Here is a 1,148,502-nt window from a genome sequence, read left to right as displayed (position 1 = left end):
AATCAGCTATGCTTAGTCACTCAGTCATATATGACTCTTTGCAACCCCATGGACTGTAGCCCGCCAGGCTCCTCTGTCCATGCAATTTTTTTTTTCCAGGCAAGAATACTGGAGTGGGCTGCCATTTCCTCCTCCAGGGGATTTTCTCGACCCAGGGATAGAACCCATGTCTCCTGTATCCTGCATTGCAGGCGGATCAACTATACTCAATAAAAAGATTTTTTTTAAAAAGCTTTCCTGGAGAAATCACTGACAACAGCCTAAAGCTGAACTCCTTAGTTAACTTTAAACAACTTAGATTTTTCAATTGCACTACCTCCACCCTGCTTAATAGTGTATAATTTTACATGTTAATACATGGAAATCTCTGAAATTATGAACAAAAGTTTCAGCCCAGGATTAGAAATCTTTTAGAGGTTGGCCACAATTTTCCTGCCCAGTCTCTAGTTTCCAACTGCCCATATAAACCCTATCCTAGGGCTAGACTATCCCACTCACTGTCTTAAATTGTGCTTTGGTGTTTCCATATTTATCAAACACCAAGCCTGTGACTTGAAATCCTTGTTCTTACTCCTCTCTAAAGACTTTGCCAAGCCCATACCCCCTCCCACTTTCTTCTAAACTCCTCTGATGTTGACTGCTCCCAGCATTACCGTGGCATTTACCTGATGCCAGCTACATGCATGAGGGTAACAGTCATATTTTTTCTTTATCACTCAGCTTAGCACAGTGCCAGGAAGACCAGGTGCTCCACAAATATGTATGGATTACTTAATTTATTCAACATTAGTTATTATTTGAATGAACTTTGTACTTCAAACAACATACTGGATATCTGTGGTCAAGACAAATAGGGCCCTTATCCTTAAGGAGATTAAGTTCTAGTAAGGCAGGAAAAATCATAAATACAAGAAAATTTAAAATCATAAACAAAAGAATTTCAGGGGAAAAAACAGTAACAAACTGATGAGAGATGGGAATGGGGAAGCAAGTACAGACCTCTCTGAGGAGTTTAATTTTGAGCTACATGTGGATTCATAGAAGTTAAGAGAAGAGAATTTCAAGAAGGAGGGAAGGAAATAGACTCATAGACACAGAAAACAAATTTAGGGTTACCAATGGGCACAGCAGGTAAGGGAGGGATAAATTAGGAGTTTGGGATTAATAGATACACACTACTATATATAGAATAGATTTTTTAAAAGGACCTACTGTATAGCACAGGGAACTATATTTAGTATCTTATTATAACCTATAATGGAAAAGATTCTGAAATAGAATATATATATATATTATATATATATATAAACTGAATTACTGTGCTTACACCTGAAACTAACATGGCATTGTAAATCAACTATGCTTCAATAAAAAATAAACTGGCTGCCTAGGGCAAAAAGAAAGAAAGAAAGAAAGAAAAAGAAACCTTGTTATATCAGTTCTCCCTAACATGTTATCACAGAGTTCAGTGATCACTTAACACAGAACACTTAACACAGATCACTTAAGCCCAGAACACTTTTTCTAACTTTGGGGATGTTGCTTTATACATATGTATAACTGAATTACTTTGCTGTACACTTGAAACTAACAACATTGTAAATCATTATACTTCAATTTAAAAAAAAGAGACAGAGAGAGAGAAGGTTAACTGTCAAATATTGCCAGGATATTAAGTAAGGTGGAAGAAGCACAAGCTGGAATCAAGATTGCTGGGAGAAATATCAATAACCTCAGATATGCAGATGACACCACTCTTATGGCAGAAAGTGAAGAGGAACTAAAAAGCCTCATGATGAAAGTGAAAGAGGAGACTGAAAAAGTTGGCTTAAAGCTCAACATTCAGAAAACTAAGATCATGGCATCTGGTCCCATCACTTCATGGCAAATAGATGGGGAAACAGTGGAAACAGTGGCAGACTTTATTTTTGGGGGGCTCCAAAATCACTGCAGATGGTGATTGAAGCCATGAAATTAAAAGACGCTTGCTGCTTGGAAGGAAAGTTATGACCAACCTAGATAGCATATTCAAAAACAGAGACATTATTTTGTCAACAAAGGTCCGTCTAGTCAAGCCTATGGTCTTCCCAGTAGTCATGTATGGATGTGAGAGTTGAACTGTGAAGAAAGCTGAGCACAGAAGAATTGATGCTTTTGAACTGTGGTGTTGGAGAAGACTCTTGAGAGTCCCTTGGACTGCAAGGAGATCCAACCAGTCCATTCTAAAGGAGATCAGTCCTGGGTATTCATTGGAAGGACTGATGCTAAAGCTGAAACTCCAGTACTTTGGCCACCTCATGAGAAGAGCTGACTCACTGGAAAAGACTCTGATGCTGGGAGGGATTGGGGGCAGGAGGAGAAGGGGACGACAGAGGATGAGATGGCTGGATGGCATCACCAACTCGATGGACATGGGTTTGGGTGAACTCTGGGAGTTGGTGATGGACAGGGAGGCCTGGCGTGCTGCAATTCATGGGGGTCGCAAAGAGTCTGACACGACTGAGCGACTGAACTGAACTGAACTGAAGGCAGACAACCAGTTACTAACAGTCAAGTCCTGTGCTATTTGGATCCCTGTGTGTGATACTCTCCCAGTGGGCCTGCTGCTGAACACTGCTGTCATTGCTGAAGTCCTTACTTGTGTGGCAATGCAGGGCAGCCTTCAACACCAGCAACTGGGGACTTGCCTGGAGCCAGGAGACTCTGAGCATCTTGGCGGGTGAGTAGACGAGGGGTGTTCTGTTCCCAGTAGATCCCGTTAATTAAACAAGTTGTATAGGGTGCAATCTGGAAAGGAAATCCTAAGTTCAACAAGATAGGAAATAGCCCTTTTCAGTGCAGTGTGTTGAAAGAGAACTATCAGTAAAATTCATGAGAAACAACATTACCTCTAACTGACTTTGTTATTTGCCAAGTCAGTGGCTACATTTTGAAGGAAAGGCAATAAATATCCACCCAGATTTTGGTGGAGAACTACCTCATAGAAAAACATATGAACATAAATATAATCAATATCAGTGTTCTACAATATACTGCATAGCCGATAAAAGAGAAATAGAAATTTAAGCAACCAAGTGTTCTATTTCCAGCTCAGCCTCTAGTAGAGTATGATCTAAAGCATTCTACCTCAACTTCCCTGGGTTCTGTTTTCCTTACCTGCCAGATGGGGATAATATGTACCCCATTCCTCAACGGAATGCTGTGAAGATTAAATCAGATAACATCTGTAAGCTCCAATGGACAAATGTGCAACATGCATGCATACATGATAACTAGGTCATTATAAGTTTTAGGATGCATCCAATCACCAATACTTCTGTGATTGGGGAAAAGAGAAGGGATGGAAATTTACTAGGTTCAAAATTTTTCAATTTAAAACTAGTTTTTATAATTCCTGTTTCTCAAGCATCTCAAGCATTCTCAAGGTGCAGGTAAAGGTCCTTCTTCTATAACATGCTTTACATGTTATAACACTGAATTTCATACCAAAATCTATAAATGCTATATTTGTCCAAACATTTAAAATTATTTAAAACCTGCCTTTCCACAATAGGTGCATGCATTTTTGTTGGCTAATTTTGAGGAGGATGAATGCATAACCAATGACTACAGAGCACACATATATTATCCCTTTTACAAGATGAGACCATCGTGTCCCCAGCAGAAGGATGTGAATTGGAAGTAACTTTTGTACAGTGGAGACCATACTATTTCACACTGGTTCCCTGTAATCAAAATGTATTTCAAGATGGCTGGCAGAGATTATGATTGCAACTTGTGGTCATAGAAATGATGGACCAATGTTGAAATCAAAACTCATCCACATTGTGCTTTGTCCAAGTACTAACTCACGATAAATACAGAAAACAGTAACCCACAGGAAATGGTTTAGAGCTATTAAGCATGTGCAGACCTCAAGTAGAAAGAGAGTCAGTGAAGAAAAGGGCACACCCACAGAAGCCACAAAGTTACCAGGCAAAGGCCACTCCAAACATCAATAAAAGCCAACAATTCCTAAGAACAACTCATAATACCCAAAGGACTCACAACAAATCAACACGGGGAACTGAAAATCAAGGTACACATTCACAATTTCTCGCCTTAAAAACAGCCCTAACTATAGTGTATCATGAGCAAGTAACTCAAAAGCTAGGTCTGATACTCACATCAGTATTAAAACGGCTAATGTAGCGCTCTGGGTATTTGTCATACTCTACAGGGTCATATACACCATCTGTTTTCCTGACAAGATGATGATGGCGACTTAACACTGTCCCGTACACTTTTCTCAGGTCTTGCAGAGGAGAAAGAAATTAGTAAAGTGGGTCACAAGTGATATAGGTTTATGATGATAAAATATTATAATGCACAAACTGTTAAAAACAGTCAAAGATACATATAGTCACTCTCTCTTCCCCCCTCCTCACCTCCATTTTGGGAAACTTCTTTTAATTCATGTGGCTCCACATACTCACAAGGTAATTCATTGAAGATTTCTTGGGCTCCCTGTAAATAATGCATGAGTAAACATTTTAAAATCAATTGGAAAAGAGCCAATATGTTTTCCTCATTTCCTCAAAAGGCTCCAACTCACTTTCCCCACAATTACAAGCTCTACCTGCCCTGCCTTGCAGCTGGGACCACAACAGGAAAGTACGGAGGAGCTTCTTGCATACAGCCTGCAAACCATTTAAACACCACTCATTGGAGGGGGGGATTCCCAGGTGGCTCACTGGGTAAAAGAAAACACTGCAGTACAGGAGACACGGGAGATGTGGGTCCGCTCCCTGGGTCGGGAAGATCACCTGAAGGAGGCAACTGGAGGCAACTCACTCCAGTATTCTTACCTGGAGAATCTCACAGACAGAGAAGGCTGGCAGGCTATGGTCCATCGGCTCACAAAGAGCTGGACACAATTGAAGGGACTGAGCACGCACGCATGCATGTTGGGCTTTAATTTTTTACTTAAAGTTATTCAGCACAGACACAAAAGTGTTTAGAATTGAGAGTACAATAAAAATATTTCTATTTAACTTTTGTTCCATTGCAGAAATTATTTGAAGTGGGGAAACTGTATTTCCTACCAAAAAAAAAAAAAAATCACATGACTATCTCACAGTATACTATAGCGATGTCCTGTTTGTAAAACAGTCTCATGGAAGAAAGATCTATTTTACAATTATAAGTTTCTCTGCTGCTGCTGCTGCTAGGTCGCTTCAGTCATGTCTGACTCTGTGCGACCCCATAGACGGCAGCCCACCAGGCTCCCCTGTCCCTGGGATTCTCCAGGCAAGAACACTGGAGTGGGTTGCCATTTCCTTCTCCAATGCATGAAAGTGAAAAGTGAAAAGTGAAAGTGAAGTCACTCAGTTGTGTCTGACTCTTAGCGACCCCAAGGACCGCAGCCTACCAGGCTCCTCCATCCATGGGATTTTCCAGGCAAGAGTACTGGAGTGGGGTGCCATTGCCTTCTCCGATAAGTTTCTCTAGGGGATCACAAATGCGTTCTCAAAACTACCCCAGAAGGAAGAAAATAAGAGTTCTAGTCTTATTAGTTTGGAGAAGGCAATGGCACCCCACTCCAGAACTCTTGCCTGGAAAACCCCATGGATGGAGGAGCCTGGTGGGCTGCGGTCCATGGGGTCGCTAGAGTTGGACACGACTGAGCGACTTCACTTTCACTTTTCACTTTCATGCATTGGAGAAGGAAATGGCAACCCACTCCAGTGTCCTTGCCTGGAGAATCCCAGGGATGGGGGAGCCATGTGGGCTGCCGTCTCTAGGGTCGCACAGAGTCGGACACGACTGAAGTGACTTAGCATAGCATAGCATAGCATAGTCTTATTAATTATAAGACTTATAACAATAGTTATAGGTTATAAGACTTATTAATTATGACATAATTATAGCTATAAGACTTATTCTAGTCTTGAATTAAGTTTCTTAGCATCTCATCTTGGGGTTACTTCTAAATTTTGGGACATCTCAGACTGAGGTAAAATAGAGCACCCTAAGAACAGAACTTTTCACTGCAAGGAATTATCTGTCTAAAAAGAAAAGAAAAAGCATTCAAAGCCCCTGACAGCTTGGAATCAACTAAAAGCAAAAAGAGTAAGTTTGGACCAGTACTGTTCTTTACTACAGGAAAAGTTCATAGGTAAGAAAAGTACCAAGAATAGAATGCCCAGTCATGGAAAAGAAAGGCTCTGAAGCATCAACAAAATGCCCACATCCTTCAGGTTAGTGCCCGAGTTCCAGACTGCTTTACGGAAAGAAGACAATTGGAATTTACCTTAGATACATTACCAGTCCCTGTGAACACAAATGTTAAGGGCCCTATTGACTTCGGCATCAAACCCAGAGATATTTCATAGCCAGCATCGCGGACAGCTTGCACAGCCTGACCACTGTTCCTGTAGTTATGAGCCATGCCAATGTGCTGCAAACAAGCATATGTGATTCACATTAGTTGACCACCCATGACACGTTTCTATGTTTAAAATGTGATGTGTTTAAAAAAAAAAAAATGAGACACAATAAACATCTCACCATAAAAGGTGTGTGATGTCCCAAAGCAAGGAGCCTTAAACCCATCCCATGAAGAATGTTGATTATTCCTGTTGCAGAATCAGACCGACAGAAAGACGGTTAGTTAGGAGAACTGGAAACTCTTCTCTCTGCCAGTTCTCCAACCTGCTCCATGCCCTGAGGAAGCATGGACCACAGCATCTCAGGTTTGGAAGGGGCCCTAGAAGTTATCTATCCATTCCCTCAAATTTCTGCCATCAAAAGTATTAACCCAGCTGCACCCACCTCCTGTCCCCTCCACTTCCAATCCTGCTAAAATGGAAAGAGTGTGCCTCTTCTTCTCTAAGGTTAATCTTTCCACCTTTGCTCCAGATCCCATCCTTCCTGTCTCACTCAGGAATTTACTCTGGAATTATGTCCTCTTTCTAACCCTCTCATATTGGTTAATTCTTAACATTTAAACACACCTCCATTTCTCGGGTACCAAAAACAAATGAACATGTGGAAAACAAAGTCACCATTAACCTTATGACCCCTCCTCCCACCCTCAGCTATTTCAGTGACCTACACAGCTAAACTCGGTGGACACTTTGCAGACCTTGACTTACTTGTCAGAGGCATTTGGCAATGTGTACTTAGTCACTCAGTTGTGTCTGACTCTTTGTGACCCCATGGACTGTACCCAGCCAGGCTCCTCTCTCCATGGGGATTCTCCAGGCCAGAATACTGCAGTGGGTAGCCTTTCCCTTCTCCAGGGGATCTTCCCAACCCAGGGATCGAACCCAGGTCTCCTGCATTGCAGGCGGATTCTTTAGTCTGAGCCACCAGGGAAGCCCAAGAATACTGGAGTATGTAGACTATCCCTTCTCCAGGGGAACTTCCAGACCGAGGAATCATACTGGGGTCTCTTGCACGGCAGGCAGATTATAGAGCTTCTTTTTGTTGGAACTCTCTTCCCTCAGCGTGCCTGGCTTGAACACACCATCACCCTAAATTTCTTCATGCTCCTCTTTGCATGCCTATTCTTTGTATATTAGTGTCCCCTGCCCCTTGCTTAACACTGTCACCCCCAGGATTTTGTTCTAGGCTCTCTTCTCTTCAACCTCTACATTTTTATTTTCCTGAGCTAAACTCATTCATTCCTAAATTTCAGGTATTCTCTGTATGCTGATGACTACAAGTCTATCTCTAACACAGATATTTTATTTCAAGACCCAGTCAACTACCTCATGGATTTCTCATTTTGGATGTCCTTCAATAGCAAAAACTTAGCATGCCCGTAGTGAGGACCTCAGCATCCGTTCTCCCCTTCTTCTTTCTTGGAAGAGAACTTTCCCTCTCCATATCTCTGACAAATTTTCTTTGATCTTTTTTCTGATGTTTACTTTTAAGGAATAATTTATATACTATAGATCACACCAATTTAAAGTCTAAACTTTGTTAACCGTTAACAAATGTACACACCCATCTTCCCACCAACCTAATTAAGATATAGGCTACTCCCATCAACCAGTCAATCCTCCCCAAGCTTTGGTTCCGAACAACTGATTCTATTTCTGTCTGTGTAGCATAGTTTCTTCTACAGTTGCACATAAATGAAATTTTAAATATTTATTATTCTTTCATCTGTCTTACTCTTACTCAGAATAATGCTTTTGAGATTCATGCATACTTTGTGTGTATAAGAAGTTTGCTTCTTTTTATTGCTGAGGAGTGTTCCATTCTATGGCTATACTGCAATTTATTTATCCATTCCTCTGCTGATTGCCTGGGCTATTACGAATGAAGCTACTACAAATAATTCTTTACAAATAATAATTTGCTTCTCTTGACAAATGCCTATAATGTATTTTGTACATTGATATTCAAGAATTTTATTTCTTCGTGAGTTGTGTCTTGCAAGGATTTGCCTATTTTGTCAACATTGTCGTATTTATTGGCCTATCCATAATATTCCCTTATCCTTTTAAAATCTGTGACGTATATAGTGATAATTCCTGTTGTATTCCTAATATTGCTTTTTTGAAATGTGGCTTCTCTGCCTCTTTTCTTAAAAATTAATCTAACTGGAAGTTTATAAAATTTACTGATTTTTTTTTTAAAATAACCAGCTTTTAGTTTTTGCTTTCTTCTTTTCTAATAAAAGCATTAAATGCTATAAATTTCCTTCTAAACAGCATTTTACCTGCATTCAACAAATTTTTGTGTGCTGTTTTAATTCTTCATTCAATTAAAAATATTTCCTAATTTTTCCTGTGAGATCTTCTGCACTCATGAATTATTTTTAAAAACGTGGTTTATCTTCCAAATATTGGAAATTTTCTAGATATCTTTGCATTATAATACCAAAGTCAATTTTATTATAGTCAGAGTACATACTCTATGGTTTTTAAACTTTTGAATTTATTGAGGATTGTTTTGTGACCCAGCACATGGCCCATCTAGGTAGATGTTCCACATGACCTGAAAGGAATGTTTATTCTGTTCTGCAAGTTGCTAGGTGGAATGCTGGGTGCACAAGAACTGTCGCTGATGTCACGGTGGTTGATAGTGCTGTGTGTTCCGTACCTTACAAATTTTCTGTCTACTTATTCTGACAATCACAGACCTTCAAGTAGTCTGCTGCTGCTGCTAAGTCGCTTCAGTCGTGTCCGACTCTGTGTGACCCCATAGATGGCAGCCCACCAGGCTCCTCCGTCCCTGGGATTCTCCAGGCAAGAACACTGGAGTGGGTTGCCATTTCCTTCTCCAATGAATGAAAGTGAAAAGTGACAGTGAAGTCGTGTCCGACTCCTAGTGACCCCATGAACTGCAGCCTACAAGGCTCCTCCGTCCATGGGATTTTCCAGACAAGAGTATTGGAGTGGGGTGCCATTGCCTTCTCCGATCTCCACATCTTACCTCTCCCATTTCACCCTTTCTTCCATCCTTCAAATTTCTCATCACCAGACTGACCTCTCTTTCCAGCTCCCAAACAGAAAAATTCCAAGCCTAACCATAGCTGTTGTCCTTCTCTCTGTTCCTTTTCTTTATCTCTGTAATAAATGTAGTGTCTCATTTTATTCCCCCGATATTCATCATCCTTACTCACACTCCCCCATGTTTATTTTTATTGGTGGAAATGAACACTCCCATCCCCTTGCCACAGAAAAAACAGTTACTTTTCAGGAAAATTTAGAAAGTGAGCGATGTAACAGCCTTGGATACCTACCTGCCACACCTGCCCACTGTCCGAATGCCACCACCCGTATTCCTCTATGATCCACCATTTTCTCATAATCAATAAGTCGGATTTCCTGAAGAAATGATAAAAAATTTCTAAATCATCCAGCTTAATTTCAGTGGGTAGAACACATATATGAGCAAGTGGGTATTTCACATTTTTCCCTCTTATAAAATATATCTTGACTTGCTAACAGAAGTTACCATGAGGTGCACCATGAAACATTTAGAAAATGCTGGGTCACAAACCAAGGATAGGTTTGTGATGAGAAATGAAAGAATGCTCCTAGCAGGATGCTAATGCCCCTTGATGGCAGGCAATAAAATAACAAAGGCATGATATCTTTTAACTTTTAGCCCAGCACCATCAACCAATATTTCTACATAATGCCCCACTCATCCTCACATCCTTCCCTCTAGTCTCAAAAACAAGTCCTTCCTGAGACTAATCCCTGTGAGCTAGATCCCAACTTTTTTCTGTGTCTTCCAAGACCACTCTTGAACTTATTCTCTTTACTGCATTGTCTCTCTTTACTATGTTCCTTCCCCTCAGCCATTCTAAATATGCCCAAGTCTCCCTTATACCTTAAAAACGACAACAAAACACCCTCTCAAGTCCATACACGCAAATCTATCTCATTCTCTCTCTTCCTCTTCTTCTCTCTCCTTCTGACTCTCTTAGTATCTCTTTCTCTTTCTCTCTGTTTTCTCTCTCCAGGCTTTCACAAGCAAGCTTTATTTAAAAAATAAAACAAGCTGCTTGTTTTTCACTTCCTCATTTTCACTAAAATCATATCCTTCCCCTTTCCTTTCCCTCCAAGAAAAGGAATCTTCCCTTTCTCTTTCTCTTGGAAATCCTCTATTAATTCATACTTAAAAGCTACTAACACATTGTAATTATAGAATGTCTTAAATACTCTATTTCCTCAAAGATAATATAATTTTTACCATGTCCATGTATTTAAGAATATTTAATATTCATCCAACTCCAAGTCATTTGTTACAAAAATGTTGCCCAAAAGCAGCCCTGCTGGGTCTGTTTTCATTAATTTTCTTGAAATGAACAAAAGTTCATACAACCCAAAAAAAAAGTTTCTGAAGTACTTTTTGAGCAGTTTATCTGCTTAACGTGAAACATTCTTAATATTTTCATTAATTAGTTTTTGAATTTGTTCTTTTGAAACACTGAAAATTAACTGTAGTCTCTGTTTAGTGAATTTGAAAAGAGTAAGAATGTATTCTGGATACCTATATAAAATACATTTTCCTCTACTGCTTTTACTGTTCATGAAATTCTCCTGTCCTCTGCCTACTGTCAAATGCTAGTCTAGTTTCTAAGGGCCTAATATCTTTACTCCAGGACTTAGACCTTGGACTTCTCTATCCACACTTACTCCCTGTCCTCATCCAATCTCATGGCTTTAGATACCTTCTAGTCTCTGACAACTGTGTATCAGGAGGAGCTGGCTTCCTGAACTACAGATCACATTCAGTGGCCCACTCAGCTTCTCCCCTTCAATGTCTAATGGACAAATTAAACTCAACAGGCCCTAAACCCAACTCTCGATCCTTCCAAACAAGCCCGTTCCTCTGGCAGTGGCATCATCTCAATCTAAGGCAACTCCTTTAAGTTACTGAAACCAAAATCCGTTAAGAGTCAGCTCTGACTCCTCTCTTTCTCTCATAGTCCACACTCACTTCATCAGTGACTCCTGTGGGCTCAGACCTCTAAAATATACGCAGGTTTTGTCCATGTGTCACAACCTCTGCTTCTGCCACCTCCGTGCAAGCCACCATCATTGGCAGCCTAGCATCTGGACTAGTCCAGACTAACAGTCTTATTAATTTTGTTCTCCTCTCACTTCCAACTGTTATTCACACAGCAGGGCAGAAAAAGCATCTTAGAATATGATTTTCTCTAATCCTCTACTCAAAAAGACTGTCAGGGCTTTGTATTACTATTCTCTTAGCTTAGCAGACTTTGCCCCGATGGATATGGCTTGACCCTTCATCACCAAAGGTTTGCTCAGTTCCAACTTATCGATGAGGCTCTCTCTAGCCATCCTATTTAAACTAGCATTGTCATCTCCCCCTGTGCCCAGCACTCCTTTTTTCTACTGTATCATATTTACCTCCATTACATATATCACCAAGCAATGTATGAGGTGTCATTTATTTATCATTTGTCTCCTTCCACTCAAATATAAGCTCTGTTCATTGCAGTAATCAGTGTCAGACACAGTGTAGGCACTTGGTAAATACTTGCTGAGTGAATACTCTGTAATTTAAATAGATGCTAGTTTTTCCACAGTACTAATAATCTCAAAAAAGTTTTTTTCCCTTATGAATATGTAAAAATAAATGTAAAAATAGTCTCCAGTCCAGTTCTGGTACTACAGAGCATCCTCAGTCAATTTGCTTCACCTCTCTGGGCTCCATCTGAAAAATTAGGGTGGGTTGTATGATCCCTAAGGTTCTTTTCAGCTCTTAAATTCTACTCGGCTATATTTGACCAACTAACCTTATAAATTAATGATCATTTGGGACAAATGCTTCTATCATTCTTTCCATTTTAGAATACAAAAGGAATGAAATATGTTTGATTCTTCTTTTTATGACCCTGCCCTGCAGAGGAGCCCTAACAGCAGCAGAACTATTCAAGCACTATCTTACAGATCATCTTTCCTGTTGAGGTGAATAACATGATGTATTTCCTAGATGCTAAAAGAAAACTAAAACTCCGCTTGACAGTTAAAAGCAAAAAAAAAAGTTTCAGTGTTAACATTTATGAATATTGCCCACTAAATACCTGTTTTAGGATCTCATCCAGCAAACCCATATTGGCCTCCTGAGCCTTTATTGTGTGGGAGAAGAATGCATAAGTCTTCTTGGGCATTAATTTTTCCTCTGGCGGTCTTTTAACTCCCAAAATTAGACAAGCTTCAGAAATATCCTCTTGGAGAATGCCACCAGCTTTGACATATTCCTGGGAATGCAATTTTGATTGAAAGTTATTCCCCTGATTTGTTGTATTCATATTTTCTTTACCAAATAAATTTAGCAGTTAAAGACACAAACTTTTGAAAGAATAAAACATAAGGAACAAATAATGGGAAAACGACTTATAAAATTCTTACTTGCTGACTAAAGATGAATTTAACATGTTTGACTTTTGCAGCAAAAACAAAAATCAGAAAATTCAGCACATAATTTTATTTGAGAACAGTTGACTCATTGGAAAAGACTCTGATGCTGGGAGGGATTGGGGGCAGGAGGAGAAGGGGATGACAGAGGATGAGATGGCTGGATGGCATCACTGACTCGATGGACGTGAGTCTGAGTGAACTCCGGGAGTTGGTGATGGACAGGGAGGCCTGGTGTGCTGCGATTCATGGGGTCACAAAGAGTCGGACACGACTGAGCAACTGAACTGAACTGAATAGCCACTAACACACTAGAACACGTGATTTAAATATTCTTGTAAAATATATGTTTTTCAACAATGCTGTGAAACATGAAATGGTAATAGTAATTTATTGTTGTTATTGTTGTTTAGTCACTAAGTTGTGTTTGACTCTTTGCAATCCCACAGACAGGAGTCTGGCAGGCTCCTCTGTCTGCAGAATTTCCTAGGCAAGCATACTGGAGTGGGTTGCCATTTTCTTCTCCAGGGGATCCTCTTGATACAGGGATTGAACCCATGTCTCCTGCATTGGCAGGTGGATTCTTTATCACTGAGCCACCAGGGAAGCCCAGGAATTTATTTCTTTAGTATATTTTTAAAAGAAAGACATAAATCTGCAACATTTTCTTTTCTTTCTTTTTTGGGGAGTGGGGTTCAATTAGTATTTACTATTGTCCTACTCTGTACAGTGGATTGTGATAGAGATGAGATAAAACCCAAAGAAAGACAAACAAGCTTCCTCCTATAAAGGAGCTCACAAAATATTGTAGAAAGAATTAGAGGCACAATATATTAGGTTGAATTCAAAAGAATAGTATGATTATTCTTAATATGAATAATCATTACTTAATGATAATTAGTATGATTATTAATAATCTAAATGATATATTAATTTAACAGATATTGAGATAACTCTCAATGGAAATACAGAAATTTAAGTTAATCTAAAAGGCTGAGTTGGATTTGGAGGAACAGAGATAGGAAATACAAGGTGCTAATACCAGTAAGAGGCATTGAAGAAACACATACAAATATTGAGATGGGAAAGTAAGGAGATGTTTAGGGCATAATAAGTGAATCAATTTAGAAAAGTAGATTGAATATCATCATTGTGAATATGATCTTTGTTAAATAAAAATTATAATCATTGATGTTTATTAATAAATTACTGTACGCTTTGCTAAGCTCTTTGGGTGAATTATTTAATTCTCAAAACTCCCATGAGGTAGATGCTATTATTATCCCCATTTTATCAATGGGAAACCCGAGTTTTACACATTAAACTGAGATTTCATAACTAGTACATAGAGGCCACAAAGAATTATTTCAGATTTTTAAATAAAAAGGTAGCATAATCCCAGGGATGGGGGAGCCTGGTGGGTTGCCATCTATGGGGTTGCACAGAGTCGGACACAACTGAAGTGACTTAGCAGCAGGAAGATCCAGGCAGAATTTTTAAGGCATCAGAGGTGGCAGTTAAATAAAATGAAGATAAATCTAGTTATGAATCTACTTGAAAGGAAAGCATAAATCTAGAGAAGAGACAGTAAAAGTAATAAACATGTTCATGTCTGGTTTCTCTGAAAACAATCTGCCCATTTATAGTAGACTGGTTAAATACATCATGATAAATCAGAGAGCAATAATAACAGAGTAATTACTACATAGACATTAAATAGAATGAAGCTGATTTCTATGAACTGACATAGATAGATTTCCAGGATATGCCTTCAGTTCAGTTCGGTTCAGTCACTCAGTCATGTCCAATTCTTTGTGACCCCATGGACTGCAGCACACCAGGTTTCACTGTCCATCACCCTCTCCCAGAGTTTGCTCAAACTCCATCCATCAAGTCGGTGATGCTGTCAAACCACCTCATGCTCTGTCATCCCCTTCTCCTCCTGCCTTCAATCTTTCCCAGCATCAGGGAATATGCCAAAGAACAAAGCAAGGTGTGAAAGAGTATATGCAGTACACAAGGTTCTGCATAAGATTAAAAGGAAAATAAGAAAACACATAACACACATTTTTGTAAGAAGAAACAGGAATGATAGATCAGAAACTAATGAAAACAGTAGCCTACAAGGTAGATAGGAATGGGATGGAGGGGATAAAGATAACAGCAAGACTTCTCTGTGTTGCATCTTTTTATATGGTTTTAATCTTTACGGAGAAGGCGATGGCAGCCCACTCCAGTACTCTTGCCCGGCAAATCCCATGGGCGGAGGAGCCTGGTGGGCTGCGGTCCATGGGGTCGCTAAGAGTCAGACACGACTGAGCGACTTCACTTTCACTTTTCACTTTTCACTTTCATGCACTGGAGAAGGAAATGGCAACCCACTCCAGTGTTCTTGCCGGGAGAATCCCAGGGTCGGCGGAGCCTGGTGGGCTGCCATCTATGGGATCGCACAGAGTCAGACACGACTGAAGCGACTTAGCAGCAGCAGCAATCTTTAAAGGGGCTTCCCTTGTGGCTCAGCTGGTAAAGAAATCCCCTGCAATGCAGAAGACCCAGATTTGATCCCTGGGTTGGGAAGATCTCCTGGAGAAGGGAAAGGCTACCCACTCCAGTACTCTGGCCTAGAGAGTTCCATGGACTGTATAGCCCATGGGGTCGCAAAGAGTAGGACACGACTGAGCGACTTTCACTTTCACTAAAGTGAGACTAAAGAATTCACCTGCAATGCAGGAGATGTGAGTTCGATCCCTGGGTGGGGAAGATCCCCTGGAGAAGGAATTGGCAACCCAACCTCGTATTCTTGCCTAGGAAATCCCATAGACAGAGCAGCTAGAGGGCTACAGTCCATGGGGTCGCAAAAAGTCAGATACAATTTAATGACTGAAAAACAGGAACAACATCTTTAAAACTTATAAATATTTAACTTATTTAAAAAATAAAACTAAATCAAAAAGGATTTAAAAGCAAATGTTAAAATTTAATAGAAACAAAAACAAATAAATCCAACTGGATATTACATTGACATGTAGCCACACAGAAAAACTACTTCAGATATGTTTTGAACACAGCATTCTGAATATTCTTTGTGAGATGCAGTCTAAAGACAAAAAAACCATTCTCCTAAGAAATATTAAATTCCATTCAGTGTCCTCTTACTGAGGACAGAGGATGAGATGGTTGGATGGCATCACTGACTCAATGAACATGAATTTGAGTTGGTGATGGACAGGGAAGCCTAGCGTGCTGCAGTCCATGGGGTCGCAAAGAGTCGGATATGACCAAACTGAACATTATATTCGTTTCAGGTATATACCAAAGTTAGTTTCAGGTGTATACATTGCAAAAGGATCACCACAATAAGCCTAGTTAACAATAAACCTAGTACTGTTCTAGATTAAAAGAACTAAAGATACATAATAATAAATTCAATGAACCTTATTTAAACCTTGCTTAAAATAAAAACCCTAAAAGACATTAGGGACAAGGGGAAATTTGAAATGGGTATATGTGATGATCTTGTGGGATTATTAATTTCTTAGGTGTGAAAATGAAACGACAATTATGGTTATGTAGAAAGACTATTTATTCCTAGGAAATGCATACTGAAGCATTTAGAGATAAAGTGTCATTGTCTGCAACATATTTTCAAATGGCTCACAGAAGAAAAACCACGTGCATGTCTCTGAAGTAAAAATAAAAGTTAAATCTGTGTCATAAGATTATGGTGAAGAATGAATGATGAATGTGAGGTGACTGGCAAGGTTAGGACTTGTGAACAAACTCTACGTAGTAAACCATTTCCTGGAGACGTCGGTCTTCCCTGTCCTAGAACCAGGGTCGCGCATGAAAGAATGATGGGATGTCATCCCTAAACTGGAGAAAGCATGGAATAAGTGAAAACAATACTTACTGGCTAAATTCTGGGCTCAAGAAAGTATTCTAACTAGAAGTCTCCTAACTATATAATCTCACTACAACTGAAGTAAAGAAATACTGTTGTGTGGTCCTTAACTGACACTAGCAAACCTTTTGAGCTTCCCTAGTGGCTCAGATGGTAAAAAATCTGCCTGCAATATGGGAGACCTAGGTTTGACCCCTGCGTTGGGAAGATCCCCTGGAGGAGGGCACGGCAACCCACTCCAGTATACTTGCCTGGAGAATCCTCAGGGACAGAGGAGCCTGATGGGTCGCAGAGTTGGACACAACTGAGCGACTAAGCACAGCACAGCACAGCTAACGTTTTAGGTTCACTCAGATGCTCTGTAATTTTCATACATAGAGTCATTTCACTTTCACATATCTTTACAAATTGGAAATATTACCTTATCGTGAATGGCTCGCCGATTGGAAGGCTGTATTAAGACCTTGTATCCCAGGTTGGTGATCCCTTTGACGTGCCGGGGAGCCAGAGGAGCCCGCCTTTCCCAGGCATTCACATCCTCCCGCCTCAAGGCCATCACCGCCTTGTGGTGAAGCCCTCTGGAGAGGCTGGGGCTCAGCCTGCCCAGTTTGGTTCTGGACACTCGCAGCATCTTGAAACCTGGTGACTGTAAAGACATTGTACGAGCAGGGCAATGAAAGGCAGGAGGGCTCACAGGTCAGTTCTGGTCTCCTGAGAAATCTGTTGTAAAATCTAACCAACCCGGGTGGTAACAGATTCAAGGTGGAGAAGGGAGAGGGAAAACCTGGATGACATTACAGTGTTCCTTTACCCAACCAAAACTGAACTTTCACAAACAAAGGTAAATCCAAAATTAAAAAGAGTCCCAAGCACTGACAGGACACTAATCAATATTCACTGTGTCAAAATCATGTTTTTAAAATATATGTTTTACCAAACCATACATTTAGCACAAAGGTTTTAAGCAAGTTAATCTACAAATACAGGAAGATCATTCATACCAATTTTAACGATGAAAAATTTAGAATCCTTTCATAATGTACAAGATCCTTGACAATCTAGCTCCAACCTCTTTCCAGTTTAATCTACTCAGTGTGTTTTACAGCCTGTTGTCGGTCACTGAACTGCTTTTTACTGGTCCAGGATGAGATGTGTACAGAAATAGAAAGTAGGCACTTAGAAATCTTTATATGACAGGATCATTTTTTCTAGTAATTCATTGGTATTGAATTTTATAAAAGCATTGGTTCTGGCAGATTGGAAAACAAAACAAACATGTTTTTACCACAGGTGTTAGAAGCTGGAAAGCATGTCCCTAAACCCCTGCCCCTCCCGACACCCCTCAGCCTCACTTTGCTGACCCTGTTGTTGCTTTTCGCCTTTCCAACCTGTCCTCTACCCTACCACCCCTCCCTGCTATTACATTAAACCCAGACCTGTCTTAATCAGTTCTCTAACTGCTGTCCCAGATTATATAACTCTATTCATTTGTTCAGTTAAGAAATATTTACAAGAGGCTTACTATGTGTCAGCACAGAGTAAATTGTACAAAAAATTCTAAAGCATAAATACTAAACAGTTTTCAAATGGGAACATAAACTTAGTCAGAGGTTATTTCAGATCATTTGGATGCTAAACCTTGCTTTTCTATGTTTAAGGTTGGCATCAAAATATAGATACTAAATGATCTTATATGTTCTGGAAATTCCCTAGCATATAGCAAAATTCTTATGGAACACATTTCTGTTACATCAGACTGCAATCTCTAAACCAGGCCCACCTTAAAGAGAGGGAAGCTTTGTCCAAACAATGGAACATACAAGTAATTTCCTAGAGGCGAACTACTTATCACCCTAGATAGAAAATTTGTAGGATAACTCACAACACAGAGTAAAAGAATAAAGCAAACAGCAAGGAGTCCAGCTAAGAAGGCTTTAGAAGAAGAAGGGCAGGGAGAGAAAACACAGCACACAGCAAGTAAACAGTCTGATCATGAGGAGTTCAGGCTAACTTTTACTCAGGCCAAATACAGATGATCAACATTTCTGTAAGACTTACATACTCTATCTAAGGCTTTGATTTATATATATATATATATATAGCTTTATTTTTAAACAGACTATGTTAACTCCAAGCCCATAACATTTATTCTCCCTCAAGCCAAAGGAAAATCTGCAATATTTCATAGAACTTGCAACCATATGTTTACGAATGAAATCAGTTCCAAAGACAAGTGATTTTTCTCAACATACTGACAAGCCCACAAACAGTCCCATCTTCCCAGCAGGGGTTTTATCTCACATACCATGGGTGACCAAGTGATCCTAATCTTCTATACTTAGTAGCAGTTCTTGGCACAAAGATTCGGAAACCTATCCAAGTAATTCAGTCTCTCTCCTCAGCCCAAGTTTGATTTAAAACCACAGCTTCCCCTTTCTCAGAAACACTCTTCTGCCTTCTCCTCTTCCTCCATACCTCCTTTGTTTGGAGTCGGGGGTATGGTGTGGGAGGAGAGACACAGACACATAGACTTTCCTGGGGAAGAGGAAAGTAAAGTAGCACAGGCTGACCTTCTCTGTTTTGTTTAGGAAACTACTTTCACTTTCACTTTTTGGAGGGAATCCTTGAATCCCAATTCCTAACACTTTGTTTCTAAAGAAATAGAACAACAGTTACCACTGATTTAACATTATATGTCAAGCACTATGCTTAGCACTTTATAGACAGTATTTCATTTCCTTCTTGTGGCAATCTAATTAAGCAGATACTATTATTCTCATCATTTTACAGATGAAGCAACTGAAGTGAAATCCGACTAGCTAGGTTAACAGTTAATGCTAGGGATTCTTTGCCGAAGCCTGCAAATCCACACCTCTCATATCCGGCACATGTTACTCCTGCCAGCTCAATTCAGAAAGAAATCAGATCCATATGGTATTGGCTATATGACCAGTTCTCCCACAGCATGGGGTGCGTCCATCCTACATGTCACCAAAAATCCATCCTGAGCCCCGGCCAAGGTAAATTTTAAGTTTCTGGATGCTTAGTAAGGAGATGATTATAGAAGAGTCTGATTATATCAGTAACTGCTTGAGCCTTGAACCTTGCTCTCAAGTATAAAACTTCCTGGGACCACCATTCATTTCATTCTCAGGTCATCAAGAAATATGTAACAGTGAGAATTTCTGAATTGCTCCAAGATAGAATATGCACAGAGTCGGACATGATTGAGCAACTGAACTGAACTGAGGGTATTATGACTCATTAGAAAAGACCCTGATGCTGGGAAAGATTGAAGGCAGGAGGAGAAGGGGACAACAGAGGATGAGATGGTTGGATAGCATCACTGACTTTATGGACATGAGTTTGAGCAAACTCCGGGAAATAGCGAAGGACAGGGAAGCCTGGCATGCTGCAGTCCGTGGGCTCGCAAAGAGTCGGACAGGACTGAATTCAACAATAAAATACAAAACAGAGTTAGGCTTGGCCCCTTCTAATTTCTGTTGCTTTCATTGGGATATGTAAAAAGGATTAGACACTCTTTATTAAAGAAAATTTAAGGCCATATCATCTCTCTCTAGCCCCCAATCAGAAATGTGCTCTTTGTCCATATATTTTAGATCTTTGAAATAATTCCACTAGAATACAATCCAGTGACTCACACTAAAACCACCAAATCACAGGGGGAGATTTCTCAATGTCAAGTTGTTTGCATACAATCAGGCATACATTTTGGTTAAATTCAGAGTGACTAAGGATGGAGTAGCCTTCAGTTGACTAAAATAAATAAAGGGTGAGAAATGCAAATGATTTATACCCTCACTTCCAGTTTATTCAAAACATGCAAGTATATTTAAAAAGCCACGATGGGACTTCCCTGGTGGTTCATTGGCTAAGACTCCAAGCTCCTACTGCAGGGGGCCCAGGTCTAACCCCTGGTCAGGGAACTAGACCCCACATGCCGCAACTAAGGATCCCACATGCCTCAAAGAAGATGGTAGATCCCGTGTGCTGCAACTAAGACCTGGCCCAGCCAAATATATAAATATATTTTTTAAATTAAAAAAATAAAAGCCGTAGTTTCCCAGGAAGCCCTGATGCAATAAAGGCAAGCAACTTCATGACCATGAATCTTAGCCCACACTACATATTTGGCATCCAGACCATAATGATCCTGAAGAGGTTCATAAGAGTTCCAAATTAACAGAACACCTAGTGATAGCCTAGAACTCCCCCAAGGCTTGTTAGAACAAGACTTGAACATGAACATGAACAAGGCTTGAATGAGGCATGACCATGAGGCTTGAACACCGTCCTCCATATACTTCTATTTCCTGTTGCATAGCTATATTCTTTTAATGTTAAACTGGTTACAAAGTGAAAGTGAAAGTGAAGTCTCTCAGTCGTGTAGGACTCTTTGGGACCGCATGGAATATGGCCTGCAGGCTCCTCCATCCATCCATGGGATTTTCCAGGCAAGAGTACTGGAGTGGGTTGCCATTTCCTTCTCCAGGGGGATCTTCCTGATCCAGGGATCGAACCCGGTGTCCCATATTGTAGGCGGACGCTTTTACCGTCTGAGCCACCAGGGGAGTCCAGGGAGTTGGTGATGGATAGGGAGGCCTGGCGTGCTGCGATTCATGGGGTCGCAAAGAGTCGGACATGACTGATCGACTGATCTGATCTGATCTGATCTGAAAAACAAGTAGACTTGGAGGGAGAGGCGTATCTGTTAGTGTTAATTAACCTGATCTAAGATTATCATGTGTTCTCAAGTCCATCAACTACTCAAAGTCATCCAAAGATAATACCACCTACCAGTCTCCTGGTCTCTAGCCTACAAATGTAGCTTCACTGAGATGGAATGCAAAGTTAGTTCTGAATTGGAGTCTTATCCACAATGTTTATTTGCTTAATTTCTTTCTTTGTTAAACTCTATAAATTCTTTGAAGAAATGAACTGTTTTCCTCATCTCTATATTTCTAGTGACTTCCCTACAGGAGAACTTAAATATTTGGCGAAAGAATGAATAAATAAATGAGCAGATTTAAATGAATGTAATAAAGACCAGCAAAGCAAACAAAATAGACTCATGAATAAGAACAGGATTTCATGTTTACCACTGGCCCATCAAGGCTCACAAAAGATGTAATCTCTTGTCAAGATCTCATAGATCAATGAATATTATGAAATACAAATAAAAATGGTATTAAAATCCAGATCTGGTTGCTGAGACATATAACTAGATATGGGACTCCTTCCTTGACTTCAGTTTCATAATTCAGGCTGGAATATAATGCTAACATCCTTTTCAGCTTTAATATGCTGATTCTATTCAGTACAGTATATAGAGGATGAGATGGTTAGATGGCATCACTGATTCCGTGGACATGAATTTGAGCAAACTCCCAGAGATAGTAAAGGACAGTCCATGGGGTCGCAAAGAGTCGGACACGACTTAGCAGCTGAACAACAACAACATTAAGTATAGTAGTGACTGGACACTGTGGATTACAAAGGCATTCAAATTTTAGAACATAAACAGGCACTCTCACTCATGAAGATATAGCCAAAGTACACAAACAGGGAAACAAAATACCAAAAGCACTATGAAGAAAGACAGGATATTCACCTAAGTTACCTGCATTAACTGCAGTGACCAGGAGCCAAAAATAGGAGGGGGATACCTCACAAAAAATTCTGACTACTCTCCTCCATAAACGGCCTGGGTTCCTCAGCTTCCCACTTACTCAAAGACCTTGGTGAGTATCTGTCTGTACTTCACCTGCAAAATGGGATTTATACCTACTTCATAGGGTTATTGCGGAGAAGGCAATGGCACTCCACTCCAGTACTCTTGCCTGGAAAATCCCATGGATGGAGGAGCCTGCTAGGCTGCAGTCCATGGGGTCACTAAAAGTTGGACACGACTGAGCAACTTCACTTTCACTTTTCACTTTCCTGCACTGGAGAAGGAAACAGCAACCCACTCCAGTGTTTTTGCCTGGAGAATCCCAGGGATTGGGGAGCCTGGTGGGCTGCCGTCTGTGGGGTCGCACAGAGTTGGACACGACTGAAGCGACTTAGCAGTAGCAGCAGCATAGGGTTATTGAGAAATTTATTTGCATTAATAGGCATAAAGTGCTGAGCATGTCATAAACACTCAGTAAATGCTAAGCAAAAGGCTGCAAAGCTGCCCTCTCCTCAAAGGTAAACACAGCCATCCATCACCCCTGACAGTAGAACATCACTTTCCCTTCCTCTGGGTCACACTGTGGGGAGGCCTTCACAATGACTCTATGTTCATCCCTCCCTCTTCTTACTTCTTTAGAAAAAAAAATTTAAAAAGCCCAGTAAGCCTTCTCTTTACCTTCACCCTTCAGGCATGAGGGTTCAAGATAATAAGTTATCATTTTAATACTATAATTCATCAAATTTAAATTACTTTTTTTTCACATTTTAGCATCCTTGAAAGGAGGATACATCTAATAATCGACTGTATCTTAATTCTATGAATATGGTAATAACATTGTTGGTTACTTTCCATTCCAGATATACAGCATTTCTGTGATTCCAGAAATTCCACAGAATTTTTTGTGGCCTCACCACAGAAACTTGTCACTGTTTGTAGTGTTATCTCTATGAGAAAATTAATACAAGAATATGTGGAAAAAATGAAAATTTTGTGTTAAATGGGATTGGTTACCCACCAAAGATCATTTCCAAAATCCTGCTAATGCTTGAGGACTGGTTAGTTATGGGATACATTTTCAATTACAAATAAATCAGAGTTCTGATGATGCTGTCACCAATAACAAGCGAGGCTGATAACAAATAGGATTTTCTGGAGAGTGGGAAAGTCACTTGGGGACATTGACTTAAACCTTTGTCCTCCTAGCTCATTTTGCAGAAGGGGCCACCAGGTTACACAGCTAGAACATTCTGTGGCCCACAGGTTCACTCCTCTGTATAGCAAAAAAGGGGGAGGAGGAGTGAGAGGAGTTCACAACACACCTATATAGAAGCAGCCCACACCCAGTGTCATGGTTGGTTTTTGTTGCTGTTGTTGTTGTTTCAATATAGAGTATATGAAAGCCATATGTCAAAGTCGATGAGCGTTCACTCCTGTGCACAGCTAGGTCGCCCTAATCAATTACATTTTCACGTCCGAATAACTGACGACCCACAACATCAAAAAATGCTCGTCTTCGTTCGAGTTATTAAACACACTCTCTCCCTCTCCCCACGCCACAAGCCACTTCCACTCTCTTAAAATCCGTACCTGGAAAGCATATTTCTTCCAGAAGTAGCCAGGGCATTTAGCCCCATTGAGTTAAACAGGGTATTTAACTGCTTCTAACCGCGCCCCCTCCGCGGGCGAACTCTCCCACTGGCCTGCACGGCGCCTGCGGAGTCTCAGAAATTCAGGAAACGCAGATATCCAAACATTCAACTTCCGCACTTTTCCTGTCTGTCAGAGGATGGAGGGGGATGGCCCCCATCCCAGAGAAAGGTCAGGTCCACATGGGCAGTGTGAATAAGTTTGTGATCCGAATTTGTTTAAGCAGGCCAGGGGCTGAAAAGGTCAACCAGTAACCGCGCTGAAAGAAAGCCTGGGGGTGCGAGCGTACTGGGCGGGAGGGGCGGTGCCCGCCGCCATCCGTCAGCCACCCGCCGCAGCCGCCTATCTAAATAAGCACACAGTCCAAGAGTTAACAGAGGCTTTGTTCTACAACTTCAATACCAATTCTTTACTCCCCAGCAACCGCCCCCCACCTCAGCCCTGGCCAAAAAAGAAATCCACGTTGCCATCCCTTCTCCTGCATATACAGCAATTCCGGGGCTACGCCCACTGCCCCCGACTTCCCACCCCTCGTCCGCAGGGAAACGCTCGGGGAGAGGCCTGGAGAGGAGGCCCGAACGCTCTTCACGCTCTTCCCCACTCTTGTCCCGGCAACGGCCGGCGTCCGCAGAGTTCCCGGGTCCCCAGCGCCGCAGGGAGGAGTAGGCAGAACACTCGCCCACACCTCCCGGCGGATAGGCAGAGCCCCGCCAGCGGTCTCCAAACTCATCTCACAGGCTGAGCCCACTGCCCATCAGCTCAGCTCCTCCTGGCACCCAACCCGCCCTCACCTCGTCCGGTCCCCGCCGCCTGTGAGCTCCCGGGCCCTGGGAGGGGAGGCTCCAAATTTCCAGCCGAAATTGGGATGCAGGCGGTGAGGAGGAGGTGTTTGCTCAACTTCTTAGGACGTCATGACTCCTCCTCCACAGCCAATCAGCACCCGCCCTGAGGGAACAACCTTCTTCTCCTCCAATCGGCGGCGCTGCCAGGTACTAGTCATACCCTGCCCCAGCTCCACCCAGAAAATCTTTCTGCCTTTTTAGATCTCTGACCTACGTCCGTAGCCGGGGACCTCACGTCCTTCCAGGATGGTTATTGACCAAGTTTGTAACTGTCCGCAGCAGGGGACAAGCGGAGACGGTGAAGGAAATAGTCCGAACATTACACGTTCAACAGATGGATATATCTCCGGGGGTGGGGGAGGGGGGGGGAGTTTCAAACTCGTGTATATCACGCTCGTTTAGCAATATGCACTTCCCAAAACATTTTCACAGCCTCACAACAAAACTGCGAAGCCTGGTGACCGTTCTTAGAGCAGTTTTAGAGTCCAGCAAACGGAGACTGAAAAATTAAGTGTTGTGTGTCCACATCCAATGAACATTAATTTTCATTAATGAATTTAATAATTTTACATTGAACTTTATTCTTATAAATAGTGTGTAGGCCCAGAGGTTTTTCGCTCAAATCAATGAGATGATCAGAGTTGCGTGCTTAAGGGAATATGGCCTAGGTAGTGTATAGAAGGGATTTGAGTAAAAATGATAGTGAAAACTTTAAAAGGACAGTCAACACTACAGGTAAGTATGACAGGTTAGAGGAAGAACTGAAGCAAATTTGGTGTTTCAAGCTTGGCTAAGTGGTGATTAGGAAGTGGATGATACTGAGAACAGTGCAGAGAAACATAGCAGGAAGGAAAGGCTTTAGAGGAATGATTAGGAATATGATCTTGGCTATGTAAAGCTAAAGATGCAGAGGGAAAACTCAACTTCCAGAGAAGGCTCTAATTTTCTTTGTAATTGGAGATATGAGTGGAGTTTATAAAAATGTTCTAGGTTCAATATTGTTGACATGAGCGTTTAAACCCAGCTGTGGCAGGTATGAGAAAAGTACATGTTGGAGAAAATTTTCAAAACAGAAGTAAATATTACCCTCTGGCCACTGACACCCTAGGAAGACTACAGATGGACTTCGTTTTTCAGCTTCTAGAGCTGCAGCTAGTATTCACAAAACGGATATTCTCCTGTTTTCCAGGGCCAATTATCCAGGACTTTCTTTTCTTTTCTTTTTTTGTCTGTGCTGGGTCTTTGATGCCCACAGGCTTTTCTCTAGTTAAGGAGAGTGGGGCCTACTCTGTCGTTGAGGTACATGGGCTTCTCACTGCAGTAGTTTCTCTTGTTGCAAGCATGGGCCCTAGGGCTCTCAGACTTCAGTAGTTGAGGCACGAGGGCTCATAAGTTGTGGCTCCCAGACTCTGGAGCACAGGCTCAATAGCTGTGGCACACAGGCTTAATTGCTCTGCGGCATGTGGGATCTTCTCAGACTAGGGATCAAACCCATGTCTCCTACACTGGCAGGCAGATTCTTTATCATTGAGCCACCAGGGAAGCCCTAGTCAGGGCTTTTAAAGAACACTGGACTTTGTCACATATGCATGAATTCTTAATACTCATTGGGTGTGGATATGCTATACTTAATCTTTCAGTCTCAGTTTGCTGAACTCTATAACTGTTCTAAGAATTGTCATCTGGCTTCACAGGCTTGTTATGAGGCTGTGAAAATATTTTGGAAAGTGCATATCACTAAACAAATGTCATAGTCATGAGTTCAAAGCTTTTTTCCAGGAGATACACATGTCTGTTTAGTGTGTCATGCCCAGACTCTTTTGCCCATGGTCCTTCATACAGTGTTTGAGTTCCTTCAAAATGTGGCCAAAATCAGCCATCTCAGCTTTATGCAACAACAACACCAGCCTGAAAAGAATAGTGAACCACAATCTGTCCTTTGTTATCTCCTAAGGATTAAGAGCCTGGATCAGAATCCTTACTTTTCCTCCTCGAAGTATAAATCATGAATAAGCTACTTAGTTTTCAAAAAAACCTAGATTTCCTTATCTATTAATAGGAAAATAATAGGGACTACTTCAGGGGTTATTGTGGGGATATAAAATGAGATGATGTCCAAAGTGCTCTGCCAAGCATCTAGCTAAGAAACAGACAATTATTATTTATTTTCCCAAAGTCTCTTGTTGTCTATTTATCTGCAGTTTTCTGTCGTTTCAATTAGGTAAATTAGGAGACATGAAGGGAGTATATGCAGGGATAAAGGAGGGCAACAGATAAAAGATGGTGATGCCCACTTGCTCTCCAGGACTAGAAACAGTGAGACACCTGTAGGCCTTAATAGGTCCAGAGGAAGAGACAGTTACCAGAACACAGAAAGAGCTCTACCTGGGCTGTCGCAGAAGCTATAGGGAAAGCCACCAGACAGTGATGACTTTTGACAGGAATGGAGATGCCTAAGGAATCAATAAGCCTGCCCAGAGAGGGATTTATCTAAAGCAAGGGTCAATAAACTCTCTTTTTCTGTAAAGGACCAGAAAATTAATATTTTAGGCTTTGCAAGCCATTAAATCTCTGTCACAATTCACCAATTCTGACATCTGGAGACTAAAAGCAGCCACAAACAATACTTAAATGAATGAGCATGGCTGTGTGCCAATAAAATGTTATTTGCAAAAATTAACTGCAGGCTAGATTTGGACCCAGGGTCATAGTTTGCAGAACCCCAGCCCATAGAATGAATAACCCGACTTCCTTCTCCTGCCCTCCCACCTCCTGCTAGTGCTTTCTACAAATTTGACACAAGGAAAGCCAGAGGGCTGATACAGTCCATAAAGGCCAACCCTTCAGGGACAGAGCAGGTACAGAGGAGACAGGAGTTCTAGAAGGTTCAAAGGAGCATATTCAACACAAAAGGTATTCAAGACATGCTTGTTGAAATGAATGATTGATCACCGTGAATTACTCTGCAAATGGTGGAACACTTATGGGAAAACTATCAAAACTGCATCCCTCAATGGGCACCGCCTGGAAAGGCTCCTGGATTGTGGTGACTCTGGAGCCTGTGATGCTCCGTTAGCTCTCTCTTTACTTTATTTTGAAATCCTGTGCACTTCTGACCTGGTAATGAAATATTAACCTGGCCGAAAAAAAAAAAAATCCTTCCCTTGAATTCCAAACCATCACTCAGATGTTTATGGTGCTCAAGGATTTTGCAAAATAGGCACATGAAAAATACTCATCCTTAAAATGGGAGAATTCGAAGGTTTTTCATCATAGTGATTGTTGTAATAAGTGTGACAGGTATCAGAAATTTCTTCACAATTGAGAGACAATAAATGCAAGAAAAACAAAGCTTGGATACACCTAAAGTGCTTTCAGAGGACTTCTGCAGTCAATCCTTTAGACTCCTTCAATAGGGGAGAACCCTTCTACCCATGTAGGGTGCTAGGTCAATACTCTTGAAATTGGAAAGTTGGGTCTAGGCCACTCAAGTTGCCTCTCTTTCTCCACATTCTTTGACTTTGTTCCCTTGTTCCTTACTTTGGTTCTGTTCTTCCTGAGAGGCCATAAGGGTAGTAGTTAGGCACGTGAGCATTGCAGTGAGCCAGACCTAGACTTCATCCCTCCTTCACCAACTCTCTAGCAAGTCATTTTCCCATCAGGACATTGGGAAACATGATAATGTTCTCAAGAAGTTTAAGTGACGGACATACTCAATATGCATGAACTATTATTGAGATTTACTGTTTTACTCTGTTTCATGCACTTCTTTCTTTGTATTCAGAACTCATTCTCAATCTTATGTGAATTTTGCCATAAAAAGAAAAGAGGTGGACATTTGATCTATTGATCTCAAGACTCTATGTTTCTCACATGAACAGTAAATTTCACAGTATCACCTATACCACTCACCCTAATAAGATATTCAACTTATTATAAATAAACGTCTTACCGACAGGAAGTACCAAGTCTTATGTTGTTTAAAATAAGAAGTAGTTTAGGAAAGAAAAATATCTAAGTGACAATTACTATTGTTGCCTAACTCCCAAATTATCTTGGGAAGGAAATGTACCTCCTTTACCACCAAGGAATCTAAAAATCTGATTAGGTAAGGTAAGAGCAGGAACCATCCACAGAAAAGTCATAATTCCTGCAACAGTTTCTGGGTGGAAACAGTGATGTCCTGGGGGATTATATTTGCCCCCACCTTAGATGAATAAAGCAGATAAAACTACTTTTTATTTCCCCTCCTCTGCCGTTACCAGTATCATTATTTCAGGAGCCTTCCTGCAAAAAAGAATTTTTAAGAAAATTCCAAGGCCCAGGATCAACATTTGTTGGTTTCACAAAATCCCCAAGAGTTCACAACATCCCTCAAGAGTTATGCATCAAGGCTTAACTCACTGGACAGGTTTGCTGCTCACCATCATCTGCTTAGTAATTGTTATTATAAGTCTACCAGGATCTCTAAATTTCCAGTTCCACATCTCTGCATTTTATAAATTGAGTAACAATTATATGCTATGGTAATACAAGCAAGTACTGCATTTCAGACTATTTTGGTGACCATGATGGCTACTCCATTTCTTCTGAGGGATTCCTGCCCGCAGTAGTGGATATAATGGTCATCTGAGTTAAATTCACCCATTCCAGTCCATCTTAGTTCGCTGATTCCTAGAATGTCGACGTTCACTCTTGCCATCTCTTGTTTGACCACTTCCAATTTGCCTTGATTCATGGACCTGACATTCCAGGTTCCTATGCAATATTGCTCTTTACAGTATCGAACCTTGCTTCTATCACCAGTCACATCCACAGCTGGGTATTGTTTTTGCTTTGGCTCCATCCCTTCATTCTTTCTGGAGTTATTTCTCCACTGATCTCCAGTAGCATATTGGGCACCTACTGACCTGGGGAGTTTCTCTTTCAGTATCCTATCATTTTTGCCTTTTCATACTGTTCATGGGGTTCTCAAGGCAAGAATACTGCAGTGGTTTGCCATTCCCTTCTCCAGTGGACCACATTCTGTCAGATCTCTCCACCATGACCCACCCGTCTTGGGTGGCCCCATGGGCATGGCTTAGTTTCTTTGAGTTAGACAAGGCTGTGGTCCTAGTGTGATTAGATTGACTAGTTTTCTGTGAGTATGGTTTCAGTGTGTCTGCCCTCTGATGCCCTCTTGCAACACCTACCATCTTACTTGGGTTCCTCTTACCTTGGACATGGGGTATCTCTTCACGGCTGCTCCAGCAAAGCGCAGCTGCTGCTCCTTACCTTGGATGAGGGATATCTCCTCACTGCCGCCCCTCCTGACCTTCAACATGGAATAGCTCCTCTAGGCCCTCCTGCGCCCGCGCAGCCACCACTCCTCAAACGTGGGGTAGCTCTTCACGGCCACCGCCCCTGGCCTCCGACTGGGGTAGCTCTTCTCGGCCATAAGTGTGCTGGTCGCAATCTCAAAAAGGACAGAACGATCTCTGTTCATTTCCAAGGCAAACCATTCAATATCACAGTAATCCAAGCCTATGCCCCAACCAGTTATGCTGAAGAAGCTGAAGTTGAACAGTTCTATGAAGACCTACAAGACCTTTTAGAACTTACACCCAAAAAATATGTCCTTTTCATTATAGGGGACTGGAATGCAAAAGTAGGAAGTCAAGAAACACCTGGAGTAACAGGCAAATTTGGCCTTGGAATATGGAATGAAGCAGGGCAAAGACTAATAGAGTTTTGCCAAGAAAATGCACTGGTCATAGCAAACACCCTCTTCCAACAACACAAGAGAAGACTCTATACATGGACATCACAAGATGGTCAACACCGAAATCAGATTGATTATATTCTTTGCAGCCAAAGATGGAGAAGCTTTATACAGTCAACAAAAACAAGACCGGGAGCTCACTGTGGCTCAGATCATGAACTCTTTATTACCAAATTACTTAAATTGAAGAAAGTAGGGAAAACCACTAGACCATTCAGGTATGACCTAAATCAAATCCCTTATGATTATACAGTGGAAGTGAGAAATAGATTTAAGGGACTAGATCTGATAGACAGAGTGCCTGATGAACTATGGACAGAGGTTCGTGACATTGTACAGGATCAAGACCATCCCTAGGAAAAGAAATGCAAGAAAGCAAAACGGCTGTCTGGGGAGGCCTTACAAATAGCTGTGAAAAGAAGAGAAGCGAAAAGCAAAGGAGAAAAGGAAAAATAAAAGCATCTGAATGCAGAGTTCCAAAGAATACCAAGGACAGATAAGAAAGCCTTCCTCAGCAATCAATGCAAAGAAATAGAGGAAAACAACACAATGGGAAAGACTAGAGATCTCTTCAAAAAAATTAGAAATACCAAGGGAATATTTCATGCAAAGATGGGCTCGATAAAGGAGAGAAATGGTATGGACCTAACAGAAGCAGAAGATATTAAGAAGAGGTGGCAAGAATACGCAGAAGAACTGTACAAAAAAGATCTTCACAACCCAGATAATCACGATGGTGTGATCACTGACCTAGAGCCAGACATCCTGGAATGTGAAGTCAAGTGGGCCTTAGAAAGCATCACTACGAACAAAGCTAGTGGAGGTGATGGAATTCCAGTTGAGTTATTTCAAATCCTGAAAGATGATGCTGTAAAAGTGCTGCACTCAATGTGTCAGCAAATTTGGAAAACTCAGCAGTGGCCACAGGACTGGAAAAGGTCAGTTTTCATTCCAATCCCAAAGAAAGGCAATGCCAAAGAATGCTCAAACTACCGCACAATTGCACTCATCTCACACGCTAGTAAAGTAATGCTCAAAATTCTCCAAGCCAGGCTTCAGCAATACATGAACCGTGAACTTCCAGATGTTCAAGCTGGTTTTAGAAAAAGCAGAGGAACCAGAGACGAAATTGCCAACATCCGCTGGATCATTGAAAAAGCAAGAGAGTTCCAGAAAAACATCTATTTCTGCTTTATTGACTATGCCAGAGCCATTCTGAAAGAGATGGGAATACCAGACCACCTGACCTGCCTCTTGAGAAATCTGTATGCAGGTCAGGAAGCAACAGTTAGAACTGGACATGGAACAACAGACTGGTTCCAAATAGGAAAAGGAGTACGTCAAAGCTGTATATTGTCACCCCGCTTATATAACGTCTATGCAGAGTACATCATGAGAAACGCTGGGCTGGAGGAAGCAATATCAATAACCTCAGATATGCAGATGACACCACCCTTATGGCAGAAAGTGAAGGGGAACTAAGAAGCCTCTTGATGAAAGTGAAAGTGGAGAGTGAAAAAGTTGGCTTAAAGCTCAACATTCAGAAAACGAAGATCATGGCATCCAGTCCCATCACTTCATGGGAAATAGATGGGGAAACAGTGGAAACAGTGTCAAACTTTATTTTTGGGGGCTCCAAAATCACTGCAGATGGTGACTGCAGCCATAAAATTAAAAGATGCTTACTCCTTGGAAGGAAAGTTATGACCATCCTAGATAGCATATTAAAAAGCAGAGACATTACTTTGCAAACAAAGGTCCGTCTAGTCAAGGCTATGATTTTTCCTGTGGTCATGTATGGATGTGAAAGTTGGACTGTGAAGAAGGCTGAGTGCTGAAGAATTGATGCTTTTGAACTGTGGTGTTGGAGAAGACTCTTGAGAGTCCCTTGGACTGCAAGGAGATCCAACCAGTGCATTCTGAAGGAGATCAGCCCTGGGATTTCTTTGGAAGGAATGATGCTAAAGCTGAAACTCCAGAACTTTGGCCACCTCATGGGAAGAGTTGACTCATTGGAAAAGACTCTGATGCTGGGAGGGATTGGGGGCAGGCAGAGAAGGGGACGACAGAGGATGAGATGACTGAATGGCATCACTGACTCGATGGACGTGAGTCTGAGTGAACTCCGGGAGTTGGTGATGGACAGGGAGGCCTGGTGTAGTGCGATTCATGTGGTTGCAAAGAGTTGGACACGACTGAGCGACTGAACTGAACTGAACTGAATACAAGCAAATCGGGGAAATGCAAATTTTGGAATATATTTTGGAATATATCTCCTTGGAAAATAATGAATCTAATATATTCAAATGTAACTAAAACATATTCAAATCAAGGAAGAAAAACCAGTGTTCCTCCTCTCAGCCTTGTTTGAATGAAAATCTCTGAAGAGAAGATCTCTTAAAGGACTGAGAAAAGATTGGAGAAAGGAGGAAGAATTTAAAGCAAAAATAAAATACAAGTGCAGTTTTTCTGGAGTCATCGTCAGTGTAATTGAGCTGGAGATAAACAGAAGGCCAAGATGAGAAGGTAAGAGGGTGAAGGTTTTCTCATTCTAGTCCTGGTTTGGGTTAGGGAAAGAATGAAACCAATCCTTTACTGTAGTCATCTCACTCTAGAGACAGGAAGAAGACAAGAATATACATATTGTTTTCTGGAGTGTAAGAAGCAGCAGCTAGGAAAAAGAAACTCAGCATAGACAAGGTCACATCAGGAAGCAGGAAGTCAGGTGGAGAATGTATCCCTGACATTGAACTGACTCTCATGATCATTGCCATCTGTATAGCTCCCCAGAAACAAACACAATAAAATTTGAAAAGAAGAAAGAACATCAAAGGAAGGTGCTGTCATTGAATGGTGTAATGTGGACATTGCCCATGATAGGCACAGGCTTGTCCATCATTCTCATTTATCATTGAACAAACTAAAACAAAACAAAGGCAAAAGCGTGAAAGACAAGAATTTGCTCCATAAAGAGATTATTTCCTGGGCCCATATATGCGGGCTAACTCCAAATATTTCTTAGCTATTTTGTAAACATAGTTTAAATAAACACAATCCCTACCCTAAGAGGCTAAATGCCCAGTGTCGAAGTTGTGTCAAGACAAATACCACAGAAATGAATAAACTCTTAGGAGTCTAAGACCTGTGCTCTGTCTTTGGAAACTTCTGGTGTCCACTGCTGGCTCTACACCCACTTGGGTCTGAGGGATCTGTGTAGTTTTGTGAAAGAAATAGATTTAGACCAAGGATGAAATAGGAACAAAATGAGGAAGAGTGGAGAAAATAAGGATAAAGAATGAAGTGGGTAGAAAGTGAGACCCAGGAGCAGAAGGCTTAAAGCAAAATTTACTCAAGTCCAATGTGAGGGAGACCAGAGAATGAGTTGCCACAGAGAACAGAAAAGAAAGGGGTTTCAGGAACAACAAAGATAGCAAAGGCTGGGGGATGATACCCACATCTTAGAACACCTCTGTTGAATTTTAAGAAGGAATTAAGTTCAAGAAAACTTTCACTACTAGAAACCACTTCTGCTTTTTCCTGCCTCTGTCTAGGGCACAGGCTACCTGGCCTGCTTACATACTCAGCTTCTTGGCTGCCATGAAAGCTCCATGGCTGGCAGATGCCTGGCTGTCCCACCTGCTGATCCCACAACAGGGAAATACCATCTCTCTTGTCAGGGAGGGAACTGCATTCCTAGCACCTAATGGAATTCAGAGGATTTCTAGTGGATTGAATGGCACCCTCCTGCCCCAAAATTTATGTCCACCCAGAACCTTGAAATGTGACCTTATCTGGAAATAGAGTCTTTACAGATAAAAAGAAGGAAAGAATCAAAACAAGATCATACCTGATTCAGATGGCTTAAATCCATCACAATATGCCTTTAAAAGAAAAGGGCACAGGGGACTTTCCTGGTGGTCTAGTGGCTAAGACTCTGGCTCCCAATGCAAGGGGGCCCAAGTTTGATCCCTGGTCAGGAAACTAGATCTCACATCTCACAACTTAAAAAAAACCTCATGTGCCACAACTAAGACCTGGAACAACCAAAGAAATTAAAAAGAAAAAAAGGACACACTAGGGGAAGAAGCCATGACAAACAGAGGTGAAGTTCTAGTCCTGCAAGCCAAGGAACCCCAGAAACTACCAGGAACTTGAAGAAGCAAGGAAGGATTCTCCCATAGTGCCTACAGAGGGACCACAGCCTGGTCAACACCTTGATAGCAGACTTCCGGTCTCTAGAGCTGTGAAGCAATAAATTTATGTTGCTCTAAGTCCCCTTGTCCCATCACTACATGGCAAATAGTTGGGGAAAATGTGGAAACAGTGGCAGATCTTATTTTTTTAGGCTCCAAAATCACTGTGGATAGTGACTGCAGCCATGAAATTAAAAGATGCTTGCTCCTTGGAAGGAAAGCTATAAGAAATCTAGACAACGTATTAAAAAGCAGAGACATTACTTTGCCAACAAAGATCTGTATAGGCAAAGCTATAATTTTTCCAATAGTCATGTACAGATGTGAGAGTTGAACCATAAAGAAGGCTGCACACCGAAGAATTGATGCTTTTGAACTGTGGTGTTGGAGAAGACTCTTGAGAGTCTCTTGGTCAGCAAGGAGATCAAACCAGTCAATCCTAAAGGAAATCAACTTTGAATATTCATTGGAAGGATTGATGCTGAAGCTGAAACTCCAATACTTTGGCCACCTGATGTGAAGAACTGACTCATTGGAAAAGACCCTGATGCTGGAAAAGATTGAGGGCAAGAGGAGAAGGGGGCAACAGAGGATTAGATGGTTGGATAGCATCATCAACTCGATGGACATGAGCTTGAGCAAACTCAGGGAGATAGTGAAGGACAGGGAAGCCTGGCACACTGTAGTTCATGGGTCACAAAGAGACACGACTTAGTGACTGAAAAACAACAACCCTAGTCATTGCCACTCTGTTACAGAGGGCCTTAGGAACCTAGTACAGACTTAATTCATCAAACAGCCAGATTGTCCCCCAATATTATGGTGATTGCTCATGTATCACTGAGGACCCACACAAAAAAGTAAAATCATGCAATGAATGAAGAAGATAGAAACATACAGTAACTGTATCGGCAGGAATTTAAATCAAGATCACTTCTTTAGATTGATCTTTCAAAGGTTGTTTGCTTTAAATGTCTAAAGAAAATGAAATTGAGCTACAGCTTCATTGTGAGCTCTACAATCAACCTGAAATACAGGTACACTGAGACCGGTTGATTCTACTTTTAGAAGACCTACACCTATGGATTTTGAAGAAACGCCCTTATACCTGCATTTTCTACAGACTCATTAGCAAAAGTATTTTGCTTACAAAAATGCCTATATGAAAAGATGCCGGAGTCCAGCTCCAGCAGCCAGGGATTCAACCTGAAGGGGTGAGTGGTGTTGGCGAGAGAGAAACTGAGGCAGCCTCTCAGTTTTCTTGGACTGCCTGTTTATTTCAAGCTTATGATTCTCTTTTATACTTTTACAAAAGCATTAGGTCAGAGGTTTGATATTTTTAGTTCCCATGGACCCAGATTTATTTTTCTCCAAAAATCATTGTTGCCCCTCAAAACGAGTTCCTTCCTCAGTGATTCTCTTATCTACTTTTTCTCATGTGTCCTTGTGAATACACTGTAACTCATGCTAATGTCTGGGCTGCCTACCACATTCCTCAGTTTAATTCTTATCTTTCTAAGTCCTGTTTGCCCCTAGTATCCCAAGCTCACTATTTCTTAGAAAGGGCTTCTACCTAATAATATCTCTAAAGTCCCTAATTTTTATAAGCTATAGTAGAATATGCTAACATTACAGCAATCCTTAAATCTTTAGCTCCTAACTATTTTAATTATTCCTAAGCCCTAACTTCAGCAAACTCCTTTGCCATAAACTTTTCTCACAAATGGGCTTCAGATAGCAATCCCTCCCATGGCCTCAAGCTGTGGCCTGTGTGCTCACCCTGGAACACTTTTTTGTAAAAGTCCTTGAACAAATGTCAGTGATTAACTTTATAAATTATTCTTTGAGCACAGCTGCAGAAGGCTTTATGCCTTCTCATGCTCCTCTCAAAAACAATAAGCACCTTAATATTCTCTTCAGTCAACTCAGCCCGAGGAAAGGGAAAAACAAGTCAGAATCACAAAGACTAACTCCTTCATTCCAGGTCCGGTCCATGCCTACGGAACAAAGGGAGGGGGTTTAGGGCCATGCCTCTATTTTGTCAGTAATGCCTGATGCAGCTCCTTGCAAAAAGAGAATGGTGGAAACAAACATTTTTAATCACTCATCTCTGACAAGTCTTCTGTAACCCATGCTTCTTCATGAGGTAGATTGACAAAAAGCATATCAAAGTTTTCACTGGTGAGTACTATCTTGAAAATGGTAATGTTGCTATTATTACATATGGTGTACTGGGCACACTAGCCTGACAACGTGAATAAAAAGACAAGTATCACCCTCCAATGAAACAGATGACTAGCACCAAGATGGAGGTCTTCATTGCAGGACGTGCGCTTCTCACTGTGGTGGCTGCTCTTGTGGAGCACATGCCCTAGGCTCTCTGGCTCAGTAGTTGTGGCGCCTGGGCCTAGTGGCTCCTGGGAATGTGGAATATTCCTGGACCAGGATCGAACCGATGTCCCCTACTTTGACAGGTAAATTCTTAACTACAAGACCACCAGCTAAGGCGTAGGAACTGTTTTTAAATGAATCACTGAAGGGATTTTCCAGGTCCCTTTCAGGAGAACCTGTTTTCCTCTCAAGATCTCTATGGGATACAATCATGTAAACAAGCTGTAACTTAATTGCTTGTTTTCTGCCTGAAGCAATGAAACGATAACCCCAGAACTGTGAGATGCATGGTATCAAAAAGGTAAACAGAATCTTGCCCATGAAAGATAATCATCTGGTCAAGCCAGCAGTGCCCAGATCCCCATGTTAGAGACACAGGGACAGATCCAGATTTGAGGGAAACCTGAGATACCATCTGTTGGAACTTCTTCAATAAAAAAGACAAAATTATAAATTTAAAATTAAGTACAATAATGAATTCTTATTTATACTAAGAAAAGAATTCATGATGAATTATTAGGGGCTTGAAAATTCAGGTCCCATTCTTCTGAGATTTCTTCAGGCAATTTACCAAAAATATTTACATAGAAATACTTCCTGGTTTCAACTCTGGCTTCCCTTCTCTACTGGGAATAATCTACAGTTCCCAGTCATGCCCAGCACTCACAGGGCTCAAGTAAGGGAGGGGCTGAAGCCGAAACCTATTTTCTTTATGCTACATTCAATTCTGTTGTGTCCAGCTATAATCAGACTTCCCTGCACAGGGCAGAATACACTGTCAGGCAATGACATGTGTATCTTATAAAAAAATAATAATAAATTGACATTTTTGGCTTTAGAGTTCAATCTGTACGAGTCAGTCCCTAAGATCCCAGAGTGCTGATAACAATGATGACAGCTTGAATGTGGAGATTCTTACAAATAATATCATCCTGAGAATCCGTGGTTGAGCAACTAATCACACACTATGTGTCTGACATCTCCAACAAGCACCACCAGCTCCATATATACAACTTAGCAAGAAATACTGGACTCTTCTCCTTCCTGGATATACACAAACATACATACACTCCCCCTACAAGATACAGCTGACTCCTTTCTCTATGGACCAATTATGAGCGCAGTTTAGGAAGAATTTATATCTAATACAGTAGTTTCTCAACCTTGGCTGCTCATCAGATGCATAAATAAGAAAAATCCTCTAATAGGAATGTATACAAAACAGATTTTAGAAAAAAAAAGAATGACTGACTCCAGTGGGCCAAGGGGTCAACTCTGAAACAAGGTCATAGCCATGCTGCCGTTCATGAAATGGAGAGTGGAAGAGAGTTGTGCTTTTTAGAAAATAGGGAGTAAGGTTGAATGCATATCTAGTATGAGGTACCTACAGGATATACCCAGAAAAAGAAGTTTAGTAACCAAGTACTAGTTACATTCATACATGTCTTCAGCTCCTGGTAAGTTGTGAATCCCATGAAGTAAGATAATATATCTTACACACATTTATTTATAGCCTTGGTGTCCAACTCAGGACCTGCAGTATAAAAGGAATTCAATACATATTTGATGAATGGATGAAAAAACAAGCTAGTGTATGAAGTAAATGAACAGTGTTTGGTAATCTGTTCAAAAACTGTCATCAAAACCAAAGCTTTTCTGTGCACTTGCCAAGTCCCAAACAGAAATGAGAATTCTGATGCCTGAAGCCCTGACACCTGAAAATCCTGATTCATTTACTTTGTCCACTTGGCTAGCAGGTTCTTCCAGAGACTAACTTCACTTGGATTCTCACCTCCTTTACCCCACATGCCTATCAGTTAACACCACTACTTATTGCTATGATCTATAATGCTGACTGCTATTCATCTAGAATACCGACTGTTGTCTGTGTCCATATTCTCTGCGTTCTCAGCTCTGCTCTCCTAGCCACATTTTCTCCACCACTTATAGGTGCATCCCACTGCCAACGGCTATCCTTACCAAGTCCCTCTCAATTTTTTTTCTTCCTTCCATGGTATATTGTTGTACTGCTGCTGCTGCTGCTAAGTCACCTCAGTCGTGTCCGACTCTGTGCGACCCCATAGAGGGCAGCCCACTAGGGTCCCCCGTCCCTGGGATTCTCCAGGCAAGAACGCTGGAGTGGGTTGCCATTTCCTTCTCCAATGCATGAAAGTGAAAAGTGAAAGTGAAGTCGCTCAGTCGTGCCCGACTCTTAGCGACCCCATGGACTGGAGCCAACCACGCTCCTCCATCCATGGGATTTTCCAGGCAAGAATACTGGAGTGGGGTGCCATTGCCTTCTCCGATATTGCTGTACTAGCAGGAAAGAAATGGCAAACACAAAGACTGTAACTGAAAGAGTTCCATGAAAGAAGTATGGGCAAGGCTTACTGAAACACTCAGGGATCATCAGCAAGAGTGGCAGATCATTGCTACTTCACAACCAAAGGGACAAGAATGGGAATAGTGTCTCCATAACCTAGAAAATATTTGGGACCGTAGAAGAGGAACTGAAGGACGAAAGCTGTAGCTGTAGAACACAGCCACTGCCACAACTTTGGCCAAGCAAAAGTAAAGGTGCAAAGGGGATAAGTAACCCAACATGCTTTCCCTTTCACCTCCCAATACCCTATTATTGTCTCCCTTTGGCCAAATCCAGATAGAGGTCAAAGGACAAGGAAAGCCTGATAATGGAATCCAATAGAGGTCAGTGTCTGACACACAGAGGGTAAAGAGCATGGTATGGATCAAAGTGTGAAGTGGGGGTATGCAAACAGAGAATAAAGCATACGGTCCATTCATTTTGCTGCTCAGCTTTTACCCTTGACCTTTGCCTAAATGAAGACCTTGTGAACCCTGCACAGGAGAAACACAAAATCTCATCAGCCGTAGTGTCGTGGTTGAGTGATATCAGTTCTGTCATACTTCCCACCCCTGGAATCTAGACTGTGATGTTAGCCACCACTGACACTCTTCATAAAATGTAAGAAGGAAAAAGAGGAAAGCGATTCATTTAAAACTGCTGGGAAAGCTTTTTGTAGTTGGCTACAAAACCAATAACAACAGCTTATGTCTTTTAGCACTCATTCCTCTACTTTCTACCAGCATCTTGGCTGAACAGAATTCTTTATCTGGTGGAGTTACCCAAACATTTTTGCCTGCAAAATCTGAGTCCTTGGTGTTTCAGGTTTATTGAGCTATTGGAATTTTCCACCGATTAGTGTTTTGAACTGGGAATTCTAGACTTTATCTTTTAATGTACACTCTCCAGAGTATCCAGAAGTGTCCAGTCCATTCCACAATCCACCCCATGGTTGCCATATCAACTAAGTGGAAGACTATTTGGTCCCTCACTACTTTGTTCACTCCCTGTACTCTATTACATACATGTGTGCTAAGTTACTTCAGTCATGTTCTTCTCTGCGTGACCCCATTAACTGTAGCTGGCCAGTCTCCCCTGTCCATGGGATTCTCCAGGCAAGAATACTGGAGTGGGTTGCCATGCCCTCTTCCAGGGTGTCTTCCCAACCCAGGGATTGAACCAGAGTCTTCTAAGTCTCCTGCATTGCAGACTGATTCTTTACTGCTGAGCCACTGGTGAAGCTCCATATTCCATCCCATGCCACCTTTAATGATAATTTGAGTAATGTGATGTTATTGTATCCCGTGTCCTCCCAACGAGGATATCTATGCATTCAAGTATGTGAATGTTGCAACCTGAGAATTCCATTTTGAGGATCACTCTTGAGACCAACATAAGTCAGGGTCTCAGCCAGGGACTCTAACTCATAGTCCCTTGCCATATTTTTCCTGTACTCCAAACTTTGGCCAGAGCAGCTCATCAACCCAACTCAACAGGAGATCTTAGGGCAAACCCTGGGAATGAAATCCATAGAGGTCAGCCTCCTGGGCCCGATCAAGTTAGAAACCTGGAGAATGGATGTGATGTAGCACTCAGATAATAATCAGCATCTTGGTCACATCGACATTAAAAAGAAAAAAAAAACATTTTTTTAAGTTATAACACTTGAATTATAAAATTTAAGGTTGAGAAGAGTTTTTAAAGCTTCTTTATGAAGCAAACATCAATATTTGTCCCTCTAAATCAATTAACATGAAAGACTAAATGAACGTGTGTATGTAAGACTCTCTGTTATAGAGGCTTGGTACCCTACTGTCTAAATCCACTTCTAAATGGAAAGATTACTTAGCAAATCCCAACATGTCTTATAATTATTTTGCTTTGATTATATTTTCCTTTTGAGGTTTAATGACTTTGAATAACATGCTGATGCAATTTTGTTAGAATCTATCAATTTTAGAAATAATTTATTAAAATTATATTTGATATAATTATAACTGGAAATACTCTTCAATAATACTCTACATGTTTGCCAATGTCATTTGGAGCAAACAAAATTACCAGAGTATATCTGGACATTTTTAAAAATTTCCTGGCACTAATGAATATTCAACTCTTATCCTTATGATAGTAACAGTCCTTGGAACTGACATTCTCTTTGTTGAATTTTTGTGACCTGTTGCTGCTGCTGCTGCTAAGTCGCTTCAGTTGTGTCTGACTCTGTGCTACCCCAGAGAGGGCAGCCCACCAGGCTCCCCCGTCCCTGGGATTCTCCAGGCAAGAACGCTGGAGTGGGTTGCCATTTCCTTCTCCAATGCATGAAAGTGAAAAGGGAAAGTGAAGTCGCTCAGTCGTGTCTGACCCTCAGCAACCTGACGGACTGCAGCCTTCCTGGCTCCTCCGTCCATGGGATTTTCCCAGGCAAGAGTACCAAAGTGGGGTGCCATTGCCTTCTCCGTGTGACCTGTTATGATGGCTTATAAAGTTGGGAATGATAGGTGTGAGTTATCCATGTAAATAAGGTTAAAATACAGTGTAATGTAAACACTAAGGAATATTCACAGTTGCTAATGAGTTTCAGTTGGAGAATTTGTAGAGCTCTGTTACTGATGAATGGAAATTCAGTTTAACAGTACTGATTATACTTAGCCTTAAAATGGAGCAGAGAAGTGGGGAAGTAGAGAGATTGGAAAAAGTAATATTGGGAAAGGAGAAAGATATATAATTGGAGGAGCTAAAGAATCACCAGAATAAAATCTTATTAAGACTCAGCATCAGGCTCCCCTGGTGGCTCAGTGGTAAAGGATCTGCCTGCCGATGCAGGATACACAAGTTCAATCCCTGGGTCAGGAAGATCCCAGATTCTACAGAGCAAGTAAGCCCATGCGTGACTACTGAACCTGTGCTCTAAAGCCTGAGAGCCGTAATTACTGAGCCCACGTGTTGCAGCTACTGAAGCCCACACACCATAAATCCTATGCTCTACAACAAGGGAAGCCGCAGCAATAAAAAGCTCCCACACTACAACAAGAAAGTGGCCCCCACTTACAGCAACTGGAGGGAAAACTCTCACAGCAAAAAAGACCCAGCAGAGCCAAAAAGAAATAAATAATGAAATCGGGAATTTAAAAAAAAAGTCTCAGCATCCTGGCTGAAGAACCATCGTTTCCACTGAAATGATTTTATCTGTATAATCTAATGTGGACTTGGTTTAACCTTAAGATCTCCAGATTCAGATATAATGGAAAGCATGTAGATTTGTAGAAATACCCCAATATAAACTTCTAGGGATTTGAGCTCTTTTACTTTAATTCCTGTCATAGTATTCCTAACAGTATTTTGATGGTTGGCTTATGTTACTTTCATTCCGTGGAGAAGACTGATTCCTGTGCTGATGTATTTAAAGCGGGAATATAAGAAAACTATTTACATAAACACAGATAGTTAATTCTTACATGAAATCAATGAGTTCCTAAATATTTTCTATAGGATATCAGTGAAAAATATGCAGCAAATGATCCTAGAGTACATGAAAACCATAACCTGAAAGGTTTCCATTGAAAAAAAAAAAAACAAATATGAACAACAGAGTAGTGAAAGTAGAGGTCAGAATCTAAGAATATAATATATGTTTTAGAAAGTCTTAAAAGAGAAATACAAGTCATATTTTATGACAAGAAAAATTTGAACATAAAAATTTTTTCTTGGTCCATTGGCCTCCTCTCCCCGCATCTACTGTGCACTGTATCTCCGTTACACATCAGCAAAACCTACCCAAAGGCAGAAATACCGGCTCAACCATGAACAGCAGCATTCTCCTAGCACCAATAAGATGATCCCTTAAAAGATAACATTCCTTCTTCATCTTATAAGGGGTCACAATGACCCACCACTGTGTACTTACAGATCTAGGATTGTGTCAGCTGTCAAGAATATACCATTTAAAATACAGCTCTCTTCTCAAAAAACTTATATTACTGTGCTTTGACCTCTAATGGACAGGACAGTTCTCAGAGTGCTCTGATGCTGTACCTGAGTTTGTGCTCTGTTCTGTCCAACTCCTTGCAACACTATGAACTATAGCCCACCAGCCTCCTCTGTCCATGGGGTTTTCCAGGCAAGAATACTGGACTGGGTTGCCATTTCCTTCTCCAGGGATCTTCTGGATACCGGGATCAAATCCATTTCTCTTGCACTGCAGGTAGATTCTTTAGCTCTTGAATCACTGGGGCTTCCCACAGTTCCTGGGTTATAATCTTCAATTTGGCTCGAATAAAGTTTTCCTCTTCTTTTTTAGATCAACCAATTAAATTTTTATTGACACAAGAAATACATTTAAAATACAAATGTATACAGGGGTAAAATGCAAACAATGTGGTAATTATATGGTAATAAAATGGTAATCAAAAAAGTACCATCTTTGAACACCTACATGCCAGATATTGTGAAAAGTGTTAAATCTATGACAGCCCATGCAAGCCATACACTATCCCATGAGGTAGATATTAATAGTCACAATCAATTTGAGAAAACTGAGACTCAGAAAAGTTAAATGAAGACACACAGATCCCTGCTGAGAAACTAAGCTTAGGTTCATTTCCTGGCGGACTCCAAAGCTCAAGCTCTTAACCACGATGCTGTTATTTTCAGAAAGAATAATTTGTGAATTTGAACCTGGATTAGTGATTAATTTTAGTAAGATGACTGCCTTTCTATACAATTTTCTATCCCAGAACTTGCCTGCTATAAGGTCCTGAAGCATGAAAGCTTTTATCTTCTCTGGGTGGCAGCCTCTCTCACCTTCAAAATCAATAGAAAATATAATCTGACTATACAAGATGATCTATTTATTTCCAAGGCTCTAGATGTCATGGTGTCTGAACGGAAAGAAATGGATAGATACAGGGTAGGGGAGAAGAAGCTGTGTTTGCAATAGCCTCAAGGAATTATTTATAGATGGACCAACAGAGAAATTCAGTGTTGCCAATAAGGATCTTTGGAGAAAACGTAGGGAAAAAAGCAGAGGTGTTTGGCTTCTTCTGTGTAAAAACAGCAAATGGCGGATGACACCCCTGATGCCACGGCAGTACCTGGAAGCCCCAGGGCCCTGGAGCACATTCCTGTCTTTTACACAGAGTGTTGTACACAATGTGTGTTTTAAACCCTCCTGTAGTGGTTTCTGGGAGGCTTGGGCACCTGTGTCCATGCCCGGGTCACAGCTGAGGCCGACGCTGCAAAGCTGGCAGAAGCAAGGCCAAGGACATGGACTGGCCTCGCCGCCCCCGACACTCACCCACTCCCGCACCCAGCCACCCCCCTCCTGCCATGTCACCAAGCTGGGCCACCTGGTCACGACATGAAGATCAAGTCCCTGGAGGAGATCTATCTCTTCTCTCTGCCGATCAAGGGATCTGAGATCACTGACTTTTTTCCCCAGGGCATCCCTCAAGAAGAAGGTTTTGAAGAATATGCCTGTGCAAAAGCAGCCCTATGCTAGCCAGTAGACCAAGTTCAAGGCATTTGTTGCCATCGGGAATTACAAGGGACATGTCAGTTTTGGTGTCAAGTTCCCAAGGAGGTAACCACTAACATCTGTGGGGCCAGCACTCTGGCCAAGTTCTCCATTGTCAGTGTGCGATGAGGTTACTGGGGAATAAGATCTGCAAGCCCCATATTGTCCCTTCCAAGGTAACTGGTCACTGGAGCTGTGTGCTGGAGCACCCACTCCCTGCCTGCGTCCAGGGGCTCCGGCCTGGTCTCAGCCCCTGTGCCCAAAAAGCTTCTACTGATGGTCGGAATTGACAGAGTTCTACACCTTTGACAGGGGCTGCTCCACCATTCTGGGAAACTTGGCCAAGACCACTTTTGATGCCATTGCCAATCTATAGTTATCTCACTCCTATCTCTGGAAAGAGACAGTGTTCACCCAGTCTTGGTATTAGGAATTCACTGACCATCTTGCAGAGACCTCCACCAGAGTTTCCATGCAGAGGACCCAGGCTCCAACTGTAGCCACCGCATACTTTTCTATGAGAAAAATAAAGTGTACACCCGTGGCGGATTCATGTTGATGTATGGCAAAAGCAATACAATATTGTAAAGTAATTAGCCTCCAATTAAAATTTAAAAAAAATAAGTAAATGGAAAAAAAAATAAAGTGAATGAAGCTTGTAAGAAAATAGAGAGAGAGAAAGAGATTTAAAGATTGCCAGTAGTGCACAAATGAAAGTAAAATTAGAGTTTTAAGAGGCAAAAGGGGTGGGGAGGTGGATCGTAAAGCTCAGATCAAGTAACAGTTTGGGTCATACTTCAGACATATCAAATATGAAATGGTGAAGAGATGAAATACTTGAGAAGAAGGAGATTGGGGACCAGTAGAGTGGTTGGAGAAGTTGGGTAAAAGCAAACCAATACTTTAATTTTGCCTAAATGAACATAATCAAGATGAGATGTGTGTAAAATAGAATAAAGTACTCACTGCTCATGGACTTCTCCATACCCCTTCACCCCTGCCAAATCTGACATCCCGATCAGAAGGAGTATCTGCAGCACTTATCAAAATAGAAAGGGGAAAGGGGGAAGGAGGAGAAGAAAAAGGAAAAGAAACATCACTAGATTCAAATTCAGAGGTTTGATTGAGACAGTTCAGAAATAAAGGATGGGACAGGCCATCCCAAGGTATGTTGTAGCTCTTGGCTGCCAGGTTCTCACACATTTAACCTGAAAGCATTAAAAATCATTTTGAGGGATTTGCAGAGGAGTCCCATCACTCAGCAAGGATGGTTTTCTTCCCAGCCATTCATATCCATCTCACAGAGCCAGAGAAGAATGTGAAGAATAGTGGGCAAATGCTTCATCTCTTGCATCTCTACTGTTGCCCATTCCTGTTGTTCAATCACTCAGTCTTGTCTGACTCTTTGCAATCCCATGGACTGCAGCATGCCAGGCTTCCCTGTCCTTCACATTCTCTCAGAGTTTGCTCAAATTTACATCCATTGAGTCTGTGATGCCACCCAACCATCTCACCCTATGTCGTCCCCTTCTCCTCCTGCCTTCAATCTTTCTCAGCATCAGGGTCTTTCCTAGTGAATCAGCTCTTCATATCAGGTGGCCAAAGTATTGGAGCTTCAGCTTCAGCATCAGTCCTTCCAAAGAATATTCAGGATTGACTTCCTTTAGGATTCACTGGTTTGATCTCCTTGCTGTCCAAGGGACTCTCAAGAGTCTTCTCCAGCACCACAGTTTCAAAGCATCAATTCTCTGGTTCCCCATAACTGTCCATTCTGAATCAATGAGAGGAAGCAGGAAAGAGGTGGCCTGTGTTCTGGCTACTGCTGCTGCTACAAAGATAGATAGATTGGTTTCAACATATGTATATTTAAAATGACATTAGATGGCCTAACTATTACATGTATTATTAGCTCAAAAAATGGGGGGAAAAAAGAGATGAAAGTGGAGAAATGGAATTTCCTTTTTGCTCTACTTTATTATGATTATCCAATTTGTCCAGGGCCTGATGTTTCCCTTGAGGCCTGATCATTAGTATTTATACTAGTTTGTGTGTGCTGTGCTCTGCTTAGTCACTCAGTCATGTCCAACGCTGAGATCCCATGGACTGTAGCCCACCAGGACCCTCTGTCCATAAAGATTCTCCAGGCAAGAATACTGGAGTGGGTTGCCATTTCCTCCTTTAGGGGATCTTCCCAACCCAAGGATTGAATCAGGGTTTCCTGCATTGCAGGCGGATTCTATACCAGCTGAGCTACCAAGGAAGCCCTTATACTAGTTTACAGCTTGCACAATGAATGCATTCCACTGCCTTTGTGGATGGTGTACTAGTTTGCTAGGGCTTCCATAACAAAATACCACAAACTGGGTATTTTTTTTAAATTTTATTTTATTTTTAAACTTTACATAATTGTATTAGTTTTGCCAAATATCAAAATGAATCTGCCACAGGTATACATGTGTTCCCCATCCTGAACCCTCCTCCCTCCTCCCTCCCCATACCATCCCTCTGGGTCGTCCCAGTGCACTAGCCCCAAGCATCCAGTATCGTGCATCGAACCTGGACTGGCAACTCGTTTCTTACATGATATTTTACATGTTTCAATGTCATTCTCCCAAATCTTCCCACCCTCTCCCTCTCCCACAGAGTCCATAAGACTGTTCTATACATCAGTGTCTCTTTTGCTGTCTTGTACACCGGGTTATTGTTACCATCTTTCTAAATTCCATATATATGCGTTAGTATACTGTATTGGTGTTTTTCCTTCTGGCTTACTTCACTCTGTATAATAGGCTCCAGTTTCATCCACCTCATTAGAACTGATTCAAATGTATTCTTTTTAATGGCTGAGTAATACTCCATTGTGTATATGTACCACAGCTTTCTTATCCATTCATCTGCCGATGGACATCTAGGTTGCTTCCATGTCCTGGCTATTATAAACAGTGCTGCGATGAACATTGGGGTACACGTGTCTCTTTCCCTTCTGGTTTCCTCAGTGTGTATGCCCAGCAGTGGGATTGCTGGATCATAAGGCAGTTCTATTTCCAGTTTTTTAAGGAATCTCCACACTGTTCTCCATAGTGGCTGTACTAGTTTGCATTCCCACCAACATAAACTGGGTATTTTAACCAGAAATTAATTTTCTCACAATTCTAGAGGCTGAAAATCCAAGATCAAAATGTCAGCCCATTTGATTTCTCCTGAGGCCTCTTTCCTTGGTTTCCAGATGGCCAGCTTCTCACCACATCCTCACAGAGAATTTTGACTGCACACGCACATCTCTGGTATCTTTCTGTATGTCTGATCTTATCTTTTTATAAGGACACCAGTTAAACCAGATTAGGGTCCACTTCACAAGCTCGTTTTAATTTAATTATTGTTTTGAATAATCTTTAAAGTTAGACACATCTGAAGTTTAAGGGTTAAGGGCTTCAACATGAATTTTGAGGGGGGAACAAAGTAACCTCCCAGTTCAGTTCAGTCGCTCAGTTGTGTCTAACTCCTGACGACCCCATGAATCGCAGCATGCCAAGCCTTCCTGTCCATCACCAACTCTTGGAGTTTACTCAAACTCATATCCATCGAGACAGTGATGTTATCCAGCCATCTCATCCTCTGTCGTCCCCTTCTCCTTCTGCCCCCAATCCCTCCCAGCATCAGAGTCTTTTCCAATGAGTCAACTCTTGGCATGAGGTGGCCAAAGTATTGGAGTTTCAGCTTTAGCATCATTCCTTCCAGTGAACCCCCAAGATTGATCTCCTTTAGAATGGACTGATTGAATATCCTTGCAGTCCAAGGGACTCTAAGGAGTGTTCTCCAACACCACAGTTCAAAAGTATCAACTCTTTGGTGCTCAGCTTTCTTCACAGTCCAAATCTCACATCCATACATGACCACATGTATGGTCATATGGTCATGTATGGAAAAGGAAAAACCATAGCCTTGACTAGACAGATCTTTATTGGCAAAGTAATGTCTCTGCTTTTGAATATGCTATCTAGGTTGGTCATAACTTTCTTTCCAAGGAGTAAGTGTCTTTTAATTTCATGGCTGCAATTACCATCTGCAGTGATTTTGGAGCCCCCCAAAAATAAAGTCAGCCACTGTTTCCCCATCTATTTCCCATGAAGTGATGGGATCAGATGTCATGATCTTAGTTTTCTGAATGTTGAGCTTTAAGCCAACTTTTTCACTCTCCTCTTTCACTTTCATCAAGAGGCTTTTGAGTTCCTCTTCACCTTCTGCCATAAGGGTGGTGTTATCTGCATATCTGAGGTTATTGATATTTCTCCCAGCAATCTTGATTCCAGCTTGTGCTTCCTCTAGCCCGGCATTTCTCATGATGTACTCTGCATATAAGTTAAATAAGCAGGGTGACAATATACAGTCTTGACATACTCCTTTTCCTATTTGGAACCAGTCTGTTATTCCATGTCCAGTTCTAACTGTTGCTTCCTGACCTGCATATAGGTTTCTCAAGAGGCAGTTCAGGTGGTCTGGTATGCCCATCTCTTTCAGAATTTTCCACAGTTTATTGTGATCCACACAGTCCAAGGCTCTGGCATAGAAATAAAGCAGAAATAGATGTTTTTCTGGAATTGTCTTGCTTTTTCAATGATCCAGTGGATGTTCACAATTTGACCTCTGGTTTCTCTGCCTTTTCTAAAACCAGCTTGAACATCTGGAAATTCATGGTTCACATATTGCTAAAGCCTGGCTTGGAGAATTTTGAGCATTACTTTACTAGTGTGTGAGATGAGTGCAATTGTGCAGTAGTTTGAGCATTCTTTGGCATTGCCTTTCTTTGGGATTGGAATGAAAACTGACCTTTTCCAGTCCTGTGGCCACTGCTGAGTTTTCCATATTTGCTGGCAAATTGAGTGCAGCACTTTCACAGCATCATTTTTCAGGATTTGAAATAGCTCAACTGGAATTCCATCACCTCCACTAGCTTTGTTCGTAGTGATGCTTTCTAAGGCCCACTTGACTTCACATTCCAGGATGTCTGGCTCTAGGTCAGTGATCCCACCATCCTGATTATCTGGGTTGTGAAGATCTTTTTTGTTCAGTTCTTCTGTGTATTCTTGCCACCTCTTCTTAATATCTTCTGCTTCTGTTAGGTCCATACCATTTCTGTCCTTTATCGAGCCCATCTTTGCATGAAATGTTCCCTTGGTATCTCTAATTTACTTGGAGAGATCTCTAGTCTTCCCCATTCTGTTGTTTTCCTCTATTTCTTTGCATTGATCCCTAAGGAAGGCTTTCTTACCTCTCTCTGGTATTCTTTGGAACTCTGCATTCAGATGCTTATATCTTTCCTTTTCTTCTTTGCTTTTCACTTCTTTTCTTTTCACAGCTATTTGTAAGGCCTCCTCAGACAGCCATTTTGCTTTTTTGCATTTTTTTTCTATGGGGATGGTCTTGATCCCTGTCTCCTGTACAATGTCACGAACCTCTGTCCATAGTTCATCCGGCATTCTGTCTACCAAATCTAGTCCCTTAAATCTATTCTCACTTCCACTGTATAATCATAAGGGATTTGATTTAGGTCATACCTGAATGGTCTAGTGGTTTTCCCTACTTTCTTCAATTTAAGTCTGAATTTGGCAATAAAGAGTTCATAATCTGAGCCACAGTCAGCTCCTGGTCTTGTTTTTGCTGACTGTATAGAGCTTCTCCATCTTTGGCTCAAAGAATATAATCAATCTGATTTTGGTGTTGACCATCTGGTGATGTCCATGTGTGGAGTCTTGTCTTGTGTTGTTTGAAGAGGGTGTTTGCTACGACGAGTGTGTTCTCTTAGCAAAACTCTATTAGCTTTTGTCCTGCTTCATTCTGTACTCCAAGGCCAAATTTGCCTGTTACTCCAGGGGTTTCTTGACTTCCTACTTTTGCATTCCAGTCCCCTATAATGAAAAGGACATCTCTTTTGGGTGTTAGTTCTAAAAGGTCTTGTAGGTCTTCATAGAACTGTTCAAGTTCAGCTTCTTCAGCATTACTGGTTGGGGCATAGGCTTGGATTACTGTGATATTGAATGGTTTGCCTTGGAAACGAACAGAGATCATTCTGTCGTTTTTGAGATTGCATCCAAGTACTGCATTTTGGACTCTTTTGTTGACCATGAAAGCTACTCCATTTCTTCTAAGAGATTCCTGCCCACAGTAGTAGATATGGTCATCTGAGTTAAATTCACCCATTCCAGTCCATTTTAGTTCACTGATTCCTAGAATGTCGACCTTCACTCTTGCCATTTGCTGTTTGACCACTTCCAATTTGCCTTGATTCATGGACCTAACATTCCAGGTTCCTATGCAATATTGTTCTCTACAGCATCGGACCTTGCTTCTATCACCAGTAATCTCTACAAGATGGTATATTTTTAATGTAACATCAGTTGTACAGAATGTAAGTTGGTGAGCCCAACACCGTGAGGCCAAACAAATCTAAATGTCCGAGTTTGGAGCAGAGAAAGATTTACTTCAGGGCCAAGCAATGACAATGAGTAGCTTGTGCTCAAAACAAAACCCAAACTCTACACTGGTTTTCAAAGGAGTGTTTTTATAGACAAAATTTGGGGTGAGAGTTGTTTGTTTCCACACTATTATTTCTTGACCATTTCTTCTTCATTTTTCCATTTCCTCCCTTCCCTAATTAGTAACTTTTGGAATCTGTCCTTTAGAACTCAAGGAAGATCTGGGAGGCTGAAGCTTTTTTCCTATGAACTAAAAATGGTGGACACGGAAGGCTTTTGTACCTGGGAGGGTCTCACAGGGTCTGACTTAGTTTCAGTCCCTACTTTTCTTTCATAATCTTCAGTCTTGAGGGAAACAGGTATTAGACAAGAAAGAAAATAATGTTTTGGACAGAGAGTTTAATTATAAAGTTGGCAGAGGAACTCAGTTTCAATGCCATGCTATAGTTACATCTCCTTTCTTTCTCCTCCTTGGCAAACTTTCAGAGTTAACTGACAGAATTTGTTGTTGTTGTTGTTGTTAAAGTTTGTGATGAAGTAGCCTTAGTGACAATATATAATTTTCTGAACTCTCTTGGGATATGTTGATACCTATCAGAAATCACCTAGTCATAAAATTATTGGCATGGGGCTCTGACCGTGTAGATGGTAGAGAACCCTGGGGGAGGCACTTGGACTAGTAGAGAAGAAAAAAGGGGCAGCATGTGATCTGAAACTAATAGGAGCCAATACAAGAGGAGGCTTGAAGTAAGATAAGTAAGAGTGAGCCTGAAGAAGTTTCCAAATCAAAACACAGACAGCTGAAAAGGTATTCTTTCAGTTCTCATGACCACCAGCATGGATGTACCTGGGGCATTTCAGAAGCAGAAGAAAAGTACATAGACATGGAAAGGAAGATTACATTGATGAGAAAGATAGTACAGAGGTAGAATCAATAGAACATTGAAAATGCCTGGAAAAGAGAGGAGCCAGAAATGGCAGAAGTGGAAACAGTAGAATAGAAGGATAGTAACTAACACAGAGTAGGTGGAGTTGAAGTGTTGGGTTAGATAAATTGAATGCAATATTCCAGCAAGATCTCTAAATGACAGTGTATAGTAGGAACTTAGAAATTAAAGACTAGAGTTGTTAGAGCCTGCTGCTGCTGCTGCTAAGTCACTTCAGTTGTGTCCGACTCTGTGCAACCCCAGAGATGGCAGCCCACCAGGCTCCCCCGTCCCTGGGATTCTCTAGGCAAGAACACTGGAGTGGGTTGCCATTTCCTTCTCCAACGCATGAAAGTGAAAAGTGAAAGTCAAGTTGCTCAGTCGTGTCTGACTCCTAGTGACCCCATGGACTGCAGCCTACCAGGCTCCTCAATCCACGGGATTTTCCAGGCAGGAGTACTGGAGTGGGGTGCCATTGCCTTCTCCGTGTTAGAGACTAGAGTTGTTAAAGACTAGGTTAAAGCTCAGACAGGATTTGGTATTAGTAAGTATAAACAGTGAGGGAAACCACTAAACCATTCAGGTATGACCTAAATCAAACCCCTTATGATTATACAGTGGAAGTGAGAAATAGATTTAAGGGACTAGATCTGATAGACAGAGTGCCTGATGAACTATGAATAGAGGTTCATGACATTGTACAGGAGACAGGGATCAAGACCATCCCTAAGAAAAAGAAAGACAAAAAAGCAAAATGGCTGTCTGAGGAGGCCTTACAAATAGCTGTTAAAAGAAGAGAAGCAAAAAGCAAAGGAGAAAAGGAAAGATATACCCATTTGAATGCAGAGTTCCAAAGAATAGCAAGGAAAGATAAGAAAACCTTCTTTAGTGATCAATGCAAGAAATAGAGGAAAACAATAGAATGGGAAAGACAAGAGATCTCTTCAAGAAAATTAGATATACCAAGGGAACATTTCATGCAAAGATGGGCTCGATAAAGGACAGAAATGGTATGGACCTATCAGAAGCAGAAGATATTAAGAAGACATGGCAAGAATACACAGAAGAACTGAACAAAAAGATCTTCACAATCCAGATAATCAGGATGGTGTGATCACTGACCTAGAGCCAGATATCCTGGAATGTGAAGTCAAGTAGGCCTTAGAAAGCATCACTACGAACAAAGCTAGTGGAGGTGATGGAATTCCAGTGGAACTATTTCAAATCCTGAAAAATGATGCTGTGAAAGTGCTGCACTCAATATGCCAGCAAATTTGGAAAACTCAGCAGTGGCCACAGGACTGGAAAAGGTCAGTTTTCATTCCAATCCCAAAGAAAGGCAATGCCAAAGAATGCTCAAACTACTGCACAATTGCACTCATCTCACACACTAGTAAAGTAATGCTCAAAATTCTCCAAGCCAGGCTTCAGCAATACGTGAACTGTTAACTTCCAGATGTTCAAGCTGGTTTTAGAAAAGGCAGAGGAACCTGAGATCAAATTGCCAACATTCGCTGGATCATCAAAAAAGCAAGAGAGTTCCAGAAAAACATCTACTTCTGTTTGATTGACTATGCCAGAGCCTTGGACTGTGGATCTTGGACTTGGACTTGGACTTGGACTTGGACTTGGACTGTGTGGATCACAATAAACTGTGGAAAATTCTGAAAGAGATGGGCATACCAGACCACCTGAACTGCCTCTTGAGAAACCTATATGCAGGTCAGGAAGCAACAGTTAGAACTGGACATGGAACAACAGACTAGTTCCAAATAGGAAAAGGAGTACATCAAGGCTGTATATTGTCACCCTGCTTATTTAACTTATATGCAGAGTACATCATGAGAAATGCTGGGCTGGAAGAAGCACAAGCTGGAATCAAGATTGCCAGGAGAAATATCAATAACCTCAGATATGCAGATGACACCACCCTTATGGCAGAAAGTGAAGAGGAACTCAAAAGCCTCTTGATGAAAGTGAAAGAGAAGGGAGAAACAGTTGGCTTAAAGCTCAACATTCAGAAAACTAAGATCATGGCATCTGGTCCTGGCACTTCTTGGCAAATAGATGTGAAAACAGTGGCTGACTTTATTTTGGGGGCTCCAAAATCACTGCAGATGGTGATTGCAGCCATGAAATTAAAAGACGCTTACTCCTTGAAAGGAAAGTTATGACCAACATAGATAGCATATTCAAAAGCAGAGACATTACTTAGTCAACAAAGGTCCATCTAGTCAAAGCTATGGTTTTTCCAGCAGTCATGTATGGATGTGAGAGTTGGACTCTAAAGAAAGCTGAGCGCTTGAAGAATTGATACTTTTGAACTGTGGTGCTGGAGAAGACTCTTGAGAGTCCCTTGGACTGCAAGGAGATCCAACCAGTCCATCCTACAGGAGATCAGTCCAGGATGTTCACTGAAAGGACTGATGTTGAAGCTGAAACTCCAATCCTTTGGTCACCTGATGCAAAGAGCTGACTCATTTGAAAAGACCCTGATGCTGGGAAAGATTGAGGGCAGGAGGAGAAGGGGACAAGAGAGGATGAGTTGGTAGGATGGCATCACAGACTCAATGGAAATGAGTTTGAGTAGGCTCCGGGAGTTGGTGATGGACAGGGAGGCCTGGTCTGCTACAGTTCATGAGGTCGCAAAGAGTTGAACATATTTGGACATAACTGAGTGACTGAACTGAACTGAAATATAGACAGCAAAAATGAGAGGATACATGTTGTATAGAGAATAGTTATATCATCCTCAGAACTTCCTCCATGTTCATAACATCCTTTGTAGTAACATTGTGCTCCTGTGTCTAACCCCAGGCAATCACTGATTTGCTCTGTGTTGCTATTTTTTTATCTTTGCAAGAATGTCTTCCCCAGTAGTCCAATAGTTAAGACTCTGCCCTTCCAATGCAGGAGGTGTGGGTTCCATCCCTGGTTGAGGAACTAAGATCCCACATGCTGTGCAATGTAGCAAAAAACAAAAACAAAAAAAGACATACAAATGGAATCATATTGTATGCAATTTTGCGATAACCTTCTTCTAGTCAGCATTATATATTCAGAAAACATCTAAGTTGTAGAGTATATCAATAGTTCATTCCATCTTATTGTTGCATAATATTCCATGGTATGTATGTACTACAATTTATCCATTCACTCACTAAAGAACACTTTAGTGTTTTGACTCCTGGCAATTTTGAATAGAGTTGCAAATATCTGTAGAGGTTTTTATGTTCTCATTTTACTACCTAGGAGTGGGATTGCTAGGTTTTAGGGAAATTTAACTTTTTAAGAAACTACCAGGACTTCCCTGGTGGTCTCGTGATTAAGAATCTGCCAGCTAATGTAGGGGATATGTCTTTGATTCCTGGTCCAGGAAGATTCCACATACCGTGGGGCAACTAAGCACGTGCACTGCACCTACGGAGCTCCAGTGCTGCAGCTACTGAAGCCTGTGTGCCCTAGAGCCTGTGCTCAAAACAAGAGAAGCCATCGCAAAGAGAAGCTATCAACTGCAAACGCAGAGTAGCCACCGTTTACTGCAACTAGAGAAAGCCTGCATGCAGCAACAAAGACCCAGCAGAAAGAAAAATAAACAAAAAAATTTTAATTTAATAAGAAAAAAAAAAAGAAACTGATAATCTGTTTTCCAGAATGGCTCTACTGTGTTTTATTATCACCAGGAGTCCAGAAGAGTTCCAGTTACTCTGCATCAGCATTAGGACTTGGTATATTTACTCATCTTAATTTTAGGTATTCTGATTGAGATACTATAGTGGTATTAAAATTATGGTATTAATTTGTGTTTTTCTAGTGGCAAATGGTGTTGGATATCTTTTTATGTGCTATTTACTTGCCTTCTACATAAGCTCTTTAGTGAAGTGTCTTTTCAAGCATTTCCACATTTTTATTTATTTTTTTAAAGGAATATAAAACTATTTATTGACCACTGTTCACCAGTATTTACAATAAAGTAAACAATATACAGTTGAATAACATTCTGATTACTACAAAGTTACTGTTTTTCTTGGCTTCTGCTGAACTAGTAACCCAAAATACTGAGAAAATTGAGCCTTCATGTAAGGAATGGATTGGAGTCAAGTCTGAAAATACATGTAGGTCAAGCATAGATTAGAAAAGTTTGTTCACTCATTTATTCCTGTAGATTGTAAACTGCCAATATTTAAAAACTATCTGATTAGGTTTCCATGAACAAATCTGAGACATCCCATGTATCACAACCTTTCCTAAATACAGCACAGAGACTTCAATTTCTTGTAAAACAATGGTTCACCAGAAGGAATCATCAAGTGTCCATTTAATTAAGTTTTGCTTTGCTATATTAAAACATACCAGAATTTTTCTACTTTTTTCATTTGATTGGGAAGGTGGTTGATAGTGATAAAAATTTTCCTTCCAGGGTTTCTACATATAAAACTGCATTTATATGCAGATTCTGATAGGGATGCTTTAAAAAATGACCCAATTTAAATTCCTTAATGTGTCTAATTACAAAATTATTTAATTTGAAAGGTTAAGACTTAAATTTTTAATCTAAGTTGAAGTTATTTCTTATATTGCTCAAAATGATGTAATTCCAGAACATGGGCTTATCCATGGTTATGAAAGGCTGTGATTTAAATATATTTACCAAAACAAAAACCACAACAAATAAAGTTAACTTCCAAAGCATTTACATATGTCTTTTATGTATACATATAAAAAACTTAGAATGGTCCTCAGGCATATATGAGTTAAATGCAAATTCTAAATTCTGATTGAGTAATGACTATGGAGGTTTCCTCCAACATTTAGAAAAACTGTTCTCTAATGCTGAGGAAATAATATACCATGGTATCAAATTATTTCCTACTGAAGAAGGCAACTACAGAAAGCTTTTTATTTGTTCAAAGTAACCAGTGCTACAGATGGAAAAAAAAACAAAAAACCCAATGTAACTTTCCCAATATTACTTCAAAACAAACAAATCAAACCTGATTTTCATTAGAATGTAGTTATTTCTTCACACTAATAAATCAAAAAACCAAGACCCATGTTTTATATATATATATATATAAATATATATAAAAGGCAATGCAAACAATTATTGAGCCTCATCTTCCGGACAAGAATGCCAAGTTAGTCTCTCTTCATAAAAAGCAATTAAAATTTGAGGACACTTCATATTTGCCTCTTTTGCCAGTACCAAGTCTGCCTCATCAGAATCTTTCCATTTCATGAGGAACATTAATTCTCCACTGCTGTCTGTGGCACCAATTATTCGTTCTGGATCAAAACCTCTGGGCAAAACCTCTCGGTTTATCAGCAGCATCTCTTTTCTTCTTTGATTTGCTATCATCAGATTCACTGTCAGACAAAGATTTTCTTTTTGTTCCATCTTTTTCTTTACCAGCTTTTTGAGAATTAAGAAATGCTTCAATTAACTCTGGACAATCTAAATTTTCTTCAGGTTCCCAAGTATTGTCTGCATCTGTAAATCCCTTCCACTTCAGGAAATACTCCACTTTCCCGTTCACTACACGGCGGTCCAGCACTTTTTCTACTACACGTTCTTCAGGTTCTGCCTCTTCAACTTTTTTACTCTTTCCATTTTGCTTCTTTCCCATTTTTTGCAATGTAGTTTTATTGGAGGCCATTTTTTATTGCAGACTTGAAGAGCTATTATTCACGGCCTCTGAGCTGCTCCGGGTCCCGGGTCTGCGACGTCTCCGGCCCTGCGCGCCTCAAGCTCCAGTCACATCCGAGGGGGAGGGCATTTCCACATTTTTAATTGGGTTGTTTTCTCTTCACTTTTGAGATACTTTATGTATTCTGGTTATAAGCCCTTTATAGAATATCTGGAGTGCAAATATTTTCTTTAAATCTATAACTTCTCTTTTTTTTTCCTGAAAAATGTCTACCACAGAGAAAAAGGTTTTAATTTTTATGAAGTCTAATGTGTTAATATTTTTCTTTTGTGGACTGTGCTTTTGATACCTTGTCCAGAACTCTTTGTTTAACCCCAGTCATGAAGACTTTTCCAAGGTTTACTACTAAACACTTGTTACAGTCTTTTTTCCATGTACCGTGATGTACAGGTTAAAATGGCAACCCACTCCAGCAGTATTCTTGCCTGGAGAATCCCATGGACGGGGGAGCCTGACAGCCTGCAGAGCATGGGGTCGCCAAAGAATCGGACACGACTGAAGTGACTAAATAACAATAACAACGGGTTAAAATGGTCTCCACTTGGGGTATTGTAAAACATAACTGTGCTTTCATCAGACAAAAGTCAAGATTTTGCTGAGAAGGGAGGTAAAGGGATTGTCTGGAGTATTTCTGAGCTTGTTGACAACAGAATATCAGTTGAAAGGAAGAGAGGAGCTGTTGTCAGGGGGAAGTTCAAGGAGGCCTGAGAAGGAGGCACAAGAACAATTAAACTGAACTGGATAAGGATGACAAAGTGGTGAAAACTAAACTAGAGGGTTTTCAGCAGCATTTTAGTTCCTGTAACTGGCCCCTCCTCCCTTCTGGGGCTGCCTGGTGAGAGATGATATTATGAAAAATCAAATAGCTAAGCAAGAATTTATTGCCAGTTTTGTTAACAGGAGGGCAAGTATTCTGTATCTCCATGGTAAAAGATGGATGAGAAAGTCCAGTTTAGCTTTAAGTTGATTTGAGATCTTCTACATGAGAGGACGTTAAGGGAAGAAAAGGCAGGTAGAAGGTGAGTGGTTGTGCAGAGCATACATCTGATCATCGAATAGCCAGCAGCATGGATGAGAAGAAGTGGCCCTACCTCATCTACCCAGTCTTCTGCTTGTTGTGAAGACACTCCAATTTATCTAATTTTTGTTTAAATCCAACAGCATATCAAGCTTAACTAGTAGCTCAGACAGTAAAGAATTAGCCTGCAATTTAGGAGACCCAGGTTCCATCCCTGAGTCAAAAAGATCCCCTGGAGAAGTGAGTGGCTTCCCACTCCAGTATTGTTGCCTGAAGAATTCCATGGACAGTCCATGGGGTCACAAAGAGTCAGACACGATTGACTTAAAACTTTCACTTTCTTTGAACAGAGTGTCAGAAAGCTGAGTCTGTGCCACCAAAGGGCATTAATTTAGCACAGTGACTCAGGCTCCACTAAATCAGCCTTCCACCCCCACCCCCACCTGCCCCTGCCCTAGCACCACTACCACCGCTACCACCACTATGGAGAAGAATGCTTATGGGGTGGAAAAAAAGGCCAGAGGACTCACTTCAAACTTCCTGGGAAGTCTAAGTATGGAGTAAAGATGAGACCTAAGATGTAGTGAGTTTGGTATTGAGAGCCAAGGACCAGGAGTCATTGATGAGATAACCTCTGGTTAGATAGAAGGCAAGAACAAGATGCTGTCTGAATTACTTAGGAGATAGTCCCTAAAGAGAGCCACCAGGCTTCCATTCACGATACGTCTCATTTGTTGCCTTGATCCATTTAAAGAACCTAGAAAATGACCAAAACTGGGGCTTAGACATCCACTTGAAGTCCTGAAGACACGGTGGCTGAGCTCGTCATATCAACCACGCCATGCCAAACACCCTGACTTTTCACCTGTTTTGTTTCTATGGCTCCCCACTCCCTAAGGTGAAACCCTGTATTAGCATTAATGGTAGTAGGGCCCTAGTTAACTCCCCCAGACTTTGCTTAATGGACTCCCTCCGTTGCCTCCCCATATTCTCACAGATCTGTTTCAAACCATCTATTGAGAAAGGTAAGGAAAAAGACTTGCTCTAGCTTCAGAGGAGGCGGTCACAAGTTCACATCCATTTATGCCTCCCATAATTCTATTTGTTTCCTTTGCATTAAGTGTTCCAAGATAATGAATACCTCCATAGTAACAAAAGTCTGAAAATAAACTGTTACCTTGATTTTCACATTTTCAAAGAAAAATCCCTCAATGGCAACCAAACCAGAAGTCTCAGCAATGAACATGCAATAATGGTTACAAGGTGAACAGTGTTTTTTATTCCATTTTTTTTTTTTAACAATACCACTGAGTGATTCTCTTGGAAAGGGATTTAGATTGGATTAGGTGATTTTTTTTTCAGCTGTATAGCATGTTATTAGCAGTTAACTATGCAGTTAGTTTTGAAAAATGTAGGTGATAAGTGACTTTGAAGAAGATTTATTATATTGTGATACAAATGCTTTATAAATGCAGTTTTACTCTAAAACTTCCATCCTTTCTGTTTCTCTGGTTACAACTGTCAAAGTATTCTGAAAGCAGAAAGAATGTGCATATCTGGGGAAAAAGTACAAAACATCTCAGACATAATAAATGTCTTACCGGCTTAATTCAAAGGACTACTGTTGCTGCACTTTTTTTTTTTTTTTTAACCAATCCCCTTTTCTCTATGCACAATGTATTTCAGGGACAACCTCCTTTGTACTGTGTGAAACCAGAAAACACTTTACAATAAGCTATTAAAATTTGGAAAGACTCTACCTATCACCCAATCCACTGCTCTTGCCTGGAAAATCCCATGGATGGAGGAGCCTGGTAGGCTGCAGTCCATGGGGTCGCTAAGAGTCTGACACAATTTCACTTTCACTTTCACTTTCACTTTTCACTTTCATGCATTGGAGAAGGAAATGGCAACCCACTCCAGTGTTCTTGCCTGGAGAATCCCAGGGATGGGATGTCCCTGGTGGGCTGTCATCTATGGGGTCACACAGAGTCGGACACGACTGAAGCGACTTAGCAGCAGCAGCATACCTATCAACCAGGAGAAAATTGAATAGGGCAGACAGCAAAGAGGAACAAAAGAGCCTCTTGATGAAGGTGAAAGAGGGAAGTGAAAAAGTTGGCTTAGAATTCAACATTCAGAAAATGAAGATTATGGTATCTGGTACAATCATTTCACGGCAAATAGATGGGGGGAAATGGAAACAGTGACAGATTTTATTTTCTTGCACTCCAAAATCACTTCTGACAGTGACAGCAGTGATGAAATCAAGACGTTTATTCTTCTTTGGAAGAAAAGCTATAACAAATCTAGACAGTGTATTAAAAAGCAGAGACATCACTTTGCTGACAAAGGTCTTTACAGTCAAAGCTACCGTTTTTCCAGCAGTCATGTACCAATGTGAGAGTTATACCATGTACCATGTGAGAGTTGGATCATAAAGAAGCTGAGCATCAAAGAATTGATGCTTTTGAACTTTGGTGCTGAAGGAGACTCTTAAGAGTCCCCTGAACTGCAAGAAGATCAAACCAGTCAATCCTAAAGGAAATCAACCTGAATATTTATTGGAAGGACTAATGCTGATGCTGAAGCTGAAGCTCCAATATTTTGGCCACCTGATGCAAAGAGCTGACTCATTGGAAAAGACCCTGATGCTGGGAAAGATTGAGGTCAGGAGGAGAAGGGGACGACAGAGGATGAGATGGCTGGATGGCATCATTGACTCAATGGACATGAATTTGAGCTAACTCTAGAAGATGGTGAAGGACAGGGAAGCCTGGCATGCTGCAGTCCATGGAGTCACAAAGAGTCGGACACAACTTAGCAACTGAACAACAATTGCAACTTAAGTTCTGGCAATTTTGAGGGTCTGAGATTCCCAGGGTTCAGCAGCGATATCTTTGTAAGAGTCCAGCTGAACACCTCATATTGAAAAGTTGTTGCCGAGCCTTGAACAACACGGGGATTCTTGGCCTCTGGAGGAGAGGAATTCAATCCGGGGCCAGTGACGAGGCTTGATTGCACAGAGCTTTTCTGTGATAAAGTTTTATTGAAGTGTGTAAGAGATAGAGAAAGCTTCTGACATAGACATCAGAAGGGGGCAGAAAGAGTGCTCCCCCTGCTAGTTTTTAGCAGGAAGCTATATACCTACTGCTGCTGCTGCTAAGTCACTTCAGTCGTGTCCGACTCTGTGTGACCCCATAGATGACAGCCCACCAGGCTTCCCCATCCCTGGGATTCTCCAGGCAAGAACACTGGAGTGGGTTGCCATTTCCTTCTCCAATATACCTGCTAGCAGGCTTCTAATTAGAGAAAGGAATTGTCTCAAAACTCAGAGAGTGGCACCACACCCCTCACCCACAAGATGCATTTTGAGATAACATGGGCACAAGGTGAGTCATTCCAGGCCACGAAACAAATGACATGAATCTTGAAGAAAGTCAGGTTTCTAAGCAAATACATTAACATAGCTTAAGAAAGACACTTCCATAAGAAAAACCGCACTGGTTAGCTCAAGGTTTGAGAAAAGTTAAGTTCAGGTGGAACCAGGTGTTGTCATGGCAACACAGAATTTTAAAAGAAACCTCCTTTTAACTTTGTACAGAGAAGGGGGAAAAAATCTGGCACTTGTAGTTTGTTTCCACTTAAGAGAGAGATAAAAGAAAGTCTGACACTTGCAGCCTATTTCTTCCATTTGGAGATCCCAGGCCTTCCTGCCTGTTACCCTCTCAATGTAAAACATGGGCACGTGCAAATCAGTTCCTATAAACTGAGAGCTTCAGTGAGTTCAGCATAAGTTCTGAAAGGACAGCTCCCTAAATGTCTACACTGGCTGGATTGGATATAATCTTAAAAATGAAATACTTACATTTATTTCAATGCTCTAGGCCTTGTGACTGTAGCTTAAGAGAGCCAAAAAATATCACTCCACTCTTCCCTACCCCAAGAGATGCAGCAATCTAACAGAGACCAAACCATGATCCTTATTATCAATAAAAGATAGAAGGAGGATGTAAAAAAAAAAAAAAAAGAAGGAGGATGTGGCTTAAATGTTCGACCTCAATTCATTTCCTTACGCTTTGTCACTATGTTAAATTTAGACCCTCTGTGGTGATGGGTGGAAACTGTCAATAGAAAAATTAATCAGTCAGTCTAAGAAAGAAATGAGAAATGTTACTCAAGCCAAACTGAGGGTTATAACCTGAAAATGGCCTCCCAGAAAGTTCTGAGGACTGTCCCACCCGTTAGCAGTCAAGAGTCATTTATATAAGTTTTTTAAGACAGAGAGCTATACTTTAAATGATGTGTTTTTGAAAGTTTACATAATCCTAGATCTGTAAATATGAAGTGGTGGGTCACTGTGACTCCTTACAAGATCAAGAAGGAATTTTATCGTCTAAGGAGTTACCTTGTTGATGCTCAGAGAATGTCGCTCTTTATGGTTGATCAGGTATTTCTGCCGATGGGGAGGTTTGGTTGATGTATAATGCAGATACACAGTGCATGGTAGAGGGGAGAGAAGAGGCCAAAGAGCAGGAAAAAAATGTTTTGCTTAAATTTTTCTTGTCTTGCCATAAAATGTGAATTTCATTTCACAAAACTAAATTTTTGGTGGTGAGACTGTTGTAGCCACGCATTCTGGGAAACAAACTCACTCAAAAGGACAATGCAGATAGTGGAATGCAGTTTATTACCCCAGCGGGCCCAAGGCAGAGTCTCCTCTTAGCCAAGGACCCTGACCAGTTTTCCTGAAAACCTTATATACCCTAAGTGTACGTGCCCAAACCCACCTCCCCAAATTCCCTGAATCTAGTCTGAACAAAGGAAAAGAAAGATACAATCAAAGTTAACCCGTGATTCATATGACTTAAGCCTCCATAGTTAACAGTGAACAATTATCAATAGGCCTGTGATCACACCCCAATAAGCATAATAGAATTTATGATTCTATCCGGTTACACAGATAATTAGGGTATTCTTTTAGGCAACAGAAAGTCTAGGTATGAACCCTGGGGCTCTTCTATCCAGGGGGCCTGGTTTTCCATTTGGTATGTCATTTCCATAGTAACTGGGCATATAGCTCAAAGTCCACAGTTCGGTCCAAGATGGAGTCCTGCTTTCAAGATGGAGCCTGTTCTGTCTGTTTCCTCCTTCATTCCCTCCTCTTGATGCTCTTAACTCATTCAGTTCAGTTCAGTCACTCAGTCCTGTCCGACTCTTTGCGACCCCATGAATTGCAGCACACCAGGCCTCCCTGTCCATTACCAACTCCCGGAGTTCACTCAAACTCACGTCCATCGAGTCGGTGATGCCATCCAGCCATCTCATCCTCTGTCGTCCCCTTCTCCTCCGGCCCCCAATCCCTCCCATCATCAGAATCTTTTCCAATGAGTCAACTCTTCGCATGAGGTGGCCAAAGTACTGGAGTTTCAGCTTTAGCATCATTCCTTCCAAAGAACACCCAGGACTGATTTCCTTTAGGATTGACTGGTTGGATCTCCTTGCAGTCCAAGGGACTCTCAAGAGTCTTCTCCAACACCACAGTTTAAAAGCATCAATTCTTCGGTGCTCAGCTTTCTTCACAGTCCAACTCTCACATCCATACACGACTACTGGAAACACCATAGTTAATTCATAGTATGAGCATCATTCATAGGGATTTATTGCACCCTGACTCTCCGACCTTCAATTTGGCAGAACAACATCAACCTTTGGGTTACAAAGTTCATAATACATTGTAAAATAAAGGGTCCACAAAGCAGAACTATCAAGGCAACTATAACAATGGTAAATGTAGTTTTCCACCATTCACCCTTCACCCAAGATAGGACCAAAGTCCAAAAAGGAAGATTATCCTCAGACATAACTTTTACCTGACCTTTCATGTCATCTAGGGTGGCTGATATGTAGCCAGATAAATCAGGAATATATACACAACATTCAACTTTAATTACAGCACAGGTCCCTCTTTGTACTGAAACTATGGTTAGTCGCAAGATGATACCAACAAGTCCTTGAAGCAGCAGTTGATTGTAGAGCTTCATCTCTTTTTCTTCTTTAAGATGATCTTGGTTTCACAGGGATCAGTGGGGTCCTTTTATGTAGTCTGCTCGGCGTCCCCTGGGTCTGCATGGTATGCCCTCTTCACCCTCATGTGGAGGATCCAGGGAGTGACACTTGCAACTTTAACTGCCATAGGGCTGGTTAGAACAACAGTATATGGACCCTTCCCATGAGGGGCCAAGGAGTCGTGATGGCCTTGACCACACCTGATCCCTGGGCACAAATTCGTGAATCTGTTCCCCAAGGGGGAATGGCACCCTTTCTTGTACAAACTTAGTTACCTGATTTATTACCTTACCCAGTTGTTCCATATGCTGTGAAATCTCATCTCCCCTTACCTGAGGCAAATTTGTTGACACCTGTTTTATTATGGGAGGAGGCCTCCCATACACAATTTTGTATGGAGAAGAGCCATGGGACTGTGGGGTCATCCTCAGTCTGAGCAGAACCATCGGAAACAAGTCTACCCATGAACAGTCAGTCTCTAAGCTCCACTTGGAGAATGTCTTTTTAAGTGTCTGATTGGTTCCTTCCACCATCCCAGAACTCTGGGGCCTATATGTTGTATGTAATTTCCACTTGATGTTTAAAGTTTTGCTTACTTGTTGTACTAAATCAGCTACAAAAGCTGGGCCATTGTCTGATCCAATGCTGGTAGGAAATCCAAATCTGGGAACTATCTCCCTAAGCAGGCACCAGGCTACTTCTGATGCTCTTTCAGTCCGGGTAGGAAAAGCTTCTACCCATCCCGAGAACGTACATACTATGACCAGCAGGTAATAGTAGTGTCGGTGAGGTTTCATTTCAGTGAAGTCCACTTCCAGGTGTTCAAAGGGCAGCGTGTCTTTTACCGGAATCCCTGGAGTTTTCTGTCTGTGCTGAGAGGCAGTATTGACCTGTGAGCAGGCAGTGCAGTTCTGAAATTCTGTCCTGCATTAGGGAAGAGAGGTGGGGAACCAAGAAATATTTTCAAATTAGCTCTTCCAGTTTATCATGGCCTAGATGGGTCACTTGGTGTGTTTGGCTTACCAGAGTGGGTGCCAGCTCCTCTGGTACCAATAATCTGCCACTTGGCAATTCCCACCATCCCTTTTCAGTCTGGATGGCCCCTTCTGCTTTGGCTAGTTGGTTTGGGGCTTCAGTGTATTTTGGAGAGTCTAGCATTAGCTCAGGTAGCTCCACCAATATGAGAGCTTGAACAGGGGCTTCACTTGTCACCCCCAAGCCCTCAGCTGCTTGTTTAGCAGTCTTATCTGCCTGTCTGTTCCCTGAGCCCAGGGTGGGTGGGGGGGAATCCTCTTTTTGATGTCCTCAGGAGTGTATGACTACAACCCTTTCTGGTTCCCAGACAGCATCTAACAGGGTCTTAATTTCTTCTTTATTTTTAATATCTTTTTCACTAGCTGCCAAAGGCCTCTCTCCTTATACAGAGCCCTGTAGTGTGGCAAAAGCATACCTGGAGTCTGTGTAAATGTTTGTCTTCTTACCTTTTGACAGCTGGAGGGCCTGGGTTAGAGCATATAGTTCGGCCATTGAGCGGAGCTAGCCTCAACGATGGTTTCTTCCATGACTACTGCATATCCCGACAGTCATTGTCCTTGTTTCACCAGGCTGGTGCCGTTGGTGTACAGGAGCAAATCTGGGTCCGGGATTGGCTGGTCTCTCAAGTCAGGTCTGCTGGCATATTATCTTGCAATAATGTGAGGGCCCACCTTCTCCCACAAGAAAGAGAGTGGCCAGATTCAGGGCCTGACAAGGCTCAGTAGTAACATGGGGGTTCTCACATAACAGTCCCTGGTATTGAGTAATCCGGGATGTTGACAGCCATTTATGGGGGTCCACTTGCAGGAGAGTATTGATCTGATGCGGGACTTTTACGAACAAATCTTGGCCCAGTCAGCTTGGTTGCCTCCTGGACCAGTAAGACAACTGCAGCAACTGCCCGTAAGTATCCCAGCCACCCAGTGGCAACACTGTCCAGCTGATTAGAGATAAGTCACTGGTCTGTCCCATCTCCCCATAGTCCGGGACAACACTCCCGTAGCCACCTTGTTCTTTTCAGTCACATAAAGAGCAAACAGCTAAGCAAGGTCTGGCAGGCCCAAGGTGGGTGCTGACATACTTGTACCGGGTTTGAGTTCTATTACCAGTGGGACTTGTTTTGCAAGCCTGGGGGTGGTTGTCTTCTGCCCAGACCTCAGGGAATTGTTGACTTAACTCTCTCTCTTGACTGTTTAGCCTGTCTGGTTTCCTTTCCGGGAGATTGTGCAACCTCCATTCATCTTGAGGGGTTACTGAGAGGAAGAGTAAATAGGTGGTTGAGCCCACACGAACAGTGGGCCTTTCGTGGGGGGAAAGGTCACTTGTGCCCCCAGTTAAGACAGCAAGTCTCTTCCTAAGAAAGGTACTGGGCATTCAGGGATGTATAAAAATTCATGAGTCACTTGGTGTCCCCCCATCTGACATTTTCAGGGTAGGCTAGAGACACAAAGGCTGCATTTATCACATCTGAGACCCAGCAGCCTCTGGCTGGGTCTATTGGCGTATAAAGTCTATAGGCCTCGCACAGTCTTTCGCAGAACTCAGAGGGTGATTCGCTTTCCCTTTGAATCACTTAGGAGGGTTTTGCGATACTCATAGGTTTTCAGGCCCCCTTCTTGAGACCTTGTAAAATAGTCATCCGATATCTCTCCAGGTGGCCCCTCCCTTCCTCTGCGTTACAGTCCCAGCTGGGCCTCTCATCAGGGGTGGCTAGTTCTACCCACCGCTGCGGGTTTGTAGTACCCTCAGGTGCCATTTCTCTTAACCATTTTCTGGCCTCAGTTAGGATCCTGTGTCTTTCCTCAGTGCTGAAAAGGAAGACTAGTAGTTGGATTATGTCATCCTATGTAGGGCGGTAGGCTCGAAAAATAGTCTCCATTAGCCTAATCATGGCTTGTGGCTCCCCCGAGTATGGTGGAGGGTGTCTCTGCCAGTTTAATATATCCATAGAGGAAAATGGCTGGTAATAACAGGCTACAGGGGACTGATGGTAGTGCCCCATGCGTCCTGAACTGGAGGCTGTTGTAGCTCTCTGAGGGGCATCTGTTGTGGGGTTCTTTCCCCCTGTTCCTTGGCAGAGCGCAGCCTCTGTCTAACTGCTGTGTTTTCTTCCCCTTTCCCGTCAGTACTCACTGGGAGAGGTGGATACAGTCTAGGAGGTCTAGCTGAGGTGGAATTCTGGGGACATTGACCAGAGGTCTCCATTGCTGGGATTGGAGCCTACCGAAACGGCGGCTCTACGAACTCCGGGAGAGCTGGTGGAAGAGCATTGGCTGCTGCCGGAACTTCACCTGGCCCTGGATTGGGCAGTAAGGTGGCCTCCTGTCCTGGTGGAGCACTGGGAGGCAGACACGTCATTATCCAGTATGAGGGAGGGGCCAGCTCATCCCCGTCCAAATCCTGTAGAATTTCCCTTTTTATCATCAGTCAACTTTTGTGCCATTAATATTTTTCTCTTTCTCTTCTGAATAAAGAACCTTGTCCAAGTGGGAGGGTCTTGAGCTAATCCTAGCCATGAGTCAATATATGGATATTGATCCAAGTGTCCTGGCTCTCCTGTGACTACTGTCTAGACTGCTTCCACTATTTTTAAGTTCATGGTGTTCTCTGGTGGCCATCCTACTTCCACAGGGGGCCATTCAACCTCACAGAGTATGTGGAGGCGGTTAGACTTCATCTTCACCCCATAGTCTCCTCCAAATCCCTTCTTTAAATGTTTAATCATGCACTCCAATACAGTTGCCTTAGATTCACTTCCCCCCATCTTGCTTACCTTCTCGGACCTTCTTCTACTTTTCCTTTTCGTTCTGTCTACGAAGTTCTCAGTACCCTATGTACTTCTGATATTTCCACTCAATGACACTTAAATTGCCATTCTGCCTCCTTCCTAATTGGGGTGAGAAGAGCCTTACCTGCCAGATCCCAGAGGGATAAGGGGGGTCAGCGTGTCTTCACTTGCCCGTCAGCACAGCCGAACCAGAACACCACGTGATCCAAGACTGTTTCTCCCTTAACTTTTAAAGTCCATTCTGCCTTGGTGGGCTTGATCAGGTGTGGATGAAAATACAGATGGGTTAAATATCCCACGTCCCAGCTGTCTCCAGAAAAGCCCATTCGTACTCATTTATGTATCCCCCTCCTTCTAGCCTGACAGACTGTCAGTTCCTGACAGTCTCCTTGGGGACGGCAGAATACAAGCACAAAAAAAAAACACACAAGTTTCTTCTCCTAAAAATCCCGTAGCAATTGCTTGGTAATAATTTTCCCCAAGACGGCACGGACACCACCTCCTAAATGACCTTCACAAATTTCCTTCCTAAGCCCTAACACGCTTGTCAACCTATGTACCAAACGATTGTTGCCACCTGTCTATTCCAGGCTCCTGTGGGTCTGTGCCCCTTCTAATCACTCCCAGGGGGCTGATCAGGCCCCCTCTTCCACCCTACTGGGTGGGTTCCTCCTCACCTGAGCACTCAGTTCCCCTGCTACCGTCCACTACCTGCTAACATGAAAGGTCTGGGCATTGAGAAGCAGAATCCTTCCAGAAGGGTGAGGCGCCTTCCCCACCTCTAGGAGATTCAAGCTGCAAGGCCTTGGAGTAGTCCGAAATGGGACTTGTCTCCTCAAAGTGAGGAGTTTCCCCGCCCATGCACCAAATGCTGTAGCCACTCGTTCTGGGAAACAAACCCACTCAGAAGGACAATGCAGATAGTGGAGTGCAGTTTATTACACTGGCGGGCCCAAGGCAGAGTCTTCTCTTAGCCAAGGACCCTGACCAGTTTTCCTGAAAACCTTATATACCCTAAGTGTACGTGCCCAAACCCACCTCCCCAAATTCCCTGAATCTAGTCTGAACAAAGGAAAAGAAAGATACAATCAAAATTAACCCATGATTCATATGACTTAAGCCTAGGTAGCTAACAGTGGACAATTATCAATAGGCCTGTGGTCATACCCCAATAAGCATAATAGAATTTATGATTCTATTCGGTTACACAGATAATTAGGATATTCTTTTAGGCAACAGAGAGTCTAGGTATGAGCCCTGGAGCTCTTCTATCCAGGGGGGTCTGGTTTTCCAGTTGGTATGTCATTTTCATAGATACTGGGCATATAGCTCAAAGTCCACAGTTTGGCCCAAGATGGAGTCCTGCTTTCAAGATGGAGCCTATTCTGTCTGCTTCCTCCTTCAAGACTACTGTAGTGTATACAGAAGCAGAAATATAGTGTTGAACACATGAAACTTATAGAATGTTCTAAACCAATTCTACTCCATTTTTTTTTTTTTTTTAAGATATTCTCTAGAGCACAACAAAGGATCCATTGTACTGAGAGGTGAGACTGCACCTGGACACTTTGAGCGCCTCATGACACTGAATCAACAGGCAGAACAAGAAGACTAGAAGGTACTCTAGCAAGTAGTGCTAAAGGCTGATGCATGCTGAGAGAAGAGGGGGACATTGAAATTATTAGTACACAGTGAGAGAAAAAATCCTCTGCAGCTGAGTCGCTTCAGTAGTGTCCGACTCTGTACAACCTCATAGATGGCAGCCCACCAGGCTCCCCTGTCCCTGGGATTCTCCAGGCAAGAACACTGGAGTGGGTTGCCATTTCTTTCTCCAATGCATGAAAGTAAAAAGTGAAAGTGAAGCCGCTCAGTCGTGACTGACCCTCAGCCACCCCATGGACTGCAGCCCACGAGGCTCCTCCATCCATGGGATTTTCCGGCAAGAATACTGGAGTGGGGTGCCAAAATCCTCTAGTCACCTCTTTATTTTGTCATATCCTGTGAATAAAAGGGGCTTTCCAGGTGGCTCAGTGGTAAAGAATCTGCCTGCCAATGAGGAAGACACAAGTTTAATCCCTGGGTTGGGAACATCCCCTGGAGTAGAAATGGGAACCCACTCCAGTATTCTTGCCTGGAGAATCCCATGGGCAGAGGAGCCTGGCCACAAAGAGCCAGACACGACTGAGCCACTGAACACGCACACACCTTGTAAGTAAAGTCCATGGAAAACAGCAACTATCAATTCAAGCAGAACTTGTAATGATTCAAACCCCTCAGAAATGCAATTTGGGGTCACCTCACCAGGCAAAGATTCATGACAAGTTAAGATAAATTCTCAGGACAAACGAAATATGGAAGGGGTACTGCATGGATGTCACCATAAATATTAGCTACAATCATGTGACCTGTTGCAGAAAAGAGGACTGCAATAGCTATGAGTGTTTTTACTTATTTTTATGTGAATATTTTTGTTTTCTTACCTCTTTCACCCTTTATTATCTAACATAAGTTGTATGAACAGTAGAAAACTAAGTGTTTAAGTTAACAGGCTATGAAAGAGGGAGTGTAAATCAGATAGGAGAAGGATAAAGATCCAAAGACAAAAAAGAGACTTGCAGCCTCTCCTCAGAAAAGGGTTAGATGGTTTTTCGGTTATATGTGATAGAGTTGCAGCAAGTGAGGTGGAAATATGACTTTCTTATTGTCACAGTTTGAGATTAACTTTGTTTTAAGAAATGTATTTGCATGCCAAGTAAACCAGGGATTGGACTGTGGTGGTTTGTTCACTTAGGTAGGTTGAATAATGTATCCCAGAATTCTTTTTTGTGTAAGTTTTTGATTAGGGTGGGTCCCAATAGAGTCTTGTGAGAGACATGAGCACAGAATGATATATGTATATATCTATCTGTATATGGATATCTATAAATATAATCTTTAAATATGTATATGGTTATTTATTATAAATAAATCTATATATAAATATAGATACAGATCTTCTCATCCTGACTGCCTGAGCTGTGGGCTTCCAGATTCTGTATCAAATGTGATGACAATGATTTTGTATACACTGCTTAACCAGCTCCACAATTGTTTTATAAGGCCACTTCCTTGCAACAAATCCTTCTTAGGTATAGATACAGATCTTGTAGGGTTCTGCCTTTCTAACTGAATCCTGATACATTTCAACAATGGAATCAACAGAATTTTCTGAACATACTGAGCTTAGACATCAAGAGGAAGAGAGGAAACAGGAATGGTTCCTAAGTTTTGGTCTCAGAAATTTAGAATGGAGCTGCCAGTTACTATGGAAGAGAAGGCTGAGACTGAACAGACCTAAGGAAAAAAATCAAGACTATGTTTCTAGTGATGTTATTTTTGAAATGCCTTCTAGATAGCTAGATGGAAGTGTCAGGTGACCATCTGGATTTACAAGTCTGAAGTGGTGAGAAGCCCTGAGATAAGAGGGCTTCACTGAAGACAAAATTCTTTGGGAAGTCATCCAGTTTTTAAGTACCATAGATTACTTAACCCATGCAAATGGATAAAAACACCTAGGGAGTGGATTTAAAGAAGAAAGGTGATGTGGGAATGGGAAAATGACAGAGGAAAAAGAGTTGGAAAAATGAAGAGGATCCACCAAAGGAAATTAAGAAGGAGCAACCAATGAGGTAGAGAAAGTGATGGCAAATACTTCTGATAGATCAAGATAAATGAAGACCTAAATATTCCACAGGATTTAGGAATGCTTCTTCCCTGGTAGCTCAGCTGGTAAAGAAGGCAGGAGACTGCTGCTCAATTCCTGGATCAGGAAGATGCTCTGGAGAAGGGATAGACTACCCATCCAGTATTTTTGGGTTTCCCTGGTGGCTCAGGAAGTAAAGAATTTGCCTGCAATGCGGGAGACCTGGGTTTGATCCCTAGGTTGGGAAGATCCCCTGGAGTAGGAAATAGCAACCAATTCCAGCATTCTTGCCTGGGAAATCCCATGGACAAAGGAGCCTGGTGGACTACAATCCCTGGGGTCACAGAGTCAGACACAACTGAGAGACTAGGCACAACACAAAGATTTAGGAATGGGGGGATCACTTCTAACTTTGAGTGGAACAACTCTGAGTACAGTGATGGGAATGAAAGTCTGTTATCGTTGTTCATTCGCTCAGTCGTGTCTGACTCTTTGTGACCCCATGGACTGTAGCACATCAGGCTTCCCTGTCCATCACCAACTCCTGGAGATTGCTCAAACTCATGTCTACTGAGCCTGTGATGCTATCCAACCATCTCATCCTCTGTCATCCCCTTCTCCTCCTGCCTTCAATCTTTTCTAGCATCAGGGTCTTTTCTAGTGAGTCAGCTCTTTGTATCAAGTGGCCAAAGTATTGGAGCTTCAGCTTGGAGCTTCAGCTTCAGCATCAGTCCTTCCAAGGAATATTCAGGATTGATTTCCTTTAAGACTGATTGGTTTGATCTCCTTACTGTCCAAGGGAATCTCAAGAGTCTCCTCCTTGAACAGATTCATGGGAGAATGGGAGGAGGGGAAGTAAGTGTAAAGGCTATTAAGCACAGGTTCACATGCCTGGTACACAGTGAAGCCAAACAAACCAAACATCAGAGTTTGGAGGAGAGAAAAGTTTATTGAAGGGCCGTACAAAGAGAATGGGCAGCTCATGCTCAAGAAATACGAATTCTTAAATGTTTTTAGGGGAACTGTTTTTATAGGCAAATTTGAGGTGAGGGCTGCAAGATGTATAATTTTTTCCTGATTGGTTGGTGGTGAGGTAACAGGGTGGCACTCCAGAAATCTTGTGCTCTGCCTGAAGTTACCATCCTCCACCCAGGTGGGGGCCTTAGTTTCTGCAAAGGAACTCAATGATATATTGTTAAGGTATATCTCTTGAGGAGGAACCAAGACCCTGCTTTGTCTCTGCACTGTTGCTCTTGACTGTTCCTCCTTTGCTTCTGTTTAGGGAGGGCCCTTCCCTAATTAGTAACTGTTTGAATCTGCCCTTTGTAACTCAGGGAAGGTCTAGGAGGTGAAAACCTTTTCCTGCAGACAAGAAATGGGGGATGCAGGAAGATTTTGGAACCCCGGAGCCCACAGCATCCTGCTCAGTTTCACTACCTTTCCGAGAAATGTTGTTATCAACAGGAGCAGAGACATGGCAGAAGCCAGTGGAAGTTGTGAGATCCAGAGAAACTTATTTTAGATGAGAAATATTACCATATGTTATATACTGATGTGAATAATAATTATGAAAAGAGAAGGGGAGACTTGCTATAGTGATATCCTTGGGAAAGTGAGAAGAAATGGAATTCAGGACACAAGAGGAGAGATGGACTCAAATGGGACCATAAGCTGTTCATCTCCTTCAAGGGGTAGAAGAAAGTCACATGAGTTTGGGTATTGATGCTTTAGTAGATTAGATAGTGGGATCCTGTGTAAATCCTTTGTTAATTACCTCATTTTCTTAGCAAGGAATAAAGCAGGGTCATTAACTGATCATGTAGTTTGGGGAGGGAAAGGTTGGAAATTTGATAATAGAGAAGAATGAAGTGTTCACCAATGAGTAGAAGTGTGACAGGACTAGAGAAATGTGGTAGAATCACTGGGAAGCACTCAGGTCAGTCAGTTCAGTCGCTCAGTCATGTCCCACTCTCTGGGATCCCATGGACTGCAGCAAGCCAGGCCTCCCTGCCCATCACCAACTCCCAGAGTTTACTCAAACTCATGTCCATTGAGTCAGTGATGCCATCCAACCATCTCATCCTCTGTTGTCTCCTTCTCCTCCTGCCTTCAATCTTTCCCAGCATCAGGGTCTTTTCCAATAAGTCAGTTCTTCACCTCAGGTGGCCAAAGGATTAGAACTTCAGCTTCAGCCTCAGTCCTTCCAATGAACATTCAGGGCTGACTTCCTTTAGGATGGACTAGTTGGATCTCCTTGCAGTCCAAGGGACTCTCAAGAGTTTTTTCCAATACCACAGTTCAAAAGCATCAATTTTTTGGCTCTCAGCTTTCTTCACAGTCCAATTCTCACATCCATACATGACTGCTCGAAAAACCATAGCTTTGACTAGATGGACCTTTGTTGGCAAAGTAATGTCTCTGCTTTTTAATATGCTGTCTAGGTGGGTCATAGCTTTTCTTCCAAGGAGCAAGTGTCTTTAGTTTCATGGCTGTAGTCACCATCTGCAGTGATTTGGGAGCCCAAACAAATAAAGTCTCTCACTGTTTCCATTGTTTCCCCATTTATTTGTCATGAAGTGATGGGACCAGATGCCATGACCTTCGTTTTCTGAACGCTGAGTTTTAAGCTGGGTTTTCACTCTCCTCTTTCACTTTCATCAAGAGGCTCTTTAGTTCTTCTTTGCTTTCTGCCATAAGGGTGGTGTCATCTGCATATTTAAGGATATTAATATTTCTCCTGGCAATCTTGATTCCAGCTTGTGCTTCATCCTGCCCAGCATTTCTCATGATGTACTCTGCATAGAAGTTAAATAAGCAGGGTGACAATATACAGCCTTGACGTACTCCTTTCCTGATTTGGAGCCAGTCTGTCTTTCTATGTCCAGTTCCAACTGTTGCCTCTTTACCTGTATACAGATTTCTCGGGAGGTAGGTCTCTTTAAGAATTTTCCAGTTTGTTGTGATCTACACAGTCAAAGGCTTTGGCATAGTCAATAAAGCAGAAGTAGATGTTTTTCTGGAACTGTCTTGCTTTCTTGATAATCCAACGGATGTTGGCAATTTGATCTCTGGTTCCTCTGCCTTTCTAAATCCAGCTTGAACATCTGGAAGTTCATGGTTCACATACTGTTGAAGCCTGGCTTGGAGAATTTTGAGCATTACTTTACTACCATGTAAGATAAGTACAATTGTGCAGTAGTTTGAACATTACTTGGCATTGCCTTTATTTGAGTTGGAATGAAAACTGACCATTTCAGGCCAGTGACCACTGCTGAGTTTTCCAAGTTTTATGGTATATTTTGTACAGCACTTTCACAGCATCATCTTTTAGGATTTGAAATAGCTCAATTAGAATTCCATCACCTCCACTAGCTTTGTTCATAGTGATGCTTCCTAAGGCCCTCTTTACTTCGTATTCCAAGATGTCTGGCTCTAGGTGAGTGATCACACCATTGTGATTGTCTGGGTCATGAAGATATTTTTTGTATAGTTCTTTTGTGTATTGTTGCCACCTCTTCTTAATTAATATCTTCTGCTTCTGTTAGGTCCATACCATTTCTGTCCTTTATTGTGCCCATCTTTGCATGAAATGTTCCCTTGGTATCTCTAATTTTCTTAAAGAGATCTCTAGTCTTTCCCATGATATTATTTTCCTCTATTTCTTTGTGCTGATCACTGAGGAAGTCTTGTTTATCTCTCCTTGCTATTCTTTGGGACTCTGTATTCCAATGGGTATATCTTTCCTTTTCTCCTTTGTCTTTTGCTTCTCTTCTTTTCTCAGCTATTTGTAAGGCCTCCTCAGACAACCATTTTGCTTTTTTGCATTTATTCTTCTTAGGGATGGTCTTGATCACTGCTTACTGTACAATGTCATGAGCCTCCGTCCATAGTTCTTCAGGCACTCTCTCTATCAGATCTAATCCTTTGAATCTATTTGTTACTTCCACTGTAAAGTAAGAAATTTGATTTAGGTCATAGCTGAATTATCTTGTGGTTTTCCCTACTTGCTTCAATTGTGGAAGACCTGGGTATGCCATGAGCCCTCTTGGAGGAGGTTGCCGTTAACCCCACCATAAAGCCACCAGCCACATAGGACTGGGGAAACAGACTCTTGGAGGGCACAAACAAAAACCTTGTGCACACCAGGACCCAGGAGAAAGGAGCAGTGACCCCACAAGAGACTGACGCAGACTTGCCTTTGAGTGTCCAGGAGTCTCCAGTGGAGGCATGGGTCAGCGGTGGCCTGCTGCAGGGTCGGGAGCACTGAGTGCAGCAGTGTGTGCACAGGACCTTTTGAAGGAGGTCACCATTGTCTTCTTTACCTCCACCATAGTTTGGTCTCAGATCAAACAACAGGAAAGGAACACAGCCCCACCCATCAACAAAAAATTGGATTAAATATTTACTGAGCATGGCCCTGCCCATCAGAAGAAGACCCAGTTTCCCCCTCAGTCAGTCTCTCCCATCAGAAAGCTTTGATAAGCCTTTTATGCTTATCCATCAGAGGGCAGACAGAATGAAAACCACCATCACAGAAAACTAACCAAACTGATCACATGGACCACAGCCTTGTCTAACTCAGTCAAACTATGAAGCATGCTGTATGGGGCCACTCAAGACAGACACATCATAGTGGAAAGTTCTGACAAAATGTGGTCTGCTGGAGACGGCAATGGCAAACCACTTCAGTGTTCTTGCCTTGAGAACCCCATGAACAGTATGAAAAGGCAAAAAGATATGACACTGAAAAATGAATTCCCTAGGTGCCCAGTATGTTACTGGAGATCAGTGGAGAAATAACTCCAGAAAGAATGAAGAGATAGAGCCAAAGCAAAACCAACAGCCAGGTGTGGATATAACAGATGATAGAAGTAAAGTCCAATGCAGTAAAGGGCGATATTGCATAAGAACCTGGAATGTTAGGTCCTTGAATCAAGGCAAATTGGAAGTAATCAAACAGGAGATGGCAAGACTGAACATAGACACTTTAGGAATCAGTGAACTAAAATGAACTGGAATGAGTGAATTTAACTCAGATGACCATGATATCTACTACCATGGGCAAGAATCCCTTAGAAGAAATGGAGTAGCCATCATAATCAACAATAGAGTCCAAAATGCAGTACTTGGATGCAATCTCAAAAATGACAGAATGATCTTTGTTTGTTTCCAAGGCAAGCCATTCAATATCACAGTAATCCAAGTCTATGCCCCGACCTGTAATGCTGAAGAAGCTAAAATTGAATGGTTCTAATGAAAACCTACAAGACCTTCTAGAACTAACACCCCAAAAAGATGTCTTTTTCATTATAGGGGACTGGCATGCAAAAGTAGGAAGTCAAGAGATACCTGGAGTAACAGGCAAATTTGACCTTGGAGTACAAAATTAAGCAGATCAAAGGCTAACGGACTTACAGACTTTTGCCAAGAGAACACACTAGTCATAGCAAACACCCTCTTCCAACAACACAAGAGAAGACTCTCTATATGGACATCACCAGAGGTCAATACTGAAATCAGACTGATTATATTCTCTGCAGCCAAAGATGGAGAAGCTCTATACAGTCAGCAAAAACAAGACCTGGAGCTGACTGTGGCTCAGATCATGAACTCCTTACTGCCAAATTCAGACTTAAATTGAAGAAAATGGGGTAGCAGCAGCAGTAGGGAAAACCATTAGACCATTCAGGTATGCCCTAAATCAAATTCCTTATGATTATACACTGAGAAGCACTGGAGCTTAGCAGATCTAAGTGAAGGACAGTGTTGATCTTAGTGTGCCGCCCTGTGGATAGAAGACCAAGACACAGCTCCTTTTTGCACAAGCAGATCTAAAAAAGAGAGAATGTGACAGGGCAGAGATAAGCAGATTCAATTCCAAAATGGATTAAGAATTTGTTACTGTTTTGTTCAGTTACTCAGTCATGTCCGACTATTTGCAACCCCATGGACTGCAGCACGCCAGGCTTCCCTGTCCTCAACTATCTCCTGGAGTTTGCTCAAATCCATGTCCAGTGAGTCTGTGATGCCAACCAACCATCTCATCCTCCATCGTCCCCTTTTCCTCCTGCCTTCAAACTTTCCCAGCATCAAGGTCTTTCCCAAGGAGTCAGCTCTTCGCATCAGGTGGTCAAAGTATTGGAGCTTCAGCTTCAGTAACAGTCCTTCCAGTGAATATTCAGGGTTGATTTCCTTTAGGATTGGCTGGTTTGACCTCCTTGCTGTCCAAGGGATTCTCAAGAGTGTTCTCCAGCACCATAGTTTGAAAGCATCAATTCTTCGGTGCTCTGCCTTCTTTGTGGTCCAACTCTCACATCCATACGTGACTATTGGAAAAGCCATAGCTTTGCCTATACGCAGCTTTGTCAGCAAAGTGATGTCTCTGCTTTTTTAATACACTGTCTGGGTTTGTTGCAGCCTTTCTTCCAAGGAGCAAGTGTCTTTTAATTTCATGGCTGCAGTCACTGTCCACAGTGATTTTGGAGCCCAAGAAAGTAAAATCTGTTTCTGCTGCCTCCAAATGTGAGTGGTGAAAAGAATCCCTTTGGGAGGACATAGAACTTCCAGTCAGTCCAGAATATACTAGCTGTTGGCCACGGTAGAAGAACTTATGATTTCTGTCCAACAATAAAACGGTCTCTGCCTGAGACCTTCAAATGACAAAAGCAAACGTTTGGGCATTTCAATGTAATCAAGTTATTGAAAGACAGCTAACAATGAAAACTGTTAGGATATATGTGAAACCAAAGGTGTAAAATGGTAGTTCATTTTACTGTGTATGTTCCGTTTATAGAAGAGTATATTGGTATTATTTTTGCACCAGATGTTTCGTCAGGAACGGAACTTTCAGTAGATAAGAGAGTCAGAAGCAGAGTAAGACCCATTTACCTCGTTTGCTTCATTTGCTTTCAAAGGTCAAGTGCAGAGAAAGCTAGGGATAAGAAGAGGAGAAGGGCAGCCATCAGAGACTATGAGATGGAAGCTGCATGTTTAAGGCCAGAGATAGATGGAGTCAGGATCCTGGATGATTGTAGAATGACTGCTCTAAAATGCCTACTCAGACTTTAACATGAGAGAGATCTGTATCTCTGTCTTGTTTAAACTAGTTATTACTGAATGTTTTTCAACAGCTGAACCTACAATACAAGTCCTAACCAGGTCATTGTACTATAAATGAATGTCTCATTGAAAAAAAGGATTTTTAATACATATGGCTATAACTCAACTGGTCCTGGTACTTCAACAGAATGCATGTGTCAGCAGGCAGAGTCTCCTACACGATGAGGACTTTCACTCTTATTTTTGGCACCCGGGGAGAGGGGTTTCATATTTTTCCTATGGATGACCGAAAATTTCAGATTTCTGCAAGGCTCGTGTAACTTGAACTAAACATTTTAGAAAGATTTTCAAATTCACAAATATAAAGATTTTATTTAACAGTGCAATATAAAAATCTTATTTGTCTAATACAGTTGGTGCCAAAGTATAATATGCAAGTTAAATCTTTGAAAAATGTAAGCTTTCCAGCTCTTAGCCATAGTGTAGGAACATATTCCCATTTTATAAATGAAGCAACTCCAGAACATGTTTACCTTCTCTTAATTCAATATTTTTTCTATATTATATTATGCCATATTGCAGTTAAATGTACTTCCAAACTTATGCCATGTTTTTCTTTTATAGTTGCTGGTGTCTCTGTGGGTTACAGGATATACTAAGGAACCAATTTAGTTTCACCATGAAATTCTCCTCACAATTGCTCTTATGTGGCAATTCACAATTTTGCCACTGGATGGCACCAAATTTTATCTTTTAAAGTTGCTTTTTTTTCCCGTTGAAATTGATGCACAAGCAGTAAATATTTAAGTTGCAGAACTTGAATATTCATCAAAAACTAAATACTTCAATCAAGTAAAATCATACCCTAATCCTCTAGTCAACACTACAAACTAACATTTCTGCACCACATGTTTGTAACTGAAGAAACAAAATACGTGTACAAATGAACATAACAATTTAAACTTGGTGACTCAAAGCAAATTGTATGTAACAGCACCAGTGAGGGTTTAAACTTGCTATTACATTAATCCAAAGAAAACTGTTCAAACAAGCTAAGTCACAGCAAACTTGAAGAAACTTGCAATACAGACACAGAAAGCAATGCAAATATGCTCCAGAAATAAGAATTCAGGTTGGGAAATACCCAAAGCTTATGATAACCACCTATTTTTCCCAACAGTCTGCTCTAGGAGCTTACTCCAGTGTTTCGTTCCTTTGGTGGATTTTCTCAATCTTGCTGTGGTCTATGAAGTCATCCTTTGATGTCCTCATCAAAGTGACCTTCTCTTAAAGGCAGTGAACCTTCAAGTTGCTCTTGGTTCATGTTTCCAATTTCCTCTGACGGTAATTTACACATCTAATCCACAATTGTACTTTAATCATTTTTCTATGTATGCACATGTGTGTGCGTGCATGCTCAGTGGTATCCTACTCTTTGCTACTCCATGGACTGTAGCTGCCAGGCTCCTCTGTTCATGAGATTTCCCAGGCAAGGATACTGGAGTGGGTTGCCATTTCCTCCTCCAGGGGATCTTCCTGACCCAGAGATCAAACCCACATTTCTTGTGTCTTCTGCATTGGCAGGCAGATTCTTTCTCACTGAGCCACCTGGGAAGTCCCTTTGCAATATATATTAATATCAAATCATGCCTTAAAATTCCACAGTATTATATGTTAATTATATCTCAAGAAAGCCAGGGGGGAAAAGGTACTTTATCTACTGACTGGTTGGGCATATCATAAGCAGATGCCCACATACCGCCAAGAAAATAATATGCACAGAAGAAAGAGGAAAACCAGAAAAGGATGGTGCTTGAAAGACAAGAAAAAAGTCTTATAGGACAATTCCTTCCTTCCAGTTGCTCAAACCAGAAATACTTGGAATTATCCTTGACTCCTCTCTTTTTCTCATTGAATGTGTATTCAATTCTCTACCTTCAAAACACATACAAGTCTGCTGTGGTCTGAATGTTTGTGTCTCCCTAAAATCTGTATGTTGAAATGTCCGTTGTGATGATATTAGGAGGTGGGGTCTTAGAAAAGTGCTGAAGTCATGAGGGCAGAGCCCTTATGAATGGGACCGGCGCTTTTATAAATCAGACAAAGACTTTCCTGGTGGGCCAGTGGCTAAGATTCTCAGTGCAGGGGGCCTGGTCTCTATGCTTGATCAGGAAACTAGATCCTACATACTGTTCAACTGAGACCCAATGCAGTCAAATGAATAAATAAATATTTAAAAAATAAATGCATGAAATAAAACAAACAAAACCCACAAAGCTCCCTAACTTATTCTGCCATGTGAAGATACAGTGAGAAGTGTGCAACCCAGAGAGGACCTAGAAATGGAATTACTGAGTCATAGGGTAGAAGAGGGGCTTCCCTGGTGGTTCAAATGGTAAAGACTGCAATGCAAGAGACCTGGATTTGACGCCTGGGTTGGGAAGATCTCCTGGAGTAGGGAATGGCTACCCACTCCAGTATTCTTGCCTGGAGGATCCCATGGACAGAGAACCCTGGTGGGCTACAGTCCATGGGGTCACAAAGAGTCAGACATGACTGAGCAACTAACACTTCCACACTTTCAGGGTGTGAGAGACATAAATTGGTGTCAGAGCTTTGCTTCTCATAGTTGCTACTTCCCTATATACCTTTTCCTAGGAGGAAAAGCTCCTAGGAGCTTCTCCTAGGAGAACCCCAGTTCTCTTGGGGTCTACATGGAGATCACAGTACCTTGATATGACCCTCATGTCCCCTGGCCACAGAACAGATGATCATTTCCACCTTGCAAATGCGAGAAATGAGTCTCAAAGAGCTCTAATAAGATTCCACAGGTTTAGTAAGTACATAAAATGAAAGTCAAACCTAAGTCTGCATGACTCCAAAGCTGTGTTCATTTTCCTATACTGCACCCTGACACAAATACAAAAAATTCTGAATATGGAAGCTAAGTGGATTTTCTAGGACTCAGGATCTTGACCCTGGTTGGATCTGTGTTGTTTTCTGAGCAGCAAGAGAGGGGGAAATCCCCACTCATCAAACATTATGTGGCATCAAAATGTTCTGACTCCACAGGACCACACATCCATGCTTCTGGCTCTCTGGACATGGGTTTTGGTAATACTACAACATGGACTGGATGTTTTATATTTTGTCTGGGTATTTAGGGGCTATAGAGACCAACAGAATCCAATTAAGCACATACAGTGTTCAAAGTGAGATGCTCTGATGATTTTAGCATTTCTGATTCAAGGAATGAGGAAAACTGCTACCAATAAAAGCATTCATTTATTTGGACCTGATAAAACACTCAGATATTATTGATATTTATAAACCAGTATATGCTTGTAGTGATAAGGAAAAAAGAATGAGGTGGGTAATTTCCTTGAATTGTATGGAACACGTTTCAGTAGCAGATGTCTGTTTCCCTTTGGTACAATTCTCTCATCTTACTCTTCTCTAGACTTACTGAGGTCCAGAGCATACGTAGCTTTTCCATTCCTCGTCAAGTCCCCATCAGGTTCTCCAGTGGACAGTGCAGCTCTAACAGAATATACTTGCCTGAAGCAAACCTGGGAATTAAGTCATGCTACCTTCCTTAAAGCATCTGTCTTTCCTGTTGTAATAAAACCAGTCAACAGCAATGGTGATGAAGATGACATGATAATAACAAACATACATTGAGCATCTATGCATACGCTCAGGCTCCATGGTCTATGGCCCATTTTTATCAAATGTTCTTAATGTCATTGGAGGTAGATATTTTTATTACCCTTTCTTAAGGAAAAGGACACTGAGCTCCTAGGAACTGCCAAGGGAAGCGATAGGGCCACAACTCAAACGTTGATCAGACAGGTTCTTCACGCCCTTGTTCTCACAGGCCTCCTATGTAGTCGCAGCAAGCCAGAGGCCACCATAACTGATCCTCCTCTGGATTCCACATTCCATCACCCCTTCTACTTTACTCAGATTAGAACTTGCCAGTTCTGTGCCTTAGATCTTGGTTGGAAAATTTTATTAACCAATCTCAAGGGCAAAAATGCCCTTGGTTTATGGATTCTAGTGTCTATTTTAAAAACTATTATAGGGACTTCCCTGGTGGTCCAGCGGTTAAGACGCCACACTTCTACTGCAGGGGCACAGTTTTGATTCCTTGTTAGGGAGCTAAGATCCCACATGCTGTGTGGTGCAGCAAAATAAAATAAAATGTCATGACCATAATATTCAAAATGACATGACCTAAAAATACAAAATAAACACAATAGTATGTCTTAATGTAATTGCCTTAATTCAAAGATGTTATTTCTTGAAGCAAGAGTTGCTGAGCTCTCTGGAAGGAGATTCTGGGCAGGCAGAGATTTCTAGATTTGCCCAAAAGATATTCCCAGTGAAAGGGAGGGAGCATCAGGGGGCACCAGAAGGAAGCCTCCACTGTGGATCCATCCTACTCCAGAGCACTTCCTGTCATGCCTGTGCCTACATGCTCAGTTGTGTCCCATTCTTTGCAACCCCATGGACAATAGCCCTCCAGACTCTTCTTCCATGGAATTTTCCAGGCAAGGACACTGGAGTGGGCTGCTATTTCCTACTCCAGGGCCTGACATGCCTAAACATTATCCACCTAGGCCTCAATCCTTCCAATAAACAAATTCTCTCTCTTTCTATTTTTGTTGTCCTTTTCAGGACTTCTCCCCAAGGACATATGCTGAAACTCTAGATCCACAATAAAGTTTGTCATAAGAAAGAAAATTTCTTCACATTGAATCTTGGGCTCCATTATCAACAATGAAACCTAAATTTCTGAGGATACTTTTAAAACTTATCCCAATGGCTACCATTTCCTCCCCAAACTCCTCCCTAGTTTGCATGAATCAAACCTGGAACATTTAGGCCTAGAAAGAGGAATGGACTTTTCGATTTCCCAAGAAATTGGCTGATAGTTTATTTTACTTGGTAAGCTTCCTTGCATGTTTTGCATGTCTGTATAATATTCCTATATGGTTACAAATCTTAGTTGAAATGAATAGAAAAAAAAAAACTCAAACTAGCACAAGCCAAAAAGATAACTAGGAAGTTCAAGTGATGAACACACAGACAAAGCTAAATTCAGAGGCTCCAGTGATGGCATCAACCTTGGTCTCTTCCCTCCATCTCTCAGTTTTGCTACCTTCTACCCTGGCTTTCTTCTCAGGCATTTTTTGTTTGCTTTCTATGAGATGACCCATTGGAAGCCTCAGGTTTAAATTTTGCTAATATAAAATTCATTCAAAGGTTTTCTTTTGCAATAACTCTAGCAAAAGTCTCAGAATTCAGCCTTCCTTGGTGCCTCTGTGGTAAAGAATCCTCTTGCTAATGCAGGAGACACAGGTTTGATCCCTGGTCCAGGAAGATCAGCCCATGAGCCACAACTATTGAGCCCAGGAACATCAACTACTGAAGCCTATGAGCACCAAGAGCCTGCAACAAGAGAAGACACTGCAATGAGAAGCCCACAAACTGCAACTAAAGAGCAGCCCCATCTCATCATAACTAGAGAAAAGCCTGTGCAGCAGTGAAGACCCTGCACAGCCAAAAATAAAAATTGAAATAAATTAGTTAATAAATAAAATTACTTTTCAAAAGTCTCAAAATTCACCTAACTAACCTGGGTTCCAAGCCCAGTTTTGAAGCCATCATAGTAGTTGGAAAATGAAACTCTCCCAAAGACCAAGCCTGGGACATATATTCCTACTTCTAGATAAACCCCAAGCCAACACATGAATTGAAAGTCAGGTAGTCAAGTCCTCAAAGAGTAAGAAAAGACGTTGGATGAAGTTTCCTATGCCTTCTGTGTCTGTGTCTTAATCAGACCATAAGCTTATTGAGCAATGACTACATCCTATGATTATTTGTATTCCCCAGATAGAACTCAAAACAGTGCTATACATGAGAGCTCATAAATGGAATTTTATTTACCAAGTATCTAGCTTCCTGAATACAATGGATTAAAAGGTGCCTTTATAATATATGGCAAAACCAATACAATATTGAAAAGTTTAAAAAAAAAGTGCCTTTATCAAAAGATGGTGACATCCTTCTGCTCCCAAAAACGAACAAACAAACCCACGAAATTAAAACAATGAAAAGGATGGCCAAGAGGCAGTTGAAAAGATGCTCAACAGCACTAATTATTCGGTTCAGTTCAGTTCAGTGCTTAGTGTGTCCAACTCTTTGCGACCCCAGGAATTGCAGCACGCCAGGCCTCCCTGTAGTAATTGTTAGAAAAATGCAAATCAAAATCACAATGAGGTATCAACTCTTACCAGTGAGAATGGCCATCATGAAAAAATCTACAAACAATAAATGCTGGAGAGGGTGTGGAGAAAAGGGAACCCTTCTGTACCTTTGGTGGGAATGTAAATTGATACAGCCACTAAGGAGAACAGTATGGAGGGTCCTTAAAAACCACACATAGAACTACCATATGACGTAGCAATCCCACTCCTGGGCATATACCTGGAGAAAACCATAATTAAAAAAAAATACATGCACCCCACTGTTTATTGCAACATGTTTTTATGATAAATAAGAAACAGAGATACATATATAAATTTATACCTAAACAGTTGACTCTTGAACATCACAGGTTTGAACTGCATAGGTTCACTCATAAGCAAATTTTTTAAAAAATAAATATAACTCTAGCACTATATAATCTGGGTTTAACTGAATGCTCAGAAGCAGAACCACAGATATGGAGGGCTGACTATAAAGTTATATGTTGGTTGCTCAGTCATGTCTGACTCTTTGTGACCCCATGGACTGTAGCAAGTCAGGCTCCTCTGTCCACGAGATTTTCCAGGCCAGAATATCAGAGTAGGTTGCCATTTCCTCATCCAAGGGATCTTCCCAACTCAGGGATCAAACCTGTGTCTCCTGCATTGCAGGCAGATTTTTTACCCACAGAGCCATTGGGGAAGCCAGAATACTGGTGGGTTGCTGTGCCCTCCTCCAGGGGATCTTCCAACCCAGAGATCGAACCCAGGTCTCCCACATTATAGACGGATTCTTAACCATCTGAACCACCAGGGAAGGCCATGTACGAAGTTATACATGGATATTTTTACAGCCTGGGGGCATTGGTGCCCCTAACCCCACATTGTTTGAGAGAGAGAGAGAGATATAGATATATATATAGATAGATAGATATAGATATAGATATATATATATGCACATACATACAGGGCTTCCTGGATGGCTCGGTGTTAAAGAATCAGCCTGCCAGTGCAGGAGCCGCAGGAGACATGGGTTCAAACCCTGGGTTGCAAAGATCGTTTGGAGGAGGAGATGGCAACCCACTCCAGTATTTTTGCTTGAAAAATTCCATGGACAGAGGAGCCTGGTGGGCTACAGTCCATGGGGTCACAAAGAGTCAGACACGACTGAGCACACACACACACACACACCCCTCCAATTGGTTCTGTTTCTCTGGAGGACCCTAACACACTATCATTATTTCAAAATAATACATTAAAAATAAAAATAAATATATGCTTGCATATTGAGCAAGTTTGGGTAGGGTTTTTTGTTTTTTGTTTTGCTTAAGTGTTGTTATTGTTCAGTCACCCAGTGGTGCCTGACTCTTCATGACCCTATGGGCTGCAGCACGCCAGGCCTCCCTGTCCCTCACCATCTCTCAGAGTTTGCCCAAGTTCATGTGCATTGCATCAGTGATGCCATGCAACCGTCTCATCCTCTGTTGCCCTCTTCTCCTTAAGTTTTCCATGGAACAGCAATGTCAGCACTGTCCAGGATCTGAAACTGACAAAACTGCCCTGAAGCCCCAGTTCCTGCTCTGCCAGCAAATTTCTTAACCCACAACCCTCAGTTTCTCATCTGTAAAATGGACTTTATAATAGCTACTGCTCTAGGGATACTGTGAAAATTAAATGAGCCAACTCCTTTAAGCACACCACCCTGTGCCTGTAAAACTGTAAGTATTCAACATATTTAGTTACAGTTAAAATTATATTCATTCATAGTTAAGTATATTATATATCCATGCCCACATAATTTTTTATTTTTGTCATAGTTGTAAACCTGGTACAAGTATAAAAAAATGTTATGGGGAGCTATTTTCAACCTCAATTTTGTGCTAGAAGATAATTTATGAAATCTTTCATGGGAAACTTTGGGAGCTTTAATTTTCTTCATTCTCTATTTCTCAGCATGCCGGAAAGTATATTATGCCATTGGCTATTTAGTCTTGGAATTTCCTTCACACTGTTCTCAGGAAGTGTTGCCAGGGAGCAAAGATGAAAATCAGAATTGAGAGTCTTTCTTGTCCACATCCCACTGCTAGCTTCATCTCTGATGGCTGATCATATAAAAGACTAAAGTAAGTCTAAATGTGACCTTTGGTTTGCATGATCTTTTTATTGGAAAAAAAAAGCATTATTTACTCAGATGGCAGCTGGGAGCCCAGAGCCCACGGCTTCTTACAGCATTTTCGAATACAGGCAATTTTCTGCCCTAGAAATAAGACATAAATGGACCAGCTACTGGGATGACCAACGGTGGTGAGGGGTCGGAGAGGTATGACAGAAAACTAGGTAAAGGATAAAGACACGATTAAATGTCACTGACCAGGGTCACTATCATCAGAACATCAGATTTCCTGGGGGCATTATTTACATAATCAAATACTGAAAGCTGATTGGATGAAGATGATCACCACTGGGTAAAATGACAGAGGAAAGACAATTCAGGAGGTTTAAAATTCTTCATGTAACAAAAGAGACACTGATGTATAGATCAGTCTTATGGACTCTGTGGGAGAGGGAGAGGGTGGGAAGATTTGGGAGAATGGCATGGAAACATGTACAATATCATGTATGAAATGAGTCACCAGTCCAGGTTCGATGCACGATACTGGATGCTTGGGGCTGGTGCACTGGGACGACCCAGAGGGATGGTATGAGGAGGGAGGAGGGAGGAGGGTTCAGGATGGGGAGCACAGGTATACCTGTGGCAGATTCATTTCAATATTTGGCAAAACTAATACAATATTGTAAAGTTTAAAAATAAAATTTTTTAAAAAAATTAAAATAAAATAAAATTCTTCGTGTAAGTCAATCAGCTTATCAGTCCAAACCATTTTATGACTAAATTTTAAAAAACTAGAGTTAGAATTTGTATTTTTGTTTAAAACTTCAGATAAGAAATGCAAAATATTGATGAGATTTAAAATTAAGTAACTGTCAAAGAGTACATTCTAGGTAATTGAGGCAGAATTTTAAAGCTTCTGTCCAGAACACCAGGAGACTCTAACCAAAGGGATGAATTCTCTGATCAAAGAGGACAATTTGCCTTGAGAGTGGCCTGCAGCAAGAGCAGGGGTGTGATGTCTTAGCTCTAGTAGCAATTATTCTGTCATCCAGGTGTTTGAGATTTGCCACCTCTGATTTGTAAAAGTTGTTAGAGGTCCCCTAAAATCTGATTTACCCCAGCTGATCTGAGTATTATGGTCTTATTAAGGACTCAACTGTGGTCATTCTGGTTACGCTGCCCTGGGCGCTGGCCCCAGAGCCCACTGAACAATGTCTCTGGACATGGATGACTCTTATTATTTCCTAATATTAGTCAGGACTCTTCTGATTGTGTGTGACAGGGCTCTTACTCCAACCAGCCTAAGGAATAAAATAAAAGGAAATGCATGGGATCATCCAACCATTAGAAACTAATGTTTACTTACTACTTGACCCACTTCTCATTCTTTCCCCCTTTAATATATAAAATGTCGAAGTTGCTTCATTATTATTCACCAGAATTTTCTATAAATATATGGATTAATTACTTATCATTATGGCATACATTCAGGAAACTTAATAACGATAAAAACTATAGTAAAAGCCCTACAGTAAGCAACTGATAAAAGGGGATTAAAAAAAGATCTCAAGTGATTGACTCAATTCAGTCCCTTGCCCATCCTAGGCTAATCACGGTGACTAGAGTTGGTACCTGTCATTCTGATTGGCTGTGTTCAAATCACGTGCTCCAATCATGTGCTTCCCAGATGGAGAGGGAGCCACTAAAACAGACCTAGAAATGTTCAGCTTTAAACGTGGCCATCTTAAATGTGCTAGGCATTATAATTAAGATGAAAATAATCACTATAATTATACTTACATATATTTATATAAAATATAATAAATACATCATATAAAATATATATCAATTATGAAACATATTTATAATTATTCTGCTGCTGCTGCTGCTAAGTCGCTTCAGTCGTGTTGGACTCTGTGCGACCCCACAGATGGCAGCCCACCAGGCTCCGCCATCCCTGGGATTCTCCAGGCAAGAACACTGGAGTGGGTTGCCGTTTCCTTCTCCAATGCATGGAAGTGAAAGTGAAGTCGCTCAGTAAGTGTCCGACTCTTCGTGACCCCATGGACTACAGCCTACCAGGCTCCTCCGTCCATGGGATTTTCCAGGCAAGAGTACTGGAGTGGGTTGCCATTGCCTTCTCTGATAATTATTCTATCATGCCTATATTTTATAATATATAACAAATTATATATATACTTATATGAATACTATAGTTATAATTAATAAACATTGCGGTTATAAGATTGCTTCTATCCCTTACCTCACCCCTCAAGAATTAGCTGTTATTCTTACTTTATAGAAGATAACACTGAGGATTCAAAAGTTTAAGTGGTTTCCCAGTCTCACTGCTGGTGAGTGGAGGTATATGGATTTGAACCCACACAGTCCAAGTCTATGCTGGCAGCAGAGTCATAGCCTTTTTTTCCTGATACTTCTTTATCTGCTAAACATCTGCAACCCTCTGATCTTCAAATATTTGATTTTCCCCTTTTCTTAACGAAAGACTGAATTCATTTTAGTAGTCAGATCTATCATTATTCAGGATACCATGGCAAGGAAAGAAGGCCTTCAATTACAGGAATGAGGAAATCAAAACACTAAGATGTTTAGTAAAGACTGGACTCTTTTGTCCTCTCAGCAAGGAAAAAAGCTGAGAGCTTTGTTCAGAGCTGAGAGCTCACAGAGGCATGAAGAGGGTATGATAGAAAGGGCCTCCCAACAGCAAGTCCAGGTTAGGGGTGAACAGTCAATGGTAGTACAGTGGAATAGGTCTTGCTTTCTGATATAATTATTTGCCCAGCACATCCGTTCTTGAACTAGGCTGTCCATACTTGTACCCTAGTTCACGCTGACATCTAATATAGCTCAGATTCTGTAAGGCAAAACAGCTCTAGTCTTTTTGTTACCTAAGCTTCCCAAACTCATGACTGCTGAAAATGGAGTCAGCATACTGATAATTTGCATCTTGTGAATCAAAGAATTGATGCCCAGGGCATCATAAATAGCACAAGGAGTGGATAAATTCAACCAGAGCTTCCTTGTTCTCAGTCTTTGATCATAACACTGATGCTCATAAGACATGTGAAGGGGTTATTCTCTTATCAAAATTTTCCTCCAATTGTTGCTTCTATTAGCCAATTCTAAATTGGCCTTCCAGAGATAGAAGTATATTTTACTAAATGCTTATATAGAACTATAAATTTTATTCAAGATATATGCATAGTAAGGTGATAAATGACTTCCTCAGAAGTGCATCCAAATTAAATTAACATTGGGAGTGAAGTCTTCATTTTCAAGAGAATCCCACACAATCTACTGCTTTCCCCCTGCTGAGAGTGTTAATTTATTTTTTCTTAACTAGAAAACCATAAGAAGATCTCTCTTAGGACTGGGTTTTCTATTTATTAATTTCTTTCATTGATTCTAAGATACTTTAACAACAACTGGGCATCAATGGTTACAGTATTTTCAAGCTATTTAATGTAATGTCAGACAATATGTTTCATAGTAGAATCCCTTTGGAGTGTTAGGCAGTCTGCTTCCCTGTGTAAAGCATCAAAGGACAGAGGCAAGTATTTATCACAGCCTCAGAAATCCAGTGATTGGTTGGAATTCTTTGTTCCACAACAAATAGAAATGAATGTTAATTTTCCAAGCATTTTATTTAGAAACCAATTCAGGTGACCATGTCCAAAGAAAGTACTTAGTATTATTAGTGGTTGTCTATGACTTCTCCCTCTATTCACTTAGGAACTCAAAAACTCAGGAAAAACAGTACTGGCATTGCTTTGCTTGTCAAAGGTAATTTCTATTACAACTATTAAGTAAAAACACCTAGGTTAAGTGACTCAGCTAGTCCTCCATACCTAAGACTCCAATTTGAAAACTGTTTCTGCTCCAAAATTAACTTGTAGCTTTAAATATTGTCAGGGTAGGAGAGTATAGCTGTACTACTGGTTGTATGATCTTGGGCAAAAAACTTTGTTTCTCTGAATTTAGTTCTTATGCATAAAGGATCTTTCTAGCTTACAGGATTATTATAAAGATTTAATAGGATAGCAAATGCAAAATATTTAGTATACTTCCTAGCAAACAGTTGATGTTATATGGAACATAGTCCATAAAGGGCAATTTGAACCATTTAAAAAATTGAAAAAATTACATAAATTAGTATCAAATTCTGGAATAGAGAATATGCAGATTGTTTTTACAAGTAAATTTCTCACTGAAGATGAATGAACACATAAGTAAAGTCCACAAGTAATAAGTATATTGCTCAATAAATTAAAAAAAAAAAACACACCAAGTAACCAAATCAAGAAATAGAACATTACCAGTATTTCAAAAGCCTATTCCTGCGTTATTTCTCCCAGTCTCCACCCCACTTTCAAGGTTAATCAGTACTCTGACTTCCGACACTCTATAATGGTTTTGTCCATCCTTCAACTTTATACAAATGGAATACATGGTATGTACCCTTGTGTCTGGCTTATTGCCTTTCAACATTATTGAGATTAATTCATGCTGTTGTGTGTATCACAGTACTTCATTTTCATTGCTCTGTTTTATGCGTATACCACAATTTACTTTTGCATTCTAATGTTGATGGATTCTGGGGACTATTATATTATGAAATAATGCTATATGAAGATTCCTAGCATAGTATAATGAAAGTAAAGTTGCTTAGTCATGTCAGACTCTTTGCAACCCCATGGACTGTAGCCTACCAGCCTCCTCTGTCCATGGGACTTTTCAGGCAAGAGTACTGGAGTGGGTTGGTATTTCCTTCTCCAGGGGATCTTCCTGACCCAGGGATCGAACCCAGGTCTCCCACATTGTAGGCAGACGCTTAACCATCTGAGCCACCAGGGAAGTCACTAGTGATAGTATAGAATAGTGTTAAAATGAAAAAATAGAATTTTTCAATTAGAAAAAGCTATTAAAGCTTCTGAGATTATTTGAAAATTTTTATTAGGAATTTGAAGCACAGAATTGATTTAATCATAACAAGCTTGCTCTTTGTACTTTATTTTACCTCAAAAACATAATGAACATTTGGAATTTCACTACCTAATGCAAGAACTGGAATAGTAATAGTAACTTACATTTACTACTACTAGTGATTAACAGCATGTTAAACATGATTGAAAACAAACTGAAGGACCAAAAAAAGAGAGTTTAGAAATTACCGTAATGCCAAGGACCTACTGTATAGCTCAATACCCTGTAATAATCTATAAGGGAAAAGAATCTGAAAAAATATACATATATAAGTGAATCACTTTGCTGTACACCTGAAACTAATACAAACCACAGGCAAGACTCAAGAAACTTAAAGAATTGGCGTTGTTCAGGCCACGTATAAGAAACTACCAAAAGTGACTGAAAATAAGAGTGTAACTAACAACATTTGGAAGATGAAAGATAAGGAAAGAGCTAAGGGAAAGTGTAAAATGCAAATTTTCCTATTTCGTTCCAAAAGGAATAGTATACCTTAAATTTGCCAAATTAAAAATTTGGAAAATTAGTTCCAAATTTTGGAATATTAATTCCAAAAATTTGGAATATAAAGTTATAAGGGTAAGAAGAAGTATCAAAAAAAAAAAAAAAGAAGAAGTATCAAAAGAAACCAAAAATTGTCAAAATTATTAAAAAAAAAACTTGCACACATCAAGAAATTCATTTAGCAAAAGAAAAATTATGAAGTATTAATACTTAGCATGACAAAAATAAATAAAGCTCAATATATTTGTTATAATAAATATAAACTGTAAATTCATCTGCTAAAAGAAAAAAACTTATATTTGGTAAATTTTTAAAATTATATATTGTATGTAAGAGACACATCTAAAACAGTGTGATTCAAAGGCAAGTGTTGAAGTATAATTTTTTTTCAGTGAACTATCAGAAAGAGAAATTAAGAAAACAATACAATTTACAATAGCATCAAAAAGAATAAAATAGGTGGGAATAAACCAAGGAGATGAAAGATTTGTGTACCGAAAACTGTAAGGTATTGACAAAAGAAATTGAAGAAGACACAAATAGGTGGAAAGATATTCCTTGCTTGTGATCCAGATTCTATCCAAAGTTAGCTACAGAATTAATTCAGTCCCTATCAAAATTCTAATGGCATTTTCCACAGAAATAGTTTTAAAAAAAATCCTAAATTTAAATAGAACCAGAAAGTAATTTTGAGAAAGAAGAACAAAACTGGAGGCATCACACCTCTTGATTTCAAACTATATTACAAAGTTATGGGCTTCCCAGTGGCTCAGATGGTAAAGAATCTGCCTGCAATGTGAGAGATCTGGGTTTGATCCCTGTGTCAGGAAGATTCCCTGGAGAAGGGAGTGCAACCCACTCCAGTAATCTTGCCTGGAGAATTCCATGGGCAGAGGAGCCTGGTGGACTACAGTCCATAGAGTCGCAAAGAGTCAGACATGACTGAGCAACTAACACTGTCCCTTTCTTCACAGTAATTAAAACAATATGGCATCGGCATGAAGATAGATATATAGATAAATGAAACAGAGTAGAGAGCCCAGAGATAAACCCATGTATATACGGTCAGTTAATTTTCAACAAAGGAACAGAGGATATACAATGAGGAAAGGATAGTTTCTTCCTTTATAAATGATGTTGGGAAACCTGGACAGCCACAAGCAAAAGAAGGAAACTGGACCCCTATCTCACACCATACACAAAGATTAACTCAAAATGGATTAAAGACTTGAATGTAAGACTTGAAACTACAAAATTCTTGGAAGAAAACATAGGGGGTAAACTTCTTGACATTGGTCTTGGTGATAATTTTTTGGATTTGACACCAAAAGCAAAGCAACCAAAGCAAAAACAAACAAGTGAGACTGTATCTACTAAAAAGCATCTGCTGCAAAGGAAAACATTAAGACAGTGAAAAGGTAAATTTTGGATGGGAGAAAATACTTGCAAGCCACATATCTGATCATGGTTAATATCCGAAATAGACAAAGGAACTCCTGCAGCTGAAAAAAAAATAATGCAATTTAAAAATGGGCAGAAGACCTGACTAGACATTTTTTCCAAAGAGGACATACAAATGGACAACAGATACATGAAAAGGTTTCAGCATCACTAATCATCAGGGAAATACAAATCGAAAGCATAATGATTATCACTTCTCATCTGTTAGGATGAAAGTGAAGTCGCTCAGTCGTGTCTGACTCTGCAATCCCATGAACTGCAGTCTACCAGGCTTCTCTGTCCATGGGCTTTTCCAGGCAAGAGTACTGGAATGGGTTGCCATTTTCTTCTCCAGGGCATCTTCAACCCATCATATGATCCAGCAATCCTACTTCTGAGCACGTATTCACAGGGAACACAATCACTTTCCCAAAGAGATCTCTGTGTGGCCATGTTCGTTGGTAGCGTTATTCACAACAGTCAAGGAATGGAAACAATCTAAGTGTCTATTAATGAATGAATGATCAAGAAAATGTGGCATGTATTTACAATGGAGTATATTCAGTCATAAAAAAGAAAAACTTTTATTTGTGACAACATGATATAACATGATTTTTAAGAAATATATATTTGACCTTGGGACTTCCCTGGTGGTCCAGTGGCTAAGACTCCATGCTCCCAATTCAGGGGCCTAGGTTTGATACCTGGACAGGGAACTAGATCTTACAGGCGTCAACAAAGAGTTTGCATGACCCAACTAAAAAAGATCCTTCATGCTGCAACTAAGACGTGGTGCAGCCAAATAAATAAATAAAATAAACATCTTTTAAAAGAAATAAATATTTGGTCTTTATCCCCATTCTGAACATAGAGCTCCTAAAACCCTTGGAACTTCCAGTGATGTTGCTCTTCAGTCACTAAGTCGTGTCCAATTCTTTTCCACCCCATGGACTACAGTACACCAGGCTCCTCTGTCCTCTACAGTCTCCCAGAGTTTGCTCAAATTCATGTCCATTGAATCAATGATGCTATATAAACATCTCATCCTCTGCTGCTGGCTTCTCCAGTGGTGAGAGCAATTAAAGTGCATTTCGTTATGTTAGTGAGATCACTTTTGGAAAGCTTGTTATCGGGGCACACAACCATGTGATTGGAAACTGAGAATTTTCAGCCCCACTCCCTTGACCTCTGGGAGGGGAGAGAACAGAGGTTGATTAACCACAGAAGTCTCTGTATTGAGGTCTCCATAAAAACCCCAAAGAACAGGGTTTGGAGAGCCTTCCAGTTGGCGAATTTGTGGTATTTGGGAAGAGTGATATACTCAGAGAGGGCATGGAAGCTACAAATCCTTTCCCCCTTCCTTGCCCTAAGCATCTCTTTCATACAACTGATCCTGTATTTTATCCCTTTTGTAATAAACAGATAATCTAGTAAGTAAAATGTTTCTCTGAGTTGTGTTAGCCACTCTAGCAAATTAATGAAACCTAAGCAGTGGGTTAGAGGAGCTTCTAATCTATAGTCAATCAATCAGAAACACAGGTAACAAAACTGTGTTTGTCACGGGGGGGCAGTCTTCTAGGAGTGAGCCCTAAAGCTATGGAATCTGATGCTACCTCCAGAGAGATATCATTAGAAGTGAGATGAATACTAGGACACCCAACTGATGCCTGAGAACTGCTTGATGTGGGGGGAAAGCCCCCACACAGGAACTGGATGCACACTGGACATGTCTGAACCAGGACGGCTTTATGCTACGTGAAATAAGCCAGGGAGAGAAAGGCAAACACTGTGTTGTCATTTATTTGTGAAACGTGAAAGAAAGGAAGGAGGGGTGGAGAAAAGGAAGGAAGGGTCAAATTCATAGAAATAGAGAATACAAAAGCAGTTGCCGAAGGTGAAAATGAAAGTCACTCAGTGGAGTGGGTAGCCTTTCCCTTCTCCAGGAGATCTTCCCAACCCAAGGATTGAACCCAGGTCTTCTACATTGCAGACTGATTCCTTACCAGCTGAGCCACAAGGGAAGCCCTGCCAGGGATGTGGGTCGGGTAAATAGGGATCAGTTGGCAAAATGGTGCCAACTTTCAGCAGTAAGACGGATGTGGATCTAAGGGATAACATAGTGACATTGTTGATTATACTGTATTGTGTAATTGAAAGTTGCTAAGAAAGTAGAACTTAATATTTTTCATTCAAAAAATCCCAAAAGGTAATTATGTGACGTGATAGATATGTTAATTAACTCAGTGGGGAGAAACCTTTCACAATGTATACGGATATCAGGTTATCATGCTGTATACTTTAAATGTATTACAATTTTGTGAATTCAGCCTCGATAAAGCTGAAAAATAAATATCTGTTTTACATAAATAAAATTATTGTTCACATTTACTAAATGTTATATCAGAAGAGTATGTAACATAGATAATACATTTAATTCTAAAAACAACCTCTGAGGCTTATTGGCCCCATTTTTATGCAAAAGGAGTTCCCTGGTGGCTCAGATGGTAAAGAATCTACCTGCAAGGAGGGCTTCCCAGGCAGCAATAGTGGTAAACACCCCGTCTGCCAGTGCAGGAGACTTAAGAGACACTTAAGAGACACGGGTTCGATCCCTGGGTCCGGAAGATTCCCTGGAGTAGGAAAAGGCCACCAACTCCAGAACTCTTGCCTGTAGAATCCCACGGACAGGGAAGCCTGGAGGGCTACAGTTCATGACATAACAAAGAGTCGCACAGGACTGAAGCAACTTTGCACACACAGATGCAGGAACTGAAGCATGAAGAGATTAAGTAACTCAAAGTCACAGAACTGGTCATCAGAGGAGACAGGATTCCAATCCCAGTTTCTGGCTCTAGAGCTTCATTGCCTAGCAGCCCCATATTGTCTTAACTATAGTACAAAAAAAAGAACTTTTAAAACATGTATTTTTATACGCTTAAGACATTTTCCAGGAAAAATAAACTAGAAATTACGAAAATAATAGTTCCCTTTAAGGCAAGTGCCACATTATGGAAGAGATTTTTTCTTTGTTTCAATCTCTTTATTTTCGTTGTTGTTTATTTATTTGAGGGAGGGCTAAAGACCACATGCATCCAAAAGAATATGTGAAACCTCTATTATGAAGCATAACAGTAAAATGAGTCCCTGTGAATCACGATATTAAAAACAGTGTGTTTAGTCTCTCAGTTGTGTCTGACTCTTTGCAACCCCATGGACTGCAGCCCACCAGGTTCCTCTGTCCATGAGGATTATCCAGGCAAGAACAGCAGAGTGGGTTGCTGTGCCCTCCTCCAGGGGATCTTCCCAACCCAGGGATTGAACCCAGGTCTTCTGCATTGCAAGCAGACTCTTTACCAGCTGAGCCACCAGGGAAGCCCAAGAACACTGGAGTGGGTAGCTTATTCCTTCTCTAGGGGATCTTCCTGACCCAGGAATCAAACCAGGGTCTCCTGCATTGGAGGTGGATTCTTTAGTACAATTCTTTTATTTATTTATTTCTGGCTGCGCTACAAGGGAAGCCCTAACAAACATTCCAATACTGTTACATTTCGACCTCTATTATAACTTCTTACTCATGTAAATGTAGTACTTTAATTTTTTAAGTAAAAAGTTCAACTAGAAGTGTTTGGATGGTGCAACAGTATCATTTTTCTCACTGGCAAAACCCACTAACATTTCCCAAGAAATAAAAATAGAATCTGGATACTAAAATTAAGTCTAACCTCTTTTTTCTCTTTTCCTTTCTGGATAGTCTAGTTTCACTTGCTCATCGGGTGCCTGCTTCATGCACAGGCCACGCAGCCCACACTTCAGAGCAGAGTTCCTAGCATGAAATGGCTTCACCGACACCTGAGCTGGGCAGGCCGTGTGATGAAGCGTTGCACACAATACTGCAATTCAAGATGGTGGGAGGCAGGCCATGTGCAGAGAGGCTGTGCCCTGGACCAACCTGGCATTGCAATCTTGAGCCAAGTGCATCATACATGTGTCTGCACAATATCAGCAAGGACCCAGTCTTTCCCCCTCCCTAAAAACAGCCCCACTCACAGCCCCACTTACAGCCTTCAGTAAGATCACACCTCTCCATTCTTTGTTTTTTGTTTTTTTTTAATTGAAGCATAATTGCTTTACATACTTTTGCTGTTTTCTGTCAAAGCTCAGCATGAATCAGCGATAGGTATACATATATCCCCGCCCTTTTGAACCTCCGTCCCATCTCCCTCCCCATCTCACCTCTCTAGGTTGATACAGAATCCCTATTTGATTTTCCTGAGCCATAGCGCAAATTCCTGTTGGCTATTTATTTTACATATGGTAACGTAAGTTTCCATGTTACTTTTTTCATACATATCACCCTCTCCTCCCCTCTCCCAATGTCCATAAGTCTGTTCTCTATGTCTGTTTCTCCACAGCTACCCTGTAAATAAATTCTTCAGTATCATTTTTCTAGATTCCATATATATGCATTCAGTTCAGTTCAGTTCAGTTCAGTCGCTCAGTCATGTCCAACTCTTTGCGACCATATGAATCGCAGCATGCCAGGCCTCCCTGTCCATCACCAACTCCCGGAGTTCACTCAAACTCACGTCCATCGAGTCGGTGATGCCATCCAGCCATCTTATCCTCTGTCATCCCCTTCTCCTCCTGCCCCCAATCCCTTATTAGAATATGATATTTTTCTTTATCTTTCTAACTTACTTCACTCTGTATAATAGGCCCTCGTTTTCATCTGCCTCATTAGAACTGACTCAGATTCATTCCTTTTTATGGCTGAGTAATATTCCATTGTGTATATTGTATATGTACCATGACATCTTTATCCATTCATCTGTCAATGGACTTTTAGCTTGCTTCCATGTTCTATCTATTATAAATAGTGCTGCAATGAACATTGGAATACATGTGTTTTTCAATTTTGGTTTCCTCAGGGTATATGCCTAGGAGTTGGATTGCTAGGTTACATCAGCTGGATGATCAAAAAAGCAAGAGAGTTCCAGAAAACATCTATTTCTGCTTTATTGACTATGGCAAAGCGTTTGACTGTGTGGATCACAATAAACTGTGGAAAATTCTGAAAGAGAAAAGTTATGGCCAAGATGGCGGAGGAGTAGGACGGGGAGAACACTTTCTCCCCCACAAATTCATCAAAAGAGCATTTAAACGTCGAGTAAATTCCACAAAACAACTTCTGAATGCCGGCAGGGGACATCAGGCACGCAGAAAAGCAACCCAACTCTTCGAAAGGAGGTAGGAAAAAATATTAAAAACAAAAAAAAAAAAGAGACAAAAGAGGGAGGGACGGAGTTCCGTCCCGGGAAGGGAATCTCAAAAAGAGAGAAGTTTCCAAACATCAGGAAACCTTCTCACTGCCGAATCTGTGCCGAGCTTTGGAAGCACAGAGGGCAACATAACAGGGAGAAAAAATAAATAAACAATTTAAAACTCGCAGATTGCGAGCCCTACGGTAACTCCCCCAGCAGGGAAGCAGCGCAGACGCCTGCATCCGCCATTAGCAAACCGGGGCTGGGCAGGGAGGCGCGGCGTGGGCTGCATCGCTGAGAGTAAGAATCTGACCTGAATACCCTGAGCGCTATCTGAGCGAAATAATTTGGGCTAGCAAACCAGACTGTGGGATACCTACCACGCGAAAAGCCAGCCCTAACCTAAGACCGCCAGGCCCGCGCACGGAACAAAGGACTGAACAGAGATAGCCGGCTGCAGACCTTCCCCCTCCGGTGACAGGCAGCCAGAGCCGGAAGGGGGCAATCGCAGCCCCAGAGAGACATTGTCTATAAAATTGTAAGCAGGCTTCTTTGCTAACTAAAACTTCTTGGGGGTCTGGACGGTCAACATCTGCCTGAGAAGGTGCGCCGGTTTTACATCCAGATAACCGAGTGGCGGGGAGGCGATAAGTCGCAGCATTGGCGCTCGCCTGGGAAGAGCAAATTGGCGCTCGGACCTGGGAAGAGCACAAAACTCAGGCCCAACTGAGTCTGCGCCTCTGAGGACTACCCGAGTGCCTGAACCTGAGCGGCTTGGACCTGGGAGGTGCATGCAGCCCAGGGCCAGCCTCGGATTGTTCCCGGCGGAACAACCTAGAGTCCGAGCAGTGTGGACAGGGAGGCTACACGCGCCGTGAGCGGGGGCAGACCCAGGGTGGCTGAGGCACTGCGAGCCCACACCAGTGGTATTTGTTTGCAGCATCCCTCCCTCCCTCCCCACAGCGCGACTGAACAAGTAAGCCTAAAAAAAAAAAAAAAAAGTGTCCTCCACCGTGCCCTTTGAGTCAGGGCGGAAACCAGATACTGAAGAGACTAGCAAACAGAAGAAGATATAACAGAGGGAAACGCCTTGGAAGCTACAGGCAATAGATCAAAACCCTGTGGTTACTACGGACTACATAGGAAGGGGCCTATAGATCTTGAGAAATATAAATCTGACCAAGGAACTAGCCAAAAATGAACTGAACCCACAACACCCACAAAAAAAAAAAAACAACAAAAAAGTCCTAGATATATTATTATTATTTTTACGATCATTCTTTCTTTTTTTTTTTAATTAAAAAAAAAAATTTTAAGTCCTCTATTGTTCCTTTAATTTTCACTTTTATAACCTATTACTTTGCAAAAAAAAAAAAAGACCCTATTTTTTTCTTCTTCAGCAAACTTCATATATATATATTTTATAATCTTTTGACCTTGTTTTTTTTGTTTGTTTGTTTTTGTTTTTTTCTTCTTTTCTTTAACATTGTATTTTTGAAATTCCAAACTCTACTCTAGATTTTTAATTTTCGCTTTTTGGTATATGTTATCAATTTTGTACCTATAGTTTTTTTTTTATATAATTTCTGTGACTTTTTTTTTTTTTTTCTTCTTCTCTGTTTCTTTCTCTTCTTCTTTTATATAACATTGTATATCTGAAATTCCAAACTTTACTCTAGATTTTTAATTTATGCTTTTTGGTATTTGATATCAATTTTGTACCTGTATTTTCTTTATAATTTTTGTGACATTGTTCGTATTTGTTTGTTTGTTTTCTCTCTTTATTTTTCTTCTTCTTCTTCTTCTTTTTTTTTTTTTTAACATTGTATTTTTGAAATTCCAAACTCTACTCTAGATTTTTAATTTTCGCTTTCTGGTATTAGTTATCAATTTTGTACCTGTACTTTCTTTATAATTTTTGCGACCTTGTTTGTTTTTGTTTGTTCGTTCTTTCTCTCTTTCTTTTCCTTCTTCTTTTCTTTAACATCGTATTTTTGAAATTCCAAACTCTACTCTAGATTTTTAATTTTTGCTTTTATGTATTTGTTACCAATTTTGTACCTTTAAGGACCCAATCTTCAGGACCCATTTTTCACTAGGGAGTGAGATTACTGGCTTGACTGCTCTCTCTCCCTTTGGACCCTCCTTTTTCTCCACCAGGTCGCCTGTGTCTCCTCCCTAACCCCTCTCTACTCTACCCAACTCTGTGAATTTCTGTGTGTTCCAGACGGTGGAGAACACTTAGGGAACTGATTACTGGCTGGATCTGTCTCCCTCCTTTTCATTCCCCCCTTTTATCCTTCTGGCCACCTCTGTTACCTTCCTCCTTCTTCTCTTCTCTGTATAACCCCGTGAACATCTCTGAGTGGTCCAGTTGTGGAGTGCACATAAGGAAGTGACTACTGGCTAGCCCACTCTCTCCACTATTGATTCACCTCATCTCATTTGGGTCACCTCTAACTCCCTCCTCCCTCTTCTCTTCTCCATGTAACCCTGTGAACCTCTCTGAGTGACCCTCACTGTAGAGAAACTTATCATCTTTAATGTAGATGTTTTATCAATGGTGCTGTATAGAAGGAGAAGTTTTGAAACTACTGTAAAAATAAGACCGATAATCGGAAGCAGGAGACTTAAGTCCAAACCCGGACTCCAGGGAACTCCTGACTCCAAGGAACATTCATTCACAGGAGCTCATCAAATGCCTCCATACCGACACTGAAACCAAGCACCACACAAGGGCCAATAAGTTCCAGGGCAAGACATACCAAGCAAATTCTCCAGCAACAAAGGAACACAGCCCTGAGCTTCAAGATACAGGCTGCCCAAAGTCACCCCGAAACTATAGACATCTTATAACTCATTACTGGACATTTCATTGCACTCCAGAGAGAAGATATACAGCTCCACCCACCAGAACACCGACACAAGCTTCCCTAACCAGGAAACCTTGACAAGCCACCTGTACAAACCCACACACAGTGAGGAAACGCCATAATAAAGAGAACTCCACAAACTGCCAGAATACAGAAAGGACACCCCAAACTCAGCAATTTAAACAAGATGAAGAGACAGAGGAATACTCAGCAGATAAAGGAACAGGATAAATGCCCACCAAACCAAACAAAAGAGGAAGAGATAGGGAATCTACCTGATAAAGAATTCCGAATAATGATAGTGAAATTGATCCAAAATCTTGAAACTAAAATGGAATCACAGATAAATAGTCTGGAGACAAGGATTGAGAAGATGCAAGAAAGGTTTAACAAGGACCTAGAAGAAATAAAAAAGAGTCAATATATAATGAATAATGCAATAAGTGAAATTAAAAACACTCTGGAGGCAACAAATAGTAGAATAACAGAGGCAGAAGACAGGATTAGTGAATTAGAAGATAGAATGGTAGAAATAAATGAATCAGAGAGGATAAAAGAAAAACGAATTAAAAGAAATGAGGACAATCTCAGAGACCTCCAGGACAATATTAAACGCTACAACATTCGAATCATAGGGGTTCCAGAAGAAGAAGACAAAAAGAAAGACCATGAGAAAATACTTGAGGAGATAATAGTGGAAAACTTCCCTAAAATGGGGAAGGAAATAATCACCCAAGTCCAAGAAACCCAGAGAGTACCAAACAGGATAAACCCAAGGAGAAACACCCCAAGACACATATTAATCAAATTAACAAAGATCAAACACAAAGAACAAATATTAAAAGCAGCAAGGGAAAAACAACAAATAACACACAAGGGAATTCCCATAAGGATAACAGCTGATCTTTCAATAGAAACTCTTCAAGCCAGCAGGGAATGGCAAGACATACTTAAAATGATGAAAGAAAATAACCTACAGCCCAGATTATTGTACCCAGCAAGGATCTCATTCAAGTATGAAGGAGAAATCAAAAGCTTTTCAGACAAGCAAAAGCTGAGAGAATTCTGCACCACCAAACCAGCTCTCCAACAAATACTAAAGGATATTCTCTAGACAGGAAACACAAAAACGGTGTATAAACTCGAACCCAAAACAATAAAGCAAATGGCAACGGGAACATACTTATCAGTAATTACCTTAAATGTAAATGGGTTGAATGCCCCAACCAAAAGACAAAGACTGGCTGAATGGATACAAAAACAAGACCCCTACATATGTTGTCTAAAAGAGACCCACCTCAAAACAGGGGACACATACAGACTGAAAGTGAAGGGCTGGAAAAAGATTTTCCATGCAAATAGGGACCAAAAGAAAGCAGGAGTAGCAATACTCATATCAGATAAAATAGACTTTAAAACAAAGGCTGTGAAAAGAGACAAAGAAGGTCACTACATAATGATCAAAGGATCAATCCAAGAAGAAGATATAACAATTATAAATATATATGCACCCAACACGGGAGCACCACAGTACGTAAGACAAATGCTAACAAGTATGAAAGGAGAAATTAACAATAACACAATAATAGTGGGAGACTTTAATACCCCACTTACACCTATGGATAAATCAACTAAACAGAAAATTAACAAGGAAACACAAACTTTAAATGATACAATAGACCAGTTAGACCTAATTGATATCTATAGGTCATTTCATCCCAAAACAATGAATTTCACCTTTTTCTCAAGCGCACATGGAACCTTCTCCAGGCTAGATCACATCCTGGGCCATAAAGCTAGCCTTGGTAAATTCAAAAAGATAGAAATCATTCCAAGCATTTTTTCTGACCACAATGCAGTAAGATTAGATCTCAATTACAGGAGAAAAACTATTAAAAATTCCAACATATGGAGGCTGAACAACACACTGCTGAATAACCAACAAATCACAGAAGAAATCAAAAAAGAAATCAAAATTTGCATAGAAACGAATGAAAATGAAAACACAACAACCCAAAACCTGTGGGACACGGTAAAAGCAGTCCTCAGGGGAAAGTTCATAGCAATACAGGCACACCTCAAGAAACAAGAAAAAAGTCAAATAAATAACCTAACTCTACACCTAAAGCAACTAGAAAAGGAAGAAATGAAGAACCCCAGGGTTAGTAGAAGGAAAGAAATCTTAAAAATTAGAGCAGAAATAAATGCAAAAGAAACAAAAGAGACCATAGCAAAAATCAACAAAACCAAAAGCTGGTTCTTTGAAAGGATAAATAAAATTGACAAACCATTAGCCAGACTCATCAAGAAACAAAGGGAGAAAAATCAAATCAACAAAATTAGAAACGAAAATGGAGAGATCACAACAGACAACACAGAAATACAAAGGATCATAAGAGACTACTATCAACAATTATATGCCAATAAAATGGACAACGTGGAAGAAATGGACAAATTCTTAGAAAAGTACAACTTTCCAAAACTGGACCAGGAAGAAATAGAAAATCTTAACAGACCCATCACAAGCATGGAAATTGAAACTGTAATCAAAAATCTTCCAGCAAACAAAAGCCCCGGTCCAGACGGCTTCACAGCTGAATTCTATCAAAAATTTAGAGAAGAGCTAACACCTATCCTGCTCAAACTCTTCCAGAAAATTGCAGAGGAAGGTAAACTTCCAAACTCATTCTATGAGGCCACCATCACCCTAATACCAAAACCTGACAAAGATCCCACAAAAAAAGAAAACTACAGGCCAATATCACTGATGAACATAGATGCAAAAATCCTTAACAAAATTCTAGCAATCAGAATCCAACAACACATTAAAAAGATCATACACCATGATCAAGTGGGCTTTATCCCAGGGATGCAAGGATTCTTCAATATCCGCAAATCAATCAATGTAATACACCACATTAACAAATTGAAAAATAAAAACCATATGATTATCTCAATAGATGCAGAGAAAGCCTTTGACAAAATTCAACATCCATTTATGATAAAAACTCTCCAGAAAGCAGGAATAGAAGGAACATACCTCAACATAATAAAAGCTATATATGACAAACCCACTGCAAACATTATCCTCAATGGTGAAAAATTGAAAGCATTTCCTCTAAAGTCAGGAACAAGACAAGGGTGCCCACTTTCACCATTACTATTCAACATAGTTTTGGAAGTTTTGGCCACAGCAATCAGAGCAGAAAAAGAAATAAAAGGAATCCAAATTGGAAAAGAAGAAGTAAAACTCTCACTATTTGCAGATGACATGATCCTCTACATAGAAAACCCTAAAGAGTCCACTAGAAAATTACTAGAAATAATCAATGACTACAGTAAAGTTACAGGATATAAAATCAACACACAGAAATCCCTTGCATTCCTATACACTAATAATAAGAAAACAGAAAGAGAAATTAAGGAAACAATTCCATTCACCATTGCAACAGAAAGAATAAAATACTTAGGAATATATCTACCTAAAGAAACTAAAGACCTATATATAGAAAACTATAAAACACTGGTGAAAGAAATCAAAGAGGACACTAATAGATGGAGAAATATACCATGTTCATGGATTGGAAGAATCAATATAGTGAAAATGAGTATACTACCCAAAGCAATTTATAGATTCAACGCAATCCCTATCAAGCTACCAACAGTATTCTTCACAGAGCTAGAACAAATAATTTCACAATTTGTATGGAAATACAAAAAACCTCGAATAGCCAAAGCGATCTTGAGAAAGAAGAATGGAACTGGAGGAATCAACCTACCTGACTTCAGGCTCTACTACAAAGCCACAGTTATCAAGACAGTATGGTACTGGCACAAAGACAGAAATATTGATCAATGGAATAAAATAGAAAGCCCAGAGATAAATCCACGTACATATGGACACCTTATCTTCGACAAAGGAGGCAAGAATATACAATGGATTAAAGACAATCTCTTTAACAAGTGGTGCTGGGAAATCTGGTCAACCACTTGTAAAAGAATGAAACTGGACCACTTTCTAACACCATACACAAAAATAAACTCAAAATGGATTAAAGATCTAAACGTAAGACCAGAAACTATAAAACTCCTAGAGGAGAACATAGGCAAAACACTCTCCGACATACATCACAGCAGGATCCTCTATGACCCACCTCCCAGAATATTGGAAATAAAAGCAAAAATAAACAAATGGGACCTAATTAACCTTAAAAGCTTCTGCACATCAAAGGAAACTATTAGCAAGGTGAAAAGACAGCCTTCAGAATGGGAGAAAATAATAGCAAATGAAGCAACCGACAAACAACTAATCTCAAAAATATACAAGCAACTCCTACAGCTCAACTCCAGAAAAATAAACGACCCAATCAAAAAATGGGCCAAAGAACTAAATAGACATTTCTCCAAAGAAGACATACAGATGGCTAACAAACACATGAAAAGATGCTCAACATCACTCATTATCAGAGAAATGCAAATCAAAACCACTATGAGGTACCATTTCACACCAGTCAGAATGGCTGCGATCCAAAAGTCTACAAATAATAAATGCTGGAGAGGGTGTGGAGAAAAGGGAACCCTCTTACACTGTTGGTGGGAATGCAAAGTAGTACAGCCACTATGGAGAACAGTGTGGAGATTCCTTAAAAAACTGGAAATAGAACTGCCTTATGATCCAGCAACCCCACTGCTGGGCATACACACAGAGGAAACCAGAAGGGAAAGAGACACGTGTACCCCAATGTTCATCGCAGCACTGTTTATAATAGCCAAGACATGGAAGCAACCTAGATGTCCATCAGCAGATGAATGAATAAGAAAGCTGTGGTACATATACACAATGGAGTATTACTCAGCCATTAAAAAGAATACATTTGAATCAGTTCTAATGAGGTGGATGAAACTGGAGCCTATTATACAGAGTGAAGTAAGCCAGAAGGAAAAACATAAATACAGTATTCTAACGCATATATATGGAATTTAGAAAGATGGTAACAATAACCCTGTGTACGAGACAGCAAAAGAGACACTGATGTATAGAACAGTCTTATGGACTCTGTGGGAGAGGGAGAGGGTGGGAAGATTTGGGAGAATGGCAATGAAACATGTAAAATATCATGTAGGAAACGAGTTGCCAGTCCAGGTTCGATGCATGATGCTGGATGCTTGGGGCTGGTGCACTGGGACGGCCCAGAGGGATGGTATGGGGAGGGAGGAGGGAGGAGGGTTCGGGATGGGGAACACATGTATACCTGTGGCGGATTCATTTTTATATTTAGCAAAACTAATACAATTATGTAAAGTTTAAAAAATAAAATAAAATTGGAAGAATAAAAAAAAAAAAAAAAGAAAAGTTATGCAGAAAGTCAAGGTGACAGACCTCAGATGATTCAAAGTCTATATTCTTTCCTTTATGCAATTCTCCACTCTTCTAAAAATGCTATTTCGTGACACTGTGTAAAAAGAGGCTTCTTGTTGCATATTTATCACACATGGAACTCAAGCTATATTTTGTACAAAAGATTTCTACAACAAATCTACAACAAAGTTGTGTCGTTTGGGACACAACTAGAATAAAGCTAAAATAAGGATAAAGTAAAGAAATACATGTAAAACCACTTTTATAAAGCAAAAGTCAGTTGTTTTTTTTTTTTTTTTTAATAAAGTAAATGTGCAGTTACCATGTAAAAAAAAAAAAAAAAGAAAGAAAATTCTGAAAGAGATGGGAATACCAGACCACCTGACCTGCCTCCTGAGAAACCTGTATGCAGGTCAAGAAGCAACAGTTAGAACCTGACATGGAACAACAGACTGGTTTCAAATAGGAAAAGGAGTATGTCAAGGCTGTATATTGTCACCCTGCTTATTTAACTTACATGCAAAGTACATCATGAGAAATGCTGGGCTGGATGAAGCACAAGCTGGAATCAAGATTGCCAGGAGAAATATCAATAACTTCAGATATGCAGATGATACCACCCTTATGGCAGAAAGTGAAGAAGAACTAAAGAGCTTCTTGATGAAAGTGAAAGAGGAGAGTGAAAAAGCTAGCTTAAAACTCAACATTCAGAAAACTAAGATCATGGCATCCGGTCCCATCACTTTATGACAAATAGATGGAGAAACATTGGAAACAGTGGCAGACTTTATTTTGGGGGGCTCCCAAATCACTGCAGATGGTGACTGCAGCCATGAAACTAAAAGACACTTGCTCCTTGGAAGAAAAGCTATGACCAACCTAGACAGCATATTAAAAAGCAGAGACATTACTTTGCCAACAAAGGTCCGTCTAGTCAAAGCTATGGTTTTTCCTGTGGTCATGTATGGATGTGAGAGTTGGACTATAAAGAAAGCTGAGCACAGAAGAATTGATGCTTTTGAACTGTGGTGTTGGAGAAGACTCTTGAGAGTCCCTTGGACTGCAAGGAGATCCAACTAGTCCTAAAGGATGGCTTGGTCATGGTGTGTGAGTTTTTTGAGGTGTTGCTGAATTCTGTTTGCTAAAATTTTGTTGAGGATTTTTGCATCTAAGTTCATCAGTGACATTGGCCTGCAGTTTTCTTTTTGTGTGTTGTCTTAGGGTGGCTTTGGTAGTAGTAGGCTGGCTTTGGTATCAGGGTGATGGTGGCCTCATAGAATGAATTTGGAAGTGCTCCTTCCTGTGCAATTTTTTGAGAGTTTTAGAAGGATAGGCATTAGCTCTTCTCTAAATGTTTGATAGAATTATCCTGTGAAGCCATCTGACCGTGGGCTTTTGTTTTTTGGGAGATTTTTTATCACAGCTTCAATTTCAGTGCTTGTAATTGGGTTGTTCATAATTTCTATTTCTTCCTGGTTCAGTCTTGGAAGATTGAACTTTTCTAAGAATCTGTCCATTTCTTCCAGGTTATGCATTTTATTGCCATATAGTTGTTCATAATAGTCTCTTGTAATCCTTTGTATTTCTGCATTGTCTATTGTAACCTCTCCTTTTTCATTTCTAATTTGGTTGATCTGATTCTTCTCTCTTTTTTTTTCTTGTTGAGTCTGGCTAAAGGTTTGTCAATTTTGTTAATCTTCTCAAAGAACCAGCTTTTAGTTTTAATAATCTTTACTATTGTTTTTTTCATTTCTTTTTCATTTATTTCTGCTCAGATCTTTATGATTTCTTTCCTTCTACTAATTTGTTGGAGGTTTTTTTGTTCTTCTTTTTCCAGTTGTTTTAGGTGTGAGGTTAGGTTGTCTACTCATGTTTTTCTTGTTTCTTGATATAGGATTGTATTGCTATAAACTTCCCTCTTAGAACTGCTTTGCTGCATCCCATAGGTTTTGCATTGACGTGTTTTCATTGTTATTTGTTTCTAGAAACTTTATTTCCCTTTTGATTTTTTCAGTAACCTGTTGGTTATCTAGAAAAGTATTGTTTAGTCTCCATGTGTTTGTATTTTTTACACTCCCCCGCCCCCATAATTAACATCTAGTCTCATAGCATTGTGGTCAAGAAGATAATTGATGCAATTTCAATTTTCTTAAATTTACTGAGGTTTGATTTGTGACCCAAGATGTGGTTTATCCTGGAGAATGTTCCATGTGCACTTGAGAAGAGGGTGTGTTCTGCATTTGGATGGAATGTCCTGAAGATATCAATTAGATCCATCTCATCTAATGTGTCATTTAAGACTTGTGTATTCTTATTAATGTTCTGTTTTGATGATCTGTCCATTGGTGTGAGTGGGGTGTTCAAGTTTCCTACTATTATTGTGTTACTGTCAATTTCTCCTTTTATGTCTGTCAGCATCTGTCTTATGAATTGAGGTACTCCTATATTGGGTGATTGCTTTTGCTGCTGCTGCTAAGTCGCTTCATTCGTGTCTGACTCTGTGCGACCCCATAGACGGCAGCCCACCAGGCTCTGCCATCCCTGGGATTCTCCAGGAAAGAACACTGGAGTGGGTTGCCATTTCCTTCTCCAATGCATGAAGGTAAAAAGTGAAAGTTAAATCGCTCAGTTGTGTCCAACTCTTCATGACCCCATGGACTGCAGCCCACCAGGTTCCTCTGTTCATGGGATTTTCCAGGCAAGAGGACTGGAGGGGGGTGCCATTGCCTTCTCTGATGTTGGTTGCATAGATATTTACAATTATTATGTCTTCTTCTTGGATTGATCCCTTGATCATTATATAGTGTCCTTCCTTATCTCTTATAATCCTCTTTATTTTAAGGTCTATTTTGTCTGATATGAGGATTGCTACTCCAGTTTTCTTTTGCTTCCCATTTGCATGGAAGGGATGGAGCCAAAGCAAAAAGAATACCCAGCTGTGGATGTGACTGGTGATAGAAGCAAGGCCCAATGCTGTAAAGAACAATATTGCATAGGAACCTGGAATGTCAGGTCCACGAATCAAGGCAAATTGGAAGTGGTCAAACAAGAGATGGCAAGAGTGAATGTTGACATTCTAGGCATCAGCGAACTGAAATGAACTGGAATGGGTGAATTTAACTCAGATGACCATTATATCTACTACTGCGGGCAGGAATCCCTCAGAAGAAATGGAGTGGCCATGATGGTCAACAGAAGAGTCCAAAATGCAGTACTTGGATCCAATCTCAAAAACGACAGAATAATCTCTGTTCATTTCCAAGGCAAACCACTCAATATCACAGTAATCCAAGTCTATGCCCCAACCAGTAATGCTGAAGAAGCTAAAGTTGAACGGTTCTATGAAGACCTACAAGACCTTTTAGAACTAACACCCCAAAAAGATGTCCTTTTCATTATAAGGGACTGGAATGCAAAAGTAGGAAGTCAAGAAACACCTGGAGTAACAGGCAAATTTGGTCTTGGAATACAGAATGCAGCAGGGCTAAGACTAATAGAGTTTTGCCAAGAAAATGCACTGGTCATAACAAACACCCTCTTCCAACAACACAAGAGAAGACTCTATACATGGACATCACCAGATGGTCAACACTGAAATCAGATTGATTATATTCTTTGCAGCCAAAGATGGAGAAGCTCTATACAGTCAGCAGAAACAAGACCAGGAGCTGACTGTGGCTCAGACCATGAACTCCTTATTGCCAAATTCAGACTTAAATTGAAGAAAGTAGGGAAAACCACTAGACCATTCAGGTATGACCTAAATCAAATCCCTTATGATTATACACTGGAAGTGAGAAATAGATTTAAGGGCCTAGATCTGATAGATAGAGTGCCTGATGAACTATGGAAGGAGGTTCGTGACATTGTACAGGAGACAGGGATCAAGACCATTCCCATAGAAAAGAAATGCAAAAAAGCAAAATGGCTGTCTGGGGAGGCCTTACAAATAGCTGTGAAAAGAAGAGAAGCAAAAAGCAAAGCAGAAAAGGAAACATATAAGCATCTGAATGCAGAGTTCCAAAGAATAGCAAGAAGAGATAAGAAAGCCTTCTTCAGTGATCAATGCAAAGAAATAGAGGAAAACAACAGAATGGGAAAGACTAGGGATCTCTTCAAGAAAATCAGAGATACCAAGGGAAGATTTCATGCAAAGATGGGTTCGATAAAGGACAGAAATGGTATGGACCTAACAGAAGCAGAAGATATTAAGAAGAGATGGCAAGAATACGCAGAAGAACTGTACAAAAAAGATCCTCATGACCCAGATAATCACGATGGTGTGATCACTCACCTAGAGCCAGACATCCTGGAATGTGAAGTCAAGTGGGCCTTAGAAAGCATCACTACGAACAAAGCTAGTGGAGGTGATGGAATTCCAGCTGAGCTATTCCCAATCCTGAAAGATGATGCTGTGAAAGTGCTGCACTCAATATGCCTGCAAATTTGGAAAACTCAGCAGTGGCCACAGGACTGGAAAAGGTCAGTTTTCATTCCAATCCCAAAGAAAGGCAATGCCAAAGAATGCTCAAACTACCGCACAATTGCACTCAGCTCACACGCTAGTAAAGTAATGCTCAAAATTCTCCAAGCCAGGCTTCAGCAATATGTGAACCGTGAACTTCCTGATGTTCAAGCTGGTTTTAGAAAAGGCAGAGGAACCAGAGATCAAATTGCCAACATCTGCTGGATCATTGAAAAAGCAAGAGAGTTCCAGAAAAGCATCTATTTCTGCTTTATTGACTATGCCAAAGCCTTTGGCTGTGTGGATCACAATAAACTGTGGAAAATTCTGAAAGAGATGGGAATACCAGACCACCTGATCTGCCTCTTGAGAAATCTGTATGCAGGTCAGGAAGCAACAGTTAGAACTGGACATGGAACAACAGACTGGTTCCAAATAGGAAAAGGAGTTCATCAAGGCTGTATACCCTCTTTATTTAACTTATAGGCAGAGTACATCATGAGAAACGCTGGACTGGAAGAAACACAAGCTGGAATCAAGATTGCCGGGAGAAATATCAATAACTTCAGATATGCAGATGACACCACCCTTATGGCAGAAAGTGAAGAGGAACTACAAAGCCTCTTGATGAAAGTGAAAGAAGAGAGTGAAAAAGTTGGCTTAAAACTCAACATTCAGAAAACGAAGATCATGGCATCCGGTCCCATCACTTCATGGGAAATAGATGGGGAAACGGTGGAAACAGTGTCAGACTTTATTTTTCTGGGCTCCAAAATCACTGCAGATGGTGACTGCAGCCATGAAATTAAAAGACGCTTACTCCTTGGAAGGAAAGTTATGACCAACCTAGATAGCATATTCAAAAGCAGAGACATTACCTTGCCAACAAAGGTCCCTCTAGTCAAGGCTATGGTTTTTCCTGTGGTCATGTATGGATGTGAGAGTTGGACTGTGAAGAAGGCTGAGCACCGAAGAATTGAAGCTTTTGAGCTGTGGTATTGGAGAAGACTCTTGAGAGTCCCTTGGACTGCAAGGAGATCCAACCAGTCCATTCTGAAGGAGATCAGCCCTGGGATTGCTTTTGAAGGAATGATGCTAAAGCTGAAACTCCAGTACTTTGGCTGCCTCATGCGAAGAGTTGACTCATTGGAAAAGACTCTGATGCCGGGAGGGATTGGGGGCAAGAGGAGAAGGGGACGACAGAGGATGAGATGCCTGGATGGCATCACTGACTCGATGAACGTGAGTTTGATTGAACTCCGGGAGTTGGTGATGGACAGGGAGGCTGATCAGCTTCAGCATCATTCCTTCCAAAGAAATCCCAGGGCTGATCTCCTTCAGAATGGACTGGTTGGATCTCCTTGCAGTCCAAGGGACTCTCAAGAGTCTTCTCCAATACCACAGTTCAAAAGCATCAATTCTTCGGCGCTCAGCCTTCTTCAAAGTCCAACTCTCACATCCATACATGACCACAGGAAAAACCATAGCCTTGACTACACGAAACTTCGTTGGCAAAGTAATGTCTCTGCTTTTGAATATGCTATCTAGGTTGGTCATAACTTTCCTTCCAAGGCATAAGCGTCTTCTAATTTATAACAACAATAAAAAATGACCGAGGAAAAAAAAGCTCAAAACCTTAAATAGATTTCATAGTGCCTATAAAATCAACAATTACAATTTGGGGGCAAAGTGGGGGAGAAGAAAAAAAAAAGAAAAAAGTAAAAAAAAACACAAAAGAATCTACAGAACAAGTCAAAACGTAAGGATAATAAATGTTTTTCTTGAGTCACTGCTGTGAGAGTTCTTTCCCTCACTGGGAGTCACAGTCCACCTCACCTCCCTAGGATGACCTTCAACACTGTGCTGGTCTCTGGAACTGCTGTGGGAGCAGCTCAGCTTCTAATTTGGTCCTACTCCTGTGTGTTCTTGCCTCCAACATCCGCAGCTATCAGAACTAGTGTGTTTTCTTTTGTGGGAGCTCCCAATGTCCTTTTATATATTCCATAGACACAGAGTCTGCCCAGTTGATTGTGTGGATTTAATCTGCAGTTTGTACAGCTGGTCAGAAGGTTTTGGGTCTTCTTCCTTATCCACACTGCCCCTGGGTTTCAATTGTGGTTTTATTTCCAGCTCTGCATGTGGGTTGTCCACTAGGGTTTGTTCCAGAGGCTGCCCTGGAGGACTTGGGTCTGCCCCAGTGAGGGCCAGGTGTGGAGGTGGTGCAGCTGCTTGGGTTGTAGGAGTTCTGGCCGCACCAGGTACTCAGGGGAGTTGATGGCTACAGCAGCAGGAAATATTGTGCTCTAAAAGGGTATGGCAACCAGTATTGGCCAATATGCTCCAGTATTCTTGCCTGGAGAACTCCTCTGACAGAGAAGCCTGGCAGGCCACATTATGGCCTTATCAGAATCTTTTTTCGAGCCTCTTGTAGCCGGTAATCAAAAGGCCTCTTTGACCAGTCTTTCTCTGTAGCTCCGCCTGTTCAGGCACGTAGAGGTCTCCCTTGCCTGGGGTCCTTCTCTATTGTTCAGTGCCAAGCACATAGAGGGGCCCCCCTGACTGGGATCCTACCCTGTAGATTGCCATGTCAGACACTTAAAGGGCACCCTGGGTGAGATTCTACTCTCTAGTTCAGTGTGTCAGGCTTTTGATGGGCCAGCCTCTCTATTGTTAAGCTGCCAATGCTGGCGCGTGGGGAGAAAGAGGCTGTGGTGATGGCTCCACCCTCTACACGTGACTCAGCAGAATTGCCTTGCTTCCATGGCTGCCTGGCTTTCCTCCACAGGAATTTCCCACCACAATCCCCTCCCTCGCATACCCTCTATCTGTCTCTGCACATTCAACAGCAACCCTCACCCTAGGATTGCTCCACAATCCCTAAACTCCAGCCCCCAGCCACTGAGCCTTCCAGGGGACCTGTGTCCCTCTTGAGTATGTATGGCTGTGGCAAGGACTACCTGATTCTCATTTCATTTAGGCTGCCACAGATCAGCTCTTTCACTCTCAGCCTTAAATGTTTCTCCTCTGACTCAGACAATTGCCCCACTGTGGGGATCAGAGCCCTGCTTCAGTTCCCCCACCTGCCAAGGGCAGGTCCAGTCCTACTAACACTCGTGTTTCCCCCCTTAGTTCCTTCATCCTACCGAGTTTTGCATGGTTCTATATATTATTTTCTGCTGGTCAGGTACCCCTGTCCACTTTCAGCTGGTTTTCTGCATGCACTTCTGTGTCTGGAAGGTGTAATCCTGATGTATCCCTGGAGAGAGATGTACTCCACATCCACCTACTCCTCCACCATCTTGTTCTCTCCTCTTTTTTTTTTTTTTTTAAGTAATTTTATTTATCTATTTGTTTCTGGCTGCACTGGGTCTCCTCTGCTGCATGGGCTTTGCTCTAGTTGCAGCAGGGGAGGGCTACTCTCTAGTTGCGGTGCACCACACTGCGGTGGCTTCTCTGGTGGAGCACAGGCTCTAGGGTGTGCAGGGTCAGGAGCTGTGTCACAGAGGCCCCATTGTTCCGTGACATGTGGGATCCTCCCAGATCAGGGATCAAACCTGTGTCTCCTTCATTGGCAGGCAGATTCTTTACCATTGAGCCACCAGGGAAACCCCTCTCTCCAATCTTTCACCAAAGAATTAAGCGTTTCTTTGCTTCTGAACCAACCTGGGTCTCCTAATGGAGAGAGCAACACCAGGCAGAAGAATCCTTGTTGGGTACTGACTTGGGAGGGTCAGTAAGACTTTTGTCTTCTTTATACATTTCTAAATATTTTTTTAAGGAACCAGAGAGTAAAGTGGGGAGGTGAATCAGAATGTCACATTTTCAAAAATGTAGTGGCTTTGAGTTCCAGTCCCATCCAGAGATGCGACAGCACATGGAGCCTCTCAATGCCCTTGATTAAACCCATGTATACCTCACTCGAGGCAATGTGAAACACTGTTGAAATATCCATTGTAAGTTTATGTAACAGGTTATTTTACAACCTCTGAAAGGGAAGTGAATTCCAAAGGGGGAAAAAAAGCTATTTTATGCAAGTACTTTGCTTAAAAATAAGAAGTGTATGAAAAAAGCTACCCATGGCTAAACACTTTTATCACTATTAAGGATAGCATGAGAACTCATCTCCGCTGTTACAAGCAGCTTTTGTCACAGCACTCTGTCTCTGCCAGCATCACTTTTGGCTTAAAAAAAAAAAAAAGAAAAGAAAAAAGCACCTGAAAACCTTGAAACCCAACAATCATTCCGACATGATTCTGGGACAAACAAACAAGTATTGTTCAACTGCTCCATAAAAAGGTTAAGGACCTTTAATAACAACGTCAGCACATTGATGATTTTGTCAGAAGCTTTATTCTAATTCTGAACACACAGCAGAATAACCTGTGTCATTGGTGCTTTTAGGTGTTCTTTCAGAAACGTTTAAAACCTGATAGCATACGAAATCCTTAGCACTTAACGGACAAATTTCAATTCTTGAGAATGCTAGTTGCATGAAATAATGTTTTTTTTTTCTTTAGTAAATTGAGCACCAACAAAAATTTTGAAATAAATTCAAGTTTCTTAGAAATACATTTTATATAATACATCCTTTTCAAGTGATAGTTTACTTCTTTCATTTGAACTGTTGAAGGGATAGCTCAGGAAATTGGATGTGAAGATGCTATCTGAAACACTACACACACACACACACACACACACAACCTATTCTTTAACATAATCTTAGCACTGCTGGCACAGGTATGACTTGAGTGGGAGGATCTGAAAAATATGAGCCAATGTAAGCCATGTTTCTAAAATAATCTATATGTTAGATAGATAATCTGACACATTCCCTATTGCCCTCCTCCTAGCATATATCCACTGCCTTCACCTTCTCACCCCACATCTGCTTCTTGCTGCTTGGTAGCAGGGTAATATAGTGGCTAAGAGCTTGGACTTTGAAAGCAGACTTTTGGGAATCTAATCCTGACTCTGCAGTTTACCACCCTTAGCTCTATGATGATGGATGAATTATATAACCTCTCTGTGCCTGTTTTGTCATATGGGAAACAGAGATGATCATATTATTATAGATATTAAAGATTCTGTTCAGTTCAGTCACTTAGTCATGTCTGACTCTTTGCGACCCCATGGACTGCAGCATGCTAGGCCTCCTTGTCCATCTCCAACTTCTGGAGCTTACTCAGACTCACGTCCATTGAGTCAGTGATGCCATCCAACCACCTCATCCTCTGTCATCCCCCTTTCCTCCTACTTTCAATCTTTCCCAGCATCAGGGTCTTTTCAAATGAGCCAGTTCTTCACATCAGGTGGCCAAAGGATTGAAGTTTCAGCTTTAGTATCATTCCTTCCAAAGAAATCCCAGGGCTGATCTCCTTCAGAATGGACTGGTTGGATCTCCTTGCAGTCCAAGGGACTCTCAAGAGTCTTCTCCAATACCACAGTTTAAAAGCATCAATTCTTCGGCGCTCAGCTTTCTTCACAGTCCAGCTCTCACATCCATACATGACTACTGGAAAATCCATAGTTTTGACTAGATGGACCTTTGTTGGCAAAGTAATGTCTCTGCTTTTGAATATGCTATCTAGGTTGGTCATAACTTTCCTTCCAAGGAGTAAGCGTCTTTTAATTTCATGGCTGCAGTCACCATCTGCAGTGATTTTGTGGCCCCCCAAAATAAAGTCTGCCACTGTCTCCAATGTTTCTCCATCTATTTGCCATGAAGTGATAGGACCAGATGCCATGATCTTAGTTTTCTGAATGTTGAGCTTTAAGCCAACTTTTTCACTCTCCTCTTTCATTTTCATCAAGAGGCTCTTGAGTTCTTTTTCACTTTCTGCCATAAGGGTGGTGTCATCTGCATATCTGAGGTTATTGATATTTCTCCCAGTAATCTTGATCCCGGTCTATGCTTTATCCAGCCTGGCATTTTGCATGATTTACTCTGCAAAGAAGTTAAATAAGCAGGGTGACAATATACAGTCTTGATGTACTCCTTTCCTAATTTGGAACCAGTCTGTTGTTCCATGTCCAGTTCTAACTGTTGCTTCTTGACCTGCATACAGGTCACTCCTGTCTCTCCCATAATGACATATCCACTATTCCTGCTATCATCATGATCACAAGTTTATTAGGAAGAAAACGAACTTCTTTGGACTTCCCTGGTAGTCCAGTAGTTAAGAATCCACCTGCCAATGTAGGGGACACAGATTCGAACCCTGGACTGGGAAGATTCCACATGCTGTGAGCCACCACTCCTGAAGCCCATGCACCCTAGAACCCTTGCTCCTCAACAAGAGACACCACCACAGTGAGAAACCACAGCTAGAGAGTAGACTCTGCTCACAGCAACTAGAGAAAACCCACACACAGCAATGAAGACCCAGCACAGCCAAGGACAAATTTTTTTTTCTTTCAGAGAAAACACAAATAACAGCACTCAGTTATTGCATTCAGAAACAAAATCTACCCCTACTCCAGAATATCCCTCTCATGGGTGTTCCTTTATATCCATCCTGGCCCTGACTCCATTTCTCAGTCTTTCTCTGGGTCCACCTGCATTTCCTCAGACAACTACAGCTCTGCTTCTTTCAAGCCTCAGCTAGGTGTTGGGTGCTTTGGATTACTTTAAACTCACCGCTTGTTCTCCACAGCCTTTAAAGTTTCCTTCATCGCTGTAGTGCCATCCTGTCCTGTGCCCCCAGTACCACCTATTCTAGGTGTCTGGATGAGCAAGAGATAAAGGCCAGAGAGGGTTGCTAGGTAATTGCCAACCATCTTTGGCAATAATTTTGTTTTCTTCCAATCAATCACAGATTGCACACCACCGTATTCGACCATATTCAACAGGGTTTTTGTTTTTTCCCCAATTCACACCATATTCTCTAATGGTGACCTACCACAGATGAACTTGTTGGTTATAACTTGTTAATTACAACACAGCTTAGTTCTACTTCTAACCTACCCCCGGCTTAGTGACCAGGCCATCTCCTTCAACTCCCTCAGTAGAGAGACACTCAAGGGGACACGCTGAAAGAAATTAAAAAAAAAAATACTTATTCATTTATATTTAGTTATTTGACTGAGCCAGGTCTCAGTGGTAGCACACAGGGTCTTCCATCCAGGGATCAGAGCAAGGCCTCCCACATTGGGAGCAGGGAATCTTAGCCACTGAACCACCAAGGAAGTCCCTGAAAGACCTTTCTATTCCAGTTCACCAGGTTCATTAAGACAACCTTAAGAGTGATGAGACCGAACTTTCTGCTTGCCTGTAAGTTCTAGGCCTGTAGAGAATTAAAGTAAACCAGGTCTTTGGATGGTACCTGATTCCATGAAGCATAGACAGTCCCTTTTCACAGGGGATTCTGATATGAATTCAATTAGAAGCTGCTTTTTCTGGGATCTGTTGTAGATCATCTTGAAACAATTTTAATGAAGTTTCCAATAAAAATCCAACAATACTGTTCCTAACTTTAATTGACACTTCTAAGTGTTTAAAAGACTATCAGATATTGAGGAGTTAATTAATTCAAACTCCTAAAGGAAGACCCTTAATAACATTTTAATAACAAGAAAACCTAGTAGACCATAAATCTCCCAATTAAGAAATATGTAATATGGGAAATACGTAATATGGGAAAAAATGTTACATATTTATTAACAGAGTTTATTTTATGTTGACATATTATTGACGGGGGGATTTTTGCAGAAACTAATGCCTGTGGTCAGTGATTTGTTATGTAAGTGAATACTGAAATGTCTCCAGTCAATAATGTTTGGGAAAATGAACTCAAAGTCAGCAATGGAATGAAGCATAAATCCCCCAAAATTAGGTTATCACCTTCCAGCAAATGTTTCATATAACCTGAAATGCAACTCATGCTCTTTCTTTGATAATTCTTGTTAAACAGGATGAAATGGGAAATGTTTAAATGATCGATAAAACTTGAACTGTTGTAAATAGAAATGTATATATGTATGTACATATTTATGCATATATTTAAAATGTAGGTAAAAATAAATTCAAGCAATATTTTTTAACTGAGACTGAGTCCTTTTCAAGGTATCAAGACAAATAAATGCCAGAAGATTTTAATTATAAGCTTTTATGACAATGCAAGGACAAACAACTGGTTTGACTGAATCGTGCCTTAATGGACTTGCTTGATCAAGTAAACAGCGAGGTTTCCTACAAAGTAGATACATCTTGCTGCTGCTGCTGCTGCTAAGTCGCTTCAGTCGTGTCCGACTCTGTGCGACCCCATAGATGGCAGCCCACCAGGCTCCTCTGTCCCTGGGATTCTCCAGACAAGAACACTGGAGTGGTTTGCCATTTCCCTCTTAGACTTTCTGAATTTTTCTACTTTTTATCAAAACTACTTTTTAACACCCTTTCCAGTTGCTTGTTTACTTTCCACACCATTGTACACAGCATGCTATGCTATGCTAAGTCACTTCAGTCGTGTCCGACTCTGTGTGACCCCATAGACGGTAACCTATAAGGAGGCAATATAATGCCAGTTTCCAGCCACTATTTTTTCATGCAGTGTAAAAACTGGCATTGAAAACAACTATTTTTTATCCTGAATATGACAGCTTCACTTCTGTAGTCCAATTAGGTAAGTCATGGTGTCTGATATAAGTTTTCCTGCTAATCTAATTGGTAACAATTAAACTGCGTCAGTAGGCCTATTCCATATTACTTTAGAAGGTACCATCCAACTTAACCGCAGGTAATAGTGCTGTCCTGGAAAGGATTCTCAAAGAGAAGGCTACTCTGCAATTACAGGACAGCTTGAAGCTTCCATCTGTCTGCCCTTCTGTATTCAATAACCACAGTCCTTGGGTTTCAGCCAGCTAACAAAAGACAATAGAGTGCCATCCTTCTTATTAGATTATGCTGTTGACAGTATGATAATCCATGTGCATGAGCGAGGCTGAAAGGACCGTGAAGGAGCAGAATTTTCTTTATTCCCAGCAAGCCTGTGAAGAAAGTCATTTGAATTTTGGCAAAAGACACTGCCCTAAGAGCATCCTTAGCTGTCCTTCGGCATCTGCACTGTTCAGATTGTATCCTCAGAACATCTGTTTTATTTGTTTGCGCCTTGGCCCCACCCCCACCCCATGTTGTCAGCTTCTTGGAGGCAGAAAATCCAGTGTGCATTCCTCTGAGATCCCTAGGGAAGTGGTGATCTTCTCTGAACAGTAGGTAATCAATAAGGACTCGTTAGGCTAATTTGTTTGCCACTCCTGTTTGCCAACAGCTTACAGCTACTTCACATTGCTTGAAACAGTGCTTCAGTGAATCCCTTATGAGTCCTTGTAACAGTGTCACATAATGGAATGAAGCAGGGAACAGGGAATTCTAATACCTGGATTTTGGTCCCAATCTCCTGCTAACTTAGGTGTGGGAGATGCTCGGAAAAAATGCCTGTCCGTGGGGCTTTCAGATTTTGGGTATCCTCCCACAAACACCTTTAATGTAATCTTTTAAAAAGAGGCCTTTCCTAACTAGCTTAGTTAAAATTAACACCAGGGCCATCCCTGGTGGTCCCATGGTTAACAGCCTGCCTTGCAATGCAGCGGACATGGGCTCAGGCCCTGGGTGGGGCACTAAGATCGCACATACTACTAGAGAGTCTGGCACCACAGTGAAGACCCAGCATGTGGGGACTAGGACCCAGTGCAATCAAATAAATTAATTAATTAAAAAAATTAAAACCACTAACAACTCCAATCCAGAAGCATTTCCCTTCATCCTTCCTTTATTTTTCTCTGTAACATTTAATTCCATTTCACATATTAATTTATTTTTTACTACCTCCCCTCATTAGAATGGAATCTCCATGAAATCAGGGGCTTTCATCTCCTTTAACCAATATATTTCCAATATTTGGGACAATGCATGAGTGATTGTAGGCATTCAATGAACATTTGTCAGTAAGCAATAAATAACTACATTTCACTCAAGAGGCGGAGACGGAATTAACAGATTGGGACTGGAACTAGGATCCGTTGCTCTTTGTGGGCTCTTTTCCCAGAAGATAGGCTTCCCTGGTGGCTCAGATGGTAAAGAATCTGCCTGCAATGCAGGAGACCTGGGTTCAATCCCTGGGTCGGGAAGATCCCCTGAAGAAGGAAATGGCTACCCTCTCCAGTATTCTTGCCTGGAGAATTCCATGGACAGAGGAGCCCAGTCCACAGGGTCACAAAGAGTTGGACATGACTAAGTGACTAACACTTTCACTTCCCAGAAGATAGGCTGTATATTTCAGCCAAGGAAGAGAACATATAATATTGCAAATTTTCTATCACAAGTCCCTGCTTGTTTAGAAATTATGCAAACCTACTCTTGTTTCTTCTGGACAATAGGGAGAAACTTTCCCTTTAGCATTTAGTTTAATAGAAAGTATCAAAAATAATGAGTGATGATTAGATTCCGGGTTACATAAAACACTTGCTGGAATTTGGCATCCCAGAGAAAGTTAACAAAAACAGATCATAATCACTCCTTTGGGAGACAATACTTCAACACATCAGAGACTCAGTTGGAAGTTTCAAGAACCTCTGCTTGTAGTTCATCTCCAATTCTGAGGAGATAATGTCATCTCATGGCCCGGAATCCTTCAATAATTGCAGAATCCCACCTTTAGGCAAAAGACTGGAAGCAGCAGTTAAACATCTCAGCATTGCTTAGTATCCTATTTGACAGGAAAGAAATGGATTGAAAAACTCTTTAGAATGTTGCATCTCTTGGTGCCCTGCAATTTTCCATTTTATCGTCATTTGAACGAGTGAGAAAATAATGTAGTCCAGAGACAGACAGAGAGAAGTGTTGTGAGAAAGAGCCTTGCAAAATTCTGGCAAGTATACATGATAATAAATCCTCCAATCCTTCCCCAAAGGGTCCTATAGCCAGTTGTTTGGGTGATTGTTTACTGAGGAGAGAGAATGCAAAGTTTGTTTGTTGTTTTGTTTTTTTCTAGGACTCTTGGACAAATGGGCTGGGTTGAAGCTGATCTTCAGAGATCTGAAGTGCCATTAGATCCCAGTTGCTAGAGTGGCAGAGTGGTAAAGAATCTGCCTGCCAATGCAGGACACTCAAGAGACATGGGTTTGATCCCTTGGCCAGGAAGATCTCCTGGAAGAGGGAATGGCTACCCACTCCAGTATTCTTGCCTGGACAAAGTCCATGGATAGAGGAGCCTGGTGGGCTACAGTCCATGGGGGCACAAAGAGTCAGACACAACTGAAGCGACTTAGCACAACAACACAGAACTAACATAGTAATTCTTTGACATGCAGGATAAAAATGATTGCAGAGAAGAACACCAGGTAGAAGCTTCTGAATCTTCCCCTTTTCTTGCTGACATAGTGGACAAAAAGCAAGAGACTTCCACTTGCAGTTAGAATACAGAAAGTAACAAGAGACCCCTGTTCCAACCCTATTGTCAACCAGCTGAAAAAGCTAAACTTCTGCAAAAAAAAAAACAACGAGAAAAAGCCATGACACGAAATCATGGCTTTATTTAACAACCAGAGAGCTGACGACACAAAGAAACCAAAGTAAACTAATAGTAATGAGTTTCTTCCATCTCTTGCAGAGCAGAGAGAAGAGGTGGAAGGCACCCTTGGCAGTGGTAAAGAGTGACCAATTGAATCTTCAACAAGCTTCTGGTGGCAGCACGTGTGGATTGGAACCCTGAGGATCCCAAGCCAAGAGTGAGTCTGTGCCTACCCCAATTTTCCTACAGGTTTTCACCCAGTACAGAGGGATGATACACAAAAAGATTGGTTACATGCAGGGGAGCCAAGAGAAATATCTCCTGAAGTGCTCTTCAACAACCCGAAAAGCCGGCAACTAGGCTTTAGAGCACAAAGATCTCCAGATATTTGGTAAAGGGCTACCTTGGCGACTCAGACGTAAAGAATCTGACTGCAGTGCAGAAGACCCACATTGATCCCTGGGTTGGGAAGATCCCCTGGAGAAGGGAATGGTTACTGACTCCAGTATTCTTACCTGGAGAATCCCCATGGATACTGGGGAGCCTGGTGGGCTACAGCCTGTGGAGCCACAAAGAGTCGGACATGACTGAGTGGTCAACACTTTCACTTTTCTTTCAGAAACGAAGCACTGCTGAAGAAAAGTTCTGATGTTGCCCCCCAAGATATTTAAACCAGAGGTGAATTGAATGTAAAGCTGCAACAAAGTTGAGATTCAGTTCAGTTACAGATGAGATTACCTTAGTGTTCTATACCAGTAGCCTGCCAGAAAAGATGGGATCATTATATCATTTACTTTAATGTCTACTGTTCTCTTACACATATATGATATCTGACCATACAATCAAACTATGTAAGGCACAAGAAGAAACAAAAAAATACCATCCATGGCCAAGAGAGGAAAACAGTGAATAGAAGCAGATTAAGAGATATCTCTTATATCTAAAATATCTAAAATATCCCATAATTATAACATAGTGATTTTAAAGTAACTATGATAAATGTTCAAAAGATGTAGTATAAAAGACATAATGTATACATATATAGACAGAGAATTTTAGAAGAGAGATGTAACTGTAAACAAAAGTTAAATAAAATCACTAGAAATTAAAAATATGAATCCAAATTAAGAATTCAAGCAATATTGGTCAACTAAGCATCAATAAAAGTAAATTAATTTAATTTTTTAAAAAAGAATTCAAGAAATAGTCTTAATAGCACTCTGGGTACTACAGAGGAAAAATAAGTAAACTTGAATATGGTGGTGGTGGTTTAGTGGCTAAATCAAGCCCAACTGTTGTGACTCCATGGACTGTAGCCTGCCACGCTCCTCTGTCCGTGGGGTTTTCCAGGCAAGGATACTGGGGTAGGTTGCCATTTTCTTCTCCAGAGGATCTTCCCAACCCTACACTGCATGCAGATTCTTTACCACTGAGCCACTAGGGAAGCCCCAAACTTGAAGATAAATCAATAAAAAATATTCGTATTAAAATGCAAAGAGAAAAAAGGTAAAAAATAAAACAGAACATCTTAAACGTCTGGGACAATAAACATATAAATGGAGTCAAATATACATATAAATGGAGCAGCAAAAATAAAAGAGTAAGAAAAGGAACAGAAGAAATATTCAAAGAAATAATGGTAATTTTTCTCTCAAATCATAAAATACATCAAATCATGGATCCAGGCAGTGTAGTGACCACAAGTCGAGTACAAAACACACACACACACACACACACACACACACACGTATAAGTTAAACTGCTGAAAAAATAGAGATAAAGAGAGGATTTGAAAAATCAGCCAAAAGGAAAAAAAAAACAATGGCTGATGTGGGTTATAACTTATTTCTCATCAGAAACAATAAAAAAAGCTAGTGAAAAGGACCAAAAGAGAATGAAAAAAAAAAAAAAAACAACTTTAAAATCCTGCAAGAAAAAAAATTCCTAGCCTAAAATTCCATTTCCAGCAGAATTATCCTTCAAAAATGAAGATGAAATAAAGTCATTCTCATTAGGGACCACCTGAGGAATTTTGTCTCCAGTAGACCTTTACAAGAAACACTGAGAGAAGTTTCTCAGGCTAAAGGAAAATACTGTCAAATGGAGCACTGAATGAGGATGGGAAAGACAAAATAATATATATATGTATATATATAATTTACTTAAAAGACTTAATTATGAAAAACAATAACTGATAATACTGGGGTTATAGACTATACAAAAATAAAACCTAAAAGAATAAGAGAACATATGTCAGGAGAAAGAATAAAAGCAGTTGTATTATTATACTTTTTCACGAGGTAATACAATGCTATTTGAAGGTACATTGTGAGGTGATAAAACATATTGTCATATTAATAGATGGTGAGAAAGTATTTGATATCTTAACAGATGGAAAAAATGTATTAATGATAAAAACTCTTAATCATGCTAGAAAGAGAAGGAAATTTCCTAGAGACACAGAAGTAGAGAACAAATAAATGTATGGACACCAAGAAGGGGAAGGAGGAGTGGGGTGAACTGGGAGATCCTGGGATTGACATATATATACGCTACTGCTGCTGCTGCTGCTAAATCGCTTCAGTCGTGTCTGACCCTGTGCGACCCCATAGACGGCCGCCCATCAGGCTCCCCCGTCCCTGGGATTCTCCAGGCAAGAACACTGGAGTGGGTTGCCATTTCCTTCTCCAATGCATCGAAGTGAAAAGTGAAAGGGAAGTCATTCAGTCATGTGGGACTCTTAGCGACCCCATGGACTGCAGCCTACCAGGCTCCTCCATCCACGGGATTTTCCAGGCAAGAGTACTGGAGTGGGGTGCCATTGCCTTCTCCAATATATGTACAAAATAGATAACTAATGAGAACCTACTGTATAGCACAGAGAACTCTGCTCAGTGCTCTGTAGTAACCTAAATAGGAAGGAAATCCAAAAAAGAGGGAATATATGTATATGTATAACTGACTCACTTTGCTGTACAGCAAAAACTGACACAACCTTGTAAAGAAACTATGACTCCAGTAATAATTAAAATTAAAAAAAATAAGGGGATTTCCTTTTGATAAAGGACATCCATAAAATACTATTGCTAATGCTAATGCTATACATAATATGAAACACTAACCTCTTTTTCACTAATACTGGGAATGTTGCAAGATGTCTGGTCTCACTTCTTCCATTCAATATTGTACAAGTTCTAGCCAATGTTTCAAAGCAAAAAAAAGAAACATGAAGGGCATAAATATTAGAAGGAGGAAGCATAATCATCACTACTCTCAGTGAGTGAAAGTTGCTCAGTCGTGTTCGACTCTTTGCGACCCCATAGACTGTCCATGGAATTCTCTAGGCCAGAATACTGGAGTGGGTAGCCTTTCCCTTCTCCAGGGGATCTTCCCAACCCAGGGATCAAATCCAGGTCACTCGCATTGCAGGCAGATTCTTTACCAACCGAGCTATCAGAGAAGCCCACTACTCTCAAATAATGTTCAAATACACATAGAAAACCCAATTGTATCTTCCCAAAGTACTAATAAAACCACTAATAAAATAAAATGCTAATAAATAATGCTATTAAAAATTACTACTACCAAGGAATTTATTAATTTGGTTGAATAAAAGGACAGGATGCAAAAATAGATTGTAATCCAAAACATTTTAAAATTACTTTTTAAAAATACAATTTGCAAGTCCATCAAAAACACCATATAACTAGGAATAAATCCAACAAACAACACAAAATATACCAACATTGGAAACTATTGATAGAAAGCATTGCTGAAAGAAATTAAAGAAGACATATACAAATGAAAAGACATAACCCATTTATGGATTGAAGGATTCAATATCATAATATTTCCTCTCTCTCCAAATACAATGCAATCCCAGTCAAAATTCCAGGAAGGAATTTTACAGAAATATACATACTGATTCTAAAATGCATACGAAAATGTAAAGGACCTACAATATCCAAAGCCATATTTTAAAAGAAGGACAAAGTAAAGAACTTATTCTGCCTGACTCACTGGCTTTATAAGCTACAAAAATAAGACATTTATTAAATATTTAATTGGCCTAAGCATCAATGAATACACCAATGAAACAGAATAGAGTCCAGAAACAGATAAACACACGTATGGTCAATTCAATGGGAAAAGGAAGTCTTTTTAACAAATAATTCTGGAAGGGGATAAACATATGTAAAAAAATGGACCTCTACCCCTGAGCAGCCACATACAAAAGTTAACTTGAGATAGATCATAGACCTAAATGTAAAAGCTAGATCCATAAAGCTTTTAGCAGAAAATATAGGCATATATCTTCATGAATTTGTGGTGGGAAAAGTTTTCTCAAATCTCAAAAAACATTCATCATAAAAGAAAAAATAATAGTTTAGATTTCATTAAATAAAAAAAAGTTCAGCTCATCAAAGTCACCTTTAAAAATGAATAATCAGGCCATGGTATTCCGGGGATATGCTTTTAAAAAGAAATCATGGCCTTGCTATATTTTTAGCAACTACTACAAACCAACAAAAAAAGAAAAAAAATCCCCCCTTTTTTTTAAATGGGCAAAAGACTTGAATAGACACTTGATAATAGAAAATATAGGTATAGGCTATATTACAAGAAAAGGCACTCAAAATCATTAATTATTAGGGGAATTCCCTGGTGGTCCAGTGATCAGAACTCAGGGCTTTCACTGAGCACCCAGGATCAGTCCCTGGTGGGGAACTGAGATCCCCACAAGCTGTGAGGCATGGCCAGACAAAAAAAACAAATCACTAATCACTGAAAGTGAAAGTGCAGTCCCTCAGTCGTGTCTGACTCTTTGTGACCCCCTGGACTGTAGCCCACCAGGCTCCTTCCATCCATGGAATTTTCTAGATAAAAGTACTGGAGTGGGTTGCCATTTTCTTCTCCAGGGGAATCTTCCTGACCCGGGGATCGAACCTGGCTCTCCCACATTGTAGGCAGATGCTTTACCATCTGAGCCACCAGGGAATCCCGCTAATTGTTCATTTCAGTTCAGTCACTCAGTCTATGCAACCCTGAATTGCAGCACGCCAGGCCTCCCTTTCATCACCAACTCGTGGAGTTCACTCAAATTCACCATGTCCATTGAGTCAGTGATGCCATCCAGCCATCTCATCCTCTGTCATCCCCTTCTCCTCCTGCCCCCAATCCCTCCCAGCATCGGAGTCTTTTCCAATGAAGTCAACTCTTCGCATGAGATGGCCAAAGTACTGGAGTTTCAGCTTTAGCATCATTCCTTCCAAAGAACACCCAGGACTGATCTCCTTTAGAATGGACTGGTTGGATCTCCTTGCAGTCCAAGAGACTCTCAAGAGTCTTCTCCAACACCACAGTTCAAAAGCATCAACTCTTCTGCCCTCAGCTTTCTTTATAGTCCAACTCTCACATCCATACATGACCACTGGAAAAACCATAGCCTTGACTAGATGGACCTTTGTTGGCAAAGTAATGTCTCTGCTTTTGAATATGCTGTCTAGGTTGGTCATAACTTTCCTTCCAAGGAGTAAGCATCTTTTAATTTCATGGCTGCAATCACCATAAAGTCAAATTAAAACCACAATGAGGTACAACATCCCACCTGTAAGAATGGCTAAAGTCTAAAAGTATGCCCTTATCAAATTCTAATGAGAATGTGGATCAATTGATCCTTCCACATAGCACCAAGTGTGAGTGAAACATTAGTAAAACCACTTTGGGGAATTGTTTACAAAGTTTTCTAAAAGAGCTCTAGGTCTGGACATCCCTTGTGACATGCCATTGGCCACTCCACCAACGTTATCATGATAACTAAAACAGAGGAGCAAAAGTAGCTAGTATGTTGAAAGTTTGGGTAAAGCACCTGTATTCCAGAAGATTTAAAATAGACCTTATGAGACTTCCTTAGTGGCTCAGTGGTAAAGAATTTGCCTGCCAATGCAGGAAGTTCAGTTCAGTCACTCAGTCATGTCCGACTCTTTGTGACCCCATGAACCAAAGCACGCCAGGCCTCCCTGTTCATTATCAACTCCCAGAGTTTACCCAAACTCATGTCTATTAAGTTGGTGATGCATGCAGCCATCTCATCCTCTGTCATCCCCTTCTCCTCTTGCCTTCAATCTTTCCCAACATCAGGGTCTTTTCAAATGAGTCAGCTCTTTGCATCAGGTGGCCGAAATATTGGAGTTTCAGCTTCAAATCAGTCCTTCCAATGAACACCCAGGACTTATTTCCTTTAGGATGGACTGGTTGGATCTCCTTCCAGTCCAAGGGACTCTCAAGAGTCTTCTCCAACACCACAGTTCAAAAGCATCAATTCTTCTGTGCTCAGCTTTCTTTATAGTCCAACTCTCACATCTATACATGACTACTGGAAAAACCATAGCTTTGACCAGACAGACCTTTGTTGACAAAGTAATGTCTCTGCTTTTTAATATTCTGTCTAGGTTGGTCATAACTTTCCTGCCAAGGAGTAAGTGTCTTTTAATTTCATGGCTGCAGTCACCATCTGCAGTGATTTTGGAGCCCAGAAAAATAAAGTCAGCCACTGTTTCCACTGTTTCCCCATCTATTTGCCATGAAGTGATGGGACTGATGCCATGACCTTAGTTCTCTGAATGTTGAGCTTTAAGTTAACTTTTTCACTCTCCTCTTTCACTTTCATCAAGAGGCTTTTGAGTTCCTCTTCACTTTCTGCCATAAGGGTGGTGTCATCTGCATATCTGAGGTGATTGATATTTCTCCCGGCAATCTTGATTCCAGCTTGTGCTTCATCCAGCCCAGCGTTTCTCATGATGTACTCTGCATATAAGTTAAATAAGCAGGGTGACAATATACAGCCTTGACGTACTCCTTTTCCTGTTTGGAATCTATCTGTTATAACACAAGTTCAATCCCTAATCTGGGAAGACCCCACATGCCTTGGGGCAACTAAGCCCAAGTGACACAACAGTTGAACCTGAGCTCTACAGCCCGGGAGCCACAACTACTGAAGCCTGCTCGCCCTGGAGCCTGTGTGCTCCCCAGCAAGAGAAGCCACCACAATGAGCAGCCCCTGCACGACTAGAGAGTGGCTCCCTCTTGCGTCAGCTAGAGAATTTCTCTCACGGCAACGAAGATCCAGCATAGCCAAATTTCAATAAATTTCAATAAATAAATAAACCTGAAGAAGCCTCAGAAGTCAATCACATCAGTAAAAGTTGTTTAAGATTTTAGTGGTCTGAGGTATGCCAGGATTACCACATGTTAGGTTCTGGAGACAGCACATTTCACACTTGCAAATGCTGCTCCAAACCACTTACTGAATGACATGGAAGGTTGACAGCTTTTAATAAGATCCAGAGAAGTAAGGGGCCCTGGGGCAGGATTAGGCTGTGGGACAAGCAACCCTGTCACTGGGCTGTATAACCCAGCAGACCCTATGGTCCTAGAGGAATCCGTGATGGAAAAGATGTTGTGTGGATTTATGGCAAGCTGCTGTGGGAGAATCGAAATGTGAGACATGTACAATTCTGGAGTAAGGCCATGGCATCCGCAGGAGAGAATGAGTGGGAACTAGATGGAAGTGGTGCATTAGAGATGGGGTCTGAGCAAGGCCAGAGGCACAGTTAACAGTACCAGCAATGGCCCAGACGCCTGTGACATCCATTACTAGTGCAACGGTGCTTCCTGCTCAGCTCACACGTGTAGCCGAGTGCGAGTGTAGGCCCTGAGGACAGAGGTGGTAAGAGGTCAAGCTGCAGTCGTAGATGAGTTGGCTCAGTATATACACGCAGGACAAAAATTGGCGGCAGTGTCACTCTCTCCTCACTTGGAGGGAGAGGAAGTGCCCAGAAGAAAGTGGCAACAGGAAAATCCTCCCGAAAAGCAGTCTTGGATGTGGGCTGCTCCTGGGGAAGGGGTGTTGGAAGGCTCAGCCCCCTCACCTCCATTCAGGACATCTCTGAAGACTGATCCCAGCTTCACAGCACACAGTGGGGTCGGGCGAGGCTTCTGTTAGACTGCGTTAACAGTCCAACCTCTCCCTCTGCCAGTCCCGCTTCCCTCCCATCTTTATAGAGGTTATGCCCAAGAATACATCTCAAGTATCTCCAAGTCAGCTTGTTTCCCAGGAAACCCAACTTGCAAACAGTGGATTTAAAAAAATCAGTGAGATAAGTCAGGCTTAGAAGTTCTACATTTAGAAAGTTTGTGGGAGGCAAGGAGGATTGTTTGTTCTGTTTGGAAACTCAAGTTATCAATTTTGAAACTTTTTAAAAGTATTTCTCTATTTATGACTGTGCTAGGTCCTTGTTGCTATGCACGCTTTATCTAGTTGAGGCGAGTGGGGGCTACTCTCTAGCTGTGGTTCGCAGGCTTCTCGTTGCGGTGGCTTCTTCTGTGGAGTATTGGCTCTAGGACACTCAGAATCAGTGGTTGCCGCTCACGGGCTCGAGAGCGCTATCTCAGGAGTTGTGGCGCACAAGCTTAGTTGCCCCATGACATGTGGAATCTTCCTAGATCAGGAGTCAACCCTGTATCCCCTGCACTGGCACGAGGACTCTTTACCACTGAACCACCAGGGAAGACTTTCAACTTATTTTTTTAGTTCTCTTATTTCTGATGGTGGAGACGTACACCTCGACTAGAGCTCTACTGGAATATGGGCTTGGTGAGCGTCCCAGCAGGACTGTCACTCCACTACCTGACAGTAGAGGGCGCTTTTGCCTGGAACATGTGAGAACAAATTTTTTTCTCACTACTTTTCTGCTGCAAGAGGAGGGTAGTTTCCCAAAGGCTTGCTGATGGAATTGAGAGTTCTCTAGTGATCTATCTAAAGGCAAGGTGAATAGTTAATGTCCAGTACTGGGGGGAAAGACACATAGTGCAATATGGGAGCAGCTATGCTTGGAGTATATTACTCAAAGGGCAAATATATATTTCTTTCCTCTTTTCCTTTGTCAGAATTATTTTTTGGACATCAAGCGCAGATAACTGCACTAACCATAATCCTAAATTCATAACAGGCTTCTATCAGTGATATGCAAAAAGTTCCTATTTATTTATTGTTCATTTGTCAGTTTATTGGTTTCAATAATATAATAAACAATTGTGAAATCACCATCTAAGAGAAAATTTAAATGATGACAACTCACAGCCACATGAGATCCTCACCCATCCTGTGTCCTTGCCGCTCACCTTGAAACTTGAGTTCATTGTTGTCTTCCTTTTTGATATAATTATATTAAACTCAACTGTATTTATTAATAGCATAAAGTTTTGTTTGGTTGTCTTAAAACTTATAAAAGGATCTCTTTACTCATTTTTAGTGTATTATATGTCACAATGAAAAGGATTATTTAAAGGTGTCATGCAAGATGTAATCTCTGGGTACTTTTCACTTAAAATTATACTCCAAAAATTCACCTATGAGTGAATTGTCATTTATGGCTATTGTCATATGTAGCTGTGTTCATTTATTTTGTTTACTGATTTTTTTTCTATCTTAAAGATAATGTGCGAACTTCCCCGACAGTCAAGTTGTTAAGACTTTGCCTTCCAATGGCGGGGGTGCATGATCCCTGGTCAGATCTAAGATCTCACATGCCTTGAGGCCAAAAAAGCAAAGCCTAACACAGAAACAATATTGTAACAGACTTTAAAAATTGTCCACGTCAAAAAAAAAAGTCTTAAAATAGAGAATGTGTTAATTCTGAACAACACAAAAATCTCATCCATTTCTAGAAATGCCTCTACAGACAACATCTTTGTCTCCCCCAGCATCCTCATTCACTTTCCTGTGTATCTCATATGTGCCCTGCTGCTTCTTTTTCCAACACAAGTTTCAAGAAACCCTGGCATGGCTTGTTTAGTTTCAGGAGGAGGAGTGCTTGTTTTCCTAGAAAACCAGAACAGAGAAATTCAAAATGCCTTTAATATAAAGCCACATTTGAATGCCCCCTGGGCCTACACATCAACCTTGCTCTTGTAGGTCCCTTAAGCCCACCTGAGACTTTACACCAGTTGAGCTGTTTGTAAAGATTCATTTGATTGGGTATAAAGAAATCTCCCGTGGTATTGAAAACACATCCCTCAGAGAATAAAGGGCCAAGCTGTTGGGCATAATGAAAATCAAGTATTAAACATAAGCCTTACAGGCACTTCACACACCTGGAACAACAGCCTCATGGTTGGGAGAGACAATGACAGAAAACGAATCTCATGTGTATTCCAGATGGTTCCTAAGGCTCATAGACAAAAAACGTTCATTCCACCCCCTTTACAGAGCAGCTCCAATGAAAATTTCCTCCCACTCTCAGCGAAATAAAAAAAGTTAAGTGGTTAAATAAACCCCTGAGTTGTGACAGGTTATCTTTATCCTCCCAACTTGAGTATGAACGTGAAGTCATCTTGCAGGAAGAAATGACAAATACCCAAACTACCATGATCACACTGACGTTCCCCAGTGGACACGATGACCAGCAGAACACACAGATCACGACGCTGAGATGAATACAGATAGGAGTTTAACATATGCTGAGCCCCACGGTCCTGGACAGGCAAGGGGTAGGGAGAGAAATCCCTTGCTCTGAGGAGTAATAGCAGTGAATGGTGCAGCCACATTTCTGCAGACAGAAAGAACACAGTCCCACCATTCACAACAGCTTTTAAAAGAGCAAATATTTTCTGTTCATTCTAAAGAAAATTATGTTTGTGAGACTGGCAAATTGTGTGGATGCAGATTTTCCAACCTGGTAATTAGCTCTGCTCCATTTCAATAAGTAAAGGTTTGGGGGAGGGGGGATTATTCACATCCGAATCATTTTCACCGCTTTATATTTGCAGAATAGATTGGAACTGTATGAATAAGAGACCTTCAACTCCTATTAACATTTTTGCATGCAGTTGAGGCTCTCCAGAAATTAAAAAGACAAACATTGGTAAATCAATATAAGAAAACATTATTTTATTTCACCTTGGGCTCAGCCACCCACTGCCTAGCTTCTCTCCATCCTTGGAAATTTTTCTTTTGCGCTGACCCAGCTAGAATGTAGACAGGCGGTAAGGAGGCGAGGGTGAGGGAAGTGGGGGGAGCATGGAGGCCGAAGGCAGCTGTTTGAACAAAGGTGAAACTTCATGGGGGGGGCAGGAAGTGACTTCTTTGGCGGGATTGAAGGCTTCTCGTGTGGAAGCAGTTATAGAGCAGGCACTTTGTGGAGGAATTTGAATGTCACGATAACTGGAAGCCACAGAAGCCATGGAGGTGAGTGAGTGAGTGAGCGTGTTGGGGGAGGGGAAATGGGTGTTGTCCAAGGACTTGGGCTGATAAGGGATAACCATAAGTGGCAATGGACTATTAGAGCACTGTAGCAAAACCTGAAGGCTTTGTGTCAGATATACTGCAACTAAAACATTGTCTGAGCCTCTTCCTAACTCTGCCACCTTTGGCAAATTACTTATATAAAGCAAAATTACCCCCTCTCCAAAATGGGGATGATATTAACAATTCCTAATTCATGGGGGTGGTTGAGAGGATTCAATAAAATCATCTCCACAAAGTACTGGACACATTGTAAGGTTAAGTATAAATATTAGACACGATTGTTGTTATCATCTTCAGTGTTATCATTGCTCTTTCAGGAAAATTAATTCTCTATGTGAGATGGGATGAGATGAGAAATATCAAGATGATATTTATCAAAAATACCAAAATGAAAAATATCCATCTACTACTGCACACGGCTCTCATAGGGAGAACCCCATTTTTGGCAATGCTGTAAAGCAAGTAAGATACAGGCTGTTTTCATTTTGAACAGTCTTTAAACATATACTTCTCAGAATAAAGAAATTCCTTATTAAAAATGTCCTTAGGGCAAAGTGAACTTCACCTCTTTAAATTGCAAACATTAAACACAGGTGAACTTCAACTTAAGTGTCTCTGTAGATTTTTTGTGGGGAAAAAGTTGGCCCAAGTCTAGAAAAAAAAAGAACTAACTTACATGTTCAAGGCAAGTTGGTGCAAAAAACACACAGTAATGGCTGCGTCAACCAGGGCATCACCTCCTTCCCTCGGGGAGGAGCTGGGGAGCTACAGATTGTAGCAGAAGGGGATTATGTTTTCTTTGTTTGGTTTCATAGGTCTGAGGCCAGAGAACACGACTGAGTTACTCAATTGCAGAATTAGGCAATTCCATACCCATCTAGTGCCTCCAGTTTTCTTTTTATGAAAGAAATGAGGAAATTCAAAGGAACAGCCATGCTTATTTTCTAAATAGGCTACTTAAAAGTCAAGATTTATGTTACCTATTTAAGCGGGTGGCTGTGTGAGGCAGAGGAAAACTTACTGACATAGAGATGGGGTAAGTGAGATCAGATTCCATCTCTTTATTTAGGGGGAGAGAGAGAGACAATGTACAACTTCATTTGTAAGAAAAAGAAAGGGTTTGAATTAGATGATCCAAAAGTTTCTCCCAGGTCTCAATTTCTGATTCTATATTAGCCATATTTTACACAGCAGGGTCTTTGAACTCCTCCAAACCAGATGTGATCTTTCCCTCCATTAAAAACATGGAGAATTTCCCCTTCTTTAGAATACTTGCTATGCTCCAGCTTGCATTATATTTAAGAGTATACCTGCTTATTTCTCCCTAATTGACTATAAGATCCCTTAATGGAAGAGATATTTTTATTTATATTTGCATAAAACCAATAATGTTTAGAAAGAATTACACACTACAGCCAAGTGGGACTTAGTCCAAGTATCTAAGGCTGATCCAACATTAAAAAATCAATTAATGTAATCCACCATGCATGCGTGTGTGTTCAGTCAGGTTTGACTCTTTGCAACCCCATGGACTGTAGTCCACAAGGCTCCTCTGTCCATGGGATTTCCCAGGCAAGAATACTGGAGTGGGTTGCCACTTCCTCTTCCAGCGGATCTTCCTGACCCAGGGATCAAACCCATGTCTCTTGCACCTCCTGTATTGGCAGCTAGATTCTTTACCACTGAGCCACCTGAGAAGCCCCTGCAATCCACCATGTCAATAGTCTAAAAGAGAAAATTATGTGATCATACCAGTTAATGCAGAAGGAGCATTTGGCAGTATCAAACACCAGTTAGTAATAACTCTCAGCAAACTAGGAATAGAGAAGAACTTACTCAACCTGATAAGTACTATCTTTAATAAATCTACAGCTAACATCAAATCTACTGATGAGCAACTGGATGCTTTACCCCTAAAACTGGGAACAAGGCAAGGATGTTCTGTTTTACCATTCTTCTTCAGTAATGTTCTAGAAGTCCTAGCTAATGCCTGGAACATCTTGCAGTGCCACTGTAAGAAAGTACTCAAATACACACACACACAGGCATACACACACACATACACACACTGACAATAATGGGATTATGTGTCAAAAGGACCCAGGAGCCAACTGAAAGAAGTTCCAATGGCCAAAGCTGAGACAATCTGAGCAAAAAATAAAGTGGTGTTTTATTATAACCCAAAGTATAAAATAAACATCTGTCAGCCTATACTGATACATATATATATATATATATATGTATGTATATATATATATGAGATTAAATACATAAATAAATGGGGAAAAATAAATCTCTCATGCAGAAAATTTCCAAATAATTTATGTAGCTACTTTGCCTTCAGGGAGGTGGAACTCCCCAGCTGAAATTGAAACCGGTTGTGTACTGTGGCATTAATCCACTCAGTTTTGTGGTTTTCTTTAGCAGCACTTTAGCAAACTGTGCAGTAAGAGAGAAAACAGGAATATGAATTGATTCAAGGTTGAGGCTTGAAGTGGGGGTACAATGAAATAGAAGGGGACTAAGATGCTGAAAATGCTGACAAGCATGTGGCTGAAGTCATGCTGGCTGTGAAATGCTGAGGATCTGGCTGAAGAAGATCGCTGGAATTGACGAATGGCTTGAAGGATGAGGATGACTTTGTGGAAGAGCAAATTGACCAGGTAGACTTGTATTTTGACTATGGCAGGGGATGAGGGGTGAGAAAACAGCAGGATTGAAAGGTCTTAAGGCTAAGATTGTAAGCAGGCTGGATGCAAGCTTGAGGGGTGTCAACCACTGAGCTCTCCCTTTCCTGGATCCCCCACCAAGGAAGTTATCAATACGTCTGTAGTTTAGTGTCACAAATAGAAGGATAGTAAGAAACTACTTGGCTGCTTTTGAAAAGTTGCAATTGGGAACTTCCTATTTTCATCCACTTCTGAGAAACTGGATATTTCTTGAAAGCACTGGCGATGTCCATCATTGACTATGAGTCTGAGACTTTTTTCCTTCCACTTTATAAAGGTATGATTAACAAATAAAATCATACATATTTAGGTTATACAACATCATGTTTTGATAAACATATACACTGTGACAAGATCTCTGCAATCAAGCTAACTCACATGTCCATCACCTGATATAGTAATTCTTTTTGTGTGTGGTGAGAACAGGTGAGATCAACTCACTTAGTAAGTTTCAAGGATGTAATACACTAACTATAATCATCCCATTGTATGTTATGTCTCCAGAAATTATTGTATCTTATAACTGAAAGTGTGTACCCTTTGACCAGCATTTCCATTTTCCACTCACTTTATAGCCTTGGTAATCACCATTCTCCTCTCTGTTACTATGAGTTCAATTTTTTTTTTTCAGATTCCACAGATAAATGATATCATACAATATTCATCTTTCCTTGACTGGATTATTTCATTTAGCATATTGTCCTCTGGCTTCATTCATGCCATTGCAAATGACAGAGTTTCCTTCTTTCAGGGCTGAGTAATATTCATATATATGTGCATATATATGTATATATATATTCATTCATTCTTTATTTATTCATCTATTGATGGACACTTAGGTTGTTTCTATATCTTGGCTTTTGGGAATAATATTGCAATGGACATAGGAGTGCAAATTTTTTTTGTGATAGTAGTTTCCATTTCCTTTAGACATATACCCAGAAGTGGGATTGCTGGATCACACGGTAGCTCTGTTAATTTTTTGAGGACCCTCCCATACTGGAGAGTTATCATGTTTGTCTTTGTGTTGAAGAGGCTAAGAGAACACCAGTGTGGGGGTTATGGAGCAAATGAGAGAGGATGTGGCAGACGATTTAGGTGTAATTATTTCACCTTTGATGTACTGGAGAAATATCTTAAGAAAGACAAAAAATAGCTGTTTAGAACTTTCAGAATGTGGGAATAAAGAGTTCAGAAGTCCTGTTCTCAAGCAAAACAACAATCTAACTGGTAAAAACTATATATTTTATATATGTTTATGTAACATATTATTAAATTATTATACTGTATATATTAAATTGGGTTTCCCATGTGACTCGGTAAAGAATCCGCCTGCCAAAGCAGGAGATGTGGGTTTGATCCCTGAGTTGGGAAGATCCCCTGGAGAAGGAAATGGCAACCCACTTGAGTATTTTTGTCTGGAGAATTCCATGGACAGAAGGAGCCTGATGGGCCACAGCCCATAGGGTTACAAAGAGTATGACACAACTAAGCAACAACAAATACATTAAATTATATATGTACTCAGTTCAGTTCAGTTCAGTCACTCAGTCACGTCCGACTCTTTGCGACCCCATGAATCGCAGCACGCCAGGCCTCCCTATCCATCACCAACTCCCGGAGTTCACTCAGACTCACGTCCATCGAGTCAGTGATGCCATCCAGCCATCTCATCCTCTGTCGTCCCCTTCTTCTCCTGCCCACAATCCCTCCCAGCATCAGAGTCTTTTCCAATGAGTCAACTCTTCGCATGAGGTGGCCAAAGTACTGGAGTTTCAGCTTTAGCATCATTCCTTCCAAAGAAATCCCAGGGCTGATCTCCTTCAGAATGGACTGGTTGGATCTCCTTCCAGTCCAAGGGACTCTCAAGAGTCTTCTCCAACACCACAGTTCAAAAGCATCAATTCTTCCGTGCTCAGCCTTCTTTATAGTCCAACTCTCACATCCATACACGACCACTGGAAAAACCACAGCCTTGACTAGACGGACCTTTGTTGGCAGAGTAATGTCTCTGCTTTTGAATATGCTATCTAGGTTGGTCATAACTTTTCTTCCAAGGAGTAAGCGTCTTTTAATTTCATGGCTGCAGTCACCATCTGCAGTGATTTTGGAGCCCCCCAAAAATAAAGTCTGACACTGTTTCCACTGTTTCCCCGTCTATTTGCCATGAAGTGATGGGACCAGATGCCATGATCTTCGTTTTCTGAATGTTGAGCTTTAAGCCAACTTTTTCACTCTCCTCTTTCACCTTCATCAAGAGGCTTTTTAGTTCCTCTTCACTTTCTGCCATAAGGGTGTATATGTATTACATATACATATATAGATATAGATACAAAATAATCACTTAAAATCTCTGGAAATTATTCTTAAGGGTACATGAGAAGTGCAGAAACATTCATTTAAGAAAATGAACCAAATCCTGTAATTATAGTGAGAGTCAGGGGTGGTTGAACCATGGCCCAGTTCTTTATCATCCTACGCTTAGCTCCACGATACAGAAGCTCAGTCCTGGATCCCTGGGTGCTCTATTGCAGGCAGATACAGTGAAGAAGGTAAGTGTTACCCTCTCTTCTACCCCCATCCCCAGCTCCCAGTCTAAAGTACTGGTTTCCTCCTGGAAGGTGCAAGTTGCCTGTGCTTCTCATCCCCTTCTCCCAGGCCCAGGCTGCAGAAACTGGAGATTCCAGGCCCCAGAGTATGCGCCCTCCCCCATGCAGCCCCCATCCATAGGGTAGAAGAGCTTCCCCAGGTGCAGCAGGGCAGAGAATGCCAGGGATTGGGAGGTGGGGGAGAAAGTGAGTGAGCACCTGTAGGGGTGGGGTTTATTTTTGTGGGGACAAAATTGTTCTCAGCAGTTTTACTAATGATTACATAACCCTCTGGATTCACTTTAAAAAATTAAAATGTATCCTTTAGATGAGTATTTTATATAATATATAAATTATATTTTAATACAGTTGTTGAAGAAGTCAAACTGCTAGGCCCCTCAACTGTACTTTGACATTTTGCCAATGGCCCAGGCTAGCAAAACTACGTAAAACAATTTTTAAGAGTTGAGTGTTTACTCAGACATTTTTGAGGATGAAATTCACTGCATCCTCTCAGTGTCTTCTCTCTAGGAAGACCTACCCGTGGAAATTCCTACCGTGTCTCACTACCAGCGTAGTGTATTTCTTCCCGACAAATCTTCCCATAGATATAGTCAATCACGACACTGATGAGTTCTCTCTTTTCATGTTTGCTTTTTGAATGCATAAAACAAAATTTGTGTCTCTGTGCCAGGAAACCACTAAGATCTGGCTATAAGTTCCAGGTACTAAACCTAACCCAGGCTTGATTTTATGTTTCCTGCCTCCATTTTCTCACCTGTTAGCTTTAAACTTTTTCTTATCATATGTGTGTATTTTAATAACCTATTTTTAATTGCTTCTGGAACAAAACAAAACAAAAAAATAGTTCCCAATACCCCTAAGGAAACCTTTCTTGGAATGTGTTTCGGGCTAAATCAAATGAAAATTGTAAGGGTAATTCAGGTGGCCAAGTAGGAGGAAAATGTGTTTCATCACCAGGGTTCTCCTTTAAATGCGACTCTTCAACCTACTCTACCAGTCGGCATAGACTGTTGCTGTGGGGAAAGAAAGAAAGACCTTTTGTAACTCATTTTTTAAGGCTTTTTGATGAGCCTTGAATCTCTAATCTGGGAAAGCTTAGACGGATGAGTAGAACAAACACCCAAACGCCATTCTCTGAGAGGCCAACATGGGATTTCTGGCTGGGATTCATTGTTCTGAGATATTAGCAAAAGGACCCATGGCTGTGATGGAGTCAAGTATCTAGCACAATGGTGCCACTGGCAGCATCCTAGACAGAACCCTGGCTATGCCTTGCCTCCCTTTGTTTCTGCTTGAGTTCAGTGCAAAACTCTGTAACCCAAACTGTGAGCAATAGGATCTGTAAGCCAAATGAATCCTACTTAATAAATTCCTTTTCTTTTCAGATCTACAGATCCAGGTTTGTGGGCTCTTCTCAGAAATCTTGATTAGTACACAGGGCCACTCTCATTTTCTTTCTTTTTTTTAATCAATTTTTATTGGAGTACTTGACTTACATCCATTGGATCATCGAAAAAGCAAGAGTGTTCCAAAAAAACATCTACTTCTGCTTTATTGACTATGTGGATCGCCCAAAACTGTGGAAAATTCTTAAAGAGATGGGAATACCAGACCATCAGACCGGCCTCTTGAGAAACCTGTATGCAGGTCAGGAAGCTACAGTTAGAACTGGACATGGAACAGCAGGCTGGTTGCAAATCAGGACAAGAGTATGTCAAGGCTATATATTGTTACCCTGCTTATTTAACTTATATGCAGAGTACATCATGAGAAATGCTGGGCTGGATGAAGCACAAGCTGGAATCAAGATTGCCAGGAGAAATATCCATAACCTCAAATATGCAGATGACACCACCCTTATGGCAGAAAGTGAAGAAGAACTAAAGAGCCTCTTGATGAAAGTTAAAGAGGAAAGTGAAAAAGTTGGCTTAAACTCAACATTCAGAAAAGTAACATCATGGCATCCGGTACCGTCACTTCATGGCAAACAGATAGGGAAACCATGGAAGTAGTGAGAGATTTCATTTTTGGGGGCTCCAAAATCACTGCAGGTGGTGACTGCAGCCATGAAATTAAAAGATGTTTGCTCCTTGGAAGAAAAGTTATGACCAGCCTAGACAGCATTTTAAAAAGCAGAGACATTTTGGAGCTCCCCCGCCAAATAAAGTCTGTCACTGTTTCCGCTGTTTCCCCATCTATTTGCCATGAAGTGATGGAACCAGATGTCATTATCTTAGTTTTCACAATGTTGAGTTTTAAGCCAACTTTTTCACTCTCCTCTGGAGTGTGAAATTCTTCAAGAGATGGGAATACCAGACCACCTGACCTGCCTCCTGAGATATCTGAATGCAGGTCAGGAAGCAACAGTTAGAACTGGAAATGGAAGTTCCAAATAGGAAAAGGAGTATGCCAAGGCTGTGTATTGTCACCCTGCTTATTTAACTTTTATGCAGAGTACATCATGAGAAATGCTGGGCTGGATGAAACACAAGCTGGAATCAAGATTGCCGGGAGAAATATCAATAACCTCAGATATGCAGATGACACCACCCTTATGGCAGAAAGTGAAGAGGAACTCAAAAGCCTCTTGATGAAAGTGAAAGAGGAGACTGAAAAAGTTGGCTTAAAGCTCAACATTCAGAAAACTAAGGTCATGGCATCGGTCCCATCACTTCATGGCAAATAGATGGGGAAACAGTGACTGACTTTATATTTTTGGGCTCCAAAATTACTGCAGATGGTGACCGTAGCCATGAAATTAAAAGATGCTTACTCCTTGGCAGGAAAGTTATGACCAACCTAGACAGCATATTAAAAAGCAGAGACATTACTTTGCCAACAAAGGTCCGTCTAGTCAAGGTTATGGTTTTTCCAGGAGTCATGTATGGATGTGAGAGTTGGACTATAAAGAAAGCTGAGTGCAGAAGAATTGATGCTTTGGAACTGTGGTGTTGGAGAAGACTCTTGAGAGTCCCTTGGACTGGAAGGAGATCCAACCAGTCCATCCTAAAGGAGATCAGTTCTGAATGTTCATTGGAAGGACTGATGCTGAAGCTGAAACTCCAATCCTTTGGCCATCTGATGTGAAGAAATGACTCATTGGAAAAGACCCTGATGCTGGGAAAGATTGAAGGCAGGAGGAGAAGGGGACGACAGAGGATGAGATGGTTGGATGGCATCACCGACTCAATGGATATGAGTTTGAGTAAACTCCGGGAGTTGGTGATGGACAGGGAGACCTGGTGTGCTGCGGTCCATGGGATTACAGTCAGACATGACTGAGCAACTGAACTGAGCTGATATATAGGTATATATATATACCCCTCCCTCTTGAGCCTTCCTCCCCCCTCCTATCCCACCCCTCAAGGTTATAACAGAGCGCCAGGTTGGACTCCCTGTGTTATACAGCAGCTTCCCACTAGCTAGCTATTTTTCACATAATAGTGTATATCTGTCAATGCTACTCTCTCAATTTGTCCTGCCCTCTTCTTCCCCCACTGTGTCCACAACTCCATTCTCTAGGTCTGCGTCGTCTCCACTCCATCCCTGCAAACAGGTTCATCAGTGCTATTTTTCTGGATTCCATATATATGCCTCAATATATGATATTTGTAAAACCTTGTTGTTTTTTTTTAAACTTAACTTTGTAAAATTCCAACCACATTCTAAAGTCCTTTCTCATTTTTTGATGATTTCATGGTTTTAACTATATGAATAAAGTACAGTAAATTTAACCTAGTTCTAGGCATAGATATTGGAGAAGGCAATGGCACCCTACTCCAGTACCCTTGCCTGGAAAATCCCGTGGACGGCGGAGCCTGGTAGGCTGCAGTCCATGGGGTCGCACAGAGTCGGACACAACTGAAGCGACTTAGCAGCAGCAGCAGCAGGCACAGAATACAAGCTGTTTTCAGTCTTTCCTCTGATCAATTATACTGAAATAAATTATATAATAAGAATTTTCCAAATATGAGATAAAGTCATGGAAGTAGAATTGTGGCATCAAAGGCAATGTACAACCCATAATTGGAATGGTGTTGTCAAACTGCCCTCCACCCATATTGTATCAGTCGTAACTACCGCCAGTAATGCCTGAGTGCCTGTTTCCACAAACCTCACCAACAAAGTGAGCTAAATCTTTGCTAATCAGATAGGTGAAAATTGCTTCATTGAAGTTTTAATCTACAATTCTCTTAATACAGTGAGGGTGAACATATTCTGATGTTTACCAAACATTTGTATGTTCTTTTTAAAGAACTATTTCTATAAACACTTGTTAGGTACATCCTTTTCACAACAAATGTGTCAGGAACTCTCCATACAGCAAGGATATTTGCTCTATGTTTGGTTTTTAAGTTGCAAACATTCTCCCAGTTTGTGATTTTCTTTTGACTTTGCTTCCTTTTTTTTTTTTTGATGTGCATTTTTTTTTCATATTTATGAGGTTAGTTTATACACATCTCTTTAATGTATTCTGAATTTGTTGCCATACTTAGAAAGTTATCCTCATTACATGAGTATTAAAAAATATTCCATAATTTCTTCTATTTCTTTTATGGTTACATATTTTTCATATAAATATTTGTCCTTTTGCAATTTCCCTTGGTTAAGGCAGGAGGTATGAACCATATGTATTTTTTTCCATAACTACTCAGCTGCCTGTGTAAAACACAAAAAAAACCTGTGGAAAATTCTTCAGTTTAGTCGCTTGGTCATGTCTGACTCTTTGCGACCCCATGGACTGCAGCCTCCCTGTCCATCACCAACTCCCAGAGTTTACTCAAACTCATGTCCATTAAGTCGGTGATGCCATCCAGCCATTTCATCCTCTGTTGTCCCCTTCTCCTCCTGCCCTCAATCTTTCCCAGCATCAGGGTCTTTTCCAGTGAGTCATTTCTTCACATCAGATGGCCAAAGGATTGGAGTTTCAGCTTCAGCATCAATCCTTCCAAGGAATATTTAGGACTGATTTCCTTTAGGATGGACTGGTTGGATCTCCTTGCAGTCCAAGGGACTCTCAAGAGCCCTCTCCAATACCACAGTTCAAAAACATCAATTCTTCAGCACTCAGCTTTCTTTATAGTCCAAGTCTCACATTCACACATGACTACTGGAAAAACCATAGCTTTGACTAGATGGATCTTTGTTGGCAAAGTAATGTCTCTGTTTTTTAATATGCTGTCTAGGTTGGTCATAGCTTTTTTTCCTTTTAATTTCATGGCTGCTGTCACCATCTGCAGTGATTTTGGAGCCCCCCCAAAAATAAAGTCTGACACTGTTTCCACTGTTTCCCCATCTATTTGCCATGAAGTGATGGGACTGGATGCCATGATCTTCGTTTTCTGAATGCTGAGGTTTAAGCCAACTTTTTCACTCTCCTCTCTCACTTTCATCAAGAGGCTCTTTAGTTCTTCTTCACTTTCTGCCATAAGGATGGTGTCATCTGCATATCTGAGGTTATTGATATTTGTCCTGGAAATCTTGATTCCAGCTTGTGTTTCATCCAGCCCAGCGTTTCTCATGATGTACTCTGCATAAAAGTTAAATAAGCAGGGTGACAATATACAGCCTTGATGTACTCCTTTCCTGATTTGGAACCAGTCTGTTGTTCCATGTCCAGTTCTAACTGTTGCTTCTTGACCTGAATATAGATTTCTCAGAGGCGGGTCAGGTGGTCTGGTATTTTCATCTCTTTAAGAATATTCCCTGAGGAGGAAATGGCAACCCACTCCAGTATTCTTGCCTAGAGAATCTCGTGGACAGAGGAGCCTGGTGGGTTGCTGTCCATAGGGTCGGACAGAGTCAGACACAGCTGAAGCAACTTAGCATGCATGCATGCCTTGGAGAAGGAAATGGCAACCCGCTCCAGTATTCTTGCCTGGACAATCCTGTGGACAGAGGAGCCTGTTGGGCTGCTGTCTATGGGGTAGCACAGAGTTAGACACCACTGAAGCGACTTAGCAGCAGCAGCATCAAGAATATTCCAGTTTGCTGTGATCTACACAGTCAAAGGCTTTGGCGTAATTAATAAAGCAGAAGTAGGTGTTTTTCTGGTATTCTCCTGCATTTTCGATGATTCAGCAGATGTTGGCAATTTGATCTCTGGTTCCTCCAGCTTTTCTAAATCCAGCTTGAACATTTGGAAGTTCACAGTTCACATACTCTTGAAGCCTGGCTTGGAGAATTTTGAGCATTACTTTACTAGCATGTGAGATGAGTGCAATTGTGTAGCAGTTTGAGCATTCTTTGACATTGCCTTTCTTGGGGACTGGAATGAAAACTGACTTTTTCCAGTCCTGTGGCCACTGCTGAGTTTTTCAAATGTGCTGGTGTAATGATTGCAGCACTTTCACAGCATCATTTTTTAGGATTTTAAATAGCTCCATTGGAATTCCATCACCTCCACTAGCTTTGTTCATAGTGATGCTTCCTAAGGCCCACTTGACTTCGCATTCCAGGATGTCTGGCTGTAGGTGAGTGATCGTACCATTGTGGTTGTCTGGGTCATGAAGATCTTTTTTGTATAGTTTTTCACTGTATTGTTACCACCTCTTCTTAATATCTTCTGCTTCTGTTAGGTCCATACCATTTCTGTCCTTTATTGAGCCCATCTTTGCATGAAATGTTCCCTTGGTATCTCTAATTTTTTTGAAGAGATCTCTAGTCTTTCCCATTCTATTGTTTTCCTCTATTTCTTTGCATGGATCACTGAGGAAGGCTTCTTTCTCTCTCCTTGCTATTCTTTGGAACTCTGCATTCAAATGGATACATCTTTTCTTTTCTCCTTTGCCTTTAGCATCTCTTCTTTTCTCAGCTATTTGTAAGATACATATGATGGATAACAACAATTATATGCATTGGATTTCTTAGGCATTGCAAATTTCTTTGTACTCACTGGGTACTTAGTAGCCTCATTTTCTTGCTGTAAAATTTCTTAGCCTGAAAATTTCATGTGATAGAAAAGTAAATGAGGAATTTAGCGAATCCATAAATGAAAGTGCTGGCAAAAACACTATGCACAAGAAAGACAAATCTATGTACAGAATATGTATCTTTTCCAGCAAAAAACAACATACTGTCCTTCAAGAAGAAGGAGTCCAGTGTAGTCAATGTACCAGCAGCTAGTCATCTGGTCCCATGGTACCATACCAGAGGCTCCTACATTAGGTCCTATATTAGCAAGGAGGTCTTTCATCCATTTAGATCATATCAGTCTTAGTGAAAGGGAAGTCTGTTGAGCCTACACACAATTTTTTGTTTTCCAAGATAAAATGTGAATTACAGGAACATAAAATAATATGAATGTTAATTCTTATTGGATACCCAGACCCAAGCACTTTGAATGAATCAATGAAATAATGAATGAACACTGAGTTTTGGTTTTGGTTTTCTTGGTACTGAGTTGCTACACAATGCTGAAGTTTCCCTTTTTTGTACTGCTTTTCATTTAACCCTTGCATATATATATTTCTTCTGACTATCACAAATATCTTAACCAATATAATCTTTCAACTGTCATTTATTCTCACATTTTGCTTCTTTAGAGAGTAGATTCATTGGTTCTCTTCCTTTACATTCTTTTCCACAAACTGACAGTTATGTAATTGCTTTATTGTAGAATTATTTAATTCTACAAAATGTTTAAGGTTTTTTATTGTAATGGTATTAATGCTAGAATCAGACTAAAAAGAACAGCATAGACAATTAATGCTTTATTCAGGATACACAAGTAATGCTTTCAGGTGATAGGAATAGGAGTATTTAGGGAGAAAATGTTTTATGATACAACTTACTGTAAAATATTTTTAAGTGAAAATTTAAATTTAATCAAAGTATTCAGGTTGTATAATATAGTATTGTTTATCATTACCCAGCTTCAACAAGGATTAATTCATGGCCAATGTTACTCATCTGTACTTATACCCCTTCCCTTCTCCTGGATTATTTTAAAGCAAATTCCTGATATCACTTCACTCTTAAATCATTGAATGCAGTTCTAAAAGAACTGTTTTTTTTTGTAAAACAAAACCACTATTCTTTTTTCATATCTCAGAAAGTAAACATGATTTGTTAATTTTATTAAACAGTGTTCAAATTTCCAATTGTCTCAGATGTTACAAATGACTTTCATTTTTACAGTTTATTTCATTAATTTGGGGTTGAAATAAGATTTATATGTAGCGGTTGATTATTAATAGCACTATTTTAGCAACTGTTAAATAGCTATGTTAAAAACATGGCAACCATCTTTAAAATCTCTTTGGGGACTTACCTGGCGGTCCAGTGGTTAAGACTTCCCCTTCTTGCAACCCACAGGTTCAGTCCCGGGTGGGGGAGCTAAGATCCTTCATGCCTTTGGGCCAAAAAGCTAAAACATAAAACAGAAGTAATATTGTAACAAATTCGATAAAGACTTTTAAAAAAATGGTCCACATTAAAAAAATGTTTTTTAATCTAAGTGATAGTTGTTTTCCTCCTTGCCCTCATCCTCTTCCGCCTTGCGCTCAGCCTTTCTACAGGTCCCCGTACCATTTGCTTCTCTTTTTCCAGCTGTCCCTCCCACTCTCTTACTAATGTTTGTTGAAGAAACTAGGCTGTTTGTTCTATAGAGGTTTCTTCCAAACTTTAGTTCTAGCCGAAATTTTAAAAAATGCAAATCTTACTCAGAAATTTGTGTAAACAATCTACATGTGTGGAATGTTTCACCAATTCCAGGTTTTGTTCACCTTTAACTGACAGATTACATTTCTATGTATGCGTGAGTGCTCAGTCACGTCCAAGTCTTTGCAACCCCATGGACTGTAGCCCACCAAGCTCCTCTGTCCATGGGATTTCCCAGGCAAGAATACTGAAACAGTTTGCCAGTTTCTCCTCCAGTTACATTTCTATGTGGGCTATCAAGAGATATCTCAATATTTGCTACTATGCTTCAAGGGTTCCGCATTGGTCTGAACTTTGATATTTCTCACACAAAAAAGTGTGTATTATTGCTATCAAGAAGAACATTCAATCAGACTGGAAATCTGTTCTTCACTGGGGAATAGATTTGTAGCTTGAGTGAGGAACTGGTACATGATGCTGTTTCTCCCTACTCCCATAGCTTTGTGCCCATGAGAAACATTTGTTTGTTTGACAGCAAAATATTAGCCCTGGAGACTTGTACTGACAGAATTTTATTTCATCTTTATTTAATAACTTGATCTTCATAAGACCAATAACAATATGATTTCATTTGACACCAATATCACCTTGGACTTGAACAGAAAATGTATATGGTTATTTGTGATATTTGAATGGTCAAATGCATGATGGATTTTGACTTTTCTTCAAAGTTCATTATAAGCAACATGTTACAATACAAGCAGAAAAAGTATAATAGCAGAGGTAGCTTTTCCTATCAAGGTCATTTAAAAACCAAGCTTCCTCTTCTTTATTGCCTGGAGTAAGTAACCTATCCTGGCTTGAACTGGCAATTGCTTCAACACCAAGAGAATATTAATGACCAGTGGGTTGATGAATGTATTTGTTTTTAGTCTGCCTAGAGCTGGAATGGACATATGAATAGATTTCTAGAAACAATGACATCTATAATAAGGTATCTTATAATTGCAAATATCATTTATTTTTTGGTCTTTAATTAACCTAATGGAAACAAATTTCTTGTGTGAAAGCAACATGTGTTTTTGGCAAAAATATAGAAAAAGGCAATGTTTCCTGGGACCAGACAACAACTGCATATTCTTACCCACTGAGATTTAGGTTTGTGTTTACTTTTCATGCTTTTGAAATATACTGTTTGTAACAGAGCAAGTCATGATCCCTTAAAATCAAAAACTTTATGCATCATAAAGGTTTTACCTATTAAAAGGGTTTATAAAGTGACAAAAAAATGTTTCTATAAGAAATAAACCCTAATTTTGAATTTGAGATCATTTGTATTTTATACTATATATTTGGGGATAAATATTTTGCAAAGACAAAATGTTCCATTACAGTTATAACTTAGTCAATGCTTTGAGTTGTCCCCACATCTAACAAAATTATGATTTCTGACTTATCTGCCACTAACTAAGAGGCAACTGTTTAATACAGTGTTCACGTTTCTGGAAACTAGATTCCATTGCACCTTGTGAATTCATTCCTTTCATATTTAGAAAGGAGCAAAGTTCTACAAAAAAACTCACTAAGTTGCAAACTTCACGAACAAATAACTGCTCTGATGAGCCCCTAAAAATCCTTCCATTTACTATTGAAAAATTGACACTTCAGTCCTAACCTTGCACAATAACAACTTGTTCTCAAACTAAATTTTTTAAAGTTGGAACATTTTATATCCTTTGAGAAGAGATTATTAGAAATCAGAATTTGGGATCTGGATTAAAATAAAATTTGTAAGTGTTAATTACTTATGTTATTAATTCCATTCTACATTGTGATTTCCCAAACTGAGCAAAACATAAGGCCCCAGATCAGTAACTTTCTAAAACTGGTTCCTGCAGTCTGATGGGCCACCTTCCCCTGTACCCAAAGTTATTAATAACTCCAGCTGAGAGTTGAAGATAAACCATTCCCCTCTGCAGATAAAAGGAGAGAATTTGCTGGCTAAAGATAGTGGATTGAGATGTGAGTCAATTTGTGATGCATACCATTGGGGTGCCTATCTCATGAATGAACACAAACATTTATACAAGCACACACAAACACAAACATTCAGGTTAGATAGTGAAAGGGCACCTTTTAATATCTGTTGGAAGTGGGAGAACTGTAAGGTCTTCTATTGACTATTAGCTAAGTAGCCCTTTTCGTCAATTTTCAACACCCCCTTCCCCAGCAGCCACCACTCCAACTAATCTCTAAGCTCATCCTGTCTTTAAAGAGATTCTCCTTGATGTTCAGTGAGTTCTAACAGCTTTGTCATAAATCAAAGTTCATTGATGATTCACCTCCTGACAAGTAGTTCTCCTGAGTGCTTAGATTTGAGAATTTCCTTTTGGCTTCTCCTACTTAATCATCACTACTTCAGGCTACTGAAACCTGTGACCAGACAGACAAGGGTTCCATTGCCTGTCTTCTCTGGAATGGCTGCCCCATCCCAAATCAGACCTGCAAAAGGTCATTCAGATTACCATAACATCCTCTATACCTCGGCCCCCCTCAACAGACCAATTTTATCCTTCCCTAGAAGACTTCTTTTTCAACACAAGTCAAGGTACACTGGCAGGGGCTAAAAGATGGGAGGACCACTTATAAGTACTTCCTAACTATAAGTGCTTTATGGCTTAGTAATTTTCCTCAAATATGCTCATTTTCTTTTCCACCAGTAAAACTGTGTAACCTTGAAAGTCTGGGAGAATTACATCCTGGTTTTGAGAATAAGTTCAAATACTTATTGAGAATAAATTCAAGAGGCAAAGGCCATTTTCTGCCCTTTATAATGACCTTTGACTTCATTCTGTGTACCTAAAGAGAACAAACGCTTTCAAGATTCGACTAAGCTACCTCGATATTCCCCCCAAGCTCCCTGGGGCTCAGGCAGCTGCTCTGAGGGAATGTGGCAAGCACCTCGGACAAGATTTTCTACTTGGCTGAGATATTCAACAGGAATGGCCGTTCTGCCAGCCTCGTAGATTCAGAATTTACCCACCTATGGAATTTCAAAACTCTCCATCTCTTTCTGAAGTTAAATCTAACAGGGATCTAGTCTCAGCAAAGGATAAGGGGAGGTGTGGGGAGGTCAAGAAAAGAGAAAGATTGGGGTTCGATTTCTAGATTGCCGGATTGGGACTTCAGAGTCCCAGTGCCCCGGGGGCGATGGGGTGACTGATGAAGGGCGTGTGTCCCAGCTCAAGGGCTGGGAAGTCTAGACCCGACCTCTGCACGCGGAACCAGGAATTCCTTACTCTCGGAAGCTCTGCTGTCCACTCCGTGGCCGGGGTCTTGGGCTCCCCAACCCGAGAGGGGTTCCAGTGGAACTTGGCTAGGGTGTCCTGTGGGACCCGCTCACCCACTCGTCGGTGGTCGCCTCACCCAGGATGTCTACCACCTCTCTCAGTCTTGGACCGCCGAGGAACCCCTCGGGTCGTCGGTTCTCGGATCCTGGAAGCCGTCAATCCTTCCACTACCTGGAAATGCGGGGCTCTTGTTGACAAGGAAATCGCCGTCTCGCCGGGAGGTGTCCCCCGCCTACCTTCCCTTCCTCCAGCCTGTCTCTTTCGCCGCATTTCCTTCAGCGGCCCTCAAGACTCTCTTTGAGGCCAGATCAAAAATTTAAACTCCTTCCCCGAACCTCTCTTGCAACCGTCGAGGCACTAGGAGGGCCAGGAAGACCGCCCTGCCCCGGTGCGGGAGGGGATCCTAAGCTCTTGGTGAGGATCCGCGGTGGGTTCTGCATCATAGCCTGGCCTAGCCAGAGCGCCAGGCCGAGGGAGAGGCTGAGATGCACCCCGAGGCTCCCGGGGTTACAGGGACCCCTGCTGCCCACTCCCCCCACCCCCAGCCTCTCTCCCTGGATGTGGCCCCGCTGCAGCAGGATGGCTGGGCTGGGCTGGGAGCTTGTCTGGCAGCTTCTACTGAGCAGCTAATAGTATAACAACCCGGCTTTGATAAATCTGAACTAATTACCCCTCTTAATTAAAGTCTTTAGCAGTTGTTTCACTGTTTTGGCAAGAAAACAGGAGAGACTTGCAGTTAGAAAACACCAGAGCCCGAGCTCACAGCAGAGCTGCTGATTAACACTTGAAGCATTTCAAGGACCTGGCACCCGCCACAGTTTGGTTTTCATCCATGTTTCCTCCTTGAATGGAGGCATATTCGTCTACAAACATACATAGACACATAAAAACATGCAGGCTTCCTTTGCCAGCTGTGTACAAGTCAGTTTGTGCCTTCAGGGTATGAACAATAGATCCCCCGTTTACAAGGCATCCTTGTAATCCTGTGTGAAGGTGTGTATTGCATGCACCTTCTAGATATGTTGTTCCCACTTAACTTTGCACCACAAACACATCCGATGGTCCAGGACAAAGATATGCTTCTGTTAGAAAGCCCACATCTTCTTTGAACTGAATCAAATTTCCTTACTTTACCAAAGTTGTAACAATTTGCTGTTATTTGGAGAGACTATTATTTGCTCTTGGTGAATTGTTTAGAACATTGGGCAGTACTAATCCATGGTTGAACATTTTAAAAAAGAAGAAGGCTGAGGGGGTCAGAATCAGTGATCTCTAGCTGAAAAACAGCAACAGAGCCCTGAAGGTTGTTGATTAAATAAGCATGTTCCAAGGATTTATTTCCAAGTCAATGAAGCAGTTTTCACGTGCAAGAATCAAAACCAAAATTTCAACTTCAAATTCATCCATAATGAACCACCCTTATCTAACGTGTATGTGTGCATATGTGCATGTGAGCTCATGAATGTGGCATGTGTCTTAACAGACACACACATCTATGCGTGTATATATAACATACACACAGAGTTTGGTTTTGACTTCAGGGAAAGAGAAAATGGTAATAAACAATCGGCAGGCATCTCGAGATTGCAGAATCAACACAATGGGAATATATACAATAATAAAATTAAAACGGTTGCAGCAAGCCCGCGTAGGGTAATACAGATCTCAATAAATACAGCAGAAAATTTGTTTTAAAAAACAAAAGAAACACCATCTCTCCACCCGAGATGAAAGTCTTTCCAAATTAAAAAAAAAAATCAGAACACAAACCCCCAAGTTTTCTCATAATTGTTAGTGCCTATATAGCATATAATACACGAAACCACGTAGCAGGTGCATGCAAGAGGAGAAAAGACCAGGGGATTCAGAGGCTTCTGGTTGGCGCTAACGCGTGGGGCCCAACATGCCCTTGGTTCTACAGACGAGTTTGGGTAGAGAGGTCCAGCTCTATTCCGCCAGCTGCTTCCGGAGTGAGGAACCCGGCTGGGGCGGGGAAGAGACTTTGGCCTTGATCACTGGTGGCCCGGATGGAGCCCAGGCTGCAGGGGCCCCGGGGGCGGCAGCGGCGGCGGCAGAGGCGGCAGCGTCGCTGGCGGCGGCGGCGGCTGGAGAGGGGGCGACGGGTCCGCACCTGGCTCCCCAGCCGACGGGCGCGGCAGCCCGAGGCCGCTGTCGTGTAGCTTCCGGACGTGCTTCTTGAGGTCAAAGTTCCGGCAGAAGCCCTTGCCGCACGTGGGGCAGGTGAAGGGCTTCTTGTCGTTGTGGGTGTGCATGTGGAACGTGAGGTTGTAAACCTGATGGAAAGCCTTGTTGCAAATATTGCACTTGAACTGCTTCTCCCCGCTGTGGGTCAGCTTGTGGTTTTTGTAATTCCCTGCAACAGACAAACGACAGGGACGTGGACCTGAAAAGAGAGCTTGAAAAGGGAGAGGCAGACGATGGAAGGACCAGGAGGCGGGAGAAGAGGGGCCACAGATCCGACAGCCCCGGGCAGGACTTAGATGCCCACCTGCACTCGGCTCCCCGAAGTTATTTTAAAATATCGACAATGAGGTCGTTCCCGCTACATTTCAATACAATAGTTATTAATTCAGTTCTATAAAACGAGAACAAGAGGTTAAAAAGAAATATCCCCTCTGTGTACGAGCCATGCCTTTGTCTAATCCCACTTAGGGATAGGAGGTTGGAAAGGCAACGCACGCGCTGGTAACTGGGTGCACTTAAAACACATCTTCTGAAACAGCCCCCAGAACTGAGGGCTTTCGGTAAGACTCCCGCGAAAGACAACGCCTTCTGGGTTCCATACCTTTTTGATGAAATCCTTTGCCACAGAATTCACACACAAACGGTTTGTAGCCTGCGTGTATTCGGGTATGCGTGTTTAAAGTAGAACTTCTATTAAACGCTTTGCCACACTGGTTACATTTATGGGGTTTTTCCTAAGCGGAAAGAAGAAACAAGCAGAGAAGTGAAGCTACTTTGTTATTGAGTGGAGTCTGAAAAACTCAAAACACTGTCATGCTCTCCCTCATGCTTTTAAGCAGAACAAAGGTAAACAATACCGGCATTTCCCCTACGTCCAGCCGGCACATTTCAAACAAACCTTAACTGCAGGGAGTTAAGAGTTTATCGGCCATTAAGACAAAAACAAAACCGTTCGGAAACAAACCAGGTGAAACTGACACAGTCGAACACACCTGGGTGTGAATGATCTTGTGTCTGCACAGGGTGCTGGCTTGCCTGAAGCCCTTTCCACACACTTTGCAAACGAAGGGTCTGGCTCCTGTGTGCACCGGCATGTGACGGGTTAAGTTATAGTGCGCGTTAAAGACCTTAAAATTAAACACAAGTACAACAGGTTAGCCCAAACAGCCCTTGGAGATCACCCCCGGGTAGAGGAAAGGGAAGGAGGTGATAACATTCTGACAAGTGTATACAAATAATTACAAAATAAATTTAGAAGGAAGGAAAGAAGACTCACCGCCCCCGCCCCCCGCCCCCCAGTACTTGCCTTTCCACACACTTCGCAAGTGAAAACTTTGGGTTTGGTGTTAGGAGAGCCTCGGCTGAAGTCAGAGGTTTTGAATGCTATTTTTTCCGACAGAAGCTGGGCGCTTTCTTTCATGTAGTGCTGCAGCTGAGCCTGAGACAAGTCTTTGAAAGCTACTCCCGAGGGGTACTTCTCCACCGCCGGGACCACCAGTTTATTCCTTTCGGCTAAATACGTTTTTGGCTGCGGGTGCAAAGGGGAACTGAGGAAGTAGGAGGCCACCGGGTGGATGTTGACGCCGGCCGCCGGGTGGCACGGGCCGTCACCTCGGTTCAGGTAGCACAGGGCGCCCATGGCGTGGAAGGAGGAATGGTTGACCACCCGCGGCCTTACCAGCTTGTACTGCTGCAGCGGTAGCGCGTCGCGGGCCAGGTCACTCTTGAGACTCAGCGCGCAGTTGAGCAGGTCGCTGCAGCTGAACGCGGGCGCCGCGGGTGCTGAGGCCGGGGCCCCCGGAGCCTCGAGACTCGCCTTTCGGGGCTCTGCGCCCGTCATCCCCGCCTTGGGGTTCGTGTCGTACGCCACAGGCACGAAGGGGATCATGCAGGGGATCGACGAGTTAAGATGCAGCGAGTGCTTGGGGTCCCCTTTGGGCACGGCTCCCTGCAGGAAGTGGGGGACGGGCAGGGCTTTGGGCTCGGGGGTGCGTGCCATGATTCTTTCGATGGAGAAAGCCAAGGGTTTGGAGGTGTTCATCACGTTGCCCCGGGCCGGAGCAGTCGCTAACATTTTGGCAGTCGCGTTGTGGCAGCTACTGTCCATGTCGGAGTCGCCAGCGTCCGTCGTCAGCCGGGGCCGGGTTGCGCCGTCGTTGCCTTGTTCCCTGCTTGTCACAGACCTGCGGAGAAGGGGACGGGCACCATCACCACCAGCAGCCTCTTCCTCCTCCTCCCCAGCATCACCAGCCGAACCTGCCTGCCCAGCCCAATGGACTCCTGCCAGCCCATCGCAGAGTTCTTGGCGCACCAATGACTCGGGGACAATCACTACTTATTTCTATCAATAGAAAGTGTTGTGTCAATAACGCAGCCAAGATCTCGCCAATCGTTAACTTCCAAGAGGAGAAGGTAAACTAGATAATTGCTCAATTCGCTTCCAACAGTCAACAGGAAAACTTTTTTCCCCCCCTCGGCAGTCAGTGACTACTTTTCATTGGTGAGTGAGGTTCCCCCGCCCAGAAGAGGCGGGGGCGCTCTCCTCCGCACCGCGGGCCCTCCCCTCCGCTCACACATTCTTCGGGCGCACACTTCGGTCTCCTCCGTCCGCCCCCCCTCCCCCGCTTTGCTTTTTCCTCTGTCTTTTTAATTCTCAATCTGCTTAACCAGGCTTTAGAAGCCAAGCAAATCTGAGATCAATTTTCTCGTTTAGCTCTAAATGACATCATCTAAAATCATTGTGCAAGGGCTAAATAAGGAAACAGACTCTAATTCAGGGGCAAACGCCAGGCTATATTTATCAAACGCCAGGCTCTAGAAAGCCACGGCCAGGAAGCCTCCGGCAGCGAAATCCTAGCCTTCCCCGCTTGGTTTCTCCCGGCCGGTGCTGGACCTGGGTGGGAGCCGCGCCTCCTCCCCCGCAGTCTCTCTCTTCCTCTGGGGCCCGGGACCAAGGACTCCCGGAGTCCCGAAGTCTCCGCGGCCCGAACCGACTCTGGACCATTTGGAAGACGCCAGCAGGTAACTGGCCTCCCTAAATGCCTCTGAGAATTAAAGGCCTACCGGAGGATTGTTTTGTGTTTGTGGTTTTGTAAGTGCGATGCCACGACAAAAGCTTGGGAGAGACACACTCCATCCACAAAGTTAAGGAGGAGTTGCAGGGAATACGCGAGAGTCACACCAAAAGAAGCCTCGGCTAGGACCGAGTCCACCCCCACCCCCCTCACACACAAATATACGCGCGCGCTCTCCCGGAACGAGTCTTTCTTTAAGTACCCGCGCTCAGCTAGAGCTCTCTCGGAGCATTTAAAATAACTGTTGGGCAGAGAAGGGAAGCAATGTTATTGATTCCTCCTCCAATCTTCTGATTGCTGGTGTCCGCACGCCTCCCCAAAGAAGCGCGGGCGACAACCAGGGTGAGTGTGCAGGGGGGCAAATGGGGGCGATGAGTATAGCGACCTGCCTGCGCTCCGGGAGTGGCCTTAGCCGCGCTTCCGCCTCGGAGAGAACGCTTGGAGACTATGTCCTGCAACGCCCCACTTCCAAGCACCCTCTGGGTGTGACGTCTAGGCCAAAACTCCCTGGGAGTTGTTGCAGAGCGTCAGGAGTGTTCCCGGAAGACTCCAGGGCCAGCGACTCCGGCAGCGCGGGTTCTCACCTCTCAGGCGGGCCGCGGCTAGGAGCGTTCCGGGAGCAGCGGTGCGCACGATCCTGGTCGCTCCCCTTGGCCAGCCTGCGATCTTGCAGAGCTTAGCCTTGCGGCCAGATGTGCTAGTGCCGGGCATTCACTAGCCGCTGCACCGGGACGATGTGGGAGCCTGGAGCCCGCGCCGAGAGGCAGAGGAACAGCGCAGAGATGCCAGCTCCCAGGTCTCGCGGCCTGCAAGCCCTTGTGAGTGGCCACCCGCAGCAGCCCAGGGTGCCATCTACCTGGTGAGTTACCCCGAATGGGTGCGTGTAGAACGGGTGGTGGCGGGTGCCAGACATCGGGCCAAGCGGGTGTGGGCGTCCTCTTCCAGCAGGAGCGATGGAAAGGGTCGGCGGTGGGAAGCTGGATGCAAGCAAACTAGAAACCCTGGAACTGTTGAGCCGCTGATCAATTACACACCGAATGCAAAGTTGGACCCCAAGCGGAGGAAATTGACCTCCATATACTCCAAAATAGTCCCTTTTTCCTTCCCCATTGCCCAAAAGAAGCTAGGAGCCACTCCCTCTGTCTTTTGGGGGGGATCTATCCCGCCTCTGCTCGGCGGGCCAAGGAGAGTGGAAACCGAGAGTCTGGGCTGGGAGAGCCGGAGAGATGCCCAGCCGCGAAACAGAGCAGCTGGATGGATGGGGGTGGGGGTGGGGTGGGGGAAACCCGATTGCTAAGGAAATGGGGGAGGAGGCGTGAGTCTTATTGGAAGTTGAAGGTAGCCGAAGGGCCAGGTGGGAGGAAGGTCCAGATGCGACCGGCCTTAGCCACTAGGCCTGCAAGTGCCGGGTTTCAGGTCTCGAGGTGGCGCCGGGCTGCTGAGAGGACAGATACAGAGGTAGAGAAGTGCAGAATGGGGCGAGCGCAGAACGCGGGCCGGGGTTCTGGAAGAGGCACCACGCCCCCGGGGGCACTTTGGAGCGGTCCTTGACCCAAGCGCAGTCACCCAGGGTGTGCCCAGGCTGGAAACTGTCTTTCCGTTTGCTGTTGGGGCCGCCGAACTTGTGTCTTCTCCCCTACTCAGACAAAGAGCGCCGGACGGCTTTGCTAAGGGAAAGTGGGGGTGGGGGTCCCACGACAGATGGATCTTGGTTAAGACTTTAATTGCTGCCTTTTGGGGGCGGATCAGGTTTCCTTTCCTACCTGTCGCTTCTCAACATCGAAAAATCCCCCTCCTGCTGCACTCCTCCGATGCAGTGCCAGTTTAAAGGAAAAAGCAAAGAAGCACGAAACTGCCCGACTCTGGAAAGCTTTGGAGCGCTTAGCTGACCTGTACAACTCACCCGCTTACGGAACGTTACCTGTCTCCTAGGCTGAATGCCACCAGTTTGTTTTACGTTTGTCGCGTGTCCCTCCCTCTTCTTCCCCTCCCCCACTCCCTCCTCCTTAACGGCAAAGAGCCTTGATTTGACCCCGGTAAATTTCTCCTTCATCGGACACTGAATTGTAAGGGAAAATTATTGGCTAAAGTATGTGTTTGGTAGGGTTAATATTTCAGTGGTTTGCTTTTCACTGGTCTCTTGCAGATTTGTCTTTTTGACAAGTGTTGTCTGAAAGTATAGTGTCATTTGAGTAACACAAATATCGCAAAGTAGCAATTATACCCGTCCTTTACTAGACTGGATCTTCCTTACCTTAAAGACTGAGGAGGTGCTTTATAAATCCAGATCTTGTGATTCTAACACTCCTTGAATATTTTCCATTAAAAAAACTAACCTATATGTTAATTTTAAAAAATCTCTATTAAATTAGGGCTCTCTGAAATAAAAATGCACAAATCCAGCAAATTCTTCCATTTTATTAACAAATCTATCCAGTACTTTGGTTTTTTTCCAAGCACATTTGGAAAATAACAACAACAAAAACACCACCAATGAAAGCAGAGCTTATTTGACAAATTTAGAGGCTTCTAAAACAGTTCAACACTTTAAAATTGTTTGTTAAAAGAATGCAAAGGAGACCTGTTTGTTTTGTTAATGGCAAAATAGAAACTTGGTTTCTTTGGATTTTCTTCGGAGAATCCTATAATCCCCCTTTGCTCACTAGAACTGACGATTAAGTATCCCTCCCCTTCCCAGCCACAGAAAAGCAGTATTCATTTGCCCTACTACTTTAAATCCTCATGGAAGGTGAATTTCAAATGGGTGGTTTATCTTGCATGAGATGTGGAAGCAGAAAAACCTTTGGTAGGAAGAAACCAGATAACAAACTCTAACTTAAGACTTTCTGAGAAAAGAAGAAAGAAGTTCTGTTTTGCAAAAGTAATTTAAAAGTTCTCTTCTTTTTTCTAGGGAATCTGATTTTCATCTCAATGCTTCCTAACCTGTGTTCTTGATATTTTTCAAGAACTTGCATAATTTTCACAGGCTTTTCATTTATGTACCTGTCACAAGGAAATGCCATTACGGGTCATGATTAGTGCAATCTGCAATAGAAGACAATATAATAGCGCCATCAGTTACCAAATAATCCACAGTCTTTAACCTCTTCTTCTTTGATGTCACAAAATACTGCTGAATATTTAAAAACTAAAAAGTAGACTGGGAAATATTATAATGTATTCATCCTCCTACCAAGTGCCCTATTTCATCCCCAGTCACATTTTTAAGGTTTTTAAGACTTTCAGGGCTTTCCAACATCTACCACCCCCACCTCTTCAGCAAAAGCAACTATCCAGCTTTCTTTTTGCTTCTTATTAGTTACTGAAAGCTAAAAAAGAGAGAAGAGATTAAGATGATGACCCCTTACACTTTCCCAGGCATTTAGATTCATCCCCACTTTTTTCCTATTTAATAAATAGTAGCAAGGGTAATGTACTTCCTTCTAGAGGAGGAAAAACATTCATAAATTCTCCTACAGTTTTGCTCAGTCTTTATCTCTGACTGGTCTTTTGTTATTTCTTGTGTGTGATGGAGGCGGGTGATGGAATAGGACACAAATAGGAAGGGTCTGCAGAGTTCAACGAAAGAGCCTGTTGTGTTCCTCTGATTAGTTCAGGAATATACTGTGAGAACTAACTTTCCAGGACATTAACAAATACACAGGCCAAGAGTTCAGATTTAAGGCTTCTACTTTTGCTTTTGGTTAGTTTGCTGGCAAATAAGGAATTCTTGCTAATTTCATATAGCACTTGAAAGGCAGTAAGTATCCCAGGTTAGGAGTATAGGAGGTTAGTTAACTGGAAGACCCCTCCTTTCTTTTGAGGGAGGAGGGATGGAGATAGGGCTTGTTTATCCCTAGGTCTTTGTTGTTACTCCTTTTTTCATATTAGGGTTTCCCTTAAACCAAATGAAATTACTCCTCTCAGAACAGCATTTGCATAGTAGGTCAGTTTGTCAGAGTAAATGAAGAGCCCCAAAGGTGAGAGCTGGTAATGAGCTGGCAGGACACTTGCCCTGGGTTTGTTTCTGCCCTTCCACTAACGCTGGGCTTTTTCTCACCCGTTCCCACAGGCCTGTGAGGTGTTTTCCCTCCAGACTACCAGGCTGCAATTCAGGGTTGGACTTGATGGAAAATGAAGTTTATAAACAAGCAACCCAATTTCTCCAACATATTCGAGGAGCTGCCTAGAAGTTAAGCAACAAAAAAACCAGCAAAGTTTTGCTGGTAATTTACAGCGATGTTACCGAAACCCGGCAAGTGAACAATGAGAAGAAGGATACCTCAAGTAGGCTCTCTTGTCTTACACTGGTAGCACGGTTATGCAATTTGCCGCTTGGCGTTTTGCCGCAGTCGGGATATTTTTTTGAAGGTGCTTTTTTGGTCAAAATAAAAACTGTATTTAACACACAACGCGAACCTTTCCTTGATATTACGCACGAGGTTTAGAGCAGTTTTATTGTCCAAGTTTCTTATCTCTCACGAAATAAAAGTCGACAGTCACCATTCAAATAACACAGAGCAATGAACGAGCTTAGAAAACCGGAGAAGCAATCGAGGTAAATAAAAATCTTTGGGCGAGACAGAAATCTCTGAGAGTCGTTTATAAATTCAGTTACCTCCCTGGACCCCGGCCGTCCGAGCGCCCCGCGCCGACCTTCAGCGCTCGGGTGCCTGGGCCTCCATCACCGCCTTGACGGTGCCTTGAGGGTGCCTTGGCGCCCCCAGCCCCGGCCTCCGAAGGGGACTGCCTCCCGGTGGCGGTAGCGTGGGAGCTCGGGCGCCGGCCTCACTCCCGACAAACAGGCCGAAGTTGAGCCAGGTGATAAAAGCCTGAAGTGAAACACAAAAGCTGACCCACTCTCCCCGGCCGGACTCTCCACTCATTGGCTCTTGCTCAGAAGTCCCAAACAGTTCAAATGACGTTAGCGAGACCAAGGGCGACCGGGCTCCCAGCGGTGGCCTTGGAGAGGCCTGGGGGCGGTGGCTCCGGCCTCCAGGAGGGGGCTGGGAGCCGGGGGCCGCTCCGACCGCTCGACCCTCCCTCCCCGCCCGCCGCGCGGTGCCGATGCCAGTCCGGCCGACTCCGCGGCCCCGGCTCGGCCTCCTGGGTGCGGGGTCAGCCAGCGCCGTGCGCTCGCCGACCTGATCCCTCTGACCTCGGGCCCTGGGGACCACCACCAGCCCTGGGGGCCCCGCGGCCCCTCCCGGGCGTGATCACTCGCCTCCCTCTCCCCGCGCACCCCGGCGGATCCTGCAGCGGCTGCCCTCCCTCCGGGCCCCAAGGCTGCGAGAAGAGGGGGGGTCTCCAAAACCTCCAAAGGATTTCGGGAGGGGGAGGGGGTGCTGGATCGGGTTTAAAGACCACGTTAACAGATGGCAGAGAAATCGTGTTTGTAAAGTTTTTGAACAGAACATTTGCTAATAGACTTGCTTTGACGACTCAGAGTGTAACTGAAGGGTCATTGAATCTAGTTGTCAGGTGAAAGAAAACAGGTCTGACGCGGTGACACGCCCAAGAAGGAACTAGAACATCTTTTTATTAGTTTTGCCCATCATTTTGAGTTTCCCGGAGAACACTTTCTTAAGCCAATTTTATATGGAGACGGTGGGGCGGGGGTATCTCTGAGTTCTCCCCCCAAAACCTTTCAGTCCATTGTCCTGTACTGCACTTTTGTAGCCCCCCGCTGCCTGTCCCCACGAAGAGTCCCTTCGGGCCCTTTTGCTTGAGCTTAGAATGAGTTCGTGTCTTCTGACAGTCCTGGAGAATGCGAGGGAATTTTCCAACTAGATTCTCCTGTTCTAAGACAATTTCCTTCTACCTTCCCCTCTTGCCCTCACCCTCCAATTTGTCCTTTTATTCCGGGTCCTAAACTCTCCCTGTCAAGCCCCTCCTTTTTTCTCCCCTCTTCACAGGAGATGGGACGGCTGTCCACAAAGCACAATGCCCCCGCGGCCGCCTGCAGGGGGCTTCCCCAGTCCTGAAGCTGAGGGGTCGCTCAGCTACTGGCCGGCCCCCTTTTCTCAGTGGGGGCCAACGCTCTTCTGTGATCCCCGCCACCTCCCTCCCTAAGGCCTCTCTCAGACCAGATCCCACAGCTGTTGACCCTTTTCCAAGAGTTGAGCTGTAACACCCAAGCCGGGAAGATCCCAAGATGAGGCTTGATCCATCCGTCATTAAGGAATCTGTCAACTTTTACCATGTTAGGTTAAATCATTGCCTTCTTAGTTTGAAGTCATTTGGAAGTCATTTTTCCTTTTCTCACCGTCTCTTTTTTAAGAACTTAAAATTTCACAAATAGTGGGTCTGCTGCCCTCAGAGATTCCCCTCGGTCTCACAGACGAAGAGGGTGCCAGAAACCCCGCGAAGCTAAGCCTCCCGCGTCCATGTGGACGTTGGCCGCAGAGAAACAGCATTCCGCGAACCGCGGTGACCTCGACGGTCGGCTGACGTCCGGAACGCGGCCCGCCGCAGCTCCTGGGCCGGGTGGGCGGCTCTGATTCTCTGTAGATCCGCGAGGTCGAGGGCAGGGAGGCAAGCTGGGTCCGGGTAAAAAGCGGGAGGAAGAAACAAGGCTGTGAACCGTTCAAAGGCTGAATGGGGTCGGGTTCCTGCTGCAAGTGAAGGCGAGGGTGGAGGGGGGACTCTCTTCTGTCTAACCCTGTGATTCACAGCTTCTCAGAAATTTACATAATATAAGGGCGTCGATGTAAACCTAAAGGACAAAAATAATAATTCGACAGCACATATTCGTTTTTCGCACCATGGGCCTGGATATGTTCCCGGTGTTGGCACAGTCGCTGATTCTTTGAGCTTTTTGCTCACGCGGGAGAGTAACTGAAGTTTCACAACAGTGTTGAAAGGAAAGGCAGAGAGGGAGGAAAAAAAGAGAAATAGAGATTGGCTTTAGTGATGCTGATTTAGATTTCTCATTGATGGCAAAAGAGTTCTAAAAATTGAGAGCATATGCTGTGTTCAAAAGGCAGTGGACATGACAGTAATTGGGGTCCCTCATTTTCCAAAGGACCTGTTCCCCTCTTATTTGGCTAACGTGGGCCTTTTATTCATAAAGCACATTCATTGCCCTTTAATATTAATATTAATAGGAAATTTCAATTTATTATTACTCTAGATAAGTGAAGGCCCCACTGTCAACGTGGCTTCAACTGACCAACATAAATGTAAGAGCCAAGCGCAAAACATAGTAGCTACAAAATATATGTAACTGCTGTCTTACCTTTTGGATTAGGTTATTTTCTTTCTGCATTTGAACTCAGATGTGCGTGTTCAGTGGCTCAGTGGTATCCAACTCTTTGGGAGCCCATGGACTGCAGCCCGCCAGGCTCCTCTGCCCATGGGATTCTCCAGGCAAGAATACTGGAGTAGGTAGTCATTCCTTTTTCCAGGGGATCTTCCTGACCCAGGGATCAAACCCCTGCCTCCAGCATCTCCTTCCTTGGAAGGTGGATTCTTTACCACTGGGGATTGTTGTTACTGTCCACTCTCTAAATTGTGTATGACTCCTGGTGACCCCATGGACTGCAGCATGCCAGGCCTCCCTGTCCCTCACCGTTTCCGGAGTTCACCCAAATTCAAATTCTGGAGCCCTACTGGAGGCATTTTCTTAATGATTCCCTGTGCAACACGAGGCAAGGGAAAACCTAAGGACAAGGTTTGTGGGATCCCAGCATCCCCTTATTTTAGCAGGTGCTCTTTGGACTGGTCTATGCCTCTGCCGAGTGCTTCCCGCCAGGCAAGTCTAGTCGGTCTGCGGGTGAGCAGTGGCATGCTCCCCTCATGCCCAGTTGCTGAGGTGGTTGTCATTGGAAATTGGCAAGAGGAAAGGCCTTTTTTTCTCCCATCTCTGCCTTTCTGCATCTGACTGTTATTCCAGCTTCCCCTTTCTCTGCAAAACCTGTGTGCAAAGTTGGCCACATTCTCTAACATTCAGTCCAACCCATTAGCAGTTTACAGTTATTTTAATTTCTAGAGCTTTTAGTTAAACCTGTATAGGCAGGAACTTAAGAGGAGAAAACATCTACTTTTTCAAGTATGCAGTGAATTCTGCCTCCACTAAGCACCCCCACCCCATTGCTGCCCCATAAAGGGTAAATAATAATCCTCTTTCCTTCTCTTTGTTTCTTTCCATCCTTTTATAACTAGTTTCTTCAATTAGCCATTGAAATTGAGAAACTTTCCTCCCCTCTAAGAAACTTCTTTGTAAGTACTCCTACCGATGTGTCCCAGACATTTTCAGGGCTGAAATAAATGATGCCAGTTTGGAGTCCTGCTTTGGCCTCCTAGCCCGGGAGTGCCAGCTTGGGGAGGGCCACACAGCTAGTGGACTCCTTGTTAACCAGAATGGATGGTGGCAGTTCCTCTTTGCCTTGAATTGTTTTTCTGTAAAATGGGACTAAATCAAAGCCCACTTTATTGTTGGGAGGCTTTGAGATTGAAAAGAGATTTCAAAATAAAACTACTTTGCATATGAAAAGCTATCCATCACCTTGTTAAAAAGTTAAGCTATAAACTTTTCCCAAATGTTTTTCAGACAACTGTATTTTAAAACAACTGTCCTGCTCAATGATTTGCTTTCTGGTTATAGACATGGAAATGCTAAAATACACTTGAAGAATCCCATTTGCTAAATTATTTTTTCACAACCTTGAGGACTTTCCTTATCCTTGGGGGCCTCCTCTTCCACATCCAGCCTTGAGTTCCCCAGAGGACAATTTCTTCTGTAGATGTGCGAATTAACCTTTCACAAAAGCTTTTCAAAAATCCCAATTTGATCAAAGCAGATTTCATCTCTTTAGAAGCTGCTATGCATTTCTAAAATTAATCAAATTTCTGATAGACCGTCCTAAGTATATGAAAGAACACACCTAGCAATCACCCAATGTAACAAAACTGCACGGTTTGAATAAATGACTATAAGTAAGCTTCTTCAATATAGCAACTTTGACGTGTGTTTAAAAAATCATTACCCAGTTCTGGGTTTGTATGTGAGGGTTGGGGAGGGATGCTTAACAAAAGCCCTCCCCTGATACAATCTGCTGCTACCCTGGCATTTCTCTGTTTCACTTTTCGACTTTTTGAAATCGAGTCCTGTTGAGTTCTGACCTTTTACTAATATAACCCCTTTTAATGAATTTTTTTTTCTACCTCCCTACCAAAATCTCCTTCCAAAGTTACAATTAGCTTTGCTTCCTTGGCATTTTAAGAAAATACCCTTAACAACAAACTTCAGTATTTAAAGTTTTCTTTCTGGCAATCATACCCAAGAGAGGTGTTACCAGTTGGGTGTCAGAAAGGAGGTGGTGTTAAAAGGCAAACCAGGGACTTCCCTAGTGGTCCAATGGTTAGGAATCTGCCTTGCAACAGTGCAGGGGTTCCATTCCCTGGTGGGAGAAATAAGATCTCACAGGCCAGGGAGCAGCTAAGCCCACATGCCTCAACTACTGAGCCCAGGTGCTATAACTGGAGAGTCCGTGGGTGGCAACAGAAGATCCTGCAAGATGCAACTAAGACCTGATGCAGATGAATAGATAAATAAATAATTATTTTAACAAAAGAGAGAAAAAAAAAAGGTAAACTGGAATTGACAAAGTAGAAAAAGAACTTGACACACCACTTTCAGTTTTTCCAAAGGTGCATACCTTGTAGAGGCTTCATAAACAAGCCTGTGCCAGGGCCCAGGAAAGAGTGCCTGATGGTGCTTGAGTTTGAAATCAACTCTTCACTTCCTCTCAGACCAGAGAACCGCTGGTCCAAGGGATGGACAACACGAAAGGAGATTTCAGACAAATCTAGAAGATGATTATTGGCTGATTTATTTTTGAATCACACTGCAAATAAGCACATAAATAAAGCTAACTTTAATATAAAATGCAAAGTAGGGGAGATAAAAGTCACCGTGGCATTCCGGAGTGGGAAGTTGGAGGTGGGGCCATGAAATCGTGTTCCCTAGGTCTGTAACTCAGAAAGCTGCAAGCAGGATATCTTAAAGGACTGAGGGGGCCGAGGAACATCCCTCCAGCATTAAAAAAAAAAAAAAAAAAAAAGCAGTTCTAGTCCCAGCACAAAGCAGGGCTCTGAATCTTTCTCTTTGGTGAGTGATCAGTTTCTACCTCCTCAAGGCCACTGCGTGCCTGGCCCCGGCATCACCGGGGGCTTGCGTCTCCCCCACCACGGGCATCCTGGTTTATGACCCTCGGTGCACCCTCGCCCCACGCAGGGTCTCCACGCTATTGGCATTTTTCCAACAGTCTACAAGAGCTGTCAGTTCAACGCTCGGGGCAAGACTCCGTGCTGTCAGTCATCCTAAACGCTGCCCTTTATACTTGGCTGCCAAGGCTGAGGTCACGAAGGCTGAGGTTGGGGCGGCCTTTGACCTCCTCTGCCTCTCTGTTGATGCCGCTTCGAATTTTCCAAGCGCTTTCTGTGCGAGCATCTCTGGGCTGACTCAGGACGTCATTCTAGCCTCCCTAAACTTTGGAAAACATTAATGAACAGCAATTTGTCCTTGAAAGTCTCTTGAACTCAACCTACTGGGCACAGGCCGAGGCCTGGGATTCCTTGCTTGTGGTTTGACACCCCCAGATCGGAACCGTACAGTTCCAGAGGCCTTGGCAAACAATATACCCATGTGGACCCCAAGACACGTCTCCAGTGGCCTCCCCTCCCAACATCGAGGCCGAGGAATGCTGCCGCTCTTTGGAGACAATTGAGTTGACCCACCCTGTCTCCTCCCCTTCTACCAGGCTGGCCGTATAAATAACCCTGGAACTGGACAGTTCTAGCCAGTCCACGGACATGCCAGGGACAGGGCTAAAGGTCCACTGAGATGACTGTGATCTGGAAGGACCCTGAGCCAACCCGGAGGAACTGGGCTGTGGGAGAGTGGTCGTGTACACTGGCAGAGCTGATCTCCTTCAATTTCTTCTGAATCCACCCCTACATTTAGAAATAGTTAACAGGGGACTTCCCTGGCAGTCCATCTGTTGAGACTCTGCACTTTCACTGCAGTGGGCCCCGGGTTCAATTTCCGGTCAGGGAAATAAGATCCCACATCCCCTGTGGTATGGCCAAAAAAGAAATAAATTTAAAAAAAAAATTAACAATGGTCACAACTTCTTACATGCCTCTAACTCTCACAATCACCTTCTTTACAGAGAGTTTAAGTAACTTGCCTGAGAAGAGCTTGGACGAGGGGACAACGTGTGTAGCTGTTGGGATTCAAACCCAGGTTTTTCTAGCTCTAAGGTCGTAGCTCTTTACGGTTTCCGTAAAGCTGTGTCACGTGCATTCGCTTCTGGGTAGTTCTTTACACTGGGGTCTTTTTCACCTGGGGAAACACATCGCATTGTTGCCTAGCTTCCTTTCTCTAGGTACATACTCACACTCCAGGGTCTCCTTCTCCCTTAAAACTGTCACGTATTGCACCCCAATGGGAGAAAGCGATGGCACTCCACTCCAGTACTCTTGCCTGGAAAATCCCATGGACAGAGGAGCCTGGTAGTCCAGTCCATGGGGTAGCAAAGAGTCAGACACGACTGAGCAACTTCACTTTCACTTTTCACTTTCATGCATTGGAGAAGGAAATGGCAACCCACTCCAGTGTTCTTGCCTGGAGAATCCCAGGGACGGGGGAGCCTGGTGGGCTGCCGTCTCTGGGGTCGCACAGAGTCGGACACGACTGAAGTGACTTAGCAACAGCAATTGCACCCTGATAGAGGCTGTGGTTGACCCTCCCTGTGACTTCTGGATAACCCCGTTCTCAGAGCTTTGCGCTCACAGCGCCTCTGTTCCCTTAAAGTGTCTTCAATCTTACAGAGATGAAGGCAGGTGCGCTCCGCAGCATCTTCCAGCCCAAACCGGGGTGCGGGTGGGGGTGGGACCCAATTTGGGGGTGGGGCACTTGGGAGCTGTCCCTGCTGCTGGGGTCTACCCCGCTCCTCTTTGCGTCTGCCAGGGCCCTAGGCTTGACTCCATCTGCAGCGAAATACCGGGGCCAAGTGAGCCGTCGGCCTTTCCGGAAAGTTCTTGCAGGTCCAGGGAGTCGTACTTGAAGGGAAAAGGAGACCCCCGCCCACGGCATCTCCCTGCACAGCACCGGGGAAGGGGCGACATGGGGACTCAGCCCCACCCTTCCGAACACACTAGACCTCGGAGATCGGGGCTGAGCCCGCGGCGGTGGGATGGGTGGAGGGTTGTCGGCCGGGCGGGGGATGCGGGGAAGGCCGAGCACAGAGGCTCCGGGGGCCAACGGACTACGCGATCTCCCGGCGAGTCGCCGCTCTGCTAGCGGCGCGTGAACAGTTCTTGGGAACATCGATCTGTCACCTCCCTTTAGGGATCCGGACCGGGAAATTTCCATCTTCTGTGTCGGGAGGAAGAAATAAAAGCGATCGAGCTCTTGCTCTAATTTCTTCCATAGGGCCTTTTACCAAAGGCGTGGCGGAAGGGTCTCTGGGAGGCCGGGCCTGGGGTCTCCGCGGGCCTTCGCGGGGTGGCTGCGGGCGCGCCTCTCTCGCGGCAGAGGGAAAAGGTTTCAGGGTTCAGGAATGGCGATGGCTGAGTGGCTGCTTTCCCACTAAGGGCACCTTCCTGGAGCTCAGGGACCCCCTCACCCTCAGTCGCCGCGGGGCCAGACCGGCTGTGCCCCTGGGGGCGCGGCGGGAGTCCCGAATCGCTTTGCCCGCGTGCTTATTGCAAAAGTAGCAGGAAATCCTTTCTCCAGAGCGAGGGACAATGAACAAGAACTAAAGGGAATTCAAGTGGAAAAATCCGTGAATACAAGAACGACCCACAGCTGGAGCTGCGAGGTTTCCATTAAGCTCTGTGTGGTTCTTTCCCTTTCCGGGAAAAAGGCATTATTATTATTTTTATTTTTCTCCAATAAGTGCTTGGAGAAACTTTCCCTCTAGATGTGTTATTTAATAAACCCATTCCGGCTGGATATTAGACTATTATTTATTTTCTCCTGTAACAGTCACCGAACTGTCCAAAGAAGGTTCCGCCCGCCCCCCTGCCCTTTCTCAAGACGTTTAGGAAGGTAGAGAGATTCCTTTTAAGTTAAAAATTATTTTCATTTCAAAAATTGTGCTACATTTGTTAGATTTTCAATTAAATTCTTAATTTAAAAAAACAACACTTGGCTTCCTTTTAATAGACAGATGCTTTGGCATTCACCTTCACAGTTACACACACCAATGAACAATAATATATGAAGTTATTTCAAGCAATTTGCAGTTATATTGAAGAGCATTTCTGGGCAAAAACCCAAAAATAACTTTTCATTCTTTTTCAGGGTAACTTTATAAATTTCTTTCCACACACCTTTCTGTGGCTCAAAGGTGAGTCCACACACTCCTTACAAAACCGTAAGCATCTCCACTACCTGCCCTGACTGTTGTCCTCTCTGTGCAAGCCATGGAGACTGGAGTTGGGGAGGAAACTTTCAGAAATCTCCTGGGTGTAAAAGGTAAGAACACCCAAATTGGAGAGAAGCTACAAGAGGCTGACCAGCAAAGAAGGCTAGTGACCAGCAAAGAAGGTGACATAGGTCAGGTCAGCAGTGAGACCCTCCTGGTCCCAACTAATTTATTTCCCCTACAACACATGCTTTCCCCTTTATTTCTGAATTCTATCAGCTAGATAGTCCTTGAATATATATATGGCTAAGAGAGTGGGGTCATCATTCATTTTAGGACAAAATGTACCAATTACTCTTAGATGTGCTGTTTCAAGGATTTGCTTCGTAGCTCAGTGGTAAAGAACCTGTCTGCCAATGCCAGAGACTTGGGTTTGATCCCTGGGTCGGGAAGATCCCCTGGAGTAGGAAATGGCAACCCACTCCAGTATTCTTGCCTGGGAAATCCCATGGACAGAGGAACCTGGTGGGCTATAGTCCACGGGGTCACAAAGAGTTGGACAAGGCTTAGCAACTGTGTGTGCTCAGTCATGTTCAGACTCCTTGCAACCCTTAGGACTGTAACCCATCAGGGGCTGGTCCCGACCCAGGGATCGAATCCCCCTCTCTTGCTTCACAGGCAGATTGTTTACCAGACTTAGACACTAAACAACAAACAAGGTGTGTCAAAGAAACAGGCATTTGACATAAAGGAAAAGAAGTGTGAATAATTTCCAAGTAGAGAGCAATTTGAGCTGTGCAGAGCTACCTTGGGGAGGGTACCACTGGGAATTTGAGGGTAGCATGACTGGATAGTCGAGGACTTGAAAAAAGGATAGTATTGGCATGATGGTGGACAAGAAAGGAAAGGACAGCATTCCAAGACAGACTGCCTGTCAATGTAGAGTGGGTCTCTAATCCAGGAAAGGAGAAGAAATTTCCTGTCCAGTTTACCTTGTATTATAGGGTCTCCTACCCCTCGGACCCAGCACTGAACGAATACAATATTTTACAGTATTTTAACTGTGGCCTAGTCTAGGTCAGGCACCAGAGTAAATGTGGAGAGCCAAGAAGTTGTTCACTTCCAGTGCTTCAGAAATTATGTTTACACAACTTCAGGGGTACCTTCACTTATTCTACATTAACTTACTTCATTTAAAAATTATTTATGGGGACTTCCCTGGTGGTACAGTGGTTAAGACTCTGTGCTTTCCACTGCAAGGAACGTAGCTTCGATCCCTGGTTGGGGAACTAAGATCCCACATGGATAACATGCAGCCCAAATAAATAAATAACAATTTAAAAAAATTTAGAAATTACTTATGAATGAATGCTGACATATTTTTGAAAAAAAAAAATCAAAGATAAATAGTACTTCAAAATTATAGCCAGAAAATATTTTGGAGGAAGAAAAAAGTTAATTAAATGTCAATTGCTAGTTAACATTATTTGCATTTCTAGTATTACTCATTATTAACACTAATTGATAATGTTAACTAGTAATACATAATATATGAGTATGTAGTCAACATTACCTTTGCTATGGAAATGTGCTGTCATAGTAACTAGTTCTTTGAACAAGTGTGTGTCTACTAGGTGGAAAGCAGTGTTAATATCTCATACTCATTTGATTATAAATAAACAAAATAAAAACACAGAGCCAACTGTTGAGATGTTTGTAATACTGCTAACATTTTTTTACTGCATTTAATTTATACAATCCTAATAAATACAGAGGTGGTTAGGGCCAAGCAGACTTCCATTGCCTGCAAGCTGTTACACTGAGAAGTAGAACATGGTATGTTGAAGGCAGCACGTTTATTACCCACACTTTGAGATTTTTTTTTATACTTGAGAGAAGACATATTCAGAATGGAACAAGACACAAGTCCATTGGATAATCTAGTCTATATTTGGGTTTGGCAATCCTTTAAGCCCAGGAATACACCTGCAGACCAATTTGGAGTGCTAAGAGCCAAGGTTACACATCACAACAATGATAATTTGACTAGGAGACAAACCTTGCACATAAATGATAAACTGTCAAGTACACGCCATTTTAACAAGGGTACGTAAGATGGGACTGGCACAGTGATTAGAAGTGGCTTATTCTCACAATGTTTTATCATGAGAAATACATATCTCACTTCACAACACAGGACATGACTTTGATGTTATTACAGAAAACAAAGGTCAAATCTTCTTCAAAAAAAGATTCATGTTCCAATCACAGAGCCAGCCAAAGGTCATCATTTTAGATCAAGCTACACAAAAAAAGGCTGTTTTTTTTTTTAAAAAAATACTTGCATTTTCTCCTTTAACTCTAATTCCACATTAACTTTTTAAATGTAGCGTGAAATACAAGCATTTATATTTGGTCCAAACAATCAGTGTAATTACAAGAACAAGTACAAAATAAAGTCAAGGTCCTCCTTCCTTCTGCAGAGCTGCGTGTCATCAGCCTTCTTCTTCTTCATCACTGTCTTTCATCGTGATGCCCTGAAGTCCTCCTCCTTCTGAAACAGAAGCTGTAGCCTCCTCTACCGTTAAACGTCTGTGTAGGGTGTCATAGGTCTTACTGTTCAGGGTGACTTCCAGCACACCCTGCAGTCGGAAGTCCCTATAGGTTTTCTGGATGAAGGAGAGAGAAACCACTTAGATCCCTTACAGATTATATGTATGGATGTATATGCGTGCATGTGTGCTAAGTTGCTTGAGTTGTGTCTGACTCTTTGCGACCCAATGGACCGTAGCCTGCCAGGCTCCTCTATCCATGGGATTCTCCAGGCAAGAATACTGGAGTGGGTTGCCCTGTCCTCCTCCAAAGATTTTCCTGACTCAGGGATTGAACCTGCGTCTCTTATGTCTCTTGCATTGGCAGACGGGTTCTTTACCACTAGCGCCACCTGGGAAGCCCCTGTGGATGTATATGTGTATGTCTAAATGTATATATACTCAGCTGGCATTTCAAAAATGATCTGGTACAATTCACTAATGGATTCAGATTGTAGTTGCCCATGCCAGTCATCCTATAGGTGTAGTTCCAGGGAGAAAATGAAATGAGAGACTTCTGATAATGCTATTCAAACTAGAATCACTCTGAGTAGATCAAAATGTTGTGACTGTCAGATGACAAATGAGCTTTTTTAACCAATATATTACTAACTGCACAACATTTACTATTTGAATAACCTGTAACAAAAGTAAAATGATAAATACTTATGTACATTTTCAATCTGAAGGAATTGTTAGTTTTTCAACTGAGGATTCAAAAATACATTTTATAAACTGCATTAGGTTTTGGGGTGTTTGTGGAGGGAAGAGGATTAACCCTATTATCACTAAAATAAGTCTGCATTTTTAGCATTTGTGAATTATAAAGTTTATTTATATGTATACTGGGTAAAACTCTGTGAGCACCTAAATGTCCCTATGAATTTTGCCCTTCTGAAATTGCCTTGGAATGTGAAGTGCTAAATTCCAGCATTAAGCTTCCTTTGGTTGGCTAATGAAAGACATATTTACACTTTTGTGAAACAGTAAATTATTTGGTGTATTATGTGTCAAAAATAGAACAAATACCATTTTATTGTTTATACAGTGCTTCTTAACAACAGAAATAACTACACAACTCTGATTTCTGTGGCTCTTAAGATATGTAAACTATAGAATTTTCCTCATTTTACTTTTCCCCTTAAGTGAGACTTTCTTCACATGTGACTTTTTTATGACTAAACAAAGCTGGCATTTTACTATTGATTTTTAAAGTTGTAGTCAGTTGAATGGGGGATTCTACAGAAACACTTCCAAGGCCACTAAAATGCTGCTGCTGCTAAGTCACTTCAGTCGTGTTCGACTCTGTGCGACCCCATAGACAGCAGCCCACCAGGCTTCCCTGTCCCTGGGATTCTCCAGGCAAGAATACTGGAGTGGGTTGCCATTTCCTTCTCCAATGCATGAAAGTGAAAAGTGAAAGTGAAGTCACTCAGTTGTGTCCGACTCTGTGCGACTCCATGGACTGCCGCCTACCAGGCTCCTCCGTCCATGGGATTCTCCAGGCAAGAGTACTGGAGTGGGGTGCCATTGCCTTCTCCATTAAAATGCTAAATATCTTTAAAGTTTTTTTTTCTGTCCTATGTTAGATTTAGAATACTAAACAGCCAGGTTTCAATGGACTGTCCCAGAGTATCAGTACATATGCATGTGCCAGTTTTTTGTTCTAAATGATTGCTAAAAGTCACTTTTTTGGAGGTTGCAGTTAGTAGAAGAAAAAAGTCAAAGAAGAAGAAGGAATGTTATACTTTCTGGCCCAATGTAACAACTCCAATAGCTGAAACATTATGGGTTGCCTGATTTCACTCAACACAATTAGAAGGAAAATATAATATTCAGACAGTTGAGCTGAAGGTGCTTATTCACTTGAGGGCGGAAGTGCTGATGGATGGCATCTTAAGCCCCTGCATATACACACCTGGTCTATGAACTTCGGGGAAGGAGCAGAACCATTACCAGGTAGTGGGGTCATTGGTATTTTCACAGTTTATCTTCTTGTCATCTAGGATTTGATTTATGCCCTATAGTATCATTCACATTTCAGAAGTGATATTCTCTTGTCATAAATAAAATGCATATTTGAAAAGTCTACCACATGTCCAAAAAATAAACTGAACTGTGAGGAACACGGACTGTATCTGAGGTCAGCATCTCAACAGCAAAAAGAGTTTAGTGTTTTTCTTTAGATGACCAAAATGATTCTAATTTGATTTTAATATTTTATATTAAGACACACAAAACCTACCATCCTCATTGTCTCTTTCTAAACCATTCTGTGCCACTAGGGAAGCCCTCTAAACCATTAAACCTTATTATTACTATGGTGATATTTCACACCAAAATTTATGTAATTTGCTCCAGAACCCACAAAGTAACTCTGTTAGGTCAATTTTGTCTAGAAAATCTGGTAACTAGTTTACATGGTATTGCTACATAAGAGATTTGTGTTCAAGCCTCTAACAACGGTCTAACAGGTTAAAAATATATCAAGCATACAAAATATTCATCTACAGATAAAGCATCTGAAATAAGGTATTATTGTTCCACTGACAATTATATACTGAGTTTGTGAGTCCTACTTTCTTATTTTATTGGAATGGCTTTCTTTACATTTACTCTAATTATCAATAAGTTGGCTAGGACAGAGCTATAGTGTGGATTTGCCATATTAAAGGCTTTGTAGTTTGTATAAAATTGGATTCTGCTTCCTTATTTTATTAGGAAGTGATAAGCCATTAGGGGAACTGCAGGGCAGGAACCCTTGCAATCTCTCTCTCTCTTTTTAGAATTCATAAAATGTTATTGACACGTAGAGATCCTCTGTGGCTGCCAAGAAGGTCTGCTTGGCTCTTACTTAAGACAAGTGCCTGCCGCGGGGTGCTGCTCACTTGTTGTCTTTTCTCCTGGTAAAAGAGGCAGCTCATTTATGTTAACTGCTTCAAAATGTCAAATGGCCTCTAGGGAGATCAGCAATCCATCAGCCATTTTATTTGAGGATTCTATTTTACCCTTCCTCAAGTCAATCATTCTGATATTACAACTTTGTTAATTTCTTAGTCCTACATCTTCTGTGAAAATTTTATTGCAATTTGTTTTTTCTTAGTGAGCAACACGAATGAACCAATGGCTGTCTAGGTGTCTTTGTGGGGCAGTTGGGTATCATATACATTTTGATGGCATCTGGGTCTCCATGGGCACAGAAGAATGACAATGCTTGTGAGAACCAGGTTTCTAGGGTCTAGTAGCTGGGCTCTGAGTAGAATGTACTACTCTGCTGTAACAGGCAGGTCCAGTCTATGTGATGTGGATGGAAGGACAGCCTACTCAGAGCCTGCACACCTCTGTACATGTGCTGTTTAATAGCTGTGTAAATTCACTGGAAAATGAACATTATAACTATATAGGCTCCAAAGAGTGATGAATCTGTGTATGAAATTGGCTAGTGTCTGCTTATATTCAAAGTAGAAAAAAAATAACTAGAATAGTAAATTAATTCATCCTAATTTTTATTGTAAAGATAATCACTTTTAATTATTAAATAAAACACTAGGACTTGATTAAATGCATCAGCCCAAGAAAGTATTGACTGAGTTTGGGGGCCTGCTTGTGAAAAATAATACCTGGAAAGTCAAACATATATACATGAAATTTTAATCTCATATTTGTCAGTCTTGATTGCTGGTAGCCATAATGAACACTATATTAAAATAAGATTAAAAAAAAAGATAGATTGACTTAGAATAAAATGGAAATGTCACCCTATAATTAACAAAATTATTAATCATTTTTCCTGCTAACTATGTGAATGACTAGTGGACATTAGAATAGGAACGACTTTGAAAGAAAAAATGATGGGTTAATAAAACATGCAGATTCTTATTCTAAAAACAAGAGCTTACCAACCTATCTAGTATCAGTTACCTGAGTTTGTAATTTCTGACATTCTGAATACAGTAGATATTAGCTTGAAAATATGGCTGATCCTAAGGGATATTAGCTGATCCTAAGCTAATCCTAATATTAGTCACATTATTGACTGCAGTCTTAACATGTACATATATTTACAACATAAACACAGATTATTCTGATTCTCTTTTATGAAAAACAAACTTCATTTGAAAGCTCTCCAAGTCACGTTTGTAGAAACAAGGAAGAAATCATAGAGGAGCTAAAGCAAATATGAACATATTTGTGGTGCGTTTTCAGGTTTTTTATAAAATAAATAACACCTGGTAAAAAGTGTTCTAGATCAAAGGTAGTTTGTTGATTGAAATGGAATGTGTTTAGTGTATAAAACTTACTGGATGGCTATAATTTTACTTGCTGTTTATGACTAATCATGATTGCTATCACTGTGACATCATAGGTCTGGTTCTGTTCTAGCAGATTTGCCAATTTCTGACTTTAGAACTTTCGTCTTGGTGGGTACTTTAATCTATGATAACTTCTGTGTCTATGGTACAAAAGAATCTGCAATCTAATGAGATTGCAGGAACCAAGAGAATGGTGGAAAATATTTTAATATGAATAAAACTTTTAACAATGTGATACAATGGTTCTTCTCAAAGTTTATCATCTATCAGAATCCTCTGGAGGGCTTGTTCATGTGCAGATGGCCAGGCACCACTCTCAGACACTCTGATTCAGTTGATCTGGGGTGGAGCCCAAGAATTTGCATGTCTAAGTTCTCAGGTGATGCTGGTAATGTTATATCAGGAATGACATTGTCAGAACCACTGCCTAGATGTGTGTATGTACATATACACATATGAATATACATACATATGTATATGTGTGCATAAAGATACATGCAAATATATAGGCACACACACATATATATAAATATATGAGAGTGAAGTGAAAGTGTTAGCCGTTCAGCTGTGCCTGACTCTCTGCGACCCCAAGGATTGTAGCCCAGAACCGCTGATTTGCAATAGCTTAGAGTTGTTTTTGGCCAAAATGTAGAATTTGTCTCAATTTTAAGAAAAAGTTATATCTGTTGTATATTCTGCATTTCTACTAGAATTTATAAGGTGTGAAAAATCATGTGAGTTTTAAAGGTGTGAATAAGATATTATCTTAAAGTCCCTCCTAAGTATACTCTTGAAAAGCATAAGTCAAGACAGCCTTGGTGAACCGAGATTACATCCGTTGGTGGTTATGGATGGTCCCCAATACTCACACTGATCATCTCTCACATATTGGGGTATGCTTCCAAAAGAATTCAGGCAGTGACAATGTTTTACTTTCATATCAGGATATTACAAAAATAATGGAGATTCTCCTTGTCCTAGGGGCAAATATAATTAAAAATCCTTCTAATGATGTATTAATAAATGCGAAGGAAATGTATGAGGAAAAAACACTGCTGTACCTAAGATAATTAATACAAAATTATTATGGACTTACTACATTTAGGTAAATATGGTAGGGGCTTTATGTATATTATCTTAAAATGTGATTCCTTTATGGTAACAAAATACTTTTTACTAGTGGAAACACGATTTCGTAGTCTCACTGAAAATGGAATAAGCAGCAGTGCATCATTGTCAACAGTGATGTTTTTAAAGTACTTACATCCACTCGGTTCTATTAAATATGATTTTCTTATATGTCAATATCTTGCCATTATTCTTTATAGCTTGGTGGGCAATTCACGTCTCAACACATTTTGTTTACCTTCACGATCTTGATGAGTGTCTTCAGTTGGTAAATATGAAGCTGAAGGTCTAATCTATCAGCCAGCCACACACAGATGACTTTCATGGAGCTGCTGTACCATTGCTGCAAAGAAGGATGGGGGCAGAAGGCAGGAGAACAAAACAAGAAAACAACCTCTGCAGTACTTATTTAACAGATTCGGTAATGAGGGGGTAATGAAACACTCCAAAATGACCACAGATCAGCACTTGAAGTCAATAATGCTATAATTTTCTTTTAACAGAATTGTATGTTTTGCTAGAAAATCTGCTAAGTTGACCCAGGCTATTCTTTATATGAATTAACATTACAGTCTTTCAGTTGCAACATATTCATGGGAAACAGTATTTTTGCATTTGCAGCCTAGCAGCCTGCTTTGTAATTTATAGGTAACAATGGGTACTAAATACATAATATGGGAGTGAATGGACTGCCAAGCAGCAGGAAAAAAAATGGGTAAATTATTTTCAAAGGGAAATTTCCCATTAATCTCTAGGTTATGTAAAAATCAGTAGATGTCATAATGCATGTAGGCAATACCTAGAAACAGCATTTTAAAGGAGGGATAGCAAAAAACATCTACAGTTTACTAACCTCTAATCCCCCAAAACACCTTTATCTATAACTGGTTGTTAAGGATTTGCCAAGATGGCTTAAAACCACCTAAAATAAAGATTTCAGATCTTAGAAAGGAATGTTATCAGGATGGAATTCTTGTGTCTTATAAGAATTACAAAAACACATGTCAGTTGACCAAATTATAAAAGAAAACAATCTGTTTCATTTTGCAAGTGTTTTCGGAGGGTTCATGTTTTCTGTTTATAAAAACTCTCTTGGGAAAACTGAAATTCTCCTCTAATGTACTTTCTTGCTCCTATATCATGTCTGTGACTATTGTCAAAGAAGAAATTTTGTTTCCATTTTCAAGAAAAGGCAATCTGCCATTAGTGATGGCATTTTAAGGGAATTGGTACTCATATGCCAGAGCTAGGTTTAGGTAATACTGTAAGAAAATAATGCTATTCATCCAGATAAGTGCGAGAAATATCAATGGCCACGGAGCATTTAGGAAGTGACGAAAGAGTCTTTGAGAGAGAAGGGATTTTGTGCCTTGCTTGAATATACAAAAACAGTGACACCACAGATCACATATGCGTGTGCATATGTTAGGTATTCAAACAGAAAAATTCTTCATATTTCTTCCACAATAAAGCAGTAAATTCAAATTTCTAAAAGAAGTCTCAAGTGATGTAAGTCTGAAATTCACCTGGACTTGTATTTTATAACATGTTCTAACAAAATTTAGTGTAAGGAATGGTCGTTTAAGCCCAATGTAAAAATGAATTGGTTTAAGATTTCATCAGACTTATTTCTTATAATCGGTAGATATACTGGACACACATGCATAAAATGAGATGAGCTATTTGAAAAATGAATAACTGGTCTATTGAATACTGTGATATCAAATGGATGAATGACCATTCCAGTTTTTAAACTGTGAGATGGGCTAAGGTTTTTTTAAAACCTGTTATTCATGTACCCAATTTTGCTTTTTCCTAATGATTACTTTCCTAACTTTCAGAACGTGTAAAGGTATCAGATACAAGTTTTATATAACAAGATAATCCTAAATTCTTAAAAAACAAATAAATTTAGTACTTCAGCTGACATATTAAATCTTAATAGATTAGTATCTGATATTTAAATCCTCTACTTTCTTATTTTAAATGATAGCCTCAACTTCTTGAGTTCTATTTTAATGCAAGCAAACACTCAGAGGTATTGGTGATGTTGAATATGAGTATACTGTAGTAACGTAACACTCTTACCTCGACTCCACTCTCCAAGTAACTTGAAAGCTAAAATGTAGCCGTAATGGTTATGACTCTTAAATTATAGCGCTTCTTCAAGGGGTAATTTAGTTGGGGGACAAAATATGATATATTGTACTAAGTTTATAACATACGCAATAATCTGGGTGTCAGACTGTAAAGTTACTATATATGTGGTAAGTTGTATGAATTTGAGATAAATGAAAATACTTTCTTAAAATTACTCCTTACGCATCTTATGTTCTTAAAAAATCCACAGATAATTTAAAATTAATGTAACTTCATTTTTCTATTACATGTAAATGATACTTATGATTAAGTGATAATTGAAGGGACATCTAATATAACACAGAAACTTATTATTAATATACCTTCTGTAACATAATGCCAAAATTGTAATTTTAAAGAAGAATAATTTGGAAATCAAATATCTAAAGTTAACTATAAAATCAGAGAAAAAGAATTAATGTTAATAAAATGCTTAAGCCACTTTATCATCATCTTGCTTTAAAGGCAAACAAATTATTCTACAAGGAACATTCTATAAGGGAAATGATTTCATCCACTAATCATGCATAATTTTAATTCCTAAGTCAAAGCATTTTGAAGAACTTCAGCGAAAGCAAGCAAATGAAGAGAAATAAGCAGCTTAGCTTGGAGTTTATGGTGTTATGAAGACTAAGCTAACAAACCAAAAAAAACCTCACTGGGACTGCTTCTTTTTTTTTTTTTTTTTGCTTCTTTCTTGTATATGGTGAAACACACCCCCCTCCCCCCCCAAAAAATGTCAGTAGCATTTCCCTATTTCTTGAGCTCGAATAGAAATGTTCTTCTTTTGGGTGGAGGATGATAGGTCCCATTTTTTTTTTCCATTTTGAGAAAAAATTCAAAGGTAAGTTAGCTTCATTCCCCTCACCCACCCACCCGCTCTACTGAAGCAAACCAATCCCCCAAAACAAAGAAAAAAAAATTTGAAAGGGGTGGATGTGCAGTGAAGTATGACTGTTAGAAAATGTGCTTTCAGTTTGGAAAAGTTAATTTTATAAAGCAACTTGGTTGACTATTCACTTTTCCTTTCAGGGGATGACAACGAAGGGGCGCTGGAGCCTGCACTCAAGTCATGGGTATGGCATTACTGCTTTATTCTCTGCTTGGTCTACTTAAGAATAAAGCAGTAAGTGTATATTCTGCACTATTTTTCTCCCCCTCCATCAATCCATGCCAGCAGCCTACCACTTTAACAAAAAATATGTGTTTTTTTTTTTCTTTTTGTGGTTCATTCAACTCCTGTAAGGGCATGCATTACTCACTTCATTTTCTTGAGATATCTCTTTTAAAGCAAAAATAAAAGGAAAGGAAAGGCTAGGGTTGACTCTGTGAGACCCCTGTATTTATTCACACTTATTGTGCATGACTGTAGACTGGTAAATCATATTAGCGGCCCGTCTCCCCATCAAGCTGCTACTTGCTTTCCAGCCCTGGGAAGGTTCAACAAATCAACAGGAGCACGGAAAACAGAACATCAGTCTAATCTAGTGTTTAAGGTGAAGTTTTCAAACCCAATCTAAGAAGATCTTTAGAGCAAGCAACAAGCTGAAGGGCTCAGAAGGTGGTATTGACAATGAAAGAGTGTTGAAATATTGAGAAGCGCAGCACTTGTGCATTTTTAATAACAAGAGGGTCAACAAGGACACAGCTCCCTTAGTGCCAGGAGTTGCCACTGACTATGGAAATTGCCACACCAGGGCTATAAACGCTTGCAGTTCATCAGCTTTCTTAAACAGTTCATCAGCTTTCTTAAACACCCTGAACCCCCTCAGTGGACCTTTAGTCTTGAATTAACAAACCACAGCAATGAAAGAGGGTGCATTCTGAATGGCTGGCATTGATCCCCAACTGTGTCAGCACTGCTACAGGCCCTGAAAAACTCTCTCCATTGTCAATAGAAATTGACAAACCTCGTCTCCTAAATAGTGCAGCTGAGCCGGGCGGGATCCACGCAGCTGTAAAGGGCGCTGCTCTTGGGGCCGGGGAGCACTAACAATGGAACAAGCATGAGCTCTTTGTCAGTCCCAGACTCGGCAATTTTCTAACAAGGATTAAAGTTGTTTCTCGGCAGTGCTGGTTGAAAAGAGATTTAGCAACACACCGTGCTTTCTTCATGCAAGTTAAAGAGAAGTAGTTAAGGAATTTCATTATTCCCTTGACTAGTGGAAATACAAAACAAATATATTAAATATGCGCGGCTCCCTTTTCTGCCTAATTTATAACATTTGGAGGCAAGAGGATTCAATGCAATATAACACTTCTTGCTTGGAAATAAGCACTCTACCTTTATTTTGGAAGTTTTATATATTTTTCTTTTTAAGAAAGTCCAGCCGCTTGCCACCTGGAATGAGGTCTCAATACATACTAATGCACAATGTCTTCAGACCCTCTGGGGCTGATATTCCTAAATCTGAATCATAGGACCCCATAGGGTCCATGTATTACGGCGGCTTCGAGCAAATCATTTGTCATAATGCGGCTTCTGATGATGATGGCTGGGTAAAAATAAGTGCTTTGCTGGGGAACAAATCTGTGATCTATTTTCTGCTTAAGTGTTTAGCTTTTTTATTGATTATGAATTGGTACAACTAATTGATATATTTTCATTCTTCTCCAGCTAGTCTCGTCGCAATAGGTGAACAACAGAGGAAAAAAAAAAAAAAAAACCCACAACCAATACTTTTTAGTGCCCCCAGATATGGAATGGCTAAATTTCCACAGTATGTATGTATTTCTTCATTTATTTCAAGAGAAGCTGTCTGTTTTTATCAGAGTCAAGTCACTGTGTTGAAATGAAATACCATCTAGAAAATCTCATCTGAGGAAGTATGTACCTCTTAAATGTTAAGATGAATTGAATAAAAGAACAAATAACAGTTTTGAAAAGGTGAAGGTTTTGAAAAATCTGATAAATATAAAGCATCCTTTAAGATCATGTTGTGGCTTTAGAGGGCTACAAAATATTTAGAAAAGTGAATACCTTACAGTTCACCACTACATTAAAAAGTAAATATAAATGCTTCTTTATACATGGAGTGCTCCTTTGGTCCACAGTACATCTGTTTGACATAATTAAATTTGTAGTCACTCACTTCTCATTTCTTAACACTAAAATGTACTTTTGGTGTAATAATTCCATCCTTCCCCCCTCTATTCAAGGCATCCCCCAGAAACAATTATATTTGGCTCCACAAAATAGATCCTCAAAGCACAAGCATTTTGAAAGTCTAAAGTGTGGATTTTTTGTTGGTTTGGAATAGGATTAAGGGCTCTATTTAAGGAAAACTGAAACCAGTCTATTAGGTTTAGAATATAGGAAGTGTTCAACCCAATCTACATCTATCAACCAGCTGGACCCAGAGGCATGCAGGAGGACTTAGCCGCTGAGGGCTGGTCATGAACACACCAGAGAAGGACATCATCAACACAGAAGCTTCGGGGACTGAGTACGCGGAAGCCCTGTGAGGCTACCATTCACCTGACTGAGCCTCTTGCTTTCTGTAGGCCTCGGTTTTCTCATCTGGGTTATGAAGGGCAGCTGAGATGAATCTAGCTTTACAATAAGATTCTTATACTCTCCAGAAATACTTTGAGATTAGATTTAACTATCAAAGAAAAGGGCGTGATTAGAAACCATGCAGCTTGTGATTCTCCTAAAAATGAACGGAAGGGAAAAGCCAAATTGTCTTTTTTTTAAAATGCTGGTTAAATATAGCTTTGTTCATCCAAATATGCAAGTCTAGAATTATAGATGTTTCTGTTAGATGTTATTTTGTTTTAAACTTATTCATTTTGGCCTTTTAATGAAGAATAGATATTCTACAAAAATGAAACAATAAAATATAAAGAAGAATAAATGGAATTTATTAAGAACTCTGAAGCATTACTATGATTTTATATTAATAATGCTACCTATAATATTTTATATAATATATAATAATAATCTGACTATAAAAGTATCCGTTTTTTTTTTTTTAAATGCCTCCATGGGAAGTTCAAGTGCATCAGTTCAATTTTCATTTGATTCTTATACCAACTGTGATGAGATGGTTCTTATTTTCATTTTGCATGGAAACTGAACTCACAGAGGTAGAAAACTGAGTTTAGGTTAAATAATTTACTTATTTAAGTTTATATAAGTGGCAGGGTTAAGATTCATCTTATATCTATGCTTCAAAGTCTGTGCTCATGACTATCAGGTTATTCCATTTCCTTCTATGAAACAGTGTGTTTCATCAATGAAGTCTCTGATTTTTTCAGAACAGTTTGGTATTTGTAGCAGACAACTAAGAAAATAGCTCTATCATTCCTGGTGCTCCCTCATGGTTATGATGCAGAATTATGAAATAATATAGGAGAAGCTTATTGTTCCAAAGAAGTCCATCACATTTTCTTACAAGTTAGTGTAATCTACATTACCAAAGGTATTTGTACACCTGACAATGTAATTACACAATATAATAAATTTTTTGAAGAACCAGACTCTGTTAGGATAACTAACCAACTGGCTCTTGTGCTATGCATTTCCCACATGTTTTCTTCTTAAGTGCCATATACTCGAATGCTTTTAAAGTGCCATATACTCTAAAACTTAGGAATACTGAGAAAATCTTTTTTCACTGCAACAAAACAATGTGGAAAGAAGATCCTAGTTCATTCATGAAGGGATTCAATCTATATGTACAGTTTTCTTATTTTTTAAATACAGAACATAGAAGAACTTGACTCATGCTTTTTCCCCCTTCCGTGTTCAATAAACTCACATTTAGGGCAATTTTCATTTTTTAGTTCGATGAAAGTGAAAGTGAAGTCACTCAGTCGTGCCCGACTCTTTGCGACCCCGTGGACTATAGCCTACCAGGCTCCTCTGTCCATGGGATTCTCCAGGCAAGAATACTAGAGTGGGTTGCCATTTCCTTCTCCAGGGGATCTTTCCGACCCAGGGATCGAACCCAGATCTCCCACTTTGCAGGCAGACGCTTTAACCTCTGAGCCACCAGGGAAGCTCTATGAGCTTCTCTTAGTTCTGTGAGGAAGACTGCAAAGCAGAGTTCACGAACACTATGGTGTCTGTTAAGAAGGAGAAAGTGTAAGAAGTGCAAACATGGGAGGTTTGGCATATAGTTGGTACCTAATAAATGCTTGTTGAATGATGAAACATTTTTCCTACTCTTGAAGTTCAGTACTTTCTTCCATTCTTTTTTAAAATGCATGAATGTAATAACTAAGATGCTTCCAGATGCATTCAACCCTCTTCAATCATAAAACAGGGTAAGTTATATAATAGGGTAAGTTCCAGAAACTGGGGGTTGCACAAGCTTTTTTCCACTCACCTCTATTTTATTAACTCCAAATTTCCTTTCTCCCAAAATATCCTGAAAGTAATATTACTTAACTAGCCTATCTATCCTCACACTACACAAAGAGCATTAAAATCAATACTATTCTTCATTATTCGTTATCATCAAGCAGGCAAGTGCCTTTGTAAATTTATTCTGCGGTTCTCTTCCTGGTGCTAAAACGGCCAGGGATTACAAAGTGAAAATTTCAGATCATCAGTTGTTTCCCTCTCCCCTACTTAATGACAAATGATGGAATGCATACTGGTTGGGCTAATCTTTTGACTAATCAATGGTTTGGCTGAACACAGTGGTCAACCCAGTTTTAAGGGTATGTGTACTAGTTTGGGATGCAGACATACACTGTGAATGATTTATTTGGGGATAAGACCTGTTCATTTGGTTCAGTGACTCATTTTGAGTACTATATATAAAAGTTTGGTCAATATTGCATTTAAGTCAATAATGTAGGACCTGGATAAAAATAAATTAGACTCCTGCAATTTCTATTGAATGGTACAAGTTTGAGATAAAACCTCAGTCTGAGAATTAACAGTTAGCCAGTCTTTTTGCTTCAGTTTCCTTATAAAAAATAGGGAAAAAGTATTCCAAAGATCCTCTTCCAGAGTGTTGTAGGGACTGAAATAAACAGTTATCCCTGTGTCTCTGACTCATGGTACACTCTCACAGGAAATGAGTGATCTGCTGCTCTGGTAGATACTGGGTTTCTCTATACCTACAAGTTTTGGGTAAGTCAATCCCTCTCTTGGGACTTTTATCCCCACGTACATTTCATTGGCCAGATTCATGACATTGACGACTCCGTTCAACCATCATTTCTCCTATGAAGCCAACACTATCTCTTACCAGGCAGAATTAGAAGCTCCCATATTTTCTGCCTTTAAATCTCTGTACATGTGTCTGTAGAAATACTGCACAATGTGCTCTATATCTGCCTCAACAGGATGTGAGTATCTATAAGGCAGAAACCGAGTCTTTTTATTAATATCTCTAGACCTTAGCAGGATGTCCAGCACATAACATGTGTTACATATTTTTTGAGGGACTGAATGCTTCTAAAATATCTGGAGATATAAACTGTTACACATATAATAGTGGCAGGGCAGCTTTTCAATAGACAAAGGATAATATCAGAGCCAGAGGAACTGTTGACTTGAATGAAACATTTCATTAACAGCAAAATAATTTAATGAATGCTAAAGTTGCAGGCATCACCAAAAAGTAAACAACTGCAATTGGCTAATGAAATTTAACACACGACTAAAACAGAACTGAAAATGTGACAGTCTAATTTCATTGTAGGTGATGAACTAAGTAAAGGAGAAAGTACTGTAAACTAATGAACCCCCCATGCCTAGGTACATATGAGAGTATCCACATATAGGAAATCAACACTTCATTGGAAGGACTGATGCTGAAGCTCCAATAATTTGGCCACCTGATATGAAGAGCCAACTCATTGGAAAAGACCCTGCTGCTGGGAAAGATTGAAGGCAGGAGGAGAAGGAGATGAAAGAGTATGAGATGGTTGGATGGCATCACTGACTCAATGGACATGAGTTTGAGAAAACTCCAGGAGATAGTGAAGGACAGGGAAGTCTGGAGTGCTGCAATTCATGGGATCGCAGTCAGACACAACTTAGCAACTGAAAGCCAACAACACAACATATACATTCTTACACACAAGGATATGATAACATTATATGTGCTCAGAGGTTGATGTGCTCAGCTCCAGACTGGTTTTTCAGAGTCTGTCATGCATGCAGCGGACCACCTTTCTGGCATATGCTCAGGGGTATTAGTAGCTGTTCATGGCGGGTATCAAAGGCCGTGGGGCTACCTAGTGTGGCGCTGTCAGTGCTGCCTCGTGAGTTTTCACCACTAAAGGACATGTCCTGGGGCCTTTAGTGCTTGCTGGTCTTGTGAGAGGTGTATAAAAAAGGCCGAGAACCACCATGCTGTGGCACTGTGACTCAGACTTGAGTCTGAGTGAACATGAAGAGCCCTCCTGGGAGGTGGCATAAGCCTGGGTTTTCAGCAGAGAACCTCTGAAGGGTAGAGAGGGAGAGCGTGCCCTTGTTGCACCGTCATGGCATTTGATATTGTAAGCACTAGAGCTAGGCACAACTGTTGAATCAGCTCTACATCCTGGCAGGTTTCCAATCATCCACTTGCAACAGAGAGAAATAAAAACAAGTTAAAGATATCACTATCTCCTATTTGAAAGCTTTCTAAATTTTAATTCTCCATGGTATACTATTTGAAAAAACAACAACAACGTCTATTCAGTAGATGAAAATGTGAAACATTTTAATGTACAAGTTAACTTTTTCAAAAGACCCATTTGACCATAAGAATGTAAGTTCCCTTATTAGAGCAGGAACTTGGTCTATCTTACCTAACATTGTATTCTCAGCCTCTAGCAGCACTATGTGGCTTCGAGAAAGTAAATACTAGTTGTAATTTGAATCCTACCGAGTCATTGTGACAGAGATACTCAACGATGTGGGACAAAACCAATGCCTAACCTTTTTTATTTTTTTGGCTGTGGAGCATGTGGGATCTTATTAATAGTTCCCTAACCAAGGATTGAACCTATGCCATCTGCATTGCAAGTGTGGAGTCTTAACCATGGGCCACCACGGAAGTCTCTGTGCTTAACCTTCCAGTCTCAATATTTACCACCATTTCTTATACATCCTAATTGAAAGACCAATTGGATTTGTTTTCTAGATCTTATGCACCCAAAACATGAAATGAACAATTTGACATTAATAAACATATATTTTATGTGTATAAAATAGACAGTAACTAAGGAGAAAGGAAAGGAAAATGAAGTCGCTCAGTTATGTCTGACTCTTGGCGATCCCATGGACCGTAAGCTACCAGGCTCCTCTGTTCATGGGATTTTCCAGGCAAGAGTACTGGAGTGGGTTGCCATTTCCTTCTCCAGGAGATCTTCCCGACTCATGGATTGAACCCAGGTCTCCCACGTTGCAGGCAGACACTTTACCATCTGAGCCATCAGGAAAGCCAGAACTAAGGAGAAAGTCAACAAGGAATGTGGGGAGAATATGGAGCCAAATTTATGAGGATCAGTAGAGCAAAAGTATGGGAAAACTTTCCATGAGAATGTATAAATAGGAATGTGTATAGCCACATTCAAATACTACATCCTATTCCTGGCAAATAGAAGGGGAAACAATAGAAAGTAACAGACTTTATTTTGTTGGGCTCCAAAATCACTGCAGATGATGATTGTAGCCATGAAATTAAAAGACACTTGCTCCTTGGGAGAAAGCTATGACAAACATAGACAGCGTATTAAAAAGCAGAGATATCACTTTGCTGACAAAGGCCTGTCTAGTTAAAGCTATGGTTTCTTCAGTAGTCATGTATGGATGTGAGAGTTGGACCATAAAGAAGGCTGAGAGCCAAAGAACTGATGGTTTTGAACTGTGTGTTGAAGACTCTTGAGAGTCCCCTGGACTGCAAGGAGATCAAACCAGTCACTTCTAAAGGAAATCAGTCCTAAATATTCATTGGAAGGACTGATGCTGAAGCTGAAGCTCCAATACTTTGGCCACCTGATGAGAACTGACTCATCTGAAAAGACCCTGCTACTGGGAAAGGTTGAAGGCAAGAGGAGAAGGGGGTGGCAGAAGATGCAATGGTTGGATGGCATCACCGACTTGATGGACATGAGTTTGAGTAAGCTTCTGGGAGACAGTGAAGGACAGGGAAGCCTGGCGTGCTGCAGTCCATGGGGTCGCAAAGAGTCAGACAAGACTTAGTGACTGAACCACAATAACAAATTCCTGACTCTAAAAGCCTAAGCGTGACACAGAGCATTTTGAGAAGCTTCAAAGGACAGCCCCTCAAAAGATTAAAGGGCTAGAAAAGGGGCCTATGATGAAAAGTTGAGCAAATAGGGATTATTTATCCTGGAGTAGACAAGGATGACAGGTGTCTTACTAACAGTCTTCATATATAGGAAGGATTACTCCCTAGAGATGCTGGCTACCTGTTTTTTGTTCTCCACTGAGAAGAAAAGGGGAAATGGGCTTAAAAAACAGCATGAAGAATTTAGGTGAGGTAAGGATTAGAACTTGCTTTATTTCAAATAAAACATTTTGCCTATTTTAAGAGAGTGAAATTTAGATGGTGTCTTACTTAGGGCTGGGCTGAGATCAAGAAATTGAGGGCTCTTGAGTTTAGGTAAGTACCTGTGAAAATTGTTTATAGAGTTTCCTTTCAATGAGTTTAACAAACACCCTGTTTTGCCACAATGATGTTGGTTTACTACAACAGCTGCTTCTTGACACAGACTTTGTTTTTAGTTGGACTTAGTCAATGGTGGCATTTTGGCTGCCACTTCTGTGCTCACTTGTGAATGGCACCAACCATGTAGATGAGGCTGCAGGGGAGGCTTGCAGAGGACGTGTTTGATGGAGGAGGAGATCAAAAAACCACCACAGAAAATGGCTTTAAAGCCATGTGTCATTTGCTTATGAAGTCGGGTTTGAAGAGAAGGAGAATGGTAGCCACCATTTCTATGAAAACATCACACTGGCCAACTGATGGCGATGGCTGGTCTCAGGAGAGCCCTGGGTAGTTTCATTAATAGGTCACTGGGAGCCAGCTGCAGTGCAAGTATGCAAAGCCACCGAGGAAAAGCCAGGCTCTGTGTAGAGAAGCAAGAGTTTCCAGACCATCATCCATGTGAAAGCAGCAAGCAATCAATACTAAATAACTTTTGAACTGCTCAACATGTTGCTTGTAATTATTTCAACTATCTTTGATAAAATCAGGAGGGGGAATATTCTGATTTCTTCCATGACTATTAAGTTACTGTCACTGGCTTGGGTGAATGAAAGTAAATACACATTTATGCATTTGATGTTTAGAAAAATTTCTTGAGGAAAATGCAAGTTTTGACATCTTCGATTCATCAGAGAGAGTTTTACCATGGTGAAGTGATTTTAAGTGATCAACCCCAATTTTTTTTTCCTCCTATTCAAGCAAAAACCTCAGATCAGTTCACAAGTGAGATTTTTTTTTTTTAAATTCTGAGCACAATTAAAGGTGAGTTAAGGCTCTGGTGGAAATCTAAAGAGCATCAGCAAAATCTGAGCACTGCTCAGCTTTTGAATTGCTTTTCTACTTTTTAGTTCTTTTAAATGGTTTTCTATGGCAGGAACATTTTTCTTAATTAGTCACAGCTAATTAGTGTTCTGGCATAGACAAGTAATCAGAAATGTCAGAGCTGCAAGGCTACATCTCCCTAATCCTTTGATAATAATTTAGCCTCCTGGGAGGGCCCCAAGCTGCGGTAAGTAGTGACTGACAATAAGGCAAAATTAGGTGGGCAGCAGACCATTAGGATAGAAAAATAAAAAGCACTACCCGATCCTGCTGAGCACCATCAGGCAACTAACTGCACTGCCAGATGAGGTGCCTGTTTAAGCCTGTGTTGTTAATTAGCCTGATTCTACCAGACCTGCCACATATGTCCAGGTGCCTCATGCAAAGATGTGTATTTCTGGGCATGTGCCAAATGACAATTGTGTCTCGTGATCACATTTCAAGAATCTAAGGGAGAAGTCCACATACTTCTTGAAGATTCTTTTGAATTATCAAAGAAATAAGATCAACCAGCTACAATACATTTTTTTTCTGGTGGAGTTTCTTTTAGGCAATTAGGCGTGCTTAGCTCAGGTTTCTTAGGTCTTCATTCACCAACAGCTTAGATTCAAATGAGGGCCTTTGGTCATGAGGAGCCGCGTCTGGACTTGCCAAAGTTATTCTGGCGCACACTGTACATCTAAAGTAGATTCTTTCATAAATTCTTATACTTACAAATGATAATTCAATATTAAAATAAAGATGATTAACTAAAATGAATGAGACAGCTGTAATTTGAGAGCAGAGGTTTTGAAGAGAAATAAACTTGGCGGGGGGGAAGCAGGTAAGGAGCAAGGTTTGTATGCCATTTACTAAAGCAGACGTGACCATATACAGAACAAGTGTTGACTACAACTGTTTTAAAAGAGGTCAAACAACTTCTATGTGAGTACAAATACTGTGGATAAAATAAAGTGGGAACAAATACATATAATTACATTAAAAAACACCCCCTGGAAAACAGTATATTAAAGCTGCTAAATAAGAAACTGTTAAAATGTAGGAGAGGCGACATGCCAGTCCTATGAACATGGATAAGAAACAGTCAAGCTTCTGATCTACTTTTGGTGCACAAGGTGACCCCAGGGTACATGACATAACAGTGGGTAGAAATAAATGATCTTAGTCTCAAGTACATCATTGAGCTTACATCCATCTTTTCTAGTGATGGAAAAGCAAAATAATGGTTAGGACATGAGAGTGATAGCAATATTTGATTTTGATTGTTGATAGGAAAATCATGGATGGGTCCAAGTTAATGTTTTATATTTGACTTCTTTTTACATAGAGACAACATTGAAGAGAAAATACTCTGTAATCAGAATCTATACTGATTTAGTGGTTCCCAGCCTTTTTGGCACCAGGGACTGGTTTCGTGGAAGACAATTTTTCTATGGACTAGGGAGGGGCGTACAGTTTTGGAATGATTCAAGAAGATTACATTTATTGTACCCTGTATTTCCATTATTATCACATCAGCTCCACCTCAGATCAGCAGGCACTAGATCCCTGAGGTTGGGGACCCTTGGATATAACAACTTGTTTGTCAATTGAAAGTGAAATAACATTGAAAAGAGGAAAAGTGTTATTTTAAAATCGACAGTCATATATGAGCGAATGTATCTATCATATTATGGAATTATAAGAAATGCAAGAAGGCAAAGAAGCCCTCTGGGTCTTACTGGGTTCCAGCTTTTGTTTATAAGGAGGCTGATTACACATACAAAGAAATTCATCCAAGGAATATGACTGAAAAAGTAGATGGTCAGTTCTAATATATTCTACTGTCTATTAATAGCAGCCATTCTTACTCTTGTTTTGTGGATTTCAAGTATTTCTGGCAAACCAATGAAACAAATTTAATTTTTAAATAAGAATAGTAGCATCAATCTTACTGAGGATGAATAAATTCTTGAATCAAAAAGATTGGGCACGGGTGTGAAACACAGAACTCTAAAACTCTGAGTCCAGAGTTTTTTTATTTGGGAGTCCAGAGATAAACAAGAGGTAGAAGTGCAAAATTAGTTTTATTTTGAAAAGCATATTCACTTGCAAGAGTTTCATTTTTTCCCCTTCTTACCATATCTTAAAATGGCCATGAAACTCACTGACATTTTTGAAGTCAGTTTTACTTAAAATGCTTAGAGTTTCTTTACCAAAAAGAATCCTTTTCAAGGAAAGTCCTGAAAATTAATCCTTTACAAAGCACTATGTGGATGAATATCACTGATTAACTATCATTTAAAGGATTACTTTTAACTTTAGAAGACATCACAACACAATTAAAAAAAAATCTCGTTGAGATGAAACTCCTCAACAATTAAATATTTAATCAGTTTATAACACAAGAGAATGCTTAATCTGCATGATTTACCAATTAAAGACTGCACCCTGATGTGTCTTCAGCAACATGAGCGCTAAAACAAAATTGTCTCAGAGGGTCTCAAGATGGGCAATGCTTTGTAAAGGCACAAACGTTTAGAGAGTTAGGTGGGTTCAGTGTCTCTCCCAGACAACGGGATGCACTTCTGTTGACCTCTACTAGCCTCAGCATTTGGGATATTCTTGGACATTATAAGTGACCACAGAGGGTGCTCTTGTGACAATTACTGTGAGCGTCAGTTTTGATTTCTGAAACATCATGACTTTTCAACCCAGAGACTCAAAGCTCTCTGGGAAAGTGTCCAGCGTCTCTGCTGACCCATGGGTACCTGGGGCAAGCTCTGTGTTTCCTGAAACCTGACAGCGTGAGAAGAAACCTCATCGGAGGCATTAAAAATGGGACTTGTGCTGCATGCTCAGTTGTATCTGACTCTCTGCAACCCTATGGACTATAGCCTGCCAGGCTCCTCCATCCATGGGATTTTAAAGGCAAGAATTCTGGAGTGGGTTGCCATTCCCTTCTCCAAAAAAAGAAAAGCATTGCCATGGTTTTACATTGGGATCAGACAAGTTGTAAATGGCTTTGATTTGCTAGCATTTTTTAAACAGCTACTGACAATGATGTTTTATAAGTTGGGATAAGAGAGATTACCTCTAAAGCAGAACTTCTTCTGGTAAATCCATATTCTCTTCTGCTAGAGAACTTCCTTTAAATTTCACTGACTCAGATAAGACACAGTTTTTTAATGTGTCTTAAGGTAAATTTCACATGTGAGATTTTTTTTTCCCATTGGCTAAATTCAAAATACAATGATAATCACTAAGTTTAATTATTTTCTTTTTCAAAAGTATAGTCAAAGCTATGGTTTTTTTCCAGTAGTCATGTATGGATGTCATTGGAAAAGATCCTGATTCGGGGAAAGATTGAAGGCATAAGAAGAAAGGGGTGGCAGAGGATAAGATGGTTAGACAGCATCTTGACTCATTGGACATAAATCTGAGCAAATTCCAGGAGATAGCAAAGGACAGGGAAGCCTGGCATACTGCAGTACACGGGGTCACAGAGTTGGACATGACTTAGTGACCAACAAACAAAATAGTTGCTATGTAATATTATATTAAGGCTTCCCAGGTGGCACTAGTCACAAAGAACTCTCCTGCCAATGGAGGAGACATAAGAGATGTGGGTTCAGTGCTTGGGTTGGGAAGATCCCTTGGAGGAGAACATGGCAATCCACTCTAGTATCCTTGCCTAGAGAATCCCATTGACAGAGTAGCCTGGCAGGCTATACACCACAGGGTCGCAAAGAGTCAGACAGGACTGAAGCAACTTAACACACACAATATTGTATATTACAGGTGTACATGTAGTAACTTACAATTTTTAAAGGTTATACTACATTCAGGGAAGCCCGGCTGCTGCTGTCTATGGGGTCACCAAGAGTCAGACATAACTTAACGACTGAACAACAACAGTTGCTATAAAATACTGGCTTTATTTCCCATGTTGTACAATATAAGCTACAAGAATATATTGTGCAATTCTGGGAATATTATATTCACATATAGATTTCAGTATGTGTATCACTTGACAAGCAAAGACAGCCTCCGTTTAAAATATTCTGGTCATTCTGAAAGACTTAACATGAATACAGAATATACAGGTTCCAACTATTTTTCTACCTGTAGGACTCAGAACCATGGTGGTAGCTGTATAGAATATCAAATGGCATTCCTTATGTAGAATATCTTTTCTACTCATCTACTGTAACTGCTACTGCTTCTTGCTTTCACCTGGCCATCACAAAAACACCTTAGAACTGTCTGCTACTCCGGGGTGCAAGACTTGGCATGCAAACAACCCAGTAACTTTTGTTGCCACTGCTGAAATTAAAACTATTTAAAATCTGGAAGGGATTTCAGAAACCATCTGGAGTTCTAGATCAACTTCTTTGGTTTACATGTGCTATCTATACTGAGTTTCAGCCAGGTGACAGAACTTCTTGAAGTGCACTTATCCAGTCAATGGCAGAACTATGGCTAGAACTCAGGTTTCTAGATTCCTGGTCCAGTCCTCTTCCTCCAAACACTGTTTTATCACTTCAAATTCTGTAAATCTGAAGCTGTTGTTCAGTCACTCAGTCATGTCTGACTCTTTGCGCCCCATGGACTGTAGCAGTCCAGGCTTCCCCGTCCTTCACCATCTCCCAGAGCTTGTTCAAACTCATGTCCACTGAGTTGGAAGTATGGTAGGCATAAGATGGACTTTGAAACTAGAGTGACACAATTTCAAAGTCTGATTTAGTATGTAACAAGTCTTTTATCATCTCTGGATGAGACATTTCTTAACCTGAAAATAAGGCTAAAATGGGGGTGACAGCATCTACCCACATGGCTTCCCAGGTGGCGCCAGTGGTTAAAGAACTCACTTGCAATGCAGGGGACAAAAGAGACACAGGTTCAATCCCTGGGTTGGGAAGATCCCATGGAGAAGGAAATGGCAACCCACTCCAGTATTCTTGTCAGAAGAATTCCATGGACAGAGGAGCCTGGTGGGCTACAGTCCATAGGGTCACAAAGAGTAGAACATGACTAAAGTGACTTGGCATGCATGCAAGCATCTACCTAGGTTAGAGATGATACAGGTCAAGAACCTAGCACCTTTCCTGGTACATGGAGGTGCCCTAGGAATAGCAGTGATGACAGGTAAGGCCACAGGTATAATTTTGACACTTTGAAAAAATCAGGAATGTATTGGGTTGGCCAAAAAGTTTGTTCAGTTTTAAGTAACAATAAAAGTCATATTTTTTCATTTTCACGATGAATTTTACTGAACAATGTATTCACTAACTGAACAACATTTTGGCCAATCTAATATCTTAGTCAAACCCAGTACCTTCTGTTAAATATGGTATCTGCCATCATTTACTGAACATTTTTCTGAAGTTATTTCTGTTTAAAACAGAAAGTGTTTTATAAGTTTAACTTATGGAGCAAAGCAGAATGTCTTGATATCTGTTCTGATATTAATCATGATCTTCAAATGATACTTTAGTTTTAATATTTCAAGATTTGACCTAAAAGTCTAAGATTATCCTATTTACGGCCTTTTAGATAATATATATTTTAGTCACTTCCCTCTTTCACACATTGAAGAAACCAAAAAACTTCCATAGAAGCTAAAACAATAATCACAGCAATGTAGGATGCTCAGAAAGAAGGGTGATGGCGTATGGCTGTGTGGGCTGCTCATGGACAATGATAGAGGTACACTTCTCCTTCATGGTACAGCCCCAAAACAATGGACACAAATCTAGGGCAGTGTCCATCTTTTTGGACCTTAGTCAGTGGTACAACTATTTAAACAGAACCCTAAGGTATTTAGTCAGAAACATTAGGAACTATTATCGGGCTTCCCAGGTGGCGCCAGTGGTAAAGAACCTCTCAGCCAATGCAGGAGACAGAAGAGGTTTGAGCCCCTGGTCAGGAATATTCCCCCGGAGAAGGGAATGGCCACCCACTCCAGTATTCTTGCCTGGGAAATCCCATGGACAGAGGAGCCTGGAGGGCTACAGTCCATAGGGTTGCAAAGAGTCAGACACGACTGAGCACATATCTCCCTTCAAATTAGGAACTATTAAGATGCTTCATTAATCAAAAAGATTTTAAGACCAGGAACACCACAAGTAATTTATTATTACTCTTAGGACAAGTTTCACAGAATTTTCAGCAGTCTTTTCCATGCATGGGGCATCACGCAGAAAAAGATTCTTTAGTAACACACCTGATTTCTTTTTTAAAGCGTTGGTATTGGAGGCAGGATCAGTGCTTTGTAGAATAATTGATTTATATAGAAATATTAGTATATATTCTGAAATGAAGCAAATTTCTTTTGGATAAAAAGCATATCCTTTATAAGGAATGAAGCTCTCTTACTGTAGCCCCTGTACTCTTATCTGCGTTGGTTAAAACCACTATATAATGACTCACTGCTGTGTGCGTGCGTGTGTGTACACATTTTCCTTTGCATCTGAAGGTGGGAGGCTCCATTCCCTTACTTACTCAGGAAACACTTTAATTGGAATAGCAAAAGTTTGTCACTGATGCCTGAATAAAATTGTTCCTTTCAATCTTTTATCTGTAATAGACTCAGGTTGCTAACAGTATTTATAGGGTCATTATTTTCAACTGCTTCTTGACACCTAACAATATTATTTTAAGCTACAGCCAAGTGGATTTCCAATAATTATATAATGTTTCTTGGTAATGATTTGTTGCTTAAGATACACATTCTACTTTACCTTTCAACACATACTTGATAACCTCTCATTTACTAACTGTAATTGAGGCAAATTCAGTCTTGGCTAATTAGGGGCTCTTAGTACCCCCTCATCTATGTTATTCTTGATGACATATCAATAGAATTAGAGTCTACTTTTTTGTTTTTAATTACAGTAATACAAGTGTGCAACTTAAAATTATTAGAATGTTTAAGGACACTGTAACTATTTTACAAATAACAAGTCCAATGTCCTACTGGGGATATTCAAAATGACAAAACCTTCACAACCAAAACAGAATGGTTTTTGGTTATGGGTTCCTTTTAGAAGCAAACCCAAGCCATGTCTGATGCTTAGGCATTGGCAGGAAAGCGCAATATACACCTACAGCCACGACAATAGAATAAGCACATCATTTTAATGTTGGCCTCTTGGCATCTACTTTAGTTAGCTCCCTTTGTTAACTGCTGCCATACAAAAGTCTCAAAAGAAGTTTGGTGAATGGACGGGAGTTGAAGTGGGAAATATTTTCATGAAGAAAGAAATTCTACCTCTGTTACAAACTGAGGATGAGTTCTGTAGTAAAAAGGTCACCAAGACAAAAAATTGAAGATGTTAAGAACTGTGTAACACACAGAGACACGCACACAGACATGCGTAGTGGGCTATTTGTAGAATGACTGTACCATTTTTTCAACAGAAAATGTGCTTCCACTATACCAAGAAGAAACACAATGGGAATAACACAAACTCTTCTTTTCTGTTCAACAGTTTTGAAAATTACCACATAAGCAAAAAAAAAGTAAAAGAGAACTTGGAAGTGAAACATATGCTCGTAAATTCAGAGCAATACCAAATGGAAGCAGAAGTTGCTAATACGGTTTCAGTATTTTGTAAAAGAGCCAGCTGGATGGATGATAATTTTTCTACCCCTGCAGGGAATCAAAGCTTTTCGGAAATCATTCTCTTCACACATATTAACACTTAGCTTATTAAAACAGATGATACTTTTATTGTAAAACAGCCCGGGTAGAGGCTAGAAACATAAAATACGAAAGAGAAGGCTCATTGTGACCACCCAACCTGACAAACAGCAAATACTGGCATGACAGACCATGGTGGAGAGGATGACGCGGCAAGACCTCCTGTAACTGCCACAGCTGAAGTGTCACCACGAAGCCCGTGAATTGCTGTTGTGAAAACATGTGCAGTAACTTGCATAATTAAATGAAACTGCCAGAAAAGCATTTCTAAAATGGAGAAGATGTACATAAATAAATACAGTTCAGAGCAAATATTACACGTCAGAATCAGCAACGGAATGGATTATGCAAAGTTATGTCATCAGCAAAGTACCATTTCCTTTGAACTGACTGCTGCCTAATTACAAATAAGTGACAACATTGTTACTGAAATGGACTGCTCTCTTAGTCTCTTTTACAGATACTCAGTGGATGAAACTTGTGGATCAAGGCAGCTAAAACTACAACCTCCCCTTCCTAGGAGCTGCCATGCCTCTGTGAAGACCTCCACGAGACCAGAGCAGCATTCTGTTAGCAAACCTTAGTGCTGGAAAACAAGATGAAAAGGCACACTAACAGTGCATGGCAGATATCTGGCTTTACTGAGATTTATTTCTTTGTTTGCATGAAGAATATCATATTGACTTAAGAAAAACTTTTATAGTAGGGGCCGAATACATTACCGTATGATTCTGTTTACAGATTGCAGCAAAGGCAATTGATGTAAGCTGTACACAATGGTAAACTGGACATCATCTTGCTTGCTAAAATGAACCTTCAAATGATTTTGAGATTCTCATTCTAATAGAGACAATTTCAAGTATAGGAAAAAAAATCTATTAAAACTTCTGTCAGCAGTCTAAGAAACAAAACAATAAACTATTAGCTGTGTAGAAGAAAAAAAAAGGAAAGAAAAAGTGATTTGCAGACACAGCCTCAAAATGCAACTTTTCCCTTCGCAGTACATCTACAATGCCAGCTGGCTCTGGAAGAGTAGCTACTTACATCGAACAACTTTTCTATGTACATTTCCTCATTGACCTTTTCTCGAAGAATGTCTTGATTTTGCCGAACAAACATAATATAGGTATCTGCCAGATCCATTCCTGGTTTCTGTTGTGAGGAAAAAGCACGAGGAATAGAACAATATTAGGTTTTGATTGTGAAAATTTATTTAATCACCACCCTAGAAAAGCATTCATTATATCATTTCAAAAGTTACACTAGAAAAATATGCTTAAGATCAACAATTGTCGTCATTCAGTTGCCTAGTCGGGTCCGACTCTTTGTGACCCTATGGACTGCAGCACTCCAGGCCTCTCTGTCCCTCACCATCTCCTGAAGCTTGCCCAAGTTCATGCACATTGCATCAGTAATTAAAAAAAAAACATCAACAATGGACACCTTCAAACTCCATAATTAAAGTAAATAAAAGTTTATTATTGAGGTCTATAACTTAAGGTCATAGTTATTGTTCATCATTTAAATGATTAGAAATATGTGGTTGTAAGATAGTAGATACCTTTTTTAAAAAATGGCTACCTTGCAAAGCCAATACGCTGAGTATAAATAGATAAATTTTTCCAAAAATTCCCATAATCAATAATCATTTCTTAATTGCAACTACAACTTCTTTTTCATCATTTCTGGCTTGTTTATCCATATATATATTTAAAAAATGTTAGCTTTCCTTGGGTTGCCTTCCTCAACTACTATGGGTGTTCAAGGAATAGAAAATAAGTTTTCTTATTAGGAAGATATTGAACAAAAAACATTTAATGCATGACAAAATGAAATGCAAATCAAAATTTTGTGGGTTATCCATGGCTTCTGCTCATCCATGTTTATCAATACTACCTCAAGGACTTATTTTAGAAATGTGATAAGACTATGGATGAACTAGTCTCCCATGAAGAGCCAAAGGTGTGGACTAGCTAACTTTCCAAAGTTATCCAACATTTCACATCTTCTAATGTTAGATGAGACAGGGCAGTTAATAAAAGTCCTCCTTGCTATGGAATCTACAAAATCTGCACAAGGAGGGGACAGAACTCTGAATGGTTCCTAAGGAGTATTCCTTCTAAACTTATCTTTAGTTCTTTACAGAGTTTCACATAGCTTGACTAGATGATTTGTATACTCTATACCTGGAGTTGATTCATAGTCTGTACTGAGTTATTCATTTAATTAGAATAGGGCAATAATATGATGAAATGGTAAAACTGATGCCCAAATAAGTCAGTCAGTTGTGTATCATTTCATATCTGTAGGATGCACTTATATAAGCCATCAATGGACTCTTCACAAAAGTAAATAACATAAGGAAATCAGATGAAAGAGGATGTGAATCATTTAACTATTCAGGAAGATCCCCTGGAGAAGGAAATGGCAAACCACTCCAGTACCCTTGTCTGGAAAATCCCATGGATAGAGGAACCTGGTGGGCTGCAGTTCATGGGGTTTCAAAGAGCTGGGCATGACTGAGTTACTAACACACTGCAGGAAAGACAAGATATACCTCTGAGTGATGTTAGGACAGTGGTCATGCCTTTTCCTTAAATGAAAGACAGAAAGTTCTTATCACTTCTTTTTTTTGGGGGGGAGGGATAATAGTTTATATACAATGATAAAACTGCCCATCTCTTAACGAGTGCACAGTGCAGACATTGGCATATCTCACTGATAAAAATTAATTTGACTTTTTGCTAATGAAGTTATTTCTGGGCAATGAAAATCCCAGGAAGTACTTACTGTTCTTATACTTAGCCTAAAGGGAAATTTATATCACATACACTGAAGGATACTTTCAAACATAACTTTGATATAACAAAATTCACGACTAGTTATAACCAGAAACAACTATTTATATAAACGTCTTTATTAATCTTTCCTTCCAGAGCATTCCTACACAATGCAGAAAATATAATCCAAACTTCCCAAACTCATTTTGCTGTTTTTCTACATAATTCTCACCAGCAGTGTTTGAAAGTTTAAATAATTGCAAGGGTACTCAAGAGAAACCTAGGCGATTTTCTTCTTTGGGGGCAAGTGGTGTTATACTGAGATTTCCAGTGAAAAGGCAGGGTAATTTGTACAGGATTATTAGCTACTATTAACAGCTGAAGCCCGTAAGATAAGGATCTCTCTCCGTGTCTCTCAAACTTTGTCAAAACACTAAAAATTAGTACATTCAGAAAACATACTGCTGCAGAATGAAAATGACAGAATAATTTTCTATGTATGATAACAAGTCAGTTCCACCTGTGAGTTTCAGTCAAGTGTGTGGAAAGGAAACGCTATGATATGTATAATTCCAAGGCAGCAGGGTTTTGCCCAGCTGGACTGAGAGTTAAAGAATAAACACAGGAGAGGCTTGCCTCCTCCACTGTTTCTCCTCACCCCACCCCATTTTTATTTCTGCCTTTTAAAAGAGGAGTATGCTTCTGAGTTTACACTAGTTAAACACTGGACCCATCAGACTCACTGGAAACTGAGTTACAGCCAGATGAAATGGAGAATGATGACTTTATACACCTGCCACAGACTCGGAAGGTAATTTTCTGTTTTCTTGATCACTTTTAAGATAACATTAGACATCATGAAACATTGTCCAGGAAAAACGTATCTTTTGCCACCTGAAACTAACAGACACTTTACAATTTAAGCCTAAAAGAAAACTCTGTGCTGTTCCCTTTGGCAGACCGAAGGGCTGTTAATACTGAAATGTGTAAGCTGAGACAGTTCTACAACTAAGAAAATTAGAATCCCTGGTTGGGGGTGTGAAGTAAGGCTCATTTAAGTTTATTTCAACAAATTAAGTGTCGTCTTTTTCTTCTTGAAATTACATTTTCTCCCCTTTGGCAAATTAAGCTCCGCTTGCCTAGTAAACACAACCTACAATTTTTGCATTCCTCATTAGCATTATTTCTTCCTTTATCTTTGAGCTGTTTACCTATTCTTGAAACTGTGACATACGGGAATTTCACACCTAGTGAATATATTTTCATGTAGCTTGTGGCATGAGACTATAATCATTAAAAGAATATACACAAGTAAGAATAACTGCAACAGCTGGTGACATTTACCAATTAGAATTATAGTTCTTTAAAACACTTTATCGTTCCTTTGGTGTATGAAGGGTAATTATCTCTGATAAATTGCTGAAAAAGATATAATTTTCCTTTTAAACAGTTTCTACTTACAGTACAAATGTGTTTGGATAGAAGACATTATTGCTGGCTCAGTGCTCCTTCGTGCTAAGACTCCTGCTTTATGGCAGTGAAATTTACATACTTTGGAAGTCACTGTGTCTCATTCCATTAATAACATTATCTTATTAGGAAATAAAGTTTAGTTAGGAAACAAAAACTGAACACACTTGGTTCAGTTTTCATTTTCTGGTGCGTAAATGAAAGGCATGCATGTGACGGCATCAGCCAGACAGAACACTGCTACGCATTTTGGTGCAAGTGGGTGTCCTCAATCTTATCAAAGGAACAGCCAGTTCAACTTCAACAACTGCACATTTGGATGAATTTTTATCAAGAATATTATGTTCTAGAGAGGAACACTTAGAAATGTTTTCTATATCGGTAATTATCAGTTCAGTCGCTCAGTCGTGTCTGACTCTTTGCGACCCCATCGACTGCAGCACACCAGGCTTCCCTGTCCATCACCAACTCCCGGAGCTTGCTCAAACTCTTGTCCATCGAGTCAGTGATGCCATCCAACCATCTCATCCTCTGTCATCCCCTTCTCCTCCTGCTTTCAATCTTTACAAGCAGCAGGGTCTTTTCCAATGAGTCAGTTCTTTGCATCAGGTGGCCAATGTATTGGAGTTTCATCTTCAGCATCAGTCCTTCCAATGAATATTCAGGACTGATTTCTGATTTCCTTTAGGATGCACTGGTTTGATCTTGCAGTCTAAGGGACTCTCAAGAGTCTTCAACATGGCAGTTCAAGAGCATCAACTCTTTGGTGCTTAGCTTTCTTTATAGTTCAACTCTCACATCCATACATGACTACTGGAAAAATCATAGCTTAGACTAGATGGACCTTTGTTGGCAAAGTAATTTGTAATTATAGTTTTCTTAACAAAGGAGAAAATAACGATTAAAGACCATATAGTAAGCACATGCGTGTTAAGTTGCTTCAGTTGGTTCCAACTCTTTGTGACCCTATGGACTATAGCCCACCAGGCTCTTCTGTCCATGGGATTCTTCAGGCAAGAATACTGGGTGGGTTGCCATGCCCTCCTCCAGGGGATCTTCCTGACTCAGGGATTTAACCCGTGTCTCTTATGTCTCTTGCATTTGCAGGAGGGTTCTTTACCACCAGTGCATCTGGGAAGCCCTGTAGCAAGCACATTATGTATAAAATACTGGGTCTCCTGCATTGCAGGCAGATTCTTTACCATCTGAGGCACCAGGAAAGCCCTAAATACCCCTAAAAGAGAGTCAATGTTGTTTTCCATTCTCCACTTAAACCTTTGAGATCCTCAGTTCACTAAGCACTAACCTCTCCGTCTTGCTTTTTAGGGTAGTAATCTCTAAATCAAAATAAGACTTCCTGGATTTCTTTTAAGTTGATTCAGAAAAGAACAGAATGTGGCTAATGAAATGACAGTAAAAGGTAAAACATCTAAAAAATTCCCCCAGGGGCATAAAGAAATCAATACACATGGAAGAGAGTAGAGTATGGAAAGGTGAGTTCCTCTGACTTGGGCCGCATAAGAAACAGAATACACCAGCAAGTGAATGTGTTTAAGTAAGGGTGCAGACTCCAGCAAATTTTCTTCCAGTGTTAATCACTAGTTAACTTAGTGAGATGAACACGCCGTTCAAAAAAAGGAAAGAAAAAAATTCCTCGTTAATTATATGCTACAAATGCTCTTACTTCCTGCCGCTGCACCTAATTCCACAGGTGCAAGTCTCCACTTTCCTCATTCACGGGTAGGTGGGTGCAGGGCTGCAGACATTTTTCACAGCTACAGATTTAGATACAGAAGAAGCCGCTTAACCTTCCACGGAAGGTTAACAATACACTATGCAAACACTGTCATGGTGTCTATTTAACAAGGAGACAGATTTTTAAATATACTATTCTCGTCTCAAAGATTAATAGAAGCTACAGTCTAATTGACTTAATTTGAAAGTGCACGTCTCATAACCTAGAAAAGCCTGCCTTGAAGAAACAATCAAGAGTGGAACTCTGATATCTTGATTTATGATAATCTGCGTGCTTCATAAATGAAATACCTGCACCTGGTCATTATTTTAATTTGCAAGAAAAATGGATCTTCTGAGATTTAAAACAATAGCATGTCTCTTCAATTTGAAGTTGTGGTAGGAAACATTTACATTTCTATTCTGGCATTTCAGATTCAGGAAAAGTCTATGACTGATCATCGAAGAACACAGGACCTAATTGTACAAACACACAACTTATCCAAGGTACTTTTAACTACAACATATTTTTTCTTTTATTGTTTAATATGTTCCTTATTAGTTTGGAATTTATGAAGCAATTTCTATGTTTTACATTTGAATGAAAATGCTCTTAAAATTAAGCTTCTCAAAAACATTTGGAGTAGTTTAAGAAGTTCAGTTCAGTTCAGTTCAGTCACTCAGTCGTGTCTGACTCTTTGTGACCCGGTGAATTGCACATTACATACACTCAAATACTTAAAATAAAAAAAAAAGTTTTGAGTATAGCTGTGATGATTATATGTAAAACATATATACACTTTTTTTAACCAAATTTTCTAAAAACTAGAATAATTATATTGTATTCATTAATATAGAAAATCAAAAGGAAAGAAACCAAACTAAGGTCTTCAAATTAGATTTATTCCAACTTAAATATAAGCCCAGGATAAGGACTAATTCATAAAAAGGGGCAGAAGAAACGTAAATAATGGAAAAGTCATAAGGATATACAATTTTCGAGATTTTCTAATAACAGTTTATCTAGTTTTTTAAAACAAATTATTTCCAGCAGCAGCCACAGACACCTTTCCCTTTGTTAAATGTAGAGCTATTCAAAATTCTATTAATTCACAGTATAATACATTTTGAACCCAAATTAGGAAGTAGAAAATTCTGAATTAGATAATGGCATGTACATCCATTTGAAAACATCTCTCGGACTTGGAGCATGTAACATGTATGTTTTAAGTATGTAATTTCATTCAGTCCCACATTCTAATGGAGAGGGTTCCATTACTCCAGGATCTTGCTCTGGGGTCTTCTGTTTGCTCCCTGTAAGCACAGTCAGTAAAAAAGCAGATTCCTATCACAATGCTGTGAGAACATCTTACATCAGAATCTGCTATAATTAACACTCCTATAGTTAATGCAGTCATATTGTTCAAATTCTTAAAATTCACCTGAAAGCTTCACACTATTCCTTCTAAATAGCGACGTATTTTATGTGTTCATTGATCTAAGTGCTAGCATGATTAAACATTTTTGTTGTATCGTGGCAGAAAACCTTCCAAAGAGGAGGTTATTTTAAATATTAAAAGGAATATTGAATAGTAATTTAAAATAATAGCCCAAAGTACTCAAGGAAAAGAGGCAGGTTGATTTTCAACTGAGACTTATGGGCTTAATTTTTATCTTACTATGACTTTCCCACTTGAGGTCACAAGCGTATAGTATCTCTCTTGCTATTTCTGATTGATAAGATCACTAACGTCTCAAGAGTTTTGACGACTGGCTGCTGATACAGAGAGGAAAGTGCTAACATGTATGTCACACATTAGCTTTATACTATTATTTTCATTATTATATATGCTCAATATTATTTCATTATTATGAGTAATGCTTAGGGTGATTATGAAGATATTAAATCTCTCATTTATAACACTGTTGTAACCTTTTCCCTGTCTATCTATAGTTGCTATGATGTCAACTACAGAAACTACACTGAAGACTTGAAGAAGTAAAATTTAAATGCTGTGGGTATTATTTCATTTCGCCTTTAAAATTCAGATTGCCTGGGGTTGTGTTATTTGGCCCTAATTTGGAACCTTTCGTATTTTGGCCTAAAGGACGCATGAGGATGCTAGAATGTTAGGGTCCAGAGGCAGTTCATGGATTTACCTTCTGTAAGAAGAACGAGACAGACAAGAAAACCAAAGAAATAAAGATGAAAGCAGCAAAGCACTCTCCTAGGAAGCACAGAAGGCACCCTCCCCTGCTCCTCTAAAGGCGGCGAGACTCTCAGCCTGGTCCTGGTGCGATCTGCCTCTGCAGGTGAACACGTCCCAGTGGGCCTGCGCACCATTCCCCACGTTCTGCCTGCTCTCACTCTGACGTAAAGCACTGAGTGTTCCAGCGGCCTCATCTAAGGAACAAACAATGTCTGAACAAAGGAAGGAGGAAAGACACCTCTTGTCACTGAACTGACTGGCTGTACTTTTAAAAGTCATCACTGGCACATGCATGGTGCTTGAGAGTCTAAAATAAATGGAAAATAAATGCAAAGCAATCTAGTGTTTTTCACCCTGTGGAAAACAAATGGTTTTTCTTTTGGAAAATGGTCATGTTCTGAAGCAGAGGGTGCAGGGCAATGTATGGTGCAGGGAGCATCATTCCAGGTAGAAGCAAAGACAATCCTGTTTATATCAATAGTGTATGACATTTATAAAGCACATAATATATGCTTTTACTATTTTTATAATATATTGATATTTATTTCTTTTATTATTTTTATAAACAAATACATACTTTTATTATTATTTAATATTATCCACATTAATATGTGCATCAAGTCCTTAAAAAAGCCTACGGAAGGAGGCAGCACAGGGATGACAGCACTACTGTCACTGCCCAGGTGGGAAGCCAGGGGTCAGACTGCCAGTAAGGGGCAAAGGCGGGACTGGAACTGAGATCCTGGACTCCACACCAAGCCTGTTCAGTATAGTATGCTGTGTGTTTAGTCGCTCAGTCATGTGCGACTCTTTGCAACCCCATGGACTGTAGCCCACCAGGCTCCTCTGTCCATGGGACTTCCCAGGCAAGAGTGGTTGACTCCAGTGTGAACTGGAGTGGGTTGCCATTTCCTTCTCCAGGGAATCGTCCCAACCTGGGACTGAACCCATGTCTCTTCTGTTTCCTGCGTTGACAGGCAGGTTCTTTACCACTAGGACCACCTGGGAAGCCCACACAGTATAGAGCTGAATTCAAGTCACACTGTGGAGAACTGGAGGGTTAGAAATCTTTGGCAAGTGTTAGAGAGAGAATGACTGGGAGAACTGTTAATGAAGACGGGAAAAAGATAAGTCATCTGCACCTTCTCAGGGAGGACCACCCGGATCAGGCAGCAGCGCTAAGCAGCCGATCCAGGGGGAGTTTCCTTGTCCTTGGTCACTGTCAACCCCATCTTGTCCTCCAGGTCTCTTTAGCTGTGTCACCTCCTGACTAGCACAGAGATAGTATGTGATGTGTGCAATAATGGCAGCAGGAATAACCTGCAATAGGCATTGTTCACACACACACCCACACCAAAATGCCCGATAACTTAACGACCTATAAAACAAAATTTCAGAATTGGAGTTGGAAAGGGCTTTTACAAAAAATTCATTTGGTTCCATCCGGTCTCTGCTGTGGCAGGTGGGGTCTTCATTGCGGTGCGCGGGCTCTCTAGTTGTGGTATGTGGGCTCACTTGCTGTGAGGTATGTGGGATCTTAGTTTCCTAACCTGGAATCGAACCTGTGCCTTTGCATTGCCAGGCAGATTCGCAGCCTCTGGACCATTAAAGAAGCCCCAGGAAGGGCTTTTAAATGTCCCTTTAAATGTTAAATGTCATCTGGTTGTTTTCCCCACAAGTTCAGCAATCTGCAGTACCACACCTGGCAAAGAGTGGAGTAATCATTACTATATCACCCTTGTAAAGAATTTAAGTTCTTTTTTGTTCTTAGTACACTGATTTCAGTTCTGCCTCCCACTGGGTTTTAGTTACTGATCCTTGTTCTGTCCTCTTGACCGATAAATATTGAGGCTTCCTCTTCTGCAAAATGGAACTCCATACATTAAACAGGGCTCTCTTAGGTTTTTCCTCCCTCAAGAGTAATATCCTGATCCCCCCCCTCTTTTTTTCCCTCTATAAGCCATTATTTCCAGATTCCCTTAACTATGCTGGCTGCTCTCTACAATAGGAGGTAAACTAAAAAGTATATGTTGGTTTTAAAAGACTATTGATAGATTTGCCACATTAATAGATGTGAACAAGATAGTATAGAACAGAATGATTATTTTTTTAGAATCTGGACACTAGATTTACTATAATCAATAATAATGTTGTATAATGACAGCTAACATTTATCAATCACTAATTTCATTCTAGGAATCTTGAAAAGTGCTTAACATATTTGCAACAAGCCTAGAAGTGGTATAAAGTACCACTTTTCCATTTGATAAAGTAATTGGTGTTCACACAGGTGTATGTGTGCTATGTGTTTAGTCGCTCGGTCATGTCTGACGCCTTTGCAACCCCATGGACTGTAATCCGCCAGGCTCCTCAGTCTAGGGAATTTTTCAGGCAAGAATACTGGAGTGGGGTGCCATTTCCTCCTCTAGAGGATCTTCCCGACACACGGATCAAACTGGGTCTCTTGTGTCTCCTGCACTGGCAAGTGGATTCTTTACCACTGCACCATCTGGGAAGCCCACACACAGGTATATGCCTATTTCCAAACTCATCTAATTATAAACACTAAATATGTGCAGTTTTTAATATATCAGTTATGCCTCAATAAAGCTGTAAAAAAAAGTAAGTGATGCTCAAGATTATACAGATACTGAGCAAAGCAATGCAGCAAAAGTTGAAACCGAGGCAGTCTGGCTCCTGAGTTTGGCTTGTACTTTCTCTGCTGTGTTCCCTCCAAAGGTCCATACCACTTTGTGGGTTTTAGTAGCTACCTTACATTACTGTCTCATACAATTTTTCATCCTACTTTCTAACACAGATTGCTATCAGCTACATCTTCCCAACCTTATAGGGAGGCAATATGTCTTTTGGAGGGGGGGTTAGTTTTAATATACTACCTAAATTTTTTTTAATTAAAAACATTTTATTGGCACAATAGAGACACAGATGTAGAGAATAAATATTATGGACACCAAGGAGGGGTAGGAGGGGTGGGATGAATTGGGAGAGTGGGATTGACATATTTACACTATTATGTATAAAAGAGCTAACTCCTTCTCCAGGGGATCTTCCCAATCTAGGGATTGAACCCAGGTCTCCCCACTGCAGGTGGATTCTTTACCAGCTGAGCCACGAGGGATGCTCAAGAATACTGGAGTGGCTAGCCTATTCCTTCTCCAGGGGATCTTCTTGACCCAGGAATTGAAAAGGGGTCGCCTGCATTGCAGGCAGATTCTTTACCAACTGAGCTGTCAGGAAAGTCCAACTAATGATAACCTACTGTATAGCACAGGGAACTCTACCCAATGCTCTGTGGTGACCTAAAGTGAAGTTGCTGAGTCGTGTCCGACTCTTTGCAACCCCACGGACTGTAGCCTGCCAGGCTCCTCTGTCTATGGGATTCTTCAGGCGAGAATACTGAAGTGGGTTGCCATTTCCTTCTCTAGAGGATCTTCCCCACCCAGGAATCTAACCCGGGTCTCCTGCATTGAAGGCAGATTCTCTACCGAGTGAGCTATGAGGGAAGCCTCCTGTCTCCAGATTAGGGCTATTTAATCAAGAAAAAAATCTATCAAACCATCTGAAGGTCACTATTATCACCTTGACTAGGAAGACGAAGAGGAACTAAAAAGCCTCTTGATGAAAGTGAAAGAGGAGAGTGAAAAAGTTGGCTTAAAGCTCAACATTCAGAAAACTAAGATCATGGCATCTGGTCCTATCACTTCACGGCAAATAGATGGGGAAACAGTGGCAGACTTTATTTTTTTGGGCTCTAAAATCACTGCAGATGGTGACTGCAGCCATGAAATTAAAAGACGCTTACTCCTTGGAAGGAAAGTTATGACCAACCTAGATAGCATATTCAAAAGCAGAGACATTACTTTGCCAACAAAGGCCCATCTAGTCAAGGGAGAGAGTTGGACTGTGAAGAAAGCTGAGTGCTGAAGAATTGATGCTTTTGAACTGTGGTGTTGGAGAAGACTCTTGAGAGTCCCTTGGACTACAAGGAGATCCAACCAGTCCATTCTAAAGGAGATAAGTCCTGGGTGTTCATTGGAAGGACTGATGCTAAAGCTGAAACTCCAGTACTTTGGCCACCTCATGTGAACAGTTGACTCATTGGAAAAGACTCTGATGCTGAGAGGGATTGGGGGCAGGAGGAGGAGGGGACAACAGAGGATGAGATGGCTGGATGGCATCACTGACTCGATGGACATGAGTTTGAGTGATCTCTGGAAGTTGGTGATGGACAGGGAGGCCTGGTGTGCTGCAATTCATGGGGTCACAAAGAGTCGGACACGACTGAGCGATTGAACTGATTGACTGAGGAAGACATCATGGGGCGCCCTACTAGCATCTTTGCTAAGAAGTAGGAGATAATAAAGTTTCTTTTTTTTCAGGAATATATTGATGATTTTTCTATTATGTATGATTTTCTTTTATACAGAAGTATCATGAAAATACAAAGATACATAAGACTATGTTCATAACATGCTATATTTAAATGACTAGATTTGAATCATTTTCTGTTATTGATACTTATATATCTTTAGCCTGTGCTATAAGGTATATCTGATAATCAAGTATGTTCCAGGAACATGAATTCCTCCTTCTCTTTTGCATTAGGAATACCACTTAATTGTATGGATATACCACTTCTTGTTTATCCATATGCTGGACTGAAAGACATTTTGGTTGCTTTCAATTTTTGATGATTATGAATAAAGTTGCTACGAACACTTTTGCAGGTTTCATTGCGGATATATGTTTTCAGATCAGTTGAATAAATGCCTAGGAGTGTAATCAGTGGGTTGCTAAAGCCTATATTTAGGTTTGTAAGAAACTGCCAAATAGTCTCCCAAAGTGGCTGTACAATTTTGCATTTCCACCAGCAATGAATGAGAATCCCTTTTGCACTGAATCTTTGTCAACATTTTGTTATTAACAGTGTTAAATATTAGCCATACCAATAGGTATGTAATGGTATCTCATTGTTTTAATTTTCATTTCTCCAATGACTAATGATATTGAATATCTTTTCATTTGCCTATTTGATACCTATATGTCTTCACTGTAGTATCTGTTCTGATCTTTTGCTCATTTTTTAATTGTGGTATTTGTTTGAGTGTTAAGAGTTGTTTGTACATTTTACATAAAGTCCTTGAGCAAATATATGTCTGTAGCTTGTCTTTTTACTTCCTTAAAAGTGCAGTGTGCTGTGTGCTTAGTCGCTTAGTTGCATCTGATTCTTTGTGACCCCATGGACTGTACCCCACCAGGCTCCTCTGTCAATGGGGATTCTCTAGGCAAGAATACTGGAGTGTGCCGGCATGCCCTCCTGCAGGGGATCTTCCCAACCCAGGTCTCTTGCATTGCAGGCAGATTCTTCACAATCTGAGCCATCTATTAAGTCCAACTTACAATGTTTTTCTTTCATGGATGTTTTGGGGTTTGTATCTAAACTTAAGGTAGTATTTTCTCTTATGTTTTCTTCTAGAAGTTTTATAGTTTGCATTCACAAGTAAGTTGTTAAATCAGTTGTGAGTTAATTTTTGTGAAAGAAAATTAACTGTTCTTTTTTCTCATAAGGTTCTCTGTAAAAGACTGCTTCAGAAAGGTATCTTGCTGGAGTTTTAGCATAAAAAAATAGTAACAGCTAACAGATCTCATAATTTTTGAAATAAAAGTTTATTTCCAGATCTAAGGGAGAAACTCTATCTTTAGCAATCTATCAAGGCCACACCACATCTATGTTTAGTATGCTTTGCTGTGTGTGGCAACTTAATATAATAGTGACATTAGCAAGCTGGAATTCATTAGAGAGTGACTGGCATGATGAAGAGTCTGAGTACAATTGCCATGGCTGTTTCCATGATATGTCTATTTCCCTGATGTGAGAACTGACTCATTGGAAAAGACCCTGATGCTGGGCAAGATTGAAGGCGGGAGGAGACAGGGATGACAGAGGATGAGATGGTTGGATGGCACCACCGACTCAATGGACATGAGTTTGAGTAAGCTCTGGGAGTTCGTAATGGACAGGGAAGACCAGCGTGCTGCAGATCATGGGGTCACAAAGAGTCAGACACGACTGAGCAACTGAACTGAACTATTTCTCTATCTCTTTTATTCCTAGACACTGAACAGCTTGCAGGCAGGACATATATATTTTCATTGTAGCCCAGAGTCTAGCACTGAGTGAGTGTTAAATAAGATTTAATCAACAAATTTAGTGAAGAAGTTAAGGATGTTTAATGTAGAAAATAAGAATTCCTTAGACAACAAATCCTTTTGAATAGCCATCATATCTCTTGGGAAGAGGATGCATGATAATTATTACCAAATATCTGAAGGGCTATCATGCAGAAAAGGAATTAGAACCAAAATAGAATTCACAGAGGTACAGAATTTCAACTCATTACACATAAGAGGAAGCTTCCTTATGGTGAGCCTACAATCACTGAAAAAATTAAAAGAGCTTGACTGAATCTTTTTGAGGGCTATCAGGTGAGGGGGTTTCTGCATTGAGAAGGAGCATGAATGAACCACTTTCCATGTCTTTCAACAATGAAGCTCTATGGGCTCTAACAGATCTAGTACAGAGTCAAATTAAGAATCACAAAAGCCCTAAGAACAGAAATAATTACGGTGTTCCATTACATTTGTATTTAATAATTCAAAATTAGAAACAAAATCTATATTATAAAGTACTCATTAAGAACAATAAAGTCCATATGTTCCCATGATGACTTGTCCTTTTCTTCTTCAGATAGCAAACATAAACTATTCCCCCTTATTGCTTCCTTTCTCTCTTTCGAGCTGCTCCTTTGCAGAACCACACACATGTGATTGTTTTGCTTATTGCCCAGTACTGATTTTCTGATTCTAATACAAGACAGAGAGTATGCCAAAACTTCTTTGGGAATTATTTGTAAAACTAAAAAGAAACAAAACCTACTCCCAAGAAACCCTAGGCAAAGATAGGAAAGTCCATGGCTTTTTCATTTCAAATGTTCATTTTTAATAACTATAGCATCAATAAATCTGGGGACTGTCTATCGATAGTATAAAATGAAGTCATGCAATTTAAAAATGAGAGCCACCTACAACAGATATACAAAGCTTGCCAGCACTAAAAGTGCTAACATTTATAATAATGACTTAGAGATAGTAATGCTATTCAAGCACAGAATGAATTAAAGATGAGATGACTTATATTCCACTTAGTTTTAAATTTTATGTTTTTTTTCCATTGTGCTCTAACTCTTAGATATACATGCCAAGACACATGATTCAACAGAATATAAGAGGCCTTGATCATATATATGTGACAACAGAATTTAAGGCAAAAACTTTGTTAATGATTGTCAACTTACAAATGCTGTACTAACTTGATTATATTTATCACGTGAATTTTTTTTTCATTGTAGCTAAGTTTCATAGTTTATTCTCTTAATTTTTGAACAAATTTACAGGTTATGTGTTATTTCCTAAGAATTCTGTGAAAAACCAAATGATAAGTAAGTCAACATTGATTTATTTATAACACTTCTGTATTTAGAAAACTAGTCCTCTGATTTAACTGATTCCTCTTGTTTGTTACTTAAACTCCTATAAGACACCTGTTAGAGCCTTCATGAAAAGGGAAGGAGAGTGAACATTTTTCTATAAATAATATGAGGCATTTTCTCCCTGATCCTGGAGCTACCCATGAGCTGGTATGTTCTCATGATGAACTGACCTCCATAAGCGTCCCCAAGTTACAACAGAAAAAGTGCGCTGAAATAACCTTGCCAGGTTTTGCTATGACGGCTAGTCCTCCCTTAAGAAAAATAAACTGCTCTCTGAAGGATTCACACTGGTTTAAAGATTTGAAATAAACCCATGGTGAACCATAAATACTTTTTTAGAAGAATTATATATAGTTTTTAAAATCAAATAAAAAATACTTACTGGAACATCAACATATTTTGCAGCTGCTTTCACCTTAAGTGGAAAAGAGATAATTATGAGAATTATTTTCTTAACTTATAACTACTATGATAGCAGTCAAAAGACAGCAGCGAACTCATTCAAAATACTCACAGTGAACGACAGGATGGATGAAAAGAAAGTGCCTTCGTCATATCTTGAGAGCTTAGACAACACCCCTTCCAGCACTGAAACAAACTAGAATCCAGTTTATGGTTGAGTATTTAGGAAAGGACTGTACACACAAACATATAACAGGGCAAACAATTCTTGATCCAACTTCTCCCATGGCACAAAACCCCCAAATGCACAAACTGACACCTAAGAGGTTGACTTGTGATGTTTATTATCTTATTTTGAAGATGAACTCTAAGGTCCTTTCACTTTTCAGGAAATAATATGTACATTTTTAAGGATAAAAGAACAATGTATAATAGGAGTCTGGTTACTATGTGTGAGATAATTTAAACCACTTAGTAAATAACTTTAAATCCCTGAGACTATTCCTTAAAATAACTTTCAGCTCCAGTATAGATGAGTTCTCATCACAAGGAAAAATATTATAACTATGAATGGGGATGGATGATGTTAAGTAGACTTATTTTGGTGACCATTTTGAAATTCATACAGGTATCAAATCATTATGTTGTACACCTGCAACTAATATAATGTTGCATGTCAATAAGACCTCAAGAAAAAAATACAGATGTTTAGAAACAACAATGGTCAAGCGTCCAAATCCCATTCTATCACATATCACTTGACCATTCGCCAACTTTTTCTAACCACAGAAGAGGTTGAATGAAAAAGAAAACAGATAATGAAAAGGAGGTGTAACATCTGAGGCTCTTGTAACACTAAAATGAAGTCTGATCCATTAGCTTGCGAGTATTCACCAAGCAGCTCCAACTGGGACACGTAAGGATCAGCCCTGCTTTCAGAAGCTTACAAAGGAATCAGGAGCTCAAACAGAGACACACACATCAAGGTACAATGGAAAGAGCACCAGACTGAGAAAATAAATCCTGATTCTGTTACTGACTGCTACGTGGGTTCCAGACAACCAGTACACCAGTTCCCCCATCAGTCAAATAGTGTGTTTGTGTTGGGGGAGCGATATGGAATTTAAATTGTCTTAAGAATTTTACCTTTCTAAAACTTTCAGTTTCTATGAAATTAAAATTAAGATACATACATTATATATATATATATATACTGTAATGTAATTAAAAATGTGAAGCATTTTATTTCATTGAGTGGGAACATTAAGATATGGCATGAAGATAAAGAAGAGATGTTAATAAGGATCTCCTACCCTACATCTTTCCTTTTTAGAACTAAAATAATATGCACTATTGAGATATTATACTTTCCCAAAGGGAAAGTACCGACAAGGTTTTTTAAATACGAAAAGGGAAATTAATGAAGGCTGGTTTTTGTTCACATAGCAGCTTCTTCAACAAAGTGATAATAGTTCCAGGGACACAGCTTATTGGTCTCTGGTGACCAGGGAACTCGCTGAGAGTGCACAGGAGATAATCTTTTCTCTATGGCTGGTCAATTACTGCAAAATAGTTTATGCAAAAGAAACAAAAACTTCCCTATAGGTTTCTCCATCACATCATTTGCGACATGATGTAAGAACACAGAAACAAATTCATGCAAACTGCTGACTGAAATTTTGTTTTTAAAGAAGGAGAATTATGTACGGTTGGTTAGTTATCCTAGGGCACACAAACAGCAAATAACACAAAATTACAAATTGCTTACAACTAAAAGTCAATTGAGCACTTTCCTCCTGCTTGTTCAGATTTCTTACCAATCATAGCTGGCTAACTCAATTTGATGTGGTTGGCAAAAACCCAGAAGGCCAATACTCCAGGGCTGTGTCAGATCAGGGGAAGGGAATTCCAAAGTTAATGGCCCTCTGTGGAAAATGCTTCATCTCTAGTAACTCAAATCCTGAGCGCTAGTGTGAACTGGGTGATCTCATTTGCCACGAGGAGAGCGACCATTGCTATGGTTACCAGACAACCTGAACCACTGAAGGCTCTAGCACAGCACCTGGTTCCTGGTGCCTGCAAGCAAGTACTTGTTTACACAGGTGAGTGATGCTGAGGGGCTAGGCAAGGTAGAGGCCGACCTTGGATGGATTTAGAAGGTCTGAGGTCGAGTTGTAGCTCTGCCTACTCTTGGCCTGTGAGTGAAGAGGCTGGACATTCAGCTTCTCTAGCCTCAGTGTACTCATCAATGAAACGAGGAGGCGGACACTGCTCTGCCCACAACAAGGATGGGGTGAAGATCAACAGAGATGATTCAGATGAAGGGGCTGTGAAAACGGCAACACTCTAAGAGATGTAAAGAATGAATATTATTGGTATGATTAGCTAAATCACTAGGGATTATATGTCTAAAAACCTACACATATTAAGTTACAAGTTAGTGGGGGTAACCTTGGGGTTGTTCAGTGGTAAGGAGAAATAATAAATTTGGTTATGAGAGAATGGGTCTTATTCAATGAAATGATACCTGTGGAGGCAGGATAGAGTTGACACCATAAGTCAGAAGACCCAGGTCGGAATACTATCTGCTTCAAGGTCTTGGGGCTGACGGTAGAGGAGGGAGGCTTTGGATACAGGTGTCTGGCTCCAAAGCTCTGTTTTTTACATTCAAACTACAAAGTTGTAATAATTAAATGATATGACAGTTATGTGGCTGGTAAAGAGTTGACTCATTGGAAAAGACTCTGATGCTGGGAGGGGTTGGGGGCAAGAGGAGAAGGGGACGACAGAGGATGAGATGGCTGGATGGCATCACTGACTCGATGGACGTGAGTCTGAGTGAGCTCTGGGAGTTGGTGATGGACAGGGAGGCCTGGTGTGCTGCGATTCATGGGGTCGCAAAGAGTCGGACACGACTGAGCGACTGAACTAAACTGAACTGAAACACTATTTGGTTATTATTATTGAGCACCTAATATGGGAAAAAGAAGGAATCTTAGAACCTTCCCTCCAGGAACATACAAACTAGCAGGAGAGAAAGAGATGTATACAGTTGGTCATGAGGCAAGGCAGGAAGTGAGGAGGGGCAAACAGTGTAACTGAAACTGACTTCCATCGGAGGACAGTGGTAAGCTTCATTCACATGGTAGCTTGGGACCTGAGCAGGATAGCTGAAATGCAGTGGCTAAAACAACATTGGGGGAAGTCCATCAGCAGATGACCCGCAGGCAGAAGTTTCCCCACTGTGGCAGATGACAGCCTGTCTAGCTTGTCCTTTCTTTAGAGTATGAAGCAGCACCAGGTTATACCCCACGAAGTCCAATGTGTGGATGGGTGGTCCTGCTGCACGCATGTCACAGAATTCTTGGCCTCCATTTTAACAACAGGGCAGAGTCTCTCCCTGGGATCCTTCCTACTCCAAATGGTCCTGGGGGAGGCCCCATACAGCAGGGACTCTAAGTGCTTACATGGCAGTGAGCAGTGACTGCCCCCCTGGGACTAACCAGGTGAGCCATATGGTTCCAACAGGAAGGTTTTCTTTGTCAAGGCACATGTGGTGGAAGAGCTACCTTAAAACCCCACATCTATTAACATCAACGTTGACTAACAGTGATATAGTTTCCACCTGGCTTTTAACTGTGTAAAGCTGCAAGAATCCAACAAAATCCAGTTAAATGCTGGATTTAGTTGCTGTGTCTTTAACTGCTTCCTGTGAACCTTCTCTGTACAGCTCAGGGAGTATATAAATACTCACAGATTGCCTTGAGCTCTGTTCTCCTGAGACCGTCGGGTGGGAATGAAACCCTGTAATCTCTTTGTTTCCCTGCTCTTTATTGTGGTTGTCATTTACTGGGTTTGTTGGAATAATACTGAGCACCTAAACTCTGTCTGGGTGATTACCAACTTTGCCTCATGACATACACCTCAGGGAAATTAAAGATGAAGGCACACTGAAGTGACCGGTAGAATGAAACTTGCAGTGTGCCACACGGCATATGGGTTTAAATTTCCTGCTGGGTTTTAACAGGGTTTAAGAGTCATTCAGAGAAGGCGATGGCACCCCACTCCAGTACTCTTGCCTGGCAAATCCCATGGATGGAGGAGCCTGGTAGGCTGCAGTCCATGGGGTCGCTAGGAGTCGGACACAACTGAGTGACTTCACTTTCACTTTTCACTTTCATGAATTGGAGAAGGAAATGGCAACCCACTCCAGTGTTCTTGCCTGGAGAATCCCAGGGACGGGGGAGCCTGGTGGGCTGCCACCTCTGGGGTTGGACAGAGTCGGACACGACTGAAGCGACTTAGCAGCAGCAGCAAGAATCATTTTCTTTTTTTTTTTTTTAATTTTATTTTATTTTTAAACTTTACAATATTGTATTAGTTTTTCCAAATATCAAAATGAATCTGCCACAGGTATACCTGTGTTCCCCATCCTGAACCCTCCTCCCTCTTCCCTCCCCATACCCTCCCTCTGGGTCGTCCCAGTGCTGGGCATACACACTGAGGAAACCAGAAGGGAAAGAGACACGTGTACCCCAAGAATCATTTTCTTATGTGTATATAAAGCTACGAAGACACGCCACAGCCAAAAATACATAAATAAACAAATCTAAAAAAAAAATACTTGACTTAATCAGGTTGAGTTAGGGTTGGGGGAGAAGATATTTTAATTATATCATCCAGACAGGTCAAATCTGTCTTCTGTCCCTCTTAAGGGAAATACAGGGGAAAATCTTCTAGGTTACCAAGAAGAATAGGTCTTCATGTGTATGTGTATGTATATGTATTCATGGGCTTCCCAGGTGGCACTAGTGGTAAAGAATCCGCCTGCCAATGCAAGAGACCAGGGTTTGATTCCTGGGTTAAGAAGATCCCCTGGAGAAGGAAATGGCACCCCACTCCAGCATTCTTGCCTGGGAAATCCCATGGACAGAGGAGCCTGGCAGGTTGCAGTCCATGGGGCCACAAAGAGTTGGACACGACTTAGTGACTGAACAACCACCATCTAAGACATATTTGAAGACATTAAATATTGATATATCTCACAAACATCATAAAAGTATATATAAATATGTCACAGACATTATAAAAATGCTTGAAAAGTCCCTGCTACGTGATCTCACGGCTGTCTTCTAACTCTAGCACGTCGTGTGTGCTATGCAACTTGAGAGCCTGGGCAGAAAAGATGCAGGCCCCTGAGGCCTCCACACAAAAGCATATATAAGGATCTTTGCTTTAGACTGAGAAAAGGCTGTAGATATTTTTCTCATCCAATGCTCCTGCTTTTTTGATGAGGACACTGAGTCATGCAAGGAGACCCAGTTGGTAGCATGAAGCAGGAATGAAGTCTAGCTCTCCTGGACTCCCAGTTTGTCTGAGTTAATTCTAATATAAGCTATGACAAACCTAGATAGTGTATTAATAAAGCAGAGACATCACTTTGCCAACAAAGGTCTGTATACTCAAAGCTACAGTTTTTCCAGTAGTCATGTATGGATGTGAGAGTTGGACTATAAAGAAAGCTGAGTGCTGAAGAACTGATGCTTTCGAACTGTGGTGTTGGAGAAGACTCTTGAGAGTCCCTTGGACTTAACCAATCTTAAAGGAAATCAACGCTGATTATTCATGTTCAGCAACAGTTGCTGAAGCTGAAGCCTCAATACTTTGGCCACCTGATGTGAAGAACTGACTCACTGAAAAGGACCCTGATGCTGGGAAAGATTGAGGGCTGGAGGAGAAGGGGACGACAGAGGATGAGAGGACTCAATGGACACGAGTCTGAGCAAACTCCAGGAGATAGTGAAGGACAGGGAAGCCTGGCATGCTGTAGTCCACAGGGTGCTGAAGAGTTGGACACATGACTTAGTGACTGAACAACAACAGTATAAGGTAGCAATAAATGTGGCATTTCTTGTATGCTTTCCTTGGCAAGATTTAATGTTCCTGCCTTCATTTTTTTTCTTGGTAAAAATTATCTAAGTCCTTTTCTGGCTAGAAACTTTTTCTTCAGCCACATTCATATAGCATTTGGGATCTTAGTTCCTCAGCCAGGAACTGAACCCAAGTTCCCTGCATTGGAAGCATGGAGTCTTAAACACTGGACTGACAGGGAAGTCCCTAGAAGCTTTTGCTTTTGTTTTAAGGTGGTTTCCATTTCTCTACGTCTTCCACAGGGGTCCCTGTAGATCCAAGTTATAACACATATGCCTGAAAATAGCAGTTACTGATAGAATCATTTCTAATAACTGACATCTTATGATTACATCAGTATTTCAATCCCATATCCTTCCTCTGAATTCCAGCCCCAAACACCTAAATATCTGAATGTTCCCTTGGTATCTCCTCTTTCCAGTATTTCAGAAGCAGCTCAACTCCCAAATGGCTGATACTGATATCACTGTCTTTTCCTCTAAATCTGTTCCTCTCCCAGGGCATCCTGCGTCACTGAAAGACATCAACATCCATCTCCTGCTTCAGGCTATAAACCTAGATGAATCCTCAATGTTTTTCTTTCTCTCCCCACTACTAAGCCCTTGTCTTAGTCTGCTCAGACTGCTGTAACGGAATGCCGTCGATGGGATGGCTTACAAACAACAATAATTTCTCATAGTCAGGAGGCTATAAGACCTTCTAGAACTAACAAAAAAACTGTCCTTTTCATCATAGGGGACTGGAATGCAAAAGTAGGCAGTTAAGAGATACCTGGAGTAACAGGCAAGTTTTGCCTTGCAGTACAAAATGAAGCATGGAGAAGCCTAATAGAGTTTTGTCAAGAGAACACACTGGTCATAGCAAACACCCTGTTTTAAAAAAAGCGAGAGATGACTCTACATATGCACATCACCAGATGGTCAATACAGAAATCACATTGATTACATTCTTTGCAGACGAAGATTGAGAAGCTCTGCTGCTGCTGCTGCTAAGTCACTTCAGTTGTGTCCGACTCTGTGCGACCCCATAGACGGCAGCCCACCAGGCTGCCCCGTCCCTGGGATTCTCCAGGCAAGAACACTGGAGTGGGTTGCCATTTCCTTCTCCAGTGCATGAAAGTGAAAAGTGAAAGTGAAGTCGCTCAGTCGTGTCCGACTCTTAGCGACCCCATGGACTGTAGCCCACCAGGGCTCCTCCGTCCATGGGATTTTCCAGGCAAGAGTACTGGAATGGGGTGCCATTGCCTTCTCCTGAGAAGCTCTAGATGTCAGCAAAAACAAGATTGGGAGCTGACTGTGGCTCAGATCATAACTCTTTATTGTCAAATTCAGACTTAAATTGAAGAAAGTAGGGAAAAGAACCAGACCATTAGGTATAACCTAAATTAAATCCCTTACAGTCATACAGTGGAAGTGACAAATAGTTTCAAGGGATTAGATCTGTTAGAGTGCCTGAAGAACTATGGACAGGGGTTCATGACATTGTACAGTAGGCAGTGATCAAGACCATCCCTAAGAAAAAGAAATGCAAAAAATCAAAATGGTTGTCTGAGGAGGCCTTACAAATAGCTGAGAAAAGAAGAAAAGCTAAAGGCAAAGGAGAAAAGGAAAGAAATATCCATCTGAATGCAGGGTTCCAAAGAATAGCAAGGAGAGATAAGAAAGCCTTCCTCAGTGATCAATGCAAGAAATAGAGGAAAACAATAGAATGGGAAAGACTAGAGATCTCTTCAAGAAAATTAGAGATACCAAGGGGACATTTCATGCAAAGATGGGCTTGATAAAGGACAAAAATAATATAGAAGCAGCAGATATTAAGAGGTGGCAAGAATACACAGAATTATAGGAAAAAAATCTTCATGACCCAGATAACCACAGTGATGTGATCATTCACCTAGAGCAAGAGATCCTGGAGTGAAGTCAAGTGGGCCTTAGGAAGCATCACTACAAACAAAGCTAGCGGAAGTGATGGAATACCAGTTGAGTTATTTCAAATCCTAAAACATGCTGCTGTGAAAGTGCTGCACTCAATATGCCAGCAAATTTGGAAAACTCAGCAGTGGCCACAGGATTGGAAAAGCTCAGTCTTCATTCCAATCCCTAAGAAAGGCAATGCCAAAGAATGTTTGAACTACCACACAATTTCACTCATCTCACACACTAACAGAGTAATGCTCAAAACTCTCCAAGCCAGGCTTCAACAGTACATGAACCGAGAATGTCCAGATACTCCAGCTGGATTTAGAAAAGGCAGAGGAACCAGAGATCAAATTTCTAACATCCTCTGGATCATAGAAAAAGCAAGAGAATTCCAGAAAAACATCTACCTCTGCTTCATTGACTATGCTAAAGTCTTTCACTGGGTAGATCATAAGAAACTGTGGAAAATTCTTAAAAGAGATGGGAATACCAGACCACCTTACCTGCTTCCAGAGAAGCCTGTATGCAGGTCAAGAAGCAACAGTTAGAACTGGACACGGAATGATGGACTGGTTCAAAATTGGGAAAGAATTATGTCAAGGCTGTATACTGTTACCCTGCTTATTTAACTTACCTGCAGAGTACATCATGCGAAATGCTGGGCTGAATAAAGCACAAGCTGGAATCAAGATTGCTGGGAGAAATATCAATAACCTCAGATATGCAGATGACACCACCCTTATGGCAGAAAGTGAAGAAGAACTAAAGAGCCTCTAGACGAAAGTGAAAGAGGAGGGTGAAAAAACTGGCCTAAAACTCCTCAACATTCAGAAAACTAAGATCATGGCATCTGGTCCCATCACTTCATGGCAAATAGATGGGGAAACAATGGAAACAGTGACAGACTTCATCTTCTTGGGCTCTAAAATCACTGCAGACGGTGACTGCAGCCAGGGAATTAAAAGACGCTTGCTCCTTGGAAGGAAAGCTATGACCAACCTGCTGCTGCTGCTGCTAAGTCGCTTCAGTCATGTCTGACTCTGTGAGACCCCATAGACAGCAACCCACCAGGCTCCTCTGTCCCTGGGATTCTCCAGGCAAGAACACTGGAGTTGCCATTTCCTTCTCCAATGCATGCAAGTGAAAAGGGAAAGTGAAGTCGCTCAGTCATGTCCGACTCTTTGCAACCCCATGGACTGCAGCCTACAAGGCTCCTCTGTCCATGGAATTTTCTTGGCAAGAGTACTGGAGTGGGATGACCAACCTAGATAGCATATTAAAAAGCAGAAACATTATTTTGCCGACAAAGATCCATATAGTCTAGTTCAGTTCAGTTCGGTCACTCAGTCGTGTCCTACTCTTTGCTACTCTGTGGACTGCAGCACGCCAGGCCTCCCTGTCCATCAACAACTCCCAGAGTTTACTCAAACTCATATCCATTGAGTCGGTGATGCCATCCTACCATCTCATCTTCTGTCGTCCCCTTCTCCTCCTGCATTCAATCTTTCCCAGCATCAGGGTCTTTTCAAATGAGTCAGTTCGTTGCATCATGTGGCTAAAATATTGGAGTTTCAGCTTCAACATCAGTCCTTCCAATGAATATTCAGGCCTGATTTCCTTGCAGTCCAAGGGACACTCAAGCATCTTCTCCAACACCACAGTTCAAAAGCCTCAGTTCTTTAGCGCTCAGCTTTCTTTATAGGCCAACTCTCACATCCATACATGACTCCTGGAAAAACCATAGCTTTGACTAGGCAGACTTTTGTTGGCAAAGTAATGTCTCTGCTTTTTAATATGCTGTCTAGATTGATCATAGCTTTTCTCCAAGGAGCAAGTGTCTTTTAATTTCATGGCTGCAGTCACCGTCTGCAGTGATTTTGGAGCCCCCAAAAATAAAGCCAGCCACTGTTTCCCCATTTATTTGCCATAAAGTGATGGGACCAGATGCCATGATCTTAGTTTTCTGAATGTTGTTTCAAGCCAACTTTTTCACTCTCCTCTTTCACTTTCATCAGGAGGTTCTTTAGTTCTTTTTCACTTTCTGCCATAAGGGTGGTATCATCTGCATATCTGAGGTTATTGATATTTCTCCCAGCAATCTTGATTCCAGCTTGTGCTTTATTCAGCCCAGCATTTCGCATGATGTACTCTGCAGGTAAGTTAAAAAAGCAGGGTAACAGTATACAGCCTTGACATAATTCTTTCCCAGTTTTGAACCAGTCCATCATTCCGTGTCCAGTTCTAACTGTTGCTTCTTGATCTGCATACAGGCTTCTCTGGAGGCAGGTAAGGTGGTCTGGTATTCCCATCTCTTTTAAGAATCTTCCACAGTTTGTTGTGATCCACACAGTCAAAGTCTTTGGCATAGTCCATGAAGCAGATGTTTTTCTGGAACTCTTTTGGTTTTTTGATGATCCATTGGACATTGGCAATTTGATCTCTGGTTCCTCTGCCTTTTCTAAAACCAGTTTGACACGGTTCATGTACTGTTGAAGCCTGGCTTGGAGAATTTTGAGCATCACTTGGCTAGAATGTGAGATGAGTGCAATCATGTGGTAGTTTGAGCATTCTTTGGCACTGCCTTTCTTTGGGATTGGAATGAAGACTGAGCTTTTCCAGTCCTGTGGCCACTGCTGAGTTTTCCAAATTTGCTAGCATATTGAGTGCAGCATTTTCACAGTTAGGATTTAAATAGCTTAACGTGAATTCCATCACCGCCACTAGCTTTGTTTGTAGTGATGCTTCCTAAGGCCCACTTGACTTCACAATTCAGGATGTCTAGCTTTAGGTGAGTAATCATATCATCGTGATTATCTGGGTTGTGAAGATCTTCTTTGTGAAGTTCTCTGTGTATTCTTGCTACATCTTCTTAATATCTCTGCTTCTGTTAGGTCCTGCTCTGTGGTACTGTGGTGCCTCATAATGACTGAAAGTAGCCCCCAAAAGAGGAGCCTTGTCAGGGATTTATACTGACCTGCCAATGCCAAGAGATACCCAAGGTCTCTCCTAGGGGAGCAGCCAGAGGTGGGCAAAGTGTGTGGACTGAACTTTCCTTTCTTGGTCACCTTTTCCTGGACTCTCTGACCATTCTGTAATTGCATGGGGAATCAGAACTACTAACATAATCTGTTGGATCATAGACTTTCAATGGACTTGTGATTCATGCCGTTACTATGTACTTTTACTTAGACCCCAAGTGTGGCAGTCATGGAAGTGCCTAGCCTTGCTAGGAGTTACAAGTTACAATAGCATGTTTGGGAGCGAGGCAGAGCTCTAGCTCCAGGAAAGTCTCAAAGCTATGGTTTTTCCAGTAGTCACATATGGATGTCAGAGTTGGACCATAAAGAAAGCTGAGCGCTGAAGAATTGATGCTTTTGAACTGCGGTGTTGGGAAATATTCTTGAGAGTCCCTTGGACTGCAAGGAGATCCGACCAGTCAAACCTAAAGGAAATCAGTCCTGAATATTCACTGGAAAGACTGATGCTGATCCTTAAACTCCATTCCTTTGGCCACCTGATGGAAAGAACTGACTTATTGGAAAAGACCCTGATGCTAGGAAAGACTGAAGGCAGAAAAAGGGGATGACAGAGGATGAGATGGTTGGATAGCATTACCAACTCGATGGACATGAGTTTGAGCAACCTCCAGGAGATGGTGAAGGACAGGAAAGCCTGGGGTGCTGCAGTCCATGGGGTTGCAAAGAGTCGGACATGACTGAGCGACTGAACTGGAGGCCGAGAAGGCAGCAATCAAGGTGCTGGCAGATTTAATGTCTGATGAGGACCCACTTCATGGTTCACATATGATACCTTCTGTCTGTGTTTTCACCTGGCAGAAAGGACTAGGGAGCTTTGTGGGGTGTTTTATATAAGGAAACTAATCCCATTTATGAGGGCTTTAACCTCATGACCTTATTACCTCTCAAGTGTACCACCTTCAAATACCACCACACTGAGGATTAGGTTTTAATATATGAATTGTGGGAGGACACAAACATTCAGTCTTTAGCACCCTACCCATTGTATATCTTAAATGTCTTTGGATTAGTCCAACAGAGACCAATGTTACAACCTCCTTCCTACTCCCTCTCAATCAGTTTGCTGTGCACAATCAAATGAATCATCTTATAATGCAAATAAATATGATTAATTCCCTACCGCTACTCTCTGCCACTCCAGCCCTTCAATGACTTCTCATTCCTCTTAGGATGAACACATTAAACTCCTCAGGCCTATAGCTGGGCTTTGCAGCAAGATTCCATACTACCTCTCGGGGAGAGGAGTTTCCCTATATGCTGAGGGAACCATCAGCGTATAGTTAAATGGGAAGTGGGAAAGTCACAGAAATGTATGGAATGAGTTCAAAAGAAAAGCATAGATGGAAAGTCAAGAATACCACCATTTAGCAGCTAGGTGGAGAGAACACAAGGATGGAAAGCTGAGATCTTTTCCAGGCATGAAAAATGGGCGTGTAGGTGGGACATATGCTGCTGAGTATTACATGTGATTAACACCCATGGATCATCTCAAAATATTTGTGAAGACATGTGGATAAGAAGAGGATGAAGAAGTAGAATTGAAGAGAGGAGATAAAAAGAAGGATGTGTTACTTCTTATTCATCCATATGTAATAAACATATTTCTCAATATGCACAGACAACTTAAAGTATGGAAAGAAACATTTGGGATACAAAGAATTATTTTATTAATCTACTTTATATTGAATTAATATAATATTGAAATAATTAATATGGTATAAAAAGTCTAGGACAAATCTCTTAGAATTTGCCTTTCATAAAGACCATTAATGTAGAAGTTACAATTTTAATTTTCACAGTCTTTTGCTTTTTCCTGATTTCCTGGAGATCTGGAATCAGCAAGTGCAATGGATTGGGAATCTGAAACTCAAAAGCTGGGAATCTGAAACTCAAAAGCTTTGAATCTTGACACTTGCACTTATTAGGTGTGTGACTCTGGTTAGTTTACTCTGCTGGTTTGAAGAATAGATTCCTATCTGTGAAATAGGGTAAGCCCACCTATTTCCTAGGTGCTATGTATGAAGTTTGAATTAAATAATACATGTATAGTCACTCTTTCTCAGTAGGTACTTCATAAATATCTCTCTTAAAAAATCATTCTTCTTTGGTGAAAACAAATGGGAATACACTATCTTAGGAACTGTCTTATTTTTAAATATACTTTAGTCTTAAAGTAGTTTATATAGCCATCTAGGTGCAGGGTCATCAGAGCAGTGGTTCTCAAAGTCTGACTCAGGAACCCCTACATCAAAATCACCATGATGAGTGGTTAAACATGCACAATCCTGTCCTTCTTCCAAAACTCCTGGAAAGCAGGACTTGGGCATCTGCATTTTAAAAAGCTCTCAGGCAATTTTTTTTGGCACGCTAGCATTTAAGGATTGTATAACAGAATTGTAATAATTCATCTTTGCTTAATGATACAAAATTTACTATTTACTGTCATGCAAATGACAAATGACAAGTGCAAATAGCATTTTTAAATAAGATGGTTGCCCAAACTACCAAATGAACTTATTTTATACTTTTAAACTAAAGATTATTTAGAAGTGCTATTTGACTATAGGAGAAAGGATCCATAGAGAATAACTACAATCTAGAACTGATTTCTAATATCATATTAATAGCTAGTTTCAATAGACTATTTAAAATGAATTAAAATGAAAATTTCAATTCCTCAGTTGCACTAGCCATGTCTCAAGTGCTCCACACCCACATGTTACCATACTGGATGGTGCAGGATAAACATTTGTATCATCACAGACAGTTCTAGAGGATGGTGCTGACCTCTGGAACACCATTTCCTGACTCAAATACACTGGATTTGTGATTATCCAAATGCATTTCATATAGAAAAATTTAGGTTTCTTACTTTGCCAGAAACAAATGCAGAGATGATGTGCAGCCTTGTCTGCCTTCTCTGCACCCCCTCCTCCTCAAACCAAAACTAACTGCAGTCTTTTTGCCTTGTTACCTATTTAAACCTTTATGAACTGCATGTGTGTGAGTGCATGCTCAGTCATGCCTGACTCTTTGTGACCCCATGGGCTGCAGCCTGCCAAGCTCCTCTGTCCATGAGACTCTCCAGGCAAGAATACTGAGTGGGTTGCCATTTCCTCCTCCAGGGGATCTTCCTGACCCAGGGATTGAACCCATGTTTCCTGCACTGGCAGGCAGATTCTTTACCACTGCGCCACCTGGCAAGCCCTATGAACTGCATGAAAAAAAGTAAAGTGAAAATGTTAGTCACTCAGTCGTGTCTGACTCTCTACAACCCTGTGGACTATAGCCTGCCAGGCTCCTTTGTCTATGGATTTCTCCAGTCAAGAATACTGGAGTGGGTAGACCTTTCCTTCCCCAGGGGATCTGGCAGATTCTTTATCTTCTGAGCCACCAGGGAAGCCCTTGCACTTCCAGTAGCTCCTTTTATGTATCATTCTCACGAAAGACAACTTCCACAGAAGAACGGTGCTGACAGTGAGGCTCCATTTGGATAAAATTTCCCTGGATGGCTCACAGACAATGAAGGCGCTCTGTTAACTATGTCCCTTTGGCGGGCTGGTAGTACACTGCTGCTAAAAGCGACGGGCTGGCTAGACTCCTGGGAGGGCAGGAACCTCCTGGTTCTTCCTCTAGGAGCTTCATTCTCCTGCGGTTCACCTCCTCCCCCACCTGCCAGAGGTTTTCCTGTTAACCCTTCTCTGTTGCCCTTGTTGGTGAGTGTTGTCAGTGTGGGTGTTCATTTCTGGGGTGGAAGCCACCAGAGCAAGAACAAATGGGAGGTGATGTTATTCCAAAATCATTTTTCTTTGTGACTTTTTTCCACCTGAAGACCTGCTACCAGAGAATTTGGAAAACCACACAAAATAAATTCTAAGAAATCCTCCATACCCTCAAATTAACTATAATCCCACCACCCAGATAAAAGCTCTGTTGACATTCTCAGGTTTATCTATCTTTTCTGTATGTGATAACACTTCAGATCATAGTTTCCACTTCTAAATATTCAGCTTTTTTCCCATTTAACACTATATTATGAAACTTTAATATTATAGTCTTTGAAAGCAAACTTTCTTAATATAGACGTCCTATAATTTACCACTGATCGCATGTTAGAGATTAAAGTTGATGCCAGTTTTTAATTAGAAATAATGTGACAACTATTAATGTATATAAATTTTGTGCATCTCTCTGGATAGTAAGAAAAAAATACAAAAAGGATTTTAGGTGAATGGGTATCAGTGTACTCGATAGAGTTCTAAACTATCTTCTAGAAAGTTTGTAGCCATTTACACCTTCATATACAGAAAATGTGAGTGTACCGTTTGACCTTTTCTAAAATCAAGCGATAGCTTAAAAACATCTGTGCTAATTTCTAGAAGAAAATATTATGTAAATTGTAGTTTTTTGGTATTGCTTAAATTCATGAGGCTTAACATTTTTCATGCTTATTGGGCATCTCTAGCTTTTCTTTTCTAAGCAACATGTACTTGGGGACTTTCCCAGTGATCCAGTGGTCAAGAGTTTGTCTTCCAATGCAGGAAGTGTGAATTTGATCCCTGGTTGGGGAACTAAGAACCCACATAGTTTGTGGCTAAAAAACCAAAACGTAGAACAGAAGCAATCTTGTAGCAAATTCAATAAAGACCTTGAAAAAATAAACAGCATGTCCTGTGTCTGTTTACTGAATTGAAGGTGGGTTTTCCTTTGTATTTTTTTATTCTTTCGCATTCTGTATATACTTCTAATTGTTTTATGAAGTCTAATCTGGGGTTCTTCAGTCAAGTATCTGTTCTTATGAAAGTGCCCCTCAGGGACCCATCTGTCCTCTTTCCTCACTCTTTCAGCTCCCCTGGCTTTCAGGCTGTCCATCTCTTTTCCTATCAGCCCCTGAATTCAAATGTCACCTATGGCAGTCTGTTCCACCTTAGTGCTAGTGCTAGTCGCTCAGTCGTGTCCGACTCTTTGCGACCCTATAGATTGTAGCCCACCAGGCTCCTCTGTCCATGAGGATTTTCCAGGCAAGAATATTGGAGTGGGTTGCCATTCACTTATCTACGGGATCTTCCTGACCCAGGGTTTGAACCCAGGTCTCCTGCATTGCAGGCAGATTTTTAACATCTGAGCCACCAGAGAAGCCCTTAGTGGAATTTTAAATGGAACACTCACTGATGCTTCATCACTACTTATACAACTCAAGGTCATAGCTTTTGTCAAAGATATCTGAAGGAAGTCGTGGGAGGCCTCTGAGTGGAGAACCTCAGACATCACCCTGTCAGCCTTCTTTGTCCACCTGTGAGACTGGTTCTGGAGTCCCAGTGCTGCCAACACAACCAACAAGCTAATTCCAAGAACTGATGCCCACTCAACTCATCCCTAGAGACAAACAGTAAGGGAACGTGAGTGTGAAAGCATAAGGGGTTACTGGACAAGAGAGTTATTTCTAGAAGGACAACTGAAAAAAAAGCCAAAATTAATCATAAACAAAACCCCAAAAGGTACTGACAAAGAGCGTTCATAATTTGATCCTAATTTTTCTTAGAATATGAACTTTTTCACATCTACCTTAAAGTTATTATTTCTCAATCAGGTATTTCAAAACCTAAGACACACATTTCTAAAAATTCACAGTTGAAAATTATATAAAGAATACCTTACCTTTGAAACTAGGAGTGAAATGATTTCTTTTACAGTGTTGTCAATCAAATCATCTATTTTGGAATGGTACTGCTGCTAGATATTAAAAGACAAAGATGCATTAGCTGAAGTGGACACAAAACTTATTTATGTCATTAGGCATAAATGCTTTAAAGCTACTAGTTATGACATATCAGATTTACACAAAATGACCATTTTGCACCTTAGAAGAACAAAACCTTGCAAATGATCCACCAATCAACACTTTTTACATTGTGGGGTTTGAAAATTTTCCCATGTGCTCTGTTGAGTTAAGCAGCTAATGGGGTTATTATACAGATGAATTGAGTTCTTATTCTTATTCAGACAGAGGAATGTGAAGGATACTTTTTGTCTTCTCCTCTATAATTAAGGTGGCCGAGTATTTTTCTAAAGGGTTGGTTTAGCCGGGGAAGCAAGAAGACTGGAAAAAGATTTAATTAATACAGCATTTCATGTCTGACAACTCTCATTCATAAGTTATTTTAAATGTGCTCTAGAAATAAAATGAGCTCCCAATTGTTCTCGCTGAAAGGACCTTTTTGTCAGCATGGGGAGCTGCAGTTTATACAATTCTTACAATATGCTCAAGCAAGGGCAAAATTAAAATTTCATCAACAAAGGTGATAGATGGTAACAAATTAATAGGCCATAAAAGGTACAATGAAACAGCACTCACTCCCCATAGTTTTTTTTTTACTGCTTCCTCATGAAAATGATGCCTTTAAGTAAACGCAAAAAAAAAAAAAAAAGATGTATTTAAAATAAACCTGAAAGACTCTTTATTTTTTGCCTTCTTTAGAGACTACTAGAGAGTTCTCTTCTTAAATTAGCAGGAGCTTTGGCTTTGGCGGCGTGTGAAGGCACATTCATTGAAACAGTAATTCTTCCTTTAGAAGCATTTATCTGACGGCTGATTGTCCGCAATAGCCACTTCACGAAAATGTGACTTGTAAAGACTAACCCTATCTTGATGGTTCAAGGCTTCTTGGAACAGCTAACATAATGCATGGAGTAAAAGTACTCAGGTCAGGATAAACATTAGACCAACTTAACAGCTGCTGGTTGAATGGTTTCCAAAGATGTGAGTTTTTGAAAGCTATTTTTCCTTCTGAAAACATGTCTCAAAGTTTCCACACAGAACAAAACATCAACTTAGGTCTGTTCTGGAACACACAGAAATGAGGTCCCCCCCCACAGGCTTTCAAAGTGACAAGCCATCATCTACCTGCACAAATAATGAAGAAAGGAGGCAGAATTTTGGAGCACGGAAATTGTTTTCTTTTCCTGCTTGTGTGTGTGTGTATGCCTGTGTGTATATGTGTGTGTTGAGAAGAGGTCTTAAATTAAGCACACATATATGAACAGGGAACTTTCTAGGCATGTATTTTTCACTCAGGGAAAGAAAATACTAAGTGTCTGTCTCCCCAAATTTGTACTCCCCAAAAGACAAACAGAATGGAAGCCTAGAGGGTGGATTCCTACTGCTGTAGTTTTTTTTTTTTTTTTGCTTTCAGAACAGCTTGAAGAGAAGGAAAAGGAAAAACAAGACAACAAAACAAAGAAAAGCAAGGTAGAAGAGAAAGAGCTTGAAAAACCTGGCCTAAAACCCTGGCTGGTAGTTGAGATGACCAAGGAGACCCCAGAGGGAGAGGTACAAAAGCATCACTTCCCTCTCCCCACTAACCCCTCCTCCTAACTGAAACTGTTCCACTGACCAGGCAGTGGAGGAGCCTGTGCAAATGAGCCCTGCACGGCTCCCTCTCCAGGCACTCTCTTTTCATATCCTTCTCTCTCCAGATTTGTGCCTGTGTAGCAGGAGGAAATAAAAATAGCAGATTGAGGCTTCTCTTTGGGGTAGAAGAGGAAAGGGATACAGGAGACGGGTTTCAAGCTACTCTCCTTCCTCTACACGGAAAGTGCTAGAAAACATTCAGTCACCTGAAGCTGCAAAGTTTCATCTTCTTGCGCATGCCTTATCCTCAATGTTTATCTCTCTTTGCCATAACTTTCATTTTTAACTTTCATTTTTCACATTATTTAAAAAAAATAATGAAATGGCATCAGAAAGCTATTGGATATAGAACAGCAGAGCTTCTACACATTTGAATTTTGGGTTGCACTGATTTTTGGCAATTTCTTAAAATCAAGAGATGAGCCACTAAAGAGGTCATTTATATCCTTTTTATTGAAAGGCAGGGAAAAGCAGGCTCTAGGAGCCATCCAATTCTCTTATAATGCACACTTTTAGACTGCTGTTTTCTTTCATGTTTAATCCAGCCAAAAGCAGAGGGAGGGAAAGAGAGCAAGTTAAAAAGGAAGAAACAGGGTGGGAGGGAGGCTCAAGAGGAAGGGTACATGTGTATACTTATAGCTGATTTGCATCGCTGTACAGCAAAAACTAACATAATACTGTAAGCTTTTGTAATAAATTATAATCAATTGTAATCAATTACACTCTGATTTAAAAAGTATATAATTTAAAAAGAGGGGAAAAAAAGTATACATTTTAAATGTGTTACCGGGTGGAGGAGGCAAACCTAAATAGTATAATGATTGCTAGGTTGTTTTCTTTTTATATGAGATTTTGGTGGTGCTAATAGTAAAGAACCTGTCCACTGATTCAGGAGACACAAGAGAAATGGGTTCAATCCCTGGGTTGGGAAAATCCCCTGGAGTAGGAAACGGGAATTCACTCCAATATTCTTGCCTGGAAAATTCCATGGACAGAAGAGGCTGGCAGGCTACAGTCAATGGGGCTGCAAAGAGTCGGCCATGACCGAGTGACTGAGCAGTAGTTTGCTACTGTCAATGTATCTGATCAGCTCTGACTTCACTGATACTAAATCTGAAAGCAGCTGGGAACTTCCAGAGTCTGCTCTAGCTGTACAGGTAGCAGATGTGGTCTAGGAGTACTCTGAGTGGAAATGTGGAGGTAGCTTCAGAATTCACATTTTACATACATACTCTGCAAAGAGAATAACCCAGAAACGCCACATATAGGTAACAGAAAATTAGCTAGAAAAAAGTTATTCATTAGGGGATCCAGATAGTTTCCAAAGACAAATGTAAACACACAAAGAGATCAAAACAGTTATGAACAGAATTTATCTGGAAACATGGACATTTCCTAAGCTAAAGTTGATAGGTTTTCATTTAGATTAGCAGACCAAATTTTTGTTCAAAACCTGACAAGTTTTTGTCTGCAACAATAAAAGCTTATAAAATTTCTATCAGAATATTTCAAGTTGGATCAATGATTCTACAAACTGGTACTTTCCAGATCATTCTTAGATGAATTCTTTCCACAACTGACCTCAAAACTGTCTGTGCCCTGCTTCTCCATTAGGTGACTCTGCACTTGGATTAAGATGAACTTTGATGGTGACTGCAGCCCTAAAAGAAGCTTGCTCCTTGGAAGAAAAACTATGACCAACGTAGACAGCATATTAAGAAGCAGAGACATTACTTTGCCGACAAAGGTCCGTCTAGTCAAGGCTATGGTTTTTCTAGTAGTCATGGATGGATGTGAGAGTTGGACTATAAAGAAAGCTGAATGTTGAAGAACTGATGTTTTTGAACTGATGTTTTGTGGTGTTGGAGAAGACTTTTGAGAGTCCTTTGGACTGCAAGATCAAACCAGTCAATCCTAAATTAAATCAGTTCTGAATATTCATTGGAAGGACTGATCCTGAAGCTCCAATACTTTGGCCATCTGATGTGAAGAACTGACTCATTGGAAAAGACCCTGATGCTGGGAAAGACTGAAGGTGGGCAGAGAAGGGGACGGCAGAGGATGAGATAGTTGGATGGCATCACCAACTAGATGGACATGAGTTTGAGTAAGCTCCGTGATAGAAAGTTGGTGATAGACTGGGAAGCCTAGTGTGCTGCAGTCCATGGGGTTGCAAAGAGTCGGACATGACTGAGTGACTGGACTGACTGAGGAATTTTTACTTCATGGAGCCCAGGGAATTCAGATCAGGCATGGGTCTGAAGTCCTGGCCCCTTTACACATGGGTAAATATCCTCATCTCACCTGACTGTTCTCATGCAGACACATAAGAAATGAAGACTAGCCAAATGCCAGTGCAATCCAGTATTCTTAAAAATTTTGGTCCTTCTGCTGGGATGATTTTAAAGGTATTGGATTGTTAGATCTGGAAATGGAAGTATTTTACTGCAATTGTAAACAAATTCCACATATGTAGGGGTCCCTGAGTTGCTCCATTAATGTGTTTTCACTTTCAGTGGATGGACCATGAGATACAGTGGGTCTGAGAGCATATGACTGCTGAAGGCCCATGCAGTCGTCTGCTCTTTTGCAGGGATGGATAACGAGGATTTCTAAGCACTGGTGGTTTTCGGATCTCCACATCTGTCCCTGAGGGCCTGGCCTGAGATTGCTGACTCATTACACACAGCTGTCACAAGAGCAGATCATTCGATCACTAATTACTCCATTAAATGCTGTTCCGGGCTGTGGCTGAGAGTGTCTGCATCATCGTACGCCATGTAAGAAAACAGAATCATAATTCAGGAGTCCAGAAGGGGCTTTACTGTGGGTAAGGAGTTGGTAAGCTTTTGTCCCAGCAATGATGATATGATAAATTTACTAGAGATTGTACAGAGGTAATTCCCTTAAATCTAGAAAAAAATAAAATCTGCTAGGTTTACCTACATAGTATACTATATATCTTTATGAGTTTCCAAATTGTGTAATAGTCTAGTTTTTTCAATAACTTTAATTTGTTGCTTGCTATACAATGGGGTCCTATGCATGGGCTCACCTATGCATGTAATGTATTCATCACTTTGTAATCATCCCCAAACTTGTCTTAAACACATACAGAGAGGAAAAGCCGGTGCAATTACATGTATATATTTCCTGGAGATTAAAAGCAAAGTATAAAATACTTCTTGAGCATGGAAACTCTTGTTTACCACTTTTCAGGGTTGCTAATGGGTTTTACACCTGCCCATTTTGAAGTATATTAATTGTGTGAAAGTTGTGGGGAACTAATTGTCTCTGGTGAGAAGGTACAGGTGCAGATATAATGAACAACAGCAGATTACTCTTCAAAATCATCCACCTATTAATGTGAAGAATCATTTGACAATGCAACAATGTTTTGTCATTTGTGTGGGCGCCTGTTTTTCTTTCAGAGTACTGGAGTGAGTTGTTTCTTACAGGGGAGGATTTTTTTTAAATGGGGATAAGATTTTTAAAGCAGTGACAAAAAATCAGTCTGCTCATTCAACAAACATTTACTATGTATCTATTGTGTGTCAGGTACTGCAGTGTATGTGAAAACAAGAACAAATGGATAAATCCAGTATTAATGGAAGAGGCAAGAGGATTCCATAAACCTGATGAGAAATGGATGTGTGTATAAAGAGACAGACAATGTTCTCAAGCAGACAATAAAAGGTTTACATCTGGCTATAGAAAACCAAGAAGGTGGTTATGAGCCATTGATAGCCAAGCCAGCTGCCTACTCATTCAGATATTTAGATAATAAATCACGTTTCAAGAGATCAGAGAATGATAAAACTGAATACTCCATAACACGTATCAGCTCCTTAATTTGTCTGTAAGGTTGTATGCTGTGGTATTAGAAATACACTTTTCCCCCCGAATTGCTCAAAGAATGAAATACGTGGATATGTGAACAAATTATGGCCAAATAGCTAATGTCTGTCTCTTGGTTAAATAAGCACGACATTCAAAATAGTGGATCTTCTTATCCTCTTGTGTAGTATTGTGTGTGTGTGCTCAGCTGTGTCCGACTCATGGACTGTACCCAGGCTCCTCTGTCCATGGAATTTCCCAGGAAAGAATACTGGAGCAGGTTGCCATTTCATCCTTCAGGGGATCTTCCCAATCCAGAGACTGAACACATGACTCTTGCATTTCCTGCACTGGCAGGCGGATTCTTTACCACTCATCACCTGGGAAACCTCTTATCCTCTTAGTGGTTACCTAAGCCCTTCTGCTTGGATTAGAGTTGTTAGCCCAGTGAAGAGCTGGTTCTGAGTTTGACTCCCACGTGTCAACTCTAAGAGTTGTAAGATTTAACATATCTGTAGAGCACAGAGGCATTTGACTTATTAAAAAATATTTATTTAATCTAGTCAATCCTGTAAGGTATAAAGGGTTTTCAAACGATGTTCCTCCAAGGTTCTGGGTGGTACCTCAAGAAAACCTGTGTGTGGAAGGGGTACGGCTTCTGACACAGGTGGGCTGCCGTCTATGGGGTCGCACAGAGTCGGACACGACTGAAGCAACTTAGCAGCAGCAGCAGCAGCCCTTCCCTGAATCTGATGATGGTGCTATCCCAGACCATGAGTAGGAGGAAAGGCTGTTATCACAGTGGGCATATCCTTCACTGAAATTCACAACTGGGTTCTTCTGTATGGAATGACCTTAAGAGTGGCCTCCTGGTTCTCAAATTTACAGGCTACCATGTACATATGCTATATGTCATCTATAGCCTCTAACTCTAAATTCTTTTAATATTATTAGTGAAAGTATACACTACATATATATACATCTTAAAAATGTTAACAATCACTCTGCTTCTGAATTCATTTAGAATTTAAAGAAGGGTGAATTCACTTGGTTTTAAATAATTTTATCTTAAAAAATTATAGTCTGTTGATTCTGCAGCTCAACAGGGAGGAAACATTTCCTTTGACATTATTTAAGGTGAAAGTATTTACATGTGTTTTAATGCATCTTTGGGTATTGCTATGAAGTATTATATACATACACACCAACCAAAAACCTGAAAATGGAATTATATTATTTTAATTTGAAAAGATGAACATAAAAAAGGTACACTTACAAGAATAATAATTCAAATGAAAATGTGTGTGTGTGTGTTTTTTAAATGAAACTTACCCACTGACTATCAAACTGGATCATGCCATGAGGGAAAATAAAACACGATGAAGGAGAACATAAGGAAAAAATAAAGAAATGATGAAAAAGTAATTACAATGGGCAAAGATGCAACAAAATATTAACTTAAAGAGGTAATCTAAGAAAAAGAGATCCGTTTTACCCAATCACCACTCTCAACAAAAATAAAATCACGGGGTAAAATAAACTCTATTTCTGAATACAGAACCAAACAAAATAGAAATCAAATTGAAACAATGGGGTATTCGTTGAAAAAAAGCAAAGACCAATTTTCCAGTATATTTCTATTTGATCTTTTTTTTTAAAAAGGAAACTTTTGTGTAAATAAAATATTTCATGGGCTATTTTCTGTGGCTTGTTTTTTGGATGCAAACTGGATACTCTATATTTGTATAAACAAAGCACGTAGCTTTCTAGCTTTCTCATTTGCTTGTGAAAAGCAAGGTTTATGTAAATACACAATACCTAAGCCATTAAAAGGTATATCTGAAATTCAATGGCCACTTGTAAAATTTGGGGCAGTCTTTGTATTAAAAAGAAGAAACTGATAAGAGCAAAGGATAAATGGGCATTCCATTATTATAATACAGGAAAGATCAAACACTTGTATGGGGAATTAGGTCTATTTCGTCTAGTCAAGTAAGAAACTTCTGGAAACAGCATGTCCTTCTCTGCAAGGGCACCGTACATTACCACATGCAACATTCAATCCACTTACCTCCTGTCCTCCATCCAGGGCACAGAGCTTAGTGCTTTGCTTTTTGGCATCAACTAGCACATTAAACATCGTACACATAGAAGCTGGGATGCGCAAGTCAGTGGTTTTGCTTGCCTTTTGCAGCTTGAGTTCGAATGCGGTTCTTGTTCTATTCATTAAAACATGAATTCAGAGTAAGAAATCTGACATGTCCCCCCTGATCTGTAAAAGTGAAATCAATACTACAAGATGCTAATTTAAAACAGGCAAATACGGAGTGTGGCTGCCTGGGAGCTGGGAGGTGGGATGCTCTTCTTTTTAGGTGTCATGTATGAAAGATCAGACTGTGATACTACTTGGATACTCACTCAGACAGGTAAGTGAAACCGTGAAGTTTTTCCATTCAAAGTACACACTAGATGTCTGCGTGAGTATCCAAGTAGTGTATTAAAGCAGAACAAATCCTCTGTGTGAGGGTTTACCAAATTAAGGACATGTTTGGGAAACACTAAAACACATAATTAATGTGCAACACAGAATATATAATTCTTTTATGTCACTTAGTTTCTCTTTCAAACACCTGAAGTTGCATTTAGGTTTTTTGTTTTTGTTTTTGTTTTTAAAGAAACTGCATAATAGATGATTTGGAAATGGTTTTGCTAAAATGTCCAAAGAATATTCATAGATTTGATACAATAGAATCACAGATGCCAAACCTGATATTTTTTAAACATTAAATAATCTAATTCATGGCTTTGCTTTACAAAGCCATTAAACATTATTTTAAAGAGAGAATTTTCCTTGCTTTGAAGATTTCAGTATTATCCAGTTGCTCCAACCAGAATTTGTTATTTCAATATGCTGCCTGCATTGCTCTTGTATATCTCATGAACAAAGGCAATGGGGAAAATCATGCTAATTAGGATGAAATGCTGATTTTGTAAAAATATTAAATACAATGAAAGCGCATGTGGAAGAATTCAAAGCTTCATAACTTATTTCTGGTTAAGTTCTGAAGAATGTAAGTGGACACTTGGAACTCATCTGATGTGGATAGAGAATACCAGAAAACAGAACAATTGATGGCAATGATCATCATTGAAGTTTGCCACGCCATTTCACAGCGCGTGAACACGGTACATAATTCATAAAGTACTTAACAGATCTCTTCCATGTGTCTCAGGATGCACTGCCTTGGGGATTTAAAGTACAGCATTCCCAGAGATAACAATAAGCACAACAGAAAGGATTAATACGGGTATGGGTACTATGGCTGAGAGCAATGATTTATTGTTTAGTCACTAAGTTGTGTCCAACTCCTTGTGACTCCATGGACTGTAGCCCACCAGGTTCCTCTGTTTATGGGATTTTCCAGGCAAGAATACTGGAGTGAGTTGCATGCCCTCCTCCAGGGGATCTTCCCAACCCAGGGATGGAACCCGCTTCTCTGATGTCTCCTGCATTAGCAGGTGGGTTCTTTACCACCAGCGCCACCTGGGAAGCCCCACGGGCAATGTTAGGAGACCTGAAAAAAAGTAGTGGGCCAATTGCACCAAGCACATTCATCCTCAGAGTTTAGGTCGAAGTACGTAACGTCCTTTAAATTTTGGAAAAGCTATACATATTGAAACCTTTCTTGTGATAGCTATGTAAAAGGTACTTGGTGAAATGTGGTATTTTGGGTGCTTGGCAGAGTAAGCAGCAACTTGAAAATATATATCTACCTTTTGACACAGGCTTCTATCATGTCACTGGCCATTAGTTTAAGTCTTTGCTCTAAGTGATGGGCAAATTCTTGTTCTGGCCAGTGAAGATCAAAGACAAACATTTGCAGTGCATCAAGTTTCCAAAAAAGGTCTTCTGATGTTGCTGAGCCATTGCTAGAAGAAAAAGGAAGAAGGAACATTGTGAACTTCCACTATTATCTACATGGATCACCCATACATTATTATTATATTTTTTTCTGTATCAATTGTTGTCAGTGAAAAAATGCTACATAAAACTTCTAATGATCAATATTTTCTTTGCTCAGCCTCCTAATTTTCCCTTTTTACTTCTTCTTAATGCATGAGGCAAGGCAAGGAGAACAAAATAGAAATACAGCAGTAAAGTTTCATACAAAGGGGTCAAATAATAGGTAATGATCTTTACCAAAGAAAAAAATAAAATTATATATATAGGAACAGACAAATGTTCTTTACCAACCTCTAGGATAAACATAAAATACATACTTTCTCCCAGAAATTCAAAGAAGTATGTTTTATGCAAGAAAATCCATATGATGGCAACTATGAGCTTTACTCAACTCATGCACGTATGCTTCTGTCATCATGATGGCTTCTGTTTGTCTTCATGTATGTTGCCTTCAGGGTTTTAAATTTCTCAGTTACAGGTAAAGGTGAAACAGGTACCAGGAAGGAAATAATAAAGTGGGTAGGGAAGCAAATCTTGCCTCTATTTTGAAATGCTTTGGGCCTTTTCTAGCTCATAATTAAACCTGACTTACTACAAGGTATGGTCTAACAGAGAAAAGATATGCAAGGTGCTCTCAAGTTGGAGCAACATCATATATTTCAGGTCCTTCCATCTATCTAACCAAGAAGCCAAGGTCTGCTATGCCTTCACCACTATGGTAAAGGTTACTCTGCTGCTGCTGCTGCTAAGTCGCCTCAGTCGTGTCCGACTCTATGCGACCCCATAGACAGCAGCCCACCAGGCTCCCCCTTCCCTGGGATTCTCCAGGCAAGAACACTGGAGTGGGTTGCCATTTCCTTCTCCAATGCATGAAAGTGAAAAGTGAAAGTGAAGTTGCTCAGTCGTGTCCAACTCTTAGCGACCCCATGGACTGCAGCCTACCAGGCTCCTCCGTCCATGGGATTTTCCAGGCAAGAGCACTGGAGTGGGGTGCCATTGCCTTCTCCAAAGGTTACTCTAGGGACCATGTTTTCACACCATGCAAGGAGGTAATTTGTGTCAGAGTATATAATATTTGGGCCAATGATAGTATTATTTACTTTCCCATTAACCTAGTATACAGCCTAAGAGGAAAAGAGATGATTTGAAAATAACAGTCCTATGTATACTGCAACTTAATTATAAAAGAGAACAATAGAAAAAGAAACAAAAACTGCTGTATGATTCATTTCTGCTTAGCTTTCCAACATTTAACATATACTAACCTGAAATTTATATTTCAGGTGTGTAAAAGAAAAATTTTAAGATAAACTAATTTATCACAAAGGCACAGTGGAAAATTTTTATAAAGAAAAATTCTTTTAAATAACCACATTGTTTAGCTAAACATATCTTAATTAGTCAGCTTAAAAACAATCACCTCCTGCTCTGGCTAATTAAAGGCTTATTTCTATGCCCTTGCTCCCCCACAGCCTCAGCATCTCAGCTCCATCACCAATCTACTCTGCTCTCATCCTCCCATTCTGCCAGTAATTCCTCATGATCTCCTCGTCTAGCCAAGATGTCCTCAGAGTTAAATTCTCAAGGGAGCAATCACAGCAAAGCAGTGAACATTACTCACAGCACTTTCTTCACTTACTGTCTCCAAACCTTAATATTCAGTGCCCCAAAAGTATCATTAAACAAAAGAACCAGAGAACCAGACTGACACTGCTATAAAAAAGTTTGAGAAAACACTATATTTAATTCATTTTGCCACTTATATAATAAAAATAAGTGAAAAAGATCATGAAGCAAAATCCTCTGATACATTTACAGTGTGCAGTTTGGTAGATTAGAAGAACTATGTTTTAAGAGTAATTGGATGTAATTGGCAAAGAAGCAAATTTATTTCTTATAATTTTTCAACAAAACAACAGCAACAAAACCCACCATTAAGATAAAACCCCAAATAGTAAAGGTATAATTCTAATAAAAATTGACTTTCTCATTATATGTGACAAACAAACCTTTATAGAGAATATGGATATATGTTTTTTGTTCTTTGATCCTGTTACAGAATGATTCTAAATGATACATATGCTCAATTGGAAATGTAATTAAGGTAACAAGTGTTTGTTACAATTAAATAGATGAAAAATGTAAATAGGTTTTCTCTCAAGCTGGCATGTATAACCTGCAATTTATTAATAACTTTTTCATTTTAAAATAACTTCTGATTAGTAACCTATCCCTAAAAGTATTAATCGCAGGTTAAAGAATCCAAATGTGAAAAATGGAGTGTGAGATAATTTCCTGAAAATGCCAGCAGTAACTTACCTTACTGGCATTCACTCCTAGAGCTAAAAAAGCCAGAATTCTATAGACAGGGAGAGATTTAGAGGAGCATCTATGAAGATGATTTATACACATGTGGGTTCAAAGCCTGTCATTTGCTGACTGTGAGTTCTGCCTTTTAACTTCTTGGTGACTTAGTTTCCTGTTGGGGAAAGTGATATTTACCTCACAGGGTTGTCACAAGGCTTAACCAAGGTAAAGAATTTGGCCTTCTATCTCACTTAATGATAGCTAATTTTCTTCTTTGAATTATTATTTTTTCTAGCTGACTTCATGTGAGATCTTGTGCAAAGCATGGGGTATTACTGAGTTCATTTCACTTCTGTGAGGCTCAAACTTTTGGAAACCATTCAGTTATGGGTAATAATGATGATTGGTGATAATGTAATAATAATTATGCTAATAACAATCATAACGTAGATTGTAGTTATATAGTAGTTATCATTTATGGAGACCCTAGGCTGTGCCAGGCTCTTTTCACAGTGTTTTTTTTTTTTTTAATCCTCCCAAAACATCTTTAAATTAGATGTCATAACCATTTTAGAGTTGAGGAAACTGAGGTTAATGAAGACTTAATGATGAATAAGCTAAGCTAATGATGCATAAGGATCTAAAAGTAAGGCTGATCGATTTCAAAGCCCACGTCCTTTTCACTTTAATGACTCTCATTTACCAAATCTGCAATAGGGAGGCTGGTGACAATCTGGAGTTAATAAATATGGCTTGTAATGATATAAAGATTATTTAAAAATAACAAGATGCAACAAATGGTACATGAAAGGACAAAAGAAGACTCGCTGGTGCTGAGAAACAAGGGACAAACCCTTATCTGCAACCTGCATGATTGTTTCTTTAAAGGTGAGACTAACATAAAAGCAGGAAAAGATTGTGTTCTTAAAACTGTTCTTACAAAGGTTTTTCTACATAGACAAGATAAATCACACAACTGGAGGCAACAAAGGATCCTGGACATACACAGCGCTAACCACACTGCTTGCCTGAATATGGAACACTCCGGTTATACCACTTACACTAGAGGCACAACCTAGGGCGCAAAATGACCCTGCCCCACAGATCACATATGAACATCAAAGCTGGGAGTACTTTTTTTTTTTTAAAAAGAAAATCTATATTATGTATCATCGATATGCTAAGCTTAGCTTAATAGCTTCAAAAACTCAAACAAATAAAACCAAAACACAGTATTCCTCAACCAATGAAGATAAATGCCATGCAATCTAAACACATTTGCACAGAACACAGCCCAGGCCATGCACCAGCTAACACACCACCAGGAAAGAAGTGAGGAATACACACGTGGACTCATATAAAGAAGCCATCCACGAAGGAGTAGAAAAGCTAGGAATCTGTGGAAGATTAAGAGGCAGACTTGGAACTTTTGGAAGAGCTACATTGGGAAGACTGTTGGCGATATTCCTGTAAAGAAACAGACAACGTGGGAAGGGACCACCATAAGCAATAACTACAGATGGCCATGTGTAAAGTCATAAGGGCAGGACAGAAGAGACAGGGGCTCTGTGGACACTATTGCAAGATACCTACTTGACAGGCTGCCATGTCTCTTGCTCAAAACCTCTGTGAATTGACTGAGCGATGGAGGACTCCATGAGATCCACGTAGCGGACAACCAACGGCACAAAGATTTCTTGCAAGTGTTTATGAAATTTTCCATTACATAAAAGTGCTGAAATAGTCAAGCAGAAACAGAGTTTGTCAGAGGGCTTATAGCAGGCATCTGGAAAATACGGATGAAAAACTTTTCTGGAAAGCGTATCACACAGAACCAATAAAATACAGAGAATAATGGGCTTTGTTCCTCATACGGGATATCATGCAATGAAAACTAACCAAGAAGTGTAGTCACCATCTCCATATGCTGTAAAAACCATAAATGTATCTCTATAAAACCTTCCTGGCAGGTGGTATGGTTTTATTTTCTAAAAGGATTAGCTCACGAGGCATTTGGCCACTTGTTGGAGAGTCAAACGAACTGTGGAGTGCCCTAAAGATCTTAACACATGTAAATACGGCAATTAACCAGCGTTCTAATCCTCATGGGCTTCCCAGGTGGCTCTAGTGGTAAAGAACCCGCCTGCCAATCCAAGAAACATAAGAGATGGGGATTAGATCCCTGAGTCAGGAAGATCCAGGAGGGCATGGCAATCCACTTCAGTATTCTTGCCTGGGAATACTGGGAAAGTCCCTGTAGCTCAGATGGTAAAGAATCTGCCTGAAATGCAGGAGACCTAGGTTTGATCCCTTAGTCAGGAAGATCCCCTGGAGAAGGAAATGGCAACACACTCCAGTATTCTTGCCTGGGGAATTCCATGGATTGAGGAGCCTGGTGGGCTACAGTCCATGGGGTCGCAAAGTCAGACTCGACTGAGCGACTAACACACATTCTTGCCTGGAGAGTCCCACGGACAGAAGAGTCTGGCGGGCGAGAGTCTACGAGGTGGCAGGAGTCAGACACAACTGAAAAGATTTAGCATGTATACATAATCCCTGTGGTATGCTGTGTATCACAGAACTGCTGCTGCTGCTGCTGCTGCTAAGTCACTTTAGTCGTGTCGGACTCTGTGCGACCCCATAGATGGCAGCCCACCAGGCTCCCCTGTCCCTGGGATTCTCCAGGCAAGAACACTGGAGTGGGTTGCCATTTCCTTCTCCAATGCATGAAAGTGAAAAGTGAAAGTGAAGTCGCTCAGTCGTGTCTGACTCTTCACGGCCCCATGGACTGCAGCCTACAAGGCTCCTCCGTCCATGGGATTTTCCAGGCAAGTGTATTGGAGTGGGGTGCCATCGCCTTCTCCAATCACAGAACTAAACCTATTCAATTAAGTCTGCTTGCTTCTAAGAGATATACTAGTTTAACTCACCAGGAGGGTGACTGTGGCCTTGGGAATGTCTATTCCACTTTATGAACTTTTTAGTTATTTGTGAAATTTTTCTTAATCACTCACTTCTCCATGTGTGTAAGTAAAAAGAGTCAGCATATCCCATGCATTTTTTAGTTGTCCATTAGTCTTTAGTGAATTGTGATGAAGTAGAATAAACATCCTACCTAATGCCATTGCAGGAGTCTAAGAATCAATACTACTAGGACAGGACTGCTGGACAAGATGCACTTTACCTCCACTAAGAGATGGCTGCTTTCTACGCACAGGTCATAACTGTTTTAGAATAGTCAGTGCTGTGGATGGAATGTCCATGTCCAAAATTCGTATGTTGAAATCCTAACTCCCATTCCCCAATGGCTCAGCATGTAAAATATCCACCCACAAAGCAGGAGACACAGAACACAGGTTCAATCCCTGGGTCTGGCAAATCCCCTGGAGAAGGAGATGGCAACCCACTCCAGTAGTCTTGCCTGGAAAATCCCATGGACAGAGCAGCGCACTGGGCTACAATCTTTGGGGTTGCAAAGAGTTGGACAGAACTGAGTGACTGAGGACGGTAAGCACATTAATATGATGGTATTAGGAGACGGGGTCTTTGGGAAGTGACTAGGTTGAGGGCAGAGCCCTCAACAATAGGATCAGGGCCCTTCTTAGAGACCCTAGAGACAATCCCTCGACCCTTTCACCGTGTAAAGTTACAGTGAGAAGATGGTTGGTGGTGAGCCAGGAAATCTAGCCCTCCCTAGACACTGAATCTGCTGGTGCTTTGATGTCAGACTTCCCAGCCTCCAGAACTGTAAGGAAGAAATTTCTGTGACTTATAAGCCACCCAGTGTGAGGTATTCTGTTGTGGTAACTGGAACTAACACAGTGTGTGCCCAAGTTGCACCATGAATGAAGAGAAATTCTGTAGGAAAATACTTTCTGTAGGAAAGTAATGCTAAGCAACTGTCAGCAAAGAATTTGTCATTTTTTAGATGATAGTACATATTTCTCAAGGGGACATCCTAAACTCAGTTGTGATTACTTTAAATAATCTTCAAAGTGAAAATGTATTCATTTAAAAAAATACTCTTTGGTTAGCAAAGGTATTTCTTAAGAGATGGTATTTTAACTAAGCCTAAAAAGCAGAGAGTGAACTGCACTGAACTGATGCTAAGTGAAATAAGTCAGACAGAGAAAGACAAATAGAATATAATATCATTACATGTGGAATCTTAAAAATGTACTTATCTAGTAGATAAAAAATACACAGACTCACAGATATAGAGGACAAAATAGTAGTTACCAGTAGGAAGGGGAAGAGGACTAAGAGGCGTGTGCATGCTAAGTCGCTTCAGTCGTGTCCGATTCTTTGCGACCCCATGGACTGCAGCCCACCAGGCTCCTCTGTCCGTGGGATTCTCCAGGCAAGAATACTGGAGTGGGGTGCCATGTCCTACTCCAGGGAAGAGGTATAAACAACCAGGTATAAAATAAGCTCCAGGGGAACAGAGACACTGACGCAGAGAACAGACTTGTGGACACAGTGCGGGAAGAGGAGGGCGGGATGAACTGAGAGAGCTCGGCATACATACACATTTATACATACACATTTCAGTGTATAAAACACACAGCTAGCAGGAGCTGTTGTTTAGCAAGGGGAGCTCTGTGATGACCTACAGGGGTAGAATGGGGGGTTGGCAGGGAGGCTTAGGAGGGAAAAGACATGTGTACACTTATGGCTGTTTCTTGCTGTTGTACGGTAGAAAACAACACAACACTGTAAAACAATTACCCTCCAATAGAAAATAAAAGAGTATGCTCCAGTGATACCTTGAAAAACACAGGAAATATAGCCCACATTTCACAGTAAAGATAAACAGAGTGTAACATTTAAAAATTGTTAATCACTGCACGGTACACCCATGTATGTGTGTGCGTGTTCAGTCAGTCAGTCATGTCTGACTCTGTGACCCCATGGACCACAGCCTGCCAGGCTCCTCTGTCCATGGAATTTTTTCCAAGCAAGAATACTGGAGTGGGTTGCCATTTTCTACTCCAGGGGATCTTCCTGACCCAGGGATCAAACCTGTGTGTCTTGTGTCTCCTGCACTGGCAGTGCATTCTTTACCGCTAGCACCACCTGGGAAGCCCTGTACATCTGTAATATATAAGATTTTATATCCACTATATTTCAATAAATAAAAGTGAACTAACACTGTGAAAATATTCAGTGTGCTTATAATACACATTGAAAGAACAATTTCATGGACAATTTTACATGGCTGTACAGATAGACTGTGTGCCTAAACCTTTATTTATATGGCCTCTGAATAAAAAGTATAAAGAACCTTAGGCTTTGCATCTTGATGAAAGTGAAAGCCGCTCAGTCATGTCCGACTCTTTGCCACTCCATGGACTATACAGTCTATGGAATTCTCTAGGTCAGAATATTGGAGTGGGTAGCCTTTCCCTTCTCCAGGGGATCTTCCCAAGCCAGGGATCTAACCCAGGTCTCCCACATTGCAGGTGGATTCTTTAGCAGCTGAGACACAAGGAAGGCCCAAGAATATTGGAGTGGGTAGCCGATTGCTTCTTCAGCAGTTGCATCCTGATAGGTACTATTAAATAGCATCATTATTTTGAACTATACCAAAGCCAAAATACTGACTAATGTTAACAAATCATTTCACTGCAAATGAGCAGTCTACCTCATCAGTTCAAATGCTACTTTACTACACATTTAGAGATTAGGTAAGTTGGCTATTCAGCCATACTTAGTTTGTTAAGATGAAAACGCACGTAAGGAAAATCATGCTCAGTTACTATTAAATGTTACAATGATTCTAAGATTAAGTAGCAGTTGTCTCAAATGTATTTCTGGAAAGAGCGCTCTCTTATGAAACAAATTTTACATCTACAAATGAGCACTTTACCTCATTAATTCAAATGCTACTTTATTGTACATTTAGAGATTAGCTATGTTGGCTATTAAGTCATGCTTAGTTTGTTAAAATGAAGCACATAAGGAGAATCACACACGATTATTATGTTATTACATGTTATAATGATTCTAAGATTAAGTAGCAGTTGACTCAGATTATTTCTAGTAAGAGCTCTCTCTTTTTTTTTTGATATACTTGATAAGCACTGGATTCATTATCTTGTTAAACAAGCCTATTTCTCTTCTCTTATTTTGAACCCAGGAATAAAAACAGATCATCCACCTGATCAATATACTGGCAACCTGGAAGTTGTACCAGAGGGCTTTCCTTCAGTTCCAATGTCTAATTAGGAGTGAGAACCTGCATATTTTATATCCTTACTATCTTTCTAGCACATCTCATCTTTCTGTTCATCAACACTGCTGTTGTCCTAGGTCCAACCCTCTCATCTCCCGTCTTGGCTAATGCAATAATTTCCTAACTGGTCTTAGGCACCTAATTTTCCTTCTGCCCATTCATCTTCTTAAAATCTCAAGCAGAGGAGTGTGCTAAAATATGAAACAAAGAATGTATCTCTTAAAGATTATAATTTTTAAATGGATCCTCAAGACAAACTTCAAAAGCCTTAGCATGAAATGAAAGCCATCTATGAGGTATCTTAATATGACCTCTCCAGCTCATTTTGGTTACCTGACTCCCTTACTTCCTGTGGTCCAGCCATAATGATTCTGATGGTTTAGTTCAAGTAGACACTTTCCAGTCTAAGTCTCTCTTGAAATGCTTCATTCTGTTGTCCTTTTGCCAAATTACTGGTTTCCTCTGTTTATTCTTCACCCTGCACAGGCTTCTACTGTGGTCCATGCTATACTTCTGTACTTGATGATGTTACCTCTTTCCTCCTATAAGGGTGCAAGGTCCATGAAGAAGGGACCGTGTCTGTATTCTTAGTACTCAACAAAATCCGTGTCTCAGAGCAAGTGTTCAAATCTTTGTTGAATGAATGACTTGAATACTCTAAAATTACTATATAGTTACTACATTATTATTCTGTATAAGAATGTATCAAGGCCTGTGTATCTTTTCATATTTTAGATAAAATATACAGTACTAAATACTTTTATAAGAAATCCTATTTTTAGACCAGTATGTTCAATATTAGACTGCTAAGGATTCTACTGGATATTCATTGTTGTTTAGTCACTAAGTTGTGTTTAACTCTTTGTGACCCCATAGACTGTAGCCTGGGCTTCCGCTGGTGGCTCAGTAGTAAAGAATTCATGGGCAATACGGCAGCCAGAGGAGACACAGGTTTGACCCCTGGGTTGGGAAGATCCTCTAGGAGGGCATGGCAACCCACTCCAGTATCCTTACCTGGAGAATCTCATGAACAGAGGAGCTTGGCGGGCGACAGTCCATACGGTCACAAAGAGTAGGATGTGACTGAAGTGACTTCATGAACTGTAGCTCACCAGGCTCCTCTGTCCATAGGATTCTCTAGGCAAGAATACTGGAGTGGGTTGCCATTTCCTTCTCCAGGGGATATTCCTGACTCAGGAATCGAACATGTGCCTCCTGCTTGGCAGGTGGATTCTTTACCACTAAACCACCTGGGCAAGCTCCTCTACTGGATATAAATGTCAATTTTGTGTCTCTTATTTCATTATTATTATTCCTTTGGGCACGCTTGTGGGATCTTAATTGCCTGACCAGTGACCAAATCCGGGGTCCCAGCAATGGAAGCCTGGAATCCTAATCACTGGACCTCCAGGGAATTCTATGTCTCTTATTTTAGTGAATGTACCAAAGGGAGTATTTCTTCTGTTCAGTTATGACTTGACAGGAGACTATTACATCCTGCAGAATTAGGAGAAAACGGAGATTTCCCTTATTTCCTAAGTACAGTCACAAGTGTTGAATTCTGGCCAAAAGTTTGCTCACATTTTAGCAGAGCTTTCCTTTTTTATTAAAAATATCAAATTATAAACACAAGTTCCAAAGTTTTAGAAAATTGGCAACTGGTAGTACTACTTCTTTAGTAAAAGGCAAGGAAGGATGAAGGGAGAGATGGGACAGAGGAGAGAAAGGAAGAGGAAAAATGAGAAGAAATGAAGAGAAAATACACATAGAAAGGCAAAGAGAGAGAGAGGACTCGGTTTCAAAAAGCAAGACTCCCTGGATACAGACGACACTATACTTGTGTATGTAAATGTATGCTCCTTTTCTCAGTTGCCCATATGCCAGTTTGCATCCCACTCCTATCAGACACTGTCAAAAGCCCTCTTAATACATAGCCCCAGGCATCAGAATGAGTGTGTCTATCTTCCCCATATGGTGTAATGAGGATGGGTTAGGATTTGGGACTGCCACCTGTCCAAATCAAGCCTTTACAAGGCTTCCACTGCAACAGCTCATTGGAAGAGGCAGGTTCTCAACACAGCATCATTCAAGAATGTCATGACCTTATACCAGAGGTGTGGAAGTAGAAAGAACTGCTCAGAAGGATTCTCACATAGTGGTTATGAGAACGTAAGTGGAAGACTAGCATCTACTTTGTTGATAAAAGTATTTTTTTCCAAAAGATTCCATGTTTTCCAAATACCACTTTGTCGAAAATAGGGAGCATCAATGACATCAAGCCCAACAGTACAATTAGAAATGGCAAAAAAAAAAGTAAAAGGCTTAAATAAAAGGTAAACTGGGGTGCAGATGTGCCCAATTATTTTGAGCATTAATTAATTAATTCCAATAATAAATTAGTGTTGATTATTTACATACCCCAAAGAGTCTTACATTTACAAAAGTACTCGTCATAGGCCTTTAACAGTCAGATTTCAACAGAGAATTTAAACTTGATCCATTTAGTAACAATTACTAAGACAATAATCACTGGAAAAATTAAGAATATGTAGATAAAAGAGTTTGTGTATTGTGTTTAGGGTTCATGTATCTCCTTTAGGGAGAAGGGAAAGGCTACCCACTCACGTATGCTGGCCTGGAGAATTCCATGGAGTCCATGGAACTCCATGGGGTCGCAAAGAGTCGGACTCAGCCTAGCAACTTTCACTTTCTTCTGTTGACAGATGCATATAATGGGATCCCCATCACAGGAAGTATGAATATGAAGTTCAGGAGAAACACCAGGAGGACTGTAGCCTAAAACAGCATTATGTAAAAAGAAAACACACACACACACACACAAAAGCAAACCCAACGTACTCCCCACTCAGATATAGGAACAGTACCCAACCAAGAGTCTGGGATATTAAGTAGCCACTCAGTAAATATGTTTACTGAACAAGTATCAATAAAAATCCAACCCCTAAAGGAAACTCTGAGAGCATCCCACTGAAGTTTAAGTAAAATAGAAAACTCTTCAGGTTTCACTCTCCATTAATTAAAAACATGATCAGCAATTTCATATAGTTTGGTAATATTTAATTTATACCAATTCCAATATAGGAATGAGAACCTCCTAAAACCACACCCAACCCTCCCTTTCCTGTCAGTGCAGTTTCAAAAAAATTTATTTGTCTATTTGGCTGCTCCAGGTCTTAGTCGTAGCAGGCAGTATCTTTTAGTTACAGCACATGGGATCTAGTTCCCTGACCAGGGATGGGACCTGGGTCCTCTGCATTAGGAGTGCAGAGTCTTAGCCATTAGACCACCAGAGTAGTCCAGGGCACTTGTTAAAAAGTCTCTCTCTCCCTAAAGATAGGAGGTTAGAAGGAGCGAGAGCACTGATGTTATAATGTTTATAATTTGGGGGGCAACAAATCCAACAAATCCAAGTTTAAAACTATAATTAAAAATGTCAGAGCACGTAGTACATAGAATTGAATCGCAGCTTTATAATCTGTTGCTTTATACTTAGTAGTGCCCATAGTAGCGCCCATGGATGGGCATAGTAGTATATGCCTATCTCCATTAGATTATATCCTTTTCAAGGGCAGGAATTGTTTTTTATTTATGTACCAGTCATGTATGGATGTGAGAGTTGGACTGTGAAGAAGGCTGAGCACCGAAGAATTGATACTTTTGAACTGTGGTGTTGGAGAAGACTCTTGAGAGTCCCTTGGACTGCAAGGAGATCCAACTAGTCCATTCTAAAGGAGATCAGCCCTGGGATTTCTTTGGAAGGAATGATGCTAAAGCTGGAACTCCAGTACTTTGGCCACCTCATGCAAAGAGTTGACTCATTGGAAAAGACTCTGATGCTGGGAGGGATTGGGGGCAAGAGGAGAAGGGGACAACAGAGGATGAGATGGCTGGATGGCATCACTGACTCGATGGATGTGAGTCTGAGTGAACTCTGGGAGTTGGTGATGGACAGGGAGGCCTGGCGTGCTGCAATTCATGGGGTCGAAAAGAGTCAGACACGACTGAGCGACTGATCTGATCTGATCTGATCTTGGTGACTGAGAGTTGGTAAATTGTAGGCATTCAGATCCTGTTTCTTATAGAATTAACTCAGGGAAAAACAAACTAATATAATCATTCAGCAACTTCTATTTTAGTCCTCAGTCATGTCCAACTCTTTTGGGACCCCATGGACTGTAGCCTGCCAGGCTCCTCCATTTTCCAAAATCCAAGGGATTTTCCAGGAAAGAATACTGGAGTGGGTTGCCATCTCCTTCTTCAGGGGATCGTCCTGACCCAGGGATTGAACTGGTGCCTCCTGATTGGCAGGCAGATTCTTTACTACAGAGCTACCTGGGAACATTCAGCAAGGCTTAAGGCAAAAATAAACAGAAAGTCTTGTTGTCTAGCAATTCTCATGCTGCCTTTCATGAGATTAGTATTAAAGCCAAATGGGAAAGTCTGGAATTTTACTCCAGTTACACGCAGCCCTCTGATCTTTGGGGTTATGTCCCTCAATACCGTCCTGGTAATGGAAACAATTGAATATGGCAGCAACACTAACTTCTAAGAAAATACACAAATAGATTAAAATTTAATGTCTACATGGAGTAAAGATTCTAGAGAAGAATTCAATATAAACAAAACTAGTGAGTCATTGCATTTACCCTCCTTTTACTGTACTGGTGGGTAAAACAAGTTGTGACACATAATTTTGAATTTAATCAACTTTGGGATCGGAGTCATTTTCGTATCTTAGTGGTCATTTCATCGTTTGTAAGAGCGTTATAAATCTAAGTGGGCACACAGCCCTGCTATAATCTAGAAGTTACATTCAACTGTTCCTAGTAGATGCATGTACAGATCTATCTGTAAACACTAATTTGTGAATTTCAGACATACAGCTCATTTAAGCACTGAAGGAAGAATGACATGCACGTGCCAGCCCTCCATATTTCAAAGCTTGAAGATTAACCTAATATACAATATGGTGACCTAACAGTTCTTCATTTGAAAGAAATCTGAAAAATAATCTCTGATACAGCCGAAGTGTGAGAAGAACCCAGCGGGATTTCCACCTCTTCATTTCTTAATGAGTTTTTTGATAATGAGAGGTGACTTTGCCAGTCACTCTGGGCTCTATTATGGCTAATTTGACTCCACTTCACTCTCCTTGTTAATTATTAACACTAGCCTTTTTATCCTCATGAGACCACATTCCAATTTTTCTTTTTTCGATTTTTATGAGCCCATCTTTATGAAGGTGAAAGTCTTGGAGAATAGGTTTTCACTTAGTGTAGAACCTGAACATTTATTATTCGTTTAGGCAGAGATGCTGTGACACTGATTATAGAAGCACGGGTGTTCTTTGGGATGGCTTTAATGTGCTAGCAATGTGAAAAAGGCTGTTAATTAAAGAAGAAGCGCCATGGTATTTTTCACCTGGGAATCAGTTCCCAATAGAATGGTCATTTGCCACTTGCTAGCATATCCACAGATTAAAAGGTGACTAGCTCCAAGGGTTTGCCTTTCGGTAGTCCTGAGAGGAATGATTTGTGCTATTTGCATCTGGCTTTCATTTGTCAGAAGCAGTCACTAGCCCTACCTATTATCCACAGGACAATTGTGGAATATAGCACACAAGGGTAGAGTCTATTTGTACCAGCTTCACAGTCATTCAGGATCATTCAACTATCATGCTAATTGCTTCATTATGAAAACATTTATTTTCACTAATTTTAATACATCTCTTTTTCAAAACTGTTTCCTTAGATACCATTTAAAGTGATTATCCATCTAATTAAGGCTTTAGTTGGGGGGAGTGCATCAGGATGGATGGAGGCAGGGTGGAGAGGCAAGCGGGAGTTCAGCCTTTTTTGGACAGAAATGAAGGAGCCCAAGTTTGTTTTCTTCATCAGTTCTGCTCTGGGAACCAGCGGATGAGCCTGTGAGGGACAGGAGATTGGGGACAGTAGCTAAAATTGTGGTGCAGCTGGTACTCTTCCCTTGAGGAAAATCACGTTGCATCTCTAAGGATTCTCAAGTCTAAGACTTTCCCTAATCATGCACAACTGGAAGGAAACACACCTACCCCAGACACAATTCTTTGCTTCCCCTCCTTAAAACAGCAATCAAATTTGCTATCTTGAATCTCTTTCCCCTCTAATTTGTTCAGTCCCTGGAATTCTTGTCATGGATGTTTTATAGTGTATGTGCTAAGATAATACTTTATCTGGTCCTTTCTGCATGCTTTAACAAACCTACTTCTTCTACCTCTATAACTCAAAGTCCTGATAAACATTTTATTAGACAGGAATATAAATTTAAATGGGCTTCTCTGGTGGCACAGATAATAAAGAATGTGCCTGTGATGCTGAACACACTGGTTCGATCCCTGGGTCAGGAAGACACGCTGGAGAAGGAAATGGCAACCTACTCTGGTATTCTTGCCTGGAGAACTCCATGGACAGAGGAACCTGGTGGGCTATAGTCCATGGGGTCACAAAGAGTCAGCCATGACTGAGTGACTAACACTTTCACTTTCAAAAGCTTAAAGAATCTACTAGCTTTAAAAATATTATCTTATTTTCTAATGTCCCCAGAATTGCATTTGTTATTGCAGACCAAGTGGTCAGGCTCCAACTCACTGCTGTACTGGCTTCCTGTCAGCAAGCTCTAGACGAGGTACCTTACTCCCAGGTACCTCGCCCCCTAGATGGAAAATGAAGATGTTTGCCTAAGATCCTCTCCACTCCCCTAAAGATAAACAATTATTTTTAAATATCAAAGCATAGATGTTTTCACAAAATAAAGATGGTAAACATCCAGTGCGAACAGCTAAACTATTCATTAAAAAACAAAGACAACTCAGCTAGAAGGCTTCTAAGCACAAATAAAGCACAAATTCTAACTAATATCTCTGTTAGAGGCATGTTAGTAATTTTTATTTTGGAAAAGCAGACATAAGTATGTGACATCATTAATAATAAATCACAACCATTTAAAATTTCTGTATAATTAGTGGTATGCTACATGTGGGGTAACAGCTGCTGCTGCTGCTGCTAATTTCCTTCAGTCGTGTCCAACTGTGTGTGACCCCATAGATGGCAGCCCACCAGGCTCCCCCGTCCCTGGGATTCTCCAGGCAAGAACGCTGGAGTGAGTTGCCATTTCCTTCTCCAATGCATGAAAGTGAAAAGTGAAAGTGAAGTCGCTCAGTCATGTCTGACTCTTAGCGACCCCATGGACTGCAGCCTACCGGGCTCCTCCGTCCATGGGATTTTCCAGGCAAGAGTACTGGAGTGGGTTGCCATTGCCTTCTCTGGGGTAACAGTAAGCACTGCTATTCAACAAATTATCTCACCTAACAAGACTGGACAGTTCAGAGCAATCTGTTCCTATTTACCCCTGACTAGTTAAGGTTGAAATTAATTAGAATTTGGACTATAATTCTAATTGGGTCAATATGGTAAAAACTGTCATGCCATGGCAGTGATATAAGAATTTTTCTTTGGGGACGCAGTGGTAAAAGGGTAGAAATTTTATGTTTTTCCATAAGCTTTCCAAAAGGACAATTTGGGGGCAGCTTTAGGTTGACATTTAACATTTGAACTGAATTCACTAAACGATCATCTGAACACTTCAGGAATTTAATAAAACAAACACATAATTATTAATAATAATCTTCATTATTATTATATTCTTCATTATTATACTACAAGCAAAAAAATTTATGTCTTAGCAGCTAGTGAGATATTAATACTAAGTGGTCTTGGCTTTGGATGGTAACTTGTGAGTTTGAGTTGAAAGTTACTGTGTTCTATTTCAATTCCCCAGACCACATCGTTTTCCCAATACCAAAAGGAAATTATGGCACAGGGGAACTTTTCTATTTACCTGACTACACAGAGGAGCTGTTTTTCTCTGAAATAATTGATGCTTTCTAAAATATGTTAATCACTGCAAAATCAAACCTAACTGCAAAATTGCCCCCCAAATGGACAGCACTCAAAAGAGATCATTAATAAGTGCTTCTGTGTGATTAAGTAACATGTACAAAAATGACAAAACACACTATGTTATGCATTTGATAGTAGCCAATATTATATAAATGGTTTAAACAGGAGAGGGATATGACATTCTTTTGAATTAAACATTTGGTTAAAAATCACATTCTCTTTTAAAATCAATTTTTCCCTTTTAGTGTTTTTTTTTTGGACATTTTAAGAGATCTTAAAAATAAAATTTAAAAGATGTTAATTTACTGGCATCATAGCAGAGGTTCCCCAAGAAAATTTCTAAGAAATCTACAACATATTTTGTTTTCTCTATAAATAAATTGCAATATATTGAATAAGTTAAATCATCTTTACTGTGAGCATTAATAAGTATTTTCATCTTAAAATAACCCTCTAATAAATTTAAATATGGTTGATTCTTGAATTTTCACACAAGTAGAGAAAAGCAATGTTAGAAATAATCCTATACTTATTTATTTTCATTTAGGGACTTAATGTATAATATATTCATCATTTTTGGCAGCAGGTTTATTGCTATATATTTATCATAAGACAATATTAAACCTGACTTGTAATTTCTTAGCAGAAAAAAATGATGATAAGAGGCTGGGAAAGAAGAAGGTTATTTGAAGTCTGCTAGCTGGAGAATCCCAGGGACGGGGGAGCCTGGTGGGCTGCCGTCTACGGGGTCACACAGAGTCGGACACGACTGAAGAGACTTAGCAGCAGCAGCAGCAGCTGGCAGGAGGGAACTAAACTAGAACTTAAACACTGGTTGAAGACAATTTGCAGAATAAATGATTCACATATGGATAACTGGGTGTAGCAACTCCTAAGAGCAGACATTGTTGCTGAAACTGAAGTAGGAATTGTAGCTTAGTTCTTTGACTTATTAATAAGATGTTTTTGGAAATTAAATTGGATAAGAGAATGAATAAGATGGCTAAAGGAATCATGATTGAAATTTTAACTGATTAATATTAAAATATTTGTTTAGCATTCATTATACATGAGCTATTGCCTTCTTTAATCCTCACCACCAATGACACTGCACGTACTATTATTTCTTTATTTTATAGATAAAGAACTTAAAGTTTACCAAGGTTAAGTGATTGTCAAAAGTCAGGTAGCAACTAGCAGAGACAGATGTGAATCTGTTGGGCACTAAAAACAAAGGTTCTTACCCTGATATCCAAAATACAGATGTCCATGGGGAGTCCAATATTACACACAATTTCATATGTATGTAGATGTTTTTTCCCAATAAAAGAGCTGTAGTTTTAGCATAGACTCAAAGGGATGAATAACCAAAGGAAGGTAAGAAATGATGGACTAGAGTGATGAACAAAATCAATAATTAAAAAAAAAAGATAAAAGTCCAAAAAACGATTTAAGTTTAAACCTAGAAATAGAGAGTAGTGATATCCTGGAAAGAGAGAAGGAAAAAGATCTGAAGTTTTCAAAGACAGCAAGTGTGAACTGTATCACCAGTGTGACTAAGCTCCTGGGAAAGAGAGGGCAGTCATGGGCTGCAGGAAGACAAGGCAGAAGATGGGCAGCTCTTCTTGGGGCCTGGGTTACTCAAGTCATGTTGTGGGCACTGTGTTCTACTTAGCACCACACTCCAGAGCAATACTGAAAAATGGAGTGAGGTCTTTTGAGAGGAAGCTGATAAGAATGGTAATGGGCATGAAAATGCTAAAGCTCGAGGCCAAGGGTGGTGGCAGGGAGGAGCAACCCCACGTCCAAGGAGCCGTGGCTGCGCGGGCACAGGAGGGCCTAGAGGACCTATCCCACACTGAAGGTCAGGAAGGTGAGGATATACCCCTCGTCCAAGGTAAGGAGCAATGGCTGCGCTTTGCTGGAGCAGCCGTGAAGAGATACGCCATGCCCAAGATAAGAGAAACCCAAGTAAGATGGTAGGTGTTGCAAGACGGCATCAGAGGGCAAACACACTGAAACCATACTCACAGAAAACTAGTCAATCTAATCACCCTAGGACCACAGCCTTGTCTAACTCAATGAAACTAAGCCATGCCCGTGGGGCAACCCAAGACGGGCGGGTCATGGTGGAGAGGTCTGACAGAATGTGGTCCACTGGAGAAGGGAATGGCAAACCACTGCAGTATTCTTGCCTTGAGAACCCCATGAACAGTATGAAAAGGCAAAATGATAGGATACTGAAAGAGAAACTCCCCAGGTCAGTAGGTGCCCAATATGCTACTGGAGATTAGTGGAGAAATAACTCCAGAAAGAATGAAGGGATGGAGCCAAAGCAAAAACAATACTCAGCTGTGGATGTGACTGGTGACAGAAGCAAGGTCTGATGCTGTAAAGAGCAATATTGCATAGGAACCTGGAATGTCAGGACCATGAATCAAGGCAAATTGGAAGTGGTCAAACAGCAGATGGTAAGAGTGAATGTTGACATTCTAGGAATCAGCAAACTGAAATGGACTGGAATGGGTGAATTTAACTCAGATGACCATTATATCTACTACTGTGGGTAGGAATCCCTCAGAAGAAACGGAGTAGCCATCATGGTCAAAAAAAAGAGTCCAAAATGCAGTACTTCGATGCAATCTCAAAAATAACAGAATGATTTCTGTTCGTTTCCAAGGCAAACAATTCAGTATCACAGTAATCCAAGTCTATGCCCCAACCAGTAACGCTGAAGAAGCTGAAGATGAACGGTTCTCTGAAGACCTACAAGACCTTTTAGGACTAACACCCAAAAAAGATGTCCTTTTCTTTATAGGGCACTGGAATGCAAAAAGTAGGAAGTCAAGAAACACTTGGAGTAACAGGCAAATTTGGCCTTGGAATACGGAATGAAGCAGGGCAAAGACTAATAGAGTTTTGCCAAAAAAATGCACAGGTCATAACAAACACCCTCTTCCAACAACACAAGAGAAGACTCTATACATGGACATCACCAGATGGTAAACACCGAAATCAGATTGATTATATTCTTTGCAGCCAAAGATGGAGAAGCTCTATACAGTCAGCAAAAACAAGACCAGGAGCTGACTGTGGCTCAGACCATGAACTCCTTATTGCCAAATTCAGACTTAAATTGAAGAAAGTAGGGAAAACCACTAGACCATTCAGGTATGACCTAAATCAAATCCCTTATGATTATACAGTGGAAGTGAGAAATAGATTTAAGGGCCTAGATCTGATAGAGTGCCTGATGAACTATGGACTGAGTTTCATGACATTGTGCAGGAGACAGGGATCAAGACCATTCCCATAGAAAAGAAATGCAAAAAAGCAAAACGGCTGTCTGGGGAGGCCTTACAAATAGCTGTGAAAAGAAGAGAAGCGAAAAGCAAAGGAGAAAAGGAAGGATATAAACATCTGAATGCAGAGTTCCAAAGAATAGCAAGAAGAGATAAGAAAGCCTTCTTCAGCGATCAATGCAAAGAAATAGAGGAAAACAACAGAATGGGAAAGACTAGGGATCTCGTCAAGAAAATCAGAGATACCAAAGGAACATTTCATGCAAAGATGAGCTCGATAAAGGACAGAAATGGTATCGACCTTACAGAAGCAGAAGATATTAAGAAGAGATGGCAAGAATACACAGAAGAACTGTACAAAGAAGATCTTCATGACCCAGATAATCACAATGGTGTGATCACTGACCTAGAGCCAGACATCCTGGAATGTGAAGTCAAGTGGGCCTTAGAAAGCATCACTACGAACAAAGCTAGTGGAGGTGATGGAATTCCAGCTGAGCTATTCCAAATTCTGAAAGATGATGCTGTAAAAGTGCTGCACTCAATATGCCAGCAAATTTGGAAAACTCAGCAGTGGCCACAGGACTGGAAAAGGTCAGTTTTCATTCCAATCCCAAAGAAAGGCAATGCCAAAGAATGCTCAAACTACCGCACAATTGCACTCAGCTCACACGCTAGTAAAGTAATGCTCAAAATTCTCCAAGCCAGGCTTCAGCAATATGTGAACCGTGAACTTCCTGATGTTCAAGCTGGTTTTCAAAAAGGCAGAGGAACCAGAGATCAAATTGCCAACATCCGCTGGATTATGGAAAAAGCAAGAGAGTTCCAGAAAAACATCTATTTCTGCTTTATTGACTATGCCAAAGCCTTTGACTGTGTGGATCATAATAAACTGTGGAAAATTCTGAAAGAGATGGGAATACCAGACCCCCTGATCTGCCTCTTGAGAAATCTGTATGCAGGTCAGGAAGCAACAGTTAGGACTGGACATGGAACAACAGACTGGTTACAAATAGGAAAAGGAGTTCGTCAAGGCTGTATATCGTCACCCTGTTTATTTAACTTCTATGCAGAGTACATCATGAGAAACGCTGGACTGGTAGAAGCACAAGCTGGAATCAAGATTGCTGGGAGAAATATCAATAACCACAGATATGCAGATGACACCACCCTTATAAAGCCTCTTGATGAAAATGAAAGTGGAGAGTGAAAAAGTTGGCTTAAAGCTCAACATTCAGAAAACGAAGATCATGGCATCCGGTCCCACCACTTCATGGGAAATAGATGGGGAAACAGTGGAAACAGTGTCAGACTTTATTTTTCTGGGCTCCAAAATCACTACAGATGGTGACTGCAGCCATGATATTAAAAGATGCTTACTCCTTGGAAGGAAAGTTATGACCAACATAGATAGCATATTCAAAAGCAGAGACATTACTTTGCCAACAAAGATCCGTCTAGTCAAGGCTATGGTTTTTCCTGTGGTCATGTATGGATGTGAGAGTTGGACTGTGAAGAAGGCTGAGCACCGAAGAATTGATGCTTTTGAACTGTGGTGTTGGAGAAGACTCTTGAGAGTCCCTTGGACTGCAAGGAGATCCAACCAGTCCATTCTGAAGGAGATCAGCCCTGGGATTTGTTTGGAAGGAATGATGCTAAAGCTGAAACTCCAGTACTTTGGCCACCTCATGAGAAGAGTTGACTCATTGGAAAAGACTCTGATGCTGGGAGGGATTGGGGGCAGGAGGAGAAGGGGACGACAGAGGATGAGATGGCTGGATGGCATCACTGACTCAGTGGATGTGAGTCTGAGTGAACTCCGGGAGCTGGTGATGGACAGGGAGGCCTGGCGTGCTGCGATTCATGAGGTTGCAAAGAGCGACTGATCTGATCTGAAATGACTGGGAATAATGGCTGGAGAAAGAACATATGCAACAAAAGAAGGACATTCTACTGACCTAACAGAATAAGTCAGAACCAGAGGTTAGGAGGACACAGAGTTCAACCTGGCTTAAAGTGACAGGAATGTCCTAGAATAGGGAATTAGTGACTCCAAGACCACTACAAATGTAGAAGCAAAGGCTGTCAGTAGAAACCAAACTTAAGTTGAAGGGAAATTAAAAAAAAATAAATTTTCTAATGGAGTATAATTGCTTTGTAACATCACCTTAGTTTCTGCTGCACAGAAAAGTGAATCAGATAATATGTATACATATACTACCTGCCTGCTGAGCCTCTCACCTACCCCTGTAGGTCATCACAGAGCATCGAGCTGAGCTCCCTGAGCTATAGAGCGGCTTCCAACTAGCTGTCTATTTTACACTTGGTGGTGTATATACGTCAACGCTACTCTCTCAATTCCTCCCACCCTGTCCTTGCCCTCCTGTGTCCACAAGTCTGTTCTCTGTGTCTGCATCTAAAAAATCATCATAGGAAAGGTCCACAGGAAACTATGCTAAGAAACGCCGCCAAAAATTCAGATGAAAACCTGTGTCTATACAATCTGCTAGAAGACCACGGACCAGAATCATGATAAAAGTTATTACTGCATTGGAAAAAAATGTCTCAGTAGAGAAACTTTATATTCTCTTTAATTTCTAAATGAGATAGAGCAAGCCATACCACAGGGCAACATTACTATCATCTGTAGAACCGAATCTGTTCCACAAGCATTAGCACACTGTGGATTAGCAGAAGCCTTGATATGGCAGGACATCTAGAATAGTAAGTTTCTAGGATGTATTTCAGGGATGTTAGCATTCTCAGGTACTTTAGAAATATTGATCTTTGAAGATTTTCTGATTCACAAGAATGAGAAGGTCCCTGTGTTATCAGTACTCCTGAAGGCAGGAGGGTAGGCATAAGAGCAACTTTGGGGGCCAGTGGAACAATGTGAGAGTGTTGCTGGTCTCCCATGGACCCCAGCCAGATATACCTGGGGAATGAGCAAACGTATTACCCGGGTTGATCCTTATTGAGTGAGTGCTAGAACTCTGTAAATACATACTCACACACACAACGTTCTCTCCTCTTCCTCATTTAATACACTAAAAGAAATGCAAATGCTTACCGTCATTTCTGAGGAAATTATTAAGCAGTTGGAAAAGAGGAAAACTGTCCCAGGAGTCTTGTGGTTGTGCTTCAAGTGCTGTATCCATATCTACTGTGAATAAAGCCCAAAATTTCTCTGCATGCTCTGCTAATAAATCAGGCCACCAGGCAAATGCCTGTAAACAAATAAAGAAATAATGTAAATATAGATTACTTGATAGAAACACATACAAATACTGTGAAAATGTGACTAAAAGTGAAGTTGTAGGACACTATTGTAGAATATGATACCAAATGTTTTAATATTTCTAGTCATAGAGAAAAATAATTGAAATAAAAACACCAACATATTCATAGTAGTTATGAATAAATTAAGACATGCAAGGAATTTTTGTTTTACATATTTTTCAAATGTTTTAAATTGATGTATTTTTAGAAATAAAATGTCATTTTATATTTTAACTCTATATTAGATTTCATGTTTATCAATACAAAATTTGCTTACTATTTAAATATATATCCATAAAATGATTTCTCATTTAAAGAATTACATTTTACTTGTAGTACTTTTTTATGAATCAAGAGTCTAAAACTAAAACACACATTCAGACAGAGGGATTTCCGGTCCCTCCAGTGTAAATTAGGTCCCACTAGATAGGACCTAAAAACTCTCTGCTGTTTAAATGGATGAAAAGAATATTTACTTTTTAGGAAGTTCTCGAAAATAATGTGACCTGTCCATGGAAACTGAAAGCAGGCCCACCAACCAGCCCACCTATGGATCTGACCAGCCAGACTACCTAAAATATCTGGCTGAGCTGACTGGTGAAGGCCTTTCCTTGCTGAAGTCAGTCTGTAAAGAAAGGAGGAAGTTACACTTTCTTCAAAGCACAACAATAATGCAAGACTACAAGAAATATGAAGAATCTAGAAACAGGACACCAAGCAAAAGAACAAAATAAAGCTCCCATAGCCAATTTCAAAGAAATAGAGACCTATAAAATTCCTAAAAAAGTTCAAAAACTGTTTTAAAGCACTTTAGTGAGTTATAAGAGAAAAAAAAAACAGATAACTAAATGAAATCAGGAAAATAATATAAGAAAAAAATGAGAAGTTCAACAAAGAGAACAATAAAAAAGAACCAATTATTAATCTGGAGCTGAAGAATACAATAACCAAAAAGTTTAAAGGGTAGCTTCAACAGCAGACTTGATCAAGTAAAAGAGTGAAGCAATGAACTTGAAAACAAATAATTTGAAATTATCTAGTCAGAGGAATGAAAAAAAAAAGAAGAACGAAAAAGACTGAAGAAAGCTTATGATATTTGTGGTACATCTTCAAGTGAACCAATCTGATATGTATTATTAGAGTCCCAGAAACAAAAAGAGACAGAAAACTTATTTAAGGAAATAATGACTGAAAACTTCCCAAATCTGGGGAATGAAGTGGACATACAAATTGATGAAGCACAAAAGATCCAAGCTGGGTTGACTCATAGTGAGACATATTATAATTATAAAATGTCAAAAATTAAAGATAAAGAGAGGATTTTGAAAGCAGCAAGAGAAAAATGACTCATCATATAAAAAAATAAGGCTAATATTATCAGATTTCTCAGCAGAAACCCTGGAGGTTTGGAGGGAGTGGTAAGATATATCCAAAATACTAAAGAAAAACTGCTAACCAAGAGTATCATACACAGCAAAACTGTCCTTTAACAATGAAGGCAAGATAATGACTTTCCCAGACTTAGCGAGTTTGTCACCACTAAACCTGCCTTATAGAAAAGTGTGAAAGAAAATTCTCCAAGTTGAAACAAAAGGATGCTAAATCTAACATAAATACGTATGAAAGTATAAATATCACTGGTAAAGGTAAATACATAGACAAATAATACTGTAATGCTGGTACATAAATAACTTGAAACAGTCCTATAAAATCCAAAAGAGGAAGGCATTAATATTAACTATAACCACAAAAATTTGTTAAGGGATACATATTAGTACAGAAGAGGTAACATTTGACACCAATAACATAAAGTATATTCAGGAAGTAAAACTGCAGGGTTTTGTATGTGACTGGAGTTAAAAGTTTAAAATAGATGGTGAAAAGATCTGAAGTCCAGCTGAAAGGTAAGTCTTATCTATCAATAATTTTAAATGTAAATGGATTAAACTCTTCACCAAAAGACACAGAGTGGCTGAATGGATAAAACCACAAGATACAACAATAAGGTTGCTGCCTATGAGGCACTCACTTTAAATTTAAGGACACACATAGGCTGAAATTGAAGGGGTAGAAAAAATATTCACGCAAATGATAACCAAAAGTGACCAGCAGTGGCTATACTTACATATGTTAACAATTACCACAAGAAACAAAAAAGGTCATTACATAATGGAAAAGGGTCAATTCACCAGAAAACTAGGATAATTATGAATATATAAGCATGCAAATGGTTGGAAAGATGCCCTGGAGGAGGGCATGGCAACCCACTCTAATATTCTTGCCTGAAATATCCCATGGACTGAGCAGCCTGGTGTGCTATAGTCCATAGGGTTGCAAAGACTCAAACATGACTGAGTGAATGAGCATGCATGCACACACTTGGGATATAAAATCAGCATACAAAAATCATGTGCATTTCTGTATACACTAATAACAATCTGAAAAAGAAATTAGAAATTAAGAAACAACAGAGTAAAAATTCCTAGAAATAAACCTAACCAAACAGGTAAAAGATTTGTAAACTACAAATTATAAAACACTGATGAAAGAAACTGAAGTAGTCGCAAATAAATGAAAACTACCCAGTGTCATGGATTGGAAGAGTTTATATTGTTAAAATGCCCATATTACCCCAAGCAATCTACAGTTTCAACACAAGCCCTATCAAAATTCCATTGACCTTTTTTTTTACAGGAATAAAAAAAAAATTCTAAAACTCAGATGGAATCACAAATGACCTCACATAGCCTAAATAATGTTAAGAACAAAGCTGAAGACACCACACTTTCTGATATCTAAATAGGTATATTACTAAGCTGTGGTAATTAAATCAATCTTGCACTGTCATCAGTACAGACACCTAGACCAATGACACAGAATACTGATCCCAGAAATAAACCCACACATATATGATCAACTAACCTTCAAAAAGGTTATATTCTTGAGGAATATAAAATGAGGAAAGATCAGTCCCTTCAATAAACAGTGCCGGGAAAACTGGATATTCACAAGCAAAATAATCAAACTGGACTATTGTTTTGCACCATATACAAAAATCAACTCAAAAAGCATTAAATACTTAAACTTAAGATATGAAACTATGAAACTCCTGGGAGAAAACATAGAGAAAAAGCTTCTTAGCTTTGCCTTGGCAATGGTTTCTCAGATATGACACCAAAAGCACAGACAACATAAGAAAAAACAAGCAAATCATCAAACTAAAAACTTAATGAACAGCAAAGAAAACAGTCAACAAGGGAATGAGAGAAAATATTTGTAGGCCATAAACAGGATGAAGGGCTAATATCCAAAATATATAATACACTCCTACAACTCAAAGCAAAAACAAAACAAAAGAAAAAATAAATAACATGACTAAAAGATGGACATAGGACCAAACGGACATTTTTCCAAAGACCAACAAATGGTCAACAGGTATATGAAAAGGTTCTCAACATCACTAATCATCATTTGATTTATCAAATGCAAATCAAAACCACAATGAGATATTATCTCACACCTGTTAGAGTGGCTATTACTTACAAAAGCAAAAGATAAGTTTTTTTGAGGTTGTACAGGAAAGACAACCCTTGTACACTGTTGATAGAAATGTAAATTGATGCAGCCACTATGGAAAACAGTATGAAAGTTCCTTCAAAAATTAAAAATAGAACTCTCATATAATCCATCAATCCCATCCTAGGGTATATTTCTAAAGGAATTGAAATAAGAATCTCAAAGAGATATTTACACTGTCACAGTCAATGCAGTACTATTCACAGTAGCTAAGATACAGAGGACATGACAGCTCACTTTAATATTCTTGCCTGGAGAATCCCCATGGACAGAGCAGCCTGGTGGGCTACAGTCCTTAGGGTTGAAAAGAGTTGGACACAACCGAAGTGATTGAACACGTATACAAGACACAGAAGTGAGCCATCACTTTGTTGACAAAGGTCTGTATAGTCAAAGCTATGTTTTTTCCAGTATTCACGTATGGATGTGAGAGTTGGACCATAAAGAAAGCTGAGCGCCAAATAATTTTTACATTCAAATTGTGGTGCTGGAGAAGACTCTTGAGAGTCTGGACTGCAGGGAGATGAAACCAGTCAATCCTAAGAGAAATCAATCCTGAGTGTTCATTGGAAGGACTGACATTGAAGCTGAAGCTCCAATACTTCGGCCTCCTGATTTGAAGACCTGACTCTTTAGAAAAGCCCCTGATGCTGGGAAAGATTGAAGTCAGGAGCAGAAGGGGGTGACAGAGGATGAGATGGTTGGATGGCATCATCGACTCAATAGACATGAGTTTGAGCAAACTCCAGGAGATGGTGAAGGAAAGGGAAGCCTGGGGTGCTGCAGTCCATGGGGTCAAAGAGCGTTGGACATGACTTAGTGACTGAACAACAATAACAAAAGCCCACAGATGAATGACTGGAAAACAAAATATGATAGGTACACACAATAAAATAATTTTCACCTGAAAAAAAGAAGGCAATCTTGCCATTTGTAGCAACATGATTGAACCTGGAGGACATTATATTAAATGAAATAAGCCAGACAAAGGACAAATACTGTACATAATCATACTTTATGATTTATATGAGGAATCTAAAATAGTCAATTTCATAGAAGCAGAGAGTGGAATGGTCATTTCAGAGAGTGGACTGACTGGGGAAAGGATCTAAAAGGAGGGTATTTGTGAAAGTGTGGTGGTGATGGTACACAAGTTCAATTATATAAGGTAAACACATCCTAGAGGTCTACTAACAGGACAGTACCTACAACACTGCATTGTATACTTGACATTTTTCTTAGAAGGTATATCTTATTTTTAGTATTCTCATTATGTGCGGGTGTTAGTCACTCAGTTGTGTCTGACTCTTTGTGATCCCCGGACTGTAGCCCACCAGGCTCCTCTGTCCATGGAATTCTCCAGGCAAGAATACCAGAGTGGGGTGGCATTCCCTTCTCCAGGGGATCTTCCTGATCCAGGGATCAAACCCAGGTCTCCTGCATTGCAGGTAGATACTTTACTGTTTGAGCCACCAGAGAATACTCACATAAAAAATAATGTGAGCTTTTCTGGCTATAGTATCTCAGTTTTGTTTTAATCTGAATTTTTCTAATTTTGGATTAATTTAACATGTTTTAGGGCTCTCTTTCAGAGAAGGCAATGGCATCCCACTCCAGTGTTCTTGCCTGGAGAATTCCAGGGACGGGGGAGCCTGGTGGGCTGCCGTCTATGGGGTCGCACAGAGTCGGACACGACTGAAGCAACTTAGCAGCAGCAGGAGCAGCAGCAGAGCTCTCTTTACACTGCTTTGAGTGAAATATCTCTCAGGTCTTCCCCCCTCCCCTTTTTAAATGTAGCTTTTGATAGTACTATAACTTTTTAACCAAGTAACTATAAAACTATCACATGAATTTGTGTGATACAGATATTTTTGTTATTCTTTCAATTAAAAGTAACCTTAGAAAAAGTTTCATCATATTATACTCAGAGAAGTCCATATTTATTTTGAAGAACTTTCTAATAACATGTGAGATTTGTGGTTGCAAAACTCTATTAATTTCTTCCAATGTAAATTCAATTATAATAAAAAGAGCCAAACCACAAACCAAAAAAAGTGGATTGTAAGATATTGACATATTGAGTATTTTCTTAAAAACTTTTGCCACAATAATAATGTTCAGTATATTTATAAAAAATATTATTGTGTAACTAATTAGTAGGTGGAAAATGAAGAAAACAGTAGTTAAAGAAAAAGAGTGGTACGGCACAAATAACAGGCTCTAGTGTTAGGGACATTTTAATGGTTGACTCCATGCATATAACTTTGACTTTGCTGTTACAAATATATGAATGTAAAAATCTGTTGGAAGCCGTATATTCTATGTACATCAATCTATTGCTCTTTGAAAATATTATATTTGAATTTTTTAAATTTAAATTTCTCTTAGAATGAGTTTATGACAATAATATAAATGCAAAAAAAAATAAAATAAAGTAGTAGACACAATTTCATTGCATGTATCTTGCTCCTGTCTTTTAGAGCTGTGTTAGTGACACAGATAAGAAGAATTGGATTCTTTCCTCTGAGTACAGCAGGATAGAAATGCTAGGAAAAATGCAGTACCGCAAAGAGAAACATTTTCAAAGTCTCACTTCCAGTTCACAACCAATAGCTTTGCAAAAGGTTCAAATTAAGAAAATAACAGTCATGTTAGGTCACGACTGTCTCAAGACTCTGAGAAAAATTTCCAAAGCTCTTTTTAAAGTTAACTTGGAAGATAGAGCCATGATGGAGAATGGAACGCAATGGAATATAATTTTCTTAAAAACAACACACACACACACACACACAAAACAGCTTCAGGTTGGCAAGACTTTGCTATCAACTTGAAATTTTCATTATGTTTTACGGATGCATATATTTTATGTTTTAAACTGTATTTCTGATAATGTTATTCCTGCTGAACAAGACAATCTGTGATGGATACTGATTGTTCTAATGATTAGCTGAGAAAGCTTTAAGCAGCTACTGTCTTTGAAAATGAAAAGCAAGGGCTGCAGGCTGTTACCTTGAGAACACAGGGTCAGTTCTACCACCTGTCTGCCCGCTTCTGCTTTTTGCCACCCCTCTGGGTGGCAGTCCTCCCACTCTGGGTTGGTAGTAAGAGGAGAGGCTGTATAATTTCCTACCTACACACCATTTCCTGGGGGTGGCCGAGGCTCCTCAGCATGAGGGGCGCCACCAGGGAGGGGAAAACCCTTCTGAGAAACGCATTCATCTGTAGGGCACCAATCAGAAGTCTTGGCCCTAAAGCTAAGCCACGAATTAGTGTAAATGAGACAGCAGGGGCAGAAAGCAACGTTTAACTTGATTAAGAGGGAAGTAAAACAAAACTTGATTGCAGTTCTTAGGCATACTATTTCTATCAAAATTCTAACAATAAATAAATCTTGTATGGTGAGAACGATATTCGTGGCTGACAATACTCTGAAAACCATGCTTGTTTACTCAGTGAAGTTGGAAACAGTGGCGAGTAAGACTATCTCTGAAACTGGAAGAGTACTGAGCTTTTGAACTTGGTGAGACTTGAGTGCTCATGGGCAAATCAGTTCCTGGATGGATTTCCACTTCCTCATCTGCAAATTGGCAGTAACAATACTTGTCCTAGCCTCCTCCAGGGTTGTATGGAAAAGTCAAGGGATATTATCAGCAACACAAAAATGAGTCAAAATTCACACAAATCTTACAATGTTAGTTTTAGATGTTTTAAGAATAGTAATGTCCAACATGAATGGAATAGTTTCTATGTGCTGTTCTAAAGACTTTCTGCACATTATTTTACTTAATCCTTTCAGGTAGATGGTACAATGATCCTTATTTTACAGGTTGCATGCAAAGTTGCTTCAGTTGTGTCTGACTCTTTACAACCGTATGGACTGTAGCCCACCAGGCTCCTCTGTCCATGGGTTTCTCCAGGCAAGAATACTGGACTGGGTTGCCATGCCCTTCTTCAGAGGATCTTCCCAACCCAGGGGTTTTACAGGTTAGCAAAGTCAGAAAGATTAAGGAACTTGCCCAAAGTCATAAAATTGGTAACAGAGCAATAATTTGAATTCAGGTCAGCTGGAGTTGTAGAGACCAAGCTCTTACATATATGGCCTCTTCTTAATCAACTCTATATAGAGCACACTGCCTTTCTGTCTGTCTTTCTAGTTTCTTAATCAACTACATATTTAGAAACTGTCTATCTAGTTTCTTAATCAACTATATATATAGCACACTGCCTTTCTGCTCATCTGTTTGTCTATTTAGTTCTGCAGATCAGACCAATGTTTTTGTCCTCTGAGGATGTTCTTGCCAGAACATCTATTATAGTCTTATTTTAAAAAATATCTTTTCATATTTCTTTGGGGTCTTAGTCTTTTTATTACTTTTACCCTCAAAATGCAGTAAACATTTCATATTTTATAACGACAAAAATGATGACTGCATAAATGAGCAAAAATAGCACATCTGATTTTGGAACATATTATATGCTTCCTTCACACCCCGAAAAGATCAGTTTGTAATCTTGTATTTTGTGGATGATCCTAAAAGCTCTGGACACAGTTCAGTGTCTAGGATATCATTACACCCCCCAATAGACACATATAGTAATATGATGCTGAGAGGCCATATTCTAGAAATATTGAAGCTCTCTTGAGGAGCCAGTAGAATGGATTTGAACCTTCAGGGTGACACCTAAACTTATGTCAAAGGAATCATAGTTTTCTGCAACTCAATTCATGAAAATATCTCCCTAATTTTGTTCCTAGATGAATATAAATATTGAAATAATCAAGTGAAATGTGGAGCTGAAAATCCTTCAAAAGGTATGTCAAGGTAAAGTGCTAGTCTTATTATTATATGTTTGTAAGTTAGTGACTAAGAAACATTTTCAGTAGGGTATTTGTGACCATGTGGTTTTGTCTGAGAGTCCTGCTGCAAGTGGAATTCTTCCTCTATAGCTCAGCCATATGAAAGTCACTTGCTGGTCATCTTCTTCCAAAAAGAGGGACATTTGTTGTACCACAGGCTAATCTAACCCTAAACCTAAACCCATCCTTAATATGAAAGGTCGATTTATCTCACTGGCTATCCAGATATAAATGCTGTGTAATTAAGATGAACTCAACTGTTGAGATGACTGCAGTTACTTAGTAGTGGGTAGTAAACAGATCTTGTTTATGAATAAGTCACTGGAAAGACTGATTCTAAAGCTGAAGCTTGAATACTTTGGCTACCTGATGTGAACAGGCAACTCATTGGAAAAGACCCTAATGCTAGGAAAGACTGAGGGTGAGAGGAGAAGGGGGCCACAGAGGATGAGATGGTTGGATGGCATCACCAACTCAATGTACATGAGTTTAAGCAAACTCTAGGAGATAGTGAAGGACAGGGAAGCCTGGTGCACTGCAGTTCATGGAGTCACAGAGTTGGATAGGATTTAGTGACTGAACAACAATAAGGATAAGGAATAAACAAAAACAATGGGAAACATTTTTAAAAATCAAACATCCTTTCTCTTTTTGTCAGAATCTATCCAGATGCATGGGCTTCCCTGGTGGCTCAGACAGGAAAGAATCCGTCTGCAAAGCAGGAGACTGAGGTTTGATCCCCAGGTTAGGACGATCCCCTGGAGAAGGGAACAGCTACCCACTCCAGTATTCTTGCTTAGAGAATGCCATGAACAGAAGAGCCTGGCAGGCTATAGTTCATGGGGTTGCAAAGAGTCAGACATGCCTGAGCGATTTTCACTCACTCACGCACATCCAGACACATAATCTGGCTCAGACACTGATGTTTACATGAATGACCATAATCACAAGTATGCGTGTCTGCACTGAACTCCTCTCCCTGCACTCCTCTGCTGCTGGAACAGCCTGGGACCCAGTCAGCTGGAGAGCAGGATACATCCACCATTCACAGTGAGCCAAATGGCAAACACCGAATTACTGCCTTACATTCGCCTGGCCTACAGTGTCACCAATATGGCGAACGATATCATATTTAAAATATTTTAGGGACCTTCAATTAAGATTCTGCTGCAACAATAAGTCACAGAGTAATAACCTGAGCTGGGCTCATATCCATCACGCTGTCTCTCTCTCTCTGCCTCTTCCCTGGGGGATATTCCTGACCCTCCATCCCCATAGCCAAGTCCCAGGATCCACCAGGAAAGGAAGAGTCTGACAGGATTGAAAGGGACATCTCAGGCTTGCAGTGTAATCTTTCTCTCTGCATTTACATCCCTGCTATGATGCTGAGTGTCAAACCTGCCAGCAGAACTAAGACAAAAGCCCATCCCAGCCACTCTGTTATTTCTGAAATTCAGAAATAACAACATGGCTCCCTGGAAAGTGTAGAGTCTGGAGTCGGCCTGACTGTGTACCTCCGGCAAGTTTTCTCACCAGGAATGTGGTGCATGTGTATGGAGGCGTGTGCTGGGGTGAGAGCCCAAGGCTTTCCAGAAGGCATCTGGAACTTGCTGCCTTTGTCAGAGTGAGAGGCCTTAGATGGACAGTGGTCAGATCAGTTTGTCTAAATTTCTGGTCAGACACAGTCTCGTCCCAGGAATGTGAAAGAGGGCTTTAAAAATTTTCTGGAAAGGAGCTTAAACTATCTTTCTCAAGAGAAAACACAGAAATTCGGAAGAAAAGCCTGAGGGGAGAGGTTGAGAGGCCCTCAGAGAGAAGGGAGGACTGTCTTAGAAGCAAGTTATTGTGAAAGATCTGAAGGACATGAAACCTGCTCAACTGAGAAACTGCTGAAGGACAGAAACAACCTCTTGGCCCCGTGAAGTGAAACAGCCCTGAGGAGGGAAGGAGGAGGGAAAAAGAGAGGCGCTGACACACGGCCACTTGAAGGTGTCTCAGACAGATGCGTTAACCTCCACCTAGGGAGCTGGGCTGGGTTCTCTTTTGTGCAGTGAAGACAGTCTAGCCTGGACATCCATGGAAACTGTGCAACCAAGACTGGTCCATTTAAATACATACAGTCTTTAATTTCAGCTTCCCTGGTAGCTCAGCTGGTAAAGAATCTGCCTGCAAGGCAGGAGACCCAGGTTCAATTCCTGGGTCAGAAAGATCTGCTGGAAAAGGGACAGGGTACCCACTCCAGTATTCTTGGGCTTCCCTGGTGGCTCAGCTGGTAAAGAACCTACCTGCCATTTAGGAGACTTGGGTTCGATTGATCCCCTGGAGAAGGGAATGGCTCATTCCAGGGACAGGGATTAAGGTAGCTTTAAAACTATAACCCGAGTGGGTTCTATCTTATCTTCACATAAAAGAATTATTCCATGCTAGAAAAATGATGAAAACGATTCTACTCACCTCTCTTCCCTGAGGAATCCCAAGAATTTGGAAGCATTGTGGAATGAAGACATGCCATAGTGTCACAAAGCGTTGTAAAAAGAGGTCATTATAATACTTCTGCATTTTGGCATCTAGCTCAGTGATATTTATAAGTTTTGATTATGTCTGTTCAATAAAATCAACTTTATTTTTGTAGCTTAGAAAATAAGTAATACTTACATTTTAATTGTGTTTGGATATATTGTACTTTAACAAGCAGGTACTGGTTGCAGGGAGTATTTAACATTATTTACACTTAAAAGACAGAAGAGTTATTTTCCTTATTAGTGTAGGAAGATTAAATGTAATTTTTGTGAAATGTAAATTACATGTACCTGTTTAGGTGAAATTGGATAGCCAATCAGAATTTTTTTTTTTTGATTTCAAAAAGGTCTAATATTCTGATGATAATGCCTTTTAACAAAAGACAAAGACAACACATACATACATTTTTATCATATAATCATTTTCCTTGTAACACAGCAGTAGTACTAGCCTAGAAAAGCTCCTCCTGGGAATTCATTTCAAATTATTGAAGCAGCTGTTTCTTCAGTTTAAAATAAAATATCCATAACAAGTTCACACATGACAGATGCAAGGTAAAAACTAGATTCCATAGTGTGAGCTAAAAGCAGATGTTTTGAATGATCATATTTATAGGCAGATACAATACATCTTAGTTATCTATAGCAGGGCTCCATGAATATACTTTTCTGAGAATTTGCTTAAAATGTACTTCCTATAGTTTCTTATATTTTTGAGGACTAGGCTTCATTAAATATAAATATTCTATAAATTCTTCTGTATCTGTTCTTTTTCCTTCTTGCTCGTTTCACATACTTTCTTAAGAATAAAAGGATTGCTAGGACACTGAAATTTATTACATTTACTTAATTTTATACATTTTCTCTACCTAATTCAAAGTCAGAAAACTGTTTTTACAAAAAAATAAACTCATAGCTATTAGAAAGAATGACACTTTTAAATCTCAGAATAAGCAGCTTGCCTGATGAAATACCATTTTATATCTCTACTGAATGTCAATATGTAATTAGAACCAGAACTTTCGAAAACTATTAAAAATGCAGGGTTAGTGAAAATTGAAAGAAAAACTTGATTGTAAAAGTGAAACACTAGAGTTACCAGTGATGCAGTTATGAATGTCTTCAGTGCGATTTTGTTATTCTTCGCTACTTCTCCTTGCGCACGTTGACTAACTTACATTTCTAAACTAAAGCCATCAGGATACAGGGAGAAAAGCTGGTGAGTGATCTGGCATCATTAGATGGGGGTCATGTCCCAGCTTTGCTTCTTGCTAGTTGTACACTTTTGGCAGATCTCATAAGCTCTTCCGTGTTCCACACAGAAAGACAGTTGTCAGGTACAGATACTAAATTATAGACATACACAATTCCTTTGTAACATATAGGAGTTATATTTCCAGGAAAAGCACACACACTCAGTTTACTATAGATAAATGGCCAGGTGTGTATCAAAGGCAACGGACAGGCCACATCTTCAGTGCCATTCCTACCGTCGCAAAGCATTATGCGCGGCTTTATGTGACAGTTAAAACAAGTCATCACCTCTGCATGATGCTCTTCATTCTGCTGTAAGACTTCAATGCAGAGCTCTGCTAGATGAAGAACCTCTTCCAGCTTCCTCGCAGGAGTCGCCTGGTTCATGGTCTCTATATTAAAAACAAATCATAATCATGTTACCTTGAAAATAAAAAACCAAGCGGATTCTAAAAGATGTAATGATGAGACCAGGGTGTTGAAACAGAATGAGAAAGCATATTTTTGAGAAATAAGAGAGACAAGAAATACAAATGAATACATTCTTTAAAACAAAACAAAACAAAAATCAGTTCACCAGATTGCAGAAAATACTTCACCCACAAAGCAATCACAGGAAACGGCAAGTGCTTTGCCATTTAACATATTAGAGCTAACAGGTGCATCAGCACATTAGATGCTCAACTTCTGCAACAAACAAGTTATAATTCTCCTCAAGGTCAGAGAAACAAAGAAAAGCAGATACCACAGTCTTTTCCTTCTCTCGGTATTGTATTATCAATACAATACCATTCTCACCAGATGAGTCATTCCTGGCATTAGCGAAACCCAGGCTTTTTTGCTGCTATTTAAATTTCCAGCCTGAAATGCCTAAGGTTCATGTTGATCTTAAACTGAAGAAGTACAAAGTCACCTAAAACAACTCTGACAGGCTGCAATTAACTGATTTCCTCCCTTCCAACTGGGGAAGGGTGGGGAGCCGTTCTTTAAAGCTGAAGGTTCTTTTCGTATTACAGCAAACTAGTTTGAAAAGGCCAGGCCACAAAGAGATTAAGTGCAGCTACCTGGAATTCAGAAGGCAAAGCAGTTGATTTCAGAGAGAAAATGAACTGGCAAAAATTAGAGGTGCCCTGTGTAATGAGATTGTTTCAAAATAGAGATTTCAATAAGGATATTAAAGATAAACATTGTCTTAGATTTCTGGACTCTCTCTTTGCCCATATATAGAGATTGTAGGGAAGAAAAGGAAAATATTCAGATAAAGAGCTTTTTCTGAGGAACCTAAGGAGTCTTTTTTTTTTTGGGCGGGGGGAGCAATAATCTAGTCCCTCAGCATCTCCCTATAACCTCAGCCTTAAATGTGGAGGAGACTTTCATTTGCTCTTAATTTGTCCACAAGTGACATACAATGATGCAGTGAAACACAGCTGGTGGTTGGTGCTTGTTCATTAAACATTTATTGTACACTCACTATAGGTTACAGTGTGATGCACGTGGGGGGTCCCATCCTCCAACCCTGGTACCCATCCTCCTAAATTCCCCTGCAGGATGAAAGCCATTAGTCCTCTTGACAAGGATCAAAGAGTAGGTTGATTCTTCAGGAAAACAGTGAGCCAAACTCCGTAGAGTGGAGTGTGCCTACAAAGATCTCCGCTGTGGGAAGTGGGAGGAAATATAAGACATGACTCTGCTTTAAACAGCTCAGACTCCAAAAATCACTCCTGCTAGGACCCTCAGGCATCCATTATCCAATCTTCCCTCTGTTTCATGATCACTTCAATGTCCTCACATAAAGGTGAAATCAAGGAGGCTCATGACTTTGCACAGCAGTCTACTCTACTTGGGAACAGTTCTAGCTCTGATGGTGAGGAAACGTAAGAATTTTGGAAACGGTGTCAAGCCAACAGAGGTGATGAAGGGGATGTGAGGAGAGACAGCTGAGAGCAGGTGCATGTGGGGGAATCAGTGGGAAGATAATCAGAAACTGAGGCAAGTCCTAAAGGAGAAACCAATGACCTTGGTAAGTGAAAGAAGCGTTTCTAGAAATGACAGAGACGTGGTGCATTTCAGAGGAAGGCAAGGATGCAGCTGGCTACAAATGGTATCGTTTACTGAGGACCAAGGATGTGTCAGGTGCAGCACCAGGCACTTCCTATGTGTCATCATACTAATTTTCCCAACAACTTTAAGCCATTTGGCTATTTATTCATGTAAGTCATAGATGAAGAAACAAGCATGGAGAGATGAGATGAAACAGCTAATACATAGTAAAGGTGAGACCTAACTTAGCATGAGCTCTTACCATCTCTGCCCTGCACGTGCCCGGATGGAGCAGAAATGTGCTGGGTTATGGTGGCTGAGGAGCCTGAGATTGGATCATCCAGGCTTTAAGAATATAAAAGACTTAGTAACTATATCCTATGGGGCTTCCCAGGTGGCACAGTGGTAAAGAATCTACCTGCAATGCAGGAGACATGGGTTCAATCCCTGGGTCAGGAAGAGCCCCTGGAGGATCAATGGCAACGCACTCCGATATTCATGCCTGGGAAATCCCATGGACAGAGGAGCCTGGTGGGCTACAGTCCATGGGGTCACAAAAGAGTCAGACATGACTGACCACACACACAGACACACACACACACACACACTACACAACTCTATGCTATAGGTAACTTGGAATGAATGTTTCTTCTCTGGGCTTTAGAATAAGTTAATTTTGGGAAAATGAATTTGTGACTGTGCAGAACAAGGAAGGACTGGTGGGGGCCAGGTCTAGTGTATGGAGAATGATTGGAAGATGGTAATGGGAACAGAAAAGAAAGAGGGAGGCGGAGGGACACTGAGGAGAGGATCTGCAAGCATGTTGTGACTGGAAATTGCAAGCCAGAGAGGACAATGACCCTGAGGTCTGCAAACTGTGTGGCTGAGAATGAAGACGCATGGTTGATGAAACTACCGAACAGGTCTTTTTAGGTCACCCCACACATATTGGGAGTAATTACCATGTACATATAAAGTAAGCAAATTATTCTAAACTTAAAGGAAAGTTGTGCATTGTATTAAAATTTGCATCCACAAGGAGTTAGGTCATTTGGATGCTTCGAGAAGAAAACTACTCATCATTCAAGTCATAACTTTAATGTTACCTTAAGTGTGGGACATCCTCAGAGTTTTGAGGCTGAGTGACTTACTCCTCTCTCTGAGCTCTCCCACTAGAGGCTCATGAACCTGTTATTAGACTGGGCTCAGATCAGTGAGAACCTGGGTCTCAAGATCTTGTGCTCTCACTCTCTTGAATAGACGTTGGAATATGATGGGTACTTAATGAATGTTCACGAGAATGCAGTAGTATAATTTTGGGGAATGTGCATGTTAAAAACAGAATCAATACCCAAATTATTTCATTTCACTTTGTGTGGGATTGCAAATAGCTTTTAGTCACTCACACACCAAAGGTTGACGAGACAGGAAGTCCACCGATAAAATGCAGCTGTGGTCTGAGGACACTGCTCAAAAATCAATGAAAGCTGTGTTCTTAAATTAGAGATTTTGGGGGGAAGAGTTTTCAAAATAATTTTGAAATTATTTTGGTTCTCAAAGAGCATATCACTTATATTCCTTAATTTTTCCATCTTTAGACTGAGGGTGTCACATGAAATTGAGGATTTCTAACCTTAGGTTTGAGGGACTCCTTGAACCTCTTAAAGCTATATGATAATTTTTGTGTATAGAGGCATTTTTTTCAGTAGTGAAGAGTTACGACTCAGATTCTCAAAGTAGTCCATGAGCCACACAAATGACAAGAATCACTGAACCATATACTTTCTAAGATTGCTTCCATCTAAGAGAGTCTAGGAGAAGGCAATGGCACCCCACTCCAGTACTCTTGCCTGGAAAATCCCATGGACAGAGGAGCTTGGTGGGCTGCAGTCCATGAGGTCGCTAAGATTCGGACACGACAGAGCGACTTCACTTTCACTTTTCACTTTCATGCATTGGAGAAGAAAATGGCAACCCACTCCAGTGTTCTTGCCTGGAGAATCCCAGGGACGGGGAGCCTGGTGGGCTGCTATCTATGGGGTCGCACAGAGTTGGACACAACTGAAGAGACTTAGCAGCAGCAGCAGCAGCAGCAAGAGAGTCTAAGCTTCCTATCGATTTGGGGCTTTACCTATATTGGGTTATATTATTTCAACTTCAAAAGGAAAGGAAAAGGCAACAAAATGTAATTGTCTTGATCACAGAAGGGGAATTTATTTCTTCTACATACTTTAGAACATTATTTACTGAAGCCCTAAAACCACTCTGCCAGTTAGGGAATCAGGACCCCCATTTCCAGATTAGGGAAAAGAGTCTTAGAAAGGTTAAAACAGTAGTAATACAATAACTTGAATTCTTTTCCACTCAATTCTCTGAATAGGATTAACATACACATATACACACTCAATATATATATATACACACACATAAATATATAAATAAACTCAGTTTATTCAATATAAATAAACTATATTTATTCAATATAAATAAACTATATTTATTCAATATAAATAAACTTCTCAATAAACTCAGAAGTTTATTTAATATAAACTCATCCACCTTTATTTAATATAAACTTCTGAAATAGCTGAAAGTTTGAGCTTATAAAGTCACCATATCCTTAGCCACAAGTAGGCAATAATGGAAAAGAACCAAGGAAGCTACCAGAAAACTTATTACTTGTGAATATGTCAAAACTAGCTTTTACATTTGACATTCTCTTAAGGAAAAACTCAGAGTACCTTGTGTTCTACGGAAACTTAAAAACAGTCTGAAACATTTTCTTCTAGATTAAATTTACTGAGAGTCTCAAAACTTCGTACTTGAACATAATGGCCACTCTAACACTTTAAATAAATAGCATTTTTATCAAGCACACTATGTATGCCATCTCTGGCTGCCACTCATTTGACTACTGCCAAGAAGTTTAATGCATTTTGTAGTCAGAAGTCTATTAGATAACAAGGTTATCAATAGCACCATTAAAATTCTGAATGCTGTGAATATTTGAGAAATCACCCTTAAAATGTCCACTTCCCTCTTTTTGTAACGTTTCTACAGCATTATAGATGCCTGAATATTCTTCAAGCTTCAACATCAAGTTGCTGATAGTTGTAATACATTTGAAACAGTGATATTAAAAAAAAATAGATACCTAAAGTAGCAAGATTTCTTGATGAATTTCAAAGTATTGCTCTTGGCTAAGATGGTTTTTCATTCTGGAACACTTTTACTTTTCTATGATAACACTTCTTGGCTCCTCAAAGCAATTCCTTTTAATTATGTGTTGTTGTTTAGTCACTGAGTTGTGTCTGGCTCTATTGCAACCCCATGGACTGTAGTCCACCAGGCTCCTCTGTTCACAGGATTTCCCAGGCAAGAAAACTGGAGTAGATTGCCATTTCCTTCTCCAGGGGATCTTCCTGAGCCAGGGACTGAACCCGTATCTCCTGCACTGGCAGACAGATTCTTTACTCCTGAGTCATCAAGGAAGCCCTTTAATTATATATTTCCATGGAAGGAGGAGCCTGGTAGGCTACAGTCCATGGGGTCTCAAAGAGTCGGACACGACTGATTGGCTTCACTTCTGTACATTTAAGAGGGGCTTCCCAGGTGGCTCACTGGGAAAGCAGCTGCTGCCAATGCAAGGAGACACAGGTTCTATCCCTGGCTCAGGAAGATCCCCTGGAGGAGGAAATGGCAACCTATTCCAATATTTTTGCCTGGAAAATCTGATGCACAAGGAGCCTGGTGGACTACAGTCCAAAGAGTTGCAAGAGTCAGACACAATTGAACATGTCATTTAAAAAGACAGCTTGACCACTGTGCATTAGTATGCTTTAACTCTGCTCCCCTGCTTCAAACAGGGTGCACATTCTCAGCATCCTTTCCTTGGCTGCCTCCCTCCCTGCCACTGCCTGTCAAAGTTCCTTGTGGATACACACTGATGCTCACAGTGAAGTTTGTAAGTGGACATGGGGAGAAGACTAGTCTAAAGATCATTTGGCCCATTTTTATCCATATAAGATATACAGAGATTTGAAATGTACTTGACCTTAACTTTTAACAGACTATATCTGTACTTGCAGCTAAAGAAGTAGACTCAAGATGGTGTTGGACTGAGGGCTGCGGTGATAATCCCATCACAGTGCTGCCTTGTTTTTCTCCTTTGTGTCTGCTGCTGCTGCTGCTGCTAAGTCGCTTCAGTCGTGTCCGACTCTATGCGACCCCGTAGACAGCAGCCCGCCAGGCTCCCCCGTCCCTGGGATTCTCCAAGCAAGAACACTGGAGTGGGTTGCCATTTCCTTCTCCAAGATCATGACAACTAGCTGGAGTGCACCAACAATAGCTCCAATATATGTGCTAAGATTTCTTCCTGGTTCTTCACCATCCCCAGATTTTGTGGCCCTGAATTTGATTCAACAAAGCATATACTATATGTAAGATATTGTATTAATAACTGAGGGGATAGAATGATGAACAGAACTTCTGCCTTCAATGAATTTATGTATTTCTTTCCCTAATCAGCTTATAAGGTAGAGGACAGAACTGCATCCCATCCCTTTTTGGTCAATAAGTTCTACTAAAAAAGCTCTGACAGAGAGTGAATTAAATGTACTCACTACGCAGAAAGAAATAGGATCAAAGATGTATCAAAAAGAAGGCTTTTAACTGCTTGTGTATAATACATGGAGTTCTTCAGAATCAAATTATCCTCTTGGTGGGTGTGTGTTTGAGTTCAGAAACTTTAGATCAGAGAAAGTTAGCTGCAGGCTGAAACTGAAGTCGCCCATCTTTCCCCTCCTCCCATCCAAAGAAAAAGAACTCACTCTCTCCTGTTGTTTCTCGTTCCTTCTAAAGGACAGAAGTCAGATGAATGAGGAGAAAGCCCTGACATTCAGAGGGTAACTGAGGAGAGAAACTTGTACACCTGAAGAAGAGATGCTGGGGAGAACTGCAGGTCCTGGGGAGAAAAGGAAAAATAAAGAAATAAAAAGAGAAAGAGGAAAGATGGGGAGGAAATGGAGAAATGATCGTCATCTAGAGAAAGGCGTTAAAGGAAGGTGTATGGCTTGTTCCAAGTAAGGAGATGGGCAACACGGAAGCATCTACACGGGACACTGTGCAGACCCAGACAGGGAGCCTGCCTTGTGAGGTTCAGCTAAACAAGCAGGCTGGTGCAAGGGTACAACTGAGTTCTTCTACCTGAAATCCCACAGGTCATTCAGTAGCAAGGACTGTCGGCACCCTCCCTGTGGACTGCTGATCAGAAAAACTTATCTACCCACAGACCCCGCTGAGAAATGGTGGAATGGATCCCTCTATTTCCTTGTGCCCCTCCTCCACCAAAGTACTGAGCTGGCCAAAAAGTTCATATGGGTTTCCATAACATTTTATGGAAAAATCCGAATGAACTTCTTGGCCATCTATTGGCCAACCCAAAAGATGGTGACTGCTCCTGTCACCCTCCTCACCCTCTTATAAAAATACAGGGCAGTATCATATTATGGACATATGCTTCACACTGCTATGTACACATACATGCTTTATACCAATTAGATCAGAAATTGCTCCAACCGAGCTACCACCTCTATGTTAAATGCCTTTTTCCATTCATACACCCTTTACGCCAGCCCAGCTGGCTCAGAGAATTTCTGCTGGCTCCCCAGCCTGTCTTAATTTGAATCTTAATTCTTGTCTGGGGTCAGTGTTCCCCCTGTACATGTGATTCAGATGGAGAACACAATTGGAAAATTTAAATTTTATTGAGATTTTCTGACCTACCCTCTAGCTCCAGGCACAGCAACCTGGTAAGAGATACAGTGCCAGAGTCTAGTACAGGTAGGTCCTTGGGGGGACCTACCAAGTTTGGGGGGTCCTACCCCTGGTCAGACCTCAGTACTCATGGGCCTTTATATCTCAAGAGAGAAGGAGGGCAGGAGATCAAATACTTTCCCATTAAACAAAACAACCACTCCTCCTCCCACCTGTCTGCCACTTTAGAGCTTATGACCACATGAGATGATTTTGGGGGAAATGCTCTCAACTTAGTCCCCAAGAGGGAAGAGAATACAACCTGCTGGCTAAAAAGACCATCTTAGAATCTAGGGGAGAGGTGTGGCTCAAATCTGAACCCCACACCCCGAACCTGATCTATATCTGCTTAGGATATGATTCCCCCAAACTTGGCACTGTTAACTGTTGCAAAAGGATGGCTTATTACCCACTTTCTCTTGAACTGTCTTACTGCAACCTATTATGGTTCTATGAGTTCCATATGGGCTTCCCTGGTGGCTCAGTAGTAAAGGACTTGCCTGCCAATATAGGAGATCTGAGTTCAGTCTCTGGAAGATCCCCTGGAGGAGGAAATGACTACACTCCAGTATTCTTGCCTGGAGAATTCCATGGACAGAGGGGCCTGGTGGGCTACCATCCATGGGGATCACAACAAGTCAGACAAGACCTAGCTACTGAGCATGTGCACACACACCCTGAGTGCTAGACATAATACATAGCTCTAATCAATGAATTGGATGTCTTCAGTATAGGTCTATGATTCACAACTTCATCATGCACCAGAATCACCTGGAGGGCTTGCTGAAACACAGATTGATGACACCACCCCCAGAGTTTTAGATTCAGTAGCTCTCATGTGGGGGTCAAACAATTTTCAGGTCCCAGGAGGTGCTGGTCTCGGGAATGCACTTTGACAACTATTAGTGGAGAAGGCAATGGCACCCCACTCCAGTACTCTTGCCTGGAAAATCCCATGGACGGAGGAGCCTGGTAGGCTGCAGTCCATGGGGTCGCTAAGAGTCAGACAGGACTGAGTGGCTTCACTTTCACTTTTCACTTTGATGCATTGGAGAAGGAAATGGCAACCCACTCCAGTGTTCTTGCCTGGAGAATCCCAGGGACAGGGGAGCCTGGTGGGCTGCCGTCTATGGGGTTGCACAGAGTCGGACACGACTGAAGCGACTTAGCAAGCAACAAGCAACAGTGTTTATGAAAAACAAAGATGACCTGTTGAAACATCAAATTATTTCTTCCTTTACCTGTAGTTAAGCTATATGGTTATGTAAATTTCATTTTAGAAAAAAAATGACTTTATTCCATAAAATCAGAACACACTATCCCTTTCTGTAATGTTATGCCAGATAGGATGAGGTATATTTTTGGACAATCCTTAGGTGAACGAAAATAATCTAGAATGCCTCCCTATAGCCATTTACAATCCCTGAGAATACCAATGCCACAGATGTTTGAAAACATTAGGTCTGTGGCTTCCTAATTCCAAGACTCCCTTTGGGGCCAACTTGTTTAATGACCCTGTCATTTAAAGCAACAGTTGTAGTTAATACCTCCTTGGAATTAATCATGCTAATGATATAGTGCTTTCCAATAATTGTCCTGTGGTCACAGATATATTAAATACTTTACCTGGATTGTCTTTCGCATCAATAAATCCATTTTTAAGGAAATGGTTGGCTATAGAGCACAAGAGAATTGACACTGAACTATAGACAACGGCAGCCAAATTGGATCCAATTGAGCAACCTCCATAAGCCACAGCCAGTGATCTATGAGGGACAGGCCAGAAAAAGTCAGATATATTTGGAGGTAAATGTCAGTGACACTTAGTGAAACTTTCTTGAGGAAGAATATGGAGGTACTGTTTCCTCTGAAGATCTTTTTTTTAAAAAAATTATCTTATTTATTATTTATTTACTTGGCTGCTGTGGGTCTTAGCTGTGGCACACTGTGTCTTTGATATTGGTTGCAGCATGCAGGATCTTTAGCTGTGACATGTGACCTCTGACTTGCTGCCTGTGCGATGTAGTTCTCAGACGAGGGATCAAACCCTGGCTCCCTGCACTGGAAGAATGGAGTCTTAGTCACTGAACTGCCAGGGAAGTCCCTTCTGTTAAGATCTTAAAGTGAGGAGTGTTGTGATGGAATTACGTGTACGGGACTATTAAGATCCATACACAACCAGTTGAGTATTATTTAACATTTGTCATAGGCTTCTAATACGTGACTTTTAAGAGTGGAGAAACAGGGGAGTTGCCTGGTGGCCTACTGGTTTTGGGGTATCACTGCTGTGGCCCCAATTCCATCTCTGGGCCAGGAACTGAGATCCCACAAGCTGCAAAGTGGCCAAAAAAAAAAAAAAAAAGGCATTTGAGTTTTATTCAAGTTTAACTTAGTCCTTTTAGCTATTGAGACTCTGGCTTTCTTCAAATCTGTGAAACCAGAAGATCAAAGATCTCAACCGAAATGAAAATCTGCAGTGTTGCTGACTGCAGAGCCTATGAAGGCTTGAAAGAGGAGAAAACTTTCTTGTGTGCATATTTACTTTGGCCTGGTTAGCTCTTGCTAGAACTATGTGGCAGGATTCTAATGACAGCAGAATTTTTTTCCATTGGTAGTTCTGACAGCTAATAACTGTACAACAGGTGCTTTTCTAAAGACAAGTCTTCAGCCATGAAATCTATCTGTATCTTACATGCACACATATATCAATACATTCAGCAGCTGAAACTGAGAAATGGTCCCTTCCCTGGTTTTATTGCTCTTCACACACACATGGACACACACACACGTGTATGTATACACATACATATATATGTATGTGTGTGTATGTACACACACACACACACACACACACACACCATGGATTTCCCTTCCCTGATGGCTCACCAGGTAAAGAATCCACCTGCAATGCAGGAGACAAAGGAGATGTGGATTTGATCCCTGGGTTGGGAAGATCCACTGGAGGAGGATAATGTCAACCCACTCCAGTATTCTTGCCTGGAAAAATCCCATGGACAGAGAACCCATGCAGGCTACAGTCTAAAGGGTCACAAAGAGTTGTACATGACTGAGCAAGTAAGCACACACACATATATACCATATTTATTTCTCCTCAATATAACTCAGATTCAGAAACTGAAAACCATCAGAATAATCTCAATTATAGTAACTGTCACACCAATACTAAATTATCATATAATTAAGGCCTGCTGCTAAGTCACTTCAGTCATGTCCGATTCTGTGCGACCCCATAGACAGCAGCCCACCAGGCTCCCCAGTCCCTGGGATTCTCTAGGCAAGAACACTGGAGTGGGTTGCCATGTCCTTCTCCAATGCATGAAAGTGAAAAGTGAAAGTGAAGTCGCTCAGTCATGTCCGACCCTCAGTAACCCCATGGACTGCAGCTTTCCAGGCTCCTCCATCCATGGGATTTTCCATTTAAGGCCTATAGCATCTTAAATTTCATGCCTAGTCCTTCCAGTCTTCTGATTGAAAGTGAAAGTGTTAAGTCACTCAGTGGTGTCAGACTCTGAGACCCCATGGACTGTATCCTGCCAAGATCCTCTGTCCATGGAATTCTCCAGGCCAGAATATTGGAGAGGGTAGCCTTTCCTTCTCCAGGGGCTCTTCCCGATCTAGGGATCGAACCTGGGTCTCCTGCATTGAAGGCAGATTCTTTACCATCTGTGCTACCAGGGAAGTCCCAAGAATAAAGGTAATCAGAAGCTATTTACCTAAAACAAACAGCCTTTCCATGGTCATTCATTACATTCCTACATAAAGGGAGTAACTGCATACCTCCATACTCATCCTTCTCCTGGCCCTATACTCTTCTTTTCATTTTCTAGGAGAAAGCCTGCCTGTGAACAATGTGGGTTAGGTAAGCAGGATCCAGTGAGGCAATGGGGTGAAGATGGTTTGCTCAGCAATAAGCAATGGCCAAGGAGAAAGGCATCGCAGAGGCTTGCCAGCTGTAAGACAAGCTGAAGGAGAAGAAATGAGAAGTTTTCTAGACACAGCAACCACAATTGAAGATTTGTAGCCTTGGATGCTAAGAAATTAGTCAAAAGATCCTTAAGATATTTTTTGTTTTGATGTTCACCATTTAAAAAAAAGTCTTTATTGACTGTGTTACAATATTGCTGTGCTTTATGGTTTGGGTTTCTGGCCACAAGCCATGTGAAATCTTAGCTCCTTATTCAGGGATTGAACCTGCACACCCTACTTTGGAAGGTGAAGTTTTAACCCCTGGACCACCAAGGAAGTCCCTAGTCAAAAGATTTTGATATCTGTCTGTATGTATGCACGTCTTTGTTTCCTTTGACACATAATCAAGATCTGTTAGGGCAGCCAGCCCATGCATTAGTGGTGATAATGTATTTGAAGCCATGATTTGGAAAAAGTCTAGTTGGGCAAGTATATAGACCAACTGAAGACAGTAGGGTTGGGCTTGGTGACCTTCTGAGTACGTCTACGGTTGCTTGCAACCTCCTGGATCTGCCTGCCACCAGGAATGTGTATGTGTACACTGATGCCTTAGGGATATTTTATAGGTTTCCCTTCTAAAAAAAAAAAATCCAGCAATACAAATTCTTTGATTAGGTCTTTTAAATTGAGTGCTTGAAGCTATATGGCCACTTTGCTATGGGCTACAAGATATCTCCCTAATTTCCCAAACTAGTTATCTGTCTAAGGCTTTGAGCACTCACACATCCTGTTGAGAAATAAAGAGGTGAAATCTGTCAGTTTGCATTACTCTGGTTTTGTCCAAGTGAAAAGACTTTTTAATACATCTAAACTACTCAGATTAACAAGGTGCCACAGGAGCCACACTGCTGCCTGTCACTTGGTTTGCCTGTTGACATGTGTTAGTAAATAAATAAAAGGGTCATCAATCAGTTGGTTTCAAAACCTGGATTTAGAGAATGATAAATTCGACAAAATTGCTCAGGAAAGCTAGTTATTTCAAGACTACATTTATCTGTGAGCCACATTTGATACAAAAATAAAAATAAAACACAAAACAATACACGACACACTGTCAAGTGAGCTGAATAAACTGACATCCTTTCTGAGACCTTTTAGGTAACAGGTGTTGAACACTTGTAATGAGATTTCCATGCATCTTCAGAGGAAGGGGATAAGATTCTAGCAAGAGCTGTTCAGAGTGTTATGGAGCACGGCCAAGGGAATAGTTCTCAGGGAGGAACGCTCTGAAGGAGACATTACATAAACGTTTTGTTTTCTCAGCAGGCGCTTATGTTCTAAGACTTTTTACAGAAGGCAAATATTCACCCAAGAGAAGCTTTTGGAAGGCTGTAACTTTTCCAGATTCTGAGGAATCTGGGGTATATTTAATTAAGTACTCCCGATGCCTTATCTTGGGCATTTTCCTCATATTATTTTACAAATCTTCCTTTGAAATGTTGAGAGTCAATATGGTTCATGGAGCACTCAATGTAGCTTTTCAGAGTGTGTGAAGAATTTTTTTTTTTCAAGCATAAATGGTTGATTAACAATTCTGCAGAGAAAAATGAAGTTACTAAACTGGAAATTTGGAAAACCGAGGAAGTGAAAAGATAAAAATGTTGTTTGATGATAGTTAACAATAAAAAGAAATGAAGCATTTATAATAGCGGATGTTTTCTGTAATACTCTGATGTCTTAAAATCTGTCTGGAGACCATGTTTTTTTCTTAGAGACAGATTCAGTTTCTCTTAATCCATTTAGCTGCTGCTGCTGTTGTCTTTTTAACATTCCTGGAACAGCCTATCCTTCCAAAGTGATTTGTGGTCCCACTGTATTCTGGATGAAGCACATCAATCTCCCATTTATACACGCCTCTGTCTCTACATTTCCTGTTCTGAGTATCTGGTTGATCCTGGGTTTTGGGGATTGTTTTATAAATTGTCTCAGTATGTGGCAAGGCAAGTGTCTATACTGTTTTGCTTTCACCTTAAGTTAATAAAGTTTTCATGTACCCTGTATTCTTTTATTTAAATTTTGAAGTAACTTTTATCAGTTTTCCTTAAAATCCTGGAATTCTGATGGACGTTGTTGTGAAATTATAGATTAACTTGGGGGGAGAGTTTATATATTTTTAAGTCATCTCTCTTAAGGACATGAACTGTCTCTATATCTATTTAGATTACTCGCTGTGACCTTTATTTAAATTTCAAAGTTTTCTTTATAGAAGTCTAGAAGTTCTGTATAGTCTGGCTGGATACCTTAGGGTTTGGTGGTTACTGTGAAAGGTACCTTAATATCCATCTATCTACCTAGTAGAATGATGGTGCAAAGTAGTATTTCTGAGCATGGTCCATGAACCACTGTGGATCCCCAACACCTTTTGGGGGGCCTGCATAGTCAAAAGTACTTTCATAATAAGATGTTTTGCCTTTAAATTCTGTTGACATTTACACTAATGGTGCAAAAGCATAGTAGCTAAAACTGTTGTTACCTCACCATGAATCAAGGCTTAAGGTGCTAAATTATACTTCTCATGTATTCTTTATCACTGTGTACTCAAGAAAAAAATGCTGGTTTTACACAGGAATGTCTGATGGGAGAGTAAACATGATTAATTTTATTGAATTTCTACCCTTGAGTATACCTTTAAAAAAATATCATCTGTGACAAAATGAGAAATTTGTGTCAAGTGCTTTTGTAGACTGAAGTACAGTGACTGTCTCAGGGAAAAGTGTTTGGACTGTTTCAGTCCGAGGCTGAGCTAACTGCATTTTATTCTTTCACAGAGAACCATTTTTAGTTGAGAACTACTGACAAAGTATGGTTATTCAGACTTGGAAATCTGGCAGATGTTTTCTGAAAAATGAAGTAAACCTGTCACTTTAAGGAAACGACAGATAGCATTTGTTGCCAGTGATAAAATGGAAGCTTTCAAGTAAGGGCAGAATTTAGAAAACATATCTGTCATGAGCTTGACAGCTTCCCAACACTTTAAGGCTTTTTTGATGAGTCAGGGGTGATACTGACAAGGGTGATTTTTTCAGTATTACAGAATATTTGTTAATATTAAAAAGATCACAAGTCACTGCATATTTTTCAAATGATCAATACTTGGTGTTAAAAATTACACAAGGTGAAAGATGTATTCAAAATACATGATAAATCAATGGAACTTAATGAAACATCATGAAGAGTTTACTGATTTGCTTTCAGATTCCGTATTTCAATTAACCCATAATAAACTTCCACTTGCTAAGAAAAAAACTCATATGAAAAGTTTACTAACACTTTTCAACTACAGTAAGTTTGAACACAGACTTTTTTCCTGTCTTAACCAAAAATAACACATTGCAATAGACTGAATGCAGAAGTATGTATGAGAATCTAGATGTTTTCAGTTAGGGAAGCAATTAAAAGAGATGTACAAAGAGGTAAGACACTGTTACACTTCTCACAACATAGTTTTTTGTTCATTTTGGACATTTTTTCTTTTCATTAAAATATTGTATGTTAACAAGTAATGGGTTTATGTTTATTTTTAAACAACATTTTATACGTTTGTTTTATATGTTTGTTTTGCATTAATTTTTAAGAGTATGCTGCTGCTACTGCTAAGTCGCTTCAGTCGTGTCTGACTCTGTGCGACCCCATAGACGGCAGCCCACCAGGCTCCCCTGTCCCTGGGATTCTCCAGGCAAGAATACTGGAGTGGGTTGCCATTTCCTTCTCCAATGCATGAAAGTGAAAAGTGAAAGTGAAGTTGCTCAGTCATGTCTGACTCTGTGCGACCCCATGGACTGCAGCCTACCAGGCTCCTCCATCCATGGGATTTTCCAGGTGAGTACTGGAGTGGGGTGTTTAAGAGTATAATAGGTCCAAAATTATAAAGCTTGAGGATCACTGGTGTAGAGAAAGACAATTGATTTTAACAGGCTGACTTTTCAACCTTGATGAACTCTAGTATATAATAAGTTCTATTTAGATCCTGTAGAATATTCTAGGGAAGATGATCATTTGCAAACAATGGTGGTTTTATCTCCTCTCTTTACATTCTTTTGATTCACTTTTTTTCATTCCTCTTAGGTAGAGAGTCTGAGATTCAGTATTATGAAAAATTATAATGTATATATTTGTTTTATTTCTAATCCTAGAGAATGACTTTAAATTTTCTTCATTAAATATCCACTGTAGGTGTTTTTCTATATGAATTTTACAAAGCTAAGGAACTCTTTCTAAGCTAATGGTCTAATCTTTTTAATGCCTAAGTGTTGAACTGTTTCACCCTTTAAAAAATATCTATTGAGGTCATATTATCTTTTTTAGTTTTTGATGTTGAATCACTTTTATATATTTGAAACAAATCTCACTGATCATGATATGTTATTTTCCAAATATACTGTTGGATTCATGAGCTAATATATATAGGCATTTTATATATATGCTTATAACAAAAAGGACCTATAATAATTCTTTCTTGTTCTATTGTCATTATCAGGCTTGGGAATCAAGATTATGCTTGTTTTATGAAGTGAACTTCCCCCACTTCCCATTTTATTGAACTTATTTTGGATAGGAATTATTTGTTCCTTAAAAGTTTGGTAGAATTAGGGACGGGGGAGCCTGGCGGGCTGCCGTCTCTGGGGTCGCACAGAGTCGGCCACGACTGAAGCGACTTAGCAGCAGCAGCAGTTGTTTGTTCTTAGGGATTTGGGGATGGGAGATTTTTGACAACTACTTCATTTTCTTTAAAACTTATGGCCATTTAAACTTTGTTTCTTGGGCTGATTTTACCAATATACAGCTTTTTGAGAAATGCATCAATTTCTGACTTTCACTTTTTGTATTTGTCCACAATACTTTTCGAGTATTTTTTCTATCATGTATCTCTAGTTCATTTTTGTTTTCATACTGTATTTATATGCATTTTTTCCTAAGTAGTCAGATAGAAGTCTATCTTACTCTATTTCTATTCTTTATAACACTTACATTTTTCTTTTGTATTGTCTACTTATTTCTCCTTTCTTGCTGCCCTCCTTCTAATCACCTAGGTCACTAGCAAGTTTTTCAGCTGTATTCATCCTATATCCTGTTTTTCTTACAACCATATTATTTCATACCCAATATTTCCACTCAGTTTTTCACTACTGTTAGTCACTGCATCATATTGCTAAGCATCTTCCTGTATTGCTTTGAGAATATTATGCTCAGTTTAAATTCTTCCTCCACCAGTTCCAGATAATACATATTACTTATTGTCTTTACTAAGAGCTGCACTCCTTAGGGGTCCAGTAATTTTGGATTGAGAGCTCAAGGTCATTTGGAAGTACAGAGAATGGGGTGATGGGTGGGCCTGTGCCCTTTGCAGGGACTTTGGAAGGGGAGAATCTTAGTCTTTGGAGTAGAGAGTCTCAGGCAACACAGAACCAATACTGACAGATTCCCTTTCATGCTAATCCATCAGGCAACTATGGATAGGGATTCACCATTGATTTGTTAGATTTAAAGCAACAGCACTTGGTTAAAAGTCTCCTTAGCTTTAGCTCATTGGAGAAGGAAATGGCAACCCACTCCAGTGTTCACCAGGGTAGAGGGTTGGGATGCAGAACAGTGAAGGGATGAGTGCGGGTGGCTCAGCTCTTTCCTGTTTTCATCAAGCTCTGACTGAAGCACAGCTGAGCCCTTGTCCTGATAATACCGCAGATCTTGGCCCCCTGACCTACTGCTACCAATCCCAATGACAAGAGGTAAGGCATTGGATGTCTCAAGGCAATGTGGCGGGAGGCCGGAGCAGAATTTAAAAGTTTCCCTCCCTCCCTCTCTCCTTCTGAACAGCCATACACCAGACGAGAGTAACTAATTCCCCACCAGACAAACTGGTGAGACTGCAAGGCAATCTTCTTTGGGCCAAGTAGAGTGAAACTTCTTTGGGCAAAGTGGAACGAAAGTGAGTGAAATGAAGGTGAGATTATACCCTGCTCTTTGGATGGCAGCTGAAAGGAGGCAGAGCTCAAGATAAGGTGTTTTTTTAGGGAGATACCAATGTTATAAAAGGAAGGTAAATAATGTAAAAGAAGACAGAGGTACAAGTCACAGGAAAAAGAAGGGCTATATGATGGAACAAAATACCTCCGGAAAGGGGTAGGTAGAAATGGGGTCAACATCACAGGTGGATGAGTTGGCCTTGAAGAGAAGATAACTCATTTCATCCCCTGATGATGCGGAAGAGAAGAGACAAGTGGGTGTGAGTAACAGGAAGTTTGCAGCTACAGAGCTAGAAAGCTGAGGCTTGCTATGCCCTTTGTAAGACTAAAAGGTACTGCCCTTAAAAAATCTTAAATTTAGGTGTCATTGAGACTTAGGGTCATGTTCCTATGATAGCCTAATCTGGAAAGAGAACATTGTTCATGATTGACTCAGGTTTTCATTCTTTTATATATGGAATACACTATGACTGTCTCTGAAACTGTCCTTATCTATTGCAATTCACACTTAAAACAGAATAAAATGATAACTGAAAAAAAGATGGATGACACATTGACAAAGAGACTGATGATCAAGGAAAAGGTCTGCTCACTTAGGTCACAAAAGACTTTATGGCATGACAAGTCATTCAGCACTGGCAATATTAACCCCAATATAAAGGACAGAAGCCAAAAGCAGAGGGTAGCATGACAGTGCAGCCAACAGTTGCTCTAGATGGAGCAAAACATACTAATGCTTTCCCAGAACTAAATGAAGGTCAATCAGAAAGGACATTAGAGGAATGCAGACCCAGGACTAATTTTAGAGGAGACAGGGCTAAGTGTCCTGAAATGTCTCCATGATGGACCTAGAGATTGTCATGCTGAGTGAAGGAAGTCAGACAGAGAAAGAGAAATATCCTATGACATCCCTTATATTTAGAATCTAAAAAGAAATGATACAATGAATTTATTTACAAAACAAAAACAGACTCACAGACTTAGGGAACAAACTTATGGTTGCCAGCGGGGGAAGAATGGGGAAAAGAGGTAGTTGGGGAATTTGGGATGGAAATGTACACACTGCTATATTCCAAAAGGATAACCAACAAGGACCTACTGTATAGCACAGAGAACTCTGCTCAATGTTGCATGGCAGCCTGAATGGGAGGGGAGTTTGGGGGAGAATGGACATATGTATGTGCATGGCTAAGACCCTTTGCTGTCCTCCTGAAACTATTACAACATTGCTAACTAGCTGTTCAGTTCAATCGCTCAATTGTGTCCGACTCTTTGCAACCCCATGGACTGGAGCACACCAGTCCTCTCTGTCCATCACCAAATCCCAGAGTTTACTCAAACTCATGTCCATTGAGTTGGTGATGCCATCCAACCATCTCATCCTCTGTCGTCCCCTTCTCCTCCCACCTTCAATCATTCCCAGCATCAGGGTCTTTTCAAATGAATCAGTTCTTCGCTTCAGGTGGCCAAAGTATTGGAGTTTCAGCTTCAGTATTCCAATATAAAATAAAAAGTTGAAAAGAAATGTCTCCATGCTTTGTCAGAACCCTTGTCCTTTGGTAACTAAAGCTGTGGATAAACAGTGGGTGCAGAGGTCCCAGGAGTGTTGAAAGCACTGCCATCATGCTGCCACTGGCATACAGGGGTGCACCTCATGTCTTCATTTGACTTTTCACTTAGTTGGTTAGTGACCTGAGTGTACAGAGAGCTAATGAGCAACTGTACCACACACTTGTACTCTGTCCTAAGCTGACGGAAGATACACACAAAACATTAAAGCTTTGCCTTCACTTGCCTCTTCTAGTCAATAATCTCTGCAACTCCTGCCTGTTATGTTCCCAAACTGGCTTTGGATATATGGAACGAATCTGCCAACATTGTCATCAGTTGGCTAACTGACATGAACGCAAATTTTATATTGCTTATCTTGAGTGCCTAGTGAGTTGGTGCGAGAGAAAAGTTGGGGCAAATAAACGTACTAGAAATCCTCATTTATTCCAGATCAGATGTGCAAATAGTCAAAATGAATTTATATTATTTGCATAATACTTAAAAAAGAATATGGTCTTAATACCTTCTGTGCATGCATCATATAGAATAAGGTTAATGGTGTGGCAAGGAGTTGTGAAAGACATCAATATATTGACAAGGACATACTGATAAAAATAGTTTAAAATTAACATTTCAATTGTATCATCCTAGCTGATAGAATCAAAGTAATTTATAGCTATCAGAAAACAATTATCTTCTTAGTTAATTTAAATATTTTATTGACTACCTGAAAAATTCTCACAGCTTTTCCTTATATATAGTGCAAAAATGAATTTTAATTTGATCCCTATCTAGATAATCAGTGATACTAAATCAGGGTAGCTCAAAAAAAAAAAAAAACTTTATAGATTTATATGATTTTCTCAAATATTTTAAAGAAAATGACAACAGGTCATTCTGTTTTAGAGTCAGAAATTGTATCTATCAATTTGTCCCTAAACCATCATTTGAAATTATCAGATGTAGAAACGGTCACTGAGGTTTTTACTTTCAGGCCAAGATGCCAGAGTCCAAGTCACAATGTCCTAAAAGCTGGACAGAAATTCTTCAATTCTTTAATTTTATTATTTTCAAGGCAAGGACTTTGGGCTTCCCTGGTGGCTCAGATGGTAAAAAGTCTGCCTGCATGCAGGAAACCCAGATTCAATTCCTGGGTCAGGAAGATCCCCGGGAGAAGGGAGTAGCAACCCACTCCAGTATTCTTGCCTGTAGAATTTCATGGGCAGAGAAGACTGGCAGGCTACAGTCAATGGGATTGCAAAGAGTCAGACATGACTGAGCAACTAACAATTGAATTTCCACTTGTTTCTTTTAGTACACAAATTACCTCTTGAAAAGTGTTGTCAGGGTTTATGGGAATGCAAGATTTCAGGTCTATTACTTAGACATTCTAGCCTGAATTCATGGTAACACATAATCCTTCAAAAATTTAAAAATCAAATTTGTAAGGAAACTCAAAAAACTTTGATGATAGTAAACTGTTATGTTATCCTGGAAATAGTAGAAAGAAATTATTCATTAACAAAAAAATTTTCATCAACTCTGCAGTTTATATACTTACTTCTGTACACATGTCCTTAAGTAGAATGTGCGTGCGTCCTAAGTTGCTTCAGTTGTGTCTGACTCTTTGTGACACCATGGACTCCTCTGTCCAGGAGATTCTCTGTCCATGGGATTCTCCAGGCAAGAATACTGGAGTGGGTTGCCATGCCCTCCTCCAGGGGATCTTCCACAACTAGTGATCAAACCTGCATCTCCAGGGGCTCCTGCACTGCAGGCAGATACTTTACTGGTTTCATGTATTTATTATTTACTGCTCCACTTTGACAATGAAGTGCTAAATTAAAATGCCACCCAGATGGCAAACACATCCTAATGACGTAAGTAGAGCTGCAGTGCAACTTCCCCACTCAAAGAAAGCAAGCAGTGCGGCCCTCTGGGAAAGCACGTCTCTCCTGTTCAACTGAGACCTTGAAAATGAGAGCACTAGGGGGTTAGAGCCGGGAACCTGGCAACAAGGGCCCAGACAGATCCTCACTGCACAAAGCCTCTGAGTGTTCATTCCATGCTACCTTCTGTTCAGGGCACCTCCACGTATTGAGATTTACAAGGAGCTTAGGTACCAAACTGATGTAAAACATCTCAGGTCAAGGCAAGCTCTAAGGAGAGGTCTTCCTTCTCTTTTATTGTAAGTCACAAAATGTTATGTAGTTTTTAGGAGAAAGCAGAGATGGTTATTAGACATTTTATAGTTGTTTCTGTCCATTAAAAAAATTCCTCGAATTAAAGAACAAATGGATTCTTCTTTAAAAATAACTAATTTGCATCAATAAGGCATGGGATTAGAAAAACACACACAATTAGAAACCTAGTTTCAGTATCATTTTCAACCTTGGATTATCAATAAAAATGATCCTATTATGCAAAAAGTTAGGGGTAAAATTCAACCAAAGAGGAAACTAGCTGATTTTGCAACAGTGTAAATCTCAAACAACAACAACAAAAAATTGCTTTCTAGAAATTTTAGGTTCTTCAAATGAATTACAAACGTGTTCTCATAAAACTCATATAAGTAATTTCCAAGAAGGAAAGCAGGCATTTAGAGAGGGCTCATCTGTTTTATTTCATCTAATATAAAGTTGTAAAATTCCTTTTTCTCTTCAAATCTGTGCTGCCAATGGAAAATTTGAAGAATTCCCAAGGATGAGAATTATGAGTCAAACACTGAACATCATTCTAAATTATAGAAACAACTACTGAAACAGGTTAGATTACTAGCTGTAATTAATACAATTGCTGTCTATAACTTCTGGCTTGTGTGATCCAAAGCCTCTTCACCACGCCTCCCCCAACCTCCACCCTAATAAAGGGCATGAAATTCTGGTTTAATTTTTCCAATCTTGTTATTTTAAATCACTGGTTCGTTTTTGCTCTATACTGTTAACTATTCAGGGGTTGGTTTGAATGACCTTTTGTAAGCCAGCTTGCTAGTTTACAGATATTCTCTCTACTGTAGAGTCTGATCACTGTGCCATAAACTCAATCATTTATTCAATAAAGTTTATATCGAGTAACAATGCACCAGGCACTTTTTTCAGCACTAGAGATACAGCAGTTTTGAAATACACAAGCCCTGCCCTTGACGGGGAGGGGCTAACATTCTGGGACAATAGCTGGATGAAATAACTCTCTTCTGTGTTAGATCATATGGGTTATAAAGAAAAATAAGGGAGAATCATTCGGGGTTGTAGAGAAGTGGCACATTTTAATTACATTCAACATTTGACACTTTAGAAGTGTCAGGGAAAATAAAGATTTAGTTTCTGGAGTCCTCTTAGCCTTCCACCAGAGACCTGTGCTGTCCAGTTCAGCAGCCACTGGTCACTGTGATATGGATGAGTAGCTACTTCTCATGGAGGTGTGCTGGCAGAGGAAAAGACCCACCAGATTTCAAAAACATCATAGGAAAAAAAGAATGTAAAATATTGTAATAACTGTGTATACTGAATATATTTTTTGTGTGGTAATATTTGGATATATTGGGTTAATAACCTATAATCTTAAAATTAATTTCACTGCTTTTTTAAATACCTCTTAAATACAACTACCAAAGAATTTTAAGTTACATATACGGCTTTCATTGTATGTCTATGGGCAGCAATGTTCCATTTCATATGTCCATTTTAACCAGGTGCAAAATAGAGAGGAAGGAAGACGCAGGGAAAATATGAAGACAGCTTAATAGGTAGACAGTGGGTTCTAATCTTCCACTTACTGGCTATGTGACCAGAGACCAGCTCGTAGATAATTACCCCTCTGCTTCTGTTTTCTAAAAGGTAATAAAAATAATATTTAAAATAAAAGTAATATTTACTGTAAAGAGAGGTTGTAAAGGATAAATGGATCCATGTAAAGTGTTTAGAATAGTGCCTAGCATGTAACTGTTTCCTCTTATTAAATACTATTTTTGGAAAAAGTGATTGTACAAATAACCCTTGGCTTTTGTGATGCATGTGAGTGGTTTCTCAGAAAATGTCATGACTTTGGATCAGACAGCCCTGGAGGCAGGGAAGCCAGAGGAAGAGCATGGAGGGGGCTATGGTGACTGAGGAACAGGGGTGCAAATCTCAGGTCTGCTGAATTTTAATCGCAGCATGACCTCATGCAAGTTGCTGACTTTTTCTAAAGTCTCAGTTGCCTCGTCTGTAAAATATTTATTTTGAAGAGCAGTTTAAGAAACTATTGAAGCAGTACAAATGAAAAACCCCTGGGGCAACAGGCAGGTCAATAGACGACAAAATGATGATAAACCCTGGATGAATTTTATTCTTTGCGTTGTACAAACTAACTAAGGATAATGATTATAATACTCAAGAGAGTATTATTTCAAAGTTTTATCAAGCTTTTAAGCTCCTCCACATGCAACTGATACTCTCATTTTTACTCACTGTTAAAAGTACCTCCAAGAACATTTACTAAGCAACCCTGTTAACTTGCAACCCAATGCAACTAGAAGAATATAACTACATTTCTTAAAAACCTCTCTTCTGTTACTTCAGAACAGTTTTTCATGGAGGGTATCTTTCTCTTCCATTCACTTAAACTACTGAGACTATACCGATTTTTTTTCTCTTTTCTATGCAAGCATTTAATTTTTAAAAAGTCTTTTTCCCAGAGTCTGCAGCCTAGACAGCTGAGAAATGGCAGGGATGTTAAACATAAGTGAAGGGAAGACCGACTTTTATCTGGTGGAAGTTGAGTGCGCAGGGGACAGCAAGTTTCACAAGTAGGGCAACTACCTCTGCTCCATTCTTACCAAGGCGAACTGTGACCCCGTCTCATTTCACGGGGGCCGAAGCGTAGCCACTGTAGGTTGGGGATCAAGACACCTGACTCTGGTCCCAGCTGGCTGACTTGTTTACTCTGTGGCAAACGGGAAAACCACTGACAACCCTGGACTTCTTGTCTGCAAACTACGTAAAAACTATTTTCAACAGAAATGTGGGGGATAAAATGCTCTCAAAGGTTTTGAAAAAGTTTGTTAAAGAGCATGGGACTGTGGTTCTGACAATGGGCTGTCATGAGAAGGGAGGAGAGTCTCATATTCTTTTCCGAATTCATTTTTTTCTAAAGTGCACTTCAGCAATCATTGTAGGTGTGTTCTTTCCCCTTTTCTTCACTCTGAGTGTTTTGTTCCTGACACTTTCTGAGGTCAAATACTGGAAGAGAATTGAAGGTAGGCAAAAACAAAAATGAAATAGTGTCCTGAATGGAAAACTTCAGTTAAAAACAACCCAAGTAAACTTGTCTATAAGTCCGCGTGCAAAATTTGACTAAGATGAGAAAACTAGCATTAGAAAGGTCCATCACTTGTCTCAAGCACCTCTGTTTTCAGGTGGAACTAACTAATGGCCCTTCTGTCTCTCTCCAAGTAGTGAGTATCTACTTTGTGTCATGGGCTGGGTGTAGGAGACAAAACAGTGAACAATTGCAGTAGAGACCTTGCCTGCAAGAATCTGAAGCAGAGATGGATGGGATGAACTCACAATGGCCCCTGTAATTAAATTAATTACAATGGCAAAAAGTGGTATGCACACACACAAAAGTAACAAAACCTTTAAAAAACCTTAGAGACCTGGAGAAGAACTCTTTCCCAGCAATTTCTTGAGGATGGAGTTTTATAACCTCTGCTATGATGAACAACTTGCAAAGGTAAGAGCAGCTTACTTTTTATTTAACAGCATTATATGTTTTTAATCTCAGGTTATCTTCCGGGAATGATGAAAGGAAGATGGTCCTTTTTTCTAGCTGTAAGAGTCCTTCAAATATTGGCGACAGCTCCAAATAAGATTAGTGTACATGCTTAAAACCTGATGCATAACATTAATACAGCCTAACATGTATTGCTTTGAACTCATATCAAAAAATAGTACTGAACTTCTGCAGAGATAAATGACCTGTATTTTCCCTACAAAGCATTAGCAATAGCTCCAACAAAAGTCAAAATCTTTTCCGTATCTTATTCAAAGTGATCAAACAAGACCCCTGAAAGGGAAAGAGCTATTCGTCCATATCAAAACATAACACCCCCACGTTAGAAATAACGGCACACGCATGCACAAACATTTATTACCTGTTTCCTTTTCTGCTGGGCCTAAAACATAAGAGAAGAAAATTAAGGAGAAAAGCAAAGTCTGTCCATGTCACTCACTTGCATAACGTAAAAGCAAAGAAATCAGCCCACTTCCAATTTCTAACTTAAAGTTGAGTTTGTTCTTGGTCTCACCCTAAGTATGAAGCAAAACTCTATTTTTGAAGATACAAAAAAAAAGAGGGGAAAGGGAGAAAATGAAAAGCATAAAAGTTTTCCTTATCTAATAAGCATGCATTTTTTTTTTTGAAAAGAGACTGCTCAGCAGTCCTACCTGACAAGATTTCTAAGATCCCCTTTCTAGAATGTTCTGAGAGGGATGACTCCAGAAAGGAACAGGTGGGAGAATTCCCTGCTCCCACCCCACTGGACCCTATTTTAGGCTGTTCTCTAACACAGACTTGTTTTTGTGTGTGATTCAGAATAACCATTTCTTTCTGATCACATTGTTGATGTGTTTATTTAGCTGATTAATGAAAGAAGCCCACGGTTCTGCATAAATAAAAGAAAGTTTTTCATTTGTCCATATTAAAACAGACTCTACAACTAGAAAATAAATACAGAAATAAAATTAAAAATACATGGCATATTTTTTCAATATTGTTGGATAAGGTAATGGTCAAAAATATTAACTAAAATAGTTAAGACCAATGTTGGATAAGATAATGGTCAAAAATATTAACTAAAATAGTAAAAACCAAAAGGATTCTCAAAGTTTTTTTGTACAAGGTTCATAATATTTGGATAAAACAATATTGTGTTTGCTTAGGTTATCCACAAGTTTTTTCTCTTTGCCAAACTTGAAAGTTTTAGTATCTCTATTTATATATATTTTCTTTCAATCCATGTTCACAAAGCCCAAAATATTCCCAAAACATGAAAATTGTTTGGATGAGTATTGAAAATGTGAAAACCAATCTGTTTCTACTTTCCCCAAATGATCTAATATTCATCGCTTTTGCTTTAACACAACATGATATCATAATTAATGATGTTAAACTGGTAACTAAGGAGGTCTCATGTTGTTACTCTCGTGATATAATATTGGTTGCTATAGTGATGGGATGGCTTTTTTGTTAATCACTCAGGAGGTTGGTTATCACGTGCTCGTTAGAAAGCCTGATCAGGTTTGGAGAGAAAAAAGGATATAACATAGCCAATTATAATCATCTATTTCACCGTCCCAATTTTGATGAATCTATCATAATATCAACTAATAAACCTATAATTCATTAAGTACACTTTTATATTAGAAGTCATTAAAATTTTTTCTAATGGACAATTATTTTTTATTTTTAGAGATAACTATTTAACACCATAAACTTTTTCTTCCCTAAGTTAAAGCTACATGTATTACACAAGCTAGTTTTATGATAATTAGAGAATCTGAGGTCATTTCTATTGCTTTTAATTATATCAGTCAAAGGACGGTTAGATAAGAGCTGATTGTGTGACTTCTCCACAAATTTCAATCTATGTATTTCTAAGCATCTTAAACCTTAATGAAGAAAATGAATAATTATCCTTAATGAATAAAACCTGAAGAAAGAGAAAAAATGCACAATCCTCTCAAGAGATCTAATCTTTCAAATGCATCAGTATATTGTAAGCAATTAAAAGTTGCAAGAACATTCTATCAGTTTGTTTCAGCCCTCACCATAATCAACAAGTCTCCTCTTTTCTCTGAGATGCTGCAGAAGCGAAAATGAAATTATGTAACACTACACTGTTACAGACCAAGAATGAATACACTGCCCATCCTTTAAATGTTAGACATACTCACTGTAATGTCAAAAAATACAACCCATGAAAACACGTTTTGGTTTCTTCAAAACTCAAAATAAGAACAAAGGACAACTTAAGCACGAATCCCGGGTCTTTCATTCAAGCAGAGTCCCAGGAGGCATATTAAAGCAATGAATAGGAAAAAGCTCTTCAGTTCACCAGCTGAGATTTTAATGAGACATTTCCCTTTGCCATGGCACAGGTTTGTTCAGGGAAGGAAAGGACTTCTCACAGAAAATGCAGTTAATAGGCATTGTTGGCTCTCACGGCCACTTCAGCAATTGCTCACTGCACTGACCTTCTATTTTGGCGTATTCTGTGAGTCTCGTGTAATTGATCAAGGCAGCTTTCTCAAGACATTTTCTGACCACTTTTTTCACCTCTTCTGCTGGTATGGGAGTGGCAATATCTTTCATTAAAACCTAGAGAGAAAAAGAGAAAGACAGAGACTGTATAGAATATGAAAAGCAAGTACACAAATTGTCCTAAATGTTATTAGTAGGAAGGGGTCCTAGGTAACCTCCGGGGAGGCAATGAGTAGGCACTTCACAACTGCGCAGTAACCTCTGAGTCTTGGCTCCTCCTGTCTAAGCCTCATGTAAGGACATCAAAAACTCCCATAGGCCAAGCAACCATTCAGTGTGACTGTCACTCTTCCTCCAGGGAAACACAAAGCCACTAGAGCAGCTGTTTCAAATGAGGGTTACGGTCCTTGGGACGAAACTTTTGTCCTTGTGCAAAGTTTACCTTGTACATCCTTGATTTAAAATCCTTAAATATTTGGAGCAATATACATGAAAACACAAATTCCATTAAAATAAGCATTATTTACAGACTCTACAAAAATCAAGATCTCTACTCTTACTAATTTTACTTTATTTTGATCTGCTGGAGGCTGGGGGAGGGGAAGGGGGGACTTCTTTGTCTTAGTGAAATGAAAGGACTATTAAATGTCAAAACAAAAGGAAGCTTTCTGAAATTAAAAAAAAAAAACAATAAAAAACTGATTACTTTCCTAAATTATTATTATGGGTTCCTAAATTACACTTTTAGATTTTCCATTTACAAGTATTACTGTTGGCAAATGGAAAATGCAATTATATACAGAATTCAAAATATAACTCAGTTAAGTACTTTTATAATGACTCCTTGACAGTTTTCCTTAAAACTTTCCTAGTGATAAAAAAACTGCTTACAGTAAGTTTTAATTATACAATTAGTCAAACTCTATCTTCCCTATAAGTAATGTGATTTTTCTTGCTTTGCTTCCATTCAAATTCTACAAGATACAGGTATAGCAAAATCTTAACATAAAGAAGACAATACTTTTGTAAATGTTCTTATTACTCTATCAGTTTTTCACTTTGAAAAAAATATTAAAAGAACATGAAGACATCCATTTCATGCTTCATTATATCATTCTATTTTGACCAGCCTCGGCACTAAGGATTTTCTAATCTCAAATTCATTCAATTATTCTAGCACTGGTGACCCTTGACAACACGTTTTCATCTTGTCAGGCAAGGTTTCCTTCTTAAAACAGCAAATTTTATCACTTAAAACTTCCCTTTCCTATCAAATTAAAATTTCTTCATATTCTCATATTAAAAATCTTTAACACACTGACATATATTCGGCACTTTAACTAGAACTGCACATTAGACTCTTCATTACCACACAGAAAAAAATCCTTCTGCCTACAGTTAAAGCATTAACAGGCACTATTCTTTTTAATGTGATTACTACTAAAATTTAAGATTAGACTTTACTATTAGACTTTCCCCATGGTGCCAAGCTTTCAAATAACAGTAACAGCTTTAAAATGTTAAAATCAGGCAGTATTTCATAGTATCTAGAAGCTGGACACTGTCTGAGGTGTGTGTGGGGAAACTGAATCTCCTTTCCTGGAGAAGTACAGAGAAAGGACTGGCAAGTGCAAAAGGGAGGCATAGCATATGTTTCATGCTTCCTCCCCATGTTTATTCAAGGCATTGTAAGTATCAACAATTCACACACATATTTTATTTTTCTAAGATGTCAGTAAGTACAGACATGAAAATGAAGAAATAGCCCTTACCATTTCCTCAATTCAGTAAGAGACATGATCAGTTACTATAATTGAAATAAAGGTCACTGTTCATTCTGCCACCTGTCAGTGTAGGGCATGAGGGCATCTCTGCTATTACTAACTCTTCCCTGCTGGGGGAAGGACAGTAGCTCTGCCATGGAAACCAGCACATAGCCAGGCTGCGCTGGGTACCCAGGATGGGATGCCGTTCTAAAAACCAAAGCTGCCTTTAAAGACTTTTGTCTCATCAACAATACCTTAATGCATAGGATGAAATGAAAACTATGAAAAGTCTGAGTTACATGCAACTTTTAATATTATAAACATTCTAGTAAAATAATTATGACAATAATATTCACAGTGATCAAGGATAAGACAGAGATAGATAGATAGAAACACTGATCTGTATTCCAAAGATCTCACTTCAGTCATCAGTTCTAGCTCTCCTCTCCTAAACCCTTAAATCACTGAACACTGTCTCCCCTTTTTGCTTTTTCAGAGAGGTGCGAATAAATAATGCATTACCTGGAATTCCTTGAGCAGAAAAATCAGTAAGAACAAGTGCTCTGAAGTCAACAAATCAAGACTAGAATAATCAAATCATGAGACAGAGATGATCGCTAGATATACTTTTTAATATGGATAAGGAATAAAACTTGTCCACATTACTCAACTGCTAGTTTCCAACTAGCATGTGAATAGTTTTATAGATAGATGAAATGATATTTCCCTTTCTCACCTAATCTACCACAAAAAAAAAGCAGTGGAGAATATACTTCCATTAATAAATGATTTTTAACATGGACATAAAGCCTTATTTGCTGTTTACTTTTCATATATAATTTCATGACTTCTATGATCATCAATTTCTGTCATTTGTGAATTCACTCAAAGTAACACATAAACTGAATTGAAATAAATTTTGAGACAAATTGAGAATGAAAGAAATGATATGTGTGTGAATATTAAATGCTGAGAACTCTTACAGATATGAGGAATATGACAGGTAGGAGTACAAATAAGGGGGGATAATATAAGACAACTGTGAAGTCTGAGAAACAGATGATTATATTAAGCTGAAATAAAAAATGACTATATTTCCTGAGGGGGGGGGGAAGAGGTGGGAAAAATGGATATTACCAAAAGGATGCTATAAACTCAGGATGGCAGTGGTGTAGGCTTCAGAAAGGTTTTGGAGAAGAAAAGGAGGATATAGAAGAATTTGAATGTAGTAAGAAAAAGTGATAAACTGATAAAACGCAACAAACGTAGAAGATATCACACTCCTAAGGAATGGGGCCCGTGGCCTAGTTCAGTAACTATACAGCCTTTGAGAAGGCAAATAGTACTTACAGAGTCATGTTCAAACATACCCTTTCAAGCAATGAAAGTGTAGCTTTCAGCGCACCCTCAGGTCGTCCAAAGGGAAAACAGTATCTTTTAAAAAAGGAGGAACAAAAGAGTCAAACATGTAATATCCAAAAATGCTTAATAATGCCCTTTTCGATTACTTGGCATTATTGGACAACAGTAAAACACGGTTAAAAGGGCACTGACCCATGCAGGAAATTTTTAACTGCTGAAATTTATATAGTCCCATGATTTAAATGTCTTAAAACGGTAAAGGTATAAACTGTGATGAAAAAGATTCTCAAGTTTCGGTGATACAGGTACATTGAAAAATATGGTAATCAAAGCGGAATCCCTAAGGGCCTATAAAGGAAACTTAAAATGCATTTCCTTCTAATTTCTTGTTTAAGTTCTGTTATTCAAACTCTGTGATAAAATAAAATGATTTCCCCCACTTCCTCGTGTATTTATGTGTGATTTTAAGATGGAAACCCACACCACATGTCTAACTTCTGTGGGAAGCAAGGTCCCAGCTCCCCACCTTTCCTCGTATTTACCAGTCTTCGCTGGTGTCACTGCATCGTCCCCCCACCCCACCCCTCCCGCCTTCTGCAGCTCTTTTGCCAGAAGTCATTTATCCAAAGTATTTCTAGTCCCATGTAATCCTCATACACATGGATAACTGGAGGGCAGGCCACGTGGATATTCTGAAATGAGGGTCGGAGCTGGGAGGGTGCGTGGGCTCCTCATAAGTCAGCTGCCACATGGTAGGGGCAGGTTTACTGCTTTTTACAAGGGGTCCCTCTTAGGGTCACTTTCCACTTAGAGAGCACAGAATGTCAGCCATTTCATCCTGCAGGAGCGCCTCCTTCCTTGATCTCTTCCACTCATCCACCCACCCCGCGCCCCTCCCCACTGCCCCGCCTCAAGATCAAGTGCTTGAGGCAGCTGGGCTATTGTGGCACCATTTTGCTCTGACTTAGACACCTTCAAACTAATAACTTGGAAAGTTTACCCATTTCCATGTCTTTTGCCATTCATTACCCAAGGGCTCAGTAGACATATTTTCTAAGGCATAAGTATCATGGGAATGATTTTTCACACTGTAATTTGAAGAGGTTTCCCTCCAAAGCACACATAGTTTAAACTCAAGTTCTTTTACTGGATCCAAATTTTACATGGAAAGACTGATTCCTCACAAAGCAGGAGTTGAATTTATATTCAGATTAGGTTTTAGTTTTGTGAAACTTTCATTGGTGTCAGATAAGTGCAAATGAGTGTCATATAAATCTAGCCACTCACATTTCTCTTTAGAATACTGTGCATCATTTTGTTTACTGTTAAAATTTTCCTTCATTTAACCTTGCTTCTCTGCATCCTCTTAACACTTTGCCCCACCCATACATAAAAAATATCACCAATTTATCTTGACAGAGTTCCCTGCCCCCCACTCCCACCCCACTGGTGCTTTTCTTTTGAGTATTAGCAAAGTAGCTTTAGTCATTTTGTATACCATAAACCTTAATCCATGTTTAAATAAAACACAAATTGGGTTCTTGTAGTCCCCTCCTCCTGCTTAAAATCTTTTCAGTATATTTGCATAATCCACCCATTGTCTTTCCTATTGTTTATTTCCATTAACCTGTGGGTGACACATTTTATGAATGGAATGTTACTGATCCGAAGATTACATTTAGCATTTCAGGGCTCTGAGGTCCCACTGGGTATGTTCTGAATTAGCATTAGCTGCCCATGATGTGTAAATAATTTAACACATTTACAGAGTACAAGTAATCCTGAATCAATAAAATACAGAAAATAACCATACAGAAGCTTAATTAATCCTCACAAAACAAGTTTGAAAAGAAGGGAATCATTTTGTTCTGCTTTTCAGGATAAATATTTTGGGTTTTTACCACTTTGATAGCTCTCTAATAGCTAAGCAAAGTGAAAAACACTCAATTATCAAAAAAAATTCAACCAAGTTTAATACTTAATCTGAATAAATTAAAGTCACCCTGATTTTCACTTTAGTCAATTAATTACACAGATAAATGAGCCTGCATAGATCTGCCCAATGATTAAACTATTTCTTTTCTTTGAATTTTAAATTAAAAATTTAAATACAGTATCTATTTTTATAAAAGTTACATATGCACATAGCCTAAAAGGAAACTTCTTCTAAGGGGATTTTTATGAAAAACCTGTTTTTGTCAGTTCCATCCCACTTTTCAAGTAATTTCTCTAGGAAAACATGTTCTAAACTTTTAGCTGATTCTTTTGGTATTTAAATGTCATATCCCTGACCTACATGAAAACATTTCAAATTTTTAATTTTCCACTTTTAGATATTATCCTATTAACTTTCCACAATGAGAGAGAAGTACTTAACTTAAAAAAATAGATTTAGAGGTATAAGTGATACAGAATGAACTACACATATTTATAAAGTATTCAATTTGATAAATTTTGACAATATGTATGCATGGTATATATGTGTGAACCCATCACGACAACAAATGCAATATTCATATTCATGACCCCCAACGTTTCCTTCCAACACCTGGGGCCCAGGCAACTGCTCATTTACTGTCATTTAGTTTATATTTTCTGTAATTCCACGTTAAGAGAAATCATACAGTATGAACTTTTTTAGGTCTGATTTCTCTCAGTTGTTTTGATATCCTTTCATGCTATTGCAGTGCATCAACATTTCATTCCTTTTCATTTCTCAGAAGTAATCTAATACTTCTTTTAATCCATTCTTTGTTGATGGTCACCTGACTTGTTTCCATATTTGGCTATTATGAAAATGCTGGTATAAATATTCATATCAAAGTCTTTCTGTGGGTATATGCCATCACTTCTCTTGGGGAAGTACCTAAAAGTGGAATAGCTGGGTCATACCTTAGGTGTTTCATTTTTTAAAAATCATAAACTATCTTACAAAGTGAGTTGTATCATTTTATATTTCTGTCAATCAGTGTGGCTTTAGGTTATAGTTCCCTAAAGAGTAATGATGTTGAGCATATTTTTATGCCTTTTCACCATCATACATCTTCAATGAAGTATCTGTCAAAACAACCTTCTATTGGGTTGTTGTATTTCTTATTGTTTTAAGAGTTATTTATGGGGAGTTCCCTGGTGACCGAGGAGTCTAGGCCTTTACTGCTGTGGCCTAGGTTCAATCCCTGGTCAGAGAAATGAAATTCTGCAAGTCATGTGGTGCAGCTTAAAAAAAAAAAAGTGTTACATATTATTGGTAGAAGTCTTTTGAGGAATATGTATTGTATAAATATTTTCTCCCATTCTGAGATTCCCTTACAGCGTCTTTGGAAGATCAAAAGTTCTTAATGTTGATAAAATTCAAGATAACATCTTTCCATTTATGAATCATTATTTCGGTCTTTCATTTAAGCATCTGTGCTTGGTCCAGTGACACAGATTTTGTTTTCTATGTCTATCCATCTTGAATTAAATTTTGGACCAAGTGTGAGCTATAGATCCAGGTTATTATTTTACATTGGGATATCCAATAGTCAGTTTCATGTGTTGAATAAAGTATACTTTGCAAATTATTTATACATTTGTTGAAAATCAACTGACCATATGTATGTGAGTCTATTACTGGACTCTACACCACATTAATTATTGATTTTTGAGTACACAGTCTTGCCTTGCTTTTGAACAAAGGTGGAAAACATTCTCCTTTTCTACCATTAAGTATGATGTTAGTTGTAGGTTTCCCGTGATGCCTTTAACAGCTTAAACATATGGCATGCGGTAACAATAATTATTTTAATACTGTTGTTCACTAATTCTATCTTCAGTGTCATTTTCACTTTTGCTTGTATTTATTCTCTTAATTGGTTGTATTTTACTATTTCTTTGTATGCTGAGAATGTTAGACTGGATGTTAGACGCTGTTGCTTTACCATATTGGTGGCTGAAAACTTTTGTATTCCTTTAAATATTCTTGAATTTTGTTCTGGAAGGCAGTTAAATTACTTGAAAATAGTTTTATTATATGAATCTTGGTTTTAAACCTCCTTAGGAAAGACCATGACAGTGTTTATTCCAGGGCTAATTTTTTTTCCACTACTGAGGCAAAATCGTCTGTATTCTACCTGATGCTCATGATTTAGGCTTCTATTTTAGATACTAAAAACTGAAACTAGCCCTAGCTCTGTGTAAAGAAATCCCTTATAATCCTTTCCATAATTCTTTGTCCAACTTCGAACAGTTTCTTCACAGTGATGCACAGATCACTACTTAGCTGAAGACTCCAGGGGGGCCCTCAGCAAATAGTTGCAAGTCTGTCTACTCTCTTCCTTTAGAGCTTTGAGTTGAAAACTCTGGCTGCCTTACACTTCCTGGACTCTCAGCTCTGTCTTCTCAAGTCAGGGTGTCACTGGGATCTGCCCAGATTCCTCCTTCCTGGATCATAATCTAGAAACACTGACTTGGTAGTGAAAGTCTCTCGGTCGTGTTCTACTCTTTGTGACCCCATGGACTATACAGTCCATGGAATTCTCCAGGCCAGAATACTAGAGTGGGTTCAGTTCAGTTCAGTTGCTCAGTGGTGTCCGACTTTTTGCAACCCCATGAACTGCAGCACTCCAGGCCTCCCTGTCCATCACCAACTCCTGGAGTCCACCCAAACCCATGTCCATTGAGTCAGTGATGCCATCCAACCACTTCATCCTCTGTCGTCCCCTTCTCCTCCTGCCCTCAATCTTTCCCAGCGTCAAGGTCTTTTCCAATGAGTCAGCTCTTCTTATCAGGTGGCCAAACTTTTGGACTTTCAGCTTCAACATCGGTCCTTCCAATGAACACCCAGGACTGATCTCCTTTAGGATAGATTGGTTGGATCTCCTCATAGTCCAAGGGACTCTCAAGAGTCTTCTCCAACACCACAGTTCAAAAGCATCAATTCTTCTGCACTCAGCTTTCTTTATAGTGCAACTCTCACATCCATACATGACCACTAAGGTAGGTAGCCTCTCCCTTTTCCAGGGGATCTTTTCAACCCAGGGATCAAACCCAGGGATCAATCCCACATTGCAGGTGGATTCTTTACCAGCTGAGCCACCAGGGATGCCCAGGTGAAAGTGAAAGTCGTTCAGTCATGTCTGACTCTTTTTGACCCAGGCCAGAATACTGGAGTGGGTAGCCTTCCCCTTCTCCAGGGGATCTTCCCAACGCAGGGATTGAACCCAGGTCTCCCGCATTGCAGGTGGATTCTTCACCAGCTGAGTCACAAGGGAAGTCCATGTAGCTAGGGCAATTAAGGGGCCTCTTCATTGTCTCCCATCTCTTAGGAATCATTGTTATTCATTGTCTTCTATTTACTAGCTTGAAAAGCATTTTTCCCCCACATATTTTGTCTTTAAAAAAGTTTCAGGTGGAAGGTAAATATCATCCCATTATTCCATCTTGGATGTAAAGTTGCTTTTTTTAAAGACTACTTTGTACCATCCTAAACATAATTTCGGTTCCTCCTACCTTTCTGGTGCAGTTACATCATTTCTGTGGGTTAGATCTAAATTCACTATCTATGTTAATTACATAAATGTCCTAGATAACTGAGATGTATTTAATATGATTACTTTCTATGTGCCACTATTTTGTTTATAATTAATACTTTGCTAAATTTGTCTCTTTTAATTTTGTTTTTATATACTTAGTCTAATACAACTTCTCTCGTCATGTTAAAATATCTCCATGGTCTGTCACTTTGACCTACTTTAAGAATCTTCTGACCTGCTCTGGTCAGAACTATTTTCTTTCTAGGCCCAACTCCACTTTGGGAGCCTCTACTAGCTACCACTATGAAGATTCCTTCCTCTCTCACATTGATTTCGTGTTGCAGACATCTTAATTCTCCCTCTTTGTCTTCTCCTTTATCTTGGTAAATTTAATTCTCCAGAAAGGGAATATGGGAAGCACATGTTTTCAAAGTATCATTATTTTATGATATCCTGAAAATATCATTATCCTACCACTACCCTTAATGGCTTCCCTGGTGGCTCAGACAGTAAAACTTCTGCCTACAATGCGGGAGATCCGGGTTTGATCCCTGGGTGGGGAAGATCCCCTGGAGAAGGAAATGGCAACCCACTCCAGTGTTCTTGCCTGGAAAATCCCATGGACGAAGGAGCCTGGTAGGCTACAGTCCATGGGGTGGCAAAGAGTTGAACATGACTGAGCAACTTCACTTTCTTTTTTTCTTTCTACCCTTAATGGAGACATTTACTAGTATAGAATTTTAGGCTGGAAATAATTTTTTTCTCAAAATTGTGAAGTCACTGATGAATTGCTTTCTGAATATCAGTACTGCTCCTCCCATCAAAATGAAAGATAAAGAAAAGGATCATTTAAAAAAATCTGTTCACTGCTTGGCACATGGTAGGCTTTAATAAGTTACTGTATGTGTCAATGTAATTTTTTAAGTTATCATATAAGATGTTAATTTTAGGTGAACCTGGGAGATGCATATACAGGAACTTTCTGTGCTCTCTTTGCAATATTTCTATAAATATAATTTCAAAATAAAATATGAAATAAATGTACAAAACAAACAAAAAACTGTTGTAGAAGAAATCAGTGTTGAGGAGTAATTTTGATTCTTGATTTTTTTGTGCTTTGGGATCCCCACTTTTATGTCCAAGATTGTGAAAATTCCTAAGAACATACTCTAATGAGTGTCTATTTTAATTCATTGTGCTTGGTACTCAATGAACTCTTTTAACCTGAAAACTTATGCCTCTTAATTCTGGAAAATTGTTTTGAATAACTTTACTGATAATTTCCTACCTTCAGCCTTAACTGTTTCTGGAATTCCTATTATTTATGATGATGAAATCATGGGAGAAATATTAATAACCTCAGATATGCAGATGATACCACCGTTATGGCAGAAAGTGAAGAACTAAAGAGCCTCTTGATGAAAGTGAAAGAGGAGAGTGAAAAATTTGGCTTAAAGCTCAACATTCAGAAAACGAAGATCATGGCATCCAGTCCCATCACTTCATGGCAAATAGATGGGGAAACAGTGGCTGACTTTATTTTTCTGGGCTCCAAAATCACTGCAGATGGTGACTGCAGCCATGAAATTAAAAGACACTCCTTGGAAGAAAAGTTATGACCAAACTACACAGCATATTAAAAAACAGAGACATTACTTTGTCAACAAAGATCTGCTTAGTCAGGCTATGGTTTTTCCAGTGGTCATGTATGGATGTGAGAGTTGCACTAAAAAGAAAGCGGAGTACCGAAGAACTGATGCTTTTGAACTGTGGTGTTGGAGAAGACTCTTGAGAATCCCTTGGACTGCAAGGAGATCCAACCAGTCCATCCTAAAGGAGATCAGTCCTGGGTGTTCATTGGAAGGACCGATGTTGAAGCTGAAACTCCAAAAGTTTAGCCACCTGATAAGAAGAGCTGACTCATTGGAAAAGACCTTGACGCTGGAAAAGACTGAGGGCAGGAGGAGAAGGGGACCACAGAGGATGAGATGGTTGGATGGCATCACTGACTCAATGGACATGGGTTTGGGTGGACTCCAGGAGTTGGTGATGGACAGGGAGGCCTGGAGTGCTGCAGTTCATGGGGTTGCAAAGAGTCGGACACCACTGAGCAACTGAACTGAATGATAATGAAATGCTTAAGCAGATGCTTCATTTTTCCTGTCTTTGTAGAGCTGTCCCTCAGTATCTGTGGGGGATTGATTCCAGGACCCCCATGGATGTTAAAATCCACAGATACTCAATTCCTTTATATAAAATGGTGCAGTACAATCAGCCCTGTATACATGCAGATTCAGCTAATCCAAATCGATCCAGCCAGGGATGTGAAACCTGAGGACAGGAAGGGCCAACTCTTTTCCTATTTTCCTATCCTTCTCACTCTCCTGCTTTTTGGAAGGTTTCATTAACTTAATTTCTCAACAGCGTGTATGTATTGTTTGTGCCATCTGCATCAATTTCTAACAGCTCTTATTTTTCCCTAAGATTTTTTTTAAATCTTGTTTTTGTTTCATAAACACTCTATCTTCTCAAATCTCTCCAAATGTATTAATAATAGATTCCCACCACCTCTTCCACCATTTTTTCCCCCATATAGTCTGTTTTTTTCCCAAGTTGCTGTTTTGTATTACTTGTTTGGGCTTTGAGTCCTACAGTAAATGCTTTCCTCAAATATCTGAAGCCTTACCTTGGCTGTCTGATCATTTTCAAAACTGCATTATTAAATAACTGAACAGAAGCTATACACACCTAGGTGGGTAAGTGTAGACTATGGTCTTTGCTGACAGGGACTAGAGCTGAGCTGTTTTGTGGGAGTCTTTATTTTTCACAGCTTTAGGTCTTTTCTCTCGGGCTAGTCAGAGTCCCAGGGGAAGACACTTAGAATATGTATGGAAGGTGTAAGCCTGTTTGCCTGCCTGCCAGCATTTTGGGTGCCAAGTGCGTGAGGTTGAAGGAGAAGGCTGTGATTCTCAAATTTCAGAATAAACATTTATTTAATCCCCACGTTTCTATATAATCCCGAACTCCAACTGCGCCTATTCCTCCCCTCCTCCACCTCACCCCAGGTACCCTCTAATTTTACCCTCTCTAGGGAAAAAACCTGCAGTGCTCTGCTAGGGAAGGGGAGGGGCAGCAGCCTAGCTGATGAGTTAGAAAAGAGATCTGGGGATCTAAGTGTCTTAAGCAGATTTACAGCAAATCGTCCTACTCTTAATTTCCAGGAGGGTTTACAACTGGCAGTTCCAAATGTTTTGGCGATTGTATGACATAAATTAGATTGCGTCTTTCTTTTTCCTTACTTGCAGTTTATGATCCAGTTTTTCCTGGGTGGCTAAATTAGATACTACCCATTCATCTGACTTCCACATTTTAAACTTTTTTCCATTTTTTCCTCTTTTACTCTTGTCTTTGTAGGTTTCTATCTTCTGAAAAATACTGTTCTGTTATTTTGGTTAGGTTCTGTTAGGAAGCTGAGCCAGACATGCATTTAACCTGCTGTCTTTAACCAGAAGTCCTGCATTTATGTTTAATTTAATTTGCCTTACTTTATCTGTGTCTTTGAAATTCATTTCTGAAACACAGTTGGGCCTGAATACATTTTTTATGCAAGAGTTATTAATAGTACTCTGGTTACTTCTTTAGTGTGAGCTGATAAGTAATTTATGTTCTCTCTAAATTTTAATGTATTGATAAATGGCTAAGGAAGATCATTTGATAGAATCCTTAGGAAAATCTTCATGGATAATTTAAGTATGCTTCCAAATTTGTCTATATGGAAACCTAAAATTTCCTCTGTTTTATTTTAACCTCATTTCTTCTCATCCAGTTTTCTATGGACTCAGGAAAAACAAAACATAAAATTTATACAAACTCTACATATATCAAAAGGGAATATAAAAGTCAGCCCAAAGTATCTAGAGCAGTTTGGTTTAGCTCTTATCTTTAGTACATCAAAGAAATAAAAATGAAAAAGAATTCAAGTACATTTTTACAGACTTTACACAGAAAAGTAGAGAAATAAAACTGTAAGAGAGAGGAAATGAATACAATAAATGATGTGGACAATAGTCATTCTGCTGGCTTAGATGGTAAAGAATCTGCCTGCAATGCAGGAGACTTGGGTTTGATCCCTGGGTCAGGAAGATCCCCTGGAGAAGGAAATGCAACCCACTCCAGTATTCTTGTCTTGAAAAAATCTCATTGACAGAGGAGGCTGGCAGGCTATAATCCATGGGGTTGCAAAGAGTCGGACACAACTGAGCAACTGACACTTTCACACTTCACAACTCCTTTTGTGGTGGTAGGCTCCTGGGGGGCTGGTTCTGACCAGGCTGACTCAATCATGGTGGTCCCATCACTTGTCAGTGAGTAAGCACCTAGTGGATGGGCTTCCTCTGGCCCCTGGGCTGGGTTAAGGACCAGGCCTATGACCTATCTGGGGCAAATGAGATATGAGAGGTGGTTTGCCAGGATCTTCTAAGGCAACTTTCCATCTTAAGAGAGAATCACAGAAAGAGAGAGCCTCTACTAGCTTCCTTTTAAACCTCCATGTATAAATGTGAGGTCAGGAATTCCTGGTCTTGCTACCCATCTAGGGCTAAAGCTACCCCATGAAAAAAGACAGCCATGTGAGAAACACAGAGAAATGGAGCCCTGGCTACTAACTTCAGCCTGTATTGAAGTTCACCTTATCTGAGAGCTGTGTGTAAGTGAACATATGCATCTATTTGTTTAAACCAATATGAGGTGGGATCTGTTACTTGCACATGGTCTACAAGTAACCATGGAGACTTATACAGCTCCTGATACAGATATTCAACTGAATGGTGAGCTGTGTCTCAATAATGCCAACAACAGAACAACTACATACTTTCATTAAATGACATACACAATGAATATAATGGTGTCTATACAACCTGAAAGATACTAATTTTGGCAGCAAATGCATAAATATCCTCTGCAAATGTGTTTGCTAATGTGAATTTATTGGCCTTTTGGACAGAATAATTCTCATAATTCTCCAATAATTCTGTCTCATGCATAGCATTTCTAAATACAGCGCTGAATGACTGACCCAGGCCCAATATCATGGGAAAGTAAATCTTCCCTTATTCACTTACCTTTAGTTGGTGGTACCAGCTCCAGCTGAAAGCACTAATGCAGGGAAACAGATGAATAGTATATCCTATGATAACTTTTTCCTTTAGGATCATTTTAAAAAATCACAGAGTCTAAGCTTTTCCTATTACAAATAAGGAAACTGAGACTCAGAGCAGCCATACACTGTTCACATGGTTAATACAGTGTTTTCAAACTGTTGAGGGCAATATTAACTAAATTTATTTTTCAATAAGTTCATATGAAATGATTCCAAATTACAGATCCACAACATGACAGATGGGCTATAAGATACAATACGTTGGCATGGCAGCATTTTACAGGATCTGATGATGAGAGTAATAGAAAAAGGCGTAATTCTGTTTTTGGCCGTTAAGTTCTATTAAGCCCTCTATAATCAGGGAAAAAAAGGAATATTATCAAGGTATTTATCTTTCATCCTGCAAATATTTCTTAGTGTCAGTACTTCAGTTTTTTGACTGAGAAACGGTGCCAGGTGCACTGTGGTCCTTCTTCTCACAGAATGTAAATAAAAGGATAACTAAGGACTTAAGTGCACATCCTTACTAGGCGATGGGTGACGAGGGCATAGTACAGATGATGAACAATAAAAGACTTCAGGGTTTCCACTCTCTGTTGGAATAAATGAGAAAGTCTCCTTGCCTGGTGATGCAGGAGGAAGGGGTAAACAGCTTATGCAAAGCTGAGAAGACAGTGTGAGTGGAATGGATGTAGCAGGGGATGGGGGCTACGTAATGAGCTGCGGAAATTGAAAAGGCAGGCTGGGAAGGAGACCACAGATAGAGGAATGTGTAGATCATACCTTGCAAGCAATGGAGGAGAAGCTAACTGATAGTACTTGAGCGGTAGTAGAACAACATAATCCACATTTGTAGGAGATGAGAAGATTGAGTGAATTAAGCAAGCAAACTCTTGTACTAATGGAGCGCATACCTGAAATGGCTTATCTGATTCTCTAAAAGGGAAGACAGTCTTTCCTTTATCTCCTCAAATCTCTCTTTTTCTTCCACGGAAACAGTTCCAATTCCATCAGGCCTGAAAAAAAAGTAGAATCAGTAATTTTAGTGATAGAAAATGAATATATTTTATATTTTTCTACTTCCCTGAAAAATCAAAATAATAAAGGAAAATGCACATTGGCTCACAGTATACATAAAGCTTATTATGTCTACAGTGAAATTTTATTGGAGGTGTTTGTAGTCGTTTGCTCCGTATTTTGACCTGGAATGAATGGAAGGCATTTATTCTCTTTTAGAGAGCCTTCAAGGCAAAGGATAACAATAAATAGTTTGCAGATCCAGAAAACAATAACTAGTCCTTGAGAATGGCAATGAAAAGTGTTTTATAGTGATACCAAACAGTTGACCAATTAAATATCCTGAATGGAATTATTATAAAGAATATATTGAACGTAAGCTAAAATGTCTTAACTGCTTCTCTTCCAAATAAAATTTGAGCTAATGTCAAATTAGAGATATACGGAAAAGACATTTTGGATACGTGTAGTGATTTACTGCTCTTTTTGTTCGTTTAAATATAAATTAAATATAAACACTTGAATGAAAACACACAGAGAAGAAAGTCTACCTATGTTTCAAGATTTTTGTGCTTAACCAAATATGCTTATGAAATAAAGATGATGACCAAACAGAAGTATTCTTTTACTAAGAGATTAGAATTGAAAATATAAAATATACCTAACAGCATGGATTCAGAATTTATTCTGTATCAATTTAAGTATCTGGTAGTATAGCACTCATCTAAAATTTTCAATATGTGAATTTAACTGTCTTTGTTAAAAACAGAGAAAAAGATACAGGACTTCTGCATTAACTTTACATATTTATACAGTTCAACAAAATGAATCTTTCACATTTCTTAGCACCAATCATTCTTTGTCCAATTAACTTATTTTTTTAAGATTATATTTTTAATTTCCGAAGACTTATCATTTTAACTTACTATTTTAATGTTTATGTATAAAATAGGTAGAAGTGAGGATTATGAAAAATATGGATATTAAAAATAACTTTCCAACAAGATTTGTATTTGTTCTTCCAACTGTTTTCTACAAAAGGATGTATGCGTGTGTGTGTGCATTTTTGATACTTATAAACTAGTCAAGTAGGATAAAAGCAATTAATTCTAAGATTATACCTGAATCAGACTGGCTTAAAGACCTTCTATAAAAACAGCTATCAGTAAAGTCTGAGAATTTTTTTCTAAAACAGAGTAAATAATTATTTCAGAAAGTTGTATCCTGCTTGAATTTATGCTTTGAAAATATTACCTACAATTATATTTCATTCTGATCCATTGAAATGCAGTTTGAAAGTTAACTGAAAAAAAAAAAAAAAAAACTAATGGCAAAATATTGGTCTTTCAAAATTTTTAAGAAAGAAAAAAAGGAAATCTGATTTTAAATTCTGGAGCAATGAACTATGAGCTAACCCCAATGGTTTATAATAATTTAACAATGGATTTTTTCACATGTTTACTTTGGAGTTATTACCTATTGAGCAAATAACAGCACAAAACCCAGACTATAACCCAAGAATGACTATTATCAATGATCACAGATGTAGAACTGGAGAGAGTTATCTATATAATTCATTAATTTGGGAATTTGGGTAGACGAAAACTGTTACTTACATTATGCTATTATTAACACATAGCATAAAAACTCTTACCACCAAGTTGTAGGTGATTATTTCACTAAATACACTTATGTAAATGATGAAAAAGAGCAAAGCCCTTATCTTTTTTGTTCTGATGACTGACACAGCCCTTGATCTGGCTCTCTGACGGATGCCATGTGATTATATTTGAGTGAATTTTACTGTTTGTTTCAACTATCCAAGGAGACTAATCCACAGTGATAGTATACGTCATCAGGTGATATGAAACTTCACTGGGGCACATCGCCTACCTGACTGAATGGAGCCAGGGGTTCAGTCGGCAAAGAGTGAGAAAAGTTAGTCAGGGGGATGCTGCTTGTGTCATCTTCACTGAGATACAGACGGTTATTCATACTGAAGGGCTGTCATTTTACTGAGCTCATTACTAAATTAGGTACACATCTGATAGGTTAAATACATTTTATATTTTGGACCTGCTCTTATTCACATGTCCTTATTTTAGTGTGTATGTCAGAGAGTGAAAGTCACTCAGTGGTGTCCAACTCTTTGCGATCCCATGGATTGTAGCCTGCCAGAATCCTCTGTAGATGGAATTCTCCAGGCAAGAATACTGGAGTGGGTAGCCATTCCCTTCTCCAGGGGAATCTTCCCAACCCAGGGATCAAACTCAGGTCTCCCACATTGCAAGTGGATTTTTAACCATCTGAGCCACCAGGGAAGCCCAAGAATGCTGGAGTGGGTAACCTATCCCTTCTCCAGGGGATCTTCCCAACCCAGGGATCAAACTGGGGTCTCCTGCACTGCAAGTGGATTCTTTACCATCTGAGCTACAAGTGAAGACCCAATATACCAGACTATGTATACACCAATATACCAGACTGTGTACTAAATATCCGGTATATGAAGTGACCTTCTATATCTAAAATATTGAGGCTAAATGGCAACTTTGCTGTAGTCAAGCCTTAAAGTAACAACTCCTTCTAAAATTATTCTTCCCAGGACATACAAATATTTCTGTGTCATTAATATCTTCTTGTCATGATTGTTATTAAAACAAACAAAGTAATGATCAATGCACTGGGTACTGTGCTGTTTAATATGTACAGTAACATAGGCTGAACACAGTAACCTTCTCTCTAGTCCCCACGAGAGGAGGCTATTGAGGCTCAGGGAGGTTAGGTGACTTCCTTAAGGTCATACAGCTTGTAAGGACAGGATCCTGGACTTGAACTAGGTCTCTTACATTCCAAATCCAGGGTTTTTAGTGCCCATGCATTATTGTCTTTCCTCTATTTTTTTTTTTTTTTTTGCTGCATCATGAGGCATGTGGGATCTTAGTTCCCCACCCAGGGATCGAACTTGTGCCTCCAGCAGTGGAAGCATGGATCCTTAACCACTGGACTTCCAGGGCAGTCCTTCCTCTATGTTTAAAAGAAAATACAGAGCAATAAGAGAAACCCCTAATAAAAAATGGAAGCTATATTTGAGAAGCAACAATGGCGGAACTTCTTTTCAGTTTCAGTTTCAGTTCAGTCGCTCAGTCGCGTCTGACTCTTTGTGACCCCATGAACTGCAGCACGCCAGGCCTCCCTGTCCGTTACCAACTCCCGGAATTTACCCAAACCCATGTCCATTGAGTCAGTGATGCCATCCAACCATCTCATCCTCTGTTGTCCCCTTCTTCTCCTGCCCTCAATCTTTCTCAGCATCAGGGTCTTTTCCAATGAGTCAGCTCTTTGCATCAGGTGGCCAAAGTATTGGAGTTTCAGTCTCAGCATCAGTCCTTCCAATGAATATTCAGGACTGATCTCCTTTAGGATGGACTCGTTGGATCTTCTTGCAGTCCAAGGGACTCTCAAGAGTCTTCTCCATCACCACAGTTCAAAAGCATCAATTCTTCGGTGCTCCGCTTTCTTTATAGTCCAACTCTCACATTCATACATGACTACTGGAAAAACCATAGCCTTGTCTAGAAAGACCTTTGTTGAGAAAGTAATGTCTCCGCTTTTTAATATGCTGTCTAGGTTGGTCATAAATTTCCTTCCAAGGAGTAAGCGTCTTTTAATTTCATGGCTGCAATCACTATCTGCAGTGATTTTAGAGCCCAGAAAAATAAAGTCAGCCACTGTTTCCACTGCTTTCCCATCTATTTGCCATGAATTGATGGCCTGGATGCCATGATCTTAGTTTTCTGAATGTTGAGCTTTAAGCCAACTTTTTCACTCTCCTCCTTCATCTTCATCAAGAGGTTCTTTAGTTCTTCTTCACTTTCTGCCATAAGGGTGGTGTTTTCTGCATATCTGAGGTTATTGATATTTCTCCCAGCAATCTGGATTCCAGCCTGTTCTTCCTCCAGCCCAGAGTTTCTCATGATGTACTCTGCATATAAGTTAAATAAGCAGGGTGAAGGTATACAGCCTTGACGTACTCCTTTTCCTATTTGGAACCAGTCTGTTGTTCCATGTCCAGTTCTAACTGTTGGTTCCTGACCTGCATATAGGTTTCTCAAGATGCAGGTCAGGTAGTCTGGTATTCCCATCTCTTTCAGAATTTTCCACAGTTTACTGTGATCCCCACAGTCAAAGGCTTTGGCATAGTTAATAAAGCAGAAATAGATGTTTTCCTGGAACTCTCTTGCTTTTTCAATGATCCATCAGATATCACCCTTATTTACATCGTACATTTTGTTACTTGTATAAGGCAGAGAGCTTAAATATCACTACAATTTAAAACACCTACTATCACATCAGTAATTCAATTAAAACAGACATTAACAAAGGAAATCCTAAAATTTGCTGTTTTGTATATTACAACATAGGTACTCACAGAAGCCTTGAGAGAGACTCAAACCAGTCATATTTATGAACATGTACCTAGTAGATTCAGGGTAAGGGGAGATTTAAAATACAATAGTTTTACAAGCTCAGTTTATAAATTAATTTGTCAGCTACATGTTCAAAACCTATTCAGAACTGACCACCCTGACCACTTCTGCTGCTCCCCTTGTTGCTGTCATTCATCACAGGCTCTCCCCTGAGTATGACTATGGCAAACACAGTCTCTCTCTTTCAGTCTTTTCTTTATCAGAGTATTGGCTGCACACTCCTGTGAGCCATTTTCAAGCAGGAGTCATATCCCTGCAGAGGTAATACTCATCGTAAAAGCCAAAAGCCCACTCTGCTCTTCTCTGCCTGCTCAAGGCTAGTCCCTTCACTGCAGCCATGCTGGCCTCCCTACCCCAGTTGTCAAACACAGGAAGCGCCCCGTGCCTCATGGCCTTTCATGTGAAGCTTCCACCGTGTAGGAGCCTTCCCCTAGGCACACCCGTGGCTTTCTCACTTCCTTCATTCTCATCTCTAGTGACATGACTCAGGATTAACGAGGTCATCTCTAACCACCCGATGTAAGAGTGTCGTCTCCCATTGCCACAGGCCTCTCTGTTGTTTGCCATTATGTATTAGATGACTGATGTCGTCTAACATGTTATACATTTGTCTCCTCTGTGCTGCAGTCCTAATGCCCTGAACAGTAGTTGGCATATGGTTAACATTCAATATATAAATGCTAAAAATATGAATAAGTGCAATGTAGAATAGAAAATATCAGCTATATAGGATTATAAGAATTCATGAATTAATAACATCACATATATTATTATTATTATTAGTATTACTATGGCATGCACTATTTGGAATGTCTTCATCATATAACAGTAGGTAAAATAGGAAATTTTTGAAAAGCAAACAGTAGCAGGAATTATAGTCAAGAATTTTGGGTAAAAAGATCTCTAACAAAAGTTAATGTACATTTATACTAAGCAGAAAATTTTTAGTGTTTACCTAAACACTATTATTAGTAAAATGAAGCGCTTTAAATCTTAAGAAGAGATTTTTTTTCCCTGAGATAATAAAAGTAAAAATAACATTGCCTCTTTGACATTGACAATAATGAAGTTAAAATGTGGTTATTTAAAATTCTAACAAAGAAGACCAGTTTTCTAATTCGAATGTTAACTGGGGTTTCACTCTCTGCTTAATATATTAAAGTGGTTCCAATGAGAAGGAAGGGTATGCTCATGTACCAAGCGTTAATACATATTTTCACTTTTTTTCTGAGGTCTGTAGTTATTGAAGTTACATGATTTTAATAAAAATAGAGTGTTAGGAGAAATAAGTTTAAGATATGAATAAATTATAAAGCATAGTTCAATAGTAGACATACTTTTTAAAATAAAAGATACTTACTGTCAAGTGAATTATGACATAGAACTTCCTTCTGGTATTACATAAAAAGCGACTGAATGCCACGAGTGGTTGTGTCTATGTTAATTATTACCTGAAAGATTCTTAAAAAACAATCATACAACAGAATTTTCTGCCACTCATACATGCTTAGTAGACTGATCTTACATCTGTCTATGGGTCACATTCTGTTTTCACAGAAGCCAATATGTGTGCACGTGTGCATGCCTGTGTGTGCACACATACACGCAGAATACCTTTTTTGAAGGGCAGATTCATCCAAAAAAATAGATCCTATACACATATTAATGCCGGTAAAATTAATTTCACTCAATTCCTTCATGAACTAAGGGATTTTATACTTGTACTATCCATCAATCTGGCACATTAAGCACTTTAAAGCAAACGGAACCCTTTCTGTATATGTGACATCTTGTCATGATTACAAATTCCTTCCATAATGAGTGCAATGTAAACTCTAAGTGAGGTGGTGGTTTAGTCACTAAGTCCTGTCTGACTCTTGTGACTCCATGGACTATAGCCCGCCAGGCTCCTCTGTCCATGGGATTTCCCAGGCAAGAACATTGGAGTGAACTGCCATTTTGTTCACCAGGGGATCTTCCCAATACAAGGATTGAACCCGGGTCTCCTGAATTACTGCAGTCTCCTGCATCGCAGGCCGATTCTTAACTGACTAAGCCAAGGTCTAAAGTGAGGCAGATTCTCTGAAAAGACAACTGCAGAACAAGAGGGATGCACAGTATTACCCATCCATTTTCTATAATCTCTGATGGCCTTTGGGGTAGCTCAGGGAATAAATTAGTTTCCATGAAGGGAAAGGATGATTCCACTGTATTTCAAGAAAGATCCAAGAGGAAAAGTGTACAGAACTGGGTTGCAGAGTTGGGTGTTTGAGCAGAAGAGAAAATATCACAGAGGGGACCTGCCTAAATGTTCAGACATGGACTAATCTGGTAGCTTCCCTTCCCTTGACAGGACAGCAGACAGTTTATGTGTTTTGTAGCCTTTTTCTCAGTATCATACAACATTTCAGAGGCCTGTAAGACCACTACAAATTCTGGCATTTTAATATCCATTTTATCTGCACAAATTTGAGTAACGATGATTTACCAGCTACCACCGTATTTTAAGGAGCAACGGTTCTGTGACAAACCCCAAGAAAAAGGGTGAAACAGCCCATATATTTTATTTTTGAATACCACAAATCATGAGAACTTGTTGGAGGTTCCCAGGGCAACCTTGAGTCCTGAGAAGGTTGACAGTAAAGGAATCGGTTTAATTTGCTGTAATGATGCATCCGGAATTATTCAATCATGGGATCTTCCCACAATTACCACTTAAAAAACACCATTTGGGGATGAGGAGCATTTGTGCTATCAGTGAAAACCATAACATTTCTATGATTATTTTCTTTCTTTCTATAACTTTTTAAAAATTTATTTTTGGCTGTGCTGGCTCTTTGTTGCTGCACTCGGGCTTTCTCTAGTTGCAATGAGCTGGGGCGGCTCTCTCGTTGTGGTGCTCGGGCTTCCCATTGCAGTGGCTCCTCTTGTTGCAGAGTAAGGGCTCTAAGGCACATGGGCTTCAGTAGTTGTGGCAGGTGGCCTCAATAGCTGCAGCTCCCTGGCTCTACAGCACAGAATCAACACCTGAGGCACCTGGGCTTAGTTGCTCCAAGGCATGTGGGATCTTCCCAGACCAGGGATTGAACCCATGTCTCCTGCATTGGCAGATGGATTCTTTATTACTGAGCCACAAGGTCAGGCCTATGGTTATTTCCTTAAGCACTTTCATCATCAGGACAGCATCTAGATACTTAGAGGATAAATGTGCCCTTTGCTTTATAATCTCTAGCAGTGGGCATACCACCTGCAACAGAGTGCTTGGGAAATCTGTGGGTTGAATAAATACCCCAGGAATTAATACTGCACAGAAAAGTCTGGTAAATTGATGAGATTTCCTTTCCCCTCCTCACACACCTCTTCCTTCCCCAACTCCTTAAGGAAGTTTGCTTATGTTGGCAGTTTGGTGGTTTGTGGTAAAAGATATTTTACAAGTAAAGAAGTAGGCAAATGATAAAGTTCATGGTGCCTCTGAGTTTCTTACTGGCTGCTTTTCACCTGGCCTCTTTGATGAGGGATATATGACATCCTGGTTTCCACCAGAGAGAGTGAGAAGGGGAGAGACACCTGGAGGGTGGTCTTTCTGAATTGTCAATTCTCCCTGCAGCACAGCAGGTAAAAGTCACTTTGTACTTCGTGTATTTCCCACCAATATCCATTTGTGAACAGAATGAAAAAAAAAAAAAAAAAAGAAAGACACAGTGCGAGAATGAGAAATGGTAGAAGCTGAGGGAGAAAACAGTAACCTCTCATTTTTGTTCTCTAACCTATAATACCTCCTGTTGTTTCAGACAAAAGGATATATCACTTAGATGGCCATACAATACATAATCAGTGTTCTTTCACTTCCCCTGAAATTTTAAATATCTAGAAGCAGATATTAACTCTACACCTATACATTCACTGAAATAGAAGAAACCAATTTTCTAGGTGCAAATATCTTGGAGATTAAATTTAAAAATCATATTCTCTTTTTCCAAACCCTCCTCCATCCTAATCCTTTCCATATTTGAATTTCCAACTTTATGCTATTTTCTTTGGAGGTTTTAGATACTTGTACAAAAAGAGCAGGAATTTGATATGCAATTTTGTGGCTTAGTTTTTATGGTAAAGTAGTGATAGACAGGCAAGTAAAGGATAGTTATCAAGTATTTCATAACTGGTCTCTCCTAGAACCAAACTAAAATCATTATTGCACACAATTCCTGAGTTAAAGAAAAATAAAATATTGAGAGGATTTTAAAATAAAAATAAAGAGAATTAAGGTTAACAGTGTTCTCTGATATAAGTATTATATCTAATCAATACCTAATATTATTTTTAAAAATAACTTAAAAAATATTTTTTATTTTATAACTTTAAAATATTGTATTGATTTTGCCATATATCAAAATGAATCCGCCACAGGCATACATGTGTTCCCCATCCTGAACCCTCCTCCCTCACCATATCATCCCTCTGGGTCATCCCAGTGCACCAGCCCCAAGCATCCAGTATAGTGCATCGAACCTAGACTGGCGGCTCGTTTCATATATGATATTATGCATGTTTCAATGCCATTCTCCCAAATTCATCCCACCCTCTCCTTCTCCCACAGAGTCCAAAAGACTGTTCTATACATCTGTGTCTCTTTTGCTGACTCGCATACAGGGTTCTCGTTACCATCTTTTAAATTCCATATATATGTGTTAGTATACTGTATTGGTGTTTTTCTTTCTGGCTTACTTCACTCTGTATAATAGGCTCCAGTTTCATCCACCTCATTAGAACTGATTCAAATGTATTCTTTTTAATGGCTGAGTAATACTCCATTGTGTATATGTACCACAGCTTTCTTATCCATTCATCTGCTGATGGACATCCAGGTTGCTTCCATGTCCTGGCTATTATAAACAGTGCTGCGATGAACATTGAGGTACACGTGTCTCTTTCAATTCTGGTTTCCTCAGTGTGTATGCCCAGAAGTGGGATTGCTGGGTCGTATGGCAGTTCTATTTCCAGCTTTTAAGGGAATCTCCACACTGTTATCCATAGTGGTTGTACTAGTTTGCATTCCCACCAATAGTGTAAGAGGGTTCCCTTTTCTCCACACCCTCTCCAGCATTTATTGCTCATAGACTTTTGGATTGCAGCCATTCTGACTGGCGTGAAATGGTACCTCATTGTGGTTTTGATTTGCATTTCTCTGATAATGAGTGATGTTGAGCATCTTTTCATGTGTTTGTTAGCCATCTGTATGTCTTTGGAGAAATGTCTAGTTCTTTGGTCCATTTTTTGATTGGGTCATTTATTTTTCTGGAATTGAGCTGTAGGAGTTGCTTGTATATTTTTGAGATTAGTTATTTATCAGTTGCTTCACTTTTTTAAAAAATTAAAGAACTATATAGACATCATAATTTGGGAGAATTCAGAAAAAAACAAAGACAAAAATTTTTGTAAATGCTCCAATCAGAAACAACTGATAATGCCATTTTGTAAATATAACCCAGTCTTCTTTCTATAAATCTATACATATACTACACATTCTGATGTATAATTAGATTCTTTTAATGAAGTATAAACATTTTCTCACATCATTTAAATACCCTAAGATATGCTTTTTAGTGGAACTTTGGTATTTCATTATATGGATATACCACAATCTATTTATTCAATATTCCATTAGTAGAAATTTAGACTTTTTCCATTTTTTATGACCATAAATACAGCTGCAATAACCAATCTTACACTACATATTTTTAAGCTCTGATTGTTTCCGTGGGATAAATTCCTGAAAGTATATTGTTGGGTTAAATGGTGCTATGGATCAAAATGCATTTCCCTAAAAATTTACAAGCTGTAGTGCCAACCCTCAATATTACTGTATTTGGAGACAGGTCTTTTAGGTAGTACTTAAGGTGGAATGAGGTCTTAGGGCTGGGATAGAAATCTGATTGGATTGGTTGCTTTGTTAAAGAGGAAGAATGAGTCTTTCTCTCTCTCTTCTGTAAGAACACAGAGAGAAGGCAATCATCTGCAAATTAGGAAGAGGGTCTTCCTCAGAACCCAAGCACATTGGCATCCTGAACTCAGATTTCTAGTCTCTGGAATTGTTAGAAAATACATTTCTGTTCTTTAAGCCACGTAGTCTATGATATTTTGTCATGGTAGCCTGAGTTAAGACAAATAAGATGACATTTGTAGGCATTTGATATATATCGCAAAACTGCTTCTTAAGAAAGCACTTATCAGCTTACATTCTGACCCATAGCACATGGAATTATTAATTTCCCTCTGACCTTATCAACTGTGGTCTTTTATCATTTGTTATAATCACTTTCAATTATATATATTAAAGGGTATTTCATTGTTTTAAGTCATTGATTTCTATGCAGCAAAATGACACAATATTGATGGTTATATGGGGTCTTTCCAAGGGCCATAAAATTCACTGTAATTGATTCATTAAGAACACTTAATTGTGAGCTGTATTTATGAAGTGTTCCAACATGTCATCTATAAAATCTGTAAATAGATGGTCCAATGTCATTCATTTAACTTACTCAATGAATATTTACTGAGTACTGTCCAGGTCCTGGTGACAAAATACAAAGCTAACAGAAATGTCCCCTGCCTTAGCAGAGTTTATAACAGGGAAAGGCACAAAACAGAAAAATCAGACAGTAAGTGTACCTTACATTAAGAAGGACATAAACACAAAGCTCTGTTATAATTTGAATTTTAGGTAAGGATGTAGTTTAGGAATGATATTTAAGCAGAGATGCAATGTATGAGCAGCAGTTAATCAGGTGCTGCTTGAAATAGAAGGATTAGGGAGAAGATTTCAGGAGGTTCTCCTTAGAGATATCCAAATATTTTTCTCAAAATGCAAGTTTTATCATATAATTTTTGCTCCTAGTAGACTGACACGATACTCCAAAAATCCCTCTTCATTGCGAAGCACCTAAACACTGAATAAAAATATAGGTATATTGTTAAGTGTTATCTTATACTTACAAAAAAGGAGAAAATTTTCCTAAGGGCAGGAAAATAAAGAATGAACTAGGAGCTGAAACTGAAGGGGAATGTGAACACCAGAGCTGCTTTAGAGGCAACTGTCAATTTCAGGGAGGTCTACGGCTATGTTCGGGGCTTCCCTGACAGCTCAGACGGTAAAGAATCTGCCTGAAATGCAGGAGATTCCCATTTGATTTATGGGTTGGGAATATCCGCTGGAGAAGGGATAAGCTACCCACTCCAGTATTCTTGGGCTTCCCTTGTGGCTCAGCTGGTAAAGAATCTGCCTGCAATGTGGGAGACCTGGGTTTGATCCCTGGGTTGGGAAGATCCCCTGGAGAAGGGAAAGGCTACCAACTCCAGCATTCTGGCTTGGAGAATTCCATGGATTATATAGTCCAAGGGGTCACAAAGAGTCATACACAACTGAGCGACTTTCACTTTCATGGCTATATTCAAGGGGATGGATGCACCATGAGTCAGAGACCATCTCTGCTGCTGCTGCTGCTGCTAAGTTGCTTTATTCGTGTCCGACTCTGTGTGACCCCATAGACGGCAGCCCACCGGCTCCCCCGTCCCTGGGATTCTCCAGGCAAGAACACTGGAGTGGGTTGCCATTTCCTTCTCCAGTGCATGAAAGTGAAAAGTGAAAGTGAAGTCACTCAGTCGTGTCCGATTCTTAGCGACCCCATGGACTACAGCCCACCAGGCTCCTCCGTCCATGGGATTTTCCAGGCAAGAGTACTGGAATGGGGTGCCATTGCCTTCTCCGAGAGACCATCTCTAGGGGCTGCTGAACCTGAGATGCTTGCAAAAAATGGGATGCTTGAATGGGCTATACCATCAGTGAAAGGATGGGCTAGAAAATAAATATCCTTGCAAAGGAGAGCAAACAAGGAAATCAGTCTGTTTCTACCACATCCATAGACTGAATAAAAAGAGTCATTCCTGAGAATATGCCTGGGTACCTGGGTTTATGAATATGCTTCATAAACTGGGTACCACCCATGCAATCGAGGAATTTCTAAGATGAAAAATAAGAGAGCTCCTGTATCACTAAGTGAAAACAATAGCAAGTCCTTTTGGGAAGAAAGCATTCTCAACCTGGGCCTTGAATTAGAATTTCCTCAGATTAATCCAAGAATATGTGCTTACTACAAAAAGTGTTAGCAGTATAAGCAAACAGTGACCATGGCAAAAACATCAGCAGAAACAATAGATAAACACACCTAGAAAATGGAAGTTAACAATTAATGAGTGGATCAAAAGGCAGATGTCACAGCTTACTGAGAAATGTGGAAGTAGAGTAAGGGTCAGCAAACTACAACCTCCCACCTATATTTGTGAATAAAATTTGTACAGAACACAAGCCACACTCATTCATTTACATACTGTTCATTGACTCCTTTTGCTCTACAGGAAGAGTAAAATAACTGTGATAGACACAATATTGCCCATAAAGTCCAAAATATTTCCTATGTTTACTATCTGTCCCTTTATAGAAAAAATTTGCTGAGTTCTGAACTAGAAGATAGAACTAAAAATATTACACAGAATGAAGCTAGAGAAATAAGTAGATAGAATATATATTAGACATATTCAGAGATATAGAAGATAAAATGCCTAATACATGGTTAATTGGCATTGAAGAGAGAGCAAGTTTAGAGGGAGACAATACTTAAAGAGATTACAATATTCCAGAACTGATGACAAGCATGGATCTTCATATTCCAATCAAGGTAAAATTCCACAAGAAATTTATACCTACCCAATATCAGGGCATGTGGATCAGAAATCCACAGAAATCCCAAACAGAATTCTTTAAAAAGAAATCCACATGTAGTCATACAACAGTTAATCCACAAAACATAAAAAATCAAAATAATCTTAAAAGTCTTAAGTTAAATTCCCCTTCAAAGAATGGTAATGAAGCCTTCTTAACAAAGGAAGCCAGAAGAAAATGGAGTGCTACCTTCAAAGTTTGGAGAGAAAATAACAAAGTAGAATGTATAACAAGCAAAATTTTCTTTCAAAAATGTCAATGAAACAAAGATAACTCCAAATAAAAATTCATAATCTATAGGTATTCTATTTTAATAATATACTTTGGGAAAAATGTAATTTCTAAATTGAAGCAAGTATTGAGTATCAAATAATAAAAGCAATAAAAATAATGTCTAATGCTTAAGATTAGAAAACAAGTAAGGATAAAATTAAACTACTAGACAGCATTAGGGTGTTAAGTCACACACAAATATTCTAAGGCCTCTGCACTCTCCGCTTTCCAGAATGAGAGGAAATTTGCTGATTAATGTAAGATTTAAAATTTTAGCAATATACAAGATAAAATCTCAAATGGTGAAAACTGTAAATGAGGAGGAAACAAAAAAAAAAGAAAATAACCTGTATGAAACAAAAAGGAAGCAATAAAGAAACAGAAAACTTAGAAACATGAGCCAAAAAGAGTCTCAAATAAAATGGTAGAAATGCATTTACTTATATCAATACATCTGATAATCATAAATGAACTAAAATGATTAAAAATAGAAATTATTACACTAGATAATTAAATCAGAATCTAGTTTGCTATTTATAAGATGTAAGAGTACAGCAGTGTCAATATGACACTAAAAAAATAAACATATATCAGACAAATGCCTAAAGAAGGCTATGCTAATACCATCTAAAGAAACTTTAATGTAAAATGCATTCTTAATTATGAAAGGGGTCACTAAATCATGAGAATAATTGCCATTTGCCAAGAAGATTTAATAATTTTTAAACCTGAAAGTACCTAATAAACAGCCTAAAATTAGAAAGCAAAAATTGGTAGAAGCAGAGGAAGAAACCACGACTGTAGTGGCAGCTTTCCATTCACCTTGGTTATAACCTTACAGATCAAGTACACAAAAAATCAGTAAGAGTTTTGAAGATTTGAACCACACAACTCCTGCTTGCCCCACCAAGCTATAAAATATATATATTTTTCAAGCAAGATGAAACATTTATAATATTTAACACATAATTGGCCATAAAGGAGTCTCTAGTTATGAATAATCAATATCACATGGATTACAGTCTCTGAACACAAAGAAATTAAGTTAGAAATCAATTTTCAAGTTTCTAACCAAAAGAGATTAACTTTTGTAGAAATTCTAAAATATACTTATAAATAACTGTGTGTCTAAGAAGAAATTATAATGGAAAGTTAGAATTACTTACAATGAATTTTAATCAGATACATTATCAAAATGCATATATGTAATAAAAGCAGTACTTAGTGGAAATTGAACCTTAAATACTTATTTTAGAAAAAGAAGAAAAGATGATATTAATGAGTTAAATTTAGGAATTTAATTAGTTAATTTAGGAAGGTAGAAAAAAATAATCCAAGAAAGTAGAAGGAAGGAATAATAAAGACAAAATTTAATGAAATGGTTGACTATAGAAGGGAGCACACAGGGGAACTTTTAAGGTGACAGAACTGGCACTAGGGTAGTGAATAGATGACTCAATGTATCTGTCAAGACTGACAGAACTGTAAGAACCATATAGCAAAAGAGTGAACTTTACTGTATCAGTCAGTCAGTTCAGTCGCTCAGTCGTGTCTGACTCTTTGTGACCCCATGAATCACAGCACGCCAGGCCTCCCTGTCCATCACCAACTCCCGGAGCTCACTCAGACTCACGTCCATCGAGTCAGTGATGCCATCCAGCCATCTCATCCTCTGTCGTCCCCTTCTCCTCCTGCCCCCAATCCCTCCCAGCATCAGAGGCTTTTCAATTGAGTCAACTCATCACATGAGGTGGCCAAAGTACTGGAGTTTCAGCTTTAGCATCATTCCTTCCAAGGAACACCCAGGACTGATCTCCTTTAGAATGGACTGCTTGGATCTCCTTGCAGTCCAAGGGACTCTCAAGAGTCTTCTCCAACACCACAGTTCAAAAGCATCAATTCATCGCAGCACTGTTTATAATAGCCAAGACATGGAAGCAACCTAGATGTCCATCAGCAGATGAATGGATAAGAAAGCTGTGGTACATATACACAATGGAGTATTACTCAGCCATTAAAAAGAATACATTTGAATCAGTTCTAATGAGGTGGATGAAACTGGAGCCTATTATACAGAGTGAAGTAAGCCAGAAGGAAAAACATAAATACAGTATACTAACGCACATATATGGAATTTAGAAAGATGGTAACAATAACCCGGTGTACGAGACAGCAAAAGAGACACTGATGTATAGAACAGTCTTATGGACTCTGTGGGAGAGGGAGAGGGTGGGAAGATTTGGGAGAATGGCAATGAAACATGTAAAATATCATGTAGGAAACGAGTTGCCAGTCCAGGTTCGATGCATGATGCTGGATGCTTGGGGCTGGTGCACTGGGACGGCCCAGAGGGATGGTATGGGGAGGGAGGAGGGAGGAGGGTTCGGGATGGGGAACACATGTATGCCTGTGGCGGATTCATTTTGATATTTGGCAAAACTAATACAATTATGTAAAGTTTAAAAATAAAATAAAATTGGAAGAATAAAAAAAAAAAAAAAAAAGCATCAATTCTTCGGTGATCAGCTTTCTTCACAGTCCAACTCTCACATCCAAACATGACTACTGGAAAAACCATAGCCTTGACTAGATGGACCTTTGTTGGCAAAGTAATGTCTCTGCTATTGAATATGCTATCTAGGTTAGTCATAGCTTTCCTTCCAAGGAGTAAGCGTCTTTTAATTTCATGGCTGCAATCACCATCTGCAGTGATTTTAGAGCCCCCAAAAATAAAGTCTGCCACTGTTTCCCCACCTATTTCCCATGAAGTGATGGGTATAAGTGTAAAAAAAAAAAAAATTCTATATCAACTAGGATGCTGAAGGACCCTAGGATGGAATGCATATTGTGCACATGACTCGAACTGTATTGTATGACAGAACCTCACTAGAGAGTGAGGGAGGAAAGGAAGTGTCATATTGAACCTTGGAAAACAGTTTTGATTGGAAACTCTAAGCTCAATGGTCCTGCAGGACCTGTACACAAAGTACAGTTGGTGGATTTTGAAACTGCTTTTCACATATACTGGGACTGAACTAAAAAGTAAATGAATGGGATGGTGGAAGCCAAGTTTCCCACTGCTAAAGGGAAAAGTTACATATAAGCAAAAAAGGATGGTTACTATGAACTCTGGGGTACTGGATTGGAGGCAGAGACATCACTATGAACTCATGGGTTAGTATACATATACAATACAGTGTTAAAGTACCAAACTGACATGCAATAGTGGTAACAAATGGTTTGGATGGATATATATATATATTTTTTTGTTTCACTGGATTGTTTTTAATGCAATAGCATCACACACTATATTCTTTAAAAACGTTAGTATGTTAGAAAACCACACTGAGATCCAACTTGAGACCTCAAACTCTCTTCCATATTTTAGATGCTAAAAGGCTTGAAAAGTCCTAAACTTTCTGCTGCACCAGAAAAGCAGCTCTTGTTTCTCTTCATTGTTAACTTGATCTATATTCTAATACAGGGTTCCCCAACCCACGATACTGGTCCATAGCCTGCTAGGAATTGGGCTGCACAGCAGGAGGTGATCAGTGGGTGAGTGAGAGAAGTTTCATCTGTTTTTACAGCTGCTCCCCATGGCTTATATCCCCTCAGTCTGTGGAAAAAAATTATCTTTCACAAAACCAGTCCCTGGTGCCAAAAAATTTGGGGACTGCTATTCTAAGGCATACTGAAAAATCCCTTTGCCTTATTTCTTCTGCAATGATCTATGTTCAGTAGGCTATTTAATGCATTGCTTTAGGGGGAAAAAAAAGGAGTTGTTTGCTGTGCATGAATGGTGTGGAGTGACAAGAAAGAAAATTGATTAGGTGACCTTGGTAATTCCTGCTGCAAGGTGCAGTATGGTAACTTACTTACCCTGGGTAATGGGGTACCTGGTTCCTGCTTTGGCTGTTTCTATGTGGCTGCCCTGTTAGACCCCCACTGCTTTCCAGCAACAGGAGGGGCTGGGATGGAATGTGGGGGAGGAGATCCCAGAACCTCCCTGTGGCTCCTTCTAATGATCATGGACAGTAGATGAAGTGAGGCACCTATTTAAGGCTTTCCCACTCTCATCTTCCTGCTTGAGACTTGTGTAGAGTGAGCTACTTGATGCTACTCTCAAGGCCAGCTCTGCACTGTCAGTCTTTTACAGAGAAATTCCCCAAAGCTTATTAACTACTTTGTGTGTGTGCACACTCAATCACTCAGTTGTGTGCAACTCTTTGTGACCCCATGGACTGTAGCCCTCCAGGTCTTCTGTCCAGGGAATTTTCCAGGCAAGAGTACTAGAGTGGGTTGCCATTTCTTCCTCCAGGGGATCTTTCTGACTCAAGGATCAAACTTAAATCTCCTGCATCAGCAGACAGATTCTTTACCACTGTACCACCTGGGAAGCCCTTTAAGTCCCATACCCTATGCAAAATATCACTGCTTGATATTTAAGTGATATACTATCACTTACAAAGTGTTTACATAATCATATTTAACCGATTTAGCAACTGTATGGGGTAGGCAAAATTGATGATATTAGTCACAAGGAACAGACGGGGAAAATGAGCTCAGACAGGACAAATAGCTCCAAGAAAAATAGTTCAAAAGTGGGGGAACCTGGGTAAGAAGACAGATGTGCTGACTGCTAGCTCAATACTCTTTCCAACATAGTAGATCTCTCCCCAGCTCGCTCAGTTTCTGACTCTGTCTTATTTTAAAAAGCATAATTATCAATGGTACTGAACTCCAGGTTGGGTAGGAGTTTCTGTTGGAAAGTCTGATTGAGGCAGATTTGGGTTGTAATATAGTTTCTGACAGAATCAATAATAGTTCCTCAGTTCAGTTCAGTCGCTCAGTCATGTCCGACTCTGCAACCCCATGAATAGCAGCACGCCAGGCCTCCCTGTCCGTCACCAACTCCTGGAGTTCACTCAAACTCACGTCCATCGAGTCGGTGATGCCATCCAACCATCTCATCCTCTGTCGTCCCCTTCTCCTCCTGCCCCAAATCCCTCCCAGCATCAGAGACTTTTCCAATGAGTCAACTCTTCGCATGAGGTGGCCAAAGTACTGGAGTTTCAGCTTTAGCATCATTCCTTCCAAAGAAATCCCAGGGCTGATCTCCTTCAGAATGGACTGGTTGGATCTCCTTGCAGTCCAAGGGACTCTCAAGAGTCTTCTCCAACACCACAGTTCAAAAGCATCAATTCTTCGGTGCTCAGCTTTCTTCACAGTCCAACTCTCACATCCATACATGACCACAGGAAAAACCATAGCCTTGACTAGAGGGACCTTTGTTGGCAAAGTAATGTCTCTGCTTTTCAATATGCTATCTAGGTTGGTCATAACTTTCCTTCCAAGGAGTAAGCATCTTTTACATGGCTGCAGTCACCATCTGCAGTGATTTTGGAGCCCCGAAAAATAAAGTCTGACACTGTTTCCAGTGTTTCCCCATCTATTTCCCATGAAGTTCCTCAGTGTGTATTTAAAAGGCCCTCATTGCTAACTGTCCTTTCTGCTTCTATACATGTAGCACCTGGGATAAAATCTGTCAGGTCAGCCACATGGTATAAATTTCACTTTGCTATGATATTTTATCTGCTTGCTCCCCTGTCCCAGAAGTCAGTCTCTAGAGTCATAATGGGTGTGATATTTACACTTAATTTCTCTAAGTCATATATCAAAAGATCAGAATTAAGACGTGGTAATGAAAATTCTCAATGAGACTATTTGAGGCAATTTTCTATGATTTGACTCCAAATGTGCACCCCTGTCTCTAAAATGAGAGGCAGGAAGTTGAGGCATGATTTCTGAAGTGACAGGTAAGAGGAAATGTCGTCTCTGAAGACAGAGGTATCATAATATGATGATTTGACTGACACCCGTGAAGGTTGTGTACTACTCTGTGGTATGATCTGGAATCCACAGAAAGCAGGGATTGCTTTACACATAAACTGCAGTCACGTTGTCCTCCCTGGACTTGAAAAGCTTGCACAGCTGAGCTGGCCTTTGTCGGGTACACAGCAGCTCAAAGATGGCCCTACTAGATCACACAAGAGTCAGGGTCTCCGCTGCGTCTCTCACATCAAACAGGGACACAAAAGCCCTCTGTGTTCTTGCTTTAGTTTCTCCACCCTCAGCCTGACTCACAAAACCAGGATGCCTAAGCCCGTACATCAGCCTAGAACTCTGCCCCATGGGCATTGTCTCTGAAAGTCTCTTTTCTCCTCGCTGACAGCCCTGCGTGGCGCCAAGGCTGCGGGTGGGGCCGTGTTCTTCATGGCTATGTGAGGCAAGCATGCTGCATCCTGCAGGAGTGGGTCGGTTATCTGTCCTTGACTCACTTTTCTCTGTCTTCCTTTCCTTTTCTCTCTCTTCCTTGGGTCTTAGTACCAGCCAGATCTCTTCTGTTGAACTCTATTCTCTTACTCCTGAAACACTCAGAGTGCTATTCAGAGATGCTGGGTCTGCTGGGAATGCACACGCCTACGGTGCTGAGTGCCTGGTGACAGCACGGGCTCCTGGAAATGGTTCCGAGCCAGACAGCACCGCTGTCGTTTGCGTCCATCCTGAACAAAAGACTGTCTTCCTTTTTTTTGAATTTTTGACAGAGGCAGGTTAGGTAATGAGCAAAGTGACTCTTTGAGGCTGTGTCTTGACAGAAGGAAAAATGATCACAAGAGAATCTAGCCAATGCTGTAGAAAAGTCAGACTTGACATTGACGGTATTTTTAATGGAAGTCTGGATAAATATCAGACGCCACAGACAGGGATGAGAGAAGTTTATTTTCACAGGAGGAGGTTGCTAAAATCCAGAAACTTCTATCAGTGAAGAAATTAAGAGTGCAATTACATACACACTGAAATATTTCGAGTGAGCCTGCAGTGAAACTGAAAGTCACTTAGTTGTGTCCAACTTTTTGCAACCCCATGGACTATACAGTCCATGGAATTCTCCCAGCCAGAATATGGAGTAGGTAGCGTTTCCCTTCTCCAGGGGAAACTTTCCAATCCAGGGACTGAACCAGGATCTCCTGCATTGCAGGCAGATTCTTTACCAGCTGAGCCACAAGTGAAGCCCAAGAATACTGGAGTGGGTAGTCTATCCCTTCTCCAGGGGATCTTCCTGACCCAGGAATTGAACCAGAGTCTCCTGCATTGCAGGCAGATTTTTACCAGCTGAGCTACCAGGGAAGCCCTGTATAACTACTTATTTTTCACATTTTTTTTCCTCTCATAATTCACATGCTTCTGGCTGGCTGACAAAGGGAAACATTAGAATAATGTCCAATCCATATTGATATTGTACTTTGCAATTACCCAGGATCTTCACCTTAGTGTTTCCCTTTTTCCATATGATAATGCCCAGTTTAAGAAAGATTAGATAATTTGTGCAACATGGCTCAGTTTGTAAGTTTCAGAGCCAAGGTTCAAGTAGAGATCTTGAACCTTGTAGAACCAAGTAGAGATCTTCTGCCTCTTATTTCTTTTACTGTGACAGCATGACATTTCTGAGTGACATTTGTTAGACTCTAAACATTATAGTAAGTATTATGTCTTTAAGGTTATCTTGGAACATTTTACCCTAAACTGAGGTTCAAATTTCCCTAAAACCTATACTCTTTCCTTTCTTTTTTCTTAAGATATATCTGACCTAAATGCTGAATCAGAAACTGACTACTGACTATTGAAACTGACTATTCTAAAACCTCACCCAGGGATACCTGTATATGTACACATTTTAACCTGGAAAATGGATTTAATGTGTAATGAAAAATGGAAGTGTTATTCAGTCATGTCTCTCTGAGACCCCATGGACTGCAGCCTGCCAGACCTTTCTGTCCATGGAATTCTTCAGGTAAGAATGCTGGAGTGGGTACCCATGCCCTTCTCCAGGAGATCTTCCTGACCCAAGGACTGAACCTGGGTCTTTGGCATTGCAGGCAGATTCTTTACAGTCTGGGCCACCAGGGAAGCCCTTAATGTGTAATAGTAAGTATAATGTATGTGTGAACATATAAACATACCTTACACTGCACTTTACGGTGTACCATCGTAAGAAAAACGATAGTTTGTAGAATAGAAGTAACTATGGCAACCTGCAGATTCAAATCACGCTGCCTCCCATGTGGTGGCAGGAGCTCCCAGTTACCTCAGTAACTTTCCATTAACATGTGTCTCAAACACATGCATTTTTGGGGGCACATTAGCTAAAATTTCCACGTAATGTTCTCACTTTAATTTCACCTTTCTGTGTTAATGACTAAAACATGCTGATCCTATTGTGCTCTCTGGGCTTGTCTATTTCACAGCAACCTTCTTGTCCTCTTACATTTCAGACTGCTGCCTAAACTTGGAGGCCTAACTTTTGATACCCATTGGTCAGGAGGAATTAAGATAGAGCCGGGAGAGAGAAGAGACAGTTTTTACTACAAAAGCCCCTTACTTTGCCTATCAAAGATTAGTCATCCGGTTATCCTGACTGTCTCATGCTTGCCCTGGCATCTCACCCAATCCCTCAAAGTTTGCTGAGTGCAGAGGGTTTAATTTGGGGTAACAGGAAAAGTGATTAAACTCTGTAGTTAGTGTTAGTTGCATAGTAGTGTCTGACTCCTTGTGACCCCATGAACTGTAGCCTGCCAGCCTCCTCTGTCCATGGGATTTCCCCGGAAAGAATACTGGAGTGGGGTAGCCATTCTCTTCTCGAGGGGATCTTCCCCACCCAGGGATCAAACTGAAGTCTCTTACATTGCAGGCAGAGCCACCAGGGAAGGAAAAGGAAAAGACGAATGGAAGGTGGATAGGCTGTAACTGGAGGAGACATTAACACAAATAATAAAGTCATTCATTCCTTCATCAAACATTTACTGAACACTTAGATTTTGTGCTCAGGTGTTACTTTTTGTCAGGCACTCTGCTAGGAGCTCGGAGAGGTATAGGAGCTGGCTTCATGAGATGACGGATTTAAGTTTAAACATGGAGACTTTAAAGCAGCAGCAGAATAGTCAAGCTGCCAGTTGTAGATAAGAGACCGATAGCTTAAGAGAATAATTTAGTTGGCATTATCTGTATAAAGAGAGGTCAGCATTAAAGCTGTGGAAGACCACAGCAAGACCACAAAGGTAGAATTTTTCACTGAAGTAGAAAAAAATTTTCAGGACAAGAGAGCAAGTTCAAGAACAGATATAAAAACAAAACACCATGCCACACTGGGGGTCTAGAGAAACAGAAATTATTAAAAAAAGAAGTGGCAGAAAAAAAAATAAAAAGAGGAGAGCTGAAATAGCTACATTGGGGAAAATGAGCAACCTTTACCAGAAGCACAGGGACTTATGAATTCCATAGCACTGACTTTCCCATGAGAGTAAAGAGGGAGGAGCTGGAGAAGGAGATCCATTTCAAGTAAGCTCACCAGCAAAGTGAGGAGCTGGGAGCCAAATGGGGGAAATGGTGAGAGGAGTTTTGTGGGGAAGATGAAGAGAACAATGGAAAGGTAGCTTGACAGGATAATCATACTTAGACAATGTAAACTATCCCTTAACATGCTTTTCTTTGGGGGGGCTCCAAAATCACTGCAGATGGTGACTGCAGCCATGAAATTAAAAGATGCTTGCTCCTTGGAAGAAAAGTTATGACCAACCTACACAGCATATTAAAAAGCAGAGATATTACTTTGCCAACAAAGGTCCTTCTAGTCAAGGCTATGGTTTTTCCAGTGGTCATGTATGGATGTGAGAGTTGGACTATACAGAAAGCTGAGCGCCAAAGAATTGATGCTTTTGAACTGTGGTGTTGGAGAAGACTCTTGAGAGTCCCTTGGACTGCAAGGGGATCCAACTAGTCTATCCTAAAGGAAATCAGTCCTGAATATTCATTGGAAGGACTGATGCTGAAGCTGAAACTCCAATACTTTGGCCACTTGATGCGAAGAACTAACTCATTGGAAAAGACCCTGATGCTGGGAAAGATTGAAGGCAGGAGGAGAAGGGGACGACAGAGGATGAGATGGTTGGATGGCATCATGGACTCAATGGACATGAGTTTGAGTAAACTCCGCGAGTTGGTGATGGATAGGGAGGCCTGGCGTGCTGCAGTCCATGGGGTCACAAAGAACTGGACACGACTGAGCGACTGAACTGAACATTCTTTTCACCACTCCCAAGCCAGGCACTGTTCTAAGTGCTTGATGAATCTCTATCACAACTGATGATTTCTGAGAGAGATACTATTCTTTCTTAGAGACAGGTAAGTGGAGACACAACTAGATGAAGCAGCTTGCCCTCCCTCACATAGTTAGTGTTATTGTTCTGTTATGTTGTGAGGCTTAGGCTTGTGGGAAGAATGGAAATAAAACAGAGGGAGATAGGCACTTTCCTGGTGGTCTAGTTGGTTAGGAATCTGCCTTGCAATGCAGGGGATGTGGATTTGATCTTTGGTTGGAGAACTAAGATCCCACATGTCTGGGGGCAACCAAGCCCAAGTGTGTCAAAACCACTGAGCTTGCAACTAAGACCCGGCACAGTACATATATATAAAGAAAATAAAGAGGTGACGATGAAAGAATGGTTGAGGCAAGGTACAATGATAAGAGCTACCTCCTTTACAGGAGGAGCCCCCGCTAGCAGAGTTTCCCTGGAAAGAGCCTGGGAGAAGAGAGTAAATAATATAAAAGAAAGACCTAAGTTCAGAGATACATAGTTGTGGGGGCCTGCATAACATGATATTTTGCTATTTTGGTAAAACAAGAGGTGAGGTCACTGGCTCAGAGTGCTAAAAGGGGATACCTGTTCTTCAAGTGTGGATCAGTGAAGGGGCTGGGAGGAGACCTACATCAACCGATTATTTATCTTGCTTTATCAATGAACACATTCCACCATGGAAAAGCAAGAATCATTAGGTATTCACAAACCTGCCCACAAACCCTACCCAGACATATATATGCATTACAATAGAAATCCAGAGGACACTCAAGCTAGGCAGAGCCTAGTACTAGGTGGTGCGTAAGAACTAAAAGGCAACTTCTAATCTCACAGATACTCTGTGTTTCAAGTGGTTTTAATGGCAAAAAGAAACATAAAGTGCAGCCCACCTAAATCAACAGCATATTGATGTACATTTTTCCTTTGTGGGTTGTTTTTTTTTTTCCCTCTTGCAAGAAGTGTTTGCTATTTAAAATCTGTTACTAGGTGATGATGGCAAAGCACGTTTTTCTCTCTTCCCAAGTTCAACCCTCCACATTTCACTGTGTGTTTGCAAGTAAAAATACCTGTTGCCATGCACATGAGAGGCACAGAATGCAAAGCTGTAATGGAGCAGGGTTGGATCAATGACAGCACCGTTTTCCGAATGTTCCATTAGTTCTGTAAGGTAGCAGAGATGTCTGTGACAGCCCCTCACGCCGTAACGGGCACAGTACTCATCCAACACAAAGACCTGGCCAGGGCTAAACCAGCCCTGCAAAAGGAAGAACAACAACAGAAAAAAATTATTATTTTTTCTGTACCAGAATTCAGTTTTCTGCACTATTAGGCACTATTAGGTATTGTAAACAGAAAATGCGTTACAGTGTCTTTTGACAATTTTTTTTCTATTAGCAGTATGTTTCATATTGTTTTTAAAACAGCAAATGCCATCAGTTTGGGAACTGGTTTGGGCCACTGACAGCTTAACACCATCCTCTCTTTACTGCCACAAAGAGGCAGGGGCAACCTGCTCTTCTCCACCGTCACTCACAATTAGTCAAATTTATTCATGGCATCTAAAATGTGGGTTGCAAAGAATAACCTTCCAACAGACTTCAATCTCTATATGAATCAATTAAAAAGAAAATGGCAATGCAGACCCGATAACTGAAATCACCTAGTTTCCAAAAGCACTGTATAACGTGAACTGAGAGAATTTCAGTAAGGTTTAGCAGTGGTATTTAAATTATTATTTTGGTATTTAAATAGTTTGGATATTGTTCTCACTCTACTATCTTTCAGTGACAAATAGAACAAAGTTAATGTCTTACAGCAGTAGTTTCTGGTTCTCTTGAAAAGAGATGTTAGGGTGGGTATATGAGCTTGGCTAACAAGAGAGGGCCAGGTTAGGGAGAGTCAGTTTACAAAGTATTTCAGTGGATTTTTTGGATTAATTCAAGATTAAAAAAGAGAAAGAAGGGGGGGTATGGAGAGTTTTCAAAAGGGGCAGTATAATCACGAAAGAGAAGAAAAAGAAGAGTGTGAAATGCAGAAAGATGAGATAAAAATAAAATGCACTAAAATTCAATAAAAATTTTTAAAAGAAGGAAGAGGAGAAAAAAATACTGGAATAATACTGTGGTGTGGTGAAGGCACTAGTACTATGTACTAGACACACTGTATATATCTTTAATATTTAGAACTATCATGCATACTAGTTATTATGATTCCATGTTATAGATACAGAAGCTGAAGTTGAGAGGTGCTCAGAGAATTGCTCAAGACCACAGTGCAAATCAGCTGCTGAGCCCTGTTAACATCCAGGGTCATCTTGAGCTCAAATGCTCTTTCTAACCACACCTGCCCTCTAGGTCCAGTTGAATACACTGTAGTGTTCTCCTCACACTCCATGTGGCCTGTGAGGTCATCCACATGGTCAAAGCGACTTTCTGACATTTCAAGAACTAACCCCATGGAGTGGAATCCAAGAGGAAAGCGTTCCTGTTGATGATCAATCTATGTGTGCTTGTCCCTGGAAACACAGATGAGGGTTTTGTGATGACTTGTTTTTTACTCTCCATCTAATTATAAAGTTTGGGCTGGATTGGGTTTAAGCTACACAACTGCATGCTGAATAACACGTACTTAATAGTGAGTCTATAAACGAATTAATGAACATCAGCATAATCATGGCAGTAAGTTGTTCCATTTCTTCCTGTCTGTTGAAACATCTCTGATGAGCTTAGAGTATGTCCGGTCTAAAATCTTAAAGACAGTGCAACTGTATTGCATGCAGCTACCATGTTCAGTAGCCAAGAGACTAAGTGGTGATAGAAACATGAAGATTCTGGCCAGAGGAATTTCAGAGGAATTGCCACCAACAAAATAAATCTTTGGATTTAAAGGCACAAGAGATTTTTAGGCTATAGTTCAATGCACACATTCTAAGGAGTCAAGGATTCCTTCCCTTCTAATTGTAAATTATACCTTGCATTCCAAATTTTTGCTGGTTTAAACAAAAAGTAGCAGTTTAGCTACTCTTAATGTGTTTTTTTTTTAAATAAAGTAATTCCAATTATTTTTGGAGGGTTAGATGAAACTAAAGCTTTCCTCTGTTACACACAGCCGTCATAATGTTGTGTATTACACGGTTACTCTCCCCTGTCACTTAGGTAGTCTTTGTAGGAATGAGAGAGAGACATGAATGGTATCACCATTTGGTGAGCAGAATTTAAACCTTAAAATGTCTGTATAGGTGTTAGTAAATACTATCAGAAGTTATTTTTTTAGTCTTTAGTAAAGCCTTCTATTTTCATTCCACCTCTCCAGAGGGACCAAGAAACCACAGTTCAGCGTCTGTTCGAAGTCTTTTCTCCTGGCTATTAAGTGGCACAGCAGTGATCTTCAAGTGTATAATTTTCAAATTGGGAAGCAATTGATTGGAATCCTTTATCCCTAACTCCAACTATAGTTATTAAATGAGTCAGGGATAAAAGGCTGCCCCATAACAAGTATTTCTCACTTTAAAAAATCTCTCACTCTAACCTATAGGGGATGAGATAGGTTTGTACTAACCAAGCAAGAATAGGAATCATTCAGCCTATGATCCAAAGTCTGCCTCTGGAGTATTCTAAACAGGAAGGCGTGGTCCAGCTTGCAGGGGTTCGCAGAAATAAACTCATCCATACCATGTTTCTGAAAACGGTCTGCGTCTGTGAATTCAGAAAAGCATGAACCTTTATTTTTCTGGTTTAATAATAATAGAAAATGAGGTTTTTGAACAACACAAAATGAATGTCTCATAACAGATAAATACTTTGCACTACATAAAGTATGAGGCCATGAATTCAGCAAAAACCATAAAATACAATATTTTTTGTAGCCTAAATAAAAATGTCAGGGAAAAACCTGCCAATCAGTTGGAAGGAGGAAATTCTATTTTCATTCAAAGCTACTTCAAATATCTACCACAGAAATAATCCCACCCCACCCCAATATTAAGAAAAGTTGATACATTTTAAGTATATATTTACTGAGCTGGAAAACAGCCCAGGTCTATTCATAAAAAAAAAATGACAACGATTGCTAGAAGCCTGCTTTCCAAATGGCAAACTAGGGCAGAAATGAACACACTTGCTTCAGCTGGATCACTTCCAGCCTTTTTTTTGTAGGGAGCTTTTAATGGGACCAACTTTAATGTAGGAATGGCAATGAATGCTTCCAGGCTTCAAGTTTAAGAGACATGAAAAAGGGAACATCATGCTTGTGCAAATATGCAGACAAAGCACAACGTCCCAAATGGCACTTCAATCAAAGGCCCAAATTTATTGTTCTTCACAGATTGCATCTTTCAACGCCTGTAGACCCTGCGGGTTTATCAAAAGGCAAGCTTTTATGATTGCCTTCATTAATGGTATGTTTTGTCAAAGTCTTCAGTGTGAGTCCTTTACTAACGATAGAGACAGCGAGCCACACACCACCCCAAAGGAGTGCTGGGGTGTTACTACATTAGCTCCGTAAGAGATGTTGTGCATATTGGGCAAGCAACCAGCTATCAAGATAAAAGTGGGCTCTCCTCACAATGGTCGGGCTAAGGCTCCATTGTTCCTTAAAATTCACAGAGAGATCTCATTTCTGGTCATCACAAGCAGCACAGTTCTAAATGTAAGCTAAATGTAGTTTTTAAAAACCTAGATGGTCCAACCCTAAAACTGCAATAGGAAAGGAGACAAAAGTTTATTGATTACACCCAATTATAGAGTCCAGCTCATAATAAAACTCAATATTGATCTGTGGACATGATGCTAACATAATCAGTCACATTTAGATATTTAGCCCAGATCATATTGATCCATGTCAAGTTCAACTTTCAGCCATATTTGTGGATGGAAGAAGTATATAATTCAAGCTGAAGGGTCTTCAGAATCACATGTTAAAAAAAAAAAAGATACAGAAACTAATTTATATCTCACATCAATGAAGGATATCAAAAGGTGAACACAGCAAGGAAGCAATGAATGGCCACTCATCAACGATGTGAGGTATGAGGTTCTGTCCTTGGAGGAAGTGGCATATATATTCTTTTACATCTAATAATTGCTTATCTGAATGATTAAATACATTACATGTGGTAAATTAGTATTAGTTGCATTTAACACTGAACTAAACTGCTTTTCCTGAACTGAGAAATGAGACAATCCATCTTCTCCTGTATTTATTCTTATGTCTGATCGTCTTTTAATATAATTAAATATATGATAATGTGAAATTATCTCAAATGTGAAGGCAGAATATTGAAAACTGCAAGGCACCCATTATAAAATAAGATTTTATATTTTAAAGAATTTATCTTAGAATCTTCATCTCTCCATTTAAAAAAAAAGTTTTTAGCATCACCTTTAGGAAATTATAGTTTTAAAAAACATCTGCTGAATTTTATTCATTATTTCTTTCGCCAGAGAAGGTCATAACAAGATGTTAAAAATAACACCCATTAATGGTTTACCTGTTGAGAACATGATATGCAGATATTTCAGAGAAAAAAAAATCCATAATTCCCCTTTTACTATAAAGGCTTATAGAAGGAAATTCTTATTTTAAAATAATAGGTGTACAGTCTTTAAATAAAATATACAAGTTCATGAAAAAATTGAGTCAATAGTTCATTTCTGTAATTATTTTCAAAAATGAATTTATGAAGTATTTTTCTCATGAAATATAACTCATATATTATTTAGTGTGATAAGCTTTTCCAAATTACACACATAAATGGATAAGTACTTTTCTAGCAAATACTATTACCAATAAAAATAATACTTACAATAACAATTTAAGCCACAAACAGACTATATATTGACAGTGAAAAAACATACAGGCAAACCTGCTACAATTTTTATTAAAAAAAAGAAAAAAAACCCTATAATCCCTCCAGGGCTATAAATTCGATGAAAGGGAAATGTTCTCTTAGGGATTATCCCATTTTCAAACACAGGCTGTAAAGACCCTGAGTATTTACTTCTTTTCTACTTTACTATTTACTTCTGTCTGATCAGCACAATTCAAAATATTTTATGCAAACATACTTCACCATGTACTACTTTACTATATTTCTTTTTTTTTTCTAATTTTATTTTATTTTTAAACTTTACATAATTGTATTAGTTTTGCCAAATATCAAAATGAATCCGCCACAGGTATACATGTGTTCCCCATCCCGAACCCTCCTCCCTCCTCCCTCCCCATACCATCCCTCTGGGCCGTCCCAGTGCACCAGCCCCAAGCATCCAGCATCGTGCATCGAACCTGGACTGGCAACTCGTTTCCTACATGATATTTTACATGTTTCATTGCCATTCTCCCAAATTTTCCTACCCTCTCCCTCTCCCACAGAGTCCATAAGACCGTTCTATACATCATTGTCTCCCTTGCTGTCTCGTACACCGGGTTATTGTTACCATCTTTCTAAATTCCATATATATGCGTTAGTATACTGTATTTATGTTTTTCCTTCTGGCTTACTTCAGTCTGTATAATAGGCTCCAGTTTCATCCACCTCATTAGAACTGATTCAAATGTATTCTTTTTAATGGCTGAGTAATACTCCATTGTGTATATGTACCACAGCTTTCTTATCCATTCATCTGCTGATGGACATCTAGGTTGCTTCCATGTCTTGGCTATTATAAACAGTGCTGCGATGAACATTGGGGTACACGTGTCTCTTTCCCTTCTGGTTTCCTCAGTGTGTATGCCCAGCAGTGGGGTTGCTGGATCATAAGGCAGTTCTATTTCCAGTTTTTTAAGGAATCTCCACACTGTTCTCCATAGTGGCTGTACTAGTTTGCATTCCCACCAACAGTGTAAGAGGGTTCCTTTTTCTCCACACCCTCTCCAGCATTTATTATTTGTAGACTTTTGGATCGCAGCCATTCTGACTGGTGTGAAATGGTACCTCATAGTGGTTTTGATTTGCATTTCTCTGATAATGAGTGATGTTGAGCATCTTTTCATGTGTTTGTTAGCCATCTGTATGTCTTCTTTGGAGAAATGTCTATTTAGTTCTTTGGCCCATTTTTTGATTGGGTTGTTTATTTTTCTGGAGTTGAGCTGTAGGAGTTGCTTGTATATTTTTGAGATTAGTTGTTTGTTGGTTGCTTCATTTGCTATTATTTTCTCCCATTCTGAAGGCTGTCTTTTCACCTTGCTAATAGTTTCCTTTGATGTGCAGAAGCTTTTAAGGTTAATTAGGTCCCATTTGTTTATTTTTGCTTTTATTTCCAATATTCTGGGAGGTGGGTCATAGAGGATCCTGCTGTGATGTATGTCGGAGAGTGTTTTGCCTATGTTCTCCTCTAGGAGTTTTATAGTTTCTGGTCTTACGTTGAGATCTTTAATCCATTTTGAGTTTATTTTTGTGTATGATGTTAGAAAGTGGTCCAGTTTCATTCTTTTACAAGTGGTTGACCAGATTTCCCAGCACCACTTGTTAAAGAGATTGGAGTGGCTGGCTGGGGTAGGGGGGGACGAGCAGCCGGGTTCCGTTCAAGCACTGTTGAAGCAGGAAACCGCGGCGACTCTCCGCTAAGACTGTCACTTTACTATATTTCTTGAATTTATGAATAAAAATAAATTATAAAGGAGACAGTTTTGATCTTTCTGTAGGAAAACATTTCATTTTAAAATTCTCTCATGAACCAAAGTAAAAAAGGAAAGTAGTTAGTTCATAGTTAAGTCGCTCAGTCGTGTCTGACTCTTTGCGACCACATAAATTGCAGCACGCCGGGCCTCCCTGTCCATCACCAACTCCTGGAGTTCACTCAAACTCACGTCCATCAAGTCGGTGACGCCATCCAGCCATCTCATCCTCTGTCGTCCTCTTCTCCTCCTGCCCCCAATCCCTCCCAGCATCAGAGTCTTTTTCCAATGAGTCAAGTCTTCAGACGAGGTGGCCAAAGTACTGGAGTTTCAGCTTTAGCATCATTCCTTCCAAAGAACACCCAGGACTGATCTCCTTTAGAGTGGACTGGTTGGATTTCCTTGCAGTCCAAGGGACTCTCAGGAGTCTTCTCCAACACCACAGTTCAAAAGCATCAATTCTTCGGCGCTCGGTTTTCTTCACAGTCCAACTCTCACATCCATACATGACCACTGGAAAAACCATAGCCTTGACTAGACTGACCTTTGTTGGCAAAGTAATGTTTCTGCTTTTTAATATGCTGTCTAGGTTAGTCATAACTTTCCTTCCAAGGAGTAAGCATCTTTTAATTTCATGGCTGCAATCACCATCTGCAGATCTAGCTAGTATTAAATATCTAGTTTCTTATTTTTATAAAATTATATTTTCCATATAGTTTTCTCTTGGTATAACATATCTTCAATTAACTGTGGGGGTAACACAGAGTTATCAATTGGATTAAATGGAAATCATGCTTTCAATCAATTATGTAACCAAATCGAAGGCTTGGAAAGCTTGCTTTAAAACTGAGTTATACTTGATTCTCTTCAGTTAATGTTCATCATAATACAAAAGTATGGTAACTAGTCTTAAACAGAAAGTTATTCATGGCACTAATCAATTCTTCAAAGGTAGTTTAGTTTGTCCCCTGAAATAATATAAGGAAATTATCAAAAGAAACCAACAAGATATGAGATGAAACAATGTACTATAAAACTGTCATAAATTGTGATGATTAACCTATGGACTAAGTACAGATGTTAGACATGGTAAATGAGCATACTGGTGGAGACTTTCTATGGTAACAGTTGGATACATGCTCTAGCGTCTTTAGGTAGTACTGTCACCAGGTGTGGTAAAAGTGGATGGAATAAAACTCAAATTGAGAAAGATTACTATTTGCAATAGATTTAAGAAATGTTAGAGGCTTTATTTAAATGGGATCTGAAAATGTAAGTTTTTCATTAATAGCTGTCGGACGTCAAGAGAAAAGATTAATAAGTAGGCTCACAGTATCAATCTAAACAGTTAACACTGACTAGAAAATAGCTAGCATAGAAAACCCTGTGAGGTCTATTAGCAAGCTGGCAGATCCCACTATGCCGGGAGGGCTATTTGGTGGGAGCTGACCACAGTGAACCCAAACCCTAGGAAGGGCACCTAAGTCAGAGTTCAGAATGTGAGAAAGGAAAAAATTAATTGAAATGTTTCTCTTTCCTTTGCAACTAGTTTTAAGGATGCTGAATGTTTTTCCTTTCTTTTCTTTTTTTTTTGCTGTTCCTGGTGTGAGAGAGATTAGAGATTAACAGAGCAAAGGGAAGGTAAAATACAGTTGGGAGAAAGGGCAAGAAGAAGAGGAGGAGGCCATTCATTTGCCTTTTAAGACCATTCTGTGCCCAGGGGTCCAGGCCTGGGACCCAGGTACCAAAAGGACTAATAAGAGGGTGCTGCTAGCTGAGAGCTTGTCTCTTCTGCAAAATCTTGAGCTAAACGAAGTAGCAAATAAACCTTTGGAAATACAACTTGTTTTAGAATTACCCTGTGTTTAGGGGTTTGCCTGTAGCCATTTACCACCTCCCACTCCAATTAAACTTTCCTTTTAGCTTCCAACCTTCATTAGCTTGAAGATTCACAGCAAGTTAAAAGTGACACAAAGAACTACCACTTCCCTTTTTATGGCACACATATAGCCTTTAATAGGAAGAGCTAATGTTTTAAAATTTTATGTAGATTTATCTAGTTGGTATGTTCCTGTATGTTTTATGCTGAAGACCTAAGAGAAAAAGTTGGTAGATACTGTTTCTAGAGGAGTCTGTTCATACCTCTATTATTAAATCAAATAATTTTTTGGCCTATTTTCGTAAATACATTAAAAATGAATGTACAGATTTATATGTCTTACTTTCTGCAGCAGATAACAAATGATACTTTTACATGATGGCAATTTTAATCAACACATATAGACCTATAATCATAGTAAAGTAAACATTTATTTTAAATAATCTATTCATCATATTTTACCAGTGAAGGGTGAAATTTAACTTACTAGGGTCAGTGAGGAGAAATTAGCTTAAAAAATTAAATATAAGCTTACAATCTGACTAAAGAATTTTTAAAAAATTTGGCTTAACATTGAAAGGAAGTACTCAGGTTCATTTTTGACACTGATTTATTATTGAAAGTCAGCTATTACTGTATTGTATTAGATAACAAACACAATATATTATGTTTGTGCCAAAGTGAAAGTAAAATTTTTTTAAAAGGTGCTTGCATAATCTTTTGTTTTTTGGGGATAACAATGAAGGGTAGTTTAACCAAACAATGTCTGGCAGTTTGGCAAAAGACAGTGCACAGTTTGAAGCAGAAAACCTGGATAGCATTCCTTCAGCCTTGCTTTAAGTCACTTTTTTCCTTAGAATTTCCATGTATCTTAAAAGTCAATGAAACAGGGAAGTAGAACACATCCACTTATCAGATAAATCTATGAATACACACCATTATTTATATTTTAAAAAAGATAATAATGTTGTTCCTAATAAGTTAGATTTGATAATTATTATTTTGTTCTGACTATTCCTAACCATTCAGTATGGTTGGATTTAAAACTGAGCTTTTCTTTTTAAAGTTATAACATAGATTCTTCAAAGAAAATTCAGGAAACAGAGGCAATGAATTAGCAATCAATCCCTCTAATTAAACTCATCCACTGTAAATATTTTAGGTATAATTCTACCTATATTAAAAAAATTTTAACAGTGACAATAATATCACATATATAATTTAGCATTTTCTCACTTAATGTTACAGGGCATTTTTGCAAGCTATAGTAACAATTTCATAGCAATTTCCCTTATGCTCACATGAATGAGAGATACTAGGTTGTTTTTACTTCCCTGTTGTGGCAAAAATAAGCGTTTCTGTTTCCTAAGTGACAAGCTTACTGTAAATATTCCAGTTCTGCCTAGAAAGCAGTATCATGATACTGTAAATAAGATCATGATATTACTTGAAAAAATTTTATCATTATAAAAATTTTAATATGGTAAAGCAAAAAAAAAGTCATAAAAATACTTACCCTTACCAGCTATAGGCCAGCAAAGAAATGAAAAACATATTTAAATGGGTTAGAAACATTTATTTCTAGTCATTTTAATTTTATGTCATTTTCTCAGTTTCCACTAATGACTCTAGAAGTTGTCTTTCCAAGAGATGATCAAGAAAGAGAGAAAGGAATAATACGGAGGTCAAGGAAGAGAGGAAAATTAAGGCAAAACTACTCTCTGGATCAGTTCAATGGCATCTATGATAAAGGTCATGGTCAGTATCTCATTTAGATGAGACAGAAATACATTTTTCTTTCTTCTTTCCTTTCATTTTAAAGATAAACCATCAGGGTCTGTGAGTAAATAAAAAAAAACCTCAACACAACTGGAACAGTTTGGATTTTTAGAACAAATTTAGCTTTTTTAAAGCAAGTTAATCAAGGGGCTAAAAAATTCAGTTCCACTTAGGCTGATCAACACTGCCTTCATAGTACATTGCTATCCAATGGAAAGATTTTGCTGGGAAGACATTATATGGCTCTCTTACTAAACTGATTATCAGATCTTTTATTAAATCCATATCAGGAAGTCATGATTTTAATGTTCTTGACCCAGTGCTTCCCAACCACTTCTCTTTCCACTTTGTGTAAGATGGATGATATCCTTTATAATACGGGCTTCCCTGGTAGCTCTGTGCTAAAGAATTCACCTGCCAATGCAGGAGACATAGATTTGATTCCTGGGTTTGGAAGATCCCCTGGAGAAGGAAAGGGCAAACCACTCCAGGATTCTTGCCTGGGAAATCCCATGAAGAGAGGAGCCTGGCGGGCTACAGTCCATGGGGTTGCAAGATAGTTAGACATGACTTCACTACTGAACAACAACATCCTTTATAACACCAGTATATGTCTTGGGTATTCCTTATACTCAAGATGTGAAGGAAAAAATACTGGAACACAAGTGAATTAGGGAGACATTTTCATAAAAATAATTTCCAAGTCAATGCAACTTGGCAGTTCTTAAATGGTGGTAACCTTCCCCACCTTTGTCTCTGTCCCCTGGAACATTTGACAACATCTAGAGAAAATTTGGAGAAGGCAATGGCACCCCACTCCAGTACTCTAGCCTGGAAAATCCCATGGAAGGAGGAGCCTGGTAGGCTGCAGTCCATGGGGTCGCAAAGATTCAGACACGACTGACTGTCTTCACTTTCACTTTTCACTTTCATGCATTGGAGAAGGAAATGGCAACCCACTCTAGTGTTCTTGCCTGGAGAACCCCAGGGACGGGGGAGCCTGGTGGGCTGCCTTCTATGGGGTCGCACAGAGTCGGACACAACTGAAGCAGCTTAGCAGCAGCAGCAGAGAAAATTTTGGTCGTTAGACCTGGGACAGTGGAGTCAATTATTACAGGGATCTAGTGGGTAGGAGACAGGGAGACTACTAATCATCCCATAACACACAGGACAGCCTTCCCCTCCGACCCCTGAAACAAAGAATTATCTAGCCCAAAATGACAGTCTTGCTGAGAAATACTGCTCTAACAAAGAAAACAATTACTCTGCTTCTGGTCAAAACAGTGTAATTAAAAGCAGATTAACCCTCCTACCTGAAACAACTAAAGAAAAAATCATTAAAAATACTTTTAAGAAAGTTCTCAAAATTTTGGATATCCGGCAACATAGCAGAGTAATTTCTGAGAGGCGGGGAAACCAATGAGATGAGCCTTTTAGCTGCCTCAGATTAATACCCGGAGAAACTTTCAAAGCGGTGGCTCTGGGAAGAAGAACTCAGGGAGAGCTAAGGGTCTCTCTGGGCTGAGAAGATGGGAGCTGACAGTTCAGGAAGGTCAAGGCTGCTGAAATTTGCAGGAAAGTTTATTGTTTCTTCCCCCTACCCCACTCCGTATTCAAATGAATACTGACCACATCACTCAATGGAGGCAACAATATGAGGATGAGGAAGAATCCTCAAAGGATTAGAGGGGACAGTGCCCACATGCACACAGAGACTAGAACAGTGCTTGTTTCCAACAGCCAGAAGGTAAAACTTCAATTTTCACTGCTCATCAGTTGGCACCCAGGTGGTGGTGTTTTAGTCACTAAGTCGTGTCCAACACTTGTGACTCCATGGACTGCAGCCCTCCAGGCTCCTCTGTTCATAGGATTTCCCAGCAAGAATACTGGAGTGGGTTGCCATTTCTTTCTCCAGGGGATCTTCCCAACCCAGGGATCAAACTTGGGTCCCCTGCATTGCAGGCAGATTTCTTCACCCACTGAGCCACCAGAAGAGCCCAGACTAGATGTTATTTGGCTCCACCTAAACGCTAAACCTGAAAGGATTAAATTACTTTTGAGTAATTTAACTATGTCTTAGAATAAAACTCAAGAATATTTTTGTGAAGAAAATTACACCAAAGTACATCATCATTAAATTGCTCAAAACCAGTGTTTAAGCGAAAGGTTTTAAAGCAGCTTGAGAGGGGGGTGGGGAACAAACCACAACACACATTATGTACAGAGGAAGAAACAAAAATAATAGCAAAATTTTTCATCAGGGAAGAAAAAAACCAAGTTAGCAGAGAGCAGAGCAAAGTCTTTAAAGAACTGAAAGAAAAGCATCTTTCAAAATGAAGGTAAAATGAAGACATTTTCATACATAAAAAAGCTAAAAGCTACGCACGTACTGCAAGAAAAGTCAAAGGACATCCTTCGGGACGTGTAATGTTTCAGTAAGTGAATAAAGATTGCTAGGAATGGTAACTACATGTTTGAGTATATAATATTTTCTCTTATTATTTACATTTCTTTAGAAGGTAATTGACTGTTCCAGGCATAATAATAATGTCAATGCATTGTGGGATTTATAACATTTGTAGAAGTAAGATGCATGACCAGAATTGTACAGGAGCCAGGAAGGGAGATACAGAAGTCTACAGTTGTGAGGTCCATGTACATTATGAAGTACCATAATCGCTTGAAGATGGATCAGGTAAGTTTGAAGGTGTATGCTAAGAAGTCTAAAGCATGCAGGAGACGGGTTGAGCTTATATCCCATCTTTATTTGGCCTAAAGTGCCTTTGTTTAAGGTGTCTAAATGTAATACTAATCGGTGTCTAAGCAGAACAGGTAGTAGTTATTTGATGCATGAAAAGTAAGAGAAGTCAGAATGTTGTTCCCCTGGAGATGAAGCTTGAGAATGAAAGGTGTTGAATGAAAAGTCACGATTTAAGCTTACAGTTAAAGACAAACTGACTTATTACATTACAGGAGAAAACAGAGAAGTTTTGGAAAGGAGTATAAGAAGTTAAAACATTTGGTTTAATGATTACTAAAGCTATGTTTGAAAATGTTTCTATCATTATTACATAATTTGCAATTAATTACTTGCAAATTAAAATGAACAATTTAGTTCTTAATGATTTAAATTAGCATACAGAAAGTGACATGGATATAGAGGTATTTAGAAAAAGAAAGTTGCCTTGATGACTTTTGTTTTCCTGACTTACATCAGAAAATAGGCCTGGTATTCTCTTGGTTTGTTAAGAACAACTCTAAAAAGTGACAGTTCATTGTTTCGGTGTTCTGGAATCTTAGCAATGCCAATTTGATTTTGCAATATGCTTCCCATTTCAATAGAACATATAAGTTAAAATTACATTAAGTTTAAATAAAATTTCTCTTATGCTTTTGAGATTCCCAGAGATACCCCAAGGCCTGGCAAATTCATGACTGAAAACCACACGCACCATTTACTCCAGGTTTGTGTGAAAAGCTAGATAACTTATTCTATGACTACTAAAATGAACTATTTTTATTCAATTAGGAATCAGGTAATGATGCAAACTATAATACTGAGCAAATTTGACTCAGACAATTTTATCTCTTATTAAGGTTATTAATTGATAATCAAATTATTTTTCAACAAAACTTACAAAGTTGAGCATCTGCATGGAGACTTCCTCCTTTAGGATTCAGCTTCTGGGCTTGAATTGCAGGAATAGGTTTATATGACTGTCCAGTGGCCCTGTACATGGCTTGAACCCACAGTATTCTATCCTGTTCATCATCACTGGCAAATATTACAGTGTCTCCTTCTTTAACAGCATTGAAGAACATATGCCCACCCTGAAGGCCTGTGGAGGAAAAAAAAATTGTTAAAAATTCACACAGTTGGCAGATTTTAGCCTCTTTCATTAAATGGTCTCATGGAAAAGAACTGATCTGCTATTTGCAGCTCAATGCCTTTGAATCATATCCACAATTGAAGAATTGAAGGGAAAATGATATGAGAAAGATTTATACTTCCATATCACTTTGGAAATTAAAAATAGCCTAGGAAACAGTTCATAACACAGCAGAGTTCTGCAACACACACAAGAATGCATAGCAAAGTCTGGTATTTCATGCCAGAGAAGACACTCCTTATCTGTTAGCACATTTCTCATTCTATATGTAGAAGACATATATGAAAACAATACAGCTAAGACTAAAATGATATTTGCATTGTACAGTATTTTACTTTTACAAAACTCTTTTACAGGGAAGATATTTTGGATTTTAAGTGATTTATTAGTGGATATAATCACTGACTCTTTTTTCATCTCTCTATATTAATTTCTTATTCTATTTATTAGCAGATACATATATTTCTTTTTTGTTGTTTAGTTGTGAAGTCATGTCCGACTCTTGCGACCCCATGACTGTAGCCCACTCCTCTACTCATGGGATTTTCCCAGGCAAAAATACTGGAGTGGGTTTCCATTTCTTTCTCCAGGTGATCTTCCTGACCCAGAGATCAAACCTGCGTCTTCTTCATTGGCAGATGGATTCTTTAGCATTAAGACACCAGGGAAATCCATATATTTCTTTACCTTGCTGGTTAATTTTATTAATCTCCACATAATCATTCATTTACTCACTCGCTCGCTAATCTCAGACACTGAGTATCCAGTACTATACCAAGCATTAATACATTAGGAGGGAGAGAGAGAAATATAAGTATCCATTGTTGGGGAGAAAATTAGTAGAATATAATATATGGTAGTAATTCATTAGCCATTTCTTTGCCTATTTCTGTCTCTTGTACCTTTTTGCTTTTCAGTAAAGAAGTTTCTGCAAGCACTGCTGATACTTATCCTATAATTTCCATATTATAGTATCTTTCAGATATTTCATCCTTTCACTAAGTTAACAGAGATGGTGAGTTATGGCTAAAACTAAGTAGCCTCATAAAGATATAATTTAAATCCCATCAAGTCTTATCTAGCTAGGTATATGAATGAAATATGTTCCATTTATGGAATGGAGTTTGAATGGAAAATAGACACAGGATATTTATGAGAATTTCATGAATATAGGAGAGGCATGACAAGTGATTCAACTAGGAATTACCTGGGTGGGGATCTGTGTAATCCACAGTGTATCCTTCAAGCTGCATTAATTCTTGTGGCTCAGACTTTTTTTCTCTATAACTGCACATAGCAAAGGTGTATTGGCTAACCTGCATGAGAAAAAAAGTTTACATATTGGTTGCATGAAATTTATCTTTTAGTTTTTTTCTTTATCAGAAGACTGCCCAAGTTTAAAACCATAACATAAAATTTGCATATGTTATTAAATGTTAGCATTTTTTAAAACCTTGCTCAGAGATGAAAGCACTTTTTGTTTATCCATCTACAGTTAGGTCTTTTATGCCTATGATGCAGCATTTCCCAAACTGATGAACTCCTGGCCAAAATTCTATGAACTATTAACAGAAGAGCCATTAAAAAATAGTCATATTAAATATAAATTGGGGACCATAAAACTTTTAGAGGAAAACACAAGCAGAATACCCTTTGATATAAACCATAGCAATATATTTTTCAGATCTATCTCCTAGAGCAAAAGAAATGAAAGCAAAAATAAGCAAATGGGACCTAATTAAACTTACAAGGTTTCGCACAGCAAAGGAAACCATCTATCAACATGAAATGAAGACAACCTAGTGAACAGAAGAAGATATTTGCAAATGACCAATAAGGGATTTATATCTGACATATATAAATAGCTCATACAACTGAGTATCAAAAAACCATGTATTAAAAACATGGCCAGAAGACTTGAATAGACATTTTTCCAGAGAAGACATAGAGATGGCAATGGGCACATGAAAAGATGCTCAATACCTCTAGTCAATAGGGAACTGCAAAACAAAACCACAATGAGGTATCACTTCACACCTGTCAGAATGGCTAGTATCAAAAAGATCACAAACAACAAATGTTAGAGAGGATGTGAAGAAGAGGAACTCTTCTACACTGTTGCTGGTGTAGTCACCATGGAAAACAGCATGGAGGGTTCACAGAAAACTAACGTTAGAACTACCATGTGACCCGAAATTCCACTCTTGGGTATATATATGGAAAAAAAAAACCCCACTAATTCAAAAGGATACATGCATCCTGATGTCCCTAGCAGCACAATTCTTTACTATTTCTAAGATGTATTACAACATAAAGAGAAGATTTAAGAAAATGTAGAGTGCACTTTTTTTGGTAAACACTATTCATACATATGAACGGTAGTTATTATTGCAGAGTACAATTATAGGTCATTTAAAGTTTTTTTTTTTTAAGTGTTTATGAGTTGTGTCCGACTCTTTGTGACCCCAAGGACTGTAGCCTACCAGGTTCTTCCTTCCATGGGATTTTCCAGGGAAGAGTACTGGAGTGGGTTGCAGTTTCCTTCTCCATCACTGTTTATAGTTTTTCTCAAAGAATATGAATTACTTTATAAGACGACTTTTTCTAATTTGGGAAAACACCCAAAGCTAGCTTTGGGAATAGTGAATCTAATAACTTGAGACACTTAGGGTTCTTGCTACTCTAGGGTTGTTGACAATTCTGAAAAAGATGAGAATACCAGACCATCTGACCTGCCTCTTGAGAAATCTGTGTGCAGGTCAGGAAGCAACAGTTAGAACTGGACATGGAACAACAGAATGGTTCCAAATAGGAAAAGGAGTACGTCAAGGCTGATATTGTCACCCTGCTTATTTAACTTCTATGCAGAGTACACCATGAGAAATGCTGGGCTGGAGGAAGCACAAGCTGGAATCAAGATTGCTGGGAGAAATATCAATAACCTCAGATATGCAGATGACACCACCCTTATGGCAGAAAGTGAAGAAGAACTAAAGAGCCTCTTGATGAAAGTGAAAGAGAAGAGTGAAAAAGTTGGCTTAAAACTCAACATTCAGAAAATGAAGATCATGGCATCCGGTCCCATCAGTTCATGGGAAACAGATGGGGAAACAGTGGCTGACTTAATTTTTCTGGGCTCCAAGATTGCTGCAGATAGTGATTGCAGCCAAGAACTGACCCACTCCTTGATAGACTAATGTCATAGAACGTATTGTAACCACAACTGGAAGTACATTTCAGAAGAAGAAATGTAGGACTTATCGACTCTGCCAAGGTGATCTATCCATAAAAATCATCTATTCAACCTCCATAAAAAATAAAAAACATTTTTCTACATTAATATATGTCACCATCTCCCCGGGCTCTGCCTGATTAACTCTGGGCCTGGGTTTCTGACACATGGTGAGCAGTTCAATGTGGCCCAGTGTGACCTGCATCATTATCACTTCAAGGACTGTAAGGAGATCCAATCAGTCCATCCTAAAGGAGATCAGTCCTGGGTGTTCATTGGAAGGACTGATGTTGAAGCTGAAACTCCAATACTTTGGCCACCTGATGCGAAGAGCTGACTTATTGGAAAAGACCCTGATGCTGGGAAAGATTGAAGGCAGGAGGAGAAGGAGATGACAGATGATGAGATGGTTGGATGGCATCACCGACTCGATGGACATGGCTTTGCGTGGACTCTGGGAGCTGGTGATGGACAGGGAGGCCTGGCGTGCTGCAGTTCATGGGGTCGCAAAGAGTCGAACACAACTGAGCAACTGAACTGAACTGAACTTATAGATCACTAAATTTAGTTTCTCACCATAAGGTCATCAAAATGCTAAGAAAATTCAGGAAAAATAAAATGAAACAACAAATAATAAAGCAAAAAATAATTTAGGAAACAACTATTTAGGGAGTGATTATTCACATTTTAAAAGAAATTCTTAACCTTCTCAAAAACATGTGGTTCATATAAGTAATGGTATCTTTCTATATTTCATGCATTTCTACTTCAAGAAAAGAGACCACTATAATAAAATGTACTGCAAACTGAAAGCTGTTTCGAACAAAAAACAATAAGCAGCTTCAAAGCTGTAAAGGAACATAATAAAATGTATAACTTCATTACAAATTCCAAATATTATTTACATGTGTATCAGATACATATTATATAATAACACATACGGTTGTTGTATTTTTCAACATTACAGATTTACTTTTTGAGAGTACTGTCATAACATTCTACAAGGTATTTATTTAATCAGTAAAAATTGACCAAGGGAACAAAATATTGTTACATTTGCTAGAATTACAGGTTTCAATTATGTAGTAAGGATTTTAAAATAATACATTGGAAACTAGAGACTATGATTTCTCACTAAATCAAGTAGCTACTCCCAGAGCTAAGCTTCACCGAAAAGGAAACAAAAGATTATTCTCTGAAACATACTGCTATTGAGGGATGAGGGTTATGTATGAGCCCTTGAGAGTGCGATTTTAACTACAAAGTTCACAGATGTGGAAACTGATTTTCCTAAGGTCACCCAGAAAGAGAACGCTATCTGGAATGGAGAACACAAGTCTCTACAATCTAGTAAGCAGTCCTTCCAATGTATCACATTAGAATTCACATTCTGGAACTTACAAACAACTGTATTCCCAAATAACAAGCTGTGCTCTGTGCGCTTAGCTGTTCAGTCATGTCCGACTCATTGCGACCCCTTGGACTATAGCCTGCCAGGCTGCTCTGTCCATGGGATTCTCTAGGCAAGAATACTGGAGTGGGTTGCCATGCCCTCTTCCAGGGGACTTTCCCAACCCAGGGACTGAACCCAGGTCTCCCAGCATTACAGGTAGATTCTTTATCATGTGAGCCACCAGGGAAGCCCAAATAACAAGCTAATTGCCTCAAATTCTGGCAAAGCTACTATTTAAGAGAGGTGTAAGACATTTACTTAGATATGTCTAAGAATCTATCATCAAAGACTACTAACGGTATGGGAGAGAGGAAAGCGAGTTGAGCAGCAAACAAGTTGAGGCATTATCTGTTTGTTATTTATCTTCTCTCAGGTATATATTTGATAAATCACCCTCATTTGTTTTATAGTAATGTTTATATCTGTAATTGATATAAAAGTATAATCCTTTCATATATTTAATCCTCCTCTTGAATTTAACTTGGTCTGAATTTAACACTGTCATCCTACTTTCTCTCTGTGTTTTAGCCTTTTGTCTGTGAATTCAGAAAAATAAATTTTCTGAATCACAGGAAAATCACATGTGGATTTTGGTTTTTATTCCATTCCAAGAATCTGTCACTAGGTCCATTTAACTCATTTAAACTAAAAATTCATATATACATATATACATGTGAATTTTATATTACAATACAATTATACATATGAATTTTACATATATATTTCTGTCTTCTGCTATATGGTCACTAAAAATTCCTTGGCATCCTATTTTTAATCTATACCATTTTACAAGTTTTCAAAGGCATCATTGACCCCATATTTTATTTACCTACTGTAAGACAAACCTTTTTTTTTTTTTTTTACTGTATATAACTTACATACAGTATATAACTTCCTTATATAACTTTCACAAAATCTGGAGTTTACAATTTCACATATTGTTATAATTACTTAATTACTTCATAAGCCTGTAACCTATTATAGGAATAATTTTTCAAGTTTTTCTTTGAGTCAAAATATTTTGTAACAGTAATTTAGATGTAGCTATCTTTGTTTCTTAACATTATGCTCTTTAATTCTTCTATATTTTAAGTTTGATATTTCTAAGATACTACAACTCATTTACTCGATTCCTGGTCAGGAAGATTCCCTGGAGAAGGGACAGGCTACCCACTCCAGTATTCTCGGGCTTCCTTGGTAGCTTAGACAGTAAAGAATATGGGAGACCTGGGTTCGATCCCTGGGTTGGGAAGATGCCCTGGAGGAGGGCATGGCAACCCACTCCAGTATATTTGCCTGGAGAATCCCAAGAGCAGAGGTGCATGGATGGGCTACAGTCCATGGGGTTGCAAAGAGTCGGACACAACTGAGCAAGTAAGCACAGCCCTGCACACTGATTTACATTTTAAATATCAGAAATTCCCTTTAAATATTTTTAGGAAAGTGAATTGTGTATTTTCTGAATCCCATATTATAATTATAATATAGATTATAATATATATAACATATAATATAATATAACCTATTATAACCCATATGGGTTATAATATATAACCCATATTATAATACTGGGTTTGGCCAAAAGGTTGGTTTAGCTTTTTCTGGTAAGATGTTGTTATAGAAAAACCTGAACGGTTCGGCCAACCCAATATTTTTTTCCAGTGCTTTTATTCATGAACAACTTCTTGGAGGTATACTGAATTCTCAAGTCATACAATTTCCCATCAATTCTCTGCAGCTGTAACTCTACTGACTTCCACAGTTCGGTGTTAAGGAGATATCTGAAGCAACACACACAACCTTAATTGAAAAAATATTTTGAAAGAAATGTTTAGATGAAAATCTGTTTTCACTAAACTTCCTGAAATGTGGGAAGTCTGTGTATTTGCAGACAATATCTTTTAAATTTCACAAGATGTTTCTTTTGCTGCATTTTTTACTTTTATTCTGATTTCTGCTCTGTTCATCTGTTTTGTCCTCTTCTCTTCACACTTAGAAAAGCAGATTTTTGTTTTATTGGATACTTGCTTTCTTTCCTTAGTATCTGCCATTGTGAGCAGCTTTCAGTTCACACTTGACTCGAAGAAAAACATGAAAAATGATTCCTAAAATGTTACAGGTGTATGAAATAATTAAGTAATTATAACAATATGTAAAACCTAAACTTCAGATTTTGTGAAAGTTATATAAGGAAGTTATATACTGTATGCAAGTTACATTCAGTAAAGAAAAAAAAAGATTTGTCTTTCAGAAACTTTTCTTCTTCTATAGAACTGACTTTGAAGCAGTGGTCATTCTGTATGTGTGTGCATGCCCAGTTGCTCAGCTGTATCTGACTCATGCCAGGCTCCTCTGTCCATGGGATTTCCTTGGCTAGAATACTGGAGTCAGTGGCCATTTCCTTCTCCAGGGCATCTTCCTAACCCAGGGATCAAACCCGAGTCTCTATGTCTCCTGCATTGGCAGGTAGGTTCTTTATCACTGAGCCACCTGGGAAGCTCCTCATTCTGTACATCACTACCTAAAATGTGGGCACCAATTATCTGCTGTTTTTAGTTTTAATCCTTCTGATTTCTCCCAGAACTCTTTCATTAATCTCAGACAACTCCTCGTTTTCACAAACTTTTCAATACAGACCGTGTTTCTCATAAATTTCAAAAATAAAATCAATATATTTGATTTCAATATTATAGAATCTCTTCATAGGTCTCCCTTTGTCCCTCCTCCACCGCTTTTTAAATCTATCCTTGAAAAACAGATTTTCAAAGTCTGCTATTTGCCAAATGATAGGAGAGCCTCATTGATTCCTTGTAGTTTCCCACTGAAGTAGTGACAGAATTCACCTCTTCAGCCTCAAGCTTGAAAGCAAGTAGAAACTAGCAGCTCTCTCTAACCCAATTTTCATTCTTTAGCAGGCATTTATGTAGCAACTTTTTAAAATTGGGGTACAGTTGCTCTACAATGTTGCACTGGTTTCTTCCCTAAAATGAAGTGTATCAGCTATATGTATACATATATTGCCTCTCTTTAGGACTTTCCTCCCCAGTCCTACCCACCCAGTGATCGAGCTGAGCTCCCTGTGCTATACAGTGGATTTCCACTAGCTATCTGTTTTACACATGATAGTGAGGTTTTGACAGACGTTCTTCCTGTTGCAACTGTATGGTTCTCTACAATCAGAGGCAAAACAACGTATTTTGAAAGTAACATGGTTTCCATAATTTTTTGTTTTCAGCATAACTGTAGAAGGCTCTAATTCTAAAGCCTTCTTGAATTAGCCTTCTAGTTATAAAATGACCAAATATTAAAAATAATAAGATATATCACTTTATGGGGCATCTAACTCAGGAATTAGAAAAAAATTTTGAGACAGTGAGAGATATCGCTGTGACAAAGGTTCTGTTCCCATCTGCTTATTTAGATAAGCCAGGCTTCCCTATGTTCACATTTTGGAACGTTATAAGAAAACATCTTGGAAATGCTCATATCTTGGAAAACAAAAAAGGAATTACTGTGAAACCCTTTCTCATTATAGAATAAGTCATTCACAGGTAAACTGGGAAGGGAAGCTATATCCAGCTCATTGACATAAGCATTTCCAGTCAAATTTAACCTTAATAATTATTCTTCAATTACTCATATGTTATCATAAGCTGTGTGCTACTTATAATTGTAGTTATACTTCAATACAAAATACATTTGTAATACTTAAAGCCTTCCGGTCACAGGAATTTTTATTTACTCTTCCTCTTGTTTCATTTTTTATAATTAAAAACAATTATTTTTGGCTGTGCTGAGTCTCTGTTGCTGCTCAAGATTTGTTCGAGTTGCAGCAAGCAGGGGCTGCTCTCTAGTTCTGATGTGCAGGCTTCTCACTGTGGTGGATTCCCTGGTGGAGTATGGGCCCCAGGACGTGTGAGCTTCAGTAATTGCAGCACGCACGCTTCAGAAGCTGTGGCTCCTGGGCTCTAGAATACAGACTCAGTTGTTGGGGCACAGGGGCTTAGCCACCCCACAGCATGTGGGATCTTCCAGGACCAGGGATTGAACCTGTGTCTCCTGCATTGGCAGGCAGAGTCCTCACCACTGAGCCACCAGGGAAGCCCTTGACTTTCATTTTCCTTCAGGTGAGGCAGTTTGACTGACTTGGTTTTTTCAAACAGAAGGACAAGGGGAAATAAATCTGGGAGTTTAGGAGAAAAAGATCTAGTAACAAAGATTTTTTAGGCAAAGGGGTTTTTTGGCCTTCCTGTGTTATTCTTTATATTGGCTCTCTTTGCTCTCTGGATCTTTATTTGGCTTAAACAACAGAAATGTATTGTCTTGAAGTGCTAGAGGCGAGAAGCTGAACTATTAAGGGGTCAGCAGGTTGGTTCCTTCTAAGGGCTGTGAGGGTAATTCGCTCCTTGTCTTTCTCACTTGTAGTGGGTTGCTGCCAAGTTTTGGCACTCCTTGGCTTGTGGAGGTATCATATCCATCTCTGCCTTCATCTTCACTTGGCATTCTCCTGTGTGTGTATCTGCTTCCAAGCTCCCTCTTTTTTAACATGGGCACTAGTCACACTCGATTAGGGGCACACCCTTCTCTGGTATGACCTCATCTTGATTATGCACACAGTGCTATTTTCAAATAAGGTCATATTCTAAGGAACTGGGGTTTAGGACTCTCCAACAGAGGAGAGATTTTTACTCCAATTTTGCAGACATTTTTAATTGCAGAAAAGCGCGATAGAGGGATCAGATTCTGATGCATAATGTGTGCTTAGTTGCTCAGTCGTGTCCCTTTGTGACCCCATGGACTGTAGACTGCCAGGCTCCTCTGTCCGTGGGACTTCTCAGGCAAGAATACTGCAGTGCATTGCCATTTTCTCCTCCAGGTGATCTTCCTAACCCAGGGATCGAACCTGTGTCTCCTGTATTACAGGCAGATAAGTTAAGCCATCAGGGAAGCCCATTGATGCATAATACTTATTTCCTAAGAATACAATTCTGTTGGGGATCAGTTATGGAAATGAGAATTCAAGGAGAAAAAGCTAATAGTATACAATTTGCAATGGTTCAGTTCAGTTCAGTTCAGTTGCTCAGTCATGTCTGACTCTTTGTGACCCCATGAATTGCAGCACACCAGGCTTCCCTGTCCATCACCAACTCCCGGAGTTCACTCAGACTCACGTCCATCGAGTCGGTGATGCCATCCAGCCATCTCATCCTCTGTCGTCCCCTTCTCCTCCTGCCCCCATTCCCTCCCAGCATCAGAGTCTTTTCCAATGAGTCAACTCTTCACATGAGGTGGCCAAAGTACTGGAGTTTCAGCTTTAGCATCATTCCTTCCAAAGAATACCCAGGACTGATCTCCTTTACAATGGACTGCTTGGATCTCCTTGCAGTCCAAGGGACTCTCAAGAGTCTTCTCCAACACCACAGTTCAAAAGCATCAATTCTTCAGCCCTCAGCCTTCTTCACAGTCCAACTCTCACATTCATACATGACCACTGGAAAAACCATAGCCTTGACTAGATGGACCTTTGTTGGCAAAGTAATGTCTCTGCTTTTCAATATGCTGTCTAGGTTGGTTAGAGATGCACATAAAATCACAACAATATTCAAATTTGATTGAGAACGTTTATTATTGATTTAATGGTTTTATTATAGAAACTACCTCCATTGTAACTAAATTTATGATGAAAAGTTTACAGTGACCTACAGTTGTAAAATCTAGCAAATTAGCAAGACAGTTTGAAGCCTGACGGGCATGCTCCTATTTCTCTCTGGTCTTTTTTAGGAAGATGCATCTGGTTCTTCCTTGATACCTTTTAGAGACATGATAACTAGTATTTCATTTCTTACTAGTCAGAATGGCAAATAACTAACTGTAGTTCTATGTCCACTTTCAGTTTTTATTATCTTCTTCCATGGGTAGTTTTCCCTGTTATTCATTCATTCAACAAATATTTATTGAATATCTACAGTGCATTTTTTCTAGGCCTTGAGTATACAATAACGTCCTCGGCATCAGAATAAGAAAAAAAAAATAGAAAAATAATATCAATTCTCACACGGTGATATGGAGAAGACTGGATTACAGATAAACAATACCTACAACAATTTTGGGTTGTTTTGAATGAGTTGTTTTGAAGAAAAATAAAACAGAGTAGAGTATGACAGGGAAGGGAGTCTATTTTTGATAAAGCATCCAGAAAAGGGCTCTCTGAAGACAATCATATTTCAATATTGGAAGTATTTTGATTGGAAGTGAAGGAGGATAAACCATGTTTAACAAATGAGTCTGCCATTTCAAATCTAGGTCCCACTTTCATTTCTCCCTCAATTACTTCTCCTTATTCTTTTCAGCTTCTGTTTGACAAGACTGGGGACATCTCACTCTAACCTTGTGTTGCTCAGCTTGATTTTTTATAAAACAGAGACAGTAACACGTGTTCTACAGGTCTTTGAGAGCACTGTGTGCTGAGTTGGTTCAGTTGTGTCCAGCTGTTTGCTGCCCAGTGGACTGTAGCCCCCCAGGCTCCTCTGTCCATGGGATTCTCCAGGCAAGAATACTGGAGTGGGCTGCCATTCCTTCCTCCAGGGGATCTTCCTGTCCCAGGGATCAAACCCACGTCTCTCATGTCTCCTGCATTGGCAGATGGGTTCCTTACCACTAGCACGACCTGGGAAGCCCTTGTGAGCACCGGAGATACTAATGCAGGATAGCTAGCACCATGCCTGCCTGATACGCAGTCGGCTCCCAATAAGTCAAATCCAGCTGTCAGGGATCCATCATCCCTCTCTCTCTTCTTATGTGTCTTTCTAGAGTCATTTCATTGTGGGTTAGAGATACATTTTGTTCTGTAATAGGTAAGAAAGTGTGATGTCAGGCTTGACCCCATTTTGAGGCTGTATGTTTCCAGGCTGGGAATGACTAAGGACTGTTGGCCTTCATGCCTCAGGCTTCTGCTTTCCAGCCTCACTGGGTTCTCCCCAACTTATATGTCTACTTCGCCCCAGGCTGATGGGCTGCTTCTTCCCATTAAAAAGATAGCAATCATGGTATTGAAAATACCTGTTGAATATTCAAATACATAAATGGACAAGAAATTGAGGATGAGAAGAAAAATCAGAGATGCCTCTAAATGTAGTTTAGATATTATTCCCTCTATTTTTTTTTATTTTATTTTTAAACTTTACATAATTGTATTAGTTTTGCCAAATATCAAAATGAATCCACCACAGGTATACATGTGTTCCCCATCCTGAACCCTCCTCCCTCCTCCCTCCCCATATTCCCTCTATTTCTAATGGATATTATCATGAATATATATTTTAATGTATATATTTTTAAAATGATTCTCTTAAAACAACAAAAAAGATTAATCTCTAAAGGTCTTTATACAAGTCATGTTCATGCTGTTGTGCATTAAAGAGTCCAGGCTTGACATGCATAGCATACCTAAAGCGCTAAAAATGTGCTTGCTATTTAAGATCTAGCTTTAAAAACTACCTGTCAAAAGGCTACTTGTTTTTCATATGCAGTGTAAAATGCTTACATCTATGTTGCTTTTTTCTTTATATAACTTGAAGTACAGGTTTGGTTGCTGTTTTATGCTTTAAGTACTGTATTTCTAGCTAGCTTTAAATAACAATTATTTCTTAACATGATGGACATGTTTAAGTACCAATTTCAAAATCTTTGGAGATACCAAGAAAAAAAAAATCCAAGCAAAAAAGCCACCAGCTTCAGAAAAATCACGTACTTTTGACAACCATGGTGATTTAAATAAGTATTAAACATATGTTTTATTTTTTACTTCTTTTAATATTGTTTAATATTTCAAAAGTCACCTAACAGTCCTGGAGTTTACCACAGATGATTGGGCCCTGAGGTTTAACGAAGAGCACAGATGGAAGGGAAACAAAATACCAACGCCCAACAAAGCTGTGCTGATAATTAGGGAATCTGACCCAGGAGACAACTGAAAAAAGTGCAGTTTGGCTTTTCAATACTTTGGTTCAAGAAGCAAAAAAGTATGAACACCATCCTTTGACTCACTAGCTCCTGGTTCTGTTTCCATAAAATGACACTGCATTTTATTCTTTTGATTCCTCTAATATCCCCAAGCACCTTCCACTTTGCCCATTCACCTTACTGAGGCAAACCCTACAGTGAACCTGTAGCATAAGATCAAGTGAATCCTTCTGAACAGTGTCAACACTTTGTAGCTACTGGTTTGGCAGCCAGCATCCGGGGTGGGGGTACACTGGGGAAATCCCACTTGGAAATAACTTATTATCAGTTGGCACTAATCTTTAATATATGCTGTGCATGGGTGCTAAGTCGCTTCAGTTGTGTCTGACTCTTTGTGACTCTATGGACTGCAGCCTGCCAGGCTCCTCTGTCCATGGGATTCTCCAGGCAAAAATTCTGGAGTGGGTTGCCATTTCCTTCTCCAGGGGGTTTTTCTGACCCAGGGATAGAAGTGCGTCTCTTATGTCTCCTGCATTTGCAGGTGGGTTCTTTACCACTAGTGCTACCTGGAAGCCCTAATGTATGCTGCTGAAAGCTAAATGGTAGGGGCCAGGGGTTCCCCATGCTCCCTGTGCTTCCAGCTGAAGGCAGTCTGGCCCATCTCCACATGCCAGGGAATTAGATAGAAACAGGTGGTCGGACCTATTCTGATCTGGTATTTGTTTTCAGGGATAAGCTGACTTATAAGCTTATATAATATACTATATTGCGACTGAAAATCCATTCAGTGGAAAGACAGAGCCATGATAAACATTCAATATCCTTAACCCAGTCTATCTTAATAACTCCATAAAGAATGGATTTGTTGAGAACTGGGGGATATAAATGTACTTTAATCTGAGGACAGAGTTAAATCAGGCTTTTTTGGCATCACAGGGTGCCTTAATTTGCTGGGGTCCCATGAGGTACCAGCTTCTGATCTAGGAAACCTCCCATTTTATTTTCAACTGCCAACCTGTTCAACACCTGTCCGTGTCCACACGTGTAAGTGCTAACGGTGAGTTCTTAGAGACCACCACGTTCTGGTTTGTATGTTGGGTTCCTACTTCAGGGATCATGTTAACAGCTGGCAGCTTAGCAACTGCCACCGTCTAATTTCAGTAAAGATTAAGGCTTAAAAATCCTTAGCTGGAAATGTTCTTGGCAGAGGCCAAAGGTGCTGCTAGGGTTATTAAAAAAAAAAAAAAAATCCCAGAGCTTAATTTAATCAAGGAAAATGAATATATTTTTCAAGATCATGATGGATTTGAAGGGAATATATATTTACTGTCTTGACCAAATGGCATAAAAAAGATTTAGCAATCAGTGTATAAATTAGAAAGAGGAAAGGCAGTCTTTTTAAAAACAGTGCTCAGAGTGACTCACATATATTCATCTATTGAACAAATATTTAGCCAGTTTCTACTCACAGTAGATTACAAGACAGACAAGGTCTTTATTTTCATGGAGCATATATTCTAGAAGGGATAAAGAGATAATTAACAAATAAATATATAAGGATGGATAACTCTGATCAGAGAAAAATGTTCTGAGAAATATAAAATTGGGTAATGTGACAGGGAGTCACTTCAGATTGGGTGGGCAAAAAAAGACCCATTTAAGGTGACATTTGACCTGATACCTAAGTGGGTAGGTAGAACAAGCTAGTCATGGGAAAATGTAAAAGCTAGAATAAATGTTCCGAATTTCTTTAGATGCTTAAGAAGCTAAGCAACAACCAAGTGGAAGAAAGGTGTGTGGTATGTTTAGTCACTGTCATGTCTGACCCCATGAACTGCAGCACAACCAGGCTTCCCAGTCCTAGGAAGACAGGTAGGGAGATTTAATTCAAAGGCATATTTGCATAGAGATCACACTTTAAAAAGAAACTTATATTATTATATATTTGAGAGAGGAGGCTGGTGACCTGGAGGTGCTAAACCCCAGTTCTCGGCGCTGCAATTACCCTGGATGCAGAGCATTACAAGTCACGCTGCTGCTCAGTGATAGGCGAGGACTCATCTGAGAGGAAGCTAGAGGCCACAATAGGGACAATATATAGGACTTTCCCTTGGTTATGGTCAGAGGTTTTCTAAGTGTAATAGGCAGTCATGGAAGAATTTACACAGAAAATTGGCAAAACCTGAGTTATGCTTCAAATAGATTATTCTGGCAATGTGAAGAATGGATTGTCAGGAGAATGGTAGAAAGTAGACCCAGAGAGAACAGCTGGGACTCTATTGTGAAAATCCATGTGAAGATAATAATGGTTTCAAATAGAATGATAGCAGAGAAGATGGAAAGAACTGAATGTAAGCAGGATACTATTCTGGCTGTAGATAAAATAGGATTTTCTGATTGACATGGGGTAATGAAAAAAAAGGGGGACAAAAGAGACACCATGGTTTTGGTTCAAGTATGCTCAAATATGGGCTTCCCCGATGGCTCAATGGTAAAGAATGTGCCTTCAATGCAGGAGATGCAGGTTTGATCCCTGGGTCAGGAAGATCTCCTGGACGAGGATAGTCCATAGGGTTGTAAAAAGTCAGGTACACCTGCGCACACACGCACAGATGCTCAAATATAAATCAAGTTTATGTTTTATATAGGTTTGAGAAGGAACCCAAATTAAAGGTGAGATAATATTTACTTATCTTACATTTACCAGTCTTTATCATGCAGCAGGAACACTCCACATGTATGTGTAAAGATATATATGCATATGAATGCATGCATACATATAAACATATACACATACAGCATTTTAAAGTTGAGTCTTATAAAACAATCAAGTCCATTAACATTCAATTCAGATAAATACGGTTACAATATTGCACATTCCTCATTCATAGGTCTTTACTCTTTCATGTAGGTGTGAGCTAAAAAAGAAGAGAAACAGATATTTTTCTACATGAACATACCAACACAAATTTTAAAGGAACACAAGGTACATGGCAAAGAGGAATTTTGGCATTGGGATCATTTCCTGATCCTTGTGAGATATTTCTTATCAAATTCAGCTCTACTCTCATTCTACTTTCTTTTATAATTTTAACTCTTGAGACATAGGTAAATGATCATTTCAATATATTTTACAACTATTTTGAAGAGTAAATGCATTATTTCATTACAGAAAACTCGATTATTACAAAGGCTATCATAAAAAGGAAACTTAAAAAATTCTTTTCCTCTGAGATTTTTTCCCACAGCCAAAACAATTTTCAATTTTCTTTCCTATCTGTATTTTGAAAGATAAAATAATACATGCAACTCGACTCATAATAACCATTAACTATACAAAAAAAAGACAAATTAAAAAAAAAACTAAGTTTCAGTGAATATTTAAATATTCATGAGTCATCAAGTTTTATAAATCTTACTTCATATTATAGGTGTCTATGCCCTGGCTTAGCAATTTCATTTCTATAGGGATACTCTAACACACATGGATGAGCCCACAGATCAAGCATATATATTCCAGCATTATTTGTTGATTAATGAAAGGAACTTAAATTTCTAAAAACAGGGAACTGTTATGTAAGTTATTTTAAACTAAATTATGGAATCCAATCATCCATTAAAAGGAATAAAGTGAATTTTTAGATACTGACATGGTAACTTGATGTTTTATTTTTTATTTATCTTAAATATTTGTTTTAATTAATTAATTTATTTAGCTGTGTCAGTCTTGGTGGCATGTGGGATCTTCAATCTTCATTGCAGCATGTAGGACCTAGTTCCCTGACCAGAGATTAAACCCAGGCCCCTTGCACTGGAAACAGAGTTTTAGTCAACTGGACCACAAGGGAAATCCCATCACACATTTTAAAAGTGGGTCAAAACAATTCAGGAAACAAATATATATGCGGATGATTCCATTAGGATTGGATTATACTGAAACAAGTTTAAAAGTTCAAACTGCCAGCAGTGGCTACTTGGCCACTGGGGGAAAAGACTGAAATCAGGGGGCCATACTGGTAGGGGTTCTGATGAGGGCCACAGAGACTTCTGTATGGTTTGAGTTTATCCTATACTGAGCACGTCTTGGGTTTGTACATCTTAAATCAGTTTAAAACGTAAAGCCAGAGAGACACTACCCCATGACTTTCTTGATTTGACAGCAGTGTATCTATTCACTTTGCATTACTATTAGCAAACATCAGCTTATGTCCTAAGACTAAACCTAGATCATCTAATTTCCTGCAGTAGTGGCATTCTCAGATAACGTGACAGCAGTCTGCTGCAGGGTGTGCAGGATATTTCAGATATCAATAGGCTGGTGCAGCCATTTCTTTAAGCTGAGAGCAGATTTTGATGGCGTCTCATTAAGAGAGTGGCTCTCGTATGTTTCCAGCAGGTACAGACCACTTAGTGGCATGGCTGACTGTTTACATCCTGTGCCAGCTCAGCTGATATGTAATTAACATTATTGATATTAATGTTAATTAACATTGTTAATTAATTAACATTAATGTTAATTAATAATGTAATTAACATTATTGATAGCCTGCTGTTGTTTGCAGCAACTTCAAGTCATGATTCTGACACATCGACAATAAGCAGAGAACACTTTGATATGAGGCCAAAACAACATAGATGTCTATCTACTTCAGTTTCCAGTAATGTCCCGTGGTAAGTGGGCTTCATGAGTGCGGGTCTCTTTATGCCATCACTCACTGGCCATTTCTTTAACGTAGTAACACTGTTATGTACCTCATGAAATGAATGTTCCACAGTGATTATGCACATACCTGTTTGTCTTCAGATCAACTGTAGTTGTGTGCATTTATTTGATCATGGCACAGTGACAAAGGATATGGGAGCTTCGCATCTAGAGACTGACAGAACTGGATCTGATCACCAGACGCTACCTACCACATACTAACTGTATAATTCTGGCCAAATTATTAATATAAAACCTCTTTGTACATCAAGTTAATCTGTACAATGGGGATAATAATACCTATCCTCAAATCTTATTCTGAAGACTAAAAGAGATAGTGTGGTGGTAAAACAGTGCTTTGCATAAGTGCCTGCCATATTTGCATAATAAATATTAGATTACAGATAGCAATAGTTGTATTAATAGGTGAGTGCTTCAGGAATTTTTATATCACCACAAAATATGCAGCATCTGAGGACATACAGTTATTTGCAGAGGTATTAGCTGAATACAGATTTATGAAATAATTCAGTTTGCTTAAATTGTAGATACAAATATGGAATTTTAAAGCCATTAAATGGTTTATTACAATGAATTAAAACATACTAGTATCATAAGTACTTTACATCAATGATATCCTCCAAATATAACACTTAAACACTGAATACGCTTAAAAAATTAATAAAAAACACATGTAAGTTTAATAAAAACACATGTAAGTTTTGGGAAGATTTTCAACATATTCATCAAAATCACTGTTCTTTCAGTTTGGCTTGGACCCAAATTTACCTTCATCAGAAACAAATGCAGCCTCAAAAAAAGCATGAAAAATCTTTTTAATACTGTAAGCATACTGGCTTTAGAATGTAAATGGGGTCCAAAATTAATCTTACGTAGCTCAGTTAACACCCCACAATGATAACTAATTCATTTTCCCATTTTCAACTCTGATTTAAATGTTGATACAAGAGTCTCTGAAAAGTCTCTTCACCTCAGCAACTCCGCAAGTGTTCACTTTGAACAACGACTTAGCCGCTGAGCAAACGAGACTCTCAATCAATTTTTATGAGCACAAATTCTTGGGCTGATGGCTAGACCTCCAGCTCCATCACTCAGATAATACACACTCACAAGTGGTGATGAGATTCACATTATCACCAGAGCACCATTCTGCCGACGGCAGCAGCAGACACAGCAGGGGCACACTGTCCTCCTGGAAACAACTCCCTCACCTTTCAATAGTGCAGCCTGCAGGTATGGATCCACAAGCCATGTGCCAACAGAATGAGAGCTATCTTTAGAGATCCTAATAAAATGACCCACTTCTTCCCAACGAGTCCTTCTTGCTGAATATCCATACATACCCATCTTGATTTTGAAGTGTGTACATCCGTCTTTCCATTACATTTGGAATTGAAAGGATGATTCAATTATATTTAACACTTTAAAAAGTTGTCAGAGTACTGGCATTGAAATCTCAATACACTTGGGCATGGGATTCTCTGTGTGAATACATGTATATACGTATATTTGTATAAAGATACAATGCTTCCCTGGTGGCTCAGACAATAAAGAATCTGCCCACAATGCAGGAGACCTGGGTTCAATTCCTGGGTCGAGAAGATCCCCTGGAGAAGGGAATGGCAACCCACTGCAGTATTCTTCCCTGGAGAATCCCATGGACAGAAAAGCCTGGCGGGCAACATCTATGGGGTTGCAAAGAGTGGGACACAACTGAGTGACTAACACTTTCACAATACTTATCACATCAGATCAGATCAGATCAGTCGCTCAGTTGTGTCCCACTCTTTGCGACCCCATGAATCGCAGCACGCCAGGCCTCCCTGTCCATCACCAACTCCCGGAGTTCACTCAGACTCACGTCCATCGAGTCAGTGATGCCATCCAGCCATCTCATCCCCTGTCGTCCCCTTCTCCTCCTGCCCCCAATCCCTCCCAGCATCAGAGTCTTTTCCAATGAGTTAACTCATGGCATGAGGTGGCCAAAGTACTGCAGTTTCAGCTTTAGCATCATTCCTTCCAAAGAATATGACTTCAAATTTTAAGACGATATGTCAGGTAGAATACATCTGAATTCATGAAAGTTTGGTGGTGTTTATCCTAAATTTTAATTATGGAGTATAGAGGTTAACCTCCTTTGGTTTAAATTGAATGTTGTCATTAAAATGTTAAACATATTTTTGTTATATGGAGAATTTTCCAGCTCTCCAAAGACATGGTTAATGTTCTGTAAAGAACACTTAATGATCTCAAAACACTGAAATTCTTTTTTTTGAATTTTTTTGAATAAAAGAAGAAAATTCTTTTATTTCTATAAGTCTCTTATGGGGTAATAATGAACATATATATGGTTGCTCTGTAACTTGATTCTTGTGATCATATATCAAAAAATAAGGTAGGGAGCAAAGGATTATCCTGAACTTTACCTGGCTTGAAGCATAAAGTGTCCATCCGAACTCTCAAAACTGATCTATTAAGGCCTAATTTTCATACTAAAACAATGTATATTAGAAACTCTTTTAGCCTACTGTTACTTTACTGGATCTCTACAGGATTCTTTCTTTAAAAATAATGAATGTGATCCAGCAATCATGCTCCTTGGTATTTACCCAAAGAAGCTAGAAAGTTATGGTTACACAAAAACCTGCACACAAATGTGTATAACAGCTCGATTCACAATTGCCAAAATTTGGAAGCACCCAAGATGTCATTCAGTAGGTGAACAGATAAACTGCTTCATTTGGACAATGGAATATTATTCAGTGCTAAAAAGAAATCAGCTTTTAAGCCATGGAAAAAACATGGAAAAACCTTAAATGAAATTCCTAAGTGAAAGAAGCTAATGAGTAATGGCTACATGCTGCAAGACTCCAACTGTGACATTTTGGAAAAGGCAAACCTGCGGTAAAAAGATCAGGGGTTGCCAAAGGTCGGAGGGTGAACAGGCAGAACAGAGAGGATTTTCAAGGGAGTGATATGCTTTGTATGATATTACAGTGATAAATAGTATGCTTGTTCAAATACACAGATGTACAACACCAAAAGTGAAATCTAAGAAAAAGTATGGACTTTCGATGAAGATGATGTGTTGAGTGTAGTTCACCCTTGGTAACATATGTACCGTTCTGGTGAGATGTTGATAGTGGGGGAAGCTATGTGGGGACAGAGGATAGGTAGGAAATCTCTGTACCTTCCCTTAAATTTTGTTGTGAACCTAAAACTGCTCTTAAAAAACCATATTGACTAATAGGTATGACATGTTGAAATCTGTGGTTACTGGATAACATTCTCATGTGTTCTTATACTTATTTCCATCAGTTCAACTCTATGCTTACTAAGAATCAGTAGCATTTGATTAGGCCAATAACATCAGCTACTGATCTTATGGGATGAGAACTTAATGACATTTTGTGTAAATGCATGATATATGACCATGAAAAAGAAGCTTCAGTTTTTATGAAAAATCATTTGAATGCTTTGGAAAGATTTGACAAAGACAAGTCACTAACACAAACTTGCTAAATTAGACGTAGGTGAGAAAATCTATAAGTGGAAATAAAATAAAAATGTACAGAAAGATATGTGCTCAAGCTGCCTAGTAAATGCATTTAAATTTTTGTGCCAGTGTAAAGAAATTAAGCCTAGAAACCAAAGAAGATGCCTTATAGGTGTGACTTTTGGAGGACAGACCATTGAGAACTCCCAACAGGGAGCCCTTACTCAGAGCAAATGTGTGGGTTTTATATAAAATATATTGTCTGTGTGTGCAAATGTATGTGCATATTTTATTAATCTGGTTGACCAAATATTGGTTCTATTTACTTACTTATACATTTTGTTATTATTTATTTTTGACTGCATTGCATGGCATGTGGTATCTTGGTTCTCTAACCAGGGATTGAACCAAGGGCCCTTGCAATGGAAGCCTGGAGTCTTAACCTCTGCACCACCGTGGGATTCTCAGTTCTATTTACATAAGAAAAAGTTACACTTTACCCAGGCAGGGAAAAAAACCCACTTTTGATTAAAAATTTAAACTTTCATGAAGTTACCATGCTATTATGGCACATCAATAAAATAATTGTATCCAGCAGTAGATAGATTACTTTATTTCTGGAAGATAGCAAATGATTTTCCTTCCTTGGGATATCACCATGTTAACCTGATCTAGTCTATACTTGCTTAATGCGTTGAGTAGGGCTTCCCTGGGGCTCAAGTGGTAAAGAAGTCACCTGCCAATGCTGGAGATGCAAGTTTGGGAAGATCCCTTGGAGGAGGAAATGGCAACCCACTCCAGCATTCTTGTCTGGGGAAATCCCATGGACAGACGGAACCTGGGGGGATGCTACTGTACATGGGCTTGCAAAATAGTTCAGATATGACTTAGCAACTGAAGAACAACAATAATGTGTGGATAGGAATTGATAAGATTTTACAGACTGTTTTGTGTTAACGATACCAAGACAGCTTCTCTTTTCATATATATTCATTGGGAATAAGACAGCTTGAATTTATCATGAACTGGAATGACTATTACTCAAAATTATTCTTTAAAGTAACTTTACTAAATGAGTATATTCTATGAGCAAAGGTCATTCATGATCAAACACCAAAACAAAACAAGAGTCTACTGAACTGTACATTGTAGTACTCTGCCTATATTCAGAACCCTATCACAAACAAATCCACCAGTCAAGGCAATTAAAAAACCTGTACCTCTGAATAAGTGATATATATGACACATTTTTTTTAAAGACATGTTTTTATGAATTAAGTTTTATCTATAAAACATTAGAATAATGCAGTGGTTCTCAAGGTATGGTCTTGGGATCCTGGGGATCTTCAAAATCCTTTCAGGGGACTTGTGAGGTCAAAACCAGTTTTAAAGTTATGTTTAAACATCTTCGCCCGTTTCACACTTACTCTCTCAAGAACATATACTGGAGTTTTCCAGAGGTTAAATTTCACCTGAGACTGCAACACATTGAAGGCAGAATCTGATTGGAAAATATAGCTGCACTCTATTTTTATTAAGCCAGACATTGAAGAGGTGCACAAAAGCATAAAATAATGCCATTTAGTTCACTAAAATGTCTGGCTTGAAAAAAATAGCTATTTTTAAATAAAAAGGTTAGTTGCATTGGAATGGCCTTACTACTTTCATTTTAAAATGAATATTTTCTAAATTTCTCAGTTTTAATTTCTAATACAGTAGATACTGCCAGAATAACCCAAATAAAAGTTTGATTGGCTTAGAGTGGTTATATGACAGGAAAGAAGTGTACTTACCTGAACAAGAACAAAGTAACGTTTTTTCCATCTTTTCCAAACCTTCTGCCCAAGGGCATACAGATATCTGGTAAGAAAAACAAAAATATCTTATATGAATAATGGTGTGGTGCCACATAATCATATTTATTCCATAGGTATTTATTCTCGAAAGCAGCCTGCAAAGTTTAGTTCAATTGGAACCTGTGACAGCACTCGACTTCTGTGTTACAAAACGACTGAGTCTGTTCTAAGGTTCTTGAAAGGGAATTGATATATGTGGCTTATCAATTTGTCAGTTCTCTTTACAAATTGAGCCAAGTTGGAAAGGATAATCAAAGAAGCAGTAGGAATTGTAGTCTTACACATATTTCTCAGGAGAGACATATGCTATGAATTGAGGCTAGGGTACCAGATGTTTCAGCTCGCAGGTGACAGAGGCTGAGGAGTGTGGCCTGGCAGGGAGCCGGCTGCAAAGTCCAGAACCCAGGATGAAGAGTCTCTTTCCAGCTGAGTGTCCCCAAGATGTGCCTGTACCAATCTCAGTTTCCAATTCCTTAACTATCAGTATATGAAGTATATGTGTATATGTGATGATTTCTAAGGTCCAAGCCCTGTAACTTGGAGATTTATCTGACTTATGTGAGCTTCTTAATGCAAAATTTTCTAACTATGAAACTCAGATACTAATGAAAGTGACATTGTATAATTTAATAGTGGTTTCAACCAAGACTTCTGTTTAACTGTGCATTGCTGTTAGTAACCTGAATTGAAATGATTCAAGTAGTTAATCACTGGAGAACAGAACTTTTGTTCTTACTGAACACACCGATGTAGGCTTAAGGATTGAGGAGGAAAGGGAAGAAATTAAATATTAATCAAGTATGAACATGTCATGGAGAGCTATTTAAAATTATATCCCATACTTCCCACAAAAGTGGAAAACATTTTAGAAGTTAAAAAGTATGGATTCATGTTGATGTATGGCAAAACCAATACAATACTGTAATTAGCCTTCAATTAAAATAAATAACTTTATATTAAAAAAAAGTATGACAGAGACCTAATTTTTAAATTAAAGTATGATTTTTCAATATTTTGTCACAATTCCTTTTTCTGTAGTCCAGATTTAACATTATAGAGGGTATTCAAACTAATTTAAATTATATACAATTCTGAATGATTAAAAAAACCCTTTAGCTAATAGTTTGTTGACAGTCTTAAAGTCTTTAGATTACCTCTCGATTTTTAAAACTGAAATCTTAGCTTCAAATTTTAGCTTCTGTTTTATGAAAATAATTATCCTTTGAAAAAAAAAAAGCAAACATACTTTTTGCCCCCTTTTAAAAAAGATATGGGATATTGGCTAAGGGGTGCTGAAATGATGGGCTTTCCTATTCACTGCTCATGGAGTGTAAAATAAGACCACCTTACTGTAGAATATGGAGAAGGCAATGGCACCCCACTCCAGTACTCTTGCTCGGAAAATCCCACGCATGGAGGAGCCTGTTAGGCTGCAATCCATGGGGTCGCTAAGAGTCGGACACGACTGAGCGACTTCACTTTCACTTTTCACTTTCATGCATTGGAGCAGGAAATGGCAACCCACTCCAGTGTTCTTGCCTGGAGAATCCCAGGGATGGGGGAGCCTGGTGGGCTGCCGTCTATGGGGTCGCACAGAGTCGGACATGACTGAAGTGACTTAGCATTGTAGAATAACATGACATGCAAAGATGGGCTCAATAAAGGATAGAAATGGTATGGACCTAACAGAAGTAGAAGATATTAAGAAGTGGCAAGAATACACAGAAGAACTGTACAAAAGACATCTTCACGACCCAGATAATCACAATGGTGTGATCACTTCACCTAGAGCCAGACATCCTGGAATGTGAAGTCAAGTGGGCCTCAGGAAGCATGACTACGAACAAAGCTAGTGGAGGTCATGGAACTCCAGTTAAACTATCTCAAATCCTAAAAAGTCATGCTGTGAAAGTGCTGCACTCAATATGTCAGCAAATTTGAAAACTCAGCAGTGGCCACAGGACTGGAAAAGGTCAGTTTTTATTACAATCCTAAAGAAAGGCAATGCCAAAGAATGCTCAAACTACCATACAATTGCACTCATCTCACACCCTAAGTAATGCTCAAAATTCTCCAAGCCAGGCTTCAACAATATGTGAACAGTGAACTTCCAGATGTTCAAGCTGGATTTAGAAAAGGCAGAGGAACCAGAGATCAAACTGCCAACACTGCTGGATCATCAAAAAATCAGGAGAGTTCCAGAAAAAAATATTTATTTCTGCTTTATTGACTGCCAAAGCTTTTGACTGTGTGAATCACAATAAACTGAGGAAAATTCTGAAAGACATGGGAATACCAGACCACCTGACCTGCCTCTTGAGAAATCTGTGTGCAGGTCAGGAAGCAACAATTAGAACTGGATAAGGAAAAACAGACTGCTTCCAAATAGGAAAAGGAGTACGTCAAGGCTGTATACTGTCACTCTGCTTATTTAACTTACATGCAGAGTACATCATGAGAAACGCTGGGCTGGATGAAGCACAAGCTGGAATCAAGATTGCTGGGAGAAATATCAATAATCTCAGATATGCAGATGACACAACCCTTATGGCAGAAAGAGAAGAAGAACTAAAGAGCCTCTTGATGAAAGTGAAAGAGGAGAGTGAAAACCTGGCTTAAAACTCAGCATTCAGAAAATGAAGATCATGGCATTCAGTCCCATCACCTCATGGCAAATAGACGAAGAAACAGAGCAAACAGTGACAGACTTTATTTTTTTGGACTCCAAAATCACTACAGATGGTGACTGCAGCCATGAAATTAAAAGACGCTTGCTCCTTGGAAGAAAAGTTAAGACTAACCTAGACAGCATATTCAAAAGCAGAGACATTACTTTGCCAACAAAGGTCCATCTAGACAAAGCTATGGTTTTTCCAGTAGTAGTTTTTCCAGTAGTCATGCATGGATGAGAGAGCTGGGTCCAGCTCCATAAAGAAAGCTGAGCACCGAAGAACTGATGCTTTTGAATTGTGGTGCTGGAGAAGACTCTTGAGAGTCCCTTGGAGTGCAAGGAGATTCAACCAGTCCATCCTAAAGGAAATCAGTCCTGAATATTCATTGGAAGGACTGGTGTTGAAGCTGAAGCTCCAATACTTTGGCCACGTGATGCAAAAAGCTGACTCACTGGAAAAGACCCTGATGCTGGGAAAGATTGAAGACAGGAAGAGAAGGGGACAATAGAGGATGGCATCAGCAACTTAATGGGCATGAGTTTGAGTAAACTCCAGGGGTTGGTGATGGACAGGGATGCCTGATGTGCTGCAGTCCATGGGGTCGCAAAGAGTCGGACACGACCGAGTGACTGAACTGAACTGATACAAAAATAGTCCCCCACTTATTCATCATGGAATTAGGGAAACAGACACACGCACGTACACATATGTTACATGGATATACAGAACAGTATTATTCATATTAAAAAAAGGTAACAATGTCCAACAGTAGGTGAATTGTTTAATAAATGCTGGAAAACGCACATAAAGAAATATTATGCTGCCTCTGAGAAAATATTTTTGATAAATAACAAGGAATATCTCATGATATAATATTTTATGAAAAAAGTTTCAAAAACATATAAATACTTAAGAGATTTGAAATTTGTAAAAGAAATATATGAAATAGATATTTCAAAAATTTTAGTAGTAGGGCCTTTGAATCGTGGGATTATGGAAGATTTAATTTTCCATCTTTATTTCCTGTATTTCTAAATTTTCAGGAAAAAAAAACACACACACACACAAACAGAAATGGAGTGACTAAAAGTGGACGTAAATCCTAGGCTCCTGCCTAGCAAACATCGCCAGTACTGCCCGAATCAATCATGCAGTTTCTCTCTCTCAGACACATTAGTTAACGGGAGTATTTTGCGAACTTCTATTTAGTTTTATAATACTCTGGATATCCTATCGTCTGCGCTTCTGAATGCAGTAGTGATGCAGTTAGAGACTATCAGAAACATCCGTCAGTACTCTTCTCACCTGCTCACTCTCCCCTCCTGATAGCCCCTGAAAACCCTCTGCCCCACCTTTGCTCCAGCCTCTAATTTCTCTTCTATGGTTCCAGTGATAGGTGTTGAGTTGCTCTCTTCCTGTCTTCCCCATGTAATTTTCCTCTTCTGAAAGGCACACACCCCAGTGCTTATTACAGGGTTAAGAGCAATGACCTCAAGAGCTACATATACTGTGGACATGACAGATGCTCTCTGTACAGATTCACCAGCAAGATGCGCAGCAAACAGCTGCCAAGGAGTCAAGAGGGCATTTGGAATAACTTCTGCCTGTGACCGCAGGCTGCTTCTTCAACATGTCTCACTTAGCATGCTGGTCACACATAAGCGGAAGTGAATAGTGATACACAAACCATCAACACCACAAGCAAGTGTAAGTCTGGCCGACAGCGAAGGTTCTACATAAGGGATGATACTGTCAGCAGCAACTTCATTCAAAATGATGCCTCGACGCATTCGAAATGAAAAGGTATGATCTCTGTGAAGAGAGAAAGCAAAAGGGTGGGTGGATGCACGTGGGTATATTGAAAGATGTTGTGAAGAATAGAATAAAAGACAATTCAAGATTGGAACCAAGGTAAGCATTTGAATGTTGGGCCTTGAGCCATTACGGGCTACTGTACTATAAGAATTCAATAGAACATGCACGGAAGAAGTCATCACTGATCATACATTTCTAGAAAGGAATTCCTCATTAGAGTTTTTGTGGCAATATAAAAAAAATTATATTCAACAGAAGTAAACATTTCTGCATAATGTAAATGTTACCAATGTTATGAGGGAAAAAGAAAATATGACAGTTTCTTCCTTTAGTTTTCCTAGTAGCCAGACAAAAATTTTACGTAAGAAATGAACAGAAATAAAAGATGTCAGAAGCAATAACTAATACTAAATAAGAATACATTAAACTTAATTTCAAATCTAACTTTTTTCCTTATAATCATGCCTTCTAGAATTAGGTATCAATAATCATCATCTGGCTGCTTTTTTACTGGTATAAAATCAGATTCTTAGTATAAGAGACACATGTAAAGTTCAGGGGAGAATGAAAAAAAAAAGATGTTCACCAATGTCAGTCAAGAGCAAAAAGTCACAACCCAAATAAGAATCAAGGAGTCAAAATGATTAGGTTGTCATTAAAAGCGATGCCAAAAAAAATGACATGGAAATTATAACACCGCTAAGTTTTTAAAAAGCTGTCATGTGAACTCATAGTGTATGTATGGCAAAAAAAAAAAAAATCCAGAAAGATATATCAAAATGTTACACCTGAAAATTAATACCTGGCTGATCAGATTAAGGATGAATTTCATTTTCTTCTTAATGTCTTTCTGCATTTCCACAATTTCTACATTAATCATGTCTTCATTTTTTTTTTGGTTACCGTTTAAGTAAGGTTTATTGTCAGTGTACTTAAAGTAAAATTCACCCATTTTAGATATATAATTTGATGAAAGTTGACATAGGAGGAATGTAACCACCACAATGAATTTATAGAACATCTCCACTCCTCACCCAAAGGTCTCTTTATGCCTTTTTACAATTAGTCTTTTCCTCACACCCCCAGCTCTGCAACTACTGATCTGACCTTAGAGTTCAGTTTTCCAGAAGGTCATGTAAGTGGAATTGTACACTACGCAGCCTTTTGTGTCTAGCATCTTTCACTTAGTAAAAAGTTTTTGAGATTCAGCTTTTGTCTGTATCAGGAGTTTATTCCTTTTTATTTCAATGTATGACTTCAATGTGTTTATCTTTCACCAGTTGGTAGACATTTGTTTCCACCTGTATGCTAAATGCTATGCTAAGTCACTTCAGTTGTGTCCGACTCTGTGCGACCCCATAGATGGCAGCCCACCAGGCTCCCCCGTCTCTGGGATTCTCCAGGCAAGAACACTGGAGTGGGTTGCCATTTCCTTCTCCAGTGCATGAAAGTGAAAAGTGAAAGTGAAGTCGCTCAGTCATGTCTGACCCTCAGCGACCCCATGGACCACAGCCTACCTGTATGGCTATCATAAATAAAGGCTGCTATAATCAGTCACATTTGGACTTTCCCAGTAGCTCAGCAGTAAAGAATCCACCTGCAATGCAGGAGCCGAAAGGAGATGCAGGCTTGATCCCTAGGTTGGGAAGACCTCCTGGAGGAGAGCATGGCAACCCACTCCAGTATACTTGCCTGGAGAATTCTATGGACAGAAGAGCCTGGCGGGCTATAGTCCATGGAGTCACAAAGAGCTGGACATGACTGAAGTGATTTAATATGCTCTCATAACCATTCATATTTAAGACCTTGTGTGGGCACATATTTTCATTTCTCCAGAGTAAATATCTAGGATTGGGATTATTGAGTTATAGTGAAAGTGTGTTTAACTATAGAAACTGCCAAATTGTTTTCCAAAGTGCTGTACAATTTTGCATTACCATTAACAATGCATGAGAACTCATCCTACTAACCTGCTCCTGGCATGCAGCACGTGAGATCTTAGTTCCTAGACCAGGGATCAAACCTGTGCCCCCTGCATTGGAAGCATGGAGTCTTAACCACTGCACCACCGGGCAAGTCTCCTCATCTTACTTTTATAATTAGAAAAAAAAAACAAAACCTTTTATTAAGGATTTGAAGGATGTGGACATTACATAAATAATACAGAAATAAATATTTATTCTATAATATTCATTACAGAAATAAATAATATTTCTGCCATGATTAAGCTGAATTCCTAAAGACCAAAGATGAGGATGTCTTGTCACTTTATCTTGAGTACTGTGGCAGGCTCCTATAAGCTTTAATGGTTAAATGGGTTTTCTAGTTTTCAAAGCTATTTTCAAGTCTGATATTTAAAGCAGTCTAAATTCTTTGAAGGTAGGTGGTCTTATCTAGGGATGACTGAAGTGTAGAGAGTAAGGAAAAAGGAGCCCAAATCATTTGAATGCTTGGTAATAATCAGGTAGTCCATTTATTAGAAAGCATCTATAAAAGTGAAAATGCATTCTCTTCGGACTCATCTTTATGCTGAGCACTACTGTTGAATTGAGAGCATGGGGTTTTGTTTTTAATGTTGAGTGTTAGGCTATAAATTATCTCTTTTATGGATAAAAATGCAGTAATTTTTTAATTTCAGAAAAATATACTAAAGTTACATTTAACATATGTTATATTAAGCAAAAAATTCATTTCATTACACACATATGCTAAAGCTGAAACTCCAGTACTTTGGCCACCTTATGCAAAGAGTTGACTCATTGGAAAAGACTCTGATCCTGGGAGGGATTGGGGGCAGGAGGAGAAGGGGATGACAGAGGATGAGATGGCTAGATGGCATCACTGACTCGATGACGTGAGTTTGAGTGAACTCTGGGAGTTGGTGATGGACAGGGAGGCCTGGCGTGCTGAGATTCATGAGGTAACAAAGAGTCGGACAGACTGAGCGACTGAACTGAATGGAACTGAACACATATAGAAATGCTTAATTACTGAAAAATGAGTTCTTCTAGGGAGACTGTATATACATCTATAACGAATTTTTAAAGAATTTATATACAATTGGTTTACTTGAGTTCAAATAGTCATAAAATATAAATTGATCATTCCTTAATGATTTAGAATAGGACCCTATAAGTATCTCAGGGTGATTAGCATGAACGTTAATTATAACTGCGCAGTTCTGTAAAAGGAGAAGGTACATCTGATAGGACTAAATCTATTCGACATACAGTGGCAACAGTGTTAATTAAATCCTTGAGAGTTATTTACTTGCCACTTATTTCTGCTTCATAAAAATAGTTTAGAATTTTCAAAAGTCTATTATTAATATTCCACTGCTATGTGAATCTGAACTCTGGAAAAATTCATTTTTTAATGCTTTATGAAATCTGATTCTACCCCAAAAAGGTATAGAGAATATTATCCAAGAGGTGTATTTGTCATCCAGGAGACAGACAGTACCTTGGTTGGTAAACTATAGAGGGGCTGGGGTGGGGCGAGTGGATCTGCTCTGCAGTTGTATTCTCCCCAAATATTCTATAGCCCATTGAGTCAATATTAGCTTCCTCTAAATACATGATTATCTCAAAAAAAAAAAAAAAACTTAAGAGTATGTCCATCAGACCTGCCAAACAATAGACAAAATGGGAACAGACATTTAACTGGGTTCTATGTGACAATTTATATAATGTTACCCAATAAAATAAGTATCACACAGCAGGAGAGCAACATTCTTTAACGAATGAATTTTTTTCACCTTATTTAAAGAGGGTTTGAAGAGCAAAGCAAAAGCAAGTCTTTTGTTTTAGTTTTGGTGGGGCTTTAAACATTATTCATTTTCATCAACCTATAGAATTTGGTTTTAAACAAAACCATGTTTTCTCATCCTGTTAAATAATCTCAGTTAGTAAGAAATGGATGAAGGGATTTCCTTGGTTGTCCAGTGGTTAGGGCTCTGAGAATCTACTGCAGGGGATTCAGGCTGGACCTCTGGTTGGGGAACTAAGAGCCCACAAATTGCATGGTGTGCCCTCCCAAAAAACCCGAAATGGATATAAAAGGCACATATATCAGCAGTTTTCACAATCAGAGTCATACTGCATTCTCTTCAGTTCAGTTCAGTCGCTCAGTCGTGTCCAACTTTTTGCGACCCCATGGACTGCAGCACATCAGGCCTCCCTGTCCATCACCAACTCCTGGAGTTCACTCAAACTCATGTCCATCGAGTTGGTGATGCCATCCAGCCATCTCATCCTGTGTCTTCCCCTTCTCCTCTTGCCCCCAATCCCTCCCAGCATCAGAGTCTTTTCCAATGAGTCAACTCTTCCCATGAGATGGCCAAAGTATTGGAGTTTCAGCTTTAGCATCAGTCCTTCCAATGAACACCCAGGACATATCTCCTTTAGAATGGACTGGTTGGATCTCCTTACAGTCCAAGGGATTCTCAAGAGTCTTCTCCAACACCACAATTCAAAAGCGTCAATTCTTCAGTGCTCAAATTTCTTCACTGTCCAACTCTCACATCCATACATGACCACAGGAAAAACCATAGCCCTGACTAGATGGACTTTTGTTGGCAGAGTAATGTCTCTGCTTTTGAATATGCTATCTAGGTTGGTCATAACTTTCCTTCCAAGGAGTAAGCGTCTTAATTTCATGGCTGCAGTTACCATCTGCAGTGATTTGGGAGCTCAGAAAAATAAAGTCTGACACTGTTTCCCCATCTATTTCCCATGAAGTGATGGGGCCAGATGCCATGATCTTAGTTTTCTGAATGTTGAGGTTTAAGCCAACTTTTTCACTCTCCTCTTTCACTGTGATCGAGAGGCTTTTTAGTTCCTCTTCACTTTCTGCCATCAGAGTGGTGTCAACTGCATATCTGAGGCTACTGATATTTCTCCCGGCAATCTTGATTGCAGCTTGTGCTTCTTCCAGCCCAGAGTTTCTCATGATGTACTCTGCATAGAAGTTAAATAAGCAGGGTGACAATATACAGCCTTGACATACTCCTTTTCCTACTTGGAACCAGTCTGTTGTTCCATGTCCAGTTCTAACTGTTGCTTCCTAACCTGCATATAGGTTTCTCAAGAGGCAGGTCAGGTGGTCTGGTATTCCCATTTCTTTCAGAATTTTCCACAGTTTATTGTGATCCACACAGTCAAAGGCTTTGACATAGTCAATAAAGCAGAAATAGATGTTTTTCTCGAACTCTCTTGCTTTTTCGATGATCCAGCCGATGTTGGCAATTTGATCTCTGGTTTCTCTGCCTTTTCTAAAACCAGCTTGAACATTAGGAAGTTCACAGTTCACATATTGCTGAAGCCTGGCTTGGAAAATTTTGAGCATTACTTTACTAGCGTGTGAGATGAGTGCAATTGTGCGGTAGTCTGAGCAATGTCTTTGGTATTGCCTTTCTTTGGGACTGGAATGAAAACTCACCTCTTCCAGTCCTGTGGCCACTGCTGAGTTTTCCAAATTTGCTGGTATATTGAGTGCAGCACTTTTACAGCATCATCTTCCAGGATTTGAAATAGCTCAACTGGAATTCCATCACCTCCACTAGCTTTGTTCGTAGTGATGCTTTCTAAGGCCCACTTGACTTCACATTCCAGGATGTCTGGCTCTAGGTGAGTGATCACACCGTTGTGATTATCTGGGTCCTGAAGACCTTTTTTGTATAGTTCTTCTGTGTATTCTTGCCACCTCTTCTTAATATCTTCTGCTTCTGTTAGGTTCATGCCATTTCTGTCCTTTATTGAGCCCATCTTTGCATGAAATGTTCCCTTGGTATCTCTAATTTTCTTGAAGAGATCTCTAGTCTTTCCACTCTGTTGTTTTCCTCTATTTCTTTGCATTGATCGCTGAGGAAGGCTTTCTTATCTCTCCTAGCTATTCTTTGGAACTCTGCATTCAGATGCTTATATCTTTCCTTTTCTCCTTTGCTTTTCACTTCTCTTCTTTTCATAGCTATTTGTAAGGCCTCCCCAGACAGCCATTTTGCTTTTTTGCATTTCTTTTTCCTGGGGATGGTCTTGATCCCTGTCTCCTATACAATGTCATGAACCTCTGTCCATAGCTCATCAGGCACTCTTTCTATCACATCTAGTTGCTCCTCTTGGCCCACTGCATTCTCTAGTATTCTGCACTAGAGTATGATGCTAGGGAAAAAAATTCCCTAATCAAAGTTAAATTTGATTCAAGATTATTATCTAAATGAGGATGAGATATATTCTATTGTGTATAATATATTTTAAAAGCAAGTATTTCCAATGCTAATTTATACCAAAAATAACACTTTTTCCATTGAAATAAGTCCAATGTGTCAGAATACTCATGTAAACTAGAGTATTTTTGGATTAGTTAAAAATAACTGCTCAGATACTATTGTAAAGTGTTTGCTTTCATCAATAAAGCCAACTTAAGTAAGGTATTAAGAAGCTGTTCCCTTTGAACAAAAAAATTGCCTGCTTAACTTTAAAATCTTCTCTGTTTACAAAGAAATTAGCGGCACTGACACAAAGCTTGGATTTAACATATAAGAATAAAGCCTTGAAATATTTGGTTTTATAAATCAGTATATATACAGCAATAGTCTTAAAGTATTAATCCCTCTTCTAGGACTATTTCTAATGAAAAATACTATTTGCTTCCCAGAAACATAGGAATCAGCTAGGAAACAAGGCACAAAATGAACCAAATGCGTATCAGTGCTTCATTCACCTATGATTTTTTTTTTAATTTCTAACTATTCTATGCTCTATCCTCAAATGTCAAAGTTAAGAGACAGCGAACTTCAAGTCTGTTACTTGTATACTTAAAATATGGTATGGACATGAAGATTACGTACCACGATAACCATGTTGTTAGGGAAAAATGTCAAGAAAAAAGAAAATAAAAAGCGTTTTGGTATAGTCATACCTTTAAGTCAACATAGGTATTATCAACAAGGCAAACTGGTCATCATTTTCCATCTACTACGGCACAGTTATATATGAGAATCTCAATATTTAACATTAAAAATCATACAACCTCTATGGTCTCAATGTGATCCTTAAAAGCGTTATCTGTTAACTTAAGAAGCCAGCTGGGACACATACCACAGTTGTTCCTTAAAGTTTTCATTTGTGAATAAAGAAAAGCAGAGTCTTAATGAGATCCATCAGAATACTCTCTGACAACAGGAATAAAAACTTTTCTGTAGAGATATGTTGATATTAACAGCATGTATTACTCTTAACAGCATGTATTACCAATAAAAGGATCTCAACATATTTGTTGAGTAAAATGAAGTTTGGTAAAAATCATCTTCAAGCAAAACAAAAATCCACATAATTAAGTTTATTTCTGCTGAATTTTCAAATAGATGTTCATATTTCATCACATGTTCACATTGCAATGCGTATAAAAATAAAATTATTTTAAATGCTTGTTTTTTTACACAGTACCCCTGTGAGTATTTAATAAAACAGATTCCCATATAACATTGTATGACTTGCCTTCCTTTAAGCCAGAAAACCTCTGAAACTAGTTTTACTAATAAATTAAGCTAATTTCTACAAATGCTATATATCATCTGTTAATATATATATATATATAAGTTGATGAAATTTCAAGTGCTCATTTTCTGATTAGTTTTAAAAATTTAGATTTAACTTATCTACATAACACAATATGTCTGAACTACAATATACCCTATATTATTCTAGTAAAGAAATAGTCAATATTCTCTAACCATGCCATATTTGAAAAAGAAAATGGAATATTAAAAGAAAATATTGGAAAATGAAATCAAGAATTCATTTATCCAAACATTTTAAAATCACCTTATAAAACCTTTCTAACTAGAAAGTTGTTCAAAGAACACTTTAACACACAAATTCTCCAGATGTATTACTAAATATTGTAGTTTAGTTTCAATTACAGCAGTGGCAGACAGTTCTAATAGAAAAGTGAATATGACGATATATTTGCACTGAGTCCATGCTGTGGGAGTTCATGATTTTACTTTACGATGAAAAATCATAACTAATGAATATTTGAAAAACATAATTGTATACAGAATCTGGGAATTATTTGCACTTAAGAAAAAAAAGACTGTTACTTTGGGCAGATCACTTATGAGTCTAGCTTTTTATTCAAAGAAATGGAACAATCAATCTACATGTGGAATGATAAAGCCTATTCTTCTATGAGCCTTCATTTTTCAAGGAAAAATAGAGAAAGAAAAAAAAATCAATATATAGAGTAGTTTAGTCCTGGAAAGGCCTTTCTTAAAGAGAAACCTCAGTCAAGGTTGAAAGAGCAATTAATGCAGGCTCAAAAATCTGGGCCATTCTGATAGAGTTCGGTTAACATGTGGCAGAAGTAATCATCCACTTGTGAAAATGATTTTCGGTTCATTCTCAAACACCTTTCAGACACTCATGATCCCATTTAACTGACAACAATACAGGCTATCCATGGGCACCACTGCATCTGATGTGAAAACCAATAGGGACCAAATGCCCTCAGGCACTTTCAGTCATTCCCCACACGGTCTTTGCTTGCCGCTCCCACTCTGCTCCAGAATAAAAGGAATCTTCCTTCTTTCACTACATTCTTTCCTTTATTTAACCCCACAAGATTAAGTCTTTTTTTTTTTTTTTTTGGTTTTGTTTTCAGCTAAGCATGAGAAAAAGAAACTGATTCAAAGCAACAGCGTGACCTGGGCATTAAGACACCTAGAAGTATATACTTGCCAGTTGGCTTTTATAAAACTTCTTGAATTCTGGGAAGGAGAAAAAGAGGTGAGGAGGCCAGGGAAGGATCATCACCAAACAAAACCATAGAACATTTTGAAAGAAATGATAAATGATAAAAAAAAAAAAACCTCCTATTGTTAAGTAAGAAGTTAAAATGTGTGTGCTATGTAAACAGGAAACTTGTAATAGCCGAGGAGTAAAATGTAGTTCATTTTCTGTATCACGTTTTGTAGAATCAGTAACATAAAAACTTCCTCTCTTTCTCCCTGAGGAGATGAGGAGTCTCATCTCCTGTTAATTTCAGTTAAATCTGAGCTCATATCAGCATTATCAGATTAAGTCTAACAGTCTAAGATATAAAAGCTATCCTTTAAAAACTGGCTCATTTGTGTCTGACTCTTTGCAACTCCATGGACTGTAGGACAACCAGGCTCCTCTGTCCATGGAATTCTCCAGGCAAGAATACTGGAGTGGGTAGCCATTCCCTTCTCCAGGGATCTTCCCAACTCAGGGATCGAACCTGGGTATCCTGCATCTCAGGAGGATTCTTTACCATCTACACCAACACTGTACAAACTGGAAAATGAATATAGGCAAACTTCCAAGATGAGAAGACCTTAAATCATATCCCGCCCTTAGACAAGACATCAAGATCTACAAGTGACCACTCTGAAAGGAGGTGCTCTAAAATAAATGATAATGCACTGTCACCTAGAAACAAAAATGATCTGGGGAAATTTACCCAAGCAGTTCTACAAAAAGTAGTTTTAAATAGCTAAGTACAAGCTAAATCATTCTAGCTGTGCAGAGAAATCTTTTCTTATAGAGACAGTGTTTCCTGTTTTTTTGATAACTGACCATCAATACTCTTTTACATCTCAATTAGCAGAAAAAGTGCCCCAATACATACGCTTTAATGGTTATCTCACCAATTCTGATATTTAAAAAGTTATACAAATATGTTAGGCTCTTATTCTAATATACTCTACTATAGAGGGCATATTTTGTAGGCATAGTTTCATGCTTTTCCTCCATTTAAATGTATTTCAAATTACAATGCTTTTCTGCATGTGTGGAAACTTGACTGCCTTGTTAAAAGCTGAAGAAAACTAGTGAACTTACCAAGCTGATTATAAAATGTCTCAGAAGAGAGTAAGAGGAAAACGAATGTTACAAGAATGTACTGAGTAATCTATTCCTATCAGGCAAACTTGCTTAGAGTCAAGCCTATGCCTCCATCTCCTTGGAGGAGGGATACAGGCTGTGAGGATGTGACTCTCTAGGAGTCACGCTATAACACATTCCAAAGGGAACGATACTCTGCACCACTTAGCAAAAAACTTCTGGTGCACTTAATGATGAAAATGAAATAAATTACTTATGTACTCTTAGATACTTTTGTGACACAATTCATTCAACTTTCCTCTCCCTGAAAATGTAAATGGTTTGGTAATAATGAAACAAAAAGTTTTAGCAAAGGCTTTTATGCATGTATCATACTACATCTTATTTACTAGGGGAAATACTTTTCCGTTGGGGGCAAAATACTCCTAAAGCAATGCAAAACGCTTTAACACTTTTAAACATTATATGCAATATGGATAATCCTGAGTTAACATGGATACTGTAGCTCTCAGTATCCTCTCTTGTAAGTGGATATATCTGTTCTACCTACTTCATATTCAGCATAAATTCAATGAGATACAAACATAAAAATGACAATTTTTATAAACCATACACACTCTGAAAAGAAAATCACTGAGAAGATAATATGGGATTCAGTATTTTCCTCTGGGTGTGTCTTGGGACATCTGGATAGAACGTAGTACATGGAGACAAGAATGGATTTGGCGAGCAAATAAATGTGAGAAATACTGAGTTAAGCAAAGCTAACTTCTCTGTGTGTGAGGACTAGTAAAAGGCTGTTACAGACTTGGGAGATGGGATGCTGAAGAGTGGGGACAGGCTAGGGAGAACAGTGTAACTAGTGTCTCCAAAATTACTCTCATAGAAGACCATGGAGGAGTCATGTTCTCCAGTGCACACTTTGGGAAATTAGACTAGATGACAAGTGTCTTTAAACACTACAATCTTATAACTCAGTTTTTGCACTCTGTTTGGAATTAACTAATATCCTAATCAGTGCTCAATTGTGTCCAACTCTTTGCGACCCCATGGACTGTAGCCTACAAGGCTCCTCAGTCCATGGAATTTTCCAGGCAAGAGTACTGGAGTGGGTTGCCATTTCCTTCTCCAGGGGATCTTCCTGACCCAGGGATCGAACCCGGGTCTCCCGTATTGCAGGCAGACACTTTACTATCTGAGCCACCAGGGAAGTCCAATATCCTCATCATGATTACAAATATCCTCTTCATTTCTAATATTGTCTTAGAATCTATAAACATTTGTATTTGGAAACAAAAAGTTTTCTGTAAAATTTGGGTCATAATCACCATGTTCTATTTGATTCCTGAAAGGTCTCTGCTTCTATAACATTATTCTCCGGTCTTAGTTAATGAGGACATTTTTGGAGGGCTCTAAAAATTTAGAAGACATACTGTGTATATCCATTTTTAAAGTAACTTTTCTTCACGTCAGCTATTTGCAAAGGTATTTGAATGCCTCCTGACACTCACATACCCCCACAGCCTTGTTCTACCTAAACTGTATCACTTTGAGCTTCACTTCTGTGTTTTGTGACCAGTCTCACCTGCCATCAAGGTGAGTTCTGGGTCAAGACTTGGACTGAGCAGTGAGATCCCTTCGCTGTCCTGACAGCTCAACCTTGTATTTTGGCCTCAGCATCCTGTCCCTGCCCTGTTCCCTGAAGCTTACATGGTCGTGGCTGATGTCACCCAATACTCTAAGCTGAGGATCCAGCTTTGCTCTTGTTCTAGCTCATCTTTCTCTGATACTCTGCTCTTGACTTCTGGTCTGATTAGGTGGGTGCAGACATTTCCATGATCGCTCACATCTGGAACACTCCTGTGCTGAGATCCTCTCATACTCTTCTTGGCTTTTCTGGGGACACCACCTACTCCTTTGCACCAATACTCTGACTTGTCACTGCTGCTCTGCTTGTCTGTGCATTGGCTGACTTACCCCATCAGTCCCACACATCTTACAATGTCACCCATTTCCAGCAATTTAAATTCATTTCATTCTTGCCTCTCAGGTTTCCAATTTCTTCTCATTCCTCAGAGTTCAACTATCACTTTCTCGGAGAAGCTCTCCCTGATGTCCCTAATGAGGTCAGATGCCTTCTTACATAGATTAGGTGAGATGGAGACATTCCTTCCACGGCTCTGCCAGAGCATACGGCACCGTGGACGAAAGTCTATTTCCAGTATAACACGGGAAGCTCCGTGAGGGTAAGGACCACATCCGTTACCACTCACCACCCTGTCATAGCCCCACGACTTTATACCGCAGATATTTCATTAACGGTTTTGAAATGACTAAACAGCTACTTTTAGTCTTGCCATTAGGAATGATGATAAGAACCTAATAAAGAAAGTAAATCTCCAGCAAAAATTTATATAGTATATACTGAGGTAAAAGAAAAAGTCTTAGGTAGACTTTGGATCTTCCAGGAAGTGGGTGGTTTTATATTTATTTAATCAAGAGTACTCAGCATTTTAGCAGCAGGATTTCATCCTGATATTTAACTTAACATAGGAGCTCAGACATAAAGGAAAGTGGAGTGGCTGCTGGAGAAGCAGGCACAAAGGTGCAAGAGTCCCAGCTTGTCCAAAAAGCCCATCATTCCTGAAAGGGACTCCTAGGGCTTCCGGCTGAAAACGGCTTCTAGGCCACAGTATCACAGGAACCTTTTAGTCAAACTCAATAAAATATATTCCGTCCAAAGATCTCAAAATATCACCAGATTTCTAACTACCACTAATATACACAGATTTTAACTTTCTGATACATAAACATGGGTGGGGTCTTGAGAAGGCTCAGTAATTCAGTAGCTCTTTCCTCTGCCTGAGTTTTGAACAAACTGGCTACAGACAAAAACAGCTGTTAAGAAAAGGCTAAAAGAGCACTTCTCACTGATAAATACTGAAGAACCTGGCTTATTTCTGTAAGAGTGGGCTCCCTTATGAGGTTCGGTATTATATCAGACATACTTTCCCCACTCTGTCACAGGCAGTGCTGGTCAGGCCTAACGTGTCCACGTGGAGATCCTGCCCCTGACAGATCCAAATGGAAAGAGCTGACCTATGCACGCCCAGGCTCTGCTCTCAAACTAGTTAATTAGATATATCAAAAAAAAGGGGGGTAGAGAGAAGCCAGGAGTTTTACTGTTATGGATATTCCTTGCTGGGAAGGAAATAATATGGGTACAGAATAAGAGCTTTTATAAAATAGAGATGAAAGAATTAAAATAATGAGACAGAAGGACACCAGAGAAAGACGGTGTGACTGGGAAAATGAATGAGTCTCTTAAGTCTCCTTAACTTTTAACTGTTACACGTCTGGTGTGCCCTTCACAATTTTTTCACCTGTAAAACAGAAATGCAATATTTGCCCTGATGAAAACAGGTGGTGTCATTACAAATACTTAGTTAAATGATGTATGCAAAGGGGCTTTTGAAATTACAAAGCACAGTGGAAATCAAGGCATCATCTTATTATAGGAGTAGTATAAACTGGAAAATATTTCAATTTAACTTTTTAAAGGACTCTTTGGAAAGCTTTGGGAAAGTGGCTATGAATTTTTCAGTTTTTCCCACTTTAAGAAAAAAACTTATAGAGTGGCACAAAAATTTAAGTATACATTTTCCTACAGTGAAGGATAACTATGATATCACACAAGTTATGACAAAACGCCTAGCTCTTATTTGTGAGATAAAAGCAATATTTCTATAGAGTACATGTATTATGTTTCCCAGCTACTTAATTCCTTAGGTTATTAAGAAATTGCCACTTATCCACCTACTAAAAAACCCTGGACTACTGTGAAAAAGTACACTTTGATGTTCAGTTCCACACTTGCATCTATTTGGAGGAGCATGAATAACAAAAGAAAGGCAACAGTAATAAGAGGGCCATGTACAATCAGGTTGGGATTCATTGGGCTACTCTTGTAAAATGGTTTTCCTTCTCCTTTAACTTAAAGCCTAATAATTCCATTTATTTCTTTCCTTGCTTATTCATAGGCAATGTTTTTGCCTGTGAATGCAGGATACAAAGAGAAATGAAATCGAGATAGTCAGTAGGAGAAAAAAAAACAAAACACACCTCTGACATTTACAAAACATATTCAGAATTGAAAGTCTCAGGGGAACATGTATACATCCGTGGCGGATTCATGTTGTTGTATGGCAAAACCAATACAATATTGTAAAGTAATTAGCCTCCAATTAAAATAAGTAAATTAAAAAAAAGAAAGTCTCAGCTATTTTTGGTTCAAACTGACCTTAGTGACATCTTTGATATTCATATAGTGTTAAACATTACAGTTTTTCTATGTTAATTTGATAAAATGTCTTGACAAGTTTGATATGTCCAAAATGAACTACCACTTCACTTTATAAAATTTTCTTACAATTAAAAAATGTCTTGAAGATTACTTAATATTACTTAAATAACACTACCTTTATTATCAAGTTTTCTATTCAACAGATAAAAATAGTTCTTTTCTGGAGGGATGCTTGCGCCATCTACTGGAGAACTATATTACTATTTTTGTCAAATGACAACTTGAACACCGTTTCCAAAGGTGCTTTGTGAAGTACTTGCCTCTAAAATGCAACACTGGGACAAAATCTGGTCCTTTTCTTTCTTGCACGTGTCAGTACAGGAAATCAGTACTTTTCCCCCGCACAATAACACAAACATACATTAGTTCAAGTAATTCGATATTCCCATCTTATTTTGACAGCTATTCGTCCACAGGCAAAAGTAGATGTGGGAGAGAGAAACACAGATGGAGAAAAGAGATTATATAACCCTTTTACTATTTATTTACAAAGTATACAAACATCTAATTTTAAATGAATATAAGCAGAAGTTCTCTCCCATTGAGCCATACAGCTACGGAATAAAGACTAGAATTGACAAATGAATTTGTAGAATGTCAAAATTATTTTAAAGAATTGAAACCATTCTAAAGGTATCTCTGGGTTTTTTCTTAATACATAACCACAATCATAATGAAATGGAGTGTAAAAAAAAATCCCTACACAGAAGACCATGATCTCTAAATAGCTTTTTCCTCTATTCTCTGTATGATGGCACCACCTAAAGCAGAAGAATTTAAGAGCTGTTCATTTTCAATTAAGAAGGCAGGCTATTTTTTTTTTCCTAGTAAAAGAAATGAGAATCTTGTTTGAAGGTCTGTTTCATAATTACATCTCTGGATGTGGGATATGATTCAGTTACAGGCATATATATATCTGCGTTTTAGTGGGATGCTAACGTAAATTACTCTGTAACTATAAAAGATTAGAATCCAAATAATTCTTGATTTCTGAGAAGCCCTTTTCTCTCCCTCTCTCTAATTAGAGGAAACAGACAAAAAATAGCCCCTCACTGCACAGACTGAAGACATATGCTGGAGTTGGTACTCCTTGCTGCTGCTGCTGCTGCTGCTAAGTCGCTTCAGTCGTGTTGGACTCTGTGCGACCCCATAGATGGCAGCCCACCAGGCTCCCCTGTCCCTGGGATTCTCCAGGCAAGAACACTGGAGTGGGTTGCCATTTCCTTCTCCAATGCATGAAAGGGAAAATTGAAAGTGAAGTCACTCAGTCATGTCCGACTCTTCGCAACTCCATGGTCTGCAGCCTACCAGGCTCCTCCATCCATGGGATTTTCCAGGCAAGAGTACTGGAGTGGGGTGCCATTGCCTTCTCCGCGGTACTCCTTAGGAATAACTAATTTAATATTTTTGTGCATTTTAGGACAGAAGATATGTTCACCATAAACATTAACAAAAGGTAGAAAATACAATGAAAAGTGAACATGAACTACCATGGGAGTTCCTATAACTCAGAGAGTCTCAGATAGATGACCATGGTAAATACATGATTCTTGATCATCAAATAAAATTTAAATGTATTTATGAAACTCTAAAGAGAAATACAGAATTCTAGTAAACATTCAGATCAGATCAGTCGCTCAGTTGTGTCTGACTCTTTGCGACCCCATGAATCACAGCACGCCAGGCCTCCCTGTCCATCACCAACTCCCAGAGTTCACTCAGACTCACATCCATCGAGTCAGTGATGCCATCCAGCCATCTCATCCTCTGTTGTCCCCTTCTCCTCCTGCCCGCAATCCCTCCCAGCATCAGAGCCTTTTCCAATGAGTCAACTCTTCACATGAGGTGGCCAAAGTACTGGAGTTTCAGCTTCAGCATCATTCCTTCCAAAGAAATTCCAGGGCTGACCTCCTTCAGAATGAACTGCTTGGATCTCCCTGCAGTCCAAGGGACTCTCAAGAGTCTTCTCCAACACCACAGTTCAAAAGCATCAATTTCTCAGCGCTCAGCTTTCTTCACAGTCCAACTCTCACATCCATACATGACCACAGGGAAAACCATAGCCTTGATTAGATGGACCTTTGTTGGCAAAGTAATGTCTCTGCTTTTGAATATGCTATATAGGTTGGTCATAACTTTCCTTCCAAGGAGTAAACATTAAGGCGATTTAATAAAGTCTGAAATTTTAAAATGTTTAAATAAGTTAATTTTGCTAGCATTCAGGTTAACCTTTTCAATCAACCTGAAATTAAAAAAAGTCAAAACCAAAACCAGAAAAAAGTAAGTAAGATAACAGATTATAATAGTACATCAGAACATATCCTGTCGTAGCCCACATCCTCCACTGAGATCCTTTGAATCAAGTAACTACTCCCACTGCATTTCATGATTGCTTTGTTTATAGCAGGTTATATTTTATTTTAGGGGATTTACTGAATTCCAGTCACCATGCTTTGCATTTTACATATATTACTTTAATACTCATTAATGATCCTATTAGGTAGGTAGAGTTATTGCTACGAACTACAGGGAACACACAGTTTATAACCAACTTCTGATTCTTTCAGTACTATAGAAACTATATATTAAGCACCACCTTTAAGTTTCAATTAGCAACACTCACTGAATATACTTTCTGACTTTGTTACAAGATTCACTTCACAGTTGTAGTGAATTGTGAGAGAGCAGGCCCCTGCTTCTATATACATGAAACGCTTCTCTTCACTCAAGGTTTAACCTTTCATGGAGAAGGTGGTTTTGAGCCCCAAAGAGTAATCTCAAGGCCAGTCCTTGTACACGGGATGAAGTCCATTCTGTCCGAGTTGCTGAACTGCGTATGAAAGGCAGGCTTTGTATTTTACATATATTACTTTGATTTGGAGAAAAGACTAAGGGCAGATGAGCCAGAGACCATGATGAGACGCCATCTAACTCAAACCAGCTTTCTGGAGAGATCCCCTGGTATCCCAGGACAGCAGATAAACAGGTCAGAATCCACAGAATCATAGCAAGCTTTACGGGTACTTTCTTGTATTTTCTGTGATTACAGCTGACCAAAGAGAAATTAGGAAGAAAAGCCTATTATAGAAGAGAAAGAGAATGAGATGCAGGCAGGGCATGTCTGAGGTCTAGCGCAGCATGGAGGGAAGATGTAACGGAATCCCTTCAGGAGGGGAAAACTTGGTTCTGACCTCATAGTCCAGTCACCGTATCTCCAGAAGGTTCTCCTTCCTTCCTAAACCACTGGAGGGTTGGAGTTGTTCTTTTAAGGGCAGAGGTGTTCTCTCCAGGCAGTTTTCACTAACTCTCCGAGACAGAAGAACAAAATTAGCTTTTACAAACAGAACTAGAATAGTGTCCCTACACTAATATAACACTTAGATAAGAATTCTGAAACTGGTCTCGAGCCTCAGTTCTTTCTAACTATTAACGGAGCTAATGACTGGCTTCTTGATTGCCTGAAACGGTTGAGGATCAAATGACCCAACCAAACCCAAGAGATATAATAGCTCTTATAATAAAGACAAAGATGCTATAAAGATGTAAAGAAATACTATTAGCAGTTTTATGTTAAAATCTAGGTCATGTCAAATGACCTGGGAGTTAAATTTGAGAAATCCCATTAATTGCCCTATTTATCTACATAATATAAAATGATTGATTAAAATCGGTTTCTTTTTTTGGGGCGGATGAAAGTGGCTAATCTACTAACTGTCCTGATTCATATGGATCCAGCTGTATAATCACGAATAAAAAATAAATTTAATTCTTTAGAATTATTTATTGTTATAGGAGAGAATACTTGCCTAAGAAACACATTTGCACAACATTTCAAACATATCTGATAAGTTAATTTTCAACATAACAATTTTTAACAGAAAATTTTAAAGTATACAAAAAATCACTTACTTTAATTCAATGCTTCTTGAATGTTATTAGCAAGCAACAAAATCAGCATAGAGAGCTTGTGACAACACACATGGCTGGGCCCCATGCTCCAAGTTTCTGACTTAGCGCAGTTGGCCTGAAAATCTGTTTCTACAAGTTCTCAGGTGAGGCTGACGGTTCTCATACAGACAACACGCATTAACCACCGGTTAATCCACACCTATTCTGAAACTTGAACAAAAACTGCAGCCACCTCCAGTTGTAGATTTAAAAAGGTTCTTTACCTAAAAGTATATAATGAGTTACGGTTTCCTTACAGTAGCACTAGGAACACGTTTTCTAACTGAAATAAACCTAACAAAATAACATTTTCCCCTTTTCCTCTTAAATTGGATCACAGTGCCCCCAAGTGGATAAAAATGTTACTAATAGGAAAGGAAAACAATTCTTCACTGGGAAGGAATTGTGCTGTGTGTGTTAAGTTGCTCAGTCATGTCTGACTCTCTTTACACCCCATGGACTGTAGCCCACCAGGCTCCTCAATCCACAGGCAAGAATACTGGAATAGGTTGCCATGCCCTCATCCAGAGCATCTTCCCAACCCACGGATCAAATCCAGGTCTCCTGCATTGCAGGCAGATTCTTTATTGTCCAAGTCACCAGGGAGGGCATTACCTGAATTTATCTTTATATTTTCCAGAAGGCCCAACCTAATGCTTTTCCTAGGATATACTCAGTATGGGTTAATGGAATGAATACCCACATGCACTTTAAAAAGGCTTACCACTCATGCTTTCAGTGTTTCATTTATAAAATGCTAATATTGGTCAAGTAATCCCCAAATCTCTTAGTTCTTAAATTCTATGCTGGCAGGAAGTAACCACAAAAACCTATTTAGAATCAAGTAGAAAGTAGAGAAATAACAGAAATACCAGCATTATTCTCTGCTGTCCATTCTCATCATCATATAGCTCCTCGAACTTGTGACGGAAGGCAATAAGCATTCACTTAAGGTTTAAAAAGAAAATACATGTATTTAAATGATTGAATATAATGCTAGGTGGTTAAAGGGGCTCTGGCTAACCAACCTGCCCCCCCAACATGGCTATGAATAGCACATCCTGGAGAAATTCTTTGGAAGAAAATACAGCCTATAATTGATAGTATCTTTACAGACACTCAATAGAAATTTGTAGCACTATAATTCATTTAAAAATCAACAGGATTGTATTTTTTTTTACTTCAGTGGGCATATATGAAACCAATAAATAAAGAGGCCTTAGTCAATGCCATGAAAAGGATACTGCTGATAGGTTAAAGTTACTTGTGGCTTAAAGCAGGGGTCCCCATCCTCCGGAATCTAATGACTGATAATCTGAGGTGGAGCTGATGCAATAATAATAAAACGCACAGTAACTGGAATGTGCTTGTATCATCCTGAAACCACTCCCCTGACCCTGGCCTGAGGAATAACTGTCTTCCATGAAAACCGGTCCCTGGTGCCAAAAAGGCTGGGGTGTGCTGGCTTAAAGGATTGATACGAAATCTTAATAATTTTCTTACATGCATGTATCTTTCTGCCTATCTCCCTCTCAGTTATTAGCATGTATTTATATACGTGTGTAACTCTGTCTCTTCACTTTTCATCATTCTCTTGATTTCAGAAAAGCACCTTCTATTTCAAATGTATATCCACAGTCTCATATTTTTATAAACTGCTCATGTAAATTCATTCTGCCTAAAAATAGAAGGATAGAAATCCAAAGAAGGATGAATACAGGTTTGGTGGCATGATGCTGACATTGGCACATGCTCCAAGGGGGCTAACGCACACATTTACCTCTTTGCATTTCCCCTGGCTTCCTTAAATACATGTATTTCTCATACGAAACACACCTAAAGTCTCATGTTATTTCATGCCAATTAACAAATTGCTAACATGTCATGTTAATAAAAAAAGCAATTGACCTAAGTAGAAGGGCTAATTAAATGGAGTAAGATAATTAAACGATTCTCAATATGTAATCAAAAATTATGGCTGGAAGTGTTTCACAACGTTGTCTTTTTGTTTTCAAGTATCTGACTATCTGCAAAATTCTAATCAGTGTATCCATATGCATAAAAGACAGATTCAGTGCAGATGTTAATTTGTTGCATGATAGAAATCAGGTGTTCAATTACAAATAATGGGGTGTATGAGAGAACACCCAAGACTTCCATTTAGCTGAACACATGCATCTCAACCAGCAAATGATTGCCGACCATTCATACTGGAATTAGCTACTAACATGCACCCAAGGCACATCACATTCAACTCCTTTATTATCTTCATTATATAATATTCACATCTCCAGCCCTGTGTGTTATCTAATTTGCCACTGATTTAGGAGTGTGAATATTTGGTGATCTAAATTCTCTTTATCGTACCTGAGTTCTTTAAAAAGGATGCTTTTGATTTTTATCTAAACTCTAGAGCACTTTAACATGAGCAATTTTGTTTCCTCATATTACATTTTCAACAATCAAAACAATTTGCTTTTGTACTAAGGTAAATTTCTTGAACTAAGAATATTCAAAGCTGTTAATATGTAAAGCCTATTTCAACAAGCCCTCTCAACATGCTATCTAAACTTATTTTAGCAAAGTAACCACACAGAGGGGCCAAATAGATTCACTTGGCTAAACGATTTGCTTTTTTAATATAATTTACAACAAAGACATAGGCTTAAAATTTACTTATTAAGATATTCACCATGCCAAGCTCATAGACTGACACAATCCTGCAAGGATGTATAAATACCAGGCTGATGCTGAATTATGTCCTAAATCAAGACCCCTAATATTGAGAATTTGCAAATTGGTTATTCAAGAACTAGCAAGGCTATATACCTCTAAAACTTTTATGTCAGATAATCAGAGGAGACAAAGAAAAAGATATCTGATTAGATGGCAGAATAATAGCAGTGTACTTCAATGGAGACTTCATTGTTTTAAAAGACTATATGGAGGAGGTTTTAAAAAAGGAAAGTGCATTAATTTTTAATTCCCTTCATTCTCTTAAAATCAGTTTCAAAATATGTGACTGTGTAAGGTCCCTAACTCATTAAGAAAATAAACAAATGCTATTTCTGAGTATGCGGCAACCAGCAAAGCCTCAACAGTTAAGAATGGTGAGGGATCATTTCTGTAACCAAGACTCAACAATTGTGGCCTGATGAGCCAAATCAGTGGAGAAGGAAATGGCAACCCACTCCAGTGTTCTTGCCTGGAGAATCCCAGGGACGGGGGAGCCTGGTGGGCTGTCGTCTCTGGGGTCGCACAGAGTTGGACACGACTGAAGTGACTTAGCAGCAGCAGCAGAGCCAAATCAGGCCTGTAGATGAACTCTGAGAGCTCAGCATCACAAAAAAACGATTCTGAATTTCTTTCTGTAGGGCATGCTACCTTGATTCCACTAATCCTGACTATTTCACTCTTCATGACCTTATGCTTAATCATGCCACACTTCTGTTTGGCTTAATCATTTCATGTTTTGTTTCATGTTTCACACTTTGGGCCATGGGGTGCCTAGATATTTGGTCAAACATTATTTTAGGTGTTTCTGTGAGGATATTTTTGGATAAGAGTAACATTTAAATCAGCCCACTGACTAGACTGCCTTCCCTAATGTGGGTGGGCTTCATCTAGTTAGTTGAAGACCTGGTTAGAACAAAAGGCTAACCCTCCTCTGAGTAAGAGAGAATTCTGTCTGACAGCCTTCAAACTGGAGCACTTTCAGACTGGGACACTGGCTCTTTCTGGTTATACAGCAATTTCTAGCCTTTGGGACAGTGATTCTGCAGACTTTGGAATTTCTAGTTTCCATAATCACATGAGCCAACTTCTTATGACAAATCTCCTACTGGTTCTTTTTCTCTGGAGAATGTTAATACAGATTTAGTTCTTCTAACACTGAGAAAAGGCAAGCCTGTCATTAAATAACAGCATTCAAGGCCTAAGGCCATTATATAAGACAAGAAAAGGAGAGAGCAAAGATAGCAAACTAAGAGGAAAAACTGCCATTATTTGCAGATGACATAATCACCTATAGAAAAAAAAAAAAACTGTAAGTTTAAAAGAAGAAAATAAAGGAGATTATTTCTATGATTTAGGGGTAAAGGATACCTTTTAAATGACTCTAAAGCACAGATACGGACTTCCCCGGTGGCTCAGATGGTAAAGAATCTATCTGCCATGCCAGAGACCCAGGTTTGATCCCTGAGTTGGGAAGATCCCCTGGAAGAGGGCATGGCAACCCACTCTAGTATTCTTGCCTGGAGAATTTCATGGACAGAGGAGCCTGGTGGGCTACAGTCCATGGGGTCACAAAGATCTGGACATGACTCAGCGACTAACACACATGTACACACACAAAGCACAAATATAGGAAGAAAATGGATGGATTTAAATATCAGGCACTTCTGTTCAACAAGGTTATTCAGCAGGTATAAAAGAGATGGAGATGATATGTGGAATAGTAAAAACCACCAGAAGATTATCTACAAGTTATCTCCAGAAGATAAATGTGGCTACTTAAATTGATAAAAATTATATGGAATAAAAATGTTTGTTCTTCAGTTCCACTGGTTGCATTTTTTAAGTGCTCAAAAGCCACAGTGGTACCCAAATTGTGATAAATGCTGAAACAAAAATAAAGAAAACACGTGAATACTCCAGAAATCTGAAAGCAAGTTAGAAATTCAATTTGGCAAAGGAGATGAACTTATGAATCACAAAAGCAGGAGCCTAACTAGCAAAAATGTGTGGGAAACGGTACTCAGACTTATTAATCAAATGAAACACCCCTACCCATTAATCAGAAAAAGCAAAAGTCTGAAAGGTAAGTTTACTGGATAAGCATAAGGGCAAGTAGAATTGTAAACAGAGGCAAATAATCTAGAAAGCAATCCTGGAATACTTAACGAAATTAAGTATGTGTATGTCTGATTCTTCATTATATATGGTGGAGAAATTCTGACATAGGCCTACTAGCGGACATGAACAAGGACAATCAGTGGGGTACTGTGTATGGAGATGGACTGGAGACAGTGTTGGGCGGTCATCATAAGAGAACTGCAGAAGTAAAATGTGATAAATAGTGTGGAATGTACATAATATCAAGAAGCAGTGAGCTAGGAGAACATAAACACAATCATGTGTCTAGGTCTTAAAATACTTAATGTTTAATGAAAACATAAGAAGTTGAATATCTTTAGCACAAAATATATAAATTTAAAACACATACACACACTAAATGTATTTTATAAAATTACCTAACATCAAAGGTACACTATCCAATATAGAATGGATACCTATGCAGGTAGGCATAGAAGAAGACACCAGGAAAAAAAGGGCTAGAAAGTAAAACAGCTGCTGATGGTGTGCAATGAAATGAGGAATATAAGAATGCAAATTTCTGCACCTCAAATTCTAGAGAGATAAATAATTGTTTAAACTCTTCTCAAGTACATGTTCTTTTAGGTGATTTTATTTTAACCACAAAATTTTTAGATGTAATCTAGAATTTTAAGAGTCCACTGAACATGACATTTATAAGTTGATACTTTGGCCACCTGATGCAAAGAACTGACTCATTGGAAAAGACCCTGATGCTGGGAAAGATTGAAGGCAGGAGGAGAAGGGGATGACAGAGGATGAGATGGTTGGATGACATCACTGACTCAATGGAAATGATTTTGAGTGAACTCCGGGAGTTGGTGATGGAACAGGGAGGCCTGGCGTGCTGCAGTCCATGGGGTCGCAAAGAGTCAGACACGACTGAGCGACTGAATTGAACTGAATGGAGTATTAACAGATCATGTAATTTATATAATACTGACATCACTATTTACTGAAGATTTTCCCCAAAAGGCGATAAATGCCGAAACAAACAAACATCAAGAAATCTGAAAGCAATTTAGGAGCTCAACTTAGCATTATACTAATTTCTAAAACATGCTAAGCTTTAAAATATTAGAAACTGTGTTAAAGTTCAATAATCAATCCAATAAAAAATGAACTTGTGGCAAATTAAAGAAACATTTCAAATTTTATGATTGTTAACCTTTCCTAACCACAGATCACTCTAACAAAGTCTGCTGTGGGTATGCTCTTGAATTTGGAACTAAATTTATATCTCAGCTCTTATAAATACTCAAAGTAATTATTTCAGAATGAATGTAGAATGACACTTTAATTAGTAATGCATCTCCTGGCAATTAAGATTATCTTGCTTCTCTTGGCAATTAAAATGGCAAGGCATATTATTAAGGTCCCATGATCCTTCATACCTCTTCCTGACAATTACCATAAGAAACATTAAAGGCAAGATCTCAGCTATAATCCATTCACTGAATATTTGGTAGCAGGGTAAACACTTTCTCCTCCTTGCCTAATAATTTTTCATTTCACTCATTACCCATCAATCATTAATGCAATTTGTGCTCTGTCTTACAAAGTTCAATTTTTCATTTTACATAACTTATTACAACCAATTGATTTTGTCGGAATCCAAGTATAGGGATACTTGTAATTAAGAAATAATTTTTAACCCATTTATTCATGATATGACTCTAACAATCAGAACATTAAATACACAGAGTGATTGATGCTGGCAGAAAATATTAGTGGTGGAATAAGAGACATGGAAAATGACTGTAAATTGTAATATAACAAAGATACATGCACAAAATTATTGATATGGCTGGTGGGTTCAGAGAATAAACACTTTTATTTTTAACTTTTAAATACCTAAGATTTTTTTCTCTACCCAGTTCCTTTACTGTTTTAAAAAAAAGTTATTGAAGTATAGTTTGTTTATACCTAAGATTTTTTAAAAAGTGGTTTTATGAGGTAACTTTTATGTCCTTGATTCTCTTCTAATTCAAAGTTAAATATGTACTATTACAGTAATAGGAAAAGTTACATAAATTAAAATTTTATATTATGTAATACTAGTTACATAAAATTAAAACACGGTATTCACATGTGTGTGAAACTTTTGAAAATGGTAAAGCACTATAAAATTTAAAGAACCTTTCATTCAGTAAGAAAAAAACCATGGCATTTAACTGCAAATGAGTGTGAATTAACTGTTTATGATAACAGCTAAAATGTACTGAATGTCAGTTGTGTGCCTGGCACTTTACCGATATTAACTCATGTAACCCTTGCAGCAACCCTGTGAAATAGGCGATTGCTATTCCACTTTACAAGTGGAGAACTGAGGCACAAGGAGGTTAACAAATTTACAGCAAGAGTACACTGTGATGGGGCGAGAGCCAGACTGCATACTCCAGCCACTCCAACAAAGCAGTACTGCTACGGCATTACATGGTCCTTTAGAAGCTTCCATTCTGCCTCAAAATGTTTCATCAATTATTCATACATTTCACTATAAACACACCTCACACTGTCACTCTCTCAGATATGCTTAGTAAATGTAACGGTTACACCTCTAAGTGAATAACATACGGCTGTCTGTAACTAAGGACAAGTGTTGTTAAATGTCCCGTCAAATGTCTATAATGGTGTCTTGCTTAGTGAAGTGAAGTCGCTCAGTCGTGTCCAACTCTTTGCGACACCATGGACTGTAGCCCACCAGGCTCCTCCATCCATGGAATTTTCTAGGCAAGAGTACTGGAGTGGGTTGCCATTTCCTTCTCCAGGGGATCTTCCCGACCCAGGGATCGAACCAGGGTCTCCCGCATTGTGGGTAGACGCTTTACCGTCTGAGTGTCTTGCTTAAGGTCAAGGCAAAAGACTAAACACAAGCAAGCATGTTTTCCTTTGAATAAAAAGGTATATTTGCGTCCAATGCAAAAAGAGGCAAGGTGGGGCCTGATAAGCTATCCACGTTCTCTGCCCTAGTATTTGCAACTGTAACATGACTTTCCGATTTTTTAAAATAGCAGTTTTACTCATTTCCAATCCTTATTCATTTCAGTGATTTTGTTTTGCCTTGGTCATCACAGGCTGCATCAGTCTAGAAATTTGATCACTCTGATTTGATCAATTTTCCTGTTATAGAGTTTCACATTTCATAAGAGGGGTTGAGCCATTCTCATTCTTCTTAAAAATGCCATGTTTGTTTAGTTTACTAAATACTCATAAACACACAGTCCTCACAATTAGTGCCTACACAGACAATATTGTTCAGTCAACACACTGTTCTCAAGTAATCATTATATCCCCATGCTTTCACTGACAGGACTGACCAATGAAAACTACACTTGCCCAATTTGGGCAATACCTTCGAAAAAGAGTAATAAAAGAGCTTATTTTTAAAACTGTTTTGAATTATGATATAAGGGTTTTGGAAGCAGTTGCAAACCACCAGTTAAAGGGATTCTGCGAACCACTTATTTACGATATACTTTTAATTAGGTTGTAAAGTCATGGAAGAAGCAATTGATACCTGGTAGTCCATTACATTCTGTATATATGACTGTATTTTACCAGCTTCAGTAGTTTTCCATTTTACAGTTTTATTTTCTAGCCTATGCAATTAGTTTAATAGCTACTCTATTTCAGTGGGAGAAGTAATTACTTCTACTATATCTAATGTATCTTTCAGTGCTGGTTAATATCTCTTTTTAAGCATCAATAATTTTATAGCAAATTTAACCCTTTTATTCATTCTTTCATTCAAAAAGTTTGGCACATGGTAATCAATAAATCTGTACTGAATGACTGATTTGATGAAACCAAGCATGTATTCACTGGCTGGTTAAGCAATGGTAAATAATAAACTCCATTCTACAAGGAGTTAATTTCAGCTGGAGGGACAAACAAAATTGTGGATGACTATTATTCTGTAACAGAGAATGTTCAGTGTACCTGGAACACAAATTTGGGAGACTGAAGTGAAAAGATGAGGAATATGAAGGAATTTTGCATTCGATCTTCATTTGAAAGTACATAAAATCAACCAGTTATCAGCATTTAAATCCTGTGGGCAACATGATGAACCAATTGTTCTAAGGATCCCTGCCTCAGGAGACAACAAAAAAGCTATAGATTTAAGACAAAAATGTAACTGTAAGTAAAAAAGCCAGAAAAAAGAAAAGGAGCTCACATATAGCTGGAGAAGATATATGCTGGTACAACTACTGGTAAAGCTTGTAGTATTGTCTTGTAAAGATAACCTGTGTATTCTCATCAATTCAGCAATTTCACTCTTAGGCACACATTCAAGAGAAACTACATATGTGCAACAGGAGATATAATAAGCACTGTCTTAAATCGGACAAATCTGGAAATCACACAAAGGTCTATTTGGATAAAATGGATAAATTATGTGTATAGATCAGCATATTCAGGAAATAGCATACATATAATTAAATATAAGGGCTTCTCAGGTGGCACAGGGGTAAAGAATCCACCTGCTAATGCAGGAGACACAGGAGATAGGGGTTCGATCCCTGGGTTGGGAAGATCTCCTGAAGAACGAAATGGCAACCCACTCTAGTACTCTTGCCTGGGAAATCCCATGGCCAGAGGAGTCTGGCGGGCTCCAGTCCACGGGGCTGCAAAGAGTGAGACACAACTGAGCTTGCATGCTACATATACTAATTAATGTGGTATATGGGACAGGCCAAGAATTAAGACTAATCCAAATTTGTGTATCTAATATATATCAGAAGAGAGGAAAAAAAGTGAATAGGATTTTATAGCAAGACAACAGTGCATAGTATCAGTTAGCCTTTGCTGTGCAATATACCACACTCAAACTTAGCAACTTAAAACAAAAATCATTTATTATTTCTCATGAACACATAGTTAACTGAGCAATTCTACTGATCTGATCTGGGCTCAGCATGACCCACCCATGTGTTTTTACAAGCTGGCTAGTTGGTCTTGGTTCACTCATATGTCTGAGACCTTAGAACAACTGGGTTGATTCAGTTCTGTTCCTCTAGTGGTCTAGCCCACATGTGTCCTCATGATGAAGAGAGGAAGAGAGAAAGTGAAAATGCACAAATGCTTTTTTAAGCCTCTGCTTATGCCAAGTTTGCTACTGTCTCAAGGGCCAAAGTGAGTCACAGGACCAAGCCCAAAGCTGGAGGGGACAACGTAGATACAGGGCAAAGGGTGTGAATTTAGGGAGCCCATTTGTTGGGTCCACTTATGTAGTCAACCCACCACATAGACAATGAATTTTGTAAATAAATATCTCCTCCTTCAATGTAGCAAAGCTCAGGAGGTATGGCCAACTTAAAGAGTTTTACATAAGGTCGTAAGGTCGGTCGGTCCTAGGCAGACAGAAGAGGGGTGCTCACCCTTCTGGGGCCTGGAAACTATGTTGAAAGGAAAATGGAGAGGAGGGCAGGCTAGAGGAACACCTTGTACTTAAGGAACACACTAGGGTAGACAATGGAGAAGGCAACGGCACCCCACTCCAGTACTCTTGCCTGGAAAATACCATGGACGGAGAAGCCTGGAAGGCTGCAGTCCATGGGGTCGCTGAGGGTCAGACACGACTGAGCGACTTCACTTTTACTTTTCACTTTCATGCATTGGAGAAGGAAATGGCAACCCACTCCAGTGTTCTTGCCTGGAGAATCCCAGGGATGGGGAAGCCTGGTGGGCTGCCGTCTATGGGGTCGCACAGAGTCGGACACGACTGAAGTGACTTAGCAGTAGCAGGGTAGACAAGGGCTTCTGCCGCACTCCCCACTTCAGATTCTGTGATATAACCTGGTGGGAGGGCTTCCCTGGTGGCTCAACCGGTAAAGAATCCACCTGCAATGCGGGAGTCCTGGGTTTGATCCCTGGGTTGGGAAGATCCCCTGGAGAAGAGAACGGCTACCCACCTCAGGATTCTGGCCTGGAGAATTTCATGGACTGTATAATCCATGGGGTCACAAAGAGTCGGACATGGCTGAGGAACTTTCACTTTCAACTTTGTGGGAGGGGTCCCGATGAAGCAGACAGAGGGCTGGAGCTGAGCTGGGCTTATAATTTCGTGGTGTAAAGGATTCAGAAATTCCCTCAAAACCACAGTCATGGAGATGAAGTGATGGGGACTACCCGAGTTTCTGCTCAAGGGCAAGTTAGATTAAGAAGCTATCTTTCTTGGGATGCCTGTACTAGCGTGGGAAAATGTGTAATGCAGAATCAGACTAGTAGGTTCTGTCAAGTGAAAAAGTGGACAAAATAGGATTGCCTTAGTAAAAGCGTGTTCAGGGTACATAAATTGACTGATTTGGTTGAAGTTGTTGGGGGTGTTGGGTACAGAGAGGAAAAGAAGTTGGAAAGATGAGATGGGGCCAGGTTTTTGGAGAATTTGAATGCTAGGCTAAAAGTGTGAATCTAATTCCACAGGCAATGGGGAGGCACTAGAAGATTTTTAGTAGAGACATTAAATTGTATTCCTAACTCCTGCATGTGTTGGAAAACAGGTAAAACAAGAAAATCAGTCCAAAAGTCATTGAACAGGTTTCTATGTTTGTTGCTGCTGTTAGGGCAGAGATTACACTGGGGTTGGCAGAAGGAATGGATTTATCAGTGGGAAACACTACAAGGAAGAAGGAGCTTAACTACAATGAGTGAAGAAGGAGCAGTTAAAGATGAATATAAAGATCAGTCTAACTGGCAGAAAGGATAAGGCTCTCAATTCCACAAAGCTGGAAACAGCGGATATTCAAATTTTCTGACTGCTATGCTCTTCTACTCAGGATTCTGGCCTGGAGAATTCCATGGACTGTATAGTCTGTGGGGTCGCAAAGAGTTGGACAGGACTGAGTGAATTTCACTTTTGTGCTCTTCTAATCTACTGTCACTGGAGAAGGCGATGGCACCCCACTCCAGTACTCTTGCCTGGAAAAGTCTCAAGGATGGAGGAGCCTGGTGGGCAGCAGTCCATGGGGCCGCTAAGAGTCAGACAAGACTCAGCGACTTCACTTTCACTTTTCACTTTCCTGCATTAGATAAGGCAATGGCAACCCACTCCAGTGTTCTTGCCTGGAGAATCCCAGGGACGGGGGAGCCCCGTGGGCTGCCGTCTATGGGGTCACATAGAGTCGGACACGACTGAAGCGACTTAGCAGCAGCAGCAGCAGCAGCAATCTACTGTCAAAGAAAGTTTAAAACATTTTTTTCAGAAGTTCTGATACATGAAATAAAGACACTAAAAGATATTCATACTCTTATAAAGGTAATAAACATGGGGGAGGAAATGATTGACTGAGTTACAATTTTCCAAGGGTCTAAGGAGCCTTCACATTTTCTCGCCCACTCTCCTTCAGTAATTGACGAAATCCAGGCCAAAAAAGATGACTTACCCAAAGTCAGTGACAGAACTGAGACCAAATTACAGGTGTCTTGGCTCTTAAACTAGTTTCATTCTACATAACTATTATCGCACCATCCTCCATCTATGCCACAGTTCAGCTACATGTATCAGAGAAATGAACCAAAAATAGTTATCTTTAAATGTCCAAATTTTTCTTGACCTTCCACCATGCTCAGACCTTTAACAAGACCAAGATTTTTGTTTTATTAATTCAGTGTTAATATTTCCAAACTTCTGGATATATCCAAATAATAAAACATACCACAGTCTCAAGTATATAGTACAAAAATTTTATAGCAAGGCTTCAGTTAAGAGGAAACCACTCCATGATAATTATATATGCTGTTTATAAAATTTTATAGTATTCCTAAATAGTTTTCACTATACCTTTTTGAAAAGTGTCCCAAATTAATTAAGATAACCAATGTATATGATCTGTGGTTTCTGAAATAATGAAAAAGAGAGTTAATCTTCTACCCTTAGTTATTTGACCTAAAATACCATTGTTAAGATGCCCAGATGTGAAACAAGCATGTCTAAAAGAAAAAAAAAGTTATTTGGTGCATGAACAGTAGAAAAAAATAATGTATGTTAAGATGTTACCCTCCTACAGAAAAATATTGTGTTGAATAGAAATACACAGTTTAAGGTTAAAGTTACAGACTAATTTGTCACAGGAGCAATCAGAGAAGTTTGCAAAGGAGTATAACAATTATACATGTAGTTTAATAATTATTAAAGCTATGTTTGAAAAAATTTCTAACGTTATAACTAATCACTAGTTATTTAAAATGAAACCATAGCTCAATGATTTTTATTAGTATATATAAAATGACATGAATTTTAAGGCAGTTGGCAAAATAAAGTTGGCTTTCTGACTTACTCTTATCATTCTACAATTACTAAATCAATGTACTACAGACAGACTTCTCTTACATAAATCATATTTAGAAAAAGAATCAATCATTTTTTAAGAATCTAGCAAATGCTTTGTCACAAGTTTTGGCAAGGCTATAAGGAGTAACACTTCAATGAAAATAGGGTAAGCCAGAATGAGGTAGTAAATTGGGAACTGGGAATGCAAATAGACATATATATGTGTGTGTGTGTGCATATATATATATTCAGATGAATGAAGGTCAGATGTCAAAATTTTAGACAAGGGCATATAGAAGCATATAGAAAAGTCATGCTAAAAGGTCAATTTAAAATGAGGAATCAATTTTCCCTGGGAGAAAAAAAACAAAACAGACTTGTCTTTTTTATAAGGTACCCTACAAGTAAATGCCACTTTGACAAAGATAAGATTTTCCTCCTTTTGGTCTTCAACTGTCCCCTAAATTACTCGAAAATCATAAACCTTAAATAAAAAAATAATGAAATTTTATTAGAGTACAGTCATTTCACTTTAGGAGCAAATGCCACACTTGAACATTAAGATTACAACTGCAAGGTTCCCTAAGCACCACACCGCAGCCCCTGAAAACCTGGCTGGTCCTCTATACAGGGAAGCACAGGAAAACAGCAACACAGCCAGCTTTGGGCTTATCCTGTTCTTCCTGCTTATCTGCTGTCTTGACCCTGAAGCAAGCAATGGGCACAGGGCCTTTTATACCTTTACGATGCAAATTAAGGAGTTTTATATATGACAATCTCAAACTATTTCAAAATGTCTATTCATTTAATAAATGTTCAAACTGTCAAGCATGACTACACACAAAGGATGATGAGATCTATATGGCAGTGATTTGGCTGACAGTTTATCTTATCAATTTTAACTGTGAAATAATTATTCTACAGTTATATACTTATAAAGTTTTCTTTTTTATTTTTATGGTAAAAAAAATCAGCATCAAGCAGACATTTGGTAGATTCTAGTCATAATGCTTCTACCTATTTGTGACAATTTAAGTTTCTTCTTTTTCCTTTTCAGTTGTAGATTTGTCATAATAACCATTGCTTTATTAGTTCCACTTTATTTTGTCTTTCTTGTGGCTTAAAAAATAACATTTTAATTAGGAAAACATGATTTAATAAAAATGAGGAGAGCAGTACTCAGATTTAATACTGTCACTCAGCCACTAGGCTATGCTAAAGGACAATCCATTTGTTCAAAAGCACTTCTGTCTTCCGGCCACCCAAAAAAAGCAGGAAAGTAAATTCTAAAGCTGAATGTAAATTACTTAACCACTTGAAACCTAGACTGAAATTCATTTAACAGATTTATATAAGGGTTTATGTAATTAGTTTATATGACATACTGCCAAAGAATAAATGTACCCAAATTTTATCACGTGTCATATAGTAATGTTTAGTAAGTTACCCAAATTAAATATCCATTTTCATTTGCATATAGTCAGTCCTGTATGGATGTGAGAGTTGGACTGTGAAGAAAGCTGAGCACCAAAGAACTGATGCTTTTGAACTGTGGTGTTGGAGAAGACTCGTGAGAGTCCCTTGGACTGCAAGGAGATCCAACCAGTCCATACTAAAGGAGATCAGTCCTGGGTGTTCATTGGAAGGACCATACTTTGGCCACCTCATGCGAAGAGTTGACTCACTGGAAAAGACCCTGATCCTGGGAGGGACTGGGGGCAGGAGGAGAAGAGGACGACAGAAGATGAGATGGCAGGATGGCATCGCTGACTTGATGGACATGAAGGAGTTTGGGTGAACTCAGGGAGTTGGTGATGGACAGGGAGGCCTGGCGTGCTGTGATTCATGGGGTCGCAAGAGTCAGACACGAGTGAGCAACTGAACTGAGTCCTGTTTAAAAAAAACTATAATGTATAGACATGGGCTGATTACCAGAAACATGAGTTTTAGATTGGTTTCATTTTTCTTTCTGGTTCAAAAAAGATCATTTTAAAACACAACAGTTAAGGTCCAAACACCATTTACTTCATTTATTTTAGATATTCTTTTACATTAAATTATACACTATCCTCTAAATCACTTCTAAACTTTTAAAGTTCTTTAACTTAGGAATGTATTCATTACTTTTTCCTTAAAACACTAAGGAGCACATTATTATCACTTCCATCACTATTCCTATTAATATCTTTGCTGGTTTACACATGGTGGGAAGTAATAGGGGTTCAAATGGGTCTAAGAAACTTATATAGTCAGGAACACATAAAATACAGATAACATTAATAAAAATATTTACATAGTTGTAACAGGGCCATATACATATATTAATAAAGGAGAATTCATGTTAAAACAGTTCATATAAGAGAGAGAAATTGATCATTGTTGTCCATACCATTAAAACAGAGTAAAGGTTTTTACGATGAATGTCCCAAAGATGTCTAGTTCTGAAAAGCTCTCCAAGCACAAAAAGCCATAACCCTCCAATTTATTGTTTGATTTGACAACTGTAAAGATAAATTTTTAAACTGTCTCTCTTTTAATTATTCATTATTCATCTGTTAATCATTCATTATAGGATTACTTATTGATAGAACGTAATCCCGCCCAAAAGCAAAATGCTATTAATCTACTATTCCCATGTATGCCTACATTACCACTTTGGCATATGAAAGAGCACTAGAAAGAAAAAGGTTGGGTGACTTTTGCTTCTTCAATGTAATTAAGTTCAGTAAAATCCATCTATGAAGTGCCAAAGAGAAAGGCGAATATGGTTGTGATAGCTTTGATTATGCATCAATTCATATTTTTCCATATATATTTAAATACAGGGTGATATTCAAACTGTTTAAAGCTGTTACCTCAGAGGCACTGAGAAACCTAGACAGGTGCTTGTGGTCTGCCCAAAGCGATAAATTACTATTACGGCAATGATGAAATTCTGGTTGATAATTATTATTATGTTCAATAACGGTCTTATATAGCCTTTTTGAATAACTATTAGGAAATACAATATTCTTAATTATGCTTCATAACATACCAACTAGCAGAACAACATCACTGATATTTTAATTTCTAGAATTTCTTTTTACATGCCATAAACTGCAGTTACCTGAATGTCTGGAAATGCTTGCCGGTATCTTTTAGTGAAAGTCAAGTGAAAGCGAAGTGAAAGTGTTAGCTGCTCAGTCGTGTCCGACTTTTTCCAATCCCATGGACGGTAGCCTGCCAGGCTCCTCTGTTCATGGAATTTTCCAGGCAAGAATACTGGAGTGGGTTGCCATTCCCTTCTCCAAGGGATCTTCCCGACCCAGTGATCAAACCTGGGTCTCCCACACTGGGGTCAGATTCTTTACCATCTGAGTCACCAGGAAAGCCCTTAGTAAAGGTAAGTCACGACAGTTCTTAAGTTTTGCAGATTCCATTCAGAGACTATGATATATTCTCCTTAGTCATCTCCTTCACCTATAGTCTTGGGCAGTAGTCAACTCCAGAATCATTCTGGGGGTCCTCATTTAGCCAGAGGGCTCTAAGATGTGATATCAACCAATTCTCCTTCATTGCAAAGGAATGATAAAAAGGGAATATACATATAAAGTCTTGAAAGGCAGGTGGATTGTCTCACCTGACTGGACTATTCCAGAGCAAGAAAATGCCAAGGATGAGAGAGCAGAACTTACTCTCCACAGGAGCTGAAGGCTTCAGAACCTGCCATGTGCTCAACTTCATATTCAGTATGGTTCTTGGGACAATCTGAAGGTTCTAAGGGTATTCACCACGGTGCTGCTCATGTGTAAATCAGGGGCTATCTTGGTGTAGCAGTATACAGGTTCCCATTTCTTTTTTTTTTAATATATATATATATATATATATATATAAATTTATTTTGGCTGCACCGGGTCTTAGTGACAGCATGTGGGATCTAGGAGGGATTGAACCTGCGCCCCCTGCATTGAGAGCTTAGAATCTTAGCCACTGGACCACCAGGGAGGTCCCCAGGTTCCCATTTCTTGTGCCATTATTCATCAAGAGACTGAATCCAGAAGAGTAGGGAATTAACTATAAGGCTTGGAACATAATGTGTTCCTTTATATCTCCCTCTAGTGTCTATTACTCTGTAAGTATTTTAGAGCACTAGTACTCTCTCTAGTCTAAGCACTCTCCAGAACCAAAATTGTCATGGTTAGCTAACGGCCCTTACGGATCTCCTGCCCATGTACACCCTATGACAGATGGCCGGACTGCCTTTCTTCCCCACTGCCCACCTGCTGAATTTATGCCTCAAGCTTCATCTCAAAGGCAGTTGTCTTCTGAGACTTCCTTTGACCAGCTCCAGCAAGAATCAGGTATTATTTCCACCAGTTCCCACTCCTCTTTTATGGTGCTTATCACTCAGTATCATCATTATTTGTCTACAAGCCTGAACCCCTGGCTAGTCAGTTTCTTCAGGCCTGGGATGTATCTCACTGAGGTTTGTTCTGGCTGACACAGAGGAAGGGCTCAATTCATGACTGCTTTGTAAATCAACAGTGAGCAGATAGATTGACGGGGGAAGAAAGAGCCCTAGGTTTTAAATCCCAGGAACTCTATCTGAGTCATAGTTACACTGAGCATCACTGCATTAAAGATATGATACTATGGGATATGTAAATTCTTGTTCTTCCTCAGAGCCTATCCACTGTGGTCTTTTTTGCCCAAATATGACTGGTTCTGACAAAGCATACGCTATTGCCTGCTCAAACCAAGGAAGCCATATGGTCCTTAGAGGCTCATCTCAGCTGCAGAAAGTACCTCTGGGTTGCCTCCTGCTCAGTCTAACTTTTCTCCCTAATGGTCATTTGAAGAATCCTTATCTTGTTGACTTACCAGTTAACTCTGGCACAATGTTAGTGATTTAGCTCCAAAACCAGCAGAGATGCCTCTTTGTACAAGAAGAAACAGAGACTGTTAGGTTTGTGGCTAAACTTTCAGTTCAGTTCAGTTCAGTGGCTCAGCTGTTTTCGACTCTTTGCAACCCCATGAACTCCAGCACACTAGGCTTCCCTGTCCATCACCAACTCCCAGAGTTTACTCAAATTCATCTCCATTGAGTTGAAGATGTCATCCAACCATCTCATCCTCTGTTGTCCCCTTCTCCTCCTGCCTTCAATCTTTCCCAGCATCAGGGTCTTTTCACATGAATCAGTTCTTTGCATCAGGTGGCCAAAGTATTGCAGTTTCAGCTTCACCATCAGTCCTTCCAATGAACACCCAGGACTGATCTCCTTTAGGATGGACTGGTTGGATCTCCTTGCAGTCCAAGGGACTCTCAAGAGTCTTCTCCAACACCACAGTTCAAAATCAATTCTTTGGCCCTCTGCTTTCTTTATAGTCCAATTCTCACATCCATACATGACTACTGGAAAAACCATAGCCTTGACTAGATGGACCTTTGTTGACAAAGTAATGTCTCTGCTTTTTAATATGCTGTCTAGGTTGGTCATAGGTTTTCTTCCAAGGAGCAAGTGTCTTTTAATTTCATGGCTGCAATCACCATCTGCAGTGATTTTGGAGTCCAAGAAAATAAAGTCTCTCACTGTTTCCCCATCTATTTGCCATGAAGTGATGGGACCAGATGCCACGATCTTAGTTTTCTGAATGTTGAGTTTTAAGCCAACTTTTTCACTCTCTGCTTTCACTTTCATCAAGAGGCTCTTTAGTTCTTCTAAGCGTTCTGCCATAAGTGTGGTATCATCTGCATTGAGGTTATTGATATTTCTCACAGCAATGTTGATTCCAGTTTGTGCTTCAACCAGTCCAGCACATCTCATGATGTACTCTGCAGCTAAACTTTAGTCATGAAAATCATTCCATTCTTTTTTTTTTTTAATTTATTTATTATGGCTAGCACCCTAGGCTAGAATTTGGCTGTAGCGAGTCACAAAGCATTAAGCTGGGAAAAATCTCGGTTTAAATAAAAGCTCACTGAATTGTATTCATGAGTTTAGGCCTATTTCCTCATCAGCTACAAGGTAAAAAGGAACCTCAGAAATAAAAGCTGACACTGACCCATGGCAATCCCCAGGGGCCAGTCCCTGCACTTCTGGTTATCCACAGGATCAGCTTCCTCCCATATTGATCTGGTTTCTCACTCACATACTGGATGAATACTCATAGCCTTCCCATAAAATCTTATACAGTCTCTTGGGTTATATCTGAACTAGCATTTAACTTTAGTCTATGTAAGTGTATTTCTGGTGATCTGAAAGCTAGGCTTGTTTCAACTATTACTGTATTTTGAAAAATATGTCTTCAATGTTACCTCCATACATCATTGTTCTTTATCCATGTAAATGATGTGTAATACCAGTGTAACCAAGTACCAATAATATGTTAGCATGCAGTTACACTACATACTCATATATTTAGCTATAAAAATGTCTATACATTTAAAAAATTAAGTTAACCTAGAATGATATTTGAGGCTTCCCTGATGGCTCAGATGGTAAAAAAAATTTGCCTCCAACACAAGACACCAGGGTTTGATCCCTGGATCGGGAAGATCCCCTGGAGAAGGGAATGGCTACCCATTCTAGTATCCATGGAGAATTCCATGGACAGAGGAGCCTGGTGGGTTATAATCCATGGGGGTGCAAAGAGTTGGACACTAGTGAGCAACTAATGCTTTCACTTTCACCCTTTTCATGAATGTAATTTTGGTGGGGGGGAATTCCATGTGAATGCCCGATACTTTCTCTGAGGAAAATGACAAAAATGATACCATGAAATTCAGTAATTCAGAAGAAAAACCTCTTCAAGTACACACTCACCCACTATGTTTCATATGTGGTGGTTTATCCATTCGCACTGCCAATTTGATTTTTAAGTCAGAGTCCTGGCTATTTTTTGGAACTATCATTCGGTGCAACTCAGCTGACTTGGAGCTACTGGAAGTTGGGTATAATACCACCTGTAAGGGACAAAAAAGAACACATTTAGGTGTATAATACAGAACTTCTAAGGAGCAGAATTCAATCTTTTCTATACATTTTCCTGTCTGATAAGTTGGTGTCGCACCTAAATGTGTTTGATAAACCATTTCACTCCCACCACAGCAAATGGGTTTTCAATACAGACTCCTTTACTTTTTTTTGACAAATATGTGTTTTCATATTATCACATAATGAGTTTTCTTCCTGTGTCACTTCATAATGAATTAATAGCACAGCAGCTACAGTTGACTTGACAGTTGAAAAATACTTAATAGACACCTATAATTTCAAGACCACTCTAAACTCCTCAGGGCAAAGGAGTTCAAAAAGAAATGGTCTTTGAAATTACAGATAGCATGCTCAAAAAGCAAAACCAATTATTGGAAGTAGCAAACGTATACCTCGTGTTTTAATATTTTCATTGCAAAGCAGTATTAAAGGAAATCAACTCAATTAGAGATGGGACAGATAGATGACCGCACATCCATCAATACCCAGGAAGCTTTTTCCTGACTACATGTTTTCAAACATGTTGTTTTGAAATTATGAAAACATAATGTTTTCAAACATTATGAGGACTCTAACAAAATAATTATTTTTCATAAAACTGCCAAACTATCAAGTCATCATTTCACAATCCCACAGTCCCACAGAGTCAACATGGGCAAGAAATGCTCTTCAGATGCTAGGTATCAATTAGATAAAAGAAAAAGTATTGTCCCCTTTTCAGTCAGTCATGACACCATTTAGACACAGCCTATATTCAAGTCTTAATGATTATTTTTAAATGGAATAAACATACGGAACTCAGGACATTATATTTTCAGCTATCCTTATTTTAAACTAACGTGAAAAAGTAAATAAACTTGAAGTTTCTAAGTAAATGGGAGAACTATAAACATGCTTAGGTATGATAAAATGTTTTTAAATCACAACACGGTGACTGAATTTGGTGTACTCTGCAGAAAATAAAAAAATCTTCGTTTCCACATGTAAGTGAAAATATTCACGAAGAAATCTTCAGGCAAGGCTCTTTCTCCAAGAGAGACAACACAGTCATATCATAAAAGCTTCTCAAACGAGTCTCAACTTCCAAGTTGTTAAATGTATCTACTACCTTGAGACTTTTCTCTAGCCCATCCTAGAAGCTACAACCAGGTTCAGTCCGGCATTTCTACACTTAAGCATATGAGGGCTCAGCCAAGAGCAGATTACATGGCATTTGTGATGTTTTCAAAAATTATGATCGGATTCTAGAATGTATTCTTTTTGACTGCTGGACTATCCAATGGGATATTTTACAGATACTTTAAACAAATGGTAAAGGAAAATGAGTTTAAAGTTTCTGGCTGAAACCAGCAGACAAAGGAATGTCATTTTTAACTCAGGCTGCTGCTGCTGCTGCTGCGTCACTTCAGTCGTGTCCGACTCTGTGCGACCCCATAGACGGCAGCCAACCAGGCTTCCCCTCCCTGGGATCCTCCAGGCAAGAACACCGGAGTGGGTTGCTATTTCCTTCTCCAATGAATGAAAGTGAAAAGTGAAAGTGAAGTCGCTCAGTCGTGTCCGACTCTAGTGACCCCATGAACTGCAGCCTACCAGGCTCCTCTGTCCATGGGATTTTCTAGGCAAAAGTACTGGAGTGGGGTGCCATTGCCTTCTCCTTTTAACTCAGGAGATGATTCCAAAAAAGAAGCCAAGACTAAAACAGAGCTATACATCCTCTGTAGTTGTAACTGCTTTTCCCTAGCAAGTCTGGAAAGCTTTTTCTATTTCTCCCTATCCCATCTTTAAAAAATAAAAATTTAGCATGAACCACCTACAGACTTTATTCCTTTTAAATTCTTCTATGTTGATATGAAATTTGGTATTGTTCCAAACTCCAAACGTCTCATACAGGAAGAGAATATTTAAAACTTTTGACAATTTCTTATTCTTTAAACGCCAATAACAGGTTACTAAAAAGGTCCAAAAATAACTGTTTGCAGTTGATTCCCAAATTAAGGATCATCTCAGTACTGAGCACCATCATCTCTGCCACATTTTAATTTTCTCATCAATATCTCTAACTGAAGTCAGTAGAAAGATTTATTGCTTATCTCTGTTCAATTAAACATTTAAGGGCTTACTATGTGAGGACACAAAGATGAAAGAATAAGCAAGGAGCTGATGGCTTCTTCCTATTGGAGCTAAAAACTCAGATGATATATGGTAATATCACTTCTTTCTACCGCCTTTCTATCCCTTGGGGTGCAGCAGTTTACTGATTTTGTTAGCCTCTAAGTTTATTCAACATCATTTGTTTGGTGTCTCTGCTCTATTACACATGTAGCTAATTCCCAGTGTTAAATTTCCTCCATTGAAATAACCTGGGATTTTCTGTTTTTCTGGGCACACTGTACTTACTAACTGGAGAAGGCAATGGCACCCCACTCCAGTACTCTTGCCTGGAAAATCCCATGAATGGAGCTGCCTGGTGGGCTGCAGTCCATGGGGTCGCTAGGAGTCGGACACGACTGAGCGACTTTGCTTTCACTTTTCACTTGTATGCACTGGAGAAGGAAATGGCAACCCACTCCAGTGTTCTTGCCTGGAGAATCCCAGGGACGGGGGAGCCTTGTGGGCTGCCGTCTATGGGGTCGCACAGAGTCGGACACGACTGAAGTGACGCAGCAGCAGCAGCAGTACTTACTAACGGTAGGAACACTGTACTAAAGGTGCAAATACTCTCATGTGTAACAAATGAAGGCCCATAGACATGAAATCTACTGCTTCTAAAAATGGTACTGGTGAAGAAATTCTGTGAAATGGTTACCAGGTTTCCAAGTAGAAAGTGATCATACTCCTTTACATGATTCAGCCATGGATGACAAGACAAAGAAGAAGTTTCTAAATGTGCAGACAGCAAAGGGCCAGGGAGAATAAGGGACAAAAAAATTCTTTTTAAATGCACAATAATGCAATAATTTCAAATGCATAATAATCAAGAACTCCTGAATACTGCGAGGCATGGAGCCTTCAGAGGGTTTGCCATGGCAGCATCTCACTGTTCTCACTGGACAAGTATTGCTTTGTATTTCCCACTTCACATTTTTTTTTTATATAAGAAACTTAATTGTAGCTTTCCTGCCCCCTGATAAGCTGCTGTATATTGGATTTGTGCTTGGGCAGAGTGAGGAGGGGAGGGGGAACAGTAGGCAGTTAACATAAACCCTAGTTTATTGGTCACCAGGCTCCAAAGAGCCACAGCTAGATCTGATTGAGATGCTGGACTTTCAACTGGAAGTAAGGACAGGATGAAATTCTGGGCTGTTTCCCTTGAGTTCTACTGAAAGCATTCTATGGGTGGGAGAAAGGGTAACGATTGTTGTTGCCTTGGCTAGAGGGGTGAGCTATGACAGATCATCTAACTGTCCACCAGGATTCATGCTTTCATTAGTACAGAATTGGTGCCAGGAAGCAGCTAGCCAGCCCATCTTCTAGCTCCCCTTGCATCTAAGTAGAAACACATGAAAGTTCCAGCTAAAGGAATATGAAGACAAGTGGTAAGTCTTTGGGGTAATGATGATTAAGATATACGTAAGCCGTATTCACTTACTTGCTAGCCAGAAGTAGAGGATTACAATGTTCTAGGAAATGAGACAGCTGTAAGAGGGTGGAAACCAGAGTCCTGAATCACCACATGGAGGAAATCTACCTCAGGAACACCCACAATAAATGCCTGAATAGTCACTGGAAGGACGGATGCTGAAGCTCCAATACTTTGGCCACCTGATGTGACTAGCCAACTCACTGGAAAAGACCCTGATGCTGGGAAAGATTGAGGGCAGAAGGAGAAGGGGGTGACAGAGGATGAGCTGGATGGATGACATCACTGACTCAGTGGACATGAATTTGAGCCAACTCTGGGAGACAGTGGAAGACAGAGGGGCCCGGTATGCAGCAGTCCATGAAGTCGAAAAGGGTCAGACACAACTAAGTGACTGAACAACAACAATTATTTTAAAATTTTGAAATGTTGTCATTTGTTTGTTATAGCATATAGTAGTATACTAACATTACATTAACAGAGCTTTGCTGCATGAGACTTGCACATCTAGTTGAGTGCTTCAGGATTTTTATTTCATAAGTAGATAAGCAGTTCTTCAATAGGACTTAGTTCATGTTCAGAGAGGGATGTCTGATGTTGATATAATTAAATAATTATGTACAATAATTAAAATATTTAGTATACATAACATTTTACTAATGATTCTTCTCGTATTTTAGTTAAATCATGTGCTCACTTGCTCAGTTGTGTCCGACTCTTTGTGACCCCAAGGACTGTAGCCCACCAGGCTCCTCTGTTCATGGGATTTTCCAGGCAAGAAAACTGGAGTGGATTCCCCTTCCTTCTGCAGTGGATCATCCCAACTCAGGGATTGAACCTGTGTCTCTTGTGTCTCCTGCATTGGCAGGTGGATTCTTTACCACTGAGCCATAAAGAAAGCCCAATTCTTCTCATATTTTAGTTAAATCATGCTCCTGCTGCTAAATTGCTTCAGTCGTGTCCGACTCTGTGTGACCCCATAGACGGCAGCCCACCAGGCTCCCCCATCCCTGGGATTCTCCAGGCAAGAACACTGGAGTGGGTTGCCATTTCCTTCTCCAATGCATGAAAGTGAAAAGTGAAAGTGAAGGCACTCGGTCGTGTCCGACTCCTCTCGACCCCATGGACTGCAGCCTACCAGGCTCCTCCGTCCATGGGATATTCCAGGCAAGAGTACTGGAGTGGGGTGCCATTGCCTTCTCCAAGTTAAATCATAGCTCTGTACAAAATAGTTGGCTTCTCATATTATTTAGCAAAATAGCTTGTTCTTTGCTATTCATTTCTCTTAGCTTTTCTACACACATTTCTGTTTCTAGTCTTCTTAGTTTATTTTTATCACCAACACATGAAATGACTTGTTATTTAGCATAACACAACACATTTTACATTTATTTTAAATATAAAGCCAATGTATCTTCTTCATAATAAAATGGAAACATTACTTTCCATCTTTGCTAAAGTGTAATGGAAAACAAAAAAGAAGTTTTATTCAGGCTTTGTTTAAAATTGTCAAATTTAATACTAAGGAAGATAAAGAAGTGTAAAAGCATATATACATAATATTTAGAGTAATATGGAGTTCAAAAGGATTTTCCTGTTAAAATATACTTGTACAAGCTGACACCTCTACATTTTTTCCTTCTATTACATTAATTAATTAAAGCCAAGCCACATGCATCTGTACATATGCACATATTAGTGTACATATACACTAATGTGTATATGAATTCACAACTTAATATGTCCCTAAACTGTTTCAAAACCCGAAAAACTAAAAACTTGGGAAGGGGGTATCTTGAATAACTGAGAGTGAGCTAGGTAGGATCTGAGTGAGATGAAGAACTCACCACCTTTGCCCATAAATCTCTCAGTCCAGAGGAAGAAAAAAGACCACATGACCATAACAACTGCAATGCAGTTTTTGAGTAAAATAATAGTTACATATTTGATATGAATCTAGCTCAAAGGCAGGTGCAATCAACAAATTCTTGAAGGAATCAGAACAGACTTCATGGAAGAATCACTGCTTCATTTTGGAGTCTAAAAGAACAGATATGATTTGCAAGAGAAAAACACAGAGGAGGGCCTGCTAAAGACAGGAGGCCGTTGGAACTGCACCACCCTTAGAGTGGTACCCTAAAACAGGCACACTGTCCCATCTTGATACTGACATTCATCCCACCACCTTTGGTTATTAAGCCCTGCCCCAAGCTTGACTGGTCAGCTCTTTGTTCTCTGGGACCTATGCTTAATCAGTTTACACTGTTTGCCACCAACAAAACGTCAACCGATACAGATGTTCATTACATTTTTTCTGCCATGTCAATTACTCTACTGTATCCAAAGGGAAGGAGAGGACCCTGTGGAACATTAACTTTTAAGGGTGAAGAAAAGAGAGAACTCCATAAGTAAGACCAGAGGTCAAGGAGGCAGAAGAAAAACCAGAAGGGTGGGATTTACTACATTTAAGGCAGCGAGTGTTTTGGGAAATAGGAAGTGGCCATCGATGCCAAGCACAGTGAGGATGGAAAGGCCATTATTGTTTGGTTTAAAAACGGAGAAGTCACTAGAGATATCAACAAGAGAAATTTTAGGTGAGGCAGAGTATAACGGTTTGAGGGATGAAATCAATTAGGGATGGGGGAAGACATCACTTAACTATTTCATGAACAAGATGGGGCAAGATGAGCAAGATCACTTTGGATGGAAGGGACGTTGTGTGCAAAGGAAAGGGGGTGAGGATATGGCCATGTAGACTGAAGAGGGTAAGGGGATAGGAAGGTTGTACTGATAGGTGAGACTGGAAAGGAAGACTGGGGATAGACTGTAAAAGCATAAGTTTTGCTAAGGAGTTTGTATATTATCCCATAACACGTAGTCAAAAGATGCTTCTAAACCAGAGAATGACAATCAAAATCTCATACTCTTGTGTAAAGAAAATTTCCACCTATCCAGCTGTATACATTCTGGAGAGGAGTCATGTGCAGTCAAGTGTCTAACATCCAGTTAAGAAATGGCCTTTAAAAATACATCTTTAAAACAGAGTAAGAAGGGACTGCAAATGCTTTTAGCTAGAATCTTTCAATTTGTGATTAGATTTTTTTTTTCCCCTGACAATCAGATGTCCTTGAGACACAGGGAGTTTTAAGGAAGTGTCCAAGGGGACGTCACTCCAGACAAGTAGAGCTATCTCTATGGGAAACCTTGACTTTGGGGGTTCAGTTGACATTTTTCTTTCTCCTTCAACTGACAATATATTTTACTGTTTAGCAAAGACTCATGATGACTATTCCTGGTGAACCTTTCAAGTACCCTGTTGAGAGCTTAGAAACTTGATAAAGTGTGTACTGTGAAAGGACTAACTGGATTTACTTCATTTCAATACATTTTTTAATTAGCACATGCTACTAACTAGCATATTTTCTCCAATATTCAAGTCCTATATTTTCAGTTTGTGAAGAAGATTTTTCCTAAGAGAAATCTACATCCTTAAGTAATATTTTCCAGTGTTTTAATACACTTGAGGTTGCTTAGTCTAAATTATTTCTCTTTTGATTTAATATCATTGCCTCCTATCCTACTTAGTTAAAACAAAGAGCAACCTGGTCACTTTCACAAGGGTTTTTTTTTTTTTTTTTTTTGCATATTGAAAGACTTGCAATAAGTCTGCAGTCAACTTATGGTCTATAAGCTAAATCCAGTTCCTTGTATTTTCAAGCTGGAAAGAATCCTGGAATTTACAACATAGAATTGGTCAAACCTGCAAGCTCTTAAATAAGTGTGCCATTGACCTGACAGAAAATTACACATTTCCTTCCTTCTATATAGTACTTTTTTAAAATAGGAAAAGTCATTTCGAAAAATGAGTTAAACAAGAAAAAAAGAAAGTACTATCCGAACTAGGGGCTTCCCTGGCGGCTCAGACAGTAAAGAACCCACATGCAATGCATGAGACCAGGGTTTGATCCCTGGGTCAGGAAGATCCCCTGGAGGAAGGCATGGCTACCCACTCCAGTATTGTTGCCTGGAGAATCTCATGGGGTCTCAAAGAGACAGACACAATTGAGCGAATAAGCATGGACTATCTGAACTATGTATTTTTTCTTGGCATTAGATTTTTTTTTTTTTTAAAGAGAGGTATATAAGCTTTGGGAGAAGGCGATGGCACCCCACTCCAGTACTCTTGCCTGGCAAATCCCATGGATGGAAAAGCCTGGTGGGCTGCAGTCCATGGGGTCCCTAGGAGTCGGACACAACAGAGCAACTTCACTTTCACTTTTCACTTTCATGCATTGGAGAAGGAAATGGCAACCCATTCCAGTGTTCTTGCCTGGAGAATCCCAGGGACGGGGGAGCCTGGTGGGCTGCTGTCTTTGGGGCTGCACAGAGTCGGACACAGCTGAAGCGACTTAGCAGCAGCATATAAGCTTTGATATTTGAATAATGGGGGTGAGGGAGACAGCATGGAAACCAAACATCAAGGTGAGTAAATTATTTTGAAATCTTTTCTCATATCACTACTTAATGAACGATTATATGAAGGGGCTCAAGTAATGCATTTAGCAGAGTATGCTCCTTGAGGGCAAGATCTCATAATGATAGAGTGGTTTCTAGGGTATTTTAAGCCAATATATTCAAGTAAGGCATTTTGTTTTTGACAAGTGTAGTTGATTTACAATATAGTGTTAACTTCAGACATACAGCATAGTGATTTGGTATTTTTGCAGATTCTTTTCTATTGTAGGTTATTATAAGAAAATGGCTATAAACTCCTTGTGTCCTATAGTATATCCTTGTTGCTTATTTATGTTACATATAATAGCTTGTATCTTATCCCAATACCCCTAATTTGTCTCTCCCCTCCCCCTCTCCCCCTTGCTCACCACTGGTTTGTTTCCTACATCTCTGAGTCTGTTTCTGTTTTGTATATACACTAATCTGTACTTTTTTTTTTTAGATTCCACATACAAGTGATATCATATAGCATTTGTCTTTTTCTGACTTATTTCACTAAGCATTATATTGTCTGGGCCTATCCTTACTGCTTCACATCCTAGATACTTACCAAGGATTTGTTGGAAAGATGGGTGGATGCTTAGAGAAATGAGAAATAAAGATGCAAAATGCAAACTGATACCTCACTGTGGTGAAAAGAGAAAAAGGCTTGCCAACTAAATTACTGCCAAACCTGTATAACAGAAAATGCCAGTAGCAAATGCCAGAACCTGTGTGCCACTTACTTGCCAGTCTCTAAAATATTTTGAAACTCTCATCTTCCCACTTTTCGACCGTAACAGGTAGAGTAATTTGTTGTTGTTGTTCAGTTGCTCAGTGGTGTCTGACTCTTTGCAACTTTATGGACTGCAGCATGCCTGCCTTCCCGGTCCCTCACTATCTCCCAGACTTTGCTCAAACTCCTGTCCACCGAGTCAACGGTGCCATCCAACCATCTCATCCTCTGTCACCTCTTCTCTTCCTGCCCTCAATCTTTCCCAGCATCGGGGTCTTTTCCAAGAAGTCTGCTCTTCACATCAGGTGGCCAAAGTACTAAAGCTTCAGCATCAGTCCTTCCAATGAATATTCAGGCTTGATTTCCTTTAGGGTTGACTGTTTTAATCTCCTTGCTGTCCAAGAAACTCTCAAGAGTCTTCTCCAACACCACAGTTCAAAAGCATCTTCTTTGGCGCTCAGCCTTCTTTATGGTCCAATTCTACATCCATATATGACTACTGGAAAAACCTTAGCTTTGACTATATAAACCCTTGTCAGCAAAGTGATGTCTCTGCTTTTTAATATGCTGTCTAGGTTGGTCATAGCTTTTCTTCCAAGGAGCAAGTATCTTTTAATTTAGAATAATAGTCTCCCCAAAATGCCTAGTCCTAATCCCCAGAACCTGTGACTATGTTACTTCCCTGGCAAAGGGGAATTGTGGTAACAGATGGAATTAAGGTCACTAATAATGGAAATAAGGCCTTAAGAAAGGGAGATTATACAAGTGGGCCCAATGCAATTACAAGGGTTCTCAGAGGTGGAAGATGATGACAAAGGAGTGATGTAGCAATGCGATGTGAGCAACAATCAGCCATTGCCGGTTTTGAAAATGGAAGAGGGCCATGTATGAGCCAAATACAGGCAGCCTCTAAATGCTGGAAGAAGTTAAAAAAACAACAACAACAAAAAACTACATTCTACCTTAGGTCTTCTGGATAGGAACACAACCTGCCAACAGCTTAATTTGAGCCCACCAAGATTCGCTTTGGACCAACACAACTCTAAGATAATAATTCTGTGTTGTTTTAAGGCACGAAGCTTTCTGTAATTTGTTGAAGTGGCAACAGGAAACCAATACACAGGTAATAAAAGCTACAATTTGATCATAACAACATTAAATTTACCTATTAGACTTCTTTAGCTAATTGTGTGACTCAAAGATTTTTACATATAGTTTTCTACCATTACCTGTGATTACTTTAACAAGATGGTTTTATGTATGTGATTATCTCTCTTACTTTCCTGAAGTATTCTGCTTGTATGAAATCTTTTGAAAAAAATGTTTCTCCCTTTGTGTTAAAGCTTTTGCTTATCATAAATCAAAAGAAAAACTTAAAAAGGATTCACAATGAGACAGATTTTGGTGGCTACTAGAATGAAGACCATCATGCCTATATTTCTAGCAAATGTCAAGTTCCACACACCCAAATGCTAAAGGATTACATCTTCCATTTCAAAGTCTTTCTTGAAGACTTTGAAAGACATAGTCAAATTTGTTATGATATTTTCCATGGCTCAGTTAAAGACACTGGCTTTAAATAATCTTCATATATCACTGTTATTGCTTGTAGGGTCTCAATTTCAAACTTCTCCTTGAGTGGAGCAATATATTCCATCACAGCTACGTCTGTCTTTAAGACTTAACTAGACAGCAAAGCATTATTATTAGTCTTGATTTATTCCCCTCAGCCATAAATTATGAATAGCAGTAACCTTTATATTTCCTTACCAATACAGTTTCTATTAGAGGACCCTGCATGAGTAGCTTTATCTTGAGTGTTTTTTTTTACTAGTCTGGTTATAATAATGCCTGGCATTTATAAAGAACCTTTCAACTCTGTGCCTCGAAACACTTTGTGGAATTTAAATTAATTCTCACATCACCCTTAAAAGATAGGCATTGCTCTTGTTATGTAAATAACTTGACATTGAAGTTAAATGAATAGCCAAGGAAAATTACTTCAAGATAACGATAGGCACTTTCAATTTTACTTCCCCTCCCCAACACATTCCCTTCATAATTTCACAACAGTATAATAACTAATTTAGCTTTGTTCTCACTCTTTGGTTATTAAGTACTATAAGAATTCTTACAGTCAAACCAATTTTATTTCTGTCAATCCATACATACGATGGTGGGATAGGAAGGAGGAAGTTATGATAATGTCTATGCTTGGATTACTTCAGCTGCATCCTTAAACTGAAAACAATTATAGCTAAGGGTTTGGAAAACAATTTACAGATAGGTGTTGGTATTTATATTAAAAACTAACTGCCACCCTGAAGAATGAAGGTGAATTATTATTCTTCATTTGAATAAGATGTCAAAGCAAGGGCTGATAATTACAACCTCACAATCTGCAAGATGATAAGATTCATGAAAACCTTCCTAATTTGTCATTCTATATGTATGCAAACTAGAAAGAAGTCCTTTAAAGAATGGGAAAAAAGAAGATAGGACAATAGGAGGTTAAGAACTCTTGGTGTTACATTTTCACTTGTTCCAAAGAACTTCATGAATTCAGAGAAATATACGATGGAATTGGCGAGGAATAAAGGTCAAGGGAGAGAACTTCAGTGATTTGTTCATGCCCTATTGTGTATTAGATCAGATCAGATCAGTCGCTCAGTCGTGTCCGATTCTTTGCGACCCCACGAATCGAAGCATGCCAGGCCTCCCTGTCCATCACCAACTCCCGGAGTTCACTCAGACTCACATCCATCAAGTCAGTGATGCCATCCAGCCATCTCATCCTCTGTCATCCCCTTCTCCTCCTGCCCCTATCCCTCCCAGCATCAGAGTCTTTTCCAATGAGTCAACTCTTTGCATGAGGTGGCCAAAGTACTGGAGTTTCAGCTTTAGCATCATTCCTTCCAAAGAAATCCCAGGGCTGATCTCCTTCAGAATGGACTGCTTGGATCTCCTTGCAGTCTAAGGGAGTCTCAAGAGTCTTCTCCAACACCAGAGTTCAAAAGCATCAATTCTTCGGCGCTCAGCCTTCTTCACAGTCCAACTCTCACATCCATACATGACCACAGGAAAAACCATAGCCTTGACTAGACGAACCTTTGTGTATTAAGGCAGAGCTAAAAACCACAATTTACATCTTCTGGAAGCAGGTTTCAAACTTTTCATTTTGTGATATTCAACAACCAATCTGAATGCTGGACCTTTGACCTAAAGACCGTATTTCTGACTCAAAATACATGTAATAAAACTAGCAGGAGATAAAAGTACTCAGCTTTTTGGTATTAGTGCTAAAGACAATAAAATAGATGTTCCAAAGAAGCTTTGGGGGGTTCACTGGTGGCTCAGTGGTAAAGAATCCACCTGCCAATACAGGGGACATGGGTTCAATCCTTGGGTCGGAAAGATCACCTGGAGAAGGCAACTAACTCCAGTATTCTTGCCTGGGAAATCTGAAGGACAGAGGAGACTGGCAGGCTACAGTCCATGGGGTCACAAAAGAGTCAGATGTGACTGAGCAACTGAACAATAGGCTTTGGATAGTTCCAGATACAGTAACTAAAAGAATAGGTTAGGAATGAATGTGAGGATGTTTCAACCTGCTTCTTCAGTGTACTATAACTAGGAGATGGGCTGAACATCCTAGAACCTCACTTTTACAATAGAATCCAAATCATATATTATTCAGTTATTGCTGTTTAGGCTTATCACTTGGTTAGGGAGCCCAGGTGTTCAAGCAAAATCGACTCACTTGACTGTCTAACTGTGCAAAGGAGAAATGAAACTGAAATTTCAGGAGACGGTTCATTTGTTCATTCATTCTTTCAGCAGTAACTGGACATGTACTGTGCATCAGAAACTGTTAGATGCTGCTGCTGCTGCTAAGTCGCGTCAGTCGTGTCAGACTCTGTGCAACCCCATAGATGGCAGCCCAGCAGGCTCCCCTGTCCCTGGGACTCTCCAGGCAAGAATACTGGAGTGGGTTGCCATTTCCTTCTCCAATGCATGAAAGTGAAAAGTGAAAGTGAAGTTGCTCAGTCGTGTCCGACTCTTAGCGACCCCACGGACTGTAGCCCACCAGGCTCCTCCGTCCATGGGATTCTCCTGGCAAGAGTACTGGAGTGGGGTGCCATTGCCTTCTCCGAGACAGATGCTATTGCTTGTCCTAGGCCTTACCTTCAATGGGAAATGGAGATATAATATTGTGCAACTCATAAACTACACATGAAATGTTTGTTATATTATCATTTGAAGTTAGACTAAACTTAAAGCAACACTTAATAGTAATCAATAATAAGCAAACAAAGAAGAAAAATGGAACCAAAAAAATATTAAATTAGTCTAAAAGAGAAAAAAAGGAGATATAAAGAACATGGAAGACAGAAAAAAAACCTAAATGATATTTAAACTTAATCATATCCATAATCATATTAAAATACATTTTAAACACTGATTGAAAGACAGAGATGGTTAGATTGTATAAAAAATAAAGATCCAATCATATGTGGCTTTTAAATACAAAGAAACAAATATATTAAAGGATGTAAAAATATATAATATACTAACATTAGTTAAGAAGAAAGCTTGGATAGCTAAAATAAAGAAGATTTTAAAGCGAAGTATATTACCAGGTATTACAAGGTATAAATGAAATATAATACAAAGTTATTTCAGAGTGACAAAGTGGTCAATTAATGAAGAGGAAATAGAAATCCTAAGTATTTATGCAGATAATATTTATCCTAAATATTTATGCATATATCTTCAAAATACAAGCATCAAAAAATAATAATAGGTCCATAATTATACTCAGGTTAATATCAATCTCTCAATAATTGCTTTTTAGAAAGTAGATCCCAAAATTAGTAAAGATTTGGATATTTAAACAACAACTTGAACTATTTGACATTTATAAAATTCTATTGAACAAAAGAATATGCAGTTTGTTTTTTAAACTCTGAATGTGGAATATTCACAGGATAGACCATAGTATAAGCTATAAACTAAGACTCAATAAATTTAAAAAGGATCCAACTCATATAAACTATATTCTCTAAGCCCAATAGACTTCAATTAGATATCAATTAGAAATCAATAACATAGAGAACTCCAAAAAGCTCTCACATATGTGGAAACTAACACATTTCAAATAACTCATGGGTCAAAGGAATCAAAATAAAACAATATTTTGAAGAGAATGAAAATGAGAAAAAATATATAAAAAATTTTCTGGGCTGCTACTAAACTAGTATTTAGGGAATGGGGACTTGGAGCACTAAATGTCTAGATTGTTGGGTTGGCCAGAAAGTTCATTTGCATCTTAAGATATTGCAGAAAAATCAAAAAGGACTTTCTGGTCAACCCAACAGAAAAAAAGATTTTTCTTAAATCATTGGATTCAGCTTTAATTAAATGTATCACAAATTAAACTCAAAGTATATAGAAGAAACTATAAATATTAGAGCCAAAATAGATTAAATAAAAAATAGCAGAAGGAATTTTACCAACTTGAGGAAAGGGATATACCAAAAACCTACAACTAATGTTATATTTCATATTCAAAGATTCATTTTTTCCCCTTAAGATCAAGAATTAGACTAGGATGTCCACTTTCACCATTTCTATTGTATTAGAAGTTCAAATAAGTACAAGACGACAACCAAAATACATAAATAGAAGCATCTAGATTGCAAAGAAGTAAAATGATCTCTATTAGCAGACAAGAAATTGTTTATGGAAACATTGTCTACCAAGATACCAGCAGAACTAGTTAGTGAGTTTACCAAGGTTACAGGATGCAAGATCAATATAGAAAAGTCAATTACATTTCAACATAATAACAATATCTAAATTGAAAAATTAAAACTAACAAAATAATGTCATTTAAGGTAGCAACAAAAATATGAAATACTCAGTGACAGATGTGGCAAAAGAAATGCAAGAAGATCTGTTCACTGAAAACTATTAAGACATCGGTAAGGAGAACAAAATAAGACCTAAACAGAGGGGTATACTGTGTTCCTGGGTCAGAAAACTCAACTTTGTTCATCAATTACCAAATTGATATACAGATTCAATATAATCACAGTAAAAATCACAGTGGATTTCTTTCCCCAGAAATCCCCCAAATGATTCTAAAATTCAGAGGGCAAAACAAAGGACCTATAATAGCCAAAACTATGCAGGAGTTGGAGAGAAAAAAAGAAAGAAACAGAGCTGGAGAACTATCACTACTTAATATAATAGACTTACAATAAAGTCAAGGTAATCATGGCAGTGTGCTACTGGCATTGAGATAGAAAACTAGATAAATGGAACGGAATACAGAGTCCAGAAGTGGACCCAACAAACATGTGGACAAGTGATTTTCGACAAGTACTAAGAAAGTCTTTACAATAAATGGTACTAGAACTTGATACTCCTACACAAAAATGTGAACTCTAATTTATTAGTAGCTCTAGAAATAAAAACTAAAAAGATCAAAGAGCTAAATTTAAAAATATCAAACTATAAAACTTCTAGAAGAAAGCATAGGAAAATTTTGACCCAGGGTTAAGCAAAGATTTCTTACATATGGCAACAAAAGTACAAGCCATAAAAGGAAAAACAAAAAAAAGAACTTCATCAAAATTAAGACCGTTGCTCTTTGAAACACACTGTTAACAAAAAGAAAAGATGAGCTGAATTCTGGGAGAAAAATTTTTTCAAATCATAATTCTGGTAAAAGATGCACAAACAACAGATTATTATGGCCTTTCCAAACTTAAGAATAAGAAAACAGGCAATCCAACTAAAAATTGGAAAAATGTCTGAACAGATGCAAAGAATGACAAAGTAAATCATTATTACTTAAGTCATTACAAATGACAAGTAAGCATGCAAAAAAGATAACATGATTAGTACTAGTTGTTACAGAAGTATAAATTAAAACCATAATATGACACCACATCTATTAGAAATAAGGATTTGGTATAGTGTATAGGTTGAATACTTATTCTATCTGGGATCAAGGTTGCTGTTGTTAGCTGTTCAGTCATGTCCAACTCTTTGCGAGTCCATGGGCTGTGGCTCACCAGGCTCCTCTGTCCATGGAATACTCCAGGCAAGAATATTAGAGTGGGTAGCCATTCTCTTCTCCAGAGGATCTTCCTGATTTAGGCAACAAACCCGGATCTCCTGCACTGCAGGCAGATTCTTTACCGTTTGAGCCACCAGGGAAGCCTAACTCATTAGCTAAATGAGAAACTAGACAGGTTACTGGTCATGGATGCAGAAGCCCTAATGGAGGTGATTTCTGAAGATATAGGAGTAGAAATTTTGACGCAGAAGAGGGTCTGGACCCTGATTAAATAAAGATATCAAAAGATAGGAGAATGAGAAAAAATGAAATGAGAATGATATAAAAAAATAAATAGAACCCACACAGTAGAGAAGTGTGCTATTTCAAGGGGACAGAGAGTAGTCAAAAAAACACAGCAGAAAAAACATTAAAGATTGGATTGGACAATAAAATCCATAATCAATTTAAAGGGGTGATTTTAGTTTAATAGTAAGGATGGATGAGTTAGCAATGGATTAAGGGAAGACTAAGTAGTTAAAAAAAAAGAAGTTAGTGCATTTCACCCATAAAATGTTCACTGAGGAAAACTTAGGGAAAGTGATATGAAAGCTAAGGGGAAACCTGAGTAGGTTCGAGGGAGGCCTCTATTTTTCTGAGGAAACAGAAATGTCAACTGTAATCACCCACATGGACCCACTGTGGAGCATGTCTATTTATAACTTGCTCTTTCAGCACTGAGAAGGAAAGAAAATGCTTTCCGCTCACTTTACTTCGAAGATGATGGCCAACTCCTCAGAGAGGGTCTGAGGGAGACTCCCTAAGGAACAAGTGATGCAGGTTATCAGTCTCCTTTCCAAGTCTGACTCAGGATGATTAAGTCTTCTTTAACACTTTACAGATTGTGATTAACGAGCCAGATGTAAGTTGCAAAGAAAAATATCTAGAAAGACTTTGCACCATATATGCCTGATCTCTGGCCCATCACCTGTCTGTGGTCCCTTTCCTGTCACTAGAATGGCTTCTGTGATATGACATCAAAGTCTTGTGACAAATGGCTACAGAAAAGGTGCACGACTTGTTGTTTGTAGGACTTCCCAGCAAGAATACTGGAGTGGGTTGCCATTTTCTTCTTCAGGGGATCTTTCCAATCCAGGGATCGAACTCACATCTCCTGCACTGCAGGCAGATTCTTAACTGCTGAGCCACCAAGGAAGCCCCGTGCCACTTGTTAGAACTACAAAAATAAAAGTTTACTTTGTATGGTGATGTTAGTTAGATATCTGTGAAATGCAAACAAATTTCCATTCCACTTTGCAGCAGATGATATTAATTTGCTGGCTAAAATAGCTGTCATCTAATATCAGCTATTTCAATAAAATTGGATGTTAAATTTTGCTTTCAAATAGTAAAATATCTATGATTATGATTTCGTAAGCAGTTTCTCTAAAGCTGTTTTGATGCATATGTAGATGAATCAAATTTGTATAATGCTGGAAAGTTTAATCCTCAAATATAAACTTTGAGTGAAGGGAAGACCTAAAATGATTTTTAAGATTTTATAATTATTTGTGAAAACTAGGATTGTTAATTAGTCAATAAAACATCTGTAGTCTATTCATGATTTACTGCTGTGCATGTTGCAATAAGAAGTTCTATCCTGACTGCCTATAAACCCAGGCATTCAGAGGCATGATTTAAACTCTATAGGTCTTAACCAGTTCTATATATGGGGTGTAGTTAAATATCCTGAACTTAGCTAAAAATATGTTAGCTCTTGAACATTTTAACATAAATGAAGAACTCAGAGGGAACTCAGCTTGGAGAGTACTATATAAATGAGAATAATTAAAAAGGATATACTCTAGGAAAACAAGAGGGGCAAAAAAGAATATTAGACTGACCAATGAATTAGAGCTTCTGAAACAGTAATCATCCCCCAAGAAAACAGATGTTTGAACACACTGTATTGCTTCTCTCTTAAACAGAAATCATGCATATTCTGATAATTCTTCAGATGGATCTCCTTCGATACATCAGAAAGCCACATAAGAAACAAGTTGATGAAAAAAGCATATATATAAGCTAATTTCGGAGAAGGCAATGGCACCCCACTCCAGCGCTCTTGCCTGGAGAATCCCATGGATGGAGGAGCCTGGTGGGCTGCAGTCCGTGGGGTCGCTGGGAGTCAGACATGACTGAGCGACTTCACTTTCACTTTTCACTTTCATGCATTGGAGAAGGAAATGGCAACCCACTCCACTTCTTGCCTGGAGAATCCCAGGGATGGGGGAGCCTGGTGGGCTGCCATCTATGGGGTCGCACAGAGTCGGACATGACTGAAGCAATTTAGCAGCAGCAGCAGCATAAGCTAATTTGTACCTGTTACATTAAGATGTAACAAGATGTTTTAAAGATAATAGCTCATTTTAATGGAATAATCAATTGAGCAAAGCTAATTTATCTTAATATTTAAATGTACCTGAACTTTCCATATAGTATTTACATTTGTAAAACATGCATAATGATTGTCACTTTGAATTGTTAGGTTATGACTATCTCTATATTAAGGAATGTTGAATAAAAGTACAAATACTGAAATACCATTCATCAAATAAGAAAAAAAAGGCACTGTTCTAGCTCCACTGTACCATAAAGAAAATAGATTCTAATTTATATGCTTCTCTATCCTCAGGGAGGCAGAAGAACCAGTGCTTTCCTGGGTATACTGATGATGGGGTACCATGACCATGAACTCCCAGTGTTTGCACATATAATAGGTTCTTTTTGTAACAATTGTTGGAAAGAATGTGTTCATAGCAATACTCTTAAAACTAAAAAGTTGTCTGGGTAGAAACTTCAAAAATCCATTTTGGACTCAAGAACACCATTTGATAAGTTAAACAGTACCAAAGAAAACAATAATTCATCCTGAAAGAGTCAATGGAAACTGCACTGCTCACAAATAGATGCCTTGTGGGATTATTTAGATTTTTATATGGTTATGTTATCTAAGCCTTGTTTTCAAAGTTTGTGGGGACAATAGATTATGATAAACCATATATTTTTGGGTGCTTAACTGGGTCCACTATTTACCTGCTTGTACATACCCGTAATAAGAAAAATACCCTGTTCTGCCTCTAGGTAGTCCCTCAGCACCCGGTGGGAGGCTGGCCACCAATTCAGATGAAAAATCTCCTTATGCCACCTACTTTCCATAAATAGGTATTCGCATCTGTCATCTGCTAACAAAATCTACATGCCAAACATTTGCCAAAGAACATAACCTTCAACTGCCTAATACCTATTTAAATTTCAGGTATCATTTCACAAAACTATGTGGTACAATAATTTGTGGGGTTTTTTGTTTGCTTGTTTGTTTGTTTACTGAGTTACTACTTCTCAACACTGGCTGTACATTAGTATCAGTGATACTCTCTGTGCCAATGTTTGTCAACCATATATGCACATGACTAGCTCCTGAGAAGTGTTTAAATGCTCCTTTCTGGATTCATCCTAAACCAACTAAAACTGGGAGTCCAGAACTTGAATCTTTTCAAACACTCCCTGAACCATTCCCTGTGTGAACATAAAGTTGATATGCACCATCATAAATGAAAGTAATAAAAGCAGCCAGCGAGTACCCTAATTGTTTCAAATCACTGTATAAAATGATAGAAAATGACTAGACGGACCTTTGTTGGCAAAGTAACGTCTCTGCTTTTGAATATGCTGTCTAGGTTGGTCATAATTTTCCTTCCAAGGAGTGTCTTTTAATTTCATGGCTGCAGTCACCATCTGCAGTGATTTTGGAGCCCAAAAAAATAAAGTTGGACACTGTTTCCACTGTTTCCCCATCTATTTCCCATGAAGTGATGGGACTGGATGCCATGATCTTCGTTTTCTGAATGTTGAGCTTTAAGCCAACTTCTTCACTCTCCACTTTCAGTTTCATCAGAGGCTTTTTAGTTCCTCTTCACTTTCTGCCATAAGGGTGGTGTCATCTAAGTGACTGATCTGATCTGATCTGATGAGAAATATGACAAGGTTGATGCAGAGAATAAAAAGGCTGACATAATGATGGAAGAAAATATATATATGTATTTCTATACATATACTATACATTTAGTGCAGACTACTAGATTCAAGCATTTTCAATTAGCGTAAAAAAATGATGCTGTAATAGGAATTAGCAAAATTTTGTTTTCAAATAATATAGAAAGTTCATAGAGAATACATACTCATGGAAAATTGACTAGTTAACAGTTTTATCGAAAAAGCAAGGGAGTTCCAGAAAAACATCTATTTCTGCTTTATTGACTATACCAAAGCCTTTGACTGTGTGGATCACAATAGACTGTGGAAAATTCTGAAAGAGATGGGAATATAAGACCACCTGACCTGCCTCTTAAGAAACCCGTATGCAGGTCAGGAAGCAACAGTTACAACTGGACATGGAACAACAGACTGGTTGGAACCAACAGACTGTTGGAACCAACAGACTGGTTGGAACCAACAGACTGGTTGGAACCAACAGACTGTTGGAACCAACAGACTGGTTGGAACCAACAGACTGTTGGAACCAACAGACTGGTTCCAAATAGGAAAAGGAGTACGTCAAGGCTGTATATTGTCACCCTGCTTATTTAACTTATATGCAGAGTACATCATGAGAAACGCTGGGCTGGAAGAAGCACAAGCTGGAATCAAGATTGCTGGGAGAAATATCAATAACCTCAAGGCTATGGTTTTTCCAGTGGTCATGTATGGATGTGAAAGTTGGACTGTGAAGAAGGCTGAGCACCGAAGAATTGATGCTATTCAACTGTGGTGTTGGATAAGACTCTTGAGAGTCCCTTGGACTGCAAGGAGATCCAACCAGTCTATTCTAAAGGAGATCAGCCCTGGGATTTCTTTGGAAGGAATGACGCTAAAGCTGAAACTCCAGTACTTGGGCCACCTCATGCAAAGAGTTGACTCATTGGAAAAGACTCTGATGCTGGGAGGGATTGAGGGCAGGAGGAGAAGGGGACGACAGAGGATAATACGGTTGGATGGCATCACTGACTTGATGGACATGAGTCTGAGTGAACTCTGGGAGTTGATGGACAGGGAGGCCTTGCATGCCATGATTCATGGGGTCGCAAAGAGTCGGACACGACTGAGCGACTGAATGGAATGGATGCATGAAACGGCTTTAGCTTAAATAATATTCAGTCCTGCTTTAAGTCATGAAATTAAATTGGCCCATACTGACACCATGATTTGTAAAACAGTCACATTTCCTCATCCTATCAAACAGTATTTAACGATTATTTTAGGAAAGACTTTGGACTCAGAAAGCTCAAGTTCAAATCCAGATTCTTGCAATTGCTGAGTGGTCTTAACCTCTGATTATCATTCTTTAACTAAACATGGACCGTTACTCTCTTCTTCAAAGAGGATTAAATGGGATATGTGAATAGTAAGGAATCACATACAGCAACCAGTAAAGCAATATAATGGTAGAGAAGGAGAACTAGAAATGACAACAGTATTTGCATTTCACCTAGCTCAATTTACAGACAAGGGGTCAGAGATCCAGAGAGTAAATGCCTCCCAGATCATGCCAAATAAAAAGTCAACCTTACTTAGTATGGCAAAACTGATCTAATAAATCCTTCAGTGAGTTGTTTGGGTGAGAACTATTATCTGATAGAACTGTTGAAGGAAATCTCCATCATGACTGAATTTACAGATATTTTCAGTGATTTTTACCATTTAGAATATAAATAAGACGTTTTACCTTTCTATTGCACTGGCTACTTTTAAATAAGGGCCTCCCAGGTGGCGCTAGTAGGAAAGAGCCTACCTACCAATGCAGAAGACTTAAGAGACGGAGGTTTGATCCCTGAGTCAGGAAGATCCCCTGGAAGAGGGCACAACAACCCACTCCAGTATTCTTGCCTGGAGAATCCCACGGGTATAGGAGCCTGGTGGGCTACCCTCCATAGGACCACAAAGAGTCAGAAATGATTGAAGCGACTTAGCACAATTTTAAATAAAGTAATCAGACATACATCCTTATTGAGATACATTCTAAGGACAAAAAGAACTGCTAAGAAATACCATTACTTTGTAAGTGTTTTGTTGGTTGTGGTACTGGTACAGTATTTCTGGAACAAATTTGTATGTATTATAAAACAGAAAATATTAAATTTATATTGATGCTGCAGAGAACCTGTAAAGTCATGATTTAAAAAAATATTTATCCCTTAACCTGTTCATTTCTTGTTTCTCCCGTTGTGGTTTGATGATTTTTCTTAGTAGTATGGTTGTGTTTCTTTCTTCTTAGTTTTTGTGTATCTATTGTGGGTTTTAAATTTGTGAACAACATGAGGTTCACATATTTGCTTGTTTTAAACTAGGAGTCACTTAAGTTTAAACATACTCTAAAAGAGCCACAGTTTTTACTTCCCTCTTCCACATGGTGCTTTGATGTCATATTTTAATTTTCACACTTATCCCTTTACAATTTATTATAGCTATAGTTGCTTTTATAATTTTTGCCTTTTAATCTCCATACTGGCTTAATGTAAGGGGTTGAACCTCAGTCCTTAGTATATATTTGCCTTTCCTAGTGGGATTTTCCTTATTCTATTGATGGCAGAATGTGAAGAGGAACTAAAGAGCCTCTTGATGAAAGTGAAAGAGGAGAGTGAAAAAGTTGGCTTAAAGCTCAACATTCAAAAGACTAAGATCTAACATCCAGGCCCATCACTTCATGGCAAAGGATGGGAAAACAATGGAAACAGTGACAGACTTTACTTTTTGGGTTTCAAAATCACTGCAAATGGTGACTGCAGCCATGAAATTAAAAGATGCTTGCTCCTTGGAAGAAAAGCTATGACCAACCTAGACAGCATATTAAAGAACAGAGATGTTACTTTGCCAACAAAGGTCCATCTAGTCAAAGCTATGGCTTTTCCAGGAGTTGTGTATGGATGTGAGAGTTGGACCATAAAGAAAGCTGAGTGCCAAAGAACTGATGCTTTTGAACTGTGGTGTTGGAGAAGACTCTTGAGAGTCCCTTGGACTTCAAGGAGATCCAACCAGTCCATTCTAAAGGAAATCAGTCCTGAATATTCATTGGAAGAACTGATGCTGAAGCTGAAACTCCAATCCTTTGGCCATGTGATGTGAAGAACTGACTTATTTGAAAAGACCCTGATGCTGGGAAAGACTGAAGATGGGAGGAGAAGGGGACGACTGAGGATGAGATACTTAGATGGCATCACCGACTTTTGGACATGAGTTTGAGCAAGCTCTGGGAGTTGGGTGATGGACAGGGAAGCCTGGCGTGCTGCAGACCATGGGGTCACAAAGAGTCAGACACAACTGAGTGACTGAACTGATAGATTCCTATCTTAAAGACCCTTTAATATTTGTTAGAATAGGTTTACTACTAACAAACTCTCAGTTTTTGCTTGCCTGAGAAGTTCTTTATCTTTTCTATTCTAAATGCTAATCTTGCTAGGAAGATATCCTAGGTTACAGGTTTTTCCCTTTCAGCACTTTGAATATACCACATCACTCTCTTTCGGTTTGCAAAGTTTCTGTAGAGAAGATAGCCTTGTAGTGCTGCTGCTGCTCCTAAGTCGCTTCAGTCGTGTCCGACCCTGATTCCCTTGTATTTGACGGTTTTGTCTTTCTGCATTAATAATTCTTTATCTTTTGTCATTTTAATTATGATATGTCTTAGTGTGGGTCTGTTTGAGGTCACCAAGTTTGAAATCTGCTCTGCTTTCAATATCTGGATATATATTTCCTTCCTCAAGTTTGGAAAGTTTACAACTACTGTTTCCTCAAATAAATTTTCGAACTCCTTTTCTCCTTTCCTTTCTGGGACCTCTATACTGCAAGTATTGGCAGGCTTAATGTTATCCCACAGATCTCAAACTGTTTTCATTAAAAAAAGAAATTTTTTTTTCTGCTGTTCTGATTGGGTGATATCCATTATTCTATCTTCCAGATGACTTATGTGTTTTTCTGTATCACTTAGTGCACTCTTCATATTTTCATGTGTGGTTTTTTTAACTTCAGCTCTTGTATTCATTTCTGATTGTATCTTTTTTCTATTTTCTAGTTCCCTGTTAACAGTTTCATTGAATGTATCTACCCTTTTCCCTAATTTAGTTAACACTTTTATTACCAGTGCTTTGAATTCTTTATCTGGCAAGGTGATTATTCCATTATTTGTTCAGAGGTTTTCTTTTGCTGTATCAATGACAGCAATCCTTCTACCTCCTTTTGGTTAATTTTCTCTGCCGCTATGAATTTAGGTGAAAGTTACCTATTGTGGTCCTGAAGGAGTATTCTTACGTGGGAGAGTCCCTTTGGAGATGTGTCCAATGCCTTTGGTAGGAGAGCTGGATTTGATGTTAACACAAGTCATGTCTTTGCTTAGCGTGTGCTGGCAGCTATGGCCTTGGTAGTGGGTGGGGCTGGAGTCGGCAGGGCAGAGCCAGGTGTGCGGCCGGTCCTCCTTTTTGCTCAGTGACCCTCGACAGCCTACAGGAGGTCTGATCCCAAGTTGCTGCAGCAGAATCCCTGAGGGTGAGCCTGAGCTGGCTCTATTCCCTTTAAGGATGGCTTATTCTCTTTCTCTGTACTGGAAACCCATGCCCAATAGTGGGCAGTGCTGAAGCAAATGGGACACACAGTGTCCTCTATGCTCCTGTCTGCTTCAGACAGAGGCCCAAGCTTCCTCTGCTGTGCTGAGTGTGCACCCACAATTGTTTCCCTCACTCTGCTCAGACACAGCCTCGGGTGCAAATCCCTTTGTCGCTCACAGCTGATCACTGCTCCCAGCCTCCGTTACCCTTGCCCTGTGGTAGAACAACACTGCGGGGCGGGGGAACCCACGTGGTCTTTCAGCACATATGGGGTGGTGAGTGGTGGTGGACTGTCTGCCACAGAGATCTAGGCTGCTTAAGTAGATGCTCAGCTATGGCCATCACCACCTCACCCAGGCCCCGCCCAGAACTTGGTAGCCTCTGCATCCCACACTTGAGTCTTCTCCCCAGTCGTGGCTGCCTCAGGCCCAGTGTCCTGGGAAAGCTGGCAGCCTCCAGGACAGACCTCCCTGCACTCTGACTTGGGGGAGAAGCCAGTGCACTCCTGCTGCTCACAAGCTGAGTTTCGGGTTCCCAGAGTCTACGTGTTTGTCCCAGCAATTCTCCAGCCAGCCGAGGGGGATTGCCTTCCCTGTTTAGGACGTCAGGACTAAGGTGTGTAATCTGTGGCTCTCACCGCACATTCCCTAGGGCAGGGGTCCAACTGTATTCTCGCTTCTTCTCTAAGTTCCTGTCCAGGGTCACAAGGCTCAACAGGATTGCTTTTCTTCTCTTCTTACTGGATGTTTGTGTCTTTTCTACAGCCTTGGCTGTGCAGGAGTCCCTCTGCCAGTTTCCAGTTAGTTTTCAGTGAGAACAGTTAGACATGGAGGTCTATTTTTGATGTGTTCAAACACATGTGCACTCCACATTTTCTTACTCCTCCATCTTGACTGATCTCCTGTAATGTACAGTTCTATGTGTTTAAGCAAATGCATACATCCATATACCCAATACCCAGTGTCACACATAAATACTCCTTCACCTTGAAAGATCCCTGAACACCATTTACAGACAACCACTTTCCCCTTGGGTCAATCCCCGGTCAATTCATCTATTTCCTGCTTCTACAGTATTGCCTCTTTTAGAACAAATCATACAATATGTTGTAAGTTTAAGTTTGTTGATCTGCATCCTTGTCAGCATTTGTTATTGTCAGCTTCTTATATTACAGCCATTCAATGGTATCACCTTGTGTTATCAATCTATTTTAAGGGCTCTTTACTCATCTTTCCAATACCACACTAAATTTTAATTTAAAAACTTCACTCAGCCAAGATCCCCAGATACAGAATTATATAATTTTAGACTACAGACTTCAGATGATGTAAGGCCTTTTTCTTCAAATTAAACTCTTTATGCTGTTTCTGAGTGTGGTGGTAGTGGTTCAGTTGCTAAGCTGTGTCCAACTCTTGGGACCCCACATGTAAAAGTAGATAAATATATAGAAAACATTACCAACAGCTCTACCATCCAGAGATGACTACCGTTTTCTTCTAATTGTGTGTGAGTGCACATGTGGTCATGTCTAAAGACCCAAAGTTTTTTTTAATTAATTAATATACTTTTGGCTGCACTGGGTCTTTGTTGCTGCATGCAGGCTTCTTACTGCAGCTGCTTCTCTTACTGCAGAACATGGGCTCTAGAGAACGCAGGCTTCAATAGTTGTGGTGCATGGGCTTAGTCGTCCATGGCGTGTGGAATCCTGGATCAGGGATAAAACCCATGTTCCCTGAATTGGCAGGCAGACTCTTAAACCACTGGACCACCAGGGAAGTCCAAATTAATGCTAAATTTAATATTCAAAGACTGAGTGTTTCTTCCCTAAGATCAAGAATAAGACTAGAATGTCCACTTTCACTATATCTATTCACTGTAGTGGAGAATCTTATAGATGCGATTGTTGTTGTTAGTCGCTCAGTCGTGTCTGACTCTTTGCGACCCCAGGTTCTGCAGCCTGCCAGACTCCTCTGTACATAGGATTCCCAGGCAAGAACACTAGAGTGGATTGCCATTCCCCTCTCCAGAGGATCTTCCCAACCCAGGGATCAAACCCAGGTCTCCTGCATCACAGGCAGATTCTTTACCATCTGAGTCATCAGGGAAGCCCAACAGATGCAATAGAACAGTCAAAATAAATACAAGCATCTAGATTGGCAGGTGGATTCTTAACCACTGGACCACCAGGGAAGTCTGACCCAAAATTTAAAATCTGATTATGTTTGAGGAAAGAAAGCCAAGCGTGAACGAAGAACCATAGTAAACAAGGTGGGTGTGATAGGAGATAAATTTAGAGAGACCTGTTCAGGTGGAGTGGAGTTCTTCAATGTTGATTGTGTCCAATGTTGAGGCCTTGTTAAGAGAGACTGTGGCATCCTACCCACCAAATTTCTGATCCAGCAGAGAGAGATCTGGGCCTGAAAATCTGAATTTGCAACCATCTTCCAGGTGTTGCTGATGCTGCTGGTACAGGGTCCCACTTTGAGAACCCTTCCTGGGCATACCATACTACGATGAAGAGTCTGAGTTTTTTCTTCCAAATAGATGAGAAGACAATGTAAGGTTTTAAAGACAGAATGATGTGCTTCTGTGTTGAATTTTACATAGATAATAGTGGCTGAGGTGTGAAAGCTGAATCAGAGGGGACAGGATGACAAATGAGGAAGCAGTAAGTGGACTACTACTAGTGAGAAATTGTCTTGAATCAGAGTAGAGAAAATGTTAAAGTGTGAACCAACTCAGTATAGGAAAAAGCTGACAGAACTTGCAAATAGACTGGATATTAGTCAAAGAAGAAGAAAAAAGGGCAAGCTGAGGTCACTGCCCTGACAACAACCTCTATGGAAGACTGGATGGGGTTGCTAATCAAAAGTTCTTATTTCAAAAATATTTAGTGTGCGATATCCATTAATACACTAGAAATACCAAGTATGCAAATTAGATATACAAATCCAAAGCTCCAAGGAAGACAATTTAAAAATGGGACACCATTAACCCATGAACACATTTATAATCATGGAACCTACTGAAGTCATTAGTATAGATCAATGGCTTGCAAGCAGGTCTGCTCCCAGGGGACACTTGGCAATGTCTGGAGACATTTCTTATCGACTTCACTTAAGAACGGATGAGACTACTGGCATATATTGACTGCAGGTCAGGAACGCTACTCAAATATCATAAAATGCACAGGAGTGCTCCCAACAGCAAAGAATTATCTTCCTCAGAACATCAATAGTGCTGAGGTTGAGAAACTCTTATACAGATAGAAAAATTGGCTTTCATGTATGATGGGAACACGGGAGTACAAGGCCTTTCTCAGATATACAAACAACTGGAAAATATACCATTCGTGCACATTATTTAGAGGTTGCATCAGTTCAGTTCAGTCACTCGCTCAATCATGTCTGACTCTTTGTGACCCCATGGACTGCAGCACGCCAGGCCTCCCAGTCCATCACCAACTCCCAGAGCCTGCCCAAACTCATGTCCATCGAGTCGGTGATGCCATCCGACCATCTCATCCTCTGTCATCCCCTTCTCCTCCTGCCCTCAATCTTTCCCAGCAACAATGTCTTTTCAAATGAGTCAGTTCTTCACATCAGGTGGCCACAGGATTGGAGTTTCAGCTTCAGCATCTGTCCTTCCAATGAAAATTCAGGACTGATTTCTTTAGGACTGACTGACTGGATCTCCTTGCAGTCAAAGGGATTCTCAAGAGACTTCCTGAACACCACAGTTCAAGAGCATTAATTCTTCAGCACTCAGCTTCCTTTATAGTCCAACTTTCACATCCATACATGACTACAGGAAAAACCATAGCTTTGGCTAGACAGACTTTTGTTGGCCAAGTAATGTCTCTGCTTTTGAATATGCTATCTAGGTTGGTCATAACTTTCCTTCCAAGGAGTAAGCGTCTTTTAATTTCATGGCTGCAGTCACCATCTGCAGTGATTTTGGAGCCCAGAAAAATAAAGTCTGACACTGTTTCCATTGTTTCCCCATCTATTTGCCATGATGTAATAGGAACAGAAGCAATGATCTTAGTTTTCTGAATGTTGAGTTTTAAGCCAGCTTTTTCACTCTCCTCTTTCACTTTCATCAAGAGGCCCTTTAGTTCCTGTTCACTTTCTGCCATAAGGGTGGTGTCACCTGCATATCTGAGGTTATTGATATTTCTCCAGGCACTCTTGATTTCAGCTTGTCCTTCATCCAGCTCAGCATTTCACATAATGTAGTCTGCATATAAGTTAAATAAGTAGGGTGACAATATACAGCCTTGACGTACTCCTTTCCCAATTGGGAACAAATCTGTTGTTAAACATCTAGTTCTAACTGTTGCTTCTTGACCTGCATACAGATTTCTCAGGAGGCAGGTCAGGTGGTCTAGTATTCCCATCTCTTTAAAAATTTTCCATCGTTCGTTGTGACCATACAGTCAAAGACTTGGTCTAGTCAATAAAGCAGAAGTAGGGGTTTTCTCGAACTCTCTTGCTTTTTCAATGATCCAACAGATGTTGGCAATTCAATCTCTGGTTCCTTTGCCTTTTCTAAATCCAGGTTTAACATGTGGAAGTTCATAGTTCAAGTACTGTTGAAGGCTGGCTTGGAGAATTTTTTTAATATATTTTTAAAAATTTAATTAATTTATTTATTTTACTTTACAATATTGTATTGGTTTTGCCATACATTGACTTGAATCTGCCATGAGTATACATGTGTTCCCCATCCTGAACCCCCCTCCCATCTCGCTCCCCATCCTATCCTTCTGGGTCATCCCAGTGCACCAGCCCTGAGCACCCTGTATCATGCATCAAACCTGGACTGGCGATTTGTTTCACATATGATATTTTACAAGTTTCAATGCCCTTCTCCCATATCATCCCACCCTCACCCTCTCCCACAGAGTCCAAAAGACTGTTCAATACATCTGTGTCTCTTTTGCTGTCTCGCATACAGGGTTATTGTTACCTTCTTTCTAAATTCCATCAGATCAGATCAGTTGCTCAGTTGTGTCTGACTTTTTGTGACCCCATGAATTGCAGCATGCCAGGCCTCCCTGCCCATGATCAACTCCCGGAGTTCACTCAGACTCACGTCCGTCGAGTCGGTGATGCCATCCAGCCATCTCATCCTCTGTCGTCCCCTTCTCCTCTTGCCCCCAATCCCTCCCAGCATCAGAGTCTTTTCCAATGAGTCAACTCTTCGCATGAGGTGGCCAAAGTACTGGAGTTTCAGCTTTAGCATCATTCCTTCCAAAGAAATCCCAGGGCTGATCTCCTTCAGAATGGACTGCTTGGATCTCCTTGCAGTCCAAGGGACTCTCAAGAGTCTTCTCCAACACCACAGTTCAAAAGCATCAATTCTTCGGCGCTCAGCCTTCTTCACAGTCCAACTCTAAAACCATAGCCTTGACTAGACGAACCTTTGTTGGCAAAGTAATGTCTCTGCTTTTGAATATGCTATCTAGGTTGGTCATAACTTTCCATGTGTTAGTATACTGTATTGGTGTTTTTCTTTCTGGCTTACCTCACTCTGTATAATCAGCTCCAGTTTCATCCACCTCATTAGAACTGATTCAAATGTATTCTTTTTAATGGCTGAGTAATACTCCATTGTGTATATGCACCACAGCTTTCTTATCCATTCATCTGCTGATGGACATCTAGGTTGCTTCCATGTCCTGGCTATTATGAACAGTGCTGTGATGAACATTGGGGTACACATGTCTCTTTCAATTCTGGTTTCCTCAGTGTGTATGCCCAGCAGTGGGATTGCTGGGTCATAAGGCAGTTCTATTTCCAGTTTTTTAAGGAATCTCCACACTGTTCTCCATAGTGGCTGTACTAGTTTGCATTCCCACCAACAGTGTAAGAGGGTTCCCTTTTCTCCACATCCTCTCCAGCATTTATTGCTTGTAGACTTTTGGATCGCAGCCATTCTGACTGGCGTGAAATGGTACCTCATTGTGGTTTTGATTTGCATTTCTCTGATAATGAGTGATGTTGAGCATCTTTTCATGTGTTTGTTTGGCTTGGAGAATTTTGAGCATTACTTTGCTAGCATGTGAGATGAGTGCAATTGTGTGGTAGTTTGAACATTCTTTGGCATTGCCTTTCTTTGGGATATGTATATGCGCGCTCTCTCTCTCTCTCTCTCTCTCTCTCTCTCTCTCTCTCTATCTGGAGAGCTGAAGAATAAATTAAACATACCTCAAGTTACATTACAGAATTAGACTTAAATGGCTAGTGCTATTAGACAGTGAAAACACAATAAGGGAATAAGGTAAAATGAATGTAACCATAATTTAAATGAAAAATTTGGACTCACAAATCCATCACACTATATGGAATCTCCAGGGCTCTTCTCTTAGATTATGCCACCTGTACACCTTTGTTGCACGAATAAATGCACAAATATACAAGCACACGAATGAATGAACATTATGGTTTAGCTCTCTTAGGTAATTAAGAAATAGATGCAACAGGGAAACAGAAGGGTAAATATAGAATGTAAGTGCAGACTCACGATTTCTGGACTGTGGGTAGAGATTCACAAAATCTCTAGAAATGAAAAGAAACTTCAAAGATGTAGACAGAAAAGGAGGAAGATTTGAAATCAACAGCAATCCCAACTTTAAGGGGAAGAAAATCCAGTATACACACTAATCCTAGTGTCCTGCCACACGGAGCATCACAGCAGCAATCCACCATTATGAGAAATCCCTGAGAGAGATTTCTTGAGGCTTTATCCTCTGCAAAATACCTGTGAAAGCAGAGCTCAGGTCTGAGTGAAATAGAGCCACATTACAGAAGGTAACTTTATAGACGACTCATCTTCAGAAACAAGACTGCAGAAAATCTTTCACACAGAGAGGTGTTGAGAGCACAACATGTTAACATTCATGCTTTTACAGTCAGAAGATGCTGAGTATAAATGAAAGAGACAGGAATTAGAGGGGGCTAGGAAGATCCCCTGGAGGGGGAAATGACAATCTACTCCGGTACCTTTGCCTGGAAAACTGCCCGGACAGAGAGGTCTGGCAGGCTGCAATCCATAAGGTCGCAGAGTCAGACACGACTAGCGTGACTCAGCACTCATATTCTAGGTATGAGGAGGTGGCCATGGGGGGAAAAATAATTCTGTGTTAAAAGGTGTGTGACAAAAATCTTCACACAGAGAAAAACAGGTATAAGAGAGAAATACACTTGAGATATTCTGTAATCAGTCTAATCACAATATAAGGAACAGATGACTTCAAAGATAAAGAGGATGCTTTTAGTCCATGGACAGAAACGTTTAAATCAGGGTTACCATTCACCAAGAAGGATGAGTCGGTCCATACCACTCCCTTGCTGGCCAGTGAAGTACGTGTGACAGGAATGACTCAGGCAGTGACTATGACTTTATGTGTTTCCCTTACACACCCAAGACCTATCACAATACAGTCTAATTACAGCAATTATGTTTAGTAAATCAGAGATGTAAGCTGGGCTCATTGGAAATTACAAATAAATTACTAATGTAGTTCACACACTGCATGCTGGTCCACTTCAATTCTCAATCAAGAGAAGTTAAAACCATGCTGCCTGGGACATGTGGCGCTGACCATAACTCACCCTTCCCAGTTCTTTATCTTCAAGAGCCAGGACGCCGGTGCTTTCTGTGAAGAGTTTTACTTTGACCACAGGCCGTGGGTGAGTAGTGGTGAAGTCTCCTTGTGTTCCCCACCTGCAACGAAGTAACAAAGTTTCGATTTAAAATGCTGCCTTAATTTTAGTCTTCCATATAGATGTGTCTCCTTAGAAGGCACATCAAGCAATATAGAATCTTTTGTGGCTCAGTGAGATTTTTACCTTCCCTTTTGATTCTGACAGGTGGTAGTCAAGAAAGAAAATAACAATAAGCTTTACAGCTTGTAATAATTATTCAGCTGGTCAAAAAATTAGCACATTAGACTATAAAACATAAGAATCTAGATGAAGGTAAGCATTAAAGAATATATATGTAACTGAGTCACTGTTGTACACCTGAAACTAACCCAACATTATAAATCAACTATACTTCCATAAAAAAGCAAAGCATTGTAGATATAGCTACTGGTACCTATTTTATTAATTTAAATATAAATTACAATACCATTTTTATGGATGGCTGAGGAACATTTCTAGGGGTTTGAGTATAAGAGGCAGTGTCTCAGAAACCACTTTTTCATGTTGAAAATTTCACCCCATCTCTTTTTGTAAAATCTTTACTAGACATTTTATTTATATTTTTAAAAGTGGAGGCAATTATCTTGTCATTTACTTCATATGATTTTTTAAGTTCATGTCAAAAGGAAAGAAATAAGCATCATAAAATATAGGAGTGTTTTGCCATTGATTTCCTAGTACATTCTCCAAAGAATAGAGTAAACCTGTCTATATCTGACTTTTCAAATCATCATAACAAAATAACGTTTCCTTGGTTTATCTTTTAATTAACAGCATCTCATCATTACCACATACCAACTCATTCTAGTCTGTTTACAAACAACTGGCATATACTTGATATTAAAAAAAATCTTATAAATGTTTCTCATATTTCTGATAGATGAGACATGAGATTTAGCGCAGCATGAAGAAAATGCCATTGGGAAAAATAAGAGGAAGAAAGATGTAAGTGACAAAAGAAAGAGAAATTCAATGAAATAAAGATTCCTATTAAAAATAAATCACTAAATAAAAACACCAATCTCTTAAAAAAAAAAAAGCAAGTAGTGGCACTGCCTAAAGTTTACTTTATACAACTTATTCAGAAAGCTGAAATACAGAAATAAAAAACAAAACTGAGAAACGTATACCAAAATTGAATACTCACGATGTCTTCTCCTATCAATGCAATTTTAATTTTTAACACAGTAGTATATGTTCAGTAAAAGCAGAGGCTGTTTCAATGACTAAAGAAACTAACATCAAAATGCTAGTTTGTTCTTTTGAAATTAACGTAATACTTCAGAGGGAAGGAGGAGATCCATTAAGGATGGAAAACAACTTAATTTCTATCTTAGATTTCTAGAAAGGGATTAACCAAGAATTTTTTTTTTTTTTGCCATTTCATAGAATTGAGAAGGTCTGAGATAAAGTAGAGCTAAAACAGGAATAAAAAATGAAAATAGATTCAGAATCAAAATAAGGAAGGACAGAATGATTTTCAGTTTAGAGTGAGGGGTCTTAAGCCTTAATACAGTCAGGCAATCTGAATTGTAACTCCAGAGTCGATTCCCATGACATACCCCTTTCTTTGTCGAGTATCATGCAGCCAAATTTGGAAAACTAACTTTGTAAACGAAGTTCACCTTTTTTAAGTTCTATGTTTACACATCATATTAGAGAATAAAATTTGTATGACAGTAATCTTTTAAAATAATTAAAACCAGCTTCGTATTATAAAATATTTATCTGTGTGTCTAACTTTTCCATGAGTACTTGAAAAGTATTCTGCATTGTGGGTACAGTGTGATATATATGGATATAAGATCAAGGTTGCTACTGTGCTATTTAAATCTATTTTACCCTTGACGAGCGTTGGTATCCCTTATATAGCAGCATATAGGTATTCAGATCTCCTACCAAGACTGAAATTTTGACACTTCCTTTCCTTATATATTTTTGTCAACTTCTGGTGTCCTATTTGGTGATGTAAAATGTTCAGTGAGGCATCACCGACTCAATGGACATAAGTTTGAGTGAGCTTTGGGAGTTGGTGATGGACAGGGAAGACTGGCATGCTGTAGTCCATGGGGTTGCACAGTCAGGCATGACTGAGCAACTGAACTGAACTGAAAGTGTTCAATAGTAACCATATCCTTTAAGTATGAATAGTTTATTATTTTTCACAATCCCATGGTCTTGTTACTTCTCAATTACTAGACCTGTGTAAAAATAGAGAACTAACACTATGCTAGGAATAATGATAAGGTAAAAAACAACTTATGCTATCCTAAGTCAATTCAGTCGTGTCTGACTGTGTGTGACCCCACAGACACCAGCCCACCAGGCTCCCCTGTCCCTGGGATTCTCTAGGCATGAACACTGGAGTGGGTTGCCATTTCCTTCTCCAGTGCATGAAAGTGAAAAGTGAAATTGAAGTTGTTCAGTTGTGTCCGACTCTTAGCGACCCCATGGACTGCAGCCTACCAGGCTCTCCATCCATGGGATTTTCCAAGCAAGAGTACTGGAGTGGGGTGCCATTGCCTTCTCCAAAAAACCAACTTAGAGAAGTCAAATAAGGAATCTAATCAATATATTGCAAGTAGAGACAGTAATTAGAAAACAAAGAGCTAAAATTTAATGGGAAATCACTGATAATATATATAACTTGGAAGGGAATCCACGATATCCAGTCTCAAAATCAGTAACACCAATAAAGACAGGAAATAGATGAATATCATAGGCCCGGAGGCAATCCATGAGGGTACATCTCCCTACAAACAAGGTATAGGAACTCTGAGTCCAGAGTATGGAATGCTAATGGTCAACTCCTATGAAATGAGGAAAGCTTAAATAACACGCTTTCAGGAAGGGAGAAGCCAAGGCACAAAGTTATCAGCAGATCCTAACTGTAACAGACTGACGTCTACATTTTTAGAGGCATTCAACAACAACGAAAATGCAATTTTAAAAGGGTGCATAAATAAAAATACTGCAATGATAGTTCTCATAAATTCCAACATCCCAGGATATAAGCAAACTGGCACCACCTTGATAATTTCTCCACTGAAAAATAAAAGTTAAGAAGTTAGGTACAGTTTAAAAATGCTGATGAATTCTATAACGAGTTAATTAAAAAATACAAAGTCTCCCTCCCTTTCCACCAAAAAAGGCAGCATGGAAGAAAGGAAAAAGATAATAGGCCTATTTTCAATATTCACCATGATACTTCCTTGCCTTCTACTTAAATGGCATGTTTAAACACTTTCAGGAATTAATACCAGTTATTATCGTCTTGCTATTTTCTCTGTATTATGTGATGAAAGAATACACTACCCTTGCTGTCAATTTGCTTCGACTCAAAATGCATTGCCTTTTCCTTCTTCTATGAATGTATTATTTATGAGGACCCAGATTTCCAATGTAAATCTTCAAATGAATAAAATATCTACAAAGTATCTTTATGAGGACTGCAGGGTTTTGCAGCCATGAAAACTGGGTAAGTCATATACAAACTGAAATGACTGACATTATTATGTATTTGCTAATAAGCAGAGACATTACTTTGCCAACAAAGGTCCATCTACTTAAGGCTATGGTTTTTCCAGTGGTCATGTATGGATGTGAGAGTTGGACTGTGAAGAAGGCTGAGCACAGAAGAATTGATGCTTTTGAACTGTGGTGTTGGAGAAGACTCTTGAGAGTCCTTTGGACTGCAAGGAGATCCAACTAGTCCATTCTGAAGGAGATCAGCCCTGGGATTTCTTTGGAAGGAATGATGCTAAAGCTGAAACTCCAGTACTTTGGCCACCTCATGCGAAGAGTTGACTCGTTGGAAAAGACTCTGATGCTGGGAGGGATTGGGGGCAGGAGGAGAAGGGGATGACAGAGGATGAGATGGCTGGATGGCACCACTGACTCAATGGATGTGAATCTGAGTGAACTCTGGGAGTTGGTGATGGACAGGGAGGCCTGGCATGCTATGATTCATGGGGTCGCAAAGAGTCAGACACGACTGAGCAACTGAACTGAACTGAATAGATAAATATGCTGGAAATTTGTATCAGGAGCCAAAAAAATATGTTCAGTCTATTCACCCAGTAAGGCTATTTCTAAGAATTTATCCTAACAAAACAACCATGTATAATTAAAAAAAAAAGTATAAGCAGGAATGTATTCTACCATAGCATTATACATAAATAACAAAAGCAAGCAACCTAAATATCTAATATTAGGGGAAAGATTATGTAAATTATGTGACATCAATGAAAATGTTTGCTGCTATCTATGACAGTTATCAAGGTGATGTAAAACCATGCACGATGTATTAAAAAAGAGGGGACACAAAACTGAATCAGGTGTTGATGTATGGCAAAAACTATCACAGTACTGCAAAGTAATTATCCTCCAGTTAAAATAAATCAATTTTAGAAACAGAATCAGGGCCTTTCATTCATTCGAAAAACTTACTGAGTACCTCTTGTGTGCCAGACATATTCTAGTGTCAGTAACCAAAGTCTAACCTCTTAAAAAATACATTCTAATAGAAGATTATAGACATAAATAATTTTATTATTATATTCTGTAGTATATGTCTCTTTCCACTCTTGCTCTGCATTCTCAACAGCTAGATACCTCCCATGGTCTCTTAAAGTAGCTAGAGAACTAGATATATATTGTGATCTGAAAGAATTCTCAAAAGTTAATAGTGTATTTGTTTTAAAGTCCATTGAAAACCATAAGTAGTAAAATAGCTATGTCAAAAAAGTACTCAAATCCCTCAACTCAAAATTTGTATTCATTGTGAATGCATAATGCACTGTGTTACAGAAGCTACGAACTTGAAAGCAGTCTCAATCTATATTTTTCATCTGTAACCAGTAGTAATGAATTAAAAATATATGTAATCTCAAAATTATTTCATCCATCAACTACCTTTTCATCTTTTCATCTATCCGACTATGTGACTAGAATTGGAAAAGGTAGTGGGCATTAAAAAAAAAAATCAAGATGACAGATCTCGTATTAAATGAACTCAGACTAATAGGGGAGACAAACATATAAACTCAAATGTAAACAATAAACCAAATCATATAGAACTGAACAGGGGTCTATAAAGTGCACCTTTAAATTACTTCTGGGGTCAAGCACTGTCTTTTTACTGGTCACCTGCATTTCTGGCTTGCCTTTTTATTACCATTGTCTGTTTCTCTCTTAGGCTTTCTATCAATTGACAATTTTTTAAAACTCTTTATATGATGAACATTAACTGTTGCCATACATATGGCAAATATTTTCATACTTGGTTATTTTCCACTTAACCCATGTATGGCTTTTTAAAATGCACAGTTTAAAAATATTAGGTAGCCAATTCTGTTGATCTGATTTATAGTTTTTGACATTAACATCCTACTTAAAATTTTTCTTCTTAAAGATTATATAAAATTTAACCTACATTTCTTTCATACATTTCCACTGTTTAAATCTTCAATCTGTCTGAAACTCAGTAGTAATATTAAAATGGCAGTTTCACTTTTCTTTTTATCGCAATATCACTTGGTTTAGAAATCAAATATATTTATTATTGTATAAGGTTGAGTTTGGTTTTAAAGTTTCTGTCCTAAAAATCTATCTCTTGAATTGTGCTAATAAAACAATAGTTTCATTAGAGTTTCACAAGATATCTGTTAGAACAAAAAGAATATAGACATTTTCAAATTATATTTGAACTTCGAAATTATATTTGATTTAAGAAAAAGAAAAGTCTCCATTAATTAAAATCTATTCCAGTATTTCTTGGTAAAGACTTAAATTTTTTTCACATTCCACATAGGTCTTACACATTGCTTACTGAACTCATCTCACAGTACAGTTGATCCTTGAACAGCATGAGGGTTAATCCCCATATAATTATGGTTGGCCTTTGTATCTAGTTCCTCTCCATCTATGGATGCAACCAACCACTGACTGCGAAGCACCGTAGGATTTACTACTGAAAAATACCCACATGTAAGTGGACCCATACAGTTCAAATTCATGCTATTCAAGGGTCAACTGTATTTCTTATTTTGCGATTCTAAGGAGTCTTTTTCCTTTATGTTGTCTGACTATTGGTGTCATATAAGAAAGTTATAAACTCCTTTTTCAAATAGTTTTGCTTTATTTTCAATCTAGTGACTGTTTTTCCAAATGATGTCTTCACCAAATTAACATTAATTCTATTACAGAAATTGAGTTATTAATATAATTTAAAATGACATAATTCTATGCTATACATTGCTAACTTTAAAACAGAAACATTAAATAAGGGTTCAATTACAGAGGTAAAGGTGAGTCTTAAAGAATTATATGTGGGTGTAAAACTGGCGCACCTTCTCAGGCAGATGTTGACCGTCCAGAGATAAATCCACGCACATATGGACACCTTATCTTTGACAAAGGAGGCAAGAATATACAATGGATTAAAGACAATCTCTTTAACAAGTGGTGCTGGGAAATCTGGTCAACCACTTGTAAAAGAATGAAACTGGACCACTTTCTAACACCATACACAAAAATAAACTCAAAATGGATTAAAGATCTCAACGTAAGACCAGAAACTATAAAACTCCTAGAGGAGAACATAGGCAAAACACTCTCTGACATACATCACAGCAGGATCCTCTATGACCCACCTCCCAGAATACTGGAAATAAAAGCAAAAATAAACAAATGGGACCTAATTAACCTTAAAAGCTTCTGCACATCAAAGGAAACTATTAGCAAGGTGAAAAGACAGCCTTCAGAATGCGAGAAAATAATAGCAAATGAAGCAACTGACAAACAACTAATCTCAAAAATATACAAGCAACTCCTACAGCTCAACTCCAGAAAAATAAACGACCCAATCAAAAAATGGGCCAAAGAACTAAATAGACATTTCTCCAAAGAAGACATACAGATGGCTAACAAACACATGAAAAGATGCTCAACATCACTCATTATCAGAGAAATGCAAATCAAAACCACTATGAGGTACCATTTCACACCAGTCAGAATGGCTGCCATCCAAAAGTCTACAAATAATAAATGCTGGAGAGGGTGTGGAGAAAAGGGAACCCTCTTACACTGTTGGTGGGAATGCAAAGTAGTACAGCCACTATGGAGAACAGTGTGGAGATTCCTTAAAAAACTGGAAATAGAACTGCCTTATGATCCAGCAACCCCACTGCTGGGCATACACACTGAGGAAACCAGAAGGGAAAGAGACACGTGTACCCCAATGTTCATCGCAGCACTGTTTATAATAGCCAGGACATGGAAGCAACCTAGATGTCCATCAGCAGATGAATGGATAAGAAAGCTGTGGTACATATACACAATGGAGTATTACTCAGCCATTAAAAAGAATACATTTGAATCAGTTCTAATGAGGTGGATGAAACTGGAGCCTATTATACAGAGTGAAGTAAGCCAGAAGGAAAAACATAAATACAGTATACTAACGCATATATATGGAATTTAGAAAGATGGTAACAATAACCCGGTGTATGAGACAGCAAAAGAGACACTGATGTATAGAACAGTCTTATGGACTCTGTGGGAGAGGGAGAGGGTGGGAAGATTTGGGAGAATGGCAATGAAACATGTAAAATATCATGTAGGAAACGAGTTGCCAGTCCAGGTTCGATGCACGATGCTGGATGCTTGGGGCTGGTGCACTGGGACGGCCCAGGGGGATGGTATGGGGAGGGAGGAGGGAGGAGGGTTCGGGATGGGGAACACATGTATACCTGTGGCGGATTCATTTTGATATTTGGCAAAACTAATACAATTATGTAAAGTTTAAAAATAAAATAAAATTAGAAAAAAAAAGAATTATATGTAATTCTTAAGCTGTTTTATGCTGAACTTACTTTATAAAACAGTCAAAGTATAGATAAATTAGCATTCTCATAATTTTGGCACTTTAAGATTAAAATAATGTAATATTTACCCAACAATCTTTGCCTACATAAAAGTTTCTGTTCATAACTTAAGCATGAAAGCATCAGATATTTGGTAGCATTGACTTAAACACCATCGTGGAAAGTCAAAAATGTTTCCAAGTTTTCTGCAATTGACTTCAAATAGGTCTGAGGTCTCTTTCTGCTGTCCTACAGGGAATTTGCCCAAGAAACTGGATTTGGATTATTTTACTCCTATTTGGTAATAAGGTAGGTATCACTCCTCACAAGCTCCAAGGATCAAAAAGGAATAAAGATGCTTGAGAATGGGATGCAAAGAAAGAGACAGGGAGAAAGAAATTATGGGTTAAGAACTGAACAACAATGGAGAAAAAGGGTAGAGAGGGGGAGAAAAGAAAGACGGATTAAAAAAGACCAATCTGGAAAGGAGAGCGTTAGAGTACTCTGAATCTTAACCCATTTTTGCACACGATCTTTGATCTTTCTTTTAAAGACCATTTACAGTCTAAAATGCTGTGCCATGCTGTGCTTAGTTGCTCGGCTGTGTCCAACTCTTTGGGACCCCATGGACTCTTGCCTGCCAGGCTCCTCTGTCCACGGGGATTCTCTAGGCAAGAATACTGGAGTGGGTAACCTATCCCTTCTCCAGGGGATCTTCGTGACTCAGGAATTGAACCAGGGTCTCCTGCATTGCAGGCGGATTCTTTACCAGTGGAGCTACCAGGGAAGCTGACACACTGCAAATCTTAATAACAGAAATGAAAAACATCCTTTAAAATAACTAAGTTTTATCACTCTAAGTTTTGAGAGGACCTTTCAAAAAATCACACTAAAACTTTTTATAATGATAAAAAAGACAATACAAAATTATCTGTTTCTTCAACATGACAAAGAAGAAATCTTGGGGTGTATGTTGCAATTTAAGGTAGAAGAATATTTGGCAATGGCTTTGGGTAGGTAATGATCACTTTCATAAAGAAAGAAAAATGCTACAGCCTTCACCTTCATTCTCACTCTTACCATCTGTAGGATTTTTCCCTTCAAAGGACAACTCCATTTTAGTGCTCTCAAGATTGCTAAAGCCTCAAGGAAAACAGGATCTCAAAAGTCTGCATTTCATTTATGAAGTATTCAATGCCATTAAACTTCCATATCCAGAGTACAGAGAATCATTATATTTGTACCATTTTCTTCTGAACAAGTCAAACAAGCATGTTAGCACAAAATCAGGTTTCAGAAAAGAAAGAAGATATAATCTCTCATAAGCATTTTTCGTTTTCTCCCTCATCGCAGGGTAGTCCAGAGACATTACCTTGAAGCATCTAATTTCAAAGAGAACCATTTGTCATGTCATACATTACAATTTTACTTGGTGAAGACAGGACAAAAAATAAGTTTTTATAAAACAGAAACCAAGATTTTTAAGAGCCTACATAGAGAAAGACAAACTAAATAATTGATACAGAAGATAAATTAAAGCATAAAATCTGTTATACACATACAAATTCTTAGAAAGAGGTTTAAATAATAAAATGCAATGGTGTATAAATAAGAACCTATTGCAGAAACCACTAGTCACCTACAGATGTTTATCAGTATATGTTCATATTGCTCTCATACCTGCACCTTTGAAACTTGTGAGACCATCATCTGATTTTGTCCTGTTTTTTGACATGAAAATAAAAGGTGAATGTGTTATATGAACTGGAATCAGAAAAAAAACCGTTTAAAATGTCATAGATTTAATGTATTGTCCTTTAAAGATAAAAGGAAATTTAAACTATTTATACTGCTTCCAACTACTAGGTTATAAGTATCACCAATCAGTACAGCATATTGTTATTAGTAAGTTGGAATGTCCATCAGTTACTGGTATGACTGATCCTTGACCACCACAGGGGATGGGGTGCTGACCCTCTGTGAAGTCACAAATCCAAGTATAGTTTATAGTCAGCCCTTCTTATACAGGCATCTGTTTCTGTTCAGTTGCTAAGTCATGCTTGATTCTTTGAGACCCCATGAACTGCAGCGTACCAGACTTCTCAGTTCTTCATTATCTCTTGGAGTTGGTTCAAACTCATGCCCATTGAGTTGGTGACGTCATCCAACCATCTCATTTGTCACCCTCTTCTCCTGCACTTAATCTTTTCCAGCATCAGAGCCTTTTCTAATGAGCCAGCTCTTCAAATCAGGTGGCCAAAGTATTGAAGCTTCAGCATCAGCATCAGCCTTTCCAATGAATATTCAGTGTTGACTTCCTTTAAGACTGACTGGTTTGATCTCCTTGCTGTCCAGGGGACTCTCAAGTCTTCACCAGCACCACAATTCTACAGCATCAGCTCTTCGGTGCTCAGCCTTCTTTATGGTCCAACTCTCACATCTGTGGATTCGACCAACTCAAATCAACAAATTCACATGTACGTGGACCTGCACTTTTCAGACCCATGTTGTTCAAGGGTCAGCTGGAACTCACTTTACCAGATCTTCCCATGATTAATCTCTAATTTGCCAGAACTTCAAGCAGGGGTTAATGTTCTTTGGCGCTAAACATATCGGCATGAAATGTTTTGAAATTTTTACGTATTTTTAATGTGAAAGCCCTGGAATTGCTAGGGTAATACAATGTTAGTGCATCCCATTTTTAGTGACTTAACATTTGAAAGCAAACACTCATCAGCTGTTTCTAGCTGCTCCAAAGGTAAAAGACTCTTGGCTGTGTCTCTGAGCAGAGGGTTGAAAGGGAAACATCAGACTGAATCATCTACAAAGGCCTGTTTTAGTTCTCGAAAAAGTCCTCTTGGGGTCTATTTGCAGATTACTTTTTTTTTTTTTTCCATTCCTAAATGACTCTTTTAGGTGAAATGAAAATATTTTCCAAGTGCAGAGTAGTTGGGGAGCCAGGGGATAAGACTCTGAATTACACCAACATCTCAGATTCCAGAGAGGACTGGAGTCAGCTGGGACCATTTCTGATGGGGATTGAGAAGACAGCCAAAGGCACCAAGCGCTCAACAAGGGCACGATGTATGGTGCGGAAACAAAAGTGGATTTAAATAAAGTAAGCGAAATATGGCAGGATCCAAACCGGCCCCAGGAGCATCAGATGAGGAGTTGTGCTCCAGACTGTGCTCTACAGCCCAGAGGTGACATCACAGGCGATTCAGCAGGAACCTGGCAAGCAGCTGGATCTGGTCATTTTCACAGACCATAGTTGCCGCTGGCTCTTGATGCTTCTAGATCCTATGAGACCTATCCTGTGTCACTCAGCAAGAGAAACCCCCATTTATTGACTTCTGATGGCCAGTGATTACTCAATTTTGTGATATTCTCCAACTTAAATGAAAAACAGACATGCTTGTAAAAATTAAGGACATTTAAATTGATTTTTAAAAGAAATGTTGGATACTTATGAGATAGTGGAAACTCCATTAAGGTTTCAAAAGAGTGAAAGTGACTTATGTTTTTCCCTGTAACTTGCCAAATTGGCACTTAATGAGACATTTTAATAATGAAACTAATTCTTGTTTCCCGTGTGCAACCTCGAGAATGATATTTAATAAGCACCCAGTATGCCCATTATAGGGATGAATGTTAAAAATACAAAGATGAAAGAAAACAGAGTCTGGCCTCAGGGACGTACCTTGTGGGTTAAAAAGAAGCATTAGACAGATAGTATTCTTCTGATTAAAGGTACCCACTGGCTTTCACATTAAGACCATAGTCTCCCACCTATGCCATTACCCTTCTATGTTTACGATTTGTCTGAGGAACCACAGCGAGACCCCTTACCACAACCACCACTGGGCTCTGGACATAACAAGCACACATTACACATTCAAGAGAGAAGATGATGATGTGTTAAAAAAAATACAGACTTTGTAATCTAAGAGGACTGGGTGTCAATAGCTGAGTTAATCAGGTATGTCAAACTTTTGAGGATCCATTCTCTTCTTTAGAAAGTAGGAATGAGTCTTCCCTGCCAAGGGTTCAGAAGAGTGAATGAAGTTAATAAGAAAACATCTATCATAATGTCTGGAAAATTAGAAGGGCATATGAAATAAATGATTGTTCCCAATTCACCTGAGAACCCTATTCTCCTGACAGGAGGACAGAGGTCCAAATGACTAATTCCTGACTGATTTCTCTTACTGGTGGGCAAGCAGCTGGAGAGTGATCTCACATTCTCTTTTTTAGTGGAAAGCAGCAGCAAATATATCAAGCACAAAATAAGACAGGTCCTGAAAACCCTCTAGGTTTTATCCACATTAGGTGGTAACAACATGGGTTTTGCTAATAGCTCTTTGACTTCTGGGAAGTTCATCTGTGTTGACCAGAAAACACGGCTGATGCATGTTTTGCTTTCTGTGCTCCTTCATCAGTGAGAGTTCAGTTTGGTTCAATTCACTTGCTTGGTCGTGTTTGGCTATTTGTGACCCCATGAACTGCAGCACGCCAGGCCCCCCTGTCCATCACCAACTCCCAGAGGCCACCCAAACCCATGTTCATTGTGTCAGTGATGCCATCCAACCATCTCATCCTTTGTCATCCCCTTCTCCTCCTGCCCTCAATCTTTCCCAGCATCAGGGTCTTTTCAAATGAGTCAGCTCTTCACATCAGGTGGCCAAAGTATTGGAGTTTCATTTTCAGCATCAGTCCTTCCAATGAACACCCAGGACTGATCTTCAGAATGGACTGGTTGGATCTCCTTGCAGTCCAAGGGACTCTCAAGAGTCTTCTCCAACACCACAGTTCAAAAGTATCAATTCTGCACTCAGCTTTCTTTATAGTCCAACTCTCACATCCACACATGACCACAGGAAAAACCATAGCCTTGACTAGCCAGACCTTTGTTGGCAAAGTAATGTCTCTGCTTTTGAATATACTATCTAGGTTGGTCATAACTTTCCTTCCAAGGAGAAAGTGTCTTTTAATTTCATGGCTGCAGTCACCATCTGCAGTGATTCTGGAGCCCAGAAAAATAAAGTCTGACAGTTTCCACTGTTTCCCCATCTATTTCCCATGAAGTGGTAGGACCAGATGCCATGATCTTTGTTTTCTGAATGTTGAGCTTTAAGCCAACTTTTTCACTCTCCACTTTCACTTTCATCAAGAGGCTTTTGAGTTCCTCTTCACTTTCTGCCATAAGGGTGGTGTCATCTGCATATCTGAGGTTATTGATATTTCTCCCGGCAATCTTGATTCCAGCTTGTGTTTCTTCCAGTCCAGCGTTTCTCATGATGTACTCTGCATATAAGTGAAATAAGCAGGGTGACAATATACAGCCTTGACGAACTCCTTTTCCTATTTGGAACCAGTCTGTTGTTTCATGTCCAGTTCTACCTGTTGCTTCCTGACCTGCATACAAATTTCTCAAGAGGCAGATCAGGTGGTCTGGTATTCCCATCTCTTTCAGAATTTTCCACAGTTTATTGTGATCCACACAGTCAAAGGCTTTGGCATAGTCAATAAAGCAGAAATAGATGTTTTTCTGGAACTCTCTTGCTTTTTTCCATGATCCAGCGGATGTTGGCAATTTGATCTCTGGTTCCTCTGCCTTTTCTAAAACCAGCTTAAACATCAGGAAGTTCACAGTTCACATATTGCTGAAGCCTGGCTTGGAGAATTTTGAACATTACTTTACTAGCGTGTGAGATATGGTGGAGGTAATTACTGTTTTTCACTTGCTACGTCATGTCTGACTCTTTGTGACCCCATGGACTGCAGCAGGCCAGGCTTTCCTATCCTTCTCTATCTCCCAGAGTTTGCTCAAATTCATGTTCGTTGATTTAGCAATGCTATCTCATTCCCTGTCACCCTCTTCTTTTGCTTTCAATCCTTCCCAACATCAGAGTTTTTTCCCAATGAGTTAGCTCTTCGCATCAGGTGACCAAAGTATTGGAACTTTGGCTTCAAATATTCAGGGTTGACTGGTTTGATGTCTTTACTTGTCTTTCTGCTGAGAATTCAAGAGTTACTTTCTCAAAAAGACTTCCCTAACCATCTCCATCTGCAGCACAGGACAATCCCCCAAAGAAGTAAGATTACTGTGCCATTTATTTTGCCTAGGATCATATTCCTTTTCTACAAAGCAGTTACTTACTTTGTAATTATATGTTCCTGGATGTTTCCTTGTTAAGGTATATCTCTGCTTTAGACGTCAAGTGCCATTGCTATAGCCATTTTTAAAATTAATTTTTTATGTATAGTTGATTTACTAGCTATTTCTGATTTTAATCATTTCAAATCCAGTACCTGTGTGATACTTAGTGCTCAGTAACTCTCTGTTGCATGAATGATACCATATGCTTTATTCTAACCAGTCTTCAAAGAACCAGGAAGTAAGTCAGCAGTTGAATAACCGAGTTTGGTTTACAGTATATTTTGCTGGGCTATACTGTTGTCTCTCGGTGTCTGTGAGAGACAAGTTGCCAGTGTGTCCGTCAGATACCAGAATCCGTGGATGCTTAAGCCCCTCGTATAAAATTATGCAGGTAGAGTTGACACCCTTGGTATCGGTGGGTTCCACATCTGCTGATTCTACCAACTGAGGATTTAGTGCAATTGGCTGAAGCTGTGGACACGGAACCTGTGGTTGTGAGCGGACGACTTACATAGATGGAGAATTAAGATCGGGAGCTGTGCTTCTTTAATTACTCCCACATCGGACAACTGGACAATTTGCATGTACCAGAGCCTAGACCAGACTTCCAGGGATATAAACAAAAACATGGAAAATATTTCACGTTTACAGACAGACAGTTCTACGGATAAGGCAGCCAACGCCAAGTGGAAGGGGGTGTTGTTAATCACCTGAGCCTGAAAGCCATTTTTGTATTTAAAGCATAACATTACATTTAACTAAAATATCATCAGTAATTTTAATATATTTATAGTGTTTCAGAGCAATTCTCAAACAAATGGATGTCCATATATCAGAACTGTTGAGACTGATAAACAACACATGTACCTTTTTAAAGTATTTACCTAAGATTACTGTTCATTTCTTAATCTCTGTCTCAGTAAACTGTGAAGATATGGAACTTTCTTTAGCCAAAAATTTTTAATGAGTGACAGGTGTGTTTTAGCAATTTATTCAATAAACATTTCATTTATTTTTTGAGAGCTGAAATTTATTTAAGCTCTTTTTGGAGCTTGGACAAAACAATTTTGTGGTATTTTACCACTTGTCTTTTTGGGCACACATTTCTTATCCTGTCATCATTGCACCCGTGCCCAACTTAAGGCGAGAATTATTATAGAATACATCATAGGAATTAAAAGCTACCTGACTGCTTAAGCAGTAATCACGGTTTTCTCTATGAGGTGAATCTGAGACAGTATTTACTGAAATAAAAATGAAATACTGAGGAAAGTCTATTTGTGTGCGTGCTCAGTGGTGTCCAGACTCTTTGTGACCTGATGGACTGTAGCCTGCCAGGCTCCTCTGTCTATGGGACTTTCCCGGCAAGAATACTGGAATGGGTTGCCATTTCCTACTCCAGGGGATCTTCCTGACCTGGGATCAAAACCCCATCTCCTGTGTCTCCTGCATTGACAGGTGGATTCTTCACCACTGTGCCACCTGGGTCTATTTTGTACATATTATAAAACTGAATACTAATTTAAAATCAGAAAACACTTTGTTTCCAGTTTCCCTTTGAAGACTTCACAAACATTAACCAATGAAATCATATGTCTGATATGTTTATAACTTCAGAAGAATCACAAAATCTAATTGTGGATTATATTTCAAATTCAACCAGCTAAAGATACATTTGTCATGTTTTTTTCAATGAAAGCACACAGAACTTGGGGCTTCCCCAGTGGGTCAACTGATAAAGAACCTGTCTGCCAGTGCCGGAGACATAACAGATGTGGGTTCAATCCCTGGGTCAGGAAGATCCTCTGGAGGAGGGCATGGCAACCCACTCCATTATTCTTGTCTGGAGAATCCCATGGATAGAGGAGCCTGGAAGGCTATGGTCCATAGGGTTGCTCAGAATCAGATATGAGTGAAGCAACTTCGTATGCACACATAAAGAACTTGTGTAAAGACATATTTCACGTATTTTCAAGGGAATAATATGGTTTTAGAGAATGAAATATGATCTGGGTCCTCTGACCACCAAAATCATATATTTACAAAACAGGTGGAATTCAGTCGCCTGGTTGGCTATTTCATTATTTTGGAATTACAGCTTTCTTCTTAAATAACTATATGCATGTAAATTTAGTGGTTGCTTCATTAATCCATATTTACATATGCAAAATTAGAAGTAAACAATGTGGGTGGAAAACTTTTAAGTGAAAACAAGCACAGTTGTGTGTCTGGTTAAATAAAAATATTCTACCTTGTTACAAAAATGTCTTTTTGAAAACTGCCCATGTGCTTTAAAAAATTACTATAATAGCTTTAAAGAACTTTACAATTCCAGCTTAAATTTAAGGAGCATTTTCTTCAAGAAACTTCATTTAATTTTTAGAGGAGATTTTAATTTTATATAATGCTTCTGTTGCTGCACAAATATTCTGGATATGTAAGATGGGATGTCAGTATTGTGCTATTTGCCATTTGTGAAGATCTGGGCCACACAAGGCCATTGGTACAGTGTCACTTAGCAGACTGTATTTCACTGTACAGTGAGTGGCAATTAGGGTGACAACTGGCTCCTAGCTGCTTTTAAGTCTGTTCAGACTCTGGTTCAACATTCGCAAGCACGAATACTAGGTGGTTGTCAGTTTTATAAACATATCTAATTTTTGTTAATCAGTATTCTCCTTATAGATTACTCTCATGATTCAACAGAATTTTGTTGCTAATCATTTGAGGTCAAAGGCTTCATCTGCTACAGGTCAAGCACTGAGCCAGACACTGGAAAAGCAAAGCTGAAAAAGACCCGACCTCTGCCTTTAGGGAACTCATAGTTAGGTGGTAGCAGAGAGGCAACTACAACACAGAACGAGAGGTCCAGACCATGTGGTTGCTGTTCAGTTGCTAAGTCATGTCCGACTCTTTGCGACCCCATGGACTGCAACACACCAGGTTCCTCTGCCCTCCTCTATCTCCCAGAGTTTGCTCAAATTCATGTCCACTGGGTTGCTGATGCTATCTAGCCATCTTATCCTCTGCCACCCCTTTCTCCTTTGGCCTTCAATCTTTCCCAGTACCAGGGACATTTCCAATGAGTTGGCTCCTTGTATTAGGTGGCCAAAGTAATGGAGCTTCAACATCAGTCCTTCCAATGAATGTTTGGGGTTGATTTCCTTTAAGATTGACTGGTTTGATCTCCTTGATGTCCAAGGGACTCTCAAGAGTCTTCTCCAGCACCACAATTTGAAAGCATCAGTTCTTTGGCACTCAGCTTTCCTTATGGCCCAACTTTCACATCTGTACATGAATACTGGAAAAACTATAGCTTTGACTATATGGACCTTTGTCAGCAAAGTGATTTCTCTGTTTTCTAAAATGCTGCCTACGTGTGTCTAGCTTTTCTTCCAAGAAGCAAGCATCTTTTAATTTCAGTCCACAGTGATTTTGGAACCCAAGAAAATTAAATGTCATTGTTTCCACTTTTTCCCCATCTATTTGCCATGAAGTGATGGAGTAGCCCTCACAGTCAACAAAAGTCTGAAATGCAGTACTTGGGTGCAATCTCAAAAATGACAGAATGATCTTGTCTTGTTTCTAGGAAAACCATTCTATATCATAGTTTTCCAAGTCTATGCCCCAAACACTAACGCGGAAGAAGAAGTCAAACCATTCTGAAGTCGCTCAGTTGTATCCAACTCTTTGCGACCCCGTGGACTATAGCCTACCAGGCTTCTCCATCTATGGGATTCTCCAGGCAAGAATACTGGAGTGGGTTACCTCCTCCAGGGGATCTTCCCGACCCAGGGATCGAACCTGGGTCTCCTGCATTGGAGGCAGATGCTTTAGCCTCTGAGCCACCAGGGAAGCCCACAAGGCCTAGAACTAACACACACACAAAAAATGTCCTTTTCATCATAGGGGATTGGAATGCAAAAGTAGGAAGTTAAGAGATATCTGGAGTAACAAGCAAGTTTGGCCTTGGGGTACAAAATGAAGCAGGGCAAAAAGCTAACACAGTTCCATCAAGGGAACACACTGGTCATAGCAAACGCCCTCTTCCAACAACATAAGAGACTATACATGGACATCACCAGATGGTCAATATCAAAATCAGATTGATTATATTCTTCACAGCAGAAGATGGAAATGCTCTATACAGTCAGCAAAAACAAGACCTGGAGCTGAGTGTAGCTCAGATCATCAGCTCCTTATTGCAAAATTCAGGCTTACATTGAAGAAAGTAGGGAAAACCACTAGGCCATTCAGGTAGGACCTAAATCAAATCCCTTATGATTATACAGTGGAGGTGATGAACAGATTCCAGGGTTCAGATCTGGTAGACAGAGTGCAAGAAGGCAACGTGGTTGTCTGAGGAGGCCTTAAAAATAGCTGAGAAAAGAAGAGAAGTGAAAGGCAAATGAAAAAAGGAAAGATATACCCATCTGAATGCAGAGTTCCAGAGCAACTGCAAGGAGAGATAAGAAAGCCTTCTTTTATGAACAATGAATCTGTTTCCTATCTAATAAAAGAGTGATATTTTCTACTGTGAAATTCTTGCTCATTCATGCCATATGGATAAACATTTCTAGATCAGATTAATTATCCTCCTTGTAATATGTCTTAATTTACATAAGTGATGCTATAAAACTGTGAATAATTTTGCAATTTAGAAGAATGTGCTGTGAAGTATTACATCTTTGGATTGTTTTAAAGAAAAGGATGAGTATAAAATGGATGTAAATTTTTTTGCCCAGGCCATCAGAAGCTACATGATAGAAAGAAAACAAAACAACACATGCAGTAGCTAAGTAAAGGAATTAACCTCTCTGTGAACAGAAAGAGCAGCCCTGTGGAGTCAAACTAACAAAGCCAAGCTCAGCTTGGTGTAAACAAGCATTCTCTTTCTAAAGACGCCACCAACTGAGGAAAAATAGCAAAGGTCACTGGCTAGGTTGGGGACCTTCTCTGAAAAACCAAACCATGAAACATTCACAGATATGCCCAGGGATATTAACAATGAAAATTTAATGTAATCACTCATCTCTCTGATGATGAGAGAAACAGGTCCATCTGTCAGTACGTCTCATCACAAAAGTGATTCATCAACATTAAGCCCACAAACCTGCTCTGAGCCTTCCAGAAATAGTTACTTCTGCAATTTTAATGAGTTTTCATTAGAAATCAAGACCCTTACTTTAAGCCATTAACCATTCTATTCCTACTACAAGTAGAGTGTGTGCTTAAGCAAGAAGCACAAATAAATATTGAAGTCCACCAAGTTCCTGCTATGACGTGAATTCACTTGAAGTCAAACTTAAAAAAAAAAAGCACGTGTCTGTGCTCATCCCAACTTGCCGAGGGTTTTATATACTGAAGAACTCATGAGTCTTTCCCCTAGAAGTTTACTCTGGAGCTTTCTCCTAGAATCGAGTATTTGCAATGAAATAACACGAGGAGGTAACCTGAAACACTGATGTTTGTAAAGAAAGTAATTGGACGAAAATGTTTTGAATTTTTAGATGGAACCCACAGGAAAACTTGTTTGACATTGACAGAAATGTTAGCTACTGATATTATGTTAATAAAAACTTAAGTTGTTACTTTAGAATCTGGTTTTCAAATGTGGAAGACAAAAGGTTAAGTTTTTACAACTCTAAGATTATATATTCATGGGCTTCCCTGGTGGCTCACACAGTAAAGAATCTGCCTGCAAAGCAGGAGACCCAGGTTCGATCCCTGGTGGGGAAGATCCCCTGGAGAAGGGAATGGCAACCCACCTCAGTATTTTTGCCCAGAGAATCCCATGGACAGAGGAGCCTGGTGGGCTACAGTCCTGGTGTAGCCTGGTGGGTTTGCAAAGTGTCAGACAGGACTGAGCAAAAAACACTTTCACTTTTCACTTTCAAGATTATATTCATAGTAAATAGTTAAACTTTTTTTCTAGACATCTATCCTATTTAAACATGAAGTAATATAGCATATGAACAGAAGAAAAATGCTTAAGAATTTATCTCTGCCACTCTTGCAGTTATGTAAAACTTGTGATTCACCCCCCACATTCAAATATTAAAATTTTTTGAAGATTTCTATGAGAATTTGCCAATTTCAATATGATCCAAATGTTGCCATCTGCCAGCAAAGCTATATTACGGCAAGGAGAGGAAAATTAAAAATTAGAACACAGTGAGAGTTTCACAGAGTTGCTTCAGGTAAAAATTTGCTATTTCATAAGCCAAAGTATCAAATCTTTGCCAACAAAATTCATTGTGCATTTTGTGTAACAAGGAAATTTGTGCCAGGATAATGATAGCATTAAAATTAAAAATTTACTAATGAACTAATTAAATTTAAAAATTGGCTAATTCTTCACTTCTTTTTTGCCAAACTTATTGGTTTCTTTGGTCATCTTAAGTCAATGAGATTTGCTCTGAGAACAAGAGAAATTTTAGAATAGACTTCTTTCTTCATCTTTCAAAACTCTCTTTAAATATTATGTCAGTATCTTTGATGCAGTATTTCCAGAGCTGATACTTTTGAGAAGATGAAAAATACAAAACAAACAACAACCCCCAAAAGTTTACATAAGACTTATTCTTTCTACGAAGTAAAAGAAAACTTAAGGGAAAACACTGCCACATCTTCCAGATAACAGAGCTTCCATACATAAAGAGTTCTCTTTAAATTTCAGAAAGGAGCAAAAATACTATGAACAATGGGTCTCATTCAGTAAAAGTTACCTGATAATTATCAATACTTTAGAAGATTTAAGTGTCTACTTTCTTCTATACAGAAAGCCTCAGAATTGTAATTAAAAAAAATACATGAAATTAAAAATAATCAACCTATAATTAATCTTACTAAATAATTAGTGACAAAGTATCTTTTAAGTGACATTTAATGAAGAAAGCCAGTCATGAATAAAACTTACCTTAGTAGGGGAAAAAGAATGTCACTTAGGTGGTATGAGCAGGAATTTCTTAAATTGACAAACCTTTAGTTAGACTATGTACTATAAACAGAGACTCTAGAAATGAAAAAAGGACATTACAACTGATGTCACAGGGATTAAAAAGAATCAAATGAGACCACTAGGAACAATTACACACCAACAAACTGGATAGCCTAGAAGAGATGGACAAAGTTCCTAGAAACATACAACCTACTAAGACCAATTCATGAAGAAACAGAAAATCTGATAGACTTGTAACTGGCAAGGAGACTGAATCAGTAATCAAAAACTTCCCCCCAAAAAGCCCAGAATCAGATGGATTCACTGGTGAATTATACCACAATTTTAAGGAGAATTAATGATAATTATTTTTCCATCTCTTCCAAAAATTTGAAGAGAACACCCTGAAGCTCATTTGAAAAGGCCAGCATTATCCAGATGCCAAAGCCACACAAAGACAGCAAAAGCACAAGAAAAGACTGTATGCTCAGTGGGTTCTGACTCTTTGCAACCCCATGGACTGCAGAATGCCAGGATCCTCCGTCTATGGGGATTTCCCAGGCAAAAACACTGAAATGGGTTACCATTTTCTTTTCCAGGGGATCTTTCCAATCTTCCTAACCCAGGGAACAAACCCATGTCTCTTACATCTCCTAAAGCTCCTGATTGGCAGGCAGGTTCTTTGCTACTAGTGCCACCTGGGAAGCCCACAATAAAAGAAACTACAGGTAAATATCACCTATGTATACTGATACAAAAGGCCTCACAACTTACCAGTGACACAGATTCAACAGGATGTGAAAAGGTCGTAATACACTCCAGGACAAAGTGAGGTTTCTTCCTGCGCCTGACGTATACAAATCAATGTGACATACCACATTACCTGAACAAAGGCTAAAAATCACCTGATCATCAAACCAGAGGCAGAAAAAGAGCTTGACAAAGTTCAGCATCCTTTTATGATAAAAGACTGACAAACTAAGAATAAAAGGAATTTATTCAATATGATAAGACCATTTACGACAAGCTCACAGCTAGTATCATACTCAATGGAGAAAAACAGAAAACTTTTCCTCTAAGATCAGGAACAAGGCAAGGCTGTCCATTTTTACCACTTTTATTCAACACAATAACGAAAATTCTACCCAGAGCAATTAGGGAAAAGAAGGAATTTTATAAGCATACAAGTTGGAAAGGGAGAAGTAAAATTATCCAGATGACATTACCTTATATGTAGAAAACACTAAAGAGTACACAAAAACTCTTGTAACTAATAAATTCAATAAATCTGAAGAATACAAAATCAACATACAAAAAAACCAATTGCATTTCTGTACAATAAAAAATGAACTAACCAAAGAAGTTAAGAAAACAATCCCACTAAGAACAGTGCCAAAAGGAACAAAATATTAAGGAATAAACTTAACTAAGGATATGAAAGACTTACAGGAGGAAAATGATATGAAACTGATGAAAGAATTTAAAGATGACAAAAAATAAATTGGAAAAGACTCCATGTTCATGGATTGGAAGAATCAACATTATTAAAATGTTCATACTAACCAAAGCAATATACAAATTCTATCAAAATTCCAGTGGTGATGTTTTGAACAGAAATAGAAAAAAAAATTCTAAAATTCAAGCAGAACCACAAAAGGCCTTAAATAGCCAAAGCAACCTTGAGTAAAAAAAGAAAAAAGCTGGAGGCATAACACCTCTTGATTTCAAAACACATAACAAAGTTACACTAATCAAAACAGTATGGTACTGACATAAAAACAGAAATATACACCAATGGAACAGAACACAGGACCCCCAAATCACTTCAGTTCATTTCAGTCGCTCAGTCGTGTCTGTTTGTGACCACATGGACTGCAGCATGCCAGGCTTCTCTGTCCATCACTAACTCCCAGAGCTTGATCAAACACATGTCCATCGAGTCAGTGATGCCATCCAAGCATCTCATCCTCTGTCTTCCCCTTCACCTTCTGTCTTCAATCTTTCCCAGCATCAGGGTCTTTACCAAGGAGTCAGTTCTTCACATCAGGTGGCCAAAGTATTGGAGTTTCAGCTTCAGCATCTGTCCTTGCAATGAATATTCAGGACTTATTTCCTTTAGGATGGACTGGTTGGATCTCCTTGCAGTCCAAGGGATTGTCAAGAGTCTTCTCCAACACCACAGTTCAAAAGCATCAATTCTTTGGCGCTCAGCTTTCTTTATAGTCCAACTCTCACATCCATACATGATTACTGGAAAAACCATAGCTAGATGGACGTTTATAGGCAAAGTAATGTCTCTGCTTTTTAGTACGCTGTCTAGGTTGGTCATAGTTTTTCTTCCAAGGAGCAAGTGTCTTTTAATTTCATGGCTGCAGTCACCATCTGCAGTGATTTGGAACCACCCCAAAATAAAGTCTGTCATTTATGGGTTTCCATAAATGAGAAAAACAATGTTTCCATTGTTTCCCCATCTATTCATCATGATCTCAGTTTTCTGACCGTTGAGTTTTAAGCCAGGTTTTTCACTCTCCTCTTTCACTTTCATCAAGAGGCTCTTTAGTACTTCTTTGCTTTCTGCCATAAGGGTGGTGTCATCTGCATATCTGAGGTTATTGATATTTCTCCTGGCAGTCTTCATTCCAGCTTGTGCTTCATCCAGCACAGCATTTAGCATGATATACTCTGCATATAAGTTAAATAAACAGGGTGACAATATACGGCTTTGATGTACTAATTTCCCGATTTGGAACCAGTCTGTTGCTCCATGTCTGGTTTTAACTGTTGCTTCTTGAGCTACATACAGATTTCTCAGGAGGCAGGTCAGGTGGTCTGGTATTCCCATCTCTTTCAGAATTTTCCACAGTTTGTTGTGATCCACACAGTCAAAGGCTTTGGCATAGTTAATAAAGCACAAGTAGATGTTTTTCTGGAACTCTTTTGCTTTTTTGATGATCCAATGGATGTTGGCAATTTGATCTCTGGTTCCTCGGCCTTTTCTAAATCCAGCTTGTGGAAGGAAAACCACAATCACAGAAAACTAATCAAACTGATCACATGGACCACAGCCTTGTCTAACTCAATGGAACTATGAACCATGCTGTGCAGGGCCACCAAAGATGGATGGGTCATGGTGGAGTGTTCTGACAAGACTTGGTCCACTGGAGAGGAAATGGCAAACCACTTCAGTATTCTCGCCTTGAGAACCCCATGAACAGTACGAAAAAGCCCCCAAATAAACTCCTACATATATAATCTACTGACATTTCAAAAAGGTACCAAGTATACATAATGTAGAAAAGGTAGTCTCTTCAACAAGTAGTCCTGGGGAAACTGGATATTCACACGCAACAGAATAAAACTGGAACCTTCTCTTACACCATATACACAAAAATCAAATGAAAATGGATTAAGGACTTAAATATAAAAAAGTCTGAATTTAAACAACTCCTGGAAGAAAACATAAGGAAGAAGTTTCATGACACTGACCTAGGTAACGATTTATTAGATATGAGACTAAAAGTATTAAAATATGCAACAAAGCAAAAATAGCCAACTAGGACTACATCAAACTGGAAAAAAAAACAAACTGCTGCAAAACAAAGAAAACAATCAACAGAGTGAAAAGGCAACCTATGGAATAGGAGAAAGTATTTACAAACACTGTGTCTGATAATGTGATAATGTGTTAATGTCTAAAACACAGAAGAATCTCATACAACTCAGAAGGAAGAAAACAAGTAACTTGACTAGAAAATGGGCAAAGGACATAAATAGCCATTTCTTCCAAGAAATTACACAAATGGCCAAAAGGTATATTAAAGTCTGCTCAACATCAGTAATCCTTAGGGAAAAACAAATCAAAACCCAATGAGACATCACCCCACACCTGTTACGATGGCTATTATCTTAATATATATATATATATATATCGATAGATATAGATAGGTAAATATATAAAACAAGTACTGGTGAGGATGTGGAGAAGTTGGAACCCATGGAACACTGATGGTGGGAATAAAAAATGATGCAGTTGCTATAGAAAGCAGTACGGAGGTTTCTCAAAAAAATTAAAAACAGAGTTACTATATGACCCAATACCATCCCACTCTTGGCATATATATACATGTGTGTGTGTGTGTGTAAATCAGAATTTGAAAGTGACATTATACTCCCATGTTCACTGCAGCATTATTCACAACAGTTAAAATATGGAACAACCTAAATGATTATCAATGGATGGATGGATAAAGATGTTACTGAGGAAAACACAGGCAATACACTCTTTGACATGAATTGCAGCATGATTCTCTCTGACCCATATCCTAGATTAATGGAAACAAAAAGAAAATAAATGGTACTTAATAAAATTTAACAGCTTTTGCACAGCAAAGGAAACTATAAACAAAATGTAAAGATAGTACTCAGAATGAGAGAAAATAACTGCAAATGAAGCAACTGACAAAGGATTAATCTCCAAAATAATAACCAGCTCATATAGCTCAACATCAGAAAAACAAACAACCCAATCAAAAAATGGGCAGAAGACCTAAATAGACATTTCTCCAAAGAAGGTATGCAGATACCCAACAAACACATAAAAAGATACTCAGCATCACTCATTGTTCAGTTCAGTTCAGTCGCTCAGTCGTGTCCGACTCTTTGTGACCCCATGAATTGCAGCATGTCAGGCCTCCCTGTCCATCACCAACTCCCGGAGTTCATTCAAACTCATGTGCATCGAGTTGGTGATGCCATCCAACCATCTCATCATCTGTCATCCCCTTCTCCTCCTGCCTTCAGTCTTTCCCAGCATCAGAGTCTTTTCAAATGAGTCAGCTCTTTGATTCAGGTGGCCAAAGTACTGGAGTTTCAGCTTCAGCATTAGTCCTTCCAGTGAACACCTAGGACTGGTCTCCTTTAGGATGGACTGGTTGGATCTCCTTGCAGTCCAAGGGACTCTCAAGAGCCTTCTCCAACACCACAGTTCAAAAGCATCAATTCTTCAGCACTCAGCCTTCTTCACAGTCCAACTCTCACATCCATACATGACCACAGGAAAAACCATAGCCTTGACTAGATGGACCTTTGTTGGCAAAGTAATGTCCCTGCTTTTGAATATGCTATCTAGGTTGGTCATAACTTTCCTTCCAAGGAGTAAGCATTTTTTAATTTCATGGCTGCAGTCACCATCTGCAGTGATTTTGGAGCCCCAAAAAATAAAGTCTGACACTGTTTCCACTGTTTCCACTCATTGTTAGAGAAATGCAAATCAAAACTACAATGAGGTATCACCTCACATCAGTAAGAATGTCCATCAAAAAATCTACAAACAATAAATGCTAGAGACCATGTGTAGAAAAGGAATCCTCCCGTACTACTGGTGGGAATGTAAACTAATATAGCCATTATGGAAAACAGTATGGAGAGGCCTTAAACAACTAGAACTAAATCTACCATACGACCCAGAAATCCCACTACTGGGCATAGAGAAAACCACAATTCTAAAAGACACACGTACCCCAGTGTTCACTGTAGCAATATTTATAACAGCCAAGACGTGGAAATAACCTAGATGTCCACCAATAGATGAATGGGCAAAGAAGCTGTCATACATATATATAATGGAATATTACTCAGCCATCAAAAAGGAATGAATTTGAGTCAGCTCTAGTGAGGCAGATGAACCTAGAGCCTCTTATTCAGAGTTAAGTAAATCAGAAAGGGAATGACAAGTACTGTATATTAATGCATATATATATATATATATATATGTATGAACTCTAGGAAAAGGGTTCTGATGAACCTAGTGGAGAATGGTCTTGTTCACCAAGTGAGGGGGGAAGGAGAGGGTGGGATGAAGGGAGGAAATAGTGCTGACATATATACACTACCATGTGTAAACGGATATAGTCAGTGGGAAGTTGCTATATAACACAGGAGTCCAGCCTGGCGCTCTGTGATAATCCAGAGGGGTGGGACAGAGGGAGAGGAGGGAAGTATACATACTTCCCTCAAGAGGGAGGGAGGAGATATGTATATAATTATGGCTGATTCGCATTGCTCTATGGCAGAAACCAACACAACACTGTAAAGCAGTTTTCTGCCAATTAAAAAAGTAAAAATTAAAATCGCCCCCCCATGAAAAAAATGAAATCTGGCCATATGTGACAACAAGGATGAACCCTGAAGGCATTATGTTAAGTGAAATTAGTCACAGAAGGACAAATAGTGCATGATCCTACTTACATGAGGTATCTAACAGTCAAATTCATAGAAATAGGGAGTAGAATGGTAACTGTCAGGTCTGGAATGAAATGGAGATAGAGTTGCTGCTCAACAGCTACAAGTTTTCAGTTCAGTATAAATTCTACAGATCAGCTGAATGACATTTTGCCTATAGTCAATAGTACTGTATTGGGCACTCAAAATTCATTAAGAGGGTAGATCTCATATTTTTTGTGTGTGTATTTTTAGAATAAAAACTAATTTTTACTTGCAAAGAATCTCAGTCTTGATCTCATTACAACTATTGCAATGATATCTTATACGTTACTCAACTTAAAAAAAATCTCCACATAATAATGTGTGTATATAGGTATATATGTATCAATACATAAACATACACATTATGGATATTACTCCCAAACCCCCAAACTCCTTTCTATGAAGGAGTATATAACCAGTCATTCAGTTCAGTTCAATCGCTCAGTCATGTCCAACTCTTTGCGACCCCATGAATCGCAGCATGCCAGGCCTCCCTGTCCATCACCAACTCCCAGAGTTCACCCAAACTCATGTCCATCGAGTCAGTGATGCCATCCAGCCATCTCATCCTTTGTCCTCCCCTTCTCCTCCTGCCCCCAATCCCTCCCAGCATCAGGGTCTTTTTCAATGAGTCAATTCTTCACATGAGGAATTGTGTGAAGCATCACACACTTCAGCATCAGTCCTTCCAATGAACACCCAGGACTAATCTCCTTTAGGATGGACTTGTTGGATCTCCTTGCAGTCCAAGGGACTCTCAAGAGTCTTCTCCAACACCACAGTTCAAAAGCATCAATTCTTTGGCGCTCGGTTTTCTTCATAGTCCAACTCTCACATCCATACATGACCACTGGAAAAACCACAGCCTTAACTAGACGGACCTTTGTTGGCAAAGTAGTGTCTCTGCTTTTGAATATGTTATCTAGGTTAGTCATAACTTTCCTTCCGAGGAGTACGTGTCTTTTAATTTCATGGCTGCAATCACCATCTGCAGTGATTTTGGAGCCCCCCAAAATAAAGTCTGACATTAGGATGAATATAAAAATTAAATATAATACGTTGAATTGTGTTTATGTATTTACACTGTATTTATGTATTATACTATGCTTAAGTAAAAAATGCTAATGAAGAAGAGAGCGTGCTGAGATCAGCCTGGGGGCAAAACCTACACCGAGTTCAACTGATCTTTGAACATTATCCACATTTCTTTGGGCAGAGAAAGGCAGGGGAAAGCACCCTGTTCTCACACAGAGGCAGGCCAGTACTGCATTTCTGACCCTGACTCACCGAGGGTTCCCCCGTCACCAAGGCCATTTGAATGCTCTAATTTGCAGAAACAGTCATCTGTATTCCCTTCTTACCAGGACATTTTTACCACCTGTTTTAGATTTCCCTGTATCTGAAACAATCCAAGTAATATAAGTTGCACTGATTTTAGGATTACCCTTTCTTTTATGGCTCCACATGTCAATTGTAGCGGGAGTCCCCAGCTGAATTTCTATTCCACAGCTCTAGTACACATCACAGCTGAGTGCCCCGCTCATAATGTATTAACATGGTGCCAACATGGAAGACACGGTTGCAAAATTACCATCAACAGTAGTGGGACGCTCAGCTGCACAGAGCTGGTGATCCTTTGACAGCTGTGCTTTACCAGAGCAGATATAAATCTTCGATGGCATCAACTGAGAAACAAATCCAATGCTGATAGCAAACATGTGACAACTGAAGAATGCTGTCCATTCGTGATTGACACTGGGGCATTATTCACGTTGAAAACTACCTCTTTTGATGGAAACTAACTCTTATATCTTACCAAAAAAAATGGTCATAGGATTCGTATCATAAATTTAACATGACAAAGAAAACACCCAAGCCAAATATCAGATGGAACTCAGCAGACCAAAACATATTTGGCTTCAAAATATGTTTGTTCATGTTGTCAAGAGCATTGAATCTTTTTTCAACTATGAGCCCCCTCTTTGAGATTCTTGACTTTAAAACAGGGTGCTAAGAGAAAAGGTTTAAAGAAAGTAGAAAATGAACACAAGGTTAAAGAACCTGAAAATGAACAGAACAAAGGCTAAACAGAGAACAGTGAGTATATGGGGTGAGACAAAAGCAGAAGAACATGGTCAAGTGTTCCTATGCACAGAAGGTCAATTATTCACAATATAATCCTTCATACAGGCACCACCGTTCCCATTTTGAGGCTTTCCCTGTGGCTCAGTGGTAAAGAATCCCCTCAGTTTATGCAGGAGACATGGGTTCAATCCCTGGGTTGGAAAGATTCCCTGGAGAAGGGAATCGCTACCCACTCCAATATTCTTGCCTGGAGAATTCTATGGACAGAGGAGCCTGGCAGTCCATGGAGTCACAAAGAGTAGGATGTGACTGAGCAAGCATAGATGTCCCCGTTCTACCAATGAAGAAACACCTCACAGACGAAAATAGCTAGCCATGATGAGATGGTTAATCTGTGGCAATGCTGAGATCTACACTCTGATCTATCTCATTCTTTGGTTTACAGCCATGTTGTCCTCATATAGATCACCTTGAAATTAACGTTTTAAAATCCTAAAATTTGAATTTTTAAATATGCTACTTTCTTGCCAATTTATCTAATTTCTATGTATTTCTATTTTTAAATATTATAAATTCTGCTCATTAAAAAAAATATCAGCTTATTTTACCACTTCACACCAAATGCCATGCAGTTAACTGTAAAATGTCTTTCCTACTTGTGGATATTATCATTCTTCTATTTTTTCAATTGTTCTGAGGATCCTGGCAAATCCTTTACATGCACTACTCCAGCTTGTTGTTCACAGCAATGTCTATGCAGTGGTTACTGTGCACATGTCTTTTCTCTGGTGGCTCAGACAGTAAAGAATCTGCATGCAATGTGGGAGACCTGGATACGATCCCTGGGTTGGGAAGATCCCCTGGAGGAGCTAATGGCAACCCACTCCAGTATTCTTGCCTGGAGTCTCCCCATGGACAGAGGAATCTGGCAGGCTACAGTCCATGGAGTTGCAAAGAGTTTGACGCCACTGAACGACTAAGCACACAGTCTTAAGACGTGTAGTCTTAAGATGCTCATCTGGTCTCCATGAAGATGTGTATCAGTGGAATTGAGCCCCAGGGATAACTCCTTGGCCGCTGGTCAGTACTACAGATTTAAGTATAGGAACAGTTAAGAATAAAGGCATCTCTTCTGACTGTCTGAGCTCAGCAGCCTAAGTCTGTAGCACGGCAACAGTAAAGTCTTCTAACCTCAGGACTCAGTCTGGCTCCAAAACACTGCATGTTCTAGAAAAGCAGCCTTCAAAGTTTGTCTCATGTACTTCCTAAAATAATTTTGAAAAATTATGTACCCTCTTCACACATTTTTAAATTGACATATAGAAATTTTAAATATAAATTTAAAGAGTTGCAAAGGGTATGATTTCTGGTGTGTTGGAAACACTGACATTTAACATGAAGCAGTGATATTATTTTTAAGTGGATTCAAGGGAATTTATCACAAAAAATGATTTCATCACCATCCATTAAAAAACATCTCTATAATTTTTCTTTAACAAAAAAATTTGATATTGTTTTTTGCTTTGAATTTTTACTTTGATTCTATTTATTCCTCATAAATTTAGAATTTTACCCTACTATATTTTAATGCTTGACAATCAACTACCACACAAGTACACTCATCTCATATGCTAGCAAAGTAATGCTTAAAATTCTCCAAGCCAGGCTTCAACAGTATGTGAACTATGAACTTATAGACGTTCAAGCTGGATTTAGAAAAGGCAGAGGAACCAGAGATCAAATTGCCAACATCTGTTGAATCATTGAAAAAGCAAGAGAGTTCCAGAAAAACATCTACTTCTGCTTTAGTGACTATGCCAAAGCCTTTGACAGTGTGGATCACAACAAACTGTGGAAAATTCTGAAACAGATGGGAATACTGGACCAACTGACCTGCCTCTTGAGAAATCTGTATGTAGATCAAGAAGCACAGTTAGAACTGGACATGGAACAACAGACTGGTTCCAAATCAGGAAAGGAGTACGTCAAGGCTGTATATTGTCACTCTGCTTATTTAACTTATATATGCAGAGTATATCATGCAAAATGCTGGGCTGGATGGAGCACAAGCTGGAATCAAGACTGCCAGGAGAAATATCAATAATCTCAGATATGCAGATGACACCACCCTTATGGCAGAAAGTGAAGAAGAACTAAAGAGCCTTTTGATGAAAGTGAAAGAGGAGAGTGGAAACGTTGGCTTAAAACTCAATATTCTGAACACTAAGATTATGACATCCAGTCCCATCACTTCATGGCAAATAGATGGGGAAACAATGGAAACAGTGAGATACTATTTTTTTTTTTGGCTCCAAAATCACTGCAGACAGTGACTGCAGCCATGAAATTAAAAGACGCTTGCTCCTTAGAAGAAAAGCTATGACCAACCTGGACAGCATACTACAAAGCAGAGAGATTACTTTGCTGACAAAGGTCCATTTAGTCAAAGCTATGTTGTCATGTATGGATGTGAGAGTTGGACCATGAAGGAAGCTAAGCACCAAAGAATTGATGCTTTTGAACGGTGGTATTGGAAAAGACTTCTGAGAGTCTCTTGGACTGCAAGGAGATCCAACCTGTCTATCCTCAAGGAAATCAGTCCTGAATATTCGTTGGAAGGACTGATGCTAAAGCTGAAACTCCAATCCTTTGGCTACCTGAAGCTAAGAACTGACTCATTGGAAAAGATCCTGATGCTGGGAAAGATTGAAGGCGGGAAGAGAGCGGGATGACAAGAAGATGAGATGATTAGATGGCATTACCGACTTGATGGATATGAGTTTGAGTAAGCTCCAAGACTGGCGATGGACAGGGAGGCCTGGCATGCTGCAGTCCATGCGGTCACAAAGAGTCAGACACAACTGAACTGAACATTTTATTGATGCTTTTATAATTATCTGATGCAAACAGCTGACTCATTGGAAAAGTCCCTGATGCTGGAAAAGACAGAAGGCAGGAGAAGAGGGCAACAGAGGATAAGACAGCTGGATGGCCACACTGATTCAATGGACATGAACTTAGGCGAACTCTGGGAAATGATGAGTGACAGAGAAGCCTGGTGTGTTGCAGTCCACAGGGTCATGAAGAGTCAAACATGACTGGGTGATTGAACAACAACATAATTAGCTGTTGTCCAGTCACCCAGTCACATCCAAATTTTTAAAATTATCTTTACCTACATATATATAAATATGTATATAAACTTTAATTTTCTCTGATCATAAAGCCATATACGTTGTGGGGGGAGAGAGAGGAAGGAGGGAACGAATGAATGTATTTCCTTCTGGAATATAACTCAACATTATAAAAGCCCACAGATTCATCAGTTCAGTTCAGTCGCTCAGTCGTGTCCAATTCTTTGTGACTCCATAGACTTTCAGTTCAGTTCAGTCTCTCAGTCGTGTCCAACTCTTTGCAACCCCACGAATCACAGCACGCCAGGCCTCCCTGTCCATCACCAACTCCCGGAGTTCACTCAGACTCACGTCCATCAAGTCGGTGATGCCATCCAGCCATCTCATCCTCTGTCGTCCCCTTCTCCTCCTGCCCCCAATCCCTCCCAGCATCAGAGTCTTTTCCAATGAGTCAACTCTTTGCATGAGGTGGCCAAAGTACTGGAGTTTCAGCTTTAGCATCATTCCTTCCAAAGAAATCCCAGGGCTGATCTCCTTGGGATCAGCTTGGATCTCCTTGCAGTCCAAGGGAGTCTCAAGAGTCTTCTCCAACACCACAGTTCAAAAGCATCAGTTCTTTGGCGCTCAGCTTTCTTCACAGTCCAACTCTCACATCCATACATGACCACTGGAAACACCATAGAATTAAAAGACACTTACTCCTTGGAAGAAAAGTTATGACCAACCTAGATAGCATATTACAAAGCAGAGACATTACTTTGCCAACAAAGGTCCGTCTAGTCAAGGCTATGGTGTTTCCAGTGGTCACAGATTCATAGTTAGCAGCAAAAAACTGAAAGCTTTTCCTCTAAGATTGAGAAGAAGATAAGGGCATCTACCACTTTTAATCAACATAATACTAGAAGTCCTATCCATAATAAAAATGAAAAAGGCAAGAAAAGTGAAAAGCATGAAAACCAGAAAGGAAAAAGTAAAACTGTTGACATATGACATAATCTCTTCAATAAATGTGCTGAGAAACCTAGATATCCATGTGCAGATGGTACATCTTACACCACACACAAACTCAACTAAAAATGGAGGAAAGACTTATAAACAAGACATAAAATCATAAAACTCCTAAAAGAAAACATAAGGGAAAGTCTCCTTGACATTAGTCTATGCAATGACTTCTTAGATATGACACTAAAAGCACAAGCTGCAAAAACGCAAAAATAGCCAAGGAGGACTGCATCAAATTAAAAGTATCTGCACAGCAAAGGAAATAATCAACAGACTGAAAAGGCAATATATGCAATGGGAGGAAATATTTGCAAACTGTATCTCTGATAATGAGGCCATATCCAAAATATAAAGAACTTATATAACTCAATGGCAAAAGGAAAAAACCTGATCAGAAAATAGGCAAAGAACAGAAATAGATATTTCTCCAAAGAAGATATACAAATGGCTAACAGATATATGAAAAGATGCTCAACATCAGTAATCAGGAAAGTGCCATTCAAAACCACAATGAGATGTCACATTACACGTGTAAGGATGGCTATTATCTACATAACAAAAGAAAACAAGTGACTGTAAGGATGTGAAAAAGCTGGAACCCTCCTAACACTGTTCATATATAAAAAAATGATGTCGTTGCATGGAGAACATTACTGAGGTTTGTCAAAAATTAACAGTAGATCAAGCAAATGATCCAGCAATCCCAGTTCTGAGTATATAGTCAGGGATATAAAATCTCCATCTTGAAGAGATATTTTTACTCCTATGTTCATTGCATTGGAAGGACTGATGCTGAAGCTCCAGTACTTTTGGACACCTGATGTGAAAAGCTGACTCATTGAGAAAGACCCTAATGCTGGGAAAGATTGAGGACGGGAGGAGAAGGACATGACTCAAAGGACATGAGCCTGTGCAAACTCCGGGAGTTAGTGAAGGACAAGGGAAGCCTGGTGTGCTACAGTCCATGGGGTCCTAAAGAGTCAGACACGACTAACACATGTTCATGGCAGTATTATTCACAGTAGCCAACATAGGGAAACAAGTACCCATCTATAGAAAGAATATGTGTTATTCATACAACAGAATATTACACAGCCTTACAAAAGAAGGAAGTCCTGTCATTTGCAATAGCATGGAAATATTGAATGCTTGGAAGACATTACATCATTTTGGTATTTGGCAAAACTAATACAATTATGCAAAGTTTAAAAATAAAATAAAAAAAATAAATTGATATAGCCAAAAAAAAAAAAAAGACATTACGTTAAGTGAAATAAGCCAGACACAAAAAGACAAATAGTGTATTATCTCACTTATATGTGGAATCTTAAACAAAAAATCTAACTCATAATGACAGATAGAATGTTGGTTACCAACAGCCTGGGAGGTGGAGGAAAAGGAAAGATACTGATCAAAGGGTATGAATTTTGAGTTATGAAAGGTTCAAGTACAGCATGGTGACTAATAATAATGTGTATACTTGAAATTTCTTAAGACTAGATCAAGGGTTCTCACCACACTCACACACAAAGGTGACTATGGGAGGTGATGAATATGTGAAATGATTACCATAGTTAGGTCAATTTAAAATGTTTGCACATAACAGGAATCACATTGGACATCTTAAATACATACAAAATTTGTCAAAAATAAAAATCAAAGTAAAATTCCTTCTAAATTTAGTTTATTACAATTACTATTCAAATGATCCAAAAGAAGTATGACAAATGAATATTAATAAATATGAAAAGTAAAAATATTCATTAGAAATGCATGTCTTAATGAAATGGATAGAGCTATTTTTCCCATTATTTCATGTATATACAAATGATTGTAGCTTAATTCTACACTGAGACAGTTCAACATCAATTTTAACCCAAGTTTTCCTTCTTTCCTACAATTTCTAAGAAAATAAGTAGATGGGGCATTATTACAGCACTATCAATTTGTCCCCTTCATATTTGAATGTACAAAAATACAGTGATTGATAAGCAAAAACTATTTTTCAATCATCCAGCAGTTTAAAACTTGAATAAATCCATCAACTTTGTTGAAAGCAGAGAAACAGAAGACATCTAATTTGCAGGAGGATTTATTATATCATTGGTCAACTGTTTTCTCAAAACTACCAGGAACATTAATTTTTTTTGCTTTTTGAATGGTGATGTGGAGGTTTTCCACTCTAGGAAAAACATCATGGTAAGATTCAAGTTGGATGAGAGGTGAACCTTTCTTTTGTAAAGTTAAAGTAAGAAGTCTGAAAAGTGGGTTGAGAGAGAACTTGCACTTAGCAGGCTCTTCCCTGAAAAGAAGGGCTTCAGGGAGCAGTATTTATGAACTAGAAGAATCATATACCAATTCTGTTAAAGCTGAACTTGTGCCTCTGTATCCCTCCGCAAGTCCTCTTGTTTACCCAAGTGGTCCCTCATCTCAGGGTATCCAGGGTAACAAAGATCTGAAAGTGCTTTTGAATTCCAGCCTCAATATGGCACACAGAAGCAGAAGAACTGGTCCTTTAAAGGGAATATGTTTCCCAAGGAACTTCTAGATAAATGGGAGCTTGGGGTGTGAGAATGAGGACTGGATATCCTGTTAATCTGGGTAGGTGCTGGCTCAAGAGTCTTACTCTGATACCTACTGAGAGACTGTATTTTTTAAAATAATCTAAATAGTAGAGAAAACATTTTAATTAGATTACAGACCACAAATGGGCCATATTATCTGTGGCTGGTGCTAGACAAGAACCAGGAGGTATCATATACAGCCTTTGTATTGAAGGAACTTCCATTTTATTAAAGGTAAAGCGGAAGTCACTCAGTCGTCTCCAACTCTTTGTGACCCCATGGACTGCAGCCCTGCCCCAGGCTCCTCTGTCTGTGGGATTCTCCATACAAGAATACTGGAGTACGGGTAGCCATTCCCTCCTCCAGGGGATCTTCCTGACCCAGGGATCAAACCTAGGTCTCCAATTTACTGTGTTGACCTAAAAGTTCATTTGGGTTTTTTCATTAACATCTTATGGAGAAAGCTGAATGAAATTTTGTTGTTGTCCAGTCACTAAGTTGTGTCTGATTCTTGATCCCATGGACTGCAGCACGCCAGGCTGCTCTGCTGCTGCTGCTAAGTCGCTTCAGTCGTGTCCGACTCTGTGCGACCCCACAGACGGCAGCCCAACAGGCTCCCCCATCCCTGGGATTCTCCAGGCAAGAACACTGGAATGGGTTGCCATTTCCTTCTCCAATGCATGAAAGTGAAAAGTGAAAGTGAAGTCGCTCAGTCGTGTCCGACTCTTTGTGACCCCATGGACTGCAGCCTACCAGGCTCCTCCATCCATGGGATTTTCCAGGCAAGAGTACTGGAGTGGGTTGCCATTGCCTTCTCCGGCCAGGCTGCTCTATCCTCTACTAACTCCCGGAGTTTGCTCAGATTCATGTCCATTGAGTTGGTGATGCTATCTAACCATCTCATCCACTGCCGCCCTCTTTCTCCCTTCAGGCCAACCCAATATGTGAGCCATCTGCTGAGAAAACTAGATTCAAGCAGGAAGAGGACTTGTGGGTAACATTATTAAAGCAGTGGCTCAGGGGAAGAGGAAAGAAGGTGGCTACAGAATGCATTATTCTAGAAAAGAAGAGCGTGAGGTCAGAAGTTCTGGGCAGCAGGGGGTGTTTCTCCAAGGAACTGCACCAGAGAAAGGTTAAATGTGGACATTTTCCATGATAGAAGGCATCTACTAACCAAGAGAGGACCACAGAGAGCGCTTATATATTAATACAATGGCATTTTGCCCCTTCACCTCTTCCCTCCTCCAGCCTACCCAAAATTGGTAGAAAAGAACATACGAGCAGGCAAAAACAAAATGCAAGTGAGGAACAGACAACAGTACTCTTTCCCCAGGACGGGTTTCTGGGCATGCTGGGAGGAAAGAAAGGAAAAGAATGTGACAGTGAAAGCGTTAGTCGTTCAGTCATGTCTGACTCTTTGCAATCCCACGTTCTATAGCCCACCAGGTTCCTCTGTGAATGGAATTCTCCAGGCAAGAATACTGGAGTGGGTAGCCATTTACCTCTTCAGGGCATCTTTCTGACCCAGGGATTGAACCCGGGTCCCTGCATTGCAGGCAGATGCTTTACCATCTGAGCCACTGGGAAGCCACCAAGGGAAATCGTACCCTTTTGAAATGGGTAGGTTTTGATTTAAAGTGATAGGGAAATTTGAACACCTAAACATGTTATTTGACACCTGAAAAGTGGTTCAGAGTGTAAAGCATCTGCTTGCAATGCAGGAGACCCAGGTTTCATCTCTGGGTTGGCAAGATACCCTGGAGAAGAAAATGACAAACCCACTCCAGTATTCTTGCCTGGAGAATTCCATGGACAGAGGAGCCTGGTGGGCTACAAGCCCATGGGGTTGCAAAAAGCTGGACACAATCAAGCAACTAACACTCTCACTTTCAAACATGTTATTGGATGGGCAGCAAAGCTCTGGTTTCTGCTAAGATCTCTCCCACTAGAACAGGAGGGTATTTCTGGAGCACATCTGAGAGCAGTACCATGAGAAAAGTTGTTTGCTACTTACACTCTGTGAAATGTTTTCCACTCAATAAATTGGCTACATAGATCAAATAATGATGAAAATAGCTCCAAAACATTTCTCTGGAACAAAGTCAAGGATTATAAGGGAACGTCAGGGGCTTCCCTGATAGCTCATTTGGTAAAGAATCTGCCTGCAATGCAGGAGACGCCAGTTCGATTCCTGGGTCAGGAAGATCCACTGGAGAAGAGATAGGCTACCCACTCCAGTATTCTTGGGCTTTCCTTGAGGTTCAGCTGGTAAAAAAAAATCCACCTGCAATGCAGGAGACCTGGGTTCGATCCCTGGGTTGGGAAGATCCCCCAGAGAAGGGAAAGACTACTCACTCCAGTATTCTGGCTTAGAGAATTCCACAGACTGTGTAGTCCATGGGGTCTCAGAGAGTTGGACATGACTGAGCAACTTTCACTTTCTTTTCATTTTACTTACAAACTGTAAATCCCTCCTTGAGATGTTGAGACTCACAGATACACACTTTCTCCCGAGCTCTCTCAGTGGTGTTTTCCATTAGTGCTTTTCACCAAGCATCTGGAATCTTAATCCATCGTGCTTTCCCTCTAATTCAGATGCCACCAGTGGTCAGCATCCACACATTAGCTTCTTTTACTTCCAAATAATCTCTCAATGAATGTAATTTCTGTATTTGGCCAATGTCTGTCTCTTTAGGCTTCATTTTCTTCTGCACCAGTAGCATGAGTTTGAGAAAAATGTTATTTCTGGCAAATTTATTTAAAAGGAGAGAATATCGTATTTTTAAAGATGAAAATGAGAAAAATGAAATGTGTGTGGTTTGTGTTTTCCTTTTGATGCATTAAGAATAGGCATATTTTTGACAGATGATTTTAAAATGTAGTATATTCTATCTTTCGTGAGCAAGAGTAGCTGGATAAAGAATAACACTTCAAAACTAATTTTGGCCTTAGTAGATACTAAAATGGAAACAACTATGTTTTTTTGAAAAAATATGGTTACCTTTCTCTTGGTTTATTTTTATTTAATCTCTCTTAAACATGTGTCCCAGTAGCTTGTCATTCTGTTAAGCTTCCCATAAGTGGCAATAATCTTTCAATAGTTTGACAGATTATTATAATTCTGGTTCAGAATTTAAAGTTTCCAGAAGCAAGTACTAAAGTCTGCGTTTCCCATCATTTCCATGAGGTAGAAGAATGTTCTGTTCCAATAAGCATAAATATATTTGTCTAATGACACAACTCAATAGCTTTTCTTACTGTTCCTTGCCTTTCTATTTTATTATTTGCTTTGATGGGGGTCAGGGACAGAGACCTATTAACCTTCAAGTGTCTTTAATAAGAGAGTACCACTGGATGAGAGAGAGAGGGGGTATTGCAAAAAACAGTGCAGTTTCCCAGGATCTTTTCTGTGTGTGGCAAGAACATTTAACAAGAGATCTACCCCTTAAAGAACTTTTAGGAGAACAATACAGTATTGTTAACTATGGGTACAACTACAGACAGCAAATCTCTTGAATTTTAGTCACCTTGCATATTTGAAACATTATACTGGTTGCATTGGAGAAGGAAAAGGCAACCCACTCCAGTACTCTTGCTTGGAGAATCCCATAGACAGAGGAGCCTGGTGGGCTACAGTCCATGGGGTCACAAAGAGGTGGACATGACTGAAGTGACTTAGCATGCACTCCTTGAAAAGTAACTTCCCATTCCCAGCTCCCAGAAGTTCCTGATTTGTTTTTTTAAAATGAATTTCCTTGCATTTATTTCCCCAGAACCAAGATCTACCTTGGCCTTCCATAGGGTACCATTAGCTCTTATGTTTTACGCACTCGAAGAATGCTCATTGTCTGTAGGGCAAGTGTGTAAGTGTGCAAAGATCACCACATATGAAGAGATTGGTGACCACCACATGACAACAAGAAGTCACTCCCTGTCCCTTCCAGCATCAGCCTGTTGTCTGACTATCTCTCTACTTCCATTCAGATGGTATCATTAAGGGTATGGGCTAAAACTGAAATAATGAAATATCTCAAAATGGTAAAAAGCTATAAAAGTGGAGCAACAATGCTGTACGTTATTACAGAGAACCAAACTTTCCCAGGTTCACTGAGACACTATGAAACGACGAATTTTCTCGACTGACGATACCATTTGTCTACATTCCCCTCATCTCTATTAAAAAAGAAAACAAAGGTACAAATAAAGCTTCAATAGATGACTACCACTCTTCACGAATCAGACTTGTCTATAAACATCGTTTTTATTAGATCCCAGGTTCTATATTCTAAGTTATGTACCAACCTCACACGCTATTTTCTACCTAATTGCTGGCAGGAAATCTGAATTATAGGAATGAAATAGGCAATGGCTAGAAATCCTGATTACATTTATTGGGAATATGGACTAAATAAGGCACTTTACTATCAGACAGAAGGATGAATCGATCTCCAACAAAGCACAAATTGTTAAACAGTAAAATTCAGAAAAATTGTCCAAGGCATAATTCACTATTATGATGGAGGAGATAAATCCGTTTCCTGTTGAGTAAGATGAATTCAAGATAAAAGTAACCACATTGCTGAAAAGCTGCAGTTGGTCAGCATTTAGGAGATACATCTTTAAGGAAATTTGTGCTAGGAACAATAATAAACACATCCTTTAGTTCTTACAAATTAACTCAGAATTCATGAGGAAATGCGCATAAGATATTTCCGCCAAATTTCCCTGTGGTAAGAGTAATAAAAAGGACTGTCCGTGCATTAAGTCGCTTTAGTCGTGTCTAATTCTTTGCAACCCTGTGGACTGTAGCCCACCAGGCTCACCTTTCCATGGGATTCTCCAGGTAGGAATACTGGAGTGGGTTGCTATTTCCTCCTCTAGGAAATCCTCCTGATTCAGGGACTAAACCTGGGATATAGGTTAAATCTCCTGCAATGGCAGGTTGGATGTTTACCACTAGTGCCACCTGGGAAGCCCCCAAGAAAATAGTATTGAAGGCTTACTGTAATATTTTCTAACTCACAAATATTTTAATTCATTTAAAGTGTCCATGTGTAATTTTCCTAGTATAGCATCTCTTTATGAATACATTCTGAATTTATTAGAAATTAAATAGGAAGCATTTTTTGAAAATTTTACTATTTGTGACACAAGTTATTGTTAAAATAACTATATAAAAATTAACTCATTTCATTGAACAAATATTTAAGTATCAATTAAATACACTTTGTAGAGATTATGCCAAGAGAAAAAAAAGCCAGATACAAAAGACTATATTTTACATATCATTTATATGAAATGTTCATAAAAAAATTATAGAGCTAGAAAGCATATGAGTGGTTTCCTGGAACTGAGTAAGACTGCAAATGGGAATGAAGCAATTTTGTGAAATAATGTGTTCTGAAACTGAATTGTGATGATAGCACAAGTGTATAAATATATTAAAAATCATCTAAATTTCAATAAAAGAAGAGCCACCAGGGAAGTTTTATATATAAATTATACATCAGTAAAACTTGAAAAAAAAAAAAGATTCTTTAAAAACATCATGGTATTGAGCTTCTAAGGGCCTTTGCACTCCCTTAAGAACTCATGGAGTGCTAGAGTAGGGTAGTGTTTATGAACCCTCCAAATTAATATACTAACACCCTAATCCCCAATGTGATTTTACTTGGAGGCAGGGCCTCTGGGAGGTAATTGGGCTCAGATGAGGTCATGTGGGGAGAGATCCATGAAAATATGGCTGTCCTTTAAGAAGATGAAGAGAAATGAGATGGTTCTCTTCACTATGTGAAGACACAGCAAGAAGGCAGCCTTCTGTAAAGCAGGTTTTCACCAAGAACCTAACCTAGCAGGGCTCATGGTTCATTATGTAATCAGAATTAGTAATCACAAAAGACCTACAAACAAAAATCCAACCCCTGATGGTCCCATTGGTAATTCTACCAAACACATAAATGATAATTAATACCAATTTTTCATACCCTTCCAAGAAGTTTTTATGAGGCCAATATAAACCCAGACAGAAGTCACCAGGAATGGGTACTACAGACCAATCTCTTATGAACATAGATTTAAAAAATCCTCAACAAGATACTAGAACACTTAATCCAGTAACAAAAAGAATTACATATCATGACCAAGTGGCAATTACATCAGAAATGCAAGGTTGGTTTAACACCCCCAATACCATATAATGCAATGTACCATACTGATAGAATAAAAGGCAAATACCACATGATCATCTCAACAGAAGCAAAGAAGACAACTGACAAAGTCCAACACTCTTTTATGGAAAAAAAATCCACTCAAACTAGCAATAGAAAAGTTTCCTCAAACAGATAAGGGGTATCTATTAAAAAGGCACAGCTAACATCATGTTTAATGATGAAAGACTATGCTTTTCCCCATAATCAACAATAAAAGAATGTACATTCTTGCCACTTCTATCTAACATTGTACTGAAGGAGCTAGGGCAATTATGCAAAAAATTAAAAAGAATTCAGATTGGACAATAAGAAGTAAAAGAATCATTATTTGCAAATGTCATGTTAAATAGAGAAAAGTCTAATAAATCCAGTAAAAATCATTAGAATAAACAACTTCAGTAAGGGTACATCATATGGAAGTAATATATAAAAATCAACTGTATTTCTATACACTTGCAATAAATAATCCAAAAATAAATTTAAATGAACAATTCCATTAATAATGACATCAAAAAGAATTAAATACTAGAAATAAACTTAACCAAAGAAGTAAAAAACATATCTTGAAAACTACAAAACACTGGAAAAAAATTATAGATTCAGAAATGCAAAGACATCCCATGTTCCTCAGTAGGAAGACTTAATATTGTTAAGATGGCAATACGCTCCAAATTGACCCCAGGTCCATTACGATTCCTATCTGAATCTTAGCTGGTGATATTTACAAAGTTTTTGCAGAAATTGACAGTGATCCTAAAACTAATATGCAAAATCAGAATAGCCAAAATAATCCTGAAAAAGAATGTATTTGGAAGACACACGCACTTGATTTTAAAACTTAATACAAAGCAATGGTAAACAAGATAATGTGGTACTAGCATAAGAATAAACATAAAGATGTATCATTAGAATACTTTTGAGATTGAGAGTACATAAATAAACCCATATATCTATGGTCAAGTGATTTCCAGAAGGGTACCAAGAATACTGAATGGACAAGTAGTTTCTTCAATAAAGGTGTTGGGACAACTGGATTGTCATACACAAGAGAAGGAAGTTATACCCTACATGAAAAGTTAAGTAGCTCAGTCGTGTCCGACTCTTTGCGACCCCGTGGACTGTAACCTACCAGGCTCCTCCCTCCATGGGATTCTCCAGGCAAGACTACTGGAGTGGGTTGCCACTTCCTTCTCCAGGGGATCTTCCCAAACCAGGGATCAAACTTTGGTCTCCCGCATTGCAGGCAGATGCTTTAAACTCTGAGCCTCCAGGGAAGCCCTACATACCCTACATACTATGTACCAAAATTAGCTTAAAATGGATCAATGACCTAAATATAAAAGCTGAAATCATGACAGTGTAGGCAAAAAAACACAGGAATAAATAAATGTATGTGACCTTGGATTTGGCACTAGATTCTAAGATACAACACCAAAAGCACAAGCAACAAAAACTAGATAAAACTTATGCTTCAAAAGATTTTTACCAACAAACTAAAAAGACAATGCATGAATGGAAGAAAACATTTGCAAATCATATATATATATATATATATATATGTTTGGGGTCTAGTATCTCAGTGATCAGTGCAAAGAAATAGAGGAAAACAATAGAATGGGAAAGACTAGAGATCTCTTCAAGAAAATTAGAGACACCAAGGGAACATTTCAGGCAAAGATGGGCTCAATAAAAGACAGAAATGGTAGGGACCTAACAGAAGCAGAAGATATTAAGAAGAGGTGGCAAGAATACACAGAAGAACTGTACAAAAAAGATCTTCTTGACCCAGATAATCACAACGGTGTGATCACTTACCTAGAGCCAGACATCCTGGAATGTGACATCAAGTAGACCTTAGGAAAAGCATCACTATGAACAAAGCAAGTGGAGGGGATGGAATTACAGTTGAGCTATTTCAAATCCTAAAAGCTGATGATGTGAAAGTGCTGCACTCAATATGCCAGCACATTTGGAAAACTCAGCAGTGGCCACAGGACTGGAAAAGGTCAGTTTTCATTCCAAACCCTAAGAAAGGCAATGCTAAAGAATGCTCAAACTACCACACAATTGGACTCATCTCACATGCTAGCAAAGTAATGTTCAATATTCTCCAAGCCAGGAGAAGCCTCTTGAGAGTATTGTGGACTACAAGGAGATCCAACTAGTCCATCCTAAAGGACATCAGTCCTGGGTGTTCACTGGAAGGACTGATGTTGAAGCTGAAACTCCAATATGTTGGCCACCTGATGAGAACAGCTGACTCATTTGAAAAGAAACTGATGCTGGGAAAGATTGAGGGCAGGAGAAGGGGATGACAGAGGATGAGATGGTTGGATGGCATCACCGACTCGATGGATATGGGTTTGGGTGAACTCCAGGATTTGGTGATGGACAGGGAGGCCTGGCGTGTTGCGGTACATGGGATCACAAAGAGTCGGACATGACTGAGCGATTGAACTGAACTGAGGCTTCAACAGTACGTGAACCGTGAACCTCCAGATGTTCAAGCTGGAATTAGAAAAGGCAGAGGAACCAGGGATCAAACTGCCAACATCCGCTGGATCATCGAAGAAGCAACAGAGTTCCAGAAAAACATCTATTTCTGCTTTATTGACTATGCCAAAGCCTTTGACTATGTGGATCACAATAAACTGTGGACATTCCTCAAGAGATGAGAATACCAGATCACCTGACCTGCCTCTTGAGAAGTCTATATGCAGGTCAAGAAGCAACAGTTAAAACTTGACATGGAACAACAAACTGGTTCCAAATATGAAAAGGAGTACGTCAAGGCTGTATACTGTCACCATTCTTATTTAAATTATATGAAGAGTACACTGTGAGTAACGCTGGGCTGCATGAAGCACAAGCTGGAAATAAGACTGCCAGGAGAAATATCAATAAACTCCGATATGCAGATGACACCACCCTTATGGCAGAAAGTGAAGAACTAAAGAGCCTCTTGATGAAAGTGAAAGAGGAGAGTAAAAAAGTTGGCATAAAGTTCAACATTCAGAAAACAAAGATCATGGCATCCGGTCTCATCACTTCATGGCAATAGATGAAGAAATAGTGGGAACAGTGGCAGACTTTATTTTCTTGGGCTCCAAAATCACTGCAGATGGTGACTGAAGCTATGAAATAAAAAGATGCTTACTCCTTGGAAGAAAAGTTATGACCAACCTAGACAGCAATATTAAAGAGCAGAGACATTACTTTGCCAACAAAAGTCCATCTAGTCAAGGCTATGGTTTTTCTAGTAGTCATGTATGGATGTGAGAGTTGGACAATAAAGAAAGGTGAGTGCAGAAGAATTGATGCTTTTGAACTGAGGTGTTGGAGAAGACTCTTGAGACTCCCTTTGGACTGCAAGGAGATCCAACCGGTCCATCTTAAAGGAAATCAGTCCTGAATATTCATTGGAAGGACTGATGTTGAAGCTGAAACTCCAATCCTTTGGCCACCTGATGCGAAGAGCTGACTCATTTGAAAAGACCGTGATGCTGGGAAAGATTGAAGGCAGGAGCAGAAGGGGAGGACAGAGGATGAGATGGTTGGATGGCATCATTGACCCAATGGACATGAGTTTGCTTAAACTCTGAGAGTTGCTGATGGACAGGGAGGCCTCACGTGCTGCAGTCCATGGGGACATGACTGAGCGACTGAACTGACTGAATTGAACTGATCTAGTATATAAATAGCTCTTTCAAATTAATAACCAAAGGGCAAACAACTCAAAAAATAGCCAAGAATTTGAATAGACATTTCTTTCTCTAACGATGGCTAATACAGGATATGAAAAGATGCTCAAGATCATTAATCATTCAGTTCAGTTCAGTTTAGTCGCTCAGTCATGTCTGACTCTTTGTGACCTCATGAATCACAGCATGCCAGGCCTCCCTGTCCATTACCAACTCCCAGATTTCACCCAAACTCATATGCATCGAGTTGGTGATGCCATCCAGCCATCTCATCCTCTGTCGTCCCCTTCTCCTCCTGCCCCCAATCCCTCCCAGCAACAGGGTCTTTTCAAATGAGTCAAGTCTTCGCATGAGGTGGCCAAAGTATTGGAGTTTCAGCTTTAGCATCAGTCCTTCCAAAGAACACCCAGGATTGGTCTCCTTTAGGATGGACTGGTTGGATCTCCTTGCAGTTCAAGGGACTCTCAAGAGTCTTCTCCAGCACCACAGTCCAAAAGCATCAATTCTTCGGCACTCAGCTTTCTTCACAGTCCAACTCTCATCAGAGAAGAGCAAATCAAAACCACAAAGTACTACTTAACTCTTACTAGGACCGCTATATACTTATATTTTTAAAAGGCCAAACAACAAGCACTGGTGAGCATATGAAGAAATTTAACTCTTCATTGCTGGTGGGAAAGTAAAATGGTACACTGTGAATAGGCATTTTGATGGATCATCAAAAACCTGAATGATATATCATTCAGCAATTCCATTCCTAGCTATATATACCCAAAAGAACTGAAAACAGGAACTCCAATGGATATTTGTATACCAGATTTACTTGAAGCATTAGCCACAGTAGCCAAAAGGTAGAAACAACACAAGTGTCATTAGCCTATATGGATAAACTAAATTTGGCATATACATACAATGGAATACCATTCATCCATAGAAAGGAATGAAGTCCTGACACATGCCACAAGATGGATGAACACTGAAAAACATGCTAAGTGAAAGAAGCCAGTCACAAAAGAACACATATTATATGACATTTACATGAAATGTCCTGAATAGGCGAATCTATAGAGACAGAAAGCCAGTAAGTAGTTGGTTGGGCTGAGGTGATTTGAGGTTGATATGTAAAAGTAAAGGGTTTCTTGGGACTACCTTGGTGGTCCAATGGTTAAGACCTCAAGTCTCCACTGCAGGAGGCATGGGTTCAATCCCTAGTAGTGGAACTGGAAAAGGTCAGTTTTCATTCCATTCCCAAAGAAAGGAAAGGCCAAAGAATGTTCAAACTATTGCACAGTTGCACTAATCCCACATGCTAGCAAAGTAATGCTCAAAATTCTCCAAGCCAGGCTTCAACAGTATGTGAACCATGAACTTCCAGATGTTCAAGCTTGATTTAGAAAAGGCAGAGGAACCAGAGATCAAATTGCCAACACCCGTTGTATCATCGAAAAAGCATGAGAGTTCCAGAAAAACGTCTATTTTTGCTTTAGTGACTAAGCTAAAGCCTTTGACTGTGTGGGTCACAATAAACTGTGGAAACTTCTGAAAGTGATGGGAATACCACAGCACCTCACCTGCTTCCTGAGAAATCTGTATGCAGGTCAGGAAGCAACAGTTAGAACTGGACATGGAACAACAGACTGGTTCCAAATTGCTAAAGGAATAAGCCAAGGCTGTATATTGTCAACCTGCTTATTTAACTTATATGCAGAGTACATCATGCAAAATGCCAGGCTGGCTGAAGCACAAGCTGGAATCAAGATTGCCAGGAGAAATATCAATAACCTCAGATAAACAGGTGATACCACCCTTGTGGCAGAGAGTGAAGAACTAAAGAGCCTCTTGATGAAAGTGAAAGAGGAGAGTGAAAAAGCTGGCTCAAAACTCAGCATTCAGAAGACTAAGATCATGGCATCAGGTCCCATCACTGGATGGCAAATAGGGCAAACAGTGGACACAGTGAGACTTTATTTTTTGGGCTCCAAAATCACTGCAGACGGTGACTGAAGTGAAGTGAAGTGGTCACTCAGTCGTGTCTGACTCTTTGTGACCCCATGGAGTGTAGCCCGCCAGGCTCCTCTGTCCATGGGATTCTCCAGGCAAGAATACTGGAGTGGGTTACCATTTCCTTCTCCAGGGGATCTTCCCTACCCAGGGATTGAACCCAGGTCTCCTGCATTGGAGGCAGACGCTTTAACCTCTGAGCCACCAGGGAACAGCCATGTAATTAAAAGACACTTGCTTCTTGGAAGAAAAACTATGACCAACATAGACTGCATATTGAAAAGCAGAGACTTTGCCAAACAACAGTCTGTCCAGTCTAAGCTATGGTTTTATCAGTCGTCATGTGTGGATGTAAGTTCAGTTCAGTTCAATCACTCAGTCATGTCTGACTCTTTGTGACCCATGGAGTGCAGCATTCCAGGCCTCCCTGTCCATCAGCAACTTCCAGAGCTTACTCAAACTCATGTCCACTGAGTCAGTGATGCCATCCAACCATCTCATCCTCTGTTGTCCCGTTCTGCTTTATAGTCCAACTCTCACATCCTTACATGACTACTGGAAAAACCGTAGCCTTGACTAGATGGACCTTTGTTGGCAAAGTAATGTCTCTGCTTTTTAATATGCTGTCTAGGCTGGTCATAACTTTCCTGCCAAGGAGTAACAGTCTTTTAATTTTTGGCTGCATTCACCATCTGCAATGATTTTGGAGATAAAAAAAAATGTATGTGAGAGTTGGATCATAAAGTAAGATGAGCGTGGAAGAATTGATGCTTTTGAACTGTGGTGTTGGAGAAGACTCTTGAGAGTCCCTTGGACTGCAAGGAGATCCAACCAGTCCATCCTAAAGGAAATCAGTCCTGAATATTCATTGGAAGGACTGATTCTGAAGCTGAAACTCCAATCCTTTGGCCACCTGATTTGAAGAACTGACTCACTGGAAAAGACCCTTATGCTGGGAAAGATCGCAGGCAGGAGGCAAAAGGGACGAAACAGAATGAGACGGTTGGATGGCATCATCGACTCGATGGACGTGAGGTTGAATAAGCTCCAGGAGTTGCTGATGGACAGGGAAGCCTGGTGTGCTGCAGTCCATGGGGTTGCAAAGAGTTGGACAGAACTAAGTGAATGAACTGAAGGGGAACTAAGATCCAACAGGCCACATGGTATGGTCAAGTAATAAAAAATAAATAAAGCTTTTAAAAAAGAGATTTTCTTTTCGAGGTGATGAGTATGCTTTAAAATTGACAGCGGTTGCATAACACTGTGAATATAGTTAAACAGCTAATATTTTAAAACAAATACCAAACCTCTCTCTTGACTCCATATGCCCTCCTAGAAATGGTTCCAATCTCCCTTTCCATCTCAAATAGCCTCTTCCTGAGAGGTTTTAACCTCTTAAAAAGCTGTTTATCCTCCTTATTTTCACTTCATTGTCATATTATAAATCAATTCTATTTGGCTGCAGGAATAAACACAACACCCTTTAATATTTACTGTGACAAGGCATAAAAGTAAGCTCAGGCACACAAATTGGTAAATTCTGGCTGAGTGTCTACTAGGTACTAGGATATAAGACTGATAGGACAAGAGTTCTGTTCAAACGGAGAGAGGAGCGACTTTCCTGGTGGTCCAGTGGCTAAGACTCCACACACCCAATGCAGGGGGCTTGGATTCTATCCCTGCTTGGGGAACTACACTCCACATGCAACAACTAGTAGTTTGCGTGCTGCTGCTGCTGCTGCTAAGTCGCTTCAGTCGTGTCCGACTCTGTGCAACCCCATAGACGGCAGCCCACCAGGCTCCCCCATCCCTGGGATTCTCCAGGCAAGAACACTGGAGTGGGTTGCCATTTCCTTCTCCAATGCAGGAAAGTGAAAAGTGAAGTCGCTCAGTCATGTCCGACTCTTAGAGACCCCATGGACTGCAGCCTACGGGCTCCTCTGCCCATGGGAATAGTTTGCATGCTGCAACTAAAAAAAAAATATATATATATATATATATATCCATCCTGCACGCTGCAGTGAAGATCGAAGATCCTTATGTGCCTCAACCAAGGCCTGGTGCAGCCAAATAAGTTTTTTTTTTTTTTTTCCAAAAAAGACAGAGGAAGGGAAACAATACAAAATACACAGATGAGAAACCATTAATTTAAAAATTATAAAGTGATGAGTCAGAAAATATCCACTTAGCAATGGGTTATCTAAAGGAATGAATTGTGCTCAGCAAATGATTATTTCTCAATACTAAAGATCAGCTTTAAAAAGATAAGAGGCAAAGTCACTGCAGGCAGAGGAAAAAGCAGGTGCCATGACGAGAGAAGGCTGAGAGGTAAGAGGAACTTCATGAGGTCCAGGGAGGTGGAAGAGTGACTGACCAGAGGAACAGAGGGGTAAGGTGAGGTCCCGGAGGTAAGGTGAGACTGGCCAGGGGTACACCTGTAGGGTTTTGTAAGGCAAGATGAGAAGTTTCAGCTTGCTTCTTCTCAACCCTGTAACAGTCTGTGCACATCTGTTCTGTTACTCGTAATCCTCTGCGTACCTCCTTTGACTCCCTCTGCTCTAAGAAAAATCAAAGTTTCCTATTCATCTCTGCCTATCCAGTGCCTAGCCAGTGATTAGCCAGAAGCTCAGAAGGTGAGGTTTCCTGAATGAAGACTCCACATATGGACACCATAATAAGGCAAAAATGCCAAGTCCTGTAAAGAAATTCTGAATGAAATTTAAATAGAATTAAAAAAATGTTATTGAAAGGCAGTGTGCAGATTAAGGCCAGGGGATCTTCATTTGAATTCTTCTGGCCAACGTAAGGTTATTTCTACCAGAGGTTGTGATGTGTTGCAAGTTTGAAATCAGTTAAACAGAACATCTTCCAAACTTAATTACACTCATTCCCAGCATCTGAAACATAAAACTGCCAGCAGTGAACAGCATTAGCATCTCCAGTGACTGCTCGGTAGTCATGAACTGGTTCTCTAACTCAAGCCTACTCACTGGAGCATCCCAAGACATCACCCACAACATCTACCTCAGCACCGCCACTGAAATGGAAAAGCTATAGATATTATATTACTAGTAACTGAAATAGAACTACCTTTTTAAATAACACATGATAACACATGCTTTCCTTACGAATGACTGACAAACATTTAATTGCCTAATAATTAGTTTCACATATGCATGCTGGATTTTCTGTTTGCACTACACAGGGGATTCTGCTATAGCTCTAATTACAGCCTCATTATTCAGAAAGGCACACACTGATTGTAACACAGTTGAGACAAAGGTAGCCAAGTAACAGTTTCAGAGTGCAAAACCACACAATTCTGCAAATCGATAAGGCACGTTTCTTTGGGAGGGAAGGAAAACACATTCTTTTCCCAGCGGGCTTACTGTGGCCTTGAGGCTTCCGCCTGGTCTGTCTGCAGTTTCTCTCCTCCTTCCACTTCCATTGTACAGTAAACAACTCGATTGGGAGCGACTGACCTCAAACCTTGCACTTCCATTATGACAATCTAAAGACAAGAAAAATGTTTCACAGATTTGTCAAATTGACAACATTTAGCAACAGAGACAGCAGCATGAACTACAATTAGAGAGACCAATTGATATAATTATCTGACAATCTCAATGGTATTTTATCTTCTTTATAATCCATCTTTATTCATGGACGGTATAGTACATAACGTTTTGAAAAAGTCAGGTATCTGAAGATGCACCTCCTACCAGCAATTAAGTTAAAGTCTCTAGATATGAGCCACAATGAAGTGAGATAAACACTCAGATCCTACAAAACAATTTTGGCAGGTCTGCATGAGGTAAGGCAGAATGATGAAAATGCAGTAAATATGTTACAAGAATACAGGTTGAATTCCATATAAGGTGACTGCTAGGCATTGTCACCATCACACCGATTCACAGATAATCAATACATGGCATCAGAAAATGTCCATACTCATTCATATGACTATCAGCATTTACAAAAGAATTTTCTTTATGGCCAACGTATATCTTATGAAAATATAAAAAATATAACTTGCCAAGAAGATCTTACTATTAACCAGACAAGGGAAACTATTTTCCCAATCCATTAATTTGATAAAGTCTACTGGAAAAGAGTAGAAAGACTGATATTAGCTTATATATTCGTAACTCCTGGGGAGAAGGAAAACATACTTTTCAAGTGTGCTTTTTATCTTTGTATAAAAGGCTGCCAATCTTAAAATATTGTAACTTAACATTCTCACTGGATATACATATAAAATATGAATACTGCTGAATATTATTTACTATAGCCTTTTAAAAATATCTGCATCATGAATTTTCCTAAATTTTCAACATCCATAAAATATATTCAATGGCATTCATTGAATATATTTATTCAATAAAAAATACATATATTTTATTGATCTCCTGTTGTATATGTACAAACAAGATTAACAGCATTCATGCCATGTAGCTACCAAAATATCCACTAAAAATGACTGTATCATTTACTGATTTTTTAAATACATTACTAAATCAGTATACCTTTTGTAGAGTTATGATATGAACCTTGAGGCAAAAAGTCTCAAAGAAACAAATCATCTTAATAGAACTTTTTTTCCTTTTAGTTCTGGTACAAGATTTTTTTGTAAATACAAATACCTACTGTTTTGTTTTTCCATAAAAAACATATTGGGAAACTGATCACCAAAAATACAAGTCAAATTCAGAAGCATTTTCTTCCCTCAGCCACGGCTTTTATCATTTTGTCATACGGAAATGCATACCAACATATGAATAAAAATAAACACAATGAAAACAGACTGTGAGAATGAATAGATAATAGTAACAGTGTTCACAGCTGCTCTAACACTCAAGGAAGCTGAGGTGAAGTACTAAACATGAAACAGAATTGAGTACACTAGATAAATCTAGAAATCTCGATGGCACGAGTTCACATTGTATCTGTCCTGCATTTCTTTCCTTTGTGTGTTTAATAGCTAGAGTGCAAGAGAGAACAAAGGAAGCATCTGCTTACCATTATTTCCGTTACCGCTACTACAAGCTATGCTATAAACAGGACAACCTAAACCAGATGACTGTGAAACAGTCTTCTGCCCCTCCAAACAACACTCCCTTCTGTGTTGGGAACATTCTCTCCTGCAGGACCGCCACTTTCAAAAGATGTAACTTCTACTGTGAATCCATGCACGCGTGCCTGCTTAGATTCTCAGTTGTGTCCGACTCTTTGTGACCTCACGTAGCCCGCCAGGCTCCTCTGTCCATGGGATTCTCCAGGCAAGAATGGAGACTGGGTTCCCATGCCCTCCTCCAGGGCATCTTCCCTACCCAGGGATAGAACCTGCATCTCCCATGTCTCCTGCATTGCAGGCAGATTATTTACCCGCCGAGACACTGGGGAAGCCCACACATATAAGTAAATAAAACAACAATATTCTGCAGATCTGACTTCCAAAAGGAATTCGAAAAGCACAGCTAGTTTCAATTATGAAGGATAAAAGCAGCTAAGAATTCCATGGACCATCATCTCCTCTAACTTTAGGTAACTGTTTCAACCAATTCCCAGCAAAACTTGATAATGAAACTGCAGAAAATAAAACTGATCCATGTTCTGTCTTCTCTTCCCATTTCTCTAGATGAATGATGTAATAAGGATAAGACAAAGTTATTCTAGAAGCATAAAGAAGGGAAGAATGTACAAAATATGAAATAGCATGTTTCTGAATAAGACATTGTCCATCCACAGAGTTACGTGGCAACTCAGGCATGTTCAGGTTGCAGTAAGAGGAAGCTGAGCAGTCTGGTGAACAGGGGACCATAAACGTACCTCCAGATACAGAGGAGGTCATGGGGTCTGCTGCCCTATTACCAACAAAAACAGTGTGAAAATCAACTATATTCATGCCACTGACACCATTTCCCTTACAACATACAGACTCATCACTTCCTGGATAAGTACTTTCCTAACTTCACTTGACTATTTAATTTTGACATACCACTGTATAGGTCAGTGTTTTGTGAGTTAGCTTGTCGTTTGCTTTATAATTCTCTCTGAAATCTTCATGAATGAAGAGACCTAAAAGTAATCTTGTGAGGCCAATGGCTGATTTTTTATACCATTAAAGTCCCTAACTCAAAAAACAGTTATCGTGTCAACTGAGTGGCCAGGTACTCTTTCAGAAGGCTCTTACCTCAGTAAGCAAAAACGAAGAAAAAAAGACTTGCTAAATGTTAACTTCCTAAAGTTTACATTCTAGAAGAGAAAACCGGATAATGAATAATATAATAAATAACTGAATTTTATGTTAGGTGCTGTGGTGGGAGACGGGATGAGTGGGCAGAAATTTTACAGAGATGATAAAATTGAAGCAGTGTTTCAAATCTGCCCTTATTCTTTAGACTGGGACTTCTGTTTCTAGGAGAAAAAAAATTCCTTCTCCGTTGAATAGATTCAACCTGACGGATGAAATGTGAAACCCTTAAAATGGATTAACTGCTTGCCTTTCTGAGTTTTCTCAGGCTGAAATCTGGTGTCTGATGAGGGAAGCCTAGATAATGGATGAAGGATAATTATTCAGTTTAGCTAGGCAAAGGTCAGAAGCCCTGTGGCTGGAGGAGGTACCTAGTCCATTCCCTCTGGAGTTCCACAGACAAGCACGGTGTAGTCTGCCCTTGAAAGTGACCTCAACTTGTTCTGAGACACCACTCCTATTTAAAATACTGTAGGCACTATGGAACATATCTGTACTATGCTATGACAGGAAAATATCTGTCTTACACAGACACAGTAACAGAGCATGTCAAAATAATTATAAAAATATGGAAGCTTCTTAGACCATGGCTAAATGAAGTTTTAACTCATATTATCCTCCTAACACCATTTTATTGTTAACTGAACAGCCCTGTTGAACACACTGGCAATAAAGCACAGACTAACAATTCATAGAAAAATGAACTCATGAGCATAATTTTGTTTTCAAAAGGGAGAGAGAATTCATAAAAGCTAATTATTTACAATGGTGTAAGATTTTCAAACAATAGAGAAAAAATGTGTTTTGAACTGTTTTCAGTTGCGCATGCTTACAGAAATAATGGTATGCTTAAACATTACAAAAATAATTTGCTTTTCAAATTATTTTTATCATTAATGAATTTAAATGCCAAACTCTTGGTAGGAAAAGTTAGACTGTCATTAAATGGCTGATTTTGTTTGTACAAAACCTTAAGAAAAAAAGGAGTTGGCACTTATCATTTAAGTCCATAGGAAACCTGACTCAGGAATGAATGGGAAATTTTATACCTGAGATATTACTTAGATTCAAATTAAACTTTCTTAGGTTATGAGGTTAAAGAGATTGAGAAGAAACCCAGGAGCAAAGCTACTTGGCAAAGTTATTAGCTAATCCCGGAACCGAGTTTGGAGTCAGAAGAAAATCTCCTATTTCTACTCTGACACTGAATTTAACCTATTAACTTACAAAGGAAAGGTTAGGCTAGAAGTGAAAAAAGAGAGGCAGTTGTCTTCTCTTTAAACCTGAATTTCAAGTTGAATAAGTGGAGGAAGGAACAGAAGCAGACATTTGCTTTTTCTGCCACAAAGGTAACAAGCCAAGTGTAAAAATTATAAACAAATAAATCTAAAACTGTACCTCCTAAGACTACATACTTTGCTTTGTTAATTAGCAGACTCAAATAGCAATAGTGGGCCCCAGCAGAGAAAGAATAGTACAATGCAAGAAGAGAGCTACAAGCTTTAATTTTTGAGAGGCTATAAATTTAAGCTAGATATTTTGAGCATATGTGTGGATGCTGTGTAAAAACCTATATACAGAGATGAGCAGTGAGGAAATGCATCATGAAAAATATCCACAGAGAGCAGCAGCAGTCAGTGATCAGTTATCTTTGGTTTCCAGTGCTTTGTATACAAGGGATGAATTGTGCAGTCTTGGGGAACACAATTTTAAATGAACAACATTTATACTTGCTTTTTAAAAAAAAGAATTTTACTGTACCTATAAGGAAACTGCAAGTCCCAGAAAGGAGGAAGTCTTTACTTCTCATCATCTATAGTACTCAATATCAGACATTCAGTTCAGTTTACTTGCTCAGTCATGTCTGACTCTTTGTGACACTATGGGCTGCAGCCTGCCAGGCCGCCCTGTCCATCACCAACTTCTGGAGTTTATTCGAACTCATATCCAGTGAGTCAGTGATGCCATCCAACTATCTCATCCTCTGTTGTCCCCTTCTCCTGCCCTCAATCTTTCCCAGCATCAGGGTCTTTGCAAATGAGTCAGCTTTTTGCATCAGGTCGCCAAAGTATTAGAGTTTCAGCTTCAACATCAGTCCTTCCAATGAACACTCAGGACTGATCTCCTTCAGAATGGACTGGTTGGATCTCCTTGCAGTCTAAGGGATTCTGAAGAGTCTTCTCCAACACCACAGTTCGAAAGCATCAATTCTTCGGCATTCAGCTTTCTTTATAGTCCAACTCACACATCCAGACATGACTACTGGAAAAACCATAGCCTTGACTATACGAACCTTTGTTGGCCAAGTAATGTCTCTGCTTTTTAATATGCTGTTTAGGTTGGTCATAACTTTTTTTCTAAGAAGTAAGCATCTTTTGTAATATTATACATTATAGCTGGTTTATGTGATCTGATTCTCATAGTCAAAGTAGATTAACAACAAGAATAATCAAAAGCTCAAAAGGAGTTTTCAAACTACAGAGAATTCAATTATATATTTTAAATCCTATTTCTACTCAAGTGTGTTTCAGTACTTCTTTTACCAATAAACTTACACTGGCCTCACTGGCACCAAGCGACTTGCCTCAAAGCTTATATTATTTTATTATCTAACTGGTTCCAAATAGGAAAAAGAGTATGTCAAGGGTATTGTCACCCTGCTTGTTTAACTTATATGCAGAGTACATCATGAGAAATGCTGGGCTGGAGGAAGCACTAGCTGGAATCAAGATTGCCAGGAGAAATATCAATAACCTCAGATATGCAGATGACACCACCCTTATGGCAAAAAGTGAAGAAGACCTAAAGAGCCTCTTGATGAAAGTGAAAAAGGAGGGTGAAAAAGTTGGCTTAAAGCTCAACATTCAGAAAACTAAGATCATGGCATCTGGTCCCATCACCTCATGGGAAATAGATGGGGAAACAGTGGCTGACTATTTTTCTGAGTTCCAAAATCACTGCAGATGGTGACTGCAGCCATGAAATTAAAAGACGCTTACTCCTTGGAAGGAAAGTTATGACCAACCTAGATAGCAGAGGCAGTACTTGGCCAACAAAGGTCCATCTAGTCAAGGCTATGGTTTTTTTCAGTGGTCATGTATGGATGTGAGAGTTGGACTGTGAAGAAAGCTGAGTGCTGAAGAACTGATGCTTTTGAACTGTGGTGTTGGAGAAGACTCCTGAGAGTCCCTTGGACTGCAAGGAGATCCAACCAGTCCATCCTAAAGGAGACCAGTCCTAGGTGTTCACTGGAAGGACTAATGCTGAAGCTGAAACTCCAATATTTTGGCCACCTGAATCAAAGAGCTGACTCATTTGAAAAGACTCTGATGCTGGGAAAGATTGAAGGCAGGAGGAGAAGGGGATGACAGATGATGAGATGGTTGGATGGCATCACCGACTCGATGGACATGGGTTTGGGTGAACTCCGGGTGTTGGTGATGGACCAGGGAGGCATGGCGTGCTGCGGTTCATGGGGTCACAAAGAGTCGGACAGGACTGAGCGACTGAACTGAACTGAACCCTTATACAACTGTTATGTTTAAAGGACAATTTGCATTAATTTGCATTCACAATCTGATTGTCTAGCCAATGAAGAATAATTTAACCTCTTTAAAATATATCATGGTGCTTTAAATTTGAAATGTTATCACAAAGGTCAGCAGAAATTATCCTGCAGCCTCATTTACACTGTCTGAAGCGAACGTGGGATAAAAGCACTTACCTCCAAGGTGAATGACAGCACCACGTCGGACTTTGACAGCTGAATCTCATTCTCATCCCCTATGTCCAAAAAGGCAGAGTTCTGGGAACGTTTTAATTTTTGCAATTTAAATTCTGGACCACCTTTTGAAACTGGAAGACTCTCCAAATTGGCCATTAGCAAATTCACTGAAGACCGCAACTCTTCTATATACACGCTCTCCATTTCTTTTGCTATAAACTTGGGGAATCTTCTTTCCTTGAAAATATTATTAAAATAACAATGTCACACCAGTCAGGTCTCAATTTCATCATAAAACACTATATTATGTACATATACTTGACTGTCTCAGAAACTGTGACACTAAATATAATGCATTTACCTGATCCTTTAGTCTCCAGGCTTTAAAAGCCTTGTGCTGTGTGCACAGACGCTCAGTCATGTCTGACTCTTTGTGATCCCATGGACTGTAGCCTGCCAGGCTCCTCTGTACATGGGGATTCTCCAGACAAGAATACTGGAGTGGGTTGTCACGCCTTCCCCTTCAGAGGATCTTCCCATTCCAGGGAACGAACCCACAACTCTCACATTGCAGGTGGATTCTTTACTGTCTGAGCCACCAGGGATGGAATGGGATGACAGCTGTACAAAATGGGCAGGGGAATGATGGCCTAAAGCAGCCGTCATTCAGATGACTGCTTAATGCTCCAGAAAATCAATGCCTTTACTACCGCTTTCTTTGGCATCATTTAAACCGCAACCTAAGACATCCTCATCTCCAGGGTGAATGGAACATGTCCAGAGCATGTTCATCAACCTGTACCTCATCTGACTCTCTCGCCCCAGTTTGTCCATGAGGTGGCAAGGAACATCTGGCACCACCTCATGAGTCAGTCCCAGAGCCTCAAACCACCTGTTTTCCTTTCCTCCCAACCTAACCTTGACATGTTTCTTTTAAAATAATTTACATATAATCAATATTAAAACTTCAAATATATTATCATAGTTATTAAATATCTACATCCATTATTAATTTTCCCAAGGAAGCTTCTTAAGTGGCCTTTTAATATTCCTCTATAGTTTGAAGCAACTAGTAAATAAGTTGCTTACTTACTCCCACATAGTTTAAGTTTGCATCCTCAGAAAAAAACACACAGCTACTCAGTTATGTAATAACTTGGTTTCTTTTGGGGATGGGGTGGGGAATAGCATTTGGATAGTTTTTTAATACATGCAAAAGAGGAAAAAATAAAGTATAAAAGCATTTTTACATTTGGGAACTGATTTTAAAAGCTATCATAAAAAGCAGCCAAAGCTCAGATATTAGGCAAAAAGGTGAGAAAACATGTCCTTTCAACAGCATATGTGAGCAAAGACCATCCAAGGCTCATGCAGGGGAAATGTCCCTAGTTTAATTTACTGTCTGTAGCCTGCCGGGCTCCTCTGTCCATGGAATTCTCCAGGCCAGAATACTGGAGTGGGTAGCTGGTCCCTTCTCCAGGGGATCTTCCCACCCCAGGGATGGAAGCCAGGTCTCCCACATTGCAGGTGGATTCTTTATCACCTGAGCCACCAAGGAAGCCCCCAATGTACTGTTAATACTGATATAAGATCCCAGATGGCTGAAGCTACATGTTGTTACTTTGTAGAATTTTGCCTGGTGATGATTTAAGTAATATGTGTTTGGTGAGTAAGACAATCCAACAGTTATAGTTTTAAACCCTTGTTGGAAATTAATCACTTTTATTGGGTTTTACTTGGATCTTAACTTTGCCTAAAAACACCTACTTTTCAAATGCTCTTCAGACTAGGTTCTAATATCTAACTAGTTTGCTTATTAATTATACACCGAGTACAATCATTGTTTATTCATTTTATATTTGTATGACCATCAGAGTTTTGCCTTTTAGAAATATTTTAGGAAAGTAAAAGGCAGATACATCATGTGTTTTACAGTTTTGATGTACTGGTTATTTTCCCTAAATTTTCAAAGTGTTATTTCATGGAAAATGTAATATCAGCACATGAAAAAAAATCTACTCTTACATAGCTTTCATTAAAAATACTTCAAGGAAGAGACTGGCAGAAATCACCTCGACTGTATCAGCATTTTCAAACTTTACAGGAAATAGACTATACTAGATTTTCTTTTTGTCTCTGGGGGAATAAAAACAACAACTCTGTTTTAAAGCTTTGAGGTTTGTTGATAGTATTTCTTAAACTTTATTTAGCCTGCTTATGTTGCCTCTTTCTTGGAAACAAAACCAAATGTACATATTAAATTTGATCTTTTAAATTAGAACAGCATCAGAAATAGCACTATTCTGTAGCTTAACTGTGAGTTGTTCCTATAAACCATTTTAGTGTTCTAATTTGGTCTTCTGTACAGCTTAGCTCATTACCAGCCCTAACACATTATGTACATTAAAAAAATCTGCTCTATAAAATTTCCATTATTCAAATTTAGTCACTCTTTAAGGGCTCTTCACTTTCCAGTAGATGAAGCATGGATCAGTGGTAGGATGAAGATGGTGACAACTGTCAGACTGTGGAAATACCTGAAGAGAGGTACAAATGGATTCCCTGACAAACGTGGCATGAGCAAAAAAAGGGTCAAATATGATTCCAAGCTTTTACGCCTGATGTACTAGAAAGATAGTACTGCCAAGAACTGGCCTACCATGATCACTTGCCTGGAAATTGTCAACACCCTCCTTCACTCCCACATTCCCAACTCCATCTTCTCTGCTTTATTTTCTAAATAGCAAATGATCACCTTCCATAATTTTGTTACATAGCATGTTTGCTGCTTATTGCAAGTCTCTCCCAAATAAAATGTAAGCTCTCTGAGGACATGGCAGGGATACTTTTGTCTGATGTTATCCTAAGACAACTACATCTGCCTGGACGTATCCCAAATGCCTAAAATAGCACCTGATTATTTTAATAAGGTATTCAATATTTATCCACTGAATTTATGAACGAGAAATTCAGGCTCCAAAAGGTTAGATAAGTTGCTCATGTTATATATCCAGGAAACACAAACACAGATTTGGTCCACAGGTCTTTCTGGCCCAGTCCACCACATTTTTTCTATCACTACCTCCTAATTATGCCTTAAAAGGCATAATTTTAGCCAAAGTCAATGTATATATATATGGCTGATTCACGTTGTTGTGCAGCACAAACACAATATTGTAAAGCAATTATATTCCAATAAAAAATGATAAGAAAAAAGAAACAACAAAAAAATTTATATCCCTTGAAACAGATTTCTGCCCTGTGGATTTAATGTTACTGTATTGTATTGTGAAGTGTAATAGTTGCTGCTATTCTATTGCTAACTCTTTGTGACCCCGTGGACTGCAGCACACCAGGCTTTCCTGTCCTTCACTATCTCCTGGAGTTTGCTCAAACTCATGTCCATTGAGTCAGTGAAGCCATCCAATCATCTCATGTTCTGTCACCCCCTTTTCCTCCTGCCCTCAACTTTTCTGACATCAGGGTCTTTTCCAATGAGTTGGCTCTTTGTATAAGGTGGCCAAAGTATTGGAACTTCAGCTTCACCATCAGTCCTTCCAATGAATATTCAGGGCTGATTTCCTTTATGATTGACTGGCTTGATATCCTTGCTAGAGTTTGCCCAGGACTGTGCAGGAAGAACAGATTCAAACCTCCACTCAGATCTTTAAAACACTAGTTCTCATTGTTCCATGTGGATTTCCTATAATAATAGGTACCAAGTGTGATAGGTGTTCCTAATAGTTGATTGCCAACTCTAAACTATGAATAAACCATGTTTCTGGATTTATGAGACTGAAGAGGCATCAGGGCCTAGAAAAACAAACCCAAGCTCTGGAGTTGAAAGACCAATGTCTGAGGTCTTTTATTAAGTAATCTTGGCTAAACTCAATCTCCTTGTCTATAAAATAAATTCATTATATCACCTGCCCTTGTGGTTCAAAGGATTATGGTAAAGATCTAAGACAATAAGGTCAGTAAATTACAACTAGCCTTATATTTTAGGAAGGTGGCTTTAATTTGGTGAAACAAAGTAGAAAGCAATTAAATATCTATTTACCAAAAGACATTATATTTTGAGTTTTTTTTTCATTCCAATCCCATTGGCTTCAATTCCTTCCTTCTTCATGTTTTTTCTATTTTATCAACATTTCTGATGGAATCAGTAGGGTCCCCTCAAAGAGAAGCTGCTGGTGTGCATCACTGACCTTGCACATCTGACTCAGCTACGAGGTTGTACAAACACATTCTTCTCCACAGACATGAACTTGAGAATACACCCCAGGCTCTCCATCCTACTCTGGACCCCTCTGGAAATTCATATAAATTATCACATACCCAGCCAGACCCTTGGAGAAGAACTTGGGACAGTGTGAACAGCTCAGGTACAATCTAAATACAAGGAGACAACTCAGAAATGCAGATCACAGGTCCAGAGTCCTGCCCACAGTGCCAGGCACATCTCTCTGGATTCTCTCTTAGCCTCAGTTCTTCAAGAAAAGCAATGCCCTTCTAGATAGCTTCTAACACAGGTTAGGATTTGAGGGAAAGCATTTTTCTCCCAAGGTTTTCCCAATGGCTCAGTGATTAAGAATCTGCCCGAAATGCAGGAGATCCAAGTTCAACCTCTGGGTCTGCAAGAGCCCCTGGAGAAGGAAATGGCAATCCACTCCAGAATTCTTTTCTGGAGAATCCCATGGACAGAGGAACCTGGTGGGCAATAGTCCAAGGGGTTGAAAAAAGCGTTGAACATGACTTTGTGAATAAACAACAATTTTTCTTCCTAAAGCTTCCAAAACCCTCAAGCTACTTGATTTCTAGCCAATAAATTCCACATTTGCATCTCTGGAATCATGTAGTGACTCTCCAGGTAAGCAGAGGATAGTAACAAGGTGTGCTGTCCTTTCAACCTCTGCCCTCTGTATGAATTTAACTCTTTAGCCCCTAATTCATATCATCATCCCATGTCTTCATCTGGAGAATCCTCATGCATCTCTTGGCTTGGCTCTCACAAAATATTGCCATCTCTGTTATCCAACTTCTCTTTCCTCTGTTTTTCTATTTATCTCCAATTTCTCAATGATTTCTCTACTTTTTAATTGAATAGACATTTATATAATACAACATTAGCTGTCTTAAAATTTACATATTAATAAATATATTTTTCTTTGAAAAACACAAAACTTCAGCTGTCAAATGCAGTGTGGGACAGATCCTCTTAACTGCTGGTAAAGTTCACTGTCTTGATTTGGGGACTTCCCTGGTAGCTGAGACGGTAAAATGTCTGTCTACAATGCGGGAGACCTGGGTTCGATCCCTGGGTCAGGAAGATCCCCTGGAGAAGGAAATGGCAATCCACTCCAGTACTATTGCCTGGAAAATCCCATGGACAGAGGAACCTGGTAGGCTACAGTCCATGGGGTCGCAAAGAGTCGAACATGACTGAGCGACTTCACTTTGCTTTCACTATATAGGGTGCACACACATTTATCAAGCTGTAAACTAAAGATCTACGTACTTTGCTATATACGCATTGTGCCTTCATTTTTAAAATGGAAAAATCCCCAATAGACAGGACTCTTCAGAAAGACAGAGACAGAATCAGAGGGAAAAGGGGAGAAAGGAGAGTAAGAGTCTCCTTTATTATGTTTGAATAAAACATATTCAAAGTTTTCATTTAGTAGAAGAGAAAAGGAAAAACAAAATCTTATTCTCAGACCCAAAGCATTACAACCTCAAGTCTCTTTTAAGGGACTATAATTTTACTTTTACCACTGAAGTAAATTAATGCATCAATTTATTAGAGAATGATTTAGACAAAGAGTCCTCAGTATTAAAAACAAGGACAGCTTTTGTTTGAAATCTATTTTTGTGCACAGAAACACAGTGACTGTATAAATAAAAGTAAATAAAATATTGTATTTGATATATCCTGAGATTCTGTACTACACATCTCAAATTATAGTTTTCACTCATTCAAATATTAGTTGACACCACTGTGGGCCAAACACTGTGCCAGATACTTTGGGATGTATCACATGATTTTTCAGGGAGGACGGTCTTCTCTCTGATTATATTATGCTTAGTGCAATATTAAACTTCTAAGTCTGACAGTTTGAGAAATTTGGGCATTGTTTTAAGAATAATCTACAAAAATTATAATTGAATTTAAACATCTCATATAAAGATGGATATGTAAAACAAATAATATACTCCATTTAGATAATATGCATTCATGAATCTGAGCTTAAGAGGTATGCAGGGAAACAAGAAAATGATAAAATTACACTGGCTTCGTCTATACATAACTGTCAGCTTACAGAAATCTAAATACAGAAAGAAATGTGGTTCAGTATATCAAAGTTAACAATTTACCTTTGCCATTTTCTCAGCCAACTGCAAACGGCCATCAAGTTCCCTTCTGATCTGGGCTGCTTGTTCATCTGCATTATCCAACTTAAAAATAAAACAGAAAATCACATGTACATGATTACTTAATGGCAGTGACCTACAGATTAAAGCAACACTAAAATGACTCCAAAAAAACTTTATAAGTCTTCTCAGCTACCTATTGAGAACACAGAAAAATTGTTTAATTAGATTGACAGTATAATTAAATTTCTTGGACACTTTTCACTATGATTTGCTCACAAAAAAAAGGTAATAAATCTCTAAGGTTAATAGTTCAGCTTACCAAAAAAAATTATAATAATCCTTTGCCAAATATATCCCCAACAAATCTAAGCCAAGAAGTCCTTGTTTCCTTGAGGATGCATGAAGTTGTCATTAAGTTTATTCAGTTCAGTTCATTCTTCTGTCTCCATTAAGAAAAGATTCAGTTCATTCTTCCGCCTCCATTAATGTCAGTCCTAAACAGTTCCAAATAGATAAATCTCTTGTTCTTTCAAATTCCCAGAATGCATTTCTGGAGAGTAAGATACTAATGTTTCACTATTTTCCTTGCTCTTTCAAAAAATATTTCCTTTGTATAATAAGTTTCTGTTAGTGCTAAACTATTAAAGTACTATTTGATTGACTGCTATCACTTTCTACCATTTAAATCTTCATATGCTCCTCATTCTAGTACCAACAGGCTCATACTGCCAAGAAATCCTTTTACAGGCTGGCACCACATTAGAATTCCATTATCTCATTCTAAATTTGATTGAAAGCTTAGCATGTTAGCCTCATTTTTAAAGATATTTCCATTTACATGGAAAATAACTTCTCCACTGAAATAATCCTTAACTTTTTTCTATAACTTCCTTTAACTTTTCCTCATGATTCCTTCTATCTCTTTATTGGTTCCTTATAAAACCTCTTCCTGTGAGCAACGCACAGTGTGGGAGGCACTGGGTGGGTGACAGACATGGATCAGACTGATGCTTCTCTCCATTTTAATTCATTCCCTCCTCTCATTTCCATCATCAAGAAGCCTAGACCTCACAATACAACCATACTTTAGGAAAAGTCCATCTAAAAACTGGATTAGTACTGAGTACAACATTAGACATCCGGGATAATACAGACTAACTTGTCCATTTGCTGAAGAACTACATATAAACCATGCTACATTTAAAAAAAAAAAGGGGGGGGTGCCTTAAGAAAAATTCTGAACAAAACGAGTAGGTCAGTAGGATGGTCCTGTCAGAAGGCACTATATGAAAAGTCAAGAAGAAGGAAAGATGCTCTAGTAAGAGGGCACCAAATATCTGGATGAGATCAGACACTGGTGTGGGGAATGGATTGGGACAGGGGGAAAAGGGAAGGGTAATGAGAGGTGGGGCTGGAGAGACGGGGCTTCTTTAAACACCTGAGCCAAATAAATAAAGGAGTTTGGAATTGGTTCTTAACACATTGGAAATTCACCAAGAGATTTTAAGCAGAACTTCATAAGTATCTGTCTCCATCAAAAACAACAGGCAAGATGGACATAAAGATTTCTGTCTGTCCATTCATCTATCTAATTTGTTCATTTAACAGACAGATCTGGGGTTACCTTTCTGAAAAATGTTTCTAAGTTGATTTTAAAAAACTAAGTTCATTTAAAAATGAGATTAACAATAGGATTTTCCTAAACTAAATCCTTGATATAAAGGAGTTTCTATGTCATCTCAAAAATGAATATACTTTTTATTTAAATTAATATTCATAATTAAACAACTTTTTCTTCACTGTGTCTAAAGTCAAAAGGATTTACATTAAAAACTAATATAATTATTATGGAAAAGAAAATGTGATAACTGTCTATTCCAGGTAACCAAAATCATGGTCCTAAAAACAAAAATTTTAAGAAAAAAATTAAAAACAAAATTTTGTTTAACTACAATAGCTCAAATACAGTAAACATAATATGAGATATCTTCTCATCTTTGCTTAATGCTGATAAATATTTTTCTACAAAGAAACAAAATGGTTCCTCGCATGTAAAGAGTAAGAGTTCTGCCAAGAAATAGCATTTAACATCTTAAAATCTTAGAAATCCTACAAATTTCACCACAAAATATTATTTAACATCTTTATCTCTATCTTTATATTAACAGCTCTTACCTAATTTTAAATGGAGTTGTTTGAGTCACTTCTGGGGTTTATCAGTGCTTTCTGAGAGTTTTCCATTACTTTCAAAAAATAGTAATACCTTGGACTGTCCTTGTGGTCCAGTGGTTAAGAGTACACCCTGCAATGCAGGGGACACTGGTTCGATCCCTGGTTGGGAAACTAAGATCCCGCATGCCACAACTACTGAGAGAGCCCCTGCACCGCAGTGAAAGACCCTGTGTAACACAATGAAGATCACACGTGCTGCAACCAAGACCCGAGGCAGCCAAATAAATACAATCAAAAAATGTTAATGCCTTAACTGCATTTGTCTGAGAAAAACACAAAGAAAGGCAGATCACTGCTATACTAAACTGTCTTTTAGTAGCAGTCTCTCTGAGACAGAAACGATATTAACTTTGATGACTACAATGTTATTTTGTGAAACTAGAAAAATATATTTCTAAACATGTTAAAAAAAAAAAACAGGAAAAGCTAATACAATAAAGACAACACATGTTAGACAGAATTCAAGGAGGTATTACTAAATCAGCTGGTTGAATTTTTTAAATAAGAATTTTAGTTTCCCATTCCATGTTCCATATGGTTTGTCTTTGAGTATTATCTTTGTTTTTCATAACAGGAAAGTTTATCTAATTTTTATGAATGCTTTTTTAAAGGTTGATTTCTCAGTTGAGATAACTGTAGTTTCACATGCGGTAGTAAGAAATAATTGAGAGATATCCACTGTATTGCCCAGTTTTCCCCATGGTAGCATCTTATAAAACCAGACCATCATATACAACCAGAATACCGACTGACACTGTCATCCAGCGTATTCCAGTTTCCTTAGTTTCATGCACAGGTATCTGTGTGTATTGACTTCTATGCAATTTATGATGCGTCTAGGTTTGTACGGTCACCATCACCGTCGAGGCACTGATCAGCTTTAACACCATATTTTGCCCTTTTATAAACACATCCACCTCCCCCAACCCAATCCCAGACTGTTTAGCTTCAACAACGTACCTCATTTTCAGACTTTTCAAAACTAAATTTAATAAGGCAACAAATTTCCTTTTAATTTCCATTATTACATTGGAGATGTGCTCCCATGAGAAATTAACATTTATTAACACTGCCTTGGGGCCACAGACCTCTTAATCCACATGTTCATTTCTTTGGTCTTTTCCTCAAAGCCCATAGCCATAAATAGCCATTTATTCACTGATAACCCTCAAGTATGTATCTATAACTCCAACCTCTCACCAGGGTCCCAGTCTTTTATTTTCAACTGCCTACCAGACTTTATTTTCTTGGACTCCAAAACCACTGAAGATGGTGACTGCAGCCATAAAATTAAAAGACGCTTGCTCCTTGGGAAAAAAGCTAGACAGTGTATTAAAAAAAACTAGACAGTGTATTAAAAAGCAGAGACATCACTTTGCTGACAAAGGTCCATATAATAAAAGCTATGGTTTTTCCAGTAGTCATGTACAGATGTGAGAGTTGGACCATAAAGAAGGCTGAGTGCCGAAGAACTGATGCTTTTGAACTGTGGTGCTGGAGAAGACTCTTGAGAGTCCTTTGGACTGCAAGGAGATCACACCAGCCAACTCACTGGAAAAGACACTGATGCTGGGAAAGAGAGAGGGCAGGAGGAGAAGGGGGTGACAGAGATGAGATGGTTGGATGGCATCATTGACTCAGTATACATGAATTTGAGGAAACTCTGGGAGATAGTAAAGGACAGAGAGGCCTGGTATGCTGCAGTCCATGGGGTCATAAAGAGTTAGACGTGACTGAGCAACTGAACCACTGCCTACCATTTCAATTTGCATGAAGACAAGACACACTGCATGTAACATACCCCAAACAGAATCTAGCTTTCCAGCTACCCACCCCAATCACTCCTTTCATGAGTAATGCCATGTCATATAATTGGCATGCCTAATTACCATGTGTTCAAGCCCAAAGTCCATGTGTCGTATGTGATCTCTCCTTCACAACCCACAACCATCCAACTACAGTCATGTAGTGAAACCTAGAATCACTTCAAGTCCATTTCAGTTGGCCAATACAGTTGTATACATCATTATGATGAGAATATTATTTTTCTTTTCTGAAAACTTGGTTTTACACACTATCTCCTGTCCTCCTTCTCTTCAAACAAAAAAGCAGAAAAAAAGCCCAAACTGATACTTTAGTAGATGTGGAACATCACATTTTTAAATGCTGGTGAGGCAGCCATCTCTACCATCTGATTTGGACTCTCAGATCAAGACAATGAGGATAATTTGTGGAGTGTGGAGTTGGAGGCTGGAGCCAAAGACAACTCTTCACTACACAAAGATATCTCTTAATTTCATTTTCTTTTTCTTTAGATTTCTGATATCAATGCTTTATATGACAACTGACTACTTATACCTCCCAGATGTCTTTTCCTGGTACACTATATTCTTCAGGTCTTTACAGAGGGACATTTAACCCTGACCATAAAAGATTCCCATACATATCTTGACTCTGTGCAATACCTCCAGTGTCTATCATACAGAACATTTTCAGTTCAGTTCAGTCGCTGAGTCGTGTCCGACTCTTTGCGACCTCATGAATCGCAGCACGCCAGGCCTCCCTGTCCATCACCAGCTCCCAGAGTTCACTCAGACTCACGTCCATCGAGTCAGTGATGCCATCCAGGCATCTCATCCTCTATCGTCCCCTTCTCCTCCTGCTCCCAATCCCTCCCAGCGTCAGAGTCTTTTCCAATGAGTCAACTCTTCGCATGAGGTGGCAAAGTACTGGAGTTTCAGCTTTAGCATCATTCCTTCCAAAGAAATCCCAGGGCTGATCTCCTTCAGAATGGACTGGTTGGATCTCCTTGCAGTCCAAGGGACTCTCAAGAATCTTCTCCAACACCACAGTTCAAAAGCATCAATTCTTTAGCACTCAGCTTTCTTCACAGTCCAAGTCTCACATCCATACATGACCACAGGAAAAACCATAGCCTTGAGTAGACGAACCTTTGTTGGCAAAGTAATGTCTCTGCTTTTTAATTTTTAACAGTTGTTGTTGTTGCTAAGTCACTTCAGTCGTGTCCGACGCTATGTGACCCCATAGATGGCAGCCCACCAGGCTCCTAATTCCATGTAATGAATAGAAAGAAAATAGAAAGGTTCGTCACAACTTTCCTTCCAAGGAGTAAGCGTCTTTTAATTTCATGGCTGCAGTCACCATCTGTAGTGATTTTGGAGCCCAGAAAAATAAAGTCTGACACTGTTTCCACTGTTTCCCCATCTATTTCCCATGAAGTGATGGGACCAGATGCCATGATCTTCGTTTTCTGAATGTTGAGCTTTAAGCCAACTTTTTCACTCTCCACTTTCACTTTTCTCAAGAGGCTTTTGAGTTCCTCTTCACTTTCTGCCATAAGGGTGGTGTCATATGCATATTTGAGGTTAGTGATATTTCTCCTGGCAATCTGGATTCCAGTTTGTGCTTCTTCCAGTCCAGCGTTTCTCATGATGTACTCTGCATAGAAGTTAAATAAGCAGGGTGACAATATACAACCTTGACGTACTCCTTTTCCTATTTGGAACCAGTCTGTTGTTCCATGTCCAGTTCTAACTGTTGCTTCCTGACCTGCATACAAATTTCTCAAGAGGCAGATCAGGTGGTCTGGTATTCCCATCTCTTTCAGAATTTTCCACAGTTTATTGTGATCCACACAGTCAAAGGCTTTGGCATAGTCAATAAAGCAGAAATAGATATTTTTCTGGAACTCTCTTGCTTTTTCCAAGATCCAGCGGATGTTGGCAATTTGATCTCTGGTTCCTCTGCCTTTTCTAAAACCAGCTTGAACATCAGGAAGTTCATGGTTCACATATTGCTGAAACCTGGCTTGGAGAATTTTGAGCATTACTTTACTAACGTGTGAGATGAGTGCAATTGTGCGGTAGTTTGAGCATTCTCTGGCGTTGCCTTTCTTTGGGATTGGAATGACAACAGACCTTTTCCAGTCCTGTGGCCACTGCTGAGTTTTCCAAATTTGCTGGCATATTGACTCCAGCACTTCCACAGCATCATCTTTCAGGATTTGGAATAGCTCAACTGGAATTCCATCACCTCCACTAGCTTTGTTCATAGTGATGCTTTCTAAGGCCCACTTGACTTCACATTCCAGGATGTCTGGCTGTAGGTCAGTGATCACACCATCGTGATTATCTGGGTCGTGAAGATCTTTTTTGTAGAGTTCTTCTGTGTATTCTTGCCACGTCTTCTTAATATCTTCTGCTTCTGTTAGGTCCATACTATTTCTGTCCTTTATCAAGCCCATCTTTGCATGAAATGTTCCCTTGGTATCTCTAATTTTCTTGAAGAGATCTCTAGTCTTTCCCATTCTGTTGTTTTCCTCTATTTCTTTGCACTGGTCACTGAGGAAGACTTTCTTATCTCTCCTTGCTCTTCTTTGGAACTCTGCATTCATATGCTTATATCTTTCCTTTTCTCCTTTGCTTTTCATGTCTCTTCTTTTCACAGCTATTTGTAAGGCCTCCCCAGACAGCCATTTTGCTTTTTCGCATTTCTTTTCCATGGGGATGGTCTTGATCCCTGTTTCCTGTACAATGTCACGAACCTCATTCCATACTTCATCAGGCACTCTGTCAGATCTAGGCCCTTAAATCTAATTCTCACTTTCACTGTATAATCATAAGGGATTTGATTTAGGTCATACCTGAATGGTCTAGTGGTTTTCCCTACTTTCTTCAATTTAAATCTGAATTTGGCAATAAGGAGTTCATGATCTGAGCCACAGTTAGCTTCTGGTCTTGTTTTTGCTGACTGTATAGAGCTTCTCCATCTTTGGCTGCAAAGAATATAATCAATCTGATTTCAGTGTTGACCATCTGGTGATGTCCATGTATAGAGTTTTCTCTTGTGTTGTTGGAAGAGGGTGTTTGTTATGACCAGTGCATTTTCTTGGCAAAACTCTATTAGCCTTTGCCCTGCTTCATTCCATATTCCAAGGCCAAATTTGCCTGTTACTCCAGGTGTTTCTTGACTTCCTACTTTTGCATTCCAGTCCCCTATAATGAAAAGGACATCTTTTTTGGGTGTTAGTTCTATAAGGTCTTGTAGGTCTTCATAGAACCATTCAACTTGAGCTTCTTCAGCATTACTGGTTGTGGCACAGACTTGGATTACTGTGATACTGAGTGATTTGCCTTTTTACCACTTCAATATTCAAAATATTTCACTGTCTTGACAAATATTTAGTACTTTTATTTTCTTTCTATTCATTACATGGAATTAGGAGCCGGGTGGGCTGCCGTCTATGGGGTCACATAGAGTCGGACACGACTGAAGTGACTTAGCAACAACAACAACTGTTTCTACATTCAGAATTCTCTTGGCTAAGATGTTCCTAACCTGGACCATCAGGAGTCTGAACCATCCAAGTTGGGAACAAAATTTGGAGAGGTATGCATTTTTTTCCTTGAGGAACTGTCTGAATTTCAGAGCTTACCCAAAGGGGTGGTTAACTCAAAAGACATAAAGAACCATGGCTCTAGGAGAATCTTCTTCATAGAAGTCTCTATTGTTTTGTTCTAGAAGAGGCTGCATGACTTTTCAAACATAAGCAATAGAAAATGGTCACCTCATATGTACACATTATGAATCTTACTCTTTCAGAGATGTGTTAAATTCTTTGTGAAAGGACACTGGCTCTGGAAAATGACATAAGCTCTGAAAAATGCTGACTGAATGATCCAAGGATTACTTTACCAACTGCTGTTTCTTCTACACCTACTATACAGCAAGTACTACTGAAGGCTCTTCAGTAGCTACAGAAGTAGTGGCTTTCTACGAGTTCACACTTCATACAGAAAACAGTTTTAAAAAAGAGTATTTAAAACAGAATAGAAGTGCCCCAAGAAACTACTGACCAAGGACTGTGGGAATTCAGTGATGGAAGATATGTCTTTCTGGTTGATAATATTAAAAAGGATTGCTACAGTGGAAATGCAGGTGAGGAAGCAACAGTTAGAACTGGACATGGAACAACAGACTGGTTCCAAGTAGGAAAAGGAGTACGTTAAGGCTGTATATTGTCACCCTGCTTATTTAACTTATGTGCAGAGTACATCATGAGAAACGCTGGGCTGGAAGAAGCACAAGCTGGAATCAAGATTGCTGGTAGAAATATCACTAACCTCAGATATGCACATAACACCACCCTTATGGCAGAAAGTGAAGAAGAACTAAAGAGCCTCTTGATGAAGGTGAAAGTGGAGAGTGAAAAAGTTGGCTTAAAGCTCAACATTCAGAAAAGGAAGATCATGGCATCTGGCCCCATCACTTCATGGGAAATAGATGGGGAAACAGTGTCAGACTTCATTTTTTGGGGCTCCAAAATCACTGCAGATAGTGATTGCAGCCATGAAATTAAAAGACGCTTACTCCTTGGAAGGAAAGTTTTGACCAACCTAGATAGCATATTAAAAAGCAGAGACATTACTTTGCCAACAAAGGTTCGTCTACTCAAGGCTATGGTTTTTCCTGTGGTCATGTATGGATGTGAGAGTTGGACTGTGAAGAAAGCTGAGCGCCGAAGAATTGATGCTTTTGAATTGTGGTGTTGGAGAAGACTCTTGAGAGTCCCTTGAACTGCAAGGAGATCCAACCAGTCCATTCTGAAGGAGATCGGTCCTGGGTGTCCTTTGGAAGGAATGATGCTAAAGCTGAAACTCCAGTATTTTGGCCACCTCATGTGAAGAGTTGACTCATTGGAAAAGACTCTGATGCTGGAAGGGATTGGGGGCAGGAGGAGAAGGGGACAACAGAGGATGAAATGGCTGGATGGCATCACCAACTCAATGGATGTGAGTTTGAGTGAACTCCAGAAGTTGGTGATAGACAGGGAGTCCTGGCATGCTGCAATTCATGGGGTCACAAAGAGTCAGACACGATGAGCGACTGAACTAAACAATGGAAATATTAAAAATGAACTTTGAGGATAGAAAACATGGATTAGTCTTGACTTGCATCTCTCAAATCCTGGGCTCTCTGGGGCCCAGTCCTCTCAAGTTCCATTGAAGCTGTTTGAGAAGAGGTCCTACAACTCAACAAATCTCCCTTTGCAGAAGTCCTCAGGAAGACTCAAAGACTTCACTGGAAGTCAACTATTTTATAGGTAAGAAAAGTTTAAACAGCATAAGAATAATCTTACAAAGTTTCACCCAACAGCTTCATTTTATAGTAGTAATATGTGATATCATTCTAATGCTTTAAAAGCTGCAAACATCAAACACTTGAATTCATTAAATTTGCTCATATCTTCAAGGAAAAAAAGTCTTTTATAAAAAGTACTTTTCATAGCACTGTTTAGCATCATTGCCCTCTATGATTAATCTATTTTCGAGAACCAGGATAATCGTCTTCACACTAATATTGTCAATCACTAAAAAGAAGGATTAATAGCTGTGTTTTTCCATAATGATGTCTTTGTACGTGCTAACCCTAGTCAATCGTGCCCTTCTTTCTCCCACTGGAAAAAAAAAATTAGTTTTTTCCGAGTCCCCAGTCAAATTATGGCACATCTCTTTTCAAACAAATTATGTTATTTTCTTGTAATATTCATCTTCAGCTTTTAGTATGAAAAATACAAGTAGACTAGGATTTGTACTGCTCTATACACTTAATGTTTTCTCTGAGATTAATTCTTTTGCTGGTTATTCTATTTATATTATCTATATATCTGGAGATATAGAGAAGTAATTGGCACAATCATAACACTGATTCCAAAAGGACACTCTATCCAACAATTTATATGATTTTCCTTTTTCTGTTTTTTCATATAATTTCCTAATAGCCCAATGATTTATTTGACAGTGCCTAATATGCATGGATTTTGTAACACAGCTGAAAAACCCTGATCAAAAGTTGAAGTATTAGCAAATTCATTTACTTTATCAACAGATCTGTTAATTTCTTGCCATTACTTGGATCAAATTATTTATCATGAAGATGGTGTGCTACTCCACCTCACTGATTGCTTCTGCTGTTTTCTTTCATTCTCTTCACCCCTTCATTCTCTCAGCCCTTGCTGCTAAGTCACTTCAGTCGTGTATGACTCTGTGCGACCCCATAGACGGCAGCCCACCAGGCCCCCCCGTCCCTGGGATTCTCCAGGCAAGAACACTGGAGTGGGTTGCCATTTCCTTCTCCAATGCATGAAAGTGAAAAGTGAAAGTGAAGTCACTCAGTTGTGTCCAACTCCTAGCAACCCCATGGACTGTAGCCCACCAGACTCCTCCGTCCATGGGAGTTTGCAGGCAAGAGTACTGGAGTGGGGTGCCAGGGCCTTCTCCGCTCTCAGCCCTTAAGCACACACAATTGGTTCTTAGCTATTGTCTGTAGTTGTTTCTCAATACAATGTTGCAAGTTAGCACATAGCTCTGCCTTCCCTCCCAAGGCCCAGCTCTTCATCTTCTGTTGATGGCAAGATCTTTACTTTCAGGCATCCAACAATGGCCTCAACTAAGACTGAATTGCCCTTCTTTACAGTCTACTCTTTATCATGGCTCCCCTACTTCCACATATGATTCTCACTACCGTCGATCAGGCTAACAGCTTAGAAGAGAAGTCCAGGAGTAAAGGGCAGGTGATGGAAGGATGCGGGTAAGTGAACAGGGATAAATGGATATGAATGAACCAATGATACCCAGATAGCTTGGCTTAGTTTTCAGGTCTACCCTATCTTGTACCAATCTCACTTTTTAACCTCCCAGACAGTTACATTATCTATAAAATTCGTTTGTCCATTATACACAAAACACATTACATTTTCCCAACCATGTAATTTGCTTATGTTTCTCCTGCCTGGGTTGCTCTTCTTACCTTCGCTGCCCAGATCAATCTCCAGATCTTCTGCGAAGATGACCTACCTACCTACCGAGTAACAAAGCAGGAATTGCCTGATGACATCTCTCTCATAGTTGTCTTCTAATTGTTCAGCTTCTCCGGTATTTATGAACTCTACCTCACACTGCAACATATGACACTTGTTAGCTCATCCTATCTCCCTGACAAGAGGCCTAAACCAATCCATCTCCAATGGTGGGAGATTCAAGTAACTACTCCCAGTTCTAACATACAATAAATAAAGAGAATAATACCACCTGTATTTGTAAGGTTTTTGGACCCTAACATCCCTCCAGTTTGACTCATCTTTCATGAAGCACCTTCCTTCAAAAAAAGAAACAACAACAAAAATCTTCCTCCCTGCTATTCTGATCATTGACAATTAACCAGAAACTACAAGGCAACTAAAACTCTTTGTGCAATTTCATACAACAAAAAGAATATAAGGAAATGAAGTTATTCCCATACTCTGGAGAGCAATCCATTGCCTGTATGATGTTATGTATGAATCAGGTACCACTCTCTTGCTGGAGGCAAAGCTTTTAGAGAACACTCTTATATCTACTTTCTAAATTATGTATAAGGAACCTGACTCAGAAATAGCAGTTCTGCCATGGATTCTTGTAGCACAGTTCTAAGAGTCTTAAAAATGAATTTCCCGAACTACACTTCCCTATCATTACTACTTAAAAGTAGAAGAAAGATGAATGAGTTAATTAGATATAAAATTGCCCTATGTGATCTGAACTAAACTATATTAAATAATGGATCAAAAAGTTCAAAAGTAAAAACATAAGAAATGTAACCTCAAACATAAAAACCAGAGGACTCTGATAGCCTGGAGAATAGTCATATATATTCTCTAAAATGGTAGGTAGAACTTTGCAAATTTTTACACATCATGAAATTTTCTTTAGTATTCCATTTGGTATTAACATTTTCTCTTCTAGACAGAAGTCATGAGCTTACATTTTCAAGCAATTATTTACGAACTACACTTCCCTCAATAAAATAAGTAAATATACATTCACATTAATGAAATAACAATGAAATAGATTTTAGCAGTAAGTAAAATAACACAGACACTATCAGCGATTTTAGAGAACTCTGCAGTGCAGTTTATAACTTTAGTCTCACCAGGACTAATAAGAGTAAATTTATACAGCACTCTATGTCAAAAACCATTCTAAGCGTTTGTAAACATTACTGCATTGAAACCTCAGAGCAACCATATGGAGTAGTTATCATTATCCCAGTTTAATGATGAAAAATCTGAAGCACAGATAGGTTTAAGCAGTTTTCTAGGGTAAAGGTCACACAGTTAATACTTGGAAAGGCCAGGCTCTGAATCCTGTAGTTTGACCTGAGGGTTCAATGTAACCACCACTTACTCCTTTCACGACACCTCACTCCCAGCTTTCACTCTGTTGGTCACTTGCCATGAGTCCCCCAACAGGAGACACATGAAATATTACAGTATAATTAACGGTACAAAGATTCAAATATTTTAATATGTTCAAGTTGTTATAATGCAATAAAAGAGGTGTGTATAGCTATGTTAGCTTCCCTGGTGGCTCAGGGATAAGAAAACCTTAAGTAAACAATGCAAAGAAATGGAGGAAAACAACAGAATGGTAAAGACAAGAGATTTTTTCAAGAAAATCAGATACCAAGGGAACAGTTCATGCACAGATGGCCATAATAAAGGACAGAAACAGCAAGGATCTAACAGAAGCAGAAGAGATTAAGAAGAAATGGCAAGTACAAAAAAGGTCTTAATAACCCAGATATCTACTGTGGTGTGATCACTCACCTAGAGCCAGTCATCCTGGATCGTGATGTCAAGTGAACCTTAGGAAGCATTACTACAAACAAAGCTAGTGGAGGTGATGGAATTCTAGCTGAGCTATTTCAAATTTTAAAAGATGCTGCTGTTAAAGTGCTTCACTCCATATGCCAGCAAATCTGGAAAACTCAACAATGGCCACAGGACTGGAAAAAGTCAGTTTTCATTCCAATCCCAAAGAAGGGCAATGCCAAAGATTATTGAAACTACCACACGATTGCACTCTTTTCACACACTAGCAAGGTCATGCTTAAAATCTTGTAAACCAGACTTCAACAGTATGTAAACCAAGAACTTCCATACATACAAGCTGGATTTAGAAAAGGCAGAGGAACCAGAGATCAAATTGCCAACATCCTTTGGATCGTTGAAAAGGCACGAGAGTTCCAGTAAAACATCTACTTCTGCTTCATTGACTACGCTAAATCCTTTGACTGTGTGTATCAGAACAAACTGTGGAAAAATCTTAAAGAGATGCGAATACCAGACCACCTTATTTGCCACTGAAAGACTTGTATGCAGGTCAAGAAGCAACAGTTAGAGCTGGACTTGGAACAATGGACTGGTTCAAATTGGGAAAGGAGTACATCAAGACTGTATATTGTCACCCTGTTGTTTAACTTATATGCAGAGTTTATCATGCAAAATGCTGGGCTGGATGAATCACAAGCTGGAATCAAGACTGCCAGAAGAAATATCAACAACCTCAGATAGGCAGATGACACCACTTTAATGGCAGAAAGCAAAGAGGAACTAAAGAGCCTCTTGATGAGGCTGAAAGTTGACAGTGAAAAGTCTAGCTTAAAACTCAACATTCAAAAACTAAGATCATGGCAACCAGTCCTATCACTTCATGGCAAATAGATGGGCAAATGTGGAAACAGTGACAGCCTTTATTTTCTTGGGCTCCAAAATCACTGCAGATGGTGATTGCAGCCATGAAATTAAAAGACATTTGCTCCTTGGAAGAAAAACTATGATAAACCTAGACAGTGTATTTAAAAAGCAGAGCCATTACTTTGTCAACAAAGTCTGTCTAGTCAAAGCTATGGTTTTTCCAATAGTCATGTGTGGATGTGAGAGTTGGATCATATAGAAGGCTAAGCACTGAAGAATTGATGCTTTTGAACTGTGGTGTTGGAGAAGACTGTTGAGAGTCCCTTGGACTGCAAGGAAATCAAACCGTTCAATCCTAAAGGAAATCAACCCTGAATTCTCATTGGAAGGAATGATGCTGAAGCTGAAACTCCAATACTTTGGTCACTTGGTGGGAAGAGCTGACTCATTGGAAACAACCCTGATGCTAGGAAAGATTGAGGGCAGGAGGAGAAGGGGGCGATGGAGGATGAGATGGTTGGATGGCATCACGACTCAATGGACATGAGTTTGAACAAATTCTGGGAGATAGTGAAGGACAGAGAAGCCTGGTATGCTGCCATCTACAGAGTTGCAAAGAGTCAGACACAGCAACGACTGAACAACAACTGGTGGCTCAGACAGTAAAGAATCTGCCAATACTGGATGCTTGGGGCTGGTGCACTGGGACGACCCAGAGGGATGGTATGGGGAGGGAGGAGGGAGGAGGGTTCAGGATGGGGAACACAGGTATACCTGTGATGGATTCATTTTGATATTTGGCAAAACTAATACAATTACGTAAAGTTTAAAAATAAAAATAAAAAAAAAGAATCTGCCAATAATGCAGGAGACCTGGGTTTGATCCCTGGGTCAGGAAGACCCCCTGGAAAAGGGAATGGCTACCCACTCCAGCAGTCTTGCCTGGAAAATTCCATGGACTGGACAGACTGGCAGGCTACAATCCGTGGGGTTGCAAAGAGTCAGACAGGACTAAGCAACTAACACTAATACACATGAGTATGATCAGATCAGATCAGTTGCTCAGTTGTGTCCGACTCTTTGCGACCCCATGAATTGCAGCACGCCGGGCCTCCGGAACTGTATATTCCTCATGGAATTTCCCCACCTCTTGTGATATTTAAGAAATGTGAGTGAGGGAAAGATTTGTGGAAATGGAATTTGTCTTGCATTTTCAAGAATGGAGAAGAAGGATTACAAGTGAAAAGAGTAAAGTGAGACAAAATGAAAAGTCAAGACAATACAGGGTGTTAATGAGGAACAGGGAGTGACTTGGCTTACCTTGCACAGGAGATATGTAATATAGTTACAGGGGGAGAACCTGGGAAAGAATCTAAGAAGGCCAGGTGGGGGCCAGATGAACACCACAGATGATGAACACTTAGCCAAGGGGTGAATCTCATTCTGCTCATAGCCACCATATTTTTTCCCTATTCAAAGCTGGGTCATGAAGAGAACAGGATGGTGAAAAGTGAAAGTCGCTCAGTCATGTCTGACTCTTTGCTACATCATGGACTGTAGTTCACCAGCCTCCTCTGTCCATGGGATTCTCCAGGCAAGAATACTGGAGTGGGTTGCCATTTCTTTCTCCAGGGGTTTTTCATGGTCTGGGGATTGAAATTGGGTTTCCTGCATTGCAGGCAGATTCTTTACTGTCTGAGGCATGGGTTATCATGAAAACAGGATGACACTTCAATAATGTTAATCTGGCAAAAAGATACATAGGATAGGAAGAGGGAAGCAGGTGAAAGGTTACTATCATGCTACATATGAGAGGTACTGAAGCTTCCAGCTGTGGGGATGGACATGGAATTAAGACAGGAACAGACAATTCAACACAGAGAGAAAGTAATGGTGCCAGTCCATTGTCTGGATTGGAGAAGGCAATGGCACCCCACTCCAGCACTCTTGCCTGGAAAATCCCATGGACGGAGGAGCCTGGTAGGCTGCAGTCCATGGAGTCACCAAGAGTCGGACACGACTGAGCGGCTTCCCTTTTACTTTTCACTTTCCTGCATTGGAGAAGGAAATGGCAACCCACTCCAGTGTTCTTGCCTGGAGAATCCCAGGGACAGGGGAGCCTGGTGGGCTGCCGTCTATGGGGTTGCACAGAGTCGGACACAACTGAAGCAACTTAGCAGCAGCAGCAGCATTGTCTGGACTGAAGGTAGTAAAAAAGGAACAGCTCCTGGTTATGAGTTGGAAAGATGAATATACATAAGTAGAACCAGGTTTGAGATGAGAAAAAAATAGCATTTTGAACCTACCGATTTTGAGAAGTTTCAGATACAGAAGTCTGCCACAAAAAGAGTAGAAAGAAGAGCTGATCCATGTGAACAGGGTGAAAGAAAGTGATATTCAAAATAAGCATAGTGAAATAAAAAAATCACTGCAATACTTTCAGTGCAACAGTCCTAACAGCATCTGATTTCTCAAACAAACAAACAAGGTAGCAAGTCTATTTATATGTTTCAAACACTGTTCCTCTTGGTACCAAACCATGTACATAGTAAGTTCACACACGTCTGATGAGGCTTCATAAAAAAGATATAAAGGCCATTCATCTGGAGACATTCACATCAGAATCATGAGAACACTTTGCAAATAGGATACAACATCATTTTTATACATTTAAAAAGAGGCCTTTCTACCAGTCTGTAACAAATATTAATAGCTAGAAACATGACTGTTACCCATTACACAAGGAAAATCTTACTAAGATAATGATCAACTGGCCCTGCTCTATCTAAAGTGATTAGGGTAAATGGAGGTATTTCGTCTCTTTCTGGTCTTAAGCAGACGATTCAGGATATCATGACCCCAATAATCAGCTAAAAGAGTTAAATTCACAGAATACTCTTTGTAAGCATACATCAATCCCTCTTCTTTAGCTTTTTCCAAGTTTCATTTTTTAAAAAAGTGCTTTGTAAGAACAAGTTTTCCTGACCACCTACCAGAAGAAGTCAAGGTTCTGTGGTCCTTATATTTCTAAAAATCTGAAAGCAATAGACAACTAAGAGTCAAGTCTGATGCTATGAGCCGGACACATAGAAAGCACTTGGTAAATTGTTTTCTTTTAATAAAATGATTCAATATACTAGATAGCAGGAATTTCTTGACTAATATTCTTCACTGCTAGCTGATTCCCTGAAGTTTTCCTGTTAACACTTCTTTTTTACCTTCCTGGTTCTTCGCTTAATCCTCTCCAATCAGGTTTGCTCCCTAACACTCTAGAAAAGCTTCCCATGTCAACAATGTCTTCCACTTGACAAACTCAGGGGTCACTTTGCTGTCACGTGGCATGGGTAACCACTCTCCTTGAAATGTCTTTCCGTGACTTTCCTGACACCACCCTTTCTGGTTTCCTCCTCCATCGCTGGCTCTTTCCCCTTTTTGCAACCTCTAAATCCTAGTGTTGCAGGTTTCTACCCCGGGCCCCCCTTTTTTTGGAGGTCCAAACTCTACAAATATGATTTCATCATGTCTCATGACTTAAAATCTTACCTTTATCAAAACGATTTCCAAATCTTTATCTCCAGCTCTGATCTCTTGTTGAAATTTCAGGCTTCAACTACCACCTACCATCATGGACAACTAACATTCTGATTTCATCAGGTACACAATGGAATGCTTAATTTTCCCCCCACATATGCCTCCACCCCACAACATTGCTCCATAGGAAGAGGGACTGCCATATACAGATAGCCTGGATCAATATCTGAACAGAATGGGTACTATGTTGAAAGAAACTCGAATCAGCGATGCCCCTATCAGACCAGGGTTAATATAAATGTTCCATCAAATAAACATAGACAACATAAAATGGAAGAGAGCCATTAAAGCATACTATTTTTTCTATAAAATGTAAGGGAGAGGAATAGGTAGATGGTACCCACAGTTCTAGAGAACAGTATGTCTTAAACTACAGACTCAAGTTGTTCCCATTTTCTGCTTGAATTCCTGGGCTTTCATCATATCCCTTTTAAGACAAGGGCTTCTCAGGTTGTGCAGTGGTAAAGAATCTGCTGCCAATGTAGGAAATGTGTGTTTGATTGCTGGGTTGGGAAGATCTCCTGGAGGAGGAAATGGCACCCCCCTCTGGTATTCTTGTCTGGAAGATTCCATGACAGAGGAGCTTGGAGGGCTACAGTCCATGGGGTTGCAAAGAGATGGACACAACTGAGCACGCACAGGTGCCTTAAGGCGAGCAGGTGATTGAGTGCTCTGACTCAGATTAAAGCTCCAAGTGTGGGAACAGAGGAGGATTCTGAAGCCTAATACAGGGTATGGATCCAAGAGAATATGAAGAGAGATGCCCAAGTGAAATCCAATTGTCTAGGAACTTCATAAACCAACAGAGGAAAACAGGAGCACAGTAGGGCAAGAAGCAGAGCCTCACATCTACTCTAATGATTAACATGTAGGTCATGTTCCATTTTTGTCTCTAGCAATGCTGGCTACGCCCACAGGTCAGGTGAGACAGGGGATGGGCCACATGCAACCCATTCTTTAGAACACAGAGAGCAATCTTTCCAGAATCCCAACTCGCTCCTGTCATTTCCTTTGCTCACAGACCAACAGTGTTCCCTATTATGTGATAATCCCAAGCTCTTCCAACTAGCATACAAGGTCCTTAATATTCATGTCCTTTCCTAACTCTGTAGCCTCATCTGTTAGTTCAGCAAGACACAAACCCCACAGATACCAAGCCATTTCATTCTCCTTGTGCCTCTGTACATGTTGTTTTCCTCCAGCTGGCTAAATTTCTGTGCAGCTTCCAAAATTCAGGAACTGTCCTCCTCAGAACCTTCACTGAAGCTCCAAAAGAGGACTGAGTTTCCATTCTTCCAAATCCTTTCTTCTTCTGGGCACACAGCTAGCCTGTTTCCCAGCCTACTCTACAGTTAGAAGTGACCATGGCATGAAGTCCTCAAATGAACTGTCAGGTCCCCAGGGGTCCTTGGGTCTCAGCCATCACACGGGAAAGCGGTTACAAAACAGACACTAGGCCCCACATCCACAGGCTGTTTCACTTAGTCTGAAGTGGGGCCCAGGAATCCAGTGGCTTTTAAAGCTCCTCAGGTCATTCTAACGTGGAGGGGAGGAGCACTAAAGAAATCCATGCAGACCATCCAGTACCAAATTAAGATACTGTAATCCATGTGCTCACATACTGCCTCATAAATAACCTCAAAGACACACTGATTAACTATACCACTCATCATTTTTCCTTTACATACCTGTCTCCTGACCACACCAAACACTGTGAGGAAAAGAATAAAATCTTGTCATTTTACCTTGACTGAAAGGATAAAATCTTGTCATTTTTGTATCTTCATTGTCAACCGGTATTTTTAGAAGGAATTCAACAAGCGTTTTTGGGTGTATAAAAGAAATATGTTTATCACATATATTTAATTTTAATTTTGATAGGATATTTCATTAACATATTTTCATGAAAAATTGAGAACAGCATTCATATTATACTTGGAACAATAGATTCATATAATTTTTTATTCATGAATAGATGAAATAGGTCACAAAGCACATTGGCAAATACACTTTTCCCTTCTATTACTATTACAAAAATGCCTTATCTCTGTAGATTTCTGTTGTCTTATCATGTAAAATAATGTGGAAATATTGGAATAAAATCCTAATTTCAACAGGCTAGATCAAGGTAAAGAAGAAAAGCCTAAAAACAACGCACAGAATGTCTGATGGTAGGCTATATTTTTATCTGATGAGATTCGGGAGAAAGCAAAAAGAAATTAAAACATTTTAGGAGAAATCTTACTTAGAAATATTTTTATGTAGCTCCCCTACACATGAGTGAAAGTGACAGTCACTCAATCATGTCCCGACTCTTTGTAACCCCTTGGACTATAGCCCACCAGGCTCCTCTGTCCATGGGGATTCTGCAGGCAAGAATTCTGGAGTGGGTTGCCATTCCCTTCTCCAGGGGATCTTCCCAACCCAGGGATTGAACCTGGGTCTCCCTCATTGCAGGCAGATTCTTTACCATCTGAGCCACTGTATACACAGAGGCCAAAGATTAGAAAAAAATAATAATAATACAAAGTCAAATGAAGCAACACTGATAAAAGCTATAAATTGATTTAAGAATACAGTAGTATTCACAATTTTTAAGCCTTAATTTTTAGAGAAGAAATTGATTCAATATTATTAACCAAACTCTAATTCATTTAACAGAAATCAGATTCATCAACTTATATCATGATACCTTCACTTTTAAAAGTGAATATGTATATAAACTTTATAGCTATTTCAATTATTAAATTCAGGATTTCAAAAGTCAGGTATTATAAGATCCAATCAGTCTCAAGGTCTTCAGTTGCTTCTTGCTGTTTCCTAAAACATGACAATTGCCATTTAATGACATTCACTTGAATATTTCCCTCAAGCATTTTGAGATTTAAAATTACACTCACAAGGAAAGATATACCTTGCTAACAGTCATTTCCTCAACTTTATTTTCCTATCTAGCAAATGACTGTTATCAAATGTAATTGTCTCTATAGAATGTGCTTTTCTATATTTGCCAAAGTAGACAAATTATGTTAAAATGTATTATCAGCCACATGCTACTATTTGAGAAAAAAGATGACAGTGGTGAAAGGCAGCTATCAATTTCCTCTGAGAATGCACATCTCTATTTTCCCTTTACAACCTTGATAGTGGGTCTTCAGAACAGAATGCCTCATGGTTTCTGCATTTTCAAACGAAGACTCTCATAATGAGAGATGCAAGAGGCATTGCAACTGCCTCTGTTATTTTATTTTTTAATTTCTAGACCTGAAGCACTTAATCTCCAAAGCTGAGAATTCTTAGTGAAAGGAAATCATAAGATTGAACACAATACTTTTTAACTATTCATAAATATTCCTGTTTATTCCTTACAAACATCCAAACAATTCAGGAGTATTACTTTACACAGTTCTTAAGAGTCTGCAGGATATAAGGAACTTGGAGGAGGAGTGGGGGGCTGTATTTAAAGAGGAAGATTTAAGTTAACTTTGCTTTGACTCTTGGGTAAACATGGGTGAGACTTTCTGCAGTGAATGGAATGAGATTATGAAAGATTAATGAAGATTGCCTTTGGCAGAAAAGATCAGGATTTAGATGGCTGTAAAATTCAGTTAATTAATCCTCTTAAAATACAGAGGTAGAAGAGGGAGAATGACAGCCTGTATATGGGACTGTGTATTCCACTGCTCAGACTCTGCTTATTTTCATTTAGGAATGTGTCTCTGCAATCTACAACAGCCTTACCCACAAGTGCTAATATCACCTTAAACCACAGCCCCAACCCCTCCTTATACTAGCAGCTCCCCGCGGCGCCAGGGTCTGCTTATATCTCCATACCTGCACATGTTCCTCCCTCCCCCAGAATGCACAGCATCTTCTTGTCCTCCTGACCCTCTTTCATGACACACCTGAAGATTACACAGTCCTCCCCAACGTGGCATCTTCAACCTCAAGAAGGTGTATCAGGGACTGACCACATCACTGAGGCATGTACAGCAGTGCTTTTCTTTTCTTTTAAATGAAAGCTAGCAAATAACTAAATCTCACGTCTATGTTCACATCTGTATTCCCTACAGGATTACACAGAATGGGTCAACTAATTGATTTGAACAAACCGCACCTTCCTTTGTCATATTTTTAAATAATCTTTAAAAAGCATTTCATTTCCATTCAAAGAAAGGCAGCTGATTCATTACTAGTACCACTTAGGCAACAGTATTTTAATTCAAAAATAGGTGATTAAAAGGATAAAAATTATACCCAAGACTATAAAACACACAGCTTTAATATCAACTAGCTTCCTTTTCCCAAGTATAACTGTATTTACTTGAAGTCCACTGCATTTCCTTAGAGTTACCCTGAAATTAAACCTTCTACTGACAGACTGGGCTTCTTTCACCCTTGTTACGTTAATACCCTGATTCAAGTAAATGACGGCTAATGGTGTCAGATTGTGGTACTGTTATGTTGCTCATTGCTGAATGTACACTTTGCGCTCTTTTCCATCTTTTTTCCTTAGCATTTTGTGCTCCAATGCACACACAATATTCTCAAACCAAAGAAACCAAAATCGGACAGTTTTAATAGCACAATCACTCATCTATGTCATATGTGGGCTGTTCTTATGCTTTATTTCTGATATAATGTAAATAATTTTTCTTTTGATTATCTCTGGTTTCATAACTTAATTATGATATGAGAGTTTCTTTTATGCCTTCATTCTGAATTTATTAAGTTCTTGGCTTTGACTGGAAGTCACAGAAACACCTATGCTTTTTCAGAAGATGGCTTCCTATTTTTCCATTCTAGATGCAATTCCCAGGGCTCTGGGACAAGGGTTACAAAACCATGTGGGGTTCTTGCTGGCTGTATCTCTCATTCATATCCCTTCCTTCCCAAGTCCCCAGGGGCTGTCTGGCTGTAGACTTCCTGCATGTCTTAGCAGAATAGCTTCCTATTCTGAGCTTCTGACTCTGAAGCAACAACATGTCTTTGAGATCTCCTAGGAGGGCACTCCTAGGAGCATTACTGACTCAATGGACATGAACTTGAACAAACTCCAGGATATGGTGAAGGTCAGGGAAGCCTGGCATGCTGCAGTCCATGGGGTCACAAAGAATTGGACACGACTGAGAGACTGAACAACAAGGAGGATGCTGTTGGCAAAAACAAGGGGTCAGACAAGGGTAAATAAATACAGAAGCAAGAGTGTTACACTTAGCAAGAGCCTCAGAGCTTTTCTTGAGACCCAGGGAAAGTGGAGAAAATTCCACCAACATGGCACCCCACTCCAGTACTCTTGCCTGGAAAATCCCATGGATGGAGGAGCCTGGTAGGCTGCAGTCCATGGGGTCGCTAAGAGTCAGACACGACTGAGCGACTTCCCTTTCACTTTTCGCTTTCATGCATTGGAGAAGGAAATGGCAGCCCACTCCAGTGTTCTTGCCTGGAGAATCCCAGGGACGGGGTAGCCTGGTGGCTGCCATCTATGGGGTCACACAGAGTAGGATACGACTGAAGTGACTTAGCATAGCATAGCATACCTGGAGCCAGGTGCCAGCCACTCAGCTAGCTTTAGACCCTCTCTGCTCCTCCAAGCCCTGCTCTCTGGATTTCTCTCCTCACATCATTCCTTTCCTATACTGGGCAGGCTATTTTCTGTGGTTTCTATAATCTTTTCTTTTTTAAACTCTGTTGAAAGACAACAAAGGAACAGATAAGATAGATTGGTTCTTGACAGGGAAAAAAAAGAATCTCAGCTGTTTTTCTCAACAATCCATTTATTTTCCTCATTTCTGAAAAGTGATTGTTATTCCAAAGGAAAGCTCTTTGCTTATGTATGAGTATTTTTGTAATTTAAGTTAATCAAAAAATCTTTAAGCTTTTCTTTCAAATCTTAGAAGTGAAGAGAACTCCAATTTCAGCTCAGACATGTAAAGAGCTTGGAAGATGTCATCCTTCTTGTCCTTACAATAAGAGTTGGAGAAGCTGAAAATCAATGACTTTTCTTCACTTATGGGAGAACTGAGGTTTCGGGGCAAACCACTAACCCAGTATCTGGAAACACAGGCAAAACAGAGAGATACTACATTTAGAGCAGAAGTCAATGGATGCCAGAAATATAGAATCATTTATCTGACAAGTAATTTTGGGCACATAACTAGAAGCTGAGGGCCGAGAGTGAGAAACTCCTGGGGTTGTAACCATAAGGGAGCTTCCTTGCTTTCCTGGGCTTTCTTCCAGTAACCTCATCAAATTCTCACAGTAAGGATCCAAAACGGTTTCACATGTGGACCTAGCAGGGAGAGGGGAAGAAAAGCCATTGTTATACCTCCCTGATTCTTCTCCCTAACAAAGGGGGAAAGACTTGGCTAGAGGAAAACATGGAAAAACAAATCCCAGCTAGAGGAGGAGGAGGCTGCCCTCTCTAGTCCTCTGCAGTCTTTCTGTCACGTCTATAGGAAATAATAACAAAAACCCCAGTGTGAACAGGGTCAAGATTTCAAGGAAATACATAGGGATGGTTCAGCTAGGGAAGGAGATAAAGGGATGTAGAAAGAGGAAAAACAATATTCATGGACAAAGGATAGAAACATCTGTGAAGTTTACTGCGCTGAGATACTGTTGTTGTTGCTCAGTCCCTAAGTTGGGTCTAGTTCTTTGTGACCCCATGGACTGCAGCCCACCTGACTCCTCTATCCTCCTCTATTCCCCAGACTTTGCTCAAATTCATGTCCATTGAGTCAGTGATGCCATTTAACTACCTCATCCTCTGTTGCCCCCTTCCTCTTTTTGTCTTCAATCTTTCCCAGAATCGGGGTCTTTTCTTCTGACATAGATCCTCTGAAAGACTGAGACTTTATCAAATTGTAGAACAAACACACTCCCTTCTCCCCAACACCTTACCACACTACCAGTGGCTCCAGAATAACATCTGGCCATGCCTAAAAGAGCTGCAAGATGCACTCTGAAGAGGAATACTTAGGGAAGACCAAGTCAAGACAAGAGACAAAGGCAAGGACACTAGAAGAATTTAAAGCTTCTTATACCTGTGGCTACAACAAATATTAAACCCAACCAACCTCCCAGTCAAACTAACATTAGTGCTGACACTAAAGGCAAATATATCACAGCATGTATTACCTGATATTACACGTCTGGCTTTCAACAAAATGTTACAAAGCATGTCAAAAGGCAAAAAAGAAAAAAGAACAGTCTGTGGAGATAAATCATGCCTCCAAATCAGATTAAGATGTGACACAGATGTAGTTAAGAAACAAGGAATTTAAGTAACTGTAATGCAAAAAAGCAAAATGGCTGTCTGAGGAGGCCTTACAAATAGCTGTGAAAAGAGGAGAAGCTAAAAGCAAAGGAGAAAAGGAAAGATCTACCCATTTGAATGCAGAGTTCCAAAGAATAGCAAGGAGAGATAAGAAAGCCTTCCTCAGCGATCAATGTAAAGAGACAGAGGGAAAAAATAGAATGGGAAAGACTAGAGATCTCTTCAAGATAATTAGAGATACCAAGGGTACATTTCATGCAAAGATGGGCTCAATAAAGGACAGAAATGGTAGGGACCTAACAGAAGCAGAAGATATTAAGAAGAGGTGGCAAGAATACACAGAAGAATTGAACAAAAAAAGATCTTCATGACCCAGATAATCATGATGGGACCTAGAGTGTGATCACTGACCTAGAGCCAGACATCCTGGAATGTGAAGTCAAGTGGGCCTTAGAAAGCATCACTACGAACAAAACTAGTGGAGGTGATGGAATTCCAGTGGAGCTATTTCAAATCCTGAAAGATGATGCTGTGAAACTGCTGCACTCAATATGCCAGCAAATTTGGAAAACTCAGCAGTGGCCACAGGACTGGAAAAGGTCAGTTTTCATTCCAATCCCAGAGAAAGGCAATGCCAAAGAATGCTCAAACTACCGCACAATTGCACTCATCTCACACGCTAGTATAGTAATGGTCAAAATTCTGCAAGCCAGGCTTCAGCAGTACATGAACCGTGAACTTCCAGATGTTCAAGCTGGCTTTAAAAAAGGCAGAGGAACCAGAGATCAAATTGCCAACATCCACTGGATCATTGAAAAAGCAAGGCAGTTCCAGAAGAGACATCTATTTCTGCTTTATTGACTATGCCAAAGCCTTTGACTGTGTGGATCACAATAAACTGTGGAAAATTCTGAAGGAGATGGGAATACCAGACCACCTGATCTGCCTCTTGAGAAACCTATATGCACGTCAGGAAGCAACAGTTAGAACTGGACATGGAACAACAGACTGGTTCCAAATAGGAAAAGGAGTACGTCAAGGCTGTATATTGTCACCTTGCTTATTTAACTTATACGCAGAGTCCATCATGAGAAACGCTGGGTTGGAGGCAGCACAAACTGGAATCAAGATTGCTGGGAGAAATATCAATAACCTCAGATATGCAGATGACACCATCCTTATGGCAGAAAGTGAAGAGGAACTAAAGAACCTTTTGATGAAAGTGAAAGAGGAGAGTGAAAAAAACTAAGACCATGGTATCCGGTCCCATCACTTCATGGCAAATAGATGGAGAAACAGTGGAAACAGTGGCTGACTTTATTTTTCTGGGCTCCAAAATCACTGCAGATGGTGACTGCAGCCATGAAATTAAAAGACGCTTACTCCTTGGAAGGAAAGTTATGACCAACCTAGACAGCATATTAAAAAGCAGAGACATTACTTTGCCAACAAAGGTCCATCTAGTCAAGGCTATGGTTTTTCCAGTAGTCATATATGGATGTGAGAGTTGGACTATAAAGAAAGCTGAGCGCCGAAGAGTTGATGCTTTTGAACTGTGGTGTTGGAGAAGACTCCAAGGAGATCCAACCAGTCCATCCTAAAGGAGATCAGTGCTGGATGTTCATTGGTAGGACTGATGTTGAAGCTGAAACTCCAATACTTTGGCCACCTGATGCGAAGAGCTGACTCATGTGCAAAGACCCTGATGCTGGGAAAGATTGAGGGCAGGAGGAGAAGGGGACGACAGAGGATGAGACGATTGGATGGCATCACCAACTCAATGGACATGGGTTTGGGTGGCCTCTGGGAGTTGGTGATGGACAGGGAGGCCTGGCGTGCTGTGGTTCATGGGGTCGCAGAGAGTCGGACATGACTGAGCGACTGAACTGAACTAACAGTATATTGAAGGCTCTAATGGAAAAAGTTGAAACCATACAGCTGAGTAATATAAGTAGGGAGATGGAAACTCTAAGAAGAGTCAAGAGGAAATGCTAGAAATCAAAATCACTGACAAAACAATGCCTTCCTGTGGATTCTTTCTTTAGAATCAGAATTCTTCTGAGGAAACAATCAGCGAACCTGAAGGTCAGCTGCAACTTTCCTCTCTGAAATGCGAAGAGAAAAAGAAATAAAAAACAAACCAAAAACAAAACACACACACAAAACAGAACATTCCAGAACTATGAGGAGTAGCATAACTAGACATAAAAAAAGATAACTAAAATACTAGCAGGAGAAGGTAAAGATAGGATATAAGGAACATCTGAAGTTAATAATGGATGAGAAGTTTCCAAAGTTAATGACAGACACCAACCCTCAAATTCAGAAAGCTAAAACAAACTCCAAGCAATAAAAATATTAAAAACTCATACCTAGGCAGGCATATCATATTCAAGCTACAAAAAACTAAGATAGGGAGAAAATATTAAAGGAAGCCAGAGGACAAAAACAAACAAAAACACAAAAACAAAACATCTTACTTGGAGAGAATCAAGTATAAGAGCTTCATCAAATTTCTCAGAAACCACACAAGCAAGACAATGGAGTAAAATCTTGAGTGTTAAAAGAAAAAAAAAAAAAGATATAGTAAGTCTATATCTAGGGAAATTATCCTTTAAACATAAAGGAGGAAGAGACTTTATCAGAAAAACAAAAACTGCGTGAATTCATTATCAGTAGTCATGCCTTTCAATAAATGTTAAGTTTTTCTGATAAGGAAAATGATGCAGGTCAGAAACTTACACATGAAGAAAGAAAAGTGTCAGAGAGGGAATAAATGAAGGTGAAATTATATATGTGTGTATCTTTTATTTTTATTATTCTTAGTTGATCTAAAAGTTATCTGTTAAAAGCAATAGTAGTAACCATATGATGGGTGAATAGAACATACTATAGGTGAAATAAATGACAGAAATTTCACAAGGAATGGGAGTGAGGAATTGAGAATTCTCTATTATGGGAGAACTCTACTACACTTGAAGCCCTATAGTGTTATTTGAAGATGAGCTTGCTGCTGTTGCTAAGTCGCTTCAGTCGTGTCCGATTCTGTGCAACCCCATAGATGGCAACCCACCAGGCTCCTCCATCCCTGGGATTCTCCAGGCAAGAACACTGGAGTGGGTTGCCATTTCCTTCTCCAATGCAGGAAAGTGAAAAGTGAAAGTGAAGTCGCTCAGTTGTGTCCGACTCTTAGCGACCCCATGGACTGCAGCCTACCAGGCTCCTCTGTCCAAGGGATTTTCCATAGATTATGTTAAAATGCATATTGTAAAACCAAGGGCAATCACTAAAGACACTTTAAAAAGATAGGCAGTACATCAAAATAGGCTATAAAATGGAACAACACAAAAATCCAGTTAAAATTAGAGAAGGCAACAAAAAGGAGGGCAGACAAAGAGCAAACACAAAAAAGTGCCAGCGCTGACAAAGACTGGAATTTGGTCCAGTTCCGTCACTTTAAATACAATGGTCGAAACACACCCATTAAAGGACAGGTTGTCAGACTGGGTTAAAAACAAAAACAAGAAGTAATGTGCTATTTATAAGAAATCCACTTTAAACAAAGGATCAGATAGGCTACAAGTAAACAGATGGAGGAAGATACACCATGCTAACCTTAACCAAAAGAAAGTTAAAGTAAACTCAGCCATGAAAAGGAATGAAAGAGTGCCATGTGCAGAGACGTGGATGGACCTACAGACTGTCAAACAGAGTGAAGTGAGGTCAGAAAAAAAGACTTGCATAATATCGTTTATATGTGGCATCTAGAAAAATGGTACACATGAAGTTTCTTGTAAAATAGAAGGAAGATTCACAGATGTAGAAAACAAACTTATGGATACCAAAGAGTGAAGTTGGCAGGGGTGGGATGAACTGGGAGATGGGAATGACACACATACACTGCTATGCATAAAATATACAACCAATGAGAACCTACTGCATAGCACAGGGAACTCTAGTCAATGCTCTGTAGTGACTTAAATGGGAAGGAAATTTTAAAAGAGGGCATATGTATGCATATAACTGTTTGATTTTGCTGTACAACAGAAACTAACTCAATACTGTAAAGCAACTATACTCCAATAAAGATTTTTAAAAGAGAAAGCTGAAGAAGCCATATGAGTGTGAGACAAAGCAGACTTTGGAAAAAAGAAAAAAGATTATCAAGGACAAAACTGGAGTTTATATGAAGAGGTTAATTCCACAAAAAGACATAAAATGCTAAATGCGTACGAACTTAAAAAGCATCAAGATACAGGAGGTTAAGTACCAATAGAAATGAAGGTAAAAAATACATGCATTATTATAGATGGAGATTTAAACTAGAAGTATGTTCCAGACCACAGAGGACAGAAACCAGGGGGTCAAAAGTCAAAACCCTTACTGTAGAAGTCATCTGCAAAAGTAAGCAAAAGATTAAATTTAACACATCTTGAATTAATTTAAAGTCACAAGTCCACAGGAATTTATGTGAGGACCCTCTAAAATTCAGGATAAATTCTAAAGCATTTGTAATAATGGATGTTAGAGGTCTATCTACTCCATTAAGACTTCAGTACATAGAGAACAAATATTTTATTTGGTTTAGGTTGGTTTCTCCAACACCTAGCAAAGTTTTTGACTTGCATAGTTGGTAAACATCTACTGAATGTCTAAAGCTGACTCTTACTAATAAATTATGCTCATCAATATTTAACTATACAAGTGAGTTACTGTTTCATTAAAAATACAAAGTCCCAGTTGTGCTTCTTTTACAATGGAAGATTTTAGCTTTACAGGCATCCTCCAATATTATCAAAACCACCACCTGGTTTAATAACAAGTGAAAACAATTACAGTGAATGCATGAATTGTTCACAGGGTTAAGGTTCCACATTGCTTGTCTATTAATTAACTCTGCTAATTTATTCGCTGGAAATGATTCACAAATTAGTAATGCAAAGTAAATGACACATAGAATACAGAAATTGAGAAGCAGATTTGCAAAAAGATTTAAAATAAATGTAAACATATGTACATTATAGAAGTATCACTCTTAATGAACACACAAATTTTAAAATGCCAGAATTTTGTCAACTTAAATTGTTTATTAGGGTACAGTTCAATCATTTATACAACTAAAATAAGCAGGCAAAATACAACTATGGAAGGCATACATTTAGACAAATCATAGGCTCTAAAGATGAAAGACATGGAACAAACCAGACATTTTATTCAATTTTTGATATGCATGATTAAAATAACAACTGAGGAGCAAATGTATTATTTATTCTGTCACTACTAAATTATGAAATTTAGCAACCTTCTTCAATTCATTCTCTCTGGCTGGGTTAAGGAAGGAAAATTTTGAAATTTCAGTCACTGCCATACAACTCTGAAGATGAGTATCATATCTTTTCAAAAAATTATTTTGCAGTGAGGAATACCTATTTATGATAAATTGCCCAGCTTCTTCAGATAACAAATGATTTTCACTTTACTATTCAGGGCATGCCCCATATACACCCAATAGGTACAAATCTGATGGTCTAAGATAGGGCACATGAGAACAATCACTTGTTGAATAAAATGCACAGATATTCTTCTTCTCCTATCAAATAATTCTTTAAAGCTTCTTCCAAATGTCATTATCTGACTTATTAAAATTCAGTTTCACTCAAAATTTCAAACAAAGTGATGAGAGAACGTAAAGTACCTCTTTATAGGCTTGCAAACACTTGGTATTCATTTTCTGAGTCAGACAGCAGAATAGGAAATAGCATAATCACTTACCTGACATGCATTATAAAGAAGTTGGTGTTCTAGTTTTTTAATCCCCAAAATCTGTTGAAACATTTCATAGAGTTGTTCCTTGCTCAGAATAAGTTCAGACACAGCACTCAGGGCCATTCTGTTTGGCGGTTTACACAAGTCCTCTTCACCCCTGTAAATGGCATCATACTTGGCTATCCAGGAACTCAGCACTGTCTCTTTGCTCAAGCCGTCGATTTCTGGCAAACTCCGCACACGTTTTTCTATGTTTTTCTTAAACACCTCTCTGAAGTCATTGGCAGAACATCCTCCACTCTGAACCATTCTGGCCACTCGATCACTCTTCAGAAAAACCTGAAAACCAAACAAAAAATAAATAAAAAATAAAAACCCACTTCCAATTAGGTGGGGCCACTAATACCAACTGCTTTTAGCAATCCAAGAGTTATGACACCAAACATTCTTCAGTGGTTCAAATGTTTTGTAAAACATGCCAACTCGTGACAAAATAGAGGCTCCAAATCATCTCTCTTAAAATGCCGAAATATTTAGGAGAAAAAACAATGAGTTTTGAGGACCTCCTAAGATGATCCGTCCTTGACTTACAGACTCCCCACATGAAGGTCATGTGGGGGGATCTCTGCAACTGATACCCTTAAGAGTTGATTGAGAAGGTAATTGGTGAGATGACCCAGCTTCTCTATCTGTACTTGGGAGTTCTGAGTAGTTCTTCAGTAAGGAGAAGGTTTGAGAAACTGAAAGCTATCAGTGTTGTAAGTCTAGTATCTAAGTCAATACCCTCTGGGTACAATCATTAATCACCACTCCTGTACAGATGGGGGTGGGGTACACCTGTTCCCATGCATGACTTCACCAGCTCCCCAATTTCTCATACACTTCTCACAGCTGCGAAGAATCCACGATGAAAAAGCAAAATCTAAGAAACTTCTAGCTGTCCACGAATGCCAGGTAAGAAATAAAATACAATGACAACTAGGGAGAGAGACACTTTTGAAGTGGGTAGGAAGAGATGGGTGACAAGTAGTAAGGTCATCCTGTGTGGGAGACATCAGACTTGGCCTCATCTCTCTCCTTTCTTCTAAGTCAAAGACCCAATTATCAACAAACATCAGTCAGGATTCATGAAACATTGATTCTGTTATTAATATTCCTATGAATCCTCTATAGGTCACAAGAGACTGATTTCATTCCTGTTTTCTTCCTATAATAACAAAATATTCTTCCAAAGAGCCTGCTGGACTATTTAACATAGCCCCCATGAGTTCCATCCATTGCTGAGACTTCTGGAACACAAGTTAATATCAATCATTTTCCTAAGAACTGACTCAGGATACCAAGGTGCTCCTAAATCAAGACCCCACTCCCTGTTCTCTGCTACTACCATGTCTGTCTGCGTGCGGGCCAGCAGCACACACGGTCCATGCAAAGCAGCCCCAATGACTGCCATCTGAGCTACCATGTCCTAAACCTTGGCCCCACTTGATTTCTCCCTTTTTCAGACCATTCGTACAAAATGCTGTTTCCTATCTTTGCTCATTGGCCAGGGGGTATTCCTGACTTGAATATTTTGGTTGACTAAATTAGGATGGCATCACTGACTCAATGGACGTGAGTTTGAGTGAACTCCGGGAGTTGGTGATGGACAGGGAGGCCTAGCGTGCTGCAATTCATGGGGTCACAAAGAGTTGGAGAGGACTGAGCAATTGAACTGAACTAAATTGAACTTACTAGCTTATGGCAGACAGTGAAGAGGAATTAAAGAGCCTCTTGGTAAGGGTGAAAGAGTAGAGTGAAAAAACTGGCTTAAAACTCAATATTCAAAACACTAAGATCATGGTATCCGGTCCCATTGCTTCATGGCAAATAGATGGGGAAAAAGTGGAAACAATGACAGGCTTTATTTTCTTGGGCTCCAAAATCACTGCAGACAGTCCCTGCAGCCATGAAATTAAAGAAGCCTTGTTAATTTTCTGTTTAGTTGATCTATCCATAGGTGTAAGTGGGGTATTAAAGTCTCCCACTATTATTGTGTTATTGTTAATTTCTTCTTTCATACTTGTTAGCATTTGTCTTACGTACTGTGGTGCTCCCGTGTTGGGTGCATATATATTTATAATTGTTATATCTTCTTCTTGGATTGATCCTTTGATCATTATGTAGTGACCTTCTTTGTCTCTTTTCACAGCCTTTGTTTTAAAGTCTATTTTATCTGATATGAGTATTGCTACTCCTGCTTTCTTTTGGTCCCTATTTGCATGAAAAATCTTTTTCCAGCCCTTCACTTTCAGTCTGTATGTGTCCCCTGTTTTGAGGTGGGTCTCTTGTAGACAACATATGTAGGGTTTTTTTTTTTTTCTAATTTTATTTTATTTTTAAACTTTACATAATTGTATTAGTTTTGCCAAATATCAAAATGAATCCGCCACAGGTATACATGTGTTCCCCATCCCGAACCCTCCTCCCTCCTCCCTCCCCATACCATCCCTCTGGGCCGTCCCAGTGCACCAGCCCCAAGCATCCAGCATCATGCATCGAACCTGGACTGGCAACTCGTTTCCTACATGATATTTTACATGTTTCATTGCCATTCTCCCAAATCTTCCCACCCTCTCCCTCTCCCACAGAGTCCATAAGACTGTTCTATACATCAGTGTCTCTTTTGCTGTCTCGTACACCGGGTTATTGTTACCATCTTTCTAAATTCCATATATATGCGTTAGTATACTGTATTTATGTTTTTCCTTCTGGCTTACTTCACTCTGTATAATAGGCTCCAGTTTCATCCACCTCATTAGAACTGATTCAAAAAAAAAAAAAAAGAAGCCTGCTCCTTGGAAGTAAAGCTATGATAAAACTAGACAGCATATTTAAAAGCAGAGACATTACTTTGCCAGCAAAGATCTGTCTAGTCAAAGCTATGGTTTTTCCAGTAGTCATGTATGGATGTGAGAGTTGGACCATAAAGAAGGCTGAGTGCCAAAGAACTGATGCTTTTGAACTGTGGTGTTGGAGAAGACTCTTGAGAGTCCCTTGGACTTCAAGGAGATCCAATCAGTCAATCCTAAAGGAAAACAATCCTGAATATTCCTCGGAAGGACTGATGATGAAGCTGAAACTCCAATACTTTGGCCACCTGATGTGAAGAGCTGATTCTTTAGAAAAGATCCTGACGCTGGGAAAGATTGAAAGCAGAAGGAGAAGCGGACAACAGAGGACAAGATGGTTGGATGGAATCACCGACTCAATGGACATGAGTTTGAACAAACTCTGGGAGATGATGAAGGACAGAGAAGCCTGGCATGCTGCAGTCCATGGAGTTGCAAAGAGTAGGACATGACTGAAAACTGAACAACAGCTTATAAGGGTTGTGAGTTTTATAGCAGGCAAACATACGACACATATACACAATGTTTCCTCTTTTTTTTTTTTAACCAGCTATGGCCCAATTACGGTTAATTCTTAAGCCACAGGTATAAGAAGAGTGCATTTATTTAAATCAAGGAAAATAAAATTAAGATACTTAACAGTATATTTTACCTAAAAACGCCTTTAACTATTATACATCTAAATACACCGGGGTGTCTCCATCTCTTTTCTCCTCCTCCTCTAACTGCACTGCCAGTGTCAACCCACTGCTTTCCAGTCTGGCCTTCTATGGCCCTGCCTCTGGCAGCTGGCACAATTTTAGAGGGTGCTGGAGGGACACTGGAGGAAGAGGGCTCTAGTTCTTAAATCTTTTCATCTGCCTACAGGCACAGGGTACCATCCTTGGGGCAGCTTCTCTGCAGACCCCAAGGCTGGTTTAGAGAGGCACCCCTCCCCCTGGCAGGCTCCTGGGCATTTGTGTGGTGTGGCACTGCAGGAGGCAGACTCCTGTGGGTCCCACTGGTACAATACGGCGGTGAATGTCTGTGTAGGACACACCACATCTCCTCCAGTGAGATGTGGCCCCCAGCCTTTGGGATGAAGGGAATGGGACCCTCCTCCAGATCTGTTGCTTCCTTGGGGGCTCTGCTGCCTGTGTCTGCTACTCCTATATTCTTGCATTTTCTTTGCCCACTGTAGCAAATCTCTCATTGTTTATAATACATTTTCCTGTTCAATTATTGTGTGGTTTCTATCTCCAGATTGCACCATGATACAGAAATACTGAAATGTTACATGGAAGACTACTTCTAAGGGGAAGACATTTGAAATCGAAACAATTTTTTAAAATGTAGTAATCATATAAAGCTGGAATGGCAAGATATTTTTAAAGTACAACATAAATACCTTATGACTGGCTTCAGAAAAACATTTAATTACTTTGATATCTAATGCTTTTAGCTGGCAGGGGTTTCAGTTTTTTTTTCTCCTCCAATCTCTTCTGCTTAACAGTTAGTATTAAATTCTACCAAGTCACCAAACAGTGTTTCTGAAGCAAGGGCACTGAGGAACTTAGGTTTATAAAGTCTTAATTTCCCCTATAAAACGATACCTACACTCATACTGACTCTATCCAATTTCATGTTACTGAATCAACATTTCCTAAGTGGTAACAATGTGTCAGGCATTTTGCTGAGAGTTGGGGACACAAAGTGAACCAAAGACCTTGCTCTCAAATAGCTGGGAACACCTGAGAGAGAGGACACACAGAAGCCTAGAGGACTAAAGCTATGCAAAGGGAGGGAAGAGAAGGAGGTTATAAACTCTGTTATCTGCGGGGCAAGGTTGGGGAGGAGGGAAAAACAGGAAAAGGGCCTATGATCTGAATGACCTGTAGGTTGAGTAAGGAGAAAAAGGAGACATTTCAGAAAAATACAACAGAAAAAGCAAAGAAGTATAAAATCGCAAGACCTTTTGAGGGAAATACAAGAATTTCTATACTTCAGAAATGTTAAATATAAGGGTGAAGGCAGCAAAAGTTGTGCCAATCACACCAACAGAGACCAGATGGCCGAATGCAGTTTGTGCCAAGCCAGGAATCTGAGCTCTGCCAGAGGGTCAGGATGATGGCTGGGTATCCTCGTTGCTCAAACACTGAGAAGCACAGTTTAGACAAAAGATTGGTGGTGACAATCAGCCAGAACAGAGATTGGGATCAGCTACCAAGAGAGCACAGGAGACCAGGCAAAAAGCACTAAGGCCTTGATCTAGGGCAAGCATCGTGGGCTAGACAGAGAGGCAGAAGGGAGACAATTAACACATCGTGATGAGTTCTAGGACGTGTAAAGGCAAGGAAAACACGATGATTCAGTTTTTACTGGGGTGTCTGGATTCCACTAGCCACAGATGAATACAGGCAGAACAACATGTGGAGGGCAGTGGTTGCAGATGGTGGTGGGTAGATGGGGGGGGCATGGTCATTGATTATTAGTTTAGTTTTGATAATGGCCATCTTTGAAAACCAAATAAAACAGTATCAAAGTATGGAACAAAACTCTCTGAAATACCTACATTTACAAACCGGGCAGAAGAATGGGATTGAGGGGAAGGCGGGTAGTGTTACAGAAAAAGATGGAAAAAAAATATGACACGTCAGCAGTCAGGAGAGAGAGAATCAAGTACCACAAAGACTGGCAGAGATTTGTCTCTACCACCGTCAAGTCACCTGTGGCAGAGAAGACTGGTAAAGAGTAGGGAGTGATCTGCAGCAGGAGACGACACCTTGTAACCAAGTTAAGACAGCAAATATAAACTGTCCTTCTAGAAAATGTGGGTGAAAAGGAAAATGAGAGGGAGGGAAAAAGCTGAAACTGGGAAATGACATGTAGGCAGTGAGGGAGACCAATCAGGAAACAAGGGCGGTGTGAGGTCTGGACGACAGAGAACAGTGAAGCACGTCACTTGTGAGACTACTATATGGAAGCCTGCCATGCACTCTCCCATCCTTGCCCAGGTGGTTGGGGCTGGATGTAAGATGCTCTGAGGCAAGGAACTGAGGTTCTCTGTCTAATAGTCCTCTGCAGGCAGCCCAGAACCAAGGGAGTGGGGTGGAAAACAAATTCTTTAGCCCAGTTGAGCCACAGGATAAGTGTGGTCTCCATGGACAGCTTGATGGCAACTTCACGAGAGACTCATGAGCTCTCCTTACACATCCCACTGAACCCTTAATTTAACAAACTTTGAATGGAATTCATGACCTTTCCCATTATTTGCTCACCCTTCTGCCCGTCTGCTTCAGTGAGCAGCAATACCTCCCCCTCCCTTCTGGAGAGACCTGGAAACTCTTCTTAACTCCACCATCTCCTCCATGTTTATTTCCCAACATACACCTTCTCACTGAACCCTGCTGACCCTACCCACCCCCAAATCCTTCTGAAATCCCTCCTTACCTCTTCATGCCCCTCACTGAGACTAAGGGTAGCTGCCTCTTAATTGGCCTTCCTGCCTTGGAAATTTTCCTGACAGCCACTCTCTACTCTGATCTTCCCCCTTACTCTGATCTTCCCCAAGTTGTGCTCGTCACTGATTAAAAAAAAAAAAGTTATTTTTAGTCTGATCATTTAAATTCTTATCTAGCTTAAAAATTCTTCTCTGACTTGCCACCAAAAGTCATCAGCAAGGCCTTTGAAGTCCTACACTTCAACGGGTCCCAAACTACCTACCACTCTGGCTTCATTGCAAATGGCTCTGTCACTCAGTCTCCATACTCTGCCTCCACCATCTTTCCTTCAAACTCTTCCCATTATTCATCTCACAACCCCCAAGTCACCTCTAAGCCGCTCTCCAGATCCCCACTAATGCCTTGAATCATCCATAACCTATGTTGTTTGTATGCAATCCTAGCACCCTTTCTTTTTCCTTCAAAGTCACTTGTAACTGTAATATGTAATTGTAAATTATATTATATTTTACTCACATGAGGCTAAGTTCCATGAACCCAAATACAGTTTCACTCACCATTGTATTTGTGGCACTTAGTACTGGGTTGGCCAAAAAGTTAATTCAGGGTTTTCCCATAAAATCTTACTTTTTGGCCAACCTAATACCAAGGCAAGCACTTACAGAGTATCCACTGAATGAGAGAATGAGGGGGGAATAAACAGTTTGGACGGTTAAACTAATAATTCAATATTTCCCCTCCATGCAACTGTATAATTTAAATAATTAACCAGTATGGTTTACTGAGTTTCAGTTAATTTACAGAAGAAAGAAGTATAGGAAATGAACCCTGTCCATATGATGGGAGAAGGAAAGACATCTCAGGGAAAGAGGCACAATAAGTGATGTCACAGAGAACCAGTTCAGTGAGAAAAATAAGATGTATGCTGTCTAAAAACCATACTATTGTCTAATTCTCAACCTGTACTGTTTTTGCAGAAATGATAGTTTAACATTTTTCAGATGATGTAAGTTACGAAACTGTAACAATGATAGGTTTAGTCTCATTAGGTTGCAACTATTTTGATTCCTATGTCCTTTCATAACAACACTTATCAAGTTTAAGGCATGTAAAGTGTGACCCCGTGCCGAGGCCAGTCCCAGATGCTCGTCTCTGTGTCTACGGTGCCTTCCTCTCTAATGAAATTCTGTCTGAAGAACATGTAACTAGGGGCTATCCTGGCACAGAAGTGGCTTCAGGAATTTAGTTTACAAACACACCCACTGATAAGCAGATTTTGTCTCCCCAGAGCTCTTAGTATATTATCTCCTTTCATCCTCATCATTCCTGTGCCTTATTTCACTATCAGTCTCTTTGACAGATCAAGTGGGTAGGCAGAGAAGTGACTAGCTGAAAATCACAAAGTTACTGGGAGAATAGAGACTGAATCCCCACCTTTGGAATTTAAAAGCAACATCCCTTTGCTTTTTCTTCTTTCCCACTCTTCCGCCCGACTGTACCCCTCCTCCTCCTACCAAGGGTTCACCCCGAGAGCCATATAGTATGCTGGGTGCTGGCCAACACTTATGGAATTACCAACCAGTGATCTCCTTCTGAAAAAGCCACTGAACACACCAATTCAGCATGGCGGGGTGGGGGTGGAGGTGTGATGGTCCTGACATCAGAAAACTAACACCGTACGCATGCTGCCTTTCTCCACATCTTAGGGACTTTTAACTTGTACATGGGTCCTCTGATCACCACCAACTGCCACCCTTTCCATTCACCTGCTAAGTTTGTAGACCACAGAAGTTACCGACTATCTTCAAGTCATGGTGAACTAACAACAAAATTGAAATGTGGTGACTGCAACAAGCAGCTATATCTGCAAAGGCTAAGTCTGCTCAGCTGTCCAAATAAAACTTCAAATACACTTTTTTTTTTTTTTTTTTTACAAAAGTACTTATTGTTCACATATTGCTTTTGATCTGAAACATGCATTGCTTCTTGATTCAAAAGGATTGTATAATGATGAGAAAAACATTATCTGCTTGCCAAATCATCGTGGCTATCTCTGAGATGGTTCCTGGGAAGGCTGCCAGCATGTTTTCAGCCAGAAAAACACTGAGAAAGAACAAGAGCCCCACTTATAAGAGATGCCTTTTTCTCCTTAATAATAACAAAGAAAACACTGTCTAATAATTTCAATAACCTATGTAGCCCGTGGATAAACCCTTTCTTAAACTATTTTTCAGGTGTTATCAAATCCATGATCAATTTTTTTTGGTAACAGGGATGAATTTAATTTTACTAGATATCAAGTAATTCCAAGTTTTCCAGTATTAATACCATTATTTCTTATCAGGTCACATCTCATGCCTAAAGCTAGTTGACAGATTATTCCCTGTTGGCACTATATAATTTCAGGCGTTCCACCCATCCAAGTCTCCCTCAACCTATCTTTCCAGCATTCTCTTCCACTGCTCCAAAGAACATACTTTCTGTTCCAATAAAGAAAAATACTTAACCTCCAACAGACTCCACCCCAATAGCACATCCATTTGTTCCATAAATATTTAACAAAACATACTCCATGCTGGGCAATGTGCTCAGTGCTGGGGATTTACTGGTGAGCAAAATGGTATAGGTTTGCTGCCTTCACAGAACTTATAGTGGAAGAAACAAACTACAGAAACTAAAATGACTGTGCAATAATGAATGTTACTGAGAACTGAGCATTTTGGGTATGATGAGAGTTTGTAGCAAGGCTGTGAATCTACTGGAGGAAGTCACAGAGCTTCCCTGAGGAGGTGAATGAGGGATGAAGACAAAGAAGAAATCAGTTGAGACGTGAGGGGAGACCAAGGGACAGTGGGGTGACTGGGACACAGCTGGTCTCAGTGGGCTTTGGTGAAGGGAATGAACCTACAGTGATGAGACAGAAGGGACTATAAGTCCTCGAAAGGTGTCTAGTCTTTATCCCCAGAGCATGGACTGCCACCCAAATGCTCAAGTCAGGGAGTCACATGAGAAAGACTGCATTTGAAAACAGCTGAAATTTATTCCAGGGTCTTTATTTATACTAACCTTGAAACATAAAGTAGGTGGTGGTATCTATTTTAAAGGTAAGAAACTAAAGCACAGAAAGGTAAAGACACTTGTCTGAGGTCACACAGCCGAATTGTAGAGGAGTGAAAATTTAAGCCTAGACCATGCAATCAAATGTGATGATTTATCAACTTATGGCTCATTAAACTCAAGGGGAAAAAGTAAGGAGCAGACAGAACGAAGAGAATCAGGCAGAATATACTCCTGTCACTCTTTCCTACTTTGTGAAGCTGTCCACAGTTTATGCCACATGTTCATTCTGGGCCTTCTTGTTGCTGCTGCTGCTAAGTCGCTTCAGTCGTATCTGACTCTGTGCGACCCCATAGACAGCAGCCGACCAGGCTCCCCCATCCCTGGGATTCTCCAGGAAAGAACACTGGAGTGGGTTGTCATTTCCTTCTCCAATGCATGAAAGTGAAAAGTGAAAGTGAAGTTGCTCAGTTGTGTCTGACTCTTCGCGACCCCATGGACTGCAGCCTACCAGGCTCCTCTGTCCATGGGATTTTCCAGGCAAGAGTATTGGAGTGGCTGGGCCTTCTTAGCATTGTCCATTCTCTCTGAAGGTAGGAAACATACCTGTTCCCCAGTGAGCAAATTCTGTACAGCATCATTATATCTCTCTCCTGCTTAGACTATGAACTTCTTTAGAACCACACCTTTAAAAATCCTCTGTACGGTATGGTATCATTTGATAGGCAAATTTTGAAGAAAATAATGAGGTCCCTGTAGTCCTAATGGATTTTGGAAAGTTATTAAATCCAAATGGGGGTGTTTTGACCAGTGTGGGATGAAGTTTTCACTGATTCAATGTAAAGAAATGAACACTAAAAGTAATTTTAATAAAGCTAAATTTATTCCATATATTATTTGTAGAAATCATAGATACAAGTCACTTCTTTGTAATGCAATGCTGTTAACAGTAGATGGTGGGTTAGTTTTGTTTGTTTTGTAGTGGTTCATGACCTTTCTTGGCAAAAAAATATTTGACCTTGGTGGTTTCTCCTTTCCTTTCTGATCCATGAATTTTAAAGGTTTAGAAATCACTCCTTTAACCAGTCCCATTCCCTTCAAAGATGTTAGGAAACTGTAACTTAAAACTGACAGCAAACTTAAAACATATATACATACACACACACACACACATATATAGGTAAGTGATATGTCTAGACCTTTATAAACTGGGAAGCAGATGCTCTCAAAAGATCCTGCCTTATAACTTATCTAAATTCCTTATATCAACTCTTAAAGCCCTTAAAGCAGATCTAAACCCTTTAAACTACCAAAGGCTTCTCACTTTGTCTGCAGTAGGAATTGAGATGACTTTGCATTCAGATGAACTTAAATGTGATTTGAAAAGTATAAAAAAACTCTTTTTTGGGGGAAAAATATGCATGCTATTCCTGTCATCAATATTACACATTTTTATAAAGCTTTTTTCATCTAATATGAGCTAATAGCAGATCCTTTAGTATTCCTTTATAGGTATTTTCCAGCTCAATGATTAGTTTAAATCTCCCTAAGCTGATGAAGAAAATCTCCTTAACCCTGTAACTACAGAGCAGGAAATGAAGTCTACCAAGTCACTCAATCCAAGCAGAAATAAAAACAGAGAAGCATAATGACTGACTACTAGCTGGGCTTCTGATCTGTACAGACTGAAAGTCTTAAGGGCAAAAAGGTCAACTCCTATATGCATATATACAGTGAAAGAAAGGCATCACCCTCCCACTTTCCAACCCATTCCCTCACTCTTCCCCTGTTTCATTCAACGTTTCATAGTATTATAGAAAATTAAAGAAAACTTTGAAAGCTCCTTAAAGAAGGCTGAGCACTGAAGACTGACACTTTTGAATTGTAGTGTTAGAGAAAACTCTTGAGAGTCCCTTGGACAACAAGGAGATCCAATCACTCAATCCTAAAAGAAATAAGTCCTGAATATTCATTGGAAGGACTAATTCTGAAGCTGAAGCTCCAATACTTTGGCTGCCTAATGCAAAGAACTGACTCACTGGAAAAGATCCTGATGTTGGGAAAGATTGAAGGCAGGAGGAGAAGGGGATGACAGAAGAAGAGATGGTTAGATGGCATCACCTACTTAACAGACATGAGTCTGAGCAAACTCCAGGAGATAGTGAAAGACAGGGAAGCCTGGAGTGCTGCAGTCCATGGGGTCACAAAGGGTTGGACATGACTGAGTGACTCAACAGCAGCAGCAAGTTCACAGGTTGAGCTGCTTTATTCTGCCTATATTATGGAGAGGTTTGCTTGTTTGGGGATTTTTTTTCCCCCGTATTATAATGATATAGAAAATAAATTTTTAAAATGTGTATTACTTTACAGTCTTAGTATCTAATATTCAGTAAATACTTAAAATCATTTCTTTCCATTGTATGGAAGAAAATGTGGTTTCCAGGTTTACAATATTCCAATTTTATGTAGTGCTCTTATCTCATCCTCATGTCTGCTGCACTGCTCTTGGCCATGAAAAATAAAATTAAAAAAAAAAAAAAAAGAATGTATCAAAACCCAGAAGGAAATCAGACTTGAGTGTCCAAAGTGTGACCCAAGCTGAGAGACTGAGCCGTACTGCGTCAGTTTCCTCACTGGAGGAATAGGAGTAAACATCACTTTCTCTCACACAGTTTTCTGAGTATTACATGAAATAATACAGTAACATGTGCTCTTAATCAGTTATGCAAACTGTGAATCTGTGGACCTATGTGAGCACCTGAATCATTACCTGTCCCTTAAGAAGTAGAGAACATGCCTTTAGAAACTTGCAGTGATGAGACATTGCCCTTTCATTCCTGTACCCTATTTTATACCAACATCATGTTACAAAAATGTGCAAAAATATGGAAAACTGAAGAAAGTCTGTAGCGGTTTGAAAATCACTGATTTAACCAATCCCATTACCAAATGTGAAGAAACCATAAGTTAAAATCAACAGCAAACACTCTCTTTTGTTCTGAAATTTACTTCCTGCCCTGTTTTCACAAATAACATTTTTAAAATTAATTTATTTTTTATTGAAGGATAATTGCTTTACAGAATTTTGCTGTTTTCTGTCAAACCTCAACAAGAATCAGTTTTTCTTTCACATAACTATCTGTCTTCTCCATTGACTTAAATTATTTTCATTATATATTTCAGAGTTAGTGAAATACACAATCTTGTGTTTTAACAAAATAATCCACAATGGATTGAAAATAATATGAGTCCTTTGCTGCAGATACATCATCAAGAAAGTTTTCTGAGAAGATGTTGACACAGAAATTGGGAGAAGATATTTCTAAGAATCAAATTATATTTTCCACAAGACTATCAGTGCACTGGAGAATAAGCTACTGCCCTTTCAAACGACAGCTAAGAAAACATGAATCTTGAGGACTGCAAGTCATTTACTCTTGATGAGCCAAGAGCCTACACACAGACGAAGTTCCAAAACTAAGAAAGAATTTCTGGAAAGTAAATCAATCTTAAAAGCAAACATTCCTTAAGTCAAAGAAAAATGAACCCCACACCTTTTGAACCACATCTCCCTGGCAAGTAACGACTCTTAATAAAAACGTGTTGGATGAGTTCTGCAGTTTGTACTGTGTAATTATTTGTTTTTCCACCAGATGGCAACTATGGGTGGAATAATAATATTTTTTAATCACAGAATGTTATTTTTAGGATTGTGCAAAACTTCAAAGGTATAAATCCAATCACCCTTTCAGAGCTTGAATTCTCTCACCACCGTGGCCACCACCATTAAAACGACATCCAAACCACCAAACTCCTTTAGGGAAGAGAAACCCTCAGTTCACGGGGGGACAATAAACTGTGTGTGCATGCTTGCTAAGCCAATTCAGCTGTGTCACTCTGTGAGACCCCATGGTCTTTAGCCTGCCAGGCTCCTCTGTCCATGGAATTCTCCAGGCAAGAATACTGGAGTGGGTTGCCATTTCCTCCTCCAGGGGATCTTCCCGACCCAGGGATCAAACCCAGGTCTCATGTCTCCTGCATTGGCAGGCAGGTTCTTTACTAGGGCCACCTGGGAAGCTCAGCCTGTCTATGGACAGGACCAACTACTGGAAAGTCCTTTGTTTCCACAGGTAGCTGTCACTTTCTCACCTACTTCTTACCTCTGTGATAGTAGAGACTATCTAAATTCTCCCCAAGGCCATTCTTCAGGTTTTAACAGCAGCTAACACTGTCTTCTGGAGAAGGCAACGGCACCCCACTCCAGTACTCTTGCCTGGAAAATCCCATGGATGGAGGAGCCTGGTAGGCTGCAGTCCATGGGGTCACTAAGAGTTGGACATGACTGAGCGACTTCCCTTTCACTTTTCACTTTCATGCATTGGAGAAGGAAATGGCAACCCACTCCAGTGCTCTTGCCTGGAGAATCCCAGGGACGGGGGAGCCTGGTCGGCTGCCCTCTATGGGGTCGCACAGAGTCGGATACGACTGAAGCTACTTAGCAGCAGCAGCAACAACACTGTCTTCAGCCTTCCAGGTCAAACACTCCTGAGGTGACAGGGGCTCTCCTGGCACACATTTCACTTTTTTCTCTTTTAGCATGGGACCCTTGTTCCTTTCAGCCCTCTGCCCAAGTAGTCATCTTCTTGACAAAACCTCTATTTAAAACTGCCAACTCTGCCTCTGACAATTCCATCCTATTTTGTTTTCCTACACAGCACTTACAATTATTCAATAAATTATATTTATTATAATTTCTTTCCAGTAGAAAGAAAGCTCTGAGGGCGCTGGGTTTACTCACCCCTTTGCTTCCAGGGCAAATCAATATTTAATGAATGCATGCATGAAATGCTTTACCAATGAATATGCCATATGAGTAAAATATATTAATGCAAAAGGACAGCAATTCTAGTTACAGAAGCAATGCTTCTATTAACGCAGTGTGTTGTGTGTTAGTCATTCAGTCCTGTCTGACTCTTTGCAACCCCATGGACTGTAGCCCCATCCGGCTTCTCTGTCCAAGGAATTCTCCAGGTAAGAACACTGGAGTGGGTAGCCATTCCCTTCCTGACCCAGGGATTGCACCCTGGTCTCTTGCATTGCAGGGACATTCTTTACTGTCTGAGTCACCAGAGAGGTCCATTAATGCACTAGGAAAGGCCAAGCACCTTGAGATGAACTGCTTAGATGCTCAATGACTCATCTTGCACTTACTTTCAGCTACAATTTTGAAGACACTGACTGTCCCTCCAGTGTTTGTGAAGCTGGTTTTATGGTCCCAAACCTGAGAATTTATGTTTCTTTTCTGAATTCCATGTACAGCCCACTGTTTTCATATGTTATTTTCAGACCATTAGTGAATGAAAGAAAGTGAGAAGTGAGCTCCTCCGTCTGTCCATGGGATTTTCCAGGCAAGGGTACTGGAGTGGGTTGCCATTTCCTTCTCCAGGGGGATCGTCCCAACCCAGGGATTGACCCCTGGTCTTTTGCACTGTAGGCAGATGTTTTTACCGCCTGAGCCACCAGTGAAGTCCAGGATTTAGTGAATAGGTGGTGTGAAATACTATCCTTCCAATGTGGGCTGCCTAGTCCAGTGCATGGACTCCCCAAGCTGTTTCAGCTTCTCATTTTCCTAACCTTTACTGTGAAATTAATACGCTGCTATCTACTATCTATTCATTTCCTTACAATCTTTGGCAATGTGATAGTGGTGGTAAAGAAACCAGAACTGGAAGAGGAAAGGAGCAAGCATTAATGCACAAGCTATGCATAAAATCTGAGAGCAGCGGCACCTGAAATGCACCTAAACGTGTGTCTTGGAAAATTTAACAACTCTTATTTGTGCAAGGTTTTAAAATTTACAATTATTTTCATTTACATTATTTCTATCTGATTACAACTGTGTGATGCATCCGTTTCTGAGAATGAACTGACCCTCTGAGACAGGAGAGGTTCTTAAACTTGCATGTCCATCAGAATCAAATAGAAGACTTGCTAAAATAGATTCTGGGTCCCCCAGAGTTTAGGTCTGCAGTGGGGCCTGAGACTGTGAGTTCCAACAACTATATGAGTTCAGGTGAAGCTCATGCTGCTGGTCAGAGGACCACTGTTTTGAGATGTTCTGCCCTAGGGCAAGGATATGAGTGTGCAGGTCATCGGATGGAAAAGCATGATGTTCTTTTCAACAGGGCAAGTGTGCTTCCAAGGCCCAAACTTCTAAAACAAACTGATGTTATTAGGAGAATTATAAAAAATTTCTTTTTTGTCCCTTTCCAACTTCAGAGGAAAGGAAGGGTGTGGAAAACCTCTCTGACTAAAGTTTTCACATGAGGGAATGACTAGTTTTCAGCATTAGTACCTCTAATTGGGAGTGGCCATTCCTAGAGCTTAATTTTGCTTTTTCACTCAATCAGATGTACCCTTCCCACACCCTTGTCTACCCACACACCTCTGTCCTAATTACACTGAGATCTCATGAGTTACTACTTTAACCTCCTCCTGTTAGCACTTTCAGAGCCTATAGTTAAGATTTTTCTTCTAAGGTCCAATCCTTTAAGTCCTCAACATTAGACTCACCTAAACATGTTCTCCATTACTTAAAAACTAGCTGTTCAAGCCACCTGTAGTGTAGTGGTAAAGATCAGGAGCTGTGGAACCAGACTGAGTTCAAATACAGGCTCTGCCACATACTGACTGTTTAACTTTGGGCAAATTAGCCTGGCTGGGCCTCAGTTTCCTCATCTAAAGAATGGGGGTATTGATAACAGCTACCTCAGAGTTACTGTTAGGATTAGTGGGTTTCTACCTGTGAAGCTTATATAATGGTTAAGTGTACTGTAGCTCTTGTTATCACTACCACCCTCATCATCATTTTGACAATCATCAACTTTACTCAGGCTGTCACACACTTTTGAGACAAAAAGGCCTATTATTACAATTTTGCAAATGGAGACAGGGGTTCAAAGTAGTAACATTAAATTTCATTTAATAGTAAATTACAATTAATGTGAAAGTAAACAGATGAATTCTCATTAATAAATTACTACAATTAAGCACTTAGCATATATCATGTCTTTTGCTGTATTTTACCTTAATTAGCACAGACCTATACTTGGAGTCATGTAGTAAAGCACCTGTAAGTTCTTTGGGTTCCTCAAATTGAGCATACTAAAAATTGGAACTCCCCTTCTACCCTAAACTTGCTTCATCTAACTATATTTTCTACCTCAGTGAATGATATCACCTCCTATAGGCCCAGGTCAGAAACCAAGGAGTCATCCTTAACTCTTCACTCCTCCTCAACTCCTTCTAGACCACCCCCTTCTCTTTTGCATTCACTCTGCGGGTTGCTAAACTGCAGATGAAAATTACGGGTAGAGGTAAGTTTTGAAATCACTGCTACTTTGGTCAGTAAGAAATGAAGTAGAAAATTCCCATCAGCAAATAAAATCAAAGAATATTATCTGGGACATGACCCATCTTTGATTCATCTCACCCAATTCACCTGCTGTTTTTGTTCATATTTTCACCTTATCAACCCCTGGGTTATTACAACCGCCTCCAAAATTCCCGTTCTTCATTTTCCATAACCAAAATTCTACATGACACTCAAACTTCTTTAAAATACACTGTTGTTCACTGTTTCTTCCATGAGAATGTCCTTTTCCACACCGAGCAGTTCTATTTCAAATGTTATTTCCTTATTTAAGAGTTCCTTGCTTCTCTAGTTGAAATCCACTCCTCCATACTCCCAGAAATCTTTATCAATTTCTCTCCATGAAATGTAATCCTTTATAACTTGATATTTAGATGTTTATCTACATATTTTCAGGAAAATGACAATAAGTAAATCTGAAGGAATCAGAGGATGAAATTGGGAACCCAACTAACATAAAGGCCTTTTGGAACAGCCTTATTTTTGGCAGTGGTTCTCAAACTTGTCTGCACGTTGGAAACACCTGGGTACCCGGTACCAAGGCCCTATCCCAGAGGTCTTGGGTACAGTCAGGGTACTGAGCATTTTAAAAACTCTCCAGGAGGTTCTGATGTGTAGCCATGGCTAAGAAGTACTGGTCTATGGAGGAATAGAAATAGCTGAGGTTAATATAAGAATTTTTAAACAGAAGTAAAGATCTGGTGGATATCAACAGAGACAAATCAGGGTAGGCGAATGATACTATAGAAAAAAAGTGTGGAAAACAAGAAATTCGGTATCACTTGGTACACAGAATAAGACTGAAATGTCTTACAACTGGTTCTAGGCTGAAGCTAAAGAAGATAAGATGGGATGGGAAAGCATGGTTACAGGCAACTCTGCTTGGGATGAGAACAAAGAGCAAATGGTAGGAAGGTCAAGAGGATTCAGAGAAAGAAAGCTGAAGAAGTCGCCGTTAAGTTGGGAAGTTTTTAGAACTGACAGAACTTATGTGGCAGCCATGAAAGTGGAAGTGTTAGTCGCTCAGTCTTATCTGACTCTTTGTGACCTCATGGGCTGTAGCTGGCCAGGCTCCTCTATTTATGGAATTCTCCAGGCAAGAATACTGGAGTGGGTAGCCATTGCCTTCTCCAGTGGATCTTCCCAATCCAGGGATAGAACCTGGGTCTCCTGCATTGCAGGCAGAGTCTCTACCATCTGAGCCACCAAAGAAGTATCAATAGTGCTGCTGAATTAGGAGATAAATGTTACTAATGTAGGAACGTCCCCAAATCAGTTACCCTGGTCGTCAACAATGAGGAGAAAAATTCCTACCAGCAGCTGAAACCAAAGAAAACATCTTAGAGGCCTGACAAAAATGACAGCATAATTGTAAAGACAGATGTTATAAGCTGTGGTGTCGCTATTAAAAAAAAAAAAAAAGGGACATTTTGGTTATGAGGTTATGATGATATTTGAGCTTAATATGTACATTAAGGAGATCAAACCAGCCAATCCTAAAGACAATCGGTCCTGAATATTCATTGGAAGACTGATGCTGAAGCTCCAATACTTCGGCTTCCTGATGCAAAGAGCTGACTCATTAGAAAAGACCCTGATGCCGGGCAAGACTGAAGGTGGGAGGAGAAGGTGATGACAGAGGATGAGAGCGTTGGATGGCATCACCGACTCAATGGGTATGAGCAAGCTCTGGGAGATGGTGAAGAACAGGGAAGTCTGGTGTACCTCAGTCCATTGGGTCACAAAGAGTTGGACACGACTGAGCAACTAAACAACAACAAATATACACTGAAGTATTATAAAATGTGCAAGTGTTGTAGAGTGTAAAGTGTGCATTCAACTCTAACACCTGTGCCCAGGGACCAGATCATGTCTCCAACCTAAAGTACATTACTTAATCCCTCTTCTCCCCCCAAAATTCTTACAGTTTAGAAAACTAGGTATGCATATTTCTGTATTAATAATTATAATAACCCATAATCCTTATTTTTCATTACTAAGCACTATTAAAAAAGAAAAAGTACAAAAACCAAATAAACAAATTCTAAACTACAAAAACTAGTGCTCACGGTAAATGATGGAGCAGGAACATGAAGCTGCCATTAAATGGACTTCACAGTATCACTGTGTGAAGGCTTCCTCTTTAACACTTCTTCAAACTCTGATCCTTTCTCCCACTTGTTCATGCTAGCTGCTTCAAAAACCAGTGAGTTGTGTGATAGGAGAAAACACTTTATATACTATGCTTAAATACCATCAGAAATGCCAGATCCTGGCTCACTAAATCCTTTGAAATACATTACTGTAAATATTATGGCTGACCAACATCTCTCTATAGGATGACTAGAGTAAATCTATAGCCAAGAAACAGGGATACATACTATAAACATACTGTGCCTTTGAATATGAGGCAACACTTATGATTTACTGTATAGGTAAACTTACCTGTAGCTTCACTCAATCAGTGGTCAAGTGCTTTAGAATCATTTTCATGTCAGTAAACATTAAGTCCAAGTTATCCCCATAATAAACAAACAAGTGTCATTTTTATAAGGAGTGTCAAACCCCTACCTAGTGAGGTGAGCATGGGGAATCAATTACCAGAGAAATGCAAAAATATATACAAAGGAGGAATTCAAGGGAAATTCATATGACATTGGTATTAGGGGCAAAATAATTCATATTATGGTCCCACGCCATTATGGTAAAATACATTTGCATCACTAGGTATAAGTGAAAACGTGTAGCCCAAAGAATAGGTATAAAAAACTATTACAATGAATAATACCTGACATTTGACACAGCAGTGCTATTTCCAGGTTCTGGTTATTAAACCCAGAGTAAAAGTGGTTTATTGATCTGTTTACAGCATTCTAAAGACAAGGATTAAAACTGCTGTTTTGTTCTGACATATGAAACAGCTAGGCAAAGAACTCAGGCCGCTCGCTGCCTGCCACCTGGTAGGCACTAAAGCAATCATAGCTCCCGAGTTCCCTGATGGGACCTTTTCCTTCTGTTTCAAATAGACTCGAACTATCCTCTAATGAACATCTGTTGAAAATCCCAAATCAAGATCATAAGCACATTGTGTTCAATGTTTGATGTCCACATTAACAAATAAATGCTTGATTATAAAAGCATATTCATGCCAATTTCTCACACATGAAGGTTAAGTCAGATCTAAGATGGACAATAATGAATAAAGTGGAGGCATGGGAGAGAAAGGAGAAAATGTGTGTAGTGGAAAGATGGACAAGACAATTGTCGGTATCAGTGTGAAGAGCAAACAACAAATTCCCCAAGTGTTAGGTCTAACATGGAATACACACTCCACATGAATTTGCCAAGAGTACACAGAACGATAATGACCTGAGAACCCTGGGTCTGGGGACTGCCAGCACCTGGCCATCTGCTTAGATTTTTTCTGTGTCTCAGTTCTCTCTGGTCTTAGAGGAGCGTACTTCTTCCTTTAAACGGTCTTCCTTGGCATTGCAGTTAGAATCAGCTACTGCCTTCCTGCCTGGCTGTGCATCCCAATATTGATAGCACACAGCAGCTCACGAAATTCCTCTTAATAGAGCTCTCTCTAGGGTCGTACAAGAATTCAAATCCCTGTGCCAGCCTTGGAGAGTCCAAGGCTCTTAAGTAAAATTATCCATGCTAAATCGTGATACTGAATCCTGCCTGGGCTAAAAATTAAGCTTTTGTTTTATCAAAGTGATTTGGGATGAAAATTTTCAGGATTAAGTTTCCACTATTTTCTGTGATTTGGATAAACAGTCCGGTTTTTCAGATTAACACATAATAATTACATTATTCAAAAAATAATTATTCATTTACTCAAATATTTGAGTCAGGCGTTGTCTGGATCCTGGGAATACAGAGTGAACAAAACTAACAATCCCAGCAAGTCATAATAATTTCTACATTCTAGTACTTATCTACAAAATAATGACATAGTTACAGTGTTTTAATTACAAAAAATTAACTAGGGAGTGGGGTAGGGCATAAGTGAAACAAATACACTATGACTAACCACAGCAATTCTTTATTTAAGTCTTTCTATACATTATGAACATGTAACAATTATGATTAGCAATACTCGGTGCTGAAATATCTGCTATTCCCTTAAAGAGTTCTGGTATTTTAACTCTAAAATTCCTATCACCGTATATACACAGATCACATAAAATGTACTAATGGCTTGAACAGAATTATGTGTCAAAACAGTACAATTCCATACAGCAAAATTTTCACACCGAGAATGAAGAGAACACAGCACAATGACTTTCAAGTTAGCATATTGTACTAAAAATATCAAAAGATAAATTTTATTCTCCCTAGCTTATAAAAGCTCATTTATGTTTTTCAAATTTCATTGATAGTTTCTGTATTATAAGGAACATGTAAATATATTAACAATTTTCCTACCAAAATAAAGCCCAATATATATGCAAAAAAATTCAGGAATAAATTTTGTCCTTGGTTGGGAATTCCCTGGCAGTCCAGAGGTTAGGACTTAGTACTTTCACTGTGGTGGCCCGAGTTCAATCTCTGGTCAGGGAACTAAGATCCTGCAAGCCACACGGGGTGACCAAAAAGTAAAAAAAAAAATTCATGTGCACACAGAAATAAACATAAATACTCACAGGAGCAACATACACTGACAAAAAAATAATATTTAGTAAAGGTGAGAAACAGGAAAAACAAAAACAAAAAAACCCTGCTAGGGCTTTTTCTTTTTTCTGAGACTTGACAAATGCAGAAAATTACCAAAGTAACAACAACAAAAAAGACACGAAAATCACACTTTGAACAAACTGCTTGTCAGTATTTAGGACCTGATTTCACAAACAGGTTTAATTCACTTCCTCGAAGGCCATGCTGTCAAGGCGGAGGATGGATGTCCGCTGCTACTGAATTAGAGTGGCCGACATCCTGAGAAGAAACGGGCTCCTCCTCCTCCTCGTGTGTCACTTTATCTGACCTTCCTGAAGGAGGAAGTTCATTATTTGTGCCCTCTTCACTAGATGACAGGATATCAGCCAATTCGTTGGACATTAAAACTTGCAAGGACTCTGTTCCATCTTCAACATCCATCTGAATCCCCAAAGCTTTAAGAATATCACATTTGCACATGGGGCACGTCCCATGGGCTAAGATCCAGGGGTCAATGCAATTCTTGTGGAAAAAATGTTTACAGGTCAGAACACGAATTGTATCGTTAGGCTTATAGAGTTCAAAGCAAACTACGCAGCTATCTCCATTGCCGCTTACTTCCTCGTCCCCCTCTTTCAGTACCCGAACCTGAAGCTGGCCAAATGCTTTCTTGAGATCATTTGTTAACCGCTGCCACCTCCGGTTCTGAACCCTTGCTACCCAAAGTCTTCGAATATGATAAAAGATGAAATACACTAACGTAGCGGTTGTGACAATCACAAAAGAGACAAAATAGTGATTCATCCAGATGATGTGTTTTCTTCCCACCTCAATCGTGACGGTCACATGAACACCCTTCTGAATTAAATGCAAAATCTCCATGCCTTTTAAGTTACCAATCATCACCACAACGATGTCTTCAAATATCTGATGAGACATGGGAAAGACCTGATTGCCAGTTCCTGGAAAGTTATAGATGATCACTCCACTGGCTCCATTCTCCACCGCCACCTTGATCTTCTGGGTGAAGGTACAGCCTCCCCGTTCGACAAGAGCGAGCCATGTCTGTGAGTTCTTCAGCTTCCTGAAACTGGTATTGGGGCTGCAGGCATTTTGTGTTTTTCCCTCTGGAGGCACGATGACTCCTGCCACTCTCTTCAAAGTGGAGCTTCTTCCAAACACGCCAGTCTCTCCCAACTCTGATAACATTCGATTCCCAACATGAAACGATATGTTCATGTAAGCAGTCCAAACAGCGCTGGTTCTGCAACAGTGCTGGCTAAGCAGCCAAAGGAAGCTGAATTTCATGAGCCAGGAAGAGGCAGCATTGTTTCTCTGAGTGCCAACCTTGAGTAGATGCATCTCTCTCTCTGCTTAAGTGACTGAAGAACCAACCCAACAAAAGGATGTGGCTTCCACATCTGTTGATGATCAGTGTAAACTATTAAAATGAAAAATACCTTCTGGGTGAAAACAAGTTCCACTGTCTTCCAGCATGTTTTTGTAAGAAATTCTTAAAGAAGTCTTATGCGTTTTGGATTTTTTTTTTTTTTTTTTTTGAGAGAGAGAAAGAGGAAAACTTTAGATTGAAAAAAAAAAAATCCCAGTCTCACTACTGTAACTCTAGATACTGTTTACTGTTGGGTGATGTGATTATGACATAAAAGAACACAGCCAATTAGGTAAGAGCTTAGAGCATGCTGTATATTTATTGGTTGAATGCCTTGAATGTTGCTATGGGTAATTTCAATGTTACCGGACAGATTCAGCCCTTGAGTTACATGTTATGATACCAGGTATCACATTAAAATAAAAAATATAAAAATTATATAATGCATGAATTTTAAAACCTGAATACATATGCAAGAAAATCCATACAATTAACACTTTCCTTCACAATCAGTGAAGTAAATATCTGTTACAAAAAGCCAAGTTTTAACCATGAATGTTAATTAAAAATTAGCACTATGACCAGATATGGGGTAGAAGTGGTGAATAACACTGTTTTTAACTCACGTTTTCACCATACAATATATAATTTTAATCTAGCATGTAAAATTTTGAACTTTAACAAACCTTGCTCATAAGTTTGTTGGATCCGTTTGGTTTTAATTTTTAAAAGCAGGGTATCCCATTCAATTTCTTCAGCCTCACTACCCTCACTTTTGGCAGCACTAAAGATAGAAAAGACCAATGTCATTTCTCTGCAGACCTTGACATCTGTTAGTAGCTTAACAATATTTTGAGGAAAGAGGAGGACGAGTGTAGGGGAAAAGATTAAATAGAGCAATATCGGTTTACCATAGTTTACTCTGAACAAAAATGTAGCTATAGATTCTAGAAAGACAAACTTTGAGGTCCTCAAATTTAACCACTGACATCAGTGACTGTTAAAGGTCATTGAATCTTTTAATAAAATGTTTGCCTAAATCAGCAAACATCCTTGGTGGAAGACCCCACATACACTGTTAGTTCTGCCTGTATTTTTGCTACACTGAGGCCAAGAGCACAATATAACTTCAAAGCCAAAAGAATGACATGTGAACTAACAGGCATGGGCACTCACTGGTACTGCCAATACACTTTCTTGGAAGAATTGCTCCGTGGTTCTTATTCACCAGCTAGGAAGCCAAAGCCAAGAATTTTGACCTTGTAAATAAATGTCTCTGACCTCTAGGCATAGGGTACTAACAGATACTTCAGGTTCCATCTTGCCAGAACTACAGAAGCTGCTGCTGCTGCTAAGTCACTTCAGTCGTGTTTAACTCTGTGCAACCCTATAGACGGCAGCCCACCAGGCTCCCCCGTCCCTGGGATTCTCCAGGCAAGAACACCGGAGTGGGTTGCCATTTCCTTCTCCAATGCATGAAAGTGAAAAGTAAAAGTGAAGTTGCTCAGTCGTGTCCGACTCTTAGCGACCCCATGGACTGCAGCCTACCAGGCTCCTCCATCCATGGGATTTTCCAGGCAAAAGTACTGGAGTGAGGTGCCATTGCCTTCTCCTAGTGTATTCTTATAAAATATCAATTAGCAACATGACAACCTGAAGCAGGAAAGACAAAGGAGAAAAGATTTCTTATGGGCCCATCAAAAAGTAGCATTAAAAGAAAAACACTGATGTGACACCTTCAGCTCACAGTGGTCTATGTTCTTTCCCAAAGGCCGTTAATCTGATTTCCACACACCCACTCTTCAAAACAGACAGTGAGGTACACAGTGTGTTCACTCACAAAGTGCCACGTGAGTTGGACATCAATGCTTTTGCATATTATCCAGAGATTTTCATCAAAGAACAAAACCCACATCTGTAGGCCTCTTATTGTTACACAGATATCTACCAGAAGAAAAAAAAAAGGTAAGAGATACAATTTTGAAATGCAATTGAATAAAATTTTACTTCTGCTTTAGGTCTATATTTTCAAAATGTCCCAAATAAAGACATACTGCTGCTGCTGCTGCTGCTAAGTCGATTCAGTCGTGTCTGACTCTGTGTGACCCCAGAGACGGCAGCACACCAGGCTCCCCCGTCCCTGGGATTCCTCAGCCAAGAACACTGGAGTGGGTTGCCATTTCCTTCTCCAATGCATGAAAGTGAAAAGTGAAAGTGAAGTCGCTCAGTCCCATTTAGTATTTCCTAGAGTCAATTCTAGAAGGAAAACCTACAACCATAGTTGATACATTATGCTAGGGTTTAAAGGGGTCTGGCAAACAAAGATACATTTTTTAAAATATATAATGCTGCCCTAAATGAGGCTTATAATAATTTAAAATATTTTTAGATATATAACCAAAAGTACTGGCATCTAAAATAATTATTCAGAACACATTTCCTTCCCAGTCAGTAGATTTGGCAACCAGATTTCCTGGGTATTAATAAAATTAACTGTGGAAAATTAAATCAAGATCTAAGCTTATAATTATGTTTACTGAACAGAAGTATTATTAGATACCAAGAATTAAACTAATTAAAAATTAGTATAAAGAAACTTTAAAATATTATGACTAATTCTCCATGGCATCAATATCACAATCATTGTAATTTGAAAATCAAGGCTTAATGTATACTAAAGCCCTTACTTAGATAAGGACAAAAATGTATAAAAAAACACTAGAAAAACAAGTTCAAATAGCTGGACATGATACGGAGTTTTATTTTTAAAACCAAATTTCACCCTCTTTAGTACTTATGTAGAGAAGTTGCAATTGAATTTTCTCTCTACATAAAGTGCTAAAAGAGAATTCATCTTAACTTTAATCACCGGAAAGACTCAGTTACATCTTCAGGAGATCCCCTGGGTTTCTTAAGTTTGCAGAATGTCACACTTGCACATGGGGCATGTCCTATGGGCTAAAAGCCAAGGGTCGATGCACGCCTTGTGGAAAATATGCTTGCAAGTTAAAATACGTACTACATCTTGAGGCTTGTAAATGTCAAAGCAAACAACACAATTGTCTTCATCTGGCTCTAGCTCCTTGTCCCCTTCTTGGAGCACTCGCAGTTGAAGCTTCCCAATGGCTTTCCTCACATCTGCCTTCAGCTGCCTTTGTCTCCTGGTGGAAAAATTGGGCCCTCGAGGTCTCCAGGCACAGTACAGGAACAGGTAGGCCACGGTGGCGGTCAGGAAGGTGAATAGAGACATGATGTAATGGCTCAGCCAGGGCATGTGCATTCTCCCCACTTCAATGATGATCTTCACATAGACTCCTTTCTGAATCAAGTGCAATAGTTCCATGCCTTTCAGGTTGCCTATCATCACAGCAACTATATTTTCCGTTCCCTGGTGAGACATGGGGAATACCTTGTTGCCTGTACCTGGGTAGTTATAGATGATCACCCCATTTGCTCCCTTCTCTGCAGCCACGTTGATTTTGCGTGTGAAGGTACAGCCACCCCGTTCAATGAGGGCCAGCCAAGGGTCTGTTTGCCCAGGCCTGCTGAAGTTCGTCATAGGGTTACAAGCATTCTGATTCCATCCTTCGGGGAGTACCACCACACCAGACACCCTTTCCAGAGGAGAATGATTCCCGAACACTCCACTCTCTCCCAATTCTGATATGAGGCGACTTCCTACCTGAAATGTTATATTCAGGTGGGCTGTCCAAATGGCTTTTCCTTTTGAGTCAGGAAGGCTTAGTAGTAGAAAGATGCCGAGTCTCCACAGTCGAGATGAAGCAGAACTGTGAGCTGAAGAAGTAATTCTAAGTAGGCTCATTCCTTCATTTGCCTATTAACAGACAAATGTGAAAAATACAACAGCATTCGTTGTGGAAGAAAGTTAGGAAGTTAGCTTCAAGGGTTGGTAGGAGATAATTAAAGCACAGGAATGGAAAAGGTCTGCATGGATCAAAGATATCTTGCTCCTTCCAGCATTTTTATTTTTGGTAGATTATCTTTCTCATAATGAAACAGAATAACAGGATTTGTTATTAGCACAATGTGATTTCAAGAAAACTGTGACTTCCTAATGGGGGAAATTGTGACATCAGAACCAGTTAAGCCAATCTGAGAGTTTATATGAATGCACTGCATACTGAAATCCTATTGGCCAAAAAGCTAGGCAGCCATGACTCATGACATATGCTAATATGAATAAACTCTAAAGCAAAAAACAGATAACTTTTTAAATACCTGAGTTTCTTTCCTAGTTCTAGAGAGACTGAAAGCTGCCTAAACACTTTTTGCTCATTGTTTTCCCATCTGAAAGGCAAAATAGAAATCATTCATATATGACTGCATGTTTCTGGCCAGTCATCAGTTCTCAGGTATGGTTTTATGCTACCCAATATGCCAGTCAGTCCGTGGGAAGCAGAAACAAATCATTCCCTCTGTCTTGCAACATTAAATGCTCATCCCAGGCCTAAAGATTCAACATGCTGCTGCTTCTGGGGAATGTAAACTGACATTTATTAACACTGACAAAATAAAGCCTTATCAAGAAGACAGTTATCATCATATCAGAGGCTGTTTGTTAGACATGCAATTATTTAACAACTGAAGACAGGATTTTAAAAACAATACAATTTAGCTTGCTAAAGATCAGTTGCTGATCTTGAAAGCTGAAGGAATTTAAGCGGTAGCTATATTTTAGCTCAAGACATCTCAAATCTAAAGGCTCATCATATGGTTGAAAAGACCAATTTGAAAAACTTAGTATTAATAATTCATTGTCTCTTTCTCATTGTACGATGAACTGCTTAGGCAATGGCAGCCAGAACGTCCCCCCTCTCTTAGGACAAACGCACTGGTAAGAAACAATTTTTTACCCCCAACATAGCAGTTCTCAAGTGGGGGATAATTTTGTCTCCCAAGAAATAGTTGGCTGTTTCTGGAGACACTCTCGATTGTCACAGTGTGAGAGTACTACTGCATCCAGTGCGTAGAGGACGGGGATACTGCTGGATATTCTACAATCCACAAAACAGCCCTGAGCAGGAAGTAATTACCTGACCCAAAATGTCAATAACAGCCTTGGGAGGGAGGACTCATCCCCAAATTCACCTGTCCCTGAGAAATTAGGTCCGAGCTCTTATCATGAAGTTTATAATTGGCAATACATCCAATAAGGAGGAGTCCCCAACCTGTCTCCGTTTCCTGATCTCTTTGAGATTAAAACAGCAGACACTTGCACAAATGCCTATAATCCTATGAAGCCTGATACAAAACTGCATCCATTTTATCAGGACCAGGTCCAGGGGTCTTCTATCCTGGGGCCAGGATGTCTGAACACGACAGAAGGGAAGTTGGGCAGTGGGGCTGGGGGGAGGAGAGGAAAACAGATGAGTAATGTTAATTTCTGACTATTAGACCATTTATTCAATATCTAACCTTTCTATCTTTTTAACATCCAAGAATTAAAGAGGCTTTCATTAGCCTGCCTGCAAAGTTCAACCAAAGGAGGCTGAAATATACAAAGGTTGGCTCATTCCATGCTCCAAATATCCTTGGCTGCCCTTCCATGTTGCCACCCTACGTCTAAGTATAGTAAGTTGATTTTTCTCATCTACAGGCTCATTTCATTATCCCCCAGGCTAGCTACTGTTGTTCCAGGTTTCAATGGGAAGAATGACAGATCCCATTCAGAGGCACAAAGAGACTGTTCTCACATCTCTCCATAGAAGAGCAAGGCAATTTTATTTTCCAGAAACCTAAGTAAACTTCCTTCAACGTCTCCTTCGGTAGCAGTGCTTTAGCAAACCCACACTGAATGGACCCACTGGTAACCAGGGTAGAATTATCATGTTTGGCTCAGGTTAACCATGATTTATCCTGCTATGGAAAATCCCTTCCCTGATTGAGCACATGGCAGGAAGGAACATAAAGTCAGTCAGTGTCCTGCCACCAAAGGGAACGGGTACCAACTGGAAGGTGAGTACCTAAACAAAGTTCCCAAGATTTACCCAGCGGAATTATACCTATATAACCACTAACCATGATAAATGTATTATTCACTATACACAAGGTACTGATGTGAGCCAGAGCCCATGTCACCAGGGACACAGCACCATTGTTCTCAGAGGGTCATCATCTAGGTGGAAGAAGAGAGTTATACACCAATTAGGTACATGCATGTACATGTCCTAATTTCTAGGTTCCAAATAAGTTCAAGAAGGTTATAATTTTCATTAACCTGATGGAGAGAAATCACCTGATCTCTATCCCTCCACTATTCATCAACCTGTCAAGAATGCTCAAACATCCAGAAATCTCGACTTTGATAAGAAAAATAGCTAAATACTATCTGGACAATACTGTGTGGATGTATCTCTAAATGCAGAGGATACTGAAAAAGCTTCAATAAACTACCTCACAAGTTGCTTTATCCAAGTATTATCAGAGATCTCTAGGAATCCACAAAACACACTGGATTTGATTTTAATCTTAAGAATAACAACTGGATAGGGTTTCTGTCGAAGAAGGCAATGGCACCCCACTCCAGTACTCTTGCCTGGAGAATCCCAGGGACTGAGGAGCCTGGTGGGCTGCAGTCCATGGGGTTGCTAAGAGTCGGACACGACTGAGCAACTTCACTTTTACTTTTCACTTTCATGCATTGGAGAAGGAAATGGAAACCCACTCCAGGGTTCTTGCCTGGAGAATCCCAGGGATGGGAGAGCTGGTGGGCTGCCGTCTATGGGGTCGCACAGAGTTGGACACGAATGAATTGACTTAGCAGCAGCAGCAGCAGCAGGGTTTCTGTGAGTAATTAAATGCATCATAATGGGATTTAGCAGGAACAGAATACTGATTCTAAGTAGACTAAGAACAAGAAAAAGTGAGTAAGGCTAATGATACTTTCTGAAAGAGGTATCTTTATTTCTAAAGAATTCTAACAGTAAATTATTTTAAGATGTTATTACATTTGATTGCAAATTGGTAAATCCTTATATTTTTTTCAAAATTTCTCCCATAAATTAATCACTACTGCCACATATTCTCTCAGACACATGCAACAAAATTTTTTTCACATACAAATACATTTTCCACTTATTTCTGAACCCAGGAAAGAGCTCTGAATATGCTAAAATGGAATACGGTAAATTTAAAAACTAATATATGAGCTTTTGAATTACATTGACAGTCACACACTATACTAGGGGGCAGATACAGATGCGTGAAAGTTACAAAATTTACTCCTACTCCTCATTCACTGGAAACTTGGGCAAACTCCAGGAGATGGTGAGGGACAGAGAAGCCTGGCGTGCTGCAGTCCATGGAGTCACAAAAATCAAACACAACTTGGTGACTGAACAACAGAAACGCCTCATTCAGTATTCTTTATATTAAACAATATAATAATTTTCAATATCACTAAAAGCTCTGGTAACTAAATATATAAGAAAGAACAGCCAAAACAGACATTTTAAATTACCATCTCACTAGCCATCACTTCTTCACTATGTAAGCCGGGATCACTATTCTTCTCAATTATCTGCACTCCTAACAGTGAGATGCATGAGAAAGGTATAACTTGTCTAAGAGCTTCCAGGAGCCCATAGCTCCAAGAAGCCTTTATAACATTAAAGGGGATTCTCACTAGCGTTTCTCAAACACCTAACACAGCACCTGCGTCAAAGGAGTTTGTTTGAAAGAATGAGCAACGTGGTCAGCTTTACCACATGTGAGTGAGTACTTTTCACTGGCTTCATCGTCGTCATTCCACAGTCTAGAATTTGGCAACAGCATCTAATCTCCAGCAATATTTTGCTCACCTTGAATTCATCCTGTTGCCAGAGCAACCTATCAAAAAAAGTAATGACGTTCACGATGGCATTCCTATTTGTCTAAAACCTTAGATGGTTCCGTCTATCCAAAGGATAACATCCAAGCTTCTAGAAACTTCAACAGACACTTCTCCAGCCTGGTCCTCTCTCCTTCAATTCAACCTCATTTTCCACTATTATCAGCCTGAAATGTATGCTTCTTCAACTCACAGGGCTTACAGCTTCCTGGGCTCCTACTGCAGCACTCATTTTATGGAGACCTTAGACAGACTTTTTGTTCCTTTTATGAAACTGTACCTACAGTAGGAACACTAATTACAAAATGGGCCTAAGTACTTCCCTCCTGATGATGCCTTTGCAATGTGACTTGCCAGGTCCTTCATCAGGAGGTGGAATTTATTTCTACACCTCTTTAAGCTGGATAGATTGGTGACTCAAATTGGTGAAAAGACTGGCACGGATGTGATGATGCACCAGTTCCAAGTCTAAGCCTCAAACGCTTTGCGCTCCCTCCCTTCCCTCTTGAAACCCTGCTATCCTCTAGCACAGAAGGCTAGCCTGATAGAGGAGGGCACAAGTGTATCAGCTGAGGGGACCTAGGTCAACCCACAGATGGACCTAGGTCAACCCACAGATGGACAAATACGTGCGAACACCCATGATGAGCAGAGATGTCTTCCTAATGCTGAGGTGATGGCACAAATGCGACTGAATCCAGCTGAGACCAATTGCTGAGCCCATCTAGACTCCTGAGCAGTGACAGATACTGACCTTTTAAAAAGTAGTTTATAAAAAAACACTGCCCTTAAACAGAGATGCAGACATAGAGAACAGAGTTGTGGACACACCGGGAGGAGAGGGTGGGATGAATTCAGAGCGCTGCACTGACGGAAAAACGACCATGTGTGAAACAGACAGCTAGTGGGAAGCTGCCATATAACACAGGGAGCTCCACCTGGCGCTCTGTGATGAGGAGACGGTAGGGAGGGGACAGAGGTTCAAGGAGGGGATACATGTATACTGATTCACACTGTTGTATGGCAGAAACCAAAATTGTAAAGCAGTAATTCTCCAATTAAAAATGAAAAAAATCACTACCCTTACATTGAGCTTTTAGATAGCAACTGATATAGTTCCCTCTACAAAATGCTCTTCTCTATTAATCTCATGGTATGGGACTAAATCTTACTCTCATTTTTTTCAATACTCAGCTTCTGGCATATCATAGGTTCTCAATGAAGGTTAATTAAATTGCCAATGTCTTATCTTCTAGATTCTAACCTGTAATATTACTCACACAATAAGGCTGATCCAGTTAATTTTATCTTCCTAAGGGTGATCATTTAGTTCAAGCAACAGAATAGTTAAATATGCATAATGTGGTTAACCTTTAATTCTTCTACAGATTGAACACTCATAAAACAGAATTTCTTATAGCCATATCTGAATGCTAAGATAAATGAGCATTTGTAATATAACTAAATTCATTTATACTTTAACAGGCAGAAATCAACCTACATAAATTATACTTTCTTCCACATTCTGAATTAAAACATTTGAACACCAAATTGAGAACAACTTTTCTTTCTCAGTCAATCTACTAAGTTAGAGGACAGAATGACCATCAACAAAGAGAAACACATTACTGGTAGTTTGGAAAGTAATTGGGGGAAAAGCCTCACACCACAGCCTGTGCATTAAGAGGGCAGAAAAAGGAGCTGAACATCCTTAAGAACAAGATTAAGGACAGTAATTGGTGGTATTGTTATCTTTCTCTGAGTCTAGGGGAAAAAATACATTAATATTAACTCAATCATTTAGACTCAATTTTTGTTCAAAGGGGTGGAGAAGAGGCAATATACTCAAAGCAGGGTAGGGGGTGGGTACAGAATCTTTAGAATAACCACAAGAACTTTCCCTGTTCTATTAACAGACGATTTTGCTCCTATAGTTAAGAATCACTGAGGATGAGGAGCCTGCTTTTGGAGCTCTATTGTTTCAAAGTTGCCCTAAAACCATGAAGAAGACTGGAGACCTTCTTAGGCCGCTATCGGTCATCAAAGGCCTGTATAAGCTTTGTCTTTCTAAGACCAGTTCCCCGGAGTGCGGTTAACTCAGAGTGAGCTCTCAGCAGTAAGAAATAGCAAGGCAGTGGTATTTAAGAGGATTTTCCCCCTTAGATCCCTTAAGTTTTTCCAATTCACAGGTCACAAACCCTTACTTATTTATTAGGGAATTTAATCCCTCCTGGGAGGCAGCAGAGAAGGATAAAAACAGCAATAGAGTCATCACACTAGCAGAAACGGTACTAAAGCGCAAGGCTACGTGAAACAGATCTGCCACGAAACCCTGTCTTTGCCATGTGCTAGCTGTGTAAGCTAAGTCACCCTGAGACTTGGCTGTCTCATGTGTAAGACAGGGGAGTAATACCTGCCTTCCTGGCCATGCTGAGTATCAGACGATCCATTTCACATCTCTTTGTAATTCACCAAGCACACTGCTAGCATGGTGGGAGTTCAATAAAAGGGTCCTCTCCCCATTCCCCATTTGATGAAGGCTCTTTCCTGTTTTCTACCTAGGAACATTTTGTCATCCTTCAAGACTGACCCCAGGGACTTCTCTGGTGGTCCAGAGGTTAAGAATCCTCCTTGAAATGCAGGGAACATAGGTTCGATCCCTGGTCAGGGAACTAAGATCCCACGAGCTTCGGAGCAACTAAGCCCATGAGCTTCAACTACTAAGCCAGCGCTGTAAAGTCTGCATGTCAGAACTAGGGTGTCCTTGCACTGTAATGAAAGATCCCACATGCCACAATGAAGAACCCATATGCTGCAACTAAGACCCAACACAGCCAAAATGAATGAATGAATCAATATTAAAACAAAACCAATGATCCCCATCTTTTTTGCAGTCACTCCAGTTGAAATATCCTGCTCCTATTCTTTCTGTGGGTTTCCCAGGTAGCTCAGGTGGTAAAGAATCCTCCTGCAATGCAGAAGACCCCGGTTCAATTCCTGGGTCTGGAAGTTCCCCTAGAGAAGGGATAAGCTACCCACTCCACTATTCTTGGGCTTCCCTGGTGGCTCAGACAGTAAAGCATCCACCTGCAATGTAGACCTGGGTTCGATGCCTGGGTTAGGAAAATCTCCTGGAGGAGGGCATGGCGACCCACTCCAGTATTCTTGCCTGGAGAGTCCCCATGGACAGAGGAACCTGGTGGGCTACAGTCTGTGGGGTCACAAAGAGTCGGACATGACTGAGAGACTAAGCATATTCTTTCCGCACCTACTTGACATTCATTTAATTTTGCTACATGTTACATAGTGTAGTTGGATGCTTTATGTTGGCTATTCTTTGGATGTAGAATGTCTCGAGAGGGGCAGTGTCCTCTTATTTCTCTAAACTCTGTTTCCCCACCTTGTCCCAACACCAACACAGTGCAATTTGCTCAAGGTACCCAACAAATGTTTGATTTTTCAAGCACTTATTCTTCAAAATATTAAGACTTATCAGCAGCTTTTGGCAACCTCTGTATTATACAGTCATCCATTAAAAAAAAAAAAAAAAAGAACAGGCAATGATTTGACATGTCTTCCCTCCACTAGGAATTACTTTGACAACAGTTGTCCAGAAAAAGGCTTATTTAATATCGCAGGATCAGAGGCCATCTGTCTCACATTCTCTCTCCAAAAGTCAAGAATAAATTCCATCCACATCTCTGAATCTGAAAAAATGATACAAAAAGGGAGTAATATACAGCCATAAAGTAACAACTATTTCTAATATATAACCAACTTGACCCTACAAATTTTTAAATGCTCCTTTAATTATCTTTTGTATATCAAGATATATACACCCACACATATATACTTATATAAATATGCATCAGGTCGTAAGCTAAATAGATATTATCCAAAGAAAAGTACCAGATTTTGTTCATTTTGGTACTTCAAAGAAGGCCCTATTATCATATCAGTAGTAACAGTTAAAGCAAAAAGTTTCTAAGTGCAACTATCTATCTCAACAACCCATAGACATTCTCTTCCCAGCTCAAGACACACTCAGATCCTGCAAACCCAGAAACCACCTGCTACTGCTGCTAAGTCACTTCAGTCGTGTCCGACTCTGTGTGACCCCACAGATGGCAGCCACCAGGCTCCCCTGTCCCTGGGATTCTCCAGGCAAGAACACTGGAGTGGGTTGCCATTTCCTTCTCCAATGCATGAAAGTGAAAAGTGAAAGTGAAGTCGCTCAGTCGTGTCTGACTCTTAGCAGCCTACCAGGCTCCTCCATCCATGGGATTTTCCAGGCAAAGTACTGGAGTGGGGTGCCATTGCCTTCTCCGAGAAACCACCTAACCCAATACAAATTATATTCTTTCTACTCTGAACTGTCTCTGGCTTTTTATCATTAAAACGTTTTGCATTTATGGTTACCAGGATATACAATATATGTACCTTTTAAAGTAAAAATAAGTGCTAGCTACATTTTAAAGAAATAAATAGTATTTTCTTCATTTTCTACATCCTTTCTTAGGAAATTATATACTGTATGGGTATATTTTTATGCAGGTGTTGAAAACATTAATTAACTCTTACCTCTAATAAAGGCTTTTTGATTCTCAATTCTAAGTTCTTTGAGGGTAGGATTTTATTATATTTGTTTGTCTTCCTTCAGAGCCTAGCACACTGATTTGTATAAAATCAATTACTGATCTGATTTTTCATAGTAAAAGTGATTCTCTGGCATAAAAGCTTGGCACTGCCTGTTCTTCACATATGCTCCAGGAGGACAATCCAAGAACCATCTACTCAATATCTACATTATTCTTTCATTCATTCATGCAAATATTTATCAAGAACTGACTTATGTGCACAGTTCTGGGTACTAGAGCAGTGATCAAAAAAAACCAATTTTGGGGAATTTCCTGGTGGTCCAGTGGTTAGGACTCAGCACTTCCACTGGAGGATGTTAGGGTACCCAGATCCCACATGCTGCACTGCGTGGAGGGAAAAAAACAACTTTTTTTCTTTTAATATATTCATGAATCAATTGTTTCTGTGTATCCAGGAATTCAAAGATGAAGTCAAGGTTGAACCTCACTCAAGAACTCTGATGTGACAAATAAGTAATGTAAACTAAGTGGCAGAGAGGTATGATAGGAAAATCCTGCCCACAGATGGAGCAGTGTATTCACACACAGCCCAGATACCCTACGCTAACGTACCACATTCCCTAGTGTGTTTCATGCAGTTGATGATAAAGCAGCCCAAATGGCACATCTGATCACAAAGCTTCTTTGACTCGGGTTCATGAAGCTCATGAAGCTGTGACATTTTTATATTTAAAAACAAGTCTTTGGTTCATATCACATTTCATAGTATTAGATAGTTCTCATTAGTTTTAACACGAATAGGAATTGTTACATTTCACATGTGGTGGTTTAGTTACTAAGTTGTGTCTGACTCTTGTGACCCCATGGACTGTAGCCTGCCAGGCTCCTCAGTCCATGGGATTCTCCAGGCAAGAAAACTGGAGTGGGTTGCCATTTCCTTCTCTAGGGGATCTTCCCGACCCAGGAATCAAACCCAGGTCTCCTGCATTGCAGGCAGATTCTTTACTGACTGAGCTATGCGGGAAGCTTCAGGTTTAGTTAATTACACAGGTTTAGTTAATTCTGAAGCCAAGCTTCCCGGGTTTGAATCCTGTGCTTATACTAGTTCTGCAGCCTTGAACAGATTACTTGAAATTATATGCCCTGGCTTCTTTACTTGTCAAATAGGGAAAGAAGCAGAACCCACCCTTCAGAACTCTTATGAGGATTAAATGAAAAAAATGTACAGTATCTAAAGCATTTAGAACACTGCTCAGTTCAATATACAGTTCGATATGTGTTACCACCACTATCACCATCTTTACATTATAGTCTTAATTCACTTATTTTATGAGATAAGAATGATGATAGGGTCTTTAAGGGATTTTCACAATCCTTTAATTCTAATGAAGTCTCTATTGACGTAAAACATTCAGTATCATTTTTTCCATATATAACATATATAACTACTGATCTATTTTTGTGCCTGTTAATATCTCCAGCTAAACAACTAATAAGTGATTGCCCATTATGGAAAGTATTTCATGACTCATAAAGGATACATGCAAATATAGCTGGATTGTGATTATCATCATCTTAATGTATATGCCAACTTCAGAAAAATAGCTTTTGTTCCTTCACATCCACAAACCTCCCATAAAAACAAGACCAAAACAAGAATTTGATTAGCTCTCCTGGCATGATTTTTTCCATTTGATACAGATTATACTAACAGGTTATACAGGCAGAAAAACTATATGACTGATTTCATATAACTCAAGAGGAAAAGTCATACAGTCTATCAAAAAATGCATGTGACAACCTCTTAACCCGTAAGTATATAAAGAGGAGATGGAATTCACCATTCCTTTCTTCTCTACAACTTTTGAGTTGTTGCTAGATGATGTTAAGTTTTTAACTTGATTTTTCTCCATCTCTCTTATCCATGGACTGAAGAATGGATGTTGTGTTAGCAAGTGTGAAAATATTTGGTAGTATATCCTTAAAGCTCCTGGGTGATCAGGTGCACTATCAGTGAGCAGTTAGCATCTTGGAAGGAATTTTCTGAGCAGTAGGTCTCAACATTAGGCTTAAAATATTCAGTAAACCATGTTGTAAACGCATGTGCTGTCATTGAGGCTTTGTCATTCCATTTATGGAGCACAAGTAAAGTAGATTTAGCATAATTCTTAAGGACCAGGGATTTTCAGAATGGTAAATGAACATGAGCTTCAACTGAAAGTCACCAGCTGCATTAGTCCTAACAAGAGATCCAGCCAGTTCTCTGAATCCAGGCATTGACTTCTCCTCTCTAGCTATGAAAGTCCTATCTGATATAAGGCTGTTGTACTATGTTGAAAATTTGTTGTTTAGTGCAGCCACATTGTCTCAGAGAGACTTTTGGTCTCTAACTAGGATAATGAATGGATCTGCCGTAGCTTCTACATCAGCACTTGCTGCTTTCACCGGGCAGTGTTGGGGAGATGGCTTCTTTCCTTTATCCTCATGAACCAATCTCTGCTAGCTTCAACCTTTTCTTCTGTAACTTCCTTACCTCTCCTCAGTTCAGTTCAGTCGCTCAGTCGTGTCTGACTCTTTGCGACCCCATGAATCACAGCATGCCAGGCCTCCCTGTCCATCACCAACTCCCGGAGTTCACTCAGACTCACGTCCATTGAGTCAGTGATGCCATCCAGCCATCTCATCCTCTGTCGTCCCCTTCTCCTCCTGCCCCCAATCCCTCCCAGCATCAGAGCCTTTTCCAATGAGTCAACTCTTCACATGAGGTGGCCAAAGTACTGGACTTTCAGCTTCAGTATCATTCCCTCCAAAGAAATCCCAGGGCTGATCTTCAGAACGGACTGGTTGGATCTCCTTGCAGTCCAAGGGACTCTCAAGAGTCTTCTCCAACACCACAGTTCAAAAGGGCTCTCCTAGCCCTCATTGCATTAAAGAGAGAGAGTTAGCGCCTATTTCTAGATTAGGTTTTGGCTTAAGGGGATGTTGTGGGTAGTTTGATCGTCTGTCCAGACCCTTTACACTTTCTCCTGTCAGCAAGGCTGTTTTGCTTTCTAATCCTTCACAAGAATGAGTGATACAATGGAGTAGCATTTTTGATATCCTTCAAGAACTTTTTATTTGAATTCACAACTTAGCCAACTGTTTGGTTCAAGAGTCCAGCTTTTGGCCTATCCTTGTTTTCAATATGCCTTCTTCATTAAGCTTAATCACACCTTGTTTTGATTTAAAGTGAGCAATGGGTAACTCTTCCTTTCACTTGAATACTCAGAGACTACTGTGAAGTGAAGAGAAAGTCACTCAGTCGTGCCTGACTCTGTGACACCATGGACCGTACAGTCAGTCCATGGAATTATCCAGGTCAGGATACTGGAGTAGCCTTTCCCTTCTCCAGGGGATCTTCCCAAACCAGGGATTGAACCCAGGTGTCCCACATTGCAGGAGGATTCTTTACCAGCTGAGCTATCAGGGAAGCGCAGGGTTATTAATTGGCCTGATTTCAACATTGGTGTTTCCCAAGGAATAGGGAGGCCATTTTTGTCACATTAATAAAATGATATAATTTTTCTCTTTTACCTCTTAATCTAATTGGTGATTTTAAGTTTTTCTAATACTGAATCATTCACACACTCATAGGATAAAACATACTTCATCCTGATGTATATATCACTAAAATTTAATATTTTATTAAGGATTCATGCAGCCATAGGCTTTTCTGTGACTCAGACAGTAAAGTATCTGCCTACAATGCAGGAAACTTGGGTCTGATCCATGGGTTGGGAAGATCCCCTGGAGAAGGGAATGGCAACCCACTCCAGTATTCTTGCCTGGAGAATTCCATGGACAGAGAAGCCTGGCAGGCTACAGTCCTTGGGATCGCAGAGAGTCAGGCATGACTAAGCAACTCACACACACACGTACCCACATAAAATGAGACTGGTCTTTAGTTTTTTATTATTACATTTTCCAAATTTGGTTATTTGCAAAGATATACTAGCTTCAAACAAGCTTTCTCTTCCTAACTTCTGAGACAACTCTTAGAAATTAACTTTCCTTGAAGGTTTGGTAAAACTATTTGAGCTTAGTCTCTTTGAGTAGTACAGACTGGATTATCACTTCACTATCTTAATGGATAACAGTTCAGGTTTCTTATTTCTTCTTGAGTCAATTGTTTAAGTTTCCTAATCTACAGCATAGCATTATTGAAAGTAATTTTACAATTTTTAAATTATTCTATCTGTAGTTAATTTTCATTTTATATTCCTAATTGTGTTTATTTGTACATTTTTTTCCATTGATCTTGGTAGCATTTGTCTCAGTAAGTCTTCTCATATAACTGATTATTGAAGTAATTGTTTCTTTACTTTCTAAAAATTTCTATTTTATCTTTATGTCTTTTCACTTCTCATAAGTTGGTGAACACTCAGGCTGAGACAGCAATAGTTATCTCAGACAGTGGTCTATTCAGCAAACACTATAGCAAAGACTGAAGAGTGTAAGTTTAAAAAGGTAAACCAACAGCCTTGCTTTTGGCTTCACCAAGATGTTAGTCCGTTCACAGGACTGTTCTGAATTTATGATCTATGAGCCTAAACACCCCCATCCAGAGGCTAATTTTGGCACTATGAATTTACCAAACCCGGGTGGTGGACGAACCGACCTATACACATCCTCTCTGAAATGGCATGAGACTGCACCTCCTTCCTCACAAGGGTGACTGCCCCTGTTACTATGTTCTATCTGAGGTTCTTGTTCTCTTCCATCACATACCAAACCTCTTAACCTTTCATCTCTCCAGTGCTGAATAGCCAGGAGTTCTCTCTAGTGACTGGACACCACTCTTAAGTGAGGATGTTACTGGACTGCCCCCGACTGCTACTTAGGACTGGTCAGTCCTCATAACTCTTCCTGCTGGAGGTTTCTCTCTCCTGAGCCAAACTGGTGGGGGGCGATTTGAACTTCTGGACAAGCCCTGTGAATCAAGTTTGGCTCCTCAATAAGTCACAGGAGATTTCTGTTCCCTGAAATTTCAAAGCAGCAAATATTGTTCTGCTGACATCTAGAAGATATGAAAGGATTCTCTTCCACACACCTTATTGTTCAGTTGCTAAGTCGTGTCCAACTCTTTGAGAATCCATGGACTGTAGCACAGCAGGCCTCCCTGCCCTTCACTATCTCCTGGAGTTTGTTCAAACTCATGCTTGAACAAACCTTGAGTTGTTCAAACTCATCACCTTGAGTTGGTGATGCCATCTAACTACCTCATCCTCTGTCATTCCCTTCTCCTCCTGCTCTCAATCTTATCCAGCATCAGGTCTTTTCCACACACCTATTCCAAGAAAAATGCCAGTGTCCTTCCATGCCTGTGCACCAAGGCTAACTGCACGGCCCACCCGCAATTCAAAGAGTTCATGCTCCTTTCAAGATCTGGAGTCCAGTGTTGGTCCTGCATCTAAAAAAAGAGTTGCTTTCCCAAGGACAAAACCAGCTATAATCATCTGCTGTGGTCAAAATTCTCCAGCATCTAAGGCTTAAAAATGAACACAATCTGTGAGAGAAAGCAAGCAAGCTGTATGACTGTAAAAACCAACCATGATACAAAGTTCTAAAATAAAAGTCCCACACGTTCTGCTCTTAGTAAGTTACTGTTGAAGCTTAAAGTCTGCCCTGGTCCTAATACAAACTTCAACAAAAACATATGATTGGGCTCCCCTAGATTTTACAAAGGGCCATAGACTTTTACATACAATTCAACATGAGACACCCTAAGAATTGTTTTTTTTTCCCCCAGAAGTTTGCAGCAAACTCATTTGAGGTCAAAAACCTGACCTGTAATAGTGTGAGTCTATTTATAATCATTTAGTGCCCAATGGAAGTCAAATGGAGTTCAGTCTTTACTTGGAATTTGCCCGTGCCTTCACCAGACCACAACAGAAAATAATGGTTCAAATACTGACAATCTCTGTAACATATGTATTGGACCTGACCTTCAAAAATCAACAAAATTTGCCACTTAAGGAAACTTGGTAGCTAACTGGCAAAACAAAGACCCATTACATAGTACAAATAATCTTTCCCAATATTATCTACTCTATACAGTCACACTTTTGAATTCAGAATATGACTGATCCCAACCTTATTCTTATATCTGGCATTACATCGTGCATGAGTGCTCAGTCATGTCCGACTCTGTGACCCCATGGACTGTAGCCCACCAGGCTCCTCTGTCCATGGAATTTTCCAGGCAAGAATACTGGAGTGCGTTGCCATTTCCTATCCCAGGTGATCTTCCTGACCCAGGGACTGAACTCACATCTTCTGCATTGGCAGGTGGGTTCTGTACCACTGTGCCACCTGGGAAGTTCATATTTGGCATAACCTATCACTTTTTACCATTTTGCATCAATTTTCCAAACAGGCTTGTCAGAACCCAATTAAACACTTTTTCCTTTACTCAGTTTTGTCCCTCCAAGCAAGAGAGAATGACAGATATCTAGTAGCAATGCCTGAATAGTCTGGCAACTTCAAAAATGTGTAAATTGAAGGTACCAAGGCATAAAAACAGCCCATAAATAGTTCTCACCAACAAGATTAAATTTTGAATAAACAAAATATTAAATGGGTAAGACCACATAAAATTTTACAAAAATAAGTCATATTAACATTTAAAAAACAGAACATTTTTCTCCCAATAAATATTAGCTACAAACACGGAATGGCAATACACTCCAGTGTTCTTGCCTAGAGAATCCCATGGATGGAGGGGCCTGGTGGGCTACAGTCTATGGGGTTGCAAACAGTTGGACATGACTAAGCAACTAACACACACACACACACAAACACTTTACAGATAATACTGCTCAGATTTCCCACCAGAAATTTATCTTGGCAATGAAAAGGTAATAACTTTCATACCCAAAAGTTAATAGTAATAATGAAGTGTTTAAGATCGGGGGGAGGAAATGACTGTCTACTATAGAAAATCTTATACAACATTTGGAAACCGCAATCTTTCCAAGCCTTCCATCTCTTAGTTGAACAGGCCTTAAATTTAAGAATGCCCTGGAGAAGGCATAATCATTTTCCCCATGAAGTAAAATTACTGGGCAGAAAATACTAAAATACTACTTCATAATCTCACCACAGCAGTATACCCCACATTTTTTACTTAAAAAAAAAGACAATATTTAGTGTCTGCTAAATAGAAACTTTGTATGTGCAGTTGATATGACTGTCATTAAGCAATTCAACCATTACCCCTTTTTTTTTTGGTAGGCATTCAATGGAACAGAATTTTAATTCTGCTATGTTTAACTGATAGCATTCCTAACAAGTCTGGCTATACATTGGTACTTAGACACTACTAACTTGAGAGCTTTTTCCTTGTCTCCCCTCCTGCACATAAAACAATTATATTCAGATGGCTAAATGCTGATTTAAAAGCAAATCCCAATTACATATCAACTATACTTCAATAAAAATAAATAATAATAATAAAAAATCTCAGCAATAACTCTGATCTATTACACCAGCATTGGTAGAGAAGTCCTACCATTACCTTTTAATCTGACTACTCAAAGCACTTCCTATTAACACCCTCCATTACATTTCTACACAGTTAGAATCCCAGGGATGGCGGAGCCTGGTGGGCTGCTGTCTATGGGGTCGCACAGAGTCGGACACGACTGAAGCAACTCAGCAGCAACAGCAGACATTTTTTGACATGGAAAAATCATGGTGAGGGGGGAGTAAGGGGAGAAGGAAAAGAGGGGAGGAAGGTGAAAAGAAGGAAGCGAAAAGGGAGGAGGAAGGAAGGGGTGTGGAAGGAGAGAGAAAGATGGAAGTAGAATGAGGGAGAGGTGGAGAGAGGAGGGAGGGGGACTAGGCAAGTTACCTGGAGGATGTAGCCAGCGGGCTCAGTCTTACAGGACAGATAGAGTAGATGGCAGGAACATTTACTTTTAACTTCTGTGGTAGTGTAGTTTCTTTAAAATGTTGTGCTAGTTTCTGTTGCACAGCAAAGCGAATCAATTATACATAGACATAGTTAGTGTTAGTTGCTCACTTGTGCCCGGCTCTTTGAGACCCCATGGACTGTAGCCCATCAGGGCCCTGTCTGTGGAGTTCTCCAGGCAAGAATACTGGCATGGGTAGCCATTTCCTTCTCCAGGGGACCTTCCCAATCCAGGGACAGAACCTGGGTCACTTGCACTGCAGGCAGATTCTTTACCGACTGAGCCACCAGGGAAGCCATACATATACATGTATCCCCTCTTTTTGTTTTCCTTCCCATTTAGGTCACCACAGAGCACTGAGTAGAGCTCCCTGTGTTATACAGTAGGTTCTCATTAGTTATCTATTTCATACATAGTAGTATATATGTCAATCCTAATCTCCCAATTAATTCCATCCCCCTTCCCCCGTGTGTCCATACATTTGTTCTCTATGTCTGTGCCTCTACTTCTACTTTGCAAACAGGTTCATCTGTGTAATTTTTTTAGATTCTCTCTATATATACATTAATATACAATATTTAGTTTTCTCTGGGCACATATATACAATGGAATATTATTCAGCCATAAAAAGGAACTAAATTGTGCCTTTCGTAGAGACGTGGACGGACCTAGAAATTGTCACACACAGTGAAGTAAGGCAGGAGCCTTTGAAAAAAAGTCACAGAATAATGAAAAGCAAGATGTGTATAGTATATTCAGGTAATCACATTTCCCCCGCCATCACTTACCAGTCAAGTATATATGAGGAAGCTGAATGAAACAAGGTGCTGTAATATATTTGGGTACTTCCAGGATACAAAGGTTGACATCCCAAACATCCACAATGTGAGAGCATTAGAAGGTAGGGTATTTGGAAGTGTTTAAGTCATGAGAGTAGAGCCCTCACCAACAGTATCAGAGGTCTTATCAAAAAGCCTCCATGCAGCTCCCTAGCCCTGCAGCCATGCCAGGACACAAAGGGCAGGTGCCGTCTATGAGCCAGGAGACAGGTCCTCACCAGACACCACACTGCAAACACTAGAACCATGATCTTGGACTTCCTAGAATCCAGAAATGAGAAATCTGGTTTTTTATAAGTCACCCAATTTGATGATTTGTTAAAGCAGCCTGAATGGACTAAGACACAAAGGTCTAAATGTTCACAAGCAACTTACCGTACATGTATAATCTGAGCCTCATAACACAACATTTACGGAGAAAACACTTCAGAGGAGAGAGGCTGATGCAGTGACCATGGACGGCTTCTCAGAAACAATGCAAGGACAAAGAACTCTGCCAGCTGGTCTGGTGTAACAGGGAATAGAGAATGAAACGAACCTGTTTCTCAATCAGAGGAAAACAACCTAAGGTCATGGTAGACTTTCTGCTTTCTCCAAGCCTGCAACATTTGTGTTATGATCACTTGACAATATTATTTCAATAATAAACCTTTCAGGAACAGTTACCTTATGCCATTACAAATGTACACAACTTTGAAGAGCCATGAAACGGACAAATCAAAATATCAATCTCTCCATGTTATGCAGACTCTCAGCTCTCTTTGTGCTCCTGCTAGTCATGAGCAAGTTGGGATTCAAGTGCAGAAGAAACCTCCACAACCCGCCACTTCATGGCGCCCCAAGGGGCCAGTCTGTGTGCTGAGAGTTCTGCAAAGCAGGGGAGGAAGAGGAAGGGAAAGGGAAAGGAAGAAAGGGAGGCAGAAGGAAGAGAAGGGACAAGGGAGTCGGGGAGAGAAGACACCAGCCTGATGGGTGTGTGGAACTCTGCATGGAGGGGAGTAAGTTGCAAGCCCCCTAACACAGCCCTTCTTCTCTGCTCTCTCACTTGCTAGAACCATCATCCTTCTCTGGCTATCCAAAGAAGAAAGGCCAGGTTCACATCTAGCCTATCACGTGTGAGTGCATCAAAGTATGAAAAGGAGCCAGTTTTCAAAAAACAAAGGCTACGAGGCATAGGGAGAAAGAGGAAGGCTGGTCTCCCTTCTCCCTTCCCAGTACGCCTGGAACACAGGTAAGTATATTTAATCTCTTTCCCTTTGAATGCCCCTACATATTCATTTGTGATTGCCACTAGCTTAATACCTTCTGTCCATGCTACACTATCAGACCTGCACGTAATTTTATGAGAAACAAAGGTAAGCTAGGAAGGAAATTAAATTCCTCTATATGACAGAAACTTTTAGAACAGAGAACTAAGTTGTCAAGCTAAAATCTTAATCTCAGCAATTTATAGAGGATTAAATATGTTCCAGTGTGACAAATACATCACAAAAGTAGAAAAATCATTACTTACTGCTTCATCAAAACATGTAGAGATTAAAGGCTATTAGAGAAGCCACATAATAATAATAATAGCAGTTCACATTAAGCATTGTGCTTAGCAACCTAAATTCATTAATTGTTTTAATCAACAATCCTGAGAAGTAGGTACATTATCATCTACACTAAAGATGAAGAAAATGAAGAGTAGCAATATCAAGTTCCCTGGTCACTCAGTGGTGAAGAATCTCCCTGCAATGCAGGAGATGCAGGTTCAATCCCTGGGTCAGGAAGATACCCTGGAGAAGGAAATGGCAACCCACTCCAGTATTCTTGCCTGGAGAATCCCATGGAGAGAGGAGCCTAGCAGCCTACAATCCATGAGGTCGCAGAGTCGGACACAATTTAGTGACTAACAACAACAAGATCCAGTTCCAGAGTCTCACAGATGAAAAGTGTTAGAGTTGGAATTCCAACACAGATAGAAACGACTTTGTTCCGCTTGTTTCCCCCTTGTGTTTAAACTCATCTCCTCTATGATGAAGCCTTCACAGGTCCTTTAAGTCAGAGGTAGCTAACCATTTCTGTAGAATGAAATTTTTAGCATTTTGGTAAAGTCTATGACTACCTTCTCAGAATAACGCTTTTAACAGCGTAAAAATAATTCATAGGAGTATGAAGGAAAGCAGTTTTACTACAGTTATAAAAATGTTTTTAAAAACAAATTTGTGCTGTAGCAATTTATGTGCATTTTTCAGAAGTCATCAGCAAGATGTAATAAGGGATTTAAGAGTACCAGTTTCAGTGGAGTTCATGTACATAAATAGTATTTCAAGACAGCTGCAATAAAATTCATGATACCAAAATATACCACTTTTGATTGGTGATAAAGCCAACAGATACTGCTAGAACTGCTCTGGTTTACTGCCTATATTCCTAATTCTAAGACAATGCTAAATTTCAGTCAGAGGCTAGTGAAAATTAAAGCTGTCCTGTTTGCCCATCGGAGTTCACAGATTTTCTGAATTCCACCCAGGTTAAGAACATCAGCTGCATACTGCAACTCATCACTTTCTCTCTGAAACCAGCCCTGTTCCCTTGTAGAGCTCATCTTGGTCCCTCCTCTCACCATGGCTAGAATGTTGGAAATGTGCCTTAATCCTTAAGGGACTATCATCTTCCTTAGGAGCGAGGGATAACCCTCGTACCTGGGGGTACCACCAGCACCTCATGCAGAAGGGATGGTTGAAAGTTTATGGCACACATGCATACAAATATGACATTATACTTTCAGCTAAAAATAGTAGGCACCTACTGAACAGCTTACATTTTTAAGAAACAGCTGTCCTCCTCCAGGACACCAATTCTTACCTCATTAGCTCAATCACTTTTAACTAAAACTCCCATCTCAAACCAGGATTTGGGTGCAAAAGAGGGGCACCTCTTTATGAAAACAAGATTCTCCATTCTAGGAGTTCCTCCAGTGACCAAAAAAAAAAGAGTTGTTTCAACTGTAAAATGGTAAATATTCAGGACTATGTCTTAGCGTGTTTTATGGGGGGGTACCACATGAAAACAGATCTTTCAACAAGTATTCTGAAGGTGTTACATAAGCTAAACCAAAACTGTACTAAGGAACAGACGATCAATGACTATCTGAGATAATCACAATTTTGCATATTTTACCTGTTTATTTTCAAGACTCTAAACATTTTTATGGCTTTGCGAGAGAAAAGCTTTAAATATACACCTTTAAATATAAAAGGTGAATCCAGCACCCACTGGGACTGTACTAACAAGGGTACATATGGTTCCTCTCAAGCTTTTGCCACTGAAACCAAAGATAAGACAAAAATCTTTAAAGACAGAAGTTCAACAGAAAAAAAAAAAGCAGAATAAATATCTTTGACTAAGTAAAGTGTTAGTTGCTCAGCTGTGTCCAACTCTTTGCAACCTCATGGACTGCAGCCCACCAGGCTCTTCTGTCCAAGGAGTTCTCCAGGCAAGAATACTGGAGAGGGTAGCCATTTCCTTCTACAGACGACCTTCCTGACCCAGGGATCAAACCTGTATCTCTGCTGCATTGCAGGCAGATTCTTTACTGTCTGAGCCACCAGATACTTAACAGTGACATTTAAATAAGCAAAAAAGTTCATAATTCTTTCAGGGTCATAAAGTTAAGGAAATAAGAATATTTACCCTAAAAACTTTTATAAACTGAACAATGCTCAAAGTAACAAATGAAAAATTTAATTCTAAAATTAGAAAGAACGTTTGATACCAAAAAAAAATCTATATAAAATATCATTTGCCAAATACAGTTCTTCAAAGAAATTTTACTTAACCTTGCAATGGCACCCCACTCCAGTACTCTTGCTTGGAAAATCCCATGGATGGAGGAGCCTGGTAGGCTGCAGTCCATGGGGTCGCTAGGAGTCTGACACGACTGAGCGACTTCACTTTCACTTTCCACTTTCATGCACTGGAGAAGGAAATGGCAACCCACTCCAGTGTTTTTGCCTGGAGAATCCCAGGGACGGGGGAGCCTGGTGGGCTGCCGTCTATGGGGTCGCACAGAGTCGGACACAACTGAAGCGACTTAGCATAGCATATGGTTACAAGAAAATTTAAAATAAATGAAACTAAGCAACTTCTTAAAGACGTTTAAAGTTAAAGAGCATTTCCCCTTTTAATTAAAGAAATCTTATAAGAAGTAATCTGTGACCAAAAAGCTTACTCATCAGGAAGCTGAAGCGTGACTGCTCAGAAGAGATCCTGGAATCACCAACCTCGCACTTTCCCTGAAGGAGGATACCACTGTGCTCTGAATTTATTCAAAGAGTCAAGAGTCTATGAAGGGCCAGGTATGTCGAAACTTCCTGAATCATGGTGTCAGAAAGGCTTGTAGCACAGCACTGAAATATGCACCACAGATATGCTAAACCCTACCTTGGCTATATGGAGACCCACACTTGAGCATCTGCCCACTGGATTTGAGGATTATAGAATGAGACAATGAAGTAAGATTGAGGATTACAGAATGAGACAATGACGTGCTTCTGCCCTTTGTGGTGACCTGGCTTGGATTTAACTTCCATATCATCAGCCAAACTTGAAATCTGTACTAGGTCGACTAACCCATGATCCACTGTAAAGACACAATGCCCTTATATAAAAACATAGATGCAGAAGAAAAGATTTAGTTAACAAAGGACTAAAACATGTCCTGAGCCACAAAAATTCAATCCATGGGCTTGGGGAAAAAAATCTCAATTTCTGCTGAAAATACATGAAGCAAGAAGAAAAAAAAATGCTCCAACAAGATTTCATTAGCTATCTCAAACAACAAATTTCTACAATCTATAGATCAGGTCTTCACAAAATGGACAGCGTCAAGAACGCAGGCAAGTCTACAAAACAGACAGGCAGCAAAAAAAAGCAAACTACCCTAAATAGAAACAGGACTCTCAGACATTTTCAAATACTTAATTTGAAATGCCATCCTTAGAATTTAAGGAAATGTGATGTGAAACAAGACGGCTAATATCAAAAATAACAAACACAATGTGATCTGCAGAGCTGCACGAAAATTTAAACCCTCACTTCTCATTACTGGTTACTGGATTTCATGTGTGAACGCAATGACCTTTCTTCATATCCTCCTGATACAGAATGCCAATCCTGGTTTACTTAGCGATCATTAATTCACTCTGAAAAAATAGCCTTTTTCATGGTATTTTTTTTTCCAGAGTTCAAAAGAAATTTCGACAGGTCAAACAGCCCTTGGAATATGAACAGTAAATCTTTCCATCCCAAAGTAAAGTGCTAACAAAAAGCTGACACCAAAATATTTAAATGCAAACCTTACCAGCCCTGCTTCCTCTATCTTGGCATACACAAAAAACTAAGACCCTTGGGTGGTACTTTTTAATTTAAAAAAGGCAGTTACAAAAATCAAAGCAAGAGAGACTTAAAAGACTCAGTTTTCACAAATCAACTGTTAACTGTATTTATTTTTTAAATAGATATTAAAGGACAGGGCATAATGTCAGGGAAAGAAAGTAGGTAGAAGAAAAGGAATGATGTGAAATTGACTGCTGGTAATATGAAGCTGGTAGGGCTTCCCTGGTGGCTCAGTGGTGAAGAATCTGCCTACAGTGCAGGAAACCGGGTTCAGTCCCTGGGTTGGGAAGATCCCCTCAAGGAGGGCATGGCAACCCACTCCAGTATTCTTGCCTAGAGAATCTCATGGACAGAATCTCATGGGCTGCAAGCTGCAGTCCATAGGGTCACATAGAGTCGGTCACCACTGAAGTGAAGCAGCAGCAGCAAATACGAAGCTAAGGCAGCCACTTCCAATTTCTTTGCAAGAACTGATGTTTTTGAACTGTGGTGTTGGAGAAGACTCTTGAGAGTCCCTTGGACTGCAAGGAGATCCAACCAGTCCATTCTGAAGGAGATCAGCCCTAGGATTTCTTTGGAAGGAATGATGTAAAGCTGAAACTCCAGTACTTTGGCCACCTCATGTGAAGAGTTGACTCATTGGAAAAGACTCTGATGCTGGGAGGGGTTGGGGTCAGGAGGAGAAGCGGACGACAGAGGATGAGATGGCTGGATGGCATCACTGACTCGATGGACGTGAGTCTGAGTGAACTCCAGGAGTTGGTGATGGACTGGGAGGCCTGGCGTGCTGCGATTCATGGGGTCGCAAAGAGTCGGACACGACTGAGTGACTGAACTGAACTGAACAGTGAGAGTCAAGCTCCCTGATGCTCTAGACTAGGAAGTAGTATATACAGATTTTTTCCAACATAAATGTGTATAAAAATTCAAACACCATGGCCTGGAGCTTAGTCCTGGACCTATAGTATCAAGCCCTGCTCTTTTTTGTTGTTGTTGTCCTTTACATTTTGGAGATGTGAAAGCTTGCAGGGCAAGAAACAGAAGAAATAAAGAAACAAATTAACGCTTGGAGGCTTGCAGAGAGAAAAGGAGCTTTAGAAATTATCTTCCCTCTACAAAGGTGGGGAACCAGATCAATAGTAAAGACCTAGTTTCACCAACATACTCTACTCTGAAAACAGATGGGGAAACAATGGAAACAGTGAGAGACTTTATTTTCTTGGGCTCTAAAATCACTGTAGATGGTGACTGCAGCCATGAAATTAAAAGATGCTTGCTCCTTGGAAGAAAAGCTATGACCAACCTAGACAGCATACTAAAAAGCAGAGGCATTACTTTAGTGAAAAAGGTCCATCTAGACATAGCTATGGTTTTTCCAGTAGTCATGTATGGATGTAAGAGATGGACCATAAATAAAGCTGAGCACTGAAGAACTGATGCTTTGAACTGTGGTGTTGGAGAAGACTCTTGAGAGTCCCTTGGACTGCAAGATCATCCAACCACTCCATCCTAAAGGAGATCAGTTCTGGGTGTTCATTGGAAAGGCAGATGCTGAAGATGAAGCTCCAATAACTCTGGCCACCTGATGCAAAGAACTGACCATTAGAAAAGATTCTGATGCTGGGAAAGATTGAAGGCAAGGAGAAGGGGATGACAGAGGATGAGATAGTTGGATGGCATCACAGACTCGATGGACATGAGTTTGAGCAAGCCCTGGGAGTTGGTGATGGATAGGGAAGCCTGGTGTGGTGAAGTCCATGGGGTCGCAAAGAGTCGGACATGACTGAGTGAGTGAACTGACTGATTCTACTCTGAGAGTTACTAATCCAAGAAGGGTTGTAGATGGAATGAGGAAAGGATGAAAAGCATGATACAAACCACTGTCATGAATAATTTATGAAGAAAATAAAATTGAAAGGAAATGTGGTGCAGCCTCTACTTGGAATATGAACATGTCTTTCATTCTACCAGAACAGGAAACAAATGAGTATCAGAGGTAAGGTAACTTAACGAAACTGCAAAATGGGGGGTGGTGGGGGTAGGCTCTGAAAATAACTGCAGTATAAAAAGGGATTAACAGTCATCTTAATGTATGAAGAACACTTGTAAATCAGTATTTAAAAGATGAACGTCCAAATGGACAAAAAGGACTTGAACAGATAATTCAGAAAGATATAAATACGAATGACTGGTATGGAAATGCTGAACTTTGCTAACAGTAAAATAAAAATCAGTTGGCATTTATTTTATGATAATACCGAGTATGAAAGGAGGAAAAAAAACAGCACTCTCATATGCTGTTACGGTAGCAAAAACTGTTAATACTTTTGAGAACAATTTGGTAATCTGTATAAGAGTTTAAGTAATATTTATCTTCCATAATCCAGGAATACCACTTGCATAAATTTATCAAAGACGAATTTATGTAAGAATACAAATGACCATCTCAACACTTATTTTAACACTTTAAGAAAACTTAAGTATCTAAAAATAAAATTGAGACTCAGGCAGACAATGGTCTATTACACAGCTACTTAAAATCATACTCATGGAGAATATTTAAAGAATGCTCATGACATACGTTAAAAAAAAAAAAAACACACAACAAAACTGAAGTAATTCCAGTTTCATATATACAAAAGAGAAACAACAAACTGAGTTGTCTATAGGCTTTGGAAAGTAAGGCATTATTTAATGTCCTCTTTAATATTTTAGGGCTTCTCCGGTTGTTCAGACAGTAAAGAATCTGCCTGCAATGCAGGAGAAATGAAGTGAAGTCGCTCAGTCATGTCCGACTCTGCGACCCCGTGGACTGTAGCCTACCAGGCTCCTTGTCCATGGGATTCTCCAGGCAAGAATACTGGAGTGGGTTGCCATTTCCTTCTCCACGGGATCTTCCTGATCCAGGGATCAAACCCAGGTCTCCCGCATTGCAGGCAGACGCTTTAACATCTGAGCCACCAGGGAAGCCCAATTCCCTGGTTGGGAAGATCCCCTGGAAAAAGGAGTGGCTACCCACTCCAGTATACTTCCCTGGAGAAGTCCATGGATAGAGGAGCCTGGTGGGCTACATTCCATACAGTTGCAGAGAGCTGGACAAAACTGAGCAACTAACACTGCCCTTCTTAATAGTAATTATTTTTAGAGCAGTTTTAGCATTGCTGAAACTTCCTCTTTAATGTTTTAAAAATTCTCTTAACAATCATATTATACAATACTTCTATTAAAGTGTTCTTAAAGTGTTATTAATGTAGAAAACACCTGAATCCCAGAATAAAGTGTTTCAAAATGAAAATATACAATAAAAGTGCCAAGTTCAGTTCAGTCGCTCAGTCGTGTCCAACTCTTTGCAACCCCGTGAATGGCAGCACGCCAGGCCTCTCTGTCCATCACCAACTCCCGGAGTTTACCCAAACTCATGTCCATCCAGTCGGTGATGTCATCCAGCCATCTCATCCTCTGTCATCCCCTTCTCCTCCTGCCCCCAGTCCCTCCCAGCATCAGGGTCTTTTCCAATGAGTCAACTCTTTGCATGACGTGGCCAAAGTTCTGGAGTTTCAGCTCAGCATCAGTCCTTCCAATAAACACCCAGGACTGATCTCCTTTAGGATGGACTGGTTGGATCTCTTTGCAGTCCAAGGGACTCTCAAGAGTCTTCTCCAACACCACAGTTCAAAAGCATCAATTCTTCAGCGCTCAGCTTTCTTCACAGTCCAACTCTCACAAACATACTTGACCACTGGAAAAGCCACAGCCTTGACTAGACGGACCTTTGTTGGCAAGGTAATGCCTCTCTTTTGAATATGCTATCTAGGTTGGTCATAACTTTCCTTCCAAGGAGTAAGCGTCTTTTAATTTCATGGCTGTAATCACCATCTGCAGTGATTTTGGAGCCCAGAAAAATAAAGTCTGACACTGTTTCCACTGTTTCCCCATCTATTTCCCATGAAGTGATGGGACCAGATGCCTGATCCTAGTTTTCTGAATGTCGAACTTTAAGCCGACTTTTTCACTCTCCTCTTTCACTTTCATCAAGAGGCTTTTGAGTTCCTCTTCACTTTCTGCCATAAGGGTGGTGTCATCTGCATATCTGAGGTTATTCATATTTCTCCCAGCAATCTTGATTCCAGCTTGTGCTTCTTCCAGCCCTGCGTTTCTCATGATGTACTCTGCCTAGAAGTTAAATAAGCAGGGTGACAATATACAGCCTTGACATACTCCTTTTCCTATTTGGAACCAGTCTGTTGTTCCATGTCCAGTTCTAACTGTTGCTTCCTGACCTGCATACAGGTTTCTCAAGAGGCAGGTGAGGTGGTCTGGTATTCCTATCTCTTTCAGAATTTTCCAGAGTTTATTGTGATCTACACAGTCAAAGGCTTTGGCATAGTGGAAAAAGCAGAAATAGATGGTTTTCTGGAACTGTACAAAAAAGATCTTTATGACCAAGATAATCATGATGGTGTGATCACTGACCTAGAGCCAGACATCTTGGAATGTGAAGTCAAGTGGGCCCTAGAAAGCATCACTACGAACAAAGCTAGTAGAGGTGATGGAATTCCAGTTGAGCTCTTTCAAATCCTGAAAGATGATGCTGTGAAAGTGCTGCACTCAATATGCCAGCAAATTTGGAAAACTCAGCAGTGGCCACAGGACTGGAAAAGGTCAGTTTTCATTCCAATCCCAAAGAAGGGCAATGTCAAAGAATGTTCAAACTACTGCACAATTGCACTCATCTCTCACGTTAGTATAGTAATGCTCAAAATTCTCCAAGCTAGGCTTCAGTAACACATGAATCGTGAACTTCCTGATGTTCAAGCTGGTTTTAGAAAAGGCAGAGGAACCAGAGATCAAATTGCCAACATCTGCTGGATCATCAAAAAGGCAAGAGTTCTAGAAAAACATCTATTTCTTCTTTACTGAGTATGCCAAAGCCTTTGACTGTGTGGATCACAATGTATTGTGGAAAAAGTACCAAAAATAGAGCTTAATATTTTGGGATGAAAATGAGTAATTTTTCCTTTAACATGAGATTTGTAATTTTACACTTAAGAGTGTTTTTTTCCCCTTACAGAAGGAATTCCCATTTGTATCATTATGGAAGTAGAAAATCTGAAAAGCAAGTGGTTGTCATGGTAATGATGGGGGCAAGACTTACTTTAATACTACTTTGGTAATTTTTAAAGATTAAACACTTATAACTCTCATCCATTCTCAGGAACCAGAAAAGAACATAAATTAATGGAAATAATCTGAAAAATATACATCCTTTCCAAAAAGTTGTTGAAGGGCTTCCCTGATAGCTCAGTTGGTAAGTAATCACCTGCAGTACAGGAGACCCCGGTTCGATTCCTGGGTCGGGAAGATCTGCTGGAGAAAGGATAGGCTACCCACTCCAGTATTCTTGGGCTTCCCTTGTGGCTCAGCTGGCAAAGAATCCATCTACAATGTGGGAGACCTGGGTTCAATCCCTGGGTTGGGAAGATCCCCTGCAGAAGGGGAAGGCTATCCACTGCAGTATTCTGGCCTGGAAAATTCCATGGACTATATAGTTCATGGGGTTGCAAAGAGTCAGACATGACTGAGCGAATTTCACTCACTGACTTCTGAAAAGTTGTAAACAAAGCTAACCCACAAAAAGGTGGGGCAGAAGACTACAACATTCATTTTTGGCACAGTGATAGAACTTGAATGTTTGTTACACTAAAAGTAGCTAGTAAGCAGTTATATGCTGTCTTTCGGAAATCCAAAAAGGAAAGGCCATTTTCTTTCCCATCTATCTGTTATAAATCATACTGTCACTGGTTACATTTGGATGAAGTCCACCTGAATTTTGTAAACTGAAGCCAATATCTGATGGGAAAAACAACTTGGAAAGTAACATACTACAATAAACCTATGTTTATCCATCCACAGAATCAGCTGAAGTCTCCTAAATGGAAAAACAGAACAGGGGAAAAAGATATGGCTAGGAAAAAAAAATACTTGTAGAACTACTCTCTACTTTATGTCTTCCTCCACACAGTGAGTTACTTTGGGGGTCAGGGGAGCTTGTAGAAAAAAAAAGAAAACTTCTATAAAGAAAAGAAGATGAAGGTACTACAAAATCGAATAGTAATTAGCAGTTATAAAATTATCAAGATTGTTACTGCTAACTTTTATTAAGCAACTGAGTATGTACCTGCCATTTCTTTCTTCTTTTCCTATTGTGGTTCCTCTCTATCATCAAGTATGCCCAGTTAGGTGGTTTAGACACTTGGGTCCACATTTTTCCCTTAACAATGCTACTAACTATGAAGAAAAAGACTGAATTAATTTCAAAATCAAATTTCTTTATTATTCTTATTATATTATAGGGCGATATTCAAACCAGAACATTTCATGCAAAGATGGGCAAAATAAAGGACAGAAATGGTAGGGACCTAGTAGAATTAGAAGACATTAAGAAGAGGTGGCAAGAATACACAGAAGAAATATACAAAAAGATATTCATGACCCAGATAATCACAATGGTGTGATCACTCACCTAGAGCCAGACATCCTGGAATGTGAAGTCAAGTGGGCCTTAGGAAGCATCACTACAAAGCTAGTGGAGGTGACAGAATCCCAGTTGAGCTATTTCAAAGTCTAAAAGATGATGCTGTGAAAGTGCTGCACTCAATATGCCAGCAAATTTGGAAAACTCAGCAGTGGCCACAGGACTGGAAAAGGTCAGTTTTCATTCCAATCCCAAAGAAAGGCAATGCCAAAGAATGCTTAAACTACCACACAATTGCACTCATCTCACACGCTAGCAAAGTGATGCTCAAAATTCTCCCAGCCAGGCTTCAACAGTACATGAACTGTGAACTCTCAGATGTTCAAGCTGGTTTTAGAAAAGGCAGAGGAACCAGGGGATCAAATTGCCAACATCAGCTGGATCATCAAAAAAGCAAGACAGTTCGAGAAAAACATCTATTTCTGCTTTACAACTATGCCAAAGCCTTTGACTATGTGGATCACAACAAACTATGGAAAATTTTTTGAAGAGATGGGAATACCAGACACCTGACTTGCCTCCTGAGAAATCTGTATGTGGGTCAAGAAGCAACAGTTAGACCTGGACAGGGAACAGTAGACTGGTTCCAAATAGGAAAAGGAGTACATCAAGGCTGTATATTGTCACCCTGCTTATTTATCTTGTATGCAGAGTACATCATGAGAAACGCTGGGCTGGAAGAAACACAAACTGAAATCAAGATTGCTGGGAGAAATACCAATAACCTCAGATATGCAGATGACACCACCCTTATGGCAGAAAGTGAAGAAGAACTAAAGAGCCTCTTGTTGAAAGTGAAAAAGGAGAGTGAAAAAGTTGGCTTTAAAGCTTAACATTCAGAAAAGTAAGATCATGTCATCTGGTCCCATCACTTCATGGCTAGTAGATGGAGAAACAATGGAAACAGTGACAGACTATTTTGGGGGGCTCCAAAATCACTGCAGATGGTGACTACATCCATGAATTTAAAAGACGCTTACTCCTTGGAAGGAACGTTATGACCAACCTAGACAGCATTTTAAAAAGCAGAGACATTACTTTGCCAACAAAGGTCCATCTAGTCACAGCTATGTTTCTTCCAATAGTAATGTATGGATGTGAGAGTTGGCCTATACAGAAAGGTAAGAATTGATGCTTTTAAACTGTGATGTTGGAGAATTCTCTTGAGAGTCCCTTGGACTGCAAGGAGATCCAACAAGTCCATCCTAAAGGAAATCAGTCCTGAATATTCTTTGGAAGGACTGATGCTGAAGAGGAAATGCTAATACTCTGGCCACCTGATGCGAAAAACTGACTCATTTAAAAGACCCTGATGCTGGGAAAGATTGTAGGTGGGAGGAGAAGGGGACAACAGAAGATGAGATGGCTGGATGGCATCACCAACTCAATGGACATGAGTTTGAGTAAACTTTGAGAGTTGGCAATGGAAAGGGAAGCCTGGCGTGCTGCAGTCCATAGGGTCACAGAGAGTTGGATACAACTGAGTGAATGAACTGAACAGAACTGATTCAAATCAAAGTTAAGATGTCCGATAAAAATGGGTGAGATAGAAACAGCACTGTCATACAAAAATTATCTTCACAGTAAATGCTGTATTTAATAATATTCATGATAAATATTCAATACCAACACAGATATACAAAAACACAGAAATACACACCCAAGAAGGCACCACATATTGAAAACCTAGAAAGACTGAATCCTGTCATGATCTAGTTGAAATTACTTTGGGCAAATAATGTGGAGAAAAAGAAATATCTTGAGTTGCCCAGCAAGATGACACCTATTAAAGAGTCGTAAATTAAAATATTCCAAGGTACAACTAATTCAAGAAGAGATAAATGATTCTTTATTGTCTATATAAAATACAGACATACAACCAAGATGGAAAAGACTATACATGAAATCACTGAAGCAATAACATTTATGAAGCTAAAAAAGTTAATAACAAGCAGACTTTAGGAAACTTGTAAGCCCTCAGTATTAAGAAATATTTTCAATATAATTGGTAATTCACATTTACTAGGGTTTCCACACATATGGATATATTCCCACACATACGTATCTTCATGGTTAAAAATGGCCATCACAACTAACAGAAATCTAATATATTAGAAAAGCACCACTGATAGACTGTTGAAAAGAGCTCTCTACGGCAAACATGTAACATCTCTGAAAAGACAGATTTTGAAATATAGAAGCCAAAAAAGACAAGAAAATCAAAGAATACTAAGTTAGAAATAACATAAAGCCCAACCATGCTTCTGAAGCATCGGCCATCTTTGAGAAAGCACAAAACCATGAAACTGAAATCTCAATAGGAAGAAATCCCATGGCAGTATTGAAGTGATACTTTAAAATATTATAAAGAAAAAACAAAATACATAATTTTTATACAGAGAAGTAAGTGCTATGATACTCATCCACTTAGTCAACAAGTCAACCTGTTTAAAGCATTTGTGTGCCATAATAAGTGCTATATTTGTGGAATAAGATGATAACCAGGATAGAAATGTTTCCTTCATGGAACATATATTGTAGAAGTCATTAAGATCTAGGTCAACATGTTTCTCAAAATATAGAGTAAATCAAAATTATCCCGGTGCAAGTTCAAAATTCTGATGTCCATCCCCAGAAATTCTGATTCAATAGGTATTGAACAGAACTCAAGATCTGTTTTTAATAAGCTTTAATGGAAAGAGAGATGTTTTAGCTCTGCTACTAATTAGGTAGCAGCTTTGGGCACTGGTCACTTATCCTCGTTTCTAAGACGGGAATGAAGTGAAATGAAGTCAACATCGCTCAGTTGTGTCCGACTCTTTGCAACCCCATGGACTAGTCCATGGAATTTTCCAGGCCAGAATACTGGAGTGGGTAGCCTTTCCTTTCTCCAGGGGATCTTCCCAACCCAGGGATCAAACCCAGGTCTTCCGCATTGTAGGTATATTCTTTACCACCTGAGCCACAAGGGAAGCTGAAGAATACTGGAGTGGGTAGCCTATCCCTTCTCCAGCAGATCTTCGTGACCCAGGAATAGAACCAGGATCTCTTGCATTGCAGGTGAATTCTTTTTTTTTTTTTTGATCTCTGCATAGTCATGTTTTTATTTATTTATTTATTTTTTTAATTTCTTTATTTCTCATGTGTTCCCCATCCTGAACCCTCCTCCCTCCTCCCTCCCCATACCATCCCTCTGGGTTGTCCCAGTGCACCAGCCCCAAGCATCCAGCATCGTGCATTGAACCTGGACTGGCATCTCGTTTCATACATGACATTTCACATGTTTCAATGCCATTCTCCCAAATCTTCCCACCCTCTCCCTCTCCCACAGAGTCCATAAGCCTGTTCTATACATCAGTGTCTCTTTTGCTGTCTCGTATACAGGGTTATCGTTACCATCTTTCTAAATTCCATATATATGCGTTAGTATACTGTATTGGTGTTTTTCCTTCTGGCTTACTTCACTCTGTATAATAGGCTCCAGTTTCATCCACCTCATTAGAACTGATTCAAATGTATTCTTTTTAATGGCTGAGTAATACTCCATTGTGTATATGTACCACAGCTTTCTTATCCATTCATCTGCTGATGGACATCTAGGTTGCTTCCATGTCCTGGCTATTATAAACAGTGCTGCGATGAACATTACCAACTGAGCTATCAGGGAAGCCCAAGATTGGAATAATTCTGCTTAAAAGGTTTACTCTACAGAATAAAAACATTTTTGAAGTGTTTTGCACAGTACCTGGCACAAGTGTATTCAAAATGGCACCATGAAAGTCAGAAAATCTGGATTCACACTGAACTAAGAAGCCTACCAAATATATAACACTGGAAAAGGCACTGAACCTCTGTGAGCTTCAGTTTCTATTTATGTAATTTGTGGGTAATAATGCCACTGATTAACACAAAGTTACCAGAAGAAAAAAATGATATTTTGGTAAGCTATAAGAAATTCTACACAGAGGTAATTATAGTAGAGGCTACCAGCAGTTTTTTTTAATTTTACTGATGTATATATAGTTGATTACAATGTTGTATTTCATTTCTACTACACAGTAAAATGACTCAGTTACATGTATGTGTATTATTTCCCACTGCAGTTTACCACAGGATAATGAATACAGTTTCCTGTGCTATACAGTACAGTCTTGTTGTTTTTATATATTAGTTTATATCTGCTAATCTCACACTTTCATTCCTTACTCCCCCCACCTGATCTCCCCCCTTGTACTTCATGTCCGAATCTGTTTTTCTTTCCTAGATACGTTCATTTGTGTCGTGTTTGGGATTCCACATATAAGTGGTAGCACATGGTTTGTGTCTTTTTCTTTCTGACTTCACTTGAGACTACCGACATTCTTAGTCATAGCAAAGTATTATGAAAATATAATCCTTGAAAAAGAGGGGAAAGTCTTATGTGAGAAAAATTGAGAAAAAGGCTTTTTTTTTTACCTTATTTTCCCAACAAAGGGCTTCCCTGGTAGCTCAGCTGGTAAAGAATCCACCTGCAATGCAGGAGACCCTGGTTCTATTCCTGGGTCAGGAAGATCCACTGGAGATAGGATAGGCTACCCATCCTATTATTCTTGGACTTCCCTGCAGGTTCAGATGGTAAAGAATCCACCTGCAAAGTGGAGGACCTGGGTCTGATCCCAGGGCTGGGAAGACCCCTGGAGAGGGGAACGGCTACCCACTCCAGGATTCTGGCCTGGAAAATTGCATGGACAGAAGAGCCTGGTGGGCTACAGTCTATGGAGTCGCAAAGAGTCGGACATGACTGAGCGACTTTCACTTTCCCAACAAAATGTACTTAATCCATTCAAGAGTTTGAGTACAGAATGTGTACCACCTGGGAAATGGTAACCCTCCAAATGTAAATCAGGAATATAGACTCCATACACATTAATAATACAAATCTTAATTCCTATGAGAACTCCACAAAGCCAAGTTGGATATAGTTTCACAAGCCAACAGTTGCTGGAAATACTACCCAAAGAAAAGAAAACCCTTGATTACTTAGTTCACTACTTAAGCATTACTACTGTATGAGCCACCAGGGAAGCCCAACGACATAAACAGAAACACAAGCTCACAGAGGGTCAATGACTTGTGTGGTGTTACATATTTAGTACACATATGAGTCTGATATGAAGCCACATTTTGTGACTTTCTAGTAGGCTGGTTGTTTCCCAGCAGCCATTTTGAATACACCTCTTCAGCATTTACATCTCTTTCTGTAACAATCGCCGGAGAAGGCAATGGCACCCCACTCCAGTACTCTTGCCTGGAAAATCCCATGGATGGAGGAGCCTGGTAGACTGCAGTCCATGGGATCGCTAGGAGTCGGACACAACTGTATAACTTTCAAGTAGACAACCTGATCGACTTCACTTTTTTCACTTTTCACTTACATGCATTGGAGAAGGAAATGGCAAGCCACTCCAGTGTTCTTGCCTGGAGAATCCCAGGGACGGGGGAGCCTGGTGGGCTGCCATCTCTAGGGTCACACAGAGTCGGACACGACTGAAGCGACTTAGCAGCTGTAACAATCGCAGCCAAGCAATCATCTAATTCCATTGGTCGGCAATCTACCAGTTGAAAGGAAGTCGCCTGGAAAGCTTTTAAAAGGTATAGAAAAGGTATTTAAAAGGTATCCTGAAATTCTGATTCAGTGTGCCCAGGAGAGGGCCCTGGGACCCATCTATGCAAAATGCCTCCCAGGAAACTGTGACGTGAGCCAGAACCTGATCGCCTGTGATGCTGCGCTCTCCAGTCTACTCAGTGTGTTGGCTGTGCAACCAAACTCCAATGATGTTAGGCTAAAATCTTGCCTACTTCAGTTTCCACATTAGGCCTAGTTTTTTATTCTTGGGGCCACACACAACACAAGCCTAATCTGTCTCCAGGCCCTTCAGGTGACTTATATGATGTTTCAGACTTGATGACCCTAAATTTATTCACATCTTTTCATTTGTATTTAGTACCCAGAAGAGAGCACAATTCTCCTTTAGAAACCAATGGTGGGCTTCCCTGGTGGTACAGTGGTTAAGAATCTGCCTTGCAATACAAGAGACATGGGGTCAATCTCTGGTCTGGGACAATCCCACATGCCATGGGGCTACTCAACCTGTGCACCACAATGATTGAGCCTGTGCTCTAGAGCCCCCTCATGCCACAACTGCTGAAGCCCAAACACCTTAGAAGCCGTTCTCTGCAACAAGAGACACCACTGCAATGAGACCTCACACCGCAACTACAGAAACCCCACACAGCAATGAAGACCCACCACAGCCAAAAATAAGTATTAAAAAAAAAAAACAGTGATGATACTCCTTCATTAAAGGAATAATATTAATACAGTTTAAGTGTGCCTTTTACTAAACTGACAACAACATATTATGCTTACTTCTTTGTAATACCCTTACTAAAAATACTTACTTTGGAATATATTTATTTTGGAGCAATTTTAGGTTTACACAAAAGTTGCACATGTAGTACAAACAGCATCCATGGCCCCCTCACCCAGCTTGTTTTCCAAATGTTAACACATACAGTACCACAGTACATCTACCTGAACCAAAAATGAGTTTTCTTAATTACATCTTTTCCCAGAAATTACTTTCCTCAACACCTTTCTTTCATCCTAAACAGACTTTGACTTTTGTTTCATTTTATGATGCAAGTATAGGCTCTTACATTTCCTCTATTAAGATTCATAGCCATGATTTCATCTTGCAAGACTTCAACACAAAGACTCAAACCTTGAGTTTTACAAGATAGAATGTAATGCCTTATACTTGTTAAGATATTCTGAGTCAAGGTCCAAATAGACAGCATCTACTAGTGCCTCTAGATTCATGCCACACAGTGATCTGGTAAGCAACACTTCTATACTTTTATCTTGTGCGACAGGTTTGGGCTTGAGTAAGACAGAGGAACCAGGGATCAAACTGCCAACATTCGATGGATCATTGAAAAAGCAAGAGAGTTCCAGAAAAACATATATTTCTGTTTTATTGACTATGCCAAAGACTTTGACTGTGTGGATCACAATAAACTCTGGAAAATTCTGAAAGAGATGGGAATACCAGACCACCTCACCTGCCTCTTGAGAAACCTGTATGCAGGTCAGGAAGCAACAGTTAGAACTGGACATGGAACAACAGACTGGTTCCAAATAGGAAAAGGAGTTCATCAAGGCTGTATGTTGTCACCCTGCTTATTTAACTTCTAGGCAGAGTACATCATGAGAAACACTGGGCTGGAGGAAGCACAAGCTGGAATCAACATTGCCAGGAGAAATATCAATAACCTCAGATATGCAGATGACACCACCCTTATGGCAGAAAGTGAAGAGGAACTCAAAAGCCTCTTGATGAAAGTGAAAGAGGAGAGTGAGAAAGTCAGCTTAAAGCTCAACATTCAGAAAACTAGGATCATGGCATCCGGTCCCATCACTTCATGGGAAATAGATGGGGAAACAGTGGAAACAGTGTCAGACTTTATTTTTCTGGGCTCCAAAATCACTGCAGATGGTGAATACAGCCATGAAATTAAAAGACGTTTACTCCTTGGAAGGAAAGTTATGACCAACCTAGACAGCATATTCGGAGAAGGCAATGGCAACCCACTCTAGTACTCTTGCCTGGAAAATCCTATCGATGGAGGAGCCTTGTAGGCTGCAGTCCCTGGGGTCTCTAAGAGTTGGACACGACTGATCGACTTCACTTTCACTTTTTACTTTCATGCACTGGAGAAGGAAATGGCAACCCATTCCAGTATTTTGGCCTGGAGAATCCCAGGGACAGGAGAGCCTGGTGGGCTGCTGGCTATGGGGTAGCACAGAGTCGGACATGACTGAAGTGACAGCAGCAGCAGCAGCAGCAGACAGCATATTGAAAAGCAGAGACATTACTTTGCCAATAAAGGTCCGTCTAGTTAAGGCTATGGTTTTTCCAGTGGTCATGTATGGACATGAGAGTTGGACTGTGAAGAAAGCTGAGCACCGAAGAATTGATGCTTTTGAACTGTGGTGTTGGAGAAGACTCTTGAGAGTCCCTTGGACTGCAAGGAGATCCAACCAGTCCATTCTAAAGGAGATCAGTCCTGGGTGTTTATTGGAAGGACTGATGCTGAAGCTGAAACTCCAGTACTTTGGCCACCTGATGCGAAGAGCTGACTCATTGGAAAAGACCCTGATGCTGGGAGGGATTGAGGGCAGAAGGAGAAGGGGACGACAGAGGATGAGATGGTTGGATGGCATCATCAACTCAATGGACATGGGTTTGGGCGGACTACAGGAGTTGGTGATGGACAGCTAGGCCTGGCGTGCTGTGGTTCATGGGGTCACAGAGAGTCGGACACGACTGAGCGACTGAACATAAACCTCTCTAGAGTTGCATTAAGCAACTTCTGAGGCACACACATCATCAATTAATCACTAACCTCAGAAATCTGTACATCCAGTTACTCTTTTATTCTTGCAAAGATATTTCCCTACCTCAGAAAGTTCAGACACATTGTACCTCTACATTTTTCATCTGTACTAGCCTAATACGGCTTTGCATGTTGTTTTTCAGTTGAGAGGTGTAGTTATGTGCACAGTGGAAGAAGTCCATGCCCAAAATGAGTTTGAAGTCCTTAGGGAAAAAAAGGAAACTCTCTTAACAACTACTGGCCATTCACTGAAGCAATTAATGACCCTGAGTGAAAACTGATGCCCATAGCAAGTCCACAGAGAATTCCTGATGAGTCACAAGCTAAAATCAGAAGAAAGAGAAAGTTGGGATTGTAGTATTTCTCCGTCAAGAAAAGAGTTCCATTCATTGTCATAAAATTAGTTACTGGCTTTAATTATTACAAAAAGTTTAGTGAACAGAATGGCTCATGTACTATTAGCAAGTAATATTTAAGGGCTTATTAACTGCTATTTAAGATAGGAATTTACTATTGAGATTCTGATTAAAAAGGATAAATTAGACATGCGGACCCACAGATAGCTAAGCTCAGCTCTATCAATCAGTGCCAGAAGATTTTTCTAAACAGCTTAGTTCTCCACAAAAGATCTGAATAATTTCTAATTCCGTTTATCTCTCAAAACCAGGCTGTGGAATTAGTTTTTAAATTGCAAAAGAGAATCAACAATGCTTTCAAGGAAGGCTGCAAACTCACAGCCTTCCTATTATACATGTGAGCTTCTTAAAAGGGGAAGCCATTAAAAACATCTTTTAAAAGGCATCAGAATGCCAGAAACAAAGCTCTTCAAACTCACCTCATAGTAACTCCGAACCGCATTGCAAAATGCTTCGTCGGCTACAATCTGGGTTTCCCCATTGAGGAAGGCCTGGAACCGTTCTTTCAGTAACTGCAACTGCTGCTTGTTAAGCTGTAAGAAAAAAAGAAGTGGGGGGTGGAATCAGATTAAAAAAAACTGGCTAATCCGTGACACATAATGCTTTTTAAGAGTTATATTTGCCACGTGTGTCTAAGACTCAATACTCAGAATTCACTTTATGGGTCAGTTTTTAAAAGCTTGTAAATTACTGCCCCCAGAGAAGGCAATGGAACCCCACTCCAGTACTCTTGCTTGGAAAATCCCATGGACGGAGGAGCCTGGTGGGCTGCAGTCCATGGGGTCACTAAGAGTCGGACACGACTGAGCAACTTCACTTTCACCTTTCACTTTCATGCATTGGAGAAGGAAATGGCAACCCACTCTGGTGTTCTTGCCTGGAGAATCCCAGGGATGGCGGAGCCTGGCGGGCTGCTGTCTATGGGGTCGCACAGAGTCGGACAGGACTGAAGCGACTTAGCAGCAGTAGCAGCAGCAAGTTACTGCCCCACGAACTTTGGAATACCTGATACTGAAAACGGAATCCAAATTTCTGCCCCAAACAGCATTTTTGTGATGACTACACTCCAATCTCTTTGCAGAGAAAGGGGAAAAAATCTAAAATTCAAATGAGAAGTTAACTGCCTGCCAGCTGTCCTGAACAGAGGGCAGAGGGATAAGAATTCTTGGAGGTGAGTAGACAACCAACAGCTCTGAACAGGACAGGAAAGACAGAGACTCAGAGAAAGAATTCTCTAGAAAGGACATCTGTTGGATGCTAAAAGCTTGGATTATCATGAAAAAACATCTCAGTGCTTGAGCTGAGATAAAGGGATGATGAGGAGGGGAACAGAGAGGCAACGGGGGCAGTGAGTGCATCTCCAGGCAGGCGAGGGGAAGGCAGTGACTCAGGGAGAGGAGTGTAAGTTTACAACCACGTTTGCTCACCTGGAGCTATCTACCAGGTTACGGAGGGTAGGTTAGACACGGACCATGACTTACTAACCACATCTTCTAGTCATCAACTACAAGCAGAAGCAGCTATTTCATTTCTACAGCTCACTGCAAAACCACAGCGAGGAGCCCCTTAATGAAAAAACTAATTTCAAGACAGCAGCAAAAGAGCATTCAACCCGGCATGGGACCCTTCTAAGCAGGAGCCCATGTGGCCACTCTAAACACAGCTCACACACACATAAAAAACATGTACATATATATATATATATATATATTTTTTTTTAAGCTTAACTGGAGACAGAACATAGTCTTGCAGAGAAAACAACAAATCCTGAGATATATAGGGACAAGGAAGGAGTGATCTCTCCATTTCAGTCATCCTCATCAGACTGTTAAAAGAATTCAGCCCAGTTCTGGATTCTATGGAGAGTTGTGAAGCATTTGGAATTGTGCCTAAGACAAAATGATTAAAGGATTAGAAAGACTAAACAAACTGGGATGATTTGGCTTCGAAAAGAAGGCTGATATGAAGTAAGTTTAAAACTGTTCAAAAGGCTTGTTAAAATGCCATTCAAATCAGAGAGACATGCTCTTTCAAAACATGGGTTTTATTTAGGAGTCTAACAAACAAGACAGCCTGTGAAAAAAATCACTGCTGGTAGAAACAAATTGATAAAGAAGTGTCCTACTGTGCTCCAGTGTAAAAAACCTCTTGCCCTGAGCAGTGGAGAGAGAAGCTGCTGCTACTGCTAAGTGGCTTCAGTCATGTCCGACTCTGTGCAACCCCATAGACGGCAGCCCACCAGGCACCCCCGTCCCTGGGATTCTCCAGGCAAGAACACTGGAGTGGGTTGCCATTTCCTTCTCCAGTGCATGAAAGTGAAAAGTGAAAGTGAAGTCGCTCAGTCCTGTCCGACTCTCAGCGACCCCACGGACTGCAGCCTACCAGGCTCCTCCGTCCACGGGATTTTCCAGGCAGGAGTACTGGAGTGGGGTGCCATTGCTTCTCCAATGCATAAAAGAGAAAAGTGAAAATGAGCATTCCATTTTTCAGGTTATCTTCTTCATTTTAGGGAAAGCTAAACCAAGCTGGAAAGCAGGAATATCAACATCATATTACATTCTCCATTTCTATATAATGTACAGAGAATGAAAGGAGGTACCTTGTGTGTGTGTGTGTGTGTGTGTGTACTAGCAAGGCAAATTAAGCCCATGCCTTTCCTTCTCTAAACACAGTTCACCAAAGGGACCAGATGGAAGGAGGATAGCAATTGCTGAGAGCGAGACCACTGATAGCACTCTAGTTGCCAAGCACTGGGAATCGCCAAGGAGGGCTTCAATTTGCAAACCAAGTGTCCAGGTATTCAGAAAATAGTGGAAAGGGACTCGGGAGGGATGACAATGACCTGGAGAGGATGTCAATGATCATTTGTCCCATCTCCCTTGTTTGAGAAATAAATATTATTCAAAACCTAGAAACTGGGGCATCTTTATTCAGTTTTCTTCTATCAGAGGCATTTTGTTCTGTAGGAACTCCTTTAAATCTCTGCAATTTCTAGTTTGCCAGTGTTTAGGTTTAGCCATTGTTGCGATGAGTTATGTTCTGGTGATTACGACATGGAACATTCCTGAATATGAATGGAGAGAAGGAGATTTGCACAAACCATCTTCTTAGAAACTCTTAACAATGCTCATGTCCTTCACAAAACATGCCAGAGCATTAGGCTTCAACTTTTTTATAGATAAAAATTACTGTAGTTACATTTAAGACATAAAATGATACCTATATTATAACAATATACGAACAGTCAATCAGAAAATACTTTATTAGCACAGAGAAAAGCTCTACAATTCCGTATAAAAGAGATATGGAGGAAAAAAGGCAATTTAAAATCTATCAGTGGGAAGGCAGAAAGCAGAGTTTCCAAAAAGCTATTTGCATTATCAAAATAAACTGTATTATAAATCAATAGATAGAGACCAATGTAATAGACCCAAGAAATAGATTCAAATACAACTAGAAGTATACTATAAAATACCTTTATGGCACCTCAAATCAGTAGTAAAAGATGGTTTCTTCAATCAATGGTGTTAGAATAACTAGGTAGCCATGCAGAAAAAATTAAATTGAACCGTAACACAAGGTTACAGCCCAAATGAATTACCTGTAACTTCTTATACCATAAAGGTATAAAGAAATGGGAGAAATCCTTTAAACGCTGATATGAGAAAATTTGTTTTAAATCATGAATCAAAATCTACAGGTCCTAAATTTAACTGCATAAACATTAAAAATAAACTAAAAATAAATTGTAGTAATCATTTTTCCACATAGATATGTGTCAAATAATTACATTATATACTTAAACTTACAAAATATTATAGGTCAATTATATCTTTTAAAAAAAAATAAATTTAGCATTAACAAAATCACTGAGGGAAAAAAAGGCCAGGAAAAAAATACTTGCAACTCATATCCTAAAGAACTAATTTTCTTTTTTTTTTTTTCCTTTTTTTTATTTTTTATTTTTAAACTTTACATAATTGTATTAGTTTTGCCAAATATCGAAATGAATCCGCCACAGGTATACATGTGTTCCCCATCCTGAACCCTCCTCCCTCCTCCCTCCCCATACCATCCCTCTGGGTCGTCCCAGTGCACTAGCCCCAAGCATCCAGTATCATGCATAGAACCTGGACTGGCAACTCGTTTCTTACATGATATTTTACATGTTTCAATGCCATTCTCCCAAATCTTCCCACCCTCTCCCTCTCCCACAGAGTCCATAAGACTGTTCTATACATCAGTGTCTCTTTTGCTGTCTCGTACACCGGGTTATTGTTACCATCTTAATTTTCAAACACACGTATCTTGGAAATTGACAAGAGTCTAACCTATAAGACAACAGAAATATAGACTAAATGGATACACTCAGAGAAATGAATCAAGTTATGGAAGCATGCCTAACAATTTACATTTTTCTTTTTCTAACTGAAGTCTACATGAGAGCAGAAGGATTCCGGAAGATGATGGAATAGGAAGCACCAGAAATCTGTCTCCCACCTAAATAACAACTGCATTGGCAGTATGTGTCTGATGTAAATATTTTGGAACTCCGGAATCCCTTTAAGGCTTTCAACATGACAAGGAAGGCTTGAGTTAAAACTGCAGTTAATTTTAACCAATTTCAGCTCTGCACAGTAGCACTTCCCACCCCCTCAAGACCCATAGTATCTTAAAATTTTAAAAAAGCCAACAACCCAACTTTTCATAAGTTACTGTTTTCAGTCACTAAGTCATGTTTGACTCTTTGCAACCCCATAGACTGCAGCACGCAGGGCTGCCCTGTCCTCCACTATCTCCTGGAGTTTGCTCAAATTCGTGTCCATTGAATAGGTGATGCTATTTAACCATCTCATCCTCTGTTGCCCCTTTCTCCATTTGCCTCAATCTCTTTGATCATCAAGGTCTTTTCCAGTGAGTCAGCTCTTCACATCAGGTAACCAAATTATTGGAGCTTCAGCATCAGTCCTTGCAATGAATAATCAGGATTGATTTCCTTCGGGATTGACTGGTTTGATCTCCTTGCAGTCCAGGGGACTCTCAAGACTCTTCTCAAGGATCACAGTTCAAAAGCATCAATTCTTCAGTGCTCAGCCTTCTTTATGGTCCAACTCTCACATGTGTACATGACTACTGGAAAAACCATAGCTCTGACTATATAGACCTTTGTCAGCAAACTGATATCTCTATTTTTTAATGCTCTGTCTCAGTCTGTCATAGCATTCCTTCTAAGGAGCAAGCATCTTAATTTCATGGCTGCAGTCACCATCCACAATGATTTTGGAGTCCAAAAAAAAAAAAAAAAAAATCTGTCCCTGTTTCCACTTTTTTCCCCTTTATTTGCCATGAAGGGATGGACTGGATGCCATGATCTTAGTTTTTTGAATGTGAGTTTCGAGCCAGCTTTTTCACTTTCCTCTTTCATGCTCATCAAGAAGCTCTTTAGTTCCTCTTCACTTTCTGCCATGTAAATAACACTACATCCAAATAGTGGTAATCCTATTAGCTTTATGAAAAAAAAATATGACCAAGTTATCCTATGTACTGATATGAAAAGATCTTCAAAATATCTTGGGAAAGGAAACAATATAGAAAAGTACGTAAAATAAGCCACCACTCCCATTTTTATTCTGAAAAATCAGAACATATATTTGCTTCCATACACGGAAACTATGGAAGAAGAATGTCCTTGGACACTGGACATATGGAGAATAAGGATGAAAAAAATTTTCAACTTGTATCATTTTATTCATTTTAAGTTTTAAATCACAGGATACTTTTTATATACTCAAATTTTAATTTTCTTTTTAAATTAAGTTTTAATAGCCACTTTACACATTTTTAAACTCAGAACAATTATAACCCCCTGCACACTGTTTAAATCAGATCATCCTGCAGAAAGGCTGAACAAACCAATTTACTTTTTTCATTTCTCCTTTCAGGTATAAGATTTGAACTTGACTGTGTATCCCCCACACCTTTTTTTTTTTTTTTTAATTTCAAGGTTGAGAACTTCAAAGAAACAGAAAAAGCTGTAACAACCATGGTACTCAACAGTCTACTTAATGCATTACCATATCAAGTAGTTGCTCAGTTTCCATTTGAGCCTATTAAAACTAAAATAGACACACACATACACATGCTACCTTTATACCTCACTATGAAGCTCATTTTAATTTTAGACATCTATGAAGGAAAAACTGTGGTGTTGGAGAAGACTCTTGAGAGTCCCTTGGACTGCAAGGAGATCCAATCCGTCCATCCTAAAGGTAATGAGTCCTGAATATTCATTGGAAGGACTGATGTTGAAGCTGAAACTCCAATACTTTGGCCACCTGATATGAAGACCTGACTCATTTGAAAAGACCCTGATGCTGGGAAAGATTGAGGGCAGGATGAGAAGGGGACGACAGAGGATGAGATGGTTGGATGGCATCACCAACTCAATGGACATGAGTTTGAGCAAGCTCCAGGAGTTGGTGATGGACAGGGAAGCCTGGCTTGCTGCAGTCCATGGGGTCACAAAGAGATGGATATGACTGAGCGACTGAACTGAACTGATGAATGAAAAAAACCTGGTTCCCTATGCCTTTCATAAATCCTAGTTCTATACTATCTAAGACCAAACAAACTAAATGTTACTTCTCTTCTTCAATACAGGCATTCAGGAACTTGGAGACAGGTACTAGAATAAACTTTAGAATAAACTTCTATTCTAGAATTAAACTCTAGAACAAACTTTCCCAGTTCCCTCCAACATCCTAAGAGTACTCTTCAGTTTGTCTGTAAATTAAGCATTACCTAGTTAAGCAAAACTTACTTACATAATACTAAATATAAGAAAGCACTCTGAACACTACAACATCATGACACTCATTAGAACAGCAATGTCCCTCCTCAAATATACTCAATAGACTGATCACGATTATCCTAGGGTCATGTGGCCAACACAGACAAGTGGGAGAAACACTTCCCACATTCTAAGCACTCTGTGTCTATTAGTTCAAACTAAAACAAATGAACTCCTCCTGGCAGTCACAGCAACTGACTCATATCATGCTTATAATCAACAAAAATTCTAAAATATTCTTACGTGTGCTTCATCAAGCCATATTTCATCTTAACTCCATTTACTTGATCCATTGTTCCAGTTGATTTTTTTTCCTTGGGATTGATTCCTTCACTCCATGACCAAAGAACCCTCCCAGGTGTTATAACACTAACATAATAAGATGCTATCTGCAGTCTTCAGATAATTATAAAAAATCAGTTCAGAATTAAGCAAAGGGGGAAACCTGGCATATGCATACCTCCTATTTGACATAATTGATTAACATTTTGGAGGGCAGCCAGTTTTATTTGTCAGCCTATATTTTAGTTTCATCCATGGACTGTCTTCACACTAGTCTATTTACTAAAAAATGAATATTTTTCTAAAGTAAAAAAAAAATTGACCACCTGAAATTATTTAATGGGAATTTAGAAGAGCTTTTTATATGAAACTAAACTAGAACATAAATATCCTTGCTAGAAATCAGCCTTATATAAAGAACACTTAAAATACTAACAGTAACAGCTAAGTTTTATAAATCTGGGCTTGCAGTGATAATTTATTCATAATAATGGTGGCCTCAGAAAAAATACTTGTAGAGTTCAGAGATGATGTATGTTCCTTAGAGTGTTGGGGTTTTTTTGGTTTGTTTTTTAGGTTTTATTTTTCTCCCTGTTCAAATTATATCCTAGTCTTTTCATTCTAAGTCATGACCAACTGAAGGATTAGCCCAAATCCTGGCTACAGCTGGAGCCCAACCATTATGCTACTCAGGAACTGGACAGCCACCACTGTGTGAGCCTGCCTTGACCTGCAGTCCTCATCATGAGTGTTAACACTCATGGCAGGCACTGCATGACCTCCTGGTGAGTGAAGGAGACCAGCAGCAGACTCTACAGCAGCGTGGCAGGTGACCAGTGGCGGAGGTGGGGGGTGGCAGTGGGTTGGTGTGCACAAAAATCTTAAATAAAGTAGAAAAACACTCTTCAAGGAGGTAAAGGGTTTATTCCATGTAAAGATGGTCTCAGAAACGCACAAAGGCATAGCTTTAACTCCCGTTAATGAAACGAAGGAAAATATATTAGCTGGAGATTATGGGACAGGTTTTGCTTTTTCCTTTGCTATGGACACTCTGCCAAAAATATTTGCTTAAAACCACTGGAAAAATAGCCTTCTAGGTTTCTGAAACAGACTTCCCCAAACTGCCTGTCAGAACAGAGTAACAAAGGAGTTCCAGCCCATCTTATACATTATACAATCCTGTGGGAGTCACTGCTATTAACAATTTCCTATCCAAAATCACTGCAGATGGTGACTGCATCCATGAAATTAAAAGATGCTTACTCCTTGGAAAGAAAGTTATGACCAACCTAGACAGCATATTAGAAAGCAGAGACATTACTTTGTCAACAAAGGTCCATCTAGTCAAGGCTATGGTTTTTCCAGTAGTCATGTATGGATGTGAGAGTTGGACTATAAAGAAAGCTGAGTGCCGAAGAACTGATGCTTTTGAACTGTGGTGTTGGAGAAGACTTTTGAGAGTCCCTTCGACTGTAAGGAGATCCAACCAGTCCATCCTAAAAGAAATCAGCCCTGAATATTCATTGGAAGGTCTGATGTTGAAGCTGAAACTCCAATCCTGTGGCCACCTGATATGAAGAACTGACTCATTGGAAAAAACCCTGATGCTGGGAAAGATTGAAGGCAGGAGGAAAAGGGGAAGACTGAGGATGAGATGGTTGGATGGCATCACCGACTCAATGGACATGAGTTTGGGTAAGGTCCGGGAATTGGTGATAGACAGGGAGGCCTGGCATGCTGCAGTCCATGGGGTCACAAAAAGTCGGACACGACTGAGCGACTGAGCTGAACCAAATGACTTCTCACTCTGTTCTATCACTGCAGGTATTTCAGACATGTGAATACGTGAATATGCCCAACTAAGACTACAAATACCATCCTCACCTGACAATGGGCATAGTCAAGTGACCAAATGAAAGCCCGTGAGATGTAGGCAAAACTGTGTGTGATTTCTAGGAAACCATAAAGAATAGCTGAAGCAAGCCCCTCCTTGCCTCTTTCCTCTGTTTCCACTGGCTGAAATTTGACCTGCTAACTAGAACTGTCACTTAGCCCAAGATGATGGTGAAGCAATAAGATAAAAAGAGCCTAAGACCCTCCCCAGTGCAGAGCAGTCACTACAACCCAGGACTGCCACCTCCCAACTTCCTTTTATACGAAAAAGAAATGAACATCGCTATGAATGGATTGGGATTCCCAGGTGGCACCAGAGGTGAAGAACCTATCTGCCAATGCAGGAGATGTAGGAGATGCGAGTTCAATCCCTGGGTTAGGAAGACCCCTTGGAAGAGTGAATGCAACCCATTCCAGTATTCTTGCCTGGAGAACCCCTTGGGCAGAGGAGCCTAGCAGGCCACAGTCCACAGGACTGCAAAGAGTCGGACACGACTGAAGTAACTTAGCACACACACACAAACAGATCACTCTTTTGGGGGAGTGGGGGTAGGATAACTGGTCATATGGCTGAACCAAATCCTAACAGCTAGAAATCTCAATGACATACCCCATTAAGAAGGCAATGCCCTAGCACTACCATCCCTGGCTAGTAAAGCTTATCCTGATTCACTCTAAACCAAAATATTTTTTCCATATGCTATATTATATGAAAAAGTCCTCATTCAGTGAACTTGCCCCAGTGAACAGTGAATACCAGACTCCAAGTGCCTGAGGCAGCCTAAAAATAAAGTTATTTGGACAGACAGTTGTACTGGTCCCACAGTTATTGAAACGGGGAACTTTTAAAAGCCCCAGGTTTGCAAATACTGCTTTAACATATTTTATAATAGCATGTACACTAAGTGATGAGTACAGAGCAGAAAAATCCATTGCATCGTGGACAATGGGCCCCAGGTGAGGCTTACCAAGCTGCTAAATGTGACTTCTACCCACACTCTCACTGACCTGCTAGTCAAATTCAAACCCCAGCAAGATTACAAGTCATTATAGGGGATGGTCTTGGGGGAGGGGAGCTTCTAGTGAACACAGAAACTAGGAAAGTTAAATCCATGATTTTATGAATTTCCTTGCTGCATTATACTTAGCCCATTTCACATGTCTCATTAACCCCCCCCTAAACCTTCTAGGAAGTTCATCCTCATTTCACAAATGAGGAAGTTAAGCATGTTGCCTAATTGCACATCTAGGAAAAGATGGAGCAAAATCTCAACCATTATCCTGATCTAAAGGGTACATTCTTTCCAACCTCCATTTTATCCTGTTTCCCTCATAGCCACACTTTTTTTTTCCCAATAAGAAGTATTTCATTCCTGTATGTATTCACTTATTAAAAGTCCCCTCTACACTAAAAGCAATTTGAGGGTGAGAACAGCACAAATTACTTATTAAAACAGTGCCTCAAACCACCACAATGGATGAGAAAATAGCCTATAATAGTTCTCATCACTCACTTCATCAATTAACAAGGTTATATATGACTTGGAACTATGTCAAATCTAGACACCATATTAAAAAGGAGAGACATGACTTTGCTGACAAAGGTCCGTATAGTCAAAGCTATGGTTTTTCCTGTAGTCATGTACAGATGTGAGAGTTGGACCATAAAGAAGGCTGAGTGCCAAAGAATTGATGCTTTCAAACTGTGGTGCTGGGGAAGACTCTTGAGAGTCCCCTGGACAGCAGTGTGATCAAATCAGTCAATCCTAAAGGAAGTAAACCCTGAATATTCATCGGAAGGACTGATGTTGAAGGTCTAATACACTAGCCACCTGATGTGAATAGCCAACACATTGGAAAAGACCCTGATGCTGGGAAAGACTGAGGGCAGGAGAAGAGGGTAACAGGATGAAATGGATGGATGGCATGATCAATTCAATGGACATGCGTTTGAGAGAATTCCAAGAGATGGTGAAGGACATGGAATCCTGGTGTGCTGCAGTCCATGGGGTCACACAAAGAGTTGGACACCACTTAGCAACTGAACAACAACAATATATAATGGGCCACTAGAGTGAGTAATTAAGACCACAAGCTCTAGCTTAAGACTGCTGTCTGTATTCAGGATACTCCACAATCTGTAGGGTCTTCCACAGGTCACTTCTAACGGTCCCCATTTTAACATAAGCTCATCAAAAGCGAAACCAAAGGCAATGATTACTTTTATGTGTCAGCTTGACTGGACTAGGGGATGCCCAGATAGCTGCTAGTTATTTCTGAGTGTATATCACTCAGTTTTTCTATAAGAGATTAGCATTTGATTCAGTAGACCAGATAAAGAGATCCACCCTCACTAATGTGGGCAGAAATCAGGTAATTCATTGAAGGCTGAATACAATGAAATAGGCTGAGGAAAGGCAAACTCTTTCCTTGAGCTGATAGGTCCATCTTTTCTGGCCCAGGGACATTGGAGCTCCTGGTTCTTGGGGTCTTTGGACTCAAGATTGAAGATACCACATGCCTTCCTCACTTTTCCAGCTTGCAGAGGCCAGACTATGGGACATTCTGCCCTTCATATTGCTTGAACCAATTCCTGTATTATATTTACACATATAATCTGCTACTGGGCCTGTTTCTCTAGAAAACTCTAATACACCAATCACCATAAATAATAACAGCTTTAGTAATCTGGTGCAATCAAGCAATTTAGAGATGACTGGGGTCATGTATGGATGTGAAAGTTGGACTGTAAAGAAAGCTGAGCATCAAAGAATTGATGCTTTTGAACTGTGGTGTTGGAGAAGACTCTTGAGAGTCCCTTGGACTGCAAGGAGATCCAACCAGTCCATCCTAAAGGAGATCAGTCCTGGGTGTTCATTGGAAGGACTGATGCTAAAGCTGAAACTCCAATACTTTGGCCACATCATGCGAAGAGTTGACTCATTGGAAAAGACCCTGACGTTGGGAGGGATTGCGGGCAGGAGGAGAAGGGGACGACAGAGGATGAGATGGCTGGATGACATCACCGACTCAATGGACATGAGTTTGGGTGAACTCTGGAAGTTGGTGATGGACAGGGAGGCCTGGCATGCTGCAATTCATGGGGTCGCAGAGTCGGACATGACTGAGCGACCGAACTGAACCGAACTGGGGGCTGGAGGTAGGGGTCGGGGTAGAAAGTTCAAAGAGAAACCTTAGGACCCACTCTGAGATGTTCTTACTCCAATGAAAAGTCTCTCTCTCCCCCATTAAGGTCTGACAAAAATCAACAAGGCTTCCTCAAAAGTCCAATTTTGGAGGTTTACTATGGAAAAATAGTAGGAATAGGAAATAGTTCAGGATAAGTTTTGCTACCTTATAGTCCGACAAAGGTTGAACAGTCTGCCATGAGCCATCTTTCAAACTCTAGCCAATGGTTTCCTACAAATAACACTAGTGAATTATGTCAAGACACATCATGAAGCAACTGCCTTTTTGAGACAATTTAATTTCCCCCAACCAAAAACTATTGTGTAATTTAATACCCAGTACCTTATACTAGCTGACTACTTATACATAGCAAGCACATTACAAGGATTCTAACCTCATTACAAGGATTACTTTAAACTTTTTATCAAGGTGGGTTCCTTGTTTAAAATTGGAGGAAACAGACTCAGAGAAGTGAATAAAGTAGTCCAATTCATACAATTTGGGGGCAGAGACGGGTATATCCACTGGCATGCTCTTAGCCACTGGCAAACCTTGGGGTTTCTTCTGGAACTCCCCAAACCCCATTCTTCATACTCATGTCAAGACAGGGCTATCAGAGGCTAGAAAAGCCAAATGTGATTTGATCAGACTGAGGAGGCAAGGAAAAGCTCCTCGTTTTCCCCTTTACCTTCAAACATCTCATCATTCTCCTCCACATTACTGAGCCTTTGAAAACACTTCCCTCTGCCTGGAATATCCTTTCATCCTTTATGAACAAAACTCAGATGAAACCTCCCAGAAATCATCTTCCTTCTGCTCCCCCCATATTAAGTCATCCCATCCTCTCTGTCCCTTTTGCACCTCATACACACACGTATCATTTGCTTCACATGGCTTTCTCCTTGCTAAGGGGCAGACTCCTTAAACAGCAATGGCAGTTACCTCTATACGTCCCCTTTCCCCACTAAGGAAAATGTTTATTGATTATGAATTTATCCAGAGGGGAAGAAAATCCAGAGTGGAAGAAAATATCACCACTCACTACTGCTTTTCTGGGAATGTATCCCATCACAACCATGACAGAAGACACTGGCAGAGATAAAACTGAATGAAGAAGAGGGAACAAACAGTCTTAGAAAAGAATTCCAATAAGTGTGTCCAATAAGTTCGTGGCCAGACTCGGTGAGGCATGAAGGAAAGCAAAGGGTTTCTTTGTCGAGCTGTAATGTGAGTGGTTCTGTTTTGCAGGGGATATTGTTCTCAGGCAGGAAGAACTTAGTGCCTAAAAACCATCTGGTATTTCATCGCAAAGTTTCATATGCTGGAGACATATTTGCAAGAAACAGTGATTTTACACTCATTTTAAAGAACTCAGACAGGCTCAGCAGTAGACACGGGCTGGCCTAACAGCTCAGACACACTGACCAGCTCCAAGACACAGAATGGCCTTTTCCAGTAGATAGTAAGTAGTCTGAGATAGTTTCTTTTGAAAGAAGAAAACATGACATAAATTTGCTTTCCCCAGAAATGTTTGCAGTTTTACTTTCTTTCTAAAGGAGGGGTGTCATGGATGAGAAATGGCTCTCTGTAAAGAAGGCAAGACAGACTAGCAAGGAAGGTAAGGGATTTTCAGCTTGTCATCTTTGTGAACCCATCCTTCTGACATACGTACACATCAGATCAGTCAGATCAGATCAGTCGCTCAGTCGTGTCCGACTCTTTGCGACCCCATGAATCACAGCATGCCAGGCCTCCCTGTCCTCACCAACTCCCAGAGTTCACTCAGACTCACATCCATGGAGACAGAGCCATCTCATCCTCTGTCGTCCCCTTCTCCTCTTGCCCCCAATCCCTCCCAGCATCAGAGTCTTTTCCAATGAGTTAGCTCTTCGCATGAGGTGGCCAAAGTACTGGAGTTTCAGCTTTAGCATCATTCCTTCCAAAGAAATCCCAGGACTGATCTCCTTCAAGGGACTGGTTGGATCTCCTTGCAGTCCAAGGGACTCTCAAGAGTCTTCTCCAACACCACAGTTCAAAAGCATCAATTCTTCAGCTCTCAGCCTTCTTCACAGTCCAACTCTCACATCCATACATGACCACAGGAAAAACCATAGCCTTGACTAGACGAACCTTTGTTGGCAAAGTAATGTCTCTGCTTTTGAATATGCTATCTAGGTTGGTCATAACTTTCCTTCCAAGGAGTAAGCGTCTTTTAATTTCATGGCTGCAGTCACCATCTGTAGTGATTCTGGAGCCCAGAAAAATAAAGTCTGACACTGTTTCCACTGTTTCCCCATCTATTTCCCATGAAATGATGGGACCGGATGCCATGATCTTCGTTTTCTGAATGTTGAGCTTTAAGCCAACTTTTTCACTCTCCACTTTCACTTTCAACAAGAGGCTCTTTAGTTCCTCTTCACTTTCTGCCATAAGGGTGGTGTCATCTGTATATCTGAGGTTAGTGATATTTCTCCTGGCAATCTTGATTCCAGCTTGTGTTTCTTCCAGTCCAGCATTTCTCATGATGTACTCTGCATAGAAGTTAAATAAACAGGGTGACAATATACAGCCTTGACGAACTCCTTTTCCTATTTGGAACCAGTCTGTTGTTCCATGTCCAGTTCTAACTGTTGCTTCCTGACCTGCATACAAATTTCTCAAGAGGCAGATCAGGTGGTCTGGTATTCCCATCTCTTTCAGAATTTTCCACAGTTTATTGTGATTCACACAGTCAAAGCCTTTGGCATAGTCAATAAAGCAGAGTAGACTCTATTAAGAAAAATATTAAGTCTACTCCATTAATTTGGTGAGGGTGCGTTTGACTGAAAGCTGAAGAAGCCCCAACTCAAAACAGCCTGTTAAACAATAAGAAGGATTATTATCACATATCTCAAAAAGTCCAAAGGTGAGAGGGTTCCAGAGTCAGTTAACTTGGTGACTCAATAAACTCATGGAGGACCCAAACCTTGTCCGTAAGTCTGTATCCTCCTTGTGTTTGCTTCTTCACAGATTTATTGTCTCCAAAGAAATGTATGTCAAATCTATGCAAGGCAGCTTCATGCAACAATAAGGAAAAATGGAAGAAAATATTCCCTTTCTGAAAAAGAGACAGAGGGAGGAGAAAAGATTTTCCCCCACAGGTCACAGGCCAGAAATGATTCATGCACCCATTCCTAAAGAACTCACTAAAGGAAAGTAAATATTATGGCTGACCAATGAAGAGTCACCCAGAGACAAGAAGAAATCAGGCAATCCTGTTTAAAAAACAGGAACCATGTATCTGAATAAAATCCAAAGTCTGTTAAGGAAAAAGTAGATAGAGGACAGCTACCATCTGGTCAACTAGCTCTGCTGTCTGTCCTGACCTTTCCAATAAGGAGACCTGAATCAAAAACCACATAAAAAATAATCAACTAACATCTCGTAATGCCTAACACAATTTCCCTCAGTTCAGTTGCTCAGTCGTGTCCGACTCTTTGCGACCCCATGAACCGCAGCACGCCAGGCCTCCCTGTCCATCACTAACTCCCAGAGTTTACCCAAACTCATGTCCATCGAGTCAGTGATGCCATCCAGCCTAAGAAATAACAAAATTCTGTCTCTACCTAGGACAGAAATCTTAGCTGCAACAACTTTAAAAATGTCAAATGAACTAAATCATATTGATTATTGCATTTATACTATATACTTGGGGACAAAAATGCAAGGGTTACATTACTCCCTTAACAATGAAGATTATTTCACATTTCCTTAACTTTATAAAATTTAGCCAGCAAAAAAATGCCATACTACCTCTAAGCCATCATACATGTTGGCAAACTCAAGGATCTGTGAAGATTAAACAGATAAAAATCCTCTTCAAGATTAACATTAAAATAACTGAACCACCTAGACTAACATAATATAAATATTTGCTTTAGATTTTTGGATTCTAAAAGCAACTCTGAATTCAAATACAAAAGACTGCTCCTAGGTAAAGGCAAATGCTTAGCACATCTGTTCACCAAGTAAGGTCAAAAAAAGAGAACATAGTGATTTTCTGCTTAAGAAAGTGAACTCGCTCAGTCATGTCCGACTCTCTGCCACCTCATGGCCTGTAGCCTACCAGGCTCCTCCATCCATGGGATTTTCCAGGCAAAATACTGGAGTGGGTTGCCATTTCCTTCTCCAGGAGAGCTTCCCGACCCAGGTACTGAACCTGAGTCTCCCGCATTGTAGGCAGATGCTTTACAGTCTGAGCCACCAGGGAAGTCCATTTCTGCTTAAGAGAGAACAACAAAATAAGTGTCCATTCTATCACAAAGTTAGCTTTCAAGTAATTAATACACACACACACAGAGGGAGTTTCAACAGCGGCAGAGAGTGGAAAAGCCCTGAGCTCACCTCCTCTCATAGGCACACCAAAATTATAACTATTTATAGAACAACTGGGGACAGGCCCCACCCACCAGTGGCTCAACACCCACTCTGGGACATCCATGCCCTGCAGTCAGATGTCAGCACATGGCTCTGCTCACTAGTGGGTGGGCACCAACCCCAGAATCTCCTGTACCCCAACTCTGCCCTCCAGTGAGCCAGCACTAGTCTCAGGAACCCCCAGGGTTTCCCAAACAGCCATCTCATGAACTAGTTCACCCATCAGGTGGCAGCCTTAGAACAAGGCAGGATCTAACAGCCAACCAAATCAGGAGCTAGCCATGTCCTCCCAGACAACCTACAGTGGTCAGCCTGTCGTAACAGAAGGACCCACACAGCCCACTTAGAAGGCAACCCTGGAGCATATGGCTCTCGGAATTAGAGGGGAATGTGCTGCTGGGACTCATAGGATGTCTCCTACAAAACTGTGCTTCTCCAAGACTAGGAAATATAACCAACTTCCCAGATACACAGAAATAAAAAAACAAGCTAGGCAAAACGAGGCAATAGATGTCCAGGTCCCAAATGAAGAAACAAGAACTAAGTGAAGTAGACACAGGCAATCTACCCAAGAAAGAGTTCAAGGGATTGAAGAACACAGGAGAAGAAGAAAGGATGAGCAGGGCATGAAAGTTAGGGGAAAAAAATTTTTTTTAACAAAGAGAAAATATAAAGGACAACCAAACAGATGAAAAACACAATAAATGAAGCGGAAAAGACACTAGAAAAAATCAGCAGTAAACTAAATGACAAAGGAATAGATCAGTGAGCTGGAAGACAGTGAAGGAAATCACTGAAGCTGAACAGAATAAAATAAAAAAGGAAACTAAAAACAAATGAGGGCTATTTGAGACTGCAGGGACAGCATCAAATGTACCAATATTCATGTTATAGGGGTTCTTAATGGAAAAGAAAGGGGTAGAGAACATATTTAAAGACATAATAGTTGGAAATCTCCTTAAATTGGAAAAGGAAATAGACATCCAAGTCCAGAAAGCACCGAGTCCCAAAGAGATTAGCCAAAGAGGGCTATACCAAGACACACTGTGATTAACACAACAAACACATTTCTTGTAAAGTTCACTGGGTGGTGCTGAACTCTTTCAGCTTTTGCTTGGCTATATGCTTTTGATCTCTCGATCAAATTCAGTGAGGGCCTTGCTGAGTAGAGTCATCTTAAGGCAGGTTTTCCTTTTCATCACTTTACATATACAGTGTTACTCCCTTCTGGCCTGCAGAATTTCTGCTGCAAAGTCAGCTAATATCCTTATGGGAGTTACCTTGTTTGCAACTTGTTATTTTTCCTTGCTACTTTTTCTTTATGTTCTTTTTCTTTAAAAATGAAAAGATCTGAAAAGACATTTTTCCAAAGATGACACACAAATGGCCAATAGGAATATGCAAATTTGCTCACTATCACTAATCAGAGGAATGCAAAGTAAAACCACACTGAGACATCACCTCACACCTGTCAGAATGGTTATCATCAAAAAGATCGTCATTAATAAATGTTAGTGAGGATACAGAGAAGAGTAAATCTTTGTGCACTGTTGGTGAGAATGTAAACTGGCGCAAGCACTATGAAAAACAGTATAAAGCTTCCTCAGAAAACTAAAAGCAGAACTACCATACGAACCAGCAATTCCACTCCCGGGTATACATCTAGGAAAAAAAATAAATAATGAATTCAAAAGGATACATGCGCCCCATATTCACAGCAGTATTATTAACAATAACCAAGATATGGAAGCAACCTGCCCATTAACAGATGGATGGAGAAAGGAGACGTGGTATATACACAACGGAATACTACTCAGCCATAAAAATGAAATTCTGCCATTTGCAACAACATGGACAGACCTAGAGAGTATCATGCTTAGTGAAAAAAGTCTGAGAAAGACAAATATTGTATATTATCAGCTATATGTAGAATCTAAAAAACTAATGAATATAACAAAAAAGAAACAGAGTACAGATGTAGAGGATAAAAAAACTAGTGATTACTAGTGGGACAGGGAAGCAGAGAAGGGCAGGACAGATAACAAGATTAAGTAGTACAAACTACTATTTGTAAAATAAGCTAAAAGGATATATTGTCCAGCGCAGGGACTTATAGCCAATATCTGTAGTATAAAGTCTAAAAACTAAGAATCACTACATTACACACTTGAGTATACTATAAATATATCTCAATAAAAATTTAATGTCTTCATTTCAGATCAAAAACAGGTATTTTAAAATGAAGCCTGCTCTTGGGGCTAGTTAAGCTGAACAGCTAGCTGTTGTGTGTTCCACTTCATCTGAGCAGGGTGCCTTGCCCTCCTTCCAGACTGTGGGCTTCCAAGGTGTGTGTGCACTTGTGTGTGCTCAGTCGCTTCACCTGTGTCAGACTGTTGGCAACACTAGGGACTGTACCCAGCTAGGCTCCTCTCTCCATAAGATATGTCAGGCAAGAATCCTAGAGAGGACAGCCATTTCCTTCACCAGGGGATCCTCTCAAGCCCAGGACTGAACCTTTGTCTCCTGTGTCTCATGCACTGCAGGTGGATTCTTTTATCCACAGAGTCACCTGGGAAGCCCTAGGAGTCCAAGGTAGGGCTGCCAAGCTAAACACAGGAGGTCCCATTAAATTTCAATTTCAGATAAATAGGTAATGATTAAACATTTACATTAAACATTCCAGATAGGTTTTACTATAAGTATACCATGAAATATTTGGAACATACTTGCAAATAAAAATTATCCATTATTTACCTAAAATTAAAATGTAACTAATCATCCTATATTTCATTTGCAGTATAGCTTTTGATCTTAACTCTAAGTCTTTGATAACATCTTTCTTTCAGTCATCAGGTTGTCTGTTTCTGTCTAGTTATCTTTGCCTCTTCAGACTTGATAATGTCTCAGAGTCCCAGTCACGTCCAACTTCTTAATCTTTTCAGTGCTGCCTGAAAAGGAAACTCGGAGGAAATTTCCACAGCAGAGCTCAAGCTGCTGTGCAAGACTAAATCCAGGCAAACAGATGAGATGCCACAAAGAGGCAAGTCTGGTTATTTCTCTATAATAAAAAACCATCAAGTTTCCAGATCTGGCTAATCATAAACTTTGAGAAGCTTTTTCAAAAATGTACATACTGAATACCTAACCTATACCGACTATTTCTGAATTCTGAATAGAGGGACCTCCTGGAAAGCTATTCAGTTTTTAAGCTCTGAAGGGGCTGATGTTCAGCTAGGTTAGAGATTTGCTGAACCTGGTATTCATTAGTTAAACAAATCTACTCAACTAAATCAAATGGTAGGAAGGTATCAATGAATTGATTTAGACGTCTATGGCACAATACTTGGCTACAAACTTCAGAATTTTAATTTTTGACCCACCTAGGATGGAATGATAGATACACATGATACACAGGATAGGACTGAAATAAATTTTTAAATTAGGCTTTTACCCATGACAAAAAAACAAGAGCAGATTCATCCTCTGGTTAGTGTGATGATAAATCATATTTTAAGATATAAGCGCTTCTTAGGTGTTACATCCTGCCCGCTAGAAAAACTTAGAAACGATGACATCTGAAGCAAAGTTCTCACTTAGGACAACCTAACCTTAACTTGTCTGGATCTTACAGAAACTGGTGAGTTTACACTAAACCTATAAGCTTTAAAAAACAAAAAGAATATAAAACTGGCTATAATGTTGAGAAATTAAAGCAATTTGAACAAACACGGAAAGGCTCTGGTTACACAAACAGAACAAACCTCCAAATACAACAAAAACTGCAGGGGTGGAGCCGGATTACCGCACAGGCCGCTCACCGGTGACCAGATGTCCCATGTATCACCACACAATACATTGGTTTAAAGAGAGAATCTAAAATTATACTAAACACGCATAAACAAAGACTTGTAAACAGTGAAATGCTGTGTCATTCTGGTCATGGCCTATGCGTTTTGCTCCTGAAACCCTGTCACCTGGTACAGGGGCCTTTGGTTCCACTCCATCTGCTGCCCACCTACTGGGAGACACAGAGCCAAGCCAGCTTAAAGGAGAGTCCTTATTCACTTCATTAATATTTAGAAATACTATCAGTTCCATTTTATAGAAGAAAACTTAAAATCACAAAACAGATGTCCAAGAAAACTCAAAAGGAATTCAAGATGCCAAAAACTAAAAGATATTCTAGGATGTGAATATATAGAACAGAAAACTTAAATATTTTGTGCTACAATGGATGTGAATTTTTTTTTTCATACTGAAGAAATTATCCTAGGGTTAGTTTCTTTTCAGTTAATTTCTCTCATGAAAATCCTGTTAACAAATACCACTGATCCTATATCTATTTACATTGCTAAGTTACAGAACCACCCAAATTTGTTTTTGTAGCAAAGAACAGCACATTCCACACTTTCCAGAACAACTTTCTGAAGTCCTAAGTATGACAAATTCCTGAAATGTATCTGAATATCACAGTGAAATTTAGCTACAAAGGGAGGTGAATAAATATAACATCAATACAAGAAATCAATACATTAACAATCACAAATATAATTTAGCATCAAAATCATTAGTATATCTCAAGGAATTACATGAGGTTATCAAAGTGAAAAATTGGTGGGTAAATTTTAAACAATTTAAAAACTTCCATGAGACCGTTTTGTGGTTCATCACATCTTCCAAATATTAGTCACTCGCCCCATTCTTTGTCATTATAGAATGAAGACAGTTTGGTAGGCAAATACTTTGGAGTATAGTACTGTTTGCAGGACCCCTCTCTTGTAAATATTCCTGCAATATGTTAGTATGTAAACCCATCAGTTCCTTACAACACAAAAGCAGCATAAATGCAGGAGAGGGTGTGGAACAAAGGGAACCCTCTTACCCTGTTGGTGGGAATACAAACTGGTACACCCACTATGAAGAACAGTGTAGCGACTCCTTAAAAAACTGGGAATAGAAGTGCCATATGACCCAGCAATCCCACTCCTAGGCCTACACCCTGAGGAAACCAGAACTGAAAGAGACACATGTATCCCAATGTTCACTGCAACACTATTTACAATAGCTAGGACATGGAAGCAACATAGATGTCCATTGGCAGAAGAATGGATAAGGTAGTCATGGAACATATACACAATGGAACATTACTCAGCTGTAAAAAGGAAAGGAATGCATCTGAGTCAGTTCTAATGAGGTAGATGAATCTGGAGCCTATTATACAGAGTGAAGCCAGAAAGAGAAAGAAAATACTGTATATTAATGCATAAATATGGAATTTAGAAAGACAGTACCAACGATTCTACATGCAGTGCAGCAAAAGAGACATAGATGTAAAGAAAAGACTTTTGGACTCAGTGGGGCCTAAAGCCTTAAATGATGCTTGCTTCTCTACTACTGCATCACCCTACAATTTTCTAAATGCATGAAAACAGGAAACTAAACTTTAGAGCATTAATTGTCTCAACTTTTTAACATTTCTTCATATACACAGCGAATGAGTGATTCAACAAATTGAGAACCTTCTATACTCCAAGTACTGCAACAATGACAGGGAAGACAAGAAAGAAATGCCTACTCTCAAACAATAGAGATATTTTTTTTGGGGGGGGGGGGCGGGGGAAATCCACATTTTCCAATACTTTGTAAAATAACCTAATACTTTGAATGAAATGTTCGAATACAGTTATGGGTGAAGAAAGCAGAATTTTTTCTTCCTATGGTCTTGGATTATAATATAGCATGTTAGCCAATAGCAATGGCCGTCAAAAATGATGAATAATTTAAAATATACTCAGTTGAGTACATACCAATACAAATGCTTGCATGAATTTGTGGACATATATACACCCCTACCCATCTACTGGGGGTCATATGTTACACGGTGGAGCATTCCAACCAATGTACTGCAGGTGGCCCTTTTTGTTATTCTTAACCACTATTCAAACCACTATTTAAACTGCTGGATCATATTTAAATATTATTTCAATAGCTCAACTTTCTTAATGAAGTAACTGTCATTTTGGCAGATAAAACTTGATGCAGAGCAGTCCCCATCAAGTGCTGGACAGTCAGTTCAGTTCAGTCACTCAGTCGTGTCCGACTCTTTGCGACCCCATGAATCGCAGCACGCCAGGCCTCCCTGTCCATCACCAACTCCCGGAGTTTACTCAAACTCACGTCCATCGAGTCGGTGATGCCATCCAGCCATCTCATCCTCTATCGTCCCCTTCTCCTCCTGCCCTCAATCCCTCCCAGCATCAGAGTCTTTTCCACTGAGTCAACTCTTCACATGAGGTGGCCAAAGTACGGGAGTTTCAGCTTTAGCATCATTCCTTCCAAAGAAGACCCAGGACTGATCTCCTTTAGAATGGACTGGTTGGATCTCCTTGCAGTCCAAGGGACTCTCTCAAGAGTCTTCTCCAACACCACACTTCAAAAGCATCAATTCAGTAATACACAAATCTCTCTCTCTGCGTGTGTCTGACTCTATGACCCCATGGACTCCCTGACCTCTGGCTAAATCTGTCAGTAAAACAAATTTAGTCACAATCCCTTCATAATCAAAAAGTGTTTAGTATACACATAAAAAGTGCTTAGTTCTCATTTCATTTAATTTGCTTCTCTTTCATAATCTTTCCTTCTAACAAATAAAGATGCTACCATCGCTACATCATTATTATTGTTTAATATTGTCTTCGTCATTATTTCCTTCTTATTTTAGTACTTCTAAGTTGAGTTTGTGTGAATTTTATCAACTTTATTATCTATAACTGGTAATAATAAAGTGAAAACAAATTGACTCAAGGGAATTGGACAACATGAAAAAATGTTTGCTTTTAAAATAATAAATGCAATTTACTTAAAAAGACTAAGCAAAAGAATCTTGAGAGTTTTGAAATACATATTTAAAAATTTTACTCTTATGCTTATAATATCTGTATCATGGGAATTTCTAAATTTTAACTACTGAATTAGATAAAATTCATACCTCAGTTCAGTCGCTCAGTCATGTCCAACTCTTTGCGACCTCATGAATCGCAGCACACCAGGCCTCCCTGTCCATCACCAACTCCCGGAGTTCACTCAGACTCACGTCCATCGAGTCAATGATGCCATCCAGCCATCTCATCCTCTGTCATCCCCTTCTCCTCCTGCCCCCAATCCCTCCCAGCATCACAGTCTTTTCCAATGAGTCAACTCTTCACATGAGGTGGCCTCAGTATGTCCTAATCCTATTTTAAATTTTTTGAATAGGCTGTTTTACACACTCTTCAGGAAACAGGTTTCATTTTTGTAAGTCAATTTTCTAAATTCCTCACAGCTCAGTCTCCTTCAAAAGTTTGTATTTAAGTAGATTTTTATGGATCTGTTTCTACTAAAAAGCACTTTTTAAATAAAGACTGTCCTCTGATGCTAGTCATAGTTTTGCCACTAATTAGGCAATATGATGAGGACAATACAAAATCTAGATTTGTGTACTCTTAATAATTTTCTGCAAAACAAAAAAAATGTCTCATGTAAACATTATCAAGTTAAGCAAAAATACCAAGCTAATCAGGCTGATACCTTCCCATAATACATCCATCTTAAATACTAAAAATCTATGAATTTTAATAGCTTAGCAACAGTTTCACAAGCTAGGTTACAGGACTATCATACTGAACTCATGGACTCAAGGTCATGCAAATAAGAGCTAAAACCAAATCTCTCACCAAAGCCTATTTCATCAGCTTACACATATGATCAATACCATGTCATGAATATGGTACTGTATGGACACTGTATTGTATAAGGGATGAATGAAGCAAAGGATAATGGAAAGGTGCCAGTTGTCAAAATTCTTAGTAGAAACGAAGATGTCAGATGACAGAGACAACACAAATTCACATTATTTTGTCAAAAGAACTCCCATTATATATTAGTGAATACCCAGTTATGAAAAATATTTTATAAAAAATTAAGTCACTGAGAAGTAATGCTTGGAATAACACTACTTGCTTTGTAGAGAAATATCCAAAATACTGGGTATAAAATATTCTGTGCGGTAGAAGAAAACCATGAAATCAATAAGATATTACACAAACGAGGCCTATGTTTATGTCTACACTGACAGGAATATGCAAAGGCTTTGACACCAAGAGTTGATTCTGAAAACATTTCAATTAACACATCGTTTTCTTCCAAACAAGGCTTCCTATAGAAGTTCGCCTGGATTCTACACGAAATTATGTTAGCAAAAGAGTGAATATAATATAATTCAACTGCATTGTCCCATCTGTTTTCAGCTTTTATGTGAAGAAACAGGATCAGCGCATCGTTTGTTGCCTACCATAGTGTACTAATGGTACAAAAAAGTTTAGTAATGAATTTTAAGCTAAAAGTATTTTTCTCTTTAAGAAAATTATTAACGCTTTATTTTCATTTTGCGGATTTGTTGCTGGATGTGAATGGATTTAAAAGATGGCTAACTTAATGGACACTACAGAACCAGAATGAACTAACTGAAAATTATAAGGAGTCCATAAAAATAGCTCAATGCATACTGACAAGGTCGATTGTTTCAAAATAAAAAAGCAAAGTCAGAAAGTGAGTTTAAAACAAGTCCCTATTACTCAGCCAACAAAGGTTCATCTAGTCAAGGCTATGGTTTTTACAGTAGTCACGTATGTATGTGAGAGTTGGACTCTAAAGAAAGCTGAGCACCAAAGAATTGATGTTTTTGAACTGTGGTGTTGGAGAAGACTCTTGAGAGTCCCTTGGACTGCAAGGAGATCCAACCAGTCCATTCTGAAGGAGATCATTCCTGGGCGTTCTTTGGAAGGAATGATGCTGAAGCTGAAATTCTAATACCACCTGATGGCCACCTGATGTGACGAGCTGTCTCATTTGAAAAGACCCTGATGCTGGGAAAGATTGAGGGGAGGAGGAGAAGCGGACAACAGAGGATGAGATGGTTGGATGGCATCACTGAATCAATGGACCTGAGTTTGGGTAAACTCCAGGAGTTGGTGATGGACAGGGAGGCCTGGCGTGCTGCAGTTCATGGGATCACAAAGAGTTGGACACAACTGAGTGACTGAACTGAACTGAAGCCCTGTTCAGCTGCTATCATTTGTAACTGAATACTGCAAAACAGCATCTAAGTAAACTTAGAAAAGTGAAGTCACTCAGTCGTGTCCGACTCTTTGCGACCCCCATGGACTGTAGAATGCCGGGCTCCTCCATCCATGGAATTTTCCTGGCAAGAATACTGGAGTAGGCTGCCATTTCCTTCTCCAAGTATGCTTAAGGAATAATTTTGAAATTCTTGATCTAAGGAAGTTTATTTATATTACAAAAGAAACTTGTACATTTGTTAATAAAAGATTTGGTTTTTAAATATTTATACCTTTAATATATAACTGAGTTTCCAAACACTTGCAAATAGTCTCATATCAGAATGATATATGATCAAGTCCTAGGTTCTTTCGTCAAATGCCATTCAGGTATCCCAATCCCCTCCAGTTGGTGCCTCATAGTGCAGTATCCACAGTCCTGTCAGCCTGCACACCTCCAAGGAATACCCTCTGTGTTGAATCAATGTGAGCAGTACTTCCTGGAATCATGCTGCAAAGCAGCGCATCCCCTGCCCCTTTCTTCCTCTTTCCATATATTTGTATGTGTGCTCAGTTTTTTAGTTGTGTCCAACCCTTTCCAACCCCGTGAGCTGCAGCCCACCAGGGTATACTGTCTGTGGCATTTTCCAGGCAAGTATACTGGAGTGGGCTGCTATTTCCTTCTCCAACGTTTATATGTATGTATGTATTATAAATGTCCCGTTTTGTGTGTTTCAGCACACTGGTGGGAAAGCTCTGAAAAATGACCAAGGGGCAATATTTTGAAACCCTGCTGTTCAGCTTCTGTTAGCATAAGTTAAACAATTATTTTTGAAAGTGCTCTCTGTGGCAACACAGGAAGGGGATAGCAATGCCCTGGTTGAGGCTCACTTGGCCAAATTCAGAATTCCAGTTCCTGGTTTAGATGGTTTGTAGTAATTTATAATTCTAGATAATCCTGACATATATGCCCCAAGAAATTGGCTGAAATTTCAAAGGATTCAACAGTTCTCTTATATAACACTCTTTTTTTTTTTGGACATTCAATCTCTAGTTGCATGTTTTAAAAGTAACTAACAACTACTAAGTACTTGGATGTGTATGTGCTGAGTGACTTCAGCCGTGTCTGATTCTCTGTGACCCTAAGGACCGTAGCCTGCCAGGCTCCACTGTCCATGGGATTCTGCAGGCAAGAATACTGGAGTGGGTTGCCATGCCGTCCTCCAGGGGATCTTCCTGCCCCAGGAATCAAAGCCAAGTCTCTTATGTCTCCTGCATTGGCAGGTGGGTACTTTACCACTAGTGCCACCTGGAAGACCCCATGAGGTACTTGCAGATTAGGAGAAATAAATTATAATTGAAGGAAAAAAGAAAACCCCACAGGTAGCTATTACTCACATCATACTGTTGACACAGAGTAGAAATCCATTTTAAAAGTTTTTATAAAAGGTTATCTAGGCCAGATTCTATTAGCCTGCCCATCTTCCTGAGTATATTGACATAGTTCAGAGAGAAAAAGATTGACAGAAGTATAAGGTACAAGTACAGTCATGATTTCCCCAAATGATTGCTTTTCCTACTTAAAATGCTAAAGTTTAAAAAAAAAAATCACATGACACTTAAAACCAAACATTTTCCCAAGAGAGAAGCATAAAATCCATTCTTAAAAGCAAATGGAACCCAAAGAAGATACACCTGCTTCCCTTTATACTTTGTTAATAACTTTCTTGTAGTGTTTATACACTTGGATTATAATCTCAGTTGTTTAGGTACATGTAAAAGCACCCTAAGTGAAGTAAAGTTGCTTAGTCATGCCCGACTCTTTGCGACCCCATGGACAGTAGCCTGCACCAAGCTCCTCCATCCATGGGATTTTCCAGGCAAGAGTACTGGAATGGGTTGCCATTTCCTTCTCCAGGGAACGTTCCCGACCCAGGGATCAAACCCAGGTCTCCCGCATTGTAGACAGACGCTTTACCATCTGAGCCACCAGGGAAGTCCTCAAAAAGCACCCTAAATCCATGAAATTAGGAGTTGCTTTTGGTCAAAAACAGCCAGGGCTTATTGATTTTTATAGTGTGTGGTGGTGGTGGTTTGATCGCTAAGTCATGTTCAATTCTTTGCGACCCCATGGACTGTAACCTGCATGACTCCTCTGTCCATTGGATTCTCCAGGCAAGAATACTGGAGTGGGTTGCTGTTTCTTTCTCAATTTATACAGTGTGTCACCTCTCAAATGAATTTTGGAGTAAGCAACCTTAGAAAAGGGTCAGATTGCAAATAAAGCAAACATTTTAGACGATGAAGTAAAATATAATTAAAAAATGCTTTCTGGGCATTCACATTAAGACTTGTAAATGTTTTCATATGTATTTCAATGACCACAGAGGTGAGACAGTAAATGCAATTTCACATTTGATTTTGAAAGCCTCTTCTACTGGAGTAAAACACAAGGACTGTAAAATAATGTTTTTGTGATGTATCCCAAGTGGTGAAATCAACAGCCTGATTTGAGTAGCAATGACATGGATTTTAGTATCTATGTTTCTTAAAAGGATTTCCTACTCAAAACATGCCAAGTTATCTCCTCCTCCAGGGGATCTTACCGACCCAGGGATGAATCCACGTCTCTTATGTCTCATGCACTGGCACATGAATTTTTCACCACTAGCACCATCTGGGAAGCCCTTTTAAAAGGGGGCATCACATCAAATCATCTTTTGTTGTTGTTCAGTTGTTAAGACATGTCCTACTCTTTGCAACCCACGCACTGCTGCCCACCAGGCTCCCCTTGTCCTTCACCATTTCCCAGAGTTTGCTCAAACTCATGTCCACTGAGTTAATGACGCTATCCTATCATCTCATCCTCTGTGACCCCCTTCTCCTCCTGCCCTCAATTTTCCCAGCACCAGGGTCTTTTCAAATGAGTCAGTTTTTCGCATCAGGTGGCCAACATGTTGGAGCTTGAGCTTCAGCATCAGTCCTTCCAATGAATATTCAGGATTGATTTCCTTTAGGATTGACTGGTTTGATCTCCTTGCAGTCCAAGTGACTCTCAAGAATTTCCAATAACACAGTTCAAAAGCATCAGTTCTTCAGTGCTCAGTTTTCTTTATGGTCCAGCTCTCACATCCATATATGACTACTGGAAAAAACCATAGCTGTGACTATATGGAACCTTTGTCATCAAAGTGAGGCCTCTGCTCTTTAATATGCTGTCTAGGTTTGTCAGAGCTTTCCTTCCAAGGAACATCTTAATTTCATGGCTACATTGTCTGCAGTAATTTTGAAGCTCAAGAAAATAAGATCTGTCACTGTTTCCACTTGTTTCCCCTTCTATTTGTCATGAAATTATGGGACCGGATGCCATGATCTTAGTTTTTTGAATGTTGAGTTTTAAGCCAGCTCTTAAAATAGTATAGGAAATCAGACATGCAGGGACATGGGGCAAAAGCTTCTTAAATTCAACAGAAGGTGGGATTTGCATGTTTACTGACCTTTTGCTAAGCAATCTTCAGAGCTGATGCTAAGCCACCCTTCACAGTGAGAAAGGAGTTCAATTATTTCTTTTTTATACCATGAAAGCCTTTGGGATTAAAAAAAAGTGATAGCTACAAACCATCAGTGTTTCTTAAACCAATCTTTATCAACAGAGTTGGGGCAGTGGGATGGCCAGAAAAATAAAAAGGCACTAAAGTTAACACATTTAAAGAGTGCTTTTGTTGGAAAGAAAATTTTTACTTTTCACAAACTAACAATAGTTTATAAGAACTTCCCTATTTCCGGGGGGAAAATCCAGATTTTAAAAGAAAAATAACAGGTTAAGGAATTCAGATAGTTTTAAAGGAGGAAACCATTATTTCCACAAAGACAAAAAATTCACTATTTTTTCACCCTATGGATTATCACAGTCTATGTAGTCTTCCAAGGTACTGCCAAAACCAATGTGGAGCTTGTCTCATTTAGGTTTGATTATTGTCTGAAAATGAAGATCTAGTGACATAATAAGTTAGGGTTCTTACTGAGTAAAAGGTTTCCCAACTGGCTTCAGTGGTAAAGAATCCACCCACCAAAGTAAGAGATGCAGAAGACATGGGTTCAAGCACTGGCTTAGGAAGATTCCCCTGGAAAGGGAAATCGCAACCCACTCCAGTTTTCATGCCTAGGAAATGCCATGGACAGAGCCTAGTGGGCTACAATTCCTGGGGTCACAAAGAGTCAGACATACACGCCTGAGCACACATGCAGAGTAATGAACAGTTATTTTATTGAAAAGGCATACATTCTTACAAGTTATAAAGCATATGTCAGTGGACAAAAAGCAGGATTAAAACAAAAGACAAAGTATGGACTGAAATGCAAAGGTTAAAAAACAAAATGAAATAACATTTTAATAAAGTTACATTTCTGATTTTTCAAAAGTACAAATAGAAAAGAATTACTAACTTGGTACATTTCCATTAAGCAAATCACATTGCAAATCAAAGGAAAATGATAGGGATATTGCTCCTCAAATCTTAGAAAGTTGGGGTTTCACTGCAAAAAGGCTTTTGAAACTCCTAGATTCTGTAGAAGAGCTTAATTTCATTAGAGTACACAGTCATTACACTGATTTATAGATGACTTTAATGATTTTAATGGATAACTGATTATTCAGAAATGAGACTGTAGAAATGCAGAATTCCTTCATGCCTAGACCTTTGCTATTAATCTGATTGTCACCATTTCTGAAGAAAGCTACTTATCTTTGTAACTTGATATTAGTATTATTTTGCCTAATTATATTCAATTGATATGGCAAACATTTAAGGCTAGTAGCAAATGAAAAAATAAAAATCTAAACTGGATTAATGCCTAAAGTGAGCTTATAAAGAGAAGATAACACATATGAATCTTTCTCCAACTAATTCAGAATTTGTCACAAGATTGATTTGTGTGTATATCTGTATAATTGGCAAATATATGAATACAGGTAGATATGTACAGTGAATAACTTCATAGAGAGAACATAATAGAATCAGTATGTATATGCATATTGTGTATTTAAGTATCTACAGGTATATTTGGGAGGATCCCCTGGAGAAAGGAATGGAAACCCACACCAAAATTCTTACCTAGAAAATTCCATGGACAGGGAGCCTGGTGGGCTACAGTCCCTGGAGTGGCAAAGAGTCAGACACCACTGAGCAACTAACACCTTTCACTTTCACAGGTGTATATATATGCTATGTAATTATGAATTTGTATAATTAATCAGCAGTATATAAAAACGTATTATTAAGCAAACAAGTCATCATTCTCAGTTGTACCTGTAAATGCATAGATATTTTGATAAGATATAATTACATATACTCAACCAAGGATTCCCAGAGAGGTAAGGGTCTCTAATATAAAATAAAATAAAAACAAACAGAAAAAGGCAGTTTGGAAGAAACAGACTATGGAGAAAGACAACAAACCTATCCCTAATACTACCTGAAAAATAAAAGATCCAACATGAAAGAACCTAAAGCTATTAAAAAAATTCAGCAAAAAATGCTCTTGAAAAATACTATAGCAGAGATGAAGTACTCCACAGGGAGGCTGGGGGGAAAAAATTCAAAAACTCCCCGAGAAAGCAGAGAAAAAGAGATACAGAACACAGAAGTGACAGCTGGAGGACTAGCTAAGCAACCAGGCTAATTGGAAATCCAGACAAAGAGCAGGGAAAGCTGAAAAGCAAATGAACAGATAATTTTTAATTCAAGAAAACCTCCCAGGAAGGAAATTTGTGAATTTCCAGATTAAGGCTGAGTTCCCAGCACAAAGGTGAAATAAACAGGAAACAAACACATCACTGTAATAAACAGAGGAGGAATTAGAATGCCTTCAGACTCTTCACTAGCAACTTCGACAACTGAGCCAGGGCTTCAAAAATTTCCAGGAAATTGATCATTTAAAATTCTTTACCCAGTCATCCTATCAACTGAGTGGGTGAGTAAAAAGGACATTTTTCAGTGTTCAAGAATTTCAAAAATATTCCTCCCATGTACCACCATCTCTCAGGAAGCTTTTGGAAGATGAGCTTCATCAAAAGGAGATTCTGTCCCGAGAAAGGGAAGGACCAGGTCATAAAAAACAGAAGCTTCAACTAGGAAGGTGGAGAAAACTTAGGATATGAGAGATGCATGAGCCACAGAAAGCACCCCTGCCCAGATTGGAGCACTGTGACTCAAAGGGCAGATTTGTTAAGGGTTGTCATCACAATGCACTTTGCTCTCACACTTTCTTTTTAATCTGATGATGCTGTGAGAGAATATGTCCTGACCTAACAAAGACAAGACAAAGAAAAACACAGGAAATCTAGGTTGCAGGAAAAATGACTTAGAAGAGGCAAACTGAATAACTAGAACAGCAGCAAAGGAAGGTTCTACGAAGGAAGACCTAGGAGTCTGCCTAGGTCTTAGGCAGAGCAACCAGGCCACTTAGTAAGATGGAGGTCTCCAGAGATTAAACCACGAAAAGTAAAAGGGATGTCCTGAACATGGACCAACTTTGTAGAGAGCAGTGTTGAGGGGCTTTCGGATCGTGGGGGAAAATGTGCAATTGGTAAAGTGAAAACTAAGAAACAAACAAATCACCACTGGCTTCAGGAGAAAGAAAAGGAAATATAATTGTACTACATAACTCCCAGTGGTGAACAGTATTGGTATTTACATAATATATAGTGATTTGAGAATAAAGTTTCACACAACTCTATGGGAAGAGTGAAGAGAGGGAAGGGAAACTTAGGAGATGGACGGGTACCCGCACTAACCCCTACACCTTGATGATAGGAAATCAGCAAATAAGGGCCCAGACTCATCAATACACCAGTACTGACAACAGCAACATTATTTAGAAATACAGGCATAATTAACTGTCAGAAGAGGGAGGAACAAAAATGGTTCTGAATGTTATGCAGATAGACAGAGATAACACTGTGCAACACCACACCTATATTCAAAAAGCACCTTATCACCAAGATCCAAACTATAAACTCCATCCATGAGAGGAAAGGGGTTTTGTCCATTTTTATTCACTGTGCCTGGTATATGATGGCCCTAGCAACTACGAATGAGCTCTGGAGAACTCTGTTTGAAAACACCAAAGGGGTTCTATTCAATACTGACATGGAAAATACACACTAAAAGTATAAATAATAACTATTAAAGCAGGAAAAGCAAGGTTTTCAAAATTACTTTATATGAAATGAGATTGAGTGTAGCCAAATATTATGAATATGTATTTATTTCATCAGTATATCTAAAGATGTATATATTCAATTTGTCCAGAACACTTTAAGATCTACTTACTCAGGCACATACGTTCTAAAATGCTTTAAGCTCTGCTGCTTCTTCAGATGCTTCCATCCAGAGTCCCCTCTCCCTGGTGTACCCCCTCATGACCCCTCCCACACTTTGTTTCATTCAAGCTGCTTCTAAGACAGCTCAGCTAAGATAATACATTTCCCAGGATACCTTCTCTGATTCCCAAGTCTGGAAATCTTATCCTAGGTGTTCCTATAGAAGCCTATTCATATTCCTCAGTTCAGTTCAGTTGCTCAGTCGTGTCTCTTTGCAACCCCATGGACTGCAGCACACCAGGCCTCCCAGTCCAACACCAACCCCTGGAGTCCACCCAAACTCATGTCCATTGAGTCAGTGATGCCATCCAACCATCTGTTGTCCCCTTCTCCTCCTGCCTTCAATCTTTCCCAGCATCAGGGTCTTTTCCAAGGAGTCAGTTCTTCGTATCAGGTGGCTTAAGGATTGGAATTTCAGCTTCAGCATCAGTCCTTCCAATGAATATTCAAGACCAGTTTCCTTAAGGATGGACTGGCTGGATCTACCTGCAGTCCAAGGGACTCTCAAGAGTCTTCTCCAACACCACAGTTCAAAAGTATAAATTATTTGGTGCTCAGCTTTCTTTATAGTCCAACTCTCACATCTATACATGACTACTAGAAAAACCATAGCTTTGACTAGACGGACCTTTGTTGGCAAAGTAATATCTCTGCTTTTTATGCTGTCTAGGTTGGTCATAACTTTTCTTCCAAGGAGCAAGTGTCTCTTAATTTCATAGCTGCAGTCACCATCTGCAGTGATTTTGGAGCCCCCCAAAAATAAAGTCCGTCACTGTTTCCATTGTTTCCCCATCTATTTGCCATGAAGTATTCATATTTCTATCAGAACATAAAATACACCAATTTCCTGGTTTTTACTCTCTTCCATTAGACAATAAGATCTTGATTACAGTAACTCTATCCTATTTATAATTGTATCCTTGGCAACCAACATGGTAATCATAAACACATACATTCTGATTAACAAATACATTTGTTCATTAATTTAAGTAATACTTATTTAGCACCTACTATGTGCCAGGCACTGGAAATAAAATTGTAAAAAGAAAAAATAGTCTACCATCATGAAGCTTACATTTTACATAGAGAAACAGAAAGATGCAGGAAAAAAGGGCTCCTCAGTACCTGTGGAGGATTGGTTTCAGGAACCCCCCCCGATATCAGAATCTGCAGAAGGTCAAGTTCCTTATATTAAATGGTGTAGTACACTCAACGCTTCCCAGGTGGCACAATGGTAGAGAATCCCTCTGCCAATGCAGGAGACACTAGAGACAGGGGTTAATCCCTGGGTTGTGAAGATCCACTGGAGTAGGGAATGGCAACCCACTCCAGTATTCTTGCCTGGAAAATTCCATGGACAGAGGAGCCTAGAGGGCTACAATCCACGGGGCCACAAAGAGCTGGACATGACTGAGCACATATCAACAGGAGTACAGTTAGCCCTCCACATTCCCGCATTCAGAGGGCTGGCTGTATATATGTATTTGTATAAAACACAGTGGAAGGATGCTGCTTGGTGTTATTAAGCAGGGTCTAGAGATAAAAAGAGACAGGACAGAGTACTATTTAGAATGATGACAGAAGGAAGGATTAAGAGTAGAGATCTAAATGGAAAAGTCACTTAAATCAACGGGAAGACTATTCCAGGAAGGAGAATAACCAAACAGCACAGCCCAGAAAAGACAACGTACTGGATGCATTCGAGGCAGGCATAGGCATGCCACTCACTGGTTAAACTGAGTGCATAAAATAATTTCATCCCATCGAAGCCTTATTTTCCCCATTGACACAATCTGGAGTCTATTAAACTAAAAGCAACACTTGCTGCCTAGACTCCATCCTACTCTGTGGTTTCATGGCTTCTGCACCTCCTTCCACAACTCAGCCTGGGGCAGATGGCTGGCCAAGTGTGCCGGCTTTCTGAGACATACAGAGTCCCTCACTGACTCTGTCTCTCATGAATCTAATCCAAACACAGGGGCTCATCTGACACTGATGGATTATACCAATTGAAGGCTACATGTTCTGGCATGTAACGGAGTTCACGTGCTCCAAACAGTACACTGGCCAGATCAGGATTTAGAAGGCTCACAGTTAGATTTTACTCCAGCAAAAAGTCAGGGCTCAAATTAAAATTATATCAAGTAGGATATCAATTTCTCTAAATCAAGGATTTTTAGTTCAAGCCTAATAGTATATATAATTCTCCCTCCTCACGGACAACTGATTACAGTGGCCAGAGAATTCTAGTCACTTTACATGGCTTACTTCTGACCTGTGTTAAAAATAATAATAAACCCAGGAAGCTAAGGATGGAGAGCCAGTACCTAGAAGAACGCCCAGAAGATGTAAGAATCTAAATATCCAAATAGCACCTAGATAAGTGACTGCTAGCTACTCCCTGGTTGGGAGAGAGGGGCCGGGGGGCAGGAGCAGGGAGGAACCCACGGATCAGTAGTACCCAAACTCTCTTCCTACAGCATCCACTTCAATATCTATTTAAAGCAAAGCTGTCTTGGATATTTCTAAAACTAAATACAGGAGATCCAACCGGTCCATTCTAAAGGAGATCAGCCCTGGGTGTTCACTGGAAGGAATGATGCTAAAGCTGAAACTCCAGTACTTTGGCCACCTCATGCGAAGAGTTGACTCATTGGAAAAGATTCTGATGCTGGGAGGGATTGGGGCAGGAGGAAAAGGGGATGACAGAGGATGAGATGGCTGGATGGCATCACCGACTTGATGGACACGAGTTTGAGTGAACTCTGGGAGTTGGTGATGGACAAAGAGGCCTGGTGTGCTGCGATTCATGGGGTCGCAAAGAGTCGGACACGACTGAGCAACTGAACTGAAAACTAAATACAAATACTCTGTTAGAGATATAAAGTGCCCTCTATGTAAAGAAAGGTATCAAATAACAATAAAAATGATCATAGTTGAAGCAACAGCTATCAACTGAGAGCCCAGAATGTGCTCTGCTACCTGAAACATAAACCCACTTTCTCACACAAATGAACCTACAGGGTAACCCTTATTGTCTCCAATTTACAACTGAGAAGGCATACTCCAGCTAGCTGATGTTTCCAAGGATAACGAAAGAGCTGGATGGGTGTGGAGCTAATCCCAAGTGTTTGTCTTCTGGGCTCATTTTCTCTATCTCTTACGAAGGTAAACCAACAATACGAGGGTTTTTTGAAATGATCTGAACCGCTGTCACGTAAATGTAAAAGAGTCTTTGTCATCCAGCTGTAATTTAGAAATATTTTATAAAGATTTCAGAGTATTCTTGTATCTCATCATTTTAACCAGCATGTCATTTGGCTCACTCTTCTCAAACAAACCCAGTGATTTCTGTTACGTGTCCCATAGACCATGCTCACTGGGCCACGGGGTAGGGAAACAAGACAGACTGTTCATTCCTTTCCCTTTCAATATACAGACAGATTCAGCTAAGAAAAAAACATGCCCTTTAACACCAAGGTAATTTTGAAAAGCCATCCCGCTAACACCTTTCTTAGGTGTTAGCAAGGGTACGTGCCAGTGCAAGACAATAAGTCTCAAGCAAGAAAGGGTTATTTCAAAAGCTTTTAAAAGGGCTTTTCGGAACACTGAGATGTGGCAGAAGGTTCTTCGGCAGATGATATATCCCAGCTAACATGTTAGGGAGTGACAGGTAAACTCAGGTCCTATTGATGGAGCTGAAGCTAAAACCCCACTCCCCCGTTTGCTGGTTATTGGAAAAGGAACTCCCCTCTTCTCTCTACAGCTCCCTTTCTTATCTGGAAAGTGGAGATAATAGTAGTCTCTACTTCCCAGGACTGACATAAGAATGAAGTGAACTAATACATATAAAGGACAAAAGACAAATGTCTGGCATTTATTGACTACCTAATTAAAAAAATAGTAATCAGCCCCTAGACAATGTAAGAAAAGATTCAGGAAAAGGCTACCTGCCGCAGCAGGTTTTCAATGCTTGTCAAACATAGACTGTTTTCAAGAAGAACTTTTTGAAGTTTGATTTAATGGGTTTTTAAACATGCCTTTGATGTCATTTTAACTCTTTTCTTAGATAGTTAAGACATCTTTCTGTATTGAATGTTTCCCAGGTTTCCATGCTAAACAGTGCTCTCATCTTCAAGACTCTCGTGACAAAGATATTATCCTCATTTCATAGATAGGAAACTGTGGACTCAGAAGTTAGGACACTGCCCGTGCCGACAAATGATACAGCCGGGATTCCAAACTTGAATGTCTGTTTGATACTAGAGTTTATGCTTTTAAACATTATGTTACCCTAACTCTCTCTTTCTTTGGAGACCGTGGCTGTGCCAACCACAGTGCTCTTCAGGAAAGTTTAACTTCTCAGCTGGAGAGGGATTACCGTGTGGTTATTTCTAAAAGGAAAAGTGGATAGTTGAGAGACATTCAAAAGTGTGCAGTTAGACCAACAAAGCCTTCAATTCTACACAGCTGGCACATCCACTGTGCCTTTTTCTTATTCCCTCTGCCTTACCTCTAGACAGTGTGGTGTGTAAATAATTTTAGTAACTGTAAATTAGTCACGGACATTCCAAATCATCTAACTCCAACTACCTTTAGGAAAATATGATGGTGGAAGCTATTATTGATTGAAAGAACTTCCAGATTTTCAGATATTCGTGTGATGATAGTTAAAAGGGGTGAAGGAAGCATTTCCTAATAGAACTTCAATAATCTGTACTACAAAGCTTCTGGTATTCTGATACCCTTACTGGAACTAATCTGTTGCCTCTTGTTTCCTTCTTTCACTGCGAGGACATAAGCTTACATTGCTTTTTGCTCACAAATCTAGAAAATAACTAAAGACTGGGGGGCAGAGAAAGCTTTTATTATATACAGTTTTTCTTAAAGTCTGTAGCCAGCTGTCGATCACAAATTAACGAAGGAAATGGGATAATTAAAGTCAAACTTGTCTCTTAATAAAGGATGGTTTAAAGCAGGCACCTTCAAGAGTCTCTATTGCCGACCTGGCTGAGTGAGACAAGCACCTGACAGATTAGTCACAGAAACAGGTGATACTGGCAAGCCCAAATCTAGAGGCATGACCTTCATTTGCTACTTAATGTTCTAGCATGCTTAAGTAGTGAGGGTGAAGGTATAACACAAGGATTGAGTTACCCATATCGGAAATATTTAACAAATCGTTATAAGTCTAAGGAAAACAGAAATTTTTAAAATTCCTACTTTGTTCCCATGGGCTTCCCAGGTGGCTCAGTGGTAAAGAATCCACCTGCCAAGGCAGGAGTCGCAGGTTCAATCCCTGGGTCACTGGAAAGATCCCCCAGAGGAGGAAATGGCAACCCACTCCAGTGTTCTTGCCTGGAAAATTCCATGGACAGAGGGTACAGTCCATGGGGTCGCAAAAAGTCAGACATGACTTAGGGACAGAGCACACATGCACTTTGTTCCTATAACTATTTAAAATATTTTAAAACCAAATATAGGATCCAAATAGACAGCTACTTAATCCTAAGGTCAAATAAAAGAGGAACCTGAAAGGTTTCTGAAGTAGCTAACCCACTGGTCCTTCACTACTGATCTTTAAAACAGTATCACTCACAGAGAATTGTGATTGTTTTTAAATTGAAAACAAAATGCCAAAAAAAAAAAAAGGACAAAATAATGTTTTCGGTTCTGCAAAAAGAAATAAACTGCATGCTATTTTTAAGGTTTCTGCTTAGATGTGAAGAAAATCATATTGTGGATAATTATGTAAGTAATAACAGTTCCTTTGGAAGCCATATGTTTAGACTTATAAGCAAATATTTTGCCTTTTATGTGTTGTATTTCAGTACTGAATAGCCCAAAGATCTCATGAATATAAAGTCACAAGAGCACAGAAGATGTACTTTATTCTAAAAAGAAAACCCAAATGAGGAATGACAACCAAGCTGCAAAGCACAGAGCTTATGATGGGAAAATGTAGATAACCTGAAAGACAGCATATGCTGCTAAGTACCACTATCAAAAAAAAGTCACAGCTGCCATAAGTATGTATTTCCAGATTACAGCAAGGCTGCCATTCAAACTGTACTGTCAAATTGAATCTACTTTTAATATGAGATACATACCGCATACTTACTGGAGACCTCAGTAGGTAACTGAGTGAGACATCTAATGTGACTTTCTGCTTACTGATTAGCACTGCCCTTCAGACAATTCAGCTCAGTTTTATGATTCCTGGATAGATGACACTTAGCTCTGTCCTTCTGCCAAAAATGGTTTTAAAATTCATAGGTCAAAAACTAGAGTCCAAATCTCACTCTCTCCATTTTGATGAGGCTTCGGTAGCATCTCTGTTCCCATCAAAGCCTTTGACTGTGTGGATCACAATAAACTGTGGAAAATTCTGAGAGAGATGGGAATACCAGACCACCTGATCTGCCTCTTGAGAAATCTGTATGCAGGTCAGGAAGCAACAGTTAGAACTGAACATGAAACAACAGACTGGTTCCAAATGGGAAAAGGAGTACGTCAAGGCTGTATATTGTCACCCTGCTTATTTAACTTCTATGCAGAGTACATCATGAGAAACGCTGGACTGGAAGAAACACAAGCTGGAATCAAGACTGCCAGGAGAAATATCAATAACCTCAAATATGCAGATGACACCACCCTTATGGCAGAAAGTGAAGAGGAACTAAAGAGCCTCTTGTTGAAAGTGAAACTGGACAGTGAAAAAGTTGGCTTAAAGCTCAACGTTCAGAAAACGAACATCATGGCATCTGGTCCCATCACTTCATGGGAAATAGATGGGGAAACAGCGTCAGACTTTATATTTTTGGGCTCCAAAATCACTGCAGATGGTGACTGCAGCCATGAAATTAAAAGACGCTTACTCCTTGGAAGGAAGGTTATGACCAACCTAGATAGCATATTCAAAAGCAGAGACATTACTTTGCCAACAAAGGTCCGTCTAGTCAAGGCTATGGTTTTTGCTGTGGTTATGTATGGATGTGAGAGTTGGACTGTGAAGAAGGCTGAGCACCAAAGAATCGATGCTTTTGAAGTGTGGTGTTGGAGAAGACTCTTGAGAGTCCCTTGGACTACAAGGAGATCCAACCAGTCCATTCTGAAGGAGATCAGCCCTGGGTGTTCACTGGAAGGAATGATGCTAAAGCTGAAACTCCAGTACTTTGGCCACCGCATGCGAAGAGCTGACTCATTGGAAAAGACTCTGATGCTGGGAGGGATTGGGGGCAGGAGGAGAAGGAGACGACAGAGGATGAGATGGCTGCATAGCATCACTGACTCAATGGACGTGAGTCTGAGTGAACTCCAGGAGTTGGTGATGGACAGGGAGGCCTGTCATGCTGCAATTCATGGGGTCACAAAGAGTCGGACACGACTGAGCGACTGAACTGAACTGAACCATTCCCATCTGTGACACGGCAGAGCTCTCCATACCTTGAGGAAGTAGCCCTGGGATCCACAGCTCCCAGTGGCACAATTCTGAGGACTCCTTGACATCTCCAGGCCACAGTGTCCATGTTATTCCTCAACTCTTATCACTTTGTTCATTCAAAACCCATCATACCTTACAGTGACAATTCTCTGCCCTACAAAAGCCCCTTCCTCCTCTAAATCTTTTATACATGAAGCCTAATTTTCTTGAAATACTATCAGTCCCTCTGCCAGAGGTCAATATTGTTAATGGTCTCTAAGATAAAATAAAAACTTCCTAATCACAGACTTCAAAATACTAATGGTTTCAAATACCCTTATCTTGTTCAGGGACTCTATGGTATAAAATAAATGGTTTGAGCTTCACAGTAAGACACATGTGGGTCTAAACTTGATACTTGTTAACTGGGTAACCTGGAACAAGTAATTTAACATCGGAGGCTGTTAAATCATTTTTTTCCTCCTCTAAAACAGGGATAGTAATGGAAATCTCAATTGGCTCTTTTAAGAGTAAAATTATCATAATTGTCACACGCTGTGTTAAGTCGCTTCAGTTGTGTCCGACTCTTTGCAATCCTATGGACTGTAGCCCACCAGGCTCCTCTGTCCATGGAATTCTCCAGGAAAGGATACTGGAGTGGGTTTCCATTTCCTCCTCCAAGGATCTTCCCCACTGAGAGATAGAACCTGTGTCTCTTATGTCTACTGCATTGGCAGGTGGGTTCTTTACCACTAGCATCAGCCGGGAAGACGTGTTAAGCACATTTATATGTCAGATAGTTTTCTAAGCACTTGCATAATTAACTCACTTAATCTGCAAGGCTACCCAGGAAATGGGAACTAGTATCTGTTTTACAAATCAGGAAATTGAAGTACAGAACTGATGAGACAAGAAGCGGAACTCAGCGTTTTCTGCAGAACTCTGAACCCTCAGAGAGGCGCCTTGCCTCACTCAGTGAGAATGCCATGTGTAACAAGTCTGTATACAGTGCCAGCCACACAAGGAGATGCTCATTTCTTTTCCTTCTTTCCTATCCATCTTTAAATCACCCTACATCATGGAGATGGTGAAATGAATTTAATAATTTAAGTGTGAAAATAAAACACTGTTACAGAAAGTTTACCTAAAATAGGCGAGACTAAGAGAGTCCTCCAGGGAAAAAGAAAAAAACATTCACCCTAAAGGAAGAGAAGGCTTCCTTAGTGACTCAGTGGTAAAGAATTCACTTGCCAATGCAGTATTCAATCCCTGGGTCAGGAAGATCCCCTGGAGAAAGAAATGGCAACCCACTCCAGTATTCTTGCCTGGGAAATCTCATGGACAGAGGAGCCAGGTGAGTTACACTTCTTGGAGTCACAGAAGAGTTGGATATAACTTAGCAACAAAACAATAACAAAAGAGAATTAGGCGGAACATTATGGCAAATGACAAAGCAACCTACTCCAAGGCAATTACACACACAGTATCCAATCCACAGTCCCACACTATGGACTGAATGTGGCAGCAGCTGGAAATTCTGAAATTGTGGGCAAGGCAAATTTTCGCCTTATGCATATTTGAATTAGGGAGTTTTTGCAAGTATTCATACTGAGGCCCAACCCCAGGGATTAATGTAACTGGCCTGGGCCAGAGCCCAACCCTAAAAGATGATGCTGTTCCCGTGTGCACTCAATATGTCAGCAAACTTAGAAAACTCAGCAGTGGCCACGGAAGTGGAAACAGTCAGCTTTCATTCTAATCCCAAAGAAAAGCAATGTCAAAGAATGCTGCGCTCCTTTCACACATTAGCAAGGTAATGCTCAAAATTCATCAAGCTAGGCTTCAGTAGTACGTGAACCAAAAACTTCCAGATGTACAAGCTGGATTTAGAAATGGCAGAGAAACCAGAGACGAAACTGTCAACAAGCACTAGATCCTAGAAAAAGCAAGGGGATTCCAAAATAAAACATCTATTTCTGCTTCACTGACTATACTAAAGCCTTTTTAATTTAAGGAGATGGGAATACCAGACCACCTTTCCTGTCTCCTGAGAAACCTGCTTCTTGTCTTGCATGCAAGAGTTAGAACAGGACATGGAACAATGGACTGGTTCCAAATTGGGAAAGGAGTATTTCAAGACTGCATATTGTCCCCCTGCTTATTTAACTTCTATGCAGAGTACATCATGTGAAATGCCAGGCTGGATGAAGCACAGGCTGGAATCAAGACTGGGGAGAAATATCAATAACCTCAGATATGCAGATGACACCACCCTTATGGCAGAAAGTGAAGAGGAACTAAACGGTCTCTTGATGAAAGTGAAAGAGAAGAGTGACTTAAAACTCAGCATTCAGAAAAAGATCATGGCATCCAGTCCCATCATTGCATGGTGAATTTTATTTTCTTGTGCTCCAAAATCACTGCAGATGGTGACTGCAGCTGTGAAATGAAAAGATACTTGCTCCTTGGAAGAAAAGCTATGACAAACCCAGACAGTGAATTTTAAAAGCAGAGACATTATTTGGCTGACAAAAGTCCATCTAGTCAAAACTGTTGTTTTTCCCAGGAGTCAGAACATGAGAGTTGGACCATAAAAAAGGCTGAGCATAAAGAAGGCAGAAGAACTGATACTTTTGAACTGGAGTGTTGGAGAAGATTCTTCAGAGTCCCTTGGAACTGCAAGGAGATCAAATCCACTCAATCCTAAGGGAAATCACTCCTGCATATTCATAGGAAGGACTGATGCTGAAGCTCCAATATTTTGGCCATCTAGTGTGAAGAGCTGACTCATTGGAAAAGACCTTTTTGCTGGGAAAGATTGAAGGCAGGAGAAGGGGATGACAGAGGATGAGATGGTTGGATGGCATCATCAACTCAATGGACAAGAGTTTGAGCAAACTCTGAGAGATGGTGAAGGACAGGGAAACCTGCTGTGCTGCAGTCCATGGGGTCACAAAGAGTCGGACAGGACTTAGAGACTGAAGAACAACACATTTTGGAAAATCAGTGAACCAACTTCTGTAGTATAGTGAAATAGTTTTCCATGAAGGTTAGGTCATATTTCTTCAAGAATAGTTTAAGACACAAATTTGATTATTATGTCACTTTAACAGGTCAAACTTTTGGAAACCATATAATGATCTTGTGTGTGTGTTCAGTCACTCAATGGTATCTAACTCTTTGCCACCCATGGATGTAACCCACTAGGCTCCTCTGAAAGAAAGGGAAGTAAAAGTTGCAGTCACATCCAACTCTTTATGACCCCATGGACTATAGCCTGCCAGGCTCCTCTGTCCATGGAACTCTCCAGGCAAAAATCCTGGAATGGGTAGGTGTTCCCTTCTCCAGGGGATTTTCCTGACTCAGGGACTGAATCCAGGTCTCCCGCATTGCAGGCAGACTCTTTACCGTCTGACCCACGAGGGAATTCTCTACCATCTGAGCTGCCAGCCACTCTGTGCATGGGATTTTCCAGGCAAGAATACTGAAGTGGGTTGCCATTTCTTACTTCAGGGGATTTTCTGAAACCAGGGACCAAACCTGGGTCTCTTGCAGTGCAGGCAGATTCTTCACCCCTGGGCCATCTGAGAAGCCCCCTATAATGATCTTAACGCATGCTTCAGTTCAGTTCAGTTCAGTATCTCAGTCGTGTCCAACTCTTTGCGACCCCATGAATTGCAGCACACCAGGCCTCCCTGTCCATCACCAACTCCCGGAGTTCACTCAAACTCACGTCCATTGAGTCAGTGATGCCATCCAGACATCTCATCCTCTGTCGTCCCCTTCTCCTTCTGCCCCCAATCCCTCCCAGCATCAGAGTCTTTTCCAATAAGTCAACTCTTCGCGTGAAGTGGCCAAAGTACTGGAGTTTCAGCTTCAGCATCATTCCTTCCAAAGCAATCCCAGGGCTGATCTCCTTCAGAATGGACTGGCTGGATCTCCTTGCAGTCCAAGGGACTCTCAAGAGTCTTCTCCAACACCACACTTCAAAAGCATCAATTCTTTGGCGCTCAGCTTAATATATGCTAAAAAAGGTTTTTGTCAAATTCATGGACTGATTTTTTTTAATTAAATAAATCTTAAGAGTCACATTACAACCTTTCTCTCAAAACAGCAAGTATTCCTTCAGTGAAAATTTGAGAATATCCCATTAAAAGTCATACAACAAAAGAATCACTCATAAGAATATCACTTTACTTTGATATTACTTTCCATCTGGGAAATCTGAGCTAATTGAATAACTAAATTAAATGATAAATAAGGGAGTTCAGGAAATCCAATAGATAGAATCAAAATGTCCCCTCAAAAAAAAAAAATCAAGCTTTCCTAAATCACAAAGATAATTTTCAGTGTAATAGAAAATTCCTCTGGTAAATATAATCACAAACTAAAACAGGAAAAAAAAAAAATGTAAGGGTCAAAGACCTGTATAGGGACCACAAGCTTTTACTAACAGATTTTTAGGAAAGTCTAAATAATTGGAGAAACATACCATTTGTTTCTGGATGGGAAGGTGAATGCCAGTTCTTCACAAATCCACATGCAAAATTAATAAAAATCCAGTACAGACAAGATCCTTAAACCATATAAAGGTATAAGAAAACAAAGGTAAAAATCGAGGCTCTTGACAGAGAAGAACTTTCCAGGCAAAGGAAATAAGAATCAATGATTTTTAATGTACAAGATATATGTCAAAACAGATCCTAAGGAAAATTAAAAAGCAAACAAACTGGAAGAAAACTGCATCACATGAAATGGGCAAAAGTTAACTTCTAGAATTAGAACTGAAATACAGGATATGAACAGCTCATATAAATTAATACTTTTAAGTGCTCAACTGCTCTATTAATAAAAAAGAACACTAAATCGTAAGTTTTTTTATTAGATTAAAAATTTCAAAATTGTGATGTTTGATGCTGGAAAGGACGTGGAGGTATGGAAGCTTTTAAACATTTGTGATGAGTATGAAAACAGGCAGAGCATTTCTGAAAAGCTAGTTGGCCTAAGCCTCACTCATTATTTACTCTATTTATGCAGCTCCTCTTCTAAAATAAATCAGCCCCAATAATTCAAAAATCATTGCTCATTTACTGAGCGCTATTAGTGACAGCATTAAATTGTTGATATTAAAAAAAAATGAAGACTGTTTGAACTTTAAGGCTATCTATTTTAATAGGAAAATAAAGATAAACCCATAACTTTATTACTGTACATTAAACCATGAAAGAAGACTGAAGAATGTACCTTGGACACAAGATGAACAAACAGAATCCAGACCAAAAGTTTGGGAAAGGATTCTGCTGACAAAACGTTTCTATATGTTTACACACATGCTAAATGCTACACGATGAACAAGTATTATTTTTACTGGCACTGCTTTAATATCTGCAAAAGGTTAGCATACAAGAATTTAATTTTCTTTTCTACTTGTAGCAAACCAAAATTTCTATGACTGTACTTCCAACTCCTTTTCTTAGGCAGTTTCCTTAAATTACTTTATACATTTTAGAGGAACGAAGACAGATCTCACCAGTTTTGCTCTGACGTCTAGGGTTCATATTTTGTGAAAACCTGTTTGCTGTGCATGCTATATAGATTAAACTTTGGGCTGCTTAGTTTTGTTTGGTGCAAACTCTGAATATTATAGGTCAGGTTTTTTTTAGTGAAAGGTGTAGAAAAGAGACAGCCAGAAAGAAAAAAAAAATCAATGTAGTTCACAGATACTGAATTAAAGTCACATAAACATTTTAAGATTTTAAAAGAGAAAACTTTCCAATTTCACTTAATTTCAATCACTGCCTATTGAAATAAGTATTCATCTAAGAGCAGGTCTGAGTTACTGAAAGTTGTTTTCTGAAGATAAAAAATTAACTTTCTAAATTTTTTGGTCTTTCTATAAAATTCAAAAACACAGTGGAAACATACTAACTGACAAAAAATTCATCAAGCCAATTTATTTCCTTCAAAGTGAAAGAGCTATATTTTCTTTTCTAAAAATGGAACAATGTGTGAGCACAGGCTTATATTTAGCAATAAGAACCAGAAACATTTCCAAGGAAAATGGTTTCGTTTAGACTCCCTAGTTTCCAGGCCTAAATTCATTTATTTTCAGGTCATTTTGTTTGATAAAAGCACAGGCTAAAAATTTTCTATCAACTATGGTCTATCCAGTTACCATAACCTTTGCCTCAGAGCATGTCTCTTATGATTCCCACAGTCTAATTTCCTGTTTCATATTCTCTTTGATCCCCAAGTTAGAAGAATGTTAATTTCTGTTAGAATTTTTTTTTGTCCCAAACTTCTAATTTAAGTGGATTTAAGCAAGCAAATAAAGACTGAACTGTTTCTACTCTAATATGTATTGAAATGTCCTTTGAAGTCTACTATATTTAATGCTTTAAACTGTTTCATGGACACTTAATTTACGTTATTTTTTAAATATGGTACATGTACCTCTATACATATTCAATATATATATACTTACTCCAGCTTTTAGAGGCTGATAGGCAAATACAAATTTCAGGAGATTTGACCAGTTGTTAAATTTTGAAAGAACTGGTTAAAGTCTCTCAACTATGACTTAAAATACTAAATAACCTACAGTATTCTAGGAGTTTCCATCTTATATATTCAGTTGCTGTGTTGTTTTGCATTATAAAAGTTTGATGACAATTATACTCAGTCTCATTATACTAATACCTTTTACCTAGGTATGATATAAAAAATTAAACAGTACAGCACAACGTCTGTGACGAGTCTGAGATTTCACTCTATCTGCAAGCTAACAAATACTGGCGCAAGACATGATACTCCTGGATCAAAGATAAAGGATGTTATTATTCACAACACAGAAGGCGGGATTAGCTTCATGTTCTCATGGGTCCTCCTTGCCCTCAAACCCCAAAGGGGTAACGCAAGGTGGCTCAACGGGATGCTGCACACACAGCGGGTTTGTATTACAGCTGAAGAATCCTGCAGTTTAAGGAATGTCATTTTCTCTTTGTTTTTAAAGATGCTACCAGAACATCTACCCAAACTTTGTTCCAGAGAGAGGCAATTTATTACTCTGGTTAGAAAATAAATCTGCCCCCTGTGTCAGAAGGAGATACAGTATTTTAAGAAAAAGATGCAGTGTCTTTCTTACTAGTGGTTATCCTTTTTTTAGCATATCTGAACCCACGTTTGCTTATCACCATCAAGAATTAATACTATATATGATCTTTTCCCCTAATAAAACACAACGGTAAACAAGGTTTTCACTTCCATTCCAGATCAACATAAACTTTACTAACAGTAGATTCCTGATGTTCTTTCCAACAGGACAGCTTGTGCGTTTTGAAAATCTTTCCCTAGCTGCATTAAGATTCACAACCTTCTTATAAACAGATATTAAACTTAAATGTAAATTTTTACTAGCCTCAGTATTCATTACTATTTCTTCCATTCCACTTCTTCCCTCATTAGGATTTTTTTTTTTAACTAGTAATTTTTCCAAGTTCAAATATTTTTTTTCCCTATAGTTTTTAACTGTAGAGGAACATATAGTTGCAAGGACTGTAAAACAATTTTCCTCCTACTGAAATGGTCTCATTTCAGCTACTGCTGTGTGACAACCACAGACTTCTCCATGCATGGAAGAAGAATTAATTTTCATGCTCGCTGGTCTTCAACTGGAACAGCTCTGCTCAGGGTGGGGTGGACCAGGGTGGTGACTGTTCTACTGGTCTCATGCTGGGGCCAGGCTCAACGGACAGACGCTACTAAGACACAGTCTCCTCATGCTGGAGTCCATAACTCTCAGCGGGCCAACCCCAGCTCGACGGCACATGTCAAACCTTTGCTTATGTTACACCCACTAAAACAAGTCAAAAGGCCAAGCTGAAGTGAACAGGCAGGACTACACTCTGCCCAGAGTGAGCAGAGAGGAGAGTGAGCATTGCTCACTGAACCTAAATATTCATCGACAATATGCAACTGAGTAAAGGCTCCTTAGTTCCCTTCCCCTTCTCCTGGCCCCAGTAACAATTCCTTCCAGGTCTTCAAGATCCAAGGCTCAAGGAAAGCAAAGCCCACTGTGGCCAATCTCCCATTCATTCTATCATCAGTCTTCAGTGAGGAGTCATATGTGCAGAATTTGTTGATACATGTCCAAAGCCTTCATTTTACCACCCGCCGCACACCTTCCTATGATGCTCCAATATCCTGGTGCTCAAACTAAAGACTTAAGTCTTCAGGGTGAAACGCATCCACTGACTGGTTACTCACTTGACAGCCCCATCCAGTGCACGTGCTGACTAAATGGCCAGTCAGCATCTCCCTTTATCTGAGCCTATCTGCTGTGGAACTGCTACAAATTCCTCAATGTCTCAGGCTACTTGGTGGCATCCTTCCATGTTTTCCAGCAGTACTGCCAAGTTTTTAAATTTTTAGATATTTGTTGTTCCTTTCAACGTTTTTAGGAGAAAAAAGTGTGTAGGCTCAACTTATCTTGACATTGGAAGTCCAAAAGAGACTATGATAATTTTAATTCATTTCTCTATACATTACATAATTTTACATAAATACATGAATATCACAACCATTTTTTTTTATTTTCTGTTTGATTCCACACTACTGCCTCATCAGCCTTCTCTTTACATACTGAGTCTTATAACCAACCTCTGAGCACCACCTCCATGCCACCCTGCCCCTAAGTGAGAACTGATAACATTTGGACTATTTTTCCCTATACTCATAATGCCTTAGATGCAAATATGCACACAACTACATGAACTGCACATGAAGGTATTTTAAATCATGGTTGTTTTTGGTTTTACAAAAATGGGCAATTGTATAGTTTTTGGTAGGCTGTATTTCTCACTCAACTGTACCTCCAAGGAAACCTCCCCTCCTCCAAGATATCTGGTTGAAGCTCTAAGCCATTCTTTTAGGGGCTGAACAACAGTCCACAACATAGGGCTTCACTGTAATTTACATGGCCATCCCCTCTCTGATAGCATTTACACTGTCTCCAGCTTTATGACATTGCAAATAATATACCAAAAACCATTCTTATGCATATATCCTTACTTAACACTGTTTTGACTCTACCAAGTAGACTCCCATGTGTGTGAATGCTGAGTTAAAAGGTACATTTAATTTTAATAGATTTTGACAGATCACTCTAGAAAGTTTTATATCCAAGACTAACCCTTCTAGCCACACCAGTGAAACAAAGACAAAGCATTAGTAGAAAGCAGTATTTTTACCACTTTGATTTTCATCTTTTCATAAATGTGTTCATTTCAACTTGGTCTTCTCTGAACTGCATTTATTTCTTTATCCATTATCCTGTTGTCTTGTCTTTTAAGTAAAAGGATTTTCCACAGGATTGCTACAGATACTTTACCATCTGTACCATATTTGCAGAGGGCGGTGACTTTTGACATTATGGTATCTGCTGCTACTCAGAAGAGATTTCATGAAGTCAAATGTTCTTTTCTCTATTTCTAGTCTTGGTTAAGGAGGTCTCCTCTACTTCTAGGCTTCTATTTTTTATATTATGTCTTATCCCCTTTGTGCCTTATTTTATTCTAATACACAAGAGAATTCACATCTCCTTTGACTGTGCCAGTACCATTTAATAATCTATCCTTTCCTACTTTCATAATGAATCATCACTATCCTATGTAAAATTTTGTAAAATATATTTCTAGATTTCACTTCGTTCCACTGACTTAACTATTCTTAATACTATATTGATAATTTATAGTACTAGATTTAGAGATATCCCAACTTGAGTAGCCAGTTTCCTCCTCAGTAAGTTTTCTATTCTCAAGCACTTATTCTTCTATATAAAATGTATAATTATTTCTTCCAATCAAAAAAAAAAAAAAAAAAACCCCAGCAGGATAGGATCTGAAGTGAAAAGGCTTTTACGTCTGTATATTTTGAATGACTTGATATTTACATACTGAAGCCATTGAACCTTTCATCTAAGGACAAGAAACGCCAATCTATTTGTTCAGATTTGATTTTATGTTAGAATTATAATTTTCGTCTCACGTCTTAGGTTTATCTTGTTGACTTTATTACTAACTCGACTTTTGTCTTTCTTCCAAATTATTTGCATTTCTAGATGTTTAGTGCAAAGAAAAACTATTAATTTTAGTACATTTAACTTAATTCTAGCAACCTTATCAACTACACTCTTCAGTTTCCTAGGTAAAAAAATAACATCTATTAGCATAAAGATAATCTTCTCTTTCAATACCTTTGCAGGATATTTTGCTACTAAAATTTATTAAAATCTTCCAGAACATGTTAAATATGCTATGACTAAATAACTTGGTTGATACTAAAACAACACTCAGTTCAGTTGCTCAGTCGTGTCCGACTCTTTGCAACCCCATGGACTGCAGCACGCCAGGCTTCCCTGTCCATCACCAACTCCCAGAGCTTGCTCAAACTCATGTCTATTGAGTTGGTGATATTTATTCTAAACTTTAAGGACTGGCTTCAAGTTTCTTTCTTTCTATTCCTATTTTAATTTTCATTGGAAATGACTGAGGAAGTCATTGCATATCAATAGATGCTTTTCTTATACCTTTTGTATTGGGCCATCCACACCAAATGTGCTGATATAATCAATCATATGCAAGGATTTTCTGTTCATTTCTTCATTTGCTGTTTTATATTTTAAACTGATGTTTCTTGGTGCATCTATGTTTTTAATTTACCCTCAAACTTGCATTTTCACTCTGTCCTAGCCTCTTTCCCTAATATTAATACTGCTCTCAATATATTTTGCATTTCCTAGTATCATTTTAATCCGTCTCTGTATTTCAAACATTCTTGTAGACATATCAACAACAAAGCAATAAATAGCACCTAGTTGGGTTTGCTTTTCTAAGCCAGTTTCATGGCTTTTGACTTTATAACTGAATTTGTTCATTCTTAATGACTGGTATTTTAGTCATTTTATTCCTTCCATTTATTTTGTATTTCAGTCAGTTTATATTGCTATTTTTGTTCCATTTCCTTATTTTTGAGGGGCTGATCAAGTTATTTTCTCCCTCATTGGTTTAGAAATTCTGCTATACTCTTTCATCTGATGAGTAGTCATCTTCCTTTTTCCTATTCTCATAATCAGATGACAATTCTTTGGAAACAAGATTACAAATACTCTGCTTAAGAAACTGAGTTTGTCAACTATAATCCTCTATTTACCCTCTTTTATCCCCTAGTAAGCTCACTCGTATTTTTCTCCTCATTCTCCTAAAATCTTTTCAGAAAGCTTCTCCTCTGCCCACCACTTCCACCACTTAGGGTGTCTGATGAAGTTCATTTTTACATTTTTAGAGAGGCTTACTGTGTCCTGGGGCTTCCCTGGTAGCTCAGTTGGTAAAGAATCTTCCTGACAATGCAGGAAACCCTGGTTGGATTCCTGGGATGGGAAGATCCTCTGGAGAAGGGATAGGCTACCCACTCCAGTATGCTTGGGCTTCCCTGGTGGCTCAGTGGGTAAAGAATCCACCTGCAAAAGCAGGAGACCTGAGTTCAATCTCTGGGTCAGGAAGACCCCTAGAGAAGAAAATTGCCAACCACTCCAGTATCCTTGCCTGGAAAATCCCATGGACAGAGGAGCCTGGTTGGCTGTAGTACATAGGATCACAAAGAGTTGGGCATGACTGAGCAATTAACACTGTGTCCTTATTTTGCACTAGATTACAAATCCCCGGACAGCTATCTCCATCCATTGAGGTTTAATTTCTTGGTATCTTGAGTACTTATAACGTTAAGGTTTACTGTGAATACTTCCTTACCTTTTCCCATCCTGAAATCTATTCTAGTTCATTTACTATTTGGTTAGCATCTGTTCTTAGATGGGGCAGGTGAGTGATACTCTGAATTCCTGCATAGACTCAAGTATCTTTCTTTTATCCTAGGCAGGTAAATTATGTAGGCTGGAAGTAAAATTCTTGGATTGTAGTACATTTCTCTCAATAATGTATAGATACCCCTATCTCATCTCTTTCTAACTCCCTGGCAGATGAAAAAACCACAGCCAGCTAGAAGCCACCTTGCACCATTATCTTAAAGTTGATTTTTTTTTTTTTTCTCTTGTATCTTTATGGCTGGGATTTCCCCGGCAGCACTAGTGGTAAAGAACCCATCTGCCAATGCAGGAGACATAATGAGACATGGGTCCAATCCCTGGGTTGGGAAGATCCACTGGAAGAGGCCATGGCAACCCACTCTAGTGGTCTTACCTGGAGAATCCCACAGACAGAGGAACCTGGAGGGCTACCGCCCACAGGGTCGCAAAGAGTCGGACACAACTGAAGTGACTTAGTACACACTCAGTGGCTTAGATGGTAAAGAATCCACCTGCAGTGCGGGAGATCTGGATTCGAATCCTGGATTGGGTAGATCCCCTGGAGGAGGGCATGGCAACCCGCTCCAGTATTCTTACCTGGAGAATCCCATGGACAGAGGAACATGGTGGGCTCAGTTCATGGGTTGCAGAGAGTTAGACGTGACTGAGAGACTAAACACAGCAGAGTACATATGGATAGAGAAAATGGGAATTTTGTCAGAATATATGTAAACCTTTCTCATCAGGTGAGCCTAGACCTTACTGAGCCCTTTCAATTTGCAGGCCCAGTTCTCTCTCTAGCTCAGGTCAGGAAGATTGTCCCCTATTATGTAATTATCACCTTTCCCATTTATGTGCCTTACTAACAACGCTAACTCCAATTAGTTTCACTTACAGTCTCAAATCTACTCTCCAACTCTCATTTTTGTCTTCATGATTTCTATTTTAGCTTTTCATATCTTTCCTTTATGTTTTGAGACTTTTTTGCACTGATTCTTCCAGATACTGAATCAGGTCTCAACAGTGACCAACCAACCTCCCTCTCCTTTATTTGGAAACCATTTAATTGGGAATTCATGATTAAGATTTTTAGATGCCACAGTTAAATCTACCTCACTTCATTTGTTTTCATTTTCCTCTCTCCAGCTACAGGTCTTCTGCAGATTGCTCTTTCAGTTCCAGTCTGATGTAGGATCTCTAATTTGCATATTAGATTCACCTAGGTGGTGGGAAGTTTAAGACTCCTAGGGACCTATGCCTAATTTAAATGAGAATTGACAGAAGTACTTAGGCATCAGTACTTATGTAAATTCCCCAGTAAAAATCCAGCTAAAAGACTAAAACCCTAATGCTATTCTGAATTTCACTCATTCCAGCTCTTGCAGAGACAGCAAAGGGAAGCCTCTTTGTTCTCAGGTCTACTTGTCCTCTCTCGGGCTCAGGAGCTTGGGTGACTCAATCCAGACATTCAGCTTCTCCTTGGATATTTGGGGAGTCAAATATCCGGCACCCTATTTTTCAACTGAAGTTAAGCTGATTTACAACATGTTAGTTTCAGGTGCACAGCAAAGTGATTCAGTTATACACTTTATATGTTATATATGTATCTACTTTTTCAGATTCTCTTCCCATATAGGTGAGCACAAAATCATGAGTATAGTTCTGTTTGCTATATAGTAGCTCCTTGTTGTTTATTACACATAGTAGTGTGTATATGCTACTCCCAAATTCCTAATCTCCCCCTCTCACCCTTATGTTTCCCCTTCGGTAAGCATTAGTTTACTATTTCTGTGCTGTACATAAGTTCATTTGTATCTTTTTTTTTTTTAGATTCCACATGTAAGTGGTATCATATGATATTTGTCTGACTTACTTCACTTAGTATAATCATTTCCAGGCCCATCCATGTTGCTACAAATGGATTTAATTCTTTTTTATGCCTGAGTAGTATTCCATTTTATAGACATACACGCCCCCCCACATCTTTCTTATCCATTCATCTGTTGATGGACATTAAGGTTGCTTCCGTATCTCGGCTATTGCAAGTGGTGCTGCAATGAACACTGGAGTGTATGTATCCTTTCAAATTATGGTATTCTCTGGATACATGCCCAGAAGTGGGACTACAGGATCATATGTTAGCTCAATTTTTAGTTTAAGGAAACCTCCATACTGTCCTCCATAGTGACTGTACCAATTTACATTCCCACCAACAGTATAGGAGGGTTCTCTTTTCTCCATATCCTCTACAGGATACAACATCCAGAAATAAATACATGCAGCTATGGTCAATTAATCTATGTCAAAGGAGGCAAAAATACACAATACAGTGTAGCAGACAGTCTCTCCAATAAGTGGTGCTGAGAAAACTGGACAGCTACATGTAGAAGAATGAAATTAGAACATTCTCTAATACCATACACAGAAACAAACTCAAAATGGATTAAAGACCTAAATAAGACCAGATACTATAAAACTCCTAGAGGAAAACCTAGGCAGGACACTGACATAAATCACAGAAAGATCTTTTTTGACCCATCGAATAATGAGAATAAAAACAGAAACACACAAATTGAACCTAATTAAATTTAAAAGGTTTTACACAGCAAAGTAAGCCATAAACAAAGTGAAAAGACAACCTACAGAATGGGAGAAAATAATTGCAAAGGATGCAAGAGACAAGATATTAATCTCTACAATAAACAGCTCATACAGCGCAATATTTAAAAAAAGAAGAAACAATCCAAAAGAGGGCTAGAAGATCTACATAGACATTTCTTTGTAGATGACATACAGATGTCCAAAGACACAGGTAAAGATGTTCAAAATCACTAAGTTACTAGCGAGATGTAAATAAAAACTACAATAAAGTATCACTTCACACCATTCAGAATGGTCAACAAAAAGTCTACAGATAATAAATCCAACACAATTTCATACCCCTACTTCCAGGATTTCTGAAGACAAGGTTTTCTTCCCAAGATCTGCCTCTTTGGTGTTCTTTATTCTGGGGTTCCAACACTGTTCTCCCAGCAAGCCCCTCATCCCCAAACACATGACCCATTTCCCTTCCTTGAAGCCCCACCTGGCACAAGGTCTCCTTTAACCCAGTTGTTTCTAAGTCCTCCTGGGTCAGAAGAGTCAAGTAACAAGGCTCCAGAAGAAACCAACCTTATCTTTTAGAAGGGATCATATCCCTTTGATCTTTTATGTCTCCATCTCTATGCTGCTGCTAAGTCGCTTCAGTTGTGTCCGACTCTGTGCGACCCCATAGATGGCAGCCCACCAGACTTCCCCGCCCCTGGGATTCTCCAGGCAAGAACACTGGAGTGGGTTGCCATTTCCTTCTCCAATGCATGAAAGTGAAAAGTGAAAGTGAAGTCGCTCAGTCGTGCCCGACTCTTAGCGACCCCATGGCCTGCAGCCTACCAGGCTCCTCTGTCCATGGATTTTCCAGGCAAGAGTACTGGAGTGGAGTGCCATTGCCTTCTCTGCTCCATCTCTATAGTCAACATCTAACTACAATTTTTATTCCTGTATGTGGTAAATTAGCATCACTGGGTGACAGGTGAGAGGAAGAACTGCAAGTCTGCTAATAATGAGCATAAGAATGCCAAGAGTAAATTTCAAATGGGAGGGCAGAGGATCAAGCAGTCAAGAGACTGCAAGAATGGACTGATAATGCCTAAAGTCAACATTATTTACAGACACATACAAATGGGTAAGCAATATATTTATAGATTAGGTTTACACAAGGATTTCATCTGGAGGTGACTGAACAAGGACTGACATTCAGTTCAGTTGCTCAGTTGTGTCCAACTCTTTGCGACCCCATGAACTACCACACGTCAGGCCTCCCTGTCCATCACCAATTGCCAGAGTCTACCCAAACCCATGTCCACCGAGTCGGTGATGCCATCCAACCATCTCATCCTCTGTTGTCCCCTTCTCCTCCTGCCTCCAATCCCTCCCAGCATGAGGGTCTTTTCCAAAGAGTCAGCTCTTCACATCAGGTGGCTGAAGTATTGGAGTTTCAGCTTCAGCATCAGTTCTTCCAATGAACACCCAGGACTGATCTCCTTGCAGTCCAAGGGACTCTCAAGAGTCTTCTCCAACACCACAGTTCAAAAGCATCAATTCTTCGGTGCTCAACTTTCTTTATAGTCAAACTCTCACATCCATGGAAAAACCATAGCCTTGACTAGACGGACCCTAGTTGACAAAGTAATGTCTCTGCTTTTTAATATGTTATCTAGTTTGGTCATAACTTTCAAGGAGTAAGCATCTTTTGATTTCATAGCTGCAATCACCATCTGCAGTGATTCTATTATTCGTCAATTTGGGAAATTTTGACTGTAAGGATTTATCAAGAACTTTTGATAGATTTATCAGTGAGTGTATGGTACTGTCTAGGTAAGAAACATATAGCACAACTTTTGTGAATAATTTTCCCTTCCAATTTGAGATGTAAGTGTTTCTACTAAGGGTGATAATCAACAGTATAATGTTATATTCAAGACAGGATTCCAACCGCTACTTTCAGAGCTCTGGCCATTACATGAAAAAAGCAAAGGGCAATGAAGCATCACCAAACTCAATTTTTTCCCTTCTATAAAAGTGGTTTTCCAATATGTTTTGGCCACTTTTTTTCCAAAAGGGTTTAAAAAAAAGTTCACAGTGGAAAACAGAAGCCTGTTTATGACCCAGTCCTCCCAGCCCCATCCATTATCCCCAGTTGAAACTGAGTTCCTTGGGAATTAAGCTTTTATTTTTCTCAAAAATATATCACCATTGCTAGAGAAAGCAGATCTAGTTTAATATTTAAGAATTAAGCCCCCTAAGAATATTAAGGACTAGTTAGAAACCACCATTCTTGACTCTTTTGCGTAAATAGTCTCTGGGTAAACCATTCCAGAAAAAATAAAACTTTAAGCAGAAGAACAGGCCATGCTCTACCAGTTGAGTGATTTGAGACAAAATATCTCACCTTCCTGCATTTCACAAGGGTTTTACAACATGCCTCCCCTCAAAAAAAAAAAATCTGAAAGTCTGGTCACCTGTGTTTCAGCCCATTTGACAGCAAAGTATTGGGAACTTGTGCATACACTTCCTTGCATGCCACGTCACTTCAGTCGTGTCTGACTCTTTGCAAACCCATGGACTTATAGCCCACCAGGCTCCTCTGTCCATGGAATTCTCCAGGCAAGAATACTGGAGTGGGTTGCCATGTCCTCCTCCAGAGGATTTTCCTGATCCAGGGACAGAACTCATGTCTCTTAAGTCTCCTGCATTGGCAAGCAGGCTCTTCACCACTAGTGCCACCAGGGAAGCCACACTTCCATGGGGCACTGCAGAAAGGACTATAAAAACCACAGGCCTATCAGCTATTTAATCCTTATTACAAAACTTTCTGAATGATGTACACACTCTGAAAATTGACAGTTGAACTCTCATTGTTGAGCCCAGACTTTGAGCCCAATGTGAGGCCCAAACTCCAGATGACTGAAGATTTATTATAGTTCGAACAGACATTTGGAAACAGGCAATTAATCACCACCAGCTGTGTGTCCCCAAGACAGGTGGTTCCGTTCTTCAATGCTAACTATAGCACACTGTAACAATTTGCTTCCACATCCATCTCCTCCAATAGAGACGGGCTCTGCAAAGAAAATGATGTTGTGTTCATATTAGTAATTAATTGAAGCACCTAGTACATTGCAGAGCTCATTACAGGCTTCCACTTACTTGCCTGAGACAGGGAAATAGGAGGATATACAAGCCAAGAGAAGTAACTACATTCCAGGAAATCTTCTGGTCCCAGCAGGTAGGACAACTTTCTGGAATATCTTAAATCATTTGGCTGATTTTATTTTCCTGGGCTCCAAAATCACTGCAGATGGTGACTGCAGCCATGAAATTAAAGGACATTTGCTCCTTGGAAGGAAAGCTATGGCAAACCTAGACAGCATATTAAAGAGCAGAAACATCGCTTGCCAACAAAGGTCCATGTAGTCCAAGCTATGGTTTTTCCAGTAGTCACGTGCGGATGTGAGAGCTGGACCATAAAGAAGGCTGAAGGCTGAAGACTTGATGCTTTCGAATTGTGGGGCTGGAGAAGACTCTTGAGAGTCCCTTGACTCAAGATCAAACCAATCAACCCTAAAGGAAATCAACCCTGAATATTCACTGGAAGGACTGATGCTGAAGTGGAAGTTCCAATACTATGGGCACCTGATGCAAACAGCCAACTCACTGGAAAAGACCCTGATGCTGGGAAAGATAGAAGGCAAAGAAAGGAAAGGGTGGCAGAGGATGAGAAGGTTAGATAGCACCACCAACTCAATGAACATGAATTTGAGCAAACTCTGGGAGATACTGGAGGACAGAAAACCCTGATGTGCTGCAGTCCATGGGGTCACAAATTGCTGGATATGACTTAGTGATTGAATTGACTGAACACACACTCAAAGACTGGATGGCATAGATGCTCTACACATGGCACAGCAAGCTACAGGAGACTGAGCAGCAAACATTCACTCAAAGAAAGAAAAAATCTGCCCAGTCATTCATCAGGTTGGAGTAACAGACAGGAGGCTATATTTTTGTCAAGGATATTCTTCCTCCTCATGGAGAAACCTCATTCTCTAAAATCAAACTATCAGAAACTTTGCTGCTTGAAATTCTAGTTATAATGAAGCCTTTCCTTCTTGCCTGGAAGATGTAAGTTGTTCTTCAAACAGAAGTCACCTTGATTTACAGCCCCGGTGCAGAGTTTCTGAAAGAGGCTTCTGGATACAACATTCCACACTGCTCTCAACTTTGCAGTTTCCTAGGAAATAGGACCATGGTCCACTTTGCAGGCATGTTGACCCATTTCAGACACAGTCCTGTTCTGCTTTGAACCTATCAAAATGTTACTTCATTTAAATTTCACCTGAATTCCCTCCTGCTCCAAAATTCTGTAACTCTATTTTCCTTTCATTGGGAGGAAGACCATGAATGGTTCCTCTAGTGTATGGTCACCCTCACTGCAGTGAGTCAATGATCTCGTTGGACTACAGCTATGTCCCAGATGATCTTAGGCTAAGAGGGCTAAGGCAAGATTTTTACGAAGTCTTGTGGTAACCACCCTTTCCATGATTCAGGATGACTTTAGATGCATTCAGGATGAAAACCCTTGTGCAACGAAACTAGTTTACTGAGATGTCACCTGTGTTCAGTCAGGCTTAAGTGGACTTGTCCTCCCCAGAGGACCTAAGTTCTCAACCAGTCACCAGGGTTGTGCAAATGCCTGCTGCAGCAGAAGCAGTTCACTACTTCCCTTTTACTAACCCTTACTGTTTCCAAAACTCAGAACACCTTGGCTCCTATCGGACATTGACCATGAAGGAGACAACAATACCTTCCCTCTCCAACTCTTGGTCTCAGCAGCTCAGCATCCATGAGTTCTCAGAGAGGGAAAGTCTCAGATGGTAGAGGCGATGATAATGATTCTCTTGGACCTCAGCTTGGCCGCACTGGTTACCACGTGAGGAAGGATGGTAAGGACGTGAAGTAGGAGATTTCACTATTAGGGTATCATTCATACTGGAAGGAATGCCAATGACAGCAGCTAGATAATATTCAGGGCTTAAGTGTTTTTATAACCTCTTCCTTATCTGTCAGAAAGGAAGGCATACTGCTCTACTACCCAACTTCCCCAAGGCCCGAACATTTCAAGGAAGGTTTAGCCTCTAATTGGTTCGTTGACTCCAAAGGCCCAGTAATTAGAAGTGAGAGCTCCTATTTAATTGCCTCAACCACTTTATCTTGACTTTGGAAAACACTCAAGAGAAAAAAAGGTCTTGCAGGGGATAACTGCTAAGGAATACAAAAAGCTCAGCCACTTACTAGAAGTATGACATCCTAACCTCAAAATGTCTCTAGTCTTCCAGCCCAGAGGACATCAATACTAACCCATCCCCCTCCCACAGCAACCAAATAGTCATAACAGTATGCTCTAAGAAGTTAACTTACAGCTAAAGATACCTAAAGATAAATGTGTACGTTCAACAAATGCCTTCAAAGGTTATTTGCATATAAAACCTAGAGGCCAAAAGGAAAACACTGATAATTTGACTATATAAAACTTTAAAATGTGTGAGGACAAAAAATAAAAACACCATTTAGAAAGGCAGAAATGTGCAGAGAAGTATCTGCAGTGCTATGAGGTAAAGAAGGATCTTCCTTAACAAAGAATATTCAGTTCACAGGAAAGGAAACAGAAATGGCACTTAGCCATTTTCCTACAAAAATAAACCACAGTTGAAGGTAGAATGCTAAAGGAAGACAAATTCTACATGTTCACATAGTGGGAAGGTTTGAGGAGAGAAACACAGGTCCCATTATCTAAGTTTGCAAATGAAAAAGCTGTGGATTAAAAAGAGAAAAACCTGTCACTGTGGATGAGTTTTTCCTCAAATGGGATTTTATCAAAGTTCTTATAACCCAAGACAATACTAATAGTTCCTTGTCCAATTTAACTTTTGAAAATGAAGACTTTATATAGAAATGAATTCAAAACAGGAACTGTAAGACTTTAAAATATCAAGGCATATAAAGATCAAACTAGCACTTATGAATAAAACATCCATCTTAATCCACAGGAAATTGTTTTTTAAAATAAGTATCTAAATCTAGTACTCACATCCCTCAGTCACTCTTCAAATTATAGCTCATGAACACCATTCGGGTCTGAAATTTGTTTCAAGATGGCTCTTAAAGATTTCCTAATGCATGACTAGTTCTGCCTAATTGAGTCAATACTTGAAAGTTCACAGGCATACAATCCAAGCTTTAGTGGACTCAAGCTCTCACAGTCCATCTTTATAACATTTCCTAGCCATCAAGTCTTAACATTAAACGCCAGGAATAGTAACTATGAGAAAGTACATAAGGAAATGGCAGCACCTAAAATAAAAAAGCAAGCATTTTAATTCAGAGTTCAATACATAGCATGCCCCCAGTGCCTATACAGGTGCGATTCCCCCAGATATCTGAGTTACATTTTCTTCCCGCACTTCAGACCACGATGGACCAAGCAAAATCAGTTGTAGGAGACAATGCTGATGGGGAAAGAACGAATACAAATGAGCAAACTGTAATGTATGTATAAAGTTCAGATGCTGAAGTTCTTACCTGTACTTGTTTTATACAAGAAATTCTCTTAGGCAGTAAACAGTGTCTAACTTCTAGACTTCATACTACAGAAAGAAACACAGAGGAAACCAGAGATGAAACAAGATGGGGTTCTTTTTAGACATTCACACAAACACACAACAATCAATTCTTAAACCTTAACTATTCTTGGTTCTTCTTTCAAACATTCTCATCTTCCTTAGGTCATTTTATTTGACTCTCAATGTGAACTAAAACTTCAGTCTGTCATGAACCAGGAAAGGACAAACAGCACACAGGGATATACAGCAGCAGAGCAACGGATAGCAGCTGCCAGGTTAACAGCAGCGTTTCAAACCATCTGAAGACAGACTACACAGGATGCCATTAACAAGTAAATGTGATTTACCAACTTAAACATTAATCCATTGCTATTTAATTATTCTAAGCATAGCAAGACAGAATGAAAAACTTTTTTTTTTTTTTTTTTAACAAGAACAGCCTGTCTTGGAAGTTTTTCAATTTCAGAGTAAATTTTAAATTTTTTTGAAATGTACTCAATCTAATTATAATCCATAATCTAAAATGTTTGTACAAAGTTAAAGACATGAGTATTAAGATTACCGAATAGGTTGATTAAATCACAAATGCAAATTTTTCATTAAAATAAATGATTCATATGCATCTAATTGTGTCTCAAAATCATCACTGGTAAAGAAAATACATTTTATATTAATGTTGATGCCTTAAAGGTAACTAAATCATATAGGAAAGTCAGTCTGTAAACAGACCAATTCCCACGTATCACATTTGCTTTCTGTGTTGAATACTAAAAAGGAAGGAACCTGAAACAAAAGGCAGACTCATTGTCTGCCAATCAAATGAACACACTATACCAAGCAAGATATAATTTTCAAGCACATCTTTTGGTAAACAGACATGGTTATTCTGATAACACAAGTTGCTCAGTCCTGTCTGACTCTCTGTGACTCCATGGACTACAGCACGCCAGACTTCCCTGTCCATCACCAACTCCCAGAGTTACTCAAATTCATGTCCATCAAGTCAGTGATGCCATCCAACCATCTCATCCTCTGTCGTCCCCTTCTCCTCCCACCTTCAATCTTTTCCAACATCAGGGTCTTTTCCAATGAGTCAGTTCTTTGCATCAGGTGGCCAAAGTATTGGGGTTTCAGCTTCAACATCAGTCCTTCCAATGAACACCCAGGACTGATCTCCTTTAGGATGGACTGGTTGGATCTCCTTGCAGTCCAAGGGACTCTCAAGAGTCTTCTCCAACACCACAGCTCAAAAGCATCAATTCTTCACTGCTCAGCTCTCTTTATGGTCCAACTCTCACATCCACACATGACTACTGGAAAAACCATAGCTTTGACTACACGGACCCTTGTCAGAACATAAAAGCTAGTGTAGAAAAACATACCGTTTTAAACTAACTTTAACTGCTAAAAATGCAACAGTCTTTAAAAGAAGCACTCTTACGATTCTCAAAAATATTTAATGGCACAGCGTTTTGAATTTTAAGTAAATTAGATATGATGATCTTTTAAATAGTCTATTTTCTTTAGAAAGCAGAGAAAGTGAACCAATTACATGATGTTCTGTCTTAATAGGAACAAAGTGAACAAATAAAGGTAGATGGCTCACCCCACGCCAGGAAACAACTAACAGCAAACATCTGGTTTCTCAAGATCAACTGTTTACCTAATAGCACCCTGCCTCTGTTAGCTTCTAGTCCAATACGCCATGGATAGGATCCAGGCGGTTCTAATGTGATTCATGTACAAACTAGAATATTCCTATTGGATTGTTTTTAAGTGAATTCTGAGTGCAGAGGAAGAAATGTAAACAACTCTACCTTTCAGTCATACCATTACATGTGCTAAAATTCTCCCTTAAAAAAAAAAAAAAAGCTCTCAAGCTCCTTATGATTTTACAAGTTTTCCCCCCTTTGTACTTCCACTGATTAAAACTCCTCAGTCCATCCCACCTATCTGTGACCTTTGAACATTATGCTTTGAAGTTCAAACCCAGAATTCTCATTTTTACAATCCCTTCAAGTACATCTACAAAAGCACTCTAACACTATGGGGAAGCTCTAACCAAAGAGTTCTCTTTCCTTCCCTAATTATTTAATTACCGAGGGAAAAAGAAAAACAGAAAAAGATCCTATAAAACTCCTCAAACACATCATCTTGCTTTTTGACACCACCATCCCTGCCTGCCCAGGGCTGTAGCTCACTTGGTCCTGGGTCAAAGTAAAAATGCCCTTCTTGATGAAAAGTCAAAATAAGCATATACACTTTCCCATAGACTAACCAGATTATTTAAGGTGTGACGTACTAGTTGAAACAATGAAATTCTTTAATTTAACCTGGAAACACACCTAGCAAGAGGATATTTACCGCTTGTCTACATCAACCTGTACATATGTTGTCTATTATCTCAAATATTGCAAAGCCAACCAAAGACTAGTCTTCACAAAGCCTACTTTTATTATAGTTTCAATATGTAACAGAAGACTCTAACAACTTAATGAAGATCTTATTAAAATCACTACAGGAAACTCTGGGCTTCCCTGGTGGCTCAGACAGTAAAGAACCTGCCTGCAGTGCAGGAGACCCAACTTCGATACCTGGGTCGAGAAGATTCCCCTGGAGAAGGGAATGGCTATCCACTCCTGTATTCTTGCCTGGAGAATTCCATGGACAGAGGAGCCTGGTGAGCCACAGTCCATAGGTTTGCAAAGAGTGGGACACGACTGAGTGACTAACACTTTCACAGGAAACTACCATTGCTTTCATCACAGGTTTTTTTGGACTTGATTGTAGAGACCTCTGTTTTATTATAAACTGTACTTCATGAAGTGCTTGTCCCCAGGAGGAAAATAAAAGAACAATACTATGAGTAGAATGTTTGAGGCTTCCCAAGTTTGTAGATTATTTATGCAAATTTGCCTAATTTGCTCAATTGTTCAAAGACCCAGCGTGGGGAAGGGGAGAAAACTCCCTTTGCAGAAGGCACTTGTTAACAGTTACTATGGACGGCTAGGTGTGACCCAATGAAGACCCCTATACCCATGGCAAGGAAGACATCACCTGCCCAGGTGTACCTCACATTTAGAAAATGGTCTTCCATTGTGAAAATACTATTTCATGTTCACTCATTCACAGGGTACATAAATCACAAATGGCTTTACAAGCATCTTAAACAGATTCAAATTTGTTAACTTCCTACCATCCAAGAATACTGAACTTTCCCTTTAAATGCCAGCTTTGAGATATTGCCAATTTATCTAAGACTATTACCTACAAAATTGGTGACTAAATAGTACAAGAAATCGAACACAAGACACATCTCTTTTTTTCCTTTGATTAACAGACTTGCATTTTAAATGAGTACAGCTCATTAAGATACAATATATGCTGCTGCTGCTAAGTCGCTTCAGTTGTGTCCGACTCTGTGCAACCCCATAGACAGCAGCCCACCAGGCTCCCCCATCCCTGGGATTCTCCAGGCAAGAACACTGGAGTGGGTTGCCATTTCCTTCTCCAATGTATGAAAGTGAAAACTGAAAGTGAAGTCGCTCAGTCGTGTCTGACTCCTAGCAACCCCATGGACTGCAGCCTACCAGGCTCCCCCGTCCTTGGGATTCTCCAGGCAAGAACACTGGAGTGGGTTGCCATTTCCTTCTCCAATGCTGAGAGTGAAAAGTGAAAGTGAAGTCGCTCAGTCGTGTCCGACTCTTCGATCCCATGGACTGCAGCCCATCAGGCTCCTCCGTCCATGGGATTTTCCAGGCAAGAGTACTGGAGTGGGGTGCCATTGCCTTCTCTGAAGATACAATATATAATTAAACCTAAAGAATTAAAAAGAGAACCAAATGCAAGCCTAAACTCTATGTAAGAGCCAAAAAGGAGTCCGGACAAGGAGATTAAAATATTAACAGTGCACTTTCCAACTAGTGAATATACACTACCAACTGAATCTTAAATAGGGAGTTGTTTGCTTTGTCTTACGGAGGATTTGGTTCACAGCTCTCTCAGTCAACACATTTACTGATGATAGGAGAAAAAAGTTACTGAACCACAAAATCAAGAGGTGAAATGACATCTTGGTTGTGTCATTTAGAAGCTTCAGGAAGACTTCAGAACAGATGTGTCTAGATCCTCATCAGTATAACTCCTCTCAGTCAGTTATCCCCGGAGGTACACAATACTATATGCAAACGGTGCTCCATAAATGGCATGAACACAGAACATCATTATCTACTGTTAGGCCAATACCTGGAAAATATTATGCATTCAATAATAAGTGAATACATCAAGTCATAATACTAGTTTTATTCCTACCAGAAATTTGATTCACAATGTAAATATTATTTATGAAATGTTGGAAATTTAACACACCTCAAGATTTTCAAAGTAAAGAGCACAGAGTGTTCAACCTAACAACTTGTCAAACCAAATTAGAGAAAAATTTTTACCTCACAGATAATATGCTTTTTTCCCCAAAACACCCACATAACCTTTACAAACACTGATCGAGTTCCAAAGCAGTGATTCTTGAACTTTAACATTCATAGGAATCATCCTGGAGTCTTTTTAAAATTCAGAATCTGAATCAGGAGACACAGATGGGGCCTGAGAGTCTGAGTTTTTAATAAGCTCCCAGATGATAACAATGCTGCCCAAATCCACTAAGGTTTATGCCAGGAACGCATATGTGGTCTAACATGGAAAAGATGTCTGAATATCTGTTACATCAGCAGATTAAAGGGCAAAAGTCATGTCATCATATTAATGTTTGAAAAGATTCAATATACCCTCTGCTAACAAAAATACTAACAAGTAAGGAACAGTGTTCAAGAGAGGTGCTTCATTTAGTAGAGTATCAAAGTATATCTAGCACAAAATCCCACATATAATAGTTAATAGTAAAATATTAGATATGTTCCCATTTGATCAGGAAAAAGACAAGGACAACTATTATCACTGCTGCTTATAAGACACATACTGGATGCTTTAAATGCAATAAAATGAAAATGTTAATCAAAAAATATACATAGGGAAGGAAGAAAAGTTTTAGTTAACTAAAAAATTGTATAGCGGTTTACATGTAAACATTAAAAGAATCAATTTAGTAACTATTATAAGACTCCAGTAAGAAGTAAAATGTAAAACATACAATTAACTAAAAATCTCCAGAAAAAAAGTTTAAAAGTCTAAAAATTGTCACAGTATGAAAAAAAAATCCACCTTTTAAAGAAATCCTTGAAGGACAAAAAAAGTAAATAAACTGAATAAATAGAGCAAAAATTTGTGTCTATTATGGAAGAATCTATACTGTGAATAAATAAAATACCTCCCAAATTACCCTATAAATGCCTAAAAAAAAAATGGCTTTTTAAAACTGACACTCTATCTACAGTTCACGTTCAACAAGAAAAAACGAAACAGATGATAAAAGATCTTTAACTTTCTCCAATATGCTGAGTACATTCCTGCCTCAGGGTCTTTGCACATCCCACTCTTTTGTCTCAAATGTTGCGCTCTTAAGTCCTCTCACTCACTGAATCTCAGCTCAAAAATGCCTTATTTTGTCTAATGCAAGTGTACATGTGCCCAGATGCACCCCAGGTGTAGGTCCGTCCCACTGTGAATCTCAAACCATAACCATGTCAGTCTGTTCACCTGCCCACTGCCTGGCACCCTGACCAGAATATGAGGTTCACCAGTGCAGGAATCCTGTCTCTTTAAGTCTCCAGGGACTGGCATGATACCTGACAGGCTTGCTGTTGTTTTTTCTTTTTTTTTTTTTTAAAAAAAAAAAGACTCTGAACAAGTTCCTTGAAACAGTTTCATTTTTCACTACTCTCAGCCATCTGAAAGTGTCAGTTCAGTCATTCAGTTGTGTCCAACTTTTTGCAACCCCATGGACTGCAGCATGCCAGGCTTTCCTGTCCATCACCAACTCCCAGAGTTTACTCAAATTCATGTCCATCAACTTGGTGATGCCATCCAACCATCTCAACCTCTGTTGTCCCCTTTCTCCTCCTGCCGTCAATCTTTCCCAGCGTCAGGGTCTTTTCCGATGAGTCATTTCTTCACATCAGGTGGCCAAAGTACTGGAGTTTCAGCTTCAGCATCAGTCCTTCCAGTGAACACCCAGGACTGATTTATTTTAGGATGGACTGGTTGGATCTCCTTGCAGTCCAAGGGACTCTCAAGAGTCTTCTCCGACACCACAGTTCAAAAGCATCAATTCTTTAGCACTTCAGCACTTTACAGTCCAACTCTCACATCCACTCATGACTACTGGAAAAATCATAGCTTTGACTAGATGAACCACTGTTGGCAAATTAATGTCTCTGTTTTTTAATACACTATCTAGTTTTTCTGTAACTTTTCTTCCAAGGAACAAGCGTCTTTTAATTTCATGGTTGCAGTCACCATCTGCAGTGATTTTGGAGCCCAAGAAAATAAAGTCTGTCACCATTTCCACTTTTCCCCATCTATTTGCCATGAAGGGATGGGACCAAATGCCATAATCTTAGTTTTCTGAATGTGGAGTTTTAAGCCAGCTATTTCACTGTCCTCTTTCACCCTCACCAAGAGGCTCTTTAGTTCCTCTTTGTTTTCTGCCATAAGTTAGTCAACCAAATATTCAAGTCAGGAATCCCCCCTAGCCAATGAGTAAAGATAGGAAACAGGGCGTCAGCATAACTGATGTTCTTCTAAGAAGAGAAAACTCGTGACCTTGTTTTTAAATGACTTCTTATAAGCCAAACAAGGCCTATCTATAAACTGTGATTTGGATATAAGTATGGAAGACTTCACAACATGAAAGACTATCATGTTGCATTTTCACAACCACAGGTATAAACTATGTACTAGTTATACTTTTATTCTTTCAGGAAAATAGTTTTGATAAACATCCAGCATCTCTGAAATACTATGCAGATGAATGACAATTTTAGAATCATGATGAGTTGTGTTTAAAGACAAAAGATCACCCAGTTTACCATTTTCATAGAATATTTTCTTTGATAGCATTCAAAGGAAATACCAAGGATTTTGGAATAACCAGAATATGTGGTACCAAGACAATGAAACAGAAAATATTTAAGCCTTTCTTAAACTCCTTATTATGAATGGCAATTATTACTCTCAATCATAGAGAGAAAGGCCCTCAGGGCACAATATACCATAAAGGGTCTGTTTCTCTAGATTTCCTGGATTGTTCTCCAGATTTTCTAGATTGACACATTTTTTACGTTCTCTAGCTCCTGCCTGGAAGTCAACCACCAGTTTTCATTCTAATCACTATGCTGTCTGTAGAATCTCTTACCCTCACCTATTTGCTATTATTAACATCATACACTTAAAACAAAAAGCTAGGCCACTGAGTTTGTTAGAACCCCATGCGAAACAATGAATAACCTCTGGGGATTAGAAAGGAGCATTCTTATCAAACACAAGCTCTGTACCTCAATGGGAGGACCTGGTTAGGACCAGTTGTTAGGAACAGGTTGTTGTCGTTCAGTCACTAAGTCGTGTCTGACTCTCTGTGATCCCATGGACAGCAGCACGTGAGGCTTCCCTGTCCTCCTCTATCTCCCGAAATTTGCTCAAGTTCCTATCCATTGAGTCGGTGATACTATGGACTAGCAATAGGTTATCCAGTTAACACCAGTGCTGTGGGTCTTATCTTCCATTATTAACTACAAGTTCCTCAAGGGCAAAAACCATAGGGTATCTCCTTGTGTTCCCAAAGCTACCACTCAGCACAGTGCTTTGACTAACAATGAAAGAATTCTCAGACACTTATTGTTTACTTCCTTTATACTTTACACGGTTTAGGTCCAGATGGCTTAAGACTCATTTGATCTTTGTAGAAACAAAGATCAAAACTCTCCACCACTTAGGAGCTTGCAAGCTAAATTGTAGTGCTTCTAAATCTTTTACCCTGCCATGTCACTTAAACACCTTTCCCAATTATGAGTCAAGCCATCAGACTTGTACCCGGGACAAGTATGAGGAGAAGTCACAACTGAGGTTCTCAGAACTCTGAAGGACTAGTGAAAGGCCAACAGCGACGACCTGACAACACAGCAGTCACCAGGAAAACGTGTGCCCTGTAACTCAAAGAATCCCAACCCCCAACAACAGAGGAAAGGGAAAATACGCAAAGTTAGTTAAGTTGCTCAGTCATGTCCGACTCTTTGCGACCCCATGGACTGTAGCCCACCAGGCTTCTCCGTCCATGGGATTCTCCAGGCAAGAATACTGGAGTGGGTTGCCACTTCCTTCTCCAGGGGATCTGCCTGACCCAGGGATTGAACCCAGGTCTTCTGCATTGGAGGCAGACACTTTAACCTCTGAGCTACCAGGTCCTCAAAGATACTACTAATTTCCTATCAGTGCTTAAACTTTAATAGGGTGATAAAAGGAGACACACTGACCTATGACACTAGTGTTTTATGTAGTTTTAAAGTGTCTTCTCCAACAAAACAGTAGTTTCTCATTTAAGTAGGAGTCATGCCTTTTCAACTATATTAACATTTGTATTAGCACTCTGGATATGCAAACCTTGGCTGCATGATCACTTCTGAAAGTAGTAAGAAGAGCTACTAACTGTAGCATCTTCAGGTTTTTGGATATTCCTGCTGTGGACAACTCACCAGATGAGACTTGGGTTGTCAGAAGCTATTCATAATGAAGATCACTTACAAAATTATATTGAAGCTATAAAAACTGATTCTACATCAATGTTTTCTTATTTCTGCAGCTGTACAAGATTAGTGTTCTCTTTTGAGTGAATAAATAACTTTGGTGATGATCTTAGTTTTATGCTGAAACAAAGCTGCTTAGAACTAGCAATAAAAAAGTTTGACCTGTTATTTTTTCCCTGTTCCTGCACCCAAACTAAAAAAGGACACATCTAACAACGTTCTGATTGGGAAATAAAGGCCAGAATCTAGGATTTATTGCCCAGTTAATTCCTCCTATAGTAACTTCATTCTACTGGAAAGACAGTTAGTGGATTTGTAAATGCTACTTTAACACTGACTTAAATAACTTAATATGTCTAGATATACAACTTGATCATCCAGAGTCCTGTCATCTATTAACCACCCTAATCATTTTCTCTTTCTCTCACAGCTTACCATAAAGAAGCCTGAAATAGTCTAATACGGCAATCTCAGTACACATAATAAAGATCAAACCCTGAGTTACTTAAGATTAGCACAAAGAATTTTTGCCAAACCTACTCCCTTACATAATCCTTCCCTCTGTGGTATTCATAACTGTATTCAAGTCTAGAAAGAAATATGTTAGTTTAGCCTATGATCTGAATATGGGGAATATTAGAACCAAAGAAGTCAGCTAAAAGTTTTTTTTTTTTTTTTCTTAATGATTTCCTCCAAAAATTTACAGACAGTATTAGTTTCTAGGAGAGGGAGAATTTAACCATCTGTCAATCTATCACTCCTTGGCTCCAGATCCACCCTTCTTTGCCTGTCCTTAAAGACAGCTGAACACTGGGAAGCATTCCTCCTTTGCACTAAAGGTGATGTTAAGCTCTGTCTGTGGTGAAGGCCAGTGGAACACTGCAGAAGGAAGGAGCTTTCTCTCCCTGATTCAAACATGCCTGCCTTGGCTGAAAAGACTCTGAGGCTGGGAAAGATTGAGAGCAAGAGGAGAAGGGGACGACAGAGGATGAGATAGTTGGATGGCATCATTGACTCAACGGACATGAGTTTGAGCAAGCTCCAGGAGATAGACAAGGACAAGGAAGCATAGTATGCTGCAGTCCATGGGGTTGCAAAGAGTTGGACACGACTTAGCGACTGAACAACAAAAGCGCCTTCCGGGTACTATCACTGAGCAGTAAACAGCAAGCACACGGGAGGCACACAGCACTCCAGCCCATACCTGAAGCCACAGAACCTCAGTGAGACCACAGATCCACCCTGGCCCAGTAAGCACAGCACCATGGCCCCGACACTGCACACCCCAGTGCTTTGCCCTACTCAGCCCAAGACCAGGTTCCCAGCCTGAATCTCTCTGTGCATCCACCCACAAGTCTGGGTCCACCCGAGCTCCTGAGAGGTGTTGCCTATCTACCAGTCTCAAGCTGCCTTTCACCTGGAGAAGTTTCCTGCTTGCCGGCAATGGTGAACCAGCTCTGGCTTGGACAACTCTGTCAACTTCTGACACCCAGTGGGCTGCATCCATAGCTCCTACAAGGAGGTCTGAATCCCAGCCTTAGAAAGGGGGCTCCCTTTCTAAGTTCACTCCTGCCCTGGTTTATTAGCTTGCAAGGGCTGCCATAACATACATAGATTATGTGGCTTCAACAGCAAACTCATTTTCTCAGTTCTAGTAGCTAGCAGCTCAGTTTCTTCTCAGACCTCCCTCCTTGCCTTACAGAAAGCCACTCTCATACCGCGTCCTCACAGTCTTTCCTGTGTGTATGCATTACTGGCTCTATGCACTCATCTCCCACTGTAAGGACACTGACCAAATTGGATTTGAGCACATCATAACAGCCTCATTTTAATTTAATCACCCCTTTAAAAGGTATCCAGATAGTCACATTCTTAGGTACTAGGTACTGCAGGTTAGAAGTTCAACACATGAATTTGGAGAAGTTCAGAGACAATGCAGCCCATAATATTTGGGGGTGTGAAACATGTTAGTTCCACAGTTGTGTCCCACTCTTTGTGACCCCATGGATTGTAGCCCACCAGGCTGCTCTGTCCGTGGGATTTTTCAGGCAAGAATATTGGAGTGGGTTGCCATGCCTTCCTTCCAGGGGATTTTCCCAACCCAGGGATTCAACCTGGGTCTCCTGCATTGCAGGCAGATTCTTTACCACCTGAGCCGCAACAGAAGCATAAAGCAAATCAAATTCAGATAGCTCTGAAAAGAGGCAAACTATCCACCTGACATCTTTTGATGCTCTAGCATTTGCCTCAATAATGTTCTACAGGTCAACAAATTATAAGATACTGGATGAGTCTGTGGAAAGCAGTATTTAAAGACCTCAGTCTTGGCACTAGGGATACTACACTCATTTGGTTATTGTTTCTATGCTTGTTCAGTAGAAAGAGGAAAGAGTAGAAACTAGGGGCTTATCTACCTTTAGTTTCATGTAGATATATATATATACACACACACACACACACACATATATGTATGTATGTATGTATGTGTACGTATGCAGACAAGGGCACTTGCCTTTAATAATTAATTAATCTCCATATTTATTTCACGTGGTTTTCTGAATGCATACTAAATATATGCTATTTCATATCATGAAAAATGCTTAAAATTGCAACATTAAAAAGATGGCAATGTCTTAAGACAAAAATATGCTCCCTCACATCCTAGTATAAAACAGCTTTTTAATATGGTATTTTAAAGTACCCACAATAAGAACTATCAAGCCATGAAAAGACATGGAAAAATCTTATTGCTAAGTGGTTTTTTAAATAGCAAGATAACTTTTTCCTAAGAACATTTTATTATATTTCACTGTGCTAATAAGCAGGACTAACTACTGATTGGGGAGAAAATTTGCTAAACTCATCTTTTATTTATCTACTCAGTCATTTAAATCATTTGCTGGTACTTTTTCCTTTTCTAAGATTTTAGTGTTCTTGGTCCCCAGTTAATTGGAGATTTCACTGACTGCTTTCCCTCCTGTGTATTTCAAGGAACTCAGTAAACTGAAGTCCTGTAAGACTACATATTCTATTTGTAACAGTAGCTTACTCAGTGGTTTCTTAAGCAAATAAATTTCCTCATGTATAAGATGGAAATGATGTATACATGGAGGTTACATGTTGAAAAGCATTATTCTAAAGGATTTTCATGGCACTGATAAAAAATAGAACTTCAAAAAATGGAAAGAGCATTTACTTCTAGTTAGCTACAGATGCCAGAGAAGGCGATGGCACCCCACTCCAGTACTCTTGCCTGAAAAATCCCATGGACGGAGGAGCCTGGTAGGCTGCAGTCCATGGGGTCGCTAAGAGTCGGGCACGGCTGAGCGACTTCCCTTTCACTTTTCACTTTCATGCACTGGAGAAGGAAATGGCAAGCCACTCCAGTGTTCTTGCCTGGAGAATCCCAGGGACGGGGGAGCCTGGTGGGCTGCCGTCTATGGGGTCGCACAGAGTCGGACATGACTGAAGCGACTTCGCAGCAGCAGCAGCAGCAGCTACAGATGCAAAACTTAGAATAGATGCTAAAAGCTCAAAGTCTATGAAATGATAAATGTTCTAGTAAACAAAAAAGAAAACTAGTGTAAAAAAGAACTTTCTAACATGGGAATTGCAAGTTAAAACACTTTAACATAAAACACTTTATTTAACATAAAGCGTTAAAACACTTTAACAAGTTTAATACATTAACATATCTTCATAATCTCTCTACAGCACCTAGTGCACAGCATTTACACATTCCGTATTTTAGTACTTACTCTCTTCCAGGTATTACAGTAAATTCAAAACTAAAAATAAAACCTAATTCTATCAACACTACTACAGTTGTTTTTAAAGTATAGCGCCCTCTAACAATGAAGTTACAGAGCCAGTGCTATTGTTTGATGCACACTGGAAAGTTATTTTCAGTTGGCTCTCAATGCACTGTTTGTCATAAAGTTAGAATTCACATACTTTGGGGGTTATACCCATGTGGAAAGCAACAGGGAAAGCTATGATAAAAGGACCAACAGGCAAGGGTCTATCACTGCCCATTCTTCTTTGCCCACAGATTTCAAAGCAACATATGCCAGAAAAAACTTTAAAAGTCAATGTTATTCATTATCTTAGAGAAACAAGCAAGCTGATTATGTCTTTATACCACCAAGTGCCTTTTGACCCTTCCTGCAAGATGTAAATCAATAACCTGCATTTACATTTATTTTCTATTCTTCCCACTTCCAACTTAAAGACATACTTAAAACAAAATCAAGAAACACGTTCATTTTCTATACAAGTATTTTAGACTTAACTATATTAAAAGTCTAATTATAATGCTTAATTATGCTAATTTGTAATGATTACATTTAAGTCTTTTTGCTAGTGCTATTGTGAAATTAAAACTCATCATTTCAAATTATTTATTAACCAAAATGGAGTTCTTATAGTTCTCTAGTCAAAAAACACTCAGAACCATATTCACTTGTAAATTACCTTGCTTGCTTATGCCTTATCAAAGTGCAGAAATTGTCTTAGAAACTGAATTTCATCATAAAATGTTGAACTTAAGTGAATGCCTGGGGATGCATGGTGGCCTCAAAGGGGCATTCTGACAACGTCATCACATGGTTCTTGTTGCTCAGTCTCTAACTCCGGTCCAACTCTTTGCAACCTCCATGGACTGTAGCATGCCAGCCTTCCCTGTCCTTCCCTGTCCCTGTCCCATGTCCCCAAGTTTGCTCAGATTCATGCCTACTGAATCAATGATTTCTAATCATCTCATTCTCTGCTCCTCCTCCTCCTGCCTTCAATCTTTCCCAGCATCAGGGTCTTTTCTCAAGAGTCAGCTCTTCCCATCAGGTGGCCAAAGTACAATGAATATATTCAGGGTTGATTTCCTTTTGGACTGACTGCTTTGATCTCCATACTATGCAGGGGACTCTCAAGAGACTTCTTCAGCACGACAGTTTGAAAGAATCAATTCTTCGGTGCTCAGCCTTCTTTATAGTCCAACTCTCACATCCATACATGACTACTGGAAAAACCATAGCTTTGACTATATGGACCTTTGCCAGCAAAGTGATGTCTTTGCTTTTTAATACCATACAGTTCTGAAGAACAGCCTCGTCTGAACTACTTTTTAGTGTTTTAATTGGTAACACCACTTTTAGTATAGCACAAAAAGCACAATGGGTATTGGGAAATACTGGGTTGGCCAATATGCTCGTTTGGCTTTGGGAAAACGAACATTTTGGCCAACCCAATACTTAAGGAACAGTCTTTCTTTTCCAGTTACAACTGCACTAGCTTTTAACACTTCCTTAATGATAGCTAAGGAGAAGGGAGATCTGACCCAGTTTTAAAAGTAGTATTTTCTATCCATGCAAACTTTCAATTAATATTTTTTAGATTCACAACAGGATTGAGTGGAAGGAACAGATCTCCCATACACCCTGGTCCCAACATACACAGCATCAGTTTCAACATCCTTCAGAGTGGTAATGTTTGTTACAATTGTAAGCCTATACTGCCACATCAAAATCGGCCAAACCTCAGTTTACCTTAGGGTTCATTTTTGGTGTTGTCTCTGGGTCTGGACAAACACATAATGACATGTATCTATAATGATGGTATTAATATCACACAGAGATTTTCACTACCCTAAAAATCTTCTCTTCTCTGTCCATTCATTATTCTCCCCTCTCCTAACCCCTGACAACCACTGATCATTTTACTTTCTCTATAGTTTTGCCTTTAACAGAATTTCATAGTTGGAATCATACAGAAGCGTTTTCAGATGCATAGTAATATAAATTTACTTCAGTTCAGTCGTTCAGTTGTGTCTGACTCTCTGCAACCCCATGAATCTCAGCACGCCAGGCCTCCCTGTCCATCACCAACTCCTGGAATTCACTCAAACTCATGTCCATCGAGTCAGTGATGCCATCCAGCCATCTCATCCTCTGTCATCCCCTTCTCCTCCTGCCCCCAATCCTACCCAGCATCAGGGTCTTTTCCAATGAATCAACTCTTCGCATGAGGTGGCCAAAGTACTGGAGTTTCAGCTTTAGCATAAGTCCTTCCAAAGAATACCAAGGGCTGATCTCCTTTAGAATGGACTGGTTGGATCTCCTTGCAGTCCAAGGGACTCTCAAAAGTCTTCTCCAACACCACAGTTCAAAAGCATCAATTCTTCGGCGTTCAGCTTTCTTCACAGTCCAACTCTCACATCCATACATGACCAATGAATAAACCATAGCCTTGACTAGACGGCCTTTGTTGGCAAAGTAATGTCTCTGCTTTTAATATGCTATCTAGGTTGGTCCTAACTTTCCTTCCAAGGAGTAAGTGTCTTTTAATTTCATGGCTACAATCACCATCTGCAGTGATTTTGGAGCCCCCTTAAACAAAGTCTGACACTGTTTCCACTGTTTCCCCATCTATTTTCCATGAAGTGAGGAGACCGGATGCCATGATCTTCGTTTTCTGAATGTTGAGCTTTAAGCCAACATTTTCACTCTCCTCTTTCACTTTCATCAAGAGGCTTTTGAGTTCCTCTTCACTTTCTGCCATAAGGGTGGTGTCATCTGCATATCTGAGGTTATTGATATTTTTCCCAGCAACCTTGATTCTAGCTTGTGCTTCTTCCAGCCCAGTGTTTCTCATGATGTACTCTGCATATACATATACTGAGTAATGCATTTAAAGGCCTCTTTTACTTAATATGAATTTAAAGTTCTATCTTAGTCATGGCCTGATACTTCACTTTTTTTAAAGCACTGAATAATATTTCATTGTCTGGATGTACCAGATTATTTATCTATTCACTTACTAAGGCCATCGTGATTGCTTCCAAATTTTGGAAATTATGATAAAGCTGTTACAAATATCCGCAAGCAGGTTCCTATGTGAACGAAAGTTTCTGGGTCAAGACCAAGGAAAACAATTGCTGGACTGTATGGTAAGAGTATGCTTAGTTTTGTAAGAAATCGCCAAACTATCATCCAAAGTGGGCTATACCATTTACACTTCCACTAGGAAGGAGACTTGTATTAGGCAGAGTGTATAAGCAAAATGACGACATGAAACCTTCTCAGAGAAGCCCAAAATGAATGCAGACTTTTGAAACAAATACTGTAATAACCATCTTAACTGCATAAATATAACAGTAAAAATTATAAAATCTACAATATGGGGGTTGGCAAATATTTTCCATGACTTGTGCATTAAGACAGATATTCTAATAAATAAATGTTTAAAAATCAGAAGTATATTGCTCGTGACATGTCAGAATTACACTGAATTAAAATTAGTGTAGACAGTTTTACTGGAATACTGCCAAACCCATTCATTCATGTACTATGAATGCTATGTAGTACATACTATGACACAAGAGTAGTTGATACCAAGATTCCACGGGCCCATGAAGCCGAAAGTATTTTCTATACATATATGCACTAAAACATATATGTAAAATGAGCCACAGTCTTGTCTAACTCAATAAAACTATTGCCATGCCATGTAGAGCCACCCAAGACAGCTTATGGTGGAGAGTTCTGACAAAGAGTGGTCCACTGGAGAAGGCAATGGATAGCCACTTCAGTATTCTTGCCTTGAGAACCCCATGAACAGTACAAAAAGGAAAAAAAGATATGACACTGAAAGATGAACTCCCCACGTCCATACGTGCCCAATATGCTACTGGAGAAGAGTAGAGAAATAACACCATAAAGAATGAAAAGACGGAGCTAAAGCGAAAACAACACCCAGTTGTGGATGTGACTGGTGATGGAAGTAAAGTCTGATGCTGTAAAGAACAATACTGCATAGGAACCTGGAATGTTACGTCCATGGATCAAGGTAAATTGGAAGTGGTCAAACAGGAAATGGCAAGTGTGAACATTGACATTTTAGGAGTCAGTGAACTAAAATGGATTGAAATGGGTGAACTGAACTCAAATGACCATTCTATCTACTACTGTGGGCAAGAATCCCTTAGAAGAAATGGAGTAGCCATCAGAGTCGACAAAAGAGTCTGAAATGGGGACTTGGATATTGTCTCAAAAATGACAGAATGATCTCTATTCATTTCCAAGGCAAACCATTCAATATCACAGTAATCCAAGTCTATCCCCTGACCAGTAAAGCTGAAGAAGCTGAAGTTTAATGGTTCTATGAAGACCTACTAGACCTTCTAGAACTAACACCCAAAGAAGATGTCCGTTTCATTATAGGGGACTGGTATGCAAAAGTAGGAAGTCCGGAGTTACCTGGAGTAACAGGGAAATTTAGCCTTGGAGTACAAAATGAGGCAGGGCAAAGGCTAAGAGAGTTTTTCCAAAAGAACGCACTGGTCATAGGAAACACACTCTTCCAACAACACAAGAGAAGACTCTACACGTGGACATCAACAGTTGGTCAATAATGAAATCAGACTGATTGTATTCTTTGCAGCTAAAGATGGACAAGCTCTATACAATCAGCAAAAACAAGACTGGGAGCTGACTGTGGCTCAGATTATGAACTCCTTATTGACAAATTCAGACAAATTGAAGAAAGTAGGGAAAACCACTAGACCATTCAGGTATGACCTAAATCAAATCCCTTATGATTATACAGTGGAAGTAAGAAACAGATTCAAGGGATTAGAACTGATAGAGAGCTGAAGAACTACAGACGTAGGTTCCTGACACTGTACAGGAAACAGTGATCAAGACCATCCCCAAGAGAAAGAAATGCAAAAGGGCAGAAGAGTTGTCTGAGGAGGCCTTACAAATAGTTGAGAAAAAAAAAAAAGGATTTAAAGGCAAAGGAGAAAAGGAAAGATATACCCATATGAATGCAGAGTTCCGAAGAATAGTAAGGAGAGATAAGAAAGCCTTCCTCAGCGATCAATGCAGAGAGACAGAGGAAAACAATAAAGTGCAAAAGACCAGAGATCTCTTCAAGAAAATTAGTGATACCAAGGGAACCTTTCATGCAAAGATGGGCACAATACAGGACAGAAATGGTAAGGACCTAACAGAAGCAGAAGATATTAAGAAGAGGTGGCAAGGATACACAGAAGAACTGTACAAAAAAGATCTTCATGAGCCGGATAACCACAGTGGTGTGATTACTCACCCAGAGCCAGACATCCTGGAATGTGAAGTCAACTGGGCCTTAGAAAGCATCACTACGAACAAAGCTAGTGGAGGTGATGGAATTCCAGTGGAACTATTTCAAATCCTGAAAGATGATGCTGTGAAAGTGCTGGACTCAATATGCCGGCAAATTTGGAAAACTCAGCAGTGGCCACAGGACTGGAAAAGGTCAGTTTTCATTCCAATCCCAAAGAAAGGCAATGCCAAAGAATGCTCAAACTACCGCACAACTGCACTCATCTCACACGCTAGTAAAGTAATGTCAAAATTCTCCAAGCCAGGCTTCAGCAATATGTGAACCGTGAACTTCCTGATGTTCAAGCTGGTTTTAGAAAAGGCAGAGGAACCAGAGAATAAATTGCCAACATCTGTTGGATCATCCAGAAAGCAAGAGAGTTCCAGAAAAACATCTACTTCTGCTTTATTGACTACATCAAAGCCTTTGACTGTGTAGATCACAACAAACTGTAGAAAATTCTTCAAGAGATGGGAATACCAGACCACCTGATCTGCCTTCTGAGAAGTCTGTATTCAGGTCAAGAAACAACAGTTAGAACTGGACATGGAACAACAGACTGGTTCTAAATCAGGACAGGAGTATGTCAAGGTTTTATACTGTCACTCTGCTTATTTAACTTATATGCAGAGTATATCATGAGAAACGCTGGGCTGAAAAAATCACTAGCTGGAATCAAGATTGTCGGGAGAAATATCAATAACCTCAGATATGCAGATGACAACCACCCTTATGACAGAAAGTGAAGAAGAACTAAAGAGCCTTTTGATGAAAGTGAAAGAGGAGACTGAAAATGTTGGCTTAAAGCTCAACATTCAGAAAACAAAGATCATGGCATCCGGTCCCATAACTTCATGACAACTAGACGGGGAAACAATGGAAACAGTGGCAGACTTTATTTTGGGGGGCTCCAAAATCACTGCAGATGGTGATGGCAGCCATGAAATTAAAAGATGCTTTCTTCTTGGAAGGAAAGTTATGACCAACCTAGATAGCATATTGAAAAGCAGAGACATTACTTTGCCAACAAAGGTCCATCTAGCTATGTTTTTTCCAGTGGTCATGTATGGACATGAGAGTTGGACTATAATGAAAGCTGAGTGCAAAAGAATTGATGCTTTTTAGCTGTGGTGTTGGGGAAGACTCTTGAGAGTCCCTTGGACTGAAGGGAGATCCAACCAGTCCATTCTAAAGGAAATCAGTCCTGAATATTCATTGGAAGGACTGATGCTGAAGCTCCAGTACTTTGGCCACCTGATGTGAAGAACTGACTCATCTGAAAAGACCCTGATCCCAGCAAAGACTGAAGGCAGGAGGAGAAGGGGATGACAGCAGATGAGATGGTTGGATGGTATTGCCAACTTGATAGACATGAGTTTGAGCAAGTTTTGGGAGCTGGTGATGGACAGGGAAGTCTGGTGTGCTCCAGTCCATGGGGTCGCAAAGAGTCAGATGGGACTGAACTGAACTGAATGTACTAAAACAAATTGAATCTATTATTGTGTGATTTTGAAAATAGTATTATTTTCATAATAAAAGAAACTGAATCAATAAACAATGTCAATTACCAACTAGAACTGCTGTTTAACTAAGTTTGTTACATTCTATTTTTCTAGAAACCTCCTTTGGACACTTTTAATTAAAGGGCTACATACTGTAAGGGCTTTCCTGGTGGCTCAGTGATAAAGAATACACCTGCCGATGTAAAAGACTCAGGTTTGATCCCTGGGTTGGGAAGATCCCCTGGAGAAGAAAATGGCAACCCATTCCAGTTTTCTTGCCTGGAAAATTCCATGCACAGAAGAGCCTGGTGAGCTACAGCCTATGGAGTTGCAAAGAGTGGGACATGACTAAAAAGCCACTCAGCCAAAATATACTGTAACAGGCTAGGTGGGAATACTTCCTAGGTCAGTCCCACAGAGCTCTTACACAAAGCTCAAAATTCAAATTAGAAAGCATGAAGGGGGAAAAAAAATGAAGCAGGCAGTTGTCTATGCAAAAGCCAAGACATAGTTAAGATATAAATGAGGCTAAATAAAGAGACTGTTCTGCACAGACTTTGCAACACAACTACAAGAAAGAAAGTGATTTGGGTACGTTACTCTTGCAACTCATTAAATTATTCTACATGGAGCATATGGTTTGCTTTCCTAATCAAAACTATAATTGAGTCGATCTGCAAAAGTTCACCTACTGGTGATGCAACTCCTAACGAACCCAAAATGCCAGCTAATTCCCTTCTAGCAAGAGATGTGCTCAAGGTCCCATGTAATGCCCAAACTCATGAAGGTGTTCAAATGATTATGCTTTGACCTCACATCTGGAAAAACTGACACGGTAACTTTGAAAAGCTGTACCCCAGAAAAGTTCAACTGCAATTTGTAACAAAAGATCTAAACATTAACCCTCATTTAGAAGTCAATGGAAATGTGATTCTAAATGTTATTCTCCATGTTGGGCTCGAGCAAGAAGCAGTAAAGGAGGGTGGAAGTATGGAGAAATACAACAAATAAACAGCCATAGCTAATCATGAAATAGTCTTCCAAATCATGGACTGTTCCAGACATCCATTAGACCGTGATGAGAGTAATACAGAGTAAGTCTGTATGAGTTCCCACATGATAACAGTCAATCATTACCTCTAAACTAGCAACCATTAATAGAAAAATGTTTCCTTTTAATTCCAAAGTAGCTCCAGTTGAAATTATTTAGCTTAGAAATTAACCGAGTTATTGTTAGCAGAAAGAAAAGATCAAGTTCTACTTTCCCAAAGGTTAAAATTTAAATTTAATAAATTTTAAACCAAGGGGTGTGCTCCTTCAAAATCCAATCCTTATCAAGTAGAGAAAACATCTGATGCTCATCTCAAATTTCACACAGATTTGATTACTGGGTTGGGAAGATCCCCTGGAGATAGAAACAGCAACCCACTCCAATATTCTTGTAGGGAAAAGTCCATGGACAGAGGAGCCTGGTGGGCTACAGTCTGTGGAGTTGCAAAAGAGTTAGACATGACTTAACAACAAACAACATCACCATCCCATTCTAGGGAGAGAAACTCCCCTTGCCTCAGTTTCCCCATCCACAAAATGGGTAGACTAGAACCTAACTCAAGTATTAAATGACAATGTGTATACAGTATTTAATATCTTAGCATATTAGATGATTAGTAGGTCATTTCCAGAAAAGCAAATGGCAATCCACTCCAGTATTCTTGCCTACAGAATCCCGTGGACAGAGGAGCCTGCTGGGCTGCTGTCCACAGGGTCGCACAGAGTCGGAACACAACTGAAACGACTTAGCATGCATGTAAGCATTGGAGAAGGAAATGGCAACCCACTCCAGTGTTCTTGCCTGAAGAATCCCAGGGACGGGGGAGCCTGGTGGGCTGCCGTCTATGGGGTCGCACAGAGTCAGACGCGACTGAAGCGACTTAGCAGCAGCAGCAGCGTTAGTTGTGGCATGAGGAATCTAGTTCCCTGACCAGGGATCAAACTCGTGTCCCCTGCATGGGGAACATGGAGTCTTAGCCACTGGATCACCAGAAATCCCAGAAATGACCTTTTAAATTACAGATTACATGTACCTGCATAAGTTTAAGGACTATTTGCACTTATTTCCTCTTTTGCCTTTGGTCTAATGAGCTTCATTCACTTTTCAGTTAGTAGCTCTTACAAATCAAGATTAGCCCTTATTCTGACACATAACAAAATTTCTTAACCTGTCTGGGTATTTTGACTTTGTTCCTGATGTCTTTGGTCATGTACCAGCTTCTGGGGTTCGAATCTGGCACTGGAATGTTTTTCTCCACTCCTAAGTGTTTATACTATTTCATTTTCAGTATTTACAATTTATTCTGAATTTGGAATTTATTCTTGCATATTATGTGAGGAACAAATCTAATTTTATATTTCCATATGGCTATCCAATTGTTCCAACACTATTTATTAAAGTCTATCTTCCCACACTGATTTGATATGCCATCTTTTTCAGATACTAAATTTTGACTAATAAAACCATATAATGTAGGTGCAATCCAATAGCTGAAACAGTCGAGATGCCCTATCAAGATTGATTTAAAAGGTCGAGGTGGAAAAATAAATAGCAAGAATAGCCAGGAAAAGCACAGTAATTTCATAAACAGGAAGGCAGTCCGGCCACAGCAGATATTAAATGTTTTATAACATATTTAGAATTAATTCTGGAAATAATACAAATATGTTCACACTTGATCCAGAAATCCTGTCTTTAGTATATTCTAAAACACACTGGCAAGAATACAAAACAACCCAAGCACAAAGATATTGTGTCATTACTTATAAGAGCAAACAAATATGGTTCATCCATGCAACCCACTGATGAAGGTCTGAGCTCCCTACAGAGACCAGTCTATATACAGTGATCAACAAAGGCTGCTAAGCGAAAAGCATAGTGCAGAATAACATTTTCATGATTCTTCCTGAGTGGGCATGGGGGACGCAAAATTAATGGAAAATATGTTTCTCTAAAGGAACAGTACAAGGATAAAACAAAAACTATTAACATGGTTACCTACAGCAAGAGGGAGGGCCCAGGGTTTGAAACAAGATTTCTATGAATATTACCTTACTATACACTTTTAGCTTTGGAAACAAAATTTCTATTTTGAATCATTAATGTATTTTTAATTAAAAGTTTTACTGAGTTAAAACACAAAATCACAGTTACAAGAAATAATACAAAGAGATCTCATGCCCACTTTGCCAGTTTGCTCCCATGGTAACATTTTGCAAAGCCATCCTATGGTATCACAACCAATGCTTTAACAGATAATCCATCCATCTTATTTAGTTTTGCCAGGTTTTATGTGTGCATAGTAAGTTGTACGTGACTGTATCACCTGCGAAGGTTCCTACATCCATCCTGTGGACACAAAACACATTCGGACTTGTCATGTCTCCAGTTTACACATCACCCATATCCTTTCTGGGCTTTCCTGATAGTTCAGTTGGTAAAGAATCCGCCTGAAATGCAGGAGACGCCAGTTCGATTCCAGGGTTGGGAAGATCCACTGCAGAAGGGATAGGCTACCCATTCCAGTATTCTTGGACTTCCCTTGTGGCTCGGCTGGTAAACAATCCACCTGCAATTCGGGAGACCTGGGTTCAATCCCTGGGTTGGGAAGATCCCCTGGAGGAGGGAAATGCTACCCACTCCAGTATTCTGGGCTGGAGAATTCCGTAGACTGAATAGTCCATGGGGTCACACAGAGTCAGACACAACTGAGCAACTTTCACTTTCATATCCTTTCTGCCACTCCTCACCTGGTCCCTAACCCCCTTACAAGCTAATCTGTCCATGATTTCTAAGACTGTGTCATTTCAAAATGCTACACAGTACTTTTCCTTCTGGGAAGATTGAGTAGACATACTTTTCCCACCATTAAATACAACTGAAAGTATCTGCTATCATATATAAAACAAGCATAAGACTGGTAAAGAGAAAACAGCAGACAGGATAGAAGCTATGCAAACCAAGTAAGGACATGGGGGTTGTATCTGCCACCTCATATATCCCTGACTTGGAGATGAAGATGTAGGAGACCTAGAAACACCAACAGGCCCAAGTGAAAAAATTAGTGAAAAGGGCTTCTCTCATCTCACATGCTAGTAAAGTAATGCTCAAAATTCTCCAAGCCAGGCTTCAGCAATATGTGAACCGTGAACTTCCAGATGTTCAAGTTCAAACTCCAGTACTTTGGCCACCTCATGCAAAGAGTTGACTCATTGGAAAAGACTCTGATGCTGGGAGGGATTGGGGGCAGGAGGAGAAGGGGACAACAGAGGATGAGATGGCTGGATGGCATCACTGACTCGATGGACGTGTGTCTGAGTGAACTCCGGGAGATGGTGATGGACAGGGAGGCCTGGCATGCTGCAATTCATGGAGTGGCAAAGAGTCAGACACGACTGAGTGACTGAACTGAACTGATGCAGCCTAAGGACCAGGAAATGTGCACCATAACAAAAATGAAAACACTTAGATAACAGCCTCTCTATTCCACCAATCACCACAGAAAACCTTTACCCCTACCCCCTCATGCCAGCAAAGGAAAAGTGCAAACCTAGAATTCTACTCTCTTTAGATGAACAATGTTCCCTGTGCCCCTGCCTGAGTGATGCCAAAGATGGCCAAGTAGAGAGTCAAGATTATCATGCCCACTATGCAGTAACAGGCACCCCTACCTGTCTCAGGGGAGGCAACATGGGAGCTTGCACTTCAGCCCCCACACAATAAGGTGGGCCCCTCCTCCTCCAAGGTAGGGGCAGAAAAGGCCTAGTGGAGACTAAGGACTTTTACCATCAACCAGTGGGAACCACTATGCAGTCCATGGTGAGGGAGAAACTGAGGCACAAATGCCAGCAGTAAATAAGAATCCCCTCCTCCTCGCCAACTGAGGCACCTGGACTTGTATCTCCACCGGTAGTAATGAGGCAGGATCCCTCTCTCCCACCACAGCCCCATAAGAAACAGTTAAAACAAAGGTTAAACAACATCCAGAGTCTCTTAACATGATACAAAAATATCCAAGTTTCAATAGAAAAAAAAAATAGCATAGCCAAAAACCAGGAAGATCTCATAGATAACAAATACTGAAATGACATGTTAGACTTACCAAACAAAGATTTTTAGAGCAGCCAACATAAAAGTACTTCAAGGAACATTTGTGACCACATGTAAAATACATGGGGAGAAAATAGAAAACCTAAATGACATGGGAAGTCTAGGAAGGAAAGAAAACCCATAGAAAAAAAATAGAAAACCTCAAAGACATGGGCAGTCTACAAAGGAAAGACAAAAAAGAGAAATTTTAGCAATGAAGTATATAGTAACCAGAATTTAAAACTCCACAGATGGACTCAAAGGCAGAATGGAGGGGACAGAGGAAAGAATCGGTGACCTGGAAGACAGTAGAAAATACCAAAGAAAATAGTGGAAGAAAGACGTAGTGACCTGTGGGACTGTAACAATCTAACGTTCACTGGAATCACGGAAGCAGAGGAGAAACAAGAGTGGGTCTGAAAAAGTACTAGAAGAAATGATGGCTAAAAACTCTGAATTTTCCATGAGACAAAGTTACAAATTCAAGAAGCTGAGAAGACCCTACGTTGAAGAACCCCAGAGAAATCCATGCCAAGGCACAACATAATTAAAATTCTGAAATCTAACAGTAAACAAACAAAAAAAGCAGCTGAGAAAAATGATGCCTTACCTATAGGGGGAGAAAATGATTTCTTATCAGAAAATAAGGAGGTCAGAAGTGGCCCAATGTTATATAAGTGCTGAAACAAAAACTGTCAACCTACAATCTTACAACACAATATCCTCAGAAGATAAAGAGAAATCAGGGATTCCCTGGTGGCTCAGTGGGAAAGAATCTGCCTGCCAGTGAAAGAGACGCAGGTTCGATCCCTGGGTCGGGAAGATCCCCTGGAGAAGGAAATGGCAACCCACTCCGGTATTCTTGCTTGGAAAATTCCATGGACAGAGGAGCCTGGTGGGCTACAGTCCATGAAGTTGCCAAGAGTTGGACACGACTAAGTGACTGAGCACACATGCACATATCTCTGGCGGACTTACCCCTTTTATCATTAGTTAACATCCCATTAACAACTTTTTTTCATTTTGGAATCTAACTCTCCAGGTACTGACATGTCATTTCTATTATTTTCTTTTTATTAATGATAGCATGGTATAAATTTTTCCATCTTTTTACTTTCAACTTACCCACAGGCACAGAATTTGAAGTGCATTTCTTGCAAGCAGCGTATAATTTTTTTATCCACTATGCTGAACCCTGCAAATGGTTGGTATAAGAATCTAATTTTAAAGTAATTGCTATGTCAGTGCTTAAGTCTGTCCTGTTATTTGTTTCGTACTTGTTTTCTTCATTCCTCTTATCTCAAGTGGTTTCTCTTTTGCCTTCCTTCAGGTTACTTGAAGTTTTTTTTTTTTTGTTTTTTTATTTTTTAGAATTCCTTGATTTCTTCAGTGTGCTCTGGGTATTATATATATGAATTGTAACAATTTACTGATTCCAACATTTTGTCACCTCCAGCATGGAGATCTCCCTTTCATTTAGGTCCTTTGGCCTCCCCCACTTTTAAGTATCATTGTTTTACAAACAGATGTGATGACTTGTTTTAATCATCAAGTGTTTAAGTATGAGGAAATGTTTAGTCTCCTGCATGCACTCATTATGATGTTTTGTCTTCCTTCCTGAAGCACCAAGATTCCTGCCCACATTACTTCCTTTCTGTTTGAAGAACTTTAGCCAGTCTTTGAGCAAAAGTCAGTTAAACAACTAGTTCTTCATTTTCCTTCATCTTAGAAGGTTCTTATTTCCCTTTATCTTTCCAGAACGATAAAACTTGTAGTAGATAGTTCTGTTTTTACTAGCACTTTAAAATATTCCAGGCTGTAGGTCAAGATATGCTATTCCAGGCTGCAAGTAAGATATGCTAAAAGCGGGTGGTCTTCGATTGGGTGCAGGGGACACAAGACACTTGCCACTGCGCTGTTCCAATTTTGTTCACCTAACTACATTTTAGAGTTTGTCTAAAATGGGTTGTCTCCTATACCATCTTTTCTAGAACTAAAGTGTACAAAAAATTTAAATAGTTCTTAAGTGTCCATCTCCAAACCACCACTTTAACAGCAAAAAAATATGATAATGGTGTATTGTGTCCTTCCTTAAGAACAGGGCCATTACAACCTTGAGAGTCCAGCTGAAGGTCAGGTGCAGTAACACCTAGGTACTCCCTTGGTCAGAGAGCACTGTCCTCCACTCTCTCTAACCTGATTGATTTCACCCACATTTTAAGGTTATGTATGCAATTTATATTACTTGTATTCATCAATTTTAACATGTTTTATTTTTCTTCAACACAGAGAATTCAAAAGCAAAACTTAAGTTTTCTTCCCTTCACATGCTAAAGAGATACTAGATCAAATTTGTTAACAATGTTTTTCAAAGCAAAAGAAATCTTCTGAACAACATTGTAAAACCAGCCTCCCAGATTCCTGCCCTTGCATGCAAAAGCCACACTGAAAACTATCTTTTAAACTATTCTGTGAATGAAGAATGATGGTTAAACAGGTAAATAAAGCTATCTTCATCATAGCTCAAGAAGAGCCACCTTTTTACATAGTTGTAAAAACTGTACCATACAGCAAGAACACTTATGAATCTGTAAAACAAGGCATTCTATACAACAATCCATTATACTTCATAGCCGTGAACGTAATAGTGTAAAATAGTACCGATAGGAACTATTATCCCTATTTCAAAGTAAGAATACTTTCAACACAGAAATGTTAACTAGCTTGCTCAAGGTCACACCATAGCAAGAAGCAGAATCACTATTTAAATCCAGGCAGGCAGTTTGCAGAGTCCCTGGCTCCTAACCTAACACTACACTGCAGAAATACTCCAGTCCTGGGAAATAAAAGAATTCACAAGATTGTCTACTGCAAGACTAAAAAGGTAAAGTAAATATAAAATCTGTAAGATTCTATTCTAAGTGAAATAAAGACAAATAGCATTCATTCACTGACACTGCTATAGAAACAGCATGAAATCAAAACTTTCTTATTCTGATGCCGCTAAAATCAGTGGATGAAAACAATCACACTGATTTCAAAAGATCTGCAAAGATGACAAACAATTCAGGATAATACGCAGCCGTTTAAAAGTAAGCAAGCACTAAACACTGAAATAAACTAAAAAGAAATTTAATTGCTCCCATATACAGTGCATTATCAGAGGACAAACAACCAACCAACCAAATAGGCTTAATAGATTTTTTTTCAATAATTTCCATTTTTTTCATTTGTAATAACAGCAAAAAATCTGCACCTGGAAACTGAGGAATCTTCAATTTTTATCTAATAGGTTATTCAGAAAAAAAAAAAAGAAAAGCTAAAGATCACAAGGCAACAATTTGTAGATGGCAAAAGTAAAAGAAAGTTATATTTCCAAGTTCAATAAATATCCTCTTTAGTTATAAAATAACTTCATTTATTTAAAAAGTCAGTTGATGTTTTCTAAGTTTCAGCTATAACATAATAAAGCTCAAAAGAACGTAGTTCTAAAATGTCATCAGTAAAAGAAAGCAATCTGGACTTTCACTGGACAGAATTTATAATAATAATAAAGAACCAGAAGATTTAAATGAAAATAGAAAAATCCAACATCAGAAAGGTTTTGTTTGTTTATATGTTTTTGTTTTTTTTTTTAATGGAGAAATTAACATTTGAGGGCCATTCTATTAAGCGACTCCAAAAGCAATTCAGGAGCTGGAAGAAATACCAGGCAAAACTCAATGTTCTAATAAGAAGTAGAAAGCAGGCCTCATCCCTCACCTCCAGTAGGATCAATTGGAGCTGTTATTTGGCTCCTCTGACTGTAAAAGGGAAACCAAATTCAATATTACACAATTAAGAAAGGTTTGGAGCCTGGGAGGCTACAGTCCACATAGTTACAAAAAGAGTCGGACATGCCTTAGTGACTAACAGCAAGCAACTCAGACACATATTACATCATCACCTCGAGCAACAAACTATGATGCCTTACTGGTGTTACTTGGGGTTCCCCCCAGCAATAAAATAGACATGTAACTCTGCCATCCATACCTGAAAAACAAACATCCCTATCTCCAAAATCTTAAGTATCTTCAATCACAGATTTTCATCAGAACTTAATATCAAATTTGTATTTCAAAGGAATATATACAGATAAAGCTCATTTTTTAAAGTAAAAAAGACTTAAGATCTGGGAGTTACATGCCCAAGTAGGGAAGTACTTCTACAATTCCTGCTGGAATGAGGATGGGTGTGGCTATTGGTTTACATTAAGTCCCTGGGATTGCTGCCAATAAAATGTCAGTTACAAACTTCACTAATTTTCCACCTCAGCACTGGGCAAAGTCTGAACTCAGAAAACTCACTCTCACACGAAGCAATTTCACCGAAGATCAAAGATCCCTTTTTACCTGACAAACTGCTGGACAAAGAGGTTGGTAAGAGGGCACCATACAGAAGAAAAGCATATGCTGGGATTACCACTGTAGCTCTCAAATATTAAGAGACTGAAGTCTGTAATAAATGATAACCTTTCCCTTTAAAAACTAATGAAAATCTGTCTAGGAAAACGGAAATGCTAACAGAATACAAAGAAAGCTGTATTTAATCATTCCAAAGATAAAAGGATGGTTCCATTCTGGCTAGAGATCATGAATGTAACAAACTATGCTATAAAATACTCACCGTAGTGTATAGGGTTGCTTATGTAAGTGTGTATATTTCCCTTACTCTGAACTCATTCAAAACTAACTGCTGTGTGCTTATTTGCTTCAGTGGACTCCGACTCTTTGTGACCCCATGGACTGTAGCTTGCAGGCTCGCCTGTCTATGGGGACTCCACACAAGAATACTGTAATGGGTTGCCATGCCCTCCTCCTCCAGGGGATCTTCCCAATCCTGGGATCAAACCCAGGTCTCCTGCACTGCAGGCAAATTCTTTACCATCTGAGCCACTAGTGAAACAACTTACTATGTAAGTAGTCAAGCATAGTTAAAACATATATATGAAATATTGGTTCTGTCTTTCATGGAATTCTAGTCAGGGCCAGTGGAGGATGAGAGGTAAATAATATCATTCCCTTGGAAACATCTACAAGTCACTTTCTGAAAAATACTTTGGCAAAGCTATTATTTGCAAGATCATGGTCTTAAATAAAACAGAGTTAGACTAAAATAAAAAGTAAAAAATCACCTATGTTTGCATACATGCAATTACTAAATAAAAGTGTAAACTTAGAAAAGAATCCCGAATCACCATTTAGAAATCTGGTCTTGCATGTGGGCCCGTTGCCTGTACCACTCGCCAAAGCAAATGTGACACACATGGTTGCGAAAGCCTATTTACCCATAAGTTAGTCTTATCCTACCACAAATGTCCAGAAGTCATTTGGAGACATAAGGACATGCTTCTCTGAGTCTAGTCTTCCATCTGAATTAGGGGGAAATGGAACATAAATAGACCTCTTTCTGTGCTACTAGAAATCTACCAGCATAGCCATGGGGGATGGACAGCAGTATTATTGTCTGGTCTCAGCTGCCATTTAAAGACCAGTGAAGTAATCACCACATATGTAAAAGAATAGATGTTAAAATGCTGCTATATATCCAAAACCACAGCTAAACTGTAGAAGAAATCACAGTACAATATGGAAACCACCATACTGTAGCTGAGACCATAAACATAGCTGAGACATAAACCACCAAAGTCCCCTTTTCCATGAAATTATGCAATTTTGATAATGAGAATGACAGTTGAATTTTAAAGACAATTTGGGCTTCCGTGATAGCTCAGTTTGTAAAGAATCCGCCTGCAATGCAGGAGACCCCAGTTCGATTCCTGGGTTGGGAAGATCCTCTAAAGAAGGGATAGGCTACCCACTCCAGTATTCTGGACTAGAGAATTCCATGGACTGGAAGGAATGATGCTAAAGCTGAAACTCCAGTACTTTGGCCACCTCATGCAAAGAGCTGACTCATTGGAAAAGACTCTGATGCTGGGAGGGATTGGGGGCAGGAGGAGAAGGGGACGACAGAGGATGAGATGGCTGGATGGCATCACTGACTCGATGGACGTGAGTCTGAGTGAACTCCGGGAGTTGGTGATGAACAGGGAGGCCTGGCATGCTGCGATTCATGGGGTCGCAAAGAGTCGGACACGACTGAGCGACTGATCTGATCTGATCTGATAGTCCATGGGGTTGCAAAGAGTCGGACATACTGAGAGACTTTCACTCTCACTTCACTTTGGACAATAAAATACTATGCTATCATAATAGTGGATATATGTCATTTCACATTTGTCCAAATCCAGAGAATGCAAAACACGGAGAAGGAACCCTATGGTAAACTATGGACTTTAGAATGACTATGTGTCAATGTACGCTCACAGTTAACAAACGTACCACCCTAATGGTGAGGCATGTGTATGAGCAGAGGGTATTCGGGAAATCTCTGAACCTTCCCCTCACCTCAGTTTTGCTGTGAACCTAACACTACTCAAAAAAAAAAAAAAAAAAAGTCTTAATTAAAAAAAAAAACAGTTTAGTTAACTGAAATAATGCATTTTCCTTCCCAGCTTATGATGGCAGTATGGTATTACAGAATGGCTACTGCTGCTGCTGCTGCTAAGTCGCTTCAGTCTGTGCGACCCCAGAGATGGCAGCCCACCAAGCTCCCCTGTCCCTGGGATTCACCAGGTAAGAACACAGAATGGCAGTAGGGTACTATTTCCTATCAAAAAATGGGGTAAACAATCCAGAGAGTTGTCTATGCACAATTCCTAGTAACATTTTCATTTATTTCCTTCCAACTTTTGTTCTGTCCAAAACACTTTTATTTTACCTAACTGTACTCATGAGATCCTACTTTATTAGCAACATGACAGGCCACTACAGGATCCAAAATCTTTGCTAATAGATGAAAATGTATCTAGTTTTTTTTCAATGTGTTAATTCCTACTGAAATTGACCATTTTCCACTATACTATAATTAAATTGGGAATTCACGGAACAATTATTGATATGTATCATGCTTTAAGTACTAAAGTGAACAATTTTAAGGAACAAAACATTAAAAGTATTTTCCACTTCTTCATATTTAACTGGTACCCAAAGACATTTCCCTTAAAACTTTTGCTTCAAGAGCTAAAAGGAATTTTTTTAAAGAATAGTTAAGAGTTAACAATAAGTCCTTGATCCATTCATGGCCTTAAAATTACATGATTTAAGAAGTGCTGTAAAAATTCAAGAAATATCAGATTAGAGTGCTCTGGGAAGATTTTGGATGGCAAACAGCTTTTAGCTGGTGCTTAAAGAACAAGGAAGGTTTGAACCTGTGGGAGGGGGAGGGTGGTGGGGGGGCAGGGAGACAACCAGGAAGCAGAGAATAACTTGACAAACAGGTTAGGCTAAAAACAATACTTATAAACTATTTAGGGAAGTGTGCCCTTGAAGATAACAGCCAAGATAGGCCTAGAAGAACAGAGATGACAGCAATATGATAGAAATAGGTGACATATTTGAGGTAGAAAAACTAAACAGACATTTACTGAAAAGTGAGAGTCTAACCCTCGGGAAATTACCCTAAAGAGTTGAAGAATCCAAAGTGCTGCTAAAAAATAAAAAACAAAGAAAGGAAAGAAAAACAGAAGAGCCATCAAAGCTTCACAAATGGAACTCATTTGTGGAATTAGAGTAGGGTGGAGTAGGGTGGAATTAAGGGCTTCCCTTAAGGGGAAATGGTAAAGAATCCACCTGCCAATGCAAGAGAAGCAGGTTCGATCCCTGGATCAAGAAGAGCCCCTGGAGAAGGAAATGGCGACCCACTCCAGTATTCTGGCCTGGGAAATCCCATGGACAGAGGAGTCTAGCAGGCTACAGTCCATGGGATAGCAAAGAGTCGGACATAAATTAGCGAGTAAAGAAGCAGCAAGTGAGGAACCAGTTTTAAGTTTCTCCTGCTACAAAGGGCAGGAGAACATCAACTGAGAAGACACCAATGGATTTATGGATTTAGTGGTAAAGACATTCAAGAATGCAATTTCTATAGGAAGGGCAAGCTAAAATACCTTGCAGATTTTGCGCTTCACCTTTTTCCGAAAAAGATGAGCACACACCCAAGTTCCCCGTTAGCTAACGTGAAAATATACAGGGAAGTGAAGGGAAAAAAAAAAAAATCAACAAATCCATTTTCGAAAGAGTGGTCAGGTTGGTCTCAGACAAAAGGTTACATCTGAGCCAGACCTTGAGGTGGTAAAGGAATGAGACATGACGTATCTGGGGAGGAGCCTCTCAGGGCACTGGCACGTGAGGCAGTACAAAGAGGCCAGTGGTGAGTGGAAAAGAACGGGAGGCAGAGATTCCTAAGGCACAAAATCAACGGGCCAACACCTCGGAGGTCACTCTAAGCACTTCAGTTTTTCTGCTGTGAGTATTAGGGAGCCACTGGAGAGTTTGGAGAAGAATGAAAAACCATCTAAGGCAGAGACCTCAGCCAAGAAAGAACAGTTCAGTGACTGGACCTATTCCTATAGTGCTTTCTGTGTTTAACAGTCTTGAACTTGCATTCACTATGCTGGTTAAATTTGTAATGAGGTCTACACTAGACTCCACAGCGTATGTGCCATGAACCAGAACAAGGCTAGGCCCAGGGTAGCAAGAATCACCTGGTTCTATCAACTCAAATGAGGGTAGCCTTTCCGGTTACCTGGAAGTACACAAAACCGGAAGTACACAAATACCATATCTCCAAGTATAACATAACATGGAAAAAATTATGAAGCCCTTTTCTATAGATAGGCAGGAATTAATTATCAGTGTAAGCAATTTCAATTTTAAAGGAAAAAAACAACCAAGAAATAGAACTATATTTTTATAAATTTTACATTATGGGAAAACAAATACCTTAAGTGTTAGAATGCATGTTACCTTTGATTTTACATTTTGGCAAGATACAAAATAAAGACAACAAATGGGAGACTTAGACTCTTCAGTCATGTCTACTTGAGTGATAAGAAATGAAAATTACCTAATCCCTCCATTTGTTCAACAGCAATACTGCATGTGAAAATGAATTTATACACAGTATTAGATTTGATATAAAACAGATTATCTTACATCTTATATTATTCACTTTCTGCATAGACCATTTTTCAAGGATAAACAATTCAGTTGTAGGAAAGAGAATTAACAGCATCCAGTTTATAAAAGTACCAATAAAAATTTAACTAATCGATTTTATTTACAATAAAGATTATAACACTGTTTTGTCAGCCAAGAGATTAAATATTTATCACATGTTTACATAGGTATATATGTGCCAGGCTTGTCTTATTTGTATAATACATTTACTCTGATAACTGTAGATCCACTTTCCAGTTGTAATATTGACCATCTCCACCACCACCCCACATCATCTCCAACCATCACTAAATATTTTAAAATAACACCAGTACAAGCATTAAGAGGAAATTTATTCTTAATTCTGGATAAAAGACACACAATTGCATATATAATCTAGCATGGCATTCTACAAAAATGGCACTGAAAAGAAAAATCCACAGTCACCATCTTCCAGATTCCTTTGGTTTTCTTTGCTTCACTTTGTTCTGTTCTACTGTATATCAGAGTAGAGAGTAAGCTCAAGGCAGCCAAAGTGATACCAAAACTCCTTAAGGGAGAGACGTAAACAACAGAGATTCCCTGGGCTAGCCTATCTGAGAATGTAACACTAGCAGGCATGCTGAATCGCTTCAGTGTGTCTGACCTTTGTGACCCTATGGACCGTAGCCCACCAGGCTCCTCTATCTGTGGGACTCTCCAGGCAAGAATAGTGGAGTGGGTTGTCATGCCCTCCTCCAGGGGATCTTCCCAGCCCAGGGAATAAACCTGTGTCTCATGTCTCCGGCACTGGCAGGTGGGTTCTTTACCACTAGCGCCACCTGGGAAGCCAACAATAGCATACATAAGACTAATAAAAGTTACCCCAAACCCACATACCACAGACAGAGGCAGCCTCCAACTTAAGGGGGGCTTTGCTACTGTCCAAAATATCTAGGGGAAAAAATGATAAAACAATTTTCCCATTATTTTTAAAATTAAGATATTTTAAAAATAGAAGTTGATAAACATGGTTAAATGTATTATACCAAAGTTAAAACATACTTCATCAGGGAAAACTGCAGAACTTCTCTTCAAATATATCAGCTTCAAAAAGAAGTCTACTACCATCATTAATACTCCTTTGAAAATTCTCATTACTATAAAATTGATTTATGAAAGATTAAGAAATAACATGAAGCTATGAAAGATTAAGAAATAACATAAATGACTATTATTCAGACATAATATCTACAGAATAATGGCAAAATTGACAGTATTTAGTGAAGCCATGTACACAGTAAAAACTGCATTCTTGTATACCAGCAAGTAGGTAGACATCATTGGTGGCTCAATGGCAAAGAACCTGCCTGCTAAGCAGGAAATGCGGGTTTAATCGCTGGGTTGGAAAGATGCCCTGGAGAAGGAAATTGCAACACTATTCTTGCCTGAGAAATCCCATGGACAGAGGAGCCTGGCAGGCTACACTCCATAGGGTCACAAAGAGTTGGACACAACTAAGCAACTAAACAAGGCAGACATCACACAAAACACACAAGACCAAGAAAAATGATAAAATACGGAGTAAGATTTGCAATAAACAGAATTATGCAACATTATGAGAGTGTTAGAAATAACGCAAATGAATGTCCCTTTATGAAAAAACCTGAATATTCAAAGTGTCAGTTATTTCAGTTAATTCTATATTTTCTGGAATATTAATCAACTATCAATAAAAATTTAATTTCAAAGAATAAATGTTATCTAATACTCTCAGCCCTGGGATTTCTTTGGAAGGAATGATGCTAAAGCTGAAACTCCAGTACTTTGGCCACCTCATGCGAAGAGTTGACTCATTGGAAAAGACTCTGATGCTGGGAGGGATTGGGGGCAGGAGGAGAAGGGGACGACAGAGGATGAGATGGCTGGATGGCATCACTGACTCGATGGACATGAGTCTGAGTGAACTCCGGGAACTGGTGATGGATAGGGAGGCCTGGCGTGCTGCGATTCATGGGGTCGCAAAGAGTTGGACACGACTGAGCGACTAAACTGAGCTGAATACAAGAAAAATGAAAGAGATAAGCCAGTATACCCCTACTTGATACATTTATTACAAATTGCGACATTGCAGGCAGATCCTTTATCAACTGAGCTCCAAGCGAAGCCTTATTACAAATTTACAGTCATTAAAACCCAAGCTCACTACCATAAAATTGGAAAAGCAAACCTAATTATATAAAATTTAATATGATACATTTGATATTAAACTAAAGGATTGGGAAGAATTACATGATTATGTAGATATCACCATAGAAAATTTTCCATTTAAATCTACACCCCATAGAAAAACACATTTTCTTTTAAATCATTTTATCAAAGTAGAGATAGAAATGAAAACTGAGTATTTATTAGGTTTTTGAAGGAATATTAATTTCCTTCAAGCTTTGCTGCAAGCAGCTGGTGAAAATAAAAGAGAAGATCCAAAGATCTGAATGTACAAAAAAAAAACCCAGCTATCCTCTCTGCACACCATAAAATAGCCCAAAAAATTGACCTGGATTCCTATCTATCCCTTCTAAAACCATCATAATAAGGAAGAACTGAATAACCTCAGCCAGAGTCAACTAAACCCAAATTTAAAGAGTGTAATTCCTATTAAGTGGTACCCAGAGGGCTTCCAAAGTGGAGCTAGTGGTAAAGAACCCATCTGCTAATACAGGAGACCTAAGAGACTGGTCTAGTTCAAAAGAACTGGGTTTGATCCCTGGGTTGGGAAGATCCCCTGGAGGAAGGGACAGCAACCCACTCCAGTGTTCTTGCCTAGAAAATCCCATGGACAAAGGAGCTTGGAAGGCTGCAGTCCATAGGGTTGCAGAGAGTCAGACATAACTGAAGCGACTTAGTATGCACACGATACCCAGAATGTTCTTCTAAGCAAAATATCCAGTATAACCAATACATCAGTCAGGGCCACACACATATGAGATGCAACACTCAGAATGAGATTATATGAGGAGGATTTATTTACAAAAGAGTGATTGACAAGGAGGGGGTGTAAGGGAACCAAGGGATGGTACCCTGACCTGGCCAGCAGCCCTGGAGCTCTTACCTCCCCCAGGCTGAACAGATAGCTGGGGAGCAGCAGTTGCTGCAACCCGCGGGATCATCACACACTTGATTATTTTGTGCAGAGCAGTGAATTCCAGCTAAGGCATACTATTTCCTCCAGATGACCTTCACGGGGAGACAGAGAATGAATGCTTAGATGTCTTTCCTCCCTCTACCTTCTGCCAGGTTCCCATGGGCCAGACTCCAACCCGAAGCTGGAGGGCACATGTCCACACAGGTCAGCCCCTGGGGCAGAGAGCAGACTGGAGAAGAGTAGAAGGTGGGTCTAGGAGAGCAAAGGAAAGAAATCTGGTGTAGCAGGGTAAGCCCACACTCACGACCTCTCTTCTGCTTAAAGCTCTGCTTTGCAGCTTTGTTCTTGCCAGTCTCAGGCCTTGCCCTGAAACCCAGTGAAAAGCCCCTGATAACATGAAGGCTTTCTCTTGTCCTCTTTAGCCATCTTAGAAACTTTGATGCTTAACATCAAAATAATCACAACAACTAGAAATATAACAATATGGGAAAGTCAATTAAGCTCATTACTAAGTCCAATGTAGACAATGCTAATAATGTGGCATATGAAAAATAAACCACGTCCTTTATATGTTAAGGTTATGTGAATATATACATTAAAATGAAAAGAAAGCTGATATGTTGATAGTGTTATGTCAACACACTCTCTAGAGGTTCAAAGGCCATTATACAAACAAATACAGATAGAGGCATAAAGGGGGAGAAAGAAAAGGAGGAAAGGAAACACTTGTCTACATTATCCAATAAGGGCCTGGGGAATGCTTAGTTTGAAAACAACCATAATTTTGCTCTACAGACAATTAAGAGGAAATAAGCTAGAGAGACTGCTAAGCTTTTTAGTAACCACAACACCAGGGAAGTTTTTTTAAAAGGGAACCACAATCAGGGGCAGAAATGAAAAACACAGTTATCACATTTGAGTGTGGAAAAAGGCACAAGGAAAACAATGCCTTCATTTCATATGACTAAGGCACTTACGAGATTATGCTGATTTTAGAAATGGCTAACGATACTGTAGTTGGAAAAACAAAAGGCTTCATTAAAGGAACGATGCTTTCTGTGAATACCAGATGACTCATTTCTGAATGAATTTCGCTAGGCAAAAGACTGTACTCATTCAGTAAACAAGATATTTTTCTTCCATACCAAAACATACAGAAGAAACTTACCCTCAATATATAAGGATGGAGAGAGGATGAAAGCCACCCACTTATATACATGTATCTGCCATAACGGAAAGAGCTATTAAAAAAAAAATGTTAAGTTTAGAAGGAATATAAATAGTCTGATAGTATGGCTATAAGGTTTTGACCTATGAAATGTCACTTTCTACTGTCAAAAAGTTACAACACAAAGAGATGACAAACTTGAGATGTCCTACTGATTAACAACAGTATCTGGTAGCTCCAGGTGAAGGCCTCCAAAGACCTTTGGTTGCTAGGTAAATTGACTCAGATCTAGTGAACTACCTCCTCTAACCAGATATGACCCTGTTTCAAAAGGAACAGGATATCATCTCCCTTTGGAATCTTTATCTATCTTGAGAAAAGAAAACAGAGCTAGAAGAATCTGGCTCCCTGACTTCAGTTCAGTTTAGTCGCTCAGTCGTGTCCCACTCCTTGTGACCCCATGGACTGCAGCACACCAAGCTTCCCTGTCCATCACCAACTCCTGAAGCTTACTCAAACTCACGTCCATAGAGTCGGTGATGCCATCTAACCATCTGATCCCTGACTTCAGACTATACTACAAAGCTACAATGATCAAAACACTACTGTTTTGGCACAAAGACTTAGAGATCAATGGAACAGAATTTAAAAAAAAAAAAAAAAGCCCAGAAATAAACCCACATACCTATGGTCAATAAGGGAGACAAGAACATATATTGGAGAAAAGACAATCTCTTCAATAAATGGTGCTGGGAAAACTGGATAGCTACTTGTAAAACAGTGAAATTAGAACATTCTCTAACACCACATTCAAATGGATTGAAGACCTAAATGTAAGACCAGAATATAGAACTTCTGGAAGAAAACACAGGCAGGATGCTCTGATATAAATCACAGAAGTTCTTTTTGGATCTGTCTACTGGAGTAAAGAAAGAAAAAATAAATAGAACTTAATTAAACTTAAAAGCTTCTGCACAATGAAGAAAACCATAAAGAAAATGAAAAGACAACCCACCAAACGGTAGAAAATACTTCCAAATGATGTGACCAACAAGGAATTAATCTCTAAAATATATAAACACTTCATGTAGCTCAATATAAAAAAAAAAACTCAATCAAAAAAAAATGGGCAGAAGATTGAAATAGGCATTTCTCCAAAGACAACATACAGATGGCCAAGAGATAAATGAAAATATGCTCAGTATCACTAATTATTAGAGAAATGCAAGTCAGAAGCACAGTAAGATACCACCTCACACCTGTCAAAATGGCCATCACCAAAAAGTCTACAAAAAAAAAAAATTGCTGCAGAGGGTATGGAGAAAAGAGAACCCTCCTACACTGTTGGTAGGAATGTAATTTGGTATAGCCACTAATGGAGAAAAGCTTGAAGGTTCCTTAAAAAACTAAAAAATAGAGCCATATGATCCAGCAATCCCATTTCTGATCATACATCTGAAGAAATGATAATTTGACAAGATACATGAACCTCAATGCTCACACTATTTACAACAGCAAAGACACGAAGCAATCTAAATGTCCATCGACAGAGGAACGGATAAAGAAGGTGTGGCACATATATACAATGGAATACTACTCAGCCACTAAAAAGAACAAAATAATGCCATTGGCAGCAACATGAAGAGGCCTAAAGATTATCACACTGAGTGAAGTGAGTCAGAAAGACAAATATCATGATAGCACTTATATATTGAATATTAAAAAAATGATACAAATGAACTTATTTACAGAACAGTAATAGACTCAGAGACTTAAGAAGAAACCTATGGTTAATAAACAGGAAAGGGGGGGATAAATTAGGTGGTTGGGGTTAACATATACACATTACTAAGAGAAGCGAAAAGCAAAAGAGAAGAGGAAAGATATAAACATCTGAATGCAGAGTTCTAAAGAATAGCAAGAAGAGATAAGAAAGCCTTCTTCAGTGATCAGTGCAAAGAAATAGAGGAAAACAACAGAATGGGAAAGACTAGGGATCTCTTCAAGAAAATGAGAGATACCAAAGGAACATTTCATGCAAAGATGAGCTCGATAAAGGACAGAAATGGTATGGACCTAACAGAAGCAGAAGATATTAAGAAGAGGTGGCAAGGATACACAGAAAACTGTACAAAAAAGATCTTCACGACCCAGATAATCACAATGGTGTGATCAGTGACCTAGAGCCAGACATCCTGGAATGTGAAGTCAAGTGGGCCTTAGAAAGCATCACTACGAACAAAGTTAGTGGAGGTGATGGAATTCCAGTTGAGCTATTCCAAATCCTGAAAGATGATGCTGTGAAAGTGCTGTACTCAATATGCCAGCAAATTTGGAAAACTCAGCAGTGGCCACTAGAAAAGGTCAGTTTTCATTCCAATCCCAAAGAAAGGCAATGCCAAAGAATGCTCAAACTACCGCACAATTGCACTCATCTCACACGCTAGTAAAGTAATGTTCAAAATTCTCCAAGCCAGGCTTCAGCAATATGTGAACCGTGAACTTCCTAATGTTCAAGCTGGTTTTAGAAAAGGCAGAGGAACCAGAGATCAAACTGCCAACATCTGCTGGATCACAGAAAAAGCAAGAGAGTTCCAGAAAAACATCTATTTCTGCTTTATTGACTATGCCAAAGCCTTTGACTGTGTGGATCACAATAAACTGTGGAAAATTCTGAAAGAGATGGGAATATCAGACTACCTGATTTGCCTCTTGAGAAATTTGTATGCAGGTCAGGAAGCAACAGTTAGAACTGGACATGGAACAACAGACTGGTTCCAAACAGGAAAAGGAGTACGTCAAGGCTGTATATTGTCACCCTGTTTATTTAACTTATATGCAGAGTACATCATGAGAAACCCTGGACTGGAAGAAACACAAGCTGGAATCAAGATTGCCGGGAGAAATATCAATCACCTCAGATATGCAGATGACACCACCCTTATGGCAGAAAGTGAAGAGGAACTCAAAAGCCTCTTGATGAAAGTGAAAGGGGAGAGTGAAAAAGTTGGCTTAAAGCTCAACATTCAGAAAACAAAGATCATGGCATCCGGTCCCATCACTTCATGGGAAATAGATGGGGAAACAGTGGAAACAGTGTCAGACACTATTTTTCTGGGCTCCAAAGTCACTACAGATGGTGACTGCAGCCATGAAATTAAAAGACGCTTACTCCTTGGAAGGAAAGTTATAACCAACCTAGATAGCATATTCAAAAGCAGAGACATTACTTTGCCAACAAAGGTTCATCTAGTCAAGGCTATGGTTTTTCCTGTGGTCATGTATGGATGTGAGAGTTGGACTGTGAAGAAGGCTGAGCACCGAAGAATTGATGCTTTTGAACTGTGGTGTTGGAGAAGACTCTTGAGAGTCCCTTGGACTGCAAGGAGATCCAACCAATCCATTCTGAAGGAGATCAGCCCTGGGATTTGTTTGGAAGGAATGATGCTAAAGCTGAAACTCCAGTACTTTGGCCACCTCATGCGAAGAGTGGATTCACTGGAAAAGACCCTGATGCTGGGAGGGATTGGGGGCAGGAGGAGAAGGGGATGACAGAGGATGAGATGGCTGGATGGCATCACTGACTCGATGGACGTGAGTCTGAGTGAACTCCGGGAGTTGGTGATGGACAGGGAGGCCTGGCATGCTGCGATTCATGGGGTCGCAAAGAGTCGGACACGACTGAGCGACTGAATGATCTGATATATAAAACTCATTATCAAAGACCTACTGTATAGCACAGGGAACTCTACTCAATATTCTATCAGAGCCTAAATGGGAAAAGAATCTGAAAAGGAATAGATGTGTATTTGTATAACTGAATTACATTGCTGTACACCTGAAACTAACACAACATTGTTGCAACTATACACCAATATAAAATAAAAATTTAAAAAAAAAAACCACCTCTGCTCATAATACTATTAGCTTCCGACCCTTCCAAGGGGCTTAGTTTGAATCAGCCTAGGCTTCAAGAGCCAGTGAGTCCCATCAAAGTGCCCAGATTACACTAGTCTCAGATTCAACTCTGCTTTGTCTGCATTCCTGAACTTGAGGAAATCCACCACCATTCACCATCAGTCAATCCAAAACATGGCAGTCACCGTAAATCCCTATCTTTTTCTTACACTCATTTAATCCACGATCAAATCCTATTCATCCTGTCAACACGGTAAATCTTTAATCCACCTACTCAGCAACTACTTTAGTTCAGGTGGTCATGTTTTTGCCAGGACTTCCCCAGATACTCACCTTGCCTTCCTCTATCTTTCTTTTTTTCGCCCAGAAGAATCTTTCTAAAAGCACTCACCTGATCTTGCTATACTTCTCTCTCTAAAACTCTTTACTAGATCTCATTTTACAGAATAAAGCCCAAAGTCCTGCAAAAGGCTCTGCATATCTATTTCCCATCTGTCAAGTTTCATCTCTTATATTTGCTTAACAAGTGAATAAAACCTTTTATCCATACAGCTAGCACATTTTAGATACATAGATTACCCAGAAATCTTACCAGAACATAAAAGCCTTAGATAGAACAATGCGCCAGCCTACAAGTGGAACAAGAAAGGATAGAGAAGTCATCTCTCATTGTGACTGATGTTAGAATCACCTACAGAGCTTAGAAAAAGGCCAAGCTCCAGAGTTCTGATTCACTTGGTCTGGATGAGGCTTTTCTTAAAGGCTTATCAGATGACACTAATGTGAAACCATGGTTGTGAACTATGGGGCAGCAAAAATGTTTGTCTCCTTCTCCAGCCCTGCCTTGAGTGAGAAATGAAGGAACCTGTATCAATTTCTCACACTGACTACATCCTAGTACTTGAGCCCCATCTTCCACTGAAGAGCTGAGAGCTACTAAACAGAACAGTATTTTGTATCCCTTCTTGCCAGATTGCCTCAGACAGTAAAGAATCTGCCTGTAATGCAGGAGACTTGGGTTTGATCTCTGGGTCAGGAATATTCCCCTGGAGAAGGAAACTGCCACTCACTCTAGTATTCTTGCCTGGAGAATTCCATGGACAGACAGCCTGGTGGGCTACATACAGTTCATGGGGTCACAAAGAGTTGGACACAACTGAGCCACTTTCATTCTTGCCAGAAGGACTACAATACCATTCTTCCTGGCTCAGCTACCAGATGGACATTATCTTGCCACCCTCAGTCACTGGTGTTCTACAGGACCAACAAGAGAGTTTCAGACAGTGTAGGTATCCAAGGATAGTTCTACTGTTTATCATCAGGTATGAACAAAGCTTAAGGGAAGACACCGAAAAAACTTTTTTTTTCACCCACAAGCCCTATAGATCCCACTGTGGATTCTGACTTCATAAATAAGGGCAAGAGAGGCAAAAATCAGTTTATTCAGAAAAAAAGAAAACACACATGGTCTGTCTGCCCTATTCATAGCAGGTCCTTTCAAGAATTCCTTTGTCCTGGCCAGAGGCAATGCCATGTGTATCCCACGTGAACCTTTCACACTTTTATCACACTTCTCTGCACACCTGCCCTAAGCTAGGTCAGAGTTTCCCTCTCCAAGGGATCCAGAACCACCTCTTCTAGGCAGTCTGTTGGTAGGCAGTTTAATAACATGTCAAGTCCAGGTATCATAGTCTTAGGCATGAAGAAACTGAGCGTACCAAACTGCAGTACCAAGAATGAGACCAGAGACAAATCGGAGAGGTCATACAGCCCCAGACAGAAAAACAAATCTGCTGTCTGTTTCTAAGAGTTACCAGTTCGCAAGTCAAGGCTTTCAAGAGGCCTGGCTGATTACCCTGCCCTTGAGCACTTTGAGACATTTCCCTTATAATAATAATCACTACCCTTTTTGTTTCTTAGCTCCTTCAAGTAGATTTTATTACTTGCAGCTAAAAAACATCTTGACCAGGACACTTTTAGTCCAGCTTGATCTGCTGAATGCAGTACTTGGGAGAATCAAAGATTATGCCCAGCATAAATTAGGGAGGACCCTACTCTAAAATACAAATTGCATCAGTGAATTGGAGGTTGCAAGTTAAGAGGAGACAGAAGCAGAAAAGGCCTGGGTTGTTAAATGCAGTTAACATTTTCGAAGTGAAGAGGACAAGGCCAAAGTTTGAAACAGAAAATAAGTGATGGGTGAAAAGAGCTGAAGACACAGATTTTGAAGAAGCTGGAGAGAGTTCTTACAGTCACAACTAACAGTTAGCCAGGTTATACTCGACTATTCTGACTTCAAATTTAATATTTGTTCCACTAGAAGTTACACACGTGATTATGAAGAGCTGGAGATTGAGTTGTAACAAAGTCTACAGTGCAGCTGTCATGCTTGGCCAGATGGTTCTAACAAAGGCCTATTGTTTTCGGGAACTGAAAGAAGCAACAGACTATAAAGATGTTACCAGAAGCATCACAGAGAGGCAAGAGAAGGGAAGGAACTGTAAGATTTTACACCTCAAGCAAGAGGGATTAGGGAGATGGCCATAGTTTTGGCAACCAAGAAGAGTGGGTATAGAGAGAAAACAAGAACTAAGCTTTTATTGCACACAAATATGTATCGATTAGCTTTGACTGTGTAATAAGTCATCTCAAAACAGTAGCTAAGGAACAATCCTGTAATACCTCACAATTCTGTGGACTAACAATTTGGGCAGCTGAATGGTTCCACTGTTCCTATCTGGATGATTCTTATACTAGTCAGCTTGAGCTATGTTATACACTGCTCTAAAACTTAAGGGATTTAAACGAGAAATATTATTCCTCATAACCCTATGAACCAAATGTACAGTTTTTCTGGTCTGGATCAACCCAACTGTGACCAGATTATTTGGTAAAATCCTATTGGGCAAAACCAGTCACATGCACAAGGCCATCATGTGGTAGCAGAAGGAACTTCCTCCCAGTGTCCATGCACTGGGAGTGTGACTGCGTGTTTTAAGGAAAAAACCTCAATCTACACTTGACACCTAAGTATAAATCAATCCATACCTAAGACTTAAGGGACTTCTCTGGCAGTCCAGTGGTTAAGGCTCTACTTCCACTGCAGGGGGCTGGGGTTCAATCCCTGGTTAGGGAACTAAGATCCCACATGCCACATGGTGTGGCCAAAATGTATAAATTTGAAAAACCTAAAAAAGGAAAAAGTGTAAATATACACACCCACCCAGCCTATCCTGGAACCCCACTCACCCTATCCTGGACTATCCTGAAACCACTAGCTCTGCTCCTTTCTAGAAGTCACTGCCTCACCACACAAAACTTTAACCCTAGAAGTGCTTCTAATGTAACATATAACCTACCTTACCCAGATTTTAGCTCTAATGTCAAAGTTTAAATTTCTACAGCAGAACTCACTACTGGAGAGAAAAGTAAATACTATTATCAAGAATATGATGTGTACTTGAGACATTGATGTGTATGAATGACAGGGCCTTCGACTCATCTGGTTTCAGGGATGTTCTCACACTGAGGGTCACAGGGGTCCTCACCCACCTCCTCCTGCCCCAAGGCAGCTCCCCAACAGGTAAGCCCCAGCCAAAAGACAGGATCAGAGGGTCTCTAAGGTGGCCATATCCTACCTTCATTGAGAGATAGTTTGGAAATCTGTGGGGTTATTTGTGGTTGTCCCAGTGATGAGGGGTAGAGCTGGCATTAGGTAAGAGGAACTTAGAGTTACCAGATGATCTGCCACATTAAGGACACTCTGGGGCTTCAAGCATCTTCCAGGACATTCTTGTTAACAGAAAATTCACCTACTGTTTGAGCCTAACACTAAGCCAGCTTTATATAAATGAAGTATTTTTGCATGATTTTTTTTTGCATGGTTTTAATATACAGTTTTTCAGAAATACAGATCAGATCAGTTGCTCAGTCGTGTCCGACTCTTTGCGACCCCATGAATCGCAGCACGCCAGGCTGCCCTGTCCATCACCAACTCCCGGAGTTCACTCAGACTCATGTCCATCGAGTCAGTGATGCCATCCAGCCATCTCATCCTCTGGCGTCCCCTTCTCCTCCTGCCCCCAATCCCTGCCAGCATCAGAGTCTTTTCCAATGAGTCAGCTCTTCGCATGAGGTGGCCAAAGTACTGGAGTTTCAGCTTTAGCATCATTCCTTCCAAAGAAATCCCAGGGCTGATCTCCTTCAGAATGGACTGGTTGGATCTCCTTGCAGTCCAAGGGACTCTCAAGTGTCTTCTCCAACACCACAGTTCAAAAGCATCAATTCTTCGGCACTCAGCCTTCTTCACAGTCCAACTCTCACATCCATACATGACCACAGGAAAAACCATAGCCTTGACTAGATGAACCTTTGTTGGCAAAGTAATGTCTCTGCTTTTGAATATGCTATCTAGGTTGGTCATAACTTTCCTTCCAAGGAGTAAGCGTCTTTTAATTTCATGGCTGCAGTCACCATCTGTAGTGACTTTGGAGCCCAGAAAAATAGTGTCTGACACTGTTTCCACTGTCTACCCATCTATTTCCCATGAAGTGATGGGACCGGATGCCATGATCTTCGTTTTCTGAATGTTGAGCTTTAAGCCAACTTTTTCACTCTCCACTTTCACTTTCATCAAGAGGCTTTTGAGTTCCTCTTCACTTTCTGCCATAAGGGTGGTGTCATCTGCATATCTGAGGTGATTGATATTTCTCCTGGCAATCTTGATTCCAGCTTGTGTTTCTTCCAGTCCAGGGTTTCTCATGATGTACTCTGCATGTAAGTTAAATAAACAGGGTGACAATATACAGCCTTGACGAACTCCTTTTCCTGTTTGGAACCAGTCTGTTGTTCCATGTCCAGTTCTAACTGTTGCTTCCTGACCTGCATACAAATTTCTCAAGAGGCAAATCAGGTAGTCTGGTATTCCCATCTCTTTCAGAATTTTCCAGTTTATTGTGATCCACACAGTCAAAGGCTTTGGCATAGTCAATAAAGCAGAAATAGATGTTTTTCTGGAACTCTCTTGCTTTTTCCATGATCCAGCAGATGTTGGCAATTTGATCTCTGGTTCCTCTGCCTTTCAGAAATACAACCACTATACAAATCCATGAAAGGCAGTATTCTGTTCTACAAGAAAATTTATCAGTGGTTATCTGCTGGTTTGGAAAATCGTGTTACTGGCCACAATACTGGAATCAACACTAGCACATAGTTATAGCAGTCTGCACTGATGATTGCCAAACAGTCCTTCAATTTAAATATGAATGCATCCGTTTTAAATGTTTTCTTCAGGGTAGTTATGCTCAAGTTAATTGAATACTGATTTACACATTACTTTCTAAAATCATTTGTACTTCTTCATGCTATAGATAGGCTATCACATTGATTTATAATGTATTATATTGATTTATATTATATAATTATATTTTACATTTATTTAAATATGCTTAGTTAAATATTATAGATCATCTAATAATTCTATTTCAAGATAGAAATGGTGTTAATGTAAGATGTTTTTTAAAAAGGGAGCACTAGTCCTACTAGTAGACTTAGTAAGTGATTCAATGTTCTCACTTTTTAAGTGCCTGCTTTTAAAAAAAAGAGTCTGCATACTAGTTCGTCAATATTACTTTTTAGTTACTTTCTTTAGAAATTTAGGTTCTAATCATTCACATATTTGGAAGGTATTTCCTTCTGCCCTCATGGCTCAAGAAGAATTCTCATCATTGCCTTATATTCCATGGTCCCTAAGCCTCCAGAGAGCAACTACAATAGCACTATGGCAAATAAAGTCACTACTCAGCCATCAAAAGCAGAAAGCTAGCTATCATGAGAATCGGGCTTAGCTTATACAGGACAGAGGTACTTCCCAGGGGACAGAAGACAGGGAACAGGGATGAAGATCACCAGCTTACTCACTACCCCACATTAATGGGTTTTGCATTAGCATCAAAAAAACAAAAATAATTTCCAAAAAAACCTGTTTTTTTAAAGATTCTTCTTAAAAAGAGGTACATGAATCAAAGACTAGCAGGGGCTAGGACATGTAGTCTTAAGTTTCATCTCTGATTCTTAAATGTGTCCTTAGTTAAACTCTTGTGTGTGTGCTCAGTTGCGTCTGACTCTTTGCAACCCCATGGACTGTGGCCTGCCAGGCTTGTCTGTGGAATTTTCCAAGCAAGAAATCCTGGAGTGGGTTGCCATTTCCTACTCTAAGGGATCTAGAAGAGCTTTAAGTTATTCAGCTGCAGACCTGGCATATACACACATATATACATACCTTGGTCTGAAATCATGAAACAAGTTGTGTCCAGATAATAAAGTGATACCCTTTGGAGAGGGAAACAATGAAGGAGACAAAGCTAGTACTCGATACAAAGGGGGTGTGTGTGTGTATGTTAGTCACTCAGTTGTGTCCAACTCTTTGGGACTGCATGTACTGTAGCCTGCTAGGCTCCTCTCTCCATGGAATTGTCCAGGCTAGAATATTGGAGTGGGTTGCCATTTCCTTCTCCAAAGGATCTTCCCAACCCAGGGATCAAACCTGGGTCTCCTGCATTGCATACTAATTCTTTACTATCTGGGCAGTTGGTAAAGAATCCACCTGCAATGCAGGAAACCCTGGTTCAATTCCCGGGTTGGGAAGATCTGCTGGAGAAGGGATAGGCTACCCACTCCAGTATTCTTGGGCAACCCTTGTGACTCAGCTGGTATATAATCTGCCTGCAATGCAGAAGACCTGGGTTCGATCCCTAGGTTGGGAAGATCCCCTGAAGAAAGGAAAGGCTACCCACTCCAGTATTCTGGCCTAGAGAATTCCATGGACTGTACAGCCCATGGGGTTGCAAAGAGTCAGACATGATTATCCAGGAAAAGTCATGGTACCCAGATGTTTAAAGAGACAAAAGGAAACAAAGTATTGCACATCATGGTAGTTAAAATATCGAAGGAGACAATTGGAGTATATATGTATTTGAAAAACTCAGGAGTAAGGAAATATGGTGAGTTCCCATATTGGGCTCCCCTAGCTGCAAGGAGACCCAACCAGTCCATTCTGAAGAGATCAGCCCTGGGATTTCTTTGGAAGGAATGATGCTAAAGCTGAAACTCCAGTACTTTGGCCACCTCATGCGAAGAGTTGACTCATTGGAAAAGACTCTGATGCTGGCAGGGATTGGGGGCAGGAGGAGAAGGGGACGCCAGAGGATGAGATGGCTGGATGGCATCACTGACTCGATGGACATGAGTCTGAGTGAACTCCGGGAGTTGGTGATGGACAGGGCAGCCTGGCGTGCTGCGATTCATGGGGTCGCAAAGAGTCGGACACGACTGAGCAACTGATCTGATCTGATCTGATCTGAGTGGCTCAGATGGTAAAGAATCCTCCTGCAATGCAGGAGATCTGGGTTCGATCCTTGGGTTGGGAAGATCCCCGGAGAAGGGAAGGGCTACCCACTCCAGTATTCTTGCCTGGAGAAGTCCCATGGACAGAGGAACCTGGTGGGCTACAGTTTGTGGGGTTACAGAGAGTCAGACACAACTGAGCGACTTTATGTATCTGCAGGAATTTCACAATTAAGTTTTTGGAACATTTACTGTAAAGCAAGGTAATAAATGGCCAGCACTGCATCTTACATATTCCATTTAGTCATATTAAAGTGCTGAGGATGTTCAAATATTAAGTGATAAAGGTACCATAAAATCTAGTAAGCAAAGTTTATTCACCCCTACTCTAAGGAATAAAAGTTATAAAGGAATAAAAAGATATAAAATTGATTTAACAACCTCGTGGAAGAAAAATTGCTTCATACGCTAAAAAGACAGTATACTGAATTTAGCCTAAAGCAAAAGGTATAAATCTCTCAAATACCAATGAAAATAGTTAATATTTTATAAATGTTGAGAATCTTTTTTTAATATAAATTTATGTATTTTAATTGGAGGCTAGTTATTTTAGAATATTGTATTGGTTTTGCCATACATCAACATGAATCGCCATGGGTATACACGTGTTCCCCATCCTGAACCCCCCGCCCACCTCCCTCCCCGTACCATCCCTCTGGGTCATCCCAGTGCACCAGCCCCAAGCATCCTGTATCATGCATCGTACCTGGACTGGTGATTTGTTTCATATATGATATTATACATGTCTCAATGCCATTATCCCAAATCATCCCACCCTCTCCCTCTGCCACAGAGTCCAAAAGACTGTTCTATATACATGTGTCTCTTTTGCTGTCTCGCATACAGGATTATCGTTACCAGCTTTCTAAATTCCATATATATGTGTTAGTATACTGTATTGGTGTTTTTCTTTCTGGCTTACTTCACTCTGTATAATAGGCTCCAGTTTCATCTTGATAGGTATGCTTTGTAAATCTCAAAGGTAAACTGAGTTTGTTGTTCAGTCACTCAGTCGTGTCTGAGTCTTTGGCAGCTTCATGGACTGCAGCCTGCCAGGCTCCTCTGTCCTTAGGATTTTTCAGGCAAGAAAACTGGAGTGGGTTGACATTTCCTTCTCCAAGGGATCTGCCTGACCCAGTGATCAAACTCATATCTCCTACATTGCAGGCATATTCATTACTACTGAGCCACCTGGGAAGCCCAAGTTAGAGGTAAAAGGAAACAGGAAACCTATCAGGAGGGGTTTGAAATGCCACTGTATGAGCTATGTATATTCAGAAATTCAGCCCAAAAATCATTATAGAAGGGAATTGTGATGTAACTTGTGAAACAGACTCTGCTGGTAGCCCTTCAAATACATAGCCAAAAATGTAAAGAAAGAGGCAGACCAGTGACTTACATCTTGGTAAGGAACAGCAAGATCAGATAGGCTGAATGCAGTAAAAAATGAGGTCCCAAGACACAGAACACAAAAAACACGAAAGGTGATGTGATGATTAATTTTACATGTCGAGTTGACTGGGCTCAGAAAAGGCTAATAAGATGTATTCCAGGTGTGTCTGTGAGGGTGCTTCCCAAAGGCATTAGCATTTGAACCAGGAGACTGGGTACAGACTGTCCTCACCACTGCTGCTGGTCATTGGATCCCAGTCCACTGAGGATTCGAGGAGAATAAAGAAGGTGAAAAACAAATTTGCTCTCTGTACCTGTGCTGTGATATACATCGTTTTCCTGCCTTTGGACATCAGAGTTCTTGGTCTTTCGGTCTCAGACACACACCAGCAGCCCCTCAATTCTCAGGCTTTCAGACGTAAACAGAAGTACATCTCCAGCTCTGCCTGATGCTCAGGTGACTAGCATGCTGCAGTTTGAGGACCACTATTCTAAAGACCAGAACTTAAGTCTCTCTTCTCCATTATTCCACATATTCACCTCTTCTAATCTAGTTCACTCACCTCCTACCAGAAGGTGTCTATGATAAACTCCTTTCAAACTCTGATGGATCTTTTACTTTCTTCAATAATTATGTATACAACTCTATCTTTTCTCATTTTATTGCACTTACTGTTTTTACATCATTCTACTTGCTTGAAAAATGGCCAACACATACTCAGATCGACCTAAAATTTTTTTTTCTCTTCATTGAATCATTAACAACAACCCTATAGGAAAGAAACTCTCATTTTGCCAATTTAACACATGGGAAAACACTTTCAAAAATACTTTTGCTTCAACTCACACTGCCAGAAATGAGTAAAATTATATTCAAACTCAGACAGCATTATCAGTTATTGCTCTTAAGTATTATTTACTTAATCTCCTTGAAGCAAGTTTTGCTTACCAATACAGAAAGGAAGCAAACAGCATGTTCATGGCATGGAACAGGAGTAGCTGCAGTGAGTGGTAAAGGCTTTAAGTGCTGATTAAGGGGACTTCCCTGGTGGCTCAACTAAAAGGTGCCTAGAGAACAGAAGGATAGCTGGGACAGAAGGTAACTACTGTGGTCCAGTGCGCCAGGGTAATTTGCCATGAGATGATCTCAGAGTACCACCTATAAATTGGCACTTGCCATCTACCTCCTCAAAAATTAACTCATATGCTTCTGCAGCTGCTGACCTTCAATACCTCCTGAAAGGAGTGCAGGGTAGAGGGCAGAAATGAGGCATGCTAGCACCAAAGAATTGATGCTTTTGAACTGTGGTGTTGGAGAAGACTCTTGAGAGTCCCTTGGACTGCAAGGAGACCCAACCAGTCCATTCTGAAGGAGATCAGCCCTGGGATTTCTTTGGAAGGACTGATGCTGAGGCTGAAACTCCAATACTTTTGCCACCTCATGCGAAGAGTTGAGTCATTGGAAAAGACCCTGATGCTGGGAGGGATTGGGGGCAGGAGGAGAAGGGGACAACAGAGGATGAGATGGCTGGATTGCATCACCAATTAAATGCACATGAGTTTGGGTGAACTCTGGGAGTTGGTGATGGACAGGGAGGCCTGGCGTGCTGCAATTCATGGGGTCGCAAAGAGTTGGACACGACTCAGCAACTGAATTGAACTGATGCTTGGGGTTGTCAGGGGGAACTGTCAAGATACTGAGGTATTTTCATAATTTGATTTCACGAGCCCAATTCTTGTATCTCCTCCCATCTAGAAAAGTAGTAAAATCCTTCATGGTGATGACTGTGCCTCGTAACTAGGCAGAAACCTTCTGGGAAAATACATGCTTGATAGCATGTACTCTCTCTTCACCAAAACCACATATATACTGACCTGCCCCCCCTAACTTCCCCCCTGATCTTTGGAGCAGTTTCTCAAAGGTGCTGTCTCCCAGGCTGCAGTTCTCATTTTGCCTCAAAAAAAGCTTCACTCATAACTTGTGCATTTTTAAAATCGACATCAGCATACCTCAGTATTCGCCTAAAGCTAGGCTCTGGTTTTACAGACATCCCAGAAGAGCAATGCCTTTATTCTTCAGCCCAGGAGCTAGCATGACTAAGACAGAAGTCCCCGCTGAGGCTGTGTGCCAGGACAAGCCCTTCCTCAGACAGAGCCCACAGACGCCAAGTCACTGCTGGGTCAAAGAGGACAAGGGAGTCTGAATGTCTCCTCAGTTTACACAGAAAGAGAGCAAAGGACAGAAAGTTTCCTCTCAAGCTGGCAAACGCCTGTGCAACCTCAGAGAATGGAGACCCTGTGTCTATAGGCTATTATGCACCCGATCTATGCTCTGCTTTCCTCCGAGGGGAGCCAGGGCTCCCCAAGGCTCAAGTGAAAAAGTCCAAGTGTTGGTTGCTCAGTTGTATCCAACTCTTTGGGACCCCATGGACTGTAGCCTGCAAGGCTCCTCTGTCCATGAAATTCTCCAGGCAAGAATACTGGAGTGGGCAACCATTCCCTTCTCCAGGGGATCTTCCCGACTCAGAGACTGAACCCGGGTCTCCTGCAATGCAGGTGGATTCTTTACCATCTGAGCCACCAGGGAAGCCACCAGAGAACCAAGGCTCGGAGGTCTTTAAGACCAGATTCAGAAACCCAGCTCTACCACGTCTCACAGAAGCCAAGTCCCGAGTGCCCTTTGTTCTCTCTGCCCTCCACAGCACTTTGTTTTACTCTGAGATCACTACAAGTTAAAATATTTCCAAGTTAACAGGCCATATACTCTGCATTGGTGTCTAAAATGTGATGCTCTTACTTTTCCTTCAAGAGTTTGACACACCAAGGCAACCAGCAGCTTCAAGCAAGCCACACTAGACAAACTCAGAAGCAGTGGATGGTGGAAAAGAGAAACTACATCTAGGAAATCTGGATAGTTATACCCAGAAGTTACTGAGGGGGAGAATATATCACCCCAAAAATATGCTTCTTTGGCATAAGGATTATCTCGAGCTGATTTTTGTAAGAAATAGCAGAATCTTCTGAAAACCAAGTAGAAGTTACCCTTCTGAAAGACATTTATATTTATAAGAGAAATTTCCAATTGCAAAAAGGTTTCTCCCTCTCTATTCCAGGAAATAAGGAGGGGATCAGGTTTCTGAAACTCTTACCAAAGAGTTTATCATTGAGTTATCAATGGCTAAGGCAACTAACTTAAATCTAAGTAACAACCATCCCCTTGTATACTGTGCTTTGCCTGAAAATCTCCCATAACTGGCTTCCCTCCCCCAAGTGTGTTTTGTCTTTAGATGGAAATGATATTTAAGACAGCAGCTTGGGTCATTTCACGGCATGACTCGGGGAGTTTTCTGGAGTCTTTTCCATGTATATAGGAAGCATGAAAAAATGAAAGTGTTAATTGCTCAGTCGTGTCTGACTCTTTGCAACCCCATGGACTGTAGCCCACCATGCTCCTCTGTCCATGTCCATAGGAAGTATACATGATATAAAAACTTCTGTTTGCTTTTCTCCTGTTAATCTTTTATTACATGGACTATCTCAGCCAAGAACCTAGAAGGGTAGAAAGAAAATTATTTTTCCTCCCCTACACTGTGTTTCTGAAGAATTCACAGGGAAGAAAATAAATGCTTCTTCCGAAGTCTCTTACAACAGCTTTTCATGTACTATTAAGAGTTTCAATGCAAGAGCATGGAATCTGCTTTCCAAAGTCCCAGTCAGGTTAACAAATAATTATTAAATCTTTCACAACCTTCTGCATCTACAGTTTTCATTTGAAGGCTAAGAAAGAAATTCAGTCTAAACTCCATCTCCTTCCTAAGCTATCTAGAGACAATGCAGAAATTCGTATTTCTATCAGTGATTAAGAAGTGCGTTAGTTGCCCATTTTTTTTCATAAGCACAAATCCAGCTTGTGTTTATCAAATTTTGGAAAAGCTCTGTTTACAAAGTATGTTAGTGCATTCTGAGGTTCTCAATCTGTAAAATATCTGGGGGAAAACTTATTTTCATTACGTTTAATCTGCTTAGTCAAAGAATATCTAAAACAAGCTTAGTCTGCGTTTTACTAAGCCTCTTTAAAAGTACACTTACAGCACAGATGAATCCTAACAGCTTGACTATTTGTATTCAGGACAGCAGAAATGCCATTGCTATAGATTTGCAAGGAAGTTTCCTGGTAAAAATTTCAGATTTCATGAACCTCAGAGCTCTTCAAACTCTGCCTGCCCTCCCCTCTACCTGCCCCTTTCATAGGTAGTCTTCCTGGATAGACTGGCAGCTAGTGGGAACTGAGGGGGAGAATTAATACTAAGGAGGGAAAGTTCAGGGTATTTCTACCCCCATTTCCTCTCCTGCAGGTAGCACCTCCAGCAGTCACATTTCCTTTGTTTTTATATATATATATATATATATTTTATTGATGGATAGTGGACTAACAATGTTTCAGGTGCGCAGTAAAGTGATTCAGCTTTATATATACATATATTATTGAAATTATTTTCCATTATAGGTTATTGCAAGATATTGACTATAATTCCCTATGCTATACAGTAAACCTTTGCCGCTTGTTGCATATCTCTTTTAACTAGGAATCTAGCATTCTATTCATGCCAAGTCAAATAAGTGGAATCAAAATGCCATCAATTTTTTAGTTAGGTAAAAATTCACAAGCTTTCTAAAATAAGCCTTTATCAAATGTAGCAGAAAAGCTTTTGTATACATACAGATATATAATATGTATAATATATATATTTCAGAAAACCACATCTCCTTTATTGTTCCACCTGTTGCGGGCAACCCAAGATCCTGAGCTCTGCTCTCACCAGGCAGCTCCTCTGCCTCAGTCCAGCCCCCAGCAGGCAGCTCCCCTCCCCGGCTCCAATAAACACCAATTCCTTCCTGTGTCCCTTTAGCCCAAGGGACAGCAGCAGCTTCCTGAAGTTGGTGACCACTGCACTGCATGATACATCCACATGTGCTCTTCTGGCTTTCCCACACCTTCAGGGTTCCCTCTACTCAATTCCCACCACTAAACGGCTTGGGGGTCACTGTTTTCCTAACTGGATCCTGACCAGTGAACTCCTACATCAAAAGATACACAAATGTTCCTATTGTGTTAAAATCTTGACAGTATCATGTATCATCCTGCATGATCCACACCGTTCATACCAAATCCGTCCCAAGGAAATCAGGCTGGAGGGATGGCAGGAAAAAGGAAGAAATGGGACAGACAGGAGACAAAGGGACTTACGGTGGGGGGAAGAAGAGATGGAGGGCAGGCACTGGGCATCAGGTTTCATGCTTTGTAAGCGTTTTCCTATAGCTTAAGGGAGAAACCCCAGAGGTGCCTCCTGGCACACAGCTCTGGTAGAACACTCCACTGCAGTCCTTCCGGAGAGCCTGCTACTATCAGTCAACACAACTGAGCTTCAGGCACTCTGAAGCAATGTTCTAGGAGCTGCCAGAAATGAGGGGCTTGCTTTCTTTCACCAGGTCCGTGCTTTGCATGTAACATATAATAACTGGAAAGTCAGGAGAGGATGCATATGCATAGCAAAGGGAGAGAAACTCAAGCCATTAAGGTGTCAAGACAAAGCCACCACCCACATTTGCTACAGAACAAACAAGCACCCCACACCACCACAATGCTCAGCCATGCTGGCACAGGCACGCTCCACACAATCAAGGGCCCAGAACTCCCATGAGCAACCTCGGGGCTAATGCTTATTATCACTGCAGATAAAAGAATATGCATCAACAACGGAAAAAAATTTAGCTGAATGTGCAGAGAGCGACAAGTTCCACAGCAAAACACTTAAGATTATATTGTGTTGCATACGTGTTTGGTATGAAGGGAATGCTGAATTGACCCTGGGGAAGACAGGTACCCTCTGAAGAGAGTACTGAACAGAGAACTCTGGCTTTAGCACTCCAGCTATTAGTCACCACTTTGTTTAATTCAAAAAAAGGAATCATGTCCTTGAAAATCGTAGTACAAAAGAGACATCACTGTATTTATACAAGGTCTAAAAAAATTAGATAATGTTTACTGACTTGTTATATATGAAAATATAACTCATATAAATATAACCTATAAAAGCTCTGAATGACTTAAAAGCCTTTCTCCCTAGAGAGGAAGTAGTTGGTTGTGGAGTCTGAAAGCTTTTTCAAGTGTGACTTTGATCCCCATCTGCTTGAAGTCAGGGCAGGCGAGGAAGACTGATGGGAAAACAAGCATGATGCTAGAGAAAGAGGTTGTGAATTTCATGCAGGGGATCACTTTCTTATTGGTGTAAGTAGTATTCCTTAGCAGTATTCTGCCTGGATGCTAGCCTAGCCCTCCTCTCAAAATCGTGGAGAGGGAGAAAGGAAGGCAGCCATCATTGGAAGTGAGTTACTAGACACATTTTTATTTAGTCCTAACAATCTATTTCATCAGATACAAAAAGGTATATAGAGAGTGACTGAAAAATGTAGTTATTGTCATATCTGATAAATCACAGACTGGAATTCCACTTCCAAATGTGGACAAAGAACCCTACCACTAACAAGATAAGCACACTGAAGAGAATTCTGAGGGCAATTAAGAACAGTAAACTGAACCAGATTGATGGGATGTCATGAGAGTTTGGCCTTATAGTTGGAAGGTACAGGGTGGGGTCCTTGCAAAGAAAAACCTTGGAACAGGAATTTGAAGTCCTTTAGTTACAAGATTGAATATGAAGCAAATTCAGACTGCATCTACCTTTGTCCCTAAATCCTGAGAACTTCGGAAATCTACATGCTATTTTCCACTCCATAAAGGCCTTTTTTACAAACATGACTAAAATGTATATTTGTATTCTGCTCTCTTGTTGGCAGACTGTCAGTGGCTTAACTCCCATTCCAAAGCCCTCTCTCTCTGCTTTTCTCCAGCACAGAGATCAGTAAGAAAAAAATTACTATCCCAGCCTTATTTATAGCTACAGTTTGCCAATAAGGTACAGAAAGAAGTCAAGATGGAGAGGGATACTCCTCTCCTGAATAAAGTCTCTCCACAGCTCCTCCTTCTTTCCTGAAATAAATACCGGACCTGCAGGTACCTGCAACCATGAAGGCAAAAGCCTCATGCCAGGGATGGAGTTCTTGGACAGCAAGGAGAGCAAACCAGTCAATCCTAAAGCAGATTAACCCTGAATATTCACTGGAAGGACTGATGCTGAAGCCGAAGTTCCAATACTTTGGCCACCTGGTGCAAAGAGCCAACTTACTGGAAAAGACCCTGATGCTGGGAAAGATTGAAGGCAGGAGTAGAAGGAGGCGACAGAGGATGAGATGGTTGGATGGCATTACTAACTCAACAGACATAGAGCAAACTCTGAGAGAGAGTGAAGGGCAGGAAACCCTGGCATGCTGCAGTCCATGGGGTTGCAGAGACTCAGACAGGACTGAGCGACTGAACAACAAAGGATGGAAGAGCAGCAAGCAAAAGGAGGCTGCACGTTGATGGCATCTGAGCCACCAACCCAGGCAACACGTCTTGTAAAGTGAGCTAAGTAAGTCCAGTGGTTTAAGCTATTAGGCGTTCTGTTCAGGGCCAAGATAATCTGCACGGGATTACACCCAAACCTTTCTCCTGTTTCTCATCTTGGTAATGGTTCCTCATCCCACAAGTGGCACCAGCAAGATCCAAAGAATCTTTAAATCCTCCTCATCCAATCAGTACCTGTTTGCTTCTCATTCTACTACTTACACATCTTTTACAACCCTCCTGTTGTAAAAGGAGGGTTTTACATCTTTACCTTCACCACTTTCATGCTCTCCTAGACTAATGAAACACTACCAAACTCCTCTCCCTATCACCAACCTGCTAATCTTCTTACAAATACAAACCTTAGACTTTTTGGACACACCAACATGAGTTCCTGGCCCTTAGCTTGCCTCAAGAGCGTTCACAATATGGGGCTCAATGATGTCTGAAAAACACATGAAAAGCGAGCATCTTAACATTAAAAAATAAAAAAACAAGTCACCATGTGTGTCAAATATACAAAGCTCTCTAACTATGGAGCAATAGTAAGGACCAGATGTCTGTTAAAAAAAATTTAAAGACAATGTTCAAAGTCAGCAAGGACACAGTGAGATAAGTGTATTTGTTATAAACTATTCATAGGAATATGTGTGTACATTTGTTCAAGAATTATTCAACACATTACAAATCTCAATATCTGCATTCTTTATTCTCATACTAGAAACATTGTGAAATCCTTCCCTTATCCCATAAGATACACGCAGATGCTCATCACAGCATAATTGTTATGATATGTATTTAAGGAAAGAGTACACAACTGTTAAAAAGTATTAAGAGAAGTGTTTTGAATAGGAAAGTGTTCAGGATCTAGTGCTTCTTTTTCAGGAAAAGGCAAGGTACCAAACTGTGTTTATAGCATGATCAACCGGGGAAAACAGAAGTGTGAAGGAGAAGGATGAATTGCTCAGGACTCATTGCCATTACCCTCTGGGTAAAGCATAAGTACTTCAGCCCAGTTTATGTTTCTGGACTTTATTATAAGCACATATTTCTATATTCAGAATATAAAAAATTCTGGAAATTGATAAGTAATAGAGAAAAAGGCAGTAAAAGTTGAAACAGTAAAACAGAAACCTGGGTTGAGCTATTTTAAATGACAACTTTGCCTAGCCAGATTCAGAATGAGAAGAGCTGGGTACAGGTGCCCCCCAGAGCAGGCACTTAGAATCAAGATCAATAACCTCCTTTGCAGTTTGACACACTCTATTACAGTTTATGTGAATTCAGAATTCCAATTATGAGGTCCTGACATTTTTAGATTTCCTATTCGGTTTCCCACACAATCCCCACAAACTTCCCTTTAAAGCCACTGCTGAAGATCACAAAAATGCTCCAAGTTATCTTATGTCAGGTTTTCACTCTAGACAGTAAAGTTCCAGGGGCATGTGATTTGACCCATGTACTCCTGACTTCAGTATAACCTAATAAGAGAGTTTTAAATAAGACCTCTTATCCCAGGGACAGGGGAGCCTGGTGGGCTACCGTCTACGGGGTGGCACAGAGTCGGACATGACTGAAGCAACTTAGCAGCAGCAGCAGACCAGAAACAGCAGTTCTAATCTTGCAAGAAAAAAAAAAAAGACACCTTAGGAAGTGCCTGAGTAAAGATCCAAGGGTTTGGAGACAGAGATCTGAGTTAGAACTCAAACACCATCATTTACAAACTGAATGACCTTAAGCAGATTGCTTACATTCTCTGAGCAAATATAGAAAAAGAAGTAAGAGGAGCTCAAACTTCAAACACTTAAAAATGCCATTTAATCCTTCTCATTTCTTTCAAAAACCATCATGAGTATTATCCCTTTTTAACCTTCATGCTCTGAAGAACAATATCTCAGCAGCACCTGGTAAACATTAATATTTCAGGCACATTATGTAGAGTTGACATTTTAGACTATATATTTTTGTGAAGATCGAGATTATTCTGCTGTAAGGACTCTGAACAGAAATATATAATTCGGGAATTAATGAAAACATTGGCCTGGTAAAGTCCCTGGTGAAGGAAAAAAACCCAAGTCCAAAGTGTAGTACTTTAGCAAATACGTTGAAGAAGAGCCATCTTTAATGAGAATACAAGAAGCTGGTTTGTAAAAAGTATAAATGTTCTCATTGTAAGTCACTTGGACCTTGGTTGGGGAAAAAACACAGATGGTACTCTCTACTGAAACCATTATATATTGATATGGTCAGGGAGCAGGGCCTGGGGGTCTTACACTATAAAAAGAACCAACTTCTGCCAAAAAGTTACTAATGAAATTCAGGCCTCTCTCTGACCTTAACACTTACTTCATAAGTTAATTCCCCTCATTACTCCCTTATTGGTTTTGTCCTAACACTGCTTAAAATATTCAACTTAACTTGGTTTTAACTGAAAATTTATACTATTTTGCATTAAAGAAAATATCCCAAACTCTTGGACTGCAAGGAGATCAAACCAGTCAATCCTAAAGGAAAGCAGTCCTAAACATTCATTGGAAGGACTGATGCTGAAGCTGAAACTCCAATACTTTGGCCACCTGATGCGAAGAGCTAACTCATTTGAAAAGACCCTGATGCTGGGAAAGATTGAAGGCAGGAGGAGTAGGGTATGACAGAGGATGAGATGGATGGATGACATCACCAACTGGATGCACATGAGTTTGAGCAAGCTCCGGGAGTTGGCGATGGACAGGGAAGCCTGACGGGCTGCAGTCCATGGGATCACAAAGAGTTGGACACGACTGAGCGACTGAAGTCATATACATACACACACACAGGTTAAAATGAGCTGGATAACTAATTAGGTGAGAACCTTTCATTTTATTCTTATCTTTACCATTACGTGAATGCCTATAGGCAAAAATGATGAATGAGAACATTTCTTTTGAAAATTCCTTTCTACAGCCAGATGTTTATATTTCATCATATCAAGGTCATTTTAGGATCTTTGGGCCTCATTCCCGTTAACAGATTCGTTAATGCACAGGAGAGTCAAACATAAAACGAAGTTATAGAAAATTATATAATAAGGAATATGCACATAATATAAATACTGTCATGTTCTTTGATTCTCTTGAATTTTATATTACTCTGTGTTCCTGAAGTAAAGCCAAGAGGCAGATGAAAAGAAAGTCACTTGTTTGTTAATCACAATCTCAAGATTATGATTAGAAAATGCATCCAAATAGAATGCTTTAAATGTTCTAGTAAAGACAGCAGGAAGATTAAGAAGCTGTCTCAACCTAAAGGTAAACAAACACCACCCTTTACTGCCTAGCCTCCCTACCTTTCAAGTTCACAAAATATAAGAATGTCCAAGAGTTGAAAGATACACTCCTACAGCCATATTGAGAGTAAAAGTACCCAGCACAATTCATTCTTTAAAAGCTAAAAAGACTGTCATAACATTTTAGAATCCCCTCAAAATAAAGAACAGTAGAAGCATATGAGACAGGGAAAAAATGGGTCATGTGAAAATGAAGCCAGACTTCAAACTTTTCATTAGCAACACCTGTGAAGCAATGCCTTTAAAGGTCTGAGGGAAAATGATTTCATCCCAGACTTCTATGGCCAGCCCATCCCTCCATCACAATAAAGATAACTACAGACTTGTATGGATTTGAAAAATTTATCACATTCTTTCTTACAAAGGTGCAAGTGGAAAAGTTTCAAACAAAAAGTGTCACCAAATCAAAAGAACAATGAAAGGAGAATGACAATGCAGTCTGCTGTCCAAACACCAGTTCAGATTAGAGAACCCCAGAAGAAGACCACATGAGGGACAGATCTGGGGTGAACTGGAGAGAGAGAGATGAATGTTCTGCGGAATCATGACTCAAAGCTAATCAGACACAACATTCCCTGTGCTGGCTGTTCCCCTTCACCCTCCAGGCCTATTTACCCTTACTGTCTACTCTGCCCGGTGCCTTGGGGCCCCAGTGACTCACACCAGCAAGCACTTGTGCTCCCCACCTTCTTTCTGGGTTTCCTCTCTGGTGAAGGACCAGCATCAGAGGAATCGGAAGGATGGAAGACAAAGACAAGGGAGAGTCACACTTCTAGCTCTCTCCATGCCAGGCACAGTCTCAGTGACTAGACGCTATCCACAGCCTCAGTTAGGCAGCCTTCCTCCTGCCCTTGGAGGCCCAGGGGTAGTAAGGGCTTCATCGTTCCTTTCACTGGCTCCCTTAAACCTGTCAGACTCTCTCATTTGTGAACTGCCCCTTGGAGTGCAATCGCTCTCTCCTGCTGGGCACTAACTGATAGAGTCCTATAACTGCAAATGACAACAGAACAATAATCCTTTTGCTCTGCAGCAATGAAATTTATACCTAGGTTATATTATCTGCAGAGATGTTTTCAAAAGTATAAACATCCTAACTGGAACAGAAACAATAAAATATCAATAACTGAAATAACACGGCTATTAGTATGTAAATGTTTAGGCAGAGCTGGTCTACAAGACAGTGAATGTATGCATCTAGCCTTATAAAATGAAGAAGTCAGAATTTAAGGGAAGTTAGGCACTATTTAACTGAAAGATGTCAAAAGAACAAAGAACAGTGTTGACATTTTGAAACGAGGGCTAAATAGTTTTTATATACAGACCCATAAAATCAAAGAGAATGTGACAACTGAAAATGAAGGCTGACACAAGCATTGTGTATTGCTAACGCAATATCAGAAGCATCGCTGCTGTTGGTGACATTTTTCAAAATGGTGAGCAAGTCTCAGGAAAGTTCCTACTGGAGTCCAATCTTCCTTCAATTTACTCAGATCTTGTAGTTCTAGAAAAATAATTTATTAAACCCATGCAAAAAAATACTTTGCATTTTGAAATGGAGAGTTATGCTCTAGGCTCAAATAAGTATAAACCAGCTTTACCTTACAGAAATGTGAACTGGGAATTCAAATGTCATGTACGATAGACAACACAGCATGCATTCCAGGATTTCTAGGATCCCTGGAGCCCACCCACTAAACAGCAGTGACAACCCTGTAATCACTGAGAAAACCAAAAAACACTCCATTTTCTTTAAATGTCTGCCACGCATTATTACCATCCCTGCTGATAAGCTCCGGTTTATAATATGGAACAACTTAAGGAAGCACTGAAGGGAGACAAGATGGGTAGAGAAGAAAAGACTCCAAAAAAAATAATTTTATAAGAAATGCAATCAAGTGTATTATGGGGTTTCACAGTGAAAAACAGTCTTGATGATGTCAACTCCATTAAGCAGCCTTGAATTTCTAGAAGCAACTACTCAAAGAGCAGAGAACTTAATGATTCTTACAAAATGTGAAATAAGATTAGCAACCTGGGTAGGTTATTTTCCTTACAGAAAAAGTCTGGATGCTGGTGCTGCTGGCAACGGTTTCAGAATCAAGTGTGCCTTACCCCACATCTCAAATTCCCTTAGTGTTTTCCTCAGCCACAAGAGCATTGTCTCCCGTCTCCTACCCCAGAACCTTGTGACATGGCCACAAAGGTTTCCAGGGAAGCTAGGTTAGAAGTGTAGCAAAGAGGAGGAAATGAACAGCAAGTAATTAACACTAACAGCAGGAACAGTACAGCTATAAAGGCTATAGATGGAAAACTGAGAAATAGAGGGATGAGTATATTACATAAATTAAAAAGGCTAATTGTAGATATGATGTGGATACAACGGAGATTATTTGTTGCTGCTGTTCACTTGCCAAGTCATATCTGACTCTTTGTGACCCCAGGGACTGTGGCCTGCCAGGCTTCTCTGTCCTCCACTATCTCCCAGAGTTTGCTCTAAGTCATGTCCATTGAATCCATGATGCCATCTAACCATCTCATCCTCTGCTGCAGAGACTATAACCAAAATCAAGTCACCTAAAATTAGCACAAACATGACAGAAGTTTGTTTCTCTGAGATCTGAGCATGTGGCAGCTCTTCCTTGCAAAGTTATGAGGGCCCCAGTTTCCCCAGACATGATGCTCTGCGATTCTCAACAAGTAGCAATTATGTCCTCCTCATCCACATGGCTGATCGAGGAGCTGACTTGGGGATTCCAGCCTGTGGGAAAAAGGGAGGATGTGTCCCTCTTCTGGGAAAGGCCCAGAAGGTTTGCAGAGGTCACCTCTATTCTTATCGCACTTGCCTGAACTTAGTCTTCTGGCTCTATCCAGCCACCAGAAGCCGGTACAGAGAAAAGACCGCCCCCGCCCCACTTTTTTTTTTTTTTTTTTTTAACCATTTGGCTGCATCTCTCAGCTTGTGGGATCTTAGTTTCCCAACCAGGAATGGAACCCTGGCACAGCAATCAAAGTGGCACATCGCATCTAACAACTGGACCACGGGGGGATTCCCTGCTTGTTCTCCTGATGGCCATTGACAACCCTAACTATTCCTGGCAACAATCTGTCTGCCACATACTTGCTTCCAGTCTGCCAAGACTCACTGTCTGCTCTTCTCAGCAAATCTCAGCTACTCATGGCCTGACTTTCTGAATTCTTGTAAGGACAAAGACACTGCCTGTGTAATTTCTCCTGAAGACCTATGGTCTCATGGGACCCAGTCCTGTTCTCATGTGTGAGAAATAAAGTCAACATTCCCCTGGGCTGGGTTCTTGTCCAGCACTCTCTGCAGATAATCATGCTCAATCCCACGGTTAGCCAAAAAAAAGAACAACATGAGAAAAGGTAGCCATGCACCTAGCTAAGACGTCTGTGGACTTACTGGGGTCAACTATCAGAAACCAATAATGGTAAATAACCACATCCCAACTAGAAGCAAGTGAGCCAGGTGCTTGCAGGTGAGCTTGACCTCTCCGACTTCCTCTCCTCCCTTCTACAGAAAGCAATGGCTGACATTTTAGGAGGCTGGAGGAGGAAAAAGTGGTTTGTACATCTTAATCCAATGTATAGAAGGATGCACCAGAAGAATTAAAAACATCAGAGTGAAGAGTCAAAGGGTGCCCATGGAGACTGTAACTGGGGTTGGGGAAGAGTGGGAAAGGAGACTGCTTTTTATTGTAAGTTTTGAAAGGCTTGGATTTTTAACCACATGAACAAATTTACTTAAACAGATACAACACCTTATAATTTTCAAGATAACACTACTTCCATATTGTCCATTTTAATATAATCATAAACTTAAAAAATGGTGAGCAAATACTACTGATATCTTCTACTCCCCTTTAGGCTACCACCTTCTTCAAACTGGAACCACTGCCAGACCTCCACTCTTGCCTTGACAGTCTGTTCTCAAGGCTGGACGACCTCGAGGCATGGTCTTAAATTCTGCATAAAGGATGATCCCTGGAACTGTGCAATGCAGTGGCACTGGTTATTCTCAGATACAGACTGTTTTAGAATGTGAATCAGATCACTTGTTGAACCTGCTCAGTACTCAACAGCTTCACACCTCACTTAAATTCTTGACCTTACCATGGCCCAAGCAGGGCTCCCCAACCTCCAGGCCATGGAAGAGTACCTCTTGTCAGATCAGCGACAGCATTCTAAAGTGCACAATAAAGGCAAGGCGCCTGAATCATCCTGAAACCATTCCCCTGACCCGCTACCAAAAATCTGTCTTCCACGAAGTCGGTTCCTGGTGCCAAAGAGGTTGGGGACCACTGGCCTAAAAGAACTTACACAAGCTGACCCATGCCAACTTCTCCAGACTCATCACTTCCTACTCGCCCTCTCTCAGTTCCACCTTAGCCACCCTAGACCTCAAGCTGGTCTTCATAAGACAGGTTTATTCCCCTGCAAGGCTGTTTGCACTTGCTGTGAATGCCATCTGGATGTCCTTCTCCCCTCTACACCCCCATCATAAAGTGGCTCAGTCCTTCACTTCATTCAAGTGCTGCTCAACCACTGTTGGCTCCTTAGAGGCACTCCCTGCCCACCCTACCCGAAATAGTTGCCAATGCCTCCATCCCTCCCCACAGTCAATATCCCTTAATATGAACATACACATGTTAATGATCTGTCTCCTCTACTATAATACAAGTCTCATGGGAGCTGTCCTGTCTACACCTGTACTCTCAATGCCTAAATTTGGGTCTAGCATATAGTATCTGTTCAAACATAGCCTTGGTATTTGACAGCTAAATGAAATACACTTTACAGAATGAAAATTCCTTACTGAATGAAAATTACGAGAAAGGAAACTCTGCAGATCTACTCCACGCCAGGTAATGTGCTAAGGACTTTTCAGAAATTTTATGTAATCTTCACAGCATCTTACTGAGCGAGTATGACTCATTTTACAGATAGTGTTAGTCACTCAGTCGTGTCCAGCTCTTTGTGACCCCAAGGACTGTAGCCCGCCAGGCTCCTCTGTCCATGGAATTCTCCAGGCAAGAATACTGCAGTGGGTTGGCATTTCCTTCTCCAGAGGATCTTCCCCACCCAGGGATTGAAAGCAGGTCTCCAGCATTGCAGGCAGACTCTTTACCGACTGAGCCACCAGGGAAGCCTCATTTTACAGATAAGGAGACAGCAATTTAGAGGATGAGAAAAGGCTGAACCCCACTCCTCTCAGACAAGGTTCCCATAAACATGACAGACACCAGAAGTGGGAAAGTAAAAGAAAGAGGAAGGGGACAACAGGGGAGAGATAAATTACCGTCAGGCTAAAAACTATCACCAGCCTGATTTCATCCTACTTTTTACCTATGTATTTGGCTGTGCCAGGTCTTAGTTGTGCCATGTGGGATCCAGTCCATTGAACAGGGATCAAACCTGGGCCTCCTGCATTTGGAGTTCAAAATCCTAACCCTGGACCACCATGGAAGTCCTTTATCCCACTTTCTACACATTCCAGCCTTTGCACAAATTCTGAGATCATTTCATTCAAAACAGATGGACAGCTAAACTTAAGTACCCAACTGATGTCAAAGATTTACTAGTTGCAGCATATTTCGTGATCTGTCTCAACTGTTCCATATTTGAAATCTAGGTTTATCACTAATAATTTTCATTTCACTTCTATCAAACAAAAGCACAAATACATATGCATGTACATGTACACATTTATATTTGTACAGTGTCCCGCACAAAACAGTCTATGCAAACACTGAACCTTTTGTGTGGCAAAGTCACTGTGTTACCACTCAAGCTGTTCATCAGATGTGAATTCAGCATACAAACTATAGTTTAGAAATCAACATTTGAGAAACTGGGCTGTGAAATTCAGCTTCTGAGTTGCAATACTGCAGTCATCTCCATTTAATTTAGCCAAATTATATTAACATTTTCAATCCCTATCTTATTACACTTGACCTCTGAACATCCGACATCGTTTCCTACCTCTTTCTATTGAAATAGCTCTTCTTAGTTTCTGTGACAAAGGTCATCCTAACTTTCTTATAGACCTGGCTGTTCCTTCTTCATTTCCTTTGCCAATTCAATCTTCCCTCCTATCTTTTAAATCCTGAAGTTCTTTAAGACTAAGTCATTAAAACCTCTTTACTGGATTCTATTTTGGCCACAGCCGTGCCCATGACTTCAATTATTATCCACAGGACAGTTTTCAAGTTTACCTTTTGAAACCAAATCTTTCCCCTGAGCTCCAAATGACTGTCCTTTGATCTCTACTTATTTGAAGGACCACAGATTCCACACCTCACCGATTAGATGTATATTGGATTAAACCATACATCCTCCATCACTTGTCTCACATATGTGTAAGGAAATAAAGGGGAAAAATAAAATTGAAAGCCTAGGATTCTAGGACGTGGTGATCAAACTCTCGAAATTCTTATGGGATTTTACACTCAAATCACAAATTTTTCATAATTAGACAGTTCATCCTCCCCTTCTGTCATTTTAGGTGTGTTGTTCTAATATGTAAAAGCAGCATGACCATGGGTGAAGCCGAGATGGAATAACAAGAATGTGCTTTATCTCGGTCTCCTTACTTAACCACTGCCCAACAACATACGCAATCCTTCTGGTTAAGGAAACCAGAGCTCACAAATATAGGTTAGATTCATCCTGTTATATTTCAGAACTGCTCTTGATGACATTCAATATTTTGTAAGCCTTTTGACTACAGTAGCATTTTAGTCTTAGGCATTTTTCTAGAGAACCAAAACAACATTCTCATCTCCTTAAATAAGATTTGGAATATATTTCCCTAAATTTGTTAAAATAGTAAGAATACAGGTTTCATGGCAGAATTTAATTTTTCCCATCTTCCAATGAAATATACAGATCCATAAAATTTGTAAAAACACTGCAGACTAAATATAAAATGAAAGCCTGATTTTCAGAGGAATGTCCACTAGCTTCAAAATCCATGAAGAAAACTGGAGACAGAGCCTCTTAAAACAAGCGTGCTCTGCCCAGTGAATCAAAACATTAAGCACAACCATAAGGAAGGCAAAGTTGCTCATGTCCAACTCTTTGCGACACTATGGACTATATAGTCCATGGAATTCTCCAGGCCAGGATACTGGAGTGGAGTAGCCTTTCCCTTCTCCAGGGGATCTTCCCAATCCAGGGATTGAACCCAGGTCTCACACTGCAGGCGGATTCTATAGCAGTTGAGCCACTAGAGAAGCCCATGAGGAAGACAAAAAAAGATTTATATCATGTCACTCTACCTGTCCTTAACTCCAGAATAGGAGAGCTGAAATGCCACACGGCAAAAACAAAATAAAAGGCAAAGGAAACAAAACATTAAAAATAGAAAATTAGATTAAATATATCATAGTGGCAATGACGAAAAATGTTTAAAACATTTTTATAAAAAGCAAAGACTAGGTAAAAATTGTAATAATTTTTAATACAAAATAACCTCAAAACGTGTACATACATACATGTGTGTGTCCATTTATTTAGTCGCTCAGTCGTGTCCAACTCTTTGCAACACCGTGGACTATACCCTGCCAGGCTCCTCTGTCCACAGGGATTCTTCAGGCAAAAATACTGGAGTGAGTTGCCATGCCCTCCTCCAGGGGATCTTCCCAACCCAGGAATCGAACCCAGGTCTCCCGCATTGCAGTCAGGTTCTTTACTGACTTAGCCACCAGGGAAGCCCACATATATACATACATATGCAAATAATGTGTATACAAATGCTTATAAGTATATATAGGTCAATGTATGAGTGCGGATGTGTATGTATTAAGGATACCTACAATATACCTGATAAACTCTTCAAAAGAAAGTTGTTTCAATGCTAAAATTGGATAAAACATTGAATAGAAATTTTACTCAACACACTATGAATCAAAGGGAGTTACTTTTCACTGGTAATAGTATAAAAATTCCTAAGTATATAAAGAATCCAACATTAAAATTCATGAATACTTCTAGAAATGCAAGATAAATTGAAAATACAGTCAACCCTGGAACAATGCTGGGCTTAGGGGCACTGACCCTTGGCACAGTTGAAAATCAGCACATTATTATAGCCAGCACTCCAACTCTCCATTCCTCCATATCCGAGGTTCTGCATAGGCCAATGGTAAATCAGGTAGTACAGTAGTATTTACTACTGAAAAAACTGTGTACAGATGGGGCCTGTGCAGTTCAAACCCATGTTGTTCAAGGGTCAGCTGTCCACATAATTATAGGATAATTCAGTTACTGCAAAGATGACCAGATAGGAAGGGTTACTACAATAATGCTGATTTAGATATAAAACTTTACATCTTAAAGTCAGACTATATATATACAAATTTGTAATGTAAAAATACTAGTTAGATACAGTGAAATAGCTCAGTGAGCCACACTGACAGCATAATAAAATTAGAAATATCCTTAGAAGAAAAGCTATGATCAATCTAGACAGCATATTAAAAACCAGAGACATTACTTTGCCAACAAAGATCCATCTAGTCAAAGCTATGGTTTTTTTCAGTAGTCATGTATGGATGTGAGAGTTGGACTATAAAGAAAGCTGATTGCTGAAGAATTGATGCTTTTGAACTGTGGTATTGGAGAAGACTCTTGAGAGTCCCTTGGACTGCAAGGAGATCCAACCAGTCCATCCTAAAGGAGATCAGTCCTGGGTGTTCACTGGAAGGACTGATGCTGAAGATGAGACTCCAGTACTTTGGCCACCTGATGCAAAGAACTGACTCATTTGAAAAGACCCTGATGCTAGAAAAATTGAAGGCAGGAGGAGAAGGGGACAACAGAGGATGAGATGGTTGGATGGCATAACCAACTGGATGGACACGAGTTTGAGCAAGCTCTGGGAGTTGGTGATGGACAGGGAAGCCTGGCCTGCTGCAGTCCATGGTGTCACAAAGAGTTGGACACAAATGAGTGACTGAACTAGAATAGCTGAGCTATTTGGGGAAAAAAGCAAAGTCAACTCCTTGATTCAAACTTTAATTCAAAATGGGAAACTGATTATCTAAGAACATAAATGAGAAATAAGTTTTTAAGAAACTTAAAGATCAATTGAACTATATCTAAAAACAAAATGAAAGGCAGACTACATAAACAGTCTCCCCAAAGGAACACTATCTTCAACATACTGATGAAGGGGACACATTAATAAGTAAAACCATGATCTCAATAGAAAAGTGGGAAAAGGATATCAGATCATATACATTCATCACCCCCCAAGCAATCAGAAATGAACAAATTAAGTATCATCTCAGCTATCAGATTGAGAAAGATAGCCTTTTAATTATTCATACCCTTTGCCCCAGTAACATTCTCATCATAAAAATTTATTACTAACTTGGAGGTTATAAAATGAAAGTATTCAAACCATAAAGTTTACAAAGTGATGTGATAAAATCTCAAGAAGCAAAGCAAAGCATCAATGATGCTCTACAAAGTCAAAGGCTCCCAAATGCAAACCAAAGACTTAAGTTACACAGTGTGAGGAAAATGGAGGCTTTCCTTACCTGTCCACCTAATGTTATAGTTTTGGAAAAGAGTACATAAATAAAGACACTCTCAGCTAAGTCCTTAGTTTGTAATTACTTCACTTAAAACAATTACTTGAGAATGTCTCCTGAAGTTTACTTTTTGAAAAACCCATATACATTCTTAGTACACACACTGAAGAAAAATGCCACCCACTAATGGAGAGTCCCATGGATGGAGGAGCCTGGTAGGCTGCAGTCCATGGGGTCGCTGAGGGTCAGACATGACTGAGTGACTTCACTTTCACTTTTCACTTTCATGCATTGGAGAAGGAAATGGCAACCCACTCCAGTGTTCTTGCCTGGAGAATTCCAGGGACGGGGGAGCCTGGTGGGCTGCCGTCTATGGGGTCACACAGAGTCGGACAGGACTGAAGTGACTCAGCAGCAGCAGCAATGATCTCCTAGGAGGAAATCGTTGTGAAATTCACTCAGGCATTCATGCTCAGTTGCTCAGTCATGTCCAACTCTTTGCAACCCCATGGATTGTGGCCTTCCTCTGTCCATAGAATTTTCCAGGCAAGAATACTGGAGTGGGTTGCCATTTCCCACTCCAGGGAATCTTCCTGACCCAGCGATCTTACCTGCATCTCTTGTGTCTCCTGCATTGGAAGGTGGGTTCTATCCCAGTGAGCCAACTGGGAAGCAGATAGTCATTGCTCAGTGTCAACTCCAACTTAAGGTTTCACTATATTATGTTTTCCAGTTCATTTTTTAATAAAAAAAAACACTCAGGTTTACCCTGCTGTATTTTCTGTTGCGAACCTAGCAATCTATCCATAGTTTTGTAATAAACAAATTATACAACTGTTAATGCAGTTTAATGGTCTACAGCATTTCATCATATTAAAGACCTTTTAAAAGTCCAAATATGCACTGCCCTCCCACTATTGATTCAGTAAAGTCTAAAATACTGATGTTTTTTGTTCCTTGCTTAGAGCATCCCTATTACCTTTTCCTTCATGTGTAATATGGGTTTAATTACTGAGCAATCTAACTCACTACTGCAAATACCTTCACCTTGCCCAGGTGACACAGACACAAGCTGTAAGTCATTTCCCTGTAGTTTCCCTTTAAAACAGGGCATCTCAAGTCTGATGGTACCTTGGAAGCACCCAGAAAGCTTTATGACTATAACCCCAGAGACGGATTCAATTAGTCTGCAGTACAATCTGAATAACAGGATTGTTTAAAAAGCTCTCCAGATGATTCTAGCATGCAGCTAAGGAGAAGAATCCCAAGTTTTGCTTTTTTGTTTTTGTAAAGAAAGGAAATTGTATCTTTCTGCCTTTCCATAAGGAAGGCTGAACGCCAAAGAATTGATGCTTTTGAGTTGCGGTATTGAAGAAGACTCTTGAGAGTCCCTTGGACCACAAGGAGATCAAACCAGTCAATCCTAAAGGAAATTAATCCTGAATATTCATTAGAAGGACTGATGCTGAAGCTTCGATACTTTGGCCACCTGACGCAAATGGCCAACTCATTGGAAAAGACCCTGATGCTGGGAAAGATTGAAGGCAGGATACAGGGACGACAGAGGACATGATAGTTGGATGTTACCATTTAGTCAATGGACATGGGTTTGAGCAAGCTCCAGGCAATGGTGAAGGACATGGAAGGCTGGCATGATGCAGTCCATGGGGCTGCAAAGAGTCAGACATGACTGAACAACAACAATAAGGAAATCATATCAAAATATATAAGTCACTTAAACACTGGTCCTAAAAAAATGTTATAGATTTGGGACAGTTTCATGATTTGATTTTTGAATACTCTTAAAACCTTGGGACTATATCATCTAATGATATTATTAGGTTTTCTTTCCCTAGGCTAAAAACTGAAATGGCAGTAACACATGACAATGAGACCCACCCTCTTTCCCAAAACAGGCCTAATTTGAAATGCATAAAAAGCAGCACAATAACTCAAGAGGCTTGTCTCATAGAAAATTATAACTGATGGGATTTTCCATTCATAATTCCCATACTTAATAACCTGGCAACTGGCCTTAATTCTGTTTTGAAGGTCTTTAATGACTTTACAAACTATGCTATTTATCTTGTGAGTGTAGAAATTGAGGAAACTGCTTCCATTTAAAACTGAAGAGGGGACACACACAATATTTTATTTCACTTTATATGCAGTCAATGTATATCAGAGATTACTGCTGATTTCATTTTTGAAAGAAGCAAACTCCAACATCACTCAATCCATTTGAGTTCTCATTAGCACAACTCATTCCACCAAATTAAGTGCTGCGGTCCCAAGATACCCTCTGGAGGGACAGATGAATCACTTGAAACCAGTGGCACTTTCTTCTCTGAGATACTGTGTAAGTCCAGTCCAAGGTTTCACTTTAATGTGTGGTTTCCTACTTACTCCCCATAGGACAATGTACTCCCTATTATTAAAAGCAGCAAAAACAACATAACCCATCCCTTCTGTGTTTGCCCCATAAAGAACCAAAGCCTGAGTAGTAAAGCATGAATTATCCCAATTCCCTGAGAGGCTGGGCTTTTTAGACTATCACCATATCTCCTGGAACCCTGCAAGCAAGAAAGGCACCTCATGGGGCTTCCACACTGCCTGTCCCCCTGGATTTGGTATTGGCATTGGGAAAACCCCTGTGAAGTCATTAGTTATACAGCAGCAGGTATTATCATTTTCATGGCTTTCTTTAGAGACGGTGGGGTAACTCTCCTGGTGGTCCAATGGCTAAAGACTCCATGCTCCCAATGCAGGGGGCCTGGGTTCAGTCCCTGGTCAGGGCACTATGGAGGGTGGGGTGAGTCCAAGAGATCTCAAAACATGTTTAGGAAGATTAATTTCCAAGAAGAGAAGTCAACTCTTACCCTCTATATTCTTTCTGCCACCCTATACCTCACTGAGGGGTTTCCCAGGGGCCTTGGTGATAAAGAATCTGTCTGCCAAAGCGAGAGATGCAAGAGACTGGAGTTTAATCCCTGGATCAGGAAGATCCCCTAGAGGAAGAAAATGGAAACCCACTCCAGTATTCTTGCTTGGAAATTTCCAAGGACCAGGAGCCAGGCAGGCTATAGTCCATGGGGTCGGAAAGAGTCGGCAATGACTAAGCCCACACACCTCACTAGGTCTTTGAAACATGGACTAAACCTGATACTTCATGTATCCAACAAGCGTTTACTAGGTTCTTATACCCCAGGCCTCAGTCGTATCTTAGGTCCAGCAGATGGCACAACACAGCACTAAGGCACAATGACGTCTAGTGTAAGGTATGTGATTCCTGGAGTTTATAAATCTAGCTTTTTTTTTTTTTTTCCCATAAAATTGGCTCTTTCCCCGAGCTTGGATATCATCTAAGCAGTGAGAAATGGTTTTGTTTTGTTTAAGCCACAAAAATACTCCCATTTCCAAAGAGGGCTAAAAGCAGCCACTTATTGCAGCCTGACACTCACATGTGAGACATGTAGGCAAGAACCCACCGTGTGTCACTCCACCCAATACTATTTCCCCGTGATGCTCTCTCCTTGATCAGCTTTACCAAAGGAGATTACTTCCCCACCATCTGCGATTTCACACTATTTGTATACATTTCTCAAACTTAATTAGTGTGGAAAATTATGCAAAGTGGTGGGAGTGATTACATAAGGAGGTTTAAGGAGTTTAGTAAGATTACAGGGACACATAAAAATGCAAAGAACATGGGTATATGAATCCCATGGAGAGTTATCAGGTACCATTTTAATCTTTTAAATTCCCTCTTCATTATTTCTAGTTTAAGGTAGTTGGCTTTAGTATCTGTCACTAAATTTAATAATGAAAAAGCAACTTACTGACTATAAACCTATGGAGTGGACAACCAAAACTTCGCATACACACCTGAAATTTCTTATAAATTGAGACCTGCAATCTGTAAGCCCCCAATTAAGGAATGTGCTTAACCTCTTCTATGGCAGTCATTATATTCATCAGATTTTCCCCTACCTTCTAACAACTATGGACTGTATTTTTCCTTTAGGGTCTCAATGTTTTCCAAAGACAACCTGCCTTTATAAAGTAAAAACTGATGTCCAAAGACAAATGGCCTTTATTAAGTAATAACTGTAATAGCTTTATCTGTTATTGTTTCCTAATTTCAACACTGATTCCACATTTAACCAATGATCTGGAATCATCCAAGGTTCATCATTATCTGTTAACGGATAGAGCAAAGATTATGTAAATAAGCAGAGACTGAGGCATTAGCCACAGCTGAAGTCATTCTGCCACTGGCTGCTTGTTACTTCACGTTCGTATCATGTGCGAACCATTTAGGCAGTGTGACCACCTCGTGAAAGTTTCGTCAATGTCTATACACTCACTTCCAGAATTTTCTGTAAAGTCCTAAGTTAGACTGGCATAAGCTAACCACCATTATTATTCTAAGCTGAAACTTCCCAGCCAAAAGCAAAGACAGCCATGTTTAAGTCAACTGAGTTTAATGCCATTACGATTTTTCAATTCACGGATACAACCTCTTGATAGCTTTGTGGGCCATTTTAGCCAGCTAGGAAAACAAAAATCACTGCAGCTCAGCTGGTTCACAGAAACTCAACCAACTCACTCAACCTAATAGCAAGAGAGCTTTGACCGCCAGAATAAGGCTTCTACCATCCTGTGATTAGTTTTCTTCTTTTAAAGATGAGGACCCTTTCAGATCTCAATTTCTCTGTTTCTAAATTCTCAAGTTAGGAGGAGTAAGCAGCAATATGCACTTCAATGACAACAATTTAAGCCATTAAATCCTTTTACTAGATGTTTGACTACCTCAAGATACAGAATAAAAATATACAATGGATTAGTGATTTTGCAATTATCCTGGTACTTCTTTTATATAACCCAACTGTATAATTCAAGACAAAGTTTTGGGCATTAATTATTGGCTTGAGCATCAAATTCACAGGAATATAGTTAAATTCTCATTTCATTTTGTCCTAGGAGGGAACCCAACTGCTAAGAATTACTCCAGCTCCCTTCAGCAAGCAACATGCTTAAAGAAAAAATGTGGGGCTTGTTGAATAAGGGAAAACACTTAAGTTGTTTCGGGGCCTTCCCCCTTAAAAATAAGAATACTTTGCAAAACTTCATCTGACAGCATTCAATGCTCAATATTTGGGAAACAAATTTCCAAGTGTTCTTGCACAGAGCACAGACAGAGTTCTGCTTCTTTTTCTGCTGTTCGTAATTCTTTTTGATGACGTCTGAATGATGTTATAAAAAATTATTTCCTCAGCGGTATTGTGACTGCACCTGTTTGCCAATTCAAATTTCTGGAAAAACATTCTATTTAAACAAGAGGAGTCAGAGAAATCTGTACTATTTGAACAAGCAAAGGAGTGTTTGTTTTACTAACAAAATGCAACAAGTATGCACAGTAAGAATCAGCTACCAGCAAGTGACTTTTTGCAAAAGCATCTTCAGTAATAATATTCCAGATAGGAATAGTCTCTTAGTTTCATTACACATTATTTTTATACTTTAATACCAAAAATAAGGTTAAATGCAATATGAATGGAAGTACTGGAGACTGGATGATAGTCATAAACTCAATATGACTAAACAACATACATCAAAATTTAGTTATAATTTTAGAGTAGGTACTGAAGTTGAAAGTCACTTGACCTACAGAGCTGAGAGGCAGTGAGTGACTGCAGTGCAACCCAATGCAGGCAAAAGAGAACAGTGTGGTACTCACCTGAGAGCAGAATGGAAGGCTCCAAGAACTCCATGGGGCACTGCCTCCAAACTGACCTCAGGAATGGTGGCTCTGATCATGCCAATTATTTAGGGAATAGGAAATGTTACTCAAATATGTCTCCAAAATGAGAGGCCTGTCCGGATCCCAAGGTTTTTTTCCAGCTCTAGCATTCTGTGACTGAGTTACCTAGAGGGTTAGGCACCTGAAGGGTCTGGGTAATTAGCTTCCAGGTGTACAGAATCATCCCATAAGCATACCCAGAGAGTGATTCAAGACAGCTGCTTGGTTTAGGCTTGTTTTAGAGAAGCTGGGTAAATGGGGGTGAAGGGTAATGGGGAGACTGCATTTACTCTGAAATATAGCTTTTCACAAGTCAATTCAGAAGTGCTCCAAATTTCTAAGAAATGCCTCACATTCTGAGGTTAATGCTTCAGAAAACAAATCTCTGTGCAACGAGGATTGCTCTGGGCAAATTACAGTCTCTCTGGGTCTTCATATCCTGTCCCAAACTAAGGCGACTGGTGAAGATTTCCAGCGAACCTCTAGGTTCATACTCTGTTAATGAGGGTTTCTTAGTTTCTATCAAAAACATATACCCAATTAGGGCAATTTGAGTCATTACTTTTGTCTGCTACAAAATTAGACTCCTGGGGGTCTTGTTTCAAAACTAAAGTTGGCGTGCATTTCACCCGAAACAAATGCCTTACCTCTTTGGGAATGGCGGGGTGTGTAGTACGTTGTTTTGAAGTGGTCACAAACCAATCCTATTTTTCATCAATAGCGTGTTTCATTAAGGCCTGCCGGGACTAGTAATTACTAACCCACAGCCACTCTCCAAGCTGCACACTATTCCGCCTTAGGATTTGATGTCCTAGTTGTACAGCAGTACAGGAAAACTTGTCAGGTTAGGTTTGTTTTGGGGAACATTTCTACACCTTCTCCTTAGAGAAGACTTCCCTCTTGCTCAGATCCCGCATTCATTCAGATCCAGGGTAAAGCCCTGCTCTAGCAGAACTAAGTGGACAGGAATGCACCACCGGTGTTTTGAAATTAAAGTTGATAGGAGTTGCGTCCGGATCCGGCCGGGGCCGAGCCCGCCGGGTGCAGCAGCCGCACCGCCGGGCCGGTATCAGCCCCATGGATGCCAAACTGACCCTTCTGCCAACCGTGGGGGAGAAGGCGAGTCCGCGGCAACCCGACACCCGGCGGGCTGAAGAACTGTACCCCTCGACACACACACACACACACACACCCCCAAAGATTCCCTTGCCCTCCAAGAGTAACAAAAACACAGTGTCCTGCAGAAGGACAGCGGGCAGGGGCCCCAGAGTTCTACCAGGAGAAAAGCCCAGGGAGGAAGAAGTGGAGGTTGGAAACGCCGGGTCCTGCAAGCAACTCACCTTCTGCTGTCTCCGGGCCATATCGGTGGGCTGCTTGGCATTGAAGGGGTACGCGATGCACCTCACGACGAAAACGTACAGCTGCAGACGGATCCTCCGCTCCTGCTCCTCGTCCAGCTGCCGTTCAGGTTCGTCTCGCCCCTCGCTGAGCATCGAGGGGCTCGGGCTCACGGGTCTGGCCGCGCCGCCACCTGCGCGCCCCGCCGCGTCCCGCCGCCCTTCCCGAGCCGGAGCCGGCGGCGCTCGCTGCGAGCCGCCGGCCGCCACCAGCACATCGCGGCTCTCCTCTTCCAGCCCCTCGTCCGACTCCTCTTCGCTAGAAGACGGGTCCAGCATGGTGCTCCGGACGCCCTGCCGCGCGATCCGCGGCCCCCCAGGCGCCTCACTCTCGGCGGCTGCGCCCGCGGGTCTGCACGAGCTGAGCGGCTGGCAGCTGCTGCGGCAGAACGAAAGGGAAACTGACCGAGGCTTTCCGGACACGTCGAGTTGGACCCAGGAGTGTTTCCTACCACCAGGGCGAAAGGGGCGGGCGGGGGCCGCCCGGATTAAATAGGCGGAGTTAGCGCCGGGAGTGAGCCCGAGCGCCTAGTGAACTGCTCAGCGGGCCGTGGCCCCGCCGCCCTCTTGGTTCCTCAACCTCCGCCGGCCGAGGCGCGGCCGCCCGAGCGCCCCGGCGCAGGTGGGGAACCTGTGGCGCCTACAACAAGCAACACGTGGAATGGAATGTTGAGGAGCGGGCGCGGGGCCGCGGAGTGCGCGTGCGCGCGCCGCCGCCGCGACCCGGGCCGAATGCTTGGGTGCCAGGCGGGCGGTTCGCAAAGATACAGAGGCGCTCAGCTTAGTGGTTCTGCGTGCGCCGACCCGGGATCTTTAGATGGTCGTGACCTCACCATCACCACCTTTCTTTTCTTCCGCAAGATTTCTGAGGCACAGGCGGACAGGGGGCCAGGAGAGCTGCCCACTTCTACCTCCCCAGGTGAGGGGAACGGCCATAAGGGGCGTCTCCGACCCGAAATTGATACCTAGGATTGAACCCCAGAGCGGAAAAGTGCGGCCAGAGCCGTTTACCTCCAAATAACGTTGGGAAGAGACTTTATAAAGTCTCTTGCTCTGCTGCTGTCCGATGCTATGGTGAAGTCCATATTGTAAAAGTCAGAGGAATGTTCTTGAAAAGAAAAGCAAAAACAAAACGCGAGAGGCTTTCTTTTTAAACCGTCTTTATTCCTGTAGATGCATGAGCAAGATCGGTTTTGTATTTGCGAAATGGCAGTCTGATTCAGCTCTATAATAATCACATAGCTTGATTATTTTCTGGGCGGGGATGCATTTGACTCAAGACAGGTTGTGCAGTGTAGACATTTATTTAGTAAATATTTGGGCGCACGCCGGGTGTCCAGTGCTGTTAGCGTTTGGAAGAGCCCGCAGCGCATGGAAGCACACACTTGGTCACTGTTGGTTCCGGCCTCAAGTGGGCGTCTTGTTGCAGCACCCGAAGCCTGTCTTACTGCGCAGATTTCTCAGTCCCGGTGTTAGAACCACCTAGGAATTTCTTTCTGTGATTTTTCCGGTGTTCTTAATCCGGACGAAGAAGGAAACAGGGAAAACAGTGCCTTCAACTCAAGGTGCAGTGCGCAGTGGCCAAAGTGGCGGGGAAGCAATTGAAGCTCACGGCAGTTATCACCGGGCAGGTAAAACTTCCGGCTCTGAGCTTGTCTACCCCGTGGCCAGATAGGAGCTTTTGGTTTTTGCAGCCACTTCCACAGTTAGGTACCCATGAGAGAAACTTTCCTTCAGCATTTACCCATAGTCTCCTTAGACGTAGAAAAACAAAGAGGCATTTACTCTTGGGGAAACTTGCCTATTTATCAATCTTTGATGACGCCCACAGTGATAAAAGGTGTTTCCTGAGGGTGTGACACCTCAGGTGCTCAGCCGGCTGAGCTCCATCTGCCAAGAAACACAAATCTCAAAAACTGATTATTTAAAGACAGTGTTTCATTTTTGGCAGGGTAAATCATAAATAACAAGCTTATTCATTTAAGTTATAGTGTCTAATGCTGTATACATTACATTTGGTAAAGTTTTGTACAGGTGCTTGACGAATAATGTCACCAAAGTAGCCTTTTGAGATAGGTGATGAGGATTATTATTCACAGTGCTTTGTACCAGGTACTACTCTAAGCCCTTTACAAACCTGATCCCATTTATTTTTAGTTCCATTGTACAGATAAGGATCCTGAGACTTAGACAACCCTTTCATGCAGAACCAACATCTAATAAAACAAGGACACAACATACTGAATCTTTTCTAGTTCCAAATAGTAGCTTTTATTATAATTTGTCTAATTATAAATCAGTATATTAAATGTATGATGTTTATTAAATAGATAACAAGAATTTAATTCCTAGGCACACAAAAGTGTAATTTATATAGAGCAGCTTTATTGCCCTTCCTTTTCTTGCCAAGGAAAGGTATTTTTTTGTTTCCTTTATTAGTTAAAATTGCTTGATGTGATAGCTTATTATTCTCTTCCTATTAAAAAATGGTTATTGAATTAAAGATTCTCCAAGCCTTGGAAATCCCACTGGAAAATACCTAATAATTTGTAGAATTACATACAATGTCTATAATGATGAAAATGGCTTAAAGGGCATAAATTAAAGAAACATCCAAAACAACAAAGAGAATGTTTAAGAATTTAATTAATGAAACTTATATTGGTTAAGAAACTAACATTGTTAAAACTATGCAGGGTATATTTAGAAGAACCAGAGATAGTCTTTAGAAAATTTCAGGTTAGAGAATGACAGAGGAGAAAACGTTCATTGAAAAAAAACAGAAAATAAATATTAGAACTGTAATCCAGTGATAGGTCTGATAACCTGGGAGATAATGGTAATACAGAGAAAAAATATCTTATTCAAGTTTGAGTAAGGGAAGGCTTCCCCTATGCTTGATAGATGTTTTGAAGAATGATTTATAGCTATTGGAGTGAGGGCACTATAGACCATGCAACCACATTTGCAAAGGTATGAAATTGTTTTTCACCTCTGGAGAACTGCAAACTAGCATGCCCTAAATAAAGGTTACATATGAAGATGGGGAAGATGAGGCTAGAGAGCAGACAGAGGCAAATTCAGACTTGAGCAGAAGGACAGTGGGCGGGTGTCCATGCCCTTGTATACCATGCTTTGGAATATAAACTATGTTCTGAAGAAAATGGGAATACACACAAAGTAAACAGTAAGGTACAACACGAGGTGATCTCTAACTCTTAAGAGAAGAGTCAATCTGGAGCAATACAAGAGCAGTAAAACAAGATGCAGGATACCATTGAGATTAGTTACTAAAGAAATCTGGGACGGATATAATGAGGGCTTGAATTTAAGATGGAAATGAGCAAGGGAGGAAAGCCTAAGAGATGGACAAAGGAATGAAGGGAACATGTATGAGATGCTGAGGAAGAGGGTCAAGGGTAGACTGTAATTCCCAGGATATGACAAACTAAGAGATGAAATGTGAACTTCTAAGGGACATGTAGGTATGGAGAAACATCAGGTTTTGAGGAGCTTATCGGAGTGCTCCTAGACCCATTTGGAAATGCAAACCTGTTACTCACACCTGGGCAAAGAAATCATCAGCATGTTGGTGGTAGTTGAAGCTGCAGGTATGGATTATGAGGTCCGGAAAACACATTCGTGGTGAGAAGGTGGCCAATGATGCATTTATGAGGAACCCTCCCTACCTCTCCTCCAAAATAGAGATGGTTTGAAGAAAAGGAATGTGAAAAGAAAACCTGATCATTAAGAATAAACAGAGCCCTAATAATTTTTAATTAACATTTTTAAGTTTGTGCTTACACTAATATTCTTGCCAAATTTCTACCTTAAATATTACCTTTTCAGGTAATTATAACATCAGTTGATGCTCTGGGATAATTGAATAAATGATGCCTAAAATAAGACTATGATTGCTTTATGCCATTTCATAAAACACAAAATACACTGTAGTCAATGATTCATTTTTATTTTTGTCAAGGTGAGCATAAAAACAAATGGAAGTTATACTGCTTTTTAATGAAACACTTCTAATGCTAGGATAAGATGGATGTACAGTAATAAAATAGAATATCAAATGTGTTTTGGAAACGATATTTAAGGAAACAGGTGTGTGACCTGAATAGCTATAGGTGGTCTGTTTTCTAGTTGAGAATTGATTTGTGCATTTGACCTGAAAGAAAGGTATTAACTCTTTCAAGTCACAGATGAAATCATAATTTCACTGAACAGACATTTTGGGGGCACCCACTCTAGGCTATGCACTATTCTGAGTAGATAGAAACAGTAAAATTTAGTCCCTGAGGGGGTGCATGTGAAACAGACATGAACAAAATAAGAAGTTATGGTAATATATGCTCCTGTGGTAATAGAGAAAAAATTCACAAAATATTCCTTAAGTCTATGATTTTTTGTAGTTATAGCTAAAATTATATTACAACAGACAGAGGAATCTTTTTCAGGTCAAATGGAAGGACCAGTTCCATAAATATGTATGAGAAAAATGTCAACTCACAAACCTAGCTAATAAAAAGGTATGCATTTGTAAAAGTGAGATAAAATAACACATTTTTTGAAACTTTTAAGATGAGTATATCTTATGAGGCAGTAATCCTCCTGGCGACTTCATTGAAATCTCTCTACTTACTTTGCATTTCCTTTTTCTTTTTTCCAGCTTTTTCTTTTTCACCTTTCAAGTTAGAATTTGAATCCTAGCAAAGATTGTTCTGTGACGTCCCCCCCACAACTTTTTACAAATAAAGGATAGGAATATATGCAGATGATCAGCACAAATTGATCAGAAAAATTAGTAGTCCATACTGTTACACATGCAAGATACAGTTAAACTTTTGTTGTGAAGATTAAATAAGATAATATATCCAAAGTACTAAAAGATTATCCAGTATAGAGTAAATGGGCTTCCCTGTGACTCAGATGGTAAAGAATTCGCCTGCAATCCTCAAGACCTGGGTTCAGTCCCTGGGTTGGGAAGATCCCCTGCGGGAGGAAATGGCAACCCACTCCAGTATTCCTGCCTGGAGAATCCCCATGGACAGAGGAGCCTGGTAGGCTACAACTCAGGGGTCACAAAGAGTCAGACAGAACTGAGTGCCTAAGCGGCAGCATAGAGTAAATGCCAAGTACTTTATTGTTATTGTAATTACTTTATTATGTAGCTCACTTTAAACTGTAGAACCATAGAAATAAATTGCAGATAAATTAGTAAATGATTCAATGCATTTATTTATTGATTTTTTTAACATAGCTTATAGTTTGTATGTCTAAATTATTTGCCTTGAAACAACTGAACTAAAAGAACTTCCAAATATGGTAAGGGATTTTATTAAAATCTTAAAGATTTCATAATTTTTATAAGAAGGTTTGAGCCCACAATAAGAAGTTACTTTCTTTCTGTTCCTATTCAATCTGTCAGCATTCAACAATGATTGATTACAGTTCCATTTTTTTAATTTCCATTTTATAAGAAATTTGGAGGAGGTAACAGAAATGAGCTTGTTGTAAAGTACAGGGAATAAAGAAAGGTAAAAGCATATTGTGACCTATGGGCCCAAAATGTCATGAAAAAAGTTTTGCATTAATTCAAGATGTATAATATATGTGATGATAATTAAGATCTCCTAGAGAAGCAGGTACTTATCCTACAAGAATGTGTTTGTGTTTTAAATGTTAATAGAGATACAAACTATTTTGTGGGAATGGATAAAATCTAGTAATTATGTTCATAAATGGATAAAGCAATAAATGGAAATTTTTTCCCTCTAGCTTTCACAGTTTTTTTTTTTTTCACTTTTATTGACTTTGTTGTTAAACACATTTTCTGCTAGTCAATGCAATTTATTGAGTGCCTAGACTATATTAAGCACTGTACTAGGACACTGTAAAGAAAGCATTGTGTTGATTGGCCAGGAATTCAACCAGTATCTCCAGGGATGAAGATTCTAGGCCTACCAAAAAAAAAATACTTTTAACTGTTTCAACAATAATGCTCAAGAAAATTAAATTGAAATCAAGTTTTTAACCAGAGAAAATTATAAGGGATAGTCTACTGATATTGAGCAGGGAGAGTAAGAATATGTCTTTATTAACTATTTACTATTACCATGGTCTCTAACAGTGACCAGATGTTCCAGCTGGTTTTAGAAAAGGCAGAGGAACCAGAGATCAAATTACCAACAAATGCTGGATCATCGCAAAAGCAAGAGAATCTCAGAAAAACATCTATTTCAAATTTATTGACTATGCCAAAGCCTTTATTGACTATGCCAAAGCCTTTGTGTGGATCACAATAAACTGTGGAAAATTCTTCAAGAGATGGGAATACCAGACCACCTGACCTGCCTCTTGAGACCCCTGTATGCAGGTCAAGAAGCTGCAGTTAGAACTGGACATGGAACAACAAACTCTTTCCAAATAGGAAAAGGAGTATTTCAAGGCTGTATATTGTCACCCTGCTTATTTAACTTATATGCAGAGTACATTATGAGAAACACTGGGCTGGAAGAAACACAAGTTGGAATCAAGATTGCCGGGAGAAATATCAATAACCTCATGGCAGAAAGTGAAGAGGAACTAAAAAGCCTCTTGATGAAAGTGAAAGTGGAGAGTGAAAAAGTTGGCTTAAAGCTCAACATTCAGAAAACAAAGATCATGGCATTCAGTCCCATCACTTAATGGGAAATAGATGGGGAAACAGTGGAAACAGTGACTGACTTTATTTTGGGGGGCTCCAAAATCACTGCAGATGGTGATTGCAGCCATGAAATTAAAAGACGCTTACTCCCTGGAAGGAAAGTTGTAACCAACCTAGACCGTATATTAAAAAGCACAGACATCACTTTGCCAACAAAGGTCCATCTAGTCAAGGCTATGGTTTTTCCAGTAGTCATATGTGGATGTGAGACTGGATTCTAAAGAAACCTGAGCGCTGAAGAATTGATGCTTTTGAACTGTGGTGTTGGAGAAGACTCTTGAGAGTCCCTTGGACTGCAAGGAGATCCACCAGTCCATCCTAAAGGAGATCAGTCCTGGGTGTTCATTGGAAGGACTGATGTTGAAGCTGAAACTCCAATACTTTGGCCACGCGATGCAAAGAGCCAACTCATTTGAAAAAACCTGATGCTGGGAAAGATTGAAGGAAGGAGGAGAAGGGGACAATGGAGGATGAGATGGTTGGATAGCATCACCAACTCAATGGACATGAGTTTGGGTGAACTCAGGGAGTTGGTGATGGACAGGGAGGCCTGGCATACTGTGGTCCATGGAGTCACAAGGAGTCAGACAAGCCTGAGCGACTGAACTAAACTGAACTAACAGTGATTAATACATTTGTTTTCAGGTATGAGAACCATTTACCCTCTTAAAAGTTATTAAGGTTCCCAAAGATCTCTTGGTTATGTAGGTTAAATTTATTAGTATTTCTAGTATTAGAAAGATAAAACTAAAGAAATTTAGAAATGACTATTCATTTAATAATAATAACCTGTTATATAACATGTTACATATTTTATGAAAAAAACACTATTTATAAAAAGGTGGGAATAATTGTGTTAGTTTACACTACAGAAATCTCTTTAATGTCTGGTTTGCATGTGCTTCTACATTCTTCTATCTACTTCTATACTCAATCTGTTGCAATATATTGCTTTGTTTCAAAAAGATGAAAAATAACCATAGATATGTGGTTGAAAAGGAAGGAGTTGAGTATTTCAATAGCCTTTTCACACAATGGTGGATATTCTTCTTTGATATTAAACCAAAACTAAATGAGTGGTAGTTTCTTTAAGATTAGTTGCAATGTGGAATGTACAACCACATAAATAAATTTTTCTTACTCTATGGTTCTAAAAAATCCATTAGTCTATCTTGAACTTTGAATAGATCTTTTACTGATACATAATTTCATACTATCATTGGTCATTTGGAAAACACTGGTTCATTGGGCAATGTAGACTGTCAAAAAGTTGACACATTTAATTTTATTATATAGTATTCAACAAATTACATTTGTCAATAATCTCATCAAAAGGTCATTAACTACTGGAAAAATGTCTGTTTACTTTGGCAGATAACCTTTTACAAAATTCTAGTTTCCACTTGAAAGCTTGAATTTATCACTTGGACAACAAAAGGTGTCAGCTATTTTCCTCAAAGTGAAAAGCTGATCACACTCATTTGAGAAAGTGTCTGCCAAATATCTAACTATTTATAATTTGTTTGTTGAGTTGTTCTTACAAGTAAAAACAGTGTTCTGTGAAAAAAGTGGATAGTTCGGCTTGCAACTCAACAGTTCTCTAGACACCATCGTACTTCATTATATGAAAGTGAATGTCACTCAGTTGTGTCTGACTGTTCATGACCCCATGGACTAAACAGTCCATGGAATTCTCCAGGCCAGAATACTGGAGTAGGTAGCCTTTCCCTTCTCCAGGGAATCTTCCCAACCCAGGTACCGAACCCAGGTTTCCCACATTGCAGGCAGATTCTTTACCAGCTGAGCCACCAGGGAAGCCATTCATTATATAGCAAAAGTGTTTTATGTATACTTCTCATTCCATCTCACCTTGCTTTTTAAATGTGTACCCAAGGATTGAGATTTTTTTAAGTCAATATTTTTCTACTTCTTAATCAGAAATGTTCATAAGTCAATCTGGCTTTTTTTTTTTTTTTTTCCTGTGAGTGTATGACAGTGAACACAATGATTACTAGTTGATTTTGGTGCTAAAGCTCTAGCAGGAATCCACTATTTCTACTGCACCATAGATCTTTTTTTTTTTTTTTTTTTGACTGTTTTGACATTGCATTGAGAATCTTTAGTCTTCAAGGTTTGGTCTCCAATTTTACTATTGCAGCTCACTCATTTTTTTACTCAGCAATTACTTAATTCTCAAATATTCTCCTTTCCTCCCAATTTAAGGACAAAGTACTGCTGCTAAGTTGCTTCAGTCATGTCCAACTCTGTGCGACCCCATAGATGGCAGCCCACCAGGCTCCCCTGTCCCTGGGATTCTCCACGCAAGAACAATGGAGTGGGTTGCCATTTCCTTCTCCAATGCATGAAAGTGAAAAGTGAAAGTGAAGTCACTCAGTCGTGTCTGACCCTCAGCGACCCCATGGACTGCAGCCTACCTGGCTCCTCCGTCCATGGGATTTTCCAGGCAAGAGTACTGGAGTGGGGTGCCATTGCCTTCTCTGAAGGACAAAGTAAGTATTACACTATGTAGAGCAGATAAATCCATCCCATAGATCTTATTACAGTGAAAGGTATAGGTTGTGAAAATATTTTCATTTCTATTTTAAATTATCAGATATCTAAATTTTTCATGAATTTTTATCAAATATGCCCTTAAAAATTAAAACGTTGTATTAAGTTAGGAAGATGGTTTTAGGATACCAATAAAATAACTTTTATATTATGATAATTCTGCAGTTGATAACATGAAAAATTAATTTAACATCTAATATTAATGTAGAGTCTTGGATCTGAATTTAAATATACTACTACTATTATAGATCTATTAATTCTCCCTGGTTTACTTATTAAGCTATAAACTACTTATCCACATCTCAGAAGTGAACATAAAAATATATATATGGTATAGTTAGAATTTTTTAACTTTATGTTGCATTTTTCTATTAATATGGACATCCAGGAATAACTTAATTTGTTACCTCAATTCGTTTACATTTGAAGCACAATTTAGAAATTTAGAGTCTAGTCTAAATGACAGAAAACTATTCATAACAGGACATTATTGGAACTTGTAGTACTCCATGAGGATAAAACCAAAAATTCTTTATTGTTGTAGTATCATATAATACATCTCACTCTAAAGTAAATATCATGAAAATAAAATGTGTATAAAAATAAACTAACAAGAACTTCTTTATTTACACTGGTCTTTTAGTATAATTTAGTTGTGGGAGAAAATGAGTTAAGGCCCAATAGGAGTGTGTGTGTGTGTGTGTGTGTGTGTGTGTGTGTGTGTAAAAGTTATGTATCATTTCTACCACAAGAAAACTTTGCATTTTTGTGATAAAGCTCCTTGGTTTTACTTGTCAGTATTACATCTTAAGGAAAGAAATGTTAAAATAAGGAGAATAATATTTAAAATCATAGAGCATGGATGAGCTCCAGGGAGTCCAAAAGTCCCTAAAATTGTGTGCAAAATGTGTTTTTTATATGAACTTTTTGAAGAAGAGAGACTTCAAAGCTTTTATCATGAAGGTCAAGACACCAAAAAGTCAAGAACCACGGAATCTGTGTTTTGGTCAGCATAGAATAATTTTACACGATATGAACTGGGTAAATCATGTAGAGCCTTAAGTCTTTGTGATAGCTAAAGTGAGCTAAGTATTAAGGATATGAACCATATACTTATAATTCTACCTTAATAACTAATAGGGGAGCTTTGTTCATCAATTTTTCTATAATCTCCTTAAAATGGCTGTGTTTTATATTAAAATAATAATGATTATTAGGAAGTATTTATTCAAAAATATCTGTACCTAAAATTGGAACAAAATAATGGACATAAATTACTTATGAAAACATTTAAATGCTGCTGCTGCTGCTGCTGCTAAGTCGCTTCAGTCGTGTCCGACTCTGTGTGACCCCATGGATGGCAGCCCACCAGGCTCCCCCGTCCCTGGGATTCTCCAGGCAAGAACACTGGAGTGGGTTGCCATTTCCTTCTCCAATGCGTGAAAGTAAAGTCGCTCAGTCATGTCTGACTCTTTGCAACCCCATGGACTTCAGCCTACCAGGCTCCTCCGTCCGTGTGATTTTCCAGGCAAGAGTACTGGAGTGGGGTGCCATCGCCTTCTCCAATTTAAATGCTAGATAAATATAAGGAGAGTTTATTACCAGTTCTGTAGTATCAGGAGGTAGTTAAATAGGTTTATTATCATACCCAAATTTTTTATCACTCTCTAAAAAGTGTGGTTCATGTATTTATAAGAATATATCTTTGCAAGGTGATAATAGGTGATGTCCCAGTGTCATTTAGAGACTGACAGTATTCTGAGCTACATGTCTTATTTCACAAAGCTATGAATTTGTATTGTGATAATGGTTTATTTTTCTTCTTCAAATTCTGAATTCTGACAGGAAAAAAGAATTTCAAATCTCTTTATTTACCATGACATCACAAACACACACATTCATACCTGCATGCCCACATACACATTCAAGTTATTCAATATTGCATCCCTTTTCCTTGTTACAGTAAAATATTCTCCTCCTACAATTATTTTACTCATAAAGCTTTTCTGTTCTCAAACTCAAAAGATTTTTATATTTCCAAAATTTAAAAATATAGATATATCCATAAGATGGTGCTGTATCTTTAATTTGGTGAGATACTTGAATGCTAAAATATGTCTATTACATATGCAGTTAAAAGACTAGGTTATAGAGTTTGATCTTTAAAGACTCTTATGCTGTAAAAATTGTCAGTATAAGTATAATTAGAATCTTTACATAATTATTTTTCATATATCACAGAATGTTAAAGCCTCTTTGCCCAGATTTAGTTGCCAACCATAGGTGAAAAAAAAATAACTGAAATTCTCATTTCAACTAACATTTTCTGAACAGCCACTTCACACATACTACATATGACAAATGAAACGGTTGAATTATATACAGTATCAATTTCAACCAAGGTCAATAAGAGTCTTTAAAAGTCCTTTGAAACATCCAATTTGATGGAAATTAAAAATGACATTGCATGCAAGAACTTCCTATCAAATGTTGAGAAACTGTAGGGGAATTAACTCAATCATTTTCTCTACCTAGTAAGATTATATACCTAGTGAGGGAAGAGTAATTTAAGATATGCTAATTATAGAATGTATTTCTGATTCAGGCTGATGCAGTCAGGAGAGGTAATATTTCATATCCCATTTAATTATCACTTATAAACAGATTTAATAAACAGAGTGTTTAAAATTGGTTATAGGATATTTTATTTTTAAGATGAACAATCTTATGCCAAAGGAATAGAAACCATTGCAGTGGAGGTGACAAGGTAACAAGGGAAAATGTGGAAAGGGAAAATTTGGAGTCAGGAAGGTTGATATGGGTGAATCCAAGACAAGAACCAAGTCTTCATTACATAATCACATGAAAATCTCTAATAAAATATTTACTGCTATGATTTGGGGGCATATTTAATTTTATGATTTGCTTTTCTAGCAACTGCTTAAAATTTTCTCTTCCTTTGAACAGTGTCATCTTCTGTATTACACCATTATGACATCTGTTAATTCAAGCTGATGCAGTAGTTTTGCAGAAAACTTTAATTAGTCATTATGAAGTACTGATAAACAGAGAATCCCCTATAGCATTATATTACAAGGTAGGAAAATCTATTGACCAATTATTATTAATAATTATACATTTAGGTTAAAATTTTCTGTCAACGAAATATCAAAATATGCTATTGTCTTAAAGAGCTATAAAATAATTCCAAGAAATTATGAATTTCTTAGAAATATGTAATACCAGACTCGTAGGGGCATTTTTACCTTTTCAAAAACTTTCCAGAATTTCACTTTCTTAATTTTTCTTGATATATAGATTTTCTTATATTAAAATATAGAATCCAAATAATATTGGCATTTATGTAAATAAAGTAATACAATAAAACTTACATTCATATGATCTAAAATTTTAAAAATTAAGAAACTAAGATCAAGTAATGTTGTTGACAGTCATTTTCATTAAGATAATCTATCAGCCCTATCAATGAAATATTTTTCCTCTCAGTTGACATAGTGTTGGTTATACCAATGATACATAATAAACATTTATGTTGATGGCATCTTCCTAGAATGCTTTCTTTGACAATATTATTCAGTGGAGAGAAATAGTATTATGATGTAAAAGCTAGTGAGCATTAAAAAAATAGAGAAAATAAATATTACTTATAAGTTTTGTTTGCACATTCATTTTGAAAATAGGATCAACTGCATCTGTTGGTAAAGTAATACCTGGTCAAGTGCTTCAAAAGAAATCAAAGAGAGATTAAAAGTCTCTATAGGGAGAGACTAAAGGTACCACACGGTAGGGGCTATGTGCAGGAAATTTTCCCATGTTAAAAGACCATAAAAGGGACCTTCCTTGGTTGTCCAGTGGCTAAGACTGTGGGTTCCTAATGCAGAGGGCCCAGGTTCGATCCCTGGTCAGGGAACTAGATCCCACAGGCCCCAACTAAAGATTCCACATGCTATGATGAAGATCAAAGATCCTGTGGGCTGCAGTTGAGACCTGGCACCTTCCAATAAATAAATATTTTTTAAAAAATAAAAGACCATGAAGAATGCTAAGAAGGCAACAATGGACAGAGTTCTATTATGACAATCCCCACAGCTTAATTAATGGATATTTGTTAAGAAATCACTCTGAGAAAGGCACTGTGAAGGCAGAATAATGAGCAAAAAATACACAATTTCTCTCTCTTGGAACCTAAAGTATAGGGTGAAGATAGACATTAAAAACCCATACACATAAATATATAATTACATACTGAAATAATAGCATTAAAGTAGACGCACTGGGTACAATGAGACCATACGACCAAAAGGTATGACTTAGAAGGCAGAGGGATGGGGGAAGCAGCTGGTGCTTGAGCAGAGATCTTCAGGGTAAGTGTGAGTTAGAAAGTCTTTATTACATGTCTGGGATTTGCTTCAAAATTATCTGGGGTGGAGGTAGGGTGAAAGTGAAAGTGAAAGTTGCTTAGTCATCCCCGACTCTTTGCAACCCCATGGACTATACAGTCCATGGAATTCTCCAGGCCAGAATACTAGAGTGGGTAACCTTTCCCTTCTCCAGGGGATCTTCCCAACCCAGGGATTGAACCAAGGTCTCCCACATTGCAGGCAGATTCTTTACCAGCTGAGCCACCAGGAAAGCCCAAGAATACTGGAGTGGGTAAGCCTATTCCTTCTCCAGAGGATTTTTCTGACCCAGGAGATAGGGGAGTGATACCATAGATGAAATAAGATGAGACATGTATTATTAATATGAATGTTAGACCATTTCAATAAGAAGCACTTTATGTGTTTATATGTAATAAATATGTATATTTATATACTGATTATATAGTATTTCAGGCAGAAGGTGGAACATATTTGAAAACCTTGAGGCAAGAAGGAGTTTGGTTTGTTCTAAATGCCAGAAAGAAGGCCAGGGTGGCTGCAATGCATAGAAGTGAAGCCAGATAAAATAGAGTGCTGTAGACCATCCTAAAGGTGTTGACCTTTATCCAAAGAGCAATGAAAGGTGTTAGGCACCAGGGTTATAGTCACATATTTTATTTTTTACAATAAAAATCACCCAGGTTGTACTACAGAGTTTAGAGTATGGCAAGAGTAGGCGAGGGTAAAAGGAAGTGACTGGAAAGAAATAGAGGAAGTACAACTGAAATAGCTTGAACATCTTGAAGATATTAGGCAAAGATGAGAGAAAAGTGTTAAGAAATTCTCCCAAATTTTGTAGTTTGTGCAGCACTCAGCTTAAGAAATTCTTTTAATTGAAAATTTTTTGTTTTTATCAGATTTCAAAACTAACATTTTTGACTTGCTATTGTTTTTATACCGCAGAATCCTGAGCCGTTCAATCCCTTTTGTCTCTTTTATAAGATTGAAGTCACTGCAAGGGGCTTGCCTGGTAGCTTAGTTGGTAAAGAATCTGCCTGCAATGCAGGAGACCCTGGTTCAATTCCTGGGTTAGGAAGACCCTTGGAGGAGGGCCTGGCAACCCACTCCAGTATTCTTGTCTGGAGAATCCACATGGACAGAGGAGCCTGGCAGGCTATAGCCCGTGGGGTTGCAAAGAGTTAGACACAACTTAGTGACTAAACACAATCAATTTTGATATGAGCTTCCCTCTTAGCTTGGTTGGTAAAGAATGTGCCTGCAATGGGCTTCCCTCGTGCCTCAGTTGGTAAAGAATCTGGCTGCAGTGCATGAGACCTAGGTTCAATTCCTGGGTCGGGAATATCCCCTGGAGAAGGAAATGGCAATCCACTCCAGTATTCTTGCCTGGAGAATCCCATGGACGGAGGAACCTGGCAGGCTACAGTCCATGGGGCCACAACAGTGGGACATGACTTGGCGTCTAAACCACTACCTCAATCCCTACAAGAGTGTTAAATTCTATTTCGTTTCTATTTCATCTAGAGTGTGGAGACTAAAATTAGGTAAACTTTTGTGAGTAGAATAAAACCAACTTTTTTGCTGGGGGAGAGGGGAGTATAATTGCTTTACAATGCTTTGTTAGTTTCTACTATACAACAGAGTGAATCAGTCATATATATACATATTTCCTGTCCCTCTTAAACTGCCCTGCACGGCTCCATCCCACACCTCTAGGTCCCCACAGAGCACTGAGCTAAGCTCCCTTTGCTATACAGCAACTTCCCATTAGCTATCTATTTTACGCATGGTAGTGTATATATGTCAATCCTAATCTCCCAGTTCGTCCCACCATCCTCTTCCTGCCCTGTGATCATATGTCCATTCTCTATGTCTGTGTCTCTATTCCAGGGAAGGAATAAAACCAACTTTAATACTTTGGATCCTGTCAAGGAATCCACGATATCAGTTATATTTGTATTTCTGATGTTTATTTCCCTCCTGTCATCTTCCATCATTTCAAAGAATTATAAATGTACGGCCTTCGCACAGATACAATAAATTTTGCATAAATAAAACAAAGAAATCATTATGATGAAAATTTACAGCCAAAATGAGAAGATTGATCTTTTTCTTCCTTTCTTTCAATACTCATAATAATGATGCCAATAGATTTAATCACATTCCTAATTCATATGGACAGGAGGGCAGAAATGGTTCAGGATTGGCTATTAAAAGATTTTAGCTTCGACAGAAAGTTTCATCCAAAATCCTCACTGGAGAATATCTGTCACAGGATGAAACACTCACTGCAGTGAAGGATACTTAGGTGAAATTTATTGCCTCCAGACTGTTAGTTTCATGTTGGTGATGCAATACTGTTCAAATGTTCCTGTTTAATATTTTAACAGGAAAGTTTGGAGCTGATGTAACTCTTTATCTACATCACCAAAAATTTTTTCAGGAAATCATGGGAGAAGTTTTGGGACAAAAAGGCAGGCTATGTTACAATAGAAAGTAGAAAAACCTAAATGGCACCTCTAAACCTTGAATTTCTCTGTGATTTGGTATGAGGAACAAACTTCCTCCTAACCTGAACCCAAACTAACCATTATCTTGGCCTGAATCCTAAGTGAATAAAATGTGAAATATATTAAAAAGGAGACATCTCATTTGGCTACATCTTGCTTTATGGTAAAAAGAGAAGGCAAAAGGATAAATGAAACTTTTCTTCCTATCAGAGTGACCTAGCTTTGGAATTCACTACCTCCTTTGGTTGTTTTCTGAATTATCTGTATTTTAAAATAAAACTTAATTTTTAAACTGCATAAAATATATTAAATTCAAATATTTTCCCTTTAATAAAACACTCTTTGGGGCAAAAGGCATCCTGTTAGAAGAGCAGCAACATTCTCATTAGTGTTAGGATTTATACAATGTCAGTCTGGGTAGCATTAGTTGGTAGTAGAGGTCAGAAATGACATCTTCTGTATGTTCCATATGGGTCAACTGCTATAAAAGCAAGGGACTTCCTTGACATTTTTTTCCTGCTCTTGTCAAGAATAGAAATTAATTACTCCCCTTATAATAAATATGCTTTATGTTTTTGTTAGTTATGAACTGAGAATGCTGTTTGCAAAGAATTTACTTCAATTTATTTTAACAAATGTACTTACACTTATGACATCAGGCATTGAGATTCTGCAGGAAACAAAATAGACTTAAAGGAAATACTACAATTTCCATAACACTTTTAACATGTTCAAAGAGCTTTGACAGCGATCACTTTATTTTTCACAATAGGCTTTCAAGGAAAATACAGAGAGATTAAATGATTTGCCAAGATCTAGTTATTGATGAAATTTTCTCTTAATTCCTGATCTATTTTACTTTCCCCTGAGTTATGGACCTTTGCTTTGTCCTCCAACTAATTATCTTTACCTGAACATTTGAAAAGAATTCATTATTTCTTGTACAGGTAGAAGTATGATAGAGATTCGGTACCCATATTGTCAGTGTTCAAATTCTTTCTGCCACTCACTTAGGTGGCTGAATAACAAACCACCAAAACCCCCTGGAGAAAACAACAGTCAGCCATTCTCCCTCACCTCTCTGTGTTGTTGGAAGAGGGTGTTTGCTATGACCAGTTTGTTCTGTTGGCAAACACCCTCTTCCAACAACTTGTGAGAAGATGCTACACATGGACATCACCAGATGGTCAACACCAAAATCAGATTGATTATATTCTTTGCAGCCAAAAGTGCAGAAGCTCCATACAGTCAGCAAAAACGAGACCAGGAGCTGACTGTGGCTCAGATCATGAACTCCTTATTGCCAAATTCAGACTTAAATTGAAGAAAGTAGGGAAAACCACTAGACCATTCAGGTATGACCTAAATCAAATCCCTTACAATTACACAGTCGAAGTGACAAGTAGGTTCAAGGGATCAGATCTGATAGAGCACCTGAGGAACTATGGACGGAGAATTGTGACATTGTACAGGAGACAGGGATGAAGACCATCTCCAAGAAAAAGAAATGAAAAACAGGAAAATGGCTGTCTGAGGGGGCCTTAAAATAGCTGTGAAAAGAAGAGAACCAAAAAGCAAAGGAGAAAAGGAAAAATATACCCATTTGAATGCAGAGTTCCAAAGAATAGCAAGAAGAGATAAGAAAGCCTTCCTCACTGATCACTCCAAAGAAATAGAGGAAAACAACAGAATGGGAAAGACTAGAGATCTCTTCAAGAAAATTAGAGATACCAAGGGGACATTTCATGCAAAGATGGGCTCGATTAAGGACAGAAATGGTGTGGACCTAACAGAAGCAGAAGATATAAAGAACAGGTGGCAAGAATACACAGAAGAACTACATAAAAAAGATCTTCATGACCCAGATAATCACGATAATGTGATCACTCAGCTAAAACCAGACATCCTGGAATATGAAGTCAAGTGGGCCTTAGGAAGCATCACTGCGAACAAAGCTAGTGGAGGTGATGGAATTCCAGTTAAGCTATTTCAAATCCTAAAAAGATGATGCTGTGAAAGTGCTGCACTCAATATGCCAGCAAGTTTGGAAAACTCAGCAGTGACCACAGGACTGGAAAAGGTCAGTTTTATTTCCAATCCCAAAGAAAGACAATGCCAAAGAATGCTCAAACTACCAGACAATTGCACTCATCTCACAGGCTAGCAAAGTAATGCTCAAAATTCTGCAAGACAGGCTTCAACAGTATGTAAACTGTGAACTTTCAGATGTTCAAGCTGGTTTTAGAAAAGGCAGAGGAACCAGAGATCAAATTGCCAACATCTGCTGGATCATCGAAAAAGCAAGAGAGCTCCAGAAAAACATCTATTTCTGCTTTATTGACTATGCCAAAGCCTTTGATTGGGTGGATCATGACAAACTGTGAAAATTCTGAAAGAGATGGGAATACCAGACCACCTGACCTGCCTCTTGAGAAACCTGTATGCAGGTCAGGAAGCAACAGTTAGAACTGGACATGGAACAACAGACTGGTTCCAAATCAGGAAAGAAGTATGTGTAGGCTGTCCATTGTCACCCTGCTTATTTAACTTACAGGAGTATATCATGGGAAATGCTGGGCTGGAAGAAGCAGAAGCTGGAATCAAGATTGCTGGGAGAAATATCAATAACCTCAGATATGCAGATGACACCACCTTTATGGTAGAAGGTGAAGAAGAACTAAAGAGCCTCTTGATGAAAATGAAAGGGGAGAGTGAACAACTTTGCTTAAAGCTCAACATTCAGAAAACTAAGATCGTGGCATCTGGTCCCATCACTTCATGGCAAATAGATGGGGAAAGTGACAGACTTTATTTTGGGGGCTCCAAAATCACTGCAGATGGTGATTGCAACCATGAAATTAAAAGACTCTTGCTCCTTGGAAGAAGAGTTATGACTAACCTAGACAGCATTTTAAAAAGCAGAGACATTATTTCACCAACAAAGGTCTGCCTAGTCAAGGCTATGGTTTTTCCAGTAGTCATATATGGATGTGAAGGTTGGACTGTAAAGAAAGCTGAGCACCAAAGAATTGATGCTTCAAACTGTGGTGTTGGAGAAGACTCTTGCAAGTCCCTTGGACTGTAAGGAGATGCAACCAGTCCATCCTAAAGGAAATCAGTCTGAATATTCATTGGAGGGATTGATGCTGAAGCTGAAACTCTAATACTTTGGCCACCTGATGCAAAGAACTGACTCATTTGAAAGGACCCTGATGCTGGGAAAGATTGAAGGCAGGAGGAGAAGGGGACGACAGAGCATGAGATGGTTGGATGGCATCACTGACTCAATGGACATGAGTTTGGGTATACTCTGGGAGTTGGTGATGGACTGGGAGGCCTGTTGTGCTGCATTCCATGGGGTCGCTTTGAGTCAGACACGACTGAACAACTGTACTGAACTGATTCTCACCTCTCTGTGGGTTACCTGATCCAGGCTGGGCTGTGCTCCAAATTACAGGTCAGTTCCAGGTCCATTCCACTTGTCTTTCATCCTCTTTGGACCAGGAGGCTATCCTAGGGCATGTTCGCCTCATACTGAAAGCAGGGACATAAGAGGAAAAGCCCTCCACGCATGCATGTTTCAACCCGTTCTCGTGTTATGTCTGCTAGCATCCCATTGGCCAAAGCAAATCACACGGCCAAGCCCAAAGTCTAAGCAAAGGGACCAGGAAGTACACTCCACAGCCAATCACATGACCAACCCAAAGATCCGTGGATGGAACAGTGATGGTAAGGGAGGGTGAATATTTTTGAACCATAATTTAATCTACCATGGTGGCCTTAACATTTCTTGCCTTAATTTCTCTCTTTGTAAAGCTTCCCTAAGGATGCTGTGAGAATTCAATAAAGCAGTGAGGATGCTTAGCTCAGGGTGAGCATTAGGCAGACAGTAGACACTGCCTGTTTCAATATGTCTCTTCTTATTTAATGGAATCCTACCTCCAGGCCTTTCATAGCCATCCAATTTCCTCTAATATTCATTCTTTTTCTTTTGTGCAGTCCAAGACAGTTTGCACTTGGGTGTGGCTAGCTCTAGTAACCAAATCAATAAATGACTTCTCTATAGGGAAGATCTCTCAGGCAAGCTGTACAGGTTTCCCTTCTTTATTTAAGGCACACCTCACCATTGAGCTTTCTGATCAAGATGAGCCTCCTAACATCCAAAATCCAGATTAATGAGGTAAATATCCTTTTTTATACTCTAAATTTTCTGTGATGAATGTTTCTTTTTCAAAAGAAGGCAAAAAGTACTATAATAAAGATAAACTAATTCAAGCAATACCATCTCTATGAAGTTTTCTCTTAACTTCTCTTTTCTCTGTGATTGTCAATATTTTTTTTCTTAACCTTTATTATAGCAGTGACTAGATTGTATGTGACGTTTTTACTCCTAGTTCTTAAAATGAAATCTTCTAGGAAATGGTTTCTTATTCTTGTCTCTTTCTTAACACAGTACATTATACAAAGAAATGATCCATAATTTTCATTGAATAAAATTAGGGAGAAGACAGCAATGGAACAGAACAAAAGATCATTGATTTCACTTCTGACTCAACTTCAAAAGTGATGTTCACTAAAAGTCTGCTGTATGTAAACTACACCTCAATAAAACTTAGTTTTGAAAAAAGATTCCCAAAAGACAAAGAATAAATGCCATAAGGAGTATTAACCATTTCCTGGCAGATGATGATATTTATTATAAAATAGGTATAAAATAATATTGCTAAACATTTTAAAATTGAGCTTTGGTTAGTACTAGAAAATCAGCATTGTGAAAAATATGAAAGGTAGCACAAAAATAATCTTTTCAATAATTGGTGCTAGATTAACTGGATACCCATACAAAAAATAAGTATCAACCATCATCTCCTATCATACACAAATACTAACTCAAATTAATGGTACAGCTAAGAGAGAAACTAAATCTATAAAAATTTCTAGACAGACAAAATCTTCCTGACATTAAGTTATGTGAAGATTTCTCAGATTAGAGTCAAAAAAGTAAATCATAAAAGAAAAAATGATAAATAGGTTTCTAGCAAAATTAAAAACATTTTTCTATACAAAGACACTATTCATATTGGAAAAAAATTTAGCAACAACACACATATCTGGCAAAGGACTTGGTCCCAACATATATAATGGACTTGTACAACTCATTAATAAGTCAAATAATACAACATAAAAATAGGAAAGAGATTTGAATAGATATTCCACAGAAGAGGATATATGAATGGCAAGTGAGCACGTGAAAAGATACTCAATATCATTAACCATTAAGAAAATTTAGATTAAAACCACAATAAGACAGTACTAAATACCCACATCCTGGAATGTGAAGTCAAGTGGGCCTTAGGAAGCATCACTATGAACAAAGCTAGTAGAGGGGATGGAATTCCAGTTGAGCTCTTTCAAATCCTAAAAGATGATGCTGTGAAAGTGCTGCACTCAATATGCTAGCAAATTTGGAAAACTCAACAGTGGCCACTGGACTGGAAAAGGTCAGTTTTCATTAGAATCCCAAAGAAAGGCAATGCCAAAGAATGCTCAAACTACTGCACAATTGCACTCATCTCACATGCTAGTAAAATAATGCTCAAAATTCTCCAAGCCAGGCTTTAGCAATACGTGAACTGTGAACTTCCACATGTTCAAGCTGGTTTTAGAAAAGGCAGAGGAACCAGAGATCAAATTGCCAACATCCATTGGTTCATCAAAAAAGCAAGAGAGTTCCAGAAAAACATCTATTTCTGCTTTATTGACTACGCCAAAGCCTTTGACTGTGTGGATCACAATAAACTGTGGGAAATTCTTTTAGAGATGGGAATACCAGACCACCTGACCTGCCTCTTGAGAAACCTATATGCAGGTCAGGAAGCAACAGTAGAATTGGACATGGAACAACAGACTGGTTCCAAACAGGAAAAGGAGTTCGTCAAGGCTGTATATTGTCACCCTGCTTATTTAACTTATATGCAGAGTACATCATGAGAAACACTGGGCTGGAAGAAGCACAAGCTGGAATCAAGACTGCTGGGAGAAATATCAATAAGCTCAGATATGCAGATGACACCACCCTTATGGCAGAAAGTGAAGAAGAACTAAAGAGCTTCTTGATGAAAGTGAAAGAGGAGAGTGAAAAAATTGGCTTAAAGCTCAACATTCAGAAAACGAAGATCATGGCATCCAGTCCCATCACTTCATGGCAAATAGATGGAGAAACAGTGGAAACAGTGGCTGACTTTATTTTTGGGGGCTCCAAAATCACTGCAGATGGTGACTGCAGCCATGAAATTAAAAGACACTTACTCCTTGGAAGGAAAGTTATGACCAACCTAGATAGCATATTCAAAAGCAGAGACGTTACTTTGCCAACAAAGGTCCGTCTAGTCAAGGCTATGGTTTTTCCAGTGGTCATGTATGGATGTGAGAGTTGGACTATAAAGAAAGCTGAGCACCGAAGAATTGATGCTTTTGAACTGTGGTGTTGGAGAAGACTCTTGAGAGTCCCTTGGACTGCAAGGAGATGCAACCAGTCCATCCTAAAGAGATCAGTCCTGGGTGTTCATTGGAAGGACTGATGTTGAAGCTGAAGCTCCAATAGTTTGGCTACCTGATGCAAAGTGCTGACTCATTTGAAAAGACCATGATGCTGGGAGGGATTGAGGGCAGGAGGAGAAGGGGACAGCAGAGGATGAGATGGTTGGATGGCATTACCGACTCAATGGACATGAGTTTGGGTAAACTCCGGGAGTTGGTAATGGACAGGGAGGCCTGGTGTGCTATGGTTCATGGGGTTGCAAAGAGTTGAACACAACTGAGTGACTGAACTGAATTAAACTGATATACCCATTTGAATTAAAGTTACAAAGACTAGCAACAACAATGCTTGGGGAGAATGTGGAACTCATGAAACTTATATTTCACTGATGGGAATGTGAAATGGTGCAACCACTTCAAAAAATTATTTGACAGTTTCTAGTACAGTTAGACATATGTTACCATGCCTGCATGCTAAGTCACTTCAGTTGTATCCGACTCTTTGCAACCCCATGGACTGTAGCCAGCCAAGCACCTCTCTCCATGGGATTCTGCAGGCAAGAATACTGGAGTGGGTTGCCATTCCCTTCTCCAGGGGATCTTCCTGACGTAGGGATTGAACCCAAGTGTCTTAAACGTCTCTTGCATTGGTAGGATGGTTTTTTACTGTTATTGCCACCTGGAAAACCCATAAGGTTACCGTATGACCATTCCTAAGTTACCCTAGAAGAATGAGAACTTGTGTCCACACAAAGACTAGTATATGAATGGTCAGATCAGCATTATTCACAATAGTTAAAACCTGGAAGCTATCCAATTGTTTATCGGCTGGTAAATGGATTTTTTTTAAAGTAGTGAATTGATATAATTGAATATTCCTCAGTAATAAAAAGGAATAAACTCCTGATACATGCAACATGGATCAATCTCAAAAATATTATTATGAGTGAAAGAAGCCAGACACAAAAAGTACATATGTATCTATTTCATTAAAATTGTAGAAATTGCAAACCAATCTATCAGTACAGAAGGCAGATCAAAGGTTGCCTGGAGCCAGGAGCAGAGAGAGAAATAAATTGCATGGGGCCATGGGGAATATTTCGGGGGTTATTAAAGCATTCCATATCTTGATGTGTAGCAATAGTTTATCAGATACATATATATGTCAAAGCTCAACAATTTTATCATTAATATGCAGTTCATCATTTATAAATTATAGCTCTATAAAGTTGATTTTAAAGATAAAAGACTTCCAAAAGGCATGGGATGGAATGACTTATAGAGAATTGACATTTTATTGGAAGATATTTTATTACAAAATAGAAAAAAAAAGTAATACTGCTGAATATCTGAAAAAAATTCTTTAGTGCTTAAAAAATCAACATTCCACAAATCTTGGAGGGTCACATAATCAAATATACATTATTTCTGTGTCTGCTTTCTGAGTCTATGAATTCGTCCTCCTGCCTCATCTCTACTCTACTCCCCCTACTTCCTTAGCTGAACAGATGGATATTGTTTCCCTTCTTCTCTCCTTTCTCCTTATTTCTCTCTTCTTCCTATGTTGAAAAAAGATCTTTTATTTTAGGCAATGCTGATTACACAAAAGGATTAATTTGAGGGAGGAGGGAGAATATTTTAGGTATAAAAATAAAATATAATATTAACAGTAGTGCTTGTAATCCCATTAAATTGGAAGTACTGGCCAAAAAAAACAAACAAACAAGGATTAAATATTTCACATGCAGTTGTGAGAATTCAGGGAAAGTACTCCCAAGTCATGGCACAGTATAAGTGCTTACAAAAGCTCATGAAATTCAGACCTAATTGAGTTTATCTCTGAGGAGACTGTTGCTGCTTTTTAGTTGCTATCCTCTCACAATTGGCACACTTGAATCTGCAAATTGATCTTACATTTTGTTTTTTCTTTCCTAAGTATAACATTTACAAAGAACAGAGTAGGGTTTATGAGTCTGTTTCCAAAATAAACTCAACTTTTCTGTAGTCCAACAAAAAATCACAGCTAAACTTTGTTACAGGACAATTTCTATAAGTTCCAACTAATTTAATTTTTTCAACTTGATTTCAGAGGGCTAATACTAAAGAGCTATAATGTAGTCAAGTGAGATTCTTTGGAATTCTAAAGGAATCTGTATATTTGGGGATTTTTTTTTTTCACTAGAAGCATTGGCATTTATATAATTAAATTTCCTATGGCAAAAATATACCTACACATATTTCCACCACATTCACAAACTTTCAAGAGCTGAAACTAGGAAGAAAAAATTAAAGAGTTAGTGGGACAATACCAAATAACCAGCATTTTTAGTTAATGGTCAGTTTTCCAAATCTTTCATAATCCTGACCTATCCACAATAATATCTTGCTTGAAAATATGGGAAAATTTGCAGCATTTTGAATGTACCACAAAATATTATTAACATTTTCCCCTGTCACTGCCAACTCTTTATTTGAATTTTAGAGTTTGTATAATAATATAGAAACTTGCTAATACCCTGAAGATAGTCATCAGTGAATTCAAATGATGAGTTGAAGATTAACTAGAAATATAAAACTTGCTTTCCTGCAAACAGATGGCCTATGAACAATAGAATACAATCCTGGCATGAGTGCATCTTGTTGATACTGTTAATTTTCAGCAGTAAAATTATCTGGAATTTTTCCAAAGTTAAGTCCATAGCTCTCCCTTCAGTAACAAAATTCCATTATTATTTGAAATGTGATATCTAATCATACTGGAAGTAAAAAATTTAAGGGGCTAATAATATCAATAGTAATAATAACAACTAAAGTTACACCCCCTGGAGAAGGAAATAGCAACCCACTCCAGTATTCTTGCCTGGAAAACCCCATGGATGGAGAAGCCTGGTGGGCTACAGTCCATGGAGTCACAAAGAGTCGGACACGACTGAGTGACTTCCCTTTCCCTAAAGTTACACCCAGAAGCATTGCCATCTACTTAAAGGTGAATATGTGCATTATAACCCAGCATTTTACTAAGACCTTAATATGAATTTTCTTACTGAGTTTGTACAAACTCCCACGAAGTAGTTTCTATTATTATGTCAAATTTTCAGCTAAAGAAATTGAGACTTGGAGATGTTAGGTAACTTCTTCAAGGTAGTGCTAATTGTAAAGAATCTGCCTACCAATGCAGGAGACAAAAGAGAAGCAGGTTTAATCCTTAAGTCAAGAAGATCCTCTGGAAGAGAAAAATGGAGGAGGAATAAGTATTCTTGCCTGAAAAACTCCATGGACAAGAAAAGCCTGGCAGGCAACAATTCATGGCCTCTCGCAGGCTACAGCTCATGGCATCTCAGAGTCTGACATGACTGAGCAACTGAACACACACACACACACACACACACACACACACATCTAAAAAAGACCCAGGGTTGGGGAACAAATGCCTTCACTCTCATTCTCTCTCAAGGCTGTTCAGTTAGTACACAGCTGAGCTGAAATTTGAATATAAATAGTCTACCTGCAGAATACAGTCTCTTAATACCGCACAATTGCACTCATCTCACATGCTAGTAAAGTAATGCTTAAAATTCTCCAAGCCAGGCTTCAGCAATATGTGAACTGTGAACTTCCACATGTTCAAGCTGGTTTTAGAAAAGGCAGAGGAACCAGAGATCAAATTGCCAACTACCGCTGGATCTTGGAAAAAGCAAGAGAGTTCCAGAAAAACATCTATTTCTGCTTTATTGACTATGCCAAAGCCTTTGACTGTGTGGATCACAATAAACTGGAAAATTCTTCAAGAGATGGGAATACCAGACCACCTGACCTGCCTCTTGAGAAACCTGTATGCACATCAGGAAGCAACAGTTAGAACTGGACATGGAACAACAGACTGGTTCCAAATAGGAAAAAGAGTATGTCAAGGCTGTATATTGTCACCCTGCTTATTTAACTTATATGCAGAGTACATCATGAGAAACACTGGGCTGGAGGAAGCACAAGCTGGAATCAAGATTGCCAGGAGAAATATCAATAACCTCAGATATGCAGATGACACCACCCTTATGGCAGAAAGTGAAGAGGAACTAAAGAGCCTCTTGATGAAAATGAAAGAGGAGAGTGAAAAAAATTGGCTTAAAGCTCAACATTCAGAAAACGAAGATCATGGCATCCGGTCCCATCACTTCATGGGAAATAGATGGGGAAACAGTGGAAACAGTGTCAGACTTTATTTTTTTGGGCTCCAAAATCACTGCAGATGGTGACTGCAGCCATGAAATTAAAAGACGCTTACTCCTTGGAAGGAAAGTTATGACCAACCTAGATAGCATATTGAAAAGCAGAGACATTACTTTACCAACAAAGGTCTGTCTAGTCAAGGCTATGGTTTTTCCAGTGGTCATGTATGGATGTGAGAGTTGGACTGTGAAGATAGCTGAGCACCGAAGAATTGATGCTTTTGAACTGTGGTGTTGGAGAAGACTCTTGAGAGTCCCTTGGACTGAAAGGAGATGCAACCAATCCATCCTAAAGGAGATCAGTCCTGGGTGTTCATTGGAAGGACTGATGTTGATGCTGAAACTCCAATACTTTGGCCACCTGATGCGAAGAGCTGACTCATTTGAAAAGACCATGATGCTGGGAAAGATTGAGGGCAGGAAGAGAAGAGGACAACAGAGGATGAGATGGTTGGATGGCATGACTGACTCAATGGACATGAGTTTGGGTAAACTCTGGGAGTTGGTGATGGACAGGGAGGCCTGGTGTGCTGTGGTTCATGGGGTCACAAAGAGTCAGACATGACTGAACGACTGAACTGAAGTGAACTGAATACCATGACTTGCAACTATTTGAAGTATATAGAGGAGTGAAAGGTAACTATTCCTAATCTTTAAGTAGAATGGCAGAAACTAGGCACCTTCCTTAGAAGATGTTAATAAGCAGGGGTACAAGAAACATACTAATTGCATGTGTGTCAGGTTTTATAGCAGGCTCTAAAGTCCAAAATTCTATAATATTGGGAGTCTATTGTTGAAGATTACACAGACTAGCAAAGGAGGCAGCTATATAAAAAGTTAAAAATTTTGTAAGTACAGTGTTAAAACAGAGGTAAAGAGAACAAAAGAATTAAGACAAGTACTTACCTTCCCTCTTGGCTTTATATTAACATATTTTTTTACAATGTCACGGTATTTGCTACATTATTATTTTTAATAACATTTAATAAGCAACTACTTCCTTCTCTGTAATAGTCTCAAGTATTTTAATGTACCATTATTTTGCTCATTCATTGCAATTTTGTTTTTATTTTCTTTCCTAGGTTAATTTTTAAATATAGAGATTGTTAAATTTTTTTTCAATTTATTTTCTAATTATATTCCATTTCAAATTATGATGTCCAAAATTCTTAGGCATTTTTCAACTGAAACCAACTAAAACTATTGACTGCAACCGAGAGGAACCAATAATATGTTCACTAGACTTCTATTTATATTTTTACCATAAAAGCTAATCATTTTTTGTTATTTTACTTCAGATTAGGGTATCCTCAGTAAAGTTAGTAGTTTTCTAGTGGAAATAACACATTTGAATTTCCACATATTTTCACAATGGATACAGGTTTGGTTGAAGCTGCAAATTAATCAGATAGAGATTCTGGTTTATTGTCCCACAGCTTGAATGGTGCTTTTCCTCCTATTAGGAAAAAACTATCTCTTCCTCAAGACAAGTACAGACAACTGTAGCGGTAAACACACAAGTCCAGGGCAATTGTGAAGGTAAATGACACTCCCTGGAGGTGGGCATGAACAACCAGAGACCCTGGCCCTGAGAGAGACCCCATCCCTGCTTCTCTTCATTTCAGTGAACGTTTTCTGACTGCACCTGGCCATTCTGGAAAAGAACTGAAGTAATCAGACGTGGTTATTTGAATTTTTTGCAACTGAGAACCAGGATTACTAAAGCAAGATAAGAAAATAATTTGATATTTTAGTGTTCAGGGCATGTCGATTTCTACTGCGTGCCAGTGAATCTTCCTATTTGTCAGAGTCTTGCTGTTTGAACAATTTAAACCCAAATTTCTCCTCCTGTCTCGATGTTTGAATGTAGCATTTCAACACCCTCTAAGACAACATGAAATGAAATTACATTTTAACTGCTAAATATAATTTAGCTACTTAAATCACAAATTTTTACTATAAGTTTTTTTTATGAAATCACATTTTTTATGATGTGATCATATAAATAATTTAATGGAAAGAATCGTGTTCTCTGTATATAATTGCTGATTAGCACTGGAAAGAATAAGGCAAAATAGATGATGAGACCTTAATTACAAGTTCTTCCATTTGAAGAATAACTGAAATTCAGATGGGTTTGTTTGGAGGTAGAGATGGGGTTTTTATTTTAAGTGCTTTATTTTTAAGTGAAATTTATGAACTTTTATTTTAAGTGCTTTATTTTTAAGTGAAATTTATGAACTTTTATCAGAGAAGGCAATGGCACCCCATTCCAGTACTCCTGCCTGGAGAATCCCATGGACGGAGGAGCCTGGTGGGCTGCAGTCCATGGAGTCGCTGAGGGTCGGGCACAACTGAGCGACTTCACTTTCACTTTTCACTTGTATGCACTGGAGAAGGAAATGGCAACCCACTCCAGTATTCTTGCCTGGAGAATCCCAGGGACAGGGGAGCCTGGTGGGCTGCCATCCATGGGGTCGCACAGAGTCGGACATGACTGAAGTGACTTAGCAGCAGTAGCAGCAGCAGCAGCATCTGCATATCTGAGGTTATTGATATTTCTCCCGGCAATCTTGATTCCAGCTTGTGCGTCCTCCAGCCCAGTATTTTTCATGATGTACTCTGCATATAAGTTAAATAAGCAGGGTAACAATATACAGCCTTGACGTACTCCTTTCCCTATTTGAAACCAGTCTGTTGTTCCATGTCCAGTTCTAACTGTTGCTTCCTGATGTGCATACAGGTTTCTCAAGAGGCAGGTCAGGTGGTCTGGTATTCCCATCTCTTTCAGAATTTTCCACAGTTTATTGTGATCCACACAGTTAAAGGCTTTTGCATAGTCAATAAAGCAGAAATAGGTGTTTTTCTGGAATTCTCTTGCTTTTTCAATGATCCAGTGGATGCTGGCAATTTGATCTCACTCTGCTTAATTTCCATTAAAACTTTTATAGAAGATTTTGAAGAAAGTCTATGAACTAATTATGCTTGCCATTTTCAAATGCCCATTTTTTGTACATTTGTTGTTTTTCACCTTTGATGAGTATGACTAACAATGATTATATGTTTTATACACTTCAAGACTAAAGTTGGGATAAGGCTTTGAGATTAATAGACTATTCATCTAATACCTTTTTTCTTACAAAACATGGGAACTAGGGATGAGATTAAAATGTAACTAGCTACTATTTTCATAAATATTTTAGTTTTTGGATGACATTGAGGTAAATAATTGAATATTCATTTTTTGAATAATAAAATTTAGTTATGGGCATACCTCCCTAATATGTCATATTCAAAATTTAAGCTAGTCTAAAAATCAGGGACTCGAAAACTAAAAAGTTTCCTAGTAAACAGTGATTTAAAAACAGATTGTTTATCTAGAATCGTAAGGAATTTATAGTGTCCAGCCCACTCCAGTGTTCTTGCCTGGAGAATCCCAGGGATGGGGGAGCCTGATGGGCTGCCGTCTCTGGGGTCGCACAGAGTCGGACACGACTGAAGCGACTTAGCAGCAGCTGCAGCAGCAGCCTAGTGAAATACATCCATAGTGTTAGGTTGTACATAGTCCAGAGAAAGGATGATATACTGAAGATAAGCTGCTCTGAGAAAATGTGCCAGCATATTTAAAGGCTATATGACAAAATGAGCATGGGAAGAGTAAGTAGAAATGAGAGCTTGTTATTAGAACTTCAAGCAAAGGGATCCAACTGTGTTATCTAGTTAAAAGATTATCTAGCTCAAGATAATCAATGGTATCTTGAAATTTCCAAGAAAATTGTTTCTTTCAATTTCTATGCTACCTAAGAACTGTTGTTGTTGTTCAGCCACTAAGCTGTGTCTGACTCTCTGCCACTCCATGGACTGCAACATGCCAGACTTCCCTGTCCTTCACCATCTCCTAGAGTTTGCTCAAACTTGTGTCCATAGAGTCAGTGAAGCATGTGAATATTTAACAATAATTTTCAAGAACTAAAATTGTCAGAGATACATACAATAAAACCTCTATAAATCACAGAGTATCAGGCTCCCCAAATGGTGAAGTTGTTGACTTAAAGAACAAAAATGAAAGCTCTACACTATTGTAGATGGGGAGCAGTGAACCCTAATGCTAAGGTCAAAATAAAGAGGACTTTTTGGTGTTTTCCATCTGCTGTCTACCAAGCTCTGTGTCTGAGAGATGTTAAAACAGGGACACTGGAACATAATGTTGTAGTTGTTTTCTTAATTCCTTAATAGAATACCTGTTCCTTTCTACCTTAAAGAATTCAGAAACAGAGTTGAAGCCTTCCTAATAAGTACCTCATTTTAGTCTAAAGCCTAGAGCAAGACCCAAATAGACGGCATTTATTTTAACATTTAGCAACTCTTGCTAGGAAGTCAACTTTTTCTGCTGCTAAGTCACCTCAGTCGTGTCCAACTCTGTGCGACCCCAGAGATGGCAGCCCACCAGGCTCCCCCGTCCCTGGGATTCTCCAGGCAAGAACACTGGAGTGGGTTGCCATTTCCTTCTTATTTCTGAAGAAATTTTGCATGTCTAAAGAAATTCACTAGGGAAGGCTGTTGGCTGTTTGTTGTGTCCTCAAAGAATAGCATTAATCTTAGCAATTCATCAGGAATTGGAGGTTGGGTCTCAGATTTACAAACCTAAAATCTTGATAGCATATTAACAATGGGCTCTTGTTTGAGAGAGTGATGACAATAATCAAACTCATAGAGACTGATGTATGTAATCAAATATTTGTTATTTTATAATGAGAAGAATAATCTTGCAAATCAAAACTCCTGCACCTATTTAATGCATTAAACTCAGACTTTTTAGGGACAACCATTTATAATAAAGAATTTGTAACAAGCATAAAATCAAAGCAAAGGGAGTTGTATCAGAAAAACATAATCAGAAACAAAATCCTCCTGTCTTGGAGAACTTCACCACAAAAGTAGAAAAGAAAGAAAACCATTTTATTATTGAATAAGCATTCATCAACAATGTGATGCACATCACAGGCAATGTGCTAATGAGATTGCAAAAACGAAAACAATTTTCTCCCTTTAGTGTAGCCAAGTGGGTATGATGCATTACATACTTGTTTTCAAGGTGTACAGTAAGTTCTTCAGTAAAAAACCACGTGTCACACAGAGTTCATCCTCAATTCACTTGGTAATTGCGGTAATCAGCAGTGGCAGTGAATTGGCCTTATCCAAAGAAAAATAAACTTCATATGTTTATGACAGGAGGTAGTTTTGCAACTTGAAATGAAGCTACCACTGAAGTTAGGCCATGATTCTCCCACAGAAGCTGGGAGATAGGGGTGCTGTCTTCCTTGATTAGTACAATTCCAAGATATGAGCCCTAGGTCCTTGAGAAAAACATTCTTGGGCCTTTAAGCTGGCAAGAAGCTAATTTTTAACTCTTGAAAAGACTTATGAGGGAGTGGTGGGAGGACAAGTTATGATAGCAAAGCCAGAAGACACTGACCTCACCTTTTCCCACGGTACACCAAAGTTGCAACTATCCAAAATAGCTGGGCGACTATCCACAATAGCACTCTGAAGACTAGCAGGAAAGATCTTCTACAGCTATAAAGATAAAGACAGAACCACAGTTAGATGGGGTAAGAGAGGTAAACACATAGTACAGTCAAGAACCATACCACCAGGTAGGTGATCTATAAGCAAGAGAATGATTATAATTGTAGAGCTTCTCCCAAGGAGTGAGAGATCCAAGCTCCACATTGGGTCCCATAGCAGGAAGATGAGCCCCAAGAATGTCTGGCTTTAAAAGCCAGTGAAACATATTTTCAGGGGAGAAACAGGGCTGTGGGAAATGGAGATCTGACTCATCAAGGGCACACAAAAATCTCACACACTCTGGGACTCTCAGCAGAAGCAGTACTTTGAAAAGAACATGGATCAGACCCACTTGCTGATCTTGGAGAACCTCCTGGAGAGGTAGGAGGTAATTGAAACTCAGCCTGGGGATGTAGAATCTGGCAGTAGCTAGCCGGGAGAGTGCATGCCACCACAAGGACACTGGAGCTGATGAGCACCATTTTGAAATCCTCTCTCTAATTTATTAGTGCCAGAACTGGCCCTGCCTACAAGCCTGTGGGCACCAGTCCTAGGATGCCCTAAGCCAGGTGGGGCGGGTAGCTAGGCAGGGACACAGCTTCACCCACCAGTAGGCCAGCTGCCCTAGGTCCCCCTGAGCCTATAGCTGTCTGTGGACTTAGTCCCACCACCAGAAGAACCCAGAATGCAGGAACATCCAACAGTGGGCTGACACTAACCCCAGGGCCCCTGGGGCTGCCTGCAGCTGGCTGTTGGACCCAGTCCTTCCCAACAGAGGGCCAGCACTAGCCCTAGGGTTGCCTGGATCTTGGCTCTGCCCACCTGCCAGTTGACATCAAAACTGAGACCCCCAGTGCCCCTTAGCCAAGGATCCTGGGTTCATCAGGGCCCATCAGTGTGCTGACAATAGCCCTGGGTCTCCCTGGGCTTCAGAACTACTGACAGGTGGGCTGGAACCAGCTCCAGGACCTTTCCTCTTGCAGCCTGAAACCCCAGGATCTGGCCTGCCTGTCAGTGGACTGGCAGTAGCCCAGGACTTGGCCCCATACACTGATAGGTGGGAACCACTCCAGGACTCCTGGCCACTGTTGGGCTCTGATCCCACCTAACAGCAATCAAAAGGTACAAACATCCAGTTTAAAGATAAATATTAAGGATGTAATGTATAATATGACAAAGGTAATTAACTGTGCTGGACACTGTAAATGAAAATCATTAAGAGAGTAAATTCTAAGAGTTCTCATCAGAAGAAAAATAAAACTTTTGAATTGCTTTAATGTATCTATATGAGCTTGTGAGAGGAGTGTGTAATTTCCTCAGTTCTGTCTCATCGCAACAAAAATTTAAACCGATGTACGGACCGGTGTTACAGCCCTGTGTAATTTCCTCAGATGGACCATTGTAACAGCTCTGTTACGGCTCAGTTTTTTTGGAAAACAAAGGAAAATACATCCTCAATGTGTGAGGATTGCTGCTGCTAAGTCACTTCAGTCGTGTCCGACTGACTCTGTGTGACCCCAATAGACGGCAGCACACCAGGCTCCCCCGTTCCTGGGATTCTCCAGGCAAGAACACTGGAGTGGGTTGCCATTTCCTTCTCCAGTGCATGAAAGTGAAAAGTGAAAGTGAAGTCACTGAGTCGGGTCCAACCCTCAGCGACCCCATGGACTGCAGCCTACCAGGCTCCTCCGTCCATGGGATTTTTCCAGGCAGGAGTACTGGAGTGGGGTGCCATTGCCTTCTCTATGTGTGAGAGTGGGTTGACCCAAAAGACACGAAGAGAAGAGAAGAGAAGCCCTGGCCAAATTTTGGCTCCTCTTTTTATACATTTTGTTCTCCTCCCCCTGGGCCTGCCCTATGTAAATTGGACTAGCCAGGAGTGCTGTTTGTTTTACCTGAGCTCCTCACTCTGGTCCTCGGACCTTCCTTTGTTCTATTTTCACGGGCTTTTCCCTTCTGTCTTTTAGCCACTGCCATTCTGGACTCCTTTTTCCTATTCTGCCTAACAAGATGATAGATGTTTACTATACCTATTGTGGTAACTATTCCATAATGTATGTAAGTCAAACCATTAGGCTGTATACTTTAAACTTACACAGTGCTGTATGTCATTATATCTCAATAAAACATATTGGGAAAAGAAGACATATACTGTATTTTGTATCTGTGAACAGTAATGGATATTACCTAGACTTATTGTGGTGATAATGTTTCAATACAGTCATCCTTGGGTATCCTGGGGATTGGTTCCAATGAATTACAAACCCCAGGGATATTCAATTTCCTTATATAAAATGGCACAGTATTTGCATATAACATACACATCTTCCTGTATACTTTATTTTTTATTTTTTTAAGGGAAAGAACAGCTTGTATACTTTAAATCACCTACAGATTACTTGTAATACCTAATATAATGTAAATCCTACATAAGTAGCCGTAAATACATAAGTCGTTCGCAGAGCATGGCAAATTCAAGTTTTGCTTTTCTCAACTTTCTGGAATGTTTTTTCAAATATTTTTGAGCCTCAGAAATGTGGAACCCATGGATGTGGAGGGTAGACTATACATACAAATATCAAACCATTATGCTATATACCTGAAGCTAATATGATGCTGTTGACTAAAAAATACATGCAACCTAAAAGTTGAGAGTTAGGTTTTATTCTATGGGAATGTTATGACTCTAGCCTGGGAGACAGTATCCCAGGTGACCCCAAGAGAGCTGACTCTGAGGAAGCAGAGGAGGAGCCAGGCTACATACAAGTTTGCAGCAAGGAGCAGGTAATCTGAATATTAAAATATTACTGTTAATTAAGAGAAAACTAAATCTCACATGTATGGGAAGAGGAAAGCATCTGGGTTTGCTGAAATCATACCTTTTATGTGCATCTAGTTATCTGGGGCCAATCCTGCTCTCTTTGTTGTTCACATATTAATTCCTTATTTACCATGACAGAAGGCAAATGTGGTGGATGGTCACCTCTCACATCCCCCAGCTCCTCAGCTCTTACTGGGGAGGAAGTAGCTGATGGCTTCGAAATAGCTGGCTTTGTTTCACCTGGGCTCAGAAATTTATGTTTGGAAAAGACTAGCTTACTGGTGGCAATGGCAACCCACTCCAGTACTCTTGCCTGGAAAATCCCATGGATGGAGGAGCCTGGTAGGCTGCAGTCCATGGGGTCGCTAAGAGTCGAACACGACTGAGTGACTTCACTTTCATGCATTGGAGGAGGAAATGGCAACCCACTCCAGTGTTCTTGCCTGGAGAAGCTCAGGGATGATGGAGCCTGGTGGGCTGCCATCTATGGGGTCACACAGAGTCGGACACGACTGAAGCGACTTAGCAGCAGCAGCTTACTGGTAGAGCATAGAGTGGAAAATATTTCATTTCACAAAGTCAAATATATCTATAGGTCAAATAGGTCAAATATATCCAATTTTAAAAAAATTACAAAAATGAAAAGACATACATTTTGAAAAGGAGAGAAAGAACTTATAAACTTTAGCGTAATTACCCTAGGAAAAGGGAAGAAAGAAAAGTTCTCTTATTTACAATAGGAAGAATTAAGCCTCCTATTTTTGATTTGTGTTGGTCCTCAAAGGTAGAATATTCCAGTATTAAATTTGCCTCAGACTTGCTTTGACCAGATTCCTTTTCCTCTGGATGTTCGGATTTTCACTTCCTTCCTTTGTTTCCCCACCTCCCTGCCAGCAAATTCATTTCTTCATTCATTAATACGTTCTTCCTTTAAATAACTTGCTTTTTCTTTCAATCAGGTTACAATTAGTCAGGGGAACCATTCAATCTCTTGGAGGCAAATTTGCTCATTGCTACTTAATATGTTGATTTCAAAGTTTAGCTCTTAAAGCAAACTCATTTCCCCTCCCTCCAAATTTTTGAGAGGCACTCGGTGTAGCTCTCCATAGAAAATCTAACAACCTGAGTTTACCTGGAGGAGTATCCTTGGAGCTGTCGCTCAGCAACTATTGCTAATTGATTGAGAAGCCTCATTAAATGAAAAGCTAGCATGCTTTCATTCCAGTTCAACTGGATTCTGTTTTAAGCCGGGGACTGGCAATTACAGGAATGGCTTCCATTTCCCTTTGTTGTTAAGGAAACTGGCAGAATTAAGCAATCAATGTCATTACCAAAACAATGACTATATCTAAAATAGAGACATTCCAACTGCCTTGTGAATCGTTTATTCAGCCTCTTGAGATTTACCTGCACTTGTATAATCACTTTGTTGTGAAAATCGAGAATAGAAAAAAATCCCCAGGTTTAACTAGGACTAGCTACCTATTCGACTTCTCTTTTCCAATATGTACATCCAGCTAATTTATTACCATGTTCCTTGCTGTGGGTTCCGTTATTGCCTTTGGCACTGTGAGGCATACTTAAATTAACATGAAACCTTTGCCTCAGTTCCCTGAGGGTTTCATTCGACCAAAATTACCTTTGGAGGCAGCTCTGCTGATCTGTGTCCACTGATTTAATAAGGAACAATCACCATTCTTTAAGAGTAAGAAACTTTCGGCTGCTAAGTTAGTTGTGCTGCTTGCTTCTGAGGCATTTTCCTCCAAATAAAATTGTAAACTGCTAGCTTTAAACAGCTCCTAAATTAGTAAACAAATATTCTATTTCTGCTAGATATTCTAGTAAGACAATTTTTACAAGACTACTACCAAATGCACTTATGGATTTAGAAATGAGAGCCAGTTTGCTCTTTATGTCAAAATTTCATACACTCCACCACATACTAAAGAATAAAAGCTGCAACTCCTCAATATTCTTTCTGCATTTTTTTGTAGACTTTCCCTCATTTGGTTTACTTGATTTTTATGAAGTAAAATCTGAGATTTAAATGTGACAGAGGTATTTCTCAGGGAACATAGCACTCCCTTTTTGGAGATCACAAAAGGTCATGGTCTCAAAGTGGAAATGACAGGGGAATCATAAGATCAAAGAGAACTGAGAATGGATCCATGTCTGCCAGTAACCAGATCTGTGAGTTGTGTTATTTATCTATTTCAGCCCTAATCTCATCATTTCGTCATACATAAATTTTAGCGGGTGGTCACTACATACAATACTGCCATGTGGTTTATAATAGAGTGTTACAGAGAACATACAAAATAGCTGTCACATAGTATATGTTTAATAAAGGGTTATTATTATTATCTTTCTATCCAGGGCTGTAAAGCATCCTTTTTAGAGTTCACTGAGAAAATGGCAATTATCATTTGCTTGATTCTAGTCTCCTGGACTCTAATGCATGATTACTGTACTTCATGTTAGTGCAACATGTTTTCATGAGCTCTAATCTATTCCTAACACATCATCCTTTTCTTGTAAAAGCATCCAAGTCATGTGTTAGTCAGGTCAGAGAAATAATCCCATCAAAATATGAATCTAGACTTCCATAAAAAATTTTCCTTATATATTTGTCATTAAATAGTACAGCTCTGATTTTACTCAAACCTTAGTATCAGACAATAAAATTATTCCCATGGCATATATGTGACTCATAATTGGGAAGCCTGCCATATTAAAAATATCCCTTTCTTAAAAAGAAAAAGGAAAAATGAGTTTTTGTAATTAAAAATCTTGAAAGATCGAAAGGCATAGAATTTTGATAGTGATAGAGTTTTTGATACTGTAGATCTTAGCTTATTCAATTCTTTCTCTCCTTGACCTTCCCCTCCATTTTTAGAACTAGAAAACTTGTTTACATAGGTACTAAATAATTCTGTTGTGATATTGCTAAGACCAAAGCTAAGATTCCTCACACCTCATTATATCACGGTGGTCATTTTCTTTTTTGTATTTATATACAGAGTTTCAAGTAGAAGAGATAATAATTGGCAGATTTTCAAAACTTAAATCTTAATTCCCGTTTTTCTGTGCTTATACAGATTTTGAAAATAGTGGGATGGCTATTGTCTGCTTTTGCCTCAAAAGGTATCATCTTTCTCCTGGTAAGAGAACAATCGTTCCTGAGGTCATCATTCCAGCCCTCTATTTGTTTCACATGATGAGATGGACTGAATCCCCTTAACAAAAGTTGAATGAGTGAAATAATGAAATAAGCTGTATTTTATTAATCAGCAGAGCATCTACACATTTTAAAAACAGCAGTACATAGATGGAGAAGGCATATTGTTTATGCTGTTCTAAAGATAATTTTGAATGTGTATATGTATTTTTGGCCTCAAGTTTCCCAAAGACTCTCAGCGGTAGTGCCAAACAAATGGTATTTTCAAGATACTGCAAAGCAGCAGAAGGCATTTTGCAGAGCATTTTGTACAAAGTAAACAATAAGGACTGGAAGGAGCACAGATGGAAACTTGGGATCCCCTAGTGTCCTCGTGTACTATGGTGTTCACTAGAATTAATGGAACATTATAGCATTTTCACCCAGGCAGGATCATCCGTTGTTCACTTCTCTAATGAATGAAGTTGATCCTCTTTGTCAGTCAGAAAGTCTTAATGAGCTGAGGTGGTGGCTGAGGACAAAGGCAATACTGATTGAATAGTGTGCAGGGAAGTCGTGTTCACCAACTAAGGTCTAGTGATTATTTGTAGAAATGAAAATGGTACTTAGAGTATTAATCAAGTTTTATTTCCCCCATTTCATCTAGTATTTTATATAGGGTTTGTGGCTGGTGATTATTTTTAGAATTTAGTTGATAAATTATAAAATATCAAAATAGCACTGTAACTGCATGGTGATGGGTACCCACTATATTTATTCCGTTGTTCATTATGCAATATATACAAATATCAAATTATTATGTTGTATGCCTGAAAGTAACATAATGTTATATGTTAATCATATCTTAATTTAAAAAACAACAAAATCATCATTGTGAGTAATCCCAAGGAGGAGAGCACGTGACCTAGGAATCAGAAAGTGGAGTTGGAGGCAATAACTAATGAAATTTATGTATTGTGCCTTTTTAGGAAGTGTTGGAGAAAGAATTCTCCTCCATCCTTACAAGGTTCTTTCAGCTGGTCTAATAATCAATTGGCATGACACAGATTAACTGGGAAAAAAAATTATGTCAAGACAGAAGCATAAAATGAGGTAGGTATGCCATCCTGAACCAAGGAATGGGGAAAGGGCCTGGGGTTTCAAAGAGGAGGAAGGCAATTCACAGGACAATAAAAAGAAGATCAAATGCATAATAATTTGATGTTTGCGCTGAAATACAGATAGGTCACTCAGATAAAATTTGTCTCTGGTAATAATTCTCATTCTGCAAAAGACTCTCCAAATTCTTCTAAGTAGTTACAGGAGAAACAAGTTTCACTTGAGCCCACAGGGTCTTGATTGCCTTTAGCTCATGGCAATCATGATTGCACATGCCAAAGTGGCACTTTAGGGGGAGGTTTTTTCTGAACCTGTTTAGGGAGGAAATGAGCATATTTTATTTTACTTTGCTTTTGTTGAAGCAGCATTCTTCTGCTGGGGTGAGAGAATGAATATTTGGATGTCTAGCACACTGAGGTTGGGCAATCAAGGGATGAGATTTAGAGGATATTCATTAGATGGAGCTGTCCAACATCTCTGAACATTCTTCTTACTTTTTGGCCATTTTCTACATTGTAAATTAAGCCTTTCCAAGAAGTAAATACATTCACATTCCCAGATTTACTTTCTTCTAGGGTACAGGCATGTGGTATACATGTCTAGATTGAAAGATATTTTCCCACAGTTTTCTGGCTTCCAGGATAATTGTCATTCCTTTTTAAGGTAATTTTTCTGTCTCTTGCTGCTTAAATTTTGAGTGTATGTATATAGGTGTCTGTTGGTGTTTTGTATTTCATTACACTTGAAGTGTGTGTTGATTTTTATTTATCCTTATTTGGATTTCTTGTGGTTCTTCAAACTGAACATGCTAATTTTTCATCAGCTTTAGTAAATGATGAACTGTTACCTTTTCCAATATGAGTTCTCCCTTTCTATTGTATCCTTCTGGAATACTATTTTATATACATTGTGTGTGTGTGTTAGTCACTCAGTCATGTCCGATGCTTTGCGACACCATGGACTGTCAGCCGCCAAGGCTCCTCTGTCCATGGGATTCTCCAGGCAAGAATACTGGAGTGAGTAGCCATGCCCTTCTCCAGGGAGACTTCCTGATCCGGGGATTGGACCTGGGTCTCCGGCATTGCAGGCAGATTCTTTACCATCTGAGCCACCAGGGAAGCCCCGATTTTCTATACATTAGCACATGTCATTTTACTTTCTGCATCTTTTAATTGCTTCTATTTGTCTTCTGATTTTATCAAGTTTCTTTGGATCTGTCTTCCAGTTATCTCATTATTCCTCATTTCTCTTTAATTAACTGCTTAGTGCTTCCATTCAGGTTTGCTAAGGCAAATATGATTGGATTATAACAGACATTTTAAAAATACACAAATCAACACATCTTAAGCTATTAAGAGTAGCTTAATGTTTTTTCGGAGAAGGCAATGGCACCCCACTCCAGTACTCCTGCCTGGAAAAATCCCATGGACCGAGGAGCCTGGAAGACTGCAGTCCATAGGGTTGCTGAGGGTCAGACACGACTGAACGACTTCACTTTCACTTTTCACTTTCATGCATTGGAGAAGGAAATGGCAACCCACTCCACTGTTCTTGCCTGGAGAATCCCAGGGACAGGGGAGCCTGGTGGGCTGCCGTCTATGGGGTCGCACAGAGTCGGACACGACTGAAGCGACTTAGCAGCAGCAGCAGCAGCAGCAATGTGTTTTCACAAAGTGAACACACCCACATACTCTGTACTTTACCAGAATCTCAGGGCCTCTTTATGCTGCATCAAGCCTCTCTTCCCATTACAAGGGCAATCAATGTGCTGACTAAAAAGAACTGGTTAGTTTTGTCTGGTTTTTTCTTTTTCTTTTTGACTTTTTATGAATGGAATCTTAGCATATATTCTCTTTTAACAATATAGCAATATATTTAGACTGTTGCATGAAGTTGTAATTTGATCATTGTCATTGTTCTGTAGTGTTCCTTTAAAAAATAATACCACAATTTATTTATCAATTTTATTGCAAATAGACATTTATATTTGTCCAATTTAGGGCTACTAAAACAGCACTGCTATGAATAATTCTTATATATGTTCTTCATATTAACATTCATAACATGGTGGCTACATATCAAGGAATAGAAGCTTGATAACATGTGTGTAAATTTCACATTAGTAGGTATTTCCAAACAGTTTTTCCAAGTGATAACATCACTACTGCACTGTATGACAGCTTCAATTGTTCCGCATCCTTGTCATCTTTGTTCTTTTCATGTTGACATTTAAAATTGAACATATTTTTATACATTTATTAGTCATTTCAATTTCCTCTTTTTGTAATGCCTGTTTTAGTTTATGGCTTGATTTTCTCTTGGGTTATCTGTCTTTATACAGATAACCCTAAACTAACCCTCATTTTTTTTTGAGTTCCTAAATATTTGAGTTCCTAAATATCTTAGATACAAGCCCTTGACAGTTAGACAAACTGAAAATATCATTCACCAGTAATGCTTTCATATCATATAATGGTATCTTTTGATGATGATTACAAGTTCTTAATTTTAATGCAGTCCAACAAATCCATTTTTTAATTGCTACTGCTCTTTGTGTGCAATATTAAGAAGTATTTGTCTATCCCAAAATACTAAAGATACTGTCCTCTATTTTTTTCTATTTGCTTTATTTACCTTTCACATTTGCCTTTGATACATCTATTTAATTTTTATATAGTTTATGAAGCAGGAAGTTAAGGGCTTTTAAAAATTTTATATAGATATCCAATTATTCAGAACAATTTATTGAAAAACTATTAATTTCCCACTGAATTGCTGTGGTGCTAATGGCTATTTGATTCCCCTGTTCCATTTATTTTCCCTTGTACAATGCCATATTTTTAATTATTGTGGCATGATAGTAAATCTTGAAATATTATACTGAAAGTTCTCCAAGTTCATTTGCTTCAAGCTTGTCTTGTCTATTCGTTTCTTTGAGTTTTTATGTGACTCTTAGAAACACCTTGCCGTTTATACCCTGACCAACACTCACACACCTTTCTACACTTTTGGATGGTATTGCCTTAAAATCATGGTTGATTTGGGGAGGACTGACATCCTAAAAATATTGTCGCCCAAACTATAAATATGGTGAATGCCATGCTTAATTAATTTTTTATTAATAAAGTTTTAAAATTTTCATCATAGAGGTCTTTCACAGTTTCTGTTAGATTTAATTTTAGGTATTTGATGTTGTTGTAAATGATTTTGATTTAATATTTTACTTTCTACTGATTCATTGCCAGCACAGAAGATAAAATTGATATTTGTTTATTAACCTTGTTAATCCTGCAACTTTGCAAAACTCATTTATTAGTTCTAATAGTTTTTGTGTATGTTTTATCTGGATTAACAAATATACACACGTATGTCATGTGCAAATAAACAGTTTTGCTCCCTCTTTTTTGATCTTTGTATCTTTTATTTCTTTTACTTGTCTTTTTATACATGCCAGGACCTCTAGTACAGTGCTGAATAACAGTGGTAAAATTAGGCCTTTGAATCTTATCCCTGACTTCAGATTGAAACATTTACTTTTTCTAATAGTTTTTGCAATATTTGCAATATTTCCAATAAATTTGCAATATTAGTTATGGGGTTTTCATACTGCTGCTACTGCTAAGTCACTTCAGTCATGTCCGACTCTGTGCGACCCCATAGATGGCAGCCCACCAGGCTCCCCCGTCCCTGGGATTCTCCAGGCAAGAACACTGGAGTGGGTTGCCATTTCCTTCTCCAATGCATGAAAGTGAAAAGTGAAAGTGAAGTCGCTCAGTTGTGTCCGACCCTCAGCGACCCCATGGATGGCAGCCTACCGGGCTCCTCAGTCCATAGGATTTTCCAGGCAAGAGTACTGGAGTGGGGTGCCATTGCCTTCTCCGTGGGGTTTTCATAGACAATCATTATAAGTTTAAGAACATTCCTTTCTAGTCCCAGTATGCTAAGATTTTTAAAAAATCACGAGTAGGTGTTGAACTTTATCAAATCCTTTTTCACATCTCTTAAAATTATCATTTTTTTCTCCTTCATCCTGTTAAGGTAGAAAATACATTAATTAATTTTTGATGCATTCCTGGGATAAACCCCAGTTAGTTATGATGCGTTATTCTTCTCATATAAGCCTATATTTGATTTAACAACTTCTAAAAGGATTTTTTCATCTACGTTTGCAAGAGAGTGGTCTATACTTTCACTTTTTTGTAATATCTATGTTGGTATAAAGCATATGGAAAATATTTACTCTTCTGCTCTTTTAAAGAGTTTATCTAAAATTGATTAATATTATTTCTTGCCTAAATACTTGGGAATTGTCACTAGTGAAATTTTTGAAGAATGTGACATTATTTTATTAAAGTAATTGATTCAATTTCTTCAATAGATTTAGGAGTATTTAGTTTTTAATTTTTTTATGAATAATTGTATATATTTAAGGAATACAATGGATGTTTTGATATATGCATACATTGTGAAATTATTACCATAATCAAAGCAATTAACATCATATCCATCATTAATACATCCATCATCTCACATAGTTACCATTTAATTTTTGACTTCCTGGTCTTACACTCATTTTGGTACTACTGGAATTCAATGGGAACAAAAAGTTATCAACTTATTTTTTCATTTTTATTCAACTGAAACATGCTAAATTGCTTCTAAATTCACAAACTTGATTATATTTAGGGCTAAACAAAGCTAATTAAAAGACTTTTAGTAGGACACAGGCTGCCAAAATAGCAAATTTTCCCTGAATTTTTTCATTTATCTATTGAGCAGTTCCTATGATTTCTCTACAGAGTTATTCATTCATTTTGAAAGTATTTTTAGACTGTGTATTTGGCATCAACATAAAATCAAGAAGCAAAATAAAATGTACTTTTACCATAGTTACTTGTTATTAAGTCATCTTGTTTCTGTTTTAAACCGACTCTTTTATACTCTGCCTTGTCTTACTAGGGCCAGGGCTCTGCAAATCACTTCTCTGTTTTGACGACTGTCTCCTTGTCTGGAGACTGGAGCAGAAAATGGGGGCATGTTCTTTCCTGTCTTGCTTCTTGTGACTGTCAACATCACCTGAGCAATGATTTTTCACCTTGGCAGTAGGTACAGCAGCAGTTGCTTCTAGTTTCTACATCTCCCCAGATTAAGCAATCTGCTTCATTTTGCCTTCTCCAGGAGACCAGCACCAGCTGGCTGGCATCCTATCCTTGCATATCTGAATCTCAGCTCCTTGACATCTATCCTCTAGGATTGTGAGTTACAAGCCCCAGCCAGTCTGTCCTCAAACTACTAGTTTTTCTAGGATTCCCACTCTCTTCTTTCTGTCATCTCAGCTCTAGGGGTGGTAGCTTCCTCTGTCATACTCCTGCTGCTGCTGTTGCTTCAGTCGTGTCCGACTCTGTGCGACCCCATAGACGGCAGCCCACCAGGCTCCCCCATCCCTGGGATTCTCCAGGCAAGAACACTGGAGTGGGTTGCCATTTCTTTCTCCAATGCATGAAAGTGAAAAGTGAAAGTGAAGTCTCTCAGTCGTGTCTGACTCTTAGCGACCCCATGGACTGCAGCCTACCAGGCTCCTCCGTCCATGGGATTTTCCAGGCAAGAGTACTGGAGTGGGGTGCCATTGCCTTCTCCATACCATACTCCAGTGTTCCTTTACTCAAGCTCTCCACTATCTCTTAAGTCAATTCCTTCTGTTACATTCACTTGTTAAAATAGTTGGTATGATTCCTATTTTCTTAATTGATAGACCATTTCTTAACTTATGTTTTTTCTTTGCAAGTAACAAAAACTCACTTAAACTAGGTGAAGAACAAAATAGACTATAGTGGAATATAGTTTTTTTCCTGGAATCCTGGAACAGGAAGTACAATCAGGCCCGATCAGCTTTAGAAAACAGTCTGAAACTAAGATTTGTAGTTTTTTTTTTTCTTTCTGGTACATCTCCCATCTTCTCTACTCTTTCTTCACCTTCTTTCTCTCTTAGTAAATTTATTTTCTCTACCTTTTTATATAACACACATGCTTTGGGGTCAATATGAATTCCAGTTTCCAGAAGAGGAGGAAACCTTGAGTGGCTTTGTTTGCACAATATCCACATTTGGTAACAGCAGCATTAGCCATTATAAATACAGGAGTTGGCCTCTACCACCTGGGTGAACAAGAATAGTTGTCAGAGATGAGGACAATACACTGAGTGTATGGCTTAAAGAGTTTCTAATATATTTTCTAATTTTCTTTCATTAAAAAGGATCACAACTTGAGATCTTTTGGGAGGGGCATGATATATTTAAGGTATATTCCATTTGTATATAATAATTATTAGATTACTTAAAAAACTTGAAGTACATGTTCACTGAACAAAATTATAAATATAGATGAACCAAAGTTAAAAAAAAAAAAGATGTTACACAAATTCCCACCACATAGGTATGTATTCCCCAAATTACATCTATTTATATTTATATGCATAGATATTTATATTCTTTTAAAAATGATTTTTTTCACATTAGCAATAATTTAAAATAATTTTACATGCCAACAAATACGTTTCATCAGCAAATATGTAAACATCATTTTAAAAGGCTGAAAGTGAAAGTGCTAGTAGCCCACCAGGCTCCTCTGTCCATGGAATTCTCCAGGCAGGAATACTGAAGTGAGTTGCCATTTCTGTCTACAGGGGATCTTCCCAACCAGGGATGGGACCAGGTCTCATGCATTACAGGCAGATTCTTTACCATCTGAGCCTTTAAAAGGCTATCCAATAATTTATGACATAGTTACTCACCCAGCTTATTTACAGAGTTTAACACGGCTACATTTTTGCAGATATATTATTTCCTCAGAATAGCTTTATTGGGAGAGGTATTTCTGACTTAATAAACATGTATGTCAAGTTATTTGGTATGTATTTTTAAATTGCCAGTAAGTTTGTGTACATATTTATCATCCAGTTGCCAAGAAGGCTATATCAATTAACATTCCCTCCATCCATGTAAGGCATACCTGTTTTTTTCTCAGTGCAATTGTTGTTTCAACTTTTAAAATATGACAAATTGAGGTAGAAACTTCACGTTGCTGTCTTAAAGTACATTTTATTTTTAAAAACTTAGTGGAAAATTTTTAACATTTGTTGGTTCTGTGTGTGTGCATTGCTTCCTTTCTATAGAGTTGTTCTTTACTTGAGTAATTTGTAACAGTTGAAAAGAGTTTATTAAATTTCCATTTTAGGTTTTAGTGTTTGATTCTTGGACCTACCAATCTAAGTTCATATTACATTTATTTTGTAAGTACCATTGAAGTTTCAGTTAATTTTCCTGCCTCCTCCTCTCAACCTTATATTTTATTTTTTTAAAAAGTCTATAACTGAAATATAGACTTTACAGGGCTTCCCTGGTGGCTCAGATGGTGAAGTGTCTGCCTGCAATGTGGGAGACCCAGGTTCCATCCTTGGGTTGGGAAGATCCCCTGGAGAAGGAAATGGCAACCCACTCCAGTACTCTTGCCTGGAAAATTCCATGGACAGAGGAGCCTGGTAGGCTACAGTCCAAGGGGTCACAAAGAGTTGGACACAACTGAGTGACTTCACTTTATGACTGAAATAAATGTTCATTAGCCTATCCGGAATTGCCTATAAATCTGCTTTAATTTGGTTGAAAGCTAAAACACAGTTTTCTTAATAAATATCACTAAAAATAATAAATTCATGAAAAGATGAATTGAATATGTTATAAAACTTACCTACTTAAGATTCCATGAACTATGCATATTTACTAAATTGATTACAAGGTGAGGTAGTGACTGAGTGATAACAACTTAAAACATCATTTATTCTAAGCATCATATTTGAACTTTAATAAGAGAATAATGGATATTAAATGTTTTAATTTTAAAAGAGTATAAAGTTCATGCAATGAAGGAATAAATGGGGCACTTGTATATTCTCTATAGTTCAAATATCATCAGCAGTTATTCACCAACCTTACCTGCAGGTGACAATTCAGTAAGGAACTGCCTAAGCCATAAACATAGAAGATGAAAACAAACATAAATAAAAGCAAAGTAAAATTCTGTAGAACATAAAATAACAGATTAAACTTACAGTTAAAGAATTCAACATGCAAGGGAAACACTTAAGCTCTTGCTATTACTATAAGATTATTGTACAGTTGTAATTCACATGGTTTTCAGTCATTAGATTCTAATATTTAGATTCATATCACATGATCTCTAGTAATTTGCAGCTCTTTTACCATTTCCCAAGTACATATGGGAGAGATGACATGAATGATAAATTTTTTTTTAACTTTATGGACTTCTTAGGGGAAAATCACCCTGAAGCATTCTAGTTGTCTTTTGTTACATATCTTTCAAATTTTTGTTATGGTAAACAACAGAAGAATTGTGTATATTAATGTTTAATATGTAAAAGATATCCTGATGCTACTTGAAAAGAAGTATAGAGTATATAGTGCTTCTATATCACTATAGAAGCACTGGGTCTATAGTGCTGTCAAAGGCTCTGATTTATTTCTTACAGGGATTTGACTAATTGTGAAACAACCTCAGAACTCAATGAGAATGAAGTCAGGGAAGGCCTGAGGCCAGTATTGATTCCATGGAGAATGGTGACTTGATGATATAACATAGGGAACGAAACATATTGCTCCATTAGGGAGGAACCTGCATAAGTCAAGTATATGTTTGAGGATGATGTCAGCAGTGTGGCTGGCTAAGACTCTGGTTACATCCCTTGCCCTCAACAACCACAACTTGGTATTGATCCACAGATCAAAGTGCCTTTGTCTGTGCACTCCAGCCGTGGCCTGTGAACTGGCTCCAGCCCCTCTTTACTGCAGTTTGGGAGTTCCTGGAGAACAGTGTCTTGGACCAGTCATGGATGGATGAGAGAGTTTTTGTTTTCTAGGTTTCTACTGGAGAAGTTCAGCACACCACTGGAGAAAAACAATGTAAGTCTGGAAGCATTATAGAGGATAGGAGGAAATTTACCTGGGTCACTCCCTAGACCCCATGTCAAACCCTGCCAAAATTGGCACAGGTTAGGGCCAAGTGGGAACTTCCTGATCCATGATTTCTCCAATGGGGGAATGTAGATGCATGAGTGAGGCACAAGCTTCATAGAGCACTGAGTCAGAAGCTGCAGGACAGGAGGGAGAAAATGAGGGAGGGAGAAGAAGAGAGAGGACTCTCAGAGGGCAGTAAGGAGACTTGGGTCCTACTGACTCCACCAAGAACCTCATACACAAGGCCCCGGAATACCTCACCCACACATCCCCCAACTGGCCCTTGAGCACCCTCAGGGCTCATTAAAGACAATGTGGTTTCCGTTGTATTTACTATATGTCTGCACTGTTTGAAAAAAACAGCATATATGTGGAATGTACACCACTGTGTGATGTTCACCAGTTGCCATTATTTTCAATAAACAGCTCAGAAATCATAAGTTAGTTAGTTCCTAAATTTCTGACTTGACCACTATGGATTCATTGAGCACTAATGTTTAGTGAATACTTAAAATGGGTAAAAGATTTGCTGGGTTTGTGAGAATCTAAATATGTCTAAGGAGATCAGTCCTGGGTGTTTTTTGGAAGGAATGATGCTAAAGCTGAAACTCCAATACTTTGGCCACCTCATGCGAAGAGTTGACTCATTGGAAAAGACTCTGATGCTGGGCTGGATTGGGGGCAGGAGGAGAAGGGGACGACAGAGGATGAGATGGCTGGATGGCATCACCGACTCGATGGACATGAGTTTGAGTGAACTCCAGGAGCTGGTGATGGACAGGGAGGCCTGGCGTGCTGCGATTCATGGGGTCGCAAAGAGTTGGACATGACTGAGCGACTGAACTGAACTGAACTGTACTGAAAACCAAGATTAGACTAAAGTAAAATCATGGATTATAAAACCCAGGGTTCAAAACTAATATTCTGATAGCCTAATACAGAAGCAGACTGTAGAAGACTCTGATTTAGTAGATCAGACCTTTTCTCAATCTTTCATTTTACCTCAATATATAGTAAGAAACACAGATGTAAGAACACCTTTCTTATGCATCTCTTGTACATCAGTGAGTCTCTACGCTTTACTGGCCTAAAGATGGATTAAAAGAGTTTCCCTAAACCACTTTGATTTGGAGTAACCTCATTGATTGTTTCCTTCCTGACATTACTTTGTGAAATTAGATTGGGACACATTTTCCCCTGAAGAGCTCTACATCCACAAATGTTTCCGATTGCATGAAACTATTCAGAGTGTGAAGGGTCATCATGCAGAGAAAAGTGTCTGGCTAATCCCTATTGCCATAAATGACAGAATAAGAGAATATGAGTTTAAATTGAAAGAGAAGAAGGGATTTGGCTTGCCTATGGGGAAGGTTTTATTATTTAAAACCCCTGTCTTAGAGTAGCAGGAGTCTCCTGTTAATAATAAGAGCCAAGAGCTACTTGAAACTTACTATGTGTCAGGCTCTGGCTTAAACTCTTCACCAATGTTGGCTCATTGACTATTTGCAGCTGTCCTATGAAACAGATACTGTTATTATCACTGCTTTAGAGATAGGGAAGAGTTAGGATTATAAACCTGGGAGGGCAGGGGGAAGAGAGAAAAAAATATCTACGCTCTCAACCACTCTGTTATTGGGCTCCTGTGCTGTCTTTGTTCTTAATCAACTCTAGTTTCTTTCATGCTCAGCCTTTCTGATCTTTTCTCCAGTGCCCATCTTCCCATCTTGCTGACAAACATTGCTTCTCCAAATCCTATATGCTGAATCACCTAGTTTTAATGAAACCTTCTATAATATTTTAGGAGTATTACCCATTTAATCTTCTAGGTCCAGTTACATGGAGAGGAGAGAGCACCTCTACTGCTTCCTAACAAACGATTCATAAGTTTTATATGACTATCTAGCAGCAAAATTTCCCACTGATGTTTTATAAACACTTACCCTTTAAACAGAAGTAATCGATTAAAAAGTATTGCAAGAAAAGCTTGGTAATGAAAATATCTAACCATCCACATAAGAAGACAAATCATTATGTTTAAGTTCTTTATAAAAGAAATGGTCTATTCTTGTTAGGCAAAGTTGTTTTTCTTTTTTTTCCTAACACTTGACACAACCTAATACTGAAGGCTTAGACAAGTTTAGTTAAATGAACTTAATTTCTCATTAGTTAGTTAAGGATCATGGTGTGTTACCTCCCAGTATGAACCCTCATTTCCAGCTATCATTTAGTTGTGCTTTGCGTTATTTTCCATGCTACCATCTGTCACTGGGCTACGATCTCATCAAGTTTCCAAGTCCAGCTGGATGGAGTCTTCTAATGGCCCCCATTCTAACAGCATCTAACAGTTTAGAAGTGCTGATGATGGTGAATTATGGCCACTTTGCACAGAATCATTTCTGATATATAATTTTTTTCTAATCTTGATGTGATAGGTAACATCTAACACACCCCCCCCCCTTTATTTCTCTCTTCTCTTTCTATGGGTATCTAAAGTGTTTCTGCGGAGAAGGCAATGGCACCCCACTCCAGTACTCTTGCCTGGAAAATCCCATGGATGGAGGAGCCTGGTGGGCTACAGTCCATGGGGTCGCAGAGTCGGACACGACTGAGCTACTTCACTTTCACTTTTCACTTAAATGCACTGGAGAAGGAAATGGAAACCCACTCCAGTGTTCTTGCCTGGAGAATCCTAGGGATGGGGGAGCCTGGTGGGCTGCCGTCTCTGGGGTCACACAGAGTCGGACACGACTGAAGCGACTTAGCAGCAGCAGCAGCAGCAAAGTGTTTCTGATTCCTATTCTGAAGTGTTTAAAGAATCTTAGGGCAAGATTATATGACAAAATTAAATTCTGAATAACTTCAACTAAATTCTGGACAAAGCAAAGCACACCAAGAAAACATCAAATCCTGAGTCTTCTCTATTAGGAATTCCTCAAAGTATGGCCCTCTACTATCTTCATCAGCTTTATCAAAGCACTGGAGGTGCTTTTTAAAAATGGACACCCTTGTTTCCCTCTAGATCTATTCAATAAAAGCATGCAGGCACTGCGGATCGACATCCACGTTTTAAATAAACATTACAGGTTAATCTTACATATTCATGTTTGAGAACTGATGTTTTGTTATTTAGACAGCACCTACCTCCAGAAGCAATAAAGCCAGAGAGGAATGGTGGGTACGTATAGCTTTCAGACCCTTTCTAAGGAAATGAGCTTCTGTTTAAGAGACCATGGTTTATGCCAGGTGCATAAAATTAAATAGATACAGCACCGAGGGATTCAGCCACAGATAGATGCCCTGCATAAAGTAAATTTATATGGTTTGGACATACGGTATGCCATCTGCTAGTGAGATAGCTTGGTACAAAATTCAGCCCAATTGGGGTGTTCCATATTGGATAACCTCATTAATGGGAGGCTGCCTCAATAAAAGGTGGGTTTCTAGGCCTCAGTCTGAAATATTCTAAGTGAAAATGGACCTTTGTTCTGGTTCTTCATGGGCCTCAATGTCACGATGCACTTCTGAATAAATATAGCTGCTGTGTTGGGTTTCCATGCTTTTTTACGTTCTAGGGTATCTTTATAATAACCTAATATCTAATTTGTCTTTTCCTTGCAACCTCAGAGAGCTTAGCAAAGAATTCATGTAAAAAATCATTTAACAGTTGCCATTCAGTACCAACAAAAGGAGAGAGATCATCAATAACAGAAACAAGGCAATATTCATTTTATTAGAAATATTCTACTTTCTAATAACTTGTTATATTTATATCTGCTCTCTCCTAATAGTAAAAGAGGAAAACTATGAAACCAGAAACCTAATTTATGTGAAAACAAAATCTTGATAATAAACGCCGGGACATCTTTTACTGAGCGTGCTTACTGGGCATTTATTTGAAATTTTGATTTTTTTCCAGGAGATGTGTATAGGTCTGGGGCTCAGATGCCAGTTAATTGAAAGTTACTCAATGAAAGCAGCATTAGTGTAGAAGTTTGAAGAGGACTCCTCCTTGCCTCCTCTCTCTTAGAATTCTTAAGATGAGGAAAATAAGTGAAAATAATAAACAAACTTAAGCTATGTCAAGGCTATGTTGAGTTTTTAGATTGAAAGTAGGAATAACAAAATGGAAGAAAAATGTTCAAGAAAGAAAAGCTTCCCTTCAGTTGGAAGTCTCTATAACTTTACTTAACCTCATAATGTCAACTAGCAAAAGAAAGGAGCATTTCTTAAATCTTTCCATTTCTTCCAAACCCAAGATTGCATGGTATCAATGATATTTCAATTTGGGATTTATATGTGTAGGCTTTTAAGACTTTGTTAATGTAAATGTAGCCTGCTATTGAACTGGAAAATTGCTATAGTCTGGAAAATTATGTTTCATAATTGAGATTACTGAGTACACAGCATAATTTAGTACCAAAATCATGATACTTATTGTTAAATATTCAGTAATCCAAAATGCATGACTGTGATCTAGTGCAATACTGCCTACTCAAGAATACAGTTAAAACAAAAGTTTATAAGAATGACAAGGCCAATCAAGGTGAAGGAATATATAATTTTCTACCATGTTCAGCTTTCTTTCTACTCCTGAGGTGCCCTTCTGGGCAAACATCATTGATTGTGTCTCCGAATCTTTTTTCACTCTCCCACATCTCCCAATACCATAATGATAAGCCAGCTGTTCTCCAGGGACATACCTATTATTCATGCACCCGCCTGTCCTCAACTTTGTCTCTATGCTTGTGCTTCCTGCTTTCTCTTTTGTTGTTGTATCTGTCCTCCATCACTTCCTGTCCTGCTATATGCAAATAGGTGGAGGTATGGCTTCTGTCCTTATGTACCCAAATTGTATGCTTTTAGTGGGTTGGCCAAATAGTTCAGTTGGGTTTTTCCATAATGTCGTACAGAAAAGCCTGAATGAACTTTCTGGCCAATCCAATACTTTCTCTGTCCGTTTTATCTTGATCAAACAAAATATTCCTACAGTCACTTCCTACTTTTTTCAAATTTTGTGGTTCTTTATTGGGATTTCCACTGTTTCCATTTTACAGAAAACATTTCAATTAAAAAGTGACCAGACATACCTAAATCAGTGTATATTCTTATCCTCCTTTCTCCATATTTGACAATACTGTAAACTGCCTGGTTTGACACAATAACTTTTTTCTTATTTCTCCATTTATCTCTTTAAGCTTCTTCTTTCTCCATTTATCTCTTTAAGTTTCTTCTTTGTTGGCTCCTGTTCATAATCCCCTTTAATTTGATTATGATCCTTTCTGGAGGACTATTTCCTTGGGATCCTAAGTACCTCTAAGAGCTCCTTATGTTTCAAATATATATCTATCTTATATTCATAGGCACCTCTCAAACTGTATTACATCTCTCTGACTTCTCTATTTCTGAAATTTCTTTTACCATCCTCTAAGAAAATTTTAGTTTTCAAGTTTAAATTCCCTTGAAGAAGCAGCGCTTTCGCCGTCCTTGTCCATGGTTCCCCTGCTGCCTGTTTGTTTCTGAAATCTAAAAATTTGGACTTTTTTTCAGCTTTGTGCCCCGGTCACAACACTTTTCTGATAAATTTAATTTAATCCAACAATTCCTTTGTGTTCTGTTCCCAAATCCCCTGTCTAGGCCCTAGTTATTTCATTCTTGGACTCATTCCATAAAACCTTATTGACATTTGCTGGGAATGATTCTGGGCATTACAGAGCCAAAGGAATGAACATGTCACAGTCTCTGCTCCCAGAGTTCTCAACATAATGGGGAATGGTAGTAGAACTTTAAAATTTTCTTTGTGAGAAAGATTCCATTTCAAAATGCCAGCAACATATTGACTTAATTGGAGGTAGTAAGCTGACTTGGAGCAGCATTTACTTGCTCTAAAAGAATAATTTCAACAGTCTGCCTTGTTTGCATTGATTTAACACAAGGCACTACACATTGCTCTGGGAATACGTGGTAAAGCAGCTTAAAGTAGTCACTCTTTTCTATTACTGTGAGTTCAGAGAAGAGAACATTAAAGAGGAGGCTGGAAAATTTGGTTAGGAGGCCATGTGTCCCCTGGGAGCAAGGAGATCAAGATATCAACCTTGCATTTGGGGTGTTCAACATTCTTAGAACTTCTCTGATTGATTGGTATAATTCCAATTAAGGCTTTCTGGCAGGAAAGGACATAGATTAGCCATTTCAGTTTGCCTGGGACTGAGAGGTTCTCAGGACACAGGATGGTTAGTGCCAAAACTGAGAAAGTCCAGGGCAAACTAGAATGAAGGGATCATAGAGTGCTCTTCAAAGGGAAGGGTAGGTCTAGACTGTTCATCCAAGTTCACTGCTAGGGCCAACAAACGCAAGTCTTTTCAAGGGTCCAGGTAGGTAAAGTAAATATGTACAGCTGCTGCTTATAAGATTCAAGAAAAGGTGTAATTTGTAGAGAGGGTGAAGGTGTTAATTGCTCAGTCATGTCTGACTCTGAGACCCCATGGATGGTAACCCTCCATGTAGCCCTCCTCTGTCCATGGAATTCTCTAGGCAAGAGTACTGGAGTGGGTTGCCATGCTCTCCTCCAGAGGATTTTCCTGACTCAGGGATCAAACTCAAGTTTCCTGCATTGCAGGCAGATTCTTTACTATCCGAGTCACCAGTGAAGCCCAACTGGAGGTTGCTTGTAGAGAGCACATACCCGCTATGTTAGCTTGCTAGAACTGCCTTAACCGAGTGCCACAGACTGGGTGGCATAAATAGGATACCTTTACTGTCTCAACATTCTGGAGGCTAGAAGTTCAGAATCAAGGTGTCAGGTGGGTTGATTCCTACTGAGCGCTGTGAGGGAAGAATCTGTTCTAGGCCTCTCTCCCTGGGATGGTTGAATGACATCACCAGCTTGATGGACATGAGTTTGAGCAAGCTCCAGAAGTTGGTGATGGACAGGGAAGCCTGGTGTGCCGCAGTCCATGGGGTTGCAGAGTCAGACACGACTGAGCAACTGAACTGATCTGAACCCTGACTTGTAAGTGGCCATCTTCTCCCTGTTTCTTCACTTTGTTATTGAATGCAAGTGAGTCCAAATGATATTAAAATGTTGGAGTCTGGAGTAAAGAAAGGTTTCATGATGTTCCTGTAAACTTCCACCAAAACCAATGCTACTGTTATTCTCTGGTCTAATAAGAAAGGGCACGATCCCAAGGCTTGAATTTTACCCTCCAAGGCCCAGGTCCTGGCTGAGAGGAGGGGATTTACTCATGCCCAGGAGTATTTGTCCAGCACCCAGTCTGAGTCTTTCTGCCAGTGCCAAGGCCCAGCTAAAGAGGCAGATTTCAGGGCCTTCAGGGCTAGGCCTCCAGACCCTGCCCAGCCATCACCACTGAGAGAACCAGGCCCCCAGGACCCAGCCAAGCTTCTTAGGCTGCCCAAAGTGGGCTGGGTACCTCTGATCACAACCCATGGAGACCAATCCCACCTTTAAGGCACAGAGGTGGGGATGGGAGAGAAGTTTACCACTGATTCAAGGCCTGAGCACGGCCAGCCATGGCCGGGGCTCTGGAGTTCTGTGGGACACAGCCTTCAGCCTGCCCCCAAACCCTCCAGCTTACCTGCCAACTGAAGACTAGAGGGCTCAAAGGGCCCCTGGGAGAAGGCAGCAATCCTTCTCTCACCACGCTCTCCTCCTCGAGGACCATTGCTGGCCCACTATTGGCTAATGGTCTCAAGGTCTTGCAGTCTCCTGGTCTTGCAGTCTCCCAGTCTTGTACTATCTTGAGATAATGATCTCAGGATAACAGCCAAGGGCTAAAAGCTGCAGGCCTGACCTTCCCCTTTGCAATAAGGGAAACCAGTCATATTGCCTGGGGGCCCAAACTAATGACCTTAATTTAGGTCTTGATTAATTCTTGATTAACTTGATTACTTCTCTAAAGACTGTATCTCCAAAACAAATATTATATGTTAATGAATATGTATGGAATCTAGAAAGATGGTACTGATGAAACTATTTATTTGCAGGGCAGTGATGGAGATGCAGACATATGAACACGGGGAGGAGGGGAAGGAGAGGGTGCAACAAACGGAGAGAGAAGCATGGAAACATATACACTGCCTAAAGGAAATCAGTCCTGAATATTCACTGGAAGGACTGGTGCTGAAGCTGAAACTCCAATACTTTAGCCACTGATGCGAAGAACCGACTCATTGGAAAAGACCTTGATGCTGGGAATGACTAAAAGTGGGAGAAGGGGATGACAGAGGACGAGATAGTTGGATGGCATCACCGACTCAATGGACATGAGTTTGAGCAAGCTCTGGGAGTTGGTGATGGACAGGGAAGCCTGGCGTGCTGCAGTCCATGGGGTTGCAAAGAGTTGGACACGACTGAGCAACTGAACTGAACTGAACCATATGTAAAATAGATAGCCAGTGGAAATTTGCTGTGTGACTCCAGAGCTCAAACCAGTACTGTGTGACAACCTAAAGGTGTGGGGTGGGATGGGGTGAGAAGTGCGAGGGAGATTCAAGAGGGACGGGACATATGTATACCCATGGCTAATTCATGTTGGTGTATGACAGAAACCAACACAGTATTGCAAAGTAATTATCCTTCAATTAAAAATAAAAAGATCATATCTCCAAATGAGGTCACATTCTGAGGTACCAATGATTAGGACTTCATCCTATGGATTTGGGGGTACAGAATTCAATACCTGCCATTCATAATAAACAGCAGTTAAGTGTGATGGCAAATCAAAACCATTCTGCATCTTGTGTGACTAACAGTTTCTTGCCACTGTCCTAGACCAGTTGAGGACTGAGATTCCAGCACAGTTGTGGCTGCAGTTAGAAGGACTTCTGGACTAAGCCACCTTCGAGTAGTAGCATTCTTCAAAAAACAATGACTCAGTCGGTAAGTACAATCTTCAGTTGTAATTCTTTAGTTATTAGCTTGTGAGCTCGAGCTTTCCTTAAGAATAATAATGCTGCTGTGAGAACTGGATGAGATATGCTTCACCATACTGGTGGGTAAGGACGTGTTAACAGTGCAAGATGAGTTATTTTCAATAACAATAGTGTACACGTGTTAACAGAAGCAATGACAGAAGAAAAAACTATGTACAAAGGAAATAAGGAAACAATTAACTCCTCTAGCACTTTCTCTGGCATTTGGACTCAAGAATGGTCCCTATATATATATATATATATTCCCCCCCCCCCATATCTATGTAACAAATCACCACAAACATAGAGATTTAAGCCATACTCATTTATTAGCCACAGTTCTGTAAGTTAGAAGTCTGACTGCAGCAAGACTGGATTCTCTGCTCAGGGTCTCAGAGACTGGAATCCAGGTGTTGACCAGGCTGGGCTCTCTTCTGGACGCTCTGGGGAAGAATCTGCTTCTGACCTCATTAGAGCTGTTGGCAGAATTCAGTGCCTTTCAGCTATAGGACTGATTTCCTGTTTCCTTGCCAGTAATTGACCAGAGGGCCTCGTTCAACTTTTAATTCACCCTCTTTCTCACATGGCCCCTCTGTCTTCGTACCAGTAATGGCATGTCAGGTCTTTCTCATGCTTTCCACTTTGCTTTCCTCTTCTGCTTTTAAAGGACTGATGTTAGACTCAGCTGGATAATCCAGAACACTGTATCTTAAGGTCAATCAACTAATTAATAACCTAAGGTCAACTAATTAGTAACCTTAATTTCATTGCAAAGCCCTTTTGACACACAACATGATGTATTTATAAGCATAATATTTTATCATATTTGCAGTCCCTGGTGTTAGGAAAAGAAATCTTTGGGGAATATTTTTAGAATTCTTTCTACTAGAGCCCCCTTTGGGATAAACAAGCCTCTGGGGTTCTTGGATAATTCAGGGAATGCAGGTCCAAAGAGAGATATGAGAGACCTGACCCTCTGGGAATGTGGTTGCTCAAGTGATTGTCTTCAATATTAAAAAGAGATCACTTAATTCATTAATTCAAAAGTATTTATTGATTACCTGTTAGGGGCCAGGCCTCTTCTAGGTACCAGAGACTGAGTCAGGGGGATAATGTCAGGCAAACAGATATCTATTAGAATAAGACATAGTTGGGTGCTATCAGGATTTTGGGTTTTACTCTAGCTATTAAGACACTATTAAAATAGTTTAATAGTGCATTAAACTATTGGAGAGTTTAATGCACTGAATGTTACAATCAGACTTAAAATTTAAAAGACACAAGCTGGATTTCGCCTTCCAGGAAGATGAAGCTTATGTGCTTTTTTCCCTCTATTCCTCCTATTAAGTACAAATGAAAAATCCTAAACTTTATGTATAAAATAAATATAAGAAGTCCCTCAAAGGTGGAAATAAGGCTGTCTAGGGACCTTGGTACTTAAGGAATAACATAGTGGTGAATTCTCTAGGTTTTATATTTTTCTTATGGATCCCAAACTTAAAGAATCAGCGACCTGGAAATGCTAACAGGCACAGATAATGATAACTCCAACAAAATCTGTTTCAGCTCGTCAAAGTACCAGGAAAGAGGTATGCCAGCAAGACAGAAAACTTGTGGATAATAACTGTTCTACTCAAATTAAACGTCATAGGAAAAAGCTATGGTTTCGTCCTCCTTCCTCTTACAACAGCAAAAGCCTAGAACTCTGCTATTGTCATGCTGTAAGGAGGCGTTCCAGTTCCCTGGCTGGGGTAGTATCAGAGGAGGCTAAGCAGAGAGTGAGGACTTTCATTTCCAGGAGTAATGAGAATAAGACATCCCACCGCAGGGTGTCAGTGGAGACTTCATGGGTGAAATAGATTCCACAACACCCAGCAATAAAGAGGCACTCATTCCTTTCCCTGCTGGGATACTCAGAGGAGGCCTAGTGGACAGTAATGACTTTCACCCCTGTTTGTTGGTATTGAGGTTGCCCCTTCCATGGTATCAGTGGAAGCCATGTGGGAGGCTCCTACTCTCCCAGGCAGAGATGTGGACCATAAGAACATCCTATACAATAGGACATTGATCTGTTATATTGACAACATCATGCTCATTGGACAGAATGAGCAAGAGGCTAGCTTGCTGGAAGCATTAATAAGGCACATACTCTCCAGAGTATAGTAAATAAATCCAATGAAGATTAAGAAACTTGATATATCATAAAGTTTTTAGGGGTCCAGGTGCTTCCTGTTGGCACAGGAGTTGAATAATATGGAGGCACAGGTCTAGAAATCAAGGGATAAAAGCAGAATTGGCTGCACTGACTCTAATGACCTGCTGGAAGATTTTCTGCCTCCCATCTCAACTCTAGTCTCTACAAAGTAGTAAGTCCTGGTCCCCAAAGGATGGTTACTGTTTCTTCAAGACACAACAAAGGTCTCACTGAGCTATAACCATGGCTACCATTTGAGCACTTTGGATTCCCTGTGTTTTTGGACAAGCAGAGAAGGGTGGTTAACATCTTGCTACTGCTGCTACTGCTAAGTCACTTCAGTCGTGTCCGACTCTGTGCGACCCCATAGACGGCAGCTCACCAGGCTCCCCCGTCCCTGGGATTCTCCAGGCAAGAACACTGGAGTGGGTTGCCATTTCCTTCTCCAATGCATGAAAGTGAAAAGTGAAAAGTGAAAGTGAAGTCACTCAGTCATGTCCAACTCTTAGCGACCCCATGGACTGCAGCCCACCAGGCCCCTCTGTCCATGGGATTTTCCAGGCAAGAGTACTGGAGTGGGTTGCCATTGCCTTCTCCGAGTTAACATCTTAGCAGGGATAATTGCCTCTGCTCAGAAGGAGGAAGGGGAACTGCAGTTACACAGTACAGGCAGGTAGGAATAATTACGGGACCTTGTTGGTTCACTTGGATACCTCCTGACTTTTGGATTATAAATGGACAAAGGACACAATCTATGCCTAAAAGTATATGTGAACAGGGGACCAGAACTCTTGGGAAGAAGGTATATGTCACACTACTAGATAAGAAGAACTGTCAAGATGATGAGTAAGGGTGAAAAAAAAATTTAGACTAAATAGTGGGGAAAGAAGATATTGAGTACCAGCTTCAGACAGAAGACCAACTTCAGTGATGAGGGCTAGAGTTCATCCCACTAATAAATTTTCTCTCAAGGGGAGAGGCTCACTAGACCCATAGAAGATCTTCTATTGAATGTATATGAAGAAATGTGTCTGTGTAGTGGGTGAACTGTTTCAGTCATGGAGATGAAACACTCTGGTTTGCTTCAAGAGACAACCTACCAGAAGGAGTGCAGTGAACTGACAGCCTCCAGCTGTAGCACCTTCAGGATCTGCTACAGCATTCAGACTCAGGCTATGCTCTTCCAGGGAGCTCCCAGCCCATAACGAGCATCCTGGGGTACGAGGGCCTGACTATTTGGCCAAATAAGGGACTCCTCTATAGGAAACTTCCCTATGAGGCTAACCAGGACTTTCTCAAGCTGACTCACAGTAGGAGACTTGATCTACCAGTCTCCCCTCACAGATGTCAGATCTGAATTATGGTCTGAAGCTTTCCTTGTCTATTCCTGTTTCCTTTCTCCTTAAGTTTTCTCAAGGAATATCCTTGTTAATTCTTTTGCATTTCCAACTGTGTATTAGTGTATGCTTTCTGAATGATTGAAACTGATCCATACACTTAAGATCTCCTGAATTCTTCCCTAGTCTATTGTATAAAAATCAAACCCCCTCCCCACAATTGTCCTTGACAAATAGGATTAATAACCCCAAATGGAGCTGTAACATGTGTTGCCTGTTGATTCAGCTGTATATGTACTTCAACATGGCCAGGTGGCACTCTCAGCTTCCAATTTAATGGAACAATTGTTGTGTCCCCTTGTGGAAGCACTCATATCTTGAGAACTAAGATTATTAAACTGTCAGACTACAAAGTTGTGGTGATGAAAAGCAAAACTTTTTCTGGAGGGTCATTAGGGGTAATAGTGAGAGGAACCACTCTCATTTTTACCTAATGATTTCAGGAACTAGGAATCCTTGCTGTAAGGAAATCACCACCACATACCGATCACTGTTTAGAGCATGACCTCATGCTAGAAGATATTAGCTATGTCCACAATGCTTTGTCACCTGGCTGGCACTGTAACTGAGTCGTCCAAAGTCCATTACACTATAGTATGAGGCCAACTCTGTGGATTCCATTAGCATAAGCCATTGATGAAATTTGTTTGCTTTAAAATGAGTTCCTTGGTCAGGAGCAATGCTGTGTGGAATACCACAGTGATGAATAGGATTTTTGTAAATCTTTGGATGGTGTTTCTGTCAAAATAGTGCATGCAGGGAAGGAAAATACATTTTCAGAATAGGTGTCTGTCCAAACGGGAACAAAATGCTTCCTTTTCCACAGGTGCCATATTTCCTAGGGAATTATACTATTTCAGGGAATCAGTCTTGGTTGTTGCTACTGACAGGCTGGGAACCCAAAAGTAGTAGAGACATATTGGCTTTGGGGATTAAAAGTTCATAAAACTGAGTGAAAACATAACCTCCATTCCTGTTGTCATGTCCCCTTTATTGGCAAGGTTGGAGTGGTTTTCGAGAGTCTGACTGACATCTACAGAGTGATTTATCTGCTCCATTTGATCATTAAATTTCTCTTCTGCTGAAGTTATTCATTCACGTGATTTTGCATATGATATAAATATCCTTCAGCCTTATCTGGTGGCTCAGTGGCAAAGAACTTGCCTGCCAATACAAGAGACATGGGTTTGATCCCAGGGTCAGGAAGATCCCCTGAAGGAGGAAATGGCAACGCTACTCCAGTATTCTTGCCTGGAGAATCCCATAGACAGAGGAGACTAAGGGGCCACAGTCCATGGGGTCACAAAGAGGCAGACACCACATTGCGACTAAACATCAACATAAATATCCTTACACTCCATGCTCATTCAGAGAGGTCACTATCTCATCCCCAGGCATTCTTGCCATCAATTTTCTACCTGTGTTTCTTCCAAATTTTTGACAGCTAGCCGAACCATTACCATTGCCTATAAGCCAATGTAGATACATGGATTAGACTATCTTTCCAGGCAAAATGAAAAATGAAAAGTACTATTCTAAATCCTGCCAACTGGGAGAATTTCCTTTCACTCTTGTACTTCAGGGTTACCCATGCAATGGAGCTGCAGACCTGCAACTCTTCCATTTGGGCGATTCCAGTGTAGTGTGGGAAACCATCTGAATATTTTCTTTATCATTTGCTTGTTGTGAACTTCCCATGAGGCTGAGATAAAGAAGATGTGGCTCTAGTAGGAGTTACAGGAATCTGACTCATTTGCTATTTGTATTTTGGGACCTATCTAATTCTCATCTCCTTTATACTACTTTTTCCTGATGAGGATTGTTTCTGTGCACATTCAACTTTCTGACTCAAAGGTCAGATACCTTCCCATTCAGCACGGGCAACTTAGAAAATATGGCAACCTGAGGGCGAATGATCAAGCATTCAGCCTCTATTTACCCTCACTGGCAAGTCATAAGATTTTTTTTATTTTAAGGAAAATAGTTATCTGCAGATGATAACATTTGTTGTTGTTCAGTCACTAAGTTGTGTCTGACTCTTTGTGATCCCATGAATTGTAGCACGCCAGGCTCCCTTGTTTTTCGCTCTCTCTCGGAGTTTGCTCAAACTCATGTTCACTGAGTCGGTAATGTTATCTAACCATTCCATCCTCTGTCGCCCCCTTCTCCTGTTGCTTTCAATCTTTCCCAGCGTCAGGGTCCTTTCCAATGAGTCAGCTCTCTGCATCAGGTGGCCAAAGTATTGGAGTTTCAGCTTCAGCAACAGTCTTCCCAGTGAACATTCAGGGTTGATTTCCTTTAGGATTGACTGGTTGCCCTAAAATCTGAAATATCTGTGATGTATTTTAATTACAGGGTCTGGCCAAAGACTCCATATAGCATTCCTATCTGCCACAAACATTTGAAACACAGATGGATCTGCTGGGTTGTATGACCAAGTGGCAGAACAATTTGCACAGCAGCCTGGGACTATTGCTGAGCTATCTTTTGCTCTGGACCCACTTCCCATTTAAACTTGCAGCCGGGGGCTTCCCTGGTGGCTCAGTGGTTAAGAATCCATCTGCCAATGCAGGAGACATTGAATGCAGGAGAATTCAGTCCCTGATCTGGGAAGATCCCACATGCTGCAGGGCAACCAAGCCCATGCACCACAACTATTGAGCCTGTGCTCCAGAGCTCAGGAGCCACAACTACTGAAGCTTGCACATCCTAGAGCCCACACTCCGGAACAAAAGAAATCACTGCAATGAGAAGCTGTGCACCCCAACTAGGGAGTAGCCTCCACTTGTTGTAACTAGAGAAAAGTCCACGCAGTAGTGAAGACCCAGCATAGCCATAAATAAATAAATAAAATTAAACGAAACAAAAACAAACAAAAAATGTGAAGCCCTTCTGGTTTCTCGGTAGATGATTTGGAACATTACACTCCAATAAAATATACAATACCACCAAGAGATACAGAGAATCTAATTAGCCTCTTTCTTAGTAGCTAAAGAGGACTTCTCACCATGGAAGGCTATACCAACGTGTCCTAGACTATTGGACTCCCAGAAATTTCACTGAATTGTCCACCCCTGAATTTTCCTGGGGGATATTTCCTACTCTCTGATCCTCATGTGACATATCAAGGTTTCTACTTCCTGCTTACCAGGAGGGTCCAGTCAATGTGATAACATTGCTTTAAATCAGCATTATATACTATGGGATAGATAGGCTTTCAAAGTCCCTGAAAACTAAATACAATGGGGATGGAGAGTTGAAAGCAAGCTACTCTTGACGGTTTCTAAGAAGTATAGAAAAAAGACATGACCAAGTCAACACCTGTATACCACATTGAATGCAGAGAATCTATTTAAATAGCAGCATTTCCCACTCTGTTAATCCTGGCCTCCAGAAGACTTCAAAGATACTTGTGGTCCCTGCCCTTACCGTGCTTCTCAAAGCCTTTATGAAAGAGACACTCTCCAGACCTTCCCTAGGGACATAATTAGAAGATGGGTGATTAAAAAGTCACCAAAGCATTCCAATTACCTTAAATATTTGATACCTTTCACTAAAAGATAGTAGCTTAGTTCTGATTTTTCAGCCCCAGTTAGCATAAACCATATTTGATTCTAAATCTTAGGCAAGCAATCAAACCAGCCAATCCAGGCTACTTTGTTTAATGCCTTTAATTCAAAATTTCTGGTAATTCCTCTTGTATCAATAAATTTGGCTTCATCCAATATTGCCTTCCTTCTACATGATTCTAGCCCCTTAGAATGCATTATGACAAGTATTCCCCAGGCTTCAGTTAATGAATATTGGCAAAGTCTTACAATATTGTGTGTACTACTTCCTCTTCCTCTGTGCCTAACATCTTGGATCTTAATAAAATTATATGTCAGGAGTAACAAGAAGAGGAAGATTAAAATTTCCCTGCTAGAAAACTCTCTTGGAAAGGTCATTATTGGTTCTTTCGGTGAGAAGAGTCTAGCCTCTTTAGACAGCAAGAAAGGGCTGCTTCCACTGGCAAAGGTGGCAAAGCAGAATTTGGAAGTTCAAGCTCCCCAGCTTCTCTAGAATTAATCCAGTTGCTCTCATTCCCATTTTCATGGTTCTCATTCTTTTCCAATCAGTGCTTCAACTTTAAGAGGATATATGGCTGTGAATTCCACACACATTATCATTTAGCTGCCTGCAGGATTGGACTTTAGGTTTGTTTTTAGAAATGTTTAGTTCAGTTCAGTTCAGTCTCTCAGTCGTGTCCGATTCTTTGTGACTCCATGAATTGCAGCACGCCAGGCCTCCCTGTCCATCACCAGCTCCTGGAGTTTACCCAGACTCGTGTCCATCAAGTCGGTGATGCCATCCAGCCATCTCATCCTCTGTCGTCCCCTTCTCCTCCTGCCCCCTCTCAGCATCAGAGTCCTTTCCAATGAGTCAACTCTTTGCATGAGGTGGCCAAAGTACTGGAGTTTCAGCTTTAGCATCAGTCCTTCCAAAGAACACCCAGGACTGATCTCCTTTAGAATGGACTGGTTGGATCTCCTTGCAGTCCAAGGGACTTTCAAGAGTCTTCGCCAACACCACAGTTCAAAAGCATCAATTCTTCGGTGCTCAGCTTTCTTCACAGTCCAACTTTCACATCCATACATGACCCCTGAAAAAACCATAGCCTTGACTAGATGGACTTTTGTTGGCAAAGTAATGTCTCTGCTTCTTAATATGCTATCTAGGTTGGTCATAACTTTCCTTCCAAGGAGTAAGTGTCTTTTAATTTCATGGCTGCAATCACCATCTGCAGTGATTTTGGAGCCCCCAAAAATAAAGTCTGACATTAAATATCAACCATTTTGCTATACAACCTAAGGGAACATGCTGGTTCATTCTTTTGATCTTGAGCTGGGAATTTAAAGCTCTGAGCAGAACAGCTAGGCTCTAAGAAAGGACAGAGGCTCTATTTATTCTGCCATTATGTGTGAAACTATACCCAATACCCAGTTAAGCTAATTTTCTCAGCATTACCTTTTAAAAAACTTTATTGGAGCACAGTTGATTTATAATGTTGTGTTAGTTTCAGGTGTACCTCAAAGTGATTCAGTTATACATTTACATATATTCATTCATTTTCAGATTCTTTTCCCATATAGGTTATTACAGAATATTGAGTATAGTTTCCTGTATCATATAGCAAGTCCTTGTTGGTTATCTATTTTATATACTAGTGTGTGTATGTTAATCCCAAACTCCTGATTTATCTCCCTCCCACAGCCCAGTTTTCCCCTTTGGTAACCATAAATTTGTTTATAAAATCTGTGAGTATGTTTCCATTTTGTAAATAAGTTCATTTGTATCATATTTTAGATTCTGCATGTAAGTTGACGGCAGGTATAATCATCAAGCTGTACATTGCCTCCCTATTCTTTTTTTAAAAAGTATAATTTACTTACAATATTATTTTAGTTTCAGGTACACAACATAGTGATTTGAAATTTTTATACTTTTGAAAATGATCCTTATGATAAGTCTGGTTACTGTCTCTCATTACACAAAGTTATTACAATACTATTGAATATATTTCCTATTTTGTATATTACAAATGTCACTGGGAGGTGATATTCACCTTATAACCTGAAGTTTGTGCCTTTTAGTTTCCCTCACCTGTTTCATGTGTTCTTCCATCCCTCACCCCTATGGCAATCAATAGTTTGTTCTTTGTATTTATGAGTCTATTTCTGTTTTGTTATGTTTGTTCATTTTTTTTTGTAGATTCTACACATAAGTGAAGTATTATTTGTCTTCCTCTGTTTGACTCATTTTACTTAGCATAATACCCTCTAGATCAATTCATGTTGTCACAAATGGCAAGATATCGCTCTTTTTATGGCTGAGCAATTTTCCATTGAAATATATATACTGCATCTTCTTTATCCATTGGTTTATTGATGTGCACTTGGGTTGCTTCCATATTTTGGCTGTTGCAAATAATGCTCAATGAACATAGGGTTGCATATATCTTTTTGAATTAGTGTTCTTGTTTTCTTTGGAAAAATACTCAAGTGAAATTGCTGGGACATATGGTGAATGCTAAGTTGCTTCAGTCATGTCCAACTCTTTGCAACCCTAAGCACTTTAGCCTGCCAGACTCCTCTGTCCATGGGATTCTCCAGGCAAGAATACTAGAGTGGGTTACCATGCCCTTCTCCTGGGGATATTCCCAATAAAGGGATCAAACCTGTGTCTCTTACATCTCCTGCATTGGCAGGCGGATTTTTTTTTTTACCACTAGTGCCACCTGGGAAGCCCTTGGGTCATATGGTGGTTCTATTTTTAATTTTTTGAGAAACTTCCTTACTGTTTTTCATAATGACTATACCAATTTTAAGTGTGTTCTTATATTCAGATATCATTTGAACAATGAGTAATAATGTCACTCTGTTCTATTAATCATTGTTTCCACACTATTTTCATTTTTATACTGGACTGAAAGCTATGTTACTCTGTGGAGAATATGGCTAAACTTTCTATTTATCACATGTCACAATTATTTCTAGGATACTGAAAATTTGGGAGTTATTTTCCCAATGGCAGTATCATGATAATGAATATTATTTAATTATTATCTCTAGAACAGATTTCAAGGACTTCCTATAAATTTAGTTATGTGATTTTGGGGCCTCCTACAAAATGTCCCAGTGTTGGCAAATGCTAACCAAGCCTCCTGCCACTCCCCAAACCCTGAGCATTTTCTATGAAGACTCCGAATCAAGCTTTTTGGATTCTTATGTAGACTTAAATTGGATGAGCTGGGTAAGAGAAGCATCTGGCTTTAACTTCTATTTTTCTGAAATTCTACCAGAGGGATTTTTATAATGATTCTGTTTAACCTCATTTTCATTTGTCAGTGTCAGCCTCTTCTGTGGGAGTCTTAAGTTTACCTTCTGTGACCTGCTGGTCGTTTAGCAGAGCTAAAAATATAAAAATACCTTTCTAAGCTTTAGTGTCGGTTAACATCTTTACTAAATAAACCCTATATGCATGCTCTTTAATGCTCAGATTCCCATCTTGCTTAACTATCAGGTTCACCCAGATAAAGTCAGTCTCACTGTATAGTTTTTGAAAAAGAAGCTGCTCTAACTTCTTGCCTTTTCAAAGTTTTTTCAGGTTAGTGCCACATTTGTACACTGTGGACAACTATGAAGGTTCTTTAGCTTTAGGCCAAGGTGTTTGTACATAACTTGATATGGAACGGAACAGTAAGATACTATAAAGTGCTGCATTGATAAAATAATACTAAATATAATTTCATCTTTTTTGTTCTGAGAAATCACTCAGATCTTTAGACAGACTGCTATTTGTTCATCAACATCCTCTTCTTCTATATGAATGGAGTTTTCAGGGGACCGTACGGCCAACCAATCAGCCTCCTTTAAATGTACATGTGGCCATTCTGAGTTGGTCTTTACAAACATGTAGCACTGTAGCACTTACAGAGAAGGAGCTTTTGTTCTTTTGGTCTCTTCTTTCATCCTGCTATATGGAATGTGGACAGGGTGGTGAGGCATCTTTGAACCTGTAGCTGCTCCAGGGATGGAAGAGGAACAAGAAACATGAGACTCTCCTGGATCACTTGTAATATGAATTTTAGAGGAGAAAAAAGTAAACCTTACCCGTGGATTCTTTACCGACTGAGCTACCAAGGAAGCACTGTCTAATAGCCAAGTCCATCTGCTTTAATATGTGTAAATAACTATTCCTTAGCATGGAATGTCCCCTGTGAAGAACAATACAAACTGTGAATATAATAGTTTGTAGTTTAGTACAAAGAAAATGGCCTCTTATATTATTGCCTCTTTTTGCATGTTACTTCAGCAATGACAACTATAGATACAGTTGAATGTGTGTTGCATAATTTCCCCATACCCTGTTTCCCAAAGTTTTTCGTTCTTGTACCACCCTCAGAATACTTGCCATACCCAAGTCGACTTTTAATGTTACTTATTTAACAAGTAACATTTTCTTTAAATTGACTTCTTATAATGGATATAAATAGAAAATTAACATGACTTGGAGTAAAAAGAGGGAAATTATAAAAATAACTGGACTAAAATACTAAAAAAAATTATAGACTCTGATTTTGTTTCTTATCAATAAATAAAAGATAGCAATGATCAGAAAAAAATGTTGAATCGTGGGGTACCAGATGTATTCTAGCTTGTAGTATAGTTCTGTTCCTGTGTCAATTTCTTGCTTTGAAAATAGATAAGAAGATAGGCAACTGCTTGAAGACTTGAAGTCTTTGCTACCTGTCATATCTCCTTATATTTTTGCTTTTGAGGTAGGCATCAAATACTTAAAAAAAATAACTTCAGTAACTCTTCCAACTCCCAAGAGTTGACATCATGACCTCCTTGAGGTACAAGTCTGAAATGAACATCAGGAGCAAACTGGTTAAGCCTGAATGGACATTTAACCTTGGACATGAAAATAATAAGCCTCATTAAAGAACACGATGAAAAGAGAGGGGGTCATTTTACAAGCAAATACAGATTTGCTTAATTTGAATGGTTTCTGATTACAGAGCAATCTTTTCAAACGTTGGAGATTCTTGTTTGGGAATTGTAGGCACACAATGATGCATTTCTGAAGAAATGGTGTGTAAATGTCCTGCCTAACAAAGTGGCAGCTTACAAGTGCTGCCTATGAAAGCAAGCACAGTGTGGACAGATGTCATGGGAGCTTCCCAACAGGAATTCTCGTATACCCCAGGTCATCAAGAAAGGGTTGATAATTTTACTGGCATTCATTTGCCATTAACAGGAACTTTAGCATGTTCTGAAGCATTTTCAACATCCATAGTACATCTTATGAACATTTCTAGTTGTAACTGAAAACTTTGCATTGACACAAAAAAGAACAAGTAGGAGTTTCATTTGTTCAGTTCTCCTTTTGGCACTCAATATTTGGTATCCCTTAGGCAGGAACCTTGAAAAAAATTCTTCTCTCTTTTCATTCTAAAGGACAACTGGATGAATTCACCTGGATTTGAACAACACCATGATTCTTCCCTGTTTCAAAGATTAGGCAGTGTGTCAGACAGCAGAATCTTCACCACAATCGATTTCCTTTTTCTTTCAGCGTCACAGATAGACCTTCTTTCCCATTCTTTAAGTGTAGCAGATACAACTGAGTTCCAGCCAAATGGAAGGCAGAAGGGTTATATGTCATTTTCAGACTGGTGCAGAAGGGGCAACTGTGTGATTTTCCCTGTTTTCTCTCTCCTTCTGTCAGCCAAATGGCTTTGGAGAATTCAGTGGAAGCCTATGAGTTTCTAACAGATGGTGGGACTACAGAATGTATAAAGCTTTTGTCCCTGAACGACTTCATGGAGCAAATCGGCTCTCATCCCCAGCCCCTGCTGTTTGGACTTCATGTGAGTAAGAAATACACTTTTATTGTGTTAACCCACTGAGGTTATCCACAAATGAAGGCAGGTTGATCTGACCTACTACCAATAATTTGCAGAAACCAGTAATCAAGAAACCAAGCACCATACTTGGAGAGTTGGAGAACTCAGGTTTATTATGCTGGTGGATCCAGAGGAATTAACACTTTAAGCTCTGAGCCCCTGAACAAAGGGGTTACAGAATTTTTATAGACAGACTATAGTGGGCAACACTAGCTGTTAATTGGCTGGTTTAAACTAAGGGATTTTGCATGCACAGGAACAGCAGTCAAGATAGGGAAGGGAATACCTGACCTTTAACATGGACAGGCATGATTAAGCAGGTTTTCAGGGGCTGGGCAATTGCAAAGAGCAGGAAAAGGGTGAGTGAGATAAGCTCCAGTTCCTAGTATTATAAGTCCCCACTTTCTGAGACTACGTGACCTACATGCTCCAGACTTTGGAAGGAGCAAGTTGAGTTTCAGAGGCAGAACGAGCAAGAGGTTATGTAAAATTTTAACTTTTCCTCTTCAATAACAGATGATAATTCTAAAGCTGAAGTGGAGAGAGTGACCATTTAAAGCCAGGCACCTACTTGACAGATGCTTTTGTGGTCCTGCCAACACACAGCCCCATTGCTGCTCCAGGTGGGCAGGAAGGAGAGCACTGCCCTCTCCTAACACTGCTCTAGGACTTCAGTATCAGCATCTCCAGGCATCACCTCAAGATTTCCAGAGTAAAGTCTTGGTTAACATAACCCAACATTTGTCTTTTATAGGTGAAAAAAGTTGAGACTAGAATATTTAAATGATTTGCTCAACATTACTTAATCATTAGGGCTTCCCATCAGTTGGTAAAGAATCAGCCTGCAATGCAGGAGACCCTGGTTCAATTCCCGGGTCCAGAAGATCCACTGGAGAAGGGATAGGCTATCTACTCCAGTATTCTTGGGCTTCCCTTGTGGCTCAGTGGGTAAAGAATCTGCCTGCAATGAGGGAGACCTCAGTTCGATCCCTTGGTTGGGAAGGTCCCCTGGAGAGTGGGAAAGGCTACTGATTACAGTATTCTGGCCTGGAGAATTCCATGGACTGTATAGTCTATGGGGTTGCAAAGAGTCAGACATGATTGAGTGACTTTCACTTCACCTCACTTAATTATTAAGTGAGGACTGTAAACTAAGTCCCCTAACTTGTCATCAAGGTAATTCATATTTATAGGTCGTTAAAAACAGTTCTATTCTGAAATGCATGAAGATAATTATGAGCTATAAAGTTCAAGGAACTAGTTTGTGATTTTAGGCATGTCAGTATGTGTAGATTAAAAGTAGATGAAGAATGGTCTTGAATTTTTAGCTGCTCTTCTATTGAGAAGTAGAGTCTAAATCTCCTCCCTTTGAATTGGGCTGGCCTTTTCAAGTTGTTTGACCAAAAGAATATAGAAGAAGGAATTTCTAAAATTAAAATATAAAAATCCTTAAAGTTTCACTAGGTTCTCTTGGAACACACTCAGGTGCTATTTTTTCTTGAATACTTTTTAAAAAATATTCAAGTAATACAGAGAAGTATAAGGGGAAAATATTCTTGTGAATAAAGGTGAACAACTTGGAAATCGCTATTTCACAACTTGGAAATCACTATTTTAACTTTAGGTGAATATCACTCCAAACAATACACAGGTAACTAGGGGGAAAAAAAGGTGATTTAAAGGGTTAAAATATTTATGAAAGCGTAGATTCATAGATAGTTATATGGAAAACATTTCATATACCTGAAGGCAAGCAATTAAGCTAAGGATAAAAATTGAAGTTATGTGTTTGTTTGTTTTTTTAATATCAGAATTTTGTAGAACTTCACTGACTTCTTTTGTTATTGAACAATCTTCTTCCCCTTATGGTGATATGTGAGTGTATGTGTTTGGAGTAACTGAAGAACTCTCTTTTTAAGACTTTATTTTTTTAGAGCAGTTTTAGGTTTGTATCAAAATTAAAAATAAGATAAAGAGATCTCCCATATACTTCCAGCTCCCACACGTGCATCACTTCAGTTCAGTTTAGTTCAGTCGCTCAGTCATGTCCGACTCTTTGCGACCCCATGAATTGCAGCACGCCAGGCCTCCCTGTCCATCACCAACTCCCGGAGTTCATTCAAACTCATGTCCATCGAGTCAGTGATGCCATCCAGCCATCTCATCCTCCGTCGTCCCCTTTTCCTCCTGCCCCAATCCCTCCCAGCATCAGTCTTTTCCAATGAGTCAACTCTTTGCATGAGGTCGTCAAAGTACTGGAGTTTCAGCTTTAGCATCATTCCTTCCAAAGAACACCCAGGGCTGATCTCCCTTATAATGGACTGGTTGGATCTCCTTGCAGTCCAAGGGACTCTCAAGAGTCTTCTCCAACACCACAGTTCAAAAGCATCAATTCTTCAGTGCTCAGCTCTCTTCACAGTCCAACTCTCACATCCATACATGACTACTGGAAAAACCATAGCCTTGACTAGATGGGCCTCTGTTGGCAAAGTGATGTCTCTGCTTTTGAATATGCTATCTAGGTTGGTCATAACTTTCCTTCCAAGGAGAAAGGAACTCTATTTTTGAAGTACACAGTTTAACTAGAACATATTTATATAGATAATCCTACATTCATTTTTTTCCTTGGATTACAATGTACCCATTTGATCTATGTACTTGGATTTTCATTTCAGGGGAATTATTCTTCAGACCTCTACTTTTAGCAATGCAATATATGTATTATGTTTTAGCTAATTATTTTAATTCCTTTTTCACCTTTTGCATTTATTGGGATTATCTCAAGCCTTTCTTCTGTATAATTAATAGATTTTCAGCCACGTCAATTTTGTTCCTTGCTGATTTCAAGTTAGTGATTAGCTCTGACGTAATGTTATTTCTTAAGCCATTCATATAACTGCTTTATTATCTTTTTTAGTTTATTTTTTATTGAATGACTGTTCATATGTTAGTTTTCTATGGTTCAAAACACTTTGGAGAGCTTTTCTTTACCTCGGATAATGTTTTCTTCCATATAAGGTTCTTCATCTGTCTTTACATGCTTTGTCGTCATCCCTCTTTCCCTCTCATTCTCTCTCTAATATCTTTGCTTGTTTTTTCTTTGTGGTTGTTTTTTGCTCTTTTCCCTCAGCTTACTGATATTTAATATGGGCAGTTGTATCCAGATCCTCAATGTTTTGATATAAAGTGGTTGTGTTGTTTTTTGGCAGCCTTAGCACTTTGCTTAAGACTGATTTATCTTCTGCTTGAAGACTGGGGATGCATTTTATCTCCTTTGTGAAACTTGAAATATATGTGTGAGCTGGAGCCTTCTTCACAGGACTTGAGAGCTGAGTTCTCACTTAATATTTTGTTCACAACCCACTCCTGTCTTTGTAGAGTCTACACTATCTAGTTCAAGGTTTGTTGTATTTTTAAGAGACAATGGTTTCAAGCTTTAGATTGTTCCCTTGTTTTGAAATTAACCCCTAGACCGTGTGATCCATAATAATTCTTTCTGCCTCTTCTGAGCTTCTAAAAGCCTGATGTCAATCACAGTTTCTTCTACTCTCAAAGCTTTCCTCTGCTCCACCAACTTTATAGTACATTTCTCTCTATATTGATCATATTAGTGAGAATTCTTACAATTTCATCAAATTTACTTTTTCCAGAACAAATTCAGTAATATTTCTTGGGGTTCTGCTGCTGCTGCTGCTAAGTCACTTCAGTTGTGTCTGACTCTGTGCGTCCCCATGGACTGCAGCCTACCAGGTTCCTCCGTCCATGGGATTTTCCAGGCAAGAGTACTGGAGTGGGTTGCCATTGCCTTCTCCAAGAGGCACATAAAAAACCCCTAGAATTTTCTGTTTTTTTCTTTAATTGTAATGGGTTTGTAATTTTTGATTGTTGTTTAATTTGCATTTGGGAGCAGGAGATCTTGTAATCCAGTTTTGCTTTGTTACTGTTAAAAAGACTTTTTGACAACACTTTTGAAACAGTGTTATCAATCTGGAACTGATTTAGAAGAAAACAATGGAGATAATAAAGTGATTCAAAACTTTGACAGCTAAGAAACACTTTAAAAATGTCATTTAAAAAGGAACAGAAGGTCTTTATTTATGGAAGACTCAGACACAATCAGTCATTATTAAAAGCTTTCTTTTAGTGCAATGAATAGTTTTAGTGTGTGTGACCCCAGAGACAGGAGAAGTATCAGTGGGTTGAAATCACAAGGGAACTGATTTCAAATTGATACAGTGCAGACACTTCAAAAATAAAAGCATGACTACCTCTGTGTCTTAGCTCTTGTTTTTCACTTTCTTGAAACTTCCTAATCCTGTTATATCTGTTGGAGGCACTGCATTATTCTCATCAATCCATAGGGATTTTCCAGATCCTTCTATTATTATTTTAATCTCTCCTACATCTATTCTCCCACTGTATTGTTGAACTATCAAAGTGTACATAAAAGCAAACGTAGTTTTGCAATTATTTGTATTTCTGTTTCTTACATAAAATATTTTGTCCACCTTAGTGCCTAATTCAGGCTTCCCAGGTGGCTCACTGGTAAGAATCTGTCTGCAATACAGGAGGTGCAGGAGATGCAGATTTGATCCCTGAGTCAGGAAAATCCCCTGGAGTAGGAAATGGCAAACCATTCCAGTATTTTTGCCTGGAAAATTGCATGGATACAGGAGCCTGGTGGGCTACAGCCCATGGGGTTGCAAAGAATCAAACACTTCTGAGCAGGCACACAGAGTGCCTAATATAGGGTCTTAAATAAAGAGTAGATGGTCAGCAATTTTGACTGAATTATATAATATATATTTAAAACATATTTAGGTCCCTGTACAGATTATTGAATTAGTTCTAACACAGTTGTCCTATTAATAAAATTTAAATTTACTGCTAGCCTCTCTAGGTATCCTAAAGTATGATTTACTCTATGAAAAAAATTTACCTGGTTATATTCCCACTTATCTGAAAATTTATTCTTTAGAAATTTCACAAGATAATTGGATATACAACAATCATACAATCTATTGGGTATAATCAAATTTAAAAAGATAACATCCTCTAGTATGGCATTATATTGAATACAAGTAGATATTTGGCAGTATTTTAGTCCTTAGTTTTTGATGTTTTAACAGACTGCAAATCTCATCTTTGCTTAAACTTAGAGGATTTTAAAATTCTCTGTAAGAACATATCATAGAAAGAAACCAATTTGAACGCCTTTCTATCCCTCTACTAACCTTCATAATTAATGAAGTCTTTCATTATTTAAATAAGTCTGCTGAAGCTATTTGTCTGAACTAGCAGCTACATATTAAACTGAATTATTCATAGTTTTGAGTGAGCAATATTTAAGAATTTATATATGCTGTACATTTAAGTGTTGCTAATATATTTTTAAAACAAGGTACTTAGCTGCAATTTCAGTTCTTAATTGGTATGTCATTTGATACTATTAGAATGAAAGCCTTTATAACGAATGATCATATTTTGCTTTAATAACTGAGAGCATTGAATACAAATTTTAACAGTCCAATTTACACATTTTCCTGCTTGTATTCATGACTAATCCTAATCTCTGCCCTCCTCATGGACACCCTTTCTTATTCTTCTCTCTTGATCCCCCGCATTTTGACTGCATCACTTCTTAGTGCTTCAAGCTTAGGTCTAATTGTCCCCAAATGTCACTGGCTATTTTTTTGTGGAAGTTCTCCTCTCCTCCTCCTCCCTCCCCCTTCCTAGTCTTCCCTCTCCACTCCTCCTTGTCTCCCTCTTCCTCCTCATCTTCCTTCGCCTCCTTCCCCACTCTCTTCTTTGTTCTGTTTTTGCGGAGGAGAAGAGGAGCAGAATCGAGCAGATCCCCTAAATGTGCCTCTGTGTGTCGGTCCTTCTGTGTGTTTGTCAATACTCCCAAGTTGCACGTTTCTGATGATTAAGGGAAGAGAAGTAAGAATTAGAGGAAGAAAGATAAGACAAGGAGGAAAAGAAGTGTAGAGAATCAAGAAGAGTGGAGGGACAGATATGGAAAGTTAGAGGCAAGGGAAACGAAATTTGGAAAGGGGCTATCGGAAAAGATAAAGTTGGTGTTCAAAGGGAGATCCAACTGTTCTGATGAAATATAGGCAGAAGTGGAATGGAAGCTGGCAACCAACTCCTCCTTCCCATTTCAAATCTTTGTAGATTTTTAGTATTTTCATTTCTATCACATTCAGTTTTCTGTCTCTCTGACTTCTTTTTCTTTATTTTATAAAATGAAGCAAGAAAACCCTAAGAAAACACACACATCACAAACATAAAAACAGTTTGTCATCCTTCAGAAGCTCTCTAAATCCAAGTCTGCAGTGACTGGTGCCCATTTACTCCTACTACACCATGTACAGCAGGCTGCATCCACAGATTCAAGGAGATTGCTGTTCAGTTGCTAAGTCATGTCTGACTTTACAACCCCGTGGACTGCAGCATGTCAGGCTTCCCTGTCCTTCACCATCTCCTGGAGTTTGCTCAAACTCATGTTCATTGGATTCATGCCATTCAATCATCTCATCCTCTGTCTCCCCCTCCTCCTCCTGCCCTCAATCTTTCCCAGCATCAGGAAGATATAATATAAACTTATTAATAATTTTCTTTTTAGGCTTTTTATTGTCTGTAGTACCTTTAAACAAGACTCAATTACAGATTGTTAGTGCTCACAGTTTCATAAGACAGAATTTAACATTCTCATTTTGGTTTGATAAGACATCTTATGCTTGCTTTTTCCTCCTCTCTTAATGGTAAGCAAAAACTGTTTTTCTTAATGTTCATTGTGACTTCAGCTTGGTTAATCCAGTTTAAACAAGTAGGGTTCCATTCTTATTGCATCCTTCCTTCCTTCCCCTTGGATGATTTCTTCCTGACATGGTAGAGAGCTTCCTAGTCTTTGGCACAGAGGAAAAAGGTATTATTTCCTGAGGGAGAGGCTGTAGCAACTTCTAGTGTTTACATACCAATGCATCACATTGTATATAAATACAAGCTGTAATCCACATAAACACAAGGACCTTTACATACTCGTAGAGCTGTTTATTCAAAATGACTGAAATATATATTTTTAGATGGCTTAATATTTTACTCATAGTCCTGCCTTTAGTTTATAATAATTTTCTCCTGTCCCATCCCTCCCTTATGTAGGTGGGGAAAGACTAGGGAGACATTTTCCACTAAGAATGCAAATACTGGCAATAAATTTTAAAGTGTCTGTCTGAGGTTTTAATAACGACTGCTATGTGCAGTCTGAAGCACAAGCTAAACAGGTGATCAGCAACAGTTGAATGCAGCACAGGAGGGACAATGTTAGGAAATATTGTTGTGTTATATAATCTTCCTGCTACACTTTGAGAAAAGCAAATTCTAGCTGGAGAATAAAATCCAAGCACCAGAGCAAAAGTTAATCTCAGTTTTCACGTGTAAAATATTCATGTTTTAGTGAAAGGTAGGTTCTTATCTGTACTTTCCTCCTGGCCTTTCCTGTCTCCAAGATGTTTTATCTCTGAAATTAGCATCTATTTTAAGAATGAAAGAACAATCGCTTTGCAAAAACCCTTCTTACATGGTTTATCTCCTGAAATGATCAGCTCCGCGGGGCTCTTCAGTTTGTGGAGATTTTTGTGTCTCATGCAAATCAGCCTGTAACCTGGGCAACAGTGCAGCCATCCTGGGCTGTGCTATTATAAGGTGAGCAACGGAAGACGTTCAGCTTCACAGCTCCCCTCGGAAGGAGCTCACAGGGCATGGAGCCAGAGGCCACGAAACTGCTGTTACTCCTCTGGCCAACACCAGACCAGACTATGAGGAGAACAGGCTAGGAAAACGGACTGTGATCCAAATGTGTTGTCTTACTGTTTAACCTGAGAATCAAATCATTGACTTGAGGATCAAAGTTTTTAGCTCCTGATGGGGGCAAGGAGGATAGCATACATAGAACATCTTAGGGTATTAAGACAGTCATCTTAGGGTGAAGGATAGGGTAGAGACAAAAAGGTATGGAGAAGAAGATATACAGATGACTACTAATAGGTACATGATAAGCTGTTCAACTCACTAATTATGAGAGAAATGCAAATCAAAGCTACAATGAGATATCACTTCTCACAGGTCATTTCTCACTTCTCAGAATGGCCATTGTTTAAAAAAAAAAAATCCACAAATAACAAATACTGCAGAGGCTATGGAGAAAAGGGAACCCTCTCACACTGTTGGTAGAAACGTAAATTGGTGCAGCCACTATGGAAAACAGCATTGAGTTTCCTTAAAAGACTAAAAGTAGAGCCACCACATGACCTAGCAGTCCCACTCTTAAGCATATATCTGAAGAAAACTATACTTTTAAAATTATATGAATTTTATATGAATTTATGAAATTTTAAAATTATATGAATATTGCACCCCAATGTTCATAGCAGCACTGTTTACAACAGACAAGATATGGAAGAAACCTATATATCCATCAACTGATGAATGGATAAAGAATATGTGGAATGGAATACTGCTGCTAAGTCACTTCGGTCGTGTCCAACTCTGTGCGACCCCATAGATGGCAGCCCTGGGATTCTCCAGGCAAGAACACTGGAGTGGGTTGCCATTTCCTTCTCTAGTGCATGAAAGTGAAAAGTAAAAGTGAAGTCACTCAGTCGTGTCTGACTCTTCACGACCCCATAGACCAAGCCTACCAGGCTCCTCCGTCCATGGGATTTTCCAGGCAAGAGTACTGGAGTGGGTTGCCATTGCCTTCTCCGGAATGGAATACTACTCAGCCATAAAAAGTAATGAAATAATGCCATTTGCAGCACAATGAATGGACCTAGAGATTATTGTACTGAGTAAAATCAGTCAGAAAGAGAAAGACAAATACCATATGATATCACTTATATGTGGAATCTAAAATAAGCTAAAAAGAAAAAAGCACTTCATTATGACTAGTGTATCTGAGTTTTCTTATTAAAAATGCAATTAGGTTGTTATTTTTTTTTTAATAGACAACACAAAAACATTCTAGATAAAAGTATAATTTGGTTTATCCCTCTAGCTAAAGGCATTCTAAAACTATACCGTCTCCAGAAAAGATTAAAAAATTGAACTGCTTATATGATCCAGCAATCCCACTTCTGGATGTTTTCCCAAAAGAATTGAAATTAGGATCTTGAAGAGATATCAGCACTCCTATCTTCATTACTCACAATGGCCACAATATAGAAACAACGTATGTTCCATCTACAGATGAATGGATAAAGGAAATGTGGTGTATACAAACAATAAAATAGTATTCAGTCTTAAAAAGAAGGAAAACCCGTCATTTGTGATAACATGGACTGGCCTGAAGGACATTTAGCTAAGTTGCAAAGTGAAATAAATCAGACATAGAAAGACCAGTAGCTTATGATTTCATCTATATATGGAAATCTAAAATGAACAAACTGACAGAAGTAAGAAATAGAAAGGTGGTTACCAGGATCTGAGGGGAGAGGAAAATGGGGGAGGTGGTGGTCAAACAGTACAAAGTCTCAGTTATGCAAGATAAGTAAGTTCTGGCCATATAGCGCAGGGCCTAAAACTTATCAACAGTATTTTATACACAAAATTTTCTGTGGGGATAGAGCCTCTGTTATGTTCTTATCACACATGCAAAAACAATGATAATAATAATGATAAGGGGAGCATGGGAAACTTTAGGAGGTTGAATGAATATGGCTATATTTATGGCCTTGTTGTTGATGATATCAGGGGTATATACTTACCTTAAAACTCATCAAGCTATATATAATATATATAAATATTTAAATACATACCACTTTTTACATGTCAATCACACCTCAAAAAAGTGGTTTAGAAATAAAATAAAATACTTAGAAATTATTTTTTCTGGAAAAGATTTGCTGATCTCTGCTTAAGGGCACTTATTTTCCAACCTCAATGTTCTTCTAAATCATTTGGAATACTTTTTTAAAAATGTAGCTTCCTGGGTTCCATCCTTGGAATATTAATTCAGTGAATCTACAGAGGCCTAGGAATTAGCATTTTAGACACTTCCATCAAATAGTGCTGATTCAGATAGTCTTGAGCCAAACATTGAGAAACACTGCCTGAGGGTCAGTGATGAAAACTCAAGAGGTAGTTTGCAGGAAAATTCAAAGATCTCTCTACAGTCTTATCAGCCCTTTCCCCCAAATTAAAATCAAGCCTTGGTGCTTTTTGTCTTTCCCACAAAGGACAAAGTTCTCCTCATTAGAAACTCTCACTTTCTTGTAAAGCAAATACATTTCCACTGAAGTATGTAGCCCTGGATATTTCACAAAGAAGCTCTCGAAGCAGATTCCGTCTGAGACATATTCTCCAGAGGTTTCAGCAATGATTCTACCCTCTGTCAGTCATGTCTTCATGAATAAATTTTGATTTGTTCCTCCTCATATAATTTTACCTGCCTTGAAATTATTCCTTTAAAAAGATTATCTCTTATCCTTGAATAATTTTCTAAGGGAAATTATCCAGGCGAAAAATAAAGAAAATACATGTTTGCTACCAGCTTTTCACTAAAATTTACTATAAGGTGAATTCAATATTAAGTTTCTTCTACTTATACTTTGAGAAAGGAAATTATAATTTAACTAGCACCCAGGCAGCTCCTGGTATTTAATATTTTATTGTTAAGCATCACATTGATCATGCCTTGATCATCAGCAATGATTAGCTAGTAATACAAAAATGCTGATTAGGATGAGAAATTGTAAGAGAATGTATTCTAATACTGTTTCCCTAATAATTCTGATCCAAGAAATCCCATGAAATTTGGTTAAAAGTGCACATTCTAGCAGCTTCTCCGGAAACTCTGATTTGTTAGTCTGGAATTGTTCCCAAAAATCTTTCTTTAAAGAAGCTAGGTCATCGACCTTCTTCTAATCAAGAAGCTAGCTACTTGACCTGAGGTCAGAGGACATTGCTACAAGGTTAGATCTTCCTGATTGGTGGTCATCATTATAGGCTTTTTTTCTTTAACATTTAGGAATTATAGAAAAGGAAGAGGGGCTGTGTTCTTCAGGCCTCACATTGTGGATGCTTCTGATTTCTTCTTTACATAGATTCCTGCCTCTGGTAAAAGGATAGAGATGCTTGATTTAAATCTGTTCCATCACCTTGGTTCTTTGACTGGTGTTTAACCATTTTTGGCTTAGATACACTGAATCCTTAGATGGGTCAGTTCTGTTTTATACAGCAGATATTTTAACCTCCTTGCAAAAAATATATCTCTGACCTCCCCCACTCTGCCCATTTTATACTAAGTTGATGTGTTAGTAGAAAGAATTTGATGCATAATACACTTCTGTCTATAAACACATGTGCTGTGCTCTGTCACTTTGGTCATATCCTATTCTTTGTGACCCCATGGACTGTAGCCTGCCAGGCTCCTCTGTCCTTGGGGATTCTGCAGGTAAGAATACTGGAGTGGGTTGCCATGCCCTCCTCCAGGGGAATCTTCCTAACCGAGGTCTCCCACATTGCAGGCAGATTCTTTACCATCTGAACCACCAGGGAAGCCTATAGGCACATATACAGAAGAAAAAAAAATTTTTTTGATGAGTGTTTGGTACAGTAGATAATTTTCAAACTGAGGTGAGGGAGATTCCACATGGTAGTTTTTAAAATTTCATTTTATTTATTTTTGGCTACCCTGGGCCTTTGTTGCTGCACACGGGCTTTCTCTAGTTGTGGGGAGCAGGGGCTGCTCTCTGGTTGTGGTGTGCAGGCTTCTCATCGCAGTGGCTTCTCTTGTTGCAGAGCACAGACTCTAGGGCAGGCAGCTTTCAGTAGCTGCAGGACTCAGGCTCAGTAGCTGCGACTTCAGGGCTTTAGAGCTCAGGCTCAGGAGTTGTGGTGTGTGGGCTTAGTTGTCCCTGGGCATGTGGAACCTTCCCAGAGCAGGGTTTGAATAGTGTTCCCTGCATTGGCAGGCAGATTCCTAACCACTGGACCACCACGGAAGTGCTCCAGATGGTGTACCAGAATCAGGAAAGGGGCACACAGTTCAAAATATTCTCAATATTAGAATATGATTTTTTTATTTGTAAAAAATAAAGTTTTAAAATTTATTTTATAAATAAAAATGATTTCTGTGCTTTTCATATCAGCTGAAAGTGCAACAGATAATTTTTGACTGGTGGAGATATGCAGAAGATTAAGTGATTTTTAGCAAGAGATCTCCTTCTAGAGGAAATATGAGGAGTGAAAATTTAATTTTAACAAAAGAAGATATTTAAAATCAAAAGATTTTAAATCTAGGATAGACAGCTTCTAATAATTCCTTTCAATGTTAAGGTTATGTGATTTTTCAAACATTCAGAATCTCTTGGTTTTTTTTTTTTTTTTAATAGTATTCTAATCCCTTTCCTGCATTTCATTCTTCCTACATGCATGTTTGACTGTAGTATACATAGAGTTAAGAAGGAAAAACCTTGATGTTCTACTTGATTCTAGAATGTAGGAAGCAGGGGGGAAAAAAAAAAAAGCCATGCTCCCATCTATCAATGAGAAAAGCTGGATAAATGACAAAGTTGTAACTTTCTCTGAACTTATCAGAGAACTACAGATACAAGGAAACTAAATAATCTAAACTGATGGAGGGACAACTTCCTCCAAAGAGAGAAGGAATGTGTGGAATGGATCACTTGTGCAGAGCAAGGCAGAAAGAGATGCCAGCCACCATTCTTATACCCTGACAGTACAAATGGCACAGCTGTCTCTAGACACAAATGTTATTTACCTCAGCCTCTACAAGTCTACGCAAGATGTCTGGCCTTCAACAAAAAATTACAAAACACACAAGAAAAATGAAATCATTTTCAAGAGACAAAGAAATGACCCAAATGTTGGAAGTATTAGACAGGGAACTTCAATTGCTGTTTAACAATAAACTTTGACTTAAACACACTTTCAGATTTACAAAAGAGTTGCAAAGATAGAACAAAGAATGTTAATAACTGTTTTCCCTGATTGTTTATGAGGATATATAGGGAACATGTATACACCTGTTGGAAAGAAAGAAAGAAAGAAAGGGAAGTCGCTCAGTCATGTCCGACTCTTTGCGACCCCATGGACTGTAGCCCACCAGGCTCCCCCATCCATGGGATTTTCCAGCCGAGAGTACTGGAGTGGGTTGCCATTTCCTTCTCCTGGGGATCTTCCCCACCCAGGAATCGAACCCAGGTCTCCTGCATCATAGGCAGACGCTTTACCGTCTGAGCCACCAGGGAAACTAAGGATCTAGTGTTAATGATACACTACTATTAACTAACTTCTGAAGCTTATTCAGATTTCACTAGTTTTTCCTTAATGGTTGTTTTTTTTTTTTTTTTTCTGTTCCAGGATCTTACCCACAATAGCACACTGAATTTACTCATTATGCTGTCTTGGTCTCCTCTGGTCTGTGAGAATTTCTCCAACTTTCTGATAAACTGGACAGTTTTGAGGAGTACTGGTTGAATATTTTGTAGACTGTCCCTGGACTTGGGCTCGTCTGTGATGTTTTTCTCATGGTTAGACTAGAGTTTTAGGAGGAACATCACAAAGTTTAAGTGTGGTTCTCACTTTTTTATAACAAGGGCCCATACTATCTATCAACATGCCTTATTAATGAGATTAGCCGTGATCACTTGGCCTACGTAATATTTTCCAGGGCTCAGTTGTTTAGCTTTTTACTTGCTGTTGGGACAGAATATCAACTTTCAATCTCCTTACATGTGGAAGAGAAAACTGGAAGTTCCCATTGTATTTTTTCTAGAAAATAATTTATTTCATCTTTTTTAAAACTGTTTGCTTAGAGTTTTGCAAATGGTCTCATAATTTTTATTAAAAAGTTCTTATGTTTTAGTGATTATTTCTTTTTTGCTATTTAAAATTTTGTATAATTTTGATTTTTCCTTTTATTTCTAGATTAAGTTAGCTAGTGATCCATGTACTGTGTTTAAATTGTCAACTCACACTTTTCAACTTTATAAGCATTGCTGCTGCTGCTGCTAAGTCACTTCAGTAGTGGGTGACTCTGTGCAACCCCATAGATGGCAGCCCACAAGGCTCCCCTGTCCCTGGGATTCTCCAGGCAAGAACACTGGAGTGGGTTGCCATTTCCTTCTCCGATGCATGAAAGTGAAAAGTGAAAGTGAAGTCACTCAGTCGTGTCCGACCCTCAGTGACCCTGTGGACTGCAGCCTTCCAGGCTCCTCCATCCATGGGATTTTCCAGGCAAGAGCACTGGAGTGGGGTGCCATTGCCTTCTCCTTATAAGCATTACTGTGTATAAAATATAATCAACAAAAAATGTACTGTGCAGCACAGGGAACTATATGCAATATTTTGTAATAATCTACAAGGGAAAAGAATCTGAAAAGGAATACATATCTGTGTGTGTGTGTGTGTATAATCTCTGACCATGCCTCTAAGTGAATATAAAAGGGAAATTCCTTTTATTGAAGAACATATATATCTTCAATAAAAAAGAAATGGACTCATACTACTGAAACTGACACAAAGACCAATGAGGTTGAGGTGAGCATAAGCATGCATGTTAATTAAATAATCAAGATGTCAGGGAAATTTCACCCTACACTCAAACTATATGATCTTAAGTCTGGGTAGAGACAACTGGGACTGAGAAAGAAGATGGGAGAAATGAAGCTCATAGAAATCAATATGTTAATATTTATCAAGTGTCAAAAACATGATGATACCCTCAGCTGCACAGTAGCCTTGCAGTCTCTCTTCTGTGTCTCAGGGGATGCTCTCAGAAGGCAACAAAAGTGGCAGAGCAGTTGGTGTGGGTATCAGACACTTTCCGGATCTCCAGGACCTGTCCCGAAAGTGTTGCCATGCTATACTCGCGTATGTCATGGATCCTCTTCTTACTTGTACCCATATTTTAGGACCTATACATTTTCCTTTTATGTCCACTTAGAGGCATAGTCAGAGACTATCATAACATAAAATGCCAAATCATAATAATGAATGAGCAAGAGAATATAGAGGAAAAACTGGAGGGATTTGTATGAGCTTGTGACAAATCTCTCAGATGATAGCTTGAAGGACTTATCAATAGGACTAGAAAGCTTCAAGTTGGTTGACCAAACATGCCCTTGTCCCACTGTGGGCAGACCGGGAATAATATCATCAAGTTCAAATCTCTTACCTATTTTTTCTCTACTTAACTATTTTTGTTTGTTTGTTTGTTAGTTTATTTTGAGACATGTTTTATTTCTCATTCTGAGTAACATGTTACAATCTGGACTTTGTCTAGACATTAATCTTGAGGTTTGATGGGAGCACATTCTACCCACCCTTTTTCTGGTTAATTCTTAGGTTCCTACATTTAGAGCAGAGGTAGGGAGCAAAGTTGATTTCTTGATTTATCCTTCAGAAGACAGTCTTATTTCTAAGTTCTTGGAGTGGATCTCATTCAAACCATCAAATACTGACAACACCAGTCTGCCAATATTCTCAAGAAATATCTACCTACACACTCTATCTTTAGACTTTAAGAATGAGGGCTTGTGAAACTTATCTTCCCTCTAATTTTAAACTTAAATTATAAGATCTATTTTTTCCTGCAAATGCAAGTGATTATTCCCAGTCATTTTGACTATATCTTGGCTGTGTTTCACTTATTAAATTAGCATATTTTAATAAATGTTAATCTTAAAAAAATCTAACATTTAAATCTTAGTTTAAGATTTAAAGGAAAATTTCGGTCATGATATAGGATTTATCTTTTATCTAACCAATGTGACCTGTCATTTTTGATATATTCTATCTAAAAAAAATATTTGAAGAAACTTGGCACTGCAAAAAATATAGTTTATATAATTATATCTTTGCCTCCAAACTAGCAAAAAGTCAATTCACACTTAGTATCAATTTTGTAAGCTTTATTAAAAATAGAACATAATCCTAAACAAGTGTTTGGGAAGTTTGAGATATGGCTAAAAGATGGTGAATGAATCTCAAGGATTCTATTAAAAGCTCTGTCTAGAAAAATCAAAGATGATGCTTTTCCCCCTCCTATTAGGAAGCATTTTGACATTATGAATAGCCACAGGAATAAGTTATCTTGTACTGATTGTAAAATATATTGTAGATACTCCTGGGGGCTTTATGGGAAAGTTTCCCAACCCTCTCCCTTAATATGTGTTTCTGGAACTGAAGTAAATCTAGATAAATTTTTTTTTAAAGATTTACAATTCCACGTATGTTATGATTGGTTTTTGACTACAATACTTCTCATGCTATTACCTTTGATGGTCTTTATTTCTCTTCTGCACCTTTACCTTTATCAAGAACAATTTTGGAAAGAACTGGACATAGTTTATGATAGAAACACAAGAACAATGGGGGCTTCATAGGTGGCTTAGTGGTAAAGAATCTACCTGCCAATGCAGGAGACCAGGAGATGAAGATCCAATCCCTGGGTCAGGAAGATCTCCTGGAGTAAGAAATGGTAACCCACTCCAGTATTCTTGCCTGGTAAATTCCACGGACAGTCTGGTGGGCTACAGTCCATGGGGTCGTAGAGTCAGATACAACTAAGCTTGCGCACGCACAAGAATAATGAGGACCATTAACACAAGGACAGTAACACCTTTAACAAAGTATAAACACAAACACCAAAATGGGAAAAAGAGCAGAACTCAGAGTTCTACTCATGAGTAGAAACTGAAACTTATTGTGCTCAAGTCCAAAATTTAAGGTCACTCTGTCTGGATTCAAGTAAAGGGAATCATGAAAGCTGTGGTCGTGGTAAAACAAAGGATTATCAGAGGCAAGCCTTTACCTTGGCCTTTGGTTTAGTTCCTTCTGAGAAAGGAATTCATCTCAGGGTCGATTTACAAGGAGAATGTAATACACAACACCTGATAAACAATCTCAGAAAACGTAGGGGCATTTAACATCTTATTGACTTTTATGTCTCCTGTAACAATTTTATTGAATAGACAGCTCAGAAGAAACAAGTTTTTCTCCAACCTTGCCTTCAAACATGTACCAGAGAGCATCATTTCTCACCTCTTCTGAGTATTATAGATTCCACAGGTTCCTAAGAATAGCTCCATTTTGATTTATAGTATGAAACTATAAATCAACAAGTAGAAAGCTGGAAACTTTAGAAGCATGCAGGAACTAAACAACATATTCCTGAACAACAAATGGATCAAAGAAGGAATCAAAAAGGAAATTAAGAAATATCTTGAAACAAATGAAAACGAAAACACAATGACCAAAATCTATGGGATGCTGCAACAGCAATTCTTAAAGGGAAATTCACAGTGATGAATGTATATGTTTATGAAAAAGAGCAATGCTAAATAAATAACCTAACTTTACATCTCACAGAGCTAGGAACAGAACAAACTAAGCTCAAAGTAAGTAGAAAGAAAGTCATAACAAAGATCAGCATGGAAATAAATGAAACAGAGATGAGAAACTTAATAGAAAAGATCAGGAAAACTATTAGTTGCTTTTTAAAAGATAAAATTGACAAACCCAAGGGAAGAAAAGACATGAACGAGATCAGAAATGAAAGAGGAGACACTACAAATGACATCACAGAGTCACACAGGGTCATGAGAGATTACTATGAACAATTACATGCCAAAAATTAGGTAACCTGGCAGAAATGAATAAATTTCTAGAAACATAAAAGTATCCAAAACTGAATCATGAAGAAAGAGAAAATATGAACAGATCAATAATGATTAAGAAGATTAAATCAGTAATTAAAAACCTCTCAACAAGAAAAAACCAAAGACCAGATGATTTTACCGGTGAAGCTTATCAAACATTTAAAGAATTAACACTAATCTTTCTTGAACTCTTCTAAAAAAATTAAAGAAGAGGAAACACTTTCCAAGTAATTTTATGAAGCTATCTTATCCTGAAGCTAGACAAGAACACTGATGCACACAAATGTTGAAACCCTCAACAAAATATAAGCAAATCAAGTTCATCAGTACACCGAATGGATTAAACACCACAATGAAGAGGAATTTATCCCCAGATACAAGGATGATTCAGCATGCACAAATCAATAAATGTGATATTAATAGAATGAAAGATAAAAATCAAATGATCATCTCAGCAGGTGCTATGAATAATGAGTGTTGTATGGGATAGCCCCCTGGTGACTGCTAATTTAAGCTCTCAACGGTAACTTTGTTCTTGCTCCAAACACCTCTGTTATTCTTTGTAAAGCATCTCCCTATTAAATCCTACCCATCTTTTTCCAAATTAAAACTCTTCAAGCCTTTAAAACTTACCTCTTGGTTTCCATCCCTTTTCCTTTAATTCTTAGGTCTGGTATTAGCCAGCAGTATGAACTTAGGTAATTCACATGACTTTTGTAGCTCTGTTTCCCCGGATTGGATTATCATGACCTACCTTGTCCAGTTGAAAATTATTAAATACATGTGGAAGCTCTTTGTGAACTATTAGGTGCTACAACAATAAGGGGAGGTTGTTATTTCTGTGTCTTCATTTTATTTTATTAATTTCTGGATCCCTTCTACTGGCTCTTATATCTCCACCTCATGCATATTCTGGATACCTTTTCCATTGCACCTTCCTCCGAAGAAGACAGTGAAAGTATTACAGATATTTAAGAGCTTCTAGAAGAATATCTCTGTATTTGATAGTTGGGAGCAGAGGAAGAAGGCTTTTATTTTGTCCATTTTCTCTACACATATATGAGGAATACAGTTTCTTTCAATTTTCTGAGACTTTAGAACATGCAATATGTGGATACAAATGACCAATAGCAATCACTCAAATTTCAGTTGCTTTTTTGTCCCACTTGTTCTGGTAGGCTCCCAAACTCTAGCAACACACCAGCCCACCAGTCTCCTAAGCATTCCTGGGGGTCTCTGATCAGATAACACAAAGTTGATTTCTACCTTCTACTTTTCTTTTTTCTACCCAGTGCCGTTTCATCTAGCTATGACTCTGCTCAATTGACATTACTGCATTCACTGGGTCCTGTCCCACTTTCTGCTACAGTTGAACCATTGGGCTTTGGGAAATGCCAAATGCAACAGCAGAAACGTTACTGAGATATATCAGATGGAACAGAGTCTTTGGAAAGAGTTCTTTCAATTTGTACTTATATTTCACACCCTTGGTTTCAAATATGAATTCAAGAGATGATGAGACAAATCAGAGTGATAGACCCAAGACCAGGTCAGAATTTCCATTTCCTTCCAGGACTAAGCCTTCTTTCGTAGTCAAACTTGAGATATCTACTTTCTTAAGTCTTCTCATGGCAGAACCAGAAGTTCAGTTCACCAGACATCCCTAATATGTATGAGGTGAACAAAGTGTATTCTTAACTCTGACATCAGAAAGCTTTAAGAGATGAAGCTGTCCTTAGGAACAATATGTGGATAAGTGCCGGAGCTTATGGAAGCTGAGACTCAAAGGTCAGTGAGTCGTCAGTTACCAATTTTGTTGCTGGTGGATGAGGGTGGAGAGGAAAGAAAGAAGGAGATAGATGCCATGAGGGTAAGGTAAGACTTGGTCCTACAAAGATAAGAGTATGAGAGAAACCTGTGGGATTGGGGAAGCTGAAAAGGACTTGAGTCCTAAAGGTGATTTTAACTAGATTCCTGCGTAGTTCCTATATTCTTGTCCATTTGGAAAGAACTTTAGACTATCAGAGAGCAAAGAAGATTATAGAAGGCTTAAGCCAATGTCACTCAGATTTTATGAAGAGGAGTTCCTGCTGACATCTGGGTTATGCATGGAAGAAAACCAGCTAAGCCTCAATCTGGGAATATTTCTAGAAATTTCATACCGTCTTGTAGTACACTAAAGAGGCAAGAATCCAGTCAATAGAAACTGTGTGTGTGTGTGCACGCGTGTGCGCACACGTGTGTGTGTGCTTAGTTGCTCAGTCGTGTCTGTCTCCTGTGACCCCATGGACTGTAGCCTGCCAGACTCCTCTATCCACAGAATTTTCTAGGCAAGAATACTTGAATTGGTTGCTGGTTCCTATGCCAGGGAATCAACCGGTCAAATTAAATTGCCAATATTTGAACAAATTCCAAGATGAACCTAGATTGGGTAAGTCATCTCCTTTTCTGGGAAAAGTGTAATGTCTTAACAAATGAAAATGAAAGAGTTAAAATTTGATTTGAGTATTAAAAGCATAAAGGAAGAGACACAAATTTGGAAGAGACACAAATAAGGAAAATCATATTATAGGATAAAAGTTCAGAAGCAGCAGAGAGAGATATTCAAGATCTTTTCCTGACTAAAGTAGGGAAGGTAAATTAAGGGGTTAGTATGGAAAACATTCAGGGTATGGGCAATAAGCTTTATAGGGAAGAGACTCATATTAGTCAGTGAGGAATTGGCAGTCATAGACTAGGTCAAATAAAAACAAAATGGGGACACCATGATTTCGGGTCTCTTGTGTTGAATATACCAGGAGAAAGATCCCAGAGGTAGAGAGGTAGGGGAAGCCATGAGAGAGTTTGCACCAACCTGGGGACTGTGGACAGGAGAAGGGAGCAGTGGCACAGAACAGAAGAGCTTGGTTGTTTGGAGATAGATGGCTATGGGCAAAGAGAATGAGGCTGATGTTTATGGTTTCTCATTGTCACACAGGGGATTGTCAAGATCCTGCCAGTTGGGTTATTGGTATTAGTTGTATCCGTGCAAAAGCTCATTTGCGCAGAGGTCTTGTCCGCTATGCCTCAGGCAGCTTCTAGGCTCCAGCACCTTGCCTTTAAAACTCTTTTCAGTTTGACACTGCTCAGCATTAGTAAAGTAGAATGAATAGAGACGAATGCATAGATGATAGCTTCCCAGGCCCAGAACCAGGACTCTTTATTAAATAGGACATCCAATATGGAGAGGAGCACGGTGAGAAAATAAAAGGTGAACAAGATGAGGACGATGGCAAGGGACCTCAGGGCGGCAGAGTGGGCTTCCGGGCTGGAGTTGGAGCAGCCTGTGTGAAGGTCTTTCATCTGCTTCAGATGTCGGGATAATAAGGCCATGAGCAAGACTGTGGAGGCCAGGAACAGGAGGAAAGGAATAACCAACACAACTACTTTGTGCAGTGTGGAAAAATCCCACAGGAACGCCTCAAGTCTCTCAAGCATGGTGCTGTTTCTAGGGAAATGCTTCATGGCGATGAATTGAATATCAATGTAATAACTAGTAGCTGGAAATATGGTAGACACACAAGAAATCAGCAGAGAGCCCAGCAACAGCCGAGGAACCCATCTCACAATTCTCCACTTCAGCCAGAGGAAGATGGGGTGGCTGAAGAAGGAGACTTTGACACAATAGAAGACAGCAAGCAAGCTGGTCAACCAGAAGGAAAGGATGTTAGTAAATTCCCAGATGATCCCGAAATACCAAAAATTGTAATTAGGGTGGAAGTGGGAACCAAAGTTGTACAGCATCGATGACCACAGTTGACAGAAGCGACAGATGCCCAGGCTGATGAGAATCATGTCCGCAGGTGGCAGCCTTTGAGTCTGCACCCACTCTCTGCCCAGTGCTACAACAATCAGGCTGCTCTGCCCAGTTATTGTCAAGAACTCGAGCATATAGATGATCATGAAGAAGACAGAGAGTTGGCTGGTTGTCATCCTTCTATTCCAAAGAAACTTCCTGGGCATGTACTCAGAATCTCTGCCACAGTTTCCAGTTTGGGACCAGGTTCCTGGCCCCATTAGTGTTTCATGCAAGAAAATACCTCCCTCCCGATGCAAATTTTCCCTGGCTCATTTTTGACTTTGCCATTTTCCTAGCTGCAGGATTTGCTTATGCTTTGCTTGCTGGTTTGTTATCAGGCCTGGATGCAGGGAAATGGGGTTGGAATGTGGATCCTTGCTTCTGAGGTGATTTGATTATTCCCATATAAGACATCCCTATTTCATAATCATGCTGTTTATATCTTTGGAGGTGTCTTTAGCTTATTTCTCTATCATTTCAATAGGATAGTCTCATTCTTTATACCTAAAACTTGAACTACAGGAAAGATAAAGTCTTCTCTGTCCATTCATGTCCCAGGTAATATTTCTAGTCTGCTCACTGAGTGCTGTAACAAGGTCAACTTCAAAAACCCTGCCTCCCCAGCTTCTGCAGCTGCTGGGCACAGATGCCACAATCAAAGTTTCAACCTCTCTAATGTGTGCATTCAGTCACTCAGTCATGTCTGAGTCTTTGTGACCCATGGACTGTAGCCCTCCAGGCCCCTCTTACTGTGGATTTCCCAGGCAAGAATACTGGAGTGGGTTGCCACTTCCTTCTCCAGGGGCTCTTCCTAATCCAGGGGTGGAACCTAGGTCTCCCGCTTGGCAGAAGGATTCTTTATCACTGAGCCACCTGGGAAGTCATTGAATCTATGTAAGAAACAATAAAGAAAATCTTTGCTGTGAGAGTCCACCCAAGAAATTGTGGGAAGCTGAGATCTTCAAGTCTCCTCGTCTAAGATGTGCAATTTTCTTCGCTGCCCATTGGACTTCTTAACTCAGAGAAATCACCGCACAGTGCCCACTCACTCCCTAAAATTGAGAGGTGGCTTCCTTGGCTATTGTTTTGCTGATTCCAGTACCTTGAGCTCAGGTTTTATATATCTTTAGGATATATAAAAGCTATATATATATCCATTTGTTCCATTATCGTCACTGTTTATTTTTTTTCCCTTATGTGGTGAGGCTATGTTTGTCACTGCTCCCACTGCTCAAGATGAATTGAAAGAGGGCCCTCTTACCACTAGTAAAACAATTTTTAAACTTGATATCTACGGAAGGGAGCAGCCTAAAGGACTTTCTCTCTTTGTTCGTTTGTTTCTGTAGTTATTGTCTTCGAGCTTCCCCTTCCCTGACCAGCCTGTGGAGACAAAGGGAATTGCTGATGAGTGTGACTTCAAATGTCCCTGACTCTGGTGTAATCTGGTTCTGTGAAATTGTAACTCGCTGTAAAGTCCCCACTAGATATTTCTGAAGGTGACTCCTGTGGGCTCGCAATCGAGTCTGACCCCAGGGGATGCAGAATAGGCTGCTCTGCCAGGCACCTGCTGAAGGTAGTCTCCTGGCAGGTGCTTCCCTGTCCAGTTGTGGGGCCGGCTTTGGGCTGCACCACCTCTAACTTGTGCTCTTGCTGCTCAGAACTCCACCCCTAAAGGCCCTGAGGCTGAGGGACCTAGCGGGCTGTCTGTGGGGGAGCAGCCCAGTATTCACGCTGAGCTGTTTGAGGAAACTTGGAAGCTTAACTCTGCCCTTCTATCTTTGTAGTCTCACTGGAAGCAAATTTGATTTGCAGCTGTCCAAACAACTACAGTGGTGGCTCAGACAGTACAGAATCTGCCTGCTAGACAGGAGACCTGGGTTAGATTCCTGGGTTGGGAATATTCCCTGGAGAAGGGAATGGCAACCCACTCCAATACTCTTGCCTAGAACATCCCTTGGACAGAGGATCCTGGCGAGCTAAAGTCCACTGGGTTGCAAAGAGTCGGACACCACTGAGCAACTAACTCTTTAACTTTCAAACAACTACAGTAGCACCCACTTGAGGCAAGCTCTTTTTCTATCAAGAGTCTAGGCCCACATTCCAAGTATTCAATGTTGCTACTGTGGAACTGAATGCCTGGTGGAGGGTGGTACCTTGGAATATGAAGACAGTAATTGAAAACCTCAGAGACAAAAAAAAAAAAAAAAAAACTCAGAGACTCATGTTGATTATGGCAGAAACCAACACAATATTGTAAAGTAATTATCTTACAATTAAAAATAAACTAAAAAAAGGAAGAAAATCCAATTTTTCTAGGCTATTAGTTTATAAATCTATCCTTTTCCTGTTGAATTTCCTTAGCACCTTTATTGAAATATATAAATGTTGGTTTACATGGAGTCTCTAGTCTTCTCAACTTACCTATGTGTATAAATGTTCACCAGGCTTCCTCAGTGGCTCAGCGGTAAAGAAGCTGTCTGTACTGCAGAAGATGTGGATTCAATCCCAGGGTTGGAAAGTTCACCTGGAGAAGGAAAGGGAAATTTACTCCAGTATTCTTGCAAGGAAAATCCAATGGGCAGAAGAGCCTGCTGGGTTACAGTTCATGGGGTGAGTGGCTGAGGACACATAAATGTTCACCAATACAATTAAAAAAAAAGAAAACCTCAGAGACAAAAAGAGCCTTATAAGCAGGGAACTTGTGAATTTGTAGTCTTTTGATGCTATTTTGGACAACCGATAAACTACAAATTGGGCTTCCCTGGTGGCTCAGGGATATAGAATCCACCTGCCAATGCAAGAGATGTGGGTTCAATCCCTGAGTCAGGAAGATCCCCTGGAGAAGGAAATGACAAGCCACTCCAGTATTCTTGCCTGGAAAATCTCACGGACAGAGGAGCCCGGTGGGCTACAGTTCATCAGGTCACAAAAGAATGGGACTTGACTTAGTGACTAAACAACACAGAGACATCAAAACTACACATTACTTCTAAATATCTAAATATTTAGGAATCCATAGCTATGTAGGCAGATCAAAAAATGAATTCAGAAAATAAGTTCTGGAAAACTACACCAGGTAGACACCAAATATTTAATTAACACCTTCAAAATTGAGAGGATAATTCTGATAATTACAGTTGACAAAGGAGACAAAGTGAAAGTCATCGACCCTATGCGTGATAAGCACCAAGTCTGTATGCACTTTTGGTCATTCAAGGAAGAAAAAAGCAGAAGTAATCCAATATGAACCTTAGCATCCTTGAACATAAAATGAGAAACCACTGATGCAAAGGTAAACTATACTTAAAAATTACACTAGGAAACAGAATATTAGAAAGCATCTGATCTACATGCTTAACAAAATGAAAGAAGCAGGAAATTTTAAAAGGGAGATGACAAAACAATAGTTTGCAATTAAAAGGTGAATTTTGGTTGACATGGATCCAGATATAAGAGGGGAGAAAGATGAGAGAAAGAATGATGGTAAGTGAAATGTGCAACAAAAGCATTACTATCTGTTTTCTTCCCTAGATACGCCAGGCAGATTGCCTTCTGTATACACTGCCTTATTCTGAGAACCCGCAGGACCCAGGACTACTGAACTCCACAGGGGCACTCTCTATAATGATAGTGACCACTCAAGTAACCCAGATTCCCTTTGTGCAAGCTTGAATGTGAGACATATAAAGTGAGTCCCTAACTGGTGGTTGAGGTTCCCTGGAGTTAGCAGTTCAAAGGCTGGCTCTTTTCTTGTGTGTGCATGTGAATCCTGCCGAGCAAACTCTGGGATCAGCAACTAGAACGCGACAGCCCCTACTAGGTACTTAGAAAACAGCTGTTGAACGCAGGATGAGTACAAGGAGAGCAGAGCATGCGTCCTACTGTATCACAAGAGCAAGGGCCTTGAAAATCATAAAACCAACCTCCTAGCATAATCGAGAAATGCACACATGTGATTACAATCTTATGTCATTCGAATTATTGAAATTGACAAAGATGCTAAATTGGCAGCTAGTTTTTAGGGAAATACTTGTGGCTTGGGCATTTAATTTGAATTAATGCATCAAAATTGAATGGGACAAAAGGTGATTATAAGTTCCCCGTAGATGACTTTATGGAGAGTGGTTCCCATGATCGGCAGGTCTGTGAATGCACATTTATTGACCAGTGTTTGGACCAGTGGGAATGGCAAAGGGACCCCAAGTTAATACAATATGAACTCAACAATGTGACTGCCACAATGTGAATATAATGTGGTAGTTTATTTACATTTTAACGTCTTCCTCCCAGAATATTCACATCCTAATGCCCAAAACCTGTGAATATGTTACTGTCTGTGGCAAAAGGGACGGCAGATGTGATTAAGTTAAGGACGCTAAAATAGGGAGATTATCCCAGGAAACCTGGGTGGGCCCGATGTAATTACAAAGGTCTTTATAAGAGGAGGCTTTGGACTTCCCTGGTGGCTCAGATGGTAAAGTGTCTGTCTACAATGTGAGAGACCTGGGTTCAATCCCTGGGTTGGGAAGATTCCCTGGAGAAGGAAATGGCAACCCACTCTAGTACTCTTGCCTTGAAAATCCCATGGACGGAGGAGCTTGGTGCAGGCTCCATGGGGTCGCAAAGAGTAGGGCATGACTGAGTGACTTCACTATCACTTTACTTTCAAGAGGAGGCAGGAGGGTAAGAATCAGAGGAGACGATGCAATCGGAGAAACCAGAGTCCTGAGTCAAAGAATCCAGGGGAAGCTTCTTTTCAGTCTGTGCTTAGTCTCATTTTTCCCAGGATGTATTTATTCTGGGGAGGAAGATTGCATCCATCCTTGAAGGCTGCGGGAGACATGATTTTGTTCTCATCTTAAAATGAAGAGCACACTTTTGTTTACCTGTCTCCCCTTTTCCCCTTCCTAAAAAATAGGACTCCTTTCCTCATAGGCTTGTCATGAAGTTTCACCTTTGACCCTTATTAAGGCAATACCAAATCAGATCCCCCAAAGGTAGAATCAAATGTTTCCCAATTAGCCAAATATATTTTCTTCCTTGTGTTACTGGCATTCGGGAAAAGTCAGAATTGAATTTTTCTGGTGTGGCGATGGTTCCCGAAGGGTCAGCATTTGAAAAGAATATTTAATAATAACTAATGTGGTCCAAGCATAGGATCCAAATTCATTCTCTCTTCTATTTCTAATTCTGCCACAAACCTGTGGAGCCTGAAGCAAGTTCATTTTTTTTTCTCTGCTTTTTATCACATTCTTTAAATAAGAATCATAGCATTAATTTGTTTAGTCTTCAATTTATTGAATGTACACATTACTGAAACCCTGGGAGCATGTACCCGGTCAACTGGCAAATTGCAAATTATAGAAGCTACAAGAACTTTAATTTAATACTAAAATGATCCCATCCAAAGGCCTTAGGAAAAATTCTGACAAAAAGGAGTTAAAGACCATCCTCGCCATCAACAGCAAAACGACTGTGATTCAGGTGATATAACTGCTCTCACCACTCCCTCCGCTTTCATCGCTCTTCCCATGCACTGGCTGTGATGCTTTAGAACACTTCAAGACTCAAGGTGCAGAGCCTCTGGTGGTCTGAGATATGTGCAGGAGAATAACTGTCTCCTGCTCCTGTTACATTCAATTCAGTTCAGTTCAGTTCAGTTCAGTCGCATCAATTAGAGGCGAACAAAAGCCAAGCACACCTCTAGAGCCTCGGAGTTGCTTTGTCTCTCTCCCTAGGACATAGCACAACTCCACGAGACTGGGTGGGGTTAAGGCAGAAAGATTAAGTACCACCCTCAGAGACACTCCTCTATTACAGGGTCTAAAGCCAAGATTCCTTGGATTAACAGTATTAGAATCTCTTGGAGAATAGTTAGAAATGCAAATTCTTGAACTCTATCCACACATACTAAATCAGAGAGTCTGGGAGTAGGGCCCAACAATCTGAATTTTAACCAGCCTGCTAAGTGATTTTGATGCTTCATACAGTTTGAGAATCATTGATTAAAAACACTATGTCTGGGACTTCCCTGGGGGCCCAGTGGTTAAGACTCTGCACTTGCACTGCAGGGTTCAATCCTGCTTAGGGCAGTTCCAAGTGCTGTGCTGTGTTATATGACCAAAAAAATAAAAATGAATAGAGAAAACATGAACAGGTCATGCCTGGTTTCTTCTAACCTGGGGAGTACTCAGGGTAATAGGGTTATAGGAATGGGCTACCCCATGGCTACTCCTCTAGAAACTCCAGTTAAATAGATTGACTTCAATGGAAGGTACCACGTTGCCCCAAGCTGAGACTTTCTCAACATATAAAAGAAGTGAAGTCTTTGATTTGGTTTTTAATAAATGCTATCCCACTGTGAAAATTTTCTTGTTCTAGTTTTGGGGCAGCATATGATTTTCAAAGGTTGAAAAGAGAGGTTCTGGAATAAATCTTTAGTAAAAATATGTGGTAATGGGAAGTGAGAGGTAGGTTGGCTACAGGAGAGCTGTAAGAACCCTCCACTTGGTTACCTTCTGGATCTTTCTCAGCTACAGCTACAAGGTCAGTAACTCATCAGCCACCACCAGGTGCACAGAGTGGTGCCATCCTCAAGGATCCCTTGGTGGTCTGGACCACCAAACGATCTGATTAGGAAAAAACAAAGCAAAACAGAACAAAGAAAGTGAAATGGGCAAGATGGAAAGACAGGAAGATAAAAAAGGAGAGAGAACTGAAGAGAAAGAGGACATGCATTCTCAAACCTACTGCCTTTGTTCCATTTTAGAATTAGGAGCTGTTCACAGGCTATCTAGACCCTATTTGTAGAGGTAAGAAAGGACTATATTCCCGGAGTTTGAAAACAAGCATTTCTCAAGGATAAAGAGGTCAACCACATGTGACTATCCTGCTGGGACCAGCCACTTTCACCCATGCTCATAAATTCATACATTTTTAAAAGATCAATAATAGCCAGCTTTTGTATGGTGTGAATGACCTAGTAGAGGAGGGAAGTTGATTTCAGGAGAGAGAGAAAGAGAGAGAATTAAAAATTCTGGAGCTTTGTTTTTAGTAAGCAAGAGGTGGTACGATTTGGTCAAGTAGAAGAGTTGGCCTTTGCTCTATGAAAGGATATTTTCCCCCAGAAGCAAGAGGAAAAGAAGTGTACACATGGTGATAATATGTAGAAGTTCCTTTCTTATTATGCCTACCCCCGCCCCCCTACCCGCCCCCCCCCACCCCAGTGAAGTAGGAAGCAAGGTTCCCTGATTTTAGAATGAAGAAGGGACCAAAATGTTGGAATTTATTTACTTATTATTTATTTATTTATTTATTTTGGCCACACCACGTGGCATGTGGGGTCTTGGTTCCCCAACCAGGAATTACACTTGCCTTGCTCCCTGCATGGGAAGCCCAGGGGCCTTAACCACTTAGCCTTCAGGGAAGTCCTAAATGTTGGAATTTAAAGACAGAGGCTAATTTGTGCAGTAGATACTAGGAGTCAGAGACACCTTTCAGAACTCTAGAGGGCAGTATTTGCATAGACTAGTCAGTGAGAAGGAAATGGCAACCCACTCCAGTGTTCTTGTCTGGAGAGTCCCAGGGACGGGGGAGCCTGGTGGGCTGCCGTCTCTGGGGTCGCACAGAGTCGGACACGACTGAAGTGACTTAGCAGCAGTCAGTGAGGAGCTGTGGCATCCATGGTTATGAAAATGTGCTGCTCAGGTTTCCTGCTGCTGAGAGCGTAATGGACTGGTGGCCCCACTTCCGGGTCCTCAATCACGTTTGCAAGAAGAGCCATGCTTCCCATGGGCTGCACTCACCCAGTGATGGAGCGTGGCAGCAGTAAAAGGAGGAATAGTGCAGATTCATTCCTATGAGATGGGGGACTCCTCGATTGTGACTTTGGCTCAAGGACACTCTTTATTCAGGCCAGAACTTTCTTAGAACTGCCCTGCAGTCTAAGATGGAGAAGGCAATGGCACCCCACTCCAGTACTCTTGCCTGGAAAAATCCCATGGGTGGAGGAGACTGGTAGGCTGCAGTCCATGGGGTCGCTAAGAGTCAGACACGACTGAGAGACTTCACTTTGACTTTTCACTTTCATGCATTGGAGAAGGAAATGACAACCCACTCCAGTGTTCTTGTCTGGAGAATCCCAGGGATGGCGGAGCCTGGTAGGAGTCCTTCTATGGGGTCGCACAGAGTTGGACACGACTGAAGCGACTTAGCAGCAGCAGCAGCAGCAGCAGCAGCAGTCTAAGAAGCTTCCTACATAACCTTCTTTCTTCCCTCTACCCCTTCACAGAGGTCAAGACTCTGCTCAGTCTGGATTCCATCTTTGTCTTCTCCAGCTTCATCTACTTTTTGTTTCACAGACATTTCTCCAATAAATCTCTTGTGTATCTAATACTATTTTTGAGTCTGCTCTTTGGAAGTCTGAACTAATTTATAAGTGGTACCAGAAGTGGTAGGAGAAACAGATCATCAGTTGGGGTTTGGGCTGACTCGCTCGTATCCAAGCAGGCAAACAGAATCTCAATATGAGAGTGATTTAGGGCACAGATCCCGGGGTTGGGGAGATCCCCTGGAGAAGGAAATGACAACCCACTCCAGTGTTCTTGCCTGGAAAATGTCATGGACAGAGGAGCCTGATAGGCTCCATGGGGTTGCAAAGAGTTGGATATGACTAAACTTGCACAAACACTAGGGCACAGATAGTCCCTGGCAGAACATGGTAGCCTGGATGCTAAAGATTTCACTAGTGGTGAAATAAGTCAGACAGAGAAAGGCAAATATTGTACAACATATGTGAAATCTAAAAAAGCCAAATTCATGGAAATAAGAATAGAATGGTGGTTGCTAGGGGTTGAGGGGGGAGGAAACTGGGGCTATGTTGGTGAAAGCAGATAAATGTCCAACTCCAAGATGGATAAGTTCTGGAGATCTAACATACAGCATGCTGACTATAATTAACAACACTGTATTATATACTTGACAGTTGCTAAGAGACTAGATCTTAAATGTATCACCAGAAAAAGAATGGTAATTGTGTGAGGGGATAAAAGGGTTAATTAACCTTATTGTGGTGATCATTTTATGACATACACCTGTATCAGTGGCACCCCACTCCAGTATTCTTGCCTGGAAAATCCCATGGACAGAGGAGCCTGGTTGGCTACTGTCCATGGGGTCGCAAAGAGTCGGACACGACTGAGCTACTTCACTATCTACTATCATTATCTACACCTTAACTTAGATATATGTTTATAATATTTCAATAAGGCTGGAAAAAATAATAGACTCACTCCTCAGATGAAAAGATCGGTGAACTTGAAGAAATAACAATAGAATATACCTGAAACCAAACTCAGAGAGAATAAAAGCTAAACCAAAGAGAGAGAGAGAACAATGCTATAGAACAATTTCCCATAACCTGATATACATGCACCTGGAGTCCCTGAAGGAGACGAGGTGGGGGAGAGGGGAAAGAACAGAGAAACATTTGAAGATGTATTAAAAAAAAAAAAAAAAGAAAAGAACAATAGTAGTCTCTGTAGAAAAATTGAAAAATAAAATCTAATACATCCAAACAATGAAATATTATTCACTGCTAAAAATAAATGCATTATTAAGTCAAGAAAAGAAATTGAGGAACCCTAGATGGATATTAAAAGCTCAACATTCAGAAAACTAAGATCATGGCATCTGGTCTCATCACTTCATGGCAAATAGACGGGAAAACAGTGGAAACAGTGGCTGACTTTATTTTGGGGCTCCAAAATCACTGCAGATGGTGACTGCAGCCATGAAATTAAAAGACGCTTGCTCCTTGGAAGGAAAGTTATGACCAACCTAGACAGCATATTAAAAAGCAGAGACATTACTTTGCCAACAAAGGTCTCTCTAGTCAAGGCTATGGTTTTTCCAGTAGTTGTGTATGGATGTCAGAGTTGGACTCCAAAGAAAGCTGAGCGCCGAAGAATTGTTGCTTCGCTGAAGAATTGTTGCTTTTGAACTGTGGTGTTAGAGAAGACCATTGAGAGTCCCCTGGACTGCAAGGAGATCCAACCAGTCCATCCTAAAGCAGATCAGTCCTGGGTGTTCATTGAAAGGACTGATGTTGAAGCTGAAACTCCAATTCTTTGGCCATCTCCTGCGAAGAGCTGACTCATTTGAAAAGACCCTGATGCTGGGTGAGATTGAGGGCAGGAGGAGAAGGGGACAACAGAGGATGAGATGGTTGGATGGCATCACTGACTCAATGGACATAAGTCTGGGTAAACTGCAGGAGTTGGTGATGGACAGGGAGGCCTGGCATGTTGTGGTTCATAGGGTCGCAAAGAGTCAGACACGACTGAGCAACTGAACTGAACTGAAATGGATATTACTAAGTGAAAGAAATTAATCTGAAAAAGCTACATAGTCGGTAAATCCAATCATATGACATTCTGAAAAAGGCAAAATTATGGAAGATCAGCAATTATCAGAGGTTGGGGGAGTATGGAGAATTTTTAGGGCAATGAAACTATTCTGTATGATATTCTAATGGTAGATGCATGTCATTGTACATTTGGCAAAACCCACAGAATATATATCACCCCAAGTCAACCTTGATGCAAGTTAAGAACTTTGGATGGTGTAGACTCACCGATTATAACAAATGTTATTACTCTGGAGCAGGCTGTTGACAGTGGTGGAGGCTGTCCATGTCGGGGGGCTGGGATGGTGGGGTGACAAGAGCTTTCTGTTCAATTTTGCTGTGAAACCTAAAACTCCTCTAAAAAGTAAAATCCATTAAAAGGATAATGGTCAGAAAATTTTCCAAATTCATAAAAATTGTAAACTTACAGATCTAAGAATTTTGATGAACTCTAAACAAAAGAAACATGAAGATAATTATGCCAAAGCTTATAATAATGAAATTACTTAAAACCAGCACTAAAGAGAAAACATACTAGCCGGGGGGAAATGATGAATTAAATAGAGAAGGAAACTAAGCATGATGAAAGACTTCCTGTAGGAAACAATGAAATCCAGAAAGTAGTGGGGCAAAATTTTAATGCCCTGAAAAAAAATTAAAAACTTTCAACCATAAAGTCTATAACCATAGAAAAATATCTTTTAAAAATTCAGATAAAATAAATACTTTTTCAGACATGTGAAAGCTGAAAGAATTTGTCATTAGCTGACTGACCAGATCCAGTGCTGGCATTAACATGGAGAAATTGGAGCTCTTCTGTATTATTAGTGGGAATGTGAAATGATGTTTTCCAAACACTTGGAAAACAGTCTGGCAGTTTCTTTACAAAGTTAAGCATACACCTACCATGTTGTTTGTTGTTCAGTCACTCAGTCATGTCCAACTCTTTGCAACTCCATGGACTGCAGCATTCCAGGTTTCCCTGTCCCTCACTGTCTCCCAGAGTTTGCTCAACTTCAAATCCATTGAGTTGGTGTTGCTATCTAACCATCTCATTCTCTGATGCTCCCCAAAAGAAGAGACTTCACTTTGCCAATAAAGGTCCATAAGTCAAAGCTATGGTTTTTCCAGCAGTCATGTACAGATGTGAAAGTTGTACTGTAAAGAAGGCTAAGCACCAAAGCATCGATGCTTTTGAAATGTGGCCCTGGAGAAGACTCGTGAGAGTTCCTTGGACAGCAAGCAAATCAATCCATGTAACCCTAAAGGAAATCAACCCTGAATATTCACTGGAAGCACTAATGTTGAAGCTGAAACTCCAACACTTTGGCCACCTGATGCGAAGAGTCAGCTCATTGGAAAAGACCCTGATGCTGGGAAAGATTGAGGTCAGGAGAAGGGGATGACAGAGGATGAGATGGTTAGATCATTGACTCAATGACATGAGTTTGAGCTAACTTGGGGAGATAATGAAGGACAAGGAAGCCTGGCGTGCTGCAGTCCATGGGGTTTCGAAGAGCCAGGCACGACTTAGTGACAGAACAACAACAACACAGCAAGGGGAGCAATTAGCCTTATGGCCATGGCTCCCCAAGCCCCAACCTGAGGGAGGGTACTCTGGCTGAGAGAAGAGCCTCTCTTAAGGCCGCAAGTGGTAGTAGCATCATAAGAGCCAAAAGGTCATGCAGGCTGGTGTTACTCACTCCTGTTTTGTTCTTTGGAGCAAAACGAATTGGTTTTTTCTTCAAGAGTCTGGTTTGATGAATATTCAGTGTGGCTGGATTGGGATAAATGATCCTCAACCCCTTCCTCATTCCTCTAGTTAATCAAGCCATCTGGAAGAATTACGTGGCAATTCTTACATTTCAATTTATCGTCTTTGAACCTCCCATCAGTAGAGAAGCTGCAAGCTTGCTCCTTGGGCAATTACCTCCACAGCCCTGAATGGCAATGCCAGCTTTTCATTTGTTCATGGCAAAAATGTTGGAGTCACTGCTTATTCTTTTATTTCATATCTCACATCCCATCCATTAGCAAATAAAGGTATTCGAAGCCTATCACTTCTTATTACCTCTGCTATTAATATTCTGGAGCAAGCTGCCATCCTTCCTTACCTCAAGAATGCTGCAATAGCCTTTCTACCATTTCTGACTCTACTGTTGCCATCCACTATTTCTTCTCAACACAGTGTCCAGAGTGATCTATTAAAAACTGTGTTACTCCTCTGCACAAAATCCTCCAATAGCTTCTCATATTATAATGGTCTACAAGACCTTACAAGGTTTTTTGCCAGAGTGATGATTATATAACTATTCACTGTAATTTACAATATATATATAATTGCATATAATATATATTATATATTTCTCTATTCATGTTTTATATTTCACAATAAAAAGAGCTTTTAAAGGAACATTTAAAAAAACTAATAGGAATGTTGATAACAATTAACATCAAATCTAGGGAAATTTGTCTGGAAAGAGATCGTCTAGGGTGGACCACAGCTCTGAAAATTGGAGAGAAAGGATTAAATAATACTAACGCATATATATGGAATGTAGAAAGATTGTAACGCTAACCCTGTACGCAAGACAGCAAAAGAGACATAGCTGTATAGAATGGTCTTTTGGACTCTGTGGGAGAGGGAGAGGGTGGGATGATTTGGGAGAATGGCATTGAGACATGTATAATATCATATACGAAATGAATCACCAGTCCAAGTTCGATGCATGATACTGGATGCTTGGGGCTGGTGCACTGGGACGACCCAGAGGGATGGTACGGGCAGGGAGGTGGGAGGGGGGTTGAGGATGGGGGTCACCTGTCTACCTGTGTCAGACTTGTGTTGATGTATGGCAAAACCAATACAATATTGTGAAGTAATTAACCTCCAATTAAAATAAATAAATTTATATTAAAAATAAATAAATAAGGCATTAAAATGTAAACTGCAAAAAAAAAAAAAAAACTCTACAAGATTTTTTCTTTTTCCAACCCCATCATTTCTTTGACTATGCAGGCTCCATCTTCAGAGTCTCTTGGGGTCTTTTCATCATTATTCCCAGTCCCACTTAATTACTTCTTCTTTTCCTCTTCTTCCTCCTCCTCCACTCTCTCCGCCTTCTTCTGGTTTCTAGTTTTTTGTCTCAACTTCTCCTGCTCTTTACTCAGATATCCCTCTCAACAAGGAGACTTTATTTATCCTTTTTATTTAAGATTGCAATTTCTTTTTCCTTAGCTTCATTGGAAAAGACCCTGATGCTGGAAAGGATTGAAGGCAGGAGGAGAAGGGGATGACAGAGGATAAGGTGGTTGGATGGCATCACTGACTTGATGGACATGAGTTTAAGCAAGCTCTGGGAGTTGGTTATGGTCAGGGAAGCCTGGTGTGCTGCAGTCCATGGAGTCGCAAAGAGTCAGACACGACTGAACGACTGAACTGAATTGAACTGAAGCCCTATTTCACCAGTGCTATCCTACCTTCAGGCTTCCCTCGTGGCTCAGCTGGTAAAGAATCTGCCTGCAGTGTGAGAGATCTGGATTCAATCTCTGGGTTGGGAAGATCCCCTGGAGATGGGAACAGCTACTCATTCCAGTATTCTGGCCTGGAGAATTCCATGGACTGTGTAGTTCATGGGGTTGCAAAGAGTCGGACATGACTGAACAACTTTCATTCATCCCCTCTTTCTTCCTTTTTTCTCATAGTACTTCTTCCCAACTGATATTCCATATACTAAATTACTTGCTTCATGTCTGCTTTCTGCACCAGAATGGAAGTGTCATGATGACAGAAACTTTGTTTTATGCACTGCTGTATTCCCAGTGCCCACAGCAGCGGTGGGATCAGAATAAGCCCGGTGAATATTTTCCTGAATGATCTATTGAATTTTGCTAATGCTGGTTTTGGAGAAGGCAATGGCCACCCACTCCAGTACTCTTTCCTGGAAAATCCCATGCATGGAGGAGCCTGGTGGGCTACAGTCCATGGGGTCGCTAAGAGTCGGACACGACTGAGAGACTTCTTTCACTTTTCACTTTCGTGCATTGGAGAAGGAAATGGCAACCCACTCCAGTGTTCTTGCCTGGAGAATCCCAGGGATGGTGGACCCTGGTGGGCTGCTGTCTATGGGGTCGCACAGAGCTGGACACGACTGAAGCGACTTAGCAGCAGCAGCAGCAGCAATCCTGGTTTAAGCATAACTCCTCAGAAATATTTTCTCATCACAGAGGACCCTATGAAGGAATGTGTATTGGAAATATACCTCATGTTGGGGAAATAATTAAACACAAATGCTATAACAGTATTGAAACCATAAGGATCTTTTCATGGAAATAACCAGCATCGGCATTTACACAGCTGAAAGTTGCCACTGGGGGCAGTTTGGCCTTGTGTCTGGAGAATGTACCCTTTGATGAGTTATTTCACGGAGCAATAGTTCAAGATCTCATTTCACCAAAGAGATAAATTTGTAAATAGTATCAGAAGTCAAAAGGAGAGGTGGTGAGGAAAATAAAGGGAGTACTTGACAAAAATGTCAGGTGGGTATAATAACTCTGTGATTATGAAATACGATAAGAAACAATATGCTGCTGCTTTGAATATCCTCAAAGAATAGATCTGTACAAGATGTTCTTTTCCTCTTTTGTTGTCATGTGCTAAAATAGCAGATTTTTTCAAATTACCCTGGAATGCAATGACCTGACAAGAGAATGTTTATCAGAGGAGAAGTCCACTCATCTCTCACCTCCCCTGCTTACCTCCGTCTTTTCTTTCAGATGCCCTCACCCAGTTGGGGTTGGCTTTCAGTACCTTTATTTTCATCCATTGCACGGGCTCCTCTTCCCTGGTGACTTCTTCCTGAGCCTTTCAGTATGTCTTTTGCCACCATCCTGACTTGCCCATCGGTAGCAGTGCTCTTTGATGACCTTTCTGTGTCTAAGCTCCCATGTCTAGGTTTTAGGTTACTTCATGACTCAACACCAACATTTTCCCTCCTTTATCCTTTTGATTCAATTTTCCTTCCTACTCTTTTATTTATTTATTTATTTATTTTTAAATTCATTTATTTATTTTTATTTTGGGCTGTGCTGGGTCTTCGTTGCTGTGCAGGCTCTTCTCTAGTTCTGGCGAGGGGGGTTGCTCTCCAGTTTGTGGTGCATGGACTTCTGATTGCACTGGCTTCTCTAGGGCACCTGGGCTCAGTAGTATGGCTCCCAGGCTCTTGAGCACAGGCTCGAGAGTTGTGGCACACCTTTAGTTGCTCTAAGGCATACATTGAGCCACCAGGGAAGCCCCTCTCCTTCTCTTGATTCTTCAATTAACAATAGAGCCTAACAAAGTCTTTGTAAAGGACAATTATTTATTGATCCTATGTCTTGATCCTTTTATGCAGCTCAGGAAAATGGATTTTTCTCTCCTCGCTGAGACTCTGCTCCTTATGTTACCCCTTCATCTCATCCTGACCTACTTTCTTCAGAGTTATTTTCATATTTTTTCCTCTCCCTTACCAATATTATCATTCTGTCTCATCAGGCTTTTTATACCCTTAAACATTCGCAACATTTCCAGGTGACAAAATCAAAACAAACAAAAACTAAATGATCAGAATCAAAATTGCACAAAATCCTGCTAGTCCTTGTAGCCTTTCTTCAACCCATAATGTTTTAATGCAAAACTGCAGAGTGTAGACTTGCCCAATTTCTGTTTTCTATTTCTGCTCATATGTTATGATCTATTTCTTCCTGAACAATTTGCCTCCAAACCAGTCACAAGTATATCATCCATTACTTTCTATTATTCTGTCCCTAATTATTTAGCAACACCTTCTTTCTGCAAGGGTCTGTGTTAGGCAGTGTGGAGGCTGGATCAGACAAAAAGCACACTAATTTACTCAAGATTGTATCTCAGTAGACAGCTTAGGTTATCTACTGAGTGCTGGTTAGAAAATGAGCGGAAAAAGGTAATTGGACATAAAAAGCAGAAGGTAAGGGAAGTAAGAATTGTACATAGAAGTAGCACAAGAGACGAGCGCTAACATTTAGTGAAGAAGGCCATAGTATAGTGAGAAGAGAATTCCCTGGTCAGATGAACTGGGTTAAAGTGTTGGCTTCCCCACTTAATAGTTCTGTGACTTTGGCCAAATTGCATACCTCCTTAAATTTGTTTTCTATAAAATGGAAAGAAAACTACTTACAATCTCATCAAAAGGTTGGCTTGAGGGTTTAAAAAAAAAAGTCCATGTAAAAAATTTAGTTCATTGCCTAGAACTTAATAAATGCTCAATAAATGTCAATTATCTTTACTATCAAATGGCCTACCAAAGATACAGGTGACATTGTCAGAGATGAGAAGGGGGAAAAGATGAAAATTTAATTTTTCAAATATTCTTTTGTTTTAAGGAATTTGAAATATTGTGTGCATGTGTGTGGTGCTACAAAGCTTATTTTAATATGATTTATGTCCGTAGTGCATATTGTCCACTGTATTCTTTATGCTTTTAAAGCTATATATTTTAAAATTTGTGGAAAAGACTGCTATTAGAAAACAGGGAAATATCAATTTCCCTCTTCCTCTGTAGTAACAGAATTAGCTGGTTACATTGTAGTCTAGTTAAAAGACTACATTTCCCAAACTCCTTTGCAACTACATGTAACCAGATAACCAAGTTCTGGCCAAAGAGATGTTAAGTACACATGACATATGAAGTTTCAAGGAGTCCTCCCCTTTTTCCATCTTGCTGCCTGGACTGTGGATATGAGAGCTGGAGCTCCAGCAACCACACTGAATCATAAATCAGACCACTAAGAATTTGGAGGCATCAGGTACAAGAACCCTGGATCCCTGATGGCTGTGGAGTTGCTATTGTTTCCATTGACAGCCAACTTTTAGGATTCTTTTGTGAGAAAAATAAATTTCTATTTTCCTTAAGATGAGATTATTTTCTTGTTATTTTTGTTATGGTTGTTACATGATGACACAGACTACTTTTCAGTTACCTTCCTTTGATAATCTACTTTAAGTTTCTCTATTTTACTTGCATTTCTTATCTAAGATTTTCTAAAACATACTCACAAAGTGTAGTAGGCACTCCAAATGAATTGAGTTACATTTTTATTTTCAGAAAAATTTCTTTTAATTAGTGTTATAACATTCTACTAATTTGGTAACACAATCTCATTATCTTCTATTTTGCATTAATCCATTCATTACCCTGGTAAGAAACAAACATGCAAATAATAGTTTTGCCAAGTGGAAAGGTAGACCAGTGGGTGGTTAATCATCCATTGGAGAGAATAGAGAAAGAGTAGCATTGTTAAGAGAGATTTAGAAAAACGTTGCTTTCTTCAAAGAGTAACTTGAAAATGGGCTAGTTATTTTAGTGTGGACTTTGCCATGAGAGGTGAGAAATATTGAAAAAGAGGTGTTTGTGTTCAGGTGCTTCAATCACGATGTGGGAAGACTGTCTCCTTTAGAAGTGATTGTAGTGTATAAATAAGAGGCTGACACAGAGAGAACATAGTAATCAAGATTTAATAAGCACAGGTCACAAAGCCAGGGTAAGTCATTGAGGCTGAATTCGGAAGATGAACAACACAGACCTGTAACCATGGAAACACAATGGGCCAAGGATAATTCTAAACCTCTGATCAGTTTTTATTTAGTATTAAATGCCACTTGGAAAAGAAGGAAAATGAAGTGCTGAGGATACCCAGACATACACTTCACAAACCTTTTTAAAGCCAAATAAGCAGAGAGTTATTGAATGTTCGCCGTGACTAAAGGCAGGTTCATATGCCAATACTTGCCAAACAGACACAAGAGAAGTGCCAGGACTAGCATAGTTTTCATTCTTTTGTTAGTAAAAAGGTAGAGAATCAAAGTTACTAAAGGCATGTGGCCAGATATGTGAAGTGATTGATAGAAATAAAACAATGTGAACATTTATAGACTGTTTAGTCTGTAACACTATTACACTGAAAAAAGGGCCATAAATGTTACTAAATTTCAAGGTAATTCATTTCATTCAATTAACAGCCATCTATTGGCATCTTGTATGTACACAGGACTGCAGTTAGCAACCACAGCCTGCTTGAGAGTTGTGATGGGGATAAAGCGCAGAGTCAGGAGGCATGTGAAGATGACCTTTGGAAAATAAAATGCTTCTCACTGATGTCTTGGTACTCAAGCTCAATATTACATAAAGAAAATCTTCCAGATCCTCATCACAATATATTTATCCTTATTTTATACACAACTGAGTTAAATCTGAATCTCTAATTACCAGGCACCTAGCAGATTAGAAGTAAAATCCAAGAAGGAACAAAACCCCTACAATGGTCACTTTGTCACTGGTAAGGATGACAAGAATGACTCTTCAGTCCATGATTGTTGAATAACAACAAAGTAAGAGACTGAAAAACATCTTTAAAAGGGATGATGAAAATCTTGAGGGTATAAATCGCAGTGTCTGAATTTAGGTTTTGATGACTCTATTGAACTCATCAGCCATCAAACTAAAATATAATAATATTATATGATATATAATAGAGAATAATGTGTTGGGTATAGCATAAGTCCTCTTGGAGGATGTTGCCATTAACCCCACCATAGAGCCACCAGAACTTACACAGGTCTGGGGAAACAGACTTTTGGAGGGTACAAACAACCATGTGTACACAAGGACCTAAGAGAAAGGAGCAGTGACCTCATGAGAGACTGACCCAGACTTGCCCGTGAGTGTTCAGGAGTCTCTGGTGGAGGCATGGGTGGGCGGTGGCCTGCTGCAGGGCTGGGAGCACTGAGTGTAGCAGTGCTTGCATGGGACCATTTGAAGGAGGTCACCATTATCTTCCTTACCTCCACCATAGTTTGGCCCCAGATAAATAACAGGGAGGGAATACAGCCCCACCCATCAAGAGAAAATTGGATTAACGATTTACTGAGTATAGCTCCGCCCACCAGAACAAGACCCAGTTTTCCCCTAAGTCAGTCTCCCCCCCATCAGGAGACTTCCATAAGCCTTTTATCCTTATCCCTCAGAGGGCAGACAGAATGAAAGCCACAATCACAGAAAACTAACCAATCTGATCACATGGACCACAGCCTTGTCTAACTCAGTGAAACTATGAGCCATGCCATGTAGGGCCACCCAAGACAGATGGGTCATGGTGGAAAGTTCTGATAAAACGTGGTCCACTGGAGAAGGGAATGGCAAACCACTTCAGTATTCTTGCCTTGAGAACCCCATGAACAGTATGAAAAGGAAAAAAGATAGGACACTGAAAGATGAACTCCCCAGGTCCATAAGTGCACAATATGTTACTGGAGATCAGTGGAGAAATAACTCCAGAAAGAATGAAGAGACGGAGTCAAAGCAAAAACAATATCCAGGTGTGGATGTGACCGGTGATAGAAGTAAAGTCTGATGCTGTAGAGAGCAATATTTCATAGGAACCTGGAATGTTAGGTCCATGAATCAAGGCAAATTGGAAGTGGTCCAACAGGAGATGGCAGGAGTGAATGGTGACATTTCAGGAATCAGCAAACTAAAATGGACTGGAATGGGTGAATTTAACTCAGATGACCATTATATCTACTACTGTGGGAAAGAATCCCTTAGAGGAAATGGAGTAGCCCTCATAGTCAACAAAAGAGTCTGAAATGCAGTACTTGGATGCAATCTCAAAATCGACAGAATGATCTCTGTTTGTTTCCAGTGCAAACCATTCAATATCACAGTAATCCAAGTCTATGCCCCCACCAGTAATGCTGAAGAAGCTGAAGTTGAACGGTTCTATGAAGACCTACAAGACCTTTTAGAACTAACACCCAAAAAAGATGTCCTTTTCATTATAGGGGACTGGAATGCAAAACTAGGAAGTCAAGAAACACCTGGAGTAACAGGCAAATTTGGCCTTGGTGTACAGAATGAAGCAGGGCAAAGGCTAATAGAGTTTTTCCAAGAGAACGCACTGGTCATAGCAAAAACCCTCTTCCAACAACACAAGAGAAGACTCTACACATGGACATCACCAGATGGTCAACACCGAAATCAGATTGATTATATTCTTTGCAGCCAAAGTTGGAGAAGCTCTATACAGTCAGCAAAAATGAGCCTGGGAGCTGACTGTGGCTCAGATCATGAACTCCTTATTGCCAAATTCAGACTGAAATTGAAGAAAGTGGGGAAAAACACTAGACCATTCAGGTATGACCTAAATCAAATCCCTTACGATTATACAGTAGAAGTGACAAGTAGATTCAAGGGATTAGATCTAATAGACAGAGTGCCTGAAGAACTATGGACAGAGGTTTGTGACATTGTACAGGAGGCAGGGATCAAGACCATCTCCAAGAAAAAGAAATACAAAAGGCAAAATAGTTGTAATAGGAGGCCTTAAAAATAGCTGTGAAAAGAAGAGAAGCCGGCAAAGGAGAAAAGTAAAGATATACCCATTTGAATGCAGAGTTCCAAAGAATAACAAGGAGAGATAAGAAAGCTTTCCTCAGTGATCAGTGAAAAGATAGAGGAAAGCGATGGAATGGGAAAGACTAGAGATTTCTTCAAGAAAATTAGTGATACCACAGGAACATTTCATGCAAAGATGGGTTCAATACAGGACAGAAATGGTAGGGACCTAACAGAAGCAGAAGATATTAAGAAGAGGTGGCAAGTTTACACAGAACTGTACAAAAAAGAACTTTGCGACCCAGATAATCACAGTGGTGTGATCACTCACCTAGAGCTAGACATCCTGGAATGTGAAGTGAAGTGGACCTTAGGAAGCACCACTATGAACAAAGCTAGTGGAGGTGATGGACTTCCAGTTGAGCTATTTAAAATCCTAAAAGATGATGCTGTGAAAGTGCTGCAATGTATATGTCAGCAAATTTTGAAAACTCAGCAGTGGCCACAGGACTGGAAAAGGTCAGTTTTCATTCCAATCCTAAAGAAAGGCAATGACAAAGAATGCTCAAACTACTGCACAATTGCACTCATCTCACACACTAGCAAAGTAACACTCAAAATTCTCCAAGCCAGGCTTCAGTAGTACATGAAACAATGAAATTCCAGATGCTTAAGCTGGATTTAGAAAAAGCAGAGGAACCAGAGATCAAATTTCAAACGTATGTTGGATCATGAAAAATGTAAGAGAATACCAGAAAAACATCCGCTTCTGCTTTGTTGACTACACAGAAGCCTTTGACTGTGTGGATCACAGTAAACTGTTTAAAATTCTTAAAAAGATGGGAATCCAGACCACCTGACTTGCCTTCTGAGAAATCTGTATGTAGGTCAAGAAGAAACAGTTAAAATTGGACATGGAACAAGAGACTGGTTCCAAATTGGGAAAGGAGTACGTCAAGGCTGTATGTTGTCACCCTGCTTATTTAACTTATATACAGAGTGCATGATGAGAAACACTGGGCAGGATGAAGCAGAAACCAGAATCAAGGTTGCTGGGAGAAATATCAATAACCTCAGATATGCAGATGACACCACACTTATGGCAGAAAGCAAAGAAGAACTAAAGAGTGTCTTGATGAAAGTGAAAGAAGAGAGTGAAAAAGTTGGCTTAACGCTCAACATTCAGAAAATTAAGATCATTGCATCTGGCCCCATCACTTCATGACAAATAGGTGGAAAAACAATGAAAACAGTGAAAGGCTTTATTTTCTTGGGTTCCAAAATCACTGCAGATGATGACTGCAGCCATAAAATTAAAAGATGCTTGCTCCTTGGAAGAAAAGTTATGACCAATCTAGACAGCATATTAAAAAGGAGAGACATTACTTTGTCAACAAAGTTCAGTTTAATCAAAGTTATGATTTTTCCAGTAGTCATGTATGGATGTAAAGTTGAACTGCAAAGAAAGCTGAGTGCCAAAGAACTGATGGTTTTGAACTGTGGTGTTGGGGAAGACTCTTGAGAGTCCCTTGGACTACAAGGAGATCCAACCAGTCCATCCTAAAGGAAATCAGTCCTGAATATTCATTGGAACAACAGATGCTGAAGCTGAAACTCCAATCCTTTGGCCACCTGATGCAAAGAGCTGACTCATTTGAAAAGATGCTGGGAAAGATTGAAGGCAGGAGGAGAAGGGGATTACAGAGGATGAGATGGTTGGATGGCATCACCAACTCGATAGAAAGAGTTTGAATAAGCTTTGGGAGTTATTGATGAACAGGAAGGCCTGGTGTACTGCAGTCCATGAGCTCACAGAGTCGGACACGACTGAGCGACTGAACTGAACTGAATAATTGTTGATAACTGACATTTATTGAGCTCTATTATGTGTTAGGCACTGGTTAGGCATTTTAATATATTTATTATCTCATTTAATCCTTGATACAACTATTTCCTATAGATATTATCCTTGCCCCTATTGTACAGATGAGAAAGGTCTCAGATATTTTGATTAATCTGCAATAGGTTGGTAGGTTTGAGGGGCTGAAATGTGGTTCAAACTCTGGTCTCTGGGATTGCAGTCTATGCTTTTAAAATACCTTTTTGTCACCCTTCACTATCCTATCAGTTCAGTTCAGTCGCTCAGTCATGTCTGACTCTTTGCGACCCCATGAACCGCAGCATGCCAGCACTCCCTATCCATCATCAACTCCCGGAGTCTACCCAAACGCATGTCCATCAAGTCAGTGATGCCATCCAACCATCTCATCCTCTGTTGTCCCCTTCTCCTCCTGCCCTCAATTTTTCCCAGCATCACTGTCTTTTCAAATGAGTCAGCTCTTCGCATCAGGTGGCCAAAGTATTGGAGTTTCAGCTTCAACATCAGTCCTACCAATGAACACCCAGGACTGATCTCCTTTAGGATGGACTGGTTGGATCTCTTTGTAGTCCAAGGGACTCTCAAGAACCTTCTCCAACACCACAGTTTCAAAAGCATCAATTCTTAGGGGCTCAGCTTTCTTTGTAGTCCAACTCTCACATCCATACATGACCACTGGAAAAACCATAGCCTTGACTAGGCGGACCTTTGTTGGCAAACTAATGTTTCTGCTTTTTAATATGCTATCTAGGCTGGTCATAACTTTCCTTCCAAGGTGCCGGGAGCCGGTGAGGCATTCCACTCGTGACAAAGGTCATGAGGAAGGAGGCTCGGCATACGCAAAGGCGGGATCGAGCCTCAGGAGTCCCCCTGGATATTCTCGAGCATCTACCTGCAAAAAACCAGAGTCTGCCTACTTTATTGCTTTGTGCTCTCACCTCTGACTTTACTGGGGGCTGTCCCCCACCACCATCTCGCTCTCTCTGTCAAAGAGTTAACTTACAGCTCCAATTAATAAAGTTCCTGGGCAATTAGGAGTGTTTAAATCCAAACCCCTCAGATAGCTCTCTAACTCACCTGACAAGTTTACCCGGACTCCTACAGCTATGCATACGATTGTTTACAGTCTCCCAGCCTCGAGAGGCACGGGAAGCTTAAGATATTCAAATAGCTTAAAGCCTCTCAGAGAGTTATAAACTGTCAAAATAAAACTAGTAAAAGATTTCATTGATGAGCCAATGCTTGCTGCCAAGTTTTCACATCCCCTGTATTGTATCCTTGAATGTGTATTAATTAATATAGTTGGTATGTAGAAAAAATAAGTAGTGACCTTGGTGTTAGCAACTTTAGACTCTTAAGGTAATAAATTCTTTCCTTTGTTGTAAACCCATTACACATACGCCCTATAGGAATGCAATTTTATCTAACACCTTTGGAAGATGGCGCCAAACCTTAAAATAATTACTCTTAGAGAAAATAAGTCTTTGTCAAGAGTCATAAAATGTTAATAGGCCTTCTGGCCAGAAGATGATGTAAATCACCTAAACCATTTGTATATGATAAATTTGCAGGAAAGAAACCCTGGTTTTTGATAAGGATCAAAGACTGCTGACTTTGCATCCCCTATTATCCTCTATGTGTAACACAGGGTATAAAAGCCCCTGTTGAAAATAAACCTACGGGCCTTGCTCACCAAAGCTTGGTCTCCCCATGTCATTTTTCTCCTTAACTTCCAGCTGAGTCTCCATCTGGAGCGCGGATATCCTCTGCGACCATTTATTTGCCTGGGCTTCCAAGACCCACTCGAGAAGGTGTCTAAGGTGGGGCACTTTCCGCTATTCCAGAGGGCCCCTGCGGCCTCCGTGGTCAGAGCTAAACTGGTGTCACGGGTTATATTGATTTTCCACGTAAACCAAGCTACTCAGCTTCTTTTCTCCACTGAATTTTCCTACTGAGCTATCCTCATTCTATTACTCTTTATATCTTTGATAAGTAAATAAATAAATAGGTCGCCGAAGCTGTCTCTCCTTTGAATACCCTGGATCAGCCAGGGCTGGACCTCAGCACCAAGGAGTAAGCGTCTTTTAATTTCATGGCTGCAATCACCATCTGCAGCAATCTTGGAGCCCAGAAAAATAAAGTCAGCCAGTGTTTCCACTGTTTCCCCATCTATTTGCCATGAAGTGATGGGATCAGATGCCATGATCTTAGTTTTCTGCTTCCCCATCTATTTGCCATGAAGTGATGGGATCAGATGCCATGATCTTAGTTTTCTGCATGTTGAGTTTTAAGCCAACTTTTTCACTCTCCTCTTTCACTTTCATCAAGAGGCTCTTTAGTTCTTCCTCACTTTCTGCCATAAGGGTGGTGTTATCTGCATGTCTGAGCTTATTGATATTTCTCCCAGCAATCTTGATTCCAGCTTGTGCTTCGTCCAGCCCAATGTTTCTCATGATGTTCTCTGCATACAAGTTAAATAAGCAGGGTGACAATATACAGCCTTGACATACTCCTTTTCCTATTTGGAACCAGTCTGTTGTTCCATGTCCAGTTCTAACTGTTGCTCCCTGATCTGCATACAGGTTTCTCAAGAGGCAGGTGAGGTGGTCTGGTATTCCCATCTCTTTTAGAATTTTCCACAGTTTATTGTGATCCACACAGTCAAAGGCTTTGGCATAGTCAAGAAAGCAGAAATAGATGTTTTTCTGGAACTCTCTTGCTTTTTCTGTGATCCAGTGGATGTTGGCAATTTGATCTCTGGTTCCTCTGCCTTTTCTAAACATCTGGTAGTTCACGGATCATGTATTGCTGAAGCCTGGCTTGTAGAATTTTGAGCATTACTTTACTAGTGTGTGAGATGAGTGCAATTGTGCAGTAGTTTGAGCATTCTTTGGCATTGCCTTTCTTTGGGATTGGAATGAAAACTGACCTTTTCGAGTCCTGTGGCCACTGCTGAATTTTCCAAATTTGCTGATGTATTGAGTGCACCACTTTCACAGTGTCATCTTTCAGGATTTGAAAGAGCTCAACTGGAATTCCATCCCCTCCACTAGCTTTGTTCGTAGTGATGCTTCCTAAGGCTCACTTGACTTCACATTCCAGGCTGTCTGGCTCTAAGTGAGTGATCACACCATCGTGATTATCTTTTTTGTACAGTTCTTCTGTGTATTCTTGCCACCTCTTCTTAATATCTTCTTATTCTGTTAGGTCCCTACCATTTCTGTCCTATATTGAGCCCGTCTTTGCATGAAATGTTCCCTTGGTCTCTAATTTTCTTGAAGAGATCTCTAGTCTTTCCCATTCTATTGTTTTCCTCTATTTCTTTGCGTTTATCCTATGCTGCTTATCAAAAGAAAAAAAGTTATTTTGAAACTATTTTCTTTTATCTGGAAGAAAATTGAGGTAATCAAGTTTTTTTTTTTTTTTGCAATAGCTATATTTATTGAAAATTTAGCTTATGCTAGACACTGAATTACAGTTATTATTTCATTCACTAGCACAGCTCTAGCAGGGCAGCACTATTAGTATTCCTGTTCAACTGCTCAAGAAACTAGTCTTAGAGATGTGCTCACTCATTCACAGTCATGCAACTTTTAGTGAGCAGAGTGAGGTTAGTGGGATCCAGATTAGTGGGATCTAGAACCAGATATTCCTATTTGCAGAGCAGAGGGTCTCTGGCTGGATGGAGAAACATGGGTTCTCTGCTTCACCTGAATTCAGAATTCAATCTTAGTTTCTCTCAGTTTTTTCCACTTGTCTCTTTATTTTTTTCACATAGGAATTTCCTGTATTACATTCCTTGCATATTTAATCCTGCTGATATTGATTTCTCAGAGGATTTAGACAAGCAGAAAGTGGAATGTTATTTTGAATTAGTTAGTAAGTACTGGTGAGTTAGTGGCTCAATGGTAAAGAATCTGCTGCAATTCAGGAGACGGAGGTTCAAGCCCTGGGTCGGAAAGATCCCCTGGAGAAGGAAATGGCAACCCACTCCAGTATTCTTGTCTGGGAAATCCTGTGGACAGAGAAGCCTGGTGGGCTACAGTCCATGGGGTTGCAAAGAGTTGGACAAGACTTAGTGACTGAACAGCGATAACGATAGGTACTGAAAAGTGTAAGTTGACCGATTCCTTTAACAGAATTCCATTCCACGGCATTCAAAAGCGTCCATCTCATTGTTTATATTTAAAAATCAATTCAATCAGACCTACCTGCAGTAAGGCATCATCCCATTTTGGCCAAGTCCTAAAAGAAGATGGTACAGAGCATTGCAAGGTACACATCGCAAGGTACTGAGTGATTCCAAGGCAGTATTCTGCCACTGCAGTCGGTCCAGGTGTGCCTGCCTGGGCGCTCCACTCGTGTCTGTGAAGTAGAGGCTGGAGACTGTAGGATGTATGGTCTCCATGTCCTTTCTGTTTCACGAGGAAAGCCTGAAAAGTACTGGTTGTTTCCTTTCCCAATCAATTATTTAGTGTGACTCTATCCTAGGTTCTGGCCAGTTTTCCCACCTGTCTGAGTGTTGGGAGATGCTTTGACAATATTTTTCTGTTTTCATGTCTATTATAGCAGGCAAGTATGATTCTGCTAAGCTAAGAGCTTAGCTAATAGCTGAGACCTAGTTAAGAGTCTGCTTAGCTAATAGATAAGACCTGTTTTAACATCAATATGATTTGAAGTACAGTAGTCCTCATGAAAAAAAAAAAAAAGGAAGGATTTAGTTTTCACGGGGCTATGCTGCTATAGAGACCTTAAATTCACTTGGAGAGCTAATGATCTTTGAGTCTATGTGTCTCCAAATATGTGAGTGAAATCTATCTCTTCTGTTGATGGAAGACCTATGATTTTATTCAATTGGGTAGTAACCACAGATGGGCCTCAGATTTTTGTCAAGCATTTTATATGTTCATCAATGTGGAATGGGCTAGGGTAAGAGAGCCCGAAGAACATAGCCAAATGCCAGGCAGATTTTCCTACATGGAGAGGGTAAATGGCATATATAATTTGAAGCTGAGAGGAAGAAAATACTGACTCCACGAAAGATAAGACAACTCACACTAACAGTGGATCAGGCTGCCATAAACAAGATGGAATGTTTCCTGGCATTGCTTTTAAGAAGAATCCAGAGAATCTGATATGTTGTGGAAAAGATTTATGGATAGAGTCACAGACTGGGCTATAAGAATTTTCTAACTTTTAGAGGCTATTTTTCAATGATCAGAACAGTAGTATTTTATTTTAAGAATGAAGAGTAGTAGACTTAGTTATATATTATTTTATTTTAAATAGAAAAAAATAGTTTGGAGAGTAAAAGTCAATGACTGCTTTAGTCAAAGTTTTGATTCTTCTTAATGAAGAAGATTTGCCTTGATAAAGATACTTGAAGTCTCTTACATTTCCTCATTGGTCATATCTTCTAGCTATGTACTTCTTGAATTCCTTGTGAGGTCAAGTTAGATAATATACATATATGAAACCTACATGTGAAACCCCTTTGTACTGCTTAAACTGCTAGACTATCATTTACTTCCTGTTATTACTACTTTTGTTATAATCTTTTTTATTCATCATGTAATAGGACCTTTCTCTACTCTCGCAACCACCCTAAAAGATTTCAGTTCAGTTCAGTTCAGTCGCTCAGTTGTGTCTGACTCTTTGAGACCCAATGGACTGCAGCACACCAGGCCTCCCTGTCCATCACGAACTCCCAGAGCTTACTCAAACTCGTGTCCATCGAGTTGGTGATGCCATCCAACCATCTCATCCTCTGTTGTCCCCTTCTCCTCCTGCCTTCCATCTTTCCCAGCATCAGGGTCTTTGCCAGTGAATCAGCTCTTTGGATCAGGTGGCCAAAGAATTGGAATTTCAGCTTCAGCATCAGTGCTTCCAATGAACATTCAGGACTGAGTTCCTTTAGGATGCACTGGTTTCATCTCATTGCAGTCCAAGGGACTCTCAAGAGTCTTCTCCAGCACCATGGTCCAAAAGCATCAGTTCTTCAGCATTCAGCTTTCTTTATAGTCCAACTCTCACATCCATACATGACTACTGAAAAAACCATAGCTTTGACTAGATGGACCTTTGTTGGCAAAGTAATGTCTCTGCTTTTTAATATGCTGTCTAGGTTGGTCACAGCTTTTCTTCCAAGGAGTAAGTGTCTTCTAATTTCATGGCTGCAGTCACCATCTGCAGTGATTTTGGAGCCCAAAAGAATAAAGTCTCTCACTGTTTCCATTGTTTCCCTGTTTATTTGCTATGAAGTGATGGGACGATCTTAGTTTTCTGAATATTGAGCTTTAAGCCAACTTTTTCACTCTCCTCTTTCACTTTCATCAAGAGACTCTTTAGTTCTTCTTCACTTTCTGCCATAAGGGTGGTGTCATCTGCATATCTGAGGTTATTGATATTTCTCCCGGCAACCTTGATTCCAGCTTGCACTTCATCTAGCCCAGCATTTCATATGATGTACTCTGCATATAATTTAAATAAGCAGGGTGACAATACACACCCTTGACATACTCCTATCCTGATTTGGAACCAGTCTGTTGTTCCATGTCCAGTTTTAACTGTTGCTTTTTGACGTGCATACAGATTTCTCAAGAGGCAGGTCAGGTGGTCTGGTATTCCCATCTCTTGAAGAATTTTCCACAGTTTGTTGTGACCCACACAGCCAAGGTTTCGATGGAGTCAATAAAGCAGAAGTAGATGTTTTTTTCTGGTATTCCCTTGCTTTTTTTATGATCCAGTGAATGTTGGCAATTTGATTTCTGGTTCCTCTGGCTTTTCTAAATTCAGCTTGAACATCTGGAAATTCATGGTTCATGTACTGTTGAAGGCTGGCTTGGTGAATTTTGAGCATTACTTTGCTAGTGTGTGACAATAGTCCTAAGAGGATTATTCATTCCTATTTCATAATTTAGAAATGAGACTAGATGCAGGTTACATACTAGTCATATCTAAACCCAGAATAGGATATAGACCTTCTTCCCAGCATAAAAATTAAGATGCTCTTCTCAGGCAAAGGAGACATTTCTATGAGCTTCTTCATTCAACTTATTGTACTTGAAATTGATTTTCAAGATTACTGATGGCTGCTGTGTAATTTGATCAGCAAATGGGTGAAAGCTGAAAAATGACAGAGAAGTAATGGGACTGAAATTAAGGGGTCAACTCACAGGGAAAAAGTAGAGAGTATTTGTAAATTGTATAAAATAAGCTGACTCCTGAGTAATACTGAGTGAGTTCAACTACTAGAGCAATTATGGAATGGTGTATCACTTAATTTGGCGTAGATTTTATCAGAGTTTAAGCTGTCTCTCAAAAGGTTAGATTTTCAGTTTCTCCAGTGGGTAAAGGAAAAATTGCCTTTCATTAACTGCAAATATTTTTCTCTCTACTTTTTGTGAAGGACTGAAAATTCGAGAATGAAAGTAAAAGACACATTCTCTATTTCCTGGCTGTCGGAAGTAGAAAAAGAAAATAGAAGGCAGAAGGAACAGATAAACCCCCAAAAAAGATCATACAAGTTCTGCCAAAAGCACATACCAAAACAACAACAACAACAACAACAACACCTTTTGAAAACAAAACAAAAAACCGAGAAAGATTACCTGAGCTGCTAGGAATATTTACCACTTAAAAAAAAATGCAGTCATTATTATTAATGAACTACAGAATGTGAAGCACCCAACTGACATTAAGATATGGTTAACTCAGAGAGGTCTGGACATGTGGTCTCTGAGGTGAGAGAATACACGCAGATATAAAGAATGGCTCCATTTCCTAAACTACTGTAATTCTTGGATGATAAATTTTCCTTTCACAAGAAATGAAAACTCTCACAATGGAGGTAAATGGAAAACAAAACATTAAAGCTTCTGTGTGGGATTATTTTCATGAGATTGTCATTGCACTTACATTTTTTTTCTAGAGTATTAATTTACCTTTTAAGGTAAACGGGACAGTAATTGAAAAAGAAACGTATGAGTCACCAAAGGAGAAATGTTGAAAGGAATAGGGTAATTGACGGATATATTTTTTAAAACAGAAATGTCAAGAGTTTGTCTGTTTATATTATAATCATGACCATAATAAGTGATTTTTATTTAATGGGAGATTGCTTAGACAAAGAATATCAAAAGGTTTTTGGAAGGGTATGCAATATTCAGCAAATTTTGTTATTCTACTAATAACATTTGGCCTTGAGGACCCTGGATTACAGACTAAGAAAATTGATTTACAAGGCATGTTTACCAGCAAACAAGGGCTTCCCTGGTGGCTCAGGTGGCAAAGAATCTACTGGCAATGCAGGAGATACGGGTCTGACCCCTGAAGAAGGGAATGGCTATACATGCCAATATTCTTGCCTGGAGAATTCTGTGGATAGAGGAGCCTGGAGGGGTACAGTCCATGGGATCACAGAGCTGGACACAACTGAGCGACTAACACACTTCACCAGCAAACAAACATTCCAAGTGGACAAAAGCAAAGGAAGTACCACTGGGAAAAAGACTGCTCCTAAATGAAGCTACCTTTTTTTTTTTTTCTTTTTGGAATTAAAAGAATCCCAAGCAACTCTTGTTTATTCTATTTCTCTTAAGTTTTTCTGATCTTCTATAAATGTTGGCAAGCTTCTGAAAAGTCCCAGAGAAAATATCTGAGCTCTAATCTGACCAAGAGGGTGGAGATAGTTCTAATTTTTTCTCATTTTGCTATCTCTTTATGTAGTCCTCTGTTCAAGTCCTAATTTCTCTGAATATTGTCCCCAGCTACACCAAGATGTTTAAATTCATTGTCAGCTGGGAAGGACCTCTAATCTCAGAGATAGCAAAATACTTAGAAAACAAATGCATTACAGGCTGATTCAGATGCAAATGAAGATGCATAGGTGGGTAAAATTTATTTGTGTGTGTGTGTGAAACAGAGAAAAATTTATTGCAGGGCCACACAAGGAGACAGGTGGTTCAAACTCCCTGAAAGCTAAAACTTAACTTTTCATACCAAGTTGTCTTGCCATACACACTGAGTCAGCTTCTTATGCATATTCTTTCTTCAGCCTCCTGTTCTCCTCTTCCTTTAGAGTGCCCCCTGACTTCTCTAGGCTTCTGTCACCCTTACAGGGTCCATCTTTATCCCAGAGGCAAGTTTCAACATCTTTGGGGTAAGGGTGACTGTCAGTTCCTATGGCTAGATCATGATGGGTTCTCATCATCTCTCAAAGCAAGAGCTTCTTCTTTCCAGTCTACTCAGAATGGACCATCTACAATATACACATTCAGTCGTGTCTCATGGTAACATTTTATTAAATGAACAAAGTATCTGCATTACTGAAGCCCCTTGATCACAGTAAGAAGCAAGAAAGGAACAACGGGTCTAATCATTCATTCTCCTGACATCTCCTTATCCCAATGCACACTTTTTTTTTTTTTAAGATTTTTTTTTTAATTTGGACCATTTTTGAAGTCTTTTATTGAATTTGTTACAATATTGTTTCTGTTTTATGTTTTGGTTTTTTGGCCATGTGGGACGTGGGATCTTAGCTTCCTAACAAGGGATTGAACACATACACTTTGCGTTGGAAAGCAAAGTCTTAACTGGACCGCCAGGGAAGCCCCCCCGCTCCACCCCCGACCTCAACCCCAATGCATATTTAAAGGGGCTTTGTGATGCCATCCTAATGTTGACCTGGAATTCTTTAGGCAAATGGTAGACTACTTTTTTCCAAGTTGATATCAACTGGAAAATAAACTACTGTAATTTGCCATACCTTCTGAAGGATGGAGAGAAACATTGGGCCTACCTAATATTAAAGATATCCTGTCAATTCAGTTACAAACTGGTCAGTCTTGCTCCTTATAACCATGGCAGAAACTCTAATCTTATAAAATTTGGCATCTTGTTTTATTTTCACTGCTTACTAGCTCTGGTTTTTTTGTTGTTTCTTTAAAATAACTGACAAAACATTACTTCCCACCAACTTTACTGGATGGTTGTGAGGATCGTGTGAGATGTCTAAGAAAGTGCTTTGAAAAGTGCAAAAAAAAAAAAAAAAAAAAAAAACTTTTGTGTCATTGTGGAGTAGCATGGTTTCAAAATAAGAGTTCAAATGATATTTTCCTCTTTTTAATCTAGTAGGTTGAGTGCCAGGAACCACTATAGTAATGCACCCAGTATTTAATCCCCTTATTTTCTTTCTGACTGATCTAAGATTTAGTTGGGATAGTAACGTGCATAACTGAAAAATCACATTCCCAGGATTTTTTTTTTTGCAGAAAAGGGCAGCCACGTGTAGACAATTTTTTTTTTTTTTTTTAACATGTCACCGTTTTGATTACCCAGGTACGGATAGAAGTTAATGGCTAGGATCTGGGGGACGTCCTAAAATAGTGACTAAACTCAGCTGGCTTGTGGCCTTGGTCATCTCCTCTTGTTCTTCTTTTGTGGATTGTGAACATTTTAGTTAGAAAAATGGTGGCCATTTTATGGCCTTGCCTTATGACTTTAAGGCTGGACACCATCAGAAAGCATAGTTCAGTGGAAAAGCTTGGGGTGCCTGGATCATTGTTTATATACTGGAGCTGAGTCATCCAGCCCAGGAATACCCAGCTCCAGGTCAGTTGTGCTACCTGGGAAAAAAAAATCTCTATCTTGTTGAATCCAATTTTTCATGTATTTGTTATTCATAATCAGGGTAGATTTTAACAGGAGCTAGAAAATTATATCTATAGTTTCTATTATTTGATTTTAAGTACCCATGTATCTACTAGCAATATTTGATATTTATATTGACATTGCACAGGTATCTTACATGTCCCACTGGCATTTGACAAGCGAGGACTCTACTGTGCAACTCATCCTTCTCACAAAAAGCTCTTTCCTATCCTTTATTTTTCAATGCAGTGAAAGGCATCATTATTCTCTTCATCAATGAAGCCAAAATGTGGGTGTATCCTTTTACTTCCTTGGACATATTAATGATACTTTCTTGTTAGCAATTCTCAACTTTGCATTTGCACTTTAAAACTACTTTATCTTTTATGCAGCTGCTACTGAGCCTTGTAAACTGCATTTAATTTGCTAGTTTAAAAGTCTAGATAAACAACAAAGTCCTACTGTATAGCACAGAGAACTATATTCAATATATCCTATGATAAACCATAATGGAAAAAATATTAAAAAAGAATTATGTGTATGGATAACTGAATCACTTTACTGTACAGCAGAAATTAACACAGCATTATAACTCAATTATACCTCATTAAAAAACATTGAAAAAAAGTCTTAAATAGCTCCTTATTATCTAGACAGAAGTATGTCTCTATTTTTCCCTTTTCATGGAACACATGGAAAATTATCTTGGGGCAAATGGATGAGATGATTTGTCCACGATTATTTTGTTGCACCCTCAGACACCCCAGAGCAGAGTTGTTCTTGGAATGGGTGCCTGGAATACAGTCAGCCTATGAATTGGACATTGTTTGGGAAACTTTGATTTAGAAGATACAAAGTCAAAATTCCTACACATGTCATACAGAGCTCACCCAGTCTTTGCCTTCCCCTCCAGCCTTATCCAAGCTTCATTCCTTTTCTGCTCTTTCCCTTACCCTCGGTAATCTATGATTATACACACATACACATATGGTGTGTATTACACATATATCACAAATATAGATATATGATGTATTAGTATTATATGTGTGTAAATATACATACATATGTGTATACATGTATTCTAATATATGTGTGTGTTTCTATCTCTATCTTTGTCTCTATAGCTTTTTTCCTCTGGTTATTCTGAATTTTTTCATGGAATATACCAGATGTTTTCATCCTCTGGCCTCTACCTTCTCACATCATCCCCTCTCCAAAACTGCATGTTGAATATCAACTCATCCTTTCAGACTCAATTCAAGTGATATCCCCTTTGTGAAGTCTTTCCTTCTGTCTCCAAAGTAATTGATCTTTTCTTGTGTGTGTCCATTGATTCTTGTTAACACTTCTGTAACACTTCACTGCCTTTTTGTTAACATATTGTTCTCCCTGTACAAGGCTATAGAAAAATAGAAGTCAAAGGCCATGAAATATTCATGGCTGTGCCCAGTAACTATTTACAACAGTACCCTGGCTCATGATAGATACATGTCAGTAAATATTTATCAAGTAGTTTGTTGACTTCAATAAATACTTTGAGAAAATGTTCAGAAAAATTATTAGACCATATTTATATATCCTACTGACAGAAAAATTTCCCATTTACCCTGCTTAAGATCTTAGTACTAGTAAAAATAAAAGCCCCAGAATTTTTTCCTTGACAATTATACTCTATGGACTGTGGCTAATTTTGAAGACAGATGCTACATTTAAAATAAGTCTTGAATAATTTTGGCTTTACCACTCTGGTTATAGATATAGTCTGTAAACTTAAGACTTCAAACCACCTGGCTCTTGCATAATAAAACAGATGTTTTTCTTGCTTCAAGATCTATGTGTCCCTGGTATTTCTTGACCATTATGAACTTTTCCGATGACACTTTGCAAAAATAATTTGGCAGTGCTCTAACATCTAAAGCCTACCTCAAAAATGATGATGACTCGACAATCAGAGTAAAAAGCAAGGAGAATTTGATAATCCACAGAAACATCTGCATGTTGAGTTAATTAATTTTTATACAATCGATGGGAAACAGTAATTTTCTTTTCCCCTTCCCCCTTCATAGTTTTTTAAAAACACATTTTCAACAAATATACTACACCTCAAGTACTCCCGCTCATTAAGACAAGAATGTTTACATCCCTAAGGAACAAGTGGGTTCGTTATGTTAAGGTAGAGATACCTTCCATGGATTTGCTATTCTCCTAAGTGGATTTGCCATTAAAGAAGTTTATTGTTGGAAAGAAATTAACTACACCTATCAAAATTTAAAATGTACCCAGCAGTTCCACTTTGTATGTGAAATGTATATACAAGGATCTTCATGAAAACATTGCATGTGCTTGCAAGAATTGGAAAATAACTAAATGTCCTTCACTGGGAGCTGATTAAGAACATTATGGCATATCTACTTTTACATGGACTAATATAAAATAGCATGCATATCATAATAACTCCAGGTTATGATATTTAGTGAAGGGACAAGAGTGTGTATAGTATGCTGCTATTTATATAAAATATAGTATGCTGCTATTTATATAAAATATAGTATGCTGCTATTTATATAAAATATAGTATGCTGCTATTTATATAAGCCAGAGTATTTATGTTTAGTTTTCAAATTAGAACACTTCTATAGAGACATATACAAGAAATAGGTTAAAGTATTAGCTCGGAGTCAGGGGCGGGGCGGTGGGGGTTGTAACTATGGATGAGAAAAGAGATTGAGATTTATCCTTCACTGTTTATATTTTACCTTTTGAATATCCTACCAAGTGAATACATTATGTATCAGAAAAAACCCATCAGGAATATATTTCAAAGAAAACATGTTTTTGGTTCAAAAGCAATGCTATATTATTCTTGTATACCATATATCAATAACAAGGTCTCAACATAGAGATTTTATGTCAAAAGATGAGGACCATAGAAGTTATCTCTGAACAGTTACTAGCCAAGAGTCTGTGCTCTTGTATAAGCAGAGTGCCTATTTTTAAAGAAATTCTAAATCTCCATAGCTTTATCAATTCTGCAAATTTGGAATATAGCATATGGTCTTTTATATATATATATATATATATATATATATATATATATATATTCTTCCCAAGCTAGATATTATCTTCAAGTCAGTGACTTTATTTTTATTTTTTTAATGCATTGAAATACCCGGCAAGAGTTTCTTATATATGACAGGAGGCCAAAAATGTATTTATTGATTGTGCAGGAAAGAGATTAGTAATAGGGCTTAGCACCTTTAGTAATCCTTACCTCAGGCTGTGTGAAATCAAAATGTCATATTTTATTTCAGTCCCTGCAAATAAAAACTTAGCATGTCCCACCTTTTTAGCAACTGAGTGATCTTAGAGAGTTATTAGCTATTAACTGGGTTTATGGAGTGTATACCTCAAATAGGCCTCTAGATATATTCATAAAACTATGAAATAAAGATGAAATTGTTGCTCTTAAGGTTTGTAACGAAGTCATCTAGAGGCACTTCATAAAAGCAGGTATTGGGTGTAATCACACTTGGACACCTACTGCTACTAAACTAGCTTAGCAAGAGAAATCTTCCTCTTACTTTAAAGAGCTTATCTTCCTAACATCCTGTCATTACTCTTCATCCTATAGAGGTTTTTCTTTTGCTAACGTACTGAAAAATTTGAAAACTCTCAGTAAAGGCTTGCTGAAGAAATGAATATGTACCAGCTACTCTACCTGTGACTTAGAAGTTCAGCAAGACTTTTGGGTAGAGTCTAAAGGGACTGATCTGGGTGGGTTGTTTGTGTGCAGCCTTCTGTTTATGACATTAAAAGAAAAAGTACTGGAAGGACTCAGGTAGCAGGAAAAGAAAAGGAGAAGAGGAGGAGACAGTGGCCTACATGTCTCCAGCCAAAAGTTCTGTGGGAGAAAGGATATGCACAGTGAAGGATATCCATTTTCAGGAAGAACGTATGAACTGGCTGAGCCACAGCACGGTGAGAATATTAGTGTCCGGTGGTCCTACTAGTCCTTCTTAGGGAAGGTTTTTGGAGAAGGCAATGGCACCCCACTCCAGTACTCTTGCCTGGAAAATCCCATGGACGGAGGAGCCTGGTAGGCTGCAGTCCATGGGGTCGCCAAGAGTCAGATACAACTGAGCGATTTCACTTTCACTTTTCACTTTCATGCATTGGAGAAGGAAATGGCAACCCACTCCAGTGTTCTTGCCTGGAGAATCCCAGGGACAGGGAGCCTGGTGGGCTGCCGTCTATGGGGTCGCACAGGGTCGGACACGACAAGCGACTTAGCAGTAGCAGGGAAGGTTTTAAGGGGAAGAAATGTGGTGGGGAAGGAGTGATGTCTTACAGAATTAGACTGGAGAACATATGTGATTCATGGGAATCTCCAAACTAATTATCGGGAATCTGCATGGCTAAAGTTTGAGTTGATGGGACAACAAGAGGGAAATGAGATATTACCATTACTCTGTCTCTATCAAAATCATAGGTCTAGCTTTTATAAATTAATGTAGATAAGTCATACTCAAACTTACATGACTGAATTTGATAAGGAAATATCATTATGAGCAAATATTCATAACATGGGAGCTGTTTTTTTTTTTTCCTGGACTAAAAATATTAGCCTGTTATTTTGACATGAGATCAGGATAAGCTTTCTATTGTTCACAAGTTTTAAAGCTCATGATGAATTAATATCATTTTTGTGACTAAACTTCATAGTGTTTCCCTACGAAGAATGTTTTTGTGTTCATAGGAACAGATGCAGTGATAAGAGATCTTGAGTTTTTCTAGGTTCTTCTATTAAAAAACACTGCTCCTACCCAAGTTCTTAGAACCTAAGAAAAGGTGAAAGCCAAAAGTTTCGGTTTCAGTTAAGACAATGGAATTCTTTATTTAAACTTCAACAATGACCTTCGGAGAAGGCAATGGCACCCCACTCCAGTACTCTTGCCTGGAGAATCCCATGGACAGAGGAGCCTGGTAGGCTGCAGTCCATGAGGTCGCTAAGAGTCTGACATGACTGAGTGACTTCACTTTCACTTTCACTTTCATGCATTGGAGAAGGAAATGGCAACCCACTCCAGTGTTCTTGCCTGGAGAATCCCAGGGACGGGGGAGCCTGGTGGGCTGCCGTCTATAGAGTCGCACAGAGTCGGACACGACTGAAGCGACTTAGCAGCAGCTGCAGCAGCAACAATGACCTTATTAGCATCACACATTTTTGTAATTTTATAATAGTTGATAGTTAATCAGTTCCTCAATACAGACAAAAGCTTTAAAAAATACTATGTATGCACACATTATTTAAAGTGTGTGTATATATTCCTTCATTTACAACCTGGGAATATATAACATTTACAATCTATCCTGAGATCTTGGATAAAATCCTCTTTACAATGTGAAAGGAGTTGCTTTCAAAGCATTGTTGTATTTTTCTTATTTAACCACCAGGCATTCAATGTTTGCTTGAATCATCGAAAAATTTATTTCGGACAGCAACTGACATTTTCTCATATTAAAAAAATAAATCCTTGAGTTGACAGACATCCAACAGTAGAAGGGAAAGCTTGAGCTGACAGTTGCTTCCTCGAACAGGCTTTTAATTACAGAGTCAGCATGCCAGCTTCAGAAGCCCCCAGGAGTTGGTAGCTAACATTGACTGGCGTTCAATTCATTGCTAGAACAGTAACAGGAAGAAGTGTGGCAATTACTGTGTTTCAGGGGGAACATGGAGAGTATATATCTGCTCTGTGTCCAGGAGTCTTAATTTCATATAGAAAGAGAAAAAAGAGACTATCATCTATTTAACTTTATCAGAAAATGAGCTGTTTTCCCATAATTAAAATTGCTTTAAATAATTCAGGCTTAGAATTTATTCACTGTAATATTTAACCATTTAAATATTTAAATCACATCTTTTAATGCACATTAATATTTTCCTGTCTTCTTAAGCACAGTATTTTAAACAAAAAATAAACTTCTCTTATGCAACTCAGTGATAAATTTTAACTGTTTCAGTTTTACTGTGAACACAGTGAGACCCTATTTTTCTAGCTCTGGGTCTTATATCAGCTGTTCTTTCTCAACATCAGCTTCTAGCACAACAGTCTGGCCATTCTTTCCAAAATATTGTTTTTTTCTGTGATCTAGGGACACAGATGACCAAGTTTGTTAAATTAAAAAAAAATATTTCTTCATCATTGTAAATCAATGGAGTTTTATCTATGACTCAAAAGAGGGCTTTTCCTGTGGAGTCAAAGATTTTATTATTGCCATTTTTTCTAATCAATTCCCCCAATATTTACAGAGCATCTATTATGTGCCAGGTGTTGGGTAGGTTGCCAGAAATGTGACCTTCGGGTGAACAAAATGCAACTGAATTCAAATACTTTGGAAAGTAGGGTGTATGGGTTTTGATATTTCTGCCCAGGCCTTCCACACCTCCAGGCCTGATTCTTCTCTCTTGGTTCTTAAGATTGTCTATCTTCTTCTGCACCAGCAGAGGATCAGACGTCCCATTCTGGAATCAGAAGCATAGTGTATTCTGTGGCTTGTCACTCTTTACAAGGCTAAAGTCCTAAGCTGACCATATAAAGAGCTCTGGTCCAGATCGCCATCTAAGGAAGCTTGTCTGTGAGTTTCATATCTAAAGTAAGATGGCTCATTCTTAGTTTCGTTGTTAAGTTTCCTGTCCCCATATGCTTGGTCAAAAATAAAGGCCCTGCATGAATTTGGGTGGGCCAAATTTAAGAAAATGTATAGGAATAGCAAACATATGGAAAGAAAGAAGGGATTTTTGTAACATCCGTTAGCCTTAAATCCTCTATGGACTCAAAAGATACAAACTAATCCCATGGATAGAGGAGCATGGTAGGCTATAGTCCATGGGGTCGAAGAGTCAAACACAACTGAACACACACACAGAGGAGTCTATGTGTGGTCACAAAAAAACAGTAAAGATAAAGCAATGTACAAACTGACTCCTAGTCTTACAGTTTCTCCTGACTCTTCAGTGTTCCCTTTGAGGAAAAAAAATCAGTGGTCAGTCGGTCAAATCTTGGTTCATTTTAAAGCTCTGCACGCAGGCACGCTAAGTTGCTCCAGTTGTATCAGACTGTTTGCGAACCTTTCAGACTGTAGCCCACTAGGCTCTTCTGTCCATAATATTCTGCAGGCGAGAACACTGGACTGGGTTGCCACGCCCTCTTCCAGGGGATCTTCCCAACCCAAGGATTGAAACCAAGTCTGTTGTGTCTCCTGCATTGGGTTCTTTACCACCAGCACCACCTGGGAAGCCCTTTAGCCCTGCCATCAGTGCGTGCTCACTCGCTTTTGTCGTGTCCTACTCTTTGCAACCACATGGACTGGAACCTGCCAGGCTCCTCTGTCCATGGGGATTTTCCAGGCAAGAATACTGGAGTGGGTTGTCATGCCCTCCTCCCAGAGATCTTCCCAACCCAGGGATCAAACTTAGGTCTCCTGCATTGCAAGAGGATTCTTTACTGTTTGAGCCACCAGGGAAGCCCAACTCTCTTGTCCAATTAAAATCTTTTGTTTCTTCTACTATTATCAAAAGGAAAACAAAAACCCTTCCCAGGTGACCTAATTAATGTATGGCACTGAGTTTGATTGATCTAAAAGGCACAACAATGAATAGATATTGCTTTTGCAAAGTCCCATTCCACACAGGCATCTGGTATTCTAGTTAATCTGATTTCTGAGACAATGTCACTTAAGCAGAAAGTTGGAGCAAACGTGATTTAAAATAATCTTTGGAAAATTTGTAATTTAAAGGCAACATGTTAGGGACACACTTTTCCTCCAAATGGGCTAATTACAGCCATAAGATGTGAAAAGAATGTGTCATGCTTTGACATTTCAACAATGGTTATTAATCATAGTCATATTTTTACTAAAATTTCCATTTAAATACTGTTTGTTAATGATAATTTTTTGAAGTCTATCCATGTGTAACCTAACAGTGAAAATAGTTCATAGACTATCTTGAATTATACACCAAATTGAAAAAGCTCTTACTAAAAATAATCTGGAACAGAGAAGATATTGTGCAAGACACTAAAAATGTATGCTTTGGAAAGGAAACTAGGTGAGCTAGTTTCTACCTATTTTGACTTTTTTTCTTTACAAAGTTTTCATGTAATAAAAGGATAATTTACTTTAAAAAAATCTCAGGAAATAAGAAAGCTACATTAGTTCCTTTTGACCAATATGGAAACTTTAAATGAAAGCGTTATAACTTTCTCCTCCAAGGTGTCTTGAATTCCTTAGAAAATAAAATTTTAAAACATTTTGAATTGAGAAAAAATCACTTTCAAAATGACTGAAATTGAGAGACAGTCAGTTTCTTGGTTCTTTAGAGAAATCTGTAATGTAACCTTAAATTTTTTTTTTTAAAAGATGACATTATGAAGCATCAGAATTCTTTTTATGATAATTAATTTCCTTTCTGATCAATTTTTGGGCACTGTTCTGGATAAAATTAAAGTGGTTTCATACATTGAAGAAAAATTTAGTCTGAGTGCATTCCAGAGTTTTTCATATGAACAATAGTGTCTCAGAATCTTTAAAGTTGCAAGGAAGAGATGTGCTCGGGTTAACCTAGCAATGAGGCTTTATCTACAGAAAAATAGGGGAGAGTACCAACACAGGAAATGGCAGCCCACTTCAGTGTTCTTGCCTGGAGAATCTCAGGGACGGGGGAGCCTAGTGGGCTGCTGTCTATGGGGTTGCACAGAGTCGGACACAAGTGAAGTGACTTAGCAGCCAACACAGGATGTCATCCCAGGCAGGTGAACAGCTATCCTGAGGCCACTGCATCCAGTCGACCATCATTTCTGATACAGAAATGAGTCACAGAGCCCTGGCCAACTAACCTCCAGGGAGCCTGGACCCACAGAAGGTGCCTTCATAACCATGGAACCTTACTGCCTCTGCCAAGTCTCAGGGAACCAGAATCAGAGAACAGGAGAGCCTCCAGGGAGCCTAAGAAAGCCTAGGTCTAGAAGTGAACTGTGAAATCCACTTGGGTGCCAGGACACCAACTGTGAAACTTTAGAACTTAGTTTTATGTCTTTACACTTATCTTGTGTATTTCCCTTATCTAATTTCCTGAAAGCATTACTTTTGCAGTAAATAAAAAAGAAGAGAAAGTAGTTACTTTACAAATATGCTGTTATAAGCCACAGTTGAGTGAGGAGAAAATACTCCCAATCAGGACCATCTGGGGTGGCCTCAAGGCAGAAGGAGCGATTGGGTTTCTCCATATTTCCTGAAAGGTCAATAAGAATAGTCTTTACACTTGACTCAAAATGGCCAAAATCTAAACTCTGCTTCATACATTCAAGCTGGGGAATTCCAAGGAGGCTGCTTTTTTCCTTTCCTCCCTCCCTCCTTTCTTTCCTTTTTTCTTTCTTTCCATGAAACCCAGCCCAAGCAGAAGGTAGTTTCTCCTACCAGGGCAAGAACTTGTTGCAGGAGGATGGCTTACAGGCTGGCTAGAGCTCTAAGGAGGAGTCCTACAAAGAAAGAAAGCAAATGGAAGAAGCAAATCAGGCCTTAAAAAGGATTGTGTGGAAAGAGAAACGGATCAGTTTTTGACTACCTATATCCAAAAGTATCTGGAGAAGGGATAGGCTACCTGCTCCAGTATTCTTGGGCTTCCCTGGTGGCTCAGATGGTAAAGAATCCACCTGCAATGCAGAGACCTTAGTTTGATCCCTGGGTTGGTAAGATCCCCTGGAGGATGGCATTTCAACCTGCTTCAGTATTCTTGCTTGGAGTATCCCAATGAACAGAGGAGCCTGGTGGGCTGCAGTCCATGGGGTCACAGAGTCAGACACGACAGAGTGACTGAGCACACAGTACATTCAAAAGTAGAAATCTAAGGAGAAATATTTAGATAGATCTCTGTGGAGTGTCAGGCTTTCCTGGTGGCTCAGACAGAAAACAATCAGCCTGCAATGCAGGAGACCTGGGTTTGATCCCTGGGCTGGGAAGATGCCCTGCAGAAGGAAATAGTAACCCACTCCACTATTCTTACCTGGAGAATTCCGTGGACAGAAGAGCCTGGCAGGCTATGGTCCATGGGGTTGCAGAGATGAGTGAGCGACTAACTGTTTCTGTGGTGTGTATATGGTGTTTTGCTGATGTGTCAACACCATGTCTCGTGGTCATATTAAAATCTAAGATCTGTTATTTGCTTTGCCTCTCTACAACTCTGATCAAATTGGTAGCCTGTAACATCACATTTTGCAGGCTGCTTGATTTTTGGTTTTAAAAGAATAGAAGGCAACCACCTGAGAACAAGAGGGAGATTATGGAAGCATATCTAGAATAGGAATTACAACCATTGTGATAAGGCAATGTCTGGAATTTAATGTATTAGAGGACTGAAGAGGAAACCAAACCACTTGTAATCAACAGGACTTTGTCACGCATTCTAAATGTAAAAAACACAATGAAAATATTCCAAATGGTTTACTCATTTGAATAATCATCAAAACCTTTACATAGACCTCATCTTTGGTCTTTAATTTTTCTGGCTCTCTTTTTTCTCACATATATACCTGAGTCTCTTTAGAAACATAATGGCCTTATGAAGTTTGTTCTGTTTTCATTAAAGGCTCAGCTGCCACTGTGGATCCTAAAGCAATTCCTGAGGATGTATGTGGGGGAAACTTGGGTTGAACTGTATACTGATATGTTAAGAAATGAGACTTGTCAGTCCCTGGTCTCTGATTGACGATCTTCTCATTTCTTCCTAAATACACATAAAAGTTGTATTTCAAATTTTCTGGTCTGATTTTCCCACACACAGCTGAGTTAGATTTAGGCAGTTTTATGTGAGATATCCAAAGTGAAAGATGTAAGAAGTTTTACTTCAGACTTGTAGGCTGGAAACACGTTTTTATCTTTCCTCCCTCACACACACAATTTATTTAGGAATTAGAGTCCCTCCCAGAAATTGAATCGAGGTCTCTGACACTCATTATTACACTGGAACCTTGTCAGTAGCTGAGACCATCCCATGGAGACTCAGCTGCCAAAGTTTGGTTAACACTGCTCTAAGTTGTATACTACCAAGAATTTCACAGGTATCATCACTATGTCAGGTCTGAGGCAAGAGGCATTGTTTCATGCTTAGAAAATGCTGAATTGTAACAGTGTCTGCAGACTTTGGGGGCTAAACAGAGACTTAGGTTAATGGGATGGTCTGCAGGATCCAGCATTAGGAAATAATTATGTCCACTTTTATTCTTGTAGCAGGATGCTCTTCAGTCACAGAGGAGAAAGCAAGGAGTTAGTTACCGAGTTCACATGTTGAAATCATACCTGCGTATCTACAGAAAGGTCAGAACGTGTTCTGCCTAGGCTTAAGGGGAATTGACAGGCGTCCAGTCAACCAGGTGTTGTAAAGTGCAGTTTAGCAAAACTGAAATATCTGCATTAAGCCAGTGTGGGTCTCAGAGATGACCCGGAGTTCCTACCAAACTTAGATATTCCTCAGACCCTCTGAATTCTGGCTACAAGTAAAGTTACCAATGAAGTATAAACATAAAAGCAATGCCTCAGACTAAACTGGCCATTATGACCAGAGCTTTGGTGTGATCTTGAGGGCAGAGAGGTGAGGCAGACACAAGGAGGGACACTGAAGCCAGGCCCTTCAGCCAGACACTGAAGCAAGTGCTGGGTGAGCAGAGAGGTAGGCTCTTCCCCCGGTGACTACCCCCTCATTATCCAGCATCTGAGTCCTACCATGTACCCCCAAATTTGCTTTCTTAATAAAGGAACGTTTTCCAAATGAGATCATTGATAGCACTTCAGCAAGAGCTCTTCGGCACTCGCAGACCTCAGTGTGATTGAGACATTCAGAATTAAATCCAGAAACACCGAGACTTCAGGGAGGAAATATCTCTTCCTCCCATGCCCAATTTGTCCAAGCTGCAGTAAGAAAGGAACACTGATGGCAGAGTGCAGTCATGAGGATAAAAAAAGGTAAATACCCTGTTATCCTTCTCAGAAGTTGGACCCATGGGGCAGCAGGAAAAGAGAATTCAATTCTGAGGTTGCTGTGTTGGTTTTTGGATAGTTACCAGAATTCCATCTTAATGTCATGCTGGTTCTAAACACACACATGTACATACACACTCAAATATGGACCATGTTTACCTGTATTCATACCTATGTATGTTGGACATCTGTACAGCAATACAGATTATATATGTTGCCATATATAATAGCATATTATTTGATATTTATCGAAACTGGATAGTTTTCAAGGTAACAGAAAAGAATTTATTCCTTCATGTTTTTCAACAAATATTCACTGAACACTCACAGTGATTCAGATACTGTTTTGGGTGGTAGGAATATGTCAGATAAAGCCCTTCTTCACCTGGAATCTTCTTTTCAAGCTTGGAGAGACACAAAGTAAACAAGTAACAGTACAACTAATCCTGAGTAATAATAATTGATATGAAGAAATTAAAACAGAGCAATATACCTGAGACTGTCTGGAGTGAACTGGGCAGGTTAGATAAGACCTTGCACAACAAACTTTTATTGAATTCAGAGTCCAATCATACAAATGTCTCGAGGAGACAAGAAGATGTGCAAAAAGTCTGAGGCAGCATTGAGCTTGATATATTTCAGGAACTGGGGGAAGGCTTTGGAGAGCAGGAAATTAGCAAGAAAGGTGAGGTAAAAGAGGTTGCAAAAATCAAGCCACTCACATTTCGTAGACAATTATAAAAAGGAAGGGTTCTATTCTCACAGCCATTAGAAGCTACTGGTGAATTTAGGAAGGGGAGTGATATGTTCTTATTTATGTTTTAACAAGTAAGTTCTTCTAGGCATTGCCCAAATAGGGTAGAAAGAGTGGAACCGGGGAGATAGCCTTTGGAGTTTCAGAACCACCGAATGAGAGGGGTTTGGGAAACATTTTGGGCATTCTATTATATATGAGAAACAAATGTAAGAGCAAGCCTTTTCAAGTTCAAGGTGATCGTCTTATAATGGAACTGTCTATTCACAGGAAGAATCCAGAGTCTCTACAGCATTCATCCTCAAAGGCACTGCAGTACACAATAAAAAATTATTGAGCATGCAAAGAAGCAAAAAGACATGACTCAAAGTCAAGGGGGAAAAAGTCATTAATGCTCCACCCCTCCAAGACAGGCCACACATTGGATTTAGCAGGCACATATTTTAAAGTAAGCTTACCAAAAAAATATGGAAACTGTATTCAAACGACTAAAGAAAAGCATTTTCTTCATAAGGGAACAAAGAGGAGGACAAATGGAGAAGGTAGCATTGACAGATATACACTATCAAGTGTAAAATAGGTAGAGAGAATTTGTTACATAACACGGGGAACCCAGCCTGGTGTCCTGTGATAGGTGTGGGGTGAGGGGAGGGGAGGGAGGCTCACGAGGGAGGGGGTATATGTATAATTATGACTGGTTTGTGTTGCTGTGTGATAGAAACCAACACAACTTTGTAAAACAATTTTTCTCCAATTAAAAAAAATTAAAAAAGGAAATCTCAGCAGGGACATGAAATCTATAAAAAAATTACAAATCCTAACAGTGCAAAGTACAGTACCTCAATTGGAAAATTCATTGACTAGAATTAGCAGAAGATTTAGGGGAGTGGAAGATGAATTGGTGACCTTGAAGGTACAGCAATAAACATTTTCCAGTCCGAAAAATACCAAGAAAAAGATTGGAGAAAAATGAATTGTCCTTCAGGGACCGTGTTCCTGAAGTATCAGGATAAGAAAATGAGAATAGGGACTTCTGTAGTGGTCCAGTGGCTGAGACACTGAGCTTCCAAGGCAAGGGGCCTGAGTTCGACGCCTGGTGGGGGAACTGGATCCCATGAACCACAACTGAGAGTTTGCATGGTGCAACTAAATGAGCCTGCATGCTGCAACGAAGACTGAGTGCAGCCAAATACATAAATAAATAAAAATAAATAGTAAAATAAGAAAATGGGATTAGGTAGGAGAAAATACTTGAAGACAATGACCCAAAGTCCTCAACCTTGATGAAATCCTAAAAAGGGAAGAAGTCCAGTGATGTCCAGCAAGATATTCCTCCAGCTACTGATTCAACAATATGCATTGAATGCTTATTCATTTACTATTTATCAAGTACTTTCTGCGTTGGGCAAGAGGGAATATACATCTAAGTATGGCACAGTTTCCACCATATTTAACAGTCTAGATCTGTAATACCCAGTTCCCAAACCACTAGTCACCTGTGACGATTAAGCATGTACTTGCTTAAACTACCGCACAATTGCACTCATCTCACACGCTAGTAAAGTAATGCTCAAAATTCTCCAAGCCAGGCTTCAGCAATATGTGAACCGTGAACTTCCTGATGTTCAAGCTGGTTTTAGAAAAGGCAGAGGAACCAGAGATCAGGTTGCCAACATCCGCTGGATCATAGAAAAAGCAAAAGAGTTCCAGAAAAACATCTATTTCTGCTTTATTGACTATGCCAAAGCCTTTGACTGTGTGGATCACAATAAACTGTGGAAAATTCTGAAAGAGATGGGAATACCAGAGCACTTGATCTACTTCTTGAGAAATTTGTATGCAGGTCAGGAAGCAACAGTTAGAATTGGACATGGAACAACAGACTGGTTCCAAATAGGAAAAGGAGTACGTCAAGGCTGTATATTGTCACCCTGTTTATTTAACTTCTATGCAGAGTACATCATGAGAAACGCTGGACTGAAAGAAACACAAGCTGGAATCAAGATTGCCGGGAGAAATATCAATAACCTCAGATATGCAGATGACATCACCTTTATGGCAGAAAGTGAAGAGGAACTCAAAGCCTCTTGATGAAAGTGAAAGTGGAGAGTGAAAAAATTGGCTTAAAGCTCAACATTCAGAAAATGAAGATCATGGCATCCGGTCCCATCACTTCATGGGAAATAGATGGGGAAACAGTGGAAACAGTGTCAGACTTTATTTTTCTGGGCTCTAAAATCACTACAGATGGTGACTGCAGCCATGAAATTAAAAGACGCTTACTCCTTGGAAGGAAAGTTATGACCAACCTAGATAGCATATTCAAAAGCAGAGACATTACTTTGCCAACAAAGGTCCATCTAGTCAAGGCTATGGTTTTTCCTGTGGTCATGTATGGATGTGAGAGTTGGACTGTGAAGAAGGCTGAGCACCGAAGAATTGATGCTTTTGAACTGTGGTGTTGGAGAAGACTCTTGAGAGTCCCTTGGACTGCAAGGAGATCCAACCAGTCCATTGTGAAGGAGATCAGCCCTGGGATTTCTTTGGAAGGAAGGATGCTAAAGCTGAAACTCCAGTACTTTGGCCACCTCATGCGAAGAGTTGACTCATTGGAAAAGACTCTGATGCTGGGAGGGATTGGGGGCAAGAGGAGAAGGGGACGACAGAGGATGAGATGGCTGGATGGCATCACTGACTCGATGGACGTGAGTCTGAGTGAACTCCGGGAGTTGGTGATGGACAGGGAGGCCTGGCGTGCTGCGATTCATGGAGTCGCAAAGAGTCAGACACGACTGAGCGACTGATCTGATCTGATCTGAAATGTGATAGGAGGGTGGATTGTATAACATGATGAAGTGGCAATATTTTGGATTAAATAAAATATATTTTAGAATTTCTCTCACCTGTTTCTATTTCCTAAAACTATATGAGTAGAAAATTTAAAATTACACATGTAGCTTGCACCATATATGTATTAGAACTGTTCTAGGTGATCATAATCTAGTTGCTAAAATAGGGTCCATAGGGGCTTCCCAAGTGACTCAGTGGTAAAGAATCTGCCTGCCAATGTAGGAGATGCAGGTTCAATCCCTGGGTCAGGAAGATTCCCTGGAGAAAGAAAATGGCAATCCACTTCAGTATTCTGGCCTGGGAAATCCCATGGACAGAGGAGCCTGGCGGGCTACAGGCCATGGGGTCGCAAAGAGTCGGACACGACTTAGTGACTAAACAACAAATGAAAAATAGAGTCCATATGTATATATATACTAAGTATCTTAAGTTTCAACTTAGACGCATTGGGACTAGATACTTTTGTTAGCATTTTTTTATTTTACAGCTGTTGTTCAGTATCATTTTTAATTATTACAGTTTTGCTTTCTTTTAAAGTTTAATTTGTGATTCTCGAGAGGAAGCAGAAACATAGTAGGTATAGAAAATATCTCTCATCAATCATTAACAACAGATCATTCTGAACTCAGTAGGAGAAGCCACTTGGGGTTTTAAGGTTATCAGTCTGGACAACTTCAGCTCTTTATCTCATGAGCCACATTAATAAAATGAGGTATGATTTGGTCTGCTTAGTATGTATTTCAAATGGTTCCTTCAAATATAAAATGAGGAACATTAAAAAATTTTTTAAATTCAAATGTTATGTACAGTGGGACCTACTTAACGTACAGTTTGAAATAGAGTAGACTTTATGTTTTAGTCACTGAACATCCTTTTTATTTGGTAGACATTAACCTAAGGGGAAAGCATTTTGCCTCTAGCTTTTAAAAACTGCCCAATAAAACATTTCTAATTGAGTTAGGTTTCATAGGTATTCATTATTACACTGTTAAATTAAAGAGGAACTATTAAAGAGAAAATAGTGAAGTGACTGATTTACTCATTTGAGCATGTGCTGTATGCTGAACAGTACATTAGACACCACAGTTGACACAATCTGTGTGATTCTTGCCCTGAAGGAACTAATAGTCCTGGGTATGGTTATTTTCTTTGTAGGGTTAGATTTTCTCCTCCCCAGATGCTCTGCTAAAGTTTGGTCTTTGATCTTGTAGATTCCAACTTTTAAAAACTGCAGAGCAGTAAGTTCTTTGCTTGGAAGCTTCCTCTTTTGCCTCCTCAGATATGACTCAGATGAAGTAATATGACTCAGATATGTCCATTCTCGGATGAAGCTGTGGGTTAGCAAGTTAGTCCCAAAGGGCAGTGGGGCTGCAGAAGCTAGGAGGTGGTGAGATGGCTCAAAGAAAGAGGGTTCTTAAAATCTACCAGAAGTGGTGAGGGCTAAAAAGGTTCATGCTAATGGTTTGCATAATGACTAAGATTTCCTGGTGTTCATAGCTTGTCAAACTATGAGATATTTGGGAAACCATCACTGCAGATCTTGCTGCCCCTGGCAAGATAACAAGGTCAAACTTTCACTAAGATGCCTTTGTTGAGAATATTTGTTTAAAGAGACACTCAGTTTCTATCTCTGCAGCACGCTTTGGTCCAGATAGTGTCTATTTCCAGGAAGACATGTATTTATAAAGGGCACTGCAAATCTGCTGCTGTAGTACCCAGAACTATGAAGAGTGTTCCAAAAGGTGAACAGGGTAGGGGAAATCTATAAGGAAACTATCTAAATAGGATTAGAAATTGAGCTGCCCTAGAATCAAAGTGTTACATAAAAGATATCCATGTAAAGCTGGGTGGGAAAAATGAGCAAAGGCATCTTTCTCTTACACTTCTAAATTTTCAACAAAAAAGACCAAGGTCATGTAAAATAGTATTAAAATCATATAGGCTAGAAACTAAGAAGTATCATCCATGTGACAGAAACATCAGAGGAATTCTACTGGATATAAATGCTAACTATACTTGGTTATTCTGAGAAACAATGACATCAGTGGAAGGAAATAAAGGGGACACTTTAAGAAAACACCCACACTTCCTGAGGAGCAGACGCTATATGGACTCTAATTAGCCAGTATTACACACTCATATTTGGAAACAGAAGCACCAAAGCCCCAAGTTTAATTACACCAAGGAGGCAGTTTGAATGTAGGTAGCATCACGCAGAAAGTGTGGGCTAAGGAACAGATAAATAACTGAAGAAAAAGCCTGCTGTACATCTGCACAGTGGAATATTATTCAGCCACAAAAAAGGGATGGAATACTGATATACAGCACAACGTGGATGAAAGCCAAAAACATTGTCTGAAGTGAAAGACGTCAGAGGCAAGATACTATCTCTGGTACTTCCATTTATATGAAATGTCTAGAAAACTCAAATCTCCAGAGGTGTAAAGCAGATGAATGGCTACCTGCAGTGGCATTTAGGATGAAAATTGACTGAAAACCTGCAAAAGTTATCTTTTGGAAATGATGGGAATATTCTCAACCTGGATTGTGATTATGGTTGTACAGTACTGTAAATTAACTAAAAATTATTTTAGCATACACTTAAAACAGTTCAACTTTATGATCTATAACAGCCAGCCCCAAACATCTGCTCAGTAGTTGAAGCATTTCCTTCAGAAGAGATGGCCATTGTCTTAACTATCCCAGAAATTTTAAGACTTAAGAATAAACGTGGGAAATTAGAGTTTTCAAAATGTTGATGACTTAGAGGGGTGGGATGGAGGCTCAAGGGGGAGAATATATATATATGTGTGTATGTGTGTATACTTATGACTGATTCACTTTGTTGTATGGCAGAAACCAACACAGCATCATAAAACAATTATCCTCCAATTAAAATTTTTTTTTAAAAGTTGCAGTCTGGTTCACTTAACTCAATTGAGTAGCCAAACATGTGCCAAAGGAGCATAATCTCCCCTCAAAATTCATGGAGTGTGAGGGAAATGGGGTGACATCAGTCTATTAATGAATTAAAAATTTAAGTTGTAAGATAAATAAGTTCTTGTGATATAAGGTGCAGCTTGATGACTACAGTGAGTGAACAAAACTGTATTGTGTACTCAAAAGAGATTTTAAATGTTCTCACCACACACACAGCGCACGCACACACACACACACACACACACACACACACACACAGGTAACTATGTGAGATGATGGAGACATTAACTAATACTATGTGGTCATTATTTCACAATATACACATATATCAAATCATCACTTTGGATACCTTAAATTTACACAATGTTACATGTCAAATGTATCTCAATAAAGCTCAGAAAAGAAAACAAGAAAACACATAGGAATTCTAAGAAACCACATTTCTTAGAAGAAAGCAGTTCAATGAATGCTTGGCTCTGAACCATTCCTAGAGAAGTAGCAATTACAGCAATATTCTAATCTTGAGATTGGGTCATTTTTAATGACTGATGATAGTAGCAAAAATCTGATGAGGCACAATTTGTGTGTGTATGGGTGATTAATCCAAACGGCCTTGAGGGTGAGTGTTAGGAAATCAAGATCCGACCATGGGGAAGTGAGCTTCTAACATGCTCGCTTATGTGACAATAAGTATGATTAGAAATACACAGGGAGATTTATCTACAGAAAACTGTTCTTCAAAAGATAGTTCTTTTGTTTGTTGGGACTGATGGTCCCAGTTACAGTGATGAGAGTTGATTTCCACTTGGAAGGAATTCATTTCAGTTTCCATTAAGCAGCCTAGAGCCTGGTTCAAAATGCAGTTAATTTTATTATATGATGCTTTCTGGCTTCTTCCGGGTGCCTAAAGAAACTCAAATTGTGTTTAAAGAGCAAGATATTAAATAAACTCCTCAACTTAAAAAATGTCAAGGGTGTGAGTTGCGAATGAAAATCAAAGTCCTTAATTTTTTATAAGAAACTTTATTCTGATGTACAAAAGTGGAGAGAAGCTAGCAACTTTATCACTGCACATTATTAAAAAGAAGCACAGGGTCCAAGGATTCTTTTACATGTCTGAGCATAAAGCAAGTACCCAGAAACTAATTACTGTTTCTTCAGGTCATTTAAACCACATATGTGACTCGATTTTATGAAAGTGAGTATTATGCTTTAATCACAATAGTTGGGAAGACTGGAAAATTATGCTGGCATCACGGAGTTTTCAACATGCGCTTGGTGGAGATCCAACTTAGAGGAGCAACTTCTCCCAGTGAGGTCATTCTTTGACCAAACCTTCTTGTGTGAAGTTAAAAAGAGTCCATTATCCACTACATTTTGTTTTGCCAAAAATTATACGGTGGAGACATTCTAGTTCAGTAGTACCTAAAATGGCCTGGGCGCTGAGTCGCTTCAGTCCTATCTGACTCTTTGTGACCTATGGATGAAAGCCTGCCAGACTCCTCTGTCCATGGGATGCCAGGCAAGAATATTGGAGTGGGTTGCAGGCCCTCCTCCAGAGGATCTTCTCAACCCAGGGATCAAACCCATGGTCTCTTACATCTCTGGCATTGGCAGGCGGTTCTTTACCACTAGAGCTACCTTGGAAGTCCCATTTAACATCTATGGCTGTGTTGTGGCTCAGTCATGTCTTATTCTTTGAAGCCCCATGGACTGTAACCTGCCAGACTCCTCTGTCCATGGAATTCTCCAGGCAAGAATACTGGAGTGGCTTGCCATTTCCTTCTCCACAGGATCTTCCCAACCCAGGGATCGAATCCAGGGCTCCCACGTTGCAGGCAGATCCTTTACCGTCTGAACCACCAAGTATGGGTGCCTATTAACAAACACAGATGGCATAATCACAGAGAAAAACATTTATTTGCAAACTGAGGAATAACTCAATGGCTCCAGACATTGCATTAACCAAACTTTCCTGCGATGTCCTCCAATACTCTTCCATAATCTCACCTCATTGCTTAAAAACTCTCCTGCCTTTTGTTTCAATAGCAATGAATTCAGACTCAGGTCTGGCCTTGTGCAACTGTTTTAATAGCTTTAAATAAAATCTTCCTTATGTGTTCAATTTGACTGGCAGAATTTTTGCTTTGACGCCCAAATGTGAATGTCTGTGTAGGCATGAAATCCTCTGTTGTTCCTATAAGCTGCTTCATAGAAATAGTGTGGTTAACAGGTGTTTTCCTGGAGGATGGGGACAGTGTGAGTGGAAGGGAAACTTGGGATGGAAATTTTCAAGACAATGTATCTTCTCTGAGAGGTGAAAGTGAAAATCGCTTAGTCAAGTCCAACTCTTTGCAACCCCATGGACTATACAGTCCATGGAATTTTCCAGACCAGAATACTGGAGTGGGTAGCCTTTCCCTTCCCCAGGGGGTCTTCCCAACCCAGGGATCAAACCCAGGTCTCCTGCATTGCAAAGTTCTTTACCAACTGAGCTATCAGGGAAGTCTCTCTGAGAGGTGAGTATGATACAAGGTTGAGGTTTACAGACGTCTTTCCTCTGGCTTCTCTCAAACTACTTCTGATTCATTCATTACTTTTAAAAAGACCAACCTTCATCTTCCTAGTGCAGACACTCCATCTCCATCTCAAAGTTCAAATATGATGTTAACATGCATATCAAGGGTTAGGCAGAGGTGGGGCATGGGAGCCCCTGTTGCTTAGGCTGCTACAGAAGGGAATTCCACAACTTTTGAGTAATTCACTAAATGCTTACATGCTCCATAAGAGTTCTTCTATGTTGATAACCTATTGGTGTTTAGAATCATATCTAACAAACATTAAAAATATTGTTTTCAAAACTATTTATTGATAATACCTTATATCTCTATAATACCTAATCACTTAGAAAATATTTTACATAAACATTATTTCAATCTTATTTCATAACTACTACCCACCCATATGTTTTTGTATTTATTCCATCAACATATAATTTTGTGTAATTATTAAGTGCCAGATGAAACCATATAACTACATACTTATAAATGTATTTTTAGATTAAGGAAATTGAAAGTAAGGGAGATTAAATGAATAGCTCAACATCACAAAATAAGAATTTTTAGATCTAGGGCTTGCACCCAGGGAGTAAAATGAATCCAGCGCCCTTCTCACTCTCTTTAGGTTTGGAAAGGTGTTTTATTCCAGCAGTGCAAAGGACCAAGACCTTTTTTCGTTTGAGCTATAAAGTGTGAGGTTTTTTCCCCCCTGAAAAATAAATCTCTGTCTTCTAGGTGGGAAGGCCAGCTCAGGAACTAGAGAAATATTGTAATATCTGTGTTTTATCATTGCTAGAAGGAGAGGAAGTAGAAAAAAGAGCTAAGTCAGGTATATAACGTCAACTTGTATCACCTTATGATGCGTATATGTGTCTAAAATGATGTAACCACCACTTCTTTGTGCCTTGGAAGATTAGCTTCAGCTAAAACTTATGCTTTCATTTATTAAGTGCTTTCTTCTGAAAAGCTTACACTATCCAAAAACTAGTTAATTTTCTAATTTTTATACCATTATGTTGTGAAAATAGTGGTGCAGGGAATTAAAATTATTTGGACAATGTCAGAAAAAGTGTGAGACAGAAGAGACGTGTCTGTACAGAGAAACTAATTTAAATACATTTGAATTCAGTCAAAACAGCAAATAACAGTGGTAATACTAATATTAAAACTTTACTATGTTAATTATTTATTATATTAATTATGTATTCAACTTGTTCTTTTAGAGAATCCCATCATGTTTCATTAGGATATAGTTGCAATTGACTTTCCTTGCAGTATTTATACAGTGTGAGCAAGGAAGCACTGGCATATATATTAGTCAGGATAAGGTAGGTTATACCATGATAAAACATTAGCCATGAATTCCGGTGGTTTAATACAATAAAAGTTTATTTCTGTATCATGTCACATGTTCAAAACTAGACAGAGGCAGGCTCTGCTCCACAAAGTCACAACAAATCTCTCCTACAAGGGGCATTGACATTTCAACATGAGGTTTCAGAGGTTGTTGCAGGAGAGGAAGAGGATGACTGGAGAATTGCCCAGAGAGGTTTTCACTCCTTCATCCTGGACATGACACAGTCCTTTCCATGCACATTTCTTTGGTCAAGACCAGTCACTCTGATGCCCCTAACTGCAAGAACTCCTAGGAAGTCTAGTTTCCCACGTGTCCAGGAAGGAAGGAGAGCTGAGTATGTAGTATTTATCTCAGCATGTTTGTGAAACTCACAGCATGTATGATGGGATCTGAAAGTAGAGAAGATGGAAAAAATATGTAAAATAATAGTTTGAATACAAGAAACCACAACTAGCTGCTCAACACTGTGTCTAATTCTGCCTAGATCAAAGTATTTGTTTATCCATCTATCTTTCTACATGTTGCTTATACATCATAAATCACTTCTTTACATATTGTATTATTCAGGATTCTTCAGAGAAACAAAATAAATAAGATGTATATATAACTTAGAAATAAATTTATTTTAAGGAATTGGCTCATGTGTTTATTGAGGTGGCAAATCTAAAATCCGCAGGTGGGCTGGCAGGCTAGAGACCGAGAGAAGAGCTGATACAGCAGTTCAGATGCACAGGTCATCTGCTGTAGAATTCTCTCTTGCTCAAAAGAGGTCAGTCTTTTGTTCTATTTAGAATGTCACCTGATTGGATGAGGCCCACCCACACATTGGAAAGCAATCTTCTTTATTCAAAGTTCCAATTTAAATGTTACTTTCATCCAAAAACACTGTTATAGACATATCCAGAAAAAATATTTATCCACAGATTGGGACTCTGTGGTCCAGCCAAGCTGACATATAAAATTAACTATGACCCATTCTCGAGTATACCTCCACCCACCAGCTATGAGAACAAGGATGATGGACTTGCCTTTACAACCAATAACCTCAGCATGAAATATTCTTTTATAGCCACATTCAGATATATAGTTCCTTAAGAATCATCAAACGTTTTCATAATAATCCCTTCAGAATTCCTGCAAAATGTTTTGCTTTCAAACATCAAGTTTTGAAATGAAGTCTAGTGAAATCTAAAACCTATTGGCATTGTTTTATCTTGATTAGTAAATTCCTTTACAATATCTGCTTTCTTGGAGGATTCTAATTTCTAAACCATTACAGTTTTTTGTAAAAATTTTTCCTTAGAGTTTCATTAAAGCATGAAAATATTCTACCCATCAAAATAAAAATTTAAAATGTGTGTTAAAACTAGATTCCTTTCTGGGCTAAGAATTAGGGTCTTAGAATTCAATAGCATGCTGAAAAGTAAGAAGAAAAATTTTGCCTGAAAAATAGTCATCCAGCTTTTATAAGCATAAGAAAGGAAGAGAAGATCAACTGCCACATAGAAAATTGCATGAGATACAGTTTTTCAGTACTTTTTCTTTTGTAATAAACACTGGTAAAGCTCACTGAATTGATAAAAGAAGTATAATCAAGTTATCACCTATTTCTAGAGCACTGGATCAGGATTAACAAGATAATGTTGGTAAATTGCTTTCAGAATCTCAGGTAAAGGGCATTGAGTAAGAAAGTATTTGGCCAAGTACTGATTAAAATACATTCACACACATACACACACAAACATATACAAACACTGATATGTATGTGTGTGTGTCATAATGGGTGCTACATGTCCTTATGTTATCTGAAATTAAGATTTGCAACCTTGGCGGTATTGACATTTTAGGTCAAATAGAGTGTTGTGGAGGTTGCTCTGCGCATTGTGGAAAGTTTACCAGCATCCCAGATCTCTATCCAATAGATGCCAGGGGCATTCTTTACTCTAGTTGTGACAACCAAAAATGTCTCCAGACGTTGCCAAATGTCCCCTGGAGGGCAAAAATCACCTCTAATCTAGAACCACTGACTTAGAGGTCAAGACAGAAGTAAAGTGAGGGACTTTCAATATGACACAATTCATAAATCTGACTAAAAGGAGACTTTCACATTTAAAGGAGAATAAAATCGTTGATTTTTAAGGTGACAGTTTAAAGAAGACTTTTTTTTTAACTTTATAAGCTGCCTCAAAAAAAAAAAAAAAAAGAGAGAGAGAAAAGAATGAGATAATTTCAAACAAAATAGGTGGAGGAATTGCTCTTTTGATTAGCTGTCATTTTGCTTAAGCCAGTGTGCTATTAGAACAGGAGCAGACAAATAGACCAATGAAACAGGATAAAAAGCCTAGAAACACACATGGACACAGAACATTCCTAACATTAGTGGGGCCTGAGGTTGCAAATGGAAGCCCATACTAGTTATCCATCCACCAGATTGGTTTATTGGTTTATTGGCTTATAGGTTTATAGGAAAATTGTAAGTATTAACTGCTGCAAAGAATGAGAGGGAAATTATCAGTAATAATTTGGAGTTGAAATTGATGTAACTACTTTCAAGGATCCTTGGCAACATGTAGTAAAGATGAAGATGGTCATATAGCACTAAACATCTACAGAAAAGAATTTCTCACACAAGTGCACAAACACTGCAAATGTTCTCGATGTTGATCAGTGGAAGAAATACAAATACTTCATGGTATGGTCAAACAAAGAATCTACATTCATAAAAATGAACGAAATGCATGTAATATCAGGTTATGCTTTGAATATATATATGTAATATTAAGGAAATATGTAAATTTAAGAAAAGTATATATTCATGAACAAATCATGAGCCAGTTTCAAATCATGTTTTTCTAGGCATTAAAATTGATTTCTAAAACTTTGAAGTGGCAGATTTTTATTAGTTTGAATAACACGAGGAAATGAAAAAAGAAGACTTATTAAATAATTTTTGAATACTAAACAACAGCTTTTCCGTTGCTCAGTAAAATTAGTGAAATTTTACTGTTTATGGACACCGCAAGGCACATAGCAGTTTGGCAAAAACTGAGAAATTGACAAAATTTATTCAATACAATGCTTATATTCTTTAAATTGATGAAGATTATATCTTAAAAAAACTACCTTTGAAAGCAGCATTTTACTTGAAAAAAAGGACTGTTTTGCTTCATTTTCATTGCTGGAATCTTTGTCCTCTGCACAGTTTCTAGGGCAGGGAAATCACTCCACGATTGCTGCAGGAAAGAATGAGCAGTGTAGGGCTTCCCTGATGGCTCACTGGAAGAATCCGCTTGCCAGTGCAGGAGACATGGGTTCTATTCCTGATCCAGGAAGATTCCACATGCCGCAGAGCAACTAAGCCCATATGCCACAATTATTGAGCCTGTGCTCTAGAGGCTGGGAGCCATAACTACTGAGCCCACAGGCCCTAGAGCCCATGCTCTACAACAAAGAGAAGTCACTGTAATGAGAATTCCACGCACTGCAACTAGAGAGCAGCCCTTGTTCTCCACAACTAGAGCAAAGCCCCTGCAGCAAAGAAGACCCAGCACAACCAGTAAGTAAATAAATAAAATCATTAAAAAAAAAGAATGAGCAGTGTATTTCAGTTACTATTATACAAATGCCTAACAGCTAGCTGTTATACCCAGGTGGCTATAATGCAACATTCTTGGTCATAAATTATTTTACCTTTTTGTCAATATGATCAGTTAAAAGTATTCTATTTGCTTTTAAATATAAAAATTTAAACCATATTTTTTTATAACAGCCACTCTGATTTCTGTAATTATTTATCTTCTATGCTACACTCTGTGGGGTTGCAAAAGAGTTGGACATGACCTAGCAACTAAACAACAACAACAAAATTAGGTTAATATTGTCTATAATTGCAATTATATGTATACATAATTAAATATAAGTCAGTGGTTCTTAGCCTTGGGTAATTTTGCCTGTGTAGGGGCATTTCACAAAGTTCAGAGATATTTTTGGTTGCCACAAGGGAGGGCATTAGCTACTGGGATCTAGACAGTAGATCTAGAGGGTGTGCCAGACATACCCACAACACACAGGACAGCTTCTCACACACATGCACAAAACACTTAGCTGAACTAAAATGTCAACCATATAGTTTTTGAGAACCCTGATTTGAAGCTCTATACAGTCAGCAAAAACAAGACCCAGAGCTGACTGTGGTTCAGATCATGAACTCCTGATTGCCAAATTCAGACTTAAATTGAAGAAAGTAGAAAAAACCACTAGATCATTCAGGTATGACCTAAATCAAATCCCTTATGATTGTACAGTGGAAGTAAGAATTAGATTCAAGGGATTAGATCTGATAGACAGAGTGCCTGAAGAACTATGGACAGAGGTTCATGACATTGTAGAGGAGGCAGGGATCAACACCATCCCCAAGAAAAAGAAATGCAAAAAGGCAAAATGGTTGTCTGAGGAGGCCTTACAAATATCTGTGAAAAGAAGAGAAGTAAGAGGCAAAGGAGAAAAGGAAAGATATACCCATCTGAATGCAGAGTTCCAAAGAAGAGCAAGGAGAGATAAGAAAGTCTTCCTCAGTGACCAGTGCAAAGAAATAGAGGAAAACAATAGAATGGGAAAGACTAGAGATCTCTTCAAGAAAATTAATGATACCAAGGGAACATTTCATGCAAAGATGGGCAGAAATGGTATGCACCTAGCAAAATCAGAAGATATTAAGAAGAGGTGGCAAGAACACACAAACTATACAAAAAAGATCTTAACGATCAAGATAATCATGATGGTGTGATCACTCACCTAGAGCCAGACATCCTTGAATGCAGAGTCAAGTGGGTCTTAGGAAGCATCACTACAAACAAAGCTAGTGGAGGTGATTCCAGTTGAGGTATCTCAAATCCAAAAAGACGATGCTGTGAAAGTGCTGCACTCAATATGCCAGCACATTTGGAAAACTCAGCAGTGGCCACAGGACTGGAAAAGGTCGGTTTTCATTTCAATCCCAAAGAAAGGCAATGCCAAAGAATGCTCCAACTACCACACAATTGCACTCATCTCACACAATAGCGAAGTAATGCTCAAAATTCTCCAAGCCAGGCTTTAACAGTACGTGAACCATGAACTTCCAGATGTTCAAGCTGGATTTAGAAAAGGCAGAGGAACCAGAGATCAAACTGCCAATATCCACTGGATCATCGAAAATGAAAGGGAGTTCCAGAAAAACATCTACTTCTGCTTTATTGACTATGCCAAAGCCTTTGACTATGTGGATCACAATAAGCTGTGGAAAATTCTTAAAAAGACGGGAATACCAGACCACCTGACCTGCCTCTTGAGAAATCTATATGCAGTTCAAGAAGCAGCAGTTAGAACTCTTAGGACAGTTAGCACACGGAACAGTTAGGACACGGAACAACAGACTGGTTCCAAATCGGGAAAGGAGTACGTCAAGGCTGTATATTGTCACCCTGCTTATTTAACTTATATGCAGAGTACATCATGAGAAACGCTGGGCTGGATGAATCACAAGCTAGAATCAAGATTGCCGGGAGAAATATCAATAAGCTGAGATATGCAGATGACACCACCCTTATGGCAGAAAGCAAAGAAGAACTAAAGAGCCTCTTGATGAAAGTGAAAGAGGAGAGTGGAAAAGTTGACTTAAAACTCAACATGCAGAAAATTAAGATCATGGCATCTGGCCCCATCACTTTATGGCAAATGGATGGGGAAACAGTGGAAACAGTGACAGACTTTATTTTGGAGGGCTCCAAAATCACTGCAGATGGTGCCTGCAACCATGAAATTAAAAGATATTTGTTTCTTGGAGAAGACTCTTGAGAATCCTTGGACTGCAAGGAGATCCAACCAGTCCATCCTAAAGGAAATCAGTCTTTAATATTCATCGAAGGACTTATGCTGAAGCTGAAACTCCAGTACTTTGGTCACCTGATGTTAAGAACTGACTCATTAGAAAAGACTCTGAAGATGGTAATTGAAGGGTGGGAGAAGGGGACAACAGAGGATGAGATGATTGGATGGCATTACTGACTCAATGGACATGAGTTTGAGTAAACTCCAGGAGTTGGTGATGGATAGGGAGGTCTGGCATGCTGCAGTCCATGGGGTCGCAAAGTTGGACACAACTGAGCAACTGAACTGATTTATACTGAATGGAGAGGAAGGCCATTCAAAGATGATTTAGTAAACTAATTCTTCAAAATGAGCAGATGTGTAACAAAGAACAGGGTCTCCTCAAAGAAGAAATTCTAAAGCACGTCACTGGCTGCATGTTTTCTTTTACATCTTCTCTTCATTAATGGTTGGTGGAGGGGCCCCTGCCTCTTCACTTAGCTGTACAAGCCTGGATGTGGGACAGATCCTGGCTGAAAGCAAACATTTATTTTTACAGTGATTTGAAAAAAGGAGTTCTTGCCCATGATAGAGAAGACCAAGAGTAAGCTGGAAGAATTTGACTCACCCTTCACCGTTCACATGAAACTGTCACAACATTGTTGAAAAGCTATAACCCAATACAAAATTAAAAGTTCAAAAGAACTAAAAAAGAAGAGAATTTGACTCAAAAGAGAGTTAATGGACTTCCCTGGTGGTCCAGTGGTTAAGGCTTTGCCTTCTCATGTAGGGCTTGTGGGTTCCATCTCTGGTTGGGGAGCTAAGATCTCACACGCCTCGTGGCCAAAAAAGCAAAACATGAAACAGTAAAACAAAAGCAATATTGTAATAAATTTAATAAAGACTTAAAAAATGGCCCACATGAGAAAATGAAAGGTTAAAACCCTGGACTTGGTGGTTCTGCAACCAATAGATACATCATGTAGTTTAACAAGGAAAGGCAAGTACATGGTTACCTACATTAGGAAACAGTCCCCTGATGGAGATCTCAGTTTTCAAGAAAGCACAATAAAGCTAGATCCTGTCTCCACAGAATGTATGAGGACTATATACATAATTTGCCCTCATCTATTTGAACGTGAACAAAAGCCATTAAGTAAGCACACAAAGGCAGTGAATATAGCATTAGTAAACAGCATCAAATGAATACAGAAGAAAATAATAAAAAATATCATGAGAACTATTTATAATCTTCTATAGTCAATGGGACAAGACTTTAAGTATATTAAAGGCCAAATAATTAAATTATGCTTTATTGACTTTGAATTTTTTCATGGTCTATGCAAATAATAACTGAAATTATATTAATCTAATACACTGTGGCGATCTTAACCTTAACCAAAAGGGCAAGAGGAAAATGATGAAAACTTGTTTATAACTAGCCCTGTGGACATTGAGTTTGAACTAAATTAAATTTTCCACTTTTAACAAATTGGGAAGACAAACATCAGATGTATCTCACTGTAGGGAGAAAGTGAAGTGTTGTTATGATTTATTGGGAAATAAAATATCCACATCTCATATATATGAGCAAGCATGAGTACATGGATATCCCCTAGAACCATGCCTGCTGCACAATAGACACTCAGTAAGTATGAGACACTGTTTTTATTAATGCTAAATCCCAATCCGGCTTTAAATCTAATAAGTATTTTGTGACTAACCAAATAAAAGAAGCATAAGTGCAGTCTTCTCAGTCCAGAAGTACCCATGTTGTTGATTCTACACATTAGGGGAAAATATCTGGGGGAAAAACCTATTTACCTATAAGAGGACTATATTTTTCTGAGATACCAGTAAGAGCAATACACAATGGTTATTCTTCATGTCCAGCAAATGCTATTCAACGAACCTCTTTTCAGTCAGAAAAAGCATAGGCAATCTGAACATGAACAGAAATCTGAGTAAGAAAAATCAATGATACATGCCATCTCCCAGGAAGAACAGTTTTCAGCCATGTTGAGATGAGCAAAGGGAGATGTGTGCTGATTATGGTGAATTGGTGGAATGTTGTATGGAATTTCACATAAAGAGTAGCTCAGCTGAAAAGTGTTTGTTCTGCTGATAATGACATCAGTAACATAAAACCAGCATGAAACCTATAGGAATAAAACTGTAGAGGCTGATTAAAGTGCATAAAATGAGATCTGAACAAATATAGTACAAAAGAAAATGCATATTGAATATAATCACAGATCAGATAGGAGCAATAAATGCTGAGAGCATAAACCTGTTTCTGGCAAGTAACATATAGAACATATATAACACACACAACCACATAATATGCAATTCAAGTTGTATTAAAGTTTATTAGAAGTGTTTTTAAAATTTCTAAATATGGAGTTATTTTGAATTACCTCTTTGTTATTAGCTACTTATTTTATGGCCTTGTGGTTAGAATACACTGTCTAAAATTAATTTTTTGTAATTTGTTCAAATTTGTTTTCTGAACTAGCTTATGATCAATCAATTCATAAAAACAAAAAAGAGAGCTAGAGTGTAGGTACAAATACCGTAGACAAAATAACAAGGATAATGTTAAAAACTTTATTCCAATAATTTTGAAAACTAAAGCAAAAGTCACTCATAACAAACTTTTAAAAATTTGATTTGATTTATAACATTAAAACATCCCTGTACCTACCACATAGATTCTACCATTAATGTTTTAGTCCACTTGCTTTATATTAACTGGAAATCTTATTGGATAGAAGGGTGAACAGACATATGTGGTAAGGCAAGTAGACTAAAACATTAACGGTAGAATCTACGTGGTAGGTACAGGGATGTTCACTAAAACTCTTTCAGCTTTGCTGTTTATTTGGCAATTTTCATAATAAAATTTTGGAAGAAAATTCTAAATATGTAGTAAATTTTTCTGATTCTTAGAAGAATGACAATCAATCTATGTTTAATATAAATGATTCCAGAGAATAGAAAAAGTAGAAAAGATACTCAACTCATATAATATGAGTAATATAACCTAATAAAATTGGACAAAGATAAAAAGAAAAAATTTATACACTAATTTTATGTTGCTTATGTGAGCATTGCTGCAAGACATAAGAGAATAGCTCTATGGCATTGTGGGCAGGGACGTTTATCTTAAGGAAGTTGCATAGAGTATATCTATAAGGATCAAAAAAGGCGAAAAAGCACCACTGCTAAAGGAAAAAGCACATTTTACTATATTAAAATTGACAATTTCATTCAGAGATAATACACCATGAAAAGCTTTTTAAGTTTCCAACCAGAAGGATTATTATGTAAATAACTATTAGAAATGCTAAAAAGAAATATTAGGAAATTGGGGAAAATACAGTTACAGAGAATTCAAAGAACATGAAATCCCAAGGGCTAAAATGTATACGAAAAAGTGCTCAGCCTCACAACACATGAGGGAAATGTTAACGTAACATTGAGATAAAATTTCTATGTGAATGGAAAGCATTGAAATGTCTAACAACAAATGTTGACAAAGATGTGAGAGAATAGAAAATTTCATACATGGCTATTGGGAGAATAAATTACTATGGCCACTTTTGAGAGCAACTAGGTGATATCTAGTAAAACTGGACATGTTTACACTCTCAGTTCAGGTCAGTTGCTCAGTCATGTCCGACTCTTTGCGACCCCATGAACCGCAGCACGCCAGGCCTCCCTGTCCATCATCAGCTCCCAGAGTCCACCCAAACCCATGTCCATTGAGTTGGTGATCCCATCCAGCCATCTCATCCTCTGTCGTCCCCTTCTCCTCCTGCCCTCGATCCTTCCCAGCATCAGGGTGTTTTCCAATGAGTCAGCTCTTTGCATCAGGTGACCAAAGTATTAGAGTTTCAGGTTAATAGGATAATAGCTTTGCAATATTGCATTGGTTTTGCCATACATCAACATGAATCAGCCATAGTTATTCATATGCCTTCCTTCTTGAACCTGCCTCCTACCATCTCACCCATCTAGATTATTACAGAGGCTAGTTTGAGTTCCTTGGGTCATAACAGCAAATTCCCATTTGGCTGTCTATTTTGCAACAGTAGTGCATATGTTTCCATATTACTCTCTCCATTCATCCCAGTCTCTTCTTCCTCCCCCACCTGTGTGTTCATAAGTCTGTTCTCTATGTCTGAGTGCTCTGCAAATAGGTTCATCAGTACTGTCTTTCTAGATTCCATATATATGCATTAATATATGATATTTGTTTTCCTCTTTCTGACTTACTTTACTTTGTATAATAGGCTCCAGATTCATCCACTTCATTAGAACTGACTCAAATGACTTCCTTATTATAGCTGAGTGATAGTCCATTGTATATATGCAGCACAGATTCTTTATCCATTCATCTGTGGATGGACATTTAGGTTGCTTCCATGTCCTAGTTATTGTAAGTAATGTTACAATGAACATTGGGGCACATGTGTCTTTCTCACTTTTGGTTCCCTCAGGGTATATACTGAGTAGTGGGATTGCTGGGTCATATGGTAGTTTTATTCCTAGGTTTTGAAGGACTCTTCCTACTGGCTTCCATAATGGCTGTATCAATTTACATTCCCACCAACAGAGAAGAGGATTCTCTTTTCTCCATACCCTCTCCAGCATTTATTGTTTGTAGATTTATTGATGATAGCTATTCTGGAAAGTGTGAGGTGATATCTCATTGTAGATTTGATTTGCATTTTTCTATTAATGAGCGATGTAGTTAGGGGGGCTTTAGTTGCTTATTTCTTTGGGGAAAATATATGGAACAAATATTTAAAACAATTTAATTATTAATTAATTAATTAAGTTCTTAAGCTTTAAAATTTGCACAATGGGTCCATGGATGGTGGTTACACTATTGTTGTTAATAGTACTTTTCTATATGTTTGGAGTATTTCATAATTAAAAATTTTGAATAGATAAAATTGATATATATGGAATGTATAACACTACAATGAACATAAGGGTGCATACATCTTTTAGAATTTTGTTCTTTACCTTCCTAACCTTAAATCAGATGATCATACTAAGTACAGGAAAGCCTGGCATGCTGCAGTCCATGGGGTTGCAACGAGTCAGACACCACTGAGTGACAGAACAGCAACAACTTTGACAATAAAAGTAAATGTAAAGAATTTTGATAATATTTAGATAAAACTGTGCAAAAATCTTACTGCACTTTTTACATAAGTCTCTCTTAACCTTACTTCCCCACTCAGGCTTCCACAACTCTACTCATATGATCATACCTGGTAATATCTTCAATAAAGTTAACTGATCAATGAATGAAATTTTCATATTAAAGATCTCTATGAGCTCATATTTTCCCCAAAAGAGAAAATGTGGACTAAATGGTCTTTTCCAGAATATCATTGTTGATTTTTAACATTTTTCCCTAAGAAAGACAGTAATATATATTACAGTGATGCATTTTCATGAAGAAATCCTAGAACCCATCACAAGGTCTTGCTTTGGGTTTATGTTTTGTTCAATGGGTTAAATCATCCCACAGCTAATTCTAACCTCTGAGAAACAGGAAACAACTGAGTAAAGGTCCACATAGTCAAGGCTGTGGTTTTTCCAGTAGTCATGTCTGGATGTGAGAGCTGGACCATAAAGAAGTCTGTGCATTGAAGAATTGATGCTTTTGAATTGTGGTGTTGGAGGAGACTCTTGAGAGTCCCTTGGACAGCAGCAAGATCAAACCAGTCAAATCTATAGGAAATCAACCCTGAAAATTCGTTGGAAAGACTGATGCTGAAGTTGAAGCTCCAATAGTTTGACCACTTGATGAGAAGATCTGGCTCATTGGAAAAGACCCTGATGCTGAGAAAGATTAAGAGTAGGAGGAGAAGGGGATAACAGAGTTCAAGATGGTTGGATGACATCACCAACTCAATGGACATAAGTTTTAGCAAACTCTAGGAGACAGTGAAGGACAGGGAAGCCTGGCGTGGTGCAGTCCATGGGATTGCAGAGAGTCAGACATGACTGAGCGACTCAACAAAAACAAAAGGGAAATAGCTGGTTTTCCAACTCTTCTGAGAATTTTTAAACTTACCTTTACAGGAATTCAGAACAATACTTGGAGAGACAGAGGGTGTGATTAAATTGTCATTTGTTATATATATATATATATATTTTATATATATTTTTTAAGAGAGCTGAAAAAAGGGATTATAAATTGTCAACAAGAAAGTACTGAATCTCCTGACTCACAAGCTGACATTTCTTCATGGTGAAGAGTTGGAAGATATACTGGTGATGATTGCTTTGATAATTCTGATATTGTGGCTTTGTCTCTTAGGGGACACTTAATCAGACTCTAATAAAAGTTAACAATATGAAAATTCCTTGAGAACATGCAATTATAGTGTGATGCATCTTTCAATTCACACACTGACATTCTGAGTGCTTTAAAAAGGTACTCCATCAGCCATTCAGATAGTAGAAATGAAAAACAGATGGATTGTAAAGAATAAAAACAGGAAGAGAAAAATGAGGCTCAGTACCACTCTGCATCTGCAGAGCACTGCTTGCATCCCTTCAGTTCACCAAAGCTCAGGGGTAGATGGAAAGTGATGCCTGTACCTCTAGAATCAATCTGTCAACAGCATCCGCCATCCCAATCTCCATCTCCACATTTGCTGTGTTTTGTTAACCATAATTTACTCTTATTAGAGAGAGGCTTTAGAACACTGTAAGAAATATTTACAGCTACTCCACAAAACTCTTAACACTTAGTTAATGCCAAACATCACCAATGCTGAAGAGTCCCTCAAATTACACCTGACCAACTTGTGTTACTAGAAACGCTAAGAAAAACTAAGATCTTTCTTCAAAAAACTTGAGATATAATGCATTTGGAACTGAGATATTAAAAGAACCCAGCTCAGGGAAATAAAAGATGGAAGGCTGTACTTTGTAATTAGCAATTAATAAACAAGGCTGATCATCCAGGAAAACTTCTGCAAACCTTGAAACTTTCTACAGTCTTCATTATGTTTTCTCCATTGATGTAGGCAAAGGACATGGGTACACTAAATATTTGCATCCTGAGTTGAGGAGGAGATTTTAAAGACACTAGGCACCCTAGGAGAAGGAAATGGCAACCCACTCCATTGTTCTTGCCTGGAGAATCCCAGGGATGGGGGAGCCTGGTGGGCTGCCGTCTATGGGGTCGCACAGAATCGGACACGACTGAAGTGACTTAGCAGGCACCCTACTGTCTATGGAATAACATTTTAAATACTCTTAATAGGTATGAGTTTTTCCTTTCTGTCTTGACACTCAAAAACATATATTTTGATTAGGTTTAAAAAGCATTCTCACCACACACACACAACAGGCACATACCCATGCACAAGCAAAGTTAACTACATGAGGTAATAAATGTGCTCATTATCTTGACCTTGGTAATCATCCCACAAAGTATATGAAAATCAACTCATCACACTGTACACTTTAAAAATGTATCTTTTTAAGTTAAGCTTTTTCACCTTGACATAATTACCTTGTCTATATAATGTGTCAGATTGGATAAACTATGCTAGCTTTGTCTTGTCACTAAAATATATCTAAATTTGAAGTCTACTTTAAACTTCTTTGAATACTCTTACTATATCCACAGAACCACCTAACTACAGATTCAGTATCCATGTTTGGCAAATAGATTCAGAGGCAGCTGCACAAGATGGAATAGCATATTATAGAAACCAGTACTTGATTGTTTAGTTATCATGCCTGCTTTCCATATATGTTTTTTTCAGAATAAACATGAAGGATTGCTAGTTTAGAATACTCTTTCTTGAAAGCTTGCTTTACATTTTGTAGAGTACTTTACTATCAGGTTTTAAAAGGTAAGCTACTAGAAATGTTCAAAAGTGTTTTAGGGAATTGTATAGAGTTTTTTTTTTTTTTCTTTGTTTATATTATTTAGTCAAGTGAATATATGAAGATAAAAAAAAAAAAAAAAACAGAGGTAGGAGGTAGAATGTAAATCATGGCCAGTGAGACTTCTCTTCTTGTGGGAAGACCGAGGTTCTTTACAACCTCACAGTTATGGCTTTTAAAAATAAATGGGGAAGTAAATATAAGTAACACTGGCCTTCAGGAATGTATTAACTGTAAAGCTGGCTTTAACATGAAGTATAAATTATCTAGCACATTAAATCTCAAATACAGCCTCAACCACAGTTGCAGTAATAGAGACTGTCAAGTTCCAGTTCTGAGGATGAATTCTGACCCTTTTCAAACTGTAAGGAGGACCCATGAGTAGGTTCTGTATGAAGGAAGTTCAGGGCATCCCAAAGCAACTTCCCAGATACCTGAGGACAGAACTATTCATACCCAGCAGACCCCCAACTCTGGAAAACAGCCAGTATATCCCAACTCTGACCGGAAGCAATTACTTTCCCAGTTGAGATGGAGAATAAAAGTTTATGGAGAGGAATGTCAAGGACTGTAGTAAAAATGACTTCCCAAAACCCTGAGGACTAACCTGACATTATTTATTATTCATTTAACACTTGTTAGATGAACCACAAAAAGTCTTGTTACTGAGAAGATAAAGTATTCCTGTCAGACCATAGCTTCTGTCAGAGACTTGCTGCCTCAGGTTGAACCAACTTTGAGGTTGACTTATTTTTCTAAACAATTTTCCCAAGATTTAAATCTTTACATCCCCTAATTTTTCTTACATAAAACAAGAAACTATATTTGTCCTAAGTTACTTTCAAATATGGCCATGAAATCTTGTGTTCTAAATTAAAATAATAATTTAAAATTATATCATTAGTTCATCTGTCAATGGACATGTAGCTCGCTTGCATGTATTGACCATTGTAAATAGCACTGCCATGAACATTGGGGTGTGTGTATCTTTTCAAATTATGGTTTTCTCCAAATGGATAAAGAAGATGTGGTATATTTATACGATGAAATATGACTCAGGCATAAAAAAGAATGCAAAGATACCATTTGCACAGCATGCATGGACCTATACAATATCATACCAAGTGAAGTAAGACAAAGACAAATATCATATATTATTTGTATGTGGAACTTTTAAAAAATGATACAAATAAACTTACTTACAAAACAGAAATAGATTCATAGACATAGAAAACAATTTTATGGTTACCAAAGGAGAACAATGTGGGAGAGATAAATTAGGATTTGGGGATTACCATATACACTCTACTGGGGCTTCCCAGGTGGCTCAGTGGTAAAGAATCTGCCTGCCAATGCAGGAGATGTGAGTTCGATCCCTGGGTTGGGAAGATCCCCTGGAGGAGGAAATGGCAACCCATTCCAGTATTCCTGCCTGGAAAATTCCAGACAAAGGAATCTGATGGGCTACAGCCTATGGGATTGCAGAGCATGCATGCATACACACTACTCTATATAAAATAGATAAACAAGGACATACTATGTTTAAGCACTCCCTTAGCCTTAGAGCTTTGTTATACTTTAAACTCTGAGCCTTTACACAGGCAAAATAATAACAGTTTGGCACTCCACTCCAGTACTGTTGCCTGGAAAATCCCATGGGTGGAGGAGCCTGGTAGGCTGCAGTCCATGGGGTCGCTAAGAGTCGGACATGACTGAGCAACTTCACTTTCGCTTTTCACTTTCATGCATTGGAGAAGGAAATGGCAACCCACTCCAGTGTTCTTGCCTGGAGAGTCCCAGGGATGGGGGAGTCTGGTACGCTGCAGCCCATGGGGTCACACAGAGTCGGACACAACTGAAGCAACTTAGTAGTAGTAGTAGTAGTAGCAGTTATTAAACAAAATCAAGGACCTTTAGTTAGTCCTGAAGGACTATAGGTAGTATTCTGAGCCATACTCTATGAGCTGTTTTGCAGATACTGAAGCCCCTACCAGGTGGAGAAAGATGAACACATTGTAGCTATGACAGAAGCTTTTCTGTTTCATATAATCTGAGATCAGATCAATCAGTCGCTCAGTCGTGTCCGACACTTTGCGACCCCAAGAATCGCAGCACGCCAGGCCTCCCTGTCCATCACCAACTCCCAGAGTTCACTCAGACTCACATCCATCGAGTCAGTGATGCCATTCAGCCATCTCATCCTCTGTCGTCCCCTTCTCCTCCTGCCCCCAATCCCTCCCAGCATCAGAGTCTTTTCCAATGAGTCAACTCTTCACATGAGGTGGCCAAAGTATTGGAGTTTCAGCTTCAGCATCATTCCTTCCAAAGAAATCCCAGGGCTGATCTCCTTCAGAATGGACTGGTTGGATCTCCTTGCAGTCCAAGGGACTCTCAAGAGTCTTCTCCAACACCACAGTTCAAAACCATCAATTCTTCAGTGCTCAGCCTTCTTCACAGTCCAACTCTCACATCCATACATGACCACTGGAAAAACCATAGCCTTGACTAGACGAACCTTTGTTGGCAAAGTAATGTCTCTGCTTTTCAATATGATACCTAGGTTGGTCATAACTTTCCTTCCAAGGAGTAAGTGTCTTTTAATTTCATGGCTGCAGTCACCATCTGCAGTGATTTTGGAGCCCAGAAAAATAAAGTCTGACACTGTTTCCACTGTTTCCCCATCTATTTCCCATGGAGTGGTGGGACCGGATGCCATGATCTTCATTTTCTGAATGTTGAGCTTTAAGCCAACTTTTTCACTCTCCATTTTCACTTTCATCAAGAGGCTTTTGAGTTCCTCTTCACTTTCTGCCATAAGGGTGGTGTCATCTGCATATCTGAGGTTATTGATATTTCTCCCGGCAATCTTGATTCCAGCTTGTGTTTCTTCCAGTCCAGCGTTTCTCATGATCTACTCTGCATATAAGTTAAATAAACAGGGTGACAATATACAGCCTTGACGTACTCCTTTTCCTATTTCGAACCAGTCTGTTGTTCCATGTCCAGTTCTAACTGTTGCTTCCTGACCTGCATACAAATTTCTCAAGAGGCAGATCAGGTGTTCTGGTATTCCCATCTCCTTCAGAATTTTCCACAGTTTATTGTGATCCACACAGTCAAAGGCTTTGGCATACTCAAGAAAGCAGAAATAGATGTTTTTCTGGAACTCTCTTGCTTTTTCCATGATCCAGCGGATGTTGGCAATAATCTGAGAACTGGCCTCAAAAAACGGGAATTAATCCTAGAACTGAAGATTAACTGTACTTGAAACAATCCAGGTGACACTGATCAGACCACCACATTACTGATTTTGAGATGATTCTCAGAGCTGACTATTCTTCTCTGCCCCCTACCTCTGCCAATACACCCTTGCTGCTGCTGCTAAGTCGCTTCAGTCGTGTCCGACTCTGTGCGATCCCATAGATTTCAGCCCACCAGGCTCCCCCATCCCTGGAATTCTCTAAGCTAGAGTACTGGAGTGGGGTGCCATTTCCTTCTCCAATGCGTGAAAGTGAAGTCGCTCAGCCGTGTTCGACTCTTAACTACCCCATGGACTGCAGCCTACCAGGCTCCTCCGCCTATGGGATTCTCTAGGCAAGAGTACTGGAGTGGGGTGCCACTGCCTTCTCCGATACACCCTTGAAGTTCCCCTTTAAAAGCTTTTGCCCTTGAGGTGGCACTAGTGGTAAAGAATCCACCTGCCAATGCAGTAGATGCAACAGTGGATTTGATCCCTGGGTTGGGAAGATACCCTGGGAAGAGGAAATGGCAACCCACTCCAGTATTCTTGCCAAAAGAAACTCAGGGACAGAGGAGCCTGGGAGGCCACCGTCCAGGGTGTCACAAAGAGTCAGACATGACTAAACGTCATGCCACTCACACACATGCTGCCTGAGTGGCAATTGGGAGTTGGTTTTTGGACATGAGTCTACCTTATTCCTTGGTTGCTGGCCTCCAAAATAAAGTAACCTTTCCTTTCTAACACTTATCTCTCAAGTATTGGCTTTTGAGCAGTGAGCAGCTGAACCTGGGTTTAGTAATAGTATTGTACAGGGAACTATAATCAATATTTTATAATAACCTATAAGAGAAAAGAATCTGAGAAAAACACACATGCATATATAACTGAATCACTTTGCTGTATACCTGAAACTAACATCTTGTAAATCAAATATACTTCAATTAAAATAAATATCAAACAATTTAGGATATAAATATTAGGTAGCTATCATAGTACTGAAGTTGAAGAAAAAACAGTTTCTTATACGTTGCTTTTGTATGTTCTAGACTCATTTCATCTTATAGAAACATTGTATTTTAAGCTAAAAACAAAGGTCTGACCACAGTCCTCAGCTTCACATTTGGACTATTCAAGTGAGTTTAGTCAGTTTTTCTTGACTCGCTCATAAGTGTTGAATAAATCTCAAACTCAAAAAATTCAAAATTGCTTTCACAGAAGAACATTTTCTGCCTCCAAATGCCACTTTAGAGGCTCCTTATCTACCGTTTACTCTCTTTTTTAAGATTGCACTGTACACCAGTGATTAAAATTGGAGATTTCAGAACCAGCCAATTAACTTAGTTTGTTCTGATTCCCAGTTTACTAAGGGGGAAAAGGGGATAATTTAAATATGGCTCTTCTAGAGACCTCCACTCTTATCAAGATGCAACATTAGGAAAAGGATTTACTCTTATGCCTGAAACAACTAAGGAAAAGAAAAATTTTATGAAATAACGGTTTTCAGACATTGGCTATCAGGCAAAACGGGACAGTGAGCTCTGAAAGGAAGGAAATAGTTGAGCCCTATGATTGCTTCAACTTATAGCACAGGGAAAGTTTCCAGGCAGCAGCTTAAAGAAGGGGGAATCCAGGCAGAACCTGGTGATGATAACCTGAGTTGAGGAGATGGAGTTGGGAGTCTGGGGAGGACAGGTGGCTATAGTTTGCAGAGCAGAGTATCAGAGAGGAGAGACATGCATAGACAGAAAGCTCTCCAGAAATCCTGTCCCCTATTCTGTTGAATACTGATCAAAGCATATTTGTCAGGAAACTATCTGAAGGTAAAGAAATAATCACTTAAAATTATTAGATGAGGTGACCACAAGGGTTCACACAGTGCTGGGAATAATTCACGCTCCAACCAGAGTGTGTGTGTGTTAGTTGCTCAGTTGTGTCTGATGATTTGCAACCTCATGGACTGTAGCCCACCAGGCTCCTCTGTCCATGGAATTCTGCAGGCAAGAATACTGGAGTGTGTTGCCATTCCCTTCTTCAGTAGATCTTCCCAACCCAGGGACTGAACCCGGTTCTCCCGTATTGCAGGCAGATTCTTTACTAACTGAGCTGCCAGGGAAGCCCTCCAATCAGAGTGGAAAACCTCAAAAGTAACAGAGCATCAAGTAAAACACTGAGAAAGATGTTGCCTCCATAGTGAGGGAAAGGCAGTCCCAGTACAGGTTGTTTTCATCTTACCCAATAAATCTTAAGAGCAAATTGTTTCCAAGTAACTGTACCCCAGAATAACACAATAATATTTATAGAAATAAAAATATACCTTAAACATACCTAGTATTTAACAAAGTAAAATCAATAAGGTCTGGCTCTCAAATGAAAACAAAACAAACAAACCAAAAAAAAAAAAAAAAAAAAACAACACACAGTACCAGGAAGAAAAAGAACAAAACTATGGTTCTTGAATGAGAGGAAAATCAAGCAATAAGAAGAAGCAGAAATGGCAGAAATGATAAAATTAGTAGGCAAGAACAGCAAAAGTTATGAAACCTATATTACATATGTTCAAACTTGCCTCATCCAGGGCGAGTTTCATATGCAAGGTTCACAGAATTTAGATAAAAACTGCAAGAAAGGAATAAGCTATGGGATCTAATAAACAAAAACCTAAGTTGACTAAGTTAAACACTGAAATAGAGAAAAAAACACTGAAATGACTAAGTTGACTTGGATTTAGTTAAATTAAGTGTTCTGCTCTAAAGAAAAAATGGAAAGTTGAGAGCTACATTAGAATACTTTGAACGTGCATTTTTATGCTTTTTCAGTACTTTAATTCTAGCTTTTTTCTTAACCCACACATTTGTCGATTTGGTTATTCGCCATTTCTTACTGTGTCACACACCTTCAGTGCTGAATTATTTTTCTTTTCCTTTTGATATATGGTTTAGAAGTATCTTCACGAGCCTTGCATGTGGTAAGCTCCCTTAGTTTTTGTTGGTTTGAAAACTTCTTAGTTTTCATTCATTCTTGAAACATAGATTTTTCTAGATATACCATTCTAGGTTGATAGCTCTTTGTTCTAGCTCTTGGAGATTCTTAACTGTTTCCAATTGTTCTTGAGGATGTAGCCTTGGTTTAATTGTCTAACTATAGTTCCTTGGGTGTAGTCTGTCTTCTTTCTCTCTTTATCATCTTTTCTTTCTTTTGGCTATGCCAGGTGGCATATGGGATCTTAGTTCTACTGGGGATCCTAGTTCCCAGATGAGGGATTGAACCTGCTCCCCCTGCAGTGGAAGCATGAGTCTTAACCGCTGGACCACCAAGGAAGTCCTTCTTTTCTTTCCTTTGCTGCTGTTGTTGTTCAGTCTCTAAGTCATGTCTGACTCTTTGCAACCCCATTTATTGCAGCACGCCAAGCTTCCCTGTCCTTCACTGTCTCCTGGAGTTTGCTCAAACACTCTTTCTTTTGAGTGTTCTACTATTTCACTATCATGTAGGTGAGGGCATATTTCCTTTCTAAAAATCCTTCTTTGGATTCATTATGCTTTCTAAAAAACTTGATTTGTTTCCTTCATTAATATTGGAAAATTGTCACCCACTATATCTTCAGTGACAGCATTTCTCATATTCTTTTTATTATCTACTCTTGGTGAAGCTCAGTCGTGTCTGACTCTTTGTGACCCCATGGACTGTAGCCTACCAGGATCCTCCAACCATAGGATTTTCCAGGCAAGAGTCCTGAGGTGGGTTGCTGTTTCCTTCTCCAGGGGATCTTCCCAACCCAGGGATCGAACCTGGGTCTCCCACATTGCAGGCAGATGCATTACCATCTGAGATCTACTCTTGGAATTATGATTAAATATATTTTACATTCAGAGAAGGCAAGGGCACCCCACTCCAGTACTCTTGCCTGGAAAATCCCATGGATGGAGGAGCCTGGTAGGCTGCAGTCCATGGGGTCGCTAAGAGTCGGACACGACTGAGCGACTTTGCTTTCACTTATCACTTTCATGCACTGGAGAAGGAAATGGCAACCCACTCCAGTGTTCTTGCCTGGAGAATCCCAGGGACGGGGGAGCCTGGTGGCTGCAGTCTATGGGGTCACACAGAGTCGAACACTACTGAAGTGACTTAGCATAGCATAGCATAGCATAGCATATTTTACATTTCTCATTCTAGCTTGCATTTTTAAACTTCCCTTCAGAGTTCTGAATATCTGTGTTGCATTCTAAATAATTTTTTAAAAAATATTTCTTCAATTCACATACTTCCTTTTCTGGTTTGTATAGTGCTATTTAACCTATTCATTAAGTTATTAATTTAAATCATTATACTTTTTCTATCTAAAATTTCTATTTGACAACTTTTCATGTCTATCTTGGAGAAGGCAATGGCACCCCACTCCAGTACTCTTGCCTGGAAAATCCCATGGATGGAGGAGCCTGGTAGTCTGCAGTCCATGGGGTCGCTAAGAATTGGACACGACTGAGCGACTTCACTTTCACTTTTCACTTTCATGCGCTGGAGAAGGAAATGGCAACCCACGCCAGTGTTCTTGCCTGGAGAATCCCAGGGACGGGGGAGCCTGGTGGGCTGCCATCTATGGGGTCGCACAGAGTCGGACACGACTGAAGCGACTTAGCAGCAGCAGCAGCATATCTATCTGGTTACTTTTTGCAGTCTCTTGTTCCTTATTGTATTTGTCTTTTATTGTTACCAAAACAAACTACCACAATGTAGTACTTAAAGCAATACTCATTATTATCTCAGTACTATATAGATTAGCAGATTTTCCAATACAAGTCTCACTGGACTAAATCAAGGTGTTTGCATGGCTGTGACCCTTACTGGAGGCTCTTAAAAGCAATTTATTTCCAAGCTTAGCATGTTGGCTGAATTCAGTTCCATGCAACTGTAGGACAGAGACTTCTGTCTCCTTGCTGGGTTTTAATGAAGGGCCATTCTCAGTTTCTGAAGACTGCCTGCATTCTCTGGTTTGTGACCCTTTTCATCATCAAAGCCAGCAACAGTGTGTGGGGCCGGGGTCGTCCAATTCTCATGTTTCAAATCTCTCTGACTTCCCATTCTGTCTCATCTTACCACCTGACTATTCTGCCTTCCTCTTCTGTTTTTAGGAGGCTCATATAATCACACTGAGCCCTCCTCAATAAGATTACATGGAATGAGATGGTTGGATGGCTGGATGGCATCACTGATTCAATGGACATTAACTTGGGTAAACTCTGGGAGATGGTGAGGGACAGAAAAGCCTTAGGTGCTGCAATCCTTGGGGTTGCAAAGAATTGGACACAACTTGGTGACTGAACAACAACAACCTAAGATAATCTCCCTATTTTAAAGTCATCTGATTAATAAGCTTAACTACATCTGCAAATGGCTCAGTGGTAAAGAATCTGCCTGCAGGAGATGCGGATTTCATCCCTGGGTTGGGAAGATCCCCTGGAGAAGGAAATGGCTACCCACTCCAATATTCTTGTCTGGGAAATCCCATGGACAGAGGAGCCTGAAGGGCTACAGTCTATGGGATCAGAAAGAGTCGGACACAATTTAGCGACTAAACCACCACCACCCACATCTGCAAAATCCCTTTATATTAGTACATAAATTAATATTTGACTGAATAATTAGGAGACAGAAATCTTAAGAGGACATTTTTAGAATTCTGCTTACCATACTTATAATATATATCCAAGACCCTCTTTTATATTTTCAAACATTATGCATCTTCACTTTATGTTCTTTATTTGGTGATTAGAATATACGCTGTCTTTGCACTTTGGATTCTATTTCTTTTGTTTATGTTATTTCTTGCACAAAACACTTTATGTCTTGGCAGAATTTATGAGTTTTGATGATAAACCAAAAAGTTCTTTGAGCTTCAAGTTGAAAAAAAGTGTTCCTTTTATTTCTTTTTGCCAGGTATACTGGGAATACTATCAACCTAGGATTGCTTTAAAATGCAAATTCAGGTTGAAGTCTCCTATACAACACTGATACTCAGACTTTAGGCCCCTAACCTGCGTGGTTATACATTTTCAAAGGAGATTTTACTGCTTCCCAAGTGCATAGGCCAAAACGTTTAAATTTCCTTATGCTTCCTTCTATAAAGTCGGTTTGTTTGTTTTTTTTCTCATTTTCACTGAGACGATATCCTATCTTCACGTAATTTTCCATTTAACCCCTAACTTGCTTGGGTCTTAGTTTGGTCTCCCATCCCTTGTGCCCTGTATACTTATTCAAAGAAAATTTCAAGATCTCTAGGGATTAGCAGTTTCTGTCTTCAGTCCTTGCTTAAGTATCTGGATTTTTGCTGGTTCTTTAAATCAAACTTCTCCCTTAAGGACTTCTATTATTATTATTATTTTGCTGATACAGTAATGCATTTTATAAAATATTTATTATTATTTGCTCTTAAGAAGATCTTCCCCACCTCTGTCTTCCAACACACCATACTGTCACTAAGAAAAGTCCTTTTCTTTCTTTCTTTCTATAAAACCCCATGTCTTTTTCTTTCTAGACAAATGAAAGTCCTCATATTTGGAAAAAACTTTCAATTTCTACTTTATTTTTGTGCTGTTTTTAGTGTTTATTCATGGACTAGTCTGATCTTGCTCTGTACTGGGGACCTTTATTTTTGATATTTGCATGCCTTAAAATTTACCTCATATATTATTACTTTGCCTAAAGTACTTCATATGGGAATAAGATAGCTGATGCTGCCCTGGGGTAACAATTTAAACTATTTTAATTTGTATATTATGTTACAGTAATGAAACTGACCATTTGTTTGAGTTTACTTTTTCATTGCTAGTACAATCCTCTCCCTTCTAAAAATAAAAATGCTTAACTGGGAAAAATCCACACATAAGTAAAGATAATAGTCATGCATTAACTAAATCAAAAATACTTTGGAACAAAAGTGTCATCACCAAGAATCACATACACAATGGAATATTACTTAGCTATAAGAAAGAATGAATTTGAGTCAGTTCTAATGAAGGGGATAAAACTGGAGCCTATTATGCAGAGTGAAGTAAGTCAGCAAGAAAAACACCAATACAGTATATTAACGCATATATATGGAATTTAGAAAGGTGGTAGTGATGACCCCATATGCAAGACAGCAAGAGACACAGATGTAAAGAACAGACTTCTGAACTCTGTGGGAGAAGGCGAGGGTGGGATGATTGGAGAGAATAGCATTGAAACATGTATATTACCATATGTGAAATAGATGATCAGTCCAAGTTCAATGCATGAAACAGGGCACTCAAAGCTGGTGCAGTGGGACAACCCTGAGAGATGGGATGGGAAGGAAAGTGGAAGTGGGGTTCAGGATGCGGGACACATGTACACCCATGGCTGATTCATGTCAATGTATGGAAAAAACCACCATGATATTGTAAAGTAATTAGCCTCCAATTAAAATAAATAAGTTAATTTTAAAAAAAATCTTATTAAATATTTAGTCATGGCAAAGATATAATAAAAAATCTTGATAGATATATATGTATATATCTTGATATATAATAACATATAGTACACATGTCCAGACACAATTAGTGTGCCATGATATTGTTTTATCAAGTTTTGCTAATAAATTCAGTGCATAAAACTGGTTAAAAGTTACCTTCCCATCTCCTAGGCCGAAAAAGGAGAGAACCAAGACTTGGAGACCTGGCAGGGTGAAAACAGTGCACACATTTGAAAGGAAGGAAATCTGAATTCTGGGTGCTGACATGTTACAGTGGCAGTTGAGGTAAGCAAAGGAAACACGTGTGTCTGGGAGCCCTCCAAGCACTTGCAGAAACAGACAGTAAATAGGCATTTAGTGAAATTGCCCCTATTATCTAGACAAGATCCAAACCCTGAGAAAGATACAGAGATTTAAAGTGACAAAGATTTCTAGTTAACCTCTAAGTAAAGCTCAAGAAAATAACAAAAATGATATCTATTTTTGAGTGGGAGGACAAAGATTTGTTTGATCATCTGTTTGAGCTGTCAGTTGGAAACTTTCAAAGACAGTGCATACCTCTCAAACTAAAAGAGCTTGAGAACTTTGATATAAATGGGACAAATGTGAAATGGATGAGTTAAGTCATTTCTGATATATCAACTAGACATAAAGATGTAACAAGAGAACCATATGGCTCACTTAAACAAATTTTGACTAAGTATCATTTTTCTTGTACTCAGCTGGCAGCTGTTGGAAGTAATTCATTAAAATGACTCAAGCTGAAATGTTTATATTATTTTCTTGAAAGCAAAATGTACTCATTATAATTTGAAAAGTCGTTTCATTTCTTCATAATGAAAATTTATTAGTCATATAATTCAACAGTGATAAATTGAATGACTAGCAAAAGGCAGAAAAGTAATAAATACTGTGGATCGTAAATAAATGTGCAACATATGATAAGGGAACAAATAAATAGGGTAAACAGAGATGATACACACAAAGCAGTAATATTATATTGTAATGATTAAATGGACACATTTTTTATTGAAAAAATTATAAATTTTGCATTGACTAATAAAAAATAATTAACATGAATTTTGAATTTTATATATGTATAAAATTATATATAATTTTTTTAAATGTATAACTTAAAAGACCCTCTTTATCATATTTAATTTTCAAGAATAACTATAAATAATGTTATTTACACACACACAAAAAACAAACCATCTCTAAGGACTACTTTGAAAATTAAAGAAGCTATTAAAGGTGTGTTTTAACCTTGTCTTCTATTTTATTTTAACATGAGAATTGTTCTGTTTTAATTTTTCCATATTTTCCTAACTGTACACATTTCTTTTGCCTTTGTGAATTGTTTCCCTTTAGTTTAATTTTAGAATGCCAATAGACCTTGATCTTTCATATGCCGAATGCTAGGAGACTATTTTCTTCTTACTTTTGTTTAAATGTTCAGTTCTTTTTCCATTTTGGTTTCCCCATAGATAACTTATTTTTCTCTTTTGTGAATATATCAACAGTTTCAACTTTTATTCTTTAATTTTCCTCTGGTATTTCTTTTCAATATTGATGTAATGGATTGGAATAATATGACTTTTTTCTAAACTTGTAGAAACAGTGATAATTCATGTAAATTTCTGAATCTTTTTGTTTTTACATATGACATTACGTAGCTATGAAATAGGGCAGACAGACTGAAACCCACAATCACAGAAAACTATGAAATAAAATAAAGGCTTAAGCAAAACTGCTACACTAATAGACAAATGCGTTAATAGTTTTATACTGGTTAGCTTTCTTTTCTAACTATACTGTGCTAATGGTGGGAATCATAGCAAGCCTTAGCCGTAGAGCAACAAAATGCATTTCTCAGTGCACTGAGATCATACAAGTATGAACCATAAAGTCAAGTGGAAATTCTTATCTGTTTTCTGTTGTTTAGTGGGTTCAGTTACATATATATATATATATATATATATATTTACTTTCAATTGTTATACTACATGGCTATATCAAAAGTAATCTGATTGGAATATTTTTTAGATGATGGGATGTACACCTTATTTAAATTTAACTTTTCTTTTGCACCACTAGATAACCACAGCTTTGATTTTTTTTTTTTTCAGGAAATTCCCTTGGACAACACTATAGACCACTACAGAAATGATTTATACAAGTACCTAATTAACTTGTATATTTTATTTCCTATTTCTAGCTTCATGGAAAGTTTTTGAAATAATAAATGGACATCTGAAATGTTACACTAAACCCAAAGTGTAAGATGGAGCAAATGACCTCATTTCTTTGAAGGTCAAGTTATAAATTATTCTTGTGATGAAGTAGGATGCATATGGTCCTTAAGCGAAATCTCAACTGAAGGCTTCTTGATGAAGGCACACAGATGCTCTTGGTTGCATCTTAAAACAGATTTTTTGGTGTTCACTGGAACTACAGCAACTACACCAGGACTGATTTAAGAATCATCAATTTTCTAGAGCCAAAGTTTGCAGTGAAGGCTTTTTAGTGGTTTCCAAAACTCACCACAGAATAGTCATGCTTGTCATGGTGTTGTCTCATTACTAATTGGAGGAGCCCAGGAAGGATAAGTGTGGAGGTCAAACATAGGTACAATCCAGGTAAACATGCCAAGCATCACCACAGCAACACCCACAATATTAACGCCAAGTCCAGCTTTAACCTTGAATATGAAAGAGCTTGAATGTTAGTCTCAAAAAAACTAAAACAAAACAAAACAAATTGGGAGAATTGGAATACTGTTGCAGAAGGCATATGCAGATTTACATGCATCTTAAGTGACTGGTATCAATTATTTGTTTCATAAGACAAGTCCTTCCATTTATGCCAAAAAAGAATCTGTTCCCAACTAAATGTCATTTAGTTGGACAGCAATAGAGAAGTTTCTCTTAGGAATGTACTGAAGTCATTACAATTAGAGAAAAATCCCTTTAAAAATCTGCCAATTCAGGTCAAATCAAGATTTGAGTTTTGTGGTTTGGTATTTCAGTGAATATGTTTCAGGTCACTATATGAAAACTGAATCCTTCATATTCATTTCAGGATTCTCTTACCAGAGATCTAATATCTCTTCTACTCATCTTTCTCAAAGTTCCCCTTCTTCTAGCTCTGATGTCATTATTCTGGTATCCACTAAACCATCTCAAATTGCAGATATTGGCCAACTCCTGCCCATAAACTGCTTTGTAAACCAAGTTTCCTGGGACCACAATTTTGACCATTTGTGTACATGCTTTTGTTGGCTACTTTTATGATGCAGTAGTTGTTACAGAGACCCTCTATGGCCCAGAGTCTCAAATATTTACTCCCTGGATATTTACAGAGAAAGCTTGCCTATCTCAGCATCCTCTGAAGCCCCAAGGCAAAATGGGATGCCTAGCAATGAATATTATAGAGTTTCTGTCCATGCAAGCCACTCATTTATTTTAGAATCTTGTTTTTTTTTTTTTAATTCACAAACCTAGCACATTGTTTATATTGTATATTATGCACATTTTTAAGCCCAAAGTAAATTATGTGACTTCTGCATAGAGGCATTTACAGAATTTTTATGTTACAGGGGCTTAGGAACAGCAATCTGTGTAGAAGGAAGGAACTGGGGCTTAACTTGGAACTGCATTTGCACAGCAGGCTCACTGAAGAGCCTTTAGTTATATTCTTGCTTGGTTTGGTTCAGAAGTGGGTGATCAAGTTTGAGAGAAGACCAAGATATTCTCAAACTAGTTCTTCACTACCATGACTTTTGTATTTGGCAAAATGTGCACATTTTGTCACTTACATTTTCTATTATTCCTTGCTATGCTAATTTCACTTCATTTCATTTTATTTCAGGTGTCACTATTAGAATCAGAAAAAGAAAGATGACTTTCCATCAGTCAGGCACTAAGCCCAACATTTTATTCAGAGCAAATGTCAGTTGTGTAAGTATTTGTGATAGAAAACCATAGTGCTTGATTGCTAAATTTCATTAACCCTACTTCTATTTGGCCAGGTCAAGTTGGATCCTGATCTTGACAAGCCCTAAGCTTAAACCATTGTGTTGAGTATATTCTATGCTCTCTTCCTCTTCCAGTGTATTACTGGGGCATTCAATATCTCTGTATTTGTGACTGTAAATATTAATGGCATGTTTGTTCCAGGTTATCACTCTTAAAAACAATTCTAGGGCCAGTCACATGCACTCACATTCAAAGCAGGACTCAAACTATACATTTCCTAGCAGTTGATTAGTTTATAAAAGGATAGAAAACCCAAGACATCACAAAATAATGTCTACTGGACCTGATAGCATTCTTTCAGTTCACTCACCATGTCCATAACTTTTAGATGGCCATATGAAAAAACAATAGCATTGGGTGGGTTTGCTACTGGTAGGAGGAATGCAAACGAGGTACACAGAGTAGAAGGTAACAAAATATAAAGAGGGTTGACGTGAATGGCTTCAGCCTGTTGGAAAAGATAAAAAGGAGTCTAAGTAAAATTTTGAGATAGGCATCAAAATGAGCAAAATTATTATAATAAATTTCCCAGAAGCAAGTTGAAATATAAAGACAAAATTATACACATAATTAAACTTTTTAAAATTTTTAGAAAATGTATCTTCTTTTGGTTGTTTATATGGTGATTGATATCCATTTAAGCATTATAACTCAGTTCATTAAGAAAGTGAAGTATCATTTATTTCAGAAACAAAATGAAAACAGCAACTGTTTATCTAGTGCTAAGTGCCATGCTGTTTATATATGTTACTACATAATATGTAAGTATTTATATATGAAAGTGAAAGGTGCTCAGTCATGTCCGACTCTTTGTGACCCTCCATGAAATTCTCCAGGCCAGAATACCGGAATACTGGAGTGGGTAGCCTATCCCTTCTCCAGGGGATCTTCCCAACCCAGGAATTGAACTGGGGTCTCCTGCATTGTAGGCAGATTCTTTACCAACTGAGCTACCAGGGAATCTCAAATATATATGTGTATATATATATATATATACAGTTATATTATATATTTATATATAATATATTAAAGTTATATTATATATTTATATATACATATAAAGTTTAATGGTATATAATGTATAGCATAATATAATAACTTCATATATTTGTAAATACAACTTAATTTTCACTACGGCCTTAAGAGATGATAATTATAGCCCCAAATAGCAGATGAAGAACCTGAGGTCCACAGAGGCTAAAGTAATCTGTAAAGTAAACGGATCCAAAAACATAGCTGGCAAGCAATTAGAGCTTAGTAGGCTCTCAGGTTCCTTTGGCTCCAAAGTTTCTCATCATTCCATTAACTTACTGCCTCTGTGAGTTATATAATTTAAAATTTACTCAGGGATCATCACAGAAGAGTTACTACTATTCTTAATTACCTAACTGCTCCCTGTTGAGAAATAAAGCCCTGAAAAATTCCAAATTGTATTCACTAACATTCACCCGCCTGCATTTCTTTTCTAATCGGAAGCCACTCGAGAATGCCAATGTCTGCACCTTGAGCTGGTAGCAGAACAACTCCAGAAGGGCAATCTTTCTGCATCTGAAGTGTTTTCCTTTCACCAAAATCATCTGCCCAGGGAAGAAAAACATTTTGGTTGAAGCTATTTCTCGTAATTGCCATCTAGTTGTGGAGAAGAGAGACAGTTTTCCCCTCTCTCTCTTTGCAAATCTGCTTCTTACTTATCTTTTAATATTTTTCTTAGGCTGTACAGAGCTGTGTCGGAGACATTCAAGCTTGAAGCCCGAGGTGTAAACCTGGCTTTTTATTCCCTTGCAAATCACTTATATCAAGTGCTTCTCAAAATATCAAGACATCTTCTGGAGGGAGAAGTATCAGTGTTAGAGATCTAAATATGAAAGTTGTCAGGAAGCACTGAATCCCAAAATCTTCTAGAGCTGGAAAGGGTCTGGGTTGACCCTCCCATTTATCTGTAAAGGAAAACTATGGTCAGAAAGAAGGTAGAGAGAGGGTTCTCTTAAGATCCTGCTGCTTGAACATGGAAGAAAAGAGTTCTCCTGAGTTGAGTTCTCCTGAGAAAATACCAATGTGAATAACGACCACCTCATACATTCCCTACGGGGAACAGTTCAGGCCCCAAATGATTCTACACCACAATATGAGAACATACAAAGTAGAACACTATTCTTTCAATGAAGAGAGTAAATAGGATAAATGAAATACTCACCAATGGAGATAGTATTGGAAGAAGGAGGGTAATGGTAGCTGGATTGCTGGCTACCTCTGTTAAAGATGTGACGAGCAGAGAAGATATCAGAATTATTAGCCAGACTGGTAATGAACCTAGAGGAGATAATTTATTTCCTATCCACTTAGATAGTCCTGACTCCTAAAAAAGAAATTTGCAATATGTGTTATTCATTAATAATTCATTTAATCAGACAATTTAAATATATTAAAAAGCATTATTTGACCTAAGGACTCTGTTTCTAAATTGTCATTTTAATCTTTCATATTTTCCTCTGGTTTGTTACATCTGGGTGACTATGACATTGTGAAGTTCTTAGTTATTCTTATTTTAACACCACTAACAAGCTTTAGGAAGTTTGGATTGTCTTCCCCCATTTTTTTCAGTTAAATTTTAATTCTATCTAATTACTATATATGGGTATAAAAAGCCATGTAGTACTACAGGCCTTTAAGAAAAGGAGCATCTTTTCTGGTCTTCCTCTTCCCACGTTTAAGCTGTGTTCCTCAGAGGCAACAACTTTCATTCACATTAGCTATTTATTCCTACGTTTATGTTTATGATAGCTATTTTACAAAATTCTACTTTTTCATATTTCTAAATTTTCAAATTTAGACATTATTTGGAGCAAGCATGCTTGCTCAGTTGTGTCTGACTCTTTGCAACTGCTTGGACTATAGCCTGACAGGCTCCTTTGCCTGTGGAATTTTCCAGGCAAGAACACTACAGCAGGCTGCCATTTCCTACTCCAAGGGATCTTCTTGACCCAGGGATGAAACACTGATGTTCTAATACGTACACGAAAATTCAGTTTTCTAAAACCTTCCATCATACATACATTTCCTGTCCCTGTTCCCCTTTCCCTTAAATTCATATATCAACATTTTAGGTTAAGTCAATATTTAAATGTTGCCATTATGATCATATGAATATGGTTCACAACTGAGCCACTTAGTGTACTGTGATTGCTTTAGCTGTTTTGTTTTAGTTTTTGTTTGTTTTTCCAAGAAATGATTTCCCTATTCTTCTGCTTGCTTAGTTTTTTAAGCACCCATCACTAATCCTCCAGTACACTTTCCAGTAAAAGCAGAAAACTCCTCACAAGTAGATAGACATTTCAGGTAATTGTTCTTTTTCATTTTCCCTAATGGAGATGTCGATTTTGGAATATTTCCTCCTCTTGCTACACTGGGACTAGTTGCTCTTTAGATCTACTTTACTGTTATAAAGAGACTTCTATTCACTACATTACTTATGGATCCCCTTCACCTCTTTGTGCTATGGGAATCCTGTCTTGTTAACTTCTTTGTGTTGATGGCCCACAGGACCACATCTTTTGTAACTTCCTGATAATTGGTGCCTGGAAAGTAAATTTCTTTAGTCTCTGCATGTCTGAAAACCTCTTTCTTTTCTTTTCACATTACTTTGATATATCAACCTTTTTAGAATTCTGGATGTACAAATAATTATTGCTCCATTTCCTGTGGCTTCCAGTGGGTTCTTTAGAAGCCTGATGTTTAGACCTTAGATACACTGTACATAATACAGGAAAACCAGTCACACTCAGATGAACAGATATGTTATTCTGTTTTTCTCCTACAAATGGAAGGGACAATCCTCCATTTGTGAGGTTTCACTGAGCTCCTGCACGTGTGAATTCGTACACGCATGACAAAGTAGTATGGACATCAGAAAGGCTCTCATGACAAGATCAGAAGCTGGCAAAAACATCCCCAGATCTGATAACCAGATGTTATGTATATTATTTCTAGTTTTGACTTATATTTTTGTTTGGGGTTTTGATTTTCCAATGAAAAAGACTATTTACCATTTAAATCACATTAGCACAAATTCTTCTTTAAATACATCAATATTTAAATAATGGATTTTACCTATGTATTAGATAAAATTAGATTACCTAATCTTATTAGGTAAGATTAGATGCAGTTGGAAAAGATTACATCGCATACAGTCCTTCACCTCAGGAAGCCACTGAGATCATATCATTGCGCTCATGGCTTCAAGCTGACCACTCAGAGGCAGGATGATTTTGGGCATCCCACAGAAATCTGAGGCTTTGTGCTACGATTTTCACAGCCAAGTAGAGCCCCTCTAAGGTTTCCCTACTTCTTCCAGAGAGAGAATCTAGTGAATCAGTCTAAGTCCACACCTTATAATTTCCTTCTACTGCAATTTTAGGGTCTGGCCAATGCTTTTAAAACCACTTTGAGTGACAGATATTCTGGGAAGGAGAGATGAACATATTGACATCAATACTGAAATTGCTGATTCTGACTTCCTCACAATTCAAATTAACCGATACAGGAATGGAAGTTATTTATTCTGAGAAACCAGATCTCATTACTACTGAGCTAGTAGAAAAGTACCTTTGTCTTCTATTGTTATCATTTGTACTTGAACAGTCTATGAAGCAAGTCAAATGGAGCTCAGAGTTAACACAATTTTTAAGACTTTCATGTATTACCAAATTGCTGAAAACTCAGTATCCAAATCTCATACGGAAAAACTGACAATAAAGTCAGAAGCAAAACACAGTCTTTCCTTAGACTGTCAAGAATAGGACAGAACAGGTACCTATTTGTCTTGAAAAACAGAAAAATTTAACTTTAGGGAAATTGAAGGGCTGGACCTGATATTTCTCTCACCATTGCTTTTACTTTGATGCCTGAATAAGGAAATGAAATGTTCATGAGTTTTGAGTGTTTCATGGAAGGCTACTAAGTCCAGAATAATTAAAGAGTAGAGGATTTTTATGGCATTTCAGGGTAAGATATTCCTCTTCTAGCAACCCTATAACCAGGGCAATTTCAAGGGACAAAGTTTTCCCCAGACTTTTACTTTATATCAGCTGCATAGATGATGGGCCAAAGAAATAGCCAACTTTATTTCTCATGATGATTTCATTTCTTCCTAAAATTATACTATACAGTCCATGGAATTCTCCAGGCCAGGATACTGGAGTGGGTAACCGTTCCCTTCTCCAAGGGATCTTCCCAACCCAGGAATTGAACTGGGGTCTCCTGGGTTGTAGGTGGATTCTTTACCAGCTGAGCCACCAGGAAAGCCCTCCTAAAATTAGACATAATAAATATTAAACACGGCTATGTGAAATTCTTTCTGGACTTCATTGAATAAGCATATATGAAGTAATTTTAATGTATTTAATATGTAACAAGTAATGTAATGCGGTTCTATTGTTTCTCATTTTTCTTTGGAAATATTAGGACCATGACATACTTCAGTATTCTTGCCTAGAGAATCCCATGGACAGAGGAGTCTGGCAGGCTACAGTTCATAGTGTCACAAAGAGTCATGACTGAAGCAACTTAGCATAGCACATAATTGCAGAGAAATCTGAGAGCTACTTAAATTCATCATGAGATAAGGTAAGGGTGTAAACAAAAAAAAATGTTTTACAAGGAGTCTCTATATAAGTGACTTTTACATGTTATTTTTCTTATTAAGCTTCTCTTCTAATCCTATTTCATGGATTAAGAATTATATTTATTTTTCTCTTGATATGCTGAGACATCATAAAAATGATGATTTATGCTCACAGAAATTCTTGAACTCTGGACTCACCTCATCTGTGTGGTATAGTTACTGCTTGGCTACTAAAATCTGCATCATTACAATGATGGATTGAAGTTGAGCATTCCAAAAGCTTGACTGTCCTTGTGTCCTTCTTTTGAATAGTTTAGTTAACTGCTAAGTATCTTAGACACAGAGTATTACCTCACAGCCATCTGCCAAGGCAAACCCTCCACCAACAAGAATGGCTATATCCCAGGGCATGAATGACTGGAATTCTTTCCAAGTAATCAGTGGAGAGTAATCAAAAGCAACTGAAAAACAAAAGTCCTACAGTTAAACATTGCTTAAATATTACAATATGACATTTCTTATTATCTTAAATAGCCATCTCATAAAAAGTTTTCAATATTTCTGTATTATTCTTATATAGGAAACTTGATCTGGACTTTGAATAATTTCTACCTGGCCTAGGTAAAACATTATCTTATAAAAAAAGAAAAATGCCATAACTTGGAAAACTCTTTTGCATTTTATTATAAAAAAATTAGGTAAATGATAACATCATATATAATACTATCCATTCATTCATTCATTCATTACACTAACATCTTTGCCTACCATGAGTAACAAGTGCATTGGGCTATCTGCAATCCACCATTGATTCAACAGCATCTGTGGAACATTATCATTCACTCATATTTATTTGAATATTTTATTTTTCTCATATCATGAGGAGGGTCATGATAGATTCACCAGAATTTCAGTTTAAAATAATTCAAAGTTCAGATTAAATAATTTTCTTATTATTCAGGAAACCCTTAAAATGCTCATAAAGCAATAATCGCAAGGATTTCTCTTGATATTTGGGTTCTGATAACTCCATTGATTTGCTTAGAAATAATGTCATCCATGAACATGGATTTTGTGCCCATTTAACTTTTGTGTGTATCAGGCAAACTTCTACATTGTAAGCTTTTAAGATTACTAAGAAGTCCTTTTCCTGTTTCCTTCCCACAAACTTAAACCAAACCAACTCTCATTGTTGATGGAAACTTTGGTATTTCCTGCTTGAATTAAGACCATATATCCTGTTAAATACTAACATCTCTGACTGTTCTTCTCATGTAAAACTGATTGTTTTATGTCTTCTTGTTGTTTAGTTGCTAAGTCGTGTCCAACCCTTTTTTGATCCCGTGGACTGTAGCCCACAAGGCTCCTCTGTCCATGGGATTGGAGTGGATCCACACTGGCGTGGATTGACATTTCCTATTCCAGGTGATCTTCCCGACCCAGGGATTGAACCCATGTCTCCTGCATTGGTAGGTGGATTCTTTAGGCTGAGCCACCTGGGAAGTCTGTTTTATGTCTTATCTTGCATTTTAAAACCTAATGTGAATCAGTTTATCTGAGAAGAGGAGTTAAAGAATGAGAAAAGAGGGGATGGTGGAGAGGGCAAAGCTCTTTCTGAGAGGAGGACTCAGAAGTAGGGGTCAGAGAAGTTAAGCCATGCAGAACACACTACTGCAAGCTCTTAGGGCTTTGATTGCAATGGTCAGAGACCTCGGGGTCTCATAGGAATCTCTGCTCTATATTACACAACCTTCTTATAACACATTTGAGATATGCTAGTCTCAAGTGAAGAACAGAAGGCATCTATTTCTATTCTATACTTTTTACTTATATCATGTCCTGGAAATCTGACTCATCAGTCACTCATCTATTCTGCCTCAAGAAGTCAAGTGGGCCAGTCTAACTGCATGGCAACCAGTTCCATCCCAGCAAATAAGTCAATGAATAATGAATGAATAAACAACAAAACCCCACAACTCTACCAGCCTATTTCCAAACAATTTTAAACCATCTTCCTATATTGACAACATAGGAATTTGATTACCCAAAACATTTTGTGTTAGTATAAGCATAGGCATGGATGAGAAGTGTGTGTGTATTTATACTCAAATAAGCAGACACATTTTCTTGTCCATGTGTTATGAAGACAATGAAATCTCCCATTGAATATGGTTTCTTTCTTCTGTGACACCAGGTTATGGCTAAGTGTGGGGTTGATCTGCATGTTTTCCAAGGCTACTATGAGGCTGTAAATACTCTTCCCTTGAAATTCCTCACATTTTTAGATCCTCAGCATTTATTACCAAAGGCTCATCTTGAAGTATAACTTCCAAGTTCTTGTTCCTGTGTTTGTCAATAATCAGATTATTTCTGATTATGAGCAGGACAATGAGCTTATGACAGACCAAATAGTATCACCCATAGCAGAACTCTAACTAACCATGGTATGTAAAGAAATCTACTTCTAGCTTCTACAAAGTAAGATGGTCCTTCGTATGAGGAGAGGAAGTGTGCGGTCTGAACAGGGGTTGCAGTGTGTAAACAGGAGATGTAAACCAGCAGCTGCATTCATGTCCATTCCTTCTGTTCTACAAGTTAACTGAAACCAAGGGAATTTTGTACTTTTGCTCTTCTGTCAAATTCATTCAGAATTATAAATAATACTCAACCAGTTTCTCCTGTAGGCGTAGTTTTGGTCAATCTCTTAGCTGGGATAAGAAAGAACAGGAGTCCTATAAGTAAAGCAACAGTTGAATCTGTAGCAAAACCGGGATACCTAAAAAAGATAAGTGTGTGCATTAAAAAATCCATCAAGGATTTGTATGAACTAAGCACCAATTGATTATGCAAACAGCATAGAAGTAGGAGTGGTGGTATTGGTTATTTATTCTGGATAATCCGCTCTAAAGTCTATGGATTCACAACTAAAAATGAAACTTAGTGAAAATGAAAATCTCAGACCACATCCCCATTATTTTCATAGGTCTCCTTATTTTTAAAAATCTCCTTATTTTACACATGTTGATATGCTAGGCCAAAAGTTCCCTTTCAGGTTAAGCTGACAGATCTGGTAAATAATTTCTTCTCTGGATTATTTCTTTTAATCATATTGACAAAGCATTGAGGTTGAAACAATAGGCCAAGTCCTATATAATTATCTATAAAAGGCTACTATTGAATTGTGGCAAGGCATGGATGTTTCCCAAGTCTTTTAAAACTCTTTTGTAAATTGTGAAAAGGAACTGATCTGTTTTTCTAAGATAGAACATCTGCTTCTGTGTTTATAGGCCTTGGCCATATCATACCAATGAAATAGACTCATTTGAAGCTTTGTACCCTATGAAACTCAATCAAGAATATTAATTATCAGAATGGCTTTGAGATGCTCATAGATGATCACCATACAAATTAAGAGTTATTCAGGAACAGATGGGGTCTTAGAAATACCATGCCATTCCTGCAAGTAAGACAGGTTTCCAGAATCCCCAAGTTAAGAAGCACCTGGAGACCAGATATGAATGAAACAGGAAGAAATCATTAAAAATCAGTTTTAAAAGTCAGCATATTAATTAGTGAATCTTTGAGTCTGAAAAGCAGAGTGTGTACCCTAAGATTATTTTACTACCTTGTAACTCAGCAATGCACACATAGTAAAGAGGCTTTTTATTCCTGTAATTTACTTGAACAATCTAGATAATCAAGGAAATCCATTATTTCATTCAATCTGACAATTTTATAAAGCAGTCTTTTTTCCCTAAATATAGATTTTCTTTCATTGTGGAGTGAAATGCTGCCTTGGTATAATTTATTCAAAAAATATTACCAATATTATTTTATAGTTCCTTATTTCTTTTATTTCAGTTATAATTTTTGTTGGATTTTTGCCAAATTAGGCAATTTGCCAAATTAGGCATCATGTAATCTGATTTTGTTTTATATGAAAAGACATATTGAAATCTTTCCAGGTTCAAACAGATGGAATGAAAACATGAGGTGGTAGCAATTTATCTTGATTTATCATTCTAGCATTGAAAACTCTAAATGTCTAAAATCTCTACATTACAAATATATTCTAGAGTATATATACTTCATATAAAATCAAGCCATAAATACAGAAATAATTGATCTTTAAAAGACTTTTTAAGCTATTATCATTTTATATTTAGTTTATTATGAACTAAGGTTGTCTCAATATTACAAAATATTAAGCTTAGGTAAATTTTATTTGCTCTGGCAATTTAAAAACATAATTGCCAGTTAGATGTATATATGCAAATTCTTTCCTCTTTCAAAGCTGTTTTTCTTTTCTTATTGTTTTCTCTCAGAATTTGAGACAACATGGGTGCCTCCTCAAAGCAAATACACTTTGTCTTCCTGCTACAGACAAAACATCTGAATTACATTTTCCTCCCATAAGGAGGAGAATTAGAAACTGATTATATTGAATTTCCTATTGGGGTTTCTGCCTGGTTTTTATTCGCCATTGTCTGATTTCATTTGGTTTTTACACATTGGGGTTTAGGACTCTCCCCACCTAGAATGATAGGAGTGGTGTTTTTAAAAGGAGAAAGAATCATTTTTTCTGTTGGTCTAGGTCTTATTACAAAACCATAAAGTTTAAATCAAACTATTAAACAACAGTTTTCTATGAACAGCTTGCTGTAAGTGATTGGATATTGCCTTTTGTTTAGACTTCTTGAAATGAGAAGTTTTCACCCTAATGGAAAGAAAAAGTCTATGAAGCTGCAGCTGATCCTTGAAAACATGCACCACCCTGCAATTGTTGCACTTGTGTGCTCACTAGGAATTGGCAAGCACACTTGGTGGCTTTAAAAAAATGTTGGCAATACCTATATAACCAGAAGCCTCTGATGCAAGAATTTCTTCAGTCCGTGTGGGTAGAATAGATTTGACTCAAACATTTTTAGTTTCTACCCCCACTATATGGATTTTTGTGGGGGGATGTAAGACAGGAAGTTCAAATCAGAGATCTGCTGAATTTAGGATACAGAGGACTTCAGTGAAAGACAGATTTGGAAACGTGAATCTCAAACCAAGGTATTTATACGAACATGTAGGATGGTCCTTAATTTAGCAAATTATTCTACAATCTTCCCCCTCACTTCACATGACTCAGCAGTGTCTGCTGGGATATAAATCACTGACAGATAAAGTTAACTCTGACCCAGCTTCTAACAGTAGCTTGTAAAGTCAGTCTTCTTGCTTATTCAGAGAATTCCTTGTTTATAAAATAGAGGCAGGGACAGATTTATAGGGAAATAGTACAAAAATGGACATCAGCAGAGGAAAAGACAAAATATGAACTAAATAAATAACCCTTCATAGAAATAAAAACAGGTTGGCAAAAACCACAGAATATGAATTCATATCGGGTTATTAGGAAGCACTGAGTGGTATTCAGTGCACACTTGTATTGCACTTCTTGTGGGAAGATACGACACTATTCTAAGTGCTATTATTAGCCTCAGCTTACAGATGGAGAAATTGAGAGGTAGGTGACTTGCCCGAAGTAAGTGGAAGAGCCAAGAATAGAACCAAAGCAGTGCGGCTCCAAGGTCTATACTCCTGACCATCTTAAAATATGGCTTTCCTGCAAATCATCCTTCTAATTTTGTAAGGAAGAAAATAATCTTGTCTGAAGAAGCCTTATCTTAGTTACAGGGCAGTTTGGTTCCTGGGCTTGCTGCCTTACCCTAAATTTCATTCTTTATCACTGTTTTTTTCCTGAAAAGATTAGAATTTTAAAAATCTTTTCAATGGGAAGGAAGAAAAGCAAATCTCATATAGTCTTTCAGAGTTATAGGAACCACTTAGGAGAAAAGCAGAGTATAAAACAGGAGGCGACAAATATAACAAGTAATGCTTACTCTGAAAAAAGCGCAGACCAACCAGAAACAAATCCAGGATCTCGGCTGAACCATAGCAGGGCCATTACAATGAAGAGGACTAAGGTCACAATTTCTTGATATCTGTGGGAAAATTCCAATCCTTTCATTTATTTTCTCAGTCAGAACATTTGCAGAAGCTCCCTGAACTGTTGTCAGGGAGAACGCAAACTCTGTAAAAACCGGATGTATCAATTATTTAAGAGAATCTGCAGTTAGAAGGGGGCTTTACTCCTCAATGGGCCTTTCAGCTTCTTGTCCTTCTACCTGGTAAGTTTTAGTTAGACATGGTCTGTATTTTATCATTTGGAGCTATATTGATAAAGGTTAGAACACTTGGGGCCCTTAGCAAGTATAATAAATACATTATAGACCATTATGCACACATTTGTCTTTAAACAAATACTTGCAGCATAAGCTGCATTGCTCTGTGTGTGTGTCCATGTGCATGTGTATCTTACCTTATTGGTCCAAGTTTTTGGTATTCTTGTTTAATAAATGCAGCACAAGCTTTTTGTTTGGCTGTTGGGGGTTTGCCACATTGGAACATCTCCTTAAAGCTAAAAAGAAGAGTGTGGGATTATTTGAGAGAATAGCATTGAAACGTATATATTACCATATGTAAAACAGATGACCAGTGCTAGTTTGCTGCATGAAGCAGGGTGCCCAAAGCCGATGCTCTGGGACAATCTAGAGGGATATGGTGGGGAGGGAGGTGGGACCAGGATTCAGGATTCGGGGCACACATGTACACCTATGGCTGATTCATGTTGATGTATGGCAAAAACCATCACAATATTGTAAGGTAATTATCCTCCAATTAAAATTGATTAATTAATTTAAAAAGAATAATTAAGCTTGTTAAAGAATTTTCCCTTTATAGAAGATATGTGTGTGAAAGTGTCAGAAAATATAAAGCTCCCCGCTAGTAACAAAAACCTGTGCTTTTTGCCTATCCCTCTGCCTCTTTCTCTGAATTTTCTCTCCCCTCTTTTCTGTTTTTTCCTGGTTTGCTTAATTTTCAATGCCTAACTGTCATTCCATAACTCCCATGACATCATCTGCTAAGCTCTTCCAAGTCCTTTGGCATCATTGGAATTTTGCTATGTGCCACTCATGTCTAATTTAATACTTTATTACATACCGTTAAATATTTTAATATATTTCTTAAGTGTGATTGTTAATTTTCATAGAAAAGTTTTATCTCACTAGTGAGAATTATTAGAGAATGGGGGCTGTAGCATGTATTTGGGGGTGGGCAGTAATTCTAAACACTGGCACACAGAGTAAATACTTGACTCATTAACTCTACAGTAGCTTTGTCAGGCTTACAAGATAGTTGGTTGCTAGATCCATCGATTTTCATACAATATGCTAAACTCCAGTTATACTTTAGGCACACAAGTCACATACACTGATCATGAACAGAGTCCAAACTAGGTCTATTTTCAGAAATAAAATCTATTCTATTACATTTTTCTTTGCATTTCTTTACTCCTTATGTTCTAATGGCATCAACCAGATAATCTTCCAATTTACTTCTAACAGTAACGGTCAGTGTCTATTTCTTTTAGCTGCTTACTTTTAGTGACCCCTATCTCCTGTGACTAATTCTTCTATCCTGAAGTCCAGGGTCCTCAAAACCTTGAACAGCATTTTGTGAAGTGTTGCTCTAAATCTTGATTTAAAAATATCCCTCCAGAGGAAGAAACAAATGGAAAACTGGCCAGATTCTCATGGATTATCTTTTGGAAAATATGAGTAGCTCAGTTAGATTATGTTATATGTTGGTATGGAAAGCATTTGTGGGTATATATCCAAAGGGAACTGACATCTACATTTTTAATAAATATCTGCATTCAAATGTTCATTGCAACATTATTCACAACAGTCGAGATATGGAAACAACTCAAATGTCCTTGGATGGACAAATGAATAAGAAAAAGAATAAAAACTATTCCACACATATATAGTGGAATATTATTTAGCTATGAAAAGGAATGAAGCACTGATACATGCTACAATGTGGATGAACCTGGAGAACATTATGCTTAATGAAATATCAGACACAGAAAAGAAAATACTGCATGATTTTCCTTCTATGTGGAATCTAAAATAGTTAAACACATAGAAGGAAAGAGTAACATGGTATATTCCAAGGGTTAGGATAAGAGGAAAATGAGGAGATGTTGGCTAAAGGGTACGAAGTTTCAGTTATGCAGAAAAAGTAAGCTCTGGATGCCTCTGTGCTAAGTTGCTTCAGTCGTGTCCAACTCTTTGCAACCCTATGGACCATAGTCCTCCAAGTTCTTCTGTCCATGGGATTCTCCAGGCAAGAATACTGGAGTGGGTTGCCATGCCCTCCTCCAAGCTCTGGATATCTCTGTACAAATAGAGACTATGATGAACAGCAACAATAATATACTTAAAATTTTGCTAAGAGGGTTGATCTTACGTGAAGAGTTTTTATTACAAAAGGAGGGGGAAAAAAGCAAAAGGGGTAGGGATAAACTTGGAAGTGATGGATGAGTTTATGGCATTGATATTGATGATGGTTTCATGGGTGTATGCTTATCCCCAAACACAGTAAGTTTTGTATACATTTAGTAACTACAGCTTTTTGTATGTCAAGCACACCTCAATAAAGCAGTTTTAAAAAAAGAAAGGAAGCAACGACATATTCTTCTGTAAAATTGCTGAGGGTAAACATGGCTATTTATGAAAGAGTAGATGGGACGAGGACTGGGGGAGGAGGGCAGTTATCACATGAAGACACGTTATATTTATTTTTCCGCAGTTCTGTTACTCAGATATGTTTGGACTGTTATTACCTTTGCAGGGGCAGAAATTCCTCAATTCTTAAGTCATCCATCCTACACATTCATAATCACCCACATGTACCCCCCACCCAATGAACATGATTAGATGATCACTGTTGCATTTAGGATCAAAAAAGTAATATTTAATTTTTATAGCCTCCATTAAATGATTGACTAGTGCCAGTCTTGAAATTTTCCTCTTGTCAGAATATAAATTCTACCATTAAAAGAAACTAACCTGTGGACCACCTTGAGAGCCATCAATAGAATTTTTTTTTTTAAAGTAGATTTAAAGAAGAGTCTTCTTAGAAACTGTTTTCTACCCAGTAAACTGCCTATGTTCTTTGTCACTTTGCTTGAGGACGATCAACAGTTAAGTCAAAATCCAAAGCGTCTTTGCTACAAACGAAGGTTAATGCCTTCGCAATGGAACTGATGAAGCATATGACAATGCATCAACCTCTCCATTGAAATAAATCCTGTGGCACTGACAGATGAGCTTCACTTCCCAAATAGGTTGGGGTCATTTATAATGGGTGAGTTAACTGTGTTAATACCCAATGTGCTCATCAGAATGTCTGGTGGCCGGCCAGGGGAGGGGCTGATCATTTCTGTTTGTTGATCTAAAACCTCTGGAGGTGAACACACTGGCAGATCGAAAAGGACACTGAAAAATTAGCTGGAGCATAAATCTGTGCCATGTGTAACCAACACTGGACAGCAAGGGGACTGTTTCAACGTGCCACTGATCATGATTTATGGACTTGGCTAGTATATGCACTTCACAGGATGTTTTTCATCACGGAGAAACACATTTCAGGGCCTCTGCCCATTATCTTCTTAATTTCTCCTTTTTAAGTGGTGGGCCACTTCAAAATGATGATAAGGGTCGCCTACATATTTTATAAAGTCGTTATATGTAGCCAAAAAAGAACAAAACAGCTGGGGTCTGAGACCAGATGCTTTCTCCTTTGGTCTGGGATTCCAGTCCCCTGCATCCTGTGTTGTTACCTGCGCAATTGAATAGACCCCCAAAGGCCTGGATTTCCAGGAAGGGGCATTTAGTATGCAGCTGGCCTCTTCCCTCTGATGCCCACCTGCCGTAGGCAGTGACATTCCACACATTGGCTCCAGCGGGAGTGCGGCCTCACACTGCTCCCGCAATCTGGACAAATAGATTGTTCAAAAAAACCATCAGTACTATCTCCCCACTACTAACAAAACTGGCAGTTCTGGAGAAAAACCAGGAAGAGGAAAGGAGAGGGAAGAATATCAGTCCTTACATGATGAAGCTTGGAAAATGTGGGCACAGGTATGGAACATGACTCCACAGGAGTGTTTGGCTATTCAGAGGAAGTACAGAAAGCTGACTTCAGTCTCCCCTGCAGTGGATAACATGCTGTTTCATTCATAGGTCCTTGAAGTTATTTAAATAAAACCTTATAAAGATAAAGTTGAGTAACTTCCCTGGAGGTCCAGTGGTTAAGATTCCGCACGTTCACTGAAGGGGGTGCGAGTTCCATCCCTGGTTGGGGAAATGCCTCTCAGGGTGGCAAAAAAAAAAAAAAAAAAAAAAAAATGAAGTTGAATTGGTTTGTTTCTTCATGAAAAAAATCCTGAAGATTTGATAAACAGCACTTTCCCCTTTCTTTGTGGGTATTGTTATATGTGTTGAATCTCTGAGGCAGCATTTTAGATTTTGCTGTAGAACCCTGCATAATTTGAAATGCTTGGCAGGCATTTGAGTCATGTAACTCTTTGGTACTTATGAACCACTAACTTCAGTCGCAGCCAAGGTAACATCTGCAAATTCTCTGGCTCTTGATTGATCAGCGTTTCCTACTTTGACTTCTCTATATTCAACTAGGGCCCATCCATATTAGAATTACAGAGTTGCAAGTGAGCTGGTTAAGTCTTCTGGTTAAATTCTAATGGCTTAGTTGAAGATATTGAGACTGAGAATGGATCAGGACTTGCAAAGATCACTCATCTGTCTTGTGAGAAGCCACAACTTTGTCCCTGGTCTCCTGATTCTCAATCCAATGTTCTTTCCACGGAGCATGCTCTCAGATTTTTGTTTTAGTTTTTCAAGGGCACGTCAATGTTAGTACAATGTTAGGATGAAACAGGAAGCTCTGCATGCTACAGTTTAAAGTTACTTGATATCTTGAGGAAATCCACACATTACACCAAAGAGAGGAGCAAAATTTCTTAAAATTCTGCTTTAACGGGCAGGCTGGGTCCTCACCATAACGAGCTTCATATGTCCTTCTGGCTTATTAATATCTTAATGGCTTAGGATCAGAGGAGACCAAGATAGACTTTCTGTCTACAAACTCTCTTCCATAGATGATATTCTAGAGTATCCATAATGCAAGTGTTCATACGTATCAGTTTTGTGGGGAAGAGAAACACAGAAATGCAGCATGCATGAAATAGGTGTAAAAGCCCTGGATGAGGGGCTGAGAACATGGAACCCAGACACCAATAAATAAAGACCTGATTAACATGGAATATGTACTCACTTGAATCCTAGGAAAAACCACTGAAGCCAGATCCAAGACAAGAGGAGAATAATAATGGCAGCCGGGAAGGACATTATAAACCATGATCCAAAGTTGATGCACTGGCAGTCGGGATAGCGCCTGCGTGAGAATACAGAAAAGTGTTCACGGGAGGAGTACAAGTGGAATCATTTCTGATGGTCTGTGAGAAGCAGCACTTCCCGTCTTTCCTGCGATAGCAGCCAAGAAAGAAGATGTTGGGTGGTGGTGGGGGGGCATTCCCTACTAAATACAGGAGTTAGCTTTGCTCCTCATCTCTTGATTCTGTCACTGCATGGTTATTCATGCTTCTCACAAAAATGAGAGCAGATACATTATGACTTTTGATCCCTTTGAGAAAGTGTTTACCAAAGAACCTAGCACAGTACCTGATACTCATGGAATTGCACAAGAGATGGGGACACGTGGGTGTGTGCGTTTTGTTATTTGTATTCAAATCATCAGTACATGAGTGAAGAAAGACAAACAAGCAGACCTGGGAACAGGTGAAAATTGACTTAAGAGAACTGCATGTATCCATCACCATTTCATCTTGGGAGATTGCCGGGGACCAGCCCCGGCTGAACCAGGGTATTCGAAGGAGAGACGGCGTAGGCGAAGATCAGGAAACAATTGCTTAATTAAACGTTAATTAAGGATATAAAGAGTAATAGAATGAGGATAGCTCAGTAAAATTCAGTGAAGAAAAGAGGCTGAAATAAGGATAGCTCAGTAGGAAAATTCACTGAAGAAAAGAGACTGAATAAAATTCCAAAGCAGGGAATTAATGTCACCTACGAAGGCCGCAGGCGTCCTCCCGTTCTCCCGAAGGAGAGGAGACACTAAGGCCTCCCCGGTCGGATCTTAGAAGCCCAGGCAAAATTAGTAGGCTTGACAAGCTTCCCTGCCTCAGAGGAAAAATTTAGCTAGAAGGTGAAAGAAAGAACGACATGGGGACACCAAATTCCGGTGAACAAAAAGGAGGTACTTTATTTTCCAAAGCAGTTTTATACCTTAAGTTGTGCATAGAGGATAATGGGGGAAGGGGTAGAGGCATGCAAAGACAGCAGTTCCTGATCCTTATCGAAGTCAGGCTTTCAAACTTATCATATGCAAAAGTTTAGGTGATTTACATCATCTTCTGGCCAGGAAGCCTGTTAACATTTTAAGAAACTTATTTTTCTCTAAAGGTGATTATTTTAAAGTCAGGCGCCAGCCTCCAAAAAGCATTGGAGAAAGTTGCATTCCTATAGGGCAAAGGTGAGGTGGGCTCAATCAAGAAAAGAATTAACTCAAGGGTCCAAGATTATAAACATTGAGGCGACTGCTTACATTTCTATACACCCATTATATCAATCAATACACCGCCAAGGACACAGTAGGTAAGGGATATGGAGACTTAGCAGCAAACATTGGCCCAACAAGTGAAAAACCCTTCACCAATACAATTTCTAATCAATCTTTTAACTACTCAAAGGAATCTGTGTTTAGACAGTTTAGAACATCTCCTGCCTCTCACAGTTGGGAGGCTCTGAACAATCACATGTTGCCGGAAAAAACCTATTCAGGCAGGCTAGAGGACTTCCAAAGGAGTTTGTAGGTTGAAACACTGTCACACCCAAGAATTATTAACTGGAGCTGTAAGCTAACTCTTTTTGCAGAGAGAGGTAGTGGGGGACAGCCCCCCGTAAAGTCAGAGGTGTAGGTGACAGCACAAAGCAGAAAGTAGGCAGACTCTGGTTTTGGGGGTAGATTGCTCGAGAATTTCCAGGGAGACTCCTGAGGCTTGATCCCGCCTTTGCGTATGCCGAGCCTCCTTCCTCATGACCTTTGTCATGGGCGGAGTTCCTCACGCTGGCTACCGGCAGTGATAGAATTCCAGTTGAGCTATTCCAGATCCTGAAAAGTGCTGCACTCAATATGCAATATGCACTCAATATGCAATATGCCGGCTCCCGGCATCTCCCCCTTTTTTATTTCTTAAAACAGCCAGATGCAGCTCAGTCGCGAGCTTCTGAATATTCTGCCGAAGAATCCTGACAATACAAGGAAGAACGATTATGAGAAGCAAAATTAAAGCACCAGCAGCGATGTATCCAAGGATATTAGACAGAATGTTTTTTCCTGAAATGAAGTTAGAGAAAGTGTGAAAAAAGTCATTAGCTGCTCCAGCGGCAGTAAAATCCAGTTGAGAGTGTTCCAGGGTCTGTATTTGATTATGAAGTTTCCCTAAGTCCAGGCCAATGTCAGAGCTGTTCCAAACACCTGAGATATGATTTTTGATTTTTTCCCATTCATAATCTGTCTCGTTTACCTTTAAAGATGTCACGCATATCCACCGGTAATCAGCGTGGCAAGACAGAGCCATTTTCACTTTTAAAGCCTGTAACTCAGTCCCAATATGCATTATTGCCTCTTCTAAGGCGTCTACTCTCATCTCCAATTTTCTATCTATAACCTCCTGTGTTGCTAGAGTTAAAGAGACATTTTTAGACATAGCATTAACATATTGGGCAGTATGCACTTGTTGAGTCAATGATATCGCTGCTGCAGTAACAGAAGTAATTGCTGCTATCAAAGCTGATATTCCTAAAATAAGTAAGCCCACAAATCGCCGTTGTCGCATTAAATCTTGTAGTTGTTGTAACACGGCGAGGCCGTAATTGTCATACCAGTGGCTAGTCACTGTCACAGGTATCATGAGATAGGGTGGGCGTTGTAACACCACAAAAGAGCAAACATTATATTGAGGGGTCAAACAAGATGAAAGCATACATTGTTCACAGGTTACTATATTAGGTCCACCTGAATAATTCATGCGTACATTAAGTCTCTTGGAGTCATTAGTAAAAAGAAAAACATAAGGGGAGGGCAGACAAGCTAAAACAGAATAAGTAGAATTGCTATCTGGGCGGTATAAGGAAACAGGAGCAGTAGCAGCAAGGGCTTTCCAAATTTCAGGTTGCCAATAGGTCTGTTTCTTAGTCGTATAAGACAGCATAGGAGGAACAAATTGATTACGATGCCTTCTAGTGGCATGTATTGGCCAAGGAAGAGGAATCCTATCCCAATTCTCAAATCTGCCCTCAAATGTATTATTGGCTAATGGATCCTCACCTGGATTCGGGTTGCTCCAGTCCTGAATAGTATAATCTCTACCTCCTGGTATCCTATAATCAATCCTTGAATCATAAGTACAAGATGTCCAAGTTGGATATCCTGTATGACTGTCTATGGTGTTCCATACTTTGTCTGAAGGAGCAACCTTATAACAATTCGGATATTTAGGTGGAGATTTGAAATGCAGGGTTACATAGGGGTCAAGAATCCCGGGCATACGAGCCAATAATACCCAAGCTGACCGATGATGTAAAGACCAGGAATCTGTTATAATTATTTTTTTAGAGGCCCCAACACATCCTTCTTTGGCGGGGGTAATAAAGCTTCTAGGGTCATTGGGGAAGTTAAAGCAAACAGGGAAATCACCTGTTAATCCCCTGAAGGTATAATTGAAGTTAATAGGATATTTATCTCTAGTGTAAGAAGTATAGGATCCTCCCAAGAGCTGAGGTTGGTCTGTGTTGACCCGTATAGGCTCATTATCCCAAGTAACAACTTGGAAAGTTGGAGGATCTGGGAGATACGCCCAATATTTGGTTGGAATAGGAGAGGCGCTTACCTGACAGGAAAGCAAAGCAAGCATGGCAATAAACGTTTTCTCAGGAGAAGCTGGAGATCCCTGTAAGGAAGCTATTCCCCGTGCCTGGTGGCAGAGTGTTTTTATTTGTCCCCAAGTAGGTATGGAGGCATTCTGGGTCGCCTGAGTCAGGCGGCCTGACACCCTTTTGTGAGGCAAAGGATCGGGGGGAGCAATATCTTGTATGTGAAGTTGAGACATCTGCTTGGTGGGCGGATCTGTTCCTTGTTCATCCGGGATCTCCGTTGTCAGTTGTCCCGACTCCGGCGGCGTTTCCCGTGCTGGCGCGGGGAGTGAAGGCAGAGGAGGTCCCTTCCTTTTTCGGGGTCGCGGCAGCCGGGGAATCCGGTATCCGAGGGGCTGAGACATGGCGAATCAATCTGTCGGGAACCCAAATTGGAGAATCTGCGTCCTGTGGAAAAATGCAAGCATATCCTCGACCGCTGGTTAACAATGGGTCGGGACCTTTCCATTGTCCGGAAAGGAGGTCCTTCCATTTAACTAATGGTTTTGCATTCAGCTGCTCCGGGCACCAATGGCGAAGCATTGCAGTAGTTCCGGCCGAATCAGCATTTAAAATATTTATTACAAAAAGAGCATGTTGCAAGATTTGATGGGGAGAGCTATACTTAAACTCCCCTTCTTTTAATTTTTGAATTTGGATTTTTAATGTTTGGTGTGCTCTTTCCACAATGGCTTGTCCCTGGGGATTATAAGGGATGCCTGTATTATGTTTAATTTGAAACTTCATACAAAATTCCTGAAAAGACTTAGAAGTATAAGCAGGAGCATTGTCAGTTTTCAAAGCTTTTGGTAGGCCCAAATATGAAAAACAAGTAAAGAGATGTTGTATCACATCTTTAACTGCCTCTCCGGTACGAGCAGTTGCAATAATAACGTGAGAAAAAGTATCTATAGTTACATGAACAAAAGACAATTTTCCAAATGAAGAGATATGAGTTACATCCATCTGCCAGAGTGCATTGGGCTTAAGACCGCGAGGATTAACTCCCATAGGTAGACTATTATAAACAGTGGGGCAGTGTAAGCAAGAACGCACTATCTCTCGAGCAGTCTCTCTGGGAATTTGGAATTGATATCTTAAAGCAGTAGCATTTTGATGATGAAGTGAGTGAGAGGCTCTGGCCTCCTCAATCACAGTAGCCACTGTATTTCTGGTTAACAAGTCAGCCAAATCATTAAAGGCATTTAAAGGGCCGGGCAATCTGGAATGAGCCCGAATGTGTCCAATGAAAAATATTTTATTTCTTTTCCAAATTTGTTGCTGTAATTTAGTTAACAAATGAAATATGGTAGTTTTATTTTCAGGCAAAACCGCAGTTTCAATGTGTGGAAACAACCTGACAATATACTGAGAATCAGAATAAAGGTTAAATTCCTCATCTGCAAACATAGCAAAAGCCTCTATGACTGCTGTTATTTCAGCTCTTTGAGCTGAAGTTTCCTGTGTTTGTAAAACCTTTTGGTGATCTTTAGTAACTATGGAGGCTTTACCGTTTGCTGACCCATCAGTAAAGGCTATCTGAGCATTTGGGATAGGAGACTGTTTGCATCTGACGGGAAAAGTAACTGGATGTTTGGACATAAAATTCAGCAAAACATGTGAGGGTAAATGATGCAAAAATTGACCATAATAATTTCCTATGGCAATCTGCCAATCCTCATCAAACATTAGAAGAGCATCAAGTTGTTCCTTATTATATGGAATTACAATCTCTGCTGGCTCTTTGCCAAATAGTTCAATGCTCCGCTTTCTTCCTTTCAATATCAACGTAGCTATCAGTCCTGGATAAGAAGCTACTACCTTTTTAGCTTGGGTGGGGAGATGGACCCATTCTAGGGGGCCGCTTTGCCATAAAACTCCCGTAGGTGCAGTTGGAGTAGCTAGGCAAAGGAATTGCCAGTTTGCTTGTAAATTAACTCTTTTTACATAGCTATCAGATAAAGCTGCTTCCACTTTCTCTAAGGCCTCCTGAGCCTCAGCAGTTAATTGTCTCTTAGAAGTTGGATCAGGATCCCCGCGTAAAATGTTAAAAAGAGGTTTTAATTCAGCAGTGGTTAATTTTAAATAAGGTCTGATCCAATTAATGTCGCCTAAAAGTTTTTGATAATCATTTAAAGTAACAAGGTGATCTTTTCTCAATTTTAATGGGGCATGAGTCACAGTTTCTGAATTGATAACCCGTCCTAAGTAAGTTATGGGCGGATTGACTTGAATTTTCTCTGGGGCAATTTTTAAGCCTCTGTCTGTTAATGCCAGGGTCAAATCCTGGAGGACAGTTTGTAAATGAGCTCTATCAGGGTGAGCTATTAAAATATCATCCATATAGTGAATCATATAGACCTGTTCATATTTAGCTCTAACATCTTCTAAAGCAGCATTAACAAATTTTTGACATAGAGTAGGGCTATTTTTCATTCCCTGGGGCAACACTTTCCATTGAAACCTTAAATGAGGCTGTTTAAAATTTTCTGCTGGTAAACTAAAGGCAAATCGCTTTTTATCCTCAGCATTTAAGGGGATGGTGAAAAAACAATCTTGTAAATCAATTACGATTATATTATATCCCTCTGGGACGGCTACAGGGGAAGGGAGTCCAGGTTGTAGGGCCCCCATGTCCTCCATGGTGGCATTAATGGCTCTTAAATCCTGTAAAAGTCTCCATTTACCAGATTTTTTCTTAATGACAAAAATAGGAGTATTCCAGGGGCTTATTGGAGGGCTCAATATGTCCCAATTCTAGTTGTTCAGAAATTAACGCTTTGGCTGCCAGTAGTTTTTCTTTAGTCAGAGGCCATTGTTCTACCCACACTGGGTCCTGAGATTTCCAAGTAATGGGGTCGGCAGCAAAAACAATGGCCTCCATCAAAAATTTGGATACCCTAATCCAGCACGGAACTTTCGAGGAGCAGGGCAAATCAGCTCAGTTATTCCTGTCTGCTGTTTACCTAACCCTTTTGAAGGGTCATAGCCCATTTGTAGCATTTGAAAAGTTACTTTATCATCAGGGCTAAAAAGTAACATGCCCACTTGAGACAGCACATCTCTCCCCCACAGGGAAAAGGGGAGCGAAGGAATCACATATGGTTGGAATGTTCCACGGGTATTCTCAAATTGCCAGTCTAAAATTTTTGCACTTTTAGCTACTGCAGGAGCTCTTCCTATGCCCACCAAATCATTTTCAGTAGTATGTGTGGGCCAGGAACTGGGCCAGTCTTTCCCAGAAATACAAGAAACGTCTGCTCCTGTATCTAATAGTCCTTCAATAGACTTGCCACTAACGAAAATAGATTTCATAGGACGCTTCTTAGTAATTTCTGTTACCCAAAAAGCCATGTCACTAGATCCAAATCCTTTGTCCTGCCTTTCCTTTTGGGTGGCTGTTTGCCCAATTGCAGTATGATAAGGCAAAAGTAAAAGTTGGGCTATTCTCTGTCCCTGATGTATTTGGAAAGTTTTAGTTGGGGGTGAAATCATTATCTGAATTTCTCCTGTATAATCTGAGTCAATTACTCCAGGAATAATTGTAAGACCTTGCATAGCTAAGGAACTTCTGCCTAATATAATTCCTACCAAGCCAGTTGGTAATGGGCCTTTAACTCCTGTAGGGATTTTAATAGTGGGGCTATCTGGAGTTAATATTGTTGAGGTGGTGGAACTGAGGTCCAGTCCTGCACTGCCTGGGGTTGCTCTGATGAGCTCTGCGACGGGACGAAGGGAATGAATGGGTTCAGTGAGGCTGCCCCAATCGTTGTCGGGGCCTGGGGCTGGCCCCTCAACCCGTTTCCCGACTGCTGGTCGGGGCCTAAAAAGACTCCATTTCTATGAAATCTTGACCTACAGTCCCTTGCCCAATGATATCCTCTCTGGCAGCGAGGACAGAGAGACCTAGGATACGTGGGCTGGGGGGCAGGATTTTGCAGAGCAGACACGACTGGTTGGGCAGGGTTAGGCGGATAAGAACTAGGTGGTCTTTGAGGGCAGGCACGAGAAATGTGTCCCACCTGACCACAGGAAAAACAAGTTCTAGGCAATGCATTCCTATTTTGGTTATTGGGATCGCCTTGTGTTGGTTTATTCTTATTAGTAAAAAAGGATTGGACTGCTTGCTGATAGGAATTCCCTTTCATTGCTGCAGCTATAGCAACACCCTGTAGCATTGACGGTCCTACATCTGCACACTGCTTTATATAATCAATTAAAGTTCCAGATCTTCTTATAGGGCGTAAAATAGCCTGGCAGGTAGAATTAGCATTTTCAAAGGCCAATTGTTTAGTCAATAATTTGGCTGCCTCAGAATCAGAAATTATTCTCTGGACAGCTTCTGAAAGCCGTGAGACAAAGTCTTCAAATGGCTCTTCTGACTTTTGTTTAATATTAGATAGAGCAGTACCTGATGCATTACCATCGGGCAATGAACGCCAGGCAGTAAAAGCACAATTAGCTACCTGTCGTATAGCAATTTTATCTAATTTCATCTGTTCATTAAGCGAGGGGTAGTCAACTTGTCCAAGTAGCATAGTTTCAGTGATATATTGAAGCTCTCCCTCCTGGTTGCTAAGAGCACACATGCGAGCGAGATCATCATATTCAGATTTCCAGAGTATGAAATGTCCTCCAGACAGGCAGGCCCTAGCAATTGTTTTCCATTCTCGAGGTGTTAACCATTGACCTGCTAAATTTTCTACCAGCTGCATCGTGTATGGGGCTTTAGGCCCATACGAGACACATGCATTTTTAAGTTCTTTTACCAATTGAAAAGAAACGGGCTCCCAGCCGAGAGCCTTTTGTTCGTCTTCATCATTGTCAAAAATTAAAGGGAAACAAGCCTGGAGTTGGGGATCGAATTTGTCGCCAGGGGCAGAAAAGACCCGTCTCTGTCTCCGTGGAATCGATAGTGGAGCATTCCCACTTCGATAAGGAGGTGGCGGAAGTGTTATGGGTTTAATATCTTGTGGCCTGCATTTCATGTCCTTCGGTATGGGACCTGCTTGGCTTGGTATGGGAGGTGGTGGCAAAGACATAGGTTCCGTATTTCCTGCTCTGTACTCTGGAGCTCTTTGGACTGTTTGGTATTCAGAGGTTACAAATGGATTAACTGGGAAGGTGTCCTGTGAATTCCTAGGGGCATATGGCCTGATAGGAGAAATTTCCCTTAGGCTCCTTGGAGCAGATGGCCTGATAGGGGAAGTTTCTCTTAGGCTTTTTGGGGCGTCTTTGTTTAAGAGATGCCAATCTTCATCGGAGTGATATTTAGCTGTTATCTCATCTAAATTCTCTTTTCCTTTTGGGGAAGACTGATCTCCTTTCTCATCCCTGTCTTTAAGTTGTTCCTGAGTAGTCATGGCTGCTAACATTTTTCTTAGTTGCCGATAGTCAGGCGGGTCTTCGTTTTTCTCATTTTCCTCAGGTTTAACTACAGTTTCAGCCTCATTTTCCTCTTTAACGGTTACTCTTTTAGATTCAGGGGCAGGTTTAGCTACAGCATTTTCTTCACTATCCCTTTTAAGATGTACTTTTTCTGAATCCGGGGCAGGGTCTAAGACATCTCTAATGATATTCCATAAGGAAAAGGTGTCATTAGGCACCTTTTCTGAGCCATGTTCGGCATGGTAAGTTTTTAGCTGTTTTCCTACTTTCTCCCAGACATCTAAGTTAACAGAGCCTTCATCTGGAAACCAGGGACAATGCTCTTGTACAAAGGAAAAAAATGATTGAATGGTAGATTTTTTAACTTTGATTCCTCTTTTATTTAATAACTGTAAAATTACTCCTATAAAGAGCTGTCTTTCATTTGATTCAGTGTTACCCATGTCAGAAAATTAAATATAATAGAAGATAAAGCTTTTAGCTTTTTAAAAGATCAGGCTCTTCTTTGGCCTTTTAACTTCAGAAAACCGTTTTCTTTCTCTAAGTCTAACTCTTTAACACTTTCAACACTTCCCACTCCTCTCGCCCTGTCTATCCTACAGGGGGGTCCGCGGCACCCTTGAGTGGGGTCCTAGCCGTCCCGAACTCTGGAAGAACAATAGGGCTGGTGACCCAGATTGTTCCGGGGGAGGAACAGTAGGCTGGTGACCCAAACTGTTCCAAGGGAGGAGCAGTAGGGCTGGTCACCCAAACTGCTCCGTGGGGGAACAAGAGGGCTGGTCACCCAGTTGTTCCGAGAACGGGGAGCAATAGGGCTGATGGCTCTGATTGCTTTGGGGAGCTTACCTTCGAAAGTCCCTGTTTCGGGCGCCACCTGCCGGGGACCAGCCCCGGCTGAACCAGGGTATTCGAAGGAGAGACGGCGTAGGCGAAGATCAGGAAACAATTGCTTAATTAAACGTTAATTAAGGATATAAAGAGTAATAGAATGAGGATAGCTCAGTAAAATTCAGTGAAGAAAAGAGGCTGAAATAAGGATAGCTCAGTAGGAAAATTCACTGAAGAAAAGAGACTGAATAAAATTCCAAAGCAGGGAATTAATGTCACCTACGAAGGCCGCAGGCGTCCTCCCGTTCTCCCGAAGGAGAGGAGACACTAAGGCCTCCCCGGTCGGATCTTAGAAGCCCAGGCAAAATTAGTAGGCTTGACAAGCTTCCCTGCCTCAGAGGAAAAATTTAGCTAGAAGGTGAAAGAAAGAACGACATGGGGACACCAAATTCCGGTGAACAAAAAGGAGGTACTTTATTTTCCAAAGCAGTTTTATACCTTAAGTTGTGCATAGAGGATAATGGGGGAAGGGGTAGAGGCATGCAAAGACAGCAGTTCCTGATCCTTATCGAAGTCAGGCTTTCAAACTTATCATATGCAAAAGTTTAGGTGATTTACATCATCTTCTGGCCAGGAAGCCTGTTAACATTTTAAGAAACTTATTTTTCTCTAAAGGTGATTATTTTAAAGTCAGGCGCCAGCCTCCAAAAAGCATTGGAGAAAGTTGCATTCCTATAGGGCAAAGGTGAGGTGGGCTCAATCAAGAAAAGAATTAACTCAAGGGTCCAAGATTATAAACATTGAGGCGACTGCTTACATTTCTATACACCCATTATATCAATCAATACACCGCCAAGGACACAGTAGGTAAGGGATATGGAGACTTAGCAGCAAACATTGGCCCAACAAGTGAAAAACCCTTCACCAATACAATTTCTAATCAATCTTTTAACTACTCAAAGGAATCTGTGTTTAGACAGTTTAGAACATCTCCTGCCTCTCACAGTTGGGAGGCTCTGAACAATCACATGTTGCCGGAAAAAACCTATTCAGGCAGGCTAGAGGACTTCCAAAGGAGTTTGTAGGTTGAAACACTGTCACACCCAAGAATTATTAACTGGAGCTGTAAGCTAACTCTTTTTGCAGAGAGAGGTAGTGGGGGACAGCCCCCCGTAAAGTCAGAGGTGTAGGTGACAGCACAAAGCAGAAAGTAGGCAGACTCTGGTTTTGGGGGTAGATTGCTCGAGAATTTCCAGGGAGACTCCTGAGGCTTGATCCCGCCTTTGCGTATGCCGAGCCTCCTTCCTCATGACCTTTGTCATGGGCGGAGTTCCTCACGCTGGCTACCGGCAGTGATAGAATTCCAGTTGAGCTATTCCAGATCCTGAAAAGTGCTGCACTCAATATGCAATATGCACTCAATATGCAATATGCCGGCTCCCGGCAGGAGATGACATCCCAGACTCTGACGGGACTCTGACCCACACTGTCCCTCAAAGCTGTTTTCCCCTCTTGTTTCTTCTGCCCCAAAGCAACTACAACCATCTTATCAGACATATTCTAGACCTTTCTTCCTAGAATTAGACAGGGCTTTGGGGCTCAAATGGAATAAATCAGGACCAGATAAAAATAAGTAAAAGTCCTGTGAAAAATATCAACTTTTCCATTAACTCTCTTATTTTCAGCTTTCTAGCTCACATAATAAAGCAGTAGCAACAAAAATCCTCAGGTACAGTTTCTTTGGTAACCTCACAATCATTGTTTTGAAATGTAGTCTAAATTCTCATATAGTTATCTATTTTATGACTGTGGGGAAAAGGAAATTCAAGAAACAGTTATCTTTAATTTTTCTTCTTGAAGCAGTAACAGAGTCAGAAATGAGAAAAGTACAGAAAATAATACAGAATTAATTAGAAAAACACCATTCACATATTTTTATTATGGTTGAAATCACAAAATAGAAAGAATAGAAGTAATAGAAAGTAATAGAAATGCTAGATTTTCAGTATTTTTTTTCTACTTAGATCACACTGTATTTTGCCACTTAAAAAAGATCATGTAAATAAATGAGATGTTTCATGCTACACACATCAACATAAGCCAAATTTATTTATTTTAGAACACTGCTATTTTAGCCTGGTTCCTAAGAAATGCAAAGGCTGTTAAAAAAAACAAAATTAAGCTTTCAAAACTGCAGATTTCTCTTGTTGTCTGCAAGACATGAGCTGATCTCCCTGGGTCCTAGAATTAGCACTGGCAACTTGAGGATGATTTTATCTACCTTGAAGTGATCCTATGATTCGCTTATATGCTTTTGCCATTGTTACTGCTGTTGTTTAGTCACTAAGTCATGTCCACCTCTTAGTGACCCCATGGACTGGAGCCTGCCAGGTTCCTCTGTCCTTGGGATTTCTCAGGCAAGAATACTGGAGTGAGTGGCCGTTTTCCTACTCTAGGGGATCTTCTTCATCCAGAGATTGAACCCACGTCTCCTGAGTTTCCTGTATTGGCAGGTGGATTCTTTACCACTGAGTCACCTGGGAAGCTCAGTTTTGCCATTTGAAAGTAGCAAATGATAAGTAAAAAATGATAAAGAATACATAAAATTGATGAATGTAAAAAAAAAAATGCTTTAGCAACTCTATGAGGCTCTACAGAGAATTGTCTGCTTAAAAAAAAAAAAAAAAACAGTGTTTTCAGTTGGAAAATAAGTGAGAAAAGGCTTAAGCTTATCTTCCATCAATTTACTAGACTTGGATTACAGGTCAGTGGCCTGTGTTGTTTTGTTCAGCCTAAAGACAATGAGAAATGCTGCGTGGATTAGGCTCAAAACAATGCCCCAAACCCAGTTTCATTTTGCACCATCTGTAGCCCATACCTTGAAATCAGGCTGCTTTGTTCTCCCCACCCATTGCGGAGAATTCTGTGCGATTTGAGGGAAGTGGGGCTTTTCAGAATTTTTGCCTGGAGGGATAGGCCATTTAAAAAAATGAAAGTTTAAAAAAGCTAAACTCTGGAATTTTTTTTTCTTCCTTTTTTTTTTTTTTTTTTTTTGTTCAGTAGTAAGAAAGTAAACACTATGAGGTATAAATATTTTGAATGAAAATGGAATGAGTGGCACCCTAGAAGGGATTAGTTTCACAGTGGTGGTTCTTTTCCCACTTCCTTCATATTCCATAACAGGCTTCCCTGGTGGCTCAGACGTAAAGAATCTGCCTGCTAATGCAGGAGATGCTGATTCAATCCCTGGGTCAGGAAGATCCCCTGGAGGGTGAAATGGCAACCCACTCTAGTATTTTTGCTGGGAAATCCAATGGACAGAGGAGCCTGGAGGGCTCTAGTCTGTAGGGTAACAAGAGTTGAACATGACTGCGCGACTGAGCATGCATGCATGTATAGTCCATAAATGAAGGGACTGCAAGTATCTGCCTAAAGCAAATGGAGATTTCTTCTATCATAAACCATGCTGCTGCTGCTGCTGCTGCTAAGTCGCTTCAGTCATGTCCGACTCTGTGCGACCCCATAGACCACAGCCCACCAGGCTCCCCCGTCCCTGGGATTCTCCAGACAAGAACACTGGAGTGGGTATAAACCATGCTAACTACATTTAATTCTGATGGAATCCTTTTCTTTCACCTGACAGTAAGTTTTGTGTCTACCATGCACTGGGTACTCTTGCAGCTCCTGGGGATATAGCAGTGAATTAGATGGACACAGTTCAGGCTCTCACAGTTTACATTAAATGGAGAACACAGGCAGAAAAACAAGTAAGCATATAATGAATTGGAAAATAAAACAGAATAGTGTGACAAAAAGAGATTAGGTGGAGGGAGAAATTTTACGTAGCATGACCAAGGAAAATGAAATTTGAGATGAGATCTAAACAGCAAGAAGGAGCTAGTCATGTAAATAACTGGGAAATAGTATTCCAGACAGAGGAAATATCAAGTGCAAAGGCCCTGGGGTAGGAATGATTTGGGGATGTTTGAGGATTAGACAGAAGACCATTGTGGCTGTGTGTGGTGAGCTAAGTTCACAGTCACATGAAATAAAGTCCAAGAAGTAGCCACTAGGGATCAGTTCATATACAGCCATGTAGGCCATCAGAAGGAATTTGGATTTTAATACTAAGGCAATTGGTCTTCCCTGGTGGCTCAGATGGTAAAGAATCTGCCTGCAATGCAGGAAGTCCAAATTCAATCTCTGGGTCAGGAAGATACCTTGGAGAAGGGAATGACAACCCGCTCCAGTATTCATGCCTGGAGAAATCCATGGACAGAGGAGTCCATAGGGGTGCAACGAGTCAGACACAGCTGAGCCACTAACACTTTCACTTTCACTAATGCAATTAGGAGTAATAGAAACATAGTAAGTAAGCTAGTGACATGATCTAATTTAAAGTCTATGTAAATTTATGAATTTCATAAAACATGTTAGCTAGATGGATTGTGAAGATGGATGGTAACAAGAGTAGAAGCCAAGTATAGTAAGTGGAGCTCCAAGATGACCCCCAAGAACCCTGCCCCTGGCATACATACTTAGTACATTCTTTTCCCCTTCTGTGTGGACAGAACATGTAAAGACGGTGAGATTTTATTCCTGAGGCTAAGTTCTTTAATGGGTGGAGTGAAGAGAATTTGCAGAGGTTCCCATCAATAGACTGACTCTGAGTTAATCAAAAGGGAGATTATCCTGGGAGGGCCTGACTTACTCAAGGGAACCCTTAAAAGAGAGTTGTTCCTGCTGGCTTCCAGATGCCAAAGGAAGGGGGGGGCATCTAGCAAGGATCTTGGGGTATCCTCTAGTTGCTGAGAGTGACCTTATGCCAACAGACTGCAATAAAACAGGTACCTCAGTGATTCAAACACAATGAATTGAATTCCGTCAACAACTTGGATGACCCTGTACTAGGACTCTGAGCTTCTGTGAAGATCGCAGACCCCATTGGCACCCTGACTTCAGCTGAGCAAAGGACCTGGCTAATCCGTGCCTAGATGCCTGATCTACAGAAATGATGAGGTCATAAATTCCTGCTGTTTTAAGTTGCTAAAGTTTATGGTAATCTGTAGCATAGCAGTAGGAGACATACACATGGAATCTGTTAGAAGACCAAGGCAGGTTTGCAGAGGAGTAGGGAGATGAGTAGATTTTAGCTTCATTTAGATTTGTAGCAGCATAGATGAAGAGAAGGCAGTGGATTTTACAAATATTTGGCATACAATGTAGGAAAAGGTACTATTCATTGACATGAATTTGAGGGAAGAGCAGGTTGGCGGATCGGAATGCTGCTGTGAGGGTGTTCATGTGAGGTGCCCTTTAGCTTTCCTGGTGGCTGTGGTGGATAGTCAGTTAGATAGATGAATCTGGAATTGAGAGAGCAGTTAGAGATGTGAAATTGATGGTTACCCACACACAGGTAGCTTTAGAAACCATGGAAATGGGTGTGTCAATTTCAGGAATCAGTGGAGATGAGTGGAAAAGGAAATACACCAGGGCACTTTAAGTCTTAGAGGTCAGGCAGAAGGGCAGGAATGAGTTAAGCACATTTAATTCTAACAAAATTCCTGTAGGCATGTATTATATTTTTATTTTACACAGAAAACACAAAGTCTCAGAAGGTTAAGTGGATTGCCCAAGGTCACAGAGTGTACAGTCAAGCTGGATATTTAAACCCAGGAGGACTGTTGAAAACACCACCTCTCTTCTTTAAAGCCCAGTGTCCTCAATGTCCTCCCAAGTGAAAAGAAAAAATTCCATATATATTTCAAAATATCCATAAACTAGAGTGCAGACTTGATGTTTTAAGGACATTTTAGAACCCCACAGGAATGATGACATAGGAGAGACAGGCTTTGACCTGAAGCATACGAGTGTGTCAGTGTTGAAATTTAGGAAGACAGTGCTATAGATGCAGTTCTTAAGTCCAGGTACAAAATCATAAATAATGCTAATTAAATACACAGCACTGATCTCAAAAGAATGTGTGTGATTGTGGATATTTATTGCCTTGAAACAGGTATTGGCCACTAAGGGCAAGATCAGCTGATATCCACGCTGATTACAGTCCTTTTGATTAATGACTATTTTGATTATTTCTGAGTCAAAGCCACTCTTCAGATTTGCGTTTATGTACCTCCAGAGGTTTCTTTTCAAATATTAATTACTTTTAACGCATGAACCAGACTTAGATTTCTAACAGCAAGAGCAAAAGTTGAAGCAACAGCAACGACAATGGCTGGGGTTATTGACAATTTCCTACCTGCCAGGCCCTCTGCTAAGAGCCACGAATGCAGTATGCCATTTAATCTTCATAATAGTGTTGCATGTGCTAGTTTTGCCTCCATTTTACAGATGGAAGAAACTTACATTTGTAGAAGTTAAGCTAATATATGGCAAAGTTGAATCTGAATCAACCAAGTCTAAACTTTGCAATACCCAAATTTCTTCTGTACTATTTGCCAGAGAAATTCTTTCTTAGAAACACATATTACGCTTTTCTGCAGGAGAAAATCATGGTGAGCTTTGAAAGTGGCTATTGCTAGGTAGCTGGCTTACCTTCTTCATCTGTAATTAGCTAAGCAGAGAGGTTAGGGAGGTGGGCTTTGAATTTAGAGCACCTATAAACATATTTCTTGGTTTGTGAAGCAACAATAGTTATTATTTAACATATAATTAGCAACAGTGACTGTGCTAATTATTGATAATTCAACTTCCTTCCAAGCTGCTTTGTATACCCACACATTTCACAGCTGACGCCCACAAGCTGAATAATATACTTTGATAATCAGCAAGCTGTGAAATTTTACTTGTGATAATCTTCTATTCTTAATATGATAGATTGGCTTTTTGTGTTTAACTAATAGCTGGTGTATTTGTTAAGTAATATCGATGCAGCAAAACTCCTCTGTTATGAAAGTAATAATTGTCCCTAATAATATTTCCCTTAATAACTTTATTTTAATATCAAAAGATTATTCAGTTATTTAGATGATTCCCAGGAACAATCAGCACTTCATTCATGTCTTGGTTCAGTTCATCTTAACCAATGTTTATTGATCACCTACCTGTGCTCCTTGGGGGCTAAAAGAAGAAGATAATAATTCAATAATTATTATAATTCAATAATTCATGAAACCTTTTACAAGCTTGCAATCAGGGGTGCTGGTTATGGGTGTGCGTGGATAAGACAAATCTATAGAAATGTGAATATAGCTTTGATAAGAAGAGATGGGACTGGAATGTGAGTTTTGGAGTAACTGAACAGTTTCAAATGGTACAGCATCCGTACAAGTAGAGAAAAGCTGGCAGAGTTGGATGTCTTTTTTTTTAAACTTTACAATATTGTATTAGTCTTGCCAAATATTGAAATGAATCCGCCACAGGTCTTTAAAGAACCAGAGTAGGAAGAAGTGAGTTAATTACAGGGTGATATTTGTTAACAATATATTAGGAAAGGAGGAGATTGGATGACAACTTGAAGAGTGTATCAGTGGAGCAGAAGGGTCAGGTAGAGAACATCAAGCAAGCAGTATTTCTTTAATGGGAGCCAATAAAAATCCAAAGAATCTATAAGACTGTAACAGTAAATACAGAAAACAATATTTCCATAATGCCTTATTCCAAGGGTAAGTCAAAAACTAATGGTGAATTAAGCACAAGGGAGTCAGAATCTAGGTGCCACACATTATAGATTCAAAGATTAAGGATGCAAGAAATTTCATACCTTGTGGTTGAGTTAGATAATTGGCTCAGTCTTATTAGTATTGTTCTGAAAATCACCTGCTAAGCTATGTATCAGCTTAGGATGACAAGGGCTTCCCTGGTTCCTCAGTTGGTAAAGAATTTGCCTGCAGTGCGGGAGACCTGGGTTTGATCCCTGGGTTGGGAAGATGCCCTGGAGGAGGGCATGGCAATCCACTCCAGTGTTCTTGCCTGGAGAATCCCCTGGATGGAAGAGCCTGGTGGGCTGTAGTCCATGGGATCACAAAGAGTCAGACACAACTGAGCAACTTAGCACACAAAACAAAAAAGAGATGGTTCAGTCAAAATAGCCATGTTTTCAGCATTGCCACTCTTTCAAATAATTCTTATGTGTGCATGTTTTTCTTTTATAAAAAGAAAGTGCAATGCTGCTGCTGCTGCTGCTGCTAAGTCGCTTCAGTTGTGTCCAACTCTGTACGACCCCACGGTCTGCAGCCTACCAGGCTCCTCTGCCCATGGGATTTTCCAGGCAAGAGTACTGGAGTGGGTTGCCATTGCACTCTCTGAGAAAGTGCAATACCTGAATGCAAATACCAATGCAGTCTTTACTTGTCACTGGCAGCAAACTTGATTTTTAAAAATTTTGCCAACATGGCCCCCTCCCAGATGGTGGGAGAGGTAATGAGGCTGCAGAGCAAAAAGGGAACCAGGATTCAGGCCATCTGCCTACACCCCCCAGTGCCTCCACTGACTGGTGATCATCGTTTAAACTCTTGGAGCCTTGGTTTCCTCATCTGTGAAACATGGGTGTGTATATACATGATTTGAAATATCTCTCTTCACTTGTCCCCTCTCATTATCACTCAGGAGCACACATCTTTCTTTTCCAAGACTGACATTTTTACCCTTGTTTCTATCCCATTCCACCTCCATTAATTAACTGTTAGCCAATTAATAATTTTTTTCTCTCTCTCTTTCTTCTCCCCGCAAACCTCACAAAGCTGTTTTTACTGTCTCCTTTGCCTGAGTGTAAAACCAAACTGATACCTCCCTTATTCTAAAGGAACACTCTGCCTCTGGTTACACCATGCTTGTTCTTTCTTTCTTTCTTTTTTTGGGTTAAACTTGAAACAATCATTTAAACTAACTGCCTTGTTCTCTCATTATGGTCTCACTCCTTCACTCTCTTTAGTCTGAATTCTGCCCTAATCCCCATTGTTCCCCTATATCTGCCCTCCTGGAGGTCACTGATGAAAACTAAAAGCCTCTTTTCAGCCATCATCTTACCTGACCCTTCCACCACATTGTGTGCTCCTGACTTATTCTCTGCTTGGAAAATGGTCTTCCCCTCCATCTGTCAAAATCCCACATGCTCCTGGTTCTTCACCTACCTTGATTAACTTTTCTCATCTTTCTTTTTGTCAGTATTTCCTAAGAATCTTCCCATGTTTCAATTCTCTTATCTTTTTTCTCCCTGTATTTCCCTTGCTACACTCAAGATTTTAATTTCTATGTATATATATACATATGTGTGTATGTGTGTATATATATATATCTTCTTTAATGGCTCAGCAGATAAAGAATCTGCCTGCAATGCTGGAGACACAGGAGATGCAGGCTCGATCCCTGGGTCTGGAAGCTTCCCTGGAGAAGGAAATGGCAACCAACTCCAGTATTTTTGCCTGAAAAATCCCATGGACAACGTAGCCTGGAAGGCTACAGTCCAAGGTGTCACAGAGTCAGACACAACTGAGCAACTAAGCACACACACACATATATATAGTCCCAAATTTATAGCTAATTGGAACAATGAATTTGTAAATGCCTGCTGAAAATCTCCTTGTGGGTAGATTCTGAGCAGTTCACTTCACTATATCCAAAATAAGATTTATTTATTTCTCTAATGAATGTGCCTAGTCTTCTCTAAAACTTTATGAAATCACCATCTATTGACATATAGCCCTAGCGTCAAAATTTCCTAGAGTTGCCTTAACCCTTCCTTACCCTTATAAATCCTCATGCCTAGTCACTCACCACCTTCTGACTGTATGGCACCCTGAGTCTAAATCCACCCATCACTTCATGACTCACCTGCTTGTGCCTCTCATCATTTGTCAACAAGTTGGTCATAGCCTCCTAGTTGGTCTCCTGTCCCCAGGTTCTTAGAATGCCAATCAATCTGCACACTGTTCTTCTCAATTGTGTAAAGACATGCACAGGCTATTCTACTACTTCCTGGAAAAACTGATTACAGAATTTATGTACTTTGATTTTCTGGATTATTTGCATTCATTTCCTCTATAAGCATGGTGTTTACTGTTTACTTGGTTTAAGACTGGGCCAGGTTATGCAGACGAATTTTCTCTAGTGATTAGAGGTACTGCACACAACTAGAGTCTTCTTTAAAGACATATGTTCAAAAGTTTCTAGGGAGGTAATATTTTAGGAAGATAGACTTTGGGGTCTGACTGATCTTGATCTGGTCTGCAAACTACCAAGCTAAACATCAAAATTTTCAACTCTACTAATAATAGCCCACATTTATACAGCACATGCTTTATGTTAGGCACCATTCTAAGTGGTATTTATTTTATGTAAAACTTGAAACTATGAGAGAAAGAGAGAGATATTATTATCCTCATTTTTTTTTTTCTGGCAAAATAACAGGCTTAAAGACATTATCGGTCCAAGAGCTGGTATTTGAATATAGACATTTGAATCTCAGAGTCAATGCCTTTAATCACCACTGTATACCATTTCCACAGCAAGAATATAAGGGTTCGTGTGCACTATAATATATGTAATTCATCTGGCAAGGGCTCAATACTTGTCATTTGTCACTTTACCTTCTTCTCTGTATGTCAAAAAACAAGTTATTCTGTTTTAAAATTGTTAATGGTTTCTGTATATGTATGTTTTGCCTAGGCAATGAGCTAGAATCTTCTTTCTGGTAGGTTTTATTTTTTGTATCCTTCAAAAGAGTTCAAAACCATGCCTTGCACATTGTCAATTCTCAACAAATGTTTATTGATTGACTGAGTGGATGAAGATCTGTTTTTATTTGCACAGTATAAAATTTAGGTTTCTCAGAATTTGTTGTTCTTATTTTCCATACGTAAAAAAGAAAACAAAAGAGTACATGCATAAAACATAAATATATTTTATATTTAAGTAAATAGATAAACAGTTAGATAGATAAGGCTTTGAAATGTATTATCCAGTTGCTTCCTCTCTTAGATTACTTGTAAGATAGCACCTTTTTCTAAGTGTCAAAAGCAGGAAATCATTGACTCTCAGGCTAATGTAGCCTTCAGAGCTTGGTAAGACCTAAAATGAACTTGTACAAATGATCATTGGTATTGCTCAAAAAGATGGCAGGAAGCGTCAGGAGAAAAGGTGAGATTATTGTAGTGGCTTTGGAAATAAAGGATGATTTCTCTCTGGCTCCAAACATCTGAATATAGAACATAAACCTTTTTTTTTATTTCATGTAGTTTTAAGTTTCTGGAACTTTTTTCAATGAAATTGAATGCATTTCATTCCAATGTTGCTTTGGGTTGCTGTTGTATTTTTAGGGTCAATATTTAAGAAAACATTCATTAAATACTTAGTCTGTTTATTTACTATTTACTTTTTATTATGCAAATTACTATATACTTTTAAAGCTATTTACTTTTTATTGTTCAAATTCACAACATAAGTGACTGAAAAGTAGAATTTTTAACTCAAGTGCCCTGACTGTATCCACATTTCCCCATTTTCTGCACTGAAGGAACATCACAGCACTAACTTATATTCAGATTCATACATCTGCTCTCAATTATACATAAGGTTGTTTTGCCCCTTCTCTTTCAATATTTTCTGTCAAGAAGGGATATTTTGAGTTTTCCAGTTTTCATATAACTCTTAATGCTAAAGAAAACTTGAAGGAAAAAAAATCACTAAATTTCTAATTATATTTTAAGCATTTTCTAAAAAGAATGTTTTGGCCAAATTCCCATGATTAGGAGAATTACAAGATCAGACAATTAGGGAAAATAGTTACTGAAACATTTTGCTCCAAGTGCTACAATGCCCTCAATCTGTCATTGAAAAATGGATGAATACATTCAAAGAGTCCAGGAAACAGTTAAATAAAAGAAAGAAAATTTTGATGATGCATCGGGCAAGAACACAAAGACCAAGGGCAAACTCAGTATGGTTATTTTGACGATATCAAGTAATTTCACAGGAATGGTGGAAACCAGCAGTTCTCTAACACCAACAAAGTAAAAAAGTAAAAATAAAAACTTGGTCTAAATTTCAGAAAAAGATTTATAGAGAGGACTGAGATGTAGAATCCCTTTCTTTGGGGGATTCATGAGAAAAGATACAAGTCTAGCTTTCAGAAAGGGATTAAGTGCATTTCCTGCCTTGAATTAGGAGATGTATTGAATAAATCCTTTCTGGCACTGGGAATTTCAGAAGTCTCTCACTTATAAACCAAATGTCTTTCTAAGGTTCTTTTCTAAGTCAGTCATTGGAGTACACACGATGGATGTATACTCATAGACACAGTAAATGCACCTGGTGGTCTGTGTCACATTGTCCCTAAACTGCTCTGTTAGGGTTGTTTTTTGTATATAAGTTCTCATTCTTTCCAGAATGGAGGGTGACATTTTTTGAATCTTGAATTTCTTGGAACGTCTTGCAAATAACTCAGAAAGTTCACAGAGTTTGTAACTCTGCTTCCTAGAGTATGGTTTTCCCTGAATTTTTCTATGAAAAATCTTGTTAATCTTGTTTCATGGTATCCTCAACACTGCCCACCTTCCAGAAACTCTGACGATTATCTGTCCTTAGTCCTTGAAATTATACCTTGGGTGTAGAATCAGATTGAGCTCTCACAAAACACTGTGGACTTTCAAACTATTGTTTCAATGATTCTTACATAGTACCAAATATTTTTACGTAGTTTACTTCATTTAATTCTTACGATATTCATATGAACTGTGACTGTTTTAGATATGAGAAAATTAAGTCTTGGAAGAACTACTTATTATTGTGACTGAAAAGTGGAATTTTTAACTCCAGTGTCCTATGTCCAAGATTCTCAATTTTCTGCACTGAAGTAGCATCACACCACTCATATTCAGATTCATATATCTGTCCTTAGAATACTTTATTACTATTTTTTGTAATTGCCCAATTCTTCAAATATTTTTCAATTCCAACACCAAATCTTCTGTAATGGGCAATCCTGTTTACTAGTCATCATTTAAGTTTAAATGTCAGTTGACAAACCCTACACAAATTGTCCCATGTAAACAATCCCTTTCACTTTAGGTAACTACCATTTGCAATATTATTTATAATAAAACATGTCTTCTGTGTTTCGAGACATAGGAGAGGTGGGCTCGATCCCTGGGTTGGGAAGATTCCCTGAAGGAGGAAATGGCAACCCACTCCATATTCTTGCCTGAAAAATCCAATGGAGAGAGGAGCCTGCTGGGCTACAGTCCATGGGGTTGCGAGGTGGACATGACTGAGCAACTGAGAACCCACACACGTGTTTGGTGAGAGTGATTACCCAGGGGTTATTTTATCCAAGCTGACCTTGGAATCTACCAACACCTGTTAATTCACTGTGTCCTACATATCTAACTCTATTGGAAGGAGCAGAAGGAAGGTTTCTAGACCTATAGCAGTCCTGATGGGGATCAAAGGAGGATTAACTCAATATAGCTCTCTGTCTCTCTGGATTCTCTGAAACAGGTAAGAATAATTCTTATAATTTGTGTGCTGTCTGTTTACCAAATCATCAACCCAGTCATTTTACTTACATATTGAAATGCTCAGCGAAGATCAAGTTGGTAGAGGTACCCGTGATTGTTGTCAGTCCACCAATGGTTGAAGAATAAGCAATGCACAAGCACATAAGTTTACACATCATGTGGTCCTTCTTTGTTCGATACTTGTTTCCAGAATTTGTGCCTGAATTCTGTTCAACAATAAAATGTACCATGAGAAGAGCTCTATTTGTAGTCGTAGGAAGCAGTCATAGCATTTGTTATGGACTGAATATTTATGTCCATCCCACCCCCAAATTCATATGTTGAAGCCCTCACGCCCAATATGATGGTATTTGGAGACTGGGACTTTGGAAAGTAATGGGGTTAGAGGAGATCATCATGGTGGGGTCCTGGCATGATGGGATTAAAGATCTTACAAAAGGAGACACCAAGAGCTTGATTTCTCTCTCTTTCTTTCTGCCATGTGAGATCACAGAGAGAAGGCAGCTGTCTGCAACCTAAGGAGACAGCTCTCATAAGACACTAATCCTGCTGGTTTCTTGATCTTGGATTTTCAGGTTCTAAACCTGGGAGAAACAAATCCTTGTTGTTTAAGCCACCCAGTCTATGGTATTTTGTCAGAGCAGCCCAATAATGCAGCATTTATCTTTCTACCAACAGAAATGTTAACAAGAAAAAATGTGTAACCACTGAAATACCTTTATGTAGTTTCATTCACTAATCCTTCTTCCTTATTCCTGAGCCAGCTCTTACCTACTTTCCTCCTTTCTCACCAGTGCTCCCAAATCTTTCCAGGGTTTTCCCTCTGAACTGGTGGTACATGGTCACTGAATTCCTAAATCTCTTTTGGGAGTGTTTCTCTACTTTGGCATCTTAACTGGTCCTCTCCAGAGGATACCACTACTTCTGAAATTGAACGTTTTCAACCCCTTATACTTCAGCATTGAGAGATGGAGTCAGTGTCTTCTTTGTTTCCCACCCTCTTTCAGTACATTAATCTCCTACTGACATGAGAATAAATCAGTTTTTCTTTAAGTTCATGTCATTTGGCTATCTCTTTCCCTGCCCATTCTTCTGAATAGGATGTTCTGATCTCCTGATCACCCACTGCTATCAATTAAGATGACATTCCCATCTGGCCCACAACACTCCTCCATCCTGAAAATCTTATGAAGCATCTGGATAACTGGACCATCTTTATAAATACCCCTCAGAGATCCCAGCCTTACAGATTTTTTTTTTTAATCTCATTTCCAGAGATCTTCAATCTGCTCTTCCTCACACCCTGTGCTCTAATTCCTGGACAACACATCTTCCAGTGGCTCCATCTGAAAAAAATCACTGTTTCTAATTTTTTATTTTTAGGATAGAACTTCTTAAGGTGCAAGACAAAAGCAACTTCATTCCTTCTCTCACTTGTGCCCCATTTAACACACTCTCTTGGTCTGATTGTTGCTATCCAGATTGTTGAAATCTGGAATAGAATCTATAACTTTTTGGGTCACTTCATTTAGTCAAGAGTTTTTCAGTCATGTTTAGCAAAAAAAAAAAAAGAGCAACCTCATTTCATTAGCTGGAATGAAGAATCCTCTATTTAATTACAAAAGTCCATTTTCACTGTCAAACTACACAAAAGAATTGCCTGTATTCACCTACTCCATTTCTTTAACCTTTCTAATCTGGCTTCCTTCTCGTCAATCAACTCAATGTGCACTTGCTATGATTGTTTATGACCTCCATATCACAAACTCAGTAGCTATTGTTCAGTGTCAGGTCTGTAGACTTCTCCTGTGTGTTCACACTAAGTCACTTCAGTCATGTCTGACTCTTTGCGACACCGTGGACTGTAGCTCACGAAGCTCCTCTGTCCATGGGATTCTCCAGGCGAGAATACTGGAATGGGTAGCCATTTTCTTCTCCAGGGGATCTTCCAGACACAGGGATCGAACCTGTGTCTCTTACGTCTCCTGCATTGGCAGGCAGGTTCTTTACTACTAGCGCCACCTGGAAAGTCCCTGGAGACTTCTCAGCAGCACCTAAAAGAGTTGATGCTTCCTTCTCTCTGGAGAACTCTTCTCTGGGTTCTGTGATATTTCAAGTCTTCTGGTTTTTCTTCTTCATCTCTGCCTATTCCTCTGTCTCCCTTGTCTGTTCATTCTCCTTGATCCATCCTTAAAACTGGAGTTTCCTGGGCTTCCCTGGTTGCTCAGTGGTAAGGAATCTGCCCACCAATGGAGGAGACTAGAGTTGGATCCCTGATCCAGGAGGATCCCACATGCCTCGAGGCAACTCAGCCCACTGGCCACAACTTTTGAGCCTGTGCTGTAGAGCCTGGGAACTGCAGCCATGGAGCCCACGTGCTGCAACTACTGAAGCTCGGTGCCCTCGAGCCTGTGCTCTCCAATAGAAGAAGCCACTGCAATAGGAATCCTGTGCAATGCAACGAAGAGGAGCCCCCACCTGCTGCAACTAGAGAAAGACCCTCGCGGCAACAAAGACCCAGCATAGCCAAAAACAAACAAACAAACAAACAAACAAACCCTGGAGTTTCCTGAAACCCTGTCACAGGTACTTGCTTATCTCTTCTCACAGTAATATTTCTCCTTAGGGATTTTCATACATTTCACTGGTTTAATGAAAGAGAAAATCACACCACCTAACTTGTTTTCAGCCAGGCTTCTCCTTTTACCTATGAATCCAACAGACTGTCCAACATAATTTGAATGTCTCAGATAAAACTCCAATACCCAAATGTTCAAAACCGAACTCATTCTTTCCATCCTCAAATCCTCTTCTTCAGGATCATCTACAGAAGATAATAGCATTACCACCCTCATGATTACAAATACTTAGAGTGCACTGAGTATATAAAAACACTGCTTTAAGTTAAAATCAAATAAATGCTTTAATTCGCATTTTTCTTACAACATAATGAGAGCAGTACTGCCGACTTTACATATGAAAATGTGAAGCACAGAGAGGCTGAGTGGCTTGCTTATGGTCACAGAGCCTGGAAATGGCAGACTTAAGTTTGGAGACCATGCAGGGCTCATACCCACAACGCTCTTAGCCACTGTACTACATTGCTTGTCCTTAAAATTCTCATCCCACTAAATTCTATCAATCATATCTACTGAAAAATGTCTGGACTCTGCTGGTTTTTCCCATCTCCACGATCACTTCCTCTAAGTCATTATTATCTCTGACTTGGGTTATTGTAAGAGGAACCAGAGATCAAATTGCCAACATCCCTTGAATCACTGAAAAAGCAAGAGAATACCAGAAAAACATCTACTTCTGCTTCATTGATTACGCCAAACCCTTCGACTGTGTGGATCACAACAAACTGGAAAATTCTTAAAGAGATGGGAATACTAGATCACCTGACCTGCCTCCTGAGAAATCTGTATGCAGAAATCTGTACGAAGCAGCAGTTAGAACTGGACATGAAACAACAGACTGGTTCCACATCAGGAAAGGAGTACGTCAAGGCTGTATATTGTCACCCTGCTTATTTAACTTATATGCAGAGTACATCATGAGAAACATTGGGCTGGAAGAAGCACAAGCTGGAATCAAGATTGCTGGGAGAAATATCAATAACCTCAGATATGCAGATGACACCACCCTTATGGCAGAAAGCGAAGAGGAACTAAAAAGCCTCTTGATGAAAGTGAAAGAGGAGAGTGAAAAAGCTGGCTTAAAACTTAACATTCAGACAACTAAGATCATGGCATCTGGTCCCATCACTTCACGGCAAATAAATGGGGAAACAATGGGAACAGTGACAGACTTTATGTTTTGGGGCTCCAAAATCACTGCAGATGGTGACTGCAACCATGAAATTAAAAGACACTTACTCCTTGGGAAAAAAAGCTATGACCAACCTAGACAGCATATTAAAGAGCAGAGACATTACTTTGCCAACAAAGGTCTGTCTAGTCATAGGCGTGGTTTTTCCAGTAGTCATGTATGGATGTGAGATTTGAACTATAAAGAAAGCTGAGCGCCGAAGAACTGATGCTTTTGAGCTGTGGTGTTGGAGAAGACTCTTGAGAGTCCCTTGGACTGCAAGGAGATCCAACCAGTCCATCCTAAAGGAAATCAGTCCTGAATATTCATTGGAAGGACTGATGCTAAAGCTGAAACTCCAATACTTTGGTCACCTGACGCGAAGAACTGACTCACTGGAAAAGATTCTGATACCTGAAAGATTGAAGGTGGGAGGAAAAGCTTGAAAAGATGATACTGTAGTAAGGTGCAAAGATTGAGGACCATAGAGACAGTAGTAGAGAGCAATGGGCAGGAAAATAGAGCTGTTAAGAAAGTCTGAAATGAGCCACTAATTAAGACAATGATTGGTACAGAAACTCTAAAAAGGAGTAGGAGAGTCCTTAGCAAATTGATCTGCTCAAGACAGTACTTTCAAGAGTGTTTGACCCTAATTTTAGAGTGTTTGACCCTAATCTTAAAATGACTTGGAATAAGTCACTCAGGGTAGACAGTAAGATTCAGACCCTGAGAGTACATGTTTGCAGATTTATCTGAACTAATCACTACATTTATCTACGAGAGGAGCAGGAATTTATGTGGTGTGAGATATCTTTTCTTCCAAATTGGGAGAGGAAAAAAAATGAAAGCAAGAAAGGGAGAAGCAAAGCATCTAGGGTATGAAGCTGGAGACATTCAGGGATGAAGTGGGCAGAGGAAATCGCTCTCGCTGGGACAAAGGACAGAGACAAGGATATACTGTGAGCAGGAAAGAGCTTACTTTATGTTTCTTGATGAGAGACGTACATGAAACTAAATGTATAGAATGATGTAATTTTTAAAAAATAAAAAATTTATCCACAAATACACATGTGCCAAGAAATTATACTGAAATGAAATATATCAAGATATGAGAGTGCCTGCTACTTTCTTGATGCTGTTTGTATCTTCCACAATAATAAATAATTTTTTAATATATAAAAGAATCATAGAGTACAGATATTAAGAGATAATCTGATACAAAGACCTACATTTTCAGAAGAACAAAATAAGTCTCAATGTGACACAACGGTCACAGCAGAAATGCAGCGGATTTCTGTGTATCTGAGTTTCCTTTCAGTGATTTCCCTTGTGTCATCTTACCTTCCAGAACACACTTTTCATTTATGTGAGTTTTTTAACCTATACCCAAAACTTTACCTCTAATTGCTTTTCGTATTGCTTTCACAACAGCAACTGGAACCTAGTGTATTTTTATTCAATCCCAAGTCTGTCATCACACATTTGTAGTTCCCACAATATATGACATCTAAGACCGACCTTGTGAGTATGTCTTCTACAACTTCTTTCAAGTAACTGGAAACATCTTGTCCAGGACATGACCAAATTCAGAATCCTAAGACACCGCGAAATGGGTAGTACTCCAGGGACCTTTCAGAACAGAAATTCTGCAGGTGCAGATATAACTCACTATTGCCACCTGGTGGCAGTGATTGTGGATTCTGGGGGCATGTTATACAGCGACCCCAGGTGCTTTTATAATAATGCGTAAGGGAATCACTATGGACTATACCAGTCTCCACTGCTCTGCACAAAATAATTCAACTGGGTGAGTGTGGTATAAAAACGTTATGGGTTATATTTATATTTAAATGTTTATGCAAGGCTAATGGCACAAAATACTAGTTCCTACTAATCATTTTCTGCTTGTGAAAGTTTAAAATCTTCCAGCTCTTTTTGAATATTTTTTGCACTTTAATACTATTCCTGTGGTACCATTTCTTAATTTATCTGTTGAAGGTATTAGAGTTAAAATTCCACTATGTTACATGATGAGAATTAAGCTTTCTTTCACAGCCTCCTCCACTGAACACACTTAAGACTTCTCAAGTCTCCATCACCCTCCCATTATGGCTATCATATAATTTTGCTTAGAGCAGAGTTCAGCATTCAGAATGTTGTCTAGAGATCTACTAACAACAGAGAAATCAGATATATATTACTTTTCCTGTTTTGTGTCCCCTGCTTACTTGATTAGTTTTCTAAGGGGATACCGCTAAATCAGCCCGAAATATTCCCTGGTTACTTAAATGTTTTCTCCGAAAAAGAAAATGATGCGATACCTAATCTACAAAAAAGTGAAGTGAAAGTCGCTCAGTCGTGTCTGACTCTTTGTGACCCCATGGACTATACAGTCCATGGAATTCTCTAGGCCAGAATACTGGAGTGGGTAGCCTTTCCCTTCTCCAGGAGATCTTCCCAACTCAGGGATTGAACCCAGGTCTCCGGCACTGCAGATGGATATTTAATCTACAACAGTATTCTACCAATTCCACTGTCTTAGAGACATCTCTTCAGGGCTTTCCTGTCTGTCCTACACCTAGTCACTTTCTTCCTCTAGACCTGCAAGGAGCGATCTAGACTTAAGTCTACCCTCTTCCTTCATTGATAGTTCGACTGGGTATTGATTTCTAGGTTGTAAACAATGTTACTTAGATTTTTGAAGGCATTCTTCCCTGATTGCCTGTGAATTTCTAGGGTTGCTCTAAAGAAGTCTTCTGTTATTCATGTTTTCTATCCAAAGGAATCGGTTTTTCTCTCTGGGAACTCTTGAGGTCTTCTCTTCATTCACTGTATTCTGAACTCTCAATGTCCTTCCCTATGTGTATCTGTCCCATCCATCTTGCTGGTATCCAGTGGGAGCTTTTCATAAAAATTATATTTTTCCATTATGGAAGTTTTCTTGAATTTTGATAGAATCTTCTCAGTTTTCTCTACTCTTTTTCTGAAACTCCTATCTTTTCTCATCTTGCTTATTCTTTTTATACTAAAGTTTCTACTTATATTTCATATCTTTACATTGTATTTAGTATTTTATAAATTTATTTCCTATTTTATTTATATTTGTTCTGCTTCTTGTTCCTCTATTATAGAATGTCCTTCATATTTCATGAATGCAGATTCTTTGTTTCCCTCTCTGAATATATTAATGATAGCTTCTTTTCTTCTGTTTTCATCTTTTTTGCACAATCTGTTTCCTGCAAGTTTCTGTTTTCCTTTTCTTTGTTTAAGTCTCTCCCTTCCATGCCTGAGGCTGTCTTCAGATATCCAGGAACTTTGGTGCTTTGCTCATATTTAACGCAGTGAAAAGCTGGCTGGAATCCTCATATATGTGCTTTGGGATTTGTTGGTGAATGTGGGCTCATATCTGGTATCATCTGATTGGGGCGTTTTGGGGAGAAAACCCAATGCCATATATTTTCATCTTTTCTCTTATGTTGGCTGCATTGCCCAAAGAAAAACCTCCCTGTTCGCTTGCCTACTGACACGAGGAGGGAATAGGTCTGGTTATTGGGGCTAGCAGGGTAGAAGGCAGGCTTCTCACCATTCAACATGTAAATGGTCAGTCGGTATCTCTGTTTTCATCATGAAATTATCCCCAATTTGAAATTGCATCGAGTTCTCCTTACCCTCTGTGTCACCTGTCTAAAGATTACACTTCTGTTTGGTGGAGGAGGAACAGCTGCATCCATGGAGACTTGCGGGAGAAAATTGTGTATTCAACTGTTTCTTAAACAATTGTTTAAGTTCCCTCACTTTTCAACATTTTAAAAACTTTGAGGGCTACTGGTAGGTAAATTCGATTGCTTATTTTCTTTCCTCACTGTTAACTAGAATTCCACTTTCATTGACTAATTGAGGCATTTCCCACCTATTCTTTAACTTTCCAGGTTCCAAAGTGATTTTGCTGTCATCTTCTCACTTGACATTTTTATAATTGTGACTTTACCTTAAAAAGTCTGTTCTTTTTTTAATGAGATTCAGGATAGAGTGAAGATAAATGGACCTTTTTAATCTGCCATCTTATTGGAAGATGTGATATTTCTCTTTTAACTTTAAAATACAAGTAAATAAATGATTCTTGACTAATAATTCTTGCACAAATTGACCTTCGTGTCTCGATGGCATCCACTCTGGGGGATGATGGAGAAAACAGGGAAAGGAGAGGAAAGCTCCAGAGTGCATAGACAGTGACAGTAGGGCCATGCAACCCTGCTCACTCTTGACGTGCTGAGTTTATATGGTCTTGGTTAAGAGGATAACAAATGATCCTTTCTAGCTTTAATTCAACCAGTCCTTCCACAATGTGCTTCTAGCTTTAAGTGATTTCTACAGGAAGTTACTTAAAAAAACCCTAGAATGAAGACAACACAAGAAAATGTAAGAGGACATCCTTCTCCTGCCCTTGATGTAAACTCTTCATGAAGATCTGGTAAGGATCTAATCAGCAGTAACCTGAATGACTCAGAAGAGCTGGTAACAAATTTGAAGTTATCAGCAAGATTCCTTGAATGAGGATTTCTATCCATTATAGTTAATAAAGAATTATGATGCATAGTGTGAATCAGGATGTTAGTTTATACATTAATAGTAATAGTATAATGAATAGGTATTTAAAATTTAGCACAGAAAACAGGACTTTTCAAAAATTCTGTTTTCATCAATGCTGAAAATCAATTAAATCCATTATTTATTTTACAAAATGTTATATCCTGTTAAGTATTTAGAAGCTTCCTTTGTAATTTCTTAGTGAAGAACAAAAAATCAAAACACACATGCTATTGAAAAAAAGATTCTGCTCTTTTATAGTGGTAAAAAATGACTGAAATATAAATAACATAGCAGCACAGGACATCAGTACAAGTGTGTGTGTGTGTGTGTGTGTGTGTGTCTGTGTGTGTGTGTCTGTGTAGGATTATATAAAAAAACCAAAGAACAAAAAGATAACAACTGCAAAATAATGCAGGAAAGAGAGATGGAAAGAATAATTACTTGAAAAACATAGAAATCTGGCACTAAAAATTACTCTAAACTTATAAGGTCACAGAAAGTTCAAGTGGATCAATCTTGTCAGGCAAAATTTTCTAACCTGAATAAAAATGCAAAAGCCAATAATATGCTTTTTATAAGAGAAACATCTAAAGTATAAGGACATAGAACTATTGAAACTGAAAGGACAGAAGTAATGCCAAGTAAACACTAGCTTAAAGAAATCTAGTATTGCTATTACACTTTCATCAGACAAACGCTAAGATTCCAAAATATTACCATTGATTAAACTGCTGCTGCTGCTGCTGCTAAGTCACTTCAGTCGTGTCTGACTCTGTGAGACCCCATAGATGGCAGCCCACCAGGCTCCCCCGTCCCTGGGATTCTCCAGGGCAAGAACACTGGAGTGGGTTGCCATTTCCTTCTCCAATGCATGAAAGTGAAAAGTGAAAGTGAAGTTGCTGAAAAGTGGGAGTGAAGTTGCTGAAAAGTGAAAGTGAAGTTGCTCAGTCATGTCCGACTCTTAGCGACCTCATGGACTGCAGCCCACCAGGCTCCTCCGTCCATGGGATTTTCCAGGCAAGAGCACTGGAGTGGGTGCCATCGACTTCTCCGACCATTGATTAAAAGGGACAGGCAAAATGGTAAAAGCATTACTTAGCCAGGAATATATAAATATTCCAAACTTATAGGGGTGTAATAACATAATCTGATAATCTAAGATTATACAGAAACCAAAACTGACAGACCAGGAGACATAGACATAGTCACATCACAGAGGGAGATGTTAACAAAACAGTTGCATTCGTTGCTGGCTAGCCAGACAAAAATTGTTAGGTCACAGACAACTTGAAAATCACAACTGGCAAACTTGATCTAAAAGGCTTAGAAAATACTGCACCCAATAAGTTGAAAATATGCAGTTCTTTTTAAGTAAAATGAAATATTTATCACAATTGGCCATGGCTAGTCCACAAATCTGCCTCAGCAAGTTTAGAAGAACTGATGTCATACAGACAAGCTTTTGACCACAGGGAATTTATGTTAGAAATAAAAAACAAGAAGTAGCTACAAACATTTCATTTATTTCAAAATTTAAGACATACATCTAAGCAGCCCATGGATCAAAGACTAATATAATGGAAATCAGAAGACACAAAAAACTGAAAAATATAGAATACAAGTAAAGGGGAAGAAATGGAAGAAAGTTTGTCTCCTCAAATTTTTACTTTGGAAGAGAAGAAAAAGTTCAAACAAATAATGCAAATTTATATTTTAAAAGTAGCAAAACTAAATGGAAAGATGAAGTAGACAGAATAAAGTAATAAAAAGAAGAAACTAATAATGTATAACATGAAATAGGATCAAAAGAGCCAAAAGTTGGTTCTTTGGCAGACTTATAAAATGTACACTTTTGGAAAAAAATATTCTAATACTAGGAATGAAAAGATATATAACTAAAAATACTATAGAAATTAAATAGGTAATAAGAGACTATTAAAAACAACATGCAACTAAATTTGAGATGGCTGCATAAGTTCCTAGAAAAATACAACTAAAACTCAAGGAGAAATTAGAAATGTGACTAATTCTAAACCCAGGAAGGTAATGGAAGAATTGCTAAGTATATGTCTGTTCTGCCTTTCGCGTTCTCCTTTCTGTTTCCCAGTAGCTGGAAGACAGAATGGACAGAGGGCAAGAAGGCAGCCATCTTGAGCGTGAGGTAGCCGTCAAGTGCTGATGACGGCAGAGCAGAAATAGAAATAGTCAAGGTCATCATGACTGTGGAACCATTATACCAGCCTATTTCTATCTTATTAAAACTATTGTTATTTTGGGTGTTTGTTGAGATGAAGAAGTAATTAATAGAAGCGGTAACACTGAAAAGAGAACAAGAAAATGATTAACTTGAAATTCTGGAGACTGTGGCTGCCTCCACAAGGGGTTGGATATGATTGTGTGAGGAAAGGAAATGGAATCAAAGAAGAGCTCATGGGGATTTTTAGAAATTGTTATGTCCTTTTTCTTAAGCTGGGGTGTTGATATAAACCATTTTATCATCTTCTTTAAAATTTTTGTTACATTCTTTAAATATATATATATATTAAAATATTTCACAATCAAGATACATGAGAAACAATTTGGGGACAAAATAAATGTACCCTTTTGTTAGGGAATATCATTGGACTATGAAAAGAAAAATATTGTTGAGAATTTTAGGAGACAAAACAAACACAGTATTAGAATAAATTCTATGGGAGGTTTATTTTATGGAGGTTTACTGTACAGTTAGGGGAAAGTACAGTTACTTCCAACATGGCAAAGCTCATGATACTTGCTAGATAATATTTCCACAATATAAAAGGTGAAGAACCACGTTTTTGTGGTTCAAAATTAAATGATATATAGAAGAAAATGCATTATCAATAGTCAATTATTTCGTTAATAACAAAATGTTTTGTGGAAACCCAGCTAAGTAAACCAATGGAGCCCAGCTAGGGTTTTGACTACAATAAACGTTAAAATCTTGAGTGAGGCTGTGCTCACAGGCTGCTGCTATGATTCTTCTTTTTTTTATGAATGTCAAAATAAATTATTCAGAAGTGAATTCACCTCACCACCTATTGTTTATTGTTGTTATTTAGTCTCTCAATTGTATCCAACTCTTCTGTGACCCTATGGACTGTAGGCCATCAGGCTCCTCTGTCCATGGGATTTCCCAGGCAAGAACACTGGAGTGGGTTGCCATTTCCTCCTCCAGGGGATCTTCCAGACCCAGGGATTGAGCCTAGATCTTTGAGTCTCCTGCATTGCAGGCAGATTCTTTACCACTGAGCCACCAGGAAAGCACCACCTGCATGGTGAATCCCAGTACCTGAATCAGCACCATCTGAATCCCACTATATGTCAGAAATATCATCCCTTGTTCCGATTTAATACCATTGATAATGAGGCTTCAGATTCTCAACTGAATGGCATGAGTTCTCATAAACTGGATTAGTGAGTAGAATAGTTATAATTTCTTTTAAAACTTCATCTTATGTTCCCAGAGGTGCAGAAAACTGCCAAGTTAAAAAAAAAAAAAAAAGTAAAATGTATAAACTTTCAGCTATGAGTAAGGACTGAGAAGCCATTGACTAGACACGGTGACTAGAGGTGACATCACTACACTCAACAATTGAAATTTGCCAAGAGTAGAACTTAAATGCTCTCAAAAAAAAAAAAAAAAAGGATAAATATGTGAGGCAATCAATATGCCAATCAAGCAGATAGGGGAAACCATTTCACCATGAATACTTCTTCAAATCACCAATGCATACTTTAAATATCTTATGATCTCTTTCAACTTTATTGAGGTATAACTGACAAATAAAATCATAAGATATTTAAAGTGTACATCATGGTGATCTGATCTACATATGCATTATGAAAAGATTATTCCCACCCAGCCCTTAAATACTTCAGTTACAGCATGTGTCCCCCACTTCCTCTCTCTCTCTCTCATTGGTGACACATTCAAGTATCAGTCCCTTAACCAATCTCAACCATACAGTAATAGTATCACCTCTAGTCCCCGTGTTTTATATTAGGTCCTCAGACCTTATTTATCTTATAGCCAAATGCTTATACCCTATTGCTAATATCTCCCTATTTACCCACTCCCACCCCCTGGCTCCTGGGAACCAATTTTCTATTCTTTATTTCTATGAGTTTTACTTTTATTTTCAAGATTCAATATATAAATGAAACCATGCAGTATTTGTCCTTCTATGCCTGGCTTCGGAGAAGGCAGTGGCACCCCACTCCAGTACTTTTGCCTGGAAAATCCCATGGATGGAGGAGCCTGGAAGGCTGCGGTCCGTGGGGTTGCTGAGGGTCGGACATGACTGAGCGACTTCACTTTCACTTTTCACTTTCATGCATTGGAGAAGGAAATGGCAACCCACTCCAGTGTTCTTGCCTGGAGAATCCCAGGGACGAGGGAGCCTGGTGGGCTGCCGTCTATGGGGTCGCAAAGAGTCGGACACGACTGAAGTGACTTAGGAGGAGATGCCTGGCTTATTTCACTTAGCATACTGCACTCAAAGTTCATCCATGTAATTGGAATGGCAGAATTGCCTTTTTTTTTTTTTCTCGTGGCTTAATCATATACCATGGTATATGCATACCACATCTTCTTAATCCATTCATTCATTTTTTCCATATTTTGGCTATTGTGAATAATGCTACAGTGTGAGTGCAGATATCTCTTCAAGATCCTGTTTTCATTTCCTTTGAATATATACCCTGTAGTGGGATTGCTAGATCCTGTTTTAGTATTTTGATCCATTGTTTCCTATAGTGGTTGCGCCAGTTAATATTCCCACCAACAATCCATAGGGGTTCCCTTTTCTTCAACAACCCTTGTTATCTCTTGCCTTTTGGTGATGCTGTGATTCCTAAAGGGTATGTGATAGCCTTTCTCTTTCTCTCTGCTCACATCTTTATAACCTGCAGAATTTGGCTGGATGGGTAGAGGAAACCCATAGTAGGTTGTGTCAAGTGAGGTCTCAGTGGTGCTAAAAACTGGCTCTGCTGGCCAACTAACTTCGCCTGGTCTAGGAAAAGGGAAAAGCAATTTAGAACTTTTGTTTGTAGCACCTACCTGACCTAATTTAAAATGCCATTTCCACATTTGATCTAGGGGCCAGATATTCTAGAATTGATATCTCCCTACTTGGCAGAAATAACACCCCTAGTCCATGATATTATGAACTATGCTTATTACTTTTATAGGGGTCTTAGAATTCTTAGAGAATATTAGAGAGTGCTGTTTTATAGAATTCAATTTCAAATAATAAGGATTTCACCACCAAACTAAACAACATCTAATTAAAAACAAGATTCAATTTGTTCAAGGAAATTTTCCTTTGAACTTTTCCTTTTGGGGAAACTACAAATTATATAAGATGAATGGAAAACAATTATTTTAGGCCTTTCATTAAAAACATACTGAATTTCCAATTCCTTTCATTCAAAGATGCCTGGAGGTTTAGAAATTGAGCAAGTGTAAAAATCTGAGATATTTCTTTGATTAATACCAGTGCTTGAAAAAAGGAAAAAACATAGCAGCTTGATTCTTCTTTTGGTATGTAAAAATTGATTTCTGGATACCTGAAATTCATTTCTTATGGAAATAATATGAGTGATGATTAGTCTTCTAACTGCTCCACTGGAACCTGACAAATATTCCCTCATATATGTCAGTGTCTTTTGGGATCTTCCTTTCTTCTTGTTCCTTTTCTTCTCTAAAAATATTTCAGCTACTTTTGGAGTAATAAAGAATTTATGGGCTAAATACCTACCTACCATTTTTATTCTGGGCATGAGTAGGGAGCTCTGCTAATGTTTGGGCCATTGCCTATGGTAAAAAGGGAACACTGTGAATCTTTTTCATGTATGCAGCTTAGGAATGAGACTCAGATAGGAGAGCTCCTGAATCATTTCTGGAATCTGAGGAACTGGTGAATATCCATCAGGTTCAAAACCAACATATAATCATCACCATTGGCTGCTGTAGCAGCAGCAATAGGAAAATTACTATCAAATTATCATTATCATCTATACCAATACTTTGCAATTCTAGTAACAAGAATTTTAGGACTGATAACGTTTACAAAGAACTCATACAACTCACTAGCAAAAACAACCAACCAATCAAACAAGCAAACAGAATAATCTCCCAGACAATCCAACTGAAAAACAGGCAGAGGAACTGAAAAGACAAGTTCACAAAGAAGACATCCAAGTGGTCAACAGGTACATGAAAAGGCGCTTAACATCACTAATCATCAGAGGAATGCAAATCAAAAGCACAGTGAGTTATCATCTCAAACTGTTGAAATGGCAATCATTATAATAGCTTTATGCTAAGTGAAGTAAGTCGGGCAGGGAAAGACAAATACTGCATGGTAACACTTTTACAGGGGCTTCCCTGGTGGCTCAGTGATAAAGAATCTGCCTGCCAATGCAGGAGATGTGGGTTCGATTGCTGGGTTCGGAAGATCCCCTGGAGAAGGAAATGGCAACCCACTCCAATATTCTTGCCTGGGAAATCCCATGGACAGAGGAGCCTGGTGGGACAAAGTCCATGGGGTAGCAAAAGAGTCAAACAGGACTTAGTGACTAAACAACAACAACAATCATTGATATGGGAAATCCATAAAAGCTGAACGCATAGAATGGAGAGTAGAGTGTTGCTTACCAGGGGTTAGAGGGGAGAGCAGGGGGGATGGGGAGATAAAGTTTAAAGGGTACCTGCTTCCAGTTTTAAGATGAGTAAGTTCCAGGTATCTAATGCAGGATTATTATAATTAATAACATTATATACATTAGTTGAAAGTTGCTAAGAGAGTAAATTTTGAACGTTCACACTGCAATAAATGGTAATTATATAATATGATGGAGGTGTTAAATAAAGCTATGGTGGTGATCACTTTTCAATATGTAGGTGTATCAAATCAACATGTTGGTGATTCAAATGTGTAAAAACATGGCAAAATGGTGTAAATTACCAAAAAACTCTATGCCCTTTTGTTTCTTCTTTTTCTTCTTTGAAATTTATTTTAAACTATCCTCTCTCAAAAAGAGTATTTGGATTTTTTTTGACTTGTAGTTCACATTCAAAGCCAAACCACACAGGATTTAATTTAATTCAATAAAATGTCTTATCTACTTGATGAAAAAAGCAGAGGACTGAAACATTATGAATATAAATATTCCTTCCATTTTATAGCTAGATTAAGTGGATACAAGTAGATACATACATAATCATTAATCTTTAATTATCCAGTTTAAATCAAGAACAGGTGCAGTTTATTATAACAACATGGTATAATAATCTACTATGTTTATATCTGAGATTTGTAATTGTCAAAAATAAAAATCTATCTTAAATGTACAGTATGTGAAAAATACTTTCATGTGACCCCCTATAAATAGCACTTTATTAGAGCAAAAAGTTATCCCTTAATTTTTCTTTTACACCAAGCTAAAATTTTATATATGAAGTTATAGAATGACCATAGAATCATTGTTCAAAGGCCTAGCTCTTCTCTACCAAACTCAGAACTTATTATCTTTACTGCCTAAAATAGACCCCAGTTATCTCACATTTCCCTGTTGAAAACTTATTCCTTCCTCAGTGGCATCACAAACCTCCTTTTATCTATCTTTCTGTAACAGAGGCATCTTCCATGCTTTTATCACTTTCATCCACAGAGTCATACTAATCAGAAAGTCCAGTTAGGCCCATACCCTCTGTCCTTCACTTTGTTACCACAGTAAGCTTCTCAAAGGGCAGAATTTACCATACTGCCTCCTGGCTTCAAAGCTTTCCATTTCCCTTAAGATAAACTAGGATCCTTTGCCTGGCACAAACAACTATTTTTCACCTGGCCCAACCTCTCCAAACATTTCACTTTCCACAGCTCATCCCTGGCACCTACACTGGACATGCTTCCTGAAAAATCCCCTATCTACATTTTGGGGTCTTTGAATTTTATGTATTCTCTGATTACATTACCTCTTCTTTTTTCATTCCTTCATTAATTAGCCAAGATAATTATCTATTGAATACTTACTCTCTGTCAGCAGAGGAATGTGATAGGGTGTTAAATGGGGAGCAAAGTAGGCCTGGTCCTTGCACACATGGAGGGTGCATATTTCTGACTGTGAGTGCCGTCTTCCCTCCAGACTCAGATTTCTTGACCTCGCATTCCCTCTTGGCAATATTCCCAGACTGAGCTAGTTGTTTCAGCTTCTGGGAGATCTGGTCTCTGTGTATACCCTTGGTGTGGTATTTATGTCACAGTTTGCTGTTTTTAAAGTCCATCTTCCTCATTAGACCCTGAGCTGCTCATGGTAAAGAGGAGGTCTTTTCATCCATAGACTTTCCTACCACGCCTGGGACAGTGCTGGATAACCAAACCATTGGAAGGGTCTTGATCTCAAATTTAAGCATCACACCAGAAAACTGGGTTTCTAAAGATGACCCCAAGAGAGTTACCAAGTGAGTGCAAGTATACCCAACAGTTTTTAAAGCTCATTTCTGATGCATTTTTCTGTAATACACATGGCAGACTGCTGATTTTCTATGTCCTAAAAGAATTATTTCCCTCCCTAAAGATGATAATATTTTCAGAAATATGTATTGAATTCTCATCCTAAAAACCCTTAAGTACACTGTAGCTAGTGGTATAAAACTTATCACTACATTAGTTTTCTCTTTACATAAAAATCACTCTTCCTTAAAGATTTCTGTAAATAACAAGATGGTTTTCTTTTTCCTATTCAGTTGTATGCTAATGCATTATAGCCTGAGGAAGGAACATATGCCCCACTCTCATATTTCTAATGCCATGGTTACTGTAGGACTATTTCTGTGCAGGTTTACTTTTCAGCGGTCTCGAGATATATTTCTCCCAGTAAAACCTAGTATAGTATTTTTATATTGATTTATTCTGGGAAAATGAATTCTACGGGATAGTTTACAAAAGTCTTATTCCTTCCTTTAATAGCCAGAATGGCTACAAACAGTGCCTCCATCTTCATTTGACGGTAGCAGCTTATGAATTTTACTAGAATTTACTAGCAAGAAGAACACTAAAGATAACTGGGTTGTAATTATACGAATAGGAGTTGCTGTAAGTTCATAACCAGGAAGTAATAGAATGTGCTTAATAAAAAGGCAGCAAGATTTTGATAAGAAAATGAAACAATATTCTGAGGCTAGCATTATATTTCTTTAAATTACATATGCAAACTGCCATCACTATGGTATCTGTTAAAAAGAGAAATTGATGCTGATTTCAGAGCCTAAAACTTTTTCTATGAGGATTTTTATTTCAGTCCATCCATGAAGGCTTATCAAACCATCACACCATGCTTTGACGTAGGCAAGTAAAGTAATTCATAGACAAGGAAGCAAGTAACAGATTTTAAAATGCATACATATCTAACTGCAGATCTAATATAATTTCATGTATAATTATTTAGAGAGAATCAAATTTAATGTACCTTTTCCAGCTCCATCTTGCTTGAAATTTTCCCTGCATCATTACTGTATCTGAAAAATAAATTTACCCAGTTTATAATTTCATTAAAATATAATTCTGAAAATCCTAATCAAAATAATATTCTTTACCCTGGAACTGGTTTTGTTTTCTCTTTTCTCTCATTTGCTTCTTGTCCGTTAATACTTTCTGCAAAACATTAAATAGAAAAAAAATTAAAATGAAGGATTATCAGTGTATGTGTGTGTGTGTGAAGGTGGAAGCATTATGAGAGGCTGAAAATAAACCAATTCACTTTGTACTGACATAACCTTCATCATAATAAAGTGTTTTACAAACACCAATATCCTCCCAACATTTTTCTTACTAAATCAAAGCAGTTTATCAGAACCAGAAATAACCAAGGTAGAATGTGATGCTGTCTCCAAATAGAATACAGGAATTAAAGGTTCACAAATTATGCAGGAAAGTCATTTCAGGGTAAAAGAGTAACCTGAGTCTACTGATAAAGACATAAAAGAGAGTTTTATCAGATTGATTGAAGTGTAGAAAAGTCATTCTTTTTCTTCCCCTTTTGTCAGAGAATGTAAATTCAGCCATTAATTGAAGGTAAAATATTTGCGTAATATAACTCCCTTGTATAAATACTGGGAAATAGAGGTAGAGTAAGGTTGAATTCATATCATGCCTGTATGGATAATTAATTCAAAATATAATCCTTGAGTTTATCCCATTGCCCAGATAGCTAGATCCCACCGTGGCCAAAGCAAATGTGATACCATCTATTTCCAGTGCCTGGTTGGTAGATCCACTGAAGTAAGTCATCTGAGTAGCCTCCACCTCTGCTTCTGCACTGATGACCTGCTGGGCCACAGCCTCCACGATGGGCATCACCATGGCAGCAGTAGAGGTGTTGCTAAGCCACATCGACAGGAAGGCGGTACTGCTCATGAACCCCAAGGACAGCCTGAAACAAGAGGGCCTTCAGTATGAATTGTGCTCTCTAGCTTCACCAGCTCTGTAGTACTTACCTGTAAAGGATGTTGTTTGTGAGTTGAGAAGTCGTTTTTACAAAACATAAAGACAGTTAAGGTTCCACCCAGGTAAAGAACTCTGAGAACAGGATAGACAGGTAGAAATCCAAATGGCACATGTAAGACAGGACTTATTATGAGGTTTGTCTCCCTGGAAACTGTAAGAGTCTTCTCTCCAAACCAGAAAAAATGATAAAACTTATAATCAAACTGCAAGTTGGTAGATGGTGTAACAGCTTATAATATTATACCAATATTCAAATGCCCTTTAAAGATGGCCCATCTTCAAATACTAGTAAAATAAGGTGAAATTGGCATTTGCATTTAGGATCCCTTATTCTTTCTTTTATATTTGGGTCATATCTCTATTTGTGTATGTGCCAAGGAAGAACAAGGGCAAGGAAGGAGGTTAATATTTATAAATCTGCTTTTTACTTGTTTATTACTCTGGTTCAGTATACGGTGGGTGGAGGAAATGGTTAAAATCACTAGCTAAAATGAGGTTTCAGAATTTTCTGTAGATTCAATTATTCATGCTCTCCTGAATCTGACATTCCTGCCTGTTGTCAAGAGCTGGATGTATTACATTGTCTCCTCATACAAATAGAGTAATCCTTCTCCCTTAAAAAATAACATACCTAAAATTATAAGCTTTTAAACCATGTCTATAAGCTTTCAGAATCACAACTGGGGGAAAAAACACAATCTCTTTTGAGTAGGAGGTCCGAGAATATCATTCAGATGCATGTCTTTCCATATAGAACCATTTATGAAATTCTCTTTCTTTTGAAATAGATCTACAAGAAAAATTTCACATTCTACATTCCAACTACAGATAAGGTGGATATTTTCTATGTGAAAAATGAAACAAAACTTTTAAGAAAACTGCTTAAACAATAAACTATTCTTAATTAAAAAATAGAAACCATTTCAACTTAAGGCATTGGCAAAACAATCTCTCAGTACAAATCTCTCAGTACAAATAGATTGGGAACTGGTAAAACTTTTTTGTGATGAAAATACCTTAACTTGAAAAATCACTTAGTGGTGAAATGGACAGGACCCTGACCCACTGTGCAGATTCCACCCCCTGGGGCCAGTGAGCAGATGGCCAAGGAAAAGAGACACATTTCTGTAGCACTTCAAGAGGCATGGAACACCATTTCATTTTAAGAGTGAAACGTCCTTAATACATACATGTTCTAAAATTTTTAAGTTACAGATGTTTGTACAAAATAGGCTTCATCTGATATACTGAATGCTTTTTCTATTTACAAAAGAGTGTGCCCCATAAATGATAAACACAGACATTGTTATACCCTGACATGAATTATGCAGCATAATTCAATAAATTTTCTTATGTTTAAAGAAAGATGAGCTGGGAAGAATCACCTAAGGTTTTAAGGCATAATGCCATTATGTAAATGATTATGACACTGGAGTTTTGTTTTGTTTTGTTTTTAGTTTCCATCTATGTTCTTAACAAGAGCTAGAATTAAAACCAAAATGGCCAACTAATTTAATGGATTTTGATGGGCAAAATTTATTTTAGTGGGCAAAATCAGTCCAATGAGTGATTTCACATTCTATAGATGAAACTTCTTAATTGATTGTTTTACTCTGGAACAATTCATTTAAAAAGAGAAATGTTCACCTCAGAATTTTTCTGCACATATTTGTATTTTGTCAGTAAAAGTCTTTGTCTTTGGTTCTTAACATCCTTCTTGATGATCAAGGATATTCTTGAACAAGTCTTGAATGTGTAATCAGCCCAATAAACAAGATAGTACTGAAAGCTAGTCTGAAGTCTATCAATCTTGTTTGTTGAGGTTCAGGCTTCTCTCAGCTTTGACTCTTACAGAGCATAAAAGATGGAAGAGTCGTGTGCACTTATTCCAATCTCCCTGTAATTAGACTTGCAGTGAGATTAAAGTTTGTTTCACCTCCAATTCAAGTACCCTTTATATCACTTTCATTTTTGCAGAGGGAAAAAAAAAAATCATGAAATTACACTGTCATACAAATGATTGCCTGGATGTGCATTACTTATCTGGTTATTTGCTCTGTACAAAAATGGTCCGTATGGAATGTAAACCTGGAGCAGTAAACACAGTACTTACCATGCTGGGTTCACACCCACCATCATCACCATTCTCAGAGCAATCCTTTTGTGCAGATTCCATTTTTCTATGGATGTTGCTAAACAGATGACTCCAATCAGCAGTAGGTGAAAATCTTTGAAATAAGCAGATGCCACCTGAAATTACAATTAAACCCGTGAGTATTTATGCTGACGAGGGAAAAACAACATTGCACCAGAAAGGCATTATTTTGCTGCTCCTAACTCTGACCTTCAACTACATAATCTTTCTATTTTGTTGGAAGGAATGCAGATGTATGTGAATACAAATGTAAATCAGTTCCACATTCTTATCCAGAAAAAGTAGTATTAAGAAAAAATATACATAGAGAGAGGGTACCCATATACTGAGTTTTTACAGACCTGAGTAACCTCAGGCATGTGCCTTCTATTCCTTAGTTTCTCCATCTGTAAACTGGGGCTAATTAGTTTGCAATCCTATAGCAGACTGGCCATGGCTATGATGAGGAAAAGTCTCAGGTCAAGCTCTGGCTCACCAATGTCTTCATTATGCCTAGACTGCAGTCATTCTTCTGTATTTTGAATGGCGATTAGTAGAGCATACAGACACTTGGGCAACCATTTGTAGCAGGATTTACAAAAGAATTCTCTGAGAGGTACATTAATATTTTTCTTTTTCAAAAAAAGTTTCTGTGGTCGAATAAGTTTAGAAAACAGAATTTCTCAAGATTCTACAATTTTATTTCTTGTAGGCCTTCTCCAAATCTTTAAACACCAGTGTAAACTCTCACTCTCAAAGAGGGGGATACCCTATGCTACATAGTTTTCAAACTTATCTAATCATAGAAACCTTATTTTAAAGTACCTCATAGTGATATTCAAGAGTCCTGACTTTACGAAATACTTGGCTTAAATTGAATCACAAGGCTGTGTTGAAATCCTCTCCCACGGAGGGCAGGGGACACAAAAAACTGTATTGTGGGTTATATTTCAACTACGAAAAAAAAAAAAAAAGACCTGTGTCATGGGTTAGTTTTTTAAAGAAATCTCCACCCACAATATTGGACAGATGAACTTTATGATAGTGGTGCTGTACCCAAGCAGAAGACAGAAATCCAGGGGATAAATTACATGCCTGGCATTGGAATGTGCCATCTTTCCTGAGAATGTTTCAGCTGAGGTCTAGGCAGTTGTATGCTGAGTGGCAGAGACTTGCATGGAGACAGATATTCTGGCTTCAATGCATTTCATGCTTTTAATGGGAAACTGAATCCATTTTCTTCAGATGGGTACCCTTAGATTGTATAAAGGTAAGAAACACCTCTCAGCATGAATAAACTCCTCTCAGTAAGAACAAAAAGGAAATACACATGAAAGTTAAGTTGGCTTTATCTTCTGAAATGGCAGGTTTCTGGAAAAGCAAACAGGGAAGCTTTTTCTTCATTAAAAAAAAAAATTACTTTTCCAACACTGTATGAGGCCGAATTTTGTTGACTAGAAAAAGCTGATGCAGGATGTGAAAGAACTGGCCCTTTTGCTAGGAGGGAGGCACCGGGCATAGATCACAGCCTGGAAAGATCAGACATGCATTTCTTCTACTGACACTCACAGTTCAAGTAACCACAGCCTGTGTTTTGCTTTTGTCCACCTGAAGGTGGACACATATGCAGAATTCTAGAGGCAAGGCATAGCTGGAAGTCTGGAGGACTTATGTGGAAGCCTTACCAACAGGATGTTTTTGTTGTTCAGTTACTAAGTTGTGTCATTAAGTCGTGCTCAACTCTTTGCAACCCCATGGACTGCAGCACGCCAGGCTTCCCTGTCCATCACTATCTCCCTGAGTTTGCTCAAACTCACGTCCATTGAGTTGATGATGTCATCCAACCATCTCATTCTCTGTCACCCCTTTCTCCTCCTGCCCTCATTCTTTCCCAACATCAAGGTCTTTTCCAATGAGTCAGTTCTTCTCATCATGTGGCCAAAGTGTTGGAGCTTCTACTTCAGCTTCAGTCCTTCTAATGAATATTCAGGTTGATTTCCTTTAGGATTGAGTGCTGCTCCTTTTAAATACAACTTTCTCACTGAAAGTATCAGCACAAAATAGGGAATCTAATTAAGTCAAACATTCGCAGGAGAACTTACTTCTTTGGAAGTCATGATCCCAAACATCGGGAACATTAAGCCAGGCAGCAACGCTGTTATGGACAAAGGCAAAGCTTCTGTCAGCCAGAATATGGCGATGACAAAGAGGGTGTAGGCACATTCTGCTTCCTGGACAGAACAAAAGCAAGATGTCAGGTGAAATAACAAGGCTGAGAAATCGTTGTTCAAATCGCAGTCACATTTGCTGAATAGAGAAAGTAAGAAGAAACTCCCCAGGTCTCTGCACCTTAGAATAGGGCAGCAAACGGTTATTTCTGAGGGTCTCTAAGCCTTGGAAGAAAAGTTATGACCAACCCAGATAGCATATTGAAAAGCAGAAACATTACTTTGCCAACAAAGGTCCGTCTAGTCAAGGCTATGGTTTTTCCAGTGGTCATGTATGGATGTGAGAGTTGGACTGTGAAGAAGGCTGAGGGCCGAAGAATTGAGGCTTTTGAACTGTGGTGTTGGAGAAGACTCTTGAGAGTCCCTTGATTCCAAGGAGATCCAACCAGTCCATCCTAAAGGAGATCAGTCCTGGGTGTTCTTTAGAAGGAATGATGCTGAAGCTGAAACTCCAGTACTTTGGCCACCTCATGCGAAGAGTTGACTCATTGGAAAAGACTCTGATGCTGGGAGGGATTGGGGGCAGGAAGAGAAGGGGATGACAGAGGATGAGATGGCTGGATGTCATCACTGACTCGATGGACGTGAGTTTGAGTGAACTCTGGGAGATGGTGATGGACAGGGAGGCCTGGAGTGCTGTGATTCATGGGTCGCAAAGAGTTGGACACGACTGAGCAACTGAACTGAACCGAACTGAAGAGTCAAAATTTAATACACATAATAAAACAATGACATAAAAACATCCTCGTTTGTTATATTTTCTTCACATTTCCTTCAAACTAGGTAACAGTATGTCGTCAATTTTCCGTGCTCATGTCAGCATTTATGGGTGTTTGCCCTTACTTTGGAGAAGGCAATGGCACCCCACTTCAGTGCTCTGGGCTGGAAAATCCCATGGATGGAGGAGCCTGGTGGGCTGCAGTCCATGGGGTCGCTAAGAGTCGGACACGACTAAGCGACTTCACTTTCACTTTTCACTTTCATGCATTGGAGAAGGAAATGGCAACCCACTCCAGTGTTCTTGCCTGGAGAATCCCAGGGATGGGGGAGCCTGGTGGGCTGCCGTCTATGGGGTCGCACAGAGTCGGATACGACTGAAGCGACTTAGCAGCAGCAGCCCTTACTTTCCTGTGGCTTGTAAAATTCACACCCTTCCTTTTAACTGCATTTCCTTGTTTCTAGTTTGGTGGGACTCATGCACACCAACTTTTCTCTCTCTCTACTAAAAAGGGAAGTCAATCCAGAAGAAAAAGTTATTTTTTTGCATAGAAAAAAAAAAAAAAAGTACTTTTTTGCATAGAAAGAAAGACACTGCCTAGTTATGTGCATGGAGAAGACTGAATTTGCTCCTAAGTGATGCAGACCTGGAGGTGAAGAGCCTTCTGTTTGGCTTTTTTAGAAAGACAGTTGAGCTTCTATGGAGACACAGGGAACTAAATAGGATAGAGGCTCTTAATGTAGTTTTTTGCTTTGCCAGGTATAAATCTGTGGGTTTCTGGCTTAGGGCATTGTTAAAGAATGGTTGAAATTTATCCTTACATTGGGCTTCCCTAGTGGCTCAGATGGTAAAGAAGCTGCCTGCAATGCAAGAGACCCGGGTTCAATCACTGGGTCAGGAAGATCCCTTGAGAAGGGCATGGCTACCCACTCCAGTAATCCTGACTGGAGAATTCCATGGATAGAGGAGACTGGCATGCTACAGTCCGTGGATCACAAAGAGTTGGACATGACTGAGTGACTAACACTTTTACCTTGGCTTACATAAATAATTTTTATATGATGCCACTATGTACTAAATGATTAATAAAGGGCAGCATATCTTACATGTTTGCTCTCACATTGATTAATCTCTGCAAATTCTGAGCTGCATTTGAAAAATTTAGAAATTTATAAAACTCAAAATTTACAAATTTAAAAAACTCAAACTGCTGTCTGAGTTTAACGAGGTCTTTTATTTAAGGTTTTCCCAAAGCAGTAGCATTTCCAGTTTTGTTGCCCTCTGATTCATCTACCTCACGGTGAGTCCTCTGGGCCTGGTCTTTAACTCACCCAGCATTCCTGCACTTGCAGGGAGTTTCGAAGAAATTCTTAATAAGACACGATTGTGTCATATCTTTATTGTGCTGTCTTTTTCAAGGAGAAAGAATAAAGGTGTTTTGATGTTGACAATTTTATACAAAGTCTACCTCTGTAATCTTGACAAACAATAAAACAGTGGAACAAAGCTGAGCCTTGACTAAATCTCTCTGACTTGCTCTGGAGAGAATCTGTGAATATGTGCTTAACTTAAAATGCCAGTGTTGGAGAAAGACCAGGTCTGCTTTTTCTCTTAGTTAGAACACATGTGTGTGTGCTCAGCCTCTCAGCCGTATCTCTGACTCTTTGTGGCCTCATGGACTATAACCCGCCAGGCTCCTCCTCTATGGAGATTTCCAGGAAAGACACTGGAATGGCTTACCATTTCCTACTCCAGGGACCTTCCCAATCCATGGATTGTACCCGCATCTCTTGCATCTCCTGCATTGGCAGACAGATTCTTTACCACTGTGCCACCTGGGAAGCCTATTAAAACACGTGTATAACCCCCACACTCTTCATTGTGACTCTATGTTTTCTATCATACTTACAAGGACCTAGATTTCAAAGATAAAATGGACCTTTTTACTATCTTGCCTTTTAATCACAGCCAACCAGTCTCTTGGGCTTCCCTGGGGGCTCAGATGGTAAAGAATCCGCCTGCAATGCAGGAGAGCCAGATTTGATCCCTAAGTCACGAAGATCCCCTGGAGAAGGAAATGGCTACCCATTCCAGTATTCTTGCCTGGAGAATTCCATGGACAGAGGAGCCTGGCGGGCTACAGTCCATGGAGTCGCAAAAGAGCTGGACACAACTGAACAACTAACATTTCCACTTTCAACCAGTCTCTTGATCTGATCCACCCCACTGTCGTTTTACCTCTCGACTCTACCCTTCAGCCTCCACTCCAATTCCTCCACTATAGGCAAATCTGCTCCAACACCAGTTGACTTTCCAAAAATTTAATTCATTTTTTTCATTCCCTTGCATGAGGCTGGATTGGGACTAGCTACCCTGACAACTGTCTGGAGCACCCTTCTACAAGGAACTGCTAAAACATCAGAAAAATAAAAAGAATATGATGCCAGCAAATTCTGTTTACCACACAAAATCACTGCCATAGTGTTGAAATTTCATTTCCACATGGGTCTACTTCAGCTAGACATTGATAGTCTGCTCAGATGGGGCAAATTTGGGGGCAAAATTTCAAGTGTTAAATCTTTAGCTTGTCAACACATCTTTCATGTTTTAACTGGCCCATACATAATTTAAAATGGTCATGTGAGTAATTTTTGAATTGTTTACTGAAAAGAATCCAAAACTTGCATTGAAGGCCACCTTCACTTTAACTATAATATGACTCACTCCAGTACTTCCTAAAATATCTCTAAAGAGTCTTATCTACATTCCTTCTTCATATATGAATTCTGATCCCTGCTCCTCATACACTGGTTTTCTAAACTCTAATCCTTAACAGGTAGTCATCCCAGTGAGCCTCCAATACTCTTAAGTGATAGCTTCTACCTGCCTGTGACCATATTCTGGAATGGACACTTTAAACCTAGTTTGATTATGTAGACTAAACAGTTGGAAACTGATGACCTCATCTAAGAAGAAAATGCAGTTTATTTGACTTACAACTGTGTGTGTGTGGTGGGGGGTGGGGGGTGGCGTGTGTACATTTGAGTCAAGATTTGCAAACCAGCAGATTTCATATTAGAAACAAAACTCAAATTTTTGGCTCCTCTTGAAAAACTTAGGATTTTGGTAACATTGGGATCATATTCTTCCAGGTCAACAATTCTCCAGACTTGAGGACTCAAATAATTCCCCTTTAGAGACTGACTCGTGCTTCTCAGTTTTTCCTGGCGCCTCTGCACCATCTCATGAATTCTCTTACCTGTTTGGCCTTAGATGTCATTTGAGTAAAATATCGGGTAATAAAAATGCTGCCTACCTGCTCTTCCTTGCAAATCTTACTTTACCCTTCCAGAATCAACCCTTGATTGCTCATTTGGGTTTCTATCCATGCATTCATGATTTTATTACATGTAGACATTACTACATCAATAAACAACATATGGTTTTGAGATTAAAAAAGATTTTTGGTGTGTATGACATGAGATGCCAGTTCAATCCCTGGGTTGGGATGATCCCCTGGAGGAAGACATGGCAACCCACTCCAGTATTCTTGCCTGAAAAATACCATGTATTGGGCTGCAGAGTCAGACATGACTGAAGTGATCTAGTGTACATATATATTTAAAAGCATTTTATTGGAATATTGTGTGAGTTTCTACTGTATAGCAAAGTAAATCAGCTATACATATACATAATCCCCTCTTTTTTGAATTTCCTTTCCATTAGATCACCACAGAGAATTGAATAAACTTCCCTGTGCTATACAGTAGGTTATAATTAGTTATCTGTTTTATACATGTTATCAGTAGTGTTACATGTCAATCCCAATCTCTCAATTCATCCAGCCTCCCCGCTTGGTAGCCATACATTTGTTCTCTATAACTGCATCTATTTTTCCTTCGTAGATCAGATTGTCTATACCAGTTTTTCATATTGCACATATATGTGTTAATATTTGATATTTATTTTTCTCCTTCTGGCTTATTTCACTCTGTGTGATTTTTCAACTTGCTTTTTCACTCAATGTTTTATTGATTTCAAATGTGTGAATGTTGATACATATAGACTTACTGTTAATTTTTTAAAATGGATATAGAATTTCTTTTTACAAATATCTTACAGTTCATTTGTCCATTTTTTTCTATTGATGGCTGTTTAGGGCTCTTTCCCTCAATTTTTCATTATTATAATGCTAAGAACATCTTTATACCTAGTTACATGTGAATATAAGAAAGAGATTGTCTAAGCTATTATATGAAAGTAATTATCAAAATTTCTGAGTGGAAAGGATGCATTGGAACCTTACCGATATTGCCCAACTGCTATGCAAGACGGTTGCATCAGTTTATACAGTATTAGCACCAAAAATGTAAGAAAGTTCCATTTAACCAGCCACTGGTATATTGGAGTAATTTATTTATTTGAAATCTGATAGTATGGAAAGTTCTTCTTAATTTAATTTGCATTTGCTTGAATACCATTGAAGTATTTTTTCATGGTTGTTGAACATAATTGTTCCTCTCCCGAAAATTACCTCGTTTATAGTGTTTTCTCATGTTTCTGTTGTTTCTTTTTATTGTGAATTTGTGAGGTTATTTTTAGGTTCTTAATATTTCTTTATATATGTATATTTATAAATATTATTCTTAGCCTCTGACTTATCTATGAAATTTTATTTATTGTGTTTCTGGGTGATAAGATTTTAATTTTGATTCAGTTATTTTAAAGTCCTTTCTGTTATGTTTTGCTTTTTTACTATCCTGTATGAGAAATTCTTTCTATACATATTGCATTCCCATATTTTTTTTCTAAAATTTAAAAAAAAATGTTTTTTCAAATGTGGACCTAAATTGATTTGTATAGGAGTCCGGTGCCTGTTTTCTAAATGGATAATCAAAATGTCCTGATTTCTTTTGAATTAGATGGTCCATCTCTGCCCACTAACTCATGCTACTACATATCTCCTGTGGCAAATTTCTACAAATGCAGACACATGCGTTTATGGACTCTGTATCTCAATCACTTACACCCCCACCACCTTTCAAAAGGTGGTGAACTGCAGAATTATTAAACTCTTTTAACTACTACAGCTTTTCAATCAGTTTTACAATCGGTAACTCAGGTCCCATATTTTATAATTTTTCAAAGTTGTCTTGATAGTTTTAGGCTTCTACTTTTGGAATTTTAGATTTTTATTCAAATTACATGAAATTTATAAAATAAGAAATGGCCTTAAAATATTCTCATCTATGAACTCTTCTTTCATTTAGGTATTCATTAAACTCTTTTTATAATATTTTGTAGTTTTCTCCATAAGGGTCTTGTATTCTCCAAGCCAGGCTTCAACAATATGTGAACTGTGAATTTCCAAATGTTCAAGCTGGTTTTAGAAAAGGCAGAAAAACCAGAGATCAAATTGCCAGCATCCATGGGATCATCAAAAAAGCAGGAGAGTTCCAGAAAAACATCTATTTCTGCTTTATTGACTATACCAAAGCATTTGACTCTGTGGATCACAACAAACTGTGGAAAATTCTGAAAGAGATGGGAACACCAGACCACCTGACCTGCCTCTTGATAAACCTGTATGTCCAATTAGAACTGGACATGGAACAACAGACTGGTTCCAAATAGGAAAAGGAGAATGTCAAGGCTGTATATTGTCACCCTGCTTATTTAATTTATATGCAGAGTACATCATGAGAAACGGCTGGGCTGAAAGAAGCACAAGCTGGAATCAAGATTGCTGGGAGAAATATCAATAACCTCAGATATGCAGATGACAGCACCCTTATGGCAGAAAGTGAAGAAGAACTAAAGAGCCTCTTGATAAAAGTGAAAGAAGAGATTAAAAAGTTGGCTTAAAGCTCAACATTCAGAAAACTAAGATCATGGCATCTGGTCCCATCACTTCATGGCAAATAGATGGGGAAACAGTGCAAATGGTGGCAGGCTTTATTTTGGGGGGCTCCAAAATCATTTCAGATGGTGACTGCAGCCATGAAATTATAAGACGCTTACTCCTTGGAAGGAAAGTTATGACCAACCTAGACAGCAGATCAAAAAGCAGAGACATTACTTTGCCAACAAAGGTCTGTCTAGTCAAGGCTATGGTTTTTCCAGTAGTCATGCATGGGTGTGAGAGTTGGACTATAAGGAAAGCTGAGCACCAAAGAATTGATGCTTTTGAACTGTGGTGTTGGAGAAGACTCTTGAGAGTCCCTTGGACTGCAAGGAGATCCAACCAGTCCATTCTGAAGGAGATCAGTCCTGGGTGTTCATTGGAAGGACTGATGTTGAAGTTGAAACTCCAATACTTTGGCCACCTGATAACGAAGAACTGACTCATTGGAGAAGACCCTGATGCTGGGAAAGATTGAGGACAGGAGAAGGGGACGACAGAAGATGAGATGGTTGGATGGCATCACCGACTCAATGGACATGAGTTTGGATAAACTCCGGGAATTGGTGATGGACAGGGAGGCCTGGCGTGCTGTAGTCCATGGGTTCACAAAGAGTCAGACACAACTGAGCGACTGAACTGAACTGACCTAAACTGAATCCTTACTAGATATCTTCATTACTGTTGAAAAAAATAAGAAATTAATTATCATCCTTTTGTATACATTTTTTTCTCTTTATAGTTTGGTAGCTTTAAATTTGTCTCCTTCGATGGTTTTCTCCTTCAAAGTTTCATTTATGATGTATCTAAACATGGACTAATATTTAATTAAATTATTTTTTACTTGGAAATGGTCTGTTTGAGGATTCATATCTTTTCTAATTCTGAAAAATTTAGCCATTATTACTCTGAATATAATCTCTCTTCTAGTCTCTCTTTTTCAAGAATACCTTTCACATGTGTGTTGGGGATTCTGAATCTACCTTCAAATCATTCTTTCGTGTAAAACATGTTTACTTATTATGTCTGATTTTTAGGTGAATTCCTAGTATTCTTTCTTAGTTCACTGAGTATGTCTTCAAGTATACTCAGGTTAAAGTTTATAGTTTCATCTTAAGTTTTTAAATTTTGAATTCTTTTTAATTTCAGAGAAGACTTTTTCATTTCCGTGATTTCTAACTAGCCATTTTTTTTATTTGCCTGTTCTTGCTTTATATTTCTTTTAAAAATGAGGATTAATTGATGCACAAAATACTGTACATGTATATTGTATACAATTTGTTGAGTTTTGGACATATGTGGATACTTGTGCAGCTATCACCACAATCAAGGTAATGAACATATCCATCATGTCCAAAAGTTTCCTCAGGCCCCATTTTGGGTTTTGTTTGTTTCTGTGTGTGTGTTAAAGACACATAACATGAGATCTACATTCTTAAAAATTCTAAGTGTACAGTACAATATTAACTATGGATACCGTGTTGTTTAGCAGATTTCTAGAACTTATTCATCTTGCATAACTGAAACTTTCCCCTTTGAACAACTCCCCATCCATTCACTTTTGGCAACCACCATTCTACTCTATATTTTTATGAGCTTGTCTATTTCATATGCCTCATAAAAGTGGAATCATAAGTATTTTTCCATCACTGGTTTATTTCTCAGCATAATATCCTCCCAGTTCATCCATGTAGCTGCAGATGACAGGATTGCCTCTTTTTCTTTAAGACTGAATAATATTCTTTTGTCTATACATACGACATTTCCTTTATCCATTCATCAGCCCATGGACATTTAGGTTATTCCCGTGTTTTGGATACTGTTAATAATACTACAATGAACATGGAAGTACAAATACTTCTTCAGTATCCTGATTTTATTTCTTTTGGCAATATATCTATAGGTGAGATAGTTGGATCATACATATGGTAACTATTTTTCATTTTGTGAGAAGCCTCCATACTGTTTTCCATAGTGACAGCATCATTTTACATTTTCATTAGCAGTGTACAAAGGTACCGATTTCTCCACATTATCACCAACACTTATCTTTTTTTTTGAAAAAAGTAAAAGCCATCCTAACAGATGTGAGATGATAACTTGCTGTGGCTTTGATTTGCATTTCCCTGATGATCAATGATATTGAGTACCTTTTCATTTGTCTGTTGCTTGTTTGTATATTATCTTTGGAGAATGTGCATTCAAGTTCTCTGTCTATTGCATATTCTTGATACTCTTGTCACAAATCAGTTGACCATATATGAATGGGTTTATTTCTGAGCTCTCTATTCTGTTTCATTAGTCTAAGTATCTGTCTTTCTGCCAGTACGATACTGTCTATTTGCTGTAGTGTTGTCATGTATTTTGAAGTCAGGAAGTGTGGATGCCTCAAGCTTTATTCTCTTTGCTCAGATACCTTTGATTATTCAAAGTTTTGTGATTACATATGAATTTTAAGGGTGTTTTATGTATTTTTGTAAAAAAAATCTTTGCAATTTTGATGTGGATAGCACTGAATTTGTAGATTGCTTTGGGTAGATGGACATATTTTAGCAATATTAAATCTTCTAATCCATGAAATGAGATGTCTTTCTATTTATGTGTGTCTCCATTCATTTCTTTCATCAGTGTTTTATAGTTTTCGGTGTAGAAGGTTAAACTCCTTGGTTAAGTTTATTACTAAGTATTTTATTATTTTTGATGCTATTTTAAATGGGATTGGTTTCTTAACTTTCTTTTCTGATAGTTGTTAACATGTAGAAAACAACTGATTTTAACATTGGTTTTGTATCCTGCAACTTTACTAAATTAGTTTATTAGTTCTAAGTTTTGTAGAGTATTTATGGTTTTCTACACGTAAGATCATTTACGTCTTTCCAATTTGATGACTTTTATTTTCTTTCTTGCCTAATTGCTCTAGTTAGGACTTCTGCTGCTGCTGCTGCTAAGTCGCTTCAGTCGTGTCCGACTTTGTGCGACCCCATAGACAGCAGCCCACCAGGCTCCCCCGTCCCTGGGATTCTCCAGGCAAGAATACTGGAATGGATTGCCATTTCCTTCTCCAATGCATGAAAGTGAAAAGTGAAAGTGAAGTCGCTCAGTCGTGTCTGACTCTTAGAGACCCCATGGACTGCAGCCTACCAGGCTCCTCAGTCCATGGGATTTTCCAGGCAAGAGTACTGGAGTGGGTTGCCATTGCCTTCTCCAGTTAGGACTTCTAGTACTGTATTAAATAGAAGTGGTAAGAGTGGGCATCCTTGTCTTACTTCTAATCTTATAGAAAAGCTTTCAGTTTTTCACCATTGAGGATGGTGTTATATGCGGGCTTGTTATATACATCCCTTATTATGCCGAGGTTCATTCCTTGCACACTCAATTTGTTGAGAGTTTTTTTTTTTTTTTATCATGAAAGGATGTTGAATTTTATTAATGATTTGTCTGCATCTATTGGGATGGTAATGTGATAATTATTTTTACTTTGAAAACCCCATGTATTTGGAAAGTAAATGTCTACTTTAAATGATGGATGTATCTAAGTCATAACCAGGAAAATTAGAAAATATTTGTAACAGAAAAAAAATGAAAAGAGAATTTACCAGAATTTGTTGCATGCAGCTGGAGATGATTGTGTAATTTAAAAAAAAAAAATCCTTCATTCTATTAATGTGATACACATTAACTGATTTGTGTGTATTGAATCATCCTGGTATCCCAGGGATAAATCCCACTTGGTCATGTTGTATGATCCTTTTAATGTGCTAATGAGTTTGATCAGCTAGTATTTGTTGAGGATTTTTATGTGCATGTTTATAGGGATATGAACCTGTGATTGTCTTTCATTGTATTAACTCTTTGCCTGACTCTGGTATCAGAATGTTGACCTCATAAAATCAGTTTGGAAGTGTTCACTCCTCTTTAATTTTTTGGAAGAGTTTGGAAAGGATTGGCATTAATTCTTTCAAAAAATATTTGGTAGAATTTACCAGTGAAGCTCTGAGCCTGGGCTTTTCTTTGTTAGGAAGTTTTTGATTATGATTCAAGCACCTCACACTCTTTATTGCTCTGTTGAGGATTTTCTGTTTATGACTCCATCTTCATGGGTTGTATGTTTCTGGAAACTTATCCATTTCTAGATTATTCAATTTGTTGGTGTAATTGATACATTTCTATTTCAAAAACAATGTGTTACTTATTATGGATCCCTTCCCCCATTTCTCATCTACTGATTTCCCTATTACTTTTATCCTATTTGGAGTGTTTCCATCTCCGTGTTGGTTTCATTGTCAGATCTTCTTGATTGTCTTACTGCATTTTGAAATTTTGTTTTCAGATTGAGCCTGCATGTAGTTGTTTTGTTTCTGTATTGTTTCCTTCTGTACTCCTAAAAGTTTTACAGTTGCCTACAGCCAGTCCCAGCTTGCAGTCCAGTATGTGCTCTATCTTGTCAGCCTGAGGTTCAGTCCTGCCAGAACAATGCAAATCTGGCCATCTCGCTGGATCAGGAAGTTTGCGTCAGTCCTGGCTGGGGGTTGGGCAGAAACTGCTTCCTCTGAATGCTTCCACAGACAGCGGTCAGCCTAGCTTTTTTGTTTGGTCATTCATAGCTGCCAAGAAAATCACTCTCTAGCACTTAGTTTGTGACACTGAAATTAATTCTGACCCCAGAATGACGTGGGAGCACTTTAGATCACAACTTCTCATGTTTGCTCTCCTTGCTTGCTTTTCTGATCCATTTTGGTTTATCAAAATGTTTATCAGCGTTGTGTTTACGGTGGAGAATAGGGTGGAGGGGACTTCATTGTACAAATTTCATCCAGACTGCTGACCATAGTCTTTATAGATAGGAAACCTTATTTCAAAGGTGAAGATATTTGCTGAGTAAAGAGACAAATCTGTTCTTCTGACTTGATTAAGAGGAGGGGACAATAACATTTATGAATGCCTGTGACATACCACGTATAATACTTGTTTTGTGTAGTCTTTCCCCAAATTCTATAAAGTAGGTATTTTAATTCCATGTTGAATTAAGGATCAACAATCACATTACTAATAATATGTAGTAGAGTTCTACCCAAGTATATTCATGAGAGCACATCCTATATTTCATTTACTACCCTGTTCCAAGCACTTAAAACAATGGTTGGCATATAGTAAGTGCCCGGTAGTATTTATTAAATGATTGAAGCTTTTTTCCTCTGTGTCTTTTCTACCACTGTTTTTATTCAGATATCTGACCCCTGGGCTTTTTCAGTGCCTCAGTGGTAAAGAACCCAACTGTCAATGCAGGAGATGAGGGTTCAATCCCTAGGTTGGGAAGATCCTCTGGAGAAGGAAATGGTAACCCACTCCAGTAAACTTGCCTGGGAAATCCCAAGGACAGAGGAGCCTGACAGGCTACAGTCCAAGGGCTACAGTCCAAGAGTTGGACACTATTGAGTGACTAAACAACAAACCTTGATCCCAAGATAGAAGATCCCTGTATTCTACTAGGCATAAATTATTTAGTCTAGGACTCTCTTTTCTTTTCCTTGTTCTCTTTTCTATTTTCTTTTCTACTTGAAGAAAAGAAATATCTACTGGATATTTTGATGCCCACAAGTCGGACACAACTGAGCGACTGAACTGATGATGGGTAAATCGTCTTTATAGTTTTCCTGAGGTTTTCATCTCTTTTGCTAATAAGCTTGAATTGGAACTAAACCTTTTACTTGCCAGGGTCACTTCCTCATTTCACAATATCATCATTGTATCTAGTTTTAACCACCCCAAGTAAGTGCAGCCAGGAACTTGCTACGGAGGCAGAAAAGGCAAATGCTGCTATGACAAGGCAATGTGGATAATGACTCCCCTCTGACTAAAGTTCTGAGTGTCAAATTATCTTGGGAAATGTGGTTGATTATATTTAAAAATCACCTCAGTTCTCTTTTAAATTATAGTTCTGGATAGAATTGAAATATAAATTAGCCTTTAAAATACAGTTTTTCACCTCTTCTCATTTTTAATGACACACTGACTGATATTAGGGAGTAATTTGGCATATGTGGAATTAGTACATATGTGGGTACGGTCTCTCAGCACAGCTTGAGAAAAGTAGGACCGATCACAAGCCTCAGTCACAGCATTTGATTTTCAAAGAGAACGCACAGCAATTAAGATGGGAGAAAGAAAAATCACGCATTAAGAATCTGTGTGCTACAAGAAAAACACTATTATTATATGACAGAGCCTGTACAGGGCTTTGCATTTTTGCAAAGGGCTTTGCAATTCCTACTGTGGCAAGAATTTCTCAAGACTCAATCCATATTAACGGAAAACCTTAAAGTGACTCCCAATGGCCTCAGATTGGAAGACGGAGAGTAAGAAGCTCAACTACAAAGTTAAGGAAAAATAATTAGCATTTCTTATTCGTTTTCTGCCCAATGGGTAGCAAGGGAAGGCAATTAGCAGCTCCACTATGTCAATTACAAGGGAATTTTTATTTCCTTTTCATTTAACTTCCGAAACCAATTAGCAATGGAGATGTTCTGTGTTCACATCCCACGCACACAGCAGAACTGGAAACAGCCAGAGATCACCTTGCTCTCCAACCTGACGACATGCTAGGGTGTGACTAAAAATGCTGGCCATGGGTTAACTGCTTCAGAGTCATGATGCGTCTTAACCGTGCAGCATCCTGGACTTCACACCCACAAGTACCTCAGGTGAGCCTGGGGCAGCCAATTCACAGACAACGTTCAAAACTCTTGTAAGAGTCTTATTCAATTTACAGATGAGGGCAGGGACCAGGGGTCAGTGTGACAGAACCAGTTAGGGAGTTTTTCAGAATATGCTAGATAAGATGGGACAGCCTAGGTTAAATCTCAGCAACTTGAAACAACCAATGTCTATTTCTTGCTCACATGATCTGTTTACCCTGTGTCACGGTTGCTCTGCCATCCAGTGGGAGACCTCATCTCAATATGTGTTCTAGTAATTACAAATACAAGAACAGCAGTGCACAAGCTTTTAAAAATCTGATGTAAATCGCAGTAAGGAAGCAATAGCATCGATGCGTTTGGGAGTCAGACAGCTTGTTTGTAAATCCTCACTCCCCTTAGAGACCGTGTGACTTTGGGCAAATTGCTTAACCTCTTTGAGTATCTGCTTGCTCATCTGTAAAATGGGGTTAATATTGACTACTCTAATGGTTGTTGGAGGCTGATAGTAGACATTCACTTACATTATCATTACCAAACAGAGTATAAAAATGTATCTTGAAGAGAAGAGCTTCGTGGAAGAGACACATCCCCATTCCCCTGATACATCTACCTACATTCTTGGTCTGACCCTTAGTGGCTCTTACACTCTATTTGAAATTCCTTCCTTTCATCATCTCCTTGCTCCTATATCCTCTGCTTCCTACATGATCTAGCTCAGGTATCTGCATCCTTCTGCCATGAGAGATCTTTAATCCATTCATTCAGCACAGTTATCAACCATCTACTGTAGGTCAGGCCTTGTGCTTGGGCCAGAGGAAACAAGGAAACAGCATGTTCCGTGCTCTTGAAGTATCTGCAGTGTAGAGGGGGAAGTGAAGATAAAGGCAAAATGGAATACACACAACAGTGGAGGCTGATGTCTTCACAATCATGCAGTTAGCGCATGGAGAATGATTCTGTTTGTATCACAGCCTGAGCTCCCTTTCCTAGCAAGCACAGGGTGAGAGGAGTGAGAGGTGAGAGGGCACTCCATGAAGAGGACACACCACATGAAATTCAGAAAGGCAAGAATAGTCATGGGTACTCTAGGGGCATAGATAGTGAAATGTGAATGAAGGAGCTAGATATTGGGGGCTTTGGGGAGGGCTATTCAGTTCAGTTCAGTTCAGTCGCTCAGTCGTGTCCGACTCTTTGCGACCCCATGAATCGCAGCACGCCAGGCCTCCCTGTCCATCACCAACTCCCAGAGTTCACGTCCATCGAGTCAGTGATGCCATCCAGCCATCTCATCCGCTGTCGTCCCCTTCTCCTCCTGCCCCCAATCCCTCACAGCATCAGAGTCTTTTCCAATGAGTCAGCTCTTCGCATGAGGTGGCCAAAGTACTGGAGTTTCAGCTTTAGCATCATTCCTTCCAAAGAAATCCCAGGGCTGATCTCCTTCAGAATGGACTGGTTGGATCTCCTTGCAGTCCAAGGGACTCTCAAGAGTCTTCTCCAACACCACAGTTCAAAAGCATCAATTCTTCGGTGCTCAGCCTTCTTCACAGTCCAACTCTCACATCCATACATGACCACAGGAAAAACCATAGCCTTGACTAGATGGACCTTTGTTGGCAAAGTAATGTCTCTGCTTTTGAATGTGCTATCTAGGTTGGTCATAACTTTCCTTCCAAGGAGTAAGCGTCTTTTAATTTCATGGCTACAATCACCATCTGCAGTGATTTTGGAGCCCCCAAAAATAAAGTCTGCCGCTGTTTCCACTGTTTCCCCATCTATTTCCCATAAAGTGATGGAACCAGATGCCATGATCTTCATTTTCTGAATGTTGAGCTTTAAGCCAACTTTTTCACTCTCCACTTTCACTTTCATCAAGAGGCTTTTTAGTTCCTCTTCACTTTCTGCCATAAGGGTGGTGTCATCTGCATATTTGAGGTTACTGATATTTCTCCTGGCAATCTTGATTCCAGCTTGTGCTTCTTCTAGCCCAGTGTTTCTCATAATGTACTCTGCATATAAGTTAAATAAGCAGGGTGACAGTATACAACCTTGACGTACTCCTTTTCCTATTTGGAACCAGTCTGCTGTTCCATGTCCAGTTCTAACTGTTGCTTCCTGACCCACAGACAGATTTCTCAAGAGGCAGGTCAGGTGGTCTGGTATTCCCATCTCTTTCAGAATTTTCCACAGCTTATTGTGATCCACACAGTCAAAGGCTTTGGCATAGTCAAGAAAGCAGAAATAGATGTTTTTCTGGAACTCTCTTGCTTTTTCCATGACCCAGCAGATGTTGGCAATTTGATCTCTGGTTCCTCTGCCTTTTCTAAAACCAGCTTGAACATCAGGAAGTTCACGGTTCACGTATTGCTGAAGCCTGGCTTGGAGAATTTTGAGCATTCCTTTACTAGCGTGTGAGATGAGTGCAATTGTGCGGTAGTTTGAGCATTCTTTGGCATTGCCTTTCTGTGGGACTGGAATGAAAACTGACCTTTTCCAGTCCTGTGGCCACTGCTGAGTTTTCCAAATGTGCTGGCATATTGAGTGCAGCACTTCACAGCATCATCTTTCAGGATTTGAAATAGCTCAACTGGAATTCCATCACCTCCACTAGCTTTGTTTGTAGTGATGCTTTCTAAGGGGAGGGCTATTAGGACAAAGAAATGGCAAAATCCCAAGATCCATCATATCTACAAGTTCTGTTAGATATTTCCCCCTGTCCACAAAAGGGAGCCACAGAAGAAGTAGTACCAGTGAGTTGCAGTCCTTTCAGTTGTGTCTGACTCTTTGCAACCCTACAGACTGTATCCCTCCAGGCTCCTCTCTCCATGGGATTCTCCAGGCAAGAATACTGGAGTGGGTTTCCATGTGACCCTCCAGGGGATCTTCCCAACCCAGGGATCAAACCCGCATCTGCCTGTGTTTTTACCCACTGAGCCACCTGGGAAGCCCATGGAAGAATTAGGAGCAGCGGTAAATGCAATAGGATGAGGCTGACATTTTAAAAATAGTCCTCTGGCAGGAGACTTCGGGGGGAAACAGTATGAAATGGTCTATTAAAGAGAGAGATGAAGGCAGCCTAGAGGAGAATAGTGCCAGCAGGAACGGAAATGAAGATTCAATGGGAGGCAGGTGGATTCAGGAGGTAAAGCAACATAGACAGAGTGATGTGGGCTTAGGAAAAGCTGAGGGATCTGACGTGACGCACAGATTGCAGACCTGGATGAGGGGTAGCCGATTCTCTGACATAAAGAACATAGAAGGAGCAGCTCGTTGTAGGCAAGTGGGACAGTGCACGGTAGGGGAATGGAGGGGGTGGTGAATGTTGCTTCCCTAGATACATTCACCCTTTAACTACACGCTGATAAAATACGTGATTTGTTTCCATCACTGGCATGGATTTATATACAACCTTATTTTGTGATGAATGCTGGCCATGGTATACATTAACTTTTCAGCAACCTTGCAAGCTACTTGAAAGCAGAAACATTAATTTAAGCTGCATAAGATGCCACTGTTCACTGAGCACCATACTTTGGGCCTCAAAACTTCTCATCAAATATTCATGAAATAAATATTTATCACATTTGGATTTCCTGGTTTTGTTCATCTCCTACAACATTACCATCAGCATGAATCTATGTTTTCTTTTTTTTCTTGCCCTCCATCATTCTGATGCTCTTTTGTATCTAAAATATTCATTTTGTTGGCATTTATAGCATTTACCCCTTTATCTTGGGCTTCCCAGGTGGCACTAGTGGTAAAAGAACCCACTTGCCAATGCAGGAGACATAAGAGATGTGAGTTCAATCCCTGGGTCCAGAAGATCCCCTGGAGAAGGGCATGGCAACACACTCTAGTATTCTTGCCTGCAGCATTCCATGGACAGAGGAGCCTGGTGGGCTACAGTCGATGGAATTGCAAAGAGTCGGAGGCGACTGAAATGACTTAGCATGCACACACCCCTTTATTTAAATCCCTACAATATTTTAGACCAACATTGGAAACAATATCCAATTTCATTTGCCCCGTTAGAAGTTCCTTATGTTTTCTCAGAGTTCCTTTCCTCCCTCTTCTCTCACTTGTGGTCTTTTAAAATTCTCTCCCACTCATTTTCCTTTCCTTTGTCAGGCTTCTCAACCTATCAGTTCCCCTCTTCCATCAGAGCCTTTATCCCTTTAAGGTTTACATTTCTTTACAAGTGCTATATTTCTCCCATCTGTTTAGTTTTTCCAGATGGAGCACCTAAGTCTCTCCTTATGTATTATTTCTTTTACGTATCATAATTTCTATTATAACTTCGAGATTCAAGATGCATCAGAGGCATAGACTGTGGAGGGAACAGAAGCAGCCCACGACAGCCACAGACACAGAGGTGGCCACACAGAGGTGGCCCTCTCAGCCGTGTTTCTTCCATCGCTGACTGGGGCTGGTACAGCGTACTAAGACTCTGTTCAGCTGACTCTCCCTCTCCTCTCTTCAACTTTCTCTTGGCATAAAATATTTTCCCGAGAAATCCTGAAGTATCTGACAGAAACCTGAAATCTGGTCTTGGATTTACAACAAATCAACTAGGGAATGCTGCTCAATATCTGTGGGACTGTCTTCCTGAAAAAAGCGGGGGTCCATAATGAACACATAAACCAGGGGGACTGACATGCCAGTAAGAGACGCACTCTGCAAACAGAAAATATTATTGTTCAATTTTCTTCCCTTACAACTCGTCAGACAAACCTGGCCTTCTTTTTATCATGTTGTTCCATCACAAGAAATACAAAGAGCCAAGAACTAGAAAAATAAGCAAGGAAATAGCACAGAGTTCTGAGAAGAATAAAATTAACAAGCTGCTAAAAATAGTCGTAAAAGAATAATGTTGCACGGGGAATATCAGTGGAACTAAGGCATGTAGCCTAGGCCAATTTTAACAAGTTTTTATCTGGAAATATTTAAGATAGTTCCTCTCCAAAGAGAGAAAAATTCAGTTTCAATGATTAATTTTATTCATTTACATAAACATCAATTACATCACAGGCTTCTTTTACTGACCACTAACTACTAATTGGGAGCTTCCCAGGTGGCTCAGTGGTAAAGAAACTACCTACCAATGCAGGAAATGCAAGAGACATGGGTTCGATCCCTGGGTCAGGAAGATTCCCTGGAGGAAGAAATGGCAACCCGTTCCAATAGTTTTGCCTACAAAATCCCATGGATAGAGGAGCCTGGAGGGCTACAGTCCAGGGGCTTGCAAAGAATCAGACACAACTGAGCAGCTGAGCACATAGCACCCAACTACTAATTGGGGAAGGACTGGGACTACCTTTACACTTATGTGATGATTAAAAGGACAGTATTTCTGATGTTTCATGTAAAGCAATAAGAAGATAAAATTCCTTCAGTAAAGTGACCTTTATACCAATGTATCAGGAGTATACTTATTCCCCTTGGAAGACATAAGGACACAGATATTTAGCTGTGGTTGAGATCATGGCTCTGGAGTCAGACAGATGTTGGCTGGACATCTGTAGAGCCACATATTGGTAAGCTATTGTTTGTTTTTTTTTTTCTTTTTTTTTTTTTTTTTTGTTTTTGGTAAGCTATTGACTTGTTTCTATCTCCAATTCTAATCTTCAAAATTTGACCAATTACAATACCTAATTCATAAGGACTCAATTTGAATTTCTGTCTGACTTAGACCCATAGGTTTCTGGAGTGATGCATATTTTCTTTTGCTATAAAATATTATTTCCATGAAAACATGAAAATACACAGTTGCAAAATCTCTTCCATCTAAAAATTTTAAGATGCCAACTTAATGCCATGACTCGTGGTAAACATCCAGTGTAAAGGGAAGGGGGATCACATCCTGAGAAGTTGATTGCACCAGCTTGTAGAGCTGGGACTCTGGGACATTCAGCAGATGACATACATGAGACCCTTCCTCCAGCTGTCCTAGGTCCATCCCCAGGGTTTAGAATTACTGCACTTGTCTACCTTTAAGAAGTTGAGTTGCCTGAGGTCAATCAAGGAAGTGGCTAATATACACCTCTTCTCTAAAACATTATGGTGAGGCGTTATGCCTGAGTTGTTGCTAAATGAGTATCAAGCCACAAATTTTGTGACTATTTAAAATAAAAGGCAAGTCTTCAAAAATACAAAATGTAGAAAAGGGTAAAACCAAACCACTATTAAAGCATGAATTCTGAGTTCTGACAGAACCTGAGTTCAAATCCCATTTCAACCCCATCCCTGTGGCCTTTGCTGGGTCACATGTCTTTGAACATCAATTTCTGCAAATGTAAAATGAGAATGCTAGGACATTTATGATTGTCTTCTTGGTTTGTAATGAAGGTTAAATAAGATAACTTGGATAAAGCAGCTGGTAGAATGCCTGGAACAGAAGCAAGCTCTGCAAAGCAAAGCCCTTCCCCTCCTTTTTGAACATTACATGGTAAAGCCACTTACGGGCTCTCATCTTTGAAGCTCCATTTTTTAATTAAGGTTGAATTAAGCTAAGGGTTAAGGCCTGTCTACAGAAGCAACTCAAAATTCAGCAGGGAAATGAAAAAAAAAAATCAGTCAATAACTTATTGTTTATTAGTTCCACCATCGTATAGATTTATTGTGTTTTTATGAAACAAAATTGACTTTTTGTTTGTTTGAACTCTTTAGTTGTTCTGTTACTATGTGTTTAGAAGTATAGGCTTCACAGTCTGGTAGCCTGAAAGTTACAATACAATGATTTCAACCCATATCAAAGTAGCCTCTACTTAAATTTTATACCTTCTAAAGTCCTAAGTTCTCTGAAAGAAAGTTCTGCTTTCATTGTAAGCAACAGTTAAAATAATATACTGTGAGTTTAATTAACAGTTGATTGAATGGTTAAATATGCATTTAAAGTAGCAAAAAAAGAGGAAATTATGTTATTGTACTTGGAAAAATCCTCCCAATAATGTTAATTGAGTTTTAATAAATGAGTTGATTAGAGGGAAAAGAAAGAGGACAGAGTTCATCAAATGCAACTTGATGCCAGGTTTCCCCACAGACCTAATGTACTCTTGACATAGCACTTTGGAAAAAAAAAAAAAAATCAATGACTACATTGCTTAGCAAGAGTACACTTTTTCTGGTTAATGAATCATGCACAGAGAACGTTGCTTTTATTTATTTACTTGCCCTTCTCTTGCAAAGAGTTTATATTCATTTTCTTTGAAAATTATGTTAAGATAAGCAAAGTGTCAAGCACGTATATGTCAAAGGAGCAGCACAGATGATACGCAGTCATGGACAAAGTTTGTCTTGACTGGTTTAACTTGCTTTCTCAGCCATAAGTAAGGACTTTATGCTGAGAGTAACCAGAAATACTAAAATATAGCAGGGGTCCGGGTATGAATCAGGAGGTACTCATGGTAAGAGTCAGCCAGGTCTGGGGGACATGTAGGACCAGGGGAGTTAGAAAAAGAAAGCCATCATGAACACGAAAAGGAGTGATGATCTTTGAAGGGGGTGGAGGAGGAGGCATTCAGATGAGAGACTTGTGTCTGTACTTCACATTTGTCGTCTAGTGGCTGCCAGAGACTCAGAGGAGTCCTCAGAGCTAGCTGGGTAGGAGGGGCAGGGGGAAGAGGGGAGGATGAATCACATGGAATTTGAAAACAAAACCCACCAAACCGAGGACAATGGAGGCTGCCTGCTGTTTTCACTAGAAATTCTCTAAGAATCTGGAGGTTCAGAACAATGTCTGATAAAAAGTGGGGGAGGAGAGTTCTTCCCTCCCACCTCAGGGTGCTATGAGACCTCAGTGCTGAGAGAGACCCAGCCTGAGAGGCTGTAGCCCCTGGTGGTCATTCTTTCTCCCACCACTCCGCACCAGGTGACAGCTTGAAGCTGTGGGCAGCCAAGGCCAGGCCCCTCACCAGCTTTGTTGGTAAAGAACTTGGCAGAACCAAAAAGGACTTTTCATTATCTCATCTCACTTTCCTTCACACTGTAATGAAAAAGGCTTAGAAGAAAAGCTGACCAAACTAGACAGCTTATTAAAAAGCAGAGACATCACTTTGCCAACAAAGGTCTGTATAGTCAAAGCTATGGTTTTTCCAGTAGTCATGTACACATGTGAGAGTTGGACCATAAAGAAGGCTGAGCACTGAAGAATTGATGCTTTTGGACTGTGGTGCTGGAGAAGACTCTTAAGAGTCCTTTGGACAGCAAGGAGATCCAACCACTCAATCCTAAAGGAAATCAACCCTGAATATTCATTGGGAAGGATTGATGCTGAAGCTGAAGCTCCAATCCTTTGACCACCTGGTGCAAAGAGCCCACTCACTGGAAAAGACCCTGATGCTGGGAAAGATTGAGGGCAGGAGGAGAAGGAGGGGACAGAGGATGAGATGGTTGGATGGCATCACTGACTCAATGGACATGAATATGAGTAAACTCTAGAAGATAGTGAAGGACAGAGAAGCCTGGCATACTGCAGTCCATGCAGTTGCAGAGTCAGACACAACTTAGTGACTGAATGACAATTTTCCTTCAGACCAGTGGCAGACTGCTGAGGGAGGCTGGAGTGTTACAATCACTGTGGTTCTATTTTTACCCAGACTCATATAACCTTGGTTAATACTTGTTAGAGAAGAACCTCAGGAAGGTTTTCTTCTACTCAGAGAAAAGGCATCATAGGGTAGGAACTGCACCATTGTAGGGTTAACAGATTTGGGGAGATTCTCAGTAACCCACGTACTGTGTGCCAGCCATAGTTCCAAGTAAGTTCTTGATGAGTGCTCATTCACTTAATCCTTACAACAAGCCCATTACAATCCCAATTTTACATAGGAGAAAATAGAAGCACAGAAAGGGCAATTAATTTTTCCAGGTCACACAGTTTCTAAGTGAAAACCTGGGACCTAAAGCAGAGAGCTTGGCTCTGGAGACTGTTCTCTTGCCACCAAGAGACCCTTGTCACACCTGTCACAAATAAGGTATTCACTAAATGTTTGCAGATACAAATCATTTTACCAAGGTAATAAAAATGCATTGGGTTTATATTTCCACACTTAATAGATTGACCATACTTAAAGGAAACCGAAAAATCCCTACAAGAACACACACAAAAAAATAAAATCTCAAATGATCAGAACATGTGCAATAATGTGTTAGATTTTCTGATTAAACAAGGAAAATTACTTCCTGCTTTCAGTGCCTTCTTCTCTCATGTTCTTGTGTTGTTCATTTGCTAGGTTGTGTCCAACTCTTTGTGACCCCAAGGGCTGCAGCACTTCCAGGGGGTTCGATGGCCTACACCAAAGCATGGAAGTGCCCAGTAAATTAATTTGTGCTAGATCACCTTTCTGGGAGAATGCCGTGGACAGAGGAGTCTGGTGGGCTACAGTCCATGGGGTCACAGAGTTGGACATGACTGAAGAGGCTAAGCACATAGCACAGATCACCCCTAGGAATTCCAGTTGTCCTCTGAGCTCTTTCCCCCAGTGCCACATTGCTGCCTAGTCTCAGGGCAAGGGGCTGTGTTAACCTGGGATGCTCCCTGGAGATTGACAACTTGACCAACAGGATCTCAAGGGTCATGATTCATTTTTTCTTCTCCTTATCTGGTCGCCAAGCAGAGAGCAATTCTGATTGAATATACTATTTAATTATTCTAGTTAATCACACTGAAAATCAACAGCATTAATCATTAAAAGGGAGAAAAATGGGCAAAATACAATGTACAACCATCCTGATTTCAAGCCCAAGGTGTCACCACCCTTTCAGACAGATAATTGCATAGCAACAATAAAGGACAATTAGATACCTCAGAAAGCCCACCAGCCCATCCCTTACCTTCGAGCGGAGGATGAGTGGCAATGGCAATAAAATCAACAGAGTGAAAACTATAAGGAGAAGCCGGCGATAAACTAAAATATAACTGAAGAATTTCATTGTCTTGCACAGGTGCCTTCAATAGTGTTCTCCTCAAATAAAGGGCAGGCATTAAATAACCGACCTGGCTTAATATTTCTCTAGCTCATCATCTTCATTTACTGCCTCAGACTCACCAACATGAGTTAAAATTAAATCTCAATTTTTATTGTTTTACTGTCACAATTCACATGGAGAGATAAGCCCAAGAGTGTGAGAAATCAAAGACCATTTTCTGCTAGGGTTCTTGAAAGGCAAAAACTGTCCTTATTTAGTTTGTGTATTGTAACTGGAATAGAAACTGTCTAAGTTTGGGAGGCAAAACCATGAGATGGATTGAATCTGCCCACAAGGAGGTTCCTCCCCACCTTTTGATGTCCCCTGATTTTGAGGCTCCACCCTTGGGTGGCACCTTGAGCAAGGCTTTACTGGGTGCCTCCAGTATCCTTTCCAATGAAGTACATTTTCAGTTTGTGAATTGAAATAGCAACCCCAGGAGTAGGAATTCCAATGTGAAAGGCAAGTTTTGGGTACAGATGGGTTTTCCTGGGCCTGCTCAGATAAGATATTGAAAGTCCACTGGCTTTGTGGAGTTTTGCTCCGAGGAGAGCTCCTGACTTCTCATTCAGAACTTCTCTGTTCTCATTCAAAAGATAAATACCGATGCTTCTGATAGCTAATAGATCCCCAATATCACACCTGTGCGTACATACTATGTAGAAGCTTCAGTTGTGCCTGACTCTTTGCAACCCTATAGACTGTATCCTGCCAGGCTCCTCTGTCCATGGGATTCTCCAGGCAAGAATACTGGAGTGGGTTGTCATGTCCTTCTCCCGGGAATCTTCCCAATCCAGGGATCGAAGCTGTGTCTCCTGTGTTTCCTGCATTGGCAGGCAAGTTCTTTACCACTAGCATCTCACCTGGGAAGCCCCAATACCACACCCAGGTATGCAATACTTTTTTCACTGTTTAAATGCACAGTTCTATTTCTTGGACACTATGTCCTCTTTGGATAGGAAACCAAGTTATCATAAAGTTTTACAGCCCTCACCTGTAAGACTTTTTCGGGATTGAGTTGATACTATTGTGCTGATATATTGGCTGGATTGACTAGATAATTACCAGGAAATTTGTGCAGAGATGAGTCATTAGGGTCATCCAAGGAGAGAGAGAGGGAGAGAGAGAGAGAGAGAGAGTGTGTGTGTGTGTGTGTGTGTGGATGGGAACTGTTCTGACAGCAATAGCAAGGATATGTTTTGGAACACCTTCGGGCTAGGGAGTCATTGATTAGTTTCTCATTGTCTGGTAAATTAATCGTCCAGTGAACCTCAACTAAACTAGCCCTGGGTATAAACCAAACACATTTCCTTCTGTGTGTGTTGTGTGCTCAGCTGCTCGGTTGTGTCTGACTCTTTGTGACCCCATGGACTGTAGCTCACCAGGCTCCTCTGTGCGTGGGATTCTCCAGGCAAGAATACTAGAGTGGGTTGCCATTTCTTACTTCAGGGTATCTTCCCCAACCCAGGGATCAAACCCACATCTCCTGCGTCTCTTGCATTGGCAGGCAGATTCTTTACCACTGCACCATCCTATACTCAATTTCTCTTGTGACAAATAACTTTACTGTTTATGCAATCTATGATTAACATGTATATCTTATTTCTAATTCCCCACTAATGTAACTCTGCTTTTTTTTTCCCATCAAGAAAGAGAATTCTTTCAACAAAACTCACCTCACTGTATTGTTAATGTAGATGGGAAAACACCTTTTCCCTCTACAAGTCTAAATTTCTAAAGATATATCATCTATAGTGATTCAGGAAAATCAGAATAGTAAACAGAAAAAAAAAAGTTTGCAAACCAGAAAGGCACATTACATCTTGAGTTTCTCAGGTGAAAAAAAAGGAGGGTAATTATAAATAATATAGTAAATAGTGAGTAAAGGAGCATCAATCATAGTGTTAAAAATCACGTGAAAGGAACGAGTTACTTCAAACACCTTTGATACTTTTTTCCTGTATCATACTCTGTGCAGTTCATTGCATGCTTTTTTAATATATATTTTTTGGAGAAATCATTTCTGTTCTCAGATTTCCTTTGGCCACCTGGTGAGACCATTTGAGCCTCACTTTCTCATCATAGATTTTGCTCTGTGAGATGACACCAAAAAGGAAAAGGCATTTGTGTGATATTTAATAGAAATGAAGGCCTATGCATGCAGGGAACGGTGGTACTCCTGTGAGAAGGAGGCGACAGGAAAAACACTTGATGTTTCACCAGGGCCTCCATTCTTCGCGTCATTTTCTTATTCTGGTTCCCATTTCTCACCAGACCAGTTTTTGCAGGACCTCCCCTATGATGGCCTGAGGATCTAGCCAGCTTCATCTTCTGTGGCTGCTCCTTATTACAGAATGGTTCTATCTTTTCTTTACATCCAGCCAATCTCCTGTTTCAGGAGTTTTCTCTCCACTGTCACTAAGTCAAAAGATTTGACCAAACAATTCACACTAACCATGAATGACTGATATGACTGGATACCTCTGTGAGCACCAGCAGGGAGTGAAGCTCGAGTGGGAGACTTTGGGCCCTTTAGAAACGTATCTTAAGGTGTATTTCACAACACATCACATTGCTAAACAGTTATACAGTTGTCAAATTTCACCTCTTATTTGCACAGAAAAGTGTAAATCTCTTTTGAAAATGAAAGTGAAGTGAAAGCGTTAGTCTCTTAGTCGTGTCCAATTCTTTGTGACCTGGTGGACTCTTGCCCATCAGGCTCCTCTGTCCATGGGATTCTCTAGGCAAGAATACTGGAGTGGGTTTCCATTTCCTTCTCCAAGGGATCTTCCCAACCCAGGGATGGAATCTGGGTCTTCTGCATTGCAGGCAAATTCTTTACTGTCTCAGCCTCCAGGGAAGCCCTATATCACAATTGTGATGTTTTCTCTATCTAATCTAAAACAAATCATATCATTGTATAACCATGGATTAATCCATTTAAAACATCTTTATAAATAGAAAATATTACAAATAGTGTTCATTCATTCACTGCCAGCTACTTTGTCAGATTTACCATCTCATTCACTCTTCAAAATCCAATACATAGGAATTGTATGTGCTTTTATAATTCTCTTCGACAGATTTGGAAATTAAAATTCCAAAGAGGCCAACTTTAATGTCTTCACTAGTAAGTGGTATGACAACGATTTAAATTCAGTTATTTCTGGCACCTAAGATGTGGGTTTGGCTTTTTTTTGGCGGGGTACTGTGCCATTCTTCCGCCATAATAACTATTAATTTGACACTAAACTCTAACCCATCAAATCTAGCATTTGTCTACAGGTACACAATTTGGTTGGCTTAGCAATTGTAGCTCTAGGGCTTCCATTCTTAATGCCCATCAAGCCTTATAATTGGGCATAATACATGAAAATCAGGCTTCTCTGGTGGCTCAGATGGTGAAGAATCCACTTGCAATGCAGGAGACCTGGCTTTGATCCCTGGGTCAGGCAGATCCTCTGGAGAAGGGAATGGCTACCCACTCCAGTATTCTGGCCTGGAGAATTCCACAGACAGAGGAGCCTGGCAGGCTACAGTCCAAGGGGTCGCAAAGAGTTGGACATGACAAAGCGATTAAGCACATATGTGAAAATCAGGTTCAGGCATAAAGAGAAAGAAAGATTCCTTCGGTATATATTCTGGTTATGTTCGTGTAGACGTTAGACACCTGAGTTGTGTAGATAATTCATGTAAGGGGAGTGGAAACCAGCTTTTAGTGCCAACTTTCATACTTGTCTCAGGCTTGTTTTCTGGTTGGCCCTTTATTATGCCACACTTACTCTCAAATTTGTGCTCTTCTTCAGGCCTTTCCCTCTTCTAAGAAAAGACTTTCCCGTCTGTCTTTAAATCCCACTATCCTTGAAATTTGACCCAGTACGCTCATCTCAAATCTGCTGCTTTCTATAAATCTATCCTGACAACTTCTGAGTCTTCATGGACTCACCTGGGAAGCTCCTCCAGCCAACTGTATTCAAATAACCTAGAGTGCTTGACAAGAGTGCAGAGTCCCTGCCCTACTGGGTCATGTTTTGTTGGCTCCCTGCATGCTAAAATTTGAGAATCATTAACATAGTACCTGTAAGATGCATTTTAGCTTGTGAGTAGAAAATCTGACATTAATTACTATTTTAATAATGCATATCAATCTAAAATCCTCAATAAACTTGCTAACTCTGTGAATAAACGGGGATATTAGTTTACTTACTTTATGTCCCTAGCAAAGTGACAAGCAAAGGGACTTTCGCTTGACTCAGTGAAAAATTTCTCTATATTGGCCTATAAGTACAGATAGATAGGAACCAATTAACCTCATTGCTTACATAGTATGGATTACAGGAGCAGTTCTTCAGTTAAATATTTAGGTTTTCAAAGAAAAACTACATATGGTGTGTGCAACAGGGGAATATTTCTCCATTGCAAATGTACCCATAAATACTTAGATAAAAAGTGTGTATGCTTAGTGTATGCTTTGACTAAGGAAAAAGAATCAACATGCTTTTATTGTTGGTGAATGAAGTCAGGCATGCTGCTACTGCTGCTAAGTCACCTCAGTCATGTCCGGCTCTGTGTGACCCCGTAGATGGCAGCCCACCAGGCTCCCCCGTCCCTGGGATTCTCCAGGCAAGAACACTGGCGTGGGTTGCCATTTCCTTCTCCAGTGCATGAAAGTGAAAAGTGAAAGTGAAGTCGCTAAGTCATGTCCGACTCTTAGTGACCCCATGAACTGCAGCCTACCAGGCTCCTCTGTCCATGGGGTTTTCCAGGCAAGAGTACTGGAGTGGGGTGCCATTGCCTTCTCCGAAGTCAGGCATATTTGTATATAAAAATATTGCATTTCCTTCAATTATGAGTGCCCGTTTTCATTCTTAAAATTTGTTGAGTTCAAAGTGCATGCCAGTTTTACTTAATTGCTCTTTCTTACACTATCAAGGCAGGTATGCAGGTATTTTCTCTTCACAGTCATTTGCTTCTATGCCTTGACTAGTTCCTCTTTTTGAAACTCACTTATCATGTATCCCATGTATGTATTCTCATTATTATCATAACTTCTATCATTTCCAGACACCGCACTGTGAAGTGTTTACTCCCTAAGTTCCATATGTGAGCTTTGCCCTAAAACCTTTTCAGATACTGTGAAAACTAAGATAATTTTCCCCCTCCTAATTGGCGTCCAGTAGTCATTTACTTGGAGAAGGCAATGGCACCCCACTCCAGTACTCTTGCCTGGAAAATCCCATGGATGGAGGAGCCTGGTAGGCTGCAGTCCATGGGGTCGCTAAGAGTCAGACATGACTGAGCGACTTCACTTTCATGCATTGGAGAAGGAAATGGCAACCCACTCCAGTGTTCTTGCCTGGAGAATCCCAGGGATGGGGGAGCCTGGTGGGCTGCCATCTATGGGGTTGCACAGGGTCGGACACGAATGAAGTGACGCAGCAGCAGCAGTCATTTACTTTGGCACTTTTTAGCATTTTTTATTTCTTCATGCTTACTTTTCTATTCTTTAAGGTGATGAACTATCTTGATGAAAGTGAAATTTCCAGGTCCACATCAATTAACTGTATCAGTTTTGATTTTCATTTTCTAAACTAAAGGATAAAGGCATTATCCAGGATAGGGTAATCTACCCTAGAGACTCCAAGTTCATGAACCACTCCCTGGACTCCTAAAATGGTATCATTCATTATTAACCACAACCTCAATAATCATTCCTCTAATACCATGAAGTAAATGCCTGACTGAACAGATGAAGATTGAACTGTGTCCCATGAGGTGGTGACCTGAACTCCCACGAACTGAGAAGCAAAGCAAATTCCACAAGAGGAGGATCTATTTTTGGCAAGAACAGCAGCTGCCTGAACACTTCAGTACTCTTGCTCATACACAACCAGTCACACCCTCCACTGGGGTGGATGGGAGGTTTTTTCCTCTTGACCAAGCTTGACTATGTCTTTACCTTGAGTTCTCTGGGGGATGAGAGGGGAAAATTCAGGAATGGAGGGAGGAGGCAGGGGATGCTGGAAAGAGGGGAAGAGAAAAGACATACCAGAATACTTAGCCCATTGTTAGAAAAGGAGACCTAATCAGGCTATACAAGAATGTCTAGAACTCTGAGTCCTCCTGCTCCCTGCTTGTCCCTCACCACCCTGCCTCGTTACATTATGTAATAGTCCTATTCCAGCAGTCTTCACATAGGAGACAGTGTGGGACTCCTTATGAGAATTTCCAGGGAATTCAGAGGTGAACCAGGACTCCCAGATGCAGCCTTTCTTGTCAGTCCCTGAGTGGAAGGCAGATCAGAGTTTGAGGTGCTGTGAGAGGATTGCTATAATTCTAGGACTCCAAAAAAAATGGAAGCTGAAGATTCAATGACATAAATCACATAGAACCATGCTATGACCCTGGCGGATCCAAGTGTTCGCTCCTTTTGTGAAGTCATAACAATTTCATAAGGTTCAAATAGGCAATCAGAAACTGCTTTTGTGTAAAGCCAGAGAGACCATGGGGTTGCTAAGAGTCGGACACGACTGAGTGACTTCACTTTCACTTTTCACTTTCATGCATTGGAGAAGGAAATGGCAACCCACTCCAGTGTTCTTGCCTGGAGAATCCCAGGGACGGGGGAGCCTGGTGGGCTGCCGTCTATGGGGTCACACAGAGTCGGACACGACTGAAGTGACTTAGCAGCAGCAGCAGCAGAAAGACCAATTTAAAGGTCAAATTTTTCCCCTAGGAATCTCAGTGCTGCTATGAATTCACTGTTTTGTTGCTCATAGACAGATGGGTCCATTTTTCTCTCTTGGGAAAAACGTTGGTATTTCTCCCTTCATTTTTGCCTCCAAATATATTGTCCATTTGAGCTTGATACATCTCCTGGCCTTGATGACAATGAAAAGGTAAAATTTCTAACAGTGATTTCATTTTAAGTGTAGTGAGTGGCATTGACACAATCCAGCTTACTGTCAAGCTGACCCATCTTCTTTAGAAATTAATTTTTACCTAAGTGTGGAATATTTCATTTTTTTACCTAATTTTTATCTAAGTATGTCATTAACATGAATACAGAAAGTCAGCCAGGGTGCCCTCCTGCAGTAAATTTCTGTTGGCATAGCTACAGCAGTCACTACTCTTTACCACTTGACTTCTCCATTACTATTTGAGTTTGGTGGCTTTTGGTCCAAATAGTTGCTTATAGAGGAAACTTATTGCTTAGGGGAAGGAAGTATGTGCCTTGTGACTACTTACAGCTTTATGAAGAAACATACCAATGTTTATTCTGATAAGTTATTTCAGTTCAGTTCAGTCACTCAGTCGTGCCCAACTCTTTGTGACCCCAAGGACTGCAGCACGTCAGGCCTCCCTGTCCATCACCAACTCCTGGAGTTTACTCAAACTCACGTCCATTGAGTCGATGATGCCATCCAACCATCTCATCCTCTGTCGTCCCCTTCTCCTCCTGTCCTCAATCTTTCAGGCATCAGGATCTTTTCCAGTGAGTCAGTTCTTCACATCAGGTGGCCAAAGTATTGGAGTTTCAGCTTCAGCATCAGTCCTTCCAATACCACAGTTCAAAAGCATCAATTCTTCAGTGCTCAGCTTTCTTTATAGTCCAACTCTCACATCCATACATGACTACTGGAAAAACCATAGCCTTGGCTAGACGGACCTTTGTTGACAAAGTGATGTCTCTGCTTTTTAATATGCTGTCTAGGTTGGTCATAACTTTCCTTCCAAGGAGTAAGCATCTTTTTAATTTCATGGCTGCAGTCACCATCTGCAGTGATTTTGCAGTGATATACCCATTTGAATTAACAGTTCCAAAGAATAAGAAAGCCTTCCTCAGTGATCAGTGCAAAGAATAGAATATAAGTTATTTAGGCTTTCTCCATTTTTCAAAGACTCACAGAGGTACATTTTCAGAACAACATTCTCTTCTTCATTTGTAGGACTGTAGAGTTAAACCGGAGAAGGCAATGGCAACCCACTCCAGTGTTCTTGCCTGGAGAATGCCAGGGATGGGGGAGCCTGGTGGGCTGCCGTCTGTGGGGTCACACAGAGTCGGAGATGACTGCAGCGACTTAGCAGCAGCAGCAGAGTTAAACCACATTAGAGGACAAGCCATGAGGGTTCAGCTTAATTAACACTTTTGACCTGGATAAACATGATATAAAATAATAGGGGTGAGGAATGGCTTGAATTCTAGGAGGTTTTAAAAGAAATGGGACTGATAAAAATGGACTCTTGTAGTGAGTACATTGATGTGAATGAGAGACTGCGTTTTCTTCACATCATCAGATTCTTCACAAGGGACCTGCTCTCCAATGGGGAAGGCAGTGTGTACATAGCCAAGAACAAGACAAGTGCTCCTGGAGAGCAATTAATCCTGAGTACTCTGCTGTCTTTCATAATAATCTCCATTTTCATAGTCCCTAAAATAAAATAAAATTTCACAGCAAAAGTCTTGATCAAATGTGTTTTTCTCTACTTTTAGAGAATTATAGCATCTCCGGGTGGGAAAATTCTTCTAGTCTTACAGGAAATATTAGTGCCAAAACAAACAAACAAATAAAAAACCCATTCTTTCCCAGCCCATTCTTGAATGCCTCTAATGATGGATGATTCACCCCTCATTCCATATTTAAATAGCCCCACTCTTCTCCTTAGATTTCTCCCCTTAGACATTGAGCCAAAATTTGCCTTCCTGTAGCTTCCACTTACTGTTTGAATTCTGCTTTGGGGGGCCACTAAGGGGAAAATCAAGCTACTCCTGCATATGACAGCTTTAAATACTTGAACTCTTCCCTTACCCATTTGCTTCAACACTGTCTTAGTCTCAGATTTTAAGTTTCTTTGCTATCCTGGGAGATCATCTTAAATTAAGGACATGGACTATTTTTTTTATTATTCTATAGCCCTGGTTAGTGCATGAGTTTCATGCTCTATTGCATATGCTGCTGGGCACACAGAAGCAGAACTGTAATATCACCTCCCTGGTTCTAGATGTGATTCCTAGAGCAATGCCAGCTACATTCACCCAATTTCATTGCTCTAATATTTTTACCTTGCTATGCCATAAATTTGGATATGTGCTGTAGCTAAGTAATCTCTAGCTTGTCATCTTAATAAACATCACAAATTTTCCCTACTAATTTCCATCTTGTTACATTTTTACACATACTTTAAATTGCCATGACTTGGGCCATTTATCATATGCATGCTATAAACATATTTAATGATAGTGTCCTCCACGTTTTTATTCAAAATAATTGATAATGTATTCAACAGATTCCCTTCTCCAAGTACCTTCCTTCAAGTTGACACTTTTGCAGTGGAAAGTAGCTTTTGGATACTGTCATGAACTCAGGCCTACTCAACTGTCTCCCTTTCTAGAATGTCTCCATTCTAGAATCTGGTTCAATATTGACATCTCACTTACTGATATAAAGTTAATAGCAATGACTTTTGCCTTGTTGACAATCAGGATGGTCTTTTCCTATGTCTTTGAGCATAAAATCACATTTCCTATAAAATTGTTGAAATTGTCCTTCACAGAAATTTAGATTGCACATATGAGTATGTCTACTTTTCTACTTCTTGGCTGCATAAATGGTAAAAAAGACATAAATGGTGTTTTCTAAGGTGTAAGTTACTTTCAACTTCACCAATCAGTTCTTCTATACTTCAAAATATCCATTTGTCTGGATAAGAAGCATTAGTTATTATTGTGTCACTGATTTCACCAAAGAAAAATGGATTATTCATCAGTCATTATTTAAGAATTAGAGACGCTCATGTTTTCTAGAACAGACATGTTATCAATATTAAACATGTGTGAATGCCTGTGTGTGACTCTATAAATAGACATCCAGAAAATCACAGGTGGAGTCAGTGTGAACCTAATAGTACTGGAAACTCCTAACGGATTTCTTCCAGGCTTTGCATTCTTTTCTTTACTCCTGTAGGGATGTTACCTCTTGGGCATATTCAACAGCAGCCACTCAGTGATTCCAGTAGAGTCTGCTGGGAAAATAGAGAAGCTTGACCAGGAAGCACCAAGGCTGGCAGTCTGAATTGAACCTCAGCCTCTCTCCTCAGGGGGAGACATCATCTGAAGTTATAAAGACCAGGGAAAAATAAATCAAATTACTGATGGCTAGTATTTTATATTTTGTCATGCCTTTGATTTCCAACAAAAGTCTCATTGTTACAGATGAGGCTCCAAGAGGTTACGTCAATTGCTTGAGGTCGCTCATACGAAGTTCAGATCCAGATCTGTGTGATTCCAGAGCTGGTGCTTCCCCTGCCCCCAAGTCACCACTAATCTGACTTCCCACAGACAGCATAATTGGGTACCATGATTGAGCAGAAGTAAAGAATCCATCTTCCAATGCAGGAGATGCGGGTTCAGTCCTTGGTTGGGAAGATCCCCTGAGGGAGGATTGGCAGCCCACTCCAGTATCTTGCCTAGACAATCCCACGGACAGAGGAGCCTGGCAGGCTATACAATCCATGGGGTCACAGAGAGTTGGACATGACTGAGCCACTGAGCACCCACATACACAGTGAGGAAGGCACAGGGCTCCAAGCCTGAGGCCACCTAAAGACACAGGGGCCAGAGTCACTTCTGAGTGTCCTGCCTTGTCTTCATTGGGAATGTGGCAAACAGGGTGCAGCCACCGAAAGGAGGGTCTTCAGCCAATTCGTCCATGAGCTGAGGCAGCTGTCCTGCCCAGGTGAGTAATCCATTCCTGGATCAGGAACTGTGAGTGTGATACAAATACATTAATTCAGAAAACTTGGCAGAGATTGAGGGCAGAGTGGCAGTTTAGTGGCCATGAAGATGTCTGTGGTGACCTGAGGGGCCAGCATATCAGGCTCATAACTAAGGTGACAAATTGTACCCGTTTTCCCAGGACTGAGAGTCTTCTGTGACATGAGACTTTCAGTACTAAAACTAGGAGAGTCCCAAACTAGAACATAGGGTCACTTTGTCACAGCATCAAGAAGGCTCCCAGTCCCCATTAACCAGGGATCCGGACATTATGTCAATTCTATTCTCTCATCCCCATTCCCCACTTCGTCCATCATGGAGCCTCTTCTCTATCCCTGCAATGCTCTCAAATCTCATGTCTCCCTCATCTCCATGACCACTGCTCTCTATTCAAACTCGCCTTCCCTTACTATCACTGGCCTCATAACTGGTCTATGTTTCCATCCCTAACACCTTCTCCAATGATACATCCTCTACAATGACACCAAAGAGATCTTCCCAAAAGAATCTGACCACATTTTTCTCCTGTTTTGACATATCAGTGTCTCTTCACTATGGAAAAAAAAATGTCCAATATCCATACATAATTTGAAAGGCCTTACAGAATAGAATGCCAGTCTGTGTTTTCAGCCTCATCTTTCTGCACTGCCCTGTTTCATCTTTGATGTTTTTCTGTAAAGCAGTTTCCCAACAAATTATCTGCAGTCTATTCTCCCCCCCCTCATAAAACCCATATTCCCTTTCTTTTTTTAATTAACTTATCTATTTAAACTGGAAGATAATTACTTTACAATATGGTGATGATTTTTGCCATACATCGACATGAATCAGCCATGGGTACATAGTGTTTCCCCATCCTGAACCACCCGCCCACCTCCCTCCTCACCCCATCCCTCTGAATTGTCCCAGAGCACTGGCTTTGGGTGCCTTGCTTCATGCATCAAACTTAGTGCAAGCACTGATCATCTATTTTACATATAGTAATATATTCTCTCAAATCATACCACTCTTACCTTCTCCCACTGAGTCCAAAAGTCCATTCTTTACATTTATATCTCCTTTGCTGCCCTGCATGTAGGATCATTGTTATTGTCTTTCTAAATTCCATAAATATGTGTTAATATTCAGTATTTGTCTTTCTCTTTCTGACCTGCATCTCTCTGTATAATAGGTTCCAGTTTCATCCACCTCATTACACCTGGGTCAAATGCATTCCTTTTTATAGCTGAGTGATCAGCCACAAAATTAAAAGATGCTTATTCCTTGGAAGGAAAGTTATGACCAACCTAGATAGCATATTCAAAAGCAGAGACATTACTTTGCCAACAAAGGTCCATCTCATCAAGGCTATGGTTTTTCCTGTGGTCATGTATGGATGCGAGAGTTGGACTGTGAAGAAGGCTGAGCACCAAAGAATTGATGCTTTTGAACTGTGGTGTTGGAGAAGACTCCTGAGAGTCCCTTGGACTGCAAGGAGATCCAACCAATCCATTCTGAAGGAGATCAGCCCTGGGATTTCTTTGGAAGGAATGATGCTAAAGCTGAAACTCCAGTACTTTGGCCACCTCATGTGAAGAGTTGACTCATTGGAAAAGACTCTGATGCTGGGAGGGATTGGGGGCAGGAGGAGAAGGGGGCGACAGAGGATGAGATGGCTGGATGGCATCACGGACTCAATGGACATGAGTTTGTGTGAACTCCAGGAGTTGGTGATGGACAGGGAGGCCTGGCGTGCTGCGATTCTTGGGGTCACGAAGAGTCAGACATGACTGAGCAACTGAACTGAACTGAATATTCTATTGTGTATATGTATTACAACTTAAGGATCCATTTATCTGCTGATGGACACCTAGGTTTCTTCCATGTCCTAGCTATTGTAAACAGTGCTGCAATGAATTTTGGGGTATGTGTGTCCCTTTCAATTCTGGTTTCCTTGGGGCATATGTCCAGCAGTGGGATTGCTGGGTCAATGAAAAGATGCTCAACGTCACTCATTATTCGAGAAATGCAAATCAAAACCATAATAAGGTGTCATCTCTTGCTTGTCAGAATGGCCATAATTAAAAAATCCAATAAATTCTGGAGAAGGTGTGCAGAAGAGGGAACCCTCTTACATTGTTGGTGGCAATGCAAACTGGTACAGCCACTGTGGAGAACACTGTGGAGATTCCTTTAAAAACTGGAAATAAAACCCATGGTCTCTTACACCTTCAAGTCTCTGCATCTGATTTTCATGCTACTTGGAGCATCATTCTAAACTTTGGATGAATATAAATTTTGTCTTTTAATGGTCAATTTAATCTCTTTCAATGTCAAGCTTCACTCCATATCTAAAGGATCCAAGGCAGCCATCTGCCAGTCCCCTATCCATGCTTTTATAAAAGACTAGTGCTTGATTTTCATCTCTTATAGTAACACTCTCTTGGTCTGGCAGCTTCATGATAACTCTTTACATCTTACCTTTGCTCTTTAAATTTTTCCTGTTGGCTTAGTTAATATGTCACTGAGACAGCTGATGGGTCAACTTTTTCATGTTGAGAGAAGCATTCCAGTTGCTTACTAAATATGTATTGTACCTGCGTAGTTACTACAAGTTTGAAAGTTCCTTCCATTTTTCAACTCTTTTGTGACTGTGGCTGTGTGTGAATGCTCAGTCGTGTCTCACTCTCAGTGATCCTATGGATTGCAGCCCTCAAGGCTGCTCTGTCCATGGGATTCCCCAGGCAAGAATATTGGAATGGGTTGCCATTTCCTCCTCCAGGAGATCTTCCTGACCCGGGGATCAAACCCGAGTCTCCTGTGACTCCTACATTGGCAGGTGGATTCTTTACCACTTGAGCCACATGGGAAGCCCCAGATGACTATGACTAGAGCCTCTCATCCTTCCTCATCGCCTAACGAATTCTCTGTGGGCAACCTCCAAATAAGTAAACTTAGCCTTGCAGCCTTCATTATTCATCCTTTAAAAGTCAAAGATTTATATTACATGATCTCATATCTCTTCCAGCTATTACATTCTTTATCTCCCTATATCTCCAGTCCTGATTTAGAGTTTCTTTTCAGAACACATGTTAACTTTTTCCTTTGAAAAAATGTTGAAGCCTCAGAAATTTCTAGAAAAACCTAGAGATTTCTAACCTTTGAGGCTATGCTTCTCCTAAAAACAAAACAAAAAATACCATTAAAAAATAAAAGAAACTATCCAAAATCAACCTAAATAAGTATTCAAGTGATTTGCTACCTAAAATAGGTACCTAATAGTACCCAATTGCTACCTAAAATAGCGCAATCTATTGTTATCAAGAAATCCAGTCTAAATAATATACAGGAAACTTTAAGATAATTTTACACAGAATCATTCAACTTCTCATATATTCAAGCACTTGCTGTGAACACTCATCTGGAAGATGTTTTAATAGACCTTGAGAGAACTGTTTCTCAGGATTGACTTCTGTGTCATATGTTTTCACTAATTATATAGCAGCCCATGCTTAGTCTGGGAATGTGCACTTTGAACTTGGGTAAAAGGAACAATTAGTCAAGACTAACTTAGAAGCAAGAAAAAAATCAGGCAAAAGTAAACCTACTCTCTAAAAATAGAAACTACCATATGACCCAGCAATTTGACTCCTGTGTGTATATCTGAAAAAACAAGAACACTAATTCAGAAAGACACAGGTACCCCAATGCTCACAGCAGCATTATTTATAATGCCAAGTTATGAAAACAACCTAAGTGTCCATCAACAGAGGAACAGATACAGCAGATATGGCATTGAAATATGTATAATATCATATATGAAATGAATCACCAGTCCAGGTTTGATGCAGGATACAGGATGCTTGGGGCTGGTGCACTGGGATGAACCAGAGGGATGGTATGGGGATGGAGGTGGGAGGGGGGTTCAGGATGGGGAACACGTGTACACCCGTGGTGGATTCATGTTGATGTATGGCAAAACCAACACAATATTGTAAAGTAATTAGCCTCCAATTAAAATAAATTTAAATTTTAAAAATAAAATATAAAAAAAAGCAAATATGGCATATAAAAACAATAGAATATTCAGTTCAGTTCAGATAGTTTGGTCACTCAATTGTGTTCGACTCTTTGCGACCCCACTGACTGCAGCACGCCAGGTCTTCCTGTCCATAACCAACTCCTGGAGTTTACTAAAACTCATGTCCATTGAGTCGGTGATGCCATCCAACCATCTCATCCTCTGTCGTCTCTTTCTCCTCCCTCCTTCAATCTTTCCCAGCATCAGAGTCTTTTCAAATGAGTCAGTTCTTCACTTCAGGTGGCCAAAGTGTTGGGAGTTTCAGCTTCAGCATCAGTCCTTCCAATAAATATTCAGGACTGATTTACTTTTTAAGATAGACTGGTTGGATCTCCTTGCTGTCCAAGAGACTCTCAAGAGTCTTCTCCAAAACCACAGTTCAAAAGCATCTATTCTTCAGTGCTCAGCTTTCTTTATAGTCCAACTCTCACATCCATACATGACTACTGGAAAAACCATAGCTTTGACTAGATGGACCTTTGTTGGCAAAGTAGTGTCTCTGCTATTTAATATGCTGTCTAGGTTGGTCCTAACTTTTCTTCCAAGGAGCAAGCATCTTTTAATTTCAAGGCTACAGTCAACACCTGAAGTGATTTTGGAACCCCCAAAAATATAGTCTGTCACTGTTTCCACTGTTTCTCCATCTATTTGCCATGAAATGATGGGACCAGATGCCATGATCTTAGTTTTCTGAATGTTGACCTTTAAACCAACTTTTTCACTCTCCTCTTTCACTTTCATCAAGAGGCTCTTTAGTTCTTCTTTGCTTTCTGCCATAAGGGTGGTGTCATCTGCATATCTGAGGTTATTGATATTTCTTCCAGCAATCTTGCTTGCAGCTTGTGATTCATCCAGTCCAGTATCTCTTATGATGTAGTCTGCATAGAAGTTAAATAAGCAGGGTGACAATATACAGCCTTGATGTACTCCTTTCCCGATTCAGAACCAGTCTGTTGTTCCATGTCCAGTTCTAACTGATGCTTCTTGACCTGCGTAACAGATTTCTCAGGAGGCAGGTCAGGTGATCTGGTATTCCCATCTCTTTCAGAATTTTCCACAGTTTGTTGTGATCCACACAAAGGCTTTGACATAGTCAATTAAGCAAAGGTAGATGTTTTTCTGGAACTCTCTTGCTTTTTCAATGATCCAACCGATGGTGGTAATTTGATTTCTGGATCCTCTGCCTTTTCTAAATCCAGCTTGAACATCTGGAAGTTTTCAATTCACATACTATTAAAGCCTAGCTTGGAGAATTTTGAGCATTACTTTGCTAGTGTGTGAGATGAGTGCAATTGTGCAGTAGTTTGAATGTTCTTTGACATTGCTTTTCTTTGGAGTTGAAATGAAAGCTGGCCTTTTCCAGTCCTGTGGCCACTGCTGAGTTTTCCAAATTTGCTGGTATACTGATGCAGCACTTTCACAGAATCATCTTTTATGACTTGAAATAACTCAGCTGGAATTCCATCACCTCCACTAGCTTTGTTCATATTGATGCTTTCTAAGGTCCACTTGACTTTGCATTCCAGGATTTCTGGCTCTAGGTGAGTGATCACACTATCATGGTTATCTGGATCATTAAGATCTTTTTTGTATAGCTTTTCTGTGTATTCTTATTTTTTCCCATTATATTTGATGTTGATAAAAAGAAATCTTTCTACTCAAAGAATCTGCTATGTAATAAGAAAATTGTAATTGTTAAACTCTAGAACATGGGCCCTTCTGTGTTATGATCATCACAAACACAGGTATCACTATGGACTGAGGTTGCCGGGGGTAGGACTCAAACATGGACACTTTTGAGAACAATAGAAATACTGTTAATAATTCCTCTGGGATTGTCACAGACAAATTGAATAATGTTGTCCCCTTAGCCAGGGCAGAAGCTGAGAATTAAACTGAGTCTAAAAAGAAAGATTCTGAATATTTAGAGGGCCCGAGGAGACTGTCCTGCTTAGAGAGATGACATGGCAAAAGGAGTGGAGGCTGACATGGGTGGATTAGCTCACAGTAGAGAAGACTTTAGAAATCCTGAGAGCCCACAGAATCTTAAGACAAAGAATTTTACTAATTATTTTAATCATTTGAAGTACTCTATTTTCTGAGTGTCAAAAATTAGTTTCTGAGTGTCAAAAATTAGTTGAGTTACAAGAATGTCTTTGATATAGACAGATCTTCTCTGTGAACCTAATAGACTTGCTGTTTCACAAGCTACAGGGCTTAATCCCAGTAAGAGTATAAAATGCATTTCTGGTGAAAATAACTGGGAAATCTGTGCCTCTTCCATCAGAGAGGACCACTGGATGGAAGTAATTTAATTAAGGCCAATGTCTTTCCATGGATAATAAATAAAACAGCCTGTAAGCAGGGATTGCAAACCAAACGCTTTCCAACACCAGACAGTTAGATATGAAAGGGAAGGGTAGGCTGGGGACCTCGGTAAAATAAAAGTAGCTGATCCTTTGAAGGAGGCAGCCATCCTCTGACCCAGCTGGCATGAGACGTGATGAATCTCAAGCTTTCATTTATTATTGCAGCATTAAGGTGCTTTAACTACATGTTTTAGAAACCAAATTGAAGTTGGACACTTGCATCTTCTAATTCAAATCCTGGTATCAGAGATGAGCCACTGAACTTCCATGGATGAAAGCTAACTTAAGCTATAGACACCCTAAGACAATGCTTTTCTTACCTTTGCATTCCACTGTAACATAGCATCCCATTGTTATGTAAAACACAAACAGAATAATCTACTTTTTGTAGCAAAAAAAAAAAAAAAAAAAAAAACTTCTGCAACACTGACTTTGTCCAAAGATTGCCATTCTGATCATTTCTCCCAGATGATCTAGGAGCTGGAACACAATGTTCCTTTCTCGAAGGTCAGTATTTATCACGGCAACAGTAGGATGCAGCTACTTCAGGGAGGTAGACAGACTCAGATGGCCAGTGAATGTGATTATCAACTAGGGTCAGTGCTTTGAAACTAGTCCCTACAGGAGAATCTGAGTGAGGTGATCTATGAAATCCCTGTGCCACCGGCAGTTTAGAGAGGAAACTGCTCTGCCCATGTCACTCGACTTAAAAGGAACAGGGAATGAAAAGGAGAAAACAGACTGATATCCCAATGACAGAATCATTCAACTCAAATAATTTCAGACTGAAATCTTTGCAGATGCTCAAATGAACTCTTTGGAAGCTCTCTTTAGAATTCTGTAAAAATACCACTGTAGAAATTGAAAACACAACAAGCCCTGCATGGGGGTTTTGTTGCAAGGCCCTCGGACCTGTATCCCTATGTTCAGCCAGGCTTGGGACACCTGGGCAGTGAGTCCTGGCAGGATACTTACAGGATAGTGGATGATGCACTGGACCCCTGGAGAGATGAAGAAATAGGCTCAAGAGTACTTTGAAGAATGACACTCTGCATCACACACAAAGCTGGCTCCCCAGAAGATGACCACATGAATTGCTGCTGCCACTGGAAGCTGAAGATTTTTGGCCACAATATCTACTAGAGAAATGGAATTCACACAGAGTCTCTTCCTCCATCATCCTCTTTGGAATCCAAGTATTGCACGGGTGAATCTAACTCACAGAGCCTGGGGCTCATGCCTATGCCCTTGCTACCAAGTACCAGAAAGGTTGATTTTGGACGTCTACCTTAGGAAGGTGGATTCCATAATGTTGGAAATTCACCAAGCATAGTAAGCCTGGCCCCAGGTGCTGGGTTGTCATTGGAAGATGGCACCTCCTCTGGCAATAGAGTTAATGTTGAGTTGGAAGCAGTCAACTCTGTAAAGAGTTCAAAACACTTTGCAATAATTCAGGGGATATGTAAACTCTGACACCAACAGTGGGAAGGGAAAATAGGAATCAAAACTAGATACGTGAACTTTGAGGAGGTGGAATCTATCAAACCAGAAGACAGATTGGATAAAGGATCTGAGAAACAAAGAGCCATGGGGAGTCTGCCTTGAGGGACAGGGTAAAAAGAAGGAGAAATATATAAAGGATGGTAAATGTGAAAATAGGGGAATATATATGTTGACATTTCAAGTTTTTGCTTTTCATGATCAGAAATTCACTTTTTTGGGTATTTCATTTCCTAACGATACTGACCTAATGATAATCATGAATTTATAAAACCCTTGAATGTATTCAAGCAATTGAAAGGCTCACCCAAATTCAAAACAATCTGGCTTCTATTCTCTGAAATATGTATGTATTATATTATTGTAAATTCAGGATACAGATTGAGAGATATATGAAATAATTGACATTTCTAGCAAGTCATCAGATGTTACATTTCCTGGCATTTAGTTCTAACTAGTTAGTGGTTTGCTTAGTTAAATACATAGTTTATGTCCCAAGTTCCTATCAATAGGGAACATTTCTCTCTGAATCATTTTGTGGTGATAGCTGCTTTAGTTTATCCGGTCTGGAGGAAAAGTGCCAAAAAGGATAACTTGCTGTATGTCTCTTCTCTACCATGAATCTTTTCCACTCAGGCAGGTACTCTGTAGATTCCTTGGGGGTGTCACTGGAGGGAAGTGGTCCCATCAGCAAAATGGCAGCCAGTTAGCATGCTCTGCGTGTGGAGGCAACTTTAGCAGACACAGCTTTCTTCCTGGCTGGATACATGAAGCGTGAGGGCCTTGAGCAGGGCAAAGAATGCCCAGATATTTTGGCTGCTTTCTCTGAGCTCCCACAGGTTCCTTGGAACTTCAGTTTGACAAACCAGAGCTCTTTTTTTTACATCAGTAGAATGCGGGTAGTGAGAAGCCTCTCTTTTCTTCACATTTCATCCTAGAGAGTGTAGGTTTCATTTCTTCTTGGACGAATTTACTGAGTAAATAACATCCCTCTGGCTCTAAACAAAGATCTATCTTCATAGTTTCTTGTCATCTAGACAGTTCTCCCTAGCTACCGCTGTGTGGCCTGAAAAGTCTGCCCTTCCATCTTTTGATTTTACTATTCTTACAAAAACAAACAACAAACCACCAAGTGCTCCTGGCATCTTTGTACTGTCATAAAACTTAGACAAGTGATTCTAGACATATCAGCCCAATCTTAGCTGCATAAAACATGACATCTCATAAAATATTTTCTGTGATGTGATGGAAGGGGGTTCAGGTTTGGAGTCACCAGCCTTGGGTTCTAAACTTAGCTCTTCAGATTGGTTTTAAATGACACAAACTTGGACAAGTCAGTTAGCATCTCTGGACATTAACGAAGAGACGGGACTTCTTCAGGACCTTGAGATTCTTTGTGTAGACGTTTTGATAATCTCCAGGAGATACAAATCAGTGGGTTGCTGATGGTGTACAGGAAAGAAAGGATGTGATGTCCTCAGAAGCACTGTCCACAAAGTTCGGGATGGTTTGGCCACATGGAGGAAATGTCCTCCTTCTTCACAGGCCCCAGTCACCCTCCCCTAACTCACTGTGTTTGACCACTCAATGACCCTGCATTTATATCAGGGCTTTTTTTCACAGCTATTCTGCCAGCAGATTTTTTTGCATTGAATTCTTACTTCTGCTGACTACATCTTGCTCATCCTTCAAATTTCAGCCTAAATAACAATTCTTCAGGTAAACCTTCCTGGCTTCTCCAGAATGAGTGGGGTCTACCCTCATAGTTCCTGCTTTACAGTATTTCTCAGAATTGTAATTTAACAATCATTTATACAATTAATAGCATGACGCTAATATTTCTATCACTGTTTATTGTTGTTTAGTCACTAAATAGTGTCCAACTTTTTGGGATCCCATGGACTGCAACACACCAGGCTTCCCTATCCTTCACCATCTCTTGGAATTAGTTCAGACTCTTGCCCACTGAGTCGATTCCATCATACTATATTTTTACAAGAGCTGGGGTGATTTGTCTGGTTACTATGACCTAGCTCTTGGGGCCTTTGGATAGTGTCTGCTCTAAGAAAGGTGCTCAGTAAGTATTTGGTGAGTGAAGGAATAAATAAACCCATCCTGTACCCTCCCACTTTCATGCCTTTGCAGGTTACTGATGTATCTGTTTGGGATAGCCTTCTCCCTATTTCAATTAAATATTCCTTTTTCACTAAGTGAATCAATTCAGACATACAATTGAGATCCTATATAATCCCTAAATGTTTCCACAGTACTCTATATTTTCCTCATCACAGATGTTATTACATTCACCTGGGTGCTGTTAAAAAATGCTGTTGTCCAGGCACTATCTCAGAACAATTAAACCAGTATCCCTTGGTCAGAGACCAGAATCATTTCTGGAGAGGTCTCTCTGGGGATCCTATTATGAAGTCAGGGTTGAGGACCACTGATTATTATACCATATCTTTAATTTATTGACATGTCTATCTCTGCCAAATGACTCAGGACTTTGAAATAAGAATTTTAACTAAGACTTTGTCTTATTCATCTTACCAATTCTCTAGATCTAGCATAGAACTGAGTATTTTACTGAGTACTCAAAAAATATCTTTGAATGGGTTAGATGAATATATACCATAGGAATAGAAGTAAGCTTACATCATTATCAGACCACTTTTACAGAAGACATGAGTGTTAAGGGAATTTTTTAATAAAGACAATGACTTCTAAGTATTGCACCAAGGTATTCTCTGCTAAGTGAGAAAAATCTATAGTAACCTGTTGTTGACAAAATTCAAGATGCGTTTCTCCCCTCTTGGATAATATAACAGTATTTAAGTCACATTGAGAGCTTTCCAAATGTATTTGGCTGGAAGAGAGAAACTGGATGAACTACTGTGAATTGATGCTGCCACGTGTACAAATTTCAGACAAAAAAGACCAACATATGCCTGTAGAACAATCATTGTGCTTTCTTTTTAACAGTAAGTGTAGAGCAGCTGAATAGGATAGTATTTGGAAAAAATAAAAAATAATCAAGTTCAGTTTTTGTAAAACTTGATTATTAAGAACTATACTGATTGACTTAGTGAAGGTTTCTGGCCAAAGTACAAACAAATAGGTTAATGGGTGGGGTGTTCTTACTTTTTGCAAAGCTTGATGCTTTCCTTAATTGATTTTTAAATTTTAAGTGAGTAGTGAAAGTCACTCATTCGTGTCTGACTCTTTGTGATCCCATGGACTACACAGCCCATGGAATTCTCCAGGCCAGAATACTGGAGTGGGTAGCCTTTCCCTTCTCCAGGGGATCTTCCCAAACCAGGAATTGAGCCCAGGTCTTTCTACAAGGGAAGCCCAAGAATACTGGAGTGGGTAGCTCATCCCTTCTCCAGTGGATCTTCCAGACCCAGGAATTGAACCGGGGTCCCTGCCATTGCAGGCTGATTCTTTACCAACTGAGCAATGAGGGAAAGTGGAAAGTGAAAGTGAAGTCGCTCAGTTGTGTCCAACTCTTTGTGACCCCATGGACTGCAACCTACTAGGCTACTCCGTCCATGGGATTTTCCAGGCAAGAATACTGGAGTGGGTTGCCATTTCCTTCTCCAGAGGATCCTCTCAACCCAGGGACTGAACCTGGGTCTCCTGCATTCTAGGCAGACGCTTTACCGTCTGAGCCACCAGGGAAGTTATGAGGGAAGCATTTATTTATTTGACTGCACCAGGTCTTCGTTGTGGCACACAAGACTTCTTGTTTTTTAGTTGCAGCATGTGGGATCTAGTTCCCTGACCAGGGTTCAAACCTGGGGCTCTCTGCATTGGGAACACATAGTCTTAGCCACTGGATCACCAGAGAAGTCCCTTTCCATATTTGAGGGTAAGGATCTGTGAACTTCTTGAATTCATGTCTATGGACATGTATGAGTTTCCCTAGGAAGACAGAATATAACTTTCATCATATTCTTGAAAGTTCATCATCCAAAAAAGGTCACTATCAGAGGGAGTTCAGGGTCCCTACTGACTACTGTGGCAAAACCCTGAGTGTGCCAGGAAACCTGATCAGCTCTTCTGATCCAACATGGGCAGACCTGAGAATCTATGGCCTCGTCCACAGTCTTGTTCAGTCACACAGGGACCCTGCAAATAGCCTGCCTTCCCATATCTCTATCCAGTTTAAATCAACTTTATTTCATTAAAAGGTCTCAGGACTGTCATCATTCCAACACGACCCTCTCTTCATCATCTCTTCATTAGCATTTATTTCCTGACCATTTCAGTCTCTTTCTTCAAGCGTGCTTCATTTGAATTATGCTCATAATATACACAAAATGTTCCAGTTTGCAGCTACAACAGGACTCCTGGGGACACTGGCTTTTGTTGAGAAGATGGGACAAGAACATGTAGAAGAGATGGAGGTGGATCCATCAGAGAGACTGGAGAATAGCATAGAGAGAGAATGGTGTCAAGGGCAGAGTGAGATACAAGAGGATTAGTCTTTGAATGTGTCCTTGAATGGAGGTCATGACTGACCTCACATGAGAGCACTTTCCTGGGGATGAGGACATGGAAATCAAATTGCAGTAGGTTGAAGGGTAGGTGGAAGATGAGCCAGTGAGATGGTAATCTCTGAAAAGAAGGAAAGAAGGAGAGCACACAGCTTTAAAGGACTTATTTATTTGGATAGAAGGCCTTTATAGGCTGAAGGAGGAGAATATTTAGAGGCAAGACCGGATATTTGATGGAACAATATCTCAACATGAGGAAAAAAGTTCATTTTGGTGTTTGTTTGTATTTCATTGTATAATCTCTTTAAAGATGATTTGTTTATTGTTCTTAGTAGAGTGATATGTATCAAAGCACAGTGTCCATAAAGCTTAGTTTGGGAAATCAATAGTAGAAATATATCCTAGAAAATAAAGATTCCTGATTCTTCACTTCAAAAATATTTATCTTCATCTACACTCCTCCCCTTTGATGTTAGTCTGACACTGTTTCCACTGTTTCCCCATCTATTTGCCATGATTTGATGGGACCAGATGCCATGATCTTAGTTTCTGAATGTTGAGCTTTAAGCCAACATTTTCACTCTCCTCTAAGAGGCTTTTTAGTTCCTCTTCACTTTCTGCCATAAGGGTGGTGTCACCTGCATGTCTGAGGTTATTGATATTTCTCCTGGCAATCTTGATTCCAGCTTGGGCTTCTTCCAGCCCAGCGTTTCTCATGATGTACTCTGCATATAAGTTAAATAAGCAGCGTGACAATATACAGGCTTGATGTACTCCTTTTCCTGTTTGGAACCAGTCTGTTGTTGCATGTCCAGTTCTAACTGTTGCTTCCTGACATGCATATAGGTTTCTCAAGAGGCAGATCAGGTGGTCTGGTATTCCCATCTCTTGAAGAATTTTCCACAGTTTATTGTGATCCACATCATCAAAGACTTTGGCATAGTCAGTAAAGCAGAAATAGATGTTTTTCTGGAACTCTCTTGCTTTTTCCATGATCCAGTGGATGTTGGCAATTTGATATTAGTTAATATCAGTTAATGAGAAATATCAATAACCTCAGATATTCAGATGACACCACCCTTATGGCAGAAAGTGAAGAGGAATTCAAAAGCCTCTTGATGAAAGTGAAAGAGGAGAGTGAAAAAGTTGGCTTAAAGCTCAACACTCAGAAAACTAAGATCATGGCATCTGGTCCCATCACTTCATGGGAAATAGATGGGGATACAGTGGAAACAGCGGCAGACTTTATTTTGGGGGGCTCCAAAATCACTGCAGATGGTGATTGCAGCCATGAAATGAAAAGACGCTTACTCCTTGGAAGGAAAGTTATGACCAACCTAGACAGGATATTCAAAAGCAGAGACTACTTTGCCAACAAAGGCCCATCTAGTCAAGGCTATGGTTTTTCCAGTAGTCAGGTATGGATGTGAGAGTTGGACTGTGAAGAAAGCTGAGCGCCAAAGAATTGATGCTTTTGAACTGTAGTGTTGGAGAAGACTCCTGAGAGTCCCTTAGACTGCAAGGAGATCCAACCAGTCCATCCTAAAGGAGATCAGTCCTGGGATTTCTTTGGAAGGAATGATGCTAAAGCTGAAACTCCAGTACTTTGGCCACCTCATGCAAAGAGTTGACTCATTGGAAAAGACCCTGATGCTGGGAGGGATTGGGGGCAGGAGGAGAAGGGGACGACAGAGGATGAGATAGCTGGATGGCATCACGGACTCAATGGACATGAGTTTGTGTGAACTCCGGGAGTTGGTGATGGACAGGGAGGCCTGGTGTGCTGCAATTCATGGGGTTGCAAGGAGTCGGACAAGGTTGAGCAACTGAACTGAACTGAATGAATAAATTATGAATAAATAAATGAATAAATTATTTCTCTGACTGAGCCGTCAGTCCACTCAGAATGCGTTAGTCTTCCTTCAAAGTTCTTTTCCCACGTGGGACTTCTCTGGTGGTTCAATGGTTAAGAATCTGCCTTCTAATGCAGGGGACACAGGTTGAATCCCTGGTCAGGAAAGTATTAAGATCCCAAATGAAATTGGGCAACTAAGCCTGAGTACTGCAATGAAGAGCCCTTGAGCCAGAACGGAAGATCCCACACTCCCCACCAGGATCCTGTGTGTCACCACTAAGACCCAATGCAGCCAAATAATAAATATTTCTATTAAAAAAAAAGAACTTCTCCCATTCCATTTTCTCCTGATTCTTATACACTTTAACAACTCCAGCTCAAGACACCCCTGTTTAGACTGCAAACTGCTTCAGGGAAGAAAGCCTGCCTTTATCATCTCCTTAATTTCCACAGTGCCTTGTGTGATGTTTTGAATGTTGTGGGTACAACCCTGTGGGTGAATGAAGGGAGAGTGTGAATGAACGCATGACCTACTCTATCTATTCTTGTTCTGTTACTCTGATTCTTGTGGACCTGAGCCTCTTGGTCAGGTAATTTGATGTAAAGTTTTTGCTATCTAACATTATTCTAATTTATTAATAGTACCACCTGTCTTCTGTCTGACTCAACTTCAATCTCCACACCTTGGTTTGTGCAGATTCCCAGCATAGCACTATGCAAAGCAGACCCACTCAGCCTTCACAGTCCTTTATGCCACCACCTTTCTGCTCTGGACATGCTGTTTTCCACTGTTCCTTATAGACCTCATGCTCCTTCTTGTGTTTAGCTGGGTGTGTATGTTATTCCTCCTGTTGAAATGCCCTCCCTCATTCTCTGCTGCCTTTTGGAATCAACATATATTTTTTTAAGACTGACTTCATGGACTTCCTCCTTCTACAAAGAATGGCAATACATATTGTGCTAATATGTATACTGGTTGGGGGTCAGACAAATTTGCAGTCTAGTATGAATTCTGGCACTGTTAACTCTGTGACCATGGTTGAATTTATGTAACCATTTTAAGATTCAGTATCTGCATGTATAAAATGTGAATAATAAGAGTATGTTGTTTTCTCCTTTAGGTGGGAATAATTAAAAGGGCTGTTGTGAGGATTAAATCAGAGACGGCACACAGAGTACTTTGCACAGTACCTGGCATATGGTGAGCAGTTAATGCTCAATAAAAGCTGGCCATTGTTGCTATAATGATAGTCATTGATAATAATAATTTGAAAACCTTTGGCTGTTTAGCCCACACTGATCTCTCCTTGCTCTGAGTTTCTATTGCACTGTCAGCTCCACCCAGTTTGGCCTTTGTTGCTCCCTTATTATTTCATATGTGTAGGTTTTGTGTTTTCAATTCAATCGTGGGCTCTTGGAGAGCACCTAACACAAAGCCAACTGCATAGTAGGGATGCTGTATCAACTTGCTGATTGGTTGATGTGTTTCACCTCTGGGCTGCTGACATAAAATCCAATAATGTCACCAAGGGAAACGATTCAGATCAGGCGTGGGCCCTTTCTGAACCCTCCGAAATCTAGTTAAGGGAAGAAGGGTTGTGCTGTTGCACCAGACACAAGGCAAGAGAGCAATTAATGCTCTTGTTGACATCAAAATGGAAAACATTTCTCATATCATATGTCCTAAATCTGGCCTGCAGAAATGACATGCACTGTTCCCCCTATAAATCTGAGGATAATACCCTTGAAATATCTATTCTGTTTTTGTAAACATTCATTTGTCTTCAGACTGGAACTTCCTTTTCTGAAGCCACAGATTTGTCTGCCGTCAATACCTGTGATATGAAACTGTTTCATCATTCTGACGATGACAATTAAGAACATTCACCATGTCTCATGGCAAACAGAGTGGAAAATGATCACAAAACATCCACAAAACAATGAGGAATATAAATGCACAATGGAATACAAATGTACAAAAATGTCTTCATTTATTTATTCTTTGAACTTATTATAAACACTCCCACCATTTACCTTTTAGTGTATATGATTCAACAGGCATAAAATTTGGCTTTAAAAGGATGAATGTATTACCTAAAGCAGTTATGGAAAACTGAATTGCAGCAAGAGCAGAAAAGAAGGAAGCAAACCTCCCAAGGATTTTGTGAGTGCTTTGGAGAAATTTATTCTCCTTTTCAAGCAACATTTGAATTCTCCTTTCCCAGTCACTATGACCACCACCATCTACTATTTCCTGCTTGTTCTGCTAGACTCATTTTTGTCTTCTAGATGTCTTCAACTACTCATTTATATTTTTCTTCTTTATCTTCAACCTTAGTTTTGCATCTCCAAATTCCATGATGATTTAACACCCTAATATCAACATGTCACATTCCTCAGTAGCATTTGTTGAACAACCACTCAATAAGCATTTGCTGTGTGCTAATACCCTTAGACGGAGAAGGCAATGGCAACCCACTCCAGTACTCTTGCCTGGAAAATCCCATGGATGGAGGAGCCTGGTAGGCTGCAGTCCATGAGGTCGCTAAGAGTCGGACACAACTGAGCGACTTCACTTTCACTTTCCACTTTCATGCATTGGAGAAGGAAATGGCAACCCACTCCAGTGTTCTTGCCTGGAGAATCCCAGGGACAGGGGAGCCTGGTGGGCTGCCATCTATGGGGTCGCACAGAGTTGGATACGACTGAAGTGACTTAGCACCAGCAGCAGCAGCAGCAATACCCTTAGAGGGTCTTCCCTGTAGCTCAAACAGTAAAGAATCTGCCTGCAACACAGGAGACCCGGGTTCAATCCCTGGGTCAGGAAGATCCTCTGGAGAAGGGAATGGCACTCCACTCCAGTATTCTTGCCTAGAGAATCACATGGACAGAGGAGCCTGGCAGGCTATAGTCAGTGGGATTGCAAAGAGTCAGACATGAGTGAGAGACTAACACTACTACTAATACCCTTAGTACAGGCAGATTCTTTATCATCTGAGCCACCAGGGAAGCCCATCTCTGAAGTAATCATTCTTGCTTCTTCTACACAGATGCAGTTGTTTATCTCCATGCCACATTAGCCACTTGACACCCCGAGCTAAAAACTGGATCTAAGTAGCTTGAGCTGTTGTAACAAAATACCATAGACTGGGTGGCTTAAAATAATATTCATGTATATCTCTGAGTTCTGAAGCCTGGGAAGTCTGAGATCAGGGTGCCAGCATGGTGGGGTTCCTAGTTGTCAGATGGCTGCCTTCTTGCAGCATTCTCGTGTGGTGGAGAGAAGGATTATCTCTGTCATGTCTCTTATAATAAGGGCACTAATTCTATTTATGAGGGCTCCACCCTCATGACCTCTCAAATGCTCCATCTTCAAATACCATCACATTATAGGTTGAGGTTTCAACATATTAATTTGTGTAAGGGGGCACAAACATTCAGTTCATAGTACCCCACATCTTAAATCTGATGTTTCTCCAACTTGAGTTGCCTTTAACTTAATCTATTTTTTCTTAAATTGGTACTCTCTAGGTTTACCTTTCAAACCTCTTATTCTTCTATCTTTCCCCCTTTATTGATTCCGTTGGTTCAGTTTGGAAGACACATTATTCCATGGCTGAATCCTCCAGTGCTGTTATCACCAGCCTCTCACATAGTCTGCTCTTGATGTTCTGCATTCCAAGCCTGGTGCTACTGTAAAGCCATATATCAGCTGGACAGGATTAGACCCCCAAATGGAATAATATATACATTTGTTCAGGTCTCACTAACCTCACTTGGGCCTTTGAGGCTGTTCAGCAAATCCATTTTTCCAGCTTTTATTGATTTTCTAGTATTCTTCTTGCTTCTGGCCACACAGAAACTTAGTGGGTTTTTAAGAAATATCTCTTTGGATTGAGAAAAGAAACTACTTTGAATTCTGTACTGCTTTTAAGATACAACTTATGAATCACAAAAACATAGCAGAAATGCATATGAACATATTATCTAGTTTATAGACAATATATTATATTTTATATAACTTTTTTAAACTTCTTGCAGTAACTCTGAGTTCCACAGATGGAAAAACCACTGGAAAATAGACAATACTATTCACTTTGTCTCATTAATTATCCTGTTATCTATTTCAGATGCTTGTGTAATACTTCCTAACATAACTATTGCATTAGGAAGCTTCTTAATAACAGGAATGGTTAGGAAAATAGGCTCTCGAATCAAAATGTTTCTGTTGAACATTTTGGTTCAACATATACTATCTATGTGACCTTAGGTAAGTTACTTATCACTCTGTGCTTCTATTTCTTTTTTTAAAGAAAAATCTATATAGAGGCAGTAAGAGTGTTTTGTAAGGTTGTTGTAAAAATTAAATGAGTTAATTATGTAAAGTGTCTAGTGTATTACTCAGAACATAGTAATCACAAAATAAATATTACCTGCTAAAATGACTGCTGTTATTATTATTATCATTGCTATCATCATCATCATTGGTGAGTCTACAATGGTTGCTCAATAAATACAACCCAGGTGGAATGCAAAATTATTCATCTCGCCTCAGATTCATCTTCTACAGTAGTCATGATGACCCATTATTAGATATAATTTTTTATTCAAAGTGGTATACTGTGGAGAGTTAAAGGGGAATCCATTAATATCATATCAGGACAGCAGTCATAAACTGATTCTGTTCTCTGAAAACCAGAATGTCTGGTAATGGTTAATAATATCCTTTGGAAATGGTTCTCCATAGTTCTACTAAATAGTTCTGTGCCCTCATTTTCCATATTAATTTTAAAGATATAACAACTTACTAGCAGGCCTGAACTTAACATTGCCTATACTTTTATTATCTGATATCAATTATGGTGCCAAATTATTAGCTCTAAAATCAGTAATTATTCAATTATATATTCCTTGGTGTTCTCATCATGGGTAGTTGTTTATGCATGTTTATTTATAACTGAAAGCCTTGCCAAAGCATCTGAAGAATCAAAAGGTGAACTCCTTAGCCAGTACTGGGAGGTCCAGATTTCTGTCATAATCCATACGTGATAATGGTTTCTATGGACTGTCTGGAAATATCCAGGTATATACATCTTATTTTTACATTCCTCTAGTACTTTTTTTTTTTTTTTCTTGGTCTTTCTGGCCTTTCCTTTTAGAGTAAATTCTACCTGATTGTAAAAGCCAGATCTTGGGTGAAAAAAAAAAAAAAACATTGACAGATGCTCTCTAATAAGAGTAAAGCACTGATGGGTTGATACCATATCGAGTCTTATTATGTCTACATCTTTATTCCAATATCCTTCCTTTCCATTCCTGCCCAGTTACTTTAAGCACAAGACACAATGAGGACTTAATAAATATTTGTTAACAGACACCATCATCCTGTCATTGGAAAAAAAATTAGGTTACGAGCAACAAGAAATACCATCCAACTCCTCCTGCCTTGTTTTCTGGAGAATCATTTTCATTCCTGTCACATTGAATGAACAGAGCAATGGATTCTGTGAGTCTCCCTCCACGTACAACTTTCCTAAAGGGATATTCATTTGCAATGCCAAAAGTGGAAGCAAAACAAATGATTTTTTTTCTCTTACAACAGCCCATTTCAGAGAGTGCCAAAAGACCATTTTAGCTTAACTAGTAATCTGTAAATTTTGAAAAATTTCCTTCCTCTCCACACATCTCCATTTTGTCCTGATTCCAGTCTTACCACCATCAAAATAATAGAAAAGGGGAGCCAATGAGAGGTAGCCTTTTTCTGACAATTCTTGGATTCTTGTCCTTACTTTTACTGTTAACACAGGGGGAAAATGTAATTTTCCTCTGCATAACCAGTGCTGCCCTAGGTCCTACTTAAAGCTTTCTTTGAAGCAAGAGAGAGAGAGAGTTGCAGGTTCATTACAATGAAATCAGATGGATGACTTGTGCTTTTTCACTCACTTCTTGCAGAAATAGATCTAGCTTCTTATTTAGGATTGTCATCAAAAATAAAATGCACACTTTCAGATATTTTTAATCAACAGAAAAATATTTTCCCTGTTTTTATTAATCAAACTATTAACCCACTACTAACTACTAATGGATGAAAAGTCTTGTTCCTGGAGTCATTTTTACTTGGAGTTGAAATAATGGTCCTCCACTAACAGCCGCTCTTCAGGGCTCTGTTGTGGCCGAACGCAGAGCATCCAAGGATAACAGCTAGTTTTAAGGCCACTTTGCACAGAGGCATCTCAGTATTAGAGATACAGCTCATAACTCACTGTACTCATGGTAGAACTTCAGAACTCGAATGCCGCAACACTGTAATAATTTGTAAAGAACAGAATATCTGAGCAGGTGATACTGAAATTGAATTGACAAATCCAGGGGAAATAAACACAAACAATCCAGATAGGCACCTATATCCTCTAATTTTCTGTTTTGAGCACTGTAAAGTCCTGATCCTGTGCATAATTTCTTGTTGAGAGTGGAAATCCCTTTTCTGCATCTTTATACAATCAACCCTTCATGTAGACTACAGTATATATTAAAGTGGAGATAGGTGGGTTTCCCAGGTGATACATTGTTAAAGAATCTGCCTGCCATTACAAGACATGCAAGAGACACTGGTTTGATTTCTGGGTCAGGATGATCCCCTGGAGAAGGAAATAGCAGCCTACTCCAGTATTATTGTCTGGAAAAATTCCATGGACAGAAGAGCCTAGAGAGCTACAGTCCGTGGGGTCACAAAGAGGTGGACATGACTGAGCACATACACACACACAGAAAAGTGAATAATGACCTAAAATAAGACCTCACATCCATTTAGGACATCCCCTAAAGCAGATTCCATCCACATTCCCATGCTATTTCTGACCAGTTCCTGTTTATCTTCCCTGATTGAGCTAAAATGTTGCCTCTTCTGGGAAGTCTTCCCTAAGCCCAACCAAGATATCAGTCACTCCATTATGTGCTTCAATATACTGCCTACTCCTCTTCTTTGTAATTCCTTGTGGAACCACCAGGGCTATTATAGCTCAGGCATCTCAGAAGTATTCAGATCAGGGACCCCAAAAATAAAAGTATGGCTCTTCTTCACTCACTACCCACTTGATTTTCAGGTTCTCTCCTTTAGACTCCTAGGTGCCCTGCTGTATAATTTGTATTTAGGTGATCAGATTATCTAGTAAAAAGACTAAGGAACTACTAAAGGCATGAGCAAAGGAGGTTACGTGGCAGAGATAGTTCAACTTCAATTCAATTATCTAGAATTTTGCAGTCAAATGTCTGATCTTCTGATTCAGCACATGTATAAGTTTGAGTCATTAAAATATTTTGATTAGAATTACATTAAAGGGATACATCAAAATCTTGTTTTTTTGAGGGGTCTCTCAACATCTTCATCTGGTCTTCAAGGGGATGCACACACAGGAGAGCTGGACAGAGGCCTGGCTCCCACTGGCCAGGCTATGGTGAGGTGCTGGTGTAACAGTGTCAGCCAGGGAACTGGCTGGCATAGGTTCTAGGGTAGATAATAGGCCACTGTCTTCTGGGTACAGGTGGAAAAGGACTCAGCCTCTATAAGGCTCCTGGACACTTGAGTATACTCTTTGTGGAGTTATTCCCTAAATTCACTCACTCTGTTCTTCTAAAATATTCTTGGGCAACTTCTCAGGAATTTCTCAGGCTTCTATTGAGCATCCTTCCCCTAGTTTGCCCTTTCACCCTCTCCCCTTTGCTCTTTCATTCCTGGCCCATGTCTTCTTTATCCTTCCAACCCCCCACTACTCCTTTGTTCCTTTACAACAGATCACACACCACAATGGCTGTTACATTTTAGGCCCTAAGGAATGTTTTGGAAGAGGTCATTTGGTAGGCATTTTTCTTAGTAAGTAGAAATAAAAACTAGAGGAAGCTTGTTGTTCTTCCTCTGAATATTTTTTTTTTTTCCTGATGCATCAGAGGAAAAACACCTCACACTCTAGTCTAGCAAGTATACTTCACTGATGAGCTAAGTGAACAGCTACCATGTTATATGCAAAATTCATTATTTCAATACTTATTTGGGAAAATTACTTGAACCCTTTCTTGCTCTCATGGAAAGTACAGTCTTGTAAGACAAACTATAAACAAGTAAAGAAAAAAACTAATACATATTAGCTGCAAATAATGATAAAAATTAGTATAGCGATCTGAATTATAATCAGGTGAGCCTGCAATGTCAGATTAATTTGTTTTCTTAAAACAAAATTAAACCTACCTTTGAATTCCCAACCTATCAGACTGGCAAAAAAATCAATCACAGTCATTTTGAGGGGCCACCCCTTTCTCTTCCTTAGGTTACAAAGAAATCCCCAGGGAAGCTTTTCAATGATCTGGACTACAGGGAGGAATCTTCATTTTGGGTCGGCATGGCTGGGATTGGTTTGCTGAGGTCACTGTGGTCACTGATCCAATATGGTCTTAGATGGGCAGGCTGCCCCCATACCACATCTGAACCCTGAACTCTTAGCTGAGGCAACAAGTCCAGTTCCAAGGTATCAACATTTCCAGAGATACAGTAGAATTCTGAACCTTTTCTGAAATACTGCCAGCAAACTGGAGCTGACCCCTGCCAATGGACTCATACTCTCTTTCTATCCCAAGCTTGGAAATGTTTTCTCCCATCCTCCAATCCCCAGCTTCCCAGGCATAAGCCTCTCTTCTCTCCCCTCTGGAGTACCTAGCTTAATATCCTCTTTGAAATTAAGCAAACAACCTGGAGAGAAACATTAAAAAACAAATAAACAAAACCACACTAGATCTCATCATTTTGCTTCTTCTATACCAGCAAAAGAAAATGTAAATTAATACAACAGCTCATTCTGATACAAAATTCAAGAAACAAATGTGGTTTCAATGGAAGACTAGATAAGGTGGAGTCTATAGTATAAGAAGTCAGACATGGTCTAGCTGTAGGCTGAGAGAGGTGAAGACACAACCATGAAAAGAGGGGTGTCAGGGGCACTCCAGGCAGGGAGGCTACTATGCAAAAGACCTGAGTGTGGACCAGAGCTCTTAGGGCTCCCAGACTAAAAGACCAGTTGGAAAGAAGCTTCTTAGATGAAACAGAGTGTTAGAGAATCAAATTGGAGAGATAATGATAAGAAATCTTTTTTATTATAAATTCATTTATTTTAATTGGAGGCTAATTACTTTACAATATTGTTTGGTTTTGCCATACATCAACATGAATCCGCCACGGGTATACAGGTGTTCCCCATCCTGAAGCCCCCTCCCACCTTCCTCCCCGTACCATCCCTCACTTCTTGTACCTCTGGGCTTCCCTGGTGGTTCAGACAAAGAATCTGCCTGCAATACAGGAGACCTGGGTTTGATCCCTGTGTCAGGAAGATCCCCAGAGATGGGAATGGCAACTCACTCCAGTATTCTTGTCTGGAAAAGTCCATAGACAGAGGAGACTGATGGGCTATAATCCATGGGGTCACAAAGAGTCGGACACAACTGAGCAACTAATAATTTCACTTTCTTGTACCTTTAAAGGTACCATCCCATATAATCCTCACAACTGGTCTTTATGAGGAAACTTCTAAGTAGCTAACACAAAGACATAAATCTTACCCTTTAGATGTTCATATCCAGAGGAAGCAACACACACAAATAAACTATAGAAGGTGAGTTGAAGGTGAATGGCACAGGCATAAGAAACGATAGAACATAGAATGACACTTAATCCAGACTGGAGGAGACAAAGGAGGCTTCTTGCCGCCTACTGGGATGTATCTTAAGGATAATGCCAGGCAAAGAGAGCAAGACATCTCATGCAGTGGGATTTACATGTATAAGGGGTCAAAAGATAAGTGTTCCTTGTCCACTTGGGGATACTGGAACTTTCTCATAAGTACTGTTCCTTAGGGCTTGGTCAATTCACCATCTGGTATAGCGTGGATTCTGAAGCCAGTCTACCTTGGGTGAAGCCGTGGTGCTTCCATTTCTTAGATGGGTGATAATGACAGTCTCCTCAAACTCCTGTGTCTCAGTTTCTTCAACTGTCAAACGGGGCTAATAAAAAGTTGATGACTATAAGGATGAAATGAGTCAATCAAAGTAAAAAGTGCCATACGAGTATTTCGTACTATATATTTCTGATACTTAAAAACACTCACAAGCAGATCCTAAAATATTCTTTGTCATTCTTTATTAAACTGTCATACTCCATTCTTATATTGCTTCATATCACCACAGTTGTTAAGTTATTTTAGGGGAAAATAAAGTGGAATATTCTAGGTCTCCCCTCTTTTAAGAAGTCAAGTAAGAGATGCTCCCCCTACGGACTCTCCAGTACTCTCTCATAAGTCCTCAACTCCTTGAACCATCATAATGTATATTAGTGCCTAAGATAGTAGGAGCTAAATAATATTGTTAGATCAATAAGTGAATAGATTCGGTAAGTACAACCTTGTATTCTGAGGAGAAAAACAGGAACAAACTGTTTTTCTTAACTGGTACCCTCATCAATCATAATTTGCAGCATTTTGGAATAAGAAATTCATGGCTAGTATAGGGGCTATAAGTAGGGGCTTCCCTGGTGGCTCAGTGGTAGAGAATCTGCCTGCTAATGCAGCAGACATGGGTTCAATCCCTGGGTCGGGAAGATCCCCTGGAGAAGGAAACAGCAACCCACTCCAGTATTTTTGTTTGGAAAATGGAGAGAGGAGCCTGGTGGGCTACACAGAGACTAAAAAATAACAACATAGCTAGGTAACAGAAGTGAGATTTCATTTAAAGTATAATCCTTGAGGATCCATCTGTACTTCATCCCACAGTCAGGTTTGGAAGTCAAGCTTCACCCTGCTGTGCTTCTCCAGCATGAAACCAACCCTTTCAGAACCTTGTCACACATCATCTTGTCAAGATCTTGCTCTGCTTTCTTCCTCATGTGATGAGAGTTACCATTCCCACCCCAAGGATATCACCAGTGAGAGCATCAGCGTTGTGGGGCTCCGGCCTGAACTTTACTCTCGAGTCTTAGGATCCTGGGTGAGGGTAGCAGGGAATCACCCAAGGTCCTATTTGATGTGGTGCCCTTGTTCCCCTCGCATTGGTTATTGTGAGGCTTCTCCTTTTTGTTTCTCATGTTAACCTCTTTCTCTAACCTAAGGAAATGAAAGATACAATTCAAATTGAAAAGGCATGATACACATGCTAGTGTGTGTTTTCAATAGTATATATTCTCATTTAAAGAGTCTCAAGGAATAAAGTCTATTGAGAACCTAGTGTAAGCTGTCAGAGAAGGCAATGGCACCCCACTCCAGTACTCTTGCCTGGAAAATACCATGGACGGAGGAGCCTGGTGGGCTGCAGTCCATGGGATCGCGAAGAGTCTGACACGACTGAGTGACTTCACTTTCACTTTTCACTCTCATGCATTGGAGAAGGAAATGGTGACCCACTCCAGTGTTCTTGCCTGGAGAATCCCAGGGGCAGAAGAGCCTGGTAGGCTGCCGTCTATGGGGTCGCACAGAGTCAGACACGACTGAAGCGACTTAGCAGCAACAGCAGCAATGTAAGCTGTGTGTGTGTGTGTGTGTGTGGTTATGAAGCAGGCAATGTTTGTCTGACACTTCCTCCTTATCTCTGCAGCCTTGCCTCCTGTCCTGTGCCCCCTAAACCCTAACTCTACCTCTAGTTATCCACGGTTGCCCTCCATGTTGTCCAGCATAGGTCTGGAGTCCACCGCTCACCAGCCTGCTCTTCATGCTCTGGTCCTATTCCTCATGGGTTCATTCATTCATTCTCCAAATATTTGCTGAGCACCTAGGCACTGCCCTAGATGCTCTGGATACTGCAGTCTGTAAGAGCGTGGCCTTGCCTCGTGGACTTGCACTGGGGGAAGGAAACAGCAAAAGCAAGTGTACAAGACTAAAACTAAACTGCTGTGATGCTATGAGAGAAACAAACAGGATGAAGAGAGAAAATAGTGAAGAGAAGGCTACCTTAAGATGGTCTGTTAGATCTTTCTGAATCCCAGGGATGGGAAATGGCCAGCCATAAAAGGACAGAAAAGGAAAAAAAGACACATTTGAAGGCTTGAGAGAGGAAAATTTGAGCAAGTTTGAGCGTTCCAAAGAATATCAAGGTGGCCAGAACCACACTGAGAAAACGAAGTGAGAAGGGTAAATCATACAGGCCCCTGGGTCTTGGCCAGGAGGTCAGATTTAGGGTCTCATTCTCATCTATTAATTTTACTGAATTTCTTAATTCTGAAAGCATTTAAGAGCACTGGCTTTGAAGTCATAAAAGGTTGGGCTCAGTTATTGGCTCTGGACTTCCCTCGTGGTCCAGTGGTTAAAACTCCACCCTTCCAATGCAGGGGACACGGGTTTGATCTCTGGCTGGGGAACTGAGATCCTACACACCCTGTGGCACAACCAAAAAAAATTAAAAATACACATTTTAAAAAATATTGTCTCTGACATTAACTATATCTTGTTCCGAAATTTAGATGCCTAACCCAGAGGCTTAAGGTAAGAATTCAATGGGACAATATGTGTATAGCACCTTAAACCAGTAAATGTCCAATTAACAGTTGTTAACAACAACAACAAAAATTATCAAAAAAAAAAAAAAAAACAGTTGTTACCGTTTTTGTTGTTGTTGTTGCCAGAAGTACCCAACTTATTTCAACTCTGTGGCCCGTAGCCCACCAGGCTCCTCTATCCATGGGGTTTTCCTGGAAAGAATACTGGAGCGGGTTGCCATTTCCTTCTCCAGTGGATGTTCCCAACCAGGGACTAAACCTATGTGTCCAAGTCTCCACCATTGCAGGTGGATTCTTTACCACTGAGAAACCCATGTTGTTATTACATTTGTTAGCCCTTTTTACATAGCAAACCACCTAGAAACATAAAAACTTAACAACAAACTTACAAACATACAAACAACTTACAGCCTAAGGTGGCTGGCCTAGGCTAGACTTCATTGCTCCTGTGCTCTGGTCTCCACACATGTTATTCTGGGGCCCAGGGTGAAGGGACAGCAGCCTCCTGGGGGTAGTTTGACAATGACAGTAAGAGATCAAGGCCAATGATGCAATCACAGTTCAAGTCTGCTGATAACCCTCTGGACAAAGCAAGACATCATCTGAGCCCAAAATTAAAAAGCAGGGTATTATATCCTTGCCCACCCTGAGTCCTAAGCCTAGTATGTAAATATTGTAAATAATCTAATCTATCACAATTACTGTGGCTGATAATAACCTAATATATTACCTTACTCGAGAATGCCACTGTTTCCACAAGACTATTATTAACACACAGAAACAAATGAATGGAATCTATAGCAAATACTTGCTACAGAGTAAGGAACAGCTTCTTATTCGATAGCTGACTGACCACACCCCCAATCTATTTGTTTTATACATTTGGAAATTAGTACTCTATTCCATTTCTACCAGAAAGGTATTTTCTTTAAAAAATATTATTATAGAACCACTGAGGTTGAAAATCATTTTGTTGATTATCCAAATGTAGGATTTGGCATTTTCCAGTAGTGACTTATTATGCCTAGGCCACCAGAAACAAAGTACTGCAGTAACAGAACCAATTTTTTTTTAATATTCAGGGGATTTTATTGAATTATAACTGCTGGAAATTGCTTTGCATTGTAACTTTTTTTTTTGCAGAGTAATTGCTTTACAATATGGTGGTCTCTGCCGTACATCATCCTGAATCAGTCATCATCAATTTAATCGTCTCTAGAAACCAAGTAGAGAGATGAACAATCAGGAAGGTGGTTGTGCCTCTCTGTAACTTCAGGGCAGCCACTCAGACTCATTTCCCAGAGGAGGAAATGAAAAAATAGAGAGTTGCACACATAAGTAATAACCATTAAGGAGTTGGGACCTGTGCCCACTCTCCATCCACGGTGGGGGGCGGCGCTGAGGATACTAAAATACTTTACAGCTCTATTCCTGATGAAGTCAATCCAGCCAAATCGCCTTATATTGGTGCCATGATGGCTCAGGGAGAAAGGCTTCCCATGTGCCAAGATCCAGCATGGGAGCAGCTTTCTGTGGCTCCCCTCACAGACATGCCAGAGCCTCAGAGCCGCAGAGCGAGTGGGAAGATTGTCTGGAGACTAAACAATTACCCCTCCCACACTGTGCTTGCTTTTATAAAAAAGCAAATAGGACCTAAAGTGAACAAAATTGCAAAAGATCATATTTGAGTTTTCATTCACAGGGTTTGGAGGACTGTTTATCCCAGGGATGGATATTACCTTGATTTTATAAGGGACTAAGCCGAAATCACTTTATATTTGATCTCAGTAAAGATGTTGTTAATTTTCATTTATTCCTCAGTGAGGAGAATGAGGAGAAAAATCGGCATCATGCTTTTAAAATTCTAATTATGTTCAAGGAAACAACTTGTCTACTTAGAAATCTCTCTGACTCCATCACTCCATCACACATCCCTTTCCCACCAACCCTATCCCAGAAGTGTTTTTGAAGTGCAAAACAAAAGTTCTCTGATGCTGAGAAGACAAAGGTAAAACCAAAAGAGGACATCCATGTGATATTTGAGGTTTTAATGACAATATTCTGAGAGGAGTAATTGTTTTTTTGTTTGTTTTGTTTTGCCATATTTTGCTCTCTTTATCCTTCCAGCTCAGAAAATATACACTTGATTTGTTTTGTTAACCTGGAAACTACACCTAAAGTGGTTAAGGTAATTTTCTGAATGGAGGTGATGATATATCGGAGGGTATGTGTGTGTTTGGTTGTCTAGGTATGAGACGGGGGTGGAGGTAAGGAGTAGAAGCTGAGGAGTCAAGCCAGCAACGGAGTTAGAAAGCTGCAGAAATTACCTATCACCAAATAACAAAGAAGCTGGTGAGCTTTCTGCAGAAGTTAAAATTTTCTCCTCGGGACACTATGAAGCCACATTATAAGAAGGCTGGGAAATTTCTCATGGCTCAAAGGAATGAGTATGTAATAGGAAGGCCCTACGAATTCAATTAAGATGTTTCTTCTGACCTTAAATAGATGCTGCACGGGATCAAAGGGCCTTAAGAGAACTCTTGGGGAAAGAGACTTCTTATAAGAAGAGGAAGCTGGGAGTAATAACACCAAGTTCAAAGCCACGCAGCAGCCCTGTAGAGGCTGTCTCCTAGCTTTCAAGAGTGTTAAATGAGACAACCTACTAATACACAGATGAAGTTTTGTCACCTGTGACAAGTTGATCCAGCCATGAATCCTGTCAGCTCTGCCTTCACACCCATGGCTGATTCACGTCAGCAAATGTATGGCAAAAACCACTACAATATTGTAAAGTAATTAGCCTCCAATTAAAATAAATAAATTAATTAAAAAAAAAAAACACACCCATCCAGAATCTGATCCTGTTTCATGACTTCCAGAGGCTTTCACCATCAACTCTGGCTGGATTGTAGCCATTACTTCCTAATAAGGCTCCCTGCTTCCCATCCCCCCACCCCCCCAATTCCCCTGCCCACTCCCTTCAGTGTGCTCTCCACAGTACTCTGTGGAGGGACTCTCAATCCAGCAATCAGATCACACCGCTCCTCCACTCAAAAACCCTCCGCAGGCTTCCCGCTTTCACTCCAAATAAAAGCCAAAGTCTTTAAGTTGGTCTTATGAGCCTATGTATTTTGCCCACTACCCAAGCCCCCTACTTGTCTGACCTCATCTCCCTCATGGTTCTTCTTGCTGCTCATAAAACAATTCTAACATGTTCGCCCATGTGGGACTTTGAATTTGCTGTTCCCTCTTCCTGGAATTATCTTCCCACAGGTGTTTCCCTCCATCCTCTCCTCCCTGGACACCTTATAGTAAGGCCTCATCAGATAGACCTCCCTATGTAAAATCCACGACTTCTTTTACATAATTATTCAATGCAATCAATTCCTAAGTGTCCATTCTAATGCAAACAAAGTTGTCTTTCTTTCCTTCTGTCTCTGCTGATCTTCATATCTGGAAAAGCAACTTTGTGTTAGGAAGTGCTGGAGGGCACAATTCAGTTCATTCCTCTAAATTCCTTTCTAGCACTGCTCTTTCTTTAGCTACTCCCCTTTAGCATGTCTTCTCTGAGCGTCCCAGGTGGTTCAGTGGGTAAAGAATCTATCTCCAATGCAGGAGACCTGAGTTTGATCCCTGGGTTGGGAATGTCCCCTGGAGAAGGGAATGACAACCCACTCCAGTATTCTTGCCTAGAGAACTCCTTGGACAGAGGAGCCTGGTGGGCTACAGTCTATGAGGTTGCAGAGTTGGACACCACTGGGTGACTAACACCTCACTTAGTGTCTTATGTATTTCATTAGTACACTGCTATATTCTCAGAAATTCCTCATGCAAAAGGCTGTTGTTTTTGCTGTATGTCCCACCTGACAGTCCAAGATTATCCTATACCCATCCCAGCTGATTTTATTGAGATGTCCCATTATCTGCTGCTGATCTGCTCTTCTGATGGAACTAATAAACATGAGTTAGGCAGGAGTCTTCCAATTAATTAATTAAGAAATAAAAGGATAAGAGGAAATTCAACATACCTCATCTTGCTTTGTTTTTCTCTATTCCACTCATCGCAGTCTGATCCACTGTATATTTACTGGTTTATTTACCACCTGCCACCCTCCCCTAAGATTTAAGGAACTTTGTGTTTTGTTCACTGTTCTATCTCCAGTGCCTGGAACAGTAGACATAGTAGACACTCAGTAACATATGTCAAAATATTTTAAATAAATGAATACATATGATTTATGAATGGAAATTTTGGGGAAGCCAACATGTTAGCAATTAGATTTTTATAAATCCTTATATGCAGACATCCCACACTTTAAAAGGACCTGCCCCCACATCTGTTTTATGCTTTCTTTGGAATTGTACTAGAGATCACCCATGAAGGGAAAATTAAAGCGTACATACATATCCCCGTATAGAAACATTCCCAGAGATATAGAACAGAATCTTCACTTTGATCTTCCAATCATAGCATGCTGAAAATACAGTAGGTACTGTGCTAAACCATTTACATGGATGTTCCAATAGCATCTCTAGTAAAGAGTGAATAACTTCCCCCAGAGTTACAGCTAGAACAGATTTGAACAAGGCAGTCTGACCCCACAGTTCATGATTTTAACTTCCATTCATGCGTCCATCATGTCTGACTCTTTGCAACCCTATGGACTGTGGCCCACCATACTCCTCTGTCCATGGGATTCTCCAGGCAAGAACACTGGAGTAAGTTGTCATGCCCTCCTTCAGGGGATCTTCCTGACCTAGGGATCAAATCTGGTATCCTACACCTCAGGCAGATTCTTTACCATCTGAGCCACTAGGGAAGCCCCTTTAACTGCCATATGCCAACTTTAGTCTTCATGATGCTTGAAATCTCTTCTCAGATACATAGCAAGAGTCCACCACGTTTGTTTCATGCAGTGGAGCTGAAGAATCATGAGCAATTAGAGGGTCTGCATATATGTGGCTTGTTCTTGATTTGTGTAAGTGAGAGGTTTTAATTGTGTATACCACACTTAACCAGGGAACCAAAATTAATGATTTGGGAATTTATCAAATCCTTGCTCAAAATGTGGTTTTACCTAGTTAATTCTCATACTAGGATTGTATTTGTCCGCCATTCTGTACCAGGAGGAAAGATAAAAGCTTCTTATGGACTGAAGGGATGACAGGGAAAGCAAACTGTTAGAAAAGTAAGGAGCTCTTAAACCAGAAACTTGAGAGATTACGGGCAGGAGAATGGGAGGATGAGACCCAAGCAAATGTAGTGCTTTGCTAAGAGAGAGGAATAGAGAAGGAAATGCTTAGAGAGGTTTCCAAGAGTTGTAATGGAGAATCTGTGTTAATGACTTGAGGAGAAAAGTAAGGAGGGACTTCAAGGTCTCTCAGAGGCCAAGAGGATTCTACTCTTGGTGGGTGTCTGGATGGTGCCATTAGTTGAGCTGAAGCAGATCCTGTTTATTGAGTTCAAATTCACTGATGTCAAGTAGTTACTCATCTAGTTATAAGTTCATCACTCTTATTTAATTTACATGAATATTATGAAAGCATCTCTCAAAAGTTAGCCGAAATCTAGATACCGTCTGTCCACTCATCCCTCTTGGGTACCAGTCAATAAATGGAAATAAAAATTACTTTATAACAATAAAATATCATTTAGTCTCATGTAATATAATTCAATGTAATATCTTTTTATTAACAGTAATAGATAATCATTGTTTAGCACTTCCTGTGTGCCAGACCTGTTGTCGACTTCTAGGCAGACAACAAACACGTGAGTTAAGTGGTGCTGAAATAAGGCTTTGAACAGTTCGATAACTTGCCCAGTTCACATATAAATAACTGAGCCAAGGTTTAAACTCATGTTATTTGATTCCAGAGCCAAAACCCCTAACAACAAAGGCATCTTGCTTTTCTCTTTGTATTTGGTCTCTCCAAATCACTTGTTACAGTACTTGAGACTCTTCAACTCCAGCAACTATTTTCATGTACTTCCTACTGACTATGCTTGCTTTTAAAATGTCTGTGGACAAAGCACCATTTAAAATTACATGAAAAGCAAATTTAATCTTTTACATTGGTCAACAAATAATTATATAGGTAGGTTAGCCAATTGGTATAATAAGAATATTTCTTATCCTTCCTCTCTAAATTTTTTCTTATTTCTTGTGATTGAAATTTTCACACTTAAATATTTGTCTTGACATACAGAATTAAATTCAGAACAGTTCAAGCTTAAATGGCTAAATCTTGGCAGCATTAAATTTAATGCATGAATTATGGTGATGGACTAAGATGGAATATAATTTTTGAATATCACAACTGAAACGCCATCTCTGTTGCCTGAGCCCACCATGCTAATTTGATAGATTTAAAAAGATAAAGGTCTTTGATTTGGAAAGGCACAGCAGAAAATTGATGAGCACGAATCTGGCATTTTGTCAGTCAAGTGAATATGATAATGATGGTATCATTAGGAAAAATAATAATGTGACAGTTTCATATGATGAAGGAACACTTCTGCCACAGAGAATTTAAATGTCGAGCACCTGGATTCCTAGATGTTTACCAGTTTCAACCACACAGATCCTCTGCTAACCTGTGCTCTTGGAATAATAACTTTGAAAGGTTTTGGGTAGTTACAGAGCAGAGGCCAAAACACATAATCATTGCTGGTGGTAGGGAGAATAATATTTCTCTAGCCATTTATTAAAACGAATCTCTGTTTGCTCAGTTAACACAGCATAATTTGGCTTACTCCAGAAAGACTGAGGAAATCAAATTCAGTTGTGACCTTCATCTTCAAATAGTTTTTAATTATTCCTTTATAAAGAATATTTTTACCTCCTGTGCACACATGTCCATTTCCTCAGATGGAAACAGTCTTGAGTGTGTGTTGGAGTGGGAGGGTCTTTCTGTTGGGAGTGGATTTTTGTCTTCAGTTAAAGACAATTCCTGCTTCCTCCTTTTGTCCTGTGATTATCGGTTTACAGAAGCCCTGGGTTTTGTATGGAAGCCAAGTTCTGGAGAGGCCAGTGTTTGTTCACCCACTTACTGTGATTCATAGGTGTCTTGGCACCTGGCGGAACAGGTAAGTAATTACTAAGCTTCCTCTTTCATTGTCCTCCCAAGGTCTTTCCTTCTTTTTAGTTAAGAAGCACTGCTTAATAACTGAGTGGGTTTGACCTATCTAGAAGAAGGCTTTGTTTAGATAATGCTGAGCTCTTTTCACCCAGGTCTTCAAAGCAATCATTTGGTTCACACCTGCTTACTGACAGGAAGCAGCAAATAGTGCCAACTTTTCTGTGCATATTCACCGAATAACTTCGCATCCTGAGAGTTCCAAATTCATGTAAGTTTGGAGAAAACACCCAAGTAACTCTGATGCATCAGTGGTTCCACCGTGGCTGCATCTGGGGATTGCTGCTGCTGCTGCTGCTGTTAAGTCGCTTCAGTCGTGTCCGACTCTGTGCGACCCCAGAGACGGCAGCCCACCAAGCTCCCCCGTCCCTGGGATCCTCCAGGCTAGAACACTGGAGTGGGTTGCCATTTCCTTCTCCAATGCATGAAAGTGAAAAGTGAAAGTGAAGTTGCTCAGTCATGTCTGACTCTTAGCGACCCCATGGACTGCAGCCCACCAGGCTCCCCCGTCCATGGGATTTTCCAGGCAAGAGTACTGGAGTGGGGTGCATTGAGAGCCTCAAAAACCAGAGGTTCTTCTAAACTGGTCTGGTGTATAGCCCAAGATTCAGCATTTTTCAAAGCTTCCCATATGAATCTTATGTCCAACCAAGGCTGAACTCCTCCAGTCAAGAGACTTAGAGGTCATTCAGTCAATAGGAGCTCACTGCTTGAATCATCTTCTGGCCATTGGCTCTGATTTTTCACATGTATATGGGCTACTTTACTGACCTAATCACTTACTTAAAATTTTCAGAACGCAGGAATAGCACTCTCTGCGAATGTCAATTTGTTGAAGAGTACTGTGGTAAGGGAAAAGATTTGATTTTTGCTTAGGTTAAAAAAAATCAATCTAAGCTTATTTGAAAGAGATTTAGAAAGGATATTCAAGTATTCTTTCTTGTTACCATTCTGTGATTATCATTTTTAGAGGTGAAAAAAAAAGCAGCAATTCTTTACTTTTTTGCCTATAGGGAAAGAATATTTTATAGAAGAAAAATGATTAAATTTACCAATTGGTAGTTAGTGTTCTTCTTACTTCTAATATAGTGATCAGTGAGTGATTTATCAGCCTTGGTTATCCTCCTTAAAAGGGGGCCTCAAACTCTGATGTTCAAGGGAATATGAAGATAAACAGGGAGTCAGGAGCTTGTATAGAACTCAAAGAATTTCTGTCTAGATGTAAAAAGTTTATGGCTTTTTGAAAAACCAGGCTTCCTCTGAGGTATTTCTATAAAGAATAAAATGAAACATATATTTGAAAAATAAATGTTAGTATTAACCAGAAAATGTCAGTTGGATGGGGGAACCTTGGCATCTGATGCTCATAGCCTAGGTCAAAGAATCCTGTATCAACATTTCAATATCTGGATCCTTTCTTGCTTCAAACAGAAATTCAAATGAATTGAAATTCAAACATATGAAGTATATTTTGCTTAACCAAATGGTCCAGATTTTCTTAGGCTTGAGATGGCATCACTTAGATCTCTGTGCCCAGGATAAATTCAATAAAAAACTGTAAATTTTTTTTACAAGTCAAGATTCACATGCTAACACTCTTACTGGGTTTCCAGGTTTTTCTAGAAGGGTTCACAGGTTATAGGCATTCACACCAGAGCCTAGGGCAGGCAGGAATCTGTCTGCTCTGATTGAGTGGTCACATAAGAGTCAGAGCTCCAGTACTCTGAACAATAGGAGAAGGGACATTCTGAAGGATGAGGCAGAAGGCGGTGGGTTTCCCCCAGTTTTATCGGGGGTCCAATTCTAAGCTTGTAGCACTGAGGAAAGGCAATAAGTCTTGATTTAAACGTTGCCTAGAGGGCTTCCCTGGTGGCTCAGTGCTAAAAAAATCCACTGTCAGTGCAGGAGACACGGGTTTGATCTCTAGTCTGGAAAGATCCTGCATGTCATGGAGCAACTAAGCCCGTGGGCCACAACTATTGAGCCTGCGTTCAAAAGCCCGGAAACTGCAAGTAATGAGCCCATGTGCCCCAACTATTGGAGTCCCCATGCCCTAGAACCTGTGCTTGCAACAAGAGAAGCCACTGCAGAGAGAAGCCCACACGGAAAAACCCATGCAGCAGTGAAGACTCAGTACAGCCAAAAATAAAAATAAATAAGTAAAGTTATAAATGTGGCCAAGATCACCATACTATGTATACCTCAGCTATGACTGTTAGGGCCTCTTGTCTTGGGTTAATGTAATTAATGTCAGATTTATTGTTGTTGTTCATTCACTCAGTCATATCCAACTCTTTTCGACCCCTTGGACTACAACAATACAGGCTTCCCTGTTCTTCACTCTTTTCTGGAGTTTGCTCAAACTCATGTCCATTGAGTCAGGGATGCCATCCCACCATCTCATCCTCTCTCGCCCCCTTCTCCTCTTGCCCTCAGTCTTTCCCAGAATCAGGGTTAGAATTAGCTCTTTTCCCATGAGTTAGCTCTTCTCATCAGTTGACCAAAGTATTAGAGCTTCAGCTTCAGCATCAGTCCTTCTAATGAATATTAAAGATTGACTTCCTTTAGGATTGACTGATTTGATTTCCTTGCAGTCCAAGGGACTCTCAAGAGTCTTCTGCAGCACCACATTTTGAAAGCATCAATGTCAGATTATAGGCTCCCAGTTATATTGAATAACCTGAATATTTTTCCCAACACAATGTCATAACACTTCCTTTAAGGTCTAAATAATATGCTCTGAATCTGAAGTATATCCTGGTTTCAGTCCTTTCTACCCAGTTTCACTGCTACCACCTTAGTCTAAGTCACCACTCTGCTTGAACTGCTAACATGGCTTCCTTATTGATGGTCTTCTTAATCCATGTCTTCAGCCTCCCTCCCCCACCTCAATCTATTCTGCACACAGTAGTCAAGTGATCTTGGCTCTAATTATGTTGCTGCTTAACTCTCTCCCCTTAGAATTAACCCCAACCTCTTTATCACAGCCCTGCTTTCCTCTGCAAGCCTGACCTCTTCTCTCCCCTTTCTCCTCCCAACTAGGCAGGTTTTTCAGTGTCTCAAACTTGCAACCATTAAAGAACCTCTAGCCCTCACCTTCAGAAATCTCTGAAATTTATCATATTGGCCAATATTTCAGACATGCTAAAATGCCAGCACCCATAGAGGGTTCCTTGGTGAAAGTTTCTAAAGCTGTATAATTGTTATTTTTTAGCACCTATTCAGACTGTGCCCCTACTATTCCCATTCCCCTTGGAGGAGGAGGTGGATGCTAGCAAGATGGGATCACCCAGAGATTTCCCTGATGAAGGCCTCCCAAATGAGTGAGTCCACATTTGACAACCTCCTAGCCCAGCAGAGGTGGGGTGGCCCAGCAGAAGGGTGTCCAACATAAAATCCAAAGACTATACAGACGCTTACTCCTTGGAAGAAAAGTTATGACCAACCTAGATAGCATATTCAAAAGCAGAGACATTACTTTGCCAACAAAGGTCTGTCTAGTCAAGGCTATGGTTTTTCCTGTGGTCATGTATGGATGTGAGAGTTGGACTGTGAAGAAAGCTGAGCGCCAAAGAATTGATGCTTTTGAACTGTGGTGTTGGAGAAGACTCTTGAGAGTCCCTTGGACTGCAAGGAGATCCAACCAGTCCATGCTAAAGGAGATCAGTCCTAGGATTTCTTTGGAAGGAATGATGCTAAAGCTGAAACTCCAGTACTTTGGCCACCTCATGTGAAGAGTTGACTCATTGGAAAAGACTCTGATGCTGGGAGGGATTGGGGGCAGGAGGAGAAGGGGACGACAGAGGATGAGATGGCTGAATGGCATCACTGACTCGATGGATGTGAGTCTGAGTGAACTCCGGGAGTTGGTGATGGACAGGGAGGCCTGGCATGCTGTGATTCATGGGGTCGCAAAGAGTTGGACATGGCTGAGCAACTGAACTGAATACATTAGAAACCAAGGGCTTCCCTGGTGGTTCACTGGTAAAGAATCTGCCTGTCAATGCAGGAAATGTGGGTTTGAATCCCTGGGTCAGGAAGATTCCTTGGAGAAGAAAATGGTAACCTGCTCCAGTATTCTTGCCTGGGAAATCCCATGGATCAGAGGAGCCTGGTGGGCTACAGCCCATTGGGTTGCAAGAGAGTCAGACAAGACTTAGTAACTAAACAAAAACCACAACACATTAGAAGCCACATGTTTACTGTTAAAAGTAAGACTGTAATTCATCCCGAGAGCCCAGGTTCCCAATCAGTATGCAGCAGTGTATGCTCTACAAAGGTACCAAAATATCAATCTCTTTAATTTTGGTGTGTACTCTATACATGATCAGTTTCCATTTGTACTACGATACAGGAGAAAAAAGCTAGAATATTGCAAGGTCAGCTATTGTGTTCATGATCCCCCTTACCCCCATGTCAGCAACCTCAGAGATTGTTCAGGGCCTTCTGGAGCACTCCAGCAGTTTCTGATGGAAACTTTGCTTCTCACCTGTTCATACCCTCTTCTTTTCAATACTACTACATGTACTGCATTCTCCTATGCCAATAATTCTACTACGAAACATAAAAGAAGTCTGTACCAAGGAGGTCACTTTGATATGATTCATTGGGTTTCCATCAACCCCAAAGACTTGCAGTCACTATCTTCAGATCCTGAAGCAGTTAGTGATGCTGGTATTTTAGTCACATGAGCAAACCAGTGATGAACTATCTTTGGATAAACACTGTTACAGTCTCCTCCAGCACAGTACAGTCTACAATGTACTCAAGTACACGCTCTTCTTCAAGTCCTTTCCCCACAATTTTAGTCTTTCACTGACATAAAGAACAGAATATAAAGAACAGAACATAAAGAACAGAAATGACAAGTTACTTATTCAACAATAAATGAGGCCATTTTTATCACTGTTTTTGAGGACATGCTACCTTGGAAATCTTGCCTTTAAGGTCCAGATTCCATAATCACCATAAAAAAAAAAAACAACTCCAAATGAGATCCAAGTGTATATTGAGGGTATATAATTTCTATATATGTTTCTGCCTCCAAACTCCTGCTGAGTAGTTTGCTATTGTTATTAAAGAATGCAGTATCAGCCCTCACCTAGTGACTTGTCTTAAGATATAAAATAGCTAACACTTTCACTCTAAAAGCTTCCTGCATAAAAGCAGCAAATTACCCACCGATCATAATGATCACTTGGGGGCATATGTATGCATGCATTTATGTTCATACATATGTATTATACACCTAGTGAACACTGGAAAAACAAGAAAACACATTTAACAAAAATGACTTGTTTAGCCCCACCTCCTTTACTAAGGTGGTTAAATGAATGCATTGTAGCTGATTTATGAGTTTCAAGTGTACTTTCATATCCTCAGATACATTTCTGGGATACATCCAAAAGTAAGCTTGCATTCAGACTCATGCCCCGTTCACCTTAGCAGCAGGCAACCTACCAAACTTCAAATTGAGTTTCTCCCCTAGATTCTAACTTCTGCATTTCTGTTCCCCCTGCAACTGTTATGGAGAATTAGGTATGAGATTCTTTTTTTTTTTTCCTGCACCCTCCTGTGAAATATTGTGCTATGGAAGGAGTAACCCAAATCCTTCATCACTGCTCAAATACCAGGAATGAAATTCTATACCAAAGGGAAATTACCAAGGAGGAGAGCAAGTCTATTTCTGTGTTCTATTTGGGAGGGATGACAGAGGATGGAAAAAAAACAAAAAACAAAAAAAATGCAGCTTTCCTATCTCAGAGACAGCAAGAGGAAGAAGGTTGCTCTGGGCATGAGTGAGGAGCCAAAATGACCCAGCATGAGGCTATCACTTTGTTGTGAGTCTCAAAGGAAGAACATTTGGGAATCCTACATAATATTCTCATATGAGTATGTGGCATAGAGAGGTTAATTTGTTCTTTCTAGGATAGGAAAAATTATCTAATTATTATAGAAAGAACCAAAAAAAATAGCTTCAAATTTTTGGTATAGATGACAGGACTTGAGAGAGTAAAAGAGATAAATATTTAAGGAAATCACAGGGGTTCACTTTGAAAATATGGTTGTGGTTGCTGTTGTTCAGTCACTCAGTTGTCTTCAACTGTTTGCAATCCCATGGACTGCATCACAGCACGCTCGCCTATCCTTCACTATCTCCCAGAGTTTGCTCAAATTCATGTCCATTGAGTCGGTGATGCTATCTAAGCATCATGGTTAGGTAAACCCTATCATTCAGAATTTCACTCTCTAAGCCCTGGTACCCAAGAGGCTTTCCCTTAGAGAAGGGGTAAAAGTAAATTTCTTTCGAGTTTCACCCTTTTCCTACAGGGTATTAAATAATGCATTTTAAATAGCTTGTTAATTACTTTGAAGAATCTAATTTTTATGTAAGCCTTTTTTCTCTGACCTGCAAAGTGCTTCAAAGCTGAGGGCATCAGTAAACATAATTTGAAATGTAATCTCCACTACTTCTTTGCACTGCAGTGAAAAGAATCAGACCAAAATGAAAGATGCTGTCAAAACACCAGACTGGATGTGTTTTCCAAGCCATTTCTTTAAAAGAATAAAAAAAAATACACATTTTACAAAAGGCCAAGCCCAGTTGATTTCAACAGATGGGCACTGAGAGTCTGGGATGTGGTAGCACAGGTTGGAGCCTGTGGTCCTCCCTTCCGATCTGGTCTCTCTTACTTGCAATGAGATTCTGGGCTTCAGCATGCTATTTATGAAAATGAAGGGACTGAATTAAAGATTCACTAGATTATTTTTGGCTCAAAAATGAAAAGATTCTATGACAGCTAAAATTTGTTTGCCTCCAACCCACACATGCACAAGCATAAGCAGGCAAGAAATCTGGCTTTTACACGGTGTCATTGATTGGGATTGTTTGTGATTTCAAACCTATGAAAATCCCCAGGAACACTGAATTAGTGATGGGATTAGGAAGTTTGTCAGCAGTTAAAATAGCCATTTGGGAGAGTTTCCGGAAAAGAGTTCACCCATCAAACCATAAGCACTGGGTAGGATGGAAAAATAAATTTCCACATTTATGAGTAGATGAAGGATTGTCAAACAGGTGATTTAGACCTAATGATAAGAGAGAAGGGATAAGTGGAAGAGTTTTGGGGACAAAAGGAGAGATTGGAATGGACAGGAAATAAGACAAATTAGGATTGTACATGGCTGCATCAAAAGACATCAATAGAAATAGTTGAGTATGTCTTTGCATTCCTCACTTGGAAGACAGTGTTTCTCAAACTGAAAGAAGTAACTGTATTTCATGTACTTTCACTAGTCGGGGAAGGAAAGATAACATTTCTAAAGACCCTTCAATTATTAAAAAATGAAGATCACTGTCCACCAGAAACTATGACAACATTGTCAATCAACTGTACTCCAATATAAAATTAAAAGTTTTTAAAAAGAAGAAGAAAAGGAAGATCAGAAACTAAGCAGAGTCTTAAAATGATAAATTGAAATTTGAAGGAAGCCTGGGTGGAAAGTTTATCATCAAAAGTGGTCAATTTGCAACTCAATCAGTACACTTTAATATATCCTGAGCTTTCTATTAATACCTTCTTAATTAAAATGCTCACATTTGCAATATATATGACAAAAAATCCTGAAATACGCTTAGAGAAAAACAGTTTCATTAGACAAATATCTTTAAGAGTGACAAGCAGAAAACAGTGAGAAATCATCCTCAATTCTCTTGATGGATTTATCTTGCCATAAAAGGTCTTGCAAGTGTATATCCTCTTGAGAAATCAGAAGCTTGCTTTTATTTATTTATTTATTTTTAAATTTTATTTTATTTTTAAACTTTACATAATTGTATTAGTTTTGCCAAATATCAAAATGAATCCGCCACCGGTATACATGTGTTCCCCATCCTGAACCCTCCTCCCTCCTCCCTCCCCATACCATCCCTCTGGGTCGTCCCAGTGCTCTAGCCCCAAGCATCCAGTATCCTGCATCGAACCTGGACTGGCATCTCCTTTCAGAAGCTTGCTTTTAAATTAATACTGCTAATACAAAAATAAAAAGTCACTTGTTTTAGAGGAGTGATCAGTTTTCAGACAAGGCAATTTTGTTTTTCTATTTTCTCTTCACATAATATGTTAAAATCTCACTTTTATTCCCATGGTTGAAATCAGCTTCCCCTCCCAGACTGCCTGGAAAAATTCAATTCACCCTTCACATGTCTGTTCAGCCAATACTTCCTGTCAGACATTACTTCCCTGAAAACTCCCAAAGCCCCCCAATGAGAGGCCTATCCTACATTTTTATTTGTCATTATTTGTTTATCATCTCACCCCTTCAATTGTGAGCAACTTGAAGCCAAGGAAGATATTTTACTCTCCTCTGTATCTCTATTACTTGCCATGGCACATGGTCAGAGTTGGTGTCAGATAAGTGTGTTTTTTGAATGAACAAATGAATGTAAAATAACACATGAGCATATTTGCCATATGTTTTTGGTAATCTCTGAGATTTTTATACAGCAAAATACACAAAGTATAAAATAATTGTCAGTCCAGGGCATTGATAGAGGCAAGACAAATGTCAAATATGATAAATTTTCCATTGAAAGCACTAAAAATTATTGGTCAATTTCATCATTCCATCATTCTCTCAAAATCCTTTTGTCCCTATTTCCTCACCTATAAAATGAAGCTAACACCTATATAAAGGGATACTGTGAGAATTAAGTGAGATATATATATATATATAATGTATGTGGAGCCTGATAGGTTACAGTCCATGGAGTTGCAAAGAGTCGGACACAACTAAGAGACTTCACTTTCATTTTCATATATTATATATTAGGTTGATCCAAAAGTTCATTCAGATTTTCTAAGTGCTTACAGAAAACCCTGAATGAACTTTTTGGCTAACCCAATATGCATTGTGCATTATATTGCCCAGCACATAGAAAGTGCTTTAAAAATGGCGGTTATCAATTATTGCAAATTACAGTAGAAGAATTTATGCTGAACCAAAATCTACTGCATCTCCCTTTCTGCTTGTACCTACTCAGGAAAAACAGATCTCAGTTATTTTCTCTGTGCCTACTTAAGTATTAAAGGCTTCTTCGTACCTGGTGGAAACGTGATATATTACCACAATAATCATCATTGTTAGATGGTGATCCTCTATGTACAAAACCAAATAAATTGCCATTGGCCAGATAAAACAAACAGAACAGTTAACATTACCAGCTATGCAACTGGAGGTAAGTTACTTAAACTCTGTTTCTTATAAATTGGGGGTAATAATAGTACCTATTTCACAAAGTGTTGTTAATGATAAAATGAATGAAAACACATACACATCTCCTAGAATACTGCACTACATAAATATTCATTGTTATTATTATTACTGTCATTAAATCAATACTGAAAGTACTAAAACACACGGACATACACCATAGTCCAGTTATCAGTCACTCTCATTTCTCAATACTCTAACTGTGGGAGCCAAAGGGCCAAGAGCAGTGAGATGAGACCCTGATGAGTATACTCTTAGAACCATAGCTGGGCTCTAAGAATATTACCTTGCACCGGAGGCCACATGTTTGCTTAAATGAGTCAGAAGTGATAAGCCTGCTATAATTTGTTATCCCCAAAATGCTTCACTCTGCAAAAGCCAATTATTTAATAGAGAGAAAAAAGAATAACTGGTATATAAAATTTAAGAGCCATGGTTACAAATGACTTTCAAAGAGGAATTTCACATTAAGAACAAAGGGGAAAGAGGATATTTAAAATAAACTAATTTTCTTACTTTGCTAGTAACTTTATAAACTCCCATTACCATATCTCTGAGCTATTTTTGATTTTTCCATCAGGTTTGATGCTTATTACATCAGAGCCTGTTGCTATGGAGATGACAAAGATGGCACAGATTCACCAGCATGGACCATTTTCCAAACAACTAAGTATCTTTCCTTACCATAAAAGAAATATGCCTGTCTCAGACATTTCTCATGTTTTCATTTTGAGAAATAAAAAATAGGTATCACATTTTCCATTCAATAGTGAAGATAAGCTATTGGGGTCATAAATTTCTTAATAAAATATTAGTTATATTTGGAGAAGACAGATCTATTGAAAAATACTTTATTTTCAACATAAATCCTACTAATAATAATATTTAATAGTATTTTTGCAACTTACAAAATTATAGTCACATATGCTATATTATTTGATTTATGCAGCCTCTAGTGGCCTGAGAAGATATGGTTTTATTTTCATATTTTATAAATAGCACAAAGAGCCCAAAGAGACTAATATGCCCAAGGAAAAGTGGCAAATGTAGGTACCTGTACCCAGATCTCTTGATAGTTCCCCTTCAACTTATTGTATCACTCCATATCTCAGGGTACAATGTCATTTTCAAATCTGGTAATAATTAAAGCTTTCTGACTTCATCTTCCTCTTGTAACAGAGAACAAAACTGACTCCATATTGGACCTATTCTTTTTTATTTTTTTAATTAATTTTTTATTGAAGGATAATTGCTTTTCAGAATTTTGCTGTTTTCTGTCAAATCTCATTGTCTGTGCTTAGTCATTCAGGCTCTGCACTTTTGTAAAGAAGGTTGCCCATAACTTGAAATATACATAATAACCCATTCTCAAATCTCTGCCAACCAGGCTAGACCATTAAAGGTGTAACACTTCACAATTCACATAAATATTAAAAACTTGCAAAACAGAATATTTGTCTTGCTGGAGGTTTAAAAGAACACTGCAACCAGACCTACAAGGACAGCTTCAAGCACAAAGACACTGGCAACAGCCAATCACATCCCCTCCCTTTTTAGTGTAAAATAAGCCAGAATCCTCACACAGAGAAAATGGTTCTTTGGGATATTAATCTACTGTCTTCTTGGTCTGTGGGCTTTCTCAGTAAAGTCACTATTCCTTGCCCCAACACTTCTTGGATTTATTGGTCGGTGGTGTGGTGAGCAGTATAAGCTTGGACTCAATAATATTTTTCCTCCTCCTCATTCAGTTCAGTACAGTTCAGTCGCTGAATCATGTCTGATTGTTTGCAACCCCATGAACCTCAGCATGCCAGGCCTCCCTGTCCATCACGAAATCCCAGAATTTACCCAAACTCATGTCCATTGAGTCGGTGATGCCATCCAACCATCTCATCCTCTGTTGTTCCCTTCTCCACCTGCCCTCAATCTTTCCCAGCATCAGGGTCTTTTCAAATGAGTCAGCCTTTCACATCAGGTGGCCAAAGTATTGGAGTTTCAGCTTTAACATCAGTCCTTCCAATGAACACCCAAGGACTGATTTCCTTTAGGATGGACTAGTTATATCTCCTTGCAGTCCAAGGGACTCTCAGGAGTCTTCTCCAACAACACACTTGGAAAGCATCAATTCTTCGGTGCTCAGCTATCTTCACCATCCAACTCTCACATCCATACATGACTACTGGGAAAACTATAGCCTTGACTAGATGGACCTTTGTTGACAAAGTAATGTCTCTGCTTTTTAATATGCTATCTAGGTTGGTCATTACTTTTCTTCCAAGGAGTAAGCATCTTTTAACTTCATGGCTGCAATCACCATCTGCAGTGATTTTGGAGCCCAAAAAATTAAGTCAGCCACTGTTTCCATTGTTTCCCCATCTATTTCCCTTGAAGTAATGGGACCAGATGCCATGATCTTAGTTTTCTGAATGTTGAGCTTTGAGCCAACTTTTTCACTCTCCACTTTCACTTTCATCAAGAGGCTTTTGAGTTCCTCTTCACTTTCTGCCATAAGGGTGGTGTCATCTGCATATCTGAGGTTATTGATATTTCTCCTGGAAATCTTGATTCCAGCTTGTGCTTCTTCCAGTCCAGCATTTCTCATGATATACTCTGCATAGAAGTTAAATAAGCAGGGTGACAATATACAGCCTTGATGTACTCCTTTTCCTATTTGGAACCAGTCTGTTGTTCCATGTCCAGTTCGAACTGTTGCTTCCTGATCTGTATACAGGTTTCTCAAGAGGCAGGAAAGGTGGTCTGGTATTCCCATCTCTTTCAGAATTTTCCACAGTTTATAGTGATCCACACAGTCAAAGGCTTTGGCATAGTCAGTAAAGAAGAAATAGATGTTTTTCTGGAACTCTCTGGTTTTTTTCGATGATCCAGAAGATGTTAACAAGTTGATCTCTGGTTCCTCTGCCTTTTCTAAAACCAGCTTAAACATCTGGAAGTTCACGGTTCATGTATTGCTGAAGCCTGGCTTGGAGAATTTTGAGCATTACTTTACTAGCGTGTGAGATGAGTGCAACTGAAAGATAATTGATAAGAGGTAAATGAGATAAGGCCTCCTCAGACAGCCATTTTGCTTTTTCACATTTCTTTTTCTTGGCAATGGTCTTGATCCCTGTCTCTTGTACAATGCCATGAACCTCCGTCCATAGTTCATCAGGCACTCTGTATATCAGATCTAGTCCCCTGAATCTATTTCTCACTTCCACTGTATAATCATAAGGGATTTGATTTAGGTCATATCTGAATGGTCTAGTGGTTTTCCCCACTTTCTTCAATTTAAGTCTGAATTTGGCAATAAGGAGCTCATGCTCTGAGCCACAGTCAGCTCCTGGCCTTGTTTTTGCTGACTATAAGCTTCCATCTTTGGCTGCTCATTACTAACTTCTATTGATTGGTTCCATATTAAATTACTATTTCAAGTGCTATTTCTGTATCACATGGAGGTAACGTCCGAGGTCAGGGGCAGCTGCCCAGAGTGCCAGGCTGCGATAGCGCAGGAGCAGCCCAGAGGAGCTACCCTACATCCGAGGTCAGGGGCAGCGGCCAGGAGGAGCAATCCCATGTCCAAGGAGCGGTGGCTTGCAGGGACATAGGAGGTCCTAGAGGATCTATTCCACGTTCAAGGTCAGAAGACGGGGTGGTGAGGACATACCCCTCGTCCAAGGTAAGGAGCAGCAGCTGTTCTTTGCTGGAGTAGCCATGAAGAGATACCCCACGTCCAAGGTAAGAGAAACCCAAGTAAGACGGTAGGTGTTGCAAGAAGGCATCGGAGGGCAGACACACTGAAACCATACTCACAGAAAACTAGTCAATCTAATCACACTAGGACCACAGCCTTATCTAACTCAATGAAATTAAGCCATGCCCGTGGGGCCACCCAAGACGGGTGGGTCATGGTGGAGAGATCTGACAGAATGTGGTCCACTGGAGAAGGGAACAGCAAACCACTTCAGTATTCTTGCCTTGAGAACCCCATGAACAGTATGAAAAGGCAAAATGATAGGATACTGAAAGAGGAACTCCCCAGGTCAGTAGGGACCCAATATGCTACTGGAGATCAGTGGAGAAATAACTCCAGAAAGAATGAAGGGATGGAGCCAAAGCAAAAACAATACCCAATTGTGGATGTGACTGTTGACAGAAGCAAGGTCTGATGCTGTAAAGAGCAATATTGCATAGGAACCTGGAATGTCAGGTCCATGAACCAAGGCAACTTGGAAGTGGTCAAACAGGAGATGGCAAGAATGAATGTCGACATTCTAGGAATCACTGAACTAAAATGGACTGGAATGGGTGAATTAACTCAGATGACCATTATATCTACTACTGCTGGCAGGAATCCCTTAGAAGAAATGGAGTAGCCGCCATGGTCAACAAAAGAGTCCGGAATGTGGAACTTGGATGCAATCTCAAAAACGACAGAATGATCTCTGTTCGTTTCCAAGGCAAACCATTCAATATCACAGTAATCCAAGTCTATGCCCCAACCAGCTTCTTCAGCTGAAGAAGCTGAAGTTGAATGGTTCTACGAAGACCTACAAGACCTTTTAGAACTAACACCCAAAAAAGATGTCCTTTTCATTATAGGGGACTGGAATGCAAAAGTAGGAAGTCAAGACACACCTGGAGTAACAGGCAGATTTTGCCTTGGAATACGGAATGAAGCAGGGCAAAGGCTAATAGAGTTTTGCCAAGAAAATGCACTGGTCATAACAAACACCCTCTTCCAACAACACAAGAGAAGACTCTAAACATGGACATCACCAGATGGTCAATATCGAAATCAGATTGATTATATTCTTTGCAGCCAAAGATGTAGAAGCTCTATACAGTCAACAAAAACAAGACCAGGAGCTGACTATGGCTAAGATCACGAACTCCTTATTGCCAAATTCAGACTTAAATTGAAGAAAGTAAGGAAAACCACTAGACCATTCAGGTATGATCTAAATCATATCCCTTATGATTATACAGTGGAAGTGAGAAATAGATTCAGGGGACTAGATCTGATAGATAGAGTGCCTGATGAACTATGGATGGAGGTTCGTGACATTGTACAGAAGACAGGGTTCAAGACCATCTCCGTGGAAAAGAAATTCAAAGAAGCAAAATGGCTGTCTGGGGATGCCTTACAAATAGCTGTGAAAAGAAGAGAAGCAAAAAGCAAAGGAGAAAAGGAAAGATATAAGCATCTGAATGCAGAGTTCCAAAGAATAGCAAGAAGAGATAAGAAAGCCTTCCTCAGTGATCAATGCAAAGAAATAGAGGAAAACAACAGAATGGGAAAGACTAGAGATCTCTTCAAGAAAATTAGAGATACCAAGGGAACATTTCACGCAAAGATGGACTCGATAAAGGACAGAAATGGTATGGACCGACAGAAGCAGAAGATATTAAGAAGAGGTAGCAAGAATACACAGAAGAACTGTGCAAAAAAGATTTTTATGACCAAGATAATCACGATGGTGTGATCACTCACCTAGAGCCAGACATCCTGGAATGTGAAGTCAAGTGGGCCTTAGAAAGCATCACTACGAACAAAGCTAGTGGAGGTGATGGAATTCCAGTTGAGCTATTTCAAAACCTGAAAGATGATGCTGTGAAAGTGCTGCACTCAATATGCCAGCACATTTGGAAAACTCAGCAGTGGCCACAGGACTGGAAAAGGTCAGTTTTCATTCCAATCCCAAAGGAAGGCAATGCCAAAGAATGCTCAAACTACCACACAATTGTACTCATCTCACATTCTAGTAAAGTAATGCTCAAAAATCTCTAAGCCAGGCTTCAGCAGTATGTGAACCGTGAACTTCCAGATGTTCAAGCTGGTTTTAGAAAAGGCAGAGGAACCAGAGATCAAATTGCCAACATTCGCTGGATCATTGAAAAAGCCAGAGAATTCCAGAAAAACATCTATTTCTGCTTTATTGACTATGCCAAAGCCTTTGACTGTGTGGATCACAATAAATTGTGGAAAATTCTTCAAGAGATGGGAATACCAGACCACCTGACCTGCCTCTTGAGAAACCTATATGCAGGTCAGGAAGCAACAGTTAGAACTGGACATGGAACAACAGACTGGATCCAAATAGGAAAAGGAATATGTCAAGCAACAGTTTGAACTGGACATGAAACAACAGACTGGTTCCAAATAGGAAAAGGAGTATGTCGCCCTGCTTATTTAACTTATATGCAGAGTACATCATGAGAAATGCTGAGCTGGAAGAAGCACAAGCTGGAATCAAGATTGCCGGGAGAAATATCAAGAACCTCAGATATGCAGATGACACCACCCTTATGGCAGAAAGTGAAGAGGAACTAAAAAGCCTCTTGATGAAAGTGAAAGTGGAGAATGAAAAAGTTGGCTTAAAGCTCAACATTCAGAAAACAAACATCATGGCATCTGGTCCCATCACTTCATGGGAAATAGATGGGGAAACAGTGGAAACAGTGTCAGACTATTTTTGGGGGCTCCAAAATCACTGCAGATGATGACTGCAGCCATGAAATTAAAATATGCTTACTCCTTGGAAGGAAAATTATAACCAACCTAGATAGCATATTCAAAAGCAGAGACTTTGCCAACAAAGTTCCATCTAGTCAAGGCTATGGTTTTTCCAGTGGTCATGTATGGATGTGAGAGTTGGACTGTGAAGAAGGCTGAGCACCGAAGAATTGATGCTTTTGAACTGTGGTGTTGGAGAAGACTCTTGAGAGTCCCTTGGACTGCAAGGAGATCCAACCAGTCCATTCTGAAGATCAGCTCTGGGATTTGTTTGGAAGGAATGATGCTAAAGCTGAAATTCCAGTACTTTGGCTACCTCATGCAAAGAGTTGACTCATTGGAAAAGACTCTGATGCTGGGAGGGATTGGGGGCAGGAAGAGAAGGGGACGACAGAGGATAAGATGGCTGGATGGCAGCACTGACTCGATGGACGTGAATCTGAGTGAATACCGGGACTTGGTGATGAACAGGGAGGCCTGGCATGCTGCGATTCATGGGGTTGCAAAGAGTAGGACAGGACTGAGCGACTGAACTGAACTGAACTGATAAAAGCAATGCACTAAATAAAGTACATTTGTAGTATATTTTATTTGTTTGCCACTAAGTAAGGATACCAGAAACACAAAGTTAAAAATCAAAAAGATCTGTAATTAAAAGTATAAAGAAACTAGACTCTAAGCTGTTGTTGCTTTATTTATTCCTTTTTCACCAACATCTAATATAGTACATGGCTTATCATAAATACTTAATAAATATTTGTTGAGCATTAAGTATGTCACAATTAAAAAATTAATTTATACAGTTTCCCCACCATGTATGTGTTTGTACAGCTCTTGGTCCTAGAGAAATAAATGATTCTACATATTTGAAAGCAAAACTCCAAGCAGTACATGTGGATGTCTGAGATGGCCTATTTGGCTGGTTTCAGCTAGTCTGCTTGCTTGGAAAATCAATAGAGAAACACCACTTGGGAAGAAAATATTTGGTTGTTGCAGACTTCCATTTCTCTTTCTGTGTCTACTCTGTCCTTTCTGTACTTCTCGTCTCTGCTCCAGTAACTTTTCCTTCATGAACCTTGGAATATTGGAAAGATTCTGCGGAAAGCTACTTATGGCTGATAATAGAGTGAAAAATGAGACCAGATATTAACTTAATTTTAAGGAGAGAATTTAAAAAAGATCAAGAATGTCCTTGGCCCATTTAGGGAATGGGAGAGGAGGGAGGAGATTCAAGCTTGCAACAAAAGTGTCAAAGAAGGAACACTTCCGACTGAAGAGCAGAAGAAATGTGAGCGATGAAGAGGAAAGAATATAGTTCTTAAACTTGCAGGGTGACCATAGGCTATTTAAGGAGAGGAGGAAGAGCTTGGAAGGAGCAGAGCTGATGCAGGACCCTGTATTGGATAACCTCTTCTCCTTAAAAGCTTTCTGAGCTTACCAACCCATGCTCAGTGCTTGGTGAACATCACTACATTCTATTTGTTCCCTTGCTTGCAGCTTTTACATTTTTCATCATTAGTTGTCATTAGATCTTTTTGGAAATCTGTGAGGCCAATACAGCAAGAGCCATTATCTTACTTTTTATGAGTAAACCCAGCACCTCAAAGGTGACATAGTGTGCTCAAATTGCTATTAAGTATCTCAATCAGGTACAACCAAAACATCATTTCCTACATTCTCCTGGAAATGGAGGTGAGCAGAATAGTAGCCAGACCTATTCGGAAGATGAGAGAAAAGGCTGAGAAAATCAACAGGCTATCTGGAATATGACAGGATAAAACAAAGTAATCAATGAGTTGCCAAAAGTTATGCTAATTGTTCTTTCATTCAACACCTTTATTTTACTTGAAGCTATAGGCCACTATACCCATATACACAGGGGAATGTAGTGATGTTAGCATATTCTGGCTCCTACCGAGAAGGGTATGTATGTTTCAGATTGAAATTCTACAGGAGGGCCAATCTGTGTTTTGAGACTCTAGAAAATTGTTTGAGAGGCTCAAGGTTACTTACTGTAAGGAAAATTCATGATGACTGCATAAAAGAACTCATGTCACACAAGTTCCAAATTCAAATAGATCTTTAATTTGGTTGGTTCTTTTTTCCCTTGAAATTAAAAAAAAAAAGTAAATGAACACTTTTCTTTGATGGATTGGTGTATACTGCTAATCCATATTATGCTTATCTCTGGAGGCAGATGCCATGGATAGATCAACAGCAGCCCCTTTGGACCTTGAGTATGAAGGTAACACTCTAGCATCTCCAGGTAGTGATTTTAAAGGTATATGGTTCCCCAACTTGGTGTAACTTCTTCCAGATCAATCTGGACAGTCTATCTCCCAAATTTATTTACTTGAGAGAAAATAAGCCTATTGTTTACTTAAGCCTGTTTTCTTTTGTATTTTTATTTTATATACAGCCAAACCTAATCCTAACAGACTCACTGATATGGCACAGTAACACTGTGGTACTTATCTCTCCTTTCTTCATCTTCCCAATTTACTTACATTTCAATTTTTTACTAATTGAGTATTAATACTTACATAACCATTAGTACTGAAATACTGAAAGAAACTATACTTCGTTATCCATGGCGCAGCACAGATTAGAAAATTTGTTCACTTCCTTTATGGCCACACTAATGCTTTGACCTTCGACTAGCTCTAGTTATGGTGTTCTGTAAAAAAAATAAACCAGTTTAATTTTGGTACCTAAAAACTATCGGGTCAGATTGTAGGCTCACTGGTGGAAATGGGTGGTCCTTGAAGTAAAAAAAAAAAGAAAAGAAAAGAAATTTAAGAATTTAAACTTCATCACAGCCCATGTGCCAACCATGGTCTACACTTAAGACTGCCTACTCATTGAAAATGAATTACCATAAGGTATCCTTGAAGGTAATACAATGGTTTTTATAAGGATGTGAATGAGAACAGAAGCCTTTGTACTCAAAGTTAGAAGATTGTCAAAACAAATCATGATATATCAAAATATCACAATAAGAAAATATTGAAAATGATATTGTATTCAAGGACTCAAAAGAAAGCTTCATATATGAATTTAAGTGAAAAAATAATTATAAAACAAAAAATGTTAATTAAGAAATGAAAGAATATATACTCCTAAGCATTATTGAAACTTTATATCATATCTGAATTTTAGGTTATATTTAATTTATACTTCCTTGTTATGCTTTTTTTTTTTACATTTTCTAAATTCTTTACAGTGTAATTATTTTCCATTTGAAATCAGAAGAATGTGTTATCACAGAAATTATGAAAAGAGACCTCAAGGCTGATATAGTCACTTTGGGCTCCCTGGCAAAATAAGAGAAAAGACTGAAACATTGCTCCTGTATATCTACTTATGTGATGTTATATAATAATTAGAAAATAGCCAAGAGAAAATATTTAAATATCTTGAAACAAAAGCAATTAAAATCTTAAATGCCAGGATGGAAATGCTCAATTAACTTGAAAAGAAACTTCCCCATCGAATTTCATGTTGTGATTAGAACAAACGTAATCCTTATTGTGTGCCTGGGATTTAGAAGACATACTGCAGCATCCTAAATTATAAAAACAGTGTTAATTCAAATTAATTTGCATAAGTACATGTGGAAAACACCAGCTGAAAGACACTGAGAAGAAGAAAACCACAAACGATGTGTTAGACTGAATGGCAATATTTCAAGTTCTAAGGAGGCATTTTCACAGTCTATCACAAAATCCATAATAATGTAATTCCCTACTAAATTCCTACTGTGTGGAAAATATTTTGCTAGTCCTTATGGAAAATATAAAACTGTGTTTCTTCTGCCCCAAAGACACCTAAATCTAGTGGGAAAATGAACACAACTAATCATACTCAGAGCTGTCTGGGAAGTGATAAGAGAGGTGTAAGGAGAAGAGAGGAAAATACTTTTTGTTTATTAATAATCTGAAATAGGAAATGAACTCAAAAACCATGTTGGCTAATGATTTCAAATTGGAAGTTACTTAACAAACTTAGTGTGGAAATAAAGATGATGAAAAGAAAGAAAGATGATGTAAATTTCCCCAAAGACTTGGGAAATAAGAATAGAAATGAACAAAATTAGATTCAGCTTTAAAAAGTTGGGGGTAGGGGGAGCAGAGAAAGCGTATAGACATGGAAAACCAATCACTCGAAAGCATTAGGTATCCAGTGGGCAGAAACCTGGCCCTAGCATATGGGCTAATGGATCCCACAATCGTTGCCACTCAGTGTCACAGCTCAAAGACCTGGTCAGGGTGTTCAGTAGTGAAGGAGACAAAGGGGGCCTCCATGAACAAAGAATGGAAAGAAGATTTATCCTAGTAAAATCACAGGAAGAAAAGAACATTCCATTAACTCAGAGATAATAACCACCTGTAAGGTACCTGAAAAAAGCATTCAAGGTCTTTATGAAATCAAAAACAGGGAGGAAAAGAAAACCCAGCTCCTCACTTAAATATCAATATCACTTAAGTAAAAACAGTCAGTATAGTGGAAAGGAAAAGTTAAAAAGGCAGAATTATATGAGGAAGAAAGAAAACTAGCCATGGTATTATGCCTACCAGCTAAGATAACGACAAAACCACATACCACAACATGGTTAATTCAGGAACCATAGCTTTATTAATCATTGACTAAATTGGACTGCCATTGAGTCAATCAAATTAAGGCCAGAACAAATCAAATCTACTTCAGTCTTACTGATTAAACCGTTTTAAGTAGTGTTTTGATGCAAAGTCAGAAAGATACCCGAAACAAAAGCTGGATTAAGCTGTCCTTTAACCACGGTGTCTAAGGGTGTCTGGAATAGTTCTTGGCTGGTAAGTAGCTTTCTTTAGAGCACCTCAGTGCTCATTACTGTGTGTGTGTGTGTGTGTGTGTGCGTGCGCGCGCACACTAAGTCACTTTAATCATGTCTAACTCTTTGCGACCCTATGGATTGTAGCCCATCAGGCTCCTCTGTCCATGGGATTCTCCAGGCAAGAATACTGGAGTGGATTGCCATGCCTTCCTCCAGGGCATCTTCCTGACCCAGGGATCATACCTGTGTCTCTTACATCTCCTGCGTTGGCAGGTGGGTTCTTAACCACTAGGACCACTCTGTGGGTCACTTTAATTCACTGTTATATGGCCACAGGTTTTTAGTCCTGGAAAACATGCTTACAAGGTATTGGTTGATCTTTTTGGCCAAGTAAGTGTAGGGAGCTCAAGCAATCTATCTTCTTTATTGAGCAGCCAGCAAAAAGTGTAATATGCTTGCTCCAATAATTACAGATTAGGGCCAGAAGATGCTAACCAAACATTTTAAACATGTTTTTAAATTTTTATTATTATTATTTAAATATTTATATATTTGGCTGTACTGGTTCTTAATTGTGGCACATGGGATCTTCATTCTTAGTTGCAGCATGTGGGATCTAGTTCCCCCACCAGGGATCATACCTGGGCTCCTTATATTGGGAGCAAAGAGGCTTAGCCACTAGCCCACCAGGGAAGCCCCTGCTAAGCAAACATTTTTTTCCTTCTCTCGTTGCTCTGTCTTTTACTCCTCTTCTCAATACTATACTTCTTTATTGAAAATTACTGTTAGTTTAATTACCATATATTATTTAGGGGAAAAAGTTAAACTCATACTTGAGGTTTAAATATCTTCTGAAAGTAAGTTAATCATAAATGACATTTAGTGAAATGTTCTTCATACTCAGGCTGATACCTGAGCTCATTCATTTACCAGCAAAGGATAGAGATTTATAAACCAAACTTTAGGTGGTGTCCAAGTTTAGGAAAGATAAATAAAACTGAAGCTCCTCTGCATACTAGTTTTATCCTCTGATCACCAGGACTGGGACTCTGAACCACCGGACAAATCCCAAAGCATCAGTTACTTAGAGCAGAATTGAACAGCTCTTTGAGAGCTGGATGCCCCAAATTTCATCCAAAATCAACTCAGTTTGGTACATTCTTTTCCATATTTTAGAAGAACCTGAAGGACCATCCTACTTTCTGCTTCTGCTTTTACTGCATTCTTTTGTCTAGTTGCTCACCTCTGAACCTCTGATCCTGCCTCTTTATCTGGGGCACCTTTATATCACACCCCCAGAACATGCCCAGCTATGTTCACACAGCACTAAATTCATAATCAGGAGATGGCTCACAAGGTTTAATAACAGTATTACCAGTTCACAGTGAGTCCTTAGCATATATCTATTTTGCAAACACAGATGAGAATACAGTCACACTCCACATTTTCACAACCTTAAAAGGGTAAAAACTGACTGTCTTGTGTGTGTTACTTGCTCAGTCGTGTCCAACTCTGTCCAACCCCATGGACTATAGCCCACCAGGCTCCTCTGTCCATGGAATTTTCCAGGCAAGAATACTGGAAGGGGTGGATATTTCTTTCTCCAGGAGATCTTCCCAACCCAGGGACTGAACCCAGGCAGGTTGTAGGCAGATTCTTTATCATCTAAGCCACCAGGGAAATTTAAAAACTGGCTTACCACTTTAATTCTATTAAGTCAAAAGTAAGATTTAATTAAAAAATAAAAATTAAAAATATGTTACAGGTTTCTAACATTCAACTTGAAAAAAAATGAGGAGTCTTTACTACATTACAGAATACATGTAGTCACAACAGAAGCTAATTTATCCCCAGATGCTGGATCCTGGGATACCACTTTGTAGAAAAGAAGACCTTAATTCTGGAGGCCAAGATTTGGTTGAAATTACAACATAAAGAGACTAGATAAGCCAATGCAGACTAGACTAGAAATGCAGAAATAAACTCAGGTCATGAAATAACGCCAGAGAGTATTGGTTTACTGCCCACCCAGTGGTCTCACAAGGCCAGTGTCCTGCCTGCACAGGGACAGATCTGGACACTAGTCTCCATTGTGGTCACAGCTCAACCTTTTCTTAACTGTCTATCTAAATTTTCCTTTTCTGTTCCTCTCAAACATGAGTGTTTTCTCCTCACATTTTGTATTTTGCTCACTGCATTCTGATGCTTCCAGTTTTAAATATCACAAATCTTTATAAATTTCCATCATTGTTGCTTTGAGTTTACATTTTAAAAAACTATCCAGGAGTTTGAACGTGTTCCGGCAAATCATTTGTTAGTAAAGATCTTATTTTCTATGAAATAAAAGCCCTCAAAGGCATTAGTATCTCTGATCATAGAAATAAATCTATGGGCTAAGCACACAACTGGTCATTTTAATAAATGACTAGATTACTGTAGCCTGCCAGGCTCCTATGCCCATGGAATTCTCAAGGCAAGAATATCGGAATGGGTAGCCATTCGCTTCTCCAGGGGATCTTCCTGACCTTAAGGAATGAACCTGGACCTCCTGCATTGCAGGCAGATTTTTCACCATCTGAGCCACCTGGGAAGCCCAAGGTTAAGGAAAGCCATGGACTTATTTCAGGCCTTTATCTCAGACTGTGATTAACTCTTGGGTAACAACTGGAGAAGGCAATGGCACCCCACTCCAGTACTCTTGCCTGGAAAACCCCATAGACAGAGGAGCCTGGTAGGCTGCAGTCCATGGGATCGCTAAGAGTCGGATACGACTGAGGGTCTTCACTTTCACTTTTCACTTTCATGCATTGGAGAAGGAAATGGCAACCCACTCCAGTGTTCTTGCCTGGAGAATCCCAGGGATAGGGGAGCCTCTTGGGCTGCCATCTATGGGGTAGCACAGAGTCGGACACGACTGAAGCGACTTAGCAGCAGCAGCGGCAGCAACAACAACTGGCCAGATGGTTACTGTCATGACTGAGAGGTTATCGTTGTAGAGTTACACTATGGCCAAGATCACAGTGTTTCTATACCTGACTTTCTAGGACTTTAAGTTCATACGGAGAAGGCAATGGCACCCCACTCCTTGCCTGAAAAATCCCATGGATGGAGGATCCTGGTAGGCTGTAGTCCATGGGGTCGCTAAAAGTCGGACAAGACTCAGCGACTTCACTTTCACTTTTCACTTTCACGTATTGGAGAAGGAAATGGCAACCCACTCCAGTGTTCTTGCTTGGAGAATCCCAGGGACAGGGGAGCCTGGTGGGCTGCCGTCTATGGGGTCGCACAGAGTCAGACACGACTGAAGCTGCTTAGCTTAGCTTAGCTTAAGTTCATAAGCATTTAAACAATATAGTTTTGCTCTTCAATATATCAGACCAAAGAAACAATATGCTGATTTGCAACACAATACTAAGAAACTGTGCACAAAGGTAAGTCGGATAAAACTATAGGTTCTGTCCAAGGTGTGTCTCCTGGGTCATCTAGTCTACAGCTCGCTGTGAAATATAAGATCGTATGGATCATATACATCAGGCTCCAAAGTGAATTTATTAATGTTCTCCAGCTATTCAGACATCAGGAGAGAGGAAAGAAAGTCAATGCATATGAATACAAAGTGGTTTTGATGGTTTTTTACACCAAAGCCTGGAATCTACAAACAGAAACGGTCATGGAGGCACAGAAAGATTCCCAGGAGGTTTTGCTCTGCTTGTGTTCGTTTTATAAATAAACACTACAGAAATTCTTTTTCACTTCAATCAATTCCTTTCCCTTGGAGGAGGTACAGATCTTTACTAATACAATCTTTGTTTACCAGCTGCTCTATCCATTTTGCAAATTTAACCCTGTTGAAATATAATGCCGGGGAGAAAAATACTGACAAAATTTCTGTACTCAGTTAATAGTCAGTATTTTCTTGAAACCAGAATGAAAGTCACCATCTGTAAATGCTAGGGAAAGATACAAAAATAAAATTATCAGACCATCAGTCAAAGCTACTAGAAAGCTTGGTAATTGTCCTATTAGAAGTGACAAGACAAGGTAATAATACCAGAGCAGAAAACAGGCTCTGCTTTGGAAAACAGAAGGGGAGTTTCTATCTTCTCAATCCTGAAATGTTGCTCTGTCTTCCTCTCTTTGCTTTACAGGCAAGAGTCACTGTGCTTGTAAGACTGTCAGTCAGAATTATGCTATAATCTTCTATCTATAGATTCAAGGGATAATTAAAATATGAGTAAGAGTTTATCTTTATTATGAGTAAGGCCTTATATTTCTAGCTCTCACATTGATGAAAAGCAGTGCCTGGCAGAGAAAAACCCTACTTACTCTAGTAATAAGATGAAACATAGGGAATCGTCAATATTCCACCATTTCTCACCTGCAAAATTGGAAATTTCCTGGATTTCAACCCAATAAGTGAAAGCAATTTTTCTACAAATCTTTGTTTTAAAAAAACAGACTTTTCTAAATGCTGATATGAAAATGTTCCCTCACTCTGAGAACTCTCAAATGCCTTTCCAAAACCTGACTTCCCTATAGTCTGTCCATCTGGTGGTGGACACTCTAAGTGGTCATCGGGATATCATTTGTGAATGGTGTGGATTTTAGGCACACCTTTCTTTCTAACATGTTACAAGAATGTTGTCATAAATAGTCCAGAACTTCCAAAACGAAACCAAAAGATCATAAGCCTTGTGTGCTTTGAATTGAATGGAGCAGCTTGTCAGGGATTCTCACATCAAAACTTATTTGCCAACTCTACAAATCTGGAGGAGGAAAAGGAAAAATTGAAAGGGAAGAAAGTTCAAAATATGTACAGTACTTATAATATTATGTGTATATTAAAATAGACACAATATTATAACAGAGGTATAGTATGAACCTCTCTCAGATGGACTTGCATGACTGGAAATGATGCAGTATTGGTATAAAGCAGAATCAGAAGCACTGATTGTAATCTCTGTATGTACAGTGCTCATTTGGTGGTAGTAACATAACAAGTTAATCATGTTAAGAAGGGTCTACGTGTTTTAATATATAGATTTATTATTATTACTATCAGGTATGGCAAGGCAAACAGATGTGGAGATCACTGCTCTTGAAAAGTTAGCTTGTTATACTTACAAGTCACAAGAAATGAAGACATCGCCATGTAATGGTGAGGGGTGGGTACCACCCAGGGAAGCACCAGGATCAGACAGGAGGTAGAGGGAGGGGGGAAATACGGGGACACACCTTTACTGTGATTTCCACAGGGAGGAACAGGAAGACAGTGTCAGCAGGCTTAAGATTAGCCAGTTTGAATAATTTCAGTGGGTTCCAGGGCAATAGGGACTGTCCCCAGTTGACTGGTACCTGGTCCTAAGGTGAATAGAGCAGATGGATAATGATTGCGTGTGTGAAAGTCCATTGAAGAGGTTGTTAGGGAGGTGGGCTCTGGATTGATCGGTTTGCCATCCAAAAGTTTTCTGATAAGCAAGTTGTTTACCACCTCTAGGAGCTGGCTAATTCTGAAGAGGGTAGCCCCTCCAGACCAGAAAGGCCTCAGATGTCAAAGCATGAGAACACAACAAATAAGAGACATAGTTAATCCATTACACCGTCTAATAGACTCCCTAGGTGTCAAGTCATAGGTTTCTATTACAGCTCAGTCAGTAATTATCTGTGTAATGTTAAAAGGTCACTTTTCTAGTCTTTAATTCTTCCACTGGTAATTTAAAGATGATTTGACTAGATAAATCTTAAATATATTAGGTGCATATTTAGCATTCTTTGAGTTATGATCACATGACAAAGGGGCTTCCCAGGTAGCACAGTGGTCAAGCATCAGCCTGCCAATTCAGGAGATGCAAGAAACATGGCGTTGATCCCTGGGTCGGGAAGATCTCCCGGAGTATGAAATGGCAACCCACTCCAGTAGTCTTGCTTGGGAAATCCCACAGATAGAAGAGCCTGGCATGCTACAGTCCATGGGGTCACAAAGAGTCAGACAGGACTGAGTGACTGAGCACCCAGCACCCCACAGGACAAAAGGAGATGCATTATTAATATTTAACAGGATGAAACTTATTCAGGGCAAGAATTTAGTAAATTCAGTTTGATATAGGAAAATTAGTCTTGAATACACCTATTATTTTAGGCAATCTCTAAAATAGACAAGTTGTTACTGCAACATGCAGTCTAAAAAGCTGCAACTTAAAAGCTAGAATGTTTGCTTATGCTTCAAGGCTTCTTCTAACCACATTGAAGTTGGCTTCTGGAATCTGTAAGCACTGCCAAGTCCAGGACTCCAGGAGAACTATTTTATTTTTACTGATTGATGACATAAGCAGCAACTGCATTTTATCTTCCTCATATTCACCTTTCATATAGCAACAAGGATATGGAGAGCACACCATATAGCTGGTAGACAATAAAATTATGCATAACTTGGTAACCAGCCCACTAATAAAGTGTCTTAAAGCAAAATACCAATATAGACTTGACATTGTAAGATGAAAACTGGAATGTTGTTCTACCACCATATTTCTGCAGCATACTTGAAATGACATATTTCTTCAAACTGCCTTGGTGCCTCTGTCATGTTAAGCTGGGGATATGATCCTTATGAAACACATACACTTCTGATATTTCTAATTTATAAATAATCATCCTTTACCTTTCCTGCTCTTAAATAGAAAGCCCTCTGATCAGACATTATTCAACATATTTATTATGCTTTGATTGCTGTTCAGTCGCATAGTCGTGTCTGACTCTATATAAGCACATTTTTGAAACAGAAAGATTCCAGTGGTATGTGTGCTTGTGTGTGAACATGTGTGTGTGTGTTTCTGAGATTAGGGGATCAGGTCTATAAAGTATGGTCATATATTTGTAAAAATAAATAGATATATTTAAAGGTATGGAAAAATATATATAGTCAATTGTAAGCAGATTTCATGCTCCAGTGATGAAATTGTAGTGATTTTAATTTTCTTCTTTGTACATTTTGGATTTTATGAATTACTTGCAATGAACATGCATATATTCCTTTTACAATGGGGGAAAATTAAGTTACTTGTATTTTGCAAAACAAATATTCCTACATCTTTAGATATTTCTTTGTGAATATATAATGATCACTCATTTAGATTTATAGATTCACCATACAGGTTTTTTCCCCAATTTTTAGGACCCTCAGTTTCTAAATACTAAAATCTTGGCATATTATATAGATATGGAGCCTGCCAATCTACAGTCCATAGGGCCGCAGAGTCAGACATGAATAAGCCATTGAGCACACAGCATATACAAGGCAATAAAACCAGCCACCTATGGTGGAGACTGTAGTAAAGATTGCTTCTGATCATAGCTCAGTAAAGCCACCCTCTATTCTAAAGGCCACAAGAGTTAAACTAAAAGGAGAATATTTCAGTATTCAAAAGAATTAAAATAGTTCATCAGTCACTGCCTAGATCTCAGTCCAAAAAATTTCTCAGCCTTCAGTGAAACTGAGGTTCACTATGTAGGCAACTTGCTTGATTAGAGTTTCATACTCATGAGACCATGATCTCAAGAACATTCTTCTTACCAAATAGTTTTACATAAGGAGCAATTGTTTTGCAGCCACAGACTGTGCCAGTATAACAGCCAGGTTTTCTGCAGAAGCTAGGTTCACAAACAGAGGAAACTGGGCATAAGCACGTGGCAGTGTGTGTGTTCCGTGGCTCAGTCCTCACCGACTCCTTGCAACCCCATGGACTGCAGCCTGTCAGGCTCCTCTGTCCATGGAATTTTCCAGGCAAGAATATTGGAGTGGCTTGCCATTTCCTTCTCCAGGGTATCTTCCTGACCCAGGGATCCAACTCATGTTTCTTGTGTCTCCTGCATTGGCAGGCAGATTCTTTACCACTGGCTCCACCTGGGAAGCCCAGCACATGCCTAAAGCAGCACAAATTTATGACTATGTTTTCAAAAGCAGCTTAAGTTTGCTTCTGTGATAACAGGTCAATAACAGCTTTAAATAGAAATACTAGGAATTCTAAGGTGGGACTAGAGTACAGACTAATCATTTTAGGTGTCTTTTAAATAAACCTCCTGCTCAAAGCAATGGAGAAGCTCCTGTGATTCTGATATCACAGGGGTGAAATAACTCTGAGCTTGATGCTTTGATTTCCATTCCTCAAGTGAAAAGTGAAAGTGTTAGTCACTCGGTCAGTTTTATGACAGACTCTTTGCAACCCCATGAACTGTAGCCAGCAAGGCTCCTCTGTCCATGAAATTCTCCAGATAAGAATACTGGAGTGGGCTGCCATTTCCTTCTCCAGCAAATCTCCCTGACCCAGGGATTGAATCTGGGTCTCCTGCATTGAAGGAGGATTCTTTACTGTCTGAGCCACCAGAGAAGCCCAATTTTCCAAGCCCTAGAATATTAAGATGGTATGTAAAATCTGAAAAGTTTGAAGGAAGACCAGACCAAGATCCTCAACAGGTAATGAAAAGTGACAGTCACTCTTGATGGCATTGTGCTCATTCCTGTTTGTTATCTATGTCAGACTGTGTGATTCTCACTTAATTCCATGAATAACTACAAGACAGACTAATTTAAACTGGGTGAAACTTTTGCAAGGAGCCATATTAAAAAATTATCATGGTCTTTGTAGAAGCACTAATTGAGTTGTTGCCATTGCCTACAACACAGGAAACTCCCAAAGTCTATACTTTAACTGTTAATCATGTCAGTAACAGATATCACAGATATTTTATCAAATATGCTAAGGCTGAAATTATTTTCATTAATTAATTACACTTTGAAACCATCAGTTAAAACTTCATGCTAAGAGCTAAAACACTGTCAAATACATTAATCCCCACCATTCTCCTTTAAGTGAATATTATTAGCCCTGTTCAAAAGTCAATTCATCTGAAAAGCCATAAAAGACTGTGATTTGATAGGCAGAGCCAAGGCTACAATGCAGACGTAATAATTTATAGACTACAGTGCTAAGTTTAACCTAGTCAGTATTTTTATATGTTCTAAGATTAAAGGTCATATATCTTCCCTTTGATATGTCAACCATAGCACGATTTTACCAGATGGAATGAGAAGTAATTGACTGGTGTTGATAATTAAACTCTAAGTATCCACCAATAAACTCAATTTATGATGTGGAATGTCAGTGTGGTACAAGATCATTACCTGCCAAGTAAAAATGTAAATGCTTTCATTGGAATTGTTTGGATAATACAATGGCTGACCAGATTAAATAAAACACCTGAAAAGATTGATAACAAATGCAAAGGAAAGATCTACTTTTAACTTTAAGTTCTTATGAAAAATTTTAAACCAAAGAGCATGATGAATCCCCATGCTCTCAGGTCTCTGATATAAAAGTCATCAACTCGTGGCCAGCTCTGTTTCATCTCTCCCCTTCTCCTGTACTGGAAGATAATACATACATATCCCCAAAAACTAAGGACTATTTTATATACAGTGCCATAATGCCATTTTAATATCTAAAAATTAGGTAACAATATTTCAATATCATTAAATATCTTGGAAGTTTCACATTTCCAGTTGCTTAAAAATTTTAAAAAAGTTTTCCAGTTTTTTTTTTTTTTTTTTTCAACTGGAATCCAATAAGACTCACCTCACAATTAATTGCTTTATCTAAGTCGCATGTTAATTTATCAAATGCCCCTCTACTTTTCTTCATTCTCTTTGAAACTTAATTCTTGAAGAAACTATGGCATCTGTCCTGTTGACTGAATGTTATCATTGTATCCACTGGTGGCATTTAACATGTTCCTTTATAAACTCCGTAGTTCTAAAATTGGCAGTTAGATCTAAAAGCTTGAGCAGAATCAGGGTCAACTTTTTCTAGACTGCTTCACAAATGTGGTAACATTCTTCAAGGAGGAACACAAAATGTTCAATATTATCCCTTTTTACGATGTTAAGTCACTGACAATTATTACTTAAGTCGAATAATGTATTAGAATTTGTATAATGATGATTTTTCACTTCTACCATTTTTTTTCATTTTTTAAGCTGGAATTCCTTTATGAAAAGAATATCTCCTCTGTTGATCCTTGGCTAAAGAATGATACAAAGTTGGTAAGCTACTGCTGCTGCTAAGTCGCTTCAGTCGCATCCGACTCTGTGCGACCCCATAAACGGCAGCCCACCAGGCTCCGCCATCCCTGGGATTCTCCAAGCAAGAACACTGGAGTGGGTTGCCATTTCCTTCTCCAATGCATGAAAGTGAAACGTGAAACTGAAGTCGCTCAGTCATGCCCGACTCTTAGCGACCCCATGGACTGTAGCCCACCAGGCTCCTCCATCCATGGGATTTTCCAGGCAAGAGTACTGGAGTGGGGTGCCATTGCCTTCTCTGAGTTTATTTACCAGCTTACCTTAATTATCATAAGTTAAGCCTTTGTTTCTTAAGTATGAAAACTTACTTTAAAGGGTCTTATACTGGTAAGCCCCTGTATGGTAAAAAGTTGGGGATTTTTGTAAAAAGCCAATGTATGAAGTTGTCACCTTGTACACTGTATACTTTATCCTCTTCAGTAAATGTGTTTCAAATTAATAAAATATAACCAAAGAGAAAATAGAGAGATGTATCAGGTGTAATAGGTAAAACTTTTCATTACTAAAAGATTGGTAGAGTCTAACTGAACCTGCAGTAAAACTAAAGGCATATTTTACTGTAGGCTTAAATGTTGCCAAGGCAGGAAATGACTTACCCACCCATGACAGGAATACTGATTTCTTATGTGGTTATCTTCTTTTCTTCCAGTATCACTGAGATATAACAGACATACAGCACTGTATGAGTTTAAGGCAGATAGCATAATGATTTAACTTACATACATCATCAAGAGTTTCCCTGGTGGCTCAGACCATAAAGAATCCGCCTGCAATGCAGGAGACCCGAGTTTGATCCCTGGGTCAGGAAGATCCCCTGGAGTTGGTAATGGCAACCCACTTCAGTATTCTTGCCTAGGAAATCCTATGGACAGAAGAGCCTGGCATGTTACAGTCCAGCGCGTTGCAGAGTTGGACACAAGTTAACGACTAAACCATCACATCATCGAATGATTATCACAGTAAGTTTAGAGAACATCCATCGTCTCATATAGACACAAAATTTTAAAATAGAAAAAAAAATTTCCCCTTGTGATGAGAACTCTTAGGATTTACTCTCTTAACAACTCATAAGTAACAGACAGCACTGTTAGTTATATTTAGCATATTGTACATTACGTCCCCAGTACTTACTTATCTTATAATTGGGAGTTTGTAACTTTTGACTGCCTTCATCCAATTCCTCCTCCCCTCTGCCTCTGGTAATTACAAATCTTATCTTCTTTTCTATGAGTTTGTTTGCTTACTTGTTTTTTTAGTATTATAATTGACCTACAACACTATATAAGTTTCTGTTACATAACATATTGATTCAGTATTTCTATACATTTCAAAATAATCAAGACGATAATCTAGTTATGATCTATCACTGTACTTTGTTCCCACACTGTACATTTCATACCCATGACTCATCATTTTGCAACTGGGAGTTTGTACCTCTTAATCTCCCTGTAATATTTCTTTCCTTCACCTCCCTTCACATTATATATGTATGTGTGTGTATACATATATGTATATGTATATATACCATCTCTTTATTCATTCATGGACACTTGGATTTCTTCCATATCTTGGTTATTATAAATAAAGTTATAATGAACATAGGTGTGCATGTGTTTTCTAATCAGTGGTTTTGTTTTCTTTGGATAAATTATCAGGAATGGAACTGCAGGAGCATATGGTAGTTCTACTTTTAATTTTTTGAAGACTATCCATACAATTTTCCACAGTTGCGGCATCAGTTTACATCCCCACCAATAGGGCCCAAGAGTTCCCTTTTTCCACATCCTCAACAACACTTGTTATTTGTTGTCTCTTTTATAACAGCCATTCTAACAGGTCTGCAGTGACAGTTCAGTATGAGTTTGATTTGCATTTCCCTGATGATTAATGGATCTAACAGAAGCAGAAGATATTAAGAACTGGTGGCAAGAATACACAGAAGAACTGTAAAAAAAAGATCTTCACGACCCAGATGATCACAATGGTGTGATCACTCACCTAGAGCCAGACATCCTGGAATGTGAAGTCAAGTGGGCCTTAGCAAACATCACTATGAACAAAGCTAATGGAGGTGATTCCAGTTGAGGTATTTCAAATCCTAAAAGATGATGCTGTGAAAGTGCTGCACTCAATATGCCAGCACATTTGGAAAACTCAGTAGTGGCCACAGGACTGGAAAAGGTCAGTTTTTATTCCAATCCCAAAGAAAGGCAATGCCAAAGAATGCTCAAACTACCACACAATTGCACTCATCTCACATGCTAGCAAAGTTATACTCAAAATTCTCCAAGCTAGGCTTCATCAGGATGTGAACTGGGAACTTCCAGATGTTCAAGCTGGTTTTAGAAAAAGCAGAGGAACCAGAGATCAAATTACCAACATCCGCTGGATCATCGAAAAAGCAAGAGAGCTCCAGAAAAATATCTACTTCTGCTTTGTTGACTATGCCAAAGCCTTTGTGTGGATCACAACAAACTGTGGAAAATTCTTGAAGAGATGGGAATACCAGACCACTTTACCTGCTTCTTGAGAAATCTGTATGCAGGTCAGGAAGCAACAGTTCAAACTGGACATGGAACAACAGGCTGGTTCCAAACTGGGAAAGGAGTATATCAAGGCTGTATATCGTCACCCTGCTTATTTAACTTCTATGCAGAGTATATCATGAGAAACGCTGGGCTGGAGGAAGCACAAGCTGGGATCAAGATTGCCGGGAGAAATATCAATAACCTCAGATACACAGATGACACCACCCTTATGGCAGAAAGTGAAGAAGAACTAAAGAACCTCTTGATGAAAGTGAAAGAGGAGAGTGAAAAAGTTGGCTCAAAGCTGAACATTCAGAAAACTAAGATCATGGCATCTGGTCCCATTTCTTCATGGGAAATAGATGGGGAAACAGTGGAAACACTGTCAGACTTTATTTTTGGGGGCTCCAAAATTACTTCAGATGGTGATTGCAGCCATGAAATTAAAAGGCGCTTACTCCTTGGAAGGAAAGTTATGACCAACCTAGACAGCATATTAAAAAGCAAAGACATTACTTGCCCACAAAGATCCATCTAGTCAAGGCTGTGATTTTTCCAGTGGTCATGTATCGATGTGAGAGTTGGACCATAAGGAAAGCTGAGAGCCAAAAAATTGATGCTTTTGAACTGTGGTGTTGGAGAATACTTTTGAGAGTCCCTTGGACTGCAAGGAGATCCAACCAGTCCATCCTAAAGGAGATTAGTCTTGAATATTCATTGAAAGGACTGATGTTAAAGCTGAAACTCCAGTACTTTGGCCACCTGATGCAAAGAGCTGACTCATTTGAAAAGACCCTGATGCTGGGAAAGACTAAAGGCTGGAGGAGAAGGTGCCAACAGAGGATGAGATTGCTGGTTGGCATCACCGACTCAATGTACACGAGTTTGAGTAAACTCCGGGAGTTGGTGACGGACAGGGAGGCCTGGCGTGCTGTAGTCCACGGAGTCTCAAAGAGTCAGACACGACTGAGCGACTGAATTGAACTGAACTGAACTGAATTGATGATTAATGCTGTTGAGCATCTCTTCATGTGCCTGTTGGCTATCTGTATGTCTTCTTTGAAAAAACATCTATACAGATGCCTGCCCATTTTTCAATTGAGTGATTTTTTTTAATGTTGAGTTGTATGAGTCCTTTGAATATTTTGGTATTGACCCTTTATTGATATATCACTTGCAACTATTTTCTCCTATTCAGTAGGTCGGTTTTGTTGTTGCTTTGCTGTGAGGAAGTGTGTTAGTTTGATAGAGTCTCATTCATTTATTTTTGCTTCAATTTCCCTTGCTTGAGGAGATACAGCCAAAAAAATATTTCTAGACCCATGTCAAAGAGCTCACTGCCTATGTTTTCTTCCCTAAGTTTTATAGTTTCAGGTGTTGCATTTAAGTCTTTAATCTGTCCTGAATTTATTTTAAATTTATTTTCACTCATGCTATGACAAAGTAGTATAGCTTGATTCTTTGCATGTAGCTCTCCAAAATCAGGAGGTGGGTCTGACCCAGTCTTCTCTCAAATGACTGCTTCTGCCCTGGGTCCTAAAGTGTGTAAACCTCTGCGTGCACCCTTTAATAGGAGAGTTTCTGTTCCCCACAGCCCTCTGACTCTCCGGAAGGTAAGCCCTGCTGGCTTTAAAAGCCAAATGTCCTGCGGGCTTGTCTTTCCAGTGCAGGATGCCTGGGCAGGGGAGCCTGACATGGGGCTCAGTCCTCGCTTCTTGGGGAGGAATTCAGCAATTGTTATTTTCCTCCCCTTTATAGGTTGACCATCCAGGGGGGTGTGGGTCTTAACTGTACCATCTCTCCATCCTTCCACCCATCTCACTGTGGTTCCTTCTTTATATTTTTAGTTGTAGAAGATATTTTTTTGCTAGGCTTCTGGTCTTTCTCATCAATAGTTGCTCTGTAAATAGTTGTAATTTTGGTGTGCTCATAGGAGGAGGTGAGCTCAGGGTCTTCTAACTCGGACATCTTGGCCACCCCCCCTCCCTTACCTGTTTATTTTGAAGATTAAAAAGAGAGAGAGATGTCATGGCTAAAGTGAGGAAGTCTCTGGCTGGCCAGTGCTGATTTCAGGGGCCCCTTCCTACTTCCTCACAGGCTGGTGGTGTCTTGAAAAGAGCATCTACTCAGAACTTTACTGATTAGCATACAGCCAGGTTCATCACTGCATATGGTTCTAGTGGGTCAGGGAGGAGAATATTTTTCCATTTATATCTGAGAGGGAATAAAGCTAAAATAGAGCCTGACCATACTGTGGCTTGCTGACATTCTTCAGTGCCTTGCCACTGCTCATGGGATAAACCCTACTTGTGTAACCAGCTAATCAAGGCCACTATTATCTGGCCTACCCCCGACTATTCTAACTAGCGTCCACTATATTTCTTTCATAGTCTCCCCATTAGTGTGCCTATGAACTAGAGGAAAAGCAATCAAATTTACTACTCTTCTCCATTACTTGAAACCCCTCTTTTCTGGGTCTGTTCATGCTGTTTCAGTCTCCTATTTATGAAACCTTCCCACCCCGCTTCTGTGGTTACGTCGAAAGACAGCCCCCAAACATGTCTATATCTTAATCCCTGGAACCAGTGAATATGCTGCTTTACATGGCAAGAGGGAATTAAGGTCACAGATTGAATTAAGTTTGCTAATTAGCTATTTTAAAATAGAGAAATTATCTTGGATTATTTGCATGGGTTTAAAGTAATCACAAGAATCCTTAAAAATGGAAAGAGGAAGCGGAAGAGTATGTCAGAGTGATGTGATGTGAGAAGAAGCCAGGTCATCATTATTGAAGAGGGAGAAAGAAGACCATGAGCCAAAGAACGCAGGTAGCCTCTTGAAGATGGAAAATCCTGCAAGGAAACAGATTTTCCCCTAGACCCTCCAGAAAGGGATACAGATCTGCTGACACCTTGACTTTAGCCCATGAGAGCTGTTGGAATTCTAACCTAGATAACTTAAGATAAACTACTAAATTTTTAGTGATGTGTTACAGCAATCTTAGAAAACTGATGCACCATTCATTTTACCCACATGGCACTCTGTGCCACTATTTTAGCTGCGTAGCTGGAGGCAGTAAATGTAATGCATCATGCATCAGAGTAAGATTCTACCTGGATGCAAATTTCTGCTTTGCTACCTCTAAGCTGTAAGATTTTGGACAATTAAGAAACTTCTCTGAACCTCATTTCACATCAGATCATCTGTTTATAGCCTTCCATTGCTCAGAGCTCCTGTCCTTTGAGGTATTTCTCACAATTATAATTGAATAATCACTTGAGTGCTTAATTAAATGTGTGTTTCTCCCTGGAGATAGTGGTTTCCCCAAGGGAAGAAGCTCTAACTATCTTGCTAATATCTTGTATCCCTAGCACAAGCTCCAGTGCTAAGCAAAAACAGACATTTAAAAATATTTGCTATTGAAATGGATTTGATTAAACATATCAAACTTGGGTGTGATGTAGACAATGTGTGCATGCTCAATCTCTCAGTCATGTCTGACTCTACAGCCCCATGGATTGTAGTCCCCCAGGTTCCACTGTCCATGTTACTTTCCAGGCAAGAATACTGGGGTGGGTTGCTATTTCCTCCTTCAGGGGATCTTCCCAATCCAGGGATTGAACCCACATCTCCTGCATCTCCTGCACTGGCAGGCAGATTACTGCGCCACCTGGGAAACCCTGATGTAGACAATACTGTCCAGTAAAATATCAATACATTCAGAATGTAAAAATAAATATTCACTGTACCAATGTAACTCAGGGATTTAGGGAGCCATGACTCAAAAGAGATTTCATAATCTTATCTTTTGAATTCCCATTTTTAAAGTTATTTTATTTTGTTCCCCATCCCCAACACTTTGCTTTCCTAACAAGGAGGTGTTTCCACTATTAGGTATACTTAGAACAGATGGAAAGTTTCACAGCTATAAGTAGGGCCTCCCCCAGAATCATCACCCTGGTAGACTTCCCATGAGGTCAGGGTCTGATACTCATACACACACACACAGAAGTCACTCAGTCATGTACGACTCTTTGTGATCCCATGGATTATAGCCTACCAGGCTCCTCGGTCCATGGGATTTTCCAGGCATGAATACTGGACTGGGTTGCCATTTCCACTACAGGTAAAAGAATGCAAATGTATTGTGATAAACTCTAGGAGACTGAGTCAGCTCAATCAGCTAAAAGACCATTCACCAATTTACAATGAGAAGTCCTCCAGGAGCAAAACATATTTATGTGCACTGAATCATACCTTCTTTATCCAGCAGGAACATTTCTTAGGGAAAATATTTTTAAGTTTTAAAAAAGAGGAAAACAGACAAGCACTATGCATCTAACAACTTCTAAATACAAAACATATATAGTGAGTGCTCTTATAAGCAAGTAGTACTCATAAAAGAATGATTTGGACTTTAATGCATTCAGAATTGGCATTTGCTGTTCAGTGATCACTATAAATGGTCAACAGATCATATAATAATTGTCTTGCATCCAAACCATAGGAAAGAAAAGAAGAATCTTTTAAAATTTATAGCAATGGCAATTTAATATTTTATGTCTTGTTTCTAAATCTTAAAGACATTTTTGTACTCAACAAATACATATCAGGCATTCTCTAGAAATGGATCCCTGCAAAGCTCTTGATATAAGCCCTGTAGACACCACTAGTATGTGAAAGGGAGACTATAGAACCTGCTAGTAATTCATCACTCTAGATTTTTGAAATTCAAGACTTGAACAGAGCCCAGACCCTTAAGAAGCCACACATGTGTCCCAGAGAGCTTAGAATCCCTTTAAAAACAGTTTGCTTTCACTTCAGTTTGCCTGGCCCTTCAGATGCTATGAAGTTTGTTTATAAGGAATAGTTATGGGAAGAATGTGTCAGCATCCCTTCTAAAAGAAACTGGGAGATGCTGTGTCTTATACTGTTCACTATACCTGTACAATCACAAAGCCTTGAATTATCAATCAATGAAATAAGTCTTTCTCAGCCTTAAGCTAAATGATTAGCAAAGAATTTAAAACAATAATACAAGCAGCACCAATATCCTTGAGGCCCCAAATATCAGATGCAGCTCTCAGAGTACTCATTTCTGCACCTGAGTTCATTTGCTTTCAGAATTATGCTGTCTAATTGGGTACAAGTTAAGCACAGGGAAACCGATGAACAGAGACTCAGGCTTATAATGGAGTAGGAAATGGCAATCCACTCCACTATACTTGGCCTGGGAAATCCCGTGGACAGAGGAGTCTGGCGGGCTACAGTCCATTGGGTTGCAATGAATTATGCCTCATTCATCATACATACAGATCTCTTCTGGCTACATAAATAAATTCTATTCTTCAATGGGCTTCCCTGAGAGCTCAGCTGGTAAAGAATCCATCTGCAATGCAGGAGACCCAGGTTTGATTTCTGGGTCGGGAAGATCCACTGGAGAAGGAATAGGCTATCCACTCCATATCCTTGGGCTTCCTTTGTGACTCAGCTGGTAAAGCATCCGCCTGCAATGTGTGAGACTTGGATTTGATCCCAGGGTTGGGAAGATCCCTTGGAGAAGGAAAACGCTACCCACTCCAGTATTCTGGTCTGGAGAATTCCATGGACTATATAGTCCATGTGGTCACCAAGAGTCAGACGCGACTAAGCGACTTTCACCTTCACTTCAACACAGCTACAGCACATAATTCCATAAATTTCAGATTTATTTATAAGACGCAAACTAGGTAATCCAAGTTTAGTTCAGTTCAGTTCAGCCACTCAGCCGTGTCTGACTCTTTGCGACCCCATGAACCACAGCACGCCAGGCCTCCCTGTCCATCACCAACTCCCAGACTTTACCCAAATTCATGTCCATTGACTCAGTAATGCCATCTAACCATCTCATCCTCTGTTGTCCCCTTTTCCTCCTGCCCCCAACCCTCCCAGCATCAGGGTCTTTTCCAATGAGTCAACTCTTTGCATGAGGTGGCCAAAGTATTGGAGTTTCAGCTTCAACATCAGTCCTTCCAATGAACACCCAGGACTGATCTCCTTTAGGATGGACTAGTTGGATCTCCTTGCAGTTCAAGGGACTCTCAAGAGTCTTCTCCAACATCACAATTCAAAAGTATCAATTCTTCTACACTCAGTTTTTTTTATAGTCCAACTCTCATATCCATACATGACTACTGGAAAAATCATAGCCTTGACTAGACAGACCTTTGTTGACAAAGTAATGTCTCTGCTTTCTAATATGCTATCTAGGTTGGTCATAACGTTCCTTCCAAGGAGTAAGCGTCTTTTAATTTCATGGCTGCAGTCACCATCTGCAGTGATTTTGGAGCCCCAAAAATAAAGTCTGACAGTGTTTCCACTGTTTCCCCATCTATTTCCCATGAAGTGATGGGACCAGATGCCATGATCTTCGTTGTCTGAATGTTGAGTTTTAAGCCAACTTTTTAACTCTCCTCTTTCACTTTCATCAAGAGGCTTTTGAGTTCCTCTTCACTTTCTGCCACAAGGGTGGTGTCATCTGCGTATCTGAGGTTATTGATATTTCTCCTGGCAATCTTGATTCCAGCTTGTGCTTCTTCCAGCCCAGAGTTTCTCATGATGTACTCTGCATATAAGTTAAATAAGCAGGGTGACAATATACAGCCTTGACGTACTCCTTTTCCTATTTGGAACCAGTCTGTTGTTTCATGTCCAGTTCTACCTGTTGCTTCCTGACCTGCATATAGGTTTCTCAAGAGGCAGGTAAAGTGGTCTGGTATTCCCATCTCTTGAAGAATTTTCCATAGTTTATTGTGATCCACACAGTCAAAATCTTTGGCATAGTCAATAAAGCAGAAATAGATGCTTTTCTGGAACTCTCTTGCTTTTTCGATGATCCAGCGGATGTTGGCAATTTGATCTCTGGTTCCTCTGCCTTTTCTAAAACCAGCTTGAGCATCTGGAAGTTCATGGTTCACGTATTGCTGAAGCCTGGCTTGGAGAATTTTGAGCATTACTTTACTAGCATGTGAGATGAGTGCAATTGTGCAGTAGTTTGAGCATTCTTTGGCATTGCCTTTCTTTGGGATTGGAATGAAAACTGACCTTTTCCAGTCCTGTGGCCACTGCTGAGTTTTCCAAATTTGCTGGCATATTGAGTGTAGCACTTTCACAGCATCATCTTTTACGATTTGAAATAGCTCAACTGGAATTCCATCACCTCCACCAGCTTTGTTTGTAGTGACACTTCCTAAGGCCCACTTGCCTTCACATTCCAGGATGTCTGGCTCTAGGTGAGTGATCACACCATTGTCATTATCTGGGTTGTGAGGATCTTTTTGTACAGTTCTTCTCTGTATTCTTGCCACCTCTTCTTAATATCTTCTGCTTCTGTTAGGTCCATACCATTTCTGTAGTTTATCGAGCCCATCTTTGCATGAAATGTTCCCTTAGTATCTTTAATTTTCGTGAACAGATCTCTAGTCTTTCCTATTCTATTGTTTTCCTCTATTTCTTTGCACTGATCACTGAGGAAGGCTTTCTTATCTCTCCTTGCTATTCTTTGAAACTCTTCTAAAAACATTCCTGTTCCGTAAGTCAATGTTTGCACAAGTTCAGGTCAATCTTACCTCAGGCATCCCTGAGTAAGGGAAACTAGTTACAGACCCAGTGTTAAATCTTTCCTGGGCCCATATTAGGATCTTTTGGATAAACAAGCTACTGAAAGAAGTCAGCAATAGAGAAATCATTCTCTCTCTTCTCTCTTCAAAAGATGTTAAATAAATAAATAAATAGAACTATTAATTCAAAGAACATGTTATGCTGACTTTTATGACAATAGGAATTACATAACGTAACTCTCCTTTTTTGGCTTTAGCTTCTACAATATTATGCCTTAAATAAATACATAATCTTGACACTATTTACCCCCAAGGTTTTATATATAATTACCTTCAATCTCACATACCATATGATTTTTTTTTTCCTTTAGAAATGGGTCTTGTACCCCCTACACTTTTGGTAGAAATGTAAATTGGTGTCACCACTATGGAGCACAGTATGCAGGTTCCCTAAAACACTAAAAATAGAGCTACCATATGTCCCAGACATCTCATTCCTGGGTATATATCTGGAAAATGAAAACTCTAATTCAAAAAGATACCTGCACCCCAATAGTCACAGCAGGACCATTTACAATAGCCAAGACAAAGAAATGATCCAAGTGCCCATCAATAGGGAGAAGGCAATGGAACCCCACTCCAGTACTCTTGCCTGGAAAATCTCATGGATGGAGGAGCCTGGTAGGCTACAGTTAATGGGGTCCCTGGGAGTTGGACACGACTGAGCAACTTCACTTTCATGCATTGGAGAAGGAAATGGCAACCCACTCCAGTGTTCTTGCCTGGAGAATCCCAGGGATGGGGGAGCCTGGTGGGCTGCCATCCACTGGGTCGTACAGAGTCAGACATGAGTGAAGTGACTTAGCAGCAGTAGCCCATCAATAGATGCTTGGCTTAAAAAGATGTGATATATATATATATATTATATATATTATATATATATATTATATATATATATATATATAATTATTCATAAAAAAAATGAAATATTGCCATTTTCAGCAACATGGATAGACCTAGAGAATATTATACCCACTCCCCAGGTGGCACTAGTGGTAAAGAATCTGCCTGCCAATGCAGGAGTTGCAAGAGATGTGCATTGGATCCCTGGGTTGGGAAGATCCCCTGGAGAAGGAAACTGCAATCCAGTATTCTTGCCTGGAAAATTCCATGGATGGAGGATCCTGGCGGGCTATAGTCCATGGGATTGCAAAGAGTCAGACATGACTGAGAAGCTGAGCACACACAGAGAATATTATAATTAGTTAAGTAAGCCAGGCAGAGAAAGACAAATACTGTAATCACCTATATGTAGAATCTAAAACATAACACAAGTGAATCTACATACAAAACAGAAGCAGACTCACAGACATAAAAAACAAATTTATGGTTACCAAAAGAGAAAGAGATGGGAGATTAAATTAGGAGTTTGGGATTAACAGATATAAACTTCTAGCATAAAATAGATAAGCAACAAAGATTCACTGCATAGCATAGGAAACTAAATTCAATATCTTATAATAACCTATAGTGGAAAATAATATGTATATAACTAAATCATTTTTCTATACATCTAAAATTAACACAATATTGTAAATCAACTATACTTCAGTAGAAAAGAAAAAGAAATGCATCTTCTGTTTTAAGCAACTTCAAACAATTTTTGTAATAAATTCTAAATAGCTAAAAGTTGTATTGGAGAAGGCAATGGCACCCCACTCCAGTACTCTTGCCTGGAAAATCCCAAGGATGGAGGAGCCTGGTGGGCTGCAGTTCATGGGGTTGCTAAGAGTCGGACATGACTGAGAAGCTTCGCTTTCACTTTTCACTTTCATGCATTGGGGAAGGCAATGGCAACCCACTCCGGTGTTCTTGGGGGGAGAATCCCAGGGACGGGGGAGCCTGGTGGGCTGCCATCTATGGGGTTGCACAGGGTCGGACACGACTGAGGCGACTTAGCAGCAGCAGCAGCAGCAGCATACAGGGTTATTGTTACCATCTTTCTAAATTCCATATATATGCGTTAGTATACTGTATTGGTGTTTTTCTTTCTGGCTTACTTCACTCTGTATAATAGGCTCCAGTTTCATCCACGTCATTAGAACTGATTCAAATGTATTCTTTTTAATGGCTGAGTAATACTCCATTGTGTATATGTACCACAGCTTTCTTATCCATTCATCTGCTGATGGACATCTAGGTTGTTTCCATGTCCTGGCTATTATAAACAGTGCTGCAATGAACATTGGGGTACACATGTCTCTTTCAATTCTGGTTTCCTCAGTGTGTATGCCCAGCAGTGGGATTGCTGGATCATAATGCAGTTCTATAATAGCTTCAAGTGCTTTAGTCATAAGTAAGCTTTCTCCATTTCTAGTTGATACAGGAATTCATTATTTTTCTGGTACATACATAGGTTTTATAGAATTATTATTTTTTTAATATTCAGATATCTGTTCAATCAGTGGATTTTATTCCTATGTATAGTTGGAGGTTAAAATTTAATTTTATCTTTTTTCAATATTTTTTCAGTTGAAAAATTTATCTTTCACCATTGATTTAACATACATACGTCATCCTACATACTTGGATCTAATTTTTTAGTTTTCTGTGTGTTTCCTTAGAATGTCGTCAGTCTATATTAATACATCACTCTGAGTGTGCATGCTCAGTTGCTAAGCTGTGTCTGACTGTTTGTGACCCCATGAACTGTAGCTTGCCAGGCTCCTCTGTCCATGGTATTCTCCAAGCAAGAATACTGGAGTGGGTTACCATTTCCTTTTCCAGGGGATCCTCTCAACCCAGGAATTGAACCCACATCTCCTGCAGTGACAGGCAGAGTCTTTACCACTAACCCACCAGAGACATCCATGCACCAGTCCACACTGTTTTAATAAGAGGTTTATGTAATATGTTTTAATATCTATTCCCACTAATCTTCTTACTTCCCATTGCCCTTTTTCTCCTGTTTTATTCTCTCCGTAGTAATTTGAGCTTCATTAATTTTTTTCATATAACCTTTAGATTCAGTTCATCTAATTCTTTCATTTTTTAAAAAGTTGTTTTTATTAGAGTTTATATTATCTTGGATAGAATTAGCATCTTGATGATGCTTATTCTTTCAAAGAGTATGGAATACCTTTCTATTTGTTCAAATATAATGTACATTTCAAAAGTATTTTAAGGTTTGCTCTATAACTTTTTCATGTTTGTTAACTTTATCTTTTCCTCTCCCATTTTTCAGTTGTTTCTATTTACTCAAACCATTTAACATTTACATTCTAATATTCCACCTTTATTCTCATCTTTATTCTACTCTTGGATGTATAATTAAATACATGCAACAATGTTGACTAGAAGGGCTATGCTAAAATTATCTCTTTAAAAAAATTCATTTATTTATTTGGTTGTGCTGGGTCTTTGTTGTGGCATGTGGGATCCAGTTCCCTGACCAGAGATTGAACCTGGGCCCCATGCTTTGGGACCACGGAGTCTTAGCCACTGGACCATCAGAGAAGTCCCTAAAATTATCTCTTGATTGATTGTTCTCTGGCAGATCCTTCAGGAAAAAATTGTAAATGCAACATTCCAAGTTCTTACATGGTTAAAATTGGTTTTCTATAGCTATAAAAACTGAAGGATCGCATATAAAACCCTTGGCTCACACCTTCTTCCTTGAATGTCTTGAAAATATCACCCTATTTTTATCTAACATTATATGCTATTGTTGACAATTTTAAGCTTCCGCTTTGTGGTTGTCTTTTACATCCTCGGTTACTTGTTTAATTATATTGAGATCATTTTTCAGTATCGTGTTACAGTTTCCTTTTGTATTATGGATTTTTCTCAGGGCAAGGCAATTATCATTATCTTGCACAACTCCTCCGTTTTTCTTTCCTTTACTGTTTTATACAATAAAACTGTGTTCTTCATCTCAGTTAGAGCAGGATGAGAGATGATTCAGTATCAAAGTAAAAAGTTGCACAATTTTCCATTATTACTACATGGTAGGACTTCACCTCCCTTACAACTTGATTTTCTCTCCCTGGGACTTGGATGTCTCTTTGCTATCAAATAAACCCTCTGGCTGATTGTCCATTACCTATTTTCAATTATTCTTGCCAATGCTGTCTTCAGTATCAGAAATGATGAGAAATTGAGCATTTTTCCCTTGGAGAATATTACTTGGGCACTATCTTACTAGCTGAGTTCTACATATCCAAAATCAATATCCTCAGTTTCTTCCCACATTCCCTAAGTTTTAAAGAAAAATTAGAATGCTGTAAATAAATGTGATACCAGATGCACTCCAGCAAATGATAGCTCTTGGAATAGCATCTGAAATGACAATATGTACTCACTTGGAATTCAGAAATGAAAATGTCCCAGTGCCTTCCTTGCTTCATTACTGAAGGGAATCAGCCTTCTACCACGGCAATCGCCTGTTCCCACCAGCTGACAATGAAATGAATACTCTGTAGGAGCTGAGATGATTGTGGCATTAAACTTAGCATTCTCTCCATGATCCTGCAAGACTGCTGCTGAATCTAAATCAGTTTTGAGAAGAGTCTGTACAGAGCTTGCTCATCATTTAAAATCTGGAGGGGAAAAAAATGAGTAAAATCAAATGAGGTAGGAGAGAGATTATCAGCTAAGAGACAACTCAGGGATCTGTTTTAGATCAGGCGGAGAGGGCAGGACAGAATCAGTCAAATAGCCTGGGGAGAGTGGACATCATCCGCCAAAGCCGGAGACATTGTTTTATTATTGTCATCAGTTGCAACGATGATGATAATAATAGTGATCTGGTGTTCAGCGCACACAAAACACTACAATAGCAACAGTACTGGTTACAGAAAGAAAAGCATAATACAGCCTTCCTGGCTGCTAAGCTTGGCATCTAAATTACCCAGACTATGACCCAGAGCAGGGACACTGAGGGAACAGAGTAGATGCCCGAGATAGGGAAGCACCTGACGTAGCATGACATCAGCTGGAGGGGATGGATCTTAGTCCTTTCATCCCCCATGTGGAAGGGTTATCAGTGACTGTTTAGTCCTAATGGGTTACAGGAGGTTAAGGAGCATGGTGTGGGGTAGGGAGAATGTTAATATCTCTGGGTAAAGTTTTCTCAGTGTATCTCATTTAGGATTCACAACAATGCAATAGATTAGATACTACAGTTTCCATTCTGCTTCGGAAGTAACCAAGGTTTGAAGAAGTTAAAAGTGTCCAGGCTTCAGGTAGGAAGGAGAGAGAGCAAAGCACAGGCATGAAGCCCAGTGAGGCAGAGCTGCAACCTTCTGTATTGAGAGGCTTGGATAAAACTGGGCAAGGAGAGGAAACAGAAGATACTCCAAGATGTGATCTCCTCCCCACAGAAGGTCTTCATCTACATGATCCTGCTGGGAGTCTCTTGTTTTATATTAAAGAAACTTGACAGCATCTAAACACTGGGCATGTGGAAACATAACATGAAAACCTGATTACAATCTCTATCCACAAAAGAGACTCTTTGACTTCCACAGCTAAAAGAGAACACTATTTATAAAGTGTGATAAAAAAATCTTCTGGTCACAGTGAACCTTATGTTTGTTATATTCAGCCTCTGTGAATGTTGATATAATTGTAAATCAGGCCAGACTCCATTTTCTAACAACTATTAATTGTGAAAGAATTATGTCAAACTGGCACTGTCTTGTAAGTCATTTCTGTTCACATTTTTACTTCTGTCCAGAGGATTTCTGTGGAGGGTCTTTTACAATTAGTTATGGTTTATGAATATGGACAACAACAATGACATTTAAGCATAAGACCATTGGTCTACATTTTTTAAAAATGTAAGAATTTTTTGTATGCTCGATTCATCAATTATGATCCAACCAGTCCATTCTGAAAGAGATCAGCCCTGGGATTTCTTTGGAAGGAATGATGCTAAAGCTGAAACTCCAGTACTTTGGCCACCTCATGCGAAGAGTTGACTCATTGGAAAAGACTCTGATGCTGGGAGGGATTGGGGGCAGGAGGAGAAGGGGACGACAGAGGATGAGATGGCTGGATGGCATCACTGACTCAATGGATGTGAGTCTGAGTGAACTCCGGGAGTTGGTGATGGACAGGAAGGCCTGGCGTGCTGTGATTCACGGGGTCGTAAAGAGTCGGACACGACTGAGCAACTGATCTGATCTGATGATTAAATATCCCATTATACTTTGGATTTCTCTATTTCTTTTGTAAATCCTTAATATTTTTTTAATGTATTTTGAAATTCTTTATGTATTTTGAAATTTTGTTATTAGATACATACAAGTTTAAAATATGGTGAACTAATACTTTAAAAAATTATGATACTGTTTATCTTTAAAAATACTTTTTGCCTTAAAGATTCCTTCGTATGATGTTAATCTAAGTTTATCAATTTTCATTTAGTTGGGAATATCCTTTTACATTATTTTTAAATTTTCTTTATATGATACTAATATAAGTATACCAACTTTGGTTAGGAATATCTATTTTTACTCTTTGGTTTTCAGAGTTTCTGGATCATTATGTTTTAGATGTACCTCTTATCAACAAGATATAACTGAGTTGTATTGCATGTGTTTTTAAATGCATTCTGAGAAAAAACATCAACAGACCCAAAATGCCAATTTTTCAACTGGTGTATTTATTTCGTTTATGTCCATAATGGGTATTGATATATTTGAATTTATTTTTGCGGTTTTGGTTTCACTTTCAATGTTGCTGTTTCTCCTTTCTTGCTTTTTAAAATATTTATTATGTTTTATTATTCCATCTCTTTTCACTATAAGTTTGGAGATAAATACCACATTCCTATTCTTAGAGTAGTTACCTTAAGCTTTCTATCATGAGCACTTAGCTTCTCAAAGTTTGAAATCAATTAAAATACTTAATATCCTTTCTACAATGCAAAGGTCTTGGCACTCTAAACACATCTGAACTATTTGATGTTGTTGTTGAGTATTTTAGTTCTTTGTGGTGGTTTTCCTTTTATTCCATAATACAATGTTGTTGTTATTTCCTAGTCAATGTTAGTTAAGCAAATTCTTTGTTCCTTATTCCTTTGCTCATGTCAGATTGTTCTGAGATTACTCTTTGTCTGAAGCACAACTTTTAAAATTCCTTTAGTAAGGATTGTTTGAGGACATTCTTTTAGTCAATTACAATTTTCTTACACAATTTTTTGTTGTATTAATATAATAATCAAAATCAGAAAAGTAACACAGATCTAAGACCACTATCTAGTCTGTAGATCTTACTCAACCTTTGCTGTGAATCCCAGTAATGTCCTTTATGTGTTCTTGGTCTCCTTTAAGTTGAAACCCCCTTGATTCTTATAGTTTTTCATGAGTTTGCCATTTGGAACAGAATAGGCCAGTTAGCTTATAGAATGACCCTCAATTTAGGTTTGTCCAATGGTTTCTCACGGTTAGATTCAAGTTATCATCTTCAGCAGCAATGACACAGAACGGACATTGTTCTCCTTGAATCCTATCAGCAGACACAAGGTTTTGCTGGTCGTGTTAACTGTGATTACTTGATTAAGGTGATATAAGCCAAGTTTTTCCACTGTAAATGTATCATTTTCCCTTAACAAATAAGTACCAGCTTGTCAGTAAATTCTTACCTTTTATGGTTAAGTAAACCATTTTTATTTCTTAGCACTTCAAAGGGAACTTGTCAGGTTTCAATTAATTTTTTTTTGTTTTCTCAAATGGCAAAATGAAAGCTTGACCTATTTGGAAAATAATTGCAAAGCAGAAAAAGAAATATAGTTAAGAATTGGGATTGAAATTTGGAAAATTCATGTCTAGTTTCCTAAAAATATCAAAGTTACTAATAAGATTTTAACAAGGAATTTTTAAAGAAAGGGAGTAAAATTTCTCACCAAAGATATCAACCTATATAAAAACAGTGCAGAATCTTATCAAGTTAGGAACATAGCTAAAGGCATATTTCTTCCCTGTAAAATTTTATTCAACATGAAATTTTATTTTGCTTTTATTACAACAAATTTTGTCCTAAACTTTCCTTTTGGATAATTTTCCTAGGATAATAAGTTGAATACTTAATTTATCTTCTATACATTTGATCACATTAAAAATATTTTTAAAACAACTAAATTCATTTTTATTACTGGTTTGGCCTCATTCCATAGAGTTTAAGTTTATACAAGGGTTAATATTTTATCATTTTGGAAAGATTTTATTGCTGTTTCCTTGATTTATTCCTTAATATTTATTGATTTATTGGCCCAATTGTTACTTTATTGAATAGTTTTTAAAAATTTTGCATGTCACTTTTCTTTAAATTTACCTTTTTTCTAGTTTTATTGAACATTGGTCTGAAAATACATTCTTCAGATGTCTGCATTTGAATTTATGTAAACTTTCTTTGTTTTCTATTATACAGGCAATTTCAATATATAAACAATGTGTGCTTAAAAATGAATAATTCTTATTTACAGTGTATACATTTTGGTAAATATAAATTCTTTCCTATTATTAATGATTTATTTTCTCTATATTCTTGTTTTATTTTAAAGTTGGCACAAATAGTACCAAAAAAAAAAAAAAAATCAGCACAGTGAGTGGAGAAGGCTGTGGGCACAAATATCAGGCCCAGTATTTCTGTGTGATTTAGCTCAAATTTGGCTTCCCTTGTGCCTCAGCTGGTAAAGAATTTGCCTATAATGTGGGAGACCTGGGTTCAATCCCTGGGTTGGGAAGATCCCCTGGAGAAGAGAAAGGCTACCCACTCCAGTATTCTAGCCTGGAGAATTCCATTGACTGTATAGTCCATGGGGTCGCAAAGAGTCAGACATGACTGAGCAACTTTCACTCTCACTTCACTTTGCTCAAATTATCTGTCCTTTCTGTCACTCGATCTCATTACCTGAAAAATGATGATAATAACTGTATATGCCACATAGACTTTATATGAAGATTAAATATTTAAGAGATACACTTGAACATGTACATAAAATCAGTACTATACAATGTTAGCTATTATTATTATATTTGCTTTAAATTCCACTTGAAACTTATATTCATTTTTTCTTGTTTCCTTAACCTTTTATTTTTAATTTTTTTTGTTTCAGTGTTATAGTAATACAAATTATATTTTATTCCTTATTTATATACACTACTCTATTTTTGGCGAGTAATTTAGACATCCTTGTTCGCAGATGTGTCCCTATGCTAGTCCTATCACAGATCATCCCTTTTTTTTTGCATATGTCATTCTTTATTGACTTTATGTAAATGTATACTTTTTTAGGGGTGAGTCTATTATCTATGATTCCATTTGTTATATAGACTTGCTTTTAGTTTTGTAACATTAAAACTTTTATTATGCTGTTTTTGAAAACATGCTGAAATAAACAAATGCAGTCACTTACCAAAACCATTTCCAAGTTAATCATTGATTTTGCCTCACAAACAAACTCAACAACTTTGATCCCTTCTGTAACAGAGGAAGTATTTAATCATTTTTGGCTTTTCTTCTATCTGACCCCTGCTTTCTCAGTCTAATCCAATTCAGTGGGGAGGAAGAGGGAACTGAATAGAGCCCAGCTTTTGGTTGAACAATTAACTAAAATAATCAACCACCATCTGCTCTTTTCTTCGTCCTAGAATTTCTTCTTATTCTCTCAGCTCATTATTTTTCCTTTTGTTTACTTAAATTTCTGCAGAAAATAAAAAAGTGAAGTGAAGTGAAGTTGCTCAGTCATGTCCGACTCCTTGCGACCCTGTGGACTGTAGCCCACCAGGCTCCTCTGTCCATGGGATTCCCCAGGCAAGAATACTGGCGTGGGCCAACCCAGGGATCAAACCCGGGTCTCCCACATTGCAGGCAGACACTTTAACCTCTGAGCCACCAGGGAAAATAAAAGGTATTTAAAAAAAAAAAAAAGGCAGCTATTTTTGCATTACAGGGCAAACTAGAGGCTGCTGTTTTGTTTAGGAAAACACTTATACCAAAGCAAGGCCTCTTCTGGAAAGAGAGAGGTAATCTAGACGAACTAAACTGCTCCGCTAAATAATAGGAATACGATTTTATTTGTGGACTGGGTGGCATCTTCAAAAGATATAATTTTGAGCTGGGGGAAGTAGAACAATTGAGGATTCTGGGGTTGGGGCATGGCATGAGAGAATGGTGACATGAAAGAGGAAGTGCTCATGAAAGAGGAACGTGCGTGGGTCTCGAAGCTTAGGGATGAGTCTGACAAATCTTAGTAAAAGAGAAGATCAGAGGGATGGTAGCTCTTGGGAACAGTGAGTCCTGATATGCAATTCAAAGTTATCTTTGTTGTTGTTCAGTCGCTAAGTCATGTTGACTCTTTTGCAACCCCACAGACTGTAGCTCTCCAGGCTTCTCTGTCTATGGGATTTCCCAGCCAGGAATACTGGATTTGGTTGCCATTTCCTTCTCCAGGGAATCCTCCTGACCCAGACATCGAACACGTGTCTTCTCCATTGCAGGTGGATTCTTTAAGCACTGAGCCACCAGGGAAGCCCCAAAGTTATCCTTCTATTGTTAAGATTACTTGGAAGATTCAGTCCTGGCCATTCCCTACCATAGCCCCCAATTTGCTGAGACCTGGGAGATGATGGGTTTATCTTGGTGTGAAGCTGACTGGGCTCTGTCCATTGTGGTACAGAGATGACCAGGTATGTCAGAAAAGCCCTCAGCAGCATCTGGAACAAGAGGGGAGAAGAAATGTGCTCCATACGTGTACCCCAGTGCCCTCACAAACACTGTGGGACATGGGAGTGCATTTCCTACAGTCTCCCAGTATAGGGGCTGGATGTTAAATAAAACAGTGACAGTGGAGTATAGAAAACATTGGAAAGCTATGGACACATTTAAGATAGATAATTTTTCTCTTAGGTTATACTAAAGTCTAAAATTTAAAACCTTTATTAAACAAACCCAGAAGCTCTTTTTTCTCTCCTTAAAATTTAATAGTTTTATATGGCAATTTGTTTCTATTGGTTACTTTTCTGATATTACAATGAGTACATTTACCCACTCCTAGTTATACCTTTGATGATTGATTGTTTCATTTACTCTATTTTCAGAAACTTCTATTACTTCCATTAATGTTTTCTTGCATATCATCTTCCCTCACACTCTCTTAATATATTTTGATTGTGTTCCTCAAACCTGTCTTTTGTGAGCTATGCTAGAAACTGCATATGAGGGTGAGGAGTAGAATTATTTTGTTCATTACTTTATCCCCAGCATCTTGCACAACAGCTGGACTTGTCTGATAGTCAAATCAATATGAAAATAATTATTTCATTCATTTCTTGTTAGCATTTATTAGTAAAATGCATATTCCTAAGGATTCTAAGGACCATCATTTTTTTTAAGGCACAGATAAATCTGATGCAAGTGGTCCACAGAAACATCACTCATCTTCAAAGAGGAAAATCTATGAGAACAGGTCAAAAGTAAGGAACAATTCAATTTGAGGGAGGCGCAGCCAGGACCGATGTATTTCTAAGGCCCTTACTGAAGCATCCTACAAGATGAGCAAATGAGGAGCCAAAAGGTTCTGTCTTTCAATTCTTGATTCTTATGGTGGCCCCAGGAAGCCCCAGGAATGGGCAGCAGGAGGAAGGATGCTGTGCCCATTAGGCTGGCAGTGAGTCTTGGCAATTTGAACTCCCCTAAACTTTGGTTTTTCCAGCAGTCCTCCCCATGCAAATTCTTTTTGTTGGTATTTCCCCTGCCCACTGCTCCCTTTTCAGTGGGACAGACCTAAGAGAACACAAGGGAACCTATCAACCGTAAGTATCAAAGAATCTGCCTGTAATGCTAGGAGATGCAGAAGACGTGAGTTCTGTCCCTGGGTTGGGAAGATCCCCTAGAGGAGAGCATGGCAACCCACTCCAGTACTCTTGCCTGGAGAATCCCATGGACAAAGGAGCCTGGTGGGCCGCAGTCCCTGGGGTCGCAAAGAGTTGGATACAGCTGAAGCAACTGAGCACACAGCATGCACTAAAGGATTACACTGATGTGTGCATACTAAAATTTGCATTACATTTATTCAGAATCTTATACAAATCAACATTCTTTTGGTTATATTTCACCCTGAAGAATGTGGGAGGGGGATAAACTATTACCAATATCGTTTTGTGACCTACAGATAGGAAAATGTTAACGGAGTTTACCAAATAATAAACTTCACATGGGCAGGAAGATTTTCCCCCTAATTTTTTTACTGTGCTAAAATACATATAACATAATTTTTTTCTCTTAAAACCATTTTAGTGCACAGTTTAGAGGTATTAAATGCATTCATACTATTGTGCAACCACCATCCATCTACAGAGCTCTTTTCACGCTGCCAAAGTGAAACTCTGTATCCATTAAACAATAATTCTCCATTCTTCCTTGCCCCTCAGATCAGATCAGATCAGTTGCTCAGTGGTGTCTGACTCTTTGCGACCCCATGAATCGCAGCACGCCAGGCCTCCCTGTCCATCACCAACTTCCGGAGTTCACTGAGACTCACGTCCATTGAGTCAGTGATGCCATCCAGCCATCTCATCCTCTGTCATCCCCTTCTCCTCCTGCCCCCAGTCCCTCACAGCCCCTCACAGCATCAGAGTCTTTTCCAATGAGTCAACTCTTCCCATGAGGTGGCCAAAGTACTGGAGTTCCAGCTTTAGCATCATTCCTTCCAAAGAAATCCCAGGGCTGATCTCCTTCAGAATGGACTGGTTGGATCTCCTTGCAGTCCAAGGGACCCTCAAGAGTCTTCTCCAACACCACAGTTCAAAAGCATCAATTCTTCGGAGCTCAGCCCTCTTCACAGTCCAACTCTCACATCCATACATGACCACAGGAAAAACCATAGCCTTGACTAGACGAACCTTTGTTGGCAAAGTAATGTCTCTGCTTTTGAATATGCTATCTAGGTTGGTCATAACTTTCCTTCCAAGGAGTAAGCGTCTTTTAATTTCATGGCTGCAGTCACCATCTGCAGTGATTTTGGAGCCCAGAAAAATAAAGTCTGACACTGTTTCCACTGTTTCCCCATCTATTTCCCATGAAGTGATGGGACCGGATGCCATGATCTTCATTTTCTGAATGTTGAGCTTTAAGCCAACTTTTTCACTCTCCACTTTCACTTTCGTCAAGAGGCTTTTGAGTTCCTCTTCACTTTCTGCCATAAGGGTGGTGTCATCTGCATATCTGAGGTTATTGATATTTCTCCCCGCAATCTTGATTCCAGCTTGTGTTTCTTCTAGTCCAGCATTTCTCATGATGTACTCTGCCCCTAGTCCCTGACAATCACCACCCTACTGTCTGTCTCTGAATCTGCCTACTCTAGGTGCCTCTTGTAGGTGGAATCAGATAGTATCTGTCTTTTTATGACTAGTTTATCTCACATAGCAAAAGGTTGTCAAGGTTTATCCATGTTTTAACATGTGTCAATTTCCTTCTTTTTTAAGGCTGAATGATATTCCACTGTATGTATATACCATTAGCTTATCCATTCACCAACCAGTTGGTTCATGAACAGGAATTTTTATCTGTTTTTTTTCACTGCCATAGCACTAGTACTTAGAAGAGTTTCTGGCTTCTATTAGATCTTCGGTGATTATTTGTTAAATAAATGAGTAATGAACAGTTAAAAATGTTGTCTTGAGTATTCTTAAAGCAACGTTATGTCCACTGAATTAGTTGTAAATATTGAAACGAGTCTGCTTCTTGCTCAGTGGTGTCTTCTAATCTCTTCTGTTCCTCCACTTTATCCTTCTGATTCTTTCTTTTTATTATCTCTTCAATATCTATTTTATTAATTCCTCCTATCTTTTATTCTCCATTTCTCAGACAAAATCAATAAAGCACTGCTACATTGACACAGCAATGTGAATAAAGGCAGGGTTGATTGATCCAATAAATAGTATTGGGTTGGCCAAAAAGTTTTTTCAGGTTTTTTCTGTAAAATAGTATTGGGTTGGCCAAAAAGTTTTTTCAGGTTTTTTCTGTAAAATTTCATTTTTTTCTGTAACATTTTACAGAAATTTTTGGCCAACCTAATATTTGAGTACCAGGTCCCCTTACTACCATGGGGACCATGATACTTAGTTAGCATTGCCTCCTAAGATCTTAATTTAGGACTGTGTTTTCAGATCTTTAAAATACTGAGCATTACTCAAATGAAGTTCAGTTATAAGTGTTAGTCACTCAGTTGTGTTCAACTCATTGTGACCCCCATGGACTGCAGCCCGTCATACTCCTCTGTCCATGGAATTCTCCAGGCAAGAATACTGGAAAGTGAAAGTGAAAGTGAAGTCGCTCAGTCGTGTCCGACTCTTTGCGACCCCATGGACTGTAACCTACCAGGCTCCTCTGTCCATGGGATTTTCCAGGTAAGAGTACTGGAGTGGGTTGCCATTTCCTTCTCCAGGGAATCTTCCCAACCCAAGGATCGAACCCGTGTCTCCCGCACTGCAGACAGATGCTTTACCATCCTTCTCCAGGGGATCTTCCCAACCCATGGATCAAATCCAGGACTCCTGCATTGCAGGTAGATTCTTTACCGTCTGAACCACCAGGGAAGCCTGTGTAAAGTATTTACTGCTGCTGCTGGTGCTAAGTCGCTTCAGTCATGTCCGACTCTGTGCAACCCCATAGACGGCAGCCCACCAGGCTCCCCCGTCCCCGGGATTCTCCAGGCAAAAACACTGGAATGGGTTGCCATTTCCTTCTCGGATGCATGCAAGTGAAAAGTGAAAGTGAAGTCGCTCAGTCGTGTCTGACTCTTTGAGACCCCATGGACTGCAGCCCACCAGGCTCCTCCACCCATGGGAATTTCCAGACAAGAGTACTGGAGTGGGTTGCCACTGCCTTCTCTGAAAATATTTACTAAAACTGCTTAATTCAAGCAATAGGAAATCTATTTTAAAGACAATATTTCCTAAAAGTAGTGAAGTTTAATGTCTACATTTATCCATATTAAAGTACCTTTAAAGAGCATTTTATCACACTTATATATACCAAACACATATCTGAAAGAAATTGACTTCAATGTCAAGTCAAATGAGCTTGGGCACATTCAGAGTAGTTTGGTGGCAAAACAATTTGCAAGGCCTATAGTTAAAAATAATTGAAGGCATACTATTCAATTTTTTTGAAATTGCTTGCCAGCTAGAGTCTAGTGTATATTGTTTCAGGTCTAACTGGATTTTATAAACACCGAAAGATGGGCATTTGCAGTGTCAATAGTGACAGAACAATAGCTCTATTGAGCTCAACAGAATTCAATCTTGCAACAGAATTTCCTGTTTTCCTCATTTTTTATACCTTCAACATTACAACTTACAAAAAAATAAAAGGAAAAGATAAAGCATTCCTTTCTTAGACTCAGAAATGTTACATCATGTCTCCTTGCTCTAAAAAACAACCCAAGAGCCTTGTGCCCTTCATCTTTTCAGATTCCTAGATTCCTTAAGCGAGGCTGTCTCCACTGGAGCATAGCGAACACAGATCTGCATGCCTTACATCAGCAATCATGCCCTGGTGGACTTGACATTGGTTGTGGCAGTTTGATAGGTTTAGAGTCACTCTACTGTAATATCCCATCAGTGTTTTAAAACAACAGAACTGCATGAAATACAGAAGAGTTTCTCAAAGCATGGAATGGTAACAGCATGCAGATCAGACAGAAAATCATACTGTCAGTAGTTAATTGTGCTTGTAAACAGTTTAACATCCATGGGATCAGGCTGGATATCTGACATAAAGCCACCAGAGGGTCCCCAAGGCAATCTTCATGTCCCTGGAATAGTGCCCTCACATATTACCAATGTTCTTCTCTCCAACATAGCCTGAAATGTCAACCAGCTTTTTCGGGTTATACAACTAGCTAGTTATTTTCTTAGAAACAATACTGAAGTTTGTCAAACGGTTCAAGGAGATGTTGAAAAGTCCTCCATATGTTAGCATGAATTATTATGTGAAATTATTAATAGCTCATATCACTTTGAACATATCACAGGTGCTAGGAAGGTGGAGAGAACTAAGATATTAATACAAGTTACCAAAAGGTGGGTATTTGATAACTCCAATATCTGAAACTTCTGAGGACTTTTACTAAATTTTTTTATTAGTCATTTTTTTCTTGTTTCCTGTAGCTTGATAAATTTGTAAGTCAATGTTGGACATAAGGTATGAAAACTTCTGGGGACATCTTGCTTCTTTTAGTAAGCAGTTATGGTAAGGAAAATTCACCTTAATCCAGTCTGAAGTTGAAACTGAGCTTAGTTTGAAGCTGAGTTTAGCCTGCAGTGCAGGTCAGTTTATTTCTGGTTCATCGTTACTATTAAAAGAATAACTCGTTAGGAGTCATAAGTGAAATCCAAATTGTTGATTAGGTCTCTGCTCCATAATGATCGCTGAATTCCATTTTTGTCTCTCAAGCTCTGGTCTGATTTCTGACCAGCCATCCTTCAGTTACAAATTTGCAAATACCTTGAGAGTAAAGGCATCACAGAATGCTGTGTTGGTTTACTTTCCTTCTCTTCTCTTCAGCTATCTGACTTTCAAGTACTTGCTGCCTTAGAATTTCTCCAGTATCTTCAAACAGATAATGGGTGATGTGTGTGTGTGCATGCATGCGTGTGTGCGCACGCATGCGTGTGTATTTTAATCTAGCTTTTCACTTTTCCAAGTTTCTTGGAAAGTTGATTGGTCTGCTATAAGCTAGTCTGTCAGAGCCAAAGCAGAAGCCTTCAGGAGTATTTGTAATTAACATAGCATACCAAGGGAGAAGCCATGGAAAAGGAAAGACAGAATAAGCTTTCATATTTTTATGGGCTCTTTTTCACTTCCGGGAGTTTCTTTCTACTCACTGATATGCCATTTGCTCAGACTCCTCTTCATAGTCTCACACACTGTCCTGCCTCTGAGCGCCATTCCTTCAGAAACATTACCTTAATGGCTATAGTGAATTACTTTTTGAAATCCTTTTGAAAATTGATTTTGAAAATCTTTCATTCATTCCTGTCATGTGCCTCTGGCATTCTCACTGAAGAAAACTACAAAGAAATAAGTATCATCCCGATAATTTTTCATAGCAAAGGATAAGTGGTAGTTCTTCCATCACTTAGAAAAAAATCACAGGCCCATGGAATCAGTAGGGAACTTAAAGAATTCAGTCTAGTTTCTCATGAATATGCCAACTTGCCTGAGGTAAGTCCCACACTATCTGAAGGGAGGAACAAACAGTAATTGTCTTCTTGTCCACGACTCTTTCAGAAAGAGCCTATTGCTTGCAGTAAAGCAGTTACTTCATGGGAAGATTTAAGATGATAATAACTCTTAGACTCTACATCTATAATGTCCACTCTGGAGAGAAAAAAATCTTTTGTGATTGTTTCCTAACAATCTCGTCCCATACCCTAAACTTTCTGGTCTAGACTGTTTAAGGATGACTGTGATTTTAAAACTTACATGTGGCTGTGTAAGTTCAGTTCTCCATGAAACAGACATTTGCATGCAGGAAGCTTATTAAGAAAGCTTGCAGGGGAGTGTAAAAAGGTTGGGCAAAGGGGATGAAACTACAACAAAGGCTCACTCAATCATGTGAGTATTCTGGAGCCGGATGCTGCCCTCACAGTGGTCCTGACCTAGGCAAGGAGGAACTCTACATGTTTCAATCAGTCAAATGATGCAGGCTGACCTCAGGGAAAGGGTGTGGCCTTGAGCAGAGTGGCTGTCTTTGGTGAAAGATATTTCCCAGAGAGGGACTCACTTGAGAGCCATTAAATGATACATCTCTCAAGGCTCATTCCTGGAAGGGAAACTTGGGAAATACCATACAGCATCTACTATGGGTTCTTAATTAAACCAAAATCTAGAACAAGTAAAAGCTGAAAGGAAGTCATTAAAGATAAAATCCAAACAAACTAAAATGCTTCTCTATTTGTCTCTCTGTTGTCTTTGAAACAAATAGCAGAGAACAATAGTCTGAAAGTGAAATAACCTAATAGTTTTATTCATTAATGTTTTATACTTGTTATCAAAGAGAAGCCATTAAGAAAGCTTGTAAACTTCACGTTCACCTGTCTGATGAAGGATATCAGAGTCCGGGTAATTGCTTTCTAAAGGGAATTTTCACTGCTTTCATGTGCCTTGTGCACGTTTTACTGAGAGGCTTAATAAAATAATTGTACTGAAGTCAAAGCAACTACGGAGAAGGCAATGGCACCCCACTCCAGTACTCTTGCCTGCAAAATCCCATGGATGGAGGAGCCTGGTAGGCTGCAGTCCATGGGGTCACGAAGAGTGGGACACGACTGAGCGACTTCACTTTCACTTTTCACTTTCATGCTTTGGAGAAGGAAATGGCAACCCACTCCAGTGTTCTTGCCTGGAGAATCCCAGGGACGGGTGAACCTGGTGGGCTGCCATCTATGGGGTTGCACAGAGTCGAACACGACTGAAGCAACTTAGCTGCTAAGCAAAGCAACTAGAAAGCAGACATCATTCTCCAGTCATGCACATCACCATCTGAAGAGCAGAATAAATATTCATTTACTAAGAACAGTCACTGTATAGTCAAAAAGGAATTTTGTATCTGACCTTAGCAATGATGGCAAGTATCCATTAATATATTTAATGAAAGGAGTTAATGCTCTTCAGTACAAGAGTTATCATGTTAATAGTTTTATTGAATTAGTTTAAGAACATGAATAAAGTATATGATCTCTAAAATTGTCAAACTCCAAATTTTTTAAGAAATAATTTAAATGATCAACGAGGAAAACTTTTGTAATGAGTTATTTATAAATGATTTCAACTTCTTCAGTTTCAGTCAAATTAAATGTAAGCTTTTATTGCTATCTTGAAATTCTAAATCGTATATTTTCTTTATCCTGAATGACTATGTTCAGTTAGGTCTGTGCATGTGTGCAAGTATTCTTAGAAGTCAAGTTGTACAGGACATGAATTTGAGACCATTATGTTATTAGAGAGAATGGAGAAAGATTCTTTTATATGAGAACATCAAATAAGAAATTAAGGAGCAATTTGAAGGATGAAAAAAATCTCTTATTCATCTGTGTTTCCTTTAACAAGTCTGAGAATCCTGATTTTTCACACCCAGTCTAATTTAAAAACAAAAGCTAATGACTGCTGCTGCTGCTGCTAATTCGATTCAGTCGTGTCCGACTCTGTGCGACCCCATAGACGGCAGCCCACCAGGCTCCCCCATCCCTGGGATTCTCCAGGCAAGAACACTGGAGTGGGTTGCCATTTCCTTCTCCAATGCATGAAAGTGAAAAGGGAAAGTGAAGTCGCTCAGTTGTTCCCGACTCTTAGTGACCCCATGGACTGCAGCCTACCAGGCTCCTCCATCCATGGGATTTTGCAGGCAAGAGTACTGGAGTGGGGTGCCATTGCCTTCTCCATGACTAGAGGACTATAATACCATCCAATTTTCTTGTGTTCTCAAAGTCTAAGTCATGAAAGAAACCCACATAAAATTTGCAGAAATATGTGTATGATGTGACTCAAGAAATTTCTCAAAACTATTTTTCATTCCAATCCCAAAGAAGGGCAAGGCCAAAGAATGTTTAACTACCGCACAATTGCACTCATTTCACATGCTAACAAAGTAATGCTCAAAATCTTCCAAGCTAGCATTTAACAGTATGTGAACCAAGAACTTCCAGGTGTTCAAGCTGGATTTAGAAAAGGCAGAGGAACCAGAGATCAAATTGCCAACATCTGTTGGATCATATAAAAAGCAACAGAGTTCCGGAAAAACATCTACTCTGCTTCATTGACTACGTTAAAGCCTTTGACTGTGTGGATCACAATGAACTGTGGAAAATTCTTAGAGATAGAAATACCAGACCAGCTAACCTGCCTCCTGCATAGCCTGTATGCAGGTCAAGAAGCAACGGTTAGAACTGGACATGGAACAGCAGACTGGTTCACAACTGAGAAAAGAGTACATCAAGGCTGTATGTTGTCACCCTGCTTATTTAATTTATATGCAAAGTACATCACGAGGAATGCTGGGCTGGATGAAGCAGAAGCTGGAATCAAGATTGCCAGGAGAACTATCAATATCAATAATCTCAGGTATGTAGATGACATCACCCTTATGGCGGAAAGCGAAGAGGAACTAAGGAGCATTGATGAAGATGAAAGAGGAGAATGAAAAAGCTGGCTTAAAACTCAACATTAAAAAAACGAAGATCATGGTCCCATCATTTCATGACAAATATATGGGGAAACAATGGAAACAGTGACAGATTTTATTTTCTTGGGCTCCAAAACCACTGCAGATGGTGAATGAAGCCATGAAATTAAAAGACACTTGCTCCTTGGAAGAAAAGTTATGACTAACCTAGACAGCATATTAAAAAGCAGAGACATCACTTTGCCAACAAAGGTTCATATAGTCAAAGCTATGGTTTTTTCCAGTGGTCATGTTGGATGTGAGATTTGCACCATAAAGAAGGCTGAACACAAAAGAATTGGTACTCTTGAACCATGGTATTGGAGAAGACTCTTGAGAGTCTGTTGGACTGCAAGGAGATCACACCAGTCAGTCCTAAAGGAAATCAATCCTGAATATACATTGGAAGGACTGAATCTGAAACTGAAGCTCCAATACTTTGGCCACCTGAGGTGAAAACCTGACTCATTGAAGACCCTGATGATGGGAAGAGTGAAGGCAGGAGGAGAAGGGGATGGTAGAGGACAAGGTGATTGGATGGCATTACCGACTCAGTGGACATGAGTTTTGAGCAAGCTCTGGGAGATGGTGAAGGACAGGCAAGCCTGGAGTGCTGCAGTCTATGGGGCCACAAAGAGTCAGACATGACTGAGCAATTGAAAAACAACAACAACAAATACCTGATTTCAGATATCTTTCCCCAAACAAGCTCCCAAAGTTTTGCCTTTTAATCTGTCCAGACGTCCCCTCTGTTGGAGGAAGTAATTGGAATGCTATCATCTTTAAACATGATACTTGGAAGGAAGCCCAGTCACTGGGGTAATTTTTATCCACTTAGTATCCTGCTTATTATTTGATGCTTAGATATATTTTTGTTGTTGTTAACACTGAGCAGTTTGGCAAATTATCTATTGGAGAAAACTGAGCAGATAATAGAACAAAGTGGTTACTTTGCAGTTAGGAAGAAAGGACTAAGAAGAGATTGGAAGGGAGGGTGGTGGGCATTTAATGGAGGAGACCTGAGTATACATTGCCAGGATATGTGAAGAACATACAAATCTACTTTGTGGATTTCTCAGTTTTCCCTGATGCCAATGCTGTTAGATGATGAAAGATGATGCTGTGAAAGTGCTGATCCTGAAAATCCTGAAAGATGATGCTGTGAAAGTGCTGCACTCATTATGCCAGCACATTTGGAAAACTCAGCAGTGGCCACAGGACTGGGAAAGGTCAGTTTTCATTCCAATCCCAAAGAAAGGCAATGCCAAAGAATGCTCAAACTACCGCAAAATTGCACTCATCTCACACACTGGTAAAGTAATGCTCAAAATTTTCCAAGCCAGGCTTCAGCAATATGTGAACGCTGAACTTCCTGATGTTCAAGCTGGTTTTAGAAAAGGCAGAAGAACCAGAGATCAAATTGCCAACATCCGCTGGATCATGGAAAAAGCAAGAGAGTTCCAGAAAAGCATCTATTTCTGCTTTATTGACTATGCCAAAGCTTTTGACTGTGTGGATCACAATAAACTGTGGAAAATTCTGAAAGAAATGGGAATACAAGACCACCTGATCTGCCTCTTGAGAAATTTGTATGCAGGTCAGAAGCAACAGTTTGAACTGGACATGGAACAACAGACTGGTTCCAAATAGGAAAAGGAGTTCGTCAAGGCTGTATATTGTCACCCTGTTTATTTAACTTATATGCAGAGTACATCATGAGAAATGCTGGACTGGAAGAAGCACAAGCTGGAATCAAGATTGCGGGGAGAAATATCAATAACCTCAGATATGCAGATGACACCACCCTTATGGCAGAAAGTGAAGAGGAACTCAAAAGCCTCTTGACGAAAGTGAAAGTGGAGAGTGAAAAAGTTGGCTTAAAGCTCAACATTCAGAAAACGAAGGTCATAGCATCTGGTCCCATCACTTCACGGCAAATAGATGGGAAAACAGTGGAAACAGTGTCAGACTTTATTTTTCTGGGCTCCAAAATCACTGCAGATGGTGACTGCAGCCATGAAATTAAAAGACGCTTACTCCTTGGAAGGAAAGTTATGACCAACCTAGATAGCAAATTCAAAAGCAGAGACATTACTTTGCCAACAAAGTTTCATCTAGTCAAGGCTATGGTTTTTCCTGTGGTCATGTATGGATGTTAGAGTTGGACCGAAGAATTGATGCTTTTTTTTGTTGTTGTTCATATCTGTTTATTTTTTTTATTACAGTACTATTTTATTTAAAAATCTAGGTATTTAATTCAGATGAAAACTATTTAAGAAATTCTATTTTAGTAGTACTACTGAAGAGGTATGTAAACCAAAAATCCCACAAATTTAGAGTACAAGCCCACTGTTACATGACAATACATAATTCAGATTATACTTTGGAATAGATGCATAATATTCCAATAAACACATGTGATTTCATTCCCTTTAACTAATTTTATAATGTAAATATTATATTTGCCTCCACAGAGTTGTTACCAAGTTTCTCCGTGTTCTTTTTTTTCTTTTTTTAAATTTTATTTTATTTTTAAACTTTACAATATTGTATTAGTTTTGCCAAATATCGAAATGAATCCGCCACAGGTATACATGTGTTCCCCATCCTGAACCCTCCTCCCTCCTCCCTTCCCATACCATCCCTCTGGGTCATCCCAGTGCACCAGCCCCAAGCATCCAGTGTCGTGCATCAAACCTGGACTGGCAACTCGTTTCATACATGATATTATACATGTTTCAATGCCATTCTCCCAAATCTTCCCACCCTCTCCCTCTCCAACAGAGTCCATAAGACTGTTCTATACATCAGTGTCTCTTTTGCTGTCTCGTACACAGGGTTATTGTTACCATCTTTCTAAATTCCATATATATGCGTTAGTATACTGTATTGGTGTTTTTCTTTCTGGCTTACTTCACTCTGTATAATAAGCTCCAGTTTCATCCACCTCATCAGAACTGATTCAAATGTAATTGATGCTTTTGAACTGTGGTGTTAGAGAAGACTCTTGAGAGTCCCTTGGACTGCAAGGAGATCCAACCAGTCCATTCTGAAGGAGATCAGCCCTGGGATTTCTTTGGAAGGAATGATGCTAAAGCTGAAACTCCAGTACTTTGGCCACCTCATGCGAAGAGTTGACTCATTGGAAAAAAATCTGATGCTGGGAGGGATTGGGGGCAAGAGGAGAAGGGGACGACAGAGGATGAGATGGCTGGATGGCATCACTGACTCGATGGACGTGAGTCTGAGTGAACTCCGGGAGTTGGTGATGGACAGGGAGGCCTGGCGTGCTGCGATTCATGGGGTCGCAAAGAGTCAGACACGACTGAGCGACTGATTTAATCTAATCTGATCTGAATGCTGTTAGCAGGCCTTCTATTTTTTACTGTTCTCTCAAGTAATAACTTTCTCTGACTTACATTGTGGGGCCCTTGCTTTATCCTATTAATCAGGAGAAATGTTAATATGCCTCCAGTTCCTTTCTCTTCTTAGTGCTGGAGATTTTTATTTATTCCTAAGCACTACCAAGGACCACAGGAAGAAGTAAAACTTAAAATGTTGCCACTTATTAAGCAAAGTGTTTGTTACTTATGCTTCAGTATCAATGAAACAAGAAACAATATCAAGAGCCAAGAAGCAGCTTATTGTCTTCCATTTCCAAGCTAAGTATGTATTCTTTCCTCATTCATTCTTATCATGGATCATTAGGGACAAACTGGTACGATCATACCTTGTAACTATTACCATTTTTGAAGTACAATATTCTGTTGGAAAGTTCTCTAATGATTCCAATAATTGTTCTTCTTATATTAAGATCCTCTGGTTCTAAATATTTAAAAACCCTGTGTCAAAGCTCTTATAACTTTTGGTGAAGAAATGAAAAAAACATTTTCTGACTAATCAGCCTCAGTGCTTAAGTACAGATTTTTTAAAGTAATAACTGCTATCATAATTGTATTTTTGAAATGAAATCCATAATAAGTATCTCAGTCAAGATATAGATGAATTTCTGCTGTGTCGTGGTCTTCTTTAGTCTGTGAGCTGGTTATACATAAGCTAACCTGAGCATTGACCTGACTTGATAAATTTTATTTAAAATATTTTGTGTGTATCATGTATGGTGATGGAATTAAAACTCTGGGGGAAAAGGCTCTGTGTGTGTGTGTGCATCCGTGTGTGTGTATAAACTAGTAAACTGGTATACATATGGGGAGGTACCTATACATGTAAATACTGTAAGACAAGAATTTTTAATGAGCAAAATTTAGGAATTTGAATACTTTAGACAGTATCTAAACATGAATTTCTAACAGTTTTCCAAAGCCCAATTCTGTCTGTTTAAATCCTAGAAATAGAAATGAATTGCTCATTTAGTACTGCTTCTTTTCAGGTTCTGGGGGTTTGAATATCTCAGGTTCTAAGAGCTAAACTTCACAGGCATACTAGAACTTTGAATGTTTTGAGATTTAATGTGAGCAATTTCCTTGCTCTTTTGCCTAGCTGGTAAATCATTTACTCCAGTAGGCAAAATTTTTCTTCTAAAAATTCTTCTATTGTAAACAAACAAACAAAAAAAGCTTCAAAATGAGTTGAAATAGAAGCACTGTGTCCTTTCTCTGGACAAAATCCTACCAAAGTAGAAAAGAATGATCGACTTTTTAACTAAACATCCAGTAGGAAAATAGGAGGAAGGAATTTTTAATAAGAAAGATATATCTAAAAATCCTTTCTACTAAGTAGAAGGAAAACAACAACTAAGTAGAAGGCAAACAAGCTAAACACTGGTGTTAGTGGAAGTATAGAAGCATACACTCTGTTCCCAAAAGACCCTAAGGGCAAAATAACTCTTGGTTCTGAAGCTGAATATCTATACCTATTCATTCCCTGCCCCACCCCCCCAACCCCCACCCCCCCACCCCCCCCACCCCCCCCACCCCCCCACTCCCCCCCCCCCCCGCCGCCGCCGCCGCCCCAGGCAGGGAATCTACTGTTCTTTAGCAATAGAACAGTCCTACTGGGATCTGACAGTCCTGAGTCTGAGTTACAAGCATTCCAACAGCACCTGAGTGTATTTCTCATACAGAATGGAAAGGAAAATAATTTTCAGAACCAAAATCATCACCAGAGAGAAGTATTAAAGAGGGAGCCAAACCTATACCGTAGCTAGATATTTCTTTTTGTTTCTCAAAGAAAACCTTAATCTGTTTTCTTTGCCATCCTGTTAATTCATAGATTTGACATCACTCTGAATTTCATGTTATGTATATTTACTTTCTGGCTTCCCTGGTGGCTCAGATGGTAAAAAATCTGCCTGCAATGCAAGAGACCCGGGATTGATCCCTGGGTTGGTAAGATCTCCTGGAAAAGGGAATGGCTATCCACTCCAGTATTCTTGCCTGGGAAATTCCATGGACAGAGGAGCCTGGTGAGCTACAGTTCATGGGGTCCCAAAGAGTCAGACATGACTGAGCAAGTAACAGTTTCACTTTCTTTCATGTTTACACACACACACACACATATATAGGGCTTCACTGGTAGCTCAGATGGTAAAGAATCCACCTGCAATGAGGGAAACCTGGGTTTGGTCCCTGGGTTGGGAAAATCCCCTGAAGAAGGGAACAGATACCCACTCCAGTATTCTGGCCTGGAGAATTCCATGGACAAAGGAGCCTGGTATGGTACAGTTCATGGGATCACAAAGAGTTGGACATGACTGAGCAACTTTCACTTTCATATATATATATTTGTATATCTTGGTATTTCCTTGGTCTGTAGATACATCACTCTAATCTCTGCCTCATCTTTCTCTGTCCCACAGGGTTTCCAGGTGATGGGCGAGGCTGGCTTGGGAGTGGAGTTTGTCTCCAGCAGATGTCCCAGCTGGGAGAGTATCATCAGATCTCATGACTTTACCAGCAGTGATCACCAAGAGGACCACTTCATAAGTGTTACCTCCCCTCAGTTCCATGGTAGAGTTGGTCACTGTGTCTTGCTTTAGACCATCAGCCAGTATCATGTTTGGTGTTCATTGTGCAAACCCTCCAAACTCTTCAAATAAGAGCTGCCTAATCCACAGATTCAACCAGGACACTTCTGAGCACTGACATTTAAGTGCCATCCAAAGAGATTTTTAAAAGTAGTCATTGTTAGGACTGAAGTCTTAAACTTTGGAATGTGATGGAGATTTTATTGCTAGAATAACACAATTCTCAGGATTTCAACATTTATATCTGTCAAATACCCCCATTTTATGCAGTATTTTCATTCCTAATACATTAAGAAATAATCTATTAATATTACAATGTAACTTGTGCAACTACCCATGCTATTAGTAACAAGAAAGAAAAAATAGACTGAAGTGTTCCCAAAACTGAAGAGGAAACAAAAACAATAGGAAAATTCATTATCTTAATTATTACAGCAAAATTATACTGGTTCGTGACTTATCAATCACAGATGAAAGATGTAAACAACACCAGAAATCATCCTTTCAGCAGAGACATCAGTCATAAATGAGGATTCATCATTGATATGCTTGTCTAAAGTGGTAATTTAGAACTACTGCTACCAGCTCTGGCTGTATCCAGAATGATAATTATGAATTAAGTAGTGAGCAGATGCTTGGAAATAAAAGTTTGCCCTGGGGTGCCAGGAGCCTAAGGACAAACCTAACAGTCCCTATAAACTATTAGTTTAAAAATGGAATTGTCAATACACCCACAGGTTAACAACTTGCTAAGCATCAATGACCATGACATACAAATATGAATAATTATAAGAAAAGAAACTGTCTCTGATACAGAATCCTTTTTGCTTTTCTTTCTGTGGCTCTGTGCCTACTCTGAATATCTTAGAGCAGCAACTCAAAATTTATTCACAAGAAAAAAAGAGAAACAGGCTAGTAAAAATTGTATTTATTAGCTCACAGCAAGAAATATGTGCTTAAAATGGGATTTATTCTTTCTGATTGCTATCAGAATGGACACTTAATTTTCTCCCTACAATGAAACAAAACTTTTAGAAGATTTATGACTGCTGTGAGAGCAGTTTCTCACATGCCAAGCTGTGTTAGCAAAGTTGGTATAAATCATGGAAGAAATCTGACTAGTAGTACACAATTCATGCAAAATAGTACTTCGCTTCCTACCCACATGAAGCAACTGTAGGACAAGTATCATTACTGAGTTCCCTGCAATCTATAAAATGACTTCCTTGAATCATAGACAATTAGAATTCTCCCCTTTTTCTTGGTGTTCAGGTGAGTCCTTTTGTACCTTCTCTTCTTCTAGTCCTCTCTCCATTGTGACTTCTCATTCTGATATCAGGTTTGCTCAGCTTTCTCCCCTCCTCATTTTCCCCTCTTTTACTGGTATTATGTGAAGCTTCATTAAAGGAAGCTGCTTTCTTAGAAGTCCCTGTAGATGACAATGGCCATAATCACAGACTTGTCCTCCATTTTTCCAGACTGTTTTCATAGCATGTGCCAAATGGCATTGTTCATTCCCAATGAGAACAGAGACTGATATTCTTTTTAAAAATAGCCTTAGATTTCTACTCTTTTTTGCCTAAGTGTATATTGACATTTTTATCCAAACAAATTGAAAAACATCTGGCTAACAATTACATAATTTCAAAGTTCTGGGTTGAAGGGTTACCTTTTCTATTTTCTGGCTTCTAATAAATATTTCACCACTGGGTGAGAAGAGAAATTCCTGGCTGATAAATACATGATGAGTCTCTTTTATATTTAAAAAAAAAAAAAACCTTAGCCAAAGGGGTAAAATCTCATTATGACATAAGAAAACAGGTAATAATAACCATTATTTTTCAATAGCTTATATTATGTGCCTGGAACTGCATTTGCTATTTAACACACACACAGCTCTGTGACACTGCTCTTCACTGCGCTATCCCTGTTCCAGCAATGAACACATTCAGTCTCTGAGAAGTCACAATCCCTAGTCAGGTTCTGCCAGCCAACTCAGCCTCTCAGAGCCTCAAATACCCATTCCGTTTTTATTTGCTCCTCATGACTTAATGATATATCAGACTAATTTGAGACGTGATTTTATTCCGAGAGAATGTAATCTACTATACAGGGACATGTTTTATAACACACCGTGACTATATTTTGATTTCTTTCCTATAATTCTTACTAGTAAATGGCTCTAGATCTGAGATTCTTAACCCATGAGACTGGAATCTGCACTTTTCCTTTGTGCTGCCTGAACCTCTCTCTCTCTCTTTGTAAAGCTTGCACATTTCAGGGCGGACCCCCCTGTCAACTTAGAACCAGGTTCTTGCCAAAAACTTTTTGCTATATCATGTTCTGTTTAATCCAAGGGGCAGGGAGACACAGATTTTTCCTTAGTCATCACAGTAGCAATTCTGAAGGTGAAGAGAATGCTGTGGAGGGAAAAGCTTGCCCTTTGGAAGGAAGATGGTACATGTTTCGCTCCTTGAATTCAACTTGTCACGGGGTAGTCAGGTAATGATGAAATCAAGTTAATTATCTCTTTCTATAAAAATGTGCTCTGACCATACTAGTTAAACATTAGGACTCGCAGGAATCAATTTTTTTAAAAGCCTTCCCTAAAAGTTATGGGCTTCTGTAGTGGCTCAGCTGGTAAAGAATCTGCCTGCAATGCGAGAGACCTTCCCTAAAAGTTATTGCAGAGGGGGAAAAGTATATAGAAATAATTCAGGGGTAAAGTTGTATTAACAGAAACATGGCCCTTGCACTCACATGATGTGTGGATCGACTGAAGGAAAGATTTTGTTGTCGATCTGATTCTTCATCCTCATTGTCTACAAGGAACAGAGTTGGTGCTGACTGAGTTAGAGTCAATCAAGAGAGGCATGAAAGTGTTGTTTTCCCAAGTAGAACCCCAAACACCTGGACAGCACATAACTTGTTGTATTATTATAATCTTAGCATTTCCAGGGTCCAGCACAGAACCTAAGTAGTTGCTCAATTTGTGTTTGTTGAACTGAAACAAAGTGAAAATCAAATGAGATAATTATAGTAAATGCTTCTCTAATGAGAAATTTTATATATGGTAATAATATAGAGTTAATATATTATTGATATAATATTAAATACATAATTATTTTATAACTTATATGCATTCATTTAATTTTAACAACTATGAAATATGCCCTATTTTTATCCCCCATTTTATAGATGGGAAAACTGAGGCAAGGAGAGTTTAATGAATTTTCCCAAAATCACATAGCCAATAATGGGCTCACCTGGGATTTGAACCCAAGTTTTCTTGCCCCAGAGTCCATGTTCCTAACCATTTAGCACTACCTACCCCCTTATAAAGTCTCATAAGAGAATTCAAGTCCTATGTATTTGGTCATGCATGCAGTTGTTATTTTCCTTATTGTGCTGTGAACTCTTGAACTCTTCTGAACTCTTCTAGGAAGGGCCCCGGGGCTACTCACCGGGATCAGCAGACCCTTGAACATACTAGTCTGTTTTGAGTTGAATAAATACATCAAAACTAAATCCTCATCTCAGAGGAAAGGACAACCTAATGGGACTTCAGAGTGATGATGCATGGGTCCTGAATTCTCATTCATTCAGATTATCTCATGACTAAACTCCACTAAAAAAGGAAAAATGGGGAAGTGACCAACCAGGACCTAGCCAAACCAAGGAACCCTGAGCTCTTTAGGAAAAACCTGAAGCACACCGAAGGAAAGCACAGTTTCCTCAGAGTCAGGTTAACCTGGCAACACTCCAAGCAATTTGGTTGAGATGAGAACAGCAGCAGCTTAGCAATGTCTGCCAAGTGGCAACACAGAGGGAGAAGCTTTTCCTATTGGATCTTTCAGCATCTTCTGTGAGCAGATTGATTAACACTTTATCAGATTAGTCAGCAGGCACCTGTGGAATCACATGGAATGGGAAGGTGTTAGTGAGTGTGTGAAGCAGGGAATGTAAATGGCACAAGAATTATGGCCTTTAGATACCAGGAGGCCTGCAGGGCTCAGCAGACCTCTGGTGACAGGGAGCCTGAAGAAACACCTTGACCGGCATTTGTACTTGTATGTGTGGGTTATAAAGACGTATTTTGGTAACACAAATAGTGCATAAAATATTTTACTAAGTGTAGGAAGACCTGACCTTTCTACAAATGGTGTAACATTGAACAAGTGGTTATATTCTTTGGGTCTCGGTTTCCTCACATAAAACAGGAGGGACTGGACTAGATGATTCCTGTGGCTCCTTCCAGCTCTAACATGTGGAGAATCTACTGCGAGTCATCAGGGCCAAAATCAGCTTTACTCACTCAGGGTTCAGGAAAACAAAACAACCACAAAATAAGAAAAAGAAAAGGAAGGAAGAAACAGAGGAAAGAAAGGAAGGAAGAAGGAAAGAAGGATGGACTTCACTGGTGGTTCACTGGTTAAGAATCCGCCTTCCAGTGCAGGGAAGGCAGGTTTGATCCCTGGTTGGGAAACTAAGATCCCACGTGCCACAACTAGAGAACTCACGCACTGCAGCTAGAGAAGCCCAAGTGCCGCAACGAAGACCCAGTGTGGCCAAAATTTTTTAAAAAAGAAAGAAAGAATTGGTCAAGAACTTGTGCCACCTGAGAAGACGGAAGGCCCAACCCAGCCCTCCTGCTGTACTGTCCACTGCTCACTTTGCCCTTGATGAAGCTTCCTGTTTTACCATCTTTAAAAGCTACCCAGAACCAAGGTACCTTCAGTAAACAAAAATGTAAAATTAAATTATAAGTAATGAAAATCTTCTGAAACGAAGAATTGAAAAAAGGATACGAATGGTTACACTCATTTTAGAAATCTCTTCAACTATTAAAAATAAACACTGCAAAATCAGAAATAACTAGAATTGTACAATATTCCATCACACTGAGGTTGATCACTGTATCAAATATGCAAACACAGTGAAAAATTATCTTCTGGTCTCTCTAAGGGTCCAGAGACTTGAATTTCTAAATTCAGGTCCATCATTTCCTCCAAGAAACTGATAAATCTGACATGAAAACAAGTTACCTACAGACAAGAAGTCTACAATCGTAGTCTATTTATTTACAAATGTATACTGTTCTTACACCATATGGTTTGAACAAAGACACCAAAAAGTGAAAACAACAGCCGGTCAAGGGCAGAGCGGCCATAGGGACAGCTCAGTTTCCAGGTCTGGAATGTTCTCAGAGACACATCCACTCCCAGTCTGTTCAACCACAGACACCCTTGTTTTAAAAACGTATCTGCACATCTGTACTTTCCTCTCCCCTATGGATTAATTAAATTCACGTTTTACCCACCAGATCCAAAAGAGAAAGTGACCCTCCCAGTTCGAGTGGGTCCTTCCTTTCAAGAATATTGTTTTATTTGGCTATTCCCTCCCTCCCTCCATCACTTTGTTCACCTGAGGTGAAGAACTGACTCATTAGAAAAGACCTTGAAGCTGGGAAAGATTGAAGGCAGGAGGAGAAGGGGATGACAGAGGATGAGATGGTTGGATGGCATCACCGACTCGATGGACATGAGTTTGAGCAAACTCTAGGAGTTGGTAATTGCCAGGGAGGCCTGGTGTGCTGCAGTCCATGATGTCACAAAGAATTAGACATGATTGAATGACTGAAAATTAGAAAATTTCAATCAAGAAAATTAGAGATACCAAGGGAACATTTCATGCAAAGATGGGCTCAATAAAGGATAGAAATGGTATGGACCTAACAGAAGCAGAAGATATTAAGAAGACATGGCAAGAATACACAGAAGAACTGTACAAAAACGATCTTCATGACCAAGATAATCATGATAGTGTGATCACTGACCTAGAGCCAGACATCCTGGAATGTGAAGGCAAGTGGGCCTTAGAAAGCATCACTACGAACAAAGCTAGTGGAGGTGATGGAATTCCAGTTGAGCTATTTCAAATCCTGAAAGATGATGCTGTGAAAGTGCTACACTCAATATGCCAGCAAATTTGGAAAACTCAGCAGTGGCCACAGGACTGGAAAAGGTCAGTTTTTATTCCAATCCCAAAGAAAGGCAATGCCAAAGAATGCTCAAACTACTGCACAACTGCACTCATCTCACACGCTAGTAAAGTCATGTTCAAAATTCTCCAAGCCAGGCTTCAGGAATATGTGAACCGTGAACTTCCAGATGTTCAAGCTGGTTTTAGAAAAGGCAGAGGAACCAGAGATCAAATTACCAACATCCACTGGAACATGGAAAAAGCAAGAGAGTTCCAGAAAAATATCTATTTCTGCTTTATTGACTATGCCAAAGCCTTTGACTGTGTGGATCACAATAAACTGTGGAAAATTCTTCAAGAGATGGGAATACCAGACCACTTGACCTGCCTCTTGAGAAACCTATATGCAGGTCAGGAAGCAACACTTAGAACTGGACATGGAACAACAGACTGGTTCCAAATAGGAAAAGGAGTCCGTCAAGGCTGTATATTGTCACCCTACTTATTTAACTTATATGCAGAGTACATCATGAGAAACGCTGGGCTGGAAGAAACACAAGCTGGAATCAAGATTGCGGGGAGAAATATCAATAACCTCAGATATGCAGATGACACCACCCTTATGGCAGAAAGTGAAGAGGAACTCAAAAGTCTCTTGATGAAAGTGAAAGTGGAGAGTGAAAAAGTTGGCTTAAAGCTCAACATTCAGAAAATGAAGATCATGGCATCCGGTCCCATCACTTCATGGGAAATAGATGGGGAAACAGTGGAAACAGTGTCAGACTTTATTTTTCTGGGCTCCAAAATCACTGCAGATGGTGACTGCAGTCATGAAATTAAAAGACGCTTACTCCTTGGAAAGAAAGTTATGACCAACCTAGACAGCATATTGAAGAGCAGAGTCATTACTTTGCCAACAAAGGTCCGTCTAGTCAAGGCTATGGTTTTTCCTGTGGTCGTGTATGGATGTGAGAGTTGGACTGTGAAGAAAGCTGAGCGCTGAAGAATTGATGCTTTTGAACTGTGGTGTTGGAGAAGACTCTTGAGGGTCCCATGGACTGCTATGGGAGATGGAAGAAAGGATCATTAGGTCTGACCTTCTCTCAGAGATTTTTTGACGAGTTCTTGAAATGGCAACCCACTCCAGTATTCTTGCCTGGAAAATCCCATGGACGGAGGAGCCTGGTGGGCTACAGTCCATGGGGTCGCAGAGAGTCAAAACTGACTGAGTGACTAACATTTGTTTTTTCTAACCCCTGTTTCATCCTAGTCTTATGTAGAAATAGGTACCTTTAAGTTCTGAATTTTTCCCAAGTTCTGTGATATGAATTGATCTTCTTACTGATATATACATGCCATGCTATAAATTTCCTTCTAAAAACTTTTTCTGCACCCCCAAATTTTGATAAGCTATATGTTCATTTTCCTTTAGTTCAAAATATTTTAAAATTTCTCTTGAGATTTCTTCTTTGATGCATGTGTTGTGTAGAAGTGTGTTATTTGGGATCTTCCCTGGTGGTCCAGTGGTGAAGACTCTGCACTTCCCATGCAGGTCGTGTGGGTTCGATGCCTGGTCAGGGAACTAATTCCCCAAGTGCCACATAGCAGAAGTGTGTTGTTTAATCACCAAGTTTGTTGGGAATTTCCAACTATTTTCTGTTCCTGATGTCTTGTTTAACTCCACTGCAATCTGTATGATTGCTTTTAGATGTGTTAAGGTGTGTTTTATGGCCCAGAATGCAGTATGTCCCGGTGAATGTTCCATGCGAGCTGGAGAAGAATGTGTACTCTGCTGTTGTTGAACAAAGTGCTCTATAGAGGTCCATTAATCCAGTGATGAATGGTGTTTTCGAGTTCAGCTGTGTCCTAATTGATGTTTTCTTGATGGATTGCTGAAGACTCCAAGTATAACAATGGGTTAATCTATTTCTCCTTGCAGTTCAATCAGTTTTTACCTCCTGTATTTTGAGGTTGTGTTGTTCCATCCATTTACAATATAGATTGTCATGTCTTCTGGGGGCAGAGGGGAAAAAACAAAAAGGTCAAATAGGGACTTTTTTAATGAAATTTACAAAGTGTTTTGTGTTATAAAACCTCTCCTTCATGTCCTCCAAAAATCTTCCAAACAACAATGCAAAACTTGTTTTACTCACTTATGATTTCTGCCTTGGGGAGGCTCTAAGGGAAAGGGCTGAATTCCATTATGAGTTAAGGGCATACATGGAGACAAACAGCATTTGAGTTCTGTTGCTCTTTATTTTCCTTCCTTTACTTCTTTTTCTTCCCTTTCTTCCATTCAACAGATATGCACTATATACTCAGGTATTATACCAGCTGCTATGGATTATAAATATGTGTTTTCAATATATTAACAATAGAGTTGGAGATACTGAGATAGCACTGATATTATGGAAAATTTTGAAGAAAGTGTGTGAAGTGTACAGCAGAGAAACAAAGACAGTGCTTGGTGTAGAAATGAACAAACCAGCCTATGGGCTTCCCTGATGGCTCAGTAGTAAAGAGACCATCTGCAATGCAAGAGAAACAGTTTTGATCCCTGGGTCAGAAAGTTCCCCTGGAGAAGGAAATGGCAACCCATTTCAGTATTCTTGTCTGGGAAAGCACGTAGCCAGAGGAGCAGAGTTCCAAAGAATATCAAGGAGAGATAAGAAAGCCTTTCTAAGGAACAATGCAAAGAAATAGAGGAAAACAATAGAATGGGAAAGACTAGAGATCTCTTCAAGAAAATTAGAGATACTAAGGGAACATTTCAGGCAAAAACGGGCACAGTAAAGGACAGAAATGGTATGGACCTAACAGAAGCAAAAGATATTAAGTAGAGGTGGCAAGAAGAATATAGAGAAGAACTATATGAAAAAGCTCTTAAGGACCTAGATAACCACAATGGTGTGATCACTCACCTAGAGCCAGACATCCTGGAATGCAAAGTCAAGTGGGCGTTAGGAAATATCACTATGAACAAAGCTAGTGGAGGTGATGGAATTCCAGCTGAGCTATTTCAAATCGTAAATGATGATGCTGTGACAGTGCTGCACTCAAAATGCCAGCAAATTTGGAAAACTCGGCAGTGGACACAGGTTTGGAAAAGGTCAGTTTTCATTCCAATCCCAAAGAAAGGCAATGCCGATGAATGTTCAAACTACCGCACAATTGCACTCATCTCACATGCTAGCAAATTAACATTCAAAATTCTCCAAGCTAGACTTCAACAGTAGAACGGAGATTTCAGCACAAGTAGAACAGAGAACTTCTAGATGTTCAAGCTGGATTTAGAAAAGGCAGAGGAACCAGAGATCAAATTGCCAACATCTGTCAGATCATGGAAAAAGCAACAGATTTCCAGAAAAACATCTGCTTCATTGACTATGCTAAAGTCTTTGATGGTGTGAATCACAACAAACTGGAAAATTCTTAAAGAGATGGGAATACCAGACCGTGTTATCTGCCTCCTGAGAAACCTGTATTCTGGTCAAGAAGCAATAGTTAGAACTGCACATCTAACAGACTGGTTCCAAATTGGAAAAGGAATATGTCAAGGCTGTATATTGTCACCTTACTTATTTTACTTATATGCAGAGTACATCATATGAAATGTTAGACTGGATGAAGCACAAGCTGGAATCAAGATTTCTGGGAGAAATATCAATAACCTCAGATATGCAGATAACACCACCCTTATGGCAGAAAGCAAAGAGGAACTAAAGAGCCTCTTGATGGTGAAAGAGGAGAATGAAAAGGCTGGCTTAAAACTCAACATTCAAAAAACGAAGATTATGGCATCCAGTCCCATCACTTCCTGGCAAATAGATGGGAAAACAACTGAAACAATGAGAGACTTTATTTAGGGGGGCTCCAAAATCACTGCACATGGTGACTTCAACCATGAAATTAAAAGATGCTTGCTCCTTGAAGGGAAAGCTATGACGAACCGAGACAGCATATTACAAAGCTGAGACATTACTTTACTGACAAAGGTCCATCTAGTCAAAGCAATGGTCTTTCCAGTAGTCATGTATGGATGTGAGAGTTGGACCATAAAGAAGGCTGATCACCAAGGAATTGATGCTTTTGAACTGTGGTGTTGGAGAAAACTCTTGAGAGTCCTTTGGACTGCAAGGAGATCAAACAAGTCCATCCTAAAGGAAATCAGTCCTGAATATTCATTGGCAGGACTGATGCTGAAGCTGAAACTCCAATCCTTTGGCCACCTTATGTGAAGAACTTACTCGTTTGAAAAGAGCCTGATGCTGGGAAAGAGTGAAGGCAGGAGGAGAAAGGGACGACAGAGGATGAGATGGTTGGATGGCATCACCGAATCAATAGACATGATTTTGAGCATGGTCCAGGAGATAGTGAAGGACAGGGAAGCCTGGAGCACTGTATTCCATGGGGCTGCAAAGAGTCAGACACGACTGAGCAACTGAACAACAGTCTCCGTCCACAAAGGGCCCACATTCTAGACAAGGAAGGGTGGAACCTAAGTACTACCAGAAGGACTAAGTAGAAGATAATGTTCTGGACCATACAGAAATTAAGTGCAGGGCCAGTAAACCTGAAGCTGGGTGACACATTTCCAGGTACCCGTTCGGTTATTGGTGCAGGGAAGCATACGAGTGGGAAATTATGCAAGGTGAGCCTAAGGGCAGACTGGGGGAACTAGTGTGTTTTGAACATCATTCTGAACACTGTGGAGAGATCCTCAAGAATTTTAGGATGAGGGGTGGGATAGAAACACATTTAGATTACCAAAAGACGACTTGGCAGCACCATAGTGTTTAATGAAGTAGGGCGAGGTGGAGGCACAGAGACCAGAAGAGAAGCAACTGTGGTCCAGTCATCATAACAACTGCTTTCCATGATGGTGAGGCTCGAACAGTGGCAGCGGATCCAGAGACCAAGGAGACAGTAGGCTAGGGAGAGTGTTGTGGTGGGTGGTTAAAATCTAGCCTGCACTCTCCGCAACTAGATAAAAGCCCAGGCAGCAACGAAGACCCAGCAAAGCCAAAAGGAAATAAATAAATAGATAAAATTAATTTGTAAAACTTCTATGATAAGCCATAGTGGAAAAGAACATGAACAAATGCATATATATGTATGTATAACTCAATCACTTTGCTGTACAGTAGAAATTAACATTACATTGTAAATCAACTATACTTCAATTAAAATATAGATAAACAAACATTAAAAAAAATCTACAGAATCTGGTCACGGGTTATCAGTATGGAGGACGAAGCAGAACTGAGGCTGGACGCATCCGTAAGGGTATGGGGAAATTTCACTGAATATCCTGGGAAACTCCCTAAAGGACTGCTCGGTCCCTCATGGGAGTCACAGGAGAGGCCATCAAGTGTGTGCTCTTATAATTGCATATAAAATGCAGCTGAATAGGCAAATCTGTTGAGACTGAAAGTAGAATCCTGGTTGCCAGGGACTGGGAGGGAGGGCAATAGGAAAATGAGTTAATGAATAATAGGGTTTCTCTGGTGAGTGATGACAGCTTTCTGGAATTCAATAGTGGTAATGGTTCCTCAACCTTGAGAATATATTGTGCTTAGTTGCTCAGTCATGTCTGACTCTTTGTGACCCTTTGGACTGTATCCCATTAGGCTCCTCTGTCTATGGAATTTTTCAGGCAAGAAAACTGGAATGGGTTGCCATTAAATGCCACTAAATTGTAAACTTTGAAAAAGCAAATTGTATGGTTTGTGAGTTTTATATATATATATACATATATATATATATATATATATATATATATACACATGTATATATTTACACACACATATAACCAAGTCTCAGGGCCCAGGTGCCACTAACTAGACCATGTGGGACATCTCCTTGTCTAGGGCCTTTGGACAAGTGCACTGCCCTCTGAACTGGACTCAGCTCATCTCGCTGGAAACCTTTTTTCTTCACCAGTAGAAGCTTTAAGATAGTGGCCTTAGAGCAATGGAGACTCAGATGTAGAGAAAAGATTTGCAGACACAGAGAGGGAAGGAGAGGATGGGATGAATGGAGAGAGTAACGTGGAAACATATATACTGCTGCTGCTGCTGCTAAGTCGCTTCAGTCATGTTCGACTCTGTGCGACCCTATAGACGGTAGCCCACCAGGCTCCCCCATCCCTGGGATTCTCCAGGCAAGAACGCTGGAGTGGGTTGCCATTTCCTTCTCCAATGCATGAAAGTGAAAAGTCAAAGTGAAGTCGCTCAGTCGTGTCCGACTCTTAGCGACCCCAGGGACTGCAGCCTACCAGGCTCCTCCGTCCATGGGATTTTCCAGGCAAGAGTACTGGAGTGGGGTGCCATTGCCTTCTCCAAATATATATACTACCATATGTAAAATAGCCAGTGAGCATTTGCTGTATGACTCAGGGAGCTCAGTGACTCATAAAGCAGGGCTTTGCAACAACACCGAGGGGTGGGATGGGGTGGGAGGTAGGAGGGAGGTTCAAGAGGGAGGGGACAAATGTATACTTATGGCTGATTCATGTTAATATATGGCAGAAACCAACATAATATTGTAAAGCAATTATCCTTCAATTAAAAATAAATCAATTTTTTTAAAAAAGATAGTGGCCTTAATCATATATCCAAAGAAAACTCTAATTCAAAAAGAGGCTTGTATTCCAATGTTCATAGCTGCATTAAAGACTGGAAGTGACCTAAATCTCCATCAAGATATGAGAGGATAAACAAGATGGAGTACACATCTTGTATATACAAGAATATAGAATGAAAAGGATGAAATAATGCCATTTGCAGCAACGTGGATGGACCTAGAGATTATCATACTAAGTGGAGTAAGTCAGACAGAGAAAGACAAACATCAAAATGATATCACTTATTGTGGAATCTAAAGTATGGTACAAATGAACTAATTTACCAAACTGAAACGGACTTGCAGACATAGAAAACAAATGTATGGCTATAAGGGGGGAGTAGATGGGAGAGGGATAAATTAGAAGTTTCAGATTAGCAGGCACAAGCTACTATATATAAAATAGATAAACAACAAGGTCCTACTGTATTGTACAGGGAACTATATTCAGTATCTTATAATAAACCATAACAGAAAAGGATCTGAACAAGAATAAGAGAGATAGAAATATATGTATATATATATAATTGAATCACTTTTGTATATACCAAAAATAATGCAACATTGTAAACCAACTGTAGTTTAATAATCTCAATACATAATAATTAATCTTTTTAATTTTTTAAAAAGAAAGAGGGCTTAATAACACTCTTGGTCATCTTCTTCTCTTATCAGCTTCTCTTATCCTTAGAGGGGGAGCCCATTATCTATGGACAAAAATAGGAGGAACAGGGAGAGAAGACAATTATTGCAGCCAGCCCAGATGAACAGTGTCTGCAGTTCCCAGCTGACAAGTGGCCATTTTCTGTAGGCCACTGAGACTCAGTTTGTCAAAGAAATAAACGCACACACAAACACCCAGTCAACCTGTATCCACCAAGGAACTTCGACCTTCATCTCTTTTACCTTCATTATGTTTAAAACCTAATGAACTTCTTGATTATGTTAGAAAATAACAACGGTATATTAAAATTTCATTTCAGTAAGATTGGACTGGGTTTTCTTTACTAAAAACTAGACACCACATGACTTGGGATAGTGTGACACAGTGACAAGATCATGGGCTTCAAAGTCAGTAAGAGATGAGGCTCACCAGTGGTAGTTTATGGTCTTGCACAAGTTATTTGGAACACCATAAGCCTTTGATTCGTAAACTCTAAATTGAGGATAACACCTACCTCAAAATATTAAATGCCATAAAACATGCAAAGTGTCTAGTAGCATTTGGCATGATGTTGTCAATGAACATTACTCCTTCCCTGCTATGACAAAGAGAATGTAGTTCTCTGGTCTTCTCTCTGTTTCTGCCTCTGTCTCCACCCCTTCTTCCCTCCCTCTCTTTCCCTCTCTTCTACCTTCCTCTAAAAATATGGATTGTCTGAATTTTAAGATTCTATAAGACTCTTTGAATGTCTTCTTTAAAAAAAAAAGGAAAAATGCTATATTAATTTTTGCTTGTTTCTCTGAGTCATAGAAACATAAAAAGTGGAAGATTCTGGTAGCTCAGTGATTTTCCATCTCTCACGCATAATAATGTAGCTGATAAGTCTCTCTGGCCATTTCATCACCACTTTCACCCAAGCTATGTTCAGTTAGGATATCATTTGCATGTTGGCAAGATGATTACTTTAATATGCAGTCATGAAAAAAAAGACAGAACCCAAACAGGAAAATAGAACACCTTTTAAATAACTGCAGCATTAAAAGAGGAACAGTTTTCTTTCATGAGAGTATATTACTTGACCTTCTGCAAAGACAAGTTCATTGGATCTAATTTTAAGGAACCCTTAAAATTAGGATCTAATTTTAAGGAATTACATTTTTTTTCTATCCAGAGAGATGGTTTGATTTGATTGAAATCTGGTTAGGATGCAAAGAGGCTATTAAAATGATTTTTAGCATTTTTTCCCCCAGAAAGTGATCCATTAATTGCCTGTGAATATTCATCGCTCAAACCTCCTACTCTATTAGGCTCAAACCAGAGTTGTAAGATTATGATGTTTTTATTGATACAATTAATAACAAATGTTACCCATTAGTTTGATTATCGTCAAAGTGGACAATTGACAAATGTACTCAGGACTTTACTCCAGTGAATTTAATATAAATACGAGGCAACATATTGACCTGAAAAGATGAAATCAAGAATGTTACTGTAGAAGTAAAAAGTGAAGAAAGCGCTTTACCAAGCTTTGGAAAAATCTACAAATAATGATTTTTAAAATGAATTCTCCTTAGATTTCTCTGACCACAATGCTCAAATAATTTAAGACATCTGTTCAATATATGACATCAATCGAAATGATAAAAGATAGTTTAGAACACCAGATGCAAGAATACCACAAAAAGCAATAATATGCAACATGCAGAGATTAGATTATGAAAAAAAAAATAACCTACCATACCACTTTACTTCACTCCTCATTCTACAACCAAGAATCAAGCTCTGTATAATCAGAAAATCTCAGAAGTAACAGCAATGAAATCTTTCTGCCCTATTGTAATGCTGCAAATTGTAACCTTGAAGAGTGTTCTCAGATGTGTACCAGTGGATCTTAATTGCAAAACAGCATAAGGAATGAGATTTGTAAATACAGTCTAAGGACCTAAAATAAGATTTTAAATCAGGCTACATTAATTTGGAATTCATCCATGTGTTGATGTTTGCCTTCATGTTATTTGAAAGAAAAATCAGAATGTATCCAGGATTTTTCTTTTATTAAAAAAAAAAAAAATAGCACCCTTTGATAGCTCAGCTGGTAGGGCAGAGGGCTGCAGAGGTGATTTAAAAAATAAAAACAACAGGTGCCTTTTCAAGCTTTAAACAACAAACTTCACTGAGCCTACATGCCCTACATGCACAGTCAGGGTAGGGATGGAAGGAAGGTGAGAAACAGTCAAACAGTGGGACAGACATGGCGACTTGAAAATTAATGGTAGATAGAGAAGAAATCCAGCTCCTTGAGGCCCAGGTAATTACTCTCTGATCCCATTTTACAGATCAGAAACTGAAGCTGAGCAGTTACTTCTGCAAAATCCCACAGCTGAGAATCAGTTCTGAGGGATTTTTCTTTCACCCCTAATGCCCCCATTTTTCCTGTTAGACTGTCTTCAGAAAGACAATGCAAGAGCATAATTTCAAACAGCAGCTGATTAACAAAACCCTTCTATAATTATCCTTCCTCCAACTAGAAAGTAGAATGCTGACCAGGCTGGCTCGAGTGTCCACACCTCCTACTCTTTTCAATGCTCCAAAACAGAGACTGGGGCTTTGGGCTCAGACAGTAAAGAATCTGCCTGCAATGCTGGAGACACGAGTTCTATCCCTGGGTCAGGAATATCCCCTGGAGAAGGAAATGGAAACCCCCTCAAGTATTTTTGCCTGGAGAATTCCATGGACAGAGGAGCCTGGTGGCCTATCATCCATGGGGCTGCAAAGAGTCAGACACGACTGAGTGACTAACACTACTGAGACTGGACTGTTTCCTTGATGCCCCTGGGATATACCAATATGAATAGAGTTCTCAACAGCTAGAAACCAAGATGCCCCCTCCCTCACAGGTCAAAGTCAGCTGTAAGCATCACTGTTAGGCATTGTGTACGGGTTCAGAGACCCACTCAAATATTCTTGTCTGGAGAATCCCAGGGATGGGGGAGCCTGGTGGGCTGCCGTCTATGGGGTCGCACAGAGTCGGACACGACTGAAGCGACTTAGCAGCAGCAGCAGCAGCAGGGGTTCAGAGAAATAGAATACTATTGTTGTTGATAAGATGTTTCCAGGCTGATTAGAAGACATCCCTCAATTAGGATCATCCCCCAAACATAAATATAATGAGAATCCCAAGCAACTATGGAGGAAAGTTGAAAGAGCTATTTTTGCTTCAGGACTTTGAGAGAGCCTACATATTAAACTGGGCTTCCCAGATGTCTCAGCAGTGAAGACCCTGCCTTCAGTGCTGGAGACATGGGTTTGATCCCTGGGTTGGGAAGATCCCCTGAAGAAGGGCATGACAACTCACTCCAGTAATCGCATGGACAGAGGAGCCTGGTGGGCTACAGTCTATAGGGTCGTAAAGAGTCAGACACTACTGAAGTGACTGAGCATACACACACATGTTAAACCACATGAGTGATGGTCTAACTCCCCAAATGCATAAGGACATGTGGATCCATCTAGGTGTGAAATAGATGGATGTTTTTACTCCATTCCTTTTCTTCACCCCCTTTCCTGTTTTCAGTGCTTTTAGACCCCTTGTCCTATTGCTCACCCAGGGTCTCCAGATGCCTAAACCCTGCCTCGACTGTGCAGGATAGTTTTATGCTCAACATCTTTTCCGTTCATTCCTTTCCTTTCCAAACATACTAGTTCTATTTTTCCATTCTCAGTACTCAGCTATCTTCTCGGAAAATTCAAACTTAACTGTCGGATATCCC

The 1,148,502-nt window shown here is 39.6% G+C and overlaps 8 protein-coding genes, 3 long non-coding RNA genes, 2 other non-coding genes and 2 pseudogenes across 60 annotated transcripts in view; 5 read left to right on the top strand and 10 right to left on the bottom strand.

The window, feature by feature from the left end:
* AASS (aminoadipate-semialdehyde synthase) overlaps window positions 1-25,003 on the bottom strand; it is an 82,519-nt gene extending 57,516 nt beyond the window's left edge. The window contains exons 1-10 of one of the 15 annotated variants that reach the window (XM_086395879.1): window positions 24,928-25,003; window positions 17,216-17,440; window positions 12,560-12,736; window positions 9,740-9,824; window positions 6,550-6,617; window positions 6,293-6,439; window positions 4,428-4,506; window positions 4,167-4,294; window positions 3,157-3,199; window positions 2,639-2,801 (exon numbers count right to left, since the gene is read on the bottom strand). In XM_086395879.1, the coding sequence (XP_086252005.1) occupies window positions 2,639-2,801; window positions 3,157-3,199; window positions 4,167-4,294; window positions 4,428-4,506; window positions 6,293-6,439; window positions 6,550-6,617; window positions 9,740-9,824; window positions 12,560-12,736; window positions 17,216-17,425 (1,100 nt within the window). In that variant the 5' untranslated portion in view covers window positions 17,426-17,440; window positions 24,928-25,003. Of the gene's footprint in view, window positions 1-2,638; window positions 2,802-3,156; window positions 3,200-4,166; window positions 4,295-4,427; window positions 4,507-6,292; window positions 6,440-6,549; window positions 6,618-9,739; window positions 9,825-12,559; window positions 12,737-17,215; window positions 17,582-19,099; window positions 19,373-24,076 lie in introns of those variants that run through there. The other 14 variants (XM_086395886.1, XM_086395892.1, XM_086395890.1 and 11 more) reach the window with 14 other exon arrangements.
* A 20,015-nt stretch (window positions 25,004-45,018) lies between these two features.
* On the top strand, window positions 45,019-45,756 carry LOC147373915 (small ribosomal subunit protein uS5 pseudogene; annotated as a pseudogene).
* An 11,140-nt stretch (window positions 45,757-56,896) lies between these two features.
* LOC147373914 (chromobox protein homolog 3 pseudogene) lies at window positions 56,897-58,365 on the bottom strand (annotated as a pseudogene). Its single transcript, XR_015162208.1, has one exon. The product of XR_015162208.1 is annotated as a chromobox protein homolog 3 pseudogene (transcript).
* A 66,462-nt stretch (window positions 58,366-124,827) lies between these two features.
* On the top strand, window positions 124,828-125,532 carry LOC147373913 (uncharacterized). Its single transcript, XR_015162207.1, has 2 exons — window positions 124,828-124,946; window positions 125,349-125,532. It is a non-coding gene; the product is annotated as an uncharacterized LOC147373913 (long non-coding RNA).
* A 29,213-nt stretch (window positions 125,533-154,745) lies between these two features.
* Window positions 154,746-157,831, bottom strand: FEZF1 (FEZ family zinc finger 1). Its single transcript, XM_086395872.1, has 4 exons — window positions 156,841-157,831; window positions 156,527-156,661; window positions 156,136-156,268; window positions 154,746-155,703 (listed from the first exon to the last, which is right to left on the bottom strand). Exons 1-4 carry the CDS (start codon window positions 157,639-157,641, stop codon window positions 155,342-155,344), a joined length of 1,431 nt encoding a protein of 476 aa, XP_086251998.1. The 5' UTR covers window positions 157,642-157,831; the 3' UTR covers window positions 154,746-155,341.
* Window positions 157,832-158,109: 278 nt separating this feature from the next.
* Window positions 158,110-163,017, top strand: LOC147373911 (uncharacterized). The gene is made up of 2 exons (XR_015163057.1): window positions 158,110-159,467; window positions 162,681-163,017. It is a non-coding gene; the product is annotated as an uncharacterized LOC147373911 (long non-coding RNA).
* A 10,672-nt stretch (window positions 163,018-173,689) lies between these two features.
* On the bottom strand, window positions 173,690-756,940 carry CADPS2 (calcium dependent secretion activator 2). Of its 32 annotated transcripts, XM_086395866.1 has the most exons (31): window positions 755,544-755,561; window positions 754,834-754,905; window positions 616,940-617,053; window positions 578,193-578,345; window positions 551,648-551,980; window positions 521,238-521,318; window positions 514,863-515,099; window positions 508,275-508,396; window positions 456,868-456,979; window positions 424,548-424,687; window positions 381,868-381,934; window positions 360,416-360,524; window positions 358,957-359,157; window positions 347,602-347,738; window positions 345,111-345,298; window positions 320,209-320,310; window positions 308,632-308,695; window positions 305,489-305,612; window positions 303,388-303,408; window positions 278,188-278,291; window positions 265,484-265,640; window positions 246,512-246,653; window positions 242,422-242,577; window positions 240,719-240,866; window positions 239,980-239,994; window positions 233,058-233,132; window positions 216,624-216,707; window positions 216,492-216,524; window positions 201,389-201,496; window positions 180,255-180,359; window positions 173,690-174,653 (listed from the first exon to the last, which is right to left on the bottom strand). In XM_086395866.1, the coding sequence occupies exons 4-31, from the start codon at window positions 578,331-578,333 to the stop codon at window positions 174,480-174,482; spliced, it is 3,480 nt and encodes a 1,159-aa protein (XP_086251992.1). In that variant the 5' UTR covers window positions 578,334-578,345; window positions 616,940-617,053; window positions 754,834-754,905; window positions 755,544-755,561; the 3' UTR covers window positions 173,690-174,479. The 32 variants fall into 32 exon arrangements, with proteins under 32 accessions (XP_086251992.1, XP_086251989.1, XP_086251962.1 ...); XM_086395863.1 differs by lacking the exons at window positions 754,834-754,905; window positions 755,544-755,561 and adding an exon at window positions 756,237-756,801; XM_086395836.1 differs by lacking the exons at window positions 754,834-754,905; window positions 755,544-755,561 and adding an exon at window positions 756,237-756,723 and having other exon boundaries at window positions 233,058-233,129.
* LOC147373910 (uncharacterized) lies at window positions 206,696-208,888 on the top strand. The gene is made up of 3 exons (XR_015162206.1): window positions 206,696-206,835; window positions 208,283-208,343; window positions 208,437-208,888. It is a non-coding gene; the product is annotated as an uncharacterized LOC147373910 (long non-coding RNA).
* Window positions 505,025-505,096, bottom strand: TRNAW-CCA (transfer RNA tryptophan (anticodon CCA)). Its single transcript has one exon. It is a non-coding gene; the product is annotated as a tRNA-Trp (tRNA).
* On the bottom strand, window positions 573,272-574,731 carry LOC147373908 (E3 ubiquitin-protein ligase RNF133-like). Its single transcript, XM_086395871.1, has one exon. The coding sequence runs from the start codon at window positions 574,480-574,482 to the stop codon at window positions 573,349-573,351; it is 1,134 nt and encodes a 377-aa protein (XP_086251997.1). The 5' UTR covers window positions 574,483-574,731; the 3' UTR covers window positions 573,272-573,348.
* Window positions 756,571-766,205, top strand: LOC147373906 (uncharacterized). Its single transcript, XM_086398063.1, has 4 exons — window positions 756,571-756,721; window positions 756,790-757,212; window positions 762,430-763,650; window positions 765,229-766,205. Exons 1-3 carry the CDS (start codon window positions 756,571-756,573, stop codon window positions 762,453-762,455), a joined length of 600 nt encoding a protein of 199 aa, XP_086254189.1. The 3' UTR covers window positions 762,456-763,650; window positions 765,229-766,205.
* A 73,907-nt stretch (window positions 766,206-840,112) lies between these two features.
* Window positions 840,113-840,184, bottom strand: TRNAH-AUG (transfer RNA histidin (anticodon AUG)). Its single transcript has one exon. It is a non-coding gene; the product is annotated as a tRNA-His (tRNA).
* A 7,479-nt stretch (window positions 840,185-847,663) lies between these two features.
* On the bottom strand, window positions 847,664-848,653 carry TAS2R16 (taste 2 receptor member 16). Its single transcript, XM_086398110.1, has one exon. It carries the CDS (start codon window positions 848,651-848,653, stop codon window positions 847,664-847,666), a length of 990 nt encoding a protein of 329 aa, XP_086254236.1.
* Window positions 848,654-904,275: 55,622 nt separating this feature from the next.
* SLC13A1 (solute carrier family 13 member 1) lies at window positions 904,276-1,019,655 on the bottom strand. The gene is made up of 16 exons (XM_086395835.1): window positions 1,019,531-1,019,655; window positions 996,259-996,387; window positions 994,136-994,272; window positions 991,761-991,948; window positions 991,113-991,170; window positions 990,986-991,034; window positions 973,139-973,296; window positions 949,681-949,800; window positions 944,798-944,896; window positions 944,319-944,420; window positions 941,100-941,206; window positions 938,782-938,891; window positions 935,005-935,166; window positions 933,121-933,258; window positions 931,318-931,474; window positions 904,276-904,659 (listed from the first exon to the last, which is right to left on the bottom strand). Exons 1-15 carry the CDS (start codon window positions 1,019,627-1,019,629, stop codon window positions 931,337-931,339), a joined length of 1,794 nt encoding a protein of 597 aa, XP_086251961.1. The 5' UTR covers window positions 1,019,630-1,019,655; the 3' UTR covers window positions 904,276-904,659; window positions 931,318-931,336.
* Window positions 950,663-959,774, bottom strand: LOC147373903 (endogenous retrovirus group K member 19 Env polyprotein-like). 2 transcript variants are annotated; one of them, XM_086395834.1, is made up of 2 exons: window positions 959,634-959,774; window positions 950,663-953,775 (listed from the first exon to the last, which is right to left on the bottom strand). In XM_086395834.1, exon 2 carries the CDS (start codon window positions 953,762-953,764, stop codon window positions 951,632-951,634), a length of 2,133 nt encoding a protein of 710 aa, XP_086251960.1. In that variant the 5' UTR covers window positions 953,765-953,775; window positions 959,634-959,774; the 3' UTR covers window positions 950,663-951,631. The 2 variants fall into 2 exon arrangements, with proteins under 2 accessions (XP_086251960.1, XP_086251959.1); XM_086395833.1 differs by having other exon boundaries at window positions 950,663-953,807; window positions 959,634-959,764.
* Window positions 1,019,656-1,148,502: the final 128,847 nt, after the last annotated feature.

Source organism: Bos grunniens, chromosome 4 (genome assembly GCF_055505025.1).
Source record: "Bos grunniens cultivar Pamir isolate PY7600 chromosome 4, Bosgru_T2T1.0, whole genome shotgun sequence".
NCBI lineage: Eukaryota > Metazoa > Chordata > Mammalia > Artiodactyla > Bovidae > Bos > Bos grunniens.
The sequence above is the reverse complement of the archived record's forward strand: the minus strand, read 5'-3'. Positions and strand labels throughout refer to the sequence as shown.

Coding starts and splice junctions, on each gene's coding strand:
- SLC13A1 (XM_086395835.1), bottom strand. CDS start 1,019,629: ATGAAATTCTTCAGTTATATTTTAGTTTATCGCCGGCTTCTCCTTATA. Junction 991,171..991,760: donor CCAGGCACTGGAAATAGATG/GTATCACATTTG, acceptor AATGTTTTGCAG/AAAGTATTAACGGACAAGAA. Junction 991,035..991,112: donor AAAACAAAACCAGTTCCAGG/GTAAAGAATATT, acceptor TTTATTTTTCAG/ATACAGTAATGATGCAGGGA.
- LOC147373906 (XM_086398063.1), top strand. CDS start 756,571: ATGGTGCTCCGGACGCCCTGCCGCGCGATCCGCGGCCCCCCAGGCGCC. Junction 756,722..756,789: donor AGGCTTTCCGGACACGTCGA/GTTGGACCCAGG, acceptor CGGATTAAATAG/GCGGAGTTAGCGCCGGGAGT. Junction 757,213..762,429: donor GCCCACTTCTACCTCCCCAG/GTGAGGGGAACG, acceptor GGTCTCTAACAG/TGACCAGATGTTCCAGCTGG.
- FEZF1 (XM_086395872.1), bottom strand. CDS start 157,641: ATGGACAGTAGCTGCCACAACGCGACTGCCAAAATGTTAGCGACTGCT. Junction 156,662..156,840: donor CTTGCGAAGTGTGTGGAAAG/GCAAGTACTGGG, acceptor TTTAATTTTAAG/GTCTTTAACGCGCACTATAA. Junction 155,704..156,135: donor CAAAGGATTTCATCAAAAAG/GTATGGAACCCA, acceptor TGTCTGTTGCAG/GGAATTACAAAAACCACAAG.
- LOC147373908 (XM_086395871.1), bottom strand. CDS start 574,482: ATGCATCTACTCAAGGTTGGCACTCAGAGAAACAATGCTGCCTCTTCC.
- LOC147373903 (XM_086395834.1), bottom strand. CDS start 953,764: ATGTCTCAGCCCCTCGGATACCGGATTCCCCGGCTGCCGCGACCCCGA.
- TAS2R16 (XM_086398110.1), bottom strand. CDS start 848,653: ATGGGGCCAGGAACCTGGTCCCAAACTGGAAACTGTGGCAGAGATTCT.
- CADPS2 (XM_086395863.1), bottom strand. CDS start 756,572: ATGCTGGACCCGTCTTCTAGCGAAGAGGAGTCGGACGAGGGGCTGGAA. Junction 381,935..424,547: donor CCACATATGAAACATAGTGG/GTGAGTGTGTAC, acceptor TTTTCTTACCAG/ATATCTGTATGCCCTTGGGC. Junction 360,525..381,867: donor GTTACTTTGTTCTTGTTCAG/GTAAGTACACTT, acceptor TTTCTCATGCAG/GTTAGCCAATACACCTTTGC.